The sequence below is a fragment of the Schistocerca serialis genome, chromosome 9 (genome assembly GCF_023864345.2).
Source record: "Schistocerca serialis cubense isolate TAMUIC-IGC-003099 chromosome 9, iqSchSeri2.2, whole genome shotgun sequence".
Lineage (NCBI taxonomy): Eukaryota > Metazoa > Arthropoda > Insecta > Orthoptera > Acrididae > Schistocerca > Schistocerca serialis.
The window spans coordinates 185,517,258-186,670,690 of NC_064646.1; the positions used below are offsets into that span (position 1 = coordinate 185,517,258).

The following is a 1,153,433-nucleotide window of genomic DNA, read 5'->3' on the forward strand; positions in this document are numbered from 1 at the left end:
AACCTCTGACGATATCACTCAATATTTCGTGTGAATAAGGAACCAGTTGTGTTCCACACGAACCATATTTTCTGAGTCCGTGTTTGTTAAGTGTTAATAGATCTTTTTTTGAGATATCTCTTAATGATGGAACGTAGTATATATTCCAGAACCCCTACTGCAATTCGATCGCAATAATATGACTCTGTAATTCAACGGGTTAGTTCTGTTTCCTTTCTTGTGGATTGATGTGTCCTACACCCAGCCATACACATGTATGTTTTCTGTTACCCTCCGAAAGTGGTTCAGACAAATTCCAGGCTGATTCCTATGAAGAGACATACCCAATCCTCCCCCCCCCCCCCCCCCCGTCCCCCACACCCAACTGTGCTTCCTCAGTCTGACCTTGTGCTCCTTCTCCAATGACCTCTGAATCTTCCTTCCACTCTTCCTTAGAGCTCATGTTTTAAAGAGGGACAATATTTTCGCGGTAGCACAATATAATGTGTACCTCTTTCTGAAGATAAGCTGAAAAATGAAACAGTTATATTCGAAAAAAATTACAGTGTTTGCTTGTTTTTCTAATAATTTCATGGTACAAAACATGCAACTGTAACAGTTACCAAGCCAGTTTGTTGTGCATACTTTATTCGTTACATAGCTAAAATTAGTTTCATACAATCCAATTTCATATATGACTGATCGATGTCTTTCCGTCAAGGCCTCTTCTCTCTATCTCCTGCCTTATACGTATAACAGCGAATTATGAATAGGTTTTGGACTGTTCCCACTTACTGAGCTCTTATCTAGATGCTCAGGTAGCTTCTCTTACCAAATAATTACGAGGCGATCTTTCTACACTTCATCACTGTATTCAGCGATCATAGTCAGCACCAGTTTTTCACAGTTGTACCTCACACACTCTTACTCATTAGCTTGAGGCGACAATTTTTGGCAGCTTTCGCAAGCACCGACGAAGTCGATCACCGCTGCCACAGCAAATGAACCAAGGACTGCATACATCGTAATGGGACCCCAGATGAGTTCGTCCATCGAGGGCTTGATCGTCACTGCCATCTGAAACGATATGAAACGAATTTTGTCAGTGTATTAAAGAAAATTATTTTTTATCGAAACGGCTTGATACATATAAAAGCAGCAAGCTCTTAGCCAACGCTATAAACCTCTTACGGCCTATAAATCCGTAGAAGCGTAAAATCCTCCTCGGTTATCTCGGCTATCCATTCATTCATACACCATTACGAATAAATCGGTGCAGCCAGAAAGAAACTTTCACTATAGAGTGAAACAGCATGGCTGATCAGGAATCTGTCCTAAGCATTAGCCTCTACAGTGACAAATCTCTCAGGAGCTGAATCATTCTATATGCAAATGAGTTACTGCCCCGTATCTGATGGTGGAAAATTAAACTTTAGTAACATTTTTAGCACGTCATGCGCTGTACTCTGGTAAAATTCATCCAATTTTTGAAATGATATTAGTTTAGAGAGATCAGTTTTATTCTTAACCAAAACATCTAATTTTGCAGAAGTTATTGACTGCTCGTTTGGCATCTATTTGCCCTTTTCGAAAACCTCACTCAAATGGTAGAAATACACCTTGTGACTGAATCTGTATGATAAGCATTCATCAGTGGTCGGTAATAGCAGAGATTAGTGATGGGCACTGGTTGATGGATCATAAACACAAGTCAGGGATGAGGAACATTTGTGTCACATCGTTAAGAGATTTTAAAGAATATTGTAAAATTATCAGACCATTAGTTTAGAAAGTCACGGTTGAGAAATATTGAGACTAATTGTTTACAGAGGGATGGGAAAAGCGATAGAAGCCGACATCAAAAAATGGTTCAGATGGCTCTGAGCACTATGGGACTCAACTGCTGTGGTCATAAGTCCCCTAGAACTTAGAACTACTTAAACCTAACTAACCTAAAGACATCACACACATCCATGCCCGAGGCAGGATTCGAACCTGCGACCGTAACGGTCGCGCGGTTCCAGACTGGAGCGCCCAGAACCGCTCGGCCACTCAGGCTGGCCCGACATCAAGGAAGATCGGTGTTGGTTCCCGAGAAATTTGGGAACACGTGAGGCAATACTGGCATTGCGACTTTTCTTAGAAAACGTATTGAGAAAAGACAAATCTATATTCTTAGCGTTAGTAAATTTAGAGAACGTGTTCGAGAATGTTGACTGGGAATAGACCCTCAGAATTTTCTAACGTAGCTCTGATAAAATATAAGGTTGTCTCCAACTTCTACGGAAATCAAACTACAAGTAGAACGATATGAAACACAGGCAGTCACTGGAAAAGGAGTGAGACTCAGTTGTAGGCTTGCCCTGTCGTTACTCACTCTGTACATCGAGCTAGCACTAAGGAAAACCAAAGAAAAGTTTGGAAAAGGAACTAAAGCCCAAGGAAAAAAGATAAAAACTTCGACAGAATTACAATATCACGAACAAACCTTACTCGTATCTCTGTACATGATACTAGTGATCCGTCCCGGCATCGCTGGCGTAGCAAAAAGTATCTTGACCAGTCGGCATCCATCGCTTAGCGATGCAGAATATTCAGAAACAGCCTGAAAAGCTTTCAAGGATGTTGTAGAGTAGGCTATGCCGAGAAATAATTGTTAAGAAATAAATTCGATACGTTGCGCCGTTTCCGAGTTAATTAGCATTGAAGTTTGCCAATCAGGACGATGCACGCGCAAATTTATGCGACGGGCCAATTATAATTAATGCCAGTTGATCTCGTAACGTCGACAATAGGGAACGAAACCGCTAAGACTTTGGCTCAGGTTCGATCCATACTAACGTCCCATGCCCAATTTATGTATCGTTCTCTTGTTCGGTTTTAGGAAACCATTCAAAAAACACGTTTGGCGACTACGTCTCTGGCAGCTTTCCCCACAACATTATGTGTGTGATCGTTCCAGTTTAAGTTAATTGTAATCACTAAATATTTAGCTGAACTTACAGTCTTTAGGTTTGTGTAATCGTGCAACCGAAAATTAGCGCGTTTTTTTCAATATTTATGTGGACGCTTTCGTACTTTTTGTTATTGACAGTTGCCACATTTGGTACCACACAGATATTTTATGTAAATCAGTTTGCAATTGGTTTTGATTATGTTATGTTCTTACAAGACGGTAAATGACAGCATCATCTGCAAACAATCAAACAATCTGACAGGGCTGCTCAGATTGTCTCCTAAATCGTTTATGTAGACTATTTTTTACATTTACAATGACTACTGTACAATGCACTATTTAGTACGTGGCAGAGAGCCAACTTCAAGCAATTTGTCTACCGTTCCACTCTCGAACAGCGAGCGGGAAAAATGAACATTTTAATCTTTCCGTGCGAGTTCTGATTTCTCTTATTTCATTATGATGATCACTTCTCTCTAAGTAGATGGGCGGCAAAAATATATTTTCCCATGTGGAGAAGAAATTTGGTGATTAAAATCTCATGAGAATATCCTGGCACAATGAAAAACGCCTTTTTTTTAATGATTGCCACACCAACTCACGTTTAATATTCGTGACACTCCCTCTCCCTACTTCGCGGTAATAGGAAACGAGCTTCTCTCCTCTGAAATTTCTTACAGCCTTTACATATTTGCATTCGTAATTCAACCGGTAACTAGCGCAGTCTTTTTAGTTTTTATGTGAATGCTGTCAGATTTTCTGTTATTGAGAGACAGTTGCTACTTTTCGCACCATCCAGATGTCTTGTGTGTATCATTTTGTAATTGGTTTCGGTTATCTGATGCTCTCAGAAGACGCTAAATGAGAGCACCATCTACAAACATCTGAGAGGGCTGCTCAAATTTTCTCCTACACCGTTTATGTAGATGAGGAACAACAGAGGGCTTATAACATTTCATTTGGGAATACCAGGTGTTACTTCTGTTTCACTCGATGACTTTCCGTCAGTTACTATGAACTGTGACCCCTCTGGCGGGACACCACCAATCCAGTCTCCCAACGTAACCGATACTAGTTTGATTAGTTACAAGTTTGATTAGAAGTCACGAGGAACGGTGTCAGAAGCCTTCTGGGAATCTAGGAATATGGAATCGATTTGAAGTCTCCTATCGATAGCACTCATTACTTCGTGAAAATAAACAGCTAGTTGTGTTTCACCAGAGTGATGTTTTCTGAATCCTTGTTGGCTATTTGTCGAAGAACCGTTTTCGTCGTGGTACTTCAGAATGCTCGAATATAGTATATGTTCCAAACTCCTACTACAAATCGATGTTAGTGATATTGATCTGTAATTCATCGAATGATTCCTGTTTTATTTTTTGGGTACTGGTGTGACCTGTGCGTCTTTCTAGTCTTTAGGTACGGATCATTCGACGAGCGAACGGTTGTATACGATTACAAAGTATAGAGCTATCGTATCAGAATACCCTGAAAGGAACTTGACTGGTATACAATCTGGACCGGAGGCCTCGCATTTGACGTAGCTTTCGACGCTGTTCTATATCGTGCAAGCTTCTTTATTTCTGGATAACTGCTGCAAACTACATCCACTTGAATCTGTTTGCTGTAGTCAAATATTCGGCCCCCTCTACAATTTGTTACCCAACACACTACCCTCAAGTACAAAATTAACTCTCACTTGATGTCTCAGGCTGTATCCTATCAACAAGTCACCTACTTTAATGAAGTTGTGTTATTAATTTCTTTTCTCCCCAATCCGATAAAATAGTCATTCATGAGTTATCCGATCTAATGTGCAGCATTCTCCCTAAGCATCGCCCTTCAAAAGCATCGGTTCTAATTCCCTCAGAATCGCCTGATTTAATTCGACTGCATTCCATAGCCCTCGGTTTACATTTGTTGATGTTCATTATGTAATCTGTTTTCAAGAGCCTATCCATTCATCGCATTTGCAAATCAGTGAGGAGGTACATTTGTGCCAATTATTTTAGGGGATTTTGAGATGACCGATGTCTGCCGATACTGGTAATTAAGAGAGTGTACAAAATAGACTGTCAGTGAACTTGTACTTTTCACATCGTCGATGACGTCACAGCGCTTTTAATGCGGCGCAGCCTGTGGGAGGAGCCAGCGCGTGGAGCACGAAGCGGCGCCTGACCCCGCGCCTGCAGGGCGGCAGCGACGCGTGAAGACGCCGACGCCGACGCCGGCTGACTCAGCGGCGCCTGCCCCTGCTCTTCCCCTCCTCTCCCCTCCCCTCCCCGGCGCCGCTTGATGATCCGTGCGAGGCGGCGTGGCGCGGCCATCTTGTCATTAGGCGAGGCGGCGCGCACGCACGTCTCGCACGCTCACGCACCCCGATGGCCCCCCCCCCCCTCATCCCACCGCTTCCCCACACATCAGGCCGTCAGGACGCCTACCGCTGCACCGGCGTCGGCGCCGGAGACGGATTTTTCGGCCCGCCGCCGCCGGCTCCCCACCCGAGCAGACAGATGAGCGGCTCCGAATTAACAACGCCTGCCGTGCAGTCCTCGCCTCGCAGTGGACACGCACCTGTGATTCAGGGGCGCGACAAAGGCGTCAGCTCCCGTTACTCTGCGCATCGCCGGTCTCCCTTAATTGCCCCTGTACCGGGATCTCACAATAATGACTGCACCAGCACAGGCGCTATCTACACTATCTGATCAAAAATAATCCAGACACCTATTACTGGACATTAATATGGGGTGTGTCTACCCTTTATTTTTGTGGCGGCTTCAGCTCTGCTGGGGACACTTTCTGTGAGGTGTCTGAATGCTTGTGAAGAAGTGGCAGCTCATTCCTCCTCAAGAACGAAACCAACGAGTAGGTAGTGATGTCGGACGCTAGAGCCAGGTGCGAAGCTGAACGTTCCAACTCATTCCGAAGTTTTTCCACTGGGTTCAGTTGAATATCATGGGAAGACCAACGCATGTCATGATTCAAATGGCTCTGAGCACTATGGGATTTTAACTTCTGAGGTCATCAGTCCCCTAGAACGTAGAATTACTTAAACCTAACTAACCTAAGGACATCACACACATCCATGCCCGAGGCACGATTCGAACCTGCGGTCGCGCGGTTCCAGACTAGCGCCTAGAACCGCTCGGCCACTCCGGCCGGCCGCATGACGTGCTGCTATATGACAGGGTGCATCGTCACGGTGATACAAACAATCATTGTATCTGAACTTTGATCTACTGCCCGCGGTACGCAATGCTGTAAAATAAACTATGTAATCAAAAGTATCCGGACGCCTGGCTAAAAATGACTTACAAGTTCGTGGCGCCCTCCATCGACAATGCTGGCATACATTGAATCAGGTGCTAAAAGTTTTCTTGGGGAATGCCAGCCCATTCTTCAAGGAGTGCTGCACTGAGGAGACGTACCGATGTCGGTCGGCGAGGCCTGGCACGAAGTCGGCGTTCCAAAACATCCCAAAGCTGAGGACTCCGTGCAGGCCAGTCCATTACAGGGATGTTATTGTCGTGTAACCACACCGCCACAGGCCGTGTATTATGAACAAGGTACTCAATCGTGTTCAAAGATGTAGTCGCCATCCCCGAATTGCTCTTCAACAGTGACAAGCAGGGATGCAAGCCCTCTCCATGAAAAACACGACCACGCCATAACACCTCCAACTCCGAATTTTGCTCTTGGGCCGGCTTGTGTGGCCGAGCGGTTCTAGTCGCTTCAATATGGAACCGCGCGACCGCTACGGTCACAGGTTCGAATCCTGCCTCGTGCATCGATGTGTGTGATGTCCTTAGGTTAGTTAGTGGTGATCCGATGGCAGGGTGTGGGTAGGGCGAATGCCCGAGGAACGTCATCTGCCAGCATGTAGTGCCAACAGCTAAAAAAAAAAAAAAAAAAAAAAAAAAAAAAAAAAAAAAAAAAAAAAAAAAAAAAGGCTCTGAACTCTATGGGACTTAACAACTGAGGTCATCAGCCCCCTAGAACTTAGAATTACTTAAACCTAATTAACCTAAGGACATCACACACATCCATGCCCGAGGCAGGATTCGAACCTGCGACCGTAGCGGTAGCGCGGTTCCAGAATGTAGCGCCAAGAGCCGCTCGGCCACTCCGGCCAGCGGTCGCAGGTTCGGATCCTGCCTGGGGCATGGATGTGTGTGATGTCCTTAGGCTAGTTAGGTTTAAGTAGTTCTAAGTTCTAGGGGACTGATGATCTCAGAAGTTAAGTCCCATAGTGCTCAGCCATTTGTTATAAACCGAAACTGGAAGTAATACAGGAGTGTTCAAAAAGAAGGAACAGATTTCAAACATTTATTGCTTCCAAACCACAAAAGATTGAAACGCAGTTCCAATGTTCCTGGAAAAGAGAATATTTCAAATTTTTATGCACTCAGTGCGAGCATCATGTATTACACGGAAGTTAATATGAAAATGTGGCTCATTTCCTGCCACACACCAAGCAGCTGGTCTGTTGTTACTGAATTCACAGCTTCTGCAATGCCATTTCCGAGATTTTCAAGAGTGTCAGGCATAGTGGTGATAAGGGGACATATGAAATACGGCTTGGAGGTTGAGCTCCTGCAAAAGGAATAGCTTCTTCCAGATGCTCCTTCACGTCTTTACTGAGAAAATGCAACGGTAAATAATGAAGGATGCGAATCTGTTTCCTGCCAGCACAGGATAAAGGAAGCTGCTTTCGTTTCATTTTTAGTTTTATTTCAATTAATAATCAATAAAGAAACAGAAAACATGTTATAACGTCTTCAACTTTTGTAGTCCTGCCGACCTCGGTTGCGTATAATAACAGGGTATGTCGATAATTTTACTTTGTGACTGTCTGAAAACAAAATTTCAAATTCCGATTATAAGATGAAGCATAGCACTAACAAAGGAAGTAAAATACAACAAAAAATGGTTCAAATGGCTCTCAGCACTATGAGACTTAACATCTGAGGTCATCAGTCCCCTAGAACTTAGAACTACTTAAACCTAACTAACCTAAGAACATCACACACATCCATGCCCTAGGCAAGATTCGAACCTGGGACCGTAGCAGTCGCGCGGTTCCGGACTGAAGTGCCTAGAACCGCTCGGCCACCGCGGCCGGTAAAAGTACAACATATAGGTCAATATCCACTAAATCCGCAAGCACAACCTTGTATTATTACTACATCACAGAAAAGCAAAATTCCAAAACTGTTTACAACCTAAATGTACAACACCTTAAGTGTCAACTAAACAGTATGAACAAAAATATGTACACATTCCAGGCCGCTGATGATGTTTTGCAAAGAATAAAGATGAAAAGCGTGTGACACAAAAACTGTGTCTCATTCAGTTGTAATTAAGCGGTGGTCACTAAGCAAAAATTATCAACATACAGTAACAGAAAACATGTCGCATTAGTTGGAAGTGCTGTCGGTTTTTCGTTGAATATTTTGTATCTTGTGAATGAAATAACATAGGAAGAACGATAAGGAAATGAAATTCATCGATGGAAGAAGATGATTTCATCCTCAGGCAAGATGTTGCCCTCCTCACTTCTCTAAGCGTTTAAGACGTTACCTGAATGACACCATTCCAGGACACTGGATTGCAAGAGGAGGATCAGAAGATGAACTTCATTTCCGGTGGCGTCCCATATCTCGGACATCACACCTTATGACTTGTGGCTTGTTACGTAACAGTCCGCGTTTTTATCCCCCTGTGACTGACACTCTTTAAAGTCTCCGATATCGCATTGTTGAAGCTGTGACTTCGATAACGACAGACCAGTTGTTTCGTGTGTGACACGAAATGAGCCACCGTTATGATATTTCTCGTTTAACACATGGTTCTCACACTGAATGCATAAAATTTGGAACTTTCCTCTTACCAGGAACGTTACACTTGTGTTTCTAGCTTTTGTTGCTTGGAAGAAATAAATGTTTGAAATCTGCCCCATCATTTTGAACAGCCCTATAGAGAACACACAGACAGCTGCGTATCACATATTCCTCAATCAGTTCGAATCATGTCATCCATATTATTTCATAAACGGTTCATCATATCAAAATGAGGTTTTAAAAAATCGATTTTACGCGAAGAGTTTGAGTAGTTCACTACGTTGGTAAATAACTGAGAAGGTAAGGTTAAATGGGATATCGCTGCGTCACTCCTAGGTTAGTTCAGTACTTGTGCTGATTTCTAGTACATTATCTCAGTACAGTGTTTGAGTAACTTTCAAAAGTGTGACCGAATTCGTCTGGTTGCTAATATCTCCAAGACTTGGTTTTCATGAATAACGCAATTTCTTGCCTCTTAATAACACAGTTTCTTCAGTTTCTCTGTTGATACAAATGTTAAACATTATGTACATTACACATGATCTCGTACGTTACCACTTGTTGCAAGTATTGTTGCAATACCTTGAACCTCGGTGAATCATTAGAAGTGTTTCGTTTAAATGTCAGGCGTTTGAGATTTTCCATGGAGCATCTAACTCCACGGAAACAGGCCACAAAGAAAGAGAAAAGTATTTGCTAGGCAATCAAACTAAACGGGCGAGGAAGCAGAAAAGAGCTCTTTCTTCAGCAGAATAACTTCGAAGTAGAGAACAGTAAATTACCGTCAAGTTAGTCACAATGACGCATGCTGATATCTGAGTAGCAGTACATGTCAGAAACGAACCGTAAAGAGCCCACTGCTGACCTGTCACAGAGGCAAAAGATATTATCGCAGAACGTGGAAACAGAAGTTGGAAGTATATTCTTAGAAAACAGGTTAATTCTAAGTGGTTAATTCTAATGTCCTCCCTTAAAGTAAACCACAGGAGGTAACATGGTGTGGTTAACGTAAAATGAATAACGTATCTGATCATTTGAGCGTCACTGGTTACGGTACCAAAAAAAATTGAGCTTTTGTGGAAAATAATGATGTCCGACGTGCTGTAATAGAAAAAAAGGATCGCACACTGCTATGGAGGTGGAGCTGGAAGCAAGTCTATAAAACGGCTGCTTCTACCGACCAGAAACAATAAAAATGTGAGTAACATAAGCCATCCTCATAAACATTAATGCCCGATCCCAAATTAGTTTGAAAGGAGCAGAAATTTCTCTGGTGAGAAGTAATTATTTCTGGAAGCGTTTAATGGCCTACATCGCTTGTAATAGACCTTTACCACTTTTACATCCTTAAATAAAAGTGCCATGCCAGTAAAATCATAGCGTATCTCCCGCACGCGATGCAGGTCCTCGTGGGTGGTAAAGAAGACTTCACAATAAATTACGAGACTGTGGTCGAATTCCACAGAAGGCAGCGGTTTGGCTCCCAACGCTCGTGCATCATCCTCCCTTACGTAATGAGGCGGGCAGTTTGCGAGGAACGCCGCAACCAGCCCCTTGCTACCGATTACCCACAGTCTCTGTGTTCTGCAGCCGCTGAGAGACAGCCGGCCTGATGTGGGATTTAGATTTGCAGGCTTGAAGACAAGGATTATTTAACTAATGGTGACGATACTGAAATTACATTTTTCGTTGAGTCCCTTGACACGTATGAAATTCCACCACCCTTTTTTAAATACAATTTATGTTCCGTCGCTGCTGATTTTTTTGAGCGAGCTTTAAAATAAAAAGAATGCGCTTGTTGATTTTTCCGCTGAGTTCTTTTGTACCATTTTCTACATTATACACTGGTCGACTGTTGCTACGTAACAGAGTCATTGTTGGGAAGGAGTAATCACAGGCAACGATGGACGACACGAATCGCAGGTATGTACGTAATAGAGATGGAGTGGTATAGTTCTAACGAAAAGTAGTATAGATTTCATTAAATGGGAAAACTGGATAACAGACATTAATATTGTTTAATACAAGTCAGATCCGCAGATAAAGGTCTGTATTGGATTGTCAGTAAGGAATATCCCCTCCTCAGGTAGTAATGCACATTTTGCACCTGTTATTCATTCTGACAGTTGAAGAGTAGAGAAGTCCGTGGTGGCTATTTTCCCACCCCTCTCTCAAGGTGGTTTTCAGTTCTGCCCTGTCCGCCCCCGGTAGCTGAATGGTCAGCGTCACGGTTTGTCAATCCTCTGAGCCCGGGTTCGATTCTCGGCTAGATCGGGCAATTTTCTCGGCCAAGGGACTGGGTGTTGTGCTGTCCTCATCATCATCCTTTCATCCTCATCGGCTGCAGGTAGCCGAAGTGGCGTCACATTGAAAGACCGGCGCCCAGAGAACGGTCTGCCTGACGGGGTGCCCTAGCCATACGATAACATAAAAAATAAAAGTTCTGCCCTGTTCGGGAAAGGGGTGTTCTTTGAGAAACACGTCTGCCAAGAGCATCCCAGACATGCTCTTTAGAGTCCATGTCCGAGAAGTACGCAGGCCATACCATACGTTCAGTATCTTCACTTTCTAATGTGTCTGATACCTCAGAGGTCCTCTGTGGTCTGGTATTGCCGTCCACAAACAGAAATTCAAGACCTATCGCACCCCTAAACAGACGGACATAATCCTGAATAATACCTACCGGACCCATAAACATGTTGTGCTGTGACGGTACCTCGCGCAACGATATGCAGTGGTATTTTGCCATTGTACAAAAACCTGCCCACATCATAGTATCTAGGCCATACCGATGACATTCGTGAACATCCTATGATGTGTAAGGCGTTCCCCTCTCTCTCCCACTAACTGGTGGCCAAAATCACTTGCCGAAGCGGGATTCGTTGGAGGACATCACTCTGGACCACTATTGCCGACCCCAACCAACATGCTGCCTCCACCAACAAACTCTTTCTCGACGTTGACGTTGCTGAAGTGCGAAGCATTTAACAGAATTTAGAGCATACAAACCAGCCTAATTTAATCGCGGCGATATGGTTCTGGCAGAGACACGTGTACCAGTAACGTTTACAAGGTCTGTAGCGATCTGCCTTGGAGTGGCATGTCTGTTCCTTTTCGCCATTAGGACTACGAGTCGGTCAGCTTTCACACAGCGATTCGACCTTCAGAGGCCTTTTCCAATCGCGTTACACGCACCAGTTACTGTGGCACCCTGACTGAGCTCCAGCCGTCCAGCAGCTCATCCACGATTGTAAGCACTCAAATGATTCTGGCGGGCATGCCACCGTACCACGAAATGTCTCACTAATCGGTTCCACAACAACGTTCGTCAGCAATGTACTGCATGAACTGTCGAACACGCACAGAGTGTTCGTGCAAAGGCTTCGTCGCAGTTAACACGTCCCGCCATCGGTATTTCCTTTACTATCACTGGTCGGGGATCGCGTAGCAATTTTGGGTTTTCGGTAGCAATTGGCAGTTGTTTCTTAGGAATTGTCAGTTGTTCCTTAGCAATTGTCTGGCAGTGTTCCATAGCCGTGATATGCACATTACTGTTATTACCGTCACTATTTGCTATGATAGTATGGTGAAAATTTTCATTACAGCTGTAACCAATGACTACATGTACAATTCTTTCAAATCATTCGTTTTTTCGTAAGACGGGTAGCGGGAAACAAGTGCTCCCTTTTCACAACGAATGAACGCTCTGCAGCTAAATACAGGACTGTCCATTGATAGTGACCGGTCCAAATATCTCACGAAATAATCGTCATACGAAAAAACTACAAAGAACGAAACTCGTATAGCTTGAAGGGGGAAACCAGATGGCGTAGTGGTTGGCCCGCTAGATGTCACTGCCATAGGTCAAACGGATATCAACTACGTTTATTTTTTTAGAATAGGAACCCACATTTTTTATTACATATTCGTGTAGTACGTAAAGAAATATGAATGTTTTAGTTCTTTCGCTTTGTGATAGATGGCGCTGCAGTAGTCACAAACGTATAATTACGTGGTATCACGTAACATTCTGCCAGTGTGGACGGTATTTGCTTCGTGATACATTACCCGTGTTAAAATGGACCGTTTACCAATTGTGGAAAAGGTCGATATCATGTTGATGTATGGCTATTGTGATCAAAATGCCCAATGGGCGTGTGCTATGTATGCTGCTCGGTTTCCTGGACAACATCATCCAAGTTTCTGGACCGTTCGCCGGGTAGTTACGTTATTTAAGGAAACAGGAAGTGTTCAACCACATGTGAAACGTCAACCACGACCTGCAACAAATGATGATGCCCAAGTAGGTGTTTTAGCTGCCGTCGCGGCTAATCCGCAGATCAGTAGCAGACAAACTGCTCGAGAATCGGGAATCTCAAAAACGTCGGTGTTGAGAATGCTACATCAACACCGATTGCACTCGTACCATATTTCTATGCACCAGGAATTGCAAGGCGACGGCTTTGAACGTCGTGTACAGTTCTGTCACTGGGCACAAGAGAAATTACGGGACGATGACAGATTTTTATCACGCGTTCTATTTAGCGACGAAGCGTCATTCATCAACAGCAGTAACATAAGCCGGCATAATATGAACTATTGGGCAACGGAAAATCCACGATGTCTGCGACAAGTGAAACATCACCGACCTTGGCGGGTTAATGTATGGTGCGGCATTATGGGAAGAAGGATAATTGGCCCCCATTTTATTAATGCTGATTTCCTACGTAATGTCCTACCGATGTTACTACAACATGTTTCACTGCATGACAGAATGGCGATGTACTTCCAATATGATGGATGAATTGCTCTGACCACTATGGGACTTAATTTCTGAGGTCATCAGCCCACTAGAACTCAGAACCACTTAAACCTAACTAACCTAAGGACATCACACACATCCATGCCCGAGGCAGGATTCGAACCTGCTGTTCCAGACTGTATCGCCTAGAACCGCTCGGCCACCCCTGCCGGCCATGATGGATATCCGGCACATAGCTCGCGTGCTGTTGAAGCGGTATTGAATAGCATATTTCATGACAGGTGGATTGGTCGTCGAAGCACGATACCATGGTCCGCACTTTCACCGGATCTGACGTCCCCGGATTTCCTTCTGTGGGGAAAGTTGAAGGACACCTCCTGACAACATGCGTCAGCGCATTGTCAACGCATGTGCGAACATTACGGAAGGTGAACTACTAGCTATTGAGAGGAATGTCGTTACACGTATTGCCAAATGCATTGAGATTGACGGAGATCATTTTGAGCATTTATTGCATTAATGTGGTATTTACAGGTAATCACGCTGTAACAGTATGCGTTCTCAGAAATGATAAGTTCACAAAGGTGCATGTATCACATTGGAACACCCGAAATAAAATGTTCAAACTTACCTCCGTTCTGTTTTTTAATTTAGAAAACCTAACTGTTACCAACTGTTCGTCTAAAATTGTGAGCCATATGTTTGTGACTACTACAGCGCCATCTATCACAAAGCGGAAAAAGTGGTCCAACTAAAACATTCATATTTCTTTACGTACTACGCGAATATGTAATAAAAAATGGGAGTTCCAATTTAAAAAACGCAGTTGATATCCGTTTGACCTATGGCAGCGCCATCTAGCTGGCCAACCATAGCGCCATCTGGTTTCCCCCTTCAAACTAGACAAATTTCGTTCTTTGTAGTTTTTTCGTTTGATGCTTATTTCGTGAGGTATTTGGCCCGGTCACGATCAATGACCGAGCGAGGTGGCGCAGCGGTTAGCACACTGGACTCGCATTCGGCAGGACGACGGTTCAATCCCGTCTCCAGCCATCCTGATTTAGGTTTTCCGTGATTTCCCTAAATCGTTTCAGGCAAATGCCGGGATGGTTCCTTTGAAAGGGCACGGCCGATTTCCTTCCCAATCCTTCCCTAACCCGAGCTTGCGCTCCGTCTCTAATGACCTCGTTGTCGACGGGACGTTAAACACTAACCACCACCACCACGATCAATGGACCATCCTGTATACGCTTTTGTGAAATTCCCTGACAGATGACAACTGTGTGTCAGGCTGGGAGTCGAACACAGGCCCTTGTAGGTGACAGGCAATGTTTTTCTCCTCTGAGCTATCTAGGCGCGACTCGGGATCCGCTACCGCAGATTCAATCCTGCCGGCACCTATTCCGCTTTTCAAACTCGCCCGAAGTTTCCCAGAACATCTTTCTGGCCTAGCGATGCCGTAAGAATGAGTATCATGGAAAATGGCGCGGTACCGACCTAGGGGCTATTCTCGGAAAGAATATTTGCTATGGAGTATACACAGTTTTGGAACTTCTCAACTCATTACGACTGTGTGCCTGTGAGGTTTCGGAAGAAACGGCACGCCGATGATGTAGCTGCTGCAGTGAAGATTGTCCCTTGTGTCTGCATAGCTCAAATGGTAATATCTTTGTCCGTGAATTGCGAGAGTTCAGATTTTAGCCTGTCTGGTACTAATTTTTAATTATTCAAGAAGTTTCATAGCAGGGGGCATTCCGATGAAAAGTGAGATATCTATTCTAGAAATACTCCGTTGGCTTTGACTAAGCAACATCCCCATGTCATCCCCTCTCACAACAGTGCTCGTCCTTCAGTCTATCTGAAGAGCTTCTCAAGCATCTAAAAATTTTTGGATGTATAGACAGAACTGGCACTATAAAAGTGGGGTGTGAGTCGTGTGTGAATAGCTCAAATGGTTCGTTGTTTTATCTTCAGTTCTACTCCCAGAACTTCTTAGTACGGTCTCATGGATTCCTACAAATATTTTCTTTCCTCACTTCCTCAGTTCCTGCCACTCTTTAACCAACATACACTTTGAACCACAAAGTCTTTCCAACACGAAAACTGAAAGGTTTGTATTATGACCATCTAACTGTTACGTCAAACCTCTTAACCTTAACCGTAGCCCATCCAGCTGATGACCACTTGGCGTCTAATGACTAAAATTGGTCGTAGTCACGCATCTTCTTGCAGCTGTGACTGAAACAAATAACTCATTATTTTAAAGAGCACTCTATTCATTAACCATTCCACTAAGTGTAGCATATATTATTATTCATAACTGCTAAACGTTATAAAAATAAAATCCATTCGCGTCTTCAGCAGTCTGCGAGATGAAGCTACGGTGTTACTTACTAATAGTGTAAATATATTATCTTTTTATCTACTGTCATGGTAGCTATGAATTTTCTCACTACAGTCATCTCAGTTTACTGTCTTGAACGGATGATATTTAGAGAGTTAACATTTTGCCTCAGACACAATTATAAATCATTCTTAACTAACCACGTCAAGAGTGGAAAATATATTCCATACCTCATACGATTTAATTGACGATTTACCCTGACAGACCTATTAGCCCTTAGGCCTTTTAACTGCTGCTCACAACATGGACCAGCATTTGAAATTTATTATACGACCGATCATTGAGGTGTAGTGGAATCTTCATCGCAGTTCTTCAACAGCCAGTGCACTTCCGCTAAACACTGTACTCTCTCTCTCTCTCTCTCTCTCTCTTCTTCCTCCTCCCTATTTCCATCCTCCCCTTTGCGTATGTCTAGGTGTCATCTCTCCTTCGCCATCGCTCTCTCTCACCCTCTCTCTCTCTCTCTCTCTCTCTCTCTCTCTCTCTCTCTCTCTCTGTGTGTGTGTGTGTGTGTGTGTCTCAGAGTGGCAAAAAGGCCAGCTGATATTTGCAACATGTGGAAAACCTCCGTTCTATTTATTCATATAATGAAGTACTCACAATATCTGTGTCTCAGGATGAACTTGAAAATCGTCCCATGCTATTAGTAAACGTACAGAGAATAGTTCTTGACATCGTAATAGCAGATAACACAGAAAATCACGAAGAGGGAGGAGTTGGAAGTTCATACCTCGTTTGGTAACCGATTCTCATGTCGACGAAATAACAATTCCCCACATATTAGTTTTCTCTCCTCCATTTGTATTGAAGAGGCCGAATGTAAGCAAATAAAATGACAATGTGACGAACACACCCATCTGATGTCCAGGATACTACCGTTGATTTCAAGTGATTGCAATAGACTCATATGAGAGGAGTATGAATGTCTTAAGAAAGAATGCGCAGTAAAAAGATGCCTAAAAAATAAATAATGACATTGCTACGAGGAGATGCTGAAAAGTATTGCCTCCAAATTTTTATGTTAAAATGTTTAAAGATTTTTAAACAAAACTAACTTTATTAACATTCTTCATCTTTATTCTTCGTGTCTGCTTGTCTAGTACTCAAAATCGTCACCCTGTTGACGAACACATTTCTCCCCACAAGAAAGTAATTTGTTGGCACCGTCACTGTAGAATGTCTGACTTTGTTGACGCAGCCACAGCCTCACCTCCGCTTGCGCCGCTTCAACACTATTAAAGCGAAGCCCTCGAAAGTGTTCTCTAAGTTCCGGAAACAGATGAAAATCGGATACGGTCAAGTAGGGACAATATGGAGGATAGTCGACGATTAAAACACGCTGTTTCTCACGGATCACCACAGTTATGCTACACATCGCCATCTTACACGCTGCAATTCAGAGTACTTTATCCATCTTTTTGATTTGCAACTCCTTGGATTGGCCGTGTTTGCAGTTAAAATTTTTTTTGGATGTGAGGTCCGCCAGGTATGCAAAACACCGTTTTTCTCAGTACCCAAATTTGTTTCGGCATCATCAGTGGGTTTTCGTTTTTATTTATTTATTATTTATTATTTATTTATTCACAGACAACACGGTCGAATAGGCTCATCCAATCGTACATTTATGTCTCGAACGTCTCAAGCGAAGTTAATTCTAGATACAGAACTAAATTATGATGCTTACGAAACGCGTGTACCAAATACACTGTACTTAAGAACGGCATGTGTCTGTACTGGCGACGTAATGATATGCATAGTCTACAGACCGCTTACTGTCCAACATCATGCCGTAGAACAGTGAGGTGAATTTAGACGGAATGTATCTTCCAGACAACAATTCTATTTTGCACATCTGAATGCTCGCTGCAGAGGGTTGCAATTTGCGTCAGCAAAGCGAATACTAATATGCATAACATGAAATATCCCAACCGATACTGAGAACAGAGTAAAAAGTTCGGTGACATTGCTTTTCAGCATGACCTCGTACACCGATGGTCACTACGATAAAGCTTCGAAGCGACAAGAAATAGATTTCACATAAAGCACTTATTATTTCATGCATGGTAGCCAATCGAAATGGAACAAATACTACATATATACTACATATACTACATATATTCTATGAATAACTTTGTGATTTTCATGGTTTCTTTCGAAGTGTATGTCGGTGTAATCATCAAGTTACCTGAATTAATTCAAATGGCTCTGAGCACTATGCGACTTAACTTCTGAGGTCATCAGTCGCTTGGAACTTAGAACTAATTAAACCTAACTAACCTAAGGACATCACACACATCCATGCCTGAGGCAGTATTCGAACCTGCGACCATAGCGGTCGCTCGGTTCCAGACTGTAGCGCCTGAATTAATTGTGTGCAATTTTAAATACGTAACTTTTCTTTCGGTCCAGCTTCAAACTTTCCGGAGCCGGCTGTTGTGGCCGAGCGGTTCTAGGCGCCTCTGTTCGGAACCGCGCTGCTGATACGGTCGCAGGTTTGAATCCTGCGTCGGGCATGGATGTGTGTGATGTCCTTAAGTTAGTTAGGTTATGTAGTTCTAAGTCTAGGGGACTGATGACCTCAGATGTTGAGTCCCATAGTGCTCAGAGCCATTTGAACCATTTCAAATTTTCCGGACAGTCGCTAATAGCCGCTAAAATTGAAGCCTATCATCCACTCACGTAATTTTCACACGACCGATTTTCTCTTTACTCAGTGAAACGAGAGAAATAGCTCACCTGTTAATTATTGCACAATTGATGGGGCATGTTTTGCTATTGTATTTCCACGTCTCATTTGTAAAAAAGGAAACTTCTTACTGCTGATAGTTTCTGATGCTTTTTCTACGTGGCACTGTTAGCGAACACCTGTTGCATGTCCCAGAGTGTTACTGCACTGCGGTTTTGCCCGTGAAGCAGACGGCTCTTGTGACGACTCAGTAAAACTACGTGATAAGGAGGGCATCGAGGCAAATTCTGTACCTAGGTGCCATGTAGCAAGAACATACATTTAATGTGCAAGAACCAGTACTCAGCAAGCTGACGTTGTGGAAGTCGCTGGACAGTGCATGGAAAAGAAGAAGATGTGACACTTTCACAATAGCTCTATGACTGTGAAGTTGCTGATACAAGAGAAGAATGCAGCAAGCATGTCACCGTTGTTCAATAGCCAGGTCTCGCACAGTGGCTTAGAGGGACAAACTGGCGTTGTAGCACTGCCTAGCTAAAATACTCCCAAAACTAAGCAGTTGCTCTCAGTCATCACCAGCTGCCAGCTGAGGGGGGGGGGGGGGGGGGGGGGGGTAGGCGACATTCTATGCACCGAGACGTAACATCCAGCTGCTGTCACCAGATTCAGCCGCAAACAGCTGCAGTTCACTGCCTGAGCTGGGTCTGAATGCCACTGACTTGGCGGGCGCCTTTACAGCGGCGGGTCACTTGCTGAGTGACTGTCATCTGTAGCCAGTAGTCTTCCTGGAAGACCGGTGTTCGAGTCTGGGCATCTCGCTGATCAGCCATTGTGACCTTGTGCAGGCAAGCACAGTCGATGTCCGTGGGCCAGTGGGGACAAATGCTATCATCTGCCAAGCCAGAGACCACAGTTTCTTCTGGTCACCGCTCATCGCTGTCAGCGGCTCTGCAACCGCCTCTCTAGCCGCCGCCATCGCCCTGGGGTACACAAAGGGTTGCCGTTCCGGCAGGCTACTTCTTACTGGGACGCCACACCTGTCATTGGCCACATTTCCAGCTCCATTTTCACTGCCATGATTGTTACGAAATAAAGGACCACTTCAACCAGCATGAAGGATCACTGTACGACACATACCGCTGCTCCACTGCAACCACGGCCTGGGACGTGACGTGAACTGCCACAGATGCTGATCCATCATAGCCAGCTTCACCTTCCCTCTCAGCTGACGCTAGCCAGGAGTGATATTCCAGTATAACGATGGCAAAGTACTTTCTACCTGGTACTTTACATTGAAATTACCCAGTGATGACCAGTAACGGCAACAATCATTTGTGAGGTGTAATAAAATAAAATTACTTGCTTTCTAGACGGAAAACTGAAAATCAAATGCTAAAATATCATTGCCTCTGTCTCAGATTTTGTTATACCTCGTCAAAAGAAGTTTACTTCGGATCAGATGGCAATCGAGTTCACAGACCTTCTGACACAGCACTGAGTGCCGCTTAGACTGGATAAGGCAATGGATACATGGCCTTAGAGGCGCTGTAGACTTGCCACATTTTAAGCCCTTAGAAGAGGTTTCGCTCGTGGAAAAAGTCGACAGAAATTAATGGTATCCCGATGCAACACTATAGCAAGAAAACAAAAATTAATAATATTATCGATTTGGCAAGAGTGGCTACAGCCACTCCACATTGAATGATAACATCGGTAGGCAAGTGACAATTTGCGCTACCTAACAAAAAGACTGCACATAAAAACGGGGGTCTTCCGGGGCTCCTACCTCGGGTTCTATTGGTGAGAGATAGGTAGGGTCAAATATTTTCAATAGCTCCAGGGTTAGGGACCATGTGTCTGTCTGTCTTGTAGTACAGTCTCGAAGTATGAACATTACACAGTTCAGCATATGGAGCAAATGGTTTGGTTATTTCGCATATGATTTGGTCTATGCTACGCCTTCATGCGTTGATGGAGACGGTTCCCTAGAAAATCCAAAAAGGAGGGTTTTTTACCATTTTTTCGTACCAAGGCTGAGCCACGGATTCCAAGACCACTGTGCACAGTAAATGGCTGAAATTTTTATGACGTGTTCCTAAGATCCAGATCTGCAACAACGTTGAAAATTTTCTTTATCCGTTTCCGAGATACAGAGTTTCAAAGCTACGTTATATGTATACGTAAAATAAGCTCGTAAATCCTTTGTGAGGCGATATCTAAATGATAAATAACTGAAAAAAATTTCTCAAATGTTCACATATCCTGTAGGCATTTATCTGGATGTGCCACCTTTCTGTTATCAAAAATCTTTATCTGTTATCCAGAAACACCCCAAAAATAAGGCTTTAGGATACCAAACCCGAGCCGCAGCTTCCAAGACGGCTATGAGCAACACGTGGCTGTAATTTTTACGGTATATTCCTAAGACACCGATCTCGAACATTGTTTGAAAATTTTCATGATAACTTTATCCATTTACGATATACAGATGTTCACTGTTACCTTAGTTGTACAGATAACACACACAAGTAAAATACGCACGTAAAATCCACTGTCGGGCGAAAAAGTAGTTACTAAAGTGATGTAGTAAGGGAAAATATGCTGTAAAGTGTCACCGTTATCTTCAGAAATCTAGGAGCCCCATATTGTAGTACTGAAACACATGCCGAATTTTTGAGCACGTAAAATCAGGCCTGATGTGTAAAATTAGGTTTGCGTTATTTCAGTGTCACATAAGTGAAATATTAAAATTTTACTTACTCAGCTATGGGTGCTTGTATTGAAAGGGTACAGTACCGCCCGATATTGAAAATAGGTACAACATACTTCATTATTTTTGTCAGAACAACACTTTTTTTTTTGTAAAATAACTCAATTTCAATTAATACAGCGAAGCCGGATACCAGTGTGGGAAAGAATGACAATTTATTTATTTAATTGATCACATGTGCACTCCCACAAAATAAATCCCTACATCCAGTTTGGTGAGATCTGTGAAATGAATGAATGTATGGTCGTCTGCTAACCGCAGATAGTGAATGTGAATATATGATCATCTTTGAGACGATCCTTTGGCCACCTTTGGTGGGACCAAAGAGATAAAACTTACCTGAGCTTTGAGCAAATGAAATGTGGCTGACCAATACGGTAGCAAGGTGCTCCCCCACTTCAGCAGAGGTGCGAGAGGACCTCGAGAACGGCCAGGTTTCAGGACTCTGCCGCTGGAACTTGTGCTGTTAAGACCTGTTTTAGTTGTGCTCGGTAATGACAAAAGAGTGGAGACATGGTATGCATGTGGAATATTTAAGAGTAGTTTGAAATATTAATTTCTCTATTTCAGGAACTTTTGTGGGGAGAATTAAATGTCAGGCAGGTAATATTAATGGGATCGTAGTAATCTTCGGATGTGACCAACTGTCACAATGAAACCACGTGTAGCAATAAGTTGAAATACTTCCGTGTGCTTAAGTTAAGCTGAATTACTAGCGTGTGTACAATAAGTTGAAATATTTAAGAAGTAGCGTGTGTATCATAAGTTGAAATATTTAAGAAATGGCGTGTGCAGGACTTGAAATTAGAGACGAGTACTTCCACGTGGTGAGTACTGTGTGAGTCTCAAACTGTGTATGAGACAAAAGATAAAGAGAAGTACTCGTCCATGGTATCAGTTGAGGACTCGCGTGTGTGATGAATACGTTCTTAATATTACTTTGCGTGATATAATTCCGTGTGACGCTAGATTCAAACTCTGAGAGAGAAGCAAGGTGAGTCGGCCGTCTATCCAGCAACGCCACTTGGCTTGCATTGCACAGGAAGACGTGTAAATATCTCCAGAGTTCGTAGTAGGAAAGTAGAATTACAAAGTGGGGCAGTGTCGTGTGAAACTGGGATAAATACTAATTGAAGTGGGAAATCTGAAAGTGATAATGTTGTGACTATTTAGTGTTTTGTATTCCATGTCGTAGTGTGGTGTATGTCACGTAATTTGGGTATGTGTGGTTTGCATGGGAGAGTAGCAAGGTAGTTTCAAAAGATTAGTGGGTTATGCTTGTTCCTTCTGTACTGCTCGGTCTGGAGGATAGTTTCGTGATGATGATTGTGAGAGTCGAAGTGTGAGAAATAATAAAAGATCCACCATCCTATCCAGAAAGTGCACTGTAGCGTTAAATAGTTACGAGACCATAATATAGAGATTCACCAATGTAAAGTCATGCTCACTGGGCGGAATTTCTCATGTGTTATTGTTGTAGGATATAGAATTTGTGTGTTTAGGTTAGAGAATTTATCGGAATAAATAAGATAGTGAAAAGAAATAGATTGGTGGACTTTTCCTTCGAATTGTATGTTGTCATAATGTCCCGAATTTATAATGTGTGCGCCATTCATATTCAGTGCGGTGGCCACGTGTTGACGAAAGCCGTCAAATAAAAAAGAAAGAAAATGTGGTATTGCCAGTGCGTAGTGTACAGTCAGAGTTCTGTAAATTACTGATAGTCAGATGCGTGTTTCCGTTGCGCATTAATCATATAGGAGGATAACTTGTAACTTAAGTGTGAGTACTAGAGTTCATGTTACTCGATAAATAAGAATGAATCCACTCGCTTGGCAGACCACTCATCTTGCAGGCCTGACTGCTTGATGCCACAGTATGAGCAAGGCATATGGGTGCCTCTCAGTATGAGTGAAAGGTGAGTTTCATGCCAAAATTTTTAGAAAAAATTTTAAAGATGCGGGACAAGGCAGAATGAGGCAGCTGGTACCTGACTTTTCTGTCAGAATCCTTTAAACAGCAGCATATTTGTCTTCTCTGTTCCCCGACGGGAGCATTTTTCCGCTGGTTTTACCATGCATCCTTTCATTGGACGAAGCGAAACTTTCCTGTATTTTGTGTCTATTACTGCACAGTTTTTACAGTATGAAACCATTTTCAATTTAATTTATAAATAAAACCAACCCAAATGGTCATATTTGGATAGGAGCGTAAGATCGCATCCACTGATACATGTAATTGAGTAATCCCAGCAGACCGATCATGTTATTAGATTTCACAGTCACAGGAATGAGAAGTGTATCTAGTACAGTAGTTATTCAGCGTATCACACAAAACATATGGACGATTACAGCTGTGAGTGGTACACTGGATATCTCCAGGTAATGGGCCTTGTCCTCTTGAAATGAACCATCCTGGTGCTTGCCTTAGAGATTTGGAAAAAACAAGGAAAAGTTAAATCTGGATTTTCAATTCTGAGCATAGATCCTGCTCGTTCTGAACCCGTGTACCGTGTCTTAACCACTGTGCCACGTCGTTTGGCAACGAGAGACCGCCACATAACACAGGAGTGTAGCAATCCTTCGTGTAGGGCGTTTAGTCACATACATCGAGTAGTTCAGATAACGCACGCCTAACTTTAAATGTTTAAGGTACATCCGGATCGAAAGGTTTTGGAATATAGCGCGTGGTTGAAAAATGGTTCAAATGGCTCTGAGCACTATGGGACTTAACTTCTGAGGTCATCAGTCCCCTAGAACTTAGAACTACTTAAACCTAACTAACCTAAGGACATCACACACATCCATGCCCGAGGCAGGATTCGAACATGCGACCGTAGCGGTCGCGCGGTTCCAGACCGAGACGCCTAGAACCGCTCGGTAAAATTAAAAGCAAAGGTGGTAACATTAATAGTGCAAAGGGAATTCCACTGTTAAATGCAGACGAGAGAGCGGATAGGTAGAAAGAGTACACTGAAGGCTTCTATGAGGGGGAAGATTTGTCTGATATGACAGAAGAGAAGCAGGAACCGATTTATAAGAGATAGGGGATCCAATATTAGAAGCAGACTTTAAGAGAACTTTGGAGGATTTAAGATCAAATAAGGTAGAAGGGATATATAACATTCCATCAGAATTTCTAAACTCGTTTGGGGAAGTGGCAACAAAACGACTTTTCACGTTGGTGTGTAGAATGTATGAGTCTGGCCTCATACCATTTGACTTCTGGAAAAATCATGCACGCAATTCCGAAGAGTACAAGAGCTGACAAGTACGAGAAATATCGCACAATCAGCAAAACAGCTCATGCATCCAAGTTGCTGACAAGAAAAATATACATATGAATGGGAAAGAAAATTGAGGATGCGTTAGATGACGATCAGTTTGGCTTCAGGAAAGATAAAGGCAAAAGAGAGGCAATTCTGATGTCGCCGTCGATAAAGAAAGTAATACTAAAGAAAAATCATGAAACTTTCATACGATTTCTCGATCTGAAACAAGCGTTCGACAGTGTAAAATTGTGGAAGTTTCTCGAAATTCTGAGGGAAAAAGGAGTAATGTATAGGGAGCGACGGGTAATATATAATATACAGGGTGAGTCACCTAACGTTACCGCTGGATATATTTCGTAAACCACATGAAATACTGACGAACCGATTCCACAGACCGAACGTGAGGAGAGGGGCTAGTGTAATTGTTTAATACAAACCATACAAAAATGCACGGAAGTATGTTTTTTAACACAAACCTACGTTTTTTTAAATGGAACCCCGTTAGTTTTGTTAGCACATCTGAACATATAAACAAATACGTAATCAGTGCCGTTTGTTGCATTGTAAAATGTTAATTACATCCGGAGATATTGTAACCTAAAGTTGACGCATGAAACCTCCGACGTTCAGTTGCGTGTTGCAACAAACACGGGCCACGGTCGGCGAGCAGCATCTGCAGGGACTTCTTTCTGTGGGGTACGTTAAAGGAGAATGTGTACCGTGATGTGCCTACAACCCCAGAGGATATGAAACAACGTATTGTGGCAGCCTGCGGCGACATTACACCAGATGTACTGCGGCGTGTACGACATTCATTACGCCAGAGATTGCAATTGTGTGCAGCAAATGATGGCCACCACATTGAACATCTATTGGCCTGACATGTCGGGACACACTCTATTCCACTCCGTAATTGAAAACTGAAACCACGTGTGTACGTGTACCTCACCCGTCATGGTAATGTACACGTGCGTCACTGAAGAAGACCAATAAAAAGGTGTTAGTATGTGGACGTAATGTGCTCTTCCAGTCTCTTCTGTATCTAAGGTCCATCACTGTTCCCTTTGGATCCCTACGTAATTCGGTGCTCTCCGATACACACGATCGAAGAGCGGAGGAATGGTACTCAAGCGTCAACTTTAGGTTACAATATCTCTGGATGTAATTAACATTTTACAATGCAACAAACGGCACTGATTACGTATTTGTTTATATGTTCAGATGTACTAACAAAACTAACGGGGTTACATTTAAAAGAACGTAGGTTTGTGTTAAAAAACATACTTACGTGCATTTTTTTATGGTTTGTATTAACCAATTACACTAGCCCCTCTCCTCACGTTCGGTCTGTGGAATCGATTCGTCAGTATTTGATGTGGTTTACGAAATATATCCAGCGGTAATGTTAGGTGACTCACCCTGTATACAAGAGCTAAGACTGAACGAACAAGAACGAAGAGCTCGGATCACAAATGATGTAAGACGGGGATCTTAGTCTTTCTCCCCGACCGTTCCATCTCCACATCAAAGAAGCAATGATAGGAATAACAGAAAGGTTCAGGAGTGCAATACAAATTCAAGGCCAAAGGACATTAATGATAAGATTTGCTGCTGGGTTAAAGTGAAGTAGAATTACAGGATCTGCTGAATGGAATGAGCAGACTAACGAGTACAGAATATGGATTCAGAGAAAAAGAAAGAAAAACGGAAGTAATGATAAGTAGCAGAAATGAGAACAGCTAGAAACTTAATATCAGGATTGATGGTCAGAAAGTAGATGAAGTTAAGGAATTCTGCTAACTATGCAGCAAAATAACCAGTGACGGACGGTTCAAGGAGGACATCAAGAGCAGATTAGCTCTGGAAAAAAGGGCATTCATGGCCAAGAGAAATCTACTAGTATCAAACATAGGCCTTAATTGGAGGAAGAAATTTATGAGAACGTACGTCTGGAGCACAGCACTGTATGGTAGTGAAACGTGGCCTGTGGAAAAACCGGAACAGAAGAGAATCGAGGCATCTGAGGTGTGGTGTACAGACGAATGTGGAAAATTAGATGGACTGATGAGATGAAGAATGAGGAGGGTTGCGCAGAATCGGAGAGGAATGGAATGTATGGGAAACACTGACAAGAAGAAGGGACAGGATAATACTATGTGTATTAAGACATCAGGTAAACTTCCTTGGTACTAGAGGGAACTGTAGAGGGTAAAACTGTAGAGGAAGACAGAGATTGGAATACATTCAGCAAATAATTGAGGACGCAGGTTGCAAGTGTTGCTTTGGTATGAAGAGATTGGCACAAGAGAGAAATTGGTGGCGAGCCGCATCAAACCAGTCAGAAGACTGACCAAAAAAGCACAGTAGTTACCGGTCCGGAAAGCCGTGCGTGTTACAGAGCTATTTCTAGAGGAGAACTGCATCGGGTCCGGAGCCCTGTGGATTAACTTCAAGGGTCCGTGTGCCGGCCAGCCTGGGTGTGGCTTTTAGACGGTTTCCCACATCCCGATAGGTGAGTATCTGGCTGGTGCCCAAGTACCACCGCACTTCACGAATCGCAAACGTTTCAAATACTTTCGCTCACCTTCACATGTATAACAATACTCACAGAATGTTGAGGTAAACATGTTTGGTCCCGGGGAGCAACGGGGTGGCAGACAGGGAAGACACTGGGCCACCCCTTAAACCAACCACGCTAAATCCGTAAATCACAACACCGGACATGCTCCGATGCGGGATAAAGGAAGAAGACAAAGAATAAATATTTCGCACAATTATTGACCGAATTTAAAAATGTAAAATTCTGTCATAATCTACTCATTAAGAGATAGAATGTTACGTTGAAGGTTCAACACTATACGTGAAGTATTAAAGTTAGGAACTGTGTTTAACTTCACTGTATTTACACAGCACTTCATAATGAGAGCATAAAGTTTAAACATAAGTTATTCTCACTTAGGGTCCCCCAAAATAATGAAAGGAAAACAGTACATCATCTACTAAACGTTGGTTGTTCATGCAGTGAAACTTCAGCATCAAGCATGTTTTAATTTATTATTTATTTACTGCCAACTGTTTTCGCTACCTATTTGGCAGACGGCATACATATATGTCACTATTGATACGTACAAAGTTATGTCATTGCACAATTCATAGCGTGCAAAAAAAGGTCGTTTCAGAAGAATGTAAATACTTCTCTAAATGAGTTGAATAAAGTTTATTTATTTATTTACACGTCAAGTTCCGTAGCACCAAATGGAGGAGCAAATCTTCAAGTTCATGGAAGGTTTCAGTGCATGAAATTACAACATAAAAGAAATAGTAGATCAAAATAAATGCGTATGAAAGTCAGCCGATAAGTTTAAGTAAACTCAATCAACAATACAACAATAATCAGCCTAATTTTTCTAGGAATGTTTATAGATGTAAAAAAAGAGCTTTTGAAGGTGGTTCTCATAGTACTCTACCACTGAAGTCAAATATTTAGCATATTAAGTAGTTTCTAAAGTAATCAGACGTTTGAAATACGAGTCGTTTTATACGTGGGAGTTCGAGTCTTCAAACAATCAGAGATGGGGGAAAGGGGTTAATGGTCTGTTCTAAGTGTATATCAGGTCGACTGAAAAAAATCTGAGATTTTAAAAATGTTTTGTGCATACATTCTTTACTTTTAAAATATCTCATCAATTCCAATTAATTAATACCAACAAGTTTCTTTCTGGACTTTCTTCCGAACAGCAGTAGTTCTGATGGGGCAGACTGATACAGCAAGTAGAAGGATATTATAAATTATTGAAGCGATTCAATAAATTCACTGTGGCTACATTAACTGACATATTGTTACAATACTCAACACTTCAGATTTCTGTCACGAGAGCGCAGTAGTGAGGATTTAGGCAAGATGGCGACAGGCCCCGAGAAATCGCACGCTGCGCATGAAATGCATTCACATCAGTCTCCGTAACAGCGCAACGACACTTCAAAACAAAAGTTCAACAAAGATCCACCATCTGCAACCTCCACTAGGCGATGGAAATCAACGAGTCGACCTGCAGTGAGTGAAGAAATGGTTGTCTGCGTGCGGAAGAGTTTCACTCGTAGCCCGCGGAAGTCGACGAACAGTGCAAACACATTGCTGAACGTACCATAGAAGACAGTCTTGAAGATTTTAAGGAAAAGACTGAAGCTGAAGTTTGTAATTGCAACAAGCCCTGACTACTTATGACAACGTCGGACGCTTTGAATTTTCTGCAAAGTTGCAACAAAGGGATGATATTCGTGAAAAACTCATCATCAGTGATGAAGCAAGATATTTTAGTAACAGAGACATCAGACGGGCACAATGTGCGAATTTGGGCGACAATACCAGACTATGGTGCAGCACGTTCGAGATCCACCAAAAGTTAATGGTTCTGTGCAGTCTGACTATTAGAAGTTTACGGTCTATTTTTCTTCTGAGGAAAGACCGTTGCAGAACACGTGTATCTGGACATGCTGGAAAATTTTCTCATGGCATAAGTGGAGACTGACAGTGTGGACTCCATCCATCAACTGGATGGTGCTCCATCCAACTTTCATAGTTTTCTTTCTTTTTTTATATTTTGCGATCATCAGTCTTGTGACTGATTTGATACTCCCGTCCAATTATCGCTCTCCTGTGCCAAACTCTTCATCTCAGAGTTGCACTTGCAATCTGCATTCTCAATCATGCTGGATGTATTCCAGTCTCTGTCTTCCTCTACAGTTTCTAGCCTCTACAGCTCCTTCTAGTACCATGGAATTTTCACTGATGTCTCAGTAGATGTCCTGCCATCCTGTCCCTTATCATTGTCAGTGTTTGCCATATATTCCATTCCTCTCCGATTCTGCGCCAACCCTCCGCATTCCTCACCAAATCAGACCACCTAATTATCCACATTCGTCTGAACACCACATCTCAGATGCTTCAATTCTCTTCTGTTCCCGTTTTCCCACAATCCATGTTTCGCTACCATATAATACAGAGATGCAGACGTACATTCTCAGAAATTTCGTCCACAAATTAAGGCATTAAGGCCGATGTTTGATATTAGTAGACTTCTCTTGGCCAGGAATGCTCTTTTTGTCAGTGCTAGTCTGTTTTTTGTATCCTCCTTGCTCCGTCAGTCATGGGCTGTTTTGCTGCCTAGGTAGCAGAATTCCTTAACTTCATCTACTTCGTGGCCATCAATAATGGTGTTAAGTTTCGTCTTTCTTCAATTTGCTCTGAATCCATACTCTGTACTCATTAGAATGTTCATTCCATTCAGCAGATCCTGTAATTCTTCTTCGCTTTCGCTGAGTAGCAATCTCATCAGCGCACCTTCTCACTACTATCCTTTCAGCTTAAATTTTTATTGCACTCCCGAACCTTTCTTCTTATTTCCATCATTCCTTCATCGAAGTTCAGATTAAACGGTAAGGGCGAAAGACTACATTCCTTCCATAATGATGTTCGTGAATTCTGAAATAGGAAATAGGGAAACCGATGAATCGGTCGAGGTGGGACTGATCATCATCAGTCATATCATCGACTCCATGCTCTCCCGATGAAATCCAATATCATATTTTTTTGTATGTGTGTGTGTGTGGGGGGGGGGGGGGGGGGGGGGGAGGGATAACGTAGAAGATTCAGTGTTTAGGCATCCTCTACTAACAAACCTACCAGAACGGCGACTTCGCATCGTCAGTGCTTTTGAACAGATTGATCGGGTCATACTGCGCCGTACGTGGGAAGAACTTGATTACCACCTTAACATCTGCAGAGTCACTAGGAGTGGGGAGGGGGACACACATGGACCACTTGTAATATGTTTAAAGAAGCTTTTTGAGTTTTTATCTATATGTACAAAGCCCTGTGACAATATTTCAAATAATGTAACTACAGAAAATTTGTGAAAACGCTTCAGTAATTTGTAATAACCTTGTTGATGCTGTCACCCACCGATGGGTAGAAACGTCATTGAAGATCAAGGCGAAGCAGGCATATTTACGTCGTGCCCGGTAAACAGAAGTGTAAATGAACATTCGGGAGTAAGTGCATCTAGAACAAGCAGCGGTGCAGCGAGACAAAAGCGAGTGTCCCGCCAGACACAAAGCTACGCCTGGCGGGGAAGACAGCTTTCGCAAACATTCGCGCTGCTACGCCGTGCGGCGGTAATAACGCTTTTAACAACTGGGACCGAGTCCTCGTGACGTTTACACAGTGGCGCAGTAAAGAAATGTTCTTATCGCGGATCAAATGTTTCAGGCCGCTTTTTTTTCTCTCCCCTTTTTTTTACCCCCGCCGCCGTCACATTCGGTTTACGTAATACGTTCATCCAGCCCCTATTAACAGCAATCGTCGTTTACATCCGTCAACCGCTCCCATTAAGAGAGATAATTACCCATAAAAGTGTGCGTCCGGCTCTGTATCCGCTGCCATAAAACACGCTCGAGATAAGCGGACGCCGACTTAAAAGGAGAGGACGCGGTAGGAAGAACAAAGGCCGGCGCGCGCGACGCGGCGCTTTGCATGGAAACATCAAATTGTTTGCGCCACTGACACACACGCGCGCGCGCGCGCGCGCACACACACAGAGAGAGACGGAAACCGCAAGAAGCGCATGGCAACCCGAATTCCAGCGCGCGCCACGTCGCCCGCAGCTGCCCGGATTACTGGCGCAATAAAGCTGCATACCAATGCCGAAGGCTACACCGGCCTCGGCGGCAACTCGCGTTCTGTGCGTTGAAGAAAAAAGTGTATCATGCTCTGTGTTGAAACACCAGAGTTTTGAAGTTCACTGCTCTAAAGTTTCACCGAACTTATATTTTTACCAGTGCTATACAGGTGTCCCACGAAGAACCTATCAATATTCACTCATATGACAGCAACGATTATTCGAAATAAAAAATGTCTAGTAAACATTTGATTATGTATGCAGACAAAAGTGACAAGTAAAAATTCGTACCAGCGCAGGGATTTGAAATGGCTCAGATGACTTGCTGAAAGAAAAGCACAGTGAAGGGAAAATGTATTTTACTACTGCTTAGCCGATGTCGAGCTTCCGAAACTGAAGCAATTTGCCGATGGCATGGCACCAGTGTTTCGGACATATGGCTGTAAGCAAACATTTTCACAAATGTAGTATGTCAAGCCTTCCCCATGAACCATGGACCTTGCCGTTGGTGGGAAGGCTTGCGTGCCTCAGCGATACAGATGGCCGTACCGAAGGTGCAACCACAACGGAGGGCTATCTGTTGAGAGGCCAGACAAACGTGTGGTTCCTGAAGAGGGGCAGCAGCCTTTTCAGTAGTTGCAGGGGCAACAGTCTGGATGATTCACTGACCTGTCCTTGCAACATTAACCAAAACGGCCTTGCTGTGCTGGTACTGCGAACGGCTGAAAGCAAGGGGAAACAACGGCCGTAATTTTTCCCGAGGGCATGCAGCTTTACTGAGTGGATAAATGATGATGGCGTCCTCTTAGGTAAAATATTCCGGAGGTAAAATAGTCCCCCATTCGGACCTCCAGGCGGGGACTCCTCAAGAGGACGTCGTTATCAGGAAAAAGAAAACTGGCGTTCTACGGATCGGAGCATGGAATGTCAGATCACTTAACCGGGCAGGTAGATTAGAAAATTTAAAAAGGGAAATGGATAGGTTAAAGTTATAAATAGTGGGAATTAGTGAAGTTCGGTGGCAGGAGGAACAAGACTTTTGGTCAGGTGAATACAGGGTTATAAACACAAAATCAAATAGGGGTAATGCAGGAGTAGTTTTAATAATGAATAGGAAAATAGGAGTGCGGGTAAGCTACTACAAACAGCATAGTGAACGCATTATTGTGGCCAAGATAGATACGAAGCCCACGCCTACTACAGTAGTACAGGTTTATATGCCAACTAGCTCTGCAGATGATGAAGAAATTGAAGAAATGTATGACGAGATAAAAGAAATTATTCAGGTAGTGAAGGGAAACGAAAATGTAATAGTCATGGGTGACTGGAATTCGAGAGTAGGAAAATACAGAGAAGGAAACATAGTAGGTGAATATGGATTGTGGCTAAGAAATGAAAGAGGCAGCCACCTGGTAGAGTTTTGCACAGAGCATAACTTAGTCATAGCTAACACTTGGTTCACGAATCATGAAAGAAGGTTGTATACATGGAATAATCCTGGAGATACTAGAAGGTATCAGATAGATTATATAATGGTAAGACAGAGATTTAGGAACCAGGTTTTAAATTGTAAGACATTTCCAGGGGCACATGTGGACTCTGACCACAATCTATTGGTTATGAACTGTAAATTGAAACTGAAGAAACTGCAAAAAGGTGGGAATTTAAGGAGATGGGACCTGGATAAACTGAAAGAACCAGAGGTTGTACTGAGTTTCAGGGAGAGCATAAGGGAGCAATTGACAGGAATGGGGGAAAGAAGTACAGTAGAAGAAGAATGGGTAGCTCTGAGGGATGAAGTAGTGAAGGCGGCAGAGGATCAAGTAGGTAAAAGGACGAGGGCTGGTAGAACTCCTTGGGTAACAGAAGAAATATTGAATTCACGAAAGGAGAAAGTATAAAAATGCAGTAAATGAAGCAGGCAAAAAGGAATACAGACGTCTCAAAAATGAGATCGACAAGAAGTGCAAAATGGCTAAACAGGGATGGCTAGAGGACAAATGTAAGGATGTAGAGGCTTATCTCACTAGGGGTAAGATAGATATTGCCTATAGGAAAATTAAAGAGACCTTTGGAGAAAAGAGAACCACTTGTACGAATATCAAGAGCTCAGATGGAAACCCTGTTCTAAGCAAAGAAGGGAAAGCAGAAAGGTGGAAGGAGTATATAGAGGGTCTATACAAGGGCGATGTACTTGAGGACAATATTATGGAAATGGAAGAGGATGTAGATGAAGATGAAATGGGACATACGATACTGCATGAAGAGTTTGACAGAGCACTGAAAGACCTGAGTCGAAACAAGGCCCCGGGAGTAGACAACATTCCATTAGAACTACTGACGGCCTTGGGAGAGCCAGTCCTGACAGAACTCTACCATCTGGTGAGCAAGATGTATGAGACAGGCGAAATACCCTCAGACTTCAAGAAGAATATAATAATTCCAATCCCAAGGAAAGCAGGTGTTGACAGATGTGAAAATTACCGAACTATCAGTTTAATAAGTCACAGCTGGAAAATACTAACGCGAATTCTTTACAGACGATTGGAAAAACTAGTAGAAGCCGACCTCGGGGAAGATCAGTTTGGATTCCATAGAAATATTGGAACACGTGAGGCAATACTGACCTTACGACTTATCTTAGAGGAAAGATTAATGAAAGGCAAACCTACATTTCTAGCATTTGTAGACTTAGAGAAAGCTTTTGACAATGTTGACTGGAATACTCTCTTTCAAATTCTAAAGGTGGCAGGGGTAAAACACAGGGAGCGAAAGGCTATTTACAATTTGTACAGAAACCAGATGGCAGTTATAAGAGTCGAGGGGCATGAAAGGGAAGCAGTGGTTGGGAAGGGGGTGAGACAGGGTTGTAGCCTATCCCCAATGTTATTCAACTTGTATATTGAGCAAGCAGTGAAGGAATCAAAGAAAAATACGGAGTAGGTATTAAAATCCATGGAGAAGAAATAAAAACTTTGAGGTTCGCCGATGACATTGTAATTCTATCAGAGACAGCAAAGGACTAGGAAAATCAGTTGAACGGAATGGAAAGTATCTTGAAAGGAGGATATAAGATGAACATCAACAAAAGCAAAACGAGGATAAAGGAATGTAGTCGAATTAAGTCGGGGGATGCTGAGGGAATTGGATTAGGAAATGAGACACTTAAAGTAGTAAAGGAGTATTGCTATTTGGGGTGCAAAATAACTGATGATGGTCGAAGTAGAGAGGATATAAAATGTAGACTGGCAATGGCAAGGAAAGCGTTTCTGAGGAAGAGAAATTTGTTAACATCGAGTATAGATTTAAGTGTCAGGAAGTCGTTTCTGAAAGTATTTGTATGGAGTGTAGCCATGTATGGAAGTGAAACGTGGGCGATAAATAGTTTGGACAAGAAGAGAATAGAAGCTTTCGAAATGTGGTGTTACAGAAGAATGCTGATGATTAGATGGGTAGATCACCTAACTAATGATGAAGTATTGAATAGAATTGCGGAGAAGAGGAGTATGTGGCACAACTTGACAAAAAGAAGGGACCGGTTAGTAGGACATTTTCTGAGGCATCAAGGGATCACAAATTTAGCATTGGAGGGCAGCGTGGAGGGTAAAAATCGTAGAGGGAGACCAAGAGATGAATACACTAAGCAGATTCAGAAGGATACAGGTTGCAGTAAGTACTGGGAGATGAAGAAGCTTGCACAGGATAGAGTAGCATGGAGAGCTGCATCAAACCAGTCTCAGGACTGAAGACCACAACAACAACAACAGTATGTCAAGTCAGAACATCGCACGAAATTGACTGATGAACATTTGAATGCAGTTCCCTTGATTGAATGCTGCAATACCAAACCAAATATCGATTATATCTGCAAGTACAAATGTCAGTTTCGAAAATCTCACTAACGGTTTTTGCTGCTTATTTTGCGAGATTCGAATATGTGCGCACTACTACATCAGATGTAACCTTTTCTTTTCTAAAGCCACCTAAGGGGCTTTTCTTAGTAGATATGTTGGTCGACCTTGTCTGTTGTGCATTGAATCTCACTCAGCCCATGAATAACAGGGAATGATGAACTTTGTTTTCGTTCACCGTTGCTGTTTTTCTTTTTCTCCAGAGCTTTCGAACCTACTAGCAAGTTTTCAACAGAATGATGATGTGGTCTGTTTTCGTCATTTTGTCGATTATCCGGTCCGCTGTGAAAAACGTTTGGTTACCTCTGGCATAATATTACACTGGAAACCGTTCTGAGAGGAGTGGAACGCGGTTTTCATATACCCTATGAGGCGTAGCACAGTGTTAGTTTGTGGTCTTTCCGTATTCTTCAAAAAATGGTTCAAATAGCTCTAAGCACTATTGAACTTAACATCTGAAGTCATCAGTCCCCTAGAACTTAGAACTACTTAAACCTAACTAACCTAAGGACATCACACACATCCATGCCCGAGGCAAGATTCGAACCTGCGACCGTAGCAGTGGCGCGGTTCCGGACTGAAGCGCCTAGAACCGCTCGGCAACCATTGCCGGCGCAGGGATTTGAACCCAGGTCGTCTGACCATGAAGCAGGTACTGTAACCACTACACCAACCTGACACAGTGGCTTTGCATAACTCCACAGATTACCATAGAATGCGTCCGCTCCCAGTAGCTGAGTGGCCAGCGCGACAGAACGTCAATCCTAAGGGTTCGTGTTGGAGATTTTCTCCACTCAAGGACTTGGTGTTGTGTTGTCCTAACCATCATCATTTCATCCCCACCGACGCGCAGGTCGCGGAAGTGGCGTCAAATCGACAGACTTGCACCCGGCGAACGGTCTACCCGAAGGGAGGCCCTAGTCACACCACCATAGCACGCCGCCCTCCTTAATCCAAATGCCCATTCACACTCCAGCGCACTTGGTGTTTCCGCAAATTCGAACAGCATGGCAGAGGGTCTCCACGAGGGCTTTCCAACTGTATTCATTCGGTGCTGAGATGTTGTTCCAATACTGCTGGAGAGGCTCTGCATTGCCATCAGATTTTATGGGGAATACCAAGTGGGCAGAGGCGTGAATGGGAATTCGGCTTGAGCAGGAAGGCGAAGCTTTACAGAAGTGAACTTCAAAACTGTGGCGGTTCAACACTTTGCATGGTGCACTTTCTTCTGTAACGTACAAAGCCACTGTGCCACGGTGGTGTAGCGGTTAGTGCATCTGCCTAATTGCCTAGTGAGCGCCGGCACGGTAGCTCAGAGTGTTCGGTCAGAGGGCTGCATGCTCTCTGTAATAAAAAAACTGAGTCAAGGAATCAACGATCAACTTGAACGGATGTCTTGTGACGTCCGCCCAGACCAAATGAAACGAACTATAGCGAACAAAATGAAAGAAAAAAGTGAGTAGGTGACCCGGGTTCAATACCCTGCCTTGGTACAAATTTTTGTCACTTTTGTCTGCATATATGATCAAACATGTTTACTAGACATTTTTTGTTTCGAATAATCGTTCTTGTCATATGAGTGAATAGTGACCGTTTTTCATGGGACCCTGTACAGCACCAGAAAAAATATAAATTAGGCGAAGCTTTACAGAAGTGAACTTCAAAACTGTGGCGGTTCAACACATTGCATAGTGCACTTTCTTCTGTAACGTACAGAATGCGAGTTGCCACCGAGGCCGGTGTACCCATATAGTTCATTTGATTCTAGCGAAAGTGTTCTCTAAATTGCATACCCTAAGAGCTATGAGCACTTCTTCATCTTCGATACTGTGAAACACATCTCTTCTTACTTCTGCAGTGGCTGAAACTGGAAGATTTATTTTTCTCAGTACTTTGTGGCTGACCACTGTCACTAATAACAGTAACAATAATAATAATAACAGTAGCAATAATAGTGTGAAGTAGGCTTCACATGGTTACTGTTGTGTTGTGCTGTTAATTGGTTCGTTTATTTGTTGTGAAGTGATTAATGAAGCAGTTTCTGGTCGACAGCGGAACATTTTACAGTTCGGAGAAAGCATTTTCACGAGATGTTTAATAATACATGTCTCCATTTTACAGTCACACACAGACAGCGTTAAGTTCAAAAATGGTTCAAATGGCTCTGAGCACTATGGGACTCAAGTGCTGAGGTCATTAGTCCCCTAGAACTTACAACTAGTTAAACCTAACTAACCCAAGGACATCACAAACATCCATGCCCGAGGCAGGATTCGAATCTGCGACCGTGGCGGTCTTGCGGTTCCAGACTGCAGCGCCTTTAACCGCACGGCCACTTCGGCCGGCATAACGTTAAGTAAAAAAATATGTTTGCAGTGGGTGGATTATGTGACGAAGACGACGTTCACACATTCTCTTCACAATCTGTAACCTCCAAGACATTGGGTCAAGCGATAATGTTAGTATTTGTAAAGTTAGAACTCGTACGGCTGTGATCACATTTGATTTGGTTGTCATGTGTGTACGCTTTTTGCCGCTTTGAATAAACAGAGTGTTGTCCTGGGTGAACAGTCCTGGAGGTTATCTACATGCACGAATAAAATTAAAGTCTGCTCATTCCATCTATCCAACAGGAAAGCAAACAGAGAATTGAAAGTAATCTTCCGCAACAAAAATTTACTACATGTTCGACACCCAAAAGATTTGAGGTTGATTCAAATGGTTCTGAGCACTATGCGACTTAACTTCTGAGGTCATCAGTCGCCTAGAACTTAGAACTAATAAAACCTAACTAACCTAAGGACATCACACACATCCATGCCCGAGGCAGGATTCGAACCTGCGACCGTAGCGGTCACGCGGTTCCAGACTGAAGCGCCTTTAACCGCACGGCCACACCGGCCGGCATTTGGGGTTGACTCGGATTCCTAATAATTAGGAAACAACAAAACTTAACAGGACACAAAGACTCAAGAAATAACGTATTAAGATAACTGGCTGCTGCTAACTGGGGATCTAATGCATACATCTTAAGAGCTACAGCACAAACATTGTAGCCGAACACTTTGCCCCGCGTTTGGAGTATAAGTAAACATGTCAACAAAGCAGATACCCATCTAAATGACGAGATGGGGATTGAGACAGTAACTCTCAAATCTACACCAATACCATGACTGTCAGTATTCGCCAATACTGCCCCTGCAAATTTCCAACAATAACAAGCAGTAACAAAGGAACTGAGGAAACTCAAACGACTGAGAAACTGACTGAACAAATCAAGAAACATTAAACAACTTACCACGCACCCGAATAGAATCTAGAGAACCATTCTGACTAAACAATGGCCAAGTCGTCCCACAGAGCTATAATGTAAGACATGACTAGAGAAATCAGTAGACTCCTTCGGCGGTCATAAAAAGTTACGTAAAACAGATTCAACCATCCAAATCCCGAGATTGAATCAATGAAGAAAAATATGGAGCTCACTCAGCCATAACAGAACTGGCCAAGCCGTGGCCAAAGCAACACTACACAAGTGGGGAATTACCGATGACAATCAATACGATTGTGGAAACCGGAACTAACATTGGAGCACATTTTGCACAATTGCTCAAAAACAAAATTCATGGCACCTAAAGCTGTTAACTGACTGGACTCTTTATATATATCCGTGTTTCCGTTGTCGTAAGAAGTTACGTAAAATAGATTCAACATCCAAATCCCGGGATCGATCATCCAAGAAAGATATGAAGCTCACTCAACCGTATCAGAACTGCTTGCATTGATAATAATATTATTCTTACAAATAATTTGGTTTCGTGATCTAAACACAATCGAACCTTTATGCTTTTACCCCACAGGGGGCTAATTAAGCTCAATATTAACCACATATCTAATATTTAACAAAGATATTCAACAAACAGCCATGCAAATTGAGAAGTTATTTTATTTCATTTTCGCTACCAATTTCTGCTATTCAATATGGCATCTTCAGGCCCCGTATGCACATCTCAAAAATTATCGATATTTGCATGCTGGGACCATCTGTTTCTGGACGTCGTGAATGCTCGAGTGCTACTCTCGGAGACTTGGCTTGAGTTGCAGCGAAGTCTTTGAAGGTAGCACTTGAGAATTCACGACATCCAGTAACAGATAGCTCCAGGATGCCAGTATCTATAATTTTTGAGAGGTGCATATGGTGCCTGAAGATGCAATATTGCCGAAACTGATAGCGAAAACAAAACACCTTCTCAGTTTGCACTGCTGTTTAGCGAAATTCTGTGTTAAATATTTGACCAACCATTGTCCCATGCCCACAATGGACAAAGTCAGCTCTATACCTTGAAATACATATTACGAAATGCTTCAGTGATGTGGATGCGCGTTGATGCACAAGAACAGAACGCCGTTTGTAAGAGATATGGGCGTTTTTTACGAATTACGAGCTTCAACCTGTTACAAAGCATATCACTGTGACATTGTTTACTGTTGGCTACTGCTCCTGATAATGTTTCGGAATTGGCGCTTGGGAGTTCCAAAACACTTTCTAAGTTCTAGGGGACTGCTGACCACAGCAGTTGAGTCCCATAGTGCTCAGAGCCATTCTCAAAATACGGATTAAAGAACGATGTTGTTCATTGGTACAAATGGGGAGTGGCACAACCAGTTTACTTCGTAACTGATTAGACACGCAGAAATCTGCCACTAACCAAAGAGATTGGTGCTTTCTAGCGACTAGAGAGCTCACGAAGCTGTACTACCAACCAAACGACGATTAGAACGAATGTATACGGTAGATTCTTATTTGCTAACCTCCTAGAAGAGGAAGACTACGATTCTGCAAACAGATGTGAAGAAATCGATGAGACCTGGTGATAATGAAGATGTAGGTGATGTGGGAGGTTGTATTGGTGGTGACAGTGGTGGCGGTGGTGGTGATAATGATAGTGGTGGTGCTGTGTAGTTACCAACCTTAAAAAAGACAATAACTTTGTCAACAAACGAAAATATCTTATAAACCTCCACTCACGCGTGACTGGGTATCTTCGGAAAAAAATGGAAAACGAAAGGTATAGTTTAGGAAAGGCCGTCCGCGCTTTCCAACTGAATTTGTTCGTAATTTTAACACCCAGGTACTTAGTTGAATTGACAGCCTTGAGAATTGTACTATTTATCGAGTAATCGAATTCCAACGGATTTCTTTTGGAACTCATGTGGATCACCTCACACTTTTCGTTATTTAGCGTCAAATGCCACCTGCCACACCATACAGCAATCTTTTCTAAATCACTTTGCAACTGATACTGGTCTTCGGATGACCTTACTAGACGGTAAATTACAGCATCATCTGCGAACAACCTAAGAGAACTGCTCAGATTGTCACCAAGGTCATTTATATAGACCAGGAACAGCAGAGGTCCCAGGACGCTTCCCTGCGGAACACCTGATATCACTTCAGTTTTACTCGATGATTTGCCGTCTATTACTACGAACTGCGACATAAGTGAACACACGTCCCTATTGTCTTGAAACTAATGATCATTTACGGATCAAAACACTGCAGCATGAGATGGACACGATCAGCCAAATTGGTCTCATAATCCTTGCCCGTAATGCCACCTTGCCGAGTAACCATGGAATACGGCGATATGGCTTCCAAATACTCGCCGAAGTCCCGCCATGTTTCATTCTTGGGACGTAAACTCGACCAGAAGTCGGAAACAGTGAGAAACAAGACCCAAACGTACAAATGACTTTCTTCCATTGCACCATAGTCCAAGTTTTTCGCCTTCGACATCACGCTTCCCTGTTATAGGCGCTTGCATCACTGATAACTCGTTTTGGAATTCTAGCTCGGCCTGCAGTTCTCTGCTTATGAAACTCCTCCCGTTTTGTTTTTGTGCTGACAGTATTCGTTAGTGCGACATTCAGTTCTGTAGTAGCTTCTGTAGCTATCGTTCTCTTATTTTTAGTCACAGTCCTCAATGACCGTGCATCACGATCATTCAACATACACATCTGTCCATGTTGTGATTATCTAATGATGTTTTTCCACGTTCTCTGTGTGCAGTATAAATCTTCGACACGCTACTTCGTGAAATACCAAACACTTCGGCTAACTTGATTACGGAAACACCCACTATAGGAGCACCAACAATTTGTCGGTTTCGGTTGTTGAGGACATTGCACAGGTGCCATTCGTGACCAAACATTACAGCCCAACCTACAGACTTGGCTGTCATGTAGATTTATGTTCTAGCATCTATTTCTCGTGGTGCTTCCAAATTTTGTACTGTCCTCTTATTTGTTGCCTTCAGCTTAGTACAAGACCGCATTACCAGCATCTGCACTGCAATGTAACAAGTGCAATATGTGAACAACACTTTATAAAGTTTGCCCAAGTTAATTGTGTAGAGTTGTGTAAAATGCTTAGTTACATACAGTTTGAGCTGTGAAACTGGTAGCTTTCATCGGTAAAAGGAGCAAGGCATTCGTAATGGAATTCGTTGTTTCCTGTGACTTGTCAAGTCATTTCATTTTTACCATTTGATGTGTCATGATTAGACCTACTTGTATGTTCCATTAAATATACGCGTATGTAGCTATTACTTGCTTCAAATTTTCTTTCACAGTTTTACTCGTTTCTTCGTTTTACATTGCTACATATACAGCGAGAAAATTCGTCTGTTGTGGGCACATATTTTACAAATCATATGACACCGATTCGAGATACTAATATCTTTGCACTCTCAGGCTCACACATTTTGCGTGCTTACACCATTTTCATTTTACCACTGTTGATATCTGACATCACATTGCCTTAACGAACGATTCCTTTCATGATGTATTGTAGATGTTGTTTCTATTTTTATGCAATATGATTGGTGTTTCTGTGCTGCCCACGTGGCTACTGCTCACACAGTATGTGGAAGAGCGGGTATACGTGTACCACAAGTAGCGGCCGCCCAGCCTTCGTATGAGTTGCACTAAGCAACTACGGCCGGACACGTCGTCTGGCACAGTGGTAATAAATTATAGACCCAAATCTTCGACGGAAAGAAAGCGCTGCGTGGAATTTAGTTCACAATAACTCACCAAACTTGCACTAATTTTTTATAGATTTTATATATAAACGTTTCCCTTGAACCGGTCTGTCTATCAGTAAAAAGCATATGAAAATTCCTACAGTAGTTCTTGAAATCAGTCTTCACAAACAGGCAGAAAAACATCGCGGGGGGACAGTATTTTATCATACATATAAAGAAGATATGTGAAGAAGGATTCTGGTGAAACTCCGCGGCTCTCTTGAGTACTGATGGCTGTTTACTTTTTTACCGCTGTTCACCGATCAATCATATTTGATCATTCTGATAGTTTTAAAACTTGCCTGAAGAGCGGAATGTTGTAGCGTTGGTTGGTTCAAATGGCTCTGAGTACTATGGGACTTAACATCTGAGGTCATCAGTCCTCTAGAACTTAGAACTACTTAAACCTAACTAGCCTAAGGACATCAAACTACATCCATGCGCGAGGCAGGATACGAACTTGCGACCGTAGCAGTCGTGCGGTTCCGGACTGAGGCGCCTAGAACCGCTCGTCCACCGCGGCAGGCTGTAGCGTTGGTATCCCAACGGTTCCCCCCCCCCCCCCGCTCATATAGAGTGAGAGAGATCAAGTAAGACCAAAGAGAAAAATATCTGGATTCAGACTGCTGAGAAGAAAGTTCAAGCATATCACGATTTAAAGTTGTACGGTGGACTTTAACATCCCACGTAAGAACACTTACGTTTAAAGTTTGATTTATTTTTAACTCCATTGTTTTATATTTGGTGATTGCTTTCATTGCGCTTGAAAATGACAAAATATCGAAATATCAGTCGCAATAAATATTCTTAGGAGAGGGGATTAAAAGATGAAATACCATTTATTATGAAAGGCCAAGTAACTTTTATCGAATCTTACTCTACGCTTCAAAAAAACACAGATATACGACAACATAATCACTAAGCCCCTTTGAACAACGGTTAGAGAGTTCTATCCAGCGTCCAGTTCCTTGGTCACTGAGCCATTCGAGAAAGGTGAACGTCCCAATCGCCGAAAAATTTGCAGTGCGGCGAATCACTTCCTCGACAGCCTCGATATTATGGTGTGTAGTCGATTCCTTCCCAGTCAACATCACCCACATCTGTGCAGCCTTGGTGAAATTATGGGCACCATTTCACTGCGGCTTGTAATCGACATTGGATTTGGTTCGCCTACCGCCAGGATTTGGGGGTGCGTAAGTGTGTAATGTAGACCATTGGTCGTCAAACTGCGGCCCACCGTACTCAGCCGCATTTTAGAAGAATATGCATCTAACAAGTAACAGCCGAATCCAAAAACGCCAGCTAACGTTAAGAGCTTAAGAATGTAGTTTTCCTTCTCATTTACAAATAAAAGTGCTTAGAGAGACAGTAATGCTTTAAGATGTGCTTCATTTCAGTTAACGATGGTGAATTTGGCCGTGGGCTAAGTAAAGTTAATTGCTTACCTCAATGGCAGACGAACAGGTAGCGAGGCTACCGCATGGTTAGAGGATGTGAGAGGGGTAATGTTTTTTTTTTTTTTTCACCCATTGCTGACAACTCACGGCCGTGTGTTCGTCATACCGCTCAGATGCTATGGCATGAATTTCAGATGGAAATAACATGGATTCATGAATGCGTATTAGATGATGGTACTGTTTGTTTCGTGGGGCGCTCAACTGCGCGGTTATCAGCGCCCTTACAAATTCCCAACCTTCGCTCAGTCCAATTTCGCCTCTTTCATGAATGATGATGAATTGATGAGGACAACACAAACACCCAGTCATCTCGAGTCAGGTGAAAATCCCTGACGCCGCCGGGAAATGCGTATTAGAGAGGCTGTTGTGATGCGAACCAATCAGTAGAAGAAAAATGATACTGAAGACATTTAGTAGATATTGTGAGTGTGCATTATATTGCACAACGCATTTGAATGTAATTACCGCCATTAATCAGTTAATCATCCACTCACGCAGACAACACAACAACACATAGTCAGGCAATTACAGTGCGACATCTTTGATGTCGCTGAGGCTGGGAACACTGTGTAACAGTAGACACAAAATGTTCCGAACAGTGCCGACTTTTAATGTACTTCAATGTACCGAGTGATCAAGAAGTCTGTATAAATTTGAAAACTGAATAAATCACGGAAAATGTAGATAGAGAGCTAGAAATTGACTCACATGCTTGTAATGACATGGGGTTTTATTAGAACCAAAATAAAAACACGAAAGTTCAAAAAATGTCCAGCAGATGACGCTTCATCTGATCAGAGTAGCAGTAATTAGCATAACAAAGTAAGACAAAGCAAAGATGATGTTCTTTACAGGAAATGCTCAACCATCATTCCTGAACAATAGCTGTAGTCGAGGAATAATGTTGTGAACAGCACTGTAAAGCATGTCCGGAGCTATGGTAAGGCATTGGCGTCGGATGTTGTCTTTCAGCATCCCTAGAGATGTCGGTCGATCACGATACGCTTGCGACTTCAGGTAACCCCAAAGCCAATAATCGCACCGATTGAGGTCTGGGGACCTCGGAGGCCAAGCATGATGAAAGTGGCAGCTGAGCACACGATCATCACCAAACGACGCGCGCAAGAGATCTTTCACGCGTCTGTCGGACATTTTGTTTTTTGGTTCTAATAAAACCCCATGTCATTCCAAGCATGTGTGTCAATTTTTACATCTCTATCTACATTATTCCGTGGTTTATTAAGTTTTCAAATTTATACTGACTTTTTGATCACCCAGTACTTGAGGTATGGTGGAGTAAGGGGGGCAAAAGGAAGGGTCAGTGGCCAACTTACCGCGTCGTCTGTTGGGGGCTCATAACAGACTAAAATATGTAGGTTATCTGCTAATAATGGGATTGGTATATATGTGGCACCAGGTGTCACCCCACACTGTCAGCGTTGGGTCTTGAGCAAGAAAGTTTGACGACCACTGATTTAGCCGTTTTGCCCACGAGAACTGTACTGTTTCTCACACTCCACTTTTGGAATACGTCTGCAGTTGCCGCACCATTTCTCTCTCACAGTCTGATGCACATCTTGACCGTGTCGCTGCAAAACTGTGTGTCTGCAGGACACCCGAACGTGTGGGCTGTTCTCGTTATGCACCACTCTAGCTGCGCAAGGTCTTAGTGGTTGATGACAAATGTAAGTTACTTTCTGGAACCACTTTGTAACAGCCATGGCCTACAATGAACCAATATGGTCAATAACCGTGCAAGTGTCGCTGTCGGAAGAGGCAGTGATCACTCTCCTGCTCGCAGTCGGACGCTGTAGTGGAGAGCGCCGCCGGTCAGGTCGGCCATCTCGATGGCGGCCACAGCTCCAGCCAGCCCTGGCGCCAGTGGCGAGCCGGGCCCGGCATCTGCAATTAAAATCGCGTCCTCTCGGCCGCTGCTGCCCGCCTTTAATTGGAAATGCTAAACAGCGCGCCCGAGGGCGCAGCTAATCCGCGCGGCGCAATTTTGACGTCAGTGCACGTGTCCGCGCGCGCCTGCGGCCCCACCGCCAGCAGCGCACTCGGCCCCTCGACCTGGCCGGCCGGCGCTCTCTTCCCTTTGGTTCACCTGCTTCATTGTGCGCGCCGGCCCCTTTGCCCCCTCCCGGTCGACGGATGTGTTTCACGGTGTTGTGGTTCATTCTCCTCTCCTCTCTACGACCACGCCGAGACGAGTCCGCACTACAAATGGCGCCGAACGCTGCGTGGCAGGGCGGATTGAAATGTCATGAAAGATGTCGCCGCAACGAAAAAAGGTGTTTCTTTTAGCGATTACCATACCAACTCGCTTATCACATCCGAGACACTCTCCCCTATTTCGCGATAGTAAAAAACGAGCTGTCTCTCTTTCAATTTTTCTATGTCCACTGTCAATCAATCCTACCTCATCAGGATCCTATACCGTGCAACAATTCTCGACAGACGGGTATAGCGTCTGCAGTCTCTTCATCAGATTGCTACACCTGCTAAGTATTGTGCCAATAAACGCTTCGCCTTCTGCACAACATTTCAGTTTCAGTTTTTTTCTTCTTTTTTCTTCGGGTGTTGCTCGATATCTAAGGATCTTTCGTGCAGCCTTTTAGCCTTGGCCTCCCTTCAGTTGCTGTTTATTTCATACCTAGGAGATCTATCCCTGTCTGTCCCAGCCCATTTTTGTGCTTCCTTCTTTCGTCCATCAACTGAATTATTTCTTCTGTTACTCAACGCTTCTTCTCACGTGTACCTATGTTTCTCTGTCCAAATGTGACTGTCGTTTCCCAGCTGCTTATTCCCGTTAAACCGAACTGCCTGCTGTAGAACTCATTATCGCATTACCTACAGCCTTAGACAGCGTCAAACGCAGTTCATCATCCCTGAGCTCTTCAGCATCTCACTTCAGTCCATAGTGACACTTCTAGACGCTTCTCTTAAAGTACACTCTACTGTTCATTATTACAAAAAGTAAACTTAGGCTTCTGGGTACCTCTTGCAGTCTAATATCTGATTTCGGAATTCTGTCTGATCGCGATGTAATGCCGCTTGAATCTTCCTGTGTCTCCAAGCGTTTTCCAAGTATAGCCCCATCTCTTGTGGTTTTTGAACAGACCGTTCGCTATTACTAACTGACACTTAATTCAATGACTCTTTCACCTCTCTCATTCCCATTAGCGAGCCCATATTCCCCGGTAACTCTGTCTTCTAACCCTCCCCTTACTACAGAATTTCAGTTATCCAGGATTATTACATATTCAACACCCTCTACAAGTTCGGTACCCTCTTCTGCTCGTGAAGTCGGCATGAATAGGTGCACTATTATTGTTGCCGTTCGTTTGCAGCCAATTCCTTATGAGAACAATCGAATCACTGAACTGTCGACAGTAACTCATTCACAGCACAACCCTTCCATTCATGACGAATCATATACTCGTTACACCATCATCTGCTGTTACAGATTTTACCTTATATTCGTCTGACCGGAAATCGTTACGTTCTTTCCATTCACTTTCTCAAATTCCCACTGTATGTAGACTAAACCATTTCATTTTCTTTTCAGCTTTTATAGCTTCCTTACCCCATTCCGACTTCTGACATTTCACGCTCAGACTCTAAGAATACTAGCCTTTTTCAGATTTTTCCATCTTTATTCTAATGGTCACATCTCCCTTGACAGTTCTCTCCTGGATACGCGAATGGGAGACTGGTGTGGAATCTTTTGCCACTGGGAGAGGTCATTACCACACTTTCTTAGTTACCAGCCACAAGTCCTGTAGATACACAATACATGTCTAATGCAGTGGTTTCCATTGCCTTTTGCATCGTCATGCCGTTGATAATCGCTGATTCTTCCGCTTTTAGGGTCAGTTTCCCACGTCAAGAGCAAGAACGTGCCCTGAACCTTTGTCCGCTACTGGGCCCTCTTTGACCAGGCCCTCTTGATGGAACCAAGAATGACCCGCAATAGGGAAGCCTTTGACCGCCACTGCTGAAAAATTTTAAGCAAAATTTAAACATTGTCTTTCGAATCCGGGGTGGTTTCTGCAGTAGTGGCAGTGAACAAGAGCATCTGTTTTATGATCTAATGATGGCTCATAAGGGTCAAAATAGCTAATTTCATTTTCAAATTAGTGTGTTTGTGCCGTCAATGAAATACCGTGTTTTCAAATAAACAGTAACTTTACGTCTCTAGTGCGACTTAATTGTTTTTCCAATAAAAATGAAATGACTAGTAGTAAAGCGTACAGTAGTCTGTCGCCCATAATGTTTATTGTATGTCAAGATTTCGGTCACTGTGTGGCCATCTTCAGCGCAGAAAATGTAAATTAAAACATGAATACCACTTATATATACACATAGTCACAACTGGACTATTCATGAGAAAGGCTGATTGCGAACTTACATTTCCTGGACTGAAGAAGGCCACACAGTGACCGAATTCTGGATCTTTAATAAACATTACTCGCGATTGATTGTTGTGCTCTTTACTACTTCAAATGAAATTTGTCTCTGGGCACATCTGCTTCCCCATGGGAGCAAACACGATAAAAATGAAATGATAGTATGGCATTATTGATTGGGAGACATCGTTTGGTGTCGTTCAGGTGTCTACTGCAACTCTTCCTATATGGTGGTGGTGGTTAGTGTTTAACGTCCCGTCGACAACGAGGTCATTAGAGACGGAGCGTAAGCTCGGGTTAGGGAGGGATTGGGAAGGAAATCGGCCGTGCCCTTTCAAAGGAACCATCCCGGCATTTGCCTGAAACGATTTAGGGAAATCACGGAAAACCTAAATCAGGATGGCTGGAGACGGGATTGAACCGTCGTCCTCCCGAATGCGAGTCCAGTGTGCTAACCACTGCGCCACCTCGCTCGGTTCTTCCTATATGACGCCAGCTCGGAGTGTTGCGCACGGAAGAAGATGAGATGTAGTGATGAGGACAACACAAGCACCCAGTACCTGTGCGATGAAAATCTCCAACCCGGCTGGAAATCGAACGCAAAACTCCTCAATTTACAGGCAGCGACGCTAAACTAGGCCACGAGATGCGAACTTCTTTCCAATGTTTCCTTCTTCTCTAAGTTATTAGTCGCCCACATTTCACTTCCTTACATGGAAAAATTACAAATCAATGGCTTCAGTAAAAGCTTCCAAACAACTAACTTTATGTACAAAGTTCAAAAAAATGGTTCAAATGGCTCTGAGCACTATGGGACTCAACTGCTGAGGTCATTAGTCCCCTAGAACTTAGAACTAGTTAAACCTAACTAACCTAAGGACATCACAAACATCCATGCCCGAGGCAAGATTCGAACCTGCGACCGTAGCGGTCTTGCGGTTCCAGACTGCAGCGCCTTTAACCGCACGGCGACTTCGGCCGGCTACAAAGTTAAAATGTGTCTTTTTCAGAAGCGTTTTTCTTTTTTCGTTTGCCATTCTATATTTTAGCCATTGTCCTTTTAAGTGCCTGGCAGGGGGTTCATCGAACCACCTTCACAATACTCTATTACTCCAATCTCGTATAGCGCGCGTAAAGAATGAACACCTGTACCTTTCCGTACGACTTCTGATTTCCATTATCTTGGTGATGGTTCCTCCCTGTGTAGGTCGGTGTTAACAAAATATTTTCGCACTCGGAGGAGAAAGTTGGTGATTGGAATTTCGTGATAAGATTCCGTCGCAACGAAAAACGTCTTTCTTTTAATGATATCCAGCCCAAATCCTGTATCATTTCTGCGACACTCTCTCCCATATTTCGAGATAATACGAAACGTGCTGCCTTACTTTGAACTTTTTCAATGTACTCCGTCAGTCCTATCTGGTAAGGATTCCACACCGCGCAGCAATAGTCTAAAAGAGGACGGACAAGCGTAGTGTAGGCAGTCTCCTTAGTAGATCTGTTACATTTTCTAAGTGTCCTGCCAATAAAACGCAGTCTTTGGTTAGCCTTCCCCGCAACATTTTCTATGTGTTCCTTCCGCATCAGCAACACCGGTTCTCGTAACAATACCGAAATTAAGCGCTTTCTGGTATGGCAAGCACTTTGACGGATGACCACCCGGCTCTGTCGAGCGATGTCGGCAATCGGGATGCACTCAGGCCTTGTGAAGCCAACTAAGGAGCTACTTGATCGAGAAGTAGCGGCTCCGGTCACGGCAGAGCGGTATGCTGACCATACGTCCCTCCCTATTCGCATCCAGTGACGTCTATCGGTTAAGGATGACACGCCATCGAGGCACGTTCGGACAGAGTTTAGTTTTTTACGCAGTATTTTGTCTTGTCTATACTTCAGCGATCGTCATTTACTATTACTATTAGTATTCATTTTCTGCGTTCCTCCTTTGAAAGTGTCTGATGGAGAAATCGTACAACTGGCGAGAAGTCGGCATCCGAACATGATTATACGTGTTGAAAGGACTTGCAATAAGCATTAATAACGAAAAACGTTAAGTTCTACACTTCAAGAAGTAAAACTGTACTAGTTTTTATCGATACGGTTAATGAAATCAGTAATTTTATATGAGTATTTGTGACGAAGAATGTGGGGATGTTAAGTGGTTCGAACCCTTAGAATCGGTTAAAGGTAAAGCAGATAGTAGGTTCTGCTTTTACGAGCATAATACCAAAACAAATATTTCCAAAGCGGTGAGGACGCGGAGAAACTAGGTGTGTGGTTGGCGGCCACATTGTTGTTACTGGCACTTTCCTTATTCCTAAGCAAGCATACTCGCTCCTTTTTGAGGCGCCCAGTTTTCGGTTGAAAGCCGTTCAGAATGGAGTTCCCGCTCGACGCAAACGCCAAGTGCAAAATTCGCGCAGTTTCTGATCACAAAAGGCGTTGAACCGATTGAAATGCATCCCTGATTGACGGATATGTATGGAGAGTCGTGCATGCAAATCAAAAAATATCGCAAGTTTCAAGTGGTGCAGAGACTTTACAGCCTGTTGCACTTTAAAACATAAAGATCAATGCAGCGGAAGAGCGTCAGTTTCCCAACTGACAGTCGGAGGATTGAGGAAAGCGTACGTGAAGATCTGTTGATAATGTATCTCTGCATTTTGGTTTTTGTGGTTTACCGAAGCATTACCCATAGGATTTTACAAGAAAAGATGCATCTTCGGAACCTGTGCGCAAGAGGATGCCACGAATGTTGAAGGAAGACCAGAAACGGTAACGAGATCGTTCTTCCAGCCAATTTATTTGCCACTGTGCAGAGGCAAAGGACATCTGTTGGGATTTGATAGTCGCTGGTGACGAAACCTGGGCGTTCCACTTTACAAGAATGGTTCAAATGGCTCGGAGCACTATGGGACTTAACATCTGCGGTCATCAGTCCCGTAGAACGTAGAACTACATAAACCTAACTAACATAAGGACATCACACACATCAATGCCCGAGGCCGGATTCGAACATGCGACCGTAGCTATCACGCGTTTTCAGACTGAAGCACCTAGAACCGCACGGTCACACCGGCCGGCTCCGAGCGGTTCTAGGCGCTCCAGTCTGGAACCGCGTGACCGCTACGGTCGCAGATTCGAATCCTGCCTCGGGCATGGATGTGTGTTAGTTAGGTTTAAGTAGTTCTAAGTTCTAGGGGACTGATGACCACAGATGTTAAGTCCCATAGTGCGCAGAGCCATTTGAACCATTTTTGAACCGCTCGGCCACAACGTCCGGCCCAGCGTTCCACCTTACACCTGAGACCAGATAACAACGCGCGAGTGGTGATATCCCTCTTCGTCCGTTGAAATTCAAACACTCATAGTCTGTCGGTAAAGTTAATTGAAGTACGTTTTGGGACCGCTGTTGTTGTTGTTGTGGTCTTGAGTCCAGAGACTGGTTTGATGCAGCTCTCCATGCTACTCTATCCTGTGAAAGCTTCTTCATCTCCCAGTACTTACTGCAACCTACATCATTCTGAATCTGCTTAGTGTATTCATCTCTTGGTCTCCCTCTACGATTTTTACCCTCCACGCTGCGCTCCAACGCTAAATTTGTGATCCCTTGATGCCTCAGAACTCGTCCTACCAAACCGTCTCTGGGACCGCAAGGAGGTGTTATTGGTCGACTTTATGCCTTTTGCATTCCAATGCTAAATTTGTGATCCACTGATGCCTCAGATCTCGACCTACCAACCAGTCTCTGGGACCGCAAGGAGGTGTTACTGGTCGACTTTATGCCATTTGCCCTCCAATGCTAAATTTGTGATCCCCTGATGCCTCAGAACTCGGCCTACCAACCGATCTCTGGGACCGCAAGGAGGTGTTATTGGTCGACTTTATGCCTTTTGCCCTCCAATGCTAAATTTGTGATCCCCTGATGCCTCAGAACACGTCCTACCAACCGGTCTCTGGGACCGCAAGGAGGCGTTATTGGTCGACTTTATGCCTTCTCGGACCACAATAAACGTTAGAAAGTACTGTGAAACGCTGAAAATCTCAGACAACAATTCAGAAACTGAGAAGAGGAATTCTGAGCAAATGCATAAGCATTCTTCACAACATCGCTCACCCACACATTGCCCTTCAAACCGGTCGCTGTTCTCAAACGTCTGAATGGAACATTTTAACCCACCCACCCTATAGTCTGGATTTGGCACCTAGTGACTACCTCCGTTTTCCTAAGTTGAAAGAACATTTGGCTGGACGGTGATTTGATTGGGATGGAATACTTGTGTAGAGAGACATTTTTGGGGAAGCGGTGGCACTCGCTGCGATCAACGGCATTTTGTCGGTAGAATATTGGCACACAAAGAATTTCCTATATGGCAGTGTAGTACAACGTGTTTTAATCTACAACACATTACTAGGAATTAGTTTAATGTATGCTGAAAAGTCGTAAAAACTGCGACGAGCCCCTTTTTATAATAATTTATTTTGCCTTTACCAGTTCCATTCTGTTTTGTCGTTCTTCAGATGAGGTCTAAGTTAGACCGAAGGTGACTTTGGTTGTGAGCTGGCGAAGACAACGAATGCGAAAGTAAAAAAAGAAAAACCTGAAGTGTTTCGCAGTGAGTATTGCTGTGAACGCATTCCATCTCTACAGATGTGTCACTCGACACAAACGTCACGATTCAGCTGCGACAGCCAGTTTCTCAACAGCTCAACTGGTTTAACGCTGCAAGGCTACGCCATCGAGCTGGTATGAAATGGTCTTACAAACAAATTCCACCAAAACGCATCGACCGAAACGGTGATTGTGTAGTTGAGTGCTCACCCTATAAAATGATGTAAATGTTACAGAAAATAAACTGTTTTGTTAAAATCTGGTCGGACAATAAATTTCATGAGTGTACACAAAAGACAGTGTGAATAGCTTCGGGAGCTATTTTCTGGGAGGAGTGTAACGGACATCATGGGCAATATTAAGCAGCAAGTGCGTGAAGAAAATCGCGAAAACCTACTCAAACTACGAAGTTCAGTTCCCAGTATAAACCACAGCCTCCTGTACAGGGTGTCCAAAAATATTCCATATTCTAACAGGGGTGGTTAAGTTGTATAAACATATGTCCGGAAACAAATACTTGTTGTGGTATTGGCCGTTTCAGTTGTTCTTCCAGAACGGTGAGTAGTTAGTGGCATAGTCGCCTTCCTTCCGACGTCCGTTGCCGGATTTTTAGTGTTAGTGTCTCTCAGTGTACTAAAATCCTCTCACTGTGACACTGTTGTCACACAGAGCATTTGCAACTGACGCTTAGACGAGCCATTTCACGTGTATCGTCTTGAAGTTGTGATTCCACTGAGTGTGAAGAGCGAAAAAGAGTCAAACGGAGTTCTATTATTTCATATGGGAAATACCAGACATGTTACTCAGTTATAGTTAGCCAGCGGCGCTGATCGATAAGCACGTCTTATACACGCAAAATGATAGCTTCAGCGCAACATTCCATATCAGAAAAAGATCAAAAATGGTTCAAATCGCTCTGAGCACTATGGGACTTAACATCGGAGGTCATCAGTCCCTAGAACTTAGAACTACATAAACCTAACTAACCTAAGGACATCACACACATCCATACGCGAGGCAGGATTCGAACCTGCGACCGTAGCGGTCGCGCGGTTCCAGACTGTAGCGTCTAGAACCGCTCGGCCACACCGGCCGGCAAAAGGATCAATAGTTTGTTCCTCAGACTAGCAGACACAGAAGCATTCCCAACAAGAACTAAAGATAATGGTAGGCTTTCACTGCCCATGTCTCCAGCCTTTAAAAGAAACATTCAGATAAAAAGCTTAATAAGGTTTTTCAATTTATCAGTCGATGATACTTGAGGGAAAAAGAGAATCCTGTCTATTTAAATCTGTTTTACTTGCTACTCCCTCCTGTCACCTTTCTTTCATCGCAAGTGAAACACTGAACGTTCTCCAACTGTCCTCCCACGCCAACTACTTTCTACATCTACATCTACATTGATACTCCGCAAGCCACACAACGGTGTGTGGCGGAGGGCACTTTACGTGCCACTGTCATTACCTCCCTTTCCTGTTCCAGTCGCGTATGGTTCGCGGGAAGAACGACTGTCTGAAAGCCTTCGTGCGCGCTCTAATCTCTCTAATTTTACATTCGTGATCTCCTCGGGAGGTATAAGTAGGGGGAAGCAATATATTCGATACCTCATCCAGAAACGCACCCTCTCGAAACCTGGCGAGCAAGCTACACCGCGATGCAGAGCGCCTCTCTTGCAGAGTCTGCCACTTGAGTTTATTAAACATCTCCGTAACGCTATCACGGTTACCAAATAACCCGGTGACGAAACGCGCCGCTCTTCTTTGGATCTTTTCTATCTCCTCCGTCAACCCGACATGGTACGGATCCCACACTGATGAGCAATACTCAAGTATAGGTCGAACGAGTGTTTTGTAAGCCACCTCCTTTGTTGATGGACTACATTTTCTAAGCACTCTCCCAATGAATCTCAACCTGGTACCCGCCTTACCAACAATTAATTTTATATGATCATTCCACTTCAAATCGTTCCGTACGCATACTCCCAGATATTTTACAGAAGTAACTGCTACCAGTGTTTGTTCCGCTATCATATAATCATACAATAAAGGATCCTTCTTTCTATGTATTCGCAATACATTACATTTGTCTATGTTAAGGGTCAGTCGCCACTCCCTGCACCAAGTGCCTATCCGCTGCAGATCTTCCTGTATTTCGCTACAATTTTCTAATGCAGCAACTTCTCTGTATACTACAGCATCATCCGCGAAAACCCGCATGGAACTTCCGACACTATCTACTAAGTCATTTATATATATTGTGAAAAGCAATGGTCCCATAACACTCCCCTGTGGCACGCCAGAGGTTACTTTAACGTCTGTAGACGTCTCTCCATTGATAACAACATGCTGTGTTCTGTTTGCTAAAAACTCTTCAATCCAGCCACACAGCTGGTCTGATATTCCGTAGGCTCTTACTTTGTTTATCAGGCGACAGTGCGGAACTGTATCGAACGCCTTCCGGAAGTCAAGAAAAATAGCATCTACCTGGGAGCCTGTATCTAATATTTTCTGGGTCTCATGAACAAATAAGGCGAGTTGGGTCTCACACGATCGCTGTTTCCGGAATCCATGTTGATTCCTACATAGTAGATTCTGGGTTTCCAGAAATGACATGATACGCGAGCAAAAAATATGTTCTAAAATTCTACAAGAGATCGACGTAAGAGATATAGGTCTATAGTTTTGCGCATCTGCTCGACGACCCTTCTTGAAGACTGGGACTATCTGTGCTCTTTTCCAATCATTTGGAACCCTCCGTTCCTCTAGAGACTTGCGGTACACGGCTGTTAGAAGGGGGGCAAGTTCTTTCGCGTACTCTGTGTAGAATCGAATTGGTATCCCGTCAGGTCCAGTGGACTTTCCTCTATTGAGTGATCCCAGTTGCTTTTCTATTCCTTGGACACTTATTTCGATGTCAGCCATTTTTTCGTTTGTGCGAGGATTTAGAGAAGGAACTGCAGTGCGGTCTTCCTCTGTGAAACAGCTTTGGAAAAAGGTGTTTAGTATTTCAGCTTTACGCGTGTCATCCTCGGTTTCAATGCCATCATCATCCCGTAGTGTCTGGATATGCTGTTTCGAGCCACTTACTGATTTAACGTAAGACCAGAACTTCCTAGGATTTTCTGTCAAGTCGGTACATAGAATTTTACTTTCGAATTCAATGAACGCTTCACGCATAGCCCTCCTTACGCTAACTTTGACATCGTTTAGCTTCTGTTTGTCTGAGAGGTTTTGGCTGCGTTTAAACTTGGAGTGGAGCTCTCTTTGCTTTCGCAGTAGTTTCCTAACTTTGTTGTTGTACCACGGTGGGTTTTTCCCGTCCCTCACAGTTTTACTCGGCACGTACCTGTCTAAAACGCATTTTACGATTGCCTTGAACTTTTTCCATAAACACTCAACATTGTCAGTGTAGGAACAGAAATTTTCGTTTTGATCTGTTAGGTAGTCTGAAATCTGCCTTCTATTACTCTTGCTAAACAGATAAACCTTCCTCCCTTTTTTTATATTCCTATTAACTTCCATATTCAGGGATGCTGCAACGGCCTTATGATCGCTGATTCCCTGTTCTGTGCATACAGAGTCGAAAAGTTCGGGTCTGTTTGTTATCAGTAGGTCCAAGATGTTATCTCCACGAGTCGGTTCTCTGTTTAATTGCTCGAGGTAATTTTCGGATAGTGCACTCAGTATAATGTCACTCGATGCTCTGTCCCTACCACCCGTCCTAAACATCTGAGTGTCCCAGTCTATATCTGGTAAATTGAAATCTCCGCCTAAGACTATAACATGCTGAGAAAATTTATGTGAAATGTATTCCAAATTTTCTCTCAGTTGTTCTGCCACTAATGCTGCTGAGTCGGGAGGTCGGTAAAAGGAGCCAATTATTAACCTAGTTCGGTTGTTTAGTGTAACCTCCACCCATAATAATTCACAGGAACTATCCACTTCTACTTCACTACAGGATAAACTACTACTAACAGCGACGAACACTCCACCACCGGTTGCATGCAATCTATCCTTTCTAAACACCGTCTGTACCTTTGTAAAAATTTCGGCAGAATTTATCTCTGGCTTAAGCCAGCTTTCTGTACCTATAACGATTTCAGCTTCGGTGCTTTCTATCAGCGCTTGAAGTTCCGGTACTTTACCAACGCAGCTTCGACAGTTGACAATTACAATACCGATTGCTGCTTGGTCCCCGCATGTCCTGACTTTGCCCCACACCCGTTGAGGCTGTTGCCCTTTCTGTACTTGCCCAAGGCCATCTAACCTAAAAAACCGCCCAGCCCACGCCACACAACCCCTGCTACCCGTGTAGCCGCTTGTTGCGTGTAGTGGACTCCTGACCTATCCAGCGGAACCCGAAACCCCACCACCCTATGGCGCAAGTCGAGGAATCTGCAGCTCACACGGTCGCAGAACCGTCTCAGCCTCTGATTCAGACCCTCCACTCGGCTCTGTACCAAAGTTCCGCAGTCAGTCCTGTCGATGATGCTGCAGATGGTGAGCTCTGCTTTCATCCCGCTAGCGAGACTGGCAGTCTTCACCAAATCAGATAGCCGCCGGAAGCCAGAGAGGATTTCCTCCGATCCATAGCGACACACATCATTGGTGCCGACATGAGCGACCACCTGCAGATGGGTGCACCCTGTACCCTCCATGGCATCCGGAAGGACCCTTTCCACATCTGGAATGACTCCCCCCGGTATGCACATGGAGTGCACATTGGTTTTCTTCCCCTCTCTTGCTGCCATTTCCCTAAGGGGCCCCATTACGCGCCTGACGTTGGAGCTCCCAACTACCAGTAAGCCCACCCTCTGCGACTGCCCGGATCTTGCAGACTGAGGGGCAACCTCTGGAACAGGACAAGCAGCCATGTCAGGCCGAAGATCAGTATCAGCCTGAGACAGAGCCTGAAACCGGTTCGTCAGACAAACTGGAGAGGCTTTCCGTTCAGCCCTCCGGAATGTCTTTCGCCCCCTGCCACACCTTGAAACGACCTCCCACTCTACCACAGGTGAGGGATCAGCCTCAATGCGGGCAGTATCCCGGACAACCACAGTCTTAGTCCGATCAGGGGATGCGTGGGACGAGCTGGCCGTCCCCGACAAACCCCCATCCGGACCCCCACAGCGATGCCCATTGGCAACAGCCTCAAGCTGTGTGACCGAAGCCAACACTGCCTGAAGCTGGGAGCGAAGGGATGCCAACTCAGCCTGCATCCGAACACAGCAGTTGCAGTCCCTATCCATGCTAAAAACTGTTTTGCAAAGAACGTCTGAACTAATCTACAGAGAGCGCAAACAAATCGACAAAATTTAAACGGTTATTAAAATACAAGATTGCCTAGTAAATGCAGTAATGCTGCTACTTGCGCACTGCTGACACTGCTCGGCGGCGGAAGGAGACTAAGCGAAATTACACTATTCAGGTACTAAAACACGATGCTACAACTCTCAAATACTATAATACGCCCGAAATTTATGAATTAAACAATGCAAGTACCAAAAACACGCAAAGAAATTAAGAATTAAACTATGTAACAAATGAGTGAGCTAGGAGTATACGACTTGCTGCTCAGCTGCTTATCCAACGGCGGCAGGGAGCACACTGACTGCGACCAACCGACACTGGCCGTTCAAAACAAAAACAGTAGACAAACGACTACGCGAATTTACACTATTCAGGTACTAAAACGCGATGCTACAACTCTCAAATACTATAATACGCCCGAAATTTATGAATTAAACAATGCAAGTACCAAAAACACGCAAAGAAATTAAGAATTAAACTATGTAACAAATGAGTGAGCTAGGAGTATACGACTTGCTGCTCAGCTGCTTATCCAACGGCGGCAGGGAGCACACTGACTGCGACCAACCGACACTGGCCGTTCAAAACAAAAACAGTAGACAAACGAATACGCGAATTGTGGTTGTGGCTTGTGTACTCACTACAACTGCCGAGCTTCTTTTCTTTCACCTTTAGAATGAATTCGGTAATGAATGTACTTTCACCCTTCGTTTGGTTTGTCTCACTTTCAGCGAAATTGGAAGAATTCGGAATGTATTCTAAACTCTTTCTTCCCCTAGAGATTTTACCCTCTACTACTCTGTCTAGTACCATGGAGGTTATTCCCTGATAGCTTAACACTTGTCCTATCTTTGCAAAAACAGACATAATGTCTCATGGGATAACAGCAATCAGTGATTTTATAATGTTACTTTAAATCCGTCTTGATTGCAAATTTTTTTATTATTCATATGACCGGTTTCGGTTCATTCAGAACCATCTTCAGATCTGATATTTAAGTTACAGGAGTAACCCGTCCAATTCAGCAACTTTCACATGCTACGTAAATATCAGATCTGAAGATGGTTCTGAATGAACCGAAACCGGTCATATGAATAATAAAAAAATTTGCAATCAAGACGGATTTAAAGTAACATTACTTGTCCTATCGTCTTGTCCCTTCTTCTTTTCAGTGTTTTACACATATTTCTTTTCTCGCCGATTTTGCAGGGAATATCCTCATTTCTTTTCTTATCAGCCCACCTAATTTTTCAACATCCTTCCACAGCACTTCAATTCTCTTCTTTTGAGTTTCTTTTTCACTTTTCGTTCCACATCGACATCCGTACTCTGAAAACCACTGTGAAGAGCATGACCGAAGGTACATCTCATTACACCCGCCGGGATGATTGATTGTTTAAATGCCTCAGTGAGTGCTGTAATTAATCTTGTCCTCAGGATCCCTATGTGAACGATACGTTCAGCGTTGTAGCATATAACTAGAGTCATCATCTAAAACTGGCTCCCGACAGTTTCTATGTAAGCTTTCTAGGGGATCAAGGAAATGTATTCACATCTGCGATTAGGAACAACCGTCTGCTGTATAAGGAAATGACGACAATGAAATTTTGTGCCTCACCAGGTTCAAACCCGTATTTCCCGTTTTGCGCGAGCAGTCGTCTTAACCACTTTGGCTGTCTCTGCACAGCTCATGGCCAGACATTAAGCTCCATATGTCGTTGTCCATACTTCACAACTTGCACTCGTACACATTATGTACAGTTAGGGGTGAGGATGGGCGGCGAGAGGGGGGGGGGGGGTGAAAGAAGGGGGAACTGATGTCCGAAAGAATATTACGTCGTTCTTCTTAACAACACAGCCACTTAATATCTTTTCTCGTGATAGTTTATCTTCAAGAGTCTCCCTGGTCAGTGACTCCAGCATTTATGACACTCTCCAACGGATCAAACAAATCTGTGATCATCTGTGCGTCTCTTCTCTGTATAAGTCCAATAACCCCTGTTCGCTCTACTTGGTTCGGGTTCCACATACTTCAGCAGTATTGTGAAATGGGTCGCACGACTACTATACCATGTGTACTCCAGACGTACATTCTCAGAAAATTCTTTCTCAAATTATGGTCAATGTTTGATACTGTAAAAGTTCCTTTGGCTCGGAATGCCTTCTTTGTCTATACTAGTCTGCTTTTTGTGTCTTTGATTCATCTACCATGTGTTATTTTGTTCCAATGCAGCAAAATTACTTCACATCATCTATTCTATAGTCCTCAGGTTTGCTGTTAATTTCGTAGCTAACCTCGTTTCTGCCTATCCTGAATATGTATACTGCCAAGGCAAATTCCGTGCTCAGGTGGCTTTTCATACCATTCAGTATGCTCCGTAATTCCTCTTCCTCGCTTTGAATAAGGATAGCACTGTCATCGGCGAATCTTGTCATTGATATCCTTTCACCCTGTATTTTAATCTCAATCCTAAACATTTCCTTTATGACCGTCATTGACCTTCTACCTTCAGAGTGAACAGCAGGGTAGAAAGAGTCAATCCCTATCTCTCATCTTTCTTAATCTGGACCCTCGTTCTTTCGTTCTTGGTCTCCCACTCCTGTTCTCCAATTTTATATACCGAGTGTCTCACCTATGAGCCGTTAGGCGAATTTTCTCCAGAATCTCGGCAGATAGTTGCAAATAATTTTTTGCCATGTGTCCTCACTCGACGTCCAGTCCCGACAGAAAGTGTCGGTTTGTTTCCCTTTACGGGAAAAATGGTTTTTAAAGCGCAATTTTACGTTCTCATTCTACTGGAAGGTCCCAAACTATTCTAGTGCGATATGTTATCGTCGGTGTGTATTAACGAGGACAGTAAAACTCGAAGAAAAGTCAGTACCCCAGCAACGTTTACTGAGGAGCACTGCCGGCGCGTCGGTAACGGTGAGTGCGGGCTAGGGCGGTGCTGTCGCCGTTGAAGTACTTTGGAATACTGGTCATTCGCCGTGTTTTACTGTCCCTCTTGAGACATGTCGATAAAATGAATATCGCAATGGATTAATATGGTACCACTATGTCGAATGAGCAAATAAAATACCCCTTTATAGACCCATTTTGTTTGTAACAGGATAGAAAACGACGCTTTCCACCGACGCTGGGCGTCGCATGAAAGACGTGATGAGCACTATTTCCTTTGCCTGACTGCAGTCACAAGTCCAAAAACGAAATCGCAAGTATCTGGCGATACATTAGGTAAAATGCGCCTGATGACTGATAGGAGAGACACCCTGTATACACTGAGGTGACAGAAGCTACGGGATACCTCCTAATATCGTGTCGGACCTCCTTTCGTCCGGTGTAGTGCAGCAACTCGACGAGGCATGGACTCAACAAGCCTTTGAATCCTGCAGAAATACTGATCCAAGCTGCCTCTACAGCCGTCCACAATTGCGAAAGTGTTGCCGGTGCAGGATGTTGTGCACGAACTGGTCTCTGGGTTACGTTCCATAAACGTACGGTGGGATTCACGTGGGACAATCTCGATGGCCAGATCTTTCGCCTTAGGTTTCCAGAATATCCTTCAAACCAAGCGCGAACAATTGTGGCCAGGAGACATGAGATCGTTGTTTGGAAATCCGCGAATGGCTGCAGATGGTATCCAAGTAGCCAAACACAACCATTTACAGACAATGAACGGTTCAGCTGGACCAGAGGACTCAGTCCCTTCCTTATAAATATAGCTCACACTATTGTGGACCAACCAGTGGTTTGTTGACAATTTGGGTCCATGGCTTCGTGGAATCTGCCCCACACTCGAACCCTACCATCATCTCTTACCAACTGAAATCGGGACTCATATGACCAGACCACGGTTCTCCACTCGTCTAGGGTCCAACTTATATGGTCACGAGCCTAGGAGAAGTTCTGCGGCTGCGTCGTGCCGTTAACAAAGGCACTCGCTTTGGCCGTCAACTGCCATAGCCTATAAATGCCACACTTCGCCCCATTGCCCTAATGAAGACGTTCGTCGTACGTCCCACTGCGGTTACTTCACACAGTGTTGCTTGACTGCTGGCACTGACAACGCAAACTCCGCTGCTCTCCATCATTAAGTGAAGACTGTCGGCCACTGCATTGTCCGTGATGGGCGGTAAGGACTGAAATTTGGTATTTTTAGCATAGTCTTGTCGCTGTAGATCTCGCTAACGATTTTCGAAATAGAGTGTCCCATACATCTAGCTCCAACAACCAATCCGCGTTCACAGTATGTTAATACCCTTAGTACGGCCATTTTAAAGTCGGAAAAGTTTCACATGAATCACCTGAGTACTAATGAGAGCTCCACCAACACGATGTCCTTTAATACCTTGTTTACGCGATACTGTAGCCATCTGTATATGTGTATATCGTTAGCTCATGACTTTTGTCACTTGTGCAGTGTAGTAATGCATATCTCCCGTCTTTGCCTACAGCTTCCACCTATTTTCCTGAGATTTTCGAATATCTTTTTCCATTTTAGACTGTTGTCTTATTTTCAGACAGTGTTCCATTTTGAGCGCTTGCTACTTCTCTAAGGACTTCGTAGTCGACGGGGTGTTAAATCCGTATCTTCCATTCTTCTTTCCTTTATCGTTCTTTATGAACTTTTCCTGAGATTTTCGAATATCTTTTTCCATTTTAGACCGTTGTGTTCTTTTCAGACAGTGTTCCATTTTGAGCGCCTGCTACTTCTCTAAGGACTTCGTAGTCGCCGGGGTGTTAAATCCGTATCTTCCATTCTTCTTTCCTTTGTCGTTCTTTATGAACTCCGAGGGTTGGTCATCAACTGCAGTTACTATCTCATTCCCCGTCTTAACTTTCAGGTCCTGTTCTCTCTGCGTACCATAATTTCATAAGCAGAAATTGGAAGGTCTTGCGGAATGGGCTGGAGCTCTTGTTCTTGCCCCCATAACCTGTGCATCGACGCGACAGGAAAGAAGCCTCCGACATCGCTGTCGAAACGGCCGGGACTCCGTCGTGCTCCTCGCTGAGAAATCGACCGCCTCGGCCAGGACAGGGCCGAGGTCTGTATCGGAGGCAGCGGGTGGCGGGCAACGGCAGGGCACTCTTCTGGAAATGTAATTAGTGCCGCCCGCAGCGGCGCCGACCTATTTGGACGCTGCGGCTGCGGCTGCGGCTGCTGCCGGCGACGTCCGCCGTCCGTCAGGCGCGTCGCGACGCTCCCGCCCCCTCTGATCGACGCCCTGCTAGTTACGACGTCGCCCGCCAGAGGTCTCCACGTGTAGCCCAGCTCCGAGCCCAGCGGCATATTACGACACGGACCTTCCTCCGAGAAACCTCTGTCAGTCTACACTGCCGAACAAAAAAAGTAAAGCTCCCAGAAGACATGGTCGGACGTCAATATAACTTCGAACACGTACTCACCATTAGCTGGTTTGTAAATGATTAGTGTTGCAATTTTCTGTGTGAGGTGCGAGAGGCGCTCTATAAGTAATGCAACACATTCTTTTTTGGGACATCGTGGAATATTCTCGCTTTTCCCTGTAATCTCACGAAGTTCCGCTAGGTGGTGGCGCTGTACGTAGCCATCAAAAGGGCATCTATAACGGTGGTGCGCTACAAGCAGAGAGCTGACACTGTGTTTCTATTGACGAAAAGCCAGAGCACCACAGATATTCATAAGCACTTGCAGGATGTCTGGGGGGACGTGAAAGTGAACAAAGGCACAATGAGTCGTTGGGAGAGGTGTCTGTCATCATCACAACAAGGCCACACATATCGGACACCGATCACCCGCGTGCCGGCAGACAACACACAGCTGTGACTTTCGGATTGCTGGAACGTGCGGACACTCTCGTTCGAGGCGATCGACGAATCACAGTCGAACACCTCCCTGCTAAACTGGCTTTCTCAGTTGGTAGCGCTGACTCACTCATCCACCACTTGCGGTACGCAAAAGTGTGTGCCCGCTGGGTTCTTCACCGCTTAACGAAGGAATATCTGTGCGGAATTGCTTGCGCGTTACGAGGCTGATCGTGACAATTTAGTGTCGCACACATTGACAGGCGCTGAGACATGGGTTCAACATTTCCACCAGAAAAAAATTGCAATCCATGAAGTGGTATCACACCAGCTTCCCTCCACAGAAAAGTTCAAAGCCGTACCTTCTGCCGGTAAAGTCTGAAGTCTTTTTGATGTCCTCCCTCATGGTGCAACGATCAATTATGAAGTGGATGGTGGTATTCTTAGGAATGTGAGAAAACAACTTCAGTGAGTTCGTCGCCACAAATCTGCAAACGAACTTCTTCTCCAGGACAATCCTGCACGCCGGTCGGAGTGGCCGTGCGGTTCTAGGCGCTACAGTCTGGAACCGAGCGACCGCTACGGTCGCAGGCTCGAATCCTGCCTCGGGCATGTGGTGTCCTTAGGTTAGTTAGGTTTAATTAGTTCTCAGTTCTAGGCGACTGATGACCTCAGAAGTTAAGTCGCATAGTGCTCAGAGCCATTTGAACAATCGAGCACATCCCAGAGGAGCTCACAAAACTTCATTGGACTGTTATTCCTCATCCACCCTACAGCAAGGATCTCTCTCTTTCCCACTTTCCTCTCATTCTCCCAACGGAGGATGCACTGCGCGGGAAGCAGTACGTGAATGAGAAATTGTTGATGCAGCAAGACGTTGGATCCGACGTGTACCAGTACAGTTGTATCATTTGGGTATACAGGCCCTCCCAGTAAGGTGGCTAAAGACCGTCGCATTGAATGGAGATTATGGTGATAAATAGGTCTTTCTAGCCATAAGAATGAGGAATAATATGGTGTATTGGGATTCTGAATGAAACCAACCAGTATCCGAAAAAAATGAACACCGTTCGTAAAACGGCCACAACAGTGCATTAGCGTTGGTGGTGTTTAGTGTCGTTACTAATCCTTGCAGGGCATATGAGGGGTGTGAAGGGCGTCAGCTGTTCAGTGATTACTGTGGAGCACACAGACATGCCGTCGATATCAACATCTGACAGTGTTTGAAAGAGGTCTCATTGTAGGTCTCCATTTGACCAGATGGTTGACGCGTGAAGCATCCAAATGGTTCAAAGCAGTATGGGACTTAACATCTGGGGTCATCAGGCCCCTAGACTTAGAGCTACTTAAACCTAACTAACCCAAGGACATCAAACACAGCCATGCCAGAGGCATGATTCGAACCTGCGACCGCATCAGCAGCGCGTTTCCGGACTGAAGCGCCCAGAACCGCTCGGCCACAGTGGCCGGCAGCAGTATCCAGATTTGTGAGGCATTCCCGTGTGACAGCGGCCCGATGTTGGACGCATGGGAACGTGAGGGCAGGCATACTCGTCATGAAAGGTAATTTCAATCTCGTCTGACCTCCATGAGCAAGGACTGCCGAATTGTGCGCCAAGGAAATCGTATCCTTTACATCAGTGCCTGCTATCCGAGGCCTTCCGCGATGGCCGAGCGGTTCTAGGCGCTTCAGTCCGGAACCGCTCGACTCCTACGGTCGCAGGTTCGAATCCTACCTCGGGCATGGATGTGTGTGATGTCCTTAGGTTAGTTAGGTTTAAGTAGTTCTAAGTGCTAGGGGACTGATGACCTCATTTGTTAAGTCCCATAGTGCTCAGAGCCATCTGAACCATTTTGCCATCCGAGAGAAAGAACTGACTTGCTGCACATTCTATCTCATCCCGCACCAATGGATAGACACTAACAACAGTCGGACAAGGCAATTACCGTCAATGCGTACTGTTGCCGTTAACATCACAACACAAATGGCTTGATATGGATTGCTGCCGTGACCTGGAAGAATGGATTGGTAATGGATGTTGTCGTATTGCGTTCTGCAATGAATAGCGATTCTGCACAACCCTGGGTGACCTGTTGGTGACCTGGAGAGGGATCCCATTCTTCCAAAGTTCCAGTGTTACCCGTGACGTCATGGTGTGGAGAGCCATCAGATTTAACGTAGGGGCTTGGCTGGTAGGGATGAGTCAACTCTGACAACTCACCGATACGTCACAGACCTCTTGTATCTTTATGTGTTTCCTATCATGCAGTTGTATCTTTGTGCCATATCTGAATCTGACATTGCTCATCCATACGTGTCGCTCTGAACTATCTGCTGTGGTACACCTATAGCCAGCACGATCCCCAGGTGTACACGCGACAGTATAGTCTGGGATCAGCTCGGAAGTCAACTACCTGGCAGCGCCAGAATTCATCAAGTCAAGGATCAGTTAAAACAATAGTGAACCGGCTTACCTCTGGAGAGGATACAGCGACCTTATGGCACTCTTCCCAATCGAATCACTGCGTGCGTCTTCACCAGAGGGTATGCAACATCATACTAATAAGTGGGCTCGTACTGCCAACTTCTTTGTAAATTTGATTTGATATTGTATTGAATGAAGTAGTATCACATACCCTGTCATCTCGTGAGGTTTTATTTCGTTTCCTCCTTCCCTGGTTGTCATTAACGCTATTTTTCGACCGCCGGTAACGGGAGCCGAAGCCTTCCACAGTAGACCTCGCCACCTCCAAAATGAGCTAAAGAGTACGGAGACTGGTATCTATTATAAGCACGTTTTATTACTGCTTGTAATACAAACTAAATCCGAGAAACTCAAAACACTAACATATCTTGTTCTGACACACTAACGCAAATCATCATGGAAACTTCGTCTACTATCCATTCAACAGAAAAGTCACAATAGAAAAAAAACTACAAACCGTGTGAACTTGGCGTTCACATCCCTCCAATATACTCCACACGCTTGGTCGGTTCTCTCCTGTGCTATACCAATGCACGAGTTCCATCACTCTGCCCATATACTTAAACGTCACTCACCCTGATCGTGCGATGCTTTCCATATGCATTTGCCTTCATCACTCCAAATCAGTCTTTTACATTCATCTGCAGACCAGTGTAATCACCGAGGGAGGTGGTGCAGTGTTTTGCACACCAGACTCGCTTTCGGGAACACCACTCAAATTTATGTTTCCGCGATTTTCCTAAATCACTTGCGGCAAAGGATAGGATGGTGTCTTTGGAAGGGCACGTTCGATTTCTTTCCCCATCCTTCGCTAATCCAGCCTTGCGCTCCGTCTCTAATTAACTCGTTGTCGACGGAACATTAAACACTATTCTTTTTTTGCTTCCTTCCAGTGGCGTCGCACTTTATGCGATCTCAAAGGGTCGCAATGCATTGACTACAAAAATGTGTGGCTTATGAGAAGCTGCTCGATCATCCTACACCATAATTTCTAACTCTCTACTCACAGTCATTCTGCTAGTTGGACTACTGGTAGCGCTTAGGAACACAGGAATGTTTAGTTCCTCCACAATGATCGAAGGTTCCTATCCGTCAGCACATGAGGTCTCCCTGGTTTGGTTTAGATGTTGTTGTTCCTTTTCGTTCTCCCTTCACACTCACATTACCAACATTCGACTTGGGCAGCTATGGAAAATGGAAATGAAGTCCCAGGATTCTTGACAGAGCGTAGGGGAACGATGCGGGAGACCCACACCGCCGTACTAGACGAGGTCCTAATGGAGGTGGGTTGCCGTTGCCTTCCTCCGACCGCAATGGGGATGAATGATGATGATGAAGACTACACAACAACACCCAGTCATCTCGGCGTAGGTGAAAACCCTGACCCCGCCGGGAATCGAGCCCGGGACCCTGTACTCGGGAAGCTAGGACGCTATCCTGAGACCACGAGCTGCGGACTGGGCAGCTACAGAAGGGCTAAAACGTTCATGGTGCATCTGTTACTCGGGTGATCCAATGACTAGTACACGTTCGTGATCACTGAGCTCTCCTGAGGGACACATTTTGCTGTGCCTGCTCCTCCACCGATAACGCAGCAATCCCCACCTCCTTTTATACAAGTGTTTCCGCCTCTGGTGACATCGAGTGGACAATTCCTCTTTGCGTAGGGGTGCATGGATACTTTCCATCAGATACTGTACATCCACACGAGTTGTGGATTTGAGATTCTCCTAATAGGGGTTTGCTTTTCTAAACTAAACAAACAAACATACTTACGAGGGTTGCCCAGAAATTAATGCACCGCACTTCTTCCTTCAACGATTCTTTATTGAACATACTGAGAATTACACAAACGAAGAAATGATGTTTTATCTACACTATTTTCCCACGTAATCTTCATCCCACTCTATCGCCTTCCTCCAGCGCGAAACAAGAGCGTGTATATCCTGGGGTGCCAATCCTTGTCCTGGTGTCGGAGCCAGAGCTTCACTGTGTAAATCACTCAACATTGTCCTCAAAATGTCTTCCACGAATGTCATACTTTAGTGGCCCAAACAAGTGGAATACCGTGGAAGCTAGGTTAGTGCTGTAAGGTGGATGGGGTAACATCATCCAACCGTGTTTTGCGATGTGTTCAGCAGTCCTCAGACTTGTGAGGGGCCGAGCGTTATCGTGTTGCAGCAAAACACCTTCTGGGTCGCTGTGGCGCCGAATTCGCCGGAAGCGCGTCTTTGTTTTGTTAATGTGTTGACATATGCTTCTCAATTAATGTACCGCCTGTTGGCATCACATTAATGAGAATCACACCATCACAGTCGCAGAACATGGTGATCATGACCTAACCGGCGGAAGCAGTTGCTTTGAATTCTTTCTTCTGTGGGGATTGGGAATGGCGACATTCCGTCGACTGTCGTTTTGTTTCAGTCTCAAAATGATGAACTCATGTTTCATCACCTGTCACAATCCGGGACAATAAGACCTCTCCCTCAGCTTCAAATCGTTGCAACAAATCAAGACAAATGTTTTTTCTGTGTGATTTGTGATCCCCTGTTAGACATTGCGGGACCCATCTTGTACACTTTTGAGTATCCAAGAGATCGGATAACTGCATCCACACTTCCTTTGCTAATTGACAGACGCAGCGCCAGCTACCGAGTCATAATGCGTCTGTCCTCGCGAATGACATCATCATCTCGCTGCAAATCGTGGAGCTACGCCGAACCGCCTTCTGATGACCTCACCGTGCCCGGCGACTAACTGTACTTCTGTCGACAGCAGATCCTTCATAGACTTTGCTCAAGTGTTTTTGAATATTCCCACGATTTCCTTCTCTACAGTGAGAAATTCAATGACGGCACGTTGCTTGTAACGTACATCACCTACAGTCGCCATTTTCAAACTGGCCTGCAGCTGCGCTGTCTATCGGAAGTGACGGAAACTTGGGGCGCTCGCTTAGGGGACTTCAAGTAATACACACGTTATGTTTTGCATTGTTTTCGGCTGAGAAAAAAAATCCGGTGCATCACTTTCTGGGCAGCCCTCGCAGGTCTCACCCTGCCCCCTCACGCACTTGAACTCTTCGGTATATCCTAACATCCGTAAACTTGACTCCTGGTTTACTGCAGCAATTGTACCCTCACATCCTACCATCGTCACAGAAATACACTGTTCGCTAATTTCTCTATGCAATTTAATTTAACACACTCCTTCTTCCACACGGAACACGCCCCAAAACTTTCCGCTGCTACTATGTCGACCTTACTCCCCAGCCGACTGTACATCAAGATTCCCTTGTTTCTTCCCACCTTTCACTACTCTTTCTTCCTCATATCCATAGCCATGGCCTGGCATCCATCCTCATTACACCTGTTCAAATCCTACCTTTGCCTACCACCGCCCATCCCGCGTCATACTGATTACCAAAACACCAACCCTCCTGTTCCGCTAACATCGCTCACCTGCACTATCAGTAGCTCTCAACCACTCCTACCCCAAAGTGTCCATTCCCAGTGCAGGCCCTTGCCGTTTTAGTGCAAGTTCTTAAAGATTTTTATATTTCTTTCGAAGGTCATGAATATGAAACAATCATTTTCATAATTTTGAAATTGGTGCATACTTTATTTTTTTACTATTTCTAAAATTACTTATATTGATTAGCAATATTTTCAGTTGCAGAGCAGCATCTCGCACCGTCTACAGCCCACACTGGCACGTAAAGAGCAATGGGGTGAACCAACAACAAAGAAAGAAGTAAAAAATGTAATAAAGTCAGTTATTGGACCGACGTCTAGAAAGAGCATGAAGAACCCTTTTTCAAGCTGTGGGGAGGATTTCTCACACCAAAAAAAGAAAGGAAGTCCATCTAAATATATGTCCGGAAAAAATTATTCATTTTTGAGTTGTTGGTGAAAGTATGTTCAAAGCGTTGTGAGGTAAAATTCGACAAGTGTTATGAAGTAGCAATTGATGATATCTTCTCCAACAGATTTCAATCACATTGTTGAGGTTCTCGTGTGGATGATACCTTTCATCACGGTTGAATAGGTAGCAGAGGATGAATTGCATGACCGACCTCAGACCTCTGAATTATCAACTGTGGGGACACAAGAAATAAACGGTTTACGCAGCACGCGTTGCTAATATAGAGACGTTTCATTAATGTGCCATGGAAGGCTGCATAACCATTGGACACAATGAAACGGTATTTGAAAGGGCGCCACAGCTCCCGATTTGATGAGTGCGTGAGCGTAAGCATTCGGAGGGTATTTTGAACTTCTGTTATGAGTTTTTGCGTTCATGTTTTTGTAAAATGATGGTTGCTTAGTTACTGAAAAAGGAAAGATTACAGGACACATATTTTTATGGAAGTTTTTGAAGAGGCTTTAATGGTATGAAGCTCACCTCCCGCTTTCCCCCACATTTTAAAAGTATTTCTTATACACCCTGCGTCAGGATGGCAACGGTTTTTAAGTAATTACACGGAAATATATGCAAAGGATATCATAGCGTCTAACACACCAAACCGAAGATTTTTCTGCTACGGGCGTAGTGGTGTGTGAAGATGCGTAATGTAGATGTAGTGGAGCAACAAACATCATCAGGTCCTACTATTCGTTGGAAGAGACGGCGTCTGAGACAGACGAATTCTTGGTGAATGAATGTAGAGCAAAAAAGTCCTTACGATGGTTCAAACGGTTTCGGGAGGGAAAGGAAACTGAGTATATGTGAAAAATTATAATTTTGTAACCTTCACGGAGAATGCGTTACCCATTACCCGTAACTGGTAGTGTACTGTGCTTGAAGACAGGGTTCTGAGTTCGAATTCCGGTCCGACACACAGTTGTAACTTGTCACATACAATCATCTCAATATATCCTTATTACATAAATTAATTCTCATGAAAGGACAATATTGACGGTGCATCTGTTCGGGCCAGCGATGAACAAGGAAACTGCTGGAGAGATGTGGTGACAGATGCTAGCCCAAAATGGTCGACTTCTCTGAGGTTGATTACGGAAGAACTGAGAATTAACAAGTAACTTACAGTGGTACTTGTGTCACTGCCAAGTAACGTAGCACGATGAATCCTATACCATATATAATATCTGCTGCATAGTAGTACAGTAAGCTATGAGACGGATAGAAATGACACTTTTATTCAAAGACAATAGTAACTCGGAAGTCATCTCGACTTAATGATTTTACCCTGGAGATTGCAAAAAGCAGGACATGGTTCTTAACAGACAATTCTTGACGTACTCTCGTATGACGAAGAGAAGAAACACGTAATGCACCCAGGAACGTTGTAGAACGTGATAATTTCGTTGGTCCACGTGTTAGGGTGTGGGGAGGCATAATGGTGCATGAGTGTACTAGTCTCCAAATATTTGAACACGGTACACTCACTGGTCAATGTTATTGTGACACTGTTCTCCTGCCTCATGTGCGTCTCTTCAGAGGTACATCTGACCCCGGCTTCGTTTTTGTGGATGATAACGTGCGGCCGCATCTAACAGCTCAGTTGGAGCACCTCTTGGAACGAGAGGATATTCGGCGAATCGACTGGCCTGTAGCTGTCCTCCCCAACCCCCGCCTCTTCCTAAACCGACTTAAATCACAACGAGTACATGTAGGATGCAGTGGGGAGACGTATTGCAGTAAGTTCATGTGCGCCATCGACCATTCATCAGTTGTCAACCTCGTTGTGGAGGAATGGTCCGGCCTAATGGAACGCTCTACCACGAGAACCCCTTGCCAAACTTGTTGGGAGCATAGGCGCACGTTGCAGAGCACGCATTTCCGTGCGTGCTGATCACGCAGCCTCTTAAGAACCACGTCCCGCATTTTGTTCTGTCCAGGAAACCATCATAAATCGCTATGAGTTCAGTGCTTTTGAATAAAAGTGTCATTTCCGTTCATCTCACTGTGTCTTTTTCCACGTATCTTCTCAACCACTGCGTCCCTTTCAAGCCCTCGACTATTATAACTGAGGTCTGTACAAGTTGTATGTATCGTTTCGCTCAATGTATTTTACCTCTTCCACTTTCAGAATATTCCCGTCAACATTTCAAAAACTTTCTCGATGTCTACAAAAGCTATTAACGTAGGCTTGTCTTCCTTTAACATATCTTCTAAGATTGGTCGTAGGGTCAGTATTGCCTCGCGTGTTCTAACGTTTCTACAGAACCCAAATTGATCTTCCCCGAATTCGACTTTTGAAAGTTTTTCCTCTGTTAACTGCACTGCCAAAATGGATAACCATTTTTCACTCATTGTAGAACAAAAGCATTTTTGAAAATGTTTTTAATTTGACAAAAGGAAGCTCAGATTTCACAACAGTCCTAGGTGTATTAGGACGGTTGTGCATACTTCTGGGCAACTCGACGTCACGTCTGTTCCAAGTCTTGTACAATAGACATTTTTTTAATATCTGTACTTTAAATAAAGTTCGTATCAACATCAGCTGCGTTGGAAACGCAGAGAGAAATTCAAGTGCTTCATTTTTAAGATCTTCATCATAGATGGTAGATATGAAAAAAGACTGTACTGTTGCGCACACTTTTATAACATACATCATTCCTCAAAACCAGGTATTTAGTTGCGGAGGAAGGTAGTAAAAGGAAATGTTACTTCAGATCCAGTTACTGACTCTGTCATCCTTTCTCACGAAGATCGTCTAGGTGCTTCTCTACTGATGTAATTCGTTTATTATTCAGTTTCCAGTGAATGTCCCCACTTTCACAGATGTTTTAAGTTTCGTAAAGTACTCTGACATATGATACTTTCATGGGAATTGTTTCTGACTACACCAGAGCCATTAGTTGGAGTACTAAGACAATGGACTCGCATTCGGGAGAACAGAAATTCAAATTATGGTCCGTCCATCTAGGTTAAGATTTCCCATGATTTCCTCCCTAAATCGTTTGTTGAAAATCCTGGGACAGATCCTTTCGAGAGGACATGTTCGATATCCTTAGCCCTCCCTCCTCCTCCCCCTCCCGAGATTGCGATTCGTCTCTAAGGCTGTTGTCGCCGACATAGCGTTAAACTGTTACAGCCCATCTGTCCCTGACATCGCCGCTCTTAGAAGTGGAAGGCCTTAGCTGCTGAAATAGTTCTTTCCAGATCTTTAGACTGAATCTGGAAATTAAAATCCATTGCTGTGAAGAGTTAGTTACATTTCTTCCTCTTATGAATTATGTTTGTAAGAGCCTTAAGAGAGTTAATGAATCTCTCTTTAAGTATATAGTTGATTTCTTATTTGTCAGCCAATGTGTTGTATTTGGTGTCTTTGACGTTACAGTAAAAGTGGTTAGCTTTGTGACACTTCTAACACTTTTTGTAACATAACCTTATACAAATACGCAATGTGACATTTAATTTCCACATATATGGAATTTTATTAGCTTAATCCTTTAATTTTGTTGGAAGTAAAATTTTGTTTAGTGAAGTGAGGTATTCTAAATATGGAATATTACTTGTTACAAAGGTACCCCCCCCCCCCCCTTCAATTTCATTGATTTTGTTATATAGAGTTAAAGAAATACAGTTGTCACAAGGTTTGCGAATTTGATGAGAATTATTTTTGTAATTTTCTTAAAATACAGGCCTATCCTCATTGGAACAACATAAGAAAATCTAAAAAATGCAAACTGCATTTAGCAAGGTAGTTAAAGAAAACCTTTAGACACTTTAGGCATGTGCTCAGTGGAACCGTATGTGGGGAAAACAGGTCAGAACACTTACGCTTAATGCACTCTTCTCTCAGCAAGATCACCAGTTCAGACTCTTGGAGCCAGCCGCGGTGGCCGTGCGGTTCTGAGCGCTGCAGTCCGGAACCGCGGGACTGCTACGGTCGCAGGTTCGAATCCTGCCTCGGGCATGGATGTGTGTGATGTTCTTAGGTTAATTAGGTTTAAGTAGTTCTAAGTTCTATGGGACTGATGACCTAAGATGTTAAGTCCCATAGTGCTCAGAGCCATTTGAACCAAAGACTCTTGGACACTTACTGGTCGGTGGTACGAGGAAAAACAAAATCATGACACATTCAACACAATATGCTGAGCAACTGTATGTCATATTTAGAAGCAAAGCTGTAATGCAAAATAAATGTATTTTCTAACGTCCCTAATTACATTAACGAGACTTGTTTTCTACAACTTCAACTGTCAGACTTTGTAGTGCTTCGAGAATTTCGGGATAAATTCTAGAAACACTTGGCTCTCCACCCTCTCGAACACCCTATATTTTAATGCCAAGGGCGAGAGAGCCTTTTTACTGCGCCACACATATCTGCATGTGCAGGAAGGACAGCTGTCACGCGGAGCCAGGAGCTGCGTCAGACGAGCGGCCCCGACAAGTGGTTACCGACAGAGCCTTGGATGTTATATCAAAAAGTCAAAGAATGTTTGCATAATGTTCCTTGGTGTGTGGTGTCGTGAGGATTGTTACAGAGACAGATGAAGCGTGTATTATAGAGAGACTCTTACTTTATGTCTTGTTTATGCATGAGGCGGAACATATGTAACTGTATGAACTGTAGATTCTGACATTTTTCTTGTAACCAGTTGATTTTGCTGTAGTTTGTAAAGAATAATTGTTATTTTGGGACGAGAGTCGAAAATATATTGTTGTTTGACTGAAAGAGCCAACGAGTACTTAATTTATTTCAAGAATACAGAGCTGCTTAATAATATCCCCCTTAAACTGATACAGTTTTCGGAGAAGAATTAAACGGCTTGAGCGACGTAGTTGATGACCCAAATAAGAGAATCGGCTGCACGCACAATGTGTAAGTCAACTGGGAGAGACGTGTGAGTCGTGCAGCCCAATACCGCACAGTCTCTTGTCGTCCAAGAAAGCGTTAGAACTTGTTTCTGCAGGTTAACTGCTTTTACAAAGTTGAAATAACTTTTTTTCTTTCGAATGGCTGAAGATTCTTTTTTTGTAAAATTTAACTCTTTTATAGGATGATCTGCATCTATAACTTATTTATGTCAAATTACCTTCAGTAAATCAGCAGTAGCAGAAGGTTGCCAAGAAACCTAGTAATAATAGCGCTGTGCAATAACGTACTACAGCAGAGCTGTATGTTGAATCTTGACTCGAATTAAGTATTTAAGAATAAAAAGCTGGAACGCACTCTTGCCACAATGTAATACCTCAGTCACAAAGCCTATTTTTACCTGTACCTTGGAAGAAACCACGTAACAAGTTTTACATGAGACAGTCGGAGAAAACGTACCAAGTTTTTAAATGCAACCAACGACGTAGCTTGCTGTCACCAAACAACTTCTAGTTGTTCCCAGTTTTTTATCAAATATACGGCTGTTTCTTGATTAGCTTCCTAGCCTCTACAATGCCTTTAAGAATTAAATTTAAAGTGTTAATCGAATGTTACTTTTCACATCTTTTTATATGCCCCTCATAACTGATTCTCCGCCATAGTTTTGACTGAAACATTTGCTCATACGAGTATCTAGTCATTTCCCTTTATGTCTTAGTTAATAATCCTATCCTAATGCAGACTGATTTTCGACCTGGGAAAAAGAGGTAACGGATTCGCATATCTTTATGTTATAACGATTTCCGAAATAATATTTAATTATTTTAACGTAGCGAAAGACTCCTCTTGACTTTTTCATTTTATTATTTTTTCCACTTTTCCTATCTGTTTTGATTTTTCCTCATTCCTTTCTATTTTTTCCAGAGACACCTTATCCTCTGGGGGAACTGCCGCGGTCGTCCCAGCCTAGTTACCCCCCCCCCCCCCATGATATTATCGCTGTATATTTTATCATTTTCTGCAGATCCTCTTCGAGTAAACAACAGACCTCGACGTGACACACTTCCCAACTATCAGAGTTCTCTACAGCATCACACGCCGTTGCTTAGCGACAATTTGAAGCGAGGTGACTGGAGGGCAACATTAATGTGTCCGTCACCAGTCAGCAAAATCAACAATTCCGTGAAGAGCACCAACGGCTCGGAGCAACGTTGACAGTCAGAAGGTAAGACATCGTAGTATCGCCAATATGTGGCACCCAAACCGCAGACGAGAAATCGACTGCACCTTGCTGCAGAGGAAAAACATAAATTTTCACAGACCTTTACATTTAACGAACCTGGGCATCTTCAACACAGAAGTTGCATTCAGGGTAATATGATTTTGCAAACCAGGCATGGAGACTGTTTATCAAAGATTGCCTGAGGTAGTTTGCTCTGGAAAAGAATGTATTTTATAAATATTGTAATTATAAAAAAATCGGAATGCTACAAATGATATTGTCTTTTATGATACTTCCGTATCAAGTGATATTTGTATTCGCTCATATAGATATTCCTCGAAACGTCGAGTGTGGCACCGTGATGTCTTGAAACACGCGTTTTCCATGCAAATATCATAAGAAATAATAGACTTTTACAAGAATTTCTAACGATTGTAGGCGAATTTCAAACATCAAGCTGTAAATCTATCATAAAATACTTCTGATTTTTAACTACAGATGTCTTATAAACGGAATGAAATGCGATTTGAAATTCTTTTTCTGCGACGTATAGCTAAGTAAGGTAGGTCAGCTTTCGTCTTGTTCATATACTCAGTCCCCTTAGAGTGCTCTCATAGTTTCATGGCTTTACATCTCCCTACTACTGAATCAGTAGACATAATTGGAATTCGAGCTGCTAATGTGCTGATTCTTCCCGCTGCCAAATTTGGCCTGACGCTATAGTCATCACCGTTTATTGCTGTATTTCATTTCTATAATGAGTAATTTGTAGCACTATCAGTTGTTTATGACCTCTTACGTCACTGCGTATCCAATAATCTGAAATGACTTTTTTTTCTTTTGCCTGTGATCTGTACCTACGCAAGGCCGTTATGGTTACTACGTATTTGGCATGGTTAATTTAAGGGGTGGCCGGATGCCCTTTCTGTCACCATCCCCTCACCTTCAGGGAGGGAACATGCCGCAATGCAATGTTATCCATGTGAAAGGGTGTGAACGTTTTCTAAATGTTTGCGAATCGTGTAACTGAGGTGGTGCGTGGGTACCAGTCCAGTATTTACCTAGTCAGATGTGGGGAACCGCCTAAAATCTGTGCTCTTACTGACCACCACATCGGCTCTCGCCGTTAATCCACTAAGCGGATTCGATCAGGGGCCGGTATACGTTCCTGTCCTGGAAGAGACTGTCCTGTTGAAAAATGGCACCATGATATTGTCGCATGAGAGGTAACACGTGAGAAAGCGCGACGTCCGTGAATCACGGTTGTACCATCGGAATTCACTATCAGCTGTAACCCACGGCTCACCACCCAATGCCGCCAGGTGCAACACCGCTGTGTGTCTCCAAAACATTGGAAGAAAGGAACCACTCTTCAGGCCGCCACAGTATTCACCATCGATGGTCCTCCAGGTTAGTGCAGAACCACGATCCATCGCTGAACTCAATGTGGCGCCATTCCTCAGCAGTCCATGCTTCATAATCACGGCATCACTCCAAACGCAGCCATTTGTGTTGTGGTTTTAATAGCACCCTGCGTATGGGGGAGTAATTCAAAATTCCACCTGCTGAAAGTCTCCGACCAATGGCGTGGAATGACACATAATATTGTAGGAACTCCACTGTTTGTCCTCGAATGGCAGACACGGATGTGAAGGGGCAAATATATGGTTGGTGCACAGTACAGCGATATTCTCTTGTAGTGGTCGATCGGAATCTTGACAATGAGTATGCCTGCCCTCGCATTCCCATGCAGTCCAACACTCTGCCACTGTCATACCAGCATGCTTTAAAAATCTGGATAATGTCCCCTTCATACTCTGTCACGAGCTGGAAATGCTGCATGATACGAGTACACCGCATCTTTGTGCCCTTCACACTGATCACTCAACATATGACATTACTCACTCTCATTACATACCACAATAGGCCTGGTGACAACACTAAACACAAAATGACTCTGATACACTTTGGTGGCCATTCCACACGACGCATGCCCATCAATAGTGTGTAAATTTACGAATTTATATTGACGTCTGACCATGCCTTCTGAGAGGTTCACTATATTTGTCAGGCAGAGTATTAATAGAGGAGGAGGAGATTAGTGTTTAACGTCCCGTCGACAACGAGGTCATTAGGGACGGAGCGCAAACTCGGGTGAGGATGGGATGGGGAAGGAAATCGGCCGTGCCCTTTCACAGGAACCATCCCGGCATTTGCCTGAAGCGATTTAGGGAAATCACGGAAAACCTAAATCAGGATGGCCGGAGACGGGATTGAACCGTCGTCCTCCCGAATGCGAGTCCAGTGTGCTAACCACTGCGCCACCTCGCTCGGTAGAGTATTAATAGAATTGCTGAGTTAGCTGACAAATAATTTGTATTTTTGGCGACTGAAAATAACGACTGGATGAACAATGAGGTTGCTCTGGACTGCTTTTGGTAAACTAAATATAGGTTTCCATATCGAGCTTGACATATGTCTGAAAACAAATGCTTAAGCCCATCTCAAACGGAGTAAGGTTCCCCGTACATCTGGCCAACTTGAATATTAGCTTGCAGGGAGTTCGGACAGCATACCGAGGCATGACAGATGTAAGCTCGCTAGACTGCATCAACGGCAGTGTGCACAAGTTGGTTCTTTGCAGTCTGTTCAAACGATTTTAAAGAAACTATTCGGTAAAAAAAAAACTGATTCTCTCGCATCTCATAGCTTCATTTGTCAGCTTCATGATGAACCGTCTATCATATCATTAATGGGCATAGTTATTGTGATATTTCGAAATTAAATAAACACCTTCATTAAACTCGAATAGTGTGGGATGTAAAATAAGGTTCACCATGAGTTTGCGTTTGGTAAATGTTAGGACACACACTGTTGTGTATGAAATCTATCTGACATATTGAATGACTTTTAAACTGTGGAGGAAATCTATATCTATCTCCAATCTAGAGGACAAGGATTGTTTGTGTTGCACTCAGTTTCAGTCACACATATCAGCCGTTATGTGAGAATTACACATCCATAAAGGTCTTCATATCTCATAATCCCTCTGAAATATCGAAACGAGATTTAGTCACATGATAGCATGCAAAGAGGAGAGTATTTTGTCATATGGTTAATACGTAAAACTTCCTTATCTACCATGATATTCAAGTAACAACAGATTTCTTAAACGGAATAATGTAATTTTTAAGTGCCATCAGTAGCTAGTGAAACGAGATTTGCTGTGCATTTTGCCCCAACGTGACTGAATAAATCACATGTTTATTTTTATTCCGAGAATGGACTTTTTCATAAACTATTCACTTGTTTTTATCTCAGTTGCTAATTCAATAATACACCATTTCATGATTGTATTTCAAATTCAACTCCATTAGAATATTAGTGAGATGAACCTTTGGAAATTCAACAATAGTGACATCTATTTTTAATTGCAAACTATTCGAATTTTATGCAGCAGTTTACTTAATTTCGAAGTATCACAATAACTAAGACCATTAAAGAAATGATAAACAGTTCACCACAAAGCTGACGAATGAAGTTATTACACTTGAATCAATTTTTTACCGAATAATTTCTTTACAATTGTTCGAGGAGTGTAGCAGAAGAGTCAGCGGATGCGTGACATTCTACTTGGTCTCACAGATTATATGTCATTCTCTGTGAGTTCCTGGCTTACAGGCTGTGGCATCAGATGACAAACAGGACTCCTGACAGGCAAGTGTAGGTACCATTCAAAGACCTCCACAAGGGAAATAGCACTTGGGTTAACACGGATATATGCGAAGCTCTCTGCAGGGAAGTCAGCTTGCAGTCGATGGAGTTTTCTAGGGAGCCGTGTGAAACCCAGCAAGTAATCTTATAGTGAATGACTTTAGAAAACTTGCAGGAGCAAGATGGCTGAAAGCGTAGCACGTAGGGAAGCCTATAAAGGCTCTTTATCCGTCAGTGGATGTCAAATGGCTGCTGTTGTTGATGATGAAGATAAAACTCTAGTAATCTGCTACAGACTACGAATTGTAATCACAACTGGCGGAGGATTTGAGTAAAAGACAAACTACTGAAACACGATTGCATTTCTTTGCTTTTTTTTCAGTCTCTTCTCCAAACAACAGAGCATGATATTTGAGATTGGACCCATTGAATTGACGCGGTTCCCTCCGGTCAATGTTCCAGCAGGCTGAAATTGGAATAAGGGAATCCCAATTGGAAATATTTCGGAGGGTTCTTCTAGTTCCGTCATTCGCCTGATAACGAAGGGAAACTTACCAAAAAATTTTGGTTGGGATCGTGGTATTAGGACTGTTTCTTTCTGGGACCACAGATAAATCGTCTCAAGCGAAATTAAAATGTTTGGGTGTGGTTTCTTTTCATTTTATACTCCAAGAAGTAGAGCGGACTGTTTAATATGAGATCCGGCCCATCAAAGAGTCGTCATTATTTTCAGCTAAGGAAAAGAAGGTGGGAAGGGTCTCACATAAGAACTCTCGGTTAACATCTCTCATATGCAAGATCAATTTTCAGTTATGTGGTTTGACGTGTGTAGGTGGAATCAGCGGAAATGACGATCATCACCATTATTACGCATCACTTACTGTCAACGTAAAACAACGTTTCGGTTTTTAATACAAATTAATCTCTATTTAAAGTGTAATTTTAAGTGCAGATCGATAAAATTACCTCAATTTAGTCAAACACATTCACTTCCAAGGTAGCTGGTCAATGGGATTTTAAAATGCGAGAAATAATACCGTTTGTGCTAAAGATTATTTAGTAGTGTTTTAATTTTTACGAAGGTTAATTATTGAAGTTTGCGACATTTGTGAAGAGCTTTATGTAGGAAAGACTCTGACACCTTTTGCTGGACTTATAGGTCTTATTTTACTTGCAATATATTTCGGTTTTATATTACACCATCTTCAAGCCCCTCTGGGATACCAGGTGATCATGTGGATACCAGGTAGGCCTACTCATCACTATACATTTCACAGAGTGTAAGAAATCGTTACGTAGTAATGATTATCCAGTATCCTCATAATCACCTTGTATTGTAGAGGAGTCTGAAGATAGTGTAATGTATTATAAAACTAAAAAATAATACAGCCACATGTGCTGTCTCTACTACCTAAAGATATAGTAACAGCTGTCGTCCCGTCGGCTATCGGATGATGGACGTATGGAGGTTCATGAATATTTGAAAGAATTTATGCTAGCTGCAGGGCTGGCAGTTGATTCTTAACAAAAGTAAATGAAACCTATTGATAATAAACAGATCAACTGCCATGGGCTTGTTGATTTCGGATCAACGATTTATTGTATGTTAGAGACTCCTTTCAGCTTCTTAACGTTTGCGTTCGGAGAACGTTAGTGTTACGATGAGAAAAAAGTAACAGATCACCTTTCTTTGGAGTAATTCTGGGAAGTTAGAAGTTCCCAACGGGAGAAGTGCCTTAAAAAACACATGTAGTTCTTCGATACTGCCCGTCTATCGGGAATTTTCATCAAGTCGGAATGACTGATGCAGTTAAATTTATAGGTACAGGAGGAGAACAATAAAGAGGTACTCAATGCATCCGAATGGGAAACAGACCGAGAAAGTGATCTATCTCATGTAAATGGCTTCCCTTTACGTTCCCAGCACCTGACTTCATTATATGTCTGCCTCTGCGTACGGAACACGCAAAGGACTAGAGTTGTAGGTACGCATATTCTCAACTGTAAACGCTGTCACTTCTTCGCGCAGAATACGTGAAAAAATGGGAGGACGGTGTCATAAACCTTTTTTCAGGTACCCTCATTCATACACCAGACAGTGACTTTTGCTATTTTAATTCTGATGCAAATAAATCATTATTACTCTGCACAGCTTCCATAGGCGCGCTCTTACTTTTCCTCCCATTTTCAGTTCGTGTTTTTCATTACAAAAAAAATTCGGTGCGTTTCACTCGAGTCCGTGTTAAATAACATTAAGGAAGCACTAGTAAGCTGTACTGACATTAGACTGTACCTCAAACTCTTGTATATCCACCCACATTTCTCGCAATGGCGATAAACACAGTGCGCGAGAAGCTATGGCGTAGAGAAAGTTTACAGCTACTAACTTTTCTCTGGCTTATAATAGAACTGAAAAAGGAGCATTTATTGTATAATGTAGGAGAAACATGAAGCAGGTATCTGCAGATTATTTTTTCCATAGTATAATTGTGTTTTGTAAAACCTCCAGACTAAATTTTTCAAGATGGTTTGTGTTTTTCCGTAGACACTAGTTACCTGAGCGGTTACCTTTGTCTCACTACCTCCTTATATTCCGCAGTTTCACGTCATCCGCCAGATACTGGCGATAAAATCAGGACACTGTAGTTCTTCCCAATTAATTTCATTAGACAGTCGCAGGTTGTCTGTTGGATATCCATGGTGTTCGTGCCGTGTGCGTGAATCGTCAGTCCGTGCACGCGCCTGCGAAACAGTGGTTATGCTGGCCGCCAAGCAAGCAGCAACGTAATGCGGCGGCCCTTCTTTCCATCTTTGGCTGAGATTGGTCTTCACAGAAATGGACCTACTGATAACAAACAGAGCCGAACTTTTCGACTCTGTATGTGCAGAACAGGGAATCAGTGATCATAAGGCCGTTGCAGCATCCCTGAATATGGAAGTTAATAGGAATATAAAAAAAGGGAGGAAGGTTTATCTGTTTAGCAAGAGTAATAGAAGGCAGATTTCAGACTACCTAACAGATCAAAACGAAAATTTCTGTTCCGACACTGACAATGTTGAGTGTTTATGGAAAAAGTTCAAGGCAATCGTAAAATGCGTTTTAGACAGGTATGTGCCGAGTAAAACTGTGAGGGACGGGAAAAACCCACCGTGGTACAACAACAAAGTTAGGAAACTACTGCGAAAGCAAAGAGAGCTTCACTTCAAGTTTAAACGCAGCCAAAACCTCTCAGACAAACAAGCTAAACGATGTCAAAGTTAGCGTAAGGAGGGCTATGCTTGAAGCGTTCAGTGAATTCGAAAGTAAAATTCTATGTCCCGATTTGACAGAAAATCCTAGGAAGTTCTGGTCTTACGTTAAAACAGTAAGTGGCTCGAAACAGCATATCCACACACTCCGGGATGATGATGGCATTGAAACAGAGGATGGCACGCGTAAAGCTGAAATACTAAACACCTTTTTCCAAAGCTGTTTCACAGAGGAAGACCGCACTGCAGTTCCTTCTCTAAATCCTCGCACAAACGAAAGAATGGCTGACATCGAAATAAGTGTCCAAGGAACAGGAAAGCAACTGGAATCACTCAACAGAGGAAAGTCCACTGGACCTGACGGGATACCAATTCGATTCTACACAGAGTACGCGAAAGAAATTGCCCCCCTTCTAACAGTCGTATACCGCAAGTCTCTAGAGGAACGGAAGGTTCCAAATGATTGGAAAAGAGCACAGGTAGTCCCAGTCTTCAAGAAGGGTCGTCGAGCAGATGCGCAAAACTATAGACCTATATCTCTGACGTCGATCTCTTGTAGAATTTTAGAACACGTTTTTTGCTCGAGTATCGTGTCGTTTTTGAAAACCCAGAATCTACTATGTAGGAATCAACATGGATTCCGGAAACAGCGATCGTGTGAGACCCAACTCGCTTTATTTGTTCATGAGAGCCAGAAAATTCTTGACTTCCGGAAGGCGTTCGATACAGTTCCGCACTGTCGCCTGATAAACAAAGTAAGAGCCTACGGAATATCAGACCAGCTGTGTGGCTGGATTGAAGAGTTTTTAGCAAACAGAACACAGCATGTTGTTATCAATGAAGAGACGTCTACAGACGTTAAAGTAACCTCTGGCGTGCCACAGGTGAGTGTTATCGGACCATTGCTTTTCACAATATATATAAATGACCTAGTAGATAGTGTCGGAAGTTCCATGCGGCTTTTCGCGGATGATGCTGTATATACAGAGAAGTTGCAGCATTAGAAAATTGCAGCGAAATGCAGGAAGATCTGCAGCGGATAGGCACTTGGTGCAGGCAGTGGCAACTGTCCCTTAACATAGACAAATGTAACGTATTGCGAATACATAGAAAGAAGGATCCTTTATTGTATGATTATATGATAGCGGAACAAACACTGGTAGCAGTTACTTCTGTAAAATATCTGGGAGTATGCGTGCGGAACGATTGGAAGAGGAATGATCATATAAAATTAAATGTTGGTAAGGCGGGTACCAGGTTGAGATTCATTGGGAGAGTCCTTAGAAAATGTAGTCCATCAACAAAGGAGGTGGCTTATAAAACACTCGTTCGACCTATACTTGAGTATTGCTCATCAGTGTGGGATCCGTACCAGATCGGGTTGACGGAGGAGATAGAGAAGATCCAAAGAAGAGCGGTGCGTTTCGTCGCAGGGTTATTTGGTAACCGTGATAGCGTTACGGAGATGCTTAACAAACTCAAGTGGCAGACTCTGCAAGAGAGGCGCTCTGCATCGCGGTGTAGCTTGCTCGCCAGGTTTCGAGAGGGTGCGTTTCTGGATGAGGTATCGAATATATTGCTTCCCCCTACTTATACCTCCCGAGGAGATCACGAATGTAAAATTAGAGAGATTAGAGCGCGCACGGAGGCTTTCAGACAGTCGTTCTTCCCGCGAACCATACGCAACTGGAACAGGAAAGGGAGGTAATGACAGTGACACGTAAAGTGCCCTCCGCCACACACCGTTGGGTGGCTTGCGGAGTATAAATATAGATGTAGATGTAGAATGAAAACGAAATTCATTAATTTCAACGAAATTTTTTAATTTATTGCTGTTGGCAGAGAATAGCAATATTTCGACGTCGTTGGTCTTTAGTCAGTTATGTTTGACAGATGCTTCCACCGAGTTTTTACTGTGTGCTGTTAAAACGCGCTTGGTCTCACACTTCTACCGTAACTAGGAGGCAACACTTCTGAAGTAAGGTGATCGTATTGGTGAGGTACTAGATATTGCAATGCATACCCCTGTCTGTTGTTTTGGGTCGTCAGTTTTCCGAATGGTCTGATGGGGCCCGCCACGATTTCCTTTCCAGTGTCAACCTATTCATCGCAGACTAACACTTGCATACAACGCCCTTAGTTATTTTTTGGATATATTCCAATCTCTGTCTTCCCCTACACTTTTCACCATCTACAGTATCACGAAAGTTATTATTTCATGTCTTAACACGTGCTCTCCTGCTCAATCTCCTTCTCTTCAATGTTTTCCATAGGCTACGTTCCTCTCTTCGTCGATTCTGCGAACACTTCGTCATTTCTTATCTGATCAGTTGACATATTTTTCAACAGCCCTCTATAGTATCACATCTCAAACGCTTGGATTATCGTCTTTCCCCGTTTTCCCCACCATTTATGATTCGTTTCCACACAATGTTGCACTCCAAACCTATGTTCTCAGATATTTCTTCCCCAAATGAAGGCCGACGGTTAATGCTAGAAGACTTCATTTGCCCTCTTTGCTTTTGCTAGCCCAATTTTCGTGTCCTCTATGCTTCATCCATCATGTGTTATTTTGGTTACTAGGCAGCAAAATTACTTTAAATCCCAGTCCCAAATTTTGACGTTAAGTTATCGCTTATCTCATTGCTGTGACACTTCACGACTTTCGTCTTCCTTCCGTTTATCCTGATCCATAGTGTGTCCTCATTCATTCCGTTCTACAGGTCCTACGGATTCTCTTCGCTGATGTACCTTCGCCCAGAATTTTAATCAGACTATTGAACCTTTATTTTTTTTATTTTTTTCGTCTTTGCTTCCTCGATGTATCCATTGAACAGTAGGGGCGAAGAAATGCACCCCCGTCTTACAACATTCGTAATCCGAACACCTAGTTCTTGGTCTTTAGTACTTATTATTCCCTCTTGCTTTTTGTACGCATTTCATATTACCGGTATTTACGTACAGCTGACACCTATTTTCCTCATAATTTCGAACTTGTTGCACCACTGTAAATCGTTGAACGCTTTTTCTGGGTCGCACTTTCTTAAATCTTGCTTCCATTAACAAGTGCTACATTAGGACAGTCTCTCTTATGCCTTTACCTTACCTAAAGTCAAACTGATCGCAATATATCCTCAATTTCTTGTGTGTGTATCACTTATTTATTTAGATAAAAATAAACTTTCTTAGATTCATATTTTCTGTGGTTTACCTAAATCGACAACGTTCCAATGAAGAGAACTTGGCCGAGATTCTATACCATTCTTAGATAATCCGTGCAAGCACTCAGTCTGTAATAAATGTCGTCAACGAGACGATAAACACAGACCTCCTTCTTTCAGTGTTTACTCCTTCAGGAAGAGTTCACTTACTAAGCAGACTTAGCACATCTATGTTCGCACTATTTTTTTCATTCTGCGACCCACTGCCCTTACACTCTCTCAATCACCAATTTCCCTAAAAGACGAAAACAATCCGCATCCTACATTTACCAAAGGTGTAAAATTTTCTCCTTGTGTACCTGTATTTCAACTATACGTTGTGTTCTTGGAGCCATCATCGGGAAACGACAATGCATTTTCTCCGATGAGTATGAAGAATCCCCTAAAACAAAGGGCTGGTCGCTATGACAGGAAAACGATCGCTGATACATACTCGATTTGCATTTGACTCATTACACAGTCTCGGAATGCAGTGCGCTAAACGTTGAGCTGTGTGTATAGTTCTTGTGGCAAACAATACAACAATAAATGGTCATAGAATTATTCATATGCTGATGGCTTAAGCACGGATGTAAAGATACTCTTGCTATCTATTTATCTTCTTCTACATATACACCCCACAAGTGACTGTACAGTAGATGGCGGAGGGTACATCGGGGTTCCGCAAGAACTACGTCATCCAAGGATTTCCATTTAAATTTCCCGAGCATTTCTGTTACACTTTCGTAAGGGCCTTATTGTCCCGTTATGACACTAGCAGCGTGTTTCTGAATTCGTCCGTTGTCTGCCTTCGTGACTATCTAGTTTTTTTTTATTTTATTTTGTGACTTTAGTTCCGTAGAACCAAACAGAGTAGCAATTTTCCATGGTCATGGAAAGAGTCAATACATAAAATCAGCATCAAAAAATAAAAGTTCAAATGTGCGTGAATTTCTTAGGGACCAAACTACTGAGTTCATCGGTTCCTAATCAGCATCAGAAAAAATAGTAATAGATGAAATAAATTTTACACAAATCCTATGCAGACGAAAAGCTGCTGAGTATATACTAGCATAATGAAAAATATAACATAGGAATCTTCTTAACTATTTTTCCAAGAACTCGCCTATATAATGGAAGGATCAAATTTTTCAATTCAGGCTTGTAAGTCTGTGGATTACTGCAAAGACTTTGTAATTCTTGCAGTAGCTTATTGAAAATGGATTCAGCAGAAGAACACTGTACACCTATCTGGACAAGAGTCAAGGAGGTCCGATCCCAATGCATATTGAATTTTTCGCTAGTATTAACTTAGTAAAGGATGCTAACGTTATTATTCTTGGGAATAAGGTCATATTGTTACCAATAAAAGTCATTAACGAAAATATATGTTCAGAGGTCACTCTCAAAATTTCTAGACTACTGAACAGGCATCTATAAGGAGCTCGCGAGCTGCGAATAGGAAGAGTTACCACCAGAATATAGCACCGTATGCCTTACGCAAACTAAAATAAGTGAAGTAGACTAATTTTGTTGTGGGACTATCATTTACTACAGATAACTTTCTAAAGGTAAATATAGCAGGTACTAAACATGAGTTTTCCATGACAATTTACCATCTAACTGAAAACCTAAGAAAGTGAATTGTTCAAGACTCACTAATCATGTGCCCATTATGTGTAACACAAATGTCAGTTTTAGTTAAAGTGCATGTTAGAAACGGCTAAAACTGAGTCTTACTGTGATTTAGCATAAATTTACTTGCTACAGACGGTAAACGTATGTCTTCTACAGCACTATTTGATACACTGACTCTGTTTCACTCAATATCCTTCACTACCTAGCTAGTGTCATCAGCAAACAAAAATTTTAGAATCACCTAGCACATACTTACATACAGGGTGTAACGGGTACAGGTACAGATACTTTTATATGTGGTGCCTTAATATGTACAGCCATCAGTGTTTTTCCTTTTTTTCTTTTTTCCTGCATCTAACAGACTTCCCACAAACTCGTCACAAGCCTTACTGACTAATGTTTTTGCGTGGATGTACCTGGTCCACAAAGTTAGCGACGCCTGGCGGCATAGACTCACCATTTTGCGTCAACGCATCCACACTTTAACGCTTGACCTACTGCCCAGGGGAAAATAAGCAATAATGGCTACCTCTATCCACATGTACATGGAAGTATTAACCAGCCTAAAAACATTTAACTTATAATAGCTATAAATATCAGTCTGTAAATGACTTAAATACTGATGTTATCTTGTTCAGTACACCATACTCAGTCACCAATGGAAATATCTGCGATCATAACCGTTACGCCCGGTATCTAAGAAACAGTAGTTGTCCTAGCATTGATACCTGAGGCACGCCCAAATAGAGACTCCAAACGCTGCTCTTGGTTGCACTATCGTCTTGTATACGATTTTCTCTATAGATGCATGGCAATTTCCCAGAACCGTTTCAACAAATCTACATCTTACACTCACCCTCCCTAACACTGATCTTACGTGATGGCCTCATTTCACATAACTTCCTAGTATTATCCCTAATACTTACACAATTTGACATGCTCGTGATGTTCACTACTAATCTCATTATCAAACACTACTGAGATGTTTCTCTTTGTTATGGGTGCTGTCCATCATTAATCTAGATTGAAAGAGATGTTATTCTTTACACCTCTCTTCCTTTGTATCTACCGATCTATCTGTCTATTTATCTACCTACGTATCTATCCATCTCCATTTGATATCTGTGAATTCTCCCATCCCGTAGTCGACTGACATGACAAAGTACAATGTACCAAAGCCGCGGGATTTCCGTGTGGCAGTGTGAGCTACGAGCACGCGCCATTCCGTAACCAAAGCTGCTCCGCTCTGTGCCTGACAAGTTTACGGTGTTCCCATATTTCTGTGGAAGAGTGTGGCTGTGGAATAAGAATGGAAAACACGATCATCTCCGTACGGAAAGAGAGATGATCATAATTAACGTGTCGTCGATATCGAGGTTGTTACGGACTGATAACAAGCTCGTAATAGATCAGGCTGGGGAAGGAACGGGCCGTATCAATTTTTAAGGAACCATCCCGTCATTTTCCTCAAACGACTTAACCACGGAAATCTGAATGACCCGACAGGCCTTTTGAAACTTCTCCTCACGAAAGTGAGTCCGATGGTCAGTGAAAAGTCACCCAATAAGTCCTCTGTATTATGTCAATATTTCATCTTCACGTAGGTAAAGATATATTTTAATTTACGTTTACATATATACTCGACAGGTCACCGTGTAATGCATAGCGAGGGCTACAATGTACTAGTATTCTTTATTTTCTTTCCTATTCCATTCGCGTATGGAGAGAATGAAAGATGACTGTGCCTTTGTACGTGCCTTTATCTCTTATTTTCATGTTACTTTCTTGAAACAACAGATGACCGCTGCATATCGGTCGCATATTCTTCGTCCTGTACAGTTTCTTTAAATGTGCCGACCACGATTTTTCAAGAACAATGTTTTTCTTCCAAGGATTCTCATTTAAGTTTTCCAGGCATTCCTGTTGCTTTTGTACCGGCTGCAATGACGTGTTACTATCGCTCCTGAATTCGATTTCTGTTATCACGCCTGCTTGATAAATACTCCGTATGATATGGAAGTAATGTCAGCAAAAAGTTTGCAGGTGACACATTTCTCACATGTAAGATAACTTCAAAGTTCCAGAGTGAATTTTCAGTGTGTACGCCGATTAGTAATTCGTTGGTAGACTAAAACTGTGTGTCATACAGGGGTGCGAACCTGGGACCTTTACCATTTGCTGGCAATTGCTCTACCGACATCGGTATCTAAAAGCAACTCAGACGGAGCCTCATAGTTTTTTTTTCCCGTAAGTAACTCTTCTCCTGCCTTCCAAACTTCATACTTGTTCCCCGGCATATCCAGCAAGCTATGCAGGACAACTTCTCTGTAGTCTGTTAGCAGGAGACAGGTACTGCCAGAAAAATGCTGTGAGTTGTGCTTGCATAACTCAACCGGTAGAGCACATGTCCATGAAAGACGAATGTCCCAAGTTCGAACCCCGGTCTACAGCACAGTTTTAATCCATTGGAAAGTTTCAGTTTTCTAGTGAACATACCATTTATGTCTTGTCTTCCACAACCAGTTATTATTTATAGATTGATCGTTGTGATGTGGAGCTTCCTGTCTAATTTTACTGTAACTTAGAGGACAATTTTATGAGATATTTGTGCCATAACCTACAAAAGTAAACTAAAACACCGAATCGATTGGACAGAAGATGCTGTCAAATAATACTTCTCACTATGTTTGGGAGGTGTCTGTCAGGTAATTCACAACGAAATTTACAAAATTATGTTTTTATGTTCTTTTTTTGCCGGTAAATTTCTAGCTCTACCTACTGGCTTATTTTATACATTCAGTTATACCTTTCGAAAGCGACTGAAATCAAACTTCGTCATCGTTCATAGTATCAAAAATCTGGAATCACATTTACACATGTCATACACACATCACTCTGACTAGTTAAAACTGAAGAGAAAAATTGTGTCATATTTTCGACGATTTAAGATTCTAATAGTTTCCGTAACGCTACCGTATGAACTCAGGAGAAAACTGTGTAGTCTGTACGTGTGTAACTATATTTGTGGCATTGAAAACAACACGGGCCCAAAGAACAGAAACAAAGTTTAAAAAGAAATAGATGTATGTTAAAATCAAATATATAGCGAAACCACCAGTCACATAGGTTAAAATTGTTTCTTAATTAAATCTCAACGTCCTGTACTTCACATAAAGTTCCAGGCACATTCCGCGGTGGTTCCTTTTAAAGGACTCGGGCGACTTCTCTCCGTAAATAATATGAGCGTGTGTGCCATCTCTAATGACCGCGCTGTCGGCAGGAAGTTAACCTCTCATCTTTCTTCCTCCATTTTTTAAAGCACTGGGCTGTTTACGTGCTACTATTTAGCAGGTTCTTTACTTACGTTAATTTTGGCATAAAACACAGTCTGGAATGAAGATTTACGAAATACTACCATTATTTTACCGAAGCCAAGTGAAAAACACATTTCTGGTGACCTGGAGAAAGACAGGCGTGGACGTCGGTGTCGGTCAGACGGGAAAGTGCAAGAGTGGGTGTGGTTGACGATACGTCAGCAGGCGACCGCGTTCTACGAAACAGGAGTCGATCACCTCGTCTCCCAGTATAATAAGTGTCTCAAAAGCGTGTGGCGATTACTTTCAAATGGAATCATTCCGTGGTCCCGTTGTGGTGGATGTTAGGTTTTCATTTGACTGCATCTTACGCAACTAGTCCGACATGACATTCAGAGTAAAAGTAAGTGAAATCGTTATTGTTCGGTGAAGTCGGGAACTACACCTGTGCAGCACCGAGGTACGGGACAATCTTCAAAACAAAACAAATAATACATCCATACGTAAATTAACGAAACAAAAGAAGGCTCAATACTCGTTGGTGAACGAAACCCTATGTGAACGTAATTACTTAACCAGGATGTAAGCACTTCTCGTAACAGTGTCAGGGTAAGCACTACCTAGAATATTTTCTGAGTATCTTGGTGTTGGGGACTTGCTGTCTCCGGTGACTCGTTGCCGAGCATTTACATTTAAATCTATTTATTACATCCGTTTATCTTTGTATCTTCATTGCTCTGCAAATGCCTTCACAAAAGTGCAAATATCATCGGTGTACGCAGTGTGTCCTTTCCGAAAACAAACTTGTTCCACTCAACTCACGCTTCTTGCTGTTGACAACAGTAATGCCCTGTTCTGTGTATGACCTAAAGTTTGTATTCAGAACTGCTCGGTTCGGCCTCTAGTTGGTTTCTTCAGCAGTGTTAGTTGTACATTAACAGTGATACAAAACAGTATAGACGTGTTCGCTGACGAAGTGTTGGTCGCTATGAACCTCGCGCATGGGTTTACTGAATGCTGTGTAAGAATGCCTAAATGATTCTATACTGAGCTGTTCCCGCATCGACGTCAACCCCGACACACTACTTTTGCAGCTGTACATAGGCGCCTACGAGAAATCGGATCCTCCTTTCATAGAGTGGAAGATACCACCTGCGCGAGGTACGCCAGGACACCCGATCTAGAAGTGAAAGTGTTTCACCCAACTGACAACAACCGTGCCACTAGTTGTCGGTGCCTTCATCGAGCTCTGAACACAAACAATAGTTTTGAGAATGAACTACATGTTGGTGACGGCATAGTACAGGCCTTTTCACTGTTGTAAAAGTATTTTTACAGAAATTGAGGTAACGGCATTAACGAACAGAATTAACCTTTGTTACGTTATTAGACTGAAACGACCCACCTGAGGCCACTAGTAGCTAATAGCAAAACACTCAGAAAATACTTCGAAATTTCCTCTGAGAGTTTGATGTAGGCGTATATGATATACAGATATATAGTAGGAAAGGGATGGAAGATATTGGCTTTATAACAGCTCAAGGAATTAATATAAAAGTCGTTGCATTCTGGATAAAAGGGAAACAAGATAGTCCATTAAAAAAAAGCATCGCATCTGCATAAAAACATTTTCGTACATTAACTTTCTAGATTTCACAAAGTGTTCGGAAGTTTCGGTAAATAAAGTATTTGCAAAGACAGTTTCGTAGAGAAGAGTCTCTCATCGCCATTTTTGTCAACGAAATGATAGCTGAACCCCATCAGTCTGCAAAACATGGCACTTACTACCGACTTTGCGAACATATCTATTTCTGTTTGCTTCAATGCGAATATTCTGAAAATGACTTTAGAACACGAAGTTCTTTTCTTCTCATGGTAAATATAAAGCATTTCTATTGTATTATAGACATGATCTCGTTAGATGTTATGCACATTTTTTGGAATCACCAGGAAGTTCTGGCGTAGAAGCGATGATCTCTTAGACTTCCGATGGCCGAAGTAATACACGTCACGTCACCCGCACAATAGGAAAGTCGGCTCACCTGCTTTATGCTTAGAGTGAGACCCACCTTTCTGCCCTGTGAATTTTGCTGGCAAAATAAGGCAGTCCTGAACAAATGGTTCAAATGGCTGTAAGCACTATGGGACTTCAAATCTGAGGTCATCAGTCCCCTAGACTCAGAACTACTAACAAGGGAACCTCCCCATCGCATCCCCCTCAGATTTAGTTATAAGTTGGTACAGTGGATAGGCCTTGAAAAACTGAACACAGATCAATCGAGAAAAGAGGAAGAAGTTGTGCGGAACTATAAAAAAAATTAGTAAAATATACAAACTGAGTAGTCCACGCGAAGATAGGCAACATCCAGGACAATGGGACTCTGGGAGCGCCGTGGTCCCGTGGTTAGCGAGAGCAGCTACGGAACGAGAGGTCCCAGGTTCAAGTCTTCCCTCGAGTGAACAGTTTAATTTTTTATTTTCAGTATATGTGACAAACTCTTATGTTTTCATCACGTTTTTGGGAGTGATTACCACATCCACAAGAAAACCTAAATCGGGCAAGGTAGAAGAATCTTTTTACCCATTCACTAAGTGTACAAGTTAGGTGGGTCGACAACATTTTCCCGTCATGTGACGCACATGCCGCGATCAAATGTTTTCGATTCCCATTGGAGAGGCGCGTCCTTTCGTCTACTAATCGCACGGTTTTGCGGTGCGGTCGGAAAACACAGACACTAAACTTATTACAGTGAATAGAGACGTCAATGAACGAACGGACAGATCATAACTTTGCGAAAATAAAGAAAGTAAAATTTTTAGTCGAGGGAAGACTTGAACCAAGGACCTCTTACTCCGCAGCTGCTCACGCTAACCACGGGACCACGGTGCTCCTGAGCTCAAAATTTCCTTGATGTTACCTATCTTGTGCATGGACTACTCAGTTTGTATATTTTACTAATTTTTTTCATAGTTCCACATAACTTCTTCCTGTTTTCTCCATTGATCTGTGTTCAGTTTTTCAAGGCCTGTCCACTGTGCCAACTTATAACTAAATCTGAGGGGGGTGCGATGGGGAGGTTCCCTTGTAAGTACCTAACTAACCTAACGACATCACACACATCCATGCCCGAGGCAGTATTCGAACCTGCGACCGTAGCAGCACCGCGGTTCCGGACTGAAGGCAGTCCTGCACAGACGGTTGGTTTGCCCCAAGTGGTTTCATTAACATTGCTAAAGGTGCGGGTCGACCTGCTTTCCGCTTAGTTCAGAGTTCATTAGCCCTGGAAGTCTTGTGTCTAACTAGGGATTAATTGAGAAGACTTGAACAAAAATTCCACTTTGTGTAACGAATAGCAGCCCTTTTTCAATGCGGTAAGTGTAAGCGAAAGGACGGTTCGAAACGTCATTCAACACCACTCGATTATCCCGTCATATTTAGGGAGTGCATTTGCTATATAGTTACTATAGTAATAATTTCCCGGACAGACACCTAAATGATGGTGCAACATCCTATACGCAGCGAAATATTCGAGAACCCTAAACCAGATTGCTTTCGTGATTTTTCTATACCACCTCAGGCGAAAGTTGGAATGGTTTTTAAATAGTTCACACTAGTTTTCCCCACCAGTACCAGACGAGAGGCAACCCAGCGTTTAATGACCTCTATGAAATATTAAATTTCTTTTCTCCATTCCGCCAGTAACATACCAGTAATTGTCCAGGATTTCTTTATGTCACATTTCGCTGAAGTTTATTATCAGTCGGTTAGTTTACAAAATGAAAGCATCAGCCGGCTAGTGAACAAAATAGAAGTCGTTTACGTTAACGAAATAGAAGACATAGTGACAAACTCATGCTGAACAGTGCTGTGCTCATAATGGATTAATTTTTGTTATTATTATTATTATTATTATCATTATCTCTTTTGCGTTGCACGTAACTGCCGAACAGTACGAGCATTAAGAGAAAAGTAAGAAAGCAATTGTAACAGGACAAGAAAAATTGTCTTGCTTTCCCGCAATTCTGAATTTTCTGACGAATTTGATAGCTTGAGATACGTGCCCTCTTCATACGAACAGTGTATCTCGGTAAATTCGTAATGTTAATACGAAGCTCCAAGCAACTACTGTAGAATCTAACTGTTTTGCAAATTTTAATCTCAAAAAATTTTATGAGGATTTTCATACAATATAGAAAATTTGTGACCTTCAACTAGGATGCATCTAACCGTATGTGCTATAAGCAATCATTAATTTCTTATCCCGAAAAACAAATCGAAACCACTGTAGACCTTTTGGGAATAAGTGCTTTGTGATTTCATATTTCGTATATAGGGATTTGCCCGGCATGGGAGCACATTCAGTTTTCGCTGTCCGATTTATAACTTGGAATAGTATCTCAGATTTATGTTCAAAATGAACAGCACAACACCTTCCGCTATCGGGAAATCTGGAGAAAGGAATTAATTACACATCGGCGATTAATACTATAAGCAGAAGTATTTCTGGGATACTTTAACGACTACTCTAACGAGCATTTGCAATAAACTTGCCTCTTGTGCTTAAACGTATATGTTAATTACCCAGTAACCTAAGAAAGAAACAAATCATTTTAAGATAAACATCATGATCGGATACTGGGAAAGCCATGCTGAGTCTTCAACGTAATGGAACAAGACCGTTAACTGCATAATAAATTACACGTCCTGGACAGCTGTAGGTCAGTAGCCGCCTTCTACTGCAGGTTGCATATTAAGTTTTTATTCCCATTTAGGGCTTCCGCACTCCGATGTGGAGGTGAAAGTAACGGCGAACTACCTTCCTTGTTTTCTTCAGTTCAACTACGTAGTACTTGCAGTCCACAGATACTCTTTGTTTTAAAATCTTCCGCTGTGATCAGCATAACTGTAGAAACCAGCTATGAGCGGTAGCCAACAAAGATTTAACTATCATCTCAAAGAAACAGAGGTACACAATTATTAGTTTGTTTGCTCGTTCACCGGTAAATGTCTGCGCTCCTGTTCCAGTCTGAAATCCTAGCGCCACAGTACGGGAGCACACAACTTTATCAAAGGGTTGTGCCATTCTGTTATGGTCTCTCTAGCAGCGTGCTACGATACTATGGTGTGGCGATTTCATTGTGTACCAGAGCAGCCGACACGTACCTACAAACAAACTTTGTTTCTTCGAGGTGAAGATTAAAACTTTGTGACTACCCCTTGTAATCAACACACTGAGGTGACAGTCAAAAGAGACCTCCTAATATCATATCGGAATTCCTTTTGACTGGTGTAGTGCAGGAGCTCCACGTGGCATGGACTCAACAGGTCGTTGGAAGTTCTCTGCAGAAATATTGAGCCGCGCTGCTTCTACAGCTGTCAATAATATCGAAAGTGTAGCCGTTGCTGGATTTTGTGTGCAAATTAATCTCTAGATTATGTCTCAGGGATCTACGTCGCTCGAACTGTCCAGAATGTTCGTCAAACCAATGGTGAACGATTTTGGCCTGCTGACACGGCGGATTGTCATCCACGCAAAGACCATCATTATTTGGGAACACGACGTCCATTAATAGCTAAAAAAGCTCTTTAAGTTGACGAACATCCAGGGGACACATTCCTTTCCATGGAAACACAGCCCACGTCATTATGGACCGACCACCAGTTTGCACAGAGTATAGACGACTTGGGACCACGGCCTCGCACGGTCTACAGCTCCGTCGAGACCTATTGTCAGCTCATACCAATTGAAGCCGGGACTCATCTGACCAGGCCATGGTTTTCCATTCATCTAGGATCCAATCGATATCATCACGAGCCTAGGAGAGGCTCAGCAGGCGATGTCATTCTGTTGGCATAGGCACTCGCGTCGGTAATCTGTTGCCGTAGCCCAGTGACGCCAAATTTCGCCACATTGTCCTAGCAGATACTTTCGCAGTACTTCCCACATTGATTACTGTGGTTGTTTCAAGCAGTGTTGCTTGTCTATTAGCACTGACAACTCTACGCAAACGCCGGTGCTCTCGGTCGTTAAGTGAAGGCCGTCGGCCACGGCGATGTCCGTGGTGAGAGGTAATACCTGAAATGTGGTATTCTCGTCACATTATTGACTCTGATGATCGCGGATTACTAAGTTCCTTAAGGATTTCCAAAATGGCATGCACCTTGCTTCTAGCTCCAACCGCGTTCAAAGTCTGTTAATTCCGACGGTGCTGCCAAATCACGTCAGAAAGACTTCCACATGAATCACCTGAGTATGAGTGACAGCTCCACCTATACACTGCCCCTTTAACACCTTGTGTAAGTGATACGGCCGCCAACTGGTCCACCGAATGAAGTTTTAATACATTTATTCTTTGCTACTCAGTCGGGCTAGCTAAAGGAAGTCCCTGACACCTGGCGGAGCTTTCGACAGCTTTCAGCTATGAAGCGCAAACTGCCATACGCGGACACAATGGCCATCTATAGAACTATGATGACGTGTTGCCAAGGAGACTTTTACGACATCGCGTTGTAAACACGCACAGTAGTTGCGCCTAGCGTACAGAAATTGTACATTTCCAACAGAAGTTTTGGAAAATGAAAGCATGCATACTGCCGGGTTTGCCAGATAGTTATCGATAAATTTTTATGTATTCTTGCGACGCTTCTTCATACAAAAGTTTAATATTTAAGAGTGAAAAGCAAATGACGTTGCTTTTTCTTTTTGTATTTTAATTAGACTTATTACTCACTATCAGGAAATAACTAATCAGCATTCCCAGTGGCACGAGTGTGGGTGAAACCAAACATTATAACTAGAAAAATTAGCAACTATACAGAACTATTGGTCATGTCAGTAGGCAGAAATTGTCAAATCCAGTGGTCATTACTCTTGTTATATGTCTAATACGTGTTAATAATTACCGCCTTTTACTTCGTGTGGTACGTCTGCATAGTGAAATACATCAAAAGTGTAGGAATTACGATGTAAACAGTGGCGAGGGACACCTATCAATAAAAACATTACATGGGCTCTATTTTCTGATACAACATTCACATGGCCGCGCGGGATTAGCCGAGCGGAGGTTGGAGTCCTCCCTCGGGCATGGGTGTGTGTGTTTGTCCTTAGGATAATTCAGGTTACCTAGTGTGTAAGCTTAGGGACTGATGACCTTAGCAGTTAAGTCCCATAAGATTTCACACACATATGAACATACATGAACATTCGCATGGACACAGAAATATTGCTATTGTTTTTGATAGGGAAACGGATAATGGTCAGTTAACGACAGTATAAGTGTATAAGAATAATAAAAATGCTGTCATTTACAGTCTAGGAAAGTCATCAGAAGACCAAAACGAATTGCAAAAAGGGTTAAGCATGATACCTATATGGTGCTAAAAGTGGCGATAGACCAAAAATAATGAGAAGCGTACAGTAACCACATGAGTACTGAAAGGAACCGGTTAAATTTCGGTTACATGATAAATCACACAAATTTAAAGACTGATAGTTTAACTGAACACTTAGGCATCACGGTTACGAATAACTTGAATGGGGAAACGCATACCAAAGACTGCGTTTTATTGACTGAATACTTACAAGATGTAAGAGATGTACTAAAGGAACTGACTACACTAAGCTTGTTAGTCCTCTGCTAGAGCACTGCCACGTCGTATAAAATCCTTCCCAGATTGGACCGACTGAAGATACTGAAAAAGTTCAAAGAATGACAGCTCGTTTTGTACTACCGCGCTATCACGAATGGGGAAGAGACAGTCACGGTTATGATAACGCGAGCTGAAGTGGAAGTCACTAAGACAAACGCTTTCGTTGAGGCGAGATCTTTTCATGAAATTTCAGTCTCCACGTTCTCCTCCGAAAGAGAATATGTTTTTTGACACACACCTACATAAGGAGAGCTGAACATTGTAATAAAATAAGAGAAATCAGAGCTCGCACGGGAAGACTTATGTCTTCATTTTTCCCGAGCGTTGTTAGAGTGGAACGGTGGAGAAATAGTGTGAAAACGGTTCGATGAATTCTTTGCCAGCACTTGGATTTCAGAGTAGCTACGTGGGTGTAGAAGTAATGTAGTACAAGCGCTTTAGAAACAGTTTATTTTTATTTCGGTTCTATCATGTGGTAGGCACTCATTTCAGTTTTAAGTAAATAACAAACAATGCGTGGTACATACAATAAAATCGGGGAACTCCGGCTCGCGGATGAGGTATACTAAGACGCAAGCCACTCAACCAAATCAATGTCTAAGGCGATTTTGTTGTTGTTGTTGATCATACGTTAATGAATGAATGCCTGAGACATTACCTTGTGAGCCTAGCCAAAACATTTTTGCCCAGGATTACATTTTCATCGGCCAGTTTCTTCGATAAAACTTCTGGTATACATTTGATTTCAAGATTCAGTATCGTAGTTTAATTTTCTTTCATCCTTTAATACATCAATTAATTCATTCACTCATTCAGCCACACACCGTTTTTCATAAGTCTTATCACGAAGGAGAGCCGTGAGGGATGTGGAACGATTCAAATTATAGAGAAACACTTGTGCTTTCACCATTATTGTACTTGATCGTCAAATCTGCTTCAGATCGTCGCCTACCAACGCTCTGTGGTGAGATGTGGGCGTCGAACGCATTGTCACCAACTCGTGGTCCAAATGGCTCGAAGCACTATGGGACTTAACACCTGAGGTCATCAGTCCCCTAGACTTAGAACTACTTAAACCTAACCAACCGAAGGACATCACAAACATCCGTGCCCGAGGCAGGATTCGAACCTGCGACCGTAGCAGCAGCGCGGTTCCGGACTAAAGCGCCCAGAACAGCTCTGTCACAGCGGCCGGCCCAACTCGTGGTTTTACTTTCTTTCAATCACTTTCCGTAACGCTCATGACAGCAGCACACGAACAGACGAACAACTTCGCCGTTTCAGAAATGCCAACAGCAGGCGCCAGGCCAAGCCCTTCTCCGAAGTCACGTATTTCAGTGGATTTCCCCACTTGCAGCACATATCGTCGCAGAACGTTTCCCCACTGGTCTCTGCTCCTGCGTCGCGTGCCCATAAATCTCCCTCACAGCTTTCAACCTGGCCTTGGGCGTTGTTCATATATTTCAGCTCATCGGTGTACGTTCCATGACCAAATAGCTTTGGCGCGAATGGTCTCACGGAATCCTATAATCAACTTAAATTAAAACGTGGACGTTTAGCTTACTGAATTTCTTAAGAAAAGTTAGCGCCATACTAATCATTAGCTTTTTGTCGATTACTTGAAGAACAGGCTGGATTCCGAATTGGGAGATCGTGCTCAGAACAAATATTTGGTTTACGAATTCAGCTGTCCATTGCAGCTACACTTCATTCCTATCCAAAAGCGTGTCACAGTATACACCAAGAACTATTGCCGAACAATGTAAGTAGCCACCGTTGTCTGGGTACGAATTTATTCCATAAGCCCGTCACCTTCTCCGCCCTCTCTTGACCACCTCTTCCACCCCCACTCTCTGTCTATCTCCTGTCCAGCTCTCTGTATATCTGCTCCTCCTGACACCCTCTGTCCCTCTGTTCCTTCCAGTCCCCCCCCCCTCCGGTTTAGTTGCTCTTCAACCCTCCCCCCCCCCCCCAAAACTGTCCATATCCTCCTCCCCAACTCCCCGTTATGATCCCATCTCCTCTGTCCGTCTCCTCCTCACTCACTCTTTCTTCTCCTCCCCCTTTCCCTGCTCATCTCCACCTCCCTCTCTCTGTCCATCTTCTCTTCCTCTTTTTCCTCCTTCCATGCCCTCCGACCATCTTTTCCTCTGCCGTCTCTCAGGCCATCTCCTCCTCCCCCCTCTCTGTCCATCTCCTGCTCTTTCCATCCTCTGTACATCTGCTCCTCCCCTGTCTCACTTTCTGTCTCTTCCTGCCTCAGTCCATTTCCCACTCCCTCTCACTATGCCCATCTCCTCCGCTCTTCTGTGTGTCCATGTCACCCTTCCCTCCCTCCATCTGCACATCTCCTCCCCCTCCGTTCTCTCCACGTTATCATTCCTACCCCAGTAGGAGTTTACTGGTGCTTAACCCCGCAGTATTTCTTTCCAGATAGTAATATGTGTACCAAGTTCGGTTGAAATCGATTCACGGGTTTAAGACCAGCTTTTTACCCACAGCATTGCCACAGTACGCACATATCAGATATGCTTCATATATGTTTAACGTATTTTACTCATGTCTGTACACATATTTCACCTACATCTCTATTGAAATTCGTCCTGTAGTTTTGTTTTCTTGTAACTCAATCTCTATGACGTCATATCTCTGGAACAACGTGTCATACAATGACATAATTTTGCCGGTGCATTCAGTGATACATTTGGATACCGTAAGCGAACGATGTTCTGAATAGAGTTATTAGCAAAGTCGTAAGAAATTAATAAGTCATGTAGAATGCGACAGTTTCTCACGTGTTTAAGACGCCATGTTTCCAGAACTATGGGTCGTACAATGATATAATTTTGCAGGTACACATATGGGTACGTGTGAATATGGTTCATAGTAAAGCAGCAGGAAATGAAAAGGTCGTGTCTGGATCTACAGTTTTAGTATATGAACAGCGAAAACGTAATAAGCGACAAGCTTTTCTCCTTTCAACATTTTGCACAGGGGTTGTCAGCGAGAAAAAGTTTCGTACAGCTTTTAAATTATGTGTAAGATTTGCTTCAAGCGACTAAGTGCTCTCATTCTCAAATACTGGATGAATTCATGCGATTTCGGCCATTTAACTTTTTTACCTCCACTCTCGCCCCTTTTATAGGTAGGTGGTTCTTACCCATATAGCGATTCTCTCCAGACAATAGTAGTTTGGTTGGAATCAGTGGTGACTTAGGAGGAGATGCGGAACACACACACACACACACACACACACACACACGTACACATACGAAGGTGGTTTGACAAATTTGATAAATTTCCATGGAAGAATGGGACATTTTTGTTGTGCCTTCATGGTTGGAATGCTTGATTATTCCAAGGTTCATATAAGGAATTTCAACTTTTTACAGCGCATAATTTATTGTTGACAGCCGTCTGAAATTGTCAGTGTGTCGACTACCTTTAAAAATGGATAAAACCGAGTTTCATGGTGCTACTAAACACTCTCATTTGAGGGTTGCATTGCCGCACAAATAAAAACAGAACTGGCTGAAGTTCATGCGGACTCTGCACCATCAATGAAGACCAATTACTTTTGGATTAATGAATTTAAACGAGGTTGGACAAGCATCCAAGATGAAGCGTGCTCCGGCAGCCGAACTGAGGCAACACGAAACCACTGGCAAAATCCATGATATGGTAATGCAAGACTGCGGAATAAATATTCGTAAGACTGCTGAGAGTGCAGGCATCTCTACTGAACGAGTGGATAACAACCCGCACGGTGCCGCAATTGCTCATATTCGACCAAAGGCGCATCCAGCATAACATCTGAACGCAATGTATGGCAATGTTTAATCGCAAACCGCAAGACTTTTTGCACCGATTTGTGACTGTTGATGAAATATGGATCCACCATTACCCACCAAAGTCTAAACAGCTATCAAAATAACGGACAAAGTCTGATGAAACAGCATCTAACAAGGCAAGGCCATTTTTTTCAGTTGATAAGGTGATGGCCAATGCTTTTTATTCGAGGGTGGGGAGATTACCATGAAATAATCCTCATATATTACGTGGAAAAAGGCAGAACCATAACCGGAACCTTTATTGTTGGACCGTCTGAAGCTTGCATTGGCTGAAAGAGGACCAAAGCTGGCACGCAAAAAAGTGCTCTTTCGCCAACAAATTGCACCATCCGATTCATCAGCGATAACAATGGCGAAAGTGCATGAACGGGGCTTTCAGTTGGTTCCCCACCCAACCTATTCACGCAACTTAGCCCAGAGTTACTTCTTCCTGTTCTCTAACTTGAAACTTTGGCTTGCTGGGAAGAAATTTTCACCAAATGAGGAAGTGATAGTTGCACTCAATGAATATTTTGCAGTTTGACGGGACATATTTTTTCGATGGGATGAAAGAGCTGCAGGATCGCTGCATCAGGTGTATATCCCGGAAAGGAGACTATGTCGAGAAATATTGTAAATTTTTTACGAAACAAAGATTTGTTCTTGCTTGTTAATTAGACTTATCAAGCCACCCTGTATGTATGTATACTGTAAGCCTATATGAAACTCCTGACCAACACATTGCAGTCCTCGGAAACCTGTATCTAGATTCTAGTTGCTGCATAACAAAAGAAGATGGGGAGACCCCTTTGTTTAGTATTCTCATAGGAGTCAGACAAGGACGCATTTGTACACACATGAGAAAACCTATGGGCAATTCCAACTAGGTTTACGGATCTGGAGTTAGCTGGTGACATCGTTCTTCTTGCAAAAAGTACCGCAACGCTTACAACCGTGTAACCTTTAGGCTTTGCTAGAATCTGCATTCGTGCACAGGCGTGCATTTCTCTCTGGGTGTCCATATACGCTGATGGAAAAATAAATTAGTACACCAGGAAAGACGACATGGCTTTTGATCCGATGACGGTATATGCCAGCTAGGGAATAGTAGCTTTACGTACTGCTATTGGTTTCAACGTCGTAGTGCCTGTAGCTACCAGAGCATTCCCTTTAATAGTGAATGCTCACACCCAGAAGGCTCAGTGTGGTGCAAACGTGTGAAACATCCAGACAACCAGGCCACGCAGATGCACGCGCGCTTCCTACAGCCAACTGAGTGAGTTTGAAAGGTGTCATATTGTGGCCATCCGAGTGGCGGGATGGTCCTTTCGGGGAACTGCCACACAAGATGGACGTGTTACGTCAGTTGTGCAACGATTCTGGTGTCAGCGGTCACGTGGACATTTCTAACACCCGTACTCGAGGTCTTGACTTTTGCGCAGCACAGACGCCCGCCGACGTGTCCACACAAACTGTAGCCAACCGATCATCAGCAGTGAGACTACTGGCACGCACACTCCACTCAAGCCAGATCATCGACGTGCACGGCTCGGCTGGTGCCGTGAGAGGGTCACTCGGGAGATGGAATTGCCCGCCGTGTTCTTCGACGATGAGAGTAGATTCAGCCTGCAGGCAAGTCGTTGTTGTTCGTGGGTATGACGTAGACTTGGTCAGCGCTGTCTCGTAGAGTGCATTCGTTCAAGACAAACTGACCACATCCCGGGACTTATGGTCTGAGGTGCAATAACGTACAACTCTCGTTCGCCTTGGGCGTTTGTGAAGGGATGCTAACAAGCTCTCGGTGCCTGCAGCATGCTGTTAGACCCGTTCTTTTGACATTCTTATTACAAGAAGGTCAAGCGTTGTTTCAACAGGATAACGCTCTCCGACACACTACCCGCGAAACTCAACGTGCTCTGCAGGACGTGTAGCAACTTTCCTGGCCAGCACGATCAGCAAACGTGTCTCGAATCGATCAAGAGTGGAATATGATGAGACGAGCAGTGACTTGTGCGACTCGCCAGCCAACTACTCTTACAAAACTACGAGGGTCGTTCAATAAGTAATGCCCCATATTTTTTAAAAAAGCCATTAATATACGTACACGAACGTCCTTGTTGGTGTTTCACATTTTTTGATTTTTTATTTTATTTATTTATTTATTTATTTTTTAACCGGTGAAATTTCGAACCATTCTGGCAGGTGGCAGAGCCGTAGTGCAGCGTCAAAATGGCGTCTACATACGACTCACGTTAGAAGCAGCGTGCTGTTATTGAATTCTTGTGTGCAGAAAAAGAAATTGTGGTGATCTTCCTCAGATGTTTGTGTGCAGTGAATGGCGATACTGCAGTTGATAGGAGCACAGCTGGGCGATGGTTGAAGAAAGTTACAGTCTCAGGAAATGCAGAAACAAAGCTCCATGATCAGCCACGCTCGGGACGTCCTGTAACAAAAAGTGCTCCAGACATGCTGAATCGTGCGAATGCTATTATTCGTGCAGAGCGGCGCATCAAACTGGACAACTGGCTCTACAGTTGCTGGTCAGCATTGGAAGTGTGTCTGCAGTGATGGAGACTCTCGGATATTCAAAGATATACCACGAATGCTCATTGCAGACCACAAGATTCAAAGAAATACCATTTCATCTGGCTTGTTGGATCGTTTGCAGACTGGCGAAGAGGACTTTCTATCACGGATCGTTACAGGGGAGAAAAGCTCGGTGCACCACTTTGCGCCGGAAAGAAAAAGGCAATACATGGAGTAGCATCATCTTCATTCACCACAAAAGAAGAAATTCTAAACAACCGCCTCTGCCGGAAAAGACATGGTGAAAGTTTTCTGGGATTGTGATGGTATCATTCTCTTGGATCCAAGAGGATAAACCATCAATTCAGAGGCATACTGAAGACTGAGTAACCTCAAGAACCGTTTCCGACGTCTTCGATCGGGCAAGAATCCAACAGACATCTTGCTCCAACACGATAATGCACGCCCATACACAAGTCTGAGAACCCGGGAACACATCGCCAAATCGTGTTGAACATCACTGCTTTATCCACCCTACAGTCCAGACCTGGCACCCTCGGACCACCATCTCTTTGGGCCGTTACGGGGAACACACGTTGAAGATGACGAGAGTTTCAGTCATGCAGTGAAAACATGGCTACGCCTGCAGGACAAGAGCCTTTACCAGTAGGGAATACACTGCCGTACGATCTTAGAACGTGGTGGAGACGAAATAGAAAAATAGGACATGGACAAGATATGTTGATGAATATTATCAACAAATTCTGATTCTTAACAATAAATATGTTCTGAGAAAAAAATGGGGGGCAATACTTACTTCACGACCCTCGTACATGAACAGGTAGAACTGGCGTATCATAAAGTATCCCAGGATATCATTCGCCATTTGTACTATCTACTGGATGCCAGATTGAGAGCCTGTATTGCTTCCTGTGGCGCCTACTCCACGTACTAATATAGGTGTTTCAGCATGGGTCCTTAGATGGTACCTCAGAACCGCTTGGGCTATAATCATTTCATGTACTTCTTATGCATTGTTGCAACAATAAGCCTTGAGTTAACTGGAAACCTTTGAAAGCGTGGACTATATTTTCTTCCGGCGGTGTATTTGTTAAGCCCCGGAGAAACAAAGTCTACAGTCATTTCTACGAGAAAGTGATGATATGGAACTAGTGCATTCAATATGAGTGTCGACGGGGCGGCTACTGAATGGGGCAGTTGCAGCAGCAGTCGAGGCACGAGCCCGTGGTGCGGCGGCAGCGACTGTACGCGTCCGGCACCGATCGCGGACCGCGGCGAACAAAGCCAGCCTCCCGCGCCGTCCCTGTCCGGACAGGGCAGAATCCATTACACGAATCCAATTATCGACGTATAGCGAGCGGCCGCGGCGGCGGCTGCCTGCGCTGGCCACACACGGACCACACACAGACCAGTCTCCGCCGTTTGTCTGCCTACCTACCTGCCTGCGTGGCGTCTCTCCCCCACGCTGGTAGCCGGTTCGAGGCCCCGGGAATGCGAAAATCGCGCCGCCTCTGCTGGTAGCGTGGCCTCACCGGAGCGTCAGAATTTCGCGGTCTCAGTCTACACCTGTTCACCGCGAGCGCCCTATATTGTGTGTAGCAGAGGGTGCCTAATGTGTCAGTGTAGTTAGTTACATATCCCACTGATTATCTAGAAGATATTATATTGAAATAATGTGGAAAGAGTGTGTTTACAGAATATGTATACATGATTAATTTTAACGTTATTGTACGCACTCTGAGGTGACAAAAGTCACGGGATGTCGATATATACTTATACATATAGCGGCAGTATGACGTGCATAGCATTGGCTTACCTTTTACTTGCACTGGGGTGATTCATGTGAAAAGGTTTCCGACGTGATTATGGTCGCACGGCGGGACTTTGAACGCGGAATGGTTGTTGAAGCTCGACGCATGGGGCATTCCATTTTGGAAATCGTTAGGGAATCCAGTGTTCCGCGATCCACAGAGTAAGGAGTGCACCGAGAGTACCAAATTTCAGGTATTACCTCTAACCACAGACAACGCAGTGGCCGACGGCCTTCGCTTAAGCCGGCCGGTGTGGCCGAGCGGTTCTAGGCGCTTCAGTCGGGAACCGCGCGACCGCTACGGTCTCAGGTTCGAATCCTGCCTCTGGCGTGGACGTGTGTGATGTCCTTAGGTTAGTTAGGTTCAAGTAGTTCAAATTTCTAGGGGGCTGATGACCTCAGATGTTGAGCCCCATAGTGCTCAGAGCCATTTGAACCTTCGCTTAACGACCTAGAGCAGTGGCGTTTGTGTAAAATTGTCAGGGCTGACAAGAGACAACACTGCTTGAAATAACAGAAGAAATCAATGTGGGACTCATCACGAACACACCTGTCAGGGCAGAGCGGCGAAATTTGGCGTTTATGAGTTATGGCAGCAGACAACCGACGAGACCACTTTTGTTATCAGCATGACATCATCTGCAGCGCCGTTCCTGGTCTTGTGACCAAGTCGGTTGGACATTAGACGACTGGAACACCGTGGCCTGGACAGATGAGACACGACTTCTGTTGGTAAGATGTGACGTTGCGTTCGAGTGTTGCGCAGACCCCAAGAAGCCATGCATCCGAGTCGTCTACAAGGCACTGTGCAAGCTGTTGACGGTTCCATAATGGGATGGCCTGTGCATACATGGCGTGGGCTGGGTACACTTGTTCAACTGAATCGATCATTGATAGGAAATGTTTATGTTTGGCTACTTGGAGACGATTAGAAGCCATTCGTGGACATCATGTTCCCAAATATGTCACTGGGCCACAATTGTTTGCGATTGGTTTGAAGATGATTCTGGACAGTTCGAGTGAATGATATGCCCACCCCGATCACCCTACGTGAATCCCATCGAACATTTATGGAAGACAATCGACAGGTCATTTCGTGCACAAAATGATGCATCCGCAACACTTTTGCTGCTATGGAAGACTGTAGAGGCAGCACGGCGAAACATTTGTGGAGGGGACTTCCAACGACTTATTGAGCTCATGCTACGTGGAAATGCTGCACTACACCGGACAAAAGGCGGTCCTATACGATTTTTCGAGGTATTCCATGACTTTTGTCGCCTCAGTGTCCTGGTCCTATTCCTGCAACTGCGCTTAATTTTTTTCTTTATTTTTTTTTAAATAAGGGCCACCATTTGTGAATTAAAAATTCGTCTGTGGAATAGAAAGAGTAGTAGAGGATCAATTATTATAGGTTTGATTAAAAGTTGCTTTTCTACCTGTCTGAGGTTTCATGTTATTGGACTAATGATCAAAATTTTGGCTCAGAGTATTGAACTTCTTCTCGAGCCACTGATAGCTTTAATAATGGCTGATAATTGTCATCTTTTCCCTCTTGAGAGTTGTAGATGCAGACATCACTATGTCATTGATTATTAAAATCTTAAACGTGTCTGTAAATTTATCAACTTTACGATATTAAACTTGGAGAGGTTGAAAAAGTCAGCCAACCAGTTGCAGACAAATGTTTGTAATAACAGTACCGGTATTGAACCAGATTGTTTCTGTAGATAATATAGAAGCAGTACGACTATTTCTGCTCTGTAGCCATCTTCACGCTATATTCAGGCAAATATGCTTTGTTAATAGTTGCAAAGTTACAACTCATAACAATTTAATTTGATTGTGTGTTGGTAATTATGCAGCAATAAACTTGTAACACAGCGACAGTGCCACGATGCAATATTGATTCAAGCACCAATACAGTCAAACAGAATTGTTATTAGTTATAATTTGGCAAATGTTAACAAAGCATATTTGCCTGGATATATCCTTAAGATGGCCGCAGAGCTGAAATAAGCCTATTGTTACTGTATAATCGACAGCAATAAAACAACATCTATTACAACTGCGCTCTGGTTCAATACTATTATTACAGTGTCATTACAAGACATCTACCATGCTGCAGGCCCGACAGAAAATAAATAAAGGTTTATTGGAGTCAATGACCTATGTTCGATAATTTTTAAATTGTCTTCTTCATAAGGTGTAATGGACCTCCTTACATAACATGCTGATAAATGTGAATGTCATATGAGACAATCATTTTACCAGTACAAATAATCACAAGCGAGGCCTAAGACGTCAACAATTACTTATTTCATTAGCGGGAGATTTCCTTGTGAGGTATATGAAGGATCAGTAAAAGAGGTTTAGTTCTGTCGGGAGTAATGGAACTTTGAACGTGTCAAAAAATTGTTGGCCAATGTATCATCTTCTTTCTTCTAAAAAAAGAAACACAGGAAGAGGCTAGCGACGTGTCGGCAACGAGATTACTGAGGTGAAGTACTATCTCAGTCAGAGAAGTACAGATGAAAGAACCATCTGTGATGGACGTAAGAGAACTCTCCAACATTACTCTGAAGTGATATACGTAACCCGTGGTAAACCTAAATGGGTTCTGAAGCCAGCTCTTTCCAACTACGAGTCCCGTTTCTTAACCACCGTGACACATCGCTCGGTTCTCTTCCAAATTTCTCATCAAATACTTGAATCTGAGAGCTACCATTACCGAACTGCTGTGCTGTTACGTTATAAATAGAAAAGACGCGCTCCTGAATTTTTTTAGACTGCCTTATCTAATCCAGTGTGGTGAGAATTTTAAATATTAACAGAATTCTAGACGTACTCACGCAATAATATTTTACGTGTTTCGCTCTAGAGGCATACTTCATCACATTAAATATCCTCTGTACATTTAACTCATCGATTTGCTGCCTTATGACTTCTTTTATGCGTTCGTCCCGATTTATATCGCTTACGCACTTAGCGTTACGGTTAGTTACATATGCGATTCGTATCAAAAGAGATACAAAAATTTGTTGAATTTTTAATCAAGTATGTGACAACGTCTGTCTCTTTTAAGTTCCAAAAATTCAGCTTCTATTGGAATAGGTCTGTATTAGGGTAGGCCAACCTTGAGGAAGCATGTGTTCCCAGTTGTTGAATTATTTTCTTAAGAATAACGTTTTGTAACCCTAGATTGAAAAGAAATCGATGTGAAGGTATAACTAAAGTGTTTTTAATATTGAAGAAAATAGATGTTCTATTAATAATTATATTACAATCCTGATATTTTAATAGATTATGCGAAATATTCATACTCTGGATATATTATAAGGGGCTGTCAAATGAAAACGAAACATATGGAAAGGAAGTGAATAAACTGTTTATTATTACAAAAGTTATCTCCGTAAATTTGAATACATTTTTCCCACTGTGAGACAAGACGGTCAGTGCCGCCGTGGAAAAGTTTTGCCATTTCCCATGGAACTACGATTATACGTGGGCGTGCTCCTATTCGTCCGAAGCAAATCGGCGTCTACGAATGTCTTTCGTCGGGGCTCCGAAACTGTGGAAATCGGATGAGGAGAGGTCGGAACTGTATTGAGAACGTGTAAGGCCTTCCCAGCGAAACTTCTCCAGTGTGGTAGAAAGAACCTTGGCGACATGTGGAAGGACTTTGTCCTACAACAGAATTATGTCGGCTGTCAACATTCCCGGTCATTTGGACGAGATGATGCGCTTCAGTTTTTGCAGAGTGCCCATGATGACAGATATCATCATTCTATTACAGGTTAATGGCCGTCCACATTTTTCCGAGGTTGATTCAACTACGGTGCAGAAGGTTCGCTGGGAAGGGTTTACACAACCTCAGTACAGTTCCGATGTCTCCCCAGGCTTATTTTTGGAGCCTTGAAGAAATACATTCATGATCGTCAACTATCTTCGGACAAAGCCTGGTTACAATCATGGTTCCATAGGTAGATGCAAATGTTTTTCATGAAGGCACTGACCGTTTTAGCTTTATAGGGGATAAATGCGTTAAGAGTTATGGAGATTACGTTTGAAATATTAAACAGCTAACTTACTTTTTCCATCTGTCACGTTTTGGTTTCACTATTCCTAGAACAAAATTTATGAGAGTAATTACATTAATTAATGCGTGGTTTCTGTCCTTTCGGACATGCCCGTAAGAACGGACACCACGCGGGTTCCGGAGCTGTGTTCCATTTTATGTAAACTCAAGGGGGAGGAGGAAGAAAGGAAAGGCAAGGGAAGGAACTATTGATATCAGCATCTTCGGTACTTTGTGTGAAATCAACGGCGACGAGTGAAAATGTGTGCTAGTCCGGAAGTCGAAAGCATGATCTCGTTCTTACTGGGCTGTTGCGTTAGCTACTTCGTCACCCAGGCACATTGTTTTTGGAAAGTGCGCGGTCTGACTCGGCACGCTGCCTGGCCGATTCGCATTACAACGTAGCGGCACCTAACCACCGTCCCCGTCCATATCCTCCATGCTAATTTTAGATTCCTGCTGTATGAATTAATGGTATCTGTTCTTTTGGACAAGTCCTGATGCAGCTGATATCATTAGTTCCTTCCCTTTCCTCTCATTTCTTGCCCCTCCCCCTTCAATTTACACAATACTAAGGGACTAAGATATTGTATAAGAATAATATTATCTAAACTTTGCTGAGCCGAATAACAAGTAAGTTTTTTTTATATTTTTAATGTAAACAGTGTTGCCAGTAATCACGTTCGGGTCCCGGGAGAAATGGTTTCGTAAATCATTGTAAATATAGCAATTATTCGATCGAAAACTGTAGATATATTTCTCTGCTGACTTTTTGTGACTCCGCAGTCTTCATTTAAGAAGTTGTTTGCGACTTGGTACTTAATTCTATGTTCCGCACAGACTATTGGTTGTACAATAAAAAAATTACGACAGTTTTTTTTAAATATTGTTGTTATCGATATATTACCGACCCGCGGACCGAGCGGGTAGGCTCAGCGGTAAGACGTTGGATACGTGTTCGGGAGGATGGCGGTTCAGATCCCTGTTCGGCCATCCAGATATACGTTGTTTTCGTCGTTTCCCTAAATCGCTCTAGGCCAATAACGCGTTGGTTCCCTAAAAAAAGACAGGGGGATTTCATCAATCCAGGCCTGCACTCCATTTTTAGCGATCATGCGGTCGACGGGACGTTAAACAGTAATCTACTTTTCTTTCATTGTATGCATACTCTGCAATATCTGGAGCAAGACACAGTCCATCACGCTGATTGTCCGACATAGTATTTTACTTCAGTGAATGTTGCGTAACAAAAAAGAGTGATTCTTCTAACTCACCCTTTTCTTTTCCGGTTTCTTCCTGTATGAGTTTTGACAATGTTAGTAGCAGCTGCTGGCCGGATACCATTCCCGACGCCAGCACGGACGGAATTATTGTACCCCTTCTGTCGGCGCCTACACAAATCTCATGTTGAGGTCTGACAACTCCGTTAAATGTTTGCATGACGTGTATCTGAGACGGAACGCGGAAACCAGCCCGGTATTTACCTAGCTGGGCATGGTGGATATGGGAAAGCGCCTCAAAACCACATCCAGTCTGGCCGCCTCATCTGCCCTCATCGTTAATCCGCGAGGTGGATTCGAACCGGGGCAGGCTCCCTGTGGCGTCACTGCCAGACACCACACTTGGTAGGTGTAGCCTTTAAATCGGCCGCAGTCCGTTAATATACGTCGGACCCGCGTGTCGCCACTATCAGGATTGCAGACCGAGCGCCGCCACACGGCAGGTCTAGTCTAGAGAGACTCACTAGCACTCGCCCCAGTTGTACAGCCGACTTTGCTAGCGATGGTTCACTGTCTACATACGCTCACATTTGCAGAGACGACAGTTTAGCATAGTCTTCAGCTACGTCATTTGCTACGACCTAGCAAGGCGCCATATTCTTCAAGAATGTATTCTGAACAGATAATATTGTGAATCATGTACCGTCAAGAGCGACGTTCATCATTAATGGATTAAAGTTAAGTATCAAACTAATTACGGCCGCTTTCTGAATTGTAATTCCTTGTCATGTTCCAGATCTCACGTCAGTATAGTCCTTCCTTCCTCTCGCCAGCCTGCGTGAGCTAAAACGCGTGCATTTCGCCTCGTCTCGTAACATGGTGTTGGCTCTTCAGCCAACACAACACTCCCTCCCTGAATCCCGGGGGAGGCACGTTTACGCACTCGGCTGTCAGAGTGGTTGTAGAAGAGAATGCAGTGATTAAGGCAAGGGAATTAATTTTCCCTTCATTCTATGAATTGTAGTGTGTCAATTTCTTCAGTCCAATATTATTGCTCTAATAAATTGTAATTCCATAACAGTAGACTCTCCTGCACTACATCGAACTTCATTCTGCGTGTTTGCGATAGTGCTATTGGTGGGCGAATCATCTACATCCGCTTCAGCGGTGACTCGTGCTGAAAGTTAGCGGCGTTTTGGAATAGAAGACTGTCAATTCAGTTCCTGCGAAACCACGAATGTTGCGTATCTGCGGTTACAAAAGGTATCTGGTTCTGAATCTGCTACAACATTTCCAGCTTAAGCAATTCTAATAATTCAATATAATAACACTTATAAATGAACATTTCATCCCAATAATGTTCGACCATTATAATATGTGCTCTGACCACGATCTTTTTTCAGTTTTGTTCTACTACGTCTCGTTTAAACGTTAAGCGCTTTTTTTGTCAAGTACATATGTTGTGCTCTGGGGCGACCTGTGTGGTTGGAAATGGAGAACACACCTCGCACTCCCCGATCGCAGTATAGAAACCTTTATTACTCCAAGATTGCTGGTTTTGACAGTCTTATGCTTCCATCGTCCGATCTTATAGAACTTGTTATGAATGTGCCACGTGGCATTACATGCTTTTAAATCTGTGCGGCACACTTGGAAGGATCACGTCCGACGCTTTTTTTATTTTTATTTTTTATTTATTTATTTTTTTTCTTCAAGATACAAGTTTGTATATGTGTGGCGCAACTTTTGTGCTTTGACATTATTTGTAATGTAACTTGGCGCTTCCATAACAACTTCCATAAGATCAGAGACGGCAGCATAATACTATTGTAACTGTTCATGTTGGGACAATAAAAGTTTTTACACTGCGATCACGGAATACTAAGGTTGTGCTTCATGTCCCCCTTTTTTGTCAGTTGAAGATTATAGTGTACAGAACTGCACACGCACTTTCTTTGCGAAGAAGTTTTTACCTTTTGTGACAATATTGACTTTGCAATAGATTTCACTTATGAGCATCGATTGTCATGTATTGGCGAATTATCCAAAGTGTGACTGAAAGCTATGCTGCTTCACAATGGGAATACGTAGCCATATATGCACGTGAACCACTCTGCGAATGTGGTCGAAACTTATGACAGAAATTTCTATTAGAGAGCGAAGTGATAAAGTCGTTAAGACAGGAACTCTCATCGGGAGGCCCTTGGTTCAAAGCCAGCATCCATATAAAGCGTTATTTGATTTCCCCAAATTGTTTGAGGCAAACACTACGGTAGTTACTTTGAGCTTGTGATCCATCTGTAATGACCTCGACAGGACGCCATGACTACATCTTCATTCCTAGAGTCCTTTGAAACTCCTCGTAAGTCGGATCAAATACCGCGAATAAGAACATTATATCCAAGGTCGAATGAAAGTTACTGCGCTTGTGTTTGAGATACAACGTAGTATCGTAAAACATTCCCATTCTATGTGAGCGGTACAACAGAACAAATGGCATTGCTTTAGCTCAAAAATAAATTGTCAGATCCAATATTACTAATTCCAGACAAGAAAAAACTAGCACATACACTCTCTGTGGCTCTGTACATTCATCTATCACCGGCAACACATACCGTGATAAGCCAGATGCAGATCTTTGTACTGGCACGCATAACTGTGATAGGTGAGTGACCCGATGGTCGAAGAAAAGGTATCTTTGTATGTCCGCAAATAAAGAAACTGAAGATTTTGACCACTCACTGCACTCAGCTGGCAGGGCTTCGTGGGAGTCCTTTAAGAATTTCGGCTTCAGTTTGCCAGTTTCTGTGCTATGATTTTGTGAGTGACAGTTTGAACAGGAAATGTTGTGCATGTTCGCATATCTGTTTCCGGCACTCACCCGGATATCTTCTTAGCGAATCTCGTAGCTTTTGGCGATGAATAGGGTGAAAGGCTGCGCCTAGCGATTTCGGACATTGAAATAGTGAACTCCTCGTCCAGGCCGTTAAGGCACAAGGGGTATCTATTGCCCGCCACGTCATCCTCTGTCTTGAGGCGTCATGCGGATGAAAAGGGGGACATGTGGTCAGCACTCCACTATCCCGACCGTTTAGCAGACTTTCCAGACCGTGGAGATGCTACTGTTTGGTCACGCAACTTCACAATTGGCATCACAAGGCTGAGTGCACCTCTTATCAGTCTTCCCACCAAAGAATAATCCGTGGGAGTACCGTATCCTCAGCATAGCAGTCATCTACGCTGAACACTTTGCTACGGTGGCGGAGACATTGGAATAAGTTGCTGACCAAATATGTTGAGGGACTAATTGGAAGAGACGTTCCACTTGTAAAGTACTATACTTTAAGAGAATGAACAGATCTATCGAATAGGTAAATTCCTGGTCTTGTTATTTGCTGAGAAGTATCATAGTTGGGGAAACTGGAGCGTGAGTCACACAGAAACCTTGCCTAATACAAAAAAGTAGTTTTATTTACTACTATACAAGATCTATCTATACTCAATTTTTAGACATCAAAAATATTTTTAGATCAGTTACTGAACAACTTTGTGGCTGAGACGGCGTTCAAAGCCGTGAGTTTTCTCGCTCAGCTACCCTCTGGCTCTGCTCCAGACGGCTTCACATTATTAGCAAATTAACCCCTACTTCTATTCTGCATTACTAGAAACATTTGTTTACACCCGCTTCAGTTTTCGTCCGTATTGTTAAATAGCGCATTACTTGTTACGTCATCTATCTTATTCACAAGCAGTGTGACACAAAGCAGTTTCACGGCAAATCTCCGTAAACAAGAAGGTACGATCGCAGGTTTCGCCTTAGGTAACTTGGGGACACCACGGTAATCTTATATCTGTATACATCGCCATAGTCTGGAACGACACTGCGCCCTAATATGACCCGTTGTCTTAAGCGCTGCGGTATCTTATCGGGTAATTTATGCGGAAAGTAATTGAATGACACTTTAAAAAAGATACTATGAGGCTCGTTCAGAAACTGAAAACAAATCGCCGTTTCACCACAAATTTTCCAGTATTTGAAAGCAAGTAATTAATTTTAATGCGTGGTCAAATGATCAACGAAATATATCCCGCGATTATGTATCGAGAATTAACATATAAATTTATTGCACTATTGATGTTATGATTAATGAAAAGAAGTTCCCCAGGATACATTCCAAGAAACTTGCGTTACGGAAAATTGATGCAAACTGACTTCTTTCACAATACCACGGTTTTTAATAAAATGCTGTCGTTTCTTGCTGAAATAACTACAAATGTGGTTGAGGGTGAATCTGAATTTCACATATCTATACAAATAAAAATAAGTTGCCGCACTGAGAACGGCTTGACCGATTTGGTTGACCATTTTTGTTGGGTTCTTTATTGTTAGGATAATGAAAGTTTGAAAGAAAATTTTTGGAAAATCCAACAATTTTCTATACGACAATAGCGAACATTCGGACGTACAAGGGCTGTATATTTTTGTAATATATATAATATATTTATATATATGTGTAATATATAAAGGGGGAGCGTAGTTACGATAAATCTCCACAAGTTCTCTAATGATTTACTTCAGATTTTTACGCGATTCTCTAACAAACATTCGGATGGACGTAGGCAGATAGACTGTATATTTTTGTAATATGTGTAATTTATACATATATATGTAACATATAAATGCGGAAGCATTGTTACCACAAATCTCGGCAAGTTCTTGACTGGTTTGCTTCCAATTTTACATGATACTCTAATGAAGATTCTTACGGATATAAGCTATGTATTTTTGTAATACATTACATACATAAATATATATGTAATATCTAAAGGTTTGACGCTGTTACCAGACCCCTCGAAAAGAGTTTGCTTTGAACAGTAGTGCTGTTGACAAGATGACTGTTGTATATACCATTATTTATATACATTTGACGATGCTAGCTCTGATTTTGTTTTTAGCCATTGACGATGCCACTATGGCTCCAGAATATTATGCCACGTTTTTATAAAACAGACCTGACGATGGTGACTATAGACCGAAACTGGTAGTATGACGACAAAAAATTTGTGACCATAGACGTGAAGTAAAGGAAATTCATTTCTCGAAAAGATCTTGGCGGATTTACTTCTAATTTTTACGCAATACTCTACTGAACATTCAGACGGAAATGGAGAAGAAGGATATGGTCAGAGAGAAGGGGGAGGAGGTTATGCGCATAGAGATGTGGGGAGAAGGAGACTTTCGGGGAGAGAGAGAGAGAGAGAGAGAGAGAGAGAGAGAGAGAGAGAGAGAGAGAGAGACGAGAGTATGAGCATAGAGAGGGGTGCAAGTAATTTAGGATGTCTGTACAGCCTCCATACATATTTGGCAAATGCGGAGCCTTGCCGGGTGACCAAGTGATCATTATACCACCTAGACCAGCGAAAAGAGCAATAAATAAGTAAAAACGTAAAGGAATAGAGGAATCGTTGTACTAAGTAAGACCATAAAAAAGTAGAGGAGTCATTGTACTTACTCAGATAAAAGAGGGACCAGTCTGGTTTTCGGAACAAAATAAACTGAACTGCTGTGCATATTCCATAATGTAATGTGGTAAGAATCAACAGTGCAAAGAATTAGGCTGATGACACCTGATCTTCGTGTTTAATGCTTACGATCAGAAGAAAAATCTTCATAATTAAGAATACATTTTTATACAAAGCTTATGAATTTACATGTTGAGATCTGATGTGGCAATATCGGACGATTCTCGAGGAGCCGACCATTCTTGAGTGGAATGCTACTCTTTGCCACCTTCAGCGTGTGACACATCGCATCCTTCGCACTTTCTGCTGTAGTCAACGACATGTTAAGTTTGTCATAACACAAATGCTCAAAACAAGTCCTTCTCGTACATATTCCTGAAGCAGCTTGGTAGCTGGACAATGAGCAAACATTTGCAGTTAGTAATTTGCTCACAAAACAGAGTGAGGAAGCCGAGGTAGTGGCACCTGTGGCGTCTTTATTGTTAACCTAATTATGTTCGCACTAATTAAATGATTAGATCATTACAATTGACAATACTTATTCTTCAAATCTAATGACTGAAGATAACGTAAGGATAAACTGTTTTCCAGTGAACATTCATGGCAGTGTTGATCCCTGTAACACCCTTTCGCGTTTATAACAAATTAATCTACATATCTGTTTACAGATTGCAGAGCCGCCTAAAAATGCTAGTAATAGTCAGGAAAGTGAGAGATAATTTTCATTGTGAACAGCTTCATTTTCTTGTAAATGTGTTACATTAATTCCGCCTGTAATTAGGTATGTAAAGGGAACGGAGACAACAGTCCTGAGCACGATAAACGAGGACGTTCGTTACAGATGAATTTTTCAAACTACAGTGCGTCTGTGAAACAATTTAGGGGCCAAAACAAGCAATTCATGCGGCCCTCAGGTGATAATAGGTGCACTTAAAAGGAGGAACGGTAACGTATTTGTATATACGTAGCACAAATGACAGAAAAATTCCGTGCCGTTGGTAATTTTCATAGAATAGCAGTAGCTAATGTCCGCCATTACGTCGTAAATGTTTACTCCAGTCACGTCCTTCCATTTGTGAATGAATACAAGTTGCATGGAAGTTGCCGGTGGAATAATCCACTGTGTTTCTGACCTAGTATCATTCCTAAAATTAACAGTACGTGGATCGTCACATGTTTCTCTGAGCGTCACATGACAGTTACGAGAACGAGACAGTTGCCACGCTACTGCCTTCACACAGAGGCAGTACACAAGTCATATTATAAAATTTATTTTGTTAGACGATGGGATCCGAGATGGGCACAAAAATTATTAAAGTAATAGTCTGCAGTAGTTTTTCAGAGCAGTATTACTTGATTGCATTTCTTTTTGCTTTATTACGATACTCCTTTAAACACTAATTTATGTGAGAAAACGTTCAGAAAGCCACTAATATACACATGCCACAGAGCAAAGCGTACATTTGTTTGTCGTGCACAGCGTTTGAAGCTTCATTTCAAAAACAGCGTTACTTCCCGCAGCCTATCGGAATAAATAAGATCAATACAGAGTTAGATTGTGCACAAATGATCCCACCGACACTTCGTAAGAGCGTCGCGTATAAATTTCATTTTTCATTTCTTTCTCCAAATTCTGATAGCAGTTCCTTACTCAACTTGCTTTTCGGTAAAGGCGTCACGGTATTCCTAATTTCTTATAAGGCAGTTTCGTGCTTTACGGCACATAACAGTATAAATATTCTTCACTAAAGAAACGTGTATACTGTTCTACCGATGACGTTAAACAAATTTTCTTGTTCTCTTCTGAAACGAAGACAGTACGTTTCCTTAACTTCTGTTATTCCACATTCAAAATGACGGTGAAACAGTTTTGAAAACGTGCAATGCCAGGTAGTTCACTCGAACTATGTATGGGATATTAATGTTTTAAAGCCCCGTAGGAGAGATCGAAACAGACAAGAAGCACAGAGTGGCCAAGGAAGCGGAAGGAAATTGGTCATGTCTTTGCAAAGGAACTAGCCCAGAATTCGTTTTAACTGGTGTAAGGGAACTACCTAAAACCTATATCTGGATGGTTGGACGGGGATTCGATCTAGGCTCTTCTTGAATATCTGTGCAGTGCCTCAAGCACTCAGTCATATCTCTCTCTCTCTCTCAGCTAACAAAATAAAGTCACACTAATGCCTTCACTCTTACTGATGTCATGTGTATTATGCTGTCTTATGATTGAGACTTCTAACAGACATACAGGTTACCTGTTACTTACTGGGTTATAATTTTTATGCTTACATCAGACGCAATTACTCATTCGTGAAGAAACTGGTGAAACACATTGCTGCGGTGAATAGAAAAGTACGAAAGACTTGAATCAGACTTACAAACCACCAGTTTGAATTAAAATACTTTCTGCTCCCAAGCTTTTTAGGTCATTTCATTTTGCCAGTAGAGACGACGATTCCAGTCATCGCGTTTATTACTGATCTTAAGTAGGCCAACAATTACTTGTGGCGATTTGATTTGCTTCTTCTATTTTCGTTTGCCCCTGTAAATGGAAATTACGTTATTTTACTAGAGACTAAGTCACAAACGTCTATACTATGAAGATGAGAAGTGCTGTTTGTATGTATGCGTGTCACTTAAAAACGCGTTGCCACTATAAGATTCCTACTACAGCAAGACGAAAACAGAAAGTTCACTTCAGATTGGTTTTCGGAGAAAACCCTCTAAAATCTTAAGGACATTTTTTCCCAACGCTTCCACTCTGGCAATTGCACCTCCTTTACGACAATGCAAGAACTGTCTTCTCTCTGATGATGATGATGATGATGATGATGATGTCTGGTTTGTGGGGCGCTCAACTGCACGTTCATCAGCGCCCGTACAAAGTCAAAATCCTTACACAGTCCAATTTTTCCACAATCCAATCTAGCCACTGTGACGAATGATGATGATAATTGTTGTTGTTGTTGTTGTGGTCTTCAGTCCTGAGACTGGTTTGATGCAGCTCTCCATGCTACTCTATCCTGTGCAAGCTTCTTCATCTCCCAGTACCTACTGCAACCTACATCCTTCTGAATCTGCTTAGTGTATTGATCTCTTGGTCTCCCTCTACGATTTTTACCCTCCACGCTGCCCTCCAATGCTAAATTTGTGATCCCTTGAAGCCTCAAAACATGTCCTACCAACCGATCCCTTCTTCTAGTCAAGTTGTGCCACAAACTTCTCTTCTCCCCAATCCTATTCAATACCTCCTCATTAGTTAGGTGATCTACCCACCTTATCTTCAGCATTCTTCTGTAGCACCACATTTCGAAAGCTTCTATTCTCTTCTTGTCCAAACTGGTTATCGTCCATGTTTCACTTCCATACATGGCTACACTCCATACAAATACTTTCAGAAACGACTTCCTGACACTTAAATCTATACTCGATGTTAACAAATTTCTCTTCTTCAGAAACGATTTCCTTGCAATTGCCAGTCTACATTTTATATCCTCTCTACTTCGACCATCATCAGTTATTTTACTCCCTAAATAGCAAAACTCCTTTACTACTTTAAGTGTCTCATTTCCTAATCTAATCCCCTCAGCATCACCCGATTTAATTTGACTACATTCCATAATCTAGCCACTGTGACGAATGATGATGATAATTATGATGATGAAATAATGAAACAACAGAAACACCCAGTCCCCGGGCAGAGAAAATCCCCAACCCGGCCGGGAGTCGAACCCGGGACCCTGTGATCCAGAGGCAGCAACGTTAGTTACTAGGCCACGAGCTGCAGACGTCTTCTCTCTGAGAGATCATCCTTGTCAGAAAGTGACCTAAACTATATTTTATCATTAGGAAAAGTTTTACAATACTGAGAATGTATACAAAAGGAGGGTTGTTAACCCTTTCATCTTACTTGCTGGTAACAAATGCATTGACTCCGCTCCTAAGTGTAGCGGGTACCCTGAGCGCGGTAAGACAGTGGTTCCAGTCACCGTCTAGCCATTCAGATTTGTTTCTTTGGTTTCTCTAAATCTCTTAAACAAAGTGTTTCCTTCTCAGTCCTTTCTTCCGTCTCTAATGACCCGGTCGTCGACGAGTGGTTAAGCCTTATTCTTCTTCCCTCGATTCGTCTTTCTCAAATTGTCAGAAACTAGCAGGTTCTACTTTTGACTGCTCTGTAGACACAGTGTTTGAGAAAGACAAGTGTATCTGTTGTTAGTAGCAATAGTTTTCAGTGGTAAGTGCTGAATGCCTTTTGAAAAAGATAATCGTGGTGATTTAACGGTTCTCATTCTCCTTGTCGATACACCGTTGCTATACAGTTTAGGGTATATTTCGAAGATTTACCAACAAAATGATTTTCTTCATGAAAATGAGGAAAATTATCAGCAATCTTTGCCTCACTGACACCTTGAGGAACAAAAATACTGTTTTCTACAAGAAATTTGGAAACTTTTGCCAAAAATATCATACAAGTAAAATGTGCGCAATCACAAGAAACAAGTTGTAGATGCTCATGACTTCAACAAATTTATATTTTCCATAGTTCGCCTAATTACACAGGACTGATGAAAATCCATGAAAGAAATTTCATTAGAAAAAAAAGTATTTTCATACATTGTAAAAGAAGTGTAAAGTAGTAGAGTACTAAAGAGACCGCCTAAACTGCAATTGTCCGTCGTCTTCTAATTGCTGCGCGGTATGGTGGAATTTTTACTATGTAGGACGTCAAAGATTTGAAAGAACGGCAACTCGTTTTGTATTATGGCGAAACAGGGAGAGAACGTCAAATGATTCAAATGGCTCTGAGCACTATGGGACTCAACTGCTGTGGTCATAAGTCCCCTAGAACTTAGAACTACTTAAACCTAACTAACCTAAGGACAGCACACAACACCCAGCCATCACGAGGCAGAGAAAATCCCTGACCCTGACCCCTCCGGGAATCGAACCCGGGAACCCGGGCGTGGGAAGCGAGAACGCTACCGCACGACCACGAGATGCGGGCAAGAGAACGTCACGGATATGAAAAGTGACTTGCGATGGAAATCATTAAAACAAAAACAAAGGCGCTTTTCCTTGCGGCAAGATGTTATCTCGAAATTTCACTTTCTCCTGCGAATGCCAAAATATTATTTTTAGTCCCACCTAGAAAAGGAGAACTCATCACCGCAATAAATTATAAGAAGTCAGAGCTCGTATAGGAGGGTTTAGGTGTTCGTTTTTCCCACGTGCAATTCGGGAGTGGAAAGGTCGACAAGTAGTCTGAATATAGTTCAATGCACCCTCTGACAAACACTTAAGTGTGAACTGCAGAGGAAGCATGTATGTGTAAAAGCAGATGTAGAATCATGATCGAGCTATACCAAATGCCCCAGTGAACAGTCTATGAAGAAATGAGAGCAAAGCTAAGATATGTAAAGTTTTGTCTGGCAACTGTGCACAGTAAGTCTTTATTTGCCAGAATGTGCCAGCTCGTTAGTAAACAAGGGACACGTTGTTGTGTGTTGTAACGCTGCTTTTAGGCTGATCTACTAAAATATTAACGCCTATTGCTGTATCTGTCCTGCTACAAGCCTTACTTTCGGCGTGGAACCAGGTAGTTCTAAAAACTACGCGCTTTTTCTTTTTTTCTTTTTTTCTTTTTTAAATAAACGCCCACTATCGGTGGCTCCTTGTCCGTGCTAGAGCAGCAGTCTTTTGGATACGACCTCGCTGACGACACACCAGCCAAGTACACACTGAAGCGAGTGTGTGTGTAGGTTACCGGCGGCCGCCCCTTACATAACTCGCTCTACAATGGACGTACTTCTCCGCTGCGCCTCCAGAGCTTCTTTCTTCGTGGTGTGAGACGCTTCTCGACTGTCTCAGAAACCTCTCCGCCCTTTATGGGTGTTCTAATGGCCCTGCTTTATCTTGGAGTGGCGGCTAAAAGTGTGCGTGGGCGCACAAAAAATTAAAAGACGCCGCCCGTACAATCCCCCAGGGCCGGCTTTCGAAGAGATTGGACAATTTGGAGTTTGCTCTCGGTGTATGCAGGTCGTGACAAAACAACCCTTTTCATTTGACTGAGAGCAAACCTTTCTTTCGTAAAAGCTATTTTTCTACACAAACGCTGCAGAAGTAAATATCTAATGTAATGCAATTTATGTGTTTCAACTAGTATGTTACTTGAATAGAACTTCTTTGCAGCAACCGAGAGTACAACCCATGTGCAACAGAAGTGAAATTGCGACTCACTTGGCAAATGGACCAGACGGAAACTGCTATTGCTGGGAGAGACACCTCACATGCCCCACTCCACAACAAGAGTTTAAAGAGCGCATGAAAAGACACATCTTTCCAAAGCGTGAGCAAGTAACTGAATGCTGGCGATGCCACCGCGTACCAGAATAATTTAACAAAGCAAAGTTAACTGGATAGGTAGTATGACAATTAATGGCATTCTTACGCTATCGTTGCTCGCAAATGCTCATAAGTGTGCCCCAACCAACAGAATAAGAATATAGGCCATACACAGTAGTTGCTTAGAGCCGATATTATCTCAATACTTTACCAAAACCCACCAGATCGTTCTCTCGAGCTCAGATGTCTCATGCGCAAAATGATATAGTATGCTAGAGTCATCTTAATATAATTCATACTGTACGTATTATCATTTTATCTGAGAGAGATCAACGACTGAATAGTGACAAGAGGGCTATACTTTAAATTTAGCATGATCATGACTGATGGTTGTGTGGGTAATTCTCAAACTACAAAATTAAATATTCGGAGTTCGATTCCCTGTCAAACTTATTTCTATTACTAAGACATAACATGACTATCTGTTCCGCTTTTGCTCATAAAATGCGAAGCTGTGCAATGGTTTGCACCCACATCATGGTGTAATCCCCTTACACTTATCTCGATGCGCAGGTTTACAGGTTGGAATGCAACAACTGATATCCCATCAGCAAAAATGTTATACCTCTTAAACCATTATGGTGGTCAAACGAACGTCTCAAGTAATTACTGATTTACGTTTGACTAAACTGTGAAGAAAGTAACCTACGAACATTTAATGCTACTAGCAGTCGAAGACAGTACAAATTACAGAGTACGAATTTTCCGGCGTTAAGAATGGCCCAGTGAAACTCGAAGGACTTCTTTCAGTCTCCAGCTTTGACACTGCCTGCCATCGACTGCAGCAGTTCAGAGGAGCTCGAAGTTCGTATTTCTGCCGCACAATTCTCCCACAGTTCTTCGAGAAAACGTTCTACTAGCCATGTTGGCCACCACATTCAACCGAATTACTCTGCCCAGCGCTACCTTCTGCATATAACTATACAAATCGCTCTCTGTACCAGCTCGTACCATAAAAATAAATAAACGATGGAGAGGGGTGGCTTGACGCAATACCTGTTTTCGATATTCTCTTTTTTTTAAAGCAGTTCGTGACTGTCGATGTTTTAAAATTATTGAGACTGAAATGTAGTAAGTAAGTGGACAAAAGCTGTTCATAAAACTGTAAGAATATAGCTGCGAGCATGAACAAAACATCTGCTAAAGACGTACCGATTAAACTAGACAGATAAATTGAAAGGAATTTTAGACGTGCCAAACACAATGAGTGGAGCACTCTACTGTTCGTTGTCAATGTTTAAAGATGTTATGTCGGTGGAGAAATTTTGACGCATTCCAAGGCGTTATGTTGGAGATACAATGGTGAAGTAAATCGTAAGCAGTCACAAAACTGGACTGACATTAACAGATGCTCAGAAATGGCAGAGAAAATTGGCTGATTTAAGATCATGTTGCCAGAGATCGGATTTAAGACATGGTCACATCGATCAGATTACCTTGTGACATCTAAGTGGAGAGATATAAAGGACACATGCAAAGTCAACTTCATGGAAAGTAGGCCTGAGTATGAGGCAGAGGGTGTTCTCAGCTGGGAATATTTGGGATGGGTTTATCACATCCGTCATTCGCCTGGTCACTGTTGTAGAACCACCTTTTTTTTTTTCAACCAGATATATCAGTTCGCTAGGAGTAGAACAGAGGCTTTTGCGAACCAATGTACCATGCGCACTGTCAATGAACTTGCTGCTTAAACCTCATCTACGAGGAATATGATACTAAAATACAGAGAACGCTACAGCCTGTCGATGCAACAAAATAGCACTCGTTTTATTTTCATTCCTTTCTCAAAGTGGACAGGAGAGGGTATTTTTTCGCCTTTAATTCGAATATCTACCTACATCTGTCAGAGAGCAACCAAATTCGCTATCTGAGCACGCATTTACTCGATTTCTTCTAGATACTGTGAAAGTACCCTACAGTCGTATTGGGCAACTCCGGAAGACCGAATGTGGCGGTCCCTACGTTCTAGCTTCTCAACGACCACAGTGTGCTTACTGAGATAAAAGCTTTCTTGACTATATCTGAACATTTAATAACGTTTAGCACTCCAGCCATACGGGAAAATGGGGAGAATCCACTGGTTCGTTAACGCTGTGGTTACGATCGGATGACTCATTGCTCGTGAAAGAGAGGCATCCGGGAACTATTCCCTGTTCGGCAAACAGTTTTACCTACACAAGTAATCAACACCGCACATACTGCCCAGGAGATTAGAATAATTCCAACTCACAAATTTTTTTTATAACTAGTTTTTGATAACCACGCACGTTTCGACAATAATTTATTATATCAACATCTCCACACTCACATTACCGTTTTCGGCATGTTAACTGCCATCTTCAGGTGTGACAATAATCCGCATATATTTTTCTCATAATGTAGAAAAACTAGTTACATGCGTATTGAACGTCATGACAAATGGCATAAAATACGCAGACATCTCGTCACGTGGACTTCCGATTATGTATCTAGATCTTTTGGAGGTTCTCAGATCCACCTCCCTGTTACCATCTTTGCGTTATCAAGAAGTACTTAGAGATCTACTTTGTTAGCCAACTGTTGAGTGCTTTATGCAACTGCCCAACATCATACATATTTTCTTACCGCTTTCGTTAATTGTGTTCTGTTTACTGATAACTTTGATCAATACTTCGTATTTGTTGTTAATGTCCAGACATCCATGGTTCTGACTTGCAGTTTTTCCTTCTAATATGTTTAATTTATAGCTCTATGTCTAGTTTATAATCCACTAGCATGAAGGTATTCGAGTTTCGACTTCCGACAAAATGAACGATTTGCATATTTAGATTAGATTTTTTACTGTGAAAATTCTCGGTTGCTGCTTACAATATCTCCGTTTTTATAATCTTTCCACTTATAACAGACTTTTCTAAACTATTTTCTTGAACGAAGTCATCTAATTTCTAGATGATACTGGGCTTAACCATCTGCCTTTCGTCTATTACCAATTTCGCAAATTATTAACGTTTCTGGTTATTGCTTTTGCTCAATGTTAATGGCAAAAGTTGTGAAATAATTTGACAAATAATACAATAAGAATACACGGGTTTTATTTTGTTGTTCGTTGTCGTACGTGGTCATTTGGGCAGAAACAGTAAGGGGTCGCGAATTTAAATATTTATTCTCACGCGAAGAAACCTCCATTGTGAGCGCATTAACAATAGTCCATCGCTAAAGCTAAATCCACATTTTGACTAAGTCACCCTGCGTATCCATGATGGTTCATAATGAATGTCCTGGTAGTGCTAATTTGATCGATTCTGCACAGCATTCCGTATTTAACGTTAGTGAAAATAGGCACGTCGTGCTCTAAATAACGTTTTGTGTAATTTTTCATTAACACAATTTGGCTGTGTCCTTGCAGTGGCTTGAAAGTCATCTCGTGGAATAATACGAAAGCTGTGAGAGACTTTTTCGACGCAATACAGGACAGTGACTGTCATTATAAAATGTATATGTCAATACTAATCAATAAAAATGGATGTTTACGGTTCTGGATGAATATCGTACGTTGCTGGTTGATAGAGGAACACAAATTTATCTTAGCCGTAGAGCTTCAATGGACGGCGTACGTCGATAACTTTACCTTTTTACGTATCAACGTAAACGACGATTCCACGTGTAATATTAGGATTAAATAATGCATTGTACGAACGTTAAGTCGCTTCTAAACGCAATGGCGATTCTGTCTGCTAGCTAACCAGCGGCCGGACCATTCCTTCTGTCTGTCGATTGACTCCAGTACGCAGGCATCATTATTCGTCTCTAAATATAGGAGCTATTTATAACAGCTGTTACAGATGTTGCTGCTGAGTTGCTGTTCTGTAACATTACGCCTGCGCAACTTTAACAGGCGCCGAGTATTAAATAAATTATCAAACACGATAAATAAATGCTATTTTCCACACAGTATACACACAGCGACTCAAGAAATATGTCTAGGAAAAGGTCTGAAGTCTAATAAAGAGTTTATAGAACTCGGATATGAGCATAATAGCCGTAATTTGTAGACCTTCCTCAATCGCAGTTCTGGAGATGAATCTACCAACTGACCTAAGAGGCGACTGTAGAAAAACAAAACCAAATGCATTTATTATCCATAATTTTAAGGCGATAAATCGCGAGTGGTTGCTACGTCTGCCCCATTCATCTTTTATTAACTGCTTAGTGGTAGTGCTTGCCGTCCAGAGTGGCCTAAGTTAATTTTCCACGGTCGTTTCTGTCCAATCAGTTCTCATTTATTCATTCATTCATTCATTTTTACCTTGTAATATTATGATCATCATGATCCCTCTTACTTCTAATCAGGCAACTACATCTTTTACAGTATATAATAAAAGACCTACACTTACTAGGATCTCTGCACTTAAAACGGTAACAGCGACAGTAAAAAAAATTAAATAAATTAAAAATATTGAAATAAAAGTATATTTTTGATGGAACAGGTTTTAAAATAGAACTTAAAGGTTTTGCATAATTTCTCCTACCGTCATACATGTTTCATACCGCATACAGGTAGCTGTTACAATTATTTGTTGTGAATTTAATGTGAATTTTTAACAGCTATGTCAATACTTGCAAGATTTAAAACGAAAAGCGTGGAACGCATGCTATACTATGCAATCATGCATTCATGCATCAGTTATTAATTGTACGGGCCCCACGGTTTTCGTTTCGAATTTTAAAAATATTTCCCTAGCTATTAAAAATTCACAATAAAAAACTATCAGCACTATTTATATGAGGTTAGGAATCTGTATATGAGTAAAAGGCTCTATTTTACACTGTTTAGTCAGATTTTAAAACGTGGTACATTAAAAATACATTTTTATTTAAATAATTATTTTCTACTATTCAGTTTTGGTTGTGCGAAATTTTTCATTCGGTTTCAAAGATTTTCATGAGTTTACAACAAAGACAAGTAATAAATTTGAGTTTTGCTTCAGTTTCTCTTTATGTGACTGAACCGATATATTGATTTCTCCCATGTATATCTGCGAAAAGGCTATGAAGATAAAAATTAGAGAGATATGAGCTTACATGCTTACCAGCAATCGTTCTTTCCGCGAGTCCAAAATGGTTCAAATGGCTGTGAGCACTACGGGACTTAACATCTGAGGTCATCAGTCCCCTAGAACTTAGAACTACTTAAACATAACTAACCTAAGGACCTTACACACATCCATGCCCGAGGCAGGATTCGAACCTGCGACCGCAGCGCTCACGCGGTTCCAGACTGAAGCGCCTAGAACCGCTCGGCCACCAAAGGCCGGCGTTTCCGCGAGTCAATCGAGAGTGGAACAGAAAAAGGGGGAAATGGCAGCTTACACGAAGTACCCTCCGGGACAGACCAGGCAAGAAAGCGAGTTAATACTGCACTGTCAACCAGTTCTGAGCTATATTTAAAATTCAAAGTCTCTACCACATCCAAAAGGTAGAGTAATATCAAATGCTAAATTTCCACTACACGGACAGACAAAGAAAGAGTGAGATATCCATCCTCCCTTCCCCCTCTCTCTGCCCAGACGTCGCCGTCCACTTGCATACCGCCTGGAACGCATTCCGACACTACCTGCACAGCATGTCGGTCCTGCAGAACATCTAAGATGTCAGGTGTTACCATTTTCAATTCGTTCCTCACCCTACAGATCAGACAGTCAAGAAAACACGTTAATATTGCATTGCCATCCAGTTGTGAGCTCTGTCTCTAGTGCATCGGGCTGTTATCCTAAAATCAATCGCCAAATTTATATTGAATTGAAAGACAAGAAATCGATCTAATGAAGAAGTCGTAAAAATGGAAATAGGTCAGTGGATTTAAACTGAGGCCTCTGACAGCAATGGGCTTGAGACGTGTGTGGAAGAGGGAGAGGAGGAGGAACAAGCCAGAGCTCAAACGATGAAAAGCTTAGGAAAGAAACTTGTGTGAATGACTGAGTAAGAAAAAGAGAAATAAGCATGACTGAAATATTTGCTTCATTGCATGACCGAGAGAAGCTGCACATGTGTGTTACTTTATTTGGGAAACATTATGTGGCTGACAAATCAAGTACTTCAGATTTTTCATAAATGCAATAGGAAATTGAAATGTGTATAGAGTGCAGGGTAACTTGTTCCAGAGGTGGACAGCAGCACGGAGATATTTTAGAGCTTTTCTACTAATGGGAGCACGTATTATATTAAATAAGCGAGATCAGTTGTATCGTGATGATATGATACATACTCCATCTCTGACACAATACACTGAGAGAAGTGACACAGTGTATGGAAGTCATGTTTCCTGTTTGCCGCAACCTTCTTAAAGATGAGCTAAGTCGTCTCATAAAAATTGCATATTACCCTCAAAATATCCTGACAATTCCATCCGGCACAATTGAATCCACACCAATTGAAGCCACATCCCATAAAATAGTTCAAATGGCTCTGAGCACTATGGGACTTAACATCTGAGATCATCAGTCCCCTAGAACTTACAACAACTTAAACATAACTAACCTAAGGACATCACACACATCCATGCCCAAGGCAGAATTCGAACCTGCGACCGAAGTAGTCGCGCGGTTCTGGACTGAAGCGCCTAGAACCATTCGGCCACCACGGCCGGCCACATTCCACACGTATGACGACATTGCCGACTGTTACCCGGCAAATCTCTGTGGCAATACATTTCCGGGCGAGAAGTGTTTACACGAGGCTACAGAATGTTCGAACGCTAGTGGAAGCGAGTGGAGTTGTCCCGCTTTTGCATCAGACGAAGTTCGAATCCTGCCTTGAACATGGATGTGTGTGTTGTCCTTAGGTTAGTTAGGTTTAAGTAGTTCTAAGTTCTAGGGGACTGATGACCTCAGAAGTTAAGTCCCATTGTGCTCAGAGCCATTTGAACCATTTTTTTTCGAATTAGAAAGAATATCAGAAACCGGGTTTTTTGTGTGTTTTCTTATAAGTAAGCAGAATGCTTCAGAAAGCTTAGATCATGAACTGATGTTGATTACATATCTTTTCCAGAGTTTTATCGGAATAACGAAACACAATTTCGTGTATCCTGTACAAACAGTCGGTCGGAGAATTGTTAAAACCTAAGTATGAATGAGTACACAACAGTGAAAAACTGACTAGGTATTGCCCTTAGATTCTTAGCTACTGGTGATTTTTATAGAAGTTTAATGTGCATGTTTAGAGTGCAATAATCATCAATAAAGCTCTTAGCACCAGATTATGCAATCCTTTGGTAGGAAGACTGAAGGAGTAAGTTTGAAATAAGAATAAAATTTTTATTTTTATTTTATTTTTGTTCGCCAGCTCACACCACGGCTCACACCATAATTCGTGCCTCTGTCGCGTCTCGAGGTACCGGGGGTTATAAATAAAGTGCACCTATTCGCAGAGGATGTAATTACCGTAGGGCAACGAAACTTGGTAGATATACTAATGCGTTAATGCGGATTCGATTTATGCTGGAAAAAAACTAGTTCCAAGTTTGGCCACCAGCTGCAAATTGGGCGCTGTGAATGCAAGAAAGACATATGGCACTGTTTCCATGTATAATGGATTAGGAAGGGGACATGGGCAGCAAAGGTCAAATAAATGAGAAAGGCATGATGTTGAGTTTATTATTAGCTGCCACTCACACCATTTGTTCAGTATGAACCCGCAGACATCGACGAGATGCTATACAGCGCCAGATTTTCACCTGGTGACCGGAACTGGAACTAACTTTTTCCAGCGTTAATCGTTTTCCCATTGACGCATTTGCGTTTCTATCAACGTTCGCTGCCATAACATAACTGCTGCCCCCACTGGGCCTCCGTGAGTACCTGCACGTAAGCTATTCGTACAGCCAACCGGAACAAACTTTAGAACAAAAGTGCAACGGTACATATTCGCTCAGACACGGGACTGCTGTTTTGTCGGCGAGAGAAGTAGAGAACATAGATGAAAGCCGGAGTGAAACATTTACAGACACGGACAGAGAGAGATATTGTCCTACAATAGGGAAGATTCTGAACTCCTGGTGGACATTACCGGCAACCGCTTTCCGCAGTACGACGGCAACTACTTGTAACAACCTGTAGCATCATGAATACTGCCCTGGCATACCCCAAATATGCTGTATATCGCAACCACATTGCAGAAATATTTACGGCAAGGCTATAGTGACAAAATATTGACGTAAAGTTAATTGCTAGAAGGTCGTGAAAAGTACCACGTGAGTCCATGTGTAGTGAAAAAAATCATTTCAGCCAGGAGATCTTTGAGATTATCTGACTGCGTCTGCTTCTGGGCTTTAGACACTTTCCTCGAGGTGACAATACTTTATCACCATCCAGAGGTCACGTTTGACTTGCGGAATTTCACGGACGGGAAGAAAAAACAAAATAATACATTTTTTGCGTTCGTGTATGTAAACTGTACTTGCAACAAAAGAAATTGCTTTGATTAATAAAAGCGCAGAAGTTACGCAATCAACAAATTTTTATTACTTATAAAGTGCAACGTACATTTTCTAATGACATATAATGCACGATCGACTGACACTGAATAACGCGCGGTTGTAATTATGCACAAGACAAACAAAAACCAAGAGAAGTCGTCTCAGCTCTCAGTTTCCCGCTCACACATTCATTTATGGTTTTTCTTCCTACACAGTGCTACCAGTACTACCAGTAATGCTACAACTTGCTGTGTCATTTGAGTACCAAAACGACCGAACGTCGTACGGTCATAACCTCCTCCCCCCCCCCCCCCCCCCCCCGTTTTTGTATCCATTTCCACCTCCCCGCTCTCTATGTCCACTATCGTTTCAATATTCAGTAGAGTATCGTGTAAAAGTCTGAAGTAAATCTGTCAAGATCTGAAACTTCCTGGTAGATTAAAACTGTGTGCCGGACCGAGACTCGTTCTTGGCACCTCGGTCTCGATCCGGCACACAGTTTTAATCCGCCAGGAAGTTTCATATCAGCGCACGCTCCGCTGCAGAGTGTCAAGATCTTTTTGAAATTCTACGTAACAAATTTCCCCCTTTATATGTTACATATATATTTGTATGTGTAATATACTGCACAAATACTGCACAATGTTCGTTTGAGTATCACGAAAAACTAGAAGTAAATCGGCCAAGAACTTTTCGAGATTAATGGTAACTATGCTTCCCCTTTATATATTACATATATTTGTATATCTTACAGATAATACAAAAAAATAGCCTTTGTCCGCCCGAACGTTCATTAGAGTGTCGTGTAAAAATCTGTAACAAAGAAGTCAGGTTTTGGGTAACAACGTTACTCCTTTAGGTATTACATAAATAGTTATATATTACGTGTATAACTATCAAACTGAGTTTCTTTGTTATGAAATATATCACAGCAGAACTGTCAAACTGTATACAATTCTCTTATTTTCTTTCTCTTACCAAAAATGTTATTACCATCAACAATTATGAATACAACCCAAAAATAAAGGATCAACCATATCGGTCGAGCTGTCCTCAAATGATAATCTTTCACAGCTGATTTTAATTTGCAAATTTTTCGTTGGATTTTTCAAAAATTTTCTATCATACGAGGATTGTTCTGACAAGTACAAAAGCAACAAAGACAATAATCTATCAAATCGGACGAGCTATTTTTAACTGATGATATTTCATACCTGCGGTAACTAATGTTAACTTCAGACTTTCCTGTTGGGTTTTCCAAAAAATTTCTTTCGTACAAAACCTTGTCCTCACAATAACGAATTCAACAACAAAAAATCCAGCAAATCGGTGAAACCGTCCTCAGATGAGATGATCTTTCATACATTCGACAGTAGATTTTTGTTTGTATATACAAACTGCAGTAAAATATGGCCCTTGTAAACACACTTTAGGTAGGCACATGAAGCACCGACCTCGTCAAACAGGCAGATGATTTGTTCTAACCAACTGGAGTTTTCACTATTCGTGACACAGTCGAGTGAGGCAGACCGAGTGGCTGCACAAGTTTGTGCTTCACGTCCTGTTCCGAAATTTCTGGAGGAAGTCTTCCGACGCTGTAGAGATTGTCGACGTTGCAGTACAGGGACCAGTCGGTGAATCTGCCGCGCGGAAGGACTCCGGACTGTCGGAGCGAGGGCGCAGCCCATCGCGGCGGCTTCTGCCCGGGACCGTCCCGTCGCGTGTCGGCGTGTTTTATCTGCTGATGGCTGGCTGGCGTGAGGGAATGCCGCGCAGTGACAGCGGCAGCGCGCGCTAACCGACTGGCGTGTTCCTCTAATGAAGGCATGTCGTCGCATTACGCTGGCGCCAATTACTGCGCCACTAATTACTCTGACGAAAACTCGTGCCGACAAGGCAGATTACGCCCGCGCTCCTTATCAAGCGGCAGTCCGGAACAATATTTGTGGACGGGCGCACCCGCACACATTTAACAGTGTCCGCCGCGTCCGACCGCCGGGTGGGGTGCGGCAGCGCTACGGCCTCCTCGGTTTGATGCCATATTTATCGCGGCCATTTGAATAACGCATACGTTATTGCGCTCGCTGGCGAAGAAACATGGGCCTGCCGCATGTCACCGGCGATTATCTGTGACGAATCTATCCATTATTCATTACCAGGCCGGTACGGATACGTCTCATTTAAATTAGCTAGCGCTCAATCTCTCTACTAGTAACGCTCATTTACATGGCGACGAAAACTGTCCCGGGAGCAGCGACGGCGGTGATTTTGGGGGATAGCGGGAGAAGAGGTGTGCTGCACTTATTTTACTGTCGCACGTAAAATGCGATGCCGCGGGCCGATGAATGGTGACCGGCTTTTTCATCACGCCCCAGCAGATTAGAGCCGTTTCTCCGCCGTGTGGACGGGAGTATCACGTTTTTAAGCGGCGCTGCAGACGTGGATGAAGCATGTAAAAGTCCACTTCATCGATCGAGATAACGTGCGCCCGACCTGTACAGCTCGTTTTGAGTGACAGTGAACGAAAACTCCTCCCCGTCGGGCTCTATTATCATCTTTTCGTCGCAAGTCTGGCTGCCTTGGACATATACGTGTACACACTCACAACCACTGTTCGGTGTACTTTGGGACAATATTACCCATTCGCAGTTCGGTTGCGCTCTGCCAAAGCTACGGCTCGATAATTTTCGTATACTACAGAAATAAATGCTGTAGTAAATCGTAGGATTACCGGTAGTATTGGTAGGACTGATATGGAAACAGACATAAATGAATGTGTAAGAGAGCAAATGGGTGCAGTCGACTTCTCTCTCTTTACTTTTGGTTTGGTTGATTGTTTTGTACACGGTAAGAAACGCACATCATTCAGCGTTAGTCCATTGTGTATTTTATACACTTACAGAATGTAAATTGCATTTTAAAAATAATAAAAATAGCTGTTCACGTAATTTCTGCGTATTTATGCAACCACTTTTGATGCAGTTACAGATAACATGCACTCACACACACACACACACACACACACACACACACACACACATATATATATATATATATATATATATATATATATATATACAATATAACAACAACAATAATGTGTGTGTGTGTGTGTGTGTGTGTGTTGTTATATTGTACTCAGTAAAAAAGTTCTTCAACGTTATCATAGGTATCACTTTCCTTTTCTTACTGATAAATGCGAAACATGAGTACCAGACTGAAGGATAGCCATGTAGAACAAAAATGTTCTGTAGACTACCTTGCCGTTTATATATCCTAACTCAGTTTCTAGACAGTTCACTACATGCAGTTTTCGGGAGAATCTAGTAAAACACCGATCAAATACGTAAAGAAATCAATCGTTATGAGTTAAAGTCTGAGAGGTATGCAACACACATAACGTGCAGGTAATGCGGGTATGATCTCAATTGACCAAAGCTACTAGGAAAACTACTTTGTACTTACTTATGGTAGTGTACGGTAGCCTACAGTAGTTTTACAGCTCTAGTTTCAGTCACCGAAAGAGAAACAAGGATAATGAGATGCAGTCGAATCATATCGGGCAACGCTGTAGAATGTATATTAGAAAAATAGACCCTAACTGCAGTGGACGAGTTTTGAAATTTGGGAGGCACAATAAGCTACAGCGGCCAAAGTAAACAGGATCTAAATCGCAGTCTGGTAACAGCAAGAAAAGAATTTCTGAAACAGAGAAATTCATCGAAGCAATCGTTTTTCCCGCGAACCATAATCGACTGGAACACGAAAAACGGGAAGTGGTAATGGTACACGAAATGCCCTCCGCCACACACCGTAAGGTTGCTTGCAGAGTATTGGTGTGGATGAAAATGTAGATATAAATGTTATGAACTTCCTTTCTGAAGGTATTTTTCTGGTGTGTAGTCTCATTCGGAAGTGAAACAAGGACAATAAACAGTTCGAACGAGGAGAGGATAGGAGCATTTGAAATGTAGGTTGACTCTCACACAGAAGATGACAGCAACCAGCCACTTTTTACAAAGTAGTTCATTTATTTAAACAGCGCCGTAGCCGGTTACACGTTCACCTTCAGACGGCTAGTTCACGTTTTACATTATATTTCGCCTTTTGTTTCCCCACCTGACCAAACTCTCCTTGGGGTGGTGGTGCCGACGAAGAATTCGCGCTGTTATGTTCCAGAGCAGGTTACTCATCTTGCAGCAGCGAAAATTGTATAATGCACTTTTGTGTATATATCACTAAGTAGTTTCATCATATGGAAGTATGTATACAAAGATGGGGATATCACAACAATAAACATTGTTATTCTTCTTAGTGTATGAAAGGTGCTTTACATTATGAGAATACATATACACAAAAAGTGCATTATATAGTTTTCGCTGCTGCAAGATGATGAGCAACCTGCTCTGGAACATAATGGCGCGAATTCTTCATCGGCACCACCACCCCAAGGAAGTTTCGTCAGGTGAGGAAACAATAGGCGAAATCCAATGTAAAACGTGAACTAGCCGTCTGAAGATGAACCTATCTGTTCGAAATAGGTAACGGCGCTGCTTAAGCAAATAAATAGCCATGTAAAAAGTGGCTGATTGCTGCAATCTTCTGTGTAAAAGTCAACCTATATTTTGTACACAGCTACGGGCTTAATATGTCAGTTTTTGACAAAATAGCGTTTGAAATGTCGTGTTTCAGAAGAACGCAACATGGGTTCTTTGTGAAACATCCTCTGTAGTTCTAACATACATGGTGTCCCAGTAAGAATGGACAATATTCAGGGATGTGACAGGAAGGCTCATTTGAAGCAAATAATTTCATCTCATATGGACACATGCCCTATTCCGAATGTTTTCCGAGAAAGAATACGTTTAATGTACGTTTGTTTTGGGCTAGTGGCGCGCACGTATGTATCTTACACAAGAAACCTCTTTGGCTTTTATTCTCTTCCAATCTAGCTCGTTGCTTTCAAAGTCTTTGCTCTGGATGTCTTTCTGCCATTAAACTAGCCCGTTGAACGCGCAGATGTCCGTGGTGTATTGTGAGTGAAGTAGTGCGAGGAATCTAATGAAGTATCGGTTAAGTGTGTTTGTACGCTCGTTGGCTAAAATGCCACACAATTGCACTTATAAAGAATATGCAGATATGGCTTATGTTTACGGCTTCTGCGACGGTAGTTCTCCTGTTGCTATCGAGGAATATCGTTGGGATTTTCCGGCCCCGTCCAATTCCCGGTCGTAGAGTTTTTGCCACAGTACGTGGAACAGGTAAGTTCCCATTTTTATTATGACCGCACCGTTCAACGACCTGTTCAGGAAGAGCAACACATCACTGAAATGGTGGAGCGTAGTTCTACTGCCAGCACACGGCGACTGTCTGCACAAATCAGAGTGTCACACGTGTATGCCGAACATTGCGTGCGGAGAACTTGTACCCGTTTCACATACAGCGTCCCCACAATCTTCACAATGGCGACAAAGCGAAACGATTGGAATTTGGTCACTGGTTAAATGAACTTGTCATTTACTTACATTAATAGTATTCACTGATGAAGCCACGTTTACACGGAATGAAATCAACAAAACAGGTAATAATCATCGACTGTCGCAGGAAAATCGCCACGCTACAGTGGAGACCATTTTCCTAAATGGTTTTTCAGTCAGTGTTTGATACGTCATGATCGGTAACATGTCGATAGATCCAGTCATTTGACAAGAGCATTTTTTTTTCCAGCCTTGTAAGGGAATATGAAAAAATGGTTCAAATGGCTCTGAGCACTATGCGACTCAACTTCTGAGGTCATGAGTCGCCTAGAACTTAGAACTAATTAAACCTAACTAACCTAAGGACATCACACACATCCATGCCCGAGGCAGGATTCGAACCTGCGACCGTAGCGGTCACGCGGTTCCAGACTGAAGCGCCTTTAACCGCACGGCCACACCGGCCGGCTGGATATGAAACTGTAGTGATTGTTCTGTTAAGGAGAATGACGCAAAGGAACGGGAACTGCGGCAACTGCAGCCGTTATGAAATACATGAATGTATTCGCAGTTGCGAATATGAATAACCATCAGCTGTACAAAGGAATGATGACAATGAGAACTTAATGCCGGATCGGGACTCGAACCCAGATTTCCTGCTTTAAGCAAGCCGTAGCTTCAACCGCTTTGGTTATCCGTGCACGACTCACGGCCAGACCCAAACATCCATATGTCGTCGTTCCTGCTTCAAAACCTGTACTCCCACACACATTATGTAATTCCCACGCGGTCGAGGACATTTTAATAGAAAGTTGCTGTCTGATATCGGCGGATAAATACGACATTTCAGTATATGTGTTGTTAAGAAGAACTATGCAGTGATACTTCGGACTTGCATACATGATAAGGATTCGGAAGAACTAATGCACGAAATGAACTGCATACGCGCATCATGTACGCTACTGCGTCATTACAGAAGGTGCAGAAGCAAGCGATACAATATGTTCAGAAATGCGTTGAAGTTCACGGTGAGACATTGGGACGTCTATTGTGAACTGTACAACAGCTGTAATGTGACGTGCGTCATGTTGCGTAGAGGTGAATCGGTTCAAAATACGTATTTTTCAATTCACACTTTGTAAAACGCATGTTGTGATGTTTACTAACGGTTGTGCGTGTGTATACCTGACGATGTACTGAATAAGAGAGAAAATAATAACAATGTGTATTAAATGTGTTCCGTCTCGGAAACCGTTCGGATTGCGGTATATGCCTGTATGAAGTTTTATGGTTGAAGTGATCGTTCCTGTCATATTTCTTGATAGACTATTTATCATTCCTCCTGGGACACACTGCTTTTGCAGTAGTTAATAATACCATCCAAACTGCTTTTAGCGACTAGTTTTACAAATAAATTACATTTTCAAGTCGACAAACATCACAGACAGAATTTTACTATTACGTACGTAGATTGAAAATTGGAATTTCTTAACAAAACTAGTCGTCAATACTGCATTATTAGCAAAAGCTGCTGGTTATGGTAACATGAATTTCCTCAAATAATGAGGAGGTAATAAATCGAATTATGGAGGAAAGAAGTTTATGGCACACTTTGAGTAAAAGAAGGGATCCGTTGATAACCACATCTTGTGCAATCAGGAAATCGTCAAATTGTTAATGATTGGAGGGGGTGGGATGATGCGTGGTTGGAGGGGGGGGGGGGGGGGGGGGGAACCGAGGCTGGACTACAGAGTAATCAGGTTCAAATGGACGTCGGTTGTAGCAGTTATGCAGAAATGTGGAGAACTGCTTAGGAGAGACTAGCTTGGAGGGCTGCATAAAACCAGTCTTCGGACGGAAGATTATGACAACATACTAATCCATTCACGCGTGACAAGAGGAATCTGACCTTATCCTCATGATCCCTAAATAATAATATCATGGATGTTGGAAAATAGTTGCAGTATGTAGGATGGATATCTGTGCTCCCTATCGTTCATAAGACTACGATGGAAGTGGCAGACTCGCTCCACAGTGTACCCGCAATATCGATTTTCTAAATTTTGTCACCATTATTTTGCTAGAATAATGACACCTTTCCACTAACTATTCTCATTTTCGTTTCCTGAGCGTCTCTGTTACATTTTCACCCGCGCTGTAACAACCTTATACGATCTTACGAGCGCGCCTCTGAATTCGCTCAGCCTCTTCTGAGAAGCCTACTACGTACAGACACGAAATAATTCTTGATATCGGGTCGCTAAGGAATCTTGCGTGCGGTTTCCTAAACAGATTCACAGCGCTCTCCCAGAATCGTAACAACACGTCTAAGCCATCTGTTACTTTTTCTTGCTAATTATTTCAGTGTCAGTTACATTTCAGATTGCTTCGTGGAGACAGCCCTAGATATCTTAAAGATGTGAAAAGTTCCAGGAGCTTATCATTAACGGTGGACTCGGATACGCCAAGGGTTCCTTCGTTTGTTCTGCGTCAATTATTTTGTATTTGTCGATGAAGTACAGGTATCGTACAGGGTAGAAAAATGACCAATCGATTGCAGTTTTCGTATCTGACGATGGAAGAGAATTGTATCAGAGAGCTTTCCTGAAGGTTTCAGATGTTTACCGCACGTTTTCATATAACGAGTATAAAGACTTTACATAAATTAGTTAAAAAATGTTTCTACTGATTTTTCTCCTCATGTGCGGACCACGAAATCGTAAACAACGCCGAAAAAGAGATCTAAGGCCTATCTGTATCGTTATACATACCTAATTGATATTCTCTTTTCATTAACATACGCTGGATAACACTGACTACACCACTAGCGAAAACGTCAGTATGTTCACATGAAAGCAGTTGAAATAATTGGCTTGCACTGTGTAACCGAATGTCTCATTGCTACAAAATCAAAATTGAAAAGAAACAGCCAAATTTATGCCTTACTGTCTTTGGAGTTACCGTACTCCACTTTGCCAGTGTTTCTGAACAGATAAAAGGATTCGGTATCATTGGATTATACCGTTACTAATCTTTCACTGAAATGCCATAAATGTTAAATATCTACGATAGCCTCCAAGGTGAGAGGATCGCGTGAACCTTATTTTGGAGAAAACAGATGCCAAACTGATATTCACTGAGAGATCAATACGAGTGTATCGTTCAGGCACCAAAAAGATAGTTTACAACATTCTCATCCGACAAATTATTGTTATCAACCTGGAATTTTTACTAGTTTGCAGAAAAGCAGGAGATAACGAAGATTCAGAGAAGTTCTGTGCGATTCCTCACCAATTATTTAGTTCGACTCTGTTATGAAAAATTTCAGTGGGAGGTGTTACAGGAAAGACAACACCAAGTGTAGAAAAGTTGTCTAAAATTCCCAAGAACGAACGTATCTAGATGAGTAAAAAAGTTCTTTTCTGTTTACGTCTTGAGTAGCAACTAAGTCGACATTTTTTTTTAAATACAGCCCATATGGATACTCTCTGTTCCTGTCCAAACTATGTGACCATCGTACACTAGCGGAATACGTACGCTGTTCAAATTTACACCCACTGTTAATGTATGTCTCCCACCTCCCGTACGTCCATAGAGTCGAAAGCTTGGTCTTGCCGCTTTCAATACGGAAACTTTCTTAGTCAACGTGTGAGAAACGCTACAGACTACGGATGTACAATCTACCTTTCAAATAGGTTGAGCTTGCCTCTTTGGGTCTTGTAAATACAATTAGTCTGAATAAGAAATAAAAAATAATATCGTAAGTACTCATTGTCCTTGTCACATACTAATTTTAATGAACAACACACCAGTCAAATTAGCATTTTAGTTATTATTTTAAACACAATGTTTTCGGAATGATCTCCCACCTTCAGGATTTTTTCCCTACACAGACGATCGTATTCTACAGTTAACAAACTCAGTCAACCTCTTCTAAAATTATGTGATTTCTCTGTTTCCATCGCCCAGTTTAAATCAACATACACAGTGACAATTACGAAGATATCAAAAGCGCATCAGATATATCACATACTGTCTTAATTTATAATGAAAACACATTACATTATTGAACTGGGTAAGTTACTGTGGCCTAAAAAGCATTCAACTGTGGGCAGTTTGCGGGTCATTGTGAAGGTTTCTTGTTCAGTTTCATCGAGACTAAATACTAATAAGCAAACGAATATGTGGCGTCTCGATAGGTCTGGCTTAACAGATTTCGATTTTTATGTGTCAACATTTCTTTGAGCAAAATATGCACGTCTAGATCCTTGTGCCAAGTTTAGTAATAAGTTTGTAAGTTTCGCACGCAGATAGGAAGTCTGCCATCTTCGTGGTGTTTGGAATTTATATGATAACAAGGTGAAATGAAATGAAATAAAAAAGATAAAAGAATGATTCGAAAGAGCAAAATTACGACTTGCCCAAAAGATATGTCTACTGGAGAAAAGGCAAGCATTAATCGAGAAGCATCTGAGACTAGAACGTGGTCCTCAAACAGGACAAACAGATACCGAGCAAAGAAAAGCATTCTTGTAAACATACTAAAGACTGTTAATAGCTTCTAAGAAATTTGATAAGCAAATAAGCTCATGCAGAAATTTGTACAGCACTATTAAAATCAGTAACATTATTGCCTAAGTCAGTTGTTTACTAACTGCTGCTCCTTGACAATATGTTTACATAAAGATGCCCTTTCCCTTCTATAAATATATATCACTGAAGTAACACCAGTTAAAATAGTAAAAATCAAATAGTAAAAATCAACGTAGCAAGCAAGGGAAACCAGATTTTTCTCGTCGCTAATGAGTACTTTTTCGGCAACAATCTGAAAAGTTTTGTTTTAGATTCCCGGCTTTATGCAAGTGTCACTCCTACAACATTCTGTGGAGAAAATATTCTGAAATTTGTCTCATTAAAAAAAACTATTTCCCATCATCATCTGCCCTGCCCTTAGGATATAGGCCTATGTAGCAACACTACAGGTTGCTAGGATGTGAATCAGCGTCGATCACATACAAAACTCCTGTTTTCAATCTGTTAGTAGGTCATGGTAACTGATTCTGTTTCATCATTTTCCTTGATTTTTTTCCCAATATCGGTAAAATAACAGCTCTTTATCTAATACGTTACAATAAGAGCATTCAATCGGAAAGACTTGTCTCTTCAATGACCTAGTGACCGAAAGCATCACAAACCAGGAAATCAGTGTACTTTATGAAGTCGAGTCTTATTTGTATTTAACGATCTTCAAAGCCTACTGACTAAACCACATGGCAGCTTTTAAAACCATATGGTGTTATTTTTGAAATGCATTGCATTACGTGCTAGTTTTGTAACTTCGAACTTGGAACTTTGTTGTAATAACCGTCTTGATCAGCCATTTATCAGACGGAAAAATAGAACAGAATTATAAATGCAATAACATTTGGTGTGTTTGAATGGCAACGTATACATCATGCTGTAACTACAATGAACAAGATTTACTTGTGAGAAATTTCCATTATGACATATAATGTTGATATGTTACGTAAGATAAGTCGAGCCTCTCCAACAAATTCAAGCTGCAGTAGCGCTGACAGCATTGCAGGACATAACACATTGCTCAGCACTTTTCCAATTGAACCCCACGGAGAGGACAAAAGATAATAGAAACTTTTTTAAACTTTTTTGGAAACACGTGAAAAGAAAGAACAGTTACACACCACAAACGTCTCTAACACTGAAAATACTAATACGTGGTGCGCAGAAAATGACAGACTGCAACTTTTTATTTCATATTTATATCAACGTTTATCGACTTTGAAGCCGTATATTAATTCCTCAGTAGACAAGAATAACGCTATAGATCAAAATTTACGCAACATTCATTACCATATGAAACTGGACAGCAAAATCGTTCGGCTGTTAAAAGTCTAAGAACAAACCATAGAATGTCATTCAGCAATAATTCTACTACTTAAACATTGTTTCAAATAAAGAACTGTAGTTACTAGCGAAAAAACTGAGGACGCGTTACGTTTTATAACACCGACGGGAAGAAAACAGAAAAAGCGTTATAGCAGGAAACAGCGCGAAACGGCAGGCTTATTTCAAATATTCTTAATACACCTCGGAAGCGGAGAAGTGATTAAGGTCGCAACAGGTTGTTCTGGTCCAATCGATATGCTGAATGTCACGGAGAAGATTGAAACCGTTTATCGCTGGAATTCCACAGTGCAAATATTAGTATCAAAATGATATCACACAGGAAAGTACGTTTCTCTTTTGACGATACATACACAAACTAATTGTTTTTTGCTCTGAGTAAATAAACAAGTAAAGTGAATCAAGTAAGATTTTAACATACAGTCTACCGGTTTGCCGGAAAAGAAGGAAACGGAGCGGAAATAATTGTCTCTACATGTGAACATTGTGATTTATTATTGGTCAGGACAGTGAATCAAATTAGTTATGAGGATTAATTAGCTTCATTTTGCAAAGAGTCGTACAGTGGTTTAGCTACTTTCGCAAATAAGAAAATATGACTTCTCTAATAAACAAATAAATGAAAATGTGAAAAGTAAGTGTCATGCTTACAATGAAAATATATATTTTTCTGAAAATATATATTTTTCTTACTAAGTAATCGTCTTGAGGGTAAGTTTCTTACGACGCCATCTATTAACTGTAGATATTGCCGCAAACAAGAATGGGAATAGATGGTCAGCTTTGACACATGGTGAAATGCTTTCCGAAAAAGTAATTAACCGAAAATAACAGCTTCTCCGCTACTTTTCGGTTAAAACCGACTTTCAGCATCATTACTTAACAACATTATGATTACAACATTAAAACGCAGCGACCGTCCCGAAACTAGAAATTTCTACATCTGTCTTTGCTAACAGAGCAGAAAAATAGTGGAGGTTACTGTGACTCCAGTGTTCCATAAATTGGGTGATATATCCATTTAAAAAGTGCTAAGAGAAGAAACATCTGCTGAATCTTCAAAATATTTCAGTATTTCATGTATGGTGTTTATTTACTTATTCAATAATTTAGTAACAAAAGTAAAATAAGGCTACTCTATTTGGCACTGTCGTGCTGAGTGAAGTAAAGTGAGCGCGACTACCAAGGAAGCGCTGTAGCCACGATCCAGCCGAAGTGAAATACAGCCAAGAAGCTAAGTTCTGGGAAACGAGACCACGCGGAGAAAACTTGCGATACACGGCCTCCGTATATCGATTACAGGCGCGAGAAATCGTAACACGCCCGCAACGGCTCCGGCCGCGGCAGCTGTCGGCGCGCTAGTGACGTCACCACCCACACACACACATACAAACACACAGACACGCGGCGGGAGGGGTGGGGGGGTAGTGTGTGACGTACCTGCGTCCCTCCGCGTCGCAGCGCCGCCGCCGCACTGGCCGCCAGAGACGCTGGCGACGCCGCGGGCAGACTCCGCGGGCGGCCGCGTGGCGCGCTGCCGGCGGCCCACTAGCGCGGCCAGCGGCGGGGGGAGGAGTCCGCGTTACGTAAGCTCCACCCAGCGCCCAAGGCGCCGCGCTCCCTCCACTTCCTCTCCTCCCTGCGCCTCCTTTTACCTTTTTTAATCCGCAGCTATTCTTTTTTTTCTGGCCCAGCGGCTTCACGTGTGTGTGTGTGTGTGTGTGTGTGTGTGTGTGTGTGGCGCCGGACGCCGTGGCTGGGCGCAGCCTTCTCTTCCCGCGCGGACTTTGAGACGCGCTTTAAGACGACCAGCATTACGCTAATGCGTACCGGCGCCTGCACGTGCACTATGCCCTCTCTCTCTCTCTCTCTCTCTCTCTCACTGTTTCTGTTTTGTTGACTTCCGCTCACTGAAACGTTGTCAGATTTAATTACAATTAATTAGTCTCTTTTCCGCATGGACCACGTGCATCCTGTGTTGCAACGATGCGGTACGTGTCTGCCTCATGAAACCTGTTTACGCCGTAATTTGCTTTCGTTCACAGACATTTATGGACTACTTAAAGCTGAGTCCAAAACTGAATCAAGATTCTATGCACCTATGCACCTGATTTCGGTGTGTGTGTGTGTGTGTGTGTGTGTGTGTGTGTGTTGGTTCAGAATTAAGCTTTACACATTTCAGATTTTTCGTCTTAAGGACACAAAAGTAATGAGCTCTTCACTGGAAGAATTTCAACACTGATAGTGAGACGAATATACGAATAAAGGTTTACCGAAATTACTGCCACCAGTCGCCTTTTGTTTTATTCTTCAGTTTTTATTTTCCATTGATTTCGAATCGCCTAGCGATTTATCATCAGATAGCACATACATACTGCATGTTTGCAGCATTGTGAGGGTCGCATTTAGTTTTTATTATCTCTTGATTTCTCCTTATTTCACACATTATTCTGGAAAACAACACAGTTTTCCAGTGACGTTAATTTTACAGCACTTCACAAATTTAGCCACAGGTAATAATTCCACGTGCTCCACATCGTACGAAAAAAGTTGTAAGTGTACGTTTTACGTGGTACACAGTTCACCGAATTTGAGGAAGAACTGGAAAGTTTTAAATTCCTCCAATAAAACTTGACTGCTGTTAGCGTCAAATAAAAACCCATTATCAGCTTCTATCAGACTGGACCGGTGTCAACACGTTCCTGCACTATCGTGTGAATAAACTTATCTGTAAGCAGAGTTCACTCGTCCGAATCCTAATACACTATCAGTGATTTGTAGTGACTTTGCTTCCTGGTTCTTTGAGTTGCAGGTAACTGAGCATTTCATATCAAAATGGATTATTAATATCATTGTCTTGAACATCGAGATAGAGACAGGGAGAAAGCTGTATGTTGAATAATGGAACCAGTTAATTCAACCATCACAGAGATATAAACTGTTAAATATGACAGAATGGCCATCACAACATTGTATTATGCAGCAAATAAATATTCAAAATGCTAGGAACATCGTTCGGAAATTAATAGACATCATTCACAATTTTTGCTTTTTCTGTAACTTAGAAATTTCAGTTCCATGACACACATTCTGGTTTACATTTTTCACAGTTCTTCCTTCCAAAATTATACGAGAAGTCTGAAGGCTGACATTGTCCAGTACCTGAACGTTGACGTGAACTCCATATTACTTTACTAGGCATCACCCTATTGGAAATGATACGCCTTCATCGTTCACCGACATCTCAACCGATTTACTCAAATAATTATAGGGCTACTTAGAGTTTAAAATGTAAGGAAGACATATTAGAGTCAGAAATTCAAAAAAAAATGGTTCAAATGGCTCTGAGCGCTATGGGACTTAACATCTGTGGTCATCAGTCCCCTAGAACTTAGAACTACTTAAACCTAACTAACCTAAGGACATCACACACATCCATGCCCGAGGCAGGATTCGAACCTGCGACCGTAGCGGTCACGCGGTTCCAGACTGAAGCGACTAGAACCGCACGGCCACACCGGCCGGCAGTCAGAAATTATCAGAGCTTTGGAAGAGGAGGTACCATTCCTTCGGACTTTCTAAAATCATTGGGGAAGTTGCAGTCAAGCAACTATTGAAGCTAACCTGTATAACCTATGAATCTGCAGACAAATCATCTGACTTTCGAAAACATATCACCTATACTGGAAACAGTATGTGGAAGTAAGTGTGAGAGTTTTTCCATAATCAGCTCTACAGCTCATGTATCCAAGTTGTTGACGAGAATAATATATAGAAGAATGGGGAAAAAAACCTGAGAATCTCTTAAGCGAGGAGCAGTTTGTCTTTAGGAAAGATAAAGGCATCAGGGAAACAGTCCTGTTGCTGCGCTTGATAATGGAAGCAAGACTTAAGTAAAACCAAGACATCTGCATTTTGTCGACCCAGAAGAAGCTCTCTACAATTTAAAATGATAGACTATGTACTAAATTCTCAAGAAAATACATGTAAGGTGTAGGAAAATGCTAGTAATCTACAGTATGTACTAGAACCAAGAGATAAAAACTAAGAATGAAGGACCAAGAACGAAGTGCTGGAACTGCTCCTTCTGTTCAACCTGCACATCGAAGAAGTAATGACGGAAACAAAAGAAAAGACCTAGACTGGGAATGAAATTTTGGGCGAAAAGACATCATCGATAAGATTCGGTAACGACATATCCAACCTCAGGGAAGGTGAAGAAGAATTAGAGGACATACCGAACGCAATAAAAAGTCTCCTGAGTACAGAATATGGTCTGAGAGAGACTGAAGACCGCGAAGGTAATGAGGAGGATCATAAATGAGATTTATGAGAACTCAGCATGAAAAAAGTGGAAACCAGGAAGCAGATGACGTGAAGGAATTTTGCTAGCCAGAAAGCAAAGTTACGTATGACAGACGAAGCCAAGAAGACGTGAAAAGCAGGTTAGCACAGACAAAGAGGACATTCCTGGCCAACAGAGTTCTGTAGTATCATACGGTGGCTTTAATTTGAGGAGTAAATTTGTGAGAATGTACGTTTCGAACACAGAATTGTATGGGAGTGAATTGTGGACTATGATAAAAGTTGAAAAAAAGAGAATCGAAGCGTTTGGGATGTGATTCTACAGGATGTTAAAATTACGTGGACTGATAAGATAAGAAATGAGGCAGTTTCCCGCAGAATCATCAAAGAAAAGTCGTTTGGAAAACACTGATAAGAGGAAGGGACATGATGCAGGACATGTGTTAACAACGTCAGGTTGTTCCCCCATGATAGTAGAGGGTATGAAACGTCCCCTTAGAAAAATTTATGAATTACTGTGCTGATAAACCTCTTACATTATATGCTTTTCAAACAGCTGAGCAAAACTGAACGTACTCAAACATTCACTAAAGTGACACACAATATTTTTAGCGCAACGCAATCTGACTTTCAGTAATCGCTACGAAGAATGGCCCTGACTAACATTAACCTATACCTTTCACAAATCACTTACCTCACAAAAATCTTCGTTACTCGAACTGCTGCAATACAGCGAGCGCCACTGCTGCCAGCTAAATAAAATATTCAAACTACTGAAGGCACTAACTACTGATGGGCATAGTTAGCAAATGAAAGATTTTGATAGAGAACAAACAATATATTTACCTAAATAGTCATAATATATATATAGCAGTTCATGCCATCAAGTCTTACAAATTTCAAAACTCCGCCATTTCTCTCCCCACATCCACCACTGCTGGCGGCTCACCTCCAACTGCGCAACGCTATGCGCTGTTCACATCCAGCTGCCCAACACTACAATGGCAGACAACAATGCAAACTAGCCACAGACTGCACACAGCACAGCCAGTGATTTTCATACAGAGCGCTACGTAACGTTGCCAATATGAAAACATACACAGCCTACTTACAAGGGGTATGTAAAGGGTAAAACCTGTAACGACAGACAGAGATTGGAATACAGCCAACAAATAACTGAGCGCATAAGAGAACATAGGAGATAAATTCGTGGGGGGCTCATCTCACCAGTCAGAAAACTGAAGACGTAAAATAAAAACCGTAAAAATTCCAGGGACAACACAATTCTAGTCTGATCAGACACACAAATAACAATACAAAACATTATTAGCATGAACGTACGTTTCCAACGGTGGTTACGAGACCGTGACCAACGAGTATCTCAGCTACTGGGAATAGGATGAAAGTACATGAGCGGAGACCTCAAGGAATAGCTTCCATGCTGCTTGAGAAAGCTACAGGCGAAAAAGACAGAGGCTGGAAGATGTCCTAGAAATAAATGACGAAGTAGAATGCAGTTCTACTCTGAGATGAAGATACTGTCACAGGATAATTCGTGACGGGTCGCAGAAAACGAGTTACAAAACTACTAAATATTAAGAAAAAGAGTGAAGCTTCTACATGATCTCCGAACAACGGTATATCTTGGGATTCCATGCAATAACAAATCGTTCCTAGAGGTGAGATAAGATAATTGAGATGGAAAAAAACTTAGGACCACTTGACTACTGACTATCAGACTTTTAGACAGATACTTGTACAGACATTATTCAAAACTGCCTGAATGACAATTAGCGGTCCTGTGTCGATAAGTGGTCTTTTATGGAGCTGAATGGTACCATCAGGTGCCTACACACAAATTCTGTATTCTTTTCGTGTATCTTGGGTCCACATGCTTTCTGTTTTTGTTTTAAAAGGAGAGACTATTTGAAAGTAAAAAATGTTTAAGAATAGCTACTCTTGTACATGGTACAAAGTGAAATTAAACGGAAGGTATGGCTCATCGCACCGTCGATGTCGTGGTCTTCAGACACGGAGTACTTTCTCATATTGCACTAAGCCAGCTGAGGGCCTATCTGCAGTACTAATGTGTAGAGATATGAAGAGGGCACGACTGCGTAGATGCAGTTATAAGCAAGTGAGGTGCAGGCCACAGTTCATTCTAAGGATACAAGGAAATAGCATATTTTTACAAGAAAGAATGGCATACAGTACACCAGCATGACCGAACCCTCAATACTGCTGTCCTTCAGGTAGGGCTGACTTGGATTACGCAGCATACAGTGATTAAGGGGAGCGGGGGGGAGATGTCTTAAGTTTTACTTTTATTGAATTTCGATTATACTTACCGTGTTTGGAAGTTTGAAGTTCAAAGATCTGAAGATCAGTACACTCATTCAACGTTATGCATCCCCAAACCATAACAAATGGATCATAAAAATGATGATGTTCGACAAAGTTCCTGGGTGCATTACGCGTTATAACAGTCGAACATGATCGTTTTGGTGGTCCAGGAGTTACTGTATCGAGAAATATAATGTTTCATGGGCGCACTAAACCCCCAAATCTTTTCATACTGTAAACTCATCGGTCAGCGTTATTGTGACACACAACTCCTTCCCCCTGTGTGTATTTTGAGGGCTGAATTCGGCTCTGAATTCATTTTTATGGATGACAATGCGCGACAGTATTGTACAGCAGAGGTGGAAGAGTCCTTGGGTCAGGAGGTTACTCCGTGAACGGACTGTCCTGCCCGTTCCCCATACTTAAATCCCATGGAGCACGTGTGGTGTGTGATGCGTTGGGGAGGCGTATTGCAGCAGGTCCACATGCAATATAACTTTTAATCCGTCTTGATTGCTAAATGTTTATTCATATGACCAGTTTCGGTTCCTTTAGAACCATCTTCAGATCTGATATTTGGGTTACAGGAGTAACCCGTCCAAACAAAAAATGTTCAGATGTGTGTGAAATCTTATGGGACTTAACTGCTAAGGTCATCAGTCCCTAAGCTTACAAACTACTTAACCTAAATTATACTAAGGACAAACACACACACACACATATGCCCGAGGGAGAACTCGAACCTCCACCGGGACCAGCCGCACAGTCCATGACTGCATCGCCCCAGACCGCTCGGCTAATCCCGCGATGCTCCGACCAAAAACAGCAACTTTCACATGCCGAGTCACATGCTGTGACGCAGCATGTGAAAGTTGCTGTAATTGGACGGGTTACTCCTGTAACCGAAATATCAGATCTGAAGATGGTTCTAAATGAACCGAAATAGGTCATATGAATAAACATTTTGCAATCAAGACGGATTAAAAGTTACATTGTAAAATCACCTATTGCAACTATCCTATCAGACATTACGTCTGTTTTTGCAAAGGTCCACATGCACCAATGACCACCAGAAGTTGTCCACCGTGCTGGTGGCGGAATAGGATGCCCAGCCACAAGAATTCTTACCAACCTGAAGGCCAGCATGGGAGCTAGTCGCAGAGCATGCATTGCTGGCTGCCGGTGGGGATCATACAGCCTATTCAGAATCATGTCCCACCTTTTGCAATGTCCAGGGGACCATCATGAATCGTTGAGACTCAGTGCAATTATTGTTTTTAAGTAGGAGTGTCATTTGATTTTGTTTCAGTGCGTGTTTCTTTTAATTATCTTCTGTACTATACTGTAGCTATTCTTTCTACGTATTGTCCACATTTCATCGACCTATGTTACTTGGTAGTGGCACATCTAGCGAAAGTTGCTTTCACCCTTAAGTTCTGCACGCAAGTTTACTATCTCTATACCTAAACGAAGCGAGACAGATGGTATTATAAGGAATCTATTCGTCGTGGTGTGTAAGTGCACGATCGCTTTCCGATCTCGAACTGTAACATTACGCTATGCCAAAATTCACCAATATGGATGAAAACAGTGGCAGAGCGCGAACAGTTTACTGCAGTTGTGTTCTTCCGCCTCTTCTCGAAAATACTGCGTACGAGGAACGACACAGAAAACTGAGACTTAGGCTTCCCATTTACGTATTTGCCAATTAAGTTCGATTCGTGGTTGTCACCTATAAAGGAGGGCCAACTTGAGTTTACGTGCGTCTGCATACGCGCCTTTTGCGGCTCAGAAATTTGCTACGCGATGTTTTCCGCGGGGATATTTGAATGGTATGAAAACTGACAGTTGACCCTAAATAATGAAAAGTGTAAGGTCATCCACATGAGTGCTAAACGGAATTCCTTAAACTTCGGTTACACGAAAAATCAGTGTAATCTAAAAGCCGTAAATTCAACTAAATACCTAGGTATTACAATTACGAACAGCTTAAATTGGAAGGAACACATAGAAAATGTTGTGTGGGAAGGCTAACCAAAGACTGCGTTTTATTGGCAGGTCACTTAGAAAATGTAACAGATCTACCCAAGCAGACTGCCTATACTACGCTTGTCCGTCCTCTTTTAGAATACTGCTGCGCGGTGTGGGATCCTTACCAGATAGGACTGACGGAATACATCGAAAAAGTTCAAAAAAGGGCAGCACGTTTTGCATTATCGCGAAATATTGGATAGAGTATCATAGAAATGATACAGTATTTGGGCTTGACATCATTAAAAGAACGGCGTTTTTCGTTGCGTCGGAATCTTCTCACGTAATTCCAATCACCAACTTCCTCCTCTGAATGTGAAAATATTTTCTTGACACCGACCTACATAGAGAAAGATATAGGTGTTCGTTCTTTCCGCGAGCTATACGAGATTGGAATAATAGAGAATTGTGAAGGTGGGTCGGTGAACCCTCTGCCAGGCACTTAAATGTGATTTGCAGAGTATCCATGTAGATGTAGATGTGGATGTGGGCTCTGTAGGAGATTCACTGTTTTTGCCTTCTGGCGGCTCACATGAAGACATCTGTTGCAAACTGGTCATTCAGAGCCACTGAGATGATTAGTTTCGTGTAGCTTAGCGTAGTATAAATATTGCTCGAGGTAGGAAAACGATTGAGCAATTGTGATGCCAAGACAGGTATTTCCTTAGCAGAACGAGCGTTTTTGTTTTCTTTCGGACGAGGTCGTAGGCGTCTTTAGTAGACACAACAGAAGGAAGGAAGGATGATTACGGTTTGATGTTCCATTGCCGACGAGGTCATTAGAGCCAGAACTCAAGCTCGGACTAGGGAAGGATTAGAAATGAAACAAACCGGGTCCTTTTCGGGGAAACCGTCTCAGAATTAGGCTTTAAGGAAAACATAGCCGGACAGGGCTTTGAACCATCGACCTACAGAATGTTAGTTCAGTGTCTTCCTACCAGTGTACCACGGCGCTCGGTCAGACAGGAAGAGCCAGCTCAAGGGATCATCGCAATGCTAACAATAATCAGTCGTAGTCGATTGTATAACAGGCTGCCTTCATAAATACACTCCTGGAAATGGAAAAAAGAACACATTGACACCGGTGTGTCAGACCCACCATACTTGCTCCGGACACTGCGAGAGGGCTGTACAAGCAATGATCACACGCACGGCACAGCGGACACACCAGGAACCGCGGTGCTGGCCGTCGAATGGCGCTAGCTGCGCAGCATTTGTGCACCGCCGCCGTCAGTGTCAGCCAGTTTGCCGTGGCATACGGAGCTCCATCGCAGTCTTTAACACTGGTAGCATGCCGCGACAGCGTGGACGTTAACCGTATGTGCAGTTGACGGACTTTGACCGAGGGCGTATAGTGGGCATGCGGGAGGCCGGGTGGACGTACCGCCGAATTGCTCAACACGTGGGGCGTGAGGTCTCTACAGTACATCGATGTTGTCGCCAGTGGTCGGCGGAAGGTGCACGTGCCCGTCGACCTGGGACCGGACCGCAGCGACGCACGGATGCACGCCAAGACCGTAGGATCCTACGCAGTGCCGTAGGGGACCGCACCGCCACTTCCCAGCAAATTAGGGACACTGTTGCTCCTGGGGTATCGGCGAGGACCATTCGCAACCGTCTCCATGAAGCTGGGCTACGGTCCCGCACACCGTTAGGCCGTCTTCCGTTCACGCCCCAACATCGTGCAGCCCGCCTCCAGTGGTGTCGCGACAGGCGTGAATGGAGGGACGAATGGAGACGTGTCGTCTTCAGCGATGAGAGTCGCTTCTGCCTTGGTGCCAATGATGTGTTTGGCGCCGTGCAGGTGAGCGCCACAATCAGGACTGCATACGACCGAGGCACACAGGGCCAACACCCTGCATCATGGTGTGGGGAGCGATCTCCTACACTGGCCGTACACCACTGGTGATCGTCGAGGGGACACTGAATAGTGCACGGTACATCCAAACCGTCGTCTAACCCATCGTTCTACCATTCCTAGACCGGCAAGGGAACTTGCTGTTCCAACAGGACAATGCACGTCCGCATGTATCCCGTGCCACCCAACGTGCTCTAGAAGGTGTAAGTCAACTACCCTGCCCAGCAAGATCTCCGGATCTGTCCCCCATTGAGCATGTTTGGGACTGGATGAAGCGTCGTCTCACGCGGTCTGCACGTCCAGCACGAACGCTGGTCCAACTGAGGCGCCAGGTGGAAATGGCATGGCAAGCCGTTCCACAGGACTACATCCAGCATCTCTACGATCGTCTCCATGGGAGAATAGCAGCCTGCATTGCTGCGAAAGGTGGATATACACTGTACTAGTGCCGACATTGTGCATGCTCTGTTGCCTGTGTCTATGTGCCTGTGGTTCTGTCAGTGTGATCATGTGATGTATCTGACCCCAGGAATGTGTCAATAAAGTTTCCCCTTCCTGGGACAATGAATTCACGGTGTTCTTATTTCAATTTCCAGGAGTGTATAAGACGTACAGGGTGAGCACAAAGTCTTTCCCCACTACAAAAATTGATTTATATGGAACTATGCTAGATACAGCTATACTTTTCGTTGCAAGTGATAGTGTAACCCTTTAAAGTTTTTTTTTTTTTCTGTATACACTTGCATATGACTCCGTTTTTCTACAGATGATAACTTAACTCATGATTTTTTTTTTTTATCGACACCCTTTTACTTCTGCTCTGACAGCATCTCATTTCTTTTCTCTTTCTCTCGTTACTGGTAGTGTAATTTTGGTCTACAACTGCACAATAACGTCTATGCACGAGAAAGACCAATGTTTTTCATGGGTCCGTGGAACACGGTCGCCTGTTACAGTTCAGCAACAGTTCCGAAGTGCCTATAATCGAGATGTGCCAGATGTGGCAGGTACCAAAGGCTGATACGAAAAGTCTAAAGAGACTGACAATATTGGTGATATGGCAAAATGCGGTAGATCTAGAATGAATGACGACACTTTGATACCGTGCTTACAGCTTTTCAACTGAGTCCGCGGAAATGGACGTGTCGTGTTTGCAGAGAAACAGGAGCGCCTGAAAACACTGTTGTGAAGATTTTACGCAAACGACTGAATTTCTGTGCATGCTAAAGGCAAACGCTGCGTCCTCTGCAGCCATACAATAGGCCCAGTCGTGCTAAATTTCTAGTAGCATGCGGGACTGAACCGGTGCAGACAATGACTACCTTAATAAAGTTTGTTTCTCCTACGTAGCTACTTTTCTCTTCTCTGATAATGTAAACGAGAATAATATATGGATCTGGGGCTCCGAGAATCCACAAATCGTGGTACAGCAGATAAGAAATTACCCGAAAGTAAATGCGTATTGTGGCTTAATGCAGTACTCAGTTATCGGACCCTTGTATTTCACTCGGCTTTAATCATTAGGGCAACAGTTTACCTAGACGTATTGGATTTTCACGTTGCACCTCAGTTACAGGTATTTCAAACACATAAATTGTTTCAACAAGATGGTGCACTGCCACACTGGGGGCTATTTGTTCACCAATCCTAGAATGAAACCTTTCCGGACAGACAGATGGGTATAGATTGTCCAACACCAAGGTCATCAAGGTCACAAGACATAATCTTTCTTGACCTTATTGTGGCGTAATATTAAAGATAATGTGTTCATTTCACAAGTTCCTGATGTGCATACTCTTACGGCGCAACTGAAAAATGCTGTAGGAGCGTTGATACAACAGATGTCAGAAATGATATGAAGAGCAACTGAATATCGCCTAGACATAGTACAGGCAACAAATGGAATACTTTTGGAAGTGTATTCGTAAAAAACTTTATGATCTGAGCTACCATCTGCAACAAATCATATAACATTATGTATTATGGTTCCTCAGAAATAAATTTTTGTAGTGATGGAAATACTTTAGTCACTCCCTATTTCACCGACGACATATATCAGATGGTTATAACTAAAGTGCAGGTTCTCACAGAGGTCCAGTGTGGGCTGTAATTTTCGTGTGACAGCGAAACTTGGTAGCGGAGCAGAATTAGGCTGGAAAAAAATAGTATCAGTTCGGGCCACGAGGTATCAATCTGCCTCTGTGAAAGCAAGAAAGACGTATATATATGCTTCCGTGTGTAACGGATTAGAAAAGGGATGTGGGCAGAATAGGTCAAGCAAGTGAGAAACGCATAATCTTGGTTTTATTGCTAACCGCCGTTTTCACAATTTGTTCAGTATGAGCACCAGAGATATCAACGAGATGCAGCGTCCATAAAACGACGTGATCAACAGTTACTCGCAGCTGTTTCGGTGGAATCTGAGCAACGTGTTGCTGTATACTAGTCTTCAGATCAGGTAGAGACCGAAGATGTAGCCGGTAAATGCAGTCATTTAAATACCCCGGAGCACATGGATTCAGATTAGGTGATCTTGCAGGGCATACATATGGAAGACCTCTGGAGGTAACACGTTTGTCGAACACTGTATTAAGCAAGTCTTTCATTTTGCGAGGGACGTGAGGTCTTGTCCCATCTTGTATGAAAACGATTGTTCCCACACAGTTGCGCTCTTATAAAACAGGAATCACATGGTGTACAAGCAGGTCTCTATAACATGCAGACGTCACGATACACTTGACAAGACCTCTGAGTGTACTCTATATAAAGAAAAACTGGCCGAGAATAATGGTGCTTGGGAATCCACACCACACAGTAAATATGGCGAATGCAGTAGTTGTTCTTGCACAACACACAGTATAACAGTACCCCAAATTCGGCGGTTCTGTGTATTCACTGCGCTCTTTAGTGTAAAACGTGCCTAATCACTTCACAGAATATTGCCCAGCCGCATGTCATCAACTTTGATCCGTGCCAGGAACCGAAGAGCAAATTCAGAACGTTGCTGCAGATAAAACAGACTGCAAAATTTTCCATACTGTTGACCATGGGATGGACAATTCTCTTGACATTGCACTAGCACTACCCGGAGCGCGTGGTGCACGGTCAGTTACAGCAGCAGCAACCTCAATAGCTTGCACTGGGATAGGACGACTCCCTCTTTCCGGTGCCACATCAAGTTCATCCGTGTTTTCGAATTTCTCTTCTTTAAACCATTTAATGACATTGGCCCTTTTACAAGACTTTTAAGTCGGCGATACGCTCACAACGCAGCACTGTAATTGCTGCTATTTACGTAAAACAATTTCACTATCAGAACACACTCTCTCTTCTCGGTAGCCATTCTGTTCACTCATGTCTTATCAAGTGACAGCATGGATCTACAGGGTTAAAATTATTGTACTATATGAAAAAAAGTATATCAGTTACAAACTACGGCGTGCACACACCTTATCTCACAAGTAAACGTCACTATGTAACGTGGCTATAATTTAGCACCTTACAAGAAAACATCCACATACTTTGCCTTGATCTACGAGGTGCATTCAAGTTCTAAGGCCTCCGATTTTTTTTCTAATTAACTACTCACCCGAAAACTGGCGTTACTTCACGACGTAATCGCCCTGCAGACGTACACATTTTTCACAACGCTGACGCCATGATTCCATGGCAGCGGCGAAGGCTTCTTTAGGAGTCTGTTTTGACCAATGGAAAATCGCTGAGGCAATAGCAGCACGGCTGGTGAATGTGCGGCCACAGAGAGTGTCTTTCATTGTTGGAAAAAGCCAAAAGTCACTAGGAGCCAGGTCAGGTGAGTAGGGAGCATGAGGAATCACTTCAAAGTTGTTATCACGAAGAAACTGTTACGTAACGTTAGCTCGATGTGCGGGTGCGTTGTCTTGGTGAAACAGCACACGTGCAGCCCTTCCCGAACGTTTTCGCTGCAGTGCAGGAAGGAATTTGTTCTTCAAAACATTTTCGTAGGATGCACCTGTTACCGTAGTGCCCTTTGGAACGCAATGGGTAAGGATTACGCACTCGCTGTCCCAGAACATGGACACCATCATTTTTTCAGCACTGGCGGTTACCCGAAATTTTTTTGGTGGCGGTGGTGGTGAATCTGTGTGCTTCCATTGAGCTGACTGGCACTTTGTTTCTGGATTGAAAAATGGCATCCACGTCTCATCCATTGTCACAACCGACAAAAAGGAAGTCCCATTCATGCTGTCGTTGCGCGTCAACATTGCTTGGCAACATGCCACATAGGCAGCCATGTGGTCGTCCGTCAGCATTCGTGGCACCCACCTGGATGACACTTTTCGCATTTTCAGGTCATCATGCAGGACTGTGTGCACAGAACCCACAGAAATGCCAACTCTGGAGGCGATCTGTTCAACAGTCATTCGGTGATCCCCCAAAACAATTCTCTCCACTTTCTCGATCATGTCGTCAGACCGGCTTGTGCGAGCCCGAGGTTGTTTCGGTTTGTGGTCACACGATGTTCTGCCTTCATTAAACTGTCGCACCCACGAACGCACTTTCGACACATCTATAACTCCATCACCACATGTCTCCTTCAACTGTCGATGAATTTCAATTGGTTTCACACCGCGCAAATTCAGAAAACGAATTATTGCACGCTGTTCAAGTAAGGAAAACGTAGCCATTTTAAGTATTTAAAACAGTTCTCATTCTCGCCGCTGGCGGTAAAATTCCATCTGCCGTACGGTGTTGCCATCTCTGGGACGTATTGACAATGAACGCGGCCTCATTTTAAAACAATGCGCATGTTTCTATCTCTTTCCAGTCCGGAGAAAAAAAATCGGAGGCCTTAGAACTTGAATGCACCTTGTACAACACAATTAGGTATCATGGGAGTGTCTTTATTATAAAAACGGCGTAATGAATGATTGCCTATACTAGCAGAGGTTGGAACGCCAGTGGAGATGAAACGGCAGGCAGAACACAAGCTCTGGGTGGGAGGCCCTCACAGGTGTTGGTCCTGCTGAAACACAGGAAGTAGCTAGACCGACGTCGTGGCACCTGAGCTCTGGAGCACAATAGGGTGACGGCCAGCCACTATTGTAGTAGGGGCCGGAAGGATAACCGGATAATACTTCCGAACGCTGGAAATCGTGGACGCGGGTGAGAGGAACGAAGAAGTGGCACCTCAGAAAAGACGCAGGCTGGGTTATTTCCAAGGATTTTTACTCAGAAGCGTACCATTCATTGTACGAGTATAGGTTTTTTTCTCGCAAACTTGCCGCGCTGGACGACAAAAGACTATAAAATATGGTTGCTCGGCGTTCGGAATAATTTGTAGAGAGGTAGAATATTTCTTGGTTTCAGAAATATGATTCGTTTTCGGAATTACGATGGTGGGGATCTGAGCCTTGCTGGGAAGCCAGCGCTGGAGAGACGTGGTCGTATGTTGTGAGCGCCCGTGTGTGACGGTCGCTCGGGATCATCTTTGTTGGTACAGACGGACTTGCTGTCGTTGCTCTCAGAAGAGTTTATAGTTAGAACAGTTAGGCACTGTACTTTTGTGAACCTATACGATTCTGGACTTGACCTCCCGGTTGGAAGTCGTCGTTGAGTACGCGGCGTTCAGTAATTGACATCACTTCCTCTGCCTATACTTACGTTGAGACGCTATCTGAACTCCGTCCTTGCGGCTGGGACTTCGCGTTTCTCGTCTGTAGAACACAGAGAGGAGAAGACAGTATTAGAATATATTAGTCAGAGCACCGCCTCCTGCCGTCCTAATGTTTGAAAGTGTTTTATTTTGTGGCTGGCGGTCTTCCATTGACACAGACGTGTACGAGAGCCGGCACACCGACGCACCAGACGCAGTACATACGGTGATATCGCAAACTGCTTCGGCTTATTAGGGCTATAAAAGCTAAACAGCTGTGATCTCGTTAGTGTATTTCCATTGAGGTTCCACACCACCGTAGATCATCTTTGAAAGTAGTGTCTTCTAGTGTTTGGTACGTAGATGATGGCAGTCATTTCGCGTTATTGATGTTAGATCGCGCAGTCATAATAAGGGACAGAGTTGGGCAATTGATTAGTAATTTTACTTAGGAAATGTAAACTTTGTAATATATCGGTTTTTTTAATCCACAATAAAATATAAGCAGGAACAACGTTTATCATTTAGTAGGATTAGTTGCCTTCATCATTCATTTATGTTTAGATTGTAATTTATAGAATTAAGAGATCCTAAGATCTTCTTCACGGGGTAGTCAGACAGGGCCAAATGTTCATTAGTTTATTATTTTCCGTTGCGCACATTCATTTTACACCCGGCTCGAGTAGCATCTTGGAACTACAGATAATCAGAATTAGGTTAGGACGCGTTCGATATGCTGCCATCATTGGCGATTATGTGGGGCAGACAAATAGCGAAATTCTCCATGATTCGTTGAAGTGTCCGATCATCGATGCTCTCGATGACCTCCTAAATGGTTGTTTTCAGCTCAGCAATGATTTTGGGGTTATTGCTGTTCACCTGGTGTTTAATATAGCCCCACAAGAAGGAGTCGCACTTGTTTGGATTTGGAGAATATGGCGGCCAATCAAGGCCCTTGCCAGTGGCCTCTGGGTACCCTATAGCGAGAACGCGGTCCCCAAAGTGTTTCTCCAGGATGTCAAACACTCTCCTGCTTCGATGGGATCGGGCTCCATCTTGCATGAACCACATGTTGTCAGAATCATGGTCACTTTGGACAATGGGCATGAAATCATCTTCCAAAACCTTCACGTACCGTTCGGTAGTTACCATGCCACCAAGGAATATCGCACCGATTGATCTGTCACTGGTAATTTTGGTTATTTGTGGTAAGGTCTTATGGGACCAAACTGCTGAGATCATCGGTCCTTAAACCTACACACTACTTGATCTAACTTGAACTACCTTACGCTATGTACAACACACACACCCATGCCCGAGGAAGTTCTCGAACCTCCGACGGGGGAAGCCACACTTACCGTTGCAAGGCGCTCTAGACCGCGGGGCTATCCAGCGAGGCCCGTGACTGGAAATTGAAAACCACACAGATGAAGGCGAAGAGACTTCTCGATCGCGAAACGCCGATTCTCAGTTCCCGAAATGTGCCAATTTTGCTTGTTGACGAACGCATCCCAATGAAAGTGGGCTGCGTCGCTAAACCAAACAACAATGTGCTACAAATCCTCATCATGCCCGACGGCCAACCGTGCAGTTTGAACGTCCTAACGCATACCTTTCAGAAGTTACGACGATTTCATTTCATATAGTTCAATACCTGCCACCCTGTAATACCATCACACAAACGGAGTGCAGTGAAAATTTGCACCTGATAGCCAAAATTTAAACGAACTTTTTTCCTACATAAATCTGCTCCGCGTTAATGCATCCACCAAGTTTCACAGCCATTCGATAATGTCACTGTAAATCCGTGAGTAGTTGTACTTTAATTGTAACTACCAGGTAGACTGTACAGATGAGTGCGAAGTCTGGATATTTGAACTGTATCAGCTCTACATTTAACACCTATTTTTGACCTAAGTTGTATCTGTATCGATATTTCTATGTCAATCTATAGTATTGCTTATGTATAATGTTGTATTTCTCACGTAAATTATTTGACAATGTATACATATTTCAGTTATGTGAATTTTGAACGGTGTTGCTTAAACTATGCTTGTGAATTTAAATAACTACTGGAACAGTTGTTGTATAATGTACTGTAAATGGCCTGGTCCATTGTTAGGGACCGTAGTGTTGAATGTTTAAGATGTGGGGAAGCCCCGCAGCTACGGAAGTAGCCTGGCGGAGTGGAAAAGCTGTGGTTGGCGCGCAGGTAGGCAAATAGCCCTATGCGATGGGTAAGGAGACTGAGCTGAGCAGTGCTGTGGTTAGCATCTCGTTAGCGCTAGCTGATCATTGTAGCTCATATTCCTGGAGTTTTGAAGCCAGAAGAGCTTAAGGGCAGTATTTATGGGTCTCGGATGCTGCATCTGGGATACCATTATCATGGCATGGTTTTTGGCCCCATAAATATAATTCCGACGCCAAGAAGATATGTAACAAGGATAGACCAACAGTATTGCTATGACTGCATCGCTGCCAGGTTAATAGCCACAGCAAATTATGCAGCCAGTACTACCAACATTCCACTAAATTGTTAATATTGGGCACTCTGTAGATTGACCAGGTATTTCTGAAATTTGGTTGATTTGATAACAATAATTGTGGTGTTGCTAAAAGCTCTGCCTTATACTCGTGATTATCACAAAGCTGGACAGGAATCTTGTCCTAGTGAATTTAATTCTGAGTGTCCTGATTTATTATGAGAAAGTGGTTGAGCTTGAATTTAATGTTGTGTTGTTGTCTGCACAGCCAATTATATTTTTGAGTAGGTCAAAGACAGCTTATGAAAGCACATTTACTATTTACAGAGTTATAGTTTGTTGTGCTTTACTTAATTAATAATTAATGATAAGAATACTTACGATTTCTCATACATACTGATATAGTTTTCTTAATGAACATGGCTCTTCAAGCCATGAAAGTTTAAGGGTCCTCATGTACCAGCCTAGTTAGTTAATGAAGCATTGCAAAGGTTCCTTCAGAGCTAGTGTAGTTTAGTTGCTTCAAACCAAGTTTAAGAAAGAACTATTTACTGTGTAATCTTTTCTAATGCAAGTTGATTAATGAAAAGGTATAGATACCATGTACTAAGAAATGAAGTTATAGACCCTCTGATTTAAATTCAATCCTTTCAAACTTTTTCCTGCTCAGTATTGCCGCTAGTTTGTTAGTGTTATAAACTGTTACAATTAGTTCATTTTTGGTATGTGTCGTTGACAGGCATATGTTACTGTTTATTATGTCATTGGTCATTTGTTTGTTAGTAGCACATTTATCTGCAAGGTTATGTTACTGTATTGCAGTATGAACAGATACAAGAAAGAGTTTAGTGTGTGTCGGGGAAGGTTAGGTTAGCCTCAGCACTGTCTTCTGCTTTAACATTTTGCTTGACACAAGAATGCCCAATCAGGCTGGCGATCCGTTTTAATATGTAATGTTCCAACTTGCTTTTGTCCTGGGAGAACGTCTGTTCCTGACCCACCGTTTATTGTTAGTTATACTCTGCTGCAGTGTTTTGGAAACGAATCCCAGTTTGACTGTTCTGTTTCCATTAGGTTATCTCACGGTAACAACTTTCGAAAATTCTTCGCATAGGTATAACGTTAGCATCGATTGCCGTTTTAAGGTGGTCGGTGGTACCGTTACATATAGATTTTCAACTAAAATGTATATCAAAGCGAGCTAACAAGTAAACGGAATTTCGTGAGTCAGGCACTTCATTGGGGATCCCCCAAGTTGTTGCTATACTCTCTGTTCTACTGTGATCTTGAGTTTGGACTGTGCAGAGTCTAGGCAGTCCCGCTGTGATCGTGGTGCCGTAAGTGCACGCCGCTTTGGTGAGGATGACTGTGATAAAGAATGATATCAGAGACAACGCCAGTGGAACAACAACTAAACCCCAAGTAGAGGCCAAGAGGAGTGCACGATGCCAACCAGTCTCCGTGTCATCCTTCGCAATATGATGCCAATCGGAAGTGGTTTGGAGGGGCACTGCTCTCCCAGACGTTGTTGACTCTCCAAACCTTCACATTCCAGAAACTCCTCAGTTGGAATCCCAATACACTGCGCAGCCCATTGCAACCCTCCCACCAAGGAAATTCGGCTAGCAGCACCGGAAATGAACCAAGGTCTTCTGCATGACAGACGTAGTGCCCGCTCAGCTATGGTGGAATACAATGCCAGGGGAACCAATTGTCGAAAGCTAATTGAGAAAATTCAAATGAAGTCGGACAAATGACTGTGGATTAGAAATATTTTTAGGAGTATAATTTCTAAAGTCATTTGGATTTTAACCAGTTTTCCTTGAGCCGTGCTGGTTCATATCGATAGAGGTTGTCCCCTACTGTCTGTGGCAGTTACCTAACAACTGGTGTGATCTTTTTCCCACCAGAGTGCAATACCTGTCCACCTGCCAGCTTTTACAGGGCTCCTAATACAGGCTGAGATTCAGTTTGTTCTCGGTTTCGGGCTGTAGCAAGCGAGTACAAATTAGTGCTTGCCAAGCATAACGGGCTTTGGGCTGTGCTGACTAGCAAGTGGAAGGCGACGCACATTCCAGATTGAATACTGCAAGGGTGTGCGGTAGCCCAAGGGCCTACATTGGTAGTGGACGGAGGCCAGATGGATTAAGGAACCCACTCCATCCCATGCGCCAGCTGCCGCCACCAATTAATAAACGTTGGTGAGAACGTTGCTGAACATTTTCCTTCAATGATTTCGTGTTCTGCAGACAGTGCCTCGTGTTCCGATGAGACTAATCTTGGCTAATATTGTTTCATTGCCAAGTTTCATCTCTTTCTGTAACAACAAGGCAGTGTGATCAAGTCATAACAGTGTTTCTGACATTGAACACGGTGTGAGGCATGGCCCTTCTATTGCTCTCTGGCCCCAAAAGAGGCCTTCTGGAGTTTCGTTTATTGAAGCCTGATCTTTGTTTTGTAGTTTAACAAATTTATTAATTTACCTTGTATTTTCTAAAGTTGATAGTCGTAATTTCATACATATTTTGCTCTGTGTTTTCTCCAACTTAATCACTTTACTGATTCTTTAATTAATGTTATTAATTTCTGTTCTATGTTTTGAAGTGTAATAGTTTTCTTAATGTTTTAAAATTTTCAGAGCTGTGATACTTATGGGGTTTAAATGTTCGTGAGAGCATTTATCCAGTACATACCATCATGGAAGCTTGCTACTCATAGATTTCAATAAGTTTATTTAATGGTATAGTATGTCCAGTTACTGTATGAACTTAACCGCTGCGTCGAGCAGAATGCCAGAGACTGAGGCTGGCTCCTGCTTGTATGGCCTGAGTTCGACCATCGTAAGTATATTTTATGTCAGACATGAGGTTTGTCTTGTTGTTTTTTTATTTTATATATTTTGGCAAGTAATCTAATTTATTGTCTTATTGCCACAGTTGCCTGAGGAAATAAAATAATTCTCGTTCGGTGAAATAACTATTTTCTTGATCTAGAAACTTCCACACCCAGCTCCTCATGCCCTACCTTTAGCAGAGCGTAGTTATCTCGGTGCAGCCAAAAATAGTTATATAAAAAATACCTCCTTAATAAATCAAGTTGCTGCAGGTTAAGAACTGAGATGTATGATATGCAGAGTCCACCCTTCTATGTTCGTGTTTTGCGTGCTTTATCAGTTATGCAACCAAGATGTGTACTGGCATTTTAGTATTTAAAAAAGGAGAGGGCCCAACATGAATTGAAAACAGATGATATAATAAATCAGTACCTCAGGAACCTTTTTTCAACAGTAGATTAGGATACCAACCGTCATTATTGAAATTTACGATTCCATTCTTTATTCTACTACTTATTTCATAACTTGCAAATCTGATTTTCAATAATGGAGACTTTGGGATCGATGTATTGTATGAGAACAATTATTTATAATTTCATCTTTTTTTTGTGTGCTTCGTAATATTTTCAGAATCCACTTTTACCTCTCACTGTAAAAAAAGTTAGTTATCCAGTAAATTCCATTTGTTTCTTTTATCTGTTTTGCCATTATCTCATGTTTTGTATTGTTTGGTCATTCAGAGTCCATTCAAAATTTTGTGCAAAAACATGTAATCATATAATTGCTATAAATTTTCTTTACATCCTGAGTCACGTTTCCTTGGTAACTGTTGACGCAAGCCCACAGAAAAAAGTACAAGACCTATTTTGCTTATTTGTTAGTTTACGAAAGATATAGAAATCACTTCTGTAAAGATGTATCGCTGATACATTTTAACAAAGAGTTGTGCTATCAGTATGTAATTTCCATGTAAAAGAGTCTTTGTTCAGCTTTCGAAGAGTACAGTCTAGTCTTGTCAGTGTCATTGAGTGAAGTTTTTCTGGCGTGACTTCTGTGAACTCATTGCACAACATGAATGTCGTGTTTACCTAATTCTACAACTGTTAATGAAACAGGGAACTGAAATGCACCATAGTCTCATCAATCTGGACTCCGTTTTAATTTAACTGTGATTTTTTTTGGTGAAGTCAATAAAGTTGACAATATGAAGTTGATTCACCTACATCTATTTCAACACGGCTATTCTACAAATCATGCTTAGGGTTCGCCGGACCACCTCCACATTAATTTTCCATTAATCCACTCTCGAACAGCGCGCTGAAAAAAAGTACACCGATATCTTCTCGTGCGAGTTCTGATTTTCCATATTTTATTACGATGATCGTTTTTCCCCGTGTAGGTCGGAGTCAACAAAATATTTTCTCATTCAGAGGAGAATGTTGGTGATTGAAATTTCGTGAGAAGATCACAGTCCAACGAAGAATGCCTTTGTTTTAGTCATTTCCACCCCAAATCCTGTATCACGTTCGTGACACTCTCTCCTCTACATCTCGATAATAAAAAACGTGCTACCCTTCTTTGAGCCTTCTCAATGCAGTCCGTTAATCATATTTGGTAAGGATACCAAATCGTACAGCATCATCCGAAAAGGGGACAGACAAGTGTAGTGTCGGCAGTTTCTTTAGTAGATCTGTTGCATCTTGTAAGTCTTTGGTTCACCTTTCCCACAACATTTTCTGTGTTATTTCCTGTTTAAATTGTTTTTAATTGTAATTCCTGGGTATGTAATTGAATTTGCGGCATTTACATTTGATTTATTTATCGTGTAACTGATAGTTAACGGATTCCTTTCAGCACTGATATGGACGACCCAACTCATTTCATTATTTAGGGTAAATTTCCAGTTTTCACAGCATATGTAAATTGTTTTGCAATTGGTTTTGACCTTCTGATGACCTTACTAGACGATAAACAACAGCATCATCTGCAAACAATCCGGACGGCTGCTCAAATTGTCTCCTAAATCGTTGTAAAGATAAGGAACAGCACAGGGCCTGTTACACTACCTTGGGGAAAGCCAGAAATCACTTCTGTTTTACTCGATGACTTCCCATCAGTTACTAAGTACTATAACTTTTCTGACAGGAAATCACATATCCAGTCGCATAACTGAGATGATATTACGTAAGCACGCAATTTGATACTAGCCGCTTGTGAGATACGGTGTCAAAAGTCTTCTGGAAATGTAGAAATACGAAATCAATTTCAAATCCCTTGTCGATAGCCCTTAAGACTTCGTGTGATTAAAGACCCAGTTGTATTTTTAAAAAAACTATGTTTTCGAAAACCGTGTTGACTTTGTGTCAATGGACTGTTCTCTTCGAGTTAATTCGCAATGTTTGAACACAATACATGTATTAAAATCCTTCTCCATATCGACAACGATGATATAGGCATGTAATTTAGTGAATCACTCCTGTTGCCTTTCTTGAATATTGGTATGACCTATGCAACTCTCCAGTCTTTGGGCAGCACTGTCATCGAAAGTGTTTCCATTGCTATTGTGCAGAGAAGGCACTGGTTGTGTCTTGCTGCTAGCATATTGTACATACAACCAAAATCTCTTTGGACTTTCTGTCACATTTCGAGACAATGTTTCGTTGTGAAAACTTATATAAGCATCTCGTACTGAAGTTGGCGGTAAATTTCGAGCATCTGTAAAAGATCGTTGATGTTGGGGATTTTGTGTTCGTTTAAAGTTGACATGCTTTTTTCTTTGTTTTTGCTACAGTGCTCTGACTTATTCTGTGTACCATCGGGTCTCACGCCGGAATCCTTTGTTTTTGTGAAGGTGTTAATTTTACTTTGTGTGGTAGATACAGTAATCCGTTCTGAAATATAATTTTAAAAAAGAGTTCCTGCACCAAGAAGATGTAAAAATTTAGAATTTAACCTGGATATGAATATTACAGACCAAATTTGTTACGAGAGAAATGGTTAGTGTTAGCTGAGAGTAAAAAGAACAATAGAAAATATTTTTGGATAAAGCGGGTTGTGATCAAGTTATTAAAAATGATAATAACTGGAGTTATTCTGAATCAGGCAGTAGGACGTATCTCATATCAGTCGGGTTTTAGACCAGCTGTAAGTTGATAACAGATGAGAACTGGACGATTTGCTACGAAAATTTTTAGGTCAGATGGAAAAATTAGGCAGTAAATCAGAGAACATGGAATCTACAAAATGGGAAGGATAGAATCAACAGCAAAATCCAAGAGTGACGTTTTTGAAATCTAAAATACAAAAGAATAATGAGCAAGTAAACAATCAAATCTCAGAATTAAAAATTAAGGTGGAAGCTGGCTTAAAAATGGTGAATGCCAGAATAGATATAGTTGAACAGAGTCACGGTTTTATAAAATGAATTTGTCAAAGAAAATTGCATTAGGGAAAGGACACCGAAGAGTTAAAATCTGTACACAAATGAATTGAGGACTTGGTTGATAATTAAGGTACTGAAACAGAGGGAAAAATAACTAAATCACTCACAGATTCGTAAATAAATGACATATGAGCAACTGTTACAAATGATGTGAATGTTTTAGTCAAAAAGGTAAATGAAATGTAGGAAAATATTGTACCTAAAAAATAGTATATGAGTAGTGGTACAATGTGGTCCAGTTTATCAGTGAACATCTTTCCTTGTGCCGAACGCCTTGTTGACATCTCAGACCTCTGTGAAGATGTCTTTGAGCCTGGTATATCAGAGAAGTTAAAAATTAAATTTGCCTCTTAAAGAGGAGGCTCTGTCATGGGTCAATCAAAATTTTGGTCACTGGGGAACATTTAGTGATTTTAAGAAAAGTTGTTTAAACAAGTTCTACTTACCATCTGAGGAAGATAGAATTAAGAGTGAATTTCTGAATTGGTCTACTTGTACAGGGAGAAATGAAAGTATATAAAATTTTTGCAAAACCCCATTACAGAAACTAGTTCAATTAGGTAAGTCTTTCAGTGAAATGACTCAGATTATGCATCTAAAGGAAGATTATCTGTAAGACTACAGTGTGGTCTATTTCTGGCGCCAGACTATTGACTTGATCAGCTTATTGAATACATAAATAGATTAGATAGGATTATGGAGAGAAATCATTCATAAAACTTTAACTTTGAGAATTATCATCATTGAAGAGAATTATAAAAGAAGTGATCATGGGAACTTTAGACTTGAAAATCAGGATGGTAGGGCAAGAGATTACAATTGAAATGTATGATACAGAGGTTGGGAAAGAAATTTTAATAATAGAAATGGAACCAGAATGAAAATTTCATTCTGCAGCAGTGTTTGCACTTATATGAAACTTCCTGATGGATTAGTACTGTGCACCAGACCGAGACTCGAACTCGAGATGTGTTGCTTTCATGGCCAAGTGCTCTACCAAATGAGGTACTCAAGCACAGCTTACGACCTGTCCTAACAGCTCTTAGTTCTACAAGTACCTCGTCACCTACCTTCATAGTAGCTCTCCTAGGAAACTTGCACGACTAGCACTCCAGGAAGAAAGGATACTGTAGAGACATGGCTTATCCACAGCCTGCGGGATGCTCCCAGCTTGAAATTTTCACTCTACAGCGGAATGGGCGCTGATATGAAACTTCCAGGCGGATTAAAACTTTGTGCCAGACCTCAACTCGAACTCAGAAATGAAAGATGAGATGGAGAAAATAGAATGCAATAAAACTGAAGGCAGGTCAGTAGAGGAAACCATCTGGAAAACATTGGACCACTTCAGTGAGGACTTGCAGTTTCTGTGGTGAACAGATCAAATTACAATAGAATATCTAACTTTTTTGAAAAACAGAGATGTGGAATAATTTTTATAAAGAAACTCAAATCACACAGGTATAGCATCAAAAAAAAAAAATTTCGAAAAAAATCTGGGGAACTATGTGGAACAATGATCCAGTAATGAATATGTATGTTCAAAAACGAGTTGAAAATTAAGTATGGGTATGGAGGCTGAGAGTGATTTTTTTCAAATGGTTGAAAGTGAGGTTCAAATAATAACGAAGAAAGTAAAATGTATAGTAGTTCTGAATTGGAGAGGGTGGGGGAGGAAAGAATGATGGTTTAGTGAATAATGGTATAGAGCTACATGAATCTGTAAAGATTATGCAAGGTGGGCAAAAGGTGAAGACATTGTTGTTATGGTACTATTGTTAAGAAAAGAGATGTTGAGGATTATGAGGGTGATTATAATGTGAATACTGAAGTAAATAAAAATGGAATTTTGAAGCTGTGTGTGATGATATTTTTGTAGATGAACTCAGAGAGAATGTAGTGATTCCAGAATGAGATTTTCAATCTGTAGCACAGTGTGCGCTGACATGAAACTTCCTGGCAGATTAAAACTGTGTGCTCGACCGAGACTCGAAGTCGGGACCTTTGACTTTCGAGGGAAAATGCTCTAGCAACTGAGCTACCGAAGCACGACTCACGCCCGGTACTCACAGCTTTACTTCTGCCAGTATCTCGTCTCCTACCTTCCAAGCTTTACAGAAGCTCTCCGCTGCAGACTGAAAATCTCATTCTGGAAACATCCCCCAGGCTGTGGCTAAGCCATGTCTCCGCAGTATCCTTTCTTTCTGGAGTGCTAGTTCTGCAAGGTTCGCAGGAGAGCTTCTGTAAAGTTTGGAAGGTAGGAGACGAGATACTGGCAGAAGTACAACTGTGAGTACCGGGCGTGAGTCGTGCTTCGGTAGCTCAGTTGGTAGAGCACTTGCACGCGAAAAGCAAAGGTCCCGAGTTCGAGTCTCAGTTGGGCACACAGTTTTAATCTGCCAGGAAGTTTCAATGTAGTGATTGATTAAACTGCATGTGAAAAGTAGTTGTTGCCTGTACATTTTAATCAGTCCACAGTCTTTCAAGACCCTTGTGAGGAGTGAGAACAATATGTGTAATTTACATCTGTGTAGAAGTCTGGAAAGTAAAGGATCGAGATAGTTCGAAGATATTTACGTCATCACTTTGGGAACAATGTTGAAAGGGAAACATTTTGGAATCATTTAGCAAAAATTAATGGAGTCTTATATCTAAACTCATGGAAGAAAGAGAAAAATGGACTGATGGAGGAATGTGTAACTAATATTAAATCCTTTTGTTTTCTACCAATGTCAAAAATTAATACCAGGAATTAAGATTCTGATGAATCTGTTGATTTAGTGCAAACTGAAACATTTGTTAATTTAGTAGAAATTGAAATGGATGTAATTGTGAGAAATTTTTAAATTGTTGAAAATCATTTATTACATTAAGGTTCAGAAAGGAGGAAATTGTTAAAGAACTAGATTGTTCACACATTAAAATAAAAACTGATCAATGGGAAGTTAAGGGCCCAACAGACACAAGGAATCCTACATCAGGAATACCAGAAAAACTTAGGGATAAAATCAGGAATGGGAAGACTTTATGGTAATGCCATTAATTGCCATTAATTGCAAAATTTCAACTTAGTAAAAAGTCAAATATTCTTAACATTCAAAAATCAAAATGTAAATTTTATTCATAGGTGCCTGGTGTTACCAAATTTGGAAGAAAATTTTATCTTTCTCATAGATTGGATTTTGAAAGTAGAGAAAATTTCAGTTTGAGTGAAACCAGAATAATAATTACTTAACTGAAGAATAAAGTCACCCTGAAAACTGATCTGTTTGTTTTGAATTTCCATGATAATTGTAGTCATATTAAAGATACAGTAAGCCATGGTGATTATCTATATCTTTTGGAGGACCTGTTTTTGCCACTCATGGAGGCTACACCATGTTCTAGTAAAATGAGTGTTTCATCATGGGTCAACCTCTTGTCCTACTGATCTGTATATGTAATCATTTCATGTACTTCATGTTCACTTTTACAACAAAAAATCTTGAGTGACTTGGAAACCTCTAAAAGGGTGCACTAGCTTTTACACTATTTTTTATACCAGTGTAGTTGGATTACATAATGGCATTGTACTAAAACTTGTAAGTGTGATCCTTATGACAAAGATCATGTGCAATTTTTGACTTTTAAAAATTGTAGCTTTCCAGAAAGAAGGATAAATTTCACAACATTGGAAAAAAACAGTCTTTGATTAAAACTGAAAACCTTACTTACACTTCATGTATGTATTTATAGAGTTCAGTACTTATAACATTATGTGTCATTTAATCAAAAATATCTGTCTTTCCTGAGAAGTGGTATTAAAAATTAACGAATGGACTAACTGCATTCCTAAAAAACTAAAAATTTTTCTTATGGCCTTATAAACACTGCAAGTCTTATTCATCAAGATTCTTGCAGGTGGGAAGTGAAATACAGGTCTGGATCCACATTGAGAGCAGGGAATAAAGAGGGTTAACCTCATATGACGTTTTCTACTGTGCTTTTAAAGACCTTCTTGAATCATTTGTTGAAGAACGTGTGTATATGTGCATTTGGTATTGATTTTTCTTATGTATTTTATAGGTACTTCCTGAGTCAGGTATCATTACTGCTGAAGTAAAGGTAATATCTCCTTTGCTACCTCAAAGTGGAAGAATGATATATGTTTAGTAATTAATATTCTTTCTGTACTTTCTTATTTCTCTATACTGTGTTATTTGCTCTTATGTAAAATGGATATAAAATTTATGTAAATTTGGGGTTTTGTAAAATTGTGCATTGAGCATATTGGTCTGGGGTAAGGGTAGTACAAGTACTAAATTTTGCAGTTTACCCAAAACTTAATTTACTATAAATATCAATTATTAGTTTTAACAATTTGTCTGTGGGGGAAAGATGCTGATGACTCAGCTGAGTTGGAACAAATTAATTTTATTAATTATGTTATTTGTCTTGTAGTTAGTAGAAATCATTATCATATGAAAAGTAAATTTGTTTCTGTGCGCTGTGTAAAAATTAGGTTTATTTGATAGAAAATAAATCCACTATTTTGCAATCTGTTTGAACTTAGTTGTAAGGATTTTTTAAATTCATACCCAGTTTACACTTTCTGACACACATAAACACTTATTTTCTTTAGTAAAGACATGCCAATTTTCCAAACTAACAATGATAAAAATGTTTACAGAATTTGTATCAGATGTCACTGAAAGAAGGTAACTAAAGGAAATGACCTAATGAAGACAATCTGCACTGTTGTACATAAGTTGAACATAAAAAAGGGACAAAAGGTTAAGGAAACATAAGTCACTACAATGAATAAATGTGGGCTAACATGGATGAGTAGAAAAGAACAAATAACTTTTCGCAGGTATTTGTGAATAACTTAAAAAATTAACAGTTTTCGTTTATAGACACAATGAATGAAAAGTAGTGGAAAGGAAAAAACGTTTTAAAACAGAATTTTGCTAAATTTGTAATTTATTGTGTAAGTATAAGTGTACACCAAATGCATTGACATTGATGCAGATGTGAAACATAATAATTTAAGTTGTCTGCAAATATTTCAGGGTTCTTTATAATCTTTCATTTGAGATAAAGAGAATCATTACTAGTTTTAATATTCATGTTTTCTGTCAAACCACAAACTGAACTTTTAGGGTTCAGTACCTGAATCATTGAAGCTGGAACCATTATAGGATCACTTTGTTGTCCATGACTCTGTCTGTCTGACTGATGGCTAAAAACATTTTCTCTGGGGAACAGATACACATATCAAGTTGAATTTTATACCATGTAGTATGTCTCTTGGCTATGTAAAAATTTGAAACAATCGAATGATATGACCATTTATGTCATATTTTGACATTTGTGAACTGAATCTTCAAAACCTACAGGGACTTGCGGTTGATCTGGAATCATGAAATAAACTAATAATGGACTTGGAATCATGAAATTTGGCGAACATCAAGATTTTATACCACAGTTGAATGCAAAACCTTAGTAATGTTAATTTATAATTACATCACAAAAAAAAATTTTATGTCATTTGTTATTCCACTACCAGTGTGTCTGTATAGTGAGATCCTTTTTTCTCAGAAGCGAGTAGTCAAATCAGGTTGAATTTTATGACACCTAATATGGTCTATAAGCCCTTGGCAGTGTAGAAAATGTAAGCTTCTAAGTGAATGCAATCAAAAGATAAGGCCATTTATGTCACATATTTTGACTCTCACAAACTCATTCAACAAAATCTATAGCATAAATTTCGTATACCTCACACCATGATGTTTGGCAAGTAGCATGGTTTTGCAGTAAAAGTAAAGGAAACAATATGAAAATTATTCATTTGTAATCACATCACACAAAACAAATATTTTTCTGCCATTTGTTATCCATTTGTCCGTTTGTCCATTTCTTAATAACCCTCTTGTCACTAACAGGTAGATATATCAAGTGGAAATTTATACCACATACTAAAGTCTATGGTCCCTTGGTAATGCAAAATATTGTGCTTCTAAGTTAATGCAATCAAAAAATACAACCTTTTATCTCCCACATTTTGATAATCTTAAACTCACTCATCGAAATCTATAGGGTATTTCCCACTGAACAAAATCATGAAATTTGGCAACATTTCACAGTAAAAACGAACGAAAAAAATGAAAAAATTGTTTATTTGTAATTATCTCACACAAAAATTTTTCCTTTTGCTTACGTTAATCAACTTCAAACTAAATTAAAACATTTTCTAAGGTCTTGCAATTTCTGGGACCAACATCTGCCCAGTATCAAGATCGATAACACTCAAAAGTCGTCGGAATTTTCGGTTCCTGTAATCGATGAGCTGTCTGTATACATAATTAAGTTCAGATGGAACTTTCAGAGTATGATTCCTACTCGCACCTGGCCTTTTTTCTGAATTTGCCAAATAACTTTACTATATTTGCCTGATTACAGTATTTTCAAAATTGTGAAAAAATTGTGCAGAATGTGACACTTCTGAAAATAAAGATCTGTATTTGTCTATATCCAATCTTAGATTTACAATATGCACAAAGTGCTGCAAGAATCTTTGAGTGTAAAGCAAAAACTCATTTAAAAGTCACAATTTAATTAGCAGAAAATTTTTTAAGTATTTGGGATAGTTATTTTTCTTATAAATACTTATTTTCCAAAAAGATGAACAATCCTATGCAGTATAAATACTTAGGATTGTATAGGGGTGGGAGGCGAAGGGAGTGGAGGGGAAGTATTTTTTCGAATCAGATCCTCAGGGAACTTTGTTCAACTGCAGATTATGATCCTGCTGTGATTATTGAAGTTTACGATTCCATTATTTTTTCAACAATGTTGTTAGAAAATTGCAAATCTTATGTCCAATAAGGGAGCCTATGGGATCAATGTATTGTATGAGAACATTTATTTATAATTTCATTCTTTCTTCATGTTTTATGTCATATTTTGGGAGAACATTTTTATCTGTATCTGTAAAAAAGTTAATTACCTTGTACATTCCGTTTGTACCGTTTTTCTGCTGTTGGCAACTATCTAATGTTTTGAAGTATTTGGTCATAGGGATTCCATTTCAGAATTATGTTCAAAAATACATAATTATATTATTTCTAAAATATTTCTTATGTCGTAAGCTATGTTTTCTTTGTAACTATTCACACCAACACAAGACATATTTTGCATATTTGTTAGCAGTGGGAAGATATAAACATCAAAGCTGTAAAACTGTAGCACTAGAACTTTATACCAAAGAGGTGTGCTATCTCTCTATAGTTTCTCATGTAACAGAGTCTTTGTTCAGCTTTCAATGAGAACAGACTAGTCTTGTTAATATTACAGAGTGGAGTTTCGTTTTTGGCCTGATTACTATGAACTCATTCTGTAACATGAATGTCATTTTTACTTAATTCTACAACTATTAATGATACAGCAAACTTTAATTCAATGCAGTCTCATCAATTTGGACTCCATGTTTGCTTAAATCTGAATCTCTTTAGTGAAGTCCATAAACCTGAAAACATTAAGTTGATAGTCTAAAATGTTGGACTGAAAATGAACTGCACTGTTTCAATACTGTGAAGTAACGTCTTCAGTTATGCCTAACAAACCCTGACTTCAAAAATCATACCTAAGATACATTAAGATGACGAGCTGAGGCTAGGTATTTCCGAAAATCGGGATGAGTTTCAAAATTGTTTTTGATTACTGCGTCATCACTTTTAAAACTGATATCCTACAGCCCTGTTTCCCATTGCATTGTGTTTAACATTTAAAAATCAGGTAGTTCTGATAAGGAAATCTTAATACTTCATTTACATCATTGTAACAGATTTTGTTGACTGGAATGAGTGAAGAGGACTGTTAGTGTGACCAGCTAGGGAAGACAGCATTAGTAAACTATGTAGAAGACTATGTGTGGTGTTGATTTGTCTGCTATAAGTCACTGTGGCGAACGTTGGGAAGGTAAGTGCTGCTCTAAGTGTTTGTTCTAGTGTTCAGTAATCTTTCCCAGTCTCAGACACATTGAGTGTTGATCAAATTAATCATTCGTATAACCGAGTCAAGGACTTAGTCAGGGAGTGCAAATAAGGATCAAATCCTACTAGCTGGAGAATTACAGAATAAGTCATGACGTTGCAAGTTACACTCAGTATATTAGAATGTCAAGTCATATTATTTAACAGTAATGAGGAATCTTCATCTATGAGCGATGTTGTAATACCAGCGGCAGTTAACAGGTCGCCAAAGGGGTGGTGCTGGTGAGGTATCTCCCACAATTTAATAAGTTACCTGACAACATTCCACCCATGCTTCAGAGTATTGGCAGTTTATCTAATAGGAATGGTTCTCCATTCAGTAAGAACACCATGCACATATGGTTGAGGTTGTCCATTTGATTACTGTTCGGATGATACATCTCGTAATTCAGGGTTGCTTGAGCGAAATGATTGCCGCAAATTTGCATTATGGGGGTTTGATGAACGAATTACGGGGATGGGTTGTTCAGAACGAACTTGCTAACCAATACTTCTTTGGTTACAGTCTTGTGCAGAGGTGGTCATGCACTTTATCAAGCAGATCCGAACCACAATTTTGGCGTTGCCCTAAACTTCAGTGAAAGGTGACCAGCGAATATTTTGGGGGAGTGTGACCTGAAATTTGCTTTGCATATGTTGTTTACAAAGAAACCTAGGACTCTCCCTAGCCTCAATAAAGTTGCTTCAGTTATAAAGACCATTCACTCTTATGATGAATAACGTGATGCTAGGAGTCAGGTTAACGATTCTTTCTTTAAAACTCGGTGGGTTCACAAAGAAGAGTAGTGTGTGATCCCACCCAAAAGACTTTGTCATTGCGCAAAGACTAGGCATTTTGTTCAAGATTGTCCAACTGGATGAAAGAGATTTTGGAACTGCTGGCGCCAAAGAAAAATGAACTGAAGCAGGGACAGTTCCCTGCTGAAGGGATGTAAGAAGGTCAGAATGGTTGTGAAACAATCACAATTGTGTGTGCGCTGTTAACCATGAACCTGTGTGCACCTTGTTAGATTAACGCAACAATGTATTAATTCTGGATTATACCTGAATTCGAAGTACCTTGATGTCTGTAAGTTCTATCTACTGCAGTCGGTAAATCATCACTGCTGCACTACCAATAGACAGGTATTACCATTAGTCGTTATTATAGCTAGAAAATTTTGTTATTGCCAGGGGCTAGTCCACTGTTCTTTTGTTAGGTTGTGACTTTAATGAGAAGGCTATTGTGCTTCTTGGGTGTTACGAAGGCAATTCTGTTTCAAATTTCATCCACGTGAGATTTGTCGATTATGTGATCGTAGGCGCAATCAAAGCAATAATAACATCTCAATAATTCTGTCGAATAAACGCTGCTCACTTGGAGCAATAGGATGCCGAACAGCTTCTAAAGGTGCTTAAGCGGCTTCCTGATGAACTGACTAACAGAGTGTAGATTCGAATAAGAGTCAGCATCAAATACAGTTGACGAAAGCGTAACAGTTCGCCACGCAACACATTGGATTCCCCTCCAAAGTTGGAGTTGTGCCAGATTCAGATAATTGAAATTCTGGTCGCTGATGGAGTTATCGGGCCATCAACCTCTCTCCGTACTTTACCCACCTTTCTAGCGCTCAAGGGAAAATCTTTGCTAATGCCCAAGGGAAATAGCGCAGGCTACAGGTCGGTCATGGAATATCATGTCTTCAACTCAATTGTAGTCTTGCAGTCAGTTACATTGGGAATTTATGAAACTGTAATGAAAATCAAAGAGCACCTCAGCTGGTCTCCGTAAACTGAAGATGCCAGAAGGCTGGTTAGTGAGAGCGAGGCCCGTATGGTCGCTAACCACAGTCCTAATACTTGCTGTGGTCTTTTTCATTCTACCATGAAGAGAAGCCCTTGGGGAAGTTTATAGATTGTTTGGGTCCCCTTCCTCGAGCAAAAAGGACAAGAGATATGAACTTGTGATCGTCGACAGATTATCCAGTTTCCTGTGGTTGATACCCAGTAGAGAGATGATAGTCAAGCTCACCATTCAGCATCTTTGCTAACGTTGCTTTCTATTTTTGGCCCACCTAGGACCTTTGCTCATTATAATGTCCCGACTTTTGTATCTAGAGAGCTTAGGTCATTCTGCTTGGCGAATGCGATGTCTCAAATGAACACCATTCCTTATTATCCGCAGCCTTACTTTGCTGAATAGATTAATTATAATCTTAAACCCACTCTCATTATTTATCATGCTCACACTAAGATTAAGTGGGATTAGTTTATGTCCTGGCTGAATTTGGCATTTAATAGTACACATCCAAAAGACCCAGAAGGGAACCCCGGCTAGTCTGATGTTTGCTTACCCACTCAACTCTCCTCTGTCCCACCGGTGGTCTGTTAATGATATCCTTCCAGAGCAGGTCAACTCTGAAGTTATCCAAAGAAATTGGAGTCGTTCTAAAATAATTTCGACCTTGCACATTTGAGTGACTGAACGGTATAATCAGAGCAGGAGGCGCCCTGCCAGTCTGAATGTGAAAGAATTCATCTTTGTCAAACATATAGGGCCCAAGGCCGGGGTAAAAAGAAAATTTCTGGTTTTGTAGCACCTTGCAGGGTCTTTAAGATTTTGGCCCCAGTTAGCCTGTTGGTAAAAAATCTGTCTACCATTGCCCTGTTCACCTAAACGAGGCTAAAACTGATCTATGTACATAACTTGTAATCATCATATTTTGTTTTGGGGAGTGGGTTGGAGGAAGCAGGGAGACTGAGCCAAGCCATCTCATATCGCTGAAGATCTTATCTGTGGCAGTTACCTTGCAACTGGTGCCGCTGCATCTCACTATAGTGCACGACCTGCCTACCTTCTCTTACAGGGCACCGGCGGGGGTGACCGAGTGGTTCTAGGCGCTACAGTCTGGAACCGCGCGACCGCTACGGTCGCAGGTTCGAATCCTGCCTCGGGCATGGATGTGTGTGATGTCTTTAGGTTCGTTAGGTTTAAGTAGTTCTAAGTTCTAGGGGACTGATGACCTCGGAAGTTAAGTCCATACAACCTTAGAGCCATTTGAACCATTTTTTTCTTACAGGGCTCACCATGCAGACTGAGATGCATTTTGTTTTCGAGCTCTGAATGCGTCGGACAAGTGGAAATTCACGCCTGCCGAGTGCTGCAGGCCGTGGGCTGTACAGACTAGCAAGTGAAAGACGACGCCCTGGCCAGATTGTATACTGCGAGTACATGTGTTAGCCCGAGAGCGCGGAGTGGTGGCTGACAGAGTCTGGATGGACAAAGGAACCTGCTGCTGCCGACTCCATGAGCCAGTTGCCACTGAGAAAGAATTAAAATTGGTGAGAACGTTTCTGAACATTCGCTTTCAACGTAATCGCATTCTGCAAGCAGTGCCTGGTATTTTGATGACGCTGATCTTGGCTCGTGTTATTTGGGTGCTAAGTTTCATCAGCTTCTCTTCAGATTGGGCAGTGTATCGTAGTCTTAGTACTGTTACTGACATTGTGTAATATGTGAGGCATGGCGCTTCTATTGCCCTCTGATCATAACAGAGGTCAGTCGGACTTGGGTTTGACTGATGCCTGTTCTGTGCTTTGGAGTTCGACAAACCCATTAATTTCATCTAGTATTTTCTGAAGTTAGTGATGTAATTTCATTAATTTCTGCTCTTTGTTTCCTCTTCCTTAATTTCTTTATTGATTTTATTGGTTAAAATTGATAGTCTTATTAATGTTATTAGTTTCTGTTCTGTATTCTCAAGGGTAATAGTATTGTTAACATTTTAAAATTTTCAGAGCTCTGAAACTTTTAAGATTTAAATATTCATGAAAATGATACTAAGTTTGTCTTATTGCTTTTTTATTGTAAGCCTTTTGGCAACTAATTAATGTATTTTATTCTGTTAGTGCAGCACTGACCTGTTGGAAATCAAATAATGTTTTGAGGGAGGAATAATTATTTTCTTGTCCTTTCAACCCCACTCTCAGTTCCTCACTTGCTACTTTTTACTTGCGCCACCGCTCTGCACAGTAAAGCTTTACTTGTTCACAGAGACAATATGAGAATGCAATAAACACTTGTTTATTTCCACACCACCATAGTTACTGTAAATGTCCGACTGATCACTACGATCACTTAAGGCATAAGAACAAAAGAACATAGGATGACTGGGGTTCAGCGTTCTCCTCAACGGCATGATCATTAGAGGCGTAACACAAATACGGACTGGCAGAAAGACGGAAATCTGCCATATATTTTGCAATGAAACCGTCCTGGTTACGAACCACCGCCCTCCCGATTGGAGGTCCGGTGTGTTTGCCACTGCGGCACCTCGCTCAGTAATGTGCAGTAAATGTAGAACCGTCAAATAATCTGTATTTATTATCACTGGATTATGTCCTGAAGCTCTGTTGACCTTTCTGTTTTCTGATGTGGAGGACATATGTTCTTAAATGTGTTTGTTAGCTTTACACGACACCATATGACATTTATTTGCATGTGATGATGCATATACATATTTTACACGCAATAATATGTACTGGCGTGACAAAAGTCCTGGGATACCTCCTGATACGGCGCCGTACCTTCTTTTGCCCAGCGTAGAGCGGCAACTCGACGTGGCGTGGGCTCAACAAGAAATATTGAACCTTGCTGCGTTTATAACCGTTCATAATTACCAAAATGTTTCCGGTGAAAGACTTTGTGCACGAACTGACCTCTCGATTAAGCCCTATGAATGTTCGATGGGATTCGTGTCGGGCGATCTGGTTAGGGAAACCACTCGCTCGGATTGTCCAGGACGCCCCCCAAACCAATCGTGAACAGTTGTGCGCCGGCGACATGTCGCATAGGTATAGATGGTTCCCAAATAGCCTAATACGTCCATTTTCAGTCACTGATCAGCTTAGTTGGAGCAGAGGATCCAATCCACTACATACAAACACAGCCCACGCTATTATGGAGCCACCATCAGCTTTCACAGTACCTTTTTGACAAACTGGGTCCAACGCTTCGAGGGCTCTGCACCTCACTCGAACCCTACCATCAGCTTACCAACTGAAATCGGGACTCATTTGACCAGGTCACGGTTTTCCAGTCGTCTAGGGTCCACCCAATAATGTCACGAGCCCAGGAGAGGCGCTGCAGACAATGTAGTGCTGTTAGCAAAGGCACTAGCGTCGGTCATATAATGCCGTAGCCCATTAACACCAAATTTCGTCGCACGTCGTACGTCCCATATTGAATTCTGCGGTTTACAGAGTGTTGCTTGTCTGTTAGCACCGACAACTTTATGCAAACGCCGCTGCTATCGGTTGTTAAGTGAAGGCCACTGCGTTGTCTCTGGTGAGAGGTAATGCATGGAATCTGGTATTCTCGGCACACTCTTTACACTGTAGATCTCGGCATACTGAATACGCTAACTACCTCCGAAGTGGGATGTCCCATGTGTCTAGCTACAACTACCATTCCGCATTCAAAGTCTGTTAATTCCTGTTGTGCGGTCATAATCACTTCGGAAACCGCTTCACGCACTGCCTTTTGTGCCTCATGTACGCAATACTACCGCCATCTTACGGCAAGAAAAAAGGAATAAAAGTGAGATAGTGTTATTACTTTCATCCTTCTTTACCTCCTCTGTATTACTGCAGATGACGTGTCACTGAGCACATTTGTACTGTGCATGCAGTACGGGTGAGGTGCCTAGTTGTTTCCACTGCCCTGTGTGGAATACGTAAGTTCTTGTACAGTTCACTAACCTGCTGTCATCATGATGATGATGTCCCCAGCGCAGAAAACAGCACGCAGGTCGTGGATTCTTTTTCTTGAGGCTGAAATTAACTTCGCAAGGAACTACTGCTACGAATAAACTATAACTCATTTGGAATGTCACTCGCGTTTTTATTAATATAGACACTAGAAACTATTCTTGATCACAACGTATTGAACATAACCATCCACAGTCATTATGGCTGGCTAAAATAACATGAAATACATCGTGCCGCAGACAACATGTCTGTCTACTGAAACCGTCAGAACTGGAGAATAAAATTACATGAATCAAATACTACTATTACAGAAAACATGTCTGTACCTAGCGACGGTCGGAACTGTAGTAAATAAAATTGCATGAAACAAATACTGCTATAACAGACAACGTGTCTGTCTACTGGAACGGTCAGAACTGGACAGCCGGACTGCCCGAGACACTTCGCGCGCCAAGCCAGCAAGGCGTGACCCGAACGCCACCGAAGTGCATCGGCAGTAATATCGCCAGTCTTTTGTTTTAGTAATACTTTGATTTTAATAATTTCGAAATGACTGATAGATAGATGGCTGTTGACAGATGTTTATTTTTTTAAAAAATGAAGTAATTTGGATGGCAGGTTTAATTAATAATAGCAACTAAAGTTTAACGTTTTGGCGCCCTGAAACGTCCCCTTAGAAAAATTATGCATGACTGTGCTTAAACTGACACACAATATTTTTTAGCGCAGCGCAGTCTGACTTTCAATAATCCCTATAAGAGAATGGCCCTGACTAAATTAGCCTATACGTTTCACAAATCACCTACCTCACAAAAATCTTCGTTACTCGAACTAGTCAATACAGCGAGCGCCACTACTGCCAGCTAAATAAATGATTCTAACTACTCAAGGCACTAATTAGTGATAGATATAGTTAGCAAAAGAAAGATTTTGATAAAGAACAAACAATGTATTTACCTTAATAGTGTTCAAAAATCATTATATATATATATCAGTCCATGATATCCAATATTACAAATTTACTCATCCTGATGGACAGACGTCCAGATCGTCCGCTCTCAAAATTCCGCCATCTCTCTCCCCACATCCACCACTGCTGGCGGCTCACCTCCAACTGCGCAACGCTAAGCGCTGTTAACAGCCAACTGCCCAACACTACAGTAGCAAATTCCAACAAGGCAAACCAGCCACAGACTGCAGACAGCACAGCCAGTGATTTTCATATAGAGCGCTACGTGGCGGTGGCGTTACCAATATGAGAACCTAAACAGTCTACTTACAGCCCTACCGCCGAACACAGCAGCCAATCAGAGAGCAGCAGCATCATGCAGGCGGTCTTTCTCACGGGAATGGTACCGAATCTGTCACCGGTACCTCATCCCACATTGCGTCATCTCTATGCTTCTTATCTCGTGGTCGTGCGGTAGCGTTCTCGCTTCCCTCGCCCGGGTTCCCGGGTTCGATTCCCGGCGGGGTCAGGGATTTTCTCTGCCTCGTGATGGCTGGGTGTTGTGTGCTGTCCTTAGGTTAGTTAGGTTTAAGTAGTTCTCAGTTCTAGGGGACTTATGACCACAGCAGTTGAGTCCCATAGTGCTCAGACCCATTTGAACCATTTTTTTCCTATGCTTCTTGCAACTCCACTGCCCTGGGAATAGCTTCCTGGAGCCTAATATGATGGCTGAATAAGTCAGAAATATTACAATCTGTAGACGTGCATATCGGTATCCCAAGACTTCTGTCATCTCATCGTATTATGAGTAAGAAAGTGAAGGAAGTGGCTGCGTGCCTACGAATAGTGAGAATTGAAAGAAACTGAGAAATTGGAGGGGGGGGAGATGTTGGGGTGGGGAGACTGGCATTAAGCATGCAGAACGCGTCGCGGTGAAGGGCAGAGCTGTGCTCGCCGCCTTGAGCGAGGTGCCGCGCGCTCTGCGGGGCCGCGGTGTTGCGGCGTGAGGTGGCAGCGAGGCGAGGCTGCGCGCTGCGACACGCAGCATCGCATGCTGCCGCCACGCCGGCCGCCGGCACGCGCCGCACGCATTCCCGTCACGCAATGCGTACATCATTAAGGGGCACTGCCATTACCTGCCGAGCGCGCGACGCGCAGCCACTTCGATCTGCCGCTCGCGGTCTCTTCGATGACCCGCGGCACATGAAAAAGATCAGACAATGCAAGAAAATACGTGTGTGTGTGTGTCGAGTTTACGTACGCGTCACTGGCCAGAGGCTTGGATGGTGAGGCTAGTCATGGAACAGTCTTCATATCGAGGTATCGATTTTCAGACATTAGCTAACAAGTATGAAAAAATTGCTCCTATCATAGTACAAAAAAGGCGAATTTGTCCTGCGCCGAATTTGGGATGTAAAAGATGAAAACTAGCTTTTCGACTGATGTGGGAGCTGGAAAGACATTTAAATCAAAAGACTTTGACATATTCGCGCTTTTCTTTCTTTTTAGTATTAATACATTTGTCATCTAAAATACAGTAATCCATTGTGCCAAGTAAAGTAACATCATACATTGTGCCATGCTATATAACATACACATTCCGTCATGCCATCCGACATGACATTTGTCACGTCGTGCAACATGACACGACGCGTCGTCAAAGTTTAGGACCCTGCATTTCCACTCTGGGAAAGTTCCTATTACAGATACACCCTCCACGCCCGCCGCTGTGGCCGAGCTGTTCTAGGCGTCCAATGTCGGCGTTGACGGGCCCAGGCGAGGCGTAAGGCTTTGTATCGTGCAGTCATCAAGGGTAAACGAGTGGGCCTTCGTCTCCGAAAGCCCATATCGACGATATTTCGTTGAATGGGTCGCTCGCTGACACTTGTTAACGTCCCAGCATTGAAATCTGCTGCAATTCGCGGAAGGGTTGTGCTTTTGTCACGTTTAACGATTCTCTTCAGTCTCGTTGGTCCCGTTCTTGCAGAATCTTTTTCCGGCCGCAGCGATGTCAGAGGTTCGATGTTTTACCTGATTCCTGATATTCGCGGTACGCTCGTGAAATGGTCTTACAGGAAAACCCCACTTCATAGCTACCTCGGAGATGCTGTGTCCCATCGCTCGTGCGCCAACCATAACACCATGTTCAAACTCACTTAAATCTCGATAACCTGCCATTGTAGCAACAGTAACCGATCTAGCACCTGCGTTGACACTTGTTGTCTTATAGGCTTTGGCGACCTCAGCGCTGAATTCTACCTGTTTACATATCCTTGTATTTGAATACGCATGCCTAAACCAGTTTCTTTGGCGCTTCAGTGTATTTTTCCAATTTTTGTAGCACAATGATTTTACTAAATCGTTATTTAGTTACGATTAGTCTTTATTCGGCTATTATGCGATTTTAAAGCGATCCTGAAATATTAACAATGGTGATTTTTTTTGCATAAACTTATAAAATTATATGGTGTATGGCTTATGTCTACACGATCCAGTCAGATTAGTTTGACCACCGCCTGCTCTCGACGTCAACGTTCAGTAACCTCCCACAAATGGCAAGTGGCAGCACTAGCAGTGGTGGGTACACGAAGCGCCATGGTGGGACACGGAAAGCGGTGCAGCCATAGTCGCAAAGCGAAAACAGAGAGATTTATCTGACGTCCAAAAGGACATCGTCATTGGCTTTCACATCAGGAGTGGAAGCATTTCCGTAACCAGAACGAGATTTTTACTCTGCAGCGGAGTGTGCGCTGTTATGAAACTTCCTGGCAGATTAAAACTGTGTGCCGGGCCGAGACTCGAACTCGGGACCTTTGCCTTTCGCGGGCAAGTGCTCTACCAACTGAGCTACCCAAGCACGAAAGGCAAAGGTCCTGAGTTCGAGTCGAGTAACCATTAAGTTTATAAACTGTTTGTGCGCCGACGTGGATAAAGTACACAGGGCATGGAAAAGTGGTGACATCCAAAACTGGCGTCGAGGCAGCTATGGAGCACCGCGGGCCGCAGATAACAGGGGTGAAAAACGGCTGCGGAGATGCGTGAGGGCGACTAGATGTGCAACTGTTCAGCAACTGACGGTCCAAATGAACCAAGTTGTTCATCGGCGACGAAGGCTGGAATCTGTACTCCAGTACTACAAAGGGGCGTTCACTGAGTGACAACAGGTGGCCTTTGCAGATGAATCACGTTTTATGTTCCGTTGGACAGGTGGCTGTTGGCGTGTACCGTGTGAAACGCCTGAAAGCAAACACACTGCAACAGTCGACGGAATGGTGCTGGGCGGAAGAGTGAGCGTTACGGTCTTGGAAATGTTTTCGTGGGGCTCCCTGGGTGATCACGTCATTCTGGAAGACGCAATGGATCAACACAAGCATGAATCTATCCTTGGGGACCACGTCTATCCCCACCTGCTGTTAGTTTTTCCTCGGCAAGACGGCATCTACCAGCAGGACGAGTCAACGCGTCACACAGCTCGCACTGCACGTCCGTGGGTGGAAGAGCACCACGACGAGTTCACCGTACTCCCCTGGCCACCACACTCCCTGGATTAAAACCCTATCGAGAATCTGTGGGACCAGTTCAATAGGGCTGTTCGCAAAATAGATACTCAACCGTGAAACCTAGCGCAGCTGGCCACTGCACTGGAGTCTTCATGGCTCCACATCCCTGTCGGTACCTTCGAGAACTTCACTGACTCTCTTACCTGTCTTCCTTCGCGTTGCAAAAAGTGATTATTCAGACTTTAGAAAGATGGTCAGCCAACGTCCTTGCCATAGTGGTAAGATCCCGTCAAATCACCGATGTTAAGCGCGATCGGGCTAGGCTAGCACTTGGATGGGTGACCATCCGGTCTGCCGAGCGCTGTTGGCAAACAGGGGGCACTCAACTCTTGTGAGGCAAATTGAGGAGCTACTTGATTGAGGAGTAGCGGTTCCGGTCTCGTAAACTGACATACGGCCGGGAGAGCGGTGTGCTGACCACTTGCCCCTCCATACCCGTTGGGCTCTCCTGGCCTGTTCGGACGGAGACAGATGGTCACATTACTGTGAGTGGACCGCGAACGTTGTTAATTATTTGCTTTACGTTTCAGGTGGTACAGTATAGCATCCCGGACTGATCTGCTCGCTTATTTTTCAGTTTTCGTGTCATTGTACTACATCAGAAATTTCATTTGCGCCTATATTCGTTTTACAGGAAAGCCTACTCCAATGATGCGTATATGTAACAATGAGTTTAAATTAGTGGAAAAATTAATGGCGATAGCCGCATTACGAACATCGTATTGCTATATGTTTCCATGTATCGTGCAAAGATATTATTTGTGTTGAGAGTTCTGCTATTTTTAATGTATTTCCCGGTATCGTGAGGTGATGAAATTCACCCTCTTTTCTTTAGGAAATCAATAAAATTTTCTATATATTGCTTGTGCTTTAGTTCCTTTTCTTGATTAAGAATTTTGTGGATACGCGTCTGTGCGGATGTAGATATAGAGCTCTTGCATGATATCCGTGAGAGTTCCTTCGGATACACATTGCAGAATTTTTGTTGAATTATCTATTCGTTCTGCTTTGTGTTTACGATTGCGTAAGCGCATGTAAAATGTAGATTGATTATTTTCTCAGAAGCGAAGTTGTTTCGTGTTTAGCCAATGTGAAATTGGTTACTATCATTGCATGAGATTTTACATAGCCTATTCAGCACCTCACGACACCAAGGAGCCAATTAAAAGCAGCAGACTCTCATAACAAATACGGCTTTGCACGATAGGTGAAAAATATAATAGTATGACAATGGTAATGTAGCTATTAAAATTCATTTTCAGCGTATTTAAACACACAGGGTGATTTGTCTGGTACCGCACGCTGCGGAATTTAGAGTGAGGGCGCCAAAATGGAACACGTGGTTGCACCGGCCAATAGCGGCGCTCCCGATAGCGTACTTACGCGCCTGCCTCTCGTTCAGCCAGCCAGTCTAATCTCGCCTACGTCGTTGGACACCTCACCTTGCATTACACAGCTTACTTCCTTGTTCTGTGTACGATTCGACGTGTTTGTTTCCTTGTGACTCCGTTGTTCGATCTTGTTGTAATGGTTCTGTCCTTCGTTGATCGTATCCGTCCTCTCCCGTTGTGTCGTTCGCGGGCCTCTCTGCGGGTCCCGCCGCGCTTTCCGTCATTGCTACCCCGCGACCGTCTCGGTCGCAGTTACAACAATTAGAGTTAAAATCATTTTCAAAATGGAGACAAAAAAATTTAACGAATATTTTACCACTAGATGGCGCTGTAAGCGTCTGAATACGAAAACAAAAGACGCTAGGGACACAGATGTTCCTCAGTTCGCATCCGAGACGCTCAGTATGACTGTCTCGATGAGTGATGTCGCACTGTTGGTGAAGCTCTTTTACAAGAGCGAAGACTGTGCACCAGTAGCTCTTCAGAGGTTCCGGACACTCGACGGCACGAAAAAAGGCGTTGGTCCGACGTCTACCGAGGATCTGAAGAAAATGATTACTGAATTCTAAAAGAAATGTTCTTCTGAATCTGCAGCGTGACAGAGGAAGAAAAACAATTAATCTGACGTCACTGAATGTGGCCACAGCATTGCTGGAGGGCTCGATCGGCGGTCTGGAAACACACAGTGGGCGGGGAATTACACTGACTTCGGACTCGCCTAACAAGACGATGTATAAAATTCTACGGAACATTACTATCATTACAAAATTATCCAAATTCAGGAGTTGCTTCATGTTGACCAGCAAGTAACATTAACGTTAGATCTAAAATCTATCGCTCGCATGGAAGGGAACAGTGATGAGCCATGGAACATCCTGTCGACAGACAGGGCCTTTTTCCATATCCAAGGACAGGTATACGCTCGGACATCAACTGATATCGCTTCATTCTGTAAAGGAAACTGTGTGGTGAGGCTTGACGAAATAGTTTATATTAAGGCCAAATTTTTTATGTATACTGTCATTCACTGACTTCTGTATGCTGCGGGCCCGTCAGAAATGAGACTTTTAGATGTAGAGCTTTATTCAAAAAAATTCCTAGAGTCGGCGGGCTAAAACGTAGTAAGAAACGTATTGCTTCCCCCAATACAAATTCTGTGTAATGAAGACGACGTTAAATTAGACAACTACTGCTTTCGTACCAAGGGGCTCTGATGGTTTTTCTTCTGGTGTATCGTCCGTGAAGGAAATGCGACTGCAGTGAAGCGATATTGGAACACAATGTGCCCTCCAACATACACCGGCATGCTGAGAAGAGACAGATGTAGATGTATAGACGAACTGTGATAGCGTTATCGGAAAATTCAGTCACAAACTGAACTGTAGAAGTGTTTGAGGAAAGTAGTCACAATCCGCATAGTTACACGCACTAGAGCGGCTCGACATTCGCCTTAAGAAGTTGCAAACTCTTGGTAACTCACACTTAAAGGTACACACTACCTTGGTTTAAGCGAACAGCGATTCGCTAATAGAACCTCGAGTCATAATCACATCTGTGTTGTAACTGATGTGGAGATGTGTTCAGGTCTGTCCAGGTGCCATGGTCATCTTCTCCGTATCCGCTATTAGTACTAGTGGCCTGTAACGGTCTCAGTCCATCTCCTTGCTCGTCTCTTCTACCTCTGCGTTGGTATCTGAAGACTTTTAGGGGAATATGGCCGGTCTTCACTACTAATACATGGTCCTTCCAAGTGTTCTGTACTGTGTTGGGACCTGATTTTACTTTGAGATCCTTAAGAATTTCGTTAGAGCTTTTCCTGTCTTATAGTGTTCTTGCTACGAACGGCATCTTGGTGTTCATTAATCTCTGTTAGTGATTTCCTTGGAGTATCCAAGCTTCATTGGCATACAAGACGGTAAGAGTGGCCAAGGTACTGTGTAGTTAAGACAATGGTGTGGCGCTGAACAAGAGGTGGTCTGAAGATCTTATTTATTAATCCTGTGACTTTTGTGAATTTTGTGTTGTATTTATTTCGCTTGAATGTAGCAGAGTTCGCAACCTAAGTATGTGAATGCTGGTACTTGCTCGAGCCTTGTAATGCCTATTGAAATTTGGGGTCTCTTGTGATCTTTCCCCACGAAGATCATAACTTTGGCTTGATTGAAGGAGATCTCCACGGTGTACATTTTTGTAGTTGTGTCCAGGCCGTACACGGATCTCTGTGAACTGTCTTCGGATTCTGCAAAAAGTACCTGGTCATCTGCAAACAGTAGTGCGTCTTGAAGGCAGCGTAAGTCAATCCCACTTCACTATGGAGGTCTCACAAAACTGGCGTGCGAAATGGCTGTATTAGATAAGGTCAAGAGAAATCCAGAAGATGTGTGAAATATGGGAAACTGTTGAATCAGAGCCTGCCGTTGTGGCCGAGCGGTTCTGGGCCCTTCAGTCCGGAAACGAGTTGCTGCTACGGTCGCAGGTTCGAATCCTGCCTCGGGCATGGATGCGCGTGATGTCCTTAGGTTAGTTAGGTTCAAGTAGTTCTAAGTGTAGGGGACTGCTGACAGGTGTTAAGTCCCATAGTCCTCAGAGCCATTTGAACCATTTTTTGTTGAATCACAGTGGATAAACCTGACCAAAATTTTGAAAGAATCAACAAACGAGAGCATAGGTACATGGTATCCGTCTGTCGGACTGAAACACGAATCTGAAAACTTGCCATTTGTGGATAATACTCTTACCCACTGACTTATTTTCACTTCTGACAATACTTCTCTCCTACTCCTTCAACCGCACAGCTCTCCCACATACCTTTTTGACAAGTCTGTCCTGGAAGGCGCGCTTCTGCGAAGTTTTGCAAGTAGGGAGGAGGTACTACAAAGCGAAACTGTGAGACGCACCTGGGTAGCTTAGCTGGTAAGATTTTTGCTCGCAAAGGGCGAAGTTCCCGCATCGAATCACGGTATGGCACACAGCTTTAATTTGCTAGAACGATCCAAACAACATACGCTCCACTGCAGAGTGAAAGATTTATTTCGGATTTGCTATAACGACAGCGAGTCTTGATTAAACCTAAAGAAATACATACAGTATTTGATCCTAAGTACCCGGGCATCCTGCATCATCTGGAATTGACCAAGAGGGGCGTATCAGACAGTATTCTTTTTCGTAGATCAGCGTCATCCACGTCTGTGCGGCATTGTTGGCACCATTCTACTACTGCTGGACGCTACACTGCAATTGATCTATAGATCACCAGAGTTTCACAGTGAATCTCTGTGCAATGTATAGACGTATTGCCCACAAGAACCGCACTGCCTCGCAAACTTCAACTTCGTTAAAATTTCCGGTTCTCGCACCGTCTTTACTTGCAGTAGCAATCTGAGCAGCAGGTGGTATCACAGTGCCACAACGAACTGTCACAAACCCGATACTTCAAGGATAGCTCCGAGTCAGAAGCCCTGTAGCGTGCATTCCACTGACCTCAAACTTCTACCATTTGCACTTCAGTCATGTCAAGCGGGAGCTCATTGGAGGGCAGAATGGAGGTCTGTTGTGTTTTCTGATGAAAGCTAGTACTGCACCGATGCCAGTGATGGCTAGGAGGAGGCCAGTTGAGGGCCTGCACCCAAACTGTCTGCTTGCTAGACACACTGGACCTACACCTGGAGCTGTAGTGTGGGATACGATTTCTTATGACAGCAGGAACACTCTCTCGGTTATCCCTCTCACCCTGACTGAAGAACTGTACGTCAGTCTGTTGATACGACTTGTTGTGCTGCTATTCATGAAAAGCATTCCAGTAGTTGCTTTCCAACAGGATAACGCTCACCTACATATTGCTGTTGTAACCCAACATACACTACAAAGTGTCGATATTTTGCCTTGGCCTGGTCGATTACCATATGTGTCTCCAGTTGACCACATCGGGGACATCATTGTACGATAACTCCAGCGTCATCCACGAACAGCGTTAACCGTCCCGGTATTGACCAACGAAGTGGAACAGGCACGGAACTTCATCCCACAAACTGATGTCCGACACCTGTACAACTCAGTTCATGTAGTTTCAATGGCTTATCTCGCGCTTGCATTAACGTGTGATCTTGCAGTGTAAATCACATGAATATGTTATCCATGTAACCGTATTTCGGAATTTCACCACTGTGCATTAATTACTTCTGCGTGCTGCGATTTTCTCCGTCAGTGTATACCCGTATCTGTCGAAGGCACCGAAAGAACGCCAATATTTTGGTGTAACTGTTTCATCAACTCCGATGTAGCAGCCGTTGAGGTATTTTCCCATTAAGTGGAACTGCATAACTTCTCCCACTATTCCTGGTCCCATAACAAAGGAAATATCGCAGCACAACGTATGATATGATAACATGCTTGTAGACAACGGCTAATGCAACCGATTGCATGTAGGATATTTAGCACAAGGGATCTAGCAGGGAACTTTGTTCGCCCATCTTCCGTCACTTCAAGAGTCTACACGCTTCGGCCATCTCTATTTCAGTTCTGTAACAGTCACGAAGCTAGTAGCGCTGCGTTACGGATAACAGGTGTATCACAGAGTGCGTCAAAAACGGCAAAGGAACTGGAGAAGTACTACGAAGGCGAAGTACCCGTCACAGTACGATTGTTGTCGGCAAAACGCCTATATATTTCACAGAGATTCACGGTGAAATTCTGGCGGGTTATGGACGAAATGAAATGTCGCATCCAGGCATAGTGAAATGGTGCCAAGAATTTGAGCAAGTCCGCATAGACGTGGGTGACTCTAATCGTGATTTTAGACCATTGACATCAATCAATATCAACACTGTCCAGACAATCGAGGAAAAACATTTGGGGGAAAGATTTCCGAGGATAAGGATATTCACACAGCGGTTTTGAATCGCTCCGTAACCAAGTAGAATATTTCTATCGCCGAGGAATTTATCGACAGGTCGAACGTTCCGACCATTGTTCATAGAGACTTGTGACTATGTAGATAAATACACCTGCCTAATATCATCTAGGGCTCCAGCGAGCACTCAGAAGTGTCACCACACGACGTGGCATGGACTCGACTAATGTCTGAAGTACTGCTGGAGGGAAGTGACACCATGAATCCTGCAGGGCTGTCCATAAATCCGTAAGATTACGAGGGAATGGTGATCTCTTTGAACAGCGCGTTGCAAGGCAACCCATACATGCTCAATAATGTTCATGTCTGGGCAGTTTCGTGGCAGCGGAAGTGTTTAAGCTCAGAAGAATGTTCCTGGAGCCACTCTGCAGCAATTCTCAGCTTTTGGGGTGCCGCATTGTCCCGCTGGAATTGTCCAAGTTCGTTGGAATGAAAAATGGACATGAATGGATGCAGGTGATAAGGCAGGATGCTTACGCACGTGTCACCTCTTAGAGTCGTATCTAGACGTATCAGGGGTCCCATATCACTCCAACTGCACACGCCTCACACCATTACAGAGCCTCCACCAGCTTAAACAGTCCCCTGCTGACATGCAGCGTCGAAGGAATCATGAGGTTGTCTCCAAACTCGTACACGTCGACCCGCTCGGTACAATTTGAAACGTGACTCGTCGACCAGGCAACATGTTTCCAGTCATCAACAGTCCAATGTCGGTGTTGATAGGCCCAAGCGAGGCGTAAAGCTTTGTGTCATCAAGGGTACACGAGTGGGCCTTCGGCACCGAAAGCCCATATCGATGATTTTCCGTGGAATGGTTCGCTCCCTGACACTTACTGATGGCCCAGCATTGAAATCTGCAGCAGTTTGTGGAAGGGTTGCTCTTTTGTCGCATTGAACGATTCTCTTCAGTCGACGTTGGTACCGTTCTTGCAGGATCTTTTTCCGGCCATAGGGACGTCGGAGATTTGATGTTTCACCGGATTCCTGATATACACTGTACACTCGTAAAATGGTCGTGCTGGAAAATCCTCACTTCATCGCTACCTCGGAGATGCTGTGTTCCATCGCACGGGCCCGACTATAACATCACGTTCAAACTCACTTAAATCATGATAACCTGCCACTGTAGCGGCGGTAACCGATCTAACAACTGCGCCAGACACTTGTTGTCTTACATAGCCGTTGCCGACCGCAGCGCCGTATTCTGCCTGTTTACATTTCTGTAGTTTCCTTGGCGCTTCGATGTAGTATCACGTATCTGTCTCGCTTTCAGGAGCACTGCAGCTGCTTGGCGTGCGATACAAATGTGAACAGTGTCCCCTATTCGGTTCTTATTTTATAAACCATTTTAACACTCCTTGGATAACTTAGTGTTTGTATCATTTGCACATTTTAGTTTCATTTGCCATTTTTTCGTGTCATAACCTGTAATACTTCTCTATTTCACAATCATTACGAAGTTAAGCTCGTGCTCCACACTCACTCTGCCAAATAAATTTCGAGCCAGGTTTTCTTTTCCTTCTGTGCCCATATGCTGGTCGTCTTTAGTTGCACGAAATACACGTACACTCATGTTCAGAAAAAGCAGAACAGCTTGAACGTCTACAGATAGGACCTTCATATTCACAGGACATGTACATTAGTGTGTTCTGCAGAAATGACTAGCATTTCTGATGTGTCGACAGAAGTGCCGACACAGTGTGGTTTGAGGAGACCGAAATGCACGCTATAAGCTCACGCAGGATGGCGCGAGGTCTGAAGCAGGATACGTAATGAATGCTATAAAGAAAAGTACGTAGCTTCTGGAATACTTAACTTTAATGCATCATTTGTATACATCGTTCTTGACGATACAAGTGAGACTCTGTAGATACATGCAATGTAATGCTAATGGCGCCTTGCTAGGTCGTAGCCATTGACTTAGCTCAAGGCTATTCTAACTATCTGCTCTGCAAATGAGCGAGGCTTCGTCAGTGTGCATCGCTAGCAAAGTCGTCCGTACAACTGGGGCGAGTGCTAGTAAGTCTCTCGAGACCTGCCGTGTGGTGGCGCTCGGTCTGCAATCACTGACAGTGGCGACACGCGGATCCGACATGTACTAATGGACCGCAGCCGATTTAAAGCTACCACCTAGCAAGTGTGGTGTCTGGCGGTGACACCACATTTTCAATCACCTCGCTTCAGCATGGGACCTGTTGCCTAGTTGGCACAGGGTCCGCCATGGGCCCTGATAACTTGTTTCACGCGTGATGGTATCGACGCATAAGAGGCGCGAAGGGCGTCCTGTGGTATAGTCATCCATGCTGCACTCACCTCGTTCCAAAGTTCGTCTGTGGTGGTTGACATTCGGCCACAGCGCTGCACCCGTCGTTTCAACGCATGCACACATTTTCGATAGGCGACAAGTCTGGCGATCTGGCGGGCCACGGCAAAAGGCTGACATTCTGTGACATCAGGAAGGCACGTGTTCGTGCAACAATGTGTGATCGTGTGTTGTCTTGCTGAAAAGTGGCATCTGGGGTGTTGTACAGAAAGAATATGGCTACGGGTCCCTGTATGACATTCACGTAGGTCACACAGCGCCTGGATACGCACCAGCTATGATTTGTGGCTGTACCCAATAGCCCCCTCACCATAAGGCCTCGAATTGGGGCTGTATTGTCTTGCGCAAATGCAGTCAATGTGATGCGCTCTCCCTGTCTGCGGTGAATCAAAATGCGGCCATCATTTTCAATCAAACAGACCCTGAAATTATCCGAAAACACTACCTGATGCTATTCCTGCCCCAGTGCCGTCGTTCCATACAACGTTGCCGTCTAGCACGTTTTTACACATTCGTCAAATGTAGGCGCAAAAGTGGACGACACGCGCTTCACCCTCGGCTTAATAAACGATGACCGTTATCCCAGATAGTGTGGGATGTGTTAGACTGTTTCAGTGTTGCGCCAGAGCCGAGGATAATGCAGATCTGTCCTGGAATGCAATTCGGATGAGGTGTCCATGTTCTCGGGAGTGGTCTGGGTGATGTGACTTGACCCATCTTGTCATGTTCTACGGCCTTCCGTGAACTATTCTGCACTCACCCGTTGCACTGCCGAAAAACTTCGTTACACATTAGCAGCAACTTCCAAGATGGATGTATCACATTCTTTCATGCCAACAATGCGCCATCTTTCAGGGTCGCTGATTTGTCGGTATGGTTCGCGCAGGCGTCCGTGAGGCATACTGAATGTCTGCTCAAGTCACGCTGATCCATTACCTTCGGTTTATAGTGACAACGAGGGGCCGGCCGCGGTGGCCGTGCGGTTCTAGGCGCTTCGGTCCGGAACCGCGAGACTGCTACGGTCGAAGGTTCGAATTCTGCGCCGGCCGAAGTGGCCGTGCGGTTAAAGGCGCTGCAGTCTGGAACCGCGTGACCGCTACGGTCGCAGGTTCGAATCCTGCCTCGGGCATGGATGTGTGTGATGTCCTTAGGTTAGTTAGGTTTAAGTAGTTCTAAGTTCTAGGGGACTGATGACCTCAGATGTTAAGTCCCATAGTGCTCAGGGCCATTTGAACCATTTGATCTGACCACGAGGCCGCAGTCACATTTTACCTGTAGGCGGTGTTACGCCGTGATATCAATGTTTACTTTGCACCTGCGGGCCGACATGGTTCAAATACTAATCATTTATGCACAACATACAAATGTACATGTCCTGCGAATATGAACGTCCTACCTCTAGTTGTTCAAGGTGTTCTGTTTTTTCAAAACATGAGTTTATTTATAGACTTGTTCTGCAACTAAGCATCACTGTCTTCTCTTCAGCATAGGCCTACTTACATAATTCCGGCCTTAGCTCATACTTGCTCTATTAATTTCATCCAATCTTGTTCCAAGTTCTGCTGCGGTGACTGAATAACGGTAGAACAGTAATGAAGCGGCCCGCAGTTCATCACATTTACACTGTCTTATAAGGTCGAGGACACCCTGTCATGTAATTAGCTACCAAAAAAGGACGAAATGGCTTTTCTCGATGAAACCTTCACAAATTCGATTCTTCCTTTTCGTCAGTCTGTCCAGTCATTATATACAGGGTGATTCCTATCAAAGTTGAAAAACCCCCAAAGCGACTTAGGTGACCCTCATACAAGTAACTTAATATGAGACACATGGACCGAAAATGTCGGGAAATATCCCAAAAGTGGATGACAAGTGTTGAACACGTGACGTCGTCAGACGACGTAAGTCGCCGCACAGGTAGCGGTTGAACCTATCGATCTATCGCATCTGATCATCCCTACCCAAATAAAGAATTCACATCGGCGTGGATCCGGGCCTACGTGGGTAACTTCAGCGCGTGCGGCTGTGGGTTAGAATCTTGCGTTTAGCAGGCAGTATTTTTTACATCGTGTTAAGCAATTGTGTGTTTACATAGAGGTAATATTTATTATTTTATCACCGGTCTCGCGACCTCCGCTGGTTTACTCCAAAGTGCAGTACAACAAGAACTTACCGTATTGCGTCACAATTAAATTAGTATAAGCTTCCGAATTACGTCGTTACGAGTAAATGACCCACGTTTTCTTTACTAAGTAAAGTCTGTGAACGAAACAAGAAGCAAAGAAATGGAAAGAAACTCAAAATAAAAACAATTTTTGCTTGGCTGCATCTGGTGACGTCATAGTCTAACATTTATCATCCCACTTTTGGGACCTTTCCCGACGTTTACGGTCCTATTTATCAGTTTAGTTAAACTGTTCGTGTACAATGTGTAAAACATGTGACAGAAGTGTTACTATTTAGAAAAAGTTTAGCACCTACGTCTTCTTATTACCTCTGAGGACTGAGTACCTTTAAAAAAATCACCATTTACTGTAGTTTTTACGACATTGCTTAAAACATGAGGCTCGTACTTATGCAATGAGGAAACACATACCTTTTCAGATTGGAAATACGCCAGACTACTGATTACAGATATTGACAAAATACATAATGACGTTGATCGCGTGTACAAGGAGAGTTTCGTGTCGAAAGTTTCAGGCCTTATCGTTACTGCTTGGGTACACGTGAACCGTCTGTTGTCACTCGGGGTTATCGTCACGGTTAGGTTTCGTAGTGGCAGCGTTAAGTGTCATGTGACCTTCGCTATCAGCACCGTGCGAAGTCTGAAAACACACAGCTCTTGTTTCCACGCCACGTGCGGTACTATCTTTGACGACATCGCCATTGTGGAAAAATAAAATTACTCCGTGGAAGGCGTTCCTATCAGAGAAGCAACCAGTGTTCGATTGGATATAAACCAACCGAATTCATATATGAAGATCGTAACTGTTCTTTCGGACATGTCCGTAAGAACAGATACCACCTTCATATAGTTAACGCTAACCGGCCGTTGACCTTCTTCTTCTATGCTGGATGCACACGCATTCCCCGAACTCTTACGGGACTCTGTAAGATTGTCTGCCGGCAATAAAGAGTGTAATGGGCGGGGGTACTACGAAAGTAGCGTGCGGACATTAAGTTGAGAATGTGGGTCTCACGGGGAGCGTGCAAGGGATAAGTCCCTGAAGTCGCACTATCATCGGTGGCTCAGATGGATAGAGCGTCTGCCATATAAGCAGGAGATCCCGGGTTCGAGTCCTATTAGGGCCACACATTTTCAACTGTCCCCGTTTCGTATATCAATGCCTGTCGGCAGCGTAGGATCTTGATTTAATTATCATTTCAACTTCGATTCAGTACTCGGTGTGGAAACTATAACCTAACGACAAAATTATTTACGTTATACACAGAATGCAACCAGTGGAATTGTAGAAGTATGTGAACATTAAATGGGGTTTGAATATACGTATGGGTGTCAGAATATCGTCGTGGTTTCGTAAAATAGCCATGTGTGAACAGGGAACAAGGGAAGTTTAATGTGTTAGCATCGATTATTGGCAGATGGGACCACATTATACTGCTTAAAAATATGAGATCGTCTAAAGTAATATCCTGACTCGTCGACCAGTAATAATAATCAGTGGAGACAGGAGGATTTCGGCGGTGTAACAATTCGGAATCATCGGCTACTCCAAATTAACATCACGTAAGAGAACAGAGTGGAAATTATTCCTCCTGAAACAAAGATGTTATTTATGTCAATGACTTTTTTTAAAAATGTAGCGCCTATTGTGCAGTAATGTAAATCAGTAGTCGACTTAAACTGCCGAACAGTTTCGCTAGTGCCCTATATCCTTCATTTACACTTGTGTACTGTATTGTCAATAAATTCTTGTCTAAAGCCAACGAACATTTACCTAAGGGGGATAACGATGGTTTACAAGAATATCGGTCCCGTTTTTGAAGTTTGGAAGTGAGCGGCTGATTTCAAACGTAGCCGCACTTTTCTTGAAGATAGAGTAAGTGACATACACCTGAAAATTGCAATCCCAGATGAGTAAACAGAGAAAGTGAACAATATGCTGCCGGACGGCCAGTGATTATAGGCACGTAACATAACCGACAGCACAAGAGTACCGGAAGAAACAGTACGATGCATTGTACACAGAAAGTTGAAAGGTCCCTTCGTGTCATTACTCATCCTTTCCGTGTTGTTCGCAGTCTTATGGCACGCGTACACGGTCGAACTTAACTGTCAGAATCTCTCTTATCTACCCACGTATTTGTCGCAAGCCAGTACATGACCCAAGAAGTTTGTCACTTGAAGCTCACTTCTGAAGCTGGCGCTGTTCGTGTATGCTCTATTTTGACCCTAGTTGGAATGGTTACAAATGCAGACGAAGCCCCTCTGGCATTGACTCTGGCACATAAGGGTAGGAAAGGCGCGACACCTCTACCATTTTTGTAAATTCCAGTGTTATTTTGTTTTTATCCTATTCGTAGTTTCCATAATTATGGAAACTTACGACACAGTGAGATCAATTGTACTAAAACTGTTTTTCACTAAACGTATGCGGAGAGACGTCAACACAAACGTCCACCAAATTTTTCGTGAATCGAAATATCTCTCAAACACGTCAAACACACATTATGTTTGACAAACACTTAAAATATCACTGTACACTGTCAAATATTTATCAAAGATAGCAAAGTTTGACAAATTTCTGAGCGTTACCGCGGCCAGGAAGCACACGTTCTGGCGGGCGCGACACAAATTTTGCAACGTATTTCTCCAAATATTATCTAGGAAACGATTATTGGTGAAGTCAAGTGGGTTCACTGCGCTGATATATTTAAAAAATATTCTTGCTAAGGTTCGCTGCCTCGATTTTTCTGGTTAGGTGGGGTAAAATATGTCAGTTCTCCAAAACCAAATGACTGACGTCGAGGAGGTTTCTAATTACATTCAGAAAGATTCCAACATTAGACCACTAGACTGGATAACTTACATCATGAGTGACTACACTGCCTACACAGAATAAGTCAGTACGTCATGAAGTCCAGCAGAATAACCACAGTGCAATTTCCCACGGAAACAAGTGCAATTTTTCGCTCTCAATTAGGCCTCGCCAGGTCAGTGTCTTTTGTCTAACACCAGCTAGCTACTAGTTCCCAGTCGGATAGTGGGCACCTTTCTACCAACCACGAGGAAATTCATTAAACCGCAACAGTCGCCCACAAATCAGAATAACGCCTATTTAAAATTTTATACCCACAACCTAGAACGCCCTTGTAAATTCTTATAGGCTTTCTGCATCGATTGCAGAGGATCACTCGCTCGCAGCGTGGAAGACACAAGACTGTTGAAACATAACCTACAACCCTTAGGACGCTCGAGGCCTCCTACCTAGTAGGGCTGCAGTAATGCTCCAAGCAGCTCCACAGAATTGTTGTAGCGTTCAGACCTCTCAGGATCCAGCCTCTTGAACAGAACGAAAACTTTTTCTCGGGTCGTTCACTGCTCTCGCTAACCGCTGCGGCTTTGCTTCCTGCCACTTCTTTCTGCAAAGTTTATTTCCAACGGATTGTGGAAAGCACCAACTTTCTTAAGGAAGTACGAGTATGTAGGCCTGAAGCCAATCTAGTAGGCTTCACCCACAAACGACTCTAGTCTGATGACGGAGCGACCAACCCATTAGCTTCCATCTCGATAATGCCACCTACTGGTTAACGACTCTGCTGTCCCAAAATAGCTGTGAGGATGATCCAACGCTACAGTGTAGTCAGGAATAATGGTGTACAAAATCAACAAACTTTCTACAGCAAGAGTGTCACAGTTATTTAAAGGTGATAAAAAGCAAACGTAAATTCTTACCAAATTTAGAAGAGAATCTATCAGAATGTCAACAACAACTCATTTCTGTGGCTGAGACGTTTGTCAATCGCTTCATGCCAGAAGCGAACGAGCACTTATAGAATGTGGACTCGAACCAAACAAAAGCGAAGTCCCTCTCATCGTACAGAACTGTTACATCAACTATATTATGAAAAGGGTAGATTGCTACGCACCGTAAAGATGACTGACTGAGTTACAATCGGGCGCAAGGAAAAGACTGTTATACATTGAGTTTTCACCCAAAGCCTTCTTCGGAAAAGAAAACACACATTCACACAAGCAAGCACATATATATATACAGAATGAGATTTTCACTCTGCAGCGGAGTGTGCGCTGATATGAAACTTCCTGGCAGATTAAAACTGTGTGCCCGACCGAGACTCGAACTCGGGACCTTTGCCTTTCACGGGCAAGTGCTCTACCATCTGAGCTACCGAAGCACGACTCACGCCCGGTACTCACAGCTTTACTTCTGCCAGTATCTCGTCTCCTACCTTTCAAACCTTACAGAAGCTCTTCTGCGAACCTGCAGAACTAGCACTCCTGAAAGAAAGGATATAGCGGAGACATGGCTTAGCCACAGCCTGGGGGATGTTTCCAGAATGAGATTTTCACTCTGCAGCGGAGTGTGCGCTGATATGAAACTTCCTGGCAGATTAAAACTGTGTGCCCGACCGAGACTCGAACTCGGGACCTTTGCCTTTCGCGGGCAAGTGCTCTACCATCTGAGCTACCGAAGCAGTTTGCTGTTAAACAGCGAGTAGCGTTGTGCAGTTGGAGGTGAGCCGCCAGCAGTGGTGGATGTGGGGAGAGAGATGGCGGAGTTTTGAGAGCGGATGATCTGGACGTGTGTCTATCAGAGAGAGTAAATTTGTAAGACTGGATGTCATGAACTGATATATGGTGACTTTTGAACACTATTAAGGTAAATACATTCTTCGCTATCAAAATCTCTCATTTGCTACCTATGCGTATCAGTAGTTAGTGCCTTCAGTAGTTAGAATCCTTTATTTAGCTGGCAGTAATGGCGCTCCCTGTATTGCAATAACGAGTAACGGAGATTTTTGTGAGGTAAGTGATTTGTGAAACGTATAGGTTATTGTTAGTCAGGGCCATTCTGTTGTAGGGATTATTGAAAGTCAGATTGCATTGCGCTAAAAATATTGTGTGTCAATTTAGTGATGATCAGAATAAGTAAAGAGGGAAATGTCAGAGTACGTTCAGTTTTGCTCAGCTGTTTGAAAATCAAATAACGTAAGGGGTTTACCAGCACAGTAATTCACTAATTTTTGTAAGGGGACGTTTCACTCTTTCAACCTGGAGCTTCTGTTGTTAGAAATGCTACATGGATTGTTTCTGGAGTGCAAAGAAGAGTTCTTATTTTTGAAAGTTCGCAAAGAAAATAACAATAGCCACTAATGCTACGCAAGTCTACTGATAGAAATGTTAGTACAGTTCGTGAGCAGAAATCTGTAAGAAAACAAACTCGTTGTCAGCTGTCATCAGGACACCGCATCTGCCCACAATGATTTTCTTGAGGACAGGAATCTGGAGGGGTATTAAGAACGAACTGCTGAAACATTTTCTGTACTCACTCTTCTATTCACTATTCCATTTACTCTATTGCACCATCTGACCGTCAGCTAAGTCCACACCTAACGAATATTTTGGGAGGTAAATGTCTTTAAATGAAGGTATCGAGGCAACGGTAGATCAAAATCTTGTATATATTCAGCAACGGAATTTACTCATTGTAGGGAAGGAGCACATTATTGTATGATAGTGAATATTATGGAAAGTGCGAAAACCAGAACAGAAGAACGAACGTTGAAATGGCAGATATTGAAATAACCGATCGCGGAATTGAAAAGCAGCTACAATCGCTTAGTAGTGGAAAGGAGTCAGGGACAGATGAGACACCTATAAAATTCTATAAAGATTATGCGAAAGAACTTGCTACCCTTCTAGCAGCAATGTATCGTAGATCACTTGAGCAACGAAAGATACCTAACAACTGGAAAAAAGCGCAGGTCATTCCCGTTTTCAAGAAAGGCCGTAAGACAGATCCACACAATTATAGTACTATATCGATAACGTCAATCTGTGGTAGAATTATGGAACTTGTTTTATGCTCAAGGACTATGACGTTTTAGAAAAATGAACATCTCCTCTACAAAAATCAACATGGATTCCGCAAACAGAGGTGCTGCGAAAATCAGCTCGCTCCGTTCCTGCATGAGATGCGCAGCGAAGTGGACAACGGCGCTAAAGTTGCTTCCGTGTTCCTTGATTTCAGTAAGGCATTTGACACCGTTCCGCACTGCCATTTAATTAAAAAATACGAGCTTTCGGAGTAACGGAGCAGACTTGCGATTGGATTCAAGACTTTCTTGCAGATAGAACTAACCCACCGCTCTTAACGGAACTAAATCGACAGATGTAAAAGTAATATCTGGAACACCACAGGGAAGTGTGATAGGACCGTTGCTGTTTACAATACATATAAATGATCTAGTAGAAAGCGTCTGATGCTCTTTAAGGCTACTTGCTATTGTACCAAAGTAGCAATGCCGGAAGACAGTAAGAATTAACTGAACGACCTGCATAATTTATGAATGATGCAGGCTCTGGCAGGTGACCCTGTACGTAAATGAATGTAACATAATGTGCATACATAGGAAAAGAAATCCACTACCGTACAGCTACACTATTGATGACAAACAGCCGGAGACAGCGTCTGCCGTAAAATATCTAGGCGTAACTATCCAGAGCGACCTGAAGTGGAATGCTCACATAAAACAGATAGTGGGAAAAGCAGACACCAGACTCAGATTCGTCGGAAAAATCTTAAGGAAATGTAACTCATCCACGAAAGAAGTGGCTTATAAGGCGCTTGTTCGTCCGATTCTTGAGTGCTGCTCGTCTATCTGGGATTCCTATCAGGTAGGACTGATAGAGGAGATAGAGAAGATCCAACGAAGAGAGGCGCGTTTCGTCACGCGATCGTTTAGCTGGCGAGAGAGCGTTACGGGGATGCTAAACAAACTCCACTGGCAGACGTTACAAGAGATACGTTGTGCATCACGGAGAGATTTGCTATCACAATTTCGGGACAGCACTTTTCAGGAGGAGTAGGACAACATATTACTTCCCCCAACATACATCTCGCGTATTGACCACGAGGAGAAAATTCGAGAAAGTAGAGCTAATACAGAGGCTTACCAACAATCATTCTTCTCATGCACTATTCGCGAGTGTAACATGGTTGGAGGGATCAGATAGTGGTACCGAAAGTACCCTCCACCATACACCTTTAGATGGCTTGTGGAGTATGATGTAGATGTAGATGAACATCGAAGCCTTTGTGGTGTGGTGCTACAGAAAAATGTAGAAAATTAGGTCGACTGATAAGGTAAGAAAAGCCGAGGTTCTCCGCAGATTCGGCGGAGGAAGGAACGTATGGAAAACATGGACAAGAAGAATGGAGAAGAAGACAGAACATGTGCTACGGCATCAGGGAAATGCCTGCGTGGTACTAGAGGGAACTGTAGAGGGTAAGAACTGTAGAAGAAGACAGAGATTGGAATACATCCAACAAACAATGGGTGATGTAGAGTGCAAGTGCTACTCTGAGATGAAGAAGTTAGTGCAGTAGGAGAATTCATTGTGGCCCGCATCAAACCAGTCAGAAGACAGTTGACAAAAAAAGTGTGCATACTCTTTCACTGTCACATGGCGTGCTTTATCATCTCACCCTCATAGCTGACTATATGTTCAGAATATGAGACGAATGGTAGAACCGAAATAACACGGCAATAGAGACTACATTGAAGAGGCCTTCATGTTGTGTTATCGGACTAACGGTATGCAGAAACAGAACGCACAAATTAGGACTGAGGCTTACCAATCAAAATATTGTCCTCCTTAGAACTAAACTTTTAAGTTCCACGTCGTTAGCTGTCAAAAACTGCACCCCTTGATACGCTGGCGGCCCACCTATGGGAATGGCGTGAAACCTATTAGCATTTCTCTATTAATAGTTAAACAGGGAGCAGATTTCGTTATTTACCTATGCACCACAATATACGGCACTCACCGGCTAATGACGTGTTTCACGACGTAGCAGGGCGCTTTGAGAGTGCCCTTGTGCACCTAATCTCACGCAGCCTACCAGCAGCTATCTCAGTTCCGATAACAAAATAAAATAGTCTACAGTGACAGCGGTAGCTCCGACGGCAGTAGTTATTGCTACCGCGATGTGATGTTTATAGTTACACCTTTGCGACGCAGCTTTGTATACGTCTTCTGCGACGCTCATGCAATGCTATTAATTGTTCTTGGGCGTCGTTTCAGAATGGTTACTGAAACAGTTGTCAGGCAAAAGAGAAACGGGAAAAATGATGGATATCGATCAACCGGAGGAGATGAGTTCATCTGAGGCAGAACACAGCTCCTACTGGAGAAGCACCATCGAAGAATTTGGCCGTAATTGTATTCAGAAATCTCTGAAAATTTAAATGTAGTGGGTGAGCGGGGTTATGAATGTCACTCCTCGTGAATACAAGTCTAACGCCATTTCTGGTAGCTTCATAGCATTCTTCTTCTTCTTCAGCTGAGACAGAAAAGGTACACCTATTGCCGGAATCGTTAGCAGACTCAACAAACCGTTGCGATTCTGTTTTGTCCCAGACAGGCTTTCTGGATCAAGAACGATTGCTTATATTACTTATTCCATGTGCCTGGCCGACTTCGGCTCCTTGACCGATTCCTGGAGGGTGACACCGAAGCCGCAGACCAACTTGCTGTTGCTTGCTTTTCTGTACGCGACTGTTGGAAATAGCAGCATGCAATATCATTCTGGAACCAGTTGCCAATCGGAACACTTTCCCCATATTCTTTTATTACAGTAGACAGAGCAGCGACTTGGTGGTACTGCGTATTTAGTTACCCTATATGAAGAATAGTCCGTTACCGTAGCCCAGTGGTCACCGTGAGCGACTCCTATGCAGAGGATCCGCGATCGATTCCTTGTGCCGCCAGAGATGTTTCCTCGGTCGAAGGAGCGGAACGCGGTACACTCTGCCTCGTAATACCAGCTGAGGAGGGAGCTACGTGAGCAAGGAGTACCGGCTCCAAGGTCAAGAAAGCCGACAACGACCGGGAAAGCGGTTTGCTAGCCTCACGCCCCTTCGTACCGCATCCGATTAGGGCATGTGCTGGGGCAGACATGGCGATCGCTAGGTCCTGATTGGTCCAGCAAGGTCAGAGCGAGGAGCTGCTAAGTTTAAATTTGAAGAATACACTGACGGGAGGGCATGCAGGTTAGGTTCATTTGTGTGATAAGTAGAGACACGGCCAGTATGTTTCAGAACTATTTATTATTTGTTATGTTTAGATGTACTGAGTCTTCTACCACTATCGAAGGGCACATACTTTTATTGATGTTTTAATTAACCATCAACAGTGATTGCGGAGAAGAACGCACCATTTAACACTTATAGGTCTGTCACCTACACTCTGCATTTTTTACAGAAGATCTTCTGCTCACGACTCCGAGTGCAGTTTGTGTTGCAAGGTTTTGGGAAATTATTGTTCTGTCTTTTGTTTTTAACTGTATTGTATTGTATTACCTTCTGACTCGAATAGATAATAAAAGACGATAATAATCAGCTTTCGTGCTTCCGACAGAAGACAAGTCTTTGGTGACGCACTGTAATGTTGTAAATTGTGTAAAAGTATTTCAAATCGCTTTACGATCGTTTTACTGAAGGTATGCAATGTATCCATACACAACATGATTACTATACTGATACGGCCGGCCGTTGTGGCCGAGCGGTTCTAGGCGCTTTAGTCTGGAACCGCGCGACCGCTACGGTCGTAGGTTCGAATTCTGCCTCGGGGATGGATGTGTGTGATGTCCTTAGGTTAGTTAGGTTTAAGTAGTTCTAAGCTCTAGGGGACTGATGACCTCAGATGTTAAGTCCCATAGTGCTCAGAGCCATATACTGATACGAGGGCTTGTTTTTTCCCCAAACTTTGATCGGTTGCGAAATTAGAATCACAGTGTAACACCGATAAAGCTTTGCGCAGATGTCTTACGCCGTGTCTCTACTACCCTAGTCCAACGTATCACGTCGAACGGACAACGAGCTGCAGACCACCGTAGGGAATTGGCGGAAATCACAAGCGACTGCCTTCTTTGACGAGGGTATTGGAAGGTAGATAACACGTTACGACAAACGTTTAAGTGAAGCGGTGACTATGTAGAGAAGTAGCTGGAAGGTGTGACTAAATCTTGCAAACAAAACATTTTTGATTTTCACTGTGGTCTCCATTTTGCAACCGATAGGTAATTGAAAAAAATTGCCCTCATATTCAACCCGTTTTACCAGTGACTGTCAAAACTTTTCGAAGATTTGGAAGCGCCGAATTTTTTTTTCTTTTTTCACGTCTACGCACAGAACAAATCTATTGGCGCTGTCTATTCTGATCACCTAGGCCATTTAGACGTATCTCCCTTTGCCTGTACACTGTACCTCGTAGTTTTGTTCATACAGGATGAAACAACAAAAATAGCACGTAATAGGTTCAACATTGTAAAGTGCATCTAGAGAAAGTACACCTCCCCCCTTACTATAGACCTCAAAGACGGCTGTTATTAAGCCGTCATTTTTCTGACCGATCGGAATCATCCACTGTCTCTTTCTCCTTACTGCTGATTCGTTCATATCTACGTACTTACTAAATCCAATACAGTCAGTAATATAATATTAACCTTCTTCTTTACGTTTTCCCTAAAATGACCTTTCCAGAAGCTATCTAGTTATTTCTGCATATCTTAGCAGACTTTCCACTAACCAGTCCCGTATTCTGGTAAGGGTTTTCTCTCTTCGTCTTTCCGATTTGTAATTTGTCTTTTGGCTTAATTTTTAATATTCTTCTGTGGCACCATATTTTATTAGATCCAAAGCAGAGCCAGCAAGAGAGGATCCCTGACAGTTCCAGTGGTCTTATCGGGGCCGCTTCGAGAGTTTCCCTCAACTAATCACGCAATTCGATTTTGTATACGTCTCTACGCCAACGCCTCAATACTTTGGCGTCCAATAGACGACTATTGTTCCTACGTGTAACCGTTCACATTTCGTACTTGAAAGCTGAGGACAGAGGTGCCAGCAATTACACATAAACTCACACCGAGTGTACTACAGTTTCTGCTTCTTTGGTTGCTTTTTCTTCATCTTTAGATATCAGAGATTTTTCACTGCTTTTACTGTATCTCCCCAGTTTTGAAGGAGAGCTTGCAGTGCTTTTCTCCTTTCAAATGCATGTCGTGACGTTACCTATAGCATTCATTATATCTTCCCTAAGGTTCGAAGCTTTGGAAGCTGCCCGCACTTCTCTTCTGCGCCTTTCTTACCTCAGCCCATGAGGTGTAAGTCGTAGCAACCTTAACATGATTATCTGTTCACTTACACTTTATTTCTGTTCCAGAATTTTCTTTTCCTCGTTCTTCGCTTCTTCGGTGAATGAATGTGACCTTTTACCATGTTTACACTGACTTGATTGATTTTATTACTCTTTTAGGGGTGGGTGGTGCGATACTCCTTTCTAAAAAATTACTTTTTGTGTAAAATGTTGTGTTAAGATTTGTGACCAAAGAGTCGATATGTTAGCGTATACGTTATCTGTACAATTAAACGATGGTGCGGCCTTCCATTTTTTTCTTGGGCAACCAGGAGATACATAACTGTTCGCTTTTGTTTTTTACTTTCTCGCCTTCGTCGTGTAAGCGTTCTGCTCTTTAGCTCTACATAATTTGTAAAATATTAAGCTAAATCTCAATTAAAATGTGTTTCAGTACTTTCTTGCCATACCACTTAACTACCAGTGTATTACCTGTTGGATTTTCCGTCCTTTTGTGGGACAGACGAATCATACCGACGTGGCACCGATCCGCCATTGGCGTGAGTTTATTACTAATTCTCAGTGTTTATTTATACCTTATTGTGCGACCTGGACCTGGAGTTTTTTGGAAAAGAAGTCCGAAAGTTTTATAATTACTCGGTATAGAGCGATTACTAGATAGCGATGTTCAGTTTACATTTCAAAATTCTATCGGTCTACATCTTTAGCTGGCGCTCCTCCCAATACCAGTCTAGGACAGTTACATTGTACATTCAGGTGATTTTTTAATGAGCGGAGGTGGAAGCCAACTCACAGGGGAAGGGGAGACAGGTGGGATGCACAGCTCCAGGGCATAGATTGTTTAATGAAAGTCAATCCACTTTGGGAAAGTTAGTCAGTTCTCTGAGCTTTTGCCCGCCGCAACATGGGTGGAGAACGACAGAGAAAAAAGTGGAGAAATTTGGATTTTTTTGAAAGATCAGGAGGGCTTTATTTGAGACTCTCGAGGAACCAGTTTAAAGCACAGTCTCATTCAGTTCCTTTTTTCTGACCACCGTCGACTCCTTTCTCGTTCTTGCCCAATCCGACCCAGCACCTAATCGCAAATGCCCTTAACGTCGACGAGGCATTAAATCATTCTTCCTTCCTTCCAGCTGCAGTTGGAATAAGGGGTGGTACGAACATAGTGTCCACTCTCTTGGCACGGTTAATTGCCTTTTACTGACGTAGATTGCGATGTGACATTTGATTTGCGCAAAACAAACTATGAAGGCGAGGAGAGCTGTTCTCCATCTGCATCTCGCCAGCGTGGTAGGCTCGCCGCAGAAGCGGCACCCCTTCGAGCGTTGAAGAGCTGGCTGGACCGGTGTTTTAAGGATTGTTACCACCACCCTGGCAGCGCCGGCGGTGTTTGCGTTCACCGCGAGGCCAGGGGTGTCAGGTGACTCTGGCACCGTGTCTACACGCAGGGGCTGTTGGGGGCAGGGTGGAGCTTGTCTGTCGCCGAGGGGTGACGGGCAAGACGAGTTCTCGCCACACCCGCCTCTCTCGTGTCCGTCTGAATGGGACGCGAAGCGGACGCGGCTTCCAGAAGACCACTTGACTGGATCTTCTTTCTAACGTGATTAGCGGTTCTCTGGAGTACAGGATCCACTCAATGGCCACACCAGCCTACTGACTGGCCGCTTGCTGGTAGCAGTACCGGAAGCACTCTGGAGAACCGCATGCTGCTACTATTACGACCGCAAGATGAAGTGCATTCATGCAAAGTGCACTCCACGTGTTGTTCATTTAAGGCAATCCTTTTGTTAAGAAACCATTTCCTTACAACGGTAACCATACGATAACTTATAACTTACAGAGGATTGAAAGGGGGGGGGCGGGGGGGAAACCTGGGGGTGTGGAGTATTTTTAATCTTTGGAAGACGAATATAATCTAAGTAGCCATAAGAAAGTCCCAGTTCAGACGCTATAAAAAACCTGTTTAATGCCGAATTCTAAATCAGTTTTTGAAAGAAAAACACCTCACTACACTTCCCTTTCCTGAAAGCTAGGGGGGCGCTCTGCCCCCCCCCCCCCCCCAACCCCTCTCTTCCCCACCTAGCCAGGGGCATGTCAAAATGCGCCAGCTTCCGCTGTATTTCACTCATTAGTTCAGTCACTAGAGTATATACGTCATTGACTCGTAGCGAAGGCTGACGATCACACTTCGACTGTATGCCAGCGACTAGATTCTCCGTCTCCTAGTAGACCTTTTGCTATGTACTTTTCCTTGCAATTACTTATATATCTCACCCTTCATAACATGTCTCAAATAATGCGTCTTTCTTTGCTTCGTAAAATGTCGCAAAGAACTAGGAAGATCAATTGAACGAAAATGGATAGTCTTGGAAAAAGGTTGTATGATGAATGTCAACAAAAGGGGTAGTGAAATATTTAATTAAATCAGGTGATACTAACGGAATTATATTAGGACATGAGACACTGAGCGCAGTAGACGAGTTTTGCTATTTGAGGAGTAAAAAGACAGACGATGCTCGAAGTAGGATATAAAATTCGGGCTGGCAATAGCAAAAAATGGTTTTCAAGAGAATAGAAATTTCTTAATATCTAACATACATTTAAATGTTTGTAAGACTTTTCTGAAGGTATTTATCCGGGGTGTAGCCTTGTACGGATGTGAAACACAGAAAGTAGACAGCTCCGACATTAAGAAAATAGAAGCTTTTGAAATACGGTGTTACAGGAGACTGCGGAAGTTTAGATGGGCAGATGGAATATCTGGAGAGGTACTTAATCCGACTGGGGAGAAAAGACATTTACGACACAACTTGACTAAAAAAAAAGGGATCTGGTTATTGGACACGTTTTGAAGCATCACTGAATCTTTAGTTGCGTAAGGGAGTAGAGTGCGGTGATTTGGGGGGGGGGGGGGGGGGTCAAAATGGGAAGCAAAATTGTGGGCAAAATGGGGGGCAAAAACTGTACCGAACGACTAAGGCTTGACTGCAGGGACCAAATTCAAATGGTTGTAGGTTGCGGTAGTTCTACAGACAAGAAGGAGATTGCACAGGATATTCTAGTGTGGATAGCTGGATAAACCAGTCTCGACTGAAAAGCACGTCAACAACAAACAATTCCACTTGTTCTTTCACTTGATGAAAGTCTTTGACATCTGATATTTTTAATGTACAGGGCATATTCAACAAATTATAATGCAAATAAATTTCAAAATCGTTAATTCCTTTTTCACTATTTGTGTCCAAGATTCAACTTTAACACGCATAAAGGAAAACAAGTAGTACGTAGCACCGAATAATCCTGGTTTTCAATTCGTAACTGTGGTACGACGTCATGAAGAGTTTCTTATATCGATGAATTGTTTCCCGGCTGTTCAATTCAGAATTTTTATCCCTCCTTAGGAGTCGCGTTATTAGTCCTATATGGCGCCGAAGTATTTGTTGGAACATGCGATTTCAACTTATTGCATTTTTTGTGAGATTTGTTTAGATTTCCTTTTAAGAGAATACAACGAATGTTGGTCTTGGTAGGGTTAATAAATGGGCTGATCTTTTGAGTGTGGTGAATTAGGTGGTTAGTCATGTATTGATGACTGATAATGTAGTCGACATACCTGTTGTTATTAACAAGTTTCTCATTTATTGTAGTCTTCTGTCAACGCATCCTTGAAAAATTGCCTCGGAATAAATGTTGAACCAAGGAGGAAATAGTGCAGTCATCACGAACAGTCTTCATGGTTCAGGCCTTCTCTGAAGTTCCTTGATCAATTTAGACATCCACTATCTGATTCCAGTATATGTGAGTGCAGGTCGTTGCAGTCAATACCGACCTGAGAATGATCTTTCTTAGTTTTTCACGTTTTCCATTTTTTTGTAATCTACAGAAGAGATATAGATATCCACATTCACATCCTTGCACCAATGTTCAACACAGTTCCCGAAACCGAACTGATTCTGGTCTATGAGAGACGTGCTGCTAGGTTTATCACCGGTAATTTCGATCAACACACTTGTATCACGGAAATGCTCCGTGAGATTAAATGCGGATCCCTGGAGCAAAGAAATCGTTCTTTTCTCGAAACCGTGATGAGTAAATTTGGAGAACCGACATTTGTGACAGACTGCAGGACAGTTCTACTGACATCAAAGTGCGTCTCGCGTAAGAAGACAAGATTAGACATATCAAGATCCAAGCAGAAGCTTATAGAAAGTTTTATTCGCTGGCTTCATATGGAAATGGACAGGTCTGAGAATGGCTGGTAGTGGTAAAAGTTGCTCTTCGTCATGCACCGTATAATGGCTTGCGGGGCATGTACATAGAGGCAGTCACGTTTCTTATGTATTCGCGAGTGTATGATCCTCAAGAAAATTGTGAGTATATTGTACCTCAGAGTAATCATATGGTAGTAGTCGCACTGAGATGAGACGAACTTCTTTGGCAATCGTATGAACTAAGGCAATAAGAGGGTCAAAACTAAAAGGACACGAACCTTAACATTTCGTTTACATGAACTAAAATACGTCTGAAGTAACACATTTGCCATAATGAGTTACCGATCTCAATATGGCATCACACAAGTTTTATTTCCGAACTACCTTGAGTTTTCGCGCAGCTCTTCTTTGATCCAGTCAAATCGAACTTAATACCTTCTGATACATTTCTACTTTAGGGAAGATAAAATAATCTAGAGGAGACAAACCTGAGGTATTAAATGGATGTAGGACTGTTGAGACATGCTTTACAGTGAGGAAGTAACAATTCATTGCTTCCGGCTGAAGCAGAGCGTTGTCGAACAGTGAAAGAAGAGAAGTGAAGATGTGCGAGTGAACTCCTTGGCTTGCAGCAAGTAACCTTTTTACCACTTCCTAATAGAATTCATTACTTACTGCTCTACTTAGATGCATAAACTCTTTGTGAACGACGCCACTCCTGCTAAGAAAATGCTCAATATCATCTTCGTGGCAGATATTTTTTAAGTGCAGTTTTTAGGTCATGGTGATGATTCACGGATCTATTAGAAACACTGACGTTTTAAAAAGTTTAGACGAAAATTACAGATTCTCATAATCAATAATAATCTTCCATAAAACTTTCTCATCATGATGAATAATGTCTGTACTCACAGTGCGAAACACGAACACGGAACAGCGAGTCACACACTTGGACGACGATGGGTAGACTGCTACCTCTCAAAATGACTGTCTAAAAGGATTCAAGCTATGTATTTGAACAGCCGTTCGATGGCTAGGGTTAACAGGAAGGCTGAAAACTTGTATTTCACATTCAGGTAAGCTACTGCTTGCAGTTAGATTTTTACTTCAGCCATTTTTAACCTCCTTATTACAATACTTTCTATAACAATTATGTTGATGGCAATGGGCCACCTTTGATGCTGCCATTGCAAACAATGCTGTCCAGTTGTCTGGTGAATTACTTTCTTCTATGCACAAAAAGAGACACTGTACATTTCATTCTGCTCACACTGATTTCATGTGTGCTGTCGTAATAGCGATCGTAGACAACAAGAGAAACATCATTGCGCCCACCATTACAAAAACATACACGGCAGAACAGTGGACGGAGTAAAACACTGAGGGATTTTCCTCTCATAGGATGGCAAGGATTCACCAGAAAACTGAACAATATGATTTGCACTCATTAGCAGTTTTTCATGAAAAATGTTGCATTATTTGATTTAAGTATTACTGAGGTTGTTCGGTATATTAATTGATGCAGTGCCTATAAGTGTACTGCCAGAGAGAGAACCGTTTCATAATTAAAGAAATTGAAGAAAACAATTATTTTGACTAGAAACTGAGAAGTGATTAGTAACGCAGTCATGTTAGAACGAAAAAAGGGTGACAGTTGTTATTTAAATGTTTAGTAGATCCTGAAATTGCCTTATGAAGTGGCCACTGAGCATAGTGGTGTACTTTGTAGGAAGTTAAACAGTGTGAAAGTTCATTCCCATATCATAGTGCTCTACTGGCTGGGCAGTATTGAACGTGGTGTGGCCTTGCTTGTCCAGAACTGCGGATTGGCTCTCCGAGTGAGCTACAAACGAATCCACACTTAAGCATAAAAAAGGTTTTCAGTTTCATATAATCGTTGACAGAAGTGGTAGTCGTATTAGGAGCCACAAAAAATGCTAAGAGTAACCTGAAAGCGAACAGTGGATGTGTAATCTGACGCATTCCCTTGGGCCAGCGACCAACGAAACCTGAATATGATCTCAGAAAACAAATAGGCTTAACAATTGGCAGTTGCTAACGTAGACATGCTGCTTGCCTAATATACTATGATTAAAAATCTGTGTGGCAAAGGAACAACTGTAAAGGGGCGGACTATGGAAAGAGACGTGTCAACATGGTTATCAACTACTGTTGGCCGACCTCAGATCACACAAAGGAACTAGGAACGTCACTGGAGACACAGAATAAGGGCGGCGGTAGACTGTAGAGTCAGATTAGCAGGGTCCTCATCTTCTTCTTGTTTTTGTTCTCTTTGACAGAGATTTCCTGTCAGAACAGGTGAATTCGATATTTTTAACAGTAGCAATGAAGTTTACTCTGATAAGTGAGATCGGTGCATACAGGAGTCCTATGGATGCAGTTGTTTTCACTGGAATAGCATTTGACAATTTTTTATTGTTGGACTAATAAGGAGCAATAAAGATACAGTAAAAGAAAGAGATATTGTTGGAGTTAAACATGCAATGCAATGTGCTAAGAAGAGCCCTTATTTCTTCCAGATCTCTGTAAAAGGAGCAGAATGTAACTACAGCAGCGCTATTGAATAACTCATCGACAGTACACAAAAGTATGGATATATCATGTTGAGTTGTATTGCAGGATAGGGCTCGATTTGATCTTAAGAAGTTCTGCACTTCGGGTAACTCTAAAATGAAAGCATTCACTAATGTGTATTATATATTTAGCAATACATCCATTAGTCCAAATGATATCCGATATTACGTAAACTATGAACTAAATCTAACTTAGGGTCCCTGATTCCTTTAGTGTGGACTCTAGCTGATTGAAAATAGTTCAGGTATTTGTGATGTGAACGCGTACAGGTATCTTCTAAAAGATAAGTAAGTAGATACAGAGATACCAGTTGCGTTTATTACATCATATGGAGAGAGAAATAAACCAGATTTCTGGTGGATTTATGGAATCGGTAAGTCAGTTACTTGGAATGGAGGAAACGAAAAAAGGTCATAGCTTGGAATAGGCAAGAAAAATAATTATTTTTCGTGAAACACTGCCGAAGAACTGGGAAAGAAGTTTCCGAAAGCATTTGCTTAGATGACAGAATTATTCTGAAGTGAAATCGGACGAGAAAAAAACTGATTCTGTGGGAAAATATTGAAAATGGAGAATACTGTCAGTAGTATCAATTGGTACGGAATGATGTCTATTGAAAGCGTAGGCTTCCGTGGCTGCTGTCGTGTTCAGTACAAATTTTGTGGGTGTTCGACAGCGTCTTCATGTCGCTATATGGAGCAGTGTTTCGGTCACTTCCAACAGTGGTCGAGATTTGGTCAGTAATACAACATGATGACGCGGTATCATAACCAAAAGAGTTCTATTGACGAATTCTGTTGAAATATTTTACCGACTCCACTAATAAATTTGGAAGAGTTTTACTGAAGGTTTCAACGCAGAACGTGTGGTTGCTCTAAACCAGTCGAAATGCCAGTGGCGCGCTAAGTGCTGTAGCGAATAAAATCACCGGATAAAGCACTTTCACAACCTAACATCCAATGTAGAAGAAAAATTATTTTGCCACCGAAGTCAATTTTTTCACGAACAGGTATCAAAACCACAAAAATAACGAGAGTAGAAATGTGAAGTGGGACGTGTTTTAAAAACTAGTAACTTGGCCGTTACAGCCGTGAGAAAACGTTCAGTGACGGATGTGAACCTGATCTACATAAAGCGTACATTGTCAAGATCTTACATATCATATTATGATACATTCGAGGCCTGATAGAGTCCAAAGGATGAGAACGAGCAAACCGCCTCAGTCACATTCTTAAAAAAACTAAGTGCAACACAAAACGATACAGGAAAGAAAACGATATTTTTGTTTCAGGTTAAAATAACATACCGTTCATTCGGAAACAGCTTAAATGATTGAAGAACATTTTGTAGCTATATATCACATGTAGGCGAACGGAGAAACTATACAATTATTTCTTTATTAGTAAAAATTTAAAATTTAGTAAGCAGTCGGTCGGCGAACATCCGGAAATTCAAGAGAGAATGTAAAGAAATGCCGTAATTTTAAAAGAAACAATCGTACTCCTTGCACGTAAGATGGAGAAATTCTTGTTACTGCGGAACGCTTGAACAATACATTATGCTACAATCAAAGTACTTGTGGGTGGATGGATAGTTATTTTCTCGACCACTTCTAGCTTTAAATACTTAACATTGTGCAATGAGTTTGTTTTATTGGGATGAATAGGACGTTAATGAGAACAGTTATGCAAATGGGTTTACGAGGTTTTCAGAAATGTCCTGGACTCAGTGTAAACGCCAGAAAATGTGAGAACGTTATTTTTTCCTTTTCTTTTGTCAGAAAATTAGTGAGGATAAAGCATACAGGTCTGACTGGAACTTCCAACTCGGTCGGGCAATAAAAGCAAGAAGACCTAAGTGAAAAAATAATGGTTAATATCCGATCGTCAGTTCAAATACCACACTAAAAATCTTAATCTAACTGAAAGGCGTTATGCCTTTTACAGCCGCTAGCCTGTGAACCATTCATTCAAATCGTTATGAGGAAATGACAGTTCATTGTATGAGTAGAAAATCACGATTGCTGCTCAAGAAAGGTTCTGTCAGAAGTGAAACGCACTGAAAGTATCAGAGATAATTGTTAATATCAACCCGACCATTTAATTCATTATTTGACACTTTCGCAGCCAATTAGTCTATTTCACCAGTGGCTCATGAAATCATATAAAAGTGAGGAATTGTCCCATCTTTGCGTTGCTTACACAATTTTCAAGGAACAGACAGTAGATACTTGTCTGACTATATTAAGAACTACTATCATTTTGTTACTTATAGTTTCTACGTTCTCAAATCATCTAAGGTAAAGCGTTTTCTTGGACTGAGTATGACAGATTGTTACCGTCGGTCTTCGGTGCCCCGTGCGACAAACCAGAACTGCTATTTAACACAGAATTATTGCATAGTGATCAGTAACAAGCAAGACTGATCAATAATACGTCGATGCATATGACTAGGAGAACGCGACATGCGCCTTGATATTTCAACCACCGACTAGTACGTTATGTAGCAGTGGAGATCGTAATATCAGTTCTCATTTCTTCAGTGATAGCGTTATTTCTGTCAATAAACAACAACGGGCTCACTCTTCATTGGTGAAGACGTGATCATGCCAGTCTTGAAGGTAGATAGTGGAACACGCAGATCAAGCTTAGCGCCAATATGTTTGATGCATAGCTGGATGCGATTTGGAAATCGTTTCGAGAATAATTGAAAACGATAAAGTTCTTTCCTTACTATTTTACGGAAGAATTTTTTTCACATTCATTCCCAAAAAGTATTCTTCGCAGGTTGCAGTTATATATTTTAGAGCGCATTATTTTTATCCTTAAAAATAGTGTAATGTCAGAAACATACGTGCACTAGGTTTTTATTTTCGAGAACAGTCATATGTTATACTGTTGATGCAGTAATTACAAATTTGCGTTAACCTACAGTCGTTTGGTAGGACGTTCTGATGTTTGGTTACGAGAACATTTGCACATACACACAAGGACCAAGGATTGAGTTATTTAAATGTATCCTAATTCTTGGATTAATGTTCCTCAACTATCGGTATCAGATACGCAAAGCTCATTGCGAAGCTACCAAATTTCCGCTCAGGGCTACGAAAAGTTACGCAAGAGTTTTCGAAATTGACAAAGTGTGATCCTCGATATGAGAGTACGTGATTCTCTTCCCGTCCCCCCCCCCCCCTCCCCCCTCCCGAAATGCACCACAAACTAAAATGTCATCAGGCCGCGTTGTTGTGTTACTGGCCAACAAGCACGCAGACATTCGCCAGCGTCCATGTTCACTGGGCAGTTAACAGGACTGACTGTATTAAACACTAAGAAAGTTCAGATCAGTCAGTCTCGCAACATTTGTTTCGAGCAAAATTACTCAAACATGGTGACATGGTGATTCGAGAAAGCTGTCTCAGTTTCCCTCAGCCAGATCAGTAAGTGATCTGTGCAGATTTCAACATTGTCGGGACGCAATATATGCCAATATCAATAACGACTTGTTTGTCTCGTCGGAGGCCACCATTGAGATGCTGAAATACCTCAACTGGCAGAGCCCCGAAGACAGACACAAACTATCTCGATAAAACCTAAAAGTTTCTAGTACCAACGGTAAGTGAGGATTTTGGAAATATACTACAACAGTGAATTTCGGGCTGGCATTCGGTGGAACATACTCAATGTATCGTAATTCATCCACTAAAGAACTAGTTCACGAAACACTTGCTCGACCAGTTCATGAATATTGTTTATCAGCACCAGATGCTATTAACAGAAGAGCTAGAGAACATCCAACGGAGAGCGGCCCATTTCATCACGGTATCGCTTGGTAAGTGCGAGAGCAATAGCAGAGTCCTAACAAATTCCAGCGTCTGTCTCTACATCGCAGCAATTCCGACAGCGTATGTCCTCCGACATGTCTCTCAAGGCATGACTACAAGGTCAATATCAGAAGGATATAAGCTCATATGGAAGTTTGTGGACAATTGTTCTTCATATGCAGCTTTCACGAATGGAAGAAGGGTAATTTGGAAGAACACTTGCAGGCGATGTATATCGAAGATGCGAAAAGACGGAGCCGAATATCCACAGTGAGGATCGATAGATAATGTGCGACGAAGGGAGCAACGTTTCGAATACGACATGAAACTAATATCCCGTGTTAACATGAACGTGCAACAATAATTGCGTCAATTTTATATAATTTATATAAAAATAGACACAGTTCTTAAAATGTTGGATGTACTTTTTATTACTCCTACAAAGTATGGCAGCATAATTAACTCTGTATGACGAGCTCATATGCGTCTGTAATAAACTCCAATACTCCACATATACAGTCAATGAAGACCACGAGGCTGTCGTGCCAAGCCATCTCCTTTCCAAATGACCAGTGATTCGAATGATTTTTTGTAATTAAATCGAAGGGCGGAATATGTGAATGGTTTAAAGTAACTGGATCAGTTTTTACTGTCAAAAATAATAACACCGAACATATTGCTCCCACAGGGACAGCGAAATAAGGATTACGCTAATTACAGCGCAAACAGAGGCAATCAAAAAATCACCACACTGCATTTGGAAATGAAAAGTGAAGAAGCCATAGTAGGTGGTGCAATGAAAAGTACCCTCTGCCATGCACTTCACAGTAATTTACAGAGTATGGATGTTGATCCGCAGATTGTGGCTGCGCAGAGTGTAGTGTTCTTTTGTTTATCTCAGAGATTGTATGCGGCGAGCACGCGCAGTGTTTGACAAAGTGCGGCGAGGCGCGACCGCGCTAGCTGCCGGCATGGCGCCGCCGGCCGGCGCACGAATTACGAGATAAGCGATAAATAAAAAACACAGCGGAGCCCAAGGAGAGGAGGCTGGCTGGCGGAGCGCCAGGCTGCGGTTACTCACTGCGCCGCGCCGAGGGCCGCACACGGAGCTGTCACTCAGGGGCGCGAGGGGGCGGGGCCAAACCGCCGCCCTCCCTCCTGCCACCCCCTCCACGGGCCGACACGCTCTGACCGCCGCAGCGCCGGACGTGCCACCTCCAGGGTGCAAAAATCTCTCCGCCGCCGTCGCCGTGGCCCAGGCGACGCAGTACGTACGTGTGTGTGTGTGTGTGTGTGTATGGTTGGATGAGCGTCGGTGTGTGAGGGACGGGAGGGGAGATGAAGAAGCGGGCGGGAGGGGGCCGGCGCGGTCTGACGCCCCTGCCTCCGGAGGGGTGTCGCAGGGGAGGGGCGTGCGCGGAGTGGGGACGGGGTGTCAGGTTTCGAGGCCTCGGTGTTGCAGACCCGCGCCTCGGACCAGTCCAGCGTGAACCATTGTTTGCCGCAGCCGCAAGTCCGACGGCGCTCTCCCGGTTGGCGCTGCAGAAGGTCGTCCGGCTTCGCAGGCGAGCAGGGTAGCCGCCACGGCGACGGCATCTGGCGCGGCGCGGACTCGGCTGCTGTGGCTCCAGGCGCTGCTGCGAATATTTTCCTCCTTTTTGCGGCCGAGACACCGTACGGAGAACTGAGCGGCAAGACGGCGGCGGCAGCAGAGCGGGAAAAGGAAGACTGGAGAGGAAGCGAGAGAGAGAGAAAGAGAGAGAGAGACGGAGTGAGGAGAGGCAGCAGGGGATTACGACTACCGGGCGAGGTGTTAATGTTCGGACGCTAACCGCGCGCTCTTTCTCTGTCTCTCTTCCCCGCCGCGACGCTGCCCAGCCGCGCTACGGCTTCGCGCCCCCTCCACCAGCGAGAATCCCGACGCGCTTGCGCACTATTGGCCGTGCGGCGCCGCCACTCGCGCCGCGTGCGCCAACCGGCGGGCGGCCACCCCCTCCACGGCGGAGCGTGCCGACCGCTCCACCCGGCGAGCCGGCGGGGAAGTGGCCGAGCGGGCGCCCCCTCCCCAGCGCGGCGCACACTTCCCCTCATTAACACTGGAGAGTGGCGCGAGGCCGGGGTGTCGCTCGGGTGCTGAATCTCACGCGGCAGGCGGCCGGAGCGAGGCGAGGCGTGGCCAGCGCCAGAGCGACGCCGACGCGGACGCGCACACCACGCAGCGCGCGCCCATATCGATTCGGGTACCGCCGCCGCAGTTTTAGGCCTACGGCTGGACTGTGTGGACGGTAGCGGCTTACCGCGGCGCCCGGCGCGCGCCACTGGCGTCGACAGTGCCTGTGTGTGACTTGGGATTGTTGTCCTTTTTTTTTCTCATTTGGTTTTTTGCGCCGTAGCGACGGTTTGTTTGGCTCCTCTTAGACAGTGACAGTTTCGTGTGCGAGTGCAGCCGGGACAGGACAGTGCCACGTGTGCGACCATGGCGAGGCCCCGAAGGAGGCGGCAGGTGTCGTCGTGCGAGCGCGATGCCCGCCGTCGCTGAGGCGGCGACCAGCGCGCGAGGCAGCGGGGATTTGCAGCCACAGCCCGTCGAGCCGAGCGCTCCCTCATGAGATTCGAGCAGAGCGAGATCCTGCGCTCGCCCCCGTCTCGCGCCATGGCCTACCACCCGTTCCTGCTGCAGCGGCCCACGGACTTCAGCGTCAGCTCGCTGCTAACGGCCGGCGGGGGCGGCGGCGGCCTGTCGGCGAGCGGTGGCGGAGGCGGCAGCGGGGGCGGCAGTCCGGCCCCACCGCCCCCGACCGGCTGCCAGGCGGGAGGCGGCAGCAGTAGCGGAGGCAGCACCAGCAGCAACGGACCCGCGACGACGCCGCCCGGCGCCGCGCAGCAGCCGCCCCCGGCCCTGCCTCCGCCCCCGGCGGCGCCGGCCGTTCCTCCGCCGCCGCCACCTCCGCCGCCCCCGCACCCGGCGACGGCGGCGGCGGCGCACCAGTACCACTTCCTGGCGGCGGCAGCTGCCGCGGCGGCGCTGGGAGGTGCCGTCGGCCCCTACAAGCTGCCCCCGGTCGCGGTGCCGCCCCCGCTGGCGGCGCACGCCGCCCACGCCGGCCCTGGCGGCCCGGCGCACGCCTACACCACGGCCGAGGAGGTGCTGGCGGCGGCGGTCGCGTCGCACCACCCGCACCACCCCGCGCTCGTGCGGCCGCTGAGGCCGCCGCTGCCGCCCGACGACGACGGCGTCGTCGACGACCCCAAGGTGACCCTCGAGGGCAAGGAGCTCTGGGAGAAGTTCCACAAGCTCGGCACCGAGATGGTCATCACCAAGTCCGGCAGGTTAGTGCCAGTGTCTTCTTTCCGTGTGCAGTAGACCGCCTCCATTCGCCTGTGACGAGTGTACATGTGCTGCTGTGTGACTATAACGTCGTGTATAACCTATTCGTGGCTCTAGTAACTCTATCGGACGATTTACTGCCGAACAAATTTTTTCCAAGTGGTAAACTTACAGTTTTCTACGTTTTATACAGTACGAAAATCTTCTATAATGATACACCCTCGCCCGCACCATAAGCTTACTGAAAAGCCTTGCAAGTTCCGGTCAGATTATCATCACACGCAATAGCCCCAATAATATTGTTCGGAATTCACCGTCGTAACAACTATGTCTCGTAGCCTAACCATTAAGCCTAACGCGCTACAGCGTTAGTAAACAACGACAATACCGTCCTTAATCGGCGTTCACGCGTAACAAAATAGTTCATTCCGCATGGCTAATGACAATTCACAACAACAGAAACCAGAGTGTCGTCGCAGATAATCATACTAACACGTTTCACCACTTTTAAAATCGTTCTAATTGGTCTTAGTATTTTTACGCTATACGCATAATATTACGGACATTATTACCCATTTTGCATTGATTTTTAAAATTTTTCTAACAAGCTTCACTGCATCCGTACGTCTTTTATATGCTATTTTATAACTGTGCACACAACTGCCCCTTGCCTTTGGTTGCAATTATATTTGGCACGCATCTGCCCGAATGTCGCCCTGTTCTCTAAAATTATAACCTGCTCCAGTCTTGCGTTAGAAACTATACGCAACGACTTGAAACAAACTCTGATGCCGATGAAGCATTGTAGATTATACGATGAAGAATTAACAGTATTGCACTTTTTTTTTATTTTTACTGCCTCTGTTAACGACGTAATTTATTTCTTACGGAACGTAGAGAGCTGCTGCTTCTACAAGCGTTCTTTTTGCAATATAGCATACCAAGGGTAATTGAGATGTGTAGTTTCCACTCATTCGTTTCGACACAAATTCTTGATACTATGCCCCAAATATAATTTTGCAGAGGCGTCATGCGAATGCAGTTTTACTCAGGGCAGCTACATATCTGTAATTTACGCTACCACATGCGTGTGTCGCACCTGGTTTCGACTGTTGTACTGTCACATGATCAGTGACATCTGTTTCCTCTTATAGCCTACATCAGCAGTGTTAGTTATCTAAATGTTGTGCGGAAAGAATTTACGTTGCGTTTATATTTCTGTGCATCCTAAGCAAATTTTTCGAACCACGTGGTGATACTCTTCTCTCATTGAAGACTGACTCATCGTTTGTAATCCGTTAGTGGTCAGTATATTCTAAAATTTGTAGTTATATTGGAAATGGGATTTAATGTTTCAATATACACAATACTATAAGGCACGAATATTCCGGATATTCATACGACCTCCTATTTTTTTGTTATTTAGGGGGAAAAAGTGAAATTTAAAATAACTTTCACGGTAACGATTGCTTTTGGCTTTCGATTAATCGTGCATCGAAATATTTGTCTTCATTGGAACTAATTTATCGGGCATCTATGTCAGGAACAATATCTTCGACGTTGTTGCTCAAATTAATTGCGTGAGAGAGCCGTCTGTTGAAATTCCCCAATAATTTGTAGCCCGGAATAACATAATAATTTCCTATTGTAGCCTGAAAAAATTATACCCGATTACATTGAGGAAATTATAATCATTCAGTAACCATTTACACGATAATACGCTCCGCATCAAATAAACCCGGTTTAGAAAATATATTTTCATATCTTCTCGACACTCATAAATCACGAAGTTAAACGTCAGAAAATACAGAACACTGGAACCAGACGTGCTTGTTTAGTATTTACGGGAAACCCATGTTTCTACGTGACTGTCGTTTGTTGTACGCGAAGTTACGTATCCCGCAGATTATGCTTTCAATTCGTACAACCCAACAGTTGCCTTAATACCACGTAATCTTCACTTCCTTAATTCTCTTTATTTACGTGCGTAATAATAATCTAAACAGAATCTTGGATTTTTCTGTAATTTTGGGCGCTACACAACCCTGTCAGTCCTCATTAACGCGTATCGTGTTGCAAAAGGAGCTACGAATTGTAATAACTATTAAAATTAAAACCATCGGTGTTTCAGTTTCGATACTTTTTGAGTATATAGTCCTGTCTGAGTGAAACGTGTATCATTTGTCTCTGAAAAACATTATGTATAGCGACGTTTGGCAAGTGTTTACCTAAAAGGGAAAATGTTAATCGAGAAAAAAATCAGTTACTTTTTTTTCGTTAGTCACGTATTCTGAACACAAGATGATGTGAGTACGAAATTCTCTTTTGTTTTTCTTTATTATCTGTCAGTTTGCCTTATTTATGTCACAGTTATTGAAATAACCGTCTCATGATTGTGTTTTGTGAGGCGCAAGTGACTTCACGCAGACAGTTTTGGTGTAAAAGTAATCTCAGACTGAAATCTAATATACTTATAAACAGAAAATATAGAGTTTTCACTCTTTGTTACGAGTCAGCACAATGTATTAAGTTTCATTAGCTCCCTGCGTTCATATATTGTCTTAACAAGGTTACAAATTTGTCAGTATGCAAATCCGTCGCTGGACAAATTACGCCTACCCGCTCGCTACGACGCGCGTGCGTTTAACTCTTTTCTCCTCTATGGGCTTGGCGAATTTGACGGTAGAAGTCCGAGCGATGTATCTCTGGCCGCTTCATCACGATCGGCTGTTTGACGAGCTATTTGCCAGTCTACGATGAGCCCTAATGCGTTTGCCGGCGAGTAATGAACCGTGTTACAGCGGCCGTTACGACCTAGCCTCTCGAACCCGGATAATTTTTTGTTCGCGCACTGTCGTGTTCACACGCTCACGGGGAATTTTCCGGTAACCACCAGCATCCCGGAACTCGTTACAATACTCAGAAAAAATTCCTTAACCAATCGGACTGACGATCGTTGCATACGACAATTACAGTTTTCTCTCTGATTCACAAATTATGTTCTTGCTTCTACTGCGGTCGGACGATGCTTTTTCCGCGTGTCTTTGAATGCTCTCTTTGTTTATACTGCAAATTCTGATCGTTACTGTAACGCTAAATATGACTGTTACTCGTAATATCAATCCGAGTCCGTTAAAATATAGCGTTCTTTTCTTGGTTTCAGTAGCGTATCATGTGCTTCTCTCTCACACACCCCAGTCTGTGCTTGTAGTTCTGTTCTTTTGAAGCTCCTTACTTTAAATATTTTATTCCTGTGCACTGAGAGAAGTTAAGTAGATGACAATCGTACTGTTCAATATAGTAACCGCAAACTCGACGGTTCTATAAGTAATTTTCTACAGCCACAATCAAACAACACATTTATAATATCAATTAAATTTTTCCCTTAATAAGACAGTACAATTGTTGCACAGAGTTAATAATCGGTAGTATTTAAACCACACGTTAGAAATATATATTATACTGTAAATTGAAAACCAGAAGCATAAGAGCACTAATTGAGAGAGGGACTGCACAAGGATGTGTTTTTCAGTTTTCCCTACTTATTCTACACTTCTAATGCTATGCTGCAACTGTGCAACACGCTGCTTCCCATCGTAGAATGAGAGGAAAGGTGCTCTCGTGTATCTTTATAAAGCCGTTCCGATACAAATATAATCGTATCAGTAAACACCAATTCCTTCAGACACGAAGAAGCTCTTTATTTTGCTACCAGTTTCCATCATAAGCAGTTATCACCAGTACAGATGCCTTCACGTTCGCGATAATTTGCACGGACAGAAATTTTACCTCTACTTTACTAATTTGCTGTGTGGTTTTTCATTCGCTTAAGCGACTACGAAGCTATCTGACGTCAAGTACTTACAAATTCCTAAAAAACTAAAGGATCTCTATTCTGACTTCTGCACTTGCAAGCAAAAGTGGATTTCTTAGAATGGTCACTAACACTGCAGTGTAAGTAGACAGACGGGTGAATAGTTGCAGAAAATACAATCCGTCACCTACCTCCTAATACGAAGCCCAAAAACTGCGGCCATGCGTGGCATCACTAAAGAAAATGTTATTTGAGAAATTTTTACATTACAAGGACTCAGTTCACAGATGAAACAGTGATTTCCAGTGCACCCTTTATTTTTATTATGTAGGAAAATATGCTGAATGAATAGGTAAATGATTACACTCAGCAAGCAAGAAGAGGTGATACTGTGCTTTCCTCTCTTTTTTTTTATACTTTCCTCAAACATACCCTTTTGCTGCTGCTTTAAATATTGTAGTGACGTGCAAAATTTTGTTCTAATAACCTACCACTAAATTTGTTCTCATAATCTGTATCAAAGCTTGCTTTAATTCACTATAAACATCCCTGTGGTGTTTTACGGAAGTTACATCATGTGTAATTCTTTCGTTCTTAAGGATGCACTCTTCTAAACAGATGCGAGCAACTAATTGTTACCTTATAAATAACAGTTCCATTATCTTCTGTGTGTGTTTCCCAGTTGCAATGACGATATATTTATTACAGATAATTCACAAGAGTTATACGAAATAAAAATAATATGGAGGGAGCATTAAATTGTGACAGAAAAATATTTATGCCTCTCTTTGAACTTATGCCCGGTGTAGTCGGTTGCTTTTGGAACTGATGTGGTTCCTGCTATAGGACCCAAGCGACAGATTCACTTGCACTGCGCAGAAAAAAAAGGCAGAGAAATAAGCAGCTCAAGAAAGTGGTAGAAAACGCGATATTAATTCATCCAGTAGTTGGTGATGTGATGATTGACGGATTTACGTCCTGTTATGACCTCATCGTTACTGACTGGAGTTGCAGTCTTTCTGGCAGACAACGCAGTATCATTTGTAGCGTCACTTGACGGGAGAAATGATGTGTAAGAAAGCATTAGATTTTTTAAAAAAAGCAGATGCATGCAATTCAAGCGCTTGACAGTGAAAATAATAAACGGCTGTTTTCTGTCACCGTCTCCGTGCAGCAGCTCTTAAGCCTCAACGCTATCGGTGAAGATAAAAAAAAAATCAGAATAATCCCAATGCCCTCGGCTGCAGTTTCCGCAGACCGCGAAGCAATTTTCACTGCACGACCAACGGCTCTGAAAAAAAGAGTTCAAATATTAAAGAAAGCACCCTTCGCTGAAAGTTTGTGCTTTACATCCCTTTAAATAAATTCTGCTGCAGTTTACTATCCACGTATACGACACAGTTTTTCTACAGTATTGCACCAGCCAGCTTGCGTCTAAAACTTACATTATACTATGGAAAGCAGTTTTCGACTTTCGAATTTCAGAATTTAGTGTGTACTCTATTTCACAAGTAAGTAAATATAAATTATGTTACTTAATAAACTGACACCAAACAAATTCGGAAGTAGTGATGTGCGATTACTGACATATCACTGCACTTGTTCTGGAAATGCCAAAGCGGTATTCCAGACTGCTAAGTCGTTTAATAAGTAATATGGATTTAAATCTGCCACAAGAAAGCAACAAAAACTAACATAGTTTTATGTTCTTACTCATTTCAACATTGTTGTCTACGAGATTATTGTTTTCTTGTGCCGTTAAAACTGTGGACGAGGAGTGAATTATGTTCCAAATCTATCTTCACCTACGTTTTTTATTATAAGCATTTCCCACCTGCAGAAATGTTACTGAAAATTCATACAATTAGACAGGCGGTAATAGAGGATGTGAACGGAAATGATCACGATTTACCGCCAATATTTGCGATGTGCTTCATGAGGAACGGTAGAAAATAGCATAATTTTAGCAGCGCAGTCCTATGCAGAGAATTTGCATCAGTGAGTCATGGCGAAAGCAATTCCTTGACGTGCACTTTGTGAATTAAAATACTACTGCCAAAATTTAAATTTTAAGACTAAATTTGTTGGCTTTTCAGTAACTAAATGTGCATTCACATAATCGAAATTTTATTCGCATTTGCTCTGTTTTGAATCCCTACAAGCCACTAAACATGAAACAGATTGTGCCAAGCATTTAATAAAGTTAAAACTTGTCATAAATAATGAAATTTAATGTCATATTTTTCTCACTTTATGTTCATCAGACAAGAAGCAGCCACAACAGCGTTGGCCTTGTAAGATGCCGTTTTCGGTTATTATGTTGAACATTTCCTACGTATACAGTGGATAAAGATGCATCAACACACTGCTGTTACCCTACGAAAAATTTTGTCCCCGTTATTCAGTTCAGCAGAAATTCCGTAAAAAGTGTTTATTTGAAAACACTAGATGCAAAGATATGTTGCACAAAATTCTGTCTATTATATATCGCCCACAAATAGCTCTGCAGAGACATTATTTTTACCACAGAGACGGTTGCTATGCAAAATCTTGCCACTGAAATGTAGCTAGAAATGTTGTGACGAAGTTTCACATAACACCTATTTTCGTGTCGTATTTCCGATCGGTAGAGTTATACTCGCTTGCTGATTTGACTGTTGCGCATAATTTGCTTTAATTTTCACCGCTGGTGCTGCCTGTAAAATATCGGGTTGTCTTTAACAGGCGAATCTGCAAATCTGTTACGATCGTATTTAAAATTTAGTTTAAACGCTGCATGTATAGGATATTTTCACATTGAAAAACGCAGTTTTACTGCATTGTAAAATCCACGCTAGCAAATAGTTTCCCCGTTTAGCGAAAACCGTTGGAATTTTTGAAACTTCATTCAAAGCAATTAAAAAGGTAGAGAATAGGGGGGGAAAACCGAATGCTAATTGCGGCCGGGACAGCAGTATTACAGGTAGAATGTACAAAGTTTAAACACGCCCCTGAAATGTAATATGCAGACAAAATAGCCAGCAGAGGGTTGTGTTAAACAGAGTATTGCATTTCGGAAAAGTGCTAAACTGACCGTGCAGTCCCCATTTCGTTCCCAACAAAGCGATGAAAGCAATTAGCGATGCGTCGCGAACATTACGGAGTGGAGAATGAAGGCAAAACACGCGGCCTGTGAAACTACAGCTATCAAATTCAGAGCTATTGTACCGGCGAGATTTTTTGCCCCAGTTCAGTGGCGATGTCGTTTCAATGAAAGAAACAAATTCAGAGGTTTCCTTTGACGACTGTTGCTGGGGTTTTCTTTTTCGTGCTTTTTAGTTGAAGTGAAAAATGACATGATATTATTTGGTGCTTGTGATTCACGAAAAAACTGGAAACTTCTATCGAGTCTGTCACATTTATAAAACAGCGAAGTTTTTAAATCAAGTGTCCTAAATTAGGAATTCTTTACTTCTGCATGTCGTCTGGTTTGAAATGGTCATGCAGTTTAAACTACTTTAATCACGTATGAGAAGGTTTCGAGGGCGCAGATTTTTTTCTTTAGTTGCCTTAACCAAATGTACGTATCAGAGAACCCGCAAGTTTACCTGTGAAAGCCGTATTGGGCAAAGTCAACATTTAATGAGTTTCGGTAAATCTATAGAGTTTTGTTTTCCTTGACTGTATAACGTAATCGTATCTCCTAAATGTACGCAGAACATAATATGACGGCAGTTGTAGCTATTTGTTCCTTGACAAAAAATTAGAAAGGTTTGAACACGAGAGATGTCAGATACTACTTCGCTGATTCCTACATCGGAATCAACGCGATAACATCCATAGTTTAAATGCCCAACACACTTTTTTTCCCTCATTCGTTTCATATTTGTTAAGAGATACTGACTGATTCGTCGCACCTTACATGTCTCTTCAAAAGTGAGTTTTGGCATCTCATATATATTAAGTTCTGCTTCTGTGAGAACTTGGTTCAAATTGCAGATTCTGTTAACAAATGTAGCTGTCCAGTCTCAGGAGGATTTCGTCCAAATCAATTGATTCCCACTGCATCATATGCTATCAAAGTAAAGTTACTGTGAGCTTAATGTAACTACCTTTAACTAATGACATTGGTTACTGACTGAAAATTCAAGGGTCTGTTACAAAGCAACCAATGAAAAGAAATCAATTTCTTACGTCTCGTCGCCAGTTGCCATCCATGCTTGCGTTGCAGGAAAATTACTGAAATAATTTTGTGCTCTCGTTTTGCTTTTGAATATGTTGCAATTATTTCTAAAGGTATATAAACACACTGTGTAGCTTCCGCTGTCTTGTACTTCCGTACAGAAATGTGGCGTGACAGTATCCTGTTCGGTGTTTCCTTAATACTTCAGATTTAATTGTTAACCGGTATATACAAGTATGACCAGCAGCAATAAAATTATATTGTTCGTAATAAAATATTGCATCGTATCTCCATCGTAGAAAAATCTCCGTAGGGACATTGAAAGAAACAAATCACGTGAGATTTCCTCTGCACAACAGTGACTAGCGAATTCTGCGTTTTCGTATTTCTTCTCCTTCAGAAATTTTCCTTGGAGAGTAACATTTCTCCTCATTCTTTGATGCGCTTTTCGGTTTATTTCTGTACTCAATTGCATTGGTGTCACCCCGTGGCAATTTCCTGCCAACCTTCCAGTCGCAGACTGGAACATAACAGTACTACATACTACATTGGAGATCAGGATTGTTCTTGTTTTAACTGGCTCCAGGAGTGTAAATCTAAATCTAGTCTATAGCTGATCGACAAACAGTCCTCACATCATCATAGTTTTTATCGTTAAATTACAACGATTAACATTTTCATCGCGTGACAGATTCACGCTTCTTCTTCTCAGTACACCTAATTCATTAGTTTTCTGACCCACTTAACAGCAAATTTGCTGCTGGAATGGTAAACCAATCTGCCAGCTGGTATTTTCTTAATGCCCCTTTTACATAGTTACCACCATTTTAATCCATGTGAATTCGGCGCTTTCTAGCCGTTTGTACATTTATCTCCCGCGGCCTCTTTTGCGGTACTAGCTAAAGCCTTCCAGGAATATGTACAAAATTGTGCAAGACTGTTTTCTTTCAATGTTAACTGCCGCTTGTGACGTGGAGAAGTTTCTCGCTGTTCTTAAGTATTGTACTATCCTCTAGTTGCGTACCGTGGGGAACGAATAACGATTTGCGCTGTTTATCTTTGCTGTGTGTATCACAAACGCGCACGATAGGTCATGATTTTGAGATATACACGTACGGTATGCGTTGTTCGTCTTTGATATGTGCCATTAATACGCCCCGATAGGTCAAGATTTTGAAGTCTACTCTTAAGTAATCTTGCAAGTGTATCTTGTAAGTGGTTTTCGTGCATAAAAGTGTTACAGTGAATTTTAAACCGATTTTCCACTTGGTGCACATTATTATCTTAGTAGTAATGTCATGTTCTCCTCAAAAGCAAAACACTGACTTAAAAAAATACGATAGGAAAATTCATTCATTTGCGTAAAAATAACTACGAGTAAAACATTCTGAAAATGGACGGAATCAAGACCCACCCACGAACTCTAAATCATGCGTCTACAAACCGAATGTAACGAATTTCACGAGAAGACTCATATTTCCAACTTTAGTTATTTAAGTTGGAACGATCACGTAATTGTAGTTAGAGATGAGACCCATGGATACTAACATCAGCAGGAAGAATCCCAAGGATGGAAGAAATCGGCCACGTACCAGATTCATTCAGCCGATTTTTCTGCACTGCCTGAATGAATTCGTGCCGCATTAGAGTCAACGGGAAAGGTACATAGGATGCAGAGAAGAGCTGTGCGATTCGCTAAAGTTTTGTTAAGGCAATGCGAGGACACAGCAGAAGCTATCAATGGCCTCTAGTGGGAGACAGTGGCTATCACTCTTAAAATTCTAGGGCGTTCCAAGAAGCTTCTAATTCCATGTCCTACTTCATGCCCCCAAAAAATAAATGAAGACGATGTGGGGACACTAACTACCAATTGCCATTTACTTTATGGTGGTTTTTGTAGTGCATAAAAAAATGTAGTAGGTTGTTGCTGTATGATCTTCCGTCTGGAGACTGATTTGATGCAGCCCTTCAAGCTAGTCTGTCCTCTGCAAGACTCTTCATGCCTGTATAACTAATGCAACCTACATCAATTTGAATTTACTTATTGTAGCCATTTCTTGGGATTCCTCTATAATTTTTACTCTCCAGACTTCCGTCCATTACCAGCTTAGCGATTTCTTGATTTCTCATAAGGTGTCCCATCAATCGATCCATTCTTACGTCAAATTGTGCCATAATGTTTTTTTTATCATTTCAAATCAGTACTTCCCCATTACCTACTCGATCTGCACACCCAATCTACAACATTCTTCAGTAGCATCACATTTTGAAAGTTTCTATTCTGTGCTTCTCCGCACTGTTAATCACCCATGTTTCACTTCCACTCTACAATCTAGACAAACACCTTCAGAAAAGATTCCCATACATTTACATTTATTTTAGATATCAACAAAAATCCTCATCTTCACAAATTTTGTAGCTACAGCCTGCTTTCACCATCATCATTTATTTTGTTGCCCAAATAGCAAAATTCGTTGACTACTTTTAGCATCTCATTACATGATCTAATTCCCTTTTCACTACCTTATTTACTTCTACTGTTTTCAATTACACTTGTTTAATTTTGTTGATATTTGCCATGTAATCTCTTTCCAAGAAACTACCTATTCCTTTCAACTGATCTTCCCAGTCCTTTGCCGTCTGACAGATTTACAGTGTCGGCGGCAAATCTCTAAGTTTTAATTTCTTCTCCCTGAACTCTTTCCATGCGTCTCTTCGATTCCCTGCACTGCTTGCCCAACGCACCGACTGAATAACGTCAAGAATACACTACGACACTGTCTCATCCGCTTCTCAATCACTGCTTCTCTTTCTGTCCTTCTACTCTTATTTAAGGAGTGAATTCGCGCTGGGGTTAGCACTGTGGTGTCGCATTCGGGAGAACGACTGTTCGATCCCTCATCCGGTCATTCGGATACAGGTTTCCCGTGATTTCTCTAAATGACTCCAGGCGAATTCCAGGATTGTTCCATTGAAAGGGCACTGTCGATTTCCTTCCCCATCCTTGAAACAATCGAAGTTTGTGCTCCGTCTCTAATGATCTCGGTGGCGACTCGACTTTATATCCTTTTCTTACTTCCTTCAATCCTTCAACTGTTATAACTGCAGTCTCGTTTCTGTATTTCACTCCTACTGCTTCCAAGATTTCAAAGAATGCATTCCACTCAACATCGTCCAACGCTTCCTCTAAACCTACGGATGCTGTGAAATAGGTATGCAATTCTTTAACTTGTATTATGCTAGGTGGTTCAGCTGCCACCACCGATGTCCTTTCAGCAGCCCGCAATGCTGTAGCTGGGCTTCGAAAACCACGCTCGAGATTTTCATATTCTCTCGCTCTCTATGCGCAAATTATTGTAGGAAATTTAAGGTAATTAAATTTTGTACTGAAAAAAAGAAAAACTTGCAAAAGTCACCTTCGGACGCACCCCCATTCCCACACTCAGCCCCCACGAGTCAGAATTTCTTGTATGTTGCTCATGACTACATCTGTACAAAAGTTTGCGACTGCACGAATTATTTCCCACATTCGACCATTTTTGGTCTTCATTGACTGGCCTTATTACACCACAGGCTTAGTCGAACTCTTGCAAATTATAAAAATGACGTCTGTGTAAATTGCAACCAACAATTTTGGAACTATAACAGTAAAGAGTAAACAATTACATCGTTGCTGTCGTCAGGCCTTCTAAATGCGAAACTGCTGTGTTTGTAATGATTAAGTTTGGCTCGAACTGTCAACGTAATTAGTTTTAGCGTAAGGTTTCTGAAAAGTCGTTTTTCTTTCATTACCAACGCAGGCACCTTTAAATTAATAGTGTGAACGAAACAGCCTACTGTTCTGGTGCCGTAATGGTCCAGTCATTAGAGACCAAAAAAGGTCGAATATCGGGAAGAGTTCTTGCAGTCGAAATTTTTTGTATTGTGGTAGGAGGCGAGGCCACGGACAACATACTAGAAATGCTGATTCGTGGAGAGATGGATGTGGGACGGAGGTGCATTTGAAGGTCCTTTTTCTGAATAACTCGAGAACTGTGGCATCGGGTGATCACGTTTGGGATTTAACTATATTAAATTTCTTACAAGAAGGTCCTGTTCATTGCTTCTGCGCGGTTGCGAGCGAGAGAATATAAAAATCTCCCACGCAGTTTTTGAAGGGCGGATATAACGTTGCGGGTTGCATAAAACGGCATCGGTAGGGTCAGCTGAATCGTACTGTATACAAGCGGATGGTCAGTACGATATAGAGTACATTACTGAAATCGGTGTCGATTACTGGGCAGAAGCACGCGCGTGACTGTGGTCGGCACCGATCGTTGCGTGAAGCCGACAGACCACAGAGCTAGGAGCGTGTGCACGCTCGTAGGAGGACACTTGCACAGACGTCGATGGCGGGCGTGCCGGGTGTTTCGGTATTGCATTCGATCGCCGGGGGCGCCTCATTCGGACCCGTTCGCACCGCAGCGTACCGCGGTCGGCGCCAGAGCCCGCATACATATTAATGTGGACCACACTAAATCACGCTCTCTCATCTCGCGAGCCAACATTTTAACAGCGAACTGACTCACGCCGAGCTCTAAATCATGGCTTCAGCCGTCGTGGCGCGGCGCCACCTCCGTGCCGGCTGCACGAAAATCCTGCCGTCTGACCGTTCCTTTCCTGCCGATCCACCTCTTTCTCCGTAGCGTTCCAACTGAATTAGTGATTTCCCACGCTAATTCGCGCAAAGTAGCCTCGAAAGCTGCTCGAATTTTTGGGTGCCTCCTCATCGTACCGGCCAGAAACGAGAGAGAGAGAGAGAGAGAGAGAGAGAGAGAGAGAGAGACAGAGACAGAGAGAACGAGAGACGGAGTTGGAAGTTTGTAGCTCGAGTCGTTATCTCCAGATTTATTCCATACCGAAAGGATTTCGAACGTTTCGAGAGAATTTCAGTGGGATTCGTTGGAACAGAAGTGATGACAATTGCAGTAATGTACAAGGTATCGAACTTTCTTGACCACCCCAATTAAGTTTTGTCAAATATATATATATATATATATATATATATATATATATATATATATATATTGTTGTGTAGCTACTAGCGGGACATAACCTACATAACCGCCTTTCTTGTAACTTCATTTCGTTACCAAGATACAAACAGCAGTACCTCTTTCGTAAACAGCATCACATATATTTTTAGAGTTCCGTGCCTCTCGATCTGTAAAAACGGAACCCTTGAAGTAACTCTTTGTTGCCCGTCTGTCTGTCTGTCTTACTGTTAAGAACCCTTTTCTCAGGAACGGATAGACATATGAAGTTGAAATTTAGGTCACATACTAAGGTTTATGGTTCCCTGGCTATGTAAGAAAGTAAAGTTTGTAGGTCAATGCGGTCAAAAGATACACGCAAACTCACTCATTATAACCTGTAAGGTACATCTCGCTGGCGTAGAATCATGAAATTTTGGCAAGAAGAAAGGTTCACAGTAGAAGTAACGGAAAAAACTCAGAAAATTGTTAATTTGTAATTGTACGACACGAAAAAATATTTTTTTAACATTTGATATCAGACTGAGTGTCTCTCTGGTGAGTCCCCTGTTTCTAAGGAACGGGGAGAAGTATCGAGTAGAAAATTATGTCACAAACTAAGGTCTATGGTCCCTTGGCGGTGTACAATATTTCAGCTTATACGTCAATGCAATCAACAAATTCCGCCGTTTATGTCACAGACTTTGATAGCTTGCCGGTATCGATTCCGAGAACAGGCAACAATCAAAATGGCTCTAAGTACTATGGGACTTAACATCTGAGGTCATCAGTCCCCTAGACTTAGAACTACTTAAACCTAACTAACCTAAGGACATCACACACACCCATTCCCGAGGCAGGTTTCGAACCTGCGACCGTAGCAGCTGCGCGGTTCCGGACTGAAGCGCCTAAAACCGCTCTGTCACAGCGGCCGGCTAGGCAATAATCGTCCACATTCTCGACTAACGAGATGGGTGAACAGTCTATTTACTTAATTAAGTTCGTACGGAACCCTCTATGCACAAGTCCCGGTCGCATTTATCTAGATTTTTTTTTTTTTTTAATTTTGTAATCCACTTCCGCTCGTCAAAACTGGTTCAGAAACGTATCACAGTATACCACTCGCTAAACATTGCTATCACAAAGTACAGGTACCGTTGGTACCATAGTTCCTCGACATGCAGGAGTTCACAGTAAAGAAATAGAAACAAAACCAAAATTTACAACTAAGAGAAGGTAGAAATGCTACTGATCTATGGAGGGTGTTAGTTAGCAGAATAGTAACAGCAGTAATCATTTCTTATTTAAAATACGTGTAAATGTAGCACAGTAATGTAGTAGTTTCAAACGATGTGTTCTGTTTAGTAAAGTCCCTTCTTCATTAAAAACTGTATCGTCATTACTTTCCTGTCATTGTGGTTGACTGGCCGACGGCTGTGCATTTCCCATGTGTCTCCATTTGTTTACTGTCAACTCCAACAAGTGGATGTGTTGTGCTACCCAGAGCACGTGCATTGCATGCTTGTACATAAGAATCAAAGCCAGTTTCGAGCAACGTTCTTAATATCTTCATGTTTACCTGAATGGTACGCCGTGATACGTTATTGAACAGGTCTTGCTAGCGCAGAGGACGTGGATCACCGAATAAAAAGTATTGGTAATAATTTAAAAAAAAAGTACTACTGTTCGCAACGAACGAAGATAAAAAAAAGAGGCAGTCATGCTAGATAATGTCCCTCTGGTAGCTAACCACTAGCTTGGTAAATTAGGTTATTTGGAATGGTGAGGTAAATAGAACACCCTATATATCGCTATTACATTCTCAAGTAACGACAGTGTTTGCAGAAGAACGGAGTACTGGAACCACCAGAAACTGTTGTAATAATATTTGTTCTCGGAAAAATAAGAGAGATTCCTCGGCGTAAAATACGCCAAGAAACCTTTCTTAAACTTGATGCAGTATCAATCTCAAACTTGAAGATCGCCGCTCGATCGAAACTAATTATTTTTGAATAAATATTTTATTGCAGGATCTCTGGTTAATTCCATGATGCTGTTCTTTAAATACATTGAAGTTGTGTAACACTTCTCATGGAAGGAGTAAAATTTTAATAGTGTTCGAGAAGTACCGTTTTAATGTCTTTTATTGCTATGTGTCACAAGCGATAACTTGTCTCATTTTCTTTCTCTGCAAATATCAAATATCAAGGGGTTTCTAGTATTTTATGATATTTGTTTGGACAAGTAACAGGCCATTATAAGCGAATGGGGAGGAGGGATCTCCCACACTACCTAATTTTTTTTCTTTTTCCTTTCTTGTTTCTTTTCTGTACATACCAATAAATTACACTTCACAGTTGCCCATTCTTCAGTGAATAGACCACTTAATGACATCTATCTTCGTAAGTCGGAGTGTTCGCTCATATCCGCTGAAGACAGGCGATGAAGGCTTCCTTGGTCAAATACGTGGTATGTGAGAGGAATTTCATACATTGTTGACGTCTTCTGAACGACAGACGGAGATTTTATGGTTTGCGTACTAAAGATAAAAATAAATTTACCCGATCTTCTGAAGACTGTATTTTCATCTATCACCGATTGACAAAATACTCGAACAAGTCAAACTGTTTCTACAGAACCTGAATCGCTACTCAGAAACTAATGTAGATGCGAGAAAAATATTTCGAGAGAAGCCCCAAAAGAATTAAAAGCTGGCCGTCAGATAGACGTAAATATTGTCTCTGTAGACAATCGTGTTATACATTGGGTGGTATTGAACGCTGAGACAAGATGTTAAACTGCATAGTAATCTATAAGCTACTGCTTTACCCTTAGCCCACCCCAGAACGAAATGGTAAGAACATTTTAAGATGTTTACAGCATAATTTACGATTTTATCGTGTGGGCAGGCATCAAATATGTCAGATAGAGATATTTTAAGGTTATATGGCATTCAAAACACAGCACAGATTGAATATCGTACTTCGTAAAGGTGAGGTACGGATAGTGTTTAATGCATATAACAACATTAGCATTCTTGACATCTGACATATATATGAAATGTGTGACATTACTAAACGTTGCGATAACTATTTACAAACTGTGACTGATTGGTCGTATGACTCCCATATCCAATTTTTTCTGATTGCTTCTTTATCATTTTTACGATGGCTTCCCCATGCTCCTCTCAATAGATTTCGCGTAGTTCACACGGAATTTGGAAACAGATTATGCTAGTCAGTTAGAATATTAAATTAAACGACTGTCCTCACCAGATCGATTCCATTTGGCAGTTCGTGTTCCAAAAGATGAAGAATGAAAAATCTTTGGTTTTTATCGTTTTCCTAATCATATCTGCCGTCACTCATTTGCCGAATTGGTCAACGTTGTAATCCACAATCGATTTTATAATTTGGTGTGCGTATCCCGTAGATTTCCACTTAATATGGTTCAACGAAATAATAATTTTGGTTTTCCCAAGGGAAAGCAACGAACTCCGCAATTACTTCGGCTGTGAAGGACGCTGAAAATATATACCATAATAAATTCCCAGCGAACTTTCAGGGAGGCAAATTTGAAAAGAACGTGAACAACGAACTATCTCACCTACCACCTTCTTCTCGTAATTGTAGAATGCATAAAAAACGACAAGAAAGGACTTTCGACGTTTCACTGAGTTTCAGGAGCATCGAACAGAATGCACTAATAGGCACTTGTCAGTTGGCACTGTCCACTGGAATCTCTATTATGAAGCATAATTTCAGTTCTTAGACTACAATTACGCCATTGAAATCGATACTTGGATTTTTTTTTCCATTTCTGTTGCGTTTCACTGAGGATTCCTGCAGCCCTGATACTGTAACTGCCATCACAGATAAGTAGAATTTTGTAATCGTTATTAATTAAATCTCAGAAAAATATTATGCTCCTCAACTGTATTGTCCATTTAATTTATCACACTGTTTAGATCCTTTGTCCGAAACGCTATTCACTAAAAGATCCCGATAGATGCGTTAGTAAAATACGCCCCCACAGAAGCGACTTGTGTAAACAGTTTGTGATATTGACAGCAGTGGCTACATGAATGCGACGTCCCACCGTTAGCTGAGGAGCTGTTGGCGTGATTTGTGCAGTAGCTGTCTCTGCTACGTTCCACTCTGCGGCGACAGTCCACTGTCGTAAATATTCTTCGGTGCGATTTCGCGAACAATATCGCCGTCTACTCGTCCAGCACCCGTTGCGCCCGCTAACATATTTTAGTGACAAACAAATACGTAGCCAGTTACATATGCTTGCAGAGTATAATAGCTCCTTTATTCGTGATAGATAGGGCTCATAATTTCACCTCCGTTTTTCTCTTTCGTACTTCGAACGTCTTTATTTTTATTCCTTAGCGAGAAATCGCATCTACACGTCCCCATTTGGTTCCGTGGCTACCACTTTCTGCGTCTTTTACACATCTTTCAAATCGTTGGTATCACGTAAGTTTATGTTTATTTATTTAACTTTACAGCTACCATCAGCCCGAATGCTGGTTTTGAACACCGCAACACTACAAAAATTATTCCGCTTTGCAATGCTTTCCTGAGTTCACGAAAGTAATCAAGAAGAAAGCTATATAGCTCACGGCATAGCACCTCTTGGTTGCCCTCGAGTCAGAAATGAATATTTCTTTGCTGACATATTCAGTTTTGTTCTGATTAACTGCGTCAGCTTTGTATCCTTAACCGTCAAAAAGTATGTTTAATTGAAAATTTACTTTTCCAGATTTTTTAAGTGATTGTGATTTGTATCTGATGAGCGTGGAGACGTTTCTAGAACTAAATAGGGCTCTGTTTCAAGCGTAAGACACAGATTTCGCTTCAAGTTAGGTTTCTGTGGTGACTGTAACTAAAACAAGCAAACAAGGAAGGACAATATGCTCTCGTTTGCTGGTTAGATGTGAAATATTTATTATTCACGTTGTGTGCAGTGATCCACTTTTACTGCTTCTGTAAATGCTTACGAATGGCTGATTTGATGGGACGTAATGATGACATTGAATTATTATTATTCCACTAAGGTTTTTTTTTAAACAGTTTCCGGAAAATAAGCCGCGTATCCGAAATGATGCGCTACGTAAGCAGAGTCTTGAGTATTTGCACGGTCTGACACTGCACTCATTTTTTAAAAAAAATGCGCGATGGTTTTATAGCTTATGTAAGCTCTTCGCAAGCTGATGCAGCAGTTCGTTTCAGAGTAACACCTCTTTGTGCACTCACTCGTTGCAGACACTTGTAAGGTTTAAAAATCTACTTTAGAAAAATTGCTGAGAACCTTTTCGTGACTTGTTTTCATAGTTCTATATATTTAAATATCTGTGGAATACATGCTTCATTTTTATGTTCGTGTATATGAGCTATTTTCTGCACGCAGTAAAGGATCGACACAGTGTATTTGAACTGTCACAGTTATTCAAGCAAAAGGCAGCACTATTTTAAAGTTTGAATGTGTGCAGAAGATTTTCAGAAAACATCCGGAAACATTTAGTACTCGTAAGTCAGATCGTCATAGCAGTTTGCCTGTCTGGCATCTTTTAAAGGAAATATACTCTTACCTGAAATTTTTTACTTATTTTCTATGACTTTCCATCTCACATATTCTCTGAAATTCTGAATAAATATTCGGAGGTAAATCAAATGTCTATTTCACAGTTAGAGGAACGTTAAGAATTTCGTTTCTAACTTTCTTTCTGACTGTATTGTTACATACTCTGACTATTGTCGCATTCTAACTGTCGATGTGGCTCAAATTCTTGTCTGTCACTTGGAACATTAGTAGTTAAAATGTCTGAAAGTACTTCCATGGTGACATTTCAGTCCTAAATTCAAAATAATATAAAAAAGCTAGACGTCAAACTGCAGCATATTTAAGGTGAAACATGTGCATGTATCAAATCTGTAGGTATTTCTTTTGAGATTATTTTTTTTTTATGCTGATGGAAAAGCTATAGCCATTAAGTAGATGCAGAAAGACGTTAGATGTTTTCTGTGGTGTGAAAATGTAGCTTTGTTTTTAAGCATAGCGGGAGCTGTACATTTGTTGTGGGAATGCATTCTGAACAAAATACTGACGAATTCAGAAGCCTCCTTTTGATATAACCCCCTATACTCGAATTTAAAACACTACCATGAATAATCGAATACTATATTTTGAAGACTGTTGCACTTGTATTAAAGATTTCCGCAACACTTCAGTGAAAATTGAAGGGTTCCTCCGGGAATCTGCTTTTCATTTGTTTAAATTGATTGTTAAATTTTGTAACTAATTTAGGTTTATGTGAAAACTCTTTATTTATTCGTGTAATCCGAAGGGTCTGTAGGCGAATATTAGGAACCTTTAGGTATTAATATTTATTTCTCAATATTTTCATCTCTTCTTTTGTTACACTAATTTAAAAAGAACTGGTATCTCGGCTCTTCTATCGGAGCTGTTCGATGAATTTGTACAAAAGTGTCTGCAGTTCGTAGAGTATAGGATCACTGACGATTTGAACTTGTTAGCAGATATAAGATTAGTTGTAAAGGAATAAGTAGCAATTTTGTGGTCACTCACTATGCAATAATTAACATCACTCAACAATAGCTGTGCCTGAAATGAAGCTGGAGTTCCATTTGAATATTACTCAGTGGCACAGGTGCACAGAAATTGAAAACTATAAAACTTTCGACGTTTTCACGAGTAGGGTGTGTCTTTAATTTATTGCATTATGGTTTTCAAACCGGTGAACTTATAAACTGCATGAGGAACAACGTAAGCATTGTCTGACACGTCACATAGCTGTTAAAATAATGTCGGTTTAAATGACTCACTGCGGCATAAAAGTACTGTTGCCATGAATTTTCGTGTCGGATGGCAAATCTAGCGATCTGCACTCGTGTCGCTGAATAATAAGCCTGTATTTCACATTTAATTCTGTTGAAATATGGATTCCTGTGTTTCCATATTGCTTCCTGAACTGAATTAACGGTTCACCCGGCAGTGATAAATTAATGAACGAAGTGCGGCCGCTTCGGACGCACCTCCGAAATTAACCCGCAGTGGACCTTTTCGAAATTTGCTCAGAATTATTGACTGTCAACCCAAATAAGTTAATAAATTTCTTCTTTCATCTGTTTGCCATTACCAGCTTCCGCCCTGGCGGTCGGTGGATTTGTTTTCGCTTTCGCTGCACCGCTATTTGTCACCCGTCTTGTATGCGCCAAAATTCGGGGTTTGTTAGTGGGGCCTTTTCGCCACACGACCGGCGAGAAATAATGGCCCGTTTAATTAGAACATGAATCACGTTTTATTTCCTGGGAACATCATAATCTAGTCTTTTGTTATGCGCCAGTATGTAATCAATCCGGAGCAGCTGCGAAGATTACTCCGCACAGATCGTGTTTTATGCGTAAGTTCTATAATACAGTAGATACCATTTACAATTTGCTTGAAGCGCTCCTACTTGGTCTTTTTAGTATGTCCCCTCTCTCTTCTCTCAATTATCAATTTCATTCCTCTATACCCTTCAAATCAAATTTCTCAATTGTTCTACCAACTTTCAGAAAAAACGTTACAGTTCCTTTTGTGTCATTTGCGTATCGCAGTTTTCACCTTTCACAGGATCCATATAACACGGTAGACAAACACTTCTGAAAGCCAAGTTTTATTGATCGTTACTTCACGGGGCGGAAAGTTCTCTATGTCTCGAACGAATACATTGTTTCGCTTAAGACAGTTGTCACATATCCTCTACTGTACGCGTCAGTTGTTATTGTACTAAGAGTAAAAATTTCTACATTTTGTTTCTGGTGTCCATTTAAGATATAACAGTACGTCTGAAATCTTGTTTGCTACTGATAAAATGGTGTCGGGCGTATATGCCTTCTTGTCATAGCTGCTAAGAGCTTTTCCCCATTCAACGCAAAATTAACGTGAAACCCTTCTTCACCGTCTAACTCTGCAATGTTGCCTGCAAAGAGTATCCTGTCTACCCTTTCTGTCCTCCTTTAGTAGCTTTTTAGGTGTTAAGGAGTTTATTCCTACCTTACCCACAGCCCGAATCATATTAATTTGTCGTTTCATTGAAACTGTTAAAAGAGAGAGTCGAAGAGAGAACACCAGAAACGCTTTACGGAGAACTTCTCATCCGTGTCCGTTGTGGGAAGCTGAATGGAACATTTTAGGACAATTTAAAGATGTCACCAGACCGCTACACAAGTAAACAAACAAGGTATTATGTTCTTGTAGGAACTTGGTACACACTTGGAGGCAGAACGAAAAAATTCTTAAGGTCATAGTGACTGAATAGCTATTTATGTTGCTACTTAGTAGCTTCCTTGTATGAAAACAGTCAATGTAAGAGATTGTATTCGCTCTGGAGCTATCAATAGGACTAACTGTGCCAGTGGTACATTAATCCTTGCAACGTTAGTCTGTATGTCCGATTAAGATTACATACTTAACGTAGTTTTGCATCTTAATAGCCGATTTAAGGCAATGATAATAATACAGTGACCCATAATAGTGTAATCACTGTTTCATACTTAAAACCGATCAGAGTTTTCTTCACTTACGATCAAATTAGGAGCCATAGTAGGTTTTGATTAGATCGTGTTTTTGGTAAGTTCAAATGTCTGTCAGCAAGAACATTATACATGGCAAACCAGGAGTGTCCTATAGAAAACGATTTAAAACAGCGTTGCAGTATATGGACGAAAGTAGCTATCACTCCTAAGGTTGGCAAATGATTAATCTAATTCTTCTACTAAGTCAGCGGATGCTTTGGTAATTAAAAGAGGTGGGCTGCTTCGAACAGTGAAGAAAAAGACGGAAGTGATGTATCAGAGAGCCCAAGAACAATTTGTTTAACATAAAATTCTTGGTATACAAACCAGCATAAGAGGAACAATCTGATTGTCAAGGTGGTAAGGTTATACAAGATGTCCTTCTTACGAGGCGAAGAGGCAAGTTACAGTGACGTGCATGATTGTATACGGTTCTCACTCTCTTATGCATCTAACTGTCACTGAAACTGTGCCGGTGGATGTGACGCGGCATTTTATTTTTACACTGGATGAGCTAAAATATTTGGATTAGCGTAAATACGTGGCAGATCGTCAATAATGTGGTGGACAACGACGCGAGATCGACTAATTGAAACAACGGCAGACAATGCGCGGTTTTTGGAAGTGATTTCCTGTTGTGTGTGAGATTCCGACAGCTGACACAGTATACAACCATTGATCCTATAAATGTTTCAGTCTCAGTGACAAAAATAACGTAGTTCATTGCTGTAACTTTACCAAATCTCGGGAGAGATTAGTTGCATATTAAAAATGGAATAAAAGTTGCGAGGTCCGTACTTCGTTAGGTTGCGGTAATATTATTGACAGTTTGTTCTCAAATCGATAAAGAGCTTTACATCATTTCGGTGTGGGCATCATCTCTGGTTGTTTGGAAGTCTTGCCGTTACACAAGTTCGATTATACATTGAAGAGAAATGTGTTTTCATTTATTCAGCACTATAAAAGACGTTTTTTTTCAGATGTCAAAGAAGTATGAAACATCGAAAAATTCATCATCATTCATTTCGATCACTTGGTGAAGTGGCCTCTGACGTGCAACGTAAATTTCTGCCAATCTGGAGCCTCCTATAGGCAGCTGAATCCGGCTGTCTTTGTTACATCTCTGTCCCAGCTGTCCGCTGGTCATCCCCTCTTTCTGTTTTGGTAAATTAGCCTCCAGTGTAGTACCGTTTTTGACCATCTGACATGTTTTCTTTTGTCGACATGACCAGCCCATTGCCAGTTCAAAGTATTTACTCTTTCCATTATGTCACTGACCTTTGTTGTACCTCTACTACTTTCCTTCTCTATATAGCCCAACATTGATCTTTCCGTTCCTCTTTGAGATACCGTGAGTTTTCTGATAGTAAACTCACTTAATACCAATGTGTCACAGCCATAAATTATTCCTGGCAGTATGCATTGGTGAAAAACTGTCTTTTTTTTTCAGCTCAGTCTACATCCTAGACGTGAAAACTAAAGAGTATCTTCCGCACGCCTCACGGCCCAATTTAATAGGTCGAAATATTCCTGGTTTGAAGTTTCCTTTCATATTTGCAAACTGACCCATACAGAAATATTCTGTGACCCTTTGTAGCTGTGTATCTGCAGCACATGTAATTCCCTCCTATGTCGATTCATTTATCATGACCTTGGTTTTATCATAATTCGTTTTTAGATCACCGTCAGAGCGGATTATCGCAATTTCGCTGACTAATTTCTGAAGTTCTGAAAAATCCTCATAAGCAAGGAATGTTAAAGTAAACAAAGAAGTGACTATAGAACCTACTAATTTTATCGTGGGTACACTGTTACAAATCTAAAGATATTGATGTACGACGAAACTGAAGCTGTGTTACTCAAAATAGCTTCTTTGGTTGACTAGAAAAAAATACAGGTTGCATTCTGATAGGAAAGCGTTTCGTTTTATTCTGTCCTATTATTTCAAAAGAGACAGGATACAATATTCCATGCGCAGAATAGTACTACCAAATTCTATGCAGATAGGAGGTATTTTTTAGGTAACTGGTATCGATGAAAAACATATTAGCAAAGATAGCTCTCAGTCGCAACAACCTCTAACATCCGTCTTTTCATGTTGTTGTGTAGAATCCGTAAACTCCTCATCTCAAATTCTGTAGCCTATCTTCTGTTGTTTCGCAACAAAATGTGTCATATTGATCAGAAGAGATACGTCGTCAGCTTCGGAGCTACATACCATTTATGATACAATAACCACAGAAAGGAGCTGATAGCGCACAGGGAGGAGACAGAACGGCATGTACTAGAATTCCGAACACCGCTGTCATCGCCTGTTCCATGAGCTTTATGTAACAAGGCTGAACACTTAAATAGTGGAAATGGCTAGTAACATAATCTGAACCTTCAGTGCATAATTGGTATTTCTGAGATTGCAACTCCTTTTGAAACGCAGTCTACAGTAGTTTCAAGGTTCGCCTCGCCGGATTACGCTCCGTTCGCTAGACCCCTGTCACTAATAACGCACTCGGCTACTTTACAATTTTACCTCATAACTGAAGTACAGTTCCTTCACATGGAATCCTTATATAATATCTTTTCGCTGTTAGATTATACGTTTCTTAACGGATATCTAGTACTTTCATTAATAGCATATAATATAGTGGATTTTCAACAATTGCTGCCGGTTAAAACTGAAGTTTTGTAACCAAGGGCGTAGATGAAGCATGTGTAATGGTGACAATTAAATTTGTATACAGAGTTACTGACACCTAATTTCACACACACACACACACACTGAACGTCACTCGAAAATTTTCAGTTATGTTTAGTACATATTCCGTATAATAATAAACATCTAACAAAAATTAACGTGTCTCCGGTTTATGAAGTGTTTAGATTAAGGAGCTATCAGATGGGTTATTGATATATTCAGTGATTAAATTTGCAGCGGAATAATTCCCAGTAGTTCGCATTCAATAAAAACCACCATCGGCGACAGGCGTTTTCAGCCCTCCCTTTGCAGAATTATGTGAAACATCCTCATTCTACATTCCAACTCGTTTATAAGCTTGCCAATGCTTGCAAAGCAAGTTACCTGTCCGTCTCTTACGCATTGTTCAAGTCTGCATGCTTCGCTTTCTTCCACTCACACACAAAGCCTTCCGATGAACTAAGAGAAAACTAAGGACACTGGTCATCGTTGGCGATCATTTGTTCTCAGAATTTTAGCTTCAGTCTGAAATATGTAGTTATCCTGAAAATATATGCAGCAATAGCTGAAAGAATAACTTTCGATGAAACTGCATAGACGGCTTTGAACAACCAAAAGTCACCATATTATTTTAAGATCGCACAAATGACATATTTATAGAGGAGCAAAATTAGAGATATGAACTGAAAATTGTAATAGTAAGTGGATATTGGGGAAACTGAGTTCTTTTACGCCTTAGACCTCCTATCATATATTCACAAATCATCATCTTTAGAAAATGGGACACATATTTCTATGAATTTATGTATTGCAAGTGACGGGTATTTGCATTAAACATAAAAAAATTCCACTTCATTCATAAAGGATACGCGCATTATGACCCAAATGAGTTTGCGTACGTTCGTTGCATATGCATTTACGCCGGTAGTTGTGTCTAGTGTGTGCTGCTCATGGCAGAAATAAACAAGGTAGCTACGAGATGACACAGTTTTCCATAAAATAAGTTTTTATTAATATTGTTTCTCATAGAGCTGCCCCGATTGCGTGTAATTGTTATAAAAGCCAGTAAACTACGAACTATGTGTTATCCTGTAGTAAACCTCTTTTTAACAGACCTAGAGCAACCTGTATCCCGGCATTCTTCTAAAACCGGTGAAGATGAAAGCTGCGGGCTTGGAATGAATATCACATATTTTGTAAAATCTCTACTTTACTAAATAATTTCGTTTGTTATGTTGCCTGAGACAAATAACAATCCTTTTGTCAACTCCAGTGGACACAATTAAATCAGATTTTAATACCTTTTCTGTTGCTATTTCTTAGTTTCGCCTTGTGTGGGTGATGGTCGACATCTCTCCATTTGCACATAATGTAAAGGACAATCAGACAATTTAAAATCAGAGATGGGAAAATAATCTATAGTAAAACTGAGTGCAATCCAGATCCGCACTAGCTGTTTATTGTGTTTTATACTCTGGAGGTATATCCTCAGGTCCGATCTATGAGGTTATCTCTCCAGTCGTAGAGACGGGTTAATGATCCTACTTCTGTGCACAGTAGCTCACAGGCTGTGGCCCATACAGCCTGATTTGAGTTCAGACTGTGAGTACACATTCCCTCGTAGCACCTGATGAATGCAACTAGGTCAGCCGTCGAAAAACTGAATCGCATGGCCACCTGGACACCTACCTCGTACAAGCGTGTTGTCTTTGTGGTCCAGTCCACTCTTCTGTATCGCACGAGTGTAGTCCCTGGTACTGATTTTAAGCAAAATACCTTGCGTCTAGTACTGTTAACACTACACAGATTATTTACTCATTACATTTCTAAAACCTGTCGAGTAACACTTAATGAACTTCGATCATGATATGTCGGCCACCTCTGATTACTATTATCTTCATATGTGCGTCCACAGCCTCGACGTAATTTCGAAAATATAAATTTCAAATATCCACTGCAGGCTGTGAAATTCCTTTCACAAGATGACCTTTATTGCATCATGAACTCATTACGTTATTGGCCAGTTGTGGCCTGTGTCCGTTTTGAAGAGCCAGTAGTATGAATATCAACAAAATACAACGATAAAGTACTTTTTTGACATCGTTACACATTGGATATTATAACTGCTTTTAACGCTACACAGTTACATATATCACCGTCCCAAGTGTAAACAAGTTAACGGCCATTACAATAACCGAACTGTAACGATGTCAAAAATGCTGTATACATTTTTTTACTGTGCTGGTATTGTTATTACAGGCATCTGAACATGACCACAGACTGAAATTTGCCAGTAAGCTAACGTAATACATGACGCAATGCAGGACGTCTTTTATACAGAATATTACAGGCTGCGGTGGATATCTGAAACGGTTTTAGCATTCTATTATGGTTGAACCACTCATAACTCAACGTTTTTCTTTTTGCCACTAGTCTTGCGAATGATTTATCTGTCCTCCAAATTTTCCTTTCTTGTGTCAATCATTTCATTATTACACTCAACATCCCCAATCAATTACTTTTCGTCTCCCACTCCTTCCAGAGGGTACTACTTTACTTTCCTGTTGGCCCTGCCGCAGCACCAGTTTGACTTATTTATGGAAATCGCAGCAGTTGTCCCTTTAACCAGTCTCTTCTTCTGATAAGGATCGTCCCTAGACTTCTATCACTTGTTATTTTTCATACATCTTCATTTCGTATTTTTCTGCCCGCTTAAATTTTTACATTCTTGGATAGCACCCTATTTGAAATCCTTCAAGTTTCTTCCTTTTCGATTTACGATCGTCTACGTTTCACTTCCAAACATTGCTGCGCTCTAGAAATGCCCTATCAATATTTGACACCACGAGAGCTCCTTCCCTTCTTGGTTCAGTCAGTGTAATTTTGCTTCTCTGAGAGCAGAATTCTTCTACTTCTTCCACTGCCGTGTTGTTACCAGCTTTCGTGTTAGTAAGATCTTTACCTTCCGTTTCTGCTACTCTTCATAATCTCTGTCTTCGTTTTGTTTATCCCTCCGTCACATTCTTTGTTAGATATACTGTCATTACGTTACAACAGTTCATCTAAGTTTTCCATACGTCTGGCCAGAAGAGCTATGTCCTCTGCGAATCATTATCGGAGAAACAATGAAGGAAGTGAAATAAAACTTCAGAAGAGGAGTCAAAGAGCTTTGGTAACAGACACCATTGCTAAGATTCCAATTTTGTCCGATTCGATGGTACTCTGTCGTCCCACTGATATTCCCTTAAATCTCTTGATCTCACTGCTTATACAGTTCCCTCTCTCCAAAGTTTCCTCGGCCTTCCACGTTTTCTGTGGATCGGTGGTATCTGCTGCATAGCCTTCTCAGGCAACCTGCATCCATCGACCCGTTGCACAAGACCATACCAAATTAATAGTTTCTGTTCGATGTCAGTTTTTAAATAGACCATCCACACTCACTCCTATTCGAAACCCTTCCTTACATATTTTATGTCTTCTGGAGATTCCCAATGACGGTCTGAACACGTCTGTACCGGAGGCCTCCAACTTTTCTTTCTGTTTCTTGTATCTCTCCGTGCTTCTGCCCCATAAAAGGCAGTTTTATAATTCGAGTTGCGCAGGTAAGGTATTTCCGCTTCTTTCCTATTTTGTTTCTCCAAAGGATTTAATTTGAACAAGAGGCCAGTCTTATAACACAAGTTATTCGTTTCACAATTTTTAATCATCTTTCCCCGTCTTATCAAATTCTACTCCTAGATACGAGTAACTGTTGCAAGCTGCAATTTTCTCTGCATGGAGTTGGATTCTAGGCAGTCCTGCCTCTTTTCTTCACCTTCTTCCCTCACTTCAGAACCTCTTTCTGTTTCTGCTCGTCGGTTGAAAGATTATTTCACCTCATATGTGCATCAGGGAGATGTAAAGATGATAATATGATGCCCCAAGTCAAATGAGTGTGAGAGTGGTTCTAAACATCCCAACCAAATGAGTCCAAGAGCGCCTTGGTGGCTATAGTGGTATGAGGAGGGGGCGTTGTTGTGCAACAGGCGCACTCGTCTCGCCAGCATCCCCCTCCTTTTGTTTTGAATGCTCGTTTTGAGATTTTTTTAGTGTCTCAAAATATCGTTGTACATTGATGGTGTGCCCATGCGGCAAAAATTCTATCAAAAGATGACTTTTCGGCCCCAAAAACACTGAGGCCAGGATTTTTTCCCCTGAAATTTGGTTTTGAATTTTTAGCAGATAGAATATTGGTGTGACGCCACTGTAACGGAGATCTTTTTGTCTCAGGCGTGTAATGACCACCCTCGTTTCATCTTCAGTCACAAGAGAGCTCAGACAATCCTCACCTTCAAATTCATGTCGCTCAAGAAACTTGCGGGCGCTATTGACCCGATTTTTCTGCCGCTGCTGTCAGCTGTTTCGGGACCCATCTTGCGCACTGTCACCTGTATCCCAGCGTTTCTGTGAGTGTCTCGCATAAGTCAGTTCTGCAGCGTTGTGGAAATACGGCAGAAATTTCATCCGCTGTCAGTCGGTGGTCTTCATGAACAGTTTCCTCGTTTTTCTGCACCAACGTGTCAGTCAGAATGGGGGATCTTCCACTCTTCTGTTCATCACGAACATCTGCTCTGCCTCCACTAAATTCCTTACACCACTTAAACACACTCCCTTATAACATCTTCGCTGTAGGCCTAAACCGTTTCGACTTGCAAAAAAAAAAAAAAAAAAAAAAAAAATTTAGTTGTTATACCTCCCGCAATTAGTAACTGGAGCACATTACGTGGTCGCAATTGGTGGGATTTCTTAGCGACATCTTTGTCGCAACTAGACACTACAAAGTGAGTTTAGGTACTACCGTGTTCCTTGCAATGCTCAGATATTTCTGAGAATGTGCGTTTGGATCACTGCATTGTATTGTAGGGAAATATGGACTGAGGGAAATCCGGAACAGCAGAGAATCGAAGAATTCGACATGTGGTCCTACAGAAGGGCGTTGAAAATTAGGTGACTTACGAGGTAAAGAATGAGGTGAGTCTCTGCAGAATCGGCGAGGAAAGGGATGCATGGAAAACACCAACAAGATAAGGGCCAGGATCATAGGACATGTGTTACGATATCAAGGAATAATTTCCATGCTACTAGAGGGAGCTGTAGAAGGCAGAAACAGTTGAGATAGACAGCAAATAACTTAGGAAATAGGCCGCAAGTGCTACTCTAAGACGAAGAGGCTGGCATGAAAGAGGAACTCATACTGGGCCGTATCAAACCAGTCAGATGACTGATAACTCAAAAAAAAAAAAAATTAAAACTTTGACTACTGCTCGTAAGCTTGAACAAATATCAGATGCAGGCTGACACTAGGAAGACTGTCGCTGTCTGGGGGGTGAGTGGTGGATGAAAGGTGACGAGTCTCCAACGCTTGGTTGCACCGTCAACAATTTCGGCACCCAGCAAATTGCGCCCCCGCCTTGTGTGGCAGCCACGGAATGGGACGCATGCGCGGGTCCTTCGCACGGTTTCAAAGAGTTGGCGGGATTCTGCTGTACGCATGGGCGCCTGCGAATAACGGCGGCCGATCCTGGCCCTTTCGCCTCCGCCGATGCGTCGTTGTGCTCGGCGTCGGAGGCGTCGCGACGCTGAGAAATCTGCTTAGCGGCGGCGCGCACAGCCTAACAGGTTTAACGCCTCGTAAACCGGAATATTGTGTTATCTGGCTCAGCCGGCTCTGCTGAGGACGAGCTTTGAGTTCGGGGGAACCGCGATCGACCCTCAGTCGTATTCGATATCACAGATTCCCATAAGGGGATAGGAAGGGGAAACATTTATGCCAACTCCAAAACGCCGCAGCTCTATGAGCCGTGCGCGCTTGGTTTCTTAGATACACGACAGCTGACATCAGTCGGTATGATACCCTTGCAGTTGCCTCTTTAGTGACGTATCATCAACTAACAGTACTAATAAACAAATAATAACACACAGAGGGAGAACGTTTTGACGAAACAAACTTCTCTCTGCCACCATCCCTCCCTCCCTCCCTCCCTCCCTCCCTCCCCACTCTCCCTGTGTTTCATTTTTTCTGTGTTTAACAGCGACGAGATCAAAAAACAGAAGAGCGTAAAAGTGGGTACAGTAACATTTGAAAGCTAATATTACCCGTCAGTTTTTAATCTGAGTGCATATTAGTTATGCACTATTATGACTGCGGTGCTAAAGCCCTGAAAATATCCCCCTTATTTAATAAAGTTTGACCATGATTGAACAACAACGCGATCTGATTTCTATTAGTGAAATGTTAGGTAATAAGAAATCTTTCAAAGCCCAACGGAATATGTGAAACGGCCTCTAACAAGTGTTACAGCTACGCAAAATTATAACGTAGATATTCACTCACTCTGACATAACATGTAAGCGTAGGTGCATCTTTTCTTATAGAGGAAACGCGTGACATGCAGATGTAAACTGCACCTTGTATTGCCAAACACGTGATAGTAAGTTACATGAATCACCAAAGAACCAACACTCGACGTATTCAGGACTGTAGTACCTGTCTCGAAGTTCTCCGCAAGTGAAACCTACCGAGCTGAAAACTGTATGCAAAGAAGGAAAGTACCGTACCGAAAACCGTTTGTCGTTGTGTTAATTTCGCGGAAGACAGTTTTTTTCTTTTTTTCAATGAGCATCATGTACGAACGGTGACAAAGGATTAAGAAACCCTCAATTGAGCACAAAGTTTAGAAATCCTAACGCAAAAAAAAGGAAGAAAGGATAGAATTGAAATTAATTCCCATTACTACACAAGATATGGGCATAAAAGTACATAAGCAAGAGATACATTTCACTCATCAGACTACGTATAAAACAATACAACTTATTCTCAAAAACATGAAAGAACCCCATGTATTCTCAAATCCCCATGATATTATGGACAAAGAGCTGTAACCTTGTGTACAATGGGAATACATTTGCAAAGCTGAAAAACCATGTAATATAGAATGAAGGCAACACAACACTAGCAGGCAGCTCTCTCACAAGGTATCCTGAATATTGCAGTGTAGAAACGCCCATTTCCCTAGTACAGAAGACACTAACGTCTGGGTTTAATGCATAGAACAGGTTAATTGCAACGGTCGCCGACCACACGAACAAACAGCGACAAGGGCAAGCGCAACTATCCAACGTGAGAGACAGAGGAAGGGGAAGTGTCTTCTTCCAACGCCTAGCCACCTGACTGATTAGCACGCTTTTGGCTTCTAAGTACAGCGTGTAGAGATGCTTTACTACACAACCATAGGCGAGAGTTCCCTAGCAGACGCCGGCCGTACTGGCCGAGCGGTTCTAGGCGCTTCAGCCTGGAACCACGCAACCACTACGGTCGCAGGTTCGATTCCTGCCTCGGGCATGGATTTGTGTGATGTTAGGTTTAAGTAGTTCTAAGTTCTAGGGGACTGATGACCTCAGATGTTAAGTCCCATAGTGCTCAGAGCCATTTGAACCATTTGGACCCTAGCAGTCGAAAACAGTGAATAGATAGTCCTTGAGTCATGCTAGTGTCTTGCTACTCATGTAGTGATCAAAATAATACGAACGACATTTAGCATTAGCAGAATCATTTTCCTATTCTTCGTTTCGTCTGTGGGTAGTAGGCGGGAAGAAAGGATGTCTCAACTCGGGGTGAAGTCGGACGCCAAGAACCAAATTTCGGAGATTGTTCAAGGATATTTTCTGAACATTTTGGTTCAAGGGATCCATGGTTTCCGGTGGCTTGGCATGTTACAGGGTACTGGAGTTGCGTTTGTTTTCTTACCTCCGTTTACCTTTGTATCAGTATTACACAGAAATTAACTACGTAGAACTGCAAACGTTGGCGGTATGAGCTGTGCGTCATGTTTCGAAACAAACTTGTAGTATTCATTCACAATGTGATAGTGCTCACTCAACACAACATAGTAACTGGGGCTTTAGTCTCTACTTTATCACAAGTATGTTTAAAACAATCCAATTAGAAAACAAACAGTTTTGTTTAACGACATGAGACAAACGTTGCTAAAATTGCTCGTGACTTATTGTTAATGTTGCTGATATATAGTGTACTTGTCGGTGCTTGTAACAGTCTTACACCCATAACACTGTATGTCACGTTCCAGATGTCTTCGTCTCCTAGAAGAAGTGATGGTAAATACAGGGTGATTCCGTGACAGTGTTACAAACTTTGAAAGATGATGGAGAAGGGTAAATGTATCAATTTGAGGTCAGGAATCCCTAGTGAGGAAACGACCAAGCCAAAAGTTATAAGCGAAAATCGCTCTGTTACCTCTGACGCTGGAACACATGTACTGTTACTGTTGTTGCTGAGATCGTAGGGCAGCCAACTTTCAGAGGTGATAGTGTGGACTAAAACTAGAAAATTTTCTAGTAAGCATGGGCACTAAATTGCATACCTTCACAGGTATCTTAAATAGTGTGAAACACGTCTGGAAGCTCTTTGCTTTCCATATTTTGGAGGAAGGTGGTATTCACCAACACAAGATGAAAATGTCCAGCAACTGAGGGATCTAAAGTGCATACCTTAAAAGCTACGAGCACTTGTTCATTTTGGCTACTGTGAAAAACGTCTCTTCTACTGAACACACTTGTTCTTAAGGTATGCAATGTAGAGCCCATATTTATTGGACATCAGTCCGCAGCTCGTGGTCGTGCGGTAGCGTTCTCGCTTCCCACGCCCGGGTTCCCGGGTTCGATTCCCGGCGGGGTGAGGGATTTTCTCTGCCTCGTGATCGCTGGGTATTGTGTGTAGTCCTTAGGTTAGTTAGGTTTAAGTAGTTCTACGTTCTAGGGGACTGATGACCACAAATGTTACGTCCCATAGTGCTCAGAGCCATTTGAACCATTATTGGACATTATTTCCTTGTTTTGGTCCATACAACCATCTCTGAAGGTTGCCTGCTTTACAATCTGAGTGACAACAGTACCAGTAGCATCTATCAGAGGTATTAGAACGATTTTCGCTTATAGCTTTCCACTCATTCGTTTCGGGAACAAAGTCTCTTACCTTGGATTGATACATTTACCCTTCTTCATCATGCCTGAAATTTAGTAACATCATCATGGAATCACTCTGTATTTGTTGTCGACCAGACTGTGGCGTCTGATATGGAATGCTGAAGAAAAACAATAGGCGATGTAGTCTTGGGCAATGATATCGCCCTTTCGTGCCTCGGTTGTTAGCCAGCACTTGATAGGCATCAGAAGTTCAAACAAACCATTAAAAAAAGAGGATTTTCAAATGGAATTTTTGCTAAATTTTTGTTTATTAAGTAACCACTACTCTTATTACAGTGAGATGGAAGCAGTATCTACTTATCTGTTTCTACTTTTACAGTTAAATTTGCTGGCCGTCCATTGACGGAGTTCTTCTCGTGCGCTACCGTCACACAGTCCACTGTTCCGTGTTTTCGTTATTACCAGCTTTTCCCGTTTTGTGTAAACCCGTTGTTGGTGAAAGCCAATCATCTGCATCTGTGACTGCGTCTTTCATGTCGACACTGTGCCACTATTCTCTGGCTCACATCCCTTCCTTACCCAATGCGAGCAGGTACACAAGCAGAGCCACGGATTTTTAAGCAGAGGAGAAGTCGATGGGCCTCTTTCGCATGAGAACTCGCCAACTTGGGCTCAAGACGACAGCGTCTTTAACGAGCCGGCGGTCGCAGTAAGTGCGCTTATCGACTTTGCTGTCGACTTTTCTCGCCTGCTATCTCGCGTGCTCGGGGCGGTGTATCGACCAGCGCGCGGCGGCGCGAGTACACCGCCAGCCAGCATCCCGGAGCCACACAGACGCTGCGCTTTATTCTTGCCGTGGCACGGCCGGCCAAGGCAGCGGCGACCGCCCATGCTGTAACGCGACCACGATTAACGCCCTGAATCCGCGCCAGCGCCCATAACTCACTCCCCGTAAGCTGCGGTCCTCTCCCAGCCTTTGTTTCCCGTGCCAGCAGGTTGTCTGTCTCTGCTGCCTGCCTCTGCTGCAACTGTTGTGTCTTACTCTCCACCGACAATCCGTCCCCGCTGAGGAAAACTGGCGAATACGTCAGACCTCCGTCGTCTAAAATTCACAGGCTGCATGCGATTCGTTTCTCTTTCTGTCAGGGCTTAAGGTCTCGTCAACATTCTCCAGAAGGCTTGACACTGTTGTTCAAGTCCGGCTCTCAATCAAACTGAGTGCAGTCTCCATCTCAGCTGTGCGACTGAATACATGATTTCCTGTCAGAGAGATCACAGTTCGTAGTAACTGACGGGAAGTCATCCACTGGAGCCGAAGTGGTACCTAGGATTCATCAAGGAAGTGTCATAGGCCCTCTCCTGTTCTTAAGCCACATAAACGATTTACGAAGAAACTCTCTTAGGTGCTGTCGTCAAAAGTCATAAAAAGCTCAAGAAAAATTGCAAAATGATTCATACAAGATAACTGTAAGGTAATATTATCATCAATCCCAAGATTTTTTTGAACACGACAGAATTTTCCAAGGCATGCTCCAACTGGAGGTGGTGTACCGTTGTCTTCTCCCAAGCTCTGAACGTTTCTCACATCAACAAGAATTGCCAGAGCTGAAAGAAGTGATATAATGACAGATATAAATCCTAGGATTGACCGGGCGTCGAACCTGAGACCTTTGGATTTGTAATCCGGCACTTTACCACTGAGCCATCTGATGCGAAAATTGGCAATAAACTGTAAACGATAACAAGTGTGGGGCACTTCATATGATTTCTGAAACAACATTCGTTGAATTTCGGTTATGCATAAATCGAGCAAATTTAATGGTTGTCGATACAACTAAATACCTAGTGATCACCATTATGAAAAACTTAAATTGGAACTATCACACAGAAAGTGCTCAAAATGGCTCTAAGCACTAAGGGACTGAACATCTGAGGTCATCAGTCCCATAGACTTAGAACTACTTAAACCTAACTAACTTAAGGACAGGACACACATCCATTCCCGAGGCAGAATTCGAACCAGCGACCGTAGCAGCAGCGCGGTTCCGGACTGAAGGGCCTAGAACCGCTCGGTCACAGCGGCCGGCCCATAGAAAGCGCTGTGGGAAAGGCGAACCAAATGCAAGACACTTTCAAGGTGCAACAAACCTAACGCATCGACTGTTTACACTACGCTTGTCCATCGTCTTCTGGAGTATTGCTGAGCAGTATGTGATTGTGGTTCGATTGACGAAGGACATAAAAAAAGTACGAAGAAGAGCAGCTCGTTTTGTATTATCGCGAAATGGGGGACAGAGTGTCACGAATGTGATATCAGAATTGGGGGTGACAGTCAATAACACTATAGCGTTTCTCGTTGCGGCGAGATGTTTTCACAAAATTTCAATCACCCACTTCCTCCTCCGAATGCGAAAATACTTTACTGACTCCCAGGTACTTAGGGAGTAATGACCTTGATAATAACAAGAGAAATTAGAGCTCGACACTCTGTGATTTAGTTGCTCATATTTTCCATATGCTAATCGAATGTGGAACGGCCGAGAAATAGTCTGAAAGTAGTTCTGTAGACATTCCGGCAGTTGCAGAGTAGTCATATAGACGTAGAAATCGGTGAAAGATATCATCGGAGACGAACATTCGCTTCACTAGGACAGGGATGCAGGAACTTCCAGATGTGGACCGTTTGTTGCTCAGTCCCATAATTCGTATAAAACAAACTACAGAAACAACTGTTTAGGATACCCTCTAAAAGTACTCTATGGGTGCAGAGAAATTACAGGGGCAGACGTCTTCAGTCGGAAAGCTTTTTAGTTTACTCGAGACGTAGATCCTCGTTCAGCATTGACTACTGTTGTTTATCAGAATGACAAGACATGGCTTCCTTCAACTTAGTCCGTGTTTCAACGCACCAAGGTGTCCGTTCTTCTGAGTAATTACTGAGAGGAGTAGTCAAGCAGCGTCTGGGACTCCATCCTGGATGTTTCCCCGGATAGTTCAGTCTAAAGAACATTACCCTCATATGGGGGTTTTGTGCTTCAGATCCCGGTCTGGTAGAGTTTAACTTGTTACATTGAATGGGAATCAACAGAGAGATTGTATCCCTCACAAGAAAAACAAATTTCTTTTCGTTTTTTTCACATTTCACAAAGTCAAAGTGCCTGAAAGTAGTGAACAGAGAAGACACTCGTCTATTCTGCAGCGCTTGCGTTTTTTCATTAAGGGTTTTATGAGTCACTGTGAAGTCCAGGTACGGATTATTTGAAATCAACTGTCGTTATGCTCTTCAATTCCTTGTTGACACCTGTCTCCACGCTTGACGAACGAATGACTCAGTACATTGTGAATAGATTTAGAATGCGTCTGTTTGACGAATTTCTTACGATTGCTGGTGCCATCACAGAGTTTAATAAATAATTCTTCACTGCTGTTGTTTTAATTAGCTTTCACATCAGTACTAACAAAGACGGCTATTATGCTGAATTATAAAATACAGTATTACGTAACTAATAAAAACACCGTAAGGGTTTAAAATAAATTTGAATTCCATAGTGGTATAATGGATATCTTATGTGGTTTGATGATTTCTTTTTCTTTCACAGGTCTTTGCTATCGATTTTAATTTTTGCAGTTAAAAATATATGCTAATTTATTCTTCACCCTGCCCGATTAAAAAAAATACGATTGTTTTAACCCGTTGCAATAATAAATATCTTTTCCATACCAAGGAAACGTAATGAAGTTGTAAAAAAAGTTATACTGTATGAGAATATTTTATTTAGTATACAATGTTCATGCCTGAGTACTATCCCACAGTTACAGAAAAGCAGTCACAGGGTGGCCGAACTAGAGATAAAGAAACGATTCTGCTATCTTAAAATCAAGAGCTACTTTTATTTATAAGTTATCTTTTCCGAGATCAAAATGCTCCCGTGTTCTTCCTTCATCGCGATAGTAGGTCAGAACAGAATCTACGTTGCTGCAAACCCTTAAAAGAATACTTTCCAAAGCTACACTTTAAACAGTCGACAAAAGGACGCCACTCTATTACGCTGTGTTCCGAGTACCCAATATTCTAAATTCAGTTAAAAAAACCAACGAAGAAAAATTAGTGATTATTCGATAGAGTTATTTCAGATTTATTCGCAATTGTACGTACACATAAAATGGCATCTATATCTACACGGATACTCTGCAAGTCACTCAATAATAGAAACAAAACGCATATTTATTTATTATTCCCTGTTCAGAAAGAAATTTATTATGCTCCCTTACAAACTCTCTAAATATTTGCTTTCGTATATATACATAATACGCTGCAGATTCCAGCTGTTAGTCGGTTGCTGTTGAATTGTTGTCGCTTTTGAGATGGTTTCCATCTTGTTGGTGCGTCGGTGGCGGGAGGGTGACGTGCTATGGGAATAAATAAAACTACAGCGACAGACACTACAGGGAAATTATTGCGAAGTGGAAAATATATAGATGTTCGCATCGAGCCGCTTTCGCAGCCCGCCAGTCAGCTGTTCGTCGCTGCGTATCTGCACCCACGTCGGTGTACGCACTTTGCCAATGGTACTCAGCTGCCCCGCCACTATCACACTACGCGCCACACCTGGCCTACACACATGCGAGAAATCGATTGCGCTAATTAGCAGATGCGTGCTTCGTTTGCGAAAATACTGCTGCGCTGACTTCTAAGGAGACTTCAAAGTCGGCGCAATCTTTTGTCGTTGCTCGCTCTTTACCATCGAAGTCATGTTATTACGGTATTGATCGACATTTGCCTGTGTGTGTGTGAGTGTGTGTGTGTGTGTGCGTGTGTGTGTGTGTGCGCGTGCATGCCTGATGTGAGTTCGGTCGGTAACCAAACATGAAATACCGCAGGAATATTAATTGCTGGAAGGTATTCGCTTGTAAAAGCCAGGCAACTTTATTTACCCATCGCATCGCCAGCAACTAGCAGCGTATGTGTGTTTTTTTTTAGCTCAGCGTTATAGAATTCCCCGCATTGTTCGTTGCCAGATCTTCATTGGACTTTGACGCACATTTCTCGCGTAGGTAATTACAGTGCTAATCGGGCCCTCAAGTGTTTACGCGGGACAATTAACTCGTTACTTCGGCCACAACAACATCAACAACAACAACGACAGCGGGCTCATCACATCACATCACATCACATCGGCTCTCTTTTGAATGTTGACTCCAATGGATGACATTTTCAGTGACACGGCCTCTTCTTCCATTCTGTGGCGTAGCTAAGTGCACCCTCTGTCAATCCGTCGCTTCGACACCACGTCACGAAAACCGTCATTTGTGAATTACAGACGTCACTCTCACTGTTCGCGTAACAGGTATTTGTACTGAAAAGATAATTAGAAAGCACCTTTACTGTTCCACATCAGAAGTATTTGCACCGAAACGATGATTAGAAAGCTGCCTTACTAGAAACTGATCTTACCCTGCTTACAGTGTGATCTATCAGTTAAATCAATCAGACCTGTCAGTGGCGGCTGTTTACAGCATAACCAATTATTCTCTTGATGCAGTGCTACACGAGGTACGTTAGAATATCGTACTACAAATCGAGTCATCTCTACCTGCCTTGTCAGTCCGACGCTTCCTGTTTCCAGAGTTTAGTTTTTTCAGCTGAAGTTAGGTAATTTCAGATCATAAAACAGGGAGTGTTCCAAAAGCTGTTCTTCATTTCAGAGGATGCTCTTTTAGGCTACAGTCAGAATGTGGGAGTATGTCACAAGACACCGTGGAGAAGTGTTGGAAGTTACGTCCACACAGTCCCACGCACACTACATTAATTTCTAAAAACGTTTGCAGCACGTGTGACATGAATTAAATGCATACTGCTGTGCTAACTGAAAGTGATACTCACTGGTAGTTCAGCTACCTTGAACCGCAGTACTGATATACCCGTGAGAATTTATTTTATTTGCTATAGCCCGCATCTCGTGGTCGTGCGGTAGCGTTCTCGCTTCCCACGCCCGGGTTCCCGGGTTCGATTCCCGGCGGGGTCAGGGATTTTCTCCGCCTCGTGATGGCTGGGTGTTGTGTGCTGTCCTTAGGTTAGTTAGGTTTAATTATTTCTAAGTTCTAGGCGACTGATGACCTCAGCAGTTGAGTCGCGTAGTGCTCAGAGCCATTTGAACCATTTTTTTTTTTGCTATAATTACGACAACCTAAACGATTATGTTGCACTTCAGACGTTGTTGCTCTGAGTAGACAGAATTCTTCGTAACTGATGCTCAGCCTGCTGAGCAATGGGCTCAAAAGCCTCTGAAGACGATACGATCACCGAAAGACTCATTTAGAATGTTATATGGGCGCTGGAGCAAAGAATTAGAAAACTTTCTCTTCGCTGGACTTCAGTTGCCATCCATTTTATTCGTTGAACACTGATATAGGAAATTTGTTGGTAACTCAGAACAGTATTTCTTCCGTATTTTTGTCTTATCTACAGATATCTCCGTAGCAAAATAGCTCCTCAGTTGGAAGCAGCATGACGAAATGCTGAAAGCAACTACCCAGCTGTCATTAAACTGCTGTATATCAGCCGAGTACCGGGTTCAATACAACAGTCTCCCACATGAAAAGGAAACAAATGAGTACCTTGAAATACTACTAAAGAAAAATATTCTTGGTAAAAAATATAAAATTAAATATTTAATTTCTTATAAACGTAAGTACGTAATTTGAAAGTACAACGGGTTTTCGAAGGTATCTCATAACGATTTCCCCTACTAAACACGTACATGCTTTTTCATGTTACCGTCGCTTCTAATTTTTACAATGCTATTCTCTTCACCTTCGTTTCTAGAGAAGAACTCTATCATTGATTCAGACATCTACTTTCTTACAAATGAGTTACAGAAAACATTACATAGAGTGTTTGGCTTTTAAGGATACAAAACTTGCAAACTCTACCTAGTTAACGATAGGCGAAAAAAGTACTCCTCATAAATGTGTCACATTTTTCGATAAGCTGTATGTGAATGAAATTTTCATGGATTATAAGGTAATTCGCTCCAAGGCAGATGTGATACCGATAAGCAAGTGATGACATTTTTACTGTTTTATACTTACAGCTCTGCACGAACATGCGTGACTACCAGAGCGTTAATTGTATTCTTCGAAAACGATACAATGCGAACACGTTAGAATACGAGAAATGGAGAGAAAGTTTCAGTACCCTTTTTGCGACAGGAATTCATCAGGAAGTGGCTTCACAGATACAGTTGCTGCCTTGATGACTGTTTACTTTAGAGTGCGTTACTCACAATGAAAGGGGAAATCGGTTCTCTACATACCACTGTTAATGTTTTTCAGGGTGATTACTGCATGTGATCCCTCATCATGTCTTTTAATAGAGGTCACGAACGTTTTTAATTTCAAGCAAAGAGTGTAGCTCACGTAATATAGTCTTATCTTCACAAAAGCGAATAGGTTGTCAATGTCTGAGAAAGGTGTATTGATTACAGTTCGTGTTTTCAAAATGCATTCCATGAATGTAAATGTCGATATGATTCATTTTTTCCTTACGTGCTTCTCTCTCTCTCTCTCTCTCTCTCTCTCTCTCTCTCTCTCTCTCTCTCTCTGATTGTGTGTGTGTGTGTGTGTGTAAATTTTCAGGTGTGACATGAACAGAATCTGTGATTATGTTGCCTCGGAAGAAATATACTCCAGATGCCGTACGGACGCATGGAGATATTTGTCGAAGCGTAATAGTCGTTGCATAGCTTCTACTGTGTTTTTTTCTCTTCGAGAGCTAAGAAAATGAAAATAACTGCTTAGAACTGTTTGCCGTGGTCTTTAGCTCAAAATGTGTCTGTAACCAAACTACCACAAAAAAACTCTCGGAAATTTTGTATCTATGTTTATCAACAATAATAAGCTGTGCTGGATACTCAGTCATTTTAAAAAATCATTCATAGAATGCAGTAGAACCTCGGGCCTTTAGCAGGTACCTAAAGTATACTAATTTTTTCCCCCCAATCGTATAATACAACGTACCAGCGCAAGTTTTGTGCCTATGTGAAATCAGATGTTTAATAACTATTGTAGAATGATTAATCTCTTGCAGAAATAAGGTAAGATCTTATGGGACCAAACTGTTGAGGCCATCGATCCTCTTGCAGAAGTGCTTTCGCTTTTGTTCATCTACCAACATCGTTTCTGAACGAAATTAATTGAACGAACTTCTTCGTTATCGTTCCTGCAACAATGTCTAAAAAATCTTTCCGGCAGCAGTACAGTAACAACAGTGATCTCAGCCTGTGAACGAACATTGAAGTACCAATTTTAAGACAAATACAAATTATTGTCGATTTTAGATAGCAGCAGTGTTGATGTTTGCAGTCAATAACTGCTCGCATTTCTCATGTGAACAGCAGATAAAGACTTGAACATTTTTCGTTGTTTTAAAGTGCGCTCTTTGCGACGTGCAAAATATGTCCCGTGTTTCAATCGCAGAAAAGAGCTTGCGCTTGTGGGATGTTAAACGTTTCCCTTCCCAAACTTAATCATTCCGTGGCCGATATTGTGACAGTTACTTAACCATAAAATTTCTCTCTTTCTTAACACGATACAGACACGTACGCACTTAAGAAATTCACTCAATAACAAATTTAATAAATTTTCACCACCCCATGAATCACTGTTGCACATGGACACACTGGTTTAATTGCAATTCTTCTATGAAACATATGTTTCTATTGGTTCGGCTCTGATTCTGCAAAAACCCACATCTCCGAAACATGTTCCGACTTCTTCTGTGATCCGCTGTCGATATATATATATATATGACAACATGCGCGCGGGACTTACTCGCTTACGGCAATCACTCCTACTTGGTCTTTCAAAGTCAATAATTCTTACAAAACTTACTTTTTTAGAAACTTTATTTTGTGGGTATCCAATTTCATAATGTAAGATAATACAATTTATTGGTTCATGGTGCTTGTTTCTGGTAAGTCAATGCCAAATGTAGATTTGTAAGCTCTTTTAGAGTCCTCCAATTGAATTTCATATTTCATCTGTTGTATCAATTATCAAAGGCTTTTGGGTAAGGACAGCAGTGAATATATGAGCTGGATAATCAACGCGTAGATTGTCAGCTGAGAATTGTGCTTTAAGATAGGTCACATTACTATTTGTCTGAAAATGACGCTGGGTTCAAAGACCGGGTAAAATTTTATTTTGCAGTTTTATTGAGGCATCAGTTAATACAATTCAAAATACCTTCCTGGCATTATCATAGCTTTCTGCAGCTAGACTTTACAGGACTGTATCATAAATGTTATGTACAACGTGTCCATGCGTATACCTTGTTTCATGCTAGACTGTGGCTAATAGAATACTAATTTTCCATGAAAGTTGTCAGTGATGTTGTTTGCATTCAATTTTCACGATCTGTTTCATGAACTAAAGATTGCTTGTACAACTTATGGCAAGCCTAGTTTATTGTATTTGGCACCAAATGACATCGCTCTTTTGTCAAGCACAAATGGAAGCAGAAATGAGTTTAATATTAAGATAACTTCAGAAGTGGAAATAAGTAATTATTTTTGAATTTAGTCGTCCATACTGTTCACATGAAACTTTTGTAGCCTGCTGTTGCTTCTAACTATTAAACTGTAGTCATGTACATTGTATTTGCGTATTTTTCTACTTCTCTGCTATTTATACACTCCAGTATCAGTGTCCTTGGAGAACACACCTCACAAATCAGTTTGACCTTCACCCATCATGAGTTTGATCTTCATCTATCCTAGAGCTGTTATTAAACTGTGCCAAATGTGAAATACTTTTCTATACATTTTCTAGCAACAGTTATTCTGATACTGATTCGTTCTGAGCAGACTGTGATCCATTTCTCTGCAACATTAGCGTTTTTTATGTATCTTTATTCCTGTAGATGTTCTACCCCATTTTGAAAGTTCACGAAACAACTTGAACTTCCTTTCGGTCATTAACCTCAGTTTTAAGGGTATATCAGTCCTAAAGTTCAATGTTCCCGTCTTTATAAGGGCACAATTGTAGCGTTTTTGGCCTATTGCTCACAGTCTGAGTTTTAGCGAGATCTGCGCGTCTGTATACCATATTCTTGCTTTTGTTCTGGAATTGTTCCGTATAATTTTCGCAAGATTTCATTTTTAGTAGCTTCTACTTATTTTTATTGCGTTTTCCTTTTTTATTTTGTATTCTTCCAACAACGTGTTTCGGAATAATATTTCATATTACTTTAAATAAGGGGTCTAGTGTTCTCTCCCATTTCACCTATTATGTATCGGGAATGTTAAGGAATTACTATCTCACAAAATTAAAGCTTCCTGTTGTTTTAGCCGTTAATCCTGGATAACAAAATTTAAGGACTGCTTTGACACCGAACGATATTTTTTAACAACGTGTAAGTAGGCTGTTTAGGTTTTCTTATTGGTAACGCCACGTAGCGCTCTGTATGTAAATCACTGCCTGTGCTGTGTGCAGTCTGTGGCTAGTTTGCATTGTTGTCTGCCATTGTAGTGTTGGGTAGTTGGCTGTTAACAGCGCGTAGCGTTGCGCAGTTGGAGGTGAGCCGCCAGCAGTGGTGGATGTGGGGAGAGAGATGGCGGAGTTTTGAAATTTGTAAGACTGGATGTCATGAACTGCTATATACATTATGACTTTTGAACACTATTGAGGTAAATACATTGTTTGTTCTCTATCAAAATCTTTCATTTGCTAACTATGCCTATTAATAGTTAGTGCCTTCAGTAGTTTGAATTTTTTATTTAGCTGGCAGTAGTGGCGCTCGCTGTATTGCAGTAGTTCGAATAACGAAGATTTTTGGTGAGGTAAGTGATTTGTGAAAGGTATAGGTTAATGTTAGTCAGGGCCATTCTTTTGTAGGGATTTTTGAAAGTCAGATTGCGTTGCGCTAAAAATATCGTGTGTCAGTTTAAACGCAGTCATGTATAAATTTTTCTAAGGGGAAGTTTCAAACGTTTATAATTTAACAACTTCAGTTGTTTCAATAGTGCGACGCTTAATTTCAGACGTTCACCAATGTATTATATTTGACCATACGTACCTGGCTTTAAGTGCTATTTTCAGTTAATCGTAACATGTTCACGACATACAGGTACGCTACATGCTGTCGTTGCAAAGCTTTTTAGACCAAGGTGAACATTTTTATCTTTGATAACATTGACCTGTAGTGCCAGGTATAATTTCTTTTGAATATGTAGACAGGGGAAGACACGAAAATATCGTTTACACATTAATGTTATACACCACAGCTACGGAAGTAGTAAGTATGTCCTTCTGAGTTTGAACGTCATAATGTCGCAGGATTCATAATGTGCAGAGGTGGCGCCCCACTGTCTACAAGGAAGCCTTCGATGTAGAAGAAGACTGTTATACAATGATAGCCTCTGTAACATGCTATTATCCGTTGCTCTTCCATGTGACGTGGTGTTAAATTCGATACCGCATTGACGCAAATTGATGTACATGGAGGTCAGAACAGTCGTGTGAAAAGACAGGTGTAATGCATAACGTGGTCGGAAAAGATTCCTTTACGAGGTAAGAGACTACTGGACGTTTGATTCCTTGTATCAGACTAATATATTTACACATTTGGTTCATATTTATTGCGCCTAAGTAAATTTGCGACGATCGGTAAATTTTATAGATACTCAGAACCCTTACTCTCTCATTTGTGGAAGTGAAAGGCACAGAAAATTAATAGAAACAGAAAACTGTTTCCCTAAAAATTACATGCATACATGCATACATGCACGGAAATGGCTCTGAGCACTATGGGACTTAACATCAGTGGTCATCAGTCGGCACGGAAATATTGAGGACTGTCCTCGCAGCGGCAGGCCTCGTGCTGCACATACTCCAGACAATGTGCAGAGAGTTAACGAATTGGTGACTGCTGACAGACGAATCACAGTGAACGAATTGTAACGCTACGTCGGGATAGGGGAAGGAGGTGTTTGCAGAATACTGAAAGTGTTGGCGTTAAAAAAGGTTTGTACCAGGTGGGTTCCCAGGATGTTGACAGTGGCTCACAAAGAAACAAGGAAAACAGCATGCCTGGAACTTTTAGAACAGTACGAGAATGGTGGAGAAGAATTTCTTGGAAGAATCGTGACAGTTGATGAAACATGACTCCATCATTTTTCACCAGAGACGAAGAGGCAAGCAATGGAGTGGCATCATGCAAATTCACCCAAAAAAAAAAAAAAAAATTCAATACCACACCTTCTGCTGGAAAAGTTATGGCTACGGCGTTTTGCGTTTCCGAAGGACTCTTGCTTGTGGACATCATGCCAAGTGGAACCACCATAAATTCTGATGCATGTCTGACGACACTGAAGAAACTTCAAGCTCGACTGAGTCGTGTTCGACCACATCGGCAAAAGCAGGATGTTTTGCTGTTGCACGACAATGCAATGCCACATGTCAGTCAAAAAACCATGGAAGCGATCACAAAACTCGGATGCACAACACTGAAACACTCACTTTACAGTCCGGACCTAGCTCCATATGACTATCATCTCTTTGGGGAACTGAAAGACTCTCCACGTGGAACAAGGTTTGAAGATGATGACTCCCTTGTGCACGCTGCCAAACAGTGGCTCCAACAAGTTGGTCCAAAATTTTACCATGGTTGTATACAGGCGCTGGTTCCAAGATGCCGTAACGCAGTTGACACAGATGGAAATTATGCGGAGATATGAAAATACTGTTCCTAAAGGATGTATCTACACACTGTAAAACTTTCAAACATGTAGAATAAAAGATGGGTTTAAAAAAATAGTGTGCATTTCTTTTGGAGTGACCCTCGTAAAAGAAGGTGGGGAGTATTGTGTTGTCAGTAGAGAAATAATAACAACGGAATGGATCTGTCACGAAAGCTCAGTGGCTCTGAACGTGGACTAGTCTTTGAATGGCGCCTGTGTAACAAATCCATCACGGATATGCCAGTCTTCGTAAGGCTGCCAAGCCATCTGTTGGAGACGTGATGGTAAAGCGAAAGCGCTAAGGAACAGCCACAGTTAAAGCAAGACCAGGCACAACTCATGTGCTGACGGACAGGGACCGCAGATCAATGCGGAGCGTGGCTGTAAAAAATCGCATGAAATCAGCAGAGGTAATCAATCGTGATTTTCAAAGTGCTACGAGCAACAGAGGTAGCACGATGACTGTGCGTAGGGAGTTAAAAAGAATGGGATATAATGGCCAAGAAGCTCCTCATAAGCGACAAACGATGACTGAGATGGTGTAAATATCGACGCCACTGGACAGTGGATGACGAGAAAAGTTTGGAGTGATGAATCATGCTGTACCCTCTGTCAATCCAGTAGATAGGTTTATGTTTGGCGAATACCAGGTGAAGGTTACATACTACCATGTGCAGTGCCAACAGTGAAGTGCGGTGAAGATTTGGAGGGTGGAGGGGGCCGTTATTCGTCGTTAAGGTGTGGAAAACGCTAAGTTTGGGAGGATATGGTAACATTTAACAAGATTGTGCGCAGTGTGTAGTATAAGAACAATTCGAAAGCGTTAATGGTTTGTACCAAGACGACAACGCACCCTGTCAGAAAGTAGCATCTCTGAGGCAATAGTTTATGGACAGTAGCGTTCCTGAAAGAGACTAGCCTGACCAGAGTCCCGACCTGAAACCAGTGAGACACATTTGGGATGAGTTAAAACGTCGAATTCTTTCCATACCCCATAACTCAACATCGCTATCTTCTCTAGTTTCTTGAGAAAGAATGGACTACCACTCCTCCATAGACATTCAGATAACACACTGAAAGTGTCCCCAGCAGAGCCGGCCGAAGTGGCCGAGCGGTTCTAGGCGCTACAGTCTGGAGCCGCGCGACCGCTACGGTCGCTGGTTCGAATCCTACCTCGGCCATTGATGTGTGTGTGATGTCCTTAGGTTAGTTAGGTTTAAATAGTTCTAAGTTCTAGGGGACTGATGACCTCAGAAGTTAAGGCCCATAGTGCTCAGAGCCATTTGTGCCCAGCATAGTTGAAGCCGTCATAAATGCGAAGAGTGAACACACACCACATTGATGTCCGCTAGCAGGTATCTACACACTTTCGATCAGACAGTGTATTTAATATCATGATGTCTATACTATTCTTATGAGGGAAACATTGCAATGTGACTCAAAAAAATGGTTCTGAGCACTATGGGACTTATCTTCTGAAGCCATCAGTTCCCTAGAACTTAGAACTACTTAAACCTAACTAACCCACGGACATCACTCACATCCATGCTCGACGGAGGATTCGAACCTGCGTCCGTAGCGGTCGCGCGGTTCCAGACTTACGCGCCTAGAACCACTCGGCCACACTAGCCGGCAATGTGACTCAATTTAAATGAAATAGACGTGCATGACAACAAGGTATATCTGCAATGATAAAATAAGGGGACACCGAAATATAGATCAGTTTGGAGTTGTGGCGTTTAGCATGGGATATGCAAACGATATCTTCGTTTCTTTAGCACTTGAAAGCACAACGGAAGTGCTGCGTGGTTTGCCATATCATAATTAAAACAGTGAAGTTTAGAGGAGAAATTTCGGAACCATTCCTCATAAAAACAGGCTTAAGACAAGGAGACTGCCTATCACCATTACAGTTCACCTGTGCACTGGAAAACATAATGAGAGAATGGTACAAGGACAATCCAAAAATGATAAGAATTGGAAGGGCAAAAGATGATATTAGCTTAAACTGCTTGGGATTCGCTGATGATCTTGCTCTCCTAGCCAACACCGTTCAAGAAGCCAGGCAAAAAGTGAAATCACTACAAGAAATAGCAGAGAAATTAGGCATTAGAATATCATTTAAAAAAACGGAGATTATGCTAACTGATCCACCACTTGCAAACAAAATTACAATAGGAGAACAGGAAATCAAAATTGTTGATAAATTTAAATATTTAGGCGAAATAATAACATACAATCTAAATGAGAAGCCATCATGGCAGAATAGAATAAAAAAACGGAACTACGCAAATTACATTACCAAAGCTACATTCAACAGAAAAGCCTATCTATAGATGCAAAATTAAAACACTATAAAACAGTTACACAACCAGAAATAACGTATGCAGCTGAAACTATCTTCAAAACAACTAATACAGCAGAAATTGACAGAATACTAAAAGTAGAAAGAAGAATAATCAGGACATGTATAAATAAACAGTATAAAATAAATGGACATTGGAGAATAGCATCAAATGAAACAGTATATAAGAAAATAGAACCAGTCATGAGCACAATCAGGAAGAAACGCATCTCATTCTTTGGACATCTGATGAGAACTCCAGAAAACAGAATTAGTAAAAAAGTAATACAAAAATTGTGGAATAGCAAGAGCGACATTAAATGGATCACAGAAATTAAGGAAGATATAAAAGAACTTCAAATTACAGTAGATGACCTAAAAAACAAGACAGAGAAAACCAGAATACTGCAAGATCCGCAAACCAGACTACAAATGAAAATCAATAAAAGGAGTAGAGGAAGACTGGTCTCAGATGAAGAAAGAAAGAAAATATCTGAAAGAATGAAGAAATATTGGGCAGACAGAAGAGCAAAACACCTTTCATACAAGAATAGACTCTAATAATTATATTACCTAAATATCGTATTAAGTTATTGTTGAACCAAATTGCATCCCTGTGTAACAACTTATTTACAACTTTGTATTTTTGACTAGAGTGGTCCAATGAAGGCCATAAAATAAAAAATAATAATAATAATAATAAAACAATTCGTGCCCGTCGACCAGCTTTCCTCTGGCGCCCACACGCACCAGTGCTCTGCCGGTTCGCCAGCAAGCGCTCTACGCCCCCGCATTTCTTCCATTTGCTGACGCGTCACTACCACCACCAACCAGCGTAGCGTGTGGCCCCACGCGAACGGCGTCTCAGAGGAAACGAGACGATTTCCAGGCAGCACGTCCCTCTGCTCCGGCTGGCCAAAAGAAAAGCATTTGGCGCGCGGCTTTAAAGGCAGCGGCGCAGGGCTTAGCGGAGGCCGCTCGCAGCGCAGGGCCGGCGCGCCGCGGCCCTATCGCCCTTTACGGCTGAGGGCTGGGCTGGTCGCTTCCCCGAGGAGCACCGCCACTGCCGCCTCCACCGCTTTTATTGGCTCGTCTTTCACGTGGTTTAGTGGTGCCGCGGGAATTCTTCACCCCTCCCCTTTTTAGCTAGCCCTCAACTTCTTTTCCTTTTGAAAGTCATATTAAGATCTCTTCCGCGGCGACGGATATACATAAAAAATGGAAGAGTGCCGGGGTATCAGAAGCAGCAGGAGTGAGGGAGACAGCGAGAGCAGAGAAGTGGAGTGGGAGATAAGAAATGGTCTTCCCTCTCTTTTCCTCCCTTTTTTGTGCATTGTTATTATTTCACCGTCACCCTCGGTGTACCGCCGACCGGTGTCGTCTCGAGAGCAAATCAGGGGAAAAAAGGGAAGAAACGAATGAAAACAGTGCAGTAGGCTTGGAACTGAGGCGCGATATTAAGCGATTAAAGAAACTCAAAAGAGCTTCCGCCGTTTCTGAAGGCACGAGTCCCACTCGTAGCGAAAAAAAAAATGTAAAAATCAAACAGCTCGTTTCATTGCCAGCAAATCGAGGATTTGAAAATGAATTTCGACAATATTGACACTCGACAGCTCACCCTGAAAATGCGGTTTCTAAAAGTAATAGTAGATCTGGAAAACACCATGTTGATCATACAGGCCTACTTTCGTGCTCATATATGTATCCTCGCTCTCCACAAACTTTTGAAAAAAAAAGTTTAAATGGCTCTGAGCACTATGGGACTTTACTTCTCAGAAGTCCTCTAGAACTTAGAACTACTTAAACCTAACTAACCTAAGGACATGACACACATCCATGCCCGAGTCAGGATTCGAACCTGCGACCGTAGCGGTCGCGCGGTTCCAGACTGTAGCGCCTAGAACCGCTCGGCCACTCCGGCCGGCCACAAACTTTTTAAACAGGTTTTGTCCGACCGTGTAGCACCTAGATGATTCGTAACAGATGCTGTCACGTGGACTGTACAACAAAGCGTCTAATCGCCTCTCATCGCACTTGGCGGTGCTACACAATGTGTTTGTCCTGAAGGTCGAGCGTTCGTCGGAAACAAAAGCAAGGTCGGTCACGACCCGGGGGCGAGTGGTCTAACAATTCATGCTCTTAATATATGCAAAGGAAAGAGTGAACGACACTCTTATACTTTCGGATGGCGATGCTGTTCTGTATAGAAAACTACTGACCACTAAAAGGGAGGTCCATTCGTATGAATCTATCATTTTCCCTGTGCCTTCTGAGTAGAATCTCACTTTATCCGAAAGCAAATGCAAATACTGTGTATAAGTACGGGGTGGCAGAGAAGCAAATGTGAGTATTCAGGTGTGCGACAGGAACAGTCACTTGAAACAAAAAACTTCATATCACCAGGTGCCCTTTCCCCAATGGTTTTCAAGACAGAACGTATTTAATGTACATTACTATTTATTTTCTGTATTTCTCAATACATATTCGGGTTTACACATATACACTGGTACAACAGTTAGTAAACATTGCAACGAGCTGATAATTTTAACATGGTTTGGGGCCACAGTCATGTAAGACTTTTTAAATGAAAGTTCCTCAATTTAACTGTATAGATCGTTTATTCTTCTGTACAATCATGACTTCGGCGTTTGGCCATTATCAGGTACCACAATGTTGGGCATGATCGGACTTCATTATAAAAGAAGTCACCGTCGAAATACATTAAACTTGGTTATATATTGCAGGTGTCACAGTGTAAAAACGAGAACAAAAACATAAATAAATAAATAAATTACAACATGTGTTTTACAAATTGAAAAATACGTATTTTAAAACATTCACTACCGCACGCGTCACATTACTGCTGTTTGTCCTGTTGAAGCAGATATGGCTTGATTCTCGCCTTCTATTTGTGCACAGTCAACAGCATGTGCCGATCTACTTTGTGGCTTAAATTGCTATCACCTAGACATGCTCATTTAATTTCAAATACTCTAACTTTACGTGGACTTTATCAAATAACAAATCGATCTTTCACTTTTGAATTTACCCTAGAAATTTAACGACGAGGGCTGACGATCTGGTAAGCTTGGATGTGGCTGTTTCCCACATCCCATCAGATTCATACTGGGCTGCTACCCGCATCCCGCCTCCGATACACGCTACGCAAACATTTAGAAGAACCTTCTCGCACTTTCACATGAATTCAACTCTAGACGATGAGGTACACAGATTTCGTCCTGAGGGGTGAATAAAATACTGTTGTCCTTAGATGTTAAGTCTCTTCAGATCCTTAATCAATAGCAGGAGCTCTTTTGAACTTCCACAGGAGAGAAATTTCCTCTACGTTAGTGGTGTATTTTCTGAACTGGATATTTTTGAGAGAGGGCTTGGAACTGCATGCCGGACTGACACATGAATTCGGAATTCAGGGAAGTGAGCTGGTGTGAAAGGCTCATGGAGCGACTGTGAGCATCGCCAGAACAAAAAACCACGTGCTACCGCAGTGTGTAGCAGGCGGGAAAACGTAATGAGGTTACGGCCACGGTCTCGCGACGTGGCTATCAGTTTGACGGGTATGAGCGCCGGAATCCCTTTTCTTCTTCGCCGCCTGTTACTCTCCTTAATTAGGCTGCTTGGGAAGCGTGACTGTCGTTGAGAGCCGGTATAAAGGAGACCGTCTATGTAAGTGTCGGCAGCGATTGCGTTCTCAAGACGCCGTGACACAGGAAAATAACGGTGCAGGAAACGAGCACACTCCTACATCGTCGAATGTGGTGGGAAAACATTGGAAGTGTCGAAGACTAGTTGAATCCAAACAGAATTTTCATTACTCCACCTTGGTCCAGCATACTTATTGAAATTCTGAAAGTAGCTGGAAGAAGGGGAAGGTATATCAAAACTGCAGTATTTCTAAGAATCGAACGACGTGAAACATAAGCAGCAGTTCAGAAGGGAGTGAAACATGGTTGCATGCTACGAGTGGGTGCTAATTAGTCTTTAACTTTGTAGGGAAAAAAGTGAACAAAATTATTTGCTCAACACATTCCCCCTTGACCTCAGCACATTTGTGGCATCTTTGCTCTAACTTCTTTAATCCCACTAAAAAATAAATAAAAATTTAAAAAAATCGATTTCGCTGCAAACCGCTCATCTGTAGCCTTTCTGGCTTTCTCACTGTTCAGAAATCAGCTTCCCTTGCGATGTTTGTTGAAGTTAGGGAACAGATGGTAGTTTGACCGGGATGGATGTTCTAGGATTTAAAACTGAGGAACTCTGATTTTTTTTGCTGCGTGATGGCTGCCTTGGGAAGAGAGGCATTATCTTGCAGAAACAAGATCCCTTTTCTCAACTTTCCTCGAATTTGCTTCACTTTGTCGAGCAGTCGATAGGTTATACATAGTACTTTGGCGTCTTGGTTTTACCATGTTGTAAGTATTCAATAAGTAGGGTTCCATCATTATCCCAAAAGAGCGACTTCTCTGCTGATCTAAGTGCTTTGAAATTCTTTGGACGTGGAGAAACACTGTGTCTCCATTCTTTGGACCGTTTTTTGGTCTCTGAATCATAAGTGTACATCCATGTTCCATCCATAGTGACGAGACGACCCAAAAATCCCACAGAATCCCGGCGAAACTGGGCCAGAATGACCTGTGAAACAACCAATCTTTCCCGCTTTTATCTGTATTGAGACACTTAGGAATCCATTTGGCTCAGACCATTCCCATGATCAAAATCTCATGAACAATATGACCCACACGTTCTGGCATATGCTTAGGGTCTCTTCTGTCTTGGCTCAAATGGCTCTGAGCACTATGGGACTCAACTGCTGAGGTCATTAGTCCCCTAGAACTTAGAACTAGTTAAACCTAACTAACCTAAGGACATCACAAACATCCATGCCCGAGGCAGGATTCGAACCTGCGACCGTAGCGGTCTTGCGGTTCCAGACTGCAGCGCCTTTAACCGCACGGCCACTTCGGCCGGCTCTCTTCTGTCTTCTTAGCAGTTATGCTCCGACTATCCAGGATCACGGAGTGAACAGCATCCACTGTTTCCGGAACTATGACTTGAGTTAGCCTTCCAGGACGCTCTTCATATGCAGTGATGAAATACCCTGTTTTAAATGCAGCAGCCCAGTTCTTGATAATGGAGTAAGAAGGGCAGTTACCACCAAATGTACAAGACGTATCATCATAAGTTTGTTTGGTCGTGTTCCCTTTAAAAAAGCACGACTGTCTTTAACTCTGAATACTCTATTTGCTTGAGCCATCTTCACTACAGACCCGCTCAGAAAAATAAAAATCAAAGTTGGTGCTGCCCAATTATTGTCACATGTAATGTATGGAAAAAAATTAGCGCCAAAACATCAGAATCAATCTACATCAATTTTAAATAGGAAAAGCCGAGGATGTATCAGCAACCTCCCGTACGCTCGGTGTTATTCAATTTATAGCCTGTTTCAAAATGAGTATCCGGGTTTTAAGGCTTTGTAGCATTCAACTTACAGTTACATTCAACTTACAATTGTAAATAATACATCAGATAAAAAAAAAACAACTCAAACAGTTTTTCTTACGAGTATTCAATGTGAGCACTCGCCGCAAGGCACATATCGAGTCAATATATGGCAGCTTTGCAAACGAAATGTTACCGCATGACACTGAAGATTTTCTAGATCGTATCGTCTTCAGTAATGAATCGACACTTCTCCTAATACAAATCTTTGATGTGCTCTTACTGGGGTCAGCAAGTCCCAGCAATATGGTGCAGTTCCAACGAGACTCTTCTAAATCGACAGTTCTTTTGTGCCATATCCCGGCGTAAAGTTTATGGACTTCTCTTCTCCAGTGATGCAAGTGTAGCTGGTGTTTGCTATCTTGATGTGCTAGAACTATGATACTTTCCTTAACTGGAAGAAGGTGATCTGCGGACCTTTATTTGGTAGCAAGATGGTGTGCCGCCGCAATAACATAACTCAGTACTCGATTGGTTAAATGACTTTATACCCGACCGCTGTATTGTCCGCATTGGCCAGATGACAGAGCTTGTTTTGCATGGCCTCCACGTTCACCCAGTTTGCCATGCGTTTTACCTTTGGCGGTTCATAAAGGATCATGTGTACGTACCTCCGTTACCAGCTGACCTAGCCGACTTAAGGAAAAGGATTGAAGCCGTTATTGCAACAATTACACCAAGCACAGAGAACAAGGCTTCGGAAGAACTCGTCTATCGATTCGATGCGTTCCTTGTGACGATTGGTCCTCACACTGAAAATTTCTAAGGAAAACTGTTCGAGATGCTCTTCCATTCTATGTATTATTTACAACTGTAAGTTGACCGTAATAAATGTTACAAAGCCTTAAAACTCGGAGATATATTTTGAAACACTCTGCATTATGTACATTGGACAAGCAGTAAAGGAAAAAAAATGGCTCTGAGCACTATGGGACTGAAGCGCCTAGAACCGCTCTTCCACCACGGTCGTCGCAGTGAAGGAAACCAAGGAGATATTTGGAAAGGGCATGACGAGACAGGAGTGACAATTCCAGTGATAGTAGTGATCGGGAACGTTTCACGAGCAATCCAGTCTCAGCGTAATACGTGCCGTAGAGATGGTTAAAGTCTTAAGAATGACAGAGCAGTAACACATAGCACGCAGGCGCAAGTGCAAGACCACGGACAAAGTGTTTAGATGTGGCCTTGACGCGCCGAACAGTGATTGCTACTTGCGGCTGTGATTGTGCCTGTGGCGACGCGACGTTCACCTGTCGCCGCGGCCGAGACGTCGACTCATGGGATAATGCGCGGTCTACTGTCTGAGCCGACGCCGCCGAGGCGCGCCTGAAAATGCCTCGCCCAACGTGACAAAACGCTGCGAATTCACTATAGCGAGCCATTTTTGTTCGGGAACTTTTGTCACAACGAAGATTCCGGTACTCTTCTTTTGCGAATGCATTGCTTATGGGCACAAGAAATCAACACTTGTTTTCCTTCCTTTTACCCCAGTTCTGTTTCAACTGCAACGAGTTCACGTGTTGCTTTTGCTCTGTTCACGTCTCTTATGTGGTTCCTCAAAAAAAAATGGCTCTGAGCACTATGGGACTCAACTGCTGCGGTCATTAGTCCCCTAGAACTTAGAACTAGTTAAACCTAACTAACCTAAGGACATCACAAACATCCATGCCCGAGGCAGGATTCGAACCTGCGACCGTAGCGGTCTTGCGGTTCCAGACTGCAGCGCCTTTAACCGCACGGCCACTTCGGCCGGCTGTGGTTCCTCTCTCTCCTTTCCCGACACCCCGAGTTCGTGTGGCTTTCCTGATTGTGCCTCGGTTCTACAATTTCTGCGATCTGTATTCTTTCGGCGATCCGTATTCCTTAAGGTCTTTTTCATTTTGTTCGTACCAGTTGGGTCAACTATCCTTATTTTTCAAGACTGTGTGTATCGTGTTGGTTAGTGTATTTTGGTCCATTCTTCCTCCGAGTCCGGTGTGCTGAACACTTCGCATATGTATTGTAACTAGCAAATGACGCTCTTAGTATTATTATTATTATTATTGAAACGTCACCGTAGAAAAATTTATGAAATACTGTGCTGATAAACCTCTTACACTATTTGGTTTTCAAACGGCTGAGCGCAACTGAACGTACTCAGACATTTCGCTCTTTACTTATTCTGATCAACACTAAACTGACACACAATAGTTTTAGCGCAGCAACTTTCAATAATCCCAACAAAAGAATGGCCCTGACTAACAATAACCTATACCTTTCATGAACCACTTACCTCACAAAAATCTTCGTTACTCGAACTATTGCAATACAGCGAGCGCCAATACTGCCATCTAAATAAAAGATTCTAATTACTGAAGGCACTAACTACTGACAGGCATAGTTAGCAAGTGAAAGATTTTGATAGAGAACATACAATGTATTTACCTTAATAGTGTTCAAAGTCATCAGTTCATGACATCCAGTCTTACAAATTTACTCTTTCAGGCCAGCCGTTGTGGCCGAGCGGTTCTAGGCGCTTCAGTCTGGAACCGAGCGACCGCTACGGTCGAAGGTTCGAATCCTGCCTCGAGCATGGTTGTGTGTGAAGTCCTTAGGTTAGTTAGGTTTAAGTAGTTCTAAGTTCTAGGGACTGATGACCTCAGAAGTTAAGTCCCATAGCGCTCAGAGCCATTTGAACCAATTTTTTATTTTTTACTCTTTCTGATGGACACACGTCCAGATCATCCGCTCTCAAAACTCCGCCATCTCACTTCCCACATCCACCACTGCTGGCGGCTCACCTCCAACTGCGCAACGCGACGCGCTGTTCACATCCAACTGCCCAACACTACAATAGCCAATATTCCAACAACGCCAACCAGCCACAGACTGCACACAGCACAGCCAGTGATTTTCATACAGAGCGCTACGTGGCGTTACCAATATAAAAACCTAAACAGCCTACTCACATTATTATTATTATTATTATTAATATAAACAGTAGTGTTTCACTTCAAATAGGCGCTCCTGTCATACCCATGAATATTAACCATTCCTCGTGGGACATCTTGTATTAAACCATGATAAGCAACTAATTTTCTTATTCGAAGCACTGACGCGTCGACAGGCTGTAACTTGTTACTCTGAGTAATAAATTTGAATATATAAACCGGTAATTAAGTATTTATAAACTTAACTGACATCTTCGTTAAGGTTTTAAAAATTTCATTTAGTGCCAATTAAGATCACCGGGTACACAATTCACCCACCGCCACCAAACTTGTGACACACACTCTCGTAATAACTCATAACGACACTAAAATATTTTACGACTGCGAGGCAACTTAACAAAGACTTGTGGGCTAACGGGCCTATCGCATATCATCAAGCACCACAAATGATTCCGAAGCGTCGAATAAGAAAACACGACGATACTGTAAGCCATTTCTGCGAAGTTTTTATTCCACATAGTAAATTATCTCTTTGTTAGCTGCTCTTAGCAACGTTAATTAGCAGGAATATCCGCGTGCACGACCTGACTTCCGTGCATGTTAGGGTCCCTTGTTGTGACGTTTACTGCATTTTTGCTCGGGCGAAGACCTGGTTAAAAGAAATTTATATGCTAGCCAGCCTTTTGGTTCGCTTTACTATAGTGTTGCGGATATTTATCGGCGGCAGGCGTCGCTCGTCATCATGCGAATGTTAAGTCTTTATATGCTTCGGAACTCAATGACCAGAACTTGATTGTGAGCTATGCGTCGACTGCGGCTCGAGAATGAGGGTTCATAAATGTAAATTCAGCCCGCAAAAATATCGCACTCCCACTCATATAAAATGAGAATCAAGAATACTTAGATAATCTTTGGAAGCGAGTTCCGTACACAGAAACAAGGAAAAACTACCAAGAAAAGATATATCTGGCAATTCATAGTTTTTGATTTATTATAGAGAGAACGACATTCATTTACAATATTCATTACCTTATAGAAAACGTTCACAGTCTTCTTACTGCTTCTAAGGAAGCACGAACTCTTCAGATTGAAGATAGTAGCTGGCTCTGAGCACTATGGGACTCAACATCTTAGGTCATAAGTCCCCTAGAACTTAGAACTACTTAAACCTAACTAACCTAAGGACATCACACACACCCATGCCCGAGGCAGGATTCGAACCTGCGACCGTAGCAGTCCTGCGGTTCCGGACTGCAGCACCAGAACCGCTAGACCACCGCGGCCGGTGAAGATAGTAGCATCCTTTCAAAGGATTCCTAAAGTCCCATGTTTCTATGACATATTGAGGAAGTCTCTTCATGTCTGATATATTATTTGGATGCTGATGATGATATTTGGTTTGTGGGGCGCCCTACTGCGCGGTCATCAGCGCCTCTGTTTCGAATGGTGGTGGTGATGATGATGATGATGATGATGATAATGATGATGATGATGAAATGATGAGGACAACTAAGACACCCATTCCCCGGGCAGAGAAAATCCCCAACCCGGTCGGGAATCGAACCCGGGACTCTTTTGGTAGAAAGCATAGAGCTACCCGCAGACAAAGTAGAGTTGACTACGGTCGGATGAATATGGTGACCACACAATTGATCTTCCTTCTGCTGCCTTGATATGTTATTCATTGGCAAAAATATTTTAACAAAGCATGTGTTTGGGCACAGAATCATTGACTCATAATTCCTCTTATTACTAGAGGCACGTTTTATTGGAGGTTAGGAAGAGTTCTTCAAACGGTTCCTTTTTGTCGGCAGAGTCACATATACTGTTCTTTCCATTCGAAATTAAATATTTTTGCTCATAAGTTAACGTATATTTTCCTTGTTCTGATGTTTAAGACACTGATTTGAACTTCAGGAAGTGCGAGTTTCTTCTAGCTGTACCGCCATCGGGGTTCTGGTTTCCTTAATTCGTAAGAGTCAGACACCGGGATGGTTCCTTTGAAAAAAAAACATAAGGAATTACTGTCGTCTGTTCTTCACTTTCCCACTTTTTGCTAAGTCTCGAATGAGCTTGTAGTCGATGGGACATTAAAATCTAATATTCGTTCATCCTTGCTTGTTGTGTTGCAAGCAACCTTTTCGCCAAGTTGATAGAGGTACTTCTGTTATAACCATTACGTTAATAAATCCAACTAGTAGCTATTAGTCAAGAAGCAATTCTCACTGTGTCCATTTTATTCGAAGTCCATTTTCCTGAGAGACAAGAGCTCATCATTTCTTCCCGTCATTATTTGTTTCAGAAACTTATCCGTCTCACTTCAGTTTATTTGTTTGCTTGTTTTACTATCCCTGTTCCTGACTTTCTCTACAAGAGTTACACAAAGTCTTTTGACACTCGCTTGCTACACTCACCATCCTTTATTTGCAGTACTATAAGCCTCACTTCAGTTGCAAGTTTCAGTTCTTTCGTTTATTAAAAAATTATGTTTCTAGAACTGAAATAAATGCGAACGTTGCAGCTTGATTAATTGTGTTGTCCCCTAATACTCGTTCCTCCTCATTAGACGGGAGGTATTTTAAGGTTTAGGTATTCAAGGCCTTGACACATTATCGCCAGATGGAATATTTCCGAATTAGTTGAACTCACAGAATGACTCTTCACTAGTTTCATTTGTAAGGAAGCGAAACTTTGTTCCTCCTCCTATCTGGACGGTATTACCGGTTTTTTACCTTGTACTCAATATAAGTTGCTATACTTATGAAGCTGAGTTTCTCCTGATTGCATGTCACCGTCTACAAAATTGGAGCCATTATGTTTAGAATTAATTTCGTTTATAACTTTTACTACAATATTTGATCGTTCTCTACGGAGACATAACCTTAACCCTTTCTGGTAAGCTGTCTTTGATCTCTGGATGAGTTTCGCTTTGTCCACTTGTGATTTGGTCCTACAAGTGAAATTAGGCTACTCGCCAGTGAATTATCCGCACAATAGTTCCTTTTATCGGAACCCTCAGCTAACATAATTGACAACACTCTCATTTCCTTTCTTGATAGAGCCAAATTAGGCGAAAGAGTGACAAAAGACTGGACTTTCATCTGAAAGAAACTGACTTCAGACTCAATTAGGCCACAATGTTTTTCGTTCGAGAGGATTGTTCCTGTTGCTGTTTCCGCCTATGTCATGCGGACATTGTTCTGTCTGTAAGGTCCTTACCAATAGACAGAGCTCAGCGCCTAAGAAATAAGACCTTTCTTCGTATCTCCATCTGGTTAATTTCATTCAGGTTTTTCGTGGCTACCCTAACTGCAATCCACGAATCAGCAGCCATTTTACACACATCTCTCTCTGTCAGTGTGCAAGTGAAATTCAGGTTTATTTGCGTCAGGCGGAGTGACAAGCAGAAATAAACTTTCGACTGAGGCTGTAATACCGCAGGCAGCACGTCGACTTTTGTTATGGATCATTTTCATCCAACACCCAAATGCCGAAACACAATTAAATTTTTATACGTTGTCTTCGGGCAATGTTTACGCAACATTAATTGGTATTTCAAATGTAAACATGAGCTTACGGTCACTCTAATTAATGGTAAATTAATTAAGCGGAGCGTGTATCGGATTTCGAGGGCGGCGCATAACGCTTTCGTCAGTCCGGCACGTAATGAAATTTGGCGTAGCGCTCTATTTGTTCCATCCCAGCCAATAGACGTCGATTCTGCGTCGCATCGCGCGCCATTGTTTCGCTTGTACGCGTTCGTTCACGACGGGGATGAATCGCTAAAACGTTTCCTCTCACGAAAGTCGATGTAATCTCTTTTTCGCAGTGCGAAAATTTTCGTTTATGGTTTGGCGGCAATGCATCTATCGAGACTTTCACTGTTTATAATAGTTTCCAGATTCAGAAGAAGAAGAGCTACTGTTTTAACGTCCGGCCGTTGCAGGCTGAAGATTGTATTGCATCCTGGCAGAATTAATACTTAAACGGTATAAACTGTCTCTGCACCACCGAAATAGATTTCCGAACATTTGTCTCATAACATGTCCCTTCGATGACGTGGTCGCTATAGAGGGACCAGAGAAGACACATCCTGTAGTTGATAGCGCCAGAGTCTTTCGACACATATCAGCTTCAGTTCATTTCTGGAAGCTAGTATACGGTTTTAGAGCGCTCTAGTTGTGCACTGTACACGATTTATCTGTGCAGATTGCTCTCTTTCGCTAATTCATTTTTGTGAAAGTTAATCTGTTCTGAGAAGCTATGAGCGAAAGAGTTTCCTGGCAGTGTAAAGAGAAACCAACGATGCCTTTCGAGTACTGGATTCTTGGCGGACCGCTCGGTATAACCTGTTAAACAACCGACGTGCTTCGTCAGTTACAAAAGACGTAAATTATTACTAAGTTCAGTATAAAGAGTGGAGAGCGCTAGAAAGGAAAGAATCAGAAATTTCCTGCGAAGCAGAGAAGACACTTTATTCCTTTACCAAAAAGGAATTATTTTAAGTGTAGTTTCTTCCTCCGTACACTTTTTTTTTTTAAAAAAAAGGGCATAAAATGAAGACACGGAACTAGTCGTCGATTATCATATACTGTTACGGCTCTCTTTTCCCATGCTTGCAAGATAATAAATTTATAAAAAGTGGATGAGAAAAAAGACCAAATTGTATCTTGCAAAAGACCGGTCTCGACATATTTCTCAGAGACTGACAGTAGCTGTGTAATGCTCTAATCCTTCTAATGATGTGACGTCTGATTGCTCTCACTTTTCCACATTTCAAAGAAATAAGTGCAGTCGCTGTGTTAATGGACAATTCTTGTTCGTGCTGTCCTTGTGGAGGTTATTATTACTCGACTTCTAGGTGCTCTAAGTAAATTATGCGTACTGAACACAGCTGCTTAACCCACACAGTTCCGTTACTGATCAGAGACCAAAAGAACATTCGCTCTATGCAAATCCTAGTCCACATAAGCAATTACATTCTGATATTAACAGTGGCGTTGTCAGAAACCGTCTAACTACAGAAAGAGGAACAGATAAGCGAGTATACTGCATTATAGCCACACATCAGGTTGGTGTTGGCATTGAAATTACTCAAGGCACGGATGACCTGCTATATTATTCTTATACAGCAGATACGGGAGACCGTGAACAGTCATGAAGATGAGTGACGTGACTGATATGTTAAATGTCTCCCACAACATTTAGCGAAATCAGAAACGAGAAGTTGAAATTTGCACAGTCAGCTGCGTATAGATGTAAAATTTTAGTGCGTCTTCTGTTAAGCGTGCCTGTTCGAGACGCCGTTGGACACAGCATAAGGACCGCAGTCTGTGGCACATTAGTGGTTTGCCAAGCTGATACCTGCAATTTAAAATCATCTGTCGATTTTCAAAAAGGCTTATTCTTTCACTTCGAATCACTTACTTTCTCCAGATAGCATAATTTCTTGTCTCGGTCAAGTGATCATTAAGACTGCGTCACAAAAAGCAGATTAAATGAGTTACCCTTCATGGTCCCCAACACTCTCAACTGCTGTTCGTTTCTCCGTAGGTGTCATATCCTACTGTACATGTTTCATACTTTGACGCATATAGTAGAATAATGGTCTCCCGATTTTCTCTGCCTAGGCAAATGCGTATTTAGACGTTCCGTACCTAATTAAACTCCTACTGAAGACTACAAGAAACTGTGAATGGTTGTGATTGTTTTACCTACCTTTTTGTAATCTAAACATGCTATTGCAATCTCGACAGCAAGAAGAATCGACATTTCAAATGAACAATTCACGTATTGGAAAAATAATTGACGTATAATGTGAAGTAAACCACAATAGCTTATATTATTCTGCAATGTACATTTCGAAGCATAGCTTAAGTGATTGTGCAGGCCTTCTCCACGATGTCAGTTCGGTGGAGAATATTACCTGAGCAAGTCTGATTGACTGTAGACGAAGAAATGGTTGCAAAGCACGTTGAGTGTACAGCGTGTTTATAAATTAGTTAAACAAAAACAATCTTTCATTGTGAGAAAGGTAAATAACGTACAGAAATGATTGATACAGCATCGAATTATGCATATGTTGCATTTACAAATGTTCAATGTGGTTTCGTTCTGTTACACGACAAATGTCCAATCTGTAATCAATTCCTAAAAAGCAAGTTTCGATGTATGGTGCCAGCTGCTTGTTTTATCCGTTGTCGCAACTCGTCGACGTTACCCGGAAGGGGAGGAAAAAACACCCTGTCTTTAATGTAACCTCATATACAGAAGTCTATTGAGGTTCGATCAGGTGATCGTGGTGGTCAAGGATATTGCACACCTCGTCCAATCCAAGTCTGCACATTCCTACAGAGGTACGCAGCGATTTCACTATGATAATGTGGTGGAGCGCTATTAATAACTCTCTTTTATGTGGTGGCTTGCGATATTTGTCTCTGAACTGTAGTAGCGGATTTGGATTCGTAGAACCATAAACAAAACTACGCACTGTCACACGACTCCATGACGAATGTGGGAATAATTCATTCGCGCACTTAACCTAACGGGAACGTCGGGAACTAACAGCATTAGGGGGGGGGGGGGGGAATAAAAAGCCGCGGGGGATTAGCCGAGCGGCCTGAGGCGCTGCAGTCATGGACAGGGTCGAGTCCTCCCTTGGGCATGGGTGTGTGTGTTTGTCCTTAGGGTAATTTAGGTTAAGTAGTGTGTAAGCTTAGGGACTGATGACCTTAGCAAGATTTCACACACGTTTGAACATTTTTTTGGGGGGAATAAAACTTGAAGATAATACTGCATACAGTGCTGTATCAAACATTTCTGCTTGTTATTTCCTCTTTCACAATTAAAGGTTACTTTTGTATAACCAATTTATAAAACCCTAAAAACTGAATATTCTAGCTTACAATTTATCTTTGAACAAGGTGCTAATTTGTCGCGTATGACATCGCAATATAGCTGCTTCCACTTATCATTCCACTTTCACGTGCTGCAGAGCAGAAACTTTCTGTGAACTATTTATAAACTCGACACAATGTCAAATAAACGTAGACTCGTATACAAAAGTGTGTTTATAGATTATCTCAAAATTACGAAAGTCAGTAGAACGATGAACTAACACCCACGCTGCATGCATCACTTTAAGGTGTCAAAGTGGTAGGTACCATATAATACGCACTAACTGAATTATCACTGTCTTCACTGAGGCTCGTCAGATGATGTGAAATGAAATTATTCTGTGTTTCGGCCCCGACGCGTTTGTAGTGCAGATCAGTTAGTATTTTTAGTAAGACTGCGACCCATTTCAATTTGATGCTTCGATAGCTAGTTAGATATATTAAATGCAGTTATCCGTTGTCAAGAAGAAATTTTTCTGGGATTGCCTACTAATTTCCCTGTGGCTACCATAAGACGCCAGTATTCGCATGACGTGATTTGGGAAAAGTACGGAACAGGGCACAGTAAAGAAAAAGGAAGGTGATAACGAGAGTGCAAAATCGTGCCAGTGGTGTGGCGCGTCGGTGGCTACATTAAACACTGGAGGTGATGGAGTACCGGCGGTCCACAAACGGAGCCCCGCGGAGCGCCGCGCCGTGCCGTGCCGCGCCTGCGCAGTGGTAGCTGCGTGCAGCGCGCGGCGGACCACCGCGGTAGCAGCCTCTGGCCGCCGGCTGTTTATAGAGGCCGGCCGAGCACGGAAGGACCGCCAGACACGCGCCCCGGCCCGCGAGCCAGGTCCGCCGTGGCCGCGCTCGTCGCTCGCCATCCCGTGGCAGTGTAACTGCGTTAGCGCTTTCACTCCCAGCTGCTACCGAGACCGTTAAAATTAAACGCGACCTAAACTTTCTGAAAGTGAACCCCTGCTGTGAAGAGCGCCGGAGGATGAAATCTAGGATGATGCGACACAAAACAGCTAAAAATTACCTTGTGAGACTGTTCCGTACTTCTGTCTCTTAGAGTCATCCTGACAGACCTAGCGTCACTGCACGTTTGGCGTGCATCTTTTAATTGTCGCCTGGGCTGGACATGAGGTAGAAAAAATTAACATGTGTGTGAGGATGGGTAGATGGTGACGAAGACCAACAAACTGCACCCAGTGAAATACACGGTGATGCCATGGAAAGCTTCTTCCTTGTCATTCTGATGGAGTTAAGCCACCAAGGATTATCTCTGAGTTGGGAACTTTCATTTCGCTCTTGCGACGTACGATATATGATCAAAAAGTAACGGAATTTTCTAATGTCGTGGGCATTAAACAAGAGATTTTCAAATCTTTGTCTTGTTAGTACAAATGTTCCTGATGTATGCTTGCACTTTGTTATCTTGAATTCTTAACTTATTATTGATAGTCAGAAACATTATACTTGTTTTCATGTACTCGGTGAATTTTTACTTCCGGTAAAGATGGATCAAAGAATCTGCGTTAAGTTTTGTTTAAAAAATGGATTAAAGTGCAGCACCACACTCGAAATATTAACTGCGGCTTCTAGTGAATCTACTACGATTAGGACAAGAGTTTACGGGTGATATAGCCGCGAGGGATTAGCCGAGCGGTCTCAGGCGCTGCAGTCATGGACTGTGCGGCTGATCCCGGCGGAGGTTCGAATCCTCCCTCGGGCATGGGTGTGTGTGTTTGTCCTTAGGATAATTTAGGTTAAGTAGTGTGTAAGCTTAGGGACTGATGACCTAAGCAGTTAAGTCCCATAAGATTTCACACACACATGAACTTGCACGGGTGATATAAACGTTTCAAAGAGGGTCGAGAAGACGTTCAAGACGACGACTGCTCTGCACGCCCTACCACATCAATTACTGACAATATTGTGGAAGAAGTAAAGAAAATGGTACTGAAAAACCGCCGAATCACCATCAGAGATGTTACTGATGATGTCGGCACATCCTCTGCCTCTTGCAGATTTTTGGGCGTGAAACATGTAGCAGCAAAGTATGTTCCGAAATTTTTGAATTTCGACCATAAACGACGTCGCATACACATCGCTCACGAATTTCTGAATGAAGTAAACGACGGTCCAAATTTTCTAAAGGAGGCTACAACAGGTGTCGAAGCATGGGTATACGCGTATGACATCGAAACCAAGGCGCAACAGTCCCAATGGAAACTGCCTGAAGAGCCAAGACCGAAAAAATTCGACAATTTCGATTACCAATGAAGATTATTTTCACCGTTTTCTTCGATTACAGTGAGACAGTGCTTCATGATTTCCTGTCTTATGGCCGTACGGTCAAGCTACCTCGAACTTATGCACCTTTGCGTCAAGCAATCCGAGGAAAACGACCAGAATTGTGGCGAAACCACTCGTGGAAATTGGTTATTATAATTCTCCCATTCATACCTCAACGTTTGCTCCCGATTTTTTGGCAAAAAACAGAACTGTAATGTGGTCTCAGCCATATGACCCCCTGCAATTTTTTTTTATTCCCATAGGCTGAGGACAACCGTGAAATGACGTCCTTTTGCCACCGCTGATGAGATAAAAACTGAATTTCTAAAGGAGCTGAACACCGTAACGAAGAACGAGTTTCAAAAGTGCTTCCAAGACTGGGAAAAGCTGGAGCACAAGTGTATTATAGTTGAGGAGGATTAATTTGACAAAAGTGATTCCAAGATTGGAAAAAGCCGGGGCACAAGTGCACTGTTGTTGAGGAGGACTATTTTGATGGGGACAAAGTTGATGTTGCTGAATAAATGAAGAATCTTTAACCAAAGCAAAAATTCCCGTTACTTCTTGATCACACCTTGTATTTCTGCCAGTACCTCCCAGTCAACTTGTGGGTATATCGTACTTCACATTTTAATGTAGTGCGTTTCATATTTTGACACTGGTGCAGCTGTAAACTTATGACATTTGGCCCTTCGTTCTGTGTTCAAGTGACGCCGATGTGAGTGGAGGGCTTCTATTAAAACTGTACATAACCCATCTTAAACAGGTTTCCGTATGTTTTAAAGTGACTGGCTTATCCAGTTTTAGTTTAATGATGCACCATTCACATGTATCTGCTGTTATTTTCTTATTTTTTGGTGCTGAATCTATTCTTTTTTACATATTAAACAGTAGACTTGCTACACGCTTGGGGCTAAACAAGTGCGTAGTTATAATCGGGAAGAAAAGTGTGGGAACACAATCTTTAGCACCGACACACAATTAAGTAATATAGCACTGTCGTAAATTACATGAAGGAATTTACTAATAAAGTAGAAATAGACAACGAATTTAATGAAAATTACAGTTGAGAATTATCTGATAATGTATAAATAAATATGAAACGAAAAATGTTTCGTGCTTACCGGAGTAGAATAAGCCTAACAGAGGCAGCTAAGCACTAATTCCTAAACATCTAGAAACAATATGAGAATTTAACACAAAACTTTAAGACAGCATTGCAGACTTAACAGGAAAACGATCTTAACTTCGATAACAGACCATGCACTCGAATGTGTGCACTATTTTGTGAGCTCCAATAGCGGTGAAAGAAGATTGGCACCAAAGGCTGTAGTGGAGTATTGATAGAAATTGCTAGCAATGATATTTCTTAAGAGAGGTTTTAGGATTACCGTTTTACGTACCATGGACGACGAGGTTTCTGACAGTTATAGGGAAAGAAACAGCCCCTATCTTTAGAAAGAAACTATCCGGCTTTAGTCTTAATTGAATGTCGAAATCGACGGAAAATCCAAATCTAGATGGCCGGATGGTGGTTTGAACCCCTATTATTTAAAATTCAAGTACAGTCTGTTATTTATGGTTCCGCTTACAGCTGAGATCAGCATGTTGTGAAGTATCTATGCACCTATGGATACACATGTATCTTTGACTCAGATCGAAGAAAATAAACAAAAACATGTTGCCAGCGTGTCATGTTCTGTTTTGACTCTTTATTTGTTTTGTTTGACGTAAAGGTGCAGATGGTCATGTAATGCTCCTCCACGTTAGAAATTTAAGTGGATGGCTTTGGGAACACATCCGACATTCACTTTATGGATTGTGAGAAATTCCTAAAGGCCTATCAGGAGCTGGATGCCACTTACTCTATGGACGGTCAAAGTAATGTAATTGTAAATAAGGCTACAAATTTTTTACAGAAAGAGTTCAGTTTTCTGCCTAATGAAAGTACCCGATCTGTAATTTTTTTCTGTTTAGAACAGGACAGTTTGTTATCAGTTGTCAGTTGTATATTTCCTTCGGGCCACTCACGCTGAAGTTACCGATTTCCATCGTCCGCAAAATATAGCAAAGATAATTCAGAAAAAAGTCGTCAGATAGTGGTTTCAGAAACTTTTCTTCGAATATTAGATACTTTTTGTGCGGGAGCTCAATGTATGAAGAGTCTGTGAACTAGCTAGTATCGTACCGAAAGCCTTTATTGCATGGTGCCATCTGAAGCCAGGAATTATTATATTGTCTTCCGCAGTTCGTGTAATCTAGAAATGCGCCGTTAACCATATACCCAGTGAGATTCGCCGTACTTTTAAAGCAATGGACACGGATCTATGGGGCCGGGTATGTTCCCACGGCGCGACGCTTCGTACCCATTGTCCGGTTACATGCACCAACGGGAGACAAGACCAAGTACGAGTACAGAATTGATGGCTTCGAATGATTGCCTCAGCGGGCATAGATTATGTGGTAATGCCTAGTGGAGAATTACGCAGTTGACTTGGTCGCGTCTCTCGTTCTCCAGGTTGATATACGGACGAGCGGTACTGCACAGATTACCATACCGTTGAAGCGCTGTTCGACTGATGTTCATCGAGCTTGTGTTTCTCAGAATATATTCGCTCGAAGAAAAACACATTTTCCACATGCCACTTTTGCACTACGTGCCTCAACGTAAAGGCAACATAAAATTTACTTTCACTTTATAGTGCTACCTATAAGATGCCTTCAACGTTTAAATTTTTTTAAGTTTTTTGTTAAGACTTCAAGAATAACTGAAGTGATGTTTGAGACTTCGTAAATATGCACGTTTGTTAATAATCCAGAACCAAACACCACTTACGCCAATGTTGTAGCGACTGTCATGACAAAATTTGTTCTATAGATGTACTACATCTACGTGCTTTTTTAAGTAAGCGTTGCAATTTCTCTGTGTGTGTGACAAGCAATATTGGAAAATGGTTAACAGTAACTCCTTTTTGTACTTCACACTGTTAATAATTCATACTTGGGGTGTCATTCATCGTTAACACTAACACCGCACAACCGACGAATGACAGGAATCGTTAATCAGTAGATTTCACAGATTTTACAAAAAGATACCGTAACAGTGGCATGATTCGTAAGAAACATTAAACATTTCTATGGTCCCTTGTTAGATTGCGTAAAAGTGCCGAATATAAAGCTGTCAATGGATTGCTTCTTCATGTACAGAGAACATGGAAATATGGGAAATAGACTGTTAAACGAACAGCGAAAGAAATGGATTCCCCGACGTAAAAAGGAAACAGAAGAAATTATCCTTTTGTAACACCAATTTGACGTTGTACGTCATTGATAATCATCACGACGTTGAGCATCCAAAATGAACGTTGTACACGAAAATACGAAGTTAGATCTCTGTGAAACAAATACTAAACAGTGGGATAATCTCTGGTTGTGCACGAGTTCGTCCGTTGTTTTCGGCTAAATGGCGTCGAGAAAACGTTTTCGGAACAATATCAAGTGAATAAAGTTTCGATAGATACGAAGAATTTTGATGATGCGAAAGTATTCTGTAATCTAACAACGGGGAACGTTTCACGTTGAAATGGTGAGTGCTTGTAGTTACTTCCAAAAATGTATTCGCCAGCTTTACTGTATTACATGGAAAGTGACTGAATTATCTTAGGTAATGAAACACTGATAAGGCAGAGTACCTAGCGTATAAAATAACATACGAATAATTCACATTAGATTATAATGGATTAGTGCAAATGCAGAGTGTTTCTTGAACGAATAATCTATTCCGCAACTCGTATCGTTCATGTTCGTCAGAGATTACAAACAAAAGCGTTCCCTCTAGATCGCCTTAAATTAGTGATGCCGTAGGTCTCTGACTTAGTATCAAAATGCTGACCATATAACATTAAATATTCTGTCCTATGCTCGTACAGCTAATAAAAATAAGCTAAAAATATCAGCCAAAATAAATGTTACACATCACTTGATACCCACATAGATTTAACATTTTGCGGTTGTGACGACTAACACATTCACATCGATTTCTTTGGCGCTCGGGTGTCTTGTTCTTAATCAGAAGAACGCTGAAGGTTAGTGAAATACGTTATGTATTATTCAGATACCGCTAACACCTGCGCTGTCGCAATAGTAACCATAACGATTTTGTTGAATTTCATTTCAATTATGTTTGTGGGACCTGAAAATTACATTTTTTGCAGTGTACACCGTTACGCGCTATCATTTTATAAGGACAATTCTGACTTCGTTCATAGACACATTTAAGATTTATGGGAATGTAGCAACACATTTGACCTTTGACAAGTCGGACTGAGAATAAATAAACATGGAGGTATTAGTGTCAATACTTGACTTGTTACCGCGTGACCGCTCCGGTTGCAGGTTCGAATCCTGCCTCGGGCATGGATGTGTGTGATGTCCTTAGGTTAGTTAGGTTTAAGTAGTTCTAAGTTCTAGGGGACTGATGACCACAGAAGTTAAGTCCCATAGTGCTCAGAGCCATTTGAACCATTTTTGAACTTGACTTGTTAGTTATAAAAAGTAAATATTTACAACCGGTATTCTAATAAATACACGTATAGTACAACTAATAATTTGTTTACGTGTGCGTTTGAAGAAACAGTGGTGATTTCGAACTTGCTGGCCGGCAACAGCAATTCCAGGCAGGAGTTCAAGTTCGCAATCTTTCCACGTAGCCTCAAAAAGAAAAAAAAAATAGATTCAGATCTGAGAAATTGATAGCCATGGGTCTGGTCCCAGCTTTCTAATTTAACGAGATAATTAATATTTTTATAGAGAACCACTAAGGATTCTAATGGCATTTAATGTGTCAATAAAAAAATTCTAGGCGAATGATGTCTACGTGTGACCGATTAACCAAGCACTGTTTTTAAAAATAAAGCAAATTAAATTAAGTTTTACAACATTTCACCATCGGATTAACATATTTTTCGAATATTTTGAAACATTAAGAGTAGTTCTGCTGAGAATGTGTCTGCTTTTGTGACGCTAGCACTATTCTTAACGTTTTTTAAAGTTTTAATTCTTTTGTTGTGCTTACTTTTTCTCTGCATTCATTGGTCAATAGGTTTTGTGCTTGTACTTTGGTCTGTAGTTTAGAAGCAGCGTCACCGTCCTGAGCGAAAGGCGCGGCTTCGAGTCTTGTCTCGGACATAAACGTCTCTTTCAAATGTGACTCTGCTACGTATGGTCTCGAAACACTTCAGAATGTAATTGAGAATCGACTCTGATTTCGAATTTTATGCTCTGCGTCTGATAAATGCAGAACTAGTTGAAAACATTTCTCTTGAACTTCAATTGCTAATATTTAAAAGATAGATTAAATTTTAAAGAAATATGACACACTCCAGTTGCAAGTTCCCGTCGTACATTTCATTCCGCATTTATTTTCTAACGATGACTTTAGCGAGCGACAAGAAATAATACATTCCTTCTAACAAGAAATCGTCGGTCCAATAATCTGTTCGATGTTTAATGTTGTTCTTATCATACTCCAGAACGCAATCAGGTAGTGCATTACGAATTGATGAGCTAGGTGATAAGAACGGAAACTCGTGAGAAAAAATTTGGATTTAAAGTCTCCTTGATGAAGAGGTCGTCCGCGACAGGAATCAAACTCTGATAGTGAAGCGTCCAGCCATCCCGATTTAGATTATCCGTGATTTCTCTAAATCTCTCCGCGCAAATGCTGGAGTGGTTCCCTTGAAAGTTCACAGCCGATTTCCTTCACCGTCCTTGAAACAACCCGAGTTTGTGCTCCCTCTCTAATGACCTTGATGTCGACGGGGCGTTGAAAACTAATCGTCCGTTTTTCCTCCTGCAAAAGCGAGATTCTATAAGGAAGTAGGTTGTGTGTTCTCAGAGGAACCATCCTAACATTCGATATAATCGACGTAGAGAAGCGACGGAAGACTTAAATTTGGATAGTAAGACAGAAGTTTGCATTTCGCATCTCTCGAATCTGACGTCTTTATCCAGCAATAACAACTAACAGACTTACTGCCGATAAGAAATCGTTAGACCAGTAGCGTACTTGTCGTTTCTGGTTGCTTTTTTGCATGCCCCAAAGCATCCACGAACAATATTTTGGGATTGATAAATTAGGTGATATGCATCTACATCTTACGTCTACATGGCCACTCTGAAGTTCACAATTAAGCGCCTGGCAGAAGAGTTATCGAACCACCTTCAACTTATTTCTCTACCATTCCACTCTCGAACAGAGCGCGGGAGAAACAAACACTAAATTTATACGTACCATCTCTGATTTCTCTTACTTTATTACGATGGTCTATCATCCCTATGTAGGTGGGAGTCAACAAAATATTTCCGTACTCTGAGGACGAAGTTGATGATTGAAATTTCATAAGAAGATCCTGCCGCAACTAAAATCTCCTTTGCTTTAATGATTGACACCCCAATTTGAGTATCATATCCGTGGCATTCTCTCCCCTATTTCGCGATACACGAAACGAACTGCCCTTCCGTGAACTTTCTTAATGTTCTGTTCTCCGTCAGTCCTGTCCGATGAGGGGTCCCACGCAGCACAGCAGTCCTCCAAAAGAGGAAGGACAAGCGTAGTGTAGGCAGTCTCTTCAGTAGACTGTCGCATTTTACAAGTGTTCTGCCAGTAAATCGCAGTCTTTCGTTTGCTTCCCCCACAGCATCATCTACGTGAGCGTTCCAATTTAAGTCACGCGTAATTGTAATCCCTAAGTATTTAGTTGAATTTACAGCCTGTCGATTTTGTGTTTTATGCTGTGACCGAAATTTAGCTGATTCCCTTTAGTAGTCATGCGGATGACTGCACACTTTTCATTATTTAGAGTCAATTGCCCCATTTCGCACTACACAGATGTCTTTTCTAAATCATTTTGCAATTTGTTTCAATCATCTGATTACCTTATTAGACGATAAATGACAATATCATCTGCAAACAATCTAAGAGGGCTACTCACATAGCCTTCTAAATCGTTTGTGTAGTTCTGGAGCATAAGAGGACCTGTAACACTCCCTCGAAAACGCAAGACATTACGTGTCTTTTACTCCATTATTTTCCGTCAGCTACAACGAACAGTGGTCTTTCCTGAAAGGAAGTCACAAATCCAGAATGAAATTTCCATGCAGCGGATTGTGTGCTGATATGAAACTTCCAGCAGATTAAAACTATCTGCTGCACCGAGAATCGAACTCGGGACCTACGCCTTTCGCGTGCAAGTGCTCTACCGAATATTTTCTTTTTTTACTTGATTTTGTTCGTTAGCGTTTGATCGGGGCAGATGTCACACGACACCCGTTCAATTCGTTATTGCTTTCTTCACTCAGCTTTTTATCACAGAGGGCGGGCAACTCTCTCACTGAACACGTTGGCCGCGCAGGAATAGCCGAGCGGTCTAAGGCGCTGCAGTCATGGACTGTGCGGCTGGTCCGTGTGCTTGTCCTTAGGATAATTTAGGTTAAGTAGTGCGTAAGTTTAGTGACTGATGACCTTAGCAGTTAAGTCCCACCGGCCGGGGTGGTGGAGTGGTTCTAGGCGCAACAGTCTGGAACGGCGCGACCGCTACGGTCGCACGTTCGAATCCTGCCTCGGGCATGGATATGTGTGATGTCCTTAGGTTAGTTAGGTTTAAGTAGTTCTAAGTTCTAGGGGGCTGATGACCACAGATGTGAATCCCATAGTGCTCAGAGCCATATGAACCATTTCGAAGCATTCTGACAAGAAAGAATACTCGTATGAAGGATGGAGACGGGGGAGGAAGAGGACTGTGTCCTTTCCAAAAGACCCCCCTACCCATCCCCTCGGCTGAAGTAGGTTCAGAATGGTTAAAATGGCTCTGAGCACTATGGGATACAACTTCTGAGGTTGGGGTTGTTTGGGGAAGGAGACCAGACAGTGAGGTCATCGGTCTCATCGGATTAGGCAAGGATGGGGAAGGAAGGCGGGCGTGCCCTTTCAAAGGAACCATCCCGGCATTTGCCTGGAGCGAATTAGGGAAATCACGGAAAACCTAAATCAGGATGGCCGGACACGGGATAACTTCTGAGGTCATCAGTCCCCTAGAACTTAGAGCTACTTAAACCCAAATAAGCTAAGGACATCACACACATCCACGTCCGAAGCAGGATTCGAACCTGCGACCGTAGCGGTCGCGCGGTTCCAGACTGTAGCGTCTAGGACCGCTCGGCCACTCTGGCCGGCGACTGAAGTAGGAGAACGAGGCAAAAACTAAATTCGCTTCGCCAGACGAAAATTTGACCTTAACTCCTCAAGAATTCCAGTTCACCATTGTGACCTCTGCGCTACGTCTCTCTCTCTCTCTCTCTCTCTCTCTCTCTCTCTCTCTCTCTCTCTGTCTCTCTGCCGAGACTGGAGTGCCTGCTGACTTGCCGAGAGGCAGTGTTTGCCGCAATTGCCGACAAGCTCTGGCAGGCAGTGCAAATATTTCATATGGAGTAGGTGGCCACATAAATGTTTCGTGACTCCGGCAGTGTGTTCGACCTGAAGGCGCTTCGCCCGAACAAACGGAATGGCTGATCGGAGCCGTGCAGTATTCGCCCGTCGCCCGCGGACTCAGCGTTTATTCAGGTGGCCAGCCTGGAGTACCCGTCCGCTTCTTCCGCCGCCGTCGGAGACACGGTTGCGCATTTAGAATTTATCACCAGCGCCGTCGGAGACACAACGGGTGCCGCCAGTCGACGGCCCGTGGAAACACGAGAAGTAATCCGCGATAAATGGACGAAAATTGACGTCGTGTGCGGCACGGAAGGTGGCGTGTCTCCGCCCGCAGAGCCGCGCGGCTCGCGCCACCCGCCTGCCTCCTGTAACGCGCTTCGGCTTCAGTTCACAGAATTACGCCCGAAAGAAAAAAAAAGTGGAGCGGAAAAGGTCGCGTCATAGACGAATTCTGCCCGAACGCGGAACCGCAGTCGCGGTACTTTTGAAAGCGAGAAAAGGAAAATGCGAGGCAATCGCTGCCGGCAGGTCGGCTTGATCCGTTCGTATCTCGCGCTCGGCAAAGAATCGTGAACGCTCGGATCGCGTGAAAAATGAAGCGTGTCTGTGGGGCCGAGCCTTCTAGTCACGACATCCGCAAACGGCCGTCCGGTAACGATGTTGTTAAATATTTGTAACGGCCACAGAACCACGTCCGGAAAGGGAAAGGTGGACGGTACACTCCTCTCTTGCGCGTCAACTAATTCCCTATTGGTAGCTATATGCTATTACATGGATGCCTCCCGGCGGGACGTTCTAAATTGTAAGGAAATGCGTTACACGTTGGAAATATACACTACTGGCCACTACACCAAGAAGAAATGCACATGATAAACGGGTATTCATTTGACAAATATATTACACTAGAACTGACATTTGATTACATTTTCGCTCAATTTGGGTGCATAGATCCTGCGAAATCACTACCCAGAACAGCCACCTCTGGCCGTAATAACGGCCATGATACGCCTGGGCATTGAGTCAAACAGAGCTTGGATGGCGTGTACAGGTACAGCTACCCATGCAGCTTCAACACGATACCACAGTTCATCAAGAGTGGTGACTGGCGTATTGTGACGAGCCAGTTGCTCAGCCACCATTGACCAGACATTTACAATTGGTGAGAGATCTGGAGAATGTGCTGGCCAGGGCAGCAGTCGAACATTTTCTGTATCCAGAAAAGCCCGTACAGGACCAGCAACATGCGGTCGTGCATTATCCTGCTGAAATGTAGGGTTTCGCAGGGATCGAATGAAGGGTAGAGCCACGGGTCGTAACACATCTGAAATGTAAGGTCCACTGTTCAAAGTGCCGTCAATGCGAACAACAGGTGACCGAGATGTGTAACCAATGGCACCCCATACCATCACGCCGGGTGATACGCCAGTATAGCGATGACGTATACACGCTTCCAATGTGCGTTCACCACGATGTCGCCAAACACGGATGCGACCATCATGATGCCATAAAGAGAACCTGGATTCATCCGAAAAAATGACGTTTTGCCATTCGTGCACCCAGGTTCGTCGTTGAGGAAGTTTCACTACAACGTGTTCTCTGCTGGAAAGTTAAGGAGTAATTCTGAAACCCAATCACTCACTGTAAGTCAGACACTATCTACCTTATCCTTCGTGTCAGAGCTGTTAACCATCCAAGCGATTCAGGAGAGCATGTGCAATGAATGGTTGGATATTATCAAACAAATGCTCTGACTCGAACAGTGATACGTATTCTGACAGACCAGTGATTGTGGTATTACCTGAGGAAACAACACACTTCCGAACGGGCAGACTGGAACAAGATGCGTGCTGTCCACCAGTCACAGCTGTACCACAGTTTTATGGCGTCAACTACCCATGTTATTTACTATCAAGTTAGGCGTCGAATTGTAAATCAAAACTGCAAAACAAACAGGCATTCATGTGAAAACACGATGCAGATTAGAATAGTGACTCTAAACTGTCTCTCTTTGTTCCAGTGAATAGATTTAGGTGTGATACACTCTGCCTAAACTATAACACTGAGAGTTCCCGGTGCACTTAGATACACAAGGCCTATACTTGCCAATCATCACATGCTTTTTGCACTATCTTTCAACTAATCCACCAAGGTAAGTTAGTGTAAACGTCATATAGACATCGAAAATAAGAGTTAGGACACTAGTTCGGTCGGTCGGGGGGGGGGGGGGAGGGAGGGGGGGTAGAGCGGTTCTAGGCGCTACATTCTGGAACCGCGCGACCACTACGGTCGCGGGTTCGAATCCTGCCTCGGGCATGGATGTGTGTGATGTTCTTAGGTATGTTAGGCCATTGTCATAAGCACTGCACCATCTCACTCGGCTTGCTCACCTGAACTTTCGCGATTTTGTTCTTCATCGCTGTTTTCTTTTTTTATTTAATAACGGAAATCGCTCCGGAAGCTGTTACTTCCTGTCTGGGGAGAAGTTCGACACGGCTCCGGTTTCCTACAGCCCATTTCTTTGCTCTAGGTGGAAGGTTTTCTTTTCTTTTTTACGGCAGCAATTCCGGTAGTGCTGCGGCCCGAGCACGGTGTGTGGTCTATGACTGGCGTTTAACCTTCCGGGCAGCCCGGAGCAAAGCGTGGCAGCTGCGCCTAATCTGGTGAGCGACCGGGTCTGCCCGCTTCATAACTGCTCCAAGTGGGCCAGTGTTGGGGGGGGGGGGGGGGGGGCGTCGGCCCGCGCGTCCCGAATTAATATACGACTGACTGACTGTGTGTGCGCCCAATTACGATAGCTCAATCTCTTCTGGACCTTGTTTCCCTGGCCGTCACTCCCACCCCAACATTCCCGGCCTCCGTCTCAAAACACACACACACACACACACACACACACACACACACACACGAGTGCCTTCTCCCTCCGCCCCTTCTTCCATCCGTTTCCCCCGTCTCAATCTATCCTTCACTTCTCTCCTCGCCCAGACACCGGAATACTGATGACGAATTTTCCAGGTAATCGCCCGCAAGTCGTCAAATAATTAGAGCAATCTTGTGCCATAAATTCGAGGACGATGTATCTGGTCCCGGGGTGTTTTAATAGCAATATCCCATTACGAGGCGGAGAGGAAGGTAGCGCCAGCGACTGGCAGCCGTCTGGGGGGGAGATGGCCCTGCGGATAGCGAGCCGCGGCGTTCTCGGGCGCGCCGTTAACAATTAGCACTGGCGCCGGGCTACCGGCCACCGGCTGCTACTTGGCTCTGGTTCTGCTGGCGCTGCTGCTTCAGCTACATTTATTATTACTCTGGTCGCGATCAATAGCCGGGAATCTGCCGCCGGCTGGAGGGACTCGGGCGGGCCTGGCTGAGAGGGAAACACAGGGACCACCGAACGCTCGGGAAGCATCTTATTTCAGCTCCCCCTCGCTTTTTTTCGATTATCGATTTTTAAAGGAGAAAATGATACCAAATGTGTACTATAGTACCCAGACGAAGACACTCTTTGGAGAGACAGTGAAACAGGGAGACAATTTCTCACACCATATCATATGAATCGAGAAATAAGAGAGGATTGTGACCCATCTTCCACGTTATCCATTCTGTAGATTGAGCGAGATGTATACGAAACCTAAGAGAAGTTGGACGGGGGATTAATGCCCATGGAAAAGATTATATAAAAGATTTGCCGGTGACACTGTTATTCTTGTAGAGACGGCAAGGGACTTGTAACATCGATTGAACGACATGGCTGTTAACTTGAAACAAGTTATAAGATGAATACCAACAAACCTAACATAAAGGCAGTAAAATGCAGTCTAATTAAATCAGGCGATGGTGACGAAATTAGATTAGGAGACATTAAAATTAGTAGACGAGTTTTGCTATTTGGGCAGCGAGAGAACTTAACAATGGCTGATATAGAGAAGAGGTAAAACGTAGAGTGAAAACCATAAAAAAAGGTTTCCTGAAAAAAAAAATTATCGTACGAAAGTGTGGTGTCTGTTCTTTCGGACACTGCTGCGCCAAGCGTTCGTACAACTGATTCGCCTCTATTGCCTACGGATGCACAACCTTCAGTGGGGAAGCACTTTTTGCGTTAGACCTCCAGCAGGAACGTCAAGATACTCAGCGCATTTGCAAGAAACACTATGTCCGAATGGGGCAGTGATTAACGCAACTGCCTAGTGTGCAGGAGATCTCGGGTTCGAATCCAAATCACACATTTTCACTTGTCGCCGCTGATTCCGCATAAAGTCCCGATGCGGCTGATACCATTAGTTACTTCCCTTCTCTTTCCTCTCTCCACCTCCAACGTCAGCTTGTGTAAAAATAAATTCGTTATCTATATAAATTTCTTATACATATTGATTAATGGTTTGATATGAAGCTCAAAGGGCAACTAGTATGGTTTCAGCAGGCATTAAATGAAGCAAGCATCAACGTAATGGACACCCATAACAGTTATTTGCCAATGGCTCTGAGCACTATGGGACTTAACATCTGTGGTCATCAGTCCCCTAGAACTTAGAACTACTTAAACCTAACTAACCTAAGGACATCACACACATCCATGCCCGAGGCAGGATTCGAACCTGCGACCGTAGCAGTCTCGCGGTTCCGGACTGAGCGCCTAGAACCGCTAGACCACCGCGGCCGGCTAACAGTTATTTATTTAGGATAAAAATTGAGAAAATAGTCTCCAGAGACGAACAACAAAGGATAAGCGCAATAATTCGGACAATTTTGGAAATAGAGATCTAAACATGTGAACAGAATATGGGCGAAGAGGAAGAAGAATGTATGCAGCAAGAATTGGAGTGTTGATTTGACGTGCTCTATAATAGTGTGTGTTCAAATGTATGTGAAATCTTATGGGATTTAACTGCTAAGGTCATCAGTCCCTAAGCTTACATACTACTTAACCTAAATTTTCCTAAGGACAAACACACACACACCCATACCCGAGGGAGGACTCGAACCTCCGCCGGGATCAGCCGCACAGTCTATGACTGCAGCGCCTTAGACCGCTCGGCTAATCCCGCGCGGCTCTATAATAGTGCTACTCGAATAAATAAATAAATAAATAAAATAAATTTCTGAAGTCAATATCCTGGGGTGTAGGATTTTATGGAACTGAATTATGGACAATAAAATGGTTCAAATGGCTCTGAGCACTATGGGACTTAACATCTATGGTCATCAGTCCCCAAGAACTTAGAACTACTTAAACTTAACAAACCTAAGGACATCACACACATCCATGCCCGAGGCAGGATTCGAACCTGCGACCATAGCGATCGCGCGGTTCCAGACTGAAGCGCCTGGAACCGCTCGGTCATAACGGCCGGCCCAGTGAGGAACAAACGCAGGTATGTTCCCCCAAAGACTATCAGATACACTAAAAGAAAAAAGAGAGAGGCAAAAATATTTAGAAAAAAAAGTGAAAGGAAGTCTGCTCATAGTCATCTTGCAGATCATATTTCAAGACACCTGAGACTGCTGGACTTTATAAGTGCTTTTCTTAGTTCTGGATTGATAGCAGTGGTCTGCTTCCGTGCTGTTCTGTTGGTATTCGTACCGCCAAGAAGTTCTTGTGTACAGTTTTGCTTGCATTGTTAACATGTAGAGCTGTCAAATCCGATAAAAACTAATCAGAAACTGTAAACCTTAAACGACAAATACTTTACCTCATTCTCACTTCAAACCGTGTAAATTCCAACAAAGATTATTTTTCGTTCTTTCTTGTGTATGCTATAGAAATAATAGACGTTTATAGGCCCTTCTTTATCTGTTTTAGTACAAACATATGAATAAATATATTGTAGTGGAGTCATCAGTTTCATGCTGCAATGACGCTAGCCTTTCATGTGAACGGCCGAAAATTCTGCAGAAGACCGAACGCTGCAATAGCCCCAAATAGCAAGGACGCAAAATTATTCCTTTTAAATTGATCAAACAGAAACAGAAATGATGTGACTGTTTGTTCGTACTAGATGGCTTCTGTCCTCGAGAAGTCCTGAATAGGGCTGATGAAGGAGAGCAGAAAGGCCTCTTTCCTACTTTGCTTGAAGGTTGTACGCCACTGTGAAATATCGATGCAATTGTTTGTCGATGAAAGTACAGTCGTGTACCCTTTCAGAAGTTATAAATGTCAGAGCAATCCAGAAACACTACGCCGGAAATTTACTCCTTCTCCTACGTCACTGCACTGGCCGGCGTCGGCAGATCGCCTACAAATGACCGCAAGGAAAAGGGCGTAACCTTTTTTTTACAGCACCGTCGACATTATTGGCAGGAGTTTTGCAATGCACTATGACATCACCTACTCGTGTTGTTTAACACTTCTGTCAATGAAGCCTCCAAGAAAACAGCTGTTCCACTTTGCTTTTACCCGTCTCACAGTTTACTGCCCATTGTTCATCCCGGTAACAATGTTCACACCTCATGCCTAAAACCGGCAGTTCTAAAAAGTCCTCAAAATTATAGTTGTCACTCACTGCAGTAGTAGATGAACCTTGTCCAAAATTTTCTTTGTGTAACAATACCTTTAGCTGTTTTACTTTTTGGTAAATAAACACACGAGATGTAACACATCAAGCATATGAACTGGTAAATGACCACACGAGATGTAACACATCAAGTGAACTCTTTTTTCGGGTTATCAGTCGAGTAGCAGCGTCGTCTTAAAGGAATGTTCCCTATTTGGCCATTTTCGTTTGGAGAAGACTTGCATCTAGACCGGAAGTCACTCGGTCGGTAACCCAAGAACAACAACAAATTTCGGAAAGAATAATGTCTTCCCTTCTGGTGATCATTCCTATGGTCACCTGAGCGGCTCTGTAAGACTCTCATATTTATTTCTCGGCTAAGTTAACACACGAGAGGAAAGCTTTAAATTCCTTCGTCTTCCTCTTAATTAGACAAGGTAGAGAGCTCAGCCACCAGAACAATACTTACAAAGAGAATTGTTTTACACTCATAATATAGTTTTCACGGATAACTCGAAAACAGAACAATACTTGCACACATCGTACCCAAATGAGACATGTTCTTTAAATTTGCTCCTGCGTTTCCGGCATTTATGTAGCGTCTTACTGAGCGAGACGAATTTTTCTTTTCATTTATCCATTAGCCTGAATAATACCCATTTTCATACATTGTCCTCGCAGTCTTTCAAATCAATTAATGCACGATTTTTTTTCTTTCCTTTCCCCCAAAAATAATTTCACGCATAAGTCTAGTGGCCAGATGTTTGTGCGGATATCGCAAAATGTAATGCGAAGTTGAGAAACACGTTCTCCAATTTTTGTTCCCTTGAAAATCTCACTAACAGAAACAGAATTGAGCTTTTTAGAAAATCAAAAATGGTTCAAAGGGCTCTGAGCACTATGGGGCTTAACATCGGAGGTCATTAGTCCTCTAAAACTTAGAACTACTTAAACCTAACTAACCTAAGGGCCTCACACACATCAGTGCTCGAGGCAGGATTCGAACCTGCGACCGTAGGAGTCGCGCGGTTCCGGACTGAAGCGCCTAGAACCGCTCAGCCACCACGGCCGGCTAGAAAGTCAAGATCTGGTCTATATATTCTCTTCGCTTTTCCCATCCTCTCATGGTTACTATAGCCACATTGCTCGATCTACTTTAAATAAACTGTATGATTTTACGTGTTAAAAGTAGGTGTAATGCTGTAATGCGACGGGAAACGACGGTAGGTTTTCTTCATCAGAATATAGTCACTCATAAAAGGAAGTTTCATTAGCAATTATATGAGGAATACGTACTTATTGGACAGGGTTGACGTGAAAGAACCACCTACAAATAGGTGAAGGAAACCAAACCGACCTTCGCCTTACCCCCTTTCGAATCACACTCCTTCCCAATACAGTGGCTGCGCCATCTCGCTCAGTAAGTTCCCTGGCTTCATTTTGGTCATACCAGTGGTATGGCTTACAAACAGATATACCGTGTAAGTGCGTTCTTCACGTCAGTGTTGAGGGATCACTGGAGCTATTTGGTTGTCCTTACTTGTGTCTAGTGTACAGCCATTAATAAGTTGCGACCGTGAAATTGCGATTTTTACGCGAGGAGAGACTATAGAATTCTCCAGCTGCCACTTTGCGACTGAACAATGTCGTAGGTATCCGCTGCTCGGCCTGTCAGATATTAATGCGCCTGAATGGCAGAAATGACAGGCCTGGCGGACGCCACTTGTGACGAATAAAGGTTATTGATTCCGAGGTCCGCACTGCTGCTGCGACTTTTGAGGAAGAATGGAGCACCTCCGAACAGTGGCTCCTCGCCATCATTTTTTCCCATTGTACGTATTTATAGGCGCTACCATTATGGATGCAAATTAAAAAGATGCTTAAGCTGGGCGATTTGACGATGTATTTAAGACGTTCTGCTCCTGCTCAAGAGAAAGAGAAGAGCGCTAACATTTGCTGCTTCATTCCTCCGCGAAGAAACCATTTAGTAGATTTTTTTTCAGATGAATAAAATTTCTCTGTGGCAAAGTATTCGCTGAACCGGATGTTTGGAAAGAACTGAAACTCAGTGTTGTACTGGGACTCGAACCTGTCACTTTTTCGTGTTAGTACTCTTACAACAGAAGCGCAGTAGTTAAGGGACAGGAGTAGCTTTCGAGACTACCAGAATCATCATCTGACCATCACGATTAAATTATTCCGTGGTTTCCCTAAATCACTTAAACTGATTCATTGAATGGTTCCTATGAAAAGGACGAGGCCGAATTCCTTTCCCGTGCTATTCAAAAGTGACATTTACTGCGTCTCTAAAGGCCATGTCGTCGACGGAGCTTGGCAACAGGGCATACATTCAGTTAATCTTATACTGAACACCTGTAGGCATGGTTCCACCTCTCATTTATATAATCTGCCATATTTTTTTCTTTCTAAATTCCAAAATTTCATATCCTGGCAACGACAAAGTCAGTTATTCTGTGTGTTATGGTGTAATCCTAACCTGAAATCAATAATCTCATTCCAGTAACCTGGATTATGCTTCTGGAAGTGCAGAATCTTGCGGCTATTGACGTATCTGAATTGCTATCAGTAGTAGGTACAGGAGTATTTCAAATTACTCACCGCAATCTTGATATAGTTTTTATATTGTTTCATCATTAAGCAACTGCGACAGATGTATAGAAATCTGAACTTCACTGAGTCTCATTAGATAATTGAAATGCCTTCTCCAGGGTTCCAGAAATTACAAGTAACCATTCAGCCTGTATCATTAGGTCGTTACATTCTCTAGACTTTAAATGGCGTAGTCTTTGAAAAAAATTGTAGCACATAGAACTCCCTTACGAACATGATCGTAACAGTATCGATGGTAGTTGCACCTCTTCCGTCCAACAAATGTGAAAAATGAAGCGATTGTCACAATCTTTATGCCTTAAATGGAAGATTAGGGTCTAACAACCCGTCGATGACAATTTCATTAATGACGAGAACAAACTCTGGATTGGAAAAATGTTGGGAAGGAAGTCGGCCTTGAATTTTCAAAGCAATCGTCCTGGAATCTGTCTTGAGCATTATATAAATAATAGAATAAATATATATATATATATATATATATATATATATATATATATATTCGTTTATGATGTTCTTTTCTTTACGGTGAAGTATATCTTGTTGACTCATACCAGGATCATCATTTCTCATACATAGGTTTTGATCCTGCATTGCGTTCTCTACTTCTCTGGATCTCTCAGTAAGCAAACTACGTAAATTATCACAAAAAACTGGATTCATTGCTGGGACAAGCTATTTGAAATGCAGTTTTGTCTTTATAATTTAGATTGCGTACATTTTAAGTTTTCGATTGTACAATGAAATCAGAGATATTTAGCAGTTGGCGATAACACGAAGAGGTATCAACGCACTTTGCTCAAATGAATTTAGCTCCACTTTGTTAAATAGGATTACAAGCTTTCCGTGTGGACCCCCGTTCACTTGTTGGACTTTTTCCTTCTCTGGCTGAGTCAGCAATGGGTGTTGCGTGTAGATGATGGCGAGAAATGAGCACCTGTTTTTCCCGCTGGCCGTGGACCTGCTGTAAGTATAGGCGTTCGCGAGTTATTTGTTCTCAGATAGCGCAACATGAGCAGTGTAACAAGTAGGTATTGAGATCTCGCCGAGAGATTACCGTGGTCTGCAGTGGTGGAACTGACGAACTCGTCCGCATGTATAATTCTCTCTGCACCGACCAATTTTCGCTGCATGTTTCACCCTTTTCGTACATTTATAATGATTTATGCGTTGATCGTTATCCACGTTCTCGCAGTTTGACAATTTGGTATTACCTTCGGAAGGCAAACAACCGAGAAGTGTGGAGCGTGATCGGTAGCAGGACTGGGATTTGAACACGGGACCTTTCACTTTGAATTCTGGTTTTATTGTTTCCTTAAAGGTTAACAAACGAATTATGGAATGGTTCTTTCAGTATGATAACGTTTTCTGCATGTCTCTAACATCACCAACTACTATTTAAAAATAAGCCGCTGAAAGTAATAATCTCTTACAAATTACTTCAGAAATTTCTAACATTTACACCTTGACTCACTGCTAATGTGTTAGCTTAGTGCTTCACTTGATAATGTTCTTACATTCCTTAGTTTTCCACTTAATTTATCTCGTAACTAATTCGGAATTACAATGTTCATCGATAGTATCTTGCGGACTGTCCCTCTGTTTAATTAGATACTTTGAAAGTTAAAAAAGGTAACAAAAGATCTCTTCTACAAATCATACTGAAGCAAGAAAATATATTTGTAATTCAGCAATTGAATCTTCCAAATAAGTGAATCCAGCTCTGAGAGAAATGGTCTACATAGACAGTATGAAAGGACGGGACAATGCTGCTATGGAGATAATTTATGAAAACTAGAATAACGACTAATAGCAAGTAGAAGAAACTGATTATCATCAGAAATTTTAAGCTTAAACACAGGCATTTAGGTCAATAACATAGTGTAATTATCTCGAGATGTCACCCAGAGTTATTATTACATTTTAATAGTATTTTTAGAACAGAGCACTGTATACACGGGAAATATCAACTACGAGAAAACCACAGCTGCCTCGTGGCCGTAGCAGCGAACATGGACTGATTTACATACGCTGAAATAGACATACATCTGTTATATGGGCCTGTGAATTAAAATGGACGAGCTGCAGTGAGAAGTAAGTACCGACAGCGCGATCTGAACCGACAGGTTCCACAACACCAACCTTCATGACGTCTGCATCACCAGCTACGTGAAACATGTACTTTCCATGCACGAATGCTTAGTACAGGTCGGAATACAACAGTGAGAACTCTCGAAATGGAAGACGACATTCTGTGACATGTTGAAGACTCTCCGTCTACAGCTACACAACGTATTGCACACATCCTTCGCGTCGGATGTAATCTCGTGTGAATTGTGGTACATGACCAGCACCTTCATCGTTTTCCTCTTCATTGCGTGGCTGCAGAACCACCTGAAGGTTTTCCCCAACGCTTGCAATTCGCACAATGGTTTTCACAGCAGAGTGCCCCCAATCATTATTTCCGGATGAGGTCCTGTACATCGACGAGGCTTTGTTTACCTCTGAAGGCTGTTTCTATATCCACATTTGGGCACACATGAAAGCACGAGATACTCGACCTCGTGCTCATCTACAATGATCCGGTGTTAATGTGTGGGCCGGCATTCTCGATGATAGTTTGATTGGACTATTCATTGTTCCATTTCGCCTCAACGAACTGAGAAATCACATATTCGTGAAACTTGTGTTGCTACAACTGAAGGAGGAAGTAACTCTGAGTGATATACAAAGGCTGTACTTCCAGCACACTGGGTGCCAACCCATATCAGCAATGCTGTGAGGAAATATCTGAGAGCCACCTTGGGAATCGATGGATCAGCCGAGGTGACACTGAGGCCTGGCCATCCGGATCACGTGACGTCAATTTTCTATATTCATCCCCCTCACGGCACATGAAGCAGCTGGTGTATGAAACCGCTGTGCTGTGCTGCACTTTCTTCCACTTCAGCTAAAATGTAATACAAATTCTTTGATTCATCTTCTCCGAAAGTGAGAATTCGCTGAGTATTCGAAAACATCTATAACCTTTTCGGCTGTCAACAGTAATGCAGAACAGCTGAAAATGCAAAGATACATGAGGAAAATCAGTACCAGCGAGATAAAAAAAAAAAATTGGAAATTTGATACATAAAGCCTGTGAAATTAAAAAAAAAATTGCCGTTGCTTTTTGGTCACACCTTGTACATTTATTTTGATGTTCTTTGTCTCCTGTATTAATCTGAAATAATAGGAATAGGAGGAATGAGTAGTTGCAGTAAGCCAATAAGAGAAATAACGGAGAGCTGACAGCGTCTAGTTGTGCACTTGGCTGGGAGCAGCTCTCGGGCTACAGCAGGCGGTGCCTCCCACACTTTCTGTGCCCGGCGAGTGCAGCCGTGACATCAAACAGCGGGCACCAGAGCCGGCGCGCGGCTGTGGCGAGAGAGACAGAGCGGCTCGCAGTGCCGGCGGACCGGCGATCGATGCGGCCGTGTGGGCCGTGTCGGGCATTTAGGCGCGGACCTGTTTGCCGATGGCTATCTGGCGGCGCGTGTTTGACGGCGAACTGGGCCGCGGCCGGCCGGCGACACGAATTGCCTGTGTCGGGACACCGGACACTATGCTAATGCGCCGCGCCCTCCCGCACAAAAAGCTGCCGCCGTGCGTCCACGGGCTAGGCGCCTCTACATCTACATCTGTAGCGCCGCCGACCACTAACTTACCGCTAATGCGCCACACTGCTACCACACCATCTGGGACTGTCCTGGGACGGTCGCCAAATTTAATATGGCTCTTCCTGCATCATTCTGTACAGTGCAAGTTAGTTACAGCCGTGCGTCCACAGGCTAAGCGCATGTACACCTATATCTGTAATGCCCCTGGCCACTATCTTATCGCTAATACGCCACACTTCTACCACACCGTCTGCGACTCTCCTGTCACGGTCGCCATATTTAATATGGCTCTTTCTACCTCAGTCTGAACAATGTAAGTAAGTTACAGCTGTGCATCCACAGGCTAAGCGCATTTACACCTATATCTGTAATGCTGCCGGCCACTATCTTATCGCTAATACGCCACGCTTCTACCACACCGTCTCCGACTCTCCTGTCGCGGTCGCCATATTTAATATGGCTCTTTCTACCTCGTTCTGTACAATGTAAGTACGTTACAGCCGTGCGTCCACAGGCTAAGCGCATTTACACCTATATCTGTAGTGCCTCTGGCCACTATCTAATCGCCAATACGCCACGCTTCTACTACACCGTCTGAGACTGTCTTGTCACAGTCACCAAATTCAAAACAACTCTCCCTGCGTTGCAAAGTTCAAGGAAACTAAGTTGGAGACACGCAGCCACAGGCTGGGTGCCTCTACATATACACCTGTAACGCTGCTGGTCACTATACTGCTAATACTCGACACTTCTGCAGCAATGTCTGAGACTGTCCTGTCACGGTCGCCAAATTTAATACAATCTCTCTGCATCACTGTGTACTATGAAACTAAGCTGTACACACATGTCTACAGGCTAGGCGCCCCTACAGCTACATCTGTAATACTGCCAGCCACTAGATTACCACTCATAGGTCACACTTCTACCACGCTGCCTGAGGCTGTCCTATCATAGCCACCAAATTTAGTACAACTCTCCCTGCATCGCTGTTTATAATGAAACTGATACACTGTTGTAGTGCAACATGAATAAGAACATTCGTCATTAAACGATTTAGACACTATGTGTGAACCTCAGGCTGCACAGTGGGTCTAACTTTTCAGTCCTCGATCCATAAAGTTAAGAGAGACTAGGGATCAGAAAAACCGACCAGCCACTACCGGTGTTTTAGTTCTGAATAACCGATATTTTGTGATATTTATTTGATATCGGTTATAAGAGTCATTTTTATTTTTTTACTAATAACCGGGTAAAAAAAAGAAATATCAGCTAGTCATAGCAGCAGTGCTAAAATTTGTCGTTACTAAAGAAATATTTTTTAAAAAGGAAGAAGTTTTAATTCGAAAACTTTGCATTAGTTTGAAATATTGCGTTGTTACAGGAAGTTGGGAAAGCAATCAAAGCATTTTAAAAACAGTGCCGACGGAAACAAGTAACAATCACATGGCATAAGAATTGAAACAGCGCTGCTGAGATAATAATGTCCCTGTTGCCGTGTGTCGTGGCCTAAGGTACGTGTGTGCGTGCAGTGTGGAAGACTTGCACACACCTGGTCTGTATGGTAGTTTCTCGCTGACGTCGACAATTGTCCTTTGTATTGCAGAATGGCACCAATCAGAGTCTGGAAACACTTTACGAATTGACGTAGCAGTGAAGTACAATGCTTCATTTGCTTTGAAATATTAAAGCTTTGTGTGCCTTTTCTATGAACGAATAAAAAAGGAAGGAAATTATGGTAACAGTAACAAATTAAAAACTTAACATTTCATTCATAGTATACAATAAAAATAGAAAGTAACTGATCTGCTAACTGTGTGTACATAATACGCCTTTTTCTGCTTGTAGCATTTTAAAACGGACAGATTAACACGAATAATAAGATTCCTTCAGCATCAGTTTCACCCTTTAGCACTGACTATTCGTAATGCCCAAATAGTGGTACGATCCCCGATTACAACATATTTTTTGAGCAGGATTTTTAAAAAACTGGAAACAATACTGGTAATTGTCTGTAGTGTTCAATTACTTATCACTTTTCGAGGAAAGCAGCGAACGGTGAATCAGTTAGTTTACTTTTATTTGCCTGTTTAATTTAATATTTTGATTCTGTGCATATTGAAACTAAGCAAGTCAGAATTTTCCAATCTTTGTTTGATTTCTTAGTTTATTACAGGAAATAATTAGGAACCAAAAATCGGCAATTTCAGAAAGGGGTTATTCTGAGCCGTTTTAACAGTCAGGTTAAACTGGCGTGGGAAGAAAGCCGTATAATCGAAAACCTGTTATTTCATCGATAACCACTTTACCTAAGAGCCACAGTTAATCAGAGTGTGCACGGATTCAGAAAATGTCGTTCCTGTGCTGCACAACTAGCTCTGTATTCTCATCACGTAATGAGTGCTACGACAGGGGATATCAAATTACATATTTCTGGATGTACAGAAGGCTTTCGATAACGTCCCTCACAGACTCCTTCTAATCAAGGTGCGTGCCTGTGTAGCGTCGTCCCAGTTCTGCGGGTGGATTCATGATTTCCTGTCAGAATTATCACAGTTCTTAGTGACTGACGCAAAATCATCGAGTAAAACAGAAGTGATATCTGGCGTTCCCCAAGGAAGTGTTATAGACCATATGCTGTTGCTAATCTATGCGAACGATTTCGGAGACAATCTAAGCAGACCTCTTAAATTGATTGCAGGTGCTTCTGTCATTTACGGTCTAGTAAAGTCATCAGAAGGTCAAAACCAATTGCAAAATAATTTAGACAAGATATCACTATGGTGCGGAAAAGTGGCAACTGACCTTAAGTTACGGAAAATGTGAGGTTATCCACACGAGCTCTAAAAGGAATCCGTTAAAATTCTGTTACACGACAAGTCACGCAAATCTAATGGCTGTCAATTCAACTAAATACTAGGGATAACAATTACGATCAAATTAAACTGTTACATTCACAGAGATAATGTTGTGAGGAGGACGAACCAAAGACTGTGTTTTATTAGCAGAATATTTAGAAGATGCAACAAGCCTACGAAAGCGACTGCCTACACTACACTAGAGTATTCCTGTACGGCATGGGGTCCTAACCAGACAGAACGGAGGACAGCGAAAAAGTTCAAAGAAGGGCCGTTCGTTTTGTATTATGGTGAAATAGGGAGAGAGTGTGATGGATGTGATACGTGAAAAGGGTTAGCAATCACATACGAAGCCTAGTAACATTAACGTGACCACCGCCTATGTTCGATGTCAACGTGCAATAACCACTAACAGACGGCAGGTGTCAACACAGTGTGCGTAGAATGTATCGGGGGGGTCGCGGAAAACAGTGCAGTCGCTGTCGTAATATGAAAGGTAGCGATTTATCCGATGTCCAAAAGGACATGATCATTTGCATCCTGGCCAAGGCTTGATATATTTCCGTATTTATATAACGTGCACTCAATAATTGCTTATTAACTGCTGTTCTGTGTCTACGCTCCTTTGGATTAAACAGCGTCACATATACACCAGGAGCTACGTGGTGACAATGTTAAGAGTATTTGTGACTGGCGTAACACCGCGAAGGATACCAGAGAATCTCCGTTTTGAGAATTTCCTTGTTGTATCTTCTTTCGATAATAGAGTGCTGCGCAGTAAGCAGTGAATTAGCGAAAATGAATTCCCACGGTCAGTCTGACAATGAAATTCGTGCCAAATAAGGTGCGCTTATCAGTTAGTCTGCCACATCATATGTTACATATTCTAGCACAGTTATTTAGCACTGTTAACGCTACCAACTCAGACTCTTACACGACAGCCAAGTTTCACCTCACAAGTGCTGTACGAGGCTGTGTCCCAAATTGGACGCATGGCATTTAGCTTGTTGCATTACCAAGTAACAGTGTCTTGTTAGCGTATTTCTGTCCTTTAAAGCTTTTTTCATGAGAAATTACTTTCTCAACTTTTGCCCAAGAGCATACGTTAAATGGGTCCACGAGAATAATGTGGGTAATGGAAGTCCGGAGAGAAATTACACGTTGCGTAAAAGAGTAATTTAAGGCAGCTGAGTTGATGGTTTCTCGGCATGTGATCCATGTAAGTAAACAACTAACTGGTGAAAAAGCGACCAGATTTACGATCCAGAAGGTAAATTGTCGCTTTCGCAACGTAACGCTCTTGACACAGAACGGGATGTGCCTTGTAAAAATGGTGAAATGCTGATTGGAACGGTGAGTTTTAATATTTGTTGATTTATGCAGTGCGTTACGTCACACACAAAATCCATCAAAGGTTGGCAGCAATAGGGTAACATTAATTTTCCATCAATCAGATCCAAAAAATAAATTTGCGTTTCGTAGGCACTGAATACCACTGGCCTCCACACATACCCGAGGAAATAAGTATGTTTCCTCATAACTTAGTACCACGTATAGGATTTTTTTTTTTTTTTTAGCGCGTAGACTACGAATAGGAGATCAAAGGTTGTCAGTCCTGAAAACTAGATTTCCCGTCTCAAATTTTTGCGAGGTGTGCTGTCTGTAAACAACTACTGATCTTAAATTCGAAATGGAGGAATGTATCCTTTCATCATTATCGTACGTTCTTCTGGGAAGCTATGGATATTTCCGGTCGCTTATGTCTGATTTTGAAATGATAAAAACGAAAGAAAGGCCGAAAACCATATATAGCGTTGTAAATTTAGTACCACAAGGGCAGTAGAAATGTAAATATTAACAGATTTTTTACACTGGAGAACAAAATTTAATCTCTTTTGTCTATATCTTAGAGGAAAACCGCAAACCTGTTTCCTGGGGGCCTGAAAACGAAAATATTCATCAAGATATATCCAACCCTTATAGTTACTACTGTTTCTGTTACTTACATTTATTCCACGTGTCCGTCACTAACAGGCCCAAAGTGTGGATGTAAGAAGTTTGAATCTAAGAACATATTTCACCTTATTGTCTCATAGCTCCACATGCAGTCTTTTCCTACTTTTGTACTTCCAAAGAAATGTTCAAATGTGTGTGAACTCCTAAGGGAGCAAACTGCTGAGGTCATCGGTCCCTAGACGTACACGCTACTTAAACTAACTTAACGCTAAGGACAACACACACATCAATGCCCGAGGGAGGACTCGAACCTCCGGCGGGAGAGACTTCTACAGAAATTGGACACTTCATCAACTGAATTTAAGTCTATCTTATAAGTTCTGACAGTACTGTACAAACGGTTACCCATGAACATATTTCCTCCTTTATTTTGGCTTCGCTGTGACGTGTTAGTTTCATAATCGTACAAAATTCCTATGCCAGTTTTGTCCGTGGCATGAGTCAAAAATTGAATGTAGGTCTAATTTACATCAGAAATATTGAGCAGAATTGACTGATTTCTATAAGTTCATTGCGTTATGTGCTCAACGTCGAAGTGACTGACATGTCGTCAAATATTGCTGTATGTAGCGACATGTTTCGACACAGATACAAGAAGAAAAGAATTTAGAGCGATCTTGTTATAAGCGCAGTAATGTGAAAATCGCCTTGAAAAGCAGCCACTTAAAGTGTCATACTCTTTTTATTGTATACATTATGTCATCAAAGCTATCCAGAAAACTACTATTAGATGTTAATGTGAGGAGAGTTTATCCATCGCCTTTATGACGGCTTGCACTGCTAGAGACACTTCCAGTAAGGCGTTTGAGTGTCTGTGGAGGATCGCCAGCCCATTCTTCCTCGAGAACCAAAGCCAGGGAAGATTATGATATGATGTTCGACGCTGTGCACTGGTCAACGATCTGACTCATCCCAAAGATGTTCCACTGGCTGCATGTCTGTACCCTGGTAGGGTCAGTCCATTTCAGGAATGTTATTGTTCACAAACCGTTGCCTCACAGACGCTGTTTTATGGACAGTTGTATTGTTTTGCCCATACAACCATCGCCCCGAGCTGCTCCTCTACCGTCTACAGTACACAATGATATAAAACGTAAATCTGACTATGAGACAGAGCCATCTAAAAGGGAAATACCCGGTCACCCGTACGCAATGCAGAACTGACCACTAGTATCGCGAGATCTGTCAGAACAGCTCAGTGGCGCCATTGTAATAGAAATTTGTAGTAAGTTCCTATCGGACCAAACTGCTGAGGTCACCGGTCGCTAAACTTACGCACTACCTAATCTAACTTAAACTAACTTACGAAGGACAACACACACACCCATGCCCGAGGGAAGACTCGAACCTCCGACGGGAGGAGCCGCGCGGATGGTCATTGTATGTCATCTGAGTTACGTATCCATAAAAGACGTTTCAACCCTTCTAAAGCTGCCCCAGACGACTGTTGGTGATGTGAGTGTGAAGTGGAAACTTGAAGCAACAACTACAGCTTGACCAAGAAGAGGCAAACCTCACGCACTGATAGACAAACACCGTCCAGTATTGCGAAGGGTGGTTGTAAGGAATCCCACGAAATCTGCGGAAAGATCACTTTTGAGTTCCAAATTGCCACCAGCAGTCCAGTTATCACAATGATTGCGCGCAAGAAATTAAAATGTATGGGGTAAAATGATCGAGCAGCTCTTCACAACATCTAAGTCTACATGATTACTCTGCAGTCCGCAGTTAGTGCGCCAGGCAGAGGGTTCATCGTATCTGTACTCAGTGCTAAGCGATGCTTCGTGACTCTTGAGTTGATTAAAGAGCGACGCAACTGGACAGTGCATGTATGGAAACGAGTGACCTGGAGTGATAAATCACTCTATACATGTATGTGATTTCGTAAGGGACCAAACTGCTGAGGTCAACAGTCCCTAGACTTACACACAACTTAAACTAAGTTATGGTAAGAACAACACACACATCCATGCCCGAGGGAGGACTCGAACCTCCGCCGGCAGGGGCCGCGCAATCCGTGACATGGCGCCTTAAACCGCTCGGCCACTCCGCGCGGCTCGCAGCACTCTATACCCTGTCTCAATCCGGTGGAGGGGTTTGGGTTTGGATTTGGAAAATGCCTGGCGAACATTATCTGCCACTACGTGTAGTGCCAGTAATGAAGTACCCAGGAGGTGATATTACGGCAGGGAGGTGTTTTACGTGGTTAGTGTGTGGTGCCCTTATTGCGCTTAATAAAACGCTAAATGGGGAAGAATTACATTTTGGAGCGTTGTGAACAGCATACAGTAGAGGAATAGTCCGGAGATAATGACTGTTCGTATCAGCACGACAGAGCACCCTGTCATTAAGCAGTGTCTGTGACGCAATGGTTTGTGGACTAAAATAGACTATCCCCCAAGAGTCTCGGCCTGAACACAATCGACACCTTTGGAAAGAGTCAGAACGTTGAGTTCGCACTGGACCCCAGCATCTGACATCACTCTGGTTTCGGCTCTTCCGGAATTTGGACTGCCTTTTCTGCACAGACATGCAGACACCTCATTCAAAGTGTCCCCAGCGGAGTTCAAGCCTTTATAAAGACGACGAGTGGACTAATAATAGGCGCACGGATACTTTGGATCAGATAGTGCACATTTTTGCAATTGGTCGTATATTACTCCACCAGCGCAAGTAGGACGTTACGGAACGAGAGAGAGGAAATGTCCGGTAGAGCAGATAGACCGGTGTGGTGATACCCAAGAAGGCGCGCCAGCTTGGCAGGTGCTAAAGTAATCGGCGGTGAGCCGGTATTTGCATGCAGATGGCCGCCGCAGCGATCAGCCGGCAAAGACACCGCCCGGTCTGTCACGCTGCTTCTGCCTTAATAGGAGCCGCGGCCCACGGCGCTTCCAGCGCTGGTTGGTCTCGCAACCCGTGGACGAAGCCGCTCTCCTCAAATGTCAGCTGCTTTCCACACCGCTCGCTCCTGGATCCCACTGTTACACCGTTTCTGCCTTGCGTATTAACGGTTATCCGGGAGCTTGGAAAACGAGCAATATGGAGATTCTATTACGGGGATTAAGGCTTGTGTGCCATGCAAGAATCTATATTTCTTATGCTCACGCTGGCAAATTTGTGCTATCATCAGTGGATGCTTTTCTTTGGGTCTGTAAAATAAATCATGTTTAATGTCACATTTTAGTCTTCTTATGTGGATCTATAGCGTCGACGTAATTTATAAATGACAAAACCATTTCAAACATTCACCGAAGGTACAGAACAGCTATCTCGCAGATAAACCTCATCTTAAGGATATCGGAGAAAGATGGCCTACAAACCTCGAGAGCCAAGACAAAATTCACGAAAATTTCGAAAATACGCAGAAATTGTTGAAAATAGATTCCAGAAACGTTAATATTATACTAAAGTTAATAAAGCGGAAAAATTTTAAATACTTCGGAGCTAGTCGCGCGACGCGATGATTCATTGCAGGAAGCTACGAGGGCGTGCTGAAAAGTAGCGCCTCCAAATTTTTTCTATGAAAAATCTTAAAGCTCTTTAAATAAAACAAATGTTAGTAACATTGTACATCTTTATTATTCATGCCTACATATTTATTTCTCAGCATAGTTAACCCGGCGGGAAAAGCATTTCTCTCAACAACATACTGGTTTGTTGACACTGTCAGTGTAAAATGTTCGACATTGTTGACGAACCTCACCCCAGCTGTAACACCCCCTCATCACTGTCGAAGTGAAACCGTCGAACGCGGTCCTTAAGTTTTGGAAACATGAAATTCGGATGGGGCCAAGGCAGGACTATGTGGAGGATAATCGATGACAGTGAACCGAAGGAGTCGAATTGCGACAGATGTCGCAGCGCTCGTATGTTGTCTGGCACAGTCATAATGGAGAGGATGCCCCATACATGGACGAACTCTTCGAATTCTAAATTCGATTAAGCACCCTGTTTCTCACCCACCTCACGGGTATTTTACAAGTTACACAGGTTCAGCAAGTGCCAGAGACGATGCCAATACGTTACGGAACTGTGATTTGTGAGGTTAGCGACTCTTCTGTGTGTGTGAGCGCGCGCGCTTGTGTGTGTGTGTGTGTGTGTGTGTGTGTGTGTGTGTAGTTGCGGAATAGGACGGAAATTTACTAGACTTGTATGCAACCCAGTCTAGAAACCACATTCAGGGTGTGTTATCCAGAGCACTGTTTCCATTCAGGATGCAAAATAGTGTTTTACGTATTACATTATACAAACATGTACGACGAAAATGATGAATATAAAAAGCAATCAGTCGTACTACCATTGAGATTATATTTGTAAAAAAACCAGAAACATTGCTCTCCGAAAGAATCAAACGAAAGAATCTGTCCGTCTATTCAAAACGCCATTACAGAACACAGATCACAAAACGGTTGTATTTGTTGGATGACTCCACTCTGACAGCAACTGTTACTTTTGGTCTGTTTGCGCACTGTTGTAAAATTGTGGCCTTTGGCCGTTGTCATTATTCCATTAAGAGGATGTTCAATAAAATAATAATAGATCTTGAGTACATCATTTTTACTTACAGTTAAAACGAATGACTAAACGTAATTTACACTAAGTATAATAACTTACTGGATACATTTGTAGCTCCTAGATCATAAGATGGAAAACTTTAACAATGTACTGGTAGTTGTTGTTTTAATGAACTTCTTACAGCGGTACACTGCATATTTGCAAAGATGATGCACATATGTGCCATAGATATTCCGTGGCTATCTACCAGCGTGCATAAAGGGCTAGGAATAGTACGAAACTTTAATGACACTTCAACATTGTGTAATCTATCAGTTACAATAAAATAATAAAGCTAGTAATATCTACATATTAAACACACATCATATTACGAAAATAAAGTAAAACTTATCAGTTGCAGGCAGTCATTGAAAAAGTTTATTCTAGATGTTTAGATTGCTTCTCGTACCTTTTCCTAAACCACCATATCCTTTTTGATACATACTTCCAACTTTAAACTGTGAATTCCCTGTCTTACGATTTACATCAATTTTAAATCTGCTAAAATTTTTCGGACTGCTATCCAGTGGTCACAGGGATTACATGGAAAATCCCAATGTTTCGTCCGCGACCATGAAGAACATCTTTATGAGAGGGGAAAGGTTGGGAAGGGGCGGGGGGGCTTGCTCAACGTACGAAAGCAGTGGCTTGCTACAGATAAAAGTGAGTTTTATTGCAGCATACACGTGCACTGAAGCTTGACATTTGATTCTGACATCGTGGTGCTGGCTGAGGTAGAAAGAGACCTTTGCAAATCGCAATTCCTTATCCACGATTAACGTCGACTCCGCTTTACCTTTTTTTCTGATATTAGTCAAGTTTTATCTCTTACTCTCCCGCCAGCAAGCTTTCTCCTTTTCATACCAATCACCCTAACCTATCCCTAGTTGTTCGCGATGAAAATTGGCACCAATTTTGTTAGCGTCTACAAATGCTTGTCTCATAATTCCAAGGGCAGACCTTTAAAAGCAACTGGTGACTCTATCTTATCCGCAGAAGAGCGTAAGTTTGTGTCGAGGCTATTCCCCCATGAGCTTGCACGCTAACTGGTTACTACTACAAGTAATGATAATACGTTACCCCCAACAATATCTGCGCAGAGCATATCTCAGAAGGTAATGCCGCGTATGTTTACCTTGACAGGGCCTGTATGTGACAGCTGGTGAATTACTTGTATTTGTGGAGTGCCGAGGGCTGTCACCGGCCATTCTCCGTCACCTATATCAAATTTAATATATTCTGCTTAGGAGCTCTTATAAATTAGACTACTGATCTGCAACGCGATTAATGTCTTGCGATCAGAGTCCAAACGAATGACTCTTACTTGGGCAGTTTATTTTTTCTGCTGGTGTTCTTGCAATTGAGCTATCGTAACAAGCCTCGGGAATATATTCAAAGGTTCATTGTATCATGACATATCTCTTTCTTTCTCATTCTTCACAGACGGTGGCACGCAAATTATTCTGGCCTTATGATGTAGGGAACGCCGTAGCCACATTTAAGGATTGGCAAGAGTGTGGAAGAAGAAAGATGACAGGCAGAAAATTTCTGCACCAATTATCTGGAAAGTTAGTTCTCGACGATTTGTAGATTGGGATCTCGATTAAACACAGTTACTGCACGAATTTCCATCTTGCTGTGCTTTAACTTGAAAATCACAACGTTCGTACACGTCTCACGAAGATATCTTCATGGGGGAAGGATTGGGGGGGGGGGGGGGGGGGGGGTAGGAGTACGACCACTACATCTACAATAGCAAGCAAATAATGCGTCATTGGTGAGTACTTTTTTTCGGAACCGGACGAACGCTTACCAGACGTGTGTGAAACCACACTCAGATTGGTCTGCGTACCTCACCAATGGACGTTATCCAGCGCACGGTTTCGATTGGGGAGCCAAAATAGTGCTCTAGCACTACATTACACAAGCACGTACGACCAATACGATGTTTAGCCTATGAAAGGCAATATATCGCACAACCATTGCGATAATACTTGTAGAAACTAAAAGCATTGCTGTCCGACAGGATAAAAAGGAAGAATCCGTTCGCCTATATAAAACGCCATTACGGAACACAGATCGAAAAACTAATAATATCGTTGATGATAACGATGACCGTGAAAAGAAGAACGTTTGCATTCGTACCAGATATAATTTTTTTTTACCGAGTTGTTTCGTTTCCTCGTTAAAGCGAAACATTCGCTGAATAATAATCAGGCGGATAAATGTGTGACTTACGACTGCGGTGAGTGCGCATGACATTTAGTACAGGAGTGGCGCTGCCGGAGGAAGGCTAGAGGAGGAGGCGAGTGTTGGGAGTTAGGAACACGCATTATCTCTCGAAATAAAATGACTTTATAGCTGTCTCGTGGCGGCGTCACAGGGCGTTAGCAGCGTTATGTACTGACTCTTGTGCCGCACTGCTGCGTGTAGATATTAAAAGCGTTCGCCATATAGCCTAATTGGCTTGACTTGATCGTGTTGCGTAAAGCGTAGCGCGCTAGCTTGCGACACAGGTAAGAATGAAGGAAGGTTCGCGTTTAACGTACCGTCGAGCTCAAGGGCAAGCGTTGGAAAAGAAATCCAGCGTCGCCGTGTCTTTGAGTCTCCGAATTTACGTCGACCGATTTCGGATGTGAGAAGCCCGAACGGTACTCGTCATCCCCTACCTTCGTGAATATCAGCCCACTGTCTCGGTGAAACAGGGAAGTGAGTCAGATCTGCTAGGATAAAAACACTGGGAGAGGTGCATCGATATGTGGGAGTGTGATTTCTTATCTGTTTCCCGCACCGCTTTAGGTAAGTGACAGAGTCCACGTCTAAAGCGCAATATATATCAAATAAATCATAGGAAAGAATCAACCCTTTCGTTGGTACACAGTGCTTAGCTTTATCGTCTTTTGTTAGATGCCATCAGCAACAACATCCGGCCACAGAAATACTACACAAATGTAGTGGTGAAGGTCAAGATAAGCAAAACACGACTAATTGTACTTTAGTTTTAATAGTAAAATAATTATAAATCCTGATCCCTCATGGAGTTAAAGGAGGAAAAAAATAATAATAATGGCAACAAAAATCTTCTTATGACTGGCTTCTATGTTAATACATCTGTCCCTTTTGACCTTTTGATTCGAGTAATCTACCAAACGTAACACAGGAAGTGTTCTTTCAGGCCGCCTTTTGTATCAGTCTCTCACGCGCCCCATTTGTGCGTAGTGATACCAATGAGATGTATTTCGTTCTCAGGACCTAATTCCTAAATTAATCTTATTAGATGGCGGGCCCTGGTGGTCCAAATTCAGCATGAAAAATGCAGTGGGTTTTCAAGTTAATACTTTCTGCTATTATTATTTCGTCACTGCCGTCGGGTTTCACAACGAAAGTTACTACGGCATAGGTGAACGATGACCCAAAATGCGCTATCATAATGGCTGACGACCCCGTGGTATCGATCCGATACTTGATTCGACAAAAAGTTGTTGTTTTAAATTACACTTGAACTGATTTGGCAAACACATTCATTGCGCTCTGCACTTTTAAAAGTCTGGGACAACACACAGAAATAAATAGATCCATTCCTACGCTCATTTATAAAATTCCTCCGTCCATTGTATAATTTTACGTCTCCAACAATGTCCTGGATACCTGTGGCATACCAGTAATATTAGTTTTGTCGAGTGTTCGTACAACGCATACAGCCCAACGACGTTATCCTACGTTATGGGTAATTTCCAGATCTGAAATGAAACAACCGTGTTAACGATTCATTATCCCTCATCAACATACTTCAGTGTTTCGAAATAAGACGCCATAAGTGACCTGTTTCCATGAAATTGGTCGGTACTTCATTGGTCATGATTAATTCGAAATGTTGCCTGCATTCTCTATACCTCACTGAGATTGTCGACAGGACACCTGTGTTTAATTACACTCACGGAAAAGGAATCACAGTAACAAGAAATAATTGAGCGACATAAACGAAAGTTGATCAGCTCTTTCTACATCCGAAAGATAGTGTCTATTCAAATTTCGCTAGAGTCGCATAAGAGTGACGCTATGAGGACAAAAGTCACGTTCGCTTTAAATACATGTTGTAATGGCCGTGAGCGTTAGTTAGCTTTGAGATTGCACGTAGTGAGTTGGATTTAGTCAGTAATGTCTTTCAGGCGACAAAGACAGCACTGTCAACACCTCACTGAGTTTGAACGAGGTTGTGTAATAGGGTTACGAGAAGCTGGACGTTCCTTTTGCGATATTGCAGAAAGACGTGGCAGAAATGTAGTCACTGTACATGATTGCTGACAGCGGTGGTCACGAGAATGTACAGTCGCAAGAAGACTGCGCTCCGAACGGCCGCATGGCGCTACCGAGAGGATAGACCATCGTGTTTTGAGTATGGCTGTGGGGCATGGTACTGCATCTGCGGCAGGTAGATGGCAGGACAGTGACACAAACAGCTGATACAAATCGTTCACTTGAAAGGCAGCTCCGACGCCCTGTACCGTGGATTCCACTGACCCCAAACCACCGCCAGTTGCGACTTTGGTGGCGTTAAGTGAGAGTTCATTGGAGGGAAGAGCGATGGTCTGTTGTTTTCTTCTGATGAAAGCTGGTTCTGCCTCGGTGCCAGAGATGGCCATGTCTTGGTTAGAGGGGGCCAGTTGAGGACCTGCAACCAACCTGTGTTCGTGCTGGAGACACTGGACCTACACCTGGAGTTACGGTCTGAGGTACAATGTCGCATGACAGTAGCAGCACTATCTTGGTTATTCCACGCACCATCACTGCAAATTTGCACTTCCGTTTGTTGATTCGACCTGTTGTTTTGCCCTTTATGAACATCACGCCAGGGGCTGTTATCCAACATAATAACGCTCTACCACAAACCACTGTTGAATCTATAATTCTCTACAGAGTGTCGACTTGTTGTCCTGACCTGCTCGATCACCAGATCTGTCTCCAGTGGAGCACGTATGAGAAATCATCGGACGACAACTCCAGCGTCATCCACAACCTTCTATAGCCGCCCCTGTACTGACCGACCAAGTGCAACAGGAAGGAACGGAACTCTATCCCAGAAGCTGACATCCGTCACCCGTACAACACAATCGTGCACGTTTGCATGCTTACGCCGGCGTCTGTGGCCGAGCGATAAGGCGCTTCAGTCTGGAGCCGCGCGACCACGACGGTCACAGGTTCGAATCCTGCCTCGGGCATGGACGTGTGTGATGTCCTTAGGTTAGTTAGGTTTAAGTAGTTCTAAGTTCTGGGGGACTGATGACCTCAGATGTTAATGCCCATAGGGCTCAGAGCCATTTGAACTATTTTTGCATGCTTACATTCACCAATTTGGTGGTTATACCTGTTAGTAATTACCAGCATTTCAAATTTGTTATGGCTCACCTCGCACTTACATTAACCTTCGATCTTGCAATGTTAATCAACTAATTATCTTGTCTAGACAAATATATTCCCGAAATTTCATTACTCTACATTAATTATTTTTTGGCGTAGCTATATTTCTACCATCAGTGTATTTACGGTAACGAATCGGACTTTTGTCTAAGTGATATTTCAGGTTCCAATTAATCTCCGCATTCGACAATTTATCTCTGTCTGTGGTACTGCTCTAAGCTTAATGTTACAGACTCCGTTCGAGATCGCTGGGGGGAGGTTGTGTATGTTTGCGGTCAAGCAGATTGCATTAAGGTATCGATCGCCAAAACGGGTACCGCCTAATCAAAAGGAGTGATGTTTCTCCATTTAAGGCCAGGTCGAGTGGAACGCTGTCTCGCTAGACGGGAGTCTGTGTGGGGCAGTGGTGCAGCGTTGTGCAGCGGCGAAAGCCAGGTGGCGTCTGGCGTCGCTCGCCCGCTGCGGCGGCCGTGAATGCGGCACGCGGGGTGGCAACGCGAGGGCGCTAATTACGCGCGCGGGGGCTGCGAGAGGGCTAATTTGCGACACACGCGCCGCTGGGCCGCGCCGCGCCGGGCAGGCAGCGCAGCCACCGACTCCTGCCCCTGCTCGGAGCAGGCGCCCGGCATCCCGGGCTCCCACACACAGCAGACCGTTCTCTTAGACCGGCCTCACAGCTCCACTAGTAGTAGCAACACGTAAAGTCCGGGCAGGGAAAGGGGAGGCTGACATTGTTTGCTCATTTTCGGCCGATCGGCGAAGTGCTGCTGTGACACAATCGTCGCACACGCCCTGCAGTCTTTCTCAAAAGGTTTTACAGAAAGTATTCGGCAAAAAAGTTTCATTTTTGCGTTACTTATAGCTTTATACACTAACGAGTAACAACATCATGACCACCGACTTTCTATCGATATAAACCCCTCCAGGCGATAGCAGTGTCACCTGGCGAGGAATGACTACAAGTCAGACACAGGCACAGAGGATGTAGTGTCCGTGACCGTGTTGTACGTGTGTAGAACGGGAAAGGCACATGATATATCTGGGCTGGCTGAGGACAGATTAGGATTACCCAGAGACTCGGCACGAGCATTTCGGAAACTGCACGACTTGTCGGGTGTTCGAGAAGTTCTGTGGTGAGTGTCTTCAACACCTGGCTGAACCAAAACCACGTCTAGACCTTGTGGGGTTGGGCAGCTGCTCCTTATTATGTCACAGGCTGGGCATACTGTTAAAACATGATATTCGGCGGACTGTGGCGGAACAGACATCAGACTTTAATGCTGGACGGAGTACAAATGTGTCTGAACACACAGTGCACCGAACCCTTCTAACGATGGACCTCCGCAGCCGACGACCCGTGCATGTGCCAATGTTAACCCCACCACATCGGCAACTATGACTGAAATGGGCCCGTGACCATAGGCACTGGACGTTGGCATAGTGGCAGAGCGTTGCATGGTCTCATGAATCCCGATACCTTCTTCATCTTGCCGATAGGAGGGCGCGAATCCGTCGTCTTTCAAGGGAACAGCTGCTTCACAGGTGTACTGCGGGACAAAGTAAGCTGGCGGCAGGTTCGTTACGCTCTGGGAATCCATGGAACCTGCATGTCAGTAGGGGAATGTTCGAGCTGGTGCAGGCTCTGTAATGGTGTGGGGCGTGAGCGGTTGGGGTGAAATGGGACCCCTGATACGTTGAGATACGACTATGACAGGTGACACGTACGTAACCATCCTGTCCGATCACCCACATCCATTCATGTCCATTGTGCGTTCCGACGAAATTGGGCAATTCCATCAGAACAATGCGACACCCCACACGTCCAGAATTGCTACAGAATGGCTCCAGGAACACTCTTCTGAGTTTAAACACTTCCGCTGGGCACCAAACTTCCCAGACATGAACAGTATTGAGCGTATCTGGAATGCCTTGCAATGTGCTGTTCAGGAAGGATCTCCACCGTCGTAATCTTTCTGATTTGTGCACAGCCCTGCAGGATTCATGGTGTTAATTCCCTCCAGCGCTACTTCAGACATAAGTCGAGTGCATGCACTTCTGCGAGTTCGCTGGGGCCCTACACGATATTAAGCAGGTGTACCAGTGCATAATGTTTAGTGTAAGTACATATGCTGCGCGCCCAAATATAATGCGACAAATTTCGAGGAATTTAGAATGTGTTTTGACGAACTAATCGAGGAACCCATGTCCGCAAACGTCATTCGACGACGCTACAGAGAGTCTAAGTTAAGAGACGCCAGCGCCTGCTATTAGGCCACCCCTATTGCAGCAAACGTGACTGATCGTAGGCTGAACATTTCGCATTGTTGTTTGTTATTCAGTGGTTGCGACTGATAGCCATAATCGCCATTGGAGAAGATGAAGTTAGCTGATGCGGAGACAGGCCTCGTCTTCTATTAATTTGATGCTCTGATGCCTCAGTGGATGACGGTTAAGGACAAGGGTTTTTATCTCGCAGTTTATTTTTCTCCTGGAACCCTCTAAAATCTCCAGTATTTTTCGATGTACAGGAAAATTAAAAAGATGCAATATTAAAACCAGTACAATAGAACTTTTGCAAATACTGGAAAAAAGGACGATCTACGCTGTTGCCAACCCACTACCTGTCATTGGCTGTTGGGGAAACTACCTGCGATCGTCGAAATCAAACGTACATAGCGAGACGCTCTGGCGACGATCGTTCATCGTACAAAGCCCTGTCTGCTGCCGAAGTGGTGACCCAGCGACTGGCGTCGACGCCTATGACTTCGACTCACTAAAGTTCGTTGGAAGACGCTTCCCAACACTGATTCCTATCCTTCATTGGCTCCTCGAGATACCCTCCACAACCTCTCAAAGTTTCTCCAATATTTCTTCGACACGCTGTATGATGATCGCGTTGACGTTTGCACTAGGTGGTACTTCTAAGAAAGAAATAAAAAGTATACATCAGGACAAATGGTTCAAATGGCTCTGATCATTATGGGACTTAACTTCTGAGGTCATCAGTCCCCTAGAACTTAGAACTACTTAAACCTAACATCCAAGCCCGAGGCTGGATTCGAACCTGCGACCGTAACAGTCGCGCGGTTCCAGATTGTAGCGCCTAGAACCGCTCGGCCACTCCGACCGGCTATACATCAGGACAAGTGAAATATTTGTACGTTTAGCTAATGGAAGTAAGTGCAACCACACTTGAGAAATCATGACAAACTTAAAATGAAAGAAACACCTCATCGTTCTATTGGTTGCTGCAGTAGATATTCAGAAACGAAAGGCTACAAATCAAACTCTCCATTCATTCTACAGCCGAAATTACGCAATATAACGACGAAGTTCGCGTTCTGAAACACGGCGGAGTCGCTAGGCAGTGAGAGGGTCTCTTCATTCCTCAACTTCCGTTGAGCCCAGCACGCGGAGGGAGGGTGCTCCAGCGGAACACAGTTGCGCGGAGGAGGATGTGGGTTCGCAGGTCACCACGGCGCGGCACGTACGTACACACCATTTGGCCGGTAAATTAGAGGAGCTCCTTAATTGCCGGCCTTAATCTGCGCCGCCGCATCTGCCGCGCATTAAGGCTGCCGCCCAATTAGAGGCTTCGTTACGCGGGGGCGTCTCCGGCGCCGGATCACCTGCACGCCGCGAAAGGAGCGCCGAGCTCGATGGCCTCAGGCCCTCCCGAGACCAGTCTCGCCCGACAGGCTCGATCACGGGTTCCGCCGCAGACTGCCTTATCTACGCTATTTTATAGGCCCCTACACCTAATATCACTGCTATACCCAACGGTTGAATTCAAGCGCGGCCCAGATGTCGGATTTGAAGGGGATCCCCTCAACTTGTTGCCATCCTCACTTATAACGTGTCACAGATTCAGGCGATTTTAATAATAAAGGCAATAAAATACATAAAAAGGTTCCATTACAATAATCTGTATCGAAATACATACTCCGGAAACCATTATAGGGTGCATGGCAGGTGATACCTTGTATCACTACTTGTAATTCAATTCCCTGTTTCACTCGCAAATGGAATGAGGGACGACTGTCTACATGCTTCCGCACGAGTCGATGATTTATCTTATCGTCTAAGTTCTTATGCGGTGTATACGTTGGCGGCAGTAAAGTGACATCTACGTCGTACTCCGCTAGTCCCCTAAAGGTGCGTGGCGGAGGGTATTTTTGGTACCACTAACTGATCCCCCTTTCCTGTTACACCCGCGAATAACGTATGGAAAGAAAGCCTCTGTATTACCTCTAATTTCTCGAATTTTCTCATAGTGGTATTAATATGGAAGGAATAATATTTTGTCCGATTCTTCCCGGAAACTGCTCTCTCGAAATTTCAATAGTAAATCTTTCTGTGATGTACAGCGCCTCTCTTGTAACGTCTGCCACTAGAGTATGTTTAGTATCTCACGCTGACTAAACGATCCCGAGAGGAAACGCGCCGCTCTTCGTTGAATCTTCTCTATCTCTTCTATCAGTCCTACCCGGTAAGGGTCCCACATTGATGAACAATACTAAAGAATCGGTCGAAGAAGCGCATTGTAAGCCGCTTCTCTGTTGGACGAATTACGTTTCCTTAAGAGTCTGCCTATGAGTCTCAGTCTGGCTTCTGCTTTTCCTACTGTTTGTTTTATGTGTGAGGTCGATCTAGATAGGTACTACTAGGTGTTTTACGGTAGATGCTGTTTCCAGCAATTTCTAATCAACACTGTAGTAGTGCAGTAGTGTCTTCCATTTCCTATGAATGCGCGATATGTTACATTATTTGTGTTTAGGATTGACTGCCTAAGCCTGCACCATCCTCCACGGGACTTTCTTCAAACAGACTGAGGTAACAAATGCCGTAGGATCGTGTCGCACCACCTTCCTCCCCGCGTATTGTAGCAAATCGACGTGGCATGGACTAAACAACTCGTGGAAGTTCCCTGCATAAATTCTCCATTGTGGTGCTCAGACGTTGTCCACTGTTGCCTTGACGACGAGAATACCTGCGCTCTGTTCGCAAGCAGTCTAACATCGGGCCACTGTCACACCTGAACGCCTTACAAATCTGGATATTGCACGATTCGACCAGTCGGCGAATAGAGAACCACAATGAGGCTCCTTCCAGTCTGTCAGGTAGCGATAACGCTGCCTCACACGAGTACGTGGTACTTCGCCTCAACGTATGACGCTGTTCAAGCTCCCCTAGGTCTGGTAACAACACTGAACGTGAAAAATCTAACACAGTCTTGTGGCCATTCTATCCGTCACTTTAATTGCAACTGTAATCATTTACATAACTGCCTTTGGTGTGTACGAGTGGGAGGTTACATTGACATACGACCATGTCGACAATGTCTTCTGGGTGCTTCACTTCTTTTTTGTCAGGCAAAGTATTTAAATTTCAAAATAAGTGTCACACGCTGAGTATAATTTCTTGGAAGTGACGCAGACATTGTCAAGTGACGCCGCAATGCACCATAAGACGGAGAACGAGTTAAGTAGGTGATCATCGTCGAAGTGTTCCGAAATCCTTACATCACCGTGGGCGACGCCACGTCATCTTGCTTGACCACGCCCCCCGACCTGCGAGCGGCGTTGTCAGCTTGACGTTCCGAGTCGGCCAATCCACTTGCTGGCTCCATTGAGGCTGCTCTCTTCCTGCCACTTGTGACAGCGCGCGGCACGCTGGTTGTCCCGGCCCCTAAGTGACCGCTCTTCCGCTGGTGCCAATCATCATCTTCAGCAGCAAGCACTGTGCCATCTGTGAGCGCCAAGCGAGAGTGGCGAGAATTCTCACACATCACAGGTCTGGAGAACCAACGGCACGATAAAATTAAAAAAGAAAAAGGAAGGAAGATCTGAATTTAGCGTCCCGCCGACATAGAGGTCATTACAGATTGAGCGCAAGATCGGATACGACCAAGGATGGAGAGGGAAACTAGCAGTCTCCTTTTCGAAGGAACCATCTCAGTATTTGCCTTAACTGATTTGGGGAAATAGCAGAGAAACTAAATATCGATACCCTGACGAGGATTTGAAGTCCAGTCCTTCCGAATGAGAGCCCACTGACTTAACCACTGCTAGGGCGCTAAGTGTAAACGATTCTTCGTGTTCAGTTGTATGAATAAGCTAATTTAAACAGTCATTCGTCCGAAACTGGGGAGAAGGTATATTGCAGCAGAAATCAACACACATACTGAGCACACAACTAGTTAATTCTACTACGATGTAAAGGGAATAAGTCACGTCATATCTCATAAACATCCATTCGACCTTCACCTGCTCGATGCAAAGGAGATGTATATTACGATGTAGAAAAACATGAAAGTGTATCCCTCTGAAGATCTTTAAAGTTATTGGATCATATTCTGCACCTACTCTCGGGGAATATGTTCCGCATTCGGGAGGATGACTGCTCAAATCCGCGTCTGCCCATCCTGCTTTAGGTTTTCCGTGATTCTCCTGAATCGCTTCAGACAAATGCCGAGATGGTTCCTTTGAAAAGGCGCTGCCGATTTTCTTCCCCATCCTTCCCTAGACCGAGCTTGTGCTCCGTCATTGTCGACGGGACGTTAAACACTATCTCCTCCTCCTCGTCCCCGGTATAACAAGGGGTCACGTCCCGTCAACGGAATTGCTCGTTAGATGGGTATTGAGTCAGAGAAGGGACCGTGTCCAAAGATAACCCGTTGATGAACATTGCTTTCCAGTTTCCACTGCTCAAATGAAGTTGTAAGGTAGAACTTGCAGATAATCAAGCAGTCTAGTGTACCAGTTCCAATAAAAAAAGAGGAAACTAGACGATGTAAAAAACGATTCTACAAAACGTACTTGACGAACAGTAACCATTTTATAACAGTATATGCCAGTGGCCAGTGAAGAATGGACAAGATAAAGATAGTTGAAAGATACCCACTATAGTCTGCTTTATCGTATTTTGACTGTCGTCATATCTTGGGTATAAACCTGCGTGCTCGTTACAACCTCTTCTATTGCTATAATAAATACGAATGATGTAAATTTGGGTGACATTATCCTACTGTTGCAAACAGCCTTATCTAAATCTTCAGGTTCGAAAACGGTTCATCTCCATTACATTCAAACTGGATTACTGAGTCCTCTCGATGGTTAAAGTATGTTATGATGGTGAATTTTGTTTCATTGTGTAGCCAACTGCTACATAGTAACTCCACGAGACCATGCTTAAACCCGTTGCTCGACAGTTTTTTGTGTCTCCTAAAAAATTTTCTTTCTGGGGAAATGAGCCCTTTTCTAAGTTACCGATTCAGCTGTTATATTTTTTTTCTTGTTTTTTTTTTTTTTAAATTAGGTTAGCAATTTATTTAGAAATTTTTTGTACGATGGTGGCTTAGATATGGGATGTGATTAAGTAAAAGACGAAAAAATCGTAACTGGAGGCTTTTTTGATTATATTTCCTTTTAATTACCTCCCCAATACTGATTCAATCGTGATTGCGAAATGTGAGTATTCAGTGGTGTGACGATGGACGATTGGAACACCGGCGGGCCGCCTTCAGTGTCGGGGGACCCTTGGCAGCGCTGCGCCGGCTGGCTGGCTGGCTGGCTTTGGCGGCGACTTGGGCGCCGACGCCGGGCGTCGCGGCGCGCACAGAGCAGCCCTGTGGCCAAGCCCGTATCTGCGACTGCCATCGCGCGTGGCGACGGCGCGGCAGCCCAGAGGTGCGCTATCGACGCGTTATATCCGCCACACAGACGCACACCACACATACCACACCTGCCCGGGCCGGGACTTAATTCTGCCCGCGCAGCTAGAGTTTCTGCGGGCGCCGCGTTCAACACTTTATTTGGCGGCGGTCGCGCTCTCCCGCTGCTCGACCCTTATGAAAGTCCGCTCTTTTTATAAATATACAAAATGGCGGCGCTCTACGCCAGAGATGTTATCCTTGTTGTAAATCATATCACCTTCAAATAGCGCGCTCCACAGGTATTTTCGTTCCCTTACGTCAGAGACTGTGATCATTGTTGCCTAATCTCTGGCAGCAACAATTCTCTTGTGGGGTGTACTGGTAGGGACTGCTGATCTAATGCTATATATGTGATCAAAAGTATCCGGACATCCCCCAAACCATACGTTTTTCATATTACAAGCATTGTACTGCCAGGTACTCCATATGAGCGACCTCAGTAGTCATTAGACATTTTTAGAGAACAAAATAGGGCGCTCCGCGGAACTCACGGACTTCTTACGTGGTCAGGTACCTGGGTGTCACTTGTGTGATACGTCTGTAAGCGAGATTTCCACACAACTAAAGATCCCTTGGTCCACTGTTTCCGGTGTGATAGTGAAGTGGAATCGTGAAGGGACACGTACAGCACAAAAGCGTACAGGCCGATCTCGTCTGTTGTCTGACAGAGACAGTTGAAGAGGGTCGTAATGTGTAATAGGCAGACATGTATCCAGATCATCACACAGGAATTCAAAAGTGCTTCAGAATCCACTGCAAGTACCAAAAGGCGGGAGGTGAGAAAACTTGGATTTCATGGTCGAGTGGCTGCTCATAAGCCACACATCAAGCCGGTAAATGCCAAACGACGCCTCGCTTGGTGTAAGGAGCGTAAACATTGGACGAGTGAGCAGTGGAAGAACGCTGTGTGGAGTGACGAATCACGGTACACAATGTGGCGATCCGATGGCAGGGTGTGGGTATGGCGTGTGCCCAGTGAACGTCATCTGCCAGCGTGTGTAGTGCCAACAGTAAAATTCGGAGGCGGTGGTGTTATGGTGTGGTCATGTTTTTCATGGAGGAGGTTTGCACCCCTTGTTGTTTTTCGTGGCACTACCACAGCACAGATCTGTATTGATGTTGTAAACAATTTCTTGTTCCCCACTGGGGATTGCATCGTTCAATACGATGGAGCACCTGTCACAGGAGACGGACCCTCCAGTATATGTAACATTTCATCCTAATTTATTTTTTGCCTACTGAACATTACTTAATATAGTATAACGCAAGTGTATCAGTGTAACGAAATGTTTGGCTGTGAGACTTCACTATTTACCTCCATGAGCTTTACAATCGAGTACCGTTTAGACGACATGGGCTGCAATATAAATACGATAATCTCTGATTTTTATTGTATTCATTCCATGCACTGGCCTGACACGTCGAATATAAAGAATACAAGACTGTTTGTCATGCGAAAGGTCGACATAAACAGACAGCCAAAGCTTCCACTTCATATACTCCACCCTGATGACAGCTCTGATTGTTATATTGTGCGATACTGGCGCGGATGGAAACCAGTCTCATCTCTATCTAAAACATGAAAATTAATAAAGGTTGCACGAAAACATTAGTGATGAGCAGACAATACATCGTTGCCCAGTGCTCACTTAACAGTGAGCGACTGGAGACCGTCCAATTCTTTTCCTATCTAGGGAGTTGAAGTACTTCAGACCAATACAATAACCTTCTTATGTTTCGGCTCTTGGGGAAGAATGAGCTGCCATTTCTGCACGGACATTTAGGCACTGTACCACACAAGCAGCTCGTAGTGAAATTGCGTGCTTATGGAATATAGTCTCAGTTACGTGACTGGATTTGTGATTTCCTGTCAGAGAGGTCACAGTTCGTAGTAACTGACGGAAAGTCATTGAGTAAAGCAGAAGTGATTTCTGGCATTCCCCACGGTAGTGTTATAGGCCCTTTGCTGTTCCTTATCTACATAAACTATTTGGGAGACAATCTGAGCAGCCGTCTTCGGTTGTTTGCAGATGACGATGTTGTTTATCGACTAATAAAGTCATGAGAAGATCCAAAAAAAAAAACTGGAAAACGATTTAGAAAAGATATCTGAATGGTGCGAAAAGTGGCAGTTGACCCTAAATAACGAAAAGTGTGAGGTCATACACATGAGTGCTAAAAGGAACTCGTTAAACTTCGGTTACACGATAAATCAGTCTAGTCTAAAAGCCGTAAATTCAGCTATATACCTGGGTATTACAATTACGAACAACTTAAATTGGAAAGAACACACAGAAAATGTTGTGGGGAAGGCTAACCAAAGACTGCGTTTTATTGGTAGGACACTTAGAAAATGTAACAGACCTACTAAGGAGACTGCCTACACTACACTTGTCCGTCCTCTTTTAGAATACTCCAGCGCGGTGTGGGATCCTTACCAGATAGTACTGACGGACTACATCGAAAAAGTTCAAAGAAAGGCAGCACGTTTTGTATTATCCCGAAATATGGGAGAGAGTGTCACAGAAATGATACAGGATTTGTCTGGACACCATTAAGAGAAAGGCGTTTTTCGTTGCGACGGAATCTTCTCACAAAATTCCAATCACCAACTTTCTCCTCCGAATGCGAGAATATTTTGTTGACACCGACCTACATAGGGAGGAACGGTCACGACGATAAAAAAAAATTCAAAATCAGAGCTCGTACGGAAAGATATAGGTGTTCATTTTTTTCCGCGCGCTATACGAGATTGGAATAATATAGAATTGTGAAGGTGTTTCGATGAACCCTCTGCCAGGCACTTAAATGTGATTTGCAGAGTATCGATGTAGATGTAGATGTAGACCTCAATGAATGTGTTCCCAGCAGAGCTCAAGCCGTCATAAAGGCGAAGGGTAGATAAACCTCATATTAACGTCCGTGAATAAGTGCCTGGACATTTTTGATGAGTTAGTGTATACTATAGTTAACGTAGTAGCAAACTCTATACATTTTGTTGACTGTTAGCCACAGTATGACTACACTGAGAACTATTACTAATCTCCGCCAAGTAACTTCAGTGGCGTACGGTCACTTTTAACCTCAAGAAAGCAAAAAAACCAAAACAAAAAAATCAGTTCAGTCGTAATCCAGCGACTTCAGCTGAAGATGAGAGCGAATCTTGGTTTTGTGGGAGCGTCGAGCAGTCCGAGCCTCTCGACTATCGCGGCGACGCCTGCCCGCAGAGCTGTCGCGCGCAAGGTGAGCAGGTGGAGCGACTGCGTAATTGCCGCACACGCAGTCACAGTGCGTGAGTGCGTAATGCGGCACCGCGGCCACAAGACGCGCCGCCAGGGCGACCTTCGCAACATGCCACTTGCAGCCACCTTATCGCGGACTTATCGCGTGCTTCAGTGCCGTACAAGTGAAAATGCAACTGTGTCTACCGCGTCCAAGGCCTTTCGCAATCAAGGCAGATGGCGTCAGTGAAGTGATAGTCGTACTTTAGGGGAGGAAGGCAAGATTTCTCAAATCAACGTACGAGTATCGTGGAATACATATTGGAACACATTTTTATTCTGAAAACAAGTTGGTTTTATTCAGGATTCCATTGCGCCATATTTTCTCCACATTTTTGGCTACAAAACCCTATTTTTCAACAGTCTCCGTTCAGTAAGACGTCCTTACATCACCCTGCTGTGAGGGCCAGTATGCCCGCATCATACCACTCTAGAGGTCGACGTCAAAGTTGCCTCAATAACCTCCCCGTCATCCACGTACTGCTTCGCGCGAAATAATCCTTCATTGAGACAAAGAAATAGAAGTCGGAAGGTTCATACTCCATTGAGTATGGCCCACAGAGACGTCCAGTAGGGCAGCGAGGTGTTTGCTTGTGATCCGTCGACCACATCGAACGAGAGTGTCCGCACGTTCCAACACTGCAAGGAGTCACAGCTCTATGCTGCCGGCCGGCACGCGACAGATCGGACACGTTTGAGCGACCTTGTCGCGATAGTGAAAGACGACTCGTCAGCAGGTCACGGTGCTTTTCTTCACTGCCAGATGTCCGCAGACGTTCTGCAAGCGCCTATGAGTGACTGCGATGCTCTGCTAGTCCGCCAGTGTCCAGTAGATACCATCTTGGATACTAGCGAGAAAGCTGTTCGGTATCACTTGTGGGCGGCTGCTAAACACTTGTACAGTGTCCAGTCACATTAATCTGACCACTTGTCAAAAACCTGAAGAACCACCTTTTAGAGCGCGAGACATACAGCTAGAGAGTGAATGAGTTCCTGGAAGATGGAGAAAGTGATGTGGAGCCATGCAGACTCCAGTTCCGTGGCTAGTTGCATTAAGTTTCTCGGATGGGGATTCATGGCGCGAACAGCCCGATTGAAGTTGTCCCACAGATTGTCGATTGTATACAAATCCGGAGAGGTTGGGGCCCAGTCGAGCACTGTAAACTCATCCTGGTGATCTTCAAATGGCTCTGAGCACTATGGGACTCAACATCTTAGGTCATAAGTCCCCTAGAACTTAGAACTACTTAAACCTAACTAACCTAAGGACATCACACACACCCATGCCCGAGGCAGGATTCGAACCTGCGACCGTTGCAGTTCCGCGGTTCCGGACTGCAGCGCCAGAACCGCACGGCCACCGCAGCCGGCCTGGTGATCTTCGAACCACACCCGTACCCCTCAAACTATGTGACACGTTTGCATTGTCCAACTGGTAAACGCTTCTCTTCCGAGGAAAAACAAACTGCATGTAGATGTGGACATGGTTACCAAAGGTTAGATGCATACTTTTCTTGATCAGTTGTGCTTACCAGACTGCCGAGACCACCCAGTGAATGCCACGAAAACATTCCCCAGACCAGAACGCTCCCTCCACTTTGCAGGGTTTTTACTTTCAGACGTATTTAGACGTACACGCCAACAGCCATTTCTCCGTTGGAACATAAAACGTGATTCATCTGATAGGGCCACCTGTTGCCACTCGGGGCATGTCTAGTTGTGGTATTGGCGTGAAAATTCGAGCCATCGTCGCCGATGAACTGCAGTCAACATGGATGCATGAACTAGGAGTCTGCTGCCGAGTCCCATACTCAACAACGTTGAGGAGACACTGTTGGTAGCCCCTTGGTTCATCTGGACGGTGAACTGCTCAACAGTTGCATGTCTATTCACCCGTACACATCTCCTTAGCCATCGTTCACTGGCGTCATCTATGGCCATTGGTGTACAACAGTTGCTTCGGAGTCGGTTTTGGATAGCGCCATTTTGACCTGCACGGTATAGTTTAACCACGGCGGCACGTGAACAGGTGATACGAATTTAGCCGTTTCGGAAATACTTCCACCCTTGGCCCGAAAGCCACTGATCATCCCTTCCGGCATTACTACAACGACTGCAACGTTTTCCGCGACTCCCGGCACGCTTTATATGCCCTCCACTGCTAGTGCTGCCGCCTGCTGTCTGTGTGTTGTTGTTGAACCTTGACGCCGAACGTAGGTGGTGGTCATAATGTGAGTGGGCGGTGTAGATCACCGTAGATTCTTAGCGCTTCCTTCGTCTTGGCCATCGTGCCACGTCTAGTGTCACCAGACCGAATAGGCGTAACGCAAATTATGAGGAGGGTCTCCAACTCAGCTGTCAATCCCAGCAACTTCAGAACAAGATCATGAAGTTGTCGCTTGTAAATGTCTGTTTTACGTTTAGATTGTGGTGCCTGGCAGAGACGCTAGAGAAGTTCGGCTTAATTGATAAAGCGAAGTGCAGCGGCGAGCCGGCGGTATCGAGCTGCGGGCTGTTTGCGGGATGACCGCGGGGGCGGCTATTGTCTCCGCCGCCCATTGTGGGTGGCGGGGCGGCGTGGCGCGGAGCCCGCATTCGCCGCCGGCAGGCGCGCACTCCTCTTACAGGGCCGGCGCCGCGGCTGCACGCCGCTATGCCTCCAAACCGATTCCGCCGCCCTGCGACGCTGCAAGCAACTCCTAAAACTCCCTGCTCTCCTTCCAGTGAAATCCACGCAGCTCCGCCGTAAACATCGATCACGTCGAATATGAAAACTGAACACCAGTCATCACCACACGCTTTAAGACATTTATCCTACCGGATGATCAGCTCCTGTTTCGTAGAACGCGGTCGGTCGCTGACGGATCAACATCCGCACTCTCTTCGGACTGAAACCGACGTCCAAGCATGTCATTCTTCAGGTCACCAAAGATGTGGAAATCAGACGATTAAAGATCCGGGCTTTAAGGAAGATTCTGCAGTGTTTCCCAACCAAATCGCTGAAGCGTAGCCTTCGTCCGATTGTAGTTTCACGCCCGAGGAATTTGTTTTCATGTGGTCTCTGGAGTCCACGCAGTGAGCGGGTGAGGAATGCATATCACGTCTGTTACATAACTGTCTGAAGGGTAGTCGATTCGTAGGCTGTAGACGCATGGTACTACAACAGTTTAGACGAACGCACTAGTCGACTCCGCCGACAATTAGTGCCGTAACCCAACAACTGCGTGTACCTGAGAGGAGGCATTTTGCCGTTCCCGTACCACAGCCGTGACAGTATTTAAGCGTAACAACAGTGGGGCCACCTATAGCGCGAAATGTGTGTAAAGACGAGTATTCGGTTTTCATTTGACTGCGTCTTACACATCGCAAGTGACTTCAACCTCTCTCCTTATGAAATACCTTTAAGAAAACAATCTACTGGCATATAACCAGTACGGATTCAGAAGAGATTGTTCTTGTAAAACACAGATGGCTCTATTTTCACACGAAGTGCTATCACCTCAGGTTGATTTCATGTTGCTATATATCCAATAAGCTTTTGGTGCTGTTTCTCATATGCGACTTCTATTCAAATCATGTGCCTAAGAGTTCGTCTGAGTTACGCGACTGCGTTCGTAATTTCCTGTCAGATAGTACATAGTTCAGGTAACAGACAGTCAGTCATCGAGTGAAACCGAAGTGTCATCTGCGATCCCTCATGGGAGTACATAGATCCACTGCTGTTCTTAATCTATACAAACTATTTAGGAGACGATGTGAACAGCCCTCTTAGATTGTTTGGAGATTATTAGTCATCGGAAGATCAAAAATAACTGAAAAATGATTTTGACAAGATCTGCGCATGGTGTGGAAAGTGGAAACTGACCCGAAACAAGGATAGGTTTGAGGCCCATTCCATGAGTACTGAAAAAATTTCTTAAAAATCAACAGATTCAACCGTGGCCATATCAATGGATTAAAACCAAAAATAAATTAAATTGGAACCGTTTCATAGAAAGTGTTACGAGGAAGCAAGACAAAGACTATATTTCATTGGCTGAACAGTTAGAAGCTATTACAAATCTACTAAAGTGGCTACCTACGGTACACTTGTCCGTCATCTTCTGGGACCGAGCGAGGTGGCGCAGTGGTTAGCACACTGGACTTCCATTCGAGAGGACAACGGTTCAAATCCGTGTCCGGCCATCCTAATTTAAGGTTTTCCATGATTTTTCAAAATCGCTTCAGGCAAATGCCGGTTTGGTTCCTTTGAAAGATTACGGCCGACTTTCTTCCCCATCCTTCTATAATCCGATGAGACTGGTGACCTCGCTGTGGTTGATTTGAGGGAGGGGCCAACCATCCTCTAAAGTACTGCTGCATGGTGTGGAATCGTTACCAGACAGGACACCGAACATGTTCAAAGAAGAGCTGTTCATCTTGTATAATCGCAAAATTGGGTATGATAAACTAGTTGGGGTGTCACTCATTAAAACAAAGGCCTTTTTCGTTGTAGCGCGAGGTCTTCACGAAATTTCAATCAACGACTTTCTGCTCTTAGTGTCAAAATTTCTTGTTGACTCGTATGTAAATATGGAGCGAAGTCTATCGTAATAAAATAAGAGCTGCCAGTGTTCACACAGAAAAACAGAGGTGTTCACTTTTTCTCACATGCTATGGGAGGGTAGAACGATCGACAAGTAGTCTGAAAGTGATTCTGTGAACGCTCTGCCAAATACGTAAGTGTGCATGTAGTAAGAGCTCTCCTTTTCTTTCTGTTGGTAGTTGTCAGTTGAATAGAGAATTCAGTGATTTTCATAAATAAAAAAAAATACAGCAAGGACGCGAGTAAATGAATCCACCGGTTTTACGATGTATCTTTTTGAATACCACATAATTCCGTATTACAGGAACTCTTACTAAGAAAAAACTATTGAGTAAGAAAACAGTTTAATGCCCAACCGGTAACAGCGTCTTTATATATGTGAAGAGGAAGAGAAATCCAAGCTCGCTTTGTTGAAGGAGTAGTTTTAGAACTCGCTTAAAATGCAACATATTAAAACAGTGCTCCTCAGCTACTTGAATGTGTTGAATAAAGTCGTTTGTATGTAATTGAAGCTGTGTAATACCAAAATATTTTTACAGTTTTGTCAGACGAGACCTCTTATTTGAAGAGAGTTCTGTTTTTGATGGCAGCATGTAAGTCGTCTTTTCATGTCAAGTGCACTGAGCTGATACTTGCCCCGCATTGATTTGCTCACGACACCTGTACTTTATGCTTCGTAAAATGCCCAAAATTTTTCAAGTTACGAGTTTTGTTACTCGATCGTGAAACGTTTAAGTTCCTTTTAATTGTAATTTATATATATTATGGACTACTTTGATTCTTGAATCACTCACTCCCTTCTAGATTCCTCCTCTGTAGGCTGTGTTTGTCTCTGACCACTCTACGAAGTATTTTTGCTGTAATAAAGCACATCTGTGGACTGCATCTTGCGCATTATGAATACTGTTTTCGATTGATTTTCTATAAGGTCAGTGCGTAATAGTTTTGATTTTCTGTTATGTGACGGCGCATCGAAAGAAAACTACAAGAATATGGCCCTCAATCTTCACTTAACTTCTTTCTGGCCTAACAACTGGCTTCTAGCGCTGATCGTAAATGTGTTGTTATTCTAAATACAGGAGTGACAACTCACAGTCGGAATTTGTCACATTACTCAAATATGTGGCTGCATCTCATTTATCAACAGAGATACTGGTGAGCTAACCATTTCATTAAATATTACTCATAGTGCACACAAGTTGCACGTAGAAATGAGTAGCAGTAGATCCATGGTCTTGTCGCTTCTTAACATTAAAAAATATTCATTTGTAGCCCCATGTTAGTACCACTCCATATATGAAATTAGGTCCAGGCAAAGTCTAATCTAACCGGCGACAGCAGTCATGTATAACGCCTGGAACGGAAAGCCACACGTGGTCGCTCTCCTATAACAGTTTTATGACCGGAGGTGTGCCGTGTTCGTACACTTTCTACGGGCAAATTTATTTTACGCTCAGAAGCGAAACACGGCTCTAGACCTTTAAGTGGCTGTCTTCCGAAGCAGTTGGTGTTTACGTGTGCAAATAGTGCGCGGAGTACACACGTTCGGTGTTAACGGTCTAGCGAGTGCCCTCTTCTCACAGTGCCGTTAGGAACTGTCAGGAGAGAGGGAAGATTTCTCTCCCCGTCGACACAGATGGTGCGAAAACCAGGTAAGTAAAGAAACATGTCGTATCATGCTTAAATACCCTGTATTGTAATTTCTTCGACTCAGAGCCTACAACAGTATAATGCGGCTGACCTTTGCTTTCTACAATAATATTAAATTCGTTCGTTTTCGACTCTGTGCGTCTGTGCGTGTTTTAGGGTTTCAGACGAGGATGCGCCAGAGGCATGATACTTCTGTTTAAGAAGAACTTTGCATTCGGAAATCACTCTGAGCTTCATTGTGTTGCTGCAATTAGAATCCTCTCGGGCGATTACTTAGCGGTCGGTAAGAATAGTCTTCAAACGGAAACACGTTTTTACTAGCGTCACTCCTAATTGCTCTGATTCAGTTCCAGCGAGACGACAGTGTTGTAGGACACAGAAATTCTCGACACGGGTCGGATGTTTTAATTTAAATGTTCCACATTTTTTCTCAGTCGCTCTTCCCTGGTATGCAGGGATAGTAAGCTGCAAGATCTTCCTTAACTGCCTGAGCCGTGATTCTTCTGTGGTGACCATGTTCTCGACAGAACAATAAATGCCGTTGGAAATAAGATGCACTCGTTGCATAGTCATATCTGATCGAATGTGTGCTTCATTATCACGTGTTAGTTACATCAACAACTTTTTCTTTTTAATTTATAGTCTGCTTCTCCTGTTTTCGATATTTCAGAGAATGGATAGGGCGTGACGATAGAATAGAGCGGTTCATCTGGATACTGACGTGCTTCTTACATATCTTCTAGTTACATTTACCTACACGAATTACAACCTGTAAGACTTTATAGCGGTAATATTCTGGACCTCGGTGGGTGGGTGCTATTTTCGTTAACATGAATAAGCTAAGGAAGAGGTAAGCGTTAGGACATTTACGGCTAAACGTCATGCTGAGATCGAGAAAATTCCTGGCGGACACGTAAGTTTCACGGAAGAGGCCGTTCTATCTTCAAGAAACCACCCCGGCATTCGCTTTAAGTGATTTTTGGGAATTCGGGTAAAACCTAAATCAGGATAGTCGGGTTTCACTGCGACACTCGTTCACTTTACAGAAGGATGCTGAGTTAACAATGAAAATTGGTTACAGATTCCAGCGCATTCTAAAGAATTTTTTTTCGTGAAACCTTTTCCTGATACACAATGTATTGGATTTCTTCTCGGAGTCTTCGGCAGACATTTGAGTAACTATATGCGAATGGTATCTGTTCTTTCGGACGTGTCCGAAAGAACAGACGCAATACACATATAATTCCGGCGATCAAAAGCCTAGGATCATTTCTGTGCGGATGCACACATGCGCTCGAACTCATGCGAGAATAGACCTTGCCACGAACATTGGGCTGGGAGCACTATTTTTGTAGTGTGTGGAGTAAGTTGAGAATGTGGGTCTGCTGGAGGGGGGGGGGGGGGGGGGGGGACGTGCTCCGTATAAGTCCGCGCAACCGCATTTTTTCCTGTGTCCTCGGTGGCTTAGGAGTTAGAGCGCTTGCCTGGTAAGCAAGAGATCGCGGGTTCGAATACCGGTCGGACACACATTTTCAACTCTTCAACGTCCCGTACACAGCTATATTTGTAATTCATCAAAAATTTTGATGGTTTACTCAACATTATTGGTGGTGGACTAGACCCAGTGGTGCAGGGTGACACTTTAACATAGTCAGTCACTAGTGTTGGTGAATTTCGAAGAAAAGGGGGAAAAATGCATTCGAGCAATCGTCGCCGGAAGAACCAGAGTAAACATCAGATTTTGACGTATACAGCTTCCATCACTTTAGAATATATTGCTAAGATAATTGTGCTGTTCTGCTCTGCGCCTTATGGTCCGCAGTAATAAGCACGCTGCGTAGGTTCTGACCGCGGTCCAAGCGATATCACGCGACACTGGGCGGGGGGGTGGGGGGCGAGGAGCAGCGTTGCACTCAGATGAGGCACAATGCCTCTGTGTTATCTCCCCACCATCAGCGACCACTCTTCTCGCTGTGAAGAGCCTTCGATCAGAAACAGATCTGCTGTGTACGAAAGAGTCACACCTCTCAGTAACCAAGATACTCCCTACTTCCACGACACAGCAGCCTTGCACGCGACGAAATATTGGTGTGGCGTTCAACAAGTTTTCCAAGAATCATCTGAGTATGTTGGTCTTCCGTTACCACTACTAACAAGCGAAAAAAAGTTGTCCGGAAGTTACCAGAAATCGACGAATAAATATTTCAGAACTGTACTTCCAAACTGAAGACGAAGTAATTTCTTCCCGCTGTGTCATCTGGTAGCACCTCGGTATTGACTCCAGTATTAGTTCCGGAGTACTGTCGCTAACGAAATCTAGTGAAGTTGAGCAACTAGTCATTAAGAAAGTGGCGTTACAACGACACACTGGTGCCCTTGCATTTTGTCCCTTATTGACTAAAGTGAATATTTTTTTGGAGACAATATTCTGTCCCTCTTTGTGAAGTATACGCAGCATAGATGACGTGAGACAAGTTAAAACAGTGTGCCTGCATTCAAGCACAGTCCCCTACGCTTCCCTGTCACTGCTCATCAACCGGGGCCGTCCGACCACACATTTTTCTCCAAGGAACGTCGTTCATACCCACCATGTAAAGTTTGAATCTGGGGACTTAACCAAAATTTTAACTGATAACGATTTTCAGGTTTCAGAAAGACAATGTGAAGGAAACAGTTCTGTTTGCTGAAGAAAATATATGGAGTGCCATAGCAAGTTTTCCGGATGTTCCATACTGAAAATAATAGCGAGTAATAAAACCCACTGAAGACGATTTATAGCTGTCGAAACATATTAGGGTAAATAACAAGAAAGCAGAAACAGTTGGTGAATGACATAACCAGCCACAAATACTTTTTAATGTTTTATTTTAGTGCCGTAACCGGTTTAGGGATACCATGCCCATCTTCAGATGGCCATTATTTTTCGTTACGTAGATATTTTGATCAACTGCTCAACACTGCACAAGATTATTCGAATATTTGATGCCACTATATCAGTTGTTTTCTTAATAAAAATCCCCAAAAATGCTTGCATTTTTAAAATATATGTAGATGATGCAAAATATTTGTGTTTGCAGTGGGACTGCAATGCTATTTAAAGGCTGCACTTTCGCCGTTTTCCCTCTCCCACCACTCAGACAGTCTGACCGTGAGCCGAAATCTAGGTCGCCCCTGTTCTAGATGGTTCTTCTTATTGCTGTTAAGGGCCGCTATGGTGTCTCGTATAAGGTTTCCTGAATTAATGCTGCTTGAGATAATAAGCAGATAAAGTTTCCCATAGCTCTGTCGTGTTCCCTCATACATATAGACCTAATTCTCCACTAAAGGTCTCTAAACTGTCCCAGTATCATTCTTTCAGACTCTATGGAAGTTACCTGAGATTTTTGATAAGATTTAACTAGTGTGTTAAGCTCAAATCCAGTGCTTTCAGTAAAGAACGAAACTAAAATGCATAACTGCAGACATTTCAACATCAATGATTTCCCAGGACAAATGCCTGTTGTGCAAGGCATCCTATGTGTCACAGGCTTGAAAACTCTCTCTTCCCCTGACCTATAAGCTGCCCAGAAAAAAACTACAAAGCTGGCCTGTACTATTCCCACACAACACAACTGTCATGCGAGGCAGTCTATACAGCAGGGGCTGGAAAACGCGTTGTTGCCTGTATCTCCGCTCCTACTGGAGCTAGGAGATTATAAAACCCACAGTGCTCATACTCGTAAGGCCCGTTGTTTCGGTGCCAAATTTAGTTGAAACTGATCCAAGGGTTTGGAAGGAGATCCTGTACATACTCCGATACACTTTACATAACTTGAACTGACAGTGCTGAGAGATTGTCTGATCGTGAGATGCAGCTGGACCACAGTGTGGCCGGGCGAAAACTTCTGGAGCTTATTGAGCATCCCAAACGACTTGTGCCTCTGAGTGTAACTGGACAACGTAAAGTGTAGCGTCTTTCCTTGCCTCTTCAGATCAGATCTTAACCAAACACCAGTGAAGCAGATACTACTTTTTTCAGAGTAACTGATCCCTAGACATTCTCATCTTGCTACTACATGCCTTTTCTCCCTGTCAAGAGCTTTCTTGGCTACCGTATCATTGTGCAAGCCGGAAGACAATTCTCAAAGGTTGTCTCTTACAATGGTCTTCAGTCTTGTTAACGAAATCGTTAATTTAAGCAACCAAAATGAGTGTCCAAATATCTTCTAAATAGCATTTAAACTGTCTAGTATTGGGTCTGATCTTTCAGAATTTGACAAATTTCATTTTATTATTTAACTTTGTGGCCATATGCTCTTGTCTCTGAATCGAGTAAAATCTGTTCTATGTGTCAAAGTATTTCAACTGTCGATGTATCCTGTGTCTTTGAGACGGAATGTGAGGAACAGCCCAGCATTTAGCTAAACGATCGTTGTAAGCCGCCTAAAAACCAATCAGACGGTGTATCAGCCCTTGGTCGTTAACTCTCCGCGGGTCTCGAAAGTTAGCTGGTTGATTGTTACGCTATAAGAGCTGGTCAATGATATTACAAGCGTAAATATGTTGAAAAAGAACCGAGCATAGAAAGGATTCGGTGTTATAACTGTCGCTTCTGGCTTCATTAGGGAACATGCAGGAAATTAATCTTAGAATCTAAAGCCACATTAAATATTAAACTAATGTGAAATTACATTAATACGCTGCTCCAGCAGTCTGAAGTGCACTCTTACGGGCTGCCGAGTTAGCTGATACAAATGGGCTGACAGCCGTGATACTGCTGTTTCACGCCGAACCCCGTGCCGAGCGCGGCAAGACAGGTGGAGGGCGTCGCTGCGCGTCGAATCAATCAGCACGGGAATCAGCGGCAGACCCGCCCACGCGTCAGCGCGCCGCCGCCCACGCACCGGGCTGCGTGTAGTCACCGCCGCGCGCTTCCCAAGCCTTACGTGCTGCGTGTTCGCGAACGAGTGTCTGCCGACGAGGGGGAAAGTACCGCCCCGCAAACGACCTTAAAACACCACAGTAGAAGCTTACAAATTCCCGGCATCCAAGTCGTTGTGTTGAGACAGGTGCCGCAATGGCTATAACAGTTCCGTCACTTCCGGTGGGGGGGGGGGGGGGGGAAGGGGAAAGACAATTCAAATATACAACGCCCCATCTGACATGGAGCGTCCGGTTTTTGGCCCATCAGTCTCCTGACTGGTATGATACTGCCCGCCACAACTCATGTGACAACCTCTTCACCTCAGAGTAGCAATTTCTTCAGTTATTGGTGGAATATATTCCACTCTCTGTCTTCCCCTACAATTTTTGCGGTCTGCAGCTCCCTCTAATACTGCACAAGTTAGTCGCTTCTGCCTTAGCAGATGTGCTACCGTCCTGTCCCTCCCTACAGACATTGCTTCCCACATTTCCTCGCCGATTTGCTGAGAACCACCTCATTCTTATCAGGCCACCAAATTTTTTGACACCTTCTGTAATACCATGTCTTAAACGCTTCGATTCTCTTCTTTTCCTGGTTTCTCATAGTGCGTGATTCAGTTCCATATACTGTTGAGCTCAACACTTACAGGCTCTGAAATTTATTTCTCAAATTAAGATTTTTTTGTTTGACATTAGTAGATTTCTACTAGAGATAATGTCATCTTTGGCTGAGATAGTCTGCTTCTTATATCCTCCTTGCTGCGTCCGTCGTGCGCGTTATTTTGCTTCCCAGCTAGAGTTCCTTGACGACATGGTTCCCAATTCCGATGTTTAAGTTTAATTTCATTTCTGCCGCTCCACAATAATTTTGTCTTCCTCTGGTCTACTTTCAGTCTATATTCTAAGCTCATTTGACTTTTCATTCCATTCAACGGGTTCTGTAATTCTTCCCCACTTCACTGAGGATGGCAATGCCACAGGCGAATCTTCCGATTGATCACCTTGTATCACAAATTTTGATCCCATTCCATGTGCCTTTCCTTATTTTCTTTCATTACTTCTTCAACATATAGTTTGAGCAGTAGACCGAAAAGTCTCTCTTTCTCTCCGTTACACCGTTTTCAAATCGATCACTTCTCTTTTGCCCAAAAAAAAAAGAAAAAAACACACATTCAGTCACAGATCGTGCTATTTGTTTCAATATACAACGCATTTCAAGTTCTGGTGGCTCATCTTCAAGTGCCAATTTTTTGAATTTTGGTTACCACTGCTCTTGTTAAAGAGTACACAGGTACAGCACAGCAGGGCATATTGTGACTACAATTATTACAAAACTTACGCAAAACTGGAAAATAAATTAATGTGTACTGGAGTGGTTACATAGTTCCAACGCACGGTTTGAGAAGACATATTTATGTACATACACAAGCTCTTTGTCTCACAACACATTTCTCAAACCAGTCAAAGTAGGTGGTTTGAATTTTGTATACACATGTGCTGTGAGACGAAAAGTGTATATGTGTATGAAGATGTCTGCTCATACTGTGTTTAAAAATACGAAACTACTGCAGGAAACATTCACCTTTGTCTTAGTTTTGTAAAATTGTGATAATGTGACACCTTGTAATATACCGATGTTCTCTTAACGGGACCAGTACAACACTAAATGAAGCAGACTGATAAAGCAGCTGAAGATGAGTCCAGTAGACTCGAAATGGATCGTGTATCGAAATTAAAAAATCACGATTTGTGACTAAAGTCATTTGTTTTCTTTTTTGCGAAGGTGATACAACCGCAGCAGCAGCACTGACAGCAATGGACAAAATTAAACTCGCATCTCGTTCTCCCATTCCCGTTGTTGCCTCTTGGTGTTTGCTCAGTGTGTATAATTCCTGTCTCTCTTCACTATTTTTTTCAGTGGTTTGGTCTGGGACTCTCACTCGGCACAAACGAGCTTCAGTTCTTCGCTCCGGCGTCCTGAATAAGATTCTTCGAGCTTTCCGTTAACTGTTTGATCCTGTGGAACGGCTACAATCGACTTCTTGTCCCACCCGACTCATTTCCTGCTCGTGTCCATGTCTGATGGTTCAAAATGGCTCTAAGCACTATGGGACTTAACATCTGAGGACATCAGTCCCCTAGACTTAGAACTACTTAAACCTAACTAACCTAAGGACATCACACACATCCATGCCCGAGGCAGGATTCGAACCTGCGACCGTAGCAGCCGTGTGGTTCGAGACTGAAGCGCCTAGAACCGTCGGCCACTGCGGCCGGCCATCTCTGATGACTGCGACATCGACGAAGCGACAAATCTCAGTTTTCCGTCTTACTCTACGCGTGATGTGGTTTCGCTCTGCGTGTGTGTGCACACGCAAGCTCGCTGTCGTCTCACTAAGTGGTGGTGTTGCCGTGCAGCCTTGGCGACACGGTTGTCTTCAAGACAGTCGTCGCTGTGACGAAAGACGGAACGGCGCAGTGGCTGCTTCCACGGCGGCCGGAGAAGCGGTGCGCGGTAGCCTCGCCGGCCGAGAGTCACATTCCTGGCCGGCGAGCGGTGACGGCGCCGGCGTGTGTCACCTGCTTGCGCAACGGGCCGTCCATTGCTAAGCGCGCAGAGCGGGCGCTTCCCATTGTATGCCCGGCCTTCCGACTGTGGCGTGAGCGCTCTGCAGTCGGCTGTGGAACAAATAAGACAAATAGTCGGCGACCGTTAATACATTTCTGGTGCAAATATACGCTTGAATGCATCTAGGTGAACCTCTATTCTGAGATAAAGGAAAAGCTGTCGTCAACGCGTAGGTTGGTCTGAAGTAGAGATCAGAAATGAGTTCTGCATATTCGCTTTAAACTCTCCAACGAGTCCTGTAACGTCATCTCCGAACTCGCCGTCTTCGTATGCCCCTAGGCTCGACTCGTGGGTCTTCGTTGCAGCCCACCCGTCACCCGAGGCTGCTGTCGAGTATACGTGGACTCGATTCAGTCAGAAATGAGAGCGAGTACACGTGTTCGCAAATATAACCGCGGACTCGCGGCATTCCTGCTAAACATGCAACCGTTTTGAAACAAATTTCTTCCATTAAACTGTAAACCACTGCTCATTGATCTCACACAGTCATGATTTCGGGTTTATATCTGTGGTGTGCGTACTGTAAGACCTTCGGTACACACACCACCAGATTATTTGACTTGTCGCTCTAACGAAGTAGGCGAGTGTCAGCAATATGTCTCGTGGTCTTATCGTGGCGTCTTTATCTTCTGCCATTAGGTCAGAACTTGATTAATTTTCACACACATTTATTAAAATAATAACAAGCATAAACATTACGTAACTTGATTCTGGATGCTATTTACAATTGACATTCTGAAGTTTTGGTCTTGGTATGTTAATCTTATTCTCACATATCTCTGATACTTGACAAAGTGTCTATACATTTATCTTCATGGCTATGTGAAGGAATATGATAATCTTCTTAGGTGCAGACTGGAACTTGACTACAGACTGGTGCAGACAAATGCAGACTGACTAATCTGAGGTCTGTACACTCGTTATAATACCTCGCGCACTCAGGTATCACTGCGCGAGTGTGATCCGCGAGGAGAAAAGGTTCTACGTTAGCAGCAATCTCATTGGCTGCATTACATATTAATACACGGATCGGCGGAAGCAGAATTTGGTCCGTCTCTAAGGCAGCGCCATCTCGTAGTGCGGAGACGGACGAGCGCTGCGCCTGCGCTGTTGTGCTTAGCGGGGCGCACTCTAGTGGGAAAGTTGTGTACGCGCTGACTATGCGGAACTATGTACACAACAATATCCGTCCTAAAGTGCAAGTTGGAATGTCACAGAATGTCCTACCTGCCTAAATGACAGAAGCATGTTCGATACAAAGACTGGCTGGTTAGCAGTTAACATTATTCTGTTTCTACATACATTTACATAGATAAAACTTTTTCGAAGAATGCTGTAAAATTATTGTATATTTAATAACTGTTCAGATAATATGTAACAATTACACTGGCGTATGCACACGTCTGAGGCGTCAACGTGTTTGTAACGACTGAACCAGAAAACATGAGGCTAAAATGCAATCTCTAAATGGTGACTGATTACTAAAATAAATTACAGAGAACAATCATAATCTACTCGACTCGCTGTTAGCCAATAAACGCAAGTTGTCATGACCAAATGACTACAGAAGTAGCGCGCTTTCCTGTCGCGAAGATTTAACAGTGACGTTGCTCTGTGCCCACTCTCGTTTGACGCAGTCCGTAAGTTTTCTCATGGTGAAGGTGGAAAAATAAAAATACAAACATTGGTCGAAATTGGTATGTTTTTCGTCTGAAGCGTGGACTGTAGCATGAAACTTACTCCAGGTATCAACCCTCCTCTAATGGAACACGTCTGCAATTATGTACCATGCCGCAATTAATTTTCGTCTTACACCTCCACAGTGCCACAAAACACAGCTTCGTTAAAGACCATCTCAGCCGTCTTGTCAGTGCTACTTTGCAACAGCAACAGCAACCTCCTTACTAGCAATATGTTACTAGTAGCCTGACACTCCTGCATGCTTCAGTAAGAGGAACGATGTGGACGAGTATGAAGCGACCGTAGAGCCACAGTTCTCACACTCGTCATGCTCACCGAACTACAGTGGTAACGAAGAAAGCCCGTTAACATTGCTGTAACAGCGGCGCCTTGATTTGTGAAGTATGCGACCCGAAAATTAGACTCCTAGTAGCTCCATTTCTGACCTGTAGTCTAAACAGCGCAGTACTGGTCATCGTCTTATTGGAGGTGTCGGGTCCTTAAGTCCTCGTGGCCTTTGAACTGACTTCCTTGCCCACTTATAGAGTAACTTACCATTGAACGTTTACACCAAACCGCGGTACAAATTGACATTTTTCTCATTAATAAATAATTTCCAGAGGTCTTCATGATCATAATCAGGGAGGAAAACGTAGGGAAAAATCGTGTCCACGTCTCGTGGGACTGCTTGTACGTCTGTTTTTCCTAAAACTTCCATTGGAATAATAGCTAAGTGTCACATAACCAAACTCTTCTTTTCGAATGACCTCGAATGGTGGCAGAAAAAAGTACATGGTTTTATCCAAGCAAACTACAAATGCTCAAATTTAGCGATAGATGAGAGCTTTGACCATACAGAATAACTTGTCGGAAACCTGGGTTTGATATCTTAGACCATTCTTTTTAAAATGAAGAATAATGTCACATCACAGCAAGTTCAGTTGGACAAATTGGTTGGCCTGTTTTTTACACTCCACAATACAGCTCAGTAAAAGTGAAATCCTTCGACTGAAGAGATGTAGCACAAAAAGAGGCCAATATCTGGATCCTTCTCAAAATAATTGGTCGTAAGTTCTCAGATGGCCTGTACCGACTGGAATGATTAAAAGTATGTGACACATCGAATCAACCAGGGAACGAACACATTAGGTTCTACGGACAACAATATTAAATGGACGAGAAACGATTAACGTTACAATTTTTATAGCTCTTCGCAGTATTAATGTTTCGGACAAATGCTTTAGAGAAGCTGGAAAATGCGCAAGAAAGACATACCGTGAAACACAAACACAGAACAGCGACCTTAGAAAGGAAAGAAAGCAAGCAACCAGCCAGGGAAAAACTGCGACTCTGCGCAGAGACAAAGACAACCAATAAAGTGAGAGCTGACCGTGTTCTCTGATATAACTTGTATAAGCATTACGACTGTGTTGAAACGATTACACTGTTGACAATTAACACTGAGTTCTAAACAAATAACATTAAGATGCCACGCGCTTCGAATGAATTCTATTCTTAATGACAAATATAGCATACAGAATTACATCCTCTCTCAAACTGGAGCTTTACCTACGTAAGAGTCCCGTACGATTATGGCTTGTAGCATAACTAGTAAATAACGATTTAATGCATAAGTAAAGTGCTTAACACTGTTTTCAATGAACCAGTAGGAATAATAAAAGGATCTGCGATCAATCGGACTACGTCGTTCGTATCCTCTCGTCCCTTATAGTGGCCGAATATCTTGTCATCTGTACTTATTTTTATGATTCCATCAATAACGTGAGCACCAGCTGTTAACTCTACGAGAAGTAACTGAACTGTAAACTGATGGTTTTAGACCAGCAGCATATTTGTGATAAGATCTTGGTTTTTAATAGTTGACTGTAATATGAAGATTATTTGAAGAGGTGCAGCACTTATCTCATACGCCGTAAAGCCTCCATACGATTTGCAAATAAAATCTTTTATACAGCACACGTTCAGCGTGTTGTTTATGTAACGAAATAAATACCAACGTGCTTAATTTTATATCATAACGGTTACAATAAGCACCTAACGGATAATAGTAGAATAAAAGAACATCGTTTTGGAGTAGTTGCTCAATATTGTGTTTACGGCATCATCATCTGACTTGCTTGCCTTTTTCGCCCTTGTACCTCGACACCGTTCCCCAGACAGACAACCTCTTCTTTGTTCCTCGTAGGAGACCATGATAAGCAGCTTATGTATACCGGACGCAGTGATCCACGCGCCAACGTGAAACATTGCATAATTCATGAGCTATGCTCTGAAACAATTACATACCACCATTTCATAAAATTCTAGAGGCTGCCTCGTCAGTAATTGCTTGTGACAGCTCTCTGTCACCTTGGTATCCTGTACAAGGCACCAATTTGAATGCCTTTATTACCTCTCGTGTTAATTTCACTAAACGTGAAAACATAGTCATCACGCCGTTGTAGCATGATGAATGTCCACAATTTCCATTGTTTTACTACGTCACACTGACAACTTCATCATAAAGTATATAATTACTTTTGTAAAAGAGAGCTTATCTGAGATTGATCGGAATACGTTAATTACATTGCACGTTTGTCAGGATGTCACTTCACGGCTCTCCTCCGAGTTCGCCTGCTACCGAAAAAGCTGTCCCCCGCGCTTTGAAAGAATTTCTTCTCTTTCTTCCCATTGACCAATAGGAGCTTGTGCTACAATCATCTCACCTTCGATGAAACATTAAAACCTGACCTTGAGAAATGCAAAAATGCTGGATTCGAGTCCTGGTCCGAAACACAGTTTTAATCTGGGAACCACTTTCAGATCAGCGTTTATTCCGTAGCAGAATGAAAATTCGTTGATAAACCCAGACTTACTTACTTTTTAACTGCTACTCCATCCCACTCAGGATAGAGAATAAAGTTGCAAGTGGTATGTTTGAGAAAGTGGTGCAACAAAACGTTTACAATGCACTCATTCTTCTATGTGACAGTTGTTACGTGCAATGACTTCCTGACTTATTACCACAATGGTACAACAGGCGTAATACCAGTTGTAGAGGTTGAATTTTTTTTTTTTTTTTTTTTTTTTGCAGTCAGTGTTTTGGCTGTTTTGATGCAATTTTATATCATTTACCAACCTTTTTGTCTATACGCTCTCTACACATCCACTACGCCCAACTTTTTAAACAAGTTTTGTACATTTCGGTCTTTATGTACCCAAAATATGTAAACTATTGTAAAATGTAAACATTTACGGCAGAAAATGTCAAACCTATTAAAATATTCTGGGCTATAATGTCACGTTCAGATGAACTTGTTGTTGAAGCCCCTCGTTTAATCCACATCTGCTGAGGACATCTTCTTGAAAAACTCTTGACCGATTTAATTAGATTTTTTAAACGAGACTTTACTAAATATTTGGACAGACATAGGCAATAATTTTATTGTAAAGTGCAAATATATATAATATATATTATAGGGAAATATTGTTAACAAAAATCTCTAAATGTTCTTATGCTATTTACTTCGCGATGTTCTAATACTCATTCAGACGGCCTAGGCTATATATTTTTTTTAAAAAAAACAATGTACGAGCTTACTGTTGAAACCGACTATATAGAAAAAAATGTTTTGCTGTGCTGTGAAAATGTGCTGCGTCGTTTTTTTCCTCTGTCAGTGTTACCGACGATATCAGGGCATTTAAAACATCAGACAAATTATGTTTTCCTTCTACTTACGTATTTTTAAACAAAAATTCTATGCATTACCAATGTGCTGTTTTGTTTTTTTTCCTCGCTATCGGTTTTTACAAGGAACAGGAAAGTTGTATCGGCTTTTGAGCGGAATATTACTGGGGAATCTGAATTGTCTGAAATTTTGTGATCCTTCGCAATTAAAACAATGCGATATTCTGTCAATATAAGAGTACAGAGTCTCGCGGTGGTAACATTCATGATGATGATGATATTTGGTTTGTGGGGTGCTCAATTGCGTGGGTATCAGCGCCCGTACAAAATCCCAATCTATTCACGTCCAGTCACGCCACTTTTCGCGAATGATCATGAAATGACGATAACAACACGTACACTTGCTAGTCCCCGGGCAGAGAAAATGCCCGATTCGATCGGGATTGGAACCCAGGACCTCTTGATCCAGAAGCAGCAACGCTGGCCACTAGTTCACGAGCCGCGGACCGGTGACATTGAATGAAATGTTCTCCCTTGATGCGGCTGGAAACCAGAGAACTTTTTATTCGCTGTCATTGAAGCTACTATCCTCAAAGCTCCAGGAGCGGGAGAGGTCTCTCTCATACCTCGTATTTGAATTATCCCAACCGATTTATTACATCGTTTGGAGCAACTTCTATTCCCAGTCAATGGTTCCTTTTCCTATATGCTACCAATCGACGAGCCTCGAGATCAGAATGAGGAGGGGAGAGAAGGTAGACAGAAAGGAAGGGGGTGGAAATGTAAGTGGAGAGGAGGATGGAGGAGATGGAGGGAAGGGGAGAGGAGCAGATTTAGAGAGGGGAGGGAGTGGAGATAGTGAGAGAGAGAGAGACAGAGAGAGAGAGAGGGTGGGAGGGAGGGAGGAGGGAGGAGGTGATAGACAGATGGAAGTGGAGATTGACCTAAAGAGATTAGGACATACACACATCAAAAAAAGTTTTGCATCACCTCGGTTCCGGGAGTTCCGGAACCTGTACAGAAAACTGGAATAGAGATCAACATAAATATCATTTCCACGTTTTTTATTGCTCATGACAGCCACACATTGCGTGTTGTACTACGATACAGCGAGACCTTCAGAGGCATTGGTCCAGATTGCTGTACACACCGGTACTTCTAATAACCCTTAGCACGTCCTCTTGCATTGACACACGCCTGTAGTCGTCGTGCCATATCATCCACAAGTTCATCCAGATTGTCCCACTCCTCAACGGTGATTCGGCGTAGATCACTCAGAGTGGCTGGTGGGTCACGTCGTCCATAAACAGCACTTTTGAATCCATACCAGGTATGTTCGATAGGGTTCATGTCTGGAGAACATGCTGGCCCCTCTAGTTGAGCGATGTGGTTATCCTGAAGGAAGTCATTCACAAGATGTGCACGATGGGGGAGCGAATTGCCGTCCGCGAAGGCGGATGCCTCGCCAATACGCTGCCGATATGGTTGCACTATCAATCGGATGATGGCATTAACGTATCGTACAGCCGTTACGGCGCCTTCCATGACCACCAGCGGCGTACGTCGGCCCCACATAATGGCACCTAAAAACAGCAGGGAACCTCCACCTTGCTGCACTCGCTGGACAGTGTGTCTAAGGCGTTCGGCCTGACCGGTGGCCTCCAAACACATCTCCGACGACTGTCTGGTTGAAGGCATATGCAACACTGATCCGTGAAGAGAACTAGATGCCAATCCTGAGAGATCCATTCGGCATGTTTTTGGGCCCATCTGTAACGCGCTGCATGGTGTCGTAGTCGCAAAGATGGACCACGCCATGGACGCCGGGAGTGAGTTGTGCATCAAGCAGTTTATTGCGCACAGTTTGAGTCGTTACACGACGTTCTGTGGCTGCACGGAAATCATTATTCAACATGGTGGCGTTGCTGTCAGGATTCCTCCGAGCCATAATCCGTAGGTAGCCATTGGGCGGCCTGAGCGAGGCATGTCATCGACAGTTCCTGTCTCTCTGTACATCCTCCATGTCCGAACAACATCGCTTTGGTTCACTCCGAGACGCCTGGACATTTCCCTTGTTGAGAGCCCTCCCTGGCACAAAATAACAATGCGGACGCGATCAGACAACACGAGCCGTGTACCTCCTTCCTGGTGGAATGACTGGAACTGATCGGCTGTCGGACCCCCTCCGTCTAGTAGGCGCTGCTCAAGCATGGGCGGCTTTAGTGACATCTCTGAACAGCCAAAGGGACTGTGTCCGTGACACAATATCCACAGTCAACGTCTATCTTCAGTTCTGGAAACTGGTGTGATGCAAAACGTTTTTTGATGTGTGTAAGTGCAATACCCATACATATTTAGGAATTACGGACTACTGCCTGGTTCGCTAGTATTTTATAAGTGTGACTTAGTCATGCTTGGATGTCATAGCTAATGTGCACTGAATTGTTCCTCTTTCTAGTGAAGGCCACAAATAGACTTTCGCCTGTACTTTTCCACTATTTTGCAGGTTACCTGTCCATTTAATTTTTAGGCTTATTGGATTGCACCGTATTTAAAATGCTCCTGCTTTCTTTCTCTGCGGTTTTCTGATAGTCCTCTTTTCTCTTCCGATACGAGAGTGCAGTAGCCGTTATCCTGAACCCCATCCAGTCACTTGCACTGTTACAAGGGAATGAGTTGTTTATAACGATTGACGTCAACAAGGCTCGAACAGTACGGCAGATGCCCAGCGTGGAAGCTGTGAGAGCGACCACCTGCCTGCAGATGCGGCAGCGAGACACCTGGCGGTCTCCGGGTGTGGGCCCGCACGTAGGCCGCGCCTTTAGATGTAGATGGGGCAAGAAACACCAGCAGTGCGCCTCGCATGGCTAATCCGGCATCTTCGCCGCTGGCGGCGGGGGTGCCGCTGTCCGCGGCCAGCATGCCGATGCGGGGCCACTGATTCATCCCAGAGTCGCGCCGGCTCGCGTGTAAAGCCGTCACATTATGGCAGGTATACTGCCACGCCCGCGCCGCCGACGCCCGGGCCCGTGTCGCGTCCGAGGCGGCGGGCGTGAGGAGCGTGCGGACGCGTTCGCACCCGACCGTGGCTCTCTCTCTCTCTCTCTCTCTCTCTCTCTCTCTCTCTCTCCCCCTCTCTCCCTCTCCCCCCTGCCTCTCCCCACTCCCTCCCTCCCTCCACCTCTCCCTCCATTTCTCTCTCTCTCTCTCTCTCTCTCTCTCTCTCTCACTCACTCTCTCTCTCTCTCTCTCTCTCTCCCTCCCTCTCTCCCTCTCCCCCCTGCCTCTCCCCCTCCCTCCCTCCCTCCACCTCTCCCTCCATTTCTCTCTCTCTCTCTCTCTCTCTCACTCTCTCTCTCTCTTCTCTCTCTCTCTCTCTCTCTCTCTCTCTCTCTCTCTCTCTCCCCTCTCTCACCCTCCCTCCTATCTCTTCTCCTCTCCCCTCCCTCTCTCCTTCGTGTAGGAGAAGCAGTCGGCCTCACATGCTCTACTCCTCAATGGCACCATCGACGCTCACACGAGGGTATCGTAGAAACATTTTCTAGTCGATTTCATTCATATTGGTACGGTCTGTAGGGTACCACTAAGATTTAAACATATACGTCGTCAAAATTAAGAAAACCGACTAACTGCAGGTACGGATTCCTGACTGAAAATGGAGGAAAAAAGTTGTTATGAAAATCTGTGGTAAGATCTTATGGGACCAAACTGCTGAGGTCAACGGTCCCTAAGCGTGTACACAACTTAATCTAACTTAAACTAACTTACGCTAAGAACAAAACACAGACACACACACACACACACACACACACACACACACACACACACACACACACACACGCCCTACTAGGGATGTTTCGAACCTCCGACGGTGGGAGCCGCGCGAACCATCCCAGGGAGCCCCAGACCGCAGGGCTACCCCACGCCGCATGTGTTCGGAAATGCACAGCGTGCGTGCGACGACAGCACATCGTCCCTAAACACAGTACAGAGCTGCATCCCATCACGTCATCACAGATGTTCAAAGTGGCCTCCGTGGGATTACATTTTTTTTTTTTTTATTTTCGTCTATGATCACAAAATGTTATATCCTTAGACTATCGATTTCGGTCAGCAATGAACATCTTTAGACCTGTTTTAGAAACATGTGCTAATACAATGTGGCTACAGGAACATCGTCAACGGTTCTAGGTGCTTCAGTCCGGAACCGCGCTGCTACTACGGTCGCAGATTCAAATCCTGCCTCGGGCATCGATGTGTGTGATGTCCTTAGGTTAGGTAGGTTTAAGCAGTTCTATGTCTCGGGGACTGATGACCTCAGATGTAAAGCCCTATAGTGCTTAGAGCCATTTTTTAACATCGTCAAAATGATAAACCCAAAATCAGCTCAGATTCGTCACACATTAATGAAACATTGTCTATACCAGAGTCGTTTTGTTAACATCGCTACTGTTCAAAACAAACTCCGTGGGATTGCAGGTGATAGGTATATCAGCGGTTGTCATGCAGGATACACATAATCGTACTTTTGCTTACACCATGTTGGAGGACCACTTCCCCGGACGTTGTGCTAGGGTTCGTATCAATATCGTGCACAACCCGGTCCTCCGAATCTGTGTTTACTCAGCCCGCCTCTTATCTGCTCGTTCGTCTCCCTGAAAGGACCCATGATCACACAAACGCCCAAAAGGGATTTGAAATGTTGCGTGATGTGGTTGATGTCTCTGAGGGTACTTGTTTTGGTATAGTCGTGCTGTCTCCCGACCGTTTCGGTCTGCTTGGCCGTACGCAAAAACCATTTACGGTTGTTCCCGACATGAATACCGGACCATTCTACTGCTTAAGAACGCTGCGTCAGTCACAAAGCCTGCAACACACAAGGATCACACAGCACATGGACAGAGCGGGCCGAAGTGGCCGAGCGGTTCTAGGCGCTACAGTCTGGAACCACGCGGCCGCTACGGTCGCAGGTTCGAATCCTGCCTCGGGCTTGAATGTGTGTGATGTCAAATAACAAACCTCGTATTCTTAATATCAGACATCTAAAACGTCTACTTTTAAACCTCGATAACTTTGGTGATACTGCCTTGTAAAGATATCGCAAGTAGGATCGAGTTGGTGCCGATAACGCCGCAGTACAGCGGTTATAGGTCTGGAACATAATAATTTCCACTTTTAAGAAGCTATTCTCTCAGGCTATGAGTCGCAGGGGGTTCTGCATTCGACGGCCGCACATCTAAATTGTTCCGGTAAACGATCGTGTCACGAATTATGTCAAATATTATGGCAATTAACTTGCAGAATCTTCTATCGCTTCTCTTCCATTTATTTTCTTTCCGTCGAGTTTGTTTTATAAAGGTAGAGTAAAAAAGACGGTAACCTCGATGAAGGCGGAGGCAGTATTACTACCTCTGATCACCAGTCAAAGGAGCAAAACTTGCACTCGTGGCATGCAAGTGTTTCAGTTTTCTCGTTTTTGCACCTGTAGTTGCTCCGCCTCCTGGCACAGTGATGGGGGCCTGAGTTGAGGCAGACCTTCCTCCCACGGGCCAATCATTCGCTGAAGCCATAAACATCGCAGTGGCCGCTAATTGGTTGTAAGCAGCGAGTGCCTTGCCAAAATAAGTCACGCCAGCAGTCCATCACAGCGCCACAACCTGTTCTCAACGCGCAGCTCACGGATGTGACGGCGTCCCACCTATACACTTCAGAATATATCGGAAGAGGGTAGACCGCATCGTATCCTTCTGAGGTCGTAAAGGCATGAGACGTACATTCGTAAAGGAGATCAGAAGCAGATTTTAGGAATTATCATCATTATTAAACCTTCCAAAAGCGTCACATACCTTTCACTACGTACACTCTACGGAAAAAAGACAAGGGCGCACCTCGAAGCGTTATCCGAGTGGAACGGCAACCGGTGGATGGATGTACAGGTACAGACAAACAAATGATTACATATTCAGAAAAATGAATGGTTTATTCGAGCTTCACAACTTGAGCAAGCCAGTACCGCGTTGGTCCTCCTCTGTCCCTTGGACAAGCAATTATTCGGCTTCGCATTGATTAATAGTGCTCTTGGGTGTCCTCCTGAGCGATATCGTGCCAAATTCTGTTGAACTGACACATTAGATCGTCAAAATCCCGAGCTGGTTGGTGGGCCCTGCCCAAAATGCTCCAAACTTTCTCAAGTGGGGAGAGATACGGCGACCTTGTTGGCCAAGGTAGGGTTTGGCAACTACGAAGACGAGCGGCAGAAACTCTCGCTGTGTGTGAGTGGGCATTGTCTTGCAGAAACGTAAGCCCAGGATGGCTTGCTACGAAGGGCAACAAATCGGAACGTAGAATATCGTCGACATACCGCCGCACAGTAAAGGGTGACGCTATGAAAGGACATGGCACCCCAGACCATCACCCCTTGTTGTCGGCACGTATGGCGAGCGACTGTCAAATTGGTACCCCACCACTCTCCAGGGTGTCTCCAGAGACGTCTCCGGCCTGGAATCTAATTGACAGGGTAAAAGAGTCTTCTGTGATGAGTCCTGCCTCGAACTGAACTCCGATGATCTCCGAAGACATGTCTGGAGACGTCGCCCCCAAGATACAGGCGACTAAATCATTCACTTCAAGAGTACCAGATTTATGGTACTCAAGGGGTACTCGTTTCACAGTAATAGTGTTTACTCGCCGCCTCTTCAAAATTACATTATCGTCAGCGCCATTTTCTTTTTTAGATCGGAATTACATAATTCTATAAGGTGCATTCAAACAGAAAGAGCATGAGGCTATGAAATGAAAACCGCTGAAGGGATCGTAATGCCATAGCCTACGGAAGAAGATATGGTTAGTGTAAGTGTGCTGAGACCACAAACTCGCCACTGGAGGTCTTGGGTGCACACCAACATGAAGACAGAGCATGCACAAGAAATGTTCAAATGTGTGTGAAATCTTATGGGACTTAACTGCTAAGGTCATCAGTCCCTAAGCTTACACACTAGTTAACCTAAATTATCCTAAGGACAAACACACACACCCATGCTCGAGGGAGGACTCGAACCTCCGCCGCGACCAGCCTCTCAGTTCATGACTGCAGCGCTTTAGACCGCTCGGCTAATCCCGCGCGGCAGAGCGTGCGCACGTCGACCCGAATACTGTGCTCAGTAATGCTGAAAACAGAGAAAAGAAGGCTTAAAAAGAAGAGAAAAGGAGTGTCGTGCGTTTTCTCACAGCGGAAGGTACGCGGGGATCGAAAATTCATCGAAAACGGCGCAAGCGTACGGAGAGCACTGCACGTCCGCTGCAGTTCTGACGTTCAATTCGACCTCTGGGGCAATGGCTGTCAGCGAAACTCTCCGGTCGTTAATAATGAGGACAGCCACCTGCTGGACAATGGTATCCATAATGCGGTATGGCATTTCACATTGTGCGTCATCGCCCAACGACATCCTTCCTTCCTTGAATCACTTTTGCCGCGCCTTGTCCCTTGCAACGGACACGCAGTACTCTCGGTTCACTCGCGCCATACTTCGATGAATTTCCGTTCCCTCCACCGCTTCCGCTAAACGCGTGACACCCTGTGCTCTTCTTCAGAAGCCTCCATTTCACCATTTTCAGCACGCCTTAGTCCAAGTGACGATCGACGAGTGCGTGCGCTTGCATGGATGACACGTGGATGTGCGCCCGTGTCCCTCTAGCGGCAGGTTTGTGGTGTCAGCGCTCTTATACAGATACCTCTATATTCCACAGGCAATGACATTACGCCAACGGCCTTGCCTCGGTGGTGACACCGCTTCCTGTCAGATCGCCGAAGTTAAGCACCATCGAGCTTGGCTTGTACTTGGATGAGTAACCGTTCGTGTCTGCATAGCGCTGTTGACAAGCGGGGTGCATTCAGCTCTTGCGAGACCAATTGAGGAACTGCATGACTGTACACTAGCTTTTCAGGTCACGAAAACTAACATCAGTCGGGAGAGTGGTGTGCTGACCACATGCCTCTCCATATTCATATCCAATGATGCCTGTCGGCTGAGAATGACACGGCGGTCGGTCGTTACATTTGAGCCTTGCGAGGTCTTTTCGAAAGGAGAAGAGAGAATGGTATTACTATTTCTTCATCGGTTTTCATTTTTCCGGCAAGTTTATTTTAGAACGCATCTTGTACAAAGAGACGTACAGCAGCTAAGAAATACAACTGCTTTCATCTATAGTTTTACATTGACTTATGTGTTGTTATTCTAAATTTACAACTGTTATCCCTGCTACTTAGCTCCTTCTTATAGAGCGAGTTTCTGCTCCTGCCAAAGAGGCAGGTGTGTCTGTGCCACTGTTTTGGAAATTCTGTAGTAAACTCTAATATCATTACTTGCAATGTTTTTTTGGTAATTCCAACGTAGTGTATTAGTAACCACAAAACGAAAACTACTTCGGAGTAGCGCAACTATAAAACGAAAGAAACTGAACACATTATACCGCACCCCAACAAGAGCCATGACGCAACTCCGAAACGCTATATTTGAGAAAAATCGACTTAAGGAGTTCTACGAAACTTATATTGAAATAGTATAAGCATCTTTTAAATTTCAAATATGTAAATTTGGCAGTAAATTCCATCGTATTTCATATAACAGTAATATGGACAAACAGATATCTGTTCGCGACTAATGTGACGTGTTATCAGGTAGTTGCTGATTAGTTCTTTGATTTATCGTTTATCTTGATATTCTAGAAACATTTTTGTTTTCTTTATGACCCCTCATGTAATACTTTCGCTCCCTTTTCACCCTAAATAACATATATATACTTTGTAATATAATACAGCATCCGAACCTCCATCAGGCAAAATTAATATTTAATTTCAAATATATAATGAAAAACAAGTTAAAATTCTTGTATTAGGAAAATTGTAATATATGAAATTAATACAATTTAATAATTAGGTACCATTTAAGGAACACAGTTTACGAAAACATAGAATCACAAATCTGGATACAATGCAGGAATACTTTTCACCGAAATATGGGGTTCTGTATCAACTTTCTTTATAACAGGAATTTCCTTTCTTTTCTTGTACTCCGCAACGCATGAAATTTCGTAATATTTTCAACAGCTGTAATCGTCCAAACAGTGCCTGTTCTTTCAGACGTGAAGCATCTCTGAAGGACATTGTCTTGTAAGATATAGACGCTGTACAGACACCGATATTGTAATAATCAATTATGTTAAAAATTACATTCAGCTTACATTACAAATAAAACTTGTCACAACGCAGAATGAGCCATTCTACTTGAATGGCCCACACACACACCTGCCAATAGAACGCTGAAGTGACACTGTCATTACCGTGGCGAATCATGAACTAGAATGCAGAAAAACTGACACAGCTGCCCTGAAGTGGACAATTTCCGAGATGGAGATGTGAGGTTCCTCGAGCGCGTTTTGGCACTTCATAGGTATTTCTCAACGACACAAACAAAAAATTGCCGCTTTTTCACTTGCGTTTTTTTTTTCTTACTAGCCTGCCATATGTGGGATGCACTGTTGTGCTTTATACGTCCTTGTTGATTAAGGGTCTGAAGAAGCTAAACATTGAAGGTCATCAATCTTTTATTCAACCCCGAGAACGGAGTCTGTGTACCCATCTGTCTGTTTCTACAGTTGGTTACATGTGCGAGTGTGAGAACGTGTTCTAAATGTTTTCGCGTGAGCGCGACGTGGGTACCAGCTTGGTATTTACCTAGTGGGATGTGGGAAACGCCTACAAACCACATCCTCGCCAACCGCATCACAAGCCATCGTCGTTAATTCGCGAGGCGGATTCTATCCGGGTCAAGCTCGCCTCGGCGAGTCTTAGTAGTAATGCGTTAAGACGCATGGCTACCCAGAGTTATTGCTTTATACGGTATTTACATTACTTCTGTGGGGAGGGAGGCTACCACCTACTCTTGACATTCCGCTGGTTACCTGAATGTGGTCAGCGCGGTCCCCAACACTTATTCCACATCCTTCCCCCCCCCCCCCCCTCTGTCACATTCATAAGAATCTGTCGGTCAGGTAAGCCCAACCATCTCTGGTGACAGGGCTTGCGGCAGCCAGCTTTTATTTTAGCCGTTCTGTACAACATTCTTATTGAGGCCATTGCTTCATCTCCTTGTGATTATCTCGCATCGCCTTTAGTATCACTTACATCTAAATTTCTGATATACCTATTCTTTGTGAGCCGGCCGGAGTGGCCGAGCGGTTCTAGGCTCTTCAGTTTGGAACCGCGCGGTCGCGACGGTCGCAGGTTCGAATCCTGCCTCGGGCATGGATGTGTGTGGTGTCGTTAGGTTTAAGCAGTGCTAAGTTCTAGGGGACTGATGACCTCAGAAGTTAAGTCCCATAGTGCTCAGAGCCATTTGAACCATTTATTCTTTGTGAGCACCAGCTGATATCTTGCCGACAAAATTCGTAACTGTAATGGCTTGTTCTGCATGGCAAACGATTCTTGTAGCAACTGCAGGTTTTCGCGACTGAACTTCGCACAAAGGGTATGATACTGTACGTGTGAGGTGGCGGGCAGGCACGACTCTGTGAGAAAGGCAGCGCGGTCGGCGCCTGTGGTCTGCTGGGCTGAGCTGCCTCTGAACAAATATTTCCCGGAGCGGCGGCCAGGCCACCGCCGAGGAAGGTCCGCCGTATTTGTCGTGGGCGGCGCGGCGATGTTTATGTACAACAGCGCCCGATCGGGTTTCTCCGCGGCCCACCCGACCTGCTACAGGGCTGGCGGGCGCTCACCAGCCCGTGTCTCCGTGTGTAAGCCTACTGTTCTTCCGGCACGTAGTGTCCATCATCTGCATCTCGTTCTAAAGAAACTGGGACTGACCCAACGAGAGTGCTCGTAACCAATCCTGAAATGTAAGACAACACGCAGTCAGCAAACGTTCCTTTATTAATGTGTAACTAAACAGCAGTGAGTTTGGATCTCGCGGTGGCCAAATGTGACTCTCTCTCCCCACAACATTCATCGTATCAGTCTGAGCGAAAGAAAAAAGTGTGGGGAGTGGTAGATGGCATAGGGGTCATGACGTTACCCTCCCCTCCTTCCCCCTTCCGAAAAAAGAACATGTTACTAACAGCGTTTATACTTGTGAACTTGCACTATCTGAACTTGCACTATCTAGTCAAAAGTATGTGAACACTCCTATATAAAGCGCAATGGGCCCTGAATGTCACTAGACGCGGACTCGCCCGTACAAGAGGAGACAATGTAGCGTAGTAGCTAGTGCGTTTACCCAGGAGACCCAGGTTCGAATCCCGGCCTTGGTACAAGTTTTCATTCGTCTATTCAGTCTGAGTATGTACATCACAGATGTTTGAGACATGGAAAGATCCCTGCAACCGCATAGTTTCATTCGATTAGAGACAAGGAGTATTGTGTTGTCAGTTGAAAAACAGCAACAAATGGCTCTGAGCACTATGGGACTCAACTGCTGAGGTCATTAGTCCACTAGAACTTAGAACTAGTTAAACCTAACTAACCTAAGGACATCACACACATCCATGCCTGAGGCAGGATTCGAACCTGCGACCGTAGCGGCCTTGCGGTTCCAGACTGCAGCGCCTTTAACCGCACGGCCACTTCGGCCGGCAAAAGCAGCAACAGCAGACTCAGTGACTTCGAACCTGGACTAATCATTGGATGTCAATTAACCAACAAATCAATTGAGGACGTTTCAACCCTTCAAAAGCTGCCAAAGTGAAACTCTCGGTGACGTAATTCTGAAGTGGAAACAGGAAAAAAACAACTACACCTAAACTAAGACCAGGTTCAAATGGTTCAAATGGCTCTGAGCACTATGGAATACCCTTGATATTAGTTACAATGTAGCTTATCTCCAAACCCCAAAGTCCAACGTACTGTCTTCTCTGGTTTCGGCTCTTGAGGAAGAATGGTTCTGTCATTCCTCCACAGACTTTCAGGCACTTCACTGAAAGTGTTCTCATCAGATTTCAAACCGTCATAAAGGCGAAGAGTGAGCACACTCCATATTAATGTCCACTAATAAATATCCGCATATTTTTGATCAGACAGTGTGCTGGTAATGAAATTCCGGGAATAATGTAGGGTGAAAGCAGCGTCTTGAAAATGGCAAGGTATGTTTAACAAAGGATACGTCGCAGTTGCTTCCCTTACGGCCTGTCCACTTGCACTGGCTTGCGGCGCACCTGCAGAAAACTTTCCAGTCAGGTAAGCAGATAACTCTGCCGCTAGCCAGGCTGAACATACGTGCTGCCAACAATAAATCCTACACCGTTCCTGACTCGACAGACAGATCCGGCAAGTCACTGGAAGTTGAGTAAGGCAAATCAGAAGTGGAAAAACCCTCCTCTCAGAAAATGCTGACATGAAGACTGAATAACCCGAATGTGGACGCAGTTACACGCCTGATTAGCCATAGCTTGCAGACCTGCGTTCACAACCGTAGTGACAGGTAAAAATACTTGCAATAGGGAGCACATTTCCACGTAAATTACGACATTGTCAAAGCTGTGAGCGTTCACTGGTTTAGTTTCTTCGGTCGCGTCCTCTTCGGTGAACCATCCCTGCATAATCTCTGAGCGATTCAGAAGGAACTACAGAAAACCCTAAATCAGTAGAACCACGTGGGACTGGAAGTCTTCTCCTTCCAATAGAAGTCTAATGCCTTGACCTCTACACACCCTCGCTCTATCGCAGTATTTTAATCACAAGACTCATAGCTGGACATCCAGATTCAGAAATTTTGGCGGTTTCTTCATCAGTCTTACGCGTTTCTAAGGGATGAAATAAAATTTATGTGCAAACTGATGCAAAAAATCCTGTACCTGCTGTCGACCTCCAGTAGATTTCCTGTTCCAGTAAAATTACTTACAGCGGTCACTGACGACATTCGACCTTAGCGTTAAGCTCCTAAGAGATTTATGTACCACATCTAAAGAAACTCTGAACGGTGTTCATAAAGTGAGACACTGTAGACGCTCTTCTTAAAGGTCTAGAAATATATTATCGGGAGTCTTATTCATGTCAGCCCACGACAAGTGTGGACCTCAAAAGTAATCTCCAATTTTTCTTCATCTCTCGCAGAAAAGGAAGAAAAAAGTCGCACTGATCTCAATCTCTTCGCCGCAGAACATACATGAGTAGATGTAATCAGGCGTAGAAGTTGGTTTTGACATAATTTTGGGGCCTCGTAGTGCGCACATTGCTTGTCTTAGGTTCTCTTCACTCTTCTGGAAGGCATACGAATAACTCCGGTAGCATCTGCGACTAAAACGACTTTCGCTTCATTTCTCGCGCAGTATCCAGCCATTATTAAGTCCCTGTTGCCCATCAGATTACCAATAGGAATATCGAATAAGATACACCGCGAGAGATGTGAAATCCCGTATGCCGTGTCACGCCCGACGATGGATGTGACGACGTCAAGCCGTAGTATAAGCTTACAATGTTGTTGGATCACACAACGTGCAGTTCCGCTTCAGATAAAATGCTCGAAAAGTTTTATTTACGTTGCACGTCGGGGGAAGACCCGTGGTATTACTCAAGCGCGTGTGGAAGAGCCGGAAGGTGGACACTCAGTAAGACGTGATGAGCTTCGGCAACAGACTGGTGGAGGTTCGGGTGAGCGCCGCGGACAGCCCTACGCAACATCCAAAGTACTGTGCTTCTACTGCAGTTCTCTGTTATGGACCATTCCACGTAACCTCCGCAGAGATTCGTAAATTGGACTTTTTTACTGCCATGTAAATGAGGAAACTGGCATTAGCATCTGGTTTACATGCTTCTCGTGCACAATGGTAAGAGAGACTAAGCAGTTCTTTCCATGAGCTTTGAGAACCGCAAAAGCTGCTACAGGATACTAATGAGAGAAAGTAGTTAAATAAGGAGAGGGAGGCAGAAAGCATATAGTTTCAGCATTTGGAGTGAGGAATAAGACTTTGGAGGAGTAGAAATCCATATTACATTGATTTACATAAGGCTATTCTTAATGGTCCTGACATGCATTCCCCATGTCCGATCGGTTAGTCGTTTTAGTCTGTTTTGGCAATTTTTTATGATTAATAGGTGAGAGTTGCAGATTAGTTTGTAAATGAGTGTTGGTTCTAGATATTTTAGTGTTTTAGTTAAATGGATTGTCAGGTGAAAATCTCTAAGGCGGAATGCTCATGTGGGATTTTCTATAATTATTGACTGAGTTTTCGTAGTACTAATGGAAAGGAACAGCTGATTATAGTAGCAGGTAAAGTTGTCGAGATAGGGTTGGAGGGAGTCGTTGGGATGAGTAGAGGATAAGATGGGCTCCCAAGAAGGTAGTGTCATAAGGGTATTAGTGTGCTGTTGTTGCTCAAGGGACGACTGAATAATTTGAGAACAGCTGTTCTGCAACTCATTCTTATGTGCTGTGAGCCTCCAAATTCCGAGCAGTTCGTACTAGGCATCTGTGTGGATAATAATTCGTCGTCTAGTTTACGACGAAAGTACAGTGTTGTGCTGACAGTTTCCAGGAACTGTACTGGGTTCATCATAAGAATAAAACTGATGGAAGGGTTATCCATGTATTCTTCCACGTTTGCTGGAATCTAATTGGATTTCCATTCACGTGGAACGGAAGCCAAGCTGTCTCCAGTCCAGTACCATGTAAAGATATGTTTTAAGCTGTGCGTTACGCGCACATCGCCAGAGCAATAATATGGGACAATACACTGGCCAACCTACACTGGTGTGAGCGGCTGCAGTTACGACTTAAAAAGCAACGAGCAGAGAAACATTATAGCTTAGAATGTTATTTAATTTTTAAACAGAATGGATTAATATTCGGCAGAACTCCACCAATACCGCACGCTTCTTAGGGGACCAGGCGGAAAGCATAACATTCTCTCGTTCGTAGATAACATACTATTGTAATTAAAAACAAGACTGAAGCCATTGAAGGTAGTTACAGTCAGTTGTCTGGTAATGTCACAATTACTTCCATGTTAACTTCCGATATTTCAGTACTGAAACTATCATCTGCTACGTTGATAACGAGCCGATCAGCAACAGAATCGATAAAGCCATCCAGGCCCACCCATTTTCTCCTCTTCTGTTATGACGGCTCAGTTCGGTTGTGTTCACATTGCAGTGGTACGCTGGGAACTATGAAAGTGCGGCATTTGTTTGGTGTACTCAGTGCTGTGAACATCATCGTTGTCATGTTTCCGCGACACTTAACTACTCTGACTCGCGTGAAACCACATTTGGGGTATAAAACAAAGGATACAATCCAAATAAAGAGTACCTGATTTTTAATTTTGGTCGTAGATATGTAATTTGCCATGTTTTCTTAATGTAAACAACCTTACCTTTATTCACAATCTTTTATAAAATATCTATAGTTAAGAATTTATATTTGCAATGAGAACTGGAATTTTGAATGTAGTGTGTAATTAGGAACAAGAAGACATGCATTTTTCTTTAAAATGATGATTAGATATATGTTAATTGAAATATATTTGGTGAATTCTACATTTAAAAGGTGTAGGTATTCCAAATTAAGCGAAAATAGGTGTAAGCGAGATTTGAACCCTCGATTCATGGGTTGTGCAGAATTATTATTGTACATCGCTACCGATTCAGCAACGCATGTTTCACTACGGAACCGAAACCAGCGTCAGCCGTTTTTACACTTCGTGCTAACAGCTCGACAATCAGAGCTCAACGGTACAGAGACTGCGACCGTACACGAGTTTTGAAATAGAAACTACATAGCTTAAATATGATTAAGAAAAAGGGTGATGGCTTTTAATACACTAGAATAACTTAAAGTTCCATAGGAATATAAAGTCCAATACATACGCAATACTTTAAATGGGAACATTTTAGGTTAGCCTTTACCGTGACTGTTATTGACATTAAATGAAACAACAAGTTTACTGTTAGCAGTCACTGTTTATTTATCTCGACGACGCGTTTCAAAGGTTTAAACCTCCATCATCGGGTGTATTTACATTTGATGGTATGACGTGTGTTTGTGTGTTTGTGTGTGTGTGTGTGTGTGTGTGTGTGTGTGTGTGTGTGTGTTGTGTTATTATTTTTGGGGGGAACTTAAAACAGTATACATGTGACGTGTTAAGAGTTACGACACTGAAATGAACCTCTGACCACTGGAGACAGTCTATAGGTTCCACCGAAAAACAGTAACACAACACACACACGTCATTCTAACAAATGCACCGAGTGATCAAAAAATGAGTATAAATTTGAAAACTGAATAAATCACGGTATAATGTAGATAGAGATGTACAAATTGACACACATGCTTGGAATGATCAGAATAGCAATAATTAACATAACAAAGTAAGACAAAGCAAAGATGATGTTCTTTACAGGAAATGCTCAATATGTCCACCGTCATTCCTCACCAATAGCTGTAATCGAGGAATAATGTTGTGAACAGCACTCTAAAGCATGTCCGGAGCTATGGTAAGGCATTGGCGTCCGATGTTGTCTTTCAGCATCCCTAGAGATGTCGGTCGATCACGATACACTTGCGACTTCAGGTAACCCCAAAACCAGTAATCTGGGAGGCCAAGCATGACGAAAGTGGCGGCTGAGCACACGACCATCACCAAACGACGCGAGCAAGAGATCTTTCACGCGTCTAGCATTACACTGTTTTTTTTTGGTTCTAATAAAACCCCATGTCATTCCAAGCATGTGTGTCAATTTTTACCTCTCTATGTACATCATTCCGTGGTTTATTAAGTTTTCAAATTTATACTGACTTTTTTGATCACCTGGCACATCCACCTGATGATGGAGGCTTAAACCTTTGAAACGCCTCTTGGAAATAAACAGTGACTGGCAACGGCGAACTTGTTGTTCCATTTAATAACATACGTAGGATCTACTAAGAGCGTAACAGTGCCAATGTATGTGTGCTATTGCTGCTGACCAGTCATCTCGTTTGTGTTTGTTTGCATCAGATTTATTCTTATGGTGAACGAGGTACACTCCATATTTACGTGTCATAGCCCCCCCCCCTCCCCCTTCCTGCAGCGTTAACGTGTTGTAGGCGAAGCTCGTGGAGCGGGTGACGTGTGGAGAGGGCGCGTGCTGGCGGCGAGTTCGCCGGCTCCCGGCTCTGCTCGCGGGAACGTTTGATCGCACGCGGCGCCGGCGCCGGCGTCTGCGTCGGCTGTAACGCGCCTGCTTTGCACACGGCGGGCCGAAATGCGGCGCCGTTCAGCCGGTCGATAAACTTTTCATCAGAAAATGCGGAGCGGGGTTCGGAGGCGGCGCGGAGACGCGCTGCGCCAAGTCGCGGGCCGGCCGACGCCTTCGCGTGTTCTCCACCTCACCTTTGCACACCGCTCCAGCCTCCATGTTAACGCGATGATCTTCTTTTTTATCCTAACTAAACATCCGTAGCGCACTGTTCCGCATAGAAACACCAGCACCGGCAAGAGGCTTTATCTGACATGGGTTCAAATGGCTCTGAGCACTACGCGACTTAACTTCTGAGGTCATCAGTCGCCTAGAACTTAGAACTAATTAAACCTAGCTAACCTAAGGACATCACACACATCCATGCCCGAAACAGGATTCGAACCTGCGACCGTAGCAGTCCCGCGGTTCCAGGCTGAAGCGCCTAGAACCGCTCGGCCACCTCGGCCGGCTATCTGACATGGGTATCGTCAGATTCTTGTGTAACATCTCGTTCACTAGCAGGGAGATGGCCCATGGGTGCGACTTTTTGAAACCCTCTATACGGTCGCGCAGGTTATGGTTCCAGGCTCCACACTCTGCAGCCATTGACGCTGGTGGGCCCTCTTTTGTGAGTAATCCGACAAAAATCAATTTCATAATTAGCGTGGTATTCTAGAGCTTTAAAAAAGTAGCAGCGCGTAGAGGTTTATGGGTTCGAATCTCCTCAGGTGCCTTCAATTTTTTTATTTCTTAATCCTCATTGAATTTATGAATGAAACGCACACGACACTGGTGTAATATTGTACAATATTTATTATTCTTTACATGAACATGTCGGTTACTACGCCATCAGGTACAAAAAGCAGTGAAATTTTGTTGGATCAAAGATTTTAAACTACGGCATCTACAGAGCATCTCTATTTCCAGACATGAAAAATGTTAACGTTAGAATTAGGAATAAAACAAGATGGATAATTTCAGTGTAACTGCGATGTAATATTATTTGACTAAGATAAAAAATGTGGCACACTAAATAATAAACTGTAGACAAATTACAGTAGTTGCACATAGAAGCACATAATTGAACAATAAACTTAGGTGACATTTACATGACGGTACAACAGCCGAAAATTGGTTCGTGTAACAAATAATAAACGTTGGAGGATATTACACCAGTTTTGTGTGTATTTCATTCATAATGTACAAAATATTCTACCAAAAACCGACGGAAGGGCCAATCAATAATAAACGTTGGAGGATATTACACCAGTTTCGTGTGTATTTCATTCATAATGTAGAAAATATTCTGTCAAAAACCGACGGAAGGGTCTCTCAGTGACTGACCGAAATGATTTTCATCATTTTTTATTCAATTAATTGGTTTAAATGAAATATTTTTATTTGTAATCTTTTGTCACACATAAAAACTATCGTACTAACTTTTTTATTTGCTCTAATTTTTTCTTCCTTTTATTCTTTTTCCATTTGGAATTTACGTGCATTGAATTTAATTATGTTTATTTATCTGTCGTAATATTCAAATATTTGAAAGTACCGAACTATCGATCAGAAACAAAAGATGAAAAAATTTAAGCAACATGCACATTTTTTCCGATGCTAATCATCATACAAGTATTTAAAAAAACAATTTGTTATTAGACTTTGGACAAAATAACGCAGCTGAATATTTCAAAGGAGGAAATGGTTATAAGTAAAACGAAATTCAAGCAAAATGATGAATTGAAATAATGAATGCAATAACACGCACGAAAATATTAGATGATGAAACTAAGATATTAAATCGAAGTTAATTCATAATAGTAATAATTATAAAATCACACGAACAAAATTCCAAACGAGTGAAGAGTCAAAGAAAGAAACATGAGAGCAAATGAGAAAGGTGATATAATAATTACGATTATGTGAATAAGGATCAGAGGTAAAAATTGTTTAAATCAATTAATTGAATAAAAATAATAATGAAAAACATTTCAGTAAAGACGAAAAAATAAAAAAATTCAAATCATCGGAGAAGATTCGTTCCCACGTGAAGAAGACACCTTAACCATTACATTCCACCCCTAGCCTGAGTAGTGCCACTATTTTTAAACCTCTAGAAAATCACGCAAAATTACGATTTCTTTGTCGTTGATTACTCGCAAACAAGAGCCCACCAGGGTGGGGTGAATGGCTGCAGTATGTGAAACCTGGGACCCTAACCTACAAAACCGTACACATGGTTTTAAAAAGTCAATCCCACCCCTGGGGCCCTTTCCTTCTAAGCATAAAGAGGTGCAGAAATCTCCAAGTATGACGACGTGCTGTTTGATTTTCTAATATATATTCACCTAAGTCACAAATATTTGCTTGTAGTGTTTGCTGAATGTAGATCATTGGCGTCTTACCTAGTTATTTCCACAGTCAGGGAAGAAAGTTAGCTGTTAATAACCTCTTCAACTAGCGAATTGTGCATGTGTTGCACATACATGGGAACACCACATGTAACGAATTGTTTCCTCTGATACTGCTCGTGGGCTACCGTCTAGGTATATTTCGGGGATATATTTCACCTATTGAGAACTAGGTTGGCATCATACAGTGCTTTTATTCTTGACTATACAGCAGACTAGGATCAAATTTGGTTGCGACTGTTAGGTGAAACAAAATAAACTCAGGCTTTACTTGAGGTAATGACAGCGAAACTCGTGTGTTTCATGAAGTTCTGGTAGTACACGCTGTAGTTCTGCTATCTTTAGGCGAGTGAATGTTTGGTGTTTGCAGAGGTAACTGTTGCATCTAAAAGGTTATTTCATAATATGTTATTTAATAATATTATCTGAGATCATTTTGTTTGTTACTACTGTTTCGAGATCATTCGTCTTGTCTGTCGATACTAGTTGGTTTAAGATACACAGTGTATTTCGAACTAATTGTCTGATCCCTAAATCTTTAGAGGGAGAAGGCAAGATCGCGTTCGCTACACATGTATTACTGTTCTAAGGGCTTCAAGTTTTCGTGGCTCCCTAGGAGGACTCAGATACTTCTCACATTTCATTAAATATGCTGACAGACGTGACTACTTCTGTACTTCTCGGTACGCTCCAGCTATTACATTCATCGGTCCAATTTTGGTCTCGTTAAGTTGGTATTAGTTGCTAGTATTTTAGTTCTAATTGTTCCGTTCTTCGTGTAGTGGCAATGTGTCGACGATATCAAGATATACAGGGTGGTCTGAAGCAGTGTGAAAAACTTGTAAGGGTGTTACGGGGTTGGTTGTGCTGAGAATTAATTGTTAAGAATTACATTTGATACGTTGTACCGTTTCCGAGTTAATAAGCACTGAAGTTAGCCAATAATGCCGTTTGTCGTGCACTATCATTAGCACTATGAGAACGCCTAATTGTATCTGGCGGGCCGCTTGAATTTGCGCGCGCAACTGCCTGTTTGGCTAACTTCAGCGCTAATTAACGCTGAGACGGCATAACTTATCGAATTTTTTTCTTAGCAATTATTTCGCATTACAATCTACACCCCGACAAGCTTTATGGGCTGTTTCTTACCACTCTGTGTACCAACATAAATTCACGTTTATGTACTGAAGCTTAGATGGAAGAAATGTGAACCACTTAAAATTTACCAGTTGTTTTCTTTTATCTTTGATCGTCTTCCAAGATTACAAATTCTCCATAGAAAAATGTCATCTTCAGAGATCAGTTTTACTATTAGAGATGTTAATGATACTTGTTACAGGTGTAGCAGATGAGTGAGTGGAAAGTTTCTCACCGATAAGCGTCAATCCGTACCCACTTGCTTAGTTGAGTCCATGACGGGGGCACAGTCGTGTTGATAGCACGCTGCTCGGTGTGGGACGTGGGGTACCAGTTGTGCTCGGGCTCGGCGTAGCTCGCGTCAGCAGAAGGCCTGTCGCGCTTCGCACCGCAGAGCAATTTGTTCAAATAATCGAATCCATTAGGGTCAGCGAGTGACTGCGCAAGAACAAGGCCCGCAGGCAGCGGCGGTCGGCGACGAGTCCTGAGTCAGAGGAGGCCGCAGCGCGGGCGGTCCTGCGCGGTCGATCAGTCGGACCGGGCCACATTCATTCCTCATGCACAGCAGTCGCTCTAAGTCTGCAAGTTTTCGTTTGTTTTGACCAACGGAAACGGTGCCGGTGCAGATTTTCATGGCTTGCAGATACTGTGAAACACTATAGAATTCTGCCTGCTTCACCGCGATGTTCCGGAAAGAATTCTCTCTCCGGAAAGTCCGCAACTCGCTGTCTAGTGCCTAGCGTTGCTGCCTCTGGATCGTGGGGTACCCGGTTCGATTCCCGATCGGGTCGGGGATTTTCTCCGCCCGGGGACTGGGCGTCAATGTTGTCCTCATCATCTCATTATCATTCCGGTAGTGGCGAGACTGGAAATGGGAAGACTGGAACTTGAACGGAAGCTGATGGCCACGATGTTGAGTGTCCCACAGACCAACATCACCATCATCTCTCCGGAAATCTTAATGTGTTTTGGGAGTCATGCTAGTAAACAAAAGCAATGTAGGGGGTTTAAACAAGTTCGTGGAAAATCAGGGACGTTTTTGCTTAAATATCTAGTCGGATCAAGTATTTGCCACAAGGTTACTTTAGTACAGAACACTTTTTTTAACTGTGGGTGTCTGTGAGTATCTACTCGTATAGTCAGTAATACCCCGATCCGGATCGCATGCTTTGTTGTCGTCTGGAGTCGGTCAGTGTCATTCCAGCTGACGCGTTTTGTCCGAATTCACATATTTTATTGACTGTTTTGTAGCCGTATTACGTAATACACATGACCATGACTCTTAATTGGGTCGAAATCGGTTGTGTGAATATAACTGTAACATAACTCGCAACACCGTTGAAGAACTCGGCGCTTCGAGGAGTGGCAGTTCACTCACTTCGTCATGAGTAGGACAACATGAAACTCGTTAAAATATGCGACGAAACCATGATCCATGCTTCTAAGACAATGGATTTTTACCTCTGCTACCACGTAAACCTCTGCCTTCAAATCGAACACATTTGCTATTCTTTTTTCTAAATTCTGGAGCACTTACTGAAAGACAAGTGTCATAATGCTATGCTCGTTTTTGAAAGAGTTATCTAATATAGTTGAATAACAACATAGTTCCATTAAAAAACTGCAGCTGTGTCGTTAGACACGGCCAACAATATAACTTGGTCTTTTGCGTGCACTCTGTATTCAGAATTGTGTTTCGATATCGATGCTTATCAGACCAGTAGCGGTGTCCGTGTTACGTGACTTTTCCCGTGGCCAGTGTCGTTTGGTAGTTGTCTACGGTACAATGTTAGACAGGACATATCGTTGAAATACTCCGTATTTTTTCTCCTTTATTATTAGCCTACAGCTCATCTTTAATTCGCCGGCAGAATTGATCTAACCATACACACACACACACACACACACACACACACACACACACACACACTGACACACACACACACTCACTCAAATGTATTACACAAAGTAAAATTTACATAATAGAAAACAGAAAGTAGGTCAATTATTTCTGTTGATGTGCTGTTCGTTATTCGGCTACGCGACTGTCACTTCTGTTAACTGAGCCTCTATCAATTCCAGCAAGTAAAGTTTTTACAGCCACACATCGTTAACGAGCTTACTGCTGTCACTCCTGCTCAGTTTGCGACGACCTACGAAGTCAGATTCACGTCTATCACCGAGTTTAACCCTCCAATGCATGTGCTACTGATTGACAAAATTTGTATGAAACATTTTCGTTTGATTTCGCCTGCGAGAAAGCTTCAACTAAAACTCTGATAATTTAAGTGTGTGCCTGCACTGACAACTCTATCTCACCAGCATCTTTAAAATCAAAAGTATACATTGGAATCATGCAGAACAGAGGTACTGATTGCCTTTCTTCGTTTCTCTACAACTGCAAAATGTATGTGGCAGCTCGAAACGTTGCGCTCTCTCACACAAAAATTTGCGTGTTATCTCTTCAATCTTCAATTCACCCCGGGATAAATGTAGGAGACCTTGAAGGTTGGTACAAGAAACTCCATTGGAGTCACTGCTTGGCGCAAATGCCGTGCGCCATTTAGCAATGACTGAATCATTTTCTCCGTGATTTAACATCTGCAACAAGTCTGGGGACATGCAACGGAGTACCGAGGACACAATAACCGTGAAAAGATGTTTTGATAAGAAAAAAGGAGCATTTAGAATGTTTGCCATTTCCACGCTCCATACGGCACATGACATAGATGCATAACTGAAAGTAAAGAGAGAGAGGAACATAAGGAAACAAAGAAAATTCCGTCACAGTACCAAAGGGAAGAAGTAGCGGTGCGCAGGACGTCGCCCACCGGGGAGAGTCGCGTGGGTTGTGGCGCCCTCGCAGTCGCGATGTTATCACGCGCGCCCGGCACCCAGCAATTGAATTGTCTGCAAGTCGGCCTAACCACTATCATCAGCTAAACAAACATCCCATCTGTCAAATCCCCACTTGCGGGCCGCTCCTTCCCCCGGCGCCACGGAGCGTCTTCGCTGGCTCCGTCTGCTCCGCGCCTACTCCTCCTTTTCTTCCTGCCCGGGTCCTCCTCGCCCTTGTTTTATTTACGAGCCCCTGGCGCCCGCTCGGGACCGAGATTGCCGTACCGAGGCCCGGCAAAAACGAGCGCGTCGCGGACCGCAAGGTGCGCATTACGCGAATACTTTCATTACAAACTGCTGGTAATGCGGCGCTATTATGCGCTGCCAAATCACACAGTCTGCCGTGCGGGCCCCGACTCCGGGGCATCACACCTCGCGGTTTGGGGGCGGCTAAGTGTTTCGCTGGAAATGCGCAGCGGCGCGGTCTGCCGGTTCGTTACACACGCCCATTCACTTACACGAAGGAGGCAGCCCCGACCGGCGCTCGTTTCTTGCCGGGATCCTTCGGCAGCTTCCCACGGGTGCGCAGACATCTCCTTGTCACTTCCGCGCGTAATTTTGTTCCAGTCATTAGGCAACTACACTGCACAGGTAGCACACGAAGATTGTAGAAAAAACCTAGAATGAGAATCTCGAAGAGTGTGGCTGGAAATGAATGGAAATGAAAATTAAGTTATTAAATAGAGTTGTAAAATTACTAAAGGCTACAGTAGGCTATTATAAGTACGCTTAGACTACGGTAGTTTTCTTACCAGCCCTGGTCAGCTAAGATCGTAACTGCGTTACCAGTACATTAGGTCTATTGCATACCTGTCAGGCGTTGCCTCACTTCCGTCTCTTTGTTTGCTTATACGATCAGTGTTTTACTAGATTCTTCCAGAAACTGGAAGTGGTGAACCACCTAGAAACAAAGCGAGCATACGTAATGGGCCGTGCCATCAACAGAACATTTCTGTATTTCCTTGTCCGTCACTTAAAAATAAACTGAAATTGTCAACATTTAATCCAGATTTAATTCGAAAATTGTTGATCCGTAACGTGAAATAGCGGAATGTCGTTGTAAAAAAAAAAAAAAAAAAAGAAAACAGATTTATCATACAACGACAAAAAATGCAAATTCTTCACAAAAAGATAAAATTAAAAAAAAGCACACTCTGTCTCTTGTCAGCGATCACAGGCCCTGTAGACCGCGCGCTACATCAACGATCTGCTTCCACCTCCTTCTGTCTCTCGCAGCCTTTCTCCACCCTGTGCAAATTCCTAATGCTGCGATGTCCTTCTCAATGTCATCTTTCCACCTTGTACGGGGTCAGCCCAATGGTGTTGCTGCCTGAAGAGTTCCTTCAAATGCTTTCTTGGTGATTCTTTTGATTTCCATTCTAGCACACTGCACAAAAAATATATATAAAACTTTGCTTCAGTACTTAAGTATATAAAAGCTGTTTCTGTTATTTATAAACACTTCCTGCACTTATTAATATTAACAGGCATTCGTCAAACCCAAAACTTTCCAACGGATTGTCTCAGGGTATAGCGTGATTCATCGCTCCAAATCACTCGTTTCCAGCCAGCCGTCGTCCAGCTGCGTCGCTCTTTACACCCCTTCAAGGGTCACTCAGCACTGACTACAAAAATGTGTGGGTTCTGTGGAACTGCTCGACCATTGCAGCACACTCCGACATCTAGTGGTCAGTTCCGAATCCACCTGCCACTGCGCAGTGCCAACACTGAAATATGGGGGAGGTGGTGTTACGGTAGTGAGGTGTTTCTCGTGGTTAGAGCGTGGTCCACTTCTTGCGCTTCAGAAAACGCTAAATGCGGAAGGACATGAACATATTTTGTACCATTGTGTACTGCGTACAGCAGACGAACATTTCGGGAACGACTGTTTGTATCACCAAACAGTACTATCTGTTATAAAGGAGCGTCTGTGAGGCAATGATTTGTGTATAATAACATTTCTGAAATGGAGTGCCTTGCCCAGAGGCTCGACCTCAACTTAACTGAACACCTTTGTAGTTAGTTAGAACGTCAGCCTCGGTTAAGACTTCCTTTACTTTCGCCTCGTGACGGGGAATGTGCGCAATCCACCATAATGGCAGAGGATGGACACGCTCCATAATAATGCCTAGTAATAGGTGTCCAGATACTATTCATCAGATAGTGTATTATGACTCGCCTTCTCCTTGCCAGGCGTCAGCTGCCTCGCTTGGACCCGAAAATGCACGAATGCTTCGTACATTCTAGTCTCGTAGCCGGGACGGCAAAGTCGTGTTGGCGCGTTAGTACTCGAGTCTAAGGTAGCCCGTTCGATTTCTGAACGTGAAAAAAAGAACTTCTTCGCTTGTATTTGGTTGGGTAGGTGAGATGGAGAGGCGTCTGTTCGTGACCTGCAAACGGCGTGGGAAATTCCTGGTCGTAACCTCATAAAGTGAAGTCTTGTGACGCAGTAGCTGGTCATCCGCCGCGCGGGATTAGCCGAGCGGTCTGAAGGCGCTGCAGTCATGGACGGTGCGGCTGATCCCGGCGGAGGTTCGAATCCTCCCTCGAGCATGGGTGTGTGTGTTTGTCCTTAGGATAATTTAGGTTAAGTAGTGTGTAAGCTTAGGGACTGATGACCTTAGCAGTTAAGTCCCATAAGATTTCACACACATTTGAACATTTTTGAGCTGGTCGTATATCCAACGGATGATTAATTTCGGTAGCCCCTTCGATGTGGTTTGTCGTAAGCGTAACGAAATGAGTATTTCGTAGGGACTACCTCCACCACACACGGGAACGAAAGGAGCAAAGGAACTGTGAACACAGGAAAGAAGAAAGCTGACAAATATTTTGAACATCCTTTTTGAGGGATTCTCAGCCGATCACGCCATATTTTTGTTTTGCCAGCCCCGTAGTGTAACCTAACAACCAAACGCAGAGCCGCTTTCTTCTCTAGACTATCGGCGAAACGAGTCAAAATGTACCACACTGAGTTCGGCACGCTGTGCGTATCGCCAGAAAGCAAAGCTGTTGGCACGATGACACTAGTCGTGAAGGTTACCGGTTCGAGTCAATTTTTTGTTTGATAATTTCACCAAAAGTGTTTCCCACACAAGACATGAATACTACTGTTCCCATTTGCGGTGTCATACTGCAACAATGTCTGTGGACGAGACATATTGAAGGTGGAGAACGGAATTAAAGATAATCACAAGGTCAAAAGGCGTAATAACTGTGTAGAAAAAGCGCGATTGTGATAGTGAATACTGTTCCTAGCATCTCAGTTGCTATTTTCAGATCTGCAATACGGGCCAGCATGTAAGCCGATATGTGAGTTTGCTGCCGTGTGCGACGGACACGCGTCGCCTCCTTTGCTACTGTGTCCGCCTCCTTCATGGCCCGCTGCCCACCGGAAGGACACCTCTCTGACTAGGGGAATCGCGGTGGTGTACTATAACTACCTCCTGCTTTCGGTGAGCGGACTAAACAATCTCATAATAAAGACATAGTTTAACGTGGGGAGTACAAGGCTAGATTTATGACGCTACGTGTCGTTTAAGACTGGTTATGACCGTGGCATTTTGCAGTTCAATTTTCTCAAGTCCGTCTTAATCACATAGATTTCTTTAATCTTTATGACCGGTTTCAGCTTATCGCCATCTTCAGATCGTTAAAATATTCTGATATAAATCATCGTCAAGTTCAACTTGTTTAACTTATCGCCACCTTCAAATCGTTAAAATATTCTGGTATAAATCATTGTCAAGCTAAACATGTTTAACTTGACGATGATATATCAGAATATTTTAACGATCTGAAGAAGGCTATAACCCTAAACCGGTCATAAAGTGTATAGAAATCTATGTGATGAAGACCGACTTGAAATGATCGCGGACTCATATACAGACTTTATGTCTTCAATCGATAAATTCTGCAGTTCGTAAGCAATGTATGTAGGCTATCAATAAGTCCGTCTGCACCTCATGAAAGGCAGTAGGCAACAAAATTTTGTGTTCCTGATTCGCTTTACTGACTGGCCACAGCCTTTGTCTGTTCTAGTGCTGGCGCACTATTTTCATGCACTTCCACTACCTTAATCGGCGAGTTCACCTCCTAGGCTTGGAAGGACTTTCCTCCGTCTCTTCCTGTCATACACAATTCTAAAAGCCCTAAGCATGAACCAGATAAATTGCATAGTACATTCATAAAATGTAAAAATGAACATAGACTTTAAAATAATATTTAATAAAAAATGCACAAATGGGAAAATATGGGAAATTAAGAAAACAATAAAATATATACTTGTATTTGTGCATGACTGAAAGTGTTGCCAGTGTTACTTCACACGCCACGGTCGCAGGTTCGAATCCGGCCTCGGGCATGGATGTGTGTGATGTCCTTAGGTTAGTTAGGTTTAAGTAGTTCTAAGTTTTAGGGGACTGATGACCTCAGAAGTTAAGTCCCATAGTCCTCAGAGCCATTTGAACCATTTTCTCTTTTTGTTATTGTTGCTTCACAGATACACCACGTGAGTTGTTGGGGTCTTCAGTCGGAAGACTGGTTTAATGCAGCTCCTTGTGCTATTCTATGCAGTGCAAGCCTCTACATCTCTGTATAATTACTGCAGCCTACATCCTTCTGAATTTGCTTACTGTAACCTCTTGATCTCTATTTGCAATTTCTTTCCCCTCACACTTCCCTCAAACACAAAACTGGTGATCCCTTGATGTCTCAGAATGTGTCCTACCAACCGATCCCTTCTTCTAGTCAGGTTGTGCCACAAATTTCTTTTCTTCCGAGTTCTTTTAAGTATCTACCTATTAGTTAGTCTACCCACCCAATCTTCAGCATTCATCTCTAGCACCACATTTCAATAGCTTATGTTCTCTTCTTATCTAAACTGTTTATTGTCGATGTTTCACTTCCATACATGGCCACACTGCACACAAATACATTCAAAAAAAGAGTTTCTAACACTTAAATCTATATTCGTTGTTAACAAAATTCTTTTCTTCAGAAACTCTTTTCCTGCCATTGCCAATCTACATTTCATACCTCCTGTAGCCCGCATCTCGTGGTCGTGCGGTAGCGTTCTCGCTTCCCACGCCCGGGTTCCCGGGTTCGATTCCCGGCGGGGTCAGGGATTTTCTCTGCCTCGTGATGGCTGGGTGTTGTGTGCTGTCCTTAGGTTAGTTAGGTTTAAGTAGTTCTAAGTTCTAGGGGACTTATGACCACAGCAGTTGAGTCCCATAGTGCTCAGAGCCATTTGAACCATACCTCCTGTACTTCGCCCATCATCAGTTATTTTGCTGTCCAAATAACAAAATTTGTCTACTAGTTGAAGAGTCTCGTTTCCTAATATGATACCCTCAGAATCACCTGATTTAATTCGACTACTTTCCATTACCCTTGTTTTGCTTTTGTGGATGTTCTTCTTCTATCCTCCTTTCAAGACACTGTCCATTCCATTCCATTACAATGTCGTCGGCAAACCTCAAAGCTTTTATTTCTTCTGCCTTCCTACTCCTAATTTTTCTTTGGTTTCCTCTACTGCTTGCTAAATGTAAAGATTAAACAACATCGGCGATAGGCTACAACCCGGTCCCACTCCCTTCTCAACCACTGCTTCCATTTCATGCTCCTCCTCCCTTATGACTGCCGTCTGGTTACTCTACAAATTGTAAAGAGCCTTTCTCTCCCTGTATATTGGCCCTGCTACTTTCAGAATTTCAAAGACAATATTTCAGTCAACATTGTCAAAAGCCTTCTCTAAGTCCACAAATGTTATAAACATAGATTTGCCTTTCCTTAACCTGTCGTCTAATATGAGTCGTAGGGTCAGTGTTGCCTCGTGTGTTCCTAAATGGTTCAAATGGCTCTAAGCAGTATGGGACTTAACATCTGAGGTCATCAGTCCAATAGACCTCGATCTACTTAAACCTAAAGACATCACACACAACCATGCTCGATGTAGGATTCGAAACTGCGACCGTAGTAGCCGCGTGGCTCCCGACCGAAGCGCGTAGAACCGCTCGGCTACAGCGGCCGGCGCGTGTTCTTACATTTCTCCGGTGTCCGAACTGGTCTTCCCCGAGGTCGGCTTCTACAATTTCTTTTTTCCTTTCTTCTGTAATGAATTCCGTGTTAGTATTTCTCAGCCATGACTTGTAAGACTGATAGTTCGGTAATATTCACACCTGTCAGAAACTGCGTTCTTAAGAGAAAGCAGCATACACAGTTTACGTGTTACAAAATCTCTCAAATCTCAGATCACACACACACACAGGCCAGTGTGACTGTGGCGGTGTGCTCCGAGATGGCGGCCCAGTGGGTACCTTTCAGGCGTATTACGGGCAGTTAACACACGGCGGCTGCGAGCGTCTTCTCGGCAGCGGCTGGGGGGCCCGGGGAGGGGGCGCCGTGCCATCTGCGTGTGTGGCGGGGGACGCGAACAATGCGCACGGCTAATTACCTGATGGGCAGGGACCGATCCGTCCGAGCGGGCCGCCGGTTGCCGCGGCCATTGTCTGGGCGCGCCTCGTGGGTGGGTGGGTGGGTGGTGGGCCGACATACACGTCGGCGCCGCTGCCGCTGACGCTGACGCTGACGCCCCGTTCCGCGGCTCATACGCGCTTTGTATGAGCGCGATTATGAGGCGCCCGTCAATGTTCCGGTCCGCGCTGCGGCTCTCAGCCTGTTCGCACAGGAACAACTGTGCGGCCGCTGCAACTCGCGTTCAGGCCGATACTGGTAGACGGCCTGTCAGCGGGGCAACTGTGCGTGCCGGCATTCAAAAGGAAAAGAAATACCTAGCTCGTTCAATGCGTCTGTCATCGATGGTACAATAATACATGACGACCCAGAAGAAAAGGGCAGGAACATGGGAATATTATACGTCTCACTGACGTCTAAGTCGTTGGACACATGACACTAACGGCTTGGTTCAAGGATAAAAGTATACGACCGTAGGCTATATGATACCATTGTATTCGATCGAATTTTCTCATACTGAGAAATTACAAGAAGTAATATGTTTCCCTTGGGAAACCTTTCTGCCGGTTGCTGTGGCCGAACGGTTCTAGGCGCTTCAGTCCGGAACCGCGAGACTGCTACCGTCGCAGGTTCGGATTCCCCTTCGAGCATGGATATGGATGATGCCGTTAGAACTATGTAAACCTAACTAACCTGCACATCGACGCCATGTGACGTGTGGTGGCGCCCCCTACGATCTCTATATAAGCGGCGGCCCCAGCTCCTAGCAGCCAGTCGTCGACTCACCTCGGAAGATGTTCTCCGTAGTTGAGAACGAAACGTCAGGGAGAAGAAGTTCTACAGATCGACCACGGCAACTTAGCCGGGAAGAGTTTACTGATAAAGACACCGGCCGTGAAAGCCTACATGGAATGATTCTAACTAACCTAAGTTCTAGGAGACTGATGACCTCAGATGTTAAGTCCCATAGTGCTCAGAGCCATGTGAACCAGAACGTTTCTAAATCCAAGATCGTAATAAATATTTATTTATTTACAAACAACCAGTTTCGACAGATTTCGCTGTTATCTTCCGGTCTTCAAAAGTGTGTCTTATAAAATGTTCTTCCCCGCGCCCGGCCATCCTGATTTAGGTTTTCCGTGATTTCCCTAAATCGGTCAAGGCAAATGCCAGGATGGTTCCTTTGAAAGGACACGGCCGACTTCCTTTCCCGTCCTTCCCTAATCCGATGAGACCGATAACCTCGCTGTCTGGTCTCCTTCCCCAAACAACCCAATCGAATAAAATACATCGTACATTTTTGAACATGGAACTCCGCAGCGGACCACCCCTACGTGTTCACATGTTGACCCAACGGCATCATCAGTTACGATTGCAGTGGGCACGGGACCATCGCGATTCAACCGTCGATCGATGGAAAAATGTCGGGTCTTCAGGTGACTCACATTTTTGCTACGCTAGGTACGTGGTCGTCAGCACAAACGCCGTCATTGAGGTGAGCGGCGGCTCGAAACGTGCAGCGCGTCACGGACACAGGCTGGTGGGAGCGGTATTAAGCCATGAGAGACATTCTCCTGCGCTTGCATGCGACCTGTGGTAGTAATGAAAGACACGCTGACAGCTGCGAACCACCTGCATCCCTTGACGCTTGATGTTTCCCCCGAAGGCGATGTTGTCTTTCAAAGTATAACTGTCCACGTCTCGGAGCCAGAACCACGCTACAATGTGGGACCCATCTGGGTCGCTATCGGGCGCTACCATGGCGTACGCAAATCAGCGGCTCGTTATTCGCTCGAATTACGTGACCTGAGCATTGAAATCTAATGCCACATTCCTTCACAAACCTACTGACAACTATCAGATCCGTGATACGCAGAATCATGTTGTATTTCGTTCCACAGACGGACATACGACCTATTAAGCAGGTTGTCGTAATGTTTTGGCTCGTAAGTATATAACTAACATTGCGGGTTGCATAAAACGACGTCTGTAGGGGCAGCTGAATCGTTCTCTACGTAATAACCCAAACTAATAGTACATCCGCGCTGCGACAAATGCTGCAGAGAGGCGGCCGAATCGTCCTCCCGACTCCTGCACTGACTAATGTCTCCGATGTGGACGGCGCGTTAAATCGTAACCGGAGTGAAACGCGGCGACCCTGAGTGGCGGCACGAGAGGCTGTTTCCCGTATTTCATCGCGGGATGAGTCACGGCCGCAGATCTGGCCCACGGCGACTTTCAATTAGCGGCCGCGGCGGGCCGTGAGTCAGCGGGCAGCGGCGACAGCGCGATAGATAGCGACCGGCCGCCGCCTTTGAAGCAGCAACACGCCGCCCACGGTTTATCGGCTGCGATTGTTCCTACAAACAGGCTGCCGGCGCGCCGCCGCCGTCCCAGCTCTGACTCGAGAGTCCGGTCGTACTTGCCTACCACATAGCGCCGACCTGTCTCCAGCCATGGCGTCGCTTTCTCCCCAATATCTTCCTCGCCCTTTTCCACAACGCCCTAAGATGTTCGGGATCCGGTTCCTCTAAACTCTCCTGACACAGCGATACTGTTCCAAGTTCCTTTCTGATTCGAAATAAGGAATGATGGTAGCATAATACAACGGGATGGTCAGTTTAGCCTTTCATGTACCAGTGGCTTCAACCAGAAATCATTTTTTTAAGTAAAGTGCCTTTCGCATGAAACCATCGATCTTATTTCCAAGACGGAGACATGTACTGGTATACTGACGTACTTCAAAAATGTAGTGCACTGTACCAATCACTTATAGCGTTCAAAACAACAGCGCGTGCAAAGATTGCGCTACGTGACTGTAGGAGATCGTGACATATGTGTTTTTAGTGATCATATTGAGATCATTGACAATTCAAGTACCTGTATCTAAAGTTATAGTAACGTAACTTTTAGTTTTTATTACCGCTGTTGTGAGTGGTTCCGAAATGAAACCACTGGAGCAGTATGTTGGCTCTGAGCACTATGGGACTTAACTGCTGAGGTCATCAGTCCCCAAGAACTTAGAACTACGCAAACTTAACTAACCTAAGGACATCACACACATCCATGCCCGCGGCAGGATTCGAACCTGCGACCGTAGCGGTCGCGCGGTTCCAGAATGTAGGGAGCATTATGTAGTATTGATATAAATTTACTAAATTTTAGACCCAGTTTTGCTTGATATTTAGGACTATAATTTGTTTGGACTTTATGGGCTTATGGAAGTTTCGAGACGTGGGACTATGTATAGGAAAAACGCGAAATTGTTTCATATAATTACATTTCATGAAATGATTAGCGGTTGAAAACTGCATGTCCCACTGGTTCCAAAGCGAAACCACAATTTTAAAACAATAGATTGTTTACTTTTTTACAATTTCTTCTTGTAGTCGTTGCTTAACATGACAATGAAAATTAATTTTCTGAAAAAATGAAACCACCTCCTTAAAACAATTGATTATTTAAATAAAATTTTTTATATTCTTGAGACTCAGAGGGTTAAATGGTGTAAATGTTCCTATAATCAAGTGGTGTTGTAACCACGAAAGTCTGAGCTAACAATAATGCTATTCCAACTCAAAAATCAATGGATTTGTACTCCTGTTCTCGCTCTGTACCTTTTCTCACCGCACAAAACCCAGATCAGAAAAACACGCATCATTCTCCCACATCTATAACTATTATAAATTAAAGTCCCTCGCCTGGTTTTTTCTGTGTGTATGCTGCGGCTAATATCAGGTACGGCTGTAGAGATTTTGATACTGTTTGCCCTAACAGATAGGCAATTCAAGAGGAAGGCTTGTGTATGTAATCTATTGTTAATAATAATAATGAGTGTGTAATACACAAGGTGAACGAGAATTCCAAAGACAAACTTTCAGAGTTGGCAGTGTGGATCAAAATACGTACAACAAAAAAGGTCCAGTAAACGAGGGCTCTAAAGTGCTTACCTGAGATGTATGAGCACTTGTTCATCTTTGCTACTCTGAAACACTTCCCTTCTACTCAGCACGTGCTCGAAAGGTATGCATTAAAGAGTCCATATCCACTGGACATCCTTTTCTTGTTTTTCCCCACACTACTTACTCCCCAAACTGGGAATCTCTCGCATGGATCTTCAAGCGAATTTTCTCTGGTGTTTCGAACATAATTTTTGCAAGTTGGAGTCACCATCCCCCCTCCCTCACATCCCGCTCATCACGCCTCACATACGACGCCCAGCGTCGACGTAGAGGGTCGTTTGTTTCCCGTTACAAATTTATGTTTAAATCGTAATTTTACGTGCCCATTCGGTAGAGCGGTCCCAAAGTAGTCTAGTGCAGTGATCGCGAACCTGGGGGTTACTAGCCCTTGAGAGGTAAAATGTAGCTTTCAGAGCAGTAAAAACTAAACGATTCGATTTTGTTTCTGTCACGAAACTAAATTATTTTGAAATGATCGTTACTGTTGTCACCATTTTGTAAGACTAATACTACACCGCGCGGCTTTTCTCAGTTAGTAGCATTAATGCGGTGGTTTCAGGTTCCTCACATAGTGATCCCACTACATGCACATGTTGTGCTTTGACGCGCACACCGCTGGCGATAAAAATGATATGTATACGTACCAAATGCTAAATACCTCAAGAAAATGTCTTGTCCTAACTGTAGATAGTACCTGCAGCAGTCCAGAAATTGCTTCATTACTCGCTTCGAAACAGATAAATGAATTAATTTGCACCACTACACAGCAGTAACTACACAAGGGCTACTATAGCGCTGTTAGACACAAAACATTAAGAGCCTGAATTCGTCCAGTTTCTGCCAGTTCAGAAGTTAGGAGTGCAGCAATAAAGTGATTTAGGAACAACAAGTATAGTGCACACATCTGAACTTGTTTGATTTTAAATGGGGTTGCAGTGTGCAGGTCAAAAAAGTGCCGCAATGGAGAGTAGTAATACAGGGGAAGCATGTTTTGTAACAAGTGTGTACTCCCGCTGTGGATAGAGAAGGAGTTATGGGTAGCAGCAGCGATGCACTAGGAATTCCTTCGTCATTCATTCTAACACACACACACACACACACACAGACGCGCGCGCGCGCTGTGTAGTGGATAGATTTTCCAACCATCAATATACGGTGTGCACGTGAACCTATCATAAGTGTGCTTTGTTCTGCCTGATTGAGATGCGCTGTAGGTGCTGCATTCAGATTTGACAGCAAACTAAATATCAAACATCTTTCATCATTTTAAAAATAAAAGTGTTCCGAGAAAAATCTTTCATTGTACAGTTTCGTTAGATGCTCAAGTCGGCGATAATGTGGGGGAGGAGGGCAATAGTTGGCAGAGAGGGGGGGGGGGGGGGGGCAGGAGTACAAGCTAATATTTTATTACAGTCAGAGGTAATGGTCTAAGAAACGTTGGAAACCACTGGTCTACAGTGTCACTCGTTTAATTGGTGTGTATTCTGCATGTCGGTAGCAGTCTTTGCGTGTCAAGGCGGTGCTGTCGTTGCTAGAGTACTGGCTGTTTGCCGTGATTCCTTTTTTTTTTTTTTTTCTTTTTTGCCCATGTACACACATATCGATAAAACGAATATCGTCGAATGGGCACGAAAAATTCTACTTCAAAAATCATTTTGTTTGTAATGGGAAACAAACCGATGCCACCCATGAAAGCCGCGATGAGCTGTGTTCGTTTCGGCTGATTCCGGCTTCACTTGGAAAAATCGAAATTGCAGATATGTGTCGAAACACTCGAGAAAATGCGCCTGACGCCTCATAGACGAGAGATCCTGTATGTGGAAAGGAGAGCTTGCAGTAAAAGACATGTCTCTTTCAGTACCGAACATGAACAAGTGCTCAACCCTCGTAAGATACGCAATTTAGAGCCGCCCGTGTTTACTAAACTCTTTTTTTTTTTACTTGTTTTGGTCCTTACTACCACCACTGAAAGTTTGTCAGTGCAGTTCTGGTTCGCCCTGTAAGTATTTTATCTGTTCCATATGTAATTGGCGTTTAGAGTGACCTCTCCTGGCGGTGATGGGAGGTAGGGGTTGGTCAGTTAAAGAGGAGGTAGTATCTGAGGGGAATACCTGTAAACATTCGCCGCAACTCCTGCGACCATCGAAGCTTGATTACAATTTATACACACGATAAATTAATGTCCCCGCCACTTTTTTCTGTCTTTGTATGGAGGCTAATCTCGGACCTGCCGCAGGGATTTTGATACGGTTTTCATTAATACATAATTCGTGAGGAAGGTTTGTGTACATCACTGCATATCACAAACAAGTCGTCCTGTCGCAGATATTTAGCGCTACCTCTACGAAGCCGAGGTGGGTCGTTAGCAAAGCAATGTTTCCATGAGTATAGAGTACTAGTATTTTTGAATAATAAGTATGGATGCACCCAGCAATAACTCTGTCATTAGTAATACACTGACGTGCCCAACCCTTGCAGCTTGCGTAATATTACAGACGAATCGACTTCAAACACGTGAACACCAGCTGTCAAATTTGAATGCAGCACCTGCAGCGCATCTCGATCAGGCAGAAAAAAGCACACTTATGATAGGTTCATGTGCACACCGTATACTGATGGTTTGAAAATCTATCCACTACACGATTTCTTTTTTGCACTTCATAACGTATTTGGTACAGCACCCAGTACGTGTGATACGGGGAAACAAGCAGTCGTCTTTGCTATGTTAAATTTTTTTGTTATTTACCAATGACACGTTTCACCTTTATTTAGGTATCTTCGGACTGGCTGATATTTGGTGCTGATGGGTACATGGGATACGAAACATAAAATATCCCAGCAGGTAAATGGCCCTTATCAAAGCTTTAAAAACGCTGTGCAGTGTCATTATTACGACATAGGCGCAGTCCACTGCAAACCAAACATTATCAGGCCCACAGTAAAGCTTTACATCATAAACATGCCGGAGGTGTAGTACATATTCTGGTTACACACATCCGAAGATGCTAAATAGAGGTGAAACGCGTCATTGGGAAATAATAAAAAATATATAATACTGTAGCCAAGACTGTTTGTTTCTTCACAAACGATTTTTGTTATTTAATACGTGATAAATCAGAATTTGCGGAACGTGGCATGCACTGAATGAATAAGAGCATGTGTGTTTACTATTGTACAAATGAAGAGAAATATTGTGAGAGCGAGGTGGAGAAAATATTACATCTGTGAGTTAGAACATGTGCTGGTATTAGCGAGGTAGTACTGTAGACCCGAAATCGATCCAAGGCAATGTTACATGTGGTAAAGAGAAAACACATAATACGCAGCTGGCATAGTTGAGAGCCTGCTAGTGGTGCTTAGTAAAGGTCTTAGTTAAACAGAGAGCCTCGTGGAAATGATGCGGACCTTTAAAACTACCGAGCCCGTGGTGTCCAGCCAAAAGTATTCAAATATGTGTTAGCTATGCTCTTATATCCCTCAGGTAACTACTTTAATATCTAATGCCCTTCAGAATTTTACTTGTAGATTTCTTTTCATACATTTAGTTTCTGCGTTTATGGCTCCCTGTATAACAAATCAGCAAGGTCGACGTATAACCACTATAACACTATCATTTTCAAATTGCTGCCTGCGTCAACACTAAAGTTGTTTTGAAGTTGCTAACAGATTGCGGAAATTGTTCAAAAAGTCTCATTCTCGTGTGTCTGCCATCCTTTAACACACCGGATCTCAATTCAGCCACCTCCTGGAACGTGTCGTCCCATAACAAAGTCTTCCGTAAAGGACCGGAAAATTTGATAAAAAAAAGTACATCCGAAGCAAATTTGAACTATACGTAAAACCAATATTTAAAATTGAAATTCTGATACGGAGAGAGAGAGATATGGACACGTGGAAGTTTATGCAAATGCCGTTTCGTAGCGACAATGTTCTTACGCATTAGAATACAGTTTCAGAAAGGGGCTCAGCAGGATTCGAACCCGCACCGCCTCGGGTTCTGAAGTGGGCGGAGCTGCGCATGCGCGCTCGGCCATCTGTCGACCTGCCCGCGCTCCCAAGGTGTGCAGCCGGCGGCAGCGGCTGCCAATACAAGGCCGGACCGCCCCCGCACACAGCCGGACCAGTGACCACAGCATCCGTACACTGTCTCATTTCACTTGGTGGGCTGCTGGCGGCAGTCCTACAGAGGCCTGCGACGAGACGAGAGAAAGAAATGTTCCTTAACAAAGATCGCGAGAACAGTGGTCAATCACTGACGAAGGACGTTAGAAGAATAACATATTGCTAGGGCACAACAAAACGCAAGTTTCACATTATGATGGCAGGCCAAGTAACTTCAATTGACTATTGCATTATACTTCAAAGCGACACACACACAGTATACCAACCAAGACTGTAAATAAATGTCGGAAATTTCTACTAATTGTCGAAGACTCTCGACGAAAGAAATGCGCTCCTTGGTCACGGAGCCATTAGAGAATCTCTGTGTGAAGTCTTCATTCTTATTTTTCGTCCCCGGAGGTTGTTTCATCTTGCCGAACAGACGAAAATCGCTTGGTGAAAGTTGTGCACTGTATGGCGGACCAGCATCGCCCTCGTCTGTTAGGCCTTGCTCAAATTGCTGGCATCATTTCACTGGGTCTGGTCGCGGCATTGTATTCGGTCTATACGTCACCAGAATTTCACGGTGTATCCGTGAGCGGTTTAGATGTTTTGTCCAGAAGAATCTTACCGTAGCGCGTACTTCAAATTTGAAGTAAGTCTCCAGTTAGCGCGCCATTTTACTCGCACTGTGGGATGCTCCTGTTACCCGTGCCGCAAGAGACCTGTGCTTCCAAGATACACGGAACATGTGCTCCCTTCTGACAATACTTCACTCTTCTTGCGTAATGGTCTTAAGATGTGATGACATGTATAACTTTAGTGTCTGAAGTCCCACCCTGATTTCTTAACTCTGTCACGGAATTTAGCAAGTAATTATCTGATTGAATCACGTCGCAGTTTTCTTTGAATCTGATTTCGTACAGTGTCAGTAATGTTAGCGCTACCATCACCTGTCGGAAATTTTGAGACAAGAATTTACTCGATAATTCCATAACATCCTTTTTCATAGTAACCTCAGTAAATATAACGCAATCAATGATTTAATATTTAACGTTTTTAAGAAGTAATTTGTTATATCTTGAACTTGCCCCAACTGCTTTTCCTAATTGATAACACTGTCTCTCTATTTTTGGTTAATCTGAAGTTGGGTCTTCAACAAATGAAACTATTATCTAACTGCATCTTTGTATTGCAATCTGCACGAATAAATTTATACTGAACTATTACGGGTCGCGTGTCTTCTTAATTGGCTGCCAGGTCTTATAAAATATGTGATACTATATATGAGGAGGACAACTATATAATTAACGAAACTAATTGGAACCAGATGATACAAAGAACGCTTGCAAGCTGTGGAGAGAGAAATCAACAACGATGACGAAATGAAATTCTAGAAGGTGATGGCTGGCTGCTTTATTAGTATACGGGTTGGAATGCTTCAAAATGTTCAAATGTGTGTGAAATCTTATGGGACTTAACTGCTAAGGTCATCAGTCCCTAAGCTTACACACTACGTAACCTAAATTATCCTAAGGACAAACGCCGGCTGGAGTGGCCGAGCGGTTCTAGGCGCTACAGTCTGGAACCGCGCGACCGCTACGGTCGCAGGTTCGAATCCTGCCTCAGGCGTGGATGTGTGTGATGTCCTTAGGTTAGTTATGTTTAAGTAGTTCTAAGTTCTAGGTGACTAAGTCCCATAGTCCTCAGAGCCATTTGAACCATTTTTGAACCTAAGAACAAACACACACACACCTATGCCCGAGGGAGGACTCGAACCTCCGCCGGGACCTTGGAATGCTTGCCCCTAAAAAGTTTGACCTTATGCTGATACAAAAATAGCGTGCGATAAAATGTTGCAACGGTGCAGTTAAAAATACAAGTGATCAGAGGGAGACAACCAAGCGTTCTTGTCCATAATAACAGGAACTATACAGTAGGACGAAACTACATACAGACAATATCTTCTGAGAATGTTTGAGAAGAGGATTTCGAAGCAAATATTGGATTATAACTATACAGCATGACTATCAGTGGGAAGCCCAGGAAGAAGTTAGTGCAAGTGGAACATACTGTCTCATTCTCACTGCGAGCAATCAGGTGCAAGAATAGCAGAAAAAGAAACGAAGAATGCTTTCCAGCTTTCATGACTGTGTACAGAGAATAACCGTTTGTTTTTCGCAGGGCTTCACAGGCATCACGTCGACGGCTGTTTCTTGCACGCCCTCTGCCTCTTCATTGGCCACCGCGTGTTGTCCCGGGTCAGTGCGGAAGCGACATAACTCCGCAGCGAGGGGTGGGTGCCGCAGTCCTGTCGAAAGGCGTAAATTAAAGTCGAGATATCGGAGAATCGGAAGGAAGGCGTAGCTCCACCCGTGTGCAGCACCACACAAAAAGGCGGGACACGAGTAATTAAAACAACCGCATTTATGAATTAATCATTCCTATCTAATAACGTTGTCAACCCACGCCCACCAATGGCCGTTTGTAACCGGGTCATCCATTATACATGACAAGTAGACCAAATTGCCTGACAAAAATCACGGTTATTACTGGGGTGTATGTTTCTGAAATTGATAATAGATTACGGCCTGTCGTTCGTTTTTCTCTTACGACTCTCGTCTATGCAGTCTCCCTCTTCGGCGTTCATTTCTTTTTCGCCCGTTCGCCCAGCCGTTGTCTTACCATATTTTTTCCTCTCTCCTTCGTTTTGTTTTGTTTGTTTTCTTCCTTCCTTCCTAACTCCGCATGCCCCGGCGCCAGGCGGACCCACCACCCCCACCCTCCCTCGCGCTCCCCGACCGGTCCACCCACTCCACCGAGACGGAGACAGAACAACTGCAAAAGTATGTATCATCATCGTATCAAGTTTCGGAAAATTACAGCTTGCGCCGCTGGTCCGCGCTGCACCATTTTTATAACGACCTCTAAAGAACGGGCGCTGGCGCTGGACCGGCCGGGCGCCAGCCACAAAAAGGAGCAGCGCGCGCCCGAAAACAAACACGCGGCCCCGTCAAATTATCTACTTAGACGTAATAGGTACGCGCGTAATTATTGTGTTTTGCATGCCATCGCGCCCGCTGCAGCCGTGCGCCTCCCCTTTTTTCGTCCATTCACGTAATGGTGGGGCAGTCTCAAGCGCAGGCGTACGGAGCGGGGCAGCAGTTATGCCAAAATTATTCTGCACCGATGATCCCTCGCGAGTTATAGAGACGTGAATTGATTGCCAGCTTGAATGTGGTGGGTGCGATTATTCGTGACGAGGCGCTACGTGCTTGTGTGTGTGTGTGTGTGGGGGGGGGGGGGGGGGGGGTGTTTAGAAACTCGCTACTGGCATGACCACCCGTATATTTAGTCATGCACCTGATCTCCACGAACTTACGGACGGTGATACACCAATAGCCTATAATTCTACGCGTACCACTTGAAAGTGCACCAGTCTACGTTAAACACGATTTTGTGGCGTCTCACAAAAATACCTAAATCTACTATTTGTCTGATGACAAGAGCTGGATCTGTGAACAGAACCAAGGCGAAATAAACTGAAAAATAATCGGCCAAAATAAAAAAATACTGTGTAACGAGAAAAAGGAGGTACCAACATCAAACACACCCACTTCTCGGTTTTGACTGTCTAGAAACCAAAAGGAATAAATCAATACCCATTAGCTCAAATGGCTCTGAGCACTATGCGACTTAACTTCTGAGCTCATCAGTCCCCTAGAACTTAGAACTAATTAAACCTAACTAACCTAAGGACATCACACACATCCATGCCCGAGGCAGGATTCGAACCTGCGACCGCAGCGGTCACTCGGCTCCAGACTGTAGCGCCTAGAACCGCACGGCCACCCCGGCCGGCCAATACCCATTACATGACCATAGAAATTACATGTTATGTTTCTTTTTGTACCAGATATCACTGCACTTTCTAGCAGAGGTATTCATTATTTTCGTACCTCAAGTTGCCTTTTTAAGGATCCGTGGTTCTATCTTAAAAGCGGATACTTATAGACAGGCTTTGTAGACCGTCAGTTCGTGTCTGACTGCTCGTATGACAGTTAAGAACCCTTATCCTCAGGAACTGGTAGACATATGGAGATCAAATTTATGGCTCAAATGAAGAACTATAGTCCTTTGGTGGTGTAAAAGTTTTAGGCTTATAGGTCAGTTCAGTCAAAAGATACAGCCATTTATCACACATATTTTGATCCTCGAATACTCACCCATTAAAAGCTAAAGGGTACTCCCCGTTGGCTTAGACTCATGAAATTCGGCAGGAAACAAGGTTTCAGAGTACACGTAGAGTAAAAAAAGAAACTTTTACTTTGAACTTATATCCCACAAAAAATTTCTTTTCGGCATTTGAACATACATTGAATTCACCATTCAAAAGTGCAATAGACGAACATTACTGCGTGCAAACCTAAACTGTGAGTTGTAGTCATGGTGTTAGTAAAGAAATGAATATTTCGTCCATAAGGGACGCCATTATGAGGGCGGCTTCTGTTTTATTTGTAAGTAAATAAATGTTTTATTAAATCTTCTCTCTCGCCATATATAAACACAAGCTTCTTTTGTACATCTACTATAGCCTGAGGAACTACAGTACAGATTTTGATACGGTCTTAGAATTTCCGGGATAATTATCTTCACAGTATCGATATCGATAACAGCAAAATTCATATATCTCATAGTCTTCCTTCCTTTCTCATCTAACTTTTCTTTCCCTCCTTTTGTCGTTGAGAACGTATATTATGTAGCACAATTAATTCCCAGTTTCAGAAACGAATTTTAGTACCTGATGTTGGTGGTATCTGAGGGATTTTAATACGTAATTTCTTTCATCTTGCCTTTTTCACGACCGTTAACGGCATAAAATGAGCAGTTCTTCAGTGTTTGAGATACGAAATCTGGCGTAGTTTTTGTCCGCTGCAGAGATAAGTCGTTGATAAACCGAACAAGGTTGCGCTGTTGTTAACAGGTTGGCGCTATATTCAGGCGGACATTCCGATTTTCCCTAAATTACTTACAAATGTCTGAATGGTTTCGGCTATGAGGTCGCTGCCACGTACCTCTTCAATCACTGTCGAAGCTGGCCTGTTCTGTAGGTAAATGCATGTATGTATGAATTATGTTCTTAATCGTTAATTCCATCACATCCCCAGTATTTTAAACAAAGTGATCCACGAATGTAATACCATTACCACTTCATCGAAATTGAGGTACACTGAGGAGTGATATTCAACGTTTATCGGAAGCTGCAGCTTCAGACAAAAGTCCAACGTAAAGCATACTGCTTTACAAGCTACTGTGTTGTTGCCATTTGCCTTCACTATTTCCTTACTATTACTGCTTTACAAGCTACTATGTTATTGCTATTTGCCTTCATTATTACCTTGCTATGACAAGTGATTATCGAAGTTCTCTTTTCCTTTTAAAATGTTGGTATAATGAAACAACACCTACGAGAATTGGGATAGCGTTCTTATTCAGTGGCATTTATGTTGTATTATATTCCTTATTCCCTAGAGTTCATTTGAGTTTTGAAGTAACGGAGGGAACTTAAAATGTGATGTCGGTTTCCTTGCTTGTATATTTGCTCCTCTTGCGATGGTATCGTTAAAGCAGTGTGACGACTGTGTACGGATATATCACTGATGGCGAAGAAAGAAAATAATTGCTGTCGCATGCAGGCAAACGAAGTGCTACAGCTGAAGAGTCCAGTAATTGTATAGATACGAAAAACAGTAAAGGCGCAATTAGAAATTTCATATATTTCAGAGATAAACAGACGGACAAGACAGAGTTGCGTCTTCTTCAAACAGTGGCTCAGAGGCAGATCAAGCGCTCTCTGTAGAAAAATGCAACAGGTGTGCAGTGTTCAGAAACAACAACGAAAGCCTGGCCGGGTTTCCGAATTTTTTCATTTTGATTCGACGATAACCAGGGCAATATCTGTGAAACCGCTGGTGGAACGTGCTTGGGGCTGGAGTAAGTCTTAATGAATGGTGACTGCCGCGTGCTGGGTGTGACGACAGCAAGGGCTGGGGCGGTGGCCCACGGAATGTGGTGCTCGCTGTCTATGCGTGGTATGCGAAACGAGCAGCCGTGGCTTCGTCTCGTGTCGCCCAAGCCTGGCCATCCAACTGCACGCGCCCTTGAGACGCCGTGCCGTGCGGGTAGGTAGGGACAACTTGCAGTGCTAACAGCTCAGCGAACTGCGATGGCGCTCTCCATGTTGGGCCCATCCCCGTTATTTTTGTTATGTCGATCATGTTTGCACCTGCTGGTCCAGAGGCAGGTTCGGGCAGTATGAACCTTGGTGTGTGTGTGTGTGTGTGTGTGTGTGTGTGTGTGTGTGTGTGTGTGTGCGCGCGCGCGCGCGCCTGCGCGTGTGTGCATACTTGGATGCGTGCGTGTTTGTTTTATGCGGAGAAGACAAAACTTACACCGTTGGTGGCACCGTAATAAATACGCTTCAATTGTTATCAAAAGGAACGGTTTTAGAATCTCGATCTCATTATTGTGACAAAAAAATTCTCATACATCGCTATAATCATTTCGGTTTAGTCACTTCCGTAAGACCGCGGCTGATATCTTTCCCCTATATTCTGCTGCAGAGCTGGTGCTCTGATAACCCCGATGCCGATGGGATCCTTTCTAGCATCACATTTTGTGGGCACAAACTTTGCTTTCAGCTCATAGAGTGTGTTGCATGAAGCAATACTTCTTGCAGAATAAAAGGGATTTAAGTCACATTGCATACTACCTTGTTCTTCACAAATATCCCAGATATTCCCAGATGGAATTTACGCTTTACCTAAGGTGAAAAAAGAGCTGTAACAACATTTCGTGAAGTAGATACATCTTGCAGAAGTCTCTGAACCTTTTAGGAATTGTTACGCTCGCTTTCCAGTACATTTACTCTGCAGTGGGTTCTGTTACTGACACTAAAAATCAGTTTCATTTCACCTACGACAGAGCAAATCACAATTAACGACACGAAAATAATTTTTATTTAGGCTTTGTCTTCTTGTTTAGGGTTCAGAGTTGAGTTGTATACTGTGAAGTAAAAGTAATCAACAATCTCCAGTTAACGAGTGTGAAACTGAGAATCCCAACCAATTCATACGAAATTAGACATTCCTCCTACAGATTACCTAATTATCTACATTAAAGACTAAATATTCACTTACGTTCATGCCAAGTACCAGTATTCGTGGCAAAACTGCTTGACAGGCAGGAGTGTGTTTTAAATAGACCTATTAAACTATTTTCTTTGAGAAACAGCCATTCAAAAAACTAAATATTAAGTTATATGCAGCGGATAAACAATACTACCTGATGAAGGAAGCTGATTTTTTTTTCAAATAAAGTTTTATTTATAATTTTCTAGATTCTATTAACAGTATGACAATTATTGAACTATATGAAAAAAAGTTTACTAGTTAAAAATTACGGCGTGCACACACTTTGTTCAACTGTAAACGCCGGCCGAAGTGGCCGTGCGGTTAAAGGCGCTGCAGTCTGGAACCGCAAGACCGCTACGGTCGCAGGTTCGAATCCTGCCTCGGGCATGGATGTTTGTGATGTCCTTAGGTTAGTTAGGTTTAACTAGTTCTAAGTTCTAGGGGACTAATAACCTCAGCAGTTGAGTCCCATAGTGCTCAGAGCCATTTGAACCATCAATCAACTGTAAACGTCGCTACAGATATTCGGATTTAGTTTGTGACATGTTCGATATGCCTGCAATCATTGGCGATGATGTGACGCAGACGAATGACGAAACTGCATGACGCGCTGAAGTGTCTGAACATCGATGCTGTCGATGACCTCCTGAATGACTGTTTTCAGCTCAGCAATGGTTTTGGGGTTATTACTGTACACCTTGTCTTTAATATAGCCCCACAAAAATGAGTTGCATGTGTTCAAATCTGGAGAATGTGTACCCCAGAGCCAGAATGCGGTTCCCAAAATGCTCCTCCAGGACACTCCTGCTTCGATGGGGTTCGAGGTCCGTGTTGCATGAACCACATCTTGTCGAAATCAGGTTCACTTTGGGTAATGGGGATGAAATCATCTTCCCAAACCTTCACGTACCATTCGATAGTCACCATCCCATCAGGGAATATCGCATGGATTGTATCGTGTCTGGACATTGCACACCACACAGCCACCAGCTGAGGGTGAAGAGACTTCTAGGTTGCGAAATGCGGATTCTCAGTCCTCCAAATGCGCCAATTTTGTTTATTGACGAACCCATCCAAATGAAAGTGGACTTCTTCTGTAAACCATACCATATTCACATACTAATTCCCATCATGTACGCGCCCAGCCGTGCAGTTTGAACGTCCTAACGCAAACCGTTCAGAAGTTACGACGATTTTACTTCGTATAGTTTAGTAATTGTAACGCTGTAGCTGTCGTTAGTAAGTATTGTTGTCAGCAAGATATTGATACTTGATTGTTAATACAGTTTGCATTTCTCCTTCTTAATGCGATCTACAGATGAAGATGAATGAATAAACGAAAAAAAAATAATTGCAGGCCACTTCCTTCAATTTGCCTTCAAGTCAGTTCTTAATATCTCTTCATTTTCATTGCTTCCAGTGGATAGTTTACCGAACTGGTGTGGCAACGAACGGACAGTGTGCAGAGTTAGTATTAGTTGCCAAACACGAGAAACAGCAACGAAGGTTTAAACGATAGGGACTGGTGTGCCGGTCGACAGAGAGAGAGAGAGACAGAGAGAGGTGTAAACCAGTCGCCCTTTTCTCGTCCGGTGTAGCGTGAGCTTCATACGAGAAAGCTCAGAGCACGGTCGTGTTATTTGCATTAGGTGCTTTTACGGTCCCTAGTCGGTTTTACTGTATGTGTTTATTCGACGGCTACACGCTTTGCCCCACGACAACCCACGTGGGCACCGGGTTCGTAGCTCCGCTGTGCAGTAGAACCGCTGTGCAGTAGGCCAGTCATTAATCTAGAGAAATGTCTTCTCTGGAGACGGTTGTTCCCAAGCCATTCGCGTATATATGACCCATGGGAGGAAATACGGTTCGGACGATAATTATCATCATCAAGAGTAAATTCGATGAAATACCACACATAGACACTTTTTATTTCTGCAGTTTATTTTACTCTAACATTTTTATTACAGTCTGTTCACTCGTTTGTCTTTACAATAATTATCGATATCGTTCCTATGTTTTATTTAGTTTGCAAACTCGTCTACTATCACTAAAATGATAAGGACTACTAAAACACGTCGATTTTATTCTGGTACACAGACTTACAGATACGGAAAAACACACACACATTTTCGTCCGCGAGGTATCGTCCCGGAATAAAACTTAAAATAGCTCCGACCCCCAAGTCCTTCGCCTATAAGCCAAATGTCAGAAGTGGTAATCCTCTCCAAAATATTCCAAATGCTTACATTGACACCGTTCTCAGACTGTCCGATCATTCCTCGGTGTACATAATACTACTACTACTACTACTAATAATAATAATAATAATAATAATAATAATAGTAATGCAAAACCGTACAGTAGAAAAATTTGTAATAAATGTAATAGTTAATAAAATGGAAAGAGCATTTTTTTAAAAAAGTCTACATCAAGAAAAACATATCTAGTCAAAGAAAACTAAAAGACTTTTTCGGAAAGCTAAGACCGGAATGTTTATATGCATATGAACGCTTAAGGACGAACTGTAAGCTAAACAGAAAGAGCTGCTTAGAAGCCGGATTATTAGAAAATAATAGGTGCAATACAAGCTAGAAATGTTTTGAAAATAAGAAGTAATGAGGAGATCTATGAAAATACGGAGGAAATATCAGAAGTAACAGCGAAACCAAGATTAATCCTCCTTGGACACTTCTTCCGAAAAAATGAGACTAGGTTAACGAAACAAATATTCCTGTATCTCTGGAAAAACAAATTGACAATATCTTGGATTACAAGAACAGAAGAAGAACTATAGAAAAACTACGCCAAAGAAATGAAGTTGCAGAAATGAATCTTTTTAAGGATAAAATACTTAATTTTGAAGTATTTCAGGGCATAACAAATAAGAAATGAGAAACAACATTGACAGAAGGAAGGAAACCACAACACGAGGAGAACATGAAGTACTGGAAGAATAGGAAACAACAAAGAAACAGGAGGAGGAAAATAATGCTAATGAGGACAAAAATACTTAACACTTGTCATACAGGCAAATTTTTCAATGCCTATAATGCATTTTCGAAAAAAACAGCACATTGTTAACGATCAACGACAGCTATCATCAATGTTTTCCTGACCAGAGTTTCACCAATTCTATGAGGTCGTTCATAACTATTACCTGTGATGACGGATTTTTACCTTCCTATTCTGCCGAGACCCTTTACTGAAACCGCTGTGTAGTTTATACCGTTCCTCTTGCAATTTTTGCAAAATTTCTGTGCGTACCTACTCTTCTTCTGTAGATGTCACAAATATCTTTGCAGAACATCATTAATTTCTTCTCGGCACTTGACTTTGAAACTCACTGATCTGTTTGTCTTATATCTGGCGAGATATTCTTTGTTGTTCATGTTATCCATTCATCTATAGTTACCATTCCTTTATTCTTTTATTAGATACTTTTATACGGAAGTTCATGAGTTGTTTCAGAAAATGTACATCTTCTATTTGGCTTAATCTGTTTAAAATTTTTCTGTCTCTTATTTTCAGTCAGTTCCTACAATTTATCTACATTTTCTGTCCACGACAGCTACTGTTTTACACTGCTGCAAACTGGACCCTATAGAATGCAGCCAGCCTACAAAAGTGTTCATTCGATTAATGCCGAAAGTATGTCTGAAAATTCGTGGGCAAAAATACAGATAGAAACATAATTTAAAATACCAGCTGTTTACGCGGCAATTAACTGAAAATTAAAAACAGCTACCGCTGCAGTATTGCAAGAAGTTGAGAACAAGTCGACAGGCATCTGAGGTTAGTGTTGCGAGCCATTCTCGATACCCATTGCACATTTTCTGGAAAGTGATGCAGCAAGAGCTTAATTGGGCATGGAGGGGGGGGGGGGGAAGCTTGAACCAATTTGGAGAAATCTCAGAAAAACTAAATCGGGATGAATGCACACAGATACCTATACCCTTCCTCACAAACAACAATGCAATGTGGAGAATATTACACCCGCTCACTTGATGATTAAAAAGCAAGAAACCTCTAGCGGACAAGTCAGTATTTAGGTCTTGTCTTTCTTTAAGAATCACCAACAGAGCTTTGTTAGAATCGTGTCTTCGAAACTGCGCGCGAGAACCTCCCAAATATCCCTACGGAACAAGAAACATTTACTTTTCCCTCGTCGCTCTGTCATATCTACCTCATCGTATTCCTGCAATCATTTTTATTATGAATACTAAATTCTTCCGTATCAAAACTTATTATGTATCGATCCTACGTTCATATTTTACGAGAACTTTTGGATTTCATACCGATAACATTAAACAAATTTACTGTCTATGTTTTGTGCTCACGAAAAAGTTTTGCTGATGAATGTATCACCATAATTTTCATCGGATGAATTCTACAGAGTTATTAAGCTGAAAGCTGCAGATGTTTCACTGTCACGACGTACCTGATAAATCGGTTTCATGGGGAAAATGTACGGGCATCATAGAACGTCTTTCAATAGAATCCCGCTTTTGAGAGTACGAGCAGCTGAGATGAACACGAATAAGACGTGGTTATCGGAAGAGAGTATCCGATCACGGCAATTTGGTTAATGGCTGGATACCGTATGTAAGCATATTTCTATGATAAACGTACTTTCATAAACAAAAGTGTGCGTGGCATTTTTCATCCACCTAATGCAAGTCTTTTTGTTTGACAGCAGTTCGGCAATTTTCGCGTCTATGATGATAAAATGGTGATGAGCACAATACGCACATCCAGCCCCGAGCAAAGAAAATCCCCGACCCCGTTGGGTTGCCGGGTATCGAAAGCGGGACCCCGTGTTCGTCAGCAACGCTAACCACAGACCACTGGCTGCTGACTGTACTTTAAAAAGAAAAGTACACGCGAGGGAAAGGGCGCAGTGTCACTGCACTTTAGTAATTCGTTTGAAAGTCTTGAAAATAGTGTCCCCATTTTCTTGTGTGAACTTCGCACAGGATTAAGAGCTGCGAACCGTTCGTTCCGCAGGAGTATTTGAGAGAACTGCTGCTGCCACGGCGTCAGCGGATGCACGGCAAACCCGGGGTTGTTTTTTGTGCCGCGTCGCGTCGTTCTCCGCCTGAGATTGTCTTAAACCTCAAATCACTGCTTGCACCACACACAGCCATTAAAGTGGCAGCCCGAGCCTCTTGTTTGCTAACGCGTCCTTCTGGCTCACTTGCTCTTGCGCAGCTGCTTTTGATGAGCCACGAGAGAAATGTTGGTTGGGTGCCGCTAGGTGGTTTCTGCCGCTTTCCGTATCGAACAGGCGTCCTCGTTCTTTAATAGCCCTAATTCTGGCTGGTGCGACTCCCGTTGGAACCGTATGATAAAAATTTCTGAGGGAGTACGACATTCGGTTGAGAATACTGAGGTGTATTTTCCAATGAATAATTCAAAGGGTTCAGCGAAAAAGCGCACTAACACACAGGAGCATATTTTTAGTTATTGCATGTTACAAATTTGGCTGAATTCAAAGCGAAGAATATCAATACAATGAGATAAAACAATTTATGCATTAGGCTACATTTTCTAGCGGTATATATGGAAGTACTTAGTATCAAGCTGTGGTACATTCGAAAACACAACAGAGAACATTATCAGTTAATCCTTCGTAAATTAGAGTTAGAACTTTCTTCCGCCAGCACCTTCAATCGAATATTATTTCAGTTTACTCATCACTTGCTGTTTAGCAACCATTCCACTGAAGTTTCGAGCACGAGGCGTATTTTCCAGTGAATAATTCAAAGGGTTCAGCGAAAAAGCGCACTAACACACAGGAGCATATTTTTAGTTATTGCATGTTACAAATTTGGCTGAATTCAAAGCGAAGAACATCAATACAATAAGATAAAACAATTTATGCATTAGGCTACATTTTGCGTTAAACTAACAATGTTCAATTTAAAATTCAGCTGTCCTCGCAATAATGTCGCATACCTTCTACCACACCTTCCCCCTCTTTCTCTCTCTTTTCTACACACACACACACACACACACACACACACACACATACACACACACACACACACACACAGATACGAGCAGTGACATTAACATTAATTTGTTTCCAGTTAAAGATAGTAGCTTCTGTCGATCCACTTTCCTCCACTTATATTACATTACATTACAGCGTTAAGATAGGATGTTTGGCATCCAATCACTCTCAAGCGTCAGAGCTGTGACGTTCTTCCTAAAAACTGCGATAACAACGGGAACGGAAAAAAGAAGTAGTGCATAATTTCGTTGGTATAAATGATTTCCTAATATTATTTCCCTATTTTCAATCTGTCACACTCTGTCCTCCAATACTAAATTTGTGATCCCATGATGCCTCAGAACACGTCCTACCAACCGATCCCTTCTTCTAGTCAAGTTGCGCCACGAAATCCTCTTCTCCTCAATTATGTTCAGTTCCACCTCATTAGTTACGTGATCTATCCGTCTAATCTCCAGCATTTTTCTGTAGCACCCCATTTCGAAAGATTCTGTTCTCTTCTTGTCAAAACTATTTATCGCCCATGTTTCACTTCCATACATGGCTACACTGCATACAAATACTTTCAGAAAAGTCTTCCTGACACTTGAATCTATACTCGATGTCAACAAATTCCTCTTCTTCAGAAACGCTTTCCTTGTCGCTGCTAGTCTACATTTTATATCCTCTCTACTTCGACCATCATGTTCTTTTGCTCCCCACATACGAAAACTCATTTACTACTTTGTCTCATTTCGTAATCTAATTCCCTCGGCATCACCTGATTTAATTTGACTACATTCCATTATCCTCGTTTGACTTTTGTTGATGTTCATCTTATATCGTCCTTTCAAGACACTGTCCATTCCGTTCAACTGCTCCTCCAGGTCCTTTGCTGTCTCCGACAGAATTACAATGTCATCGGCAACCTCAAAGACGAGATACTGGCAGATTTGAAACTGTGAGGACTGGTCGTGAGTCGTGCTTGGGTAGCTCAGACGGTAGAGCACTTACCCGCCATACACAGTTTTAATCTGCCAGGAAATTTCAAGTCTCGAAGTTTTTATTTTTTCTCCAAGGATTTTAATTTCCACTCCAAATTTTTCTTTTGTTTCCTTTGCTGCTTGCTGGATAAACAGACTGAATAACATCGGGGATAGGCCACAACCCTGTCCTCACTCCCTCCCCAACCACTGCTTCCTTTTCATGCCCCTCGACTTTTATATCTGCCATCTGGTTTCTGCACAATTTGTAAATAGCCTTTCGCTCCCTGTATTTTACCCGTGCCTATTTCAGAATTCGAAAGAGAGTATTCCAGTCATCATTGTCAAAAGCTTTCTCGAAGTCTATAAATGCTAGAAACGCGGGTTTGCTTTTCTTAATCTATCTTCTAAGATAATTCGTAGGGTCAGTATTGCCTCACGTGTTCCAACATTTTTACGGAATCCAAACTGACCTTCCTTCCCTAGCACAGGAAAACAATGCTCAGGTCTCTGCGCCTCGCCAGCGAATTACGCCTCGAGTAAAAATAAATGATAGTGGTGGTGGTAAGTCCCTATGGGACCAAACTGCGGAGGTCATAGGCCCCTAGGCTTACACACTACATAATCCAACTTAAACTAACTTACGCTAAGGATAGCAAACGCCGGCCGAAGTGGCCGTGCGGTTAAAGGCGCTGCAGTCTGGAACCGCAAGACCGCTACGGTCGCAGGTTCGAATCCTGCCTCGGGCATGGATGTTTGTGATGTCCTTAGGTTAGTTAGGTTTAACTAGTTCTAAGTTCTAGGGGACTAATGACCTCAGCAGTTGAGTCCCATAGTGCTCAGAGCCATTTGATAGCAAACACTCCCATGCTCGACGGAGAACTCGAACCTCCAACGGTGGGAACCGCGCGTAGCGTGGCAAGGCGCACTAGACCGGGCGCCTACCCGCGCGGCAAAAATAAATGGTATGAGAGACGTTTTCTAACAGATGGCTTGCACCATAGACTACAGCGTCATCAGCAAACAGTCAGAGAATTGCTGCTCGCCTGTCCTAGGCGATAAATGCGCAGTTTCTTCAGCTGCAGCGTCTGACACACATACAAGCGAAAGCAATCCAGGCGTCGGCTCGCAGAGTGCGAACACGCACCGCGGCAGCCCGCGGCGCCCCCGTATCTAGATGGAGAAAAGCTACTGCGCTATCACAGTGCCCTGCGGAACGCGGCGCTATCTCAGGTTGGGAGAGACGGCGGGGCCGCTCGTCTCCGGGGCCGGTAGCCGGTCCCGGGTCGGCGTAATGTATGCAGCGAGATGTTTTCGATTTCCCGCGGCCGCCACCGCCGTCATTAAGTGGCGACGCGTATCTCTGCGGCGGCGCTCTAAGAGCCCCCGGGGCCGTGGCCGCGAGATAAGCGGGCGGCTACCGGCGGCTCCGCGGCCACAAAAAAGCATCACCGGGTCCGGCCAGCCCGTGCCGGCATCGGGCCATCTCGCGCCGACGCGACGCGCGACCCGCGCCTGCGCCAGGCCCCGTGTCCGCTGCCTTGCGTGCGGGCGCGCGTAAACACGCCTCGGCAGTGCGTGTCTCGCACGTCTCTGCTTCTGCGGGTGGGGGGAAAAGGGCGCAAGATGCGTGGGTGGACCGACTGGAAGCAAGCGCTGGAGAAGTGTGGCAGAACACGTTAGCCTTGTATCACCATTGTTGGGCTGTACTTTGGAAATTGCGATTGTTTATGACATCAAGTACGCACATCAAAAAGGTTTTGCATCAATCCGGTCACGAGAACTCCTGAAGCTAGACGTTGACTGTGGATATTGAATCACAGACACAGTCCTTTTCACTGTTCAGTGATATCGCTAAATCCGCCCGAAGATGTAAACAACCATTTATGAGCAGCAACGGGGATCCGGCAGCCGATCAGTTCAGTCATTCCACCAGGAATGAGGTACACGGCTCCTGTCGTTTGTAGTTCAACCATGCCTAGACGGTCAATACCGCGGTCAGATTGCGTCCGCATTGTTACTTTGCGCTAGGCTATGGCTCTGAGCACTATGGGACTTAACATCTGTGGTCATCAGTCCCCTAGGACTTAGAACTACTTAAACCTAACTAACCTAAGGACATCACACACACCCATGCCCGAGGCAGGATTCGAACCTGCGACCGTAGCAGTCGCGCGGTTCCGGACTGAGCGCCTAGAACCGCGAGACCACCGCGGCCGGCTTTGGGCTAGGAAGGGCTCTCAATAAGGGAAGTGTAGAGGCGTCTCGAAGTGAACCAAAGCGATGTTGTTCGGACAGTGAGGAGATACAGAGAGACAGGAACTGTCAATGACATGCCTCGCTCAGGCCGCCAAAGGGGAATACTACGGCAGTTGATGACCGCTACCTACTGCTTATGGCTCGGAGGAACCCTGACAGCAATGCCGCCATGCTGAATAATGCTTTTCGTCGTGCTGCAAGATGCGCAGCTTCACTCCCGACGTCCATGGCGAGGTCCCTCATTGCAACCACGACACTATGCAGCACGGTACTGATGGGCGCAACAACATTCCGAATGGACCGCTCAGGATTGACATCACGTTCTCTTCACCGATGATTGTCGCATATGCCTTCAACCAGACAATCGTTGGAGACGTGTTTGGAGGCAACCCGGTCAGGGTGAACGCCTTAGACACACTGTCCAGCGAGTGGAGCAAGGTGGAGGTTCCCTGCCGATTTTGGGTGGCATTATTTGGGGCCGACGTACGCCGCTGGTGGTCGTGGAAGGCGCCGCAACGTCCGTACGATACGTGAATGCCATCATCCGACTGATAGTGCAACCATATCATCAACATATTGGGGAGACATTGGTCTTCATGGACGACAATTCGCGCCCCTATCGTGCACATCTCGTGAATGACTTCCTTCAAGATAACGACATCGCTCGTCTATTGTGGCCAGCATGTTCTCCAGACATGAATCCTATCGAACATGCCTGGGAGAGGTTGAAAAGGGCTGTTTATGGACGATGTTACCTGCCAACCACTCTGAGGAATGTACGCCGAATCGCCGTTGAGGAGTGGAACGATCTGGTCCAAAAGTGCCCTGATGAACTTGTGGATAGTATGGCACGGCGAATACAGACTTGCATGAACGCAAGAGGACGTGCTACTGGGTATTAGAGGTACTGGTGTGTACAGCAATCTGGAGCACCACCTCTGAAGGTCTCGATGTATGGTGGCACAACATGCAATGTGTTGTTTTCATGAGCAATAAAAAAGTGGGAATGATGTTTATGTTGATGTCTATTCCAATTTTCTGTACAGGTTCCGGAACTCTCAGGACCGAGGTGATGCAAGACGTTTCTTGATGTGTATACATTCTAAGACAAAAGAAAAAAAGAAAGACACGACGTACTAGGAAGGAATTATTGGGATGGGAAGATAATCATTTGATGTGATGTACAGGAAAAGATAAATAAATAATTACAATTTCAGAAAAATCCGATGATTTATTCGAGACAATAAGCTTCAGAAATGGAACAAGTCATAAAGGCGTTGGTACAGTTTTGACCCACTCCCAAGCAGTTATTCGGCTTGGCGTTCATTGATAGAGGTCGCTGGATGGCTTGATGCGGGGATGTCGTGCCAGATTCTCTCCAATTAGCACATGAGATCTTCAAAATCTCGAGCTGGATTGTAGCGTCCCGCCGATAATGCTCCATTTATTCTCAACTGAGGAGAGATCTGGTGACCCTTCCGGTTAAGGTGGGGTTCTACAAGCACGAAGGCAAACAGTAGCAACTCTCGCCAACTGCGGGCGGGTGTTATCTTGCTGAAATGCAAACCCAGGACGGCTTGCCATGAAGGGCAGCGAAACGGTGTTAAAATATCGTCGACGTCGCGCTGTGCTGTAAAGGCGCCGCGGATGATAACAAAACACCTCCTGCTACGGAAAGAAATGGCACCCCAGACCATCACTCCTGGTTGTCAGACCGTAAGGGGGGCGACAGTCAGTCTGTTATCCCACACCTGTCTAGGGCACCTCCAGACACTTCTTCTGCCTGGCATCTCATTCACTGGGCAAGAATCGTCTTCAGTGATGAGTTCGCTTCGAACTAAGCCCCGATGACCAGTGAAGGAACGTAATTCTGCCCGCAAACGGCAATAGTTTCTATTGCTTGTGTTGGCAGGTTTCAAACCATACCTTGGTCAGCAAGGTCGCCGGATTTGTCCTTGGAGCGTTATGGGCAGGGTCCTCCAAGCAGTTCGGGATTTCGGCGATCTGACGCGCTAAATGGATAGTATCGGGCATGATAACCCCGCAAGAGGACATCCAACAACTCTATCAATCAATGTCAAGCCTATTAACTGCTTGGATATGGATCACAGATGGGACAGAGCCTTAGTGACTGCTCAATTTGTGAAGCTCGTTGTCTTGAATAAATCATGGAATTTTTCTGTCGATTTCCGGTCCATTCTGATAATTCCTTCGTGGTACTGTTTTTTTTTTTTTTTTTTTTTTTTTTGTCTTGGAGTGTATAAGTTAAAACAATTATGTCAGTCACATTTATTTGACCCACAAAGTGTATCGGGGGCTTACGCCCTCATCCTTAGGTGAATCAGTGACTTCCGTTACAGTTTCATTTGTTGGATATACCCGGCTACCTGATTTCACTACAAATCTATTGTATATTACTAAACGGCTGGATTGGTAGCCCGTTCCTATTGGTAAGCTGCCTATCGAACTCCTTCCAAAGCGCAGTCATAATCTACTCGTTAAGAGGTATAGTGATGCTTTAAAGGTATCTAATGAATAGCATCTCTATAGCTCAGTCTGTGTGAGCACTGTCCGTGAAAGCCAAAGTTCCGCGTTCGATTCCCGAACCGATCGATAATTTTAATCTTCCCGGATGATTGAGGAAAAATGATTGTTATAGTGAGACTCTCGCAGGATGTCGTCAGCGTTTGTAAAATCGTTAATGCAACATTGTAACAGCCGATTTACATTAACACGCTGTTTTCAAACTACCACGTCGTAGCGCTTTAATGCATAGTGTTTGTCCAACTCAGTTGTATGCCATAGAGCCAAAATGTAAGCTGTACCAACTTTCATGTGGTTACATGCAACTCAACAGTTTGTCGGTATTACGTACCCTGCGATGTTAGATTTTTGGTGGTAGGGAATGGATTCGAACATCTCACACGCATAACACCGTTGTATATTATGCATTAATGTATCGTTAGGCACTAGATTCAAAATAACATCATAATCGAAATCAACCAACAGCAAATACTATAAAGATGTTACAGAAGCGAGCAGTGACTTCATTTAAGTAATCTAGAATGCCTGCGGGAACCTATGTCGAGGAAACTCCATTGGGAATTGACGCAAACATGGATATGCTGCTGTGCAATGATCTGAATTGTTCAGTATTTGAGGTAACGGCTGCTTTTCTATGGGTATCTCTGTCAAGAGTACACGAAGACTGTTCCAACGCAGTCGAATTACGTGCGAAGGAATGAATTCTTCGACGAGTATTAACGCTCAAAAGTCTTTTGTCAAAGCTACGTTGCAGCTAATGACCTAACGAAGATATCGGGAAGTGCCCGAGGGAGGTCCGTGGAATTGGCGTGAATAAAGACGCCCACCATCCGCGCGCAGAGAGACAAAGTGCCTGAAAAATGGCAGATTGCAGACGTGAATGGCTCTAATTTCAGCGAGACTGGTCAGGCAGTTGTGTCGTTTTGAGGCGAAGCAATTGTTATCTCGGTATCGAGCTGACGAGAAGAACAGTCTCTTTACTTTTCCAATGCGCCATAAACTGCTAAGATATTTCGTAGGGCATTCTTCAAGCTGTACGAAGGTATAGAGGTTAATTTTCACCGAGCTCCGTCAATACTATTTTTCTACAGATCTTGACATTTATCAGTTATGTGACGTACTTATGACCTCGGAAGGTATACAGGTACAATCAGACTAAGAGAACAGGGTCTCTGTGCTATAACGCTGCGTAACTTTAGGTGAAAACATTTTGAACTACACTGTTCTCCAAAACTTAAGGACGAAATAGATAAAGTAACATAAGATGTTAATTAGTCGGTGGGAATTAATGACAGTTCTGGAGCGTTTTCAAGAGGTCTCCCAGACGGGCACAGAAACCTGAATTCAGTGTGACTACAGCACCACTCAAAATGAGGCATTAAAGGAACAGGAAAAGTATAATGTGTGTGTGTCAATCAGCGAGCACTATGGTGGGATGTGATGTTCTTCATTGGAGTATGGTCCGGAGACAACATTTGGATGGCTTCACACGGGGAATGATGATGGAGAAACTGGCAGAAGGACGAAGTGTGACGACTGTAGTCCAAGACATTTGAACTGCTCACATTATCGTTTCACATACATGGGGAGCTTCCCACATTACAGGCACTGCTGTTCGAAGCAGCAGAGGTAGTCGATCACGGTCAACTTCTGCGGCAGATGACTGCTGCATTGTACAACAGGCAAGAAGGGACCGACGGGAAACAATTGCCGCCACATCTAACAGGATTGGAAGGCACACAGTGTCATAGTCAGCAGTGGCACGGAGACTACTTGGGGATGGTCTCATTGCCCGACGTCCAGTACGTTCCACGTTGTGCACCGTTTGCGAGAGTGACAAGAGCATAGGGATCTTACTTTCATACTTACACTTATTGAACAAAAAGTGTTCACAAATACCAAAGAGGTAATTATGATATTTGAATTGTAAGAAGAAAATTAAAAGACGACAGGATAGAGAGCACATGTTTGCCCCACTACCTCAGGAATCCAGGGATGAAAGTCTGCATATGGTTCCTCGAGCTATAGCATAAAACTGGGCCAGTGAGAAATTGGGTAGCGTGCTCTTCTCGGATGAAAGCAGATTGAGTCTGAGTAGTGACTCTGGACGTACCCTCATATGACGAGAGGTGGCATCACTTAACGCTCACAGGAACGTAGTCTGAGATGATTGTTTTGATGGTTCAATTATGCTGTGAGAGGCTATAAAGTTGCTTGTGCGTACTTTTCTCTGTAGCTTTCAGACTTCTGACTGGTTTGATGCGGCTCGCCACAAATTCCTATCTTGTACCGACCTTTTTATCTCAGAGGGGCACAACAGCTCCTCAGTAAGTACAAACAGCCAAAAAAAAAGGATGCACCACGAAAAAATTATCCGAATGGGACGGAAATCAATAGATGTGATGTACATGTACAGGAAAAAAAATGATTACAGTTCCAGAGAGGATGATTTGTTCAAGAGAAAGGGCTTCACAAATTGGTAACGCGTTGGTATACCTGCGGCACTTACCCAAGCAGGTATTCGCCTGCTGACAGAACTGGTGGATGTGTTCCTTAGAAATAAAGAGCCAAATTATGCGTTAGATCGTCAAAATCCCAAGCTGGAGGGCTCAACTGGGAACAGATCCGTCACCTTGCTGGCCAAAGTAGGGTTTAACAAGCACGAAGACAAGGTGTAGAAATCGTTGCCGTGTGCGGGCGGGCATTATTTTGCTGAAATATAAGCCCAGGATGGCTTGCCATGAAGGCCAGCCTGATGGGGTGCAGAAAATTATCGACGTACCACTGTGCTGTAAGGGTGCCGTAGATGATAATCAGACTGGTTTTACTATGGAAAGAGATGGCACCCCAGACCATAACTCCTGGTTGTCGGGCCGTATGCTGCGCGGGGTAGCCGCGCGGCCTAATGGCGCGTTGCCGGCCGGGGTTGGCCGAGCGGTTCTAGGCACTACAGTCTGGAAACGCGCGACCGCTACGGTCGCAGGTTCGAATCCTGCCTCGGGCATGGGTGTGTGTGATGTCCTTAGGTTAGTTAGGTTTAAGTAGTTCCAAGTTCTAGGGGACTGATGACCTCAGAAGTTAAGTCCCATAGTGCTCAGAGCCATTTGAACCATTTTTTTAAGGGCGCCTTGTCACAGCTCGCGCAGCTCCCTCCGTCGGAGTTTAGACTCCTCCCTCGGACATGGGTGTGTGTGTGTTGTCCTTAGCGTAAGTTAGTTTAAGTTGAACTAAATAGTGTGTAAGTTTCGGGACTGATGACCTCAGCAGTTTGATCGCATAAGATCTTACCACAAATCACCAAATTTTTGAGCTGTATGGCGGCAACAGTCACTTTGCTCTGGAATGTCGTCGACTAGAGTAGAATTGTCTTCAGTGATGAGTCTCGCTTCGAATTGAGCGCCGATGACGAGCAAAGACGTATCTAGAGAGTCCACAGACAGTGGTGGGATACCAGCCCGACTGTCGCCCCCCATACGGCCCAACACCCAGGAATCATGTTCTGAGGTGCCATTTCTTTCCAGAACAGGTCCTCTTTGGTTGCCATCCGCGACACCCTCACAGCACAGCGGTACGTCGACGGTATTCTATTCCCCGTTTTCTTGTCCTTCATGGTAAGCCTACCTGGACTTACTTTTCAGCAAGATATTGTCCGCCCGCACACGGCGACAGTTTTTTAATGTTTATCTTTGTGGTTGACAAACCCTACCTTGGTCAGCAAGGTGGCCGATCCGTTCCCAATTGGGAACGTTTGGTGAATTTTGGACAGGGCCGTCCAACCAGCTCGCAACGGGCACGAAATCGCACAGGAGGACATCAAACTATTCTGTCAATCAATGTCAAGTCGAGCAGTTATATAAGGGCCAGAGGTGGACCAAAGCATTGAACTTCACATTACATCACTCGTCAATAAGATGGTTTTGTCCGCGAGGGTGTTGTATATTTTATTCGCACAATACGTTCCCATGTACCCGACTTTTCAGTTGCACAGTACTTACCACCGCTCTGCTAATATCGTCACTCCTGTCGTCTAGTGCAGTTTCATTATTACCATCCCCCACCCCGAGGCGATCTCAGAAGAGTGCAGCGCTGCTTGTGGAACGCGAGGGGCGGTCCGGTCCTGACGCGGCTGTTTACGTTTGACAGGGGCGCAGGGCCTTCGGTGCCGCAGAGACAATGGCCTGCCGGACCTCCCGCTGGGACGGGCACGCCGCCGGCGCCACCGCTATGCCTAAACCCTGCCCAGGGCCCGGGCTGTGTCCTCGCCAACAACCGCCTGAATCCTACCTGGTGTCGAGTAAAAGTCCACACCGCTACAGCTCTCAGCTCCCTCCCTCCCCCCGTCCCCCCCCCTCTCTCTCTCTTTCTCTCTTACCATTCGTTCTCAGTTCCCCAAGCGAAATTACAGCAAACTTCATAAGGTACGTTGTTATTTTTTACTTTGGGACCGTCTAATCGCAAGCGAATAAAACAAAACTTTTGTGTTTATACGCGTTTCGCTCTTATGTTTGCGAGACATCTTCAGTGACATATTTAGTGGTTGCTGATCTACATGCGTTTTTGTCCCTTTGTTACGGCTGTTCACCGTCTACTACTTCCATTTGAATTGAGATTTCGCTGTCACGCTCCACAGTTTTTTTTTTTTTTTTTTTCTTCCTGAAACGTTTCTGCTTATACAGGTCGTTCACAGAGCCTCTTCTAAGCTTCTCTTTTCTCACACAGGCTATCATTTGGCATCTCCTTCCATTGCAGCCCTCTTCTGTTCACATTATGTTTCCTCTGGTCTCTCCACCTCGTTCGCGCTCTTCCAGTTGAGCTACGTCCGCATTATGTCAATTCTGTGGCTCTTCTTGCAAATCTTTCGGGCCCCACTCTTTTAATGTGGCCAAACCATTTAAGGCTATGACTCTCCACTTTATCTGCAGGGTGTGTCGTATTGTTTCATTCACTATCCTGTCCCTTCTCCTCTAACCCAGGATTCCTCGCAGAAAGCACATCTGTTTTGCTTGTGTTTTGTTCGGATTTTTCTTTTTTTACTTCCAACACTGTGATCCATAGGTAAAAATTGACATATAATATGATCTCCATATCATGATCTTTGCTATGGCAGATATTTTCCAATTTAATTACGTCCAATACACAACAATAAAATTTCGAAGAATTTTCAGTTCTCTCTGGAATTTCATCCTTGAATCCTTGATGTGGATAATTTACTTCCTAGATACTTTAATGCATCTACTTCTTTACTAATTTTCTCATTGCAGTTTATATCCTACATTTTCCATTTTTTTCTGATGATTTTATTACTTCACTTTTTGTCAAACTTATTTACGTGTCTGTTTCTTCTATTATCATGGGCTACGATTTTCATATCACCAGTTGTTGCCCTCCGCCAGCTCTCCTTATGATGTTGTCCACCACTGTATTAAAATGCACTGGTAAGAGCACAGTTCCTTAGCGAACCTTCTGATTTTTTGTCGCCTGCCATTGCACAATTCAAATGGCAGTAAGCAAAGAAGAACAGTTGCAACAAAGGAAGAAGAACAAGTGTAGATCAGCATCCACGATATCTCCCACTGAAGATGTGTTACACACAATAAAGGTGAAATGATAATGGCACAAAAATAGTGTTTTGTTCAGTTGTAATCAAACGGTCCCAACGTACCGAAGTATTGTAAGCATCTGAGAAACACAGGACTACAGACTTTGAAGATGTTACAGTATGCTTGCTCGAGCCCTGGGAGGTTCTATCCGATGTGTTTCAGAATCATGAGACACTGTATAACATCTTCACTTTCACTTTAAACGTTATATAGCTGAGCACAGTTGCTTCCATCCCTAGTACCACATTCCTGGGCTTCCTAAATATTCACTTGTGTCGACAGAGTAGTTTTCACCTCCAGGCATCTCATTTAGGAGTATCTTTATTCATACTTAGGTTACTTTTACCGGGATACTGAACATGTCTAGGTATGTATTACACTTCACGAACAACAAATGTATACAGTAGCCCGCATCTCGTGGTCGTGCGGTAGCGTTCTCGCTTCCCACGCCCGGGTTCCCGGGTTCGATTCCCGGCGGGGTCAGGGATTTTCTCTGCCTCGTGATGGCTGGGTGTTGTGTGCTGTCCATACGTTAGTTAGGTTTAAGTAGTTCTAAGTTCTAGGGGACTGATGACCATAGATGTTAAGTCCCATAGTGCTCAGAGCCATTTGAACCATTTGAACCATACAGTCATTTACATACTTACACGTCTAGTTTGATCAGGATGGGATACTTAATCGGCCGTGATCTTATGATAGGATCCATCCCGGCGTTTACCTGAAGTAATTTTGGGAAGTCACGGAGCATTTAAATCATGATTTCCAGATGAAGATCAGAGCTCCTGAAAACAAGATCAATCTGTTCCAAATAGTGCTACCTTATTCTATTTATCCCTAGTGCACAATACTGTTTTATGGAGAAGATGTTTAATACTGTACAAGACTAGTGCTACACCGTTCATTGAATTCTCACTGCCGGTCACTGCACGCTCTACACACATTGTTTTATACCGTGAAACTGCACACACTATCGACAGATGTCAGGACCACGGCGACGACGCCTGGCTTCCGTTTCATGTACTGCAGCTTCCCATTCTCTAGCTTGAAAAGCTGAATCAGCAATCCTCTGTAACGAGTGATATGCTGAGTTCCCAAAGAGGATGAGATATTAGTATTATACATTACATAGCTTTGGGAGTAAGTCTTTACAGATAAGAAAAAAATAAGTACAACATAGTGTTATGCGAAATAATATCTGCTTTATTATTGTTATTATTATTACTTAACGTGTTACGTTTTCCACAGAACCCCAAATCTTTGTTACTAAGTAAATCTTTCAATGTATGGAATGTACTGCTGAACAGGTATATTTAACTGTCTATTTAAATAACCTCTTTAATCTCCCTAGGCATTTTATTGAACATGTTTATTCCTTGGCAGAAAATGCTGTCCATTTGTTCATCAAGCAGTACGTATTCAGTTTATCGTAGATTTCATATTTATTGCTTCACGTTACTGTCATGATGAAAACTATTTGCTTTTTTGTTTGAATATTGTCGGCAGAATTTTCATTCCCTGCTTTACTCTTTCCGTACGTTAAGTATTCTAATTTTCGTTTCAATGCAAGCCATTCCCAATCCCATCCCGTTTTAGTTATAAACAAAGCACTTATAGAACCGAAAGTCAGGTTTGAACATCATAGCGCTTTACGAGGCTTGGTCCTCTCGTAGCCGGCCCTGTGGTCGAGCGGTTCCAGGCACTTCAGTCCGGAACCACGCGGCTGCTACGGTCGCAGATTCGAATCCTGCCTCGGGCATGGATGTGTATGATGTTCTTAGGTTAGTTAGGTTTAAGTAGTTCTCCGTCTAGGGGACTGATGACATCAGATGTTAAGTCCTATAGTGCTTAGAGCCATTTTAACTATTTTTGGTCCTCTCGTAAGTTCAGTATCCGTACCTGACTCCAGCCTGGTACAGCGATTAGGTAAAAAAAGTGTGTTTTCTTAATTTGATTCGAAATAGAGACGATCAATTTGGCTTTATCTAGGGTATAGAATTTTTCTCAACATTTAAGAGAGAAACATTTTTAGGTATCGGTAGCGATTTTCGTCTGTTTTCAGTATGGTTCAGTCCTCATCTACAGCAGGATCATAATAATAACGTAGCTAAAAGGTACACTGAAAAATTTACTACGGGTAATAGTATATTTGTTGCTTATTGCGACTTCCTGATTTGAAAGCTTCCTTGTGAGCTTGAAGTTTTATCTTCTCTTTCGAAGCTCCCTACCACTTTCTCTAAATGGGACTTGGACTACGACGATAATGAACTTAACCATTGCTCCACGAGGACTGGGAGCAGACATTGCGAGAATAAGTAAAAAAGGACAGTAGATGAAGAAGTTATTGTTGCTTATGAAAACTGAATGACTTAGTGTTTAGACAAACGAAATGAATTTTGCGAACAGTACTGTCTTTGCTCTATTACCTGAGAAAAGAAACAACCTGTGTGATGAATGATTTACGGATTTTCTCTACCTCGTTATGACTGGGTGTTGTGTGATGTCCTTAGGTTAGTTAGGGTTAAGTAGTTCTAAGTTCTAGGGGACTGATGACCATAGATGTTGAGTTCCATAGTGCTCAGAGCCATTTGAATCTTTTTCTTTTTTTTTTTAATGAATTACAGGAAGCAACAGGCCGGAGAATGTAGGACTTGTAGCCCTGAAGAATGGGGAACAAAAGGACAAGACTTTGTACAAAACAAACAAATGACTGACTATAGTTAAGGTCTCACTTTGTGACCAAATGTCTAGAATATGCGTCTTGAAACCAACTGTTGTTTCCTAACTCATCGCCTTCATGTGCCAGCTCTTCAGGGCCTGTCGAGACGAGACTGACAAAGCGCCACCCCACCCCACCCCACCCCACCAAGTCGCCTGGTTGCCCGCTCACCTTGAGACAGCAGCGTGAAATTCGTCACTTAGCCAGCCCGCGGACACAATACACTGTTTCCTAGGTAGCGAGCGACCCGTTGTCCGCAAGGTTGCCGCGTCTTCCTTTTCGTCAACAGACACTTTCTCCAGCTGTACAGACGTTCAGAAACTAGTGAATCCAACTGCTATAAGGTAACTGCTCATCTAGCGTCGTGCACCAGTGATAAAGCTGTTCACGAATCAGCAACTACCTCGGTTCTAATAATCTTGTCGTAAATATTTTGGCCACCCTTTAGCTTCGCTCCGCCTTCGTTTCGGCTTCACCTTGAACTGTAGATCCTCCTATCTAGGAAAGTTAGTTCAAATGTCATACAAAGACCAGGCATACCACCTGCTGCAGAACCTTGACTAATAATGCAGTACAGTGTTGAAAGCAAGCCTCCGGCTAAGGACAAAAAAAAAATGGCTCTGAGCACTATGCGACTTAACTTCTGAGGTCATCAGTCGCCTAGAACTTAGAACTAATTAAACCTACCTAACCTAAGGACATCACACACATCCATGCCCGAGGCAGGATTCGAACCTGCGACCGTAGCTGTCCCGCGGTTCCGTACTGAGCGCCTAGAACCGCTAGACCACCGCGGCCGGCGGCTAAGGACACATTTACCTCATTAGTGTACAACGATGTAATACTACAATGCGCCAATACCACTGCACCTAGTAATTGTTTTCCCATGAGAGTTCTTGTACCGTAGTGGTCAATTCACACTGAGCATTATGGAACAGAATTTCGAAAGATTCCACAAACAATTTAAAATTACGACATCCAAACAGGCCGTCAAAGAAACGGTGCGGGGTGAAATGAAAAGGAACGGGGCGGATGGGCAGGGTCTGTGTCACGTACCGGTATTCTCGCGAATAAAGTATTGGCGTTGGCGTTGGTTGGTGGAACAGGGGCGTAAGTTAACCCTACAGGAGAAGATCTCGTACTTTTATTTTTCCGTAATCTTGCTACCGCTTGTTTTGCTTTCGTGAGACACTGACATGGTTGCCTGAAGACTCGAATACATCTCCTATTAGTCTTCAGACTTTGGCAACTGGAAGGAGCGAAAAAATTGTTTAAGTTTTTCAGTGCCCTTACAAAGGAAAAATCTACAAAAAAAAATATAAAAAAATGGTTCAAATGGCTCTGAGCACTATGGGACTTAACATCTATGGTCATCAGTCCGCCTAGAACTTAGAACTACTTAAACCTAACTAACCTAAGGACATCACACAACACCCAGTCATCACGAGGCAGGGAAAATCCCCGACCCCCCGGGCGCGGGAGGCGAGAACGCTACCGCACGACCACGAGCTGCGGACAAAATCTACACTGTGCAAGAATAAGAACGTAATGAATCTTCTTGAGGAAAATGTTAAAACAGCCAATTAGCTGCAGAAACGTAAGATTAATTTAGACCCCTTGACTAGGTTTCGAGCCGGCCGAAGTGGCCGTGCGGTTAAAGGCGCTGCCGTCTGGAACCGCAAGACCGCTACGGTCGCAGGTTCGAATCCTGCCTCGGGCATGGATGTTTGTGATGTCCTTAGGTTAGTTAGGTTTAACTAGTTCTAAGTTCTAGGGGACTAATGACCTCAGCAGTTGAGTCCCATAGTGCTCAGAGCCATTTTTTTTTTAACTAGGTTTCGACGTCTTTAGAAAAATCTTCTTCAGAAGACTCAACAGTTAAGCTGGTTACATAATGTTGTGAAGATGCGTTAAAATTATTGCCATAAAGCATCAATGAAAGATAAAATTCACCTACATGATAGAAAAACCATAAAAATCATATTGATCGTCGTTAGACGGTACTTCACAAATGTAACTAGTGCAGCTGCTGCTTCCGGCCGTGTTCAAGAACACAAAGAAACAATTATCACAAAATAATCCAGTCTTTACGGGTGAAAAAGTCAGTTCTATTGGAGATCAAAAAATTTCTTTTGACGTGATTTGGCACAGAGAAAGAAAATAAGATAGAGAGAATAAAGTAAAAAGGTGCTACGTACTGTTTTCTAAATATTGTTTGGCGTATTTGTATTTATAGATTTTCTTGAGAAACAAAGTTTCACGTTTTAAAAAGTTTGGACGTCACTGTACCTATTCTTCCAGTTCTCAGCCATGCTTACCGTACGATTCATCTTGCATTGGCCAATAAACTCACCCATCATTGCTGGTTCTTCAAGTATGGTACCATATTTCGCTTTCTTCCCATCGACCTCATTTTCACCGTCCTGTATGTACGTCTACGTATATACACCGCAAGCCACTGCGTAGTGAATGACAGAAGATGCAACGTATGCAACGTATCATTATTATCGATTTTCTTCCCTGTTCGATTCGTATATTTAACAAGAGAAAAATGACTGTGTACATGTCTCTGCACGGTCTTAATTCCTCTTATCTGGCATTGCCCCAAGCAAGTGTTATGGACACTCTGCGGTTTCTAACTTGATGCTTGTGTTTACCGTCTATCGGAGGATCTAGACCATTTGGAAAATGATTTAGATAAGATATCTGTAGAGTGCGAGAAGTGCCAGTTGATTCTGAGCAATAAAAAGTGTGAAGCTATGTGTACTAACAGGAATCTGTTAAATTTCGCTTACACGATGAGTAACACAAATTTAAATGCTGTCAGTTCAACTAAATACCAATGAATTACAACAGCGAACAACTTGAATTGGAACGATCGCGCAGGAAACATTCAGGGGAAAGTGAACCAAAAATTGCATTTTATTGGCAGAACGCTTAAAAAGATACAACAGTTCCACTAAGGAGACTGTCTACACCACACTTGTCCGTCCACATATTGCTGCGTGGAATGGGATCCATAGCTACTAGGATTGACGGAGGACACAGAAAAAGTCCAGAAACTGGCAGTTCGTTTTGTACGCTAAATACTAGAGAGTATGTCTCGGATATGGTACAGTTAAATGTACACCTGTCATGATTAATTTGCAATTCACACATAAATGCCTGGCAAAGGGTTCATCGAACCAATTTCACACTATTTCACCACTGTTCCACTCTCGAAAAGCGAGAGGAAAAACGAAGACTTAAATGTTTTCGTGTAAGCTCTGGTTTCTATTATCTTATTTAGACGATTATTTCTTATCGTGTAGTGGGGCACCAACAGAATATTTTCGCACTCTGGGAAGAAAGTTCACGACAGAAATTTCGTGAAAAGCTCTCGGCGCAACAGACAACGCCATTATTTTAACGATTGCCATCCGAAATCGTGTATGATATCACTGACACTCTCTTCTATTTCGATATAATATAAAACGAGATGTCCTTTGAAAATTTCGACGGGCTCCGTCGTCAATCGTATCTGATAAGGATGCCATACGGCGCAATAATACTGCAGCAGAGGACGGACGAGCGCTGTGTAGGCAGTCACTTTAGAGGGATTCCTTAGTGGGATTTATACGTGGTTCAGAATAGTTCAGATGGCTCTGAGCACTATCGGACTTAACTTCTGAGGTCATCAGTCTCCTAGAACTTAGAACTACTTACACCTAACTAAGCTAAGAACACCACACACATCCATGCCCGAGGCAGGTTTTGAACCTGCGACCGTAGCTGTGGCGCGGTTCCAGACTGTAGCGCCTAGAACCGCACGGCCACTCCGGCCGGCATTGAAGATCTAATATTTGTAATAAACTAACCATAACCTATACATTTTGACTTCCTTTGAAAAAAAATTGGAGTAATACGATGTACGACAGTTCAGTAGCAATGTAATAGCTCCCTCCTTTAGTGTTCTAGTGTTAAGTGTGATTTCCAGAGTGATCATGTAGATGAAGGTGTAGATGGCATGATCTCTGGACGAGATATGCCTCGGTGGCAGCGTAATTGTGTAGTGTTATTGCAATACACATCATTTGAATTTCCCGATCAGTGTTCCACGAGAATTATATTGTCATTCTTTCGAGAATTCGACGAGCATTTCTGTTCCGTTTCGTATGGGCTTACCAACCTGTTACGGACAGTACGAGGCTACGATTGTGAGGCTCTACTGAACGGTCCGTACAGCGCGAACACAGCTCCAATTCACAGTGGCTGTTCCTTCCATCCCTTTCTGTTGAGGTCCAGTGTGAATCGACGTCAGATCTGCGAGTGGCCGTGTGCCCTGTCGCCCCGTTAGCTGCGAGGCGTGTCGGTGGCGGCCGGGTCGGAGCAAGTGGCAACGCCGACCGCCGCTGGCTGCGGCGCCTCCCGAACAACGCGCCGGCTCTCATTTACACGGCTAACGGCCCGGAAACGCGCCGCGACCACCCCGGGCCGTCAGCGCGGCCAGACAAACGGACGATACACGGCCGGCCTCCCGCTGCGCCCCCTCTGTCCGCCACTGGCGCCAGTCCGGCGAGAGGGACGCCGTGCTAACTGGCGTGCCGCTGGCGCTCCGCTGCACTCCGTACAGCAGCCCGATCGAGCGAAATGTGTGCGCGGTCGTAGCCGTAGTGGCACCGTGCAGCGTTTTGTATCCGTATTATACTCACGAGCAGAATACGGCAAGTGCAACAGCCCGATCTCCAAGAAACTTCGCTCACAATCAGTGGTAGAGGGGTCAAAACAAGAGACCACGTGTCTCGGCTTATCCGTAGACAGTTTTCGACGTACTTTATGTGCCTCTTTGCGACTAAACAGTTCAACCGCAGCGATGGCACAGTGGCTAGCGTCGCGTCTCTGCGTTTTTGGGCTCCGTTTTCGAAGTTGGATAATTATTTTTAATTTTGATTTTCATATATCTACCCATGTTCGTAGAAGATTACTTAAACGAATGTTTTCCTGCTTGTAATGAAATACCGTTGTATATGAAGGTGGTATCTGTTCTTTCGGACATGTCCAGTAAGAACAAAAAAATGGCTCTAAGCACTATGGGACGTAACATCTCAGGTCACCAGTCCCCTAGAACTTAGAACTACTTAAACCTAACTAACCTAGGACATCACACACATCCGCGCCCGAGGCAGGATTCGAACGTGCGATCGTAGTAGTCGCGCGGTTCCAGACTGCATCACCTAGAACCGCTCGGCCACATCGGCCAGCCAGTAAGAACATATACTATCTTTATTTACAGGGTGAGTCGTGTAAGGCGTAACACCCCCTTTATTCCGGGGGCGATTGCACGTATCGGCATGCGGTTTTCGGCGAATCATAGCGGACTATGGGGCACATACGTTGGTACATGCACAATAATCACAAGGTTTATATTGACCGAGATAATGAGGCAAGTACATGTTTTCTAAATGGGACGCTGTACTTTGTTTACCATCATTTGAATGCTCTGGAAAAGACGCGTTTAGTGATGTAACGCATGTTGCTATTGTGATTCAAACTTTGCTTAAAAGAGGGCGGATGAGTATTTACCTACGTAGCGTAGGTCGTGCATGCTGCATAGGGCACGGCAACTCGGCCTGCGGGTCGCGCGAGGCGTGTTTACAGTCTGCAGCCGCTTCCGACCGCCTCGACCTTCAATCGTACAATATTTCCCAGCGTCTTTTAAGCGAAGTTTGAATCACATATAGCAACATGAATTACATCACTATACGCGTGTTTTCCAGAGCGTTCGAATGATGGTAAAAAAAAGTATAGCGTCCCATTTAAGAAACATGTACGTGCCTCATTACCTCGGTCAATATAAACGTGATTGTTGTGCATGTACCGAAGTATGTGCCCCATAGTTGGCTATGATTCGCCGAACACCGCTTGTCGGCCGCCCGGTGTGGCCAAGCCGTTCTAGGCGCTTCAGTCTCGAACCGCGTGACCGCTACAGTCGCAGGTTCGAATCCTGCCTCGGGCATGGATGTGTGTCATGTCCTTAGGTTAGTTAGGTTTAAGTAGTTCTAAGTTCTGGGGGACTGATGACCTCAGATGTTAAGCTCCATAGTGCTCAGAGCCATTTGAACCGCTTGTCGATACGTGCAATCGCCCCCGGAATAATGGGGGTGTTACGTTTTACGCGACTCACCCTGTATAGAGTTAAAGGCTCACCGGCCATTTGACCATCTTCTTTAGTGCGGATGCACAAACAGTGCCCGAACTCTTACGGGAATCGGCGGTAAAGCCGCGAGCAGTGAGTATGATGGGCAGGGAAAATAAGTTGCGAATGTGGGTCTCCACGGGAGGCGTACCAGAGATAAGTCCCTGCAGTCGCACTCTATTGTGTGTCCTCAGTGGCTCAGACGGAGCCGGCACGGTAGCTCAGCGTGTTCGGTCAGAGGGTTTAGGTACCCTCTGTAATAAAAAACTGAGTGAACAAATCAACGAACAACATGAACGAGTGTCATCGGACGTCCGCCACGAACAAATTCAACGAACAATATAGAACAAAAATGAGATAAAAAAAAGATGGATGGAGCGTCTCCCATGTAAGCAGGAGATCCTGGGTTCGAGTTCCGGTCGTGGCACACATTTTAAACTCTCCCCGTTGACTTATATCAACGCTTGTATGCAGCTAAGGGTGTTCATTTCATTGTAATTTCAAAATAACGTATTCCTTATTCGTCTACTATTACTAAAGCGAATGATTTGAAAAGACCAAAAAAAGACAATAAATGAATGGAAAAATCATATTTTCGGTGAAATTCCTGAAGTGTACTTTAATTCACAACCAACTGAAAGCGTCACGTTTCGGAAAAGTGATCTGTTACGTGTGGTTTGTCACGAAATTATTGCCAACGCGTGAAACATTCAGAAATGTTAACGGCATTTCTTTCCCTGGTGAGAATCACAAGAAGAAATGTCGCTGTGGCAAACCTGCCTTCGAGTGGTGCTCATTTTGTTTGGAATTCCTACGTTTCGAATGTTTCTACGATCGGTATCATCCCAGGGAATGCGCCAATTCTTCAAAAATGGTTCAGATGGCTCTGAGCACCATGGGACTTAACTTCTGAGGTCATCAGTCCCCTAGAACTTAGAACTACTTAAACCTAACTAACCTAAGAACATGACACACATCCATGCCCGAGGCAGGATTCGAACCTGCGACCGTAGCAGTCGCGCGATTCCTGACTGAAGCGCCTAGAACCACTCGGCCACATCGGCCGGCTGCTATCCCTTGAGTTTTGACACTTGAGTGTATACTTCGTGAAATACAAAACAGTTAAACTGGGTCCATCTTTTTGAATAACCCTGTATATTACTGAGTGGTGAAAATCAGTATGCCATGACCAGGTGTTAAACATGGACATCATGGAACAGCTAGGAAGCAGCGCTTTATTCTGATACACAAGCGATGTCTCGCGTCTTTTGTAGTCCATTAGTATCTCCAGTCCCCAGTACCGGCGTCATATGGATGGGGGGGGGGGGGGGGGGCGAAGTGTGTCTAAATTTGAGCCGGCTCTAAATGATGGGCGTGGTAAATCTTTGTAATCTAATTCACAGGCGATGATACTGCGCTGTTACACCGAATGAAAGGGGAAAGGGAGGGGTGTTGCGGAGGGCGCGTTAACAGATCACCGGAGGCAGGGGTCGCGTGAAAGCGCTGTCGGACCGGTCCGCGGCGGCCGGCGCGCGCGACCGTGAGCGTGAACGTGAACGTGCGAGAGAGTGCGCGTGCACGGGTGGTGGCTGTTGTGCCGGCCGCGGGCAGTTGGGGAGCCGCATCTGTCACCGCATCGATACTCGTCACACGGCCAATCGCAGCACGCCCCGCCGGCCTCGGGGCCGCAAAATGGCCGCCACCACATGCGGTACGTAGGCCAGGTCTCAGCTCCGGGACCGCGTGCTTTCACACCACACGCGCCGTCGCTCGCAGCCTCGCCAACCGTGTCTCGGACCCTGCTGCTGCGTGAGCTTCGCGGAACTAGCAGTGACGTAGTAGTACTAGGAAGTCACTTTCTTCCGCGTCGGTATTTACTTTATTTACTTATTTGTATTGGCATTTGGTCATACTGACCGTACAGTCATCTATGCATTAAAAGGTTCCAAAACACAAATACAGGGTGTTTCAAAAATAATGACCTGTTATAAAAACTCCACAATTATTGATAAAAACATACTAGAAACAGGGGTTGAATTGCAAAATACTCGCAAAATCTTGAAGTTGTAGTTATTCTACTGTGAATGTTCTGTGTGTCCACCACCAGCAGCAACAATATCTGGACAATAGCTAAGTTCGTCATAAACTTTACACAATGTATCTGTTTTTACAGAAGTTATGGCGTCTGATATTCTGTTCTTCACTTCTACGTCACGAGGTAAAGGGGGGATGACCACACTTTCCTTCGCGTGTCCCCACAAGAAAAACTCTCATGGGGTCATGTCTGGCGATCTTGGATCCCAAGAATGTAGGGCACTGTCTCGGGGTTGAGTCTAGTGTCATTGAGAAACACACATACTTCCTTGTGCCATAGTTATAGAGCTCCAACCTGTTGCAAAATGAGGTTGTCAGAGTCCTCCTGAAGTAGTGACAAAAACGAGTACTGCAGGGTTTGAAGATAGCTCATTCCAGTCACTGTGCTTTCCTCAACAAAGAAGGGGCCGTACTCTTTCTTTCACGAGAAATGGCACAAAAATTTCACTTCAAGTGAGTCTCTTTCGTGCTCAGTAATGGCCTGACTGTTTTGCAGTCCTCACATGAGCACGTTAACGCTAACATGAAATGTTGGCTCATCACTGAAAAATAAGCGTGGCAAAAAAGTAAAAGGATGTCGTTCGTGTGCAGCTGGTGTACACATAGAGCTTTTGGAATAACGTAGCTAAGACTTTAATATTTTGCGAGTATTTTTAATTTCATCCCACTTTTGTAGCATGTTTTTATCAATAAATATGGGGTTTGAAATCAGGTCATCCTTTTTAAAACGTTCTGTGTGTTACATTCGCACAAAAATTTTGCTAATACTTGGTGGCCAAGATAAAACAGGCTCCGTGTTATATTGAACGTGGTATTTAAAGCTGAGTGTTGTTATTTCTTAACTCTAAGGCGGCGCTTTAGCGTGTTCACTTGGATGTCGAGCTGCGATTTAGAGATCAGTGCTGCATTGTTAGTAGTTATTTTGAGGTTTATTGTGAATACAGTTCTGCAGAATGCCCTTTTCCTTCGAACAAAGAGTTTTTACTGTTGTACTTTTTTTGGATGCAAATCTTTTAAAACGTTAAATGGAAGGTCCACGATAAAATATCCAGAGACAGCTACTCCTGCAAAAAGTGTTGTGCAGAAGTCGATTACTAAAGTTAGAGCAACAGGTTCAGTTGCTCACGCCACACGTAACCGTGTAAAGTAAGTTGTTCGCCGGGAAATATTGAACGTGTTCACGAAACTATGGTAACAAGACCACGGAAATCAACTAGACGTCTATCCTCATAACCAAACATCAAACGAACGTCATGCCAGAACTTGTTGAAGCTGTTATGTATGAGAGCATACAAAGCAAGAGCAGTGGAAGCGTTAAAACTTACGGATTACGCCTACCGACAACATTGTTGCGAACGGTGATGGATATCTTGATTCAAATCCTTACATCAGCTCACACGAAGCGTGGTTTCACCTTAGCAGGTACGTGAATTCTCAAAACACACGCTATTAGTCAACAGACAATCCCAGGGAACGCTTTGACGTGTGTCTGCACGATCTGAAAGTTGGCGTTTGGTGCGCAGTTTAAGGCCAACAGATTGTAGGCCCCATTTTCTTTAGAAACACTGAATTCGCAGGTGTGCATAGCGGAACTGCAACCATTCATAGCGCACCTGACGGAGGGAGAACGAGAGTATGCGTTTTTCTAGCAAGATGGCGCTACGACGCATACTTCACGGTTCTCGATGTCACACGTCCAAGAAGCTTTCGGAGACGTAGTTGTTTCCGCAGGTTTATAGCCTCCTAGAACTCCCAGTCTGTCTACCTGTGATTTCTGTTTGTGGCAATTTTTACAGGGTAAAGTCTACAGTAACAACACGCGTACAACTGAGGAGTTGAAAACAATCATTCGCTATGCCATGCCGGAAATCACACCAAATGAAATGGCAAAAGTTTTCAGAAACATGTTGAGACCTGCTGTGTTGTTTATTGATGTTAACGGTGAACATGTTCAGCTCTTCCTATGAACTATCGATTTGTTGAATGTTCAGTACATTGTTCTTCATAGTGATAATTTAATGCTCTGTATTCTGTATTTGCAATAAATGTGTTAGTGCGGCCTTTTGTATTTTGCCTACCCTGTATTTTCATACAGTCTCGTATCGTTTGTGGATAGCAAATAGCCATCAACAGTTGGCAGCTGTTGGCCACATAAAACTTAATTGGTTTGTAAATTTTTTTATGATTGTGAGGTGTGGTTCGAAACTCCAACTGGTGTTTTATTACACTCAACATCGGTACCCAACAACCATAAGACTAGAAAATGAACCTGGTTGAATCAGACCCTTATAAGGTATACTATATGTCTTCTGTTTTCCGTAGAAAAAGGTTAATCAAAGTTTTGGCATACATCTGCCCGCATTTTTGCGTGTGTTTTGCATCTCCACTGTTCCCATTCCTGAAAGGCTCATTTTTAAAAAAAAGTACATTGTCAATTTCAAATTGTGTTTGTTTAAAATGAACAAAACTTCCCTCTACAGTCTTTTGTTACAATGCCAGCTTCAGACGTTTCTAGGATACAGAACGTAGCCTTGTGTGTTATAGAGAGCAATCTACGGCCCTTTCTATAGACGATCTGCAGAGTATCAAGATTTGAATGGGAAGAACACTACTGAGACTAAAGGTCGTAGTAAACGAGCAGCCACTTTGATAGTTTTTATTTTTCGAATTACACATCGTGTTCCAAAATTAAGCATACAACAGATGTTGTTCATTATCATCATCAGCAGCAGCATCAATAATAAAACCATTTCTGGCTGAATCTAATCGCCGAACTCTTGGGCACAGCCCTCTATCCCTCGATGCTTCAGATTCCAGTAGTCCGTGTTTCTGTTTGGAACACTGTGCCCTTGGTTTATCCATTACACATATACGTTCAGTTGCCCGCATCTCGTGGTCGTGCGGTAGCGTTCTCGCTTCCCACGCCCGGATTCCCGGGTTCGATTCCCGGCGGGGTCAGGGATTTTCTCTGCCTCGTGATGGCTGGATGTTGTGTGATGTCCTTAGGTTAGTTAGGTTTAAGTAGTTCTAAGTTCTAGGAGACTGATGACCATAGATGTTAAGTCCCATAGTGCTCAGAGCCATTTGAACCATACGTTCAGTTCATCTCTGTGTTCTTGTTTAGGCATTATGTATCTCCAGTCCTTGCTTTATATTTTCGTTTCTGCTCCTATCCTACAGCGTATATTTCATTTATGATCATTAGCACACTGAATTAGTGAAAATTTCGGAGTTTCATACTTATGTCGTAATTGGATACAGACTTGAGGCTGCAATACAGGTATCACAACTTCAGGAAAAATGGAAATGTTTTGTTAAGTCAGGATGGGAATTGTTACAGTGTCACATTCCTAGTTTCGTCAAAATATAAAGAGCATGGACCACAATCGTCAGATTCTTCCTTCGGGAGTAGCAACATCATTTCTTAGTGACGTCATTGAGTGAGTCTGGTCCAGTGAGAGACCAATGCGCTCAAACATCAATAGCATGATACCGCATAATGTTTTAACCTGTATGATGCAACAGCGAAGGTCTATTATACTTCTTTCTCTTGTCGTCCCACTATTAGGCTGACAGCACTGATTACGTTCCGTTTCCGAACATTCCACCTCGTAAAAGCGTGATATAGTGCCTGGAAATTGAAAGCAGCATCTTGTAGTCAATAATCAGTATTGGAAAACGTTAGTCCAGCAAGGTGGCCTTATCGCTGTTGATCAGTGGAGATGTTACAAAGTAAAACTGCACCATTTAACTTTCAATACATTTATAATTACATTTTTTTCTGTTCGCCAATGTCGCCACCACATCTGCATTCTCGGAAGCTGTTTGTTCTGTGCTTTGTCTTATTAACACCATATTTTTTCTTAGATTATTGTTCCTGTTTGACTGATTCCTGTTTGATTGCAGAACTGTGCTCCACAAAGAGTGTGACTGTGCTTATTTTATTTATGGTTTAGTATAACCTTGATCTGCTATTTTTTGACGCTGTTTGCAGCCGATACTGGCTACGTGAGTAGCAAGGCCCTCTCTGCAAGATGATGCCTTCCTTTTTCTGTGACGCTGAAGAGTTCTGCTGACTGAGTGTGTGGTGTTTTCCTTACAGGCAGATGTTCCCGCAGATGAAGTTTCGCGTGTCGGGGCTGGACGCGAAAGCGAAATACATCCTGCTGCTGGACATTGTGGCCGCCGACGACTACCGGTACAAGTTCCACAACAGGTAAAGGCGCCGGCTGTTGTTTCTCTCCCCACAGAGACGTGACTCGCACGGCCGGCCAGCGGACGCGAAATTACACGCGGACGGGATACTCGCGTTCTGTCACCAACGGCTGCAGAAAGAGATGTAAAAATGTATGACGAGATGTACAAAGCACAGGAACGGAAAGCATAGAAAGGAAAAACAAACACTCTTGTTTCTGTTTTCACAGACGCATGTTTCCCGCCTACAAAGTTCGAGTGACAGACCTCAACAAAAAGGCAAAATACATCCTCCTTATGGACATCGTCGCCGCTGATGTCTGCAGATTTAGGTTCCATAACAGGTACAACCAAAAAAAGATTGCATCTTATTCGCAGACGAAGTAGTGTCGGTTAGAGATGGTTCTTCCTGCCAGTCCATTCGCGGATACTGGTTTGTCTTTTTCGTGTCAATTGTGTTAGCAACTGAAAAGACACGCTTCTTCATTCCTTCCGTCCTGCGTGAATCTCGGTCAGACTAGCTTCCTTACTGTTCGTTGCGTTAGGCGAATTCTTCTCAGAGTTGTGGTGCTCCATAAAGGCTGGTTACATTACTGATTACAGTCAACACGAAAAAGACAAATCATTGGTAACAAAGACAATCTCATGTATCGTTTTCATTCATTACTGTTCAATGCGAAAGGTTTTACAATTTCATTCCTAGATTAGTGTAGTTTTTATTTGATTTTTACTTTATTTTTCCTGTTCTTTGTAATTCTGGCCCCTTTTGTTATAGACGTGGTGGGGGTACTATCTGCAGAATTAATGAACGTTTTCACCCATTGTGAAACGCATAGTGAATCAAACCGCGTAACATTTGAGCCAAATACTTTTGTCGTACGAACATATTTAGTCCATCAAACGTGAATAAGCGGAACATGACCTAGCAGCATGATTTATACTGGGACTGACAATCTTTTTTTGGTTGTATTATATAAAAGCAAACCCTGAGTCGTTTTTCGAATCCAGTTCCAGCATCTTTTTCTGCAGCAATAAGTTCCTGTTCCCATATAAACCGTAAATTATAAAATGTTACAGTTTATCGTCTTTTATTTATTATCGAGGTACGTTACAACTGGTTACTATGGGTTTCCCACGCAGGTCTAAGGTAGAACCGTCTAGTACTTCATAAAAGGTTCAAGATATTGGACGAACGTTTTTGCAAGTGATTCTAAGAAAACAAAGCAGTATTTATATTAAAACAAAGGAGGGCATTTTACTGCGTGGTTAATCGTTTGGAGAAAGGCTTATTGTAAATTTGCTTAAAATGAAATTATGTCCATTTTTAAAAGGCATTCGATGCAGTGAAATGTATCACAGACACCGGCCACTGATATCCTGGATAGCAGGATGAAATTTGCCGCACAAACAAGTTCAGTCCTTTCTGAGAAATGTTATACTGAATGAGTCTAGATATTTAACCTTCACTTTCAGCTACGAAACCGGAGCTCCTTTCCAAGTATCACTACAGACACGGACAAGTAAAACGAGACACATAATTTTTCGACAGCTGTACAATGTTATTAATAAAAGTACTTTAAAAAGCTTTAGAAACTTCAATATACTATCGCCTAAAAATTTTTGTTCCCACATCTTGAATTGTTCATGAAAGAAATCATGAACATGCTCCTTCTATGAAATAGCCTTTGTCTGCTGTTCAGAGTTCGCTTGCAACTTTCTACCTTCTTATTAATCAGGCCTTCTGTCAACTGCAGTTAGCTGCAATAACAGTTAAACCCCAAAAGCACAGCATAACCACTGATTAGCTTCATTTAGTGACGAAGAAACGGGGAATCTACGCTTCATTTTGAGGTGTACTTCTCGGATTTTAGATCGTCAATGCAGCGCTCAGGAAAGAACCATCACTGCATATTCAGATATAATGAAGATATGTAGATCAACTTTGATTTAACACAGAAACATCATTTTTTTATGTGCCGCAGCACATAAACATTTGGAGTTTTTTTCTTATTTTACATGTTTACTTAATGTAATGAGCTCTTTAGCTGAACTTAATACTATTTTCAGTTCTCTAAACGAATCTGTCTGCATAGGAATTACGCTGACGATCTAAGATGTACGATTGTCGTCTAAAAATGCAAGTAAATCTCAGAAACGCCTCCTAAATAAGTAACTTTTGCTTCAGTGGTTTAACAGACCAACGTACTAGTCAATTTATTTTAAAGAAGTTACGATACTATGAAAAATTCGCAGCTGCAAAAGCAAATAAATACAAAGGGAATTTCTGTGCTTGTTTCGAAACGCTTCTGCAGCCGGTTGAGCAGCTTCGAACCGGCGTATCGGATCTCCTCCCAAGTTCCCGCAACATTTGATGGACTAATGACCCGTCCGCTAGCCGAACTTTGTGTGACGTGTGGTGTCTGCTGTTTGCTCTGCTGCTGCCGCTGCCGCCGCCGCCGCTGCTGCTGCTGCTGCTGCGACACGCTTGTGACCACTACGGCGCCCTCCGCTGCCCGCCGCAGAACAGTAATCCGACACGGGTGCGCATCGACTTGCCTTGTCTTGCCTTGCCTTGCCTTTCACCGGTTCTCAGACCGCAAAAGGCTCCTCGGTCCGGAGACCGCTTTGCGACCCACGCAGGATCTGGGAACTGTTCTACAGCGTCCGAGCTTATTGCGCGTCGAAACAGCGCCTAACTCGTCACGTAGGCGTTTCACGTCCACGTTCCACCCGCAGGATGTTGGCTATAACTGCAACCCACTACAGGGGTTTAGAACACCATAGGTGATCCACTGGTAGTGAGTATGGAACAGATTGTACAGGGAGGACATGTAATGATATCTTCTACAGCAGGAGTGTCCAACTTTTTATCTTACTTGTGCCACATTGGAAGAACACGAGTATTTTTGGGGCACACTTTACATACTTAACACTAACCGGTGAAAAAAGAAAGAAAAGATGGTCGGAGGTTTATAGTTGGCACATTTAAGTAATTTAGAATTTATTGATTTATGATTCTTTACTCTAAAAAAGCAAAATTAGATTAATCTGACATTTTACACATGAGATTTCATTAATAATTTTATATATAAGTGATTACAACTCATAGAATTAATGTCACAATTGACTTACGGTACTTAACAGTCTTACGGTACTGTGAGACAGCAAACATTGGCAGTAACTGCAATCCGCACGAGGATTTCTAACAAAGGTTCTCTATCACAACTGCAAAAAAATAACACAGAATTTCCTTGGATTTCCATAAATTAATTTCCTTGTACGTGTCTACATCTGTAATTTCGCAGTTGCAGTCGAAGTAGCCGTAAGACAACATAGCAAGCGCTTATGACGGATTGGCCGGTTATATGAACGAGACTCTGGGCTTTAAAATATAACACTAGTGGCAATGTTAAGAACGTGATGGACTAATGATAGAATAGTATCGTGTGACAGGAGTTTCAAATTGAAAATATTAAGTTTATCACAACTTTACATTTTTTTGTTTTTCTATTTTTACCGATTGTCTCATGCTCACTCTTTGGGCAGCATTGAAGTTGCTTTGGTCCGCATCCGGTATGTGGGTCGCTAATTGAACACCCATAACCTACTGCCTAAAGTATTAACAATATTATCTTATGATGATTTCCAGCTGTAGTCAAAATGGCAATAAAGTATTAATTGTGTCGTGCTGTCGGTGACACCCTAATTGAGTCTTTAGTGCATTCCGGCAGATTTCAAGATAACTCAACGCTTGAGAACAACAGCATAGAGTTACAGGAGAATAAACAAAGAATAGAGCTGAAAAATATAAGCAATGCCACAAAGGATTTCAGCGCAAAATGGATAATCCTTTATAAATGAAATCTTAAACTTCTAGTGTCAGAATTATAGATACTGCAGAGGATCCTACGCTACATGTGTTGAGATTTGGGACTAATAGCATTTACAGTTTTCGTTGGCAAGATGGAACGAGGTGGCAACAGCAGTTAGCCCACTGGACTCGGATTCAGGAGGACGTTGGTTCAAATGCCCATCCTGATTTAGGATTCACGTGATTTCTCTAAATCGCTCCAGGCAAATACCTGGATGGTTCATTCGGTAAAGGCACGGCCGATTTCCTTCGCCATCCTTTGGTAACCCGAGTTTGTAATCCGTAATTAATCACCGTGCTGTCAACGGGACGTTAAATTGTAGTATTCCCTCCTCCTTTTCTTTACTGACATGAAAAGTTTACACTCACAGCAATATTTTAACTTCACAGCAACTGCTTACTACCGCTGGTGTCAATGCGTGGATTATAGAGGCTTATAAAATTTTCCCACCCTCGTTAATATCCCTTTTGTCTGTTCTCACTATACTTGGTTTATTATCATCTGCGTACCTGTAAAATTTTGATCCTGATGCTATGGGACACCAGAATGCCTGTTATCTAATGGAGCTACTAAATGACAGGAAAATATAACAAAATTCGAATCCGCCAGAAGCTAAAAGCAGTTGTTGAAACAAAGTCGCCAAAATTCGTATCGACTATAAAAATAAAAAAAAAAAACAAGTATAAAGTTGAGCCCCATGTCCAGTAGCTATTTTGTTAGAACAGTGGTTATGGTGATACGAATCTAATTAATATCGTTTCTCCCAACACTTCCAAAATGTAGCAGATATTCTTGAGAACCATAATAAAATCAAAGAAAGTAACATTTATGATTCTTTGAGAAAGGAAAACAAGGTTCAGAAAAAGGCAAATGGTTTGTGAGAAACTGAAAACAGGCGAAGACTGAAATCTCTAAATACGAAGAAAGCATATACTGGAGAATACACGTCTCGGGACACATTTAAATTCAACGTGGGTGATATTACCAGCCAACAATGAAATCTAATTAATTGCTACTGCTCTCCTAAGTGGTGTGAATTGCGTATGTAATAATTATTCTTAGAGTTGTAGCTTTCCTGCATGTGGTCTGCAACGAAAATTAGGCTTACTGCGCATTTTCATAAGTGCAAACTGCCACAGCTTATCTGTTGTTAGCGACTGGCGATGTTGTCAGTACTGAAGACGAAATGATGTGCGAAACGTCCTCAATACGACTTTCTAGCCTGTTTGACCCCTTTTAAATATTCTTTTGTATAAAGCAAAATGATATCTCAATGTTTTATTGAAGATGACAATAACCCGGAAGCCAACTACTGCACTTGTAGGAAACTTGTTTGATAATGTTCAGCGATGGTGATATTTGGATTTTTAAGGAACGTTTGTGGTCACAAGCCTGTTTCTGCCTTCAACTCTTTGATATAGCTATTTTATGAACGGTAGTGTAACTATTTTATTAAAAGTAGTGTAAGTATAAAAACATTTATCACGCTGAATGTGTCACTGATTTTTATTGATTATCTTATTCATAGTGTAAAGGTATTTTTTATGTTTTGGGTGTTGTGTTAATTCTGTTATTCATTATCTGTGTCGATTAGGAATCAATCAAGTGTTAAAAAAAATGATGAAATATTTCGTGAAAGATACCAAGTGTGTTCTGCCTACTTGCTGTCATTTTTCTCATTTTGTCCAGCTCATTTATTGGTAGTTAAATATAAATCTTACTTTTTTTTATTTTGCGAAGATGTCTGCTCTGCTGAACAACGTTGTAAATGATTTCTCGGTGAATCATTGCTCTCGACAATTCTCGTTGTACATTTCATACCCACTCTGGAACAAAGCTCAGCTTTGTAATGGTGAAAACTGTTCTAATCACACAGTAGCTTTTAATGTAATCGACCCCGCGAATATGAAATTAATCCCTGGAAACAAAATTTCCTTTGTTATTTCTTGTCATGTCTCCTTGGTGTTCTTCGTTCGTCATACGCGGTAAATAAATTTTTACAGCTAAGACTCGTTATGGAACAAAAGACAGAGGACATAGAATATAATACTTACAATCAGGAATAGCGCTTTTATCGTGTCTACGCTTTGTGCTTATATTGCAGATGCTAGGAGTACGGCAGTTTAATAAACAATTTCTCGTATCAAAATCAGATACGTTAGAAATTATCTAAATGTACATTTAATTCCCAAAACTCTCTTCTTTGATACGTTCACAAATTCCTAGTAGCGTAAACAGTAAGGCTACAGTGAAAGCGGAATGAGGAGCGAGAAGTAAGAAGCAACGGACTCCTGTGGAATCACTTGAACCATGTCTGCAGCACATCCTCTACGCCGCACACGTGAGATGAAGTGTTTTTGTACCGACGGTTATGGACGCGGCTGGCTACTTAGAAAGCTCAGGAACGTTGTCGGGATTCACACATCATTGTTGACTTCATACTCCCAGCTGTGCGTCAGAGGTTATTCCAGCACTTGAAGTGAGGAGCAAGGAGCTAAACGATGTTTGCAATACAAGGCGCTTCCCTTGGGTAACTTGTACTTAGGCCGAAACACTGAGGCAAATATTTTGGCAGCAGACCGTGCCGAGAAATTCACACGTGATGTAGCACTGCACATTGGCGACCGTAAAACTGAGATATCAACAGACACCTGCGGCTGACCACATTTAAGCATTATAATATTTGTACTGCGTTTCCTATTTTTCTAGTCTTCTAATTTATACTACATACCACACGCAAAAGGTCTCGCAGCATTCTACCCGAGGTTTCTTTTCCACTGACTACGAGCACGTTAAAACATGGCTAATTCTGAAAGTTAAGCATAGAAAACCGAGGTTATTCTTCAGTACGAAAGTCATTCTCGAATGAAATAGTACATTTATGTTCCATGAATTTAATCTCTCGAATCATGACTTCGAGAAAGTTTGAAGGAAAAAGAATAAAACACAATACATGTAAATTTTCCAGTTTGTGTGAGGACGTGAAATTAAATGGTGGAATAAAAACAATAATCAAAGAAAGGAAACGAACTACAAAATTAGTTCTCACCTCACTTAGATAGCAATTACCAACCCGTACTTAATGAAGGTTTTCTTTCAATAGCAGACATCATTGTAGCGCCTCGCAATTTATGTTTACCCGTGTCTTGTAAATCACTGTGAAGTGTGTCATAGAAGAGTTTCGGACTTATCATATGACTTCTCTTCTGGTTCACGAATGATGATTATGTTATTACTTTCACGAGACCACCATGAGCGGTATGTGAGAAGTCGCAGGGTATGTAGTCTATAGATTACTCACTAAACATAGCGTTACACAAATTTTATACGGATATTTTTCACGAGATAACCCCAGCGTTTCCTAATTTAGATTTCTCAATTCCGTTTTAATTAACAAATGTGTCGCCATTCGTACACCTACTCTCTCTGTGCAACGGGTATATCTAGTCACTCCACACTTTCAGTTTCTTTCTGATACTACTTTTAGAGAACAACAATATTTCTGTGCCCTGTGCCGAATCTATTAAGGCGTACCAGTCACAGTGAGAGTAAAAGGCTTAAACAAATACGAAAAATTTGCAAAGGAAAAGTTATTAAAATAGCATACGAACAAAAAGTTATTTGTTGTCATTTTTTGTTACAGTCTCCACTTCCTTGCAATAGAATCAGTTGTGATTGCTGGAAGGCTAGGGCAATTGTGATTTCTCTGAAAACAATGTATTTGTGCTGGCGCACGCTAACCAATAACTACGTTCAGCTAATTCAATGTAATAACAGATAATTCATATCGAATTTCGCTATTAAAACACTCCCCCACCGCCCCTCCTTCCCTCTATCGCCCGTGACCCGCAAGCATTTCAGTTTATTGCAGGTACCAGCAGCGTAAAACAGCGTTCCTTCCGTCATTAAATTTTTTCAAATTATTTCACTAGCAGCTAGTTGTCGCGATAAACGTTCGGTGTGGTAATAGGATGCTTATGACTAGCTCTGTTCAGCTACAAGTGCAATTCTGAATCTGCATAATTTCATTTATAAACAACAGGAAAACTACTATTAAAAGTATTTCAAAGTAATATATATTCAAAATACCACTGTCAAAGATTCAACGCTCAGGAAGAGTTTTCTGCACTTCCGGGCAGAACAACTTGGGGTAATGAAGAGGTGGAGGTGCACCGTTCCCTAACACAAATTCGAAGATTGACACCTTCAACTTTTGTAGTCCTATCTTCCTCAGTTGCTTGTAATATTACGGTATATTCATAATTTTTACGTTTTGGACCGTCTGTCTACAACTGAGTGAAACACAATTTTCGTGCCATACGCGTTTCGCCTTTATTCTCTGCAAGGGAACTCCAGTGGCCTGGATTACGTACATTTTGGGGCAGTGTACCCATAGGTTATAAACAATTCTGGTGTTGGTTTTTGCTATGATGTAGTAATATTTTAAAGTCTACTTGCAGGTTGCGTGGATAACTTTCTACATATTACGCTTCTGTTCCATTTCTAGTGCCGTTCCGCTTCTTATAACTGCCACTTGGGGTCTTTTCCGCATTTCACAGCACTAGGAACTGAACACTTGTTTTGATGCGAAACTTGTGTTTCATTCAGTTGCAGTCAGACGATCCAAAAAATAAAAATTATCAATATATCGAGGAGTGGGAGATCTAGACATTCAGTTTTAGCAGTATGTTTTATTCAGCAGACTTTTATCTTTTTTTTTGCCAGGTTCTTTTTCTAGTGGTGCAATTCAACTGTCGCGGAGATGATCATGGAGGAATAAGTGACATTTCACCTAGCATTGCAATCATACGTATGAATTCATATTTTACAACAGTTTACTTTCATAATGTCACATTGTTTTCAATAAACTTCGTAATTTTTTGTGTAAATTCTTACTATTATTAACAACCACTAGCTTCTAGTTCAGCATAATGGAAAAAATGTTGCGGCAATGGTTGCACAAGTCAGAACGATGGTAAGAGTTGTTCCTAGATGTATCGACGCCGTACAAATTTGGTATCATCCTATTTTCTGAAACTGACAGTGCCATTATCAAAGGTTTCCTTTTATGCCATTGATTAATCGTATTTATATTTTTAGAAGAAAAAAGTACAGCTTGCTTACCTAAGACTTCTTGTTGTGTGCCACCATTGTCAGTCATGAGCGATTTTGTGTTCTTATCTTGACGTTGCGTCACATCCGATTCTTAAATCTAGTCAAGAGTAATGTAAAAGTACTTTGACATACCAGTCTTTTTAGTCGCTAAGCATTTCCTCTGCTCTCCGTCGGAGCGCGCGCCATATTTTGTAAATTTAGTGTCTGTTGCTAATGCAGTATGTGATGAGTGCTGTCTGTGTCTGCTGTTCCCAGCCGGTGGATGGTCGCCGGAAAGGCTGACCCTGAAATGCCTAAGCGCATGTACATCCACCCAGATAGCCCATCCACGGGCGAACAGTGGATGCAAAAAGTCGTTTCCTTCCATAAGCTGAAGCTGACCAACAACATTTCCGACAAGCACGGCTTTGTAAGTACTGTACGTTCGTATCCACCACATTATTATTCTCTTTTTCTCTTTTCCTTCACTAGATGTCGTAGTTTGTAGTTTGCATGTTTGAAGCGCAAGCGTTGTGGGTCACCTCTGATGAAACTGAAAACCAGACAGGTGCAACAAGAGAGCTGTTTGAAAGTTTTGGACGCGCTTGACAGCCACATAATTGAGGACAATCAGCTGAAAATATCGGAGATATATTTTATAGTAAATAATATTATGAAACAGAAAAACGAATTACTGTGCACCAAGTCTCGCTCTAAGTATATACTTTACTCTAATGTGATATTGAGCAGCAAAAGCAGCATTCAGGAATTGGGACTTTTTATATCGTGCAATCATGTATTCAGTTACGTGTATAATTCATAAACTGTTGTTTAATTGCAACAGTTTGTTTTCATTTGAAATGTTATAGACGACCACGTCCAATTAGATAGCAACATCATCAGACTGAATAGTATGCTAATCAGAAGAGTGGTGGCGAAAAAGTAGTTCTGTACTTAAAATAACTATAGATTTTTAAAGCGTTCCTGGAAGATATAGCCCATTTACCACAGTTCTGATTGCTACTTGCCCACGTTAGGTTGGCAAAGCTGGTAAACACAACGTCCATAGAAAGTTATGAGGGCTCTGTACTACAGAAGCTTTACTACTAGCCAGCGTGTGACAACCACTAAACACACATTGTGTGTTTCAGAGATATAGTGAACAGTGTTGATGAAATTACTTACTACGCAGTTTTAGCAGATTGCTCATTGCAGGAATTTTAAAACCTAGTGGTTCTGTTCAATGTTGCCAACTATTAACGTTTTAGCTGTGTACCTACCATAGTTGATGTAAGCATCAAAGAAGTTGGTTTTTAATTCTCAGCATGCCTAAGAACGACAGCTCTTAATATTTAAAGTCCGAAATAAAGTTCAAAATTCATTGTAGAACTATTGGATCGTTCGAAGAACCTTATTTGAAAGTGATTTTATTCATTTTGAGTACTATAGACTTTTGAATTACTAGCACTGGGAACAGTACACTGAAATTCAGTTGCCTGTAAGCCTATGTATAGTACAAGGAATATGTGTTTCTAACGCACTTGGTAATCATGTGCATTTCACACAGATAATTTTAAAATGAGATTGCGTAATGTGTTGTTAAAGGATGTATGGCAATAACGTTGTACACGTAAGTGTAGCAGTATTTCGGTAAACACCTACATTCAAAAATTCTATAGTCTCATTCACCGTTTGAATCCTATAATTGTTTCGTAGTAGTGCTTCGAACATCGTATCACCAAAACCGCTAAACCCGACTACCGTCACAATTGACTGTCACCGTAGTGACTCAAGTATAGATACTGTGACTGCCCTGAACGTATGTTTCGACTTGCTTCCAGTCATATTATTTATTTTGTTTTTTAAGGGGAGAGCACAATTGAATTAACAGACACTAAATACTAAGAAAGAAGCATATGGAATATCAGACCAACTATGTGACTGGACCCAAGAGTTTATTGCAAACATAACACAGAATGTCATTCTCAACGGAGAGAAGTCTTCAGATGTAAAAGGAACTTTGGTCGTGCCCTCAGAGAGTTTGATAGGACGATTACTTTTCACAATATATATAAACAGCATTGTGGATAACGTCGAAAGTTCCGTGAAACTTTACGCAGATAATGCTGTTCTATACAGAGAAGTCGCAACCCGCTAGGAAAACGCAGCGAAGTGCAAGAGGACCTGCGGAGTATTGACGCCCGGTGCAGGGATTGGGAATTGATTCTTAACGTGTTGTGCACAAATAGGCAGAAAAGTCCATTGCTGTCTAATTACACGACCGCAAAACAATCACTGGAAGCAATCACATCCGTAAAATTTCTAGGAGTATGAGTGCAGATTGGTTTAAACTTGAACGACCACATGAAATTAATAGCCAGTAAAGCAGATGCCAAACTGGGATTCACTGGAAAACTCCTCTGGATTTACAAAAACGACGTTGAATCAATACTTGATTATTTTTCATCAGCGTGGGCTCCACACCAGAGAATAGGGGAAACGCAAAATGTCCAAAGAAGAGCGGCGCATTTCGTTGCATGTTTAGTAAACGCGAAAGTGTCGCGGAGATGTTCGGCCAGCACCAGTGGCAGAGAGACGCGTTCTGCACGGCGTTCTGATTTACTGCTCGAATTCCGAGAGCGTAAATTCCAGGAAGAGTTTACCAGTATACTCCTTCTTCCTACTTATATCTCCCAAAAAAGGCCAAGGACGCTTACGAACAATCTTTCTTACTGCGAACCATTCGCGACTGGAAGACGAAAGGGGGAAGTGACAATAGTATGCAAAAAGTAAACCTCCGCCAACATTGTACATGGGTATGTGGACTGTAGACGTAGGTATAACTTAACCTTTACGTATTTTAGTTCAAATTCGAAACACGTAATTTGATATCATCGCTATGTCCTGTAAACAGAGAGAAAGGCCTCACTTGAAGACAGAATTTCTCTATATAGTGGGCGGCAATGGGGCAGTCTGACTGTAGCGCAGGACAGATTAAATGTAATTGCTGCGCGGAGGGTGTGTGTCGGCGAAGATGGCACTACGCTCCACCACGGGGGAGCGCCTCCCCGTCTTGGCGAACAATGGAGCGGGTCGGCCATTGTGCTCCGAGGGGGCCCGTAGACAAATTGTGTCTTGCAGGGGTCGCGCGCCGATGACTCGCGCCCAGCCGGAGTCCGGCCTGTGGGCACATCAAAGCAGGCTGCCGGAGCGTCTTCGATATTCGTGGGAAGAAAATTCGCTAGTGGACGGGATAATACGTGAGGGGGTGTTCATTAAACCTGAAGAAAGTTCTGAGGTCCACTATTTAGCTGAATTTAATGCACTGGAGAAAGCAGGGGAGCTTAAACAAACGACTGGCTGGCTCTGAGCACTATGCGACTTAACTTCTGAGGTCATCAGTCGCCTAGAACTTGGAACTAATTAAACCTAACTAATCTAAGGACATCACACACATCCATGCCCGAGGCAGGATTCGAACCTGCGACCGTAGCGGTCACGCGGTTCCAGACTGAAGCGCCTTTAACCGCACGGCCACACCGGACAAACGACTGGAACCTACGTGATATATTGATACAGAGTTCATTCAACTCGTTGTCATAAGTTCGGGACCTAACCATCGTTTCGCCCTAGGACTTTCTGTCGACACTCGAGACACCTTTCACCTAGTACGAAGAACTGTAAAAGTACACAAATTTCTATTACTTTCTACAGCAACAACATAAAGTGTGCGCTACCTTGCAACTATCCAAAAACATTTTAAGGGTTTCTTTCTTCGGCCTAATAGTGAAACGTGTTATTCCTGAAAATTTCGTGTTACACTTCAGCTGTGCGGTATCGACTGACACCTGTCACAAACGATGAGCAATTATACACGGCGGATGCGTGCACCGGTTCCTCACGTTATCTTTAATTCAAAAATAAATACGCGTTTTGGAATGCTTTTTATTAAAATGTTAAGTATTCTCGCTGTTGTTCCACAGTCATGTCGAACGCCTGTATTTCTGTATTTAGAAGCCCAGAATTGCGGAATGTAACATCGAACGATAATAATCCAAATTATTTGATGTCAGCATTTTACGCAGCAAGTACAGAACTATTCGTTCTATAAGTTCAAAAGCCTTTCTTATGCTAAATTATATGTTCCAGACTCGTTTCGCCTTATGCAGTAGTCATGATCAGTCGATTTATTTCTTGCATTGTGCTGTTTCGTTTGTACATATGATACTTTTATTCATATAAAAATTATGGCGTGAATAGTTTCTGGTCTATAGGTACGGGACCTAAAGAAAAAAACAAAACTAATCTTGGAAAAATAAATCTATTGAAGAGGCCTTTAATATAAATGTCAAAACTTGTGCGTAACGTAAAGAAACCTTACTTTACAGGAAGAAAAGGTTTTTGAATTTATAGAAAGGATAGCAGTTCAGTAAAAATTAATTTTCGTCGGTAGAATCTACCAGAAGTGCAGTAGTTGACGTACAAGTGCTTTAATATTACTTTGGCATATTTTTTGACGTTCTGGGCGACAGACATTCCTCAGTTACGCTGATAGAAGCTACAAGAGCGGAGGACGAGAAAGCTATGCACTGCTTGAGGTGGGCGAGACATTTGCGCAATATAGCGGATAAGAAAAGAGTGCGGTATGTGCAGAATACGGGTAGTTGACTCTACGAAAATTTCACCCGGAACGTTTATTAGACGAATCCGAATTGGCAGGATTCATATTAAGGCTTGACATAAAACACATATATAAAGATTTCCCTCTGAAGAGTGAGCAAAGGCTCTTGGGATAAGCGTGCATTTTTGGATTTTTGAACTACTGCCCTGCTAATTGTTGAAGACTTGCGCCTAGAGTACTTAAAACATAGAAGTAAAGTACGCCGTGGACAGAGGTGGTACATCGGCGAGCAGGACCGTCAGAACGCACGCCAATGGAGATCGTTTGGAGCGTTTGGAGCAATGCCCTCCAACCAGCTCGAGATTTTGACGATCTAACGCGCCAATTGGATATAATTTGGCACGACAACCCTCAGAAGGACACCCAACAATTCTGTCAGTGTCAAGCCGAATAACTGCTTGCGTAAGGGCTAACGCGTTTGGAGTTGCTCAATCTGTGACGCTCTTTCTCTTGCATAAACCGTGCAATTTTTCTGAGTAGCAATCATCTGTTTGTCTGTGCATGTACGTCACTCTTACGGAATTCCGCCCCATTCGCATAATTCCTTCGAGGTGCGTCTTTTTTTCTTTGAGTGTATTTCATATTTTGAGAGTTGTTACTCTCTTTGGTTGAGAGCTACGGCCGGCGCTCAAATGGAGTGTTTTTGAGAAGCAGCTTAGGAACGTTGCACACGATTTCGCCCAGCATAAACTGCCTCTTAGAAGAAAGATTAAGGAAAGGCAAACCTACGTTTCTAGCATTTGTAGACTTAGAGAAAGGTTTTGACAATGTGAACTGGAATACTCTCTTTCTAATTCTGAAGGTGGCAGGGGTAAAATACAGGGAGCGAAAGGCTATTTACAACTTGTACAGAAATCAGATGGTAGTTATAAGAGTAGAGGGACATGAAAGGGAAGAAAATGTTGGGAAGGGAGTGAGACAGAGTTGTAGACTCTCCCCGATACTGTTCAATCTGTATATTGAGCAAGCAGTAAAGGAAACAAAAGAAAAGTTCGGAGTAGGCATTAAAATCCATGGAGAAGAAATAAAAACATTTAGGTTCGCCGATGACATTGTAATTCTGTCAGAGACAGCAAAGGACTTGCAAGAGCAGTTGAACGGAATGGACAGTGTTTTGAAAGGAGGGTATAAGATGAATATCAACATAAGCAAAACGAGGATAATGGAATGTAGTCGAATTAAGTCGGGTGATGCTGAGGGAATTAGATTAGGAAGTGAGACACTTAAAATAGTAAAGGAGTTTTGCTATTTGGGGAGCAAAATAACTGATGATGGTCGAAGTAGAGAGGATATAAAATGTAGACTGGCAATGGCAAGGAAAGCGTTTCTGAAGATGAGAAATTCGTTAACATCGAGTTTTGATTTAAATGTCAGGAAGTCGTTTCTGAAAGTATTTGTATGGAGTGTAGCCATGTATGGATGTGAAACATGGACGATAAATAGTTTGGACAAGAAGAGAATAGAAGCTTTCGAAATGTGGTGCTACAGAAGAGTGCTGAAGATTAGTTGGGTAGATCACATAACTAATGAGGAGGTATTGAATAGAATTGGGGAGAAGAGGAGTTTGTGGCACAACTTGACTAGAAGAAGGGATCGGTTGGTAGGACATGTTCTGCGGCATCAAGGGATCACCAATGTAGTACTGGAGGGCATCGTGGAGGGTAAAAATCATAGAGGGAGACCAAGAGATGAATACACTAAGTATATTCAGAAGGATGTAGGCTGCAGTAGGTACTGGGTGATGAAGAAGCTTGCACAGGATAGAGTAGCATGGAGAGCTGCATCAAACCAGTCTCAGGACTGAAGACCACAATAACAACAAACTGCCTCTACGTATGTAAGAAATTAGTACTAGGGCTGAGAACAAAATAATGGATATAATTTAATGCTGCACTAATTTGACGGAAAATGTGCGTAGACTGTGGAGAGTTAACGGAAGATACGGATTCATATTAGGTCGTGCCCTTCAGGCAGTGTATTAGACTGACGTTTGCATTTTCTCCGAGGGAATAGCGAGGCGCAACAGAGGGGCTTGCGCCTTATATCGAGCACGGGTGAGTGCGAGGAGTATCGCGCGGCGGCGAGGGACCCGATGCGAGCCCAGCGCGCCGCAAAATGCGCCGGGCCACGGGGAGCGGAACGGAGTAAAGCTATTTCCCCCGCCGCCTGGGATTCGGGACGTGTGGGTCTGCTTGGCGAGGCTCCTGAGGGCGCGTGCGCCGGGAATCGATATCCCCGGCGGGGCGGAGCGGGACGCGGGCTGGGAACGGGCTGATTGCTGACTTGGCTGATGTCTTCTTTCCTGGTGCTGCTGCTGCTGCTGTTGCCGCCGCCACAATGGCGGAAGTTCGTCCCCGAGCTGAGTCAGAGGTGACCCACCGCAGCCGCACCGCAGATAGCTGCTCGCATGTTGCTGCATGCCGCCGAGGAAGCTCCTTGAACAGCTCCGTCCCTAATGACCTCGATGTCGACGGGACGCTGAACTGCAAGTCGTCGCATTTTCATTCGCTTCCGGCAAACACTACCCTGTGTGCTAGGTGGTTTTAGGTAGGTACTCCATAACAAACAGCTTTCTCAATACCTTCCCCATCGTAGACCAAGAAATTTTCGTGACTGTACCGAAAAAAGGCGTGAGGTAATGACACACGGCTGGATGAGCGTTTTTTCATTAAGCTATGAACTCTTTCTTGCTTTTCTGCTCGCCCTTTGACTGCACTGAAAAATGGTTGCTTATTGGTGCCGGTACATACTTGATATTCGCGCTCGAATTTTCAAAACACGGAAATTCGTAAGCTAGCCTGACTGGAAGGGATTTTGAATGAAAGGAGAAAAGAGACTGCTACCCTCTCCCGTAGCCGTATCACAACGTTCACTGAACGTAGTAGATTAAGTTCTGCGTTAATATCCAAAATCGGAATACTCGTAATTGTCAGACTAAGTTTAGCATGTCAGTGATCAGTTGCCTGACTGCAGCATTTCATTTGGTGCGTCATAACAACAACATTGTTACCCACTGTCACTTTAGCCGGCGACATTCGTATAACAGTAGCAAAATCTAATGTTCTGAGTCCATATTTTAGAATGAAAGCTGCTACAGTTCCTTTCACACATAATTCAGTATAGGGCTTCTTTTTCCTTGCGCATTTTCGTAACAGATTGTGTGTTACTTTTCTCTCACCAGATAATCAGCAGAGCTGTGGAAAAGAGTTTCTCACGCAGTCTCTGCCGTCAATAGTTTCGTTTTGCGTTGCGTTTGCGATGTTTTCAGTGTTCAGTCTTGTGAGCCGAGTGTTCTGAGTGCAAATCATCAGAATATTGGCAGGAATTTCGTGAAACAGTTCGTGGTTTAACGAAATGTGGGCCCTTCAGACACACATGTGTTTGATATTATTTAAAAACAGTTCGCTGCTAATCTGATGGGTACGCATAGCCTCACATTATAAGTAATACAAAGTAATATTCCCAAGCTTATCCTTAGTTCTAGAGACTGAAAGTACGATAACTGTAATACGTGGCAAAACCTGTATGTTTCTTGACAAACGCCATTTCCAAACAAATAGGGACTTTCAAATGTATTCCATGCACTCACCTCTGGTTACCCATTATTTCTATTTTTCCTTCTCCAAACGCAAATCACCACGAAGTAATTGACTAGAGCGTGTGAAAATTCATTTTCTGTACCTCTGTTGATCATCTACTAAAAGAGAATCAACGCACAATCTTTGATTAAAAATGCATTAATGAAAAAAAAAGCGACATGAGGAGTAGTGTGTCAACCAATTCCGAAAAGCAACAGTGGTTGGAATATCGCAGTGTAGCAACTGATTATTTACATTCCAAATTAATTTTGACACTTCTGAGTACTTCGACCGTGTTGATAAGGGATTTCTTTTACTCCCTCCAGACGACGCCTTACAAGAAAACAACACAAATGTGTAATAGCGCGTTCAAGTTCTTCCGTGAACTGTGCAGCGGCAAAAATCTTGTCGGACAATGGTCTGTTAAGCATTCTGCGATTGCTGCTTCCTTATATCGTTGTTCACGTCAGTATCTTTCAGTGCTGAAAGACTGAGTCCACAAAAGGAAATTTCTAATGTTAAATTCGAGCATGAGTTTGCTGCTCCATGCCGCCACATCCTTGAAAAGCCTAATCGTAGGTCATTCAGTAACGCGTTATATATATTTTTAGAGAAGCATATCTAACAAATTTGTCAATTCCTATGCACATTAGAATACCAAATATTTAACATCCTGTCTTTCTGTGCAGTTTCTTTCGTCTTTGAGTGTACCCAGGACACTATCGTAAAAGTAGTAAATGCACAGTTGAAATTCATGGAATGTAGGTGTGTTATAGAAATTTGTGATGCCAAGAATACACTCCAAAATGTGTTATTTTTTGATATGCAAAGGCTTTTGCTGGAACGTTTTCAACTAGCCTAGCAAATTTAAAGCTGTTCAGTGAGCTTCCTCTGTTATTTTACGATTTATACATATTTTTTTCAGGTTTGCTACACAGAAAATATTTGTTATATATCGTTGCTGTTGTTTTCTTGTACTGCCACTTAATTCATCTTAAATTAGCGCTAAATTAAGCAACAGAAAATTTATGGATTATCTCCTCCATTACGCGTATGCCGGAACTACTGCAACCTGGTGCCTACATATTTTTTGACGGAGTTGATTTTGTGTTTTGGTGTCTTACTATCAACAGAGAACATTTTTTTCTGTTTTTGCAATTCAGCATTCAATATCATTCTCAATGTAGTTGATTAAACATAAATGCTAGATGAATAGATTTTTTATTAAATTTATTTTAACCATCAGCTGTTTTTTTGTCCCAATAGTCATCTACGGTTTCTGTTATTAACCATCATCCAGGATGTAGTGTATAACAGATTAGATAAAAACATCCCATATTCTTTCGAAAATGAACAATATCGAAATTATCTGGTGAAATTGTACAAACACCTGACATAATTTGTCTTAGAATACTGACAGTCATATCTCATGTCAAATAGACAAACAACACAGGAAAAACACAACGAACCATTGCTAATTCTAAGACAAACTGTGTCAGGTGTTTGTACAATTTCACTGGATAAATTCGATATTGTTCAGCTTCAAAGGAATAATGGGTGCTTTTAACTAATCTGTTGAACCCTTCATCCTGGATGATGGTTAATAACCGAAACCGTAGATGACTAATGGAACAAATAAACAGCTGATTGTTAAAATGCACTTTATAAAGTACTTTACGGCTATTGAGCATCACTCTATGGAAATATTACGAATATTTTGTTGTCGATGGTATTGTCCGAAATCCGAATAATGGTCTGAAGACAAGAACTATTAGAAAACGTAAAAATTATACTCAAATATTTTTAGGATATAGTCTTCATGATGGGATTTCTTCGTTGCATATCTAACTGAAAATGAACTGCTCATTATTTTGTGGTCAACCGACATGCGATCAGAAGTTGGTCTCAATGAATGACTATCGGATTACCTGATGATTACGTTTTGGTCTTATTCCTTATTCTTTTGCCATCCAAACATTTATAACCTTCAAGATGCTTGACCATCTAACGTTCATGGCAGAATGTATTTAATCAAGGGTACGAACAGCTCTACATCATCACCTTCAGCGTGTTAATGTGATTTTTGAGCATTGACTATTTCTACATTGACGATGATATTCCAGACAGATTTTATTATAAACGTGGGTTGAATGCCTATGTAGCAGTAATGGTTCGCAACATAGGAAACGTGCACTTTGAGCAAGAGAAAGAGTAAGAAAGCGGCAGATACCGTCGGCGGTGTTATCAGCAACACTGAGTTACGGGCTCGGAGGAAGCAGCGGGCGCACAGTAGAGACCGATGCGCGGGCGACCAATTATTTAGCGCCGCGGGAGGGCCAGTCGATATGGTTATCGGCGATGCCGTGCGTGTGTCCCGCCTGGCCAGCTGAATATTTCACGCGCGCTTTCGTGCTGCAGCGCCGCGTCCGTGCTATCGCTGAAACTCTTTCCGCCACCTGCGGGCAAAAATCACGTAACAGGCGCCACGAGGGGCAGCCTTCCTAGTAAATCATGTTGGGTTACTTCTGTGTGTATGCTAGTACATCCATTTTACGTGTGAGAGATGTAGTTGCCAGGACTAGAATTACGCGTTTGTCAAAGCGTTGTTGTTTGGAAAGTAAACACTCGTACTAAAAAAAATGGTTCAAATGATTCTGAGCACTATGCGACTTAACTTCTGAGGTCATCAGTCGCCTGGAACTTAGAACTAATTAAACCTAACTAACCTAAGGACATCACACACATCCATGCCCGAGGCAGGATTCGAACCTGCGACCGTAGCGGTCGCTCGGTTCCAGACTGTAGCGCCTAGAACCGCACGACCACTCCGGCCGCCAACACTCGTACTAACTTCTAAGTATGCTAGAGCCGAATGACTTAGAACCGTTGCGTTTTTTTTTTTTAACCATTTTGTGGTTAGCGGTCTCTCAACATGGATATAAATCGGATACCCGTACATCTGGCATTTATGGGAAAGGTAGTTACCGTCAAGCTATCGAGCTTAGCGATACTGTAAAGGCAAGAATATATTTCTGACCATAACCCAAGAGCTATACATCACTGCTCTTGCTGGTACAATGCTGCTGAGGGAAAGGTCAGTCTCTTGACAGTAATACGCTTCTCGAAAAATATCAGTTGAAAAAGTATATGTGTCGTGATCATAACTACGCTGAAACACAAGAATTCAGATTAATTCAGATCCGGTACGGTGCTTAAAATGGCCTTGCCGCAGTGGTAACATGAGTTCACCGAAGTTAAGCGCTGTCGGGCTGGGCTAGCACTTGGATGGGTGACCATCCAGTACGCCGAGCGCTGTTGACAAGCGGGGAGCACTCAGCCCTTGTGAGGCACGCTGAGGAGCTACTTGATTGAGAAGTAGCGGCTCCGGTCTCGTAAACTGACATACGGCCGTGGGAGCGGTATGCTGACCACATGCTCCTCCATATCCGCATCCAGTGACGCCTGTAGGCTGAAGATGACTCGGCGGCCGGTCAGTACCGTGGGCCTTCATGGCCTGTTTGGGTGGAGTTTAGTTTAGTTTTATGGTGCTTAAAAACGAACGCGAGTATTTATTTGCCAAACGGAAGCGTGTTTAGTACCAATCCTGACATACGGCCGTGGGAGCGGTATGCTGACCACATGCTCCTCCATATCCGCATCCAGTGACGCCTGTAGGCTGAAGATGACTCGGCGGCCGGTCAGTACCGTAGGCCTTCATGGCCTGTTTGGGTGGAGTTTAGTTTAGTTTTATGGTGCTTAAAAACGAAAGCGAGTATTTATTTGCCAAACGGAAGCGTGTTTAGTACCAATCCCAGCGAGACTAAAAAAATGGTCTTTACCTGAAATGCGTCGTCTATTGCATAGTTCCAACAAAAAATCCCAAGTTAATTTTATAACGACTTATTTTTGGACTGAAGAATATGGATCCTAGTTTTTCTTACATCTAAAGCGGTTATTAGTACGTATTTTCAGTGAGAAGTATGTACTGTATATAACAGCAGAAGCATACGCTGTTAACATTTTATACAGCAGGGAGTCGCTATTAATCGTCATTTGAAAGATTTCATTCCTCATTCTCCTCCAAATGAACTACTTTTACGTCTCCAATTAATTCACTATCGACGAATCGTCTTATACAGTCTCGCTGGCCACAGAAATCTGACGGTTTCTTCGCACTCCAAAAGTTTTCTTTCTTGAATTTTTCAGCATAGCTGTAATGGTGATGATTCTTTCTTTTGACAAACTGCCTACTGGCTTCTGTCTCGGGTTCTTCAGTCCTACGTTCATCTAATGATTTTTCTGACGTTTCACCAGCACGAGTGGCTGACATTGTCAAAGCTTCACCCTCCATTGCCGGTGGTGGGTGAAGCTTTGACAATGCCAGCCACTCGTGCTGGCGAAACGTCAGAAAAATCATTAGATGAACGTCGGCCGAAGAACCCGAGACAGAAGCCAGTAGGCAGTTTGTCAACAAGTGGCCACGAAAGCCTCAACAATTTTGTATTCTTTCTTTTGTTACTTGCGACGCAATGATTGAGACACTGGTTTCATTTATGGGTCGAGAAGGTTTCAAATTGTAATCCGCGCATCGAGGTACAGGTTCTACTGAACGATGTTAGTGTTATTGTTTCAGAAAAATCTCAGACGATTGTTTGGACCAACAGAGCCCAGATGAGACAGTATTCCGTCTTTAATATTCGCGATATAGAAAGGACTTGAAATTTAAATTATTTCACCTCTTTCATCTGAGTTTTGACTACTGGCCCAAGCAATTAGCACAGGCATTTTTTAAAAATTCTTTTGTATACTGTATGGGAGTTCCAGAAAATCTGATTACGGAATTCAGTCGCTCCACAAAAATAATAAAATAAGGATTCGTATGGTAGGGAATGAGACAGAATATGGCGATAGTCAAGAAATTAGACAAGGTTGTCCAGTGTGCCTCATCTTTCACAATAATCGTACTGACGGTATCATTAGTAATGACACATTACGAAGTGATAATATAAATTACATGGCGCTGCTATTTCTACTATTTGCCTGTGATAAACTTATAATACGAGGATCAGAAGAAAACTTTTAAATTAAAGTAGACAAATAACTGAACAAGGCAGATGACGTAGACCAAAAATTGGCCAGATTCAGACAATTATGTGAAGCCATGCAACGTACATGAAATATAACGAGGGAAAGAAACGTTAATTAAACTTTACATGGTAGTAGCCATGCCTTTGCTGCTGAGTGTTTGCGGATGTCGGATCCTAGAAACTGATCAATAATGACGAAATAAGTCAGTCATCGGACCTTTAAAGAAACATTGATATGAGACAAGAACTAAATGAAGAGATCATTACCACTGTAAATAAAAAAAATGCAAACCGGACTGCGATCTAATGTACATCTAATGACAGAACAATTAAAGCTGCAACGCTATATAACCCAGTAGGAAAAAGAAACGTTAGATATCCCTTAAAGTACGCGTGAACAATTCTGAGGGGGTTAAATATCTTCAACATTTCGCGGCCTTTTCAGCAACTGTATAAATATTTTTATTTTAATTTTAATATAGAACAGTCTCAGTTGCACCGTTTACCCAGAATTTACCTAGGTTTCAGTCGGGATAACCCAACCTCCTTCAGATTAACAGTAACTACCGTCTGTCCATAGTGGACATCGTCAAACTAAAACTACAAATCCATAAATTATCGTCAGACTATAAAACTTATCTGGCACTGCCTCGGCCCCACTTTGCGACCGCGATGCGGCAGCACTAGTGCTGTACTGGAAATTAAATTAAAATTAAAATTAATTCTGAGGGGGAATAGGCCAATGAGCTTAATCGTTGCAGACAGTAATGCTGATGATGATGATGACCATATATTACCCGTCTTTCCCTACAACCTACAGCTGTTTTCCTGAGAATTTCGAACATCTTACATTGTCGATTGCTTTTTCTAGGCCATCCCCCCCGTCGAAGGTTCGAGTCCTCCCTCGGGCATGGGTGTGCGTGTTGTCCTTAGCGTAATTTAATTTGTGTGTAAGCCTAGGGACCCCCAGCAGTTTGGTCCCGCAGAACCTTACTACAAATTTTCAATTTCTAGGTCAACAAGTGTTATAAACGTATCTTGATTTGTCGCAAGTCTCACTTCCCCGATCAAGCGCAACACTGGACCGAATCGTTCAGTAAAGTCAGAGCCACTGGCCGCCCCGATCTAGAGCTCCGCCCCTGATGATCCGGCCGTCAACGGCCCGCTGAACCCTTCACGCCGGCTCCCTCGCAGTGGCCCACGCGCCGCCAGCGCCGCTTCCTGCGCGCTTACCTGCCGGACCGCCGCGGCGCGCCAAAGAGCGCGCGGGCCTTTATTTTAGAGCGGGCCGGGCCCTGCCTATCTGAGCAAAGAGGCGCTCGGCCCCTTTCAAGGTGTAATCTTAGATGCTGGGAAAAGCGAGCTCCCGTGTTATTCTACCCCCTCCACCCGACCCCTGGGCCAATACGTCCTCCTCCTTTCTCTCATCCAGTGCCCCCCTCCGCTCGATCCTCTGTTTCTGGTTCCGCCGGTCTTTCTGGGGTACCTACGTACACAGTGACCCCCGCGACGATGGTTGTGTCGGCGGCGGCCAGAGTGGTTGAAAAACTCAAACACGGCGCGGCTGGACGCATACCGCGACCCCCACCCCCTCCCTAGCCCACCGCTCGCTGCCGCTGGAGTGCGAGGGGGTGAGGAGGGGGAGGGGGGTGCATCCTGCCGCGGTGATATTTGCGCAGGCGGCGCGCTCGGCCTAAGTAGCGCTCTCGAGTTGCTGTTGTCCTTGGCGGCGGCGGCGCGCGTTTGACGAGGTGGACACCGCTCCCCGGCGCCTAATTGAGTTTCGCTGTCAGGGATGCAGCGCCTCCGGACCCCACAACCTGAAACCACTGGGGCCGGCGCCAGCGCCCAACCTCGGACACGCCGTCCTGCTGAACCTTCTACTCTCCCTTTTTTTTTCTCCTCCCCTTTTAGGGATGCGCCCTCCGCGTATTTTTCCGTGTCGCTTTCGCCGTTGTCTGTCCGATCGCATCCAGTTCAATGACCTCATTGTCTAACGTCTGTAGATGCAGAACCTGGGAAGATCTTTCTAGAGATACTGGCAAGCAAACAGGCGCAGTGGTCCACCATTTAGAAAGGATGCCAGTTCAAATCCAATTTCTAGGTAGTGTCCTCTCGTGTTTTCCCTGGTCGCTTCAGCTGTTGCCTTTCGTATTGCATCCAGTTCAATGACCTCGTTATTTAGCGTTTGCAGATTCATAAACTAAGAAGGTATCTTTAGTAATACTTCCAAGCAATAAGACGCAGTGATCTGCAATTTAGGAAGGACGCCGGCTCAAATACCATTTTTGGGTTGTGCCGTCCCCATTATTTTCCAGGTCGCCTTCGGTGTTGCCTTTCCGATCGCATCTAGTTCGATGACCTCGTTGTAGCGTATGCAGATGGAGAAACTAGGAGGATATTTTTGACAGTACTACCAAGCACTGAGACGCAGTGGTCTAGTATTTTGGTTCACGCTGGTTCAAATTCCCGTGTGATCAACGATATATGTTTTCCGCAATTTTCCTGAATCGTTTCCCGCGAAGTCTAAGGGACCTTGACAAGGTTCGCTCGGTTTCTCCTGTCGGAGGTTTCGAGTCCTCCCTCGGGTATGGGTGTGTGTCTTGTCCTTAGTTAGTTTAAGTTAGATTAAGTAGTGTGTTAGCCTAGGAACCGATGACCTCTGCAGCCTGGTTTCATAGAAAATTTACCTGAACCGCTTAAAAGCGAATGCTGAGATGGGTCCCCGAAAAAAAAGACATGGCTGATATTCTTCCTCAACCCGAGTTTGCCACTAAGGATCTCTTCGTCGACGAGACAGTAAGCAATAATCCTCCTTCCTATTGTTAAAGTGACTCTGTAGCAGTACAACAGGAAAGATTCTAAATGCGGTTTAATGCAACAGAGAAGAGCCCCTAAATTTGTAAGACGGTTAGAGCAGACCCGAGTAGCGCCACCGACATATTTGACAGGCAGAAATGGTACACAAAGCAAAACGAAGAAAGAAATACACGAGCACCTACGAAAACCCTTAGCCTTATGATAGGATGACAGCGCTTAATGCCAGGGCTACTTGCTTAAGTTAGTACTCCGTCTAGCGTCCTTGCATGTAGATGTTTAGAGACAGTTCTCCAACATCTTTGCCCGGCAACACTTGCTTTATACTTCCAAACCGGTCTCTGCGCAACTTATTGATGAAAGGCTGTATGCTACACTAAAACAATACGGTTTACTGTCGTCGATTAGTTATCCAACAATCTTTGCAGGAGAGAACGTTGCACAACTTATTTACAAGAGCTTGATTTACAAGTGTCAACGATTTTCTCCATCTGTTTCTTAACTCTCAAAATAATATAAAACAAACCACCAAGAAATACATCACAAGCTTTACACACAAAAATAGATACATATTGAAGAAGTTGTACGAAATGTTTTTACAAAATGATGAATAAATGGCTCAAGTTGGTGATGCATTTTGTCTTCTTTTAGAGAAGATATAATTTTTTTTTACAATAGGGTCATTCTTAGAGTCACTTATAAACAGGTTAAATTCTTCCGCAGCAAGCAGTGACTTAGTCACATGGCGACACCATCAATAGCGGGGTGGGCAGCGATGAGAGAGCAGTACCTCTATGCACTTGTTGCTCTGGTCAGCACGCTGTTATCTCATTAGCATACATGTCTCTTCCTGAAGCCGTTAAATACGACATTAACTATCCTAAAAAGTCTACGTAAACTATAGGGACTCGCTTCTGTGGCCTGTAGCCGCTAAATAAGTTATTTCAGTGATACGCTGCTCCATGATGCCGGTTCTGCTCTAAAGCGGCTAGGGGAGGTAGATAAAATTGGCTGACATCGTGAGATGGTGATTGGTCAGCGCATAATACCTTTTTATCTTATTGTTTCCTGATGAGTTGAGTGCAGTTACAAAGGCTGCCCCAATATCTTATTAGGTGAGGTCATGACTGTCATTCTTGTGTGGTACTACAAACATGCCATCAACTAACAGCAATAATTCAACTACATAACTCCTGGGGGAGAGCCGGCCGCGGTGGTCTCGCGGTTCTAGGCGCGCAGTCCGGAACCGCGCGACTGCTACGGTCGCAGGTTCGAATCCTGCCTCGGGCATGGGTGTGTGTGATGTCCTTAGGTTAGTTAGGTTTAAGTAGTTCTAAGTTCTAGGGGACTTATGACCTAAGATGTTGAGTCCCATAGTGCTCAGAGCCATTTGAACCATTTTTTGAACCTGGGGGAGAAACGTTCCTAGAGACCGAGTGGTTATTTGTTTCACAAAATATAAGGCATGGTGGAATCGCAATCTAGAGTCAGTCCGCAACTGAAGGACGTCCAGGTGTGCCTACTGACATGTACGGTGCTGGTCCGTTGGGAACTCATTTACTATGTTGCACTGCGCGACCTGGAAGATTGCGCATCCGAAGAGTTTAGAATTTCAGTTTTTTTGTGGTTGTAGCCTTCTGGCAGACAGGACGAGATGGGCCTACTATTCGGTGACTGTGTGCCCCTCACCCGCGGTCGGAATGAGCAAAAAATGGAACCCAGAGGAGTGAGCGTCGTCATAACGACTGCTGAAGTTGGACTGCCCGCTGGCGTAATGGAGTTCACGCCATCCGAGTACTTCGAAATATGGTAGTTTTCTTGTGAGCACAAAAAGCTCAAGATCGAAAAAGTTCAAAGAAGGGCAGCTCGTTTTGTATGATCGTGAAATAGGAGAGAGGGGAAGGTTTTCATGGTCATGTACTTACTTATACAGAAAACAGAAACGTTCTAGTACGTGAGTTAGTGAAAAACCTACCAAATATTGTCATATATTTTCCAAACGGTAATTGTTGAAGCTATTTATGTTTATTCTTTCGTCTGGCCATAATACTGTTTCTACAATATATACCGAGATTGGATTACGCCACATTCTTTACTGAGCGTGCTGCTGAACGAATTCTTCGATGTCCCTGTGAGAAATAGTTGTTTCAGCAATGTTTTCGGCTTTCGAGTTCCGATTTCCGAATTAAAATGAAAGCTTTAACTTTATTTACTTCAAGTCGACAGAGAAATGATACAGATAACAACTAGTCAATATCAGATTCAATGTGTGCTAATGAGTTGAACAGCACATACGTACCTTTATAAGACTATTCTTCCCATGATATTTATACTGTTACTTTACGTAAGGTAAGGCAACATCAGGAAGGAGACCCTTACTCAGCGGCATTTATCTCCTACGCTGGAATCATGTTTTGTTTTCATTTAAGTCTTTGATTAAACGAACCTCAAATGCTGCATACTACATGAACAATGCTTACCAAGCAATGCTATTCTCTGATAGATTGTCACGGGCATGATACGCGAGTTGGAGTGGCAATCATTAAAACAAAGTCGTTTTCCGTTGCGGCTGCATCTTTTCACGAATTTCATATCACCAAGTTTCTGCTCCGAATGCAAAAATACGCAAATGATCAAACAAGCGAAATCAGAACTCACACCGGAAGATTTAAGTGTTCGTTTTTCACGCGCGTTGTTCAGAACTGGGGCGGCAGCTTGAAGGTGGTTCGATGAACCCTCTGCCAAGCACCTTAATTGTGAATTCCAGACTCTCTCTCTCTCTCTCTCTCTCTCTCTCTCTCTCACACACACACACACACACACACACACACACACACTGTCGTCCTTCCGTTTTAAACATGGATACCATCTAATAGGACTCTATTCCTGTGTCTGCTTCATCTTGAAATGTCCGCGAATGCTTCATATTGCACTAGCATTGTTTGTATAATTTCGGATCACTCACTTCGGTTGACTAAAGCTTTTACGCTTGCTCGTATTCAACTTCCTCTAACTTTCGAATAAATTAATTGTCGAAATGATCTACATAAATTTTCATTTCCAAGAGAGAAAATTTTATTGACTATTGTGTGTCTTTGCTCTGCATTATGCTTTATAGTCTGTTCACCTATCTAGCTTCGAGCAGAGTTACCCGTTATATATATGTCACTCTGCAATATTGCGTGCGGAGCAGCGGATCTTCCGACAAAGGTTAACTGACTTCCAGAGCTGGACTCACAGACCGTCGCTTTAGCCGTCAAGCTCTCGTCAGAACAACTATCCAGTTATGCTCTAAAAACTAAACTGAAAAAAAATTATTATTAGGAAGGCGACAGGAATGCCAGGAAGGTTTAAGAAAGGTCTCTTCCTTACCACGCCCCGTTTTCTTTGTTGCATAGATAATGGGCAAGATTTCCAAGCAGTGAAGGCATTTACATTGATTCTAGATATTCATTGATGAATGGCTCGAAATCGAGACAAGCCATCATGATTTAGATACACTACTGGCCATTAAAATTGCCACACCAAGAAGAAATGCAGATGATAAACGGGTATTCATTGGACAAATATATTATACTAGAACTGACATGTGATTACATTTTCACGCAATTTGGGTGCATAGATCCTGAGAAATCAGTACCCAGAACAACCACCTCTGACCGTAATAACGGCCTTGATACGCCTGGGCATTGAGTCAAACAAAGCTGGGATGGCGTGTACAGGTACAGATGCCCATGCTGCTTCAACACGATACCACAGTTGATCTAGAGTAGTGACTGGCGTATTGCGACGAGCCAGTTGCTCGGCCACCATTGACCAGACGTTTTCAATTGGTGAGAGATCTGGAGAATGTGATGACCAGGGCAGCAGCCGAACATTTTTTGTATCCAGAATGGTCCGTACAGGACTTGCAACATGCGGTCGTGCATTATCCTGCTGAAATGTAGGGTTTCGCAGGGATCGAATGAAGGGTAGAGCCACGGGTCGTAACACATCTGAAATGTAACGTCCACTGTTCATAGTGCCGTCAATGCAAACAAGAGGTGACCGAGACGTGTAACCAATGATATCCCATACCATCACGCCGGGTGATACGCCAGTATGGCGATGACGAGTACACACTTCCAATGTGCGTTCACCGCGATGTCGCCAAACACGGATACGACCATAATGATGCTGTAAACAGAACCTGGATTCATCCGAAAAAATGACGTTTTGCCATTTGTGCATCCAGGTTCGTCGTTGAGAACACCATCGCAGGGGCTCCTGTCTGTGATGCAGCGTCAAAGGTAACCGCAGGCATGGTCTCCGAGCTGATAGTCGAAGATGCTGCAAACGTCGCCGGACTGTTCGTGCACATGGTTGTTGTCTTGCAAACGTCCCCATCTGTTGACTCAGGGATCGAGACGTGGCTGCACGATCCGTTACAGCCATGCGGATAAGATGCCTGTCATCTAGACTGCTAGTGATACGAGGCCGTTGGGATCCGGCATGGCATTCCGTATTAACCTTCTGAGCCCACCGATTCCATATCCTGCGAACAGTCATTGGATCTCGAGCAACGCGAGCAGCAATGTCGCGATACGATAAACCGCAATCGCGATAGGCTACAATCCGACCTTTATCAAAGTCGGAAACGTGATGGTAGCATTTCTCCTCCTTACACAGGCATCACAACGACGTTTCACCAGGCAGCGCCTGTCAACTGCTGTTTGTGTATGAGAAATCGGTTGGAAACTTTCCTCGTGTCAGCACGTTGTAGGTGTCGCCACGGGCGCCAACCTTGTGTTCAAATGGTTCAAATGGCTCTGAGCACTATGGGACTTAACATCTGTGGTCATCAGTCCCCTAGAACTTAAAACTACTTAAACCTAACTAACCTAAGGACATCACACACATCCATGCCCGAGGCAGGATTCGAACCTGCGACCGTAGCAGTCGCGCGGTTCCGGACTGAGCGCCTTAACCGCGAGACCACCGCGGCCGGCAACCTTGTGTGAATGCTCTGAAAAGCTAATCATTTGCATATCACAGCATCTTCTTCCTGTCGGTTAAATTTCGCGTCTGTAGCACGTCATCTTCGTGGTGTAGCAATTTTAATGGCCAGTAGTGTAGTTGTCCGTCACTTGAGGACTGAAAATCGACGATCGACGTGTTGTATGTCCGATTAGACTGGTGCTCCGTTTTTTATGACATCGCTGTTTCGGGAAAGGGGGGGGGGTCATGTGTTATCACGGTGGAAACGAGAGAGGTTGCCTCTCCGGAGAGCGTCGAAGTCTGGCGCTGGTTGTCCGGCAGACGTGCCTCAACTGGAAGCAGGGCGGTGTTGACAGGTGTTTCGTGGACTCGCCGGCAGCGGGCGCGGCATGGCACGGCGCCGAACCCTTGCCGTGCTCGGCCGCTGCGGCTGTCGCCGGCGCTGCTGGGTGTGCGCGCGGCGCCCCGCTGCCGGCGGCAGCTGTGTCGGCAGACATCAGACGGCCATTGTGCCGCGCTGAGGGCCCAGGAGCGGCCAGCTGGAAGCTGCGCCACCCCACGCAGCCCCTGCCGCCGGCTGCCGTCGCTGCTGCTGGCTCCAAAAAACCTGGCCGGATCACCGCCCTGGGTGCAATGCGCGCACAGCCAGAGACACTGGACCCGGCTGGTCCCCCGCGATACGTTTGTGCCCGGCTTCCGCAGAAATTTATCTGACAAGCAGATCATCCGACCTGTTAACACTTTGCCTTCCGCACCACTCGTACGAATCTATTCGCTTGGCGCCGTGTGGTGTGCGTACTGTAAGACCTTCGGTACACACACCATCAGATTATTTGACTTGTCGCTCTAAGAAGTAGGCGAGTGTCAGCAATATGTCTCGTGGTCTTATCGTGGCGTGTTTATCTTCTGCCGTTAGGTCAGACGATAGAAATGCCACTTGCATGCTTAGAGTAGCAGATTGACGGTCTCCAACTTTAAACAGAACTTGATTAATTTTCACACACATTTATTAAAATAATAAAAAATCATAAACCTTACTTAACTTGATTCTGGGTGCTATTTACAATTGACAATCTGAAGTTCCTTTGGTCTTGGTACGTTAATCTTATTCTTACATATCTCTGATACTTGACAAAGTGTCTATACATTTATCTTCATGGCTATGTACAGGAATATGGTAATCCTAGGCGCAGACTGAAACTTGACTATAGACTGGTACAGACAAATGCAGACTAATGCAGACTGACTAATCGGAGGTCTGTACACTCGTTATAATACCTCGCGCGTTCAGGTATCACTGCGCGAGTGTGATCCGCTAGGAGAAAAGGTTCTACGTTAGCAGCAATCTCATTGGCTGCGTTACATATTAATACCCGGATCGGCGGAAGCAGAATTTGGTCCGTCTCTAAGACAGTGCCATCTCGTAGTGCGGAGACGGACGAGCGCTGCGCTTGCGCTGTTGTGCTTAGCGGGGCGCGCTCTATTGGGAAAGTTGTGTACGCGCTGACTACGCGAAACTATGTACACAACACGCGGGCAGCGCTAGTTCGGATTAGTTGGCTTGTCGCCGGACGATTGTCACCTTTCCGTTGATGACAAGCTTCAAACACATTGACATTAATTTTCCTGAAATCTTCTATTTTGCCGTATCGTTCTACAAACACGAATCTTCTTTTCAAGCAACTTCTCTGCAAGTTCTACACTGTTATAGTAATCATCCCCGCACAAGTGAAAAATGTTCAAATGTGTGTGAAATCTTGTGGGACTTAACTGCTAAGGTCATCAGTCCCTAAGCTTAGACGCTACTTAACCTAAATTATCCTAAGAACAAACACACACACCCAGGCCCCAGGGAGGACTCGAACCTCCGCCGGGATCAGCCGCACAGCCCATGACTGCAGCGCGTATGACCGCTCGGCTAATCCCGCGCGGCGCAGAAGTGAAGCCACTTTCCATCACAAGGTATCAAAAGTTCCATCACTGTTTTTGCTAAGGGCTGTCCAGCGCCGGAATATATCTTGAACGAGGAAATGTATCCCGTACTCTAATCACACAGTATCCGAATGAGTATGCCGTATTTAGTAATTTTCGACGGATTGTAAACTTTACAATGTAACCGTCCAAGCCACGGTATCATTCCTTCAATTTAGATGTTTTGACTTAGTTTAAACGTTTCTTTAAACTTTTGGAAAAATAATCAATTACGAATTGCACTTTGACAAGCCGGTCGGCATTATCCGGTTTATTGTTGCTTTCGGAAAAATGTAAAAATTATAATATTTGGCCGGCCGGGGTGGCCGAGAGGTTCTAGGCGCTACAGTCTGGAACCGCGCGACCGCTACGGTCGCAGGTTCGAATCCTGCCTCGGGCATGGATGTGTTTGATATCCTTAGGTTAGTTAGGTTTAAGTAGTTCTAAGTTCTAGGGGACTGATGACCTCAGAAGTTAAGTCCCATAGTGCCCAGAGCCATTTGAACCATTTTATAATATTTGTCTGAATCGGTTGCGGGACATTGTTTTGCGAAATATCGGTGTGTGTATCAACGGATTCGTTGACCAAAATCATCGATCCATGCTTTTTTTACAATTCCCATAAGGATAGCAAGACAACGTCGACAATTTTTTAAATCCAGTTTCCTTCTATTGCAATTTTGACTGTAGTACTCGTTGGTTTCGTTGCTCATATATTCAGTTATATCGTTCCCAATATATAATTCTACGATATCCTCGACGCTCTGTATCTCTTTGGGAAATATGTTTGGACCCGGGGACCGTCTCTCGAATGGCCACTAACTAGGTACTTAGGAGAGGTCCCTCTACAACATAGCTTGCACTCGTCACATTCCGTGATTAACACGTCTAATGGTCCCCTTGTGAAAGGGAGTAAGGTTCTAAATCTTTCTTCATATAACTGATTTGGCGAGTTTGACAATGTATCGTGCCTCAAAGGCTAAGTTTGATATGATGTCCAGGTAACGATTGAGAGCTATCTACTCGAAGTTAGTGAGGTAATTTGCTTTGATTCGTAAGTGGTTGTCCCCGTGATAAAGTACCAGACAGTAGATCCAAAGATCTCGGGTTATATCCCCAGTCAGTCCTAGAATTTTTACCTGATGCTTTTCACTTCTTTCACCTCACGCAATGTTTGTTATTGCGAGAAATGGCGAGTTACACCTTGGTTTCTACGTTAATCTGTATATTCTCCTATATCTGGCTGGTAAGTCAGTTCAAAGCCTGGAGGAAGGTAAAGTATACCGCCTTTCGTAGGACCATGCCTAGTATATCCTGTGGTGTTTAAGCTGCCCTTCCAGTTGTTGACAGCTGTATCTCTTTCTTCAAATAAATGGTTAACGTATTTTATCAACGTATCCAAAGTATATCTTTGCATGTTGTTTGATTTTTGATTAAGTGATCTGACATTACACACTTCTTAAGATTAAAGTCAAAGTATTAAGAAAAATTGCATTCATATACAAGGATTAAAGTGCTACTGGAAATTAAAAATCGGAAATTTAAAAAAAACGTAATAATGACAAAATCCATTTGGATATCAACAAAAATAACCAGCAAAAAACTACACATTAGTACTCTTCATAGTGGTGGCTCAGAAACTGAACATTGAGGACAGGCATTCAACTTTGATGCCATATATAACACCTTCTTTGCTTAGAGAACTTCACATCTGATCACTTTAGTCGATTTACGTGATGCTTTCATGTCTACCAGTGTATAATTTTGATTGGTATAATTAACGTTAAACAAATGTATTTTGAAAGCTATATTTTTTGGGTTGTTTAGGTAAGTGTAACCTGGCACCAGCATTCGACTAGCTGAATATAGGAAACCTCCCAAAATCACCTGAAACTGGCCGGGAGAAATGAGTTTTAACAACCAGGAATTGAACTACGGTGGTCTTCGTCTCCACCGCTTGGCACAGAATGTTGTGCAGCCATGTCAACTCATATTTCCCGTCGCGATCAGCGGTTTAGTAGAATCACAGACAGTCGTTGCTAAAATGCGCGATAATTTAGCTATGAGTAAAACGTCTATAGCCCCAGATTTCAGAAGGGGGCTAGTGTCCCTCTTACAATCGCGTCCTTAGGCATGCCAATGAATATGTGGCTGCCAACCGATTCTCGGTAAACGGCATTCCGTATCTAGTGTCAGGATTAACGTTTTCAAACACCTGCCGTCCCGCTTTATATAGACTACCTATATATTTTATGGGCCTTTTTGAGATGGCAACAAGATACCGCCGTTCGAAAGGACATTCAATATCAGGTATTAGAAGAATCGCCCATTAATGCTTACAGTTTGTTTACTTGGCTGATTAAGTTTCATTACGCAATATTTACACGAAACTGCGTTGTTCCAACATGCTCCGACTTTATCTTTAACATTTGGCCCAGTTTTTTCCATTAATTTCCGGTGAACATTGTTAACCGGAGAAGTCCTGCCATGAAGAGAAGTGGCACCGCAGATCATCTATTTTTGTTGGGCCGCATGTCGGATAACAGGCAGGTCCGCTGTCTGGGGCGCCTATAGTCACGTCTTCCCTGTTTGTCGGAGCTCAGTTCGAAGCGGGACTCATCACTGAAGACAATTCTACTTCATTCAATGAGATTCCACGAGAAAGACGAGTCTGGAGACGCCCAGACGCCAGTGGATTGGGGTACCAACTTAACTGTCGCCCACCATATGGTCTGACAGCCAGAAGTGATGGTCTGGGGTATCATTTAATTTCATAGCAGGACCCCTTTCGTTTACATTCACGGCACCCTTACAGCACAGCGGTACGTCGACGATATACTACGCCCCATTCTGTCGCCCCTCATTGCAAGGCTTCCTGGGTTTTCATTTCAGCAAGACAATGCCGCCCGCACACAGTGACGGTTTCTACTACTTGTCATCGTTCTTACAAAATCTTACCTGTGTTTGTCTGTACATGTATGTCACATCTACCGATTCCAGTCCTAATCGTATCATTTCTTCATGGTGCATCGTCCTTTATAGAGTCTATTAGTGATAAAAATTCCTTCCAGCACCAGGATTAGAGCCCATTTCAGCAGACTGGCGTGCATTAGCGACCTCGGCTTCTCGGGCAAGCTATTGTGCAACTGAGAATTCTTTCCCTCTGTGATCATGCTTCTATCGATGCGACATTAAACTTCAACATTCCACTCTCCTTTACTTAAAAGCCCGATGTCCCAGGCGTAAATTAGGAGCGGTGGCAGGAAGCCAGTGGCCCGCACGGCAGTCCTGAAGATTCTAAGGATTGCGAGGGCGTTTCGGCAGGGTGCGATGCCTTTGGCCGCGACTGTATCCCGGACCCCGGAGACCCACCACCACGGTCGAACGACACGGAGAGCCGGGCGGCGCTATTTGGCCAAGCGGATTAGCAAGCTGCAGCGGCGGCGGCGTCTTCACCCTGTTAGCGGTGTCTGGCGCACAAGAAGAGGAAGATGACAAACAGAGGAGCCGCGCCGGGCCAAACTGGAGCAAACAGCCGAGGGCCGGGCCCGGCCGGCCGCAGGTAGGGAAGACACTGCGCGCTGACAAAGATCCGCCACTTAAGGCTTTCAGCCGACACCGAGCCGGCGCCGACGCGAGCACACACGCTCACACACACACACCCGGCATGCTACCCCCGCCCGCCTCCAGATCGCCCTCCAAATTGTTTCTCTTTGTTTCCGCCCCCGCTCTCGGGTTACAGTTTCCGCGTCGCGGGGGCGGCCGTCCGCTGCCTGCGGTCGCCCGACCATTAACTCGCTCCACCAAAGCGCCGCACGAGAGGATAAACATCTCTATAAACTGACCCTGCCGCTCTCTCCGATTTACCATCGCCGCTACAGCTGTCGCTCCGGACATAAATTTCCCACGCCAACAACCCTGTATCTGGTCACAAGCTGGTGACAATCCCCTATTTCGCTGGCAAAAAATTTACCACTGGCGTTCGAATAACTCTCTGTCGTTATTTATGTTTCACATATTTCAGTCTCAGATTCTACTCCCTCGAACTACTGTTGAGCAATTATCAATAATGAATTGCGTAGATGAATTATCAACTATGTGTGTTGTGTGTATACCACATTAGTGGTAGTAGAACACAAAAAGAGAACAGTTCATCTTATCTTGTTACGGTGTCAGTTTCCAGAAACAGCTACAAACCATTCAGATACTCCAGAAATGACGTCGGGTCTTGCTACGAAATGACTGAAATACTTTTCTTAGAATTGCACATTTTTTATTAAAAACTTTGTTGTCACATCCATAAAGTTCACAACTCTTTTCATAAAATAGTGTAAGTTTAAGTTAGATTAAGTAGTGCGTAGGCTTAGGGACCGATGACCTCTGCATTTGGTCCCATAAGACCTTACCACAAACTTACCACTGATGCGTAAAACGGCGCGAATGTGTCGAAATATTTTGATTTAAATGTCTTTGAAGCTGCCAGATAATTCGAAAAGATAGTTCCCTTCTGTCAAGTCGCTAACTCTGACCATGACATCATCATCTTTTTTGTGCTACGACGATGGCATTTCTCATTATGGTTTCCTTATGATGATAGAATTCCCTGTACCCAGCGTCTTCGTCAGAGAACTATCTTGTACGAATTGAACTTGACTTGCGAGAAAAGCTGTCATGCTCTTTCTTTTTTAATGTTTCAATGTCCGTCTTTACAATGGGACCAATAGGAGCATTAGACCTTTTTAAAAGTGCTCCTCGAAGCGCTACGGCGTAGCCTATCCGACGAGAAAGGCGTTGGTGGCAGAATGGCCGTGAGAGGTTGCACGTCTACCGCCGTCGGTTGCGGCCTCTTTGCAAACATTATCCTTCCTTTTAGCGATCGGCGGACCTGCAGAGCACTATTTTGCGGGGAGCGCTACCTGCGTGGGAACGCGTGGGCGGTAATTGGGGTGGCACTTCAAAGGCCCCGCCGCGGATCGAAAGCGTCCGCCCTCTGGACAGCTTCACGCCAGGGCGCGCGCTTTGTCTGTAAGATCACTCCCCGGAAAGAAGAAATAAAAAGTAATAAAATATCTGGTGGTGGGGCCAGCCTGACCTTACTGGCAGTCTGTTTCCGCGTAATCGCGCACATCAGCCTCTGACGTCATTACATGAAACGTTACTTACTCTCGCGTCCGCATCTTTAACCAAGGGCATCCGTCTGGTGTGAACAGCTCTGGAACGCGGCAACTTTCCGTGGGTGTAATGCTTGTCTGAAGTGCTCTGAAACAAGTGTATTTCTAGTCATAGCTAGTGATGTACTACCCCTTTCATTTCCAGCTCGCTAAACTTCCATTTGTTCCTATTGCAGTCGATCCGTAGCAGACGACATGATACACACTAAGCTCACGGTTTTGCTTTACCAATAGTTACCTTTTTTTCAGGTCTAAGCTTTCTCAGGTACGACAGAACTGATGTGCGCGGAAATGTCGCTAAAACACCAGGTCGTAATGAGAGATGAAAGAGCAAAATAAATTAATATTTTCATTGAGTTTCGAAGGAGCAGAACGCTACTTCCTGTTACTAAGTTTGGTCGATATTTGAAATATCACAATAGTTCTTGAGTACTATATAAACATTTGCTGCTCTCGCTCCTACGGAGATAATGACGGCTGCTTAAAACGTCTTTACTGACTGATGACAGTCATCTGTCATCGACGAGAAGAAATAATTTTGTCGCCAACAATTTAGCATGCTGAAGACAAAAGGAAATGGAAAATGAAGCTACGAAGCTACTTTTTTGTTTTTCACCTTATTACTCACTCCGATCTCGTGAAAGTTAAAGGAGAAGTAAACATTGCTATCAAGTCTCAGTTATTGACAAATACTCAGGCAGTGACTGCTGACATCGCAAAGGTTTTGTTGTCTTGTATCGTCTAATTTGGTTTTGAGGTTCTAGAATACATCTTTTCCAGTTTGTTAGTGTCTTCATAAAGTTTTGTTTCAGGACATATTCCATTACACGTCTCTCAACACTGCTGGGAGTAAATGTGTTGTGACTAATTTACTTTGATCTTTAACGTTTCAGACATTCTGCTCAGGTTACTCGGAATCGTATCTGAAAAGCAAGTGGCTCGGTGGGTAAGCGGATGATTCATTGGCCCGGGAATCCGTCCTCTGTTGGCGCTATGATTATTCATTTCTTTATCGTTCCTTTCATTTGGGTAAATAATTGGAATAGGGTGTGACAAATGTCAAGCTGGGCCATGACTGGGAGTCCACTTGAAACCGTAGTTGCCCCAGTAACTGGCTACGTACCAACAACCTTCGGGTTTATGTCAGATTTATCTTGTCTTAAAAATATGCTGTCATTTCCAGACCATGTTTAATTCCTGGACGTTGACAGAGATATCCATCTCAGTTTCTTTCTTAATGGGTGAGTGTCGAAAGCCATAAACTGTGCCTCGCATTTCATGATCGCTATGGTGGCTATTCTCAGGAAAATCGAAACAGTGTAATAAATGAACAGCTCATTAATAAATTCGGTCTACTGTCTTCTGAATAGATTTTTGCTGTACGAGTGTAGATTTCGAAGCCAACGGACCTTCATTGCTACTCATATGTAAATGTACCAGACATTCTGTTCAGGAAATATCCAATCTTATCTCAAAAATAAGTAGCTCGGTGGCTAATCGGGTAAAGTCCACCATAATTTCGCCAACTAGTACTACTACTACGTGATCAGGCCCAGTGGACCGCACGCATCTACAAGTTTCCTCCTCCACTGTACTCTGTCCATTGCTGCTATCCGCCATTCGTCCACATCTATTGACATTTGTTTTAAATCTTCATGGAGTCCATCCCTCCAACGCTTCTTGGGTCTCCCTGGCGGTCTCTTTCCTGTAGGTGTGAAATCCAGGAGCTTCCGAGGCCATCTGTGATCCTCCGTCCGGGCCACATGGCCGACCCACTGCATTCGTTTGGCTTTGCAGCTCCTGCTATGTTGGGCTGCTGGTATAGTTCCTCAAGCTCTTGGTTGTATCTGATCATCTGATCCTCCATTCCCCTGTATCTGCATCCAGAACCGGACCGAAGATCTTCCGAAGCACTTTTCTCTCAAAGACAAGGAGCTTATGAAAGTCCTGTTTCCGGATACTCCATGTCTCACAGCCATATAGAACAACAGGCTGGATCAGGGTTTTGTACAGTCGAATCTTGAACTGTCTGGAGAGAGATTTCGCCAACGCCAATTAATAATATAGAACGGCAATAAATTTGGGGACAATATCATAGAAAAAGAAGAAGAAGAAGGTGAGGATGAGAGGGGAGATATGATACTACAAAAAGAAGTTGATAGAGCAGTAGAAGAAGTAAGTGAAACAAGGCCACTGGACTACACGACAATCCGTCACAATTATTTAAATCCTTGGGACAGCAAGTAGTCTCACAATTATTCCACTTTGTGTCCAAGATATGTGAGACAGACGAAATATCATCAGACTTCAGGAACAGTGTAATAATTCCAGTTCCAAAATAGGTGGGTGCTGATAGGTCTGAATATTCTATGCGGTTTCGGGATTGTAGCCGGATCATGTTGACTTCTTGCCACAATATTTCGGGTGGCAAGCGTGCAGCCATTTTCACCTGTGTATCCGCCACTGGAGACTGCTAGCTCACGGTGACGGCTTCAAAGGAAAAACTGCCGCGGAGACGCATGCGATAGTAGGCAGGTGGTCATAATGTTCTGGCTGATCAATGTATATGCCCTCCGTACGGGACCTAATTTAGAAGAAACGTTCTGCAGCCAGCCTCAAAAGCCGATTCTCAAAATTTTCTCAATAGTGTTTTCAATTCTTTCAGTGTCTTCCCTACTCCAGGAACCCCTATTAGTTTTGCCTCCATAGAGGAGATTGTGCAACGATCAAACGACGGTATGTTTGTTCGAACCTCCTGGTTAAAATTTAAACGCGAAATTTAAAACTTCAGATTTCCTATTGCTGTCTTTTATTGCCACGTTAGAATGATCAACGAGTGACTGTATAGAAGTCTTAGACTCATTTAGCGATTTTACGGAGGACCAGAAATTTCTCGGGTTCTCGGCAATATCTTTTGTTACGGTATGACGGTGAAAGTTGTTGTGCACTTCGCTCATCGATGCACCAATTTATACTAATTTTGGCAAGCTGGTTCAGACGGGAGCGGGATGTGGTAGATGTGCCGAAATGAAGAGGCTTATACAGGATGGAGTAGCGTGGGGAAGTATATCGAACCAGTCGTCGGACCGAAGACCTCATCAACAACAATGCACTGTAGGTACTATAGATAAGCGTTTCTGTCTTGTCGACATCGCAATGATTGCCTTTACATAACGACCAGAGTTGCGCTCTACCAAAACTATTGTTCGGCAGTCTTGGTATACTACATAAATGACGTAGTAAATGGTAGAATTACCGATAATATTGACAGAACTGGCAGGGAAAGCAACATAAATGAATGTGAAAGAGAGAAAATTGGAGCAGACAACTTCTCTTTATTTTTTTGTTAATTTGATCTTTTGTTTTGCTCATAATTAGAACCTCAGATCGTTCAGTGTCTGACCATTACGTATTTTATATTCCTACAGAATATAAATTACAGTCTGTAGGTAATAAAAGTTGGTTGCTCGCAGAACTTCTGCGTATTTATGTAACCAAGGCAATTACTTTTGATGCAAGTACACTTTACAAGCAAAAACATACAAAATATATATAATGATTGCTGTTTTTTGTACTCAGTTCAACGTTCTTCATCATGCTCAAAGGCAAGAGTTTCCTGTTATTATTGATAAGTGCGACAGCTGTTCACGAGTAACTGAAACGTGTTTTATATAAGATCGACGAAGTATTGAGCGGTGTTTGATATATTTTTGTTTTGAGGTTCTTTTCTTTTACCTTTTCGTTGAGGAAATTGTGTTTTATAGCGCTATGGAATAAATTTGTATCTTTTTAAATTTTTGTACAACATTGCTCTGTTTCATGTAACAAATCAACAATTTTCGAGCAAAACCTGAATTACACTTTGACTACTTCGGTTTTACTATAAATACGCTATTTATTATATAACAGACAGGGGGATAACTACGTAAACAAAAATGTTCCCTAGGTCACTGGCGCTTTATATATATTCAGTCATGAGGCTGATCCCGGTGGAGGTTCGAGTCCTCCCTCGGGCATGGGTGGGTGTGTTTGTCCTTAGGATAATTTAGGTTAAGTAGAGTGTGAAATGGTACAAATGGCTCTGAGCACTATGGGACTTAACTTCTGAGGTCATCAGTCCCCTTGTCCCGGTCCGGCATACAGTTTTAATCTGCCAAGAAGTTTCATATCAGCGCACACTCCGCTGCAGAGTGAAAATCTCATTCTTGAAACATGCCCCAGGCTGAGGCTAAGCCATGTCTCCGCAATATCCTTTCTTTCAGGAGTGCTAGTTCTGCAGGGTTCGCAGGAGAGCTTCTGTAAAGTTTGGAAGGTAGGAGACGAGGTACTGGCAGAAGTAAAGCTGTGAGGACGGGCCGTGAGTCGTGCTTGGGTAGCTCAGTTGGTAGAGTACATGCCCGCGAAAGGCAAGCACTCAGTTTTAATCTGCCAGGAAGTTTCAGTCCCCTAGAACTTAGAGCTACTTAAACCTAACTAACCTAAGGACAGCACACACATCCGTGCCGGAGGCAGGATTCGAACCTGCGTCCGTAGCGGTCGCGCGGTTCCAGACTGTAGCGCCTAGAACCGCTCGGCCACCACGGCCGGCTAAGTAGTGTGTAAGCTTAAGGACGGATGACCTGAGCAGTTAAGTCCCATAAGATTTCACACATACATTATACTCAGTCGGTTTGTATACGGTTCACTGCTTCCGGTTCTTAGGGGAGTCTAGTAAGACTCTGATTGCACACATAAAGAAAGCGATCGTTATGAAGAAACGCCCGGTAGGTACGCAACACACCTAACGCTCAGGTAACACGGGTACAGTCTTAATTGGCCAAAGTTGCTAGAAAACCTACCGTTGTCTACGATTACTTACAGTAGTCTACGATAGTTTTACCACTTTAGTAGCGACTGAAGCACGACAATGAAGCAGCGAGTTCGAAACGTAGGTTGACGTAGTAGAAATGGTATTTAACAGACAGCAGTTGGGTTTGATTTGATCAAATTCTACTTTTTCACTGCACGTCGATGAAGCCAGACGTTTTGACCTGCGAGGGGACGTGTTCATCAGTGTATTTGGTCAGATGGCAGTACGGAAGAAACTCGTACGTGGAGAGCGTCCTCCGGTGCGCAGTAGGGCAGGGCCCGCGCCCCGCAGTCTGCTTGTGGAGGCACGGCGCGCCGGCGCCTCCGCAGCCGCCTGCCGCTTTGCGCGCGCCACGGCCACGCGCTGACTGAATTAAGGCGACAGCGACGTCGGCGACTGTGCCGGCACTCGAGCTGCGGCTGGCCGCGCCATGTTTTAAACATGCCCGCCGCGTCCACAGCGCGCGCTCTCGTAAAGAGCTGGAGGGACGGCCGCTCTTCCCGGCGCCTCGTCACGTCTTCCCTTCCCGAGGATTCCACCGCCGCACAAACCGCACCATCTCCATGGGAATTTCGGTTCGGCGTGTCGGCTGCACAGACGGATTGCGCGAGTCAAGTAATTTCATGGCAAGATCTAGAATCTTCCAGCCGTCAGCGACTGTTCCTGAGCTACATACTTCTCGGTAGAGGATAAGGTCTTCCATACCGGGATAAAAACCTGCGCGTTAGGTAGCCTGGAGTCAGTTGCGCTCGATCTGTGTTGTGCTGTGACTTAATTCCTTTTGAAAGCATGCCACTAACTTTTTTACTTTAAAACACTAAACTCCTCCCGAACAGACCATGAAGGCCCAACGGCACCGACCGGTCGCCGTGTCATCCTCAGCCCACAGTTGTCACTGGATGTGGTTATGGAGCGGCATGTGGTCAGCACACCGCTCTCCCAGCCGTATGTCAGTTTCCGAGACCGAAGCTGCAACTTCTCAATCAAGTAGCTCCACAGTTTGCCTCGCAGTGACTGAGTGCACCCCGCTTGCCAACAGCGCGCGGCAGGCCGGATGGTCACCCGTCCAAGTGCTAGCCCCGCCCGATAGCGCTTAACTTCGGTGATCTGACGGGAACCGGTATTGCCACTGCAGCAAAGCCGTTGGCTTTTTTACTTTAATCTGGGAGTAGATAAGAGACTGTTGTGGTGTAGCCGTAGAACGGGGTATCAGGCAAAAGTGGGTACCTCACGATAGCACCGCAGCTAAAGACTCCAAACGCAAATCGAAGACATTGGCCTCGACACACCCCGAAGTGTTTTATTACGCCACCAGCGCAGCCGAGAAATTATGTATGTTTGAGCGCAATGGCTCTCTCCCTCTGTTAGCGATCGATTGCAACAATCTCTTACGACGTAGTACATATCCGGCCCGGTGAGAACAGAACAGTGACGCTGAACTAAATATCAGTAGAGACTACTATAATATGAACTACCATTCTGTAGTGAAGTGCTAAATTTTGTAAGTGCCAACGGCAGCATCATTCATATTGATCTGTGTGAATACCACTTGTTTAAGAAGTTAAATTTTAATAAATTACTAATAATCTCTGTGCGTGTTGTCGTATCCGCTCCACCTCCTCAACTACACTTGATCACAATACGCTACCCCTGTTTTTATGCGTGAAATGTTACCCTTTTTATACATTGCCGGAAAATAAAAACGCAGCGCCCTCAAGGGCAAGGTCATTTCACAAACAAGTGATGTGACAGGCAAAAAAATTAAAAAATTAAAACAAATATTATCCAAGAATCAGTAAATAATGTGCAAAAAGATTCATGCTGATTGCTCCATTAGTTAAAAGTGGTAAAAATCGCTTATTTTATAGGGTGAGTGAGGACATTGGACCTTTAAGACGAATACCTTCAGAAATAGCTTCCTAACATTTAAATTCATATTCGTGCGTCGTAACAATTTTGTCTTCTTGAAATTTATCGTCAATAAAGGTTCTTCTTCAGGTCGCTTAGGTATATACCGACAGGTATTATTGTACATTTGTTTTTTCATAATACTGGTAGGGTAAGGGTGGCGTATTTGACAAATGCGCCGCTGGAGAGCAGCTCCCCGTACTTGCGAGGAACCCTTTGGGAACAAAAGTGGTGCAGATGCCTTGCTGTCATTTTCTTGTTAGTTCTGGAGAAAAATTACATTATCTGTTTTGGTAAGCCGAAAAGTTGTCGTGTGGTTACATAATTTTAGTATTAAGGCTTATTTTCCACGGTATTGCTGCAGATTTTTTATTGCGTGCTTGGCAAATGTGTAGGCATGAAACTAAGCCAAAATGGCCACCGAGTTCGTGCTTAAAGACAGAAGCCGGAGTGGTCCATCCCTCCGTGACAATTAGGAGAGATAGATAATCGGGACAAATGGACCAGTGTTATTTGGGAGAGATGGACCACATGTTTTAATGTGAGAGAGATGGAGCACAATTGAGTTTAGCTTCAAGGCACGTGCAGTAGTCTCGGACTATGGTTGTTTGTCGGAAGACTGTGCCAACAAACGGAAGACCAGAATCTCACACACAGGCCAACTAATCACTTTAGAACTCATCAAAAGACCTACTGATCCCAAGCACACCAGAAGAGCAGACTTATGTGCGTAAGTCAAGTTCTTTCACTGACACAACTCCGGACTCAGCTCCTGCTAAATCTTAAAGTTTCAAGATAACCTCCTCAAAACTGACTGTTCCTAAGCCAATAGGCTACATACAAAATCTCTGGGAAGAAATATCATCTGTTCCTTCAATTGATCAGTCCATGCATTTTAAGAGAGACACAGCAACTATATCCAAAGGGCTAAACTCTGCAAAAAATATTAAAACTGTAAAGAAAAAGAGGGATAAAAAAGCAGAAAAACGCAAAAAAGATTACCAAAGGAAGATACTAGTGAAGAGGAAAACAGACTGAAGAAGCTAAAAAAGAAAAACACTGAAACAGCTCACCGTGTTCATCAGATGCCGACATTGTAGAAGATTACGAACATAACTCTGGTCGATGGGATGAGAATGAATGTGTTGGGTGTGCTGAAATTCATTACGAAACTAACAAAAATGACGATTTGATTCAGTGTGTTTTCTGTTCACGTTGCTCACATGAATGTTGATCAATATCTGGTAATTAGTGTAATTGCTGTGATGAGAGAAACGCGAGGCAATGCTTGAACAAAGCTAACAACTCATTTGAAAAGCCAATGTTCAGTCAAGATTTATAATAAACTGATAAAATTGTTTTGGACTAACATATTTAATAGTATAATTCCATGTTCATTACGACATTCACCAAATAAAAATATGAAACTTCAACTGACTCTTTTCTTCATGTGTAGCCATTTTCATAGCGTCCATCTCTCCCAGTACACTGGTCGATCTCATCTACACAATTACGGATGAGACGGACGACTCACCTATAATTTCATTTTATCATATGTCTCGTATTTTAAGTGGCAGTGATATATTGCACTTAAGTTTATATGACACTCTATACGAACATGCTGCCAGAAGTCCAAAGGAGCTGAAAACCGCACAAATTTTATAGTGAAGGAAAAAAGTTATTAAAACCTCCCGGACTTACCCTAGCGTTAACGATAGATGAATTATGGTTAATTTCTAAGAATTTGATTCGAGAGAGGGAGACAAGAGTTATTTTAAACAGCCGCAGCTAGTTGCTCGTTCAGGAAAAACAGCAGTCAAACTCTGACACTGTTTAAAACGAACCCAACAGCTGCGCGTGCAAGGTACTCAAAGGGACCGCGACCCGAGAATGTACTTTCCACTTTCGACGGCGGCTTCTCTCAAGTGCGCGCTCGTCTGCTGGAACTAGTATGCATAGGCGAGCCGCCGCGAATCACGATGCCAGCGGAAACGTGTCTAGGATGGCGTACTCGGCGCGCGCCATAGACCTGGCATTTGTTGTCGGAGACGTGCGCCTCATACCGCCGAGGGATCTTCTTGCGGCGACCGTGGCGCTCCGTTTCTCTTGGCACGCACGACGAAGCACCTGCGTATCGAACACCCCTGCCGGTCTTACGTTACTCGCTAGAGAAGATCTAGCAGTGGCACCGATATACTGCAGCTCTCGATTGAGTTCTTGTATTGCCACGGCGATTCATCTGCTCATCCCCGTTTTTGCTGGCACGTATTCGCAGCGAGGTCACCGTGACCAGTACTGCATTGCGCTGTTCTTGTTTGGCGAAGTAACATCTGTTTCAGACCAACATAGCGTGTTAATCACAGAAGAAAACGACCTTAAGCAAAGCACTGGATATGTAACGCAGTTTGCTGATTGTTTTTATCTCGGCGTAAGAGAGGGACTCACTTGAAGTTAGACTTTTGACTCTCCTCTCATTTCTAATAGTGCGCCTTTGGCCAGGATTTTCGAAGGTTCTCCTTGGCTATAGCCTGAATGCCAGAGCTGTGTCCGATAATTCCCAAATTGGAAGAGATAAACAACGACGCATCCATCCCCAACATCAAAAATTCAAATGGCTCTAAGCACTATGGGACTTAACATCTGAGGTCGTTAGTCCCCTATACTTAGAACTACTTAATCCTTACTAACCTAAGGACATCACACACATCCATACGCGAGGCAGGATTCGAACCTGCGACCGTAGCAGCAGCGCGGTTCCGAACTGGAGTGCCTAGAACCACTCGGTCACAGCGGCCGGCTACCCAACATCACAGCAAAACGAAATAAAGATGCAAAACTGAATAAGATGTCCTCAAATTTGGCTGGGAAAGACAATGTATGTCTTAAAACAACTTACTCTTCCCTTAATATAGAGAGAATGAAACGTGATTAAAAAAAACATTGATAATGCACGTTTGGAGAATAGCATTGTACGGTAGTGAATCATGGTCACTGGAAAACCCGAAACAGATGAGAATAGAGGCGTTTGGGATGTGGTGCTATAGGAGAATGTATAAAATCTTCTGGATCGATAACATAACAAATGAGGAGGTTCTATGCAGAATTCTATGAAGAAAGGAGAATATGGAAAACACTGACCAGAAATGATTTGGCAGTTACAAATAGCAAATCGAAAGCCCAAGTTTTAAATTTCGCGTTTAAGAAACTATTCACGGAGGAGAATCGTACTAACGTACCATCGTTTGACCAACAAACAAACTCCCCTATGGACGACATAGTAATAAGCATCTCTGTCGCAGAGAAAGAAGTGGAAAAGGTGAAAACTAAAGTCGCCAGGTCCAGATGGAATTCCAATTGGTTTTACGACGAGTACTCTACATCCCTGACCCCTTACTTAGCTTGCATTAATCGCGAATATTTCGCCCAGCGCTAAGTCCCAAGCGACTGGAAACAAGCGCAGTTGACTCTTGGGTATAAGAAGGGTAAAAGCACGGATCCGCGAAACTACAGACCAGCATTCTTAACATCAGTTTGCTGTAGAATCCTTGAATATGTTCTCAGTCCGAATATAATATATTTTTTTAAGACAGAGAAACCTATGTCCACCAATCAGCACGATTTAAGAAAGTATATCTGGTGAGAAACTCTCCTTGCTCTTTTCTCACATGATATACTACGAACTATGGATGAAGGGCAACAGACAGAGTCCATATGTCTATATTTCCGGGGACCATTTGCACGCTGCACCGCTGCAGAACATTAACAAAGTCACGAGCATATTGAATAGGGCAACAGATATGTGATTGGCTTGAAGACTTCTTAAGTAATAGACACAGTATATGGCCCTCGACGGCTAGTGCTCACCAGAGACAAGGATATCGTCAGGAGAGCCGTGCGGTTTGAGGCGTCATGTCACGGACTGCGAGGCCACTTCCGGCGGAGGTTCGAGTCCTAAGACTGGTTCACATGTAAAGGAGACAGCATGTAATATGCTGCTGCGGCCTATTCTTGGGTATCGCTCAGATGTTTGGGATCCATACTAGATCGGATTAAAAGGAGCGAGCGAAGCAGTTCAGAGGTGGGCTGGGAGATTTGGTACCGGTAGGGTCGACCAACATGTAAGTTTTACGGACATGCTTCGGGATCTGAAATGGTAATCACTGGAGGGAAGGTGACGTTCTTTCCGACAACACTATTGAGAACATTTACGGAACTGGAAATTGATGCTGACTGTAGAACGATTCCACTGCCGCTAACATACATTTCTCGTAAGGACCACGGAGATAAGATACATGAAATTAGGGTTCATAAGATTACATATAGACAGTCGATTTTCCCTTGCTCTGTTTGCGAGTGGGGCAGGAAGGTGGTACAAGGTACCTTCCGCCACGCACCGTACGGTGGCGTGTAGAGTATATATGTAGATGTAGGTGATAAGATGCTACGGTCGCAGGTTCGAATCCTGCCTCAGGCATGGATGTGTGTGATGTCCTTAGGTTAGTTAGGTTTAAGTAGTTCTAAGGTCTAGGGGACTGATGACCACAGATGTTAAGTCCCGTAGTGCTCAGAACCATTTGAACCATTTTTTTAGATGATAAGACGTACGTTAACGTACTAGAGGGAGACAGCGGGTGGAATACATTCAGCTTGTAACTGAGGACGTAGGGTGTAAGTGCTACTCTGAGATTGAACAGGTTGGCGCATGAGAGGATTTCGTGGCGGGGTGCATCAAACCAGTAGAAGACTCACGATTCAAAACAAAACAGAATGCGAACTTGTCTTTTCTTTTAAAAAAAATTATTATGTTCTTTCAGTATCTGTCCATCTGTAGCAAGCTCTGCTAATGATTAGAACTTGCCCATCCACAGTTTGTGGGATCCCTTCCTGAGGTCACAATAACCAGCTCCCCTAACGACGGAAAGCGCTATGCTCCATGTACCTGTGATTCGAGTAGGTTGTTCTGTGTACTGTTTCCAAGCGATAGGGGTCCAGGAGAGAAGTGTGGTAAAATGACCTAAAAATCTCATAATCAGCGCGACAGATGATCCACATCAACGGTCATCAATTCAACAAGCAAATCCAACCTTAGTCTCATAAGCAAGCGCCCTGTGATCTCAGCATTTTAATGGTTAATTTAATAAAAGAAGATAGCTTCCTTCCTTGGCACTCACATTGTAACACAAACATTTTAGTGCTAAGAAGAGTGAAAAAGTGTAGCTCAAAACGTAATAACATCGTACTTTTAAGTTCGAGAGTATAGTTTAATAATAATGGTTAAGGAATCTATTTGTTGAACTCCTCCGTTTACCGCGACCGTGGTTAGCTTTGAAGGCACCTGTTATTCACGAAAGAACGTTCCACAAATAGGCAAAGATAACAATTCCTTGTATTCCGCACCCACCATGGTGTCAACCTGACACAATGGCACGCTTTCTCTATCACTGAGGAAACTGTCCCAATCCGAGGCTAGGGACTTTCAGGTAGAACCATGACGATTTCGGCGTAACTGTAGCACCCCAGCACACAAAGCCAGGGCAGGCGGTCGTTAAGCCATTAACGTGGGTAGGGTGACAGGACAGGCGTCGCTGGCAGTTTCCTCGGAGTGCCAACTGAGCATTATCGCGCGTCAGATCTTGCTTCACACGTTACAGCGTTGCCATTTAGAAAAGTTGCACCAGGCGACCGCAGATTGCATCGCTAACATTACACGACAACCAACTCCCAGTCTGGGATTTTATCCCGGAATGAAATATTTGGTACGTCGACGAGCAATCTCCAGATGACCATCCAGCGTCAGAAGTCTGAAGCGTTGTGCAACCATACAGAGTCGTACAGCAAATCTGAAACGCATTTCACCAGTTTTCAAGCGAGTAAGATCATACAGGAGCAAAATAAGTCATGAAGCTTAACATCCATACAAACCACTAATAATTCTACTTCACATAAAGAAGAATTTCCAGTGTCAATTCACGTTTTGAGTAAGTAGGTGAAATGAGATTTAAAAACTGTACCGTCGGATTGTTAATCTGAGATAAGGGGCAATACCATAGATGAGAATATTTGAAATTTACGGCATATCGCATACTAAAGGGCACAGTCAAAATGACTGCGAAATAGGCGTAGTCGACTATCTGCATAATAACTAGAGGAAATAGTATCTATAACTTGTCTGTGGGTTGGGTTGGGTTGTTTGAGGGAAGAGACCAAACTGCGAGGTCATCGGTCTCACCGGACTAGGAACGGACGGGGAAGCAATTCGGCCGTGCCCTTTCAAAGGAACCATCACGGCATTTGCCTGGAGAGATTTAGGGAAATCACTGAAAACCTAAATCAGGATGGCCGGACGCGGGATTGAACCGTCGTCCTTCCGAATGCGAACTTCTCTGTGCTTATAATTACGCCCAAGGAATATTTTGGAGAGCACCGCCTATCCTAATTCCATTTGTATAGAAACCATGAATACTGACTTGAGTGAACGACTTCTTAGAGTACTTATCAAGATTTTGTGATCTTCCGTTGTTCATCAGTAGCACAGTGTGATGGCTCCAGACGTAATAACATTATGGAAGTCGGGTACAAGACAAATAAGGAAGATCGAGTTACATATTAAAATGCTTACTACAGATAATCTAAATATTGTCAGGTCAGCAGGTGTGAATCCGTTTCATTAATATATAAATATTGTACACGAACTTGGAAGTCAAAAAATAAACTTTATTGTAAACTCACAGCTCTTAATACTCTAGGAACTCAGCTGCCATAATTATTGTAGATCTTGAATATGAAAGTTATTACCCATGCCCCTTTTAACGAAAATCTCTTCGAACAGAAAAGAGAATTAGGAGCAGTAGAAAAAAGATTTGACAGCAAAGAAGTGCGGCTTCGTGATATAGAACTACTTTAAGACTGTTTAAAGAAATAGGTTGATCAAGAATTTATTGAGGGAACTGTATCTTAATCAGTCATTGTCATGACCTCAATTCTGGTTGCTACACTCACCTGACAAGATACCTTAAGCCAAGTATTCACCATTTGGTGCCATTTCTTTCCTTACAATCTCTTCTACACATCGAAACTCAGATACAGACAAAAAAATATTATGCTATGTGTCTATGTAGTATTTTTATGTAAGTATTAAGTACCTTCATCTAACCCAGTTGAGACAACGCTGTTGAACGAAGTACTTACGGACCTGTTACTACAGAGAAGAGGTACAGATGATGCTGTGCCATCAAAGCTTGGGCTCACCTTTAGCAAGCGCTCGTCTATCTAGAGTCAGAATAAAAAGAATACATTGTTCAATGTATGGCAATAAGAGCCTTAGTCACTTACATATCGTGGCACACAGAAAATTGAGAGTATTAACCATAAAACAGAATACTTCCTTCTTATCTTTTTATGATTTTGACCTGGCTGTGAATCAGCACGTTACGTGAGGTCTTCTACATGCGATTTTCAGCACTTGTCAGCTGTCTTTACTATTGAGTTACGAAACATAAGAACCAAAGTGTGTATTACGGTATGAACACGCTCTTTGACTGTAATAATAAGGGATAAGCTGTGATTATTCATACATAAGTAATATGATCATTATAGTAGTTGTGATGTATTCACATACCTTGAAAATCGGAAGTAATGAGGTCTTGATAGGTTGCTGGAGGGAGTTGGCACCACATCTGCACACACAACTCACCTAATTCTTGTAAATTCCGGGGAGGGTTGGGAGACGATGAGCTCTCACATCATGTACAATCACATCCCAGATGTGTTTGAACGGGCTCGGATTTGAGGAGCTGGGTACCACCACATCAACTGGCACTCGCCACGGTGTTCCTCAAACCACTCCGTCACTGTCTCGGCCTTGTGACATGGCGCATTACCTTGCTGAAAAATGCCACTGCTTTCGGGAAACATGACCGTCATGAAGAGGTGTCGTGGTCTGCAACCAATGTACGATACTCTTTGGCGTAGGCGTCTTGGCGTGAGCTCCACTGGACGCATGGATGCCCATGTGAATGTTCCCCAGAGCATAATGGAGCCGCCGCCAGTTTGTCTCCGTCCCACAGCACAGGTGTCAAGGAGCTGTTCCCCTGAAAGACGAGAGATTCGCGCCTTGGATTTGAGGAGCTGGGTACCACCACATCAACTGGCACTCGCCACGGTGTTCCTCAAACCACTCCGTCACTGTCTCGGCCTTGTGACATGGCGCATTACCTTGCTGAAAAATGCCACTGCTTTCGGGAAACATGACCGTCATGAAGAGGTGTCGTGGTCTGCAACCAATGTACGATACTCTTTGGCGTAGGCGTCCTGGCGTGAGCTCCACTGGACGCATGGATGCCCATGTGAATGTTCCCCAGAGCATAATGGAGCCGCCGCCAGTTTGTCTCCGTCCCACAGCACAGGTGTCAAGGAGCTGTTCCCCTGAAAGACGAGAGATTCGCGCCTTCCCATCGACATAAGGAAGAAGGTATCGTGATTCATCATACCATGCAACACTCTGGCACTGTGCCAACGTCCAGTGCCGATGCTCACGTGCCCATTTCAGTCGTAGTTGGCAATGCCGTGGTGTTAACACTGACACATGCTTGGGTCGTCGGCTGCGGAAGCCCATCGTTAGAAGTGTTCGGCGTACTGTGTGTTCAGACATACTTGTACTCTGCCCAACATTAAAGAATGATGTTAGTTCCACCAAAGTTCGCCGCCTGTCTTGTTTTACCAGTCTTTCCAACCTACAACGTCCGACATCTGTGATGAAAGGTGGCCGCCCAACCCCACGACGCCTGGACGTGGTTTCACCTTGGTTTCGCCACATTTTGAAGACACTCACCACAGCACTCTTCGAACACCCAACAAGTTGTGCAGTTTCCTAAATGCTCGTGCTGAGCCCCCGGACCATCACAACCTGCCCTCGATCAAACTGAGATACGTGGCGCCCTTCCCCAGTTAAAAAGAAAAAAAAAAAAAAAAAAACCACTCTGTGTGAAATCTTGTGAAATCTTATGGGACTTAACTGCTAAGGTCATCAGGTCATCAGTCCCTAAGCTTACACACTACTTAACCTAAATTATCCTAAGGACAAACACACACACCCATGCCCGAGGGAGGACTGAAACCTTCGCCGGGACCAGCCGCACAGTCCATGACTGCAGATCCTTCAGATCGCTCGGCTAACCTCGCACGGCCCTTCCCCAGTCTACATACGAACAGCACGCTCATTGATACTACATGAACCGCGCGTATGTCTGACTAGCAGTCATTCCTCGCTAGGTGACGCTGCTATAGCCTGGACGAGTTTATATCGATAGTAGGTCGGTGGCAATAATGTTCTGCCTGATCAGTGTATGTAAGTGGCACGAGGTAGGAGAGTGGAGTGATGAGATGGGAGGAAGAAGAGGATGAGCGTGTACACGCATTTCTTTGAAGGTTTCACGTTGTCGGGCACATCAGGGCTGGGAGATTAGGCAAACTTCGCTCTTGTTGGCCAGCACGGCAGACCTTCCAAAATTGATCAGTCTAATGTGGAATCATTCGACAAGTGATTTGTTCGCACAGCCCCTCGGCGCTACGTGACATTTGACCCGCTACACGGCGCGCTGTGTAATTAAAGGGTTGGGAGGCCGGCGACACGTTTGCTCCCGTGTTCGCGTTCACAACAGCGGCTGGACGACGAGTCGCTAAAAGTCGTGCGTCCGCTCGGACACAGGGGTGGCGGCGGCGAGGTAGGGATTCGCGCGGCTGGCGCGTAGCTAAACAGCCAATCAGAGCCGTCCCCCGACAAACATCATCAGCTTTTCAATTTGCGTAGCCCCCGAACTGTTTGGCTGGCCTGTGTTAAGTGCGCCGCGGGGCCTTCTGCCGCGGGGGAGAACAATGCGACAGTAGCGAGTGACCCGTGCAAATAGCACGCGCACAAACAAGCCGCCACGACACACACAGTGTCGGGTTGCGCTCGGTTTGCGCGGCGCCGGGCGCCGGATGTGGCCGCGGCGTCGGGGGCGGCCGGAGGCCGCGGGGGTGGGAACGGGGCCGGCAAGGGACCGCCGACCAGGCCAAACAACGCGGGCGGACATCAGCATGCCGGCTGCAGCCAGCTGGCCGCGCCGTGTCAATAGCAATTTAAAGCGGGCGTGAGCTGAGTGGGCCAAGTCCTCACACCGACAACGCCTCCCGGGCGCCCTTCATTTCGCGCGGCAGCCACAACTTGGCCTCGGCGAGGTAATCCTCTTCCAATTCACGAGATATCAGTGCTGCGTTAAGACCGTACCCCCGATATCCCGATTTTATTCCTTTGTGGGATAAGTACTGTATTACACGAGAATCCTTCGAGTGAATATTCTGGGTACACTAACTTGCCCAGTAGACATGCAGAATGTTGAAAGTAGAAGCGTTTGCGTCCTATTAGCTTCTTTGCATGCAACATACATTGTGCAGCTGTGCCCTGCGCTATCTTTTTTTACTCATTGGTGCACAACATGATCGTGGAAGTGATGCTGGGGGCTAGGTCTCAGACTTGCTGACCCAATTTTCCCCAGAGACTAACAGTCATCGGGGACAGTTAAAACTTCCGGGCTGAGAAGCTGTGGTCAATGTATTAAATTAGTTCCTGACGTTCCCTCCTTTTCGTTAGCAAGATTGTGGGCCGCACCAAAAATGGTTCAAATGGCTCTGAGCACTATGGAACTTCACCTCTGAGGTCATCAGTCCCCTAGAACTTAGAACTTCGTAAACCTAACTAACCTAAGGACATCACACACATTCACGCCCGAGGCAGGATTCGAACCTGCGACCGTAGCGGTCGCGCGGTTCCAGATTGTAGCGCCTAGAACCGCTCGGCCCCCATGGCCGACGTGGACCGCATCGGGAAAGTGTTGGCCAAGTACGGCGATGAAACGATCCTTAAACATTTTATAAGAAGTCAATTCGAGTAACTGCAATATAATCTTTATTTGCCTCTGTTAGGAGATTTCTGCACAACTAGCTTGCTGTTTTGGCATACAATGTCGTTTTCAAATGCACCTGTGGGTTTTCTCAGTAGTGAAACTTATTTATGTCTCACTTATGTTCAACAAGTCAGTTTTAAAAATTACTTTTTGCGTAGTACCAGTAGTTGACGATCATACGGAATTTATGGGCCAACTGTGAGCTTTTTGTTATGAAATATTATTACCATAATCACATAGTTTTTATAATGTGAAATTTTTCATGGTAATTATCTGACAGCCATTTGACAGTTATGGTCATTAGATGCTGTATTTTTACAGACTTTTCATCTTTAGAGGTCAGGAATGGTGTTTGTTGCACAAATACCTGTGATATCGTGTGTTTCTATGGGTCAAAAATGTCAACAAAATTTTCTAAAAGCCTCTTAGAACCAACAGCAAAATGAAAGGGTGCTTCAGAACGACAAAAGTCGTACGACAACCACAAGCGACACCTGGAGTATATGAAAATCCCTATCTGTGGGGAGAAGTGTACATTGGAACCACAAAAATAACTTTTAACGCCTGGTCAGCCGAACACGAAATAAACTGTCTTTTGAACAAACTGACACATCGGTCATAGCGGAACATGATTGCCGAAATGGAAACCACGAAATAAAATTTACACAGACAAGTGTTTTAGCAATGACCACCAATTAACTTGCGCCCATAGAGACGCCATTGAGCTTTCATACATCATAATAATTTTAAAGGAAGGAGGAGTTAAGTCAAATAAAATATTCGTGCATACTTTGTGGCAACAGATAGGCGATCGAATAATTATCATCCAGAACGTTAACGCCAGCCAGAGAATATTACGCGTTCGGTACTATATGACGAACAGTGATGCGCTCTATACAGCTTACACATTCAGAAGAATGGGAAATGGGGCGAAACTTTGATACAGTTGCCGTTTGACCTCCGAAGATATCTCACGCACTGAGAGATGAAACGTCACGGAGTAGTTTTAACTGACGGTAACATCTCAGTTTTAACTGACGGTAACCCCTGCCATAAAACCCTGCATTATGTAAATCGTTAGGGACTTTCATAGTGGAATGAAAACGCTCTTTGTTCTTGTTTCGGATGTCACTAAACGTTGATGAGATTTTATAATTTCCAGGGATTCCAGTAAGCCACCATTACTTCATTACCCTCATCCATAAAACACCAGTACCTATTCGTTGACCACATCGCCGTGACCACTCCACGCTCTATCATTTAGCACCCTCACAACATCATTGCACACTTCTTATATGCGAAACCTTCCGTCTTTTCAATTTACCCATCAGATGACAATGAATATAATTGAGTTCCACGGTTGACTGTGTAATAGACAATAGCTGTAAACATTTAATTCACAACCTTTATTGAAAAAATAAATTCATATTATGATATTCATTGTACGTTTATAAACGTGTAGAACCAGAAGTGCATTGCGGGGCTAAATACATGGAGTGGTCGTGACAATGGTGAGGAATCGTTTGAACAGCACAAATTGAAGATCACCTCTGCGTCGTCTAGGGCTCTAGGCCTTTCGATAGATACCTACAGAAACAGCCTCGTAAAATCCTTTCGTACGAAGTTAGTAAATCAAACACCATCTTGAATTATGTTGTTTTGCGAAAAATTGTGAGTTTTCACTCTTAGAAGCAGTATAATTTGATTCGAGAAAATACTGTAATTCGAGAACATTCTCAAATATCTCTGAAACCAAAAACAGTGTTGTGGACACGAGATAGTAAATAGAGAGAGACAGAGGAATGAATGACATATAAATAACTAGCAGAAACTGAATTCAACGATGTATCTCAAATGGTTTCCGACAACAATAATCGGTAACCTGTTACAAAGTAGAGGTTGGGTTAAACACCGCAGTGCTTTACTAGGCATGGTCCTATTGCAGGTGTTCTCCTTCTGTTTTCCGACCTATAAACTCTTACCCAGCCAGTTACAGGTGTTCCTTCTACTTAAGGTGGTGTCCGAAATCCTGCATTTTTCACATAAGCAAATTATTTCCAAAGATGAAGCAAATAAAAATCTTAGAACGGCTGGCGGTCGAATCCACCGCCAGATATCGATAATCATGACCAGTTTTGGTGGATTGGCTCCAACCTTAGGTCACAGTCTTTCATTTTAGCTCACATGAAAAACTCTCAGGCACGCAAACTGAATAGATATTCTAAAATTAATTAATTAATCAATTAATGTATCAGAAAATGTAGGCATCTGTAAAGTATTGTCACAAAGAAGTCTAGAATTTGGTCCCATTTCGGAATAAAGGACTATCCTGGAGAAGTGTGATTGTGAGCTTAATACTATTTTGAAAGTTCTTAAGTGCGTTCTGGAGAACTGTAATGACAAACTAAATCCGAACTTGTCATCTGGAGATGGAACTCACCTTCCGAAATGTGTCGTGCTTGATAGCAATAAATAGTTGCGGAGTGTTGCTGTTCTTTAAACACTGACGTAACCAGAAAGTAACACGAGTTCCGGCTAAATGGAGATGTTTAGGTGCGCTCCAAGACGGCGAATTAAATTTTTTCCCTGTCTATAGCCTACGCGATAGACTCCAGGCTCCACAAAAGTACCATATGGGAAGAACCGAGCAGCAGCGCGGTGAACGACACCCCACCTAATCCTTTGATCGGCGGCCGGGTTCGCGGTAACAGCTCTCGCGGCCGCTAATAGGATTGTAATGCGGGCTGCGCACCCTCGGCAGCGTCTAAGTAGATTTGATATCGCCGCAGCTATCCATTACGGGGCGGGGCGGGGAGCCTGCCGCCCCTGGGACGGTTGATTTTAATGCTGATAGAGAGGCTCTGCCCATCCCTGCGCTGGTACAGGCCCGCCACACCACCGCTGCTGCAGCAGCAGAGTCTGTGTCGCGGGACGGTATCTTACGCCTGCTTGGCGCCCGCCCAGCGCACACTGGCTCCCGAAAGGATTTTACGGCAGTGGTGGATCTGGACCACATCATATTGGCGTGAACCAAGTACTCGACCGTACAGATGGTGTTATACACCAGATTGGTTGTGAGAGGCTATTCTCTCCCTATAGTGTTCAAAAATGGTTCAAAGGGCTCTGAGCACTATGGGACTTAACTTCTGAGATCATCAGTCCCCTAGAACCTAGAACTACTTAAACCCAACTAACCTAAGGACATCACACACATCCATGCCCGAAGCAGGATTCGAACCTGCGACCGTAGCGGTCGCGCGGTTCCAAACTGTAGCGTCTCGAACAGTTTTATACGGGAGTTCGGTCCTTTAAACGCAGGTGGGGGAATTAGTGGTATAGACTAAGAGAGAACGTACAGGGACTAAAATTTTGACAAGTCCGCCTACTTGTAAGTCTGAGAAAAATACGCAAACACAGCGCTAATGGCAGTTCGCAATCGCGGAATACCGTTAAGAATGGTGCGCTCCAGCGTGTTTTGTTGCAACAGCACAGTGAGTGGCTGGAAACAGGCGAGGCGGCAGGTGAGAGACGGTGCGCCGTGTGCCGGGTCAGTGAGCTGGCGCGGACCGCGTAATTTGCAGACGAGGCCGGCAGTCTGCAGAGCGGCCTGTGTGGCTGGCCTTTGGGCGCGGCGTGGGTGCGGTCAAGCGGCGGCCGGCAGCTGGCGCTGGCGCCCAAAAGGCGGCGCCGCGCTTTGAAGTGCCGCCGGGCGCCTCATTAACTGCGCTCTCGCCAGGAATGCTCGCCGCCCGTCACACCTCCAAATGAACACGCCACGCCCTCTCCACTGTTCCGCAGCGCGGCCACACCGGTCACTTTACCCACCACCGCCGTCAGTGTCGCAAGCAGGACGCCACCGATCGACTCAACGGACTGATACTTCGTAATACTGCGCACTGAGCCTTCATCACTTCATCGTATGATGTCGTCATCTTGCGACCAGAAAACCATTTTTTCCATTCCCTAGGTAGAGCTGGATCTTCGGAAAATGAACTATTACAGAGTCTGGAACTTTTCAGCCAAATACCAGACTAGCTGGAAGTAGGGCAGAGGCTGTCCCAGCTAGGACAGTTTGGAGATTTCTAGATTCGACATTTGCCTCAAAACCGATGAAAATCTGCAGAAAACTCTGGTCAGGAATGGGGAAAGGGAATTCTTTTTTCTTCCCGGATGGTGCAATTGAGGACCAATTTATTCGATGTTCTTTTGTTTTCTCCCAGTACTCTTTCATTTATTTTAACTAAAGTTCAGTCTTCATCACAGCACTTATGTCTCAATAACATAGGTGACCGGTTTCGGACCGAGCGAGGTGGCGCAGTGGTTAGCACACTGGACTCGCATTCGGGAGGACGACGGTTCAATCCCGTCTCCGGCCATCCTGATTTAGGTTTTCCGTGATTTCCCTAAATCGTTTCAGGCAAATGCCGGGATGGTTCCTTTGAAAGGGCACGGCCGATTTCCTTCCCAATCCTTCCCTAACCCGAGCTTGCGCTCCGTCTCTAATGACCTCGTTGTCGACGGGACGTTAAACACTACCCACCACCACCACCGGTTTCGGTTATATTTATATAACCATCTTCAGACCCATGGCTTCCTTGCAGGATGGTAGGCGGAGCTCTCCTCGGCTGCTACGAAGTCTACTGATCACTTCGTAACAGCTGAGGATAGCTCCGCCTACCATCCTGCAAGGAAGTCATGGGTCTGAAGATGGTTATATAAATATAACCGAAACCGGTCACCTATGTTATTGCGACATAAGTGTTGTGATCAAGACTGAACTTTAGTTAAAATATAATACTTTATTGATCACTGTTCCAAAAATGTTTACCAAAATTGTACTCATTCATTTATTCACTATGTTTTTTCGTCCTCTCTTCTGACCACTTCAGATCATCTTTTTTTTCACTCTCCTATACTGCAAATCCTTCTAAACTCAATACTTCATCTCTAAATACTTCTCCGTCACTATTTCAACAAATTTTATATAACTTTTTAAACACTGTTTCACTTCGTGGATCCAGTTTCTTGACTTCTTATCCTACAAATAAGTGAAGAACTTTATGGTCAGTGTACGGTCCTGCATTCGATGTAGGTGTCCAAAAAATATCAGTCTCCTTTTTCTCATTATTTCTGATATGTTTTCTATGTTTCAATAAATTTCATCGTTTCTTCGTAATTTATAACTTTCCTTAGTTTTTTGTGGGCTTAATATTTTCCTAACGATTCACCTTTCTAGTATTTCTAATCTACCTAAATTAAAATTAACTGCTAGACATTAATTTGTATAGAGACATTCTGGTTGCAATACTGCATTATTAGACAGGCATTTCTTATTGTGAAAGATCTTAGTCATACCATAAGCCTCACCCATTTTATACACCCTTTCTTCTATAGCTGCCTTTTCTAATCCATTTGCTTGAATTATCCCATCTCCTGAAAATATTTCTAATTCGGTTATCTTTAATTAAAGTAGAGGATATGCCTGTAACGTGTTTTTGAGAATGCAGACAGTTGTGAAACTGACCTCGAGTTATCAGTTCTCTCTGCATTACCAAGGCACAACTTGTGTGTGCTTTAGGTACACTGAAAGAATACCTTAACTTAACGATTCATTTATTGTACTCGTTTATGGGTCTTGTGTGTTGTCTATGCGTGCCTTCAGAACAGAGATTGGAAATCATTGATACCGGCAAACTTCTTGTTTTCAATATCTGTATTGTCTTCCTGAATTCAAGCTCTATTGCGGAATATATCATTATACTCACTGTGTATGTCATTGTTGGTACTGCATGTGGCTTTAGGAAGAGTTTGTTGCTACTTTTCTGCAACATCAGATGATTAGGTCTTAGTCATTTTCACAATTTTCCATTTCTTGTGGATTTTCTGTCACTCTACCCTGATCTCTGATTTGTTTGTTGTTACACTTTTCTGACTTTTCCAGTGTCATGCTTTATATATTTTATGGTAAATAGCCTGTATGATTGGAAGTAAGTGTGTATTGTATGACTCTAAAGAACTGTGTATTTGTGTATGTGTGAAAATGTATTTGTTTATGTGGACACAGAGTGAACGTGAAGACTTGTCCGACATATGCAGTATCCCTATGTTGGTGGAAACACGTAAATAACAGTCGTCCGTCTTATGTGATTTTTCTTTCTTTCATTTACCCTGCCTGTTGGATCGTGCTGTGTTATATTATCAAACATTATCATCTTGCTTGCATTGGTTGTTCCAGTTGTATTTTTCTCCGTGTTTGCGAATTAAATTTGGTTTATTAAAGTCTGTCTTCTGCAAAACACAATGTATTTCTTTTTTCTATTCCACTCAAACGTGTCTCGACACGCATGTGTCATTTTTTGTGAGTCTTGATTCATTTTTGGAAACACATTCATTGTGAATCTGGATTTGTACAGTTTGGCTTACTTTTACGCACTTTTAAGGGTTGATGGGGCGTCGTGCTTTCCTACGTGTTATACACTTTTAGTTTTTTCTATTTTAATTACAAGTGCCGTTGGAAAGAAAACAAAACATAAAAAAGTACCTAACTGTTTATTATTTCAAAAGTAGCCACCATAACCGTTGATGCATTTATCCCTCTGCGAGACAAAACGGTCAGTGCCTTCATGAAAAAAATGTTTGCGATTTCCCGTGTAACCGTGATTGCACCCAGGTGTGCATCTTTTCGTCCGAAGAAGTCGATGGCCACGAATATCTTTCTTCAGGGCTCCAAAAATATGGATCACGCGGGGCTGATCTTGACTGTATGGAGGATGTGTAAGGGATTCCCAGCAGAAATTCCGCGTCGTAGTCGAAACACACTTGACAAAATGTATTAATAGTAATACCGATTACTTTTGAAATAATAAATAGGTTATTTACTGCTTCTTCCATTTATATCGTTTCCATTTGACTGCACCTTATACAGACACCGTTTTTCGCACTTTTACACTTCGCTCTGATATAGTACCATACATTTCCATACATGAAAACGATATCTTGGAGAAAACGTATGTCGCCATACTCATTGAGAGTTGATATGCCCTCAGACATTCGTTGCTACTGCGTTTTCTACGAAGACATGTGTGGTACATTCTCATTATATACTGTCGCAAATCATCATTAAAAAATTTAAAAAAATAAAATTATCGAAGAAATCCCTCGTAGAAAGAATAACGTCATCTTCACATATGAACATTTGGCAGCACTTCTAAGAAATCTTACACGTTGAACGTTACCGTGCATTCGGAATTTTATTTAGACGCTCAGGTAAGTCAATACTTTGTAATTTCTAACCTGTTGATGTATCTAGTAATCTTGTTTCATTTTATCAACACTCGTATTGAAAGATTTTCGGAATTAATGTCGATCTTGTCTTGGAAACTGCACGGTGTCCCAACGAGGCCGCTGTTCGTCATCTTTAGGTGCGACTGGAGATGACTGCGTCTTTGACATACCGTGCAGTTTCCACTACAACATCCGAGATTACGACTGAGAACCTTTCAAGCAGTATTTACTTCGAGAAAGTCTCAAACAGACTAACGTTCTGCTTCATGCAACAATTAAAAATACGAGCACCCGACAAATTGATTGAAAATAAAATAATATGACTGTACTCTAGCTCGTTTTGTAAAAGAAACGACTGCCTAGTGACAACAAAATAGAAAAGATGCTTGAAATAATATTACAAGCACTACGCTTTTAAAAATAATCTTCCTAACAAGTCATTAAAACATGAATGTTAATTGCAGTAGCTCTAGCCTGGCGCTGCTACGAACATGTCAGTCCAAAACAAATACAATAAAAGACTTACTGATCTAAAAACAAAATTTTCTTGTTACTGCACGGCAACAGTGAGTTGTGGACTCCGTGGTTTTTGGCCGATTGTTCACTTGCAAATAAGTCTTCACCTGCCGACCTTCTACCACCAGTCAGGAATAATCCGAAATTAATATTTTCTAACTTCTATTTGAAATTAATACTTCCGTGGGGAATAGAAAAAGGAATGCTACTGGACCGTTACAACTTTGAAAGTATGTACGTAAAAACTTTTCATTCCTTTATAACTCGAGTTGCTGTTCAGATGTCCTGCCATTCTGGAAGCCTTAGAGTAGCTGCTGTACGGAACATTCTGCAGAGGATGGCCGCTGGCAGTGTGTGTATTGCGGCAGGCAGGCGCCGGACCCCGCAGCGACCAGCGACTGTATCGTGCGTCATTAACATAACGCATTCCCTGGCAGGGTGTGCCGGCGCGCCACACGCGATAGCCCTCGGGGCGGCTGCCAGCCGACCACCAACTGCTGAGGACGCCAGGAGAGCCGAGGCGAAACAGCGCAGCCGCGCCGTGCACAGACGCTGCTAATCCGCACAGTGGTTATAAGCCATTCTGCTCCCTTCAGACCCAGACCACCGACGACTGCTACTCACTTGGCGTGTCGTTTCCCTCGTTTTGTGTACATGATACTTTGTTTTATCGTTGATAACTGCCAGTGGACTAAACCTTTACAATTCACTGTCGACTGTGTGACACGCCTGTGGCTTTACGATAGCAAGTTTGAAGGTTGGACGAAGATCATCCCAATGTTAGCGGCTGATTGGATCACTAAATGTACTGCACTGGATAATAACAGTATGCTAATGCCAAGGTCTTCAAAAAGTGGTTCAAATGACTTTAAGCACTATGGGACTTAACATCTGAGGTCTTCAGTCCCCTAGAACTTAGAACTACTTAAACCTAACTAACCTAAGGACATCACACACATCCACGCCCGAGGCAGGATTCGAACCTGCGATCATAGCAGCAGCGCGGTTCCGGACTGAAGCACCTAGAACCGCCACAGCCACAGCAGCCGCCCTCAAGTTGTTCGCTTCTCTCAGTTTTCGCTGAGTGACCATTGTCATTGTCTTCCTCTGATATGTTGCTGTGCTCTTCAGTCTGAAGATTCATTTGATACTGTTCTCCATCTAGTCTGTCCTGTGTAAATCTCTTCACCTATGCATAAATAACGCAACCTACAATCTTTCAATTTGCTTACTGTATTCAAGCTTTGGTCTCCCTCTACAAACCCTCCCGCCCCCTTCCCCCACTTCCTTCCGTTACCACTTGACCGTTCCTCGATGCCTCATAAGCTACGCGATCTACGCACCTAATCTTCAGCGTTCTTCTATTGCACCGCATTTCAAAAGCGTTTATTCTTTTTTGTCTGTATTCCCATCGTCTACGTTTCACTTCTGTACAAGGCTTCACTCCAGACAAATGTCTTCAATGATGACTCCCCTAAATTTATGTTAGAAACTAATGAATTCCTCTTTTTCAGAAACGCTTTCCTTGCTATTCCCCGCCTGCATCTTATATCTTCCCTACTTCGTCCATCATCAGTTATTTTGCTGTCCAAATAAAAAAAATTTATTTGCTACTTTTAGCACCTTAAGCTTAATCTAATTCCCTCAGTACCGCCTGATTTAATTCGACTGTCTTCTATTATTGTTGTTTCACTTGTATTGATGTTCATCTTATAACCTCTCTTCAAGACAGTCTACTGCGTTCAAATGTGCTTCTAAGTCCTTCTCCGTCTCTGACAAAATTCCAGTGTCATCAGCACAGCTCAAAGCATTTATCTCTTTTCCCTGAACTTTAAATACCTTTCCAAAGTTCTCCTTGGTTTCCTCTGCTGCTTGGGAAAGGGCTGCAGCCTTATCTCATTCTCTAACTACGACTTCCCTTTCATATCCTTTGATTCTAATAACTTCAATCTTGACTCTGCGCAAGTTGTAAATATCGTTTCGGTAAGCATTTGTGCCTGCTACGTTCAAAATTCCAAAGAGCGTAATCCTGACCATATTGTCAGAAGCTTTCTCCAAATCCACATATGCTGGATACGTATGTTTGCCTTTGTTGAGCCCATCTTCTAAGATAAATCGTAAAATTAGCATTGCTCCGTCTGTTTCTTGTAGATAACGTATCAAGAGTGTAACTGCACCTTGTTTATTTATGCGTGCAGTGCTATTTATGTGTGCAGTGCTATGTGTATGGGCGAGACAGTTTATGAAAAAGAGGGGATGGAAAAGATGATATGTGCTTCATCACAGACGGCATTCCTCTAACTTGCCACAAAGAAGCCTCCGTGCTTAGCATACCCGTTCGCTGAAGAGTTAACCATAGACAGTAAATTTATTCAGGAAACCATTCAACAGCATGGCTGATAAAAATCGAATTACTAAGTAACGTGAACCGTGCTTCTTTTGAAGAGTATGAGGGAGAACACAGAAATTACAGCCCCTTGCTTGCATGGAATCCACTGCCCTCATTCCTAATAATTTTACTGGAAGTACAATCAGAGAAAAGCTGCACACCAGAATATTCTCTCCGATTGTGGATCAGGCAGCAACGATCGTCTTCAGTCGAATTTGCAAGCTGCTTTTGAGAGCCACCGCGTTACAGCACGCTCGATCATCTAGGTGACTGATTGTGTGATTACGTATTCTGTTATCAGTAGTCCGGTGATTAAATCGGTTTATAGATTTATAAAGCATCCACTGAAATAACAAATTCCACGAATTGAATATCATGTTTATGACTGATTCTTTTTATGTCGTTTTTCATGGAAGGAGAATTTTAGGTCCTCTGTCAGATCGGCCCATGATGAACATTCTGTAATCGCCGCGGAGGCTTTGAAAGTGCCACCACATCAACGGCTGTCCTCTCCAATGGTCATTGAGAGATCTCCTGGCCCAAAGTAGCCCTCGGCGCGCCTATATCAGTTGCAGCCACTCAACGTGATGAAACGCAGCGGGGACTAACTAGTGTCATTAATAAGCCTGAGGGCCTCATTTGGCACTCGCCAGCCAGAAATCACTTTGCCGTAACCTAAGGGCAGATCTGGATAGGCTGACCGGCCAAGCGCGATCTGCAGGCCGCAGAGCCATTAATCACGAGCCTGTTTGTCTGGCGACACGCGATACTACAACAGTCCGACAACAACCAGCACCACCTAATGACCACGCGTGTGTCCTCCCCCCCCCCCTCCCCCCCCCCCCCCCTAACACAGTGCAGTGGAGTTCTAACACCTAACTCTCATTCGTTGCAGCTGCTTGCCGCTAGATTTTGCTTGTCCATCCATTCATCCCTCATCCTTTTCTTCATCAACAACTTTTCACTAATGGACGTAAGACTACCTAAGTTTCGATCCTTTCTCGCGTCAATCACTGAAGAACGATAAATAGATGTGCTGTGCACTTCTTCTGGCTGCAGTTACATAGCTGTGGATACTTCACTGCGTTATTAATCACTCCCATCCCTTCTACACTTTCCAGTGGGACATGAAAAAAAAAGAGCTTCACAGCACATTCTAGTCTCTCTTTTTAGTATTCCGTAGCCCTTAAACGTCATGACGTCACGGTAACTCATTGGAGGCTTGAACCAGTTGTCTAGGGACTAGGGTTAACATCTTTGGCTAGTGATCAAAACGCCCTGGCCCCTGAGTTCTAATCCAGCCACCACTGTTAAGTGAGAGAACTGGCCACCCACTGGCAAAATCAAAAGATAGTAACGAAATAGATAGAACAAAAAAAAAATCGGTAAAGAGCCAGACAACAAATCGAAGCATTACGTGTTCGATGCCCGATCACTCCTAGCACTTTAATCTGTCATTTGCCATTTCTTACACCACTGGCAATGTTTGTTAAAGTGAAAATACTGAACTGACCGTAGTTTTCAGTCAACGTCAAACCATACGTCCCCTTATAATACACCCTCTACTTCTGACTGCCGGCCGGGGTGGCCGAGCGGTTCTAGGCGCTACAGTCTGGAACCGCGCGACCGCTACGGTCGCAGGTTCGAATCCTGTCACGGGCATGGATGTGTGTGATGTCCTTAGGTTAGTTATGTTTAAGTAGTTCTAAGTTCAAGGGGAATGATGACCTCAGAAGTTAAGTCCCATAGTGCTCAGAGCCTGTTGAACCATTTCTACTTCTGACTGGGTAGCCAGTTGAAAGGTCGGAGGACGCCAACGGCGTATCGTTCATGACAGCTTTATTTACCTTCGCCACTACACAAATTATATGATGGTGTCCTCAGAATCTTTCTACAGGCTGACTTCAATACTGACCCTCTACAGCTGCTCATCTTAACAGAGTGCTACATTTCCAGAGAGTTTCAAGTAAGGCAATCGCTTTTCGAGAACTCTTTCATGGTTGCTACTCCAGCAGCACATTTCTATATTCAGACACCGACTCATTCCGTTGAGGATTACGAGCATTCGGCTAATTTAGAACAGCAGTTCTCATGAAATATTGTACGCAGTCTTCATTGCAGAGACACTGCGCTCTCTCAAATATCTCCCAATAAATCTTTCGACTCTCAGGCTCTCTTCAATCCGTTCCCTCTAACAGCTCTAATGTATTCCTTGGTTTCAGTACACTTTGCGGCGTTCAGGGCTACACATCGAAATGATTGAGCGAAGTACGATATAACCTTATAATGTGCAGATCAGCGTGATTGTTAGACTAAAAAAACGGTATATTGACACAGGCAACCACAAAATAATTATACAATTACATTAATCCTCATGACGCATACAAATTAGTCTCACTACACTAAGGAAGGTTACCTTATTGTTCCAAAGCTAAAATGGAACAAAAGTCTGGATTAGAACCAATGACTAGGCAACTACCAATGACAATGACCAACAACAACAACTAACGTATTTCACCGTGATCAGAGACCAGGATTCACTTTCACGGAACAGATCTTCGGTGACGAGAATACTTTCCCTGGAAACTGCCTTTCGATTCTCAAATTGAGCCATCAATCATAGTCGAAAATGTTCTGCAAAAGCATTTTGGAGTAAGGTTTGCTGTAGTCATGTGAGATTTTCAGTAGAAATACAGCGGAATTTATATCGCCGTGTAAAAGAAATTGCAAAATCGAGGGGAGTCACCATTATTGTGTGTGTGTGTGTGTGTGTGTGTGTGTGTGTGTGTGTGTGTGTGTGTGTTCGTGAGAGAGATTGAGAGAGAGAGAGAGAGAGAGAGAGAGAGAGAGAGAGAGAGAGAGAGAGAAAGAGCTGAATATTGTACGAAAAAACCGCCGTTTCGGCTGCTCCCATCGTCACGCAACAAAAAACCTGCAACGTCCATATTAAGGTCCAGTACCAGTGACAACGTTTTTATGGTGACACAGAAATTTGTTTTCCAAGTTCTAAGATTTTTGATATTTGAGGACGGCAGTAGTCGAAACGACATGAGAAAAAAAGAAATTTATTAACAGACCAATTCAGTTTTATTCACAAAACATTCAAGTGGCCTTTGCTGAAGGCTGCTGGCGAACTGCAGCATCCTCTACCAGTTACCTCTACAAGATTCAGTGGCGTGAGCCGGCAGCAGACCGGAGTACTGTGGCTTGGGGCACATGTTCGCTTGGAAGCGTCCTCTGGTGAGCCGTGGTCGCTGGCGCCACTTATTGTAGGGAGTGGTTGCTTCCGGTGGCGCCACGCAGCCCTGGCGTAAGCCGCCAGCTCCCAGGGACCAGGCGCCTCTCCGCCAGTCGGCGCGCAATGGGCACCAATTGGCGCGCAGCGTGTCGCTCGTTCGCTCAAGAGGGAAGTGCTTCCTCGCTGCCGTGAGAGGCGTCTGCAGAGGCGCGAGGCAGTCCGGGCTTCCCACCGCGGCCCATCACAGTGCTGCGTCTTCAACATCTCCATTCGCTAAGAAGCCGTCAGTTAGGCCTTAACAATATGTTGTAAGAGGCGATCAGAAAATTTCCGTTCGGAGGTCGTACAGTCCAGATCGGTATGCCAATAAGACAAAATCGCCTTGAGCACTGGAGGCAATCATCCCAACGACGCACCAAGTCGTTAGGTAAAACACCTTCTTGCTGCTTGAAGGAGTTACGACTGCCTACTGCACAGCCTCGAGATCTTTTTTTAGGGAACCAAAGGCATGATAATAGCACTGGGGGAGATCAGGACTGTAGGTCGGGTGATAGAATGTTTCCCATTTGAGTTGGTGTAACTTCTGCGTTACGACATTCGTGATAGGGGGAAGTGAGTTATCATGAAGCAGCAGCAGCCCTTGTAGTTTTCCTGGACGTTTCGCCTTCATTGCACGCCGCAATTTCTCCAGCGTTGCGCAGTACCGTTCCCTAGCGATGGAGACACCAGGTTCCTCGAGGCTGGCCTCCCAGATCGACCAGTGTCTTGTGTCGAATTGAAAGCAGCACCGAACTCGGTTCACCATTCCACAATCGTGATTTTCGACAGACATGCTGCACCATACACATTCTTCATTCTCCGGTGGTTGTATACCGGTGTTTGACCTTCGACACCCAAGAAAAGAGTAACAAAGTTTTGTCCCTGTTTGGGTGCATTTGGTAATAATGTCGCCATAGTTCACACTTCCGTATTTACCGTACGCACATCGGAAACACACGGTTGCCACATTATCCCTTGTCTGCATGTCGTTGCTTATACAGCAGCATCGGAGTCGCGCTATATTGTAAATACATTGCAGCAACGCCCTCCAACGGAAGTTTTTTATCACCCTTATACTATAATGAGAGCGGTTACACGATATCGAATAAAAAGGTATCGATTCTTTACTCATAAATAGTAACGTAAAAAAAAACTATTGTACTCTTTTAAGTATCGAAAGAGGTGTATCGAGATCCTGAGGTTTTCGTGAACTGTAGACTGGAAATGGGAAACACAGAAAGTGAAAACTAAGTAAACAACAAAAAATTCCTTGATAGATTTACATTAAAAATTATTTTATTCGAACGGATACAAACTATAATTTTCGTGCACATTTTCTACGAATCTTGGTGCCCTCGTATCTGAAACCGTACAAGCAGCTAGAGCAGACCGGTTTTAAATTGGATTTTTGTGTTAGGCCAAATAGGATAGAGTGTGTTTTATGTCATATAAATTGGTTTATTCAAGACCATCACAAAGGGACAGAATGAGGAATGATAGCTTTGTATATAAAAGAATTTAGAAGTCAAACTGATGGGTAATATTATGTGTGATGTATGGAAGTAACTAACTTTTATTGGTGTAAACACCCCCGCCTCTTTCCCAGCGAGAAATGTGGCCATTTTTCCCGATTAGATGCCATGTCGACATTAGTGGTTCATTGAGGAAACTGTCAAACCGAAAGAAACAACAAGGAACAAAATTTATAGGGGAAACGATGTTGTTTCGACATCAATAAGATATAAAAGTGTTACTTTATGCATAAGTGAGGAATAATGTAAACGACTGACCTTTCATTTCGCCACTGAAAATCGGAAAAGCTTTTACTAAAAAATCAAAGAGAAAGTTTCCTGTTCCCAACTCAGTAACAATGATGGTGTGTATTAGAACCAGGTTGACCACTTACCGGCAGGCAGCAGCACGGTTCAGAGGAAAGAAATCGATAACAACTCTTCCGCCCTGGCCATTTCACCATACTTTTCTCCAAAAGATATTGGTTTTAGGGTTTCATACCTCAGTCGGTAAATGTCGAACCCTCACAGGATCACTGTCTGTCTGTCTGTCTGTTAAAACCCCTTTTCCTCAGGAACGGGTAGACGTGTCAAGTTTTAATATGAGTCAAATACTAACGTATACGATCCACTGGCGGCGTAAAAAAATTAAGCTTCTGATTTCCTGGAATTAAAATATACTCCAATTGCTTTCTCATGGAGCACATACTCATTCTCGGGGTAGGCTGGTGTTCTCCAGAACAAAGTTTGGGAACCCTGTTCTAAGCCGCTGCATTCAAAATATACGACCATTTATGTCACATATTTTGATACTTACAAACTCACTCATTAAAATCTGTAGGTATCTATATACATAATTAAATCTGTAGGCCTACACAACCCACCGAGCGTGAGTTCATGCTCACACTTGTCCGGCTTTTTTTTTGTAATCTTAACATAGTTATGTTTAAAGAAAATAGGCAATTGTGTTAAGTCCATCAGATATCCGGTATGCAAGAGCTTGATTTCAATCGATATGCTCTTTTGATGTAGTTCCTTACAATTTACGGAGGGCGTTTCATATTGATTTCAACTTTATTTTTTACCATCATTTATGGTGCGCCATTTGACTCATCATTACAGTTGCTACTAGGTTTTCATCTAACCGTAGGACAATCACTAGAAGTGTAATGCTACCACAGTTCATCCCATCTTCCGACTGCTGTAATTACGATAGCGGACAGGTTCGACCATCGACAGCCCTGGACGACGTGGTTAATGTAGAAGGTGCGTGTAATCAATGTGGATATTCACACTGTGTGGAAAGTGTGCACCATCACCTAAAATGCTCTCGCAACACAACAATGCTCGACCACATACGAGCTGAAAAACCACGACTGCCGTCACTGAAATGGGGTTGGACACACATCCACGGTATTCTCCTGATTTGGCCCCTTTAACTTCAGGATTCCCTCCTCGAAGCCCTCACCACAGGACAGCTGCTTGCAGCCAAGCCAGGAGAATACGGTGGGTGGGGCAGTACCTGAAACCACATTTCAGCGTCGTTTCGAAAGAGCCCTTTTTGTGACAGTGCACACTCTTCTCTCTCTCTGTCACCAATCCCTTGTGAATATGCCCTCTTTCCAAGGAAACTACGTTATTCAGCGCTGCCCCTGGTGATCACATAATGACTGCAGTTGGGAAAATAGGCTGTACTGTGGATACTAGAATACATACATGTAGGGGTCACGCGCAGGCGGCTGTAAGCTGTGACGTCACCGTGGACCCTCTAAAGACTCCGCACTGCATTGGAACTTATGGGCACACATATTTCACTCATACTCAGGTATGAACGTAATCGAATTCTCCATGTTTTAGTATATTTACTGCTATTATTATTAAACTTTACGTGAGTTAGACAACTTTTTCTACGGTCGGTGAAATGCTAGTGTAAAGTTTCCGAAGGACGTCAACTTCTTTCACCATCTCGAAACGCATTGATTTATTTCTGGGCGAAGAGACTCACTCAGGCTTAGGCCTCATACACCTGTAGTACGAAGAAATCCCCATAATGTCATTTGAATCACTTTAACTGTTTTAACATGTTTCGTTTTTCTATTACGGAAAGTTATGTTGCAACTTTTTTCAGTTTTTGTCTTTGTTCATTCTCAGTATGCTTGCTACCTTTGCTCTTTTTTCTTTGCCTTGTTGATAACTTTCATTGTGATGAAAATGCTCGTTCTACGAGACACATTACAGCAAAGTCCTGACAAAAGGTGGCGCTTTATAAAATAGGCAACGTATAATCGCCGCGTTTGCAATATCTTCAGATGACCAGTTAGAACACCGTCCCTTCGTAATCACTTTCTATTAACAAAGAAAGATCCCTGAATCACATTTCGAATATATCTTAATTTCAGGAACTCAGCGCTACATAATGAGAGATGATCCTGTAAATCTGGGTTCATTTGCCTAAGATCTTTGATTTCTGTTTCCATAGTTTCTAAATTTTTGCGTGAGCACGCCTTGCCGCATTTTCAATTGTACTTCTTTGCACGGTTAACGTTGTGTCTAGTAGTAATTCTTCTTAATTAGTAATATATTTACCTGTAAAATATTTTATGCTTTCCAGTAGCTTCGATTTTGTACCCGAATGTTTCCTTCATTGCACCAGCGGATGGTACATTTAGATCTGAAACGGTATCAGTCTTCAACTTGCGTTTCGAATGAATAATCAACAGTTCCCTTTTCAAGTGCCTTAATACGAAACAGTGAGAAGTGTTGGGCAGACGCCAGCATTTTCAACTAGACACGAGCGTTTTCAAATGGAAACGAATCTGCATCGTTACAAGTATTTATCAATTTCGTCTCATTCTTTTTACGAAATGTATGAAATTTAACTCCTAACTTATTTATTTGTCTGCTGTTCTAAGTACAACTGGCGATCGCGCAACAAACCATTGTTTTTCACTTAAAAACTTACTCTGAGAAATCCTTAAAAATACCGAAAATTGCGGCGTCATCTGTACTCAATCGACAGTTACTAAGAAAAATTCACGATTCCGTAAACAACCTTGTTTTCACTCATAAATGCAATTACCACGCATTACGTCATGGCAAGTGCAGGCTACTGAGTGCTGGGTTCACTCTGACGTCAGTGGCGCGGTTTGCTACTGCGCGTACACCTTGTGATCCCTACCGTGCATTCCTGTATCCGTGGGCTGTACTGTGCAGGGATAGCACTTCTCGTGATGGCCTCGTCACCTACGGTTAGACCATAATACTACATACCTGCAACTTTAATGATGAGTCAAATAGGACACCATAATGATGGGAAAAATAAAGTGTAGATCAATTTTGGACGACCTTTGTATGTATCGATCATAGCTGTCGTATGTGGAGGAACGTTCCAACTATTGACGTAGTATAATACTCTCGGTAGAGACCAAGAGGAATTCGCAATACTAGCTGCTTCGTGGACGTAAGGGATCAGATGGAGGGAGAAGGAGTTGCGGCCGGTAGGTGCGTGTCAGGTGGAGCGCGTCGGACTGTACCGCTGTCCGCTGTTTGTTTTTGTTATAATGAGCTGTTTGTTTACGGCCGGGCCCCCGGCGAGGTCGGTGATGGATGGCGGAGAGGCGCCCGCTTCTACCTGCGCCGCGCCTGCGCCCACCTGCTGGCAGGCGCCGACAGCTGATCGGCGTCGGCGCCAGCCCGTTCCGGCGTCTTCGGCATTCCTCCCTCCCCCCTCCCACCATTCCCCTCCCCATAACAGTCGTAATCCTCCTACCCCCACCACTCGAGCTTTGTTCCGAGGCGCCGGCCGGTCGTTAGCTGACCAGACTGTCCGCCAGATAACTGATGTAATTTGTTTCGTGTCTACTGCGGCGCGGGAAATCTGATGCCACATCTTCTTCCACGCTTACATTCGTCTGGCTGTGCGGTAGGCGCCCTGTGTAAATGTGTGACGCGGTATTCGAATTCCATCGCCTACCTGCGCCGCTGCGCGCATATCGCTGATAAAACGTCTGGCGGCTACTGCGACCTTCCCGGCGCCGTTAATGTGGCGCGTTGTGTTTATTCAGGCACAAATGCTGTATGATGGGCTGCGGGACGCCTCCTCCGACATTCTTTCTCGATGATCGAGCTAGCTACTAACTCCGGAGAGAAATTTGCATTTCACAGTAGCTACGCATCCTATCTCGTTTCTCCCCGTAACTGTTGAGAACGAGGCTGTTAAGTCCCCAGAAGTACCCCATTAAGTCGGCGCACCAGGAAGTTGTCTTCGGTTTCCTGCTACGATGTACATTCTCCGACGCTCCCACGTTCTTTTGACTTCGTGTGTGACCGTCTCTCATTGCCTACTCTCAGTATTTGAGGTCCCTGGATGTTTGTCTGATTACAATTGAATGATCGCTTGTATAGGGGAAAGCCGGATTCAGTCCTCAATTTGTTTCCAGTGGTTATCCTGAAATTTGTTGAAGGGAATCCACGTAGTTAGAGGCACAGCAATTTAGCCTGTTGGAATTTATGGATGGTCAGGGAGACATAAATGGAATCTTCCTCTCCGTCACCCTTTTCCAAAGTAATAGTACCATGCTGTGAGCGAATCACCGGCTTTTCAGTTCTTGTTGATAAACTCTAGCGTATCGTTGAACGCTCTACATTCCGAGGAACTTATCAAAGTACTTAGCAAGTCATCTCTCTTCTACGGCGGCGGCACTACAATTTTGTGCGATAATCTGCATGTAATTAAGGACGCAGTTTACTGCGCCACCATCATATAAAGAGCCTGTCGATGTTTGAAAGCCAGGTCTTGGAGAAATTAGTGTGCTGAGAAAATAAACAGCGACTGGCTAGATTCTGCTGTGTGTTTTTACCCTTGAGTTGCAACTTCACGAGAACGATGTTTCATGTTCCCGTCTGCCCATCCAGATCTAGTTTATTCATAGTTTTCCTTGATCGTTTAAGACGAATGTCGTTATGGTCCTTCGAAAAAGACATAGCTAGATTCCTATCTCATATCTCCCCCCAATAAAACCTCAGACTCCGCCTCGAATGACAGTCGTCGGCAAAATTTTAATCGCTAACCTTTGTACATTACGCCCCAGCGTTCAGTAGCAATTGAAATAGTCAAGGTAAACTGATCTGCATGTATTCCAGTTAATGAAGTCACATTGTTACACTGTAAGAACTTAATGTCCTTGTATTTTACCAATTTGTATTTAATATGTTTGACGTTTATTCAATAACGTACACTGTCCTTCAGAAACGTAAGTGGGAGCTTATAAATATACGTCAGGAGCAGATAAGAATGCATACTGATACACACACAAAAGTTACGAGAATATTAACGTGACATAGAGGATGATTCAGCTGCCCCCACTGATGTCTTTTTATGCAACATGCAGTGTTATATCAGGTCTTCAAAAACCGCGCACGAGATTTCCAATTCTCTCGCTTGACACGTGCAAACCATTAGTTTTGAATAAGTTTTTGCTGGAGGCCACGGTTTTCTAATAATTCAATACAAACGCAGAAAAATGACCTTCAAACGCGCTTCCAACCCCACACTCATCCCTCCTACCATTGTACAAAAATTTTTGACTAAGCGAACTATTCCCGATATTCGACGTTTTTGGTCCCTATTGATTGGGTTATTATTCCACCAGCATAGCATTTCGTTAACAGTGTATCAGTTATTATTTTATTATTGATTATTCAACGCACCTGTGAGGGTAATGAAAGAAAAACAAATGTTGTAAACGTTACGCTAAGACTAATTACTTCGACAATTCGATCGAATTTAACCCTTACAAGCACAGTAGTTTTGAAATCAGAAAACCTGACAAATAAAACGATGTAATTTTTTATTTTATGCTGTCATAATTCACAAAATTGTTAGGTAAAATTCACACGAACGTCAGTTTTACAATATGTAAATGCTCGACTAAGTCGGTGGCATAATAAGGGCTGTCAATTAAGACCAAAAAAAGGTCGAATGTGGGCAAATAATTATTGTAGTCGCAAATTTTTGTGCAGTTGTAGGAGGTGGTATCCTGACCGATATACTAGATATCCTGACCGGTGGGTCGGAGTGTGCGAGTGGGGGTACATTTGAAGGTCAATTTTGTACATTTTTCTAGAATAACCTGAAAACTACGACCTTCAGTAAAAACGTATCGCATTTCAAAATTCAACTACATTAAATTTTCTACAAAAAGGTTATGTTCATTTTTCTTTAGGACTAAATAGCGTGTGGTGTTTGAAGTCCAGGTATAACATTGCGGGTTGCCTAAAACGATATCGGTAGGGGCAACTGAATCAACCTGTGCGGATAAAAAGTGTCTCAGTAAAGCAATGATGCGTTCCCGAGCTGATAGAAGCTGCGTACGATTAGTTCCTTGCAAACCCTAACTACCTAATTTCACTTAGTCGTGTGTTAGAATATCACGAGGGAGTCGACAGCCGATCCTCCAGGATAGGTGGCGCTTGTGCTGGCCTGGCGCAGCTATCTCAAGTACCACGCGTTGCGTCGTGCTTTAGAATATGATCGAGTTTGCATGAGGTAGGAGACTGCCAAGTGAGAAAAGGGGGAGGGACTCAGGAGGAAGGGCGATAGCAGCGCCAGCCAGCCTGCCCGCCCGCCCTTTGCCCTTCGCCCTTCCGAAGCGACCCGGCCCCGGGCCATTTCTCTGCACCACAAAGGTCGCGTCTCACTTCGGCCTTAATCATGTTCTGTAGCGGTACAGTCGACTGCAAGTGTCTGTGGAGCAGCTCAGCCCACCAGGCCCGTACCTTCTGCCTCCCCCCTCTTCCTCCTCCTCCTCCTCCTCCTCCTCCTCCTCCTCCTCGGGTCTTTGTTCACAGTCTAAGAGTTAGTGTCTTAAAATGGTATATACACCAGCTCACTGTAATCATCAACCTCCTCAGACGAACAGCAGACAGAACACCTCTGAGAGCTATACTACTAACTTGTACTTCCACGTAAGATCCGAACTTATAATGGTAACTTTCTGATATCTACGACTGCAGAAAGAACGGAAGGAATTGCAAAAAAATGGTTCAAATGGCTCTGAGCACTATGGGACTCAAGATCTTAGGTCATAAGTCCCCTAGAACTTAGAACTACTTAAACCTAACTAACCTAAGGACATCACACACACCCATGCCGAGGCAGGATTCGAACCTGCGACCGTAGCAGTCCCGCGGTTCCGGACTGCAGCGCCAGAACCGCTAGACCACCGCGGCCGGCGAAGGAATTGCAGATACAATAAGATCTCGTGGGCAAAACTTGCCTCCCGACAAGAAGTCAAGCATGAAACTGGATATAAAAGTGCTTTAAAGTGACAATTTAGGGTGTATGATGAAGCGTATGTACTCTGTGTACCACTTTCACTGCCCCTATATACTTATTCCAGTCGAAAGTTGTTCGTGGAAAGAACAATTGTAAGTCTCCATGTGAGCCAGAATCTCTCTCATTTGACGTTCACGGCCTTTACTCGAGATATGCGTATTAGTTGTCTCTTCTTTTAACGTGCGCTTTCGGAATTTTAGCACGAAACCACACTGTGCTGCAGCACGCCTCCTATGCACCGTCTGGGACTGCAGTTGGCTGAGGCTTTAGCGCTTACTAGATGAACCTGTGACGAAACACAATGCTCTTCTTTGGATCTTCTCCATTTCCTCTATCAATGCTACCTGCTGTTGATCCCAGACACTCTAGTATCTACCTTACCTACAATTGGGTCACTTTATATCGCTCCCTACTCATACTCTCAGAATTTAATGCAGGTAACCGTTTCTAAGGATTATTCTGAAATCAAATAATCTTACAATAAAGGGTTGTACGCACAATACGTTAAAACTGCTTACGTTGCAACTGCATCCAACTTTGATGCTCTGCATGTGTTCCTGCATTTCGATACAGTATATAAGCGGACTTACAGAAGATAGATGCTTGCTGCAGGTTAAAGAAATGTAATGTACTGCTCATAAAAAGTCTGAAAACCCCATTATTTTTAAGATCGACGCCTGGTCCACGGATTTATAGCTGAAACGAGCGCACCAGTCGTAACTGGAACAGGCAAGAGGGCTCTGAGAACTATGGGACTTAACTGCAGAGGTCATCAGTCCTCTAGAACTTAGAACTACTTAAACCTAACTAACCTAAGGACATCAGACACATCCATGCCCGAGGCACGATTCGAACCTGCGACCGTAGCGGTTGCGCGGTTCCAGACTGTGGCGCCTAGAACCGCTCGGCCACTCCGGCCGGCAGGCAAGATGGGCAGAGAGATGCGCTCTACCAAAACTACAGCGCTGTAGTTTTGGTACACTACATAAATCAGGTAATAAATGGTAGAATTGAGGATGGTACTAATAGCATTGGTACGGAAAGAAGCATAAATTACTGTGTGAGAGAAACTGAGACCCGAAGAGTTTTCTATACTTGTTTGTTGATTGGTTTGTCTGTCTATATTGCTCATAATTTGGGACCACTCATCGTTGAGTGTCAGTCCACTGTGTATTTTATATCCTCACAAAAAGTTAAATACATGTTGAAGTGATAAAAATAAGTTGATCGCGTAATTTCTGCGCTTCTGTGTAACCAAAGCAATTGCTTTCGATGCAAGTACAGTTTACATGCACTACCATAAAGTATCTGTAAAACTGTTGTTATTTTGTTCTCACTAGAACTTTCTTCAAAATGGCTCTGAGCACTATGGGACTTAACATCTTAGGTCATCAGTCCTCTAGAACGTAGAACTACTTAAACGTAACTAACCTAAGGACATCACACACATCCATGCCCGAGGTAGGATTCGAACCTGCGACCGTAGCAGTCACGCGGTTCCTGACTGAAGCGCCTAGAACCGCACATCCACCGCGGCCAGCCAGAACGTTCTTCACCATGATCAAGAGCAAGAGTTTTCTGTTTTTACTGATTAGCTCAAAAGTTGTTTGTATAAAACACAAACGTGTTTTATATAAGTTCGAAGAAGTAATGAAACGATGTTTGATATGTTTTTCTTCTGGGGTCGTCTTTTTTCCTAAATTTTACCTCTTTTTGAGGAAATTGCTTTCTATCTCTGTGATAAATAAGTAGTAATATATTTCCACAATGAAATTTTCACTCTGCAGCATAGTGTGCGCTGATATGAAACTTCCTGGCAGATTAGAACTATGTGCCGGACCGAGACTCGAACTCGGGACTTATGCCTTTCGATGGCAAGTGCTTTACCTCATTCCGAGGTCTAGCCTTGGTGCGGCACACGGTTTTAATCTGCCAGGAAATATCAAAACTGTATTATTTCTTTTGCTATAATAGTCCTCTGTTTCAGGTAACAATTCAACAGTTTTTATATTAAACCTGAATTATTCATTGTCAGTTTCAATTTTGCTATATATACTACTTACTCTAAAGTGACAGACAGCAAGATAACTAAGTAGAATGTAAATGTTCTAGGTAAGAGGACCATTTACGTTTCCTCATTCAGTTTGTAGATGGTTCACCGCTTCTGGTTTCTAGGAGAATCTAGTATGACACTGATTACATATGCAAACAATGAGATGAAAATGAGCTTAGCCCCGATAGGTATGAAAGACACCTGACGTAAAAGTAACGCTGTTGCGACCTCTACAGGAAAACAACGTTAGTATACGCTTACATACGGTAGCCTACGGTAGCTTACGGTAGTTTTACAACTCCGATTGTACAAAAACCATCCTCCTCCATTCACGATAAGGCTGCTTGCTGAGTACAGATGTAGATGTAGAGCAGAAGTTTCACAGGAATCAACGCACTTTGAACTCAAAACACTCGTGGCAGCGCGTCTAGATTCATCAAGTGGAGCAGTTTGCAAAAACTGCATCTGCGTCGGATCACAGATTTTGGAGGTTGCCACTGCTCTCGTGGCAGTAGCTCAGTCGTAGTAAGACGGGTAGGTTTCAGAGCGGCGCCCCTATTGTCGTGCGAAGAAATTTGGCGTATTGCGGGTGCTCACGCAGGACCTCGCGCCGCTAATGCCCTTTGTGCGTGGAGAGGAGGCAGCGGCCGCGGTACATTACGGCGCGTCCGCTGGCGCCGTCGCCGGCGTCGGCCGCAGGTGGGATTCGCTTTGAAGTGCACGCCCCCGGAAATTCAATCTCCCCGGGGACGCCGGACGGCGTCTGCGCGCGGCGTCTCATCCGGCGCCACGGTCTGGTCGACGGCAGATGTAATGAAAACTCCCTGTGCTCTGCGCCCTCCAACGAATTTACTCGTTCGGCGCCATCGCCGGCAGCTCGTGCTCGTCGCAAACGGCAGTTTTGGATTAGCCGACATTGTGACCGGTATCTGGAACTTGAGCCAATCGTTCGGTTTCTGCTTCATCGCAAATAGTCTCTGACAGTACCGCTGCGTTATGTACGTTGTTGTTGTGGTATTCAGTCCGAACACTGGTTTGTTGCAACCCTCCATGCCAGTCTACCCTATGCAAGTCTCTTTATGTCCGAACCAGTAAACCCGGCAATGTATCGCAACTCATGATATACACAGGTACAGTATAACATCCTAAACACCTTCCTTCCCTCTCTTTCTGCCCATCACCTTCTCCCCATATTCCAACTCCTCCTCCACCCCCATCTGTCGAAGCTTCACCTTCTCCTCCCTCTCTCTGTCCATCACCTCGTCCCTACTTTCTGCACGCATTTCCTTCCCCCCCCCCCCCCCCCCCCCCCCCCGCTTCACTGTCCTCTTCCCATCTCTCCATCTCTTTGTCCTTCCATCTTGTTTATTGTTACTGCAAATGATTTAATTGAGAACTGATGTTGCTTAAAATGAATAGCTAAATTGGTCGGGATCATTGGTACACAGTGTATGAGAGAGACCACGCAAGCTGTTGGATCTGTGAGGTAGTAGCTTCAATGACAGTGTTTTGCGTAGCTTTAGTCTGCAAATGGTTAGGATTGTGATGTTTCGTACCATTCAGATTCCGTAGATTTATTGCAATCATAAGCCAATATGCCATAAATAAAAGTTTCCCGTTTTCTTTTAAAACCGGAAGAAAATCAATTATGACATTGTTATGTATACAAGTTTTCTTTAAAAATCTATATGGAGAGAAAGAATATGTTTGGGGGGGGGGGGGATTTTTTCTAGTGATTTAAATGCTCTGCTATCGTATTGTGGATCGACTGCGAGGGAGAAAACGATACTGCACATTTTCACTGTGCAGAACAGCATTTTCTTTCTCGCAGTTGGTCTTAACAGAAAGCCTGCACATTATCGTTACGTTAAAAGAAATACGTAACCTATGTCTGTCTCTGAAAATTTGTTAGAGTGTTGTGCAAAACTTTGAACAAAATCGGTCAAAAACTTTTCGAGATTTTTGGTAGCAATGTTAAACATCAACTTGCCTGCATGTAATAATATAGAAGATTTTAAACATATATTTATATACGAATACATTTTAAAATTAAATAGTCTGAATCTGTGCAAAGGTTTATTAGAGTTCTCGCGTAAGAATCTGAAGTTCGGCAACCGTATTTCGCGAGATATTTACTAGTAACATTGCTTCTATGCATAGTGCATAAATTCTTATATATTCCAAAAATAAGTAGCCTATGTCCGTCCTAAGGTTTATTGGAGTATTGTGCAAAATTGGAAGTAAATCGGTCAACAACCTTCCGAGATTTTTGGTAATAATGTTGAACTCAAACTTACCTTTATATGGCAATATAGAATTTAAATGTATGTTTACGTACCAGATACTTTAAAAAAGATGTAGCCTATGTCCTTCCGAACTTTCGTTAGAGTATAAAGTAAAAACATGAAGTAAATCGGCAAAGCATTTTTCGACATTTTTGGTAACAACATTAAACAACGACTTGTCTTTATATAGTAATGTAAATAACTACTGCAACTATAAACAGCTGAACCTAATTCTGTATACATCCCTTGGGCTGCCTCTATATTTCTTATCCCCCACATTTCCCTCTACTGCCAAACTGCGAATTCCTTGATGTCTGAAGGTCTGCCCCGCCAACCGACCTCTCCTTTTACTCGAGTTGTACCATACTTTTGTTTATTTCCCAATCGGATTCCCTCCCTCCTCATCAGGTATTAGAACTATGCATCTGATCTTCAGAACTCTTCAGTAGCCCTCCATTACTCTCTTCTCCTCTAAACTATTTGTCCTCCACGTTCCACTTCGGTACAAGACGACACCACATACAAATACCTTTAGAAAAGGCTTCCCAACTGTATTAGAAGTTAAAAAATTTCTCTTTTCCAGTAATGCTTTTCTTATTATTGCCGACCTATGTTTTAGACTCTCTATATTTCGACAATCCTCAGACAGTTCACTGCCCAAATAGCAAAACTCATGTACTACATTTAGTTGTGCTTTCGCCTGACTGAATTTGACTATATCCCACACCATTGTTTCACTCTTCTAGATGTTCACCTTGTAATTTCCCTTTAAGGCACTATCCATCCCTGCTCTTCCAAGCCTTTTGCTATTTCTGACACAATTACGATATCAACAGCAACCCTGATGTTTTTATTACTTCCCCCCGAATTTTAATTCGTTTCTCAAAATTTCTCCATAGTTTTCTTTACTGCTTGCTGATGTATACATTGAATAACACCGGGATGGGCTGTAATGCTGTCTCACTCCCTTTCTCTATGCTGTTAAGTGCATACCCTAACAGCTACGAGCACTTGTTCATCTTCGCTACTGCGTACATCTCTTCTAGTGAACAAATGCTTATAACTCTTAAGATATACATTTTTGAGCCCATGTCTACTAGACATTTTTGCTTCGAATGAACGATCCTGTCACAGCCCTGATACTAACTATTTCTCTTGGGACAACCTGTATATTCACCCTGTATATTAGGAATATCATCACTTTTACCGTTCGATATAGCTCTAAGGGAAGTGGCTTTGTGTTGACATTCCGTCTTGTGTAAACACACCTTAATTTAACGGTGATATTCTCTTCCATTCGGTAACAAAGGGATGTTAATGTTTAACGTCCCGTCGACGACAAGTTCATTGAAGATGTAGCACAAGCTTGATCTGGAGAAGAATGGGAAAGGCAATATGCGGTACAGTACAAAATTAACCATCCCTGTATTCACTTTTAAACGATTTAGGGAGATGAGGGGAAATCTAAATCTGTGAGGCCGGACGAGGCTTTGAACCTCTGTCTTTCGGAATATGAGTGCAGTGTCTTACCAAAGTACAACTTCGCTCGATCCTTCCGATACGTTGACGCTCAGTGCTAATCGATCTTATCTTCACATACCTTTCTTACAGATTGCTTGCTACTGGAGTCCTTAACCTTAAGAGGAGAGGTATCTGTATGGACTCTTCGGATGTGACTTCTGCCTCTGGAATCTGTGGTATACGTTCGGGATAGGGTGCGAGCTGATGACACGGAGTGATAGTGTTTTGTTTCCGATTTGGCTCAGAACGCGGCGTCAGCTGGTTGGGTGCCGATGGGGCAGAGCAGATACTAACGGCGAACCATCCGGAAAATGCGGGGTAATTACAGCAGGCGGGATCCCGGGGCTACCTGCAGCGTGGTGCCCGCGGCCGCCTCGTTTCCCTGCTCGGGCGCGGGTTCGCCTCCCAGGGCGATTTAGTGGCGGGTAAATTTAGTGGTGAGGTGTCAGCCCCGGAACGCCCCCGGCATCGGGCGCGTATAATTACGCCCTCCTACCTGCTCCTTCCTATAGCCGGGCCTCGCTCCAACCAGACACGCAACTGCCGTCCCGAGCTGCTCAGCGCGTCCTCACACAGTCCGCTGTGCCTTTACCGTTCCTCGAGAAAACGCGTGCCCACACTTGTGACAGGTACCTAAATATGATCTACATGAAATGTATTCGCTATTGCGAATATGGACAACCGTCACTTGTATAATAGAATGACGACAATGTAAATTTTTGCTGGACCGGCACTCAAACCTGGATTTCCCACTTGTCGCGAGCGGTTATCTTAGCATCAGGCTATCCGAGAACGATTCATGTCGAGACCAAAATTTCCAAATACCGTCAGCCATGTGTCGATAGCCTGCACTTGTACACGCATTGTGTATATTGCCTTACAGGGGAGTCATTTTAATTTGGAGAAGCTTGCCCGATGTCGGTGTAGGAACAGATGTATTGATTGTATGCACAGTCTTGATCAGGATGGGTGACCAGTTTCGACCACTGTTGTGGTAATCTTCACACCATTGAGTAGGAACCTCTTTCTACTGATTCTCCAGCAGAAAGAGGTTCCTACTCAATGGTCTGAAGATGACTGTTGTGTTGGCAGAAGAGTCAACACCGTGTTACTAGAGGAGGCCGAAATGCACGCGTTTTAGCTCACGCAGGCTGGCGTGAGGAGGGACGGACTATACTGACGTGAGGTCTGGAACATGACAAGGAATTAGAATTCAGAAAGCGGACGTAATGTATTTGATACGTAACTTTAATCCATTAATGATGAACGTCGCTCTTGACGGTACATGACACACAAGATTATCTGTTCAGAAGACATAGTAACCGAATATGGCGCCTTGCTAGGTCGGAGCAAATGACGTAGCTGAAGGCTATGCTAAACTGTCGTCTCTGCAAATGAGAGCGTATGTAGACAGTGAACCATCGCTAGCCAAGTCGGCTGTACAACTGGGGCGAGTGCCAGGGAGTCTCTCTAGACTAGACGTGCCGTGTGGCGGCGCTCGGTCTGCAATCACTGATAGTGGCTACACGCGGGTCCGACGTATACTAACGGACCGCGGCCGATTTAAAGGCTACCACCTAGCAAGTGTGGTGTCTGGCGGTGACACCACAATGACCACAGCAGTGGTCGAAACCGGTCACCCTGATAAATAAATCGTGATCAAGACTGTTTTTAATAGTAAATATTTGTAACACATTGATCACTGTCACTCCCATAATGTACTCAAAAGTAATTAAAAGAAATGGTTGAAAAATGCTTCCTTGTGGAAAACCTCACTGCTTTTGCCCCCATCACAACTGGAATACTATTCAAGAATGTGATAGCTTTCAAATGGGTCTTGGTGGTGTATTTGAAAGAGTCTCTAATACGAATCCTTGTGGATCGCTAGACGTTACTTGCGCGTGTGAAGGAGCCTCGGCCCATTATTCGGCACGAGAATGCGTGTGTCCCACGAGAACACGGGCGGGAAGGGCGCGCGCCCGGCGTCGGCCGCGCACCACCCCGCCTCCCACACGGCGCCATAAAGCGTGCTCCGTGGCGCCGGCCCCTAATGGTGATCCGAGTAACTCCACAAGTAGGCAGGCGGAGCGACGGCCGCCCCGCGATGCCCCCGGGCTGCCCACGGCTCAGCCGCAGCACAGCGTCCGGCTATCGGCCGCATCTTTACTGCTGCTTACATTAACGGTGATTTACGCCCGTCACAAACTTGTAGCTCGCTGGTTGCTTTGCTCCGTTTATTGCTTGGCTCCGGGGGGCGTCGATATCATTAGCGGACGCGCGCCTGTCAGTCTCCGGATGGGCTGGGAGGGGCGGAGCGGAGGCGACGTAAGAACAAAGGATTCGCCAACTCGGCAGCGTCGCGTCGCTCAGCCGTGAAGCGGCCTCCTGCGACACGCGGCCCCCGTGCGATCAGTCGACGCCTCTTGTGACGACATTTTTCGTCGTTCGCCGACGGACAGGTGTCGGGGCCCCAACCCTCCGAGTCAGCCGTAATTTTCTGTTACTGTTATTTATTAACCCAATCATTTCACACGGTACTGAAATAAGGATAACGGTTTAGACAACAAGTTACCATCAAGCTAATTTGTTCTCCGAAAATCGGTAGAACTGTCCGATATTACCACAGTGACTATATGTACAGGCATTTGTTTACACATGGCTTTACTAATCCGTTTGCTTCCGTAGCTGAGTCGTCGGCGTTGTTAACTGCCTTGCGGAGGGCCCGGGTTCGATTCCCAAACCTGACAAGGGATTTTCCTTGGTGAGAGGACCGGTACTGGGTGTGCTCAGCCTCGCGAAGCCAATTGAGGAGCTACTCGACCGAGCAATGCCATCTAATAGTCACGAAAAGCGACAACGGCTGGGAGAGATGTGTGCTGACCCCACGACCCTCCGTACCGTATCCGTTACGGTTCACACACAATCTAAAAGAGTAATAATATGAGGGCTATTCGAAAACTAAATTCGGAAATTTGTGGTAAGGTTCAAAAATGGCTCTAAGCACTATGGGACTTAACTTCTAAGGTCATCAGTCCCCTAGAACTTAAAAAAATGGTTCAAATGGCTCTGAGCACTATGGGACTCAACTGCTGAGGTCATTAGTCCCCTAGAACGTAGAACTAGTTAAACCTAACTAACCTAAGGACAGCACAAACATCCATGCCCGAGGCAGGATTCGAACCTGCGACCGTAGCGGTCTTGCGGTTCCAGACTGCAGCGCCTTTAACCGCACGGCCACTTCGGCCGGCCCCTAGAACTTAGAACTACTTAAACCTAACTAACCTAAGGACATCACACACATCCAAGCCCGAGGCAGGATTCGAACCTACGACCGTAGCAGTCGCGCGGTTCCAGACTGAAGTGCCTAGAACCGCTCGACCACCCCGGCCGGCCAATTTGTGGTAAGCACTATGGTATCAAACTGCAGTGGACATCGGTCCCTAGACTTACACACTTCTTAATCTAACTTAAACTAACTTACGCTAAGGATAACGCACACACCCATGCCCGAGGGAGGACTCGAACGTCCAACAGGGGGGGGTACCGCGCGAACAGTGGCAAGGCGCCTCACACAGCGTGGCTACCCCGCGATGCTCAGACAGTAATGTCCGATCTGTCGCGAAATGGAAACCACTGTGAAAATCAGCTGAAGTTTTGCACGGGTGTGTCGGGTAGTGTCCCTAGTATGCCCATCGATCGAGGCACGTCGCTCCTTCCGATTCTGAGCACACAGTGAAAACCTAACGATGCTTAGAACAATAGCGTCTACCGCCAGGTGCACTATGTGACCAAAAGTATCCGTACCCCCCCCCCCCCCCCCCCAAAGACATACGTTTTTCATATTAGGTGCACTGTACTGCAACCTACTGCCAGATAAGCAACATCAGCGACCTCAGTAGTCGTTAGACATAGTGAGAGAGTAGAATGGGGCACTCCGCGGAACTCACAGACTTCGAGCGTGGTCAGGTGATTGGGTGTCACTTATGTCGTGCGAGATTTCCGCACTTCTAAATGTCCTTGGGTCAACTGTTTCCGATGTGATAGTGAAGTGAAAACGTGAATGGACACGTACAGCACAAAAGTGTGCAGCCCGACCTCGTCTGTCGGCTGACATAGACCGCCGACAGTTGAAGAGGCTCATAATATGTCATAGGCAGACATCTATGCAGACCATCACACAGGAAATCCAAACTGCATCTCACGATCCACCGCAAGTACTATGACAGTGAGGCGGGAGATCAGAAAATTTGGATTTCGTGGTCGAGCGGCTGCTCATAAGCCACACATCACGTCGGTAAATTCCAAACGACGCCTCGCTTGGTGAAAGGAGCGTAAACATGGGAAGACTGAACACTGGAAAAACGTTGTGTGGAGTGACGAATCACGGTACACAGTGTGGCGATCCGATGGCAGGGTGTGGGTAAGGCGAATGCCCGGTAAACGTCATCTGCCAGCGTGTGTAGTGCCAAAAGTAAAATTCGGAGCCGGTGGTGTTATGGTGTGATCGTGCTTTTCATGGAGGGGGCTTGCACCCCTTGTTTTTCGTGGCACTATCACAGCACCGGCCTACATTGATATTTTAAGTACCTTTTTTCTTCCCACTGTTGAAGAGGAATTCGGGGATGGCGACGGGATCTTTCAATACGATCAAGCACCTGTTCATAATGCACGGCCTTTGGCGGAGTGGTTACACAACAGTAACACCCCGGTAATGGACTGGCCTTCACAGAGTTCTGACCTGAACACCTTTGGGATGTTTTGGAACGCCGATTTCGTGTCATGCCTCGCCGACCGACATCGATACCTCTCCTCAGTGCAGCTCTCCGTGAAGAGTGGGCTGCCATTGCGCAAGAAACCTTCCAGAACCTGATTGAATGTATGCCTGCAAGAGTGGAAGCTGTCATCAAGGCTAAGGGTGGGCCAGCACCATATTGAATTCCAACATTACCGATGGAAGGTGCCACGAACTTGTAAGTCATTTTCAGCTAGGTGTCCGAATACTTTTGATCACATAGTTTATGAGGACCTGGAGAGAGATTACGTCTGACGTCGTGCAGCATACATAACGTGACTGTAACGCGTTTCGTTCTTCATGACGGTTCTCGGCCGCACTCTGCATCGTCAGTGGCCCGTCAGTGGCTCGTCCTGGGTCTCATCTCCACATGAACCGCTCGCTATGAAGATAACATTTTTGACGCTGACTACGAACTGTAGACGAGCGTAGAGAAATGGCGAAGAGCATAGGCAGCTGCCTGTTATGATGAGTGTATCGGAAAGTTGGTTCAACGCTACGACAAATGTCTAAGGTGTAATGTGTAGTTAAGTATTGCTAATAAAACATTTTTGTTTTTCACAGAGGTTTCCATTTTGCGATCGATCGGAATTTACTTTCCGAATAGCTCTCGTAATAATACTACTACTAATGATAATAACAACAGTGTAGACAAAAGTGGTCGGAAGAAAGTAGACAAACCTTCTCCGAAAGAATGAAAGCCTGCTGGAGAAACGCGGTGAACCTAAAGAAAATTTGATCGAGTTATTTCGTTACCGTCTTCTGTTTATTGATAGAGTCCGCTAATAATAATAATAATAATAATAATAATAATAATAATAATAATAATACATCAACAGCTTGCCTTACAACATAAACTTATAAAACAACACGTTCCCACATACAAGTATGCACCACAAAATGTACTGGAGAATGATGAATACAAATTATACTGGAACAGAACCATTACAACAGATAAAACAACACCACATAACAAACCTGACATCATACTCACCAATAAAAAGAAGAAATTAACACAACTAATCGAAATATCCATATCCAATACAACAAATATACAAAAGAAAACAGGAGAAAAAATTGAAAAATACATCCAACTGGCTGAGGAAGTCAAGGACATGTGGCATCAGAATAAAGTTGACATCATACCAATTATACTATCAACTACAGGAGTCATACCACACAATATCCACCATTACATCAATACAATACAGCTACATCCAAACTTATATATACAATTACAGAAATCCGTAATTATTGATACATGTTCAATTACCCGAAAGTTCCTAAATGCAATATAACATATACCGTACAGTTAAAAGGAAGTGACGCTTGATCAAGGTCCGCGTCACGTCCCATTTTTAACCAGACTTAACGTCTGAGAAAGTAAAGAAATAATAATAATAATAATTACTGTTATTATTATTTCTTTAGATGGATCACATAACTAATGAGGAGGTATTGAATAGAATTGGAGAGAAGAGAAGTTTGTGGCACAACTTGACTAGAAGAAGGGATCGGTTGGTAGAGCATATTCTGAGGCATCAAGGGATCACCAATTTAGTATTGGATGACAGCGTGGAGGGTAAAAATCGTAGAGGGAGACCAAGGGATGAGTTCACTAAACAGATTCAGAAGGACGTAGGTTGCAGTAGGTTCTGGGAGATGAAGAAGCTTGAACAGGATAGAGTAGCATGGAGAGCTGCATCAAACCAGCCTCTGGACTGAAGACCACAACAACAACAGTCGCAAAATTCGAAGAACCATGGAAGAAATGCGATGTTAGACTCGTAGAAAGTAATGCACTCAGACCATGTTTTTCCTAGCGCAGAATCCGTCGCTAGAGTGAGGAATGCACATGCTATCTCTGGCATGTCGTACAGAGATGTAAGAACGAACTAAGAAACTGGAAAACGGAGGAATATAGACTACAACTTACTCTAAAGAATACAGCAGAAGGGAAGGAAGTTACTCTTTGACGAGTTCAGCCTTAAGAAGGTTGCACAGACTCAGTTGGACAAGGTCGAGAGGGAAGAAAATGAAATCCACTTCACGTGATTCACGGAACCTATGTACAAAATCAAGACGGCTGCAAGAGCATTAGGACCCCATTCCTGAGTGAGAGTCTAGTAACATAACAATGCTGTTCCTCTCTCACTCGAAAATGATGTCAATAGAAGTAAGTAACGACTATCGAAATACTCGCTATAAGAACTTTTCTTCAGTTGTATTAAGACGTTTCCGTAAATTTCCCTGTTGCTTTGTCACGCTTCTCATTTTCTCTCCTTATGCAAATATGATTGTCGCATTTCTCAGGCATAGCTGGTACTCAGTCCCGCAACATGTAATCTCTGGCTTTTTTGTCGGTGTTCGCTATACGTTGGGGCGTTTTTATACAGACTGCACCGTGCTTTATAGACGCGCGTCGGTCGAGCTTCGAGTCGGAGAGTGGTATTACGTTACGTAATCAGGCACTGATGCTATTTAATTGCGGCGTGGAAGTCGAAACTCGTAATTTTTCAGCGCGTCAACGAGCCGCTGTTAGTGCCGTCGGGGCGTCAGCCGTAATAACCGTCCGAGTCCTCTGGTGGGAGAGGAGGCCGGAAAAAAGGAAAATGAAACCAACGGGCTGCCAGTTATCCGTAGCTAGTAAAAGTACCAGCGGGCTCACTGGGTGTGCTGTGTGTCATGAAACGCGGGTAGAGTTCCGCCCATGTATTTGTATGTGCATATATATATATGTGTGTGTGTGTGTGTGTGTGTGTGTGTGTGTGTGTGTGTGTGTGTACGCTTGCGTGCTACGTAGCCAGAATCTCGTAGTACCTCATAAATTTTGCGATTACTGCCTCCACGTCAACAATTAATGTGAAAAAGCGCGTCAGAAGCTCGTTTCCACGCAGATGGAATAACCAGAGGTAAGCTGTAACGGGGAATATTTAATGCTCGGGCAGTGTTGTTACGCTAGAATTTATCAAATCTTTGAACAGGTCACTCTGTTTGGTGACTGTCTATACTATAGACCCATCTCTGTGATACTGTTACCGTCTCCGCTAAACCGCAACGGAAACCTGTCGATGAACAACTTGTTTCTAGTACGCTAACTTGACCGGATAATTAGCACTAGTCAGTCCATACAACTAATGCAACACTAAAAACATCAGTTGTGTGAAATCTGATGGAGGTTACCGACTGGAACATTTGTGATGCACCTATTTTATTGAACATATCTCTAAGTAGCTGTAGAATTTATATCGGAGTTTCAGTTTTGTAACGGATTGATAACTTTTAAAATCGGTTCCGAATAACTTGGTAATTGACCCAACTTAAGCCCAAATCTTTTTTCGTGTGTTCCTTCGAGGGGGGGGGGGGATATTACGGGACCACTATTTTTATTATAAACATCAGTCACTTCGCTGATAATTTCAGTTGCATACGTGCGCCTTATGACGGTCGCCAAAATGCAGCATGACACATAAAAACTACTTCGTTTCATTGAACGTGTATACTGTATCTGAAAAACGACATCGTGTTAAATGCTTGCAAGATATTATTTGAAATGCTGTTAGTGTCAAAGATCGTATCACATCTAGTCAAAGAGAAACATCGGTAATGATCATTCCAGATAAGGTTTAGCAGAATTATTGTTTAATTCCAAGTGAGAAACGTTTTCTCATTGCAAGGTCAGGTGCTTAGTGCAACTCTACTGCCTGACAGCGTAGTGTACGTGTGAAAAATGCGGTTTTATGGCCACATTGATCTGTCGTATTTCACTTGATTGCCCGTAACTGCTTGTATTCATTGCCTCTGATTGCGGATGAAGGACCTTACATACAGTTTTTCCAAACAGTAGAGCAGTGTGTTCTTTAAATAAGCTGCATGTTGCTAGCCTCCAGCACAAATTAAAAACTTATGAGTTCCACTTCATTAAGGCTACCCCAGTGTTATCAGCATACTATTTATCAAGTATACACGGTGTCATCGCTTGACATACGATTACTTTTTGTAATACATTTAATGAATTAGGCTGCCATGTAGGTAGAAGAGCTGGAACATCCAAAAACGAAAATAACTACGAAAACAACCAAAACAAGACTTATACAAATGTGGCTTATACGCACTTCGAAGTAATGATTGCAGTTGGTCAGTAATTTACAAATCTGGAAACGAATTTTATCCGTGTAAAGTATTCCGAAATTAATGGGTGCATTTAACCATGTTTTTATCAATTATTATTAATTAACATAAATTGTAATCGACTGATATATTAAATATGTTACACAATTTCCAATAACTATACAGAAATAAAAATGGTACTGAAATGCTTCCTTGTGGAAAGGTATCACCGTTCAGTGTCTGTAGGAAGATACAAGATGACTTTGACAGAATTTCTTGTTGGTGTAGTGAATGGTAGTTCGCTCTAAATTAGAAAAATGTAAGCTAAGGCAGATAAGTAGTAGAAACAGTCTCGTAAAGTACAGATACAGCATTAATACTATTAATACTGTGCCACTTGCTTGACAGTCGCGTCGATTAGATATCTAGGCGTACCGCTGCAGAACGATATGAAATGGAAAGAGCTGGTAAGGGCGGTAGTAAGGGAGGCGGATAGTTGGCTTTAGTTTATCAGGAGAATTTTAGGAAAGGAAAGGAGACAGCGTGTAGAAAACTAGTGCGATCCATACTTGAGTACTGCCCGAGTGTATGGGATCCCCACCAGGTCAGATGTAAGAGGCACGTCGAAGTAGTTCAAAGGCGTGCTTGTAGATTTGTCGCCGGTAGGTTCGAACAGCTCGCAAGGAGTACGGAGATACTTTGTGAACTCAAATGGGAATTCCTGGAGGGAAGATGACATTCTTTTCTCGAAGCATTATTGAGAGTATTTAGAGACCCGGCATTTGAGGCTCACGGCAAATCGTTTCTACTGCCGCCAACATAAATTTCGCATAAGTATCATGAAAAAAAAGATAAGAGAAATTAGGGATCGTACGGAGGCATTCAGAGACTCGGTTTAACCTTACAGCAGCTTGCGGAGTATTTAAGTAGATGCAGATGCAGAAACGTCACTAGTTTAATACAGAGTCAATTAGGCGGAACATTTCACCTGTATTGAAGTATTTTGGCGTCGTACATAGGCGGTGGTATCTCAATTGCTGCAAAGTGAATTTTAAAGTAAGTAAGCTGTGTTTTCGTGGGACCAGTTCATGGAAGCTAACCCTCCAAAAACCGGGTTATGTCACTGCGAGTAAGAAATTCTCCCGACTTCCAACAAATATTAGGGAAACCAAACGCGAAAACTTCCAAATGCAAGATGTGAGAGATAAATATAGTTAAAATATACTGATATGATAGTTTTAAAACTATGGCAGCCACAGATGAAGTAGTTATGTGTAATTGACTGAGCAGCTCATACAGTACATCACTTCCGGCTACCTGGCACACTGTGGACACCTCGTAACTTGGGTTGTCAGCCGGTACTACTACTATTATGTTGGGTGACAAACATACGTAAGCGTATCGGCTTCCGGACTCAATATTTTCCTGGTTAACATTTACGAGCGACGTCGTCCATTGCTTGACATAGTCCTACAGGAACATATTTTAATCGGTAAAGTGATGACAGTTCGTGATTTTAACATAGGTTCAAACGGTTCAAATGGCTCTGAGCACTATGGGAATTAACTGCTGCGGTCATCAGTCCCCTAGAACTTAGAACTACTTAAACCTAACTAACCTAAGGACATCACACACATCCATGCCCGAGGCAGGATTCGAATCTGCGACCGCAGCGGTCGCGCAGTTCCAGACTGTAGCGCGTAGAACCGCTCGGCCACTCCGAACACCGGTTGGACATCCTTCATTGGTGATGGTTTTACCAAGTGAAGGCAGAAAACTTAGCCTAACCACGCCAACTGTTACCCTCTGGCATTCTCTAGTAGCTTCCTATACTACATCACATTGCATTATATTCAATTGAAGATGATACTTTAAAAGTTGCGAAACATGTTGTGTGAGTTTCTAACCGACTCCAATAGAAATAGCTACTGCGGACTGTTGGACTTTCCATTAAGTTTTAGACTGTAATAGCTTTAACACCTGTATATACATACACCTGGTGTACTGTATGAATTGGTCAATCAGTTATGTATAGACTGACATGAATAAGACCGGATAATTTCAGCTAATTTAATGTCGTGCCCAAAAGTGTCTCTTATGTTACATCGAAACCAACTTTTATTCGCTAAAATTGAGGCTATGATTAACAAGAGCCCTCCATCCGAAGCGGTCGCTACGTGGAGTGCTTGGAATCGGTCATAGATTGACAAAAAGAGTGGAGAATTATACGCAGAAGAACTAATGCAGCTGACAGTGCCTGAAGAAGCAAAGAGTACGTCTCGAGTGACTGGCGTCCGACGAAACACGCTCGGCCGGGCAGGCAGACTGCGGCGTTGGAAAATTGGGCAGCGTCTGGCGCCGGAGCCCCGCGGGAAATTGGGGTCACGGAAGTGTGAAGTTTGTTTTACCATTATGTAAATAACAGTGCTCGCCACCTACCATATCATTAAGTGTTTCTGCCTCGAAATTTGTAGGAGGTATTAAAAAAGAATTTAGTGTGTGTAATGGCGGGCGAGCGGGCCCGGGACGGGAGAGATGCGAGGACCGGTTTTTGTGGCGAGCAGCCCCGTCTCGTTGTCACTGGCTAATGGCTCAGGCCGGCTTTATGGCAGCTCGCCTCAATTGGCTTGCGGTCTCTGTCGGAGCGAACGGTCAGTGACATTCCGGAGGAATCGCTGCCGCTGTACGCGGCCAATTAGAGCTGCCGAGTAATTCCCGTAGTGACCGGCGGACACTTAGCGGGTACCGACTTATCGCTGACCTCCCCGCAGGGGCACGGCCGCGGGATTTTATCTGATGAATGCTCGGGAGTGGAGCCTCTTTTGCTCATGCCGAAGTGCCAGCGGCGCTGCAGTAGCTTGTCAGTGCTCCACAGTGCGCAAAGGTGTAAGGCGGAACAGTTTAGTTTGTGTCTGAATTCCTAAGGGATCAAACTGCTGAGACTTACGCACTACTTCACTTATCCAATGAATAGCACAAACACCAATGTCCGAGGAAGGACTCGAACCTCCGGCGGGAGGGGCCGCGCAATCCGTGACATGGGGCTTCTAACCGCGCGGTAGTGAAAGTCAGTAGAACTTATTTTTAAGATTTCAAAATCCATTGACACGTATGAAGCAGGATACAAGATGACTTAGCCTGAATTTTTAGCTGGTGCGATGAATGGCAACTTGCTCTAAAATAAGTAAATAAATAAATAATAAAAAATACACACACACACGTCTATTAAATACGATACTGCAGTGCCTATGTTCTTAAGAAGTACAATGTAATGTTCCTTCCGGCTTGCCGAACCAATATGGCATCGTACATCTTAACAACACAGGCTCTGCACGGATACGCCGAACGAACATTGTATCGTGTTTCTTAACGACACAGGTATTGCTGTATAGTATTTGTCCGCCAATACGAAGCAGCAACTTTCAATTACAGTGTCCTCCCCCCCTCCCCCCCCCCCCCTACCGTACGGGAATTACATAAAGTCTACGAGTGCAGGTTGCGTCCGCCCCCGGATAATCTGTAGTATATGTAAAAAAGTTTCTTCCACTTCTGCTCCATCTATCATGGTGATGTTTCTCTCATACTCTCCCACCTAACAGTGTAAACTAGAGGAAGAGATCAAACCAGAATACACAATGTGCTTGTGGCATCACAAGTGCTTCACATACAGAAACATGAACTCAAAATCTATGCATCGATGCTAAATATAAACTGTTATGCCTGTCCTGCAATGTCTACCCCAAAAAAAGATGATAATGGCCATGTAAAAGGGTTTAAGGAACATCAATAAGAGGAAAACGAAAAAGGAAAAATATAAAAACGAAAACCTATAAAATGACAGTAATATTAACTAACATTAGGAATATAACAGGTTAATAGAATAAAATGTCTTTTTTAAAAAATGTATCGTTGTTAATATATTTAAATAAATGTATATGGTTAAAAAAAAGGTAGCTGAGTGGTCAGCGCGACAGAATGTCAATCCTAAGGGCCCGGGTTCGATTTCCGGCTGGGGCGGAAACTTTCTCCGCTCAGGGACTGGGTGTTGTGTTGTCCTAATCATCATCATTTCATCCCCATCGACGCGTAAGTCGCCGAAGTGGCGTCAAATCGAAAGACTTGCACACGTCGAACGGCCTACCCGACGGGAGGCCCTAGTCACACGACTTTTTTTTTTTTTAGTTCAATTTGTGACGCATAAACGACGACATATTTGAAGTTTGGTTCCGGCCGTGAGTCGTGTACATGGACAGTCACAGGGGTTAAGGCGACAGATCGTTCAAAACTAAAAATCCGGGAATGGGAAATACACATGCAGTGAAAGCATTTGTATACTTGGACGTCCATATTGTAGATGACTACCTTGTTTCTGAGTTGGCGAGACAGTGTATTTCCAGACAGTTTGGTTGCTTAACAGTATTACTAACAATGTCGTACAAGTTCCCTGATTATTAAGGTGTGCAGCACTTGTAACGAATACAACCAGGCTGAAGAAGTGTCAACAGTAACGGTTATTAAACTACCGGCTGACGAAAAACTCCTCTGAATTTGGCGGTTACTCAATCGCTTCTCATGTCCGAACACCTTTTTGAAATGCGCACTGCTACCGTGTGGCGACAAATGCCGTCAAACGTACTTACTATGAAGAAGTAGCCAGCCTGTAATTCCTTTACGTCTTAGCGAACCATTACATGTTTACACATGTCGTGTACCCTACGTTGCTTTGAACCAGCTTACCGAGTTCATTTCTTGGTTTCTCTTCACAGTTTTTATTACTACTGTTACTAGTCCGTGATTTATTAATAAACCCTTACGAAGTTTAAGTTAATCAACAATACGAAACTTTCAACGTATTCATCCATTGGACATTTAGGATGACTGAAAAACATTTCAGTACTGTATTATTTATTCATTATCGCTATTAATTATAGTTCTAGTATTTAAACATATAACATTATTCGTCATAAATCTGATCTACTCAGCAAGAAATATTTTTGAGAAATGATCTCTTACTGCCAATCCGACCATCGGGATTCAAGTTACTCGAAATTCCCCTATTCCCCTATTAAGTCCAGGCGAATGTCAGCATGGTACCTTGAAACGTGGCCACGGTCTATTTCGTTCCGCAACCTTTTCCACCTTATTCAGGCATTCACGTAGTAACATAGCGTTATTAGAGGACGTCAGTCTCCTTCCATCCTTCACTCTTCTAGTGCTTCTCCTTACCGTAGCTCGTAAGGAAATATTATTTGAGCCTCATCTTTGAGGCTATTGTTTTGGTCGATATGGGTGAACTTCCACAACGCATTTTAACATGATATGCAGAGCTCCCTGCAAAATAATGCTCATTATACGTCAACATCACGCCATCATTTCATATTGCCTGTACAGATCACGTCAAAATCTGCGTATTATACTAATTGGAAGTTCAGGTCTGACATCTGCCGAGAAAGTAAGTGAATCAGATACGTATGTTAATTACTTCTTAATTGTGAGAACGAGAAGGTGCAGGATTTTATACCACTTTCCTCCATCCTGGAAAGTCTTCACGCAGACTTGGGCCTTCGCTGTTCATCGAGTATACGAGGCTAATTAGGGGATCGGAGAGACGCGAGGGAAATAACTGGGCAGCTGCCGGGCGTGAATACTCCGTCTTATCTCTCACCTCTTAGCAAGGCTTTTCGAGGTGAACTTGTACCCCAGGCCCTTTTAACTTGAAACTCTGCCCTTATCACGTGATTTTATGATACTCAAGCGTTATAGCAAAATCTTGACGCACCACCACTTTGCAGTACCGCACGTGTTACGTACCCGTACTCATTATTCACTGCATTAGCAGTGAAGCTGAAGTGGGAACGAAATAAAGTACCAGCAATTAAGATCATTTTGTTTCCTTTGCTTCATACAACTCCTTGATTGCAGCGCTACAGCGAATACTGCAGTTCCCGAGAAGTTATCAAAAATATATTTTACGTGAAAATATCACTGTCTACCACTACAAACTTCAGTACCAACTCCTCCAAGGAGAGAGATGATGATTGGGAGGCACGGAGCTATAGTCCCTGTAACCCATTCACGCCTGTATTTAGACTTTTTTGGTTTCCTTAAGTCGATAAGACTTCCCCGTTCTTCTTCACCACAGCTTGTGCTCCATCTCTTAATGATCTCGTCATAGTCTCCTGCACTCAACGTATTTCGAAGATTATTTGAAAATTACGTGCTTAACTACATCAGCAGATAAAAGGTGAGACAATTGGGAACACAACAAAATGCCTACCCGTAGCTTCAGCTCGCTCAGAATAACGTGGCACCAGCGAAAAAACACATTTTCACCGTGAGAGCTGGACGATTATGTCTTGTTGTTCCGAAGGGGAGGATACCCCAGTTGATCGGCTGCACACTTCGAGCGTTTTCATGGCACAGATGTATTCATGCACCGTATGCAGGGAATGTTGTTTGTGACCAGCCATCATCAAATTTTGTCAGAATAGGCGAAAAGGAAGGAGAAAATCTCATTAAAGATTGTGTTATTGAGAGGATTACAAGAACCGATACGTATTTCAGTTTCTCACAAAAGAGAATAGAGAAGGAGAGAGAGGGGGGCGGGGGGGGGGGGGGGTGTAGGAGGGGAAACATACCTAAAAGTAGTTCCTAAGACGTGTCTACTTTGGACAGATGTACAGGAATAAGAACAAAATTTAATTTTTAGGTAATATTGCCGAAGGACTTGTCAAGGAATTGACATACAATTTTAAGTTGACAAATTTTCCTTATTTTACTTTTTTCAGGGTTGTAATAAGCGATATTATCTGCTATCTTTTGTATGTATGGGTATCATGGTCGCTAAAAATTTATCCAGGGAAGCCATTGTCCTCTGAAGGCTGTTTTTATTTTTGAAATGAACACTGTATTTCACGCTTTTTCGCTATTAGCTAATTACAACTCCTTGGGTATTTCTTATTCGGGTGGACGACGGTTCAAACTTGCTTCCGGCCACCCAGATTTTTGTTTTCCGTGATTTCCCTAAGTTGCTCCAGGCAAATGCCCGGGTGGTTCCTTTGAAAGGGCACGGCCGATTTCATTCCCCATTCTTGGCATAATCCGAGCTAGTGCTCTGTCTCTAACGACTTCGGTGTCGATGTCGTTCGTTTTTCATCCCTTCTTTGTTTTATGAGATTTCATTCTGGGAGTGTGTGATTGATCTTGTTCTCTTTGGCGGATCCTTTGTTTATTAAACTAATTTTTCTTCGACATTCTAATGAAAACTGCTGACTTTGAACGTCCAAATTCGTCGAATACATAATCTGTGAATACGATTGTTTACAGACTTACTGGTTGTAGCTTACAAGATATGCAAGGTTTGTCTGTAAGCATTTGCTGTTGAACTCCGCGTCCCCTACCGTACGGTGCCTGTTCACAATGGAGCCCCCACTACTAATATTGTTCCCTCCCCTATCGCGCCGTCCGCGAAGGTACGAGTCAAGTTATTTTGTGCGCACTGTAACTATCACTTTTGGAGATAGCTGATGTTAAATGCTTAAGTGAAACTCTTTTATAATGAAACCGATATGTGTTCTCGCTCAAGAATATTTTGTATTGTCTCCTGCAGCATAGCGGTAGCAATAAAGAAGGTAACACAGCGTCAGATCCAGAATGAGATATACCTAGTTTGTGGCGCTCGACGGTAGCACTTCTGCACCAAACTCGAAGCTCACTGCGACACGCTACCAGTCCACAGCAAAAGAGTTAGGGCGTTCGGGCGAATAACCGCGCCGTGGTCCGGTTAATGAGGCCCCTAGGGGGGAGCGGCCGAGAGAGACAAGACTCCAGAGGTTCTGCGGCGAGGTCCACCGTTCGAAGCCCGCGGCTCTGCGGTTTCCAGTTCCCACAGCGCCGCCTTTTGTCGGGTCGGCTTTCTCGTCTCGCAGGTGCGCTGTCGCTTCACTGCAGTCCTTATTGGAAGCGATGAAGTCCCGAGCTTCATATCCCTCATTAAGGCTTCCGAAAGGGGAAAGGAGAGTACTACGCCGCCAGCATTAATAGCGAATAATTAACCAGAGTACAGCGTGACCAGAAGCAAAGTGATGAAGAACACGGGTTCGTATCCCCGAAACTGTAATTTTTCTGTCTTAAGTATATTGCAGTGTAAGAGAGTGTTACACCAGATATGCTCATCCTGCATATTGGTATTACTGTCTTCTTAGAGATGTGGTTCTTCGATGCAAATAAATGATAGGCTTTTTTGTGTCTTATGATTTGCTTCCTTTATTAGCCCCTAATATATATTTGTGGTGTTCAGTAATGTTTCCAGATATCTTACTAGATTAGATTTTTTTCGTTATTTTCTTATTAGCAGGAAAGAAACAACTTTTTGGAGCCTAGTACCCATCTGTAAGTGAATCATGAAAAAACTATAATTAGTAACGCATCTAGAAATACTATAAAACACATTTATATCATGGAAACAACAAACATCTATTAGCGCTACTATGGATGCTGCGTAAATAAAAGGAAGCGAAACAGTACGGCATAAAAACAAATAGACTTTTTTTAACGCTGAATAGATGGACCACATCTCCAGGAAGATGATAAAAATAATACACTGTATACCACAGTCATCAGCAAACTCTGTTTTTAATCTGTGAGATTTAAAATGTAGTGGGATATCGTTTATAGTACATTTCCACAACGTCCCCTGGTGATGCTCTATTTATAAAAGCGAAACGCGTCTCGCGTAGCACTCCTCTAAACTTCGGTATACTTACGTTACGACAAAAAAAAAAAAAAAAAAAAAAATAGCAGTTACGGAAACGACCATCCAGACAAACACTGTATATTTATTTACATAACTGAAAATAGAAAACGTAACAAAATTTATTAGTTGGTAAAGGTTACGCGACAAGTGGGCTGTTGGTGCAAGTGCAAGAATAGCGAAGAATGTTACCTTTCGATTCAGATGAGCAGAGAGAGAGAGGGAGAGAGAGAGAAGAGAGAGAGAAAACGAGTCACTTTTGTTACAATTCGAATCGCCATGCGGATTTGGGAGAACCCTGAGTCACAAAATTTGATGTGGCCAGATGATGCGAACTTCCATCAACCATCCCAAAAGAGTCCAGCGACTAAATCACATCGCTCCGTAAGTACATGTACACATTAGTTTTCTTTACGACCAAGGAAACTGATCAGCTTGCGGAATAACAGAAGTAGCTTCTAGAAACTGCATTTAGTACTGTTTTGTAGGGACTGATATTCCATCGGACGAATGTTAAATTCATACGACCTCTCTGATGGAACTGGCCTTTGTGGCCGAGCGATTCTAGGCTCTTCAGTCCGGACCCGCGCTGCTGTTACGGTCTCAGGTTCGAATCCTGCCTAGGGAATGGATGAGTCTGATGTCCTTAGGTTAGTTAGATTTAAGTAGTTCTATGTTCTAGGGGACTGATGACCTCAGATGTTAAGTCCCATAGTGCTCAGAGCCATTTGAACTAGTTGAACATCAAATTGGGCGAAAGTTAATGCTATCCTCCTTCCCTCCATACGCGATTCACATGTTTCTCAATAGTTTTGTAGGAGGCGTCGCATATACGATGCCATCTTTTCCATTCTTCTCCGTTCCATTCGCGAAAAGTCAGTGCAATGAAACACCATCAGTACGTCTCAATTTAATCTATAATCCCTCTTATCTTGTTTACATGATCATTTTGCAAGACGCATGTGAGAGGTAGTAATGTATTTCTCGACTCTTGTAGGCGTTACAACAGTAATCCCATCCATGATGCGCAACTCTCTTTCGTATCGTCTGCTATGGTCGACCGAATTTTTTGTTGACAAGGTACTTTGTCCTAAGTTTCTTCCAGTGAATCTTAGCCTCGCTACTGCTTTTGCTAATGCTAATATAATGTATTCATTTCACTTTGTGTTGCAACAAACGACTGATCCCCTGTATTTTAGAGAAAGGAGAAAATGATTCGGATTGTATTTTACTGAAACACAGATTTCACATTAGCATATATCTGAGTGGCGTCTTCCCCGACGGCCGCGCGGGATTAGCCGAGTGGTCTCAGGCACTGCAGTCATGAATTGTGCGGCTGGTCCCGGTGGAGGTTCGAGTCCTCCCTCGGGCATGGGATAATTTAGGTTAAGTAGTGTGTAAGCTTAGGGACTGATGACCTTAGCAGTTAAGTCCCATTAGATTTCACATACATTTGAACATTTTTTTCTTCCCTGTCAGGCAAGTCCGACAGATATCTATATTTCTGAAAAAAAAGGATAACTGTTCCTCGACGTTTGTTACAGCGCGAATGCAGAAATACTATCTGAACTCCTACGGGAATCAGGATTTGCTAGTATTGAGTTTAATAGACGAGGAAAGTTGCATTGCAGCGTGCGGTAGTTAAGCTGGAACTCTGAGTCGTTTAGAGACCGTGTCCGGATGGCCGAAGCGGTTAAGGCAACCGACCATGAGAAGCGCTAAGTCCGGCACAAATTGTTAACTTTCATCCTTACATTACCACAATGCTTTGTGCGGAATGCTGTAACGATATCCCACTCAGCCTTTCCCTTTCCTTCTCTTCCCCTTATTACATTTCATGTTACATAGATTTCACATCTACTTACCTTTTGACATCCATTTGTATGAATGATTTTTCTACAACGTCTTTCATATATCAATTTGTGGCTTGATAATGTTCGACAGTAGCACAGCATATTTTTCCCCTTGAGACTCTACAGCACATCTCATTTCATGCTGAGGACTCTGCCCGCTTGCGGTATTTGCGGGGCAGGAGGTACAGTGTTTTGCAGCAGCACGCGCGTGGCGCGGGCTTTTGCGGTGAGCTGTACCGGCGCCGCCGCCGCCACCACGCCCACGTCTTCTCTAATGGACGGCGTCGGCGTCGGCGGGTGTGGCGCCCGGCCATCCTGGCGTCGCAAGAAAGGGAGGACGTCCCGGCGCCGCATTAAGCGAAATCACATTGCCGGGGACCCGCCCTGCGCCAGACGCCGGCCGCCACTCCCCACAGTAGACTCCTGCACCAGCTCCCAACTCAGCCGCCTCTCCAGGGAACTTCTGATCACACGGCGATTTTCCTCGTAAACATACCCATCTCGCCACATTGCTGTTTCTGCTGTGTACCACACAGCAGGTGTTACATCGCTAGCATCTACTGCAATCTGCAATCACTTCTTGACGAAAAACTTCCATTCAGTTTTTGAGGGAAGCTGACTGTCTGGTAAACCAGTCTCGTGACATTTATAAAGGCCGTCAAAAATTTTCGTTTATACGTTTTGTGCTTGATTGTATCCATTGACGATCATGTCCTTTACAGCTGTGCAAGGTATATGGTTTTTACAAGTATTTATTACGTCTCTTTCTTATCTGTCATTTCTGTTATTACAAATTTTGCAACTGATTTTAAACAAACTTCCCCATGAGCTAGAGATGCAGTATTAACTCGGTTTCTTGTTGAACTATTCGGTAGGGGTCGGGATGAAAAATATCTGTAGCACCTGACATCTCGGCTTTTCTGCACGACCAGTGTATTGTGCAGGTAGTATCGAAATGTATTCCAGGAAGTATGCGAGCTGAAGGGCATGAATGAGCAGAGCGAGGGGAAGAGGACAAGGGCAGGAAGAGGAGTAGGAGAAAATGGGTTCAATATATGCCACATACACGTACTTGGGTGTAGCTGTAGATAAAAAGTTAATAAAAAGCAGAAAATAGTTATTACCAAAAAATTTGGTGCACGTGTTTACAAACTGGACTAAAAAGTATAAAATAATTTCTTTTTCTAAGACCGTACAGATAGTCATGAAAATAAGTGCTTGTGACTTTTTAATATCTGTGACAGTACTTCTAAAACGACAAACGTGTAACACATGCAATAGATAACTGTTAGGATGTGAACTATTCACGCATCAATGATGTACTGCATGTGCCCCATGTTTCCCGTTATGAATCTTAGAAGTATTGTCATAGTTGTTAGATATTTACAAGCAAGATATTTTAGAATTATTTATATGGGGTTCGGAGAAATTATTTTATACTTTTTGTTCCGATTTGAAAACAAGTTATGTAAGGGGCGATCAAAACGTTTCCGTTTGAGGGCGTTGCTGCAGCGTATATGCAATGTAGCGCGAATCCGACGCTGGTGCATAAGCACCGACATGTAGACAAAAGACTAGCGGAGCATTCTTACCTTTCCGAAGAACGTACGATACATGCGGAAACGTGAACTATGGCGACGTTATTAGCGAATGCGTGCAAACAGGACCAACGTTCTGTTATTCTTTTCTTGGCTGACGAAGGACAAATACAGGAAGACATCCGTAGGAGACTGAAGATTGTGTATGCGACAGCATGTCTGCCGAAAATCCTAAACTTCGGGAAAAACTACGACAAGGGGTGCCGCTGCTATATGATAATGCACCTCCTCATCTCCTAAATGTAGAACGCAGAAATGGTAGGCACTCGAACACCGTTCCTATAGTCCTGATATCTCCCCAAGCGATTGTCACTGCCTTCCGTCCCTTAAAAAAGGCCTTGAAAGGTTGACGGTTCCGATCAGACGAAGATGTCCAGCAGCCGATCACGCTGCGGACATGGCGTTTTACAAAACAGCTATCTTGAACCTTTGCCGTCGATGGGACGATTGTCTTAGTGCGCGGGGTGATTTTGACTAATTGACATACTGATTCTGGATTGCACGGCCTTCGGACTGAAACTTTTTGATCGCCGTTATAAGATATAATTATTTTTATTTAGATAATTTTTGTCATCTATCAATGAGCATACATCTATTTGTTCTCTTGAAAATGAAAAACACGTTCGAAACCAGTCACTAAGAACCGAGTGAAAACTATGTCATTCTTTGAAGTTTTTCATCCAGAAGAAGTAAATAAACATATTAACCACACGCAGTTGCATTATCCTAAAACTAAAAAGGCACTCTTCGATTAGACCCAGTTTGGCTTGACTGCAAGATGTGAAACGTTCCTTTCATCCGTTTCTCGGACCAACCGAAACTTTACCTGCGGCCTAAACGGGAATCCAGATACTCTTGGTGATGTGTGGCTAGCGGGATGAATTACACGACGTGCCGCTCCCGAGGTTTACGGGGAAACGTTTTTGGCGGTTCCAAAGCAGCCTAAAAAACGATGACCAAGCTCGCTTTGATCGACGAGGCACATTTAAGCTTCTCACTACTCCAAAGTCAAAAATTAAAGGTCCTGTTACAATCCATCCACTTTAATTAAGATTCTGAGTGCCGATTACTGCACACTAACAGTTGGTACACGACCTCTACCTGGCTCCTAGCAACTTCCGACAGCAAAATGTTCAAATGTGTGTGAAATCTTATGGGACTTAACTGCTAAGATCACCAGTCCCTAAGCTTACACACTACTTAACCTAAATTATCCTAAGGACAAACACACACACCCATGCCCGAGGGAGGACTCGAACCTCCGCCGGGACCAGCCGCACAGTCCGACTGCAGCGCCTGAGGCCGCTCGGCTAATCCCGCGCGGCCCCCGACAACAAAGCCAGTGGGGAACGAGCCACGCAAAATACCAGACTCACATTTGCTTAGAAACAAATGAAATTTATAGCCTTCAGTTAACCTTAGACAAGTCCGTCACTTTTATCCAGCACTACCTCCAGTTAGTTACTGGTTCACTTTCTGTTCTAAGGCATCTTTTTGCCGACAAGTCCACAGTCCCTAATACACAACACTCATGGGGATAAAAAGCGAAGCCACAAGGAGGATCGCACGCTCGCGCAACCAGAGCGCACTTTCGAGAGCGTCGCAGGTTTCCTGTACTGGAAAAGTAACCTTTCTGGTCATACTGGATCACTAGCTTGGATTTCTGGAAGCATTACTATCACAAAACACAAACTCTGCCCCAGAGAGACCACACTTCCCACTTCAACCACAATTTCTAAATATATATCTTTGACTGTATCCAGCTTTTTGGTGTGTTTCGTCTGATTTCTATGATTGGTCCTCTACAAATCTGTCAATGTCAGGGTTGTAATTTCAGAACTTGTATGTCGATACAACTCGTTTTTTGTTTTTTTTGTTACTTTAATAGATTTTCACACCCCCCCCCCCCGCCCCCGCTTCTTGCATGCATTCATGTAAAGCAAGGACGCTGATGACCTCTCCGTTTAGCGTCCTAAACGTATGGTCACCATCATCATCAACGCCATGAGGTCTCCCCAATATCGCAAGCCCCAAAAAGACCTCACGAAATTAACTTTCAGTCCATCCAGATAATATCTGCTACGGATGTTGGAAACCAATGGCCATTATTAGGAAATTACCAGTCACAGAAATCAGCCTACTCGTTTCCGACCACTGCCTATTTAGGAAGATTAGGGAAAGACAGAACAAACAAACGTCCAGAGGCCGAACATCAACCTCCAATTTGCCGATACAGGCCCCAGCGATCGCGACAGCATACAAGAATAGCACACTACCGCGTCCAGAAAATGAAATGTTGCAGATGATCCTCGAGATATATATATATATATATATATATATATATATATATATATATATATACTCCTGGAAATGGAAAAAAGAACACATTGACACCGGTGTGTCAGACCCACCATACTTGCTCCGGACACTGCGAGAGGGCTGTACAAGCAATGATCACACGCACGGCACAGCGGACACACCAGGAACCGCGGTGTTGGCCGTCGAATGGCGCTAGCTGCGCAGCATTTGTGCACCGCCGCCGTCAGTGTCAGCCAGTTTGCCGTGGCATACGGAGCTCCATCGCAGTGTTTAACACTGGTAGCATGCCGCGACAGCGTGGACGTGAACCGTATGTGCAGTTGACGGACTTTGAGCGAGGGCGTATAGTGGGCATGCGGGAGGCCGGGTGGACGTACCGCCGAATTGCTCAACACGTGGGGCGTGAGGTCTCCACAGTACATCGATGTTGTCGCCACTGGTCGGCGGAAGGTGCACGTGCCCGTCGACCTGGGACCGGACCGCAGCGACGCACGGATGCACGCCAAGACCGTAGGATCCTACGCAGTGCTGTAGGGGACCGCACCGCCACTTCCCAGCAAATTAGGGACACTGTTGCTCCTGGGGTATCGGCGAGGACCATTCGCAACCGTCTCCATGAAGCTGGGCTACGGTCCCGCACACCGTTAGGCCGTCTTCCACTCACGCCCCAACATCGTGCAGCCCGCCTCCAGTGGTGTCGCGACAGGCGTGAATGGAGGGACGAATGGAGACGTGTCGTCTTCAGCGATGAGAGTCGCTTCTGCCTTGGTGCCAATGATGGTCGTATGCGTGTTTGGCGCCGTGCAGGTGAGCGCCACAATCAGGACTGCATACGACCGAGGCACACAGGGCCAACACCCGGCATCATGGTGAGGGGAGCGATCTCCTACACTGGCCGTACACCACTAGTGATCATCGAGGGGACACTGAATAGTGCACGGTACATCCAAACCGTCATCGAACCCATCGTTCTACCATTCCTAGACCGGCAAGGGAACTTGCTGTTCCAACATGACAATGCACGTCCGCATGTATCCCGTGCCACCCAACGTGCTGTAGAAGGTGTACGTCAACTACCCTGGCCAGCAAGATCTCCGGATCTGTCCCCCATTGAGCATGTTTGGGACTGGATGAAGCGTCGTCTCACGCGGTCTGCACGTCCAGCACGAACGCTGGTCCAACTGAGGCGCCAGGTGGAAATGGCATGGCAAGCCGTTCCACAGGACTACATCCAGCATCTCTACGATCGTCTCCATGGGAGAATAGCAGCCTGCATTGCTGCGAAAGGTGGATATACACTGTACTAGTGCCGACATTGTGCATGTTCTGTTGCCTGTGTCTATGTGCCTGTGGTTCTGTCAGTGTGATCATGTGATGTATCTGACCCCAGGAATGTGTCAATAAAGTTTCCCCTTCCTGGGACAATGAATTCACGGTGTTCTTATTTCAATTTCCAGGAATATATATATATATATATATATATATATATATATATATATATATATATATACTATATATAAAGAATGAGGCGCAGTATTGGTTGATCGGCTGTGGTCGCCACAGCTTGTTTCGACCTCCTCTATCCCGCTCCACGGCTTACGGCGGCAGCGGCGCATTATCTGCTGCCCCTCGTCGGCGCGTACTGCTACAAAATAGCAATCGCCCGCAGTCTCACTTAACGACCTCCGCCGCTAGAGCGCGCGCCGCCGGTGTCCGTCATCGTTAAGAACCACCGGGCCGGCGACATTTTTCTTGCCGCGGGATCAGATAAAACGAGGAAGGCGCTTTTTCCGCCGCCGGCTCGCCGGGAATTTTCCTTGTGCTCGGCGTTTTAGACTCCTACGGGAGCTGGCGACGGAAACGGGGCCCGCACGTCATCCGAGGTGTTCTTGTCAGCGGGGACGTCCGGCGCGTGACAGGTGCGAGGCGTCTGTGCTCACACGGCAGCGGCCGGTTACTCGGCTGGCTTTGGCAAGGACCGTACTTCTTTATTTGTCTTATATTCTCCCCAAGAAACGCGTCTGTTAGGTTAGATGTGCTGTACCTGGTCCTGTCTCATATTATACGGGGATACTCCGAACCAAAGAGTTTCGCTTAACATTTGGTCTGACACTTCATGATATGGACATGTACAACAGCAAAACGCCGGTTTTCGCTGACTGTCATCGAGGTGGCCGCTTTGACCCTTAGTAGTGGAAAATAATTTAATACCAGCATTTGACTGCCAAGAAGGACAAGAATACCCATTTGTAGTGTTACAGTAGCAACAGCAGTCTACACAAACACTACTCACACTTTCAGAATGAATTTTCACTCTGCAGTGGAGTGTGCGCTGATTTGAAACCTCCTGGCAGATTAAAACTGTGTGCCGTACCGGGACTCGAACCTTTGACTTTCGCGGAAAAATATTGTACCGTCTGAGCTATCCAGGCGTGATTCACAACGCGCTCTCCGTTTTACTTCCGCCAGTACCAAGTCCCAGGTTTGAGTCCCGGTGCAGCACTGTGTCCTAATCCGCCAGGAAGTTACTTACCACAATGATTACCACAACACCAACGGCTTGTTAGTGTCGATACAGTGGAGGGCTTTAATTTCTTGAGTATATCCTACAAACAATTGAAATGGACCAAAAAGTGTCAAAGATGAATGAATCGACGATAGGGATGGAGATTATCGCTTCGTTTCTATCGTTTTTTCTTTTCAACGTCATTTGAAACGGACTGTTAAAACCGCTCGACATAAACGTATCCTGAAACGACCGATTTTCGGTTATTTTTATTCCTACCTATTATTTCCTGTAATAAATGTAGAAAACATGGAATAATTTTAACTCCCTCAGTTTCGAGATACATAGTAGATCAAAATATTAAATCAAATAGACCAAAGAAAATTTAGTCCGTCCACTTTTCGGTCCTTTTTTTCGTAAAGTTATATATAGCTGACTAGCACAAAAAAAAATCACCAGTATTCTCTCTGTAGCTTCAAAATTTTTGAAACTCCGCTCAAATGTCACACTGTAACCGGGAATCATACCACTATTTGGACATAAAGGGAGTTAGTGCTATAGGATGAAAAATGAGGTTGAAAAACTCTATTTTTGTGTTAATTTGTCCGTTTTCATTGGTACAAGCAAGGCGTATTACGTAGACACATGCAGCATATTGGCTGGTTTCTATTTTTATTGTACGTATGATTGTACTGTTACGCTCTAAGTTTTCTATTTATATTATGTCACAAGTTTGTTGTGGCTTCTCCCGTTTTTAAACATTTAAAGCAAATGGAGCATTGGATTTCCCTGATAGCGCACTTCGTAACATATTTCCAGACTAGGGATGGTGCCTTCCTGTATTACAACTGATGTCTGACGACCGAAGTGAGGCATTGGCTTGGAGACGAAAAGGGGCAAGTCTCGCATATTGCATCTACATGTGCACCGTGTAACAGGCGACGCCACATGGTAATAGGCATATTATCGTCTCAGCAATGCTGTACCAATTCTAATGTCACGTGTTACTCGTTTCTGTCAGCATTGTTATGAAAATAGCCCTGATAAAAAAAAAATGTTCAGAAATGGCCCTGAGCACTATTGGATTTAAATTCTGAGGTCATCAGTCCCCTAGAACTTAGAAATACTTAAACCTAACTAACCTAAGGACATCTCACACAACCATGCCCGAGGCAGGATTGGAACCTGCGACCGTAGCGGTCGCGCAGTTCCAGACTGTAGCGCCTAGAACCGCTCAGCCACCCCGGCCGGCAGCCCTGATCACTTCTCCCATTTTCTGTAATAACGCAAGATTTCGAAGCAATGCAAATATTACAAATAAAAATTACTCGTTCTCTATAAAGGGAAAGAAAAATGTTAGCACAGCTGCTATGGGTGATTGATATTTCGGTCTTTCACCCTGTTGCGATTAAATAATAAAAAGTCTGTTACAACCGAGACCAAACAAATACCTAAAAATACCGGTTACTCGAAACTAAAGTACCGGCATCGGTTTTAACCGGTCGGTTTTTCCCGTGCCTATAATCGACGCGGTATACTAAAAATGATGTAGATGTCAAGCCAAGTAAAGAGTTGGGTCACACGGAAGAAAGTGCTATTGTATATTTTTCGAGCTCACTGTGTCTTTTCCGCAGGTAACTCCGGAAGCTTTGGAAATCATCCCGGCCAGCGCTGTGAAATATGGACAGCGGCCTTCCACGGGAAAGACGTGTTGTGTCTCTGAGGTCACCGCGAAATATTACTTAATTATAAATAAGAGGCAGATAGGAGGACCTGAAAGGCAGGGCGGCCACTTTTTGGCCGCGAGCCCCCGCTGAGACATCTCTGGACAGTAAATCCGTGCGCTCTGGCCGCCGCCGCCGCCGCGGGTTAATCAGTCGGTCAGCGGCGAGGCGAGAGCAGCGGCTACCGTGGGCCTTCCTCCCGCGCTGTCCAGATAAACCCCATAATTCAGCGCGCCGCCGCGCATTAATCACCCGCCCGCTACCGGCTGACGTGAAAACATTAGTCACGGCCTCTACTGGCCGGCCCGCAAACATCCGGCAGCGCTGACGGTAATTACCAGCAGATTGTACACACAGTCTCCGGCCTAACTCATATTACACCTCTCTGCGCGCGCGTCTCCTCGGGAGCTGCCACGTTTCTACGGCTTATTAATCACTGGCGGGCAGTCACGGTCCGCGTAAAAGGGCGCCCCTCTGCGCGGGGAGTATTCCTGGAATGAAATAAGCGGCCACAAAATAAAACGAGCGCCCTAAAGCGCCGCTGTGTGCCTCTTGTGGTGACCGCTGCTGAGGGTGCGCCAGATATGAAACGTTTCCCGAAGGCGACGCCGATGTTTTGGGACATTTCGTGGTAGGAGTACACAAGACAAAGCCGCGTAAGAGGCTGCAGCTCATCAGCGATCTAATATCACACTTACATGACTTTTCTTCCAGATGATAAACTTACTGTACTTTTTGATAGAACCATTAGACTTCATTGAATGACCAAAGCTGGTACCTTTGTGTTTCCCATGGATTACCCAAATCATAAAAGCCGAATACTACTATAGTTAGTACTAATAAGTGACAGCTGATATTCTCGTGATCCCGTAGCTGGAGGCTCTGAACTACTGTTCTACATGAAAGCGCCGGAATTCGGTGAAAATTAATCGAAGTCTTACCTCTCGTCTCGTCTCGTTTCCGTCACGTCTTATTAGCAGGCGACATCCAGTAAATCTCTGCTGTCTGCCGGTGCTAAGTGTTTGGTACTGAGAAGTTCAGTTAGGTCGCGATATGTCGTATCCGTAATTAATAAATAAAAACAACTGTACTTGAGGACCGATAGCCGGCCAGTGTGGCCGAGCGGTTCTAGACGCTTCAGTCTGGAACCGCGCGACCGCTACGGTCGCAGGTTCGAATCCTGCCTCGGCCATGGATGTGTATGATGTACTTCGGTTAGTTAGATTTAAGTAGTTCTAAGTTCTAGGGGACTGATGACCTCACATGTTAAGTCCCATAGTGCTCAGAGCCATTTGAACCATTTGATTTGAAGACCGATAAATGCTTTATTCCAAATTTCAGTATGTCGCCTACCGATCGAATATACATCTGCGCACGTCTGTGGCAGCAACCAAAATACCAAAGAGCGATGTATTAATCTCTAAAAATATCTTCGTTTGTTCACCAAAAGCATTCTAAGCGAAACAACAGAATCACTGTAGAAATGTTAACTAACTGAAACAGATTCGCTGTCTGGGAACATTACAACATGTTCCCCTTTCTTTGTCGTTGCTAAAGAAAGTAAAATGAAGCACTCTCATTATTACTGATATTGTTTCCATTGCTATATTAATTCACAAATTTCTCATTCACCGTTCTGGAATAATGAGCTCTTGAAAGAGATGAACTCCAAGGGCTGTGTTTGAGGAGTCTGTTGAAATGCAAAAATCAGTAGTAAGATCGTGGTGAGGTAACAGGGGTGCATCTATAAGGTGTTTTAGTGTCTCAAATTCCTTTTGAGCAGTATTGCACGGAATTCCGTGCAATGGATGACGATGGCTCGAAGCGTGGGGGTAGAAGGTAGAACTCAGTGTGGTTGGGTTTTCTTTAGACACTGCGACCCAGGGATCTGTCCGTTCTGCTTTTAACTAACAAACCGAGAAGAGGTAGCTGGTCTTCTCTTCCGACTTAGGTTATAAATTTTATATTTATTTACTGTTATTCAGCTTAGGCCTCGGCTCACTTAGGAAGTAAGACTCGAACTGAGAGGCTGCCGTATGACGAAGCGTGGGGAAGCTGACGCCACCCGTGCGATGGCGGGCTTTGGCGCCGGCCGAGATGCGTATCCCGGGAGTCGGCACAGAGGCGCGGCTGTTCCCAGGGCAACACCGGGAGCTGGCCCGCACAGTGGACGCTCTGTCTTCGCCGCATTCCGGCCCTATAGCCAGCCGACACGGGTTTGTCGGCGTTTTCACACAGCGCGGCCCGAGAAATACGTGACGGCCTTTCCAGGACCCCTCCCGCCGTCTCAAATAGAAGGCAAATGTCAGACTTACTGATTCCATTTAACTACATTTTTTCTTCTTCATATTCTTCTTCGCCTACATATTTTTCCATCCATTTCTGGCGCTGTTCGGTCTCACCTATTAAGTCTACCAGCATTCCCTCTGCTTCCTGGGTGTTAGTGAAGTTGCTCTGCATGTAGTAGAGGGCTTTTCAAAGAGATTCATCCAGTTTCACAACACTGTATTTTGTTCGTGATTGAATATATCGTTTAGCGAGCAAGGTATGAGCTTACCGAGTATCTGGCCAAATTTTGACAGGATTCACGACTTTCTAAGAGACAGAACTCAGCATGCTATTCCTATCGGGATGAAATCGACAGGTGTACACAATTTCTGAAGTACCACATAGGGTCATTTTGATATGTATAAATGATATAGCGTGTAACGTCGGAGCCTCTATGAGGCTTGTTTCAGAAATATGCTGTCGTCTATAGTGAGGTTCCAACTCCACAAAAATGCAAAAAGACAAGACGGGGACTGGTTGTGGACTCTGAATGTAGGTAAATGTATCATACCGCACGTAAATACGGAAAGAGATCCTTTTCTGTTCGATTATGCTATGGTTGAGAAATCACTGGACACAACAAGAACCGTAAACTATCTCGGAATAAACGGCCGGAGCAATCTGAAATGGAATGACGGCATACAATAAAATGTAGGAAAGTAGATGTCAAGTTGATATTCACTAGCAGATCTTAAGGAAATACAGTTCATCCACGTAAGAAATGGCTTATGAAGCCATCAAGCCGGGACTCTTTTCAATTAGGATTAACAGGAGAGATAGAGAGAGAGAGAGAGAAAAAAAAATAAGAGAGAGAGAGAAGGAAAGAGATCCAACGAAGAACGTTACGAAGATGATCAACAAACTCCAGTGGCAGTCTCTACAAGAGATGTGTTGTGTATCGAGTTACTGCCGAAATTCTGAAAGCGTACTTTCGAAGGAGAATCTGGTAACGTATTATTTCCTATGGGACTTAACATCTGAGGACATCAGTCCCCTAGACTTAGAACTACTTAAACCTAAGTAACCTAAGGACATGACAAACATCCATGCCCGAGGCAGGAGTCGAACCAGCAACCGTAGCAGCAGCGCGGTTCCGGACGTAAGTGCCTAGAACCACTCGGCCACAGCTGCCGGCGAATTAGAAATGATACGAAAGTTTATCGACAGTCATTCTTTTGATACACCTTGGGCAAATGGGACAGAGAAGGTAGTAAGACCAACAAAACACCCAGAATATAGTTTCACTATAGAGCCCATTTCAGTCAAATTCTCATAAAAGTCCTTCCGTGAACGATTAAGTTTTGATTAGTATGCTAAACCTGTGTTGGAACAATTAAGATTCAGTATTTGGTGAAACTGTATAGTTTCACTTTAAAGTTTATTGCAATCAGTGCTCACAGAACTGCCAAGTGTGTAGACAATGACCAACTCATAGCTTGGTACTGTTGAGTCCTGGTCATATGCGGTTACGGACTGCCTGGCTACCAGCAATCCCATTCGAACGTGCCGCCGGAATTTGCCACCCACTAGCTTCAAGTAAACAGGGTCCAACAGTACAAACAAGCTGGCGCAAGAGTACTGCCGCCGAAATCTCGCTGCATGAGAACGCTACCTCGGGGTACAACTTGACGATTCGCTCTTGACCACCAATCAATCACCTACTCGAATGTCTGAGGCAAAACCCAATCGCGCAGCCAGCCCACCGTAGGCATCTATACTTTGGGCGGCACACCAGAAAATGACAAGGAAGACTATCCCAGAATCTAGCAATTACTTGGCCTTAGGAGGACCGCTCCATAGACAATCCCCGAGGGGTATAGTGGTTTTAGTGTTTATAATGACTCGGCCCAACACCCAGAATGATTTTATGCATATTGTTCCAGTGCCTTGACGCATGACGCCAGGATCGATCGAACTGACAGACACGCCGCTAGGATGGTAACAGGTCGGTACAGTCCCTAAGAATATGTAGCTTCTGTGGGACTGCTTGGAAGGAAGACGACGTACTTCTCTGTGTTGGGTGAAATTTAGAGAAGCTGTATTCGATGAAGACTGTCCGACCATTGAGGTGCCACCACGGTACGTCTAGCGTAGGGATCGTGAGAATAAGACAAACGAGATTAGCGCATCTTCGGCGACTCACGGGAGTCGGCGTCCCTACACCGCCGCCGGGAGCATCCGTATCGACTGGCGGCCATGGCACCCCGGCTGTCGACATGCGCACTGCCCGCCGTCGCCGCTGTCTTCGCCACGTTCTCCGGACCAAGAAGTCGCGCCACCCACACACTTCCCTCCGCAACACTAAGACAATCGTCATTCGAAAGTAGCTTCCCTAACACCGACGTTTTCTTCCGTCGTATTCTTCCAACACTCGCCGGATTTTAGAGAAGAAGCAGTAGCATGAATCAGAAGCGAATTGTGCCAACAGTTTACTCGATGGAATTTTAGAAATCTCAGTACTAAAATTCTGCTCGGGTGTTATGTGGTATGAGGAAGAAACTTCTCTTGGCCGTTCAAATAAAAAAATCAACAAGACGCCACAGAACCATCCAAGTTACTATTTCTGCAGATTAAATTTCATCGCATAGAATGCTAATACTGATTTACCAAAAGCTACTTCACTTAAGTCACAATCTATTCTGTGCCCGGAGGAATACGATGTACTCCAGGCTGCTACTCGACAAAGTTTTGACTTTGCAGTCGACTCACATCATCCTGGATGCAAAAAACTGTGTAGTTCATGTTTTCCAGTTTCTTGACTCGGAGCGTCAGTGAGGAGCAATTTCATTCTAACACACAGTTTATTTCAGTCAATGCTTGCAAACTGTTATTACTCGTTGTATCAGTTTCGACTGTCTAACTTATTCATTATCAAAGTTCATAAATATTGTTTAGCTGATGGCTGCATCACAATATGGCAAGAGTCAATATTTCACTGACGCTCCTAGCATGTTTCACTGCAGTCATTAGCCAAGCATTATTTATGGACTTTTGATCTCAATTGAAACAAAGCCGAACGATTTTACCACCTAGCGGGAATAGCACCATCTCCTGTTAGAAAACAAATAGCTGCGAATGAAGAAAGAAAGTGGGGGGGGGGGGGGGGAGAATATATCCTCTGATTGGACACGAGGCGCATCCACAACGACTGAAGTCAATGAGGAATTTCCATAAAACATCGGCGGGACTTAGAACGACTGCTGAAGAGGTAGGTAACAACTATGGAAGGTTACAACTCACCTTCCCAATGGCTGGAAAAGAGTTTTAGAAACTCTACCTCCTGGCTTTGACGAGAAATGGATGACTTTTTGAAGTCCACGGATGGACTGAGATCTGGAGTTGGCAGATCGAATGTTAATTTAGCAAGATGGGACTACATTGATCAGGACTATATTTAGTGCGACCGTTCATCATATGCTTCAATGCCGACTTTGACGAGCCTCCTGTACAGAGACGAACCTCGTCAAGGAACAGAAAACGCGTTCGAAGTGCCGAAGTTTTCGGCAAAATTAAATATAGTCATAACTACGTGTAACATTTATGTTTCTGATAGTAAATTAACAAATAAACAGTATCAAGGGGCCACAAGAGAGCTGTCAACTTCTCTTTGCAGGAAGACACTACCCCTGGGTACAAGCTACCGATTCGCTATTGTCCACCAGTCCCAAGACAGAGTAGCAAGGCAATAGCCTACCGTACAACCTCCGAGTCTACAGGAATCGTTATTTCGAGCTTAAGTTGCACTTTACCAAAACTACAGTTTTGTATTTTTGTTACAATGCATAAATGACGCAGTAAATGGTAATATTGATGTTCGTACTGGCAGGGAAAGAAACACAAATGAATGTATGAGAGAAACTGGAAGACGAAGACATGGCTTTGTTTTTTGTTCGTTTATTTGATCTGCACTTAATTAGAACCGCACATCGTCCGATGTTAGTGCACTGTCATTTCAAAATATAAATTGCATTTTATAAGTAAAAATGAATAGTTGTTAATGTAACTCCTGCGGTTTTTTGCAATCAAAGTAATTGCTTTTGATGCTTGTACAGTTTTACAGTTTACATGCACAAACAATATATATATATATATATATATATATATATATATATATTCATTTTGTACTCGATTGAACGTCGTTCATCGGGATGAACGGCGAGTTCTGTGTTGCTATTGATAAGTGAAAAAGTTGTATATAAATAACAGAAAACTTGACGAAATACTGAAGCTATGTTTGGTACATTTTTGTTGTGGAATATCTTTTTTATTTTATCTTTTATTTGAGAAAATTTCATTTTCTAGCACTACGTGATAAATCTGTATTTTTTTAAATTTTTGCTGTAATACTCCCCTATTTCACGAAACCAATCAACAGTTTTCGAGTTAAACTTGAATTAAACATTGACAAATTCCTATTTTGCTGTAAATACTACTTATTTTTAAGTAACAGGCAGCAAGATAACTATGTAGAACAAAAAGTTCTATATGCTATGGGACCGCTTACACATACTCACTCTGTTTCTGGACGGATCGCCGCTTCCGGTTTCTAGGAGAATCTAGTAAGACACTAATCACATTTGGGAACAAAGAGATTGCGATCGGGTAACGCCCGATAGGTGTGCAACACACCTAATGCAGAGGTGATGTGTTTACGACCTTAATTGGCCAAGGATACTAAGAAAAGTACCGTAGTATACGTTTACTTTTGGTGGTCTACACCGGCCGGAGTGGCCGAGCTGTTCTAGGCGCTACAGTCTGGAACCGCGCGACCGCTACGGTCGCAGGTTCGAATCCTGCCTCGGGCATGTGTGTGTGTGTGTGTGATGTCCTTAGGTTAGTTAGGTTTAAGTAGTTCTAAGTTCTACGGGACTGATGACCTCAGACGTTAAGTCCCATGGTGCTGAGAGCTATGTTTTTGGTGGTCTACGGTAGCCTGTGATAGTTTTACAACTCTACTTTGAAATGCGCAAAGGCACCCCAGGATGTGACGTCAGCTTTCACCTGACAACCAGAATAAGACAGTATATAACGAAGAGCTTCAACACAATCTAACATTTGAACACCCTGTAGAAAACCACTGCATAGAATTGGTCGAAACGCCGGTGGTACAGTTGTTTTTGTGATAACAGTAAAGCTGCCCAAAAACCGACGTGATTTCATCAAGACTGACACAGGCCACGGAAGCCTACAAAATTACATCACTGGAACAATACTCTAGGGCTGATCTTTCAGTCACTCTTCGCCAACGATACGGATCTTTTTGGCGCCGCAAGCTGATGTAGCAGGTAGGACACTACCCTCCCCAGGGCTGACACGGTTGTAGTCAACTACCAGAGATGGTAGGACATTTTCGCTGCACGGGCGGCGCGTGTCGAGACTGGGAGCGGGCGGGCAGTCGGCGGACGCTGCGGCGATACCATCTGGGGCGACGCACCGAATAAAGCGAGCCCGATGCGCTTATCAGCGTGCATACGAATGCGCTACAAGCGCCGCGGCCCGTGGCCCGCAATAAACAAAGAGGCGCCTGCCTTATCTGCCGGCGTCGCGTCGCGGTGCGCCGACTGATGACTGCAGCAGGCGGCTATGTCACCAGCGACGCGCGCGTCCCTCGGACAAACCTGCTCCGAGATTTTTCTGTGGTTTTCCGCGTACAAACTTTCAGAGACGCTGCTATTGCTGACTATCCCTCTTTGTTGGGTAGTCTGGCGACTTACGCATCAAGTAACACAGCGGAGTGACTCGTCTGACTGTTACGTATCCCTGTGTGTCAGCCTAACAAATAAGGGGATCTACTTCTACAACTACATCATACTCCGCAAGCCACCTAACGGTGTGTAGTGGAGGGTACTTATGGTATTGCTAACGATCCGACGGTCGGGGTGGCCGAGCGGTTCTAGGAGCTACAGCCTGGAACCGCGCGACCGCTACGGTCGCAGGTTCCAATCCTGCCTCGAGCATGGATGTGTGTGATGTCCTTAGGTTAGTTAGGTTTAAGTAGTTCTAGGGGACTGATGAACTCAGAAGTTAAGTCCCATAGTGCTCAGAGCCATTTGAACCATTTGCACTAACGATCCCCCCTTCCATGCACCAGTCGCGAATGGCGCATGGGAAGAAATGGCCCCAAGCACTATGGGACTCAACATCTGAGGTCATCAGTCCTCTAGACTCAGAACTACTTAAACCTAACTAACCTCAGGACATCACACACATCCATGCCCCAGGCAGGATTCGAACCTGCGACCGTACCAGCAGCGCGGTTCCGGACTGAAGCGGCTAAAACCGCTCGTCCACAGCGGCTGGCTGCGCATGGGAAGAATTATTGCCGGTAAGCATCTGTATTAGCTCTAATTTGTCAAATCTTCTCGTCGTGGTCATTTCGCGAGATGTATATTGGAAAAAGTCGTACGTTCTCCGACTCTTCCCGGGCATTTTTCTCTCTATTTTCAATAGTAAACCTCTCCGTAATGCACAATGCCGCTCTTGTAACGTCTGCCACTGGAGGTTGTTTAGCATGTCTGTAACGCTCTCGTGCCGACTACACGATAATCTTCCTTGGATCTCCTCTGTATCTTCTGTTAGTGCTACTGTACCTGGTAATGATCCTAGATTAATGGACAGTACTCAAGAATATGTCGAACAAGCGACTTGTAAGCCACTTCCTTCAAGTATGAGTTACATTTCATTCAGGTTCTTCCTATGAACCTCAGTCTGTCTTCCGCTGTTCATAATATTTGTTTTATGAAGTCATTCCACTTAAGGTTGCTCAGGATAGTTGCTTCTAGATATTTTACGATAGATACTGTTTAAAAATTTCTCTAAGCACTATGGGACTTAACTTCTCAGGTCATCGGTCCCCTAGACTTAAAACTACTTAAACCTAACCAACCTAAGGACATCACACACATCCATGCCCAAGGCAGGATTCGAACCTGCGACCGTAGCAGCAGCGCGGTTCCCGACTGAAGCGCCTAGAACCGCTCGGTCACAATGGCCGACGTAGATACTGTTTCCAGCAATTATTCATCAACAGTGTATTTGTACAGTAGTTTCTTTGTTTTCCTATGTGTGCGCAATATGTTACATTGAGGGTCAATTAATACAGACTGCGCCATTTATAAGTCCTTAGCAAGTCGTTTAGCAAATCAGTGCTGTCTTACCAGCGCCGGTGAAGAGACAACTGTCTCCAACACCAATCTATCCTTTCTTCTTTTTTCTTTCCTTAAAAATTAATATTTTATAGTTTTCCGTTCTCTAATTTGATGCAATATAATTTCAACAAGTAATCACAGCTGTACTTCAAACAAAAATGGGACATAATACCTCCACGCAGCCTCACCTCCACCTGGTACGGCCTGTACAACGGTGTCCGCGGCCTCGACTGCTTAGTCAAATTTGTAAGTAGGCTGTTTAGGTTTTTATGTTGGTAACGCCACATAGTGCTCTGTACGAAAATCGCTGACTTCGCTCTGTGCAGTCTGTGGCCTGTTGGTCTTATTGTTGGAATATTTGCTTGTAAAGTGTTGGGCAACTGGATGTGTACAGCGCGTAGCGTTGGGCAGTTGGAGGTGAGCCTCCAGCGTGGTGGATGTGGAGAGAGAGATGCCAGAGTTTTGAGAAGTTACTATAAGCGAACGATCTGGACGTGTGTCCGCCAGAAAAAGGAAATTTGTAAAGATGGATGCCATGAATTGATATATATATATATATATATATGATGACTTTTGAACGCTATTGAGATAAATACATTGTTTGTTCTCTAACGAAATCTTTCATTTGCTAACTATGCCTATCAGTAGTTAGTGCCTTCAATAGTTAGAATCTTTTATTTAGCTGGCAGTATTGGCGCTCGCTGTATTTCAGTAGTTCAAGTAACGAAGATTTTGCTAAGGTAAATGATTCACGAAAGGTATAGGTTTTTGTTAGTCAGGGCCATTCTTTTGTAGAGATTATTGAAAGTATTATTGCGTTGCGCTAAAAATATTGTGTGCCTGTTTAGTGATGATCAGAATAAGTAAAGAGAAAACTGAGATAAATACATTGTTTGTTCTCTAACGAAATCTTTCATTTGCTAACTATGCCTATCAGTAGTTAGTGCCTTCAATAGTTAGAATCTTTTATTTAGCTGGCAGTATTGGCGCTCGCTGTATTTCAGTAGTTCAAGTAACGAAGATTTTGCTAAGGTAAATGATTCACGAAAGGTATAGGTTTTTGTTAGTCAGGGCCATTCTTTTGTAGAGATTATTGAAAGTATTATTGCGTTGCGCTAAAAATATTGTGTGCCTGTTTAGTGATGATCAGAATAAGTAAAGAGAAAACTGTTGAGTACGTTGCGTTTTGCTCAGCTGTTTGAAAATCAAAAAACGTAAGGGGTTTATCAGCACAGTAATTCATAATTTTTCATATGGGACGTTTCAAATTTCGTTGCGCAGTGGGGACCGCGTAAGTGGACAAAATGTATCGGATGGTGGAGCCTAATTGTCTAGGTTATAGACAACGCAAATATTCTAGTATTTTATAATTTCTAAACGTCATTACCCGGCTGAGCGCTTTGAAGGCCGTCTAATGTCCGAGATCAGCGCCGGGATAAGGTGAAAGAAAGGTAGAGTCTGTGGCAAAAGCCGGATACCGGGCTGTTCTCCTGACTGTAGATAGAGTAAGGCGTTTCTTCGCCGCGGCACTAGGAGGGGGCGGGTGATGTATCCACGGGAGAGATTCGCGTTAGTCGTTTGGAAGCACTCTGTGTGGACGTGGGGCCTTTCTGGAGCGATTGGAACTACGAAAAATCTCCACCGGTACTCTACCTCTACCGCCGGAGTCTAATGCTCAACCCGGTTGAACCACCGCGGTCACCGGAACAAGGAGATAACGCCCGAAAAAGAGTCGCGTCTGGTAAAATTTAGTGTCTCGTTATGAAATGTTCGCCTCGCGTTAACGGAGCTGCTGAAAGTGTAGAAGAAAGAGGACGACCGGTTCCCATGGGAGATAGTGGAACGTGCGGGGCGACAGGGCAGCGGAAGTCGGCGACCTGGCAGGAGGGCCCAAAGGCGCCGCCCCCGCATCTCGGGCGCCGGGTGCGCCGCCCTTGGCCTCCGGGTTCCGCAGATAAGGCCCACCAGCCCCCACACGCGGGGGGCGCTTCGCAGCCCTCTAATGAAGGAAGCCGCCGGATAAGGGTTACACCGCCGGCTCCTCTGAGGGCAAAAATAAATAAATAAATAGCGGTAAAAAGAAGTGGGCGGCAGGGGGGGCCGTCATTTGTCAGCGCTATCGGCGTTAATCCCGCGCTAATGGCGCGCACACGACTCGCCACCGGGCCACGGGCAGCCTGCGGCGGCGCGATTTTCCACCAGTTTCCGCCCACGCAGCTGAGATAACAAATGTCGCCTCGCGCCGCCTCACGGATCCATTCCGACTCCCAATTTACGGACGGGCCCGCAGCGGTTGGAGGAGGTGTCGCCCGGCGGGGCCATCTGCCACGCAGAGCTAGCTCCACGCGACCACAGGACACTTCTCAGCGGCCTGGTACACTGGAAGAGTGGAAGTGCTGAATCTCACATTTGTCGTGACAATAAGAAAAAGTATCTCCTTTTGTACAAAATGTATTTGTATCCAAGAAACCGTCCACGTGAGGGTTTCTTACAAACTCAATTACGTATACAGACAATTCATCCATTACAGGGATCGAGGATCTCGACGATTTTTGCCTGTTATCCACATTCATACATACGAGGTATCGGTCCCAGGGATTCCAAGACTTTCTAAGATGCAGCATCAAAGTCGGATAACAAATGACAAGAGAATAATTTTTTATGTGATATGTTTACAAATTGCCGATTGTCGCATTTTTTCCCCTTTGCTTGTACTTTTTTTTCACTAGCTGCTTATATTTTATGACCCACCGTCTAATTTCTTATGGTGGGTCGTATGTTGCCACTTAGCCACTGTGACTGGGTCCGGGGTCCGAAGTGACTGAAAGTAACACCACACCGGCTCCCGTCCCCACTCACACCGTTGCCCGTGTCCCGCCACGTGGAGGCGGGCTCTATTTGTTTACGTCCATTTGATATTTTTTTTCTTTTTTTTGTGCAGCATTAGAAAAATTTATAACTAATACAAAATCAAGTGAGATATTAATAAACAAAACGAAATTAAATTGCTTGTACTGCGGAACCTTTCTTGTGGCCAAATTTAATGATTCTACCCTGTAGATTTTAATGGGTGAATCTGCATTAAAATATGTGGCGTAAATGGGCGTACCTTGCATTGGCTTAGAAGCTTAATATTTTCACACTATCCAAGTTCTGTAGACTTAAGTTTATGATATAAATTTCAACTTCATACGTTTACCGCTCCTGAGTCAAAGAGTTTTGAACAGTTGGATAGCTGACGGACAGACAAAAAAGTGATTCTACAAGGGTTCCGTTTTTACCGGCTGACGTACAGAATCCGAAGAATTAAGAAGTTACTCTGATACCAGAGAATTCTGCTCCTCAGCGCATCAATGCAAAAAAAAAACTAAAGCGACAAAATAGAAAATTAATAGTTTATTAAGAGTATTCTATGTGTCACACTAAGGAACTGACTGGTTCAGTTAATAGTTTATTAAGAGCATTCTATGTGTCACACTAAGGAACTGACTGGTTCTAAGTGTTAATAAGAAAGTTTTTGTTTCAAGCGCCATTAATACGCCTGGGGCACTTTGTTTTATTTGTGAGAATACGGAATTACAGCAGTAATGTTTTAACCAGAAGAAATATAGCCAACAAACAAGTGTCTGCTATTTAGTGTGACTCGTTGCCTCAATGCATTAGGGCCTCTGTTTTTTTCTAAGATTTGTTCTGACAGTTTCAGCTTTATCTCTCCTATCAATGACTTCTTAATGTAATTTAATAACTAATTGCACCATGGTCTGTAGTTCATGGCTGTATATTCTTCTCCAGTAGGATGGGCGATTCAGTTCAATGATCAGGACCGTAAATTGTAAAGTGCTGAGCCTAAATGGACATTGGACTTATACCTCGTCACGTAGTTATTTAAGTCTGTCAAAATGTTAGACGATGCTTGATCCTACTCACTAGTTAAGTCTGTATTAATCAGTCCAAGAACATTTTGGGACATGGTGAATGCTCCTAACATTACAATGTCACTATGCTCTGTATCCACAGAGGATGTGGTACTACGATATCTGCTTTCGGAGCATTCACTTTTTTACAAAAATGGTTCAGATGGCTCTGAGCACTTAACATCTGAGGTCATCAGTCCCCTAGAACTTAGAACTACTTAAACCTAACTAACCTAAGAACATCACACACATTCATGCCCGAGGCAGGATTCGAACTTGCGACCGTAACGGTCGCTCGCTTCCAGAGTGCAGCGTCTAGAACCGCTCGGCCACTAAGGCTGGCCACACTCTCTAACACATCACGTCTAAGAAGTGATGCAAAAATAACGACTAAGACACTGGAAGGCACTGTGAGAGAGAAAGTGAACAACACTTGAACCTATACAAGAAAAAGCTGGGAGGGAATTTAAAAAGGAGGGCTCTTGAGACGGAACATAACTTAGGTTGGTCAACAATGAGGAAAGAAGTAGTCAGTGGCGTTCTGAAGGAGACGCTCTGGTGTTTGTTTGAAGTGATTTAAGAAAACAGCTAAGAAACCTAAATTTGGAAACTCGTTCTCATTAGATGTATAAATGTCGTGTCTTAACCACTCAACAGCTCACTCGGTAAAAACAAGAAATAAAAAGATGACAACTGACTGACGTTTTGTAACAATTGTGCTTAGTGCATGTCCATTTGCTCTAAATGATATACTTGTGAGGGGCGTTGAATAAGTAATGCACACAGTTTTTTCTCAAAACAGATTGGTTATGCTGAGGATCCATTGCACCGTATTATTCCCCATTCTTGTAGCTACGAAACCCTGTTTTTTAGCATAGTCTCCGTTCAATGCAACGGCCTTACGCTACCTCACTGCGAGGGCTTCTAAGACTGCATGTCACCACTCTAATGGTCAACGTCGGAACCCAAGTCTTGCTGCGTCATCCGGCTACTGTTAACCGCGGAGTGTATCCTTCACTGGGTCAAACAGACGAAAGTCCGGGCTGAAGGATGGATGAGGAAGAACAATCCAATGAAATTTTGTGACTTCTTGTCGGCTGCGCAGAGTTGCGTGAGGTGTTACGTTGTCACGGAGAAGAAGATAGTTTGCAAATCCGTGGCGACGAACACGCCGAAGTCGTTTCTTCAGTTTCCTGAGGATGTGTGCGGCAGACCGGCACGAAGGGGACCTGACAGGTTTACGCGACCTTTTTGTGATTATGACAGACGTCATGTTTAACGGCTCACCGTACTTTTGTGTCGCTGCCAGGTCACCGTAGACATTCTACAAGCGCCTATGAATATCTGCGATGATCTGGTTTTTCACTAAAAGAAACTCAATGACACCTGTCTGTTGCAAAAGCATCTCTGTTACAGACGCCATTTTGAAGACTGCGTATAGCGATGCCACCTATCTGAACTTCGTGAAACCGTAGGGGTTGAAGCGGAAATATTCTACTACATCCCACAACAAGTACCGCAGTTTTCAAAAATAAATTGGCCGAGAGAAAGAATATGTTGTATTACTTACTGAACGCCCCTCTTTCTAGATGGTGTCGAAGATGTAGAGCCGGCCGCAGTGGTCTAGCGGTTCAAGGCGCTCAGTCCGGAACCGCGGGACTGCTACGGTCGCAGGTTCGAATCCTGCCTCGGGCATGGATGTGTGTGATGTCCTTAGGTTAGTTAGGTTTAAGTAGTTCTAAGTTCTAGGGGACTGATGACCACAGATGTTAAGTCCCATAGTGCTCAGAGCCATTTGAAGATGTAGAGTAATAACAATGAAGATTTCCTTTTGCACTGTAGTCCTATAAATTTATTCGTTTATGAATATTACGTACGCAACAATTTCCTTTTGAAAAGGTGAACATTTTATTGATATGTTAGCAGTATCGACACGAGCTCTTTGATTCCACTCACTACGTGAAACAGGAGAATAGGGGTCTTCTCGGTTTCCTTCTGAATACCGAGACCTTCGTAGTGAAGTGGGATCAGAGACACTAATTTTTACAGAAGTAAGTTATGGCTAGAATAACGATTCCGTATCAAAGAAGCTCTCGTCACCTCCTTTCCCGACTTTTAAATTATGCAGTAACCTTTGCACAACTTTGGCTGGGGGAGAACTTTGAGGTAGTTTCGCGGAGCTGCACAGCAGTTTTCTTGCCCACGAATGTCTCCGCCGCCAGGAAGGAAATCGCATGCCACACTGTTTGGTGCGACGGCAAGCCGAAGCCGAAGGAGGAGGCTGCCTCAGAACGGCGACAAATTATGACCCCTGGAACTCGGCCAAGCCGGCCGGCTCTGTGAACGCCGCCTCGCCGCTCGCCAGCGCTCAGGTGCCGTCGCGTCGCCGCGCCACGTTTACGATCTAACGGGGAAAAAAGGGAGTCGAATAAAAGTTATTTTCTGAGGAGGCACTAAACACGGTGTCATGAAAAAAATATTCACTGTTTTATCGGAATTTACTGCTCTGGAACGTGGCTCAGCCTGTAAGCAGTACTAAACGCGCTATGTCTGCTGTCGACACCGAACGTGATCTCATAAAAAATGGCACAACTGGTTGATTCCATTTCCTGTTGTAGTTTCCGGATACATCTGCCTCGTCCAGCATAACTCGAGGAATTGTAATAGTTTATCTGAACTGACTGGTACAAAACCTGAATTCTGCATTTACATTCATCCATCCCCAGTGTAGTTCACACTTCACCAGTACGTAAGACACGTGCAAGCCACTCGATTTTCGATTCTGGAAATGACAACTCATCCTTGCCCTGTTCGAGCTTTTGCTCGGCCCCTAACGACTACGTGGTCGAAGGGATGTCAAACCTCGATCTTGCTTTCCGCGTCACATTGATTTTCCTGCAGGCTTCAACCCGTCATTATTTCCAGACTTCCATTTAAATCACGCTGAAGTTAGTCGGGTTGCATACTGCCTAAAAGTCCCGAAAATGTTTTGATACAGCTCCATCACTTACGACCGTCTGAGCAAAAACGGCACGTTTTATGCCTCTGTCACTCCCTATTACACGAAATAGCGAGAAGCGTTTCGGCACAACTCTGACGTCTTCAGATGTGTAAATTATGAACGCAAGTGGATAAATCCCTACAATACTGCAAGTATTTTTCGGATAAGATGTTCCAAAACCATTATAAAAGGAATAATAGTAGGATGTTTGGTTTTTAACGCGAATGAAGCAGTACTGGGTCACACCGTTACATAAAATGTGAAGTATCGTGAATTTTTAAGATACGGAGAACTTGTAGAACGGGGCAGCACGAACTCGGAACGGAGTCACTGTTCTTTCACCTGCTGCAGCTCTTTGATGAGCAAGGGAAATAACGTAAGAAGCAAACCACAAATGACGAATGTATCGAGAGGGTCTGAAATATGTGGTGTAATACAACAAACTAGAAATATTTGTGACAATAAGTAATGAATGCTATACTTCCTGCTAACTACGATACAGATTGTAACAGAAGCCGAAAGGAAATTGGCAAGCTAGAGATTTCACACACTTGCTAAAATTTTCCGGGCTGTTATGCCGTTCTCGTATGAATTTTTTGTTGATATCCAACGTTACGTTCCCTACTGTGGAGGATATCTTCAAGGGCGATTGTAGGTTTGTCCGATGTCCGATGCACGCCGTGACTTGCTTCAGTTAGTAGCTAACCGTAGCGTGCAGGTGACCTTTGAAAAAAACTGCAACCTCCCTTCAAGATGTTCTCCGCAGCAAGGGACGACACGCTAGTTGTCAATAAGACATTCGTCCGACCGGACATAATAACCCGAAAAAATTTCAATAAGCGTGAATTTTCTTACCGGGAAAGTCTAGATCTTACAAGCTAGAGATCTGGTCGGTCGGCCAGGTAGTTCAAGTGGTAAAACTCTTGTGCTGTATCTCGCACAATAAGAGAATAATAATTCAGGTTTGTTTTCCTTTTATGACAAATGTCAAGGAACAAGTTTCTCCTTTTTTCCAAGTAGTTCGCATGAACACTTCTGAATGAAGTCGATGATTTTCGTTATTTCTCTGACAGGAGTACTTACTCTCTATATGCATTTGGAATAAGACATGTCATTTTCATGAATGTGAATTATTTGAGAAATACATGAGTCGTAGTTAAAAGCACATTTATTTCGATACACTAAGTAATGTCGGATGTGAAATACGATAAGACGGAGGAAAATCATAATTGTTAAATACGATGACGGTAGGTGTTTATCGTGATTCGGTGGTACAGTAAGTAAAATAATGTTTTATGGTGTCGTGCTCCCTATCAAAAGTATGTTAATAGTTTACAATAAATTAAATATTCGTTCCAAACACTTAGAGAACTTGCCTAACAGCCGTCAGCTGTGGTGTTATTCTGGTGTGGAACTTTCCAAATTGTTCAAGTGGCTTTGAGCACTATGGGACGTAACATCTGAGGTCATCAGTCCCCTAGAACTTAGAACTACTTAAACCTAACTAACCCAAGGACGTACCCACACATCCATACCCGAGGCAGGATTCGAACCTGCGACCGTAGTGGTCCCGCGGTTCCAGACTGAAGCGCCTAGAACCGCTCGGCCACACCGGGAACATTGCAGAAACAATTTTGCATTTATTTCTTGCCTCACGTAACCCGTATAACACGACGCTCTACAACGCAGAACTGGCTCAGAGTTCCACCGTGACATGGGAATTTGACCGTCACGAATATTCCAAGAAACCTTATTCCCAGCAGACCTGAACCAGAGTCATCAGTTCCGTAGTGGATCAGGAATCCGACAAGCTAGAGATTTGGTAGGTCGGCCAGATGGATAACTCAGTTGATGAATTTCTAAAATCCAGAACTGGGCTCTAGTCTATAGGCATACAAACTTAATTCGACAGTACCCCACAGTGTTGTGAGAAACCTTATTTTACAATGAACCTTAGTGAGTAACATCGGTTCCGGAATGGAGTCAAGTTCTTCTGGGTCAAGACTCTCGCAAGCTTTATGGGTCATTCAAATGAAGTGGAATAGCTCAGCTGGTAAACCTCTACAGTGGAGAACTGGATTCGAGTTCAGCATGGCATACAAATTGGACTTGACAGTATGGCACGGCGTAACGGGCCGGCCAGTGTGGCCGTGCGGTTCTAGGCGCTTCAGTCCGGAACCGCGTGACCGCTACGGTCGCAGGTTCCAATCCTGCCTCGGGCATGGATGTGTGTGATGTCCTTAGGTTAGTTAGGTTTAAGTATTTCTAAGTTCTAGGGGACTGATGACCACAGATGTTAAGTCCCATAGTGCTCAGAGCCATTTGAACCATTTTGAACGGCGTAGCGAGTAGTCTTACTCTACAGTGAACGCGAAAGAGTGACGTCGGCTACGAAGTGGAGTCGGTGTCCTCTGAGTCAGCAATCTAGATTTGGTGGGTTGGCAAGATGTTCTTGGATATCTCAGATGATAAAACTCTACGATACAGAACTGGGTTCGAGTCCCACAGTGGCATGTGAATCTGACTGTCACGAATGTTGCGAGAAATCTTGTTCTACAGCGATCTGGGATGAAGGACGTTGGTTCCGGAGTGGAGTCAGTGTCCTCTGGGTGAGGAATGTGGCGCTCTTTCGTATACCGTCTGTATCTCCGAGCTGAGACGAGAGTTATCGCGAGGGCGGGCCACGGGCCACCCAGTGGCGCCGGGCTGTTGGCGCTAATGGCTGCCCGTCTGGGGTGGCGACAGGCGGCGGTGGCGCGAGCGGAAGGCGCGCCGGCCGGAAGCTGGCGTGGCGGGGACGGGGGTGTCGCCGCGTCTGAAGTTGCCGACTCGGCTAATGAGCGGCCCGCGTCGCTACCTGATACAGATAGCGGCGCCGGCGTGAGCGCGGCCCGGTCCCGGCGCCAAGTGCTCGCCAGTTGCCTGCCTCCCCCTCGCCACCTGACGACGGCGCTCGCTCACAGCTCCGCGTGCCCGGCGGGAGCTCAGCTGCGGAACGGTCAACCGGGTATTCGCAGTAAGGCAATCCCAGTCTTGCCACTTCGCAGTACATAAACACCAACAGATGGCTGGGAAGACGTTGTGGAATAAGGGATGGGATGTTGATGAGCAGGCCGAACACTAGTTCGATGCAGACTGAAGCGACGAATGGAAATTTGTACCTGGCCGCGATTCGAACCTCGGTCTCCTACTCGCTAAACACATGCGCTAACCACTACGCCATCCTGGCACAGTGACCTTACACAACTTCATGGACTACGCTAGCAGCCTCCCTCCGCAATCCCAGGAGACCAAGGTACGAATTCTGTCTGGGCTTGGTATAAATTTTCATTCGTTGCTTCAGTCTGCATACACACATAACACAGGGTGAGCACAAAGTCTTGCCCTGATTATAACAATTTATTACAGAATAACCGTTTGACATAATAATTTACATTTGATGGCGCTACATAGGTTAGTGTTACTAGTTTTTTTTAAGACCACTTATGTTAGTAAACCTCAACGTGTGCTCTCTTGGTAACTCGGAGAATGTCGAGGCGTTATCCAGTTCCGGCCAGGTGTTTAGTAACATGTGTTCTGTCACAGTACCCACAGCAGCTTGTATCCTAGCCTTCGTCGACGTCAGCAACTGGTGTGAGGAAGACTCTGTCCTTGACATAGCCCCAGAAAAAAAAGTCAAGGGGGTAATGTCTGGAGAGCGAGGTGGCCAGGGAGTTGGACCGTTCCTTCCAATCCACCGATCCGGACATTACTCCCCTCTCCAGACAGTAACCTGTGTAACGGCATCAAATGTAACTTACTATGTCAAACGGTTATTCTGTTATACATTTTTATAAGCAGGGAAAGACTTTGTGTTCACCTTGTATATGTTTGAGCCTTCAAGAGGTCTCTGGAATCTTGTAGTTTCAGCTGCAACCTTGTCGTCTGTACACAACTACTACAACCTATTTTGGTAAACATTTTTGGAAACAGTGATCAATAGAGTATTATATTTTAACTAAAAGTTCAGTCTTGATCACAAAACTTACGTCTCAATTACATAGGTGACCGGTTTCGGTTATATTTATATAACCATCTTCAGACCCATGGCTTCCTTGGAGGATGGTAGGCGGAGCTCTCCTCAGCTGCTACATCAGTTGACTTCGTAGTCATGCCTCGGGCATGGATGTGTGTGATGTCCTTAGGTTAGTTAGGTTTAAGTAGTTCTAAGTTCTAGGGGACTGATGACCACAGCAATTAAGTCCCATAGTGCTCAGAGCCATCCAGTTCTACCCCGTTGTTCTCCCTAGTCTCATAAGGGCTTTGTGGCATCCTGCAACGATCTGTGATCTCGTTGCAGGGGCTGATAGATCCTTCCTGCCTTACGATCGTTGCGTTTGCATTTTCTTAGAGGTAGGAAACTCGTCTTAACGACATTTTCCAAATTTATGCCCCCTCTGGCCGAGTGGAAGGGTACGTGAGTGGATGGACTCGCGCCGGCGAGAAGATTGCTAGTATTCCGTCCTTTCCCTGTCTCCGGCGGTCGATGGTGCCTGCCGGGAGAGGCGCGTCAGTCTGCTCCTTAGCGGGCGTTGTTTTAATCTGGAGCCGCTGACAGCAGCGGCAGCGGCGGACATTTTGCCTTGTCACCGTCTCCGGCCGCTGAAATATCACGCCGTTTCATAACCACACTTCCCGCGTTTGTCTCCTCTGCTCGCGATCCCGCTCTCCGCCAGTCTCCGTTTCCCTTTCCCTTTTTTTATGTTATCCCCGTCCTCCTCCTGCTCCTCTCCGTCATGTCTTGTTCTCTTTATTTCCCTGACAGAAGTCCTCTGTCTTGAATACCTTTGTTTGTTGCACCCTGCGGCCTCTGGTGTTGCTGGTGGTGGTGGGGCGAAATATTTTTGCCAGGCGCCTCGCAGGAAAAATGTAATACAGATGTCACGCTTAGATGCCGAAGGTTCTTCGACAGCGCGATGGAATGTGTTAATAACATCGACGTGGAATTCGACAGCCACTTTGTAGGGACGGATTCGACAATTCTTTTGACGGAATCCTCAGGCGGAGCTGACATCCTGCAACTTCTTCGTGTCTTATACTTCTGATCTACGGTATGCACCTGTATTAAGCTCCACTCTCCATAAACAGCTTTCCTCTCTATCTGTACGCTAAAAATGAGCACCTCAGCTGTCTACTTCTACATCTGCATGTTGCTCTGCAGTTCACAATTAAGTGCCTGGCAGAGCGTTCATCGAACCACCTTCAAGCTGTTTCTGTACCGTTCCACTCTCGAACGGCACGGGGGAAAATAGTGCTGTGCGACCTCTGATTTCTCTTACTTTATTGCGATAGTCATTTCTTCCTTTGTAGATGGATGCCAACAAAATATTTTCGCTGTCTGAGAAGAAACTTGGTGATTGCAACTTCACAAGAAGATTATGCCGCAACGAAAATCGCCTTCCCTGTAATGACTTCCGCCCTGGTTCGCGGGTCACAATCCTATTCCACGATAACTCAGGAAGGTAGTGAGAATGTTTTCTTATTTGAGCAATAAAATAGCTGATGATGGTTGAACTGGAGAGGCTATAAATGAAGACTGTCAACAGCAAGGAAAGGATTTCAGAAAATGACAAATTTTTAAACATCCAATACAAATATAAGTACGTGAAATGTATTCACAGTTGCGAATACGAACAACCATCAGATGTATAAGGGAATGACGACATTGAAAATTTGTGTCGGACCGAGACTCGAACCTGGATTTCCTATTTAACCGCTTTGGCTATCCTGGTACGACTCACTGCCTGACCCAAAGTTCCATATGTTGTCGTTCACAATTATGTAATTTCCGTACAGTGGAGAACATTTTAATTGAAAATTGCTGCCTGGTACCGGCGGATGAATGCGACAGACCTACTACAGTTCTTCTTAAGAGCACTGGCACTGCAATATAGTATAAATATAAATGTTTGGAAGACTACTCTGAATGTATTTGTAAGGAGCGTAGCCATCTGTGCAAGTAGAACGTGAACGTCTTTTGAAGTATGGTGCTACTGAAGAATGGATGGATTGATAGGTCGAATAACAAATCAGATTGTACTTAACAGAATTGGGGAAACAAGAAATCTATGGCACAACTTGACTAAAAAAAGGATCAAGGAATTGTCAATACGGTAATACAAGGAATTGTGGGGGATAAAAATTTGTAGAGGTCAAAGGTGGGTTGCAGTAGTTACTCGGAGATGAAGAGGTTTTGCACAGGATAGACTAGCGTGGAGCACTGCATCAAAGTAGTCTTCGGACTGAAGATCACCAACACAACAATAACTAATTTATTAAGTGTCAGAAGCACGTAGTTTTTGCGGCTTAATAAGCCATGGGGAGCTATCTATCATACTGACGTATACTTTTAAAAATATATTAAATACATCAGCTCAGTTGTACAAAGATGAAGAAAGAACTCGACTGAAGAGTATTCAAATTCCCCACCTTTCGGGAGTTCGCCTAGAGTGATTTAAGGAAAAATCGGAAAAACCTAAATCTGAGTGGCCGGACAGGGATTGGAACTTAGAACTTAGAAAGTGAGTCCAAGACGTTCAGAATTCCCTTTCTGTCTCAAAATTTACTACGTGTGTATACCCGTATGGTTCAGTCAGTAAAAACAATCTCAATTCCTTAAAATTTGCCCACCTGAATTGTTCTTCTGTCTCTAATAACTTGTCTGCACACCTGATTCACGTCTCTTGCCAGTCACATTTCTTACACCCAGAGGAAAATAATTCAAATACAACAATAATAGAGCATAATGATTTTCTCCTATATTACACAACTTTTTCAAAAATACAGTATATTTCTTACAACAAAAGCAGTGATATTAAACAGAAAAATATTTCCCAATGTTTTGCAAATTTATATTTATTTCTTCTCGAACCGTCTTTCAGTTTCTCAGGCCATCTTCAGGTGGCAACTGAATGTCACAGACACAGATATACATTATGTGCGACTTACAGATATTATTTGTACCGAAGATATAAAAATAGCAGTGTGTTTACACAGTAAAATATTACAATAATTTCGTTAGCCAAAAAAGCTATGTAAACCAAGTTTTATGTGGAGATATATTTAACAAATGATGAGAAATATAATGAAATTACATTTTGAATCTGGTATTTGTAACAAAAACTTAACTAAGAGTAAATGGAAATTGAGTCTGATAATTTAATTCTATGTCATGTGTTCGTTGATTTCCTGTATTTCCAGTAGCGTCATCTTTCTGCTTTTCTTGACAGAATGTAAAACTTCACATTCCACACAATATCGATGGATTTCCGCTAAAAGATGATGAGCAAAGACAGAACCTTTCTTCCTTAATCGCCAACTTGTCTCATGTTCACGTAGACCTATCGCCTCAGCTCTGCCTGACTGACCAATACGCTCTTTCTCACACGGCTTGCAAGTGATTTTATACACGCCACTCTGTGCCAACGGTTGAAGTTTGTACTGTCGAATAAAAATTTTGATATGTTATTGGTATTACAAAATGCAGGTCTGTAGTTGCGAGATTCAAATTTTTTGCAAGATTGTCTGAAATTTTGCCAGTATATGGAATTTTAGACCAGGATTTGTAACTAGTTACTGTAATTATTGCAATATTTTCCTATTTAAACACTTTGTCATTTTTTTATCTTCCGTACAAACAACATCTATGTAAATCGCACACCAGGTATTCTGTGTTTGGGAAATTCAGTTGACGCCTGAAGATGACCTGAAAGCCGAAATCCAGTTCGTGAGAAAATAAATATAATTTTGCAGAACATTAGGACATGTTTTCCTTTGTAGTGTTACTATCATGTTCTGTCAAGCACCGACGGAAAATTCAGATAAGGAAAAGTAATCTATTAGTCAGACTACAGATATGCTTTGTTTGTTTTCGGGTGTAATATTATTTCGGGAGAAACGAGATACCCGTCTCGGCGAGCGTTCTCATCCATATGTAATCGTAAATATTAATTTCATCTGTAACATAAAAGCGGTTGCAGCAGTCTAAGCCTCGGCTCGAAGCCCAGTTCATTTGTTACGCGCAATAAAAATTATCACATCGTCTTCGATTCTTCGTTCCAATACAGCTACCACATCCTTTTGGCAAATTTTCATTATTTCTGAAATTGCATTTCGCTTTAACTACGTATCGTCGAAGGTAATTTTTTCCCTTTTCAAAATTACGCCTCTGGCTTAGCCACATAACGAATTTTTATTCAAACGGATGTAGGCTGTAAATGTTATGAATTAAATTTTCAGTGATATGAACACTTTAGTGTAACTTGGTTAACGCCGAGTACATGAAAACCTTATAACTATTTAATTAGGCACACTTTGGTAAAAACTATAATTCTAAAAACAGTAACTGGGAAGTTGGGCTCCTACTACTTAAGCACAGCCTACAAAATTTTATAGTAGCCGCTGTTGGCATCCAATTCGATGGGAAGTTGTTCCGAAGAACAGGTCCTCAGGAACAAGTACAGTGGGACGAAATCAGTTCATTAAAAAACAATTAGAAAACGGTTCTCTGGAAAGCAGCTAAGGCATGAAATACTTAAACGATTTTGATATTTGTTGCACACTGCAAATGTTGTTTAAAACTTTTATCTTCCAGAAACTATAATAAAGTTGATTAGCTGTATTTTCATTAGACGACCTCTAATGTTTGCAACATTTTCGTTTGGTGCGAAAACTGTTTGTAGACAAGAGTGAAAAAAGAAACAATTCATTAATGTCCGTAATAGTTGCATTAACATTAAATTAACACACTAAGGTAATAACGTAGCATACGGCTATATGAACGTTTATACTTCTGTGGTTCCGAGAACCGTTTTTTTTGCACGATCTGTAGAAAAGTGTGAGAGAACGATGATAATGTTTAGCAAGTTTGGAAGACATAGCGATGAGATTTCTTTTGTGCTAGTATGGTGTATCAGGGCAAAATCACTAAATTAGAGACACGTTTGTAGCATGTTTATAACTTGAAGATGGAATTCTTATAACGAATAATATAACCGTATCTTTCGTTTTAAAATTCTGCTTAAAAACGAAAACAACATTCTGTCTCTAATTCTCCTGTGTCAGCAGAGAACTGTTTAGTTCCAGATGAAAGCAGAAAGCTCATCGACACGAAGTCCTTTTATAGACAAAGACTTTTTTATGACATATGCCCTCGCCTTTTTATAAGATCTGAACTAAGTTACTCAGACAGTTACATGGGGATTTAAAATCTTACCACCGAATCCGATTTCCGGTAATTTAGTTCCCATTTTTTAACATATACAATTATTGGCAAATGTGCAAACTACGATAACAGATAGGAAAAGAGAATGCTAGTACCAACTGTGAACCAATAAAGCAAGAACATTTCAAGCGGCATACATCTTCAGTAATGTCTAGCAGAGACTCCTACCTCACGAATCCCCAAAATTCCGATATCAGACTACACCCTAACTGCCTCGGAAATTTATACGGAGCTACAGATGTAAAGGTACGAAGAAGTCGTCGAGCACGATAGCAATGATTTCTCCACCGTAACTTAGAGAATTTCATTTCATTTCAATATAGAAAAGCGTTGATATAACAATGAAAGACCTCCGACATACAAGTGAATATCTGACGATGAAGCTACACTTCGAAACGTACATTGGTGAACGAAATACGCGATTGAAAAGGGACTTATTACGTCTTCCATTCACTGTCTTGCTTTCGCCCGACTACAGTGAAATGAGTGCTTCGTTGAAGTCCGAAATGACATGCTGGGATGAGGTGAAGCAGAGAGATTCAATTTGAGGATGATCATTAACACCTCACCACCAAAGTGGATCATAATATGACGCACCATAGAACCGTGTCCTCGCTACGAAGTCCATCCTGTGACGCACCAATGAATGTGTGCCCTCACTAGGGGAACGAAACGAAACTTTTGAACTATTCAGTATTAACAACGAAGTGCTATAAACGTAATCTAGCCTATTAGGTCTGTTCCTTCTTTCTTTTATTTCGTCACTTTCTCGCAATGTGTTTTGAAGGAAATAATATACACAGGTACTGGCAGAAGTGAGGCTGTGGGTACCGGGCGTGAGTCGTGCTTCGGTAGCTCAGTTGGTAGAGCACTTGCCCGCGAAAGGCAAAGGTCCCGAGTTCGAGTCTCGGTCGGGCACACAGTTTTAATCTGCCAGGAAGTTTCATATCAGCGCACACTCCGCTGCAGAGTGAAAATCTCATTCCCAATATACACAGTGATCAACAAGAAGTATTCCGTGTTTCAAGAGCTATGACCAATTGTTCACCTGAAATTCAACTCTTCTGCTGCAAGATGCTTGCTGTTACGAACAATATACAGAATGCAGTAAACATACCTCTGTCATTGTCCTTGGATACAGCATCCAGTAAACAACTGTTAATGAATCACTTTTACATTGTAGTGTACCTTTGTCCTTGATAGCACACAGGAAATGGCAGGAATGATCTTCTGTTATGATCTGGCAAATGAAAGAAACCGTCGAGCCCGTTTCCTGTATGCTGAGGAACATCTGCACAGTTATTCAGCCGGTCTTTTCCAGTGACTAACAAACAGACTCTGGCTCCGAAAGGCTCCAGCCTGTTTCCTCCGAAATGTCAAAGACTGCGTCACACAGACATTTAATGGCCAGTGGATCGTTCGGGAAGGTCCTTTACGTTAGTTAGCTCGTTCTGCCGATCTTAACCCAGTGAAAATTTGGTTGTGAAGACTTTTGAAGTATTTGGTGTATGCAAGCCCCAGTATTGACGTACCAACACTACAGTGGCGCGTCGTCAACTCTTGGCAACACATCTGTTACCTACCTGGAGTTTTTTAGAGAGTGAGAAGAGTCGGACAGAAGCAAGCCTCATTATGGATGGACACCATACTGATAATCTCTTTCAGCGATGGCCGCAAGTGCAGAGCGTGTGTTATAGCGAGCGGGTTACATCGAAGCTTTCTCTTCCACGGTAATAGAATAATCTATTGTCATTGGTTTATTCATTTGCTTACTGCTTTCTGTAAGTCGTCCGTAATAGCAAAGAGCGACCAGTAGAACAGATGTGTTTCACATTAGCGAAGATGAACAACTTCTTATAGCTCTTAATGTATCAATTCTAGAGCCTATGTTTACTGGGCATTTTTTCTTGTTTTGGCCGTTACTACCACTTCTTAAAATCTAGAATACATATTTTTAACGCTCTGTAGACCTATAAACGAATCTTTACTGAAATTACCAATTTTACTCATATTTCTTTTATTTTCTTACTTGTTTCTAGACTGGAGATTTCTAAAAAAATGAAATAAATTATGGCTAAACCATAGCGACATGCAGTTGTCTTTGTTACGCAAAATCTGTTCTGTGCTCCATCTTAAAAATAAATATTTTGCAATTACTTATGAGTTAAAACTGAATAATCAACAGAGACTCGTATTTCTAACTTGGCCATTGCTGATTCGAAGTCCAAATCAAGTGAGTGACGGGACATAAGTATGAAGTCGTGCTGAAAAATATTGGCTCTCAATTTTTTATATGAAAACTCTTAAAGCTGTTCAAATAAAATAAACGTTATTAACCTTCTAGATTTATATTCTTCTTGTCTAATTATTTATTTCTCAACATAGTCGTTCTGGCGATGAACACATTTCACCCAACGAGAGACCACTTTATTGATACCGTCACTTTAGAGCGTTTGAATTCGTTGACGGACCTATAGCCTCACCTCTACTTGTATCGCCTCAGCACTATCGAAGTAAAGCCTGCGGAAGTGTTCTTTTAAGTTTTAGACACTCGGTCGTCCATTCCGACCTCTGCCACATACGTTAAACTCTTCGAATTTGTACGTGCAGAGACTCGATTACAGCGCGCTGTTTCTCATGTGTAGATATGTTTACGTTACACAGTGCCGTGTTAGACGTTACTACTCGCAGCCTTCTAACGTCAGAGGATTGCATCTTGCGACAGTGAATGTCGACCGAGTAATGCGCATGACATGTTATAACCTCGACCAATACTGACCATTTGTTTCTGTGTACAGCGGAGCTCGCTCGCACCGATGTTTCCTTACTATATGAGGCTGAACCGTGCGCTCGTCGCCGGAGTTAAAGGGTTAAATAGACAGGTGCTGCACGGACACCTATCTTTTCCTTATGTCGGACAGCGTAGGAACCAATGTTGACCCCTGTGGGAGCCACGGTAGGCAGCCAGCGTGCCCTGCCGCGCCACCGATATTTAATAACGCACGCGCTCGGTTTTCCGGAGTTAATTATAAGCGGGCAGGGCTTTTATTTCTGGACCCGTTAGTTCCGGACGGTTGCCCCGCGTTCGGGAAACGCGCCATATGTCGCAGCGAATAAATCCCCCGTGGCGGCGGCGGAGGTAGCGGGCGCGCATATCGATAGGTCGACACTTTTTGCAGCATTGCAAATCGGCGGCGCATTAGCATGCAATTATGCCGGAGAGCGCACTAATGCTCGCCGCCATTACCGGCCGTGGGAAGCGGCGTGCCGGCCGCGCAGATTTTTACCTCCCCCGCGTGCGGTGCGCATTTTCTGCAGGGGTCACGCCTCGGGTCCCGACCGAATTATTATTGTATCGGAGCCGGACAAAAACGACACAGAATTTTTAATTTGGGTTCGTTTTGTGAAATTTTGTTTTGTTAACGCTTTGTTATCGGGAGTAGTCGACAGATGATCGCCACTGAAACGATCTAAAAGGACAATGGTGCTGTAGTAGTTCTTGCAACATAGCGAATCTCCTATTAGGACTATCGGATTCTGGAACTTTTTCGATGTGGAAAATGGGCCTCTATAGGACTGTCCGCCGTTTAACAGTACACACAAATTTCAGACTTCTTTAAAAAAAAAAGCATTACAGCAGCCCACTTTTCCCCTTAAGTACGTTGTGAGGAACTTCTTAACAAATGTATGACAAGTGTAAGTCAATAAGGTACATTTCCTCACTGAAGCTTTTTTTATTGGTACGGAGGCGTTCTCCTAAATTTGGTGAAATGTATTTGGGTCCTAAAATTTGAAAAATGAGGGACAACTTATTCTCGCGAAATACAATAGCATGGTTTATTTTTATGCTAGGTATGTTCCTCCATGCCAATAACTTCACTTTTCCTATCTCTGCTGTAATTCAGACAACGTAACGATTCTTTGCAGCCGCGCGGGATTAGCCGAGCGGTCGCCAGCACGGTAGCTAACTGTGTTCGGTCAGAGGGCTGCTCGCCCTCTGTAACAAACAGACTGAGTAAACGAATCAACGATCAACTTGAACGAATGTCTTGTGACGTCCGCCCAGACCAAACGCAGCGAACAATGTCGAACAAAATGCAAAAATAAAAGCGGTCTAAGGCGCTGCAGTCATGTGCGGCTTGTCCCGGCGGAGGTTCGAGTCCTCCCTCGGGCATGGGTGTGTGTGTTTGTCCTTAGGATAATTTAGGTTAAATAGCACGTAAGCTTAGGGACTGATCACCTTAGCAGTTAAGTCCCATAAGATTTCACACACATTTGAACATTTTTTTTTTTATTCCTCGCAGACAATGTCGATGAGTTCAGTAAGTTACCTACGACACTCCTGCATTTCCTTATTCATATTACATGATTGAAATATTTTGTAAACCTAGGTTAAACAACACTTTCATAGACAGTAAGATTTTCAGGAGAACTGGGAATTATTAAGGTTAAACGTTGCGTCGAGAGCGAGGTTAATAGGAATGAAGCACAAGCTCAGAAGGACCAAGGATGGGGAAGGAAATCGACTATATCCTCTTGAAAGAACCCACCCCCGATATGGCTTATGTAGTTGGGGGAAATGGAAAGGAAACTGAAGACAGCATTACACGACTTTCAGTCATCACGAGGCAGAGAAAATCCCTGACCCCGCCGGGAATCGAACCCGGGAACCCGGGTGTGGGAAGCGAGAACGCTACCGCACGACCACGAGCTGCGGACCTAACTGTAAAAAGTAAATGTTTCACTTCCACGTTAAAGGAGATATTTAACAGATACCGAGAGATATCCTGCGTTAGCAGATTCAAAGACAATGTAGAAACGGCGAGAATAAATATAAAATTGTACAATTAATATTTATGAATTTATTGCGTTGAAAAAAACGCAAATCGATGTATACAACTTCGCCGCCAAAACTTGGCTATATAATTTTACTTGCTAAGTTTCTATAAATTTCGTGTACTCTTACCGAAGATGCTCTTTTGTTAGTCGTGAGAAAAATGTGATAGTTATGCGTTACCTACTAGCTACTGACGGGGTCTCTCATACTTTCGTATTACCATAATACAACTTGTCAGCAAGCTTCTTACATGTAATGAAAAATATTGTACGGCTTAAGATATATTTTTCACAACAAAACTGTCTTGCTTCTCACTTGCGATGAACTGTTTTATAGGGTACGGAGGACCGTTTGAATCAGAGTAGGATGATTTAGGATACACTTAAAACAAATTTGTCGAGATTACATCGGTAACACTTTAAGAACGTGGAACGCAATTTTTTTTTTTTTTTTTTTTTTTTTTTGTGTTGTCCCGAGTCTTTAACGCTTCAGTGTAAGGCTCTTACCGGAAACTGCTTAGTTGTTGGTAGTACCGCACCCGTGAATTGTATGTAGCAGAAGAAAACTGCGATAATTGTATGGAGGGGAAAAAAAAAGTACGAAGTAGCAGACTGCGCGCTGAGACGGAGCCAGCAACCTCGTGCTCGGCCGGCGGCGTGGCGAGAGTAGTTGGCGGCGCGGCCGCTGCGCGGCGCCACGTACCGGGACGCCGCGGCCGCCGGTGGCTGGCTTCCGGCGCCGTGTCGCGCGGCGTTACAAGGCCCGTGCGGCGCTGTTCGCAGGATTACAAGCGGCCTCCTCCCGGGATTACGACCTGACTCTGCACGTGCAAGTTTTCTGCCGGCGCTGCCACGTGCGTGGGGTCACCTTGGAGAAACCCACCGTACGTGCGGCAGCGCTCGAAACTTCCGCCAACATCAGCTAAAGTCGCGGACGCGCTTACTTTTACCTTTCCACTTTTTTTCTTCTTTTTAACTAATCGGTAGAAATAGTGCTATGAAACAAATTACCCTTCGCTCTGCTTCGTTATTTCCCAAAGCGTTCAAAGAGGTATAAGATAGGAGTACATACACTGCCACAGACACTCACTCTTCATCCAGTAATACCACGTCAATGCACTGCTGACTTTCAGCTTCTAGGATTTTTTAATTAACTTGTGCAACTTATTCTACATATTTTTTATTCACTTGGTAGAATAATTGATGGCCCCTGAAAAATGTCATTTTTACCTCAGGGTTAACTCCCGGGACATACTATTAAGTTTCAGCTAGAACTGATGAAAATAAAACAAAAAATGAAAAGGACAAAACTAAAGACCACTTTTTTTCTGGACGTTATATTTTCAGTTTCTTCGTGAACAGTAAATGCCTGAAAATCATCTACCCTCATTTCGAGCTTAAGCTCGACTCTAATAACCTAGCCATCATCAGAATGTTAAACTGTAACCTTCCCTTTTTCAGTAACTAATGCCTTAGCTAATGTCTTAGTTAACCTTTTGTTGGTTAGGTATCAGTACAAGTTACAATATTTAACACTTTACAGTTTGTCCCGAAAACTGTACTTCAAAGGAAAATTATGGAGTAGTGTGGTTCTTAGTTCTTGGTAACCTTTGGATAAAATCACAATCTGTCGTCTCCGTACACATCTATGGGTTTGTATTTGACTTGTAACCATAAAATTAACAAGCAGAGAAGCATACAAAAAGTGAAAAAATATCTTATGTTTTGGAAAAGATGAATTACTGTACATCACAAATATCTGTAGAACGAGAATAATTCCCTAGAAGGCATCACACAGTGGACTATTAGAGCCCTTACTTATCTTTTGAGCGCGTGTAACAATATACAGCATATGGATCGACATATCTGCTTTATTCGTCTTAATTTAGACACGTTCCCGTAAAATTTCCTAGTCGGCAGTGCATTTTTATTTCCTGTAATATAGAATACAATGACGCATAAAATGTTTTTATGGATGTGCGGTTTTGATAACTTTCTAGGAGTTTCTGATGTTTGATAGACTCAGTCCCCCTTCCCCCCTTCCTCCTCCTCCCCTCCATGTCGCTTGCTGCAACAGCACCAGAACAGAATATCACGAAAACACCGGAATATAATATCACAAAAGTGGTAAACAATTTTCGCAGCACGTCTGCGTAAAGAGGCATAAAAGTGTATTTTGTAATAAAGGCAGTTCCACACTCTACATGTTCTATAGATGAAAATACTAAATTCATGTTTGGTGTGCGTTAGCAGTGGAATTACAGCTCACACATGTAATGACAAGAGGAATTCCGCTCGCATTACTCATCAGTAATAACAGCAGTTCGGTCGCAAACGAAAACAATGAAGCGATTTTCATGTGTTTAAAAAATTGCGTTCTGAGCTTTTCTGGACAAACTATATTGTGCACTGAAAACAAAGACGTCTTATTTTCATTGCAGAAATGTGTTTTAGTCCACTACCTTTACTGATAACGGTGGTAAAAGATAAACAATGGTTTGTTAAACTACAGCTACGCACCAGCTATGTTTAAATGTGTCAGAGCAGTCACAATAGCTTCTCAATAAACACATTCATTCTTCATTTAACAGGTGTTTTCAGCGGATTTCACTTTTAGTGTCTAAATATATAACTTTTCAGAGATGCGAAGTTTGTTTCATGCTGTTGAAAATAATAAAAATTCTAAAAGGAATTATGAGTATAAATTTTGTCTATGAGCCCGGTATAGGAAATCTGACACACCTATCACTTCAGCTTTAATCGTCTCCTACTTAAAAAACATTACAAGACATTTGAATATGAAAGCAGCATGTTTAACACTGGACTCATAAATCTTACGGGAAAATTCATATTCACCTTTTTCTGCAAAATCAGCATCTATTCGCTCTTGTGTCAACCATAAATTTCAAGTTGGCAGGAAAAAGTCTAGCGCTAGTGCTGTACAAAACATTTCCTTTTACTTGTAATAAACGACGACGATTAACAGAAGGTACGTTCGGCTCTCGTCTGCTTCCAGAAACATTCTGTATTTTTTGTTACAGCACGTTGCGACTGGACACGCTAGAGGTACAATCCTATCACCTGCTGGCTCCAAAGTTACTCTCTTAATTTGTAATAGTATGTGGGCTGGTATGGTTTGAAGCACGTCAGTATATTTGGGGAGCGTGTGAAGTATGAACTTCGGTGTCGTCTTATGCATTGGTAGCTCGCTGGGCAGACAGTTTCGGGCATTTAAACGAACTACTCTCACGTTCGGCGCTCTGTATTATGATAATGCTATAATAAGACGGTACGGGAGCCCGCGAAAACATTGGATCATGCACAGTTAAAATGAATTACTAAATTTAGGAGGAGGAATGTGCGACAATCCTGTTCTTCCACAGTACATCTAGCACAGCGATAGTGAGAAAAAACGACATTGTGGCTCATACCTATGCACTTTGAAAACCATTTTAAACCATCGTTGTGACATCAGTCCTGTGGCAGGCCTGGTGTCAACTCTGTGTCAGTTATCTGTTGGACTCATTGGTTTGAAAAAGAAACAAATTCTTGTTTTGTTCTACTCGTATTTGTTAATTTCGAACCGCTTTTCGGCATTCATTAGTAAACAACTGACAAGCATACAAAAGAGATATTACAGCGAAGGAAACCAGGTATTAGAAGTTATGATGCTATCAACACACATAGTATCTTTGGTTGTGGCATTGGGTGAGAGTTGTCAGACCGGGCTGTCATCACTCATGTTATGCTCCAAATATCTTAAATTGTAGTGTTACAGTTTACAAGATAGGTTGTAATTCAACACTGTATTTAATGTGTTTGTTGCATAACATGAGTGATGACCGCTTGATTTGACAGTTCTCAACTAATGTCATGATTAAAGATTTTGTGGGTGGTGGTCATATCTCGTTTGGTTTCCTAATATATGGCGTCTCTTGTGGATAATAGTGAGTTGTTCCCTACTGCCTAATAATTGGAAAACTGGTTCGAAATGAATAATGTTAGCACACCACAAAAGCAATTTGTTTGTATTTTAACTTTGAGTTCGAAATTTTTCAAAAAGTGACGGAAGAATCCACAAGTATGAGCTGTTGGATATATATTCCAATCTCCGTATTCCCCCACAGTTTTTACCCTCTACAGCCCCCTCTAGTATCGCCATTCAGTAACGTCTTAACACATGCCCCACCATCCTATCCCTTCTTCTAGGTGGGTCCTAATGTTTTTCACATATCGCTTTCTTCGCCGAGTCTGCAGAGAACCTGATTATTTCTCATCTCACCAAGGGAATAGGAAAGCAAATCGATAGTATCGGAATTAAGTACCCGCTACCATCACCTATATAATAGAGATTTGCGCAATACACAGGTTGTTTTACCATTATAGGTACAAACGAAAGGGCCAAGTAGAGGATAATGAAAGAAGCAAATGATCTTAACAAACGTATGACCGACAGACAATGTTTTACCCGATACGATGTATATACAAGTGCAGTCATGCAAGTGTTACAACACTGGTAATGACAGAGGCTACGTTTATTTCGAAACACCGCAAGTTATCCGTGTGTTACAAAGTGATTAACTGCCCTCGTTTGACTTTGCCATCATTCCGGATACCCAAGTAGGGGAAAACAGCGTTTCGACAAGTTTGTTGCTCATGGCTCGGCAATACCATGGCTACCAGGTCCCTCGCTTTCAACCAGTTGGATTTTTTTTTTTTTTGTGTGTGTGGAAATATTTAAAAGCTCTGGTGTATTCCAGTCCTGCTGATACTGTCTTTGAATTCCAGGAACGCATTGTGGATGGTTGTCGATGCGACACGTCTGGGATTTCTAAAGGTGTGCGGTCACCGATAAGGAGGAGTGATGAAAAGCATGAACATGAGCATGTGGGACGCTTATAATGTGTTTGTCCTCAAGTATGTACCTGCAGTTTGGAACCTCGGGAACTCTGTTATGCCGGCCGAAGTGGCCGTGCGGTTAAAGGCGCTGCAGTCTGGAACCGCAAGACCGCTACGGTCGTAGGTTCGAATCCTGCCTCGAGCATGGATGTTTGTGATGTCCTTAGGTTAGTTAGGTTTCACTAGTTCTAACTTCTAGGGGACTAATGACCTCAGCAGTTGAGTCCCATAGTGCTCAGAGCCATTTGAACCATTTGAACTCTGTTATGAACTGTTCGCGTTCTGAGTCATAATACATCTTTGGGGAAGCAGTGATTTCCAGACCTATGTTTGTCAGAAGTATTTGCTTGTTTCATTGCCCTCTACTCGCTCTTTTCGTCTTTGCCTTTGACAGCACCCTGTAGTTGTAAATGCAGACGTAGGCGACCTATTTGTGAGTGTAAGAAATGAGAAGATGTTGCAGGCCAGCTCAGACATACTTGAAAGCCAAGTGCATACAGTGTGATAGAAGGGTTGTTCATCCTGGTGCTATATGTTCGAAGGTTCAAGGAAATGGTTAGTAACTGATGAGTAATCCAAGACACGTCAAATGTTTCCTTGTTAATGGTTGAAACGTCCCCTTTGAACAATTGTACACACACAATATTTTTAGCGCAACGCAATCTGACTTTCAATAATCCCTACAAAAGAATGGCCCTGACTAACATTAACCTATACCTTTCACATATCACTTACCTCACAAAAATCTTCGTTACTCGAACTACTGCAATACAGCGAGCGCCACTACTGCCAGCTAAATAAAAGATTCAAACTACTGGAGGCACTAACTACTGATAGGCATAGTTAGCAAATGAAAGATTTTGATAGAGAACAAACAATGTATTTACCTCAATAGTGTTCAAAAGTCATAATGTATATAGCAGTTCATGACATCCAGTCTTACAAATTTCAAAACTCCGCCATCTCTCTCCCCACATCCACCACTGCTGGCGGCTCACCTCCAACTGCGCAACGCTACGCGCTGTTCACATCCAGCTGCCCAACACTACAATGGCAGACAACAATGCAAACTAGCCACAGACTGCACACAGCACAGCTAGTGATTTTCATACAGAGCGTTACGTAACGTTGCCAATAAGAAAACATAAACAGCCTATCTTCTGGTAAACCTTCCGGTCGTGAAAGCCTTCATACTATAAACAGCCTACTTACAAGGTGTGTGCTTGGGATGGCGACGGGGTGTGTGTGGCAAACTGCCCCCTTTTTCAGCTAGCAGTTGAACGTATGTGGCAAACAGATTTTTTTTTTTTTTTTAGTTATTAATCTTGTGAGTGGTTTGACGCCGCGTGCCACGAATTCATCTCCTATGCCATCCCATCTCAGACTGAGAATAACTCTTTCGAGGTACTTCCTCAATTGTTTGTTGTATATATTCCAGTATCTGTCTTCATCTACAATTCTTGCCCTGTAGACGTCCCTCTCATAGCAGGGTGTTATTCACTGATGTCTTAAGACATGTCCTGTCAGCATATCAGTTCTTCTTGACAGTGCTTTTCACATGTTTATTTCGTCGCCAATTCTGTGGAGAACCTCCTCATTCCTTACATTATCGGTCCATCTAATTTTCAACATTCTTCTGTAGCACCACATCTCAAAGCTTCGATTCCCTTCTATTCCGGTTTTCCCACAGTCGGTGATTCACTACCATACAATGCTCAGCTCCAAATGTACAGTCCCAAAAATGTTCTTCCTAAAAATGAGGACTGTGTTTGACGATAGTAGACTTCTGTTGCTCAGGAGTGTCAAATGGTTCAAATGGCTCTGAGCAATATGGGACTTACCTTCTAAGGTCATCAGTCCCCTAGAGCTTAGAACTACTTAAACCTAACTAACCTAAGGACGTCGCATACATCCATGCCCGAGGCAGGATTCGAACCTGCGACCGTAACGGTCGCGCGGCTCCAGACTGCAGCGCCTAGAACCGCTCGGTCACCCCGGCCGGCTCAGGAGTGTCCTCTCTGTTTGTTCCAGTCTGCTTTTATGTCACCCTTTTTTCCTCCGTCATGGGATATTTCCTTCCAGGGTGACACAACTCATTAACTTCGTGATCACCTATTTTGATGTTACGTTTCTTGCTATTCTCGTTTCTGCTACTATTGATTACTTTTGTCTTTTTCCGGTTTACTTGAGAGTATCCATTACACTGTTTATTCCATTTAACGGATCCCGTAATTTTATTCATCTTCACTGAGGACAGCCATGTCGTCAGCGAATCTTACCATTAACATCCTCTCACCTATAATTTAAATCCCACTGTTGAACCTTTCTTCAGTTTCCACCATTGCTTCTTCTATGTTTAGATTGAACAATGGGGGCGAAAGACTAAGTATCTGTCTTCTTACATCCTTCCCAATACGAACACTTCGTTCTTAGTCTTCCAGTCTTATTGTTCCCTCTAGGTTCTGGCGCATATTGTAGATTATCACCGAAACTCAAGTCTGGAACCGCGCGACTGCTTCGGTCGCAGGTTCGAATCCTGCCTCGGGCATGGATCTGTGTGATGTCCCTAGGTTAGTTAGGTTTAGGTAGTTCTAAGTTCTAGGGGACTGATGACCTCAGATGTTAGGTCCCATAGTGCTCAGAACCATTTTGAACGGTAGCTCACTCCAATTTTTCAAAAAATGGCTCTGAGCACTATGGGACTTAACTTCTGAGGTCATCAGTCCCCTAGGACTTAGAACTACTTAAACCTAACTAACCTAGGGACATCACACACACCCATGACCGAAGCAGGATTCGAACCTGTGACCGCAGCGGTCGCGCGGGTCCAAACTGTAGCGCCTAGAACCGCTCGGCCACTCCGGCCGGCACTCCAATTTTTCTCAGAATTTTGAACATCTGTTATACTGTTAGTAAAAATGTGTACGAAAGATTCTCCGATCACGGTCGCAGTCTGTGTTAACTTGCCAGTCATTGCATAAGTCGCTAATGGGTAAGTTCGCTGCTGGAAGGCGTACAATTTCAATGGTATTCCACGGCCGACCGCCCAACGAGGGCGGAGAAATCTCAAAGCAGCAACAATTTGGTTTCCTGCCCCTGCCGCGACAGCTGGACTTCACTGGGAGAGGGAACATAAATCGCGGCGACAGCCACCTCGTTTACCGGCGATAGCCGCGGCCGTCGGTTCAGCGCTTTTCCTCTCGCGGGCCGGACAATTTTCTCACTTTTTTTCCTCGTTTTTCCCGCCGGCCGCAAGTCAGCGGAGAAAAGGAACGGGGAGCTCGCCGGCCTGCGACAATTTCCCCCGGTAGCGTGCGGGTGCGTGTGTGGACATTGGCATGCCGGCGGCGGCCGCTGGCCACAATGGCACAATCACACGGACCGGCGCATTCCGGCCGACAGATTACAGGCCGGGCTTTTTACCGGGGGCGGCGGGGGCGCGTAATTTCCCACCTCCGTCTCCGTCTGCGTCGCCTGCACCCCCCGATTCGCCCTGTGGGAGGCGCGGTTACCCCAGTCGCCGGCTGCACGCCGGACACGTGCGAGAAGCCGAACAAGACGCGGTCCTGCTCCACGAGCAACTGCCAAGGAAAGTGAGACCTCAGCTTCCCACGGCGTATACAGTGTTTCAGATAACTTACGGGTATGTAGCCGGCTGACGCCGTCGACAACTACCGAAATTTCGACAGGAAAGCACCCTGTCATTTTCATGGGAGCCGGCCGAAGTGGCCGAGCGGTTAAAGGCGCTACAGTCTGGAACCGCACGACCGCTACGGTCGCAGGTTCGAATCCTGCCTCGGGCATGGATGTGTGTGATGTCCTTAGGTTAGTTAGGTTTAAGTGGTTCTAAGTTCTAGGGGACTTATGACCACAGCAGTTGAGTCCCATAGTGCTCAGAGCCATTTGAACCATTTTTTTTTTCATGGCAAAACTGCGTCAAGTAAATGCTGTGAGGGCGAATTTAAAACCTCAGTTTTCAGAGAAACTCTGTAAAGATACGGCACACACACACACACACACACAGACAGACACACACATACACACACACACATATATATATATATATATATATATATATATATATATATATATATATATATATATATATATATATATTCTGTAAACACTAGGGCCAACACAAAACAAAGATGACCATCGTCAGTAGTTATTGATAGTGAGATTAATAATCAACAGGTCAGGTAGTATAACCACTGTCCTTCTGTTTTTTGACAAGTGATAAAGCAGGATTCCACGCAGAATGTAAACAAAACCATCTCTGTTCCTAAGGCTACTTGCTAATTTAATATCATCAGCTGCCTTAATAACACTATCCCGATGGAAGGAAGTGCATGCCAGAATCTCCAAGCCGGCCGGAGTGGCCGAGCGGCTCTAGGCGCTACAGTCTGGAACCGCGAAACCGCTACGGTCGCAGGTTCGAATCCTGCCTCGGGCATGGATGTGTGTGATGTCCTTAGGTTAGTTAGGTTTAAGTGGTTCTAAGTTCTAGGGGACTAATAACCTCAGAAGTTAAGTCCCATAGTGCTCAGAGCCATTTGAACCAGAATCTCCGTGTTGTTCTATCCTCTAGGATGACAGTTGCCAAGCCAATGTTCTGCAGTGGCGGATTTTCTCGGCTGTTGTAAGGGTGTGTGCCGCTTGTGCTCAGTGTACCGGTCCTCCACAGTCCTGAGAGTCTGACCAATAAATGACATGCCGCAACTGCAAGAATTACGATATACAACCATCTTATGCAAACCAAAATCATCCTTTACGGAACGTAACAGGCCCCTGATCTTAGATGGTGGTCAAAAAACACCCTTTACCTCACATTTCCGCAAAATACGACCAATTCTGTTCCAAATGCTCCCTGCCTAAGGCAAAAAAGACCGTAGATTTTGGTGCCACATCGGTGTTATCATGACTCACCCGGCGCACAGTAGGTCGATAGCGCCACACATGTTGAATCTGTCTGTCACTATAACCATTCTGAGAAAGATGACTTTGAGACAGGTCGACCAATATTATTGATTTCACTATCGGAAACTTTGGTTCGTGAAGGCGCTAGTGTTTACAGCGTCTGTGTGTGTGTTCTATCTCTATGGAGTTTCTCGGAAAATCGAGAGGTTTTGAACTCGCTTTACTTGCTCTAATTTTGCATCGAAAGTGGCAGGGTATGGTCCTGTCGAAATATCAGCGGTTGTCGACAACGTCACCCGGCTGCAGTCATGTAAGTTATTTGCCCAAGGACGGTGCTAATGTTGCTACTTCATTACGGAGTGTCTTCGCGATACGTGTTCGATGAATATTTGAGTAATAGGACTCAGTACACGGATACACAGTCGGACAACAAACGAAAGAAATTTTCGTGTGATATAATTACAAATTAACGATTTTTTGATTTTTCCTTTGCTTCTTCTGTTAAACCTTGGTTCTTACCAAATTTCATGATTCTAGGTCAACAGGAACTACCATATAGATTTTAATGAATGAGTCTCCGAGTATCATAATATGTGACATAAATCGCCGTATTTTTTGCTTGAATTGACTTAAAAGCTTACATACCTCCAAGGAGCTATGCAGTTCAGTATGTGACATAAATTTCAACTTATCGAATAAGTAAAATGTCAGAATGCTTCCTTCGAAATGGTGCGACCGCTTTCCTTCTCAATCCTTCCCTAAACCGAGCTTGCACTGTGTCTCTAATGACCTCGTTGTCGACGGGCCGTTGAACTCTAATCTCCTCCTCCTCGTCCTCTTCCTAAATTTCCACTTGATACGCCTACGCCTTACCAGACGGACGGACACACAGACAGATAACAAATAACAGAAAATTTTTTTCTATAATATAATTACAAATTAACAGTTTCATAAACTTTTCCTTTATTTGTACTGTGAAATTTGGCTTTTGGACAAATTTCTTGATTCTAGGGCAACGGGAAGAGCCCTACAGGTTTTGATGGGTGAGTTTGGGAGTGTCAAAATGTGCCATAAATAGCTCTATCTTCTGATTGTATTGGCTTAGGTGTTTCACTTCCTTACATCACCAACGTATGTATGAGAGTCAGGTTTTAAGTTGATACGTCTTCTCATCCTTGAGAAAAATGGTTTTTTAACACTCCGCAGACGGACAGACAGACAATGGACAACAAACTAATCCTATAAAGGTTCTGTTTTTACCAACTGGTATACGGAATCCTAAAAAGCAAGTAAACTGTTTATTATTTCATAAGTAACCTCCATAACTGTTAATACATTCATCCCACAGTGAGACGAAACGGCCATCGCCTTCATGGAAAAATGTGTGCAGTTGCCTACGGAAGCATGATTGTAGCGAGGCATGCACCTCTTTGCCCGAAGCATTTCGACGGATACGAATGTCTTTCTTCAGACTTCCGAACCGAACATATGGAAATCACATAGAGAGAGATCGGAACTGTATGGAGGATGTGTAAGGCTTTCCCAGCGAAACTTTTGCATCGTAGTCGAAACAACAGGCCCGTCAGCTCCAGCGAAGTCGTGATGACCTTTTTCTTTGACTGCAGTGGCTCTTTGCTCATTGACTTTCTGCAACACGGCGCCACAGTTAACCCACAGCGGTACATGGACACTCTGCAAAAACTGAAGCGCGCCACCGTGTCCAAACGCTCGGGAATATTGACGGACGGCATCATTCCGTTGCAGGATAATGCTCGCCCGCAAGTTGCCAAGGCTGTTTCCACAAAGCTGCAGAAGCCTTTGCACATCCTCCGTACAGTCCCGATCTCCCCATGTGCGATTCCCATGGTTTTGGAGCACTGAAGAAGGACATTCGTTGCCGTCGATTTGCTTCGGTCGGAGAGGCGCACGACTGAGTACAATCATTTTTCCATAAGCAACTGCAAACATTTTTCCATTAGTGCACTGACCGACTAGTCTCACAGTGATATAAATGCATGAACTGTTATGGTGATCTCTTTTGAAACAATAGGAAGGTCACATACTTTTTTCCATTTGTCTCGTTTTCATTTGAATGGCCCTTATATTAAAAAAAAAAAACAAAAAAAACTGGATGATATGTGGGTTTCGGTTGACTAGCTAACATCCTCAAACCATATCTATGCTATAACTGATCTCTATATACAGTGTTAAACACACCAACATCGCTACTAAGCGTAACTTGTCAGGCATAGGGTAAGCATGAATGGTAGCATACAAAACCATCAGTGTATTCTACTGATTTTATATGCTAACAGTCATGCTTTCACTAACCTTTTAATACTGACCAATTACTCTTAGTAACGACATCGTTGTAGTTAGCACTTTACTCACGTGCCAATTAAGGTAAAGCGAGGTATATTCGTGACAGATTTACACTACAACATTGTTCACTCTCTAACATGTAACCATTTCACCCGGTTATATGTATCATATTGACAGGATAAACTACATGTAGAAATGTGACAATTTTTATGTTACATGTAGAACTGGATCAAGTACCACAGTCAGTAAGTAATTTCGTGATATATGTAGGTATGTGTAATTTCGTAATAGTTATTAGATGAGTTGTAGAGCGCAGTTAGGTCAACAATATCTGGCAACGATGATAATTTATTAGTACAGTGAGCTACCAGCCGAAAAAATGTTCATGAAATTACCTGTATCACGAAAATAGTTTCCTTTACCTTATAGTGTTAAAATTTATAATAAATAATACAGATTCCTGTGTGTCCCTCACCTGATGATGTCATATCTTACAAACTAACCTATCTGGTGTCCGTCAGTTCATCTAAGTATGACTACTGCAACAAACATTCATTTCAACCTGTTTAATGATTGTGAAGCAAGACAAAAAAAATCTTATATGTATTTTCATTTAAACGTAGGAAATAACTTGCACAAAACACGTAAATATTCAGTAGACTGAGGTGCATATAACAAGTCTTAAGCTGCTTTAGTCATTCGTCATCGGACAGAAACATCGTATTACAACACTTATTTAGAATGTATTACTGTACTGAATTTGTACAGATATCAGATTGTGCTAATATTCGTTATTTGTAACATATACACGTCAGCTGGTTCTACTGAGAAACTTAACAGTGGAGTAGATAGAGTTGCCCACAAATAAATAATTAGGACTGCTTTCAAACTGAACTTTATTAGTAGTTAAGCGTTTTAAGGCTGCTGACAAATTATTGTAAACATGTGTTCCTGAATAACGGACACCTTTCTGGGCCAAAGTCTTCATGAAGATTAGTGTTACTTCTAGTACTGATTCCATGAATGGAGCTGTTGGCTTGGAAAAAACAGATATTTTTAATGACAAATAATATTATGGAATAAGTATATTGGGAAGCAGTGGTTAATGTCCCTAGTTCCCTGAATAGGCTTCTGTGGCATGTTTTTGAGTTTCACACCACATATACTTGTTGTTACACGTTTCTGGATCCGTGAAACTTTAGCTTGGCTTGATGAGTAACCCGAAAAAATAATCCCATAGGACATTATGAAGTGAAAGTAAGCCAGATTTTTGGAGGCTTATATCACCTACGTCTGACAGCATTCGCACTACAGGTAGGCGCTTCAGTAATTACGAGATATGCTCCTGCTAGACGAATTTATTATTAAGCCTAACCCAAGAATTTTACACTGTCCATTTCTTTCGCTTCTTTTTCGTCATATTTGAGGTACATACCGGCGGGAACCTTTTACAAGTTCTCAACTGCATGAAATGTATTTTTTCAAGTTTAGTGACGAAGGAATGGCTAGGGAATATTTATCAATGTCCGTGTCATTAATCGATCTTTTTAAGACTATACTTGGTTTCCTGTTGATTTCAACGTTAAATCATTTGTAACAAAACACACTTCGCATTTGGAATGTTACATGTGGAAGGTCATTGTTATACACAAGAAAAAGAAAGGAGCCTACGATGGACCACTATGGGATACTCCATGTAATAAGTCTCCAGTTGGAGGATGCCTGATAGCTTAACGTATCTCTCATTCCTATTGACATGCTTTTTTACCTGACGGAGATAGAGGATTACATAAGCAGTGATAAATATCTTAAACGTATCACACCACACGAGTGTTTAGTTATAGCACTGAGAAGCGATATGAAATGGGACGCTCATGTAAAATCGGTATTACGGAAGGCAAATGGAAGGCTTATATTTGTTTCAAGGATTCTGGTAAAGTGCAGCTTAAAGAAAATTGTATGGAAGGCGCTAGTACGATCATTGCTACAGTATTGTTCCTCTGTTTCGAGTCATAAGCAAATAGGAGGACGATATAAAAAAAAAAGAGGTGCCCTAAGATGAATAGTAGACTGTTGCTACGAAACTATGTAGTACTAGCCACTACTAGTCCTTGGATCAGTCGCCGATCGAAACTAGAACACTTAGAGAACTTATATGAAACTGTGTCAAAGGAAAACCTCAGGCACACACAAATTTTTAGCATTAGCACTGCTACAGAACCTATCATCCATCCTTGACGAAAGTATATTCATGATTATAGAGAGTATATTCTCTGCCTGCAACGTAACGATCGGCAGTTTTGTTCTACCTTATTTTCTGTAAATAGTTCGAATATACTTCAAAAATTATCACATGTACCATGATAAGATAATACACACGATGCTGTATCTAAATGTACGATATGCTGTTGCTGCCCGCATCTCGTGGTCGTGCGGTAGCGTTCTCGCTTCCCACGCCCGGGTTCCCGGGTTCGATTCCCGGCGGGGTCAGGGATTTTCTCTGCCTCGTGATGGCTGGGTGTTGTATGCTGTCCTTAGGTTAGTTAGGTTCAAGTAGTTCTAAGTTCTAGGGGACTGATGACCATAGGTGTTAAGTCCCATAGTGCTCAGAGCCATTTTTTTTTGCTGTTGCTTTGTAGCGAAAGGAATTTAACTATTATATTCATTTTACTGTTTGAGATACGGAGCCCCATGTGGGCATTGGGCAGTGCTGACACGAAACATATTATTTTGTTGTACCTAATGGCATCAAAGCCGCTAAAATCGAGTGGAAATATCATCGACTAATACTCAAAATAAGAATCTCTGGATTGCCCAGATTACAAGCTACTTGTGTACGTTTCGCAGCAGTACCTACGTCAGTGGAAGCTGAGGCAGGTGGTTTCTTTACACTGTACAGCACGAACATTCAGCCACCTGCAGAAACTGTCGAGGAGCGGCCGCGCTCAGCTTCCCACGTCAGGTCCCTATCTGCGACGCATCGCGCGCCGGAGCACTTCTCTTACAAAACACCGGCTGGGAGTCTTCTGTAGCGGCCTGCCTGTTCTCTGCATTCTGCGCTTCATTCTTCTGGTTTCAACTGTTGCTCGACAAACTGGTCCCAGTTTCCTGTTCCTTTCTGCTCTACGTCAATTCCCTCATTTCTTTGTATCAAAAAATACCACACGCTAAATTATTTTACAGTACACATTCCAGCATGCAAATTTTACTCTTTTCTCTCAGCTTTCTTACACTTCACCTGCTATGAGCTTTCTTCTATGTTTCTATCTCTTTCTTATTTTGTTTGATGGAATACCTCATACCTTCCATCTCTCACTTCATGTCTCTTATATCACACCATCAATTGTTATGTCCCACGGGTTCCAAACTTTATATTCCTCTATAATTTACTAATTGCTCCATCGCTGCTTTCCTTGATCTAAGTTCTACTATAAATTTGTTTTTTGGATAAGCACACTTTTGGGGTAACACAATTTTTTCTCTTTTTTTACCTAAACATGTTTCACTGAAGTTACAGTATTTTCAGTTTTTTTCTTTTTAACATTTACTTTCTTATTAACACATGCTGTGGTTTCTGTAGCTTTCTGTGCTTTTCAGTTTGTCATTTTTTACTGGATTCCACATTGTCTTCTATGTGAAACTACAATTGTAGGTTACATTGTCTCACTGTTTACGTACCTGTGTAAGCAAGAAGAAAAATTTTTATTTGCTCAGGGCGGAACCTATCCAGAAATAAATTTATTTGTATGCAAAGACGGACACAACAGTGGGCTTCAACCTCAAGACGAACATACTTCATTCTGTGTCACACATTTCCAAATGCATTTTTCTCACGAATTGTACCGTTTCATTGTCTGTCCCAGGCAATGTAATCTGCTTCTCAATATCCCTGTTATTTCTCACTATTCAGAGATTCAGCCTTAGAAATATCTTTATCGATACCAGCTTGTTGATATTTACCTCGTACGTGACTCTAAAGTCACCTTTCGTTGAGCCACTCATGACGAAGCAGGGCCTTCACAAACCCATGTCTCACATGGCGTGGCTGCTTCAAGACTTGGGTACTACCTGAAATATTCACTTCTGACCAACAATTTAACCTTGGAACTCTTCCATTGGTCCACGTTTTCATACAAAAGTACTACCAGCTACTCATCCACTTGCAGTTGATATGATGTATGCCGAGAAAAACGGCAACAGAAAGGTGCAGAAAATATGCCGGAAACAGCGGCAACAATCATAAAACCGTGCTGTGACATATAGTAAATAAGGTGTTATGAAAGAATTCACACATAACACTATTAAAAACCCAAGTAGTACACAGTAATAATGTTTTATAACTAAGCTATTTCTGCATGTTTTAGAGTAAAAGAGCCCACTGATCATGGTGATATATTGTTGTCATTTCTGACCAATTCTTCCTCATTTCATGGTCCTTTATCGTCTGCTCACTTTTGACCCTTTCGGATAGGTGTTCACGTTTTGGAGCTGACGCGTGGTGAGTGTAAACCACGTATTCCGTCTCAGAAAATCAGAATTTTCTCCGATTTTGAGGACACCGATCACTTTGATCACGTGTTAAACTGAAATTACTACGCACCCTTCTTGGTTTTCATCTGTCACAGTGTACATTATCCACTTTTTGAGCCACATGAAAGTCTGCAGTCAACATTTTTTTGTTAGTGTAGTAGTTAAGAGCACTGCATCAAAATTTAATCTTTTCTTAAGCACGCTAAAGTCAGTCCTCAGTTCTGAAAAACCTCTGAGAAATTCGAGAGCTCTCGTGGCTCACTTGAAGTTCACTCTGTCGATAATCCATTACGTCACGTCACAACAATACAGCCTGCGAGGGGGAGTTTGAAAAGTTTAAGTAGCGATCAATAATTCATCACAGACGAGGACGTCGTCATACTTCCTTTCTTAAAAAAAATATTACTCGCACTATACAATGACGAGTTCGCTTGATTAGTTTAAAAATTGTTGTGGACAGTGTCGTGTTTTATGGTAATAGAAATGAGGTTGTACGAAGAGAATACTGAAAGGACTTTCTGTTGAGTCTCCAATATTTACGCCGACCGGCAGTAAATGAATTTTGCTGCCTGCACGGGTACTGTTATTAACTGACATGTACCCTAATTAAATGTGTAAACAATTACACATTTTGTGTAATATATATATATATATATATATATATATATATATATATATATATATAAAATCACACGCACACACATAAACAATTACACCTATAATTAGGGTACATGTCAGTTAATAACAGTACCCGTGCAGGCTGCAAAACTTATTTACTGCCGGTCGGCGTAAATATTGGAGACTCAATAGAAAGTCCTTTCAGTATTCTCTTCGTACAACCTCATTTCTATTACCATAAAACACGACACTGTCCACACCAATATATAAAAGAGACAGAGAGAATCGTTTCCAGAACGGATAGGAAGCTTGCAAAATGTGGAACGAGTCAATTAAATTCGTTAGCAGACTGATGTAGGTAACAGAAAGCATCTCCTGACAACTATCCCCTAGCCTTCGCGTCGTGCCTAATGCTTCAGACGCTTGAGAATAAATGTGGCATTCGATATTATGACGCAAACTCGGTTCATATAGTCATAGTGTCGTTTTTCGAAGGTAGTGTAACCACGCTAAGCGTATTGCTTATGCTGGAAATATTCATTACGTGGTTTTCTATGGCCTTAGCCGGCATCACAGACAAGATTTTGATCAGGCGTACCAGGACTTCGTGTGGATTCCACGCTCGCGGCAACACGAGTCGGCAATTTCAAAGTATAATCAGGCATCACGTGTCCGATCAAACACCGAACACCACGTGGGGAGGAAATAAAAAGGAGATGCTGCCCGGACACCGCTGCTGCTGTTGTTAGCGAGGGTGTTGGTGTTGGGCGTGTCCGCGCGTTGCCAGACGAACGGCTCCCGTAAAAGCTTAATTAACGGCCGGCTGTTAACAAGCAGGGACACAGCCGGTGGCCGGCAGGTAAACAGATTAGCTGACAAATAGCAGACGCGCGCCTGTCGCCGGTGGAGACCGCCGTTTACTCAGTTCGCAGCCACCGACGCAGGGTTCGACTACGCGATGTTTCGCTCTTTGTACGTTTCTCATGATAGCGTCCATAGGTGACTTGACGTGCTTTGTAAAAGCTCGAAACACATTATTACGATTCCTTCAAGCTAACAGCCTGCGAAAATTGCAAGTTTTTGGGAAGTACCTGGGGAAAACTGATAAACAAATAAGAACGCCAATTTGCCCGCCAGATACCGAGGAGTAGCATTTACGGCAACAGGTTTTTATTCGGTATGAGGCGAGTTCAGCTCCTCGTCCGGTCATATTAAGTTAGTTGTTTCGTGCTTTTGATAAATAAGTTTCTAGCCGATATCAAATTATTTCCCATCGCTAAATTGTGCCAAATTTTCCTTTTCAATCTTTGTCCAACCGAGCATATACTCCACCCCTAATTACCACGTCGCCGATGGTACCCTACCTTCTAACCTCGCTTGGGAATCAGTGAGACATCTCGATAAATATATGGTTCTTAGGCGAACATTTATTTAGTGGTCATGCGTTGACGGACATTATTGCTAGTTTGATTCATAGCACACTCGTTATGGAAGATCCTCATTTCCTTAGGAAACACAGATTGTACAGCCACGCATGGTGGAGAAGCTCACAACCCAATTCGTCACCGTCACTAACTTACACTCTTCCAGCAGTTCTTGTAGGGCGTTTCTCAACTTTTTCTCTTTAACGAGGCCACATGGATGAGTTCGAGGAATCGGATAATGGAATTCGTCGGAGGAGACAATCTCTCGTCAGTTCGCGGACTTCTGTCAGTTTCGTGGAAGTGTAGGTGCGGTTGTAAAATATTTCTGTACTGGACATACCTCGGGGTTCACTATATTATCGTTTAAAACTCACATCGGATAATGAGGAACAGCCTGTAGTGCATCCACCACTCGTCACTTATCTTCATAAATGCCTTATACATCGGTTTTTAAGAGTTTACTATCAGCCATAACTTACAAGCCACCAAAAAGGTTAAGCATAATGTTGAAATGTAGCCAGAGGATTTGTCAATAAACCATTAGTAATTACGTCATTACAGTTATGTGTTAAATGGTATTCAAGTGACCGATGGTCAAGTGCAAAAACGCAGCTAGGGAATTGTGGTTTCAATCCTACGTACATTCCTGAGAATTTCGTTGTGGTTATTGAAGCACAGCTGGTTCCTTTTCTTTAGCTGCAGGTATTCTCATTTGACATAAGCGAGAATAGGCCGCAAACAGAAGCAATGGGGGTGATTCGTTAGGGTTTCAGGTTGTGGCAATGCACATGCCTCACGCAGAAAAGACACGTGATTTAACGCTGAAGTTTGTGATGGAAGTTTTCTCTCTCTGTATGTATCTCTATCTCTGTCTCTATCTACCTCTCTCTCTCTCTCTCTCTCTCTCTCTGTCTCTCTCTCTCTCTCTCTCTCACACACACACACACACACACACACACACACACACACACACACACGACAAGGAGAGGAACAGGCACAGAGATCCCCTTCTTGATTACTGCGGTCGCTACTACTAACCTGACCACGCGTAGCGCAGTGGAATACGGTATCCGTGATTCATCTGGGGTTTGTGGTTTGTGGAAACGGTCGAACAGAAGGTAAATAACAAAACCTAATACGTTACAAAACGTCATATATACGGAAAATCACTGAAAGATCACAACTCCGATCGTAGTGAAGCTCTGGCCCAATGCGTTTGTGCAACACAGTATCTGGTTATTGGTGAGGAGAATTATTGCTGCGAAGAAGGCTCCACACGTGAACACCCGCAATATTGCGTGCCGTATACGTCGGTGCTACGGTGAAGGAACCGGATAGAAATTTTTATTCTTTAGTTACAATACAACGCAATAACCGAGTCCGGCCAGATTGCCTTTAGAGTTTACCACTTTCATGGGAAATTTTTGTGGAACCTCCAGCGACAACATAACAAGAGTCAACTGTACACTGAACTCGTATTTTCAAGAATTTTCAAACACTGCTCAGATAAATATATCGTTCCATTTGAAAACCACACTAGTTACTCGCATGTACAGTAGTTTAGAGTACTGCATAAATAACTAAATGACGTGTTTATCTGCAGCTATCATTTACCGTAAGCTTCGTTGCGATATCTGGAAGCGTTCACGAAATTAAACGGGTGGAAGTTTTGGGTGATTCACTGAATGTATTGACCAATATTTTTGAGAAATACTGCAAAAGACTTACCCCGGACTTTTCTTTCATTTCCCCTAGTAGTAACTTTCTGGGCTATAAACGGTCCCAGAATAAGTGATACAGCTTGCTGCCCGGCAAAGCGAACTGAAGGCAGGGCAAGCTGGTAGCACAACTGTGTTTACGGCCAAGAAGCAGTGAGGGGGGACAGCAGAAAGCCTACACCCCTGTGTCCGTACAAGGGGTGCGCTGTCACAGTACAACAATTTACCATCGGTAAACATTTTTGACTGCCAGTACTTCTCACTATACTGTCACTTACAGGTTTATTTGCAGCCAGTGCTTGTGGATTCAATCGTACTTAATGCCTCTTTTATTATGACACCTTTTAAAACAAAACGCCGTAAAGAGGACAGTTTTATCTCAGAGATTCCTTGCTAGCGTGATGTTCAGTTCTGTTCAAGAAAACTATGAAGTTTTACCCAAGCTGGTATTTCATGGTATTGTTAATAATATCGCAGAAATTGCTGCTTGATGAGACTTTTAACCCTATTGGTAATGGAATGTTTATTTCGTGCACTTTGCATTTTCTTCTTTTTTGAATCCTACTCAGCTCGGCATAGTGTCTCTCCTGCAGTTATCTGCACACCACTGGCTTCACTATCTCATCAAAAATATCTGAACAACTATTTGTGGACATTAATGTGGGGTGTATCCACCGTGCGTCTTTATAGCTCTTGAACTCTGGTGGGGACATTTCTCATAATTTCAGCAAGGTGTCTGAATGGCTGTGGAGTAATGGTAGACAATTCTTCCTCAAGAGCTGAAACCAGAGCTGGTAATGGTGTCGGACGCAGGGATCTGAATCGAAGTCGACTTTCTAACCTACCTCAAAGGTATACCACTGGGTTCAGGTTGGTCCATTTCAGGAATGTTATTGTCCACAAACCATTAGCTCACAAATGCTGCCTTATGACAGGGTGCATTGTCATGCTGATACAAGCAGTCACTTCCTGATTGTTCGTCTACTGTACGCAGTACATAACACCGTAAAATGAGTTCATAACCTTCCGCACTTAGCGTCTTCTTAAGCAAAATAAGAGAACCGCACCGTTTCCGTGAAAACACCCTCCTACTCCCACACCACCTATTCCGTACTTCACCGAGCGAGGTGGCGCAGTGGCTAGCACACTGGACTCGCATTCGGGAGGACGACGGTTCAATTCAGCGTCCGGCCATACTTATTTAGGTTTTCCGTGATTTTCCTAAATCACTCCAAGTAAAGGCCGGGATGGTTCCTTTGAAAGGGCACGGCCGACTTCCTTCCCCGTCCTTCCCCAATCCGATGAGACCGATGACCTCGCTGTCTGGTCTCCTTCCCCAAACAACCCATTCTTCCGTACTCCACCATTAGGACTACACGTGATGGTAGGTACGTTCTCCAGGCAACCTACAATACCAAGCCCTGTAGCGAGGTTCATCACCCCAAATACTCATTCCCAGTCATCCTGTGTCCAGTGGTTTCGCTCTTTACACCACCTCAAGCTTCGCTGAACACTGAATAAAGAAATGTGTGACTTATGAAGAGCTGCTCGACTACTGTATCGTACACTTTGCGATTTGGCATACTGCTGTTCAAGTTGTGACATCAGCGGCGAGCGCTAACCAACTGAGTAGCATTTAAATTAACTCAGGCACGTTTTTAGTCTCTTTCTGACGTAGGTAAACGAATGTAAAGTTTAATATAATTGTTTCTTTTAAAGTCACGAATACCATGCAAGAGTATTTTTTTATTAGGGTTCTTTTTCGTCTCTACACACTTACGAGACAAGTGTTTTGAACACATCATTAGTATCTGTGTGAGGTCATCCACATGAGTGCTAAAAGGAACTCGTTAAACTTCGGTTACGCGATAAATCAGTCTAATCTAAAAGCCGTAAATTCAACTAAATACCTAGGTATTACAATTACGAACAACTTAAATTGGAAAGAACACATAGTTAATTTTGTGGGGAAGGCTAAGCACAGGCTGCGTTTTATTGGCAGGACACTTAGAAAACGTAACAGACCTACTAAGGAGACTGGCTATACTAAGCGAAGTGTCACACAGATTGCAGTGTACGTTCGTGGTTCGAAGGGCACCAACATGAGTTTACCATACTGTCTTGGCCACCCAACTCCCCAGTGGAGCGTCTATAGAACCACCTCGATCGCGCTGTGGGTGCCATGGATCCTCAACTGACAAACCTAGCGCAGTAGGCCATAGCACTGGATTCATCATGGCTCTACATCCCTGTCGGTATGTTCCACAAATTCATTGACTCTCTCGGTGCACATCTCGCAGTGGTTCGCGCTCCAAATGTTTCTGACAAGCGGTCACATTAATGTGGCAGGACAGTGCAACTATATCACTGTATCGAAAGCTAAGACTTGTTAATCCGGAACGAGTCACTGTGTGAAGTCAGGGGGATTCTCCTGCCAGACGAGGATCGACCAGCCGCGTCGCGGCGCCCTCGATGTCGCATCGCCGCCGGAGGCCTGTCTTGGCAGCAGCTAATAACTGCGACAGCCACAATTTGCCCTGCCCGGGGGCTCGAACCGGGCCTCGGCTGCTGCGGGGCTTCCCCTCGCTAGTCGTGCCGCGCGGGCCGGGGCGAGGCGGGGGTTCCCCGATTTATGACTGCGGGCGCGGCGCGCCGTCAGCTGCTTCCTGGCCGCTTCCTTCCTGCGCCCGCGCATTGTGGTCGCCGCCACGCTGTCATTCGGCGCCACGGCACGGCGCAGCGCGTAATTCTTGCGTCGCTTCCTTCCACGCCGCATTACTCACCGCAGCGCACTCCCAGCGCACTGCCAACGCAGCGCCAGCCGAGGCGGGGGCACGTCCGTAGCGGGGAGCGCTCGCCGCCGGCGCAAGCCGCTCCCTCATTGACGTCTCCTTTATGCCGCCTAATTCAGAAACTGCATTTCAGTCAATAGGGGACGTTTGCCGCACTTCAGCCCGCGGCGGTTTATTTGACGGGTGTCCAATTGCGGGGGTGGGGAGCGGCAGGACGGAATTAGGTGACGGCGACAACGCCCTATCCTCAGTGTGCGTGGTCTTGCATGTCTGTGTGTGTGTGAGTTTCCTTTTTTTCCCTTCCTTGAGCGCCAGTAATTGTCAGTACGTGTGCGCGATCTCGCACCAATACATTTTTATTCTTGATAAGGAATGAAGCTGAAGTAGTGAACTACAGTTTGCGTCAAGGATGGAAATTGAACACGGGTCTCCTGCTTACTAGTCAGATGGGTTGTCCACTACACCACGCAGGCAGTGAGGCTAACACAGCTGCACGGATTACTCTAGCTCAATGCCCTCTATAACACAAATTTCAGTTCACACCTCAGCCCACCTTTACTTCCCTCTACTTAGATCGTCAAAACTTCAGAGGCTCTGTGTTGTTATCATGCCTGCTGGTGTCCGCCCCCGGTAGCTGAGTAGTCAGCGCCACGGAATGTCATACTTAACGGCCCGGCTTCGATTCCCGGCTGGGTCGGAGATTTTCTCCGCTCAGGGACTGGCTGTTGTGTTGTCCTTGTCATCATCATTTCTTCCCCATCGACATGCAAGTCGCCGAAGTGGCGTCAACTCGAAATACTTGCATCAGGCGACCGGTCTACCGGACGGGAGGCCCTAGCCACACGGCATTTCCATTTCCCATGTCTGGTGGTGTACATAAGGAACGTCAACACCGTCAGATGTTGCTTAATCATTGTGAATGATAAGCAGACGCCAAATATCCGTGTGAGACAACGTTATTGCCACCTGACGGAGTTTGAAAGGGACCTCGTGTACGGACCTCGTGTACGGGCCTCCGTTTGGCTGGCTGACCGAATTGTGCAATATCCAGATTTGTGGGACATTCGGATGTGACAGTGGCCCGATGTTGGGACTGCATGGGAATTTGAAACAGACTTACTCATCGATAAGGTTCCGATTTGACCACCAGAAGGGAGGATCGTCGTATTGCACACCAAGCATATTGTAACCGTTTCACATTTGTGACTGCTATCCGAGAACAGGTAATGTACAACATTCTGTATCACCCTACATCTTTCTTCTGACGCTAGCTATAGCCGGACTAGGAAAGTACCGTCATATGCGTAGCCTACCGATAACAAAGCGACACTAACAGCTGCATTATAATGGTGCCGTGGCCGGGAACCATGGACTGATGACGAATGGCGTCGTATTCTATTCGGTGGTAAACGTGGTTCTGCATTACGCCGGAAGAACATAGTCGGTGAGTATGGTGACGACTTGTGAGGGAACTCACTCTACCAGTATTTTGGAGAGGTATATCTGCGTTACTCCTGGCTTCGCAGTGTGGGGAACGGTGGGGTATGACCTAAAGTCATAGCTAGTAGTGACCGACGGAGCTCTGACGGCACAACGATACGTCACAGCCATCCAGCGCCCTCTAGGCTACAGTATAGTGGTGTCATTTTTCAATAGGACAACACTCGTCCACACATGGCATGTGTCTATGAACTGTCCGCGAGATGTTAAAGTACTCTTGTGGTCGGCAAGACCGCCAGATCTGTCGCCGATAGAACATGTGTGAGACCAGCTCGGATGCCAACACCGTCTCAGTGACTAGTTGCAACAGTTGTGGGCCAGTTTACCTCAGGAAAGGAGACAAGGATTATATGACACCTTTCACAACCTAAGCTGTGCACGCATCCAGAACACACAAGTTATTTGTAGATTTGATCGATATTGTGATCACTGAAATCACATGATATAATCCGTGAAGTTTCCTCCTCCTCTTTTGGAAACTTCTCTTTGGCAGCAACATGGTGTATTGTGTAAAGCAACTTGTACACCATTTCTATTTCTTGAGTGAAAAATGAACGTCCTGGGTAAATTACGAGAGAGAGAACCCATCAGACTGACTAAGGTAGCGCATTTATTAGTACAATGAAACAACATTGGGCAGAGTGCAGGTTCAGATCTTATCCAGTCATCCTAATTTATGTTTTCCGTTTTTACGTGAAGCCGTTAAGGGATATGTCTGGACGGTTCCTTCGAAAAAGATGCGATCGATATTGTTTACCAGCTTTGCTCAATATGTGCTCATGATTATTAATGACATAGTCGTCGATCGGACGTAAAATCATGTAGTCTTTTCGCATCAGATGGCAAAATATGAGGTGGAAGTAGTAATGTTATTCATATAATCTTTTCCACCTCTGGAGCTTATGTCAATATGACTGCTTCTTTTTCGATTCACAGCACTGACAAATTTTTCTTATCGGAATGATTGAAATTGTGTCCACTGCATATAGCGATGACAACTGTAAGGCAAGCAGTAGCTCGACGATGCATAAAGGCCAGGCAACCACCAATAATGGAACTCTTTTAACCTAAAAATATGTTATTGGACAGATTTGAGTACAAAATTATATTCAATATATTTTATACCAACAAAACGCTTGTAGTGTACACGCGCTCGCACATGAGACACACTAAACATAAAACCCTGTCTTTTCACAATGGACAGAGCGATCTGTAGATTACATGTCACAAAAGAATGGATAAAAAATGATTGTATCAGTGTTGTAGTAGTCGAGTAATATTTCTCTACACATTGATTGTAATACTCGAGATACGAGGCAAAACGATAAATCTCTAATTCACAGCTCACGTCTACACAGTTTTTCAGTTGCTACTTGGAATGGTACCAATTGATTCTCTGGACAGTTTTGCGCCACATGACGATGTACATTTAGAGGTGGCACATGTCCAGTGCTAAACATTAACAAGGGTGCCGGAGAGCATGTGATAGGAAGGAGGATAAGGTTCAACTCTCCGCCATAGTCGAGATCATTCGGCGTGGAGCACAAACTCAGGCTAGAGAAGGAATTCGACGGCGTTGTTTTCGAAAGAATGATCACACTTTGATTTGAGTAACTTAGGGAAATCACAACAAACGTAAATTTGCTTCTCCTAGGCAGAGATATGAACACCTCTCCTGCCGAACGCGAATCCAGTGTCATAGTCAGTTCACTTTATCGCTCAGCTCGTTACGAACTTTTTCCCTCATTACATATCTAGTTTATTGCTCCTCCGTAGCTCTCTAAACCAGAAAAAAACTTGTCTTTCTAGACAGGTTTTCTTTTCTCTCTTAGTGAGAGAATTACGGAGGACAGTCATCAACTCGTCTGTTCTCTGATAGCCCATCAGTTCATGCCAGAAAGTACCTCCGCATTTCCCCTCGTTTTTCATCCCCATGGAGCTGGTGGTAAATGATTATTGCACTGCTCTCTAATCGTGCATCTGTATTCTCTTCTTGTTCTGTTGCCTTATCCCGTTTCCTCTACGGGATCACCACTGGTATGTGGGTTGAGGCATATTTTTGGTAGTCGGATGTCGTTCTTGACGGAATCTGTGTACCCTATCTCTCTGCGTCGCGAGTAAATCCGTATTTAAGGGTGTGGATGTTTCTAAATATTTTGCATAGCGCGTATCTAAAGCAGAACGTGGGTAACAGCCGATATTTCCTTAGCTAGATGTGGGAAACCACCTAAAAGCCACATCCTAGCCGGTTGACTCACAAGCCCTCGTCTTTAGTCCGCGATGCGGATTCGATCCAGGCCAGTCTCGGCTCCCCATATCCTGCAAGCGACGCGTTAACGCTACCCTGACGATGCTCTCGAATCGAGCGTAATACACGTGAATTAACCCGGCGTGCCTCTCTACAAAATAGGTGGCTACTACGCAGGCTAGAGTCTTTTGACATAAGCCTGCGCGACACAGCTAAAGATAACCGTCGAGAACGGAGCTTCATGAAAAGGCGCCGTAATGAGTGGTTTGTGGCGCGTCCCGCTGACCGCTATACGACGCTGGGGGTGGAGGGAGGCGGTCCTCCTATCGATCCCCGGGCAGGGCGCGCCGTCCCCTACACGCACAGCCCCTCCTTCTTACTAGCCCTGGGCGCCCTAGCGCGAGATAAGCGCGTCTCCAGGACTGCGGAGGTATTAAACGTGCTCAAGTTGCAGGCACTGCACCACGACGAAGCCAGTGGCGAAGCGTAGCACAGTGTCAACGTAACGTGAGAGGATGTTACACCTGCTGAGAATGGGGACTGTGATGAAATCTGGAAACAAGGCTCGTAGGTCATAAACACATGAAAACTGAGAGAGTGGGAGAAGAGAACGGGAGGGATGGAGAACAGCATCCACCCTTCAGCATCAACAAGCGGCGGAGAAAATAAATAAAAAACAATAATGCTCGCTTTGAGTGAATTCAGGAGATCTTTAGTTTCTGCTTATTTGGCCGAAGATTCGTAATCTCAAATGCATCAGAAACTCCAGTGTTCTCATAAACTCAGTGACCGCGAAAAATGCAAATCGTATTTCAAAAAGTATTTCAAGCAGCTAAAAGGAAAGTGGTTTTTAGATTAGAGCATGTATGTGAGTACTTCTACACAGCCACTGAATCTGTCACAGAGAAGACTTGGTGTAGGTGGCTGGCCTTTGCCAAACACTAGCATGAGTATTACGTTCATCTGCGTAATTTTTAAATTACCTTATTCCGGGACTTCATAGGGTCGACATGTTAATCTGGACTTGACAATGTTCGCAGTAGAGGGTGGCCAAAAGCCCTTCCTGTCGCCCGCAAGGATGGAATTAGTGTACCTCATCTGACTACGTTTAGTGTTATTCCATGAGAAGTTCTGGGAACGTTTTCGAAGCGGCTTCATGTTGTTTAAGTGAGGCGGTTCGAGGATAACAGCCCGGTATTCACCTAGTAGACTGCGTGAAACCGCCTAAAAACCACACCCAGGCTGGCATCTGCGCTCGTTGTTAATCGGACTGGCAGATATGAACCGGGCTGGCGCGCCTCCTCGAATCCCGGAAGAGATGTGCTGACGCGGGTTATGTATATCTACCCAATGGGATTGTCCAATGAGGATTAGTGAATGCAGTGCACGAACACCTAGGGGTTAAATATTGGTTCAAATGGCTCTGAGCACTATGGGACTCAACTGCTGAGGTCATTAGTCCCCTAGAACTTAGAACTAGTTAAACCTAACTAACCTAAGGACATCACAAACATCCATGCCCGAGGCAGGATTCGAACCTGCGACCGTAGCGGTCTTGCGGTTCCAGACTGCAGCGCCTTTAACCGCACGGCCACTTCGGCCGGCGTTAAATATTGGAATGGAACGCCGAGTGAGTGACGTTCATGATGAATAGTTTCCTTTTCTATGGAAATAAAACACATGTTGTTCAGCTGAAATTACCTACTCGATCGACAGGTCACTGTAGACATAGATTCATGCCCTAATGCTAAAGGCAGTTTGGAATTTAATTCAATGCACTGCAGCCGTGAATGGTGCCCAGGAATGTCTTCTTCTTTGCTGGTGTCAATCAAATCATCAGAATTCGTTCTACTTACCCCCACCTTTATGGTCACCGTGTCACTTAGCTGTTGCTACCACGGGAAGGAATGCACCATGTGTACATGTAGGAGACAAGGGTAGAAAGACAAAAGTATTCTGTATTGAATAAAAAATATCTAGTAAATTAAAAATTAGAATGCGCTGAGGAAGCGTTCAGTTGTTATGAGAAACGTTAATTCTAGTGTTTATGTAGCTTCTATTAAATAAAGAAACTACATGCTAATTAAGTACTCGAGTTTACGAAGAAAATTCTGTGTCCTGATTCAAAATCCAGCTCACTCCTCCCATATATAGGGTAATACGTTCTGGAATGTGTTGTTTGAAGAATACAGGGTGTCCCAAGAAAACTCGACAAACTTTAGGGACAAGTTCCTTACACAGAAGTATCTAGCAAACGTGGCGTCAAAATGCACGCATTGTTCGTCCTGAATACTAGGAAACAGATCTCTTCTACTGCGAGGTATTTACTTCCCGTGTTTTGGTTGGAGAAAGTATTAACCAAAACAAGTAAAATATGTGTAGTAAATATGGGTTCTAAAATGCATACTTCCAGATCTGTGAGTAATTGTTCATCTTCTCTAGTGTGAAAAACCATCTCTTGTACTGAACAAAATACTCATAGATCTTAAAGTATGCCCATGTTTACTTAACATCTTTTTTCTTGTTCTGATCCATGCTACCTCCTCCCAAAAGCTTGCAGTAGGACAATGTATTTCATAGTATGTATTAGAACCCTTGTGTACTAGATTCTTGTTTTGGTGTAAGGAACCTGTCTTTAAAGTTTGTCAGTGATTTTTCTTTTTGACACACTGTATGTAGCATTCGCAGTCGTGGTGAGAATACGTCGTCCATTCCTGTTTCTGTAAGGAGTCTCCGCGCTTTCTCACGGCAGTTCAAAGGCGGCTCCCAGGTTCTCGATTTTCGCCTGGGTAGAGAAGTCAGTATGTCTATCGTGAGAGTGATGATGAGCATGGTAAGTTTCCTTTTTCCCGAACATCGGAAAAAATAAAGGGGACTGTCTTTAAGTAGACAGTCAATACTTCAAATTTCTGCTTTCGAGAATTGCTTTTCTCATCGCTGGTCCACTAACTAAACTGTCCCGATGCTGATTCGTTATTATTGGGAGTGATGGAAGAGGATTCGGATATATCGTACTGATAACCTGACAATAGGTCAGTGACGGCACTTAGCGCCGTCCGAGTTTGCTCCAATGCGATAAATACCGTCTGCGGCGGCTCGGTCGAACTTCGTGTGAGGCGCTAGCAGCGCGAAACTTTTCATCGCGACAAAGAAGGGCGGCGCACAGTAATCTGTGGGGAGCGCCTCAGAACCACAAAGGAGGCTGTTATTGTCCCGCCTTGTGGCGCCAGTTGCGAGTTATTTCGGCGCATTACGTATTGTGTGGTGGCGGTTCGCCTATAATAGCCACGGAGCTGAGACAAAGGGAATGGCCAGCGGAAAGGGTTCGGACGAGGGGCGGAGGGCCGCGGAAAAGTATCCCACAAGACGCTTTTTTCATTACGGCTTATTTCTAGATAGGCTATCCTTATAATGGAAACTGTACTAGAAATTTGTGAGAAATATCCACGTTCAATTCCCTTCTTTTAATGTCTTACTCTAATTATAGAGAGGACGAGATCGTATTAAAGTGAGTCTAGCCTTTTAGCTTTAACATCTAGATATCATTACAGATGGTGAAAAGGAAAAAGTCATCTTTTTACGTTTGTGTCAGCACGGTAATCGTTAATCATTTGGATGTAGCTCTTAAATGTTTGAGAAGTGAAAGAAGTGATTCACAGGTTTGCGTTGTGTTTGTGTTGCTATGGACGAGTGTAGAAGTAAAACGAATGGCATTTTCCCAAAATAATGCCATATCTTCGTATCGTTGCACTGCAGCATCTTTGACACTCACGCACTTTCTTAAGTGTTTATTTGTTTTCATATGTTGTAAATAACAACATTTGGTGCACATGGAAAATGCGTTTTGTGACCAAACGAAAGTGGTTTGAAATGCAGTGCACCGTTTGTGACTGTAAGAATACAAACATCCTTAAGAACGTATTCCATTGCAAGAAAACTACAAAACAAATGTACCAGAATGACATTTCACGTAAGTTGAATTCCAACATAAACGTGTAGCGCACCCATTTGGTCTACAATTCTGAATTATTGTTTATTCTAGGGAAACTCACAGATAAACTAAGTATAATTTGCTTTGATTAAAGCATGAAAAAATGGCCAGGGCACGCACTCAGAGCGCAATACGCGTCAACCTCAGTGACGTCACGTAACACCAGTTTATAATGACTGGAGAGATATCTGCCCTAACACATTGGCGCAGAGCTTGTTGATCACGTACTGATCATTTATATTTACTAAGAAATCGTCAATCTCAGAGTTGTCCCTCTGATTAAATACTGTGGTCGAGACGGGCTGTTCATCTTTAAGTTTTATTAAATCACTTCAGGGGATAGCTGAGATGCTTACTTTCACTGCACCTCAACTTGAACACAAATATCAACTTCTATAGTTTCTATAGATTTATTAAGGATTGAAATCGTGACTCTGCCGAGCTGTAAGCTTTCCTCAATCTTAAAAAGTATTTACACATCGCAGCTAGTAAGTTTCTGTCTTCAAGAACACTACCGTGTAGTATCTCGAACTATCAAAAACAGTGTCCTCGTATATATTACTGATTCATGAATTTGGTTGGTAATGGGCCTCTAATGAAGAAATTTCGACATCCATGAGGGGAGTAACACGTAGTGCCTGATAAAAAAGAATGAAGCACCTAGATACATAGTCGGATGTCAGTTTAACCTCGAACGTACACAAAATCAGCGGATATGTAAATGATAAGAGCTGCGATTCTCTGTGTCAGCTAGAACGCTCACCAAAGTGCATTAGTGTTATTAGTGCGTAGTATCGTTACTAGGACTGACAAAATATGTAAGGAACGTGAACAGCGTCAGATGTTGCGCGATGACGGCGGAGGACACGGGAATGCGGCGTACTCGCGTGGGACAGAGTTATCAGCACCTCATAAAGTTTGAAAGGAGCCATTTGGCCGGATGATCGAATCTTGCGGTATCCAGATTTGTGGGACATTCGGATATGACAGTGACTGGATGCTGGGCTGCATAGGGAGCGTGAGGGCAGGCGTACTCGTCGTCAGAGGTCAGACTGACCACGTGTGACCACCACAAGGGAGGATCCCAATACTGTGCACCAACATATAACATCTCTCCTTCACATCTACGCCTGTCATCTGAGAGCAAGTACAGGACTCCATGCTACATTCTATGTCGTCTCGCAGCTTTGGCTGAGGACTATCATCAGCCATACTAGTGGATTAGGTCCCATGTGTAGGCAGCCGTTAACAGCACAACACAAACAACTACGTTTTTAGTTGTCCCATGGACTGGGAAGCATGGACTGCTAATGAATGGCATCGCACTGTATTCAGCGAAGAATCCCAGTTCGATACTAGCCCAGACGACTGTAGTCGGTCAGTATGGAAGAGACCTGGGGAGACATTCCTCTAATGTTTGGACAGCCATATCGGTGCTACTCCTGACGTCATGATGTGTGGAGCCATCGAGTATGACTCCATGCCACGGCTGGTAGTGACTCGGGCAACTCTAATGACACTGCGGTACGCCATGGACGTCCCGCGTCCTCGTGTGTTGCCTCTCATGCGACAGTTATCATGGCGCCACTTTACAACAGGACAATACTTGTCCAGTACATGACAAGGGTCTACACAATATATCGTTGGGCTATTTTTCAACTGGACGATACTTATCCAGTACATGACAAGTGTCTCCAAGATGTATTGTGGTGCCATTTTTCAACAGGACGATGCTTGTCCAGTACAAGGCAAGTGTCTGCACGATGTATTGTGGTTCCATTTTTTAGCAGGACAATGCTTTTCCAATACATGGTAATTGTCTGCATGATGTTGAGGTACTCTCGTGGCCAGCAAAACCCTCCACATCTGTCTCTGATTAAAAACAAAAAAAAAGTGTGACCCTCTACTGTCAAACTCCGCCTCAGTGGCTGAATCCAGAATATCCAAGACGAGTTACAACAGCTGTGGATAAGCTTGTCTCAGGAGAGGATACAACGGATTTATGACACCCTTCGCAATAAAATCAGTGCGTGATCCATTGCGCAACGTCACACTGATAAGTGGCCTCTTACTACCAAGTTATTTGCACGCTTGTCACTCAGCTTTGTAAACACTGAAATAACTTAAGATACACTTTCAACCCGTGAACCTCCGTTACCTCCTGCCCTCCTGTGTGTTCCACTTTCTTGTCATACAGTGCATAGATAAAGAGTGAGAATCGTAGGAAAATGCTAGCAGCCCATGGGGACAGTTTCACACGTCTAATGACCTTAATTTCAAGGACCATTAAACATTCAAAAATGTGCGCGACGTGAGTGACCGTGAGAACATTTGTGTGTGCGACCACCCGCACGCGTTTCGGCCTATGCTCGCGGCGGCGTCTTCAGGTGTGAGAATATTCGGAGAGCCCCGCGGCCGGCGCGACGTGTCTTCCGGCGCGTGAGCGCGCGGACCGTATGCGGCTCGCAGCCTTCCGCCGATACGCGCCTTTGATCCAGCCGATCTGTCGCTGACCCACCGTGTCAGATTTACGTCTAGCGTTATTTAGGCAGCGCAAGTATCGAGGACCTAACACGTTACTATTTTTCTTAAAGCGGTTTTAGATTGACAGATGTATGCGGTACGTCATTATATTATAAGATATAGTTCAGAAAAATAGTCGTCTCCGGTTATCAATTGAATAAGAGAATCACGTTGACGTATCCGGAGAATTCCTCTAAGAATTTGCCCAACTAATCCTATATTCGCACGCTTTTCTATGCTAATTTTTTTCCATTTTTGTGTTTAAGTTTCGATTAAACTTATTCCCTTTAACCGTCTCTTTACTGAAGCTTTTGTTCTGTTCTGTATATGGTCCTCTATGTTCTCACATTTGTCTCTAATATAGATTCTTGAAGACTATTAAGTTGTAACCATGCCAGTTGTACCAGTGCTTCGAATGCCTGTTCACATCCACTCTATGCTGGAATTTTATGCTGCACAATCGGGATGAAACATCCATGTACGCGTCCATCCAGATTCGGCTTTCTCGTTGGTTAAACCATTTCAGGCGAACTCCGAGATGGTTCCCTCAAAAGGCAAAGGTCGTTTTCCATCCCTTTTCTTGGACATTTGAATTGGTACAAGTAGAATGTCGAGATCGTAGCCATAAGAGAAGCAGGTTCAGAGCTGTGTCTAACTAAATGACTCTTCGTGAACTGTCCTGGCAGTTGTTAAGACTTGTCCCCTTCCCTATGCTTTCCAGACAAAGCTAAAGCTCCGACTAACTCGCTGTCCGTGTGTTAAACCCTTGAAAAACACGTGGACGCCTTGGTGACCGTCGTCGGTTTCTCATTTCAGGAATAACTCATGAACATTGAATTATCACGTCTGAGTTTAAGAAAGGAAGTAAAAGTACCCGTGTAAATGTAAAACTGGGCATAAGTAGAAGATAAATTTGTGGCTTGTTTATCAGCCAATCAACATTGTGACGTTGCAGTTTTCACTCCATTCTCTGTTATTTTCAATGCGTCGATTTTTCAAGGCCGTGATCGGTGAATGCATCACTGATCAACCAACTAAATAGTTCTATAACATATGTGAGTCAAGTAATTGCCGGCAGTTCAGTATTCTAAAAACACTCTACTCAGATATAGTTCGATTTTTTCGGACACAGATGACTGAGGTAAAACTACAATATGTGTTTATGAACATCCTACAGGTGATAAGTTTTTGTCTTGTTCTGTCTTTGATCTACCCTATCCTTCTAAACACATAGTACAGCTTTTACTTCGGTCATCTGTGTCAGACAAAAACTTAACTACATCTCAGTAGCGTGTTTTTAGAATACTGAGCTGCCGGCAATCCATCAGACCCACAAACATTACAGAAGGTTTACTTGGCTGGATAATTATGCGTTCAGAAATCACGTCACTGGACAATCGACTTATTAAAAATAATGGAGAAAGGAATGAAAATGCAACATTATGGTGTTGATTGGTTGACAAACAAACCACAGGATCTGCCAGCACGGTAGTGCTGAAAATGGCTCCAGAATTGACGGACGATTCTTTTGTTTTACGTTGAGAGCATAGTGCCATCTGTTAAAGCGCCAGTTATCAAATTCCTTGATGTCAGTTAGTAACTACATTTTAAATGAGGTATTCTAGGCTCTGAAATAATTTCTAAAGCCAATATCGCATAATTATTTATTTTCAATAATCGGTTCCGACAGACTTTGCTGGAATCCGCAGGTCTTCAAAATTTTGAAGACCAGGTGAAGATCTGAAGATGACAGCAAGGTATGGCGAAACCATTTGTTGAGAATAAAGACATATTTTTGCCGTCTTGGCTTTAGAAAGTTTTTACCAGGTAAAACAGATCGTTTCTTCTAATTTCTCAACCTGAGATAATTCTGTCAACTTCTGAAATGGTTTTGGGTATTAATATGGCTGGATCGGCACTCAGTTTTAGTTTCTTTAGAACATGACTCTACGTTTTATTGCTTCACTACCTACATCCATCCTTTACTTTAATGATATTTGAAATGAGCAACAAATGATGGGCGTTGCTGCCTCACGGTGAATACTGATGTTCGGCTACCGGTAGTTGTTCGCGTGTGTGAGTTTTGACAAACTTTGCAGGAGTGGCGACAGCCTCGAAGGCCCAGGAATCTCGTCGTCGGTGCCAAGAAGTATCACTCATTCACATTCTCCCCCCGGCTGCGTTTAGCACCCTTGGGACGGCGCCTCTCTCTCTCTCTCTCTCTCTCTCTCTCTCTCTCTCTCTCTCTCTGTGTGTGTGTGTGTGTGTGTGTGTGTGTGTGTGCGTGTGCGTGCGTGCTTGTGCGTGTGTCTGTGTGTGTTTAGGTGCGTCCTGCGCACGCCGTTGGCATCTCGCATGCGAGTCCACGCACCGTCATAAAGCATCGGCGCGAGAGTTGGTCGTGATGCGAAGGCCCCCGAGAGGAGCTGTCGCGATAAGCAACGGCGGCGGGCGGGCCGGCGGTGATTCATACGACCCGGGGTTCGGCTGCCTCGCAACGCATCAGCTGGCCTACCGCATTGCGTACGCACTTTATAAGAGCAAGCTTTTGCGGCCAGAGAATGTTTCAGTAAAAGTTTTCGTCGGTGACCCTGATGAAGGCTGTCTGCGATAGTAACCGAAACTTCGCTAGTTGTATCACATATGACGTCGTCAAACACCCAGAACAGTTCTACTGAAACACGCTCAAGTCACGTTTAGCTGTATTGCTGTCTAAGGGTTTCTCCACTCTTCAGCAGTTTCCCTCGTTTCCCTCGATCCCCATTAGCCATCATTCACTATTGTATTGTGTTAACCGGAGACCTAGAAACGACGGAGATGCTTCGTCCCGTCGTAGCCCTGAGTGGTTCACAACCCAACAACGGGCCAGCAGTCCACCCACCCCTCCGCCGCCCCACACCGAACCCACGGCTATTGTGCGATTCGGCCCCCAGTGGAAGCCCCCCCCCTCCCCCTCCCCGGGAATGTCTCATACCAGACGGGTGTAGCCCCAAATGTCCATATGTTTGCGTGGTAGAGTGATTATGGTGAATGCGTACGTGGAAACTTTGTTAGTGCAGCAATCGCCGACACAGTGTAACTGAGGCGGAATAAGGGGAACCAGCGCGCATCCGCCGATGTAGACGGAAAACCGCCTTAAAAACCATTCACAGGCTGGCGGATTTGTGCCGGGGACCGGCACGCCTTCCCGCTCGGGAAGCAGCGCGTTAGACAGCGCGGTTAGCCGGGCGAGCTATCATTCACTATCATTGCAGTCTTCCTCTTTTAGTCCTCTCTTCCTCATCATTCCATCTATTCCATATCCGCTACATTCCTATTTCGTCATTCCTTCTCCTCTCTGTTCTGCATATCGTGGCTGCCCTTCTTATTCCACCCATCTCTACTACCTGTAGTCTACCTCTCTGCCGCTTCCCCACACTCCATCCGACTGCACCATATGTTACTATACTTTCAACTACTGTTTGCAGAAGCCCCTTCTCTGTTTCTTCTGAGCTATATTAATTGCCCACGGCATCCCGCGTTCCACGTGTGATTTACAGCTTCCCGATGTACGGATAATCGATCCTAAGTATTTCAATGGCTTTACTGCTTCAATAGTTCCTTGGAGCAGCATTATGTGCCTTCCATTTTCTCCCACAACTAGATATTCTGTCCTGCTCATATATATTTTAAGCTCGCCTCGTTCAAATGCTTCGTTTGGTTCGAAATCCTCTCTGTTTTGTGCTATCAATACCTGATATCGAAAGTAATAATGAGAAGGTAATTACATGCCGGTAACGAATTCCCACACTTCAGTACGACTGATTGCCTTGTTCCATGTATACTGCATATACTAATCAGTGTCAGCGACGTACTGCAGCTCCGTCGAAGTCCTTTCGATGTTTGAAATGGGTCACTAAACTCCCTCTATACTTTAATTACTGTATACGATAGCTGACGTATTATCCGAATTAGGGATATTAGCTGCGCTTCTGTATATCACTTCCAATAGTGCGTTCATATACACAGAATGATAAGCTTTTCCTAATCGATAAAAAATAGGTTTACTTTCTTACCTTTAGAACACACCTTCTCACTTATAAGGCTGAAAATATGGTTCGTACAGGATCTTCCAACCGCAAAACCTGCCTGGTCCTCTCGATCTTACCCTGAGTCTCATTCTCCTGTCTGTTTTTCAGTATAGCGTTAAGTCTGCTGATAGATCCCATGATGCTAATACCCCTACAATTGGTTGTGCACTCATTGTTTCGATTTTTATAGAGAGCACATACGTCTGACACATCCCACTCTCTTGGTATTTCTTCTTCCCCACAATCAGGCTTAACAATCTACAAATAAGTCTCGCCATTCGAGGGGGACAAAGCTATACCCACGGACACCATCCCGTGATTCTTCGTCGTGACGGCCTCCTGCAACCTCATCAAGTGGTTTCTCTTGTCTGGTTCTCTGACGGTTTGCCCCTTACGTGCATGATCTGTTAGTGCAATACCGTAACAGTCGCAAAAATGATTCAGATCATCTATACCAATGGTAGTTGGGTCTTCACATTTTTCAGCAATGGTGAATCCACATGTTTGCACTGCCTGCTTTGATCATTTATCTTTGGTTCTTAGTGATACACCCAGTCCTCGTCTATGGTGATTAGACAACTAAAGAAGTCATCTGGCTTGGCCTAACACATCTGTCATATTTTCGCTACTGCTACGGTTTGAGGGTGTTTTTGTATGGGTGTCAGAAGATGTAGAACCCCGTGGACAGCGACATTAGTCATGTTCAAAATGTCGTTCGAGATGCTGAAAACTGATCCAAGGTTGATCTGAACTTTCTTCCACTATAGCCTCGATTGTGACACGCCTGTGTTCGATTACCAGTGCTTCCACTTTTCTTACGATACCCCCTTCTTCACAGAGAGACGGCCTGCCACAGCGTTCTTCGTCCTTGCTTGGTTCACCTCTCTGGAAGCGTCAACGCCACCTAAACGCTGTCATATGATCATTTAAATCAGAAGTGACCCTCACGCTTCGTTCTCCTGTAATTACACTGCCAGCCTAGCTTTCCCAACAGTATTGCCAAGTGTGGCTACGCAGCTGCCTGCTGCTGGAAGTTCAGCGGACAGGACAAGGTGCCTCATGCGAGCACGAAAGTCGCGTAACCAAGAACGCGGTGCAATTAACGCCTGTCGCCGCCGCCGCCTGGGCAGGGAAAGTACCCGCGTCGGTTTATGCCCGCTTTACTGCCAGTGTTTTCTGCCCCTGCCCGCTCAGGGCGCCGTTAACTTTTTAGGGCCGTCGCCATCGCCGAGAAGAGTCCGGTTTTAAGGTTGTCCGGGGCCCGGCTTTGTTTGCTGGCATAATTTACGCCACGTGCGGATCCGTTCGGTTCCCGTCTCCGCCCTCGGGAGCAGCGTTTAGGATCGTAATAAAGCTATTCTGTTGGCCTGACCGATGTCGACAAGCCCGCGGCGACTCGCCGCAGCGAGGACTGAAGAAAATTCCTCTGCGACTTTCATTCATTCGTTACGACGAAATACATTTTGTTTTAATAGGGTGTCCGTCAAGCTAACAGCACGCACCATTGAGTTTATAACAGAACTTAATAACACGATCGTTGGGATGTGTGTGACACTAAACAACACATGTACGGGAAGCAGCAGCAGAAACGCCCGACTAGTGGTTTTGGAGGCACTGGTTACGCGATCTCTTCTCATGCCACGTGGATCTACATCTACAACTACACTCTGCAAGCCACCTTTCTGTACCAGCGTTACTTGTCTCTTTTCCTGTTCCACTTCGTATGCTTCGCGGGAATAACCATTGCTGGTAAGCCTTTGTTTGGGCTCGAATCTCGCTGAGTTTATCTTTATAGTCTTTTCACGAGGTATATGTAGGAGCAAGAGGTGTATTGGTTGACTCTTGTAGGAACGCAAGCTCTCGGAACTTCAACAGTAGACTTTAACGTGGTGGAAAACTCCTTTCTTGCAACTGCCACTGGAGATAGCTCAGCGTCTCCGTGACGGTTTCGTCCTTCCTAAATTAAAATTTAACGCAACGTCTTTGAACCTTCTCTGTTTCCTCTATCAGTCAAATCTGGTTCGGATCCCATATTGACGAGCAGTACTGATTCAAAAATGGTTCAAAAATGGTTCAAATGGCTCTGAGCACTATGGGACTCAACTGCTGAGGTCATTAGTCCCCTAGAACTTAGAACTAGTTAAACCTAACTAACCTAAGGACATCACAAACATCCATGCCCGAGGCAGGATTCGAACCTGCGACCGTAGCGGTCTTGCGGTTCCAGACTGCAGCGCCTTTAACCGCACGGCCACTCAAAAATGGTTCAAATGGCTCTGAGCACTATGGGACTTAACTGCTGAGGTCATCAGTCCCCTAGAACTTAGAACTACTTAAACCTAACTAACCTAAGGACGTCACACATATCCATGCCCGAGGCAGGATTCGAACCTGCGACTGTAGCGCCTAGAACCGCTCGGCCACTCCGGCCGGAACAATATTGGTATTCAAGTATAGGTCGAACGAGTGTTTTGTAAGCTACTTCCTTCGTTGACGAACCACATTTCCTGAGGATTCGTCCAATGAATCGCATCTGGCATCTGTCTTCCCCGTGATAAATTTTATGTGACCGTTCCAATTCAAATCGCTCCGTACATATACTCTTAGGTGTTTTATCGAAGTAACTGCCTCCAGCGTTTTTTTTTCTGCACTCCTGTAATCAAACAATGAAGGGTCTTACTGTGTCTGTATTCGCAGTACTTTACATTTGTCTATGTTGACGGTCAGTTGCCACCCCCTGCACCAAAGGTCGATCTATCCTGGTCTTCTTGCATTTAGACACAATTCTCTAGCGTCGCGATTTCTGTTTTTACGACAGCAGCATCCGCGAAAGCCCCATGCCACTTCTGAGATTATCTAATTGGTCATTCTGACATACTGTGAAAAATAATGATCATATAACACTCAAATTTCAGGCGACTGCATTCAGCTAACCTTGTTTCACTTCTGTTGATATTCAAGACCCTATACGTTTCGCTCAGTTTCTCTTTTGCGTAACCAAATAGCAATGTGAAGCAGTTACAAGCCCAGGTGTCATCTGCCTCAGAGATACCAATACGCAGATCCAATGAAGCGGAGACTGCCAGTCGCTGACGCCTTTCCGGATGGGACTTTTTCCCCCAAAGTGCGCGGTGTTCGGACACCGCCGGGTCCGGCAGCCTTAAAATTCCCACGCAGCGCAGCGGCGACGCTGCTTTACCTGGAGCCGGGCGGCAGCGCCGTGCGGTGTTTTATGTGTGGGCGGTCCCCGTAATTCCCTTACTCGTTAGGCGCCGGCGCTAAATCTGCCGCACCTCCTCCTGCGAGGACCAAATTAACGCTTTCCGGCCCGTCTGCGCCACAGATCTGTTTTAGTGCGCCCAATCACGTATTTTACAGCGCCGGAGGAAACCGAGTAGGAAGGTATCTGCTTGACTGGGGATGATGACGTGTCAGAAACAGCTGAAGAACTAGGTGCTGACCCTCAGAGTTCTCCGTTTTAATCAACGTTTGGGCTTTTGGAATTCTTAAACACACACACACACACACACACACACACACACACAGACACACACACACACACACACACACACACACACACACGTCTGTTTTAAAATAATAACCACTATTTTTACATTACGTCTTAATAAGAGAAAACATGGCCTGTACTAGCTCTTTACGACGACTTGTCTTTCCAAGTACATGTCTAATATTACGTAGCAATTGTCAAACTATTTTTCGCTACACGTAAAAATAAGGCGTTGTATCCCATTCTTATCTTGTGAATGGATCCACATTAACATGACAACTTTAAACATCATACAAACAATACTTAAAGCTAAGTTCTCACTATTTTGTTTAAATCTGGCACGTTAATGTGGATCATCCATTCACAATTTATGAATGGAATATAACGTCTGCGTTTTACGTGCAGTGAAAAATAATTTGACAGCTACGACATGTAACACGTAATATTATGCATGTGAATGAAAATAGCGGACCATGTTTTCTTTTATTAAACATTTTGAGTCTGCGTATCATCACTAAAACAAAAAATTTTACTCCCGGTGTCTCTTCGTTAGTGTGCAGTGTACTTACGTAAACCTTCAACTGAAGACGATTGACTAATTGTCCGGCGTGCATTTTTCTTGTTTTCCATTTGTTTACTGTCAGCTCCTGTAAGTGGTGGAGTTATGTCACCCCCACACACCTGCACTGTCCAGAGCTGTAAAAAAATTTAAGACCACTACCAGCAAATATCATTTACCTCAACCATGTCCTTAGAGTAAAAGTTTGAAAAAAAAGAGAAAAAGAATTCTAATTCAATGATATGGAACCAATTAATTTTTTCGTTTTTTAAATGAAGGACGATTAATCACCTAGTTTTTAAGGAGGAAAATGGTCTGGTTGAAAAGTTGCTCATCACAGGGTTGAGAGCTTTGGTACACAAACAGAACAACGTAAGGTATTTACTACTGTGCGTTACTAAGAAAACTATACAAAACTTGTTGTACCCTATTTTTTGGGTTTCTTTGTTATTAAAATGACATTTCAAAACACTGAAACATAAAACAAATAACTCGTGAATAAGAGAAGGTAGGTGTATCACAGAACTTTTAGAAGGTGTGAAACATCAGAGTCTCTCTTGCCAACCGAAAGTCAATGTAGGATATCAAAAAGCCGCCAGAAAAAAATAAAGGTCGATAAAAAATAGATCATTTTAAGAACCAGACATAATAATGAGGTAAAACAAATTTTGTACTTTTTTGTAATGTACAGTAGCAAACGCCTTATAATGCTATGTCCTTTGATGAGCGGCTTTTCATCTAGCCCATTTTACCCCTTAGGTGATTTGCCGGGATGGTTCCTTTCAAAGGGCACGGCCGACTTCCTTCCCCGTCCTTCCCTAATCCGATGAGACCGATGACCTTGCTGTCTGGTCTCCTTCCCCGAAACAACCAACCAACCTTAGGTTATTATTCGTCATTTATGAACACACAGAAAAATAAATAACTTCTAAACCATATAAGTTAGAGTTCCCTTTTGTTGCAAAATGGTTCGCCAATAAGTCAGAAAAAAACAGTTTTAATACGGAAAAAAATTAAAGTAAGTTTAAGTGCAGACTGAGATAACTGATAATAGGTGGTGGTCTTAAATTTTATTCCGGCAGTGTGTGTTAGTACATGATAGTGCAAATCAGTTTTGTGTTATGTTTTTAATACCGTCGTGCTTAGGTGAATAGTACACTTTGATACGGATTTGAACATGTCTTGAGGAGATGAAATTGACTACGGACTTAAAAACATGTTCAAATGTGTGTGAAATCTTGTGGGAATTAACTGCTAAGGTCATCAGTCCCTAAGCTTACACACTACTTAATCTAAATTATCCTAAGAACAAACACACACACCCATGCCCGAGGGAGGACTCGAACCTCCGCCGGGACCAGCCGCACAGTCCATGACGGAATTTAAAAAAAAATGTATTTAAAAAAGATGTTCTGCTAATCATATCATTCAAACGGACAATGTTAAAAGACAGGTGATCATGCTGGTTGATGTCTGCACAGTAGCTAAAAATTTCCACAAATACAAATATGTTGTTACGGCCACCGTTTACTGCAGTGCCAAATATTGTCATAATTAGTATAAGAGTATTTGAAATTTTCGACTAAATCTATACCTAAATTAATACGTAATTGTTTTATTAAAGCATTGAAATATTCAACACAGGTGACTTGCTCAGTGAATACTATCTGTGCTCTCGATATGAGGATGTAGGAAACACAAATGTAAAAGAAATTGAGGCATATAATGTTTTGTGAGAGTTGATATAACTTTAAGTAATAATAACTTGCGTTTTGAGTTAAGAGATAAAGTGATTCTCGCTCGACTATTACGAAATTACTGAATTATTAAAGAAATACCGACACTCAATCTTTCACCAGGCATATATTTAAGCATACCGTACAGTGAGACTAGGAACTCACACTGCCTTCTTTAATTTGTTCTCACGGACATTCTGCATTTTCCAAGCCCTTCTACACACACACACACACACACGTATAGAAAACTATGTCCAGGAGTCATAAACAGTATGGAGCTGGAGAGTGGGTAATAGCCACAGAGTAGATACGCCTCTGGTTCGTTTGGCTGGGTGTCGTTAATACCTCGTTTCTGTATGCGCAAATTCGCTATGATTTAGTGCTGTTCCTCTCTCTCTCTCTCTCTCTCTCTCTTACCAATAGCAACCCGCTTGCATTCTATTACGAAAGTAAATATTAGTTTCTCGCCGAGTCAAGGGAGGTCTAAATCAGCACCCGCAGCGGTGGCCTTATCGGTAGCCTTAAAGATTGAAATGTTAATTACAAATGGTTACTGTCAGCGGTGCCAGACCCCTGGAGGAACGGCGAAAAAAAAGGGGTGAAGGTGGACCATTCTGGACGACGCGGAGCTGGTGAGTTCATCAAAAGTAATATATTCGTGCTGGCCGGCGGGCCGACCGTGGGGTAATTTAGTACCGCCACGAACGGCCCAGGGAAATTAAATATTTTGCACATGTTTACACAGGCCGCCGTCGTTAAGGGGCGTCGCGCGTTTTGCGGCCGCATCAGTAAAAATTTCACTTTCCGCTAATTTACGATCGTGTTTTTCCCCTATGCGCACCCACCCACCCGTGCTTCGGACTGACCTTTCTCTCTCCGCGCGGTTTGCTCCCTCACTCGTCGGTCTCGCCAACAGTTTACGAACTTTGTTATAGTCTATTAAAACTGCGCGTCTTGTACAGGAGAGAGAGAGAGAGAGAGAGAGAGAGTGGAAGAATGGCGGAGCGAAAAAGAGCCGATAACGGCCTCCATACCCGCGGCTATATTTCAATCAAGTTTATCGCCCTTATTACGACATAACTGCACTGTGTAAAAACCGATCTGCTTCCCCGCCCTTGCACCTCGCTGCTGGCGAACAAAAGACTTGAGCGTGGTACGTACGCTCCACAGATTGAGCTTCGCATGTACAGCGAAACTCCAGCAGGTAAACCGTTCACGTCAAACTCCGTTGTTGCCCCTTCTCGCGTTCCTGATAACATTATTGCTGCTCCCAAAGTTCCATGGAAGCTCCTGTTTTTGTTGTTCGAAGATGATCGGGAGTCTGATGAACCGATATTGTTATGCAAGTACACGTTCTTTGTATATTACTACTGTCGTCTGCTGCAACTGGTCCTTCAACAGGAATAAAACGTATTTCTTCCTTATTCTTGTTAGAAAGACGTTAGCTCTCTACTTACCTCTTCGGACGGACTGGACTTTGAGTACCCCGCGGTTTACCTATGGCACTTCGGGCGATTGCTTCAAGCGACAAATGTTTTCCTGTGTGATCCCCGTCCACATGGGACACTGCTTCTACAATCATCTTGTTACCGGGAGCCACTTAAACAATGACGGCCCTTTCTTATAAAGCTGAGAATACCTCATTTGCGGAATTAATAAGCCACAGATGGTGTTAGACGCGTACAGTAGATGCCTAGAAGTGCTAGCATTAACGTGTGAGAAACAAAATTATTACAATCAGTCACGAATAAAGCAAGTAGCGGGCATTGTTTTACTAGTAAGATACTCGGCAACTTCACACACAGAACACACAGATCTGGTTTTCGACAGAACCAAGCTGCAAATTCTTCTTCTTATGACGTGATATAGAATACTCGTTGTTTGAGAAAATGAAACCTGAGTTATGGCGGGTACGATACGATAAGGCAACGGACCAGTCATTCAAAAATGGTTCAAATGGCTCTGAGCACTATGGGACTCAACATCTAAGGTCATCAGTCTCCTAGAACTTAGAACTACTTAAACCTAACTAACCTAAGGACATCACACACACCATGTCCGAGGCAGGATTCGAACCTGCGATCGTAGCGGTCACTCGGTTCCAGACTTGCCTAGAACCGCTCGGCCACAGAGGCCGGCACCAATCATTCCTGTACTCAGATTTAAGCTACATGAAAGCTCCAAACGTAATGACTCAGATGTTTAGCTGTTTTCTAACCATTCTTGCTTTCTCTACTGAAATCATGGTATTTGAATAGAAATCGAGTGTTTTCACTATCGTATTCCTCAATTTTTTCTCCTCCTTAATTAGTCTATTAGAAATCGATATACGCATTAAAACAACCCCAAGTTCAGTTTTTCATCATACCGTTCCTTTTACGATCTTGCTTAATGATTTATTCACTAAAGTAATTTTTGTATTGCAAATATTCTGAACTATGCTAAACCCCGTCAGTTACGAGTAGCACTGAAAACATAGAAACCATATTTATTCCACGATGTATTTCATTGTAACTCCGTGATACGATACATTTAGTTGTTGTTAATACATAATAAACGGCTTTAAAAATACTACTTTTGAATTTTATTTTGTAGGCCATCCCTAGCACATTATCAGTGTTTAGTCAAGTGAAGCGTAAATAGGACATTTTGAAGAGCAGTATTCAAATGGTTCAAATGGCTCTGAGCACTATGGGACTCAACTGCTGAGGTCATTAGTCCCCTAGAACTTAGAACTAGTTAAACCTAACTAACCTAAGGACATCACAAACATCCATGCCCGAGGCAGGATTCGAACCTGCGACCGTAGCGGTCCTGCGGTTCCAGACTGCAGCGCCTTTAACCGCACGGCCACTTCGGCCGGCAAGAGCAGTATGTGCCGCTGTGCCAGTTCCCAATTCCCACAGAAACCGTCCCCAATAGACAGAAGTCAATAGACCAGTTACATCTGAGGATGAAGTTACAGCTCGAGGAAAATAACTTGTAATTGAAAAATTGCAGGTACAGGGTCAGTGTCTCCGGAGTGCATCGAGCCACACTATACACGGTTCTACAGGAGCCTGCGAAATGAGCAACACAACTATAACGTATAGTTCCAGCTCACGCCTATCCTTGAGATCATTGAAGCCTCAATCACAGAGTTGTTTCAATAGAAGTGTGTCATCACTTTTTATATATTTGACGATAATTCTTAGACAAATGCCAGTACATCTTTTACAGTGGACTGGTTTCAGCACTTACGGCTATTTTCAAGAAATCAATACGTACCATTGAGTACAATCAAGTTCAGAGAAAAACAGAACTCCTTGAACGACTAGAAACAGGACGCTCATATTCGCAAGACATGTGCATTAGTATGTTCTGCGGAAATGATTAGCATTTCACTCACCTCGGTTCAGCATGTATCCTGCTCCCTAAAAGGCACAGGGTCCGCCATGGGTCCTGACAACTTGTGCCATGCTTGATGCCATTGACGCGGATAAGGTGCGGATGGCGTCCTGTGGTATAGCCATCCATGCTGCATTGACCTGGATCCAAAGTTTATCTGTGCTGGTTGGCAATGGGAGACATGGCTTCACCAGTCGTTCCGCCATCGCCCACACATTTTCGAATGACGACAGGTCTGCTGATCTGGCGGGCCAGGGCAAAAGGTTGACAACCTGTGACACCAAGCAGACACACGTTTGTGCAGTAACATGTGGTCGTGCATTGTCTTGTTGAAAAATGGCGTCTGGGGTGTTACGGGGAAACGCTAATTCAAATGGTTCAAATGGCTCTAAGCACTATGGGACTTAACATTTGAGGTCATCAGCCCCCTAGACATAGAACTAATTAAACCTAAGTAGGCTAATGACATCACATACATCCATGCCCGAGGCAGGATTAGAACCTGCGACCGTATGTAGTGATGACCAAAGCGACTCTATGACCGACTGAAAAACAGTAAACGGACAATGTAGGAAGGAGAGGGAACTATGATGCCTCTAATGTTCGTCCCTTGAGGTCTGTTTACTGTTGAAGAGTCGGTCATAGCGCCGCTCTGACCATCACTGCAGGAGGAGTTTTTGTACATACGCTGCCGCCTGTATCGTGACGCTTACGATGCGAATGGTTTGAAAATGGACACAAGTGTCCGAAACTAGTCACTATCAAGAAGTAAAATGAGATAATTCTTAATGACACTTATGACGGAGCTACAACCTTTTTTTTTTCAATTGTAATACAAGTCGCGGACCTATCTTCACTTACAGCATGCTGCAGGTTCATATATAAAAGTATGAGCTGCGTTAACCACATATTCTGAACTGTGCCAGTTTACTGCTAGTCGTTTTGATACTTTGTGTGCGGGACTCGAACCAAAACCCTTGCCTTTTGCGGGCAAAGTTCATACCAACTGAGCTATTCTGTCACGGCTCAAGACCCGGCCTCACAGCTATAAATTCGGTAACATCTTTTTCCTACTCTCCAAGCTTCACATTCGTTCTCCTGCATACCTAGCACCCTTGGAAGAAATGATATTGTGGAATATGGCTTAGCCACAGCCTAAAGAACTATTTCCAGAATGATTTTTCACTCTGCAACGGAATGTGCACTGTTAAAAAACTTCCTGGCAGTTTAAAAATGCACTAGAGGAAGTAAATCTCTGAGGATACGCCGTGAGCAGAGCTGCCAGACCCAAAATCTGGAAAAGGCGTTATATTTAGCTGTATGGTGATTCAAGATGCTGCAATGTGTAGTTTTCATGAGCAATGAAAAGGGCGGAAATGATGTTTATGTTGACCTCTATTTCAATTTTCAGTGAGGGTTCCGGAACGCTCGGAACCGAGGAGACGTAAAACTTTTTTTTGAAGTGTGTATATGGTCGTATGCAACCGTAAGAAGCCGGGCGTGCCCGGCTAAGTTCTGACACCTGATAACCCCACTCGTGAGTCTTGCCTGGATAGCCCAGTTTCTGCTACTTTTAAATTGTTTCTGGATACTGCTAAATCGATCACTTACACACATATGTTTTTGCCGAGCAGATAACGATTTCCCTGAAATGCAGGGTGGAATTGTAAAATGGATTTGGCTGGGTACAGGTGTGATACTCGTATGAGTCTCAACTGCAAATTGCTGCACCCCGTTCGGGAGAAATAAGTTGAGCGTATCGCGTTATCTGAGCCAGCCCATCGCTTTTCCGCCCTTCCCTGACACCATCGCTCCGCGCGATTCGCTTCCCGCCGTTTCTGGCCACCGCTCAACCCGCTCGATGCCGGCGGACTGCCTGTGGACTGAAAGTACGACTGAGGTCGCGACGCTGCTTGCAGAAGATTTACGAGCGGCTCGTGCGGCCCACTGGTTTCTCGCGGCGGGCCATTGTGTGGCCGGCGTCCTGAATTGATGGTGTCAATGAGGAGGGAAGCGCGACACGGCGGTAGCTTAGCCCGAGCAGCCTTGTAGCCGCCTTAATTAGACAACACCTCCGGCTCTGAGCGCCGATAGCGCAGCCGCTGCTACCGTCGCCGCCTCTTTCAAGTCCGCCGACTTGCCGACCCGCGGCCAGTGATACCAACTTTTTCAGCGCGCCTGGCGGCCGCGAACTTTCAGTCGCAGTATCTCCCAGCTAGCTGCGAGACAAGGATGGGGAGACCGACCTCTTGCTGTGACTAACTGCCGTGTCACTTATAGCTGGACTCACATCGATCTTTACTAAGCAAAAACAGACATAATGTCTGATACGATAGCGGCAAACAGTGATTTTGTAAATTTTAATCTGTCTTCATTGCTAAATGTTTATTCATATGACCGGTTTCGGTTCCTTTAGAACCATCTTCAGATCTGATATTTCGGTTACAGGAGTAACCAGTTACGTAAAACGTGACGCAGCATGTGAAAGTGGCTGTATTTGGACGGGTTACTCCTGTAACCGAAATATCAAACCTGAAGATGGTTCTAAAGGAACCGAAACCGGTCATATGAATAAACATTTTGCAGTCAAAATGGCTCTGAGCACTATGGGACTCAACTGCTGAGGTCATTAGTCCCCTAGAACTTAGAACTAGTTAAACCTAACTAACCTAAGGACATCACAAACATCCATGCCCGAGGCAGGATTCGAACCTGCGACCGTAGCGGTCTTGCGGTTCCAGACTGCAGCGCCTTTAACCGCACGGCCCATTTTGCAGTCAAGACGGATTAAAAGTTACATTGATCTTTACTAATACGAATTACGTGGAGTGAGCGTACATGACATTTAAATGGAATGAAATCATACTGGTGAGAAAAGCGTATTATGTTGGTGCATAAGTTCGTAGCGTTTTTGTCTTGCTTGTTGGTATTCTGATTCCTATGGGCTTATTTATCGATTGCAAGTTTTCCTTTGTAGTTCACTGACGCTATTTGAGTTTACATATTGTCATTTTCTCTTCTGGAGAAATTGGAGTACCACGTGGAGAAATCGTAACATTTCCGACATATTCTTCTGTTTGAGTTCAATGGGGAGATGGCAGCAGCAGAGTCAGTCAGGAACATTTACGCTGTGTACGAGGACAACATCATTCGCCGGAGCACGGTAAGAAAATGGTTTTATCGTTCTAAGAAGAATCGTTTTTATATTAGTGACTGTCTACGTTCCAGAAGACTTTCGCAATTTGATGAAGGTGGTTTACACGCATTAATCCACAATCCTCCACGTCAGTGTACTCGAGAACTGACAAATGTGACGAACTATGATCATTCCAGCATCGTGCGACATTTACATGCAATGGGGAAAATTTAAAAATCGGATGTACGCATACCGCATGCTTTAAGCCAAAACCACAAAAATCAGCGGGTGGTCATAAGCGCATATTTGCATGCTCGCCATCAATTAGCCCGTGAACCACACCGACCATTCCTGTACTATACCGTTACTGGTGACGAGAAAAGAAAATTGTTGAGGCCAAACAAAGCATCAAATCCTCTTACAAAGAACTGCGCCCATCCACAGAAGATATTGCTAAGCATCTGGTCGAACAGCGACTGTGTGATGTAGCTCGAATTGCTTCCCCAGGGTGTAACTATAACTGTTGACAGTTATTGTCAACAACTGAGACATCTTGCGGACGACCTGAAGATTGCGAGAAGTGATGCTACTCCATGATAACGCCCGCACTTTCTGCTAGATTGACAAAAAACACTATAGAGGAGTTGGGTTGAGAAGTCAACCCACATCCACCTTATTTGCCAGATCTTGTGCCCTCAGTTTTTTACGTTTTCCGCTCTCTGACTAACAATCTTCAAGGAATATGTGGTCTGAGGCTTTCCCGGTGAATGTGCTGTATCCAAGGTTCTCGGGTGTCCAGCCGGATTCGATCGTCGAAGTTCCACGATATTTCGGCGAATAACCGTTCCACCATCATCAGGTGGTCCATCAGCACCACCTGATGATGGAGGAACGGTTATTCGCCGAAATATCGTGGAACTTCGACGATCGGATCCGGCTGGATACTCGAGAACCTTGGATACAATCTTCAAGGAACTTTCTTCCGGAATGAAAATGCATTCCGTACATGGCTTGACGAGTTTTTCGCCTCAAAACCACGTGATTTCTAAACTCACAGAATCGAAAGGCTATCCCAGCATTGGCAAACTGTTGTAACAATGAAGGAAAAGTCTCTGTCATATGTATATATTGTGTTTAAACACATGCAAAAAACCTATGAACTTATTCGCCAGCCTAGTATTACGGTTTATGGACAAAAAAATATTTTATCATATTTTATGTCACTGTTATGCCTGGTTTTGCACCGAATAATGCCATATTTAGATTTAAAACTGAAATCTAGCACTATCTGCATCAGCTAGTATGGTGGTGTGGATACGTCAGTTCTAACGATGCACACCATCTGACTTCAGTGGTAGCAACAGTTTTAAATCTGAAGACGGGCTGATCAGAGCTACACCGCTCAGTTCGCAAAGTAATAAAACAAGTTCGCTGACTTCTCATGCGACACAGAGCCGCTATTCTGTACGACATAATGAGTTACTTTTAATGGATATCACACTGCTTCTGATATCTTTTGTTGTCTTTGCCTAAGCTTTCTGATAATCGTCTCCCATTATGAGGCATTCGGATATGTGCGTTACAAATGTCGCAATTACCATTACATACGCCTGAAACTGAGTTTCTTCTCTCATACCAGAATTCGCGAACATCACTGTCGCCGGTGCGAAAATGATGACTGTTCGCTTTCAATCAATGTTTCCAATGGCGCAGGAAACGTCATGTGCAAGTGAGGAAAGTGTCTGGGCACTGCGTGTAGCGAGGCTTCGTGTTGCGATTGATGGGGTTGTTCCATACACTTGTGTGGAAGGCTTATTGCCACAGCTGGTACCATCAAACCCAGTACCGTTTGCTAAAAACCTAGTAGGTATGTTTGACACTACAAATCCAAATATCTCGTGATCTCTTTTTTCCGACTTTTATCGCTTCTTTCAACACCTACAATAATTTATGTATGTGAAAAATCTGCATCGTGGGTCATTGTCCACGCTAAATTGTAGATTCCCCATAATTTCCTAGAAAAATCACTTCGACACTTCAAGGAAGATAGAGCACCTTTAACAGTACCACGACTATTGCAGCATAGACGTGTTCAAATCGATCTTCGAACTGAGGACCATTCTGACTTTTTATATATGCAAAGTGCCTCACATAAGACCGGTAAGCCTCGAGTAGAATACCGATTAACCATCTCTAGTCGAATTGCTTGTGAAGTGGCATGGATGCCTATGTCCACCACTTCCAGCATCTCTTATGAAAAGGTAACTACATGTTTTTTAAGGTTACTGTTATCTATTCTTTTATAGTTAGTTCATTGTTACTTGAACCTCGGCCTTGAGGTGTACCGGTTTTATGTGTATGTTGCTTTCAGACTGAAGAACTTCTTGCTCCTCGTCAGCTTCAAAATACACTTCAATTAAGACTGTGCGTGCTAGTTCGTCGACGTGTCTGATACAGAGCGCGAATAATAGTGTCATAAACAACGGACGAATTAGGGATATGCCTTGATTATGTTTTGTAGCGAGTTGCGTGGCAGAGGCGTGAGGAAGAAAGAGGAAATAATTATAAGGCCGTAAACTAACGAGCATAGTAATGATACGCCTACACGCGTGACGCTTTCTGCTACGCTTCTTGTCGGTGAGAAGGATACAAAATTGTAGCTACTGAGGAAGTGCATTCCCACAGTGGTTAACGCAATAGAACAGAACAGCAATGCAACACTTGAGTTCTGTTCTGAAACAAGATATACTGAATTCGGCTGTGCCTTCAGAAAATATGATTCAAGCACGCATGCGTTCCATGAAAACAAGAAGTATACCGCAGGTCTTCCAAATAAACCAGTGAACCAAATACATTGTTGAAACGAGGATAATATTAAAGACATGTTAAAAAGTACAAAATATCGTCTCAGATTGAAATAACAAATTACTGTCAAATTCTATTCAGTTACTCTGAAATTAATTTTCGATATGAATTGAAAGACTATTGTAAGAACCTGCACGTTGTTCTCACCGAAAAATCAGTCCGCGGCTCGTGGTCTTGCGGTAGCGTTCTCGCTTCCCCCGCACGGGGTCCCGGGTTCGATTCCCGGCGGGTTAGATAACTGGGTGTTGTGTGTTTTTCATTATCATTTCATCCTCATTCACTCGCAAGTCGCCGTAGTGGCATTAAAGAACTTGCGGTGCGGCGGCCGAACCGCCCCGCGTGGGATCTCCAGGCCACCAATGCCATACGCTCCTTATTAAAAAAAAAAAAAAAAATCTATAGGGACTGATATGATGAAGTCAAATAGTGCACACATTTTTTCCTCGCAGTTACATACTTGCTGAAAGAGGACAGCAGATGGTTTAGATCTCCGAGCGACTAATTTTCAGTCACGAAGGGTTCCTTTATGTTACCTTCCACATCATTTTCCTGCCCTCTTCATTTCTGATGTTGTCTAAACATGGGATTCTACCACTTCGTCTCGAGCAACTTATTTTCAAGGCTAGTAGTTGATCTTTTAACCTCATACCTATTTCTCAAATTTCTGATCCATCTCTACATATTTCTCTATTACTTTTTTCTCTTTGGAGTATTATTAATCCTAAGGATTCTACATCTACATCTACATCCATCCCCCGCAAGCCACCTGACGGTGTGTGGTGGAGGGTACCTTGAGTACCTCTATCGGTTCTCCCTTCTATTTCAGTTTCGTATTGTTCATGGAAAGAAGGATTGTCGATATGCCTCTGTGTGGGCTCTAATCTCTCTGATTTTATCCTCATGGTCCCTTCGCGAGATATTCGTAGGAGGGAGCAATATACTGCTTGACTCCTCGGTGAAGGTATATTCTCGAAACTTCAACAAAAGCCCGTACCGAGCTACTGAGCGTCTCTCCTGCAGAGTCTTCCACTGGAGTTTATCTATCATCTCCGTAACACTTTCGCGATCACTAAATGATCCTGTAGCGAAGCGCGCTGCTCTCCGTTGGATTAAGTTTAACTGTCGAATAACACGCTTCTCTCGCCTAATATTACTTCTGCACTTTTTCCATTAGAAGGTGTTGGTCACATAATAAAAGAGAAATTTTGTTTACAAGTCTTTAGCTTATGCCGCTGTTTTATTACGGCTGTGAAACTGTCGAGCGTGGCGGTAAGACCGCAGCACTTAGGCGCTCAGCAGCCGTAGCAGTCCACGCCTGAGCTGTGCGAAAGGCGTCGAGGTGTGTGCCGACGCTTCCTTCCTTTCCCTCGTCTGTGCAAGAAGTTGGCAAGCGCGGGCGTGTGACGCGGCACGTCCGCTGCCGCTGAACTTCAAAGGGCGCGGAGCGGCGGCGGCTGCGAAGACCCGCTGGCTGCGCCGGCAAATTCCTTGTCGCTACCAGCCGCGGTCGGAGGCAGGCCGCGCAAGGCGCACGTGTTCCCGCCGACGCCGCCGTCGGCAACTTGTGAATACGCGCATTAGCACGTGCGCTACTAATCAGCCAGTTCACAAACAAATCTTCAGTTATCATTTTACGACTTGTTTTATTAGGGGCGATTAAAAAATTTCCGTTTGATCGCTTCCCTGCAGCGTATATGCAGCGCAGCGCGACCTAATGCGGGAATGAAAGTACCGACTTGTAGGCAAGGCATTATCGAGGCATTCGTGTCATTCCGAGGCGAATGCGGTAAACGCGAAACGTGAACTATGGCGACGTTATTACCAAATGCGTCCAAACAGGACTAGTGTGCTGTTATTCTTTTGTCGGCTGCACGACGAACACCGGCAGACACCCATCGGGGAATGCAGAATGTGTATGGAGCAGCATGTCAATCGAAAACCACCGTTGTGACCGATTATCGAGCTTGCGGTTCCTTAAAAAAGGCCTTGAAGGGTCGACAATTCCTGTCGGACGAGAACATCCAGCAGGCAGTTGAGGACTTCTTCATGCTGCAGGCCACGGTGTTTTATCAAACGGGTATCTTCAACCTCGTGCGTCGGCGGAATGATTGCCTCAATGCTGACGGCGGTTTTGTCTGACTGGCTTACCGATTATGAACTGTACGGCCTTCATAGGGAAAGGTTTTGATCGTCCCTTACGTTATTAAGTTATGACAATTCAGTGCCTCGGGTTTATGTAGGATGTCTGAGAGAAGTTCGCGTAACCCTTAATAAAACGCGATGGGAAATGTGTTCCACTGCCGCTCCGTCACCAATGACATCGCCGAGTCGTCTAAGGCGCTGCAGTCATGGACTGTGCGGCTGGTCCCGGCGGAGGTTCGAGTCCTCCCTTGGGCATGGGTCTGTGTGTTTGTCCTTAGGATAATTTAGGTTAAGTAGTGTGTGAGCTTTGCGACTGATGACCTTAGCAGTTAAGTCCCATAAGATTTCACACACATTTGAACATTTGAACCAATGACATCCGTTTCAGGCACCACAGGCAACAATTCATAACCGCTTTAAGGAGATTTGAAAATTAAAGGATTTAAACCGAAGCTCACGAAAACGAATTATCTGACGACAAGGTTCAAATCGCTCTGAGCACTATCGGACTTAGCTTCTGAGGTCATCAGTCTCCTAGAACTTAGAACTACTGAAACGTAACTAACCTAACATCACACACATCCATGCCCGAGGCAGGATTCGAACCTGCGACCGTAGCAGTCGTGCCGTTCCAGACTGTAGCGCCTAGAATCGTTCGGCCACCTCGGCCGGCTGACGACAAGGGGGACCGATTGTTGCCTGCCGTGATTTACAGATGCTCTATCTCGCTCAGGTGTGTTTGCGGTACAGCGCAGTTTACACCTTAGAAATATGGTTTTCTAGTGCAATGAAGATCCTAGTTACGTGCAACAGTTGGGAAGGAACTCGACTCATCTTATGATACGGCTTCAGATGTTAACGCGATACCTGCGCACATTTTATCACGCCAGCCATTTCAACTCTATATGGTGAATAATCAAGTCGCATGTTCTTCATCGTCGGTTTCAGTACTGACGAACATTAACACCGATCAGCGCGGCGGATTGCTAGGCAAAGGGGGCCGAGTTCGATTCCTGGCCGGGTCGGAAATTTTCTCCGCTTGGGAACTGATTGTCGTGTTATCCTTACGTTCGCATCGTCATAACTGATATACGAGATATGTTTCACAGTTACTTAGGTTATATACATTAACAAATTCATATACATTAACAAATTATATACATTAACAAATTCAAAGTTAATAGACATTTTTTCTTGTTTTGGGCCATACTACCTCCTCCTAAAATATGGACATCAAAAAGCTTACAGTAGAAAAGGTCCAATGCCAGAGTTATCAGAACGAATTTTGCTTTCAACTTCCGACTCAGTAGTTTCCGGACCAGTGTCCCTTACCCCAAACTAATACCTTTACCCTTTCCCATCGCCTCTGAAAATTTGTGACCTCATCACGAAATCGTCCTGTTTACATACACACCTAATGGCTCTGAGCACTACGGGACTTAACATCTATGGTCATCAGTCCCCTAGAACTTAGAACTACTTAAACCTAACTAACCTAAGAACATCACAAAACACTCAGTCATCACGAGGCAGAGAAACACCTGCAAATGCTCCCGTGGTAGTTGTTATATCCACGGCAAGGCGTCACTGCCACAAGACGCAGATAGTCGAGTGCGTTGCAAGTAAGCACGTTAGGGGCACTAATGTGCACAGTCTGATAGTCGTATCATTGGCTCGGCTAATATTTCATGAAGCATTCCGGATACTGGTACAAGGACTTCAGTAAACGATAGTGCTCAAAGCGACATTGTACTGTATGGGTTAAGCTAGTCACATTTTTATCTACTGAAACACGAAAGCAAGGCTTTCTGCACATATTTATAGTCACAGATATGGTTGTCGAGTGCGATAATGGATAATGGTAGGACTAAGACTATCTTTACAGTTAAATTTTCAGCCATTTTACGCCCTGTCTCAACAAGTTTCAGTGAAACGTCTAGCACATTTCCGCGCTATTATTGCGATAAATCTGAACCACTATATTTATCATCAGACGCACTAATGTACGTCACTGATATGTTACTAGATTTGCATCATCCCAGCTTACAATTTAAAACTTGATAAGCCAATGTCTGCGATGATAATACACGGTCCAGTCACATCAATGCGACCACCTGGCAAAAGCATTAATAATCACTGTTTGCTGAGCGCACATGCAAGAAGAAAGTCTCTAAAGTTCTTGAAGGAATCCACAAGAATCTGGAGCCATGCCGCCACCAGAGTCGCGACCAGCCGCGCAACATTTCTCGGATGAGAATCTATGGCGCAAACAGACCGATCCAGGTGGTTCCACTGATTCTCGGCTTGATTTAAATCTGGGGAATCTGGTGGCCAGGACAGTAAAGCAAACTTACGCTGATGCTTATCGAACCACGCATGTTCACTGCGAGCTATGTGGCACTTTGCATTGTCCTACTGGTAGATGCCATAGTGCCGAAAAAAAAAAAAAACAAAGTGCATGCAGGGGTGGGATCATCGCCAAGGACAGAGGAATACTTGTGCTGAGCCACTGTGCGTTCCAGAGTGACTAGATCACCCTGGGAATGCCAGGAAATATTCCCCAGACCGTCACGTTCCCTCCTCCGGCCTGCACCGTTCCAGCGATTGTTGTAGGGCTGTACACGCCAAGCCGGCCGAAGTGGCCGAGCGTTTCTAGGCGCTACAGTTTGGAGCCGCGCCACCGCTACGGTCGCAGGTTCGAATCCTGCCTCGGGCATGGATGTGTGTGATGTCCTTAGGTTGGTTAGGTTTAAGTAGTTCTAAGTTCTAGGGGACTGATGACCTCAGCTGTTGAGTCCCATAGTGCTCAGAGCCATTTGAACGTTTTTTTTTTTTTTTTTTTTTTTTTTTTTTTTTTTTTTTTTTTTTTTTTGTTACTGCACGTTGACGTCAAGCATAGGCAGCGGTCACATTAATGTGGCTGGACCTCGTAGAACGAATCTAGTGTGAACTATATGTTCGAATAAGAATCTTAGAGATATAATTGGAATGGTCAAACAGAATGTGATGGGGGATTGCTGAGACGCAAGATACAATCTCCGGAGGACCTGGGTTCGACTATACAAACTTAGGTTGTCCGTGGCTTCCGTAAATCGCCAGAAGCATTTGGTGGGATGTTTCCTTTGAAAAGGACACGGCTGACTTTCTCCATTATGGTTTCCCTATCCAAGCTCGTACTCCCTCTCTAACGATCTCACCATCAAGACATTGTGCCCTAATCTTCATTTGGAGTGATAACGGCACATGCACCTTAAGTAAATTAACGGACTTACGTAGGTGAAGAGTTAGCTCGCACTGTAGACTCGACGTCTGGTCTCGCAAAGTGCTGGCGGCAGCTAATAGGCCCTGGAACGAGAGCACCACGGCGGAAGAAAGGCGGCGTTCAACAGTTGGCAGTGTCGCTGCGGCTGGAGTCTGAATAACAAGGCGGCCGTGAAGGGCCGCGCCGATCGCATCGGCTGTCGCGGTCACGGCTCTGGAAAGCTGGAGCCTCCAGTTTGGAAGTCAGGGGACGTGCCGCGCATACCGCGCCGGGCCGCCCTGCCGCTCTTCACACTCGGCGAGGGGAGACACCGTTTTCTGCAGAGTCTCCGCTCTGCGGTCGCCCAGTTGTAGCCGAAGGACAACTGCGTCCGTACGATTGAAATTTCAACGGACCTTCGGAGCGAACCGCTAGGACACCCTCTGCAACACTGCACTGTAACTATCTCGGTAAATTAACTCATATATTGAATTTACATATTGTGAATAAATATTAGCGTCAGCTAATTATGACAAATGAAAATTTATGGCGTACCGGGACTCGAACCTGGATTTCCCGGCTGTGGTGAACGGTCACTTTAACCGTTTCGGCTATGTCCAAAATGTTCAAATGTGTGTAAAATCCTATGGGACTTAACTGCTGAGGTCATCAGTCCCTAAGCTTACACACTACTTAACCTGAATTATCCTAAGGACAAACACACACACCCATGCCCGAGGGAGGACTCGAACCTCTGCCAGGACCAGCCACACAGTCCATGACTTCAGCGCCTTAGCCGGCCGGGGTGGCCGAATGGTTCTAGGCTCTACAGTCTGGAACCGCGTGCCCGCTACGGTCGCAGGTTCGACTCCTGCCTCGGGCATAGATGTGTGTGATGTCCTTAGGTTAGTTAGGTTTAAGTAGTTCTAAGTTCTAGGGGACTGATGACCTTAGAAGTTAAGTCCCATAGTGCTCAGAGCCATTTGAACCATTTTTTGCAGCGCCTTAGACCACTCGGCCATTCCCGCCCGGCGCTTCGGCTATCCGAGCATCCTCCCTGTAGCGGTCCACACTTCCATGCGGCACGCAGTCACAATCCAAATGCTCGCACATTCGTGAAACTAAGCACAGGAAAACTATTGTTATTTGCATCGTTATTTTAGCCCCGCCAGGCGTGATTACAGCGTTAATGGCGATAGTGTTGTGCTGATGTAGTAACAGGATTTATTACATCAACACAGACATTGTCGCCATCAAACAAATCACGTATTCTATTTCTCAAGTCAACAATCCATTTTCTCAACAAATACCAATCGGACAGGGATGAATGAGGTATCATTAGAAAGATTTTTAACCGGTTTCTGACGCTGCATACCGATATTGCTCTAAAACTTATTACCTGCGGAGAATCTTAACATAAAAGAAACTTTTAATTATCAATAGGCAAAAGAGAATCATAGATTCCCAGCTTCGTGGCTATATTTGACGAAACTAACTTGTCAATCACGTACAAGAGACTCCCTTTTCACATTATCTCGGTACAAATACCATTTTATCTGTTTTACGTACATATTAATTAGATAATAACCGTGAACACTGCAGTGGCCCATTACCTCTGCCCCTATCTCTTAAAGAAAATGAAGAACGAAACTACACGGAGATTACGTTTTACGGCAAATATCGTTTACACCGAGGTTTTGAAACGCTCTGTAAAGAATTTTTTAAATAATTTATGTGTATGGGTATATCATAAGTTCGTGATAATTTTTTCCATCTTTCGGTTCGTTTTTAAACATTTCATTTCATGTCACTCCCACAGCAATACTTATCCCACCCACTACACATGTTCTAAATACTGTCATTATTTAAAACTATGAAACTGCGAAAGTTACGCACGAGTCCCCTGGTTAACTTATAATTATGCTTTTGGAAGTTTTCTCGACGAATAAAATATTCCATCAACTTTCGGGCGTGCGCCCACATTCGTAAGCACTGTGGTGCTGCTAACTCTGCGATTGGTTGGGTTGGGTTGGGTTGTTTGGGGAAGGAGACCAGACAGCGAGGTCATCGGTCTCATCGGGTTAGGGAAGGATGGGGAAGGAAGTCGGCCGTGCCCTTTCAAAGGAACCATCCCGGCATTTGTCTGGAGCGATTTAGGGAAATCACGGAAAACCTAAATCAGGATGGCCGGACGCGGGATTGAACCGTCGTCCTCCCGAATGCGAGTCCAGTGCCTAACCACTGCGCCACCTCGCTCGGTCTGCGATTGGTATAGTTCATTCATCAACGCATAATGTGTCATCTGTGACTGACGCTCCTGTTGCCGACAGTGTTATCTCTGACTCACGTGCATTTACTCTAGAGTAAAGTGTAAAGTAAAGAGTAAAGTGCCAGTGACGACTCACGACCCACGCTCACATCTTTACTTCTGCTAGTACCTCTTGATTACTTTCACATCTTCATTTCTGCTAGTATCTCTAGATTATTTTCCAAATTCCTGCACATCGTGCGGGACTAGCAGTCCTGAAAGAGATACTGCAGAAAAACGGCTTAGTCACAGCCCAAGATTGTTTCCAGAACGACTGTTTCGGTCTGTAACGGATTGTGCGCTGGATTGTTTGAAAAGTAGGAGAGATATACCAGCAGTAGTAAAGCTTTGGGTGGGAGTCGTGAGTCGTGCCTGGATGGCTCAGCCAGTAAAATAAATGTCTATGAAGGGCAAGTTTCCGGATTGAAGTTTCAGTCCGACACACAGTTTCAGTCTGCTAGGAAGTTTCACATTGGAGTTATTCACTGCAGACCCAGTGCAGATAGCGTCGTATGTGTCAACGGTTGCAAGTGCGGTATGTTTGGTGGCACAGTCACCTGAGGTGAACTGTGATTATATATGGAGGCTGTGTCGAAGTGGCCGTTCTCTCTCTGAGCTATCACGCGTCTCGCCGGCAGACAAAGAGTGCCGCTGGGTCCGACGTCGGCAGACGGCGTTATTTGTGAGATCCGGGAGCAGTGCAGTTTCCCTGGCTGATGTTTCCCGGAAAGCGGCAGACTGCGGCCGCATCAGCTTTCACCTGTCGTGGCGAACACACCAGCTGCCGGCTGCCACGCGACAAATCAGTCAGCTTTCAAGTCCCACGTGCGAAGTGCTGCGGGCCGACAGCTTTCACCGCCACCCCAGTTCCACACAGCAAGGATCTGCGCTCTCGCAGACTCGCCCCACCCTCCCTTTACACTTATACCGGGTGGTTATGGTTAAAGTGCTGCTATTTACGGAGCTCCAGTGTGGGCTGTAATTATCAAATGACAGTGAAACTTGGTAGATATGCCAATGCGTTAATACGGAGCCTATTTACGCTAGAAAAATATTGTTCCAATTTTGGTGACCAGGTGAAAATCTGGCGCTGTACGGCACCTCATCGACGTTTCCGGTTCTCATACTGAACGAATTGTGTAAGCGGCGGTGAATAGTAAAATCAGCACTGTGCGTTTCTTGCTCGTTTGACCCTTCCCGCCCATGTCCCGTTCCTTACTCAGAACATACGGAAACATTTCTGTTCGTTCTTCTTATTTTCACAACAGCACCAGATTTGCACCTGGTAGTCAAATTTGGAACTAATTTTTCTCGAGCGTAAATCAGTTCCATATTAACGCATTAGCATCTGAACCAAGTTTCGCTGCCAGCTATGAGTAGCTGTACTTTAATTGTAACCACCAGGTATGTTGTGCGCTTCACACTACACAGGTACACCGTGACAAATGGCGAGTCAGTCAGAGACGTTCTCTGGTACACATAATAACAAATCTACATAAATACAGCTAACTTGAGGCAAGATCCCACTTGCAGTTTGCTTGTCGCTTATCTAACGGCTTCCAAGGACTACGAGACTTTGATTATCAATATTTCGTGTAGTTATTGACCGAATTTAAAATGTAGTCATACTCTACTAGTTAAGAGGTATAATTTTATGTTAAAGGTTTGACACAGTAAGACAGGTATTACACTTGGAAACTGTGTACACGTGTAACTCGGATTGCACGTGATGAACAAGTATGATTTTCCTGCCCTCCTTGTTTTATTCCCCGATGGAGGACAAAAGTGTCAACTTATTGGCGAACCTCTTCACAAATCCGAATTTATCTACATCGCCGTCGTACTGAGAGGTATGAAGCGTGAAATGTAAGCTCTCGAAATTCTAACAAAGGCCATACGAGCACCGTAAAGAATAGCACCACTCTCCGTTTTTGTGATAAAAGTGGAAGTACTGCGAACTGAAATAAATTTAAAAGTCTAAGCTATGTTGTAAGAGAGGGTATGATATTCGTCAAATCTAGATCCTTACTCTGCAGGTAGTTGAAGAATGCGTGGCAGAGACTATTTCGAGTTGTTTTGAGTCGCTACCATTATCTTTGGCCCCGCATAAGGAAACAGCAAAGAACAAATGTATTTCTCCTCCATTCGAGCGCCGTATTCTTACGGTTCTTGTACTGAATAGATGACATAGCAATAGAACTGTTTTTTACATAACACGGAATACTGATACATTAAATTTCCTCATTATTGACAGAGGGACGGCATGATTCCTCAATAGATTATCACTTAACATCACGCTGATTGAACTGTCTGCTGCACTCCTTGAATTTCCTCTGTATTGAAGAGAGTACTAAACATTGCAGCATAATTTAAGAATGTTCACACACGCTGAATTTTTTCAGGGTTCTATCAACAAAACTCGGTTAAATATTAACGTTTCCGTAGTCGCTTCAGGCTAACGCTAGAGATTCTTCTTTATGAAGGTAAAGGGCGCTGGATGAATTTAGTCGACCACACAAGACCACACAAATGACAAAAAAAAAGTCCAGAGATAATGTGATAGTAAGTCCCCTTCAGGTTTTGTATAGGAGGTGTACAATTACTTAAGCCGTTCGTAGCTGTCCTTCAGAGTAACCACACTGCACGGTTTGTCCGTACGGAAACTTTCAAATAGCACGCGTCTGTGATTTCTATAGACGTCGCTGCTTTAACGTAAAGCGTATGCACTTGAAATTTTTTATAAAGACGTCCAGTTCTGTGGCACTGGAGCCATGTATTTGCGTGTCATGTGTATCTGGCACAGTTAATGTGCTAGGCCATCTACTGTCGCCTGGAGTTCAATACATATCACTAATTGGTGGTAAATGTGGCGCAATATTATCTAACAGTTACTTTTTTCCGGAATTATCACCATCTGTTTTGCTACTCCCAGCTGGAATTCTACTTGGTCGGGTCTCGTTGAGCCGGCGGGGTGACGCAATAAATTGAGTATTTCTTTGCGGCGTTTGAGTCGCTACCGACAAGCTTGCGGTTCTCCCCGCTATTTCCTTATTCCATCGGCTCGCAATTCCTCTGGCACGGCCATCCCATTATTCTGCAGAACCGTGTAGCAATCGAGCACTTGTCGCCTCGGGTACAAGAGATGCGCTGCCCATTACGGAAGTTTCACCGAGCAGAATGGATTACCGCCGGCTTCCCTTCCCGGTAAACCGGTTTCCTTTGTCACAGATCTTCTTCTGTCCGGCTACATAAGTCACGGTAGAGGCCTGCGAGAGGAGATTGTCGTGTTGCGCACCCATTAAGCGCGCGCTTCTTAAGTACTTGAGGGGATTCAATTGCTAAGTGATCCATTATTTTTTATTAATTTTCTGATCTCCTAATTAAAAACTATATATTCTAACGCGATTAGGAAGTACATACTATTTGACGGCATCTGTCATATTAGTAGCGTTATCACTCGTGTGGAGCTGATCAGCTATCGATAGGAACGTGAATTTTTTTTCTTGCTTCTCTTTGGCGTTAGTGCCCCATACAATGAAAACTCTTAGAAGACGGTGGAATTTGAGTTTACACATAATTCAGAAATTCGATTCAATTGCTACCGTTCAGCCAGTATAAGAGGAGGACTCTTTATTTTAAGAACAACGATTCGATGCGCAATATTCAGTATTAAACAACGTTGTCCTTTTCTTGATCTGATCCAGAGCAAAGAATATTTTATTGTTTATAAAGATGAAGGATGACTTACGGCAGTTACATTGGACGGGTAAGGATCTTATTTACATCGTTAAGCCAAGTGCGCATTGCTTTACGATTCTAAGCGATTTAAGAAGTGTCCGCTGCTAGGTTTTCCTGATTTTCGTCCGGACGGACAACTATACCGGTATCCCAAAAGTCTTTCCCTGATTATAGACGTCCATACAGCATAAAATGTGGCACATAACAAATACTTTTTATCTTGAATTGTACTCAAGTTTTTGTGTGCGTACATACCTACTGTTACTTTGTTTGTTACGTGGCCCAGTCACGAAACAACACCGTAAACGGACACTATCTGCGTACAACATATGCTCATACCAGGAGAAAGCGCGATATGTCCTCTGAACCACGAGATACAGTCACCAAAAACAGTCCACAGAAACTTGCAGATGGCATACCATAGACAGCCACCAGAAGTTAAGAGCCTCAAGATGTGGAATACGAAGTTTAAGGAAACAGGGAGCATCTGTGATCTCCCTAGAACAGGCAGGCCTGCGCCAAGTGCGAAATGTTCAAATGTGTGTGAATTCCTAAAGGACCAAACTGCTGGGATAATCGGTCCCTAGACTTACACACTACTTAAACTAACTAATACTAAGAACAACACACACATCCATTCCCGAGGGAGGCCTCGAACCTCCGGCGGGAGGGGCCGCGCAATCCGTGACATGGCTGCCCCTAGTACGCAGACAATTCAGACCGCGAGACATACCTTCGTTTAGCCCGCATCTCGTGGTCGTGCGGTAGCGTTCTCGCTTCCCACTCCCGGGTTCCCGGGTTCGATTCCCGGCGGGGTCAGGGATTTTCTCTGCCTCGTGATGGCTGGGTGTTGTGTGCTGTCCTTAGGTTAGTTAGGTTTAAGTAATTCTAAGTTCTAGGGGACTGATGACCATCGATGTTAAGTCCCATAGTGCTCAGAGCCATTTGAACTATTTGAACATACCTTCGTTTTAAGTCCTAGAAGTCAGTCTGGAATTCACTGTGGACTGTTTTAGGTCACTGTGCCTCTTGATATGAGAGGACACATTGGATTTTCTCCTGGTTTGGGTACACATTGTCGGCAAAAGATGCCCGATTTCGCTGTTGTTATGTCACTGGGCACTGTAACAAGCAATGTAACGCTAAGTACGTATGTACACAAAAGCTCGAATATGTAACATGCAATTCGAGGTAAAATGTATTTGTCTGTGTATCTTATTTTATGCCTCATGAATGTCTGTAATTAAGGAAAGACTTCTGGACACCCGTTATTTCAAACACGACCTGATCTGTCGCAATCGAAGCGTCGTAACCGCCGTCCCAGGCCGGATCTGGGAGTTAAACAGCAGGCCTGCCACCCTTGACCCTGTGCCCCGGTCAGCGACGCCAGCAAACGTTCGACCTTGGCCGCCTTTCAGACACTCCACAATATCTGCTTCCTGTGCTCTTGCAAGTGAATGAGTTCCTTATTAATTTAAAATGTTATCACTGGCGAAACTCGTACGTAACATTTCGTCTGTGTCGAGGTGAAGGATGCGGATGCGTAATGGCCACGGTCTTTTACTGTTTCTAATCCCTGGGAGTGCTATCAGACAGCGGAAATGTGAAGATATATTAATGAGTTACTACAGTGTATTACTGAGGCAGTATCCGAGCCAACCATACGTCAGTTTTTTATTTGCGCTATTGTCTGACTAATGTTTCCCTTAGTTTGAGCTACAGTAGCAGCTGAGATGGTGAAGTTACTTGTATCGACATTCACATCATAAAACTCTGTTAGGCCGCTGACGTAGGGCGGTTGAGCTGCAAGATATGACGCCAATTCTCTCATTTTTCGCCCCAATGTAAGATTATTTTGGTCTGACACTTTGCCTTGTCCTTTTCGTTAGCGTCTCTCTCCACCTCATTCACATAAATTTCATCTGATCCACGACACCATCTCCGTAACCTAAGAGTCATTAACGCTGAAAGTCATCCAAGACAAAAGCGAGCAATGCGGCAGATTCTGCAGTCAATGGTTCTCTGTTCGACTACTTATAACGCGTTTAGTGTTTAAATATCACTACTGGTGGAAACTCCACTCCAGTGAAATCTCCAAAACAAAACCATATTAAGCATTCAGCAGCCTCCGACATTTTCGTAAATGACTGTCGCGTCTTTGGTCATCTTTCTGATCTTACTGTGGTAGAAGTGAACGTAAGTAAGTAAGTAAACTGCAGTTTTAAATTTTGGAGCCTGGAGGTACCATTAACTGACCACGGCTCATTGCCCGCATGCGGGTTGTGAAGAGCACTTAATGTGTGGCATGAGGTTAGCTATGGTGGGGGGAGCTCTAAAGACATGTCAGTGTTGTCGAGCATTGCTCGTGGAGAGATTTAGCCGCAGATTTAGTAAAGGAATCATGCTAGAATTCGGCTAAAACAATTCAGAGAGAACGTATAACACGGAATCTCGATGGCGAAGCTATTTTCCTAGTCCCCCCCTCCAATCTCTCTCCCTCTCTCTCTCTCTCTCTCTCGCACACACACACACACACACACACACACACACACACACACACACACACACACAGTTACGATGGACGACATCACCTCAGAGATGAAATAAAAATAGTTGCAACACGCTTGGTTCCGATCAAAGTTTTCGGGAATTTTTCCCTGATCACGTGGTGAATGTCGGAACTCTGAATTCACTGTAAAATACCCGGAACTGGTAACCTCTTTGTCCCACTCTTAGCCTACTGGGACAAGGCTGTAGATGGACGAGCATGAGTCAGTAACTGCCGACATACTCTCACGGGTAGGAAATGAAAGACAGAGAGAGAAAATTCGACGAAGCTAGGAACTGCAATGAGCAGACGTTCTTGGTGTTCTGGTACCTCCACTGCTGGGTATCGATATGGGTTTTGAATTTAGCATCATTTTACCTTACACATACGGCGTATGACATCGAAGTGAGGGTGTAAACCGTAATATACAGGGTGACCCAGGAATAATTGTCAATATTCGGGGATATGAGGGGAACGATCATTGGAAGAAAACAAGTATAGTAAACATGGGCTCTAGAAATATTACCTTACTAACTATGAGCACTTCTTCAGCTTCGATACTGTGAAACAGATCGCTTCTACTGCACGTTCTTCGCTACCGATATTCTGGGAGGAGGTAGTAAGATCCAAAACAAGAAAAAGATGTCAACTTGGGCTCTAAAGTGCATACCTTAAGAGCCATCAGAACCTGTTCACCTTTGTTACTATGAAACACAGCCCTTCTATTGAAAAAGTGCTCATAGCTCATAAGGTACTTATTTTAGAGTCCATGTTTACTGGACATTTTTCTTGTTTTGGTCCATAATACCTCCTCCGAAAACACGGAAAGCTAAGAGCCTTTAGTATATGAGTTTTGTTTAAAAGTATCGGGGGTTAAGAAGTGCACATAGCTGATAAAGTATGCATTGTATAGTTCACGTTCACTAGTTTTTTTTCCGATCGATTGTTTCTGTCGTACCCCTCAATCTTAACTATTCCTCCTGGGACAACCTGTACAATGTAGGACGATTTGAAGGATGACTGCATAACAACACTGAGTTGATGGTTGTTGCATTATGTTTCGGTGTGGCTGCACAGCCGGCCGCGGTGGCCGTGCGGTTCTAGGCACTTCAGTCCGGAACCGCGTGACTGCTACGGTCGCAGGTTCGAATCCTGCCTCGGGCATGGATGTGTGTGATGTCCTTAGGTTAGTTAGGTTTAAGTTGTTCTAAGTTCTAGGGGACTGATGATCTCAGATGTTGAGTCCCATAGTGCTCAGAGCCATTTGAACCATTTTTTTTTGTGTCTGCACACAGTTTCAAACTCTCGCGAAAATATCACCCCAACCAATATTTCACGTGGTATCCTTCGATGGGACCGTGCACAAGGCTGTATTTAGATTCCGTATCACACGCTCAGATCTGATAACGCTCCGGGAGAGACCAGTCGCAAGCTTCATGTAAAGCGTTCCGAAGATTCCCAAGGATAACTCGTAATAGCCGTGTCTGGATGCCGGACGGGTATCGAACAGCGACCCCCGCGATGGCCGGACGCCTCCCTCTGCCAGTAAAGCAATATTTCTGATGCGCTTTTGAGCTGCGTGCTGCGGCGCGCGGTAGGAATAAAGCGGCGAGCCGGCAGTGGCTGTGGGAATAGCCGACCAACACGCGCCGGCGCCGGTGTTGTCCGCACGCGGCGCGCCCGCTGGGAAGGGGAACGAGGCACGCGAAGAGGAGTGAGCGGTGATAAGCCGGCTGGACACGCCACGGCGCGGAAGCGGCCACCACATACCACTGCTGGTGCTGCCGGTGGACAAAGGCCGGCCGCGCACACTTCCAGCACGTCGACACTACTGCGCTTTGGGAACCCGGTGACACCGAGATACTGCCCGCAAATTTTCAAATTTTGCGATCGAACGTGACTCGGAAAAAGTTTAGGTCGTGGGTTCCATCAGAATTGGAATTATAGTATGCACAGGCATGGAGTCTTAATTATCACCTCGAAAAAATGCGGTTACACAATTAATTTTGTGCTTGTTCCGGGATCTACATCTACATCGATGCTTCTCAGACTACTGTACTAGCTATAAAATTTGTCTAAGTCGCCTTGTATCCTCCTACAGTCCACTTGGTTCAAATGGCTCTGAGCACTATGGGATTTAACTGCTATGGTAATCAGTCCCCTAGAACTTACAACTACCTAAACCTAATTAACCTAAGGACATCACACACATCCATGCCCGAGGCAGGATTCGAACCTGCGACCGTAGCGGTCGCGCGGTTCCAGACTGTAGCGCCTAGAACCGCTCGGCCACTCCGGCCGGCAGTCCGCTTAACTGTGACACCTTACTGTAAACACGGCATCATAAGGAAAGAACCGCGGATTACTGCCCACTCTGTCCACCAAATCGTTTCTGTATGTAGAGGACAACAGTGGTCCTGTCACACTTCATTGGGGGCACTCCTGACAACAACCTTGTCTCTGATGGACATTCGCTGTCGAGGCCTACATTCTGGGTTCTATTACTTAAGAAGTCTTCGAGCCACTCCCTTATCTGTGAACTTATTCCATATGCTCGTACCTTCGTTAACAGTTTGCAATGGGGCACCGCGTCAAATGCTTTCCGGAAATCTAGAAAAAAAATGGTTCAAATCGCTCTGTGCACTATGGAAATTAACTGCTGAGGTCACCAGTTCAAAAACGGTTCAAATGGCTCTGAGCACTATGGGACTTAACATCTGTGGTCATCAGTCCCCTAGAACTTAGAACTACTTAAACCTAACTAACCTAACGACATCAAACACATCCATGCCTGAGGCAGGATTCGAACCTGCGACCGCAGCGGTCACGCGGTTTCAGACCTTAGCGCCTAGAACCGCTCGGCCACCCCGGCCGTCCCGGAAATCTAGAAATAAATGGAGATGGTATGTGTTCTTGTGGACATATCTCAAAGCACAGATACCATCTCAATATAGTTAAGGCTAACCGGCCATTGACCTTCTTCTTCTGTCCGGACGCGCACGCATTGCCTGAACTCTTACGGGACTCGGGAAGATTGTCTGCCGCGAGTAATGAGTGTAGTGGGCAGGGGCATTACAAATGTAGTGTGTGGACATTAAATTGGGAATGCTGGTATCACGGGGAGCGTGCAAGGGATAAATCCCTGCAGTCGCACTATCCTCTGTGCCCTCGGTGGCTCAGATGGACAGAGCGTTTGCCATTTAAGCAGGAGATCCCGGGTTCGAATCCTGGTCGGGGCACACATTTTCAACTGTCCCCGTTGATTTATATCAACGCCTGTCGATAGCTTAGGGTATTGATTTAATTATCATTTCATCTAGAAATATGGAATCTGCCTGTAGTCATTCATCCATAGTTCGCAGTACATCATTTAGGCAGTCCTGCTGCACATTAAAATCCTCGCACCACAGTATGCCGCTAGAACGAACGAGAAGAAAAAGGCGCGTTCCAGTGATAAAGTGGAGTACCACGCTGTAATTCGTTTCCGGCATCAGCGAAAATTTTGCAGCTGTGGCCGAGCGGTTCTAGGCGCTTCAGTCTGGAATCGCGCGACCGCTACGGTCGCAGGTTCAAATCCTGCCTCGGGCATGGATGTGTGTGACGTCCTGAGATTAGTTAGGTGTAAGTAGTTCCAAGTTCTAGGGGACTGATGGCCTGAGATGTTAAGTCCCATAGTGCTCAGAGCCATTTGAACCATTTTGTCTGGTATAAAAATAGTATTTAACTGCAGTAAGCTTAAGACGAAAAAAAGGAATAATTATTGGCTTTGCGTCGATTTGTCACGTAAATGCATAAGCACCTGCAGCGACAGTACATTGCTATAACGTAGCTTAAAAAAAATGTTTCAGATGGCGCTGAGCACTATGGGACTTAACTTCTGAGGTCATCAGTCCCCTAGAACTTAGAACTACTTAAACCTAACTAACCTAAGGACACCACACACATCCATGCCCGAGGCAGGATTCGAACCTGCGTCCGTAGCGGTCGTGTAGTTCCAGACTGATGCGCCTAGAACCGCTCGGCCACAACGGTCGGCTATTACGTAGCTCTTCGTGTTGGAAAGCTGTTCACGAGTTAAGGGTTCAGTTGGCGAAAAAGGACGGCTTTCCACAAGATGATATTTCCACCGAGAAATAAGTCGTTGCTCTCTTGAAAGTAAAGTATAATAGCGGAGATTTGTTGTTGAGGATGACAAACAACTCCAAGCCACTGCATCAGTCTTCGATTCTCTGCAAGTCTTCCTGCATTTCGCTAGTCTTCTGGCGCTGAAACCTCCCTCCGGACAACGGCATATCGTCTGCGAACAGTATCATGAAGCGTATGACGCTCCGGTTAGGCGGTATTTCATTCTTTTGTAGCAACGCCTAATTTACACCTTTTTTTACCTCGACTACTCGCATCCTTCTTTCTGTTTCATTTCAGTTGTAAAGAACTGAATATTTGTCATTTTCGCATGTGCTGGGTCGAGAATGCCAACTGACCAAAATGTGGAAAATCGGAAAAATCAAAATGCGCGGTGTTGTTCCTTCAATGACGATCTCAGAAGGCCGGGACGGTAGCTGGTGGATTGCTGGTGTGTTTGTCGTACTTGGAGAGGGAGGCCAGCTGGCGATCGACACTACCCGGCCAGGACGGAAGTCGTACGTGCGCAGGACGCTTCGACGTTTCCGCCCTCTTATCGAGATGGACGCTCAAGCCATCCCACGTCAGAGCGCTACCTCCGTTGCGGACTTCACATTCACTGGGCGCTCCTCTCCGTCAGTGATCCCGTGAATGACGCACGTACCTCCACTTGTAGTCTGCTCTGCACTCGCGTCTTAATCGCTAACCTTGTAGGCTCGTTACATCACCAATGTTACGTACTTCTGTCCAGGCAGAAGCGGACTATTTGACTTCTTCTTCAAATCAAATTTGTCCACGACGGGCGGTAATAATTGAAGCCAGTAATGGTAAATACTAGTCGTGGCGGAACAACAGGTAATTGGCATTAACATTTCAAAACTCAAGGCACCCGCACCGTGTCCTAATAGGGGTAACAATTTTCATCAGTAGGTTCGTCAGAGAGAAATAGGTGTCTTACGTTCAGGTGTTCATCACCAGATGATGCTCTAATGTCCTGGGTTTAACTTCCAACAACTGCACTGTGCCTTACGAACGTCCAGCATTCTGTGTTTATGTGCGCAGTAACAGTTCGCTTTCACATTTTTGAGATGGTTTTTCCATTTCGCTGGCCACTGTGGCCGAGCGGGTCTAGGCGCTTCAGTCCGGAACCGCGCTGCTGCTGCAGTCGCAGGTTCGAATCCTGCCTCGGGCATGGATGTGTGTGCTGCCCTTAGGTTACTTAGGTTTAAGTAGTTCTAAGTCTAGGGGACTGATGACCTCAGATGTTAAGTCCCACAGTGCTTACAGCCATTTGAACCTTTTTTTTTTTTTGCATTTCGGAAATACAATTTTTGGTTACGCTACGATAGTTTGAAAATGGGCCCCGGCACGAAAATAGTCAACGAGTGAATAAAAAAGTGAAATTTGCAACTTTGGCTTGTTTTTCGTAGTACTAACAAAGCCTTACGGTTCGAGGGCACAATATCATTGGCGTTTTCTTATATGTAAATGACAGACAAACATCTGATGCGTCATCCAAAGGTCGGAGAGAGGCAACAGAAGTTCATCTGTACTCGGATTCTGCCATGACTTCGATGTAGAGTGTACGTCGCGAGTCCTTTTCCCATTCGTCGACGTCAAGATCGGTCATGTAATGATAAGCCAGATTAGTTTAAGTACAAACTGTATCTAAATGAATTCAGTACTGAGTTTGTGGCACTAGTTCCAAGGCTGAAGTCAATGCTTGGGAAGTAGGTGGTTTGAATTGCGGTAGTGTGTAGAGTTGTCACGGAAATTTAACCAGAAAGAATACCTACCGCCGCATTATCTTGAGGGGGAAGCTTCTCTTGACATATTCGTATTTCTCTCATCCGTTTAATGGTTTGACGTGTCACAGAAAAGTGGCGTCAGAAACAGCGGACTACATTCGCTAGGACCTTATCGCTAGAAGCTAATGGTTGAACTGTTGTTGGTCACTACGACAGCCGTTAAAACGTTGACTCTAACGTCGTTTGTTTCTCTGTCATCACGTGGAGTGTTATCGAAGTATTTGCATAAGTTAGAGACACGACGGAGCAAACAGTCACTGTATAATTAGTGGAGGCGCTATGGAGAAATACTTGTAAAGCTACCGTCACCTTTTTTTAAAAATGAATCTTATTGAATGGAAGAACTTGGAGAATTGTTTTGAGAATTTGTTACCCCTTGAAACTGATACAGCAAATTGTTTTGGTTCTTCTTCAGGTGAGGTATGTGTTACTTCGAAAGGAGAATTCAAAACTTATAGTGTCAGATATTTGACTCAGGAAAAATAATTTATACCACAGTAGATTCACGTCCTTGTATTAAAAAGTATTCATTGAGATGCAGCAAAATTAACATTCTTTGTCCTGTAATGAAATCGTAAAAATATAGAAGTCCCAGTTAATTTGATAAATATTTACAAGTTACCTAAATTGTATCAGATTTCTACATAATAGTGATTAAATAATATGGTTCTCTTGCTAGTTATTCATCATTAAAAGACATTTTTATAGAGTCAAGTATTGTTAAAACAAATGACAGTGTTATCAGTTGAAACTGAATTTATGTTATGTTAGTGTGTGTTTTAACATAAGCAGCGCATTAACTAACTAATTATTTAACTCATTAGTTGGAATGATGCATGAGTAAATTTAGCTGAATGTTGCTGTAGAATTTTTCTCAAGTAGTTAGCAGTAATTAACAGATTATTAACAATGATCTTGTTAACCTTCATCATGCTCCACACATTTCCCTTTGACTATCAAACAGCCTAAAAACATATAAGATTTCCCTCCTCCCATCCTTTATTACAGATCAGTTAGAAAGGATACATTAAGCGCTACCGTTACTCGTGGGCTTAAGTTCAAAATACGAGATATGTATTACCGAAATTTGTTGTTCTTTATTTAGGATTCCGATTCAACAGGATCTGTTTAATTAGTGACGTGTTAAAATAAACATTCACCCATATTATAAATAAGTTTTTATATTCAAAAGTTGAAGCGATTTATGTTTTGCTTAAAATACAACTGAGATATGAAAACAGAAATAGCATTTCTGTCGATCAGCAATAGCAATAGCAACAGCAAGTAGTCAAGATAACAGCTGCTTGAAGATAATTCACAAGTTAACTCTCGGTTTCGGAATAAAATTCGGTCGCAGGTTGCACAGTTATTTTTATTTCGCTTTACCGATTTTTGTAGATCAATCTGTCATCTTTAGAAGCGTACAAAATGTGGGATGTTAAGAATCATTAGACGTTAGCCTTATTTATGTAAAGTGTAAAAAGTATATTACAAAAAACTTATTGGATATTGGTTAAGCAGATGTCAGTTTCTTCTACACATAAGTTTAGTGTCATGACATGTCCAAAATTCACATAATGTATTGAGAATTATAAACAAGGATCGACGCATTAGATAATGAATAAGTAGAAACTTATTCATCGTGCACCCTAACTCGGAACTGGATCACACGCCTGATGTGTCTCGGAAACTTGATATTGATTTCGTCCAAGCAGCATCCATTGAATCTTTTATTTAAGACACATCTAGTTTCGAGAGTTCAACTTTAATTTCAAAATGTTAGGAGATTACTTGATTTCCTGATGCCTGCACAAGTGATCTTCGTGACGTTTAAAAGTTAGAGTCTACTCTCGAAACTGCTGACGTCCTGAATGGTGATTTGATGGTGAGTGTTCGGTGAAATGTTATATCAAGATAACAAGCCACAGTGCACCGTTTCTCAGACAGATGAATAGTTTTCAATCACAGAGAGAAGACAATTTCGGTATTCTCGTGGCGCGAGGTGCGGTAATTAGAGCATATGACTCACCGAGAGACCGGTCTGTGGCGAGTCGTGTACTAGCCGTACTGCTGGATCCAGGAACCCCAAATTCCCGCCCCCTTGTCCCACCTGCCACCGTGCCTTCCTGTGTGGAGAGATGGAGGGATAAGCAGACCCGAACAACGTACTGCTGCACGCGCACCTGTGTCTGTTGCAGACCATCCTCAACTCGATGCACAAGTACCAGCCGCGCTTCCACCTCGTACGGGCCAACGACATCCTCAAGCTGCCCTACTCCACGTTCCGCACCTACGTCTTCAAGGAGACCGAATTCATCGCCGTCACCGCCTACCAGAACGAAAAGGTGAGCAAAGTGTGTTTTGCTTTCCGTCATGTCGCTCCCTGTTCCTAGAGTCGCTGTAGAAAATACCCCTCGCTTCTCACTACTTCCATTGTCGTTCCTCAGACCTCCTCTGACACTGGAGCTCCGTTGCTTTTTATGGTCACTTTCTTTCTTTCATTCATTTTTTCCTTAATCCCATCCTTTCAATCACATTTGCTTGTAACTGCCTAGGCTTCCAAGACCAGTGTCAATTTGAATAAAAACGATATAGTAGTGCCTGTGTTGTTCAGAAGTACGATATGACGCTTATTCGGACATGCATACATGCATGCATGTTTGAAGGCGCATTACATCGTACTTATGAACAATGCAGACTCTGCAATACCGTACTTATCCGCCGACAATGGGCGACCCACTTTCAATTAAAATGTCTCCCCTATACGGGAATATACTTAATAAATGTACGAATGCAGGTTCTAGCCACATGGTTGACAACATGTGGGAAGTTTTGGTCTGTCCGTGAGTCTTGTTCAGATAGCCAAATGATAAGGCGACCGTGTTCGGTAAACGGGAAATTCGGGTTCGAGTCTCGGTCCGGCGCGAAATTACATTGTCGGCATTGTGTTACACAGCTGGTGGTTGTCCATATTCGCAACTGCGAATACATGTCATGAATTTCAATAAAATACTGTTGATGTTGAACAGTTACATATCCCTGAGGAGGGCCACAGTAAAGACGGTCGAAACGACGTTTTTGTAGTTGTGTTAGTCTTTCGTAATGACATGTCCTAACACTCAAGACGACTTCATTAGAATATTGCTTTTATGCTCTACTTTTATTGTTCTAAGTGAAAGAGAAGGTTATCTGCGTGTGTCTGTATCAAATAAGTCACTATGAAATATACGTTCCCAGCTGAAGTCCAGAGTGTGTTGTGGTTTCCAGATTTTATTCATTTTTATTTTCAATTTTGCTCATTTTTGCACAAGCGATCGTACCAATAAGATAAATTCTCGATTCTGAAAGTTTAATAGGCGATGTGAGAAGAAGTAGGTATATGGATTAAAATATTACGAATAAAAATAAGGAACTAAGCCGACAGCGATCCTTTGAAGCCCAGATATATCTGTCCTCCATAGTTCACAGTTTTGTATTCAGATAATAGTAGTCCAATATGTTACGCGACGTATGACACCATTAGTCTATAAATGAAGTGGAAGAAATTAATCGTCCGAAATGGTGTGAGTTTGGAAATCTTACGCTGGAGCAGCACATCGTGTGATTCCTCATTGGTAAGGAAAGTTTTCACGTCAACAGATGCGTAAATTGACACAAATCCCGTATTTTCGATTCGGAGCAACAGAACGAGCTGTATTTGAACGTGATCCGCCCCGAGAACATACGTGCCGTGGACGAAGTTGCACAAACGTTATAGGCCTCTTTTTCTTTTTACTTGCAAAAATAAAATCGTTTCAATCGACATCAAAGGTAATATCCTGTAGTGTTCCACTATTACGGAAGAAGACACTGAAAATGTTTCCAAAAAGCACGGTATAACCTAATTTTTCTGCCTAAATAACGTTTTGGTTAAGTATGGGCTGGTAGAGTAGTGTCAGCGATCCACCTACTCGAATCACGGACCTCCTGCTGCTCGATGCATACTCATTTCCGTAAAAGCTCTTGAAGTACATATTGGCTTGGCTTACTAACGAAGGCTGTTATGATCTTGGCCAAACAGACATAAGGAACATTATTTTAAAAAATCGTTTACGAGGGTGTCGCCATATAAATAATGTCGACGTGAAAGTCTATGATAAGCCCAAGTTTGTACGAAACTAAACATCTTCGTCATACACAAATACAGCAATGTCATTCCTTTTCGAAAGATCCTCGTATGCAAAATGAGACAAAAAAATCGTAAGAGCTTCTCCTGAATAAGGCCTTGTATTGTTTATCAATCATTTCGAGATGAATTTGTGGTTACTTTGTTGCTGGTGAAAGAAGTTGTCGAAAATAGTTATTGTCAGACCAGTGTGTGTATAGTTTGACGTTAGTTCGATCCTCCCGCAACCGCCTGTATGAGCGCTAACGTGTGTGTGTTGCTTGTCATGTTTGCAGATCACGCAGCTGAAGATCGACAACAACCCCTTCGCCAAGGGCTTCCGCGATACGGGGGCCGGCAAGCGTGAGAAGAAGTGAGTATCTCCTCTAGACACGCAAATGTTTCACCGTCTTGTCACTCAACATGCTTGAGTAGCAAATAGCTGAGATTATCAGTGGCAACATAATATAATTTCTTTCGAAAGAAAATACAGTACCAACAATGTGTAGAATAATGTGGATATGAGTTCCTGCGTTTTCAGGCGGTGTACTGGATTTACTGCTGTTGAGTTACAAACCTTCGCTTCTGCTGTGGTACAAAGTCGATACGTAAATTCGCTGTTCCTGGCAGTAAAGCGAAACACTGTTTCTCTATCCCGTGTGATTATTTACGGTCAGTTGAGGCTAACTCATTAATAGCTGTTACACTGTTTCGGGGGCGTCGTTTTTACCGCAAGGACGCTCAAATTCTTAAACTCATCATGTGTATCTGTCCACGAGAGACAGTTATTGCCCTCGAAGAAAACTAGTAAAAAGGACAGAAGACTTCGTAGTCAGGGCAGCCAGGATATATTATTTTGATGATGAAATCAATTCAGCTGTGAGTATTTTATTTATAAGCGTGAACGGTTTCGCAGCATTCCAGCTGCATCATCAGGCGCCGTAAAATCAAGTCATGTTCTGATCAGAAAAGCGAATGCGATGACCCAGCTTCCATATCAATTTTTCACTGTGTATGTTATAACTGGCGTCCTCTGCATAGCGAAAAATTGCTGACTGTGAACGCTGGCTCATCCTGTTCTCCTTTCTGATCAGAACATGACTTGATTTTATTGCTCCTGTTGATGCAGCTAAAATGCTGCGAAACCGTTCATGCTCATGAGTAAAGTACTTACTGCCGAAGCGGTTTTATCTGGTGGTGGTGGTTAGTGTTTAACGTCCCGTCGACAACGAGGTCATTAGAGACGGAGCGCAAGCTCGGGTTAGGGAAGGATTGGGAAGGAAATCGGCCGTGCCCTTTCAAAGGAACCGTCCCGGCATTTGCCTGAAACGATTTAGGGAAATCGCGGAAAACCTAAATCAGGATGGCTGGAGACGGGATTGAACCGTCGTCCTCCCGAATGCGAGGCGGTTTTATCTCCAAAGTAGTAATAACGGATTGTGCCCTATGTTCGCATATCATGACTTTTAGGCTTCACATACATCTTTATCTGCATTCCTCAAGCCACCTTCTGGTGTATGACGGAGAGTACCCGTCTTGTCATTTTAATATGTTACCCGATTATTGTTGAAACGAACGCTCTCAAAACTTCAGTTACAACCCTCTCCGTGTTACACGACGTCTTTCTTGTAACGTTTGCCACTGACATTTGTTGACCACCTCCATAATACTCCTCTAGCTCCGACCAAACGATCCCGTGACGGTATTTTCCGCTCTTCGTTGGGTCTTTTTGTGTTTTCTGGTAGTACAACCTGGTAAGCGTTCCTCACTCATATCAATATAACACTCCCTTGGGGTACTCCAGAAACTACCTTTACATCTGTTAATGTTGTCCCGTTGATACTACCTTATTGAGTTCTATCTGTTAGAGGTCACACCAATATTCAAATATTCAGGAAAGGTAGTAGGAGCAATCCACCAAATTTCAAGTCCATTTAATTAACGTCGATATGCAGAAGAATTTTGCAACACATATTATGTTTGAACATTACGAATTATCTCGAAGAGAACGGTCTGCTGACACATAGTCAACACGGATTTAGAAAAATCGTTCTTGCAAAACATAACTAGTTCTTTACGTACACGAAGTGTTGAATGCAGTTGACAAGGGATTTCAAAATGATTCCGTATTTCTAGATTTCCAAAAGGCCTTTGACACTGTGCGACACAAGTGGCTTGTAATGGAACTGTATGCTTGTGGAAGATCGTCTCAGTTACGTGACTGGATTCGTGATTTCCTGTCAGAGAGGTCACAGGTCGTAGTAACTGACGGAAAGTCATGAGTAAAACTGAACAGATACCTGCCGTTACCCAAGGTAGTGTTATAGGCCCTCTGCCGTTCCTTATCTATATAAACGATTTAGGAGACAATCTGAGCAGCCGTCTTAGGTTGTCTGCAGATTATGCTGTCGTTTACCATACAGTAAAGTCATCAAAACATAAAAAAATTGTAAAACGGTTTAGAAAAGATATCTGAATGGTGCGAAAATTGGCAATTCACCCTAAATAATGAAAATTGTGAGGACATCTAAATGGGTGTTAAAAGGAATCCGTTTAATTTCGGTTACCCGACATATGGGGAAGCAAACCAAAGCCTACGTTTTATTTAGAGAACTCATAGAAAATGTAACAGATCTACTAAAGAGACTCCCTATGCTACGATTGTCCGTCTTCTTTCGGAGTACTGCTGCATGGTCTGGGATCCTTACCAGATAGTATTAACCGAGTACATCGGGAAAGTTCAAAGCAGAGCAGCACGTTTTTTACTATCGCGAAATAGGGGAGACAGTGTCAGTGACATGATAGGAATCTCATGAAATTTCTACCACAAACTTTCTCCTGCAAATGCGAAAATGTTTTGTTGACGCTGACCTACATAGGGAGAAACGTCCATCATAATAAAATAAGGGAAAACAGAGCTCGCACGGATAGATACATGTGTTCGTTTTTTCCGAGCTGTTCTAGATTGGAATAATAGAGAATTATTGTAAAGGTGGTTATAAGTACACTATGCCAGGCATTTAAGTGTGATTTGCAGACTATCCACGAAGATGTAGATGTTGATGTAGAAAGTCCTAAATCCAGTCACCAGTATTGCTCGTTAAACGACGGTGCGGAAGTGTATCGAACGCTTTCCCGTGACCGGCAGTCCTTAATGCCAAGAACAGTTCTCCGTTCAGCGTTAAAATTATGGTTATGCCACTGTTACAGTATAAAGCAAAACGCAATTGTTCTTATAAGCCATTTTGAAACTATGAACAATAAATTGTAGCGTATACGAAGAAAGTATTACAAAAGGAAGTGACGCGACCGAGGTTTGGTGCAGAACTGACATTTTACGTAAAGGTGTGTTATGCCCAGAGTAAGAGAGATTGAACGTAGTGCTAACTGGGGCGTACCATCGCTGGTCACTTGAGAACGGACGGACGTTGCTAAGAAAATGCCCCGCCAGTTTCTTGATGTTTGGTCTTTACCACGTTATAATAGTCTCGTGGTTACTTAGAGCTTCTGCCTCCTCCGAATTTGTGCAGTGTTACACTTTTGTTCCAACCGGATGGACGTGCAAGATTACGTAAGAAAGAGGCCACGGTCAAACGCTTGAAAACGGCTGAAAGATAACGGTATCGAACTTAAACTTATGTGCCCATATTGCACATTTGCATAACGATAAGAATTTGCAAAATATGTTTCCTGTAGAAAAACGAGTATCTAAATGTTGTTGAAACGAGGCCACAATTTTCAAGGCGGTACGTCAAGGAAACTGAAGTTTTCTGAAAGGAAAAGCAATTTTTTATGCAGTTTTAGACAGTCAGATAGTGTGTTTAGCAGAGTGATTATAGGTATAAGGTATGACGAAGGAGGTTTGACGGAGGAAGCTCTCCGACAGAAGTCCAGCTTAAGAACTTAGGACGTTTTATCACAGCGAAACACTTTAAGTTCTTCCAAGATATCGTCAAAGACGCAGGAGTGAAGACTATATTGGCTGATTCTAAAACGACTTAACAACTTCTCTTACGTACAGAATTTTATTGAGATGACTAGAACATGTGGTTAAGGTGGCATCTTGTAGCAAAAATTTTATTCATTTATTGTTGTAGTACCGAATTCCGTTACTAGGAACTACAGGAAGTTGGAAATCAAAATAGCAGACTACACAGGATATGATGGGTAAAGTGTGACAAAAAATTAACTTCGGATGGGGCATTTCCTATATGACCTATGACAGACATATTCAGCCACAATGAAACTTACAGTAGAAGTGAAAGTGAATGTATGGGATGATACTTGCAGTATTATGCTACAAGATGTCACCTCTGTAAGCCTTCTGAACAAAATTCTGTATGTAAGTAAAGTTGTAAAGTCCTTTCAGAATCGCCTTATATACGTCCCTATTTTCACAGTTACAAAATAGATTCGACGTTTATAAGAACTATCACATACTCATATTAGACTTCGTGAGGTGCCCAGCACGCCACATATCAGAAGTAAGGAAATCAGAAAATCCTAAAAACAACCCCTCTTGTTTTGACGTACAAGACGAGGACGACAAACGCATATGTGAACAGATATCACACTAAGACCTTATGAAACTCTCTCGGCTTTCACTAACATAGAATGGAAGATGAACGTTTGCAGAAAACCGATACCATATTGTTTCAACAAAATATCTTTATAATTTAAGCAACAGTCTTCTCTGTATGAGCGTACTGCTAGGCACGTAAATTTCTGAATCATTTCAAGTAGTAATTTTGTTACTTTACACTATACTCCATCGTTACAAACGTTGACACATGCTAAGCTAGAACAAATAGTAATCGAGAAATGAAGTGCCTAGTATATTAATAAAATCCCTAAAATGAAGCTATCTAGATCGCTTGACGTATTTTCATTTATAACTATACTTGGACTAATGCGATCGTCAGATCGAAACATATAACTAATAAAACAAAAGATCAGTATCATTTGAAATGAAACCTATGCTCCAGCGGGGTGTCGACTAACGTATATGAGGAGAGATAAAACGTAATTCGCTAATAAGAATAGGCTAGGAGATACGGCTTCACGACAGCACACTAATGTTTACAGTTGCAAACGATATCTAATGGGAGGTTTCTGTTCAGACAGGATTTTAAATACCTTTTGATACAGATAAATTTAGCAAACATGTCTGAAAATATACGCCTCTCGTTTCAGCCACAGAATTACGTTTTGTCCATTCCATAATATTTCCTCGAGGGAACTGTTCGGTATCGTTAGCCAAAATCACAGATCACAGTTGCCTCCTGCAAATATTGTAGAACATTCAAAACGCGATCTTGTGGCGGAAGCGAAAGCCGTGCACTGAACATATCCGCCGGCAAAGCCTAAAGGGTCGTATCAAGTTTGAAAATCGTAATGTCAACATGCGTCCACTATGGATCATTAGCACTTGAAGATTGTCTGAAAAACCGAAACTTGTTATAAAACAAACATACGCTGGCTGTCAAATAAATGTAATTCGCGTATCAGCTGTCGCTGTGCCTATAAATAATGCGTTCCATTCAGTACTTAAGAGCTGCAAAGTAGCAAGTATCACATACATTTCATAACTAGTAGAAAGAGACTTTTCATTTTTTTATGAGAAAAATTCTGTGTTTTGTAGCTGAATCCTTTTGTTTTCAATCATCCATGTTTCGCTTGTTCGTGCTAGGCATCATCAGTGGTATACAGTAAGAAGAAAACTATTTAATTCCATATTTATTTTATTTTGATATCTGCAGCTTGCCAAAAAATTAAAAAAATACTAATTCAATAAAAAAAGGTAATTAAATGAAAGTTGAGACACACTCACACACACACACACACACACACACACACACACACACACACAGACAGAGAGAGAGAGAGAGAGAGAGAGAGAGAGAGAGAGAGAGAGAGAGAGACAGAGAGAGAGAGTGCTTCCACCCCCACTCCCCTCCAGCTCCCATGATTCTTCAATCAACCCTACAACAAGTGGAGTGTGCAACAGGAAGTGCTATGTGCTATGAAATGTATCAGTGTGATCTACTACCAACTAGAGACCTGTAATGTTTGAATCCAGTGTTTACAAAAGAGTCAAGGAACACATAAAAAGGATAGGAAAACAAGGGTAAGTGGTAAATCACAACCACATATTTATGTGTGCAAACTGAAGCGACGTCTGAAAATTTGTACCAAGGCTGGGATTCAAACCTGCGTATCCTGGTCACTAGGCAGATGCGTTAACCACTTTACCACCCTGGCACAGTGGCTTTGCACAAACGCATGGGCTACCATAGCACGCCTCCGAATTCTCATTCACAACTCAACCCACTTGGTATTTCTCCTAAACTCTCCAGCTATATTAATAGCACCTCTCCGCCGAACTAAACGGAGGATTCTGCCTGAAACCCAGCCATAGGTCTTTTAATCAGATGGAACTATGGTTCCATATACCTTTTCAAGTCTCAGACACCTGTGATGTATGGATGCAGACTGAAGCGACGATCTAAAATTTGTACCAAGACCGGGCCTAGTGAGCAGAAGACAGGGGTCTGAATCCTGGCCTTGATGCAAATTAGCTTCATTTGACCTCACATTTGTAAATAGATAATTTTCTGTATTTTATTGACCACTGACGATGCCTGATATGGACAAGCGAAACGTGTTTGGCTAAAACAAAAACGAAAGAAACATTCACTTGCAAAAGACAGTATTTTTATATCTGCATGATAAATGTAATCGAAGTAGCAATTGAGGAAGAATATTAACAAAATGAGTTACTGTTCTTGGAGGGATGGGCTTTTCTCTTTGTTACTTGTTTTGAAGCGCAGCAGTGTAAACTGTTCAAGGAGGGATGGGCTTTTCCTTTTCTTACTTTTTTGGAAGCGGTACAGTGTAATGACTTTCCTTGGAAAATGAGAATGGTGGTAGCCCGGAGGCCCGCAGAGTGCTAGCGCCGCTCGAGGCCGGACGGTCTGTGCAACTGGTGCAGTCGTGTTTCAATCAAGCGCAACAGCTGTAAGCCAGTAATGTCATTAGGGAGCGCTGCGCGCACAGAAGCCGACGCTGCGGCCGCATCGGGAGGGTTTCCAGATGGGCTTCCGGCCAGCCGCGGTGGCGGCCCGGCCGCGCTCGCTAGCTGGCTAGTGCTCCAGTCGGCGGCCTTACTGGCTCGCACGAATACCTGCTGCTGCTGCTTGCACTTCACAATAGGGTCATACACGCCTTGGTGTTACTTTGTCCTGTGTGGCAACAACAGTAGGTCCTTTCGTTAGCTGTAAGTTCTCTGAGAAAAGGTTTGCAGTAAATTGCTCACCTGGCTACGCGAGGTAATGGTTTGGAGGGAAGAGATCGGCCCTACAATTCCTTTTGGACCAAATGGACAACACACTCCACTTTCCACGTCATGCAGATAATGCCGCCTTCCGTACTATCCGAGCAAAGGGCCGGTGCATTATGTGATAACTTGAAGCCGTGTACGGGCGTGTCGGTTCCCGTCCAGCGCATGATACAGCGTTTGCGTCGCACTTGAGACGCCTTGTATTTCAAATTATATTGCAGAAAGGATAGGACATACATTATATGAATCTACAACTTCTACATTTGCACTTCGGAAGCCATGGTGCTGCGTGTAGCAGAAGACACACTACGTAACAAACCAGTATCATTCGGGTCAGGTTTCAATTTTGCCCAATTGTACTATATTGGAAAGGCTTTAGCGCCTTCTTTGGAGCAACTAGGGCAGTGTGGACATAAACCTCCTAGCAGCGTCGCAGTTAGGGTTAAGGTATAGCCAGCTGACATGATCCCACAACCGTAACTTCTGTCTCAGGAAAGTAATACACCTTGGCCGAGCATAGGAAGGAGTGACATGGTCAAAGTAGTGACTTATAGTATGCATGGATTCATGGCTAGCTACATCTACCGTGCTCAACTGCTTCACAGTACAATGGATTTCATAGGTCTAAACACTGGACTAATTTTTCTTTAATGTGAGTTGGAAACATTTTTCAGAATTTTTGAATTTCATGTAGGCTAAGAGATATTTCCTGCACTTTGCATCAGTTAGGTTTTCCCACTTTAGACGCTCATCCAAAATTATACTACCGTCTTTTAAAGTTTTTTCAAATGGTAATTGGATCCTTTTAAGAAGTATGTCTGCAGATATACTTTCGACATGGTGTGAGGATGACCTATGACTTCTGAGGTACAGCGGGGTCATGTGGCCCGAGTGTTGCAGACCTTGTAGCAGGTCACACTGATGTTGCACGATGGTAGACAGGGCAGCAAGTCCATAAAACCAGTTCCTCAGCCGTAGTGGGACCATAAATGCAGTGAAAATAACAATATGATCTACTTAGCAGAATTCATTCAGCCGTTGTACTATAAAATTATACGTTGCCGTGTTGGAAGTCAGATCTGGAAGCTGGAGAGATCTGTAGAGATTGACTAAGAGTCCCTAACTGTTCTTTCCACCAACTTGTCGTCTTCTAATGTTGTGCCCTCAGCGCAGAAGACGGCTTGTCGGTCGTGGGATCTTCTTGGGCGGAGACTGCTATGCTGTCATCTAGAACTTGAACATGAGTTTGTGCTTTTTTTTGTGGGATGCCACTTGCCCAGGTATATAAAGAGGGAAGGATCTGTAGTACTGACAACCACGGTAGACAACACCTCTCATTAGTACATCGTGTTTGTGTACATTTTAAAATATCACTTTTTACACTGTCTTCTACAACACTCAACATAGCTTTCTTAACAGTACGGCAACTTTTCGGATATAGAGTACGACATGTCCGTCCGAAGCAGAGATACAAGTCCGGCTCTGAGGAACACCCGAAACAGAGTGACTAACGCAGCCGAAGTACTTCGTCTCGCAGGCACGCCAAAGCGTCCCGAACGTGTCCGAAGCACTTCGTTTGTAATATTATTACTCTTATATTTCGGAAAATTAGTCACATTTAATAAACAATAATGGTAGACTCGTAGGGTAACCATGAGAGATTGTCATACTGAAAAGTGAGTTAAATAAAATGAAAAATTTATAAATAATTAATAAGAGAAGTTAGGCGGTTTGGAGCCTAACACCCGAATGTTCCGACCAATCAGAAGCAAGTTCAGTACAAGTGGCGGACTCTCCCACGGGAATAGTACACACTGTACCATCTGCTGCTTGTACCGCACTCCACTTTTGTACCATGTGCTACATCACGTGTAGCAAGCTGCATCAAGGCGAGCTTCTAGCAAGATAAAATACTGGCGGCCAAGGCCAGGAATATCACAGAAGTTCAGTGCCCCAATGGCGCGTGTTGATCCTGGACGGCAGTGTTCGCTTGTTTCAGCTTGTGGCAGCACGGAACGGCCATCAGTGCAGGCTGGAGAGTGGTCACAGAAGAGGCGAAGTCAGCACCTCGGGGTGTGCGCATGTGAGGCATACAGTGGCAGTCAGGCATTGAGTGCAGGCGATCTACGCTGATAGACAGTGTTTTCATTTAACTACAAAATTCCTCTCTTTCAAGAAAAAATCAACAATTTTGGAAGTAAACCTGAATTAAACATTGATAATTTCAATTTTGCTATAAATACTATTTATTTTTAAGTAACCGACAGGGAGATAACAACGAAGAACGAAAATGATCCAAAGGTTACACGGCCCTTCATTTATGCTCACTCAGTTTCTAGACAGCTCACCACTCCCGGCTTCTAGGAGAATCTCGTAAGACGCAGATGGCATATACAGACAAAGAGATCGATATGAGGTAACGCCCGATAGGTATGTAACTCACCTAACATACAGGTTATGCGGTTACGTTGTTAACTCTCCAAGGACACTAGGAAAGCTACCGTAGTCTGCGCTTACTTATGAAGTCTACGGTAGGCTACGGTAGTTTTACAACTCTAGTAGTGGCGTAACATAGGCTTAATTTAAGATCCAGAACTGGCACTCATCGTGATGCAGGGCACAGGTCGTCATTCATACTGCAGCAGAACTGGGAGAAGGTGATGTGAGATGAGTGGTGCTGGTCGGCTGTGAATAGCCGTAACCGCACAGTGTACCGGGGCTAGCGCTGAGCACTGTAGATCCGCCTGCTGCGACGCTGCCGTCGACGCCACATTTCGCAGAAGCTCCGCAGCCGCATTCCTCGGCCGTCGTCGTCGGCGGCGGCGTCTGGGGCCACACGCGCGTGGCGCGGCTGATTGCCGATGCGCGCCGCCACTTTCACGCGGCGTGGCCGGCTATTCCCCTCGCTCCTCCCACCCTCCTGCCCGGTTCCCGATAACCGGCGTGACGTCCGCCCGCGACGGCCAGCTGCGAATAGCTCGCGGCTGGCGGCGCTTTTGGCAACTTCCGCTGCACACGGCTGCCAGCGCCGGAATCCCCTTTGATGATGTATGCCCGCCGCGCCGTGTGACCAAACTACGCCAGCGCCGGCCGTGACGCACGGGGCAGTTCCTCTGGCGCAGCTCACGCGGCGCTCACGCCCCCTCCCATCCTCCTTTCCTATGCTTCCGCGGTGCGTACGCTGCGGCACCTGCCTGCAGCCTACACTCTGCTACCCTGTATAACCTCTGCTTCAAGCCCGATTACACACCAATTAATTAAACTGAAAAACCATTTTTGGGAGATGCTACATGTAGTTGACACGCACGAAACAAGAACTGATCGGGCATTAAGGAAGACGTTTGTGAAGCTGTACTTCTGAAAAGCAGACTTATATGGAAGTGGAATATAGTGCATGGGTGTGTGCCAGTGCCAGTGACAAAGAGACGGAAAAATTACAAATATTGGAAGATAGTAGACAGTGGTTGTGTCATAGAAAGAGCGAAGGGACGATGGCAGTGTGAGACAAAGAGGGACACAATGGGAGTGAACATAATTGACAGTTACAGAACAGTGCCAGGAAAATAGTGAAGGAGACAGTACCAAGGGGGGGGGGGGGGGGGGGAGAGATTAAAGAGGAAGTGAAAGTGAGTGGGAGCCATTGATAATGTCAGACAAAATCTATGACACTGACAACGAGGAGGGGACAGATAATGACAGTGAGAAGAGACAGTAACCGGAAGAAATTAGGGATGAGATATTAACTGTAAGAGAAAGCAAGAGGGAGACAGTGACGGTGAGAGGAGATTTGAGTAGTATGACACGACGAAGAAAACTGTCGCTAGTATAGATGAGACAATGACAGTGGGACTGAAAGAGATAATAATGATGAACTGGGCTGAAAGAGAGAGCTTGTTTATTTAATCATATGGCTAGGGCCCCCCGTCGGGCAGACCGTTCGCCGGGTGCCGGTCTCAATTTGACGCCACTTCGGCGACCTGCAGTCGATGAGGATTGTAGGATGATGATGAGGACAGTACAACACCTAGTCCCTGGGCGGAGAAAATTCCCCGGCCCAGCCGGGAATCGAACTCGGGCCCAGAGGATTAGACAACCGTCACGCTCACCATTCAGCTACCGGAATTCGACAAAGAGTGAGTAAGAAAGGACAACTGCGAGTGGATGGTGGTGTCAATTTGACACCGTCAACCCACCTTACAGGTCACGTGAACTTTTGAGCTGCAGCCTTTTGTCGCTTGGGTGGACAACTTCATTCTTGAAACGTCCTTGAGCCCGAGGCTGACGGTGCAGGGCGCCACGCTTTTGTACCATTAAAGAGGAAGGCTCTAGACATCTTTGAGCCAAATTTCAAACTTATGCGTTGCAATGGGAGACAATTACGGAGTTCAGAAAAAGTGATCTTTTAATTTTGTTTTGGAGTGTAGTTAAGCGCCACTGGAAGCAGCAGAGGAGAAAAACTGCGTGGAAAGTAGATAATTTGCCATCTTTCGATTTGCAGCTCCTTGTACTGGCCGTGTTTGCAATTAAAAATTTTTGGATGTGGGGTGCGCCAGTTATGCAAAACACCGGTTTCCTCAGTACCCAAACATGTTTCGGCACCACTGTACCTTCATCAGTGGGTTTTCGTTTTTATTTATTCTGCAATGTGAACATTTTTGTTAAATGATTATAAAATTATGTGCATTTTTACTTCAAACAACACATAATTTTTTTTGTACATACCTTTACATTTAGTGTGCATGAACTTTCTGGATCACTTCTGTGTTAATTACTGCAGGTAGCTTTTCATCTGCAACCAAACGAATTTCGTATTTACTTACGTTTTCGTGTGGCAAGCGCTTCCATTCTCCACATCATCTCAGCATGATGTGGAGAATGGAAGCGCTTGCCACACGAGAACGTAAGTAAATACAAAAATAGGACCGAAAACATCGCGAACAACTAAATTATATTCTAGAAGATGGATTAACTCCCAGCAAAAAACTTTCTCATCAACATCGTTTGGTTGTAGATGACAAGCTACCTGTAGTAATTAACACAAAAATGATCCAGAAAGTTCATGCACACCAAATGTAAAGGTATTTACAAAAAGAAATGATCTGTTGTTTGATGTAAAAATGCACATAATTTTATAATCATTTAACAAAAATGTTCACATTGCAGAATAAATAAAAACGAAAACCCACTGATGATGGCACAGTGGTGCCGAAACATGTTTGGATACTGAGAAAAACGGTGTTTTGCATAACTGGCGGACCTCACATCTATAAATGATTTGGGTTTAGTAGCTATGCACGTTAAGGGCATGACGCCGTTATGAGGTCGTACTGATGATCCGGGCAGCAGAAATGTGAGGCTGTCAGGGGAGGACGGCACGTGGAGAGACCAGAAGCCCAGTAGGTAAGGAAGGCAGCTGACGTCTGTGGAGCAGCGCGCTGCGCGGACTGTGTGATCAGGACCGACCGCGGGGGCGGCGGCGGCAGCACAGGTGGCCGGAGGACGGCTGCTATCAGACATCTGGCCGTACCGCACGGACGACACGCGCTTCCGGCGCGGCGCGCTCCGAGCTTCCGCCGTCGCCGACAGCGGCGGCCGGCATATGTGGGCTGGAGATAGCGCGAGCCCGCCACATACGGCACTGTACATCTCGCTGCTGTCACTCCTCGGTCGGCGGAGATGGCCAGACGGCACTCTCCTGTCTGTTGTAACACTTCCGTGAGTACGGCTAAAACCGTCACAGTGACATACTAATGGTTTCCTGGGGAGTAAATGGACTGGCACTGAGATGGAAGGACGTCTTGCGTAGTCTTTGAACACAAGACTGCGCCAGTGGCCAATGTTTTATGCAGTGACTTATAGCGCTGTTGGTAATTTCCGCTGAAATTGTAATACCTGAAAGGATAGCAAACAGCGAAATTTCACTTGTTGTACGCATATAGGGTAGTAAGACGGATTGCATTTAGAGTTGATTTGGGGTTTTGCAACTTGCGAACTTTATACAAAGCGCTGGTGCCTATGGCAACAACAACTGTTTGAGCCCGTCGAGCATCTAGTAGAACTGACCTAGGAGCCAGACTCGAAAAAAATGCTTCAAACGGCTCTGAGCACTATGGGACTTGACATCTGAGGTCATCAGTCCCCTAGAACTTACAACTACTTAAACCTAACTAACCTAAGGGCATCACACACATTCATGCCCGAGGCAGGATTCGAACCTGCGACCGTAGCGGTCGCACGGTTCCAGACTGAAGCGCCTAGAACCGCTTGGCCACACCGGCCGGCAGCCAGACACGGATGTACGTCATACCACGCGGATTCAGTTACATGCTAGCGTCTATCCATCGTAGTGGCTGGCGAGAGGTGCCGTACAAATCTCTCGGTAGCCCGTTGTCGGAAGTTTGCAGTGGGTGAAAGGTCTGGAGAGCTTGCCGGTGATTTAGAACGGATATATGTTTGGTGCGAAAATCGGCAATAACGGAAAATGTGAGGTCATCCTCATGAGAGCTAAAAGAATCCGTCAAACTTCGTTATATGATAAATCAGTCAAATGTAAAGGGCCGTAAATTCAAGTAAATACTTAGGAATTACAATTACGAACAACTTAAATTGGAAGGAACGCATAGAAAATGATGTTGGGACGGCTAACCAAAGACGGCGTTTTATTGGCAGGACACTTAAGAAATGTAACAGATCTACTAAGGAGACTGCCCACACTACGCTTGTCCGTCCTCTTTTAGAGGACCAGATATAATTGGCGGAATACATCAAAAAAGTTCAAAGAGAGGCAGCGAGTTTTGTGTTATCGCGAAAGAGGGTAGAGAGTATCACTGAAATGATACAGAATTTGGGATGGCAATCATTAAAACAAAAGAGTTTTTCGTTGCGGAGTAATCTTCTCACGAAATTCCAATCACTAACTTTCTCCTCCGAATGCGAAAATATTTTGTTGATGCCGATTTACATAGGGAGAAACGATCATCCATAGTAAAATAAGGGAAATCACAGCTCCCTCAGAAAGATATAGGTGTTCGTTTTTTTCCGCTTTGTTCGAGATAAGAATAACAGTGAATTGTGAAGGTGGTTCGATGAACCCTCTACCAGACACTTAAATGAGATTTGCAGAGTATATATGTAGATGCAGATGTAGAAAGCAACATTCGACAACCCTCTACATACAGCGTGTATCAAAAGGTATGGTACCAGCAGTGGTGGTTGGTAGATGGGTACGTCGTCAGCGTGTAATGCTAGTAAGCTTAAGTTTCAGAACGCTTCGTTTGCGTGTTACTGTTTCTGAAATGTGGAGGAGGTTCAAAATGGTTCAAATGGCTCTGAGCACTATGCGACTTAACTTCTGAGGTCATCAGTCGCTTAGAACTTAGAACTAATTAAACCTAACTATCCTAAGGACATCACACACATCCATGCCCGAGGCAGGATTCGAACCTGTGACCGTAGCGGTCGCTCGGTTCCAGACTGCAGCGCCTTGAACCGCACGGCCACTCCGACCGGCTGTGGAGGAGGAAGTAGGCAGTTTGGTCCAGACAGGCTAGGCAAAGAGCAGGGGACACACTATATATTATTGTCAGTAAACACCACGTGCTCAATATGACCGCCACTAACTGCAATACTTTTTTTGTGTCGCCTCATTATGCCTTGCCAGAATGTTGGAAAGATTCCCGAGATATCATGAATGATTCCGACTGCCACTTGTCTTCGTGCCACAAGATTGTGATGACTCCACGGATTTCTGGCGCAGCAGGGTTTTCATGTAACCCAGAATTGAAAATCCATTTCTCACAGGTCTGCTGAGTGACGAGGGGTAAATGTTTCTGCAAATATCGTCGGGTGATACACAAATGTATCTTAGCTGGTGTCAGTCATATTGAGCACTTCCTGTACGTGGATTAAACTAGTATTTACTGACAGTAACGTACATCGTCTCCTTTACTCATTATCTATCTTGTGTGGTCCAAATTTACTACGCCCTCCTCTACATTTCGGAGACGCTAGGTCGCAAACGAAGCGTTTTAGAACGTACGTTAACTGGCAAAATATGCTCACATGGTATCTATACACCAGTCACCACACCTTGTAACTTGCCATTTGATACAGCCGGTAGAGGTTGGCAGGGATAGCACGGACAATATGCGGCCTCTCGTTACTTCTTTTACTCAACTCAGACCTAGAAGATAGACACAGCCACCGGCCTTAACGCATCATATATGTAATTCTTGCTGTCCAGATTATTGGCTAAGCGAATCGCAGTTGACCATGTTGTGTATCCAGTGGCATCCAATACCATCACACAATTTAATGTGTGGGGAGTAAAAACTATAGACCAAGGCATGAATATAGTAATTAGGTTCAAATGGATGTTGGTTGCAGTAGTTATTTTTGAGAAGAAGTAGTATGCACAAGACACAGTACCGTGGAGAGCTGCAACAAATAACTGTTGGCCAGTGAAGCTGAGGATTAGAGTGAGTTTCGGCAACACAGCAATAACTAACACTTAGGGATCACTTGTAACCATATATTCCTAAGTTTGAAAACTGTATTGTGCGCTTGTGGTCTCTGACCTCGTTGGTACAGTGAATATTTACTTCATTTAATTGTTTGGCTATTCCACTTGTCATGGAAATGTAGGTAAAGGTTTACTCTGTTTTAAGCTGTTTTTAAGAGGCGTGACGATATTATGAAGGAAAATGGCTATTGACAATTGCGTACTGAACGTCATTTTTGTAGTGCATTGAACTGTGTTTGTTAGTAAAGTTGTAATATTCGTGTAAGTTTTACTTACTCTAGATCTGAGGTGGACTTCTCTTTGAATTTTCTGTTATTGTTCATCTGACGAGAGAATTGTGAAACACATTTTACGCTATTAAACAATAGATTCCAATCTCTTTAAGCCAACCTCCGTGATACTGAGTAGCTATTCTGTGAAATCTCTATGGCGTCAGAATTTTAGTTTCTCTACTTTTTTATTATAGGTATTTTATGTTTTATGTATTGTGCACACTTCGGAAGAGATAAATAGGTATCAAGTTTTCCTTGCAGTTGTGCATGTTTGGAATCTGCTGATTCCAAAATTCAAATCAATAACTGTTGCCAGCATGAGTAATATAGAAGCAGATATTCTCGGTCTACCAAACCCCTAAATAAACTTAATAAAGGCAAGTCTTTCGGTCCAGACAGGACACAGATATCATTACTTTAAAAATATGCTGGTACAGTAACTCCATACTTAGGGATCATATACAACTGTTCGCTCGACGAAAGTCCGTAGCAAAAGACTGGAGAGTTGCATAGACCACAGCAATATTTAAGAAAGCGACAGGCCCGTATCACTATAGTTGATTTGTAGTAGGCTTTTGGAACATATGATGTGTTCGAATGTTATGAATTACCTTGAAAGTAACGCTCTATTGGCACGCAGTCATCATGTATGCAGAAAATATTGGTCTTGTGCAACAAAGGAGCTCTTTATTCGCAAGAAGTAATGAATGCTATCGACAGGGAATCTGAAATTGATTCCATATTTTTTGATTTCCAGAAGGGTTTTGATGCCGTTCCTCATAAGAGGCTTCTAATGTGATTGCAAGCCTATGGGGTATCGACTCAATTGTGCGAGTAGATTCGTGGTTTCCTTCATAGTAACTCACGGAAAGAAGTGGTACCTCGCGCTCGCAAGTAAGCGTTATAAGCCTCTGTTTTTCCTAATCTACAAGAATGATCCAGGACACAATCTGAGCAGCCGTTTTAGACTGCTTGCTGATGACGCTGCCATCTACCGTCTAGTACAGCCATCAAAAGATCGAAATCTATTACAGAATTATTTACACAAGATATCTGTGTGGTGGGTAACGTGGTAACCGACTCTAAATAATGGGAAGTGTGAGGTGAATCACGTGAGTGTTAAAAGGAGTCCGTGAAATTTCAGTTACACGATAAATCGCGCAAATCTAAACGCTATCAATTCAGCTAAATACCTAGAGATTACGATTAAGAACAACTTAAATTTTTTAAGTTTACGTAGATTATGTTGTGGGTAAGGCGAATAGAAAACTGCGTTTTATTGGTAGAACCCTTAGGAAACGCAACACGTGTTCTAAAGTACGATGCTCCAGTGGCTGTTATTCCGAATTACGATGCAGAGCTCCTTTGGACATGCATGCCAGAAACTTCTCTGCCAGAGTATTGGCATGCTGCATGAGATGGTTACCGGATAGGATTGACGGTGGACATCGAGAAGTTCAGAGAAGCGCAGACCGTTTTGTATAGCTGCGAAATAGAAGAAAGAGTGTTACGGATATTGTGTGGTAATAATCGAATCTAAGGCATTTTTCATTGCGGTGAGATCTTTATACGAAGTTTCAAAAGAATGGTTCAAATGGCTCTGAGCACTATGGGACTTAACATCTATGGTCATCAGTCCCCTAGAGCTTAGAAGTACTAAAACCTAAATAAACTAAGGACATCAAACAACACCCTGTCCTTACGAGGCAGAGAAAATCCCTGACCCCGCCGGGAATCGAACCCGGGAACCCGGGCGCGGAAGCGAGAACGCTACTGCACGACCACGACCTGCGGACACGAAGTTTCAATCAACGACTTCCTCCGCCGGATGCGAAAATAGTTGGTTGATGCCACGCTGTATAGGGAAAAATGAGAGAAATCAGAGCTCGTACACGAAGTGTTCGTTTTTCCTGCGCACTGATCGAGATTGGAATGGTAGAAAAGTGGTGTGAAAGTGACTCAATAAACCTTCAGCCAGGCACTTAAATCTGAACTGCAGAGTTGTCATGAACACGTAAACGTACAGAATGTTGACGGCGTTACTCCTGTCAACTTTGCGTGCATCTGCTGAAATGCTAATCGTTCGTAGAGCGTAGTACTCTTCCCGTCTATTTGTCGTTTGTTGCAGCTGCCTTCGCGCTGATGCAGTTTTGATGGCCAGAAGTACATTTGACTTCCCGCACAGGTTTCGGCTTTAGACAGTGGCAGTATTTACATAGATAGGGCGCCTTGGGGCCGGCGCTGGGTCCGGCAGCTAAGCCCCGTCTTTTTCCGCCCACGAGATGAGCGTTATCTGGCGACGTCGGACGAGTCCCCCGCGGAGGAAGAAGCTGTTAGGCGCAGTCCCCGCTGGCGGCTTTATTGGCCCACTTTGCGAGTTATCGGGCGGGCATCGGCTGCTGCGAGTTACGGCTAGCGACCTCCCGGAGCAAGCTGATCGCCTCCGCCACCGCCGCCGGCGTCGTCTTTCTGGCAGCAGGCGCTGCCCGTTCCCAGGATCTGGACGTACAAGCCTGTTAGGTAGTGTACGGCCGACATGGACCACCAGAATCACTAACGGCAGAATGGAAATGTCGCGTACGACTTTGTACACAACAGTAAGAACAGGGGGTCTACGGAATGGTGCGGCAACTATCGTCGTTGGACAGGAGCAGAAATGATTAGTGACCAAGTAACTCAGCAAACAGAAGATTTACTTGTATTTCTCCAAACGAACAATGACTCTTTACAAATGATGCAACGAAGAATTGACTCCAGCTGTTGCAATAGCAACAACGATGGAGTCGGTGCCGTCTGCAAAGCGGCTCCGAGCGCGATTTGATTAAATCGCCGCCGCTGGCCGTCCTATACTGCGGTTGCAGAGGGCGCTCGCAGACCATAGCCGCTGGAGGGTGGCTCAGCGGGCGTGCTCCATTGGGTTCGCTGGATCCTACACGACCGATATCGGCATTGGACGGAAACTTGTTGTATTCCGTTGCCAGCTTGATACGCAAGTAGGTTGATATCGATATATGATACTACAGGAAGAATTTTCAAAATACGTTTTATTGTATCACACTAGTCCAGCTGGCTGGGCACATCGTTTATACCAGACATGGAACTTATCCACAGTCATAAGACGGCTTTACGAACAGGTATAATTCACAGCTTACAGCAGAGACGAATAGTGATGACAGGGCTTTTGTCATAATAAGGAGAAAAACTGAGAAAACGGGAACGATATTACTTTGTTAGTGAGATGATATGCCTCATATAGGATTCTTCAAAGAAGGAAATTCAAATTTCAAATTTGTGTGAATTCCTAAGGGACCAAACTGCTGAGGTCATCGGTCTCTAGACTTACACACTACTTAAACTTACTTAACGTTCAGGACAAGACTCACACCCACGCCCGAGGGAGGACTCGAACCTACGGCGGGAGGGGCCAGAGGATTACTGCGCAGAAGGAAGACCAATTTAGTTTTGTTCTCACGAAAACAGGGGACTTCACAGATATCAGTACTCGGTGGCCTGCCGGCAGGGTGGGCGAGAGGTTCTAGGTGCTACAGTCTGGAATCGCGCGACATCTACGGTCGCAGGTTCGAATCCTGCCTCGGGCATGGATGTGTGTGATGTCCTTAGGTTAGTTAGGCGTAAGTACTTCCAAGTTCTAGGGGACTGATGACCTCAGAAGTTAAGTCCCATAGTGCTCAGTGCCATTTGAACAATTTGAACCTACACTTTGTTACTTTATTTCGAGTTCTTGATAAACACGATGGTCCCTCATAACGTCAGTTTCACCACTGAGCTGCCAAACTGCTCAGTATACCGCAATGGTGACACATGAAATTTTGCCGTTGCCGTGTGACAATAAACGATCACTCATGGCAGGCGAGACTAAAACGCCAGAGGCGCTCCAATAGAGTAACCATGAGTAGCTGATTTGAGACACGGAAACCGCTAGCGTAAAAGGAGTTAATCACTAAAATAAGGCTACAGCTGATCCTCTTACCATGTCCTAGTACAAGCTGAACTGTGGTTCGTTGATTGTGATGGGCAGACTCGCAGATGAAACCCAGTACACTCTAGAGGAATAACGGGAAGTCTGCCAAACTATGACGTTCTCTGACCAACATGGGAGCTTTTCATTATATGTGAGAAGTATTTCCATGTTTAACATTGTTGCTTTCGTTAGTGCTCTACTGATTCAATTCTCTCTTTTTATTTACCTTTTGATACGTCGCCGTGGTTAGTTCAATGGACTCGCATTCGGGAGGACGACGCTTCAAATCCGCCTACGGCCATCCAGATGTAAGTTTCCTGAGATTTCCCGAAAACATTCCGGGGAAATGCTGGGATGATTCCTTTGAAAATGGCAAGGCCGATTTCCATCCCCATCTTTCCTAATCCGAACTTGTGTTTCGTCTCTAAACAGTGGAAGTTCAACTTAAATCTTACTACCGTTCTTCCTTCAACTATCTTCTTTGATTTAGTGTTATATTAATTCTAAGACACAAACTTAAGAGTAAATCTCCGTTGCAACTAAAGCCCCAGGAACATTGGAATGTGATATATCAGTTTCTTAAGTCGTAACTGTCGCTAATGTCCAAATTCCGCATTTCAGCTAAACACGTAAGTGGTAGGTTCGTCATTGCCCCTTCAAGTATGAGGTTAGTGGAACATGCCAGATCTAAACTATCCCACGTAATGAAATGTGACAAGAAAATATTGAGTTCTGCTGCTGTATAAAAGTTCGTTCCTCTGAGACGCAAGCTGTACACTCGGTTCTGTGCTGGAGTCACGGTGAAAGAAAACCACGAACGGTCTGCGGTCGGGTGAGAAGGGGGTGACCTACCCGAAAGAAACAGCGCTATAGGAGGGTTGCGCAACCCCCCAGGAATTGGCGTCGCTCAGATGACAATGGCGGTCGTCGAGTGGGCGCGAAACCGCAAGCGCGTGTGCGGGAAGGGATGCTGGCCGCGGGGTGACAATATCGCAACGGGAACGGGCCAAAGGGTTGCTGGCCACTGTGTGACAATATCGCCGCGGGGCGGCGTTAAGTGGCCCAGGGGCCTCCGGGAGGGTTGCCGGCATTGGCGACAAAGTGCGCCGGAACAGACGCCGACGAGTCCGACTTGTTGCTCTCTCCCCTCGCTTCCGGCAGAAATCAATCAACTGACAACGTGCTGAGAAACCCTTAACGCGTTGCAAAGAGTCCCATAACGGACGTATAATCTATATTACGTATGAATGGAAACAATGCATAGAAATTTCGTTAAAAATTGTGGAAAGTTCACTTCCAGTCAGTCCCTCTCTCTTGCTCTGTCATTCACTCACTCACTCTCTCTCCCCCTCTCCATGACTCTATGAAACGTTTCGACATTTGTTTCATCTTCAGATACATATGATTTCTTACGCTGTTTTACCAATATTTTCATGATATTTTCATCAGTACTTCTTTTCTGCCTCACCATCAGTTGTTGAATTGCCTAGTGATTGGTACACTCATGCTACGTCACCACCTCCTCCTCTCTTGTGCTTTCCTCGTTTGTTACGCGTAGTAATCGGTTTCCTCCCTCACATTATTCCTCAGCCAGAATATTCTGCTCCCGACCCTCCCTCTTCTTTCACAACCTCTTCACTTCCTTGCTAGGATCTGCACTGGTGCCTTAAGATGTGGCCTTGTCATTTCTTCTTTCTTTTCATCGACTCTTCTCAACACTTCCTCGTTACTGACGTTGACTTCCCAACTCGCACCCTCCAATTTCCTTTACACGCCCTACGTCTCCAGCCTTCGATTCTCATCTTTCCGCACTGTCTAAGTTTCTGCGCCATAAACACCAATTATCCGTACATAGCATGTGACCAATCTTTTCTTCAGGTCTTTATTCTGTGGCCAAAATAGTGGTTTTCTCCTTTTGCTCAACACTTTCCTGGCAGTCGCTGATTTCGGTCACATTATGTGTCGTATTCGAAGCCCTAAGTTATAATCTTTCCGACGAACGTGAGTTCTCCAACCTTCTCTATTGGTCCACCTATTGTGATTTTAGGCCCGATTTCTTTTTCGCTCCAGTACCAAGCGTTTGGTCTTTCTGTTACCAAATAACATTGGCATGCGACCAGGAATGAGCACACGTTCTTTCGTCGTTGCAAATACCACCGCGATGTACCAGACTACTGTACGGATGAAACGTCCTGGCAGATTAAAACTGTGTGCCGGACCGAGACCCGAACTCGGGACCTTTGCCTTTCGCGGCCAAGTGCTCTACCAACTGAGCTACCCAAGCACGACTCACGCCCCGTCCTCACAGCCCCACTTTTGCCAGTACCTCTTCTCCTACCTTCCAAACTTTACAGAAGCTCTCCTGCGAACCTTGCAGAACTAGCACTCTTGAAAGAAAGGATAATGCAGAGACATGGCTCAGCCACAGCCTGGCGGATGTTTCCAGAATGAGACTTTCACTTTGCAGCGGAGTGTGTGCTGATATGAAAGTTCCTGGCAGATTAAAACTGTGTCCCGGACCGAGACTCGAACTCGGGACCTTTGCCTTTCGCGGACAAGAGCTTCTGTAAAGTTCGGAAGGTAGGAGGAAAGGTACTGGCAGAAGTGGGGCTGTGAGGACGGGGCGTGAGTCGTGCTTTGGTAGCGCAGTTGATAGAGCACTTGCACGCGAAAGGCAAAGGTCCCGAGCTCGAGTCTCGGTCCGGCACACAGTTTTAATCTACCAGGAAGTTTCATATCAGTGCATGCTCCGCTGCAGAGTAAAAATGTCATTCTGGATACTGTACGGATGATTGGCAATAGACTTGGGCTTCCTCGCACTGTACAATAAGATTCCTGTATACGCCACCTATCGTGTCCTGAGTCACGAATATATTCAGCCGTCTGGGTTTGCAGCTCGAGCCGTCGCTGTCCCTTAGCGTCGCGAGCAGACGACGTTATTAGGCAGGGTGTCGGGCCAGGACGTAAACAGTGCGTTGAACAGCTCTGGGAGCCCCGGGGCAGCTTCCTGCTGAGACGCCCCGGTGGGCCGTTGGAGACGCGTACTGTAGCGGGCGGGCGTGAGAGCGCTGCACGCGAGGAAAGGGTTTGTCTGGCCGCCGGCTGCTGCGGCTGCTGACAGCTGCGGCCGCGGTAAGGGGCCCCCCGCCGGCAGCCACTTGGCCGCCGCCCCGCTGCCTCACGTGTGACAACAGTCTCCGCATGTTGGCGCCTGCGTCCTGCACTTCTGCGCATGTAGCCGGAGGCTCAGTGTCACGTACCGCACGGAACGAAAGTGTGTCGCCGAGGCGAAGACTCGACACGGCTAACGTATCACAGCGATATGTTTTATTAAGGCCTACGCTGGAATGAGATTTACACTCTGCAGCGGAGTGTGCGCTGATATGAAACTCCCTCGCAGATTAAAACTGTGTGACGCATGCGAGACTCGAACTCGGGACCTTTGCCTTTCGCGGGTAAGTGCTCTACCAACCCAGGCTGTAGTTAAGCCATGTCTCCGCAATATACTTTCTTCCGGGAGTGCAAGGTTCGCAGGAGAGCTTCTGTGAAGTTTACCGTCCGGGGGGGCCGAGCGGTTCTAGGCGCTATGGTCTGCAACCGCGTGACCGCTACGGTCGCAGGTTCGAATGCTGCCTCGGGCATGGATGTTTGTGATGTCCTTAGGTTAGTTAGGTTTAAGTAGTTCTACGTTCTAGGGGACTGATGACCTCAGATGTTAAGTCCCATAGTGCTCAGAGCCATTTTAACCATTTTTCTGTGAAGTTTGGAAGGTAGGAGACGAGGTACTGGCGGAAGTAAGGCTAAGAGAACGGGGCCTGAGTCGTACTTGGGTAGCTCAGTTGGTAGAGCACTTGCCCGCGAAAGGCGAAGGTCCCGAGTTCCAGTCTCGGTCCGGCACATAGATTCAATCTGCCAGGAGGTTTCAAGAACTACTGTTTAGAAGCTACGTGACTTACTCCAACTCTCGTACAAGACTGCATTAAGTGGATCCCTGGGCTCTGTCTTGCCAAGGGTCTGCCGATACTTCGTCATCTCTTGGGCTGTTATGATGCTTGCCACTGGAGCCAACCCTAGTTTATATGTAAGAGGCAATGTACCGTCTGACTGACACACCGATTCATGATCGTCCAGCGCAAACCCTAAGGGTAGAAACTTGAAATTTTGATAGGGGTGTGGCTCTTACATTGTAGACATCGTTTAAGAAGGGATTGTTTGAAATTCCACTCCGAGGGGCATAAAATAGGGAATGAAAGCCTTTTTTGGGAATACGTCGTTATTAATTCTGGAATGGTACCTTTCATCGCTGCGACGAACATGCAAGGATGTTTACTGTACTGAGCCAGAGTACCGCTGCCTAGCGTCGTGCGCGCTCAGATATGCTTCGAGTGATCAGTAGTCCACGTGACCTTGGCGCGAGCAGTCGGCGGCACGCAGCCCTTGGTGAGTTTCCTTCAATAGTTTAGATGTCGGTTCGCAGAATCGACGAATGGGTAGCAGTGATCGTCAAAAATTCTTGGGTAGCGTTCCAGGGGTAAGGCAATTTTGACGCTAGAACTACTCATGTGATCAAAAGTATCCGGACACCCCCAAAAACATACCTCTTTCATATTAGGTGTATTGTCCTGCGACCTACTGCCAGGTACTCCATATCAGTGACCTCAGTAGTCATTAGACATCGTGAGAGAGCAGAATGGGGCGTTCCACGGAATCACGGATTTCGAACATGGTCAGGTGATTGGGTGTCATTTGTATCATACATCTGCACGCGAGATTCTCACACTCCTAAACATCCCTAGGTCCACTGTTCCCGATGTGATAGTGAAATGGAACCGATGGAGGACGCCACGATCTTGTAAGTCATTTTCAGCCAGGTGTCCGGATACTGTAAGTCACATAGAGTATACTTGTTTGAGTATTATTGGGAATTCAACCACTAAAGGAGTAAAACAGTGGGCGAAAGTTATTTTGAAAATAAATCGTTATTAGAGAAAATAATAAAGCATTTTTAAAGGTACATCTATAAAAATTGATATTTGGCTCCTCGGTTAGAAACGGAAAAATATGTCTTCCAGTGTTTTTGGAAATTCAGCCTCCTAAGACCCTGATATAGGAGATAAAAAGTTGTAGGTACAAATGGCTCTGAGCACTGTGGGACTTAACATCTGAGGTCATCAGTCCCCTAGACTTAGAACTACTTAAACCTAACTAACCTAAGGACATCACACACATCCATGCCCGAGGCAGGATTCGAACCTGCGACCGTAGCAGTCACGCGGTTCCGGACTGCAGCGCCTAGAACCGCTCGACCACCACGGCCGGTAAAGTTTTAGGAAATTATTTCATTATGAAAGCATTTTCAAACCTAAATCTGTGAAAATTTGTGTTTTGCTTTTCTGTTACAAATAAAAATAAATGTCTTTAACTGATTTTGGAAATTAAGCCTCTAAGAGGATGAAATAGGGGGTGAAAATTTCAAGAAAATATTTATTCATATAAAAATTTTCAAGTTAAATGTATGAAAATTGATATTTCACTTCTCGGTTAGACATAAAGAGGTATGTCTTAGGGGATGGAAGTTTCTATGGGGATATCTCCACAAGAAGGCATGATGAACAAAAACTTTGGGCTCCAGCTACTAGAATCGCTTTTTGGTCAGAAGCACTTTAAGAAAAGACCATCCTTCAATAGACTTAATTATAGTGAAAAGTTTAGAAGCTGTTGCAATTTTGTAGTTAGGGCGTCTTGTGAGAGTCTGAGGTGATTTGCATGTTGAAAAACATGTGAAGATATTCACAAGCTAATACTTTTGGGAAAAATTTTGAAAATGGCGAGGAAAGGAGAATGAGGGATCTGGTACCCACTTTTCGGTCAGAGTCTTTTAAATGAACAAGAACATATGCGCATTTTTTGCGGTCCGATAGGAACATTTTTCCGCTGGTCATATTTTTAACTGTGTACCGTATTTTCTGAGAGGGAGATTGGTGACTAGGGCAGCAGTTCCCTGAACGAACTTGGAAAATCGCCTGAAAGAGAAAAAGCTCGCCTTCGAAGTAAACCATCGGTCATAAGTATTTTCCAAGCAAAAAGTAAAAACGATCCGATCGAGCCAAGGTAACTACAACAACCAGTTCCTATTCCGATCCTGCTCCTTCTTCAAGTGGCTCCGAAATTATTTTCAAGTGGCTCAGCGAATCGCGTTAGCCTTCCCCTTCTCCCGCTAAGGAATGTTCGCTATCTCGAGGACTGAAACCTGATCATTGAATATCTAGGCACCCTTGCCTCTCAGCTGGGGAGTGTCACCTGTAAATTTCAGACGTTAGCTTTTGAAACTACTTAAAAGTAAACGGTTATGTGTATATTGTAATTTTAGTCATAACAGCAGGAATTTGAGCAACTGGTGCCTATCCACAAAGAAGAAGTTTAAAAAACTTTCTTATCACCCACGCTTGAGTTCTGTAGATCTTCTAGGGGTCTTTACGAAAAGAGATTTTCGAAGCGGAAGAAAAGATGGTGTTTAGCCAGCTCAGGAGCGTTACTGGTAACTGAAAAATTTGGACAAGGTAGTAAGGAAAAGAAATAGTTGAGAATAAAAAGAAGGTTCGCTCTGGAAGTTAACAGAAACTGACTGGGAGAGATGTAAAAGAATGTGAGCCTATTCCATACGTACACGATACACAATAATGAAGACGAAGTTTGAGGTTGTGGGACACAACTGGAAGAGCAGAGATAACGATTGTACAGCATCTGTTTCTATTACAGTCAAAATGTAAATGGCGAAGACATTATTAAAATACTGAAACATCTTCCAGATACCACACATTGTTGTTTGAAGTTTGATTACAAGCAGTCTTAACGGAGTCTGCGTCATCTCTGAGTGCAAGCCAATAAGCCAGTCTTGACCAACTGTGTACTTATTGCACGCTATGAATGTATTCTTGGACTCTCAGGTATGTAGTACTGAGAGTACCTGTAGAACCTCTTGCGTTGTACTTGTTTCATTTCCGGAGCTATGCATATCATCGCTGAAAAAATATTCTACGGAAGACAGTTTCGCCGTCTTGTATCTACGGCAATTCGTGTCGAAAGTGGGGGAAACAAATCGAGTGATAAGACTTTGTTCTTTCGTCGACGAGCACTTGCATGAGGTAAAGGGACTTTTCCACAAGTCATCTTTCACCACGTAGCATATCCAACATAGTGTATCAAGGAAAGTGAGAACTATCTGATAACTGCAAGCTGACACGGTAATAATTCTTCGTTCACACTTTCAGTTTTAGAGATCGACAAGTGGCATGAGAGTTACGATACCTTAAATAGAGCGCAATGGTCTCAGATGGAGATATTTGGGGCTAGGGTGATAAGGGGGGGGGGGGGGAGTGGCAGCAGGAGGCGATGTATGTGCCGGTAGGAACAGAAGGCGGATGGTGCTTCCAGAAGACGTCCTTGAAAGTAATGGTCTTTAAGATTACGTGAATGTCATAAGTAAAGTGCTGTCGCATTCACTCATGGAGACAAAGTTTGGAATGAGTTACACGCACCGGCGTCCCAGACAAAAGGCCATTTGAACACCACTGCGTTTAGTGATGCATAAATACAGCGGAAATGTTGTTATTTAATGTGCCATTGATATGCAGAATTTCCTGAGGCGACGTACTTGCCTTTGAAGCACCTTGTCGCTATGATGCTTCCCTGACAGACCTACACTCACGCAACTTTAGCCGCTACTGTAATGCCCAAATACAAGATTGAAATAAACAAAAAAGGGACATTTAAGCGCTGTTTGTAGGTGAAAGATCCGTTAGCAGAAGACAGTCCCCACTCTGTTATCAGTTTTACACATTCACGACATGAAAAACTTCCGACTGGCTGTGTACTTGAAACGGTTCCTGACTGCTCAGGATCCAGCTTTTGGGCTAGAGTTTGGAGTACTGTGTGTCATATTAGTGACGAGTACTTTTTCGTTATGAATCACATATTGTTTTTATGTTTTTATTGTGTCTGAAAATCTCTGTCTAATTTCGGTTTCCTGTCGAGCTGTTTTAGTGTGAACATCACCAGATAATGTTTGTATACGACATAACTGATTTACCGATGAGTTTTTTGCAGTTTATGTCTATGTGACATGAGGTACAAAGATACTTTGAGCAACAAGCGAGCATGCAGAAAAATGCTCATAAGTAGATTAAATGTAGTGATACTGTTTGAACAGAGACGAGTTCACAAGTCAGAAGGGTCAGTTATACTAGCTAGACATTTCACTTATTTCGTTAAAGCCAATATATTTAAAAAAACGGTGCATTTTTTGGGGATAATGCAAGTTATAGAGTATGGCCCACCACAAGGAAGGACCCTGAGACAGTGTAGCTTATCCGCTTTTAGAAAAGAGCACCATTATAGTTCTCTTGCGTGGGGTCTTCGAGTGTCTTTGTTTGGCCTGTACAAGAGCGTTCACCTAAAAGCTCAAATGAGAAAGTCACCGTGTACCACTCGATGTGCTAATGTTAAAGTTATGGAGACGTAGCTTCACAGAGAGCTGTAATTCTCGACCATGTCGAAGTTCGCGCATATATTTTGCAGAAAGATCGTCATGACAAACTGAACAGAAAGATTTATAATCCAGTAGCGTCCGCATTAAAGCTTCACCAAAAAGAACAAACAAGGAAAGCTGCGATTACCTGACGAGTGGAGCACTGCAGGGTTCCTCTTGGCCTGGTTTTACTGTATGGGGAGTGCATTCCCCTTTCTTCTGATCTGATAACAGCTCGCTTAGGCAGTTCTAACAATAACATAACTAAACACTGGATTTAAATCATCGTGCAAGTTGACGATCTCTAATGGTTAACCACTGGCAGGGCAAAGGTCACATTAACTGCTAGGAAACATCCTGGGAAATACGAAAGTACAGTGACATTTACTGACGCAGCCGCCAAACAGGCATGCAGTAAAATCAGAAAACGCCTTACCTGTAGGCGAACGTAATCAGCGGACTATGATTTATTGAGGGATTCTGAAGATAAAATGTTTCGCAAACAGGGTGAGGCACAAAAACTCTCATTCGGCATCGTTTAATAGCGTGCAGTTATCGCAATATCTTGACGATAGAGATGATGGAGTACAAAGATTGTGTGTGCGATACATGATGCTTTATTTATCTACATTGACGTGACAAAAGTCATGAGATACCGATATGCTCATGTACAGTTGTCGGTAGTATCGACTACACAATGTGTAAAAGGCCAGTACCTTGGCGGAACAATCATTCGTACTCAGGTGATCCATATGGAACTATTTCTGACGTGATTGTGGCCGCACGTCGGGAATAAACACACTCTGAGCGTTGAGAGGTAGTTAGAACTTGACGCATAGGAGATCCCATTTTGGGGCCTATATTTGACGACCCTAGAGTAGTGTCATTTGCATAGAGTTGTCAGTGCTAACAGACAAGCAATACTGCGTGAAATAACCGCAGAAATCAATGTGGGACGAACGACAAACGTATCCACTAGGACAGTGCGGCGAAATTTCCCGTTAATGGGCTACGGCAGCAGACGACCGACGCGAGTGACTTTTGTAACAGCACAACAGTACCTGCAGCGCCTCTCCTGAGCTCATAAACATATAGGTTGGACTTTAGACGACTGGAAAACCGTGGCGTGGTTGGACGAGTCCCAGATTCAGCTGGTAAGAGCTGATGGTAGAGTTCGAGTGTGGCATAGTCTTGAAAAAGTCAAGGACCCATGTTGTCAACAAGGCACTGTGCAAGCTGGTGGTGGCTATAATGGTGTGGGCTGTGTTTACATAGAATGCAGTGGATCCTCAGGTCGGACTGAACTGATCGTTGCCTGCAAATGATTATGTTCGACTACCTGGAGACCATTTTCAGCCATTCATAGACTTCAAACAACGGTCCGCCAAGTCACCGTGCCACAGTTTTTCACCATTGGTTTGAAGAACATTCTGGATAGTTCGAGTGACTGATCTGGCGATCCAGATCGCCCGACATGAATCCCACTGAAAACTTGTGGGTTATAATTGAGAGATCAGTTTGAGCACAAAATCCTGCACCGGTAACACTTCCGCAATTATGGGCAGCTATAGAGGCAGCATGGTTCATTGTTTCTGATGGGGACTACCAACGACTTGTTGAGTCCAAGCCACGTCGGGTTGGCCGGGGTGGCCCAGCGGTTCTAGGCGCTACAGTCTGGAACCGCGCGATCACTACGGTCGCAGGTTCGAATCCTGCCTCGGCCATGGATGTGTGTGATGTCCCTGGGTTAGTTAGGTTTAAGTAGTTCTAAGTTCTAGGGGACTGATGACCTCAGCAGTTAAAGTCCCACAGTGCTCAGAGCCATTTGAACCACGTCGGGTTGCTGCACTACACCGGACAAAAGGAGGTCCGATACGATACCAGGAATTTTGTCACGGTCCCTGACCGTTTGAATTAACAGAAGAGATAGGCAGGATCCAACGAATTCTGGCGCGTTTCATCATAGGGTTGTTCAGTCAGCTCGAGATCGTTCCGTAGATGGCTCAACAAACTCCAATGGAAGACGCTACGAGAAAGGCGTTGTGTGTCGCGCAGAGGTTGACAATTGAAACTGCGAGGGAGTACGTCCAGGAAGAATGGGGCAGCGTACTACTTCCTCTCATAGGTCTTTCGTGAAATGACCACCACGAGAATATCCGAGATATTAGAACTAATAAGGAGTCTTACTAACGTTCTTTCCCCGGGCCATTCGCGTATGGAACAGCGGATGGGGGATCAGAAAGTGGTTCCAGAAATACCCTCCGCCATACACAATAATGTGGCTTGTGGAGTATAGAAGGAGATGCAAATGTCCGATGACAACAAGTTCTTTGTCTTCCGACAATGTACGTGAGTCCGAGTCCGAAGACGGAATCGGCGACAAAGAAGCATCGCAGAGTATGTGATACCGAAGTTTAAAAGAGCCTGTGAAGACAGTGACCGGAGAGCTGAAGAGAAAAGCAGCGACTAGCGCGTAGACGAGAGGCGGACTTGGGCTTCAGACGTCCCCGCGCTCGCAGGGTGTGGCGTATCTCCCCCATTGCTGGCGCTGCCGTCTTGAGCTTTCAATTTGCCGGCCGGAATAGCGCATCTCCTGCCGCCTCGTTTCCATGTAAATTCGGCCTCGGCGGTAAGCTGAGCTGCCTAACCTACATTTAGCGGAGCCAGCGCCGGGGCGACAGTTAATAAAATTTGCACATTCATGACGGGTGGCGGTGGGCGGTTCACAGGGCGCGCGCCACGCCGGCTGCGAGATGGTCGGCCTAACGAGTTTAGGCGCGCATCAGGGGTCGCGGACGCGGCGGCGGTGGCGGCGGCGGCGGCGGCGGCCAGAGGTCGCTTTAAACCCGGGGGTAATTCCTCGCCGAGCCCTAACTACAGGGCCCGTGACTCAGAGGACAAATATTAAACAAGCGCCTCTCCCCGGGATAGCCGCAGCCACAAAGGGTCGCGCCCAAACCGCACCGCAACGCCGCGCCGAGATAAAATAATTTGCCGAGGCCGAAAGCGCATCGGTTCCCCTAGCAGCCATCTCCGCTATCCATCCATCTGTTCAGTCTACGGATCGTCTCTACCTGGACGTCTCTCCACCTGTAAGCTTAATACACCCCTTCATTTGAGCGGACGTTTTTATAGGTGGACCAGTCACCGAAACAAACATACACATTCATTTATAAGAGGACTATTTCTTTTTTTTTTTTTTTTTCGCCTTCCGATCGGTCACGAAATTAAAACCCCCTGTGAAAATCCAGTGAAACTTTCCGTTGATGTGTTGAAAAATGTCTCTAGTATGATAGTCTATCGCTTCACGTCGCACTTTTCAATTCTGAGCACGCAATGAGACCGTAAAGATGCTTGCAACTAGAGCTGTAAGACTATCGTAGATTGCCATAAGGAAGCGTATGAAACCTCCCCTTAGAAAAATTATTGGATTAGTGTGCTGATAAACCTCTACGTTATATGATTTTCAAACAGCTGAGCAAAACTGAACGTACTCAGACATTTCTCTCTTTGCTTATTCTGATCATCACTAAACTGACATACAATTTTTTTTTAGCGCAACGCAATCTGACTTTCAATAATCCCTACAAAAGAATGGCCCTGACTAACAATAACCTATGCCTTTCATGAATCACTTACCTCACAAAAATCTTCGTTACTCAAACTACTGAAATACAGCGAGTGCCAATACTGCCAGCTAAATAAAAGATTATAACTACTGAAGGCAGTAATTACTGATAGGCATAGTTAGCAAATGAAAGATTTTGATAGACAACAAACAATGTATTTGCCTTAATAATGTTCAAAAGTCATCATATATATATCAGTTCAATATATCAAATATTACAAATTTACTCTTTCTGATGGACTTACGTCCAGATCGTCCGCTCTCAAAACTCCGCCATCTCTCTCCCCACATCCACCACTGCTGGCGGCTCACCTCCAACTGCGCAACACTACAGTAGCAAATGTACCAACAATGAAAACCAGCCACCGACTGCACACAGCACAGCCAGTGATTTTCATATAGAGCGCTACGTGACGTTACCAACATAAAAACCTAAACAGCCTACTTACACGTAGACTACGGTAATTAAAGATCGTAAACGTGCTACCTGTACATTAGGTGCGCTGGGTACCTATCGGTCTTTACCTCATTTCAGTCATGCGATCAGTGTCTTACTCCATTGTCCTATACACCGGAAGCGGTGAGACGCCTGGAAACTGAGTGAGCATACGTAAATGACTGCGTGCTGCGTAATATATGGAACATTTTTGTTCTAAATAACTGTCTTTCTCTCTGATTCTTAAAAATAAATAGTATTTATATCAAAATAATTAAAAAATTGTTGCTTTGTTATATATATGTACATAACAGTACAGGTTTATGACATGTGACTCGAAAACATAACTTCCTGAAAGAAGGCAAAATTAAAAAATACACTGTACAGCAAAAACATATCAAACATCACTTCAGTACGTCGTCGAGCTTATGTAAAACATATTTCTGTTATCTATAAGCACCTAATGCGCTCATCAGTAATCACAACAGGAAACTCTTGCCTTTGATCATGACGAAGAACGTTCTACGGAGTACAAGTAACGACAGATTTTTATGATTCGGCATTTAAACTGTAGTTGCATCAAAAGCAATTGCCTTCGGTACATAAAAATGCATGGGTTACGCAATTCACTAATTTTTATTACTTTTCAAATGCGATTTATATTTTATGAGGCTGTAAAATACACAGTGGACTAACACTGAAGGTTGTGCAGTTCTAATTACCTGCAAACAAACGTGGAAAGAACCCAATTGAAATTTACAACGCTTTGAGAGACTATGTGGATCGTAGCACAGCATCACGGTGGTCTGCTCGTTTCCAAGAAGGTCGGATAAGCATTAAGGACAGCCCATGAAGTGAAAGGCCATCCGCTGCAAATAAAGAAAAAAAACTGCACCTCTAAGCATATTGCCAATAGCATTCTGAGAGAGGATCGATGGAAATGACGTGAGGAAATTACGTTCGAGGCCACAATGTCTGTCACTTCAATTTACAGAATCATAGTTGAAAGATGAAAAAATGGTTGCGAGATGGGTTACACATGGTCCTAGTGAAGAGCAGCAAGCAGGAGGCCAGAAATAGCAGAAGAATTGCTTCAACTTTATCGAACAGAACTACAACAAAACGATTGTCGTACTTGATGAAACTTGGAAACTGGGAAATTTATTTTTGGGTGGCATCACTCATATCAGGACTCTTGGTGGGTGGGGAAGTATTTCTCATCCATATTTTTCGAGCGTTCGTCTCACTGGTAGGGAATATACGGTCTTGCGTTATCGTACAAAATGAGACCACCAGCTGCAAGCATGTCAGGCCTTCTTTGGCCAATTTTCGGATGCTAAGCAATTTGCGGTATCAGCTTGTAATACGCGCTTTTTACAGACGTCCACTACGTGTAATCAGACCTGACTCGGCTTCAGCTTCTACTTTAAACCTGAATTACTCACGACTGAGCCACGCGAAATAGTAAACGCATGTCGACCGTCACGCCCAAAGTCTCGCTCACAACTGACGTAAATTTCAAGGTGAACACGCCACTCTAGAGATGGCGCATGTGCAGTGTTCAGGACTTTTGAAACGACCCTCGTAAGTAAAACTTTATGAAGCACGAGGGTAAACATTACCAAATGCGCTATGTGGGTACAATACCGGTTCAAATGGTTCAAATGGCTCTAAGCACTATGGGACTTACGGGGGGTAGGACGTCAAACGGGCCGACTTGGAGCAGGAGAGGCACCACAGGACATTTTAATTTCCACTGTCTATACTTTTACAAGTAAATCCATAAAACTTTGTCAGCATGACCAGGAAGGATTCAGGATTCACACTCATAGCAGAGGAAGTTCAAAAACATAACAAAATAATTTTTTTACATGTGAAATTTCATCATTTTTTCACTTACCGTTGGCTGCATTTGTTGCTATAAGTACACTTTTCTTCATAAGTAAGAGAGACTGTTCAATAAATTTTGCACAGCATACAAACCATACTTACAGGTGTCTGAAACTCTAGAATCTATTTAATTTATGAAAAAATGAATGAGCTGTTACGTTTTAAACTTTTATGTTTAGAAAAAAATCAAATTTTGTAGTTAATTATCTCACTTTTTATCAGAGTTTTTAATAGATTTGGAAAATTCTAGAGTTTCATACAACTGTAAATATGGTTTGTATCTGTGCAAAATTCATCAAAGAATCTCTCTTACTTGTGAAGAAAAATGTACCTGTAGCAACAAATGCAGCCAATAGTAAGCGAAAAAATGATGAAATTTCACACGTAAAAAAATTTATTTTGTTATGTTTTTGGACTTCCACTGCTATGAGTGTGAATCCCGAATCCTTCCTGGTCATGCTGACAAAGTTTTATGAATTTACTTGTAAAAGTATAGACAGTAGAAAATAAAATGTCCTGTGGTGCCCCTCCTGCTCTAAGTCGGCCCGTTTGACGCCCTACCCCCCTTAACATCTGAGGTCATCAGTCCCCTAACTAACCTAAGGACGTCACGCACATCCATGCCCGAGGCAAGATTCGAACCCGCGACCGTAGCAGTCGCGCGGCTCCGGACTGAAGCGCCTAGAACCACTCGGCCACAGCGGCCGATCTACAATACGGAAACCCTGTAAAATACCCTGGAACTGTCGAAAATGCGGGAGGCAAGAGAAAATGTAGGTAAAATGCGGGAGACCTGGCAACTGTCGGTGACACGCCTCGGTGGTTCACGTTTTGCCCCGGCTGAAGCACTATTAAAGGCGTCGGTGCGGCGCGTGACAGCGTCGCCGACGCTGTGTGGGGCAGTGGGTGGCGATCAACAGCGGCGACGCTGGCAGGCGCGGCGCGGCGCCTGGTGTGAGCCGAGAGGCGGTGAGCACCCTCGAAGCGACGGCCGACGCTTGCTCCGCATTATCGACAGCTCCTCGTGAGCTCGAGGAGGATCCAGATCAATAGCGAGGCGGCGCGGCGCGGCAGCCGTCTCGTAACCGCCTCACCGCCACCACTCGCCTAGGAGCGGCCTTAGAATCCATTACGCAACAACACCTGCGGAGGACCAGAGGTCGGTACAGGGACTGGCAGCTGTTCCTCGACACAAGCAAACGTAATTAAGTGCGCATAAACAGGCAGAAAGATCCATTATTGCTTGATTACACGACTCCAGAACTATCGTTGGAAGCAGACACATGTGGACAGAGATGTAGAACTACCGTAGGCTACCGTAAGCAAGCATAGACCACGGTAGGTTTCCCAGTAGCTTTGGTCAGTGGATGTCATAGCCTCGTCACCTGTACAGTAGTTGTATTGCGTATCTACCGGGCGTTTCTTCACAAGATCGTTCTCTTCAAGTATACGATAAGTGTCTTACTGGATTCCCATAAAAACTGGAGGCAATGAACCGTCTAGAAGCTGAGTAGGGATATATAAAGTGCTGGGTAACCTTCAGAATAGTTCTGTTCTACATACTTATCCTCCTATCTGCTATCGAAGAGCAAACAGTATTTATAGCAAAACTGCTATTGCCAGTGTTTGATTCAGGTTTTATTCGAAAATTATAGGTTTGTAACCTGAAAGAGAGGTATATTGTAATAAACGTAAAGAAAACATACAGATTTATCATATAGCGCTAGGAAACACAAAAATATGTCAAGGATCGCTTCAATTCTACGTCGAACTTACGTAAAACATGTTTATATCATTCATGAGTAACTTTTGCATTTATTAGTAATAACGGGAAACTCTTGCGCGACAATAATTATACATATTTCTTATGTTTGTGCATGTAATCTCTACTTGCATCAAAAATAATGGCGTTGGTTACAAAAAAGCGCATAAAGTACGCGATCAACTAATTTTTGTTACCTTTAAAATGTAATTTATACAGGGTGGATCCGCTACGGTCGCATGTTCGAATCCTGGCTCGTGCATTGATGTGTGTGATGTCCTTAGGTTAGTTAAGTTTAAGTACTTCTAAGTTCTAGGGGACTGATGACAACAGAAGTAAAGTCCCATAGTGCTCAGAGCCATTTGAACCATTTTTGTAAACCTCTCATGGCAAAGGTGTTCATGAGTTTGAGCCACTGCTGCGGTCGTGCTTACGCATATGAACGGTGCAAGGAGCATTTGAAACTATTTGAGGGTGTCACATCCTTGTCCTAGATGACAGCGGTTTACCGCTGCCGTTTCTAACCATCTCGATGTCGACGCGACGTTCAACACTAATATTCCTTCCTCCCTTCCAACATGTTACGAAGTGCTAAGAGTGTGTTTGTATTGTGTGGTAAGCAACGTTGCTTGCCTGAGGAGTATGGAATTTTGTCTGTGTTGTTTGTTGTAGAAGAGTATGAGCTCCGGTGAAGGGAGAGGGTCAACCCATTGCCGGCACATGGCCTGCCCTACTCGAATAGCACCGAAGGGAACTCCTGTCTTCGGACAGACTAGCCTGAACTGCATCGTCATTGCGGAGAGGTTTGCAGTTTAATCGAGGACGGTAGTGCCATGTCGCTAGACCAGGATTTTAATGTCAGCATCTCTATTCCCTTTGCGAGTCCAGTACTAGCGACGAAGCTCCCGTCCACCAGTATTGGTCGAGGCGGCTACGTCCGTGTACAACGTGGTTACCCAGGATTACGGAAACTAACACGGGCAGTGTGTGTGAAGGCCATTCCCTGCGTCTGTTCTTTTAGTGAAGAAAACAAATATAATAATTAGGCATATTTGCTTTTAAAATATCTTTATTTCATCGTAAAACGTTTTGTACTTGCACACATCCTCAGATGTCTTTAAAGCAGTTACGTTGTCGTTATTTTTATACTGAATGCGATATCCTTCATTCAACAGAATGCAGAATAATAACGCATGCTTAGGAGGAGAACGCGAAGTTTTTGACTGAAGTACTAAAGACAACTGAAGCGCTCAAATTATAAGTCGATACCATTCCATCTGATCGAGCCACGTGGCGCAGCGTATTCGGGTGGAGATTTAGGTTTTTCGTGATTTAAATCACGGAAGCCAAAGGCCGATGTAGTTCTTTTGAAACGTCACGGCCGATTTTCTTCCTCATTTCGAGCTTTCACTACTTTTTTAATGAACCTTTCTTCGTGAGACGTTATACTTTAAACATGCTTTGAAGTGATGAATGGGAGCTTCAAACATGGGAAAATGTAAATTAGTGAATATGAGTAGGGAAGCGCTCTTTTAATGTTCACATACAGCATTAGTAATGAACAGCTTGTCGTAGTCACGTCTGTCAAACATCAAGACGTAATGTTGCAAAGCGACATGAAACGGCACGAGGACGTAAAGTCGGGTGTAGGGAAGAAGAGAATTCTGGGAAAGTGCAGTTGCTCTGTAAAGGAGACAGTGTGCAGAACACTTGTGTGACCAATTATTGAGTAATGCTCAAGCGTTTGGGATCATCACTAAGTCAGATTAAAGGAAGACAGCGAAGCAACTGAGAGGTGTGCTGTTATACTTGTTACTAGTAGGTCCGAACAACATGCGATATTACGGAAATGCTCTATGAATTCAAACGTTAGACCGTGGTTCTTTTTTCGAAACGCTATCGAGAGAGCTTAGAGAACCGGCAATAGTTATTGACCTGAGAACGATTCTACTGTTACCATCTAACATACCGCATGAGAACCAAAAGACAAGATGAGAGAAATTAGGGCACACACGGAGTCAATTACACAGTCGTTTTTCCCTCGCGGTTTTTGCGAGTGGAAAAAGAAAAGGAATGCTAAGATCGGTACAGGGTACTCTCCCTGTTGTACTGTGTGGCGATTTGCGAAGTAAGATAAGGCGAAATTTCGAAACGCGTTTCAAAAGATGGTGTTTCGTTGTTGTATTCACGTTCGCTGTACTCAGTTATTACCAAGAAAAGTGACCTGATATTAATACTGTACACGTTTTTACTTCTGGAAGCGAACTTCACAAGGGCCCAGCGCACCTGACTCCAAGTCGTCGGCGGCCGCGCGGGCAGCGGGCGTCCAACTGCGCAGGCGCAGCTACGAGCGCAAAGTGGCTGAGCACCCTCGAGCCTTGTTAGCGCCGGTTTTGTCGCCTGCGTTCATTAGCCGTGCCGAGCCGCTCACACCAGCCGCTTTCTAAACACGACACCCGCCCGGCCCGAGTATCGCAGGCGAGTACCGCCTCTGGGTAGTCGTGTGTAACCTCGACGCGACGCCAATTTGTACCGAACGCCGGCTCCTAATTTCGATTCACATCCTCTACATGTACTTGCGGCGCTTGCTTACAGCTGGGTGAGGTACACAAAACGAGCTCGCAGCGTCGTAAATCGTTCCAAGTACACATACGGTGACGTCGTAGCGATAATCCCGCAGCCACACTAGATTGGAGTCTGAACGTAAGAAGAAGAGAGCAGGCAAAGCACTGTTTACACCAAACATATGAAATAACAGGATATATTTTATACTGTTTTTATTGACTGAAGAAAAAAATGGTTCAAATGGCTCTGAGCACTATGGGACTCAACATCTTAGGTCATAAGTCCCCTAGAACTTAGAACTACTTAAACCTAACTAACCTAAGGACATCACACACACCCATGCCCGAGGCAGGATTCGAACCTGCGACCGTAGCAGTCCCGCGGTTCCAGACTGCAGCGCCAGAACCGCTAGACCACCGCGGCCGGCTATTGACTGAAGATATCTACGTTCATGTCAAATGGCTATCGCTAGGGAGGAAATCATTTGCTGGTTAGGAATATTCCAATATTTGAATGGTCGTATTCGAGCGAAAACGAATACACTGAATAATATAGTTAGTGAGGTAAAAATTGACACACGTGCCTGAAGTGACATGTGGTTTTATTGAAATCAAAAACGAACACAGAAACTGGCCAACAGTTGGCGCTGGGCAACAACACGTCGGTGATGCCGTTTGAGAAACATATATAAAATGAGCTGTAGTGAGAGAGGGAGTCAGACCATTCCTAGGGCTTTTATGCAAGATGGCATTTCAGCCCATATTGCTACACATACGGCAGATCTCTTGCGCACATCGTTTGGTGAGGATCGCGTGCTGAGCCACTGCTTCCGTCATGCTTAGCATCCCAGGTCCCCAGACCTCATTCCTCTGATTACTGGTTGTGGGGTAACGTGACGTCGCAAGTATACCTCGACCGTTCGACCTCATTAAGGATGCTAAAAAGACAATATCAGACCCCAGTTTCTTACCATACCTAATGATGTCCTGTACAGTGCTGTTCATAACGTTGTCCATCGACAATACTGAGCGAGGTGATGCAGTGGTTAGCACACTGGATTCGCGTTCGGGAAGAAGACCAGCCATCCTCATTTACGTTTTCCGTGTTTTCCGTAAGTCGCTATAAGAAAATGTCAGGATGGTTCCTTTAAAAGGGCACGGACGACTTCCTTCCTCACCCTTCCCTAAACCTGCTTGGTCTCTTCTCCCAAATCAACCAACCACCCTACCTCCTCCCATATGTAAGGCTAACGTTTTGACAACTGGGCCACCCCTATGGGTGTCTATCGGTTATTCTTCATCAATGTTACATCTTGCAGGCAATTCCCTTTAAGGGTCCACGAAACTCGCGTTCGACAACAGCTTCTGTACCAGTATGAATTATACGCTTTGTCATCAAATACCGTTCTCCTTTGGACAGAATCAAACACTGTCATGACGTTCTATTTTGCCATTGAGTAACACTAACGTTTCTTTCCCTCTGATACATGGACAGCTAATTGTACCTCTGTGCATTTTATGATACCAGATGCACTGCATAGATACTCGTATACATCAAAACCCGGATACAGGTGACATACTTTGCAAGCTGTGGTTATTTGATTTGAATTTTCAGTGAGACAGCCCGAAACTGTTGAAATATTATCAGCCACATTATGTAATACGTGGTTTGTTTCGTGCATTTGATTGAGAATAGCCTAGCGATAATTCGCTGTCACTTAGATCAAGTCTACCTATACTTACATTACACACTTAGAACGCTTCTCACTGTTTAAAACGTATCCCTCTTGTCGAAAATACTGACGTGAAAGTCGTCCTGCGCTTAACTTTTTCTGATCACCGAGGTAAGCAAGAGGATGCCTTGTTTCGGTTCCCACAGCTGTTTCCCCCGTGGAGGAATCAATTTTTGTTTCCGACACCCCCACAGACAGGTGACTTCCTACGGCGTTATTGGAAGTGGCGCGCCAGCAATATCAATAAAGGCGTTCCACGGCCCCTCTCGGCATGTCATGCCCTGCCACCATCTACGCAGCTGCCCCAGCAAATTACTCGCATCGCTCGCAATATTATGTTACTGAACCAAGGAAGCTGTCTCCAGCAACAACACAGTATATTTTTTTCTTCATAAATATTTTTGACTTTCTAAACTCTTAATGTTTCCGACTCCAACGAATCTTGTTTCACGAGCTAAAATTTCCTATGTAATTAAAAGTTTCAATTTTCAGTGCATTTTATTACACTTGCTAAGTTCAATAGCCCCTGAAAGACACGCTGATACATGACGGTTATTAGATAGCAGCCATTTTTCACGAAAGGTCTCCATCCCACCAAACTAACCTCATTCAGTGCGATATGACGGGAATTGGATCAGAATAGTACGAGTTGGTTGGCCACCAGTATAATCGGTCTAATTTCTCTGATACCAGGTGAAAAATTTGACATATTCAAGCCAACACACACAGTAGAAAATACCATGGCTTACATTTCACCAACTTTCGATATTATATTCATATACATGGAAGAACCCTGGAGATACTAAAAGGTATCAGATAGATTATATAATGGTAAGACAGAGATTTAGGAACCAGGTTTTAAATTGTAAGACATTTCCAGGGGCAGATGTGGACTCTGACCACAATCTATTGGTTATGACCTGTAGATTAAAACTGAAGAAACTGCAAAAAGGTGGGAATTTAAGGAGATGGGACCTGGATAAACTAAAAGAACCAGAGGTTGTACAGAGATTCAGGGAGAGCATAAGGGAGCAATTGACAGGAATGGGGGAAATAAATACAGTAGAAGAAGAATGGGTAGCTTTGAGGGATGAAGTAGTGAAGGCAGCAGAGGATCAAGTAGGTAAAAAGACGAGGGCTAGTAGAAATCCTTGGGTAACAGAAGAAATATTGAATTTAATTGATGAAAGGAGAAAATATAAAAATGCAGTAAATGAAGCAGGCAAAAAGGAATACAAACGTCTCAAAAATGAGATCGACAGGAAGTGCAAAATGGCTAAGCAGGGATGGCTAGAGGACAAATGTAAGGATGTAGAGGCCTATCTCACTAGGGGAAAGATAGATACCGCCTACAGGAAAATTAAAGAGACCTTTGGAGATAAGAGAACGACTTGTATGAATATCAAGAGCTCAGATGGAAACCCAGTTCTAAGCAAAGAAGGGAAAGCAGAAAGGTGGAAGGAGTATATAGAGGGTCTATACAAGGGCGATGTACTTGAGGACAATATTATGGAAATGGAAGAGGATGTAGATGAAGATGAAATGGGAGATATGATACTGCGTGAAGAGTTTGACAGAGCACTGAAAGACCTGAGTCGAAACAAGGCCCCCGGAGTAGACAATATTCCATTGGAACTACTGACGGCCGTGGGAGAGCCAGTCCTGACAAAACTCTACCATCTGGTGAGCAAGATGTATGAAACAGGCGAAATACCCTCAGACTTCAAGAAGAATATAATAATTCCAATCCCAAAGAAAGCAGGTGTTGACAGATGTGAAAATTACCGAACAATCAGTTTAATAAGTCACAGCTGCAAAATACTAACACGAATTCTTTACAGACGAATGGAAAAACTAGTAGAAGCCGACCTTGGGGAAGATCAGTTTGGATTCCGTAGAAATACTGGAACACGTGAGGCAATACTGACATTACGACTTATCTTAGAAGAAAGATTAAGGAAAGGCAAACCTACGTTTCTAGCATTTGTAGACTTAGAGAAAGCTTTTGACAATGTTGACTGGAATACTCTCTTTCAAATTCTAAAGATGGCAGGGGTAAAATACAGGGAGCGAAAGGCTATTTACAATTTGTACAGAAACCAGATGGCAGTTATAAGAGTCGAGGGACATGAAAGGGAAGCAGTGGTTCGGAAGGGAGTAAGACAGGGTTGTAGCCTGTCCCCGATGTTGTTCAATCTGTATATTGAGCAAGCAGTAAAGGAAACAAAAGAAAAATTCGGAGTAGGTATTAAAATTCATGGAGAAGAAATAAAAACTTTGAGGTTCGCCGATGACATTGTAATTCTGTCGGAGACGGCAAAGGACTTGGAAGAGCAGTTGAATGGAATGGACAGTGTTTTGAAAGGAGGATATAAGATGAACATCAACAAAAGCAAAACAAGGATAATGGAATGTAGTCTAATTAAGTCGGGTGATGCTGAGGAAATTAGATTAGGAAATGAGGCACTTAAAGTAGTAAAGGAGTTTTGCTATTTGGGGAGCAAAATAACTGATGATGGTCGAAGTAGAGGGGATATAAAATTTAGGCTGGCAATGGCAAGGAAAGCGTTTCTGAAGAAGAGAAATTTGTTAACATCCAGTATTGATTTAAGTGTCAGGAAGTCATTTCTGAAAGTATTCGTATGGAGCGTAGCCATGTATGGAAGTGATACATGGACGATAAATAGTTTGGACAAGAAGAGAATAGAAGCTTTCGAAATGTGGTGCTACAGAAGAATGCTGAAGATTAGATGGGTAGATCACATAACTAATGAGGAAGTATTGAATAGGATTGGGGAGAAGAGAAGTTTGTGGCACAACTTGACCAGAAGAAGGGATCGGTTGGTAGGACATGTTCTGAGGCATCAAGGGATCACCAATTTAGTATTGGAGGGCAGCGTGGAGGGTAAAAATCGTAGGGGGAGACCAAGAGATGAATACACTAAGCAGATTCAGAAGGATGTAGGTTGCAGTAGGTACTGGGAGATGAAAAAGCTTGCACAGGATAGAGTAGCATGGAGAGCTGCATCAAACCAGTCTCAGGACTGAAGACCACAACAACAACATCCATGTCTCACCACTTACAGCTACGGAATTTCACGAAATCACTCGAAGTGAATGCCACGAGCGTTTTATGGCCGATTCTTGTCCACCTTGAAATTTTGTCCCACTTTTAAAAACCATGTGAAATATATAGTATCTTCCAATATTTTTTCATTTATCAGTGAAATACCAATAACTTTTACTTCTGTATACAGTCCTTTCGCTACGTATATTTTTTTCTATTTGGATGAGGTACTATTGAGCTATGACTGTTGTAACATTGTTGCAGTTAAAAAAAGTACTTAAAATGTAATTGGTAGCCTTACTCTTCGTCATTTTCTTCCACCGCACTGTGATTCAGTATCTACAGAGAAAAGACAGGGAGTTTTCTTCTATTACTGGTCGTCTGTAATTTGTTACGTACGGTTTTCTTCACCCTGCATGTTTTCGAGTTATAAGCAACTGGAAATAACACTTCTGCTTCATATAGCTTTACCGTTGTCTCCGCGAAACTAGTTCTACTCTGTTCTGATTATTCCAGTGAGGGAAAATTACTGTCAGCTCTGGGGATAAATAAGTCTTGCTCCTCCCCGCCTTTTGCAAACTTTTCTGTGGGAGTCGACGTTGGCGTCTTGTGTGTGTCATACTATTTAGTCGCTTAAACAGTCTCTCTCTTGGTGTCACAAAGACGAGAGGATCTATTTGCGATTGTTCGGCGTCAGCTTCCGATCTTCGTTTTTGAAGTGTAAAAATAAGAAGACGCGTTATGCGCGGAAAGAATCAGAGAGACAGAGAGAGAATAAGACAGAGAGAGAGAGACACGGAACGTATTTTGCGGCCTCCGTAGAGTGGTCTCCGTCATTGCCCCACGCCGTACACTCCAGCCACTGTCTAGTTTGGTAAATGGCAAAGCTTCGGTGAGTGACAAACGGTTCAAATGGTTCAAATGGCTCTGGGCACTATGGGACTTAACTGCTACGGTCATCAGTCCCCTAGAACTTAGAACTACTTAAACCTAACTAACCTAAGGACAGCACACAACACCCAGCCATCACGAGGCAGAGAAAATCCCTGACCCCGCCGGGAATCGAACCCGGGAACCCGGGCGTGGGAAGCGAGAACGCTACCGCACGACCACGAGATGCGGGCAGTGACAAACGGCCCATTGATTTTGCTTCTGATTCTCCCTAGAAAAAATTAATGTGCTTGGCAAGCTATCGTTTTCCTTTCTTAGCGTAATGCTAGACGTGTCTGATTTATCCCTCCATAATGAACACTACAATAGCAGAGTGTATTCACCATACTTAGACTACATTGTGGAGCGCTCGCTACAGACGGAAGCGGCTGAATGGTGCTATTGCCTGGAGTCTCATGTGGTACACTGCTCATAGCCCCACTGCATAGCCCCACCATCCGTCTTCTTACACTCACCGCTGAACCGCTGGAGGTGGTCAGTATTAGGGGCAGAGCAGGGTTTCCCTGAGTGACAATAACGGCGTTGGCAGTTCACCACAGAAGAGGACACGAAGCCAAAATAGGATCTTCTTGTGAACAAAATCGTATATATCGCTCAATATAGGTCTTTTTGACATCGTCGTTTCGGCTACTGCCATCATCACACTGTAATTAAGATTAAAGGAACATGAGAGTGAGAGATATTTGTTACACATCATCAGGCTCCAAAATATGTAAAAAATTAAAAAGACAAACAGTTTTAAAGAGTTAATTGAACAAAATTTAGAACTTCTTAGACAACGTTAGCTGTCGGTATCAGTAAAGCATGCGCTTAAGCAGAACGTCAACTGTCAGCCCTGCTAAAAGAAATTCAAAACATGTGAGTGCTAGATGAGAGTGGCACTAGAGTGATGGACGTTGTCTTCTCTTTTCCTGATATGCCACACTTAAAAAACAGCAAACATTCAAAGTTAAATAATAATATACATATAAATAATAATTTAACTGTGAATGTTTAGTTTCCTGATATGCCACACTTATAAAACAGCAAACATTCAAAGTTAAATAATAATACACATATAAATAATAATTTAACTGTGAATGTTTATTATTTTAAAGACTGTCTATTATTTTGTAAGTAGGATCTGAGAGGGGAAAAAACAAGATAAAAAGTGAAGGCACCACCTCTTGCCTAGCACTTGAAACATCTTAAAATTATTTTGTGTTGAGCTGACAGTTGCTGCACTGCTTAAGTTTTAGAGACCGAATTTTTTTAAAAAAATCCTTTATTTAGTTTTTCATTTTTTTATAACCTGATAACGTATAACTAACACCACTCACTCTTATGTTCATTTAGCCGGCCGCGGTGGTCTCGCGGTTCTAGGCGCGCAGTCCGGAACCGCGCGACTGCTACGGTCGCAGGTTCGAATCCTGCCTCGGGCATGGATGTGTGTGATGTCCTTAGCTTAGTTAGGTTTAAGTAGTTCTAAGTTCTAGGGGACTGATGACCTCAGATGTAAAGTACCATTGTGCTCAGAGCCATTTGAACCATTTTTTTATGTTCATTTAACCTTAGTCATAGATTTTATGCAGGCAATAGCCAGAACAACCTTTTGTGTATATATATATAATACTAAACGATCCAGTCGGATTAATTCACAAAAATTCATAATGATCGCGGTCTCGTTTAGGAAATTTATTTCCTCTAGAAACGTTAAGTGTTTGTGTGTATGTTTGGTGATTTTGAGGAGAGTATCATATTTTCTTTTTCTTTCATAATTATTGAAAACCATACTGACTGCTAGGTTGTTGTGTACCGACGTGTATCCAAAAAAAAAAAAAAAAAAAAAAAAAATGCTCAAATGTGTGTGAAATCTTATGGGACTTAACTGCTAAGGTCATCAGTCCCTAAGCTTACACACTACTTAACCTAAATTATCCTAAGGACAAACACACACACCCATGCCCGAGGGAGGACTCGAACCTCCACCGGGACCGGCCGCACAGCCCATGACTTCAGCGCCTCAGACGTGTCTCCCTAACGTACTTTGGAGTCGTATCTACCATATTGAAATGTCATGATTTATAGCAGCATTCGTCTGCTTGCATATGTGGTGTGTTATAACGTCTGCGTTTTCTGTACCAGTAAGATTTAGACACGGAGACGTAGAATGTCGGTAGGAGAGTGCTGAACAGGCGCTGAGACACGTTGGCTTGTTGCAGAAGGCAGGCGCTACTGGCAGCTCAGAGGCATCCCGTATCGGACAGCGGCGGCGGCGGAGGCGGCGGCATGCCCGGGGGCGGCCACCACCAGCCCGGCGGGGGCGGAGGTGGGGGCGGCGGGCCCGCGGGGGGCGTGGGAGCCGAGCTGAAGGCGCGCCAGGCGGCCGCGGTGGCGGCGGCTGCGGCGGCGGCCGCGGCGGCGGATGAGGACGACCGCCTGCTCGACGTGGTGGGCACCGGCGCAGACCCGCCCCCGCTACACCTGCACCACGCCCACTCCGGTGAGTCCCAACTCCGGCGCACAGCGAACGCTTCTGGCGATACGTCGCTACTGTGGCGTGGGATAATGACGCCGCAAGTGGGAAAGTTGATTTTCGAATCCAGCTATTGTGATTTTGTGACAACAAGGAATACTATTTAATGCATAATAGATGAAGCTGTTCAGGTAGTGATATTGTTACTGAGACGTGTTGGTGCCCGAACAACTGATGTCTTTTGCCCACTCAGTCAACGGTTCTCCCGTTGCTAAGTCTCCATATTCGAAATCCTGACATCATCATACTCCTTAAAAATCTACGCTCTGGCATTTCGTGTATACCGTAAATCGTTTGAACAGTTTCGAGGCGTACCATGGCACGAGAGCTAAGTTTTCTAGCCGACACAAAAACTTACCATATTCCACAGGATTCATGGTTATCCGCTCAGTGTTTCTGATAGGTAGATTATCTTGTTATTTAAAAGGTAAGCCGAAAGAAGCAGCATAATTTTCCATGAGCACTGTAAACCAAACAAACCTAAATTATACAGCAATTGCTAATGCCGTAGCATTGTACCAAAGATATCAGTCACATAAGGGTAAAAAACCAGAGGTTTTTTGGAGCACGGGAAATTACATACAGAAGCATACGAAAATTCATCAATGAACAGCAACACTGCACTCACAATTCCAAGGGGGCGGGGGGGGGGGGGGGGCCTCAAAACATTTATACGTACACGGCACTCTTTTTTTTTTTTTTTTTTTTTGTGGTGATATTGCGCTTGGCTGGTCCTATCGTCCAGCAGCACATCCAAAAACGCAATAGTCATTAAGGACGCTGGGAAACGAGGAGACTAGCAAATCAAGTAAATAAATGTACTGAAACAAAAGTTTCCTGTGTGCTGGAAACTGTAGTGTCGAGTTTTGGTTGTTCTGTACAGTGTCTCTTTTGCATAATTTCGTTCTCCTTGTTATTGAACCATTCCGTTCCACACCGATTTCCACAGACAACATTTGGGCAAATTGGTTACAGTAATAGAAAGGTAGGATGCAACAGCACGCTGCAGGCCACAGCCTGGTGCCTCGGTGACAACAGCAAACACGAACAAACGTTTGCTTCAAACTCTCATTTTTTTAGTCTGACTTAATATTCTGGGAATACTGTTTGCCGTTCTTTTGTTCCGTCTCAACACAAATCCCAGTTCCTCCTCCTGTGAGGTACTTGACACGGATAGTATATATTTCTTTATCATTTTTTCATCAGGGTGTGCCCTGTTGATTCCCTAGCGCAGGTCGTTTGACAGATCAGCACTATATAGCCAACCATCGTTCTGAAAATTTGAGTCATAAAGTGGTTTCTAGCTAAACAAAAAATGAGATGTAACAAAATGTGTACGATAAAGTGAAGTGACATGATATACGTAAAAAAACAATCTAGCTTAAGGAAAAAATTAAACCCCATTTGTATATCTTGTTGCTTTCATGGCGTAGGATATTGGGAGTGTCAGCTGTGAACTGTATTTGAAATATAATTTAATTTGTCGTAGTACTTTCCAGAGAGCTGTGTTTATTGTTTATTTTGTTTGCAATCTATGTTGAAGCAAACTACAGCTTCATATTTAGACATTTTAGTACAGTCTTCGATGTGATATATCATTGTAGGTATATCCTGTCAATGTATACCAGACTCTTCTAGAGTGAGTCTGAAGTTAATCTAAAAAAATGAGAGTTATTTCTATTTTTCGCACGATCAAGGTTTCGTGACTGTCTAGGAAGAACTTCGAATCTTGGCAGCCCCTAACCTAAGCGAATTTACTATCTTCTGTTTTCCTGCGTTAATATCTTGCAGTACCTTACAAATGGCAACATTTTCTGCCTGGACTGTTATTACATGTATTTATATACAATCACGATTTCGGCCTGTTATGCCGTTCTCAGATGACAGCTGTAACAAAATAATTTGCTTAGAGACACGTTAAATCATAGGGATACATTCTTTTCTCGAAAATTTTCTTTCCACACGAATAAAATTATCCTTTTAAAAATATATTCTTCTTCTTATCTCACTATGAAATATGTCAAAGTACAATTGTTCCTTTTAAGAGGACATTGTCCTCACGTCACTCACGTACACATATGCTATGCGTATAACACATGATTGACATAAGGACCGAATCCTCTTATGAGGAACGATTGTATATTGACATAATTCTTATTTTCGTCCTACTACGTCTTTTTCTTCTTCCTCTTAACGTCATCTATTGAGCAAATTACCTGTTCCGTTACATGTCTTGTACGATCTTTCTGTGTTTCTTCATGCATTTGTCACTGAGAGCTTTTAGCGGGACTCCTCTTCCCATACAGTCTAAGTGTTCTTTCCATTGACCCATACCTTCTTTTATTTTTTAGTTTAGGTTATTTATTCCTAGATCTTTCCTTATACCTTAGCTGCTTTTACGGTCTTATTGTGTACGTCCTTTCCCTCATTTCTTGAACTCTGACTTGGTATTTTGTTGTCATTCGTGCTTCCCTTTACTTTTCTGGCTTTGTTCTGCAAACATTTTGCGATAGTTCCACGTATGGATGTACATTTATTTAGTTTTTAATCAGGTTAAAGTCATACTCATAGTTACGTCGCATCCCATATATTTAAAATGTTGAACTTGGTTTGAGATTTTGTTATTCACGACTTCCTCTGAACTTATTGATTGTATGCCTCGAAATGGGATCACTTTCGTTTTATCTACAGAGAATTTGAGGTTGTAACGTGAGATTAACTACTGTAACTTTTTTCAGTCAGGGTCATCTGAATATAAAACTTCATTTCGTCTAGTGTTACGATCTAAAACTATTCCTTTTTCACTGAACCCTTTCCATTCACTGATCACTTCATCTATGCATTTACAGAAGAGTATTGGAGAAATATAGCATCTTTCTCTTAGCCCTTTGTTCGTGCTCATAAGATTTATGGTTATATTACCCACATCTACAAAAGTTTTGGTGTTTGTGTATAGGTGTACAGATATTTCATAGTGAGGTAAGGGATATATATATATATATATATATATATATATATATATATATATATATGATTTTATTAAGAGAACTGTTCTTTTCGTAATTTATGTTGTTGCAGCTATCACTCGAAAATGGCAAGTAGGCCGAAATTGCGACTTTGAATAAATACAATTAACAACGGTCCAGGAGGAAACTATCATATCTACACTGAAGCGCTAAAGAAACTGGTATAGGCATGCGTATTCAAATACAGAGATATGTAAACAGACAGAATACGGCGGTGCGGTCGGCAACGCCTATATAGGACAACAAGTGCCTGGCTCAGTTGTTAGATCGGTTACTGCTGCTACAGCGGCAGGTTATCAAGATTTAACTGAGGTTGGACGTGGTTTTACATCCGGCGCACGGGCGGTGGGATACAGCGTCTCCGAGATAACGATGATGTGGGGATTTTCTCGCACGACTATTTCATAAATGTTCCATGAATATCAGGAATCCGGTAAAACATCAAATCTCCGACATCGCTGAGGCGGGAAAAAGATCCTTCAAGAACAAGGCCAACGACGACTGAAGAGAATCGTTTAACAAGACAGAAGTGCAATCCTTCCGCAAATTGCTGCAGATTTCAGTGCTTGGCCATCAAAAAGTGTCATCGTGCAGACCATTCAACGAAACATCATCGATATGGGCTTTCGGAGATGAAGGCCCACTCGTGTACCCTTGATGACTGCACGACACAAAGTTTTACGCCTCGCGATCGTTCGGTTGCAGACTGAAGCGCCTAGAACCGCTCGGTCACACTGGCCGGCTACGTGACTTCGCCTTTGGATTCGACAACCGACCTGGAAGTTTTTTATTTCCCCAAGCCTGGTTTCCACACGCGGCCAAAGTGACGATACAGCATATAGAGTGTTGCTCAAACTGCTGTGGAGCGGAGAATTACGTTTTCCGATGGTGGAGTCAAAGTTCTAGTTACCTTTTGTCAGGACTTTGCTGTAATGTGTTTCGTAGCACTATGGGACCTAACTTCTGAGGTCATAAGTCCCCTAGAAAAAAATGGTTCAAATGGCTCTGAGCACTATGGGACTTAACATCGGAGGTCATCAGTCCCCTAGAGCTTAGAACTACTTAAACCTAACTAATCTAAGGACATCACACACATCCATGCCCGAGGCAGGATTCGAACCTGCGACCGTAGCGGTCGCGCGGTTCCAGACTGACCCGTCAACAGCGACATTGGACTGTTGATGACAGGAAACATGGTGGCTGGTCGGACGAGTACCGCTTCAAATTGTATCGAGCAGATATACTTGTATGGGAACCCTGAATGTGAGCAGGCGACTGTTCAAGCTGGTGGAGGCTCTGTAATGTTGTGGGGCGTGTGCAGCTGGAGTGATACGGGACCCCTGATACGTGTAGATACAACTCTGACAAGGAACACATACGTAAGCATCCTGTCTGATCACCTGCATCCATTCGTGTCCCTTGTGCATTCCGACCGGCTTGGGCAATTCCAGAAGGGCAATGCGACACCTCACGCGTCCAGAATTGCTACAGAGTGGCTCCAGAGTTTAAACACTTCCGCTGGTCGCCAGACTCCCCAGAATATTGAGCATATCTGGGATGCCTTGTAACGTGCAAGAGATCTCCATCCCCTTATACTCTTTTCGGGATTTTTGGACAGCCCTGCAGGATTCATGGTGTCAGTTCCCTCCAACACTACTTCAGACATTAGTCGAGTTCATGGCAGGTCGTGTGCGGCACTTCTGCGTGCTCGTGCGGGCCCTACACGATATTAGGCAGCTGTACCAGTTTGTTTGGCCCTTCAGTGTGAGTAAGTTTAAGCAGTCTGCCCGGTACACGGGAGGAAACGCGGCACTGTGTGTTGAGTGTGAGTGTGTTGTTGGTGTGGAGACGGGCCCTGACGGGCCGGCCCTCAGCGTGGTTCTCGCTGTCCGCAGCGGGCTCGGCCCCCGACATGTCTGCGGGCGAGGAGGCGGCGCTGCGGCGGCGGCTGCACCAGCACCAGCACGCGCACGGCCACGCCGTGCCGCCCCCGCCCCTCGGCCACCACGACGACAGCGAGCGCGACGGCAGCGACTCGAGCTGCTCCGAGTCGACGGTGGCCGCCGCCGCCTTCAGCCGCGGCTCGCCGCCCCAGGGCGCCGCCGCCGCCGCCGGCGACTACCCGGCGCCCAACATCTCCGTGGGGCCGCCCATTCACCCGCCGCCCCACCTGCTGCCCTACCTCTACCCCCACGGGTGAGTACCTCCTCTTCTACTGTCACAATACTGTGCGGAAAGAGAGAGAAATTTGTTTCACATATCTACACTGACCACTGTGTAAGAGGTCCATCACTAACGAATTTGTTGCTAGCGCACTCGAGCAGATGTAATTTCGATGGATTGCTCACGCGCTGCCTGCGATATGTAAGCTGTAAGAGAATCTCAGATCAGAGATCAGTGTTGAGAGCTGTAGGAACTGTGTGGCAGTAGAGTAAGTAGTAGCTAGGAGTCGTGTGTGTCGAGTTGGCTGTGCTGGTCGTGGGGAACGATGGCGGTGCCTGAGCGATGTAGTATGAGGTGAAAGCAGCCTCTCGCATATATACTTTTGTTATATCAAGTCCCAAGAAAATAATCATTCTTAAAAAAATTAACTTTTGACAATCATTCATCTCAATTTAAAGAATTTACTAATTTTTCCAATCCATGGTCATCCCAATTATTGTAAAGAAAAATCAGTTGTTCGTTTTATACATGACAAATCTATCGGCCATCATTGGACTGGGCTGTGCCAGAAAAAAATTCTTATAGGAGCAGATATATATGCGTTATCCGGCAACCTTATTGAGGTAAGAATTTTCAGTTTATTCAGAATGATCTTTCAGGGCCATGACGCATCACTGCTGACGTCCAAATTTACCACTTTAAATTCACATTCAATTATTGAAATGTTATAAGTGAGCCACAATTTTATTGAGAGATTAGTCACATTGTATTATTGGTAGGTTACGGAATTTTTTATTGCGAGGTTACGCTGAATGTGAATGTTATAAATAATTATATTTTTACTGTTGGGAGGTTTTGGAATTTTTCTGTTGGCAGGTTACACTTAAACTGAAAACTCTTACCTGAATAAGGTCGCCGGATAACGCATATATATCTGCTCCTGTAAGAAATTTTTCTGGCACAGCCCAGTCCAATGCTGGCCGATAGATTTGTCATGTATAAAACGAACAACTGATTTTTCTTTACAATAATTGGGATGACCATGGATTGGAAAAATTAGTAAATTCTTTAAATTGAGATGAATGATTGTCAAAAGTTAATTTTTTTAAGAATGATTATTACTAAGAGATTTTTTTAAAACATTTTCATGGGACTTGATACAATACTAGCTACTACTTACTCCTACTCCAGACAGTTCCTACTGCTGACAACAGTGCTCTCTGGTCTGAGATTCTCTTATAGCTTACATATCGCAGGCAGCGCGTGAGCAATCCATAGAAATTACGTCTGCTCGAGTGCGCTACCAACAAATTCCTTAGTCATGGACCTCTTACAACTGATATTACGAATATTACGGTTATATCCTAAGAAAGCTCACGAACGTAAAAATTAGTCATCCTAAGGTGACATCAGGCTTCTGCCAATTAACTCCGCCTCTTGACTATAGCATGAATCCGGCGAGTAACTGTGTCCTCATGCGTCATCAGGTATTTTTCTAAAACCACGTAGAATCTTATGCGAGCCGTATTTCACATAGTAGTAGAATAATTTACAATTAAAACTCTTAAACCATGTAGTACACTTGTTGATCATCTACACTACCATCGCATCAGATGGCTTACTGGTAGCTCCTAATCACTACCAGTGGGACACCTCAGTATTAAGGAAGCTATGTCTTCACGAATCCCTTGTTGCAGAATTCTACATCTACGACCTACACTAACATTATTAACGTCTGTGTCAGCGTATCACCAATTGCCGAGGACACATCTACATATCTAGAAGCGGATCGTTCTGAAACTTTTTTTTTTCTTTTAGTTATATGTTGCTACCCTCTCTAGCTTCCTGTAGTACCATGGAGATTATTCCCAGGCATCTTAACGCATCTCCTATCATATTCTCCCTTCTTCTTGTCAGTGTTTTCCATATATTTATTGCTCTCAGATTCTGAGCAGGACCTCCTCATTCCTTACTTTATCATACCACCTAATTTTCAACATTCTTCTGTAGCACCAAGTATAATATGCTGCGATTCTCACTTTCCCACTGTCCATGATTACTACCTGTAAGTGCTATGCTCTAAACGTACATTCTCTTCCCCAAATTGGGACCTTCGTTTGATACCAGTGGCTTTCTCTTGGTCAGTAATGCCCTCGTTCCGTATGCTACTCTGCCTTTCATATCCTCCTTGCTTAGAACGTCATGGATAATTTGCGTCCACCGTAGCAGAATTCCTTACTTTAGTCTACTTTCTGATCATCAATTTTAATACCAAGTTCCTTGCTGTTCTCATTTCTGCTGCTTCTCATTACATTTCTTTTTCTTCACCTTTATTGAAGCTAACAACGTGATAAGCGAATCATCATCGATATCCTTTCATCGTGAGTTTTAATCTCATTCTTAAACCTTATTTTTATTTCCCTGTTCTATTTCGATGTGTAGATTGTATAATATGGACGAAAGACTTCATCCCTCTCTTACACCTTTTTCAATCCGGTCTTCTAATCTTATTGTTCCCTCCTTGTTCTTGTACACATTGTGCATCACCCACTTTCGGTGTAGATTCCTCCTATTCTTCTCAGAATTCCGAACATCTTGCACCACTTCATATTGTCAAACGCTTTTCCTGGATTTTGATTTCCTTCTTTCTCGTTTCCATTACCAAGTCCAAAGTCAGAACTGCCTCTCTTTTGCCTTTACCTTTCATAAAGCCAAACTGATCGTCATCTAACAGATCAACAATTTTCTTTTCAACTTTTATTTGTATTACTCTTGTCAGAAACTTGTATGCATGAGCTTTCATGCTGATTCTGTGGTAGTTCTTGCATTCAGTTTGCATTTGCTATCGATATTTTTTCGAAGTCTAGTGGTACGTCGCCAGTCTCGTAGATTCTACACAGCAACTTGAATGGTTGTTTGGCTGCCACTTTCTCCAAAGATTTCAGAAATTACGATGGTATGTTATCTATCCCTTCTGTCTTATTCGATCTCAGCTCATCTATAGCTCTTTTAAACTACGATTCTAATACTGGATCGCCCATATATTCGTTACAGTCTCCAATTGTTTCTTCTGTGACGTCATCAGAAAAGTCCTCACCTGTACCATCCCCAATCAGTCTCGAACCCACCGCGCGTCTGCTCTGGAATGGGGACACAGGTGACATAGCGCCGTCGTTCGCAGTTCCACCTGGGTCAACCAATGGGACATCACTGATCCTACAGCCCCGTGCCCCGTTCTCCCCACAGTTTGCCCTTTCTTGGAGACCCAAATATGTCCCCGACATGTTCTTACTCATTCTCCTGGTTCTGCCACAGTTGCTACGCTGCTTCTACTCGTCCTTTGCATCGGACTTACTTCTGATGTAGCTGCATCCTTGAGGATATTCACTGCTTTCACAGCATTCAGTTCAGCACTATCACGTACAGCCTTATTATCTCTTACAGAACCTTTATTTTCTAAATATTTTCAAAGCTTCTTGCTAATGGGTTTTCCACGTGCCACTTGTCTTTGTTTCTAACAATGCCAGTTAGTACCCCAGAGGCTGCTATGTGAGTCTGCAGACCTTCATAGGCATTGGGTTCAAGTACAATGTAAAGAAGTGATTATAAAGTTTCCGTTCAAAGGCCACACAGTCCAATGACTAAAAAAACCGCCGTGGGCATTGAGGCAAATGTCCCACCGACGCACCAGGATATAGATAGTCGTTTGTTAAAAAAATGTGTTCTGCTGCGTGAACAATTCCGTAATGGCCTGCTGCACATGATCTCCCGACAGGAATCGTTGACACTTAAAGGCCTTTTTAAGGGTCCGAGGGCGTGATAATGCCATGGAGACAGATCAGGACTATAGGGCGGGTGCTGTAGTGTCTCCCACCAGCTTCCGTCGTCTGCAATACTGTGCTCAAGGAACGTGTTGTGTCTTGTGTCAAACTGTGACCGGCATGGAACTTGGTATACCATTATGCAATGGAGGTTTTCAACAGATATGCTTCCCCACACACATTCTTCATTCTCAGTTGGTGTCTACCTGTGCTCGTTCTTCGGCAGCCAAGAAAAGAATAAAAGCATGTTCGTCCTGTTTGGACGCGTTTGGTAATAACGTCGCCGCAGTTCACGTATCCACATTTACCGCACGCGCGTCGGAAAGACAAGAATGCCGCACTGGTCACTCGCTTATATAAGGCGACCGCGTGGTAGTCGCGCTACGTCGCATTTACGCTGTCAGCAACGCCCTCAGACGGAAACTTTTTGATCGTCCTTTATACTCTGGTGTACCACTGGCACCAGTGCACACACACTTGTCGAACTTTTCTTTATCTTACGTAAATACTGAGAGTATAGTCCAAGGCCTCTGATGTAGTGAATCATTCTCCTAAATGGATGCTATATGTATCTGAAGCCAATCGTTGATGATGGCACGACGTGGAACTACCAAATTGCAGAGACGTTTTTTGCTACGATTCAGCCGCTGTACCAAATGGTACCAGACAATTTCTGTGAGGTTAAGATTGAATGGGTTAGCGGACCTGTCGATATGCAGTAGAGTGCAAGTTTTCATCAGATCACGAACGGAAACTTGGAGCCCCGTGATCAAGTCTGATGCCGTCATGCAAGACGAGACCATCCACGGCATGCTCACCATAAAGATGTGGGAGAAATGGGAACACCTGGTCACCAGGTATGTTGAAACAAACATCCTGGTTTACGTTCGCGGGAAGCTGAAGGTGTCATCGATAGTAAAACACCTCTCCCTCTCCTCCCCAAATGACAGAAGCACCTCTGGCCTAACTGCACCCTCAAAACACTGTGGTTTAAACGCCTCACTGATCCTTCGATGTTCTCGACGTCTTGTATCTTTTGAAAAGAGGCAAAATCGCGACACATCGGCTCACATTGAACGTCTTCAGTCAACTGCTATCCACTTTCTGTGAACTTTGGCCAACTGGAGGCGTACAGCGTCATGAGCTGCTGTGATCGGTAGCCTATTGCTACATGACTGCATGTGGTACAGCATTACTTATAAAAACTTCGGACAGCCTGCGCTGATGCAATAGCAAATCAGGCCATTTCATTTACTGTGATCGTGGGCACTCCAAAGCGACCAACGAGCTCTTTTAAGGATCTGGCTTATATTTGATCCTGTGAGTGTCATTGTCCAGAGCAACCTTCTTCAGGCGCTCAGTGATAATCCTTTAATCGGATGTTATCAAGTTCATTTTTATAGGCAATTTAGTGTATTGAGCCACAGACAGAGTTGTCTTTCATTATTCCATTTGGAGATTCAGTAATTATTCTTCATGTTCTTTCGTTCACCCAAGGATTATACTTTTCTGACTTTGTAAGCATTCCTGGTAGAGTAATTAGTGATACTCTTCTCGGAATTACAGTAAGATATTCGAGTCACGTTGACACAGTATTTCTGCTGTCTACTTAGCCGTCATATTCAAATGAGACACTGCTATTGGCGACTCCCATCGAACTGATGCTACGCTAGGGCCGGCGCGTCCATATAGGCCAGCACAGGGTACTCTCTCAATTGAAAAAGATACAAGCAGCGCCTCCGGTTGTGAAGACGAACAAAAACGAGGTATCGCCGCTTTAACTAATTCTCAAATTTTTCCGTCGATTGAGAGCTTCCAGTCTTGGCATAGGTTAGTGCCGGCTTCCTCGATTTGCTCAGAGTACAGCCCTTGTCCCTTCTAATAAGATAATCAGTCAGAGTAAATTCACCGAATTTCTTCAACGTAGACCCGGTAGTGAGAAGCAGCAGCAACCAACCTGTGTGTCATTACATTTCATTGAGTGTTCCTGGGCTAAAAAATGACCGCCATTGGGGATTTTACATTCTATCAGGTTGCTGTAGCCTTGTGAGACGGAGATGCTCCTTACACCTGTTCTTAACAGTGCGAATACACGAGTCAATGTATGCTTCATCATAGTGTCACGAAATCTAATAAACGTCGTCGTGCCTTAGCCGTAGATCATCTGTAATATAACGCCAAAGCAGCATTAATCTCAGCTGAAGAACGATGTGCGGTCTCGATGATACAATTTCTTTTCGGTTCTCTTAAAGATAAGCTGCAAAATGGGCAGAGTCTGTAAAATTCATATCAATATGATGAATCTGGTCGCATTGTTGAAGACAGGTTTGCAGAACATTGCCACTATACAAGATTACTGGAACCCGGAAAATTCGCGATGGCGGAGCATTACTTAGCTGTCGGAAACGCAATGAAATGTAATGAAACACAGGTGGTTGCTGCTGCTTTTCGTTCCTGAGACTGTGTTCTGAAGTCATCGATTAAATTCTGACTAGCTGATAACTTTATTTAAGTGGCAACGGGTATCTTCTGAGAAAGTCGAAGAACCTGCACTGACCTGTATTAAACACACGTCGTTCCCATTCTGAAGAAGAATTTGACAATTAGTTACAGGAGCAATACCTGTTCGCCTTCATCACCAGCGGCTCTACTACTATCTTTTGGTGTGTGAACAACACTCAACAATGTGATTCTTCAATTTCTCCATGCGTATTTTATGACGAAATAAATCTCGGGTGAGCCGGCTTCGGTGGCCGTGCAGTTCTAGGCACTTCAGTCCGGGACCGCGTGACTGCTACGGTCGCAGGTTCGAATCCTGCCTCGGGCATGGATGTGTGTGATGCCCTTAGGTTAGTTAGGTTTAAGTAGTTCTAAGTTCTAGGGGACTGATGACCTCAGATGTTGAGTCCCGTAGTGCTCAGAGCCATTTGAACCATTTTTTGAATCTCAGGTGAACAGCCTGGTAAGAGTGTGCATAGGACACAATATTTCGGCAATCGACCACGTTGCCATCATCAGGTGCGCTGATGGACCGGCTGTGGGCCGGCGCCATATATATATAGGACAATCCCCCTCCTCCCTCAGGCGCTTCCTATGAGTGGGTGAGGTCCGCGCCCCACACGCTGTCCAGGTACAGCGTCCGTTCTGCCGCCGTCTGGGCGCTGCGACCTAGGTCTTCTCGTTCAGGAGGGTCTGCCTGGCGGGAGAACGGACGCTGTACCTGGACCGCGCGCGGGGCGCAGACCGCACCAACTTATAGGAAGCGCCTGAGGGAGGAGGGGGATTGTCGCCGGTCCACCGCCGGTCAGTACATCAGCGCACCTGATGATGGAAACGTGGTAGATTGCCGAAACATTGTGTCCTATGCACACTCATACCAGGCTGTTCACCCAAGATTTATTTCGTCAACACTCAACAATGCTTGGCGCAACCTCCCGCATAGCAACAGTTCGACGAGACTTAGCAACAGTAGTTTCTCACGTGAAGACTACGGCGAGGTGCACCGAGCTACATTTTTTCTGCTTGAAGGTCTGCAAACTCGAGAGGTCTATACTGTTGTGTAAGAAACGGCGTCGCTAGGGAGCAAACTGGTGTTGCAGCAGCCTACAGGTTGCTGCTTTACCTTTGGAGAGATGAGTAGTTCTTTTACAAATACGTGTGTCGCCCGTGTTGCAGGCTGTACCCGCCGCTGGCGCCCGGCCCGCCGCTGTCGCTGTTTGCGGGCCCCGGCGGCGCGCCCGGCGCCGCCCCCGGGCTGCTGTTTAACGCGCAACTGGCCCTGGCCGCGCAGCACCCGGCGCTCTTCGGCCACTACTCGGCGCTGCACCACCCGGCCGCGACAGCCGGCGGGGGCGGCGCCGGGGGCGGCGGCGCGCTGCACCATCCGCTGGGAGCCAAGGGCGGCCGCTTCGCGCCCTACTCGCTGCCCGGCAACTCCGTGGGCTCCGCCTTCGAGACGGTGACGCCCGGAGGCGGCACCGGCGGGGGTGGCAGTCCCAAATCGCACCTGCACGCGCCGCCCCCGCAGCACACGCCTCCCGGGCCACTGCCGCAGCCGACGCCCCTCGGACCGCTATCCACCGGCTCGAGCTCGCCCCCAGCTTCGCCGCCGCACCAGCAACAGCAGGAGGCGGCGCCGCCCCCACCACCCGCGCCCGCCGCCACCGCCAGTGAGCTCAAGAGCATCGAGAAGATGGTGAACGGCCTCGAGGTGAAACCGCGCGACGCCTCTCCCAAGTGCGGCGACGACAAGGTGGTGGTCTAGCGATCGCGGACTCCCTGCGATGTCGTCCTTTCCTCCAGTCGGCGCGGCTGAACCCGGGGTCGACGTCTCTGAACGCCTCCAGTCCTTCAATATCTTCCACAGTCCAAAAGTCGGGCTGTTACCTTGTTGTACAGTTAGTAATGTGCTATCGACGATAACTCTGACTGCAGAATAAAGTGGGAGGAGCGAGCATGAGTTTAAGCGCTTCATACACTGGCTGGCGTCTTTCAGAGGCAGTAGTAATTTAATGGAGCATTTTTGTTCATAAAATCCGTATGATGATTGCGGTCTTGGTTGAGATGTGCTTCTCCTACAGAAAGTACAACTGCTGTTCCATCAACAATTTGAAAAAAAGATATGTCCTGTCCGATGGTTATTAAAACCAAACATTTCGTGTCACTACTGAAAGAACATCATTTTGTGTCACTATTGGAAGAACCACCTTATTTACGGATGTGCGTTTCACTGTGCACGCCATCTATGGTAAACATAGGTGCTGCCTACATTGCCGTGTAGTATGACAGCCTGTTGACTCTCCATCCTCCTCCCACGTATTCTCCATGCTGTAAGAGCTGACATCGTTTTTCTAACGATAGAACACCGACTGAGAAAAAGGCTATACACACAAAGAACAATGAAAATTGCTGCATTGAAGATTTTTTGTTTATAATTTTCCGCCTTACTAGAAACCGCTTAGTTTTGTGGAACTAACAGCGGCCTTGTCAAATTCATTTCCACTACTGTACAGAAGTTTATAATTTTGCCAAGAAGGACAGCGGACACGCCTAGAAACGAGTGAAACGAACCGTTGGTACATGGACTTCTCTTTTGAAGATAAACGAAATGGACATTTTGATCAACGAGTTTCGACACACCGTCTGCCCCCCATCTGAAAACTAGCGTCGAGGTTGCGCTTTGTAATACGATATCTACAGCTAGCTGTACACATATTATACATAAATAATTTTAAACTATGTAAATAGAAGAAGATTCAGCAAATAACAATATGCATCATGTACCATAGAACGTCTGTGTATAAGTGAATAAAATGTTTTATTTATACCAAAGAAAGTATGTTTGTTTATAAAAAATACAAAATTATTGTCTCTTGTAAATCATAGTGAACATACGAAGCTGGAACATGTGCAGTGACGAATAGATGAAGTAGGTCTTTGAGCTTTTGTGTGTCCCTGGCCTGCCTTTGTATAATAAAACAATTTTTAAAAAAATGAAAAAGATAATAAGCACGTTTGTAAGTACAATCATGTAATTCTTTTCTGTTTACTGATTTGTAAGGCATGGTAAGATAACCTATCTGCTTGTGATCTTGTTTCATTAACGACACGATTTGTACGCCTCCTTTTATATGAAACGCAGTAATTTGTTGAGAACATTGCCACACGTATTATACGATTTACTCTGACTCTGCATGCGGAATATTTTATGCAATATATTCTGAAGAGTACAAATTTCTTACCTGTGACGCCAGTCTGGCCTGTAACTCATGGATTCACACAACAAACGAAAATAACAAGACTCATTCCTTTCTCGTAGCACCCACAATATCTACCTGCCAATAGTAGTGCTTTTATAGGTAGTTCTGGCTAGTAATTTATTGACTTGCCCGCCATTCAGGAATAGATCTGGGCATATTCACTAGTTTCTCACAAAAATGCCTAAAGAAAGCATTATCGAATCACTGTGTTTTAACTCTGTGTTATGTTACAGGGAAAATAACAGGAAACGTTGCATTTAATAGGAATCAGTCAGCAACCAATTTTTTTTTTCCTTCTGAAATGTAGTGTACGTTAAGGAAGTTCACGACACCCATGTGCAATTTTTATATTAAATAAGTTCTGTATGGAGCTTCTCATATTTCAGTTCCACATTTGGAATAAGAAGATACAGATTTTGCGCGTTGCTCACTGCATAGATTCTCTATACAGGCGTTTTCAGATCCTTGGTGGTAAAAAAGCGGGACTCGTTTCCAGCTTTCTGGAGAACGTGGCCCTACGACTTCGATTTCTGAAGATCCTTCCCCGCTATCGATGTCAGAGATGATTGGTCTTTAACAATAAGTGTGTCCTTGCAACATATTCTAGGGAGTGCTGATACATCACATCCACTCGCTATCAATCCAGTGGGTTTTGTATGGTTCTTCTTGAGTGGATGAAGTCAGAGCATGTAACCAAAAGACCATGCTGATTGTACAGTTATTACTGGGAGTCAGTCAGAAACCCTCATACTCTGATATATTGGTGAGAACCATGATACCACTTTTTATTAATCAGCTCATTACATAAGTGTTGTGCCAGTGTAAAAGGGATTACATTTCTCCACAGAATTGTGCATTAATTTTACTGTCGTACTGTAACTACATAGACTACCAACCAGTATGGGAAATTAGTTCTGTAATATCCTACTGAAGGGCATGCTGTCTTCCATAAGATAAAAGTGTAAGAGCAGAGTAGGCAGTTTTTGACTACTAGTCCTAATGCAGCGGTTCCATACGTTTTCCTATTAAAAAACCTTAAAAAATTACACCATCCCATGGATCCCAATTTCATACTACAGTGGCTGCAAAACCAAAACATTGTGTTGAATACTGCTGTTACCTGCTGTTACATATTGCCACCACATGCAAAATCGGATAACCATATCAGAGTTGACAGCATTTTTTTAAATTTAATTTTCATAATTGACTTACTCAGTTTGATATCAAATACCCTTTGCTGAAAACTCTGTGCACCAATGGGAAGTATTAGTATTCTGAGTAATACAGTTTGGAAACCACTGCGGTAGCGGATGTACCCGATTTATGCCCGCTAATTTCGTTATTGTTAATGAAACACATATATTTGAAAAATACTACACTCGTGTATCAAATTTTTCTTTTAAATATGTTTTAGTTTTGGAATAGCTAATTACCAACACACAAGTTTCTCTAGAACCTACAAGCAAGGTTTTTATAATCCAAATAAAACAAATTCATCACCTGTTATCCATATCAAGGAAAAGGCATCACGGTTTCCAGTGGCGAGCCTGTTTCCTCCCAGTCGTATTGCAAGAGCTTGCCTGCTTCTCATTATTTTCTGTTGATTTAGTTTAAACTTCATAGAAATATAGTTATGATGACATTACCGAATCGCTATTTTAAAATTATTTTTTAGTTATTGTTACATGTAAGCACTTACCTCTCGAGTTGTGTCTTACTACTTACTGCTGTATTGTAATTGCGTTGGGGAAGCCGCTTCTCGCCACATATAGCTGACAGGGAATACAGGTATGTCGCTGGTGCCTTTCCCCGCTTGCAACGCCATAAATACGAAGCTGTCAAGACAATGACGAAACGGTTCTGTCCACTTCTCCCGAACTGCAAATACTTCACAGGAAAAGTGAAGGAACCGAACTCTTAGCAATAAATAACTTTTTCTTAGGCTGCTGTTATTATTGTGAAATAAAGCCGTAAACAAGAAATAACTCAATCTGTGTTTAACATTTCTTCTTTACCAACCCTGTTACCCGTCCAACCTCTGTAGAAATAAAACTATAACTTTTCAGTAGAGGAAATCAATCGAACGGCTGGAAGGTAATTAACTGTCGGTGCTGCCTCTTAATGTTGCTGAAGAATTTTGAATCGTTTTGCTTTGCTACGGCGGCGGTAAAAACATTTTCCAGGACTGCGTAACTTGTTGACATAGGTAAGAAACCAGTTCTGTCTGATTCTGATGAAGTAGATTGACGCAGTTTTCTTCTTACTTGACATATTGATCTCTTCTACATGTGGCACGTTAACAGGATCTTGACTTGACGCTTGGTTTGCAGTACTACATGATCCGCCCACTAAACTTTTCTGCTTTACTCCTAATGAAATAAGTAATCAGTTTAAAATCACTATTTTAAAAGTACGACAATTACCTGATAGATCCTGACAATAATTCAGTGTAAATTATTACTCACACTTCCTTAACATCGAGGGGTGACGTACATTTAGTGGTTTCTTGCTAACGTCACACTCCAAACTGTCTTCAACCACTCCTGAACATGTAGCAAGTCGTGGCCAATGGACGTAGCCCCTTGAAGGAATTTGTCGACATTTTTTTGCTATAGATGTACCGTGAGTTGCAGAAATTTATATTATAAATGTAAGGTAGGTTCAAATATCACATTTGACAGTGATTAAAGGGAGAACCTTCTAAACATACTCAGTCAAGTGCCCTGTAAAATGCCGTGCTTTGTAGTAGCACACAACATGCGCAGCGGATAGTTTTTAAATAATTTAGGAAAACACACATTCAGTACATAATCTATGCTCATAAAACGAACTCAATTACATGTGCCATATCATAACAGCTTGTATATAGATAGATAAACGCTGAAGACTAAAAATCAAAGCACTAGAATGCTGGGAAACATCCAACTCGCACATCAGGTATTAAGTTCACGAGGCGAAACACAGCCACAATGTTGTGGTCTATGTTCTTCTGTCAAAAGAAGTCTCAAAGATGGTAACATCAATTACAGAGAAGTTACTACATGTTCTCTACAGATAAATGATTGGTCATAGAAAGTATATCTCAGACGCCAAGTTGCTGTAAGTGACGTGTACTTAATTTTTGACCATTCGTTGACGACAGAGGTATCCTTTGAACTGTTAATTATTTATCTATAGAGAACTTCTACAATCTCCGACGTTTTCTCCGCGATAAAAGAGCAAACAGCACTTCCTACTAGCTGCATGTTTCACCCCATTCGCTGTTCTCTGATATGAGTTGGGTGCTTTCCTACATTCTATGATTTTGATGCAGTTGTTCTTTAGCTTTCATGTAAATACAAGTCGTCATGATTTGACACATGTCCAGTAGTGGCGGTGGTAAGTTCCTATGGCACCAACCTGGTGAGGTCATCGGACCATAGGCTTACACACTACTCAATCTAATTTAAACTAACTTACGCTAAGTACAACAAACACACCCACGCCCGAGGGAGGACTCGAACCTCCGACGGGGGAAGCATCGCGAACCGTGGCAAGGCGCCTGAGACCGCGCGGCTTGTCCAGTAGTTGATGCCGTGTTGTTAAGCATGGATTGTGTGAGAGATATTTTATACATACAAAATATTGTTTTTCTTTGTGACCACTGTGCCTAATTATGGTCTTTTTCCTTCTACATGGATATCTGAGGATGATGTATTGCTCGACCAAAACTGGTTGTCTTTGGTAGATATATTGCTAACGTGCAAATCGTGATTATTTAGACTTTTTTCAAAGTTGTAAATCACCTCCTCTTCAGAATAGTGTAAACATTACATGCTTAAGACTGAATCAAGAGTTTGAATGCTCATTGCTGATAATTTGACTTATTAGATCAATATCGACTCCTGGAAGGAGTTATGACGTAAGAGACGAAATTTTGATTGTGACTGAATATATTTAAAGAAACACATCAATTACGTATTACTTCACTGCTAAACACTTAAGGCCGGCATGTAAGGAAATATCTAAAATCGTAGACTTGGTTTCTGTGGAATAAGATAATAAAAAGGATAAATACAAATTCTTTCAAAATGTTAAGAATATAATTTCGGGGATAATGACGATTGAAAAAGGGAAGCTTGGGTTTGCTTCGAAGAAGCCGGTTGGCACTTGGGTGAAACTCACCATGATGGACTAGAGTTTGCTGTCAAAGATGAAACCAAAGCAACGTCTAAGTGTCAGAATAAAGACGCGATCTCTGGTTTTGAACAGTATGCCTTACTTGAATCCAGAGACTGGTACGGTATGAAGAATTCTGTGGTAACCAAGTACTCGGTCATTTTCTTCTTGTGTACCACGTGGATCAAAAAGAGGCCTGTACTGGCTTCAAATTTTGTTTCATACCTCGTGTGGTTCTCAGTACTTCTTTTCTCTTTTTCGTTATATAACCTCACTAATTTTCATAGTCTACAGTCATCAGATTCTACAGAATGATTATTCCTTGTTGGATGGTATTGTGTTATCAATTAGGACACGTATGATCAGTTTTGGCTGTGTGTCTACATTCCCGAATCATTGTAAAATGTAAGCTTTCACGGCCGGAAACGTCACAGTACCACAGTAACGAGCCAGGGTGTGAAACTGGCATTCAAAGAAGCTACGATCCCCCTTGAAAATGTCCTCCGCAGATGGGGACGGAACGTTGGGTTTTAGGGTGAAATCCATTCGACCGTGGCCAAATAGCTCGGAACATTTTATTAATTGTGATTCCTGAATCGGTCGAGTATAGCATTTAATTTCCAGCAAAAACTTCATTTCAGATGAACATATATTTGACTGATTCGGAAATGTTGAACCTATCGATGCTATGCGTCTGCTTCGATCCACAACGTCATCAAAATGGTTGTCACAAGCCGCTCATAGTAATCAAACAAGCGTAAAATACGTGCCATAACAAGAATTATAGTTGCCCTAAAAACATCACGTCCATTGGTTTCGTCATCTTACAGCCAAATAGTCAGCTTCCAACACAAAATACACTGTCTGTCAAAAAGTGACTCGCCGAGAAGGGGAGAAGCAAACAGAATAGAATTTCATAGGTTGAGAAGATACGTGATGTTATTTCAGTGGTTACCATATCAAGTAAATTAAAAAAAAATTGTCAATTGAGCACACTTATTAGTAAGGCGTGGCACCCCCTCTCACCTGATGCACGCATTGATTCGGTTCATAAAGGTGTCATACAGCCATTATGTCCTCTCCTGAGGCAAACTGGCCCACAAATGTTCCTTGGTATAGTGGAAACTGGAACTCCTAGAGTCTACATCGGAGCTGATTTTATGCGAGTCCTATAGGGGGCAGATCTGGCGATCTTGCTGGCCACAGGAGTATCTCACCATCATGCAGAAAGTTCTTAGAATGACGTTCCATGTGTGGATGAGGACTGTCCTGTTATAAAATGGCACCCCAACATTGTCACATGACGAGTAACAAACACACGAGGGCACAGAATGTCCGTGATGTGCTGTTTTTCCATCAAAGGTCCCCAGATCACTACTAGCTGTGACATAAATCATAATCGACGGCTCTCCACACCGTGAGGCCAGCAGTAACACCGCTTTGCGTCTACAAAGCATTGGAAGAATAGGACCTCTCCCCAGGTCGTCGCCATACTTGCGAACTATGTTTATCCTGGGTAGTACAGAACCGTGATTCATATCTGGACACAATGCGACGCAATTAATCAGCGGTTCATGCTTCCTCCTCAAGGCACCACTCCAAACGCAACCGTCTGTGTTGTGATGCTAACAGCAGCCTAGCGTACCACGCTCATTCCGCATACCAGCAGGCGTTAGTCTCCAACCAGTGGGGCGGGATGACACCGGATGCACTGTCTGCGTCTTGTTCTCGGACGGCAGAGGCAGGTGTGAATGTGATAACGATGTGTTTGGTGTATTAACGCATTTCATACCCCTTACGTTGTCTACCATGCCTGGTAACAACACTAACCGCGAGGAACACTAATGCATACTGGTGGCCGTTCTACATGTCACAGAGAATTGTCAGTCTCATTACACACATTAAAAAGTCTTGCATCTCCTCGGTTCCAAGAGTTGCGGAACCTTTGCAGAAAATTGGGTAGAAATCAACATAAACATCACTTCCGCCCTTTTTATTGCTCATGAAAACCACCACCTTCAGAAGTGGTGGTACAGATTGCTGTACACACCAGTACTTCTAATACCAAGTAGCACATCCTCTTGCATTGATACCGACCGAGGTGGCGCAGTGGCTAGCACAATGGACTCGCATTCTGGAGGACGACTGGTTAACCCCGCGTCCGGCCATCCTGATTTAGGTTTTGGTGATTTCCCTAAATCGCTCCAGACAAATGCCGGGATGGTTCCTCTGAAAGGGCACGGCTGACTTCCTTCCCCACCCCTCCCTAATCCGATGAGACCGATGACATCGCTGTCTGGTCTCCTCTCCCAAAACAATCCAACAATCCGATCTTGCATTGATTCATGCCTGTATTCGTCGTGGCATACTATCCACAGATTCATCAAGGCACTGTTGGTCCAGATTGTCCCACTCCTCAACGGCGATTCGGCGTAGTTCCATCAGAGTGGTTGGTGGATCACGTCGTCCATAAACAGCCCTTTTCAATTTATCCCAGGCACGTTCGATAGGGTTCATATCTGGAGCACATGCTGGCCACTCTAGACGAGCGATGTTGTTATCCTGAAGAAAGTCATTGACAAGATGTGCACGATGGGGGCGGGAATTGTCGTCCATGAAGACAAATGCCTCCCCAATATGCTGATGATATGGTTGCACTATCAGTCGGATGATGGCATTCACTTATCGTACAGCCGTTACGGCGCCTTCCATGAACACCAGCGGCCTACGTCGGCCCCACATAATGCCACCCCAAAACAGCAGGGAAACTCTACCTCGCTGCACTCCCTGGACAGTGTGTCTAAGGCGTTCAGCCTGACCGGTTTGCCCCCAAACTCGCCTCCGACGATTGTCTGGTTGCAGGCATATGCGACACTCATCGGTGAAGAGAACGTGACGCCAATCCTGAGTGGTCCATTTGGCATGTTGTTGGGCCCATCTGTACCGCACTGCATGGCATCGTGGTTGCAAAGTGGACCTCGCTATGGACTTCAGGAGTGAAGTTACGCATCATGCAGCCTATTGCGCACAGTTTGAGTCGTAACGAGGTATGTCATCGACAGTTCCTGTCTCTCTGTATATCCTTGATGCTCGAACAACATCGCTTTGGTTCACACAGAGATGTCTGGATACTTACCTTGTTGAGAGTCCTTCCTGGCACAAAGTCACATTGCGGATGCGATCGAATCGTGTTATTGATCGTATAGGCATGGTTGGAGCACAGACAACACGAGCGTGTACCTCCTTCCTGGAGGAATGACTGGAACTAATCGGCTGTCGTACCCCCTCCGTCTCATAGGCGCTGCTCATCCAAGGTTGTTTACTTTTTCGGACGGATTTAGTGACATCTCTGAACAGTGAATGGGACTGTGTCTGTGATATAATATCCACAGTTAACGTCTATCTTACGGAGTTCTGGAACCGGGGTGATGCAAAACTTTTTTGATGTGTGTATTGAAGTACTCACAAATGGTGTGTGTATGCGCGGTGTTACATTGACGGCCGTAATTGTCTTCTGGGTGTGTTACTTCTTTTGTCAGACAGTGTAGATATTAGATCGCATTAAAAACCAACATAATTGTCTCTGCATGTTTCACTTTTTTTATCAGACAATGCAGATATAACGCTACATTAAAAACCGTTCTTTAACCGCAAACGACACCCCAAAAGAAATACAGGAAGAAAGTAAATGTTGTCAGCGGTATGTTCCTTCTCAGTTTGCGTGCATATGACTTTACAATGCATAATATTACGTCATGGTTCAAAGATGACGTCTGGTGCAGGTAGGTTTACCTACACTGGTGCTTTCAGAAAACTCAGTATTGAATATCGTAAATGAACAGAACAAAGAACTTAGTGCAATATTTGCGATATCTTAACACCCAACTGAAGTGCTGCAGTTTACAAGGCGGTAAGTCAGAAAAATTAGCTACCGAAGTAGAGGGATATGGCTCTGTGTTGACGCACCACCATCTATGCCACTAAGTATTTTCAAACCGTTTCCACATCAGAAAATTTACCCTTCCGCTTGTGTCAAGCCATGGGATTTCAGACAATTTAGATCGTGTGTACAGAAAAGAGTAAACGAGGGAAGTATGTGATGTCGTACCGAAATAGAAACTACAAACAAAAACAAACAAACACCGTCCGAACAGACCTTGAAGACCCAACAGTACCGACCGGCCGCCGTGTCATTCTCAGCCTTAGGCGTCACTGGATATTTATACGGAGAGGTATGTGGTCAGCACCCCACTCTTCTGGCCGTTGTCATTTTTTCATGACGGGTGTCGCAGCTTCTAAATCAAGGAGCTCCTCAATTGGCCTCACAAGGACTGAGTGCACCCCAGTTACCAACGGCACTTGGCAGACCTGGACAGTGAACCATCCAAGTGCTAGCCAAGCCCGGCAGTGACTAACTTTGGTGATCAGATGGGAACCGGTGTTACCATTGCGGTAACGTCGTTGACACCTTGCATTAAATCTAAGATGAATTTTCCATTCAACGGGTGCAAAGATATGTCAGTATGAACAATAGAATTCTGTTCCAAGATTATTGATAATAATCTAAGCAAGGACGGTCGTTATCAACTACCATACACTATGTGGAGAGTTTTAAAACAGCGAAATGCAGGTGTGGCCTGGCACAGGGGCGTTCTTCTGAAATAATTCATGTTGTGGTTTATGTTCTGCTGATAGATAAAAGTTCTGAGTATTGGCTTATTTCCCATTATGTACGCAACTGATACTCTACGTGATCCAAAGTATCTGGGTGCCTACAGTGGACATTAAGGTGGCATGTGTCCACCCATCGCCTTTTTGATGGTTTTAAATCTACTGAGGACACTTTCAGCGCTGTGCCCCAGTGGCAGTGGAAGAATGGCAACCCATTCTTCCCCAGCAACCGAAACCAGAGGAATTAGTGATGCTGGAAGCTGGGGTCTGGAGCGAAGTCGACGTTCCAGCTGATCCCAGAGACGCTCCATTGAGTTGAGGTTGGGATCTGGAAAGGTCAGTTTATTTTCAGGAATGTTATTTTCCAGAGACAATTGTCTCACAACTGCTGCTTTATGATTTTGTGGACTGTCATGCTGATACAAACAATCATTGTCTCTAAACTGTTCCTCTACTGTACATGGTACACAATGCTGCAAAATGTGTTCGTATCCTTTCGTATTGAACAACTTTTTAAGCGCATCAGCGACCACACCCTAACCATGGAAAACACCCCTTGATCATAACACGATCTCTTTCGTACCTCATTGTTAGCACTGCACATGATGACCCAAACCTGAACCTCCCATCTTGTTACAATAGGGTATAGAGTGCTTCATCCTCCCCAGATCACTCGTTTATAGTCTCCACTGTCCAGTGGATTCTCTCTTCACACGGCCTCATGTGTCACTTAGCGCTAACCACAGAAGCTGGTGGGTTATGAGGAGCTGCTTGACTGTTATGCCGCATTCTTCTTAGTTCCTCTTGCACATTGTACTGTCTGGACTGCTTGTGCACTTTGGAACTCACTTTCTGCTGATTTCAGGTGATATTTCACAACCACCCTCTTCAATGCATGACATTCTCAGTCCTTCAGCACATGAGGTCTGCCTAACCTTAATTTAGCAATGGTTGTTCCTTCGCGTTCCCACTTCACAATCACACAACGAACAGTCCACATTGACAGCTTTAGAAGGGTTGAGATGTCCCTGGTGAATTTGTCACTCAGGGAGCATCCACTGACTAGCCCATGTTCCAAGTCACTGAGCTCTGCTGTCCTAGTAAATCAGCTGTTAACTTCTTCTCTTCTGAAAACACAACATTCTCCATCTCCTTTTACACTGACAGGTCCACTTCTTGTTACGTCTAGTGGTAGAGTTCGCATTACGTAAATGTGTCCGTATACTTTTGATCAGACAGAATGTACTCGAGAGAATATCATGCTCATTCTAGACTGAAACGCTTGCAAAAAGTTTAATTTGGTGCCTCATTCGTGTAAAAACTGCAAGTAAACGAGATACAGAGAACTGTCTGCCTCTATTTCCTGCACCGTTAGTAGAAAGAAAGATGACTGTAGAAATGGCTATTTCATATGACTTCAAATCGTGAGAGACTGCATGAAACATATGTCCTGCCACTATGGAACTGGAGTCAATAATATCAAAATTGCTGTCAATAAGAGAATAAATGAACAAGTGAACAGTTTTAATTATTTAACAAACCAAATAAATCACCAGCATAATAGAGACATGGACAACTAACTTAATAAGTTTCAGTATATACATGGCGCTATCAACAGAAACTTAAAGGAAGCAGTTAGAAATGAAGCCAAAACAAAACTTAATAAAGCTACGGCTGTGACGTCTCTGCTGAACGGGAGTGAAACCTTAGTTATAATAAAGAGATACAGACCTAGGAGCAAAATACAGTGTGTCCCAAAGAGAATGACCCGATTTTAAATAGAATTATTTATTAGGAAGAAGGGCTTAACCCCAACAAATTGCGTACTATATTACTCCGAAAAGACAGAAGTTTATAAAAACCCATCATAAATGTTCAATATGTCCTCCATCGGCTACACAGACGACATCTAGCCAATAGTCAAATTCATCCCAAAATGAGAGTAAGGTGTCTTCTGTCACTAAAGCTACGGCAGCTGATATTCTGGTTTTTAGTTCATCAACATCACGTGGTAAGGGAGGAACGTAAACACATTGTTTAACATTTCCCCATTGGAAGAAGTCACTTGGGTTAAGTCAGGGGACCTAGGAGGCCATGAGCGTAAAGCCTGGTCTCGCAGTCCCGTACGACCTATCCAACGTTGAGGCACTTTGGCACTGAGGAAACTACACACGTTTTTGTACCAGTGTGGTGGTGCTCCATCTTGCTGATATATGAAATTGTCAGAGCCAAGTTATGGGAATAACCAGTTCCACAGCATTGCAAGATATGATTGTCCTGTTACGGTTTCTTCCTCAAAAAGGTAGGGTCCATAAACCTTGCTTTGCGAAACCAGCACAAAAAACAATTCACTTTTGGTGAATCACGTTCGTGTTCAATTGCATGATGAGTGTTTTCGAGCCCCCATATACACACATTATGACCGTGAACCTTAACACTAATATGGAAAGTTGCCTTATCGCTGAATATCAACCATGACATAAAAGTGTCATCTTCCATGTCCTCTAGAATAGCATTGCTAAAGTCCACTCGCTTCACTTTGTCAGTATCTCGAAGAGCTTGTATCAGTTGTAGTTTGTATGGTTTGAGGGCTAAACGACACCGTAACATACACCACACTGTCACGCACGGTATCGCTAGTTCTCGGCTAGCACGACACAGTAGACTTGCGGGGGCTCCGCTCAAATGTTTGTTCAGGAACGCGTGGCCAGCCCGAACTTTTGCCTTTACAAAGGCACCCTGTTTCTACAAACTGTTTATACCACCATGGAATGTTCTTTGGTGATGGTGAGTTAGCACGAAATCGAATATGAAACGCCCACTGAACTGTGATCACTGATTGAGTACGACTAAATTTAATAACAATACGCCATCTGTTGCGCGGACGCCATATTGCGCGAGACTGGCTGCACGCTCCAGGTCAGCGCTCGTAGCGACATCTAGCGGATTTTTTCTGAAACTCTAGACCATGCCGATTACATCTATCGCTGTTTCAGTTACCTAGTGACATTTGTCTCAATATTATTACAAGTTAAAACCGGGTCATTCTTTTTTGGGTCACCCTGCACAGGCAACTGAAACGAGACTTCTAAGAGCAGTGAAAAGTTACACACGGCAAGACCGGATCAGAACAGAGCAAATCAGAAAGGAACCGAATGTTGAAGCGACAAACAAAACAACAGAGAAATACAGATACAGATGGAAAGTGCATCTGAGCAGACTGTCATAAAAAAAATGCTCACGAAACGACTGTTGAGATAGAGGCCGAGGGGAAGAAGAAACCGTGGTAAACACAAAATGAGATGGGCTCAACAATAATTTTTGAAGACGGAGCAGGCAATTAACCTAATCCCTGGAAGTAATGATGATGACGACGACTGTACTCTAGGTATCCTTTTCTGTGCGTTGCCAAGGATAACGTTTGTTCAGAATGAAATTTGGTTTTGATACCTGAAATTCCGCAAAGAAGGAGCGACAGGCTGAAGTTAGGTGATGTGCGCGAGTAAAGTGGAAAGGCTTACAGATTTTTGGTATGTTCTTTTAGTGATTTAGAGCGATATGGAAGGAGAACTGGAACACAAAGCACAGGCACAACTGCTTCTGCTTAGTCAGACAACGTGTTACTGGTACAAAAACCTCCGCAACGAATTAAGTAACCATATAGTGTAGTGAGCGGTAAGCAACAAAAAAGCTGAATAGAGACGGGCGGGGCAGTGTATTATTTATATTAAATAAAAGCTCAATAGCTGCTGCAAGGCACGAGACGGCAAAAACAAAAAAAGTCTAATCGCAAAAGCATTTGAGTATAATAATAGAACGTATAATCTCCTTCGAATGCTTGAACAGTTTTGTCTTTGTTGTTAGTTAATATGCCATCTACCACCATACAAATTTTTTTGAGATCCTTGAAATAAAATGAATGATGATATACTACCCAAGAAAATTATGATGTACTATCAAACAGGAAGAAGAAGAACAGGTCGACAAAGGAATAATGAACATGAACTTCGTGAAGACGGAACAGGTAGATGCGCAATTGGTAAGATAATTCTGCAGATGAGGAATGAAGTCAAGGAACCAGTTTAGGAATCAGTGTCTAATGCAGTTGAAGATAACAACTCGATGGATATGGGGAGAAATGAACAGTAGAGTAAAGCGACAAAGGGTGCATTTAATAAATCAAATAGTATGCACAAAATCAAGCCACAAGCCTTTCAGAACCTGGAAGTTCTCAACAGTGAGTATTTTTTGTTGAGGCAGGACGTGAGCGAATTAATAGCCCAATCACTTGGGAACTTAAATACTTATATTTAAAATACATTTGTGCTAATGGACAATATATCAAACTAAAGTAGTTCACAAACACACATTCGGAAACATCTCGCAAACGGCTTATTTGGGATCCATGTTGACTGCAATGTTTTTGGTTGTACACACACACACACACACACACACACACACACACACACATGCACGCACACACACAGGCAGTATATACAAAAACGAAATTTTTACAGAGTATTCGGAGAAAATATCTCAGGATATCAACCACCGAAATACAATATAGAATACTGGAAACAAACCCGAAAAAAATCTGAAATATTAGTGCAATAATTCGACAAACTGCTAAACTGTGATAAACTGAAGCAGATTCTACGGTTCTAGAAGCCATAACCTAACTTCGACTCCAAATTTCCAACACACGAGGAGATTGTGAAAATAATAAAACCATTGAAAAATAGTACAGCACCAGGGAAAAATGATTGATTTCGGAAACCTGTAAGTTAGACCAGAAAAACATTACACCCAAAATCCACAGAATCGTCGAAAACATTTGGGAAACAGAAAATGTGCTGGAAGAATGTAAGTGAGTCCTAATACAACCGCTCCGCAAGAAAGGAGATAAAACAGACCATAATAACTACGGATGAATTTCACTACCGCCTTAACATTCAAAATTCTATCTAAGGCCATGTTAAATCGGCTACAGTCTCAGATAGATCCACAGACAGGAGAATACCAAGAAGGGCTGAGAAAGGGAAGATCATGCACTGAACGTATCTCGTGCCTGATATCAACGTTAACAACGAGAAAGTCCAAGAAGATCACAGTAACATTCGTCGAGTCCGAGAAGACGTACGACTCTATAGATAAAGGAACGCTCTTCAGCACACTGGAAGAAATAAAGGTGGGCAACAAGACCAGAAAGCTAATCCAGGAATTCTAAGTGATGTTCATATGCAAGATCACTGAACCATTCGATATCAAGACAGAAGTGAGACCGGGAAATGGCATGTCACTCATTTTATTTAACTCGGTTTTAGCGAAAATAATCAGGACAGGGACAAAGGAATCAGTTGGATAAAGATGGGGAAACACAAGGATAGAACTGTCAACATAAAATATCTGGTCTTTTCTGATGATGTAACCATTGTAACAAATAACGGAACAGAAGCCAAAGTAGCTCTAGAGACACTCAGCGCAATCTCAGCCAAAACAGAACTACAAATCGCATATGAAAAACCTCTCAGTATATTGACACAAAAACCACAGACAGACATCCACTGGTAACGAAGTATGGAAAAATAACAGAAGTGAAAAGTTTTACTAACTGGAAGAGATTATTCAGAAAAAAGGACTGAACGCGACATCCAATGAAAAAAAGGTCACAAAACTAAAAAAAGCGTACAGACATTACGACGAAGACGTTCATCCAAGAATGCCAAATTAAGACTCTATAGTCTTACAAGAAGCCTTGTATGCCTCAGAAATGACAGTAATCATGGGAAGAACGAAAATCAAGGAAATGGAAAAACAAGCGAGTAAAATACGGTACTGAGAAAGATGTACGGGCCAGTTCAGAAAGAGGAGATCTGGATAAAGAGAATCGTACAGACAGACACAGACGATTACAAACATCACCAGGAGAACACAGGCAAGGTTCGACGGATATGTGTACATAGGATGAACTGATCAAGACGATCTTTAACATAGTGAAAACAAACTGGTTAAAGGAAACCATGGAAATGTTCAAGAAACTGAACATCTCCACAGAAGAGATGACAGGAGGGAAATGTGCAGGGAGAAAAGTCAGAAAACAGAAAATTCAGTAAACGCCCAAAGGGAAGAAAACAAGAAAGAAGAGAAGAAACACAGTGAATATGATAGAGGTTTTTGGGCAGAAGAAAGAAAGAGACAGAAAATGTGCTATGAAAACTGATTGTGTTTTAGCGCTCTCCTTAAGGAGGAATTAACGATGATGATGGTGATAATGATAATAATAGTAATATAAAGGAGCGATCAAAAAGTTTCCATCTCAGGACTTTGCTCTAGCGTACATGTAACGCAGAGCGACTCCGATGCAAGTATATGAGCACCGACCTGTAGACAAGGGTAGTGTGGCATTCGTGTCTTCCCGACGTGTAAGCGGCAAATGCGAAAATGTGAACTGTGGCGATGTCATTACCAAATGCATCCAAACAGGATCAATTTGCTACTATTCTTTTCTCTGTTACCGAAGGACAAATATCGGTAGACATCCATCGCAGAATGAAGAATGTGTATGGGAGAATGTTCTGGAATAGTGCTGGTCGCGATTCAACACAAGATGCCGATAGTTCTGGGAGGCCAGCCTGAAATGGAGGATTCAAGTGGGAAACATTCGAGCGCCCGCTCTGTAGTCCTGATCTCGCCCCATGCGAATATCGCGCATTCGTCCCTTAAAAATGACCTTGGAGCTTCGATGATTCCTGTCGGATGAGGACATGCAGCAGGCAGTTATGGACTTCTTCAGGCAGCAGGACACCGTGCTATACCAAACCGTTCTGATCAACCTGGTGCGTTGGTGGTTGCCTCATTGCTTACGGCGCATTCAGATGATTGGCATACTATACTGGATTGTACGGCTTTCGAGCCTTTGTACTACTATGGATACATTCACCTGTGACAGTTTTCATTAATAATTACGATATTCCCTGTATATAACCAATTAAACCATTTCGGTACGCAAATATTTGTTTCTTTAAGATACATGATGAATACAGTACACAAATAACGACCATGTTTAGCAAAAACCGTTAGTACATAACGAACTGTCTAAAACAACGAATAAATTTTATGTGTAACAAATTTCATTAACAAAAAATCGCATAGAATGACACAGCTTTCATAAACGTATACACCGACACAGTAAGCGGGTATTCTGTAATGTATTGGCAAGATCTCTTATAAAATAGTTAACATTTTCTAAATTTCAATGTAAATTTAGCTCCCACGCAAAATACAGACTTTCATTCTAGCTGCTCCTAAAATAAGTAATTCTTCATAAAGTATGTAACCCTGTCATACTAGCAGATCATGGAGTGTGTGTAATCAATTCCATATTTCTCGAAGTGGTAGACATTTCAAAATAACGCAAATAATCAACAAATCCATAACAGGCCCCTAGGAGCTGGAGCAACTATAGTCCACATTGAAAAATTCGTAATGACTCTGCATGTGTAACACAAAATAAGGAAGCTGAACTTCGCAGAAACTCTAGAAATTCTGATACATAAAACTGTATGTTGAAAGAAGACCGACAGTGAAATACGCCACAGTTCAAGACATTTAAGAAAATTTGGTTTAGAGACACCCACGTACTGTAATCATTCTGTTTCATTTCTACTTCAGTTTCTTCCCTTTTTTAGAAAATTAAAATTAACTTGTTATTTCTGTAAAACCATTTACCAAAAATTTTCATTTCTTCAGTTCATTTCTGATGTACGTCATTAAAATTCTTAACACTTCGACAGCAATCTTCCTCTATAGGGTGATATGTGTGTAAATCAGAAATATTTTAGACTGATATCTCTTCAACTAAACAGCTCATGTGACTTTGAAGTGATCGCAGCATTCTGCATATGCTGTTAATATGAAGCTAAGATTGCTGTAACTTGTGTCAAACTCTATTTGCTTACGATATTCACAGAAACCAAAACTTACGTATTAGACGACATTTCGTTTTAAGCACCTTTTTATTTGAAATAGTAATGGTGGATTAGTGTGACTCATCAGGATGCAAAGAGATATTCTTGAATTTCAGAAGAGTCATGTTTTGAAAAAACGTACCACGAAGATATGATTATTGTTATGAGGCTAATAAGAGACGCTTTACGTGTTGAAAAACGTCAATAAATATTGAGAAAAAATAAAAAACGAAACAAATATTGCAATTTGCTAATTTTCTGTATGTAATGTTTTTGAGACACTTTCAGCGACACTGGAGAGCTACGCAGGGATTTTAAAGAACCACCGCAGCACAGTTTATTGGAAAAGAGACTCGACAACATGAATAATACAAAAGGCACAAAGAAGCCGTGGCTGTACTTCCCTTGGTCACCAAAAGAAACAACAGACTTCAGAGCTACAACTCTTGATGCAAGAAAATAAAACGCCCGTGAATTTTCCTTTCAACGTTTTAAGCCACAATCGTTCCTGATATAGAGAACAAATTAATCAAACACCCTTCAAAGGCATGGACAAAATCAAGTAGTTTTGATCGTGATCCATTTGTACAAGCAATGTAATGAGATTTAAGATCAGCTGTGAGTACAAGTAAACATCACGCCGCACGAAGTCATGTGACCAGGGGGGCAATGTATTTAGACAACATCTCCAGAGATATTCTTTGCATTTTAATGACATGCATCGTCTTTGCCTAGCAACGTAAACAACGTTAATAATTTCAATGACACCGCACAATGTCAACAAATTTGCATTTCTTTGGTAATAATTTCACGATATATTTGCGCGTGATACATTTTCGAATTCTGTTGAAATCGTGCGCTTAAAGAAAGACAGTGATGGTGGTGAAAAAGATTCTACTTGCTGTACAGCAAGGGTGCCAGCCCGACTAAGATGACGGCGACCGAAGTTGTGCGTAGAGAAATAGCAGAAGTGGGTGATGCTCGATGAATGCAACGACAGGACCACCTGTAGGGTATCAGATGGGTGTAGATAAGGACGTTCTGGATCCAAAAATTAACCGTAAATGTGCAGTGGATGTAAATTTTGGTGCCAGAAAATTGGTTTTAAGATTCTTGTCAGGATTTCTGAAACATGAAATACCTATAAAAACATACCTAATGTGAAAACAGTGTGTGCACAGACAGTTAATATTTAAGCAATAATGAGAATAATCCATACATATTATAAAAATGGATGCATATATAGGAGTGTGTATATGTAAGTGCGGCATGTCCGCTAAAACTATTGAACTAATTTGTACCGAACTTGGTACACAAATCCCTTATTGTCAGGGAGCAATACCTCTCGGGGTAAGACCCACCTACTTATCATAGTTCAGGAGATATGACGTTATAAACAATGAGATGCGAGAAAAACTGCTGCATCATGTAGGCTGTTTAAACTTATTACTTTTTAGCTTTTAGCTCTAGTTGCAATAAATTTCGCACACAGTACCCGCATCTACTAAATGCATCTACAAAATTACAAAGTTATCATGTCATACACGGTTCAGGAGATATGACGTTATAAAAACTGAGATGCACGAAAAAGCGTCCCACTGTGCATGACGTTTAAATTTGTTATTCATTTGCTACTCGCTCTATTCGCAACACATTTCGCAGACGCATCCGCATATGCCGCTGAATGAACCCACAAAATTATAGTACTGAATGACAAGTGACATTGTGCATGGGACAGTGCATCATATAGTGGCGGATTTCGCTAAGGTTTGAAGAAGGTTAGAGCGAATTAATTGGTATGATTGAGATCATATGCAGGAACCACACGAGTTAGTATCTCAGTCAGAAAGAAGAATACGACATTACACTGACAGTAATAACGATATGTGTCGTGCGACTGAACGGTCCGACTCCAGGCGTGAAGATGAATGGAACTGTATGCCAGCAGATAATGGTCACGTACGTGGCGTGAACGGTAACAGAAACATCCAAGGACTTTCGCCGCAACAAGGAATGGAAAATTTTGACTGCAAGCACCTCCTGTCGGTGCGAAAATTTGAGGTCTGCCATAACTCGCCCAACAGCATACATCCGAGGTCGTGGTTGGAGCAACTCGAAGTATTCTTGGGGAATGGCAGCCCATTCTGCACGGAGTGCTGCGCTGAGGAGAGGTATCGAAGCCTGTCGGCGAGCCATGGCACGAATTCGGCGTTCCAAAACACCCTAAAGGTATTCTACAGGATTCAGGTCTGGACTGTGTGCAGGCCAGTCCATTACAGGGATGTTATAGTTGTGTAACCACTCCGCTACAGGCCGTGCAACATGAAAAGGTGCTCGATCGTGCTGATAGATGCAGTCGTGCAGTCGCCATCCCCGATCTGCTCTTCAACAGGGGGAAGCAAGAAGTAGCTTCAAGCATCAATGTAGGTCTGTGCTGTGATTGTGCCATGCAGAACTACAAGGGGTGAAAGCCCCCTCCATGAAGAACGCGACCACACCAAAACACCTCCATTTCCGAATTTCACTGTTGGCACTACACACGATGGCAGATGACGTTCACCGGGCATTTGCTATACCCACACTCTGCCATCGGATCGCCAGATTGAGTTCCGTGATTCGTCACTCCACACAACGTTTATCCACTGTTCAGTCGTCCAATATCTACGCTCCTTACGCCAAGTGAGGGATCGTTTGGCATTTACCGGCGTGATGCGTGGCTTATGAGCAGCCGCTCGACCAAGGAATCCAAGTTTTCTGACCTCCCGCCTACCTGTCATGGTACTTGCCGTGGACCCTGATGCAGTTTGGAATTCTTGTGTGATGATCTGGATAGATGTCTGCCTATTACACATTACGACCCTCTTCAACCGTCAGCGGTCTCTGTCAGTCAGCAGAGGTCTGCCTGTAAGCTTTTGTGCTTTGCGTGTCGCTTCAAGTTTCCACTTCACTATCACATCGGAAACAGTGGACCTAGGGATGATTAGGATTGTGGAAACCTCGCATACAGACGTATGGCACAGGTGACACCCAATCACGTTTTACGTCCGTGAGTTCCGCGGAGGGCCCCATTCTACTCTCCAACGATGTCTAATGACTACTGAGGTCGCTGATACGGAGTACCTGACAGTAGGTGACAGCACAGTGCCCCTAATATGAAAAACCTATGTTTTTGGGGGGGTGTTACGATGCTTTTTATCACGTAGTGTAGGTACTGAAGGAACTGAACTGGGAGACTCTTGAAGATAGACGTAAGCTATCCTGAGAAAATCTATTAACAAAGTGTCAAGAACTGGCTTTAAACGATGATTCTAGGAATATACTGAAATCCCCTGCGTGTCGCTCGCATAGGGATCTTGAGGATAAGATTAGAATAATAACTACACGCACCGGGGCATTCAATCATTTTTCCTGCGCTAGATACATGAATGGAACTGGACGGTACTGTTACAATGGGATGTATCCTTTACCACGCACCTCAAAGTGGCTGGCAGAGTACAGATGTAGATGTGTCCAGAATATTTCAAACGTGTGGCGTTGGGTGCAGAGTTAGGTCCCATATTAAAGTTAGTACTTCATGATGTAGCCATAAGCTAAAGACAGTCGCTACCACACGCAGCACCAATGAGATACGTCGACGAAGATACGCTCTCAGGGTATTCCGTAAGCTGCCGCTGCTGAAAGTCTACTTACATCAGAGTGCAGCGGTGACAGCCGGCTCTGTCAGCAGCCTCATCTTACTTCAGATCCTGGAGCGGGCACGTGTCGTTAATCAGAACAATGTACCAAAATACAGGCTTAAATGTAGAATTATATTTGACTGTCATTAGGCACAAGAACAAAGAACAGTGAGACATTACAGTGCTGTTACTCTATGTAACAAGGTATTACTGTGTTCTCACGTTTTATCAAATGTATATCTTCACTCGTATGGACATGGCTGTCTCTGAGATTTAAGTATTTGTCATTAAAATGTGGTGCTGGAGGTGATATAACGTTAATTACATGTTGTAACAGCAACTCGACCTCTTGCAGAAGTTGAATACATAGAAGTGTCATCTAGGCTTGACACGACATCTAAAAGAAGTTGATTTTCTGATGAATATAGTCGGTGTTTGGAAAATTTGAGAGGTTAAAGGGGTTTAAGAGTTCACTGTATGTTCCTATAATGAGATGTCAGAGAAGGAATGGTTGATAGGAGATTGTAGTGTCTTTTCCAGTGAGGTCTTCTTACGTTGCACGAGTTTTCCTTTACAAGACTGTGATGGTAGAGAATGTTGATTTACAAAGGGGCTTTATAAATAAATTTAGTGTGTTTTAGTGACTACCTCCAGGTGATAACTTTATCAAGATTTTTTGCTGCTGCGTTGTTGTTTTGATGATTTGAGTATGATGAGTTCGTTAATTCACCTTCACGCAGACGTTACTGTGAGATGATTTTTCTAATTTTGCCTGGTAAAGACAGTTGTGCTATAGTCAAGAAGATCCAAAAAGGACTTTTACTTCTTCTGGACATAATTGTGAATTAGTATGAATATTCCCAGAGTCTGAAATGGAAGGAAGGACATAACCATTATTTTATGCACAGGTTTTGTGGGTGTTATTTATTACTATTGTGTGATTGAATATGTTTACATTATGGCGTATTTCTTTGGCTAGTTCTCATACGCATTTGCGACTTACATTTTTGCTTATGAATCCTGTACATTTTTACTATTAGTTGCGTAAGTGATTTACTATTTTAATTGTCTAATTTTTGCGCATACCATTAGTGACATCTAGCTGTGTTCACTATACGCAAATGATAAAGCCACATTTTTATCTACCAGTTATGTATGTAAGGCTGATTACACTTGAATAGCAGAACACGTCTTGTAATTTTACACTCTGACCTATAGTTTCATTGCTTTTCGTATACAACAGTGGGTTCTATTAGTTTTTGTTTGTTCATGTGATTTTCGTACATTTTGCTTTCATAATTTCAATTCTACTAGGAACTCTGAATTGTGACTTGTTGCACTATTATATCGAAGCTCAAATTCTTTGCTTGTACTGATTCATTTTGTGGATACTGCTGGGTGTCGGTGGCACTATTTTGGATAACACTAGATGCGAAAGTACGATCTCTGGAGGCCTACAGAGAAGCAAAGCATTCCATATCACCATTCAAGTCAGTTAATGGAAGTAATAATGTCATGCAATGGAAACATCTTACTGAAAATTAACAGAGAAGACCAAACCAAGGGCAGTAATAGGGGTGCCACGCCACGCACATAAAAATATTAATGAGAGGAGGGATCATCTAATCTGTAACAGAAGCAAGTGGTCAGTGTAAAAAACAGATATATTTTCGTAAACAGAAACACATGGCATACCCACTGAGGCGAACAGTTGAACATTTAGTGCTGGGACAAGGAGATCTACTGATGAACTGTAACCTTGTCACAGATGAGTGGGCATGATAAGTGCAAGGTTACGTGATAATACAGAAATACGACCAGTGATTGTAAGCATGATTAGGAAGTTACAGAAGCAACAGGGAAAAATGTGATCGAACACCACTGAGATTGTCAAAACACATAATGAAAGCAAACTATCCGACTGCAAAGTATTCAAACGGAGTGATTAGCTCTTGAAGAGAGTGAACTAATATTATTGTATCCCGATCGAATCGATGATCGCAACGACACGGCGTCTTACCATACTCTTAGCGTAATGCAGAAAGCAGCAGCAGTGGCAGCTTAATACCCTGAATTCAGTTCTCTTTCTGTACTCACTAGGAGAGGTCCCAGTAGTAGGATCGACTTTTTGAAATGAAGTCTACCGTCTTGTAGGTTAAGATGCCAGTATCACGCCGTGCAGCCATTCACGCTGGTGGGCCTTCAATTGGGAGTAACTGACGAAAAAGTTTGGGTATTATGCATGGTGCAAAAAAAAAAAAAAAAAAAAAAAAGTTCAAATGTGAGTCGAATCTTATGGGACTTAACTGCTAAGGTCATCAGTCCCTAAGCTTACACTCTACTTAACCTAAATTATCCTACGGACAAACACACACAACCATGCCCAAGGGAGGACTCGAGCCTCCGCCGGGACCAGCCGCACAGTCCATGACTAGAGCGCCCGAGACCGCTCGGCTAATCCCGCGCGGCTGCATGGTGCAGAATAACGTTAAAAAAGTGGAATAACGAAATTTGGTTGCGTGGTGTAATGGATTAGATAACAGCTTCACATGCAAAGGTTTATGGAATCGAATCTCGTCAAGAAACTATTTTCTTAATTTTTAAATCTTTATCAAAATGAACTTAATCATTATTTTTATCCAATTAATTGGTTTAAATGTAATTTCTTATTTCTATTCCTTTGTAACATTATTTTATTGACCATAAGAACTTCTTCACTTGTTTAATTTTTTCTTCATGTCTTTCTTTTTCCAATCAGAACTTTTATGAATATGAATTTAATTATAGGTATCTATTATAATATGCAGTTATTTGAAAATACCGATCCATCAGTTAAAAAACAAAAGACAAAATAATCTACATATTTTGACTGTGCTGTGATGTGAAAAATGTATTTCTCGTCACCAGATGTGCTATTTCCTTGTATGGTAATCGTCATATAAACATTTAAAACATTATTCAAATACCTATCGCAATATAGACAAAACAAGGCAAATGAAGATTTAAATGAAAGAAAGGTTTATAAATATAATGAAATTCAAAGAAAATGAGAAATGGATATAATGGAAGTAATAATGTGAGCGAAAAAAGGGTTGATAAAACAAGGGAAATTAAATCTAAATTAGTACATAAAATTAACTAAAAATTCGTGAACAAAGATTTCCAGTGGAAAAAGAATGATACGAAGAAAAATGAGAGCAAATGAAGAAGCTGATGTTATGACTAAAATGAAGGAATGAAAATGAAAAATTACATTTATATCAATTAACTGAATAAAGTGATGATCAAAGTCAGTTCGATAGAGATTTAAAAATAAAAAAAATACAGTATCGTATGAGATTCGAACCCACAACCTGCTGACTGTGAAGTTAATATACTACCCCTTACACTACGCAACCAGACTGTTTGCTGCAACTGTTTAAAAACACAACATTCCGAATTTTTTTTCTCGCAAATGAGGGCCCACCAGAGTCAATGGGTGCAGTGTGTGACAACTACGATCTTAACGTACATAGCCATATAGATGGTTTGAAAAAAATCAATCCCACCTGTAGGGACCTCTCCTTGTCAGCACTTCAGTGGAACATCCTTCTCTGTGACCACAAGGCACGCCTCACCAGTCGTCAGGCAGCCTCTGTCATTATGTTTCAAACTCCCAGCATGAAGTCATCACCCTTCCATTCCGTAGCATAAAGGGATTAATCCTCCGTCTCCTGAAGTGTTCTCTTTGTGGGCACACTCTAACTTGACTGCTTTTCACTGGATTAGGAATTTGTCGGCCAGTGGTGGCAGACATTGTGAAGTCCATTCAGTAAAACTCAAGTAAAGATAATCTCCTACTCTTTCTGATTGCCGTTACTCCTACCAGCAGCGCAATGGGGTCGGGAGAAAGGCAGAAAATCTCTACTCCTGTATGACATAATTTTGAAACTGACCCATCAGGCGACAGACATGTGGGCATCATCAAGAAACTTCGTACTCTATGGAAAATAACAACAAAAGCCAACCAGAACGCTGGATTCTGGAAATTGAAACTGAACGTTTTTTCGTGGTGTCACTCCTGGGGTGACGAAGATGGCATATATAGAATATCTAAATTAGTAAACCAAATGCAACGTTACAACTAATATATGGCAATATGCAACAAACAAGAAAAATAAATCAGTGGTAAAACTGGCTTAGCACAGTAATACAAAGTAAAATTCAGTAGGACACTGCCTGACAAATAGCAGCAGCAAATGCTATAACTTATACCGAAACGTGACAAAGCACAAGTAGAAAACATATTACAGTAAAGACAGCAATGCAGATAAGGGAAATATATGTCTAAGCTTACAATAACATGTGTGCATCTATGCTCATCAAACTATGCAAAGCGCCAGCACAAGGAACAAGATCTATACTATCTCCCATGGGAAATGTAATTGTTCTGTCACATCTTAACACTAAAGTAGTACACCACAAAACCTTATTCTGTCAAAAACAGTTACCAAGTTCTTGAAAAGAAAATTATGTATGCAGTTTCTGTCACTAGTACCTTCTCCTTTTTATTGTTCTTTCCTTTCCAAGTGCTCTTTTCTTTTAGAATGTGGATCATAAAATTATTATTTAAAGGATCTATTGACAAAAAGTGTTCACACTAGCATATGTATTAAATTTTATTTTATAAAAGCAGTGTTATAGTGCAGCTAGAAACCAGATATCAAGCAAAACAATAAGCAAATATGTAAAAGCAAAACATAAAAACATTATTCAGTAGCCATGTGGCATTTTGTAAGTCAGTAGTAATTCTCTCGACACTCATAGAAAGACACATGTTATAATCAGGTATGTAAACATAAGAAAATTTCTCATCAGTTCAGTGGGTAGTTTCTTTACATTTGTCTTACCATGTAGTTTTCTCTTTTTGTCTGCAGCAAATAGCCAAATCAATTATGTCTTAATGTCGAAGTTTACGTGTACTCGGAAAACGTACAAGCTATCTGATTCTGCTCGGTGGTTCCTCATTCCTCAGTACAAGAGTAGGTGGTAAAGCAGTGGAGTCACGAGGCATTTCATTCAGCACGTTTTTAAATACTGATGCTTCCTACGACAATGAAGTCTGCAAAGCTTATTAATTTCTTTCATAATGTATTCAGACGGGTTACATTGTGGAGAGTATAATGAAATAAAAAAGGTCTGATTTTACCATTCCGAAGCATTCGTGACCAACTAGTAGATCTGAATTGTGGTCTGTTATCTGAAATGACCTTTTCAAGGTGTCCAACTTCACGTCAGAAGTTTTTAACAAAGGCGTTGGATACAGAACGTCCAACGACTTTGCGTAACGGTGTGAAAGAAACAAATTTTGAAGTAAGTTCAGTAGCGACGAAATCCATCCAGTGTAGTAATAAGGGGTCCCTGAAGATCAACTGCAGCTAATTCTTTTAATCTAGTAGGACTAACAGGAAACAATGGAGCACGATGTGAGATGGTGGATGGTTAAGCTTTTTGACAAAGTTTGCAAATAGACAGAACTCTCCTAATTCTCTTTTCCATGTCGTTAAAATAACAAGTCATCCGAAGTATATGATAACATTTTCGCGGACAAACATGTGCGTAGCTGAAATGGACGTACCAGATGAGCTTGTTACCAGGTGGAAATGAAATGAGCGTAGGGTATCGTTGGCCGCGGGGCCCCATCCGGAAAAGTTCGGCCGCCGAGTGCAAATCTTATTTCAGTCGACGCCACATAGGGCGACTTGTGCGCCGGTGATGAGGATGAAATGATGATGAGGACAACACAACACCCAGTCCAGGGGCGGGGAAAATCTCCAACCCGGCCGGGAATAGAACGTGGTTCAAAAATGGTTCAAATGGCTCTGGGAACTATGGGACTTAACATCTGTGGTCATCAGCCCCCTAGACTTACAACTACTTAAACCTAACTAACCTAAGGACATCACACACATCCATGCCCGAGGCAAGATTCGAACCTGCGACCGTAGCGGTTACGCGGTTTCAGACTGAAGCGCCTAGAACCGCACGGCCACACCGGCCGGCTAATTGAACGTGGGCCCGCTTGCACGGGAGGCGAGTACGTTACCACCCAGCTTATTACCAAATTATCAGGAATACAAAGTAACTATAGCTGGTTATCAACAGTGCAACGTTTTGAAGAATATGTTATTTCTAACCAGATAATAATGATGAATCAGCGTGTGTGTCTTTCCATGCCATTTAATTTTAATATCTTTCCAAATCAGATCCTTGTCTTGCTCATGAGAAATGTCCCTTAAAGATGCAGTGATAAAGCTTTCAAAAGCTGCTATTTGAATGTAAAGAATACGGAAATTTTTCTCAAGGCTTGCTTCTGTGTTGCTTTTCTCAAGGCCGGCCGGTGTACGTGAAAGTGGGACCGCAACAGTGTTTTCCGTGCCAGGAAACCAGACTATTTTGAAGCGGAATTCTCGAAGAAATAATGCCCAACGTTTCAACCTGTCATGATTTAATTTTGAAGACATGATTTTGATGATAACTACAAATTTTACATGCCTGCCAAATGCCCAAACGATAGCTAAGCCTTCCAATTCAGTAATGGAATTATTTTTCTCAGAGTTTGTTAGCATTCGGCTAGCAAAAGCGATGGTTTTGTGATCAGTAATGTAATTTTCTATAACTTCTTGAAATAAATGGGCACCAAGACCAACTTTAGAAGAGTCCGTGCTAAGACAGAAACCCTGTGACAGATCTGAGTGAGCTAAGATTGGCGCTTTAAGCAGCACTTCGTTCAGAGAATCAAATTCCAACCGTGCCCAGATCCAAACAGTGTTTTTGCTAGGAAGAGGACGAAGTTTTGGAGTTACCAAAATTTGCATATTCAGGAAACGATGGTAGAAATTCGGGAGACCTATAAAACTGCGAACTTGTCATTTTGTGCGTGGAACAATAATAGCCCTGATTGTTTCCATCTTTTCAGTATCCGGTTGAATGCCCTCAAATATAAATAATGTGACCCAAAAAATTTCACCTTGTCCTACGAAATTCAGGTTTTTCCAAGTAAACTAATATTGCAGATTCAACAAAAATACGTAACAAACTGTTAAGGATACGGTTATGTTGTTCCCAAGAGACTTCTGCTTTTAAAATATCGTCCACGTACGAGGTAATGTGTCGTTTTAAATACTCAGGTAATATGGAATTTAGCCCACGAATGAAAGCTACTGAACTAATGTTCAAACCAAAAGAAATTTCAGAAACTGATAACCAACTCCGAAGAAAATAAAAGCCATGTATTTTACACATTCTGAATGAAGTTCAATTTGCCAAAATCTGAATCTGAGATCAGTAGAAGACAACACTTTTAAGCCATTGAAATTTTAAAGAAGTTCTTCCTACGTTTGCGGCCTGTCTGTTTCAGAAATGATTTTGGTATTTATTTGTCTGGAATCTGAAGCAAGCCTGACCGATCCGTTTTTCTTCTCAACGACATGTAATGGATTATTGTGTGAGCCTACCGCTGATTCAATAATGCCCTCGTCAAGCGTAGATTGTATTTCCGTTCTAACACGGTCCATATAACGTGCCAGAATTACATATGGTCTGACGCAAAATTTTGTATGCCCACGAACACGAAATTTTTACTGAAATTCTATAATTTTTCCTGTTTTGTGAGTAAAAACTGTGCAATGTGATTGTAAGATGTCAAACAGGTCCTGCCTATCAGTGTCATTACAGTTCTTAATTATCTGAAATTTTTCCTGAATTAAAACGTTAGTATCCGATACGACATCAGTATCATTCCTGTCAGTACTTGCAAAGTGGTCATTAGTGTCAAATTCCGTCGAAAGTTCCGAACTGTGATCTAACATAAGGGCCGGCCGCGGTGACCGAGCGGTTCTACGCGCTCCAGTCCGGAACCGTGCGACTGCTACGTCGCAGGTTCGAATCCTGCCTCGGGCATGGATATGTGTGATGTCCTTAGGTTGGTTAGGTTTAAGCAGTTCTAAGTTCTAGGGGACTAATTACCTCAGATTTTAAGTCCCATAGTACTCAGAGCCATTTCAACCAATCTGACAGAAGGTAAAGCCGATTGATTTCCTCATCGTGGTTTGAAAGCCAATCTTTAAATTTCAAAGCTACTGACTTACCTTCTTTCTCTAAACTTACTTCAGCGTTAAAAAAGTTTAAAATGGCTTTATATTCATTTAAAAAATCTACACCTAATATAAGCTCCGTCGAAAATAATGGAAAAATAAGAAAATTCGTAATAAATCTGTGGCTTTCACAAAAGTATTCTAAGTTAGTTTGTTGGCGTACATCTACACTTTTTCCAAAAATTGCACCTTGTAATTTAATTTTAAGTAAAGGAAATGTAGAGCAATTGTTCGATTTGTTACTTTTACTGAAAGCGGTTTCACTACTTACCGAAATAGGACTGTTGGAGTCAAGTACTGCCTTAAATTTTATGTCATTAGTTGTGATGTCTTCCATTCTCACGTAATTGATAGTCATAGTAGCTACGTCGTACATTTTGTAGCTGCCTGCAGTGCGAGTCATTGTCTGCTATCTCTTTGTTGTCGCGCGTCGTTACTGGGATTTGGAGGTCTAACTTCTACAATTTCAACTTGTCGAGAGGGCCCTGAGCTATTTGAATCATTCCACTTCTGATTAAATTCACGTCTGTTGTCATGACTTTAGCGGCTGTCGTCTTGTCGGTAGTTTCTTTCTTGTCGGTTACGTGCTGGAGAATTTCTCCCGGAATCATAATTACGGGGTGCACTGTTGCGTCTGAAGTAATTTTGTCTCTAATAATAATAATTATCCTGGTTCCCATATTGTCTATTCATGCGGCTGTCTCTGCCATGTCATTACCACAGAAATGTGATCTGTCTCTGTAATTATTGTTATTCTCAAAATGGTTGCCATCCGGGTGGTGTCTGTTTTAGTCATGATTTGCGGTATAGCGGTATACTTGTCGTGGACGGTTATTGTCACTGTCGTCACGAAACTGTGATGGATGTGACTTATAATTGTTGTTGTTTTCCTGTTTTCGCATCATGCGATTGTCTGTGTCGATTTCCAGTTCTTGCAACAGCCCCTGAAGACCTTCGATAACAGTCTAGCCAAAATAGTATGTCTTAAGTGTTCAGGCAATTTAATTAAGCAACTGCGGAAAAGTTCCTAGGGGCTGTACGGGTTTGACAAATACTGATTCTTATGTAACATATCTTCAGAATATTTCACAGGGCTGGAAAATTGAGACTGCTCGAAATGCTTCATCATTATAATACTGTGTTTTACTCGATCTCGTGTAGCCTGAGAATAATATGACGAAAGGAAGGCATGATAAAAATCTCCTTCACTGCGACAGTCGTGAATAACCAATCGCACTCTTACAGCTGGTTCATTTTCTAAATACCCACCCATAAATTCTAATCTATGCTCTAATTACCGATTAGGAGGAAAACAATGAAAAAATTGATGAGGCCAAGCTTGTGGATGTATGTCACTACTAGAGTTCTCGAATGTTTTAAACTTACGCGTCGTGATGAAGATCTTATAGTCAGAGTCATTGTGTCTGCGAGTTGTAAATCGGTATATGTTACGTCGTGTCGGCGGTTCCGTCTCAAGGCTCAATGCACCGTGCCGAATCCTTTCAAGATCTCCGAAATACCATGTGTTATTACCGTGTGACTTTTCCGTGTTTCTAAATCCCTCTTCCCGTGTCGGAACGTGAGTATTCTCTGAAATATGTAATTCTTGTGTCACCTGTGCAAACTTATCTACACCTACATTTCCTCCTATTCCTCTGTATCAGTAAAGGCTACCGGCGTTGTATCGTTCAAATCATTATCTACCTTCGTAGATACATTTATTAACTGATCCGAAAGATCGACTACTTTTTCCTATATTCTGCTAATTTCCTCCGTGTGTTTTTCTGAGCCAGGTTTTAGTGTGTCCATTTGTGTCGTAATCGTATCTACTGACTCCTTTAAGTTTTTCTGAATTTTTACAAGTTAAGCAACCATATCGGAAGATGCATCAGAGTCGATTTTAGCCTGCAAGAAGTCGTGATTTTCGTGTACAATGGTCTGCAGTTCTTTTATTGCTGCTTCATGGTTCTGTAATGTGTCTTCATGTCGTAAAAAAATAGGCTGAAAATGCTCACAAATTTGTGTTTTTACGTCTTCTGAAACGTTTTGATATTTCGATTTGATTTTATGTACCTTAGCGGTTAAGTCTTCACTTGTTTGTTGAAGTATTTGTTTAATGTGGTCAATTGTATCTAACTTTTGAAGCTGTTGCTGTGTTTGTTTCTGATGTTCTTCCATTGTGTCTAACTATGGAAGCTTTTGGTCTGTTTGATCAAATTTTTGAATTAATTGCAGTTACAATGCATTAGTGATTTAAACATGTTCCTTCGTCTTTTTTGCCAGTGCGTTTGCACGGCAATATTCGTATTTTGAAAATCAGAGAGTGTGTCTTGACTTAATTGAGAAAAGTGTATTCATACAAAACCCGAATCTACGGTATTTGCAAGATTCTGTTCTGTTATTTCGTATTCCTGAAGCCACTTTTACCGAACGATCGATCCTCAACAGTTCCATTTTCACTCATTGTTTCAATTTCCACTGTTATTTAGTGTCTGGTCCATGTCTCTACGCACTGTTTCCAAATTATTGTCTTGAACATTTGTCATTTCGTTACTAGGTGATGCTAACAAGCTACGCTCGTCGTCACTGTCATTTCTCAATTTGCTTTGCAGCCTAGTGTTACGCTATTCACTTGCCGTGATTATCACACTATTTTGCAAATTAACACAGAAAAAACACTTTGAAAAGCCAAAATAAGAAGAAACATTAAAATAACTCTGAAAATAATACATATCTAATTAGTTGCAAAAGCGAACGTGAGGCAGCTTAGTGCAAATCCACTTGCATGCCACAACTACTTTGCTCATGACAATAGAGTACAAAAGTAAGAAACTACAACTACAACGGAAATTCCATACATACAATTACGCGCTAGCAGTAAACGATAACTGAATTCTATCTATTGCTCCTAACACGTAATTTTACATGAATGTGCGTTTTCAAGTAAGTATAAAGTTTTTACAAGTTTTTTAAGTTTTCATTAGTTCTTATTACATTTTAATTCATGATAAATTCAAGTTATAAGGGTATTTTTGGATGTCACTGCTTGACTCGCTTTTGAAAAGTATGTCCTGTCAATATTTTAACTTCATTTGGTAAAAAATTATTAAAAACAGCTCCTTTAACATAGAGGCTTTTCGCTGTTAAAGTTAATCTTCTGTTAACCATATAAAATCTTTTCTATGCCTTGTTTCATAGTTGTGAATATCCATGGTTCTTTTTGTGACATTAGTGTCTTCTTTCACTAGCATTATAGTTTCTAGTATATGCATGACATAAGAGAATATTGTGTCTAATGAATAGGAGTTTGCAAGAAGTTCCTGGTTTTACTTTTGATGTGATCCTTGGGGCTTGCTTCTGCAGTATGAAAACTCGTTCATATTAATTTGAGATGTCCCACCCCACAGTACTATTCCATAAGACAAGAAAGGATACACTAATCCATAGTAGACAGTCCTTAGGGTTTCAGAATTAAGATATGTTGATAATCGTCTTAATGCACATAGACTGGGTACTATTTTTTCCAGACATAATCAGTTTTTTGCTTCCATGACAGTCAATCATCTATACATAAACCCAAAAATTTATAATCTGTACAGGTTTTTGGTAGAATTACATCAATCACAGTATTTTGTCTGTTTGAACCACTTTCTTTAAAATGAATAATGTTAGTTTTTTCTATGTTTACTTTCAGATTCCCTCTTTCAATGTGAGCTCTTGCCATTTCAATAAAGTTATGTATCTCTTCAACTAGGCTGGGCTCATTGTCTGCATAGCAAACACCAGATGTGTCACCTGCATACATAGTGATCAATTGCTTACTGTCAAGAGAACTTGGGGAACCATTTACATAGCATATCAATAGGAGTGGACCTAAAATAGAGCCCTGAGGAACACCAAAATGTATATTTCTTATATTTGACCATCTCCTCTCCAGTATTTCTCCATTAGAGTACATAATCTCTGGGCACTGTTGTCTACCCTTTAAATATGTTTCTCGCAATTACATGAGTTTTCTGTTGACACCACTCTTTGCAATTTATGATAAGAGCACATTATAATGTACTCTGTGAAAAGCACTTGAGAGGTCCAGGAATACTCCCGCTGCCTGGGATTTTTCATTTATTTATTCAAGTACATTATGAACAAATTGTACTGCTGCTTAAGTGGTACTTCAACCTTTTCTGAAATAATGCTGGAAATCGCTTAATATGTCATCATTGTCGTATTGTTCCAACATTTTTTTTATATTATTTTCTCTATCAGTTTGCTGAAAGTTGAAATTAGGGCAATGGGTCTGTAGTTCTATACATGCTATATTTCCCCCTTTTTGTGTAATGGTTTCACTGCAGATAGTTTCAACATGCCAGGGAACACACTGTCTTTGAGAACACAGTTTATTAGATGAACTAGTGGTTTCATTAGTTCATGCTTACATTTCTTCAATGCATATGGAGAAATTTCATATAATCCTGCTGATTTTTTGTTTCTGAGCTTATCAATAAGCTGCAGAATGTCATATGTGCTTACTGTGGGTACTACATCGCAGTTCTGTTTGTTACAGAACTCAAATGAGTGTTCTATATCCTGTTTCATAGAGACATAATTTTTGACAGTGTCTATGGAGTAATTACTAAAAATATTGCCAACTAGAAGAGGATCAGAAATATCTTCATCATTCACAGTTAATTGTACGTTATTATTTTTGGTTTCTGTTTCATTGTTTCTGATTTTATTTACAACTGACCGGCAAGTCTTTTAAACATTAACTGAACCTCATATCTGTTGACTGATTCTTTCTGATTTTAATCTCCTGACTTATTTGTGGTAATTTTATTTGTACAGCTTGTAGAGTTATTTATGTAACTCTGAGTTAGTCACTCTTTGTAAGTTATACATGTTTCCCATTTTTTCTTTCAGATCTTTTGTTTTAAGATTTAATGGCACAGATTTTGATATGAAACGTTGATTTTTCTGGATAATCACTTTTTTTAATGGTATGGCTGGCTCTATTTAAGTGCTTGGTCATATTTTCTGTGGAAATGTTCCATTTATTGTTGACACCAATGGTAGTCATAACTGATTCCCATGATTCCTGGCTTACACTGTGTATTAGTGTATCGATGTTGTTTGCAGATAGTATTCGCCTGTGCTCATACATTTTTCTTGGTTTGAGTTGGTATTACATTTTAACAGTAGTGTTTAGCCTAAATGATCTGAGAGGTGACCATTTATTAAGTCTGTTGAGATGATGTGGTCATAATTTGTGATAACATAATCAGTTGAACTATGACGTGTGTTAGCTATTGTGGTGGGTACTAGTCCAAGAAGATCTTTAGCCCCTTAAGACAGGGTACAATCTGTAAAACGTTTGCTTTCCTGACCATCATGTAAAGTGTTGATATTCAGATCTCCCAGTATGACAAGATTTACGCTTCTAAAGCCTGACATTAGTTTACTTAAAACTCCATCAAGTGATTTCAGAAAAGCAACAAAACTTCCACAGGGGGATCTATGAGATAGAAAGGAACAGTGCAAAATGTGATTTTAAGAATTGAAATTTCGAAATCTTTGTCAAAATAGAAACTGTTCCCCCATAGCACTTTTTCTGTGGTGGTTAGGAACTTACATTTTCTTGAGTAGATGGCAACACTACCACCTTTATTGTGTGTTCTGCAGTAGAACATAACTAGGTTGTAGCCTTCTAATTTGCAGTACTGAACGTTGTTCACTGTTTTCTAGTGTTCTGTAACTATTACTACATTTGGAGACAGTCCTGTGATAAATGATTCAAAAGCATCTATTTTGTTTCCTAAACCCTATACATTATAATGCAAAAGTGATAAATTATTCCCGTGTGGACTGACATCTGCTTGAGACACATATGAAACACATACACTTGCATCTGGTGTTGCGCTGGTGGAAGGTTATAATGTCTTAAAAAAACATCGCTCTTGTCCTCCCGATGTATTGTTTTATTGACCTGGCACTTCGTGAATGTTTCTCCCAAGTATTAGTTATTTTTTCCTTGAGAGTGATGGCCTCTGTAGCACAATACTGCACATTCAATATGCTGGTCACTATTTCTTGGATCCGTTTTATTAAGTCCTTCACTAGTCTGTTGAGATGTAAGCCTTGGGATGTGTGGAATCTTCTTTCTACACACAACATATCCACAAATGTAACATTTTTGAATCTCGTGCATATATTTAGGATCTGTTTATTTGCGCTTCGCACTTCTTTATTAACATACGATCAGATTGGCAAGTCATGTCGATGTGGAACAGGGAAGACGATCACGTTTGAACTTAACAGCTCATATAGCCTTCTTTTAAGTGAAATCACTAGGTCTTTCGATCCGTTTTTTGCTACGTCATTTCTTCCCGCTTAGAACACGAAACAGTCGTTATTTGTTGTTGCTGTTTTCATGTCATGGTTCATGGAAGCCACTGCCTGAAATTTTGCGCCTGTTTTCACTATGCTAGTTATTTTATGGCTGCTCCTAGACTGAATTTCGGCTGCTATGTTCCGTCCTTGACGACCTGCAAATAGGTTTGTTTTACACTTTTTTGCTGGTTGATGATAATTGTTTCTAGGCCTGCCGGTATTTGGGTGTTGCGTCGTGGCACTGTTTTGTTTTGTCTTTTTTGTCCATATTAGTCGATAACTCAACTTGAGGAACACTTCATTTTGATTCAGTATCGGCGACTACACTCACGATTGAATTTCTTTTTCCTGTGGTTGAAAGCGACCCTGTCGTTATTTGTTTCCGATATTCTTTTTCTTTTCATGTTGTTCGACGCAGCTCGTTGAGATATCACAGTCTACAGTTGAAAGCACTTCAAAAGGGTTCTCGTGCACAAAGATTATGTCACCGGTACTTTAACCGTTTACGTGATTTTGCAGTTCTTGCGTGCTGTTTTTGTAATTGACTTTAATCCGCTTTTCGCTAGCAGACGCGATGCTTTGTGGAACTTGTCGAGTATTCGGCTCGCTTTTTCCATTCTGAAAACTCGAGATATCGATATATTCAGAGCACTGATTATAAATTGTAAGCTGGACACGCGTTCGTTTGACTTCGTGATTTCGTCTTTGCAATTTGCAAACGCCTTCTTTTTAACTGCAAAATTAATTCTTTGCCGCGGAGAAACAAAACCAACTTTCACATTGGCCGTCATGTTAATTGACAATTTCTAATCATATACTAATTATTCAAACTAAAAGGAAATCAGAAGATTACAGTGAAGCATCCTCGGCTAATGGTCGGAAGGTGAAACTACCTCTTTAATTTTTTTTTTTTTTTATTAAACATTGACCTACAGAATTTTGCCTTACAAAGACAACTCTATATATTATTATCTATAATATACAAGCCCAACGCAATCTGACTACTATACATTGACAACATCACTTCCAATAATTAACACAAAACAATGGCCGTGAATTGTAAGAAATCCTAACATAATACAAATCCAAAAAATATGAAATTAAAGAAATGTGAAACTACCTCCAACTCTGTTAATTGCCTAAACTCATTTCAATCACAAATCTCGATAGTGAAAACCCCATTCTTTTTCATAAGTCACTTGCCCCATACTAAATCTTCATAACACGAAATACAGCAATTACAGCAAGTAGCAACAAAAGCCAGCTAAATAAAAAGATTTTAACTATTATAGACTCTAACTACTAGGGGGCATACGGTTAGCAAAAAGATCAAATAATTTATTTAGAAAATTTTACCTTATTCATGTGACATCCAGTTCCAAAAATTACGTAGTTTTCAGTAATTCCAATGACCAAACATTATTAACCATTTATCTATCCTAATACATTTCCTTGTGGATTTTCTTGTAAAAACATCACTTCGTCTCACTTTACAATGCATGTCCTACCAACACAGAGTCTCCACTAAGAATATCATGTCCATACACTTCCCTATCCACTCACTAACTGCTACTCCGTCCAACCACTGAATCTCTCACCGAGGACGCAGAGCGCTGTCAACGATATTAATACAGTTTATAGCGCTGCCCACATACAAACAGGCTACCTACATTGTTTCCATTGCCACTCGCTGCCTGTTTGCTGAATGAAGCAAGCCTTTTGGGAGGAAGGGAGTGGTCTTGCCCCTGATATTTATTTTGGTACTTGTGGACCTGTGTGCTTTCTATATCTCTTTCCTGTTATTTAACCCATTATGTGTAACTGAGATGAATAAATGTGAGTTTCATAATTGCGCCCAGTAGCGGTTGTCTGCTGCGTCAGTTTTTCCATTAGTCGTAGCTTAGACCGAAATGTAGAGAGGTTTAACTTGATCACCAGGGCAGTTGTGTAAGCAGATAGTCAAAGGTAAGTTGGCAAGTGAGTGCTGCAATCATCTCTGGTGGCTACCCCTACTACAGAGGATAGAAAAAGTGGTTACCACTCGTCCAGCTGAAGAATACTTTGTTGCTGACATTGAGAGAGTGTGGTAACAGACGTGTCTTAAGACACTCTGTGGATAGAGGTATTTGGATGTATTTAGTGTGTGACTTTGAACGAATACCTACATGTGTGTATATTTTCTTCATTTTCGTGCTATGGACTTTAGCGGAGTTTTCACAAATTGGCACATGCCCAGGATTCAACCAATACTTCTCCGCAGGGTATGTAGTGGGCCCCATAATTATCACTATGGAGATTTACCTCCATCAATTTTCCTTTGGTGAATCGATGAGTGTGTGATCACGACTGTTCTATCTGAAACCACATTTTCTTTTTGCTTTTGTTTCTTGTGAACTTATCTCGGCATTTCCCAATCACTATTCAGTGTTGACATACTGCTGAAGTTAATGCTCATGTATTGTGGGAACCATACATGAGTATTACATTCATGAGAGTGGTTTCATTGTGTATATTCAGATTGGATGAACCATGTTTGCTAAATAAATCATCTGAACAGAATGTTGAAAATAAACTCAAGACTTACATATATATCAGTCCTGACAAATCATTAATGTATTCACGAAAGACAAAATCAGTTACTCACAAGGAAAATCGGATGTGACACTCTGATCTTTTTGTTCAATAATTCAAATGAAATATAGCTATCTGTAAAAAATTTTATGAGGGGCAGAGTCATATTTCAATCACGACAAGTCGGTTAGCAACAAAATAATCCTGCCATGATCATTTATATGTTACCAGTAATAGTAACCATTATGGTGATGTTCTCCAACAACGTTGGTATTTTATTGTCTAGGAGCTGATGATAAACAGTATCTATCAATTTGCCCAGTAAAGCGTTTCTATCTATGGCAGTTACCTACAATTCCTGCCCATACATTTATGGTAAAGCCTGGCTTCCGTGGTAGCTCGAAGATTTGTATCTGCACGCACTTGATTATTGTGGTAATTTATTATCTAACTTTTCGTAAATCCCGCCTCATTCACAAATAATAATAATAATAATAATAATGGCGTGTGACGAGGGCCTCCCGTCGCGTAGACCGCTCGCCTGGTGCAAGTCTTTCGATTTGACAGCGGGCGCTGATAACCTCGCTGTTGTGCGCCCTAAAACACTAATCATCATCATCATCGATTTGACACCACTTCGGCGACTTGCGCGTCGATGGGGATGAAATGATGATGATTAGAACAACACAAGTCCCTGAGCTGAGAAAATCTCCGACCCATCCGGGAATCGAACCTTTTTTTGTAACCATATATTTTTATTTACTGTATTAACAACGATACATTAAAAAAGACATTTTACTCTATTAACCTATTATATTCCTAGTGTTGGTTAATATTACTGTCATTTTATAGGTTTTCGTTTTTATTTTTTTTTCCTTTTTCGCTTTTCTCTTATTGTTGTTCCTTGAACCCTTTTACATGGCCATTTGTCACCTTTTTTTTTTTGTGAGGGGGGTAGACATTGCAGGAGAGGCATAACAATTTATATGTAGCATCGACACATTGATTTTGAGTTTATGTTTCTACATGTCATGCACTTGTGATCCACAGGCACATTGTGTATTCTGATTTGATCTCTTCCTCTAGTTTACACTGTTAGGTGGGACAGTATGAGGGAAACATCACCATGATAGATGGAGCACAAGCGGAAGAAACTTTTTTACATGTACTACAGATTATACATAAATTGAAGAAGAGAGAAAATTTTGTCATATTATATAAGAGAAGCAGAAATAAGAGTGTGAGTAAACAATATAATTTTATAGGCACATTGTAAAGAAAATCATTTTTAAAAAAATTATGAGTAGTTGGCACTTTTCACTAAGTAATGCTTGTCTCCTAGACAATATAGTACAAATAATGAAAAAAATTATTAAAAAAACTGGTAGTGCTACTGGGAATACTTCTGACACTGTTTTGGGTGCGAGCATGACAGATGTTTGGTGAGAAGCACTTTGTATCACTGATTTCACTAAGAAGAAACACTTTCTATTACTATACTTCACCATTTGATGCGAGAGAAGAAAGCACTTTATCTTTTCTGTTGCACTTATTCACTATCACTGCACACGTTATTCTTGTGGTGAGTGTGGTGGGGTGGCTGGTGGCGGTGCTGAGGGTCACAGGCTGGGGAGGACTCTGGCGATCGCTGTCTGCAGTGGAATCTGCAGGAAGTTTCTGAAGTTCTCGCGGTAGCGCCTGTGCTGCTGGTCCGTCTTGTTCTCCTCCCAGAGGCCCATCAGGAAGACCAGCTGGTCAGTCTGCCTCCGCGCTACGATGGTGGGTGCCGTCATGGCGAGGATCCAGAGAGTCGCCAGTCGCTTGGGTCGCGGAAATGGGTTGCAGTCTGGGGCGGTGATTGCTTCCACTGTGATGCTTCCCGGCACCGTTCTCTTGATGTGGGCCACCATCTGCTGGCATGCTTCCCAGATGTTGATGGCATTCCCGCAGGTGAATCGGTGCCCGAGGGTGTCGGTCATGGCACATACGTCGCACTTGTCACTTGCGACGAGGTATGCCTCCTTCGCATGTTTAGGCAACACGTTTTCCGAGAGGTTTCACCATATTTGTTTCCAATTGTATTGCGAGACTTCGTGTTCAATTTTGTTTTTTGCCGGCTTCCCCCTGAGGGCCCAGTACATTCTCTTGGCTCTTCTGTGGCTGGGGTTCGCCACGGTGTCCAGAATGTAAATTTTGTTGGCGTAGCGCAGCCTGACGTGTCTCATTCTGAAGGGAATCCCGGGCCCTTAAGATTGACAGTCTGTCACGCTGAGCACTCAGCTACCGGGGGCGGACCGTTCACAAATCAAAAGCGAGCAGTGATTTGCCAATCTTAAGCGCTCCGACTTAGAATCCATTGGAATAACTGTAATCCAGTATGATAATCTTGTGGCCTGAGAACTGGCACTCGCTGTGAGAGAAACCAGTTGTTATTAAACACCAAAGAAGTTGTCTAACCATCTGTTCACAATTGTTTCCCAAGCACCTTCATGGGACTGTACGGGAAGCGCTACCACATAGTTCCCCTACCCGCCAATGTTACAGATGTTTCAGATTCTAGCATATCAACAAACAGTCTAGCAAGTACTGTAAAAGAACTGGATACACTCGTATGGGAAAGTTGGCAGTACAATTCAGTATATATGTTGGAGGCGAAGGACGTACGTCAACTAACTACACAGTCATTAATTTAAAGCGGTTGCACTGTGGAGGGTGCCATCTCGCTATGGGTAAGAACTGTCCCGTTCTTTTAGGAAGTGGAATGAGAAGGAAACTATGCGATTGCAATCTCTCTCAGCGTACTCAACTGATGATTTCATCTCGGGTTATCAGCCGAGTGGTGGCGTCGTCTTGTCGCAACGTTTCAATGAGTTTCGTACCCATCATCTTCTGGCCAGACGATCATGGGTACGAAACTCATTGAAACGTTGCGACAAAACGACGCCACGACTCGGCTGATAACCCGAGAAGAATTCATCAGGAAAACGAAACTGCTATGCTCAATAATACATTATGTGACCAAAAGTACCTGGACACCCCCCAAAACATATGTTTTTCACATTAGGGGCATTGTGCTGCCACCTACTGTCAGGTACTCCATATCACCGACCGCAGTAGTCATTACACATCGTAAGAGAGTAGAATGGGGCGCTCCGCGGAACTCATGGACTTCAAACGTGGTCAGGTGATTGGGTGTCACTTATGACATACGTCTGCACGCGAGATTTCCACATTCCTAAACATCTCTGGGTCCACTGTTTCCGATGTGATAGTTAAATGGAAACGTGAAGGGACACGTACAGCACAAAATCGTACAGGCCGACCTCGTCTGTAGACGGACAGAGACCGCCGATAGTTGAAGAGAATCGTAATGTGTAATAGGCAGATATCAATCCAGACCATCACACAGGAATTCCACACTGTATCAGGATCCACTGCAAGTGCTATGACAGTTAGGCGGGAGGTGAGAAAACTTGGATTTCATGGTCGAGCGGCTGCTCATAAGCCACACATCACGCCGGTAAATGCCAAATGACCCCTTACTTGATGTAAGGAGCGTAGACATTGGACGATTGAACAGTGGAAAAACGTTGTGTGGAGTGACGAATCACGATACACATTGTGACGATCCGATGGCAGGGTGAGCTTATGGCGAATGCCCGGTAAATGTGATCTGCCAGCGCGTGTAGTGAGAACGGTGAAATTCGGAGGCGGTGGTGTTATGGTGTGGTCGTGTTTTTCATGGACGGGGCTTCCTTCCCTTGTTGTTTTGCGTGGCACTATCACAGCACAGACCTACATTGATGTTTTAAGCACTTTCTTGCTTCCCTCTGTTGAGGAGCAATTCGGGGATGGCGACTTCATCTTTCAAGACGATCGACCACCTGTTCATAACCGACAGCCTGTGGCGCAGTGGTTACACATTAATAACATCCCTCTAATGGACCGGCCTGCACAGAGTCTTGACCTAAATCTTACAGAATACCTTTGGGATGTCTTAGAACGCCGACTTCGTTCCAGGCCTCACCTACCGACGTCGACACCTCTCCTCGGCGCAGCACTCCTTCCAGCACCTAACTGAACGTATGACTGCGAGAATGTAAGTTGTCATGAAGGCTAAGGATGGGCCAACACCATGTTGAATTTCAGCATTACCGCTGGAGGGTGCCACGAACTTGTAAGTCATTTTCATCCAGGTGTCCGGGTACTTTTGATCACATAGTGTATGTCGTGCAAACACGCCGAAGTCAGACTTCGTGAAAATGCTTTTGAAGGCGTCACTAAGAATAAACGTTTGCATGTACTCATTTATCAGGCGCGGCCATACTGCATTCGAACTAATAAACCTCAACCTAAGGATGGTTTCACTGCCATAAATCAAGAGAACTTTGACTGGTGTCGTTATTCAGGGAAAACCAAAAGGATAAATCCTTTGTCTCCTCAAGCACCAACGCACACTCGAGAAATACCGAACTGGAGTACGTTAGCGAACTCTTCTACGGCAGAGTTATACACACTAGACCTGCCTCATTATGTAAATTACATTCTCGTTATTGCATAAAGAGGAGAGAAGAAAAATGGGGCGATATGAATAACTCAGTGGAAAGGAAAAATTGACAACGAGGTGAAGGTCTCACGACGTTGGTAGATTTGACACCTGACATGTCGTTAAATTGCTATGGAGACCCGGATCACTTTGCACATCGTACTCCTGGATTCCTGCATGAGGAAAATCCTATTCGTTCGCCTGATCTGTCTCCCCTTGTGTTCTTCTCGTGGGATCATGAGAAGATTTTTGTGTGCAGGAAACTTGTCCAGATAGAAGCGGACCTAATGGTTATAATTCTCGCTGCCTGAATCATTGTTCGAACCATACCGCGATTGTTCGTGATGGGTACGAAAGATTTGTATTGGATATGTCTGTGTACAATTTTTGAAAAGTCATTTTGACCAAATGTGATGAGTGTAGCTCATTGACGAAGCTGCGTGGATAAATAAAATTATTATGAACATGTATCTACTTAATTTTTCACATCACAAGTAAAACAAAGATAAGTTTGAAATTCTGTTAATTTCGCTTGTAGCTTTTTTCCTGTACAAGCTTCTTGTCTAAAATTGATATATTCGCTCTTCTCGAGCATTCCTGGAAGTCTGTACCAACATCGCAGGAACATTCTTTAGTTATTTAATATACAACTGTACGTAATGATTCAAATCCAGATGCACCTGTTGTGCGTTAAATTTAAGTCACTGTTTATACGATTAACTGTACATACGTATCGTAGGACTCATGAACAACGGTATAGGATTTCGTTCCCGCCTTGATGCAAAACACTTTTATTATTTATTCATTTATTTCCCAACCTAGTTTCAGCGACAGATATCACCATCATCAGTAGGTTCTTTGATTCTAAAACATACATAAATAAATAACAAAAGTGTTTTGCATCATGGCGGACCCACAATCTTATATAGTTGTTTTTGTATGCAAGCACGGACCATGGAAGAGTCTCGAATTAAAATTATGGTAGGACTCATGCCTATCTAAGAGACCCACTGCAACCACTCTAGATCCTGCCATAGAGTTCATTATTTTAAATATCTGAGGGTGATCTTTACAGAGGATGCATTGCGAGAGGCAGAGATCAAAGTGAGATTCAGGTCAGAGAACAGTCGTACTACAGTTTCCGCTAGCTTTTTAAATCCCCATACTGTCAAGGAATTTCTAACTCCAGCTATACACTGGTCAACCCATAGTACTGTATGATTGCTAAAATTAGAGTCTCTAGTTTTCACCTGGAAAGTTGTAGAGTGTCAACATCTTCGGAAACGCTCGATGTTACTTTACATTGTCATTAGATGGTAAATGATTAAAATTTTTGGTAGAGAAACGAATATCTAATTTTACCTTAATTCAGCAGTTTTCATGCAGCAATTTGATGATAAAAAAGTACCGGTAAGGAAGGCAATCGTTTGGAAGAGTATTGCAGTCATTGGCAAATCACGTGAAACAATGTGGTTCAACCGGTGAAAAGCACATAGTGGGACGCAGGGACGCAAAACCACTGGATGGGAGGCCAAGGTATCGTCACAACACAACAGAGCAGGATAGGACGTCGAAAGTGGTGGACGTAAGAGTCAACGATGGCGAGTCATATGGAGTGTTGTAGATATACTGAAATAACCAACAATTTTAGTCAGTACGCTGAGGGCACAAGATAGGTACGACTATTGAATAGGAAGATTATCGAACGTGTTTTATTTAAACAAAGTGGTGAACATGGTGAAATAACGAGTTGCAGTCAATGGTAATACAGGGTAAATCAAAAGGAAGGGCAGATTGCAGCTGTTTAATACAGACAAACTATGAGAGATAAGACAGATTGAGCGTGTCACTGAATAGCAGAAGTTTGCACAGACACTATACTATACACTCACCTTCAGCAGCATGCGTTGCTCGAGGAAACATCGAAACGATAGTCCAATTCCACACGAATCAACGTATCACTGGTCATTGAATCGACAGATTCAACAGTTCGATTCCTAAGTTCTTGAATAGTAGCTGCCGTGGGTGTGCCGCTACAGAAAAATATCGCAGGTGTGAGATCTGGTGACCTGGGAGGCCAAAAATAATGAAAAAGATATTGTTTTCCACCTCTTCCAATCCATCGTTTTGCAGCCTGTCCAGGTATGTCATTTCTGTCACAGCTCCGCCCGCAAGAAAGAGCGATCCATAAACTTTGTGAACAGAAACGGCAGAAAACACATTGGGTTTCGGCGAATCTCTTTCATATTCGACGACGACCTCCAAATTCTTACATTATGGCGGTTTTCTTACCAAATAGATCAAACGTTGATTCGTCAGAAAAGATGAGTCGTTTGGATAAAGTTTCCTCTGGCATATCCTCGAGAACTGAAATACAAAATTTGTACCTGCTGTTATGGTTCGCCAGAACCCAGTTGTTGGAGTAACTATAACTACAACTTGTAAGGCTGCATATGCAGGCGTCTTTTCACAACTCAGCACACCGTCATTTGAGGAAGTTGAAGTTCCTGGCCCGCTCGTCTTGTGGACTGCCGAGGGCTCCGTGCGATCACATCTCGAATACGCTCCACATTTTCTTCAGACGTGCGTGAGGGCCAGTGTTCTTCCCTTGGCGTTTGTAACCAGATTCCACGAATTTTTTATGCCAGTCTTAAATCTGCTTGTGCAGATCGGCTTCTTGCCGAATCGACGGCGGAATGCACGTTACAGTTGAAGAATGGATTGACTTAGCTCGAGTTCCAACACAAAAAATGATTTCTCTTGTAATGTAGTTGGCAAGTTGTAACAAACAAATGGCAGCACAGCTGCGAAAGAACTTTGAAACTCCCTCTATCCGGTGCCATGCGCAATGTGTTTCTGTATTTTACAGTTTGTCTGTAATAAACAACTGAACTCTGTTCTTTCTTTTTTGAATCACCCGATGTTGTACGGTAACACTTGGCACAGTAAAGTAAAGTTGTATTAATAAGTTATGACTCGAAAGGAATAACTGTAGATCCAGTACATCACTGAATAATTTACCTACGAATCAGTGTCAAGAAGAGATCGCCGCACGCACCACGGAAGTCCGCATCAGCTTCCAGGAAATACAGAGCATATTGTACGCACGTGTAGAATACTTCAAAGTAGGAGATACATCGGAACACTGATTTGAGGTAAAGTCTAGAGATTTTCTGTGATCAAGATTAAAGTTTACTTGTTGCACATTTCATTGCAGTCAGGTGACATATGAACAGATAGAAACTGTGTTACGCAAAGTGACATTTAAAACCTGAAAAACAGAAAAATTCAGAAAACGGCAGTGATAAAGCTTTAAGGAAGATCTACGTTCCGACATATGATGAGATCACTTGGATGAATGGACAATCGAGCATAATTGTGAGCCGGATTACATCTGCAACAGACCAGATACTGAAGGCTGATGAGAACCAAACGCCTTGTTTGGAACGATATGTCGCTCGGATGGACGAACGCCTATCGTCTTTGAAATCCATTGACTTTACTACCCGTGGAAGAACACCAAATAGATAAACCTAAGGGAATTTGGAGAGAGACTTAACCCAAAAGAATTTGCAGCGGATGGGCATAGAATGTGGTTGGTGGCAGATAGGAGGCAGTAGAATCCAGCGAAGAGGAGCCTTGTAGCTGCTCCCTGTCCAAGTTAAAGGGAGAATCCATGGAGCTCAACTTGTGAACGCTTCTGGCCTGACTGCGGGATGAGTCCAGCGTTCCGTTCGCCGCGGCACTAGAAAGATGCAGGTGGCGAGCCCTTCGGCCTGGTAAGATTTTATCCCCTGAAAACTTACCAGTACTCAGTTTGATACTAGACCGAGTGAGCTGTGACCATCCTGGAGGGACTGAAGTTAAATCCTCGCTGCTAACAGGGACTGAACCGGGGCCTGCAGGATCAGGGTCGAGTGCTCTACCCGCTAGATCAGCACGGCGACTTAACGTAAGAAAGTTGTGTCATTGTTGAGTATTTGCCCTACTGTATATCAGTGTTATGGTTCGGCATATCGTCACGTCACCTGATGTACATTAATGTTGTAATCTGTAATATTTGCGAGTGATTATAAACAGCGCATGTGAAGGGACTGCAGGTGTTTTCGCAAGACAGAAGAAATTTGAAGTTGGGAATCCGCTCTATATCATCTGAGTAATGAGGACAAAACTAAAGAATAATCATCATACATGGTCCAGTCACATTAATGCGACTACCTCTTACGTTCGGCTTACCATGGTATAACTATTCTCAGACGATAGGTGGCAGCACTACCAGTGGAGTGTGTATAAAGCTCGTCAGAGGGGAGGACACGGGAAACATCCAAAGGATATGAAATTGGCTTTCGGACTGAGGTGGAAGCATTTCCGAAACGGCTTAGCTTATAAACTGCTCGCTAGCTGGCATAGTTATACTGCGCATGGCAAAATGGCGCTATCCAAAACCGGCACCGAAGCAGCTGTGGTGCACCACAGGCCGTAGGTGACAGGGGTTAACGACTCTGCGGAGATGTGTACGGATGAACAGATGTGCAACCGTTGAGCAGCTGACAGCAAAGATGAACCAAGTGGCTACTATCAAAACGAAAGCTCAGCGATCGTTGCTGCATGTGGACCTCCGTAGCTGGCGCCTGATTCTTGCACCCATACTGACTGCCTTTTTTTCTTTTTTTTTATATAGAGGTGGAGCCCCTCCACGCCCACACCGGCATGATGGCCAACTCAAAAGATCTGCCATCTCTGCATAAGGGTTAGTTTTCACTAGAGTGAGGTGTCGCAGGATGTGGTTCAAATGGCTCTGAGCACTATGGGACTTAACTTCTGAGGTCATCAGTCCCCTAGAACTTAGAACTACTTAAACCTAACTAACCTAAGGACATCACTCACATCCATGCCCGAGGCAGGATTCGAACCTGTGACCGTAGCGGTCGCGCGGTTCCGGACTGGAGCGCCTAGAACCGCTCGGCCACACCGGCCGGCGCAGGATGTGGGTACTGCAATGTTTACGTACGTCTGGTTTTGGTTAACCACTAATACTCGCTCATCTGGAGATAGATTGGGTCGAAGTCGAACGAAGGGTAGCAGTTTGAAGGGCAGAGGAAAATAAGTGCCAAGGCCAGAGCCAAGGGAAAAAATACCTCTGCGATAGTTAGGTCGGGTGGTAAGAGCAGTAGCGGATGGCTTGCTGCGTGCGATAGGTCGTTCGAGGGTAAGCTTTGTTAGTAGTGGGTATCATGCATATCGATACCTTTGACGTTGTGGGGTGCTGTTGCTCGGCGACTGCCGCTGGATGGCGGTGTTGAACTATCGATCAGCGTCAGCAACCTGCAACAGTTAGGTTTATCATCGTTTTGTGACCGATAGGTCATATATCGGATGCACAGTGTTGGGTGCTGTCGACGATTTGTTTTTGCGTCAGTGGGCGAGCTCGCCGGTTTCCCTGTTGTGGCCCGTTGGTCGGCTCTAATAGCAGCTGCTAATTTCCAGTCGACGTTGCTGATATGCAGGGGCTTGCCGACGTTTGTCGCTTGTTGGAGTATGTTAGCTTGCCATTGGTTATGCCATAGCTAGTAGTGTCTTTGGCCGCTTATGCTTCCACCTGTGGTTATGATCTGACTGCCGTTCATCACTGACGAAGGCTGGAATTTGCACGCCAGTACCACAAATAGGCGTCTACTAAGTGGCGACAGGTACTCCTTTCAGATGAGTCACGTTTTGTGCTCATCGGACGGATGGCTGTCGGCGTGTACGGCGTGAAACGTCTGAAAGCAAACATCCTGCGACAACATTACAGTCTGGGGAGAGTCTTCGTGGCATTCCGCGAGTGATCTTGTCATTTTGGTATGCGTAATGGATCAACACAAGTTTGCTTCTATTCTTGGGGCCGTGTCCTCCGCTGTATGAAGTACAAAGTGTCACACAAGTTGCAGTGTACGTGAGTAGTTCGAGGAACACCAAGATGAGTTTACCCTACTCCTCTGGCCACCAAACTCCTCAGATTAAACCCAACCGAGCATCTGTGGGACGACCTCCATCGGGCTGTATGTGCCATGGATCCTCGGCCGAGAAACCTAGCACAGCTGGTCACTGCACTATGGTCAGTACGGATCCACATCCCTGTCGCTACCGTTCAGAACCTCATTGACTCTCATCCCGCACATCTCGCAGCTATCTGCGCTGCAAAAGGTGCTTCATCAGTGGCGGTGCGTGGTAGTACTGCTGTGTTGCGCAACTGTCAATAATTTTACCCTTCGTATGTCCTCTTTTCTTAGGAAGCCTAATATATACAATGAAATATGTTACGGTCAACTACCTTAGCTCGTGCAAGGTCCTAATGCTTTGTAACGGACCCAGAAACGCCGCCGGGTTCGGAGAAAACGGGGGGAATTCGCACTCCCATCACATCTCCCTGGCAACTCCATTGTACTACGAGCGGGGTCGGATCGAGACCTGTCTGTAGTACCAGGTAGTGCGCTCGCCTGTGACGTCACAGTTTGTTACAGTTGGCATGCAAAGTCCCTCTTCAGAAACAGTTCCAGTTGCCTTGTTAGGTACACCACTCTGCGGAGGACGTTTCTCCCACCTTTCTCTCCCCCTGCAACGTTACTTTGTTGTCCAAGTAGGTAGATACGCCATTCCACCACACACAGAGTTTCCAGTATTAATATTACAACAACAATGATAACTTTGTTTCATCCACAAATCTGGTTTGAGGACAGAAATTCGGAGGAAATATTTTCGCATCACCCTAACTGTATTCAGCATTTATAGAGCTTAAATTTAATCCTAACAATGTGATATTTGGGAAAGGGACTGGAATATTGCGATTGTCTATGTTACTGCAGGCCGTAATGTTTATTTATCACATTCTTGAATATTAGTACGAAGAAGCGTGTGTATACATTGTAAGTAGGCTGTTTATATGCTTGTATGTTGGTAGCGCTATATAGCGCTCTATATTAAATCTCTGACTGCGCTGTGCGCGTTCTGTAACAGACTCTCTCTGAGTGGTCGGACTGGCAGCTGGAAGTGAACAGCCAGCGGTGATGGAAGTTGGGTGTAAGTAGTCAGGAGTGATATGGGTTAGAGGTTAATAATTAGCAGTGTTGGAGGCTTGCAGTATTAGCGCGAGCGGATGATCTGGACGTGTGTAGTTCATGGGAATGTGATTTGTCGATGATTATATAATTTTTGGAACTGGATGTCATGGATGGTTATGTAATTTTCGAACCGGTTGTCACATTATTAAGGTAAAAATACATTGTTTGTTTTGCAACAAAATCTTTCCTTTGCTAACCACATGCCTATCAGTAGTTAGAGCCTTCAGTAGTTAGATTCTTTTATTTAGCTGGCTGTATTGGCGCTTTCTGTATGGCAGTAGTTCGTGTAATGAAGACTTTGGTGAGGTAAGTGACTTATGAAATGTGTAGGTTATTGTTAGGATTTCTACTGATTCAGGGCCATTCTTTTGTATTAATTATCTGAAGTCAGGTTATCAGTTTTAAAGCAGTCAGATCGGGTTATTCTTGAATATTATGAGTAATTAATGAACAGGAAATGTTTGAGTTGTATTAGTGAGGGCAAATTTTGTAGGTCAGTGTTGATATGATTAAGAGTAGCAAAGAGACGGTATAGTCAATTTCACTCAGCAATATAAGCAGAAAATTTAAATAAAAAAGTTTCACCTTCCCAGTTATTGCAGTTTAAGTAAAAAATCTTTATTAAGAGGTTCCATCACGTTGTGATGTTTTAAGGTAATTGAATATTTTGGTTCTTGATACTGCTGTTTCCTATACGTTGCTGTATCTGGTGCGTTCTGAACAGTGAGAACTATCTCTTAAATAGTTTCGAGGTTGTGGAACGCAATTAAAAATAAATAGCGTAAATAATTTACTGTTTACGGAGTTTTCCTCCGTTTCTTGTGTGGAAAAGCTTGCTGTAAAGAGTCTGGACGATCATTAGCAGTTGTAAATATCGTGCGAAATATTAGTACTGGAAATCGAGAATTTAAGAGAGCATATAAAAAGGATATCTGTAAAAACAGAGATTGGTTATGTGGCTAGGAAGTTAAAAACGCGTTAGTCTAAGTTAAAAGCACATTATTCCGCTACTCATGACTATTAAGTGTGGGAACCATCATGGACGAGGGGGAGAGTTATGGACATAAATCATCTGAGCAGCAAAGAAAAAAAAGCATAAATCTTCAGCTGCTTACATGTAATAACGTTTTAGAGTGGCACTTTTAGGAACTGTCAATGTAGCCGAACAATTGGGAGGAGGATGTAGGGGGAAAGTTGCTAAGTGTAACAAAGAAGTTAGGAGTAGTGGGTATATGTTAAATATTTTGATAAACTGTCCTTTGAATTGGCCTTAAGGAGTCTGAACCGTCATCAAACCCTGGTGATTTCAGAGGACTAATTAATTTTAGCGTTGAACTGGACGCAGCAATATAAGATCATTTGGATGACGTAACTGTTTTTAAAGGAAATCCAAAACAATTCACAGTGTATGTCAGTTCCTCTAATTACGTAGCTCATTACGCAAGGAAAATAGTTTTTATACGCTGGTCAAAACAATTAGGGGATCAGTTCAGATATCTGGGTTCTGAAGTATTGTCGTCGGTAGAATGAACTAAAATGGTTCGACGTCTTTCTGTCAGTTCTACGGAGTCGAGAAAACAACATTACGGTCACCGAGATAGAGGTAATAACGGAAAGTTGCTGCAGAGGGTATTTGTGTTGACTTGTGTTCACTCTACCAAACGAATTACACAAGCGGTTGGGTTCAGATAGTGTAGTGAGCAGGTAGTGCAATGCAACAACAACGTGACTTAACTGAAACTATGGTATGGAGAGTCATAGGACGGCTGGAAGCGGGACAGACGCAGAGGGATGTGGCTGCAGCTATTGGATTGTCCCAAAGTGTAACCTCCAGAGCCTGGACGCGATTTCAGATAACAGGAACCGTTAAAAGAAGGAAAGGCCAAGGTCGTCAACGGGTAAGTCAGCAAGAGATGAAAGTTATCTCCGTCGAGACAGGAGGCTGAATGCAACTCAGCTGCAACGCACCCTCCAGGGAGAAACAGGACGTGCAATACAACACGAACAGTCAGAAATCGCCTTCGGGAATGTGGCCTCTACGTACGGAGGCCTATGGTGTGTGTCCCATTAGAACCAAGCACCGTTTAGCCCACAGAAACTGGACGGAGGAACATCAGGATTGGAGTCGTAAGGCATGGCGCCGATTGCTGTTCACAGATGAGTCACGATTTTGGGTTCAGCCAGACAATCGTCCTTTCCTCATCTGGAGAGAACGTGGAACTCGGAACAATCCTGCTTATGTGCAGAAAACATCATCGTATCATGGTGGTGGACGAATAGTGTGGGCAGGAGTCAGTATTGGCGGACGAAGGGACCTATATGCCGTATCTACCCTAAGCTGGTGCCATAGGAGATGAGTTCCTTCTGGTTGACGATAACACTCGTCCCCACAGAGCTGCATTGGTGGGCAACATGTCTGAAACTGAAGGAACTGAACGAATGGAGTGGCCAGCCTGTTCACCGGACTTAAACCCGATTGAGAATGTCTGAGATAGACTTGGCAAACGCATTGCAGCCAGACCAGCACCTCCCACAACTGTTGCAGAGCTGGATATTCCACTCGTGGAAGAATGGCCAAATATCCGTCAAGAGCTGATTAATAACCTCGTACTGTCCATGCCACGCAGGTGTGCAACAGTACTGGCCGTCCGAGCTGATCACACACCATATTAGAGGGCAACGAGAATAACTGTTTCACTTTTATGGTAGTCCCATGGTGCCTCGCGCTACGTAAACGTCATTTAAACTTCAAGCAAAGCGCTGAGACAGCAAAATATGGTACTGTATCACATCCAAATTACACTTGTAAGCGATATCTGAATAAAATACTTTACCATATTATGTATATTGTGCATGATATCTCACCTGATCCCCTAATTGTTTTGAGCAGTGTAGATAGTCGAAAAACCGTAGAATGCTCATTACCACAGATTTTTTTCGGTCACAGATACATCTCTATTCTTTAGCAGGATCTTAAATTGGATTTAACAGACTGAATTTTGTGACTTTCATGAACCATGAATTCTAGGAGTGTTATAACGAATGACGAGAAACAAGGTGCCGAGTTAAAGAATTTTCTACCTTGCAAGATTGTCATAGAAAAATTCGACTTTGAAATTTCGGTGCAAGATCCAGCTTCAGATGCCAGCGGCCGCCACTGTTACTCGAGCTTTTGACAGGTGATCATAATAATGTGACTGGACAGTGTATGACGTTGCGTGAAGGGCTATTTGGGTACTGTCTGAAGCACAGATAAAACTAATCAGGCAGTTGTAGGAGCTGGAAGGGAGGGCACCTGTGTTGTTTCACAGCTGGGTTTGTCACCTGCTTCTGCTCTGACAGGCACGCGCCCGAGCGTGATCAGTAAACGCGCTCGTGCTCCACAGCACACGACAACTGTCGTTGGCACGCCTTTCTCTTTCCCTCTCTCTCAGTGTGTGTGCGTGTGTGTGTGATCACTAATATTTACGTTCACATCCCCCCCGCCGCACCCCACGCCGGTACGCGCCGCCGAAACGACACAAATCACGCAACCCGCCTGACAAAACCTATTTCTGTTCTAACGAAAAGGCTAAAAAGAAGAGGTGGGAGGCGTGGCGGGAGAACACCAGTAGAGAGGGAGGGGGGAGGGCAGGGGAGAAAGAGGAGACGACGACTGCCGCCGCTGCTACTGCGAGCGAAAGGGCTGGCGGGGGCGGCGTGGGGCCATCGCGAGCTGCCGCCCGCCCCCGTAACAATCGCCAGCAGATACCTACTCGAAATGGGCCTCGCGTTTTATAAAGCCGCCCGCAGGCGGCGGTAAAATATGTCGTGGAGGCGGCACCGTCCCCGCCCCCCGCCGTGGCTGGCCGCGACGACGCCGGCGCGCCATTATCGGTTCAAATTTTGTTTGAGGTCAGATCTTATCGGCGGCGGTGAGCCGCACATCGGAGAATTTCAATTTAAAGGCATTAAGTTTATACCGCGAGCGGAGAAATGGCCGTGTAGTGGGCGACGGGCGAGGGAAGGCTGTGAAAGAGGAACGGCGGGACGGGCGAAGGGAGGGGTGGTGTAGTAAAGAGTGCTGAAGACGTGGGGTGGGGGGCGGAGGTAGTAGTGAGCGACACACACACACACACACACAGAGCGCACACGCGTGGCTGCCAGTACCACGCCGTCCCAGGTCGCACCGCCGGCGGCAGCGCGGCCTCGCGCGACGCGATCAAAAAACTTGCTTAACTCCGGCGGCGATCAGATTAGGCACGAACCGAAAAACGACAATCAATTTATTAGCGACGCGGCCGTGCCAGGCCGACGCGGCGCCGGCGCCGCCCCCGCCAGCCGAGCTGTCGCCGCCCCACCCACGAGCCGCGGGCCACGGGCCAGGAGCCGGCAGTCGTCAGCACGGGCTCCTTCCGCCCTGCGGCCTTTTTTCACCCCCCAACTAACGAGAAGTGGCTCCCTCCCGCCTCCGCGACCTCCTGCAAGTCTCGGCGCCACGCGAGATAAAGGACCGGAGAGTCCAGTTCGCTAAATGAGCTCGAGTTGCCGCCGACGTGGAACCCTGTCGAGAGAGCGACACACACACACACACACACACACACACACACACACACACACACACAACTCGGGTACTTCTTTTCGTGTTCTTTGTCGCATTTTCTTCCTTCCGGTCTTTGCCTTCACGAAGCTGTCCGAAGCTGCAGTCCCCGTCAATTCTACTTCTACATCTATACACAACAAACCACCTTATGGTGTGTGGCGGAGGGCTCTTTCCGTACCATTTGACACTTCCAACCCTTTCCTGTTTCAGTCGCTAGTGGTTCACGGCAAGATCGATTGTTCTGAAGCCTTTGTGTGGGCTCGTATCTCCGTAATTTTACCATCACGGACTCTTCTACATCTATATCTACATCTACATCAGTATACGCACTCAGCAAGCCACGGTATGGTGAGTGGCGGAAGGTACTCTGCACCACTACTGTTCATTTCCTTTCCTGTTCTACTTGCGGATTGAACGGGGCTGAAACGTCTAAATGCCTCCGTATGAGCCCTAATTTCTCGCAACTCGTCTTCGCGGTCGTTACGCGCAGTGGAGACAACAGAATCGCGCAGCAGTCAGCTTCAAATGCTGTTTCTCTAAATTTTCTCGATAGTGTTCTCCGCAAAGAATGTCGCCTTCCCTCCAGGGATTCCCATTTGAATTGCCAAAGCATTTCCGCAACATTTGAGTGTTGTTCGAACCTACCAATAACAAATCTAGCAGCTCGTCTCTGAGTTGCTTCAATGTCTTCCTTTATTCCGACCTTTCACGGATCCCAAACAAATGGTTCAAATGGCTCTGAGCACTATGCGACTTAACTTCTGAGGTCATCAGTCCGCTAGAACTTAGAACTAATTAAACCTAACTAACCCAAGGACATCACACACATCCATTCCCCAGGCAGGATTCGAGCCTGCGGCCGTAGCGGTCGCTCAGTTCCAGACTGTAGCGCCTAGAACCGCACGGTCACTCCGGCCGACGGATCCCAAACACTCGGGAAGTACTCAAGAATAGGACGCACTAGCGTCCTATGTCCTCCCAATAAATCGGAGTCGATCATTCGCCTTTCCGAGAACAATCCTCACACTTTCGTTCCATTTCATGTCGGTCTGCAACGCTACGCCCCAATATTTAAAGACGTGACTGTCAAGCTGGATACTACAAATACTTTATCCTACAATAAAGGTTTTTTTTCTACTCATCCGCATTTATTTACTTTTTTCTACATTTAGAACTAGAAATTTTGTCTAAGTCACCTTCTATGGTCCTACAGTCAACCAATTTCGACGCCTTACCGTACACCACGGCATCATCAGCAAACAATCGTAGACTGCTGTCCGCCATGTCCACCCAATCATTTATGTATATAGAGCATAATTCCGGTTCTGTCACAGTTCCCTGAGGCACTCCTGACGACACCCTCGTCTCTCATGAACACTCGCCGTCGAGGACAACGTACTGAGTTCTACATCTTACGAAGTCTTCGAGCCACTCACGTTTCTGTGAACCTATTCCATATGCTCTTACCTTCTTTAGCAGCCTGCACTGGGATAATGCGTGAGATTCTTTACGGAAATCTAGAACTACAGAATCTGCCTGTCGTTTTTCATCCATAGTTCGCAGTATATCATGTGAGAAAAGAGCAAACTGTGTTCCGCGCGAGCGACTGTTCCTAACACCATGCTGATTCTTGGGCATAAGCTTCTGGGTCTCAAGACAATTTATTATATTCGAATTGAGAATATTCTGCAGCAAATCCATGTTAGGGATATTGGTTTGTGATTTTGCGGGTCCGTTATTTAGCTCTTCTTATACACAGGAGTTAACTGTGGTTTTTTCGAGTCGCTTGGGACTTAGCGCTGGACGAGAGATTCGCGATAAACGCAAGCTTAGTAAGGGGCCAATGCCGTAGAGTACAAAACCCGAATTGAGATTCCTTCCGCACGTGGTGACTTATTTATTTTCAAATCCTGTAGATGTTTGTCTACGCCAGCGATGCTTATTACTACTCGTATGTCGTCCGTACGGGAGCTTGTTCAATAGTCTAATGATGATATGCTTTTACGATTCTCTTGCGTAAACGATTTCTTGGGCGTGAGATTTAAAACTTCGGCTTTCGTTTTGCTATCTTCAACTGGCGCGCCAGGCTGGTCAACAAGTGAATGGATGGAAGCCTTAGACTCACTTAACGATTTTACAATGAACCAGAATTTTCTCGGATTGTCTTCCCGATATTTTACTACGGTATGACGCAGGTGGTAGTTGTATGCTTAGCGCATAGATCTTTTTACAGACGCACGAATCTCTACTAACCTTTTCTTGTCGTCATTTGCGCGTTACCTTTTGGACCGAGAGTGCAACAGCCTCTGATTCCTCAGCATTTTCAGAATCTCGTTATTAAACCATAATGGGTCTTTTTCGCCCTTAATCCCCTTACTAGGCACATCATTCTTCAGACCACGATTTACAATCCGCTTAAACTTTGCTCCTAATTCCTCCACGTCCATCTTACTAGAACTAAGTGATGCCAGTTCAGTAAGTGAGATACTAACAACTGGTTATCTCCTATGTCTAGCAGAAACACTCTCGTAGCCTTCTTAACTGATTTATTAACTTTCGTAACCATAGTTTCTATAATGACATTAGGATTGCTAGTCCCCGTTTCTATACTAACATTGTCGGTAAGATCCGTCCTATTTGTAGCTACAAGGTCTAAGGTATTTCCATTGCATGTGGGCTGCCGAACTAGCTGCTCAAGACAGTTTTTAGAAAACGTTTTCAAAAGTACTGCGCCTGACCGTCTGTCTGTACCCTCTGCAATGAATCCATAGATATTTCAGTCTCTACTCCATAGGCTGAAGTCGCCTCTAACTAATAATGCATGATCTGGGTATTTACGCGCTTGTGAATCAAGTAGCTTCTCAGTTGGCCACACAAGGGCTGAGTGCACCCCGCTTGACAACAGCACTCGGCAGACCCAGGCGGTCATCCATCCAAGTGCTAGCCAAGCCCGACAGCGCTTAACTTCAGTGATCTGACCGAAACCGATGTTACCACAGTGGCATGGCCGTTGCCTCCTACATCTATACGTTACTGTAAAAGTGAAGTGATTGGTAAATCCTAGAATTTACCTGTAAAACTCAACATTTACCATCGTGTTGTAGTAATAGTTCAAATGCCACTGAGCACTATGGCACTTAACTGCTGAGGTCATCAGTCCCCTAGAACTTAGAACTACTTAAACCTAACTAACCTTAGGACATCACACACACATCCATGCCCAAGGCAGGATTCGAACCTGCGACCGTAGTGGTCGTTTGGTTCTAGACTGTAGCGCCTAGAACCGCTCGGCCAATCCGGCCGGCTGTAGTAATAGTCCGAAATATCTTATTACATGCATAGAGTTTTGGCTGTTACTAACAGCCACTGTTAACTCTTAGGATTTACCCATACGAAATGGTAAAACCGCATTCACAAAAAGTATCATATTAGCCTTTATTGAATAGTTTGTACTGATTGCAAAATTAAGCTATTTAAATATTACTGCATTCCATTATGATTATAATGAGTATTATTCCGTATTAAAACTGGTGAAAAATGTTATACAAAGATATTAGAAAAAGTATAATCAGTTTTTTTCGAAGTTAGTCCTTGGAGGATAGAAAATTTTGTCAGATGATTCTGGTATACAAGCATGAACTTCGATTTACTGTCTGAGTTTGCCTGCATGTCGATTAAGTCGATTCGGCATCATGAATTCATTTCACTGTGTGTGATAGGTTTCGCTACAACACTGCTTTTCAGCACTTTTTGTTGTTTTTGACGTTTTTCACATAGCTTCAAATATATAACAATTGATTCAATAGCCACATTCCTGTATTTACGATTCATTTCCATAATCATCCGAGTTCAGCCGCCGTGGCCTATAGCAACTTAGATGTCTTGTATTACGTTCAACAGTTAATCAAAACAAACGTAATAACGAATTTCTTCTTTCCCAGCAGATGCTGGTGGTATGAATTTCTCCTCACGTCCGATGCTCGGAACATAATATCGCTTCAAACGTCTGTAGTGAACAAATGTTTCATTGGTAACAATTTTTGCATTTTCAGTTCACTTCACAGACTATGATATTTCTCAGTAGTTACACAAAAATTGTTGTCCTTTTTCTTAAAGACTGATTCACTCAAAAGTTCATAAAATCTGTTACGCCTGACGTCACTCATTTCGATGCAAAGTTGCACAAGAAACAAACCCCTAGAAAGAGTCGTAACGATGACCGTACATGCGCGCGCAGTACTCGGTACGGACTGAAGCTACGCAGCGGTGTGAAAGGTCTGAGAACTAAAAATTTACAACGAAGAAACACTTCTGAATCTGCACGGCGGAGGTGGGAGTCTCCGATTCAGCTTTTACCAGTTCGCAAGGGTAAATCCTAAGACTTACCAACGTCTCTTGGTAAAATTTCGGAATGTCTGCATGTAATAAGAAGTTTAGGACTGTTAGCATGCTGTGATGGCAGAAGTCAGGATTTACCAATCACCTTACTTTTACAGTAACATACACACTGCAAGCCATCTTACGGTGTGTGGTGGATGGTGCCTTGAGTACGAATGTCAGTTCCAAACCTTCCCTGTTCCAGTCACTAATGGTTCGCGGGAAGGCCGACTATTGTTAAGCCTCTGTGTGCGCTCGTTTGTCTAATTTTATCTTGGTCTCTTCTCGAGATATACGAAGAAGGACGCAATATATTAGTTGACTCTTCTAGGGAAGTACGCTCTCGAAATGCAGTTCGTGGTACAGAACACCTTTCTTGCAATGTCTGCCATTTTATTTCGCTGAGAAACACCGTGACACTTTCGTGCTTACTAAAAGGTCGTTCCAAGTATAGTGAAGTTTTTTTGACGTTTATAACACCTTCTGTATCCGTAACATTTTCGGTGTATATTGTTTATATTCAGGCCATCTGCTTTTCATCTTCATGTCAGTATTTCAATGTAAACTGAACAAATGTTTCACCCGCATCCATGGAACGACTGTAATTGAACCTGAGGTCGGGATTTGGGGCGTCCTCACGTAATACCAGCTGCTGGTTCATACGAACTGTAAAGCCGTGAGAGACATGAACATCTACATCTACATTCACACTCCGCAAGCCACCCAACGGTGTGTGGCGGAGGGCACTTTACGTGCCACTGTCATTACCTCCCTTTCCTGTTCTAGTCGCGTATGGTTCGCGGGAAGAACGACTGGCGGAAATCCTCCGTGCGCGCTCGAATTTCTCTAATTTTACATTCGCGATCTCCTCGGGAGGTATAAGTAGGGGGAAGCAATATATTTGATACCTCATCCAGAAACGCACCCTCTCGAAACCTGGACAGCAAGCTACACCGCGATGCAGAGCGCCTCTCTTGCAGAGTCTGCTACTTGAGTGTGCTAAACATCTCCGTAACGCTATCACGCTTACTAAATAACCCTGTGATGAAACGCGCCGCTCTTCTTTGGATCTTCTCTATCTCCTCTGTCAACCCGACCTGGTACGGATCCCACGCTGATGAGCAATACTCAAGTATAGGTCGAACGAGTATTTTGTAAGCCACGTCCTTTGTTGATGGACCACATTTTCTAAGGATCTCCCAATGAATCTCAACCTGGCACCCGCCTTACCAACAATTAATTTTGTATGATTATTCCACTTCAAATCGTTCCGTACGCATACTCCCAGATATTTTACAGAAGTAACTGCTACCAGCGTTTGTTTCGCTATCATATAATCATAAAATAAAGGATCCTTCTTTCTATGTATTCGCAATACATTACATTTGTCTATGTTAAGGGTCAGTTGCCACTCCCTGCACCAAGTGCCTAACTGCTGCAGATCTTCCTGCATTTCGCTGCAATTTTCTAATGCTGCAACTTCTCTGTATACTACAGCATCATCCGCGAAAAGCCCGCATGGCACTTCCGACACTATCTACTAGGTCATTATATATATTGTGAAAAGCAATGGTCCCATAACACTCCCCTGTGGCACGCCAGACGTTACTTTAACGTCTGAGAACAACATGCTGTGTTCTGTTTGCTAAAAACTCTTCAATCCAGCCACACAGCTGGTCTGATATTCCGTAGGCTCTTACTTTGTTAATCAGGCAACAGTGCGGAACCGGATCGAACGCCCTCCGGAAGGAAAATTGCATCTACCTGGTAGCCTGTATCTAATATTTTCTGAGTCTCATGAACAGATAAAGCGAGTTGGGTCTCACATGATCGCTGTTTCCGGGAACCATGTTGATTCCTACAGAGTAGATTCTGGGTTTCCAAAAATGATATGATAAACGAGCGAAAAACATGTTCTAAAATTCTACAACAGATCTATGTCAGAGACATAGGCCTATAGTTTTGCGCATCTGCTCGACGACCCTTCTTCAAAACTGGAACTGCCTGTGCTCTTTTCCAATCGTTTGGAACCTTCCATTCCTCTAGAGACTTGCGGCACACGGCTGTTAGAAAGGGGGCACGTTCTTTCGCGTACTCTGTGTAGAATGGTATTGGTATCCCGTCAGGTCCAGTGAAGTTTCCTCTGTTGAGTGATTTCAGTTGCTTTTCTATTCCTTGGACACTTATTTCGATGTCAGCCATTTTTTCGTTCGTGCGAGTATTTAGAGAAGGAACTGCAGTTCGGTCGTTTCGTGAGCTCAGAAGCACCGGCAGTGCCTTCATCGAGCTCTGGACAAACCCAGATCGCGGTACGGAGATTCATGGCGAGCGTCGCACCTGAAATTAAACGCCGAACACACAAATCGGCGGGAAACCAAAGCAAATGGATAAATGAACTCTCCGGAAACAGAAACTATTGACTATTGGCAGAAACTCCGTGACACGGACTATGAAGTGAATGGAATAAATGAAGATGCTACGATTCGAGCTGCTCTTCATATATCTTCACTGTTTCCTCTATCAATTCCATTTGGATCGGATCCCAGACTTACGAACAGTATTCAAGTACTGGTCAGAGGAGGGTTTTTATACTCGCAGAGCCTTCTTCCAATGAATCTGAGTCTAGCATCGGCATGACGTGATTTCTCCACTTTAATTCATTCCGTAAACATAAACTAGATACTTCCTGGCACGTTAAAACTGTGTGCCGGACCGAGACTCGAACTCGGGACCTTTGCCTTTCGCGGGCAAGTGCTCTACCATCTGAGCTCCCCAAGCACGACTCAAGCCCCGTCCTCGCAGCTTTACTTCTGCCAGTACCTCGTCTCCTACCTTCCAAACTTTACAGAAGTTCTGCAAACCTTGCAGGACTAGCACTCCTGAAAGAAAGGATATTGCGGAGACATGGCTTAGCCACAGCCTGGGGGACGTTTCCACAACGAGATTCTCACTCTGCAGCGGACTGTGCGCTGATATGAATCTTTCTGTCAGATTAAAACTGTGTGCCGGACCGAGACTCGAACTCGGGACTTTGCCTTTCGCGGGCAAGTCTCGGTCCGGCACACAGTTTTAATCTGCCGGGAAGTTTGATATCAGCGCACACTCCGCTGCAGAGTGAGAATCTCGTTTTATAAACTAGATGTTTTATGTATGTGACCGCATTTAGTGATTATTCTGCAATTCCGTAATTATACAACAAGGGGTCTATCTGCCTATCTATGGGCATTACGTTACATTTGTTTATGTTGAGGATAAACTGCTAATCCCTGCAACAAGGGTCTATTCTCTGTAGGTCTTGCTGCACTTTGGTGCAATTTTCTAGAGTCACAGTTTCTCTGTATACAATACCATCATGCGCGAGAAGCCTGGTGGTACTTCTGGCGTTATCCACTGGGTCATGTTTATATACTATGAAAAGTAATGGTTCTGTAACACTCCATTGAGGTATATCCGAAGTTACTATTACGTTTGAAGATTTCCCTCTGTAGAGAGTGACATGCTGTTTTCTGTTTCAGAGAAACTCTTCAGTCCAATCACACAGGTTGTATGATATCTCGTACACTATTATTCCGTTCATTAGTTTGAAGTGCGGAAATGTATCGCACGCCTTTCGGACGTCAAGGAACACGATATCAATCTGGCCGTCGGAAATGGTTAGATGATAACCGTTATCTACATCTACATCTATCACCTGCAAAAATGGGCATCCCCACATATCTTTCTGAGGGCTACAAAGATTTTAAAACTGACAGTTCTGGTGTAACTGATTCAGAGAGTCTCAAAACGTGTTGTTCCCCATGACCTAAATTTGACAAGAAGTAGACAAATTATGTTCTGTCTCAAGCAACTGACAGTTATCCACTTACTATTTTTAAGATATATTACTTTGACACCTGTGTCGTAAGCATATTTCAGTAGTATACTCGTATGCAAAGCATATCTTTTTGTGTTATCAATATGAATAATGATGACAATTTTTGAACCATCAATCTATAAAGAAGACCTATACCAGCGACAACACACAATTAATACCTTCACTGTGTGATAGCAGCGGTAATGTGACCGACGACAGCTTTTAAACCGAAAATTACGAAAGACTTTTTTCCGAAATTCATTCAGCAAGGAATATGCAGTAAACATTTCAGAATTCGAATTAAGAACAGCAGTCAACACGAATAATTAGGAAGTAAATACCCTCGGTGTTGTGAAGGAACTTAAGTTGCCTAATAAAGGCAAATCTTCCAGTTCAGATTGTGTACCATTTAGGTTTCTCTCGTCGTATGCTGACGTAATGACAATCATATGCAACAGCTCGCTTGATAACAGACAAGAGAATTGCACGAATCACACTAATACACAAGAAAGGAAGTAGAATAAATTCTCTGAATTATACACCCATAATCTTGCCTTTGTTTTGTAATAGGAATTTTAGAACATATGCAATGTTCCAACATTACGAAATAATTCGACCAAACTGTCCACTGTCGTATTACCAGAACGTAATGAGAAACTGTGCGTAAAGAGTATCAATTCCTGTCAGAAATGTCACAGTTCCTAGTAACTGACGGAAAGTCACCCAGTGACACAGAAGTGACAACCGGGGATCGCCAAGGAAGTGCTCTTAATCTATGTAAACGATATAGGATACAATTCGAGCATCTCAGAACGCAAACGATGCTGTTGTTCAACATCTAGTAAAGTAATCACGATCAAAGTGATTTGAAAAACGATTTCGACATGCGTCAGCATAGTTCGAAAAATGCCAATAAACAGTAAAATGTGTCAGGTCTTTCATATGAGTACTAGAAAGTGCATTAAATTTTGGCTACACGATAATTCACTTTGAACTAAATACCTAGGGATCACAATTAAGAACAACGTATTTGGAACGATCACATACAGAATATTATTGGGAAGGAAAACAAAACATTGGGTTTTACTGGAAAAATAGGTAGTAGAGGCAACAAATCTATTAAAGAGACTACGTATAATACGCTGCCCTTACTCTTCTCGAGTGCTGATGCGCGGCATGGTATCCTCAAGAGGCGGGATTGACGAAGACATCCAAAAAGTTCAAAGAAAGGCAACTTGTCTTATATCGGAGTGAAATAGCCGAAAGAATGTCACAGATATGACAAGCAAGTTGAGGTGTCAGTCATTAAAACAAAGGCATTTTTCGATGCTGCGTGATGTTTTCAACAAATTGCAGCCACCAATGTTCTGCTCCAAATACAAAAACGTTTTATTGACTGTCACGTACATAGGAAGAAATGATCAGTGTGATAAAATATGAGAAACAGAGCTCACACGTAAATATTTAGGTGTTCCTTTTCCTCAGGAGCTATCTGAGAGTGGAACGGTCGAGATGTAGTGGGAATGTGGTTCTATGAACCTCCTGCGAAACATTTAAGAATGAATTGCAGAGCAATCACACAAGTGTGGATGTACTAAGGGACTCCAAAAAGGAAGTTATCTACTATTATGGCAGGCAAAGCAACTTTTATTTGATTGCTGCACTACACTTCAAAGTGACGCAGGTACATGACAGTATTTTTCTACATAGTCATCAAGCCTTTGCACACAACAGTCGGAAGGTGCTACCAATCATTCAATTACTCGACAATACTAGTCCGCTCCTTGGTGGCGGAACTCTTGACCAATTTACTTCAATTTTTCACATGATACTCTAGTAAACGTTCGGACGGCCATAAGCTGCATCTTTCATGCAAGTTTGACAGACAAATATCTATGTACTGTATAAAGGGGAAACGTTGTTAGCAAAAATCTAGAAAGGTTCTTGAACGATTTACTTCAGATTTTTACACAATACTCTAATAAAGATTTGGGCGGACACTGGCTATATATTATTTTAATATATATATATATATATATATATATATATATATATATATATATATATATATCATTAACAGGGATACGTTGTTAGTAAAAATCTCGAAAAGCTCTGGCCCGATTTAATTCACACTTTTCAACGATGTTCTGATAAACGTTTTGACGTATCCACATATTTTAATATATGTAATGTAAGTTCATATATAAATTCCTCGCTACTATACAAAAATAAGTGGACGTTTAACATTGTTACCAAAAAGCACGGAAATTTCTTCATCAATTAAAGTTTTTACACGTTGCTTCAATAAATTTTCGGACATGTATAGGCTGCGTAATTCTTCAATTTATATTGTGTAATAATGGACATATAAAATTGTAGTACTATATAAGGGCAAATTGTTGTTTAAAATTGTTAAAAAGTCTCGAAAAGTTCTAAATCGATTTACTTCAAATGTTTAGACGATGCTGAAATAAACGTTCACATTAGTAAACTATGACCGTTTGAATAAAATTAGAGTACCGTGTAAACATTTCAAACAAATAGGTAAACAATAAAAAGTAGTGAGAAACTATATGGAAGACTTTTTGGCCGATTTACTTGAAATATTTACATGCTACTATAAAATATATTCAAAGGGCTATAGGCTAAATATTTTTTCAAACAACGTCGTGCATGTTTTGTGTTAAAAGTGATTGCGAGAAAGAAAATTCTGTGTTGTTCAAACTTCCCGTATCGTTTTCTTTCTTGCAGTCAGGCTTAACAACAACAGTAGGGCACTTAAACCACTTGATGAATTGTTTCTGTCAAATATAATCTTTCTGCTTGTACATAATTTTAAACAAAAACCGTTTACACAGTTATGTGCTGTTTTGTTTTGTTCCTCATAGTCGGTTTTAACAAAAAACAGTAAAATTGTTTTTATGGCTTATTGCTTTGTGGCTGGGACTTTACTCCTAATCTGAAACGTTGGAATTTTTGCAGTGCTATCCATTTTCAGAGCAAAACTATGCGAAATACTGTCAACGAAGTTACAGCCTTCACGGATCCATAACCCGGCGAGGTCCCTCGTACAATGATCCCAAGTTATTTATCCATTCATTTTAAGTTCCCACTCATGGAATCGTTGGCAATAACAATAACCGAGGTTCACGACCAGCGAGGCGGGGCAAAAGGAGACCGACAGAAAAGGGGGAGGAAATGGACATAAAGAGGGGGAAGGAATATACGGACAGAGAGAGGGGAAGGAAGAAGACATTGACAAAGAGACGGGAAAGAGGAGATGAACAGAGAGAGGGAGGAGAATGAGATTAGGACGTATGCCCAATTTCCACACCTGTTTAGCAATTGCGAAGCATTTTCGGGTTCAATAGTCACACAATAATGAGTGACGATCTAACTGTAATCGTTATTCTTTGTGACAGGTCCTAATTTCTAGTCGGGTTTTGTAATACGTTCGAGCACTATCGATGCATCCAAAGCCAGACTAATTATTACCAACTGTTTCCTAGTCCACTTCCATACATGACTGCGATCACTGCATATGGAAGTATGTGCTAACGTAGTGACAAGGTGACGCTTTTCGCTGAACAGGTTCAGCTTCAGATTTTTGTTGCACCAGTGGCCGCTAAACCTTTTTGCTCAAGAGCCAATAGTGACATTGTGGAGCCGCACCTCGCGCTGCACATGCACCAATCTTATGAGTAATTGGTAACCCACATACATTAAACATAATAGAGTAGCTACAGCAAGACTGCGGAAAGTTGTTGGGCGCCTCCCCCCCTCCCCCCTCGCCACAGTACTGATCACTGAAAGTCGGTACCATCCGGAACAATTCGCGTCGACTCTTCTCTGTTTCAGATTGGTGCTGCCCCCCTTCCCCTTTATATTTACATGCATTATGTAGTATGAGACACGATCACGAGCGGTTACTAACTGTTCCGAATGTCATCTTTCTCTTGTTCAATGGGAAGTATTACAATGACCTTAATTTAATTTCATATTCCTTGCTACAAGAAAGTACTACATTGTACTTACGTTAGCGATTGTTGGCTATAACTGACTCCCTCGTCGAATGAAATTTTTGTTCAGTTGCTGACAATGATCAGCCACGTCTATGAAATTGAAATCCTCCAGTGCAGGTAATAGGAAGTTTAAATTGCCGATCGGTGATTTGATGACAATGAGAATTTTAGTGACGCATACACGAGAGCCGAGTGTTGGCGCTGACTGAAGTAATGTTTGTGGTCGTATGAGTCGACCGCAGGATTCTCCAATGCCAGAATTTCACAGAATGTTAACCAAAATGTTTGCGACTGTAGAAAGAAACATACAGGGCTGTTGACCAGTTTTCAATAAACTGAAGTAAAGAATACTGTGCGACTATCTAACTGAATCCAGTCCACCTTATCCCTGTGAAAATAAAAGTTCGCCTGTCGTGCGTATACTTACACTGCTCATTTTCAATAAACTGAAGAAAGAATACTGTGCGCCTATATAACTGAATCCAATCCACCTTATCCCTGCGAAAATAAAAGTTCGCCTGTCGTGCGTGTACTTATACTGCTCATGCAGCTTGGCTGATGCATATGAACGGTGCTAGAAAGGATGGGACTTACTAGTAACTGGATTATTATAAGTCACTATCAAAAACGAGCCTGCTATCTGTGTATTTTAGACTTGAGGTAAGCGGCCAACTTGGTTTAGCTGATGGCCAAATTCACCAACGTCAACTAGAACCAAGCGCATATTAAAATATTACTGCGACAGTGAATATTTTTGTTTGTTATTGAGCTGAAAAAGTAGACTGTAAAGAATCTCTTAATGTTAGAGGACGTTTTTGGATTCGACTGTTAGTTGCTTAGCTGCTGGTAGTTGCAGAGAACGGCGAAAGGCACCAATGTTGGACATACTTTGACGACCAGTGTACTATACTCTTTTGATCCATCGTGGATACGGGACAGCGGCTGGTCGAATATTTAAGAAGAAAAATCGTCAAACAGCCGTATGTTTTCAGAATTTATTTTATTTAGATGACCAGTTTCGGCATTTCATTAATACCCCAACTAGCAACAACAAGACAAACAAACAACTTCTAAATATCACGTAGTGTCCTGAGTTGCAACACTCAATACACACAATCACAGTAAACATACAAAAGACCAAACCATTTCAGATGAGAATAGCTCGAGTTTCTACCGAGACCTTCTCACTGGAAATAAGTAGAAATAGGCTATTATCAACTAACAAGCTACTTAGACTATATTACAAATCCAAATATAGTATATCACTTCCCTCTACATATTAGAACTTATTTTCATCACCACGCCGCGCGGGATTAGCCGAGCGGTCTCAGGCGCTGCAGTCATGGACAGTGCGGCTTGTCGTGGCGGAGATTCGAGTTCTCCCTCGGGCATGGATGTATGTGTTTGTGCTTAGGATGATTTAGGTTAAGTAGTGTGTAAGCTTAGGGACTGATGACCTTAGCAGGTAAGTCCCATAAGATTTCACACAGATTTGAACATTTCTTTTTATTTTCATCACATTCATCGTATTACGTTTCTTTAAATTTTTCTTTGACGTTTGCATTAAATAAATTAAATTCTTATCAACTACGCAGAAAGAAATTATATAGAACCACTTTAACAACTGTTAAGCATTCGATTCGCTGTAATCTTAGAGAAATTTTTATGTGTAATGTATTCTTTGTGTTGTATTATGTAAAAAAGCATTAACTATTGTATACCAATGTTGTTGTTGTTGTGGTCTTCAATCCTGAGACTGGTTTGATGCAGCTCTCCATGCTAGTCTATCCTGTGCAAGCTTCTTCACCTCCAAGTACCTACGGCAACCTACATCCTTCTGAATCTGTTTAGTGTATTTATCTCTTTGTCTCCCTATACGATTTTTACCCTCCACGCTGCCCTCCAATACTAAATTGGTGATCCCCTGATGCCTCATAACATGTCCTGCCAACCGATCCCTTCTTCTAGTCAAGTTGTGCCACAAACTTCTCTTCTCCCCAATCCTATTCAATACCTCCTCATTAGTTATGTGATCTACCCATCTAATCTTCAGCATTGTTCTGTAGCACCACATTTCTAAAGCTTCTATTCTCTTCTTGTCCAAACTATTTATCCAATATACTAATAAGATTGTAATAATGAGAAGTCTCTACTGTTAGATTTAGAAGCATCCGACCCACCTTACATTTCAAGGTGGTGGGTTACTCTGTACTGTTAATGAAATAAATAAATAAAATTAATTAATTTCATTAATGTCATCTTCAAGTCGCTATGTATTCCATGTGTAGGCAGTCAGATATATCGGTACTTACGTAAGTGGAGCCAGCGATACCTCGATTCCATGAATTCGTTTGTGGAGTGTTTATTTTGATGATTTGACAAGTTTTAAAACATACGGCTGTTTGTCGATTTTTCTTTGGTAAATAAATTTTGTTATACGGTTCTTCACCTGTGGAAATACCTCCTTTACTACGTGGTACCGTAGTGCAGTCACGCTAAAGCTTCATGTGGAACTGTTAAATGTAGTCCATCAACAAAGGAGGTGACTTACAAAACACTCGTTCGACCTATACTTGAGTATTGCCCATCAGCGTGAGATCCATACCAGGTCGTGTTGACAGAGGAGATAGAGAAGATCCAAAGAAGAGCGGCGCGTTTCGTCACAGGGTTATTTGGTAAGCGTGATAGCGTTACGAAGATGTTTAGCAGACTCAAGTGGCAGACTCTGCAAGAGAGGCGCTCTGCATTGCGGTGTAGCTCGCTGTCCAGGTTTCGAGAGGGTGCGTTTCTGGATGAGGTACCGAATATATTGCTTCCCCCTACTTATACCTCCAGAGGAGAACACGAATGTAAAATTAGAGAAATTCGAGCACGCACGGAGGCTTTCCGGCAGTCGTTCTTCCCGCGAACCATATGCGACTGGAACTGGTAAGGGAGGTTATGACAGTGGCACGTAAAGTGCCCTCCGCCACACATCGTTGGGTGGCTTGCGGAGTATAAATGTAGATGTAGATGTCTCTCACGGCTTTACAGTTCGTATGAGGGTACTTCTCTCCTGTGTAGTTCCTCGTAAGACCACGAGCTGCGGACGTCTCCAGCGCAGACCTCTGCGCAAACAAACCGCAGCGTGTGGAATGTCCTCGAGAGGTTTGCCGCGAGATGCGCAGCGCTTTCCAGCAGTGCCAATGCGACGAGGCGGCCAGGTACGGCCGTCGGGCTGGCGCTGCCTGAAGCGGGTGCGAACGGACGCCCGCGGCGAAAGCGGCCCTCCGGCGCGCTGCCCGCGTCGCACTTCCTGCGAGCCGGCGAGGATGCGTAGCGGCAGATAGCGCCGCGATTACAAACCGGTCCCCTCGGCACGACAGCCAGGTTCGCAGCGCGTAGGAAGGAAGCGGGCAAGGCTGCCTCCTGTCAGCCAGACAAGCCCGCACAAGCGCCGCCTTCTCCCATGACGCGCACACTCGACGCAGGTGATTCTCCTCAGCCCGTCACGCAACAAACTCGCTTACTTTCGGATGCAGCCTGCAGCTCACATTTTCTTTTTCTTTGGATAAGTGTTGAGACGACGTTCCTTCAGCTTCCGTGGCATTGCGCGAAGTCACACTCGCTGTCGCGGTCCTAGCCATCCTCACGAGGGACGTGTTTCTCATCACGAAACACTCCAGACGTGGTGTCGATCGCGGTTGCTGTATGCTCTGATACTACGTGCTACGTCTCACGGAACGTGCTCCTCATAGGGATTTCCGACCGCAGGGCAGTTCTCGGATGCATCTGAAGAGAAAATCACAAGGTTTGTTTACGAAAACGGACGCGCGTAAAATAGCTGCGTTCCTTCTGCTAGCGATTGTTGAAGAAGAGCGGAGGCTTAGTACTTGTACCATAGACCTGTTGAACAGTTCTTTTATCGAAATGACGTCGAACGAGTAAGTTTATAGGACACGTATGGATGATTAGTTTTAACGTTAATCAAAACATTACTATTTTTGGTCACACTCATGGAAGAACTTTTTTTTGCGTGGTCTCGCGGTAGCGTTCTCCTGGGTTCGATTCCAGGCGGGGGCGGGGATATTCGCCTGCCTCGAGATGAATGGGTGTTGTGTCGTCTTCATCATCATCATTCATTCCCATTGCGGTCGGAGGAAGGCAATGGGAAACCACCTCCGCTAGGACCTTGCCTAGTACGGCGGTGCGGGTCCCCCGCATTGTCCCCCTACGCTCTGCCAAGGGGTATGGGACCTCATCATCACTAGTTTTTAAGTAGAATTTCGTTAAAGCAATAGAAGGAGTTGTCCAGAAGACATGATTTTAAAATAGATTTAAAACTTGTTTCGCTACATGTCGCACATTTTACATTATGGGGCAAAAGATAAAAAAAATGTTCAAATGTGTGTGAAAGCTAATGGGACTTAACTGCTAAGGTTATCAGTCCCTACGCTTACACACTACTTAACCTAAATTATCCTAAGGACAAACACACACACCCATGCCCGAGGCACGACTCGAACCTCCGCCGGGATCACCCGCACAGTCCATGACTGCAGCGCCCAAGACCACTCGGCTAATCCCGGGCGGCGGGCAAAGGATCGGAAATGTTTGTTTCTGCATACTGAACTCCTTTATGAGCCAGTGACAGCTGTAACAGTGAGAAATAAATGTCATTTTTCCACCTAGTGTTGTAGTTATGGACAACACTGTTCTTATCAAATTGCGATGGATTGTTTATGACAAATTTCACTAGCGGAAATATGTACTGTGACGGCGCAGTTAAAATGCCTAGCTCCTTGAAGAAGCAGCTACATGATGTCCGTCCTTGTACAACATATATTATTCTTACTGCTTCCTTTTGTGCAATCAGTACTTTATTTCTAAGTGACGTGTTACCCCAGGAATTAGTTCTGTAAGACATTGTATGAGGTGGTTATAATTTCGCACCTTGCAAGCCCTCATCCACATACTTTGTCGTGAACTACAAGCACAATTAGATATCATTTGATAGGTTGTACATCGTATATGTGAAAATTTAAAGGAGACTGACATTGACACGTACGCCTTGTAAATAGTTTATAGTTAGAACTGTTAGGCACTGTACTGTTGCGGACCTGTACGATTATGGATTGCACCTCCGGGTTGGAAGTCGTCGTTGAGTACGCAGCGTTCAGTAATTGAAGAGCTCTCCCTCTGCCTATACCTACGTTGAGACGTTATCTGAACTCCGTCCTTCTGGCTGGGAATTCGCGTTTCTCGTCTGTAGAACACAGAAAGGAGACGACAGTATTAGAGTATATTAGTCAGAGGACCGCCATCTGCCGTCCTAGTGTTTGAAAGCGTTTATTTGTAGCTGGAGTTCTTCCATCGTCGCAGGCGAGTACGAGAACCATCACATCGACGCACCGGACGCACTACATACAGTGATATCGCAAATTGCTTCGACTTGTTAGGGCTATGAAGCTAAACAGCTGTGATCACTTTAGTTTATTTCCAATGAGGTTCCACACCACCGTAGATCATCTCTGAAAGTAATGTCTTCTAGCGTTTGGTGCCGGCCGGGGTGGCCGAGCGGTTCTAGGCGCTACAGTCTGGAACCGCGCGACCACTACGGTCGCACGTTCGAATCCTGCCTCGGGCATGGATGTGTGTGATGTCCTTAGGTTAGCTAGGTTTAAGTAGTTCTAAGTTCTAGGGGACTGATGGCCTCAGAAGTTAAGTCCCATAGTGCTCAGAGCCATTTGAATCTAGTGTTTGGTACGTGGATGATGTCAGTCATTTCACGTTATTGATATTAGATCGCGCAGTCATAATAAGGGGCAGAGTTGGGCAATTTATTAGTAATTTTACATAGGAAATGTAATCTTTGTAATACAAAGGTTTTTGTTAATCTACAATAAATATGTAAGCTGGAACACTCGCTTGGAGTGGCATCTTGGAATTGTTGAGTGAAAGTATGCTAAATATATCAGGAGGTTCACACGATTGTTTACAAAAATAGCAATTACACAAAAAGCACAAGTAACTGAACTTAATTGCTTAAGAAACTAAGTAATATGGCTCCTCCGAAGTTTTCATCAATATGTACACCCAAAACTTTGGAACATTCTACCCTGTTTACTGATTCCTGCTCATGTGTTACACATTGTTCGTATGACACTATCTGCAGTACACAACTGGATCTAGTGTTTTTTTGTTGTTTTTTTTTCAAAATTTGGGGAAACAATCTCTTCTGTTGCATTTTCTCTAACCGGAATTACTATAACAGCATTATCGTCTGAAAGAAGTACCAGTTTTTCCTGTTCCATGTTAAGTGAAAGGTCATTCAAATATACAGGTTGGGGCAAATAAAAGTGGTATGAGAACAGAGTTCCAGGGTACAAATAAACACCGCAGAAGTAAGGAAATACAGGACTAACCTGACTATAGCAGATGTTGAAGTGACCCCATCCATGTCTTGGCGCTTCTGGGCCCTGGTCGGTAATTAACTCAAGGCGGATCGAAGCTAGACTGCTATCTCATCTGGAATATTCAGCTGTAGTTCTTGAAGACTATGAGGGTTGTTGCGGTACGCCTTAGACCTGAGGGATCCCCACACAAAGTAACCGCCCGCTGATATCAGTAGACCTGAGTGGCCAGCTAGGGCCTCGACCAGACTGACCTCTGCTAACAACTGTGTCAGACTTATAAATGTGCTCCAAGGTTCGTCCGGCTGCATGGACAGTTGCTCCATGCTGTTGGAAGTAACTGTAGTCTCTCCCTCCTTCTTTAATGCGTACATTGACATCTAATTGCACCCACTCGTCTGGATCACTTTTATTTGTCCCACCCTGTATGAAGAATACTAGTGGGCCCAAAATTGAACTTTGTGGGTGTCGCTTTGTGATATTTTTACCCAAGTCACTAAAATTTGCTACCTTTCCGGCACCGTCTGTATTATCGTGAAGAGGATTTTGCACGTCTCCGTGGCTTGAACAGCAATATGCTGTTAGAGGAACACTACATAATGCTGTACAATGATCTGAGATACACACCAGAAGACATTTCTCGTGAACGCAATTGAATCTCCATCTCATTTTCGGCTGTAAATTTAATATAGTTGCAGTATAGTGCCTAATATCAGTTTGCGCATAAGTGATATCCAAAGTGTAGATATTGTGTTGATTACCATCACTCTCGGGTAGCGTACTTCGTTTAGTTTTCAAGATCGGGATTCGCTTCGCAATTTCATTCGAATCGAAGAGGACACTGAATTTATTGATAGAGGAACACTACATTATTCTTGACAAAGATCCTAGATATTAGTAGAAGTTATTCGTGAATTCAATTGAATCTCCGGTTCATTTTCTCTTTTAAACTGAATGTAGTTAATATATAGCCTCTTATGTCAGTCTGCGCATACGTAATATACGTGTTCTGGGTGTTGTATTGACAACCGTCACTTTGAAGTAACTCACTTCATCGAATAGGTTTCAATTCGTAATTTCATTCTAATGAAAGAGATTTCTCCGAAGCCATAACTGAAAAAGACACTTACGAGAAGGATACAAACTTGAGGCAGTGCATAAAACCAAGAGGTAGGTGTATATATTTTACACAAATTTACATAATAGTAAAAATGTACAGTGCGTAACTTGTGTTTACTTTCTGATGTAGACAGGCAGTCTCGTTTAATTTCCGGCCACTGGGGGAACGTTCCAGTCATTGGCCTATGCAACAAAATTGCAGCAAATAAGTTATTTATAATGCACAACATCAACTGTTACAGATAATACTTATGTCAAATTAATGAAAAGACGCAGAGTCACGGACCTGTTATCTTACACTATGAATTTCACGAAACTGTCAACAACACTACGGCTTCAACGTGGGAGTCGCGCCTCATTTACGTGGCATACACTGTGCAATGGCTGTATCAACAAACATCATCATTTCTTATGACTGTAACAAATTGTACCCAAACGACACACTTTCGATAGCAGTAGCATTGAAACGTTATACTTTCAAAGCACACAAGTTATAAAACCAGAATTATCAAATGCGGTGTGGCGTGTGGTGTAATTGCGAGTGTTTTGTTGTACAATTTCAGCAAGATTACAATAAAACTAATTGCTTATTATTAATGTAACATGCGATTTTATTTAATTACTGCTTTTCCCGGCTAAATGACAGTTATTTTGTTAAAGAAATCTCCACCTGGGAACGTGTAGCAATGACGTATGTCAAGCAATGTAAATGTCACTAAGTTCATTCACAGCAGTAATCACATATAACCAGCAAACAAGCTAAATGTTTCATAAGTAACCTGAAATAAACAATAGTCATGATTTTTAGTAACATCAGTGGTGTTGTTTAAAAGATACTTTGCTAGTTGCAGATCGTTTATTGAATTTAACGCTATTATTATTCAGGTGTCAACACTTTTCTTTAAGCAAAATGGACAGTTTTGTCACACAATACCACACGCACAAAACACTAACGTATTTTCCTGTCAAAATATTTCATAAAAGTTGTTACTAAATAACCAGGTTTCATACATCAGCAGATAAGAATTTATAAGATTTTGTTTGCATTCATAGAAGTTCGATGTATTCACAGTCTAAATGGAATTTATTACCTCAGAGTGGGTCCTCGGTCACCAATACACTATTATTATCGCAGTTATAACCAACATCTACAGGGTGTCCAGAAAAGGACTCCCTGATTTCAAAATTAAATATCTCGAAAACAAAGATCGATGGAGGAATGCAGTAAACGGTACGTTTATTTTGAAAGCTGTAAGAAGTTTATACAGCAGTTTGAAATAATAGTTAGAAAAGCTGACAGCTGAGTAAATCACCTTTAAATGGCTTGCAGCAACTGTCGTTGGTAGTTACCCCAACAACCTAACAACCTGCCTAACAGCACTTTACAGCAGGGGTTCGCTGCGCCCGATTTAAATGTCTCTACATCTACTTCTGCATCTACATGATTATTCCGCAGTTCACGATTAAGTGCCTAACTGAGAGTTCATCGAACCCCTTTTAAATTCTTCTCTGCTGTTCCACTCTCACACAGCGCGAGGGAAAAACGAACATTTAAATCTTTTCGTGCAAGCTCTGATTTCTCGTATTTTATTACGGTGATAATTTCTCCATACGTAGTTAGAAGCCAGCTGAGTATTTTCACAGTCTGAGGAGAAAGCTGGTGACTGAAATTTCATGAGAAGGTTCTGCCGTAGTGAAAAACTGCATTGTTTTATTGACCGCCAGACCATGCAACTCTCTCCCTTATTTCGCGATAATGCAAAACGAGCTGCCTTTGTTTGAACTTTTTCAATGTTCTCCGCCGATTCTGTCTGATACGGATCCAACACCGCACAGCAGTACTCCAGAAGACGGCACACAAGCGTAGTGTAAGCAGTCTCTTTAGTAGAAATGTTAGTGTTTTCTAAGTGCTCTGCCAAGAAACCTCATTGTTTAGTTTCATTTCCCCAAGGGGCAAGCAAATTGAATATATTTACCCAAACGTCGAGAACCAGCAGCATGGTCTCAAAACTACTGCATTAAGATGTGCACTCGCGAAAGGAACAGAAAGTGCGCCATACCATGCTGGGCTGTTATGTCTATTCATTGCTCAAACTACTTATATTTATTTCCGCAAAATATCTTTCAGCACATTTCCAAGATAGCCACGCAACAGTTTTGGTTCTCTGTAGGTGACGGCAGATATTTTCCATGTTTGGACGCCACTTCCGAGACATTTCTGACGGCGTCTAAATCTTATATAAGGTGAGTCGGAACAGCAAATTACATATTACTATGGCAGTCCAAGGAGCTTTTATTGAAACGATGGTCGGAACGTTCTAGCAATCGTTAAGTTTCTCGACGACAGCAATCCGCTATTTGATCGCGAGCCACTCGGCAACCGCTATCTGAACGTTCTCACCGTTGGAAAATCTGCCCCCGCACCCAGATGTTCTTTCAGCTTGCCCAAAAAGTGGAAATTGCATGCTCGCTGCTTGAACGGTTCAACATAGCGTCGTTGTATCGCTCTTCCGTTGCATCCATTGAACTCATACACAAGGTGAATATCGACTAACATTTTACCAGTAAACCTATCCCTACTCCTGCTTTTAACAAATACTGTCACGAAAACAAATCGAGTCAGAACCGAGCAGTACTGAATGGGGACTTGAAGGCAAAGAGTCCCTAACGCATCACAGTTGTCAATGGCAAGTTCCGGGAGTGAATGGAGAAAGCCCGATTCCAAAGAGGACACACAGAGCATATTGTCAGCATAGGCACTACAGTGCGTTACATACGCGTAATAAAACAAAAGGTACAGAATTACTTTGTAACAAGCCGTCAGAAGGTTGTTGTTGTTGTGGTATTCAGTCCAGAGACTGGTTTGATGCACCTCTCCATGCTACCGTATCCTGTTCAAGCTTCTTCGTCTCGAAGTACGTATTGGCAGCTACTTCCTTCTGAATCTGCTTAGTGTACACATCTCTTGGTCTCCCTCGACGATTTTTACCTTCCACGTTGCCCTCCAATAATTAACTGGTGATCCCTTGACGACTCAGAACATTCCCTACAAACTGATCCCTTCTTCTAGTCAAGCTGCGCCGCAAATTCCTCTTCTCACCAATTCTATTCAGTACCTCCTCATTGGTTACGTGATCTATGCATCTAATCTTCAGCATTTTTCTGTAGCACTACATTTCGAAAGCCTCTATTCTCTTCTTGTCTAAACTATTTATCGTCCATGTTTCACTTCCATACATCACTACACTCCATATAAATACTTTCAGGAAAGACTTCCTAACACTTGAATCTATACTCGATGTTAACAAACATCTCTCCCTCAGGAACGTTTTCCTTGCCACTGCCAGTCTAAAGTTTATATCCTCTCCACTTCGACCATCATCTGTTACTTTACTCACCAAATAGCAAAACTCATCTACTACTTTAAGTGTCTCATTTCCTAATCTAATTCCCTGAGGATCACCTGATTTAATTTGACTACGTTTCATTATCCTCGTTTTGCTTTTGCTGATGTTCATCTTATATCCTCTTTCAAAACACTGTCCATTCCGTTCAGCTGCTTTTCCAGGTCCTTTACTGTCTCTGACAGGATTGAAATGTCAATGGCGAACCTCAAAGTTTTAAATTCTTCTGCATGGATTTTAATTCCTACTCCAAATTCTTTTTTTGTTTCCTTTACTTCTTGCTCAATATACAGACTGAATAACCTTGGGGATAGGCTACAACCCGGTCTCACTCTTTTCCCAACCAATGCTTCCCTTTCATGCCCCTCGACTCTTGTAACCGCCATCTGCTTGCTGTACAAATTGCAAATAGCCTTTCGCTCCCTGTTTTTAACCCCTGACACCTTTAGAATTTGAAAGAGAATATTCTAGTCAACATTGTCAAAAGCTTCCTCTAATTCTACAAATGCTAGAAACATAGGTTTGTCTTTCCTTAATCTATGTTCTAAGATATTTCATAAGGTCAATATTGCCTTACGTGTTCCAACATTTATGAGGAATTCAAATTCATCATCCCCGAGGTCACCTTCTACCAGTTTTTCCATTCGCCTGTAAAGAATTCGCGTTAGTATTTTGCAGCTGTGACTTATTATACTGATAGCTCGGTAATTTTGACGTCTGTCAATACCTGCTTTCTTTGGGATTGGAATTACTATATTCTTCTTGTAGTCTGAGGGTATTTCACCTGTCTCATACGTCCTGCTCACCAGATGATAGAATTTTGTCAGGGCTGGCTCTCCCAGTGCTATCAGTAGTTCTAATGGGGATGTTGTCTACTCCTGGGGCCTTGTTTCGACTCAGGTCTTTCAGTGCTCTGTCTAGCTCGTTACGCAGTATCGTATCTCCCATTTCATCTTCATCTATGTCCTCTTCCAATTCCATAATATTGTCCTCAAGTACATCGCCCTTCTATATACTCCTTCCACCTTTCTGCTTTCCTTCTTTGCTTAGAACAGAGTTTCCATCTGAGCTCTTGATATTCATACAAGTGATTCTGTTTTCTCCAAAGGTCTCTTTAATTTTCCTTTAGGCAGTATTTATCTTACCCCTAATGATATGTGCCTCTACATCCTTACATTTGTCCTCCATCCATCTCTGATTGGGCATTTTGCACTTCCTGTTAATCTCATTTTTTAGACGTTTGTATTCCTTTTTGCCTACTTCGTTTGGTGCATTTTTATATTTTCTCCTTTCATCAATAATTTAAATATTTCTTCTGTTATCCAAGCATTTCTACTAGCCCTCGTCCTTTTACCTACTTAATCCTCTGCTGCTTTCACTATATCATCTGTCAAAACTACCCATCCTTCTTCTACTGCATTTCTTTCCGCCGTTCTTGTCAATCGTTCTCTAATGCTCTCTCTGGAACACTCTACAGCCCCTGTTTCAGTTTATCCAGGTCCGATGTCCTTAAATTTCTTCCTTCATGCAGTTTCTTCAGCTTTAGTCTATAGTTCATAACCAGCAAATTGTGGCCGAAGTCCACATCTGCCCCTGGAAATGTCTTAAAATTTAAAACGGGGTTCCTAAATCTCTGTCTTACCATTATCTAATCTATCTGAAACCTTCCAGTGTCTCCAGACCCCTTCCTGCATATACGTTTAGATCCTTTTGAGTAGTTCAATGTACTCACGTAAGTGTTTTAGCTGGATGTCACTTCAGAGGACTGCATTTCCCTAACCAGTTATCCAACCGGCAAAAGGCTACCTACAATTAAAAATGGAATCTGAACCATGTTCTGTTTCTGGTGAGTGTTCGCGTCACTGACAGGTGAATGCTAGGTTAAAAGACAGTGAACAATCGGCGGTTCGTCTGTAATTCGACCGCTCGACCTTTCAGTTTCCAGGCACATACTTTCCTGGTAGACCACCGGCCACGACTCGGATTCTGCTCAAGCTCCACTGTTGTCTGGAATTGCAGCGTCTCTACCGTTAGATGACAATGCCATCGTTTTCCCAGTAGCGATCGATTTTAATTCATGGTCGTTTAGGCAATTTTCAAGAAATATTTATAAGAGGCTGCACGATATTTCTAGCGAATCAATCTATCAATTAGTCGAAACCGGATCAAAATCCCTAGAGTAGTTCCTGGGATTTGTTTGAAGAATACACAGACAGAATTGAGCAGGGAACTTCAATTTATATACGCCCTAAATCTCTCATGTTATTGTTTGAATAATATTTCCGCCATTTGACTGTACAAACTTCTGTATGTTATACTAGTATCTTGATATTGGCCTTAAATCATTGTCAGGTACAACAACTACAATAATAGCTTAAGGCCAAAACCATGGATGTTATATAACATAAAAAGTTTGTACAGTCAAATATTGGAAATATCATTCAGACATTATTATTGCCCAAAAATATGAGTAAATTATCTAACGTTATTCTCATGATTCCTACATACGATATCGGATGGAGGCATTCTCTGGATTTACCCACCAGGTTTTCGCAACAACAGTTTCGTCTTTCTTACAAGGACTACCCGTTAAGTTATCTGAACACTTCTGTAACAAAGTCTGCCCTTACTTTGAGTGCATAGTAACATAGAAATTTCTTGGTGAAATTAAATAATTTACATATTATTTCATTGTATACAACTTCTGATTATAATAAAGGGTACCCCATAAAAATCGCAACTTTGATTACATAGTAACATACAAAGTTATTGATGAAATTAAATAATTTATGTAATTATTTCACAGTATACAACTTATGATTATGTATTGAACTGTATTACTCACATGCCCTCCACGACTCTGCAGGCACACTCTCGTTCTTTCGACGAAATTTTCCGTAACATTTAGGTATACTTGCACCTCTTGTTCCGAAATTATACACTGAATCTTGTCTTTGAGCTCTGGAAGTGACTGTGGTTTGTTGGCGTACTCATGAGATTTTACCCCCACTGAAAAAAACCACATGGTGTCATATCACAAGATTTAGGTGGCCAGTGCACGTCATTGGTCCGAGAACTCCCTCGTTAACAAGTCCGTTGTCCCAGTTGATGTGTGACAGGTTGCTCCCCCTTGTGGAAACCGAATCTCTTTAGCATTCACACGATCCACTTCAGACCTCAAAAACTCTCTTAACGTACTGCAATAGCTTTGGCCGTCCACTGTTAATGCATTTGCGTCGCCATCTTCGAAGAAGTACGGCCCAATTACGCTCTCAGCCCAAATGCCAACTCAGTCACTTGTGGTGAAAGTAATGGCTTTTCCATAATTACTCGAAGGTTTTTGTGTGCCCCAAATCCTACAGTTTTGCTCCTTTATGATTCCATTAAACACAAAGTGCACCTCATCAGTGAAAATTATTTTTTATAATAAACTGAAGTCTGCTCTTTGTTTCGCAAGCGCCAAATGGACAATTGATCGGCGCTTTTGTAATTGTTTGGACTCAGATCTTGTGGCCATTGGACTTTATATGTCCAAAGGTGGCGACATTCTTTCAGAATTTAATGCATGGCGTTTCTCGGAATATCGAGTTGCTGTGAACATTGACAATTAGATTTCACCGGATTTACGGCAACATTGTCAGTCACGATGACGATACTGAAAGACATTAAGTTCTTTCGATCCATCTCCCTTCCACTTTGTTTATTGAATCGAACCATCAATTACAGGCTCTATGGTCAATGAGAGTCTTAAAGAGTGTTGTCATTGATCGTGAAACTGTATGTAATGGTAGCTAGATGCATCTACATCTACATCTACATTTACATACATACTCCGCAATCCACCATACGGTGCGTGGTGGAGGGTACCTCGTACCACAACTAACATCTTCTCTCCCTGTTCCACTCCCAAACAGAACGAGGGAAAAATGACTGCCTATATGCCTCTGTACGAGCCCTAATCTCTCTTATCTTATCTTTGTGGTCTTTCTGCGAAATGTAAGTTGGCGGCTGTAAAATTCTACTGCAGTCAGCCTCAAATGCTGGTTCTCTAAATTTCCTCAATAGCGATTCACGAAAAGAACGCCTCCTTTCCTCTAGAGACTCCCACCCTAGTTCCAGAAGCATTTCCGTAACACTCGCGTGATGATCAAACCTACCAGTAACAAATCTAGCAGCCCGCCTCAGAATTGCGTCTATGTCCTCCCTCAATCCGACCTGATAGGGATCACAAACGCTCGAGCAGTACTCAAGAATAGGTTGTATTAGTGTTTTATAAGCGGTCTCCTTTACAGATGTACCACATCTTCACAAAATTCTACCAATGAACCGAAGACGACTATCCGCCTTCCCCACAACTGCCATTACATGCTTGCCCCATTTCATATCGCTCTGCAATATTACTCCCAAATATTTAATCGACGTGACTGTGTCAAGCGCTACACTACTAATGGAGTATTCAAACATTACGGTATTCTTTTTCCTATTCATCTGCATTAATTTACATTTGTCTATATTTAGAGTTAGCTGCTATTCTTTACACCAATCACAAATCCTGTCCAAGTCATCCTGTATCCTCCTACAGTCACTCAACGACGACACCCCCCGTACACCACAGCATCATCAGCAAACAGCCGCACATTGCTACCCATCCTATTCAAAAGATCATTTATGTAGACAGAAAAAAAATACGGACCTACCACACTTCCCTGGGGCACTCCAGATGATAGTCATACCTCCGATGAACACTCACCATCGAGGACAACGTACTGGATTCTATTACTTAAGAAGTCTTCGAGCCACTCACATACTTGGGAACCAATTCATTAGAAGTGGAAAAGCCGAGCGCTTGTTTTGTCTGACAACCATGGCCGTAGCAGGTGAGTTCTGAGAATGTGGCAGGCCGCTGGTATGGAGAGAGCGAAGGTAGACCCAAGCCGGTGCCTCTGCACAGCGCAAATGGCTGCAGGGGACTCGATCCAAACCACAAGCAGGTCGCTGGCCAAAGGAAGCAGAGAGCCCTGAGTGGTGCTACTGCGTATTGTCAGTGAGAAGCAAAGCTTTATACGGCTGCTTTCGTCGAGTTATACGATGGACTGATGGGTGGCATTTGTTCCCGATGGAGGTGAAGCACATTCTGCCATTTTGGCCGAGGTCCTCAAGTCGTTTCCTGGGTAGCTTCCTATAAGATTGGTATCGCTTAGGCTAGGGAAATACTTTCACTGGAACGGGTGAAATGGGGCGATGCGGCAGGAGACCAGACACTAGTTGACCGTGATAGCTGTGGCTTTTTTTTTTTGTGTTGGCATCACAGACGCACGAGCCGTGCTGTTTCCCGCGTCTACAAAATAAAAGTGTGTTGATTGGGACGTGGATCGATTTCGATATAAATGATCGTGACCGAAATCTAATAGGTCGATCAGGAAGTGGGAGATTACACACTGTTACGTTTACAGAAAGAGGTGCACTGGGTGACTTTACCAATAATCAGCTCCTTCATGTTAATTTAATTACAAGTGTCGCACAATGCATAACTTAATGATTTACTTTACTAAACAGGGGTAGCCCTAATATTCGCGAAACACGGGTTGCGTAACTCACAAGGTAATAAAATAGAGAGTTTCATCAAACCACTGCATGCAGCAACAGTCATTATAAAACACTGTTTCTTACAATCTCCTGCTGCAGGCTTCAGTTTAAACACACGTGCACAGGAACACGAACTCGTTACAGTCATCAAATACCAGTGCAAGTTACAGAGGAATTAAAGTAACAGCACCTTGCCCGCGCGGTTGGCCGTGCGGTGTAACGCACGGCTTTCCGGACGGGAAGGAGCGCCCGGTCTCCGGCACGAATCCGCCTGGCGGATTTGTGTCGAGATCCGGTGAGCCGGCCAGTTTGTGGATGGTTTTAGGCGGTTTACCATCTGCCACGGCGAATGCGGGCTGGTTCCCCTTATTCCGCCTCACCTACACTATGTCGGCGATTGTTACGCAAACAAGTTTTCCACGTACGCGTACACCACCATTATTCTACCACGCAAACATAGGGGTTACACTCCTTTGGTGTGAGACGTTCCATGGTAGGGGGGATTCACCGGGGGCCGAACCGCACAATAACCCTGAGTTCGGAGTGGGGCGGCGGAGGGGTGAAGTGGACTGCGGTAGTCGTCGTGGGGTTGTGGACCACTGCGGCAGCGGTGGGGACGGAGCCTCTCCGTCGTTTCTAGGCCCCGGGTTAACATACAACAGCACCTTGGCGGAGGTTGGATAATGTAATTGAGGTGAAGTCGGTAATGTCAACACAACATTTGGGGAATGATTAAGTTCGCGGAAGTAGCACAGTGATTGCCAAATATTAATCATCGAGGAAAGGAAACACTACAGAAGGAATCATGCATGCATCTACTATCTTCATTGGGCAGGGGAGAGCGGGGCTAGAAGTTACGGAGGTAAGTGTTCCGATTGAAATAACTCTGCGAGGGAAAGAGATATGAATATGAAGTAAAGACGTCGTGAAATGAAACACCACAGCGCCCCGACGGCAGCCATCGCAAACAGGTTAGTGGTCCCCGGAACATCGAAATGACAGCACGTGCGGCGCTGGTTCACGTAAGTAAATATATTCGTATTTGGTATTTTTGATCCATCTCACGAATTTTAACAAGCATCCTTTAGTGTTTCACTGTAAGGATTTACCTACTGTTTCAGTAACTTACCTATGTTTCGTGACGTAAGCAATATCTTGCTTTTATTTTAACATGTGTGATTAGGGCTAGATGTTCTGTTTTCTCGGGTGCACGTTGTGACCTTTGTGACCTCGGAACAAGTTGCCCCATTTCATTTGTACCACCCATGGAGTATAAATATCGTTACTTTTTTTTCTTTTGTAGTATGAGGACGTATACCCGAAAAACAACACGAAGTTCCGTCATAGGAGCTGATGCAAAAAGCAGCAGATGCAGTTCTCAACGATGGTAGGAAAATAAAAACAATTGCCAAATAATTAAATATTTGTCGTATGACTTTATACAGATTTATCAAAAAACTAAGATCTAGGGTAGAAAATATCGCGATTGGTTACAAAAAGTAAGATTTTACAATTTTGGTAATCATTTTTGGAAACAGTGATCAATAGAGTATTATATTTTAACTGAAGTTCAGTCTTGATCACAACACTTATGTCTCAATAACATAGGTGACCGGTTTCGGTTAAATTTACATAAACATCTTCAGACCTGTGAATTAATTTTAGAAAATACTAGAGACCAATCTTAAAATAAAATGAAAAGTGTCTAATGACGACAAAATTTTAACAAAATAAAATAAAACTTATTATACCCATGGCTTCCTTGAAGGATGGCAGGCGGAGCTCTCCTCAGCTGCTACGAAGTCAACTGATGGTTATGAGTGCTGAGCGTGAGCTCAAATATATGGAGGCTCCGCCTACTTCCTCTCACACTACTTCACAACTGCCAATCAGCGTTCATAATATGACGCTATTGTCAAAGTATAAAAGTATGAAATACACTAATAACATAAAATTTATTCATTTAAAATGTCTGATTAACAGATAGTTAGTAAGTGTAAAACTTACTTATATTTTAGATAAAAACGGTGAACTACGATGTGTAATAGCTGTGCCCTCTATGGGCAACCTTAGTACTATTACAGTGTCAGTTAAATCAAAGATGTAAAAGTCCTTCGAGTTGTGGTATATATCGATTATACCGAGTCGCCTACATCACAATTGCATCTTTGATGGATGTTGCAGAACCGTCTTACTTTAACTGTAGTTTTCATGGTGACATTCTTTATAACAGTAGGGTAGCAGCCAGGAGTACGTTCCGCATTATGCATGTCTGAATAACTGATGAGACCGCTGATTAAATATTTAGAACTCATCGATCTAATAATTTTTATAGTAATAAATCTCAATTTAACAAAAATGTTATATGACGTATAGAATATTTTTCATACATAGCTTTTGCCATGGGTATAACTAATCTTACATTTTAAAACAAAAGAGTATGTGCATCTTCATTATAAAATTTCGTCAAAAACGTCTTTAAAATATTTTTCGTAAAAATCTAATTGTTCACTGAGCAGCATTGATGATTTGGTTTTCAAATGAGCTCACGATCAGCACTCATAACCATCAGTTGACTTCGTAGCAGCTGAGGAGAGCTCCGCCTACAATCCTCCAAGGAAGCCATGGGTATAATAAGTTTTATTTTATTTTGTTAAAATTTTGTAGTCGTTAGACACTTTTTCATTTTATTTTAAGACTGGTCTCTAGTATTTTCTAAAATTAATTCACAGGTCTGAAGATGGTTATGTAAATTTAACCGAATCCGGTCACCTATGTTATTGAGACATAAGTGTTGTGATCAAGACTGAACTTCAGTTAAAATATAGTAAGATTTTAGCCTTTACTGAAGAAGAGGAAGATAAGTTAGCAGAATATCTGTTGCAATGTGCTTCAATTTTCTTTGGTCTACTGCCAGAAAAAGTCAAAAAGTTAGCGAACGAATGTGCACTGAAATTCAATGCTCACAATATTCCACCATCGCGGCACGAAAATAAAAAAGCTGGTCCAGACTGACTGACTGATTTTTTAAAAAGACATCCCCAGCTGTCAATAAGAACACAGGAGTCAACGAGTGCCAACAGGGCAACATCATTTAACAAACACAATGTTACCGAATTTTTTACAAAGCTGAGCAGTGTTGGATAAATGTAAATTTCCATCTTCAAGAACATTTAATTTAGATGAAACCAAACAGGCGTTACCACAGTGCTAAAACCGAGGAAAATTATAGCCAAGAAGGGAATGAAGGAAGCTGGAGCCATAGTATCTGCTGAACGACGGACATTGGTTACAGTGGAACTGGCAGTAAATGCATTAGGTCATGCAGTTCCTCCCATGTTTATTTTCCCAAGGCTTAAATACAAGGACCTGTTTATAAAAAGCTGCATATCCGATTTTGTTGCGCGATAATCACCAATCTCATATTGATAACAATGTGGTGGAAAAAGCGAAATCTAACTCCATCATAATGCTGTCATTCCCGCTTCGTTGTACACACCGCCTACAGTCATTGGACGTTGGAGTAAATGCGCCTTTCAAAAGGTATTGTGCAAAGGGTCAGGACAACTGGCTACGCAATAACCCTGCCAAGACAATGTCGATATATGAGATCCCAGACATTGTTAGATAAGCGCTACGTAGTGCAGTGACTCCCATAAACGTAACGAGCACTTTCAGAAAAGCTGGCATTTGGCCTTAGGACCGCAACGTCTTTACAGAAAACGATTATGCTCCATTGTATATTACAGATCGCCCTTTAGTTTTAGTAAACACAGCAGAAGTGGCTCTGGGAACTACAGATGACATCATCACTAATAGGTCGGAATCAGTATCAGGGACTGTCAGTAGCACAGACGCTAAAGCATCTGAAATTGTAAACATTAGTACAGATACAAGACAAATCGTTGATGCACCAGGGCCATCAGGGATTGTTAATCTGCCTGCATCTTCTGGTGTCATAGAAGAACAACTTGGAGATCAAGTTCCTTTCTCTCCAGAAGCAGTACGTCCTTTACTGAAGGCACCGCCAAGGATTGGAACAAACAAGAGACGTCTCCGGTAAAACAAATCTTAGCAGAAGAGCAAAGCAAGAAAAGGAGAGTAAACATCAACAATAAAAAAGTGAGAAAAAATAAAGGAAAAGGCAAGGATAAAACAACACAAGGAAATGGAAAAGGAAACGACAAAGGCAAGGGGAAGTCTGTTACGCGACAGGTTTTACAAACGAGTAGTGAAAGAACTGAGAGTGAAGAGGACAGTTTAGAGTATTATTGTCTAGTGTGCTGCGAGTTGTTCTAATTGATGTTCTGGGGAAGAATGGGTTCAGTGTCAAGAATGCCCATTCCAGATGTACGCAGAATCAAGCCTTATTAGCCTACCTATGCCCGAACTGTGATTGTGATATATCTTCTGACGATAAATTAATTATAAGTATATATGCTTTCTGCCTATGACTCCAGTGTGATATTTTCAGCCTAAGACAAGGCCAATATGACTGAAGACTGAATTACCAAGGCTGAGTAGTTACAAGTTATTTGATAGTTACTTGTTATATAACATACAAATGTTTACATGATGATTCGCACAACATTGTTAATTATTAGTTAAATAAACTGACATGGTTTAATCATTTATTGTTAATTTATTTCACATAATGATAAAGCGTATGGCATTGGTGGCCCGGAGACTCCTCGCGGGGCGGTTCGACAGCCACTCCACAAGTACTTTAACGCCACTACGGCGACTTGCGAGTGAATGAGGATGAAATGCACACAACACCCAGTCATCTCGAGGCAGAGAAAATCCCTGACCCCACCTGGAATCGAACCCGGGACCCCGTAGGCGAGAAGCGAGAACGCTACCGCAAGACCACCAATTCACAAATGATAGCTTATCGAGTATGGTAACAAACTTACCTCGACTTGTTGGCAATTTGCCCCAAGTCGGGTTGTTATTTTACGGCTTTAGACATTAAAACATTGTTACTAAAAAAAATCTCACAATATGTGACCTAAATAACTGTCTTAATATCGAAGTTACACATATAAGTTAATTTTGATTGCATCACATGACTACTAAAATCGAGTATTCTTAACGAATTTCGAGTAACTAAAAATCGGAACTTGTAGCCCCGCTCTCCCCCACATGTTGAGTTCAAGACTGCTAATAAATGTATTTGGATTAAAAACATAAAAGCCCTAACATCAGTCTGGAAACTCCACACCCATCCTACCACTTGGTTAGCGAATACTGATGTAGCTCACCGTACTTAGTGTTACTGATGCTTGCGAGTGGCAGCTCTGGTGGCGGAAAATTCTAAGTCGTCTGGTCTGCACCAGGGCTGCGCTCCTACAGAGCCCAGAATCGAAATCCCTCCATCGATTGGAACATCCTCTGGCGTGTCTTGAATGAAAAAAGTTCCAAAGAGCGCTACCAACAGGAAGCAGAATTTTTATTCTGCCTTTTTATGCCTGTGGCCTGTGCACCAATAAAATTATCCTTCGAGGAGCCGATCAATCAGATCCACACTAATAATGCAACAACCTCCCTTCCATATTCATTTTAATCTATTAACCAGTCATGTGGGTCTTTTGTGCTGGAGTTCAGAAACAGGCAGGTCATGACTATAAACACGTATTCTGTTCCGTGTTTTAGCCATACAGACCTTCTCCACATACACACATCGATTTCTTTTCTCCCACACTATATTTTATTCATATTATCCATTGGTACTCCCCCTATGTACCATGGACCTTGGCGTTAGTGGGGAGGCTTGCGTGCCTCAACGATACAGATAGCCGTACCGTAGGTGCAACCACAACGGAGGGGTATCTGTTGAGAGGCCAGACAAACACGTGGTTCCTGAATAGGAGCAGCAGCCTTTTCACTAGTTGCAAGGGGCAACAGTCTGGATGATTGACTGATCTGGCCCTGTAACACTAACCAAAACGGCCTTGCTGTTTTGGTACTGCGAACGGCTGAACGCAAGGGGAAACTACAGCCATAATTCTTCCCGAGGGCATGCAGCTTTTCTGTATGATTAAATGATGATGGCATCCTCCCCGGTAAAATATTCCGGAGGTGAAATAGTCCCCCATTCGGACCTCCGGGCGGGGACTACTCAAGAGGACATCGTTATCAGGAGAAAGAAAACTGGCGTTCTACGGATCGGAGCGTGGAATGTCAAATCCCTTAATCGGGCAGGTAGGTTATAAAATTTAAAAAGGGAAATGGATAGGTTAAAGTTAGATATAGTGGGAATTAGTGAAGTTCGGTGGCAGGAGGAACAAAACTTTTGGTCAGGTGAATACAGGGTTATAAGTACAAAATCAAATAGGGGTAATGCAGGAGTAGGTTTAATAATGAATAAAAAATAGGAATGCGGGTGAGTTACTACAAACAGCATAGTGAACAAGTTTATATGCCAACTAGCTCTGCAGATGATGAAGAAATTGATGAAATGCATTATGAGATAAAAGAAATTATTCAGGTAGTGAAAGAAGATGAAAATTTAATAGTCATGGGTGACTGGAAATCGGTAGTAGGAAAAGGGAGAGAAGGAAACGTAGTAGGTGAATATGGATTGGAGCTAAGAAATGAAAGAGGAAGCCGCCTGCTAGAATTTTGCACAGATCACAACTTAATCATAGCTAACACTTGGTTCAAGAATCATAAAAGAAGGCTGTATACATGGAAGAAGCCTGGAGATACTGACGGGTTTCAGATAGATTGTGTAATGGTAAGACAGAGATTTAGCAACCAGGTTTTAAATTGTAGGAAATTTCCAGGGGCTGATGTGGACTCTGACCACAATCTACTGGTTATGAACTGTAGATTAAAACTGAAGAAACTGCAAAAAGGTGGGAATTTAAGGAGATGGGACCTGGATAAACTGAAAGAACCAGAGGTTGTACAGAGTTTCAGAGAGAGCATAAGGGAACAATTGACAGGAACGGAGGAAAGAAATACAGTAGAACAAGAATAGGTAGCTTTGAGGAATGAAATAGTGAAGACAGCAGAGGATCAAGTAGGTAAAAAGACGAGGACTAGCATAAATCCTTAGTTAACAGAAGAGATACTGAATTTAATTGATGAAAGGAGAAAATACAAAAATGCATCAAGTGAAGAAGGCAAAAAGGAATACAAACGTCTCAAAAATGAGATCGACAGGAAGTGCAAAGTGGCTAAGCAGGGATGGCTAGAGGACAAATGTAAGGATGTAGAGGCTTATCTCAGTAGGGGTAAGATAGATACTGCCTACAGGAAAATTAATGAGACCTTTGGAGACAAGAGAACCACTTGTACGAACATCAAGAGTTCAGATGGAAACCCAGTTCTAAGCAAAGAAGGGAAAGCAGAAAGGTGGAAGGAGTATATAGAGGGTCTATACAAGGGCGATGTACTTGAGAACAATATTATGGGAATGGAAGAGGATGTAGATGAAGATGAAATGGGAGACATGATACTGCGTGAAGAGTTTGACAGAGCACTGAAAGACCTAAGTCGAAACAAGGCCCCGGGAGTAGACAACATTCCATTAAAGCTTCTGACAGCCTTGGGAGAGTCAGTCCTGACAAAACTCTACCATCTGGTGAGCAAGATGTATGGGACAGGCGAAATTCCCTCAGACTTCAAGAATAATATAATAATTACAATCCCAAAGAAAGCAGGTGTTGACAGATGTGAAAATTACCGAAATATCAGTTTAATAAGTCACAGCTGCGAAATACTAACGCGAATTCTTCACAGACCACTGGAAAAACTGGTAGAAGCTGACCTCAGGGAAGAGCAGTTTAGATTCCGTAGAAATGTTGGAACACGTGAGGCAATACTGACCCTACGACTTATCTTAGAAGAAAGATTAAGGAAAGGTGAACCTACGTTTCTAGCATTTGTAGACTTAGAGAAAGCTTTTGACAATGTTGACTGGAATACTGTCTTTCAAATTCTGAAGGTGGCAGGGGTAAAATACAGGGAGCGAAAGGCTATTTACAATTTGTACTGAAAGCAGATGGCAGTTACAAGAGTCGAGGGACATGACAGGGAAGCAGTGGTTCGGAAGGGAGTGAGACAGGGTTGTCGCCTCTCCCCGTTACTATTCAATCTGTATATTGAGCAAGCAGTAAAGGAAACGAAAGAAAAGTTCGGAGTAGGTATCAAAATCCATGGAGAAGAAATAAAAACTTTGAGGTTCGCCGATGACATTGTAATTCTGTCAGAGACAGTAAGGCACTTGCAGGAGCAGTTGAACGGAATGGACAGTGTCTTGAAATGAGGGTATAAGATGAACATCAACAAAGGCAAAACGAGGATAATGGAATGCAGTCGAATTAAGTCGGGTGATGCTGCGGGCATTAGATTGGGAAATGAGACACTTAAAGTAGTAAAGTAGTTTTGCTATTTGGGGAGCAAAATAACTGATAATGGTCGAAGAAGAGAGGATATAAAATGTAGACTGGCTATGGCAAGAAAAGCGTTTCTGAAGAAGAGAAATTTTTTAATGTCGAGTATTGATTTAAGTGTCAGGAAGTCGTTTTTGAAAGTATTTGCATGGAGTGTAGCCATGTATGGAAGTGAAACATGGACAATAAGTAGTTTAGACGAGAAGAGAATATAAGCTTTCGAAATGTGGTGCTACAGAAGAATGCTGAAGATTAGATGGGTAGATCACATAATTAATGAGGAGGTATTGAATAGAATTGGGGAGAAGCGGAATTTGTGGCACAACTTGACTAGAAGATGGGATTAGTTGGCAGGACATCTTCTGAGGCATCAAGGGATCACCAATTTAGTACTAGAGGGCGGCGTGGAGGGTGAAAATCGTAGAGGGAGACCAAGAGATGAATACACTAAGCAGATTCAGAAGGATGTAGGCTGCAGTTGGTACTGGGAGATGAAGAGGCTTGCACAGGATAGAATAGCATGGAGAGCTGCATCAAACCAGTCTCAGGACTGAAGACCACAACAACATCAACATCCATTGGTAGCTGCCCTCACTATTTCTCAACAGAGCCACAAGGCAGTTAATTTGGCACCATCCTGCTGGCAGTTGGTCCAGTGTTCTTAAGAACAAAAATGCCAATGACCTCCTGTCTGCCGGCCGTTGTAGCCGAGCGGTTCTAGGCGCTTTGCAGTCTGGAACCACGCGACCGCTACGGTCGCAGGTTCGAATCCTGGCTCGGGCATGGATGTGTGTGATGTCCTTAGGTTGGTTAGGTTTAGGTAGTTCTAAGTTCTAGGGGACTGATGACCTCAGATGTTAAGTCCCATATTGCTCAGAGCCATTTGAACCACTTTTGAACCTCCTGTCTCACTTCACTTCACAGATCACATCTTAGTATTTCTTTTGGTTCTAGTGCTTCACCCTGCAGATGGCAGGAGGGAACTGCGCTCTCTCATTGCATGCTCACGGTGCATCCCATTGGCACCAGCGAACTTCCCATGATAAAACATGATACGATGGCTTTCTGCTGTTTAGGACACAAAACAGACGATGTCTCTTTACCGAAGTTCAGCCTATACGCAGTGTACTGTTCCAAACTTTCTACCAGGCTTTTGTACTTCCCCTAGAGAACGTCAACATCTACGTCTACGTGATTACTCTGCTATTCACAATAAAGTGCCTGGCAGAGGGACCAATGGACCACCTTCAAGCTGTCTCTCTACCTTTCCACTCACGAACGGAGCGCGGGAAAACGAGCACTTAAATTGCTCTGTATGAGTGGGGCGGGGCGGGGTTTGTCTGAACAGGCTGCAAATTTAAATTCACCTACCTCAGAACGGCGTCTGCTCGATGTCCCTTCACTCGGCAACGTAGATACTTACAGGATGATGTAAAATCAGCGTTGATAAAAAACACCATCTAATATCTACAATTACTGAGGCCGCGCAACTCTAATAATGAAATAAAGTTTTGTAGAAAAACTGTCATTAAAATTTTATCGGGTAGTAAGGAAATGGATTGGCTTCTGGAAAATAATGTCCGAAATTTCCACACAAAAATGTTTATTTTGTCCTTATAGTCAAAGGAACGGTACTATTCAGTCCACATTTAAACTATCGGCTATTACCTTCCGGTTCGTGATTCTTACATACGTTTCAAACGCACAGCAGCAAGAAATCTGTCCAAACCCAACCCGATTTAAACCACGTCTTCACAGTCATTAATTTCACATCTAATATGAGTTATTACATTCGGTCCTTCTTGTGGATAAAAAAAAAAGAAACTGCTCGCCAAAAATGCTCAGTCGTTGAATACTGAAACATGCGATGCAGATAGTATGAAGGCCAAAGTTTCACAATCGAATATCATTCCAACAAAACAGTTCAAAAACTTCCAAACTTTACAGAATTGTCCGTAACTATATCAGAATTATTCAAGACACGTATCAAACGCGGGGAATTCAATATTCCTTCACTTTACACACAATGAGAAACATCATATTTAACATGGCCGTCCGCGGCGAAACTGGCGAGAGACTCCCTTCTTGCAGCCCCACTCCAGGGGGGGGGGGGGGGGGGGGGGGGGGGGGGAACCGTCTCATCATACTGATCATACTCGCTGCGAATCAGAATGCTCGCTCATGATCATACTCGCACCAAAACTGGCCTGCACCAATTCTTATACACAGACGCATTTACGTCATTCTGACGTAGAAATATTAAAGTAATGTTTAATAAACGAAAAGGCAGTAATTCTGGAAATATTCTTTAGATACTGATTTTACTCCAGCTGACTTTGTGGCTAATCTGTTACAACAGCAATCACACGTAGACATACGTCATCAGCAAAGTGAGTAAATCCCCTAGGATCATTTTCCCACAACAGGCATGTGTAACTCTTGCAGGTTACTTAAGACGGTATATAATGCAACATTGGAATTAAACGAATGTCCCACACACACACTCTCATTTACTCACATTTACTCCCACAATCATATTAGACATAAATAATAGCTGATTTTCATATTACGAAAACGAAAATAATTGAAGTTTGAATATGAAAATCTCAATTAATTAATACTGCACACTTAGAGTTCGATTTATGTTTCCCATTTATACCAAAAGATAAACTATCATATTTCCTAACTGAATTTAGTTCCCTAAGTGTCGGTTTTTGACTTTTTAGCAATTTTATCTATGTATGTAACTATGATAGTTACAAGGTTGAAATTTTTATACAATCTTCTCCTGAATAACAAAAATGGTTCAAATGGCTCTGAGCACTATGGGACTCAACTGCTGAGGTCATTAGTCCCCTAGAACTTAGAACTAGTTAAACCTAACTAACCTAAGGACATCACAAACATCCATGCCCGAGGCAGGATTCGAACCTGCGACCGTAGCGGTCTTGCGGTTCCAGACTGCAGCGCCTTTAACCGCACGGCCACTTCGGCCGGCTCCTGAATAACAAAAAGGTACTGCACCTATTCTGAAAATGATTGAATAATATTTAAAATCATTTACTTCTTATAGGTGGTGAATATACGCGTTCAGTAAGAGACATTGAATAGCTTTCCCATGGAGGCCAGTGACAGATGCGCGGGTGTCTCCCCCTAATACAAGGCTTCAATGTACTTCTTCCAGCTATTCACTGTCTCCTCTGCATTTAACAGTGGAATTCGCATTGCACTCTTAATGTTACCACCCTTGTTTTCAATTTCACGTAAGGCTGTTTTGATTTTTCTGCATGCTGAGTCAGTCCATGCGACAGCCATTTCTTTTCAGATTTCTTCACATTCCTCATGTATCCATTTCGCCTTAGCTTCCTTGCACTTCCTATTTATTTCACTCCTAAGTGCCTTAGAGTTCTGTATTCATTAATTTTCCTGAACATTTTTGTACTTCTTTCTTTCATCGATCAACTGAAGTAATTCTTCTGTTACCGGCCGGAGTGGCCGTGCGGTTCTAGCCGCTACAGTCTGGAGCCGAGCGACCGCTACGGTCGCAGGTTCGAATCCTGCCTCGGGCATGGATGTGTGTGATGTCCTTCGGTTGGTTAGGTTTAATTAGTACTAAGTTCTAGGCGACTGATGACCTCAGAAGTTAAGTCGCATAGTACTGAGAGCCATTTGAACCATTTTTCAACAATTCTATTATCCATGGTTCCTTCGCAGTTACCTTCCTCGTTGCTATGTTTTTCTTTCCAGCTTCTTTTTAGAGATGCCAATTGCTATTCTACTGAACCACCTGCCTATCCACACTACTGGCCAGTAAAGTTGCTGCACCACGAAGATGACGTGCTACAGGAGCGAAATTTAACCGACAGGAAGAAGATGCTGTGATATGCAAACGATTAGCTTTTCAGAGCATTCACATAAGCTTGGCGCCAGTGGCGACACCTACACCGTGTTGACATGACGAAAGTTCCCAACCGATTTCTCATACACAAACAGCAGTTGACCGGCGTTGCCTGGTGAAACGTTGTTGTGATGCCTCGTGTAAGGAGGAGAAATGCGTACCATCACATTTCCGACTTTGATAAAGGTCGGATTATAGCCAATCGCGATTGCAGTTTATCGTATCGCGACATTGCTGCTCGGTCGAGATCCAATGACTGTTAGCAGAATATGGAATCGGTGGATTCAGGAGGGTAATACGGAACGCCGTGCTGGATCCCAGCGGCCTCGTATCACTAGCAGTCGAGATGAGAGGCATCTTATCCGCATGGCTGTAACGGATCGTGCAGCCACGACTCGATCCCTGAGTCAACAGATGGGGACGTTTGCAAGGCATCAACCATCTGCACGAACAGTTCGACGACGTTTGCAGCTGCATAGACTATCAGCTCAGAGACCATGGCTGCGGTTACCCTTGACGCTGCATCACAGACAGGAGCCCCTGCGATGGTGTACTCGACGACGAACCTGGGTGCACGAACGGCAAAACGTCACTTTTTCGGATGAGTCCAGGTTCTGTTTCCAGCATCATGATGGTCGCATCCGTGTTTGGCAACATCGCGGTGAACGCACATTGGAAGCGTGTATTCGTCATCGCCATACTGGCGTATCACCCAGCGTTATGGTAGGGGTTCCATTGGTTATACTTCTCGGTCAGCTCTTGTTCGCATTGACGGCACTTTGAACAGTGGACGTTACATTTCAGATGTGTTACGACCCGTGGCTCTACCCTTCATTCGATCCCTGCGAAACCCTACATTTCAGCAGGATAACGCACGACCGCATGTTGCAGGTCTTGTTCGGGACTTTCTGGATACAGAAAATGTTCGAAATCTGACCTGGCCAGCACATTCTCCAGATCTCTCACCAATTGATAACGTCTAGTCAATGGTGGCCGAGCAACTGGCTCGTCACAATACGCCAGCCACTACTCTTGATGAACTGTGGTATCGTGTTGAAGCTGCATGGACAGCTGTACCTGCACACGCCATCCAAGCTCTGTTTGACTCAATGCCCAAGCGTATCAAGGCCGTTATTACGGCCAGAAATGGTTGTTCTGGGTACTGAGTTCTCAGGATATATGCACCCAAATTGCGTGAAAGTGTAATCAGATGTGAGTTCTAGTATAATATATTTGTCCAATGAATACCCGTCTATCATCTTCATTTCTTCTTCGTGTAGCAATTTTAATGGCCAGTAGTGTATTCATAACCGGAGTATCTATAGCCTAAGAGACCTTCACGTATATGTCCTCAACCCTTAGTGCTTTCGTATCCCATTTCTTTGTGCACTATTGCTTCCTGACTAGTCTCCTAAACTTCAGCCGACTGTTAATTAGTCTGCAGTTAGAAACTCGGTTACAGCACGCTGTTTCTCACTGGTCGATGAAGCTATGTTACACACCGCTCTACAATTCGGAATCCTCTAGCGACAGACGGATGTAAATAATATGCATAATACGTTATACGTCAACCGATACTTAGAATGGAGCAAAAAGTTGTACAGGCCCGGACAAAGCAGTATGAGGACTAACTCGCAGCACTAGCACGGTGCAACGCGGCTGTCGGTGGCAGTCGGCAGTAGTAGCGACCAACAGCAGCAACCGGCAGCGTTTGCGGAGCCGCCACCCCCAGAGCGCGCCAACGTGTCGCCCGCGCCGCCCGCGCCGCTCACAGTGCGCCGGCTCGCGGGTGGCCGCATTTGCATACGTAATTACACATTTCGCGGCCGGCTCGGGCTCGCTTCGCCTCTGCGTCCCACGGAAACGGCTCCTCCACTTCTGCTGGCGCCTCGCTCTTTTTACTCCATTCTTGCTCCCTTCTTTTTCCTTCTCCCTCTTCTTATTTTTCCTTTTTTCCGGCTGGTCCTCCCGCAACGCCTGCCAGTGCCAGGCTGCGCACAATCGCCGCTCTTCATGTGCAAACAAGCATCATCAGCGCGCAGCTCCTGGGCCCAACTGCCCTCCTCCCTAGATACACACATACACACACATACACACACACACAGACACACACACACACGCACTCATATACATACACACACGTGTAAATAACCGGTTTTCCCGTCGCTGGCGCTGCTCCACCGCGCTGCCCCGTCCCTGTCCACCGTGTTTCCTTCCTTATTAATTTTATGTTGCACGCGCGCATTAAAACAAATTACTCTGCAATAACCCTTGCCCCCCCTCCCTTGGCGACCCTCCCACCGAGGGCCACCACCCAGCTCGGCGCCGGCCGGCCGGCCGGAAAATGACCGTGCTGCGAACGCAGGCGCCGCGTACAAAATTTTTCAGTGGCCGTCAGGACTCATTTACTCGTCACAGATGTAGATAATCGGCCCTGATTAGTGCCCACAAATCAGCGGGTATTATTCGCTAATGGACGCTCCCCAGGAGCAGCAGCTATCGCGTCTGTGCGGAGGAATTTTTGCTCGGGATGTGTTGCGGCTTGTCAGCACCCATTAGGCGGCAGTTCGTCGCTCACAGCTACGCCGTTAACTGGACGCAACGCGTCCCGCAATTTACTGGCTCTGGATTTCTCCAGTGGCGATCGGCCTGCCTTCCAGCGCAGCTCTGTATTTATGTCCTGTCAGCAAGAAATCGCTGTCCTTCAGCACTACTAACACAGCTGCAGGTTTTACCCTAAGTGCTGCATCATCCACTTGATATCTAAAAGATAAGATTTAGTACCTCTTCAGTATCCACGACCACTCTAGAACACATCTTTTTCCTATTAGTGAAACCGTGTTTTATTAGTACAGCGCCTAACGTTACCCATGAGGTCTCTCCTTAGTCATGATGAACTGTAACCATATTTTCGAATATCGTGATCAAATTTTAAAGGAGCAGTAGGCTTTCCACCCAACGAGACCATATTCCGGCCGCTTCGTTATCTAACTCGGCATCTAGAGAACATACTTGGGAGAGGTCACATCACAAGCAGACGTTCTTTCATCTAGTCGCATATGACACTCATACCCATCTGTTACGATGCCGGACGCTACCATTAGACATTACCGCTTAATAATGGTCATTGAGAGTTTTCTGCTAACTAAACCAATTTACGTTATCTGATCAAAAAGATCCGGACACCTATTAGTGGACATGAATATGGAGCGTGTCCACCATTCGCCTTTTTGATGGCTTGAAATCAGCTGGTCTCGCTTTCAGTGAGGTGCCTGAACGATTGTGGAGGAATGACAGTTCATTCTTCCATTGTTACCCAATGGTGATGCTGTGTTCCAAGGCGACAAGGCTCCTATTCACACAGCTCGGACTGCCCAGGACTGGTTTTGCGAGCATGAGGATGAATTGTCGCATTTTCACTGTCCACCGCAGTGACGCATGTTAGTGTCACTGTACTGAGCGTTTGCAGTCTACTTTGGAGAGATAGGTGCATGATCGCGATGCACCTCCATCATCGTTACCTGAACTTGCCACTATTTTGCGGGTGTAAGATTTACATGAAAACCATACAGGAGATGTGGTTGTCCATTCCGAGACTACTGGAAGCAGTTTTGAATGCTGACGACTTTTCTACACCGTATTAGGCATGGCAATGCGTCGTGTTTCTGGTGTTTCCACATTTTAGTCCAACCGCACTAAGTGAATAACTAGTCGGAGCCAGTACAAGCTTATTCATGATATGAATAACACCTAACTCGCTTCCAAACCAGTAATTTGTGGGTACAAGAAAATGAACTTGAAATCAGTTCTTAATGACATGCCAAACCATTATGAATCGAATCAACTGAACTTCTTACCAGGAAGAATTCAAATCCGTACGTAGGACCTGAGGAACAGAGAAACAAATTAGGGAGTTGAATATAAATGAAATGGGACAGCTCCAAATTCACAAAAGTAAATCTCGACTATATGTACAGCTTTAAAGTGTAGTACGTGGACACGAAGGACAAATTACTGTTAATGCCTTACATAGCCAAGGAGGAGACAAGCAGTCTAAAATGGTTTATACGGGTAAACAGTTTTTACCAATTTTTTTTAATAGTCAACTTCACAGTTATATCAGTTTAAGTTATGAAATTTCCTGGCAGATTAAAACTGTGTGCCCGACCGAGACTCGACCTCAGGACTTTTGCCTTTTGTGGGCCAGTGCTCTACGCCTATCACAAGTTAGTGCCTTCAGTAGTTAGAATCTTTTATTTAGCTGGCAGTATTGGCGCTCGCTGTATTTCAGTAGTTCAGGTAACGAAGATTTTGGTAAGGTAAGTGATTCATGAAAGGTATAGGTTATTGTTAGTCAGGGCCATTCTTTTGTAGGGATTATTGAAAGTCAGATTGCGTTGCGCTAAAACTATTGTGTGTCAGTTTAGTGGTGATCAGAATAAGTAAAGAGAAAACTGTTGAGTACGTTGAGGTTTCCTCAGCTGTTTGAAAATCAAATAAGGTAGAAGTTTACCAGCACAGTCGTTCATTTTTCTAATGGGACGTTTTATTTTTCATAATTTTTCAAAGGGAACGTTTCAAATGGCATATACCACGCAGTTAAAATATTATGTCTGCAAGACCTTTCGTACAAGAACACATTGAATATAGTTTTCTGTATACAATCTTGTTACGGCAATAACTTGTCAGCAACATACAGTATGTGGTGCATTAAGAAAAGTATGCAAACAGATCTCTGAATGGGACACATACTGAATGTTGCTGACAAGTTGCGTTCGCGGCTATGGCAGGTCTCCCAAAAGTACAGTTCTGCTGTGACCCCTTCTATAGCTCTTTATCCACAAAACACATTTGATCAAGCTGACTGATTCACTGCATAACTTTCGTGTCTTTCATTTATAACATTGTTCGTCATAATTAAAGCTGAACAAATGTACTTGACAACCGTATACTTTCGGGCTCTTAGTGTAACGCCCAGCATTCGTTTAGAACAATATGGAAACACCTCCAAAAACGACACTTAAATGTACTTGCTACAAGGGATTCTTAACAACACAGGACTGAATGAAAACTATTCTCGTCTCATTAGTTTGAAATGTTTTGCAGTCATGCCAACTGTATTACAGGATTTGTGGTGTATGACTGCGTGTTGCCTGTAGTTGTTCCCCGTAAACTTCGACAATGTGCTCATCCCTGGAGACCTTGACGCTTCACACAGTATTTCCCCCCTGTCTTTTATCATAGAAAATGACATTATGTTCTCCCGACTGCTGCGCTTGGATTGCATTTGGGGAGACACTTATTCAATATAACATAGACCTCACAATACTACCTAACAACAGATTTTAGTTTTGTTTGTGTACAGAAAAATGCTAAACTATTGTTGCGATTCAGTTGTGGAGGTGGTGTCCTTGATGGAGCTTTGGGAAGATGTTGCCGCGGTGTACAAGGATCAAGATAATGTTGCACAAGGAGAGAGGAGAAGTATGTAGTGGGAAGTAGGCCGATGGACCCTTGTACCGGTGCGTTGGAGTGGTCCTGTTACGCAGGCCAGTAAGAAAATTTCCGTAAAGTGAGAGCAAACAGATGATGTCGTGCCTTCGGCATACTGCCATCTTGATATCAGGGTAGTTACAAAACCATTGCCGCGGCAAAATATGTGGTATAACTTACAACAGCGTGACAACTAAAGAAACCTACGTTGTATAGTGACTGCTGAAGCAATAATAATTCCCGTCGAGTTCTGCAACATACTGCTAATTCTATAGTTTAGTAAAATCACAGACAGTCATTTCTAGGAACTAAAATTTATGACAACTCTGCAACAAACAAAACGTTTGCCCATGTACGCTTCCAACTTGCATGTTCCCATCGTATCCCCCCCTCATCCCTCAGCCTTCTGTGGACACCTACACTGCACATCCCCTGTACGGGTATGAACTCCAGCCGCATAGTCTCAGATCGGGGAAAGCCTAGTTGCATATAACGGAGTCTCTTCTACCGTCTCTTAAGGTCCCGCCGTAATATTTTTATGTGACGCTACATCGGAAACGATATGTTCCTTTTTAGTAAAAGATATTGGGGTGGGTCAAGTCAACCTACAGCGCAAGCAGAGAGCCGTTTAAAAGTCGTGCATAGGAGGACCTACCGATGCCAATGCAGTACTGTTCAACAGCAGACTAATCTTATTGAGAAGGCTTAAAATTTTGTTAAAGTTTTAAAAGACGAGCTTGGAACAGAGTAAGTTACCGCTGGGCGGTGTGCCAGTCGTTATGGAAATATGAGCTACCACCAATGTAACAGATCTCGGAACAAGGCAACAGTACGTGTAAGTAGGCTGTTTATGTTTTCTTATTGGCAACGTTACGTAGCGCTCTGTATGAAAATCACTGGCTGTGCTGTGTGCAGTCTGTGGCTAGTTTGCATTGTTGTCTGCCATTGTAGTGTTGGGCAGCTGGATGTGAACAGCGCGTAGCGTTGCGCAGTTGGAGGTGAGCCGCCAGCAGTGGTGGATGTGGGGAAAGAAATGGCGGAGTTTTGAAATTTGTAAGACTGGAGGTCATGAACTGCTATGTATATTATGATTTTGCAACACTATTAAGGTAAAAACATTGTTTGTTCTCTATTAAAAATCTTTCATTTGCTAACTATCCCTATCAGTAGTTAGTGCCTTCCGTAGTTTGATCTTTTATTTAGCTGGCAGTAGTGGCGCTCGCTGTATTGCAGTAGTTCGAGTAACCAAGATTTTTGTGAGATAAGCGATTTGTGAAACGTATAGGTTAGTGTTAGTCAGGGCCATTCTTTTGTAGGGATTATTGAAAGTCAGATTGCGTTGCGCTAAAAATATTGTGTGTCAGTTTAAGCACAGTCGTATATAATTTTTCTAAGGGGACATTTCATATGTCGACCCTTAGCCGAGGATACCTCACTGGAATCTTCTGATTTTTTTCTTGTAGTTTGTGTAATTAGTGTAGCTTTTGTTTATTGCTAGCGCGTAATTATAGAGAGAATTTCCTTTGTAATTGTAGTTTTTCATTGTTGTACAGTAAAACAGTTGTGACATGCATGTAGATTTGCACCAAGTATTTCGCAGCTGCACTTGCAATTAAGTAGACATTATTTCCATTGCTATGTTATCTTATTTTGCTCTTCAAATTGTGCTTTTCTGTGCTATCGTGTGAAATATTGTGACAATTATGGCGTGTAAAAAACGTAATACTAGGCTCCAAAGTAAACTGAGAAATGACAGTGAAGACGAAAGCAGTGTGTTAGCGCCACCGTGTAATGAATTAACTAATGTTCGACATAGTAATTTGGTAATTGTGCATAGGGAAATGGAGCGGGCGGCAAACAATGGCGTAGGCAGTGAAACAATTAGTGAACAGGGAAGCATTATCGATCGATCGCTCGGCAACAGCTCGCCTCAGGAATCCGAAATGACAGGACACAATTTTGCAAATACTGTAGAATCAGGTTTTGCGTCCTCACCGTTTTCTCAAATAAGTCAAGACACAATTTCTGCTTGTCAAAATGTGAATGTTGCCGGTGCAAATGCACTGCCGAAAAGCGTAGAGGAACAGATTCCAGACACTAATGCATTGTTATTACAGCTAATGCAACAAATGGAACAAAATCAGAGACAAACACAGCAAATGCTTCAAAAGTTAGACAAATGGAACAACACCAGAGACAAACACAGCAAAAGCTTCAAAAGTTAGACACAATGGAACAACACCAGAGACAAACACAGCAACAGTTAGACACAATGGAACAAAGTCTTCAAAAGTTAGATACAATGGAACAAAATCTTCGGAAGTTAGACATCACACTTGAACAAACACGTGAAGGTTTAAGTACTGAGTTACATAACATTGAATCGAAATGCCTAAAAGTCTGTAATGACGTAAAAACACAAATTTGTGAGCATTTCCAACCTATTTTTTCGCGTCATGAAAATGCATTACAGAATCACGAAGCAGTCATAAAAGAACTGCAAATTATTGTTCATGAAAATCATGAGACCCTGCAAGCCAAAATTGACTCAGTTGCATCTACCGATTCGGTTACGCAACTTGCAAAAACTCAGGAAAACTTAAAGGACACAGTAGATACGATTTCAACACAAATGGACGCTCTGAAACTTGGTTCAGAAAAACACACAGAGGAAATAATTTCACTATCGGATGAAGTAGCCGACTTTTCAGATCAGTTCACTAACTTATCTACAAAGGTAGATGATGAGCTGAATGACACAAGACCTGTAGCTTTCACTGACACTGAAGAGTATGAACAAATTAGAAAATTGAAACAAAAATCAAAATCAAATCAATGCACAGTACAAAAGAGAAATCCGGGAAGTACAAGATCAGTTGGCACAAGTAATACAAGAATTACATATTTCAGAGGACACTCGCAATTTAGTACGGGAAGAGGGACATAGAAATACGGAACAACCACAAAATAATAACACAGGACACTTCGGAAATTATGAAAGAAATTGCCAAGGCGCATTGGATTTTGAGATGGAACCGCCGAAACGAAGTAACAATGACCGAAATGCGACTTGCCGACATGACGATTTTGACTATAAGCTGTTCATTGCTACACGTAAATTCAAAACATTTAAGAATTCCGGCAACAACATTCATCCACAAGCGTGGCTTCATCAGTTTACTCATTGTTTTCCTCCCAACTGGTCATTAGAGCACAGATTAGAATTTATGTGTGGCTATTTAGAGAATGAACCAGCTGTAAGAATGTGATCGGTCATTCACGATTGTCACAGTGAAGGAGAATTTTATCATGCCTTCCTCTCAGCATATAGGTCTCAAGCTACACAAGACCGAGTAAAACATACCATCATAATGATGAAACATTTCGAACAATCTGAATTTTCCAGTCTTGTGAAGACATGTTGCACAAGAATAAGTACCTGTCAAACCCATACAGCCACTCAGAACTCATCCGCATTTGCTTACCAAACTACATGAACATTTACGACATATTATTTTGGCAGGACGTTGCAAAGACGACATTGAAGCTTTTCAGGGACTCTTACAAGAATTAGAAATTGACACAGACAGTCGCGGGATGCGAAAAAAGGAGCACAACAATTACAGGTCACATCCGTCACAATTCCGCGATGAAAGAAATAATAACTGGACACGACAAGGCTACTCTCACAACACATATCGTGACCAAAACAGACACCACCCGTATGACAACCGTTGGCAGAGTAGTAATAATTACAGGGAAAGATCACCTCTTCCCGGTAGTGACTATCACAGAGACAATCAGAGAAACAGACAATTTGGGAACCAAAATAATTATTATCAAGGGAGACAGAATCACTTTAGACGCAACGGTCCAGTGCGCAGTTACGATTCAGGGAGAAATTCTCCACCACGTGACCGACAAGAAAGAAACTATGGAATCTACCGACATGACGACAGACGATATGATGGTAACGACAGACCTGAATTGCATCAGAACTGGCGAGATTCGAACAGAGCAGGGCCCTCTCGACAAGGTGAATTTGTAGAAGTTAGGTCTCCAAATCCCAATAACGACGCGCGCCAACAAAGAGACAATAGGCAATGACTCATACCGCTGGCAGCCACAAAACGTACTTATGAAACTGACGATGCAGCTGCCGTAGCTAGTAATTACATAAAAATGGAAGACATTAGGGACATCTTACTCCAGGAACATGACGTAAAACATAATAACATTGCATATCCTGTGATTCACATTACAGTAAATGACGTAAAATTTACGGCAGTACTTGACTCTGGCAGTCCCATTTCAGTAATTAGTGAAACAGCCTTTAGCAAATGCAACAAATCGAACGATTGCCCCCCACTTCCGTTACGTAAGATTAAATTACAAGGTGCAATCTTTGGAAAAAGTGTAGATGTACACCAACAAACCAACTTAGAATTCTTTTGTCAAAGCCACAGCTTCTCTATGAACTTTCTTAGTGTTCCATTATTGTCGACGGAAATTATATTGGGAGTAGACTTTTTGAATGAATACAAAGCAATCTTAAACTTTCACGATGCTGAAATAAGTTCAGAGAAAGAAGGTAAGTCAATAGCTTTGAAATTTGAAGATTGGCTCTCAAACCATGACGAAGAAATTAATCGGCTTTACCTCTTGTTAGACAACAGTTCGGAATTTTCGACGGAACTTGACACTAACCATCACTCTGCAAGTACTGACAGGGATGATATCGACGGCGCATTTGATACTAATGGGTTAATTCAGAATAAAATTCAAACAATTGAGAATTGTAATGATACTGATAGGCAAGACCTTTTTGAGATTTTACAAGCACATTCCACAGTTTTTACTCACAAAACAGGAACAATCAAGGGATTTCAATACCAGTTTCGTGTTCGTGAGCATACTAAATTTTGTGGTAGACCATACGTAATTCCGGCACATTATAGGGACCGTGCTAGAACAGAAATACAATCTATGCTTGACGAGGGCATTATTGGGCATTATTGAGCCTGCAGTAAGCTCATACAACAATCCACTACATGTTGTTGAGAAGAAAAAGTGATCGATCTGGCTTGTTTTAGATTCGAGACAAATCAATACTATCATCATTCCTGAAACAGGCAGGCCGCAAACGTTGGAAGAACTTCTTCAAAATTTTAATGGTGTAAAAGTGTTGTCTTCCATTGATCTCAGATCCAGCTTTTATCAGATCGAACTTCATTCAGAATGTAGAAAATACACAGCTTTCCTTTGTTTCGGCGTTTGTTATCAGTTTCGTAAACTTCCTTTTGGTTTGAACATTTCTTCGGCAGCATTCATTCGCGGGCTAAATTCCAAATTACCTGAGTTCTTAAAACGTCACATCACCTTATATGTGGACGATATTCTAATAGCAGAAGCTTCATGGGAACAACATAATCGCATCCTCAACAGTTTGATACGTATTTTTGCAGAATCTGGAATTACGGTTAACTTGGAAAAGTCTGAATTCGGTAGGTCGAAGGTGAGGTTTTTGGGACATATTATTTCTTCTGAATACATTCAGCCGGATCCTGAAAAGTTAAAAGCAATCAGAGCCATTCCAGTTCCATCCACAAAAAGACAAGTCCGCAGTTTTCTAGGTCTCGTAAATTTTTACCGTCGTTTTCGGAACATGCAAATTCTAGTTACTCCAAAACTTTCTTCTCTCACTGGCAAAAATACTATTTGGAACTGGGACGAACAAGCACAGTTGGAATTCAATTCTTTGAAAGAAGCGTTACTTAACGCGCCAATACTAGCTCATCCAGATCTGTCAAGATTTCTGCCTTAGCACGGATTCTTCTAAAGTCGTTCTTGGTGCCCATTTATTTCAAGAAGCCATAGAAAATGACACTACTGTTCAGAAAACCATTGCTTTTGCTAGCTGAGTGCTAATAAAATCTGAAAAAAATTATTTCGTTACTGAATTAGGAGCTTTAGCTATCGTTTGGGCATTTAACAAATTCCGTTTCTTTCTTTCTGGTAAGCACGTAAAAGTATACAGTGATCATCGTGCATTACAATTTCTCATGTCTTTAAAATTAAATCATGACATGTTAAAACGTTGGGCATTGTTTCTGCAAGAATTACACTTCACAATGGTCTACATTCCCAGCAAGGAGAACATTGTTGCGGACGCACTGTCACGCGCACCGGCTGGGCTTGAGAAAGGTAAGACAGAAGGAAACCTCGAGAAAAATATCGGTATTCTTTAAATTCAGAAAGCCGCCTTTGAAAACTTCATCACCACATCTTTAAAGGACATTGCTCATGAACAAGATAAAGATCCGATTTGGAAAGACATCAAAAGTAAATGGCATGAAAAGACACACACTCTGATTCGGCATCATTATCTGGTTAGAAACAACATACTGTTCAAACGCTACACTGTTGATGACAAGCTATGCGGACTTTGCATTCCTGACGATTTTGTTAATAAGCTCATTTCGTACATTCATTTCAGCTACGCACATTTTGGTCCACGAAAATGTTATCATATTCCTCGAACCACTTGTTATTTTAACAATATGGAAAAGAGAATTCGAAGAGTCTTGTCTATTTGTAAACTTTGTCAAAAGGCTAAACCATCTACTATCTCACTTCGTGCTCCGTTGTTTCCTATTATTCCTTCTAAATTTAAAGAATTTGCTTCTGTTGATCTCTTGGGACCGCTTGTCAGAACATCTAATAGATTTTCGTACGTTCTAGTCGCTGTTGAACTTACTTCAAAATTTGTTTCTTTCACACCGTTACGTAAAGCCACTGGACGGTCTGTATCCAATGCCTTTGTTAAAAATTTCTTACGTGAAGTTGGACTAGTTAGTAAAGTCATTTCAGACAACGGACCGCAGTTCAGATCTGCAGTTTGGTCACGCATGCTTCAGAATCATAAAATCAAACCTGTTTTTATTTCATTGTACTAACCACATTGTAACCCGTCTGAAAGGATTATGTAAGAAATCAATAAGCTTTGCAGACTTTATTGTTACAGAAAGCATCAGCATTGAGACAGATATTTACACTTATTTCAAAATGTGCTGAATGAAATGCCTCATGATTCCACTGCTTTACCACCTACTCTTGTACTGAAGAATGAAGAACCACCGAACAGAATCAGAGAACTTGTACCTTTCACGAATGCACGTAAACTTCGACACAAAGACATAATTGATTTGGCTCTTAAAAATATAAAATCTGCAGCAGACAAAAGGAGAAAACTACAGGGTAAAGCAAATGCAAAGAAATTGTATATTGGTCAGAAAGTTCTCATTAAAGCTCATTCATTATCACATAAGAAGAAACACTTGAGTCACAAATTCTTTCTAGTTTACAATGGACCTTACAGAATCCGACGTATACCACATGATAATTGCGTTGAAGTTGAAACTCTGAGTACTAGGAAGAGTAAAGGATTGCACCACATTTCACATGTAAAACCGTTTATTGAAAGATAATCTGTTTTTTAACTTTGTCTTTGCCATATAACTTTTCACTTCACATTTCTAGTATGCATTGTCAGACTTAGAAACTGTTACCATGCAACAATGTTTGAAGTTAAATATCCAGTCAAGAACCAAGAGAACTTATTTAAAAATAATTTACGAATTCATTGTTATAGTGAACTGACGTGACAGTGTTATTGTGTGTGTACATTCTTGCTTGTTAGTTGCACGATTACGTAACGACTATAAGGCTTACATACTTAGAACATATACTGGTACTGCTAATGAGACGTTAATGCAACATTTTGGTTTATTTGAAAATACATTCTGGATTTAAAGTACTTTCTGTGAGATACCAGATGACACAGTGGTTAGTTTATGTGACAGATACACGATTTTATCACGACGCTACTAATGAGTGACCATTTACAATGTTGCTTTTGCGGTGTTTCTGTTTTATATCTGCACAGTTTTTCTGCATTATTCTGGAAAGTAAAACATGTTTTAGTAGTAACTTTTGCGGTATAGCTACAATGAGACTGCCTTTTCCGTAGCACAAAAATACGTTACAGCACAGTACTTTCTTCATCACGGCAATAAGCGTAATAAGTAAGATATCTATACGCAAAGCATTTCACTTTTGTGTATCATGAGGTAAGTACATTGACTTCTGCAGAACTTAGCTTTCGGAGGACGATAACTACGACACTTCCACAGAGATTATCTTACAACAAGACTCACAGTTTAGCGCTACAGTACACGTATTTGAGTGATTAATTTTATACTTAAAACATTTATTTTTGAAGATTTTTGAATTACAAAGAAAGTTTTCTGTGATACATTTCATTCCATTGCTGTAATCTGGAACACCTGAGGGTATAATTACTTTAATCCTGAGGGGATACACGCTTACTTTGTGTACCATGTGTGTGGCAAGCACAAGGAGCCCTAGCTAATATGGTATTTACTTATACAACTTTACACATCGGTACCATATTTCTCCAACACAGAATTACACAGCTATCTGATTATTTAACAGAGAAACAAAAATTTTTTTATGTCAGTGACACATGTTCACGCAATTACACAGTTGGATAATTTCACACTTATGAAATTGTATTTTGTCTGTACTTTGTGAACTGTTCATATTTTTTTGGAACCACTGTGATACTATGAGAGCTTTGAATGATGTATTTGGTATGGGATCATGATTTTTAAAGTACGTTTGAGGTAGATGACACTATTGAAATGAGCAGAGAATTTTTTTTTTGGTTTTGACATTATTACAGAAAGCTACGACGTTTTTGAGATTTGACTGAGGTGTTATGATGTTATTTTTATGACGACGATGTGTATTATGCAGTTGAGGTATGTTTATGATCAACAAGATGATGCTACCGTATATGAGGAATTTGATTATGCTATGTATTTATTATGATGAAATATTGAAGAATTGTCGACGAATATGTATATGTGCAATAAGGTAAGGACTAACGAGTAGTGGTTAGGGACTCAGACTTGTGAAAAACGATGTTGGAAACCAAGAATCGCACTTTAAGAGTTATGAAATGTGTGTAAATGCGTGAATGTATCACAATGCCGGCGAAAATTTTTTGGACACTGTTATATTCATAAGATTTTGTATCTACACATTTGCAACACAAATTCTCGACCTGTGAAATTTTGTATATGAGACTGCCACTGTAGTACAAACTGGTGTTGTAAATATTTCGGTAAGAAAGTTAAGTGACCACCTGCACGTAATGTGTCGTGGGCACCCAGCTGGGCGACAGTCGCCTGGAAAAAAGCCATTAGTGTGTGCCTTTCAGAGGCACAGGTGGAGAAAAAAAAGGAAGGCCATTATCCTCGCTATTGACATTCCTTTGTAGAAAGCATCGCAAATACGACACACTCAAACGTGAAAACATATGATTATACTGTGGAGCTCTTAATTTACGATAATTACTAAAATGCCTAGTGAAATGATGAGAAACATTTCACGGCTATTGTCTTGCTAGTTGAAAGAAATGCCGTATGGCTTGCTTTATGTATTTATTAACTCATTTTGTTTAATATCCAGTTTCTAGCTGCACTTCAGCGTTGGTTAAAATAAAATTTTATAGATGTACTAATATAAATATTTTCTGTCTACAGATCGAGTAAATAATAATTTTTTTTCAAAAAAATGAGGGAGCACAAAAAGACATTTACCTTCACAGGAACTGCATTCATAATTTCCTTTTCAAGTACTTGGTATTTTTTTGTAGAATTAGTTTTTGTGGTGCACCACTTTAGTTACATAGACATTACGATGTAAATATACATTTCCCTTGTCTGCATTGTTGTCTTTAGTGTAATATTTTTTTCTGCTTGAGCTTTGTCATGTTTAGATATAAGTTATTGCATTTGCTGCTGCTGTTTGCCAGGCATAGTGCTACTAAATTTCACTTTACATTACTCAGTTAAGCCAGTTTTACTACAAATTTATTTTTCTTGTTTGCTGTGCATTGCCTTATATTAGTTGTAATATTGCATTTGCTTTACTAATTTATACTGCTTGCGTTGCCTTTTGTATTTTTTTATCATTGCTGTTCGTGTTAATTGTTTTACGCTGTTGCATTGCCTCGTTCCTTAGTTTAGCATCTGAGCTCAGTAGATTTAAGTTAGCTTAAGATGGGGTAGGCTATATGAGAGAACGAGTTGTGATGAATTGGAAGAAATGCATTGATAAGCTACAAGAAAATGGTTTGGCCAAAAAAAAAGTATTTTGAAACAGGATATGAACCATAAAGTAGGGTTTAGGGACAACAGGTTTAGGTAGGATTTTCTTGGAAATAAATAATAGGTAAGATAATTGAAAATAAATAATGAGGTAAGAAATATGTGAACATATAAATACAAAAAGCATGCTTGGATAGGTTTTTTTTGGTGGAAACAAATGTTGAAATAAGACGAAAGATCTATGGAATGAAGTTTTAGGTTGGATTGCAGTACCAACTGTTACACTGAAAACAAACCCTGCCCTTTCCTCTTTTGTTATTCTGCTATGTGTTTGTGTACTCTTGTATATTTGTGTTTTTCCTGTCTTTATGTGTTTAGCTGATATGAGTTATGTTGTCGAATTTTTCTAATAATATGTTATTTTCTTTGTAAAGATGTTTAGACATTATTTATTATGTTTTGTTTTAATGCTCATGTGTGAAGTTGATGTTTCAAAAGTTATTCTGATCTTTTATGTATTTACTTATGTCATAATTCCTGTAAGACTGATGTATATGTTTATTTCTATTCTTTTGCAAAGCTCCTATTACTACAAATGTTATCTGTATTGTTATGTTCTTTAATGATGTATTTTGTACCTTTGTAATTGTATTCTTATGTTGTAAATTTATAATAATACAGACACCAGTTCTTCAAATTAAGTTACATTTCACTGCACACGTTTCTGTTGGTCATAGTAATGCACAATATGTGAGAAGTTTGGACTGTTAGTGTTTGCACGTGTGTTACTAATTCAGCAAGGGACTGGATAACAGCATTGCTGGTTCTAAGGACAATTCCAAAAACTTAGTGAGTGCACAAGTGGTGGTTTATGGACTTGCTATATTATCCGCAAGACGCTTCAATGGTGATTGTTCACCTGCACAGTCACAACAAATGGCTGCTGGCCATCTCTACAAGGACTACAGTGGGTCTGCATCTTTGTGACCCGCCAATACCATTATTTCTACAAGGACTACAGTGGGTCTGCATCTTTGATGGCCCACCAATACCATTATTTCTACAAGGACTACAGTGGGTCTGCATCTTTGATGGCCCACCAATACCATTATTTCTACAAGGACTACAGTGGGTCTGCATCTTGGCTTCGGTCACACAGCTTGAGGCTGTTGCCAATGGGCATCACTGTGGGGGTCGGGATGGGGGTTTGTCGGGGACGGCCAGCTCGTCCCACGCATCCCCTGATCGGACTACGACTGTGGTTGCCCGGGATACTGCCCGCATTGAGGCTGATCCCTCACCTGTGGTAGAGTGGGAGGTCGTTTCAAGGTGTGGCAGGGGGCGAAAGACATTCCGGAGGGCTGAACGGAAAGCCTCTCCAGTTTGTCTGACGAACCGGTTTCAGGCTCTGTCTCAGGCTGATACTGATCTTCGGCCTGACATGGCTGCTTGTCCTGTTCCAGAGGTTGCCCCTCAGTCTGCAAGATCCGAGCAGTCGCAGAGGGTGGGCTTACTGGTAGTTGGGAGCTCCAACGTCAGGCGCGTAATGGGGCCCCTTAGGGAAATGGCAGCAAGAGAGGGGAAGAAAACCAATGTGCACTCCGTGTGCATACCGGGGGGAGTTATTCCAGATGTGGAAAGGGTCCTTCCGGATGCCATGAAGGGTACAGGGTGCACCCATCTGCAGGTGGTCGCTCATGTCGGCACCAATGATGTGTGTCGCTATGGATCGGAGGAAATCCTCTCTGGCTTCCGGCGGCTATCTGATTTGGTGAAGACTGCCAGTCTCGCTAGCGGGATGAAAGCAGAGCTCACCATCTGCAGCATCGTCGACAGGACTGACTGCGGACCTTTGGTACAGAGCCGAGTGGAGGGTCTGAATCAGAGGCTGAGACGGTTCTGCGACCGTGTGGGCTGCAGATTCCTCGACTTGCGCCATAGGGTGGTGGGGTTTCGGGTTCCGCTGGATAGGTCAGGAGTCCACTACACGCAACAAGCGGCTACACGGGTAGCAGGGGTTGTGTGGCGTGGGCTGGGCGGTTTTTTAGGTTAGATGGCCTTGGGCAAGAACAGAAAGGGCAACAGCCTCAACGGGTGCGGGGCAAAGTCAGGACATGCGGGGACCAAGCAGCAATCGGTATTGTAATTGTCAACTGTCGAAGCTGCGTTGGTAAAGTACCGGAACTTCAAGCGCTGATAGAAAGCACCGAAGCTGAAATCGTTATAGGTACAGAAAGCTGGCTTAAGCCAGAGATAAATTCTGCCGAAATTTTTACAAAGGTACAGACGGTGTTTAGAAAGGATAGATTGCATGCAACCGGTGGTGGAGTGTTCATCGCTGTTAGTAGTAGTTTATCCTGTAGTGAAGTAGAAGTGGATAGTTCCTGTGAATTATTATGGGTGGAGGTTACACTAAACAACCGAACTAGGTTAATAATTGGCTCCTTTTACCGACCTCCCGACTCAGCAGCATTAGTGGCAGAACAACTGAGAGAAAATTTGGAATACATTTCACATAAATTTTCTCAGCATGTTATAGTCTTAGGTGGAGATTTCAATTTACCAGATATAGACTGGGACACTCAGATGTTTAGGACGGGTGGTAGGGACAGAGCATCGAGTGACATTATACTGAGTGCACTATCCGAAAATTACCTCGAGCAATTAAACAGAGAACCGACTCGCGGAGATAACATATTGGACCTACTGATAACAAACAGACCCGAACTTTTCGAATCTGTATGTACAGAACAGGGAATCAGTGATCATAAGGCCGTTGCAGCATCCCTGAATATGGAAGTTAATAGGAATATAAAAAAAGGGAGGAAGGTTTATCTGTTTAGCAAGAGTAATAGAAGGCAGATTTCAGACTACCTAACAGATCAAAACGAAAATTTCTGTTCCGACACTGACAATGTTGAGTGTTTATGGAAAAAGTTCATGGCAATCGTAAAATGCGTTTTAGACAGGTACGTGCCGAGTAAAACTGTGAGGGACGGGAAAAACCCACCGTGGTACAACAACAATGTTAGGAAACTACTGCGAAAGCAAAGAGAGCTCCACTCCAAGTTTAAACGCAGCCAAAACCTCTCAGACAAACAGAAGCTAAACGATGTCAAAGTTAGCGTAAGGAGGGCTATGCGTGAAGCGTTCATTGAATTCGAAAGTAAAATTCTATGTACCGACTTGACAGAAAATCCTAGGAAGTTCTGGTCGTACGTTAAATCAGTAAGTGGCTCGAAACAGCATATCCAGACACTACGGGATGATGATGGCATTGAAACAGAGGATGACACGCGTAAAGCTGAAATACTAAACACCTTTTTCCAAAGCTGTTTCACAGAGGAAGACCGCACTGCAGTTCCTTCTCTAAACCCTCGCACAAACGAAAAAATGGCTGACATCGAAATAAGTGTCCAAGGAATAGAAAAGCAACTGGAATCACTCAATAGAGGAAAGTCCACTGGACCTGACGGGATACCAATTCGATTCTACACAGAGTACGCGAAAGAACTTGCCCCCCTTCTAACAGCCGTGTACCGCAAGTCTCTAGAGGAACGGAGGGTTCCAAATGATTGGAAAAGAGCACAGATAGTCCCAGTCTTCAAGAAGGGTCGTCGAGCAGATGCGCAAAACTATAGACCTATATCTCTTACGTCGATCTCTTGTAGAATTTTAGAACATGTTTTTTGCTCGCGTATCATGTCATTTCTGGAAACCCAGAATCTACTATGTAGGAATCAACATGGATTCCGGAAACAGCGATCGTGTGAGACCCAACTCGCCTTATTTGTTCATGAGACCCAGAAAATATTAGATACAGGCTCCCAGGTAGATGCTATTTTTCTTGACTTCCGGAAGGCGTTCGATACAGTTCCGCACTGTCGCCTGATAAACAAAGTAAGAGCCTACGGAATATCAGACCAGCTGTGTGGCTGGATTGAAGAGTTTTTAGCAAACAGAACACAGCATGTTGTTATCAATGGAGAGACGTCTACAGACGTTAAAGTAACCTCTGGCGTGCCACAGGGGAGTGTTATGGGACCATTGCTTTTCACAATATATATAAATGACTTAGTAGATAGTGTCGGAAGTTCCATGCGGCTTTTCGCGGATGATGCTGTAGTATACAGAGAAGTTGCTGGATTAGAAAATTGTAGCGAAATGCAGGAAGATCTGCAGCGGATAGGCACTTGGTGCAGGGAGTGGCAACTGACCCTTAACATAGACAAATGTAATGTATTGCGAATACATAGAAAGAAGGATCCTTTATTGTATGATTATATGATAGCGGAACAAACACTGGTAGCAGTTACTTCTGTAAAATATCTGGGAGTATGCGTACGGAACGATTTGAAGTGGAATGATCATATAAAACTAATTGTTGGTAAGGCGGGTACCAGGTTGAGATTCATTGGGAGAGTGCTTAGAAAATGTAGTCCATCAACAAAGGAGGTGGCTTACAAAACACTCGTTCGACCTATACTTGAGTATTGCTCATCAGTGTGGGATCTGTACCAGATCGGGTTGACGGAGGAGATAGAGAAGATCCAAAGAAGAGCGGCGCGTTTCGTCACTGGGTTATTTGGTAACCGTGAAAGCGTTACGGAGATGTTTAATAAACTCAAGTGGCAGACTCTGCAAGAGAGGCGCTCTGCATCGCGGTGTAGCTTGCTCGCCAGGTTTCGAGAGGGTGCGTTTCTGGATGAGGTATCGAATATATTGCTTCCCCCTACTTATACTTCCCGAGGAGATCACGAATGTAAAATTAGAGAGATTAGAGCGCGCACGGAGGCTTTCAGACAGTCGTTCTTCCCGCGAACCATACGCGACTGGAACAGGAAAGGGAGGTAATGACAGTGGCACGTAAAGTGCCCTCCGCCACACACCGTTGGGTGGCTTGCGGAGTATCAATGTAGATGTAGATGTAGATGTAGACTGCAGTGGGTCTGCACCTCTGGTGGCCCACCAATACCGTAATTTCTACCAGGACTACAGTGGGTCTACTCTGTGATGACCTACCTACCAATTTTCTTCAAAACTTCGACTGACTCTGCTGTGGGTTTGCTCTGTTGTGGCCCATTACCTGTCTGCATGTCAAGAGTCAGCACTGTCTTTCCGTTGGAAGGACAACACAACTTCTTCAAGACTGCATGGAAATCCACTACTTCCGTGTGCATTTCCTTCTACTGCTCAGACTTTGAGAAAAACACTGCAATTTTACTGTGATAAATGATCAGGACTGTCTTTATGGACTATGACAAAATTTTAGCTTTTGACCAACATTGTATCAATAAGTGTGTGCATTTGATATCTTTGTTATTGTAATTATGAAAAATTTTATCAAATCATTATTGGCCACTGCCCAAAACAATTTGTAAAATTTTTTGTGGGGAGCATGGGGGTTATGTAAGTAGGCTGTTTATGTTTTCTTATTGGCAACGTTACGTAGCGCTCTGTATGAAAATCACTGGCTGTGCTGTGTGCAGTCTGTGGCTAGTTTGCATTGTTGTCTGCCATTGTAGTGTTGGGCAGCTGGATGTGAACAGTGCGTAGCGTTGCGCAGTTGGAGGTGAGCCGCCAGCAGTGGTGGATGTGGGGAAAGAAATGGCAGAGTTTTGAAATTTGTAAGACTGGACGTCATGAACTGCTATGTATATTATGATTTTGCAACACTATTAAGGTAAATACATTGTTTGTTCTCTATTAAAAATCTTTCATTTGCTAACTATCCCTTTCAGTAGTTAGTGCCTTAGACAGTCATTTCTAAGAACAAAAATTTATGACAACTCTGCAACAAATAAAACGTTTGGCCCTGTACGCTGCCACCTTGGAGGTTCCCATCGTATCCCCCCCTCATCCCTCAGCCATCTGTGGACACCTACACTGCACATCCCTTGTACGGGTATGAACTCCAGCCGCGTAGTCTCAGATCGAGGAAAGCCTAGTTGCATATAACGGAGTCTCTTCTACCGCCGTAATATTTTTGTGTGACGCTACATCGGTAACGATATGTTCCTTTTTATTAAAAGTTATTGGAGTGGGTCAAGTCAACCTACAGCGCAAGCAGAGAGCGATTTAAAAGTCGTGCATAGGAGGACCTACCGATGCCAATGCAGTACTGTTCAACAGCAGACTAATCTTATTGAGAAGGCTTAAAATTTTGTTAAAGTTTTAAAAGGCGAGCTCGGAACAGAGTAAGTTACCGCTTGGCGGTGTGCCAGTCGTTATGGAAATATGAACTACCACCAACGTAACAGATCTCGGAACAAGGCAGCAGTACGTTGTTCATGCTCATATCCACAAATAACATAATAGTTATGATTTTTTTAAAATCAGATGATTCCTTTTGATACACCCTGTATAACACAACACACGAAAAATGTTTGACCACTTTTTCACAGTTTTGTGTAAAGTATTGGTATGTGGTATTCATCCTTTTGGCAATGTAATACGCCGTGCTACTTAAAAGGGCACAGTGAGGTAACACTATGTAACTCCACCTAACGAACCCTGATACAAAGCCAAAAGTGGAAAGAAAGAATCCAGCACAACGACCCAGAAGCGTCATTGAAATGAACACAGCACGGCAAGGAGGACTGATGTGCCGGACAAATGGGAACAAATTCTTTCGTACAACCAGAGACAAAAGGTCACAGACACAGGCTCGACCCGCTAGGCAGAGAGGACTTCATGGCTCAAGAATTCAATCTATCGTGCGACCTTCCTGTCTGTGTCGTTAGAACAAGACAGAATGACACTCTGTTGAGTCTCAGTAAAACCATGACATGCTGATCAATGATGACCAGGCTGCTACTTGCTTGCCAACTTCAGCACTGAGAGGCAGCCAACCTGATGCATAACATAATCGCGGTCTGCCACTGCTGCCTTCAGGGTCACTGGTGGGCAGCCAGGCCTCCAACACTACCGAGTCATCGCGGATGATCTGCAAGTTGACATCTTTGTGCCGACAAGGCGATTCGCGTCCGTGCCACCTCTGGCCGATTCTTGAGCATCAGCTGTCTCGGTCGATCCATGGTGGATGACCGGGGCGAAATATTCACAACTGGCATCCTGGACTCTAGTTGGCGAACTCCAGCTGATTGTGAGAGGGAATGCCTTAGAGAACGCTGAGGTGGTTACCGCACTGAGTCATCGCAGTGCGTTGGGGTGGGCCTCGCCTTCTTCGCCCAGCTACCGCCGCCAGCACAGAATGCAGCATTTACCTGCTGCGGCGCTGTCATGACTCAATGTCATGGGTGCCTGCACTAAGTCGCCGCATTTAGCTCCGAAGAAAGTTATATCTTTATAAACTCTGTTCGATCAATAAATGGTCTTACAGATAATGCTGACTGACGCCTCTGGTTGTCCACAGGTCCATTCAGTCTTTTTCTTCACTCGAACTCTTGAGCTCAATGTGGTCTCAACCACAGCTCGCTACAGTACAATGCCTGGAGGTCAGTCTGACGATAGCATAGAGGAGCCTGGTGGTGGAATGGATGTTTACTATATGAGATGAAACATAATGAACAGACTGGGAAATAAAATGTTATTGTGCATGGAAAATTTGAAACAAAGGGGATACATCACAAACGACACACTCAGTCAATGTGGAAACTGCGAGAGGCGCAATAACTTTTTCTTTGTAGGAAGCTACAGGAGCCGTGTATTACATAGTACCTGCTCAAAACTTATGGAAACACGTTCAAATGGCTCTGAGCACTATGGGACTTAACAGCTGAGGTCAATCAGTCCCCTAGAACTTAGAACTACTTAAGCCTAACTAACCTAAGGACATCGCACACATCCATGCCCGAGGCAGGATTCGAACATGCGACCGTAGCGGCCGCGCGGTTCCAGACTGAAGCGCCTAGAACCGTTCGACCAGAGTGGCCGGCTATGAAAACACGGTTTTCCTCTTTAATTTTCGGCTCCTCGACGAATTTGTTTGATCTCATTTGTTCTTTCTTTCACATGTTTGATCTCTTTCGGTTGTATGTTCTGTATTTGTCCTCTTGTAGAAATTGTGTCTTTATTTCTTCTCTCAGTGCACTATATTACATTACAGTATTATGTCCTGTGCACGAAACGTAAAGAAAATAACCTCGAAAAGTTGATCAAAGGTTCTTCCCACGGCTTCATTCAATGAAATTTCTTTATTCGTAATTTCCAAATGCTGGCTGAACTGTGACTCACATTTCAAAATAATTAATCTTTCATATGTAGGAAGACGAAACTACAGCAGCTTCTTATAAATAGCAAACTTCTGTATTACATTGCCAACAGGATGAATACCACATACCAATATTTTACACAAAACTGTGGAAAAGTGGTCAAACATTTATCGTTTGTTGTGTTATACATGCTGTATCGCCGGCCGGTGTGGCCGTGCGGTTCTAGGCGCTTCAGTCTGGAACCGCGTGACCCCTACGGTCGCAGATTCGAATCCTGCCTCGGGCATCGATGTGTGTGATGTCCTTAGGTTAGTTAGGTTTAAGTCATTCTAAGTTCTAGGGGGCTGATGACCACAGATGTGAAGTCCCATAGTGCTCAGGGCCATTTAACCATGTTGTATCAAAAGGAATCATCCGATTTTTAAAAATCATAACTATTATGTGCGTGAACAACGTACTGCTGGAAAGAGCAAACTCTCGAGTTTTACATGGTTCTCGCGAGGTAATACCAGTGTACGCACACTTCAGTTTTATTAAAAAATGGTGTCGGGACAACAGAAAGCGTTTTGTGTTCTACGTTTTGCGCAGTGCGGTTCAGTAACAACTGTTCAACGTGACTTTCGTACTAGGTATGGTGTGGATCCTCCTGCAGCACAGAGCATTAGGTGATGGCATGAACAATTCTGAGAAACAGGTTGTTTGTGTAAAGTCAAATCGCTGGGTCGTCCACGAGTGTCCGACACAGACGTCGAACGTATCCGCCATAGTTTCACAAGGAATCCGTAGAAATCCTCAACACACCCCCGATGTCCATCTGGCGTGTGTTGCGTCGAGGTTTACACATGAAACTATACAAAATTCAGGTACTCCAACTCTTCGTGAAGGTAAAAAACAACAACGTGTTTCGTTCTTGGCAAGATGGAAGATGACAGTTTTTTTCCATGATTAATGTTTAGTGACTATTTGTTGTGGGGGCTTATTAAAGACTCTGTTTTCTGTGCCTGCGCTACCAACAACAATGAATGAACTGAGACATAGCACAACAGCAGCTGTGGAAGCTGTAACTCATGAATGCTCGCTGCATTATGGGAACAGTTTTAATAGCGCATTGACGTATGCCGTGCATCTCAAGGGGGATATATTGAATACCTATGAAGAGGCATGAAAAAAAAATTTTTTTGAGTGTCCCGTTCATCAAAGAACAAAATTCATTTTATACGTTTATTAGTTTCAGAAATATAGACGTGCCAAATCGAATGATTCCTTTTCATACACCGTATTTCTTTGAAAAAGGAAAGGTATTATACAGGCAGAAACACTCACTGCTATGGTGAAGTCGGCGAAAGAAGATCCCTGTTACGTAGTTTCTGTGAGCTCGGTGCGGCTGCATGGCGCGTCAACCTCAACAAGTCACGTAGCGCGATTTTGTATACGTCTCAATGTCAACGGGTTGTCGAAGCTCTAAACGCGGTTTTTCGGATGCACACATTTGCGGTTTGTAGCTGAAAGCTTGCAATAGTGTTTCCAGCTGTCAAGGATCTCCTCTTGCTGACGCTACTATTGCCGATTTTAGCACTCGAATCGACAGTGGCGATCTACTATTCTATAGCCAAGCACTGAACATGAGCTTTTCATCCCCAACACTTAGTTATGACAGACAGTCGTATCAAAACAACGTGGATGCATCCAAACTCTATGTAGTGGTTCATCCTGAAACATGTTATAACTCTCAGATATGATAAAAAACCTTTTTATATCACTTTTAGTTTTTTCTCATCATAATCCGTTCAGAATCTTTCAAAATTTGCCAGAAGATTTAACATTTTTAAACTTCTGAATGTGTCCACCGTGACTGAGTCCCAGAATACGACCAACTGGTTAGCGTACAACATCCACGAACAATGCAGAAGTATAATTCACCAGGTATTACGATCGTTACGGAGCGAACTGATGAAGCCATTGATTTCGTAAAAAGGAGGTGGGAAGTCTGATTTGGTTATAAGAGTGTAGAAATTTAAAGCTTCATAAGTGTCAAGCGAAAATCTTATGTAACTCTTCGTCAAAAGTTGAACTCTGGTTCTAAGAAAAGGCATTTTTGGTACTTCAGACACAAGTGAGACAAAAAGAGAACAGATAGTGGCAGCACAAGGTTCAGGAACTTGAAAGACCGTCTAATGCCACATACATAAATTGATTATACGCAGCAAGAAATGAATTGTTTGGTCCAGACCACTGTCCATCGAGGGAGTTGAAAAATGCTCACAATTACACCTCATAGACTGACAGTCTAGACATCTATGGAAGAACTACTTCTTCGCGTTCTTTGTGAATTACGTAAACTTTACTGCCGTGGAAGACTTCCTTTCCGGTGTTCTCTAAATACCAGCAGAAGCCTGAACGGCAAGTGAATCGCCGTATAGAGGGTTCAGAACAGCTCAGAGTCGACTGACATCTGGATTTTAGAAATTTATGGTACGTTCCTATGGGACCAAACTACTGAGGTTATCGGTCCCTAGGTTTACACACTACTTAATCTTACTTAAACTAACTTACGCTAAGCACAACACACACACCCATGCCCGAGGGAGGACTCGAACCTGCGACGGGGAGAGCAGCGCGGACCGTGGCAATGCACCCGAGACCGAACGGCTACCCCGCCCGGCGACTGAGATCTGAAATGGCCTCCTGGTCCAGATAATATCCCCTTGGACTTAACTCTAAGTTGAGAATCACTAAGTACCTAGAGCCATTTAAAATGCTGGTACTGTTAAAACATCTATACCAGTGCCATAAACCAGAACAAAAATGGATAACTCTTCAAATAACACCTAGGTAGCGCCAGGAAACTTGCTACAGAAGACGTGTTGATGATCTTGAAGTTAAGTAAGTTTTCAGTGAAAACATTGGCAACAATGACTTATCAAAAACACTAGAAAATCACTACTGTAACAGAAAGGATCCAAAATAGTACAAAACTAGCACAACTAGAATAACATGATTTTTAATTATTTTTTGCGTGTTTATTTTACTGTTGGCGTGTGCAGCTGTTACGTTGTTCGTAAGACATATACAAGAACATAATTTCAGCATTGGTAGAATTTAACAGGACTCTTGATAGGTATATTCAGAAATATGACTAATTCTGCAGCTCCAAATGGCGGTTACTTAGTTAAGGAAAATCTCTAGGGGGACCAAGACTCAATGTCTATACCGTGGATGACATATTCTCGTGGCTTGGAGGTGGATTAGCTCAAATGTACACTAACCTCGTGAGTTCTACCAATTTTTTCTCCGACGACCACTATAAACAATGAGATTTTTCCTTCGAGCCCGGACGAGGATATCAAGTTTTGTACTTCAATACATTTAAACCCCCTGTAAATCTAAATTATGTAGCTGCGGTAAAATGAGCTTGGAAATAAGTTAAGCACAAAGTTTTAAATTTCATGTGACATTCTAGCTCAAGATGCGCCTCAGCCAGAAGGCATTGGGCCCAAATATTAAATGCAGGAATAAAAAACTACACTACTGGCCATTAAAATTGCTACACTACGAAGATGACATGCTACAAACGAAAAATTTAACCGACAGGAAGAAGATGCTGTGATATGCAAATGATTAGCTTTTCATAGCATTCACACCGGGTTGGCGCCGGTGGCGACACCTACAACGTGCTGGCATGAGGAAAGTTTCCAACCGATTTCTCATACACAAACATCAGTTGACTGGTGTTGCCTGGTGAAACGTTGTTGTGATGCCTCGTGTAAGGAGGAGAAATGTGTACCATCACGTTTCCGACCCTGATAAAGGTCGTATTGTAGCCTATCGCGATTGCGGTTTATCGTATCGCGACATTGCTGCTCGCTTTGGTCGAGATCCAATGCCTGTTAGCAGAATATGGAATCGGTGGGTTCAGGATCCCAACGGCCTCGTATCACTAACAGTCGAGATCCCCGGCATCTTAACCGCATGGCTGTAACGGATCGTGCAGCCACGTTTCGATGCTTGAGTCAACAGAAGGGGACGTTTACAAGACAACAACCATCTGCACGAACAGTTCGACGACGTTTGCAGCAGCGTGGACTGTCAGCTCGGAGACCATGGCTGCGGTTACCCTTGACGCTGCACCACAGACAGGAGCGCCCGCGGTGGTGTACAGAACTACGAACATGGGTGCACGAATGACAAAACGTCATTTTTTCGGATGAATCCAGGTTCTGTTTACAGCATCATGATGGTCGCATCCGTGTTTGGCGACACTGCGGTGAACGCATATTGGAAGTGTGTATTCTTCATCGCCATACTGGCATATCACCCGGCGTGATGGTATGGTGTGCCATTGGTTACACGTCTCGGTCACCTCTTGTTCGCTTGACGGCACTTTGAGCAGTGGACGTTACATTTCAGATGTGTTACGACCTGTGGCTGTACCCTTCTTTCTATCGCTGCGAAACCCTACATTTCAGCAGGATAATGCACGACCGCATGTTGCAGGTCCTGTACGGGCCTTTCTGGATTCAGAAAATGTTAAACTGCCGCCCTGGCCAGCACATTCTCCAGATCTCTCAAATGTTCAGATGTTCAAATGTCTGTGAAATCTTATGGGACTTAACTGCTAAGGTCAGCAGTCCCTAAGTTTACACAGTGCTTAACCTAAATTATCCTAAGGACAAACACACACAGCCACGGCCAAGGGAGGACTCAAACCTCCGCCGGGACTAGCCGCATAGTCCATGACTGCAGCGCCTTAAACCGCTGGGCTAATCCCGCGCGGCCCCAGATCTCTCACCAATTGAAAACGTCTGTTCAATGATGGCCGAGCAACTGGCTCGTCGGAATACGCCAGTCACTAGTCTTGATGAACTGTGGTATCGTGTTGAAGCTGCATGGGCAGCTGTACCTGTACACGCCATCCAAGCTCTGTTTGACTCAATGCCCAGGCGTATCAAGGCCGTTATTACGGTCAGAAGTGGTTTTTCTGGGTACTGATTTCTCAGGATCTATGCACCCAAATTGCGTGAAAATGTAATCACATGTCAGTTCTAGGATAATATATTTGTCCGATGAATAGCCGTTTATCATCTGCATTTCTTCTTGGTGTAGTAATTTTAATGGCCAGTAGTTTAGTTGACTTACTTACTATACTCCATGTGACATCGAAATGAAAACAAACTTTCGCCGATGTGACCACCACTTATGTGGCACGCCGAAATACTTCCTCCTGGCCTCCATAGCGGCGGTCGCTGGCACCTGCTATTGCCGCAGCCGCGAGTTGCCCGGATCGGACACCGCTCTCCTGCGGCGAAGCCAGGACAGCGACGCCGCGGCTGGCCCACCTGCAGGTGGATAGCGGGTAGCGGGTAGCGGGGCCTTTGTGCGTCGCTTCGGATTCCGCCTTAATTTGTCGGCGCCGCGGCGCTGGGTCCGCCAGCATTCAGCTGTCAGCCGCGCCACCGGCCGACCAATCGCCGGTCCGACCCGCTCCGCATTCTCCAACTTCCTGCGGCGAGTGCTTCTGGTTTCGATCCTCCGAGCGAAAATACTTCTCACCAGGACGCCAGATTCGCGATGGACATGGCTCCATCTGGCAGTGATATGATCGACCAAGGGTTGTCGTTACGGCTCTTGACACGCATTTGTGAAAAGCGTGGTTCAGAGTCTCATCTGGCCGTTTGTATTTAGATTTTCCTCTGTTTACCTGCGTTAACCCACGGCTGAGTTACTTTCCGCGCTTAGCGAACGAAATAGTGAAAATGATTGTACGTGAAGTAAAAAGAAAAAAAGAAACAAAACGACCAAAAATAAAAAAAATAAATAAATAAATAAAAAGATGACGTTCAACAGAGGAATTATTCGAATGAGATGGAAATCGACAGATATCTCACCGTGCGCGGGCGGTTCTTATCTTGCTGAAATGGAAGCCCAGGATGGCTTGCCATGAAGGGCAGCGAAACGGGGCATACGATATCGTCGACCTACCGCTGTGCTGTAAGTTTGCCACGGATGACAAACAAACAAGAAAAGTTTGGGGTTAACGTCCCGTCGACAACTAGGTCATTTGCGAAGGAACACAAGCTCGTACTGTGTCAAGGCTAGAGAAGAAAATCGGCCGTGTCCTTTCAAAGGAACAATTCCAGCATTTGCTTGGAGCGATTTAGGAAAATCACGGAAAACAAATCTGGATGACTGGTTGCGGGTTTGAACCGTCGTCCTCTCGCATGCGAGTCAAGTGTGCTAACCATTGTGTCGCATTGCTCGGTCAGCAACTACAAGGGGTTGTGCCATAAGATGAAATTGCATCCCAGATCATCACCCCTGGTTGCCACGCCGTATAACAGGCAACGGGCAGGTTGGTAATTCACCGCTGTCTTGAGCATCTCCAGATACGTCTTCGGTCTGGAACTCATTGACTGTAATATAATTGTCTTCAATTATGACTCCAGCGTCGAAATGAGCCCCGCTGAACAGCGAAGACATTTCTGGAGACGCCCCAAATCTTACCATGGGCAGCACTGTAGCCGAATCTCTGTCCAAATGAAAACGTTTGCAGCACTATAGTAAGGCCCTCCACCCATCTCGGGACTGTGACGACCTTACACGACAATCGGACAGAACTTCGCACGATATTCCTCAGAATAACATCCAACAACTCTATTAATCAAGGCCAAGTCGAATGAGTGCTTGAATAAGTGACAGAGGTGGACCATCGCGTTATTAACTTGCTCAACTTGTGAAGCTCTTTCTCTTGAACCAGCAGACTATCAGTTTAAAAAATGACTATTCTTTTACTGGCAACGAGCACAACTAACTATCTCTACTGCGGCAGTATGATGAGAGATGTAGACGAGGACAGACGTATTTTATATAGAGGTGGAAGGACGCTCACACTTGTATGCGATAGAGACGAGACATCCATTAGTCAGCAGAACAGTGGTCCATAAATACTTTAATCGTTAAGATCAACTAGCTGTATATCCAGCGAAGTAATTTGGTCGTTATGCACTGTACTACAGCTGAATGAAACTGGCATCACTCTTGGTGTCTAAATGTTCACTTACATACAATGATGGCTTTCAAGACCGGATGTTTCAGCTGCAGAGAATTCTTCCGGGTTGTATGGCCGCGGTCCTCGGAACTCTTCTGTCCCTGACGTTTCGTCCAAAGCTACATTGGACACCTTCGGAGGTTAAGGAAACATAACCTTCGACCGATTTTCAGACCAACTAAGAAAATAGGCCAAGCACTTCGTTCCGTTAGGGATAAACGTCCCCCTCTCTCTACAAGTGGTGTATACAAGATTCCGTGTACATGTGTTAGGGTCTACATTGGAACTACAAAGAGTAGTGTGAATACACGGTTGAACATAAAATTCTCTGCCGACTAGGAGAAACTGACAAGTCAGCCGTGGCGGAACATGCTCTTCAGTCGGGTGATCACGTAGTGAAATTTTCGGAAACTGAAGTTTTATGTGCTATGACGACGTATATAGCCATCGAAATACATACACATGGGGATAGTTTTAACAGAAAAGAAGCAGCTATGAAACTCAGCGATGTAAGGACAGTGGCGCTACAGAATGGATAAAAAGCTTTTATCTTTGACGTACTATGATCGATAGTTATATTTTATGCTTTACAAGGTTTACCTCTGCTATCACGTGAAATCCAGACCACGCACACTTTCCTCGGTATTTAGGCCGTTCTTTGACGTCCGACTCGTCAGTCGGCAAGACTCAGCACAACCAGGAGCACCTCCGAAGATGTCCAACGTAGCTTTGGACGAAACGTCAGGGATAGAAGAGTTCCATGGACCGTGGCCATACAGCCCGGAAGAACTCTCTTCAGCTGTTCACTTACAGTTTGAGTGGCTGAAATTCTCACTTAAAGAAATGCGAAACAAAACAATGCAAGTACAACAACGTACAATTATATGTGTACGATATATACACTACCTGATCGAAATCGCTGGATGAAAGTAAAGTGCAGTGACTTGGACATTTATCACTAGACATTAATATGGGGTATGTACGCTATTCGCCTTTATGACCGCTTGAACTCTACTAGGGACAATTTCAGTGAGATGCCTAAGTGTTTTTGGAGGAACAGCAGCCCGTTCTTATTCAAGGGCCGAAACTGGAGAAGGTAAAGATGTTGGATTCTGGGCTCTGGAGCGACCTCGACGTACTCACTCACCCCACTGGGTTCAGGTCACTACTCTGAACAGGTATACCATTTCAGGAATGTTATTGTCCAGAAACCATTGGCTCACAGATGCTGTTTTATGACAATCACGGCCTCGGAACTGTTCTTCTACTGTACACAATGCAGTAAAATGTCTTCAAATATTTTCGCCCTTAGCGTTTTCTCAAGCGCCATAGGGGAATCACAACATAATAGCGAGAAACTGCCCCATATACAAAACCTAGCTCCTCCGGACTTCACTGTTGGCTCTACGCAAGACAGCAGGTAACATTCTACAGACAATGCCAAATCCAAAACTTCCATCGGATTTCCATAGGCTGCAACGCGAATCATCACTCCACATCACTCGTTTCCAGTGATCCACTGCCCAATTGCGTTGCTCTGTACACCACCTCAAGCGTCGCTCAGCACCGACTGCAGATATTTGTGGTTAATGAGGAGCTGCTCGACCGTTCGATCCTGTTATTTTCAACTTCCTAAGAGCATTCCTGGTACTAGCTGGACTGCTGGCAGCCATTTGGTGCTCACGACTGATTCCTTCCACAGATTTTACGCGATTTTTAAAAGCCACTCTCCGCAATGCTCTATGATCTCTGTACGTCAGTATATGAGGTCTGGCCGGTCTCGGTTTAGCTGTGGTTGTTTCTTCGCGTTTCCACTTTACGATCCTATTACCAACAGCCGACTTGGGCAGCTTTAAAATGTCCCTGATAGATTTGTCATTGAAGTGATGTCCTGGCGCACGTTCGAAGTCACCGGCCTCTCCTAACCGACCTATAATGCTGCTACTGCTTCTCCACTGACAACACAGCACTCCCCCCTCCTTTTTATACTTGTGGGCCCAGCTTTCGTGGCATCTAGTGGTAAGTTCAACATCACATAGCACTGTTCGGTTACTTTTTATGAGATAGCGTAATTGTACCAATGCCATTGTCAGAGCCCTCATTGACATTGAAACTAAATGGTTTTCAATAAATAAGAAGTGCAATTAGAGGCAGTTATTGCAAAGTAACGGCATTATTATACTTTAGATCCTCATCCTTTGTCAGTGAGCGACTTATGTTCTAGAAACATTGTAAAATGTATACTTATTTTATTTTCGTTGGAATTTTAATGGATGGATTGTTATTTTATCACCGTTGGTGAGAACAATGTCAGTACGGTGGTCTGCCTTGTGTGGAGATAGGTAATTCGCATCGGAAGTTCTGTAGGTTTTGTTGATCCCTTTCTAAAGTCAATGAGAACTTTTTAAAATATTAATTTAATATATTTTAAGAAGGTAGTGCCTTACAGCTCCTATACACACATCAAAAAAAGTTTTGCATCACCTCGTTTCCGAGAGTTCCGGAACCTGAACAGGAAATTGGAATAGAGATTAACATAAACATCATTTCCGCCCTTTTTATTGATCATGAAAACCACACATTGCATGTTGTTCCATCATGCAGCGAGACCTTCAGAGGTGGCGGTCTAGATTGTATTCGTCGTGGAATACTATCCACAAGTTAATCAAGGTCCAGATTGTCCCACTCCTCAACGGCGATTCGGCGTAGAACCCTCAGAGTGATTGGTTGGTCACGTCCTCCATAAACAGCCCTTTTCGATCTATCCCAGGCATGTTCGATAGGGTTCATATCAGGAGAACATGCTGGCCACTCCAGTCGAGCGATGTCGTTAGCCTGAAGGAAGTCATTCACAAGATGTGCACGATGGGGGCGTGAATTGTCGTCCATGAAAACGAATGCCTCGCCAATATGCTGCCGATATGATTGCACTACCGGTCGGAGGATGGATTCACGTACAGCCGTTACGACGCCTTCCATGAACACCAGCGGCGTACGTCAGCCTCACATAATGCCACCCCAAAACAGCAGGGAGCCTCCACCTTGCTGCACTCACTGGACAGTGCGTCTAAGGCGTTCAGCCTGACCGGGTTGCCTCCAAACACGTCTCCGACGATTGTCTGGTTGAAGACATATGCGACACTCATCGGTGAAGGGAACATGATGCCAATCCTGAGCGGTCCATTCGGCATGTTGTTCGGCTCATCTATACCGAGCTGCATGGTGCTGTGGTTGCAAAGATGGACCTCGCCATAGACGTCGGGAGTGAAGTTGCGCATCATGCAACCTATTGCGCACAGTTTGAGTCGTAAGGAGGCATGTCATCGACAGTTCCTGGCTTTCTGTATCTCCCCCATGTACGAACAACATTGCTTTGGATCACTCCGAGATGCCTGAACACTTCCGTTGTTGAGAGCCCTTCTTGGTACAGAGTAACAATGCGGACGCGATCGAACAGCGGTATTGACCGTCTAGGCATGGTTGAACTACAGAGAACACGAGCCACGTACCTCCTTCCTGGTGGAATGACTGCAACTGATCGGCTGTCCGACCCCCTCCGTCTAATAGGCGCTGCTCATGCATGGTTGTTTACTTCTGTGGGCGAGTTTAGTGACGTCTCTGAACAATCAACAGGACGGTGTCTGTGATACAACATCCACAGTCAACGTCTATCTTCAGGAGTTCGATTTTGATGTGTGTATATTGGAAAAATGCAATATAACCACCATGAGCTGCTGGTGAAATATTTCATTTGCGAGCGTGCAACCAGTTTCAGTCGTCTGAACATCATTCGACTGTCACACAAAAATGATCACAGCATCATGTTAGGTGAAACATTAAATAGTTATCAAAAAATGGCTCTGAGCACTATGGGACTTAACTTCTAAGGTCATCAGTTCCCTAGAACTTAGAACTACTTAAACCTAACTAACCTAAGGACAACACACACATCCATGCCCGAGGCAGGATTCGAACCTGTGACCGTAGCGGTCACGCAGTTCCAGACTGTAGCGCCTAGAACCGCTCGGCCACCTCGGCCGGCAAATAGTTATCGTCAGGTGATAAAATATTATTATGTTGTAATACAAATTACGTCGCTAGTCTGGCACTGTAATATAAATTACGTCGCCAGTCTGGCACAGTTTTTATAGACTGACGACATAGTTTATATTACGACAAGACAACAGGATATTACACATTGTTTTAACACCTGCTGATAAGGACTTTATATTTTTCCTAACATTATGCAGTGAATATTTTTATGTGAGAACCTGATGACGTTCAGACGACTACAACTGGCGGTATAAATAAAGTATTTTACCAGCCGCTCAAGTCGGTAATGTATTAGTTTTCAAATATTTATTTATTCACTAGCAGTGCAATATTCCGATAGCCATCATAACTAGGAATTTGCTGGGAGCCATACAGAGAAACATCATTTTCACTGAGTTGGCGATAGTCGGGCCTATTTTATTATAACCCGCACTGACTTTTCATTAGATTACGGCCGTAATCTTGTCTCCCTTTAACGTCAGATGGTCTTGCCTTGTAATAACAGTGAAACGTCCCCTTTGAACAATTATACAAGACTGTGCTTAAACTGACACACAATATTTTGTTAGCGCAACGCAATCTGACTTTCAAAAATCCTACAAAAGAATGGCCCTGACTAACATTAAACTATACCTTTCACAAATCACTTACCTCACAAAAATCTTCGCTACTCAAGCTACTGCAATACAGCGAGCGCCACTACTGCCAGCTAAATAAAAGATTCAAACTATGGAAGGCACTAACTACTGATAGGGATAGTTAGCAAATGAAAGATATTAATAGAGAACAAACAATGTATTTACCTTGATATCATCATATATAAATATAGCAGTTCATGACAAATTACAAATCTCCGCCATCTATCTCCCCACATCCACCACTGCTGGCGGCTCACCTCCAACTGCGCAACGCTACGCGCTGTTCACATCCAGCTGCCGCTGCCCAACACTACAATGGCAGACAACAATGCAAACTAGCCACAGACTGCACACAGCACAGCCAGTGATTTTCATATTGAGCGCTACGTAACGTTGCCAATAAGAAAACATAAACAGCCTACTTACATAGCCCCCATGCTCCCCACAAAAAATTTTACAAATTTTTTTTTTTTGGCAGTGGCCAATAATGATTTGATAAAATTTTTCATAATTACAATAACAAAGAAATCAAATGCACACACTTATTGATACAATGTTGGTCAAAAGCTAAAATTTTCTCACAGTCCATAAAGATAGTCCTGATCATTCATCATAGTAGTAATTACAGGTTTTTTTTTTCACAAAGTCTCATTAGTGAAAGAAATTGCACACAGAAGTAGTGGATTTCCACGCAGTCTTGAAGAAGTAGTGTTGTCCCTCCAACGGAAAGACAGTGCTGACTCTTGACATGCTGACAGGTAATGGGCCACAATGGAGCAAACCCACAGCAGAGTCATTCGAAGTTTTGAAGAATATTGGAAGGTAGGTCATCACAGAGTAGACCCACTGGAGTCCTGGTAGAGATTGTGGTATTGATGGGCCACCAGAGGTGCAGACCCACTGTAGTCCTTGTAGAGATGGCCAGCAGCCATCTGTTGCGATTGTGCAGGTGCACATTCACCATCGAAGAGTCTTGCGGAGAATATAGCAAGTCCATAAACCATCACTTGTGCACTCACAAAGTTTTTGGAATTGTCCTTAGAACCAGCAATGCTGTTATCCAGTCCCTTGCTGAATTAGTAACACACGTGCAAACACTAACAGTCCCAACTTCTCACATATTGTCCATATACTATGACCAACAGCAACGTGTGCAGTGAAATGTAACTAACAAGTTAATAATATCATGAACTAGTGACAATTACAATTTTATAACATAAGAATACAATAACAAAGGTACAAAATACATCATTAAAAACATAACAATACAGATAACATTTGTAGTACAGGCTTTACAAAAGAATCGAACTAACATATACATCAGTGGAATTATGACATGAGTACATACATAAAAGATCAAAATAACTTTTGATACATCAACTTCACACATGAGCATTAAACAGAATAAATAATGTCTAAACATCTTTACAAAGTAAATAACACATTATTAATGCCAATTCTATTAGAGGATAACAGTATTCCTCATCATAGTGAATGTAACTTAGTATTAGAAGAGAAAAAAGTTCTATGAAACAGTACACAGAGACAGGAAGAAAACAAATACACAAGGGTACACAAACATATAGTGGGATAACACCAATAGGGAAAGGACAGGGTTTGTTTTACTGCAGTATTTTGCATGGAGATCTCCCTTTGTTCATCATTATTCCCAAAAGGTACTATCTATACCTGCTTTCTGTACTTTTTTCGTTTAACTTCTCTATGCATTTCTTCCAATTCATCGCAACTCATTCTCTTATATAGGCTACCCCCTCTTAACCTAACTTAAATCTACTGAGCTCAGATACTAAACTAAGGGACAAGGCAATGCAGCAGCACATAAAACAATTAATATAAACAGCAATAAAAAAAAACGCAGATTTGCGAAGCAAGCAGCATTAAGAAATTAGCAAAGCAATTGTAATATTACAAGTAATCTAAGTCAATGTGCAGCAAGCAATAAAAATAAATCATTAGTAAAACTGGCTTAACAGAATAATGTAAAGTCAAATTCAATAACAATATGCCTGGCAAACAGCAGCAACTTATACCTAAACATGACATAGCTCAAGCAGAAAAAATATTACAGTAAAAACAACAATGCAGATAAGGGAAATGTATATTCACATCTTAATGTCTATGTAATTAAAGTGGTGCACCACAACAACTTATTGTAAAAAAAAATATTACCATGTACTCGAAAAGAATATTATGTATGCAGTTACTGTTACTAGTCCTTTCTTATTGTTCTTTCCTTTCCAAGTGCTCCTTTTTTGAAGAATGTGGATCACAAAATTATTATTTAATAGATCTGTAGACAGAAAGTGTTCACATTAGCAAATGCATTTAATTTTATTTTATGAAACCAATGCTGCAACACAGCTGGAAAACAGATGTCAAATGAAATAAGCAATTACGCAAACCAAAGCATAAAAACGCGAGGATAATGGCCTCCCCCTTTTTTTTTTTCTACCTGTGCCGCTGAAAGGGGCTCGCAATAATGGCTTTTCCTCCAGGCAACTGGCACACCTGGCCGCTCGCAACGCATTACGTCACAGTCATCTACCTTTCTTACCGACATATTTACGACAGCAGTTTCCGCTACAGTGACAGTCTCATATAAAAATATTTCACAGGTCAAGAAGTAGCGTTGCAAATCTGTAGAAACAAAATCCTATAAATATAAGTGTCCAAATAAAATATTCGTCAGCATTGTGATACAGTCACACATTTACGCACATTTCATAACTCTTAAAGAACGATTCTTGGTTTACAACATCCTGTTTCACAAGTCAAGAGTCCCTACCCACTATTCATTACTCCTTACCTTATTACACATATACGTATCCATCGACACTCATCAATATTTCGTCATTATAAATATGAAGCATAATCAAATAACTCATATAGCCTCAGCCTATTAATCATAAACATACCTCAGCAGCATAATACACATCGTCGTCGTAAAAATAACATCATAACACCTCAGTCAAATCTCAAAATCGTCGTAGCTTCCTCCAATAATTAAAAAAATTCTCTGCTCATGTCAAAAGTGTCATCTGCCTCAAACGTACTTTAAAAATCATGAACTCATACCAAATACATCATTCAAAGCTCTCATAGTATCACAATGGTTCCGGAAAAGTATGAGCATTTCACAAAGTACAGACAAAATACAATTTCGTAAGTGTGAAGTTATCCAACGGTGTAATTACGTAAACATGTGTCACTGACGTAGTAAAAAACGTGTTTATCTCTCAGTTAAATGATCAGATAGCTGTGTAATTTGTGTGTTAGAAAAATATGGTACCGATGTGTAAAGTTGTATAAGCAAATACCATATTAGCTAGGGTTCCTTGTGGTTGCCACACACATGGTACACAAAGTAAGCGTGTACCCCCCTGAGGATTAATGTAATTATACCCCCAGGTGTTACAGATTATTGCAATGGAATTAAATGTATCACGGAAAAACTTTGTATCATTGTACTTCAAATATCTTAAAAAATAAATGTTTTAAGTACAAAATTAATCACTCAAATACGTGTACTGTAACGCTAAATGTGCGTCTTGCTGTAAGATAATCTCTGTGGAAGTGTCGTAGTTATTGTCCTCCGAAAGCTAAGTTCTGCAGAAGCCAATGTACTTACCTCATGATAAACAAAAGTGAAATGCTTTGTGTATAGATATCTTAGTTATTACGCTTATTGCCGTGATGAAGAAAGTACTGTGCTGTAACGTATTGTTGTGCTACGGAAAAGGCAGTCTCATTGTAGCTATACCACAAAAGTTACTACTAAAACATGTTTTTCTTTCCAGAAGAATTCAGAAAACTGTGCAGATATAAAACAGATACACCGCAAAAGCAACATTGTAAATTGTCACTCATTAGTAGTGTCGTGATAAAAATCGTGTAGCTGTCACATAAACTAACCTCTGTGTCATCTGGTATCTCTCAGAAAGCACTTTAAATTCAGAATGTATTTTCAAATAAAACAAAATGTTGCATTAAAATCTCATTAGCAGTACTGGTAAATGTTCTAAGTATGTGAGCCTTATAGTCGTTACGTAATCGTGCAACAAACAAGCAAGAATGTACACACACAATAACACTGTGACGTCTGTTCACTATAACAATGCATTCGTCATTTCTGTTTAAATAAGTTCTCTCGGTTCTTGATTGGATATTTAAGTTCAAACATTGTTGTATGTTAACAGATTCTACGTCTGACAAAGCATATTAGTAATGTGAAGCGAAAAATTTTATGACAAAGACTAAGTTAAAAAGCAGATTATCTTTCAATAAATGGTTTTACATGTGAAACCTGGTGTAAACCTTTACTCTTCATAGTACTCAGAGTTTGAACTTGAATGCAATTGTCATGCGGTATACGTCGGCAAAGAATACTGGAATTTTTCTCAAGGTTAGCGTCTATGTTATTTTTCTCTGAGCCAGCCGGCGCACGTGGGTGCCTGCGGCGCGAGTCATTGTCTGTCTCTTTGTTGGCGCGCGTTGTTATTGGGATTAGGAGACCTAACTTCTACAAATTCGCCTTGCCGAGAGGGCCCAGCTCTGTTAGAATCCCGCCGGTTCTGATGAAATTCACGTCTGTCGTTTTGTCGGTAGTTTACATAGTTTCTTGTTTGTCGGTCATGTGGTGGAGAATTTCTCCCTGAATCGTAACTCTGCGCCGAACTGTTGCATCTGAAGTTATTCTGCCTCCCTTGATAATACTTGTTTTGGTTCCCATATTGTCTGTTTCTCTGATTGTCTCTGTGATAGTCATTACTACGGAAATGCGATCTTTCTCTGTAACTATTATTACTCTGCCAACGGTTGTCGTACGGGTGGTGTCTATTTTGGTCACGATTTGCGTTGTAAGAATAGACCAGTCGTGTCCGGTTATTGTTTCTGTCGTCACGGAATTGTGACGGATGTGACCTGTAATTGTTGTGTTCCTGGTTTCGCGTTCCGAGATTGTCAGTGTCACTTTCCAGTTCTTGTAACAGTCCCTGAAAAGCTTCAATGTCGTCTTTGCAACGTCCTGCCAAAATAATACGTCGTAAATGTTCAGGTAATTTGATTAAGCAAATGCGGATGAGTTCTGAGGGGCTGTATGGGTTTGTCAGGTACTGATTCTTGTGCAACATGTCTTCAAAATATTTCACAAGACTGGAGAATTCAGATTGTTCGAAATGTTTCATCATTATGATGTCATGTTTTACGCGGTCTTGTGTGGCTTGAGACCAATATGCTGAGAGTAAAGGCATGGTAAAATTCTCCTTCACTGTGGCAATCGTGAATGACCGATTGCATTCTTACAGCTGGTTCATTCTCTAAGTAGCCACACATAAATTCTAATCTGTGTTCCAACGACCAGTTGGGAGGAAAACAATGAGAGAATTGATGGAGCCATGCTTGTGGATGAATGTCGTTGCCAGAATTCTTAAATGTTTTGAATTTACGTGTAGTAATGAACAGCTTACAGTTAAAATCATCATGTCGGCGAGTCGCATATCGGTCATTGTTAGGTCGTGTCGGCCGTTCCATCTCAAAATTCGGTGCACATTGCCAATTTCTTTCATAACTTCTGAAATGCCCTATGTTATTATTTTGCGGCTTTTCCGTATTTCTAAGTCCCTCTTCCCGTGTTGGAGCGCGAGTGTCCTCTGAAATACGTAATTCTTGTATTACCTGTGTCAGCTGATCTTGTACTTCCCGGATTTCTCTTTTGTACTGTGTATTGATTTGATTTTGATTCTGTTTGAATTTTCTAATTTGTTCATACTCTTCTGTGTCAGTGAAGGCTACAGGTCTTGTGTCATTCAGATCATCATCTACCTTTGTAGATAAGTTAGTGACCTGATCCGAAAGTTCGGCTACTTTCTCCGATAGTGTACTTATTTCTTCAGTGTGTTTTTCTGAACCAAGTTTCAGAGTATCTACTGTGTCCTTAAAGTTTTCCTGAGTTTTTGCAAGTTGCGTAACCGAATCGGTAGATGCAACTGAGTCAAATTTAGCTTGCAAGGTCTCATGATTTTCATGAACAATAATTTGCAGTTCTTTTATGGCTGCTTCGTGATTCTGTAATGCATTTTCATGCCGCGAAAAAATAGGTTGAAAATGCTCACAAATTTGAGTTTTTACGTCATTACAGACTTTTTGACATTTCGATTCAATGTGATGTAACTCAGTAGTTAAATCTTCACGCGTTTGTTCAAGAGTTTGTTCCAATGAGTCTAACTTTTGATGCTGTTGCTGTGTCTGTCTCTGATTTTGTTCCACTGTGTCTAACTGGTGCTGTGTTTGTCTCTGGTGTTGTTCCATTGTGTCTAACTTTTTGAGATTTTGTTCCACTGTGTCTAACTGTTGCTGTGTTTGTCTCTGGTGTTGTTCCATTGTGTCTAACTTTTCAAGCTTTTGTCCCATTTGTTGCATTAATTGTAATAACAATGCACTGGTGTCTGAAACATGTTCCTCAGTGCTTTTCGGCAGTTAAGTTGCACCGGCAACATTCACATTTTGACAAGCGGAAAATGTGTCTTGACTCATTTGAGAAAACGGTGAGAACCCAAAACCTGAGTCTACAGTATTTGCAATATTGTGTTCTGTCATTCCCGATTCCCGAGGCGAGCTGTTGCCGACCGATCGATCGATAATGCTTCCCTGTTCACTACCTGTTTCACTGTCTACACCATTATTTGACGCCCGCTCCATTTCCCTATGCACAGTTACCAAATTACTACTTTGAACATTAGTAAATTCATTACTCTGCGGCGCTAACACACTGCCTTCGTCTTCACTGTCATTTCTCAGTTTACTTTGGAGCCTAGTATTACGTTTTTCACACGCCATTATTGTCACAATATTTCACACGACAACACAGAAAAGCACAATTTGAAGAGCAAAAATAAGAGAACACATTAACATAGCACTGAAAATAATATTTAGTTAATTGCAAGCGCAGCTGCGAAAAACTTGCTGCAAATCTACATGCATGCCACAACTGTTTTACTGTACAACAATGAAATACTGCAACTACAAAGGAGATTTTCTCTACAGTTACGCGCTAGCAATAAACAAAAGCTACACTAATTACACAAACTACAAGAAAAAAAAAATCTGAAGATTCCAGTGAGGTATCCTCGGCTAAGGGTCGACATATGAAACGTCCCCTTTTTAACAATTATACATGACTGTGCTTAAACTGACACACAATATTTTGTTAGCGCAACGCAATCTGACTTTCAAAAATCCTACAAAAGAATGGCCCTGACTAACATTAAACTATACCTTTCACAAATCACTTACCTCACAAAAATCTTCGCTACTCAAGCTAATGCAATACAGCGAGCGCCACTACTTCCAGCTAAATAAAAGATTCAAACTATGGAAGGCACTAACTACTGATAGGGATAGTTAGCAAATGAAAGATATTAATAGAGAACAAACAATGTATTTACCTTGATATCATCATATATAAATATAGCAGTTCATGACAAATTACAAATCTCCGCCATCTCTCTCCCCACATCCACCACTGCTGGCAGCTCACCTCCAACTGCGCAACGCTACGCGCTGTTCACATCCAGCTGCCGCTGCCCAACACTACAATGGCAGACAACAATGCAAACTAGCCACAGACTGCACACAGCACAGCCAGTGATTTTCATATTGAGCGCTACGTAACGTTGCCAATAAGAAAACATAAACAGCCTACTTACAACAGATTAGCATTTGTGCTGCACAGATTCCCTAGAACCGCACTTTAGGCACGGAATTTGCTCGAAAAGCTGCAACCTAAAATAAGTCTACGCAAAAAATGACGTTTTCAATGTAAAAGATCTTTTCCTGCAACACTACAAACTTTTCAACTCGTCAAGGAGGGTTGGTAGGTGGGTAATGTTTTTCCGACCTCTGAAGACTTGTTTCTCTTTTTTTTTTAATTTGGTCATAGCTTGTAGCCGTCACCCATAAAACCAGCTTCAGAATGATTTTTAACATTTAAGTACATAACAGCCTGAACATTAAATAAAACAGTTGTCTGTTACATTCATTTAATTTCGAATTAAGTAGGTGATCTAAGGAATTTAAAATAGCGTCTTTAATATGAAGGAGGAATTGATAGCACTAATCATACCTATTTATTTACTATATTATAACAGAAAAATTTAAAATAAATACATCAAATTTAAGTAATACAAAAAAAATATTGCGTTTTCTGTATTCTTATTTGTCCTTCTATTATAAAATCTTATAGTACACTGCACAACAGAATTAAATGATCACTTTTTCAAAACCCCATAGCTACCTCCCATTGCAACGTATGAGTTTAAAATTTGGCTCAAAGGTGTACACAGTCCTCCTTTGTAATAGTGAGAAAGAGTGGCGCCCCGTGACGTCACCCTCGGGCTCGGGGTGCTAGAAATGTGAGGTGCCGACACTTGCGAAAGAAATGGCCACAGCTCGGAAGTTCATGGGGGCTCTAAGATGGGTTAATGATGTCACATTGGTACCACAGTTCTTCCCAGCACCACCGTGGGTATGTCACGTGATGAGAAGGTACTCACAGCTTCTCTTACCCAAGTTTCACATCTTCTTTTGACGTCTATGAGACGGAGATCAGAACCGTGACACCCGGCGTCGACATTTCGCGGTTGAAAATGACAGTTCGCAGTACGATGAGCAACAGGAAGATTTCCTTGACAATCTTTGATACTGCTGATCCCTCGGACGTTCCAACTCCTCTGTAAGGAATTTTAAGGCCACATCTCCACTGAAGTGATCGCACCGCTTTGGAGTGCAGCGCGACCGCTGTTTTTGTTCTCGTGTACAGGCTGGAATCATCAAGGACCATTCAAAACTAGTCAATGAAATTTAAACGTTTTCCGAAACGTCAAAGGGCATTTATGTTTTTTCAGGTCTCCTGTTTGCCGCCTTCCGGTGGCGTGATCATGCTGAGTGTAGCTTCAGAAATTTCTACTCCAAATCAGCCTGGTGGCTGCTGTAGAGCCGGAGAGTTAGGCAAACTCTTCGACACCCCTTGGATGCGGTTTACCTACCTTCAGGAAAGGCTGTCGTTAATATCTTCTTGTTGCTCATCGCACTGCGAACTGCCGTTTTCGACTGCGAAGTACGTGGGAATCAACGACCCAAGGGAAAGAGTGGTTTCATTGGCGCCCTTTATGCATTCCCTGTGAGGCCTTACTGTCTCGGTTCTGAACGATGATGTGCGTGAAATATTTTCTTCGGCTTCCATAAGAAAATCTTGCGGCTTCAACGCTGAGAGTTGTGGGTCAAATCCCACTGCAGACACGTCTAGAGAAGGGGTGAAATGTGTGTAAGAAGGCATGTGACGAACTTCTCATAGTGTGAAACGTGCACGGTGGCGTTGGGAAGAGTTGTGCTCAAATTCGGTGCCAACGTGACATCATCAACCCACCTAAAAGCCCCTGAACTTCCGAACTGTGACTTTTTTTCTCACTTTGTCGACACTTACTGTTTGAAGCGTCGCTGAGCCCGAGAGCGACGTCAGAGAGAGCCAAGCTTTTGCACCATTAGATGGGTAGGTTGTAGGCCATAGGAAACAGTAAAGAGGTTTCTAAAGACTAAGCGTTTTATTTACTTGAATAGTTTAGTTTATACACTTTTATGCCTTCTGTTGGTAAATGGCTTTGGCGGCCAGTATTTGCATCGTTGGTAATTTTCGTTTTAGTGGCGTCAGGCGGTCATGACTAACAATCCGTCTCCTAGTGCTGGAGACATCATCCGATGGTCTAAAGACCAGATAGTAGTTTCAGATTATGATTTTTATCAAGATCCAGTTATTACACTCATGCTCATAAATTAAGGATGCAGAATGTGGTGCCACACAACGTGGCACGACACGAAACTGGCGCTAATAGCATAGGCACATAGGGAACACACACGACACAGATCTGTAAGTCCACGGTATTGGTGATAAGTTGAGAAACCGTCCCGAAACACATGTGCTACAAAACGCCGCTGTTGTCTGCGCAGGTACCCGTACATCACTATGGAATATGATCACCATGCACACGTACACAGGCTGCATAACGGGTTGGCATACTCTGGATCAGGTGGTCGAGTAGCTGCTGAGGTATAGCCTCCCATTCTTGCACCAGTGCCCGTTGGAGCTCCTGAAGTGTCGTAGAGGGGATTTGAAGACGAGCAGCGATACGTCAACCGACAGCATCCCAAACGTGCTCGATGGGGTTTAGGTGTGGAGTACAGGCAGGCCACTCCCTTCACTTGATATCTTCTGTTTCAAGGTACTTCTCCACAATGGCATCTCGGTGGGTCCGTGCGTTAACATCCATCAGGAGGAAGGTCGGACTCACTGCATCCCTGAAAAGGCGGACATACTGGTGCAAAATGATGTCCCAATACACCTGACCTGCTACAGTATCGCCCGCATCTCGTGGTCGTGCGGTCGCGTTCTCGCTTCCCACGCCCGGGTTCCCGGGTTCGATTCCCGGCTGGGTCAGTGATTTTCTCTGCCTCGTGATGGCTGGGTGTTGTGTGATGTCCTTAGGTTAGTTAGGTTTAAGTAGTTCTAAGTTCTAGGAGACTGATGACCATAGATGTTAAGTCCCATAGTGCTCAGAGCCATTTGAACCACTTTTTTTTTTTTTTTTGCTACAGTATCTCTGTCAAAGACATGCAGGGGTTTACGTGCACCAATCATAATCCCACCCCACACCATCAAACCACGACCTCCATTCAGGTCCCATTCAAGGACATTAAGGGGTTGGTATCTGGTTTCTGGTTCACGCCAGATGAAAACCTGGCGAGAATCACTGTTCAGACTATACCTGGACTCGTCCGTGAACATAACCTGGGCTCACTGTTCCAATGACCATGTACTGTGTTCTTGACACCAGGATTTACGGGCTCTCCTGTGACCAGGGGTCAGTGGAATGCACCTTGCAGGTCTCCAGGCGAGTAAACCATGTCTTTTCAGTCGTCTGTAGACTGTGTGTCTGGAGACCACCGTTCCAGTGGCTGCGGTAAGCTCCCGAGCAAGGCTACCTGCAGTAGTTTGTGGCCGTCTGCGGGCGCTGATGGTGAGATATCGGTCTCCTTGTGGTGTTGTACACTGTGGACGTCCCGTACTGTAGCGCCTGGACACGTTTCGTGTCTGCTGGAATCGTTGCAATAATACTGAGATCACACTTTGTGGTACACGGAGGGACCATGCTACGACCTGTTGTGTTTAACCAGCCTCCAGTCACCCTAGTATTCTTCCCCTCATAACGTCACCAATATGCGTTCTTTGACCATTTGCAACACACAGTCACCATTAGCACTTCTGAAAACGTCTGCACGTCTGCACGTCTGCACGTTGTACCGTACTCTGACACGCACCAACACACCTTGTAAGTAGGCTGTTTAGGTTCTTATATTGGTAACGCCACGTAGCGCTCTGTATGAAAATCACTGGCTGTGCTGTGTGCAGTCTGTGGCTAGTTTGCATTGTTGTCTGCCATTGTAGTGTTGGGCAGCTGGATGTCAACAGCGTGTAGCGTTGCGCAGTTGGAGGTGAGCTGCCAGCAGTGGTGGATGTGGGGAAGTGAGATGGCCGATTTTTGAGAATGGATAATCTGGAGGTGTGTCCATCAGAAACCGTACATTTGTAAGAATGGATGTCATGAACAGCTATATATATTATGACTATTAAGGTAAATACATTGTTTGTTCTCTATCAGAATCTTTCATTTGCTAACTATGCCTATCAGTAGTTAGTGCCTTCTGTAGTTTGAATCTTTTATTTAGCTGCCAGTAGTAGCGCTCGCTGTATTGCAGTAGTTTCAGTAACGAAGATTTTTGTGAGGTAAGTGATTTGTGAAACATATAGGTTAATTTAGTCAGGGCCATTCTCTTGTAGGGATTACTGAAAGTCAGATTGCGTTGCGCTAAAAAAAAATTGTGTGTCAGTTTAAGCACAGTCATGTATAATTTTTCTAAGGAGACGTCTCATATGGCGACCCTGCCAGGATACCTCACTGGAATCTTCTGATTTTTTCTCGTAGTTTGTGCAATTAGTGCAGCCTTTGTTTATTGACAGCATGTAATTGTAGAGAGAATTTCCTTTGTAGTTGTAGTTTTTCATTCTTGTACAGTAAAACAGTTGTGACATGCATGTAGATTTGCACCAAGTATTTCGCAGCTGCGCTTGCAATTAACGAGATATTATTTTCAATGCTATGTTAATGTGTTTTCTTATTTTGCTCTTCAAATTGTGCTTTTCTGTGTCGTGTGAAATATTGTGACAATAATGACGTGTGAAAAACGTAACACTAGGCTCCAAAGTAAACTGAGAAATAATAGTGACGACGAGCGTAGCTTATCAGTGCCGCCGAGTAATGAATTAACTAATGTTCAAAGTAGTAATTTGGTAATTGTGCATAGGGAAATGGAGCGGGCTGCAAATAATGGTGTAGGCAGTGAAACAATCAGTGAACAGGGAAGCATTATCGATCGATCGGTCGGCAACAGCTCGCCTGAGGAATCCGAAATGACTGGACACAATCTTGCAAATACTGTAGATTCAAGTTTTGCGTCCTCACTGTTTTATCAAATAAGTCAAGAGACATTTTCTGCTTGTCAAAATGTGAATGTTGCCGGTGCAAATGCACTGCCGAAAAGCATAGAGGAACAGATTCCAGACACTAATACATTATTATTGCAATTAATGCAACAAATGGAACAAAATCAGAGACAAACACAGCAAAAGCTTCAAAAGTTAGGCTCAGTGGAACATATGCTTGAACAAACACGTGAAGATTTAACTACTGAGTTACATAAAATCGAATCGAAATGTCAAAAAGTCTGTAATGACGTAAAAACACAAATTTGTGAGCATTTTCACCATATTTTTTCGCGGCATGAAAATACATGGCAGAATCACGAATTAGCCATAAAAGAACTGCAAACTATTGTTCATTAAAATCATGAGACTTTGCAAGCTAAAATTGACTCAGTTGCATCTACCGATTCGGTTACACAACTTGCAAAAACTCAGGAAAACTTAAAGAACACAGTAGATAACATTTCAACACAAATGGACACTCTGAAATTTGGTTCAGAAAAACACACTGAGGAAATAAGTACACTATCGGAGAAAGTAGCCGAACTTTCGGATCAGTTCACTAATTTATCTGCAAAGGTAGATGATGATCTGAATGACACAAGACCTGTAGCCATCACTGACACAGAAAAGTATGAACAAATTAAGAAATTCAAATAAAATCAGAATCAAATTAATACGCAACAGAAAAGAGAAATCCGAGAAGTACAAGATCAGTTGGCACAAGTAATACAAAAATTACATATTTCAGAGGACACTTGCGGTCCAACACGGGAAGAGGGACTTAGAAATACGGAAAAGCCACAAAGTAATAGCACAGGGCATTTCGGAAATTATGAAAGAAACTGGCAAGGTGCACCGAATTTTGAGATGGAACCGCCGACACGACGTAACAATGACCGATGTGCTACTCGCCGATACCATGATTTTGACTATAAGCTGTTCATTACTACACGTAAATTCAAAACATTTAAGAATTCTGGGAACGACATTCATCCACAAGCGTGGCTCCATCAATTCTCTCATTGTTTTCCTCCCAACCGGTCATTAGAGCACAGATTAGAATTTATGTGTGGCTACTTACAGAATGAACCAGCTGAAAGAATGCGATCGGCCATTCACGATTGTCACAGTGAAGGAGAATTTTATCATGTCTTCCTCTCAGCATATTGGTCTCAAGCTACATAAGACCGAGTAAAACATAGCATCATAATGATGAAACATTTCGAACAATCTGAATTTTCCAGTCTTGTGAAATATTTTAAAGACATGTTCCACAAGAATCAGTACCTGTCAAACCCATACAGCCCCTCAGAACTCATCCGCATTTGCTTAATCAAACTACCTGAACATTGACGACATATTAATTTGGCAGGACGTTGCAAAGACGACATTGAAGCTTTTCAGGGACTGTTACAAGAATTAGAAATTGACACTGACAATTGCGAACGCGAAAACAGGAACACAACAATTACAGGTCACATCCGTCACAATTCCGCGATGACAGAAATAATGGACACGACAAGGCTATTCTTACAACGTAAATCGTGACCAAAACAGACACCACCCATATGACAACCGTTGGCAGAGTAGTAATAATTACAGGGAAAGATCACCTCTCCGCAGTAGTGACTATCACAGAGACAATCAGAGAAACAGACAATATGGGAACCAAAATAATTATTATCCAGGGAGACAGAATAACTTCCGACACAACGGTCCAGTGCGCAGTTACGATTCCGGGAGAAATTCTCCACCACGTGAGCGACAAGAAAGAAACTATGGAATCTACCGACATGACGACAGACGATATGATCGTAAAGACAGACTTGAATTGCATCAGAACTGGTGGCATTCAAACAGAGCAGGGTCCTCTCGACAAGGCGAATTTGTAGACGTTAGGTCTCCAAATCTCAATAACGACGTGTGCCAACAAATAGACAATAGGCAATGACTCATACCGCTGGCAGCCGCAAAACGTACTTATGAAACTGACGACGCAGCTGCCGTAGCTAGTAGTTACGTAAAAATGGAACACATTAGGGACATCTTACTCCAGGAACACGACGTAAAACATAATAACATTGCATATCCTGTGATTCACATTACAGTAAATGACGTAAAATTTACGGCAGTACTTGACTCTGGCAGTCCCATTTCAGTAATTAGTGAAACAGCCTTTAGCAAATGCAACAAATCGAACGATTGCCCCACACTTCCGTTACGTAAGATTAAGTTACAAGGTGCAATCTTCGGAAAATGTGTAGATGTACGCCAACAAACCAACTTAGAATTCTTTTGTCAAAGCCACAGCTTCTCTATGAACTTTCTTATTGTTCCATTATTGTCGACGGAAATTATACTGGGAGTAGACTTTTTGAATGAATACAAAGCAATCTTAAACTTTCACGATGCTGAAATAACTTTAGAAAAAGAAGGTAAGTCAGTAGCTTTGAAATTTGAAGATTGGCTCTCAAACCATGACGAAGATATTAATCGGCTTTACCTCCTGTTAGACAACAGTTCGGAATTTTCGACGAAACTTGACGCTAACAATCATTCTGCAAGTACTGACAGGGATGATATCGACGGCGCATTTGACACTAATAAGTTAATTCAGAATAAAATTCAAACAATTGAGAATTGTAATGACACTGATAGGCAGGACCTTTTTGAGATTTTACAAGCACATTCCACAGTTTTTACTCACAAAACAGGAACAATCAAGGGATTTCAATACCAATTTCTTGTTCGTGAGCATACTAAATTTTGTATTAGACCATACGTAATTCCGGCACATTATAGGGACCGTGTTAGAACAGAAATACAATCTATGCTTGACGAGGGCATTATTGAGCCTGCAGTAAGCTCATACAACAATCCATTACATGTTGTTGTGAAGAAAAATGGATCGATCAGGCTTGTTTCAGATTCGAGACAAATCAATACTATCATCATTCCTGAAACAGGCAGGCCGCAAACGTTGGAAGAACTTCTTCAAAATTTTAATGGTGTAAAAGTTTTGTTTTCTATTGATCTCAGATCCAGCTTTTATAAGATCGAACTTCATCCAGAATGTAGAAAATACACAGCTTTCCTTTGTTTCGGCGTTTGTTATCAGTTTCGTAAACTTCCTTTTGGTTTGAACATTTCTTCGGCAGCATTCATTCGCGGGCTAAATTCCATATTACCTGAGTTCTTAAAACGTCACATCACCTTATATGTGGACGATATTCTGATAGCAGAAGCCTCGTGGGAATAACACAATCGCATCCTCAACAGCATGTTACATATTTTTTGCAGAATCTGGAATTACAGTTAACTTGGAAAAGTCTGAATTCGGTAGGACAAAGGTGAAGTTTTTGGGACATATTATTTCTTCTGAAGGCATTCAGCCGGATCCTGAAAAGTTAGAAGCAATCAGAGCCATTCCAGTTCCATCCACAAAAAAACAAGTCCGCAGTTTTCTAGGTCTCGTAAATTTTTACCGTCGTTTTCTGAATATGCAAATTCTAGTTACACCAAAACTTTCTTCTCTCACTGTAAAAAATAATATTTGGAATTGGGACGAACAAGCACAGTTGGAATTCAATTCTTTGAAAGAAGCGTTACTTAACGCGCCAATACTAGCTCATCCAGATCTGTCAAGATTTCTGCCTTAGCACGGATTCTTCTAAAGTCGTTCTTGGTACCCATTTATTTCAAGAAGCCATAGAAAATGACACTACTGTTCAGAAAACCATTGCTTTTGCTAGCCGAGTGCTAACAAAATCTGAAAAAAATTATTCCGTTACTGAATTAGAAGCTTTAGCTATCGTTTGGGCATTTAACACTTTCCGTTTCTTTCTTTCTGGTAAGCACGTAAAAGTATACAGTGATCATCGTGCATTACAATTTCTTATGTCTTCAAAATTAAATCATGACAGGTTAAAACGTTGGGCATTGTTTCTGCAAGAATTCCACTTCACAATAGTCTACATTCCCGGCAAGGAGAACATTGTTGCGGACGTACTGTCACGCGCACCGGCTGCGCTTGAGAAAGGTAACACAGAAGGCAACCTCGAGAAAAATTTCAGTATTCTTTACATTCAGAAAGTCGCCTTTGAAAACTTCATCACCACATCTTTAAAGGACATTGCTCATGAACAAGATAAAGATCCGATTTGGAAAGACATCAAAAGTAAATGGCATGAAAAGACATACACACAGATTCGGCATTATTATCTGGTTAGAAACAACATACTGTTCAAATGCTGCACTGTTGATGACAAGCTATGGGTACTTTGCATTCCTGACGATTTTGTTAATAAGCTCATTTGGTACATTCATTTCAGCTATGCACATTTTGGTCCACGAAAATGTTATCATATTCTTCGAACGACTTGTTATTCTAACAATATGGAAAAGAGAATTCGAAGAGTCTTGTCTATTTGTAAACTTTGTCAAAAGGCTAAACCATCTACTGTCTCACATCGTGCTCCGTTTTTTCCTATAATTCCTTCTAAATTAAAAGAATTTGCTGCTGTTGATCTCTTGGGACCCCTTGTCAGAACATCTAATGGATTTTCGTACGTTCTAGTCGCTGTTGAACTTACTTCAAAATTTGTTTCTTTCACTCCGTTACGTAGAGCCACTGGACGGTCTGTATCCAACGCCTTTGTTAAAAATTTCTTACGTGAAGTTGGACATGTTAGTAATGTCATTTCAGATAACGGACCGCAATTCCGATCTACTGTTTGGTCACGCATGCTTCGGAACCATAAAATCAAACCTGTTTTTATTTCACTGTACTCACCACATTGTAACCCGTCTGAACGGATTATGAAAGAAATCAATAAGCTTTGCAGACTTTATTGTCACAGAAAGCATCAGCATTGGGACAGATATTTACACTTATTTCAAAACGTGCTGTATGAAATGCCTCATGACTCCACTGCTTTACTAACTATTCTTGTACTGAAGAATGAAGAACCACCGAACAGAATCAGAGAGCTTGTACCTTTTCCGAATACACGTAAACTTCGACACAAAGACATAATTGATTTGGGTATTAAAAATATAAAATCTGCAGCAGACAAAAGGGGAAAACTACACGGTAAAGAAAATGCAAAGAAATTATATATTGGTCAGAAAGTTGTCATTAAAGCTCATTCATTGTCACATAAGAAGAAACACTTGAGTCACAAATTCTTTCTAGTTTACAATGGACCTTACAGAATCTGACGTATACCACATGATAATTGCGTTGAAGTTGAAACTCTGCGTACTAGGAAGAGTAAAGGTTTACACCACATTTCTCATGTAAAACCGTTTATTGAAAGATAATCTGTTTTTTAACTTAGTTTTTTCCATAAAACTTTTCACTTCACGCTACTAGTACAATTTGTCACACTGAGAAACTGTTAACATGCAACAATGTTTTGAAGTTAACTATCCAGCCTAGAACCTAGGGAACATTTTTAAACAGAAATTACGAATGCATTGTTATAGTGAACAGACGACACAGTGTTGTTATTTGTACATTCTTGCTTGTTAGTTGCACGATTACGTAACGACCATCAGGCTTACATACTTTGAAATATACTGGCACTGCTAATGAGATTTTAATGCAACATTTTGGTTTACCTGAAAATACATTCTGGATTTAAAGTACTTTCTGTGAGATACCAGATGACACAGTGGTTAGTTTATGTGACAGCTACACGATTTTATCACGACGCTACTAATGAGTGACCATTTACAATGTTGCTTTTGCGGTGTTTCTGTTTTATATCTGCACAGTTTTTCTGAATTCTTCTGGAAAGTAAAAATGTTTTAGTAGTAATTTTTGTGGTATAGCTACAATGAGACAGCCTTTTTCGTAGCACAACAATACGTTACATTATAGTACTTTCTTGATCACGGTAAGGTACGTTATAAGTACGATATCTATACGCAAAACATTTCACTTTCGTTTATGATGAGGTAAGTACGTTGATTTCAGCAGAACTTTGCTTACAGAGGACGATAACTACGACACTTCCACAGAGATTATCTTACAACAAGACGCACAGTTTAGCGCTACAGTACACGTATTTGAGTGATTAATTTTGTACTTAAAACATTTATTTTTTAAAGATTTTTGAATTACAAAGAAAGTTTTCCGTGATGCATTTCATTCCATTGCTGTAATCTGTAACACCTGAGGGTATAATTACATTAATCCTCACGGGGCTACACGCTTATTTTGCGTACCATGTGTTTGGCAAACACAAGGAGCGCTAGCTAATATAGTATTTGCTTATACAATTTTACACATCGGTACCATATTTCTGTAACACTGAACTACACAGATATCTGATGATTTGACAGAGAAACAAACATTCTTTTTCCTACGTCAGTGACACATGTTTACGCAATTACACAGTTGGATAACTCCACACTTATGAAATTGTATTTTGTCTGTAGTTTGTGAATTGTTCATATTTTTTCGGAACCATTGTGATTCTATGAGAGCTTCGAATGATGTATTTGGTATGGGATCATGATTTTTAAAGTATGTTTGAGGTAGATGACACTATTGAAATGAGCAGAGAATTTTTTTTAGGTTTTGAAATTATTGGAGGAAGCTACAACGATTTCGAGAATTGACTGAGACGTTATGATATTATTACGATGACGATATGTGTTATGCTGTTGAGGTATGTTTATGATCAATAAGATGATGCTACCATATATGAGGAATTTGATTATGCTATGTATTTGTTTTGAAGAAATATTGAAGAAGTGTCGACGAATATGTATATGTATAATAAGGTAAGGAATAATGAGTAGTGGTTAGGGACTCTGATTTGTGGAGAAGGATGTTGGAAACCAAGAATCGTACTTTTAGAATAATGAGATCTGTGTACATGTGTGAATGTATCACAATGCCACTGAAAATTTTTTGGACACTTGTATTTATAGGAATTTGTTTCTACAGATTTATAACGCAAATTCTCGACCTGTGAAATTTTTTATATGAGACTGTCACTGTAGCGCAAACTGCTGTCGTAAATATTTCGATAGGAAAGTTAAGTGACCACGTAATGCGTGGTGGGCACCCAGCTGCGCGATAGTCGACTGGGAAAAAGCCATTAGTGTGTACCTTACAGAGGCAAAGGTGGAAAAAAAAGGAGGCCATTATCTTCGCTATTGACATTCCTTTGTAGAAGGCATTGCAAATACGACACGCTCATTACTTGGAAACATATTGTACTTTGTGCTACTTACTGAAATGCTTATGAACTGATGGGTAATCTGCACACCTGATTATGACATGTGTCTTTCTACGAGAGTTGAGAGAATTTCTACTAACTTATGAAATGCCACATGACTATTGACTGATATTTTTATGCTTTGCTTTAGACAGTTGCTTATTTCATTTGATATCTGGTTTCTAGCTGTGTTACAACATTGGTTTTATAAAATAAAATTAAATGCATTTGCTAATGTGAAAACTTTCTGTCAACAGATCTGTTAAATAATAATTTTATGATCCACGTTCTTCAAGAAAGGAGCACTTGGATAGGAAAGAACAATAAGAAGTGACTAGTAACAGTAACTGCAAACATAATTTTCTTTTCAAGCATATGGTAATATTTTTTTACAATAAGTTGTTGTGGTGCACCACTTTAATTACATAGACATTAAGATGTGAATAGACATTTCCATTATCTGCATTGTTGTTTTTACTGTAATATTTTTTCTGCTTGAGCTTTGTCATGTTTAGGTATAAGTTATTGCATTTGCTGCTGCTGTTTGCCAGGCATAGCGCTACTAAATTTCAGTTTGTATTACTGTTATGTGTTGCTGCATTGCTTCGCCCCTTAGTTTATGCATCTAAGCTCAGTAGATTTAAGTTAGCTTAAGAGGGGGTAGACTATATAAGAGAATGAGTTGTGATGAATTGGAAGAAATGCATTGAGAAGTTTTACGAAAAAAGTACAGAAAGCAGATATAGATAGCACCTTTTGAAATGATGAAGAACGAAGGGAGATCTCCAAGAAGTAAAGAAAGTTTTGTTTGCAAGATACTGTAGTAAAACAAACCTCGTCCTTTCCCTTTCTGTTATTCCGCTATGTGTTCGTGTACTCTTGTATATTTGTGTTCTTCCTGTCTTTATGTGTTTATCTGACGAGAGATACATTGTAAAATTTTTCTGATAGTATGTTATTTTCTTTGTAAAGATGTTTAGACAGTATTTATTCTGTTTTGTTGCTCATATGTGAAGGTGATGTTTCAAAAGTTATTCTGATCTTTATGTATGTACTTATGTCATAATTCCTGTAACACTGATGTATATGTTATTTCGATTCTTTTGTAAAGCCCGTATTACTACAAATGTTATCTGTATTGTTATGTTCTTTAATGATGTATTTTGTACCTTTGTTATTGTATTCTTATGTTATAAAATTGTAATTGACACCAGTTCATCAAATTAAGTAACTTGTAAGTTACATTTCACTGCACATGTCTCTGTTGGTCATAGTATATGGACAATATGTGAGAAGTAGGGACTGATAATGTTTGCACGTGCGTTAATAATTCAGCAAGGGACTGGATAACAGCATTGCTGGTTCTAAGGACATTTCAAAAAAAAATTTTTGTGAGTGCGCAAGTGGTGGTCCATGGACTTGCTATATTCTCCACAAGACTCTTCGATGGTGATTGTGCACCTGCACAGTCGCAACAGATGGCTGCTGGCCGTCTCTACAAGGACTGAAGTGGGTCTGCACCTTTTATGGCCTACCAATACCATTATTTCTACAAGGACTGCAGTGGGTCTGCACCTCTGGTTGCCCACCAATACCATAATCTCTACCAGGACTGCAGTGGATCTGCTCTGAGATGACCTACCTACCAATATTCTTCAAAACTTCGACAGACTCTGCGGTGGGTTTGCTCTGTTGTGGCCCATTACCTGTCTGCATATCTTTCTGTTGGAAGGACAACACTACTTCTTCAAGACAGCATTGAAATCCAGTACTTCCGTGTGCATTGTCTTTTACTGCTCAGACTTAGAAAAAAAAAGTGCACTTTTACTGTGATGAATGATCAGGACTGTCTCTATGGACTGTGAGAAAATTTTAGCTTTTGACCAACATTGTATCAATAAGTGTGAGCATTTGATTTCCTTGTTATTGTAACTGTGAAAAAAAATTTTAACAAATATGTATTGACCAGTGGCCAAAACAATTTGTAAATTTTTTTGTGGGGAGCATGGGGGCTATGTAAGTAGGCCGTTTAGGTTCTTATATTGGTAACGCCACGTAGCGCTCTCTATGAAAATCACTGGCTGTGCTGTGTGCAGTCTGTGGCTAGTTTGCATTGTTGTCTGCCATTGAAGTGTTGGGCAGCTGGATGTTAACAGCGCGTAGCGTTGCGCAGTTGGAGGCGAGCCGCCAGCAGTGGTGGATGTGGGGAAGTGAGATGGCCGATTTTTGAGAATGGATAATCTGGAGGTGTGTCCATCAGAAACAGTACATTTGTAAGAATGGATGTCATGAACTGCTATATATATTATGAGTATTAAGGTAAATACATTGTTTGTTCTCTATTAAAATCTTTCATTTGCTAACTGTGCCTATCAGTAGTTAGTGCCTTCCGTAGTTTCAATCTTTTATTTAGCTGGCAGTAGTAGCGCTCGCTGTATTGCTGTAGTTCGAGTAATGAAGATTTTTGTGAGGTAAGTGATTTGTGAGTCGTATAGGTTAATTTAGTCAGGGCCATTCTCTTGTAGGGATTACTGTAAGTCAGATTGCGTTGCGCTAAAAAAATATTGTGTGTCAGTTTAAGCACAGTCATGTATAATTTTTCTAAGGGGACGTTTTAACCTATGCGTATGGGGACTGCTGCCAGCGCCGCCGAGCGACGACCGCAGGACAAATGCACCGATTGGTCACACCCCGAGGTGATTTAAACCAGCCAACCGCCCACCAGAGCGTTATTTCACCATGTATCAGCATTATCCTTAATTTATGAGTTTGAGTGTAGTATGCTAGGATATACTGAGAGTCAATAGAAACCGAAAAACACAAAAATAAGTTTAACAGAGAAGAGACAGGACTGAAATTAGGAGCGCTAACTCTTCCTTATCAAAAGCTATATTACATGCACTGCGCGATTTTAGGAAGCGTTCAGATTATGTAACAGATAGCTGAAGATCTCCCTCAAACAATTCCCTCAGAGTTTCACGATTTTTCGGAAAGAAAAGATAATTGTGGTTTTCCCGTTTCAGTATTTATTGATACATTTTATTACGTATGATCAACTGACACACTATATATTATAGAAAAGAAATATGTATTTAGCCCATATTACAATGCCTAGGAAGTATCTTAATTTTTATGTAGCTTTCCGTGTAAGAATGTTTTATATCCAATAAAAGTACATTGTGGAATAACGTTGTATACGACAAAATAAGATTTTCTCTTACAGTGGCAAAAATAATGGGAAGTATTAACAGAATATATTATTTAATTAACCTCCAAACTAAAGAAAACTAATTCTATACAGGGAAAGGAAGAATAATAAGGAAATAATTAAACAGAGGAACAATAAACTGAACAGTTCACTTAGAACGTAAGTTCATATAAAATTCCCTCTATCGTACCTCAAGGTATTTACACATATCCAGGCAGATAGTTTTGTATGTTTGCGAAATAGGGTCGAGCGTGACACGGATTTGATGCGCAAGTTGGGGCGGAAGTCGTTAAAATAAAGACGTTCTTCGTTGCAGTCAGATGTTTACACGGAATGTAAATCTCCAACGTTCTCCTACGAGTGCGACAATATTTTATTGGCACTCATCTCCACAGGGAGAAACGATCATTGTAATAAAATAAGAGAAATCAAAAGTCGCACGAAAAATTTAAGTGCTCGTTTTTCCTGCGCACTGCTAGAGACCGAAAGGGGCAGAAATAGTGTGTAAGCGGTTCGATGAATCCGCTGCCAGGCACTTAACTGTGAAATGCAGAGTAATCAAGTAGGTGTAGGAGTTGGAAATCTCATAACAAGGAACTTGAGGCTGATTTTCTCTTATTTTTAGCAGAGAATGACATAGCCATGGCTGACTCACATTATGACTAAGACGCGTATGCACTGCATTTGGACCATCTGCATTGATATTTAACCATGTAACTACTAATTCTCGAGCTTGGGTCACACTTCTGAATTCCATTACGAACGTTGACAGCAGCAAAATGATTCTGGATCATTTTGTTTATTATAAAAGATGTACTTAAGCAAGCTTCAAATATTACATATTTCCATTCATTAGTAATCGCGTCATCCATTACCGGTACTCTTTTTTTTTAACGATTAATGCAAAAGTACGATCCCAGTGCAGAAAGCTATGTCTCGAAACAATAAACGTTTGGTATACCGTTGTAAAATACCCTGTCAAAACTAGGTAGCTGTACAAAAGTACCACTGTCCTGTTGTTATTTTGCTGAAACCAACGCCCAGACCAAACAAATAATTCTAGTGGACAGTTGTTACGTTAAGCATTTAAAGAGTTACAACCTTTTGCAGATACAAAATTTGATGATTTCTCAGGCAAGTCTTTACCAGCTGAATATATATATAAGATTTTCCACTATTACACTCCTACTTTTCTTGGTATTCTGCTTCTACTTCGATCGATTTATTTTTCTTTCTATGCTTTTCTGTAAAGATACAATATCATTTACAGTGAAACTTACATCAGCCATATCCTCAGTTCTTATTGATATAAAGCGTTCTTCAAGGATGGTCAACTTTACAACTACAAATAGCTCAACTTGCAAACAGAAAAAAAGACATCCACTGCTATGGTAGCAAGTCTCATGAGATGTTCCACCTTATTCCAGTGAAAACTCAAGTGCCAAAATCCTGATATACAACATTTTTTGAGGAAGGTTTTGAATTGTTCGTATACGCATAAAGAGATCGTCTTCCTATGCTTGCATAGCACTATCTGGTTCTTTAGAGACTCTGTTGAAGTCTTCAGCATTAGGAGACGAAACGTTAGGCGCTGTTATGCCTTAGACCACGGCTTAGTAACCTTCAAATAAAAATCACCAAAAGGATATACCTCATGTAGCCGCATCATTTATTGTTAGTTTTGAGAATACATAAATTACAGTACTGGCCATTAAAATTGCTGCCCCACGAAGATGACGTGACGTGCTACAGACGCGAAATTTAACCCACAGGAAGAAGATGCTGTGATATGCAAATGATTAGCTTTTCAGAGCATTCACACAAGGTTGGCGCCGGTGGCGAGACCTACAACGTGCTCACATGAGGAAAGTTTCCAACCGATTTCTCATACACAAACAGCAGTTGACCGACGTTGCCTGGTGAAACGTTGTTGTGATGCCTCGTGTTAGGAGGAGAAATGCGTACCATCACGTTTCCGACTTTGATAAAGGTCAGATTGTAGCCTATCGCGATTGCGGTTTATCGTATCGCGACATTGCTGCTCGCGTTGGTCGAGATCCAGTAACTGTTAGCAGAATACGGAATCGGTGGGTTCATGAGGGTAATACGGAAGGCCGAGCTAGATCCCAATGGCCTCGTATCACTAGCAGTCGAGATGACAGGCATCTTATCCGCACGAACAATTCGACGACGTTTGCAGCAGCATGGACTATCAGCTGGGAGACCATGATGGCTGCGGTTACCCTTGACACTGCGTCACAGACAGAAGCCCCTGCGATGGTGTACACAACGACGAACCTGGGTGCACGAATGGTAAAACGTCATTTTTTCGGATGAATCCAGGTTCTGTTTACAGCATCATGATGGTTGCATCCGTGTTTGGCGACATCGAGATGAACGCACATTGGAAGCGCGTATTTGCCATCGCCATACTGGCGTATCACCCGACGTGATGGTATTGGGTGCCATTGGTCACACGTCTCTGTCACCTCTTGTTCGCATTGACGGTACTTTGAACAGTGGACGTTACATTTCAGATGTGTTACGACCCATGGCTCTACCCTTCATTCGATCCCTGCGAAACCCTACATTTCAGCAAGATAATGCACGACCGCATGTTGCAGGTCCTGTACGGGCCTTTCTGGATACAGAAAATGTTCGAGTGCTGCCCTGGCCAGCACATTCTCCAGATGTCTCACCAACTGAAAACGTCTGGTCAATGGTGGCCGAGGAACTGGCTCGTCACAACACGCCAGTCACTACTCTTGATGAACTGTGGTATAGTGTTGAAGCTGCATGGGCAGCTGTACCTGTACAGGCCATCGAAGCTCTGTGTGACTCGATGTCCAGGCGTATCAAGGCCGTTATTACGGCCAGAGGTGGTTGTTCTGGGTACTGATTTCTCAGGATCTATGCACCCAAATTGAGTGAAAATGTAATCACATTTCAGTTCTAGTATTATATATTTGTCCAATGAATACCCGTTTATCACCTGGATTTCTTCTTGGTGTAGCAATCTTAATGGCCAGTAGTGTACTTCCAGAACGTAATCTTTTTGTGTAATTATATCACGAAGTTCCTGCTAAGAGGTAGGTTGTGGGAGAAAAGCTCACAAACAAGTGAGTGAATGGCTTTATCGTGCTCGATTACATGCTGCGCAATCGTGGAGAATGCGTGTTTCGCGGTCGTCAACGTTCTTATAGTTGTAGGTGGGTCTGATAAGGGCAAAACAATAAAGAGGTGGTTACTCGTGCAGCAGAGCGGCAAACACCTTAGATCTGAGTTACCACTGCAGTCCCAAAGTGGCGGCGAAAAAGTGTACTTCCTTTGATTCCTAAAAATTATTTATCTCGGTGACGCGCTAACGCTTATTTACGGAAGACCTATATTGTATATGGTATCAGACGAAATTTGCAACTCAATTGAGGATTTCCTCGTAGGGAGTACGCGGCACCAAACAGCTGCGTGTAACAACTTGTCGTGATATAAAACTGAAATGACCGCGAAGGCTCAGTCGTAGGTGAGGCAGGCCGTAGACATTTACATCTTCATCAACATCTATACTCTGCAAATCACTATACATCTCATTGTACTGGTTATTAGGGCTTCTAATCATTCCATTCACGTAATTAGTGCGGAAATAATTACCGTTTAAACGTGTCTGTGCGCTCTGTAATTGAACTAATTTCGTCTCCGCGATGCCTACGGGAGTGATACGTAGAGAGTTGTAGTATATTGCTAGATTCATCATTTAAATGTTTCTTGAATCTTTATTAGTAGGCCTTCTAGGGATTGTTTGCCGCTATGTTGAAGAACCTGCCAGTTCTGTTCCTTCAGCATTTCCGTAACACTCTCCCAAATGCCACATAAACTTGTCACATGTGCTACCTTTCTCTGTGTTCTTTCAATAACCCCTGATAGTCCTGCTTGGAACGGGTCCCGCATAAGCGAGAAATATTCTAGAAGTATAGAAACATAGAAATATTGTATGTTATGAAACATTCATCCCACCCTTCCAAGAATACTGATCAAGTTTGTGAAAACCATGCCAAGAAAAAGAACTAATAGGGGATATTGAACACATACAAGTAGGGGTGTCAGAAATCTTGACAGAATTGTTTGAAACGCGGGAGGGCATCGGAGATGATGAAGGAACTGAACTGGCCAACTCCTGAAGACAGATACGAGCTATCCTACGAAACCCAACAGTTTCAAGAGGCAGTATTAAGAGAAGAACTTAGTAATATACTACAGCCCCCTGCCTTGAGAGCACCCTCACTTCCGTAAGGATCGCGAAGGGAAGATTGGTATAATTATATAGTAGGGTGAAAATTGGCATTTAAGCGGCCATTCTTACAGCGCGTCAGATGCAGATGTAACTGGAGACGTAGACTAGCAGGTAGTCTGACGCCTTGTTTCAAAAACCCTTGCTGGCTGATGGTTTCAAGAAGTTAAATGAAAGGTGGAGGATCAATTTTTTGACATGATGTAAAAGTAAGCGCCAGAAAGTAATAATGTAAATTCATTCAGTGTGGAATGCGTGTTTTATTAATGTTAAAGGGACTTACAAGGGAAACCAAGGGAAACTCCTCATTGCACCCCCCTCAGATTTAGTGTTAAGATGGTCCTGTGGATAGTCAGTCAAAAACTGAACACAGATCAAGCATGAAAAAAGCTTCTTTTTTCACAGTTCAGTACAACTTATTCCTGTTTTCATACTTGATCTTTGTTCAGCTTTTGACCGGCTACCCACTGCGCCGTCTTACCACTAAACCTGAGAGCGGTGCAATGGGAGTAGTGGGACAAGGGGGACATCACCCCGACATCGCCCCAAGGGTAGAGATAACCCAGTTGACCTTTGCTTACCGCCAAAATTCAAACTTGGCACCAGTCGAGTGACAGATTAGTGGAGGTAGCCCAAGTGGCCTATCTTCCCCCCATTTTCCTAGGTTAGTTGAGGTTGCATTGTCCTGATGTAATTTGAACTTATGGCCATTTTTCTGGGAGAGGGGGGGGCATGACACTTTCCCACCAAAATTCAAACTTCCTGCCAGGGGGGGTGTGGCAGGGGGTGTGGCACTTCCGTCATCAGTGACGTCTCGGACGTCATCTGCGGGTGACGTACTTTGGGGTGACCTACTTTGGGCCGATGTCATCGCCGCCATGTTGGGGGAGTGTCTGTGACGTCATGGACGCCATCTTGGGGTGTGTGTGACGTCCTGGTCTGGGGTGGCCTACATTTGGGTGACGCTCTCCTTGGGGTTGGGTGACGTCATCGCCGCCATCTTGGATTTGGGGTGATGTCCCCCTTGGGGTGATGTCCCCCTTGGGGTGATCTCCCCCTTGGCATGATGTCCCCCTTGTCCCACTACTGATGGGGACTTCCCCTTGTTAGTTAACTTGACACTATCAAAGACAAATTAGGCAGTTTACCCATTCATACACCCATACATAATATAAAAATGGATGTACATACGAATGTATGTACGCATGTATGTGTATATGTTCGTCTGACGTCATCTCCCTAATCACTCAACCAATTTCAATCAAACTTGATTCACATATGACTTACTGCCTGGAAGGAGTCGCTGTAAGGTTAGTAACCACTTATGAATCAAATGGGAGTGGGTGTGAGAGAAAAAAGAAGTGCAAACACCCGGTCCTTATTCATCCAGTAGCTGAGAATAAGGAGGGATCCCCAGCGATGGGATAGAGTTTTTGAAACAGTCTATATTGCTATGTAGGTTAAGATCCAAGGAATCGCAGCCTGTAGCTATTCACCCTGATGGGCCCTCGTTTGGAAGTAATCAACGAAAAAAGTTTCTGGATTTTCTGGCCTTCTCTGGAACCCTATCTAATGCATGACGCGATTTATTAAACCGATATGAATGTAATGCAAAATAAGAAAGTAGTGTCGGTAATGTTGTTGTTGTTGTTGTGGTCTTCAGTCCTGAGACTGGTTTGATGCAGCTCTCCATGCTACTCTATCCTGTGCAAGCTTTTTCATCTCCCAGTACCTACTGCAACCTACATCCTTCTGACTCTGCTTAGTGTATTCATCTCTTGGTCTCCCTCTACGATTTTTACCCTCCACGCTGCCCTCCAATACTAAATTGGTGATCCTTTGATGCCTCAGAACATGTCCTACCAACCGATCCCTTCTTTTGGTCAAGTTGCGCCACAAACTTCTCTTCTCCCCAATCCTATTCAATACTTCCTCATTAGTTATGTGATCTACCCATCTAATCTTCAGCATTCTTCTGTAGCACCACATTTCGAAAGCTTCTATTCTCTTCTTGTCCAAACTATTTATCGTCCATGTTTCACTTCCATACATGGCTACACTCCATACTAATACTTTCAGAAATGACTTCCTGACAATTAAATCTATACTCGATGTTAACAAATTTCTCTTCTTCAGAAACGCTTTCCTTGCCATTGCCAGTCTACATTTTATATCCTCTCTACTTCGACCATCATCAGTTATTTTGCTCCCCAAATAGCAAAACTCCTTTACTACTTTAAGTGTCTCATTTCCTAATCTAATTCCCTCAGCATCACCCGACTTAATTAGACTACATTCCATTATCCTTGTTTTGCTTTTGTTGATGTTCATCTTATATCCTCCTTTCAAGACACTGCCCATTCCATTCAACTGCTCTTCAAAGTCCTTTGCTGTCTCTGACAGAATTACAATGTCATCGGCGAACCTCAAAGTTTTTATTTCTTCTCCATGAATTTTAATACCTACTCCGAACTTTTCTTTTGTTTCCTTTACTGCTTGCTCAATATACAGATTGAACAACATCGGGGGGAGGCTACAACCCTGTCTTACTCCCTTCCCAACCACTGCTTCCCTTTCATGTCCCTCGACTCTTATAACTGCCATCTGGCTTCTGTACAAATTGTAAATAGCCTTTCGCTCCCTGTATTTTACCCCTGCCACCTTTAGAATTTGAAAGAGAGTATTCCAGTCAACATTGTCAAGTCTGATTATATTTTGTAAGAAATATCGTAAATATTTTCCATTAATCGCAAAGATAAAGAACACGGCAGTTCACTACGTTCCACTGGAAAAAATGAAATGTCGTGTGGCTAGGGCCTCCCGTGGGGTAGACCGTTCGCCTGGTGCAGGTCTTTCGATTTGACGCCACTTCGGCGACCTGCGCGTCGATGGGGATGAAATGATGATGATTAGGACAACACAACACCCAGTCCCTGAGCGGAGAAAATTTCCGACCCAGCCGGGAATCGAACCCGGGCCCTTATGATTGACAGTGTCACGCTGACCACTCAGCTACCAGGGCGGACTCTACGTTCCACTAAAGCATGGTACTTCAAGTGTAATGTATAAACACAGGAGTCATGTTGCTCGTCCCTGTTTGTTCTCTGTTTTTCGCCTGTTTTTTCTCTCTCACCTGTGAATCAATGTATGTACAACTAGCTGTCTGTATGAGTACAGTATATTGTTAATTGAAACTATCTTTGTTTCTTCTTGCACGTGAAATTTATGTAAAGATAATAATAATATTGCTGTCGATTGCCTATTGGCTTCGACTGTGTTGGTGTCCTATAAAATATTTCAGTGTTTGCGGGCTTCACTCGTAAACGAAAATAATTATAGTGCTTATATAAATGTTTACAGTCAGTTTTCAATATTAAAGATAGTTAATAATTTTGATTACGAAACTTATTCAGAGATTTAACACTGCAAGACTGGTATAAAATATTTTCAGTTAATTCAAAGGACTAAAAGTTAACTCAGCTGTTAAAGACGTAAAGTTAAAGAAATGCCTTGTAATCATTTAAAAAATACGCACGTGTTTGTACCATTCTTTCCTTCTATTAACGTTAGATTAACTTGCTGGGAAAAGAAATCATTTCATGCGGTGTATTATCGATGCGTTGGTTGCACGTTACGTTACGTTGACATTCATTGAAAGATAGCTTTTTGCCTGCGTATTGACATTAAGTCACGCTACGTATATGTAAGACAGATTTACTCGCGCTCAAAATATACGTGGCGTTCAAGAAACAATACTCAGAATATGAACTGCTACGTTACATTATCATCGATGTAGGTTGCGACTGACGACTGCGCACCTATTTCAAACCACACGTAGCAATCTGCACTGACTTATACGGAATAACTAAATTAATTCAACATCGCAACAATTACGCAGAAATGAGGTAATGGTACAATTTAAAGTAATGATATATAGCTTTGAAAATTGCAACAACTTACAGAGTGGTTGCACTGCTAAATGGTTAGGGTACTTACCTCGTATGCAAACGGATGTGAGCTTGGATATCATCGGACGACTTCAATTTTTTCAATTTTTTAGTCTTTATCAAAATGTGTTCGCTTACATTTTTATTCAGTTAATTGGTTGCGTAAACAAGAGCTTTCAAATGCCGCCATAAATAAAAGTCAAGAGGGTTGAGGTCAGGAGAGCGTGGCGGCCATGGAATTGGTCCGCCTCTACCAATCCATCGGCCACCGAATCTGTTGTTGAGAAGCGTACGAACACTTCGACTGAAATGTGCAGGAGCTCCATCGTGCATAAACCACACGTTGTGTCGTACTTGTAAAGGCACATGTTCTAGCAGCACAGGTAGAGTATCCCGTATGAAATGGTTCAAATGGCTCTGAGCACTATGGGACTGAACATCTGAGGTCATCAGTCCCCTAGAACTTAGAACTACTTAAACCTAACTAACCTAAGGACATCACACACATCCATCCCCGAGGCAGGATTCGAACCTGCGACCGTAGCGGTCTCGCGGTTCCAGACTGTAGCTCCTAGAATCGCTCGGCCACTCTGGCCGGCCCCGTATGAAATCATGGCGGTGAATCGAGGAAGTACAATACATGCTGACGAAACTAAAATGAGCTCTAACATGGAAATTAAGCGTTTCCGGACACATGTCCATATAACATCTTTCCTTTATTTGTGTGTGACGAATGTTTCCTGTAAGTTTGGCCGTACCTTTTTGTAACACCCTGTATGTTAAACAAAACTTTAAGTAATGACATCTCGGAGACAATTTAACCGTGCAACACAGAAACGGTACACAAATAAATCAGTGTGTTTGGTCAGGCACAAATTTCGGAATATAGCCTCAGTGGCACACTATGCAAATAGGCACCATCACACTTTAAAGGAATTTATAAGTAAAAGTTAAAGTTCTGTAACTGTACAACATCTGAAGATGGCAGCGTGTTTCCGAAATGTGTCGTAAAATGTAACGTAACAAAAATTATTGGCAAATAAAAGTGACCGAAGATGAAAAATTGTTTTATAAATTTTATAACACAGCCGCAGATCTCACCACATTCCATACAAAATGAAAAAAGTTACGAGAAAAATTCCAGCCTCTTTCTGATCGAACATATTTTTTTTCGATTATTTACTATCGAAAACAGTCTTGTCACAATTTATTTATTACGGTGACCGGTTTCGACCACTACTGTGGTCATCTTCAGACCAATGAGTAAGAACCTTCTTTCGTTGCAGAATCACTAGTAATTCTCCAGCAAAAGGAGATAACACATTGATCACTGTTCACTCCCATAATGCATTCAAAAGTAATTTTCTTTTCGATGTTTTAAATTTTCGTTTCCTTCGCCCTGTTGGTGTACTTTATATTGAACGCGGAAACGTTTTCACGGTTTTCCATACGCAAATGGATCATTAGCTATAGTGAAGCAGAAAGCTACTTTCAGTGATTACTCTGTGCTATGACGACATATCCATATGAAACAGCGATGGACGCGCGCATCGTTTAAGGCGTGGACGCATGTCAGGCGTCGACGGCTTCGCTTTGACGCTCGCGTCTGTGAGACTGTGGGTGGCGTAATTAGCAAAGCTGCGTGCGCTGTGGCAAGAGGCAGCGCGGCCGCTGGGCGACCCGGGTAGAACCAACACACTTTGATTAAACTCCAAGACAATAACACAATGTTAAAATGTGTGTGAATTCCTAAGGGACCAAACTGTTGAGGTCATCCGTCCCTAGACTTACACACTACTAAAACTAACTTACGCTGAGGACAACACACACATCCATGCCCGAGGGAGGACTCGAACCTTCGGCAGGAGCGGCCGCGCAATCCGTGACATGGCGCAGCTAACCGCGCGGACAAGCCACGCGGTAAATAATACAAATACAATAAAACAAAGCAGTTGATACAGCGTAGTACAGTGTCTTCAAGCTATACATACGAAACTACACTGAAGAGCCAACGAAACTGGTACACCTGCTTAATATCCTTTGTGGCCCTCGTGAGCACGCAGAAGTACTGCAAAACAACGTGGCATGGACTCGACTAGTGTTTGAAGTAGTGCTGGCGGGAACTGACACCATGAATCCTGCAGGGCTGTCCATAAATCCGTAACAGCACAACGGGGTGGACATCACTTCTGAACAGCATGTTGCAAGGCATCCCAGATATGCTCAGTAATATTCATGTCTGGGGAGTTTTGAGGCCAACGGAAGTATTTAAACTCATAAGAGTGCTCCTGTGGCCACTCTGTAGCAATTATGTGCGTGTGGAGTGTCGCATTGTCGTGTTGGAATTTCCCACGTCCGTCAGAATGCACAATGGACATGAATGGATGCAAGTGATCAGACAGGATGCTTACGTATATGTCAGCTGTCAGCGTTGCATCTAGAGGTATCAAGGGTTCCATATCACTCCAACTGCATACGCCCCACACCAGCTTGAATGGTCCCCTGCTGACATGCGTGGTCCACGTATTTACGAGGTTCTCTCCATACCCGTACACGCCCATCCGGTCGATACAATCTGAAACGAGACTCGTCCGACCAGGCAACATATTTTCTGTTATCAACAGTCCAATGTCGGTGTTGACGGGCTCAGGCGAGGCGTAAGGCTTTGTGTTGAGCAATCATAAAGGGTGCACGCGTGGGCCTTCGGATCCGAAAGCCCATATCTATGGTGTTTCGTTGAATGGTTCGTACGCTCACACTTGTTGATGGCCCAACAATGAAATCATCGATGTTGGAGATTTGATGTTTCACCAGAATCATGATATTCACGGTACACTCGTGAAATGGTCGTACGGGAAAATCCCCACTTCATCGCTGCCTGTACAGGCGTTGCCGACCGCAGCGCAGTATTCTGCCTGTTTACATTTCTCCGCACTTCAACACGCATGCCTATACCAGTTTCTTTGTCTTTCTAAATGTGGTGCATTTAGAAAGACAACCACTTATTTGACCAGGCCAATCTTTACCAAACTGACGCACAGCACTTTCTTGCAACGAACCATTCAATTTTGTGCTTTGATATACTTACGAAAGTCACCAGTATTGCTTTGAGCTGCAAGTCGTGTTTAAAACAGTCACTTCTCCATCGAAAAATACCCTGTAAAGGTCTGTTAGATGATGATCAGTTTGAGCTTTAGGAAAGGTAAAGGCACAAGAGATTCACGTCTGTCGTTGAGGCTGATAATAGAAGAAATACTTCAGAAAGTCAAGACAAGTCCGTATGATATGTTGGCCTATAAAACGTAAAGTGGTGCAAGGCAATTTAAATTCTCAGAAAAATTGCATAAGCGATAGCGAAAGATCGGTAATATACAGCATAAAAGAACGAAGCGGGAAAAATAAGACTGGAATATCAAGAAACAAGTAGCTGGATTACAAAGGGTGTAAGATAGGAATGTCGTGTTTACCCTGTACTGTTCAATCTATATATCGAAGAAGCGATGATGGAAATAAAGGACAGGTTCAGGAGTGGGTTTAAAATATAAGGAAAATGGTATCAGTGATAAGATTCTCTGATACCATTGCTACGATGTGGTGCTATAGAAGGATGCTGAAAATTACGTGAATTAATAGGATAATAAATGAGGAAGTTTTCCGCAGATTTGGCAAGGAGAGGAACACGTGAAAAACATTTACAAGATCGGACAAAATGATAGACCATGTGTTAAGCGATCAAAGAGTAATAACTTCCATAGTACCAGAGGGATCTGTAATGGGTGAAAACTAACATGGAACGCAGAGTCTAGAATACACATAAGTAGTTGGCACGGGAGAGCAATTCATAGCGGATGTAAGCAATATAAGTGAATTTATGATGATACGGAGATTAGACGACTGACTGACATTCATGAAAATATCGGAAAAATATTACCAATTAGTTTTCCTCGACCACTTTCTGGAACGCATGTACTATTTCATCTAAACTTTCTGTACTGGCAGAGTGACTTCGCCGATCACTGCGAATCAGTAACTTCCACAATTTTGAAATATGAAACCCTCAGACACATCACGTCCGCCACAATGCGCTCACGACGAGAATTTTACACCCAGGAGGTTTGCGGCTGAGTCCTCGACTTCGTGAGCTCCCACCAACTCCCGAAACTGTTGCAACATTCAGGCCTTTCATACTACCTGACGCACTGTCATTGGTTATCCCCTTCTGGCAGTAATATCACTTTCACAAAAAATGCGACCTCTCACGATGACTGATTCTAATACAGGGTGCGTCAAAGAGAATCATCACATATCATAAGACTGTATCTCCCACATCAATGAATATAGAAACTTGGGCCCAACATTTAGTTATGCATCCAATTTAAAGGTTGTTGCCAGTTCTAGGAGGAGCGTTCAATACGGATTGCCACATTTTTTTCTGAAAACGGGTTGCTCTTATTCAGCAGTACAATACACCACATTATTCCTCACTCTTGTGGCTGCAAAACCCTCTTGTCCGTTCAATGCGATAGTCTCACGCCACGTTCCTGTAGGGCCCGTATGTCCGCATAGAAGCACTCTACTGGACGACGATGGAGCCAACGTTTTGCTGGCCCAATTACCTTACATACTGCTTCTCTTCACTGGGCCAATGAGATGGAAGATGAGAGTTTTGGCCTTAGGGTGGATGAGGAAGAACAGTCCATTAAAGTTTAGTGAGCTCCTCTTGGGTGCACAGATTTGTGCGAGGCCTTGCATTGTCGTGGGGGAGAAGTTCGTTTGCATTTTCGTGTCGACGAACGTGCTGAATCCTTTTCTACAGTTTCCCTAGGGTAGCGCATTACGATTCAGAGTTGATCGTTGCACTATGAGGGAGGACATCAAACAGAATAACCTCTTCAGAGTCTCAGAAGACCGTCGCCATGACTTTACCGGCTGACTGTGCGACTTTGAACTTTTCCTTCGGAGGAGAGTTGATGTGTCGCTTCTCCGCGGACTGCCGTATTATTTCCGGTTAGAAGTGATGAACACATTTTTCATCGCCTGTGACGATGATCAACAATAATTTTCACCATAAGCCTCGTAATGCGCAAGCAATCCTTGACAGATTCTGCTTCTTTGGTAAATAATATCTTCTGCGAGGCGGCAAGGAACCCAATGGGCACACACCTTTGAGTATCCCAACTGGCACACAAATGTGTCAGCACAACCGAAAGAGACGTCCAGTTGTGTAGCGAGGTGTTTGATTGTCGCTCGTCGATCGCCTCGAATGAGAGTGGCCACACGTTCCAACACTGCAGGAGTCACAGCTGTGTGGGGCCGGTCGGCACGCGGGAGAATGGACAGGTGTCCACGACCATGTTGCAATGATGACAGACACGTCGCGCGACGACTCACCTTGCTTTTGTTCACTGCCACGTCTCCGTAGACAGTGTCCTAGCGGCTATGAATATCTGTGATGCTCTGCTTTTCCGCCAAAGGAAATTCAATGACGGGGCTCTGCTTGGAACACACCTCCGCCACGGACACCATTTTGAAGGGTATGTATAGCGCCGCCACCTATCGGAACTTCATTGAAGTGTAGGGGCTAAAGCGGGGACATTCCACGATGTCCCAGAACCAATTAAGCATTTTTTCAAACAAAGTTGGTCGCGAAAAAGATGCATTGCATGTCGTACTGCACGCTCCTCGTAATTTTTGATTCTTACCGTGCTACATCTATATCTGTATTTCATTTCGCAAGCCACCTTACGGCCTGTGGCGGAGGGTACATTGTGTACCATTGCCCCTTCCTACCTTTCGTGTTCCAGTAACGAATGGTTCGCGGGAAGACAATCGTTGATAAGCCTTCGTGTTTTTGTTTGTTTCGTGGTCAACATTTGTAAAACTCAAATTCCTCTCTCTCAAACCCCACCCTACACGGAGATACGGAGAGTTTTAGTTTTAGCGAATCAATTTTACGAAGTAAATAAGTATTTCTTATTCATTCGTAACCGCTTTCCACGCAAAAATGAGAACAGGGATTTTCTTGAATTACAGCGGCAACTGCCAAGAATCAAAACAAATGTTAACGACAAAGTGTACGTAGTTTTTTATGTAGAATCTGATTCTGCAATAAAAAATGGGAGTTCCCATTTGAAATTTTAAAGTTGCCCCTCCGCCCCACCCCCAGGGGGCTGGGGTAGCGGGCTAATTTTAGCACCAGCAGATGTCCCCCTCGAAAATAACCAACTCTGAATTCTATACATTTTTTTTGCGTGCTGAATTTTAACCGTAAACCACACAGTGATGCAGAACGCTTCTGTTGCACCGTCTGCCACTGGAGATGACTGAGTTTCTCTATGACCCTTTCGAGTCTATTAAATGTATCTTCGCTATTTCTCCTATCAATCATATCTGGTGCAGATCCCAGAATGACGAATAACATTCAGTTACCCATCGAACGAGGGTTTTGTTAGGTACCTCCTTTGCGGGTTGGGCAACACTTCCTGAGGCTTCTTCCAATGAATTACTGTCTGGCATCTGCGGTAACTACTATTAATTTTACGCCTTTGTTCCGCTTTAAATTACACTGTATCCACACTCCTACATTTTTTGTGTATGGACTGCTTCCAGTGATTGCTCTGTAATCACGCAGCCATACAATAATGAGCATTTCTATTTGTTTACGCCCATTACCTTACATTTGTTTTTGCTGAATGTGTATTGCCAATCCCTGCACGAGGCGTCCATCCTCTGCAGGTATCCCTGCATTTCACTATATTTTTCTACCGCTGCCTTTCCTCTGTATAGAACAGCATCATCGATGAAAAGCCTCATGGAACATCCACTATTGTCCACTAGCTTATTTTTATATTTAGCAAAAACTAATCGCCGGCCGGAGTGGCCGTGCTGTTCTAGGCGCTACAGTCTGGAACCGAGCGACCGCTACGGTCGCAGGTTCGAATCCTGCCTCGGGCATGGATGTGTGTGATGTCCTTAGGTTAGTTAGGTTTAATTAGTTCTAAGTTCTAGGCGACTGATGACCTCAGAAGTTAAGTTGCATAGTGCTCAGAGCCATTTGAACCAGCCATTTTGAAAACTAATCGTCCTATAACATCACTTTGAGGAGCGCCAGAAGTTACTTTTGCGTTGAAGATTTCTCTCTATTGGATATGACGTACTGCCTCCTTGAGGAAAGCTAAAAGTTACTTTTACATCTGAAATGTCTCTCCGTTGAGAATGACTGTTTGGAAAAAACTCTTGAATTCAATCCTACAGCCGGTGTGATGACCCTTACGTTCGTATTTTGTTCATTTGGCAGCGAAGCGGACCTGTATCGAATGCCTTCCGGAAGTCAAGATACATGGCAACAATGTGAAAGCTGGTATCTACCGCTCTTAGAGTCTCGTGGATCAAACGAGCGAGCCGTGTTTCACACGAGCGCTGTTTTCTGAAACCATGTTGATTTCTTGTGTGATTTTGTCACCCACCTCTGTACTGTAAAAGTGACGTTACGTCTGAAAATGCCTGCTATCATTCCAGTCTAACACTATGCATAGAGTCAATGTCCGATCATTTTGATAGACAATAGCGGCTGGGTGATGGTGGGTGTTTGCTGGGGACTTCTTTTGGTTGGCTCCCAACGGCTTGTGGCCTGGATGGTAGACGTACCTTGACTCCTAACCCCCCTGCCTGGACAGGTAGTGGTCCGATCTCTCTCATTCTCTGTCGGAGGGCAGCCGGACGTGTCCTCTGGGCGAGTGTTACCGTTTTTGTAAGTCAGCAAGAGGTAGAACAGTCCAGACTGCAATCGACTTTTTTACTTTCCAGCCCAGTGATTGACTCTGGGTCGTTTTCTGTTTAGCAGTCAGAGAACTACAGGCCTCCTGTTCGTGTTGTGGGGGTGTTAACTACTTAGCTTTGTACAGCGCGTCACAGCGAGGCCGACAATTCATTGAGACATAACTGCAAGGGTAACGGAGTAAAAGGCTCAATCGTTCACCTATTAATGCTTGTCTCACTGACGCAGGCATAATTTCGCTGAAGAGCGAACCCGAGCGAGGGAGCCACGCGGACGAAAGGAACATTTCAGATCTACTAGTCTTTTAACACTGAAAGGGAAAGAGGGGGGAGAGGTTCGCTGTTGTTTTCTATCTACATAAATGATCTTTTGGATAGGTTGGATAGCAATGTGCGGCTGTTTGCTGATGATGCTGTGGTGTACGGGAAGGTGTCGTCGTTGAGTGACTGTAGGAGGATACAAGATGACTTGGACTGGATACGTGATTGGTTTAAAGAATGGCAGTTAACTCTAAATATAGATAAATGTAAATTAATGCAGATGAATAGCAAAAAGAATCCCGTAATGTTTGAATACTCCATTAGTAGTGTAGCGCTTGACACAGTCACGTCGATTAAATATTTGGGCGTAACATTGCAGAGTGATATGAAGAGGGACAAGCATGTAATGGCAGTTGTGGGGAAGGCGGATAGTCGTCTTCGGTTCATTGGTAGAATTTTGGGAATATGTGGTTCATCTGTAAAGGAGACCGCTTATAAAACACAAATACGACCTATTCTTCAGTACTGCTCGAGCGTTTGGGATCCCTATCAGGTCGGATTGAGGGAGGACATAGAAGCAATACAGAAGCGGCCTGCTAGATTTGTTACTGGTAGGTTTGATCATCACGCGAGTGTTACGGAAATGTTTCAGGAACTCGGGTGGGAGTCTCTGGAGGAAAGGAGGCGTTCTTTTCGTGAATCGCTACTGAGTAAATTTAGAGAACGAGCATTTGAGGCTAACTGCAGTACAATTTTACTGCCGCCAACTTATATTTCGCGGAAAGACCACAAATATAAGAGAGATTAGGGCTCGTATAGAGGCATATAGGCAGTCATTTTTCCCTCGTTCTGTTTGGGAGTGGAACAGGGAGAGAAAATGCAAGTTGTGGTACGAGGCACCCTCCGCCACGCACCATATGGTGGATTGCGGAGTATGTATGTAGATGTTGATGCAGATGTAGAGAGAGGCAGGGAGAGAGAGAGAGAGAGAGAGAGAGAGAGAGAGAGAGAGAGAGAGAGACGGAGAGCATTTTTGCTTGATAAAGACAAATGTAATCTTACAATGTGCCTCAAAGGAAGGGAGTACATGGAAGCCTCGGTTCGTTCCGTTTAATTGCCACTGGAAGGGAACATTTACTAATGTTTTGATATTATTTTTTCATAGCGGCTTCCAGCCCGGTTTGTGAGGGCACAGGTACAGATCCTGTACTTGGCGGATCGCTTCTTTGCTAAAGCGCAGCAGAATGCTGTAGAGAGCCGGCAGTAGTGGCCGTGCGGTTCTAGGCGCTACAGTCTGGAACCGAGCGTCCGCTCCCGTCGCAGTTTCGAATCCTGCCTCGGGCATGGATGTGTGTGATGTCCTTAGGTTAGTTAGGTTTAAGTAGTTCTAAGTTCTAGGCGACTGATGACCTCAGAAGTTAGGTCGCATAGTGCTCAGAGCCATTTGAACCATTTTGAACCAATGCTCTAGAGGGAACAGATTGGCGCCTGGAGATCGTTTGACGTGAAGGAGTCAGTCGCTCCAGAGCCACAACGAAAGTAGGACGCACGTGTGTGTGAGAGAAGCGGCTCAGGGTTAATTTCGTATCGGAGAAGTTGTTATACAATTAAAAGGCCACGTACGGCAAGAAATCGACAGTCGTGAAGTGATATAAGCTCCCAACAGATGAGCGACTGTAACTGCAGTGTTGATTTAGATGTTGTGGGAATTTTGATTACTTAGTCAGTGTGATCGGTTATTGAATACGAGTTTGCAGTGTGTCTGCCTATAAGATTTCGTTCCGTAAAACTCAAGGGGCGGGGGGGACACCAGAAAGTCCTGACAAAGATGCAGATAAAATAAGTAAAAAAGTTAGATGTCTTTGGACAAGCCAGTCAAAGTTATAAAAGGCAGAACACGAGCAGCTGCTCGAGCGTCATCAGCTAAAATATCCGGTAAAGTAGATGGCAGGGACAGGACAACACGAGATTGACTGAAGCGGGGACACGACAATAAAACATGGCGCACTGTTAATGCTTGACCACAAGGGCACTGCGGGGCTGGGTCACCGGAGAGCAGGTAGCGGTGGCTAAACCGGCAATGCCCAATCCGCAACTTGGTCAGAAGGACCTCTTCTCGCCGAGATGGTCGGGAGGAGGTTGTCCAAGCAGTTGGGAGCGGTTTTACCGCCCGGAGCTTGTTTCCTTGGAGGGATGACCAAGCTTCCCACCACAACGACACAAGCCTGTTACAAACAACCCCACGAACATCAGATGACGGGACACAATGGGAGGCTGGCCGAGGCAGGAGGACTGCAGCCTTGGCTGCAGCATCAGCAGCCTCATTCCCAGGCACTCCTACATGTCCGGGAACCCACAGAAAGCTGACAGGAGAACCATTATCAGCGAAAGAATGGAGGGACTTCTGGATCCGTTGAACCAAGGGATGGACCGGATAGGGAGCTCCAAGGCTCTGAGGAGCACTGAGTGAGTCAGAGCAGAGTACATACGATGAATAGCGGTGGCGGCGGGCATACTGAACGGCCTGATGGAGAGCATAAAGCTCGGCCGTAAAGCTGGAACATTGGTCGAGGAGCCGGTATTTAAAGGTGGCGGCCCCGACGACAAAGGCACAGCCGACACCATCGTCAGTTTTGGAGCCATCGGTGTAAATAAAGGTGTGACCGGCAAGTCGCGCACGAAGTTCGACAAACCGTGAGCAATACACTGCAGCTGGAGTACCCTCCTTCGGGAATGAGCTGAGGTCGAGATAAATATGAACCGGAGCCTAGAGTCAAGGTGGTGTCGGGCTCTCACCCTATCTGAAGGTGGTAGGGAGGGCAAAATCCGATTGTCGAAGCAGGCGACGGAAGCGGACTCCGGGGGGCAGCGGGGCAGACACATACAACCCGTACTGACGGTCGAGAGAATCGGCGAAGAAGGACTGATAAGAGGGGTGGTCGGGCATTGACAACAGCCAGCAGGCATACCGACACAGCAGTACGTCGAGCCGGTAGGTCAATGGTAATTCGGCAGCTTCAGCAAAAATACTCTCGACAGGACTAGTGTGGAAGGCTCCGGTCGCAAGACGTAACCCCCGATGGTGGAGGGAGTTGAGACGGCGTAAGAGGGATGGCCAATCAGACGAGTAGACGAAGCTCCCATAATCCAGCTTCGATTGGACTATGGACCGATACAAGCGAAGCAGGACAGTGCGATCCGCTCCCCAAGATGAACCACTAAGAACTCTGAGGACATTAAGGGAACGTGTACAACGGGCCGCCAAATAAGAGACATGCGGAGACCAACAAAGTTTCCTGTCCAATGTGAGCACTAGAAACTTAGTTGTTTCCACGAATGGGAGAACAACGGGACCGAGATGTAAGGATGGCGGAAGGAACGCTTTATATCGCCAAAAGTTGATACAAACCGTCTTCTCTTCAGAGAACCGGAAGCCATTTGCCACGCTCCTTGAGTATAGGCTGTCTAGACAACGCTGAAGGCAGCGCTCCAGGAATCATGTTCTCTGGGCACTGCAGTAGATCGCGAAGTCATCGACAAAGAGAGAGCCTGAGACATTAGGTGGAATGCAATCCATAATTGGATTGATCGCGATGGCAAAAAGGGCTACGCTCAAGACGGAGCCCTGAGGCACTCCGTTCTCCTGGAGGAAGACGTCGGACAATACGGAACCCACACGTACCCTAAACTGTCGATCCGTTAAAAAGGAATCAATAAAAAGGGGCAGGCGACCGCGTAGGCCCCACCTGTGCATAGTGCGGAGGATACCTCCTCTCCAACAGGTATCATAAGCCTTCTCCAAATCGAAGAACACGGCTATCGTTTGGCGCCTTCGCAAAAAGTTGTTCATGATGAATGTCGACAAGGTCACAAGGTGGTCAACAGCGGAGCGGCGGCGACGAAAACCGCATTGGACATTGGTAAGTAGCCGTCGAGATTCAAGAATCCAGACTAACCGAGCATTAACCATGCGCTCCATCACCTTACAGACACAGCTTGTAAGAGAAATGGGGCGGTAACTTGAAGGAAGGTGTCCATCCTTCCCGGGTTTGCGTATAGGAACAACGACGGGGTCACGCCAACGCATGGGGACCTGACCTTCGGTCCAGACGCCATTGTAGGTACGAAGAAGGAAGCTTTTGCCCGCCGGAGAAAGATGTGCCAGCATCTGAACGTGAATGGCATCTGGCCCCGGAGCAGAGGACCGGGACAGTGCAAGCGCACGTTCGAGTTCCCGCATAGTAAAGGGGGCATTATAAGTTTCCAGATTCAGCGAGTGGAAGGAAGGTCGCCGAGCCTCGTCTGCCTCTTTCCTGGGAAGGAAGGCAGGGTGGTAATGGGCGGAGCTTGAAACCTCCGCGAAAAACCGGCCGAAGGCGTTGGAGACAGCCACAGGATCAACAAGGACCTCATTACCTGAGGTCAGGCCGGGTACCGAGGAGTGGGCCTTAATGCCAGACAGCCGGCGCAGGCTACCCCAAACGACAGAAGAGGGAGTAAAACTGTTAAAGGAGCTGGTGAAAGAGGCCCAACAAGCTTTTTTGCTGTCTGACTCTACGGCATTGCGCTCGGAGTCGTTTGTATCCAATACAATTCGCCAACGTAGGATGGAGGCGAAAGGTGCGTAAAGCACGTCGTCGAGCACGGATAGCGTCTCTACAAGCCTCATTCCACCAGGGGACGGAAACGCGACGTGAAGAAGAGGTAGTACGAGGAATGGAACGTTCGGCAGCATTGATGATAACAGCCGTGAGGTATTCGACCTGACTGTCACAATTGAGAAAATCGTGGTTCGGAAAGGTCGCCAGGGAGGAGTAAAGTCCCCAGTCAGCTTTCGGTATGTTCCAGCTCGAAGGACGTGGGGATGGGGTGTGGTGCAGGAGACGAACGACACAGGGGAAGTGGTCGCCCGAATAGGTGTCAGAAAGGACATACCACTCGAACCGACGGGCAAGAGTGGTAGAACAGATCGAGAGGTCCAAGTGGGAGTAGGTATGAGTAGAGTCCGAGAGGAAAGTCGGGGCGCCAGTATTGAGACAGACAAGATTGAGATGGTTGAAGACATCCGCCAAGAGTGAGCCTCTTTGACAGGATGCAGGAGAGCCCCAAAGGGGATGATGGGCACTGAAGTCGCCAAACAATAAAAACGGCGGAGGAAGCTGAACAATCAGGTGCATCATGTCAGCCCGACTAACTGCGGATGACGATGGAGTGTAGATGGTACAAACTGAAAAAGTAAAAGCAGAAAGAGTAATACGGACAGCTATTGCTTGGAGTGGGAGCTTTAGATTGTGTGATTGTAAGTTTTCAAATAGCTTAACTAAGATATTGTATATGGTAGAAGGGATAATTATCGCTGTGCAGACGTGAATATTGATTGTTAGTGGTCACGGAAGCAATAAATGACGGGCTTTCGTGCTGAACGAAAGTTGACGCACGAATTGTAGAAGATGTGTTCTAGGTTTCGAAAGTTAGATGTTTAGAGGAGTTGTAGTCGGTCACAGAACTGGACTACTAGTTGATATTCGTGGTTATCCTGACGCGCACAAGACAATGATAGTCGTTGAGGCTGTATTTAATGGTTTTTGAGGTGCGCACGTTCTAATTAATTGAGTGTTTATAACAATTTTGTGGTTGGCGCAGGAGGCACAGTCTAAGGTAACAGAATGTTTTGCGCTTGTTATCGTAGTGGTTTTAATACGCACTACTGGGTTGGTGGCGCAACCTACTTGGTGTATGTGCCGTTGAGCAAGAGTCTCCTACTGTTGCCGGCGAGTGTGTGACTGCAACTAGTGCGGACAGTTTAGTACCCTAGCAGAACCAATAAACATAAAAGCCGACGATATTGCATTGCTTGTTAGGATAACGAGTGACATTTCAAATAGGGACTATTAGTAAGAACGCTTGAGCCAACACCTGTAGGGGCTGAGCTTTACCTAATAATTTATTTTAATTCAGGACACAAGTGGTGGTGGCATACAGGTTTCCTCTTTTATATGTTTTGTCTTTCCTATTTCCATTTCGTGCAGGATTAGTTTTGAGTCACTCGTTCAATATAAAATTTTAAGCTTGTACTGGATTTAATGAACTAAAAGTAATCAAAGAAAGAAGTAAAAATAAAAATTGCGTTACGAATCTTCATTTAGTGGAAATAATATAATACGCACTAAAGTTATTTACGCAAGTAGTTTTGAAAGGAAATAGGTAGTTGACTCTCGCTGGTGCATAGTAAAATTTCAACTTTGACTGGATCGATCGAAATTCACATAATAACATACGAGTTTTGAAATACCCACGTACCAATTCCAACGCTCCTCAATTTTACTGGCAGGAACAGTTAATTGTATTCATAGTAGTTTGATGTTTTACACACGCACCGGTGACTTACGAGTGTTTTCTTATGTATTACTACAGCAGATGCGTTAATTTCGATCAGCCACGATGACATAAACGTCATAAACAATCCTGGATTAAAATTTAACTTTGTATTCGTACTGGGGGTGAGGTGTTGCTAATCATAAAGGCAGGGCTAGAGTGTTATCGAGATGTGTTATAACAGAACGCATACTAGGCTCACAGTCAGAACTTAGTTACCGAGCACGTACCTGGGGAGTAAGTCTGTTCTCTTAAACTGACTAGTGACGAATGTCGGATCCCTAATTTTCCAAGTGACAATCAAGTGTAACTCAATAAATAGTACTGTGTGGTGTTTTACAGCCTGCACCTAATTCATTTATTACATTTCCCCAGTTTCTTTCGACACACTACATATTTTCCCCACAGATGCAAGGTGGGAACTTATGTCTGTCTGTGCTACCTACGTATCGTCATTACCTCTCCATTCCAAGCTTCCGAAAGACGCGACCACGCTCTCAACTGTCCTAAATTACAGGTTTTTCATTAAAGTTGTTACGTAAGTCCACCCTTGCGTTCAGCTTCTTTACAATTCTAACAAGAACGACACAACTGATCTAAGAATAGCTCATAAATACAAGTCTTCTTAGCTTAGGGTTGGCATTCGTCTTCTTCCACGGTGGCGTGATGCTAAAGGGATAGTGTAGCTTGATGATACTGGGTTACTCGTGATGCCTAAAACAGCTAGACCACTGCTTCTGCTGTTTTAAAGTTTTTACCCTTGAGTGTCTCGAGCTATATTGTGCAGCATCAATTGTCTAAAGCTATATAGTGTCTTAACTGACGTTTAGCCTCCATCTATTGAGACATAATGATCCGTCCCATGCTGTATGCACTCCGAAAATTGACCAATACTAGACAACTGATTTCCAACTTTGGCTCATGTCTAAGCAGTTTTCACAGCTAATTACATAACGAGTCGCCATTACCTTTTTCTCTGCTGGAGCTTCTACTATTTTCGAGCCTAACAATATTTGCATTCTCCGCTCCAATTTAGCAATACAAAGACATAAAAAAGTACGAACTTCTTCCTTACACACTTTTAATAATTTTATTTCTCGTAGAATAACATAAAGGAGTTACCAATGTGTGCACTTCCGAATCTACACTCCTGGAAATGGAAAAAAAAAAACACATTGACACCGGTGTGTCAGACCCACCATACTTGCTCCGGACACTGCGAGAGGGCTGTACAAGCAATGATCACACGCACGGCACAGCGGACACACCAGGAACCGCGGTGTTGGCCGTCGAATGGCGCTAGCTGCGCAGCATTTGTGCACCGCCGCCGTCAGTGTCAGCCAATTTGCCGTGGCATACGGAGCTCCATCGCAGTCTTTAACACTGGTAGCATGCCGTGACAGCGTGGACGTGAACCGTATGTGCAGTTGACGGACTTTGAGCGAGGGCGTATAGTGGGCATGCGGGAGGCCGGGTGGACGTACCGCCGAATTGCTCAACACGTGGGGCGTGAGGTCTCCACAGTACATCGATGTTGTCGCCAGTGGTCGGCGGAAGGTGCACGTGCCCGTCGACCTGGGACCGGACCGCAGCGACGCACGGATGCACGCCAAGACCGTAGGATCCTACGCAGTGCCGTAGGGGACCGCACCGCCACTTCCCAGCAAATTAGGGACACTGTTGCTCCTGGGGTATCGGCGAGGACCATTCGCAACCGTCTCCATGAAGCTGGGCTACGGTCCCGCACACCGTTAGGCCGTCTTCCGCTCACGCCCCAACATCGTGCAGCCCGCATCCAGTGGTGTCGCGACAGGCGTGAATGGAGGGACGAATGGAGACGTGTCGTCTTCAGCGATGAGAGTCGCTTCTGCCTTGGTGCCAATGATGGTCGTATGCGTGTTTGGCGCCGTGCAGGTGAGCGCCACAATCAGGACTGCATACGACCGAGGCACACAGGGCCAACACCCGGCGTCATGGTGTGGGGAGCGATCTCCTACACTGGCCGTACACCACTGGTGATCGTCGAGGGGACACTGAATAGTGCACGGTACATCCAAACCGTCATCGAACCCATCGTTCTACCATTCCTAGACCGGCAAGGGAACTTGCTGTTCCAACAGGACAATGCACGTCCGCATGTATCCCGTGCCACCCAACGTGCTCTAGAAGGTGTAAGTCAACTACCCCGGCCAGCAAGATCTCCGGATCTGTCCCCCATTGAGCATGTTGGGGACTGGATGAAGCGTCGTCTCACGCGGTCTGCACGTCCAGCACGAACGCTGGTCCAACTGAGGCACCAGGTGGAAATGGCATGGCAAGCCGTTCCACAGGACTACATCCAGCATCTCTACGATCGTCTCCATGGGAGAATAGCAGCCTGCACTGCTGCGAAAGGTGGATGTACACTGTACTAGTGCCGACATTGTGCATGCTCTGTTGCCTGTGTCTATGTGCCTGTGGTTCTGTCAGTGTGATCATGTGATGTATCTGACCCCAGGAATGTGTCAATAAAGTTTCCCCTTCCTGGGACAATGAATTCACGGTGTTCTTATTTCAATTTCCAGGAGTGTATTTAGATTCTTGTCTGCCAATCAGGGGAAGCTTATGCAACCCGCCTGAAGTCGCGTCGAACATGAAAAACTTCCTGTGAACTCGAGCCTATCTTACAAGTCTCCTAGAAACACCCTCAATATTGCAACCCGTATCACTACCCGTGTGATGACGCTCACAGGATTTTAAACCAGGTTGATATACGCTCTGCAGTTTCTCCGACGGCCGTAAAATCTTCCAGATCCACACCTGGCTTGGACTTTTATAGCTACTAGCATATTTACACCTTGTCAGAGGTATCTAACCTCTGTATAGAGTCGTGAAAGTGCTGTAACTGTAAAATACACCCCACTTGTAATTAAACGACTCGATTCCATTTTTATTTCCAATCGTTCGCTAAAGCAATTAGACAAGCAATTCGCAGGCTCTTTCGCAACCCTCAGGAAATTACGATCAGTGTACCATATTTACCGACAAACTGTCACTCGAGTAATAAAATTCTTTACAAAATTACACTGACGTACGGCCTCCCTAGAAAAGGGTCTTGATCGGACATTCTCACCGACACACATGCTTCTTCTTCGGCGTTTCATCTTAGGAATTACCCGTTTTCGACCTCCACAGGCCTATTTCGTTTCAGTTATCTTGGTCTATAATTATGACCTCCATTGCTTCCTGTATGTATTTGTCCCCTCTTAGTACTGGCCTTCCTCTCCTTCTTCAAGGTTGCTCCCATTTCAAAATCTTCCTAGTTGACCAACTGTTAAGCGTTCTCTGTACGTTTCCATACCACTGACGTGCTCTATTCTCCAAAGTATTTGTTATGGAGCACATTACTCCGGTCGCGGCGATGTCACCTCATGTAGTATCCTATCTTGTCTCGTTAGCTGTTGACATTTTCCCATATACTCGATTTCCACAGTAATAATTTTCCACCCCAACTTTCGTTGACTGAGGGCACATCTCAGCTCCAAGTAGAACCACGTTCTAAACCACACAGTAAAATATTCTTTTCTTAGTGCGCTACCGAATATTACGAAGGACGTTACGAAAGTAAGTTTCGTCATTGTTTTTGAGGAGAAGATGATAATCAGGTGACATAAGAAACATCATATGAATCCTCACACGTTGCTGGTCCAACGACGGAAGGGGAGGAGGAGAAGGAGGAGCAGGAACGACGCATGTATAGAGTGTCTAAGAAGAGAGACAAGTAGCAGACCAGCGTGCCAAAGGTTATGCGAGTAAACACCACGATACGTGCACCGAGAACACGGTCGCCAGTGGAAGTGTGTGCTGTTACAAGTGGGGTTAGTGTCCATCATCGGTGAACGGCTACATGTATGATGAAGAGGTCATGCTTCATCAAATGGTTGGTTGCTGGTATTGTTTGATCACAGAAGGACTGCAGAGTGTGGACGGTGAAGGTCGAAGTGGGCATCCCTCCACATTCACGAATGAAGACGACATTGCTGGAGTAGATGATATGGTGTTAGCGGACAGACGCGTAACGGTGTCAGACATGGCGTTCACATTGCGAGTTTGCCGTTTTCAGGCCCATCACAAGCTCCACAATGTGTTGGTTTCCGAAAAGTGTCTGCTAGATGGGTGCCAAGAAACCTGACCCCCATCTCAAAAGAGTGCAAGAATGGGAATCAGTCTCGATCACTTGGTGCGGGGCGCACGAGGGGGAAATGAGTTTCTGTTCAGAATCATCACAGGCGATGAGACATGGGTGGACCACTTTAGCCAGTATCCAAGGCCGCCTCAGAGATGTGCAAGAATCCCATTTCACTAGCCACGAAAAAACTGAAAGTGTCACCTTACATTACAGGGCACCGAGTTTTACCAGAGTGGTTTCTTCAATCTGACAGCAGGCTATGACAAATGTATTAACGTCGGCGGCAATTATATCGAAAAACAGTGGTAAGTCATAGTTCATGCTACCACGATGTATTTGTTTTGGGCAGTAAGGTTTCCGTGTGAAAAACCATGACGAATCTTACTTTACCGAGCGAGGTGGCGCAGTGGTTAGCACACTGGACTCGCATTCCGGAGGACGACGGTTCAATCCCGTCTCCGACCATCCTGATTTAGGTTTTCCGTGATTTCCCTAAATCGCTTCAGGTAAATGCCGGGATGGTTCCTTTGAAAGGGCACGGCCGATTTCTTTCCCCATCCTTCCCTCACCCGAGCTTGCGTTCCGTCTCTAATGACCTCGTTGTCGACGGGACGTTAAACACTAATCTCCTCCTCCTCCTCTTACTTTCGGAGAGCCCCCGTATTATTCCATGTCATATGCAGAGCGTTAGTAACAGTTTTTGTGCTGTCACCGCCAGACACCACACTTGCTAGGTGGTAGCCTTTAAATCGGCCGCGATCCGTTAGTATACGTCGGACCCGCGTGTCGCCACTATCAGTGATTGCAGACCGAGCGCCGCCACACGGCAGGTCTAGAGAGACTTCCTAGCACTCGCCCCAGTTGTACAGCCGACTTTGCTAGCGGTGGTTCACTGACAAATTACGCTCTCATTTGCCGAGACGATAGTTAGCATAGCCTTCAGCTACGTCATTTGCTACGATCTAGCAAAGCGCCATTACCAGTTACTATTGATGCTGTAAAACATGTACCGTCAAGAGCGATGTTCACCATTTACGAATTAAAGTTAAGTATTCCAACAGCTACGTCCTTTTTTGCTAAAGTCTAGCTTCCTTGTCCTGTTCCAGACCTCACGCCAGCCTGCGTGAGCTAAAACGCGTGCCTTTCGGCTTCCTCTCATCGTGGATTGGCTCTCTTGCCAATCCACAACAGTTTTCTCCATTGATATTTTGAAACTAATATACCTGTCACATGTACAAGAGCTATTCCAAAATATCTGTAGCTTCTGCAGGCTTTTATTTCTCCTTTCCCTTTGTCAATCAAGAGTTCTCAGCACGTGTGCCATATTTTCCTCATCTTCAGAAAATATATTTTGTCACGCACAAATAAAACAGAATGAAGAGTATCGTCATCAATCTTTATTCTCTTGCCTGATCATTTCCTGTACCAAGCATTCAGTGCCAGTTCCAGATAAAAGTTGAAAAGAATAGGTGACTTTCAACAACTTTGTTTCAACGAAAATACTTCCGATAACCTTGTTTCCCATTTTAATCGTTACTTTTGTGCTCTTGTATAACTTTTTAGCTAGGTTAAACCGTTTTTATTTCACATTAACCATTCTCATTGCATTCATAAGTTTATTCGAGGGGCGTTGTACCGCTCCTTCTGCAAGTCCACAAAGATCATGTACAAGCTTTTGTTTTCATTACTGCATTTTTCCGATAACTGCCTAATACAATGAATATTGTCAAAAATGATTATCCTATCCTAAAACCGTGATGCGCTTCTCTTAAGGCTCATACATCCTTTTCTATTTTCTAAATCAAAACATTGGAGAAAAGCTCAGCTGTAGCTGGGATAATATTTATTCTTCTACAATTTCTGCATACCCTCTTCTCAGCTTTTTTGTACATCGAGGACATATATAACAAATTCCATCCCATAGGTGGATCTTCTCCCACGTCTATTTTCCCAAAAAGATTCTGTACATTAAGATATATACACTTCCTCCATACTACGGAAGTTCCATTCGTATATTTCCTGGTCGTGGGACTTCATTCACACTTGACTTTGACAGCGCTGCTTTCACATTTTCTTCCTTTATTTCTATATTGTTTTCTTCTGAAATATTAACTTCTTCTTCTCTTCCGTAGTTAAACCTATTTTCCTGCAGTAATGTCGAATAATATCCTATCAACCCTTGAGCAGAAATTTTTCATAATGTTCTTACACTTATTGTTATTTCTCATTTTTTTTAATAACCTTCGATTCTTCGGTAGACTTATTACATTCTATTCTCTCACCTATGTTCCTGTACAGCCTGTCCCTAACCATGATTTAAAATATATAATTCTGGCACTTCAGGATTTCACTATAGGCACTCACATCTTTGGTCGGCTGTTTCCATGACTGTTTTAAATGTAGATCGAAACAAACTTAAATTTAGCGACTGGTTACGTTGTGTTTTTATTGATATTTGAGGCTTTTAATTAGCATTTAAATTAATTCAGATGTTTTGAATTAATAGTGTGTTATGATGGAACTCCACTACCTTTCACTTCCCACCAGTCACAGTCCTTCCCACTCCTGAGTTCAAGTTTCTAATTTTTACTCCTAGCCCTCTCAGGACCCTTCTTCAACTCAGTACCTCACACTCAACTCAGAGAGTTGCATAGCATTTCGAACATAAACTGTACTCTAATTCCGTGATTCACCTTACGATGCGTGTGTGATTTCGAGCACTTAACTAAAACTGTAGCACTGCCAGACTTCACTATCAGTTTGTTAGTAAAAGTAGCATGTGACAGCAGCATACCTTGTCACTGGCTGTACTCCCAGTAAGAATTACACTAGGCGTTAAGCTACGGCTCTCACCGTATTTTGAGTTTTTTTTCAGGGTGTGTTTCTTTATTTATCTCTTCATTTGTTGCTGTTGGTGTTTTTTGGCAGCGTCCATGTAGCCTCTCTTTACCTTTTGAAGAAAATAATTTAGAAAACAGTAATACAATAACTGGAAGAGAAACGATTATCTGCTCGAACAGAAGGTGATGCATGTGGTTTTATGACTGTACGCAGGACGATACGGTCGGCTCCTATCAAAATTATGTAGGAGAAGGATTTTCGTGCAGATGTGACAAAACTCTATCCTTTGTCAAAGTCGCTTAGTCCAGTGGTTCTCTCCCATTGGCGAGTAGTATCGGCGCTAGAAGGTCTCCCAGTTCGTTTCCGCTCGAATTACATACTTTCCCTACCGGGCAACGTATCCGCAAAGCCAGAACGTAGGGTTGCGCTCTATCAAAACTACACCTCGGTAGTTTTGGTAATCTACATAAATGGCTTAGCAAATAGTAGGACTGTCGATAATATTGGTTAGCATCGGTAGGGAAAGATACATAAATGAATGTGTAAGAGAGAAACTGGGAACTGACCACTTCTCTTTGTTTTTGTTTGTTGGTTTTTCACATAATTGGAACCACACATCATTCAATATTAGTCCTTAGTGTATTTTACATCTTCACAGAATATAAATTGAATTTTATAAGTAGCAAGAATTAGCTGATCGCTTAACGACTGCGTATTTATGTAATCAAAGCAATTACTTTCGATGCAAGTACAGTTTACGTGCACAAATAAAAAATATATGTAATTATGATTGTTATCTTGCACTCAGTAGAACGCTCCTCATCGTGATCAAAGGCAAGAGTTTCCCATTGATACTAACAAATGTGAAAGATGTTAGTGGATAACAGAAACATGTTTTACATAATTCTGACGAAGTCTTGAAGTACGTTTCATATGTTGATGTTTTGCAGTTCTCTTATTCTGCCTTTTTGTTGAGGAAATGTCGTTTTCTAATTTTGCTATAAATTCTGTTTTTTTTAAAGTAATAAACAGGATAACTTTGTAGAACAAAAGTTTTCTTTAGTTTACCCAACCCATTACATGTCCTCACTCAGTTTTTAGACGGATCACTGCTTCCCATTTTTAGGGGGACTCTTACACTGATCACATATGTAAAGAAAGATTTTTATGAGATAACGCCTGGTAGGTATACAACACACCCAATGCAGAAGTAGCGAGGTGTGACCTTAATTGACCCAGGCTCCCAGGAAAAATACCATAGTGAAGGTTTATTTATGATAGACTAAGTGTTGGTATAAGGCCTTAGTGTCGCCTGTGAACGATTAGGTAAGTATAAACCATTAATTTCAACTCTTTTGATTAAGATCTTATTACAAACAATAGCTCTATTTCCAAGGGGCAACGAATCTAAAATCGTTATCATAAACAAGAAATAGCCCATTTTTTCCCTCAGTAACGTCTGGACGCTGAACTCGGCCACAGTTATATTTTCGCGCTTCGAAATTCGAGCTACTATTCAGAAGCTGCGATGTGGCTTCAACATTGTTCAAAGGAAACTCTAGGTTTTTTTTTCTTCTTTTTCGAGCAGCTTTGGAGTCGACAGTCGTAAACGTGAGCGGTGTCGCAGTGGCGGAAACTACGCTCTGCCTGATGGTTGACGGGTGCTGGGCGGACTTTCTGACACTGACACCTGTCCGCCAGAGATGCGCCTCCCTCCGACAGTTTCGACAAGCTTCGCCGTCCTTTATTGTATATTCTTTTTCTCTTTTTTTGCGTTACGAGATATACACGCACTGGACTACGAATCAACCGACGACAGGTCTTCCCCCGCCGCTGTCACGGTGCAAAATACCAGCTTCAAACGCATCTGGAAGTGGCTTTTTGCTGCTGTAAGTGAAACAAGGGTCAAGATGACTCACTGACAGAAAAGCTATTATTCGCTCGTCAGACGGAATTACTGGGTTGTGGTTTAATTCGGGAATCAATTCCGTTCCGACGTCTCTGCACTGTCGGTCTGATCGGTCGCGCTCTGTGGTGGGGTCGGAGTTTCGGAGTTTTGGTTGGAGCAGACGGGGTGGAGGTCGGGGGGGGGGGGAGGGGGGTCAGGGCGTTGCTTTCAATGCGGAAGCACTCGCGAATGTCACAGGCGTAGGGTTGCGATGCTGCTACCGTCCGGTCCACGGTATCAGTCCACAGTTGCGTCTCTGCGATACAAAATTTGGCCTGTCCGTGGGTGGAATCGCTGCTACCAGCAAGAGAAACACTGTAGCATTCATCAGCTTATCATTTGTAAACACATCGTCATGTTAGAGCAATAAATAATGCGTCAGTTATTATTCTCGAATGCTTCTCAGATAGCTAGACGTTTAGAAATGTCAGTAGCCGTTTTTGCGTTATTTTTTGTTACCTATCGTTGTGTGAAAGATGAAACATGGTCTCTAGAGTAGACGACATTCTAGCAGTATTACGGAGAACTTTGGGAGAGCCTGCCATGAAAAACAATACCATATCGTGTGAGCGTGTGGGTGCTGTTCTGCCATTCTGCGCAATGGATTAATCTGAAATGTACCCTTTACCCTGTGGTTCCTGCAAGATGCAATTTCCACCCCTGCACTACTACAGAAGTCAGACAGACGCTCCTAACGTTCTAAAGAGAAATGCCTGAAAAACTTTCAGCAATAAATATCTTCTGGAGTCGTCCGCTGTAAGGAAATGGCACAAAAATTCACAATTTCTTACATAACTAGTGGGATACTTGGGTACTGGAGTAGTGCTAGTTAGTGTAAGAAAAACATGAAACTAAAGAAAATATTATTTATTTTGCAAAAATTCTGAGAAACCACAATAGCACTTTTAGTTATGAACTGAACAAGTTATTTCCGGGTCCTTTTCGGAATGTGAAGTTACCTCTTAAGGATAGGATTCGCTAATAAAACTTCTATACAATGTTTAAGATTGTTATTGACTTGGAAGAATGGCTGAAAGCCGCGCCTACATAATTTGAATAATTATCCGTTAGAATGTTGCTAGGTACAGTCGAGGCTGTCGCGTGTGAAATGCAGTGAAGTGTATTGTTGTGGAGGAAATATGGGGCTCGCAAGAGCTGTAGTGCACAATACCACAAGCTACGATGACTGCTGTCTGCGCCGCTCGCTGCTGACAAATAAGGTAACTCTCGTTCTATGTGGATTGACCTTTGCCTATCAAACTCTCCCTATGCCTTGATGAGGTCAAGGACTCCTATTTGCCCTTAGTCTAACTATTGGCGTGGTACACCGGTCAGATAACCAGTCCACCGCGATGCCACTCAAAAATTTGCTCACAGGCTTTTAACTATAACTCTGTCCGTTCACACCGCACAATAAGTGTGGAGGCCAACACAGTGACAACGCTCAATCGCAAGGACTCAATATGGAGTCGTATTCCGATTCGCTCTCAACATAGGTGCTCTCCCAGTGAAGTACTGGGGAGAGAGTTGTTCCTCGCTCTTTGAGTACACGTACGAGCACACACTCTCTCGTTACGTGTTCCTGCTCCAAGAGCGACAACAGAACGGCCCCTCTCCACGCCAGACGTGAAGGGGTATATCTTTCGGTCTCTTCCACTACTCCTTCAGCTCAAGGTGTCGGAAATATCGTCTGCCAATCAGCATTGCTCTTCTAAAACGGGACAATGATGTTTCGTTTAAGGTGACCAATCCGGAAATCTGTAGCATCGGCGTTTGGTGTTTGCTGTCTCTCTGTGAAAACCTCTGAAACTGCGTGCTATGTTTGTAAAGAATGCGGAGGCTGGGTGTTCCCACACAATGTAGCGGAATTTGCTCTTAAGCTGAACACGGGGTCTTTCTCCCCTTTCACTCGGGCAAACGCTGTCCACTCCACGGGCGGTAATCATCCGACGTAGATAGGCTGAATCGTCCTCTGAAGGGACTGGCCTCTCGGCGTGCGGTCCGCCTCTCCCGAACTAAAAGCTCTTGTGGCCGTCCTGTCTTGAATGTGTGTGTGTACGCCAGACTCGAGTATCTCAACCCCGGTGCGCACTTGTTATCTGCGTATCGTTTACATGAATTCATACAACATTGACTTTATCTTATCGAGTTTGGGTTCGAATGAAGCGCCTTGATGTGCGGAATATGATCGTGAGGGCGGAATATGTAACCCATGAAGGTCAGGAGACCACGACGTCTTACAATGGTCTGAAGGATGTATGAGACAAGCGAAACCCCTCAGACTTCAAGAAAAATGTAACGACTCCATTTCCAAGAAAGATAGGTGCTGACGGCTATGAATGTGACTGAACTATAAATTCGGTATGTCGTTGTTGCAAAATACTTACAGAGGAATGGAAGAACTTCTAGAAGCCAACATTTGAGAATACAGTTTGGGTCCCGGAAAAGTGTGGGAACACGTGAGGAAATAGCAACCCTACGACTTACATTAGAGAGAGCTTATAGAAAGACAAAGCTACGTTTGTAACAGTTGTAGATTTGAAGAAAACTTTTGGCAATACTGACTGGAAATCATTCTCCGAAATTCTGAAGGGATAAAATGCAGGGAGCGAAAGGTTATTTACAACCTGTACCGAAACCAGGCTGCACCTTTTAGAGCCAAAAGACATGAAAGGGAATCAGTAATTGGGAAAGGGTAGCTCCAGGGTTGTAGCCTATCCTTGGACAGGGACATTTATGGTAAGTGTTGTGGACTGACAAGACAGCCAGTCCACAGTGACGGGTAACCGAAAGGCACGCACTTAAACTCACGTAGGCTGGCGTGAGGTCTGAAACAGGATACGTAATGAATGCTATAAAGAATAGTACGTAGCTGCTGGAATACTTAACTTTAATCCACAATTGGTGAACATTGGTCTTGTTACTGTACATGCTTCATTAGATACATAGCAAAGGATAAATGGCGCCTTGCTAGGTCGTAGCAATTGACTTAGTTGAAGGCTATGCTAACTATCGTCTCGGCATATGTGAGCGTAATTCTCAGTGAACCTTTCCTAGCAACGGCGGCTGTACAACTGGGGCGAGTGCCAGTACGTCTCTCTAGACCTGCCGTGTGGCGGCGCTCGGTCTGCAATTACTGACAGTGGCGACACGCGGGTCCGTCGTATACTAGCGGACCGCGGCCTATTTAAAAGGCTACCACCTAGCAAGTGTGGTGTCTGGCGGTGACACCACAGTAAGTTCCTATGGGACCAAACTGCTGAGGTCATCGATCCTCAGGCGTACGCACTACTTAATGTAACTTAAACTAACTCACGCTAAGGACAACACACAAACCCATGCCCGAGGGAGGTCTCGACGGTGGGAACCGCGACAGGGAATTAAAGTCCGTTGAGCAGAAATCAAAACTTAGAGATTTACTAGTGACGTTGGAATCCTGTGAGAGACCGCAAACGACTTTGAAGAGCAGTTGAGAGGAATGGAGAGTGTTGCGGAAACAGAAAACAAAATGGACATTAACAAAAGGAATGAAATGCAATCGAATTAAAACAGGTGGTGCTGATTGAAATGGACAAGGGAATGTGACACTGGGTAGCTGATGTGTTTTGCTGTACACTAATCCGAAAAAAGATGTCCATGCACCGCATGGTCATAACCCGAGGTGATTTAAACCCGCAATCCGCCCACAATAGCGTTGTTTCACCATGTATCAGCATTATCCGTAATTTATGAGTATGAGTGTAGTTGCCACTATTTAAGTTCCAACCGTCTTACTTAACTAAGTACGCACGTATCCCTTGGAGCGCGAGTCTTGCTCGTACTTGTACAGTTTCTTTGTAGACTATTGTATGCACTACTCACGACCGATGCCCCTTCATGGAGTTGACGGAATCACTAATCAGATATAGTTCCTTTCGATCTATTTACTCAATTAACTGATCCTGGTATACTAGTGCAGACTAACGCAGATGTCCTTTGACCTGACTTAAGGATGTAAATGATGTGCATATCCCTACATTAGCACAATTTCCCAGTAATCTATCACGAAATATAGCGAAAGACTTCTCATGATTCGTTGACTTTCCACTTTTCTTTTCCATTTTAATTTTTCCATGTTTTTCCTTTCTTTTATTTCCAGAGGCACCTTATCCTCGTTCGTTCCAGTTTACTCACGCCTCTGCTATTACCTCTAGATAGTTGCCGTAACTGTGTGGTGATCGCTTTCCGCATATCTTGTCAGAGTAAACAACACATTCGACGCAGCGAGCCATGCCGTTGCTTAGCAACAGTTTTAGAAAAGACGACCAACGAGCAACATGGGTGTGTCCGCCTGCAGTCAGCAAAATCATAAGGAAACTGTGAATTGCGGTAGAAACAGGAGCAACGACAGCAGTCACAAGGTAAGTTGTCAACTAACATCTAAGTTCCGCCAATCCTTGACACTCAAAACGCAGGCTTCAAATCTATAGCAGCTTTCTGCGGTCGGATAACTAGAGTTCTCCCAAACATGTATATGTAATGAGTATCGATAACATTGACGCTACACATGTATTTAGGGTAACGTCTTTTGCAAAACAGTCATCCAGACTGTTTCTAAAGACTTGTCTGAGACAGTTTGTGTTGGATGAACATAAATTTCATAGATCTTGTAATTTAAGGAAAATCGGAATACTCCAAATTATACATTTTCATACACAATTTCCGTTCCAACAGATCCCCCTTCGTTTGCATGGACGTTGTTCAACATAATGTTTTACTATTCATGTATCACAAGGAATTTCTAAAGACTATACACGAATTTCAAATTTTATGCAGTATATTTCTCAGAAAATGGCTCTGAGCACTATGGGACTTAACTCCTGAGATCATCAGTCCCCTAGAAGTGCTTAAACCTAACAAACCTAAGGACATCACACAATCCATGCCCGAGGCAGGATTCGAACCTGCGACCGTAGCGGTCGCGCGGTTCCAGACTGTAGTGCCTAGAACCGCTCGGCCACCCCGGCCGGCTTCTCAGGAAACTAATTTCCTGTAAATCATATTTGTGTCTCATGAATGGAATGCAATTTCCATTTGAAGTTTGCTTGTGCGTACATACAACTAAATAAGATGAGACAGATTTCGTCTTTGTGGCAGGGCAGTTCCTATCCTCACTCTCAGTGAAGTACGACCACATTTTCTTGGCTACTCTTCTCCCTGGTACAGATTCGGTAGATGTTGCTGAAATTCGAGCCGCTAATATTTTTATTCTTCTCGCTGCCAACTCAGATCTGACACTACAGTTGTCATTGTTTAATGCTGAACTTCGTTTCGATGATGAGTAATTTGTAGCAGTGAGTATCATTTGTACATGACCTCTCGCACCATCATATACTTGCTGACCTGACACAATTGAGAAAACTCTAGGAGTAATGGCTGCCGAAATGATCAGCGTTTCTTTACGTGAGAACCATTTCCGAAAGCAAATTATTATTTTAACATAGATAACGATTTCATTTTACTGATCGATTTAGCTACTTTTACCCTGTGGGTTTTTGTTATTTCTTTCTTTCGAGAGCCAGGTACAACTATTAGAGACCCGGTTTAACCGCTGTGAAAGGTGTGTCATACTTTTTCACTCTGCCTGTCCAAGCATTATCTCAAACTTTCATCATACACACAGATTTACGGCCGTTGCCACGCACCCGCTCGTTGGTTTAAGAAACCCAGCTTCCCGAACAATTAGCTAGATCAGAATGGACAGTGCACATGGTATCGTGTGTTCTACAAATCGGATCAACTGCACGACGTTGCTGATGGTGAAAGGCTATTAATATACACGAGAAAAAGTAACAGCTGCGAGATGGACCAGTAGGAGATACCCGACATAGTTACTTCTCCACCGCAAAACCACTACGACATTATTCTTGATTTCTGTGCTCTGTCCATAGAGCTGCTAAACAATTGATCGGCAATAAACGAGTGAAGATGGCTTTTAGCTGAAGGATATTTAATTTGGCATTTTTCCTCCTTTAGCTTTCACCATTTCGTCGATATTGATGATGTAGACAAAACAGATTAAAAGTCGTCCTGACGACTCATAATGTATTTTCTTTGTAATCTGTCGGAACCCGTCTGTCAGAGTTTGATGGACATAAAATATCTCAAACACCTTAATATTAAACTACTAAGTAAAAAGATTCCATAAATTTCTCTCAACAAAGTAACCAGCTTTCATGAATAGCAACTGAAGTTCGTTGAGTTTGTTTTCGTTCGGTGTAGTGCTCCTCATACGTTTGTTTCTGCTACACTGCTGCATGATAGAACTCAAGCAAGGTTTGATACTAAATAATGAAAGGGCCATAGTGTCCGTATATGACATCCTGAATGTCCAGACTGCTTCTAAGCTAATTCTATTATTCAGTTTCAAGTAGGGGAGATTGTTGTACCTAGAGGATAGTGTACCTACGAGCACATGATGTGTTTCGTTTGGTACTTCAGTCTAGTGACTGATTTCAGAATTACATGAAGGAATGAAACTGTAGAAGGTTTTTAACTGTGGAACATGTAGTACTTGCAAATGAAGTGAATTTCTTTAATGTCTCAACATTTTCTCCTGTCTTGAAAATGGAAATTTGTGTTAGTTCCCAGTCGCTTCTTTTTCAAAGTATATTTAACTTGCGATCGGTTTTTATCAAGGCTTCTGATTATTTTGTTCTCACTTATTATTGGTGTATAGTAGAGTAATAATGTAACAGTTAGACTACAGAATCCGACAAGATTTTCTCGATTGCAACACTTCGAAATTTCAGTAGAATATTGGTCCCTAGGTACATGACGATGCTGCACCTTGGAACAAGTTTCCATCTTAACTTCCCAGAATATTTTTTTATAATTTCAGAAAAAAACACCAGAGCACGTAAAAAGAGAATTACATTCATTAAAAATGGAATAAAAAACTATATAAATCTTCTACTACAGACCTGGTTAGAGAAAAAGGTCTAAATAGTGTGACAAGGTACGCTGTGACAGACTATTTACTATCTGACAAGTTACGCATGAAAACATCAAGGACAATTATATTATGTCTATTTGGTGTTCGTCACAAAAATAGGTCTGTCTCTTATTCAAACACCACAAAACTAGGATCACCGGTTGCGAAGTACTGTAAACATTTAGAGCGTCTTATAATGTATGCTGCTTGCTGTATGGTGCACAAACCATGACAGATGAGGATGTAATTTACTCATGATACGCAGCGGCAAAAGAAAGAAAATTGTGCTGACCAAGGGCGAAACGCTGCCAGCCACGGCTTCAATGAGTTTCCGAACGAAAGCAGTATAATACTGGCCACAATGCATTTCGTCAACCTCAGAGTAGTAAAACAACTGCTTATTTACGCAGTTGTACGAAATGTAGAGGAATGCTGTGACTTATAGGTCATCTTGAAATTCTAATGATTCACCTTTCTCTCCCTAATACCTGCTCTTCTTCCTACTGCAGTGAGTTCTATGTTGTTATTGTTGTCGTCTTCAGTCTGTTTCGCTACAGTTTTACATGCCAGTCTAATCTGGGGAAGCTTCTTTATTTGTAGCTATTAACTGTAGCCTACAGTCATTTAAACCCGCTTACTGTATTCGACCCTCAGTCTTCCTATACAGTTTTTACTTCCAGATTTTCTTTTATTACACTACTGGCCATTAAAGCTGCTACACCACGAAGATTACGTGCTACAGACGTGAAATTTAAACGACAGGAAGAAGATGCTGTGATATGCAAATGATTAGCTTTCCAGAGCTTTACAGAGACATGAGGAAAGTTTCCAACCGATTTCTCATACACAAACAGCAGGTGACCGGCGTTGCCTGGTGAAACGTTGTTGTGATGCCTCATGTAAGGAGGAGAAATGCGTACCATCACGTTTCCGACTTTGATAACGGTCGGATTGTAGCCTATCGCGATTGCGGTTTATCGTATCGCGACATTGCTGCTCGCGTTGGTCGAGATCCAATAACTGTTAGCAGAATTTGGAATCGGTGGGTTCAGGAGGGTAATACGGAACGTCGTGCTGGATCCCAACGGCCTCGTATCACTAGCAGTCGAGATGACAGGCATCTTATCCGCATGGCTGTAACGGATTGTGCACCCACGTCTCGATTACTGAGTCAGCAGATGGGGACGTTTGCAAGACAACAACCATCTGCACGAACAGTTCGACGACGTTTCCAGCAGCATGGACTATCAGCTCGGAGACCATGACTGCGGTAACCTTGACGCTGCATCACAGACAGGAGCGCCTGCGATGGTGTACTCAACGACGAACCTGGGTGCACGAATCGCAAAGCATTTTTTCGGATAAATCCAGATTCTGTTTACAGCATTGTGATGGTCGCATCCGTGTTTGGCGACATCGCGGTGAACGCACATTGGAAGCGTGTATTCGTCATCGCCATACTGGCATATCACCCGGCGCGATGGTATGGGGTGCCATTGGTTACATGTCTCTGTCACCTCTTGTTCGCATTGACGGCACATTGAACAGTGGACGTAACATTTCAGATGTTTTACGACTCGTGGCTCTACCCTTCATTCGATGCTTGCGAAACCCTACATTTCAGCAGGATAATGCACGACCGTATGTTGCAGGTCCTGTACGGGCCTTTCTGGATAAAGAAAATGTTCGACTGCTCCCCTGGCCAGCACATTCTCCAGATCTCTCACCAACTGAACACGTCTGGTAAATGGTGGCCGAGCAACTGGCTCGTCACAATACGCCAGTCACTACTCTTGATGAACTGTGGTATCGTGTTGATGCTGCGTGGGCAGCTGTACCTGTACACACCATCCAAGCTCTGTTTGACTCAATGCCCAGGCGTATCAAAACCGTTATTACGGCCAGAGGTGATTGTTCTGGGTAGTGATTTCTCAGGATCTTTGCACCCAAATTGCGTGAAAATGTAATCACATGTCAGTTCTCGTATAATATATTTGTCCAATGAATACTCGTTTATCATCTGCATTTCTTCTTGGTGTAGCAATTTTAAGGGCCAGAAGTGTACTAAACTGACGATTCCTTGAGACATCAGAACGTGTCTTATCATTCGATCCATTCTTTTACCCATGTTGGGGCACGAAATTCTTTTTTCCAAAATTCGATTCGGGTATTGTTATTCGGACCTACAAATATAATCTGCAGCAGTCTTCTACAGTAGCTTATTTCAAAAGCATCTACTCTCTTTTTGTCTGACTAGTTTACCTCTGCATGAAACTGGACTCGAAACAAATATATTCAGAAAGCACTTTCTACCACTTAAATTCGTATTCAGTGTTACAATTTTCACATTTTCTGAAACGCTTGTATTGCTCTTACCAGTCTGCATTTTATATCCTGTCTTCTTCGATGATCATCAGTTTTTTTCTGTTCTTACAATGAGGTGACAAAAGTCATTGGATATCTCATAATAACGTGTCGGGCCACCAGTTGCCCTGCTTAGTGCAACAACTCGACGTGGGATGAACTGAACAAGTAGTTGGAAGCTCCCTGCAGAAATATTGAACCATGCTGCGTCTATAGACGTCCATAAAGGCGAAAGCGTTGCCGGTGCAGAATTTTGTGCACGAACTCACCCCTCGATTGTGTCCTATAAATATTCGATAGGTGGCCAAATCATTCGCTCGAACTGACTGGAATGTTCTCCAAACGAATAGCAAACAATTGTGGCCCTGTGACTTGGCACATTATCATCCATGAAATTCCATCGTTGTTTGGGAACATCAAGTCCATAAATGGCTGCAAAAGGTTTCCAAAGAGCTAAACATAATCAGGCCCAGTGCTTTTCATGTTAACACAGCCCACGCCATTATGAAGCCACCACCAGCTTGCACAGGGTCTTGTTGATAAATTGGTTTTACGGCTCCGTGGGGTCCATCAGATAACACCAACGGAAATCGGAACTCATCTGATCAGGTCACGGTTTTGAAGCTGTCTAACGTTCAAGCCATATGGTCACGGGCCCAGGAGAGACGCTGCTCGCGATATCATGCTGTCAGCAAAAGATACTACCGTCGGTCGTCTGTTGCCATAGCCAACTAACGCCAAATTTCGCCGCACTGTCTTAACGGATACGCTCGTCGTACGTCCCACACTAATTTCAGCTATTACTTCACACAGTGTTGCTTGTCTGTTAGCACTGACATACGCAAACGTCCCCTTGCCAGCCATTGTATTGTCCTTGGTAAGAGGAAATATCTGAAATTTGGTGTTCTCAGCACGCTCTTGACACTGTGGACCTCGGAATATTGGATTCCGTAAGGTTTTCCGAAATGTAAAGTTTCATGCATCTACTTCTAGCTACCATTCTGCTTTCAAAGTCTGTTAATTTCCATCATGAGGTCTTAATCAAATCACAAATCTTTTGAAACGAGCCTCCTGAATCAAATGAGCCAAATAACAGCTCCACCGATGCACTGAAGTTTTATATCTTGTGTGCGCGGTACTATTGCCTTCTGTATATGTGCCGTCTGTATGCTGTTCGTTTTTGGATTACAACCATACGACCAGCTTAGAGACAGAAGTGTTCACTTTCTGCAGGACCTGACCATCATTTCGCAGGACAATGCTCAAGCACGTACAGTGCAAGCTGTTACTCACTTGTTACACTGATGGGGCTGCTAAGTGCTATACCACAGACTGCACTCCACTGACTGAAGTCCTCGTAAGTTCAACTCGATTTACAAACTGAAGGAAACACTTCACGACATTCGCTTCAGAACTGTCACTAATTCGTCGGGCAATAGACAGCACTGCCCGAACTGTCAACACAACTGGCACCGCTAAGAGTATCCTGCGACTTCCACATCGCTGGCAGCGCGCTATACACAATGCTAGTGACTGCTTTTAAGGTCAGTAAAACTTTGAATCACGCATCTATTTTCTAAGAGCTGTAAATGGTTCAAAATGGCTCTGAGCACTATTGGACTCAACATCTGAGGTCATCAGTCCCCTAGAACTTAGAACTACTTAAACCTAACTAACCTAAGGACATCACACACATCCATGCCCGAGGCAGGATTCGAATCTGCGACCGTAGCAGTCGCGCGGTTCCGGACTGAAGCGCCTAGAAGCGCTCGGCCACCGCGGCCGGCGAGCTGTAAATAAATAGTTGCCCTAATTGAAGTTCCAACCCTCGTATATAGGTAGTTAAATCATCCCGAGAGTCTCTATAATTTTGCCCTGTTACCGATTCGACACTGTCAAGAAAGCTGCCTGGGATACTCCAGAATTTTCGGTAAGGTATTAATTTTGAGTTTTAAGATGAAATTTCTTGTGTGATTTCGCATTGAGTATAGTGATTTTTCATTGATTTCGTCAGTTTTGGAGTTATGTTAACATACTTTGTTAAATGGCAACCGCAGATACTTTGACCTGCTCTGCTCTCATTCCTTTTGCGATTACTGTTAAAATTTGACAAAGTGTCCAGAGAAGAAAACGGTACAGTGGGCCATAGGGCTATTGTTACTCCAGTGTCGAATTGTTCTGTGGAATCTCTTCAATGGATATTTCTTGGGCTATTGGTGCCTCACTCCAAAGTATGCATCAGTTACGAGTATTACTTTGCTCTGAAACAGTACAGATCCCGTACGTGTCGGAAGGATAGTCTGTGAGGGAATGTTTGTGAGGAGATAGAGCCTTCGTGACGAGGAAGTCGGGCGGCCTTACTCCTGCCATCACTAGAATATGAGGCACCGTTTCCACAACGCTAGAGGATTTCACTTAATCGTAGCTCAGTCAATTAGTACGAAAATTTGTAAATTGTGCACACAAAGGTACCTCGTGAATCACTCTACCTCTTACTGAAAACCAGTTTGAAATCCCTACAAAAGTTCCCATAACTGAAGGCAGGTTATGAATGCACTGTAAGTTTGTAATAGCAAAAAAATTATGAGATACAACTACAAAATAATAACTTCCAGACTTTTTTCCTTTGATTCTACTGTTAAACCTTGCTTCTTGCTAAATTCCATGATTCTAGATCAACGGTAAGTACTCTACAGTATTTGATGAGTGAGTTTCCGAGTATCCTAAAATTGCCGTACCTTTTTCTTGCACTGACTTACAAATTTACGTTATTTGCACCGCCAAGGGATTGTAGACCATAGTACGTGACATGAATTTCAACTTGATGCCTTTAACCGTTCCTGAGAGAAAGGGATCTTAACAGTCGGACAGACCGGGAGACAGATAGACGAATAACGAAGAGATCCTAGAATAATTCCCTTTTAGAGCCAGAGGTACGGAGATTTAAAAAAAAGTGAAGTCACATCATAAATTCGATCCTTAAAGACGCTTCAAAGGCCAAGTGACTGGTCAAAAAACACACCCCTTTTTCGAAACAGCTGAGAATAGCTGCATTTTAGCTTTTGTCGCAGCATGCTATGGTGATGGTCAAAAATGGTCAAATGTGTGTGAAATCTTATGGGACTTAACTGCTAAGGTCATCAGTCCCTAAGCTGATACACTACTTAACCTAAATTATCCTAAGGACAAACACACACACACCCATGCACGAGGGAGGACTCGAACCTCCGCCGGGACCAGCCGCACAGTCCAGGACTGCAGCGCCCTAGACCGCTCGGCTAATCCCACGCCGCTATGTTGATGGGATTTAAAACTTGTTCTGTGAGTAGTTCCAAGGTAACGCTAAGAACATCAAATCCAACGCATTGTGATGGCAGAGAAGGACTCTTCTGTATGCTTGAAGAGAGGTGTACTGACGTTCTTGAGGTAGCAACAGGCCTAAAGAATCTTATCACTGTCAGATTTAATATAACCTACTAAGAATAATTAATACAGCACTTACGGCGATGAAGCGTGAGAGTAAGTACTTCAAAGTTGTATAAGGCGTCTTAGGAATGGCGCTATCAGAAATAAAGATGGAAGAGTAAGGTTAAGTGTCTCGTCGACGACGAGGTCATCAGAGACGGACTGCAAACTCAGGTAGCGGAACGATGGATAAGTAAACCGATCGTATCCTTTTCAAAGGCACCATTCCGGCATTTGCCTTAAGCGTTTCGGGGGAGAAATTGCGGGAAACCTCAACTTATACTCGCATAGCTGGACGGGGGTTTGAATCACATTCCTCCCAAATGCGAGTCCACTGTTATACTCTGCGACATGTCGCTCGGTTGCTCTGGGAAACACCTGTATCTCTCGTCCAGCGCAGAGTCCTACATTGCGAACTGTGGGTGAAGGACAATAGGGAGATTCCATGTTTCTAAATTTCCGAAAAGCATTCGACACGGTGTCCCACTGCAGACTGTTAACGAAGATAAGAGTTAGCGGTTTAGCTTCCCAAATACGGGAGCGGTTCGAAGACTTATTGAGTAACAGAACACGGCATGTGCTAATGATGCTGTGGTGTACAGGAAGGTGTCGAAGTCCAGTGACTTTAGGACGAGTCAAGATGAGTGAGACAAAATTTCTAGCGCCTGTGATGAATGGCAGCGAGCTCTGAATGTGAAAAAATCTAAGTTAATTCGGACGAGCGGGAAAACAAAACAGTGATATTCGGCTACAGTATTAATAATGTCCTGCTTGACAAAGTCACGTTTTAAATATCGGAGCGAAAAGTTGCAAAGAGATGTGCAATGGAACGATCATTTGAGGATTTAGGGAGAAAAGGCGATTGGTCAACTTTGGTTTATTGGGAGAATTTCTGAAAAGTGTGACTCATCTCTAGAGGAGACCGCATATAGGAGGCAAGTGCGGATTATTCTTGACAGCTACTCAAGTGTTTGGGATCCGCACCAGGTCGGATTAAAGAAAGACGTCGAAGGAATTCAAACGCGGGCTGACAGATATGTTACCTGTAGGTTCGAACAACATGCAAGTATTGCGGAGATTCTTCGGAAACTCAAATGGGAATAGCTGGAGGGAAGGCGATGTTCTTTTAGAGGAACACAAATGAGAAAATTTAGAAAACCGGTGTTTGAAACTGACTGCAGAAAGATTCTACTGCCGCAAATATGCATTTCGAGCAAGGACCACGAAGGTAGATACACGAAGTTAGAGCTCATACGGAGGCACATAGGCATTCGTTTTCCCTTCGCTATCGTTCTATTTGCGAGTGTAACAGGAAAAAAAGTGACGGTAGGGGTACAGGTCACCCTGCGCTACACACCATGCAGTGGCTTGCGGAGTGTGTCTGTAGATGCAGGTCTAGACGAAAGCATAGTGCAAAAATCTTCTTGAAAAAAAACTTTGAACACCTGTGAAAGCTGGGTCATCGAGAGAAAATTGGCTAACAAGCGAATTAACGCAGTAAAAAAGCAAATCTACGAGGTTTGCGAGGACGAGAGCCTGACAGAGGCCCCGACTGAACTTCAAGTAACAACTTTTTAAACCGATGATTGACAAGATTCATTCGCGACTAAATAACAGGTTTTATGGAATAAAGAATGTTATAGAAGCATACGTAGGAATGCAGCCTTTTTTCACTACTTCTGCCTGAGATGAAGACCTTAAAAATAAAGAACTTACGCTTTCAGTGACATTTTACAAAAACAGTTCTTTTCTGTTTCCAGCACAGCTATCGTTGATGCGAACTTTCTTCAAGTCGTCCTGATGTATCTAACACAAGTATCATCCTCTCCATTCCGAAGACTGCAAGGACCGACAAGTGCGACAATTATCACACATCAGTTTAACAGCTCTTGCATTCAAGTTACCGATAAGAGTAATATACAGCGGAGTGGAAGAGAAAACTGAGGATATGTTAAATGACGACCAGTTTGGCTTTAGGAAAGTAAAGACACCAGAGAGGTAGTTCTGACGTTGCGGTTGATAGTGGAAGCAAGACTAAAGAATCATCAAGACTCGTTGATAGGGTTTATCGACCAGGAAAAAATTTTCGACAGTGTAAAATGGTGCAAGATGTTCGAAATTCTGAAAAAAGTAGGGGTAAACTGTAGGGGGAGATGGGAGATGGGCAATACACAACATATATAAGAACCAAGAGGGAATAATAAAAGTGGAAGACTAAGAACGAAGGGCTCCGATTAAAAAGGATGTAAGACAGGGATGTAGCCTTTTGCCCCTACTGCCCAATCCAGACACAGAAGAAGTAATGATGGAAATTAAAGAAAGGTTCAATAGAGGAACGAAAATTCAAAGTGAAAGGATATAAAAGATAAGATTCGCTGATAACATTTCTATCCTCAGCGAAAGTGAAGAAGAATTACAGGATCTGCTGAATGGCATGAACAGTCTAATGAATACAGAAAATGGACTGAGAGTAAATCGAAGAAAGACCAAAGTAATGGCCGGCCGTGTGGCCGAGCAGTTCTGGGCGCTTCAGTCTGGAACCGCGCGACCGCTACGGTCGCAGGTTCGAACCCTGGTTCGGGCATGGATGTGTGTGATGTCCTTAGGTTGGTTAGGTTTAAGTAGTTCTAAGTTCTAGGGGACTGATGACCTCAGATGTTAAGTCCCATAGTGCTCAGAGTCAATTGAACCATTTTGGACCAAAGTAATGAGAAGTACCAGAAATGAGAAGTGAGAAATGTAACATCAGGATTGATGGTCATAAGGTAGAAGAAGTTAAGGAATTTTGTTACCTAGATAGCAAAATAATTGCTGACGGACAGAGCAAGGACATCAAAAGCAGACTAACACAGGCAGCAGGAGCACTCTGGGCCAAGAAAAGTCTGTGAGTATAGAACATAGGCCTTAATTTAAGGGAAAAATTTCTGATAGTGTATGTTTGGAAAACAGCGTTGTGTGGTTGTGAATCATGGACTTACGGGAAAGCTGGAAAAGAAGAGAATCGAAGCATATGGTGCTACAGAAGAATGTTGTAAATTAGGTGGACTGATACGGTAGTGTTTCAAATGTGGGTTAAATCTTATGGGACTTAAGTGCTAAGGTCATCAGTCCCTAAGCTTACACACTACTTAACCTAAATTATCCTAAGGACAAACACACATACCCATGCCCGAGGGAGTACTCGAACCTCCGCCGGGACCAGCCCCACAGTCCATGACTGCAGTGCCTTAGACCCCTTGGCTAATCCCGTGGGGCGATAAGGTAGTAAATGACGAGGTTGTGCGCAGAATTTGGGAGGAAAGGAATATATGGAAAACACTGACAAGGAGAAGCGACATTTGTTATCTGATGACATCACCCAAGATGGAGGATTTTGGCGGGAAGATAGGTCAATTGGGCTACCTCCACTAACACAACACCCCCTCCCCCCCCCCCTCTGCCAGAAAATGGTGGGAAGTTCAAATTCCATTAGGGCAATGCAACACACCATGGCTAACTCTACTAACCTAAGAAAATGGTGGGGAAAATAGGTCACTTGGGCTACTTCTACTAACCTAAGTCATCCAACTGCCACATCTTCCTAGGAAATGGCGGGAAGAGTACTTGGCCTATGCTGGACATAAGTCTTTATTTTGCATTCAATCTTTACTTAAACAATTTGAGGTACTGCCACCATCCAGTGTGTTCAACATGAGGTCCAGAGTCCAACTGACCTAGCACACAGTACTGCCACCAGAGGGCACTGTCATCCAATCTCTGATGTAATCCAAGATGGCGGTCTGGGTGGAGAAAAATGGTGGGAAGCACCATGTTCACCATGAGATCTGGGCCTAGTACACTGTACCGCCACCAGAGGCTACTGTCGTCCTTTCTGTGACCTAGTCCAAGACGGCGGTCTGCTGGTGGAGAGGAAGGGTTTCATAACAGGAAATTCAAGGGTATATTGTTTATTTTTTAAAAAAATCAGTTTGTGGGGGTTAGATTTCTCTTGCTCATCATTCTCTGCTGTTTGGAAACATGCAGGTCTTGTAAGAAGTAATCACATGGAGCAAACATGTTGCATAACCTAATGTTCGGCACTGTACTCAGGGTGTCTTAACCTAATGTTTGACCCTTTGTCGGCACTTAACCTGTTGTTCTGTTAAGTGGTTTTCCATGTCACCCCCATTTCCTTTTGAACGCCATTTCTGGCGCATTCTTCTTTGTCACCCATCCCCTTAAAATAATGTACTGCATTTTACATAAAAATTAAGGAAATTAACCTACTGTTCTGCACTTAACCTGCTGTTCTGCTCAATGTCACCCACTCACGCACATCCTCCCCATACCTATTGTACCGCTAAACCATGTTGATATAAAAAATTTATGCAAATTAATTAAATCGATATTTTTCACATGTATGGGGTAATTTTTTTAATTTGCAGCATCCTATTGGTCAGTGAAATCGATGGAATACAGTTGAAACAAGAGATCGCTAGTATAAAACACATCCCACCACCACCGTCGCCGCTGCTTCACCGGGCCCCGACACTGCCCCGGTCGCGGCCACCCAGCATCGCTCTTTTTTTTTTTTTTTTTTTTTTTTTTTTGTTTGGGTTTAAGGGCGCTCAACTGCTGAGGTCATTAGCGCCCAGTCACTGTTGTTAGAGCACATGGAATCTGGTAAAACTCAAGGGGATGGGGGGGACACCAGAAGGACCTGACACAGATGCAGATAAAATAAGTAAAAAGGTTAAATGTCTTTGGACAAGCCAGTTAATGTTATAAAACGCAGAATACGAGCAGCTGCTCGAGCGTCATCAGCTAAAACAACTGGTAAAGTAGATGGCAGGGACAGGACAACACGAAATTGACTAAAATGGGGACACGACAATAAAACATGACGCACTGTTAATGCCTGACCACAAGGGCACTGCGGGGCTGGGTCACCGGAGAGCAGGTAGCGGTGGCTAAACCGGCAATGCCCAATCCGCAACCTGGTCAGGAGGACCTCCTCACACCGAGATGGTCGGGAGGATGTTGTCCAAGCAGTTGGGAGCGGTTTTACTGCCCGGAGCTTGTTTCCTTGGAGGGATGACCAAGCATCCCACCACAACGACACAAGCCTCTTACATACATCCCCACGAACGTCAGATGACGGGACACAATAGGAGGCTGGCCGAGGCAGGAGGACTGCAGCCTTGGCTGCAGCATCAGCAGCCTCATTCCCAGGCACTCCTACATGTCCGGGAACCCACAGAAAGCTGACAGAACCACCATTATCAGCGAAAGAATGGAGGGACTGCTGTATCCGTTGAATCAAGGGATGGACCGGATAGGGAGCTCCAAGGCTCTGAAGAGCACTGAGTGAGTCAGAGCAGAGTACATACGATGAATGGCAGTGGCGGCAGGCATACTGAACAGCCTGATGGAGAGCAAAAAGCTCTGCCGTAAAGCTGGAACATTGGTCGAGGAGCCGGTATTTAAAGGTGGCGGCCCCGACAACAAAGGCACAGCCGACACCATCGTCAGTTTTGGAGCCATTGGTGTAAATAAAGATGTGACCGGCAAGTCGAGCACGAAGTTCGACAAACCGTGAGCAATACACTGCAGCCGGAGTACCCTCCTTTGGGAGTGAGCTGAGGTCGAGATAAATATGAACCGGAGCCTGGAGCCAAGGTGGTGTCGGGCTCTCACCCTCTCTGAAGGTGGTAGGGAGGGCAATATCCAATTGTCGAAGCAGGCGATGGAAGCGGACTCCAGGGGGCAGCAGGGCAGACACATACAACCCGTACTGACGGTCGAGAGAATCGGCGAAGAAGGACTTGTAAGAGGGGTGGTCGGGCATAGACAACAGCCGGCAGGCATACCGACACAGCAGTACGTGGCGCCAGTAGGTCAATGGTAACTCGGCAGCTTCAGCATAAAGACTCTCGACAGGACTAGTGTAGAAGGCTCCGGTCGCAAGACGTATCCCCCAATGGCGGATGGAGTTGAGCCGACGTAAGAGGGATGGCCGAGCGGACGAGTAGACGAAGCTCCCATAATCCAGCTTCAATCGGACTATGGACCGATACAAGCGAAGCAGGACAGTGCGATCCGCTCCCCACGATGAACCGCTAAGAACTCTGAGGACATTAATGGAACGTGTACAACGGGCCGCCAAATAAGAGACATGTGGAGACCAACACTGTTTCCTGTCCAACGTGAGCCCTAGAAACTTAGTTGTGTCCACGAATGGGAGAACAACGGGACAGAGATGTAAGGATGGCGGAAGGAACGCTTTATATCGCCAAAAGTTGATACAAACCTTCTTCTCTTCAGAGAACCGGAAGCCATTTGCCACGCTCCATGAGTAGAGGCTGTCTAGACAATGCTGAAGGCAGCGCTCCAGGAGGCATGTTCTCCGGGCACTGCAGTAGATCGTGAAGTCATCGACAAAGAGAGAGCCGGAGACATGAGGTGGAATGCAATCCATAATTGGATTGATCGCGATGGCAAAAAGGGCTACGCTCAAGACGGAGCCCTGAGGCACTCCGTTCTCCTGGAGGAAGACGTCGGACAATACGGAACCCACACGTACCCTTAACTTTCGATCCGTTAAAAAGGAATCAATAAAAAGGGGCAGGCGACCGCGTAGGCCCCACCTGTGCATAGTGCGGAGGATACCTCCTCTCCAACAGGTATCATAAGCCTTCTCCAAGTCGAAGAACACGGCTACCGTTTGGCGCCTTCGCAAAAAGTTGTTCATGATGAATGTCGACAAGGTCACAAGGTGGTCAACAGCGGAGCGGCGGCGACGAAAGCCGCATTGGACATGAGTAAGTAGCCATCAAGATTCAAGAATCCAGACCAACCGAGCATTAACCATGCGCTCCATCACCTTACAGACACAGCTTGTAAGAGAAATGGGGCGGTAACTAGAAGGAAGGTGTCTATCCATCCCGGGTTTGGGTATAGGAACAACAACGGCATCACGTCAACGCATGGGGACTTGACCTTCGGTCCAGACGCGATTGTAGGTACGAAGAAGGAAGTTTTTGCCCGCCGGAGAAAGGTGTGCCAGCATCTGAACGTGAATGGCATCTGGCCCCGGAGCAGAGGACCGGGACAGTGCAAGCGCACATTCGAGTTCCCGCATAGTAAAGGGGGCATTATAAGTTTCCAGATTCAGCGAGTGGAAGGAAGGTCGCCGAGCCTCTTCTGCCTCTTTCCTGGGAAGGAAGGCAGGATGGTAATGGGCGGAGCTTGAAACCTCCGCGAAAAAGCGGCCAAAGGCGTTGGAGACAGCCACAGGATCAACAAGGACCTCATTACCTGAGGTCAGGCCGGGTACCGAGGAGTGGGCCTTAATGCCCGACAGCCGGCGCAGGCTACCCCAAACTACGGAAGAGGGAGTAAAACTGTTAGAGCTGGTGAAGGAGGCCCAACAAGCTTTTTTGCTGTCTTTGATGACTCTACGGCATTGCGCTCGGAGTCGTTTGTATTCAATACAATTCGCCAACGTAGGATGGCGGCGAAAGGTGCGTAAAGCACGTCGTCGAGCACGGATAGCGTCCCTACAAGCCTCGTTCCACCAGGGGACGGAAACGCGACGTGAAGAAGAAGTAGTACGAGGAATGGAACGTTCGGCAGCATCGATGATAACAGCCGTGAGGTATTCGACCTGACTGTCACAACTGGGAAAATCGTGGTCCGGAAACGTCGCCAGGGAGGAGTAAAGTCCCCAGTCAGCTTTCAGTATGTTCCAGCTCGAAGGACATGGGGATGGGGTGTGGTGCAGGAGACGAACGACACAGGGGAAGTGGTAGCTCGAATAGCTGTCAGAAAGGACATACCACTCGAACCGACGGGCAAGAGTGGTAGAGCAGATCGAGAGGTCCAAGTGGTAGGTATGAGTAGAGTCCGAGAGGAAAGTCGGGGCGCCGGTATTGAGGCAGACAAGATTGAGATGGTTGAAGACATCCGCCAAGAGTGAGCCTCTTTGACAGGATGCAGGAGAGCCCCAAAGGGGATGATGGGCATTGAAGTCGCCAAACAATAAAAACGGCGGGGGAAGCTGAACGATCAGGTGCATCATGTCAACCCAGCTAACAGCAGATGACGGTGGAGTGTAGATGGTACAAACTGAAAAAGTAAAAGCAGAAAGAGTAATGCGGACAGCTATTGCTTGGAGTGGGGTGGTCAATGGGATGGGATGGTAATAGACATCGTCCCGAACGAGCAACATGACCCCACCATGAGTCGGGATACCGTCCACAGGGGTGAGGTCATACCGTTCCGAGGTATAGTTGGTAAAGGCAATACGGTCAGTCGGGCGCAACTTGGTTTCCTGGAGACCAAGGACGAGCGGACAGTGCAGGTGGAGGAGCAGTTGTAATTACTCCCGATTAGATCGAATACCACTTATGTTCCAATGAAACAACGCCGTCGCTAGTCAAAAAGTTGGTGGAACGAGACGAGGGAAGAGCTGGCCACCTCGACGGCCGCGGAGGGCCAGGTTGCGAGGGAACAACGCTACAACTGACGGGAGGCGGATCCGGTTCCATCGACACGTCACCAGCTGCGGCCGCTGTCCCTGGTTGTGTAGGAGGGGCAGCATCATTTGCCGACGAAAGGCCAGCTGAGCGCCTGGCAGCAGAGCGTCCCGGCGAAACTGAGGACGGCCGGGAGCAGCGACTCACGGATGGAGCGTCAGACGAAACGCGCCGGGGTGGAGAGGGGGATAGAGACTTCTTCTTGGAGGCCTTCTTGGAAGGCCGAGGAGGCACAGGGATGGTGGGCTGGACCCGAAGAAGGTCCTCACGCGCGGGGTCCGTTTTGGAATGCCGGACCTCGGAAGCTGGGGTCCGGAACGTTTCCCCGATGGACGCCTGAGAAGAGGATCGCTTCTCAGGTGGCGTGGGGGGAGGAGGAGGGGGAAGGGTGGCCCCTGAGGCAGAGGGGGTGGGGGCCACGGGGGAGGAGGATTTGGAAGGGAGGGATTTGGGAGGCGGAGGAAGAGCCCCCTGATGGGTGGAGGAGGCAGAGGGGGGACAGGATAGGGGTGAGGATACCGCGGAAGGATTGGACACAACTGAGGCAAATGAAGTGGTCAATGGCACGGGATGGAGGTGGTCATACTTCTTCCTGGCCTCAGAATAAGAGAGCCGATCCAAAGTTTTGATTTCTTGTATCTTCTTCTCCTTCTGATATGCGGGGCAGTCTGAGGATCTAGGCGAGTGGACGCCAGGACAATCAATGCACCGAGGTGGTGGGGTGCATGTATGTTCCTCATGAAGAGGATGTCCACAATCGCCACAAAGGGGCTCAGCCTCACACCGTGACGACATGTGCCCAAAGCGCAAACACCTAAAACAGCGCATAGGAGGTGGGACGTAAGGTCGCACGTCACACCGGTAGCACATCAGCTTTACCTTCTCTGGGAGAACGTCCCCCTCGAAGGCGAGGATAAAGGTCCCGGTGTCGATGCGACGGTCTTTGGGGCCGCGCTGGACTCGCCGGACGAAATGCACGCCTCAGCGCTCCAGGTTGGCCCTGAGCTCCTCGTCAGATTGTAGCAGGAGGTCACGATGAAAAATAACCCCCTGCGTCCTATTTAGTGCCAGATGTGGGACAATGGATACTGGGATGTCCCCTAGGCGGTCGCACGCCTGGAGCGCCGCCGACTGTGTGGCGGAGGTGGTCTTGATAAGAACGGACCCTGAACGCATATTGCTGAGTGCCTCGATTTCCCCGAAGATGTCCTCAATGTGCTGAACAAAGAACATGGGCTTGGAGGTGGCGAATGTCCCCCCATCGGTTCACGTACAGACCAAATAGCGGGGGAAGTACTTCGCCCCAAGCCAGTGGGCCTGTCCCTCCTCCCATGGAGTGGCCAAGGGGGAAAGGGCAGGAGAACCAGAACTAGAAGCGGTACCTTTTCTTTTGAAAGACCGCAGGGCGACCTGATACATGTTGACGTTTCATCTGTGAAACGTCCGCCCCGATACCACCCACTCCGACCAGGGGCTCTCCCCACGGGCGCCACCCAGCCGCAGCAAGGGCCACCTGGCAGGATGACCATTGCCGGGAGTCCTGATGCCCCAAGGAGACGGGCATCTACTCCTTGGCCGACGTGGGGAGGGTGCAGCGCAGGTATCGGCAGTACGATCCCTGTGTTGTCAGGGGGCTACAACCTAGAGGGTACATGACGACCCCACCACAAGGGGCTGGCTACCGTGCTGGATTTCTGGTGCCATGGAAAGTCCATCATGATCGCTGGTGCAGATGGAGATGCACTATGGGCGTAACTTGGACAACCCATCAGGCGTTTAGGCCCAATTTGAGGAATAGTGGGTATGGTTACAACGCCGGTGCAATGCTGAGTGCCAAGGTCTTAGTGCACTTAGGACCAGTGGTACACCACGTAAGGTGTCCTTCCCCAAAAGGCTCGTACTTCTGTAGAATTTTGAAAAATGGAGGTCAAACCCCAAGGGGGACCATCACATGGAAGGCCGAAACGGTTGAAACTCCTTTTAGTCGCCTCGTACGACAGGCAGGAATACCTCAGGCCTATTCTTACCCCGGACCCGCAGGGGGGCCAGCATCGCTCTGACGTCCATGGGCTGCCCTCCCTCGGGCTAGTGGGTTACCGCTGCAGAAGCCATGCTGCTCGCAGCGTACCCTCAGAGTCTCCTCCTCCTCCTCCTCCTCCGTCACATCCTTGCTGATCGTATGACGTAAAGCACACACCTCTGGCCACCATGCCACAGAACTCTAAGGGATGCTCACACTGATCCCATACGCGAAACGCCTCTGGGCAGCACGTGTGTTTACCGTTGCTGACACTATACCTGTGGATACTGACGTCACAGATCGCGCTATAGAAATCTGTCCCAGAATAGCACAGGCTGCTTTCTCCCTAGCGATCCTAACGGGACAGCTTGCGTTTCCGACCTATCCAGTGTAAGAAATATATTTCAAGCGCAAGATATACGTCCTTCTTCCTGGTTTTTCTACGATAAACTATGTTGTTGTTGTTGTGGTCTTCAGTCCTGAGACTGCTTTGATGCAGCTCTCCATGCTACTCTATCCTGTGCAAGCCTCTTCATCTCCCAGTACCTACTACAGCCTACATCCTTCTGAATCTGCTTAGTGTATTCATCTCTTGGTCTCCCTCTACGATTTTCACCCACCACGCCGCCCTCTAGTACTAAATTTGTGATCCCTTGGTGCCTCAGAACATGTCCTACCAGCCGATACCTTCTTCTAGTCAAGTTGTGCCACAAACTCCTCTCCTCTTCTCACCAATTCTATTCAATACCTCCTCATTAGTTATGTGATCTACCCATCTAATCTTCAGCATTCTTCTGTTCTATGTTACCGAACCGTAAAACTAAGAAACTACTTCCTTAAAACATTGTCGCTGTGTGATACGAGCACGATATAGTTTTCCAGAGATGTATAGCATCCACTGTTCACATCCGATCACGCTTCAGAAGTTATACTATGCCTGCATCAGTTCTATATAAAATTATCGTTAGTAACGGGGAATACATCTTACAAGGAAGCAGATAAACGCAGAGCAGTAGTGTTAGACATGTGAAAATTACAAGTCAATCCCCCACTAACTCTGTAAACATCACATGCGGTGTACTCCATCCCTCTGTCGCACCTTGCGTGTAAAATCAAGACTTCAGCTTCATAACTAACTTAGCGATAGGTGCTTGTGAGGCACTGCGATTTCCGTTATACATCTGCGTGACAGAGATCTGAAAAGCTAGTGTTCATTTCTTACGACCTCAGTCATCACACCACCTACTACTGTTGGTGATCCTTCTCAAGGAATCATCGCCTATAACTCAGTGGATGTATCGCAGGACCTCTCACATGGCATCGAGACAGAATGTTTTACAAATACCGGAGGAGTATCTAGGGACAGCAGCGTGAGGGAGTTGCAAATACCAGTTTCATACCAAGCTCCTTAGCCAAGTCACTTTGAAAATTCGGTAATTTTATTATGAGGGTGCAGCGTCGGCGACGTGTAACCGTACAACTGGTGTGATAATATACACTCCGGTGATCACCATCTGTATTCAGTGTCACAGTATTTGTCTGAAAAAACCACATCATTCGTATGTAATGCCATACGTGGATCTGTAAAGCTGGCATACCTTTTAACATGGATACTTGTGTGCACCTGCAGAACCGAGACTGCTTGTGATGGTAATATGGTTGTGTTTTTTTTTTTAACATATAGTCGTTTGCAAGACGATTACGCCTCTCTTTCTAAGATACGGTGGTAGCACTCGCAAGAAAAACTTATGAGACATGCCCACTATTTCTGGGGTAGGTGAGGGGAGAGGGTAGCCCAATTGACCTATCTTCCCGCCAGATTCCTCCATCTTGGATGACATCATCAGATGGCGTCAATATTGGATTACGTCGTCGACGCCATATTGGTACTTGGGGTGACGCCGCCCTTGTCCCCCTACTGAATACGTGTAGCAAATAATTGAGGACTTAGGTTGCAAGTGCTACACTGAGATGAAGTGGTTAGCGCAGGAGTGGAATTCGTGGCGGACTGCATCAGACCAGTCAGGGGACCGATAAAAAAAAAAAAAAAACGAAAATCAATAACATAAAGGTTGCGACGATGGTCATTGACTGAAAGTGTGACAGAAATGCTGAAAAATATTAACTGGCAGAATTCGAAACAATACGCCGTACGTCTCTCAAGAAGGTGCTTGGAAAATTCGAAACCCTTTTTTCAGTGTAGATACCACGAATGTTCTGCAGTCTTCTAAGTGTCTACCCCGTAAAGATCGTGCACATAAAGTTATGGAAGCAACAGCTGACCCAGAGTGGCACAAGCAGTCCCTCTTCACATGCCGTATCCACAACTGCATCAGCAACAGATTTTAATGTATGCTTCAACAGAAAATATCCTCTACTACTGAAAGAGCGTGTGCATGGGGGCTTAATTATTATTAAATTTGAAAATCATTTTTATTTTTCGTCGCTGTATGTCCGATTACGCTGTGTCTCGTAAACGGTTGGCCCTGATTAGTATTAGTACGCAATCTGACTGCATAGAATAACAAAAAAGAATGAAATGAAAATTTCCTGTTAACACAATTAATTAATTAAGTCCCCAGCAACTATAAAACCTACGAAACCAAAGCACAAGTGTAATTCTTCTGTGTGTGGGAGTGTGACTCAACGTACACATCTGGCACGGTTCTTCTTCAACAAGACAAAAAATTTTAAATATCATTTATACTGAAGTAATTAAAAAAAATACAAATACTATAATTGCGCAAGAAAACCAGAATTACACTCTAATACAAGAACACAAGCCAGATGCTTTGTTGACTGAACCTGTAATGACGCATTATTTAAGACATTGAGATAATAAAAAGAAAAGGAAAGTTTTTTTTCTTTTATCTTCATATATTGACGAAAAGCAGTCTAATCATTACAATATTCCCACACCGACTCGCTACTACCACATCTCAACAAGAACACAAGCCAGATGCTTTGTTGACTGAACCTGTAATGACGCATTATTTAAGACATTGAGATAATAAAAAGGAAAGGAAAATTTTTTCTTTTACCTTCATATATTGACGAAAAGCACTCTAATCATTACAATATTTCCACACCGACTCGCTACTACCACATCTCAACAAGAACTTTTCAGTATCACATCTCAGCAAGCACTGCCTACTACGAGTTCTCGACCAGCACTTTTCACTAGCACATCTCAACAAGCACTGACTCCCACGAGTTCTCAACAAGCACTTTTCACTAGCACATCTCAACAAGCACACTACTAAGAGTTCTCAACCAGCACTGCCTACTACGAGTTCTCCCCAAGCACTGCCAGTGGAGGCGGCTGAATAATACTCTTTGGCGCAATCTCTGGCGCTGTGGCTCGGTGTAGCCACCTTTCACTTGAAATATTGATTTTCATAAAGTAATGACCATTTTGCACATGCAAGAACGAGGAAAAACGCATTCGAGTAACTCAGGAATTTAGGTCTCAAAGCATTTACAGAGATATGATATTGCAGTGTCTGCGATGTTAAGAAGTACGAGGCAATGTTTCTTCGGACAAGCAAACATGTCTGAAGGAACAGACATTGCGGCGACTGCAGCTGTCCTGATATACAGGAAATGTATTAGCAGCTGCGAATACAGACAACCATCACCAACATAATGGAACTCGAATCCGGATGTGCAGCCCAATACGTGCGGTCGCGTTAAACGCTTTGGCTACCCTTGCACGACTCACGGCCAGACTAAGACTTCCGTATGTCGTCGTTCATGCGCCATAACCTCCACTCGTAAGCATTGTGCAATACCCGTGCGTAGGATGTACGGGTTCGAGTCCCGGTCCAGCACAACTTTTCATTGTCGTCATTCCATTAAAAAGCTGATGGTTGTCCGTATTCGCAGTTGCGAATACATTTTATGCGTATGCAGAGGGTGGACAAAAATATGAAAACACCACAAACAGACAAAACATTCCACGCCTTATACCGTGTAGGAAAACTGCTCGCATTCAAATCAGCTTCCAGTCATCTCAGAATGGATAAACACAGTTCCTGTATGGTTTTGAAGGGAATCTTATACCGTTCTTCCTACAAAATAGTGGTAACGACGATGGAGGTTGATGGCGATAACGTGCCCTTCTTTCCAATGCAGACCACAAAGGCTCAATAACATTGCGATCTGGAGACTGGTGGTCAGGGGAGAGGCGACAATGCGTTCTCGTTCTCGCAAAACAAGTGACGGACGATGGGAGCTGTGTGAACAAGGGCCCAGTCGTCTTGGAACAGCACCACCAGAGGGGAACAAACATTCTACCATGGGATGCACGTGATTAGCCAAGACGGTCTTATAATTCTTGGCAGTAACGCAACATTACAGAGTAACAATGAGTTCCACGACATACACGGCTGCCCGGATCATCAATGCCATGTTTCACTCTCGTGACGTAAACTCGGGTAGAAGTTGGAAACAGTGTGAAACAAGACTCATCCGACCCAGCGACATTCTTCCGTTGCTCCGTTGTTCAGGCTTTATGGCTTTGGCACCACGTTTACATGCAACGGGCATTTGCATCATTGATGAGTGGTATCAGAACTCCAGTTGGCCCTGCAGTTCCGGCTTAAGGGGCTCCGGAAAGGCTCAAAATCATGAAAAGTTCAATTTTTACTTTTTTGCGTTTTCTGAATCTGCAGACTATTACCTTTTAATAGATATATAATTTATTCAATTCCGAAGACTACAACTATTTTTAAATTTTTTTTGAAATGTGTTCTACATGGGCGTGACCCACTGTGGCGCTGTTAAACTGCTGTCAAATGGTGTTATTATTAACGTCCGTGTTCATCAGGTACATTTTAGTGATGTGAGATAAAGTATGTGTTGTGGCTAACCTGTGATGGTTCAATATATATCGCTGGTGTGATTGTCGATTGTTTCATGTTTATTTACTCTGTTGTTATCTCGAAAATATTCGTAATTAATTCTGTTTCTTGAGTCTCTGTTTTGTTGAAGTATAATAATGAGTAAAAGTAAAGTTATTAGAAATCCTCTGAAGGCTTTTAAGAAAAGGAGAAATGTTGGAAAGCCAAAGGTATGTGTTATTACTGTAAACAATAAAGACGATAACCAAGTGAGTGAACCTAACCTCTCAAGTACACCTGCCCGTACCAGTCAAAGTGGGAAAGAAAATACTTCACAGAAGAAGCTTGGTTCAATGAGTGAAAACTATGAATGTTTTATGGGCGAATCGGATGTGAATGAAATATTTGATATGTCGGTTCTCAAAGGAATTTTTTCAAACTGTGTAAGATGTATTCATTGTAGTGAAGTTGGTCTGGAACTCTCCATAATAAAGCACGTAGGACTTGCTAGTGAAATACAACTGAAATGTGATAAGTGTTCATACATGACCACCTTTTGGAACAGTGTTGCAGTAACTGCAACTGAAGAAAATGGTAGCAAAATCTACGAACACAACAACGAGCGATGCTTGCTTTAGACAAGGAACGCCTTCGGGCTGCAGACAGGGCTGTAAAGAGTCTAGAAATACAAGCAAGAGTAAACAGGAGGAGGAACAAGAGGAAGCTGGAGGAGGAGTTTGCAGAGGATGAAGATAATCCATCCTATGGACCTGGAATGCACTAAAAAGTTAATCCAATCTTTGTCGCTCGATTCCCAAAACTTTTATTTTCTCATACTAATTACATGTTTTCTAAGGATCTTCCAAACATACACTCCTGGAAATTGAAATAAGAACACCGTGAATTCATTGTCCCAGGAAGGGGAAACTTTATTGACACATTCCTGGGGTCAGATACATCACATGATCACACTGACAGAACCACAGGCACATAGACACAGGCAACAGAGCATGCACAATGTCGGCACTAGTACAGTGTATATCCACCTCTCGCAGCAATGCAGGCTGCTATTCTCCCATGGAGACGATCGTAGAGATGCTGGATGTAGTCCTGTGGAACGGCTTGCCATGCCATTTCCACCTGGCGCCTCAGTTGGACCAGCGTTCGTGCTGGACGTGCAGACCGCGTGAGACGACGCTTCATCCAGTCCCAAACATGCTCAATGGGGGACAGATCCGGAGATCTTGCTGGCCAGGGTAGTTGACTTACACCTTCTAGAGCACGTTGGGTGGCACGGAATACATGCGGACGTGCATTGTCCTGTTGGAACAGCAAGTTCCCTTGCCGGTCTAGGAATGGTAGAACGATGGGTTCGATGACGGTTTGGATGTACCGTGCACTATTCAGTGTCCCCTCGACGATCACCAGTGGTGTACGGCCAGTGTAGGAGATCGCTCCCCACACCATGATGCCAGGTGTTGGCCCTGTGTGCCTCGGTCGTATGCAGTCCTGATTGTGGCGCTCACCTGCACGGCGCCAAACACGCATACGACTATCATTGGCACCAAGGCAGAAGCGACTCCCATCGCTGAAGACGACACGTCTCCATTCGTCCCTCCATTCACGCCTGTCGCGACACCACTGGAGGCGGGCTGCACGATGTTGGGGCGTGAGCAGAAGACGGCCTAACGGTGTGCGGGACCGTAGCCCAGCTTCATGGAGACGGTTGCGAATGGTCCTCGCCGATACCCCAGGAGCAACAGTGTCCCTAATTTGCTGGGAAGTGGCGGTGCAGTCCCCTACGGCACTGCGTAGGATCCTACGGTCTTGGCGTGCATCCGTGCGTCGCTGCGGTCCGGTCCCAGGTCGACGGGCACGTGCACCTTTCGCCGACCACTGGCGACAACATCGATGTACTGTGGAGACCTCACGCCCCACGTGTTGAGCAATTCGGCGGTACGTCCACCCGGCCTCCCGCATGCCCACTATACGCCCTCGCTCAAAGTCCGTCAACTGCACATACGGTTCACGTCCACGCTGTCGCGGCATGCTACCAGTGTTAAAGACTGCAATGGAGCTCCGTATGCCACGGCAAACTGGCTGACACTGACGGCGGCGGTGCACAAATGCTGCGCAGCTAGCGCCATTCGACGGCCAACACCGCGGTTCCTGGTGTGTCCGCTGTGCCGTGCGTGTGATCATTGCTTGTACAGCCCTCTCGCAGTGTCCGGAGCAAGTATGGTGGGTCTGACACACCGGTGTCAATGTGTTCTTTTTTCCATTTCCAGGAGTGTATTTGTTTCAAACTTTCAGTAAATGTTACACAGTACCTTCTGCATAATTTAACACAGCCTTTTTCCAAAAAACTGTATATTTTTGAATATATAAATAAATTGCAAAAAAAACGTTGTGAATTTTCATTACAATTGAAAAAAAATCATCTTTAATAACTGAACTAAAATTTTGTAAAATCCCTGTGTGAAGTTGTAGCCCATATTCCAATAAATAATCTGTAAAAAGTTCAACTTCCTACCTCAAATACTTTGTGAGGAAAGATGTAATTTATAAGCGTTGTTTTAACATTGCAAGTATAGGGCGTTCCGGAGCCCCTTAAGGAACTCCATTTATGTTGTTTTGGCACTGACAGGGTTCGTGAGTATGACATTCAGTTCTCTAGTGGCTTTTACAGCTGGCCTCCTCTTATTTTTCACCGCAATCCAAGTCAATGACCGCCTGTCACAATCATTCGCCACGCATTTTCGTCCGCGCTTTGAATAAGCGGAAGATGTTTTCTCACTTTCCCCGCATGCGATATAAATCTCAGACACCAAAATCTTCGACTACCCTCATTGCGGAAGCATCCATCATATGAGCATCACAGTTTTCCCACATTCGAATTCAATGAGTTTTGACACAATGGGCCCACACCTGCCGAGAACACTGGGATTCTAATAATGAACGATACGACCATACTGACGCAGCTGTAGAGCTTTAATCAGTTTACTAACACTAACAAATATTATAGGAAATAATTTGGAGACACAGCTAATTAGGAAAATAATTACGTTGGAAATGCCTACTAGGACATGTACTTTAGAAAGCAGTGATTGGATAAAGAATAGAGAGGGAAGAAATATGACATTAGAGGTAAAATGAAGCAGTGTTGTTCGATAATGGAAATAGAGTGGCTGAGGAAGATGGAGAACCCACATTTTTTAAAGTCGTTACTTAGGAATGGAAGGTGTAGAAAGACCCCTAAAACCTAGCGAAGACCTACTTTGGATATCAGAAGAACCGGTTTACAGATTTCAAATTGCGTGTACTTTTGATTCTTTGTACGTGCTTAATCAGACCGAGAAGAAACAGAGGAACGTAAGTGATGCACTCTGATCCGTCGCTCTGTTCTCTGGAGGCAGCAAAATATAGCTGGACCCGACGTGGTGGCCGATCTGGTACGAAACGTAGAGAAAAAAAATAAATACATTCCTGTAGTAGTAAGTTGTGTGTTTGTATGCGTGTCCATCTCAGACCACAGCAGATAGAAATAAACAAGCTGCACGTGACAATATATTACTTCATTGTTCTCTGAAGGTCAGTGACACTAACATTATCACATTTATTCGTAGTAGAAGTATTAATACACAATAGTATTGGTTGTGGGCTCACTGTGTCGTAGTCATTTAAAAATTATTATTAGTATTATTAATACGAGGGTTGTCCAGAAAGTAAGTTCCGATCGGTCGCTAAATGGAAACCACAGCGAAAATCAGAAACATTTTATTTGCAAGAGTTAGCTACACTTTCCAGATACTTCTCTACATAGTCGCCGCTCCGACTTACACATCTGTCGGCCTGTGCTTTCCGAAAACTGTCTACGCTGGTCTATAGCGCGTAGCCTGCGCCCAAGTGTTGTCTTCGTATCCAGGGTTTCATGTGAACAGAGATGGTATTCAGGACGAGCCAATTAGGGCTGTGTTGTGGGTGATCGAACACTCCCATCGAAAAGGCTGCAGGAGCGTCTTCACTGCCCCTGCAGTGCGCGGCTGAGAATTTCCATGAAGGAAATGCGTGGCAGTTGTATTAGGTGGGCTGCATTCATTGAGGAGGAGCCTCTCAGCGGGTCCTCCTACTTGGCGGGACGCATTGTTGTTCTAGGCACCTTTACTCGCTGACAGTGATCTCACAACTGAAAAGAGCGTCTTGATGCGGTCACACTAGAGACACAGTAGGAACAAGACTTTTGGTCAGGTGAATACAGGGTTACAAATACAAAATCAGATAGAGGTAATGCAAGAGTAGGTTTAATAATGAATTTAAAAAATTGTAGAGCGGGTAAGCTACAACAAACAGCATAGTGAACGCATTATTGTGGCCAAGATAGACATGAAGCCCACGCCTACTACAGTGGTACGAGTTTTTATGCCAACTAGCTCTGCAGATGGGAAGAAATTGATGAAATATATGATGAGCTAAAATAAATTATTCAGATAGTGAAGGGAGACAAAAAACTAATAGACGTGGGTGACAAGAAATTCGATAGTAGGAAAAGGGAGAGAAGGATACGTAGTAGGTGCTTATGAATTGGGGGTAAGAAATGAAAGAGGAAGCTGCATGGTAGAATTTTGCACAGAGCGTAACTTAATCATAGCTAACACTTGGTTCAAGAACCATGAAAGAAGGTTGTGTTCATGGAAGACCCCTGGAGATACTAGAAGGTATCAGATTATATAATGGTAAGACAGATTTTGAAACCAGGTTTTAAATTGTAAGACATTTCCAGGGGCAGATGTGGACTCTGACCACAATTTATCGGTTATCAACTGTAGATTAAAACTGAAGATACTGCAAAAAGGTGGGAATTTAAGGAGATAGGACCTGGATAAACTGACTAAACCAGAGGTTGTACAGGGTTTCAGGAAGAGCATAAGGGAACAATTGACAGGAATGGGGAAAGAAATACAGTAGAAGAAGAATGGGTAGCTTTGTGGAATGAAGTAGTGAAGGCAGCAGAGAATCAAGTAGGTAAAAATACGAGGGCTAGTAGAAATAATTGGGTAACAGAAGAAATGTAGACATGCAGTAAATGAAACAGGCAAGAAGGAATACAAACGTCTCAAAAATGAGTGACAGGAAGTGCAAAATGGCTAAGCAGGGATGGCTAGAGGACAAATATAAGGGTTTAGAGGCTTAACTCACTAGGGGTCAACAGGAAAATTAAAGAGACCTTTGGAGAAAAGAGAACCACTTGCATGAATATCAAGAGGTCAGATGGAAACCCAGTTCTAAGCAAAGAAGGGAAAGCAGAAAGGTGGAAGGAGTATGTAGAGGGTCTATACAGGGGCGATGTTCTTGAGGACAATATTATGGAAATGGAAGAGGATGTAAATGAAGATGAAATGGGAGACATGATACTGCGTGAAGAGTTTGACAGAGCACTGAGAGACCTAAGTCGAAACAAGGCCCCGGGAGAAGACAACATTCCATTTGAACTACTGATAGCCTTGGGAGAGCCAGCCCTGACAAAACTCTACCATCTGGTGAGCAAGATGTACGAGACAGGCGAAATACCCTCAGACTTCAAGAAGAATATAATAATTCCAATCCCAAGGAAAGCAGGTGTTAAGAGATGTGAAAATTACCGAACTATCAGTTTAATAAGTCACAGCTGCAAAATACTAACGAGAATTATTTACAGACGAATGGAAAAACGGGTAGAAGCCGATCTCGGAATTCCGTAGAAACGTTGGAACACGTGAAGCAATTCTGACCTTACGACTTACCTTAGAAAATAGATCAAGGAAAGGGAAACCTACGTTTCTAGCATTTGTAGACTTAGAGAAAGCTTTTGACTGTGTTGACTGGAATACTCTTTCAAATTCTAAAGGTGGCAGAGGTAAAATACAGGGAGCAAAAGGCTATTTACAATTTTTACAGAAACCAGATGGCAGTTACAAGAGTCGAGGGACATGAAAGAGAAGCAGTGGTTGGAAAGGGAGTGAGACAGGGTTTTAGCCTCTCCCCGATGTTATTCAATCTGTATATTCAGCAAGCAGTAAAGGAAACAAAAGAAAAATTTTAGGGTAAGTATTAAAATCCAGGGAGAAGAAATAAAAACTTTGAGGTTCGCCGATGACATTGTAATTCTGTCAGAGACAGCAAAGGACTTGGAAGAGTAGTTGAACGGAATGGACAGTGTCTTGAAAGGAGGATATAAGATGAACATCAACAAAAGCAAAACGAGGGTAATAGAATGTAGTCGAATTAAGTCGGTTGATGCTGAGGAAATTAGATTAGGAAATGAGACACTTAAAGTAGTAAAGGAGTTTTGCTATTTGGGGAGCAAAATAACTGATGATGGTCGAAGTAGAGAGGATATAAATTGTAGACTGGCAATGGCAAGGAAAGCGTTTCTGAAGAAAAGTTTGTTAACGTCGAGTATAGATTTAAGTGTCAGGAAGTCGTTCCTAAAAGTATTTGTATGGAGTGTAGCCATGTATGGAAGTGAAACATGGACGATAAACAGTTTGGACAAGAAGAGAATAGAAGCTTTCGAAATGTGGTGCTACAGAAGAATGTTGAAGATTTGGTGGGTATATCACGTAACTAATGAGGAGGTATTGAATAGGATTGGGGAGAAGAGAAGTTTGTGGCACAACTTGACTAGAAGAAGGGACCGGTTGGTAGGACATGTCCTGAGGCATCAAGGAATCACAAATTTAGCATTTCAGTGCTCTGTCAAACTCTTCACGCAGTATCGTATCTCCCATTTCATCTTCATCCACATCCTCTTCCATTTCCCTAATATTGTCCTCAGGTACATCGCCCTTGTATAGACCCTCTATATACTCTTTCCACCTTTCTGCTTTCCCCTCTTTGCTTAGAACTGGGTTTCAATCCGAGCTCTTGATATTCATACAAGTGGCTCTCTTTTCTCCAAAGGTCTCTTTAATTTTCCTGTAGGCTGTATCTATCTTACCCCTAGTGAAATAAGCCTCTACATCCTTACATTTGTCCTCTAGCCATCCCTGCTTAGCAGTTTTGCACTTCCTGTCGACCTCATTTTTAAGACGTTTGTATTCCTTTTTGCCTGCTTCATTTACTGCGTTTTTATATTTTCTCCTTTCATCAATTAAATTCAATATTTCTTCTGTTCCCCAAGGATTTCTAGTAGCCCTCGTCTTTTTACCTACTTGATCCTCTGCTGCCTTCACTACTTCATCCCTCAGAGCTACCCATTCGTCTTCTACTGTATTTCTTTCCCCCATTCCTGTCAATTGTTCCCTTATGCTCTCCCTGAAACTCTGTACAACCTCTGGTTTAGTCAGTTTATCCAGGTCCCATCTCCTTAAATTCCCACCTTTTTGCAATTTCTTCAGTTTTAATCTACAGTTCATAAGCAATAGATTGTGGTCAGAGTCCACATCTGCCCCTGGAAAGCCGGCCGAAGTGGCCGTGCGGTTAAGGGCGCTGCAGTCTGGAACCGCAAGACCGCTACGGTCGCAGGTTCGAATCCTGCCTCGGGCATGGATGTTTGTGATGTCCTTAGGTTAGTTAGGTTTGACTAGTTCTAAGTTCTAGTGGACTAATGACCTCAGCATTTGAGTCCCATAGTGCTCAGAACCATTTGAACCATTTTTTGCCCCTGGAAATGTCCTACAATTTAAAACCTGGTTCCTAAATCTCTGTCTTACCATCATATAATCTATCTGATACCTTTTAGTATCAGTTTAGTATTCAGTGTTTAGAACAGAAAAAAAGGGGAAGTAAAATAAACAGATTATAATGAAAAATCACGTATTTCAAATGTTCAAATGTGAGTGAATTCCTAAGAGACCAAACTGCCTTAACTATCTTATCCTTGGAACAATACACACACACACACACACACACACACACACACACGCCCGAGGGAGGGCTCGAACCTCCGGCGGGAAGGGCCGCCCAATCCGTGACATGGCGCCTCTAACAGCGCTGCCACTTCGCGCGGCTCACGTATTTGTAAATGTAGATGTAAACGGTACATTGCTGTGATAAAGAACGTTGGCCTTGATATATAAATAAATATCTCTTGCGGGGAACACACGAGGACAAAATCTGACAAACGGAAGCTGTCAAGGAGCTACCTGGTCAATCAGTGTATACTGGCTCCATCTATGAATGAAAACATAAGGTATGACACTCTGTAAGCTACTCACTGCCATGTAGTTTATAATAATTCGCAGTCTTGACGTGGATACAGAAAACACTATCGCATCCGTTTATCAGTGACTAATAAACCCATGTCTTCCTGCCTCTCTAAAGTCGCCATATCTTTTGAGACAGCGGCAAGAGGAAAAGCTTTCTTCCGTTCGTGTTTTGAAATGTAGTTCCATTAAATCTAGTTAATACTCGGTGCCGTTTACAGCTGTGAGTGTGTAACGGATTTACGAGACATAAACACGCATCGAGGTAAGGGGGATCCCATTTGGGATGGAATTCCTACCGCCAGAGGGACCCACATTCGGTGCAGGTGCGCCGTGCCCATTCCTTCTCACGACCGACCCGACTGGCAGCAGACGGATCAGGTGTGACTGGTCGCGTTATCCGGACTCTCAGGAAGACAGCGGTAATTGGGGAGCGTCACAGGGCGTCGAGTCGCAAGCCGTTAATGCCTTTCCGGCCTCGGGGGACTACTTGGCCTCCTGGGTGGGGAGCCACCTGTCCCTCCGATGACGCCACCGTGACGTTAAGTGGGCTGAAATATACCAGAGAGATGCGGGCAAGTGTACCGGTTAATTACTGAGCGCGAAGGCCTCCTTTTTCTCACCTGCTCGCTATTGTTAAGCCTGGGAATTTCGTGGAAGACTCATTACATGTCAAGAGTTCCATGCAGTCTTTTGACTGTACTCTGAGTTTGGCGTGTCCCACTTCTCTGTACTTCTTCTGCTTATCACTTCTGGAAAAAAATTAAGTTGCGTAACTTTTTTCGTTCATCTACAGTTCTGTTACACACTGAAATCCCTGCGCAACAGTACCGTAGCATGCCTCTACGTGAGCCTTTAGCCCTTAACTGGAGAGTTAAGCTGACGCTGAATAGAAACTTATTTCTGGACTAAATGTTGTGAGTTTCTGAAATAACTGACTAGGTTCCGCATTTTGACGACCATGTCAGCATCGAATCTCTCAAGTGCGGCAATATTGTTGGCACTAGCAAATCGAGTTTCGTAAATTAAAAACCAGGCAAGTTCTGAGTAATTACTGCAATTCGTAGAGGTCTCAGTGAGATAGCCGTAGTGGTGGATAAACAGACATCGTGCAAGCCGGTTATTCGCGTTCATACAGAGTCATCCACACTTCCACTGTAAAACCTGTCAATAATGTACCAACGATATTAGTTGTACAAAATAAAATTACATGATACAAGGTTGAAGAAAAAATAAGTATTATTCCCAATTAAAGAAACTTACGTTGGCCGCGCGGGATTAAGCGAGCGGTCTAAGGCGCTGCAGTCATGGACTGTGCGGCTGATCCCGGCGGAGGTTCGAGTCCTCCTTCGGGCATGGGTGTGTGTTTTTGTCCTTAGGATAATTTAGGTTAAGTAGTGTGTAAGCTTAGGGACTGATGACGTTAGCAGTTAAGTCCCATAAGATTTCACACACATTTGAACATTTTTGAACTTACGGTGATACATGCATAGTAACAGACCGCACCTAGAAGGAGGAAAGTTGAAGAGGGAAGTAACAAGTGAAGCATGTTAGACAAAAGACGGATATTGTTTTACAATGATAAAATCTTGTAAACAGATTACCCCAGACTTTACACATTTTGACTGCACGTGTCATATCAACTGTTTTTTCTTCCTCATAAATAATACATTTACAGTCAGACTATTTACTCTCAAATACAACATTTTTACTAAAACAAACAAAAAGAGAGAAAAAAAATGGTTCAAATGGCTCTTAGCACTAAGGGACTTAACTGCTGTGGTCATCAGTCCCCTAGAACTTAGAACTACTTAAACCTAACTAACCTAAGGACATCACACACATCCATGCCCGAGGCAGGATTCGAACCTGCGACCGGAGCGGTCCCGCGGTTCCAAACTGAAGCGCCTAGACCGCACGGCCACACCCGGCCGGCAAAAAGAGAGAAAATTCCTAATATGTCGTTATAAGCAAAAACAAAATATGCAGCCCATTGGTAAAGTGGACCGGCCGCTGTGGCCGAGCGGTTCTAGGCGCTTCAGTTCGAAACCGCGCTGCTGCTGCGGTCGCAGGTTGGAATCCTACCTCGGGCATGGGTGTGTGTGATGTCCTTAGGTTAGTTAGATTTATGTAGTTCTAAGTTCTAGGGGACTGTTGACCTCAGATGTTAAGTCTCATAGTGCTCAGAGCCTTTTGAACCATTTGATAAAGTGGAATACCGTGCGGAAATACCTTTTTTTCTCTTTTGAATGTAAACAATGTCGCAACAATCCATAAAGAGTTGGTACAATTATCTGTATCAATATCACAGTCTAATACATACAGTCACGACACTCACTGCTGTGAAAGTTGTTATTGTCTGACATTTGGAACGACAGCCGCCAGATAAATGTTCGCTTTTAATCATTTTTCTACTTAATTAACGAAATAACTACTACATTTTTCCGTTCCAAACATTAGTTAATGATCAAGAGACACGACCAATCGTGAAATAAATATCACTGATTCAATGACAAAAGGTCCGCCCCGATAGCTGAGTGGTCAGCGTGATGGATTCCCGACTGGGTCGTGGATCTTTCTCCGCTCAGACAGTGGGTGTTGTGTTGTCTTCATCATCATTTCATCCCCATACCGCTCGCAGGTCGCCCCATGTGGCCCCCGTAAGGGGCCTTCCGGCTAATGACGCCAAACGCTCATTTCCATTTTGCAATGACATAAGCTACAACTTATTCGCAAAAAAAAAAAAAAAAAAAAAAAAAAAAAAAAAAAAAAAAAAAAAAACAAACAGTGCTTTAGAAGCAGGAAAATATAAGCAAAACACATATTTCATAATTGAGAAGCATATTTTACTGTTGCTGTCGCATTACGATAGGCACTTTCCTTGACTCGTAATACACCGTCTGGTAACATTAACGTGACCACCTCTCAGAAGCCCGAATATTCCACCTTTTCACCACGAGACGTATATGAAGGGAGTCAGTGAGGTTCTGGAAGGCACTGGCAGTGATGTGGAGCCTTGACGACTCCAGTTCCGTGGCCAGCTGCGCTCGGTTTGAAGATTGAGGACCCACAACGTCAATAATTCGAGCGAGGTGATCCCACACATTTACAATTGCTTATAAATCCGAGGAGTTTGGTGACTGGGGAAGTACGGCAACCTCATCCTGGTGCCCTTCGAACCACGCACGTACACTGCGAGCTCTGGAACACACTGCGTTGTCCTGCTTTTAGATGCCATCAAGTGGTTCAAATGGCTCTGAGCACTATGGGACTTAACTGCTGAGGTCATCAGTCCCCTAGAACTTACAAGGGAACCTCCCCATCGCACCGCCCTCAGATTTAGTTATAAATTGGCAGAGTGGATAGGCTTTGAAAACTGAACACAGATCAATTGAGAAAATAGGAAGAAGTTGTGGGGAACTATGAAAAAATAAGCAAAATATACAAACTGAGTAGTCCATGCGAAAGATGTGCAACATCAAGGAACGTTTGAGCTCAGGAGCGCTGTGGTCCCGTGGTAAGCGTGAGCAGCTACGGAATGAGGGGTCGTTGGTTCAAGTCTTCCCTCGAGTGAAAATTTTATTTTTTTTATTTTCAGACAATTATCAAAGTTCAGGCACTCACACATAATCAACTTCGCTCTCCAGGTTGCATTCATTTGTTGCAGTTTATGTGACAAACTCTTATGTTTTCATCACTTTTTTGGGAGTGATTATCACATCCACAAGAAAACCTAAATCGGGCAAGGTAGAAGAATCTTTTTACCCATTCGCCAAGTGTACAAGTTAGGTGGGTCGACAAAATATTCCTGTCATGTGACACACATGCCGTCACCAGTGTCGTATAGAATATATTAGACGTGTTTTCCTGTGGTGGAATCGGTTGACCTATGACCTTGCGATCAAATGTTTTCGGTTCCCATTGGAGAGGCATGTCCTTTCATCTACTAATCGTACGGTTTTGCGGTGAGGTCGCAAAACACAGACACTAAACTTATTACAGTGAACAGAGACGTCAATGAACGAACAGACAGATCATAACTTTGCGAAAATAAAGAAAGTAAACTTTTCACCCGAGGGAACACTTGAACCCAGGACCTCTCGTTCCGCAGCTGCTCACGCTAACCACCGGACCACGGCAATCCTGAGCTCATATGCTCCTTGACGTTGCTTATCTTGCGCATGGACTACTTAGTTTGTATATTTTGCTTTTTTTTTCTTAGTTCCTCACAACTTCTTCCTGTTTTCTCGATTGATCTGTGTTCAGTTTTTCAAGGCCTATCCACTGTGCCAACTTATAACTAAATCTGAGGGGAGTGCGATGGGGAAGTTCCCTTGTTAGAACCACTTAAACCTAACTAACCTAAGAACACCACACACATCCATGCCCGAGGCAGGATTCGAACCTGCGACCGTAGCGGTCGCGCGGTTCCAGACTGTAGCGCCTAGAACCGCTCGGCCACTCCGGCCGTATTAGCGCTCAAATTCCAGCTTTCGGTAAACAGAAGTCAGCATGGGTGCAGGAACCAGGAGCCTGCTACAGAGACCCATACAGAGAAATCTTTGCTAAACGGTCGTTCAGGAGACACTATATGTAATCCCTTGATTCGTCTGAGCAATAAAATGCTCAACAATTTCACGTCTATTCGCCCGTACACACCTCCGCAGGTGTCGTTCACCCTTGTCATCTATGGCGCGTGATGCATTACAATTCCCTTGCCGGGTGATTTGGATAGCGCCATTTTGCCACGCATAGTGTACTTTAACCATGGGGACTTGAAACTGTTTCCAAACTTAGCCGTTTCGGAAGTGCTTCGATCCTTGGGCCGAAAGCCAAAGATAACGTCCTTTTGGACGTCAGACAAATTGCCCCGCTTCCGCATTACAGCGACTGCACCATCCTCCCGCGTCCTCCCGACACGCTTTATGTATCCTCCACTGCTAGTGCTGCCACCTGCCGTGTGTGACTGGTTATTGTACGTTGACGTCGAACACAGGCTGTGATCATATTAATGTGACAGGATCGTGTATTTTTCTATGTAGTGTAATCGTCCGAGAGTAGTAATTCGCACGTTCTTACAATTCACACCCGACAGTCTGATACCGGTACCCGAATACTTTTTTTAAACGTAATTACTTTTGCTTCAGAATTGAATGAGTTGAAAATTATTGCCGTTCTTGGCTTAGATGTGACAACAATCCTGGAAATAGTTTCTCGTGTGTTGGGAAACAGTTGTATTGCTTTTGACGTTTTATTATCATGCCTGTGTACTCTTCCCTTCGGCAACAGTTGTAGCGGCTTATTTGGCACCTTAAATAAAGTAGGTATTGCATTCCATGCAAGTTTCCCTCGTTCTATATTCACTACTTTGAGTGGAAGTGTTGTGAAGAAAAATTCTGTGCGTTGAGCGGATATACGACGTCTTTCTGCAAAAGGTCACATCGTCTGTTATTTATTAGCCATTTTTTTCCGTAAAAGTAAACGACGTGCGTCATTAGATGCTTTTGGGTTACGAGAGAATCATAAGTAGACTCATAACGTGGCAAGTTATTCCATGTTATCATAGGTCCAGTAAAGCCAGTAAAGTATGGGGTGTAGCTCCAGAAGATTCGTTCCTTTTTCTTTACTCAGAACGCAACTGATGCCCACATATCAGAGGCCACCTGTTTCAGTGACTCAGGCTGCCAGTAGGACGCTACGGAATTTATACTCCCCATATGTCTAAATAAACTACATTACTTATTCTCCGATTTTGTCCAAACTTGGCACGTTGCGTTTTGTTATTGCTAAATTTCTTGTCCAAATTTCTTGTCTTTATTTACCAAAGTTTCAAGTAAAGAAAATTTGACCTAAAACGTTATAACAATTTCAATTTTTATTTGACGTATACTGAAAGCATTTAAAACTAATATTCAGTTGTATTTTCTTATGTGAGTGCGTGGGAGTGATTAAGAGAGTGAATGAGGGACATATGAGATTCGAAATGTTTTATTTCGTGACGATCTATGTGAAAACCAAAACAGTGGGGAAAATTCCTGAGTGAGCATCCTTTTGCAAAAGGCAGCCAGAAAAGAAGTTAATAACGGAATATGTTTGTTATTTTATTTTGGAATTATTTCATACTCTATTTGGTTTCTAATTAAATGTGATGTAATAAACTGAAGTTATGCTTACGTAAAATTATTTTCTATATTGTGATTGGATAAGAGAGGCTTTTGCCGCTGGAATAATCTAGGAAGAATGTTCTGATTGATCTTCAGATCAACAGCCAATCAGAATCTAGAGCCTCCCACGCGGAGACATGGGTGCTATCTGCATGAGGACACTGCCTAGGGAGTTGCTTCCGAACCACTGTACCAAATACATCATGTTAGATTGCTCTTCGCCAAGAGTATGTAGAAAGCAGAATTAGAGACGTAAATTCGGTTCGGCTATCGCCAGCAGAAAGCGACCTGAATGGGAAGTATTTTAGTGAACGTCTGATAATTTTATATGTTCCTGTATGAAAGACAACCATGTGTGAAATATTCTACTCGAATTCAGAAAATCCACGTGGCATGTTCCGCGTTCGTGACGGAAGAGTAAGGAGCGTACTCCCGTATCGGAAGACCACTGAATCGACTGAATGTTTAACTCGCGTGATGTTGTGACTCAGTGACTGATTAGAATATGAATAATATTCTGATCTAACTTACAAAATTTTTGGCTGTTTTCGTGTGGCTATGTGTAGAACATCTTTATTACTGTAAACTTGCAGAGAAAATATTGGTGCAGGGTAAATACGGACGTTATAGCCGTTTCGTGAGCCATAGTAGGAATAAATAGTGAGCAGAATGCCCTATATTTATCATGAACTTTCAGGAATTGGTTTTTAACTAGAGTTTTGCGGCCTCCATCTGGCAGGTAATATGTGGTGATTTCTTTAATGCTGCCTTGCAGCACCTAGATAATACCAGCTACGACAGAGTGAAGGGACAACAAGCAGACAAGAAGTGTATCGAGGTAAGTGCATTGAACTGTGTGAATGTGATAACAATACGAACAGTATAAAGACCCGCCCAGCCGCAGACTGCTCCGTAATACCGGGTGATCAAAAAGTCAGAATAAATTTGAAAACTGAACAAATCACGGAATAATGTAGATAGAGAGGTACAAATTGTCACACATGCTTGGAATGACATGGGGTTTTATTAGAACCAAAAAAATACAAACGTTCAAAAAATGTCAGACAGATGGCGCTTCATCTGATCAGAATAGCAATAATTAGCATAACAAAATAAGACAAAGCAAAGATGATGTTCTTTACAGGAAATGCTCAATATGTCCACCATCATTCCTCAACAATAGCTGTAGTCGAAGAATAATGTTGTGAACAGCACTGTAAAGCATGTCCGGAGTTATGGTTATGCATTGGCGTCGGATGTTGTCTTTCAGCATCCCTAGAGATGTTGGTCGATCACGATACATTTGTGACTTCAGGTAACCCCAAAGCCAATAATCGCACGGACTGAGGTCTGGGGACCTGGGAGGCCAAGCATGACGAAAGTGGCGGCTGAGCACACGATCATCACCAAACGACGAGCGCAAGAGATCTGTCACGCGTATAGCAATATGGGGTGGAGCGCCATCCTGCATAAACATCGTACGTTCCAGCAGGTGTTTATCAGCCAGGCTGGGGATGATGCGATTCTGTAACATATTGGCGTACCTCTCACCCGTCACCGTAGCAGTTTTGTTGTCCAGCGCCATCTTCAGACTTTTGTGAACTTTATTTTTTTTTTGTTTATAATAAAACCCCGTGTCATTCCAAGCATGTGTGTCAATTTTTATCTTTCTATCTACATAATTCCGTGGTTTATGAAGTGTTCAAACTTACACTGACTTTTTGATCACCCTGTATATCGTTCCATGCTTCCCTGCGTCCTCAGAAAACTAAATAAAGACAAATGTGATGTAATTTTTTAGATGTTGCCGTTTTTCGTGGCACTACATATGCTTCACATAGTAAAAAACTATGCTGCCAATCAATATCAATAATACCATTCCCACTTATGTCGCATCCGGAAGAGCAGCTTTTTGTCCGCTTGATGCTCTGCTATCACACTGTACATCAAAAATGAGCAGGAGAGTCGTGACTGTATGTGTTAGACTTTGCTAATATTATAAACTGGAAAGTGTGTTTGTTACCTTTTCACGACTAAACAGCTCAACTGATTTACGAGGGGCGTTCAATAAATAATACAACACAAATTTCTCTCAACCAATTTCTATTAAAAAAAAAATGAATCTTTTGTGGGCGGTCGCGGAATATTCCTGCTTCAGCCTCTAAAGTTTCATGAAGTTTCCACAAGTGGTGGCGCTACACACAGCCTTCAAAATAACGTCTGTAACGGAGGCGTGTTCCAAGCAGAGAGCTGTCATTGAGTTCTTTTTGGCTGAGAATTAGAGTATCGCAGATACTCATAGGCGCTTACAGAATTTACAAATCTTTAACATAATGCAGCGCGTCAGCAACCGTGAAATGTACAGAAAATAAACTATGCGCTTGGCCGCGGCCGAGCCTCGCTGCGGAACTGCTCGCGACGCCTAGTTTCCGTGCCGCTCACGTGTGGTCCTTATTTCTGGCCGGCGTAGCTCCGTCTACGTTCGCCTTAATGGTTTTAATTTTGACAGACATAATCTTATGATTATGCGTCTTTATTGTTTTAATTTTTAATCTGTGACATGGCCAGTGTTTGGCTCTCAAAATAATTTAATTTTTTGTAAGTATCACGATTTCTTTATTATTCAATCATTATACTGATGATGCATTTCAGTGAGTAATATATGTCCGTATGTGGTTTTACTTATAGGTTCTGAAGAAGATTCCATTACTGGAATCGAAACCTAGGTAAACGAGTAAAAATTACCTTGCAACTGAAGGCTGAAAAAATTGCTTATTTTCTGCGCTTACAGATTGTCTACGGGCACCTCACAGGGAACAAAAGCACTGCGAGTCGCTGTTCGAGACGTTTGTCATCATCACGAGAAGGTCGTGCAAACCTGTCCGATGTCCCGCGTGTCGGCCAGCTGCACACAGCTGTGACTCCTGCATTGTTGGAACGTGAGGACACTCTCTTTCGAGGTGATCGACGGATCGCAATCAAGCACTTCGTTGTACAACAGAACGTCTCTGTTGTCAGTATTGACATACTCGTCCACCATTTTCAGTACTCAAAGGTGTGTGCCGACTGACTTCCTCGCCATCTATCAGAAGACCACAAAGAGCAACGAAGGACGATCTGTGCGGAGTTGCTTGCTCGTTTCGAGGCTGATCGTGACAGTTTTTGTCGAACATCACCTCAGACGATGAAACATAGGTTCATCATTTACAATTGGACACATAACAGCAATTCATAGAATGGCGCCACATCGTCTCTCCTCCGAAGAATAAGTCAAAGCTGCACCCTCAGCCGATAAAGGCATGGCGACGGTCTGTTGAGACTGTGAAGGGGTTATTCTGTTTGATGTCCTCCTCTTCATGGTGCAATTATCAACTCGAAAGTGCATTGTGCTCCCCTCAGGGAATTGAAGAAATTACTTCAGCGCGTCACCATCAAAATACAAACAAACTTCTCCTTCTCCACGACAACGCAAGGCCTCATATAACTCTGTGCACCCGAGAGGAACTCAGAAAACTTCATTGGACTGTTCTTCCTCATCCACCACACAGCTTGGATGTCGCATCTTCCGACTTCCATCTACACTGCTGGCCACCGTAAATGCAACACCAAGAAAGACAAGAGGTAGCACAACAAGATTTATTTTGTAGATAACATGTTGACAAAGTATCAAATGATTACGTTTACAGACGTCTGTGACATGTGGTTCCTGCCAGAATCAGTAGCCAGAGTAGCCGCCATTGTTGGAGATCACCGCTGCCACACGTCTCGGCATTGAGTCAAAGAGATGTTGGATGTGTTCCTGGGGTACAGCAGCCCAAGCAGCTTCCACACGTTGCCAAAGATCATCTGGTGTGGCAGCTGGGGATGTAATCTGGGTCACTCGTTGAGCAACCATGGACCACATGTTTTCTATCGGCGAAAGATCCGGACAGCGAGCCGGCCAGGGAAGCACTTTAATCTGGTTATTGACGAAGAACCTTTGGACAATGCGTGCCACGTGTGGTCGCGCATTATCCTGTTGAAATATGGCTGTGGCCGAGCCCTGAAGGTAAGGAAGGACAACTGGCTCCAGCACCTCGGATATGTAGCGCCGGCTATTTAAAGTACCGGCAATGCGTACTAGAGGCGTGCGAGAGAAATATCCAATACCGCCCCATACCATAATACCCGGTGCAAGACCAGTGTGGCGGTGCATAATGCAGCTGTCCAGCATCCTCTCTCCACGGTGTCTCCACACTCGAATCCGACCATCGTGGTGCTGCAGACAGAAGCGTGCCTCGTCAGTAAAGACAACGTCATTCCATTCTGCCGTCCACATCCGTCTGTCATCACACCATTGGCGACGGAGACGTCTGTGGTTCTGCGTCAATGGTAGACGAAGCAATGGACGTCTTGCGGACAGACCACTCTGCTGTAAACGGCGTCGAATGGTACGCGCAGACACTGGATGATGCGTTACAGACGCAATGTGCTGTGCTATGGTTCGGGATGTCACTGAGCGATCCGTCACTGCCATGCGCACAATTTGCCTATCAGCACGTACAGTGGTGCACCGAGGTGAATGCGATCGACCACGTCGGTCCGTCGTACCCTCCTGCATCCAACGGTCACATATCCGCATTACAGTTGTTTGGTTTCGTCCAACACGACTAGCGATTTCTCTGTATGATAATCCACAATCTCGGTAAGCCACTATCCTTCCTGTGTCGAACTCGGATACTTGATCAAAAGATGTTCGCTGTTGTCTACGAGGCATAACTGATCGTCTTGTGAAACAACCACAATGTAAACACACGTGCCGAACGCACACTCGTCGAAATCGCCAAGCCTTAAATGTCGCTATGAGGTGGCGCCACAGGCGCGCGTGATGTGCGTCTGCGCTGAAATTCTAATCAGTTGCATATCTCATCGCTGCAAACCCATGGTGTAAATTTCACTTGATTCGGATGCTTCCTTCAGGGTGTTGCATTTACGGTGGCCAGCAGTGTATTTGACCCAATGAAGAATGCACTACGCTGGTTCAAATGGCTCTGAACACTATGGAACTTAACATCTGAAGTCATCAGTCCCCTAGACTTAGAACTACATAAACCTAACTAACCTAAGGACATCACACACATCCATGCCAGAGGCAGGATTCGAACCTGTGACCGTACTAGCAGCGCGGTTCCCGACTGAAGCGCCTAGAACCGCTCGGCCACAACGGCTGGCACACTATGCTGCAATCAGTACGTGGATAATGGGGAGGTTATTGATGTAGCAAGACTTCGGCACCGACTTCGATCAGTAGAGTGGTTTCATGCCGGCATATAGGCCCTCCCAGTAAGGGAGGTCGATATTATGTTAAAAAAGTAGGGCTTTGCAACCAAAAGAGTGTGTTCTGGAATCCTGAATAAAACCAACCCGGTTTTAGAGAAAAAATGTATTTCATTACTAAATAAATGCCCCTCGTAGATGAAATTCGTTATGTAGATTGTCTGAATACTAAGGAAGAGTATAGGGTACTTTAGACACTGTGTAGCAGAAGACAATACTTACACAACCCTCAACGCGTTTAATCCACACTTCCATAGTAATATTATAAATTCAAAAGTAACTGTCAGTTATGAATAAACGGCTGAACAGATTTCGGTGAAATTTGGTACGGTCATAGCTTAAGCCCTGATGGGGGACACAGGCTACTTTAGAAAGCAGGGGAAAAAAAATCAGTGACTTAGAGGATGTAATAGACTAGAACGACTTTTTTTACATCAGTGAATATTAAACAAATTAAAAAATTACTGAACTTGCTACTTAATGTGTGCGTCGTTTAATATGTAGCTAATTCAACAGCACGATGCACAGATGCGCGCTCCTGCCCGCCCCTCTCCGCATATACCGCTCGGCAACTATTCTCAGTGCGCTGCCATGACATTCTGGCAACTCCTATCCATTCAATCGCTCGCCGAATGGATACCGCAGCGGAAATGTTGTAGGTGTTTCGGGCCGGTGACTTCTTTACCCGCCTAGTCACCATGGACGAGTACTGGGCGTATCACTATGACCTCGAAACAAAGGTGCAAACCAAACAGTGGAAAGAGAAGGATTCACCAACCCTGAACAAGACGAATGCCCAACAACCATCGGAGAAGGTGATGCCGAATGTTTTTTGGGACTGCTAAGGTGTAGTCTTACCAGATTGTTCTCGTAATAGGCAAACGTTCATAGGAGCATACTCTAGGATTTTGAAAAGTTTGCGGTATGGCTTGAGAACGAAGTGTTTAAAGAGAGCTGTCCTACACGGAGTTCTTGCTCCACATAAGGACGCCACCTCATTCTGCGCAGGACACAAAGACACACGTCCTGCTACTCTGGAGTATCAAATGCTGCCTCCCTCCCTCGTACTCTCCTGCCATGCCACCCACATGCGTCTTCCTCTCTCCTCGTATGACGTGGAAGTGATATTCGAGGTGGAAATATTCCTGAATAGCCAAAATTGAGCCTTCTGCAAGAAAAATCTCTGCGAAGTCATCTGTCCTTGGGAAACATGTGTCATATGAGTCTCAGTTCAAAGCAAACTGTTTTGTACAGTTGTTCACAGAATAAATTAGACTGCCTGTAACACTCCCACCTTTTATGAATATCAGAAAATTAATAAATATACTAAAACGGTCCTAACGCCTCTTTAGTATTAGTGTTCTGTTAAGACTGTTTATGAAAAGTTTCAGGCACTATCACTTGGCTACGTGTTGTATAATGGTACCCACAGTATCCTACAAGTAAATACACAGCTGATACCTACCCCCAACTTGTCAATTAGCTTGTAAAATTCGAAAGTTTCTTACTGCACGTAGCACATAGGAGTTCTGTAGCAAGACGTTCACCAAAATATCTCTGAACTGAAGTGATTGAAATGTTACACACCTGTCCATTCAGTCCACCGCCTAACCAGACTGCTTCTATCTTGAACTAATGTGTCTAATCAACCGTTAGATAACAACCGTCTCTAAGAATGATAGTGATCGCAGATACGGAACTCAAACACTCTACAAAATACATACATATAAGTGTGACAGATAAACAGATAAAATACTATTTAGCAAGAGCTGCTGTAGCAATAAATAATTGAGGAAACGTAGGTCGGCACAGCAAGTGTGTTATACGGCAAATTCCTTTCACCAAGCTAGATAATTTTGAGCATATTGGTTTACAAATGTCAGCAATTTAGATCCGTTAGAATTCAGGATATACTTGGTGGGAAACTTTAACTATTAATTAGAGCAGTGTAGGAACTCGGCCGTCACATAAATTTGTAATACAGTTTTGAGCATACGGAACCTGACCATATACAGATCACCGTCTGAAATAATAACAGGCCGTCTCGCTCTTAGTGTTCAGTCTTACTGGTAATTGCAGTATACCATCACGCTCTATCGCTCCTTGCAACTGTCTCTTTGTAGCACTCCCCACAGATATTTTATTTTTCTAACGGGCCAAAGGTCCTCTAATTACTACGAAATTACATAATACACGAGAACAACGTTATCACTAATTCCGTCCACAATAAATAATAATAATAATGATTATACGTAATACATCATGTTGCATCTGCACATACAAAATCATTATAATCCAAGATAATCAACATTAACACAGAAAAGAAAAACATACAGAAAAAAATACATACAGATTTCATTAACATTTTACAGTACGATAAAGATCAGTAGTAGTAGTAGATGTACAACATAATAACATAAGTCGAGTAAGCCCGTTACAATACGCGTCCGATTAGCCGAGCAAATTATAGGGCCGTTCCCGGGACGGCAAGGTGCGCCGCCTACGGATCATATACACCATTAGAATTAACGACGACGGTTGGTGTGCCGAATAGTCTGGATGTGGGTTTTGGGCGTTTTTCCACATCCAACTACGTGAACACTATGCTGATAGCTAACTTCTGCCTCAATTATACGATACGCAAACATTTCGTAAACTTCGGCTCATTTCTACTTGACTAACATGACACCCAGACAATTGGGGGTGCACATATGCTGTACTGGGAAAAGCTGGGAAAGGGGGGTAGGGAGTAGAAAGGGCACCTTCAGCTAACCATTTAAACATACTGTCGTTTGACCATCGCACAGACTCCCGTATGGAATAAATAGTATTGGGTATCTCTGGAGTGCAGAAACAACTGAAAAATGTGGGAAGAAATAAGTCGCCAGGTCCGGATGGAATCAAATGGCTTCAAATGGCTCTGAGCTCTATGGGACTTAACTTCTGAGGTCATCAGTCCCCTAGAACTTAGAACTACGTAAACCTAAGTAACTTAAAAACCTAACTAACCTAAGGACATGACACACATTCAAGCCCGAGGCAGGATTCGAACCTGCGACCGTAGCGGTCGCGCGGCTCCAGACTGTAGCGCCTAGAACCGTTCGGCCACACCGGGCGGCCGGATGGAATCCCTATTCGGTTTTATAGTGTACTGTACTGCATAGTCCTCTCACGTAGCTTGCCTTTCTTGCGAATTTCTCGCCCAGTGCAAAGCACCAAGCGACGGCAAGAAACCGCAAATGATTCCTGTATATGGGAAGGATTAAAGAACGGACCCGCGACATTCAGAAGGTATTCTTAACATCAGTTTTCTGAGGAATTCTTGAACATATTTTCAGTTCCAATACAGCAAATTTCCTTGAGGCAAAAAGCTCTGTCCACGATTCAGCACGGTTTGAGAAAGGATAGCTCGTGCGAAACTCAGCTTGCCCTTTGCTCACGCGACATCCAGCAAATCATGCATGAAGGGAAACAGATTCCATATTTCTAGATTACCGCAAAGCAATGTGCCTCACTGCAGACTGTTAGTGAAGGTACCAGCATACGGAATAGGTTTCCAAACCTGTAAGTGAGCCGAAGACTTCGGAAGCATCAGAACCCAGTACGTTGTCCTCGATGGCGAGTGTTCGAGACAAGGCTATCATCGGAAGTATCCCAGGGAAGTGTGAAAGGACCGCTGTTATTTTCTATATCCATAAATGGTCTGGCAGACAAGGCGAACAGCAATCTGCGGCTGTTTGCAGATAATGGTGTGGTGTACCAGAAGTTTGACTGACTGTAGGAAGATACAAGATAAACTCCGTCCGAATAGGCCATGGCAAGCCCAACGTTACCGACCGGCCGCCGCGTCACTGGATGCGGATATATAGGGCATGTGGTCAGGACACCGCTCTCCCGGCCGTATGTCAGTTTACGAGACCGGAGCCGCTACTTTTCAGTCAAGTAGCTCCTCAGTTTGCCTCACAAGGGCTAGCCAACAGCGCTCGGCAGACCGGATGGTCACTCATCAAAGTGCTAGCCCAACCCGACAGCGTTTAACTTCGGTGATCTGACGGGAACCGGTGTCACCACTTCGGCAAGGCCGTTGGCAAGATACAGGATGACGTAGACAGGATTTCTAGTTTGCATGATGAATGGCAGCTTCCTTTAAATGCAAAAAAAGTAAGTTAGTGAAAATTATTAGGAAAAACAAATCCCTAACGTTAGAGTACAATATTATTAGTGTTCTACTTGACACAGTAACGTTGATAAAATATATACACGTAACGTCGTAAAGCGATATGAAATGGAACGAGCATCTGAGAGCTGCAGTAGGGAAGGCGAATGGCAAACATCGGTTTATTGGGAGAATTTTATGAAAATGCGTTTCATCTGTAAAGAGACCGCGTATAGGACACATATGCGACCCATGCTCGAGTACTGCTCGAGTGTTTGGGATCCGCATCTGGTCGGATTAAAGGAAGACATCGAAGCAATTCGGACGCGGGCTGCTGGATTTGTAGGTTCGAACAACACGCAAGTATTACGGAAATGCTTCGGGAACTGAAATGGGAATCCCAAGAGGGAAAGCGACGGTCTTTTCGAGGAACAATATTGAAAAATTTAGAGAACTGGCATTTGAAGCTGATTGCAGGACGATTCTACTGCCGCCAGTATACATTTCGTGTCAGGACCACGGAAATAAGATAAATTATGGCTGGTACGAAGGCAGATAGGTACTCGTTTTTCGCTCACTCTGTTTGCAACTGGATCAGGAAAGACAACGACTAGTTGTGGTTCAGTTTATCCTCCAGCACTCATCGTACAGTGGCTTGCGGAGTATGTATGTGGATTTATATGTAGACATAGAAAAGGCGCAGGAAAAAGAAGACAAAATTAATAAATACAAGTTAGGCATATGAGTAAGTTATTATATCGTTTAACTTGCATTTACCTTGCGTATGAGACAGGCGAAATACCCTCAGACTTCAAGAAGAATATAATAATTCCAATCCCAAAGAAAGCAGGTGTTGACAGATTTGAAGATTACCGAACTATCAGTGTAATAAGTCACGGCTGCAAATACTAACGACAATTCTTTACAGTTACAGACGAATGGAAAAACTGGTAGAAGCCGACCTCGGGGGAGATCAGTCTGGATTCTGTAGAAATGTTGGAACACGTGAGGTAATACTGACCCTGCGACTTATCTTAGAAGATAGATTAAGGAGAGGCAAACCAACGTTTCTAGCACTTGTAGACTTAGAGAAAGCTTTTGACAATGTTGACTGGAATACTCTCTTTTAAATTCTGAAGGTGGCAGAGGTAAAATACAGGGAGCAAAAGGCTATTTACAATTTTTACAGAAACAAGATGGCAGTTATAAGAGTCGAGGGGCATGAAAGGGAAGCAGTGGTTGGGAAGGGAGTGAGACATGGTTTTAGCCTCTCCCCGATGTTATTCAATCTGCATATTGAGCAAGCAGTAAAGGAAACAAAAGAAAAATTTGGAGTAGGTATTAAAATCCAGGGAGAAGAAATAAAAACTTTGAGGTTCGCCGACGACATTGTAGTTCTGTCAGAGACAGCAAAGGACCTGGAAGAGCAGTTGAACGGAATGGACAGTATCTTGAAAGGAAGATATAAGATGAACATCAACAAAAGCGAAACGAGGATAATGGAATGTAGTCGAATTAAGTGGGGTGATGCTGAGAGAATTAGATTAGGGAATGAGACACCTAAAGTAGCAAAGGAGTTTTCCTATTTGGGAAGCAAAATAACTGATGATGGACGAAGTAGAGAGGATATAAAATGTATACTGGCAATGGCAAGGAAAGCGTTTCTGGAGAAGAGAGAATTGTTAACACCGAGTATAGATTTTAGTGTCAGGAGGTCGTTTCTGAAAGTATTTGTAGGGAATGTAGCCACGTATGGAAGTGAAACATGGACCATAAATAGTTTGGACAAGAAGAGAATAGAAGCTTTCGGAATGTGGCGCTACAGAAGAATGCTGAAGATTAGATGGGTAGATCACATAATTAATGAGGAGGTATTGAATAGGATTGGGGAGAAGAGAAGTTTGCGGCACTACTTGACTAGAAGAAGGGATAGGTTGGTAGAACATGTTCTGAAGCATCGAGGTGTAGTGTCCCTTTTGCAATATTCACCATTATCGAGGTGAAACATATATAAAAATTACTGTATGTGACTCAAAATGAGCCGGCCGAAGTGGCCGTGCGGTTAAAGGCGCTGCAGTCTGGAACCGCAAGACCGCTACGGTCGCAGGTTCGAATCCTGCCTCGGGCATGGATGTTTGTGATGTTCTTAGGTTAGTTAGGTTTAACTAGTTCTAAGTTCTAGGGGACTAATGACCTCAGCAGTTGAGTCCCATAGTGCTCAGAGCCATTTGAACCATTTGACTCAAAATGAATCGCAAACATTGATTTATCTGCGAAAGGTAATAACACTAACTGTAAAAATATACAATATAGATCGATAGATGCAGAAAAGACATTATTTTTATTGTATGAGATTATAATGTGTAAGTAATTAAAAGAAGTATTATCATCTTTGTAAGAGTATAAAACACAATGCAATGTTCATTCTTCTGTCTGGTCTGTTTTGTTCTGTTCGTTCTGGTGTTAGCTGGAGTAAGGTACGCAAGCTACTGTGCTGCGCTAGCATTTGTTTCTGTCGTAACGTAATTGCAAATATTTAATGGTGTAAACTGTGTCCTAGTAAGAATATATTAGTATAAAGTGATCTCTGTGTGTTATTTCAAGAACCTACGCCACATTTATCTTATGAAAAGAATATTTAATGAAAATTATTTAGCATGTTTCCAGCTGTTGCGGAGCGAGTAACAGTGATCTCTGACTGTTAACAATTAGCCGCCATTACGCGGTACATTTAAAAATTATTTTTTCACTGCCCAATGTCTGATAGCAGGTGCGGAAGAAATTATGTTAAAATATTCAGTGAGATTAATTGAAGGAATCCAGTGAAATAATGTTATTAAAACTTGTCTATTTTCTGTGATAGTGTACTGGAGCTGAGTAATACTACGCTATTGCTTTTACAGTAATTTGTAGGGAGCCTGGCGCTCGATAAAACCAGATATAATAGGCAATTGGCAACCTACGAAATTCATTATTTTTCTTATTATATCTCTTTTGTGTTTTTCTTTGAAAGCAAAACGTAAAACTAACTTCACTAAAAATCAGTAACATGTCACGATAAATCAAAGGACAAACAAATTTACTAGGAGAGTGTTTCCTCTAAATAAATAGTTACATTATTTTTTAAAGAGATATAATAAAGGGGTCACAAATTTAGTATCGGAGGGCAGCGTGGAGGGTAAAAATCGTAGAGGGAGACCAAGAGATGAATACACTAAGCAGATTCAGATGGATGTAGGTTGCAGTAGGTAGTGGGAGATAAAGAAGCTTGCACAGGATAGAGTAGCATTTAGAGCTGCATCAAACCAGTCTCTGGACTCAAGACCACAACAACAACATTACCTTGCTCACATAAAAAACTCCAAAAACTGAGTGCTTCGTGTTTTATCACATCTCAGCAATCATGAAAACAAAGCAATAGAGTGTAACGTATCAGACGCAACATATTCTCTTCATAAGTTTTATATGCAAACTTATGACTGTTACTAGTTTTGTAATTCCTTTTATGGATTCACAATAAGAAATTCCTGCACTGAATGTATACGACGTCCATACCACTTGGCCCGTGGAGAAAACTTGTTTGTTTGTAAATTACCTTGAAGGTAAACAAGTATAAATGATTAATTAATAACAAAAAAAGAAGCCCGTTTGTAATTTCCCAGCAGCTCAGCTGAGACCAGAGGTGGAGAAAATGAGACAGTCGTAGTTAATGGTAACCTAAATTCAATTTATCTTTGGCGAGAGGGGTCATTAGTCATCTGAAGACACTGTTTCTACCTCTGTATTAATCTTTTCGTCTCAGTCTAGAAACTGAACCCATTGTTCTCAATAATTTGTTAATAATATTCGAATCTCTGCAGTTTTTGCCCTCTACGGCTCCCTGTAATACTAGAAATGCAGTTCTCTCGTGTCTTAACATATGTTCCGTCACGCTATCTCCCATTTTTAAAATGTTTTTCACATATTCATTTTCATGCCTACACTGCGGAGAATCAAATCATTTATTATCGCATCAGGCCTCGTATATTTTAGAATTCTGCTATAATACCACATATCAAAGGCTTAAATAATCTTTTCTCTCGGTTTTACTTCTGCCTGTGATCCACTCCTGTACGATGCTGTGCTCCAGACGTACATTTTCCAAAATTTATTTCTCACATTAAAAACCCAAATATCCAGTATTGATGTTCCACAATAATATTTATTTTACATTTCTTGTGAATCTGCTTTCTAAACCATCCTCTGACAATTTAAGGCTGAACAGACAGTCTACACTACATCACTGAGAATTTATATCTGTACAAAGATTGCTTCTCCCAAGACATGTCGTCATGCTACTATTATACAAGCATACTGAAACACACAAAGAAGCTGTGAACAAATAAACACGTAACATAATTCTTGGAGATTAGAAGTACAAAAATGTAGATTCCAAAACAGAACACAAATGAGTACTGGCACAGACTATTATGTTACATGGTTCAGCGACAGTAATGTGACCACCGCTTACGTTCGACGTCGGTGTGCAACAACCTCTCACAGAGAGCAGATGCTTGCCCTAGCAGTGGAGGGTGTATAAGCCGTGTGGGGCGACGATGAAAACAGCGCAGTCGTTATCGCAATGGGGAAACGGAGCGATTTATCTGACGTCAAAAACGGCATGATCACTGGCTTTTGGACCAAGGGCAGAAGCACTTCCGAAATAGCTAAGTATGTAAACTGTTCACGGGCTGCCGTTGTTAAAATTTACCGTGATGGCAAAATGGCACTATCTAAAACCGGCGTCGAAGCAACTATGGTTCACCAGGGACCATAGGCAGCAGGGGTGATCGACGGCTGTGGAGATGTGTGCGGCGAATAGACGTGCAACTGCTGAGCAACTGAACCGATGACCCAAAGAGCTACCAACAGTGTCTCTTCAACGACATTTCAGCGAACTTTGATGCCTACTGCACTCCGCAGCAGGCGTCTGGCTGATTCACCCCCCCTGACTGCTGTTCACCGCCGACGAAGGCTTTAGTTTGCATCCCAGTATCGAAATTTGACGTCCACCGAGTGGCGACAGGTGGTGTTTTCAGATGAATCGCGTTTTACTTTCGATCGGACAAATGGCCGTATCGTGTACGGCGTGATAACATCTCAAAGCAGTAATTGTGGTAGTGTTATGGTGTGGGGAGTGTTTTCTTGACATGTGAATAGTCTCGTCACTCTGGAAGGCACACTGGATCATCGCAAGCATGTATCTATCCTTGGGGACCATTCCACCCGTACATGGAATTCCTCTATTTTTAGCGCAGTGGCATTTACCAGCAGAATAATGCAACGTGTCAAACAGTTCGTAATGTACGTGCGTGGTTCGACGAGTCTCAGGAATGAGTCTATCCTACTCCCCTGGGCTCCAAACTCCACGGATTGAATCCCTATCGAGAATTATGGGACAACCTCAATCGGGCTGTTCTCGCCATGGATCCGAAACCTAGGGCGGCTGGCCACGCCACTGGAGTCGACATCGCTCCACATACCTGTCGGTACCTTCCAGAAGCTCACTGACTCTCTTCCTGCAAATGTCTCAGCGGTCAGCGCTGCAAAAGGTGATTATTCAGACTTTGGACAGGTGGTCACATTAATGGCACTGGAAAGTGTATATGGACAAAATAACTGGTGAATGTAATAAACAGGCAGAGAAGAGGGACAGAGGTGAGGAAGAATCAGTGGCACGAGAGTAGGGAAAAGCTCTACTGTTTACAACATGCATACGATCTTGTGGTAAGAAAAACAATGACTGGATGCTGTTATTTTAGCAAGGGAGTATAACGGAACTGTATTTAGTCATTAAGCATTATGTCAGGATTCTTTCATTGGTGTATACTGATAGCCCGAATTACAAGTAATTCTAGTTTCCTGCCAATTGAGACTATGCCAGATAATAATCAAAATGGTTCAAATGGCTCTGAGCACTATGGGACTCAACTGCTGTGGTCATAAGTCCCCTAGAACTTAGAACTACTTAAACCTAACTAACCTAAGGACATCACACACATCCATGCCCGAGGCAGGATTCGAACCTGCGACCGTAGCGGTCGCACGGTTCCGGACTGCGCGCCTAGAACCGCGAGACCAGATAATAATCGATTTAGATCTATGAAAGAGGAAGGCACCAGAGTCTTCACGTTACGTATGAAAAAGCATGAATATTAAGTACAATCAAGATACTTCGATAGAATTTGGTGACCTATAAGAAAGGTTTGACAGTTTACTTTGATACAAGGTGTTCGATATCGTCAGAAAAATAGGTGTAAGGTAAGGCAGGCATTATACAACTCACACAAAAAGTGGCAGGGAATATAAAGCACGAAGAGAGAAGTGCTTAAATTACAAATGGGGTAAAACAGAGATGCTCATTTTCTCCTCTGCCGTTCAGCATCAACGTCGAAGAAATCATGAAAGAAATAAAAAAGGTTCAGAGGTGTGTAAAAATGCAGGGTGAAAAAATATTAATGATAAAATTGGCCGATAACGTTGTTATTCCCCATATAAGTGAAGAAGAATTAAAGGACCTGTTGAATAGAGCGAACTGCTGAGCACAGAATAGGGACACAGAATAACCGAAGGAAGATGAAAGCTTTAAGCAGCAGCAGAAGTGAGGTTAATGACAAACTGCTAATGAAAATGGAGACCTTCCCTCTTCACACAATTTTCTAGGTTCCCTATCACATTCAGACTGCTGAAGTTTCTCTCTGTGACTGGTAAATTGTTGCCCTTCCGTAGTTTTAAGATCTTTTTCCCACGAATGACTCCCCTTCCCGGAGATCAGAATAGAAAACTAACCCGTAGTCTTCTGCCAATGGATAGAACTTTTCCTGTGTATAAATATTTTGTGTGTGTGTGTGTAATACAGTGTTTCTATTGTGTGCTCCACTCTTTTGCCTTTGATCTGTCAGGTTTCTTTCATCTTTCGGAGTAGTTTGTCATTTCAAGGACTAGATGATGTCCTAAAAAACTATACCCCACTTCACGCTCTTTCGACAAAGTTATTGGCAGAATGAGGGTACCACCTTATAATAGAAGACTTCGGCCAACGTTGGTGACGATTTGTATTAAAAATCTAAGCATCAGCTGAGATATTTGGATTAATAGTTAAGGTATTAACCCCTAGACATCTAAATGGCTCTGAGCACTATGGGACTCAACTGCTGTGGTCATAAGTCCCCTAGAACTTAGAACTACTTAAACCTAACTAACCTAAGGACAGCACACAACACCCAGCCATCACGAGGCAGAGAAATTCCCTGACCCCGCCGGGAATCGAACCCGGGAACCCGGGCGTGGGAAGCGAGAACGCTACCGCACGACCACGAGATGCGGGCCCCTAGACATCTGCTGATACTATTTTTAAATTGTGATGATGTTGGAATTTAGGTTAATGATTTAAAAACTGAAGTCACACGAGACTTTTGTAGGTTAAGGTACAATAATATCGATCTGACTTAAGCTCTTTTTACTGTGATCAAGTCTAAACGGCAACTGGGTACTTAATGACAGAATTAGCGAGTGTAGTTCAATTTGATCAACTTATATAGAGCCTCCACATCTGGTACAGGATAACGTATCCGTTCATCAGTGTACTGGATACCCATAATTTAATTTTGGGCGCCTTCCACTTTTTAATTCAGTATCTGGGATATTTACTCGTCTTATTCAGTCCTTTGCTCTAACATAACCTGCACTGAGCCAGTAATCTCCCATCAAATTATTCCAATTGAATCCGTATTGAAAATTTTTCCACTAGAACTTTGACTCCAGCATGTGGAATAAGTAATTCTCCGCCCCACAGGAGTTTGAGCCGCACTCTACATGCTGTAGCGTCACTTTAGCCGGTTCTGGAAACCAGGCTTGGGGGAAATAAAAACTTCCAGGTCGGTTGTCAAATCCAAAGGCTAAGTCACGTAGCCGGCCAGTGTGGCCGAGCGGTTCTAGGCGCTTCAGTCTGCAACCGAACGACCGCAACGGTCCCAGGTTCGAATCCTGCCTCGGGCGTGGATGTGTGTGATGTCCTTAGGTTAGTTAGGTTTAAGTAGTTCTAAGTTCTAGGTGACTGATGACCTCAGATGTTAAGTCCCATAGTGCTCAGAGGCATTTGAACCATTTTTTTGATGTCACATAGTGACCTATCGGAACCCAGAAATAAGGGCCGTTGTTTGACGCATGCACACTCAAGGTACACCTTAGTTGACAACCTCCTGATAGCGTCCACCAACGGTCAGTACCTTCGACAGACGACAGCGAGCAGTGTCAGGGAGTTATTTTCCAACGTGACACAATCGTCTGCTTGATTACCAAAATGTTTTGCCTTCAAAAAGTAAACACTGAGGCATACGAGTGAAAATCTTACGATATTTAAGGTGTTTCAAGCAGATACAAATAATGAACGTGACTGTGCACCTGTTAAGGTGCTAGGTACAGCTGTTAAAGTACTGGGTTATTACCATGGAGTAGTGTGGCTTAACCTTTCCTTGGTTGATGGGATACATGTGTTCCTCTAATTTACTTCGCAGTTTTGAGCGTCTAATGCTAGTATGTAGTGAGATGCTTTCGAAATTTGGAGAAAAATACTACTGAGCACTAGGTTGATGTACAGAAATCTGCGAGCCGTCGAATATTGCGGCGTTTGTTTATAGGTGTCACAGTGCTTTGGTATCACAAAAATCAGATCGAATCACATCTTCTCCATTCTAAGAATTTCTGAAGCGACTAACTGTTTTCTTACACAACATAGACATTTCTTTGAAACTATTCTACACACCTCAGTAATTCTAATGGTTTGTACATAATTTGTCTGTAGTGGGGGACGTAATAGCCCCAGAAAACTAGACATAAAATAGAAAACATGGATGTGTGGCACGTCAAACCTATCTTCAAATGTTATGTTGAAAACTTGAGTGCGTTATTTCATGTTTTCCATTGTCAGGAGACTAAATGTGATTTGGTACTGGCTTGTTACACTTTTTTCTGTAATTGCCATTCAGATAAAACCAAGGTATATTAAAAATTTAGCTCAGAAAATCCTTGGAGCATAGAACAGCGTGGGTCTAGTTAGATCCGTGGGACACATATGTCACATTTCACCGATTTTCAAAATCGGTCTGTTTAATTTTTTTTTGTAGTGGAAGTGTTTTATTAATCACAAGGGTAGACAGTTTTTGATCTTTTATATTTGAAATACAAGGAAAGTAAATTTTAACCATGAAAGACTTAAAGTCGTTGTTCCGCTGATGCATAAAAGACCGTGAACAAATATTATCACTGAAATAGATACCTATGTCCTGATTCAGTCCGGACTTACTAGGATTGTAACAGGTGAAAAGGGTGGCTGTTAAACATGATCGTGCTCCGTAGCCAGCCTGTTAGTTATTCAACTATTTAGGGACTGGTGCAAGATATAAAGAAATAGCAGTCCTCATCATCCAAATAGCGACGGTCTTGAGTGTGTATCCATTTCAGTTTTGCTTCAGTTTACGGAATTATTAATGTGAAATTACTTTAATTTCTTTAGTAGCAAATTTTTGTATCTCTGATATCTGGTAATGTCGACCGAGAAATTGTACTGATGGTGCGAGTCTATGATTCAGCGCTTTTTTAGGAGTTATTCAGTCTTTTTTCATCCTTCTTCTGGGTTGCGATGAACTAGACAGCGGTACGAATTCCGACTGCTTCTGGGATTGCTCTTATTGTATAGAGGAACGACTGCATTGCCGTCTCAAGACTTGAGCTCTCTCACCAAGCGAGGTGGCGCGGTGGTTAGCAGACAGGACTCGCATCTTGGCGGACGACGGTTCAAACCCGCGTTCGGCCACGCCGAGATGGTTCCTTTGAAAGGGCACGGCCGACTTCCTTCCCCATCCTTCCCTAATCCGATGGAACCGATTACCTCGCTGTTTGGTGCCTCCCCCAAGTCAGCCAACCAACCAACCAACCTACCTGAACTCTCGTATTTATCAACATATTTATGTTGATGTAAACCACAATACCAAGTAACTGTAAATAAAAGCAAAGCGGCAGAAAAAGAATCCATTGTTGAACTGATCTGTATTTGTTAATGTTTCTTTTGTGGTGACGAGTTAGCAATCTAAGGACGATCACTGCTGTTGGCCGGCCGCGGTGACCGAGCGGTTCTAGGCGCGTCAGTCCGGAACCGCGCTGCTGCTACGGTCACAGATTCGAATCCTGCCTCGGGCATGGATGTGTGTGATGTCCTTAGGTTAGTTAGGTGTAAGTAGTTCTAAGTCTAGGGGACTGATGACCTCAGATGTCAAGTCCCATAGCACTTAGAGCCATTAGAACCATTTGAACCACTGCTGCTGCTGCTGCTGCTAGATAGGTGTTGTGTAGTTACCCTCGCGTTCGATCAGCGTTTAATCAAACGGACTTGCCGAATGGTACTTGGAGATGATGTTAGAACAGTGCTGCTGAACATCAGAATAGATTGAAGAAAGTGGTTTTTCTGAATATTACTTTTAATTAATATCTTATTACCTGTGGTATGATAATATAATGAATACTAAAGTAAATCTAATAATTATACGACGGCGTATGTAAACCCGAAAGCCTGATTATGTGAAACGTCGTACTTGAGAGATTTGATATTAACAGAAAAGCTGTACTGGTGGGAAAAATCCGAACTTCTCTCTTCTCATGGCACAGTAACAGCAACCGAGAGAGTAGCTTTCTCGCCCTGTCGACTTACCACAGAGGCAGTGGATGAGATGGGGCGCTGTCTCCGCGTGGTTAAAATTCAGGACGCTGCTCCACCTCAAGATTAACATCGAGGCTGAGCGTACAGCGAGCCATGCGTCGCCCTTAGAATTTCGTGCTCGTGTCGAGATCATGCGAAGGAAAGGGACAGTTAATTACTCCTACCGTCTCGTGGCTTCGAGGGTAGAAATGTACCCGAGTTGGCCAGCATATCACACGTACAGTCGTCCTTGCAAGAACCATCTTCGTTGATCACCACGGTACAGTATACGAACTTGTTTCGCTTTTACTTCCTTCTCAGTGAAAATGAAACCGATTTCGTACAGTTCGTTGTCTCAGGAGAACAGTGAAAGAGTTAAGTTCGTTTCACGCTTTGCGATTCAGAGTTCTGCTTTCGTCCCAAGCGAAAAGTTTGTAATCCAAATGCAGTCAACTGTTTGGTTACACATTCCGTCGAAAAGAATTCAAACTCATATTAGTGGGCATAAGTACGGGTTCTGTGCACCCGTCGGCTTTGTGATGGCTTGCACTGTGCTGGAGACGCCTTCATTGAGCTGTCTGAATGCCTGTGGGAGAATGCCAGACCATTCTTCCTCAAGAGCTAAAACCAGGGAAGATAGTGATGTTGGAAGCTGAGTTACTTACCGAAGTCGACGTTCTAACTCATTCCAAAGGCGTTCCAGGCGAGCACATTCTAGGATTGATATTGTCTGTAAAACATTGCCCCACAGATACTGCTTTATGACAGGATGCATTTTTAGGATGATACGGTCACCGTCACCGAACCGTTTCTCCATTGTACGAAATACACAATGCTGTCAAATGTGTTCATATCCTTCCACATTTAGCGTTTCCTTCAACACATTAAAAGGACAAAACTCTAACCGTGGAAAAACACCCTGATATCGTAATACTATCTCCTTCGTGTTTCACTGTTCCCTCTACACAAAGTGGCAGGTAGCATTCTGCAGACTTTCGCCAAATCCAACCCCTTCCTTCGGATTACGGCAGGGCATTATGTGACTCGTCACTACAAATCACCAATTTCCTGTCATCCACCATCCTGTGACGTGCCCCCTTTAAACTACCACAAGCGTCTCTTAACACTGACTAAACAAATAAACTGAGGTGATAAAAGTCGTGGGATAGCGATGTACACATATACAGATGGCGGTACTACCACTTACACAAGATATAAAAGAGCAGTGAATTGGCGGAGCTGAATTTATGCTCAGATGATTTATGTGAAAATATTTCCAACGTAATTATGACTGCACGACACGAATTAACAGACGCTCAATGCTGAATGTTAGAAGGAGGTAGAAGCATGAGATATTCAATTTCGGAAATTGTTAGGAAATTCGATATTCCGAGGTCCACATTGTCAAGATTGTGGCGAGAACACCCAATTTCAGGCATCACCGAGGACAATGCAATGGCCGACGTCTTTCACTTAACGGCCGAGAGCAGCGGCGTTTGCGTAGAGTTGCAACTGCTGACAAACAAGCAGTACTGCGTGAGATTACCGCTGAAATCTGTGTGTGAAGTATGACGAACGTATCCGTTAGAACAGCGCGGCGAAATAGGCGTTAATCGGTTAGTGCAAGAGCTGACCCACGCGACTGCCTTTTCTAACAGCACGACGTCGCCTGCAGTGCCTCTCCTGGCTCGTGACCACGTCGGTTGGACCCTAGCCGACTGGAAATTGTGTCCTGGTCAGTTGAGTCCCGATTTCAGTTGGTAAGAGCTGATGGATGTGTGTGGCGCAGTCCCCCCAAAGCGATGGACCTAAGTTGTCGACTAGGCACTGTGCAAGCTGGTGGTGGTTTCATAATGGTTTGGACTGTGGTTACATGAATGATCTGGATCCTTTGGTCTGACTGAACCGATCATTGACTGGAAATGGTTATGTTCGGATACCTGGAGACCATTTTCAGCGATTCATGGACTTCACGCTCCCAAACAAAGAAGTGTCATGTCACCAGGCCACAATTGTTCACGATTGCTTTGAAGAACATTCTAGACAGTTCGAACGAATGATATGATCACCTAGATCCTCCAACATGGATTTCAAGGAATATTTATGTCACAAAATCGAGAGGTCAGTTCGTGCACAAAATCCTGCACCGGCAACACTTTCGTCGGGCAAAAGGAAGTCTGATACGACATTAAGAGGTATCTCACGACTTTCATCACGTCAGTGTATGAGGAACTGCTCGACCATCCACCCCATTCTCTAGCTGGGCTGCAGGTAATACTTCGGACTCACTGATGATTCTTCCCTCTGATTTCATGCTATTTTTTATAACCACCTCCGCAATGGTCGACGGTCCCCGTCCGTGAGTATATGAAGTGCTCTGTGTTGGTTAGCTGTGGTTGTTCCTTCGCATTTCCATTCCACAACGATATCACCAATGGTCAACTTGGGCAGCTCTAAAAGGGTTGAAATGTTCCTGATGGATCTGTTACACAGGTGATATCCAATGACGAGTCCACGTTCGAAGTCACTCATTTCCCTAGTGATGCAGCAATACTCCCGACCTCCATTTATACTGTTGACTCAGCCTCTCGTGACATATAGTGTTGTTATTTCCGCATTTTATCGAGGTGGACGAATACTTTTGATTAAATACTGTAGCAGAAAAGTACTTTTGATAATTTAAAATCATACTTCCAAAATGAATCTTTCCCTCTGGAGCGGAGTGTGAGCAATATTGACACTTTGTGACAGGTTGAAACTTTGTGTCGAACGGGTACTTGAACCCAGAATGATGCCTTTCCGGAAAATGTTCTTATCGACTCAGCTATTCAGGCACGACTCACACCTCGTCCTCACAGCTTCGCTTCTACCAGAACTTCTCTCCCACATTCAAAACTTTATTACTACGGTATTTCTTCCGAGGGATCTCGTCCAATAAGGTACGCATGATAACTTCTGCGAAGTTTGGAAATCGTAACGGCTGCAGATTCAGACACACTGGTGACCAGCTCGCCCTAGAGAATCTGTCGGTGTCTCTAACACTAAACACTTCATCTCCCGGCGCAAAAACAAATTTCCCGCATTTCCGAGAAATGATTTCTCTGACAATTGGAGTAAATGTTGTTGAATTAGGAGGGGTAAGATAGTACCAGCCAGCACGTTCTCCGAACTCACTGTTATGGATTTATGCTACGGGCGCAGGTTCGAATTCTGTCTCGGGCATGGATGTGTGTTATGTCCTTAGGTTAGTTAGGTTGAAGTAGTTCTAAGTTCTAGGCGACTGATGACCTCAGAAGTTAAGCCGCATAGTGCTCAGAGCCATTTGAACCATAGTGCTCAGAGTCATTTGAGCCATTTTATTATGGATTTATTTCCGTGGGGGGAGATGAAACGTTTGGATTATGAAATACTGAATGATTCTCAAAAGGACTGATAGCTCGTTTTGCTGCAGCTGTTGCTATTATTAGTAAAGCAGTTGGCTCTTTTGAGCGTGCTAGAAAATCATTTACACGCAGATTCCAATTGAGCATTAATGTAAGTGGACGAAATTTTCAGGAAATACCCATCACTCTGCAGTCTGAGGTCGATCTCTGAGGTTCAATAGCGTCAAAACCTTCATGAAGGAACCTGTGACATTTATGACACAGAAAAATTTGTTTTTTTTTATCTCCTCTGGACGCTTGAAAACATTGTATATGTAGATTTTTATACCCTATGCGTAAATGCAACCAGAAAATAAGCAGTCTTACTAATCACTGCAAATTCACGCAAGAGACAGTACGTTTGACTGAGCCCCTGTCCTGTTCGAGATTGGAAAGCTACGTTTCAGCTTACTACATTCCCGTTTCAGAATAATACGTAGCAAGACAAAAGTAACGCAGCACTTCGTAAGTTGTTCACTACTGTAATTTTCAGAATAAAATTGGCAAACCAGCACCTCACACACAGTCATGATGGCAATGGCAAACACCACTATTACATGTAAAAGACATGGATACAGACCTCCCCGTTCTTCCAAGAAGCTGGTTAATATGTATTAGATATGGACTGAAAGCCCACAGAAAGCATCCCCATTTGTCTGTCTATAGCGCTATTTGTACGGCACAATATCTTAAAGAATCGATCAAAATTCCCTACTCAGCTGCATTATGCAAGCGAACTTTATCGCCAGCTTGATTTTATTCGCATCAGTTACACAAACAGAACTCGGAAATTTCGAGCTGCAAAAGTTTTAACCGACTGCATTTCCCATTGTGCAGATGATATGCTGATGCAGTTAGCAGTATCAGCTGACAAATGTGCGGACGCGTTTATTCGCTCTGGTACGGAATTCTACTGGCATATTTATGCAGCTCCGCCAGTATTTAACTGGGAATTTGTTGCAGAGATGTAAGTTCCAAACGACCAGTCCGCTTTTCATTCTGAATAGTACGCCCCGTTCTCTTACTGTCGAAATGTGTCGTCGATGGCACTAGATCTGAATAAATGTCCTGAAATAGTGCAGTCGCTACCTCCTTCGAGTAATGGTCAGTGCTCAGTCGGGGCACCAGAACTTTAGTCTGGCTGTCAGCACAAGTCAAGTTTGAAACTGCCATCGGCGTAGTTTCCTTAAGAGGTCACTGCGTTCTGTACATTACCTTTGGATATTCATATATTAGCCGTTAACTGACTCGGGCTGCACGCCCACACAAACCAGATACTTTTTGTTGAATTATAACCGTGAAACGAACAATACACTTTACTCTTTCGACTGCTTACATAGCAGAGTTTTGAGAAATATCGTATTATATTACGCGTCACAGGAAGTTAATTTTGTTTATCCGTATCTAGAATATTTCTGGATATTTAATCGATTTCATCAGTTGTAGTCACACACTTTATAAACGATCTAGTCACGCTATTGTTATTACCGCCTCTCTTCGAAATCAGCTATTCATAGACTATGAACTACTTTCCGTTTCGATACTAAAAGTTGTTTGAGTGTTCGATGTTATTCTCCTTAGCACCCGTAATAAAATACTGAAGAAACGAATGTTTTAAAAAATGATAACACTTTATTATTTCTCTCTCTCTCTCTCTCTCTCTCTCTCTCTCTCTCTCTCTCTCTCACACACACACACACACACACACACACACATTCATCCACGCGTACGTGCACAGAAGGCAAAATTTTGAAAATTCGACACTCGTCTCGTCGTAATTTAAAAATACAAGTAAAATTCCCATTTGTGTTATTGGAGGATGGCTCTTACAAAATAGATTGAAACCGACTCAGAAATAATAGGAGCGGCGAGAACTTTCCGTACTTCTTAACAGTTATTCGAAGATGCTGCTCAGATAACACAATAAAAATCAAAACTGTAAGCAACACAAGCAGACCGGCAGAAATAAATTAAGAAGTCAAACATGGACGTCCACCTTCACCAGCCCTTTTTAATAAATATACCGACGAATGATCAGACATTATTAACCAATAAAATAACGATTTACAGAATGTCATTTCCAAGCTGAATGAAACATCTAAGGAGTAAAACACCAACATTTCTGTTGTTAATGCAACGGCTGTGATTTTTACGACCTAAAAAACAATAGTTTGAAGTAAGTAATTATAACATAGTAGGGTCGAGTACTGTACCTGGCGGAGAGTGTACCTAGTAACACTTGACGTTACCTGGTCAGTGTTTCAATCTAGTGAGAGACTGTACAATCACACGAGGGAATGCGAACTACAGGTCGCTATAAACAGTTCTCAATAACTCCATCTGTTTTGGGTGATGTGAGACATTAGATTGTGTTTTGTGCAGAATTTGCAAATAGTTTTAGTTATACGTATTTATGTAGTGTATAGCATTTTAAAGCTATTTGGAAGAAATGGTCAATTCTTCCGTTACAGTATTTTATGGGATCAAAATTCTCCATATTTTAAAAACTACTTATATTACGGGTTGCCGGTGAAGACATACTTGCTCAGCCGTGCACCATCTTGTACCCTGAAACAGGAGAAGGCCTTCTATCTCGAAATTGATAGTTGCAAATGAACTAAGTTTCTTTAACGTGTTATCAATTTTATCTGTGCTCAGAATGGAAATTTGTGTTATATTCCAATAGTTTCTATTTCAAAATGTATTGTAACTTATTTTCGATAACACTTCTACTTAAGTTGAGTTCACTCAGTGATTGTTATTTGTAATAGAGTAAGAATGTAACAGACAGTCTACTAAATGCGGTATTGAAAAAATTTTCTCGAATGAAACACTTCAGATTTCTGGTGCAAAAAGACAGCCAGAGTTGCGAGTAAAATAGATGTTTATCCAGTGTAACCTCCCCACAAAAATTTTAAAAGAAAATGAATGACAAGGTCAATTCAGTGATAAGAAAATTCAATTAAACCGAAATATCGGTCTTTGGCCCTGTGTAAAACAATCAGAATTAAAGTCTTACCTCAGAATAACTGGATGTCAAATTTCTGCTCTTTTTCGTGCGCACGGCTTGGAGGAACTGCATTGCAAATAATAATATTCCTTTTTTTTTGGTGATTTTACTGAAATTTTTCTTTAAAAAAAGTGGAGTGAAATGGGAAGTGCAACGAAATCTTTAGTTCAATAAAAAATTAAAGTTTTGAAAAAATGCTTTTGAAATCAAAATTATTATTGGGGGACTTGTTGGAGATTAATTACAATAAATAAATTTTACATTATCTAATGATTATATTAATTAACAGTATACCTCATTCAGCATCTTGACCAGTGTTGCCGACCGCCTACATCACACAACCGCACTGGGCTGCTACTACTGACCGACCGCTCTGCATGACGACTATTAGCGTACTGCACTACATGCCGACTAGTAGTGAACTGCACTGCACGACTACTGACAGAGTACTGCTCTCAACTAGACAGAGCTACAGACTCGCAACGACTGACTGACAGACTGAGAACCGCTCGCAACACTCGCGCGGTCAAGCGCATACTCTCTGGTCACAGATGCTACAATGCCTCGCCATCGCTGCTATGTTACATACGTGTTTCGAGTACTGCTCTCAACTAGACAGAGCTACAGACTCGCAACGACTGACTGACAGACTGAGATCCGCTCGCAACACTCGCGCGGTCAAGCGCATACTCTCTGGTCACAGATGCTACAATGCCTCGCCATCGCTGCTATGTTACATACGTGTTTCATAACCCTCCACTGGGGGGGGCAAAAATTTGGCAGCGATGGTGAGTCATTTGGACTTGCCAAGCGCGGCAAATTTTTCTTTAATTAACAAAATTCTACAACTTACAGAATATTTAAATGTTGTGCACACGCACTAAGTACAAAATATATCAGACAAAGACAAAATGTGAGTACAAAACATAGTAACAAATCAGAAAAATGTATATACAAATTATTTGACAGATAACAAAGTGCACAGGCACTGAAAAAATTCTTTAGCATATTCAGAACAAATAAACAGACTGGCAAAAAATATTATGTTGACAAGTGACATGAGTGCACATGCACTGCAGTTGAGAACATATCAGTAATTGATGAAATGTATGTACAATTAGTAACAAATGACATAAGTGCATACGCATTGAAGTATTGAATAGTACAAATCATATTGAAAAATGAGAAAAGTGTACAGGCACTGAAGTTCAATAGAAAACATATTAACACCTAACATAAGTGCACATGCACTGTAGTTCAGAACATATCATAAAAATAAAATGTATATACAAGAGTGTACATACGTATACTGTACTTCAGAACAAATCGAAAAATGTCTTTAGCATTTTCGCAATAAATAAACATAATGGCAAAAAATCATGTCCAAAGTGCACACGCACTGGAGGTCAGCGAATCGAAAAAAGTGTATAGCCATGAACATAAATAATGTTAGCAAAAAAAAGTGATTTTCACTATGTGACAAGAATTAGGATAGGAAAGGGAAGGATTGCATCATGGTTGTAGCACTTTAGATTGCACACAGCTGCTCTGAAAGTCCATATCTTTCCACAGAAGTACAACACCAAGTGACACAACTTGAAGTTCTTTTCCCATCAGAATTTATCAGCGTAGCCAGGACACTGAATTGTCGTAGTAATATTTCATGTTTTCATTTTGGCAGTACATTAGGTACGCCAAACAGTGCGACCATAATAACGTCTTCATCGCTCATGGTGGTGGACAGCATGTCGTGTCAACACCACGCTCTTACAAGGCGCACCAACGTAGAATTAGTGCAAAACCAAATATAGTGCTCCATGATCACTAGGATAAACAGGACAAATGGACATTGCAGTAATTCAGGGTAGTCAGCTTATGAGGTGAAGGACATCAAGTCACATAATACTGACAATTACAGACTTAATTAGCAGTTTGTGGCATTCATAGCCCAGTTATTGAACATTTCTGTACCAAGTATGTAGTATTACAGAAAAATGTTCATTAATTGTTTTACATAGAATCAGTAGCCTTCTTTTCCTGGTTACAAAGCATTATGAAATAATCGCATTCTTTTCAGTTACAGAGTATAATTAAGAATCATTAACCTTCTCCTAATTACAGTTAATTAATCATTTGTCATTCCAATAATAATCATTAGCCTTTTCCTAATTACAGTTAATTAATCATTTGTCGTTAATTAATCATTTGTCTAATTACAGTTAATTAATCATTTGTCGTTAATTAATCATTTGTCATTCCAATAGTAAGAATCATTAGTCTTCTCCTAATTACAAAGCATTATTAAACAGTACCATAGTTAATTAATTATGTGTCATTCCAATCTATTAAGAATCACTAGCTGGCATCATGGGTAATCGTATTACAATAAACAGTGGCGGTCCTTGGCCAGTTACAAAGTATATTTAGTATGACAGAATAATGTTCATCAGAAGTCTTAGTTGAAAAGGAGAGTCAATTATTGGCCTAGCATTAACATAATACATTGAGTGATACAAATTATTGGCACTCATTGGCCATTAACCAAAACATGAAAACTCAACATGGGAAAAAAAAGGGCTAATTAATGGCATAATTAATAACAGTTCTTCAAGTGACATTAATTATTGGCACTCAGTGGCCAGCAAGTATTGAATAGAATCATCATTCAGTATTATTCAGATTATTACGAAGTCATTTTTAAAAATCAGTTAATTACAGTCATAGCATTAATAATCACAGGCATTATAAGTAGTCTCATTACAATAAACAGTGGCAGTTATTAACTAGTGACAAAGCATTATTTTAAATATATACTTTTTTTTTGTCTCATTAAGAGGTCATTACTCAAGTGACATACTATTCAGAGCTAATCAGTATTATTCAGAATTTTCTCAAACTGGTATCACTACTTGGGACTGGTAATACATTTTTTTTTTTTTTGTTAGCAATGCATTGCGTTGGGATCGATAATTAATTGCTGAGACATAACACTATTTGCTTTTGACCTATTGCTGCAAATGAGGATAGGTAACGTCATTCGTCATGAGTCAGCTGTAGCAAGGTTATGTAACAAGGCAGTATATGTGATCACATTTATAAGTGATAAACACAAATGGGTAAAAAATAAAAATGCAAGTACTAGAACAGGTATAATAACTAACAGGTTTAGTAAGTATCATGAAAAGCTTCTCCTGGAAAAAATACAAAAACGGATTATTGACCTGAAAGAAGAAACGCACACTATGCTGAAAAGTAGTGAACTTCGAATTAACAGGTAGTGAAATGTGTATAAATTGTGTTCCATAGCTGTCCTTTCCAAAACTTTCTGTCATCCTACTATGCAATGTAACACCTGCTGTCAAAGCAAACTGCAACAAAAACTTAAATAACTACATAGCATAAATACATAACTTCAACATTATCCTCATCTGTAAAGAAAACTTCATTATCCATATCATCATAACTTCACTATTATCATCACCTGTAAAGAAAAACTTCATTATTCATAATACCATATCCTTCATCATTATTCATCAGTATTCATTATCATCTGCAAAAAAAATCACTTCATTACTCATTATACAACTATTCCTTATATCTAGCATATTTCATCACTAAAACTAAGATGTGTAGTTCTGTCTGACAGCCTGCATCAATTACCTTGTATTCTGAAAGAAAAAATTAGTTAAGACTGCTATTCTATGATGAGTATAGTATATTCTTGTTAATGCTTGTTAATCCTGATCCATTTACTCTTCCCCATAAAGTTATTGCATCTTCTTTCGTTTATTCCGTAGGTGAAATTCCCATTTCTGTTGAATTTATTTCTTACACAAATCATTTCTTTCTGAAATTCATGAACAAAGATTAATGTCTTGCATTTAAATCCTATACCCACTAAATAATGACTGGTTTATGGTGACATAATTAACCATACAGCATAACATGACAGAAAACGTAATATGTCAAAGACATTGACAGTGTTCAAAGCTAAAAATGTACAGAGAATATCACAATGCAGCAGCAAAAAATGTAAAACAGTCACGATGTTGAGATGTCATAAGGCAAAAAAAAAAATGTCAAAGTCAACTGGTGTGTGTTATATCTTAACTATTTAACTATTTCACAGTGCATATAAACAAAACTGGAATACAATCGTACATAAAAAGACAAAATGTGACGTTCGTTGTGTTCAGCTTGTATGTAGTGTAGTTAATCGAGGCGAGAATTAAAGACTTTAATGGAGAGAGAATTTGATAAAATTAATATGTCATTACATAGAATTGCATAATTATTCATAAAATACGTAAGTTCATTTGGAAAAATATGCACGGTCTGATGTGTAACGACAAGAAAAGCGACCTGCTAACCTTACCTTGCCGGGCACTTGCCAAGAAAAAATACGATAATCATCAGTAATTAGTCACGTGAAATAATTGCATTAGTAAATGGCATCATAGTGTGTTGAATCATACAGTGGTTTCACTCAATAAACGGTTTAATGTTTGAGATATGGTGGTTGCCTTTCGATTTTCTAGTTCTCAAAGTTTCGACGTGTACAACATTGGGGTGAGGGATGCTGCGAATCCGATACGGACCTGCGTATAGAAGTTCAAATTTACGGCACTTACCTTTTAATTTGCTGGATAAATAGTGTGTACGTACTAGTATCTTCTGTCCAACGTGAAAGTCGCGGCGTGTACAAACCTGTTTTTGCTGTCTTCTCCGGCGCTCTGCGGCACGTTTGATGTTCTTCAGCGCAATGTCAATTATTTCGTGGTGTCGTAGGCGACGACTTTTGGGAAATTCTATTAATTCTTTAATTTTGTTCGGTGGTTCAACGTTTTTCAGTATAACAGTCGGAGATAGCATAGTGGATTCATTTGGAATGGAATTAATTACATCTTGGAATGAGAGTATGTGTGTATCCCAATCAATATGTCTTTTGTGGCGGTATATTCTACACAGTTTACCAATTTCCTTCATTAATCTTTCACAGGGGTTCGAAGAAGCGTGGTACTTGGATATATAGATCGGAGAAATGTTTCTGGCTCGTAACATGCGTGTCCATACGCTACGCTACTACGAAATTGAGATCCATTGTCAGAAATTACTTTCATTACATGCCCTACATGAGATAGAAAATGTTTTACAAATGCTTTCGAAACAGTTTTAGCAGTAGCCTTGCGTAGCGGAGTGAAAGTAACAAATTTTGAAGTGAGCTCAACAGCGACAAAAATGTAGCAAAAACCTCTGTTAGTTCTCGGAATCGGACCAAAAATATCTACTGCGGCCATGTGTCTTAATTTAACAGGTACAATGGGATATAAAGGAGGAATATGTGAAGTGGTGTCTGATTTAGCTTTCTGGCAAATTTTACAAGACGCTAAAACTCGTCGTATACGTTTCTCCATGTTAGTAAAATAACAGTTCTGTCTCAATACAAGAAAACATTTTCGTGCTCCGTAATGTGCGTAGCTTAAATGAGTGTACCAAATTAATTTGTTGACCAGTTCGTCAGGAATGCATAATAACCAATTGTTGCTGTCAGGATGAGAGCGGCGAAACAGAACGTCATTGCGTACAGTGTAATGGTTTCTAATCGTAACATTTTTTCTATCTTGCCAAAGGTGTTTAATTTCTTTCCACACATTGTCTTTATTTTGCTCCTTTGCTATGTCCTGTAATGACGATGAAATAAAGTTTTCAAATGCAACTTGCTGAATGTACATGACACTGAAATTTGTTTTGCAGAAGTTGGTTGCTACGTCTTGCAGATTGTTGCTCAGAGAACGCGATAGTGCGTCTGCTATAACATTTTGTGTGCCGGGAATATGAACTATTGTAAAATTAAATTCCTGTAAATATAGTTTCCATCTACTTAACCTGTCGTGAGTGAATTTAGCCGAAAGTAAAAATTGTATTGCTCTGTGGTCTGTGTAAACGGTGGTATGTCTGCCATAAAGAAAATGCCTAAATCTCGTAAAAGCCCATACAACACATAATGTTTCAAGTTCTGTAACGGAGTAATTTCGTTCAGCAGGTGACAGAATGCGACTTGCAAATGCGATGTTTTTAATTACTGTAGAACCATCTTCTTCAATTTCCTGGAAAATATGTACGCCTAAAGCGGTGTTGGAACTGTCGGTGGCAATGGAAAAATTTCTAGTAAGATCTGGGTGCGATAATAGTGGTGCATTCAACAAAGCATGTTTCAGGTTCATGAATTCAGAGTGTGCTTGCTTATCCCAAGACCAGATACTGTTTTTACCTGTTAATTGGCATAATCTAGGTGTGTCTAAAGCAGAGTGATGAATAAATTTGCGAAAAAAGTTAATTAAGCCTAAAAAACTGCGTAGTTGCTTTTTTGTCGTAGGAACAGTAATGTCACGTAGAGCTTGAAGTTTTTCCGGATCAGGCGCAATGCCTTCTGCTGAAATTACATGTCCAAGAAATTTTATGGAAGTTTTGCCAAAGTGCGATTTACTAAGATTAACTGTAAGTCCTTGTGCATGGAAAGTTTGTAACAGTTGTTCAAGAAACAGATTGTGTTCGGACCAGTTAGCTTCTGCGATAAGAATGTCGTCTACATACGTCGTAATTCTGTCTTTAAGTTCTGTCGGAAGTATAGTGTTCAAACCGCGAATAAAAGCTGCAGAAGAAATAGTTAAGCCGAACGGTAATTTGCAAAATTGATAACAGTCGCCGAAACAGAGAAAAGCTGTATATTTTCTGCAATTTGGATGAAGTTGAATTTGCCAAAATCCCGATTTCAAATCTAGTGTAGAATAAATAGCTGTACCGTGAAATTTCTGTAGAAGTTCCTCTAATGTCTGTGGTCGATCTGTTTCATTAATAATAATGTCATTAATGTGACGTGAATCAAGTACAAGGCGAAGTGAGCCATCCTTTTTCTTGACAATATGTAGCGGGTTTATGTACGGACTAACTGCTGGTTCAATAATTCCTTGATCAAGCATATCCTGCAATTCTTTTTTAACCTGTTCTCTGTGGATATACGGAATGGGATAATGCTTTGCTTTAAATGAATCGTGCTGTTTCACTTGAAATTCATACATAAATCCGGACATAGTACCAGGAACATTGTCAAAAACTGGAGCTTGCTGTAAAAGAATTTTGTGTAATTGCGTTCGTTCGTCGTCTGTAGTTGCACTGCTTTGTTTAACTTTATCAGAAATCATTTGCATTACGTCGTAGTCAGCTTCGTCTGGAGTATTATAGTTATGTACGTACGTATCCGTGAACAATGTGGGATTACAGTCTATGCTACGTGTTGCGGAAATGACCTCTGTGCGGTTAATTGTTTGTTCTTCCGCAGATAAAGAGTGCTGAAATTCTATAGCAAATTGTATATTTTCATCCTTCAACATTAAATAAGAATTGTGAAAATCAATGACTGCGTCGTGTTGTACCAGAAAATTCGTACCTAAAATAACGTCTGTTGTCAAAAAGGAACAATCCAAAAATTTGAGTGGAAAGTATGACCTCCAATACAAAATGATAAATGCGTCTGTAATTTAACGTCTACTCCTTTACTCGATACTGCTCCTTTCACTTTTGTTTTGCCTAAAGGTAATGTCGGATACGTATTCTCTTTGTTGCACTCGTTGGAAGTCTCCTCATTTATTACTGATATTGGTGATCCGGAATCAATTACTGCTGAGAATTTCGATGAACCAATTTTAATTGCGATAACAGGATGTGAAATGGTTTTCTGAATAACTGGTCTTTCCTGCAAGAGAGTGTCTCTGATATCGTCAAAAGTAATTACATTTTCGTGAACAACATTTTGCGTGTCAAAGGTAGGGCTTGTGTTATTAGAAGATGCGTCCTGTGCAGTATCTAGTCAGATTCTATCTGACGTGTTATTATTATTAGGAGGATTCTGTGGCATTTCTACTATTTGAACAGTTCTATTACTTCTTCCAGACGTGTTACGCTCTGGATGGTACCTACTGTCGGGTTCATTCATGAGAATATGTTCTTGCGTATGATTTTGCTGTTGGTGAGACCGACTGTTATTATATGTACGCTGGTAATTGTGCTCATCGTTTTTACGTCTGTCATGATAGTAATTTCTATACGGCGCATTGCGATGCGAGTTGAAATAGTGTGTTGTCTGTACGTAGTTATTTCTTTGCTGCCATGCGTTACTATTTGTTGGGGCTGGGACTATACGTGCACGCGGCGAAACATTAAAGTTTGGTTGACCTTGTAGACTGCATTGTTGGTTACGTATGTTAAGCGGCTGACTTTCATGCTGTTGTGGCGGAAAAACATCGACTGCATTGTTAGTTAGGTATGCTAAGCGGCTTACTTTCATGCTGTTGTGGTGAAAAACATCTATTGTTACAAAAATATGGTTCCTATTGCTGATAATTATACACATACTGATGATTACGATTTTATCCGTTATTGAAATTACGCTGGTTCTGATGTGCCTACTGAAAATTGTCACATTCGGTAAAATATTTGTCATATCCGGTTTTCATTACATATGTTTCTTAATTCTAGAAAGAGCAATAGTTAAAGAGCAGTTTTGATAGATATAAAGGATAGTAGAAGAAAAGGCAGCAGTGCAGAAAACTAAAGATGAAACAGCACTACTACAGCTCGGGGCCCTATGCTCGCTACGGCACATATTCATTAAAGCGTAATGAATCCCCTGAGGTCTATTACGCACTGCAAATCAATTTTAGCTTTTGCGTTGCAGGAAATGGCGGTAAAATTCCAAAGGCAAATTGTTGTATCCGTGCTAATTCAAATTTCTGCATTATAGGCAATGCTGATGAAAATACAAAAATAAATTGTCGCATCTGGTTCAAAGCTAGTTTCTGCATTACACGCAATAGCGGTGAAAGCACAAAAATAAATTGTCGTATACAGCTCAAAGCGTGTACCTGTGTTCTGTCATTATTAAATTCCTTACATTTTCTGGTGGATAAAAATTGCTCGTAATCTACGTTCTCGTCATTGAATTTGAAAACACGTTCGGGTTTGTGTGTGAATCTGTTTGTCTGTGTCGTTTCGTACTTCAAGTTGCGTAGCTTTTCATATTTTAAGTCGCGTAGCTTTTCGGATTTTACGTCTCGTAGTCTCTGTAAATTGCTCACATTATACGCGCTGCGTAAGTCTGACAAATGTTCACTAAGTGGCGGATTCTGTGACGTATTGGTGACTGAAATAATTGTTAATTCTGTTACTTTAATACTTTCGTCAATCTGGTTGTTGTGTCGTGCAAATTTCTCGTCATCTTCCGTATTCGGAGTGTGTGAAACTTCCACTGACTCTAAATTAATTTCGTCGCAAATCTGTACTTCGTTTTTAGGACATTCTTCAGTGACTGCATTAATTTCATGTATCTGTGTTTCGTTCGCTGAACATTGTTCAGTGACTGCATTAGTCTTGTCTTTATGTGATTCTGTTGTACCTACACGTGTGCTACTTGATTCTTGTGCAACAGTGCCAACTTTTTCATTACTGTTATTGAGATCCGCTCGCAACACTCGCGCGGTCAAGCGCATACTCTCTGGTCACAGATGCTACAATGCCTCGCCATCGCTGCTATGTTACATACGTGTTTCACCAGTAGGTGACCGGTTTCGGGCTAATATCCAAATAAGGCAATTGATATTAACGATGAACACGTCTCTTACTAAATAATCAACTATTTCATTCGTAACGCTGTCTGTTTTCTTGCATCATAATTCAATAAAAACTGCTGTCCTACAACATCCAGCATGTTGGAAGTTTGTATATTTTACATTTAATTAGAATATGTGTTACTAGGTATATGACTATGTTGCACCTTGGAAAATTTTTTCACATTTGGAAAAACCATATACAAGGACAGTTTAATATGTAGGGGAAGAAACGGAAATATTAACATAGAATTAAATATTCATAATAGATTGCCAAAGATGATTAACATACTGATTCAGTGGCAAAACCGTAATAACCTACGCCATCAAGCAATATGTACCAGGAGGAAAACAATACTTGCAAAGATCAAAGAAGTATTGAAATTAATGTGACGTATGAAAATATATCTGCAGCACAGTCGTCACAAACTGGTCTTTCCTTGTGGCCGAGTATATAATAGTACCATTTACAGAGATTTCAGCACCACTTCATCACGTTCGTGTATTCGTGTGTTTGAAAAGAGGAACGCCACAGTGCGGGATTGTTGCTTACACACACACACACACACACACACACACACACACACACACATATATATATATATATATATATATATATATATATATATATATATATATGTGTGTGTGTGTGTGTGTGTGTGTATGTGTGTGTGTGTGTTCGTGTTCAAAATGGTTCAAATGGCTCTGAGCACTATGGGACTTAACATCTATGGTCATCAGTCCCTAGAACTTAGAACTACTTAAACCTAACTAACCTAAGGACAGCACACAACACCCAGCCATCACGAGGCAGAGAAAATCCCTGACCCCGCCGGGAATCGAACCCGGGAACCCGTGCGTGGGAAGCGAGAACGCTACCGCACGACCACGAGATGCGGGCTGTGTGTGTGAGTGAGAGAGAGAGAGAGAGAGAGAGCGAGTTGCGTTTTTATATATATATATATATATATATATATATATATATATATATATACGGGGTGTTACAAAAAGGTACGGCCAAACTTTGAGGAAACATTCCTCACACAAACAAATGGTTCAAATGGCTCTGAGCACTATGGGACTTAACTTCTGAGGTCATTAGTCGCCTAGAACTTAGATGTAATTAAACCTAACTAACCTTAGGACATCAACACATCCATGCCCGAGGCAGGATTCGAACCTGCGACCGTAGCGGTCGCTCGGCTCCAGACTGTAGCGCCTAGAACCGCACGGCCACATCCTCGATTCACCGCCAGTTGGCCCAATTGACGGAAGATAATGTTGACCTCGGTGCTTGTGTTGACATGCGACTCATTGCTCTACAGTACTAGCATCAAGCACAACAGTACGTAGCATCAACAGGTTAGTGTTCATTATGAACGTGGTTTTGCAGTCAGTGCAGTGTTTACAAGCTGTTTAGTCCCCCTTAAACATCCCAACAACAACCACCACCACCACCACCACCACCACCAGTGTTTACAAATGCGGAGATGGCAGATGCCCATTTGATGTATGGATTAGCACGGGGCAATAGCCGTGGCGCGGTACGTTTGTATCGAGACAGATTTCCAGAACGAAGGTGTCCCGACAGGAAGACGTTCGAAGCAATTGATCGGCGTCTTAGGGAACACGGAACATTCCAGCCTATGACTCGCGACTGGGGAAGACCTAGAACGACGAGGACACCTGCAATGGACGAGGCAATTCTTCGTGCAGTTGACGGTAACCCTAATGTCAGCGTCAGAGAAGTTGTTGCTGTACAAGATAACGTTGACCACGTCACTGTATGGAGAGTGCTACGGGAGAACCAGTTGTTTCCTTACCATGTACAGCGTGTGCAGGCACTATCAGCGGCTGATTGGCCCCACGGGTACACTTCATACGGGATACTCTACCTGTGCTGCTTGAACATGTGCCTTTACAAGTACGACACAACATGTGGTTCATGTACGATGGATATCCTGCACATTTCAGTCGAAATGTTCGTATGCTTCTCAACAACAGATTCGGTGACCGATGGATTGGCAGAGGCGGACCAATTCCATGGCCTCCACGCTGTCCTGACCTCAACCCTCTTGACTTTCATTTATGGGGGCATTTGAAAGCTTTTGTCTACGCAACCCCAGTACCAAATGTAGAGACTCTTCGTGCTCGTATTGTGGACGGCTGTGATACAATACGCCATTCTCCAGGGCTGCATCAGCGCACCAGGGATTCCATGCGACGGAGGGTGGATGCATGTATCCTCGCTAACGGAGGACATTTTGAACATTTCCTGTAACAATGTGTTTGAAGTCACGCTGGTACGTTCTGTTGCTGTGTGTTTCCATTCCATGATTAATGTGATTTGAAGAGAAGTAATAAAATGAGCTCTAACATGGAAAGTAAGCGTTTCCGGACACATGTCCACATAACATATTTTCTTTATTTGTGTGTGAGGAATGTTTCCTGAAAGTTTGGCCGTACCTTTTTGTAACATCTCAGTTTCACCTTACGTAAAAAATAAGTATATTGATAAAATTGAGACAAATAACTTTTTTCGTCTATTCCCATGTTAGGGGTGTGAAGGTGAAATTGAAGAGACAGCTTATCGTTCATTTCAGTACGTGTGAAAATTATTCCGAGGTCCTCCAAGGACTGGTTCATTTCTCCGTCGGGAGGCTATTGCTCCCCAAATTGAGCTATAAACGTTGGTCCCACTATCAAATCGTCACGCGACCGTTTCGAGCCGCTTCTCACGAGACCAGATTCACGAGTGCAGCCCATTGTTTGGCAGAAAGTGGAAAACGGGACTCATTGAGGGAATCAGATCGCTTGCAGAGATCGGAAAAAAAGCAGGCGACGTATTCTCATAATTAGAGAATGAGATTTTTACGGAAAATTCAGCGAGTGTAATGAGACAAATTTGTACATTAAGGGTCTCGTTAGAATTTTCCGATTAATGAGGAAATTAAATTTAAGCGTCTCAGTTTAAAGGTTCGTGTATTCGTAGGTTTATATCTTACCTTACGTAATAGCATGAACATATTATTTATCCCGTTATCTTCGTTGTTGGGTAGTCAGTGTTAATCAGTTGCCTCTTGAGCGATAGTTTCTCCTGCGCGTTTCACAAAAGACTATTACTGCATAATAAGCAATGTTCAGAAAACTGTTGCAGTATCATCAGCTGATGAGCTAATTCGTTCTGGTAGGGAGAACGCTTTCAGTAAAATGTTCTCGAGCTCTCAGCCACGGTAACAGGTTAGAACGGCACTACCTTCGACCAAGTAGTCCTTGGCCATTGAGAAGTGGAATAACAGCTGACTGGTTGCTAGCATTATTTTCTGCCTCCACCATTAATGGGTCCTTTCTTCACCCTGTGTAACAGCTGTGACTTTAATGTATCTGTAATTATTATTTTGGTTGGGTTTTTAATGATGGTGCCACCATTAAGCCGTAATAAATTTTATTTTAATGTTAAACGACCCAGATTTCGGTCTTAGACCACTTCCGAGTACAAAACTAGAATAAACAATAGTAATATAAATTACAAAAACAAGATCAGGGTAACCACGAAAAATACTTTATAAATACCATGGTTCTTTACGTTTTTATATGTAAAAGACATCAGACTGGTATAAAATACTTGTTGAAAAAACATATCTGGTCATGAAGGCCAGATCTGTCACTAGTGAAAGTGAGAACATCTCCAGGATGACTAAATATATAGCAGACTTCCATTTCTGGACCCCGTAGCACAATTGTGATATGAAACTGTTAACCAATACACAGGTATACGCCACACTATTGTGTCTGAACAACAACTGACACGTACACAGATGAAACGATCTTACAAAGATCGCCTGAGAGAAGTCTGTAGCGTGTTAGCTGAACTGTTCATTTTGCGTGATAATTACATTATTTTTGCATACATTTCCATGTAACAGTACTTACAGTATGTTACATGGAAGTATACTATTAAAGTTCACGTGCAAACATTGTGAAGGTTCTTAACATAATGTATTTGTACCAAACATAGAATTTCTACCTTATAATACAGTGAATTATGTGAAACATAGTGCACTATATGAGCGAGTAGTAATGTGCATCGTCAAGAACTACAACAGTAGTACACAAATGCTCCCAAAAGTCCCTCATAGAGTCACAACCAAGAAAATCATAACACAATGGTGACAAAACGAAGGGAAGGGAAAGGACCATGGATGCAGCCATTATGTAACAGCCACAGAAAATCTACAATTATTCTACTACACAGTATATTTCATGTGGTTCCTGTTTAAAGAATATCCTACTATTTCAACAACTTGGTATTATACCAAATGTTAAATTGCTATCCATTATTATTAGTAGCGTTAGTCACCTTGCCCCATTTTTCAGAGTACCCCATCATTCCTCGATTCCAACCGTTCCTTGCCACCCATACCACTACCACCCCTATCCAGTTCAAATAATGTCTCAGGTTCTAAATGTTCAGATGTGTGTGAATTCCTAAGGGACCAAACTGCTGAGGTCATCAGTCCCTAGTCTTACACACTACTTAAAGTAAAGTATGTGGAGAACAACACACAGACACACACCCATGCCCGAGGGAGGACTCGAACCTCCGGAGGGAGGTGCCGCGCAGTCCGTGACATAGCGTCTTAAACCGCGCGGCCACTCCGCGCGGCCCCGAGTTTCTGTTGGCTCCACAGCTGGATTCATGTTCCTTCCCCCTCCCCACCATTTCGTCACCACTGTGTTGTGGTTTTCTTGACTGTGCTGGTATGAGGAGCTTTTAGGAGAATTTGTGTGCTTCTGTTGCCATTTGTAACGATACATATTACTACTGGCTTGTATAGTGCACCATGTTTCACATAATTCACTGTGTTACAACGTAGAAATTTCATGTTTCTTGCAAATATATTACGGTAAGACCCTTGACGATGTTTACATGTAAACTTTATTTGGGGACCTGAATGTAATACACTTTACACTCTGTCTTGTAAGAATGTTTGCAGATATAATGTAATTATCACGCCAAATGAACAGTTCAGCTACCTTGTTCCCATACACATCACAGATTGCATTGTGCAGACTCTGTAGTCTCCCAGGCGATATCTGGAAGATCGCTTCTTCTGTGTCCATGTCAGTTGTTGTTCAGACACAATAGTGTGGTGTGTATCTGTTTATTGGGTAACAGTTTCATATAACAGTTGTGCTACAAGGTCCAGAAATGGAAGTCTGCTATAAATTTAGCCGTTGTGGAGATGTGTTCATTTTTCCTAGTGACAGATATGGTCTGTATGACCAGATATGCGCCGGCCGCGGTGGACGAGCGGTTCTAGGCGCTCCAGGCAGCAACCGCGCGACCGCTGCGGTCGCAGGTTCGAATCCTACTTCGGGCATGGATGTGTGTGGTGTCCTTAGCTTAGTTAGGTTTAAGTAGTTCTAAGTTCTAGGGGACTGATGACCTCAGATGTTAAGCCCCACAGTGCTCAGAGCCATTTGATGGTTCAAATGGCTCTGAGCACTATGGGACTTTACATCTATGGTCATCAGTCCCCTGGAACTTAGAACTACTTAAACCTAACTAACCTAAGGACATCACACAACACCCAGAGCCATTTGAACCAGATATGCTTTTTCGACAAGGACTTTTATTTCGCACCAAGCTGATGTCTTTTGACATACAAATAGGGTAAAGAAGAGTTGTATTTATACACTACTTTTCATGGTTACCCTTCATCTTGGCCGGCCGCGGTGGCCGAGCGGTTGTAGGCGCTACAGTCTGGAGCCGCGCGACCGCTACGGTCGCAGGTTCGAATCCTGCCTTGGGCATGAATGTGTGTGATGTCCTTAGGTTAGTTAGGTTTAAGTAGTTCTAAGTTCTAGGGGACTGATGACCTCAGAAGTTAAATTCCATAGTGCTCAGAGCCATTTTAGCCTTCATCATGTCTGATTTATACTTCTATTGTTTAATCCATTTTTTGTATTTGAAAATGCTTTAAAGCCGAAATCTGAATTGTATAACAATAAAATAAAAATTATCACAGTCAAACAGCGGCAGCATCATAAAAAAAGAGAGAGAAACAATAGCACCAAGAGACCGTCAGGTTTAATACCCCAGGCAACGTACGGGTCATCATCAGCAGTGTCCCTCAGTTTATGACACAATGACAAGAAATTTGGAATTTGATACAGGATGTAAACGTCAAGCCTGAAGATCAAAAACTTTAAACAACGCCCTTCCTCCTCTTTCCGACCAAATGCTGGTGGTAAAATTTCATCCGCCACCAGGAATCTAAACTGCAACCTGGACCACGCAGGTGTGCGTTTGCAACGTCGTCGACTGGGAAAGCGGTTTCAGGCGTATACTAAGGAGTAGCAACAATATTGTTTCTAATGCGTCATAGGTAAACGGAACGGGAGACGAGAAAATTTAAAAGTAACCAATCTTTAGTAGACAAAATGAAACTGAACGAAGCCAAAATTTGCGTAAGTTGGACCATACCTGAAGCATTCAACGGATTCGAAAGTAAAACTGTGTTTAACGATGTGACAGAAAATCCTAAAGAGTAATGGTTTCATGTTAAGTCATCTGTCTAGGCTCTCATCGATCATAGTGCTATCGAAACGAAAGATGAAAGAGAAAAGGAATAAATACTAAATTTATTTATCTGAAATTGTTTTACTCAGCAAGATCATACAGCTGTTCTTCCTTTTAATTGTCACACGAACGTCAGCAAAACAAGTATCGGTATAAGGGACCGCTGGAGAATAATCCACTAAACCACTTAGAAGAGGCAAAGCGAGTGGACCTGACGAGATATCTACATTTACATGATTATTCTGCAGTTCACAATTAAGTCCTGGTAGAAGGTTCATCGAACCATCTTCAAGTCCTTTCTTCATTGTTCCATAATAGAAGAGCGCGCGGGAAAAACCATCACTTAAAATTTTCCGTACTAGCTCTGATTTCTCTTATCTTATTGTGTATGTGACTTCTGCCTATGTATGTGGATATCAAGAAAAGATTTTCAAATTCGTATCAGAACACTGGAGATTTAAATTTCGTGAAGAGATCTCACCGCTACGATAAACGCTTTCGTTTTATTGGATGTCACCCCAATTCGCGTACCATATCTGTGGCATTCGCTCCCCAATATCGCCGTATCACAAAACTAGCTGACGTTTTGTGAACTTCTTCGATGTCCTTCGTCGATCCTATCTGGTGCGGATCCCAAACTGCGTAGCAGTACTCGAGAGGAAGGAAGACAAGCGTAGTGTAAGCAGTCTCTTTAGCAGCCCTGTTGCATTTTCTAAGTGTTCTGCCAATAAATCGCAGTCTTTGGTTTGGTTTACCCACAGCGTTATTTGCGTGAGCGTTCCAATTGAAGGCATTCCGAATTGTGATCCCTAATAATTTAGTTGAATTTACAGAATTTCGATTTGTCTTTTTTTAACATGCAACCGAAATTTAGCGGATTCCATTTAGTACTCATGTGTATGACTGCACACTTTTCATTATTTAAAGCCAACTGCCACTTTTCACACCATATGCGTATGATTCCACAAAATGCGAAAGAAACCATCCCTGTCAGGCACATTGTATATCCATGGAAGAACTAACCATTTATAGTGATTGGAAAATGCGCAGGTGCCATTTTCAAAAACATATCCGACCAGGAAACCCACAGCTACGAGTATGTTATGCCTATATCAGTAACACCAGTATTGGAAAAGTTTTATACTTACGGTTTGTGTCGTATCTGATTTGTTGGAATTACCATGGATTCCACAACGATCATTTTAAACCAAGCTAGATCTTATAAGTTTGTAGGCTTCCAAGGCCGGGATCAATTTGAATAAAGTCATTCTGGATGTTACGCCGCGTCAGTGCTAAACACTAAAACAAATAAAACACCGATGTTTCGGTCGAATGGAGCTGTCAATTTGAGGGCGACTAACTGCTGGATTTGGTGATTGTCTGCTGCTACATACTGTCTTATTTAGGTTGTCACGTTGTTGTCATCGTCACATTCTGGGGCGCCACTGTGTAACCTCCCCACAGTAAAATAATATAAATAATATTCACATTTAGTGTAACCTCCCAACAGAAAAGTTCCGAAACCTCCCAACAGTAAAAAAATATAACTATAACATTGACATTTAGCGTAACCACCCAATAAATAAACTGCGTATCCTATCAATAATATAATGCGACTAATCTCTCAATAAAAAAATTGTGGCTCACTTATAACCTTTCAATAATTGACTGTGAATTTAAACTGGTAAATTTTGGACGTCAGCAGTGCTGCGTCATGGCCCTGAAAGATCATTCTGAATAAATAGAAAATTCTTACCTCAATAAGGTCGCCGGATAACGCGTATATATCTGCTCCTATAAGAATTTTTTCTGGCACAGCTCAGTGCAATGTTGGCCGATGGATTTGTCATGTATAAAAAGAAACAACTGATTTTTCTTTACAATAATCAGGATGACCAAGGATTGGAGAAATTAGTAAAATCTTTAGATTGAGTTGAATGATTGTCAAAAGTTAATTTTTATAAGAAAGATTATTACTAAGAGATTTCTTTTTAAATGCATTTACATGGGACTTGATGTAACAATATTAGATATGCGCGAGGCTGCTTTTACCTTATACTACAACGCTCAGGCTCCGCCATCGCTCCCCACGACCGGCCCAGCCAACTCGACACACACGACTGGCCGTTAGCAACTACTTACTCCAACTGCTACACAGTTCCTACTGCTGACAACACTGCTCTCTGGTCTGAGATTCTCTTATAGTTTACATATCGCAGGCAGCGCCTGACCAATCCATCGAAATTACATCTGCTCGAGTGCGCTAGCAACAAATTCCTTAATCATGGACCTATTGCAACTGGACAATTCTAGGTATAGATTTCTATTGACGGCAGGCTGTACGGAAGGAGCCGGTCGGTGTGGCCGAGCGGTTCTAGGCGCTTCAGTCTGGAACCGCGCGACCGCAACGGTCGCAGGTTCGAATCCTGCCTCGGGCATGGATGTGTGTGATGTCCTTAGGTTAGTTAGGTTTAAGTAGTTCTAAGTTCTAGGGGACTGATGACCTCAGATGTTAAGTCCCATAGTGCTCAGAGCCATTTGAATCATTTTTGTACGGATGGTTATTGCTAAGTCAGGCCACTGGTAGGCAGACGCAAAGCAGCAACTTGCACCGGGATAGTGTTTTCCGGAGCAAGACGTTGATGCCGCAGGTAGTTCTGTTGTGGCCGCTTGTTTTTCTGGTGAACTCGAGACACGTGGATTTGCTGCGGTGCGCGGGGTAACCGCGCGTCTAAAGGCTCGTCCACACGCAGCGATCTATCTGCGCAAATGTCTGCGCACATCACATATGCGCAGACAGATAGTTGCGTGTGGACCAACTGAGGTGTGTGCAAACCTGGAAGTCGGAGTTGAAGGTTTGAGCGAAACCTCTCAAATCTGTGGGTTCAAACCACATCTGCGCAGACAAGTTGGAGCGTGTGGACAGGAGATCGCCGCAAATCTGGCGCGAAACAGCAGTTTGCTCAGTCTAGTGTTTGTATTTGTGCACACAGGGCATTAAAATGGCTGATACTCGTCAGTGCTCTCGAGAGTTTTTAAGTGAATACATTGAAATATATAGATAACACCCATGTTTGTCGAGGATTAAAAGTAAAGAATACAGTGACCGAGACAAAAAGACAGCAGCATTCAATGCTCTAATTGAAAAATTGCGGGCAGTTGACGCCTGGGCAAACAGAGAAACAGCAATAAAAAAAAATCGTTGCGAACTGTTTACCGAAAAGAGTTATCCAAAGTTCAGAGTAGATCAAGAATACCAGCCAACGTTATGGTATTTTGATCTGCTTGGCTTTCTTAGTGATCAAGAAACGTCAAGACCAAGCAGGAGTACAATTGAAGATGAAATTGGAGTGTCAATGTGCGAGGAAATGGAACACGACGTAATGTAAAACAATATATTTTTCATACGTTTATCAAAAGTTTATTCAAAAGAATATATTTGTGTGCAAACATAATAGAAAATTAACTACTGTTATAAATAGAAACATGAATATACTTGTCATTGTTTTAGGTTCGCCCTACAACTCTGGTAGTAAATTTACGTGAGAAAACTGCTTTCGCTTTAGCTGCCACTGTCTACACCATTTGGCCGCTTTCTCTGTTTCATGCGGTTGGTCTGAATGTTTCTTGCAACACAAATTGCGAACACAGACCACAACAGAACTTCCTCCATTTCTATACTTCAAAATAACTGAATTAAATTTTTGATGTTTACGGGGAGCGTAGTCGCTTGCCACTGATATTCCTTTTCTACACCGACAGATGGCAGGCGAGTAGTAGATTGGGGTTTGTGTCGTGTGAACACACCACATTTGCAGCGATCTTTTGCATGTACAGACATCTGTGCCGATGTCTGTGCAGACAGATCGTTGCGTGTGGACCGGGCTTAAGGACGCCTCTTCACGGTCCACGCGGCTCCCTCCGTCGGAGGTTCGAGTCCTCCTTCGGGCATGAGTGTGTGTGTTGTCCTTAGCGTAAGTTAGTTTAAGTCAGATTAAGTAATGCGTAAGCTTAGGGACCGATGAACTCGGCAGTTCGGTCCGATAAGACCTTACCACAAGTTTCCAAGGATCTACTGCCTGGCGAACACAAGCATCCCGCTCGACTGTGATCGCTGACAGCCAGGTGGTCGATAACTTGAAGCAATCCTCTCTCTGTTCATACTGTTATGCTGTTTAATTATTTCGATAGCTTCTCTTACTTTTCGATAATGACTGCACGGCTACCGAGCAAGTTCGTGAGATTTGTGAAAATTAGTAGAGCGACTACGGTCCTGGCGATATGCAGCTATAGATGATTTATGACTTTTCGTGCTTTCCCGACGGATCTGTTGCAAATCCGCTTCTCGGGTTTGCCGCCGGATCGTATTGTGTAACTCGCACAATATTTCATCGATGCAACTGGTTCAAATGGCTCTGAGCACTATGGGACTTAACATCTATGGTCATCAGTCCCCTAGAACTTAGAAATACTTAAACCTAACTAACCTAAGGACAGCACACAACACCCAGCCATCACGAGGCAGAGAAAATCCCTGACCCCGCCGGGAATCGAACCCGGGATCGATGCAACTGCTCGACATCATCTAGTGATGGTAGCTGCTAATGTCGCTGCTGCGAGGCGCGACTGATGATAATCACGAAGCGACGCCAGAACTTATCATGCCGGGAGCAGGCAATACGCGTGCGCGGGAAAACGCTCTACTTGGAGGAAAGCGACGCCCCTAGTGGCCCCGCAGGGAGCCGCAGAAAGGCGACCCGCTCGTGCGCTATGGGCAATGACTTCGCTGCCGGACGCCCCTGTGGTTAAAGGCTGGATTAAATCTCAGTAGTTCTTTGCGTCACGTGATGAATCTGAAGTTCTTGTTTTCCCTGTTTTGATTTAATGGCAGCCAGTGCTGGATTCCAGGCGGCGCTTAGTTGGAAACCTGCATCCCTTTTGATAAGATTGTCCTCCATATGGATATGTATGGCCCCCTTAACAACACAGTCCCGTAAAGACGACGCTGGGGATAAACTGTCCGTCTGTTCGTAAAGCATGCGATGTCCCGTGTCCAATCAGTGCTCCGCTACCACTGATTTATCAGGCTACCTCAGGCGTGTATGACGATGGTGTTCGACGGAACGTTCTTACGCGGTTAGGCATGTCTACCCAGTATAAGATTTTCCACATTGGCATGGGATTTTATACACGCCACCTTTCCTAAGGCCAAGTTCGTCTTTGACCGAGCACAATAAATTCCTCAATGTTGCTGGTTGAGGATTCTTTCTTCCCTTGAAGACATGCCGCCAAAACCGGGCAAGAACGCTATTCCAGTGGGTGTCTCCGCATCGTCATTTACATCTCTGCTTGGAGTTTGCTTAGAACGGAATGCATGGCGTATATGCCTCTCGGAATAGCCATTCTGTTGGAATACCGTTCTCGGGTGTTGAAGCTCATCAGGTAGACTTTCGACATCAGAGACCACATGTGCTCTACGCACCAAAGTGCGTAAGACACTACCGCGTTGCGCAGGGTGATGACAACTTGTGGCCCGCAAATATAGCTCCGTATGAGCTGATTTACGATAGACGCTGTATTCCAGTGTACCATCAGCTTTTCTTCTATGACGTCCAGGAATGGTAAAATGCTATTCTCTTCCACTTCCGTTGCGAACTGTGTATTGGGATGGAGCGAGTTCAGATGCCGAAAAAACACAGATAATGTCTCTATTCCGTGGGGCCACACCACAAATCTATCGTCTGCATATCGCCAGAAGCAGGAAGGTTTGAGACTTGCCGAATTCAGTGCTTTCTTCTCAAAGTCTTCCAAAAAATAGTTGACCTCCATGGGAGACAGATTACTTCCCATGGCGACACCATCCACTTGTTCAAAATACTGGTCATTGAATAAGAAATAAGTTGAGGTAAGCACATGTTTAAATAATGCCACAATGTCGTTCTCAAACTGGTTGGTTATAGGCTCTAACGAATCCTGCAGAGATACTTTCGTAAACAAAGACACAACGTCGAAAGTAACCAAGGTATCTGACGCTTGTAGCTTAAGTGTCATGAGGCGTCCTCGGAATTCCGGATATGGTGATCACACCTGCCTATGAGAGTTCCCAACAGTGCAGTAAGCTATTTGGATAGCAAATAGATCGGAGCTCCAATGTTGCTCAGTATTGGGTGAAGAGGAGTCCCATCCTTATGTCTCTTTGATAGGCCGTACAGTCTTGGGGGAACTGAAGCCCGTTGACGTAGGCTCGTAGTCTCTTTAGAAGGAATAGAACTCTTCTTGAGAAGATCTAATGTTTTTCTCTGGATTTTGACAGTCGGATAGTCTCTTAGCCTGCGATAGGCAGGATCGTCGAGCAGCGCTTCCACCTTGTTGTTGTATTCAATTCACGAGAGAAGGACGGTGGCGTTCCCCTTGTCGGCGGGTAAAATAACGAGTTCTTTGTCCGTGTTAAAATTCGGCGAGTGTCCCCCCTAACTTCTTCTGCAACGTCACGGGGAAGCTTCAAAACTGCCTGTTCTATGCCAACTATGACATCTCGGGTTGGAGTTGTCCTTGGTGTTGAAGCATAATTCAAATCTTTCTCGAACACTGCAACAGCTGAGTCGTCCTGCATACTATATACAGGGTGTTTCAAAAATGACCGGTATATTTGAAACGGCAATAAAAACTAAACGAGCAGCGATAGAAATACACCGTTTGTTGCAATATGCTTGGGACAACAGTACATTTTCAGGCGGACAAACTTTCGAAATTACAGTAGTTACAATTTTCAACAACAGATGGCGCTGCAAGTGATGTGAAAGATATAGAAGACAACGCAGTCTGTGGGTGCGCCATTCTGTACGTCGTCTTTCTGCTGTAAGCGTGTGCTGTTCACAACGTGCAAGTGTGCTGTAGACAACATGGTTTATTCCATAGAACAGAGGATTTTTCTGGTGTTGGAATTCCACCGCCTAGAACACAGTGTTGTTGCAACAAGACGAAGTTTTCAACGGAAGTTTAATGTAACCAAAGGACCGAAAAGCGATACAATAAAGGATCTGTTTGAAAAATTTCAACGGACTGGGAACGTGACGGATGAACGTGCTGGAAAGGTAGGGCGACCGCGTACGGCAACCACAGAGGGCAACGCGCAGCTAGTGCACCAGGTGATCCAACAGTGGCCTCGGGTTTCCGTTCGCCGTGTTGCAGCTGCGGTCCAAATGACGCCAACGTCCACGTATCGTCTCATGCGCCAGAGTTTACACCTCTATCCATACAAAATTCAAACGCGGCAACCCCTCAGCGCCGCTACCATTGCTGCACGAGAGACATTCGCTAACGATATAGTGCACAGGATTGATGATGGCGATATGCATGTGGGCAGCATTTGGTTTACTGACGAAGCTTATTTTTACCTGGACGGCTTCATCAATAAACAGAACTGGCGCATATGGGGAACCGAAAAGCCCCATGTTGCAGTCCCATTGTCCCTGCATCCTCAAAAAGTACTGGTCTGGGCCGCCATTTCTTCCAAAGGAATCATTGGCCCATTTTTCAGATCCGAAACGATTACTGCATCACGCTATCTGGACATTCTTCGTGAATTTGTGGCGGTACAAACTGCCTTAGACGACACTGCGAACACCTCGTGGTTTATGCAAGATGGTGCCCGGCCACATCGCACGGCCGACGTCTTTAATTTCCTGAATGAATATTTCGATGATCGTGTGATTGCTTTGGGCTATCCGAAACATACAGGAGGCGGCGTGGATTGGCCTCCCGATTCGCCAGACATGAACCCCTGTGACTTATTTCTGTGGGGACACTTGAAAGACCAGGTGTACCGCCAGAATCCAGAAACAATTGAACAGCTGAAGCAGTACATCTCATCTGCATGTGAAGCCATTCCGCCAGACACGTTGTCAAAGGTTTCGGGTAATTTCATTCAGAGACTACGCCATATTATTGCTACGCATGGTGGATATGTGGAAAATATCGTACTATAGAGTTTCCCAGACCCCAGCGCCATCTGTTGTTGAAAATTGTAACTACTGTAATTTCGAAAGTTTGTCTGCCTGAAAATGTACTGTTGTCCCAAGCATATTGCAACAAACGGTGTATTTCTATCGCTGCTCGTTTAGTTTTTATTGCCGTTTCAAATATACCGGTCATTTTTGAAACACCCTGTATGAGATTAAACACGGTGCGTCGACGTGGTGCATTCCCTTCTTGCTGTTCGGCCTCGTAATAAGAGAGGCTGACTGCTGTGCACTATGGCGTTTTCACTGAGATGCTGTCACAAGCAGATTTCTGGCTCTATTAGTCCACGAGGCGTAGGTAGTAGATAGCGTTCGGTATAGTTCCGCACAGCCACCTAGTGAAACAAATAGGAGAGTACGGAATATTAGATCAGGTTTGTAATTTGACGGAAGACTTCCTAGCAAATACAACAACGCACGTCATTCTTACTACAGAGAAATCTTTAGACGTTAAAGTACCTTCAGAAGTACGCCAGCGAGGTGCTATAGGACCGTAGTTATTTACTATAAATGGTGTAATAAAACTAGGTGTACAAAATTTTAAAGTATTTAAAGGGGATAAAAAGAAACACGTTTTATAAGATAAAAATGTCACTAATTGTCCGTGAAGGTTTTGACGCAAGTGAGGCGCCATGTCACGGGCTGCGCAGCCCCTCCCGCCGTAGGTCCGAGTCCTCCCTTAGGCATGGTCGGTGCGTTGTCCTTAGCGTAAGTTAGTTTAAGTAGTGTGTAAGTCTAGGGACCGATGACCTCAGCAGTTTGGTCCCTTAGGAATTCACACACATTTTTTGACGCAAGTTCAGAGACGGTGTTCAATATGCCGTGTGATAGATGTTGTTTTAGATGTGTTGCTGAGAATGTTGTCTGTTTACATTAATGCTCAACTGCTACCTGCGTGGTAGTGATTGTTTAACGCACTGAAAACAATCTGCTGTTTTACAATTAGTGGATGCAGCTTCACCCAAACGGACAACCAGCTCCTCTGGAGTGTCTTTCCATATCTCGTGGACCAAACGCCTTACCTCACACAACACCACACCAAAAAGAAATCCATTGGAGTGAGGTTGGAAAAACGTGGTGGCCACGATACTGATTCAAAATGGTTCAAATGGCTCTGAGCACTATGCGACTTAACTTCTGAGGTCATCAGTCGCCTAGAACTTAGAATTACTTAAACTTAACTAACCTAAGGACATAACACACATCCATGCCCTAGGCAGGATTCGAACCTGCGACCATAGCGGTCGCTCGGCTCCAAACTGTAGCTCCTAGAACCGCACGGCCATCCCGGCCGGCGGTACTGATTCAACTGTCCCTATAGCACAACTGGGGAAATGTTCTCGACATCGACAGCAGACAGTGGTGAGTCACTCTAGGATTATTATCGTTGCCAGACTTATACTGGGATAGTCTCCAACGATTTCTGTAGTACTTGATGGAGAAAAATACGGTAATTGCCCCTACCGAGCGTGTTAGAAGGAAGATAGTCGCCACTCAGGTAGTCGTCAATAACATTTTTGCTATATCTCTGTAGGTCCCTTAGGATTTTCCAGCTCCCAAACTTGGCTTTTGTGGCTGCTGAATAATGCTTCCTTAGTGATGATAGCCTCCACAGACGCCAGAACACACTTCTGTAAGTGAGAGATGCTTACAATTTGGTGTAAGGGATGTACCGCGTCAAACTCTTCAAGAACACGGCGGGGGAAATGGTCCACTTGTCTTACACAACAAGTTTTTTTATCTTCTCTAATTTATCTAAAATTTGTACATGTAATTTTTTTCCTTTAATAACACTCCAAATTTGAAGATATACAGGGTGATTCAAAAAGAATACCACAACTTTAAAAATGTGTATTTAATGAAAGAAACATAATATAACCTTCTGTTATACATCATTACAAAGATTATTTAAAAAGGTTTTTTTTCACTCGAAAACAAGTTCAGAGATGTTCAATATGGCCCCCTCCAGACACACGAGCAATATCAACCCGATACTCCAACTCGTTCCACACTCTCTGTAGCATATCAGGCGTAACAGTTTGGATAGCTGCTGTTATTTCTCGTTTCAAATCATCAATGGTGGCTGGGAGAGGTGGCCGAAACACCATATCCTTAACATACCCCCATAAGAAAAAATCGCAGGGGGTAAGATCAGGGCTTCTTGGAGGCCAGTGATGAAGTGCTCTGTCACGGGCTGCCTGGCGGCCGATCCATCGCCTCGGGTAGTTGACGTTCAGGTTTCATAACTAACCTTTTTCGTAGGACTCTCCATACAGTTGATTGTGGAATTTGCAGCTCTCTGCTAGCTCTGCGAGTCGATTTTCCTGGGCTGCGAACAAATGCTTGCTGGATGCGTGCTACATTTTCATCACTCGTTCTCGGCCGTCCAGACCTTTTCCCTTTGCACAAACACCCATTCTCTGTAAACTGTTTATACCAACGTTTAATACAGCACCTGTCAGGAGGATTAACACCATACTTCGTTCGAAATGCACGCTGAACAACTGTCGTCGATTCACTTCTGCCGTACTCAATAACACAAAAAGCTTTCTGTTGAGCGGTCGCCATCTTAGCATCAACTGACGCTGACGCCTAGTCAACAGCGCCTCAAGCGAACAAATGTACAACTAAATGAAACTTTATAGCTCCCTTAATTCGCCGACAGATAGTGCTTAGCTCTGCCTTTTGTCGTTGCAGAGTTTTAAATTCCTAAAGTTGTGGTATTCTTTTTGAATCACCCTGTATATTACACCCTGAATAAGTGTAAATGACCTCGTGTATAACCTCAAAAGCTCCATGAGAGTATCTGCGAATGTTTCTGTTGTTTACAGAGAAATCACAAGTGTAGGAAGACCTAAAAAGGATTCATGCTTGGTGTAGAGACTGCCAACTGACACTCAACGTAAACAAGTGTAACATATTTCGCCAAAATAGGCGGATCGGCTTGTCATTGTGTGCTCAGACAATTGCTGAAAAATGATTGGAAGTAGTCATACTCATAGAACATCTGAGAGCATACACACGGAGCGATTTAAAGTAGAACTACCATATGTAAACAACTCTCGGGAAGGCGGGTACCGGGCTGGATTCGTTGGATGAACCATCAGAAAGTGTTGCCTGTCTTCATTGTACGTCAATCTGGTACACAGACTAGGAGGGTCAGCGGAGAAAACAGAAAAAATTCATGGAATAGCAGCACGTTTCGTCATCCCTCGTTTAATAAGCTCGGAGGTGTCATAGAGACGTTCATTAACATTCAGTGGCAAACGTTGCAAAAGAACCGTTGTGCATCGCGGTATGTTTCGTCGATGAAATTCCGTGAACGCGCTTTCCTAAAACAGTCTGCTGCCTCCTCCTTTCTCTGACTTACATTATGCGAGGTGATAATTAACGTAAAATTAAAGAGCTCAGACACAGGGTTACCAACAGCAGTTCTCCCCATCCACCATTTACGATTGGAACAGAAAAGGGGGAAATGACAGTGTTGCACAAACTACCCTATCCCCACACACTTTAAGCTGACTTGCGTAATGCAGATGAAGATGTGAAAATCATTTTGGTATGCCAAGTTTTCTTCGCCAGATCGATGACTGCATCATTCAAATGCAAACATTGTCAAGCCTATTGTAAACGAATGTAACATGTTGCACACAAATAAGCGGATGGGCTTGTTATTGTGTGCTCGGACGAGTGCTGAAAAATCATTGGGCGCATTCACATTCACTGAATATCTGAAAGTATATGCACGGAGCGATCATTCAAAAGCAAACCTACATTACCAAGCATGTGTGGTGTCTCAGGACATATATCTCGCCAACTCACCACCCTTCTTCTATTTTTAGGAGCCCGCTTTGTTCAGTATCCAGACTGCAGTACCCTCCTTCCTCATAATTATCGATAACCACCTAATTTTTTTATCACATTCTCCAGAAGAGAGGATGGTAGCAGTCAAAGTGTTAACAGCATATTCTAATTGCGTCATCTGAGATCGTGAATCTGCTGTACACGTTCTCCCTCGTACTTTCAGTTCTTGTCTGATTCTTCCTCATTGGCTTGTCCAAGAGCCAGTACACACAATCAGTTTTAGAAATGTGACTTTTACGTGTCTTCATCAGTCGGTTTATGTGGTTCTCTTTGACTTCGGTCAAGCTAAACAGTCATAGACGATACCTAGTTCATATGTGTAATCCACCATTCCTCCAAATTGTGCAGTTCCCACTAAGTTAATGTGAAGTTGGCTTAATGAAGTGTTTATTTGGTCTAAATTAGTCTAATTTCAAGCTCTTGTCTGACAAGGATAAACAAGCTGTATCCATTTTAAATGAATGTGCTAGCCACTAAAGTTGCAACATCAGGAAGGGATAGAAATAAATAACATTACTTATTGCGTGTACACGGTACAGATGGAAGAATACATAATTACACTTCTAGGTGATTTAGTACACACAGCTGCCATATTTGGCAACAGCAGTAGCTGTAATCCTGCTGTGTATCAAGTCACACTGGGCTTGGATGACAAAGTCATGCCATGCTGCTTCAACTACATGTCAGACTTCATCAATCGAAGTGGCTGGTGTTATGTGTCAGCTTTTCCCTAAGACTGTCACACAACATTTCATTCTATTATACCCTCATCTCCTTCAGTCTACGTGGTCGCACTCTTACGCTAAATCGTAAGTGCAGACAATATCCAGCACTATCAGTGACAGCCCAGCTAACTGCCTCTTCCTTCTTTTTACTAGGGCAAGGGCGTGTTATTTTCTGCGGGGCTGAAAGCTTCCAATCTGGCTGGGACGAGATAGGAGTTTGCTTAATGGAACAGGGAGAAGCATCATAAATGTGTGAAAAGCTGAGGCCTGCCTCCCAACGCAGACAGCCAAGAACGGAATTCGCTTCACCCACCACGACATTCCTGGCGGTTCACAGGCCCAGCTGTCTCACAAACAATATCCATTTGTCTCAGCAGTCACACTACGGCAGAATGTTCAACCTAAACTTTTCTAAAATGCTTCCTCATTGAACATACTGTTTTTTTTTCCTTTTTTGTAGAGCACGCCCTTTCTTGTGTGTGTCTACATGCTACATTCAGAATGTCCTATTTGTTAGCATTAGAATCATTGTGTGGGAGTGGTGTCCTGCCCTATTCCTCATATCGCAGCACTATTGGTTACTAAGTGCCATATCCACAGGATTAGAAGATTGGTTAACCTTATTACAATATTATTACTGGATAGATCTCGCATTGTCTGCCACTATTGGCCGGCAAATCGCTGCTCTGGCAGAAACAGCCAAGTTTTGGAGCACTGAGAGAGGACAGTTGATGCTGGAGACCGAAGAGTGAAGACTTGCTGCTAGACATGCCTTGTTGTTGTATAGAAGGAAGTCTCCACTTTAATACTGAGTACAGAGGACGAGCTCAACTCAGAATCTCCAGGCGTTACTGCTGTCGCCTTCCACATTTATGCTGCACGAGTAAGGTAAGAATGAACTGACATTGGAGTAACTGTTTTGGTAGGGACGTGACGTTGGTTATCTTCCACCAGCAGCAAATTGTACAGTTAGTTGCTTTCATCATGCACTTTGGCAATCTTACTGATGTTCTTATTTATTTTTCCGTAGTCTTTCTTTCACCATTAACCACTCTTGCAGTAATTGGGTTTATCCACGAATTATTCTCATGATTATGCTTTTGCTGTGTTCAGCCGTCTATGCTAAGGTTAGATTTCTCAATTAGAATCCCTCATCTCCTTGTTAAATGTTCGTTCACTATTTTCAGTGGCTAATTTAGATGTTTACGCTTTACGTTAAAAACCTGATTTTTACAGGGAACACTTGTTTGTGTTGTAGATACATGATCCCTCCTCTCATTAATATAACTATGTGTTGTGTGGTGCTCGCATTTTCTCTATTAATTCTCATTCAGTAAGGCATTTTTATTTATGGAGCATTATTATCTTCAGGTGACTGGTGACCTCAGATGTTAAATCCAACAGTGCTTAGAGCCATTTGAACCATTATTGTCTTCTTAAAATTCGATGATTTTATGGGGTGCTTTCCTTCTCTGTAGGTCGCCTGAGATCGGACTGTAAAATCTTCAGGGTGTGCTAAACAGCACAAGCGAAGCTCCACAGTAGCTACTAGCGGCAACTCATGATCGGATGTTCTCAGTGGGTGTAAATTGTGCTGCTACAGTCAATTACCCTTTGTACCAAGGCTGGTGACAGAAGTGCAGCCAAAATGTGATTTTGTGACATATTGTTGAAAAATAACATCATGCAGACCTTGGAGAGAGTGTAACCACCGACTTTAACACGTCAGAAATGTAACACATGTCCTCCGAATTACAATTTATGCAAACCATATGTGATCGTGTTGTGTACCCAATGACACCCCATATCATAATGCTAGATTCCGGGCACGTATGTGATGAAGGATGCAGTTTGGTAACGTCCAATCTCCTTGGGGCCTCCATAGGAAGATATGTCCATCGTTATGCTACACAGAAAAGTGGGACTGGTCTGAAAAGGTGACGTGGTGCCACTCCTGCTGGAATGATGTTTTTGTTCCCTTTACTTGAACAGAAACACTAGTTATAAATTCAGTACTGGTCGAGAAATCTGCACACGATGCAAACATCTGGCTAGCTGCATTTACACAAAATATGAACAATGCAAGTTCGTGAATAAATCCCCAACCTGTCATACAATTATGAAAAATACTGGCAGAGTCAAGCACCATATACAGTCCAATCTCAAAGCGTAGGTCACACACAAAAGATATCCCGTGTGTACGGTCTTAACTTATTGATTAAATACGGTACTTGTTTGTTGTCGCTGTGCATGCAGGTTTATCCAACTCTGCAGACCACTGCATAAGACCGTGGCATACCACCATGTGACGTGACGTGTCGGAGGAGAGCGTGTTCCCGGTGGAATTACAGCGTGGTCGCTACCTGCTGCGTGAGTGTGGCGTCGCCCGCTGTGAAAGGGAGTAAATACGGTAGTGGAAATCAGTATAAAGGCATGGATATTTGTACGAAAATTAACAATGTCGGGTGAAATATTAGTGGGCAGTGTATATGCCATGGAATGGCTCTGAGCACTATGGGACTTTACATCTGAGGTCATCAGTCCCCTAGAACTTAGAACTACTTAAACCTAACTAACCTAAGGACATCACACACATCCATGCCCGAGGCAGGATTCGAACCTGCGACCGTAGCAGTCGCGTGGTTCCAGACTGCAGCGCCTAGAACCGCTCGGTGACCCCGGAAGGCCTTTTAGTTATGAGACGGTTCGATGGAAGTTTGGAATATAAAGTTTTTCGGAAAGTGACACATACTGACAGATATTTGCATAAAAACTCGAATCACCATCCACATCAAAGGAGAGGTGTCGTTAAAAGTCTTGTCGACAGAGCCGAACGGATATGCACATCGGAACACCTGGACGCAGAAATAAAACAGTTGAAGCGGGCCCTCCTGAAAAATGGCGACTCGTTGAAAGAGGTAAAGAGAATTTTGCGACCAAGGAATAGAAAACCGAAGGACAAGTATGAGCCACAACGACGGAAAAATACAGTTTCTCTCCTTTTTATTAAAAAAGTAATGGATCTGATCGGTAAGATTTTACAGAATCATGACATCAGACCGTTCGTTAACGAACAAAGAAAATAACTAAATTACTCAGATCTGTGGAGGATAAACGCCCTCCTCTGTCGACACGTGGTGTATACAAAATTCCGTGTAGGTGTGGTAAAGTTTATGCTGGAACTACTAAGCGGAGTGTAAATACACGGCTAAAAGAGCACAAAAGTTTTTGCCGACTAGGAAAAATAGAGAAATCAGCTGTAGCAGAGCATGCTCTTCAGTCAGGAAACCACGATGTGAAGCTATCTGAAACAGAAATTTTATCTACAACGTCATATTATTATCCACGACTATGTAGAGAAGCCATCGAAATTTATAAGCAGCAGAATAATTTTAATAGGAAATAGGAGGCAATGAAACTTAGCAACATATGGACACTAGCTCTGCAGAATCGCTAGACGATTTTATCTCTGACAAGAGATAAGTTTTATTTTTGACAAGGATTATCTCTGCTCATCACGTGTTACTTCGTCCACGACTCCTTTCCTACAGTTTTTATCTCGTTCTCGGACGTCCGACCAGTCAGCCTGCAAGACAGCGGAGGAGCGCCTCTGATGATGTCCAGTAAAGCCCTGGACGAAGCTCTGGGCTGCACGTAGCACGAATTGCAACGCTGTGAAAAAAACTTTGGGGAATACTTGCAAGGCGTGTTCATCGCAATGGTACGCTATTTAAGATCATACGTGAGCTCACAAGAAGAACATGAGGAAAGTGGGTGACCATTTCACTGCAGGAATTATAAACCCTCACAAAATCAATGGTGAAGAAAATTTTTGAGGTAATTAAGAATAACGGAGGTTGGGCAACTTACTAATGATCCAAAAACACAAGAGGACTGTGAGTGCCTATATACCATCCAAATGATACTCCAGGCGGGTGTAAAAATGAATGTGCGCGATGGAAAATAATAAACGCTACAATGATGATTTGGGCCTGTCTTACTACCCCTTGAAGCAGATCTTAGGAGCTCTTAATGCTCTTTTTATCATATAAATTACAATCGAAACATAAATGAATGATGAAGGCTACTAATACGATTAAATGATAAATTGAGTTGTTCAATATATATTTATTATAGATTAAAATCAACCCTTTAAGTACAATTGTCTATATTTCCTAACTAAAATTATTAATCAATTGCCCAACTCTGCTCCTTATTATGACTGCGCGGTCTAATATCAATAACGTGAAATGACTGACATCATCAACCTACCAAACACTAGAAGACACTACTTCCAAAGATGATCTACGGTGGTGTGTAACCTCAGTGGAAATAAACTACTGTCATCACAGCTGTTTAGCTTTATAGCCCTAACAAGCCGAAGCAATTTGCAATATCACTGTATGTACTGCGTCCGGTGCTTCGATGTGATGGTTCTCGTACTCGTCTGCGACGATCGAAGAACTCCAACTACAAATAAACGCTTTCAAACACTAGGACGGCAGATGGCGGTCCTCTGACTAATATACTCTAATACTGTCTTCTCCTTTCTGTGTTCTACAGACGAGAAATGCGAACTCCCAGTCACAAGGATGGAGTTCAGATAACGTCTCAACGTAAATATAGACAGAGGAGGTGCTCTCAATTACTAAACGCTGCGTACTCAACGACTACTTCCAACCCGGAGGTGAAGTCCAGAATCGTATAGGTTCGCAACAGTACAGTGCCTAACTGTTCTAACTATAAACTCTCCTGAGAGCAACGATACCAAGCCTGTCCGTACCAACAAAGCTGATACCGAGCGACCGTCACACACGGGCGCTCACAATGGAAGACCTCGTCTCTCCACCGTTTGCTTGCCAGCAAAGCTCTGCTCCCCACCCTCGTAATTCCGAAAACGATTCATATTCCCGAAACCACGGAATATGCTCCCTCTCTACAGATTCTTCCGACGCCGACCAACGATATTTTAGTTTTTTGTCGTCCAGCGCGGAAAGTTTCCGAGGAAAAACTTGTACTTGTACAATGGCACGCTTCTGAGTCAAAATCCTTGGAAATAACCCAGCCTGCATGGTTTCCGAGGTGCCGCTGCTTCGTTCCTCTCACCTGCGTCCAATATTTGCAAAGTTCTCGGTTATCCCTCCGGTCCTGCTACAATAGCGGCCGGCCATCACCCCATTGTGCTCCAGAGCTAAGGTGCCACGACGTCCGTCTAGCTACTTCCTGTTTCTAAGCAGGACCAACTCTTGTGCGGGCCTTCCACCCAGAGCTTGACTTCTGGTTGCCGTTTCATCTCCACTAGCGTTCCAACCTCTACTAGTATAGGCAACCATTCATTACGCCGTTCTGATAATAAAGACAATCCGTCACCTTTCATGCAATAAGTGTTAACAATTATTTACAAGTCGTACGTTTTAATGTCGGTTTCCTTTAAATATTCATATATACGATGTACAACCTATCAAATGATACTTAATTGTGGCTGTAGTTCACGGCAAAGTATGTGGATGAGTGCTTGTAAGTGCGAAATTATGGCCACCTTGCAACCAGTTTCCATCCAGGAAATATGTAATTCCGTCATGACTGTTTCTGTCTTATATGTACCTACTAATATCGTAATAAATTTGATACACGTATCCTACAGACATTGTACTATGACTTCCTTAGGAACCCGCCCTTTACACTGACTTCCAATACTGTAGTTCTCGCTGGCTATAGCAACACCTGTACCCCGCAGAGTTATCGGACGCACCATTACCGCATCAAAGGAATACGCCACAATGGTAGACGAGCTGACATTTCGTTACATTGTTTGTGTGGATACTTGTCCTGTTGGAAACAAGACCTTCTCTCGACTCAGCGAACGTGGCGTGGCTGTAGGGTCCTACGTGGCCTAGTGAACATCTATTGTCTCGGACAGCTGGCCGAAGTGGCCGAGCGGTTCTAGGCGCTACAGTCTGGAGCCGCGCGACCGCTACGGTCGCAGGTTTTAATCCTGCCTCGGGCGTGGATGTGTGTGATGTCCTTAGGTTAGTTAGGTTTAAGTAGGTCTAAGTTCTAGTCCGCAGCTCGTGGTCGTGCGGTAGCGTTCTCGCTTCCCACGCCCGGGTTCCCGGTTTCGATTCCCGCCGGGGTCAGGGATTTTTTCTGCCTCGTCATGACTGGGTGTTGTGTGATGTCCTTAGATTAGTTAGGTTGAAGTAGTTCTAAGTTCTAGGGGACTGATGACCTCAGAAGTTAAGTCCCATAGTGCTCAGAGCCATTTGAACTATTTTTTTGTCTCGGACAACAGTCGCGTTGACATGCCGTTGGTGTTTAGTATGGGGTTGATTGTCCTTCACTATTTTCGACAGCCAACCAACGCTGGGGTAACATATCGACTCCGCGAAATCACGTGGTTTGGAGACAAAGAACTCGTCAAGCCATCTTCGAAGCGCATTTTCATCCGGAAGGGAAGTTCCTTGGAGGTTGATTGATAGAGAGCAGAAAGGGTGAAAGTCTGAGAGCACAAGATCAGGCGAGTAAGATGGATAAGGACTGATTTTCCAACACAACTCCCGTATAGTGTTTTCTGTCAGTCTAGCAGAATGCGGGCGAGTGGTATCGTGGAGTAGCACTACTTCACGCAGTCCTCCTGGTCGTTGTTTTTGGACTGAATGTGCAAGGCATCTGATTTCTTGACACACGTCAGCAGTAACGGCTGCACCACAGGGAAGCAATTAGTAGTACACTACACCGTTACTGTTCCACCAGATGCATAACATTGTCTTTTGTGGATGCGCGCAGGACTTTGTAGCGGAGTTGCTGCTTTGTTTGGGCTCAACTATTTCTTTCTTTTCCTGATGTTAGGATAAAGACACCATTACTCGTCACCAGTAACGATAGACCAAAGGAACGGTTCGGTGTTGATCGCGAGTCAGTTGATGACAAACAAGCAGAGATGCACGTATGTCTACCCACTGATTTTTGTGATTTTGGCTTAGAGCACACAGTATTCATACACCCAATTTTAGAATCTTCCTCACTGCACTGCAGTATTGCAGCACGATAGTGAAACGATCACAGTTCATCACATTTGCCAGTTCTCGAGTACAATGACGTGGTCCATGTGGATCAATACATTTAAACGCTCTTCATTAAACACCGAAGATCGTCCTGAACGTCGCGCGGGATTAGCCGAGCGGTCTTAGGCGCTGCAGTCATGGACTGTGCGGCTGGTGCCGGCGGAGGTTCGAGTCCTCCCTCCGGCATGGGTGTGTGTGTTTGTCCTTAGGATAGTTTAGGTTAAGTAGTGTGTAAGCTTAGGGACTGATGAAAAAATTGGCTCTGCGCACTATGGGACTTAACATCTGTGGTCATCAGTCCCCTAGAACTTAGAACTACTTAAACCTAACTAACCTAAGGACATCACACACATCCATGCCCGAGGCAGGATTCGAACCTGCGACCGCAGCAGTCGCGCGGTAGGGACTGATGACCTTAGCAGTTAAGTCCCATAAGATTTCACACACATCTGAACATTTTTGTTTTTCTTCCTGAACACTTGAAACGTCCCCTTAGAAAAATTATTGAATTACTGTGCTGATAAATCTCTTACATTATTTGATTTTCAAACAGCCAAGCAAAACTGAACGTACTCAGACATTTCGCTCTTTACCTATTCTGATCAACACTAAACTGACACACAATATTTTTTAGCGCAACGCAATCTGACTTTCAATAATCCCTACAAAAGAATGGCCCTGACTAACATTAACCTATACGTTTCACAAATCACTTACCTCACAAAAATCTTCGCTACTCGAACTACTGCAATACAGCGAGCGCCACTACTGCCAGTCATAATATATATAGCAATTCATGATATCCATTCTTACAAATGAAACTGTTTCTGATGGACACACGCCCAGATCATCCGCTCTCAAAAATCCGCCATCTCACTTCCCCACATCCACCACTGCTGGCGGCTCACCTCCAACTGCGCAACGCTACGCGCTGTTAACAGCCAACAGCCCAACACTACAATAGCAAACAACAATGCAAACCATCCACAGACTGCACACAGCACAGCCAGTGATTTTCATACAGAGCGCTACGTGGCGTTACCAATAAAAAAAACCTAAACAGCCTACTTACACACTGCGCGAGGTGGCTCAGTGGTTAGCACACTGGACTCGCATTCGGGAGGACGACGGTTGAAACCCGCGTTCGACCATCCTGATTTAGATTTTCCGTGACCTCCTTAAATGGCTTCAAGCAGATGCCGGCATGGTTCCTTTCAAAGGGCACGGCCGACTTCCTTCCATAATCCGATGGTCCCGATGACCTCGCTGTTTGGTCCCCTCTGCCCAATCAACCAACCAATCATGAACGTCAAGAGTCACTAATGTCAAAATGAACCCCCTTAAAACGAGAATACCATTTTATTGCCTTGTTGTGTGCAGTGCTGTTATCCCCATACACGGCACAGATGTTTCTGGCTGTCTCCGTTGCTGTCACGCCTCTACTGAACTGAAACAAAGGAATATTTTGGAACTTTTCCGATTTTTCCACTTGGGACTCCATTTTCTATCGCTCCAGTCGCTGTCTCCAAATGACACCATGACCATATGTAAACATAAAAAGCCTCAATCAACTAAAAAAAGTAAGAGAGAGAATCGATAAATAAATCAATAGCAACTGGAATACCTGTAAGAGGTCCATGACTAAGGAATTTATTGCTAGCGCACTCGAGCAGATGTAATTTCGATGGATTGCGATATGTAAGCTATAAGAAATGGTTCAAATGGCTCTGAGCACTATGGGACTTAACATCTATGGTCATCAGTCCCCTAGAACTTAGAACTACTTAAACCTAACTAACCTAAGGACATCACACAACACCCAGCCATCACGAGGCAGAGAAAATCCCTGACTCCGCCGGGAATCGAACCCGGGAACCCGGGCGTGGGAAGCGAGAACGCTACCGCACGACCACGAGATGCGGGCAGCTATAAGAGAATCTCAGACCAGAGAGCAGTGTTGGCTGCAGTAGGAACTGTGTAGCAGTAGCAGTAAGTAGTAGCTAGCTGTCGTGTGTATGGAGTTGGCTGGGCTGGTCGCGGGGAGTGATGGCGGCGCCTGAGCGATGTAGTATGGGGTAAAAGCAGCCTCTCGCATATATACTTTTGTTATATCAAGTCCCATGAAAATGCTTTTAAAAAATCTCTTAATAATACTCTTTCTTATAGAAATTAACTTTTGACAATCATTCATCTCAATTTAAAGAATTTACTAATTTCTCCAATCAATGGTCATCCCGATTATTGTTAAGAAAAATCAGTTGTTTCTTTTTATACATGACAAATAAAGAATTTACTAATTTCTCTAATCCATGATCATCCCGATTATTGTAAAGAAAAATCAGTTGTTTCTTTTTATACATGACAAATGTATCGGCCAGCATTGCACTGGGCTGTGCCAGAAAAAATTCATATAGAGAGCAGATATATACGCGTTATCCGGCGACTTTATTGAGGTAAGAATATTCAATTTATTCAGTATGATCTTTCAGGGCCATGACGCAGCACTGCTGACGTCCAAAATTTACCAGTTTAAATTCACAGTCAATTATTGAAAGGTTTTAAGTGAGCCACAATTTTATTGAGAGATTAGTCACATTTTATTATGCCAAGGTTACGGAATTCAACTATTGGGAGGTTACACTAAATGTGAATGATATAATTATATTTTTTATCTGTTGGGAGGTTACATACCAACATGCAAAACAAAAACGCTATGAACTTATGCACCAACCTAATAGTTATCGTTGTCCGAGTCGCTGGGTAAAGCAACTTCTGTGACCTGTTTGGCTACCAGGAGCGCTGCTTCCACGGCAAAGAAAGACATACGCGACAGTAGTTGAGAGTTGACTGGTCGTGGTGCTCGAGACGTCGGTACACGTCTGTGTGATACTGTGTCGTTGGAAACGAGCCCTTTTCGTGACTCAAGGAACGTGACGTGGTCCTACGATCCTTCGCAGCCTAGAGAACAGAATATATGCTCTCCAGTGCAATATCCACATCGAAATCCCGCATGATGTTTATTGTATGTTAACCGGGGACCTAGAAACGACAGAGAGGCTCCGTCCCAGCCGCAACCACAGTGGTCCACAACCCCACGAGGACTACCGCAGTCCACTTCACCCCTCCGCCGCCCCACACCGAACCCAGGGTTATTGTGCGGTTCGGCCGCCGATGGACCCCCCAGGGAACGTCTCACACCAGACGAGTGTAACCCCTATGTTTGCGGGGTAGAGTAATGGTGGTGTACGCGTACGTGGAGAACTTTTTTGCGCAGCAATCGCCGACATAGTGTAACTGAGGCGGAATAAGTGGAACCAGCCCGCATTCGCCGAGGCAGATGGAAAACCGCCTAAAAACCACCCACAGACTGGCCAGTTCACCGGACCTCGACACAAATCCACCGGGCGGATTCGTGCCGGGGACCAGGCGCTCCTTCCCGCCCGGAAAGCCGTGCTTTAGACTGCACAGCCAACCGGGCGGGCTAGTATCACCATACTGAAGACATCAATTCCATGTACATACAGTTTTGCACGTATTTACATTTTTTGCATGCCGCCTTCACGGTGTCGCGGTATTAATGGTCAGGACAGTACGTGGTGCCGACTTCTTTGGAATACGAGTGAGCGCGTGCTACCGTTGGCTCGGCGCAGGCAGGCAGCCAGCCAGCCAGCTAGCGGCGGCGGGAGATGCGGGCCGGTTGCGGGGCGTCGCGTGTGGCACCTGGGCGCGCCGCGCCGGCAGGACGGCCGCGCTGCGCTATCTGCGGTAACGACTTCCGGCGCGGGCCGACACCTCGCGGCCAATTACCACCGGCGGCCAGCACCTGCTGCCCAGGGACGCCCGGTCCCACGGCCGGGGTCGACGGCAGGCGGCGCGCGTCGCCGTCCACCAGCGCGACCGCAAATTAAGTCACTAGCCGTCGCGAGCGCCTCCGTCATCGTCTCGCCTGCCTCCGCCCCGGCCTGCCACCCAGATGTCAGCAGTCGGGGCGAGCGCTCTGTGCACGTTTTCCGGCTGCTTTGCTTCGGGCCGATATGCAAACGAGGTGTAATTTAAAAACTCACCGAATGAAGTCGACAAACCCTGCAAAGAAAAATGTAAAAAAGAATTCAGCCCTCGACAGAAGGTGTAACAGCAGCGGGGAAAGTCATGCTCTTGATTAAGAAGTCCCTTCCAGGCGCATAGTGCGCCATGTCAGTGACACTAATGACTACAACGATAACGTTTAACGTTGGCGTACGTAAATCCATTCGCACTTGGACGAACACACATTGCTAATTTAATTACGAAATAGGAGGGGCGTTCTATTATTAATGCAACACACTTCTTATCGACCATTTACGACTGAAAAAATCACTGAATATGTTGAGGGACATCGTGGTATATTTCCGCTTCATCCCTTACAGTTTCCTTATATGAAACAACAAGTTTACTGTTACCAGTCACCGTTTTGTTTATTTCCACGAGGCCTTTCAAAGGTTTAAACCTCCATCATCGGGTGGATTTACATCAGTTAATATGACATTTCTGTGTGTGTTGTGTTACGATTTTTTGGAGGAACTTGTGGCACTGCCTAATGGAGAAACAAGATACTATTTCAGAACATGGTTTTGGATTTCTTCTGACAAAAAATTAAACTGATATCTAATGGTAAACATAAAGTGAGTAAACTAGAGTACTTCCAGTGGTCACAGGTTCCTTTCGCTGTCGTAAGAGATCACATGTATACTGTCACATTTGTAAACATATATGGCGTCTGGGGGGTGCAAGGTTCGTATAGCAGAAGAGAAGTCATAATCGCAAAGTGCAAAGAATATACATCGTAACAACATTACAACAGAATAATTGTTTAAAGCATTTGGAGGTGTTTGTTTTGAGGTGTCGAATATATGTGTGTGTACTTCAGGTGGCATATAAATCCAATTTTGACAAGTTAAAACAGCTTAACATTCGTACTCGTTTATACAATCAGGTGAAATGTTAAAATGGCTTAAACTTCATACTTGTTAATAACAATCAGGTGAGATGTTGCAGACTTGAAGTATAATAAACATATAGGCTACAGCAGTAAAATCATACATAGGCGACACTATTTGATTGGGATTAGGCTGGAGGCAGAAGGAGAGGAAGAGAGAGAGAAAGTGATAGAGAGAGAGAGAGAGAGAGAGAGAGAGAGAGAGAGAGAGAGAGAGTGGAAAGAGTGATTATATGAGAGCAAACATTGACATGGCAAGGGGTCTTAAGATTACATGTTACATATATTAGCTGCCTAAAGGTTGGGGTAATACATTGGTTAATGCTATAAAATATGCAAATAGATGTACAATTTTTGCCAGTTTCGTCAACTTCTGATACGTGGCGGCGCTAGATGCAACCTTCACAACGGCGTCTCTAACAGAGGTCTGTTTTAAGCAGACAGCTGTCATTGAGTTTCTTTTGGCTGAGAACCCGAACATCGTAGATATTCATAGCCGCTTACAGTATGCCTACGCAGACCTGGCAGTGAACAAAAACACGGTGATTCGTTGGGCGACGCAACTGACATTGTCACAACAAGGTCGCGCAGACCTGTCCGATTTCCCGCGTGCCAATCACCCGCACACAGCTGTGGCTTCTGCAATGTTGGAACGTGCGGACACTCTCACGCGAGTTGAGCGATGGATCACAGTCAGACACCTCGCTGCTCATCTGGACGTCTTTGTTAGTTGCGCTGACATAGTGATCCATCATTTTGGGGTCCTCAAAGGTGAGTTCCAGCTGGGTTCATTGCCACATAAAGGACCATCTGCGTGGAATTGCTTGCTCGTTGCGAGACTCATGGCGACAAGTGTTTGCCAAACATCGTCACAGACGATGAAACATAGATTCATCAGTTCGAACTGGAAACAAAACGGCAATCGACGGAGCGGCGGGCACCACACCACCTCTCCTCCGATCTTCCGACTTCCAGCTGTTCGGCCGAATAAAAGATGTACTCCTTGAGAAGCAGTACGCGAACGAATGATAGGTTACTGATGCAGCGGACATTTGCTGTACCGTGAGACTCACCTGGCTCGTCTCATCGCCACTCAGTCAAAACCGCTAAGGACAGAAATGTGAAACATAGAGGAAAACTTTATCAATGCACCTTCAACCAAGAGCTACGAAAATTGATATCTGGTTTCTCAGTAAGAAATAATGAAATATCTGTTTCATTATTTTAGAAAATTTAACTCCAATGGATTAGAAATAGTGATGATTTTTTTTTTCAAATAAAGCTCATTATCAAGGAACTAATACTACATTTTTAAAACTACATCTATCAAAATTGGTATTTGACCAAGAGAAAAAATAAACTCACAACTGTTGGTTCTGTGTCTAAAACGACCAAGATGAAAGACCATTTAAATCCAAATCAATTTTCCAGCGACTACTCTGTGTCGTACGCAAAGATGATGACGTTGCTCAAAACATGAAACACGAACTAGCAGGAAGGCCTACTGCGCTGTTTGACGGGACGTTGATGCGACAAGCTGCAAAGTCTGCGTTGATCGACCGTTCTTGGTGAGATGGCACAGCCCGAAAATGAATTTCCATCCAACGCAGTGTTTACAATTGATGGCGGATCCCTGTCTCATCGGGTGGTATGGTCGCATGCAGCAAATTACAGTCAGCTCTGCCTCCAGTACGTCAGTAATCACTTCGGTACGAACGTCACTATTGTTTTCGACGGGTACAACTCTCCAAGTAGTAAAGAGGAAGAACACATCAAAAGAAACACGAGGGAACCATGGGCAGAGGCTGTAACTGACGACCTACACCAACAACATCTCCTGGAGCCTTTTCGAATAGTGTTAAAAACAAAGTGCGCTTCATTGCTGTGTTGTCCAGACTCCTGATAAGAGCTGCGATCGAGGTAATTGTGCCTCCCGGGTTCGCGGATACTGTGCTGGTGGAGACTGTTATGCATCACGCCAACAACAGTGCACCATCCGTGAGCTTAGGCGAATACTGATTGTCTCTTCCTTTTGGCCACTACGTCTAACCCCTGGCCTAGTGACGAGAAAAACGGACCCGTTAAAACCGATACCGGTGTTTTCCTTCTGAATGACCGCCATTTTTTGGTATTTTTGTGGTCTCGGTCATAAAAGGTGGTTTCAGTTTTTACTAATAACCGACTAAAAAACCGGAAAATCGATTAGCCATAGCAGCAGAGCTAAAATTTTTCGTATTCAAATATATCATTTTTAAAAAGGAGTAAGTTGCATAGGCTTGAAATACTGCGTTTTTACAGAAAATTGGAGAGTCGATCGGTGCTATTTTAATAACAATATCAACAGAAACGTGCACGACACGTGGCCTAATAATTGGTATGGTACTGCTGAGGCAATAATCGCTCTATAGCCGCGGTTTCGTTGCTTAAGGTACGTGTGTACGTGCAGCGAACAAGATTTGACCCCACCTGGTCTATAAGGTAGTTTCTCGCTGTCGTCACAGGACATCAGTTCGATGACAGACTAGCTGTAACCCCAGGCTGAGTAATTGACAACCACAGGACTCTGTGTAATCACCAGCCCTTTCCAATATTTATACCAGCGATACGCCCAACACGAGAAAAAGATGCTATTTGCTGATGATATAGCACTATCTTATCAAGCAAGAAAGCTGGAAGAGTGTTAAGGGTCTCTGACCACAGATTTGTACACAATGAGGGAGTATTTCGAGAACTGGAGGTTGAACCCAAATCCATCAAAAACGGAGGTAAATGCTTACCATCTTAATAGCTGTGAGGCAAATCACAGTTTCAATACGGGCTTCGAAAACGTCCCCCTGGAACATAACCAACACCCAAAATATTTGGGGGTCATTTTGGACCAGGTTCTTACCTTTAAGAATTATTTACAAAATGTAGCAAAAAAAGTGAACACCAGAAATCTGAGCGAGTTAGGATGGGGTGCAAATGCAGATACTCTTCGTACTGCTACATTAGCATTAGTTTACCCCACAGCAGAATACTGAGCTTCAGTACGGAAAATAGTACACTTGTACTCCTAATTGACATGACATAGCATCAAGCAATGAAAATAGTCAGTGACACTACTAAATCTACGCCACTACCATGGCACCACCATCAATAAAACGTGAAGCATCAGCAATAACAGAATTCCAAAAGTGTTTCACTCACCAAAACTCTCTTCTATATAACCGACTACGGAAAACGTCGGCCAGCAGACTCAAATCTAGAAAACCACCGTGGCCAACGCAAGATGCGCCTCTTGTATATGATGTTTGTCAAGATCGGAAAGAGGTTTGGCAGAAGTTTCCTCTGACTAATTCTCATCTTATAACTGACCTCAACAAATGTGAGATTGGACACCCCTGAATCGATCTCATACAGATCATGGAAGATATGGTGTCTGTTTGTAACAACGGAGGTTCAAAGATGCCCCAGCGTGTGACTGTGGTGTCCTGTGCAAACTGTGCATCCCCTGATAGATTTCCTTGTGGGGTCAGTGAGCTGCATTTGATGACGCAAAGAGTTGTAGAGTGATTAACAGACATGTATATTCAGGTATACTATTTTCTCTGGGTTACTTGTTTATATTACGTATTTAACATCTTATATACGAAGTCTTTAAATAAGACTGTATAACGAGCAAGTAAGCCAAACCAATAAATAAATATGGAACCCTCGTCTAGAAATATTTTTACGAAGTGACGCAGTAATGAAGTACATTGTGTCATTTGTTTTCAAAGATTAAAGATTTGTCTACCATTTGTATGGAATATTAAAAGAGGAAGCAAATTATGTTAGCAGTAATAAATTAAAAACTTAACAATTTATTCGAAGTATACAGTAAAAGTAGAAAGTAGCTGATCTACTTCCATTGCTTAGATAATATGCCTTTATCTGCTTGAAGCCCTTGAAAACGGACAAATTAAAAAGAAAAACAGAGAGCCTCAATCGCAATTTTCACTCTTAAGCCGTGACTGTTCGTGATGCCCAAATTGTGGTACGATCCACGATTACAACATGATTTCTGAGCAGAGTTTGAAAAAGTTAGAATCAGTAGTAGAATACTAGTGATTTTTTTGTATTATTAATTCACTTACCACCTCTCGAGAAAAGCAGAGGACGGTGCACAGATTCAGTTTCCTATTATTTGCCTGTTTAATCTATTATTTTGATACCATGCATCTCAAAACTAAAAGAATCAAAATTTTTCAGTATTTGTTTGATTTTTACTTTCATGACAGGAAGTAACTAGAATAAAAAGTGGAAAATCGGCTATTTCAGAAAACGGTTATTTTGAGCGGTTTTAACAGTCAGGTTAAACTGGCATGGGAAAAACCCGATGTTACCGAAAACAGGTTCTTTAGCGACAAACGCCATCTCTGCCCTGGACTTAACCTTCGAGTGCTAACACCCCTCGGTTTCTACAGCGAAGAGGACATCACAGCCTTTGGAGATATTTGTGTCAATCTTCTTTTCTTTTCCACGCAGCAGCTGGACGCGACACAACTTCTGCTCTGTTCAGAAAAGGCAAAAATGGATCGTTCGAGAATATCAAAGAAGGCGCCTATTTAAGGTTCAAATGGCTCTGAGCACTATGGGACTCAACTGCTGTGGTTATCAGTCCCCTAGAACTTAGAACTACTTAAACCTAACTAACCTAAGGACATCACACACATCCATGCCCGAGGCAGGATTCGAACCTGCGACCGTAGCAGTCGCACGGTTCCGGACTGCGCGCCTAGAGCCTATTTAAGGGAAAGAGTTACTATCTTCAACACAACCGGATGCTACACAGCTGGAAATCACAGCAGCTCGAGAACACCTTTTAGGTTTGTACGGCAACGATGTTGAAGACAGCCTAACGGCGCCAGACACCGGCCGTACTGCAGGACTGTTGGAAATCAGTCCATCAAAACAACATTTGCTTTGGTCGCACTTCCACTAACATCCGCAACGGCTAAAAGGGATTCGTGTTGTGTTTGCAACTAGGTGAGGAAGACGTTATCTTCGTTAATTTCGTCTAATATAAAAACAAATCCTCGGATCGTTAGCTGATTTGCATCATTACCTTTAGGTTCAAGTATGGATAGCAGATCACCTTCCAGAAAAAGAATGGGGATGGGGCGAGCATGCCGGTGCGCTTAAACCAATTCCGACCGAAGACGAACCAGCATCGGAGCATGTACCTCGTCTGCAGCTGTAAACCTGGTTGCGAAAACAACTGTGTATCCAGGACAAGCGGTTTAAATAGTACCAGCGTGTGCTGCTACAGCACTGACCATGGGTGCACAAATCGGTTGGACTGCGCAGACTAACATCGAAGACGACGTCGAAACTTTGACTGGTTTGTTTGCATAAAAACGGTAAACACCCACAAAATATAAACAGTCATGTCCATAGTCTTTTCATTTTTCTAAGAGCAGTTCTAATATTAGTTTTTTTGAGATAACGTCTACCTACCATTAAGTTTTCTCCAGTGAGTGAGCATCGCTTCAATGAACCAGTCGAACTTTCAACAACCATGGGACCAAATTGCTAAGGTCATCGGTCCGTAGGCTTACGCGCTACTTAATCTAACTTAAACTAACTTACGGTAAGGACAACACATACCCATTCCCGAGGGAGAACTCGTTTTAGACGATAGCGACGCGTAAACTCATCAATCTGGTGCAGAAATGAACTTAATGGGACGCTTGGTTCAATTCATCACCATCTGCCAGTTCTGTCACTTAATAATGTGGCCTCTTTGAGTCGGTGTATAACAAAGCATCCCAGTAAGATCTTCCATTTCTTCTGATTCTGAGCTTCCCGTTGCCACTTGAATCCCACTGTCTTCCTTATCTTATATCTCTGTCCCATCTGTCTGGTGGTCTTCCTCTAGTTCTTTTTGGTAGGTAAATTGGGCTCCAGTCTAAGACTTGTTTAGAATATCTACCTTCTTTTGTTCGAGCAACATCACCAGCCCACTACCATTTCAATGCATTCACTCTTTCCATTATGTCGGTGACCTTTGTTGCTCATCTTATTTCAACTGCTCTCTTCCTGTCTTATTTCGTGTATACCGACATTGATCTATCCATTCCTCTTTGGGCAACTGTTAGCTTCCTAACAATGAACTCATTTAATGTCCATGTTTCGGAGCCATAAGTTATTACTCGCAATATACATCGGTCAAAAATAGATTTCTTCAGCTCAACTGACATCTTAGATTTCAAAATTGAAGAATTGCACCCTTAAGCTTGCTAGTCCAATTTAATTAGTCGTAATATTTCTGGTTTTAAATCTCCTTTCATGTTTATCAATTGATCCAGATAGATATACCCTGTGACTCTTTGGAGTTGTGTGCTTCCAACTGACATACTTCCCTCAGGTGTCCAATCATTGATCATTATCTTGGTTTTATCAACGTTCATTTCTGTCCAACTTCAGAACACACTAATGCAAGTTCGTTAACTAATATTTGAAGTTCTTCTATGTCATTTGCAAATTGGACAATATCATCCGCAAACCTTAAGTTGTTCCGTCTTTTTCCGAGAACCTGAATTCCTTTTCTACCAAATTCAATTTATGCATGGCTTTCTCTAAGACTGCTTAAAATAGTTTGGGAGATATAGAATCACCTTGCTTCACACCCTTTTCTATGGGAAATTTATCAGTATCTTCGGCAACGCTCACAAAGGCTGTGGAGGTTTTGTAAATGTTAAGTAGGATTTTGATGTAGCCCTGTTCTACTCCTCGTTCTTTTAGAGCCGCAAACATAGCTGGGTAACTGATCGAATCAAAGGCCTTTTCAAAGTCTATAAAAGCAAGGCAAAGGGGTAGATGGTACTCATTTGTTCTAATAATTATTTCCTGTAGCGAGAAGAAATGATGAACTGTGCTAAATTCTGACCGGAAACCGGCTCGCTCAGTGGGTTGAGTCTGGTCGAGAGTAGTGCTCAATCTGGTAGTCAAGATCCTAGAGAAAACTTTTGTACGCTGTGGAGAGTAAGCTGACAGGGCGATAGTTCTTTATATCTTTGATACTATCTCTCTAATGTATTAGAATTATTTTAGATTTATTCCAGTCTCTTGATAATGTTTCATGGTGCAAACAACCTGAAAATATCTTAGATGTATCCATCAGCTTTAGAACATCGACTGGGAGGTCATCACTACCTGGAGCAGTCCCTTTTTTTCATATTGTCTACAAACATACATACATTGCATCTATTGCATGTTTGACTTCTGATGGGAGTATTTCTGGAATTTGGGAGACAGAAGCATCCAATTCGTCTAGAATCAAGGTATCATAATTGATTTTACTGTATAGGTTAGTATAGAAATTTCCACTATATTCAATTATTTTTTTCTTGTCTGTAATTCGACCCTGATTTGTATGTAGTGCTATTAGCTGATTCCTTCCAATCATAAGCATTCGCTTGGCTTTCTTTAAATGAGATTTATTCTCAAGACTGGCTTTTAGCGTGTCTTCTTCATACTTCTTGATGTCATCTTTCATGCTCTTTATCAGATCTTTGCACAGCTCTGCATATTTTATCTTATCTTTGTCTGTATCAACTTTCATTCTTCTTCTCTTGTCCATCAAACCTGTTGTTTTATTTGTCAGTTTCTTGGATTGGTTTCTGTATTTATATAAGCCACCCACTTCTTCAACTGTCGTAATTAATACCTTTGATACTTCTTCTGCTTCACATTATTATTATTGTTTTAATTCTTTCTTGATATTCCTCTTTCCGTTCTTCAAGATTTTTTACATTTAAAATTTTACTTTTTCGTTTAATTAGTTTTTATCTTTCATATTTTGTATTAAATTCAAATCTTGCTCTTACTAACCGATGATCACTGCTTGTCTTGAATCTGTTTAACACAGTGACATCTTTAATGTTTTGAGGCCTACTGGCGAGAATGAAGTCTATCTCGTTTTTCACTTCAAAGTTAGGACCCCTCCAAGTCCATTTGCGACTTGGGTGCTTCTTGAAAAACTTATTCGTAATAGGTGTTTTCATGCATTCTGCAAATTTGTAAGAGGTCCGAGCAGATGTACTTTCGATGTATTGCTCATGCGCTGCCTGCGATGTGCAAGGTCTCTGACCAGAGAGCAGTGTTGACTGCAGTAGAAACCGTGTAGCTGTAGCAGTAAGTTGTTGCTAGTCTGGATCTGCTCTGGTCTGGTCTGGTGTATCGTGTTGGCTGGCCCGGTCGCGCTGCAGCGATGCCGGAGCCTGAGTATTATTGTACAAGGTAAAAAGCAGCCTCGCGCATATGTAGTAATGTTATCTCAAGTCGCATGTAAATGTTTTAAAACTCTCGTAACATGTTGTGAGGTTACGCTAAATGTGAATGAATTTTGAGCTTGGATTAAATCAGAAAGAATTTTGTGTGGAGGTTAAATGTGAATGAATTTCTGTAGGGAGGTTATAAATGGGAACGAATTTTGTGGGGAGGTTACACTGTGAAATAATTTTGTTTTGTGGTTACACTAAATTAGAATCTTATTCATATTATTTTTTTATGTTGTGGGGAGTTTACAAATAGTACCAATCTTTCACCATTATCATGTCTTTCGTCTATTCCATATTTGCCAGAATCTGAATCACCTTCTTTGTATGTTCCAACTTGCCATTAAAGTCTCCAATTTTGAATTTATAAAAACAATCTCTGCCTTTCTCATAGGTTTCCTTCAGACATTAATAAAAAGATTCCATCTCTTCATTCCATTCCATATGTCTGGTTTACATATAAAAATTATGTGAATTTAGTGCCTTCCAGCATTAAAGCACCATTTGAATTTCTTCTGAGCTCCAATATCCCTGTTGTCTATTATTCGAAGAGATGGATAGGAAGGAAGGAAACACATAAGATCCTTCACAGTTTATATTTATTAAAGTCTATCACCTAAAGATGCATCTCTTCTGATGCGAAATTGGAAGTGTCTCTTTAATAAGGCTATTGCACAGCCAGTATGGAAGATTTTATTCATTATGTTACAAACAATCAAGTAAGAGCAGCTTGCCTGAATATTTGAATGTAAAGAAAATGTTCCTGAAGATCAAAGAACTTTATGCTACAATTGATACTTCGTATGAAACTTACAGATACTTTACAACTATGGATTTCAATATATGCATGTGACAGCCATGCAGAAACACTTGCACTCATTGTGATACATTCTAGACAAATTAAAAGCACTGTCAGCAGAAAATAACAAAGAAGAAATTAAAAAGTTAATCATGAATGTTCTTCACAAAAGAAAAGGTGAAACATTCCACCAACGCCAAAGAGATGCAAGATACAAAAGTATGAAAACCAAGTCCATGGAGCCAGTCTGTGCAGATTTTACTAAAATATCTAAAAACACAAATATAACTACATTGTATATTATGAAAGTCACCTAACAATGTATTCATTTAACAGCCACATTCTCTCCATCGGTCTCTTAGCTTTCTATGAATACCGTGTGGTTATCGCCAATAAAGGTCCTAACAAGGTAGCGTCATTTCTTATTCATTTCGTTACGAACTACCTAGATAATGTCCTTGAAGAACTTCAGTGCTTTGTGATGCTGCTGAAGGGCAAAACAAGAATTCCACAATTTTCCTCTACTTACACTACAGCGTTCATAATAACGCTCATGGCTTGACAAACATGAAGATCAAATTTACAGAATTAGGTACTTGCATTTGGAATGTGATAAGAACGTTGGCAACTGGAATTTGAAACAGAGGATGGAAACCCTATATGACTTCATGAACACGACTGAAAATCCTAGAATCAAACCATCGCCTTTCATTGTGGAGAGAATCTGTCAGGGAATGGCATACGACTGGAATTATGTACTGAAATACCCGTTTAAGACCAGACCAATGAAGGAAACCAGGCACCCTCGACTGATGAACTGAAGAGACAATTATAGTTGATCCACGGTATGCTATATCATAAGAAAGCCTGAGAGAAGTGGATCAGTACAAAATGCAGGAGAATTTAGCAACTTTCTTTGTTCTGTACAGGTAATTTTAGGTAGACATATTAATGCTATCGTTCAAATTTTCGTTTAGAGTTAGTTACATGCAAAAATATTTAACAAAAGTCTCAGTTATCTGAAGGATGCCTATCTATTTCCAGAGCAAAGTATCATGAAGTTCTGTGACCAGGCAGTAGTGAAGTTCTTCCATGGATTGTCGCACGACTGACAACTTAGAAGACAACTGTGAGTTTTCATTGTTATAATAATAATATTAGAAGTGATGATAATAGTAATAGAAATGTTAGCGTAATTTTAAAAATGACAATAATACTGTTAGAAACGATAATACAATGTTAGACATAAAAATATTGTAAATGATAATAATAATATTAGAAATGGTAATAAAAATATCTGAAATGGTAGTAAAACGTTTATACACACAAATAAAACAAAGAGTAGCTGAGTGAAATACTTCGATCACTTTCTGTTTCAAGAAACGTACCTGGTTTCTTTCCTGATAAGTTGGTAGTTTGGGTGAATTTTTTATTTATTTTCGTATTATAGTTGTTAAAAACATTAAAAATCATCTTTTTTGTTCACCCATTATTTCAATTTTGACATTGTTAGAAAATATTACTTTGTATGAAAAGTACTGATTGCATTTTGAAATTAAAACTTCGCTTTCTGAGTTTCATTGAGGAAGTGACTTACTTAGTTCTTCTCTGGGTATTTCAAGTGCCTAAACTCCTCATATGATTTACAATTCCTAATCGTTGTAAGCATGTGCGCAGCATTTCACCTTCCAGATAATGATATACAAATTCGGCAGCAGCCCAAGATGATTGATGTGAAAAATGAAATTGGTCCAATGAAGCATGACAATCAATAATATTTGAAGTATTTATGGAAACCTGAGTCTTTTTAACAGATATGTAATTGTTGTAGTCAAAACTGAACATGCTTTAACGCTTTACAGCCTCGTTGATGAAATGACTATGAATATTATGGATTCTCCTCCTAGTGCAATAACACACAGGATCTGGCTCATCTTCATGGCTGCAGTCCATATCATATCAAGAACCTTCAGCAACATTTCCACCTAACGTTCCGTCAATCTTAGATACTCTCTCATGTAATTCATGACCTAATTCTCTTATTTTCTTATTAATTTCCATATGACCTTCCTTACACATTAATAATGACCAACAGCCACAGGTACAGTACCACTGCAACACTGTGCAACAGAATTTGCCAAATTATTCACCTTGTTAACTGTGTGGTTCGTCTCTTCCCTATTTTCTGATATTTCTTTCTCAGAACCAACCTTCAGTTCCTCAAAATTGTTTTCTAAACCCTGTAGCAATGAAGTGTGACCTGAAATTTGCTCTGCCTTGGCACCACCTGCAACCTCTCTGACGGATCTGTCTTATCCCTTTACATTCCTCCCCTACGTGCTTGAATTCATTTTGCGACCGTTCACTAACAACCTTTTGAAATTTAATCTGACCTTCCTGAACAGTGGCAAGGTTGTTTTGAAGAGCAGAAATATTATCATTAAAATCTGAATGCAGCTTTTCTCTCAAGTGTGTGCTGAGCACATTAAATTTCCATGCAACACTCTTATTACTCGATTCAAATTTTTGTTCTAAACGATGTATCTATTGCTGTAAACAGATGGTGATAACGTTAGCTTGATACTGCACGGGGTTTTCTTCGATCCACTCAGCTAATTCCCTGGTATTGCTCTCTATGGTCTCACCTAATTCTGTATTTTTAGTAGACTAATTCAGCCTTTGCAGACACTACCAACCTACTGAAAAAGTCTTGCTCATCAGTAAGTGTTGAAACTGAACTAATTTCTTGCTTTTTCGTTTGAGCAGTGCAAGATGCAGAACCATCTGCTGATACATCACATCTACAAGTAACCTAAGGTAGCTCAACTTCTCCTTCATTCATGACAAAATGACTGCCTTCCTGAGGTGAAGCATTAATATCACTGGCTCCAACACAGTCTACTTAACTAATGGAAATACTAAATGGATCAGTGTTGGATATATTATCATCTTTCTGGGTAGCAGAACCATACAAGATACCAAAATCAATGTTCCATCAGCTTAGATTTGCCCCTTCTTTCCTGGGTTTTTCAAAATATGCCCTTCTCGTGTTGTTGTCTTCTAGATCTCATACTGAATAATACAATAAAAAATATATGCAACAAATTCCTGACACAACCACAATATCTGAATCCTACAGAACTTTAACAATCAGATATAGATTCAAAAAATGAAAATCACACACTAAATTCCAACAGTGCTCTGCAAAGTACCTAATTATCAAGACAAGAAATGTTACTGCTCACATTTCTTTCACAGTTCAGCATGCCAGGATCAAAATCTGAAATTCAGACAAAAAATATATGGTTTAATTTTATCCATATTTTGCAGCATACAACGTGACTGTATTCAAAACAGTGGAGCTATGAATTAAACAACGCCTTCAGTCACAACTTTTTCGTGTTTTATTAACTACACGATGAATTTCGGACCCTGTGGGTCCATCGTCAGTTGTAATTTGGCTGAATACATGTTTTATTTCTTTTCTTGAATGATGTGAAATGTAAATTCCTGTCACGAAAAGGTTTAGTGTTAGGTTATGAATTTCGTAAGTCGAACGCGGAAAATATGTGCAAAATAGTGGAAAATGACCAGTGTAAACTTACCACATCATCCAAGTAAAGCATTTTTAACGTTTTGGTACCGGCAAACATTCTTTTCTCCGTCGTTTTTGTGCATGTCACTTCATTCAAGTCGTACATTTGCACACACTTGTTTATAAACTCTTCACAGATGTTTTTGTATACGGCGTTTGCATAGCTGCATTTATTCGTAGCGCTAAAGATATAACTATTACACAATCACAATATGCAAGAACTAACTTTAGAATAGGTCTTTACAATTGTTGAAATAACTATGGATTGCGAATCTGTTTGTTCATTTGACACAGATTCTGGTTTTTTGATTTTGTGGAGGTATATCTCTAGTTGTTCTAACAGACTTAGCGTCTTACCATTGGCTTCGTTATGTAGGATTACCAAATTGTTTTCTAGGCTCTTGATGATGTGTTTCGTTTCCAGCATATGTAGTGCAATGACTGATTTTTCGAAATTCTTGAGCCTGAAAGCATTTACATGTTCTTGAAAACGGGTCTTGAAGTTTCTTCCTGTTTTCCCTACATAGTAGGCAGGACAACTGGGCCATGACACTTTGTACATTCCGCTGTTGTTGTATGTTTGTGTATTTGATTTTACGTTATGGATGAGTAGGTTTCCTAACTTATTATTGGTTGAGAATGCAACTGTTACATTTGTTTTTCTGAAAAGGTTGGCGATTTTTTGTGATATGGGGCCCAGGTATGAGATACTGGCGAATATTTTCTCTTCTTTCACAGTGTGTCCATTCGTTGTCTTCCTTTTATGCATTTGTCTTCTTAAATTGTCAACTGTTTTGGTTGTGTAGCCATTGCTTATGCAATGCCATTTATTGTATCTATCGCATTCGTGACAGTGTTTTCTTCTAAATAAAGAGATTGTACTCTGTGTAGTATGGACCTAAATGCAGCACGTTTCTGTGTGGTGGGATGGTATGATGAGTTGTCCAGTGTTCTGTCTGTGTATGTGCGTTTTTTGTGTATGCTGAACTTGTGTTTTTGTTGGTGGTTGGTGATTTTATGATCCAGGAAGTTTATGCTTTAGTGTCCTCATGTTCTACTGTGAATTTTATGTGTTTGTAGAAAGTATTGAATACTGCTGACAGTTCTTCGAGCTCATCTTTTGTTCCATCAAATAGCAGCAAAGTGTCATCAACATATCTCCAGTAATATGCTATTTTACTTTTGAGTCTATTGCCTTCATTAAAGAACTTACTTTCCAGATGAGTAAGAAATATGTCTGTCAGAAAACTTGAAATGCTACTGCCCATGGCAAGACCCTCATTCTGTTGGTAAACGTTCCCATTAAATGTAAAGTACTTGTGAGACATTATTAGGTGTAACATGCCCTTGACTTCTGATATTTCTGCAGTTGACAATGTTTTATAGAGTACCGTACCGAGACTCGAGACCTCTGCCTTTCGCGGGCAAGTTCTCTACCATCGTCCTTTTTTTCTTTTTTCTATGTTGGTCGTTGAATTTGTTCGGGGCGGACGTCCGATGACACCCGTTTAAGTTCTTTGTTGATCCATTCACTCAGATTTTTGTTACAGAGGGTAGCTATCACTCTGACCGAACACGTTGAGCTACAGTGCCGGCACTATCTGAGCTACCCAAGCACGACTCACTCCCCGTCCTCACAGCTTGGAAGGTATGAGACGAGGTACTGGCAGAAGTGTAGCTGTGAGGACGGGGCCTGAGTCGTGCTTGGGTAGCTCAGATGGTAGAGCACTTACCCGCGAAAGGCAAAGATCCCGAGTTCGAGTCTTGGTCCGGCAAACAGTTTTAATCTGCGAGAACGTTTCTAATCATAAGAATTATTATTCGTACACACTACAGAATATTTATCACATAACCATCAATAAATTCTCACAGAAAAAAGACATACTTTTACCGCAAATCGTCAGACAGTAATACCCTACTCTCTGAGCACTGTTCTTCCATGTATTTCAAAATAAAAGACAAGTTTCCGTAGTATATTTAAGTTTGAACAAAATTTTAATTACAGTCCGATGTCACATTATTCCACGAATTCTCTACAATGTATTACCACATTCCTCAGCGTAATATCAGTAAATTATCAAAAATAGACTGACCTCTTTTTCTGGACCACATAGGAAATTAAAATCTGACCATTTGTATTTCGTCATCGCAACACAAATTCACCAAACAATTTTCATAGCCCAAAAGTACAGATAAATATGAAAGTAATCAGTAACTTAAACAAGTGTAAATGTGAAACTATGTGTTCTCATCATAAGTAGCAATATGAAACTAAAAAATTAATCAAAAAATTGATAGGCATTGCACTTACATGAAAGAATTGTGGTTGAGAAACTATCTGAAACCCATAAGAAAGAGAAATTCTGTAAAGATGGTCGAAAATTGTAAGGTTTCCCCTAACAGGAATGAACATTAAATTGTTAGAATGCAACAGAGTGAGATAATGCCAGGTGTTACCAATAATGAATATTTTGTGTGACATTGTTATTAAGAACATCAAACACAACGGCCTGTAATAGAAGCGAATCGGAAGTTACTACTAGGTGAATATCGGGCTGGTCCCCACATCCCGCCTCAGTTACACGACTCGCAGACATTTGAAAACGTTCGCACCATTTTATGGTTCAAATGGTCAAATGGCTCTGAGCACTATGGGACTTAACTTCTGAGGCATCAGTCCCCTAGAACTTAGAACTACTTAAACCTAACTAACCTAAGGACATCACACACATCCATACCCGAGGCAGGATTCGAGCCTGCGACCGTAGCGGTCGCGCGGTTCCAGACTGTAGCTCCCAGAACCGCTCGGCCACTCCTGCCGGCTTCGGAAGTTACACAGGAAATAATTATTCTGGAAGGATACACCAAAACTGAAAGCCATATTTTGTTATAGAAGCAATTACTACACCCGTATGTAGTTTTAGCTAAGCCCTGAAATCTCCAAGCTAAGCAACACGTATATTTCTCAGGCCGCAGAAAATAATTTAGAAACGCTGACTCGTAAAATTGAGTAGAAGTAATGACGCACACACACACACACACACACACACACACACACACACACACGCACACACACACACACACACACATACATGCATTCATACATACGTGCATACGAGTACATACACTATCATAATTCCGCAATGCGTGATGTTGCTTGGCTTAAAGGTGCATTGTCAAGTGGAGCGTTTAACAAATCGTAAGCAGACCCATTGCTCATAGTCAGAATTTACCACTCAGAGAATATCGTCGATACTACGTCGAATGACGGATGAAGAAGACGTGGTTCATTCTTTAAAATCTACCTGCATCGGTGTAAACAGCGGAGCAGTTCGCTGCAGGGGAAGGCAAAAGCGGCCAGCACGAACGACAGCTACAGAGATGTGTACGGACGAGCAGACATGCAAATATATGAAGATGGTATCTGTTCTTTCGGACATGTCCGAAAGAACCGATACCATCGGTGACCATGCACCGATCTAAAATGAAATGATAATTAAATCAAGACCCTACGCTGCCGACAGGCTTTGATATACATCAACGGGGACAGTTGAAAATGTGTGCTCCGACCGGGACTCGACGCCAGGGTGTCCTGCTTACATGGCAGACGCTCTGTCAATCTGAGCCACCGAGGGCACAGAGGAGAGTGCGACTGCAGGGATTTATCTCTTGCACGCTCCCCGTGAGACCCATATTCCCAGCTTAATAACCACACACTACATTCGTAGTACCCCTAGCCAGTACACTCATTGCTCGCGGCAGATAACCTTACCGAATCCCGTAATAGGTAGTGTGAGATTCCACTAGCAGTTGATATGAGCGCCGGCCAGGGTGGTCGAGTGATTCTAGACGCTACAGTTTGGAAACGCGTGACCGCTACGGTCGCAGGTTCGAATCCTGCCTCAGGCATGGATGTGTGTGATGTCCTTAGGTTAGTTAGGTTTAAGTAGTTCTAAGGACTAGGGAACTGATGACCTTAGAAGTTAAGTCCCATAGTGCTCAGAGCCATTTGAACCATTCTTAGTTGATATGACTATTACCCCTTTCGAGGGAAACACCTGCCCGAATTATAGTCCATCACTGTGATTGACTGCTTTGTTTGGAGATAGCGCACCGAAACTCTGATTTTCTATCATTAACCGAAAACTATGCATCAAATATAGGCATCTCTAAATGGCAGGCTATCGTCCGCGTATTTCGAAAGTCACATTAATAAGCAAAACTAAGAATAGAAGTTAAACGAAAAGGGAGACTTCGGGTATCTTCGGGTCCCGCCTGAATTGTGAACCCAAGAGAAGGGATTCGTGTTGTTTTATCACTCTGGAACGAGAAGTCATGAGGCACAGACGCGTTGCCTGGTACGACTGGTTGTATTTATATGAAGGAAGGTTAAGTCCAGAACAGTCAGAAGAATAAGTGAATGTGTGATCATCTACCGGTTAAATAGACAGTGGATAAAAGTTGTAATTCACAGTTTTTCGTGTTCAGCTAGAATAAATACCAGTGGCATCGAAAAAATTAAAGAATCAGTCACTTAAGTAATATCAGTTCACTACAGCCTCAAGACAGCGGATCTACGACCTACGTGCTGTTTTCTGCGCAGGGACCATGTGTAAAAGACTGCTGGTTGGCGAACTTTACCAGAAGTCCCATGAATTTCACTCGGAGCAGTGAAAGCAGCTAGGTACCTCGCGTGTACTGCATGCTCAGAGGAAATCCTAACACCGACACGTATTCTGTAGTAATACGGATTAGGTAAATATTTGGAAAGACAAACAAAGTGTTTCATGTAAGTAGCCTGTTTAGGTTTTTATGTTGGTAACGCCACGTAGCGCTCTGTATGAAAATCACTGACTGTGCTGTGGGCAGTCTGTGGCTGGTTGGCATTGTTGGAATATTCGCTATTGTAGTGTTGGGCAGTTGGATGTGAACTGCGCGTAGCGTTGTGCAGTTGGAGGTGAATCGCCAGCAGTGGTGGATGTGGGGGGAGAGATGGCAGAGTTTTGAGAGCGGACGATCTGAACGCGTATCCGTCAGAAAAAGGAAATTTGTAAGACTGGATGTCATGAACTGATATATATATATATATATATATATATATATATATATATATATATATATATATATATATATATATATATATATATATATATTATGACTTTTGAACACAATTAAGGTAAATACATTGTTTGTTCTCCATCAAAATCTTTCGTTTGCTAACTATCCCTATCAACAGTTAGTGGCTTCAGTAGTAACAATCTCTTATTCAGCTGGGTGTATAGGCGCACGCTGTGTTGCGGTAGTTTGAGTAACGAAGATTTTTGTGAGGTAAGTGATTCATGAAAGGTATAGGTATAGGTTATTGTTAGTCAGGACCATTCTTTTGTAGGGATTATTGAAAGTCAGATTGCGTAGCGCTAAAAAAAAAAAAATGTGTTGATCAGAATAAGTAGAGAGAGAAATGTCTGAGTACGTTCAGTTTTGCTCAGCTGTTTGATAATCAAATAACGTAGAGGTTTTCCAGCACTGTCATTTATAAATTTTTCTAAGGGGATATTTCAAATGCTAACACCAACACGTATTCTGTGGTAACACGGAGGAGGTAAATATTTGGAAAGACAAACAAAGTGTTTGTCAAAGTAAAACTCTGTTACGCCGCAAGCATACAACGGCTTCACGACACCCTTCCCAACCGAATCCGCACATGCATACAAACTAGAGGGGATGCAGCGTAATACTGATGAGTCGGATCGTACGTCAAAATTCTTCGTAGATTTGATTAATCACTGAAATAACATTGTATAGGCCTATCCTCTCAACCATTTTCTTTCTTCTTCCACCTCCAGTTTTTTTTTTTTTTTGTCAGGTAACGTACTTTGATTCATGCAATGATACTCCATGTTCATGTGTCCAAACGCTCAGGTACTCTGTCGTTATTAAGTCTACCCTTTCCGTTTGTTGGCCCGCCAATACGGTATTATTAAAAGGCCACCACTATGTCAGTTGGAGGGGGAAACGTAGATCAAGTAAGCCCAACTGGGATTCGGATCAAACTCCTCTCGGATACCAGTCTCTTGACCATCGCGCCACCTCGCTTCTTCACGTTACTTCGATTCTGTCGTGCTCGAAAATCGAATAACAAGAGACTGGGCTACTCTGCCTCAGAGACGTCATGGGACATAAAATGTTTAGTTTATTTGTGTTCGCCGCCCTAAATACGCGGTAAGGTTAAGACCGGTGGCTGAGATGTCATCGCGGCTGCCGCTGCCCTGGAAAGCTTTCAGGGGAGGGCGACGCGGCGCCGGTGTGTTTACGGCGTCGTTGGCTCCACCTGCCTGCTGCGGGCCGCGCACTCCGCGGCGCTTGTAGACCTGTTCCGATACGGGGAACGACTTCTGCTTTACGATGCTATCGCCGGTGTAGCCCGCCTAACGGTTGGCTGGCAGCTGCGTGTGAACAGCCAAGCGCAAATGTTCCATGTTCCTCGTTTTCACTTCGCCTCCAGGGAATTATAGTGCGAAATTACCTCGTATTTCGTTGTCGCAGACCGGCTGATGCTAAATGTTGCGTGAGTGGTATCTCGACATCACAGGTTTTTTTTCTTTCGGGGAAATACAGTTATTAAATAGTAACAGCGTAGAGTATTTACACATTCCTAAGACAAGAGACGTCGCCAGTTGCTTAATGATAGAATGTGCAAGGTAGATAGGCACGCGGGACAAGAAAAATAAGTCACTCGCCTAGAAGACAACATGCTAGTACCATGCATAGGGGCGCAGTAAACGGTGCACAGAACCAAAAGCGTTTCTACTGTGGTCTTCATGACATCACTGACGACTTCCTGGCGCTTATATGTTGAGAGCTGTGTGATTTCCTAAATGTTGTGGTTTTCACTTAGTTACTTTTGTTCGGTGTGTTCAAAAATGGTTCAAATGGCTCTGAGCACTATGGGAGTTAATATCTGAGGTTATCAGTCCCCTAGAACTTAGAACTACTTAAACCTAACTACCCTATGGACGTCACACACATCCATGCCCGAGGCAGGATTCGAACCTGCGACCGTAGCAGTCTCGCGGTTCCGGACTGAAGCGCCGAGAACCGCTCGGCCACCGCGGCCGGCGTTCGGCGTGTGATTTGTAAGTTAGACTGTTCTGGCTATCTGCAAACAATGGCAGCTTGTGCTGTTGTTCGCTGTTATCTTCACGACAGTAATACGAAAGTGACTGAAGGAGTGCTTCATACTCTCACACAGGATGGAAATTTGCAAAAGGTGCGACTGTCGGCATGCTGTAGGAAAGACGTTGTGAATATTGCAGACGCTGAAATATGCTGTCGTAATTCGAAGAAACTGATTGTATAAAGGGATTGCATCTACATCGACTAAATTTACGTGGCTTGAAACAGCTATCAAATTCGAATTAATTTTTGGCTATGATCATGGATACGACAATACGTCGAGGAAAAATACCTGTGTACTACACGTGCCGAGTGTACTTCCAGCAATGTTCATCCGGAAATAATTAAATTTTACGCGAGACCGTGAACATTTATCCGTGTGCGTAGCTAGTGATCAAAAGATATAATAGCGGCACCTCATTATCGCAAAGCAAGGTAGTGCCATTTATCATTGCCTAAAAAGAACAATATGTTTCTAATTTATGTTGTATAGATTAGTATCAGAAGAGGAGCTTCCTTGACAGCGTTTGTCTGAGAACACTGCAACTCTAATTACCCAGCAGTATGATTGATAGTGTCAAGATTTAGTTTATTACGCGCACCGTATTCCAGCTTTGTTGAACGGAGAGCACTGCAATGGAATTCGCTTGTATTTCCTGTACAGCGCATTTCCCAGCACTGTTAAGTTTTTGAGCAAATTTTCTTATATTGAATGAATTTTAACAACTTGTAAAGGTATTGTTTTCACATTTAGATAAAAAATCCAAATGGTAGTGTTGTAAGTAAAGTTACAAAAGCGTGTATGGTATTATATTAGCTCACTCTAATGCTTTATATGGCACTTTGATAATTACTTGACTCAGAACACAATGTGCGTCTGTCAGTTGAAGCTTTTTTCAGTTTGTGATGTATACAAAATGACAATAATGCATTGTCAAGACCTTAGAGCAAATTCAAAAAATTGCGTGCTCATTGACAACATTCAGTTGACAGAGAACTAAACAAAAAACTACATTTTCAGCTTTCTGAGCTCTGTGCGTTTTTCGATGTGACAATTGCTTGAATATTGTTTAATTCTCTGGTGTCTGTTTACAAGCTAGGCCAGTAAGAGATTCAGGCAGCAAAGTACTGGCAGTAGCAGAATATCTACATCTACATAGTACTCCACAAACCACCAAAGGGTGTTTCGTGTAGTGTGCTTCTGGTACCACTAACTGACTCCCCGTTTCCTGTTCCACTCGTGAATGGCACTTAGCAAGAATGATTGTCGGCAAGCCTCTGCATTACACATAATTTCTCGATTTTTCCCGTCATAGTCATTTCGCGAGATGTGTGTGGGATGAAATAATAGCCGGCTGCTGTGCCCGAGCGGTTCTAGGCGCTTCAGTCCGGAACTGCGCTGCTGTTACGGTCGCAGGTCCGGTTCCTGCCTCGGGTATGGATGTGTGTGATGTCCTTAGGTTAGTTAGCTTTAAGTAGTTCTAAGTCTATGGGACTGATGACCTCAGATGATAAGTCCCATAGTGCTTAGAGCCATTTGAACCATTTTTGAAGAAATAATATGTTGTCTGACTCCGCTGTTTCTGGAACTGTAAATATTTGTTTGTATATGTACACCAAATATATCCATTTCCGTCCTATTCGGGAGTTCCATAGCTTTTTTTTAGCGTATTATACTTGTCAGCGGCTTCGATGCATGAGCTGTTAAGCTGAATGTGCTATAGTTCTTGCAGTTAACACCTACCTTCGATTTCTTCAGAATTGTGTGGTTGATACTTTTCCGTAAAGTCCGGCAGTGTGTCGCCAATCTCATGGATTCTACACATCAACTTGAATAGTCGTTTGTTTGCCAATTCCCCCAATGGTTTCAAATGTTCAAATGTGTGTGAAATCTTATGGGACTTAACTGCTAAGGTCATCAGTCCCTAAGCTTACACACTACTTAACCTAAATTATCCTAAGGACAAACACACACACCCATGCCCGAGGGAGGACTCGCACCTCCGCCGGGACCAGCCCAATGGTTTTAGATATTCTCATGGAATGTTCTCTATCCTCTCTGATTATTGTATTTCAAGTCTTCCAGAGCTCTAATTTCTTCTTACAGTTTTAAACATGGCTTTCCCTCAGCAAACGTTTCTCACTGAGAGACACCATGAAAACCGGTTGCAAATAATTTTTGATGCACTGATATGGGTTTCGACACCTCTAAGGATGTCTTCATCGGAATGAAATTTTGACAACCGCAAAATTACACTGTGAGGAGCCATTAGTCAAAATTACGGCCAGACAAACTCAAGTGCAAAAATAAAAAATTAAAAATGTTCCAGTGTTTGGTACGTATACCTTGTAGTAAACATCAGTTTGATGTTGTTTCCTGCAAGGTATACGTACCAAACGCTGGAACATTTTCAATTGTAAATTTTTGATTTGAGCATGTCTGCTCGTAATTTTGACTACTGCCTGCTCGAAATTTAACTTTGTGGTTGGCAAAAATTTCATTCTGATGAAAACAGAGTTGTGAAGCCTAGGTCAATGTATTAAAAATTATTTGCAACCGGTTGGCTGTGGTATTTCTCTGATCGAAATCTAATTTCTTCTTCTGTCAAGTCATGAGACAGGTTCTCTCACTTCAATATACTCTCATCACCTATTCGCTCTCTCCTCTAAGTTAAACAGTGGAATTCTGTAACCATCTTATCTTTGGTTCCCTGCATTTCCTGTCCAAATACATACGGAACCATTGAGATGATCGACGCACTTGCGTCCTCCCAGGCTGGTCCTGCTGTTAATGGCCCACGAAACACAATAGGGAGAAGTCCCTCCAGCTCATTACGTGGCGACAGGCGGCCGTGGCGAGTGGTTTGCCAGACAGTCTCCCCACGCAGTTCTCTGCTGCTGCCCCGGTCTGCGCCCCGCGGTGACCAGTCATCCTTGTCTGACAGGAGCAACGATCGGCGACCCCTCTATTGCCGGAAATCAAGCAGCATGCGGGCTTGTCCGCGCAGGGCAAACATCGACCAACGCCCCGCTCCCCGGAAACTTGCTCCGCGCTCCAGCCGATTGAGAACAGATCCACAAAAGGAAAAAAGACGACAACTTGTAATGATACTAGTACACATGCAAATATAATTCTTTTCGCTTTGTTTCTGCTGTATAGAGGTAAGTGGTGTACAGTCGGGTATACGGCTCGAACCTGGCACCTCCACATCTCTGTGACTAATGCTACCACTGGTATGGTAAAACTTGAAGCTGCTAGTAGCCGCCAAGTTGGGGAGTTGTAGGCAATCATCGTTAGCAGACGCACGTTGTCTTTCCTTCTAGAAGTTTTAAAGTTTTTGCTGACATTTTCTGTGATGTTGACGCTATTTGCAACAGCATTTTGAACAGAAATGTTTTCTTTTTGATGCGGCCCGCCATAAATTCCTCTCCGGTGGCAAACTTTTCGTTTCAGAGTAAGTAACACTTGCAACTACAGTTTTTCCCTCTCGGCTCCCTCTAGTACCACGGATGTCATTTCCTGACATCTTAACAATTGATCCACCATCCTGTTCCTTCTCCTTGTCAGTGTTTTCCATGTATTCCTTTTCCCTCCGATTCTGTGCAGAACCTCCTCATCCCTTACCTTAGCATTCCACCTAATTTTCAACATTCGTCTGCAGCGCTACATCTCAAATGTTTCAATTCTCTTTTGCTCCGATTCCACACACCATACAATGCTGTGCTGCAAAAGTGTATCCTCAGAAATTTCTTCCTCAATGAAGGCCTATGTTTGATATTAGTAGACTTCTCTTGGCCAGGAATTCCCTTTTTGCCAACGCTGGTCTGCTTTTTATCTACTACTTCCTCCGTCCGTAACGGGTTATTTTGTTGCCTACATAGCAGAATTCCTAAACTTCATCTGCTTCGGAATCACCAACGTTGATGTTATTTGTCTCGCTGTTCTCATTTCTACTACTTCTCATTACTTTCATCTTACGTCGATTTACTGTCAATCCATATTCTGTACTCATCAGACTGTTCATTCCATTCAACAAATCCTATAATTCTTGCTCACTTTCACTGAAGTTAACAATGTCATCGGCGAATCTTAAATGTTCAAATGTGTGTGAAATCTTATGGGACTTAACTGCTAAGGTCATCAGTCCCTAAGCTTACACACTACTTAACCTAAATTATCCTAAGGACAAACACACACACACACCCATGCCCGAGGCAGGACTCGAACCTCCGCCGGGACCAGCCGCACAATCCATGACTGCAGCGCCTGAGACCTCTCGGCTAATCCCGCTCGGCGTCGAATCTCATCATTGATATTCTTTCACCTTAGATTTCAATCCCACTTTTGAACCATTATTTCTTAGATGTATAGATTGAACAGTAGATGCGAAAGACTACATCCCTATCCTACGTCCTTTTTAATCGGAGCACTTCTTTCCACGTTTTCCAGTTTTATTGTCCCTCTTGGTTCTTGTACTGTAACGCCGGAAATGCATATCCTCCTATTTCCATCTATTGTACTATAATTTGTTTTCCTTATTTTTGCTACCTGAATATATGATATTTCTGTGTCTTTACATATTGTAATTGTTTTACTATTTGTATATATATACTGTATATATTTATGCATTTATGTCGATGTATAATTGGTTTGTTGTGTAAAGATTATTTGTATTTTTACGCTGGGTCTTGCCTAGGGAAAACTGCTATCGAACGATTACATCGGTAGGTCGTGTGAAGAATCAAAGTGTGTAGGATCTTTGGTAGTGTTAACTCTGCCGCGTGGAGCGCGGGCTGATCAGGGGGAGTCTGGCTGGAGTAGTGCAGTGGAGCAGGTGTGTTGTGTGAAGCTCCCGCGAGTTGCCGCGCTTTCGGGGTTTGGCAGCATGTAATTGCGCTCGACTTGCGATGATAGTTTCTGACATGGTGTCGCGGACGGGAAGCATTAGCTGGCGCACATCAAGAGCCCGTTTCGTCTGGTGACCGTGTCGAGAAGAAGGCGCGCCAACATCCAGCTTCTGCAACAGCGACGGCCGACAATGAGTGACTGTCGCCACCTCCTCGATCGACGACTTCAAACCTTCAATCAACCAACAAGGAAGACTAAAAGCACGTAAAGTTTCAGAACTGTATAGCAGACCTCAGCTTTTCAAACTGTTCCATTTGCCTCGCAAAATTACAGCAACTTAGCATGAACTTTTGTTGCTCATTGTCCCAATTGCATTACCAAGCAGGGTCCCTTCCTTTTCCGGAATGAACCCGAGTGTCGTTGAAATTCAAACGCCAGCATCATTCAATTTCACTGCCTTAATTTCAAAGTTCAGTTAAAGTATTCATAGCTGGCTACAATATTTAGATTACACAAGCACAAATTAAGAGTGCGAGTTTTGTTACCATATTTTAGCTTACCTGTGACTGCAGCTCAGCTTGGTACGTACAAAATTTTGCTATTGTTAATTGTTCAGAATCATTTAATTCAAGTTCAAAGTTAAATCTCTTATTTCTAAATTGCGCAGAGTCAAGTTGCTTTTGAAATGATGGTTGAGGTAGTCCAAGACTAACCGTATTTTACTGAATTTCGATGTGCTTAAGAAAGAAAGCTTCTTATTAATTTCAGTCACTAAATTAACTTTCAGTTTTCTGGTTTTATTAATTCTTTTGCTAAATTAAGTCACAGTGCAGCGAAAGTTATTACTTCTGACAAACTTTCAGTTTTCACACTACACGTGTCATCCTTCAGTTGCCACGCTTCTAGTGCTAATTATATGTGTAATTACCTTTCCTTTTCAGTTACTATAGTAATTGTCCTTAGGACTGGCGACCGTAATTTCCCCCTAATCTCAAATATCTAATTACCGCTAGTTAATTGTTGACATAACGGCCGCACATTTACTTTCTTCTTTAGCTTTACCCCTTTCCAAAATTAATTTCCACCAGTTTCATTTGCATTTTTCCTTTCATTTAGATGTAACCCTTTCCTCCCTCTTTACCGACAGATTAACTTCGGTGACGATTGCTTTTCCCAAATTTCCATTAGGTACACGCGGTTTAATTTTTGACTGTCATTAAGGTCGATAAGTGAGGGGGAGGTTACAGTACAAATTGTATATTACTCGTCTTTCCCTATAGCTTGCCCCTATTTTTCTCAAAATTTTCTTAAAATTCCAATTGATATTGTCGAATGCTTTGTCCATATCGACTAATGCTTTGAACATGTCTATAGTTTTTTTCTTTTTCTTCAATCTTGGTTCCGTTATCAACCGCAAAGTCAGAACTGCCCCACTGTCGCCTCTATCTTTCCTAAACACAAATTGATCGTCATCTAACAGATCCTCAGTTTCTTTTACAATCTCCTGTACATTATTCTTGACAAATAGAAACATTACCTGATAATAAATAAGCAATTATTATAATTAAGCGTGTTTTTCAGGGTATTTCAGTGTTGGTATGCTGCTCATAATGTGAATGTTAACATTCCAACATTATGTTGTGTTCATTTTTGCACTATGGAGTAAATCCGGGTACAAAATATGGGAAAAAACCGGGCCAAGAGCGGTTCAAAGGAAACATAGAACCGCTAGGCAGAGCACTACGAAAAGCTTGGCCAATCCAAGATGATGTCCCTCAAACCAATTTGTTCCAAGACACAGTTTCTCAGCCTTCTACAACAGAAAAATTTCCGGATCGACAAGATGAGTTCCTTGGACTTCGGAAATGAAGTCGGTCGGAATGGTTACCGAGCCGTGGCGGCTGGCGCTAGGGTGTTCTACTTGTATCGCTGATATCGATATTCAGCTGTCCTGCTACCTTTGACTGCTCCCCGGCGGTTTTCCAGGTGAACGTGTGACGAGGGAGTCTCCGGTCGGCGTTCAACGAGCCAACTTGTGTTGAAAACAAGCCCGCGTCCCTAACCGTGGAACATGGGCCTCGCCCTACTCGCCGCCCTTGTCTTTTGGTGCGCGCCTAATGTACGGTGCCGATCACTGGGCACCTTGACGTGCAAAATTGCGGTGGATTCGTCGTCTCAAGCTGAACAGCTTCCCAGCTCGCAATTTGCAAGCTCAAGTTACGTATGACTTTTATTCTGTGTTTAACTAAGAAGATTGCTGAAACTTATTGTGGCAGGGGTAGCTACCGGATATGGTTCTGAACTTGGTCCCACAGTGGCTATTTTAAGGAGGCTGATGTTCCTCATTCCGTTTTTGATCATCCGTGGAGTGCGTGTTTTAAGTTGTTTTCATGCAAATTTTAACTTGTTTTAGGACATATTGTCCGCTTTGGGACTGGCTGCGGTTGTGTACGTACCCGGCAGCCGTAGAGTTAATGGTTTAATCATTTGTCATGGCCGCATTTGATATGTTATGGCAACTGGAAGTGATCTCTAAGTTTCCTGCTAATTTACTGGGAGACGGGTAACGTTAGAGTATTGCTCCATAATAATTTGAGGGCGTGCTTATTATATATTCCAGTGTGACTGTGATTTGACCTTGTCTTCATTGCAATCTATTTGTGCTGCAGGCCATTTGTTAAGACTGCTCGTTCCCTGGCGTCGGCGCGGTTATGGATTCTTGTCAGAACCGCTTATTGTGGGGCCGGTCGGATTATATATAAAGATACACCGCCTGCTATGTGACCCTGTGCACAGGCTGTGGGGAGTGAACGCTCGTACTGCCCGCCGGCCGTAGCGTTATTGCTTCCAAACACTGCTATGGGCCTTAATTCTGTTCTCTAAAGTTAAGTTCAATTTGGGAATCATTCTGAGTCATTATGTCCGTTAGTTAAGTGAGGCCACTTTGTTAACATTAGCGTTTCTGTAAGTCATTTTACTGGTTGAGTTATTACTAGCTATTCTTATTTAACACTTATGATAATCATTTGTGTATCTTTAATGAATGTGCAACTTATTATTCCTGTGTGCAAGTTTTGCGATCTTGATTGGCCCACTTTGTAGCTTTAGTATAAGCATGTCTCACAGTGTATAGTGTTACTAGTCTCTTGAGATATGGTTAAACAAGAACGATTGTTTGTGATCGATTATTCACCGTGCCTGCTATCAATGATTTTGGTTGCGAACGCAAAATAATATGATTCTTACTCGTGTTTATGTAATTCAATCAAAGTGAAGATTTGTATAATGTATCAGTAAGAGGGCATATGTCCGAATTGAAGGTTATTATAAAGTCTGTTTTGAGTCAAATTAAAATTGTAAAACAATCACGAGCTTGTGCATTACCAGTGATCCCGGGCTTCCTATTTCCTTTAAATAACTGTGGTGAGATTGTAATTTTGATTTTCTAAAGAACTGAGTAGTACCACGGTTCAGTTACTATTACTGCAACTACTGAGAGTCCATCGGCGTTCTCTGCATCACCAAAGTTATTGAGACGTCCGCCAAAGGTTGACTGGGAAGAAAGTGCTAAGAAAATCATCAGGGAAAAATGGAAAAAACAGTAATACTGATTGATCTCCTCTCCATGCAAGAATAATTTTGGAGCTGAAGGAAAAGCCAGGTAAGAATAGAAGGAAAGAAACTAAAAAAGAAAACTTTTTGTGTGGTGGAACCAAATGGGCAAGTTATAAAGAAGAAGACAGTTTGCAAGTTATAAATAAGAAGACAGTTTGAAAGACTAGACAGGCTTGAAAATTTTCTAAAACAAGATTCTACATCAGGCTACGAAGAACCAGATGAGGCATGCATATTTTTTAATATTAAGACTCATATTGGAGGAAGGATAGATTCATTGTCTATCGTATCAAGGCTAAGCTCATGAACGATGTTCCATTGCTAAGCAAGAAGATGGATACTTCATCTCCGATTTCTGCTCCTAATAACGTGTGTTTTTGTTTTTATCAGCACAAAAATTTTGCGAACTTTTCTTATAACAGTACAATATTTTGAAAATTTTAAATTCGTTGGTAAAACCATTTTTGGTTGTTGAAAAAGATTTATCGAATCTTTAAGAACTTCTATAAGCTTTCATATATTTTTTGTAGTAGAATAAAACTGTTTTCAAGATTATCCACGGGTGGGACAAAATCAGGTACTTTTTACCTAATGACGTTATTATTTTTTATGCTAAGATGTTTTATTTTAAGCTACAACTGGACCAGAATCATTGTGTTGAATATATAAGAGGTCTGAATAACGATAATTTGTGAACTTATTGACCACTGAAAATAATTTATATGCGTTAAAAGTTAAGGTGCCCGATTTTACCCTACTTTCCCTCAATAAATTCTTTAATCTGATTAAATAGTATTTTTTTCAATTGCGATACCTCTCTGTTCAAACGTAATACTGCATCACATTTAACTATAAGGATATGATTGTCTAAATTGGTAGCCAAGAGGGAATTTTATTGTTCAGCCTATGTACTGAAGACACAATAATGAAAATAAATTTTGGATGAAAGAAAATCAAAGAAAAGATTCACAGATGATATCAGTATCCTCACTGACAATGAAGAACTACGTGACACGTTGAATGGAGATGAAAGTCTGCTGAGAACATAATATGGACTGCAAGAAATCCAGAAAAGTGAAAATAATGAGAAGTGGGAGAAAGATAATAAGCCAAAGCTTAATATCAAAACTGGGGACCTTGTAGCAGACGAAGTTAAGGAATTTTGTTATCTTGGTAACAGAATAACCCATGACGGATGATGCAAGAAAGAATTTTGTTATCTTGGTAACAGAATAGCCCATGACAGATGATGCAAGAAGGAATTTTGTTATCATGGTAACAGAATAACATATGGTTCAAATGGCTCTGAGCACTATGGGACTTAACATCTGAGGTCATCAGTCCCCTAGAACTTAGAACTACTTAAACCTAACTAACCTAAGGACATCATACACATCCATACCCGAGGCAGGATTCGAACCTGCGACCTTAGCGGTCGCGCGGTTCCAGACTGAAGCGCCTAGAACCGCTCGGCCACACCGACCGGCTAACAGAATAACCCATGGCGGATGATGCAAGAAGGAATTTTGTTATCTTGGTAACAGAATAACCCATGACGGATGATTCTGCAGTGAGGCGTCAAAAGTAATGGGATACCTCGTAATATCGTGTCGGACCTCCTTTTGCTCGGGCTGGGGGAAGTAACTCGACGTGGCATGGACTCAAAAGTTCGTTGGAAGCCCCCTGCAGAAATACCGAGCCATGCTGCAACTATAGCCGTCCATAATTGCAAAAGTGTTGCCAGTGCAGGAGTTCATGCGTGAACTGGCCTCCCCATTATATTCCATAAATGCTCGATGGTATTCATGTCGGGTGATTTTCGTCACCAAACGATTCGCTCGAACTGTCCAAAATTAACTTCAAACCAGTTGTGAAAAAGGGGGGCCCCGTGAAATGGTTCACTGTCATCCACAAAAATTCCACCTTTGCTTGCAACATGAAGTCCATGAATAGCTGCAGATGATCTCCAAGAAGCCGAACATATTTCTAGTCAATGATCGGTTTCCCTGGTCTAGAGGACTCATTCCATTCCATGTGAACACAGCTCACACCATTTTGTAGGCATCACCGGCTTGCACAGTGGCTTGTTGACAACTTCGGTCCATGGGTTTGTATGGTCTGCGCTATCCTCGAAATCTACCATCAGCTCTTACCAGCTTAAATCGGGTTCATCTAACCAGGGCACGGTTTTCCAGTGGTCTAGGGTCCACCCCATATGGTCTGGAGCCCAGGATAGACGCAGCGGCCGAAGTCGTGCCGTTAGCAGAGGCACTCGCGTCGGTCATCTGATGCCACAGCCCAATAACGGCACATTTCGCCGCCCTGTCCTAACGGATACGTTCATAGTACGTCCCACATTTTCTTAGCTGTTAGCACTGACAACTGTACATATATGCCGCTGCTCTCGGTCGTTAAGTGAAGTACTTCGGCTACTACGTTGTCCATGGTGAGATGTAATGCCTGAAATTTGGTATTCTCGGCACAATCTTAACATTGTGGGTCTCTGAACATTGAATTCCTTTAGGATTTACGGAATGGAATGCCCCATGCATCTATATCCAACTGCCACTCCGTTTTGAAAGTCTGTTAATTCCCGTCATGCGGCCATAATAACTTCGAAACCCTTTCACAAATGAGATACCCTAATAAACTCGCAGGACAGGACATGTAGTCGGAAAGGGGTCAAAATAAGCAGATGTCAGCTGCACTCGAACATACAACCTTTTATTTGATCAAACATTACAAGAGCCAAGAAAAATTTAAAAACAAACACACAGCTTTAATTTTGGAAATTAATTAGCGGCTGATTACGCCGTACAATCTCATACCTTAAGGTCAAGACCACTTTAATTAAAAAACGGCAGAGAGCCAATAACTAAAAACAGAAATTTAAAACGCAAACCTTATCGTTAAACAGTTCCTTAATTATGCTGAAGGCCCAAAGAATCTGACACTTTCAGAGCAAATAACTTAAATTTAAAATCGGCTGAAGGCCCAACACTTAAGACTCAATAACATTAATTTTAAAAATTCCAAAGGCTTTACGTAAAACATTTTTTAAATTAGGCTGAACGCCCAAACCAGCTGACTCCTTAAGGGCAAAACAACCTTAATTTAAAAATCGGCTAGAAGCCATACAAGTACAAACAACAAGAACAAACGAGAAAAGGCAGTACACCCAAGGGCGCCCAGAAATTCCGTGGGTCGACCTGGAATTCAAACATTAATGTTCGCTTGGGTGAGACAGGCAGTCGACCCAACCATTCTGGATTTGATGACAATCCAACCGACAGACAGTCAACGGACACACCGACAAGGTAACCTCCGCTTCACCTGACCAGCACACAACAGGAAGTTCAATGGAACAACGTAGTAGGTATTGGCACCCACAACCAATTATACACTGAGCTGTCAAACTACACACCATGCTGGGTAGTGACAACACGATGAGGAAAATACACTGCCTGAATTTACGTCAGCGGTCAGGGCAGGTAACCGGACATTAACGGCCACAAGGCAGAACATTCTGCTGGTGCACTTCAATTCAAATAAGCAAGTACAGTTAAATTCCACCTGAGGGTGGCTAAAATTTGCCAACTTGAAAACACACGTTGTTTGCTCGCTGGAATATCCCAACAGCCGACAACGAACTCCAAATGACACAACGTGAACAGTCGTGACTTGCTGGTAGATTAAGTCAAAACTCAACTTTCATGTCCAGGATTGGTGAGCCACGAATCTCGTAGCAAAGGGAACAGCACCACACACTCCAACATCAGATAGAGGCTGGCAGCAGGCCCGGCCAAACTACGCGCCGTGATTTCCTCGCTGCTCCACGCCAACCGACGAACTGCTCAGTCCCGGAAAGGGTGAAAGGACCAAATATACGTCGGCCGATGAGACGACCAACCAAACGACCAACCAGCGGTCGCCCGCTCCAATCTCCCTACGTCGGACAGTTCATGTGTGTCGCCAGCTGTCGGCGAGCACTGGTTGTCGGCGCCTCACAGGCGCTCCGTCCCCGACTTCACTGCTGCTGCTTCCCGACTGCATTGCTGGTCCGTATCCCGAACTGACTGCCAGCCACACGACGACCCGTAAATACTATCGGTCGCCCCAACGATGGTACGACAGCGCACTTATCGATACGAGCTTCTGCTGCCGCTCACGGGCAAGTAACGCAGGAAGTTATTGACGCCAGTAAATGGAATAAAAAAATCTGGCGGCAGTACCGTAATAAAAGATGACAAACAGTAAATGGGATAAACGCGAGCCGTGCACAGATCACACGAATCACCTGAATACAAATGACAGTCCACGCCAACTTGTGTGCTCGTTACTACCGCCATCTGTATATATGCATATCGCTGTCTCATGACTTTGGTCATCTCGATGTATGATGCGCACTAGCAGAGGCAAATAGACCATACTTCAATGAAAAAAAGGGGTCTGCCGCCATCAAGCATAGACGTTAATTCGAGATAGAAATTCCTGAGAATGTACGTCCGGAGGACAGCATTGTATGCAAGTAAATCTTGGATTGAAGGAAAACCTGAGAAGAAAGATTTGAGGATTTGGGGCTGTGGTGCCACAGAAGCATGTTGAATCTTAAATGGAGTGATAATAACCAGGTTCTCCCCTGAATCAGCAGGAACCGTGTATTTAGAGAACACTGAGTAGAAGAAAGAACAAGATGATTCGACATGAGACATCAAGGAATAACTTCTACGGCAGTAGTGGAAGCCGTAAAGGTAGAAACTTTAGGGGAAAAACAAACATAGGAATATAGCTAACGGATAACAGACGTGGAGCGCAAGTGCTACTCCGAGATGAACAGGCTGACACGGGAGGAGAAGTAATTGCGAGTCACATCAAACTAGTAATGAGCCTGGAAAAAGGATGTAATTTTTGAATATGTTGGCCAAGTAATGTCATAATTAAATGCGAGTGTTCGTTGTCCGTGCGATTTTGGCGCATTGCTTGTCATGAAGATCAGTCACTCAGCAACAAAGCTGTAATGAACGTTGATGGGATTATTCCTCAGACTGCCGGTCTTCTCAAAAGATCCAGAACGGTAGCAGGTGATCCTTATTTCAACTGCAACGTTGATGGGATTATTCCTCAGACTGCCGGTCTTCTCAAAAGATCCAGAACGGTAGCAGGTGATCCTTATTTCAACTGCAGGTGACGATTAATATGCAGTTACTGAACTGAATACATTAAACGCTAAGGCAACAACATCACAAGTCTGATGTTGGTGCTATCATGTTCTGCAAGCCAGTTTAGAGGTTAATTAACAGCTTGCTGTAAACTTGAACCACTCAATTACTCGCAGAAAACATTAAGCTGATTTTGACACTTGGTTCCCCACCCCCTCCTTGTCCGCCCCGGTAGCTGAGTGGTCAGCGGGACAGAATGTCAGTTCTCAGGGCTCGGGTTCGATTCCCGGCTGGATGTTGTGTTGTCCTAATCATCATCATTTCATCCCCATCGACGCACAAGTCGCCGAAGTGGCGTCAAATCGAAAGACTTGCACCAAGCCCCTAGCCGTCGGAAGGCCCTAGTCACACGACATTTATTTTACACCCTCCTTCTCCCCCTACTCACATTTCTCCTGTTGCAAATTGAGATAGTTAAGAGAGTAACCCAGGTTAAAATTTTCCATTATTCTTCTCGGACGTACAACATCGTATAATGATTCACGTACTTTCTGCAGCGTCATTACGAGATAACTACTTAATAAAAATCGGACCTGTTGAAAATCATATTTCCAAATTTGCCAAAGGATTGTTGTGGAGTGGTCTTGCCTTGCGATAAAAAAGTTAACTTTGATGAACGGCAAAGACTGTTTGACTATAGACGCTACGTTGGCGCCACTTTGATAACTACGCAAGTGTTAAAAAATCAAAGAATTAATCTGCGGAGTTAAAGAACCAATATTTATTGACTAGCTCCAGTGCCAATACTTTACTGTGTCCTATTCTACGCATATGAAAGAGAGATGCACAGGTATAATCAAAGATGTGAAACCTGGCAGCAAGTCGTAAGTGGATAGCCTGATCAATAATCCGCAAATGCAAGGTTCTAGGTTACGATCCGTAAGTGTACTTTTTACATGGAGTAATACATAGTGGGAGCCTTTTCAGCAAAACGTTTAGAAAATAAACTATGACAATTCTTGGTCTAAATTCTCTGTTCCTCGTAGAAATTCAATCTTGTAGCTAGATCAGAAGTCTAAGAAGGAAATGTTACCAAACACGTCACGAAAGTTTTATGTTACCGAATTAGGAAATACAGTATCATTGATTACAGATAAGGGAAGGTCGTTCTAACACAGTTACTGTGCGTTTTCAATTTATTACATCTGAGCAAGAGAAAGTTTATAATAGGAAATTATAGTTTAGGCTACATGAGTACTACTGTCTACGATAACTTAAAAATAAAAATGGTGCAAATGGCTCTGAGCACTATGGTACTTAACATCTGAGGTCATCAGTTCCCTATAACTTAGAACTACTTAAACCTAACCAACCTAAGGACGTCACACATCCATGCCCGAGGCAGGATTCGAACCTGCGACCGTAGCGGTCGCACGGTTCCAGATTGAAGCGCCTAGAACCGCTCGGCCACAACGGCCGGCCGATAACTTCAACACCGTGAAGGAAGCATGAAAACTAAATGAAACATATAAACATATCAAACATTTCTTGTAGCATATGGCATGTAACGCACCTTCTGAATCTTCTGAACGGATCCGTTAATTGCTTATATAGCACGTGAGCCGTGCGTGCTCGGCCTTCTATTGATGTCACTTCTCGTTCACGATCTACATCTGGATAACTTTGGAAGTACGCCGGTGGTGCCATCGGTAGGGACAAAAACTGCGAAGCGGGAATGTTTTTGGACTGTGAGTGTGTGTGGTGTGCCGAACGTGTCGGCGAGAGGTTTGGAGTTCTGGATGGCACGCTAGAGAACGAATCGTCTCTTGTGAAGGTGCCGAGCCTGGTTTTGACAGTCGGTTATCGTCTGCCCTGTGAAGGAGTTTCCGTAAGTGAAGATGATATCTAGGAAAACACAACAGCGACTCGGAGGTTATTTCGCCGGTTCAGCACTAGTGAAGGTGGTCCGGTCACTTGCAGCCTTAAGGAGTGGAAGGACGGCAGTCCAACTTAAAGGACTTCCGTGTATATCCTTATCTCTCGCTCTTGCCCTTTGCAGCCACCGCTCCTCCTAGGGCCGAGTTTATGCAACCACATTTCATAATTAATAGCTGCTGTTTAAAAGTCATTTGGTTAAAAACTGATCAGTGAATTTTGGCTAACTGTACCTGACTATTCAGTGACTGTTAACTGTTTTTAAAATTCTGTACCTTTGCTGTCTACTGAGTGACAGTGGGTTCACCATCATAAGCAGCTGTTTAAAAGTCGTTTAGTTAAAAAAAAAACAGATCAGTGAATTTTTCTAACTGTAGTTAATTGTCTCCAGAATGAAATTTTCACTCTGCAGCGGAGTGTGCGCTTGTAGTTAATTGTTTTTAAAATTTTGCACTTTTGGTGTGTAGTTAATAGTTGGTGGCACATTAGAGTCAGCTGATTAAAAGTAATTTTTCTAAAGTCTACTCAGACTATTTTGCTGTTGATTATTCTTAAAACTCGCCTGAATGTAATAAAGGAAAGTTATGTACTAAAGATGACGAACGCAGAAGCAGCTGCCTGGGGACCCCAGTCCTTCCATTAAGGTGATCCGTCCCAAATCTTCCCACACAATTTCTTAGTTATCAACCGGTAATCCAGAGCGTGGCTATTTTCCTTTTTCTGGAAAGACCCAGAGGGGCGGATGGCGTATGGCTATCCTTTCTCTTCTTGCAACAGCAACCTTACTTTTGTTAACTGTAAACTGTATTTGGTTAATTATCTACTGTTTTCCAGATTGCAATAGTCAGCATGGACGTCACGCTGTCCCCAGGAATAGGCTACTTCGAGAAAGACCACCTTTGTACAAGTTATGAATTAGGCAGCAATCGGGCCAGGGGACAGTTCCTGAATTGGCTGCTCGTTTGTGCGGCGCCATGGGGAAAGTCTTGGGCATCAGCCTCAGCTCCACTGCTGAGGCAGGTGCTGTGCTCAGTATTGCTGGCGTTGGCAGGACTATGAGAGAATGTGAATTTTTTACGGGTCAGTCAGCCTGTACACAAATAAGTTATAGGGTTCAAACCAGGAATCTTTGCAGTCTGATGAAATCGCTGCCATTGATAGCTTTATTAGTCAATTTATAGAGCTAAAGATAGATCTGAGTCTTCTTGCATTAGATGACCTAAGTAGTGTAAGCGAGAGGGACGGTGTAGGTGACAATCCGCACCATCAAGACAGTGGGGAGGAATTCTAGGAACCAGTAGGAGACATCTCCTCTAATGATTTGCTAGGTTGCCAAACCCGATTTTGCATCTACCACAAGCGATTAATGAGTTTTCATTGAGTAGGTTGAAAGAGGTTGAATTAAAGTTATGGTTAACGGTTCGGTTTCAGTTTGGTGCTGATCTTCATGCATTTCACATGCCACTGTTCTTCAGCTTCTTTATCCTTTAACCCACGGGGTTTTAAGCTAGATTTTCTCTGAAATTATGCAGAGTGAAGGATGCCTTCGTGATATGAGGCAGCGCACTATTCAACTGAAGTTGTCTCTCCAGATTAGGCATAAGCTGTAGCGCAAGCATTTTTGGTGTGTGCAATACCAGCACGAGACGTTGCCAGAATGCATTGATGAGATCCACATCGCTCTGTGGTTGCAAGTAGTTGAAAGTAGTGTCATTAAGACCATATTAGAAGGCATGAAGCCTGAGGACTGGTTACGTTTAGGTTTTTCTAGGAAACCTATCGTCTTCGTGGAATTTGATTGTTGCAAGATGGAAGGGTTAAGATGTGCTCATGAGCAACAGCAGGTGGGAGTCGCCTAGTTATTCCATCTGAGGGGAACCAGTAGGACGCTGCGGGCTATGCGATTGGTAAGGTTAAACCTAAGGTCTGTTTCAGGTGTGGTGAAAGTAGACATTCTGTGTGATCATGTCAGGTGAAGCGGCACCTGTATCCGAACATCTGACACCATAGGACACCAGAGGGAAGATGTATGCATCTTCCTGTTAAGAACTGCTCCCCCTTCAAAGCAGTGCGAAATTTGGTGCTTCCTTATGTGTGTGCCAACTTCAATAATGATCCTGTACGCGTTATTTTGGATTCTGTGAGTTCTGTTTCACTCCTTGATTATAACTGGTACCTCAAATTTGGGAAATTTGGTAGGACACCTCTTCTGTGCCTCCCCTCCTCTCCCCCCCCCCCCCCCCCCCCCCCCCCATCTCAGACATGTTGTTTGCTTAACGGACAAGAGTGTCCTCTGGTAGGGGAGTTTAGGGGCAAGTTAAGTGTACTGGAGTTTTACATGGACTGTCAGCTTTGTCTTTGCTAAGAATTTGTCAGTTAATTTGATACTGGGCTGTGATTTCATTGAGCTTATCAGTCTGGTTCTTGATTATCAAGCTCACGCATTTTATTTCAGATTTTGCCTTAATGAAATAACAGCATTGTCTTCATGTCGGCGATCTCAATCGATTAGTAGTGTGCAGTCAGGGTCGTCTGTGTCTACCACTGATCGTTTGGGACCTGGCAAGGCTATACAACTGTTGAGACTGCTATCCCGATGTTCTCACTAATAAATTAGGCGTCACTAGTGAGATCCGACATAAGAGTCCCTTGGTTGACGATATTCCTGTTCGTCAAGTGCCTTACTGATTATTCCCACCCAAGATGACGATTTTGCGCTGGCTGATTAATAACTTGCTCCAGGATGGTGACATTAGACCTACGACTTCTCCCTGCGCTTCACCCATTTTTCTTGTTCCTAAAGGACAGACTGGCAGAGATCCAAACCAGTAACTGTCATTTTACTGATTGGAACATTTACGAGTTTAATCGGTTTTCTTTCGAAGTGTCTATGGGCGCGGCCATGTTGTCTCATCATCTGTGGATGATGTGATGATTTATAGTTCCGAGTTCGCGGAGCATTTGTACAACCTTGAAGAAGTTTTCTTATGTCTTAGGTAGGTCAGGCTTGCTGTCAAGCCTTCTGAGATTACCTTGGTTCGAATACCTTCCTTTGGATGGAAACCACCAAGCTTCCTTTGAAGCAATTAAAGCCGCCCTTTGCAGCCCTCCAATGTTAATTATCCCGAATTTCAGCAAGTCCTTTGTTGACCAGACAGACGCATCCAATTTGGAGGTAGCGACTGTACTCCTCCAAGAATATCAGGGGGAGAGGCATCCCGTCGCCTCAGGATTACGCTGCATGTCTCAAGCTGAATTAAAACATTCAGTGTATGAATGGAAAGCTTTAGCAGTTCTCTTCCCCTTGGAGAAGTTTAAGTTCTACCTAAATCATAGGGAATTCGTGTTCGAGACTGATAATCAGGTGTTGATTTCGGTATTGGCCCACCAAGGAAAACTGTTAGGGTTGCTCGTATCTTCGCATTTCGTTTCAAAGTTCATCGTATCGTATGTCCACACAACAGCGTGGCCGATGCTTTAAGTTACATGTAAGAAGATTGTGACTCCTCGCAATATGCGAAAGATGGTGGCCATCATCCCTTGGGCAGTGCTGTGTTGATTGAAGTTCCGGAACTCTTTTACTATCTCAAGGGGAGACAGGAAGTAGATTCCCATATTTTCCACATAAAAATAAAGGCATTTTAATGCCGAGCATAAATGGGTATTGTATTGTACTGTATTAAACTGAGGATCTAGAAATGACGGAGAGGCTTCATCCCCATCGTAACCTGGAGTGGTACAGAAGCCTGTAACAGGCTACAGCAGTCTATTCATCCCACCTCTGCCCCACACCGAACCCAGAGTTATTGTGTGGTAGAGCCCCCAGTGGACCCCCCCGGGAATGTCTCACACCAGACGAGTGTGACACCAATGTTTGCGTGGTAGAGTAATTATGGTGTACGTGTACGTGGAGACAGTGTTTGCGCTGCAATCGCCAACGTAGTGTAACTGAGGCAGATGGAAAACCGCCTTAAAAACCATCCACAGACTGCCCGGTACACTGGATCTCGACACTAATCCGCCGGGCGGATTTGTGCTGGGGACCGACACGCCTTCCCGCCCGGAAAGCACTGCGTTAGACTGCAAGGCTAACTGGGCGGGCTATAGATGCACTCTGTCTTCAGGCCACAAGTGGCCCATCGGGACCATCCGACTGCCGTGTCATCCTCAGCTAAGGATGCGGATAGGAGGGGCGTGTGGTCAGCATGCCGCTCTCGCGGTCGTTACGATGGATTTCTTTGACCGGAGCCGCTTTTATTCGCTCGAGTAGCTCCTCAGTTGGCATCACGAGGCTGAGTACACCCAGAAAAATGGCAACAGCGCATGGCGGCCCGGATGGTCACTCACCCAAGTGCCGGCCACGCCCGACAGCGCTTAACTTCGGTGATCTGTCGGGAACCGGTGTATCCACTGCCACAAGGCCGTTGCCCGGGCTATAGATGGGTACATTCTTAATAAAGGTGTTGTACGTCAAAGGAGGAAGGGCGACTACATACTCGAAATTTGTTTTCCTCAGGTACTGATTCCCGCAGTTTTTATGTCTTTTTATAGCACCTTGTTGGATGGTCATCCAGGTTTCCATAAAACCTTGGCCAGATTAGACGACGTGTGGTTTGGCTGTCTATGTGTAAGGATATATGTTCGTTAGTGGCAGGGGTGTCAGTTGTACAAACAAGCGAAACCCACTCCTAATTGACAGAAGTCTACATCTACATCTACATTTACACTCCGCAAGCCACCCAAAGGTGTGTGGCGGAGGGCACTTTACGTGCCACTGTCATTACCTCCCTTTTCTGTTCCAGTCGCGTATGGTTCGCGGGAAGAACAACTGTCTGAAAGCCTCCGTGCGCGCTCGAATCTCTCTAATTTTACATTCGTGATCTCCTCGGGAGGTATAAGTAGCGTGAAGCAATATATTCGATACCTCATCCAGAAACGCACCGTCTCGAAACCTGGCGAGCAAGCTACACCGCGATGCAGAGCACCTCTCTTGCAGAGTCTGCCACTTGAGTTTGCTAAACATCTCCATAATGCTATCACGGTTACCAAATAACCCTGTGACGAAATGCGCCGCTCTTCTTTGGACCTTCTCTATCTCCTCCGTCAACCAGATTCGGTACGGATCCCACACTGATGAGCAGTACTCAAGTATAGGTCGAACGAGTGTTTCGTAAGCCACCTCCTTTGTTGATGGACTACATTTTCTAAGGACTCTCCCAATGAATCTCAACCTGGTACCCGCCTTATCAACAATTAATTTTATGTGATCATTCCACTTCAAATCGTTCCGCACGCATACTCCCAGATATTTTACAGAAGTAACCGCTACCAGTGTTTGTTCCGCTATCATATAATCATACAATAATGGATCCTTCTTTCTATGTATTCGCAATATATTACATTTATCTATGTTAAGGGTCAGTTGCCACTCCCTGCACCAAGTGCCTATCCGCTGCAGATCTTCCTGCATTTCGCTACAATTTTCTAATGCTGCAACTTCTCTGTATACTACAGCATCATCCGCGAAAAGCCGCATGGAACTTCCGACACTATCTACTAAGTCATTTATATACATTCTGAAAAGCAATGGTCGCATAACGCTCCCCTGTGGCACGCCAGAGGTTACTTTAACGTCTGTAGACGTCTCTCCATTGATACTCGTGAGAGCAGACCCATGGACTGTCTCTTTGTAGATTACGTAGGACCCCTTCCATGTACCTAGAGGGGGGAGGGGGACAGTTATTTTAGTGCTGGTGGACGCGTTTTCCCGTTTTAGGTGATTAATTCCCAACTGCGTGGTCATTAGTGGCCAAACCATACAGTGTCTTACCAAAATCTTTGCCATATTAGAGCCACCAAGCATCGTAGTAGACGATAACGCTCTGGCAATTACATCTAACGAATTCAGAAGATTTTGTTTCGATTATGATGTTAGGCATTTTACCACTACTTCTCACTAGTCCCAGCCATCCTTTGCTAAGCGCATGAATAGGAATAGGAGGGCCACGTTGACAATATTTCATGCAAAGCCTAAAAAACGCTGGGATCTTTCTATCCTGTGGTTAAATCTTGATTTTAATACTGCTCATCATGAAGCCACCAGTGTCACTCTAGCCTCATTAACCCTGCCCTATCCGATTAAATCTCCCATGAGTAATCTTCGGACCATTGATGGGCTGATCCCTGAGCGATCACCCCCAAACCATCTAACATAACTGGCAGAGAGCGACACGCAGTATAGAGCTCGGACACAGGCACCAAGTGCCTAGTTGTGGGAGGTGCGAGTTCAAGGGCAAGGTGCGAGACCGTATGTTTATGCCCAGCTATAACGTCTGAACCAAGGCTGGAGCAACCCCTTCTAATAAACAGGCTCACTATTTTACAGGCCCCTGTTAATTATAAGATTTCTGAGTCCAGTTAAAATCTTGGTCCGTAATGAATTGAACAGGAAGATTTTTAGAGTTCAAGTAATTCAGGTTAAAGAGGATAGTTGGCCCCATATTTACCTTCCGCCCTCGGAACCGGACCAAGCAGGGCATCATTGAATATGAGTGGGGGACACTGAGCCGTACGGGTTCGGCCTTCTAGCCACTTCGCCCCTCATTGACGATCTTTGTCTGGAAAACTTCGGAGGTACGCCGGTGCCGCCATCAGTGGGAACAAAAGACGCGAATCAGGAAGGTTTTGGACAGTGAATGTGTGGCGTGCGGAGCGAGTCAGATGCGGGCGAGTGAGATTTGGAGTTGTGGATGGTACACTAGAGAATGAATCGCCTTTTGTAAGTTCGCTGAGCCTGGTTTTGACTGTCGCTTACCGCCTGCCCTGTGAAACAGTTTCCGTGAGTGGGCATGATATTTTGTAAAAATGAACCGACTTGGAGGTTATTTGTCTGGTTCAACGTTAGTGGAGGTGGTATGGTCTCCTGTAGGCTTCAGAAGGGAAGGACAGCGGCCATCCTGTCGAAGTTAAGTAACTTCCGTGTAGGTCCTTACCTCTCGCTCTCCCGCTTCACGCAGCTGCCGTGGGGTTTATGCAACTACCACTCATAATCAATAGCTCCCTGTCGAATTAGAATGGAGTGCAGGACAGGGACTCGATAGGGGATCCTTTGCCTTTCTGGAGAAAATGCTTAGTTAACACTATACCAGAATAAATTTTCACCCTATTGTTCTATTTGCGTATGTTATGGGAAAAAATTGCGGATGTCCTCGTGTATAAGCCTGAATTTCTCCAACTATACATGCGTAGACATTACGTGAAAGTTATTTGCGTGAAGTAAGGCTATTTTATTTTATTTTATTTGTTTTTCTATATGTTTTGCCACGTGGTTTCTGGAAGTTTGAAAACTAAGCGTCTACGTACATGGTGTTTCTGAGACACTGAAAGTTTGTTAATAAAAATTCTCTATTTAAACTAGACTGAACTGCATGTGACTGCTTTAGTCTTTAATAAAACTTGCATTTGACTGCGTATTTAACTGAACTGAACTTTATCTGACTGCATGAAAATATTGTTGGAAAATTAATACTCAAAATACACATCTGACTGCATGAAAGTTTAGTGGTAAAAATAAATGAAAGTCACCAACCTGCATCTGACTGCGTCTGTGGACTTAGCTCGTGCACTCCTTCCCGTTTAGCCGATAATAAAACATATATTCAACTCAGCCGTAGTGCAATGGCATGAAATTGTCATTCTAGATAACTTTACTCATTTTGGCCCTGTTCGTTACTTAATAAAAATTCTGTCATGATCTGAGTAATTTGCCAACTGTGGAATGGCATATAGATTATTTTACTCTGATGAATGAAATTATTAACTTTACTCATGGGAACTTTACTTTAATGTACCTTTTGGTTCAATGCAAGCACAGGATGCGGAGAACGACATAAGGTGTGAGATGAAACTCTAATTTTATCTAAAAAATATTTATTGTTCAAACTTTTAAGGCACATGTGAAAAACTAAAGTAAACTCCTATAGCACGGGTTTACGAGAAAGTTTCACAAAACGCTTATTGCATCAACAATGGGATTTCTATCTAGCTTTTAGGCATTATTTATCCAAAGAAAACCTATTTTATTAATTATTCTTTCTAGTTTCCCCAGGTACGTGCCGAGTTTCGCTCAATATATAGCTTATTATGTGCGTAGCGCCAATTCTTACTTTGATGCTGTCACGACCCGGCTGCCTCCTGCAGGCATCTAGCTCCGACCCGAAACACGTCTGCTGTCGCTTCGCGTCTCCTCACCACTACTCAAACTTTTACCGCGTGCACCTGGCTCTGTTAGCTGTCAAAGATCTTACTACTCGAAGATGTACTACTTGTCCAACCTTGCGGTTGGGAACTATTGACATTTTTCACTGGCTCTGTCCTGATCGAGTCTCAGCACATACCTTTCAACATCTGCTCCCTACTTTCTTAGAAGACACCTCACTCCGCCTTTGCTCACGTATGTGCTTCCGATTCGGTGCAACCACAGCTCCCTGTGGACATGCTTTTAGTGAAAAACTGAGACATGTTGTATTATGAAACACATACGCGGGTCGTGTTTAATGACCAGCTCGTTCAGTTGCCCAACCCAACCTAAGATTTTTGTTCTGGAATTATGTGAACAGTTTGTCTAATGAGATGCCTGTCAGGACCAAAGACGAGCTGTCCAAAATAACTAAAGTGTTGGTGTACCGCTGCTTCATCTTAGAAAATAAAATATTTTAATACTGAAAGAACCGACGTTTCCGCCGTGTTGCATCTGTCTTCCTCAGAACGTACATTGGTTTAGCTAGGAAATGGGTGGTTCAGTATATTGCATTTCTGACGCTGTGTAACGGTTCGCCAATGACGACCGTCGTTACATCATTTCCATCCTAGGGTACATCGTAAATATAGGAGATTCTATCGATCAGTATTATTGAGCGGCAGAGCGAAGCTACAAGTGGGGGAAATGTCATATGTTAACGTTCGTACACTGTATTGCAGAAACTGTTTACTGTAATGACGCCACGGGGAAGATGAGATTATCTGGCGTCCTGCTGCTTGAGGAACGAATATAGGGCGACAATATATCGGCACCAAGAGAGCGTCAGGTCGTCGCTGCTGCGTAATATCAAAATGATATAAATGTTGTTATACGCCAGTGTTGCTCATGTATTTGCAGTCGACTGACGTAATATTATATTTTGCGTGATGGTAAATTAAACGTGAATAAAACGGCAAAGTCCGCAGCTCGTGGTGGGGCGGTAGCGTTCTCGCTTCCCGCGCCCGCGTTCCTGGGTTCGATTCCCGGCGGGGTCAGGGATTTTCTCTGCCTCGTGATGACGAGGTGTTGTGTGGTGTCCTTAGGTTAGTTAGCTTTAATTTTTTCTAAGTTCTAGGGGACTGATGACCTCAGATGTTAAGTTGCATAGTGGTTCAAATGGTTCAAATGGCTCTGAGCACTATGCGACTTAAATTCTGTGGTCATCAGCCCCCTAGAACTTAGAACTACTTAAACCTAACTAACCTAAGGACATCACACACATCCATGCCCGAGGCAGGATTCGAACCTGCGACCGTAGCGGTCGCTCGGCTCCAGACTGTAGCGCCTAGAACTGCACTGCCACTCCGGCCGGCTAAGTCGCATAGTGCTCAGAGCCATTTGAACCATTTAATGTAGACCTAAATTTAATTTAAAGTTATGAAAGTTATTAGATTGTTTTACCATATGTACATCCTCACTTCTGTTGAGTAAAATTATTTTTTAATGTTGTCCTTCTTCCTCCTAGCACTTCCAGATTCGCGAGCACACACGAACGTGCGAGCACATGCACAGGCGCACTATTTTTACGAGTTTTTCGTTTTGCTATTTCCTGATTAGTTACCGTTATATTTATTTACTATTTAACTAAGACATTTTTAATTATGTTACCGCTAGGCTATCAAAGATGAAGTTTCCTCTATCTGACCCTACTTTCGATATGTAATCTGTTCCTCAACTTTGTTCACGACTACTGTACCCTCTTCGAAGATGATAGCCAGTTAAAGTCTGATGAAAGGTTGTAAGCCGAAAATCGCTTGACGAAATAACCAAACACTGTAGAACATTCGCAATACTGTGGACTTCAATTATAATTATGAATTTGCTCTACGGAGTAGCGACAGAAGTATTAGTCAACATACCTTGCGCCACTTTAAACTGTCGATCGAATTTTATAGATTGGCAAATCCTACAAAAGATTCTATTTTTGTAACTTTGAGTTTCAAACTCAACATCGGAACTGCCTGTGATGCCATTACCTTTGCTTAAGCCAAACAGATCGCCACATAAAAAATCCTCTGTTTTCTTTTCCCATCTTCTCTACGGGTAATTGCGAGCCGTGCTGCGAGGTCGATAACTTGCGGCCGACTCGCAAATATGTCTGCGGTGCTACGAAGTGAGGCTCTCTTTAGTTTGCTTGAACATATCCGAAGGCCTGTCACACTCTGATTCCTGCTACAGGACACCTGCGCCCTTCGAATCCATACCCATTTCTCCTTCTCTCAAGCTAGGAGCCAGTTTCTCCCCCTTATAGAGGCCTTCACTGCACTCTTTGCGAGTATGCCCTTTGTCTCTGCAGTTAACTGCGGAGTTCCTTTTACTCGCTTAAAGTCGAAGTCTTTGCTTTGATTTCAGTGGACCTATTATATTTAAAAAGCAACCGCTTGAGTGTGGTGTCACAAATTTCAACTTTATTAAGGCACGCTTGAATGTATTGTGTTAACAAATATTAGCTGCCAATGACTCACCATAGGCATCAAGAGGGCGACGGAAAATGAGTGTCCGGAATGGGCACAGGTCAAACTTCTAAGGGATGTACGTACTACGCTTCAAAAAACCGACATCGTCGAAATTCAAAACATTTCCAAACCGAACTATTTACTTGCACCATCAACACCGAATGAAAAATGGCGCCCCACTTTGATCACACAGGTTCACACCATCAAGATCGAAGGCGAATTCTTTGGGATTTACAAACAGTGCAGGACGTTCAGCGAGATATCCGCTCTTAAAGAATGCATTTAGAATCATATTTATGTAACAGAGTGATGACAACTAATGGAATGTGATGGCATGGAACTGTTGCGAAACGGTCTGTCATGGAGCTTATGTGAAACTGGCTATCCTTTAAGGCATAGGTGCTGAGAGTGCGATAATATGTTTTATAAGTACGGAAAATACGAAAATCTAGATGTGAATTGGTCCAGTGGTTCCAGATGGTATGAACTGCCATGTCGGCTACTTTTCAGGAGGGATAATTTGCTGTAAAGGAATAGGTCCACGAAGCAAGCAAAAACAATTTGTTTTCACCAGCTGTCGACCAAAGGCAGTACACATACCATAGTTGCAGCTGTGTTACGCCCATTTTCCAACTCCTGCTTACAGTGACGTAAATATTCGCTACTGCCTTTGCAAGATCATGCACACGAGAGAGAGTCGTAGGGGCAGAGTACCTCCAACTTCTCGCAGCACAGTAAATAACTTTCCACCCGATTTACCATTCAGCTTAACAGCCGGCATAATTGTATACAAATGAGTCAAGGCATTAATATTAGTTCAGTATTATAGTGGGACAGCAACTGTAATGAAGTTCTGCATGAAAGACTTAAAGCCTGGAAAAAGTGGAACTCACATAAAACTGAAAACAACTTTGATGAAGTTAAGCAAGCCAGAAAGAATGCCTCAAAAACTATTCGCAACACCAAGAGACAATATGAAAAACAACAACTGGACTCAATCGAAGAGAATTTCAAGAAATGCAACACGGCAGCTTGGTACAAAACATTCAACCAGAAACTCCGAGGATACCAGTCCCCTTGCCTAAACCTTATGAGAAATAATAAGACTCTCGCCACCAACAATACTGAAAACTGTGAAATCCTAGCTGAATATTTTGAGACACTCCTAAACTGCCAAACACCCATCCAGACTCTCAGTTTTACGCAACCAGAAACATAACCAACACATTCAACACCTCCGACACGAGAGGAAATCACAAACAAAATCGAAAATCTCAAAAACAGGAAAGCATGTGGAGAAGACACAATCACAGCAGAAATCCTCAAGCTTGGGGGAGAAACATCAGTAGAAGCACTACACAAAGAACTTGAACAAGTATGGGAAACCAAGAAAATCCCAAGTCACTGGAAAACTGCCCTAATTCACCCTTTGTTTAAAAAAGGTGACAAAAGGGATGTTAACAACTATCGTGGAATATCGCTTCTCCCAGTCCCATACAAAATTCTATCAAAAGCCCTGCTCAATCGTGTATCACCAATTATAGAGGGAAAACTTGGAGAATATCAAGCTGGCTTCAGACCAGGAAGATCCTGCGCCGAACAAATTTTTAACCTCAAAACAACAATGAACTATTTATCTACAAGGAGCAAGAAATATTTCATAACATTCATTGATTTCAAAAAAGCTTATGACTCAATCGATAGGGACACACTCATCAAAACACTTCGTGAATATGAAATAGATGAAACAACAATCACCATAATCAAAGAAACATTAACAAATACAACATCAAAAGTAAATTTCCAAGGAGAAATTTCACGGCATTTCGAGGTCAAAACCGGCGTCAGACAAGGAGATGCGCTGTCCCCGGTACTCTTCAACTGTGTTCTGGATAAAGTCATAGCAGAATGAAGAAAACTCACGCAAAAACATGGAGCTGAGAAAGTCCAAATTGGAGGGAAGTGCTACAAAGCCATTGAAACCAACTGTTTTGCCTTCGCTGACGATCTCGCCTGTTTAGCTTACACAAAAAAGACACAATAAAACAAATAGAATTACTTAAAGAAACTGCTGAAAAAGCAGGCTTGCAAATTTCATTTGAAAAGACAGAAATCATTACAAATATCAAAAATCCACCAAAGAAAATAACTACGAAATACGGGAAAATACAGGTGTCTAAACATTTTAAATATCTTGGTGAACTAATTCAGCCTGTGGCAAAAGGTCATCCAGCCTGCAGGGCTAGAATACAAAAACTAGAGACAGCAACTCACTACTGCAGACAAATGTATTCAAAAAATGTATATCCAAAAACATTAAGCTCAGACTATCAGACTGTCATTAGACCGCAGATACTATATGCATCAGAAACACTGGCAAATTTTACATACGCAGAACAGATAGAAAATCGTGAAAGAAGAATTGTGAGGACAATTCTTGGACACAGGAAAATAACAGATGATCAAGGCAAACCTGTATACAGACTAAAAAGCAACAAAGAAGTCTATACGAAGTGCAGCAAAATTACAGACGAAATTAGAAAAAGAAGATGCTCGTTTTATGCTCACATCATGAGGATGAATCCGAATAGGCTTACAAAACAAATATTTTCGTACATCGCAAATCTAAAAAATAAAAATTTATGGTTTATCAACACAGAAAGAGATCTAAAAGAAATGGACATAGATCAGGAAACAATATTTAACAGAAACCTTTTTAGAAAAAAACTGAATTCATTCACGGGTTTCGGTGTGAAAATTAAGAAGACTTGTGGAACTAAATGGTCTGAAGAGAGAAAAGCCGCCTTCAGCGCAAGAATGAAAGAAGTGTGGACAGAGAGAAAGAAGACTTCCCAGAAGCGCAAGAAATAACTGTTTTCACGGTCTTTAACGGCCAAATTTGTATAATAATAATAATAATAATTAGTCCAAAATGGTTCTAATGGCTCTGAGCACCATGGAACTTAATAACTGATGTCATCAGTCCCCTAGAACTTAGAACTACTTAAACATAACTAACCTAACGACATCATGCACAGCCATGCCCGAGGCAGGATTCAAGCCTGCGACCGTAGTGGTCGCGCGGTTCCAGTCTGAAGCGCCTAGAACCGCTCGGCCACACCGGCCGGCTTAATATTAATTGATCTTGAGACAACTCTCTTTGTATCCCTAATATACTGGGTAGCTTTCATACGCATTTACTCTTCAAATCCTGACTGGTCGAGTTGAAAACAATTTCCTGGCAGTTTGTTTATCCCATCTACAAATTTGTGGGCCGATTCCACAGTTTGCTGTGCATCATTACTTTGACGCTTGTTTCGAAAGTTCTTTTTCTTGTGTCTTCCATTTCTGTAGCTCAGTCTGAAGTTATATAAGCGTTCATTGCCGCCCTTGAAATCACTGTAATCTACGCTGCGTGCTGTTTGATGTGCACAACACAACAGGCCACTGTCATACACGTACTGTAAAATGTATCGAGCCTTCTTGAAACGCGCAAACAGCACATTTGGTAACACGTGCGCCTTGTCCATCCTTGAACATCCGTAGTTTTTCTCATGCACTGCACGGTTATATTGCTGCAGACTTTTTAGAAATCTGGTCATATAGTCCTTTTTTTTATACTGTGTTGCGGACGATCTTCCATGTACTTAATTATGTTTACTACCCACTCCTTGCACAACGATTGTCTTCTACTACGTTTCACTGGAGACGGATTTGAGGTCCCCTGCCCAACAAAGATGACGATCTGGTATCACTTTTCTTTGTTAAACTCTCATTGTTGTGCTGTACCCTTGAAGCCTATTGCCCGCACAGTCGAGTGTATACGACACCACACCTTCCACCTACTCATCTTGCAGAAATGCTAATATTTCATCTGCCACTTCTTTCTCGCTCTGCGAAATTTCTTGGGTTTCTTCCTGCCAAAATGTCAACTTCGGCGCCACTGGATGCCTCCGGTCCTGCCCACTGTTGCCATTTGCAGTCTATATTGCGGTTGCGTGGGAGACATGACGTGGGGCGTCGAATGCCAGAAACATCATTGGCATTTTGCGACTTCGCACTCGAGGGAGTGCTTGTAATTAGTATTCCATGAAGATCCTAGTTCGACCCCCGGCCTGTCACACGGACGTACCCAGTGAGGAAGGTTTAACGTGCTGCCCACGTATGTGAACAAGTGAGCGGTCTCTGTCCTGCCCTGGTGAGAAGCTGCACTGTAAACAGCTAGTGGCTGGGGCGGGGGGAGGCGGCTGTGTCGGCGGCGCCGACAGAGGTCCGTCCGCAGTGGTATCACATTCCGTCCCGGCCGGGGCAGCGCCTATCGCGGACCACACACGGCCGAGAGCAATGTCGTGTCGCCCTAATTCCGGGGGCCCCGCGGACGGCAATTAGTAAGATGCTATCGCCTGCGCCACCGGCGGTGGGCCAGACTTCATTAGCTGCTGCCTCTGCCGGCACACACCCTCTACTCGCGGCCAACGTCTGCACTCTCCGCCAGTAGCGTGACGTTGGCCTGGCACACCCCGCTAACCAGTGTGAACGAGGCTAGTAGCTAACACGCCAGTGATAACTTTGGCATACTGCTACGATGCAGCACAGCTTCAGTGCCACGTAGCATTTGACTCATGAGCGAAGATGTGGAGCTAATATTGTTGTTGTTGTGTTCTTCAGTCCTGAGACTGGTTTGTTGCAACTCTCCATGCTACTGTATCCTGTGCAAGCTTCTTCATCTCCCAGTACCTACTGCAACCTACATCCTTCTGAATCTGCTTAGTGTATTCATCTCTTGGTCTCCCTCTACGATTTTTACCCTCCACGCTGCCCTCCAATACTAAACTGGTGATCCCTCGATGCCTCAGAACATGTCCTATCGACCGATCCCTTCTTCTAGTCAAGTTGTGCCACAAACTTCTCTTCTCCTCAATCCTATTCAATACTTCCTCATTAGTTATGTGATCTACCCATCTAATCTTCAGCATTCTTCTGTAGCACCACATTTCGAAAGCTTCTATTCTCTTCTTGTCCAAACTATTTATCGTCCATGTTTCACTTCCATACATGGCTACACTCCTTACAAATACTTTCAGAAACGACTTCCTGACACTTAAATCAATACACGATGTTAACAAATTTCTCTTCTTCTGAAACGCTTTCCTTGCCATTGCCAGACTACATTTTATATAGTCTCTGTACTTCGACCATTATCAGTTATTTTGCTCCCCAAATAGCAAAACTCCTTTACTACTTTAAGTGTCTCATTTCCTAATCTAATTCCCTCAGGATAACCGACTTAATTCGACTACATTCCATTATCCTTGTTTTGCTTTTGTTGATGTTCATCTTATATCCTCCTTTCAAGACACTATCCATTCCGTTCAACTGCTCTTCCAAGTCCTTTGCTGTCTCTGACAGAATTACAATGTCATCGGCGAACCTTAAGGTTTTTATTTCTTCTCCATGGATTTTAATATCTACTCCGAATTTTTCTTTTGTTTCCTTTACTGCTTGCTCAATATACAGATTGAACAACATCGGGGAGAGGCTACAACCCTGTCACACTCCCTTCCCAACCACTGCTTCCCTTTGATGTCCCTCGACTCCTATAACTGCCATCTGGTTTCTGTACAAATTGTAAATAGCTATTCGCTCCCTATATTTTACCTCTGCCACCTTCAGAATTTGAAAGAGAGTATTCCAGTCAACATTGTCAAAAGCTTTCTCTAAGTCTACAAATGCTAGGAACGTAGGTTTGCCTTTCCTTAATCTACCTTCTAAGATAGCGTATGAATAGTAAAAGTCGTCATGAACCTTAAACACTCAAGTCGGAATCACTTTGTCATATACAGTGCCCGATCGCATTCATGTGACCACCTGCCGAGTAAAAACAAACTGCATGTGAAGGTGAACATGGTTCTGAAAGATAGATGCCTACTGGTGTTGGTCCGTTGCGCCTTCCGGAATGAATAGATCACCCAGGGAGCCGGCTGACGTGACCGAGCGATTCTAGGCGTTTCAGTCCGGAACCGCGCAAGTGCTAAGGTCGCAGGTTCGAATCCTGCCTAGGGCATGGATGTGTGTGATGTCCTTAGGTTAGTTAGGTTTAAGTATTTCTAAGTCTAGGGGACTGATGACCTCAGATGTTAAGTCCCATAGTGCTCAGAGCCATTTGAGCCATCACCCAGGGAATGCCACGGAAACATTCCTCATACCATAATATAATGTTCCCTTCTGAAGCCTGTATCCTCTCGATGACTATTGCAGGAAGTTTCCTTCCTATCCGATGGAGTCTGAAACGAGATTCATATGAAAAGGAATTCTATGGACGTATAGATGCAGTATTGGCGTCCACATTCCAGCTCTAGTTGCCAATGAACAGGAGACAGCATGGGTGCGTGAACCAGACGCCTGTTGCTGTGGCTCATACCCAGTAACGTTCGATGAACGTACGTTGAAGAGACACTTCTGGTAGGCCCCCGTTTCATCTGGGCGATCAGCTGCTCGACACTTTCAGGTCTGTTCGCCCGTACACATCTCCACAGCCATTGTTCACCCCTGTCATCGACGACCCGTGGTACACCACCACATTTGCTTCAGCTCCATTCTGGACAATGCCAATTTACCATGCACGATATGCTTTAAGGGGGGGTAGGACGTCAGACGGGCCGACTTGGAGCAGGAGAGGCATCACACGACATTTTAATTTCCAGTGTCTATAATTTTGCAAATAAATTCATAAAACTTTGTCAGCAACACCAGAAAGAATTCAGGATTCACACTCATTGCAGTGGAAGTTCGAAAACATAACAAATTAAATTTTTTTACGTGCTAAATTTCATTGTTTTTTCACTTACTAATGGCTGCATTTGTTGCTATAGGTACACTTTTCTTCATAAGTTAGAGAGAGTCTTCGATGAATTTTGCACAGCATACATACCATACTCATAGGGGTATGGAACTGTAGAATTTATTTAATTTATGAAAAAACGAATAAACTATTATATTTTAAACTTCATGTTTTTACCACAGCTTTTAATACATTTGGAAAATTCTAGAGTTTCATACACCTTTAAGTATGGTTTGTATACTGTGCATAATTCATCGAAGAATCTCTCTTACTTATGAAGAAAAGTGTACCTAAAGCAACAAATACTGCCATTAGTATGTGAAAAAATGATGTAAAAATCATTTCGTTATGTTTTCGAACTTAAACTCCTATGAGTGTGAATTCTGAATTCTTCCTGGTCATGCTGACAAAGTTTTATGAATTTATTTGTAAAAGTATAGACAGTGGAAATTAAAATGTCCTGTGGTGCCTCTCCTGCTCCAGGTCGGCCTGTCTGACGTCCTACCCCCCTTAACCAAGGCGTTACGCGAACAGTTTACAAACTTATCCGTTTCGGAACTGCTTCCACCCTACATCGCAGAACCAATAATCATGTCCACCAGGACGTCAGATAAGTCATTCCATTTCTGCATTATGACAATGACTGCAACATTTTTCGAGTCCCCTGGTCACTCTTTGTAGCCCTCAACCGCTGTGCTGCCACTTGCTGTCTGTGAGTGGTTACTGTTCGTCGACATTGAACAGAAGCCGTGGTCACATTAATGTGACTGGACCAAGTATATCTGTGGACGAGCTGGTTGTTATACTAATTATCGTACAGTGCGACACGCATAGCTTCATATGACCATTACTGCCATTCGGCCGTGGGATTTCTAGCACGCTGGTATCTACCACAGCTGCCTTAACATGCCGAATATGGCATTTCTCCGACAGCAGGTTGGTCTCTCATCCATTGTCAGTGTCAGTCACCTGCTACACTAAAATAACGAGATGACCATGACTCCGAAACAACTTGGTTCTAATGGTTCTGAGCACTATGGGACTCAACTGCTGAGGTCATTAGTCCCCTAGAACTTAGAACTAGTTAAACCCAACTAACCTAAGGACATCACAAACATCCATGCCCGAGGCAGGATTCGAACCTGCGACCGTAGCGGTCTTGCGGTTCCAGACCGCAGCGCCTTTAACCGCACGGCCACTTCGGCCGGCAAAACAACTTGAAAGGGAGTATTCATATACAGTACCGTATCATTTAAACTGGGGTCTTAGTTGAAATGTATCCTTCATTAAGTAGTACTAGCTTCGGACACCAAACTAAAATGTAATCGTCCCCTGGAGACAACTCTCAAATGCCGTGTAACATCTTCTATAGCTTCTTCTATAGCCCTGAGAATGGCCTCAGCTTGGCGAGAAGGAGATTCCACAAGTTTCTTCAGATATGCATACCCAGCTGCTGAAGCCTGTCACAGATTATGGCCAAAATGCAGATATGTTGATTGCTACTTTTCCTCCAGTGTTCCAACTAATCTCAGGTATTGTCTGTGTAGATGAAAGAAAATCGTGTACAATATGATACGTGTCAATTCACTGCCAGACTAGCATACCTCGTGTCTCATTCCTAACTGATTTAAACTTACTTCTATCTGAATTCTATACCCCTCAGTTCATAAAATGTTTAGTACTTGCAATGAGTAACATCAATGATTTCCGGACTTAAACCATCTATTAATTTTGTCTCCTTCCTGATAGCTGTTACGCATGGAATTTTCTCTGTTGTTAGGCTGAGTCACTGATGAGCCAGGCTGAACATAGAGGTCCTCTCCAGTGACTTCGTGCCCGGAGAGTTCCCCTGGAAGTTGAGCCTCACCTTTCAGAATTGAGGTGAAGTGACGATCCTTGGCAGGTACCGCATGTCAGCCCAAGCATTATTCAGCACGGGCATCTGGAAGCCCCATTCTGGCAGCCGTTTACATGATGCAAACTGTGCAACATGAGCCTGCATTCAGTGGAAGTCATAAAACGAAGCTTGATGAACACCTGCACTCGGGCAGAATCTTACTTTTACAAGCAGTGCCATCTAGCCAAATCAAATTTCGAACGATCTTTGTTTTTTGCCGATGAGTCGCCTTTTGAAAACGGTTTGTGAGGGGCAGTCAGATAAGGATCTCAGCTTTCCTTGAGAAATGACGGAGATGTATTGCGGTCAGGAATTTTCTTCTCTTTGCAAACCGACAGGCTGAATTTTATGTGGCGTCTAGAAAAATGTAAGAGGGCTCCTCATTGGTTAATCTTAAAAAATAACAGAGCTTCCGATAAGTGCAGGGGTGGAAATAAGCATATTGGTTAAAGTGGAAAGTTTACTTCAAGAATGGGAGTGTAGCTCAGATTTAACTATGTATTAAGGTAGTATCTGTTCCCGAAAGAATAAACACCATTGATGACCATGCAGCTTCTCTAGAATGAAATGATAATTAAGTCGAAACCCTAGCTGCAAACAGTCGTTGATGTACATCATTGGGGACATACTGAAAATGTGGGCCTCAACCGGGACTCGAACCAGTGATCTCCTGCTTATATGGCAGACACACGATCCAGCTGAGCCACCGAGGACACAGAAGGTAGTGCGACTGCAGGGACTTATCCCCTGCACGCTCCTAGTGAGACCCACATTCCCAACATGTCCAGACAACGATGTATATCAACGCCTATTTGCAGCTAGGGTGTCGATTTAATTATCATTTCATTCTAGAGAAGCTGCACGGTCATCAATGGTATCTGTTCTTTCGGGAACAGATACTACCTTCATATATAGTTAAAAATATGGCTACCCAGCCATTGACCTTCTTGTGCGAAAACACACTCTATGCCCCAACTCGGACGGGACTTGGCAGATTAATCTGCCAGGAGTAATGAGAATGATGGGCAAACATCTACTGGGCGCACTACGAATGTAGTGGCGTGGACATGTTGAGAATGTGGGTTTCACGGGCAGCGTGCAAGGGATAAATCCCTGCAGTCGCACTACCTCCTGTGTCCTCGGTGGCTCAGATGGATAGAGCGTCTGGCATGTAAGCAGGAGATCACGTCCCCAATGATGTGTATCAACGCCTGTTTGCAGCTATTGTGTCGATTTAATTAGCTCAGATTTGTTTAAAAACTGCTTGCATGGGAACAGAATAACGAAGATGACGTGCAAAAGACGCGAAATTTAACCGATAGGAAGAAGATGCTGTGATATGCAAATGATTAGCTTTTCAGAGCATTTACACAAGGTTGGCGCCGGTGGCGACACCTACAAAGTGCTGACATGAGGAAAGTTTCCAACTGATTTCTCATACACAAACAGCAGCTGACCGGCGTTTCCTGGTGAAACATTGTTGTGATGCCTCGTGTAAGGAGGAGAAATGCGTACCATCACGTTTCCGACTTTGATAAAGGTCGGATTGTAGGCTATCATGATTGCGGTTTATTCTATCGCGACATTGCTGCTCACGTTGGTCGAGATCCAATGACTGTTAGCAGAATACGGAATCGGTGGGTTCAAGAGGGTAATACGGAATGCTTGATCCCAACGGCCTCGTATCACTAGCAGTCGAGATGACATGCAACTTACCGCATGGCTGTAACGGATCGTGCAGCCACGTCTCGATCTCTGAGTCAACAGATGGGGACGTGTGCAAGACAACAACCATCTGCACGAACAGTTCGACGGCGTTTGCAGCAGCATGGACTATCAGCTCGGACACCATGGCTGCGGTTACCCCTGACCCTGCATCACAGACAGGAGTGCCTGCGATGGTGTACTCAACGACGAACCTGGGTGCACGAATGGCAAAACGTCATTCTTTACAGCATCATGATGGTCGCATCCGTGTTTGGCGACATCACGGTGAACGCACATTGGAAGCGTGTATTTGCCATCGCCATACTGGCGTATCACCCGGCGTGATGGTATGGGGTGCCATCGCTTACACGTCACCTCTTGTTCGCATTGACGGCACTTTGAACAGTGGACGTTACATTTCAGATTTGTTAGGACCCGTGGCTCTACCCTTCATTCGATCCCTGCGAAACCCTTCATTTCAGCAGGATAATGCACGACCGCATGTTGCAGGTCATGTACGGGCCTTTCTGGATACAGAAAATGTTCGAATGCTGCCCTGGCCAGCATATTCTCCAAATCTCTCACCAATTGAAAACGTCTGGTCAATGGCGGCCGAGCAACTGGCTCGTCTCAATACGCCAGTCACTACTCCTGATGAACTGTGGTATCGTGTTGAAGCTGCATGGGCAGCTGTACATCTACACGCCATCCAAGCTCTGTTTGACTCAATGCCCAGGCGTATCAAGGCCGTTATTACGGCCAGAGGTGGTTGTTCTGGGTACTGATTTCTCAGGATCTATGCACCCAAATTGCGTGACAATGCAATCACATATCAGTTCTAGTATAATATATTTGTCCAATGAATACCCGTTTATCATCTGCATTTCTTCTTTGTGTAGCAATTTTAATGGCCAGTAGTGAACATAAACAATTTTTTTTAAATCTTTTTGTGAAACACTGTCGACAAAATTTAGATACGAGAAATTAGGGCTCATACGGAGGCGTACAGACAGTCGTTTTTCCCTCGCTCTATTTGCGAGTGGAACAGGAGAGGAAATGACAAGTAGTGGTACAGGGTAAACCCTGCCACACACCGTACGATGGTTTGCGGTATATCTATGTAGGTGTAGATGTAGAAATTATTGAAAATAGGGCTTCGTAGAAAAATTGTGTGGCATATCATCAGAAACACATAGCTTTGTAAATAGAAGAAACAATCGTCAATAAACAAAAAAAATATTCTAAATACTGTATTGCAAAAATAAATTGTTTATAATAAGCCTGAAGTTAATTTTTAATATCATCGTTATTATACGAGCTTACGGAATATCGGACCAGGTTTGTGATTGGATTCAGGATTTCCTAGAAGAAAGAACACAACATGTCATTCTTAACGGTTCAAAATCTGCAGATGTAGAGGTAATTTCGGGAGTACCGCAGGGAAGCGTGATAGGACCTTTATTGTTTACAATATACATAAATGACTTAGTTGACAACATCGGTAGCTCCGTGAGGCTATTTGCAGATGACACGGTTGTCTACAAGAAAGTAGCAACATCAGAAGACTCGTACGTACTCCAGGAGGACCTGCAGAGGATTAATGCATGGTGCGACAGCTGGCAGCTTTCCCTAAACGTAGATAAATGTAATATAATGCGCATACATAGGGGTAGAAATCCATTCCAGTACGATTATGCCATAGGTGGTAAATCATTGGAAGCGGTAACGACCGTAAAATACTTAGGAGTTACTATCCGGAGCGATCTGAAGTGGAATGATCACATAAAACAAATAGTGGGAAAAGCAGGCGCCAGGTTGAGATTCATAGGAAGAATTCTAAGAAAATGTGACTCATCGACGAAAGAAGTAGCTTACAAAACGCTTGTTCGTCCGATTCTTGAGTATTGCTCATCAGTATGGGACCCTTACCAGGTTGGATTAATAGAAGAGATAGACATGATCCAGCGAAAAGCAGCGCGATTCGTCATGGGGACATTTAGTCAGCGCGAGAGCGTTACGGAGATGCTGAACAAGCTCCAGTGGCGGACACTTCAAGAAAGGCGTTACGCAATACGGAGAGGTTTATTATCGAAATTACGAGAGAGCACATTCCGGGAAGAGATGGGCAACATATTACTACCGCCCACATATATCTCGCGTAATGATCACAACGAAAAGATCCGAGAAATTAGAGCAAATACGGAGACTTACAAGCAGTCGTTCTTCCCACGCACAATTCGTGAATGGAACAGGGAAGGGGGGATCAGATAGTGGTACAATAAGTACCCTCCGCCACACACCGTAAGGTGGCTCGCGGAGTATAGATGTAGATGTAGATGTAGATGTATTTCCAAACGGTTTCACTATAGAGCTTTTGTTTGCATCTAACCTGAACCTCTTCCTCATGATGCTCAGACCTAGAATGAAGAGATCTAAACAGTTGTGCCAGTTATATAAGGTGATAAGGGGGAGTAGGAGGAGCTTGAACCTTATTGGTCCATTGGGTTTCCCATGATTTTATAATGCTCCCTCTAGCTGAGAGAGATAAGTAGGTGGGAAGGGCTTTTCGACAATTTTGTATCTTGTGACAAGTATGAAGCTGAAAGTAAGTGGTCCACTTGTCTAATACGTGTGGGTAGGTCCACGTGACTGGTGTCGAGTTACGTCATGACCTTGAATATAACTCGCACAATTGCCTAAGATGTGTCGGGGTTCCCCTGGATGAACTGGACCAGTTCCCAGTGGTCGCAGGGGAGGAGATTGAGCGGTGGCCTCGAATAAAAGTCACCCAAGCATGTAACCAGATACTCCCCTTATCTTACTAGTGACCTTGAACTAAGATCGTTATCTCACCTGAAATGCCCACTATTATCCTGCTGACGCCCACGGACGCGACAGGAGGATCGAGTGCTAACAATCCTTAAACAAGTGTAACAGACAGCGGTGCAAGACGAAGCTGCAGACCGTCAACGATGGGCTGCAATCTCCAGTAGATATCTCATTTGCTGTGACTGACCGACTTCCCTTTTTTAGTGCTTCTTGTAATGTGTTATTCTATAATTCTTTAGTGTGTGCAGTCTTAATTCTCCTTCTTTAGAGTGATTTTTTCCTTCTATTATGTGCTGTAGGCCTTAAATGCCCTATAACGCAATACATGATGATGATGATGATGATGAAGTCAGCCCAAAGGCATGAGGAGGGCAAGAGTATATCACCCCCAACAGAGTCATGCATATGTTTTGTGTGTCAGAATGAAGATACCTGACCACATTCAACCCTGTTGTTAGCTTTCAAAGTCGAAGTGCGAAAGACCGCCGTTAGTTCTGATAGAAAATCATGGCTACGTGGAACTGCGGTAATACTAAGCATTCACCATAAAAAAGCACGATAAACCCTCTTAGTCGTCGGCCTACGCGAGCGGACTGTTATGAACAGAGTGAAAATAATAAACAGTCGCCCGTGCGAAATGGGCGTTGCTTGAGGTTCGTCTTTCAAGTTAGAATGTCTAAATTTTGATCAGACCTGTTCAAATCCGTTGTGAATATTTGTATCCATACCTATACCCTCAAAACCAATGCTAAGTGCTTGGCAGAGGTGGACTCCCAATTATTAGCGTATTTTCCATTGCACTCATGCATTTTGTGTAAGGTAATTTTTTCTGTTGACTAAATATCATGCAACCATACGCAAATCGATCAAAGGGGGCACAAATTTCACATGAGATTATTTTTAACTGTTATCTGTATTGAGAGTGCACATTAATCAAAAGTGCATTCGGTGTTGTGGCAATCAAATGTTGAATCTACCGTCGTATTATTACAACTGAAGCAGAAACGCTGAAGCTAATTCATAGCCCTCTGTAACTAGGCTACTAATCAGTCTCTGATCAGTGGGAACGCTCATATAGTATGCTGTATTTTTCTGCAGGAATAGCTGCTGATTGACTTTCTAAAACAGGGCGCCAGTATTAACTTACAGCTTTATGTGCAATTCTGCAAAAACTGAAGCAGGCCATCAAGTTCGATTGCACAGAAATGTTGATGGACGGCATCATTTTGCGGCAGTGTAATGGCCGCATCCATGTTGCCAAGGTTGTTTCGACTACGATGTAGAAATTTCTCTGGGAAAACCTTACACAATCTCCTTACAGTCTCATCCCAGATTTTTGGAGTCCAGAATAAAGGCATTCATGGCCATTGATTTTCTTCGAACGAAGAGTTGCCCACCTGGGTAAATCATTGTTCCATAGGCAACTGCAAACATTTTTCCTTGACTCTAATGATCGTCTTGTCTCACAACTGAATAAATGTATTAACAGTTATGGCGATTGCTTTTGGAGTAATGAGCTGTTCACTTACTTTATCTACCTGTCTCGTTTTCATTTCACTGCCCCCCCTCCCCCCTGAAAGATCACTGACCTGTGTTTTACTGCAGCCACCACCGTTAATTCTCGTAAAGTAATAAGTGAACTTGAATATTTAGAATGTAAAGACTAGTTTGGATTCTTATGATAACCAACTAAAAATCTCGGAGATAACGTCAAGTCGATGAGCTGCAGACGTTGCACATCTCTGGTTCTCGCAGCAATACAATAAACGGCAGCAAAATTTTATGCGATTTTCATGTAAAAATTTATTACTGAAATGTATCGGAAGTTGTTGTGGCCACCAATCCTTTAAAGGAATTATCAGTTCGAAACCACATGTGCCATCAATCTTCGGAAGCATAATGATTCACTGTCCTTTTTAATAAAGGTAAGAATATTATAAAGGTAATCTACACCTTTCCAAGACGCTACTCCAGGCGGGTGTAAAATGAATGTGCGCGACGGAAAATACTGAACGCGAAAATGAAAATTTATCCCTGTCTGACTACACTCTGAAGCAGATCATAGGATCTCTTAATGGTGATATTATTTCCTCCTTGTTGCACTTTAACAAATAATTTACATAAATGAATGATTTCGGGAACTAGCAACTACAAAATGATAAATGTTGACTCTGCTTATACATTTATTGTAGATTAAAACCCCTTTTATATATTATAAATGTTCATATTTCCTAACTAATATTACTTATCAGTTGCCCAAATCTGCCCTTTTTTATGGCTACGTGAGCTAATATAAATAATGCGAGATGACAGACATCATCTACGTGCCAAACACTAGAAGACACTACTTTCAAATATGATCTACAGTGGTTTGCAACCTCAGTGGAAATAAAGCTTACATGATCACAGCTGTTTAGCCCTATAGCCCTAATAAGCCGAATCAGTTGGCAATATCAACATAGGTACTTTATCCCGTGCGTCGGAATGATGGTTCTCGTACACGTCTGTGACGATGGAAGAACTCCAGCCACAAAATAAACTCTTTGAGACACCAGGAGAGCAGAATGCGATTCTCTGACTAGCATAATCTTATGCTGTCTTCTCCTCTCTGTGTTCTAAAGACAAGAAACGCGAAATCCCAGCTCAATTCAGATAACCTCTCTAAGCGAGTATAGACAGAAGAAGTGCTCTCAGTCACTGAATGCTGCGTACTCAATGATGACTCCCTACCCAGAGGCGAAGTCCAGAATCGTATAAGTTCGCAACAGTACAGTGCCTAACTGTTCTAACTATAAAATCTCCTGAGAGCAAAGACAGCAAGTCCGTCTGTACCAACAAAAGCTGATACTGAGCGATCGTCAAACACGGGCACTCAAAACGGAAGATGTGGTGTCACCGCCAGACACCACGCTTGCTAGGTGGTAGCTTAAATCGGCCGCGGTCCATTTAGTACATGTCGGACCCGCGTGTCGCCACTGTGTGATCGAAGACCGAGCGCCACCACAAGGCAGGTCTCGAGATACGGAAGAGCACTCGCCCCAGTTGTACGACGACTTTGCTAGCAACTACACTGACGAAGCCTTTCTCTCATTTGCCGAGAGACAGTTAGAATAGCCTTCAGCTAAGTCCATGGCTACGACCTAGCAAGGCGCCATTAGCCTTTCATAGTTTGATAGTTATCATATGAAATGTCTCAACAAGAAGAACGATGTATACAACAAGGATAGATAAAAGTTAAGTATTCGAGGAGCTGCATACTTTTCTTGCTACCATTCACTACTTATCCTGTTCCAGAATTCACGCCCGTCTGCGTTAGACATCGTGCATTTCGGCCGCCTCTATCTACAAGATGTTGGCACATTTACCAACACATCAGAAGACCTCTTTCTCTCCACCTCTGGCTTCCCAGCAAAGCTCGGCTCTCCTCCCTCGTAATTGCAGAAGGTGAATCATACTGTCGAAACCACAGAATATTCTCCCTGTCTACAAATTCTTCCGAGCGCCGACCAATCATATTTTAGACTTTTGTCGTGCAGCGTGGAAAGTTTGCGAAGAAATACCTATATTCGTTAATTAGGAATCCATACAATGGTACGCTTCTCGGAGTAAAAATCCTCGGAAATAACCTAGCCTGCGTGATTTCTGAGGTAACGCTTCCTCATTCCTCTCTGTGGCGTCCAAGATTTTCGGAGTCTCCGAAGTATTATCTGGTTATACTTCCAGCCTCGCTACAAACCGTCCGGCCGCCGCTGTATTGTCCTTCAGCGCTGATCCCTCCTTCCTAATTTCACATCTGAATGGCGTGTGGGAGGAATGCTTTTCGGTAAGCTACTTGTATTATTTCTAACTTCTCCAATTTTGTCGTTGCCGTCATTACACGAGATGTGTGTGGGCGGAAGTAATATGTTGTTCGACTCTTCCCTAGAAGTGCTCTTTCGAAATTTAATAGTAAACCTTCCCGTGATGCACAACGCCTCTCTTGTAACGTCTATCAATGGAGTTTTTGAGCATCTGTGCAGTGCTCTCGTGCCAATTAAACGATCCCATGACGAAATGCACCGCTCTTCTTTGGATCTTCTCTATCTCTTCTCTCAATTCTACTTGGCAAGGCTAGCAGGTAGATGAAGAGCACAAAAGAATCGATCGAACAAGGGCTTTGTATGCCACTTCCTTCATGGACGAGTGACATTTCCTTAAGATTCTTAATAAGAATCTGTCTTGCATCCGGTTTTCCTACTGTTTGATTCACATGGTCATGCGACTTAAGGTCGCTTTGGATAGTTGCTCCTAGATATTTTACAGTAAATACTGTTTCCAGCAATTTGTTATCAATATTGTAATTGAAGAGTTAAAACATGGTTCACATGGCTCTGAGCACTATGGGACTTAACATCTGAGGTCACCAGTCCCCTAGAACTTAGAACTACTTAAACCTAACTAACCTAAGGACATCACACACATCCATGCCGGAGACAGGATTCGAACCTGCGACTGTAGCGGTCGCGCGGTTCCAGACTGAAGCGCCCAGAACCGCTCGGCCGCACCGGCGGCGTAATCGTAGTGGTGGATACCTCTTCCCATGTACGCGCAATACGGGGTGTATCAGAGAAGTAATGAGACTGGCAACACTGCGAGCGATCTGCCAAAGCTGTGTTGTTCCTCTTGTGTAGACCGGTGTGTGCATCCCGGAAATGCTCAGCACGAGTCTCCACTTCCCTCAGCCATCACGTGCTTTTTGATACCGCCATCGGTGAAGTTGTGCTTTTGTTGTGTGTTACGAAAATGGAACAGCGGAATTTAGAGCAACGTTATGCAATCAAGTGTTGTGTTAACCCTTTTAGTGCCAAATACGATCTGATCGTGATCCAGATTTTCGGCGAAAAATGCCAGTAACGATCTGATCGTGATGCCTTTCTCATTCGCTAGGAAATACTAACAACTTTGCCTTCAAGCGCGGAAAAAATGAATGAGAAAGGCATCACGATCAGATCGTTACTGGCATTTTTCGCCGAAAATCTGGATCACGATCAGATCGTATTTGGCACTAAAAGGGTTAAACCTGGGGAATCAGCGCGTGTGACCTTCGAAAAGATGATTCAGGGCTATGGGGAACATTCATTATCAAGAACTCAAGTTTTTCGCTGGCACAAACATTTTTTGAAGGCCGAGAACACGTTGAGGATGAATATCGCACAGGGATATCATCAAGTTCAAAAACCGACGAAAACGTCGAACGTTTCCTTTTTCTTATGAGATCGGACCGACGTTCAACCATAAGGATGACCGGTGACCTGTTAAACATTTCCACCGTGCATCAAGTTTTGACCGAAATTTAGCTCATGCGAAAGACATATGCCAAATGCTGCCGAAAAACCTCACAACTGAGCAGAAAAACAATCGAAGAAATGTGTGTGTTGGGCTTCTTCAGAGGATTGCCACTGACTACGAATGGTTCAGTCATGTGATCACAGGTGATGAATCCTGGATTTCGAAGTACGATCCTGAGACAAAGCGGGGAAGTGATTAGTGACACACTGAAGCGTCTCCTCGACCGAAAAAAGCTCGAATGAGCAAATCAAAGACCAGAACATTGCTGACTTGCTTTTTTGACACGAAGGGTACAGTGCATTAAGAATTTGTCTTTCCAGGGCAAATTGTCATCCAAGAGTTTTACAAAAACGCCTTGAAAGGCTCGGGAAAATGGTGAATCGGGTGAGACCAGACATTCAGAAAACTGGATGCCGCACCATGACAACGCCCCATGTCAAACGGCCACTACCAACACAGAATTTTTGACTTCAAAAGGTATTCCTGTTGTTCCATAACCCCCCATACTCATCTTTTCTTTTCCGGAATTGAGAAATGTGTTAAAAGAACGTCATTTTGGGTCTCTGGAGAACCTTCAAAAGAATGTGACATGTTAAATTGCGTACCAGCTGAAGCCTTTCAGCGCTGCTACCAAGACTAGGAACGACGACTCGGGAACTACAAGGTGTACAACTCTGCTTCCGCCGTTTTTTTTCCCCAACATTTGAGGCTATAATGAAACATATTGGTTACACATGTATCATTCAAAGTATTTTCCATCTCTGGCCACTACTTTCTCCCATCTTTCGGGCAGTGTACGAATCCCGCGTCGAAAAAATTGTTCATCTTTTGAAGCGATCCACGAATCGATTCAGTTTGTGACTTCTTCATGAGACTGGAAGTGCTGGTCAGCCAGGCCATGCGCCAATGATCTAAACAGGTGATAGTCAGGGGGAGCAATGTCTGGAGTATATGGCAGGTGGAGTAGGACTTCCCATTTTAACGTTTCCAAGTACGTTTTGAGCTCTTCTGCAACGTGGGGTCGAGCGTTGTCGTGCAGCAAAATCAATTTATCGTGTCTCTCGGTGTATTGCGGCCGTTTGTCTTTTAATGCTCTGCTCAATCGCATTAACTGTGGTCGGTAACGAGCACCTGTGATTGTTTCACTTGGTTTTATAACACCTCATAGTACAAGACGCCGAGCTGGTCTCACCAAATACAGAGCATGATCTTGGAACCGTGAACATTGGGTTTGGCGGTCAACGTGGAAGCATGGCCGAGATATCCCCATAATTTTTTGCATTTAGGGTTATAGTAATGAACCAATTTTTCGTCCCCGGCTACAATGCGATGCAGAAATCCCTTCCGTTTTTGCCTCTGAAGCAACTGTTCACAAGCACACAAAGGCTTTTCAATATCTCTTGGTTTCAGCTCACACGGGACCCAAGTTCCTTCTTTCTGAATCATCCCATAGCCTTGAGACGTTTTGAAATGGCTTGCTGTGTCACTCTCACTAATCGTGCCAATTCTTCTTGAGTTTGACGCGAGTCTTCACTCAGCAGTGTCTCCAATTCTGCATATTCGAAAACATTCTCTCTTCCACCACTATGCCGGTCTACGACGTTAAAAACACCGTTCTTGAAGCGTTGAAACCACTCACGACACGCTCTTTCACTAATAGCGTCCTTACCACACGTACTTGGGAGCATTCGATGAGACTCAGCCGCTGTTTTCTTCATATTGAAACAAAACAGTAACACCTTCCGCAATTGACGAGAATTAGGCTCGTAAACTGACATTTTCAATCAAGAACAACTTTATGATGTAGACACAAATCGAGTAATGTTTGATTGAGGTTATGTTGACGGAGGTCCAAGCTAACTGCCTGACGTCTGCGATTCGTTTCTTTCGACCGCTACTTACCGTTGTCGCCACCTATCGGCAAACTGTGGAAGTAAAGTTGTACACCTTTTAAATAGAAGGAAGCAATATTGCTGTTTTTTTAAAAAATATAAAAACTTTAGTAGATAAGAAATCACTCTCATTACTTTTCTCACACATCTCGTATGTTACGTCTACTTACGTTCCGGGTAACTGCCATAACATGTAGCATTCATCAACCCTCTGAAGGTCACTCTGGCGTTGCTACTTTATTATACACAACCGCATCATCTGCGAACAGTTTTAAAGGACTTCCGGCGCTTTCTACTAGATCATTTACACACATTGTAAACAGTAACGATCCTATCACCCTCGTAGGGATATTCTCGAGATTACACTTACACCTGTAGATTTTCTTCCGCTAAGAGCGACGTGCCAGTCCTTAGGACCGCGTAATTCACTACGGTAGGCCAGCAAAGTGGAGGACATGCTAACCAAAGAAACGTCTCGCGAACTGCTCACGAGGTGCCCTCAACGCGCAAGAAGTGTGTGAAACGGCTGCCTTATCAAACGGAAACGCATTAAAGGCGTGTAGTGGTCACCAGGATGGTCCCGGAGCTGGGAGGTACTACGCGTTTCCTTTACGGCGCCGCGGCTGCCTGGCCAGAAGATAAGGCCGCTGGTGACGAGTGTCCATTTGCCTTGCGTGCCGCTTCAGTGACCACTCAGCAGCCATCTCTGCCGCCCCTTGACTAATGGCGCCGACGGTGACTGAAGAATTTCCGACGTTCCCAGCTACCAGCATAAGCTGTTACCCGGCCCACTAAACTGGAGCCTTTAGTACGACACGGCTCTGCCCTCCGTTTAATGATCTATGAATTCCTCCTCCGCCGCCGCCGCTGCCTCGGACTTTGTTAATGAGGTGGCGGAGCCGCGCCGGCCGCCAACATTCCCGCCCAGGTTTGCGCGCGCCGCCAGCCAGCGGTTCCTTTCAGACGCCCACCGCCTCCCACTTGATATGCGGCCTCCGCCCTTGCCCGGCGTGTCCCGAGCCGTTTAAGCTTTTAATGCGCGAACTGTTTGCACCTGTCGGCGGGCTTTCCGAGTGGCGGGAGGGCCGGTTTGCCGCATTCCGATAATCGCCTCATTACATCGAAACTCCCGCTTCCAGTGGGCTGCGGTGGGTCCCTTTATCTTCCTATAGCCGAGTGATTTAGAAACGTCATCATTTCTCTTGCTTTTTGCCTTTCTTTGCGGGAGAATTTATAAGCCATTTTACTTTCTGTAGAAAAGCTGACGCTGAAGTCAAAACCGATTAATTCGCCTAGTTCGTCACGTATTTATGACTACGGGCAGAATTAAATACATGGTTGTCACATGCAGGAATGTGGCGAACTGAACTGGGCGCAGTTACCCTAAAGCAAGCCCGCCCGGTTAGCCGTGCGGTCTAACGCACTGATTTTCGGGCGGGAAGGCGTGCCGGTCCCCGGCACAAATCCGCCCGGCGGATTAGTGCCGCGATCCGGTGTGCCAGCCAGTCTATGGATGGTTGTTAAGGCGGTTTTCCATCTGCCTCGGCGAATGCGGACTGATTCCTCTTATTCCACCTCAGTTACACTATGTCGGCGATTACTGCGCAGACACTGTCTCCACATTCGCGTACACCGTAATTACTCTATTGCGTAAACATTGGGGTTACAGAATGAGATTTTCACTCCACAGCGGAGTGTGCGCTGATATGAAACTTCCTGGAAGATTAAAACTGTGTGCAGGACCGAGACTCGAGCTCGGGACCTTTGCCTTTCGCAGGCAAGTGCTCTACCAAATGAGCTACCCAAGCACGACTCACGCCCCGTCCTCACTGCTTTACTTCTGCCAGTACCTCGTCTCCTACCTTCCAAACTTTACAGAATCTCTCCTGCGAACCTTGCAGAAATAGCACTCCTGAAAGAAAGGATATTGCAGACACATGGCTTAGCCACAGCCTGGGGTATGTTTCCAGAATGAGATTTTCACTCTGCAGCGGAGTGTGCGCTGATATGAAACTTCCTGACAGATTAAACCTGTGTGCCGGACCGAGACTCGAAGTCGGGACCTTTGTCTTTCAAGGAAAAGGTCCCGAGTTCGAGTCTCGGTCCGGCACACAGTTTTAATCTGCCAGGAAGTTTCATTCGGGTTACACTCTTCTGGTGTGAGAGGTTACGGGGGGGGAGGGGGAGGGGGGGGCGGCGGGAGGGTCCACTTATAAGCTCCCGTCTCCTTGGAAATTATATGGGTTAATAAATCATTATTATGTTGCAATCCTCTTGTTGTAGTTGACCGTGTATATCGAGACTTCGTTCATTGTTAAATTGCAATGATGTGGTACTAACTGATGGAGAAGCGTAAAGAACTGGTAAAATTTAATTTATTTCCTTTATCACACTGCACAAACATAAACACACTATTATTCAAACTGTGTGCCACGACTATCAAACATAGAGATAAATCTTTCGCTACGCAACCTTTGGCTCACGCAGCCTACACCTTCCACAGCCTCTGCTTGCGACTCTCTGCGCCACTGGGCATTGTCGCCCTCCAAAGAACAACCACTTACAGATACTACACACCCGTACCCTCACACACTGGGGGGACAAACCACACAATACCCCTGGGTTCGGTGTGGGGCAGCGGTGGGGTGAGTGGACTGCCGTAGCCTGTTGAACCACAGAGGACTACGGCGGGGACGAAGCCTCTCCGTCGTTTCTAGGTCCCCAGTTCCATACAATACATTACAATACAATACCCTAAAGCAGCTTAGTATCCTGTTGAATGGCAGAACTGCGTCAGAAGGCAAGAAATCGGCGTTCACAGTTGAAAACAAGCATAATCTTTTATTTACATGAAAGTCAACAGTCTTGCAACCTCAGTAAAATATCTTTTAAAAACAAGTAAGAAATTAAATACCTTGTCGAATTTTAACGAGGAAATGAGATTAGCAGATGGCTTCAGCAAAAGATTTTTTAAACAATAAAGAAACCAAACAATTTGTGAAACATTAGTAGATATCTGAAGTTAGCCAAAACTCATATTAATATTCACAACCTTGACATTTACCAAATATTTCAACTTGCTATTAAATTTAAAATATTAAATTGGTAACAATTTACAGGAGCCGCCCAAGCAATGCGTCACATGGGTTGGTGACATAAGTTCAGAACCAGGAAAAGTTGTAAAGATACGAGGGTCGTTCAATAAGTAATGCCCCACATTTTCTTCTCAGAACATATTTGTTGTCAAGAGTCATAATTTGGTGACAATATACATCAACATGTCTTCTCCATGTCCTATTTTTCTACGTAGTCTCCATCACGTTCGTTGGCCATACTCCAACGTTTTGGAAGAGCCTGTATTCCTTGTTGGTAAAAGCTCTTGTCTTCCCGGGTTCTCAGACTTGTGTGTAGGGCTAAATTATCGTGTTGGAGCAAGATTTCTGCTGTACTCTTGTCCGATCGAACATGTCGGAAACGGATCTTGAGTTTATTCAGAGTCATCAAGTACACCTCTGAATTGATGGTTGAGCCTCTTGGGATGATATCCACGAGAATGACCCCATCACAATCACAGAAGACTGTCACCACGTCTATTCTGGCAGATGAGGTTTTTTGTGGTGAATGAAGATGATGCCACTCCATGGATTGCCTTTTTGTATACTGTGTAAAGTGATGCATTCAGCTCCCTGTGTTCCTCCATGAGATCCACACCGCAGTGGACAACGGCGCTCGGGCTGATGCCGTGTTCCTCGACTTCAGTAAGGCATTTGACACAGTCCCGCATTGCCGTTTACTGAAAAAAATACGAGCTTACGGAGTATCGGAGCAGACCTGCGATTGGATTCAGGACTTTCTTGCAGCCAGAACTCAACACGTCGCTCTTAACGAAATTGAATCGACAGCGGTAAAGGTAATATCGGGAGTACCATAGGAAAGTGTGATAGCACCGTTGCTGTTCACAATATAAGTAAATGATCTAGTACAAGGCGTCGGATGCTCTTTAACGCTATTCGCTGATTATGCAGTTGTTTATACCAAAGTAGCAACACCAGAAGGTAGTAAGAATTTGCAAAACGACCTGCAGAGAATTGATGAATGGTGCAGACTGTGGCAGTTGACCCTAAACGGAAATAAATGTGACATTTGCGCATACGTGGGAAAAAAACCACTACTGTACGGCTACACTATTGATGACAAACAGCTGGAGACAGCATCTGCCGTAAAATATCTAGGCGTAACTGTCCAGAGTGATCTTAAGTGGAATGACCACATAAAACAGATCGTGGGTAAAGCAGACACCAGACTTAAATTCATCGGAAGAATCTTAAGGAAATGTAACTCATCCACGGAAGAAGTGGCTCATAAGGCGCTTGTTCGCCCGATTCTTGAGTATTGATCATCTATCTGGGATCCCTATCAGGTAGGACTGACAGAGGAGATAGAGAAGATCCAACGAAGAGCGGCGCGTTTCGTCACGGGATCGTTTAGCTGGCGAAAGAGCGTTACGGAGATGCTAAACAAACTCCACTGGCAGACGTTACAAGAGAGACGGTGTGCATCACGGAGAGATTTACTATTGAAATTTCGGAACAGCACTTTTCAGGAGGAGTCAGACAACATATTACTTCCCCACATACATCTCCAGTATTGACCAAGAGGAGAAAATTCGAGAAATTTGAGCCAATACAGAGGCTTACCAACAATCATTCTTCCCACCCACTATTCACGAGTGGAACAGGGTTGGAGGGACCAGATAGTGGTACCGAAAGTACCCTCCACCGCACATCATTCGGTGGCTTGCGGAGTATGATGTAGATGTAGATTCAGCTTTCGTTCCCCGTAACGATAAGTGACAGACAGGCCTCTCCGTCGGTCTCAAAATGCTCCAACAATTCAGATGAAATGGCCTCTCTTTGAATCTTGTGGTCCGTTGTGAGCATTTGTCAAACCCATTGTCAAAACCTCTTTGAATATCCGAGAGTCTCTATCGTTGCAGACACGCTTCCAATGCTGACCGACAACTGTAGAGCCAATTGTCGAGCTTTGATGCGCCGGTCGGCACGGATAATGGTATCCGCACGATTCAGCATGTATTGAGCAGTGGCTGTGACAGGACGTCCCGAGCGTGGCTGATAATGGAGCTCTTTTTCTGCATTTTCCTAAGGCTCTAATTTTCTTTACTCATCGCCCTACTGTACTCGTATCAACTGCAGCATCGCCACACACTGCACACAAACCTTTATATACGTTCATCACAGTTTCCTTTCCTGGACACAAGAATTCAATAACAGCACGCTGCTTGTAACGTGAGTCGTATGTAGACGCCATTTGGACGCTGTAATACGGCTGTGCCATCTGCCAGTACGGTTCGAAACTTCACCGGCGCACAGAACAAACATCAAATGTGAAGCAGCAACAAGGACGTTTGTCTTTGTATATTAACGGCTTCTTTTTTAATGTGGGTCATTAGTAACTGAACGACCCTTGTACAATTCAGCCCCGCGACAGGCGGGTAGCCAGACCGACAGGGTGGGCGGTGTGAAATCGCCACCCACATGGGTGTTGGTGGTTGGGGTGCAACAGACTAAGAACTAACCTTAGAAAACTAGTAACACTGCATTGCTTTACAAAGGGCGGCATACATTTCATTGCATTACCATTTAAGAGGCAAACATAAATAAATAAATAAACATGTATCTGTCCAATCACACATGGATGTGTGTGATGTCCTTAGGTTAGTTAGGTTTAAGTAGTTCTAAGTTCTAGGGAACTGATGACCTCAGATGTTAAGTCCCATAGCGCTAAGAGCCATTTGAACAATTTTTTTGTCCAATCAGGAGTGTGGTGATAAGCAACCAAGCACTTAAAAGGCTGGGTAGCACTCTTATTGCTGGAATGAAAAAAAAAAAAGAACAATAAAGCCTATGTGCCACTAAAATTGGTTGACAGACAGTTAGTTGCGCTAATTATGCAGCAGGAATAGTCATTATAACACTATTTTGCAATGTAAGAAGATTCAGATTCGCTCACTTCTAACATGTTTTGCAATAAGACACTAGCCGTCTGTAACGAATCGGGCAGCTCTTACTAACGTAAACTTCACTATTTCAAATAGCTAAGCAACCGAATCTCCAGATGTTAAACTTGGTTTACCAGGCTGCCAGTAGCAACTACAGTGGAAAAGTGCATTCTTATTTAAGCATAATTTATCATAGAAAATCTCAGGGTGGGTCAACTAAGAACCCCACCAAAATGTTTTACGAATTATTAACTAAAATGATTACAGTAAAAGGCATTCTGATTAGATTAATCCCACTAAAATGTTTTACAAATGCTTAACTGAAATGATTACAATGAAAAGGCACTCACGCTAAATTTTGCAAATGCTTATTTAAAATGATTACATTGAAATGGCACTCTGATTAAATTAGACTTAACTGTATTTAAAAGTAAGAACAACACACTGTTCAGCCATCAACATGGTCCTCACTAAGCCCCTCGAAATATGACCAATTGCAAAAGAAAGTTCTGACTGGCTTTACTCCACGAGCTCTAGAATACAGACCATGCAATTTTCACACATTTCACAAACAGTTGCGACTAACGTCTGTAGTGAAATAGAGTTGCTTCCATTAACGTGAACTTCAGGTCCTTTGGAGCGAAGCTCCACGAACAGCAAACACGGCAGACATTCCCGGAAGGAGAAACTAGAGGCAGCACTACGACTTTGACAAAACAAAGAGCAGAAGTCACAGAAAGAGTCCCACCAACATATCTGATGAATTGGTAGTAGCGAAGTGGCACTCAGAATCTCCACACTCTCAACACGGCCAGATTACCAGAGTCCTATCGCTATAACAGTCGACCCAAAACTCCGTCTTCGCGGGATGAGGTCTGTGCTCTGCAAAAGCCGGCTCCAGGCAGCGGAGGTAAACCGCCCTCCCGCCCCGCAAGTGCTCCTTCCAAGTCGGCCCGCCAATTCTGTCAACATTCGTGCCGGTCAAAGCTCTTTGTGCCGAGAACCTCCAAAGATCGTGAACCACTACCGCGATCGAACGATCTATTGATCGATGCGAGCTGGCACAGCTCACGAACGATAGCACAGAAGTTCAGAGTTACAGACAAAACTCACTGCTGGTCGTAAAACTACCACACCTAAAAGTATAGCAAATAATGATGTTGTGTTTATTGTGCATACACAGTATAGTACAGTGGATTTTAGACTTTCTGAGCTCACGGCTCCCTCAATCCGAACACAAATACCCGCCACAACTTTCGGACATGACATACAGGAGAGCCGGGCAAAGTGGCCAGGTATTCCAATTTTTTAAGCTGAATAGCAACGGGCAGAAATGCATAGAAATTAATGATTGTAATCTGCAACTATCCAAAAAATTTAATTACGTCATCGAATTAAGTACGAGGGCCGTTCAGAAAGTAACCTCCGGTTGATTTAAAAAAATACACCAAGTTAAATAAAAATATTTTAATATATACATCTTACAACTACATCTTTGCACTATTTTTCTACATAGTCTCCATAGCGATTGAGGCACTTATCGTATCTCTTCACAAGCTTTGAAATTCCTTCTGCATAAAAATCACCCGCTTGTGCCTGGAGCCAGCCTGTGACCGCATCTTTGAGCTCTTCGTCGTCATCAAACCGCTGTGACTCGAGCCATTTCTTCAAATGCATGAAGAGGTGATAATCACTTGGCGCCAGGTCTGGGCTGTAAGGTGAATGGTTGATAACGTCCCACTTGAAGGACTCAAGAAGGGCCGTCGTTCTGCGAGCAGAGTGAGGACGGGCGTTATCGTGCAAAAAAACGATACCGGAAGTCAGCATACCACGGCGTTTGTTCTGTATAGCCCGTCGTAACTTTTTTATTGTTTCACAGTACACGTCTTGATTAATGGTCGTACCACGTTCCATGAATTCAACTAACAACACCCCTTTGGCATCCCAAAACACCGTTGCCATCAGTTTTCTGGCAGAAAAATCTTGCGAGGCTTTTCTTGGTTTGGTAAGCGAATTTGAATGTGCCCACATCTTTGATTGTTCTTTTGTCTCAGGGTTCACGTACTTAATCCAGGTTTCGTCACCGGTCACGATTCTGTTTAACAATGGTTCTCCTTCGTCCTCATAACGTGACAGAAAGTCTAATGCAGAGGCCATTCTTTAAGTTTTGTGGTGGTCGGTAAGAATTTTGGGCACCCATCGTGCACAGAACTTACGGTAACCCAATCTTGCTGTCACTATCTCGTACAAGAGAGTCTTAGAAATCTGTGGAAAACCAGTAGACAACTCCGACATTGAGAAACGTCGATTTTCACGAACTTTTGCATCAACTGTCTGAACGAGTTCGTCAGTCACCAATGATGGTCTACCACTCCTCTGTTCATCATGAACGTTTTCTCGTCCACTTTTAAATAAACGTACCCATTCACGGACAACTCCTTCACTCATAACTCTTGGTCTGTACACGGCACAAAGCTCACGATGAATAGCTGCTGCAGAATATCCTTTGGCTGTAAAAAACCTTATGACAGCACGCACTTCACATTTGGCGGGGTTTTCTATTGCAGCACACATTTCAAACTGCCACAAAAACTAAACTAGCGCAGGTACGACGTTCACTCGACCACGGCTTGATGCCGACTGACCTGTTGAGTGCGTGAACGCACAGATGGCGTCGCTACTCCCCCCACAACCCGCACTGTGACCAATCGGAGGTTACTTTATGAACCGCCCTCGTACTTCAAACAATTCAGTTTCACAAAGCGGCAAAATGCCACTTTGTTTAACATGTGCGGGCAAAGGGCCACTTAGCTTTAACGCAAAAGTAAAGGATAAAAAACTGTTTTAACAACAAATACCTGCTTTATTGTAAATCATATTTAAAATTAAATTATTTACAGTTTTCATAAATAAAAATCAAACTGTGCTCCTCAATTCCTGTACAATGATCGTGAACCCAGAGGGAGCACAATTGGCACTAATCCACAGCTCTTCTGGCCTTGAATGTAAAAGTTTTCCTTCGCAGTACAAGCACGCTCTGTCTTCATCGTTATCGTCAAAGAAAGCTCTTCTGGGATTGAGTTTCTTGTTCTTCACACTCTTCCTCTTGATGCCTTTCTTCTCTTCGGCTGCTTCCCCTTTTTCCTTCTTTCTACTCTTTTCTTCACTTTGTTTACTTGCCGCTACTAGGTCACTCTTATGGGGACTTGCTGCAAGATCGCTGCGGAGTCCTTCTTTGGGACGCTGTTGTTACGTGTTCCCCTTTATCAAAGCGGCCAAAACCCACCGCCGAGTTGGTCATTTTGTCTGTATTGACACCATTACACAAAAGATCTAGTAATATGTCCGAAATATTAAAAACTAAAGTAGAATTACGGAGTCACGATATTACGCTTTAAAAAGACGTAAGTCACATTCCCTCTTCACAACACATACACAGACTGACCATTTACCTTACATCAAGACAACTAAAATCCCCAAAGTTATTGTAACTTTGTGGGCAGGTGCATCAAATAGGTTAGACCTCATGGGGTGACTGGGACCTCCAGGCAGAATAAGTTGAGGCATTTCCCGCGCCATGTACCCAGGACCCCTATGACAACTTTTCCCGCCGTGGCCACTTTTACTGCCTTCAACTAATACACGAAACGTGCGGTAAATAAACTCCCAAAATTGAATAAGAGTAGTTATTTCTTTATTAATGGTTGCCATAATACATTTCAATCACCTTTTAATGTTATTGCATCTTATTGTAGCAACGAAATGAGTATGAGGGGGAGACTGCTTCTTTATCATCAGTACTCCAAATCTCGGTACAAGACTGGTTCAAAATGGCTCTGAGCAATATGGGACTTCACTACTGAGGTCATCAGTCCCCTAGAACTTAGAACTACTTAGACCTAACTAACCTAAGGACGTCACACTCGTCCATGCCCGAGGCAGGATTCGAACCTGCGACCGTAGCGGTTTATGGAGTAATCTCTCCGTCCGGCATTCCAAATATGTTCCCTTCTCAATTAGATATCAGCCATTAAACAGAGGTGATCACACTCTTAAGTGATCAAAAAAACATATAAGATACTATTGTCACAAATGTCTTGAAATAGAATAATTAAAACATTTTACACTCTAAATCAAAGGGAAACTTTACATAAGAAACCCTAAGTTGATAGTGTGCTTGGTGCACAAGATGGTCATCCTCCCCTGCGGGCAAACTTGGACAGCTGAAGCTTGATGGTGAGAGTGACTGTCGTCACGCTCCCATGGCACTCCATCATCAGACCTCTGCCATATTCGAATACCTCGGAAACCTAGAAAATGCGCCATTCGACCCGCTGGACAAATCTAATCCCACAATGAGGCACCTTTCAGACGGTGTCAGGTGCTTATAAAGGTGTGTCAAATGGGTACGCAACATTTTTGTGTCCTTCGTAGTAAACATTCAAAATGCAACGCTGTTCTCACCCGTATATACCGTACCAGCTAACAATACTAATGAACGCTCTTGGCCATTATCTCACAGAGAATTCCAACAATTCTTCCTTAAAACATAGATTGCCTCGCTGCGATGTCTATGGCTGGTCTTCGTGTTTTACGTCGCGGTTGGAGCCGATCTCCACCTTGGCTCCTCCGGAGACCCAAACTTATTTTAGATTTGACTCGTTTTAAGAAGGATGGCACGCCAGATTTTACATTCCAGTCACTGTTTTTTAACATTTTAGATGTGCATCACGGTTTCACTGTCGTTTACACTGATGGCTCCAAACAGGAGAATTTCCTTGGCTGTTCTGTGGTGTTCCCTGATCATGTTACCCGGATTCGCCTCCCTGCTGAATATACCGTTTTCACAGCGGAGCTCCACGCGATCCTGAAGGCACTGGAGCTGATGCATCGTGTTCGGGGCGATCGATTTCTTCTCTGCTCCGATTCTCTTAGTGCCTTACAATCACTGCAGAACCTATACCCGACTGAGGAGATGGTCCAGCTGATATATGACCAACTGTACTTGCTCCAACGGCGGGGTAAAGAGGTATCCTTCTGCTGGGTGCCTGGTCATGTCGGCATATGGGGCAATGAACAGGCCGATCGGGATGCCAAGGAGGCCTGCAGAGAGCAGGATGTGGTCCAGTGTCCTATCCCCTTGCAGTCGGTCATTGCTGCACTCCACAGGAAGTGCATGGAGTTGTGGGAGGACGACTGGCTGGCGGTGACGGCCAATAAACTGCGGTTGGTAAAGTCAACCACTCGGCCGTGGCGCTCCAGCCGCCGGTTGCTCAGGCGGGAAGAGGTGGCCCTCACACGTCTTCAGATCGGGCACTGTCCTCTCACACATAGCTTTTTATTACGGCGGGAGGATCCTCCGTTTTGTGATGCTTGTGGTGTGCACATCTCTGTCCAGCACATTTTAAAAGACTGCATTTTATACCGTGATGCACGGGCAGAAGCACAAGTTGATGGGGATCTGCCTTCTGTTTTAGCTAATGATGAGACGTGTGTGTCGAGGGTTTTTAAGTTTTGTGACGTGTCTGGACTCTGGCCTAAACTTTTAGGCTGGAGGTTTTAGTGTATTGCAGAGTGGCTGACTCCTCCCCTTTTTTCCTTGTGGTCAGCCAGCCACTTCCATCTGCTACATTGTTTTAGCTCCCTCTATCATTTTCTTCCTGTGTTGTCCATGTTTTACTGTTGACACCCTGCTTCATCCCACGCTTCGATGTGGATGAGCAAATATTTTTCAACGATTGTTACCCGTGTTTTATGTTCCGTTTTATATTCCTGTTCTGGGATTTTTCTTGACACCCGTCTCCCTATGTTACTGAACGGGCGCTGAAGACCTTGCTGTCGTGCGCCCGAAAACCCCTCTACTCTACTCTTCCCTTAAAACATAGAACATTTAAAGGCAATCAATGTAAAAATAAAAGGTGATACTGAACCATTTTTATACCTGACAGTGGTGTGTTCATATACGAAGGTTGGATCTTTAATAGTGGCAACTATTTATTTACAGCTCGTACAAAATAGATACGTGTTTCAAAGTTTTACTGACCTTCAAAGTAGTCACCAGCATTGTGTATAACCCGCTGCTAGCCGTGTGGAAGTCGTAGGATACTCTTAGCAGTGCCAGTTGTGTTGACAGTTCGAGCGGCGCGCTCTATTGCCCGACGAATTTGTAGCAGTTCTGAAACGAATGCCGTGAAGTGTTTCCTTCAGTTTAAAAATCGAGTTCATCTCACGAGGGCTTAAGTCAGGGGAGTGCAGTAGATGGTATAGCACTTGGCAGCCCCATCAGTCAAACAAATCAGTTTATTCCATATACAGACGCACTCTCGGGGAAAATCGCCCGCATTTTGAAGAAACACCGGGTCGGAACTGTGTTTTGTCCTCCGAATAAAACTCGTGCACTGGTGGGGAGCGCCAAAGATGACCTCGGTTTGAGGAAGGCCGGCGTGTACCAGATTCCGTGTCAATGTGGCAAGTCGTATATTGGTCAGACGATACGTACCGTCGAGGATCGATGCCGTGAACACCAGAGGCACACTCGACTGATGTATCCGAGCAAGTCGGCGGTCGCTGAACATTGTTTGTCGGAAAATCACGCCATGGAGTATGACCGCACGAGGATTCTGGTACAGACGTCGAGATACTGGGACAGCGTTGTTAGAGAGGTCATCGAAATTCGCACCAATGACGACCTCATAAACCGTGACTGTGGCTATAATCTTAGCAAGGCTTGGGAACCAGCGATTGGGTTAATCAATAGTAAATGGAACAAACGTATAGTTGTGACGACCACGTCGGACAGAGCCATCACACCGACGTCATCTCAGACGCCGTCGCAATCTGTTCCACCGCGCGACCGTGGCGCGGGGCGCGGACGGCGGAGGGAGCGCGCCGCGGGCGGAGGGTATTTATATCGGCCGCCGTCGTAACCGAACTTAGTTCCCTCTGAGCAGCCATAGCGTACGGATCTCCGTGCCGGCACGTTCACAGGAGCTCAGTCCGTCAGTTCATCTGATGATGGCGACACGTACGATCGCCGAAATATTGTGCCCGTTGGACACTGTAGACAGGCAGTACACCCGTGGATATTTTGATTAAATCAGTAACAGCTTGCACTGTACGTGCTTGAGCATTGTCCAGCAAAATGATGGTCAGGTCCTGCAAAAAGTGTCATCACTTGTGTCTCTAAGCTGGTCGTGAGTTGTGTTCCAGAAATGAACAGCATAGAGAGAGAAGTGATGACACTTTCTGCAGAACTTGACCATCATTTTGGAGGACAATGCTCAAGCGCGTTTGGTGCAAGCTGTTTCTGATTTGTTTGACTGATGGGGCTGCTAAGTGCTATACCACCTACTGCGCTCCCCTGACTTAAGCTCTCGTGAGTTCAACTCGATTTCTAAACTGAAGGAAACACTTAACGGCATTCGCTTCAGAACTGCGACTAATTCGTCGCGCAATAGACAGCGCTGCCCGAACTGTCAACACAACTGGCACCGCTAAGAGTATCATACGACTTCCACACGGCTAGCAGCGGGTTATACACAATGCTGGTGACTACTTTGAAGGTCAGTAAAACTTTGAAACAAGTATCTATTTTGTACGAGCTGTAAATAAATAGTTGCCACTATTAAAGTTCGAACCCTCGCAGAAATTTACACTGACATATGACCATGTCTTCAGGGTACTTCACTTTCTTGTCAGACAGAGTATATGCACTCATGCTCAGATAAAACACATTGAACGGCTAGAGATCGGACGTTCATATTCACAGGATATGTACATTAATATGTTTTCCAGAACTGATTAGCACTTGAACCATGTCAGCCCTCAGGTTCAAAGTCAACATCGATATCGGGGCGCAACACCACCTACCGGTAAAATGTGCTTGCGGCTCTCGTTGTCGCTATCAGCCGAAGATAATGGACTAGTGTGACTTGAGCAGACGTGCAGGATGCCTCGCAGACATATGTACGAACCGTCGTCCAATTAGTTAGTCTGAAAGAGGGCGCATTATTGGTGTGAGAGAATGTGATGCATCCGTCCAGAACACTGTTGCTCGTGTGGGACGAAGTGTTTAGGCAGTGGAAAGAGTGTGTGCAGAATAGTTCAAGGAAGGCCCAGACCCCCCTCCCCCCCCCCCCCCAAATAAGATGGACACCTCATCCGAATGGCACTGCAGGGCAGATCCGCACCCTATGTAAGTCTGCAGGCTTTCGTGGCCGTTGTCACTGAAGTTAAAATCTTCTGAGTTATTAGGCCGCGTCATATTTCTTCTAAAAGGATCGACGTTTCGACCCCTCTGCTGCGATCTTCCTCACTAACAGCTGGGGACACCAGATGATCCTGAGGAAGGTCCCAGCAAAGGGGTCGAAACGTCGATCATTTTAGAAGAAACATGACGTGGCCTAATAACTCAGAAGATTTTAACTTCAGACCCGCAGCCTGCTCGGGTCTGGTGCAACAGTGGAACAGTGTAACACATCGTACGCTGTTAAGAATGACAGTCCATCGCCGATTCTTACCGCATGCGTTACGTGCGCGTCGTCCACTTCACCGCCTAGATTTGACGAATGTGCAGAAACGTGCTAACCAGCAGTAGTATGTGGAACGACATCACTGGGGACAGGAATGGCATCAAAAGGTGTTCTCGGATGAATCCAGATTCTGTATGTTTGAAAATGATGGCCGCATTTTAGTTCGCCGCAGGCAGGGGGAGCGGTATCACAGTCACTGAATTCCCACAAGACATACAGCGCCAACTCAAGATCTTTTGGTGTCGGATGCTATTGAGTACAACCGCTAATCTCAGTTGGTGCGAGTCCAGGGCACTGTGAAGTACGTGAATGACATCCCGTAACCCTGTAGCATGCCCTTTCTGCGCAACAACTCAGAGACCATTTTTCAGCAAGACAATGTACGACCACGTGTTGCTGCACGAACACGTGCCTTCTTGGTGTCGCAGGATGTCAGCCTTTCGCCCTGGCCCGCCAGATCATCAGACTTACAGCCAATCGAAAATGTGTGGAATATTTCGAAACGACAGGTGCAGCGCTGTGACCCAGTGGCAACCATCACAGATAAACTTTGGAAACAGCTGGATGCAGTATGGATGGCTACACCACAGGACATCATTCGCGCCTCATACACGTCGATACCCTCCCGCGTGGAACAAGTCATCAGGACCCATGGTGGCCCCTACGTCTTCTTGAGAACGGGACACAGGCTGAACTGAGGTAATTGAAATGCTAATCATTTCTGCAGAAAATAGTAATGTACGTGTCCTGTGAATATCTGTATGAACGTCTTATTTGTAGTGGTTCAAGGTGTTCTGTTTTCTCTGCACGTGAGTGTAGCAAGTGGAAAGGCACAGTCTGAGAAGTTTGGTAGGATCACACACCGCGTGTTGACGGATACAGTACCATCCAGAATGAGATGAACTGAGCATTTGCAGTCGATTTCTGAATACGCCAAGGTACGACGAGCAAACCAAATGTGTCCTTATCAGATACAAGGGAGGAAGACAGAAATCCGTATTAGCACACGACTGGCATTTCTGGTAAGTCCGAACCAAGATTAATCACCAAAAATGGGATATAATACTTCCCATAAATTGTAACACTGAGCCACAATGGCATCACAATGCTGAATGCATTCGGTACTTTGTTTAACAATCCCGTCGTACAGTGTAGACATTCAGCACAAATTACTTTATACCATACACACTTCGTTAGTTTCTCAGTCGAATTCACAGTAATAATATAATTATTTAGTAAGATACAGTTTGAAGCAATATGAACCATCACATATGAAAATTGTTACATCATGAACATCAAACAGTTTGGCCATGCCCACTGATACGCTGCATCTAATTTCATCCTTCTGCGATCCCATTTTCGGTAAAGAAAAAAAATGTTCCTACAGATGAAGAATGATATAAATACACTCCTGGAAATGGAAAAACGAACACATTGACACCGGTGTGTCAGACCCACCATACTTGCTCCGGACACTGCGAGAGGGCTGTACAAGCAATGATCACACGCACGGCACAGCGGACACACCAGGAACCGCGGTGTTGGCCGTCGAATGGCGCTAGCTGCGCAGCATTTGTGCACCGCCGCCGTCAGTGTCAGCCAGTTTGCCGTGGCATACGGAGCTCCATCGCAGTCTTTAACACTGGTAGCATGCCGCGACAGCGTGGACGTGAACCGTATGTGCAGTTGACGGACTTTGAGCGAGGGCGTATAGTGGGCATGCGGGAGGCCGGGTGGACGTACCGCCGAATTGCTCAACACGTGGGGCGTGAGGTCTCCACAGTACATCGATGTTGTCGCCAGTGGTCGGCGGAAGGTGCACGTGCCCGTCGACCTGGGACCGGACCGCAGCGACGCACGGATGCACGTCAAGACCGTAGGATCCTACGCAGTGCCGTAGGGGACCGCACCGCCACTTCCCAGCAAATTAGGGACACTGTTGCTCCTGGGGTATCGGCGAGGACCATTCGCAACCGTCTCCATGAAGCTGGGCTACGGTCCCGCACACCGTTAGGCCGTCTTCCGCTCACGCCCCAACATCGTGCAGCCCGCCTCCAGTGGTGTCGCGACAGGCGTGAATGGAGGGACGAATGGAGACGTGTCGTCTTCAGCGATGAGAGTCGCTTCTGCCTTGGTGCCAATGATGGTCGTACGCGTGTTTGGCGCCGTGCAGGTGAGAGCCAGAATCAGGACTGCATACGACCGAGGCACACAGGGCCAACACCCGGCATCATGGTGTGGGGAGCGATCTCCTACACCGGCCGTACACCACTGGTGATCGTCGAGGGGACACTGAATAGTGCACGGTGCATCCAAACCGTCATCGAACCCATCGTTCTACCATTCCTAGACCGGCAAGGGAACTTGCTGTTCCAACAGGACAATGCACGCCCGCATGTATCCCGTGCCACCCAACGTGCTCTAGAAGGTGTAAGTCAACTACCTTGGCCAGCAAGATCTCCGGATCCGTCCCCCATTGAGCATGTTTGGGACTGGATGAAGCGTCGTCTCACGCGGTCTGCACGTCCAGCACGAACGCTGGTCCAACTGAGGCGCCAGGTGGAAATGGCATGGCAAGCCGTTCCACAGGACTACATCCAGCATCTCTACGATCGTCTCCATGGGAGAATAGCAGCCTGCATTGCTGCGAAAGGTGGATATACACTGTACTAGTGCCGACATTGTGCATGCTCTGTTGCCTGTATCTATGTGCCTGTGGGTCTGTCAGTGTGATCATGTGATGTATCTGACCCCAGGAATGTGTCAATAAAGTTTCCCCTTCCTGGGACAATGAATTCACGGTGTTCTTATTTCAATTTCCAGGAGTGTACATGATAGCTATTAAGTTAGTCTAACTTTATTGTAACTTTTCAACTGGAGATCGTAATATAACATTCCAAGAGCGTTTGCACATGCAGTTCATCACCATCTTCCACGGTTTGAGGATGACCAAATAACTGGTAATAGTGACATGTGTCGACGTATCTACAGATCGCACAGGCAGTTGTATAGTGCAATGACTGCAGATTGAGTCGTGATGAGATGGAGTCAGGAAAAGAGTGTGGCGTGGCGAGTATGCATGGGTCCTGCCAGAAGGACTACATTATGAGAAGATCCCATGAGTGTTAGACTGGCTCTGAAAAATAGATGAATGACAGTAACTGAAATCTGGGCAAAGGTTATGGACAAAGTATCATCCGAAACCTTCAGAAATTGATTAGTGGGAGCAGGATTTTGATTCTAAGTTGACATGCATGCTTTACTACTGTCACTATTCCACAGACAATAGAAACTATCGTAGTGAGCAGACAGAGTCAGTTGGGAGACTGAGTGGCATTGTATGATGTTCACTGATAAGTCTGGCTTCTGTTGGGGCTGCCAGAGGATAGCTATCTGTGCTGCATTTGGTACTGGTATCCTACTACCCTGTCTGTAGATAGCCTGGTGAAAGGCCATAGGAAGCAGCTATTCTTGTAAACTATACTTCTTGTTAAATGACCTGTTTTACCAAGCTGTCCTGTAAATTATGTAAAACAGATGAGAAAGGGTCAAACTGCATTAGAATAAGCTAAACCCCATGGATTAATAAAATGTGAATCAGTACCAGTGACAGCCAATACTTAACTACGTACATATTATCGTGAAAAGTATTTTTGCCTAGTGTAACTGAAGAGTTGTGAGTTAGCGACTGTGGTCCATCGTACTTTTCGTTAGGGCTCTAGAATTTTTCTGTTAGTCTAAAAAATAGTCGTCTTTGGTGTCGTTGATGGGAGGATGCAAGACGTCTACGCAGAAATATGAGTCTATGTCGACATCTTACTTCTTTGTCAGTGTTTCGTTTCCACTGATAATGTGGACTTCATGGTGAACCCTTTTCTGTAGAGGGCAGAAATTCTGTCCATGACTGACGTGAGTCCCAGTGCATCCTGGTTCCTTTCGGGTCTTTCTGTTGTGAATGAAGGCGCTCGTTTGTGTTTTTCTACTAGGCTGTCTTTAGCCGCTTGGTGAACATTTATTCGCAATTTGTGGCGGACGTTGATTACAATTTGGATTCCTCGTACATCGTGATATTTCTGACTTTAGCAGCCATTAAATCTAATTCCAAGATTCTTTCCTCAGAGCAGCATAGGTCGCAGCAATTATGCATAATCCGCTGATAACGTGTAATCCATTCCCGGAACAAATGGGATCATTAAAATGTAATCTGTTGTAAGAAAGAAGAGGTTGTTGATAAGACTCGGTAATTCAGTAGCCACCTGTGTATTAAATATACTGTGATTTTTTTTTCCTTCCCTGCTGGGCTCAACTAATTCTTTCTGTATATAAGATAAAGTACTGCTGTTGTTTGTTTGCCTGTTTCTTCCTGAAATTGTTTGTCTTCCTTTTGCGTTCTACATTTAAATTACACTGAAGAGCCGCAGAAACTGGTACACCTGCCTAATATCGTATAGGGCGCCCGAGCGCACGCAGAAGTGCCGTGGCATGGACTCGATTAATAACTGAAGTAGCGCTGGAGAGAACTGACACTGTGGGTGTCGCATTGTCCTGCTAGAATTGCCCAAGTTCGTCGGAATGCACAATGGACATGAATGGATGCAGGTGATGAAACAGGATGCTTACGTACGTGTAACCAGTCACAGTCGTGTCTAGAAACATCAGCGTCCCATACCACTCCAACCGCACAAGCACCACACCATTACACCGACTCCACAGCTTGAACAGTCCCCTGCAGGATCCACGGATTCATGGGGTTGTCTCCATACTCGTACACGTCCATCCACCGATATAATTTGAAAAGAGATTCGTCCGACCAGGAAACATGTTTCCAGTCATCAACAGCCCAGTGTCGGTGTTGACGGGCCTAGGTGAGGTGTAAAGCTTCATGTGGTGCAGTCACCAAGGGTACACGAGTGGGTCTTCGGCTCCGAAGGCCCATATCGACGATGTTTCGTTGAATGGTTCCCACGCTAACACTTGTCGATGACCCAACACTGAAATCTGCAGCAATCTGGGAAGAGTTGCACTTTTGTCACGTTGAACGATTGTCTTGAGTCGTCGTTGGTCCCGTTGTTGCAGGATCTCTTTCTGCCCGCAGCGATGTCGGAGATTTGATGTTTTACCGGATTTCTGTTACTCACGGTATGCTCGTGAAATGGTCGTACGGGAAAAATCCCCACTTCATCGCTACCTCGGAGATGCTGTGTCCTATCGCTCGCGCGGCGACTATAACACCACTTTCTAATTAACTTAAATCTTGATAACCTGCCATTGTAGCAACAGAACCCATCTACCAGCTGCGCCAGGCACTTGTTGTCTTATATAGACGTCGCCGACAGCAACGCCATATTCTGCCTGTTTACATATCTCTGTATTTGAATACGCATGCCTACACCAGTTTCTTTGGCGCTTCAGTGTACATATGATACGGGCCAAGAGGCTTTTATATTTGTAATTAGTTTCTTGTATGATTTGCAACAGCTGATTCCTTCTAAATCCCTCTTTTATGATTTGCTACAGCTGATTCCTTCTAAATCCCTCTTAAGTAAAACCAAGAAAAACCGCCTAAAGGCGGCTTTTAGTCTAAGTTTGGGTCGTTCGTTTGCGGCACCGTACAAGTTCTAGTACATGGTGTTTTGCTCGGTCATTGCGCCTTAAGTCTCTGTATGTCCAGCTTTTTATCTATGGTGCAGGACTCGGCTGTTCGATAGAGGATGTCAAATTAAACACCTTTCAGCCATCAATTGTCAACCATATTTTATTGGGCAACCAGTTTCAGCGTTTTACTACGCCATTTGTTTATCTAACAGTCGGCCTATGATGGGTGAAGTGTTCACTGTAACAAATATCTGCTAATACCAGTGTTGCTGGCTCCTGTTTTGGTTACAAGTGAGGTAGATTATTCCTTCACGTCGGTCAGGGGCCTGAAGATGGCGCAGGAAAACGCTGAATCAGGTTGCCCAATAGAATAAGGTTGACAATTGACGGCTGGAAGGTGTTTAATTTGACATCCTCTATTGCGCCTTAAGGCTCACTGCTTGATAGCCTGCCTGCCCGTGGAGATAGCTTTGGATCCACTTAAAGTGATACTCAGCTTTCCTCCGGTTTCTTCCTGTCAGAAATCAAATACTACCGCGTAATGTAATGACGAGAATCAGTTGATTGTTAGGTATGGAAACGTTTTAGTGACATGACACCTATTGCTGGGTCCATATGGCTATAATTAATGCCATCTGGTAACATTCAGTCCCCACAGAGCGTCCACACATCGATAAGCGTCGTCGTACATATCGAAAGTATAAGCGTAATCGATATTGATCCCTATGGCACAAATAAAAATGACACTGATGTGCAAAACTTAATGATAAGAGTAACTTTCACATGATGTGTCACAGGCAATGACATAATTTGTTGAAACTTGCAACTTTAACAGAAAGACCTGAAACACTGCAGTACAGAAGGTAATCCAAAGAAATACGCAATGAAAAGAACGGAATTGACACTTTTATTGAAATAGAATGACTACACTGAAGTAACTGCCATTCGTGATGGCCCCATGGACATTACAAATGACGGGACATGGTTCTTAATATAGTGGGTGATCATGCATGCCCTGCAAGGTGCTCCCATTCTGGCCACAAAGTAAGAAGGGTGTTGTTGTGCTGGAGGGCTCCATTCCTCCACCACCACGACTGACAGATGCTAGACGATCGTTTGTGCCTGTGGACGTGCTGCAGTATGTCTGCCCAAAACAGACAACACGTGCTCGATGGGATTTAAGTTGAGAGAATGGATAGGGCAAACCATTCGTCAAATTACCTCACGTTCCAATAGGTCCTCCATCGGCCCCGTTCGATGCGGTCGCTTATTGCCCAATCAGCTTCCGCCCTACCCCCCATCACCCCCCCCCCCCCCCCCCCGCCTCCAACGGACCTAAATAACATCGAATACGAGTGGGATGCGACAGAGAAACATATTGTAGCACGTCCACATGTCAGATTGGGGGAAGAGGTGTCTGGCAAAATCTTACCAAATGTCATAAAAAAGGGGGAAGGAATGGAAATCTCAAGTATTAATTCATAGAATATAAATTATTATAACGGATAACATTTTGTTTTATAAAATTTATCCGAGCATAGGTATGGGAATTCTCTGCTGTGCTTATTGAAGTCACTGCTTGTCAGTCACACTTGAGATTTTGCAACGCATTCGATGTTACTGTGTTCAACATCGGTTTGTATTGAAGGTTTTACAGTGCGTATGTTAAGTGGCATGCCGACAAGTCGAAACACTCGTGTGAGAACGAAGTTAACCGTTTGTGAAAGGAATCTAAGGTGTAGTTCTCTTGTAGATCATATAACTCAAGAGATGAAAAATCTTCGAAATCATATAGTTCAAAGGAAGCTACAAACAATGTTATTTTTCATTTCCAAAGTAAGTAAACGTTCAGTAACATTTAATGTATATAATTTAACAATAAAAGGTTATTTTTAAGTGCTTTGTCAAGACGGTGAATACTATTTTCATGAAGTCTGTATGTCCGTCTGTCTCTGTATGTCTGTCCGAAAATTACTCAGGATGGGCACGTTTAAAACAAAGTGCTCTTAATCACGTGTTAAACTCACTGTTTAATAAACTTTCCAAATGGAACATGTTTTAATAGTGTTTTAACCAGTGTTTCAAATAAAAGAATTCATTTTCACACATTTCTACCCGACTACGCTACGGGGTAAAGCATCACGTGACGGGGAGGGGATGGGATTCCAGAGGGGAGGGGATTCCACTGCATCTGATCACGTCTCACCAAGTAAGTACTCCCTTGGTGAGATGTGGTCAGATGTGGTGGAGGACCAAACTTTGAAAAAATTATAATTAGTGGGTGTCCCCTTATCAACTGAGTTGGTAGAAGAATGGAACGCCCTTCTACAAGATCTCCTTGTGATCAGACCCCCTATCGAGAATCATGTCGCGCACTTTATGATTTCCGGGGATCATCCCAAATCGCGGCGAATGCAGTGTAATTACTGTATTTCAATAAAAGTGTGATTTCTGTTCGTCTCATTGCGTATTTCTTTCAGATACCATCCTTAATAAAATAATTCATCATTAAGATTTCACCATCGGTGCATTTTTGATTTATACCATAGGGTTCAATATTGGGGCCATTTACATTTTCGATATGTGCAACGATACTTATCCATATGTGGAGGCTCCGTGGAGAATGAACGTTGGAGTTCGTTGTCGTGATACGGAACCAGAAATGGGTGTCATGCATGATACCGGATGTTTCCAGAACTACCAGACAATGAGTTGATTCCCAAGTCATCAATACAACCCACAGTAGCAGCATACGTGCAAAAAAAAAAAAAAAAAAAAAAAAAAGGGCGGGAGAATTACTTTAAATGGGTCCATACAAGCAAATACAAATCACTAAAATATGGACACATTGCAGAGCATGCTTTGTCGTCCGTGGTGATCACACACCCTATTAAGAACCACTACCCGCTTTTTTTAATGTCCAGGGGACCACTATAAGTCGTGGTGACTGCAGAATATTAGTTTGCATTTGACTAAAAGTTCCCTTTCCGCTCGTCCCTTGGCGTATTTCCTTGTTGTCTTCTGTAGTGTACTATAACGTATGTTTCCATGTGTGTTCCAAGTTTCATTGAGCTACATTATTTGGCAGTAACACTTGATGCGAAAGTTACTTCTGTCCTTACGTTTTTCACACCAGCGATGTTAGTGGACTCAGCATTGATCCTTGTGGGACATACCAAAAAGAAAGTGGTAAGAATGTCACTGTGCTTTTTTTGTGTGGCAAGGAACACAGTAGATCAATTACGTCGTCCATACTCTCTACAAAATTTGTAATTTAGAACCTTCCAGACCGAGTAATGAAACCACTGGCAGTCGTCAGCTTTCAGATCAGTACCGTACTAATTTTGTGAGACCGTTCCGTTCGAAGCAACAAGGCGAGCTATATAGCTTGTGCTGTCACACTAGCGCAGCAATATTTCGTCCGGGAAAGTGCTCTCTATTACGGGGCCCGCGGCTGTGACGGTTGCGGCCGGCGGACAATGCGGCCGGCGAGTGCCGGCGTCGAGCCCCGCCGCCGTATTTCAGGGCGCGCTGAGTGACAGCTGAATGCGCGCCCCGGCCGGCATGCGGTCCGCGGCCACTTCACGCGCCCGCCCGGCCGAGCCCACCGCTTTCTGGAAACCTGCGGACACCTGCAAAGAAGTCGGCCGGCGGCGACACGGCGAAACGCGGGCCGCGCCACCCTTTTTGCCTCGCCCGCTGGAGGCGGCGCTTCGTCTCCGCGCACAATAACGCGCTATCTTCCAGGAATTTACTGCCGCTGGAAACACGTACGATGAAACAGGAACCTGCCGAGTTGAGCGGCGCCGCGCGCCGCGTCGTATTAGATTTGTGGTCACTTCTCTTGACGTTTCACATTGCTTTCCAGGAACCCGTCGGGAAAAGTTTTCTCAATAAACACCACGCTGCATTCCACAAACAGGTCGAGTCGCGCGAGGCTATGGCGGTGCCTTGTAAATGGAATTACTTCTGCGGGATCAATTAGCAGGCTGGTGTAAACTGATTTACGTTTCCAGAATGAGATTTTCACTCTGCAGCGGAGTGTGTGCTGATATGAAAATTCCTGGCAGATCAAAACTGTGTGCCGGGCTGAGACTCGAACTCGGGACCTTTGCCTTTCGCGGGCAATTGTAGAGACTTGGCTTAGCCACAGCCTGGGGGATGTTTCCAGAATGAGATTTTCACGTTCATCGAAGAAAGATCGTAAATCCATCATAAAAATATGGAGTGAGGAACATCGGCTGGTCGGATTGTTACAAAAATACACAGACGGAAAAAAATCGCGATACCAAGAAGGAGCTGTGCAAGAGGAACCAAAGTTAGTGGACGTGTATCTACATCTGAAAGACGACGTCTATAGAATTTTCGCTCCGGCCGCATAAGAGAGGCACTAGTAACGCCTCTATCAGGATGCAAAACAGGTTTGCCTTAAATCCACCCTTTAACGATCGTGAGCCTTAGTTACCTTCGATATCGGACGTGGCGAGTTGGTGTACGTCAAGAATACCATTAAGGCGACGAAGACGCCATTATCAACACCTGACTGAGTTTGAACGGAGTCGTGCAACAGTGCTACGAGAAGCTGAAAGTTCCTTCTCCGATACTGCAGAAAGACTTTGCAGAAAAGTAGCCACTACACATGACTGCTGGTGTGGTGTTCACGGGTACGTTCAGTGGCAAGAAGACGGGACACGAACGGTTCAAATGGTTCAAATGACTCTGAGCACTATGGGACTTAACATCTGAGGTCATCACTCCCCTAGAACTTACAACTACTTAAACCTAACTACCCTAAGGACAGCACACACATCCATGCCAGAGGCAGGATTCGAATCTGCGACCGTAGCGGTCTCGCGGTTCCAGACTGAAGCGCCTGGAACCGCTCGGCCACATCGACCGTCCGGGGACACGAACGGCCACGTGGCACTACGGAGACGAAAGACCATCGTGTTTGGCAAATGGCTCTGGCGCTTCGTATTGAATCTGCAGCAACAATCTGAGAAGCAGTTGGCACCACAGTGATACGATGAACGGTTACAAACTGGTTACTTCAAGGGCAGCTCTGAGCCAGACGCCCTGTAGCGTGTATTCCACTTGCCCCAAACCACCACCATCTGCGATTTCAGTGCTGTCACATGAGATATCTCTGAGGGTAGGGTGGAGGTCTCTTGTGATTTTTGATAAAACCTGGTTCCGACTCGGTGCTAGTGAAAGCCGTGTGTTGGTTAGGGGGAGGCCGGTTGAGGGCCTGCAACCAACCTGCTAGACACACTGAACCTACACCTGGAGTTCTGGTTTAGGGTGACGTTTTCGTATGACTTAAGGAGCATTCTCGTAGTTATCCCACGCACCCTCACTCTAAATCTGTACGTCAATGTGGTGATTCTACCTGTTGAGCTGCCATCCATGAGCAGGATTCCAGGGGGTGTTTTTCAGCAGAATAACGCCTGTCCCTCAGATCACTGTTGTAGCTCAACATGTTTTACCGAGTGTCTACGTGTTTCCTAGGCCTGTTCGATCACCAGATCTGTCTCCAGTCAAGAGCATGTGGGACATTGTCGGACAATATCTCCTGCGTTAGCCACAAATAGCATTAACCACACCGGCATGGAACTCCATCCCACAAACTGACGTTCGGCACCTGTACAACACGATACATGCACATTTTCATGCTTTCATTCAACATTCTGGCGGTTACCCCGGTTATTAATGTACCATCATTTCACATGTGGCTTATCTCGCGCTTACATTAACATATGATCTTGCACTGTTAATAACTTATATATGTTACCTAAACAAATGTATCCCCCAAATTTCATTGGGAAAAAAATGGAAATGAAGTCCCATGCTTCTTTACAGAGCGTAAGGGAACGATGCGGGAGACCCGCACCGCCTTACTAGGCAAGGTCCTAATGGAGGTGGTTTGCCGTTGCCTTCCTCCGAATTTCATTACTCCACATTAATTATTTTTCGGTGTTGCGATATTTTTTTGACAGTATGTATTTCATCATCTGTGATTTATTAATACTTTATTTAGGCTACTAGTTTCAACGCCTCAGTAGCTCTTTCAGGCCTCAACACATCTACCGTTCGGAGTATTCCAATAGTACATGTACATAATACAGTAAACACTGTAGTAACTTTATTCCTCTGAAGACTTTCGAACAGTGTATACTCTCCGCACGTAAAACAGCAACTACACAGTTGGATGTTATATGTGCGTAGAATACACACTGTTCGAAAGTCTTCTACGAAATCCTGTTACTACAAAGAATCCCGTCTTTCTTACATATAAGACTGGAATGCTACTGAGGCGTTGATACTAGTAGCCTAAATAAAGTTTTAAAAAAATCACGTCTCATGGTATATATTTCTGCAACATAAAGAAAAACAGAACAGCAGTTTCTCTGGAAAGTAGCGAGAAATTACCAAAAATTTGAGTAGGGTTTTAGCTCATAATAAGAGCGGATAACCATGAACGATGTGCTCGGATTAATGGCTCTGAGCACTATGGGACTTAACATCTACGGTCATCAGTCCCCTAGAACTTAGAACTACTTAAACCTAACTAACCTAAGGACATCACACAACACCCAGTCATCACGAGGCAGAGAAAATCCCTGACCCCGCCGGGAATCGAACCCGGGAACCCGGGCGCGGGAAGCGAGAACGCTACCGCACGACCACGAGCTGCGGACTGCTCGGATTAAAAAGGGTGTAAGACATGGATGTAGTCTTTCGCCCCTACTGTTCAATCTGTACAGCGAAGAAGCAATGATAGAAATAGAAGAAGGGTACAGGAGTGGAACTGACCTGTCGGGTTAGCCGAGGTCGCTAATGCGCTGCTTCCTGGCCCCGGATCGAATCCGACCGGCGGATTAGCGACGAGGGCCGGTGTGCCGGCCAGCCTGGATGTGGTTTTTAGACGGTTTACCACATCCTACTAGGTGAATATCGGGCTGGTCCCCACATCCCGCCTCAGTTACACGACTCGCAGACATTTGAAAACGTTCGCACTATTTCATGGCTCAAATGGCTCTGAGCGCTATGCGACTTAACTTCTGAGGTCATCAGTCGCCTAGAACTTAGAACTAATTAAACCTAACTAACCTAAGGACATCACACACATCCATGCCCGAGGCAGGATTCGAACCTGCCACTGTAGCGCCTAGAACCGCACGGCCACTCCGGCAGTACACAGTACACCATAATTCCGTCCGGGGGGGGGGGGGGTATGGGGTGGAGAGAGGAAGGGCATCCGGCCACCCTCTGTCACTAACATCGCCAATTCCATAGTAACAAGACCGACCCCGCACTGCAGTGGGACAAAGGCCCAAAGGAAATGATGTTCAGGAGTGAAAGTAAAACTCAAAGTGAAAGGGTATCAATGATACGATTCACTAAAGGCACTGCTATCCTGAGTTAAAGTGAAGAAGAATTACATGATATGCTGAGTGGAATAAGCAATCTTATGAGTACAGACTACGGATTGAGAGAGGGCAAAACCATAGAGGAAGACAACAGAGGTTGGAATACATCCAGCAAGTAATGGAGGACGTAGGTTGCAAGTGCTGCTCTGTGATGAAGAGGTTGGCACAGGAGAGGAATTCGTGGCCAGTTGCATCAAATCAGTCACAAGACTGATGACCCTCCCAAAAAAAAAAGAAAATGCTTCAGGTAGCGTACATGGTCTACCCCACTTGAGTGCAGGGCACAGAACTTTCATACTGTACGTGAAATTGTTAGAAGAGTCCCTACAACTTCCATGTCATATTGGCTTGAACGTCTTTTACATCGTCAGTGCATTGACCCTTCATGTGAATATCTGCACCTTGTCGTTTTGTGGTAGATTCATATTGATATGACCAAGTCTCGACACCCGTGATGATTGCTTCCAGAAATGAACTGTGCTCGATTACCATTTCGATCAAGTCGCGGTAGGTATCCAAGTGTCGTTGTTCTTATCATGGAGTCAAGTTGTGTGGGATAAACTTTGCACACACTTTTCTCTTCTTCAGAACATTCTGCAGACTGTCATGAACACTTCATTTAGATACGTTGCTCCACTGCGATTTGTGAACGACACCGTTGCCATACTAGGGCCGAGCACGTCCACTAGTTAATATAGTCTGCCCACAACTGATTAGTGGAATGCTCACCCGTTCTTTAGAGTTGTTAGTCCATGGTGCCACCGTACTTACTGCGCTGACGTCGCTTTTACTCAAAATCAGTCTAAAAAAGGGGCGCCAATCTTGCTTTGACCTGAGAGACAGTACTCCTATACCATCAAGAACTCCCTGTAGCAATCTCACTACTTTCAGAAAGACTTCGAGATCGGACCACCATGCTGTAAAACGTACATTGTCAACATTTCGCCTCCGACTTCTAGTCACGGCTGCTGATAATCTCCACAAAGACAAAACAGGAAATCAGTTGATGAAGACACACGAAAACACTACGGAAACAAATGGAAATTACCTAGCTTCAATTAGACATCAAACACTCTACCTCGTTCATTAACACCACCTCAAGGTACCCGGTGGCTCCATGGTTTGACAAGAGGCCTGACATCGTATAAACTGAGATGCGTGAAAAACGCCTCATCATGAACGTCGGTTAAATTTATTACATCACTGCTAATTATTGCACTCACGATACATTCTGCAGACAGTGCACACCAATGCACGTAGCTGCAAATTTATATCATTGTCCGACATATTATTCAGAAGACAACACGTCATAGAGACTCTGCTTTGTGAAATCGAAATTGCTGAATGACATTAACTACAGATACAGATGAAATATGTGTACAAATTAGTGTGAAACATATTGAATATATGTTAAATACGTGTGACATGTGTTTGCTCTGGCAAAGCCACGGGTAAACAACTCCCTCTAAACCCCTCGATCGATTTTAACCAAATGTGGTACAGATATTACTAGCTGGAAAGGAATACTGTAGGGGTAAGAACCAGCAACCTCCTGTTAGGGTGAGAGTGATAATGTGCAGAAAAAAGGGAGAGGAGGGAAAAGATAGACAGAGAAAGGGAGGACGACATAGAGAGGAGGAGGGAGGACATGGACACAGATAAGAGGGAAGTGGAGATGAATACAATGAAGGGAGGTGGAAATGGACATAGAAAGGGAAGACCAGGAGATTGACTGAGAGAGGACGGAGGTGGAAATGAACAGAGAAAGGGGGAGGAGGAGATAAAGGGCGCGAGGAGGAAATAGAGGAGCAGAAGGAAAAGGACTCAGGTGGGAGGCGGAGGAGATAGACAGAGGGGAAAGGAAGGAATAGACAGAGGGTGCAGTAGCAGATGGATATGGAAAGTGGAGAGGAGCCGATGGAGAGAGGTGAAGCGGACAAAGCGAAGGACTTTGGGAGATACATAATGGAAGGTCAAGGAGGTGGACTGGAGAAGGGGGAGAAGAGATGGACAGAGAAGAGGGTAAAGGAGCAGAGGGGGGAGAAGCAAATGCACTAATACAGTTGGAATAAATACGTACATGATCAATGTTGGGGAATCGGCTAGAATCCAGTAAAAGAAGCAGATTCTCTACAGATCATTTAATTTTCAATTTCGAAAACATGAACGACAAGAGTCATCGAGTAACTGAACCCTACAAAAAAATGTCGAACTTATGTGGATTGTTGCCGTGTTGATGTGGGCATTTCGTATTGTAATGATATTTTCATGGCCTATTTCATCTCCTGATCAAGGACATAAGTGTCTACTTTCCTTACTAATATTTCTCCCCTGCCAATATAATAAGTTCATTCAAAGTTTTTTCCTTTATTGCTATTTCATCCCGTCTCACCCCATATGGGCAGCGGGAGGAGAAATGGACAGATTGGGCTGGCAGGGATACAGACAACCCCCTCTTTACGTAGTAGAACTTGTCTCTAACTTAAGCACTTAGGCGTTAAACAAAAAAAAAAAAAAAAAAAAAAAAAGCAGAACAGGGAGACATGTTTATCATGAATTTCAAATTATTTTAAAAGGTGATGCTAATGGGAGAATGTAATATAATGCTGTCTTCACTGATTGTTTAAAAACAGTGATAAAAAAGACGGCACAGTTAAGAACACTTGAGGAACACCACATACTTGCAAAAAACTCACAAAACACCGAAAACGACATAAGTTACACTGACCACTAAAAATGGAGCACAATATACTTTAACTAAAACTGGAAAAGGACCTGTGGTGGGACGGTAGACCGCTGACGAATACAAAGGTGGGTGTGGAGGGAGGTAGAGCTTAGAACTACTTAAACCTAACTAACCTAAGGACATCACACACATCCATGGCCGAGGCAGGATTCGAACCTGTGACCGTAGTATTCGAGCAGTTCCGGACTGAAGCGCCTAGAACCGCTCGGCCACAACGGCCGGCGGAAGAGATTCTCTCGGTTTCGAGTGGCTAACAGAAGTGGTAAAAGCTGCCAGTCTTTCTTTCGAGATGAAAGCAGAGCTCACCATTTGTAGCAAAGTCGACAAGACAGAATGCGGACCTCTGGTACAGAGCCGAGTGGAGGGTCTGAATCAGACGGCTCTGCGACCGCGTAGGTTGCAAAATGCTCGACTTGCCCGACAAGGTGGTTGTGTTTCGGGTTCTGCTGAATAGGTCAGGAGTCCATTACAGGCAGGAGGCGGATACAGGGGGAACAGGGACTGTGTGGCGTGAACCGAGCGGTCTTTTAGGTTAGAGGGTCTCGGGAAAACACGTAACGGGCTTCAGTCTCAAAGCGTGCAGGCCGAACACAGTAAGAATGTAGATACAAGAACCATCGGTATAGCAGTTGTAAATTGTCGTAGCTGAGTCGGGAAAGTAACCACAGCTTCAAATGCTAATAGAAAGCATTGATGCTCAAATCGTTATAGGCACTGAAAGCTGGCTAAAGCCGGAGATAAGGTCAGCCTAAATTTTTTCTAAAAACCTAATGGTGTTCCGAAAGGATAGGCTAAACACAGTTGGCGTTGCAGCATTTGTTGCTATATGAAGTATTTTATCTTGTCGCGAAATTGAAGTAGATATTTCCTGTGAGTTAGTATGGACAAAAAAATGGTTCAAATGGCTCTGAGCACTATGAGTCCCTAGAACTTAGAACTACTTAAACCTAACTAACCTAGAGACATCACACCCATCTATGCCCGAGGCAGGATTCGAACCTGCGACCGTAGCGGTCGCGTGGTTCCAGACTGTAGCGCCTAGAACCGCTCTAGTATGGACAGAGATCATTCTTGGCTACCGGAATAAAATAATAACTGGATCCTTTTAGCGACCTCCCAACTCAGATGATAAAATTACTGAAAGGTTCGAAGAAAACTAGAGTCTAATTTCAAACATGTACCCGATTCGTACAATTAAATTTGGTGGTGATTCAATTTACCCTCAATATCATGGTGAAAATACTTATTTAAATCCGCATGTATGCGGAAAACATCATCCGAAATTGTGCTAAATGCATTCTCTGAAAACTATTTCGGGCAATTAGATCGTGCGCCCACACGAATAGTAAGCGGTTGTGAAAACACATTTGACGTCTTAGCAACAAATAATTCTGGGCTAATAACAAACATCAAAATGGATATAGGGACTAGTGAACACATGGTTGTCATAGCGAGACTGAATGTTGTAACCTCCAAATCCTCCAACAATAAACGAAAAATATACCTATTCAAAAAACAGATAAAAATTTCACTGGACACTTTCCTGAGAAACGGCCGGAATTGCCACAATTAACAAAACATTCCGGGTTATTATACCTTGGTCGAATGAATGTCCGATTCACACCCTCGCTAGCTACTGATTCAGTAGCGAGCGAGGGTGTGAATCAGACGTTCAACAAAGCTACGATAGCCCTTGAAAATTTCCTCCGCAGATGGGGATGAAACGTCGGGTTTTAATGTGAAATCCATTCCACCACGGCATAATAGACCGGAATATTTAATTAATTGTGCCTTCCTGAGAGACAATCTCCACTCCTTCCAAATTTAAAATGTAAGTGTAGGCCAGATGTGGCTTGAATTCAGAGAAATCGGCAGCAATTGACAGATTTATACCAAATAAATTAATAAACGACGGAGCTGATCCTCCTTGGTACACAGAAATGGTCAGAACACACTTGCAGAAATAACGGAAAAAGTGCCAAATTTAAACGGACGCAAAATCTCCGAGATTAGCGATTTTTTACAGAAGCTCGAAATTTAGTGCGGATTTCAATGCGAGAAGCTTATAATAGTTTCCACAACGAAATTTTGTCTCGAAACCTGGCAGAAAATCCAAAGAGATTTTCGTCGTATGTGAAGTATGCTAGCGGCAAGACAACCAGTGCCTTTTCTGCGCGATAGCAATGGAAATACTATCGACGACAGTGCTGCCAAAGCGGAGTTACTGAACATAGCCTTCCGAAATTCCTTCACCAAAGAAGGCCTAGTAAATGTTCCAGAATTCGAACCAAGAACAGCTGAAATTATGAGAAACGTAGAAACAGTTGTCCTCTGAGTAGTGAAGCAACGTAAATCACTTAACAAAAGCAAGTCTTCTGGTCTAGACTGTGTATCAGTTTGGTTTCTTTCAGAGAGTGCTGTTTTCTATTCGAACGTTATATTCTATTCGAGCGTTGTACATTATCTTGAAAAGAACAGTCTGTTGACACACAGTTAATACGGATTTAAAAAAAACATCGTTCTTTTGAAACACAACTAGCTCTTTACGACACAAAAGTGTTGAGTGCTGTAGACAAGGGCTCTCAAATTGATTCCGTATTTCTAGATTTCCAGAAGGCTTTTGACTCTGTACCGCACAAACAGCTTGTAGTGAAATTGTGTGATTATGGAATATACACTACGTGATCAAAAGTACCCGGACACCTCAAAAACATACGTTTTTCATATTAGGTGCACTTTGCAGTCACCTACTGCCAGGTACGCCATATGAGCGCCCTCAGTAGTCATTAGACATCGTGAGAGAGCAGAATGGGGCGCTGCGCGAAACTCACGGACTTCGAACGTGGTCAAGTGATTGGATGTCACTTGTGTCATACGTCTGTGCGCGAGATTTCCACGCTCCTAAACATACCTCGGTCCACTGTTTCCGATGTGATAGTGAAGTGCAAACGTGAAGGGACACGTACAGCACAAAAGCGTATAGGCCGGCCTCGTCTGTTGACTGACAGAGATCGCCGACACTTAAAGAGGGTCGTAATGTGTAATAGGCAGACATCTATCCAGACCATCACACAGGAATTCCAAACTGCGTTAGGATATACTGCAAGTGCTATGATAGGCGGGAGGTGAGAAAACCTGGATGTAATGGTCGAGCGGCTGCTCATAAGCCACACATCACACAGGTAAATGCTATTAACGATGCCTCTCTTATTGTAAGGAGCGTAAACATTGGACGACTGGACAGTGGAAAAACGTTGTGTAGAGTAACGAAGGACGGTACACAATGTGGCGATCGGATGACACGGTGTGCGTTTAGTGAATGTCCGGTGAACGTCATCTGCAATCGTGTTTAGTGCGAGCAGTAAAATTCGGAGGCGGTGGTGTTATGGTGTGGTCGTGTTCTTTATGGAGGGGCTTGCACCCATTGTTGTTTTGCGTGGCACTATCACAGCACGGGCCTACATTGATGTTTTAAGCACCTTGCTTTTTTCCCACTGTTGAAGAACAATTCGGGGATGGCGATTGCATCTTTCAACACGATCGAACACCTGTTCATATTGCACGGCCTGTGGCGGAGTGGTTACACGACAATAACATACCTGTAATGGACTGGCCTGCACAGAGTGCAGCACTGAATCCTATAGAACATCTTTGGGATGTTTTGGTAAGCCGACGTCATGCCTGACCTCACCAACCGACGTCGACACCTCCTCAGTGCAGCACTCCGTGAAGAATGGGCTGCAATTCCCCAAGAAACCTTCCAGCACCTGATTGAACGTATGAATGTGGGACTGGAAGCTGTCATAAAGGCTAAGCGTGGGCCAACACCATATTGAATTCCAGCATTACCGACGGAGGGCGTCACGAACTTGTAAGTCATTTTCAGCCAGATGTCCGGATACTTTTGATCACATAGTGTCCTATCGGAGAGATCACAGTTCGTAGCAACTGACGGAAAGTCATCGAGTTAAATAGAAGTGATTTCTGGCGTTCCCCAGGGTAGTATCATAGGTCCTTTGTTGTTCCTCATCAATATCAACGATTTAGGAGACGATCTGAGCAGCCGTCTTAGGTCATCCTCATGAGTGCAAAAAGGAATCCTTTAAACTTCGATTGCACGATAAATCAGTGAAATATAAAGGCCTTAGATTCGACTAAATACCTAGCAATTACAATTACGAACAGCTTAAATTGGAAGGAACGCATAGAAAATGTTATGGGGACATTTATAAAACATAACACTTGTACTAAAGAGACTGCCTACACTACTCTTGTCCGTCCACCAGATAGGATTGACGGAGTACATCGAGAAACCGCAAAAAGGGGCAGCACGTTTTGTATTATCGCGAAATAGTGGAGAGAGTGTCACTGATATGATACAGGATCTGGGGTGGACAGCATTAAAACAGAGGCATTTTTCGCTGCGGCGGAATCTACTCGCGAAATTTTGGTCACCAGCTTTCTCCTCCGAATGTGAAAATATTTTGCTCGCGCTGACCTACATAGGAAGAAACGTTCATCATAATAAAATATGGGAAATCAGAGTTCGCACGGAAAGGTACAGGTATTCGTCTTTTCCACGCGCTGTACGAAACTGGAATAATATAGAATTACTGTGAAGTTGATTCAGTAAACCCTCTGCCAGGTACTTAAATGTACTCCACGTACTCGTAGATATAGATGTAAATGTAATACGGTAGTGACCAGGGAATGTGTTCATTTTCTGTGAGGTACTTGGTTTATGTCTTGTGCTGTGACTAGGGAGCTTAATTTTGTTCGTGGTATGTTGTTCAAGAACCGGAAGCAGAGAACCAGGGACGGGACTGTGAAATCTGTGTGTTCGTGGATAGTTGGGAATTGGCAGTAGTCAACGTGAGATGAAAAGACATCAGAGAGATAAGATGCAAAGTAATTGGCTTTGCTCAGGTCCCCAGGCAAGGAATAGATGTTGTGAAATATAGGATAATGAGGGATATGATGGGTACTAGTAAGTCGTTGAAATGTTTTCAAGTATTTTGAAGAGTTAAATGGGAGTGTAGCTTTGAGTCTGGTGCATGTCTGGCGCCACTCCCAGCTTTTTTTTTTACTCTGAGTAAATTTATAATGTGTCGCTGTATTTGCTGGTGGTTTACGAATGTATTCCAGTCACGAGTGGGAAGGAGTGATACAAGCAACAGGAATCACGGAGAAGAAGTACAGATTGTGTGGAGAGAGTGAAGTTTAGTAGTGATATGGGTGGGGATAGTATTTGACGAAGTCTGTTGCAGGAAGGCTGTGGCATAGGGGATATCTTCTCATTGCTGGGAGATTAGGGGGTGGCTTCCTATCTGGATAGCTTTGGATTTCCAGCAGGCATTCCAGTTGTCATGACAGTAGTCATGGATATCCTCTGGATGGAGATTGAGATGGGGTGCATGAGTGTGTAGGATAAAATGAGGAGGAGAGTTAGGTGGTCATTTCCAATTGGACATCTGCAGTGAGGTGTCAAAGTAAGTTGGGGGATGCTAGGACAACATCTGGGGTGATGTTGCTTTCAGGATGGGTGTGCTGTTGGATGAGGACATAGTCACCTTGAAGGGAGTGTGTAAACTGACGCCATCACAGAGCTCTGCAGGCGATCTGCTATGGATCTTGAGGTCAGCGGCAATAATATAGGTGGAAAGGGTACTGTAGATGTGGGTGAGGAAATCACAGGGATGGGATTATTAGGTAAGACATAGATGGTAGTACAGGTAGCAGTTAAATCTTAAAGAAGAGTCCAAGGATGAAGAGTTGAATTATTGTGGCTGAATGAATATGTTCCTTTTATGTCCAATTGCTACTAAACATCTGTCCAGGCGGAGGGGTTTATCAGTGTGGTGGAGAATATAGGGAGAAGTATGGATGCTATCATGTGGTTTGCAGGAGTGTCTCATTGAGGAGGAATATATCGATATCTTATTGGAAAAGAGTAAGCATAAGAAGGGGCTTATTAGAGGGTAGGAAGAGGGTGTTGTATGTAGGATGCTGTAGTGCTGTTACACCATGATGAGACGCTATGAAGCAGTTTGTCGGGGCTGCTTCCACGATGGGTGAAGGTGAAGACGAAGTGGATCTTATTTTGGGAGTATGTGACTAGGGTGCTGTGATGGACTAATGAGTGGGCAACAAGAGGTGGATATTTTGGAGGACGAATTTAAAGAAATGGGTGATATTCTTAGGAGTGGGGGGGGGGAGTAGAGAGTGTTGTTGGGATGAATGGATGATCGTTAGGATGGACAGGATCTGGTCTTGAACTTGGCAGAGTAAGCAGGGTGGGCATCATCATTAGTGGTGTTGCAGCTGGGGGGGGAGGGGGACCTAGTTTTGGACGTTGCTTAAGAAAGTGAGGTTGCTTACAGTGGGAACAATTGGGAGGTTTCTCACGATCAGTGATAAGTTGGTCATTATACAGGAAGCATTTTTGACATCTGTAGAATTGGGGAGGGGACAAATTTGGAGTGTTCGACTTTGTGATAATGTCTGTAGATGAGGGCTCTGTCCATGAGGAGGCAATTGATAGTGTGATCATACTCTGTGAATACTCACGTGAGGAAGATGAGAATGAAGTCCACATTTCTATGGAAGGACTGGAATTGAGTTCTGCAACCACCTGATGTCAGAGCCAAGCTTCATGGTCACATCTATGAGAGTGGAGCGGCACTGGGGAGTCTCAGGTTGTTTGGATGGGGAAGTGTGGTTGTGAAGGGAGTGAGAGGGGCACGAGCACAAATGGTGGGGAAGTTACATCGGTTGATTTGATGAGGACTGAGTTTTTGTGGGGCTGATTTGGGTGACAGGTATTTGGGGAACATATTTTCTGTTTTTGAGGTTGAGGGTTTGGTGTTTAGAAACTGAGTATCAGGGTGGGATAGGAGGAAGGTATGGACAGCCAGGGGAGAGGATGCAGGAAAGGCAGCTATGTCCATGTGTTCATTGGGGTCTGGTTTGGTTTGAGGTTTCTTGGTGGTAGAGTTGGCTGTGGTGTCTGCATTGGGTCGCTTCTGGGATTTTTTGGTGTCTTTGTGATTGGTGGGGGTTGCGTAATTGAAGGATATGGTGCTAGGAAGGTCCTATCAGAGCGCAGGGGTCAGTGCAGCTGCTAGTGAATGGTGTTGTGGAGTCTGCTGTAGCGATGGGAGTGTGGCAAGATGTACCTTGTGCAGGTGTTGCAGGGTCAGTGGTGAGTGTGGGAAAGGATGGGAGTAGAGGATAGGCGAACGAAAAAGTGGATGGTAGGGAACGTGTCGCAGGATGGGGAGGGTAGGCGCCTGATGCGACTGTGGATGGGGGAGAAACTATGGGGAAGGGGTGGACGTATGGTGGTAGGACGGAGGAAGCAGTCCATGTAGTGACGGTGGGAGCAGGGTAGAGGATGGTATAAGTAACTGAGTTGGTCGGGATGTCCACTGTGGGCAAGGTTGATACGTACCGGCAATGGAGTGTCACCGAGATGGTGGATGATGGTCTCTACGATGTCTGAGATGATGTGATAACGGCTGATGAGGGGTGGTGACCGTGGAGACGAAGACGAGTAGCTAGAGGCGGCGAGCAGACTGTAGCGGCGATTGTGACGACGGAGACTAGTACAGAGACGGATGCGGGAAGGCGGTGGCAGCGGTGGTGGTTGGCAGTGACGACGGATGGTAGCTGCGGAGGCGACGACAAGAAAACAACAATACGCAAGAAGATAATGATGAACACCCCCCCCCCCCCCACACACACACACCTACACAAAGAGAGAGAGAGAGAAATATCGACAATACGAGGTGCATTCAAGTTCTAAGGTCTCCGATTTTTTTTCTAATTAACTGCTCACCCGAAATCGATAAAACTGGCGTTACTTCTCGACGTAATCGCCCTGCAGACGTACACATTTTCCACACCGCTGACGCCATGATTCCATAGCAGCAGGGAAGGCTTCTTTAGGAGTCTGTTTTGACCACTAGAAAATCTCTGAGGCAATAGCAGCACGGCTGGTGAATGTGCGGCCACGGAGAGTGTCTTTCATTGTTGGAAAAAGCCAAAAGTCACTAGGAGCCAGGTCAGGTGAGTAGGGAGCATGAGGAATCACTTCAAAGTTGTTATCACGAAGAAACTGTTGCGTAACGTTAGCTCGATGTGCGGGTGCGTTGCCTTGGTGAAACGGCACACGCGCAGCCCTTCCCGGACGTTTTTGTTGCAGTGCAGGAAGGAATTTGTTCTTCAAAACATTTTCGTAGGATGCACCTGTTACCGTAGTGCCCTTTGGAACGCAATGGGTAAGGATTACGCCCTCGCTGTCCCAGAACATGGACACCATCATTTTTTCAGCACTGGCGGCTACCCGAAATTTTTTTGGCGGCGGTGAATCTGTGTGCTTCCATTGACCTGACTGGCGCTTTGTTTCTGGATCGAAAAATAGCATCCACGTGTCATCCATTGTCACAACCGACGAAAAGAAAGTCCCATTCATGCTGTCGTTGCGCGTCAACATTGCTTGGCAACATGCCACACGGGTAGCCATGTGGTCGTCCATCAGCATTCGTGGCACCCACCTGGATGACACTTTTCGCATTTTCAGGTCGTCATGCAGGATTGTGTGCACAGAACCCACAGAAATGCCAACTCTGGAGGCGATCTGTTCAACAGTCATTCGGCGATCCCCCAAAACAATTCTCTCCACTTTCTCGATCATGTCGTCAGACCGGCTTGTGCGAGCCCGAGGTTGTTTCAGTTTGTTGTCACACGATGTTCTGCCTTCATTAAACTACCGCACCCACGAACGCACTTTCGACACATCCATAACTCCATCACCACATGTCTCCTTCAACTGTCGATGAATTTCAGTTGGTTTCACACCACGCAAATTCAGAAAACGAATGATTGCACGCTGTTCAAGTAAGGAAAACGTCGCCATTTTAAGTATTTAAAACAGTTCTCATTCTCGCCGCTGGCGGTAAAATTCCATCTGCCGCACGGTGCTGCCATCTCTGGGACGTATTGACAATGAACGTGGCCTCATTTTAATACAATGTGCATGTTTCTATATCTTTCCAGTCCGGAGAAAAAAAATCGCAGGCCTTAGAACTTGAATGCACCTCGTACAAGCAAACCTAGACAGATGAACAGATACAGAGGCAGGTCATTGGGGAGTGCCCCCTATCAGTCTATACTAAAACTAAACATCAGCAACAAATGGACTAGTGAAGCGACTGCTAGTCAGTTGGTGCTGATGTTCATTCCACTGACTTCAAGTAACATATATCGTGACTCTGTCAGCTGGCCCGATGCTGTAATAACAAATAAAATCTCTATCTAACCAATACAGTTCTTTTACAGGAAAGGAAATATAAACTGCAAGGAAATATAAACTGCATTTAGTGGTCCCCACCTATAGATGCTTATCTATGTTGATCCATCCTGCCTTCCAGAATGGTGAGATCACACAGGGAATGCCACAAAAACATTCCATAGACCATAACACTTTTGCAGGTTGTTTCCTTAAGGGCTAAACAAAAAATATGTATTGGTTTCTACGTGCCACCCGTAGTTTAGGGATAGCGTATTTGCTAGAAATCAAAACGTTGCCGGTCCCGGGTTCGAAACCCGCCACTGTTTAAATTTGGTTAATAATCAGCTTGGACGGCCGAAGACTTCCAGCATAAGAAGTCACCAACATTCTGCCAATGAATGTCAAAGAAGGCGGAGGAGTGAACAGAGGTTCAGGGAACTCTCTTGTCCTTGGAATGGGAAACTGCTCCTAAAAGCGGAAGATTATGCAATGTTCAACGGCATGAGAATGGAGAAGCCCATGGAAACCACTGCCATAAAAACACATAACGTGTATCCACAGCTCATGTGGCCCATCATTGAAGAAGCGTCATGATGATCGCTCTATTGGCAAAAGAGACCGGAATAATCCCCCATTCGGATCTCCGGAAGGCGAACACCAAGGCAGAGGTGACCATGAAAAAGACTGAATAGCCAACCAAAGGATAACGTTCTAAGTGTCGGGGCGCGGAACGTCAGAAGTTTGAACGTGATGGGGAAGCTAGAAAATCTGAAAAGGGATTGTTAAGGCTCAGTACGGATAAAGTGGGGGTCAGTGAAGTGAAACGGAGGATTTCTGGTCAGAAGAGTATAGGTCAATATCAACAGCAGGAGAAACTGGTATAACGGGAGTAGAATTTGTTATGAATAGCATGGTAGGGCAGAGAGAATGTTACTATGAGCAGTTCAGTGTTAGGGTTGTCCCCATCAGAACCGAAAACAAACTAACACCAACATCGCCGGCCGGGATGGCCGAGCTGTTCTAGGCGCTACAGTCTGGAACCGCACGACCGCTACGGTCACAGGTTCGAATCCTGCCTCGGGCATGGATGTGTGTGCTGTCCTTAGGTTAGTTAGGTTTAAGTAGTTCTAAGTTCTAGGGGACTAATGACCTCAGCAGTTGAGTCCCATAGTGCTCAGAGCCATTTGAGCCATTTTGTGCTTGTGAACAGTTGCTTCAGAGGCATCGATATTTCAGGTATACATGCCGACGTCCCAAGCTGAAGAGGAAGAGAGAGAGAAAATACAGGAGGATATTGAATGGCTAATCCAGTACTAAAAGGGAGATGAAAATCCAATAGTCACGGGTGACTGTAAGCTGTAGGGGAAGGAGTGGAAGAAAATGTTAGAGGAGAAAAGGACTTGAGACAAGGAATGAGAGAGGAGAAAAACTAATAGAGTTCTGTAATACATTTCTGCTCGTAATAGCGAATACTCTGTCCAAGAATCACAAGAGGAGGAGGCATACTTGGGTAAGCGGGGATGCTACTGAAAGATTCTGCAATCAGATACTGGATTGTAAGGCGTACCCAGGGAAGTTATAGACTCGGATCACAACGTAGTAGTGGTGTAGAGTAGGCTGAAGTTTAAGAGATTAGTCAGTAAGAATCAACAAGCAAAGAAGTGCGATACGGAAGTACTAAGGAATGACGAGGTACATTTGAAGGTCTTTAAGGCTGTAGATACAGCAATAAAAAATAGTCCAGTAGGCAGTACAGTTGAAGAGGAATGGATATCTCTAAAGAGGGCAATCACAGAAGCTGCAAAGAAAAACTGGTACAAACAAGGTAACTGCAAAGAAATCATGGGTAACGGAAGAAACAATTCAGCTGATCGATGACAGAAGGAAGTACAAAGGGAAGTTAAGACGAAATGACTCTACGAAAAATGTGAAGAAGTCGAAAAAGAAATAATTCTTGGAAAGACTCACTCAGCATATAGGAAAGTCAAAATAACTTTCGTTGATATTAAAAGCTCAGGTGGTATCATTAACACTGCAGCGGGAATTCCACTGTTAAAAGAAGAGAAGAGAGCGGATAGGTGGAAAGAGTACATTGAAGGTCTCTATGAGGGGAAGATTAGTCTAACGTGATAGAAGAAGAAACAGCAGCCGATTTAGAAGAGACAAGGATCCAGTATTAGAATCAGAATGTAAGAAAGCTTTGAAGGACTTAAAATCAAATAAGGCAGAAGAAATAAATAACATTCGACCAGAATTTTTAAAATCATTGCTTTATGCTTAGCGGGTCATACATCCAAGTTCTGAAAAGAATAATGTACAGAAGAATGGAAAAAAAATTGAGGATGTGTCAGATGATGATCAGTTTGGCTTTAGGAAAGGTAAAGACACCAGAGAGGCAATTATGACGTTGCAGTTGATAAAGGAAGCAAGACAAAAGAAAAATAAAGACACGTTAATAGCATTTGTCAACCTGGAAAAAGCCTTCGACAATGTAAACCGGTGCAAAATGTTCGAAATCTGAGAAACATAGGGGTACGATATAGGAAGAGAAAGGTAATATACTCTCTGTACAAAAGCCAAATAAAATAATAAGTGTCGACGACCCAGCACGAAGTGCTCGTATTAAAAAGGGTGGAGGACACGGGTGTATTTTTTCGCCCCTACTGTTCAGTCTATACGTAGAAGAAGCAATGATGAAAATAAAATAAAAGTTCGGGAGCGGAATTAAAATTCAAGGTGAAAGGATATCAGTGATAGGTTTCGCTGATGACATTGCTATCCTGAGTGGAAATGAAGAAGAGTTACATGATCTGCTGAATAGAATGAACAGTCTAACGAGTACAGAATATGGATTGAGAGTAAATATAAAAGAGACGAAAGTAATGAGAAGTAGCAGAAATGAGAAAATCGAGAAACTTAACATCAGGTTTGATGGTCATGAAGTAGATGTAGTTAAGAAATTCTGTTACCTAGACAGCAAAATAACCAGTGACGGACGGAGGAAGGAGGACATCAAAAGCAGCCTAGCATTGGCTAAAAGGGCATTCCTGGACAAGGGAAGTCTACTACTGTCAAACATGGACCTTAATTTGAGGAAAAAATTTCTGAGAATGTACGTCTGGAGCATAGCATTGCATAGTAGTGAAACACGGACTGTGGGAAAACCGGAACAGAAGAAACTCGAAGCATTTGAGATGTGGTGCTACAGACGAATGTTGAAAATTAGGTGGATTGGTAAGGCGGGGAACGAGGTGTTATGCGCAGAATAGGAGGGGAAGGAATATGTGGAAAACACTGACAAGGAGAAGGGACAAGATGGTAGGACATCTGCTTAGACATCAGAGAATAACTTTTATGGTACTTAAGGGAGCTGTGAAGGGTAAAAACTACAGAGGAAGACAGAGACTGGAATACATTCAGCAAATAATTGAGGACGTTGATTGTAATTGCTACTCTGAGATGGAGAGGTTGGCAGAGGAGAGGAATCCGTGGAGGGTCGCATCAAACCAATCAGAAGACTGATGACTCAAAAAAAGAAATTGGTCTTTAAATGTTTTATGTCTGTAATCTGTTCATATATGTAGGCTTTTGGAAGCCAACCATCTGTATGTATCACGCGTAGTTTGTAATAGAGCAACAAATGTGATTTTCTATTTATTTTTATTGAAATTTATATTAATTGTCTCTGATTAATAATGGCACTGCCACGCACCATGTTCTAATTCCCCGCGCCCACTGGCCGCGGACGCACACGTGAACATAAGACGCTAGTGTTATGTTCAAATGTCCACGAAACTAGTGCTTGAATTTGTTTAATGTTTGTACATTTCTTATTGTCATTCACTACATTGATATCAAAATTAATAAAGTTGCTTAGACGCGCCCACATCCAAAACGCTACACCCCCACTGGCTGAGGGCGTGCGCCTGTTCGTGAGGCATAACACTAGCGCAATCCAAAGTCTCCTCGTGCTGTTTGTCATATTAACTCCAGTTTGATTTTGACTCACTAACAGGCACATGTGGTGTGTGACAACCATTCAGCGTACATTTTATAAAGTATATATTTCCATTTCGATTTTTATTATTATTGTCGGTCACTATATGTGTAGGTGTGTTTGAATTAGAGTAATTAATTTCCGTGACATTTGAACTATTTATTGTAATTCCACTTTTGTATTCACTGATCACTGACGACTATGTACTGTCTTTTTTTTTCTTTTTCTTTAGAGCCTGAGTAGGCAAGGCTTGAAAATGAACCAGTTGGTTCGAAACTAGTCGCCAAACACATACACTGCAACTGTTGACAGATTCGCTAATATACGCCTGAGGAAATATTAAAATTCTTGGTTACATGTCAACAAAATATTGAAACTGAAAACATTCTTCTTTCTCCTGTAGATGCGTGCTATGTCAGTGTGGTGCGGGAAATTCGCTGTGAATACCAAGACTACTAAGATGTACCTTCAACCAAACAGAAAATTAAGTACGTTGCTCAAGTTTTTAAAGTCATAATTGCAACTTTATGACAACCTGTTGCATGTTCAGAGAAAGGCGGATAGAGTGAAGAGGGAAGCAAAGAGGCTGAAAAGGGGGGTGAGTACATCTATCTATGTTTATTAAGAAGAATCATTAAAAGGACAAGAAAGACATCTGCTGCCTTCTGCAAGGTAATGGTGTAAGGGAAACACACGCTCGGAATTTTGGAAAACGATCACGTCACTTTAAACGTTAACACAGGAGCAAATAAAAAGGAACCATAGGGACAGCAGTAGGTCATCAATCCAGACGAGATAATTTAATTATGTTAAAGTCCTCTGATGTAATTTAAATATAAAAATAAGATAATGATCTACAGGGTGTCAACATCCAGAGATGTGACAGGGAAGCTAATATGAAACAAATATCTTCATATGGAAATATGCCCTACTTCGAATGGTTTCTGAGATGGAATACATTTAATGCACATTTGTTTCTGAGTTAGTGGTGCACACGTATGTGTCTTATCCAAGCAATATTTTTGACGTTCTATTCTAGCCCAAACATAGACTTACTAAAAACAACTGGCGCTAATGTAGCGTTCCCATATTGAAGCCGCCATTTACAAGACAACGCTTCTTCGCACTTTGTAAGTGATGTCAAATATGTGATACAAAGTTGCACGATTTAATATGTGCAAATGACGTTCGCTATTACAAACAAGCGTGAAACTGAAGTAACTAGTTCCAGTTATATTGGAGATTACAATTATTCAGGTCCATGACACTTGAAGAAAGATACAATAAAATTGTGGAAACGGAGGTAGATAAATTTGTGCCAGACAAAAATAACTTAAAGCCTGAAGAGTAATCACGAAAGACAGAGTCAGAGAACATGCCATGGAATATTAAACAACTGAAAATGAAAAACTTGGCGAATGATAAAATAATTTCACTATCTATTACTTGCGAAGTTTCATTAAGTTTCATGTAACTCATTAAGTTTCATGTAACTCTCTTGAATCGATACCTTGCCACAGTTTCGCTCATACTTGTAAGAAACGAACCATACGTTTTTGATTCCTATCGCTTCCCGTCTTTTGATATAGGCCTAACACAGCAAACTCAGAAACTACATTCACCTAAGACAGAGTTGATTATTCAGTAAGAGTTGAGGTATAAACATCCTTGCTGTGGCATCGTCCAGAGATCGAGTTGGCACACCAGAGTCGGCGACACATATCAATACCACAGATGCCAGCACGTGCTCGCTGCAGTCCGCAGCGGCGTATGGGAGGCCCTTCTGAATATTACGCTTTTCCCCAGCACCACGGCGTCCTCAGACGGAGGTCAGTATAGTGTCGAGCATGCAAGAGCTTAGCAAAGTTCGGGACCTCAGCATCATCGTGTAAGCAGTGGCATTCAAAGTCTGATATCAACTTGTATTGATGTAAACGTCGAACATAGTACCTCAAGAGGACAGTTTGTTACTTAGTGCATCAAGTGAGGATTTCATAGTCAACGACAGTTGTAAATTACTCAGTCCTACTGAGTCAAATTTAAGTAAACCTTCTTTTCATTTATGCAATAAAGTGAACTAACTTTGCGATGCTTTACACTGAAGAGCCAAAGAAACTGGTACACCTGCATAATATCATGTAGGGCCCCGGAAGCACGCAGAACTGCCACAACACGACATGGCATGGACTCCACTAACGTCTGAAGTAGTGCTGGAGGGAACTGACACGATGAATCCCCGACCGGCAATTTCAGGGGACGTCAAATTCACACACATTCTTGAAGGAAAAAAAGCCTTGTTTCACAAAGCTCCTAGCATCCAGCTCACGTTGGTCTATCGATTGTCCATATGATTTTGAAACGCATCTGTGTTGGTTTTTGAACATTTTTGAAGACGTTCTAAGTTGATTTCTGAAAGAATCTTGAGTTGATTTTTGAATGCGTGCAAAGTGCATGTGATGTCGCTGCCAGTGTAATCCCCGTCGGATAGAGAAATAAAAAACTTCCCCGCAGATAATAGGGGACGGGGCTGTACGAACTGAGCCGAATAAACCCGAGTGGGTGAATGCCTGTTGCTGCTTGTTTATGTGATTTATTGGATGTGTGAATGATCAGCGTTATCATAATTATTAGCGAAATCCATAGATTCAGACTACAAGAGTAGAAATAAACAATTAACAGGAATAACAGGTAAGAAAGATTACATATTAATCTTCTCGTTTTATACAAGAAAGTGAAATTTTGAGAGAAAATTTCTGCCAGACTGCTACACTACTAGGGGCCAGGAGAACAGTCTTCGGTTAGCAGCCACTTAAGTTCTATTCTCGGAATAGCGCGAAAATAGAGTTGTACGAACACATAATAAAGCCTAACAAAGAGAAAAAATGTGGGATAACTGAACTGGTGATTCTGAGAGGGATAGTGAAGTAACCGAATAACATGCTTTGACAATGACAGAAATAGTTACGGAATTAGTGATGACAAACTTATTTGTTAGAATGAGGAAGGAGAAGAAATGAGGAAATCACAGAAATTACATGGAAGAATACGACGATTCCAAATTTATATAAAAATTTCTTACTACAGCTTTTTGATCTTATGCTTTAGAAACTCGAGTGTATGAATGAAATGTGAAACTATTTCCTAACTTACAACTTTTTGCTTGTAGTAGGCTTAATAGGCATTCAATAATGGTGCTTCGTGAATTATATTCTGTCGTGTTATTTATGTAAATGAGGCAGATAAAAAGACAATTTGTGCCAAAACAATATCGCTTATTTGCCGTTTGCTACAACTGCTGCAATATTAGGAAGGCCTCTTTCGTTTATCTAGCAGACAGTGACAAAATAGAAGCAATCAAATCGAGGTAACACACCAGTCTTAGATACAATTCTTGTTAACAGCTTTTTCGATATTAGACAAAGACATTTTGATTTTTCGTGTAGCAAAACGCTTGACGAACTTTGATGAGACAATTGAAAGCATTCTGTGTAAAGCTGTAGAAAGTTCAAAGAGAAGGATTAAAGATATGTGTCCTGTCATACTTGTCTCTTGCCTTTACAGGTTTTATGATTCCTATATTTAATTTTAGATCACACAAAAGAGAACGTTATTAGCTAATAGTCAATAAAGAGTTCTTATTCTCCCAGTTACAAATAATCCCATCCAGTATTAGTTGTGATTTTTTTAAGGGGGTAGGATGTCAAACCGGCTGACTGGGAGTAGGACAGGCACCACAGAAAGCTTTAATTTCCACTGTCCTGAATATAGTTTCGATGGCTTCCATTACAAAGTATACACGTTTGAATTCCACAGAGCGAAGTACAGTTAGTGCGATAGAATGATGTGTGCAGAGGCTCGGCGTTGCAGTTTGACACACTTAAAATCAAATAACATATTTTACATTCCCTCGAACATTATGTTTTATATATCAAACTCTTCAATAACATACGCGCTTCAAAATGAACAGTTTTTGAACAATAGAGTTTTTTTATTTTTGATGTCCTATCTCAAACGCTTGGAGGGAGGGAGGCGCCACTATCAACTATTTGCCCCGTTCGGAAATATCGTAGATCCGGGGCTGCTCCCCCGCACACCGGAGAAGAAAGCTACTTAATACTGCATTGCCATTCAATTCTGAGCTATGTTGAAAATTTCAAGGCTCTAGTTAGTTTAAAATCAGTTGCGAAATTTGTACTGAACAGAGAGAGAGAGACGGACAAGAAAACTATTAAAAAGAGGAGTCGTCATACTAGATGCAGTTTCAGAGATTGTAGCATAACTCAGCGTCTTCCTACATCACGAGGTAGATGCCACCTTCTTGGATAAATATTTGACCACATAAAACAAAAACAGAAGAAACGAACCAAAAATGAACTGAATCACGTGTGAATTCAAACTGGCACAAAGATTTATATTTGGAACCAATACCCTCATATTTAATGGAAGAAACCGTTTTAAAAGCATTCTTGCACGGGAATGTCCTTGCAGAGTTGTTTCATTTACTTAGGCGCACTGTATTACACGCCGCGGAAAGGTACATTATATGTATGATTTGTGATTCGTTCCAGTGATAGTTAAGATTTGATGAGAAAACTTGCGGAAGATCTCTGTTCGTTAAATCAGAATTATATGGGTAGTGGGACGCGGAGTGTCACTAAGTTTCGTAATATTTCAGTTCAAAGCTATGGACTCGAATGAGGTGCGTACGTTACTAGCACCAGCATGTTAATATCTGCTACAGAGATACATATTATCCTTCAATAAAAGGTAAATCATCAGTATATCGAACCATTTCTTTAGATCGTGCTTCCATGAGTATTTACCGTCCCGAAGTTACTGTGATTGCTGTTGTGATCTCGGTGGAACCATCTCTTCCGAATGAACTGCTCGCTCAAGATTGTTTCAAGAGGCTACGCTGTCTGAAGTGAGACGACATACTGCCTACTCGTATATCGTCTACTGGCAAGAAGGCATCAGCCAGCCAGAACATACAAGTAGTCTGCCTAAAGAGTCAAGTGGAGATGGGAAGACGGATGCCAACTGCCATATACCAGTCCTGGAACGGGGACGGACGTTAATTGCGTTTCTTACAACCGCTCTCACTGCGACGGCGTACTGAGCTTATACGTACACAGGAACATCGTAGCTCAGTACAAGAAACTTCTACGGACTGCAAGTCGTGGAATATGATAGGGGCATTTGCTTTTAACATGTTCAATGAGGAGCAATATTATCCTGATCGCTGAACAACAGAATTTAATAACAATACTGAGTGTTTTAAAGTTCAGTAAATCATTATCATTTGCGCAGAAGTTCACTTCCATCTTACCATATTGAGTGAGGTACACTGCGCAATAAAAATTTTAGGAATCCTTCAACGCTTTACCTGGTACTAGTTATTGTGCGTGTAGTGCCCTTAGCATTGTGACATATGTGAGAAAAGACTGCCATAATACACATAACCCTTTTGATGATGTCCTTTCCCGCTTTTCGCTGCTGGTGGTTTTATTGTGCTGTGACTGGTTTTATTGTGCTATTTAAATTTCATCTTATGTGAGAAACGCGGACAATGACGTCATTAAAACAACGGAGGGTGTGAACCCACATTACAAGAAGTTAATGCAACCCCTTCTTCGGTCTGCTCTGTTCTGTTAATGGCAAGTTATTCTTCATGAGCTTCAAAATTTCTTGCACTTTTTCCTTCACACATATACCACATGTATCACAGCTTTGACTAATTGAACATACATTACACATTACATATCTTGGAATAGATCCGACAAATTAGCAAAACTATTCAAAAACACGGATGTAAAAATCAGCTTCAGCACCAACAACAACCTAAGTACGAAGCTTATTCACAATATAAAACCATCAGATACAAGTCTTGGTACATCTGGCCTTTACAAAATTACCTGCAGCCAACGCAATAAATATTATATAGGCCAAATATGCAGAAATTACAGAATTCAGTTCAAAGAACATTTAGATTGCTACAGAGTTGATAAATATAACAAATCACATGTAGCAACTCACAAAAAAATGCCTGTGAGCACTATGGGACTTAACAGCTGAGGTCATCAATCCCCTAGAACTTAGAACTACTTAAACCCAACTAACCTAAGGACATCACACACATCCATGCCCGAGGCAGGATTCGAACCTGCGACCATAGCGGTCGCGCGGTTCCAGCCTGAAGCACCAACCGCTCGGCCACATCGGCCGGCTAGCAACTCACATTAAAGGCACAAGCCACCCTTTGAAAATCGAAGACAAACTCGAAATTTTACACAAAATAGGAAAAAGTAAAAGAATGGATATCGTGGAAGAAATGGATATTTTCATTCATTATACAAAAGATGGAGATAACATTCTTTTGTATCCCGCCTGGAAGGCGGCCCGTGAGTCTGCTTCTAAAAACTTAAAGGTTGGCCGAATGAAGGAAGCGAGTAGGAGCAGATGAGGTAAAACAAGTCGGTACTGCAAGTAAATAAAAGGGGTTTACTGCTGCATGAATATCTACAGAGGCATAGATAACTTCGTACAGCTGAGCTCGTAGGTGCGAAGCCCTTGACCCGTCGTAAGTGGTGCAAAGTCTCTATACCAAACGAGATGAAGCGAAGTGTCCCGGCCGTCTGCTCTTGATGAACTGAGAAAGTGGAGCGACGCTCGTAGAGCTGCACAGCGTCGGCCAGAGGGCGCTGTGGTCGACGAAGATCTTCCGCTCTCGTAGTGACAACCTAAGAACGGGCACCTACGCTGTGGCATCGTAGCTATCGATACCACACATTCTTAATGAGATAACAGAATTCAAAAACTCAAAATTCTTCAACAGTCATAAGCCAGTTCTACCTCAATACATTCAAAATGTGTCAATGTAAATAAATGACTACAAATCTGTCAGTACCAAGAATATCAACACAAAATCTCGATAATCGATACTGACTCACATGCGACAAGTTAGCCATCTTGCATTAAGTGCATAATGTTTACATGTATGTCGAAACAATTTGTGCAGTGAATTACGTCGGAAAACAGTGACAAAATACAAAGTGCAATAGTGAAATGTTACTCAACAGCTCCGCCATTACACCAGTGATGCAAGTGAAGCTACAAGGAGATGAAATCCTAAGTGACAAACTGCCATATAAAAGCCTTTCACACGATTTTCGCAACACACAACTGATGGAAAACTATCTGCACCCTTTACAGGCTGTGATGTCATACATAACCAACAGCAAGAAGAACCAGCAAAAACATCACTGACATCGATTTCTGACCATCTACTGTTCCCCACCCACCCAAATGTCACACCAGCCACTGCAGTAATGAACAATGGACAAAAAGTTCTAGGTTCGTTTAATACAATTTACTTTTAAGTATCGTTTCTCTGTATGCATCTGTGGAAAAATGCCTGACGGTGAATGGAACGTATTCGAAACGCGTTGTATTATGTTAGATTAAACATAAAACAAATAAAAATAAAAGTAACTTGTAGCAGAAATTACAAATAAATAATCATGTAAGTGATATGTTACAATACTTTATCATTAACGAGTAAAGAAACAAATCCGTACATACCATAAAAATGTTTGAACATACATATATATGTATGTGAATGCTCCACATCCCATACTAAAAAATCGCTGACGGGTAAGAGCCTATCATAGTTCAGGAGATATGAAGTCATCCACAATGAGATGGTTGAAAAATTGCAGCATTATACACGACGTTTAAATTTATTACTTGTGTGCTAATAAATCTATTCGCTACATATTTTGCAGGCACTATCCACACACACCGCTGAATCTACTCAAATACATGGTTGTACGGCACATAGTTCAACAAATGTGACGTCATAAACACTGACATACGTGGAAAATGTGGAATTATGCATTAAGTTCTAATAGATTTATTCTTTACTACTAAGGCATTCCCACAGTCGAGACAACTTAAGGAAATCCCTGACAACTGGCAGCACTTTTGACGGTTTGCAGTTGCGAAGTGCAAACGGCTGTATGCGAAAAGAATGGCCGTCTATAGAGCTATGGAGAGGTGTTGCCATACAAAATCGCATTGTAGTCACGCGAAGCAGCTGTCATACATTTTTACATTATGCGTATTCCTTTATACGACTATTTCATAATTTCTAAAGTGTTTTCAAGAATACCTGGAAATGAAATTTTTTCAATGTTACACTACAAACGCATTTCATTTTTTGTTTCCGTTTCTAACTGAAAATTGGCAAAATGAATAGCGGGCCAACGCTAGGTTTGTCAGCTAGCAGCGATATAAGACACATGAGGTGAATACAATAATTCAAAAACGGGCTTTGAATTGTCGTTAAGAAATACAATTATAGTTACGTGATATGCTTCAAATATCAGGGTTAGTGCAATACTGCCAACTGACTTGATAAAGAAGTCTTGAAAGCATGAGCCAGAAAAATTGAAATAGCTCTGCAATGGAAACAAAACATTGACAACAAAAAGGGCTAATCCACAAATTCCAAAATATGTCATGACCTCCTAAAACCAGTATGTCGGTATCCACTCTAGTATCTTATTTCTCTCCGTGAGCATGTTTACTTGGGGAATTAGAAAAAAAGAGAAGAAGATCTTACACGATATACTGGATTCAAATTATAAAAACAGGGTCTACGTAAAAAATGGGAACCATTTAATTGAGGATGGCAGAAGTAAAAATGTTACGAAATGCTGATTAACGATGCCAAAAACACATTTCTGAAGAAGAGAAATATGTTAACACCTAAAACAATGTTAAATGTTGCGCAGTCTTCTGAAAACCTTACTAAACTACGACCTACGGGTTGGAGAAACAACATTTTTATACGCACAACCAAACAGCAGCTGCTGTAAAAGTGTATTTCGCTGAAACTGGTTTAAATATCGTTTTCTTCGTGTAGATATGGACATGACCTATACTACTAAGCGAATATCCCGGTACCTAGCACCAATTGCAGGTTGGCTATCTAACAGCTTCCGGGTGCAATAAAAATTTGATTCTCAACATTTCACGTATTTACTAACCGAAATTAAAAATTTTAAATACTGTCATAATCTAATCATTAGAGGTATAATTTTATGTTTAAAGTGTAACACAATAAGACATGAATTAAAATTAGAAACTATGTGTTTCTCTTCAGAGTGCGTAACTGATATGGCACTCATTCACCCGGACTTCATTCACCCAATATTTGTGAATCAGAGTATTAGATTACACCTAATTTCAAACCCTTACGAAACTTTTTCTACCTGACACCGCCACAAAGTGATGGAAGGAAACAAGGTTTTCGTTTACTACATTTTCGCTGCTCATGTAGTAAAACTTCAGCATCAGACACGACGTTCTATTTTATTATTATTTTACTACCGGCTCTACTAGCAGACAGTTTCCCTATATAGGATTGATTGCGCCTGCGAATTACATCATTGTACGACGCATGGTTCAGGAGTCGTCAGTATTGAGATGCGTGAAAAATTTGCTTTTGTTTAAAATTGAGCACAAATTATTGAGACCGTATTATCCGGACTATGTTCGGCCATTGTTTCACAATGAGAGTACTTAGCAGGCTTCTAGTAAACTTTGAACGGAATGTCAAATCTTTTCTAAGCCCTTTTTGCTCACATGGTTAATGTCAAATGTTTGACACATTAAGGCATTTTTAAAGTAATTAGACGTCGGGAATACTTTTATTCTGTATATGAGATTCTGATGTTTAATATATACATAATGCTGAGGAATTAAGTGGGTCTATAAACACAAGCGTAATATACATCGGAACATTGTACTACATATCATCTATGTCTATATCTACATGATTACTCTGAAATTCACAATTAAGTGACTGACAGAGGGTTCGTTGAACCACCTTTAAGCTACTTCTCTACCGTTCCACTCTCGAACAGCACGAAGGAAAACGCACACTTAAGTCGTTCCGTAAGAGCTCTCTCTTATTTTTTATTAAGATCATTTCTCCCTATGTAGGTGGACGCCAACAGAATATTTTCACCCTCTGAAGAGAATGGTTATAATAGAAATTTCATGAGAAGTTTCTGCCACAGCGAAAAAGCCTTTGTTTTAATGATTGCCACCCCAATTCGTGTATCATGTACGCGACAGTCTCTCCCTTATTCCGTGGTACCACAAAACGAGTTAACCTTCTTTGAACATGTTCGATCAGTTCTATCTGATGTGGATCTCACAACGCACAGCATTACTCCAGAAGATCGCGAACGAGCGTGGTGTAAACACTCTCTTTATTAGAACTATTACATTTTCTAAATCTGCTGCCAATAAATCGGAGTCTTTGGTTAGCTTTCCTGACAAAATTATCTGTTTGGTCGCTCCAGGTTAAGTTATTTGTAATTGTAATCCTTAAGTATTTAGTTGAGTCTGCAGCCTTTAGATTGGTGTGAATTAGCGCGTAACAGAATACTAGCGGATTCCTTTTAGTACTGACGTGGGCACACTTTTCATTATTTATAATCAATTGCCACTTTTGGCACCATAAAAACATGTTGTCTACATCATTTTGCAATTCATTTTGATGGTCTGATGACTTTGCAAGACGGTAAACCATCTGATTGTCTCCTAAATCGTTTATGTAGCTCAGGAGCAATAGAGGACCTATAACACTTCCTTGGGGAACCCCGGATATTACTTTTGTTTTACTCGATGACTTTCCGTCAATTATTACGAACGGTGACCCTTCTGCAAGGAAATCACGAATCCAGTCACTTAGCGGAGAGAATACTCCATAGGTACGCTACTTGATTGTAAGTCTCTTGTGAAGAACGATACTCAAAGCCATCATCCCCTATCGGTAGCTCTCATTACTTCGATCGAATAAAGAGCTGGTTGTGATCCATAAGTACGATATTTTCTGAATCCTTGTTGACTATTTGTCAATAAACTGTTTTCTCCCAAGTAATCCACAATTTTCGATCACAGTACTAAAATTTTATTGCATATCAGCATTAGTGTTTCGCTTAAATAATACAACATTCAGTGGTTCACAAAGAACCTACAATCTAAAGAATTAAAATATCGGAAACTTTTCACAGTCACAGGCTACCAGGTGTATGGCATGACATAACCCACCAACCAAACGATGTTGATAGGTGTTCAGTGCTCCGTCTACTTATATGTCAGACAGGATATATCGAATTACTAACGTGTAACGAGTACTATTGCAGTTCGACACTAACATATATGGACCAATGCAAACATGCTTATGTGGGAGCAAAAAAAAAAAATATATATATATATATCCGCTTTAAAAGACTCTAAGAGAGACGTGTGGACGGGTTGCCTCAACCTCATTCTGCCTTCCTTGCCAAAAATTTTGGCATGCAAACATATTCGCGCTCTTTTAACCCAGAACACTCTAAATACTTTTATCCAGCCTCTCTTTGTAGTTAAGCTTTCACACTCAGCAATGACAATGTCAACAACTGACTCTCTTCCACTGTCTCCTTTTTCCCCCAAGATTTACACTATATCCCATTGTTACTGTCACTTACATTGTCTCCTTTCGTCTTTCTTGCACACTACCACTGTTTCCATCACACCTAGGTAGACCAAAAATTCTGGGGCCCAATTTATTTTTACCCTTATGTCCAAGTGTTTAAAATTTCTGTACAAAGTGCGCCCTCCACTATACTCATGTGTTAATGTTCGCCGGTCTGAGGTGTTCAGAACCCCACGCCCACCCAATCGCATAAACGATCTCTACTCATCTGTGTTTTTTTCCCTTTCCACTCTCTCTTCTCGCTTTTGCTCCCATTGCTTCTCTCTCCACCCACTTCTCTTTTTCTTTTACTGCCACCATCTTTCACTGACCGTCCTACAATTCCTCTCTTTTGTGCCCATTGCTACTGTCGTCATTCATCTCTCTTTCTCGTTCAGTCATTTTCTCTCTCCCACCATCACTGCCTCCTCTCTCTCTCTCTTTACCTTTGGCATTGTCTCCTCACTCCTACATCGTCACTGACTCTCTGTTACTCTCTTTCAGCACAAAAAGCGCGAATATGTTCGCATACCAAAACGTGAGGAAGGCGAAATGAAGATTGACGCAGCTGGTTCCCCAATTTTATGTCCAAGTCTTTTAAAGAGGAATATCTTTATGTACTCCGAAAGGATCATTTTTCCGCTGGTCCTTTTCTTTTCCTTGCTAGAGCAGGGTGTGCTGCTTGCATAAAACAGATCATCATTATAATTTCGATAGTTTTTTTCTACACATCTATATACTTTGAACATATAAATAACAAATATGTATGCATAATATAAGGTTAACACAAAATAGTTTGCTTTACATTTTTTCTCAACATTTTACCCATCAGTCACAATTAATCGAATACGTTCGGCTCATGAGCTGTCTCTTAAAACATTACAAATGTTATTAGAAATATTTTACTGAATTTGCAGTCCTCTTAGTTTTATATAATTTTTGGCGGCTATTTTAAGTTCTTTTTAGGCGTGTTAAGGCCCTTTTTAGCCCCTTTAGCCCACTTTCGTCACTGTAGTACCACTTTGAACATATTTGTATAGGCCTGAAATGCCCATTACACAGATACAGTGCATCATAAAGTGTTAATGGTCACAAAATATTGACAAAAAATAGTTTAGTGACGTCAGAATCCTTGCGATGACCCTAGAACCCGTGCCATGCGCTCGCTGCTCCAGTTAAATTACGTTTACGCCTCTAACATATCATTAAGAGCATATTAAGGAAGATTAGAGTTTAATGTCCTGTCGACAGCTAGATCATTAGAGACGGAGCATTATCTCGGTTTAGGAAACGATGGGCAAAGACATCAGCCGTGTCATTTCCGAAGCAACCATCCCGTCATTTGCCATACCGATTTCGGGAAATCAAGAAAACCTAAGTCAGGATGGCTGGACGCGGGTTTCAACCGACGCTCTCCGAATGCGAGTCCGGTGTGATAACCACTGCGCCACCTCACTCGGTAGTGCATATTTTACGTGCATAAGTACGATAACTCTGAACTTCTGAACATTCACGAGGATATCATCTTAAGATGATACGTCAAAAATTTCAACGACTGCTACAAAAAGAAATTATAGAAGTTGCCATCCCCACAACTGACCCTTTTTGTACCCAAAAATCACGGGTTTTCCAAGTTTTCTCAGGAACCTCTCACGAACAAATGGCGTTTAAACAAGCCGCGTAAGGTCCACACAAGACCAAATCTAATGCAGAAGAACCAACCGACTTGCTCATTTTGCCTGGGCTGGAGGTAGTGTGTGAAGTTTAAATTTTGATCCTGTGGTGTAGGTTATCTACAGAATTCCCGTTCCTCCGATGGGTATACATATGGTCGCTAGGCTAAGGCCTGTTCAAAACACTTGACCCCTGTGCATTTTCAACTTCTCGCGGCGTAATGTATTCCATTAAATTTCGGGCATGCAGCCGCACAAATAAAATTTCCTCCATTGATATTTCGGTCGCGTATCGTGTAGCCATCCTCAGAGTGAGTCACAAGACTGACGAAAAGATGCGAAGCGCGGCCTTCTATGCTCCACTGCGGCGGTACTACGCATGCAGGTCACAGATGCTGGTCGGCGTCAAACAAATACCCTTACACATGTTCAAATAAAGCCGTAATGTTCTTATCAAAATGTGAATGCTGTTCGATAAAAAGAGTCACCAAATCCTTATAAACCTGTATAGCTGTATTACAATTAACTTTCTGTATCGTGCAAGGCAGTGAAAAGTGCTACAACGTGTGACGTCAGGGTACGTGACTTGCTGTTCCAATACATAAAACTTGCAGAACAAAAAAACTGTACATAAAATTACAAATCAAATTTTTAAAGCATAAATGTCGAAAATGCTTTTATTAAAATGTCCCGTAAACTTAGATACCCTTACTGACTAAATAAAACTACAAAGTTTAAACGACACACACGCGAATGTTAACACTTGGCGGTAAAAGTAAGACCGTCTGACAAAGAAATTAAATTAGAACTGAACTTTACTGAACTGAGCCCGATAATAATTTTGAAACGAAAAGCTTAACTGTAAATGATCTTATTGTGTTCTGACTGTGATGTTTAACTGGCCCCAACAAATATTCATGTCTTACCTTGTTCAACGGGGACTCTTTACTGCTCGAAAGTGGTGAATATTAGAATACAGTTCCGCAGCAAATCCGCCAAACAAAAATAAACCTTGCCCAAGTGCAGTGCAAGGAAGGGCAGCTATGCTAAATACATCATGCTTTACTTTGAATCACTGCGTTCCGCGCAGCGCAACGTGGCAACAGATAATAACAAAATCAAACTTTCGTGACGGGACGGTGATAGAAGCTGAATTTAGCAAATGATGTAGAAGAAATTAGCATTCAAAAATTGTATCGTGAATTATGAAATCAATTCCTTAACAGTTACAACAATCTTTTCAAAATTCATTTCTTATTCAAATAAATTTTCTGTGTCACATCATACGTTACTGATAAGGTAAAGAAGTAGTGAAACAATAACTCTAAGTCGAAGCTATATGAGCATATAACTTTGCTTAACCACGTCTCGACACTCAAACTCACTCGATCCAATCAAGAAAAATCATGCCAAAAAAAATTTTCCTTTCTCAAATCCATGATAAATTACGCACGAGCAAACAACGCAGCGACCACATTATCTGAATATTTTCACTCTTTTCAAATCATTCTTTATAAAACCGTATTTCCAAAAGGCAGCATCATCTGCGTATGCATGTCTGTGTTCTGCCACTCACTTCCAGACTCCACAGTAGCGTGAATTACTCCTGCCTGAACGCTCTACTGGCAACGACAATACTAGTGACAACCAAAGATCACATTGCTTGTGCTCAGAATCTCTGTGGCGTAACGTGTCGACTACTGAAGACTTTCATTTGAAAATCATCTAGTGCACAGATACGGAGTGTGTCACATCGAATAAATAGATAATTCACATCACTCTACTAAGTACTAAAAATAAGCCAGAGACGTTACACTGTCCGATGGAGTTCACTCTTCCCGAGTGTAGGACTACTTTGCTAATGCAACAATCGACCGTATCCTCACAGAACCAACTGGCGGCTAAAGTTCCGGAATGGTACCGCTTCAGTGGACGGGTGTCCACCCCCGGTAGCTGAGTGGTCAGCACGACAGAATGTCACTCCTAAGGGCCCGGGTTCGACTCCCGGCTGGGTCGGAGATTTTCTCCGCTCAGGGACTGGGTGTCGTGTTGCCCTAATCATCATCATTTCATCCTCATCGATGTGCAAGTCAGCGAAGTGGCGTCAAATCGAAAGTCTTGCACCCGGCGAACGGTCTACCGGACAGGGGGCCCTAAGCACAACGACATTTACATTAAGTGGACGGGTTCCAAACAAGCTCATAGGTTAGCTTTTCACTCCTTTCGGCAGGGTCCGGTTAAGGCGCAAGTGACGCGAGGCACCGCTTGGAAAGTCAAGCTGAAACGGGTACCACAGGTGTCCAAGTGCAAGATATGTATACACTGTGTATCACAATTAGTAGCGAAAACAGAAAGGGGAGACTCTATGCGAGGGAAACGGAGGCGAGGGAGGGCAGCGTGCAATAAGTGACCTTCTTGAAAAATGTTCTCGGATCTGCCCTGTCTTTCGGGAAAAATCCTCTCACCTTCGGTGCCGACTAAGCCTCTGTATAATTTAATTGCTCAGTACATATTACATCATTCTCACGTCAAGATCTCCGTGGTGCTTGTTCTTCACAGAAACGTTTGTTTCCTTAGAAAATCATCTTTTCCTTCTGCGGAATTCTTTTCTTAACAACTTTCCATAGTAACTTACTTCGTACCCAGTGCATATTTTTACTATCATCTGTCGTTTATAATCTCGAGAACTTTATCAGTTACCCACAACTGGAAAGACGTAAAGATAAAAATATATGGTCAAATTTGTTAACTGGAGGAAACGGTTGAGAGAAGAGAAAGGATCCCAAGATTGAAAGATATACTTCAACTATTACAACATACAAGCTCTTCGGAGAGTACAAAAAGTAAAGAAATACCCACAGTCAGAAAACATGGAAGCAATGCAAAAAAATCGTTTGCTATATTTACGAAACAGATTCTGATCTGTAGGACCAGTCTGAGTACGCATTTGGTAAACTACGAGTCAGACCTGGTAGCCAAGGAAGGCAGGATTCGGTTACGATTGTGGACGGGGCCCGAATCAGTTACTATTGCTTTGCTTTTGCAATTTCACACATTTATTTTAAGACGATGATTCCAGCCTCAGCAATAAATTTAAAACAATATCACACGTTAATAATAGGGAATAACAACTGTGTGATTAATAGTACATTTGAAAGTCCACTAGAGAACCCATGGTTGTGTTTAGACACCATGCTTTGTACCCAAATCTAATGGGCTTACCTTTCAGAAACGGTTTACATCCATGTCTACCAAAATACTTTATCATACTCTCATCGTAAGACAAATCTTGCTCAGGCTGAAAGTTGAGAGCAATCTTTTTTCTTAGCATATTTATTAATGGTCGAAGTTTCCACATTCCATCATTAGCATCTATTTTTGTGTTGTCACAGGAGTGAATGAATCTCATAATTGTTTCAAATCTGTCCATTCTCATCGTGCTGTGGACCATTTCATTTCTCATGTCCAATCCAGAATCCCAGTAATATCTTCTGCTAGGTAAAGGGTTATAGCCAGAAAGAATTAGAATTCCTAGAAAGCCTTTTATCTCTTCATATGTTATTTTTGGATCTGAGCAGTTCTTGAACAAAGCATACTTCGTCGATTCAGTGAGAAGAAATTCAATTACTTCGTCGTTCCAAAATAATTCGAAGCACTGAACTGGAGACAAGTTTCTGTATTTACTATAATCACACACCACGCAGATCGTCTTTTTTCCAATCTCTGATTACAGTTTTTATGATATGTGACTTTTCCTGTTCATCTGGTTTATCATCAGGAGAGAAATTAATCTCAGGTTCACTACCTAACCTGTTTTTACTTGCCAAAACCACTTCTGCACCAGCCTGGAGCTGCCTTGGTCCAAGATTATCGACGTTTCCTCCCCCATCTTCTTCCCCAGAATCTTCATCCGAATCCGCATTAGCTTCCGGAGGTTCAAAATATATATCTGTTGCATCTTCCTCCTCCCCTTCAAGAATAACCAGGATCTCATGGAGAGATAGACCCCTAAAGAGAACGAATCGTTATTTTCACTGTTTTGCCTAGCGCGACATATATGCAACACAAAATTAAAACTGTATTTGGAGCCACAAAAATAAGAATTGCATTTTGTAGATAATCATTAACATAAATTTCAGTACTTTTAACATTATAATCAACCATAATTTAAACAAATTGTATTATAATTTTCGATAAAAATGATACTTACTTCTTATTCCAAGACATAATCTCACTCAGAAAAGTCTTCCGTACTTGAAGCACCAGTCACTGACCATTTAATGCTTGCAACTGACTGACACTTACCTAAACATGAACAAGAAAGCCTCCTTATCTGAAAGCCATACAACAATAGCAACTCCAAACGCAGGCATTGTTGCCAACGAGAGAAAACAATGACAGGCTGCCCTGTGACATATATGTTACGCTAGGTAGAAATGGGTTAAGGACACAAGTATTTTAGATAGTTGAGCAGGAATAAAAAATGAAAGATAAAGTAATAAAAGAGAAAGTGAATTAGAACTGTGGAAAGTGAAATGAAAGAAATAGGCGTGAAAGAAAGCATTTGACAGATGAGTAAGTTACATTTCGTGTAACAAAAGGCCGACCTACAGGACCCCAAAAAGCTGCTGTATAACTGTCAATTAACCATGCACACTCGTAAAGCGGGAATCCGACATTATTTACATGTGACTGACACGGGCCCACAAATGATGGGCTACAGAGGTAATAACACAATGACAGGAACGTAAATGGCCTGCGGCAACTTTTTCCGAGGCCCCGGAGCCGTCGCGGTGCAGCGAGCAGGGAATCAACCTGCCAGCAGCGGCGAACGTATGCCGCCAAGATGGATGGGTGCGATTGCTCGCGGCCCGTGTGTGTCTCTTTCCGTATTCTGCGCAACAATCTCCGAAACAAGGCCGCTATAACGGCCAAAACGCTGGGCTAGCTGGTGTCGGGCGGCCTTCTTTTTCCTCGGCCCCGGCGCGATTTTCCCATTCTCGACAAAATAGCGCGCCGCGGACAGAAAAAAAAACAGGTGTGCGCAAAGTTTGTTACTCCCGGCTCGGAACCTTGTAACGGGGCAGAAAATACTGAATCCGGCGCGCGAGCGGCTTTTTCTGGCGCGCCGGTGTCGAGATGCCGTCAGGCGTCGGGGGCGGCGTTGGCGCAGCAAACAGGTCCCCGGTGGCGGTGCCAGCGCCTCCGCTTGTGCCACATTCCGGGGCGCGACATTTCCACATAATGAGCGGCCGACACGCCGCCGGACACCTAACAGACCGCCGGCGCTGGCCGCCGCCTCAGACACCTGCGCCGTCGCCAATCAGACGGGCAGGCGGGCCGAGGAGCGGCGACAGCTCGCAGTCGCGGCCCACCTGGGGCCGGCGAGGCCCGACAGAGACGCTCTGGGGCTCCAAAACCGTTCCTCTGAAGTCGAGCCGCGAAAATGTTTCGCCTGTTCCCTACGCGCCACGCCTAATGCGACGGCTATTGCAGCAATCAGCTTTGGGCAAAGTTTACGAGGGAAAGTGAAAGTTCCCTCACGTCAAATAATGAAGTTACGTAATTATCTTTTTGCGTTTACGGAAGTTTTCTCGGCGTATAGAATATGTAACGGTATGCATGTGACAACATGAGTGTCTATACTGAAGCACTAAAGGCACTGGTACTGATACGCGTATTCAGATACAGAGATATGTATACGGCGGTCGGCAACGTCTATGTAAGACGACAAGTGTCTGGCGCAATTGTTAGATCAGTTACTGCTGCAACAATGGCCGGTTATCAAGATTTAATTGAGTTTGAACGTGGTGTTATAGCCGGCGCACGAGCGATGTGACACAGCACCTCCGAGGTAGCGATGAAGAAGGGATTTTGCCGTACGTCCATTTCACGAGGAATCCGGTAAAACATCAAATATCCGACATCGCTGCGGCCGAAAAAAGATCTTGCAAGAACTGGACCAACGACGGCTGAAGAGAATCGTCCAACGTGACAGAAGTGCAACCATTCCGAAAACTGCTGCAGATTTCAAAGCTGGGCCATCAGCAAGTGTTAGCGGGCGAACCATTCAACGAAACATCATCTATATGGGCTTTCGGAGTCGAAAATCCATTCGTGTATCTTTGATGACTGCACGACACAAAGCTTTACGCCTCAGTGGGACCATCAACACCAACATTGGACCTTTGATGACTGGAAACATTTTGCCTTGTCGGACGAGTCTCGTTTCAAATTGTATCGAGCCGATGGACGTGTACGGGTATGAAGACAACCTAATGAATCCATGGACCCTGGATGACAGCAGGTGACTGTTCAAGCTGGCGGAGGCTCTGTATGGTGTGGACCGTGAAAGTTGGAGTAATATGGTACCCCTGATATGTCTAGACACAACTCTGACAGGTGAAACGTACGTAAGCATCTTGTCTGATCACCTGCATCCATTCATGTCCAGTGTGCATACCGACACACGTGACTATTCCAGTAGGACAATGCGACACTCCACACGTCTAGGACGGCTACAGAGTGGCTCCAGAAAATCTCTTCTAGGTTTAAACACTTCCGCTGACCACCAAACTCCCCAGATGTTAACATTATTGAGTACATCTGGGATACTTGGCAACGTGCTGTTCAGAAGAGATCTCCATCCCCTCGTACTCTTACAGATTTATGGACAGCCCTGCAAGATTCAGAGTATTATTTCCCTCCAGCATTATTTCAGACATACGTTCAGAAACGACTCTGCCAGATGACACGTATGTAATATCATCTACATCCAGTCATGTCCACTGTGCATTCCGATGGACCTGCGCAATTCCAGCAGAACATTGGGACACCCCACCCGTCCAGAATTGCTACAGAGTGGCTCTAGGAACACTCTTCCGAGTTTAAACACTTCCTCTGGCAACCAAACTCCCCAGACGTGAATATTATTGACCATAACTGGGATGGCTTGCAACGGGCTGTTCGGAAGAGATCTCCACCCCCTTGTAATATTACAGATTGATGTACAGCCCTGCAGTATTCATCGTGTCAGTTCCCTCCGGCACTGCTTCAGACACTAGTCGAGTCTATGCCACGTCATGGTGCGGCACTTCTGCGAGCTCGCGGAGATCCTGCACGATATTAGGCAATTTACCAGTTTCTTTGGCTCTTCAGTGGAATATGTTCCAAAACATGGCACATAAAAACGGAATTTTCCGGTGCTCATAGCTCGGGTTCTATTGATGATAGAAAGTTAAGGTCAAACTTTTTGGATAAACCTTTGGATAGGGACCATTTGCATATCCAATAGAAGTTTCGTCTTAATCACTTTCCTCCTGATTAAAAAATGGAACAAATCAGTTGGTTCTTGTTGTATTTGATGTGGCCTACGTTGGGTTTGATGGAACTTGTGGAGGCACCATTAGTTCATGGACGGTTCTTCGGAACACCCCACAAAGGTTTTTTCTTTGCTATATTTCCGCCGTCACCAGCCGACCGAAGCCCGGCCGAGCATTCCAAGAGAGTTATGCACAGAAAATGGCACAAATTTTTACAATATATTTCTAAGATCCCGATCTCGAAGAACCACATAATTTGCTTGACATCTATATCCGTTTCCGAGGCACAGACGATGAAACTTACACTACGTGTACCCGTAAATATCCGTTGTAAGGTGGAAACGTAGTTTATTAAGTGACGTAGCTCGACGAAATATGCTGTAAAGGTCTCCGTTATCATCCGGAAACACCATTTTGTAGTACTGAAGCACATGCAAAAATGTTTTGCACGTACGATCCTGTCTGAGGTGTAAAATTAGTTTTGCGTTATTTGAACTTCGTATTAGTAAACTCTCTCAATTTTCCTGACCAATACATATCTTTTCATATGAGTTACATGCCCTGCTGCAGCAGAGAAGAGAAGGGAACCAGAGGAAAAATGTTCCTGTCATGTATGTTCGTATTTATTTAAAAGACTGACTGAAAAGTGAGGTACCAGGTGCTTCATTCCACGTCCCTCATCACCTTTAAAATTTTCCCAAAAATTTTGGCATGCGAACATATTCCCGCGTTTTCTACATTAAGAGACAAGAAGACTGACATTGGTAAAGAAACAGCAAAGTAATAAATAAGTAATGGAGAGGAACAGCGATTGTGTTATAGAAAGAGCGAAGTAGACAATGGTAATGTGAGAGAAAGAGAGGGACACAAAGCAGTACTAGGAAAAGAGCGAGGGAGACAGTGCTAGGACGGGAGGAATAAAGAGGAAGAGAAAGTGGAAGTGAGTGAGAACCAGTGATAATAAGAGTATACGACGCTGATAACGATGAATAGAGAGATAGTGACAATGAGAACAGGCAACAGCAGTAGGAAGGAAGGAATGAGATACTAGCGGGAAAGAGAGAGCAAGAGGGAGACAGTGACACTGATAGCAGACTCTACTAGTAGGACAGAACGAAGGCGACTATGAGTGACACAGGGGACAGTGACAGACAGACGCAAATACACAATGACAATGAGTTGGGCTGGATGAAAGAGTGAGAGAGGGCAAATAGGAACGGGTGGGTATGAGCGAATTGCAGCGATGGACTTGTAGGTGCGAGTGAATTGCAATTAGGGGAGCTTGTAGGAGCTTTAGATGAGCTGCATGTTAAGAAAAGCGAGAATAAGTTCTCATGTTGAAAATTTATGGGCAAATTTTCAAAGTTGCTACAGAAGGTAGAATGAGGCAGCAGGTAAATCGCTTTTCAGTTAGAGAGCCGGCCACAGTGGCCGAGCGGTTCTAGGCGCTTCAGTCCGGAACCACGAGACTGCTATGGCCGTAGGTTCGAATTCTGCCTCGGGCATGGATGTGTGTGATGTCCTTAGGTTAGTTAGGTTTAAGTAGTTCTAAGTTCTAGGGACTGACGACCTCCGATGTTAAGTCCTATAGTGCTTGGAGCCATTTGAACCATTTGAATCAGTTAAAGACTTTTAAATAAACTAGAACATATTCGCATTCTTTGTGCTTCGAGAAGAGTATTTTTCCTTTGTCTTTTTCCTCCAGTATTTTGGCTGATAAGCGTAATCACGTTCAAGGTACAGGAGGGGACGAAAATTTGGAAACAGCTAAATCGCAACACTCTGTAATGCCTAGTACAGTGTAGGAAACACGTTCGCATTTACAACAGCTCCCATTCATCTCAGAAATATTAAGCACGGGAACTGTATAGTTTTGAAGGAAATCTTAACCTATTCTTCCCGCAAAACAGTGTCAAGCTTAGGTAACAATGACAGAGGTGCATAGTGATCAGACACTTTTCTTTCCAAAGCAGACCACAAATGCTCAATAATATTGCAATCTAGTGACTGTGGAGGCTAGGGGAGGTGCGAAAATTCACCCTCGTGCTCATAAAACCAGTTCTTGGTGATGCGAGCTATGTGAACAGGAGCCGGCCGGGGTGGCCAAGCGGTTCTAGGCGCTACAGTCTGGAACGGCGCGACCGCTACGGTCGCAGGATCGAATTCCCCCTCGGGCATGGATGTGTGTGATGTACTTAGGTTAGTTAGGTTTAAGTAGTTCTCAGTTCTAGGGGACTGATGACCTCAGAAGTAAAGTCCCATAGTGCTCAGAGCCATCTGAACCATTTTTTTGTGTGAACAGGGGGACTGACACCTTGGAACACAGCATCACCATTAGGAAACAACCTGTTACGGCATAAAGTCAAGGGCCGGGACGCCAGTCGGAAACGTTAGAGCAGAGACGGTTATGTAGAAGACGTCAGCCAATAGCACACTGACGGACCCCTCTTCAGCACGACAACGCGACGGCAGAGCCCTCTATGCGAAGAGAACATAAGCGCCGCACCGACTGGTCGCGGCCCAGTTCTACAGTACCGTCAAGACCAGCGATCTGGATAGGAGCATCCACTGTATTACTTCACTTATACTGGAATCGTTATACTGAAGGACATTGACTATACCGCATGTCGCCCTTTGCTTGCGACACGTCTACGTATTTCTCAAAGTTTAAGTATTGTCATCTATTTTCTGTAATAAAATTCATTAATACGATTTGCTTAAATTGTTGTCTAGCCGTCCCAGAAAGCAGGTTTCCTAGGCATCTCATATTTGAGGAGTAGGCAGGATAAAACCCAATAATCGAACCAAGGGATGAATCTAACCAGCCAAAATTCTCACAGAATCCATGGCTGTAATGAGACGTTGAAAAGTAACTATAGGGACAGTGGAATATCGCGATATAACTGTCCAAAGCATCACCGAACACCATATGTTTCACTCTTGGGACACAAACTCAGCCAGAATTTGGTAACATTTGAAACAAATCACATCCGAGCAAATGGCTTTCCTCAATTCCTCTACACACTTGGCTTTATAACTTAGGAACCGCATTTTCCTGTTAAGGACATTTGCGTCACTGATGAGTGGTTTTGGAAGTTCAGCTCCCCCAGCAATTCTCTGCTTCTGGAGCTCCCTTCATGTTGTTCTGGCGATGACAGGGTTCTCGACTGTGACATTCAGTTATGCAATAACTTTTTTGGTACGCATCTACTTATTTTTCCTCACAGTCCTCTTGACTGACCGTCTGCCATGACCAGTCGATACATACTTTCGTCTGCATTCAGACTTCGCGGATGATATTTTACCACTTTCCACGTGTGCGATATAAATCTTCGATACGTTGCCACTTGAAATAGCAAACACTTCGGCTACCTTGGTTACGAAAGCAACCGCCCAACATTCTGACCACGTTTGAATTCACTTGGCTGCGACATAATGCACTCACAACAATGCAGAACACTTGTTCTGACCGCGACTGACTCGGGCAACTTATTGCGGACAATGCACAGGCGCTGTTCGTGATCAACAGCCTACTGCTCTGTTAGCATCTTGTAACCTCCCCACAGATAAAAAAGTATATAATTGACATTTAGTGTAACCTCCCAACAGTAAAAAAATAAGTATAATTATGTATAGCATACACATTTAGCGTAACCTCCCAATAGTTAAATTCCATAACCTACCACTAATAAAATGTGACTAATCTGTCGATAAAACTGTGGCTCACATATAACCTTTCAATAATTAACTGACTGTGAATCTAAACTGGTAAATTTGGACGTCAGCAGTGTTGCGTCATGGCCCTGAAAGATCATACTGAATAAACTGAAAATTCTTACCTCAGTAAGGTCGCCGGATAACGCTCCTATAAGAAATTTTTCTGGCACAGCCCAGTGCAATGCTGGCCGATAGATTTGTCATGTATAAAAAGAAAGAACTGATTTTTCTTTACAATAATCGGGATGACCATGGATTGGAGAAATTAGTAAATTCTCTAAATTGAAATGAATGGTTGTCAAAAGTTAATTTTTATAAGAAAGATTATTATTAAGATATTTTTTTAAAAACATTTACATGGGACTTGATACAACAATTGTGTAAATGCACGAGGCTGCTTTTACCTTATACTACATCGCTCAGGCACCGCCATCGCTCCCCACGCGGTAGCCAACTCGATACACCAGACTGCTTGCTACCAGTTACTCCCACTGCCACACAGTTCCTACTGCATACAACACTGTTCTCTGGTCTGAGATTCTCTTATAGCTTACATACTGCAGGCAGCGCGTGAGTAATCCATCGAAATTACATCTGCTCGAGTGCGCTAGCAAAAAATTCCTTAGTCGTGGACGTCTTACAATCTGCATTTATAGAATGAGATTTTCACTCTGCAGCCGAGTGTGCGCTGATATGAAACTTCCTGTCAGATCAAAACTGTGTGCCCGACCGAGACTCGAACTCGTGACCTTTGCCTTTCGCGGGCAGTGCTCTACCATCTGAGCTACCCAAGCACGACTCACGCCCGGTACTCACAGCTTCACTTCTGGCAGTATCTCGTCTCCTACCTTCCAAACTTTACAGAAGCTCTCCTGCGAACCTTGCAGAACTAGCACTCCTGAAAGAAAGGATATAGCGGACACATGGCTTAGCCACAGCCTGGGGAATGTTTCCAGAATGAGATTTTCACTCTGCAGCGGAGTGTGCGCTGATATGAAACTTTGGAAGGTAGGAGACGAGATACTGGCAGAAGTGAAGCTGTGAGTACCGGCCGTGAGTCGTGCTTCGGTAGCTCAGATGGTAGAGCACTTGCCCGCGAAAGGCAAAGGTCCCGAGTTTGAGTCTCGGTCGGGCACACAGTTTTAATCTGCCAGGAAGTTTCAATCTGCATTTATGTTTAGGCAAGTGTAATTTCCACATTTTGTGCTACTCCTATAGGTTGTTGACGTAATTAAAAACCAATCACACAACCTCTCTCTCTAGGTTTTAGTCCTTTCCGACTCACTGCGACCATATCAACTATGACGCTAGTTTTATTCTACCCTACACTGTCTCTCAAAGACTTCCAAGGTTGTAATCCATGACTATCTACCCATCGCATCAAATGGTTCAAATGGCTCTGAGTACTGTGGGACTTAACATCTGAGGTCATCGGTCCCCTAGACTTAGAACTACTTAAACCTAACTAACCTAAGGACATCACACACATCCATACCCGAGGCAGGATGCGAACCTGCGACCGTAGCGGTCGCGCGGTTCCAGACTGAAGCGCATAGAACCGCTCGCCCACCACGGCCGGCCCATCGCATCCTTTACCGTTCTCCTTCTACTTGTATCTTCGATCTTCCTCAGCATTAAGGTCTTTCCTGGCGAATATGACTTTTCACGATGTGCCCAACGTAGAGCAGTTCTTGTTTGAGTATGAGGCCCTTAAAGCAGCAGTCTGGTTTTATTTGCTGTAATATGATCTCTTAGTTCTCACTGAAGTCCATGGAAGACAGAAGAGTCGTCAGATCCATATTAATTCTTAGCATTGCTGCAGTATTGATACCATTAAAGGCCAGCCGCGGTGGCCGTGCGGTTCTAGGCGCTCCAGTCCGGAGCCGAGCTGCTGCTACGGTCGCAGGTTCGAATCCTACCTCGGGCATGGGTGTGTGTGATGTCCTTAGGTTAGTTAGGTTTAAGTAGTTCTAAGTTCTAGGGGACTGATGACCACAGCAGTTTAGTCCCATAGTGCTCAGAGCCATTTGATACCATTAAATTAAGCGTCATCATACCCGCTTTGAATCTTGAGACCTATTTTCATTACTCTGAAAGGGGGTGTTTGAATTTTGTTGGGGTACTTATCTTTCTTTGCTCGATCGCCTGTGGTTATCTGGATTGCATTTACGTTCTTCGTCACATTCTTAGCACTATATGCCCGTTTCATTAACTGAGTTCATGGCATAAAACAAGTCCAATAATTAGTGTTTATTATTATTATTATTATGCTCAACGGACAGCTAGGATGAAACTTATTGTTTCTTCGAGAGGGATGTGGGCCACAAGTTAAGTAATTGCATTGCCTTTTGGCTCTTTTTAATTTCATAAAATCGTTTCCTAATCGTGATTCTTTCTCTATTCAACGTAAACACATGGGCATCATGAATGCCAATATCTCGAGGCATTCATACAGAACTGGCTGAGGAATGAGATTATGCCAAAAGGAGCAGGCCTGATTAGAAACAACGTTCGTTAATCACAATACGAATTTATCTTGCAGGAATGAGGATTCACATCGAAATACCATCTAAGAGAGACATTTCCGTACATCATCATATGCTTACTAGATCAAGAAGGATATACTGTTGAATAAATAAATGAATTCTATGTCGAATTATTCCGTAAGTGGTCCCTCGTAACGCGGAGACTTTTTGAGGACATTGAACACGCAACGGCGCTGCAACAAAAGATGCCTGGGACAATCCCTATCGCAAAGAAACAGATCCAAACAAAATTAATTCCGTAATTCCAACATAGAATCGGGTTGCCTACAAAATATCGAGGTTATAGATAATAATCTCAAACAGAACTGGTCATTGATTAAAAAGTCATCAAAATTAATTTATCAGTTACGCAGTTAAATTAATTTTCCTCAGCCAACGGCAACCACCGATGGATTGCCTTTATGGAGGACCATCGAATGCAAGAGGGACTCCCCCGGACAGCCTTTGTGGCAGAGACATGCTTGTTGTATGCTCTCAAAAAGTCTCCACGTCACGAGGGACCACTTACAAAATAATTCGACATGGAATTCATTTGTGTCAGTTAGACCGTCAGCGTGAGCGCATCGCTAGTTCCTGCTACTACTAAGGCGAGTACACCGTTCGCTTTTTACATATCTTTACGAGCTTCAAACAAGAGCGACTTATTTTCAGTTATCTGTGTAGTTACTAGTTTATTTTTGTAATTTCTTGCGTGTTCGAGTGCTTACTAGGCACAACCTTTTATTTCAATAACAGTGTTGTGCACAGTTCAAATGGTTCAAATGGCTCTGAGGCTATGGGACTTAATTTTCTGAGGTCATCAGTCCCCTAGAACTTAGAACTACTTAAACCTAACTAACCTAAGGACATCACACACATCCATGCCCATGGCGGGATTCGAACCTGCGACCGTATCGGTCGCGCGGTTCCAGACTGTAGCGCCTAGAACCGCTCGGCCACTCCGGCCGGCTTGTCCACAGTACCGCCGTTGATATCGACCGCTATATCGACTCTCGTATCGTGCAGGCTTTTGTTTGTTTGGTTAGAACAGCTCAGTGCCAGTTAGACCGCCAGCGAGAGCGCACCGCTAGTTCCTGCTACTACTAAGGCGAGTACACCGTTCGCTTGTTACATATTTTTACGAGCTCAAAACAGGAGGAGTGCAGTAATGGATAGGGGCTGTGATTGTTGTGTACAGATGCGACCTGAGTTGTGGACTCTTCGCTCACAGTTTCAGGCTGCGTTGGCTTCCGTCACACAGCTTGAGGCTGCTGCCAAGGGGCGTCACTGTGGGGAGGTCGGACGCGGGGATGCGAGAGACGTCGAGCACGTCCCACGTGTGTCCTTTTCGGTCCACTGCTGCGACCTCCGCGGGCACTGCCTTCACTGAGGTTGACCCCTCACCCATGGTCGAGTGGGAGATCATTCCAAAGTCTGGCAGGCAGCGAAAAACTTTCCGTGGGGCCGATCGTAGGGTCTCCCCGGTTCGTTTGACGAACAGGTTTCGGGCGTTATCTGCGGCTGACGATGTCTCTGAGCCGGATGCAGTCGTCCACCTCGTTCCAGAGGAGGCTTCTCGGCCTGCAAGGTCTGGGCACTCACAGAGGGTGGGTTTGCTGGTAGTTGGGAGCTCCAACGTTAGGCGCGTAATGTGGCCCCTTAGGAACATGGCTGCCAAGGAGGGGAAGGAAGCCAGTGTGCACTCTCTGTGCATTCCGGGGGGAGTCATTCCGGATGTGGAAAGGGTGCTTCCGGATGCCATGAAGAGTACAGGGTGCAGCCAACTGCAGGTGGTGGCTCATGTCGGTACCAGTGACGTGTGTCGCTTTGGATCGGAGCAGATTCTGTCTGGTTTCGGGCAGGTAGCGGAAATGGTAAAGACTGCCCGTCTTGCTTCCGAGATTAAGGCGGAGCTCACCATCTGCAGCATCGTCGATAGAACCAACTGTGGTCCTTTGGTGCAGAGACGAGTGGAGAGTCTGAATCAGAGGGTCAGGCGGTTCTGTGACCGTGTAGGCTGCAGATTCTTTGACTTGCGCCATCGGGTGGTGTGTTTCCGGATTTCGCTTAATAGGTCAAGAGTCCACTACACACACGAGGCGGCTACACGGGTAGCGGGGGCTATGTGGAAGGGACTGGGCGTTTTTTAGGTTAGAGTGTCTCAGGGAACCACAGAAGGGGCGTCCGTCAGAAAGTGGGCAGGTAAAACACAGTAAGGTAGTTGTAGAAACGATTGGCATTGTAGTTGTAAATTGTCGTAGCTGTGTTGGGAAAGAACCAGAGCTCCAAGCCCTAATAGAAAGCACTGAAGCTCAAATAGTTGTAGGTACAGAGAGATGGCTAAAGCCGGAAATAAGTTCAGCCGAAATTTTTTCAAACGATCTGACAGTGTTTAGACAGGATAGATTAAATACAGTTGGTGGTTGAGTATTTATTGCTGTCAGAGGTAGTTTGCCTTGTAGCGAAATTGAAGTATATAGTTCATGTGAAATAGCATGGGTAGAGGTTATACCTGACAGTTGGACTAAACTATTCATTGGATCGTTTTACCGACCTCTCGACTCAGAAGACATAGTTGCTGAAGAGTTCAAAGAAAACTTGAGTCTCATTTCAAGTACACCGCTCGTACAATTATAGTCGGTGGTGACATCAATCTACCCTCGATATGCTGGAAAAATTATACATTTAAAGCCGGCGGCAGGCATAAAACATGATCCGAAATTGTACTGAATGCTTTTCCAGAAAATTATTTTGAACAATTCGATCATGAGTCCACTAAAAGCGTAAATAGTTGCGAAAGCATACTTGACCTTTTAGCAACAAATAATCCTGGACAAATAGTGAGTGTTGTGATGAATACAGGGATTAATGACCACAAGGCAGATGCTGCTAGGCTGAATACTGTAACACCTACAACCATAAAAAAGGGACGCCTTTTTAAGAGACAGTCTTCACTCCTTCCAATCTGATCATGTAATTGTAGAAAAGTTGTGGAATGTTTTCAAAGAGATAGTATCAACAGCAATTGAGAGATATATACCACATAAATTAATAAGTGATGGTACTGATCCCCCATGGTACACAAAACGGGTCAGATCGTTGTTGCAGAAGCAACGAAAAAAGCATGCCAAATTTAAAAGACCCCAGAATTCCCAAGATTGACAAAGTTTTACAGAAGTTCGAAATAAGGCGCTTACTTCAATGCGAGATGCTTTTAATTATTCCCACAACCAAATTCTGTCTCGAAATCTGGTGGAAAACCCAAAGAGATTCTGGTCATACATAAAGCACACCAGTGGCAAGACACAATCAATACCTTCACTGAGTGATAACAACGGTGAAGTCACTGATGACAGTGCCACTAAAGCAGAGTTATTAAACATGGTTTTCCGAAACTCCTTCACCAAAGAAGACGAAGTAAATATTCGTGAATTCCAATCAAGGACAATTGCCAAGATGAGAAACATGGAAGTAGATATCCTCGGTGTAACAAAGCAGCTTAAATCACTTAATAAAGGCAAGGCCGCCGGTTCAGATTGTATACCAGTCAGGTTCCTCTCAGAGTATGCTGATAAAATAGCTCCATATTTAGCAATTATATTCAACCACTCGCTCACAGAAAGATACGTACCTAAAGACTGGAAAATTGCTCAAGTCACACCAATACCCAAAAAGGGAAGTAGGAGTAATCCGCTGAATTACAAACCTATATCACTAACGTCGATTTGCAGTAGGTTTTTATAACATATACTGTATTGGAACATTATGAAGTACCTCGAAGAAAACGTTTTATTCACTTATAGTCAGCACGGATTCAGAAAATATCGTTCTTGTGAGACACAACTGGCTCTTTAAACTCATGAAGTAATAAGTGCTATCGACAGGGGAAGTCAAATTGAATCCATATTTTTAGATTTCCAGAAGGCTTTCGACACCGTTACTCACAAGCGTCTTCTAATCAAACTGCGTGCTACGGAGTAAGTCCGCAGTTGTGCGACTGGATTCGTGATTTCCTGTCAGAAAGGTCACAGTTCGTAGTAATAGACGGAAAGTCATCGAGTAAAACAGAAGTAATATCCGGCGTTCCCGAAGGAAGTGTTATAGGCCCTCTATTGTTCCTGATCTATATTAACGACATAGGAGACAATCTGAGTAGCCGTCTTTGATTGTTTGCAGATGATGCTGTCATTTACCGTCTTGTAAAGTCATCAGATGATCAAAACGACTTGCAAGATGATTTAGATAAGATATCTGTATGGTTCGAAAAGTGGCAATTGACCCTGAATAAAGAAAAGTGCGAAGTTATTTACATGAGTACTAAAAGAAATCAGCTAAATTTCGATTACGCGATAAGTCACTCAAATCTGAGGGCTGTAAATTCAACTAAGTACTTAGGGATTACAATTACAAGTAACCTAAATTGGAACGACCACATAGATAATATTGTGGGCAGAGCAAACCAAAGTCTGAGATTCATTGGCAAAACACTTAGAAGGTGCAACAGGTCTAGTAAAGAGACTGCTTACACTACGCTTGTCCGCACTCTTCTGGAGTACTGCTGTGCGGTGTGGGATCCGCATCAGGTGGGACTGACGGATGACATCGAAAAAGCACAAAGAAGGGCAGCTAGTTTTGTATTATCGCGAAATAGGGGAGATAGTGTCACAGACTTGATACGTGAATTGGAGTGGCAATCATTAAAATAGAGGCGTTTTTCGTTGCGACGGGATCTTCTCATGAAATTTCAATCACCAGTTTTCTCCTCCGATTGCGAAAAACATTCTGTTGGCACCCACCTGCATAGGAAGAAATGATCATCACGATAAAATAAGAGAAATCAGGGCTCGCACTCAAAAATTCAGTGTTCGTTTTTCCCGCGTGCCGTTCGAAAATGGAACGGTAGAGAGACAGCATGAAGGTGGTTCATTGAACCCTCTGCCAGGCACTTTATTGTGAATAGCAGAGTAATCACGTAGACGTAGACGTGTTTGTTGAACAGCATATACTCCTTGATCTTGTAAGCGTATGATGAATTATGTCAGCAAAGGCGGCCGAAGACTTACGGCATTGGAAGTCATCCTCGTTCTGTAAACGGCCTTGTCAAAGCGGGTGGAGGAGCGGACAGATGTTCAGGTCACTTTCATGCTTTCGGCTGGGAAACTGCCCCGAAAAGGCAAAAGAATCATTAATGATAAACGGCAAGAGGATGCAGAAGGCAATGAAAACCACTGCGTTAAAGACAAATAGCGTGTAACCACAGGACTGTCGCCTGTTATTGAAAAAGTGTCGTGATGGTCCCACCAATGGCAAAAAATTCAGGACTCGTTCCCCATTCGGATCTCCGGGAGGGCACTGCCAAGAAGGAGGTGACCATGAGAAAAACATTGAATAATCAACGAAAGGATAACATTCTACGAGTCGAAGCGTGGAATGTAAGGAGTTTGAACGTGGTAGGGAAATTAGAAAATCTGAGATATAGTGGAGGTCAGTGAAGTAAAATGGAGAGAAGACAAGGGTTTCCGGTCATATGTGTATAGCGTAATACCAACAGGAGCAGAAAATTATATAACAGGAGTACGATTCGATATGAAATGGATGGTAGGGCAGAGTGTGAACTACTGTCAACAGTTCAGTTGTAACGCCGGAAATGCATATCCTCCTATTTCCATCTATTGTACTATAATTTGTTTTCCTTATTTTTGTTACCTGAATATATGACATTTCTGTGTCTTTACATATTGTAATTGTTTTACTATTTGTATATATATATTTATGCATTTATGTCGATGTATAATTGGTTTGTTTCGTAAATATTATTTGTATTTTTACGCTGGGTCTTGCCTAGGGAAAACTGCTATCGAACGATTACATCGATAGGTCGTGTGAAGACTCAAAGTGTGTAGGATCTTTGGTAGTGTTAACTCTGCCGCGTGGAGCGCGGGCAGAGCGGTGGGAGTCTGGCTGGATTAGCGAGTGGAGCAGGTGTGTTGTGTGACGCTCCCGCGAGTTGCCGCGCCTTCGGGGTTTGGCAGCATGTAATTGCGCTCGACTCGCGATGATAGTTTCTGACATGGTGTCGCGGACGGGAAGCATTAGCTGGCGCACATCAAGAGCCCGTTTCGCCTGGTGACCGTGTCGAGAAGAAGGCGCGCCAACATCCAGCTTCTGCAACAGCGACGGCCGACAATGAGTGACTGTCGCCACCTCTTCGATCGACGGCTTCAAACCTTCAATCAACCAACAAGGAAGACTAAAAGCACGTAAAGTTTCAGAACTGTATGGCAGACCTCAGCTTTTCAAATTGTTCCATTTGCCTCGCAAAATTACAGCAACTTAGCATGAACCTTTGTTGGTCATTGTCCCAATTGCATTGCCAAGCAGGGTCCCTTCCTTTTCCGAAATGAACCCGAGTGTCGTTGAAATTCAAACGCCAGCATGATTCCATTTCACTGCTTTAATTTCAAAGTTCAATTTAAGTATTCATAGCTGGCGACAATAGTTAGATTACACAAGCACAAATTCAGAGTGCGAGTTTTGTTACCGTATTTTAGCTTACCTGTGACTGCAGCTCAGCTTGGTACGTACTAAATTTTACTATTGTTAATTGTTCAGAATCGTTTAATTCAAGTTCAAAGTTAAATCGCTTCTTTCTAAATTGCGTAGATTCAAGTAGCTTTAGAAATGATTGTTGAGGTAGTCCAAGACTAACTGTATTTCGATGTGCTTCAGAAAGAAAGCTCACTATTAACTTCAGTCACTAAATTAACTTTCGATTTTCCGGTTTCATTAATTCTTTTGCTAAATTGAGTGTAGCGAAATTTATTACTTCTGACAAACTTTCAGTTTTCACACTACACGTGTCAACCTTCAGTTGCCACGCTTCTAGTGCTAATTATATGTGTAATAACCTTTCTTTTTCAGTTATTATAGTAATTGTCCATAGGACTGGCGACCGTAATTTCCCCCAAATCTCAAATATCTAATTACCGCTAGTTGATTGTTAACGTAACGGCCGCACATTTACTTTCTTTATTAACTTTATCCCTATTTCAAAATTAATTTCCACCAGTTTCACTTGCATTTTTCCTTTCATTTAGATGTAACCCTTTCCTCCCTCTTTACCGACAGGTTAACTTCGGTGACGATTGCTTTTCCAAAATTCCCATTAGGTACACGCGGTATCATTTTTCACTGTCATTAAGGTCGATAAGTGAGGGGGAGGTTACACAGTGACAGGGTTGTTCTCATCAGAATCAACAGCAAACCAACGCCGACAACAATATTTCAGGTAAACATGCTGATATTGCAAGCGAAAATGGAGAGATGGAGAAAGTATACGAGGATATTGTATTTGTAGTTCAGTACGTAAAGGGAGATGAAACTCCAATAGCCATGGAAGATAGGAAAGTGGTCATAGGGGAAGTAGTAAATGAAAGGATTGATCGAGAATATGGGCTTGGTAATCGGAATGAGAGAG

At 43.2% G+C, this 1,153,433-nt stretch overlaps 1 protein-coding gene, 1 long non-coding RNA gene, 2 other non-coding genes and 1 pseudogene across 4 annotated transcripts; 2 read left to right on the forward strand and 3 right to left on the reverse strand.

Moving 5' to 3' along the window:
* Nucleotides 1–594: 594 nt before the first annotated feature.
* On the reverse strand, nt 595–145,974 carry LOC126418775 (uncharacterized). The gene is made up of 2 exons (XR_007575894.1): nt 145,874–145,974; nt 595–1,056 (listed from the first exon to the last, which is right to left on the reverse strand). It is a non-coding gene; the product is annotated as an uncharacterized LOC126418775 (long non-coding RNA).
* A 40,902-nt stretch (nt 145,975–186,876) lies between these two features.
* On the reverse strand, nt 186,877–186,951 carry Trnas-cga (transfer RNA serine (anticodon CGA)). The gene has a single exon. It is a non-coding gene; the product is annotated as a tRNA-Ser (tRNA).
* Nucleotides 186,952–222,921: 35,970 nt separating this feature from the next.
* Nucleotides 222,922–715,703, forward strand: LOC126419461 (optomotor-blind protein-like). Its single transcript, XM_050086648.1, has 10 exons — nt 222,922–223,598; nt 433,633–433,746; nt 442,967–443,129; nt 649,836–649,982; nt 652,078–652,154; nt 698,658–698,688; nt 698,815–698,935; nt 703,869–704,050; nt 704,102–704,190; nt 711,654–715,703. The coding sequence occupies exons 1-10, from the start codon at nt 222,922–222,924 to the stop codon at nt 712,240–712,242; spliced, it is 2,190 nt and encodes a 729-aa protein (XP_049942605.1). The 3' UTR covers nt 712,243–715,703.
* On the forward strand, nt 644,872–644,946 carry Trnak-uuu (transfer RNA lysine (anticodon UUU)). Its single transcript has one exon. It is a non-coding gene; the product is annotated as a tRNA-Lys (tRNA).
* Nucleotides 715,704–770,427: 54,724 nt separating the features above from the next.
* LOC126419988 (5S ribosomal RNA) lies at nt 770,428–770,546 on the reverse strand (annotated as a pseudogene).
* Nucleotides 770,547–1,153,433: the final 382,887 nt, after the last annotated feature.

Bases quoted from the DNA above. Each gene is read 5' to 3' on its own strand.
- LOC126419461 (XM_050086648.1), top strand. From the start codon at position 222,922: ATGGCCTACCACCCGTTCCTGCTGCAGCGGCCCACGGACTTCAGCGTC. The intron at 443,130-649,835 runs GTACGTTCGTAT...TGTCTGTTGCAG, and splicing joins AGCACGGCTTTGTAAGTACT to ACCATCCTCAACTCGATGCA. The intron at 698,689-698,814 runs GTATCGGACAGC...AAGGCGCGCCAG, and splicing joins TGGCAGCTCAGAGGCATCCC to GCGGCCGCGGTGGCGGCGGC.